General features: G+C 37.3%; 7 protein-coding genes, 1 long non-coding RNA gene, 1 other non-coding gene and 1 pseudogene across 16 annotated transcripts; 6 read left to right on the top strand and 4 right to left on the bottom strand.

Moving 5' to 3' along the window:
• Positions 1-153,623: 153,623 nt before the first annotated feature.
• Positions 153,624-153,730, top strand: LOC133092857 (U6 spliceosomal RNA). Its single transcript, XR_009701208.1, has one exon. It is a non-coding gene; the product is annotated as a U6 spliceosomal RNA (small nuclear RNA).
• Positions 153,731-243,790: 90,060 nt separating this feature from the next.
• Positions 243,791-244,682, top strand: LOC133092272 (deubiquitinase OTUD6B-like; annotated as a pseudogene).
• A 170,897-nt stretch (positions 244,683-415,579) lies between these two features.
• Positions 415,580-417,241, top strand: GK2 (glycerol kinase 2). Its single transcript, XM_061191516.1, has one exon. The coding sequence runs from the start codon at positions 415,580-415,582 to the stop codon at positions 417,239-417,241; it is 1,662 nt and encodes a 553-aa protein (XP_061047499.1).
• Positions 417,242-462,858: 45,617 nt separating this feature from the next.
• LOC133092270 (uncharacterized) lies at positions 462,859-813,746 on the bottom strand. Of its 2 annotated transcripts, XR_009701037.1 has the most exons (6): positions 813,666-813,746; positions 791,576-791,722; positions 789,287-789,358; positions 698,349-698,461; positions 478,352-478,418; positions 462,859-463,195 (listed from the first exon to the last, which is right to left on the bottom strand). It is a non-coding gene; the product is annotated as an uncharacterized LOC133092270 (long non-coding RNA). The 2 variants fall into 2 exon arrangements; XR_009701036.1 differs by lacking the exon at positions 462,859-463,195 and having other exon boundaries at positions 478,302-478,418.
• NAA11 (N-alpha-acetyltransferase 11, NatA catalytic subunit) lies at positions 481,094-481,801 on the top strand. Its single transcript, XM_061191515.1, is given in 1 exon segment — positions 481,094-481,801. A coding segment is annotated over 1 exon segment (693 nt). The 5' UTR covers positions 481,094-481,108.
• Positions 813,747-813,900: 154 nt separating the features above from the next.
• Positions 813,901-842,003, top strand: PAQR3 (progestin and adipoQ receptor family member 3). 4 transcript variants are annotated; one of them, XR_009701121.1, is made up of 8 exons: positions 813,901-814,269; positions 817,514-817,676; positions 822,033-822,188; positions 825,149-825,346; positions 827,789-827,879; positions 831,176-831,324; positions 833,964-834,084; positions 839,878-842,003. XR_009701121.1 is itself a non-coding variant. In XM_061192407.1 (6 exons), the coding sequence occupies exons 1-6, from the start codon at positions 814,085-814,087 to the stop codon at positions 831,316-831,318; spliced, it is 936 nt and encodes a 311-aa protein (XP_061048390.1). In that variant the 5' UTR covers positions 813,901-814,084; the 3' UTR covers positions 831,319-831,492. The 4 variants fall into 4 exon arrangements, 2 of the variants coding, with proteins under 2 accessions (XP_061048390.1, XP_061048391.1); XR_009701122.1 differs by lacking the exon at positions 817,514-817,676 and having other exon boundaries at positions 814,236-814,269; XM_061192407.1 differs by lacking the exons at positions 833,964-834,084; positions 839,878-842,003 and having other exon boundaries at positions 831,176-831,492.
• Positions 839,226-959,568, bottom strand: BMP2K (BMP2 inducible kinase). Of its 3 annotated transcripts, none has more exons than XM_061192404.1 (16): positions 959,253-959,568; positions 904,192-904,310; positions 900,880-900,985; positions 897,412-897,554; positions 894,834-894,955; positions 892,601-892,682; positions 888,808-888,940; positions 879,493-879,596; positions 877,976-878,055; positions 873,745-873,905; positions 866,915-867,096; positions 865,384-865,482; positions 864,431-864,615; positions 862,044-862,201; positions 855,142-855,252; positions 839,226-841,326 (listed from the first exon to the last, which is right to left on the bottom strand). In XM_061192404.1, the coding sequence occupies exons 1-16, from the start codon at positions 959,419-959,421 to the stop codon at positions 839,909-839,911; spliced, it is 3,372 nt and encodes a 1,123-aa protein (XP_061048387.1). In that variant the 5' UTR covers positions 959,422-959,568; the 3' UTR covers positions 839,226-839,908. The 3 variants fall into 3 exon arrangements, with proteins under 3 accessions (XP_061048387.1, XP_061048389.1, XP_061048388.1); XM_061192406.1 differs by lacking the exon at positions 959,253-959,568 and adding an exon at positions 942,043-942,094; XM_061192405.1 differs by lacking the exon at positions 855,142-855,252.
• A 120,651-nt stretch (positions 959,569-1,080,219) lies between these two features.
• Positions 1,080,220-1,085,857, top strand: LOC133091824 (basic proline-rich protein-like; the record flags this gene model as incomplete). Its single annotated transcript, XM_061191025.1, has 2 exons — positions 1,080,220-1,080,414; positions 1,084,208-1,085,857. Coding segments are annotated over exons 1-2 (1,845 nt in total), but the record flags the coding sequence as incomplete, so codon positions are not given.
• A 2,184-nt stretch (positions 1,085,858-1,088,041) lies between these two features.
• On the bottom strand, positions 1,088,042-1,148,666 carry ANXA3 (annexin A3). 2 transcript variants are annotated; one of them, XM_061192403.1, is made up of 13 exons: positions 1,148,545-1,148,666; positions 1,145,241-1,145,293; positions 1,127,490-1,127,577; positions 1,123,241-1,123,335; positions 1,120,188-1,120,301; positions 1,116,618-1,116,708; positions 1,111,738-1,111,817; positions 1,107,402-1,107,458; positions 1,106,956-1,107,049; positions 1,105,542-1,105,637; positions 1,100,751-1,100,809; positions 1,098,179-1,098,301; positions 1,088,042-1,088,261 (listed from the first exon to the last, which is right to left on the bottom strand). In XM_061192403.1, exons 2-13 carry the CDS (start codon positions 1,145,253-1,145,255, stop codon positions 1,088,247-1,088,249), a joined length of 927 nt encoding a protein of 308 aa, XP_061048386.1. In that variant the 5' UTR covers positions 1,145,256-1,145,293; positions 1,148,545-1,148,666; the 3' UTR covers positions 1,088,042-1,088,246. The 2 variants fall into 2 exon arrangements, with proteins under 2 accessions (XP_061048386.1, XP_061048385.1); XM_061192402.1 differs by lacking the exon at positions 1,088,042-1,088,261 and adding an exon at positions 1,093,941-1,094,515 and having other exon boundaries at positions 1,148,545-1,148,664.
• On the bottom strand, positions 1,088,961-1,092,084 carry LOC133092481 (Y-box-binding protein 1-like). The gene is given in 3 exon segments (XM_061191791.1): positions 1,088,961-1,089,997; positions 1,090,000-1,090,183; positions 1,092,040-1,092,084. Coding segments are annotated over 3 exon segments (1,266 nt in total).
• Positions 1,148,667-1,153,433: the final 4,767 nt, after the last annotated feature.

Here is a 1,153,433-nt window from a genome sequence, read left to right as displayed (position 1 = left end):
CTAAGAGTTGTCCCATCCAGTGCTTGAGTGCACTGTATTTTCCTTGGCATCTCCAATACCAAAATGCAATGCGCAGAAAGAAGTGTTTAGAGTCCTCCTGTGGGACTGGTAACAGGTACTCTGCTCCACAGCTATTTTCAACTTTTTTATTGTGGTAGAATACACGTAAGATAAAATTTACCATCTTAAGCATTTTTAAGTGTATTATTCACTGGTGTCAAATACATTCATAATGTTGTGCTACCATCACCACCATCCATCTCCTAAATCACACAATTAAGCATTTTTGGACTTGCTGCAACATTCAAGTGGTTTGACTACTTTTATCATTTTTACAAATTGACTGATGTGCCATTTCCTTCTTTTTCTCTGATTGTAGCATAAGCTTTAAGCTTTCCTCTGCAAGAAGGTATAATTAACACATTTGGGTGTGTGTGTGTGAGCATTCTTTTGAACTGCTTCAACTTGTTCATTCAGGTTCAACATTAAAAGACCTCAAGGCCACAGTTACAGTGAGATTCACATTTTGGAGGCTACATTAGTATAGTAATGCATTTCATGCTGTTGTTCCATAATTTGCCTAATCAAATAAAATGAGATCAAGCATTACATTGGAAAGGTCCAACCTCCCCATTCATACAGTTATATTTAGCTAATTACATAAGAAATTACTTTTTTCCTAAGGTTTTGTTTGCATTTTTTAAGCTAGTTAGAAGTCAGAATTTAATCAGTATATTTTATTCCTCTCCTAAAATCTAGTGAGACGATTTCCCCTACTGAGTAATGCCAAAATAAATGAGAACAAGGTATGAGGCTTAATTAATTAATCTATAGATATTTACTGATTACTGGCTACACACCAGGCACTTTGTTGGCCACTTATTCACAGCAGTGAAAAAGGCAGAGACATGATCTTCACCTTTCATGGAGCTTCTTATCACCAATTTTAATAGTTTTCTATTGCTGCCGTAACAAATTATCATAACTCTCTTGTCTTAAAGCAACACAAATTTATTCTCTTAATGTTTTGGGGAGTCAGATGTCTGACTGCATTCCTTATGGAGGCTAGAGAATCTGTTTCTTTGAGGTTATAGGACTGAGGTGTCTGTTTATTGCTGGCTGTCAGCTGACTGGCATTCCCAGTTACTATGGGCGCCCATCCTTGGCTCATGGCTCCCTTCCTCCATCTTCGAAGCTAGCAATGGCAAGTCAGATTTTTCTCACTTTGCATCTCTTAACCTACCTTTTGCCTTTCTCTTTCACTTTTTTAAAAAAAATTATTTATTTATTTATTTTTGGCTGCGTTGGGTCTTCGTTGCTGTGCACGGGTTTTCTCTAGTTGCGGCGGGCGGGGGGCTACTTCTCGTTTCGGTGCGCGGGCTTCTCATTGCTGTGGCTTCTCTTGCTGCGGAGCATGGGCTCTAGGTGCATGGGCTTCACTAGTTGTGGCACGCGGGATCAGTAGTTGTGGCACAGGGGTTTAGTTGCTCCGCGGCATGTGGGATCTTCCCGGACCAGGGATCGAACCCGTGTCCCCTGCATTGGCAGGCGGATTCTTAACCACTGCACCACCAGAGAAGCCCCTCTCTTCCACTTTTAACGAATGATTAGACTGGGCCACCTAGATAATCCAAAATAATCTCATTTCAAGTGCCTAAACCTTAAATAATATCTGCAAAAAAATTTTTGACAAGTAAGGCACCATATTCACAGGTCCCAGATATCTGTGGGTGAGGAGAGCATTATTCTGCCTCCCTCAGTAATATAGAGAATGAATTTAAGAATTAGGCCTGTGAAAATATCTTCTTGAAATAATTTTATTTCTAGTAACAGTTTAAATTCATATCATATGCTTTGAGAATGGAACTAAATTAAAAATTACACTAATTCTCATAATGCCATTTAAAAATTTCTGTTAGTTTTAATTTCAGATAAATCCAATTTATTGAAACCCATGTGGAAAAATTCTGTTTTTCCTCATCCCAACTGAGATCTCTTTTCTAACAATTTTGAATATTTATTTATTTATTTATTTTGGCTGCGCCGGGTCTTAATTGTGGCACGTGCGACCTTCGTTGCGGCATGTTTAGTTGGGGCATACAGGATCTTTAGTTGCAGCATGCGGACTCTTAGTTATGGCATGCAGGCTTCTTAGTTGTGGCATGCATGTGGGATCTAGTTCACCCACCAAGGATCGAACCTGGGCCCCCTGCATTGGGAGCGTGGAGTCTTACCCACTGAACCACCAGGGAAGTCCCATCTTTTCTAAAAATTTTGAAAAGCTCAACATTCTCAGATTCTTCGTCTATAGGCAACTGGCCACACCTACCATACAAATTCCTAGTTCTAAATTATAGCTTTCAATTTTCGCATTGCAAGTCTAAAGGACACTGCTGGAGGATATTGAGTCAATCACCAATTCGTATCATATATATAAATAAATATATATACACACACACACACACATATATATATATATATATGCACATACCTATGCACAAGTTTCCAGTATCATATATAGCTCTACTGCAATTGAGAATAAATAACTCTTCAAGAAGGCAATTTTGGTATCTGACATAAAATCCTTAACATGAGCACTCTCTAGACTCAAATAGGTTTGCTTTATGTTTCCTAAAAAAAAAAAAAAACAATCAGAGGTATGAACAAATATATAGCCATATGATTGAATACTATAGAACTACCAATAATAATAAAATATTGGAACCTGACTAAATAACAATAATAGGGTATTGGTAAAATAAATTCTGGAACATATGATATATTGAAGAATACTTGATCAAATGGGAAATGTACATGCCAACAAATATATATATATATATATATATATATATATATATATATATATATATATACTTGTTGAAAAACACTAGGTTATAAAATGTAGGTACACTATGATTTTCATCATAAAAACAATTAAAATCACAAAATAGAAATAAATGCAGATAAAAACCAGAAATATAAAATTTAGATATTGAAATAGATGTACACTAAAAGGTTGAATTGAACATGCAAATTCTTGGGCCCCGCTCATGACCTACTGAAACAGAAATAGAAATTCTGAAGGTGAGACTCGTTAATGGGTAACGAGTACAGAGGGAAGAAGAGCAGATAGAGAGGCATGTAAAATGTTAATGAGGTAAAAGAGAGTATGGTCCATTTGGGGGGCAATTATAGAAGTTCAGAGTCGATGAAACCTGAAGTAAGGAAAATGTCATGAGATGAGATTAGAAAGTTAATCAAAGGCCTGAATGTCATGTCTAACCTTTTTTTTTTTTTCTATCTTAAGGTGCTTAGAACATATTTATTATGTAATGGACTGAGGTTGTTTTGCTTTTTATTTGTTTATTTTTAAGCAAAAGAGAGATATAATTAGATATGCATGTTAAAAAGGTTATAAAATGCAAGATGGAGAATGGATTGGAGGGTGAAAAATTTGTAGGGATGCCAGCTGGGAGATGGTTGCCATGATCTTAGCCTGTAATGGCAGTAGACAGAGACAGTAAAATGTACTGGAAAAAATATATTGCAGATTTAGAATCAACAAAATTTGGTGATTGATTACCTGTATGATGTGAAGATAGGGAATCAAGACATCCTATACTCTGACTCTGGCAAAGCTGGCTCACAAGAGACTGGTGATGTCATTCATTAATGTAGGAAGCTTTGACCTGGGCTAAAAGTCATTTCTAAGATAACTCACATTGTTGGCGGAAGACCTCAGTTCTTTGACATAGGAACCTCTTGTTAGAGCTCCTTGAGTTTCTCCATGGCATAGAAGGTTTTATCCACCAGAGAAAGCAATGAGAGAGAGAGAGAGAGAATGCTTTCTATGACCCAGTCTTGGAAGTTGTACACTATTGCTTCCACCATATCGTACTTGTTAGAAGAGAGTCACTAAGTCCAGCTCATGCTCAGTGTGAGGGTATTTGGCTCCACCTTTAGAAGGAAGGATGTCAAAGAATTTGTGGACATATTTTAAAACTACCTACACTACTATAAGGGGAAATATGAGCTTATCTATTATAATAGTTAACTTTGCTCTAAACTAATATAGGGAAACAATGAGCTTAGTTCTGGTCTCACAATTTTACCTTTGTGAAATATATACATGCCAATTTTCAGTAGAGTTTCAGATGTATGGTTTTATATCTGAGGAGAGATATTGGTTGAAGACATGGGAATGGATGAAAATAACTCAAAGAAAGTTTGGAGAGTATAAACAGAAGAGGGCCAAAGACAGAACCTCTTCTAGAGAATCTTTTGTAGGGAATACCTACAGTAGGAAGATACTGATGGAAGCGGAACCCAAAAATGATTCTAAAAACTAGTAGTCAAACTGTGTGAGGAGAATGAAGAAAGAGTGATAGTATTTTGAAAAGGAAGGATTGGCTATGACGCACATCACTTTAGGTTATATGCTACTCTGGGAGACAAAGATTCGGGGAAAGGATGGTGATTTTTAGTTATCTCTTATATTTTATTTATTTTTTCAATAAGATAGAGTTCAAGAAAACATGGCAAAATGTCTATATCTGTTTAATTTGAATGGTAAGCAATGAATGTCTCATATTGTTATACGTACTTTTATATTTGAAACACTTGTATATTTGAAATACTTTTATTAATAAACTTCAAAGGAACTGGTTAACTTTGCCAAATCCTGCAGAAGGTCAAGAAGAGCAAGCACTGAAAAACGCCCATTGGATTTAGTAATAAAGTGGTTAATAGGGTCCTTGATAAAAATAATTTCAGTGAACTAGTGGTGGTAGAAGCCAGATTCCAGTGGGATAAGAAGTTAATAAGAGAGGTTGGCTCAAAAGGTCAGAAATACATCTTTGTAGGATCAAAATGATAGAAGTTATTATACGTTTGTTACTGCTCCCTTTTAAAGCAAGGTAACAAATTTATTTATAGACTAAGGGGAAAAAGCAGAGAGGGAAGACTTGTAACACCAGACCAAAACCCCTACAGAGCAGAACAAGATCTAGAATGCAGACAGGAGCCTTGCCACAAAAGGACGTGGGTCTTTCTCTTTTTTTGTGTGTGGTGGGGAAAAGAAAAGTGAGAGGGTAAAAATAGTGGTTCCTGTCACAGTAGGAAAGTGAGGGAGCCACTGAGACAGAGATAGATGAGAATGGATAGCTTGATGAGACTGATGAAAGTCTGGTAACTGTTTCAGGAATCAGAAACTGACTTGTCACCAAACTGTTCCTAGTGCCTGGGAGTAAGTGCGTGAGTTACGCAGGCTGGTTTCTCAGAAGCAGATGGTGAGATGGAGCTTGGGATGTGAATGTTTATTGAGGATCACTACCTATGAAGGACTGGAAATCATCAAATGATTTTTTGCAGGCCACTGGGTGAATAAGCTGTGGATCATTCATGTAGTTAAAGTAAGTGTGTTGATATAAATCAATTACAAGAATTTAGCATTGAGTGAAAGAAAAAAGCAGCTAAATTTATCTACGATATGATAAAATTTGTCAAAAACAAATTTGTTTTTGTTTAAAAAACAAAACAATAATATATTTTATGTTGTGAATAAATATAGAGAGTAAAAGTATGAGAACATTCCTGGGAATGATACAAATTAACTTGGTTACCTCTGGTAGCTGATGAAATGTGAAGGAATGGGAGGCTCTGTGAGGCAAATAAGTTAAGCCTCGTGCTTGACACATAGTAAACACTATAGGTGCTAGCTAATATAATAATAAAACATGTTAACGTATGTTTATTCTTACTGGTGTACATACAGGCGTCTGTTATATTGCCTCTTTGTTTGTTGCATGTTTGAAAACTGTCATACTAAATGATGAAAAAAACCCAGCACCATCAGTGACCCTTTGCTAATTGTACAAGGCCAATAATACTAATTTCCAACATAACATGTGACTTTAATCTCAACTTTCTGAGGGCCAAACCTCTTTGAATTGGTGAACGAGTGAAAAAGTCAAGTCAGACACACTCTTTGGCTGGACACACACATGCACACGCATATTCACACACACGAGCATCCTCTTGGTGTAACATAAGCACCAATAACCTCACTTAAAGGCTAAGGCCAAGTGCATTTGTCTTTTCTCTTTACCTGATGAATTCTTCAAGGGCAGGACAGTGTCCCTTTATGCTCAGCCAGCCCTCCCTGGCGTACTGTGAGTACTCAATAAATAATAATTAATTCAGTCCCTTAATAAATAAGCATGCATTTACTCAATAAATAATAATTAATGACAGAATGACTGAAAAGAATGGCAAAACTTGAATAAAATGTTATAAATGAATTAAAACTGTTTAAATCTAACCAAATGTAATTTTTGTGGAAGATGTACTTAGAACTTGAGTCCTATGAATTTGATACAGATATTTATGTCTTAGATTTTAGGACACTCGTGTTCTTTTAGTTCATAGTGCCATCAATGTCTCAGCTGTATTCACATCATTTATATAAACCCATATTATGCATGTGTGCATATATATTTGTATATATACATATCCCTACGTATATACACATATATTTATATATTTGTACATGCATAAACACATTTTTTTCCATCTCAGTCTATATACCACTGACCCTTGGCAAATCTGTGAAGCACTGCATTTAATCTTTGTGGGTGTGTATACAGGAATAAGCCGCTCCATCCTGTAACCCTGCTGACCCTGTGGTGGCCTCCTTGTGCCCCAGATCTTCTATGCCCTATGTCCTCAACTATCATAGGTGTTAGCTAATATTATTACTGTCAGATTACTATTTAGTTAATCTCATAAACTAATTTGTCATGAGGCATTAGTAGCTCAATGTATTACTTTCTTTCCTTAATAAGGACTGTTGATACTTTCCTCTGAAAAAGTGATTGCATGAATTCCAGAAATACCTCTGTTGGAATTACAATTAAACAGGGATTCTTTTGATGCTACTCAAATTATGGCATATTTACATACTCTTGCTACTGAGTTCAGATGGCAAGTGAAATATAAATTCACCCTGTCATCTGTTTTCAGACATCTAGCTTTTTCATCGAACAGACAAAACAATTGGCAATATTGATTTTGCATGATTTTACTTTACTTTTAGGTTGTACAGACACAGTCTTATCAAAAGTTAAAACAAATTTCAAGAGACCATTTGGTAAACAGAGCAGCACTTGAAAAATCATGTGATATGTTGTAAATCAAGCTAAGTTGATATCACCACAATCATCTACCAGATTTCCAGTTTGTTTTTCACTTGGATATTTTATCTAAGACTCATTCATTTACTCCTTTCCCCTCAATAACTGCAATTGAAATGAATACTGTTCATCTCATTCAGGATCCACTCTGTGCCTCTTAGAAAAACAAATAAATGTCTGTCCTTTCTGAGTTCATTCCATAAAGTAACTACCAAGAGTGAATACCACATTCGAAGAAACATGTAATTCAGACAAGGCTTTTACTGATGAGAACAATTTTGCTAAAGCCTGAAACCTTTTTTTAAAAGAGGATAAAGTAAGAAATAGATGTAATAAAGGAATGAGTCCTTTAGATGACAATGGGGTGATAATACGAACTTGATGCTGTGCTTATGAGTTATTATGTTATTTTAGTCTAATGGCCCAAAAGGTCCTTTAAAAATCATCTAGGTGAATGGATGTATATCATGCGGAGACAATAGCGTACATGATTGTTTCCATTTGACTTTAAAATAAACTTCAAAGTCAGAGAACTTTCTGTATTATGTTGGGCTGTCAAATTATGTACTTTTGAAAGGCATGGTTTTCATATGCATATTTCATATGCAAAATATCTTCCCAACATGTGCCTATTTTAAAAGAATTCTTTTACTTGAAATGTAGAAACACAAAAATAAATACCTTAATTTAACCAGGGAAATTGGTTGAGTCCTCTAAGGGAGTAACGAGTCAACTCTGCCCCTTTAAAACTCACCTTTGTCTCTAATGCCTGAGCCATCACTGAAGATTAAAGACAGGATTCAAAGAGGGCTATTCTTCATATTTTACCTGCTCATTAAATGCCAAGATAGTTTTTTACTCAATTATACATCTGCCAATGAAAATAGTGAGCAAAGACAACCTCAAGGCCATGTTTTCATTTCGATCATTGTTCCCTAGTGAATTACAAGGTTGCGAGCTCTCCTAAGACAATTTCTATTGATCCAGGCTTCATAAATCTGGTACAGTAGACTGAGCTGCTGAGCTGTATGTTGTGATCATGTCTTTATACCAACAACATTAATCACTTGCTCAAGAGGAAGTAGCAGTTCAAGAGTGTTCTGTCTCATCAGAAAGGACATCTTAACAGAAGCCTTTAATGTTGCCCTTTCTCCCCAGGGGTTTCAGTACTCACTCCTCTCTATAGGTTTCCAAGCTCTAATCTATCTTGTCCTGCTTCTTAGGCAATGTCAAAATGAGCAAAATATTTACAAAGACTTATATACCCATGAGAAAAATATTTATTTTGTAAGCTACAATGTCTAAAGATGGAGATACAATTAAAAGGACACTAGATGCACCTGCCTATGGAAAGATTTAATCCCCCATGTCTACAGTCAGTCAAAGTTGAAAATGCATCTGAGAGAAAATGATTTTTATTTAATTTTCTCCTTCAGGAAATATTAAACTTAACCGGAAACCAGCCAACGCATCTGTCTCTGAAATGTTCCAGGGCAGAGATACAAACAATGGTTCCAATAGATTATGCATCTGGCCACCGACATTTTAAGTGGAGATAAAGAGGGCTGTGACTAATACACAGGAAATTATGTTATTTGACATGATATTATATTAGAGAACAAAAAAACCCCAAAAATTAGGCTAGTATGAATGAGATGAAATAAATGAGATTGTTTTAGGTATCACATACTGTAATCATGCCATTTCTTCCCATTGGTTTAGTGGATAAACAGAAGGAAGCGTCACTATATGTTTTTTACTAAAGAATCACTAAAACTAAATGCATTACATGCCCTTTTACAATCTGATTTTTCATTTGCCCTCTTGTAACTGTTATTAGGTAACTCTTATGGGAGACTGAATTTCTTTTATTTGTAAAGTAATTTATAATCACGTAGTCAATTATTTTAAAAAGTAAGATACATTTTGTTGAGCACTATTCTCCCTGACACTACAGGCTAGTCCACAGAACATTTCTTTCTTTCCTTTACAGTAGTCTCTTAAGAAAGAAAAAAAAAAAAACTTCCATGATGTACAAAGTATGTAGGGGACACTCAGTTTTAATTCTTAAGGCAAATATGATGGCATTTTATTGGGGAGAAACAGAAGAGTTGTCAACATTTTTTTTTCTTACCAGTGTGGAACACGTGTCACACTTTAAGAAAATGTTGCTCCTGTCCTTTGTTCCATCATTTGTGATAATTTTAGAAAACCATTTAAATAAGAGTTTAGTTGTACACAATTTATTAGACTGATTTCTTTCATATTGCTGGCAGTTTTAATTACTGTTGATAATACTGATTTGCCAATTATAAAAAGTCTGGAAATAGGAAGGTCAATTGAATTGACTTTTTAAAAAATATAAAATGGTAATAATTTTCCCCAGCTTTTTGTACAAAAGACTAAAGTTTTAATCTCATTTCTGCCACTAACTGGCAGCTTTTAAAGCCATGGATTCTCTCAGCTTTATCTGTATGATAAAGACCATTTTTAATGCTACAATCTAATATAGAACCAGATTGCTGAAAGATTTGTTCACTGCTTATTAAGTTTTTTTTAAACCATCTGTACCTGGACTGCATTTTGCTTACAATAAAATTAAAATGAGTCTGTAGGTAATAAAGACATTTAGAAGAATGTTGGATAATACAATTCAAAGCACTAAAAACAATACCAGCACTAATATTATTTTGTACAAATACAATGCAATATGATAGTAAAACCATTGTAGCAATAATATTTTCTATGCTGTAAAATAAGTTTACAAACAGTCTAATAACTACCAGGAGATTCTGACCTAAAGAAGAAGGTAGATTGAGATTTATGATGAGATATGAATCCTCCCATTAGTAGAATCCATCAGCTTTGTCAGGTCCTGAGTTTGAACTCTGCTGGAAGGGTGGAGAATCTTCCACTTTGGAGCTTGTTTCTGTTTTTCTGTTGCAGCCTGAAGAATGCTAACTTCCAGGGCACAGGGCAAGCCTCATCTGTTTAGCCTCATTATTAAGGGAAGGGCGTTTCAGCTTTAGTCTCTCTGGGAAGGGTGGGGATGTAAATGGTTTATGCTCTTACTTGTTAATTTTAAGTACATGCAGAAAGCCAGTGGTTGAATACTAGCTTTAAGACCAAAATCAAAATGAGACAAATGAAAATTAACAAGTTCAAGATATCAGACTAAAAGATTTACGGTTTTTCTAGAGAGATGCAGGAAAATAAAGATTAACTGCACAGACCCGGAAAATATTTGAATCAGCACTTTCTTCTTGATAGCCATTTACATTCCTTTTAAAGGCCCTTTTACATCTTCCAGTTTCCCTGACATGTTTCCGCTTCACCTACCACCTCCTGAAATACTCACACTTGCTGTATTTCTCCTGCTAAGAGCTCAATTTATTGAGCCCCAATACTAGCATATTACCTCTATGATATCATTAAATCTATATAATAACCTATGATGTATGTACTATTATTAGTCCTTATTTACAGATGAGAAAACAAAGACACAGAGAAGGTAAGTACCTTGCCCCAAATTACACAGCCTCTAAGACTCAAGATTTTAACTCAGACAACCTGATAGAGATGGGATGTTTAACCATCCAGCTAAGCTATTGTCATCTCCTCCTTGCTCTTTCCTCCCTCTTCCTCAAGTATAACTTCATGCCTTTACATACAATATCTAATTTAATCTTTGCAAATGATTTTGAAAGGTAGGACTTAAAATCTTCACAGGTTAAAAAAACAAAAAAAAACAAACAAAAAAATGAAACATTAAAGTTCAAAAGGTTGATTAACTTGCCCAAGTTTGCAGGGCTAGAAAGTGTTGCTGACACCTGAATTTGAACCCGTATCTATCTACCTCCAGACTTGTGAGTCTTTCTACCTTAGAGACAAAATTTTAACCACAGAATTTCTTCCCAGGCCTATTTGTGTTTAGATAAATTGCTAATCCACAAACTGTGACGATTCAGGCATCTGAGGAAGTTATTTGGGAAGACGGTGTAGGATGAAGGCTCCTTAAGTGACACTTCATAGAGGTCACTTGTTCCCCTTCTTGTAAGGCTGGTGCTGAGCTGCGGTGTGGAGAGTAAGCAATGGAGACTTGTGGGCCACTTCTGTCTTCTCCCACGTGCACTGCCAGGTAGTCAGTGTCTGCTTGGCATACAGGGCTTGCTATCTAAACTTGTCATTTGACATTTGTTTGACTGGCCACTTGATAACATTGCCACTCCATCCGTTTGGAATCTTCTAAATTTGGCTCTTCCTTCCATCTAACCTGGACAGTTCAAACAAGGTGGCTCGTTGTGATCAGACTTCAACAAGTGCTGTAGAGAAGGGATTTTTAACGGATCTTTGGAATCCATTTCCGTATATGATTTACCTAATTAGGTTTTACTTAAGCTAATTTTAAAATAGTTTGCATTCTTTGGGCAAATATATATGAAAGGAACCCAGAAGTGAGTTGGAGGTCAAGAGAGAACCAGGCAGTATGAAGTAATCGAAATAGTATGGCATCCACACAAACTGTATATGTACTTTTCAGAATCTTGAAACCTCGATACTGTTCTAGTCAACTGATATGTTAAATTTCCCTAGGTCTTATTTTCCTTACCTTTAAAGGCAAGACATTGAACCTGTAGAGTATTAAGATCTTTTCCTAAAAAACATTTATCTTCTCTATACTATAATAAGCTGTACCCATGTATTTTTACTTTTTAAAAAATATATAAGTTATCGTTTCATGTATTCATCACTATTTCATGTATTCATCACTATTTCATGTATTCATCTTTTTTTTCGTCTCCCCAAATTTATTGAGAGCCTACTAAGTGCCAGGCACTGTGTTGGCTGGGGTGCAATAAAGATAAATAAGACATAGCCCCTGCCCTCAAAGAGATCTCTGCAAAGAATAGGATAAAACTATACAGACGGCTAATGAAATTCTCACGAGTGACAAACTTGCCAGAGATGACAGATGACAACTGCTTTTCTTTTCATCACAAAAACATACAAAAGGTCCATTTACTTCATAAGCCAGCAGGCACAAGCCATTCTAGCCACAGTCCTACCTTCTGTGCAACTTCCTCAGAACCAGAAATTTTTTCTTTTTTCTTTTTCGCTTTTTTTTGGTACATAAATGAATAATACAAGAGACAACTAATAGCCAGTTTATACTCCCTGCTGTCCTTCCAAAGCTTCATAGCCCAAAATAAAGGTGCTGCGGAGGTGGAGAACCCAATTTCCATTCTAAGTTTCACACAGTGGGTTTCAGTCAATTAAAATTTCTGTTCCTAAGATACAGTTGCTTATGGAGGCAAGCAGCACCCACATTTTTTGGAAACAATGATCTTGGTCTGGAGGAACTATCTTTCCCCAGTACTTGCTGAGACCCCAGTCAAGGGACTCTAGTCAGTTGCTGTGGGGATGTCGTAAAGCCGATTTCATTTCCTTTCCCAGGCGTCAACTTCTTATTACCTGGGGTTTTGACTCCTCTCAGCGACACAATGAACATCTTGGGGGTGGGGGAACAACGTGTTTGTCGTTCTTTTTATCCTCACTAATGCATTGGAACTAGGCCATCTGGCTGCCTTTTGGGCAAATCCATTTTATAACAAGATTTGTGTGTGTGTGTGATTCAGTAATTAAGCCCCTTTGGATAGAGTTCAAGATGGACCTGCCTTATGCTGAATTTTGCTTTATAGCAAACTGTTAGCCACAGGTGCCAGTGATTTATAAATCAGGATGAGAAATCTCTTATAGATTTCAGAAAATTAGTCATCTCTCCAAGTTTCCTTTGACCTTAGGTTCACTCTTCTTCAGAGGTGAGCGAAGTAAGAACATGCTTAGTTACCCCTGGTCTAGCATTGCTAAGATTGTTATCTGCCAACTTTATCCTAAATCTAACCAACTAGGGCTAAAATGTTGAGATTGAGACAGGAGAGTCTTGATGTTGTTACTCATTGCTAATGTATTAACATCATAATAGACTTAACTATTCACTCATTCATTTAAAAAACATTGCTAGACACTAGGCTGAAGATTCAGAAATAACTAGAGAAACTCATGAGTTCAGCTTCATTATAACATGATTCATTAGACACCCAATGGCCCTTGCTTGTCATCGTTACATGGGGGCTTCAAACATCAAAATGTGACATGACATGATATCATCTTTGGAATATTTTCTGAGAATAATTTATTTTGAGCAAATTACCTTGCCATGTCTTAAACTCAAAAAGTGTAAATATTACAAAAATGTGGTTAAAAGTCAAGTGATCAGTCATGGTTTTTTTTTGATATCTTGTGGGGAAAATTTCAACTTCTTGGCTAGTTGTGTTCCCAGTTTCTTTGGCCATGGGTAGTGGAAAGTTATAGTCAGTTTGAGAATTTTCTTCTGGTCACTGATTCATATGAAAATCCCTTTGCAAAACATGATTAATTTGATTGGACTCTACTTCTTTGGTTTTCTTTTTGCTGTCTGCTTTGTACCCACTTTCTGGTTGGTGAGATGAGCCATCTCTCAACAGGTCTGCGTGTTTTCTTAGCTACAATGTGGTTATAATGTCATTCATATCAGCAACACTGAGAGCTTCTTTGACAAGGAAAGCAACCCCTTGTGACAGTTAATTGGGTGAAAATTCACTTTTATATCAAGCTAAATTGTTGGAATCTTTTAAAAAGATAATGAACTTGGAACCTCTTCTCAGGCATAAAAAGAGCTTGCCTTGGGAGAAGTAGGCTATTTGAGTTCTGGCATTTTCCCCGCTTGGACATAGATTTGTTTTCCTTTTTAAGACCCTATGAATGGTTACTGTGGTCTACCTTCCTTGAGTAGAGACAGAATGATCCTGGAAATTCACCAGGTGGTAACAGACTTCAGAAAACAAGGTGACTTTGACCTCCTTGTACTTCTGTGTTGGCCGACATAAACCATACCCTCACGAATGGATAGCTGATGTTTGTAATTAGAGAGGAATGTGCTATATGGCTTATGCGTTGACTCTGCAAGGACTAATAGGGTTACTTAATGAGTTTGGGGTCCTAGACCCATTACTGGAATTACATTTGGGGTCACATTTGGGAAAGGTTTTCATCTTGCTCTCACTGAGGTTCTTAAAAGCTGCTTATACAATTGTAATTCACTTTGAAACTTCCTGAAAACAAACTTCATCGAGAGATTTTTTAAGGCATATTTAGTTCTAGTTGGGTCTCAACTAAAATTATCTAAATTATCTAAGTAGATGCCAAGACACACTGCCATCTAGACATGTTCACAAAAAGGCAAATTACTGCAGGTGCAAAACCCTCTCAAGAGCTCACTGAGTTAGATAAAATTAAACACAGTTCATTGCAATATTGTGAAATGTATTTTTGTCACACTTTCTTGTGAGTACTATGGCATGATCATTTCAAAGAATTATCAAACTGATCTTGTAATCACAGTATTTTTGTGTGGTAGTGGTTTTTGACTTGTGGGTTTTATTCTTCTTGACCACAGTTGAATACTGTGGGGATAATGATAACTGGATGACTATTGGAAGGGATTAAAAAGTATACTGATGAATTTTACAGCTTGTTAGTTGGAAGCCCTCCTTATTAGTGAGGGGATAAACTCCAAAGATTCTCCTGATGAGAGTAAATTCCTACAGACCTGTGCTTCCTCTGGCCAGTGTAAGGCAGCGTTTGAAAACTACAGCACCTAGTGTTAAAGACCTGAGCTTAATTCAGTGACTCTGAGCTGACGAAGCCTCCAGTGAACAGCGGTAGGAGGCACAGTGAATATTTGGAACTGCAAACAGAAAATGTACATCAAGGGGACTGCCTGTGCTGGTCAGATTAGTGACCAAGGCAATGGAGTGTGTCACTGTATAAACAAATTACCTGGTTTTTTTTTTTTTTTAGGAGTCAAACCTGTGATTAAGAACCAGCAGGAGGTGGGTCAAAAAGGATCGTGCTGTGATTTATGTCATAGAGTGTTCTGCCTATGTTTTCCTCTAAGAGTTTATAGTATCTGGCCTTACATTTAGGTCTTTAATCAATTTTTTAAAAAAATAAATTTATTTATTTATTTGTTTATTTTTGGCTGTGTTGGGTCTTCGTTTCTGTGCGAGGGCTTTCTCTAGTTGTGGTGAGCGGGGGCCACTCTTCATCGCGGTGCGCACGCCTTTCACTGTTGTGGCCTCTTTTGTTGCAGGGCACAGGCTCCAGACGCGCAGGCTCAGTAGCTGTGGCTCATGGGCCTAGTTGCTCTGTGGCATGTGGGATCTTCCCAGACCAGGGCTCGAACCCATGTCCCCTGCATTAGCAGGCAGATTCTCAACCACTGTGCCACCAGGGAAGCCCCTTTAATCCATTTTGAGTTTATTTTTGTGTATGGTGTTAGGGAGTGTTCTAATTTCATTCTTTTACATGTAGCTGTCCACTTTTCCCAGCACCACTTATTGAAGAGGCTGTCTTTTCTCCATTGTATATTCCTGCCTCCTTATCAAAAATAAGGTGACCATATGTGCATGGGTTTATCTCTGGGCTTTCTATCCTGCTCCATTGATCTATATTTCTGTTTTTGTGCCAATACCATACTGTCTTGATTACTGTAGCTTTGTAGTATAGTCTGAAGTTTGACACCCCCCCCTTCTAGAGAAATGGAAATAAAAACAAAAATAAACAAATGGGACCTAATGAAACTTAAGAGCTTTGCACAGCAAAGGAAAACATAAATAAGACGAAAAGACAACCCTCAGAATGGGAGAAAATATTTGCAAATGAAGCAACTGACAAAGGATTAACCTCCAAAATTTACAATCAGCTCATGCAGCTCAATATCAAAAAAAACAAACAACCCAATCCAAAAATGGGCAGAAGAACTAAATAGACATTTCTCCAAAGAAGATATACAGATTGCCAACAAACACATGAAAGGATGCTCAACATCACTAATCATTAGAGAAATGCAAATCAAAACTACAATGAGGTATCACCTCACACCGGTCAGAATGGCCATCATCAAAAAATCTACCAACAATAAATGCTGGAGAGGGTGTGGAGTAAAGGGAACCCTCTTGCCCTGTTGGTGGGAAAGTAAATTGATACAGCCAGTATGGAAGTTCCTTAAAAAACTAAAAATAGAACTACCATACGACCAGCAATCCCACTACTGGGCATATACCCTGAGAAAACCATAATTCAAAAAGAGTCACGTACCACAATGTTCATTGCAGCTCTATTTACAATAGCCAGGACATGGAAGCAACCTAAGTGTCCATTGACAGATAAATGGATAAAGAAGATGTGGCACGCATATACAATGGAATATTAGCCATAAAAAGAAGCAAAATTGAGTAATTGGTAGTGAGGTGGATGGACCTAGAGTCTGTCATACAGAGTGAAGTAAGTCAGAAAGAGAAAAACAAATACCGTATGCTAGCACATATATATGGAATCTAAAAAAAAAAAAAAGGTTCTGAAGAAGCTAGGGGCAGGATAGGAATAAAGACGCAGACATAGAGAATGGGCTTGAGGACATGGGGAGGGGGAAGGGTAAGCTGGGACGAAGTGAGAGAGTGGCATGGACATATATACACTACCAAATATAAAACAGATATCTAGTTATCAAATGTTCTATCCAATATTCTATCAAATCTCTTTCTTTGATGTTTGTTCAGACCACTCTTAGTAAGTGACCATTTCATACTTTCCAATTGGGGTGACACAGCTAAATCAGGAAGCTTTTCTTTTTCCCATTTGAATCGTAGATCCCTACTAAATTTCTCTTTTACTGTTTTGCTTTTAAACAAAATTTAATATCGTTTATTTCACAAACAGGCTAAGAAAAAGAGAAATTATTCCTCATTCTTTGGGTGTAAAAGAAGAGTAATAATCTGATACTGAATGTCTTTACAATAGTGTCTAGCTTTAAAGTATTTCAGAAACACAAGTGTTAGAAGAGAGAAACATATGTCTCAGCAAGCAGGTGGCTGTACAAGAAAAGGATCTCTATAATGACTTGTCTGCATTTCTGGAAGCTTGAAATACTGTACAAGCACAGTCTTAATATAACCATAACAGACAGCAGAGTGTGACTTAATGATCAAATAATAAATAGCAAAGAAAAAAATTAATCTACAGGTGTTACATGGTGAAGCATGAAATGGAAACCCTGAACCATGGGGCAGAACTTAGCCAAGTAATTTTAGCACTTCTGCAGGATTTAAAGATCTCTGGATTGAACTAAAATCCTTTCAAGAAAATAAATATTATGTCTTTATAAAAAAATGTTTTATTCATATATACTCTGTCTATTATGGTAGAAATTATTTCTAATTGGCTGATACTCATTCATTCAGTCATTTACTTAACAAACCTTAACTGAGTGCCTATTCTGTGCCAGGCCTCATGTGAGGCACAATAGAGGCAAAGACATCTCACAGTTCATAGTCTAGCAGTAGAGATGAATAGCAACTGTACAATTACATTACAGGATGATGAGTTCTGTGATGGAAGTAAAGGATGCTGTGTAAGGAGGGCCACCTAACCCTGCCTAGAAGACTCTCAGAGGGAGCTGATATTGAGCCAAGTGAGACTAATGTAGAAGAAGAATGGTTAGGAGGGTCCTTCTAGGGAGAGGAAGAAGCAGGTACAAAAGCATGAGAGACTTGGGTCAATTCAGTCATTTGGAGTTGAGTACACTGGTATACAGGGTGCAAGGACTGGGCAGGTAAAAGATAAGTGCCATCGTAGGATTTAGAAAGATCAAACTGGTGGCAGTGTGGCATGTAGGTTAAAGGGATTACAAGTGAAGGTGGAAAGACAAAAGGTTATTATAGCAAACAGAGTGAGAACTAATAAGGTTCTAAACCAAGGTAATGGCAGTTGATATATGCAGATGTCAAGATCTAAGGAATAATTTAAAAAGTAGAATCCCCTGAAAATCATGACAAATTTGATATGAGATAAAGGAATAAAAGAAGGTGTTGGGTCAAAGATGATGTTCAGGTCTCTGATCTGAACCATGGGTATGGGTCTGGCCATTCACCTAGATAGGGTAGTCTGGAAAAAGAAGCTGATATGGTGGGAAACTGATGGGTTCAGTTTGAGTTGGGTTCTGTTTACAGTGTCTTTTTAGGCATCCAAGTGGAAATTCCCATAGGTGGTTGTTTATGAAAGCTTAGAGTTCAGGAGGGAGATCTGGGCTTAAAGATGTATATTGGGAGTTATTGTATAATAAGAATGGTTGATGCCATTATTATGAATATATTATCCAGGGGGATTGGCCAAGGGATAAACCTAGAGAAATACTGATTCTTAAGGAGCAGATAGAGAAAGAGGAGATTATAAAAGAGACTGAAAAGCAATAGCTGGTGAAGTCCAAGTGTAACCATGTGAGAGTTGTCTCCTGGAGTCAAAGGACTTCAAAGAAAAACCCTGGGTTCCAGAAGCAATTACTGCAGCACAATCAAGCGAGTTAGGGTTACAAAGTGGAAAGAGTGATGGTATAAATTATCATTCAATATAGAATAAAATTGAGAATTAAAGGGATTGTGATGGTTGATGATATGTGTCATCTTGACTGGTGCCCAGTGTTTTGGTTAAACATCCTGGATATGTCCATGAGGGTATTTCTAGATGAAATTAGCATTTGACTCAGTAAACTGAGTAAAGGAGATTGCTCTCACCAGTGGGAGTGGACATCATCCAGTCAGCTGAAGGCCTGAATACAACAAAAATGCAGAGGAAGGGAGAATTTGCTCTTTCTCTGCCTGACTACTTGAGCTGCAACGTTGGTTTCTCTTGGTCTCAGACTGGGACTTATACACCATTGGTATTCCTGGGTCTCAGGCCTTCAGACTTGGATTGAAATTTACACTGTCAGTTCTCCTGGTTCTCAGGCCTTTGGACTTGGACTGAAACTACACCACCAGCTTCCCTGGGTTTTCAACTTACACATTTCTTCTCAGCCTCTATAATCATAAGAGCAAAATCCTGATAATAAGTCTCTTTCTATATCTCTATTTATATCATCTATCTCTCTACCTCTCTCTCTCTCTCTCTATCATCTATCTAAATAATCTGTTGGTTCTGTTTCTCTGGGAAAACCTGACTAATACAGAGATTGTTATTAACAATTATGACAGGACAACAAGTGTAAAATAGATGTTTTGCAGGACAACCAGGATGCATGGTCATCCTACATTTGGAAGAATTATTTCAATGATGTGGTAAAAGCGGAGCCTGTGGATGGCGAGAGTTAAGGACTGAGGTGAATGATAAGAATTAAAGTACTTGTGTACAGACTATTTTTTTTTTTTGCAATAGCTTGTATTTAAAAGGGAGAGACTAGATGGGAGTTAGCGGGGGATACAGGGTTAAAGGAGAGTGTTTTGCATGGCAGAGGCTTGAGCAATCTTGTATGCAAGAGAGAAAATGTCAATGGAGAGAGAGAAGTCAGAGGACTTACCAGAAAAGAGAATAAATGACTGAACAACTTCTTTATGGAAGCTGGAGGGGATGGCAGGATTAGCTTCAGAAAAGAGGATAGAATATTTTACCTAGAGAAACAGGAGAAAAAAATAGAGAACAAATGTAGCATATGTGTAGGTGGGTGAGTGTGAAGTTGGACAAGTTTTCACCTGATTGTGTTTTCTCTGTAAAATTGTAGAGGAGGTCTTGTGCTGAGAGTGAAGGATGAAATTATGGGATAGGGAGCTTGTGAAAAGCAGGTAAGCTTGGAATGGTTATTCTGGATAGTGAGAGACAAGCTGATTAGAAACATACTACAGAATTTTCAGGCAATATTAAGGGCCAACTGGACACCATTAACTTACAGTGACACAGATCTACACAGTTTTATGTTTTATTCCCCCATCCCCATCCATTTTAGGTCGTGGGGATTGTGGCCTTGACCAGATTGAGGTTATGGCAGGCAGATGCAGCAGAAGGGAGCAAAGAATCGAGACACAAAGGAGTGACTCAAATGCTGGATTATGGCCCACATGGGAAATGGGGACAGGAGGAGGCTGATAGATGGGCAAGAATGGAACAGTCAATAAATTTCAAGTCTAATTAAGGATTAGAAACGAAGATGTTAATAGGACAAATAAGAAAGCTAGAAAAATAGGAAACTGTGCTTCGAGAGTGGACATAGAACTTTAAGGTTTCAGAGGTGTGTCAGCTCTGCGTGGGGTCTGGTGGTTATGGTGAGTGTCTGCAGCAAAGAGGAGACGCTGTCTGATTGGTGTTTCCACATGGATGTGGGAATCCCTAATTATTATGATAAAATTTAGAGCAAAGAGGAGAACTTTAAACCAAATACAAAATTAGATAACCAAAGTGGACAAAAATATGGAGAAGATGGGAGTGATATAGCCAGACATATTTTTACAAGTGTTTAGAGAAGCAAAGGTTTGATGTCGCCAGGTGGAGTTGAAGCTACAAATGCTGCCTTTCAGCCTAACTCCCAAGAAGGCTCCAAGAGGTATGGTATCATCAGAGTCACAATTTCACAAAGACATTGAAATCAAGGGACCATTCTGTGATGAGGAGAGTGGAAGGGTTGACAAGAGTAAGAGGACTGGTTAAGAGAAAAGAAAAGAAGACCAGCTTGGACATAAGCATATGGAAGAAAAAGCTGTAACTGAGAGGTCTGTCTGCATTTTGGGAGGTGGGCAGAGATGATGAGGAGTTTGTCTAACTTTCTACCATGTTCTCTTCTTCATTCCCGGTGAACTTAATAGCACCTGATATATATGTGCAGAATGTGAGACCTAAGCTCCAAGAAAGCAGGAACTTGTAGTATTCTGTTTGCTGCTGTATCTAAAACACTCCGTAGCACACGGTCAGTGTGCCACAAGTATTTGTGGGAGAAAGGAATAAATGATTCCTGGGAGGTGGACAATATAAAGGAATAGTTAAGACCCTGAGCTCTCAAATCAGAGAGCCCTGAGTTAGGATCCCAGCTGGGCCATCTTGGGTAAGTTGTTTAATTTCTTTAGGTTTCAACTTCCTCATCTATAAATTATAAGTTATCTTAGTAACTATGCTTCAGAGTTTCCAGAAGCACCTGGCACCTAGTTAGCACTCAATAAATGGCAACTATTGCCGCCACTATTGCTTTTAACTGCTTTATTTGGTGGGAAGAAATATAGTATGACAATAGTTTGAAGCTAGAGCTCTGATTAAAAATTAGGTTTCTAAGCAGAAGGTTGGTAAGAAATCCTAGAAGGGGTGTGCCAGGTTCAAGATTAGTTAAACTGTTAGAAAGAGAGAATGCCTTCCTTGTACTTTAATAACCACTACAAAATTTCTACCCAGTTACTCTGAACAAGTGCTTTTGGAGATACCAACCTTCTGGGTAAAACTTGGATCCTCTGGGCAGAATGACAAGGAGGCTTTTTAATTCAGTGAATAGTGCAGGTATTTCTCCTGTTTCAAATCTACACTTACCTTTGAAGGAGGGTGTGACTGTGGTTTCTAGTTAGTCTGTGCCTTTCCTGGATTTTCTTTGATTTTGTAAACCCTTGAGTTCCAGTGACAATCACTGTCTAAAGTATTCACTTTTCCCAGAAATCCTGAGTCATGAATAAGAAATCACACAAAATTATTTTAAGTCATTTAATTCATAGGAATATTATACTGTATCAAATGGGCATGTGGAGAATTTGGCTGTGATCTCTATCAGCAAACCCATTTATCTTACCCAAGTCTGACATTTTATTCTTTTCCTGGGTTTTCCTTGAGATCTTGTATCTTAGTTGCATCTTGGCTTTCTTGACTCTATACTTTGGCTCTAATTCCTTCTCTATCAGCCCTGGAAACATCTTTGATGGGGATAAGTAGCTCCTTCCTTCTCCAAGACTCACTCTAATACCCTTAGAATGCACATGACTCATGGGGAAGCTATGAAAATCACTTCCAACCCTTTTACACTGATTCTGGTGCAGCCTACCTTTTCCTCATGCTGTGATCCTTTTGCTTTCTTGCTTTAAAAATCCACAGACTGCAAAATAGCCCTTACCCATCTAAGCAACTTTCCATGCAAGTCATCAAAATTCACCCTGATTTTCCCAAATAGCGGAGGGAATTTGATTCCTTTCAATGTTGAAACCACTTTGGTGTCACTAGATCTCTCATTTCCCCTCCAATCCATCAGTGAACTTTGGAGCCTTCTCAAGATTTTGATCCAATGCTAAGGATGGAGTCCAACCTTCCTGTGACACTTCCTTGATTTACGGTTGTGGTGTTTTTCAAATAAGGTAAGTATTGGGCATGAATATTTTAAAATGAAACTTGAGATTTTTTTTCCAACAGAGCCAAAGCCATGAATCGCTCATGTCTGCTCTTCTCTCTAGTGTGTGCTGTTGGATACAAAGCCCTCCTAAGAGCCCTGACAGTGCAGGGGTCTTGAAATGATGTGGTGACTCTGTTGCTATGGTGATTCTGTAGCTGGCTAAGTGGTCACTGGTTGGTTTACCCAGCAGGAGTTTTTGCAAAAATAACTTGGATGAGAGTAAAATAAAACACTTATTTTTGTCTCCCCTGGAAGTTGTAGTCAAGATGAATCAATAAATATATTTTCCTTAATTAACCCTGAAGAGAAAATGGGAGAGAAGCACAGAAGGTCTTTGGTAAAAGAAGTTGCTGGAACTCTACTGAAGCAAGTGCTGATATTGTTTTTAAGGTCAAAGACTAGAAGACTGGAGTTTAACTTGACTTGTTTCTCCTGTGATATGTGCTGAGATCAGAGGTTCAGTGAAGTTGAACCCCTTTTATACAGAGATTGAATTATGTGGTCATGAATTTCTGTAGGACTAACTAGCTTTAATCCAATGAGAAATAACTTGATAGAGTAAGCATATGATGCCCAGAACAACCAGAGGACCTGACAATTTTTTCATGCTATGTTGTGGCTCTAAAGACTGCTACAATATTAATCAAAAGGAGACGAACATTTTACTTATTTTCTTTCTGCTGCTCAATTTGTTACTCAGCATCCTGACAGTCGTAAGTGCAAAATAATCTGTGAGGGGATTAGAGTCTAAATCAGGAGTATATAACTGTGTTTGTAACTGCTAAACTTATTTGGAGATAGATGCAATCTAGCCTGAAGGATTCTTTAAAAATGTGTTTTACTGATTAAAAGATAAACTCATACACACACATATAGACACACATATGTTCCTAAATTGATGATTAGATAAGTATTTGTATGTAGTTATTAGGTTGTTGTGTATGAGCAAATAAATGGAGAAATTTACGGCACTGAAGTAGCCTCAATGGAAGCATACTATCTTATGTATATTACCTATTCAAAACTGTCTGATGAATGAAGGAAAAGATGAACGAAAAAACATATTCCTCTTAGGGTATTGGGGCACCGTTTTACCTGAAAACCTCATGTGAATTTGTATTTTACTATGTATTCATATCTGTCTTAGAATTATAAGTATAACATCTCGTAATAACTTTTAAAGAGGAACAAAAATAGTGAAATCTTTGAGTAAGATGGATTTTCCAGAAAGATGTGTTCAGTCTTTATCCTACACTTTTGTGTACCACTGGCACCCTGGAGTGTTGCCCAATTCAATGCTTGTTGCTCTAATTCAATTGTTGTAGAAACACTAGGGTACCTTTTTGAAAATGCCATTGCCTGGGCCTCACTGAAGTCTAGTTAAATCTGAATCTCTGGGAAAGATTTTTCTACTCTCCCCAGATGAATCTAGTGTGTACCCAGGGGTGAGAGCCACCTCTCTACCTAAAGACTTAGCCAGTTTGAGAAACATGATGAGGTTATATTAGACACCATCTACCTGTCTCCAGGTCACACCTCTCTTTGAAATTGTTTCCTTCATCCCTGGAACCTTAGGACAGCCGTAACTACAATGGTGAACTGATTGTAGGGAAGTGGAAACCTGGTCCTCATGGAAACCCAGGCCTTGTGTGTAGCCCCCTTTAGATCCTGACAATCAGTATCCAAGCTACTGATTCAACAGCAAATAAACAGAGCTACTACTTCTTAATACTTGGGTCATTGATTTTTCTTTTTTGAAGTAACTTCCTATATCTTAAGAAAATTTTAATTTGACAAAATCCAAATTGTTGATTCCTGGAAATCTTTAATAATTATAATTTTATCAGTTTTAAAACCCCACAAAACTCTCCTACAATATTTTCACTATTTGCTGAAGGATAACATCCTCCTTGCCTTAATCATGTGCCAGATTACTCGTAAACCTGGACCATATGCCACTGCAATTTGCTGATGGGCCCAAGCTGCTTTGGTAGATAAAAAAATCTAAGGGGATTAGAATGGCTCAATCCTCAGTGAATAGAGCAACGACAGTAGGCCAGCTCCATGCTCTCCTGTCTTTCCTTCTCTGTCCATTACCTATAGTCTCTGCCCTTAGATCATTGGTAACTCAAAACCCAAAGGTCACATCAGTGCCTGCAAAAATGTATTTCACCCTAATAAAGTCTTTCTTTAGACACTTAGACAGAAACCAAGTTTCAGATAAACACAGAGCATGCAAGGGATGGAATAGAGATCGTTATGTGCAAAAGTAGGAAATATTTCCCCAATTTTGGCTTTAGGATGATCCTGGGGGGAAAAACACTCTAAAATTGATGAGGGACATAAATTGCATCTTTCTCCTTTACTTGGCTCCTGTGTTCTGTCTAGCACAGTTAATGATGTTATTCTCTGCCATCAACATTTGAATGACTACAAGTTTTTCTATATGTAATAAAGTGGACCTCTATGACTCTTGACTTGAAATTGGAATCAGGTAGTTGATTAAATTATTAAAATTTAAAATGACCTTTGGGAAAATTTAATTTTCTGAAAGACACTTTCCCACACTCCCATTTTTCCTTTCTATTGCAAGTGAAATTTGCCCCAAATAAGGAGGTCATTGTGATTTATCTCTTGTATTTTGAGATCCGTTTTCTTGATAGCAGCCACTTGTTTCAAACATCTGACATGGTGTCTCTAAAGATAAAGCAATAAAGTATATTGATTTGAAGTATACTAGTTATTCATACAGCTAAGAGTGCTTTATACAAATATAAAACAGTAGGAAAATGCTAGTTATTCAGATTTCTGTGTTACTATTAAATAATGTGCATACTGAACAGTTATGTGTGGATTTTAGAGGGTAGGATACTTAAAGTTTAGAGTTGGAAGCACTGTAGAACTCATCCAAACCAACGCAGGAATGATCTGCATTTTGTTTTACTCAATTCAAGAGTCTTCTCTAAATATCCCTGAAAAATCTTATTTGAACACTCCTAATGATGAAGAATGCAAGAGAATCATTCTTTTTATTGAATTTGAATCTTACACCCTATAGCTATTATTTATAGTTCTGCCTTTGAGAGCTCAGCAGAATGACTTTAATTTTGTTTTTCTCCATGACCACCCTTCAAATACTTGTCTGAGAGACACAACTCTATCCTCAGGAATGTGACAGTCACGATGGCAAACTTTGTAAAAGCATTTGCCTTTCACTAGCAATCCCACTTCCTATATATACAGGGAACGATGTTCCAACAGCATTATCCAATATTACAATCAGCCAATACCGATATATGTGTTCAAAATGAATCACACACATATTGACTGAGTGTCTTTTCTTGGCAGTCAGAAAGGGATCATGCTCTCCTGGGAATCCTCCTTACTTTGTTTTTTTGTGTAACATTAAAGTACAGCTTATTTAGAAGATCATGAATCATACTAAAAAGCAACTCAGATCCCTTTCATATTCCCTGTGGTGGGGAGTTATTTCTTAATCACATGTAAATTAATTAATAAATTAATTCATGAACTTCTTACATTGTCTCTTAATCAAGTTTCTTTTAGTTGACAGTGACACAAACATAACTCCAACTCCCATTAGAAGCAAAGGGATTATTACTAAACATTATTGTTATTATTGCACAAGCAAGATTCAGGTAAAAGATTGCAGGTTTCTAGCAATGCAACCAAGACTTCCTTTCTCTTGATCTCTTGACATCTGGGGGAAAATGCACTGTTTTTCTTTACTCTCACATGACCATCACACTAAAAGCATTTCTGACACCAGATGTGTAGGTTTATTTCCTCAATGATCAATTCTCCAACACCAGCTGGATGTCTTACAATTCAGCTCAGTTCTGACACTACTTACCTGGAATTAGCATCAGATCACACAAGTTAAGGGTTCAGTGCCATAAGACTGTCCCCACTTCAGGTGCCAATCACAAGCCCCAGGTTGTCACCTGTACCCCTAACTAACCAGCTATCAAACAGCCTTTCCACAACCATCTCCTTGGGTTTGGTAATTTGCTACAAAACTCACAGAACTCAAGAAGTCATTTACTTACAGTTACAGGCTTACTATATCATAAAGGATATGATCAAAAGGATAAAGATGAACAGCCAGATGAAGAGATACAGAGGGTAAGAGCCAGAAGGGTCCCAAGCACAGAAACTTCTATCCCCGTGGAGCTGGGATGCACTGCCCTCCTGGAACGTGGATGTGTTCACCAATCATACTTTAGAAAATTCTACAGCGGCTTTATCATGTAGACATGATTAATTATTAACTCATTTTCCAGCCCCCTCCTTCTCTGGAGAATGGGGGGATGGGGCTGAAAGTTCCAAACTTCTAATTATGGCTTGGTCTTTCTGGTGACCATCCTGCATCCAGAAGCCCACCAAGAGTCACCTCATTAAAACAAGAGATGTTCTTATGACTCAGGAAATTACAGGGGTTTTAGGAGTTCTGTGTGAGGAACCAAGGTCAAAGACCATATATTAGCAGGAACAAGAGGCAGAGACCAAAATATGTATCTTCACACAGAGGGAGAGCGTGAAGAGAGCACCTGCCTTCCAAAGTCTCTGGAGAGGATTACAGTGAGCATTTAGATGTGTGTTTAATCAGAAGCCTGCCCCTTGGGCTGCAGCTGTGAAGATAAGCTAATAGACCTCTTTCACAGGAAGACTGGGTGTTTCAGTCAGCTTCTTCGGCATTTGGCTCGGGGGTGTAGCTGTGGTGAGTCCTCACGAGCCATTTAAGAACTGGTTCTCAGTTCACTGTAGCCTTGTGGGTCTTGTGGACACAAGCCCCGTTGACTTTCAAAGCTAGATGTTTTGGGTGTCATCTCTCAGGTGCCCAGTCTTAAAAGTTTAGCTGCCATATTTGAGGTTGAAACCATTCGCTCCTCAGGAGAAGTTCGGGGTTGTAAGTTACCACCTGATTGTGTGGGCTGCTGTGCGGGGGGTGAGGTTTATGACGAGATTGTGTCTCAGCCTCTCCTACCCATTTTGATGTGGGTTTTTTCTTGTTCAGCCAATGTGTGGGAGTTGCTTAGCTAGTTTTGGGGTTTCTCTCATAAGTGGCTGTACAGTTGGTATGTCCATGGAGGAGGTGAGTTCAGGATCCTTATACATTGCCCTCTTGAACCTGATCCTCTCTGGTTGTCATATATCTATGTGCAGGTTGGTCCCTGGATCCCCAGCATGTCCAACTTAGGCTGTAATCCAGTTTGTATGGGCTGGAGGGAATTCAGGTTTCTCACTCTTCCAGATTATCACTTGATCTGTTATGGTCCCATTTTCTCCAGCTATAGCACAGGCTGTAGTATAGAGAGGGAAGCAACGTGTCTAGAGGAGAACTATAGATTCCTTATTGTTTTCCAGTTGTTTTTGTAGGTCTCATTCTGTCCTACTCTAGATAGGTGTTCTCCATGTGACAGGTGACATGTTTACATAGCCTTGAATTCATAACATCACAATTCAGTGGGCCTTATAGGAATGAAAAAGTTCTTGTAAGCCTCTGCATCAAAAATTCTAGGGTTGCTGGGGCTACATATATACACCTGAACTGGTAACCATGACCACTGGATTGACATCATGATTGGTCAGGCCAGAGTCACATGCTGCATTTTATACCCAGGTTCCAGTACCTGTGTTCTTAACTGGTCTCTCCATCTCCTTTCTATATTGATATGGAAGGCAAAGTGGTGTGGTTTAATGTGAACACCATGACCTTAGGACTTGAAATTCCTAGTGATTTTTGGTATTTTGAAAGCTGGAAAAATATTTTTTTAAATTACTATGATTTTACTCTACTGAACTCCATCCATGAAATAGCCTAAAAAAGTGAATACATTTCTGAAAATAGTTTTTTTTTTGTTCTAAGATTAATTATATCATTAAACCCACACAAAAAATCTGTCATGAAGAAAAGATATAAGGTGGATTTCTTTACAGTGATTAGAAAACAAAACAACAGAATTTATAATGAAGGCTCTGAGTTATGAGAAATGTCTTTAAGCTATTAACTTAAAAAGATTTAAAAGTCCCATTTTGTCCAATGAAAGCTTAGCAATACCAAACTGTATAAAGATGTATTTATTTAGTTTTGATAGTTAAATAACCATTAAAAACTCTTAAAATCTTCAAACATCTTAAGCAATTCTTATAAACAGAGTACAAGATGTGGGAAGTGTGAAATCAAAAATGTTTTCACTCATTAGAGATGACCTTATATAGTTTCACCACTTATGAGTTATCAGGACGTCTGTAACTTGTGAAAATGATTTTCCTATCTTATTCCCAAATATTATGTATTTTCTCTTTATTTTTGAAAACATGTATATATGCAAATGCACATATTGAGGGATATATTTTTCACATTTACTTAGTTATACCAAGTTGTCAAAATAGGAGTTAAAAAATCCATTTGTTAAGACATCCTGACAAAGACATAACTAAACATACCACCAAAATTATGTATGGCTTGGCTCCTTCACAGAAAAGGTCACCTTTCCCGAGGCATAACAAACTGGTGGATTGGAAGTTAGAGAAACATCAATAAAGGCAAGTACATTTTTCACATGTGTACTGAAGGTACAGGAAAGTGAGCATAAATTTTAAAAAGTTTTAAAAAGAGAAAAATGGAGAATAGAAGGTCAATGAGCTGGACGAAAGCTTTAAGCAGATAAAGAAATGGAAATCTGTTTCAAATCTGTTTCCACACAATCACTTCAAGAAGAAGAGAGAGGCAGTGCTTTAAACAGACAGATTGGAAAATTCAGGCTGACTTTTGGGTATAATTATGCCAGTTGACATCTGTATTGGGTGCATCACATGCACTGCCTCACACCTTCTTGGGCCACTTTTTACTCCAGCCATTGTTGCAGCAACCAGTGGTGTGCAGCCCTAACAGGACAGGACTTGACCTCAGCTGCACAGCCATATCTGCATCTCCATGGAGTAGGGTGAGGCAGAAATGATGCCCACTGGTGCCACCTGCTATGGGGAAAAGTAGAACACGAGAGCAGAAAAGGGTGTCAGCGTATGGAGCAGGGCGGGTTGCAATTTTTAGTAAGGTGGTCAGTGAAGGCCTCACTGGGAAGGTAATATCGCAACAAAGACCTGAAGGGAGTGAGAGAGTGAGACTCTCTGGGACAAAGGCCCTGTGGACACAGGAAACAGAGTGCAGCAGCTCTGAGACCGCAGCATGGCTGGAAGGTTCACAAGGAACCCAGGAAACAAGTATTCCTGGAACAGAGTGAGCCAGAGGCAGAGAAGCAGGAGCTGAGGGGGGAGGTGATGGTGCCAGGACATCAAGAGCCTCATAGGCCTCTCTAAAGATGACGTCTTGGACTCTGATGGGATGGGAGCTCAAAGGACGGTTTTGAGAGAGGAACCGACATGTCATGACTGGTGTTGAGATTAGACTGGAGAGCATGGGCCAAGTGTGGAAGCAGAGACATCTGTTAGGAAACTATTGCAATCATTTGGTAGAGAGATCATAGCAGCTTTGCAAAAGTTGGGAGCAATAAATGCAGGAAGATGAGGTGAGATTCTGGATTATTTAGAAGGTAGAACTTGTAGAATTTGCTAACAGGAAGATGTGAGACCTGAGGAGAGGAGTGAAAAATAATTTCAAGGTTTTAATTGAGATACAGGAGGAAGAAATTGCTATTAACTGAAACTGGGAAGACTTTGACTTGGTTGTTATGTTTGGGATTAAGTTTTGGATACAATAAGATAGAGATACCAATTAGACATCAGAATGGAAATATAAATTAAGCAGTATGCTGTGTGTATGTGTCTGGAATTCAGAAGAGTGCCTGGGATGAGTTGTAAATTGGGGAGTCATCATCATCTAGATGGTATTTAAAGTCACAAAATTGGATGAATCACTGAGGTAGTGTGTGCAGGGAGAAAAGAGGTATGTGGACTGAGCTGTGGGTCACTTCAATGTGTAGAGGTTGGTGAGCTGAGGAGAAGCCTGCAAAGGACCAGAGAAGGAGTGGACATTGAGGTAGAGGGTAGCAAACAACTTCTAAAAGGAAGACCAGAATGAAGTTATGGCTGAAGGGGACCTGTGAGGGCAAGAGAAGGATTTTTTGGTTAATTTTGGAGAGATAATAGCATGCGTATAAGCTATCGGTAGACAGGGAAAATTGGTGATGCAAAAGAAAAGAAACAATTGTGGAGCTATGGCCTCGAGTAAGCAAGAGGTCATGTGACTTCATATACAAAGGACCTTAAATAGGAACACAGGTTGTACAAAATGACAGGATAACAGGAAGCAAGCTAGGAAGGATATGTGGTCACAGATGCCGAAGGTGGTTAGATGTGGTGATTCAAGCTTTAAAGCTTTTGAGAGTTGTTTTTTCATGGTTGCTATTTCCCTGTTAAACAGGAAGCAAGGTCAACAGCTGAAGTGATGATTGGGAGGAGGTATTGGGTGTATGAGGACAGAGGAGGTTAGAAATGGTCCTCTGGAAGTGTGGGAGAGCTAATGGATTAGGGAAACATACATTGTCGCTGAGCTACATTAGGGACCTGTTTGACAGTGGGGCACATGCATTTAAAGTTGTGTGCTTTTCTCAGCCATGTTCAGCTGAGGGGAGGAGCAGAGCCATCAGAGTCGAATTTAACCAAGATTGGGGTTTTGCCAGTTTAATACGGTAAAATGAGAGCGAGCAGGGAACTGAGCGTGTACACAAGGAAGGAATTTCACAATAGCAATGGTTATATACTGCATCTTCATGTTTTCTTTTTTTTTTTATTGTAGTATAATTGCTTTACAATGGTGTGTTAGTTTCTGCTTTATAACAAAGTGAATCAGTTATACATATACATATGTTCCCATATCTCTTCCCTCTTGCATCTCCCTCCCTCCCACCCTCCCTATCCCACCCCTCTAGGTGGTCACAAAGCACAGAGCTGATCTCCCTGTGCTATGCGGTTGCTTCCCACTAGCTATCTATTTTACGTTTGGTAGTGTATATATGTCCATTTGAGTCAATTCCCTCATCTGACTTTAGCCTTTCTACTAAGAGTGTCACCTCTTATTCATCCAACTTTGGAATCCCAGAATCATTGTTGTGTCTTCTTTCCTCTCACTCTCCAAATACACCCAATCACCAAGCAGCAGCTGTCACATCATTCCCACCCTCACCAGGGTCACTGTCACAGAAGGCAAGTGTAGGAGCTGCCGATGCATGGAACGGAGAGAGCAGGGTGAGGGGGACACAGCAGTCTAGTGTCAGAAGATGAAGGGTCTAGAAATCTGAGTTAAAGGATACTACGCATAATTAAATTCTCCATCCCAGGAGAACCAGGAAGAAGCTGCACGGTCCTTTCTGACCTAACATTAGAAATCTGAATTAAAGAGTAATCTGTTTTTGTAAATGACTTTCATTGGAACGCAGCCACATCCATTTCTTTACATGTTGTCTTGGCTGTTTTGGCACTTCAACAGCAGTGCTGAATAATTGCAGCAGAAACTGCATGGCCTGCAAAGCCTAAAATAGTTACTATCTGGCCCTTTATGAGGAAAAGTTTGCTAACCTCTAATCTAAAACACAAAGCAGTGTCCTAAGTGGAAGCTTTCAAACTGATCAGCCTTGACCTTTGTTGTATACTGACCCTCATAACATGTAATGGAAACCTACAGTATTTATAGAGCAATATCTACCCAAAGATCAAATTCCTCAGTGAGATTAAAGGGCCATCGCTACCCCTCATTTCCTATCTCCAGAGATGTTCCTTAAGACAAGACAACATACACATACTGCACCCAGATTTAAACATTAATTTTGGGATGTTTGCCAGACCAGATGTTTAGAAAAGCTAAATACCATTGATTTATTTCTTACCCTTTACGAGACAACATTAGAGACAATGGACCTTATCAGAACAAATGAGAATAAACAACAGAATGCAGATCAGAGGAGAATTAGGAAGAAATTCTACTGGATTTTATGATGCTATAATTAATTTTGTATGTAGAAAATCGTTAATTATTAGCAAATTGTAACCTGCACCAACCGAGTTTTATCTCATGGCAGCTGTGCAAGGATGGACTTTTCTGTCTCATGACTGTCACTCTTCCTTGTACAGTACTGTGAGCATAATTTCCAGTACCCTGAGAATGCTCTCCTGCAAATGCAGTTAATCACCCATCAAATGCCTTTTGAGCACTTAGTACACAGTAGAGGCTGGGAAAACAGAGATTAATAAGCCCTGATTGCCGCCAACAATATTGCAGTACAGTGGCGATTTGCACCCAGAACTGCAACTATTGTTCTTAAGTTGTTTTGGATCATAGACCCTTATGAGATTGTGATCAAACATGCAAATCCTATTTTTAGGGAAAAAAAATGTGCCGAGGCACATATAAACATAATTTTACATATAATTTCAACAGATGTTTTATTTCCTGAAGGTAATTTATGAAAGTCCATATGGGAGTTTACCCCATTTTTAGAGTCCTTGAGGTATATAGCATGGGCACAACTGAAAAAGTGAGCTGGGCTGTGTGTGTGTGTGTGTGTGTGTGTGTGCATGTGCAAGTGTCTTATTTTCTTCAGGAGATTAAGATGGGAAAATACAATATTTTCTAGGTGGGAGGAATGGTTTATGCAAAAGTAATGAGACATGATACGGCAGGGGAATCCAGAAAGTCGAGGCAGTTTGGTCTGACACATTCCTAGGTTTTGTATATTGTATGGATAGACTTGTCACTTTTCCTGAAGAACTGTATGTCCCTCAGGGGCACACACACTATGAGACATACTGTTTATCACATAACACTTAAGGACACATATTTGTTTGCCTTTGGCTGGTTGTTCATTGCTGATTTTCTCTTTTCTTGATTTTTTTTTTTTTTGCTTTCTTTCTTTTTTTAAAAAAATTAAAGTATCAATTTATGCTACAAAACAAGGATCTTTATACATACTATATCATAGAATTTAATCAAACTTCATAGCAATCTCGCTAGGTAAATTTTATATCACCTATAAGAAAACTGAGATCCAGAGAGGTAACTAATGTGATCAAGCCCACACAGCTAAACATAGCAGAGCTGGTAACAGGACACCCTTTTTTTCTGACCCTAGGTTCTATACTTTTTCCTCTGGGCTTAAGACACTGTTCCAAGTAAATTTTGTATTGTAGGATAACTGATCATTTCTGGCTAATGTAGAATACTCCCTTAGAGTAAGTCAGGTTATTAATTAAAACCATACTTTTTATTTAGTATTTTACATAGCAATTTTGTTTGGGCCAAGAATTTTGGAGGGAATAGGACTTATTTCTAGTTTTCCGTGATCTTTCACTCTTACCTACCCTGACTTTGGTTTTTATTTTGGTAAAGAGGAAGCTGGAGGAAGGCTTATAGCTGGGATTGAACTGAACAAGTAGGACAGACTGGTAAAGGCTTGGAAGGGCTAACACCTGGATTACAAAGCCCTGGGAATTCCTCCAAAACACAAATTCCAAGCAATAGACAAAATGACTCAACATCGTAAAGAGAATTACACGTTAAGAAGTTTCTAAAACATGTTTTTAGCTTTCTTCAGGGGTAGCGAAAATTTATAATGACATAACCACAAAGCAGAGAGGGCAATGATGGCCGATGGACAGGAGAAAGTCTACATATTCATTCACACATAGAGTCCTCTCCCATGTCCAAATGTGGCTTGAATCCTGTTTGCTTTGTTTTTTGACATAATAGATTATTTCTACAAGGCCTTTCCAAAATTTAAACCCAGTTAACAAATGAACTCATTTTGACATTTACATGCCAATTAAAGACTACAGGTTCTGAGGTGATAGAATAAGAAGGAAGTGACAGCACCCAAATCCGTCTTAGCTGTGATAAGATTCAGGGAGACCAGACTTAAGTGTGGTACTCTGACATCATACGAGGGCAGTTATAGGATGTCTAAAATCCAACAGAAAAAGAAAAGTGATTGAAGATGTCAAAGGGAGGAGGCTTCAGTAGATTCATCTGTCTTGCTTCATAACTGTGCTGAGGGCCTGCTCTGAATAGAGTACAAGAAGATCCATCGCTTGGGGAAATAATTTATAATGAGACATTGGATCATAGTCATAAGAAAGGGAAAGAAAATGTCAAAGGCACCTCCCAGTGTTGCATAAGTGACAGGGAAGCAGATCTGGAACAGAAAGTGTTGAGCACTGTTTGTCTGTCCCCACTGGAAGAACAACTTCTAACCCTGTTAACCCAGAGCCAGTCGGGTCACAGCTCTGTTTATGTGAAAGTTTCTGTGACCTTTCTGGCAGCCTTTCCCCTCAGCTGGATCCCAAGCACAGTCCCATTTCACAGCCTTGCAACATCTCCTCGGAACCAGGCCAGGTGGAGAGGGAACAGCTGGGAAGGGATGATTGTAAAAAGCCCTTACGATTCTACAGAGGGTCCAGAAATCCCCTTCACTAAGTGAACTTAAGGAGCCCAAGGAGGGCACTTTCATCAAACACAATGGCAGTGTGAGGAGAGACACAAAATGCAAGTTGATTGGCGTGACCACATTGCAGGGCAAAAGACATTTGTAATGAAGCTAAAAGTTTTATATATGTCTTAGCATTTGGTAATATGACCACAGACATGTTCACTAAAGCCTAGGAACAGATGCTCTTGATTCAACAGTAGGGCATAAAGTCCCACAGCAAATACATAAAGTCCCACTGTATTTTCATAATTTAAATATATAGTTTAAAGACACTTTCAATTGTGCAATGTCACTGCACACATTATGACTCATTTAAAAAAGAATCTCAGTTTCTAAAGTGACTCTTTAGTAGGTTTTCAGTAGATCCATAACATGAACTGAAATTATTTTGAGCATCAGTTGGTATCATTTAATCTTATCTCATTGCTCTAAATTGAAAGCCACTGTTACTCAAGCATATCTTGGAGAGATATGATGCCATTTTCCCCCTCTATTTTGGTTATTTGAATACATTTCATTGCTGTTTCATGATTTACAAGCTGGGCATTACTGTGGAACTTTTAATTCTCTCTGAGCCTGTGTAATTGCAGCTATAAGATGGAGATGCCATCAGAATCTACCTGATACAGTTGTCTGAGAATTAAGTGGGATAATATATGTAGTGCTTAGCAAAATGTTGGGACATAGAAAGTGCTCCGTAAGTGCTGGCAATAATAATCTTTATCATCACCATCATTATTCATCTAAATTCAGGTTAGTCAGAGAACACAGTAATGATAAATTTTACATTTGAAGATAGCTTATAACTTCTGATTATTAACTTAATGCAATTAACAATACCGTCTAATTTGAAAATGTACAAAAATTTCAGCATCCTCCAAATTTGCTTGGTAAGGGAGTCATATATACAGAGGGAGAGGGTTTTTTTTAAATTATTTTAAATTTTTTAAATATCCAAGTTTAATTTTCAGGCATGATAATGTTTCATATTTGGGACCAATCTAAAAATCTCAATGATTAAAATTTGTTGATAATCATATTTGCATTAAACATTTTATCTAATCTTTAAATCTAATATGCCAACATAGAGTCTTTGATGTTTTAAAATTTGTTTATTCAAAGAAAACATGGAAACATTTGTATACCAAAGTGGAATGCTATAAAAAATGTGTCACTCAGAGGAAGTTGGGAACAATGTTTGACCTCAAACCCATCTTGTTTGTTCTATTTTAGGGCAGCAGATTCTCAAGCTTTATTGAGGAATGTTCAGAGATGAGTAGAAAGTGTTTTGAAATCATAAAAAGAAGATGTGCGTCAGTGCTTATCTGCCACAGCAAGGAGACCTCCTTTGTTTAAAGGCCAGCCAAGTATTGTCTTTGGATCTTCATGTACGCATCTCAGTGACATAAATGGGAGTGTCAGGTTGAAATCCTTCCAGACTTGGAGACCTCATATGCTGGATTTTTTAGACCTTGATATGAAAATAATTTCCAGGCTTAGAATCAGATGTAATGAGAATGAAATAGTTTTCTAAAAGCTTCAAATCTAATTTAATCAGGGTAAGTCCTGACATACTTTCATGTTTCAGAAACTTTTCATTCTGGCTTACCATGGCCTTGGCTTCCCTAATAGTAATTTTTCTTAGACATTCTCTGAAGGCAGATTCTAAGACAAAGGTTTCTGTATAGGTAGTTAATTCCTGTATGGATGTAAAACAAGAAGCAAGTGATTACAGAAAGCAAGAAGAAATGGTGGAGGGTTGAACAGGAAGGAGGAAAAGCCAACGCAGGGACTGAGTTGGCCACACTCAGTTCTGTGGTTCCTTCTGAAGAGCCCTCTAGTATGCGTTTCAGAATTGATCAACTGGGTATCAAAAGGAAAATCTATCCTTAGCTTCTGTCCCTCATTTGTCAAGGGAAGCCTCACTGATCCTCCCTTGCAGTTTTGAATGATGCATAAGTATTTAAAGACTTCCCATGCAGGTGCATCAAACCCAAAACCAAACATAAAGCAAAAAACCCAGGCAGGAATTGAGAGATATTAACACAGGCCTGAGTCAAGTGCTGTCAGGTTGCACCTGTGGGAAGCTGGTTGAAGCCTTCAAAGAACTGGTCACCACCGTAGTTCTTGAGTAGGATGTAGAGAGGATTTGAGGTAGAGCCCAAGAGGTATCTGTTACTCTTCATCCCTTCCACCCCTCGGTTTCTTTCATTCCCTTTACAGTGTCCCTTTCAAGGTAGTGGCCAAATTTGCAAGGACTTAAGAAAAGAGGGTTAGTTGAATGAGCTGTAGTCCTCCTCACTGCTGTAACTAGTCCTAAAGCCGTAATCAGTATCTCCTCTCCTCCACGGTCCATTTTGAATTTCCCTTAAATGTGGCAAGACACTCTAGTTGTGTGCCCGGTGGAGTGACCCTAGACCTTTATCCTCAGGGTTCAGAATAAAAACCACATTTTGGAGGTCTACGTGCCATCCTCACAAGATGCCGTATCTGAGCTGGTGCCTTTGCCAGGCAGTCCTATTCTATTCTATCATTAGCTATTCTACTCAGGCAAAGTGCTTCTGAGTGATGAGGTGCGTAATACGTCTAATGCATTCTGTGAATATGTACCCATTCTTATGTCTCTTTTGCTGTAAAACTGGTCTGTAAAGAATTCTTCTTTTCAAGATGAAGCAGACAGAAGAGGGCAAGTATATGATAAATGCACGCGCAGCTTTCTTTGTAATCTAAATAATGATTTTGGGGGGGATGAAACCCACAAGGGTAACAAGATTCCTTTTGCGAATCATTCTGTAAATTCAAACTGCTATGCAAATGTTATGATGGTTAATAGTGATCACAGGATAGGGATTTTTGGTAAGAGAGCCATCCACACTGGTGAGGAGCTATTTTTTTGGTTACAGAAAGAGCTAGGCTGATGCCCCGAAGTATGTGAGCATTGAAAGAGAGACGGAAATCCCTTGATGTTTGCTACCTATTCCTCCCCTTTCTTCTTCCTGTAGAACAGCTACCTTAGCTTCAGGAACCTCAAGTACTCTAGGCAATTTAGAAAAAGAAAATGCAGTTTGAAATTCTGCATTTGCAAAGTCCAAGAATAATTTACAGTCATGGGTTCAAAAATCAAATTTTTATTGCCTTCTCACCAGCTGCAAAGTGTTTTGTACCAGAAAAAATTTGCAATAATGCAGTATGGTACATTTTTCAACTTTGAATAAAGACTGCTTGAACTTAGACAGAGAGCACAAGGCAGAGAGAGAGAGAGAGAGAAAGAGAGAGAGAGAGAGAGAGAGAGAGAGGGCAAAGTGTGTGTACAGGCCTCGGGGCAGGCACCTCACAGCAAGTCTAGGAAGCAAAAGAAGTGGGTCTGTGCTGCCACTGGAGCTCAAACAGTGAGCACTGTAGTTACTCACCAAGAATCCAAAGCACCAACTGGGCTACAAGTGCCATGAAGTAGCTGGAGTAAAGTAACAACTTGTGTTTAAAGACAGTAGCTTCAGGAGGCTGAAAGCAGATGTATTAGCTCGCCCTTTCTGTCCGATCCTCGTGGAGTTTATTGTAAGGGTGTCTTGGATTTTGAGCAGTTCTCCATGGTGAAAAGAGTCTCCCTGGACCCTACAGATGACACTTTCTACCCTCAATTTATTACGGGGTGTGGACACATTCCCCTGGCAGAATGAGATGATGAAATCTGAATGTTTCAATGACATCACTGAAAGTGAAAATGAGGAAAATATGGCATTAGAGCTAGAAGAGAAAACATGCCACCCAGCTCCCAGACCAAAGAGAAGTTTCTTCTGGAGACTCCTCAGAAGACGGGGCTACCTCAGCAGTGGCCCCAGGGAGGAGGAAGGACCGCCCCCAGTGCCGCGCCCACTCTCTACGCAGAACCAGATCTCGACGCCAAGGAGCACGTGCTCAGTGTTTCGTCCTATCTGAGCTGTAATAGGGCACATCTTAAAATGTAAAAAACAAGAACCAATCTGTCAGCGTGAGGCAATGCTGTATGTGATACCATGTCGATAGGCAGGCATTAGGTAAATCCTCTAACAGTCGTGCTGGAGGAGGCTCTGTAGCTATACAAGGAAAACCCAGGTGTCAAGTCTGGTAAAGACTGTACAAGGTGGAAGAGGCCCAAAGTAATGACGTTGGAATCAGATGGTTGGCTAGTCTCCTCAGGGGTGGTTGCTTCCGGTGGAGGGCACTCCGTAGTGGCAGTAGCTAGATCATTCCTGATGAGAGAAAGCTCACGCTAGGTAGTCCGTGTATAGCTTCTGTCCCTAACACGATGGCCACAGCATTCACAACCCCCTGCATCAGCCACACTGGGCTGAGTAAATAAGGTGATTGACACTAATAGGATGGATCATCTTATCCAGTTGGTTGTTGAGTGCATCTTTTGTGGTGAATGCATGTCAGGGGGCATTCATGTGAGACATAAGTATTTGCATACTCTATGGCCACTTCCAGAGTTCCATCTACCTGCTTCTTCTCCAGACTTCCTTGCTTCTGATCATTGATCGTTTTTCCTTCAGGCACAGGCGTCAGTGTGTATTCATAACTCAAATGACTATACCCACCACACATGGTAAACAATAAACTGTACTGCTCACAATTTTGAACACAGAGAATCTCCTTCACCTCAGTCTTTTGAGGACACCTCTGTGGAAGGCTGCAGTGTGGCAGCAGTACATTTCCTGCTAGTCCTGATGTACTACATCTTCCCATCCATGGACCAGACCTGAGTTTTTCCTCCTCTGTCAGTTGATCATAATTGTTTCAGGTTGGGTTTCCCAGGATGCAGACTCTGTTAAAGGCATTTAACATGCAGGGGGTTTATTAGAGTGTGCTCTTGAGAACAGTATCTGTGGAAGGAGAAGGGGTGAGGCACAATTGGGCAGAGAAGGGAGCTGTGATGCAGTATCTCTGGAGTGCCTCCGCCAGCCCTGCAGAGAAGACTGAAGACCAGGAGACTCCTGAGAGCTGTCCTGAGCTGGGACAAGAGAACCAGATATTTATATGCCTCTGCCAGTGGTCACTGAATGTCGGCTGCTGAAGGAGGGGAGTGATCTTAGGAAAGGAAGCTCTATCCAGCTAAGGCAATCCCCAAAAGGGCTGACAGCTGAGAGCTGGACATTACAGTGTGTGGGATAATGAGTCCTTTGTTCCTGAAGGGAGATCTGGGTGGTGAATCTCATCATACACCAGAGCAGTCAACATCTAGAAGGTATGATTTGAGTGAAAGGCATTGGTACAGCAGAGATGGTTTTCAGGGGAGTTCTCTTCATGTAATTTGCTTGTTCTTTCTGAACCTGCTCAAGTCTGAACCCAAATAAAACTTTGTTCCCTTTCATACACAGGATTGTTGCTGTGCCCACTGGACTTTATGGCTTGGCTTATTTTATAATACCCAGCTCACGATGGGCAGCTCTGGCCCCATAGTCATCTGGTATCGCAGGTAAGGCTCCAGATCTGAATACTCATATTTTGAATTTATGGGAGACAAGCAAGCTAGATTACCATCTAGAAATTTATCACATTCATGAAGGAAACATGTAACTCTGCTTTCAATCTCTGTGGTTTATTGATGACTCTAGCGATTCCATGGAGAATTAGGGTGTTAGAACACTAGGGTACAAATCAAAGCTGAAAGTTAACATATGCTGGAACAAAAAAGAACATACATGATATAAGGTAGGAATCCTTACAAGGTATCTTCAGTTTGCTCTTTTGGAAAGCAATATCTGAAAGTCACAGTTGAAGTTTCTTTGTTTACAATGTTTTCTTCTCAGAATGTAGTTTCATAGAACCCTTAGATTACTACAGATCTTAGCATCTTAACATCCAGAGATCTTAACATCTTCTAGTTAGTGCCTTTGTCTATAATTAAATGCCTATGTTTAAAACAGCAATCCTCTGGAAGATATACCAATCTTTTAATAATCTGTTTTAATACTTGATACCTGTAAGTGAATACTCCTAATATCTATATCTGACCAATAGAGGTAGATATTAGGAAAATTTATGTATAAATTACATATAAAGATATATAATAAGTAAAGTATATAAATACATACATATATACCTCCAATATATTATATACTCCTGGTATATAAATAGGAAAACTTGAGAGAAAATTAACCTAAATTTCATGACCTATGCATATCTCAAATCTGCAGGATTATATGGTGATTTTAAGAGCAATTGTTTGTCCCAACCAATATCTGAGTGCAGCCATATCAGAGACCCTTAGGGCGAATGGCCCAGCCAAGCATTCCTCAAATTCAAATCTGTAACATGAGAAGCAAAGTGAAATGTTTGTTTCTATAGTTTTGGGGTTATTTGTTAGACAGCAATAATAACCGATCAGTATGTGCCAAGTACTCTGCTCTGCGCTCAATCAACTCCTTTAAATCTTGACACTAATGCAGAGTAAGTATTATTTCATTTTAGAGATGAGGTGTTGAAAGTGGTCATCGAGAAGACGTGACTGCCGGTTGACCCCCGAGCTGCACCTGGGCAATCAGAGGTTCCCCACCCCCTCCCCTGTCCTCAGAATGTATGTTCTGCCCATCATTCCCACAGTGGGAGCCAATTTCAAGGATGGACCCTTGAGAGAGCAATGTGCTGTTAAGACCATCTGGACAGTATATGTGACTGAACCCTATTAAGACCTCTATATGTTTTTAAGATTCTGGCAGGCGAGTGTGGAAATTTACTCTTCTTGTGGCCGTGCAAGACAAGTCTTCATGTAAGTTCCCTTGCTTCTTAAACTACCACCTACCAATATAGAGTGGTCTGCCTCTTTCTTCAGTCTCTCCTTGCCCTCCATGGATGGGGGCCAGTTTCAAATTTCACCTGGGCAACTCCGGGGGTCACAAACCAAGATGATGAAAGTGAGTTTCAAAGAGGTTAACACTCTCCTAATGGCATGCAGCTAAGAAGAGGCAGAGTTGAAACTCAAACCCAAGCCTTGCTGACTAACTGTAACCTGAAAAATAGGATCTAAAGAATCTTATATTTGTAGAGTAAGGTCCACTCCTTAAGCAGGCAACATATCTGATATTGATTGAATTAGAAGTACCCATATTTAACTAAAATAATTAAAACACTTTCTAGAGTTCAGCATGTGCTTGCTGGAAATGAAAACTTTGGATGAGAGGGCCCTAGTGAAAAACAAATTTAACTATTACCATATGAACACTGTTGCCTGAATAGTGATGATGCCAAATGGCTGAGCAAAAGGTATTGGAAATAATCAGTAACAATTTTTGTAAAGATGTTTTGGCATAAAAATGAAGAGCAATTCTATTTTGAAATACTGAGAAGCATGAGTGAAAATATAATTAGTACCTGTAAAAAGTGAATAATTCCAGCGCTTTCCTTTAAATGACCTTTGATTAAATTCTAGTTCTTCCATATGCCATTACCCACTTAACCTAACATAAAAAAGGAGAAATCAGTTGTTGTGTGTTTTTTTGCCTTTCATCTCCTTTATACATCTACTGTCAAAACAGAAATATCAAACTTAAACTACCGTATCATATGCCAAGACTGATTGAGGGACTATAATTATTCTTGTTCACACACTAAATGTATTTTTTATTTGTTCTGATTATGTATGTGGTTTGTAGTGTATTTATACCAAATAAAAGCTCTTTTCCATTTCTATATTCTACTTCACTTATGTAGTTTTTTACATATTAACTCTGAATACTGGCAAAGAAACTTTTTATCAGTAATTACCCCTTTACCCCTCTGATTGCTCTTATATCTCCTTCCGAGGCTTTTTACATTATCCCTGTATGATATTTAACATTTGGGGAATAGGTTGGATGTTTAGGGTACATTTATTAGGATTTGGTTTGTTTGCTCCATGGTTCTTGAGTATTCATACGTGTAAGAATCATCTGGGGAGTGCATGATTAATACTGTAGATTCCTGGGCCATATGGCCAGAGATTCTGATCTGAAGGCTGCAGGGTGGGGCTTAGAGATTTATATTTGTAAGGAGGATTCTAGGACTTTCTTTTGCAGATGGTCTGAGTATCATATTTGGATAAACGCTGTACTAACTATAATGCCAGTAATTTCAGTAACTGCTATCAGATTGCAGGATGCCATTTACTATAAGTTGCTAAGCGTGTAGACCTCATCCCTATAAAGGTATAAAGTTTCTTAAAAGTAAAAATCTTTAAAAAAAAACCTTTCACACTTTAAAAACATTCCTCAAAACAAATAAATGCTTAAAGTAAAACCAAATATATTTATTATAGCTATTTGAATTATTAATTAAAATACAATTTTAGCAAAATTTACAGTATGCAACAACCTTAGCACAAAATGTATGCTTTATAATACTGATCATAATTATATATTATTATATATTTTATTACATAAAATAGATTATAGATAATATATATTCTATGTCATAATTATCTAGAAAACATAACAGTTATAATTATACATTAATTAAAATAATCATTGTTTAATGATTATTGTTTTATTGTTTAATTCATGACAGTTTGCAAATAATAAAAGGTAGTCAAGGTTTAAGCAGTTACATAGTGCTCGCAAGCTGGTTGCTTATTTATTCACGGGCTTGCTATTATCTTGAAATATCAGAGGTTGCTATAAAACCTATGAATGCTCTTAATGACTTAATTGCTCTTAGACTTGATTTTTTACCTGTATACTCTTGTCTTTCAGATTATTTACCTCCAGTGTTTCTACATAAAATTTCTCCTCATAATCTACAAAATTGTCATATCTATCTTAAAATGATCATCAAGTGAAATTAAAAATGGAAAGGACAAAGCCAGTAAAATTTCCCTCACCGCAATGCATTTTTGTATTAATTCGGCAACAAACCTTTTAAGTAATCTCCATTACCAGATAGTCCCTCAGTACTCAGAATATAAAATAACACAAAGCAACTGCTCACTAAGATGTCTAATATAATAGGTCTCTGTACTTCAAAATCTGTTTTCCTGACGTAATCATTTCTATTCTATATCCCGTCTTTGCTATTAAACTAGTTAGTGTAATATATTAAGAGAAGGAGCTTTGAAGTCTGCATTTGTAAGCACTCGATTCAAATCCTCTCTCATCAATGAATTGTGATGTGGAATAAGAATAATTTCTTTATCTATAAAATAAGGATAATAATATTTAATTCACAGAGGTTTTATTTTCAAAGTATTTCAAAGTTTTCAAAAATAAAATAAGGCAATGTGGAGGGCTCTACCTCCAGTATGACCTGCTTCCCAGCAAAACCAATAAAAAATGTTTTAAAAAACCCCCAGCCATTTAAAGCCTCTGGAAATGGATCTAAGGGCATACAGTAAATGAAAAAGTATTCATTCAAGAAAATCTACTAAAACTTGACAAGAGCAGCAAGAGTCAATGGTATTTGAACCAAGATCCACTCCTTTCTTTTCTCTTGAATCTTAGCGAGATAGAAACTCCACTCCAGACTTATGTAACCAAGAGCGCAAGACTCCCTCTCATTCTAGCTCCAAGTCAGAGGGCTATTTTCCTAGGAGGGGCAGGACAACAGCATTTCCCATGATGCTCCTGGTTGTCTCTTGCTGAACCTAAGTTCTGAGCAAGTGTGACTGACAGGTGGGAGCTCCTTTCTTCTACTCAGCCCCCACTCATGGGACAGAGACTCTACCTCGGGTACAGCACCACTGAGAATACAGAAGCCTGTCCTTTTCCTTGCATGTAAGGTGGAGGTTCCATGCTGAGAGAGGCAAGCTGAGAAAACCTGAGGCTACAGTTTGCACTCAGCACTCAGCTCCAAAGCTGTATGTCTTACCATTGTCCTCACACCTAGCACCAGAACCCTGGCTAATATATTTTGCCTGAAAGGAGAATCAGGCTGTATGTTAGAAAGCTCTGAATCTTTTCCCAAAAGAACTGACTTCATTTGCAACAGAGTGTGGAAAAATTTGAACCTTGGGGAGTTCTCAAAACCAGCAGGGGTTGTGGGAACAAACATTTGATAATAGATTGGTAGACTCATTGGGAATATAGGCAAAAGTGTTGGCTAGCTGTTTGCCAGGGAGAGCCAGGGAAAGAGACAGTTGGGAAGAGCACTCCTTGGGTCAGAGCAAATCTCAAAGACTGATCTTAGGAGCTGTCCCTTCAAAGTAGCCTAAATTTCACTGGATTGGTCTGTTAAACAATTCATGCCCAGGACATTGTTGAAAACAATAAAGCAATTAGTTGGAAATTATTGTAGTTTAACAGGTAGGTGTAGGCAGGGAAAGAGACAGTCAAAGAATGTTCTGCCAGATCATTGTCATCTGAGGGTGATGTGGGTTATCCAAGGCTGTGTGTTTTGATGAACAGCATCAGAGGCTTCATGGAGTTGTGGGTGGCGGTGAGATGGGTGATATACTTCACAAAAATAGTACAGTCAATAACAATAACAAGCCCTGGAGGGGAGGGAACAGTACTAGAATTGCTTCAATGTGTTATCTATAATGTCATTTCCAACAAAAAGATTATGCAAAGCAGCAAGAACATAGGATCCATACACTGGGAGAAAAGCAGACTGTAAGTGACCAGATGTCAGACTTAATAGATAAATACTTCAAAGTAGCATTATAAATATGTTTAAGAAACTAAAAGGAAACTATGATTAAGGACATAGTGAAAGGTATAATGACAATGTTGCAACAAGTGGAGAGTATCAGTAAGGAGCTATAAATGATAAAAGGAACTAAATGGAAATTCTGGAATTGAAAGTTTCAATAACTGAAATGAAAAATCCATTGGAGGGGCTCAACAGTCAACTTGAACAAGCAGAAAAAATAATTAGCAAAATTTAAAATAGATTGCTAGAGATTGTGCAATCTGAAGAGCAGAGAGAAAAAAAGAATGAAGAAAAATAAACAGACACTCAGAAATATGAGACAGTATAAGTACACCAACACACACACAATGTGAATACCAGGAAAGGAGACAGAGATAAGAGCAAAAAATGTGTTTGAAGAAATAATAGTTGAAAACTTGCCAAATGTATTGGAAGACATTACACATCAAGGAAGCTCAACAAACTCACAGGATAAATGCAAAGAGATCCACAAATAGACAAGTCATAATAAAAATGGTGAAAGCCAAAGGCATGGAGAAAATCTTGAAAGCAGGAAGAGGAAAATGCTCATTGCTTATAGGGAATCCCAAGAAAATAAACAGTAAATTCTCATCAGAAATAATGGAGGTCAGACAGCAGTGGGATAACATTTCCAATGTGCTCAAAGTCAAAACTGTCAACCAAGAATCCTACATGCAGCAAAGCTATTGTTCAAAAATGAAAGTAGAAAAAAGACATTAAAAGATAAACCAAAAGTGAAAGAATGTATTATTCCCAGACCCATCTTTGAGAAATACTGCAGGAAGTTTTTCAGGCTAAAAGCAAATGATCTCATTTTTTCAAATCCACACAAGAAAACAAAGAACACTATAAAGGAAATTATGTAATTGTGAAAGAGAAGATAAATGTATATTTCTTATCTTTTCTTCTCTTAACTAATTTAAAAATCAGTTATATAAAACAAAACAATATGTATATAATGGATTGCTGAGCCTATGACTCATAGAAAAGTAATATATTTGCCATTAACAGCATAAAGGAGGTGGGTAGGAACACAGCTTAGCTGGGCTAAGGAAATGAATCCAGATGCTAACTTGAATCCACAGAAACAAATCAATACATCCAGAAATGGTAAATGATGAATATTCTTGGCCTTTCTCATAATCCCTCTTTGCTGAATGTGATACTGACTTTACATCCTCTGTTTCTTACCCTCTCCTGAAATCTCAGGTAGTTCCTGCACTGGTGTGCTTTTGTGATGCAAGAGGGAAAGAAAAGAGAGAAAAGACCAAGAGGCGGGAGCCAAGGATCAACAAGGGGTCCCTCTGCCACATTTCCCAGGGGAGCTGAAGACGGGGAGTTAAGAGAAGTTGTATGTGAGGAAAGAGGACTTAAAGAAGGATAGTTGTGGAATCCCATCAGGATATTCAATCAGTTTGCATAAAAAAAAAGAGAACTTATTTTGAAATTAACTTTTATTTGCTCATCTGCTCTTTTGATAGAAAGCTCTCCAAACTACACTAGGTCTTAGGAAAATAGTACCTACTGCATTCTCTACTAGCTTCTGCTTCAAGTTTTTCATTAGTGATTTTTTTCATCTTATATCCTATCACTTGACTTGAGTGATAGTTTGTATTTTTTACATCAATAATGTTAATTAATAATCAGTTCATTATTTTATAAATAATATTAATTATTAACATTAATTACTAACATTTCCTAGACAGATAAGAGGCAGTTTGGGTAGTATAGTCATTTTCACAATGTTGATTCTTCCAATCCAAGAACATGGTATATCTCTCCATCTGTTTGTATCATCTTTAATTTCTTTTGTCAGTGTCTTATAGTTTTCTGGATACAGGTCTTTTGTCTTCTTAGGTAGGTTTATTCCTAGGTATTTTATTCTTTTTGTTGCAATGGTAAATGGGAGTGTTTCCTTAATTTCTCTTTCAGGTTTTTCGTCATTAGTGTATAGTAATGCAAGAGATTTCTGTGCATTAATTTTGTATCCTGCTACTTTACCAAATTCATTGATTAGCTCTAGTAGTTTTCTGGTAGCATCTTTAGGATTCTCTTTATATAGTATCATGTCATCTACAAACAGTGACAGTTTTACTTCTTTTCCAATTTGGATTCCTTTTTCATCTCTGATTGCTGTGGCTAAAACTTCCAAAACTATGTTGAATAATAGTGGTGAGAGTGCTATACTACCCAAAGCAATCTACAGATTCAATGTAATCCCTATCAAACTACCAATGGCATTTTTCACAGAACTAGAACAAAAAATTTCACAATTTGTATGGAAACACAAAAGACCCCAAATAGCCAAAGCAAACTTCAGAAAGAAAAATGGAGCTGGAGAAATCAGGCTCCCTGACTTCAGACTATCCTACAAAGCTACAATAATCAAGACAGTATGGTACTGGCACAAAAACAGAAATATAGACCAATGGAACAGGATAGAAAGCCCAGAGATAAACCCATGCACATATGGTCACCTTATCTTTGACAAAGGAAGCAAGAATATACAATGGAGAAAAGACAGCCTCTTCAATAAGTGGTGCTGGGAAAACTAGACAGCTACATGTAAAAGAATGAAATTAGAACACTTCCTAATACCATATACAAAAATAAACTCAAAATGGATTAAAGACCTAAATGTAAGTCCAGACACTATAACTCTTAGAGGAAAACATAGTAAGAACACTCTTTGACATAAATCACAGCAAGACCCTTTTTGACCCACCTCCTAGAGAAATGGAAATAAAAACAAAAATAAAGAAATGAGACCTAATGAAACTTAAAACCTTTTGCACAGCAAAGGAAAACATAAACAAGACGAAAAGACAACTCCCAGAATGGGAGAAAATATTTGCAAACGAAGCAAGTGACAAATGATTAATCTCCAAAATATATAAGCAGCTCATGCAGCTCAATATCAAAAAAACAAACAACCCAATCCAAAAATGGGCAGAAGATCTAAATAGACATTTCTCCAAAGCAGACATACAGATTGCCAACAAACACATGAAAGGATGGTCAACATCACTAATCATTAGAGAAATGCAAATCAAAACTACAATGAGGTATCACCTCACACCAGTCAGAATGGCCATCATCAAAAAATCTACCAACAACAAATGCTGGAGACGGTGTGGAGAAAAGGGAACCTTCTTGCACTGTTGGTGGGAATGTAAGTTGATACAGCCACTATGGAGAACAGTATGGAGGTTCATTAAAAAACTAAAAACAGAACTACCATATGACCCAGCAATCCCACTACTGGGCATATACCCTGAGAAAACCATAATTCAAAAAGAGACATGTACCACAATGTTCACTGCAGCACTATTTCCAATAGCCAGGACATGGAAGCAACCTAGGTATCCATCGACAGATGAATGAATAAAGAAGATGTGGCACATATATGCAATGGAATATTTCTCAGCCATAAAAAGAAACGAAATTGAATTATTTGTAATGAGGTGGATGGACCTAGAGTCTGTCATACAGAGTGAAGTAAGTCAGAAAGAGAAAAACAAACACCATATGCTAACACATATGTATGGAATCTAAAAAAAATTGGTTCTTATGAACCTAAGGGCAGGACAGGAATTAAGACACAGAGGTAGAGAATGGACTTGAGGACACAGGGAGGGGGGAAGTGTAAGCTGGGACGAAGTAAGAGAGCAGCATTGACATATATACACTACCCAATGTAAAATAGATAGCTAGTGGGAAGCAGCTGCATGGCACGGGGAGATCAGCTCGGTGTTTTGTGACCACCTAGAGGGGTGGGATAGGGAGGGTGTGAGGGAGACTCAAGAGGGAGGGGATATGGGGATATATGTACACATATAGCTGATTCACTTTGTTATAAAGCAGAAACTAACACACCATTGTAAAGCAATTATACACCAATAAAGATGTTAAAAAAAAAAAAAGACAATGACAAACTTGATTCAGGATTTAAGAAGTCAAAGTTGATAAATTTAACTTGGAGACCAGAATAATAGGATGTCGTTAATAAAGAAAGAGATGTTGGGAAAAGAAGCAAGTTTACAGGGGGAAACAATCAGTTTTGATCACATAATCTTAAAGATGATGTCCATTAGAAAAGTGATGCAGCTAAATCTCCTGATGTGAGAGAATCATTTATAAATAATTAATAAAGAGAATTGCAATGTGGGGATGGTCAGGGTATGTTCATAGAAATTTGGAGTTTTGTAGTATCATGCTTTTAAGGCAATGACAGACAGAGTATAAAATGGGATTGTTCTGATCCAACATGATAATTCATAGACATTTTTAAAATTTTATAGCCACTGAAGTCTGAGAACTGTGTTATATAGCTTAGATTCTCAGAGATTGTTCCTGGAACACAGTAGGTACTCATACTGTCTGATGATTATTAGATTATTAGAATTATGCAGATCTCTGAAGAGGCAAAGATACTTTTCAGGGTCATTTGAAAGCTGATTCTGCTTTCTTCCTCTGGATGGTATGTAGCCTTGCAGATGCTGGATTTGATACAAAAACAAGGAAAAGTCTAATTTATGTCAGCACTCACTTAAGTGGAAATGTATTGATTTTTAGAAAAAACCCTCTATAGCTGCCACTGCTAGCACTCAACCCACGTCTCCTCGGGTCTCTACCATTTCACATACACAAGGCTGCAGTCAGTTTTTTTTTCTAACAGCCAGTACCTGTGTCTCTTGGTAGATGGATGCTCTCAGACCTTCAGATTCCCCTTTCTTACCTGCACAGAGATCTCCACTGCCTGGGCGCTACTCCTCTTGCCTCACCACCATGGGCAATGTGTAAGCAATGTCTGGTCAGAGAGGAACTAATAACTCAGTCCTGTTGCCGTCTGATCTAGGATGATGTTGAGAAATGACCCACACTGTCTCCAGAGCTCCCTTGTGGAATTGAGCCAAAGTCTTTCCTGGGACTTAGCTTGTTATGGTTTCCTTGCGTGGCCTCCTTTCCTTCCTGATTCCTCTTTCCTACTCCTGGAAACAATTTTTCCTGGGAACACTTCCTAATAAAACACTTTACATAAGTCTTCATTTTGGAGTCTAAAACCAACTTAACTGAGGTGTATTAGTTTTCTATTTGCTACTGTAATAAATGACCACAAATTTGGTGGCTTACGATAACACAAATTTATTATCCTATAGTTCTGTAGGTTAGAGGTCCAACAGGAGTTAAAGCCAAGTCACTGTTAAAACTAGTGACTGGACTAAAAACAAAGTGTTGCAGGGCTGCATTCCTTTTTCAGGGTTTAAGGGGGAAATGTGTTTCCTTGCCTTTTCCAGGTTCTGAAGGCCACCTATATTCTTTGGCTGATGACCCGCTCTCTCCATCTTTAAAGCCAGCAAAGGCTAATCGATTTCTTCTCACATCACTCCAACTTCCTCTTCTTCTCCCTCTTCTGCTTTAAAGGACACTTGGGATTATGCTGGGCTCACTTGGATGATCCACAATAATCTCATGTTAACTTCAGCTGATTAGCTAACTTAATTACATTTGTGATCTTAATTCCCATTTTTCCAGGAAACTTAGCACAGTCTCAGGTTCTGGATGTGGGGGGCTTCATTATTCCACCTATAGCAGTTGTTAAACCCCGAGTATAAAAAAGGCTTGTGGTGAGAAAAATCAGACTGTTTTCTCAGATCAGGCATTATTCTACTCTGTTCAAAGGGTTATCAGTTTCTGCCTTTTTTTTGGGAACTGGAGGCCCAGAAAAAGTCACATCAAGATAAATTACATCTGTTTCTAACTTGTTTGGTCCATCTTGCTTCCGTTAATTATTTGTGTCCTTGGCTAATTAAGTTTGGAGTTTAATCTGTGTGTATCTGGGGAGGGTAGGGGAGTCTATTCTTGCTAATCCGCAACTAACACAAAAGACTGTAAGTTCAGCAGTGATGATTGTAATGCAGTATTTTTTTCAGCTTGGACATCAAGAATAAAAAGTGTGAGCAATACTTCTTTGCAAGCAAATTCTCTTTCTATCTCAGTGTTCTAAAAGAGATTGAGTAGCAACTGCTGGAAGATATTGTAATAAGAATTCAAGGTTTGACACTTCAAACTAATATAATATTGTATGTTAATTATAACAATGAAAAAGAATTCAAAGTACGATGGGCGTTACATGAGATTGTGTCTAAGATATCTTCTATCATATGTTTTATTATTGTAATGATAGCAACACAATGAAGTTAATAATGATTTGGGAGCTGTCTTTACATTACAGTATAGCTCAAGTTGCCATCAGCAAAGCAGAAAGGAGACCATATCTGCAGCCAAAATTGCCCACATTCTGACCAATGAAGTAATGGAAAACAAACTGGGAAAGGACAGAATTCTGAATCATGTTACCAAGGAAGCTTTTAGGTTTCCAGGGAAGTTTGGAAAACTCTCCTTGGGATACTCTTTTAAGGGACACCGAGCCATGAATTAGGTGTTCATGTGAAAGAGGACTTTTTGAAGCCAGAAGAAGATAGATGTTTAAATATGCTTATGCTATTTTATTTGAAGCCAAGAAAGGAGACACTAGGATTGTTTGTCATATATTAACTGTTGCTGAGAAACTAAGAAAGGTATTTCCAAAGTAAGATGCCAGCTAACTCTGGAAACCCTTGGGGCTGCTTGCCAAGACTGCAAACCCCATTTGTCACAGAGCCTGTGTAGAACAGAACTCCTTCTAAATTTATCGTTTCCATTTGTTTTTTGTCATAGAATTATAAACAATGTGAGGTTAGACACCTGAAATTGCTATATGTGTTGCTTCTTTTAGCTCTGTCAGAAGCAGCTTTGTTTAATATCAACTGCACTGCCAAAATCTATGAGGACTCAAATCCCACTAGATCCTAAAGTTTCAAAAGAGTTAGGTATGGTTATCTTGTTCCTTTCTGTATGCTCTAAATTGCTCCAATGAATGAATGAAAGAAGAGAATGAATGAATTGTTGACTAAAAATCAATGTAGAGGTGCTTCTTCAATGTTTTGTGAAATGTGATGTTGAGCAGATATGGTAAATAGAACCATATGAAATTGTCTATATGTTATTATTACTGATCTACGCAAGTGGTGATTTCTTATGGCATCTGAGTAGATGACTAGTTAGCAGTTCTTGTCTTTCCTCCTCCCAAAATATCATATTCAGAATAAATCAGTTTATTAGGCCCCTATTAAGGTCCAGATATTCAGATAAATGCTTTTCCATGTTATCTTATTTAACCCTTAAAACAACCCAAGTAGGCAGAATTCTAAAACGGCCTCTGAGATCCCTACCCCGCTGTACATTTTTGTACATTATCCCTGGGACTGTGAATCTTGTAGATTTTACTTACATAATTAGATTATGTTAAGTAGCACCACTGACTTTAAGAAAGAGAGATTATCTGGGTGAGCCAGACCTAATCACATGAACCCCTTAAATAGCATGAGTCTAGAGATCAGACACAGAGGATTTGAAGCAAGCGAGGGATTTGATGTGAGGGAGATTCTTCTGTTGCTGGCTTTGCAGATGAAGGGAACACGTGGCAGGGAATGTGGCAGCTTCTAGGTATTAAGTGTGGTCCTATATCTACAGTAATAGGAAAACAAAAGACTCAGTTCAACAACAGCAAGGACATAAATTCTGCCAACAGCCCATGTGCTTTGAAGAGGAGACTGAACCACAGATGAAAACCCATAGATATAGCTGACACCTGGGTTTTACCGGGTGAGACCCTGAACAGAGAACCCAGTCATGTGTGAGCTATAGAAAGGAAGAGATATTAACTTTATGTTGTGTTTAAGTTCCTATGTTTGTAGTAGGTAACTGGTTACACAGCAGTAGAAAACGAATACAAATCCTTTAAGCCCTTTCATTTCATTTTATAAAAGAGGAATGGAGACCTAGTAGTAATGCCTAAATTTTCTCAGGGACAAACAGAAAATATTTTAACACAAAGATTTTTGACTATGTGGTTAATATTTGTTTTTCTAATGTGCCCTTTGTAAAGAAAAGAGGTTTGGAAGAAGAAGTGAGAAGTAAAGTTCTGTCAAGTCAATGGTAAATCCTCTGTAGATGAGAGGTCACAAAAAAGTCATAGGGGGGCTTCCCTGGTGGTGCAGTGGTTAAGAATCTGCCTGCCAATGCAGGTGACACGGGTTCGAGCCCTGGTCCGGGAAGATCCCACATGCCGCAGAGCAACTAAGCTCGTGCACCACAATTACTGAGCCTGTGCTCTAGAGCCCACGAGCCACAACTACTGAGCCCATGTGCCACAACCTCTGAAGCCCTCACACCTAAAGCCCGTGCTCCTCAACAAGAGAAGCCACCGCAATGAGAAGCACACCCACCGCAGCGAAGAGTAGCCCCTGCTCGCTGCAACTAGAGAAAGCGCTCACGAAGACCCAACGCAGCCAAATAAATAAATAAATAAATAAATAAATAAATTTATTTTAAAAAAAGTCATAGGGAAGGTCCCTTACTTGTGGCTCCACTAGACCTTTTACATTTCTGTGTGTTTTAATCAGGAACACAAAGAGCCTCCGTGAACTCAATTTGAGTATGATCAAAAGTGTTTGGCAAGAAAGAATCACATGGTGTCAGATGAGCTTAAATATCTTTCTAAAGTGAGAGATGAATTTGTGGTTTGTGGCAACTTCCCAGAGTTCATGTGATTTCTCCTTATTTATTTATCTCTTGCTGAGAAAACAGCACACCAAACCCAACATGTGATGAACTATTTTTCTTATAAATCACATCATACTATTTCATCACATGTTGTTGTGTTTCCTGTGGATCTCCAGGACTAAGAAAAGCAGCATATAGCAAGATCGCCAAGAAAACTCCATATCTTATTACATTAAACGTTTTGTGTGTGTGTGTGTGTTTGTGTGTCTGTGTGTGTGTGTGACAGAGAGAGAGAGAGGAAGAGATAGAGGGTGTGGGTGTGTGTGAGTGTGTGATATCATTCTGACATCTAAAACTATGGCATGTGATGGTCATATTTTATATAAATCATGTAACTAAGAAAAATCCTAAGAAGATTATTTTTCAAGTTACTCATAATCCCAATACATAGAAATTTACTGGTTTTAAAAAATTAGCTTTATTCTAGACATAGAATATTTATTTGCAGATAAAAGGATAGATAGAACAAAAATTAACATACTATAATAACATTTTGAAATAAATAAAATAGAATTTTACTTGGAAGAAAAGAAATTAAAGCTATGCTGAACTTTAGATAATTAGCTTCCTTACCCCATGACATGTTAGCTCTAGAAGAGCCCTCTGAAACAGAAGTGGGAAAACTTTTTCTGTAGAGAGCCAGATAGTAAATATTTTAGACTGTGGGCTGCACACGTTCTCTCTCACGTATGCTTGTGTGTGTTTAGGGGAAGGGGCGTGTATTTTACAACACTTTACAAATTTAAAAACCATTCTTAGATCCAGGGCTGAACAAAAACAGGCCATAAGCCAGAACTGGCCCAAGTAAGAATAAAGTATTATGGCAAATATTAAAAGATTAATTTTTAGGCAAATTCTTTTATTAAAGCATAATATACTAAGAAAATACACAAATCATGAGCACATAGCTCAAAACACTTTCATGAGCTGAACCCACTTGAGGAATAAACTGAACTGGAGTAAAGAAAAGGTACATTTTTAGCAGCTCTGAAGCCGCCCTTCTGCCTGTGGCAGCTATGGAGGTGTTGCCCCCATCTATCTTCAAGAAAAGACTTGCTTCAGCTGCCTGGAGTGCAAAGAGTTGACTGCCCTGAGCTGCAGCTTTTTCAGCATCTGTGGCCCCTGAGGCTCAGTTCTTCTGGAGCAACCCCAGCCAATAGCTGAACATAGTGGGGTTATTAGAGCTTGACCATTTCTGGCCAATGTAGAACACCTCTATTTGGCAGTCTTTTTGTGGAGCTTCCCATTGGATTGGTTGAGACTTTCTCAAATCTGCGTTATGCTCTGAGGCTTACCTCAATTCTGTTTTCTCGCACAGGTGTCCGAGCTGCACAGGGTATAGAGACTTTCACTTCTCAACCACGCTTCCACCTACTTATATTTTTCAAGTGTTACCTCTCAGAAACCTATTGCCATCCTAATCCATCTCAGCATCTGCTTCCTGGAGGGCTCAGACTGACACCTGTCCCCTTGCATCCTCTCCTCCATCATATCAAGCTTAACCACTACCCTCACTTCTAACTCCCTAGGTAGTTTCCTGGATTAAACTGAGTATCAATTGAATCATACACTATGTAGTAGTTTGTAACTGGCTTATTTTGTTCAATATTTTGTTTGTGAGATTCATCTTTCTTATTCTTATAGTTGTAGATTGTTCATTTTTTTCTTTAGTTTTTTGTTGTATGAATATACCAATATTTAGTTATCCATCCTATGATAGATGGACATCAGGTTGTTTCAAGTTTGAGGTTATTATATAGAGAGTTGCCGTAAATATTGCTGTTATGTGTCTTTTGGTGAACATTTGATTCATACCTTTTGCTTTGGTTTATACCTAGGGGTGCAATTGCTAGGTCATATGGTATGCATATGCTCACTTTTAGTCAATTTTGTCAAACAAATTGCCAAATTTCTATCATGAATTTACACTCCCATCAGCAATGTATGATAGCTCCAGTTGCGTCATTAAAAAAAAAATTTTTTTTATTTTAGCCATTCTGGTGGGTGTAAAGATATATTATATTATAGTTATAATTTGAGCATTATTGAAAAATGAATGCAGTTTATATGTTTATCGGCCATTTGGATGTTCTCTTTTGTAAAGTGTCTCCAGGCATTTTGCACACTTTTCCTTCCATTGTATTCATTTGTATGCATTTTTCATATTGATTTTTTGATGTTCTAGAGAAGAACAAAGCTGTTCTTTATATATATTCTGGATAGTAATCATTTGTTGAATATATATAGTTCAAATATATTCTACTCTTTTTACTTTTCTAATGGTGTCTTTTCATGAAAAGAAGTTCTTAATTATAATGTAGTCTAATTTATTATTTTTTCTTTATGGTTAATGCTTTTTGTGTTTATTTGCCTACCCTAGGAGATAATGTCATGAAGATATTTTCCAAAGTCATGAAGATATTCTCCTATGATTTCTTCTAAAAAGCTTTATTGTTTTAATGTTTACCTTTTGACTATATTTTTTGTGTATTAAGTGAGGTAGTGGTCATGATTCACTTTTTAATATGAACATTCAATTTCCCCAGCACCATTTATTGAAAAAGCATCTTCTTAGCAATGCATTAAATAGACATCTAGATCATAAAATAAATGATGCTTTCTTTACCCTCAATTTTGTTTTATTGGTCTATTTCTACTTCCTTGCCTTATTACCATATTTTCCTAATTATTACAGATTTGTAATATATCTTGATATCTAACATTGTAACTTCCAGCTTTGTTCTTCTCCAAGAATGCCTTGGCTATTCTTGGGCCTTTACATTTCCATATAAATTTTATCATCAACTTGTCAATTTTCACTCAGTTCTATAAATTAAATCTATAGATCAACTGAATGACAATTGATATTTTTACAATACTGAATCTTCCAAACTGTGAACATGGTATAAACTTGTGTATATTAAATCTTCTTTAATTACTCTTACCATTATTGTGATTTCGTTTTTTGGTGTGGAGGTCTTGTACATATTTTACTATATCTATTTCTAGGTATTTATTAGTTAAAATAATTTTTCTGTAGATTTTTTCAGACTTTCTATATAGCCAATCAAATTGACTCTGAATAATTACAGTTTTATTTCTTCCATTCCAATATTTGTAACTTGTGTTTCTTTTTTTTTTGTCCTTTTTATCAACACTTAGGGCTACCAGTACAATGTCTAGCAGTACTAAAATGATGATAACAGGCATCCATATCTCATTCTCAACCTTAGGAGAAAAACTTTCAGTAATTTATTATTAGGTAGAATATTTGGTAGATTTTTTGTAGATAATCTTTCAAAGATTAAGAGAATTTTTTATTATATAAATGTTGAATTTTGTAAATGCTTTTTTGCACCTATTGAGATTATACCATGAATTTTCTCCTTTTGTTCATTTATTTTCTAATATCAAGCCAAATTTATATTCTGGAGTAAGCTCCTTTTCCTATATTGTTGTATTCAGTTTTCTAATACCTTGTTTAGAATTTCTGCATCTATGATTATAAAAAAGAATGGTCTGTGATTTTTTTCTTTTGGTATCCTTGACAGTTTTTGTATAAAGATGATCTTGGACTCATACATGAGTGTTCCTTTTCTATAATTTCTGAAATAATTTTGGTAAATTATTTTTCTTAAAATTGTGGAAAAATTCACTGGAGAAACCGTCTGGATCTGGTGCTTTCTTTGCGATTTCAATTTCTTTGATAGATTTAGGATCATTAAACATTGGTGTCAGCATAGGTAATTTGTTTTTCTAAGGAATTTATCTTAACTACAGAGTCAAATTTTTTTGGTGTAAAGTTGTTTCATTATAGTTTATCCCTAATTTTTTTTTTATATCTAGAATCTGGCTCTTGTTTATTCTTTCATCACTATTATTGGCAATTTGTGTTCTTTCCCTTTTGGGGGAGGACATCTTTCTAGGAGTTTATCAATTTAATTAATTTTTTCTAAGAACTGACTCACGGCTTTGTTGATATTTCTCTACTGCAGTTATTTTCTCTATTTCATTGATTTCTGCCTTTCTGATTTTATTTTATTTTTCCTTACTTCTGCGTCATTTGGGTTTGATTTGCTACTCTTCTTCTAGCTTCTTAAGGTGAAATAGTAGGTCATTGACTTAGACTTTTCTTCTTTTCTAATATAAGCATTTAGAGTTATAAATTTTCATGACTTTAGCTATTTCCTAGAAATTCTGATATTTTCTAATTCAAATCTTTTCTAATTATCTATTTTCTTATTTCTTTTTTGATGTATGAGTTATTTGGGAGTATGTTGTTTACAGGTATTTGCAGCTTTTCTAGGAATATTAGTTTTAGCCATTTCTGATTTAATTCTGTGGTGTTAAGAAAACTTACTCTGAAATATTTGTTTTCTTAATATTTATTGAGAATTTTTTTCTTGGCCCAGCATATGTTTTATTCTGATGAACATCCTTTGTATACTGGAAAAGACCATATTTGTGCCACTTGTTAGGTTAAATGTTTATTAACATCAAGTAAAGTAAGATGGTTGATAGTATTATTCAGATATTCTCTAACTTGTTTGATTTTTTTGACTACTTGGTCTATCAATTACTGACAGAATGGTATTAGAGCTTCCAGCTATGAAGATGTGTTTTTCTATTTCTTCCTTTAGTTCTATCTGTTTTTCCTCCATGTAGTTTGAAGTTCTGTTATTAGGTGCATGTACATTGTTATTTTTATGTCTTCTCAATGGTTTGTTTCTTCTACCATGACATGTTCCCTTTATCTCTGGTAATACTCTTCAAAATCTATTTTTTTAATGTTAATATAGTCATGACAATAGCATGTGATATAGCATAATTTTCTTGTGCTTATGGTTTTCATGGTATATGTTTTCATATTTATTCCAGTTTCTCTCTTAAAATGAATCATTTATAGAAAGCATATACTAGTTGAATCTTACTTTTTTATAGTCTGACAATCTCTGATTTTTTTTCTTTTTTTATTAAATGAAAGATTCTTTAAATTCTATAGTGCTTTACAAATTTCAAAAAATTTTACACATATGCTTTCTTATAATCTCATAATAACACTTTTCCCCCTACTGCTATATTGTCCCTCCCCCTGACAATCTCTGATTTTAAATGGAATCTTTGATCATTTTATATAGAGTTCAATTATTTCATTTCATTGGATTTATGTCTACCATTTTGCTATATGATTACTCTGAATGTCATTTTATGTGATTTTCTCTATTTTAACTGAAAAGTTTTTAATCACATAGGTTGTAATTTTTTGTTGTTGTTGCTTTCAATGTGGCTTTCTTCTCTAAATGTATCTGTTTTTCTCTTACAATTTGTTTTTTTAAAAGCTTGCTGGTCCAATCTCATCTCTTGATTCTGTGTAATTTCATCTTTGAAAGTTTTGTAGTATTTGTTGGTTTTTGTTCATATACAACGATGTCTATGAAGAACTATTTTTATGATTTTCTTTCCTGTTTCCTTAGGTATTTACTTTTGTGATATGTCTTTCATCTGCATTCACCCAATGTTCCAGTCCTTTATTTATCCCCTTCCCCACCTAAGAGTTTCATGCTGATTTCATTCATTATCACTATTATTATTTTTTATTGAAGTATAGTTGATTTACAATATTACATTAGTTTCAGGTGTACAGTACAGTGATTCAATATTTTTATAGATTATACTCCAGTTAAAGTTATTATAAAATACTGGCTATAGTCCCTGTGCTGTAAAATATATCTTTGTAGCCATTTATTTTATGCATAGTATTTCCCACTTTTTAATCCCCTACCTTTATAGTTTCCTTCCCTCCTTCCTTTTCCCCACTTGTAATCATTAGTTTGTTCTCTATATGTGTGAGTCTGTTTCTGTTTTGTTATATTCATTCGTTTTATTTTTTAGATTGCACATATAAGTAATAATATAGAGTGTTTGTCTTTCTCTGACTTATTTCACTAAGCATAATACCCTCCAGGTCCATCCATGTTGCTGCAAATGGCAAAATTTCATTCTTTTTAATGGCTGAGCAGTATTACATTATATATATATATTGGGTTGGCCAAAAAGTGCCTTCAGTTTTTGAGTAAAAATAAAAGACACATTTTTCATTTTCACCAAGAACTTTATTGAACAACATAGTCACCCTTTTGTTCCACTACCTTCTGCCATTTTTCAGGCAACTTCATAATTCCATCTTCCCAAAATTTTTTATCTTTTTGAGCAAAGAGCTGTTCCAGGTGCCTTTTACAGTCTTCCAGGGAATTGAAATTTTTTCCATGAAAAGAATTTTGTAAAGACCGAAATAAATGGAAATCTGAAGATGTGATGTCTGGTGAATATGGAAGATGAATCAGAACTTTCCAGCCAAGCTCTAACAGTTTTTGCCTGGTCATCAAAGAAACATGCGGTCTTGCATTATCCTGATGGAAGATTATGCGTTTTCTGTCAACTAATTCTGGACGCTTTTTGTCAAGTGCTGCTTTCAGTCAGTCTAATTGGGAGCAGTACTTGTTGGAATTAATCGTTTGGTTTCCCAGAAGTAGCTCATAATAGAGGACTCCCTTCCAATCCCACCATATATACATCACCTTCTTTGGATGAAGACCGGCCTTTGGTGTGGTTGGTGGTGGTTCATTTTGCTTGCCCCATGATCTCTTCCATTCCATGTTATTGTACAGAATCCACTTTTCATCGCCCATCACAACTTTTTTTAAAATGGAACATTATCATTACGTTTAACTAGAGAATCGAATGAGGAAATACGGTCAAGAAGGTTTTTTTCACTTAACTTATGTGGAACCCAAACATCAAAGCGATTAACATAACCAAGCTGGTGCAAATGATTTTCAACACTTGATTTGGATATTTTGAGTATGTCGGCTATCTCCTACATGGTATAATGTTGATTGTTCTCAATTAATGTCTCGATTTGTTCGCTATCAACTTCAACTGGTCTACCTGACCGTGGAGCATCGTCCAGCGAGAAATCTCCAGCATGAAATTTTGCGAATTACTTTTGATGAGTTTGATCAGTCACAGCACCTTCTCCATACACTGTGCAAATCTTTTTTGGTGTTTCAGTTGCATTTTTACCTTTCTTGAAATAATAAAGCATAATATGCTAAAAATGTTGCTTTTTTTCTTCCATCTTCAACATTAAAATGGCTACACAAAAATTCACCAATTTTAATGTCTTTTTTTAAATGCACACTGATATGACAGCTGTCACAATCTAACAAAATTGTTTCGAATGAAGTTAAAGACAACTAAGTGCTGCTAGAGCCATCTTACGGAAAAAACCGAACCTTTTGGCCAACCTAATATATTCACCACGTATTCTTTACCCATTCATCTGTTGGTGGACTCAGGTTGCTTCCATATCTTGGCTGTTGTAAATAATGCTGCTATGAACATCAGGGTGCAGTTATCTTTTTGAATTAGTGTTTTCATTTTCTTCAGGAGTGGAATTGCTGGATCACATAGTAGTTCCAATTTTAGTTTTATGAGGACCCTCCATACTGTTTTCCATAGTGCCTGCACCAATTTACATTCCCACCAATGGTGTACTAGAGTTCCCTTTTCTCCACATTCTTGTCAACGTTTGTTATTTGTAGACTTTTTGATGATAGCCATTCTGACTGGTGTGGGGTGATATCTCACTGTGGATTTGATTTGCATTTCTCTGATGATTAGCAATGATGAGCAACTTTTCTTGTGCCTGTTGGTCATCTGTATGTCTTCTCTGGAAGAATGTCTGTTCAGTCTGCCCATTTTTAAAGTCAGGTTGTTTGTTTTTTTGATATTGAGTTGTATGAGCCATTTATATATTTTGAATATTAACCCCTTATCAGTCGTATCATTTGCAAATATTTTTTCCCCTTCAGTAGGTTGTCTTTTCATTTTGATGATGGTTTCCTTTGCTGTGCAGAATACTCTTTGATATAAATCGTAGCAATATTTTCTTGGATCTATCTCCTAGGCAAAGGAAACATAAGCAAAAACAAACAAATGGGACTTAATTAAACTTAATAGCTTTTGTTATTATTATTTTGAATGAAGCTAATTATCTGTTAAAGAATCATGTGGGGAGAAATGGAGGTAGTGAAATAAGCCAGTCAGCTTCTTCATAGGATTACTGTTGCAAATATACTCAAAGATTTGTCATTTCCTTGCCCCAGGGACAACTATCTTGTTGCTGTTATTGTTGTTGTTATTGTTTAAGAGGCTTATTGAGGAAGCTCTCTGTGTTGCTACCAGACAATCACTTTATACTTTTTCTCCTTGATCCTATTTTACCCTCTAGTGGCTCCCTGGGCTACCATGATGTTCGTACAAATACCTGGTCAACACATTTTCTCCTCTTGCTACACCTCCCTTCACATTCCCTGGTCACACACAACGTCTCTAACAGGGTCTTATCCATTTTCTCATGTGATACACACATGCCCCTAGTTCTTGTCTCTCTCAACAAGAGATATTTGTATAGGTCACTTGAGATAATGCTTCTTAATTTAGGAAAAGTATTTAAAAAATTGGTCAAATGCATCCTTCTTCTGCATTTTGGTCCAGATTCTGAAGGATTTTGCAAGTGTGCTTTGAGTTTCAGATTTTCTGTATTTTAACTATTTATTATTTTTCATGAATTTTAAGAAAAAAAAAGAAATTAAAAAAAAGCTTTATTCTGCTATATTTAACTAAGAGTCCAGCCAGTACTTTTTAAAGTTTTCAGTTTATATTGCACCTTTCAGATAAAAGTAATAAAGGTAAAGTGATGTCAAAGATTTGTGATGCTTCCTTTGAGCATCACAGGTATTTTAGGGTTTCTTGAATCCTGCAGTACAAATTTTACTGCATCTTGAATAAAACCCTCAGCTCAAGTGGTATTTACTAAAGGAGATAGTGTAGTACAGAGGTTAATATCGTTTTGAAGTTACACAGGCCTGGGTTAAAGTGTTAGATCTAACACAGATCTGTTGTACAGGTATGAGAAAATTGCTTAATTTCCCTAACTCCTAATTTCTCTTTCTGTATGTTGGTGATGAAAATACCCACCTCACAGAGATGTGGTAGGAATTAAATGAGGTAACTCAGAAAGAACAATTGCTACATAATTGTTGCTAAATAAACAGTGGAATTATGATTATTATTCTACATAAAAATGTCTGATTGAATCAAATTGTGAAATTGTTATAAAGTTTTATTGCAGAATTCCACCTTTCATAATCCTTGGGTAGAGAGATATATGTAACTCTCCACATACAAGTAAAATCATTTTGCTGGAGAAACAGAAAACTGGTAAACAATGATTCCTATGTCCTAGGACATTCGTATATGAGGGTTGAGCTTACTGGGAGAAAAGTTTTTCTCATGTTAGTGTATGCCAGCTGGTGGTATGTTATCTTTGTCTTGTCTACACCCTGACCTTTCAGGTTTAGAACTTCCAAATGTTTATATAATGAGAACTGCCCTTTTAAAATTGACCCAGTGATTAAAACTGAAAATGAGAGCTGAGACTGTTCTCTAATAAATAGGCTGGATCTGAGCATACATCTGTCCAGCAAAAATCTTCTAAGCAAGCAGGCACACATTTCTTTGCTTGTATCTAAAAAGTGAAGGTGACATTTATACCATTCAATAATTTTTCTTTCCATTTATTCAATGGTGAGATCTAAGTTGGCAAAGGCTACAGTCCCATTTATACTACTCCTAGGCTATCTTTCAAGTATTCAGCTTTTAGATGGATGCATCCAGAGCATTGTTGGCACATACACTTCTTATAAATTTCAACTTATAAGAAAACACTTCTTCAAGAAGAGAACTGTAGTCAAAGCAGAACCCACTCTACTCTCTTGGCAGTTCATCTTGCCAATAGATCTCTCAGTTCCATCAAAGTTTCCCAGATCCTATAACAGGTTTTTTTAATGACTTTCCAATCATACATATAGCTTTCTTCATACCTGAATGGAGACATGTTGCAATTATTCAAAACCATCTTTCTCAGTGACTAACAGGTAAAAAAAATCCCCAAAGCATAATAGAATACCCATAGTAACTTCAGCTTTATACTTTTCAAAGAGCATAAAGATTCATAGGAAAGAGTAAATAACAATACAATATTTTTATTCAAATCTAATTGAAATCAAGTCACAGATGTGAACTGGACACAGGGATTTTAATTTCTTCTCTTTCTTACCTTGCTTTCCTCTACCTAAATTCTAGTTACAGTGGCCTTCTTATTTTTTTGAGCATGCTAAGTTAGATCCTTTTGACTAGTTTTTAGGACCTTTATCACTAGCTGGTTCCTCTCCTTGGAATACTCATTCTCCGTATTTTAATATGACTCTCAACTCAAAAGTTACCCCTTCAAGAGGCCTTTCCTGACCATCACTGTTTAACCCAATGCCCTGTTTTATTTTCTTCAGAGCACTTAACATTATATAAAGTTATTTTACTTGTTTTTTTCCTACAAAAACATTCTTCCTCCACTAGAATGTAAACTACATGACAGCAGGTACTTGTGTTTTTCACTATTTCCCTGTGTGTAGAAAAGGCTTGTAATACAGTAGGTGCTCAATAAGTAGTTATTGAATAGATGAATGAATGAATAATATTTGCCATCCAGATTTCAGCATTCTTCTAAGCTTCACTGAAATTTGATTCCAACACCTTTTGTTTTAAGCTAGGACCTCAAGCTAATCACATTAAGCCATCGTGACCACCCTTATTTCATCTGCTCTCTGCTTTTCAGGGAAATAGAAGGTGGTTTCTTTCATTTCAAAAGCCTGAATCTCCTACTTGTCCTTCCACTAAGTCCTGTATCTGAATTTGAGGGATGCATCTAAATTTTACTCATTTGTTAGGAAAAGACAATTGAAATCACTGGGTCAAATAAATGTGACTCGCTGTTCACTTTCAAGTTGTTCTGTCTCCCTCCTGTGGGAAACAAAATGTTCATGACATCTGAATATCCCTATTTAGAATATTTAATCATTTAAATATTCAAGTAATAATAATAAGTTTTTCTATCATTCAGTAATCTATAACAATCCTGAGAGGATAGGGAAGTCTCATCACTTTGTAAATGTACTTTACTATCGGAGCACGGCACCATTTTGTGTGCTTTAAGAAACACTAATTGATAAAAGTTGAGGCATGTAAGGGATCTCAAAATTATCCAGTCCAACTACTCTTCCAGTTTCTGGATTCTCTGCATAAGATTTCTTCCAAGTGATTGTCTTGTGAGTCTGTGTCTAAACACCTCTCTTAACAGGATTGACTTGAGACAGTAAATCCTATCTTTGGACAATTTTGATGGTTTAAAGAAAATTGTCCCCTTATGCTAAACATTTTTCTGAGGTGTCCTTCAATTGGTTCCATTTATATTCCATGGTACACACTGAACAACTTTATTTCCAGTTATGAAAATAATTTTTCATTTGATATTCCTATTGTGAAATAACAAGGACTTACTCAAATAATATAAAAGTATATAAAATTAAAAGTATATCTTCCTCACTCCATCTCCTAGCCCTAGTCTCCAGAAGTAGCCACTATCAAAATTTTCTTGGGGAGTCTTAGAGAAAATTCTCATCTAAAAACAAATATACCTACTGATACAGATATAAATTATATGTATTTTTAAGTACAGATTGGAATGTAACATACACACTATGCTGTCTTATTTTTTATTGTACAGTGGATTCATATTTCCCTATGAAAATGTACAGACCTACTTCATTCGTTTTATTAGGTACAGAGTATTCCATTGGAAAAATCCTGATTGATATAAGTTTACATGCATTTATGAGACTACGTGCAGGATAAATTTTCCAAAAAGGGTTTGTTAGGTTAATTTTTCTTTTATTTCTGAGCAAGAATTTTGTTATTTTTAAAGATAATTAATTACTACTTTGTTCTAAAGTGACATAACACAATTACTTTTTTTTTCAAGTTTCATAGCAAGTCTTCTCTTTGATAGGAAAAAGCATGAAATAAGTATATTGTGCCTGAGATTCAACCTTCTTTAATTTTTAGAAAAACGAGATGAAATTTTTAACATTGCTTTTGGTTAGTATTTTTAAACCTAACACATATATATATATAATATATATATGTATATATATATATTATATATATATACACATTGGAAATAATAGCATGTTTTTACAGTAAAATTGTGAGAGATTAGTTGTTAAGGAAGTGACTGTTTTCTTTATTGGACTTCAAGGATAAATGTCTAGAAATGTATCCACTTATTCTCCTATAATAAAACCATTTTATTTTGAAATAACTTTAAACTTACAGAAAAGTTGCAAATATATAGAACAGAGAGTTCACACATACCCTTCACTCAGATTCCCATAATGTTTATAATTTTCAAAACCATAGTACAATGGTCAAACCAGGAAATTACCATTAGTATGCTCCTATCAGCTGAACTAAAGATTTATTCTAATTTCAGTTTCCCCCTTATATCCCTTTGCAGTCCCACAATCCAGTTAGGATCTCACATTACATATACTTGCTGTGTCCTTCATCTTCTCCAAGCTGTGACAGTTCCCGAGTCTTTCCATATCTTTTGATACTTGATAATTTTCATACTCATGGTCAGTTATTTTGGAACATCTGATGTTTTCTCATGATTAGAATGAGGTTATGCATTTTGGCAAGAAAACTACAGAAGTGATGTGTCCTTTTCACTGCATTATATCAAGGGGAAAATGATTTTTATATGCATTATAACTAGTAGTGTAAACCTCAATCACAAGGCTAACATGGTGTTTGTTAGGTTTTTCCAGTGTAAATTTACTATTTTCCTTGGGCAATTGATAAATATTTTAGGAGAGTTATTTGAGGCTCTGTAAATATTCTGTTTCTCCTCAAACTTTCTTCCACTTCCTATTTCATCCACTGGTGGATCTTGCTGGCAACCACTGCAACTAGGGTGTTTACCTAATGATAATTCTATATTTCCCTCGGTCTTTCTACATTTATTAATTGGAACTCTTCTGTAAAAAAGAGCTGCTACTTCCTTTATTTATTTACTCAATTACTTATTTATACCCATATAGACTCACGTACATTTATTTTATTCTATAGGTTATAGTTAAATACTATCATTATTTTTTTGCTCATATTGCTCCAAATTTGGCTATTGGAAGTGTAACAAAATACCACAGAGTGGGTGGTGGTACATATCTCACAATTCTGGAGGCTGGAAATCCATCAAATTGTAGGCAGGTTTGATTTCTCCAAGACCTCTCTCCTAGGCTGGCAGATGTTTGTCTTCTCACTATGTGCCTTTTGTCTGTGAGGCACATCCTTTGTGTCTCTCTTTTTATAAGGACACCAGTCCTAGGCCCCCACCCTTATAATCTCACTTAACTTTAATTACCTCCTTAAAGATCCTATCTCCAAATGTAGTCAATTGGGAATTAGAACTTCAAGGTATGAATTCAATACATAATTTATTTACCTTCAAGCGTTTAGCAGTCAAAGCTGGCTGCTGCCCTTTAGCCTCTCCTTCTACTCTGGCAATCTGCTTCTGTTTAGGCTGCCTTGTTTCCTTGATTCCTCATTCTACCTTTTCTCTCCAATTCTCTAGGATGAAAAGGGCTATGATGAAGCTCTCACACTTTTTCACTCTTTGCATTCTTATTGCAAACAGAGTCATTGTTTGAGCACTTCAGGCCTGGTTGATTGATTATAAGGAGACTGCATAATGAAAAGATTGGTAAGTGTTGATGTCCTCTCAGAAACCTTTGTTAGTTTGCTACAAATTCCACTGGATTTGGTAGCTTTCCATCATAGTACATGGCTTCTCTGTGCTTTCCTAGTTTTACTGCAGATGGAGATTTCCCCTCTGTTTTTCATTCTCTTTATTGTTTTTAGTTGGCTTTGAGAAGAGCGGGGTGAAATGCCTTTATTTGGCCATTATCATTAATTACGGATAAACTAAGTTAGTCATTGATATTATTAATATTATGGAAATTCTAAAGAGAGAACTGTGAATATTAGTGGAGATTACATACTGATAAATTTTAAAGCTTTCCTCAAAATATTTGTTTGTGATAAACATAATAATAATTAAAATAAGAGCCACCAACATTTATTGAACTCTTACACTATGCCCAGTATTGTGCTAAGTATTCATAATGAAAATCTAATTAACTCTTATGACCACTCTAAGACAGAGATAATAGTGTTACATTTTACACATGGGAACACTTGTTCAAGGTCACAAGTGTGATAAATATTAGAGCTGGATATCAAATGCTTGTCTATCAAACTAAATAACATATTTTCAACCACGATCTTGTAGAGATTATCTTAAAAGAAACAAAAACAAAGAAATAAATACAAAAGAAACAACAACAAAACACACCTCAATATCTTATAATACCATTTTCTTTACTGAGTATTCTATTTCCAATAACTTCCCTACAATATATGTTAACTCATAAATGTACTCAGAATAAAACAAACACATATATGTCATGGTCACTATTATGTGTAATTTTTCACTTACAAAAGCAACATATTGTCTCTACTCTGAGTAGCCTGTTTGTTTCATAGTTATTTACTTCCTTATACACAAAATCTACACAGGAAATGAACCCTGGCTCTGGTTACTTTGTACTAATATAGCCAACACAGATTGATGCAGTTTTCTCTCTATGCCCAAATATCTACTAACGTGGAGAAAATCTGGATTATCTGGTACTGAATGTGCAAAAATGAGTTTAGCGCTCTGTGCTGGATGATTGATTGCATCCTTGGATCAGCCTATCAAGGTTTAATTGAACTACAAATCCAATGATAATTGGAATAGAACTCTGGTCCAAAACAGGACACCAATAATCTAAGCTTTAGTTAATGAACAGAGGCAAATGGAGATTTCTGCTATATTCATGGCATCTTTTGATTGTATCAGTCATTCAAAAACTATGGAATTGTAATATTTACAACAAAGAGTTATATAACAACAATTATGCAGTAGTCACTTTGTGCTCAGTAAATGAGATTAGAAAAATAAGATATAACAATGGAATATTTAAAAATACCTTCATCTGTGTTTTAGCTTCCTCAAGGCTCTACGTTTCTTCATACAGTATTAATGCAGCACTAGGTGCACAGTAGTTGCTAAATACACGTTTTATTTGTTTGTACGAATGGTTAGTCTTTGGAGGAAATACATGAGTAGATGAGGTATAATAGAATCCATTCATGATAAACGTTTTATCAGTTGATAAAAAGGTTTGCTTACTGAATAAGATGTACATCTAGTTAGTACTGTAGTTGCCACTGTCAGCATTTTCGTCTGATATTTTGAGTGAGCTCATTGGTTTAGAATTACCAAAATTAGTTAAACTGCATGCAAATTCATCTTACATTGTCACTTTGTCAAGGTTTGAGAGCTGTGATGCTTATTTCTGAAATATTTTGGAAAGTGTTATTGCTTAAAAAATTCACATTTACAAATGCTCAAGAAACTGAAGATAAAAGTGATTGAGTAAATCAAAATGACAAAGTTGTAGAGATGGAGAAAAGATTAGAGGTTACGAGGGGTTAGACATGAGTGAGAGGAGGGAGAGGGTGTGACTATAGAGGGTAGCCTGAAGGAGATTGTTGTGGTGATGGAATAGTTCTGTATCATGAACGTGGTGGTAGTTGTAAGAATCTATACACATAATCCACATGCTTTAAATGGCATGTGTAATAAAATGGCACACATACATTGTATCAATATCAATTTTCTAGTCTTGATATTTTTCTATTGTTACATAAGATGTAATCATTGGGAGGAACTGGGTAAATGATACACAGGACCTCTCCACTATTTTCCCTACTTCTTGTGAATCTATAATTATTTCAAAGTAAAAGTATAAAAATGATTGGTCAGCGTTAATCTTGACTTAGTATAATAGTTGTATGTTTTTTTTCCTTATCGCTTACAGGTAAAAGTTTTCTACAATTCTAGTTTGAGTGATGCTATTTACAAGCTGTACATACTTGGACATTTGACAAGCAGTTGCAGGTGGCATATCAACTCATCAGCTGCCTCATGGACTCTTGTTGCTAAGTGATAAATGCATGGCGTTCAATCTGATACTTTTCTTTAGAGGGCAGAATATCTCAAGTGTTTGGGTCCAAACACTGTTGTGACACTTGCTGGTTTCTACCTTTAGTGCAAATATGGTTTTATATATTTCACCAGTATAATAAATGTGAAATACTGGAGTTGTACTGATTTTATAGGTTTCTCTGTGATGTCAAGTATACTTTGAAACAATATATCAATATTCTGTAATTCACTGATTCTTTCCTGTGTTCATATATATATTACACTTACATGAATGGTGTAGATCTTCCTCATAATACATATATAATGCTGCAAGACACATTGCTAGGATCTTAGTATATATGTATAAAAGTGGATGAGAAAGATATTAGAATTCTCTTTCCTTGCCTATCTCTGTCAATGCTAGGAACCCCAAAGGCAAATACACTATCTCATTGTTTCAATTTGCAGTTCCTTAAAAACTAGTGAAACTGAGCAACAATATTTATTTCTATTTGTGTTTCCTAGTTTATGAATTGCCTCTGTGTAGTGATTTGCCTATTTTTTCCTACTTAGATAATATTCTTTTCCCAAGTGATTTAAGGAGCTGCTCTGGCTAATTATATGGAGCTTTTGTTGTATATGTTGAAAATATTCCTCAGTGTATCTTCAATGGGAGGAAGGTAAACATGGGTGTATTCAATAAATTGATGAAAAAAGCAAGCAAACAATCAAGCAAGCAAGCCTGCTGTGGCTGATGCACAGAGAGTGAAAGGAAGCAGGAGTGGAAAACCGTGACAAGTAAAGAAACATGTAGGCTGTGTAAAGGATTTTAGTTTTTATCCTAAAGCAATGAGAAGCCACTGAAATGTTTTAAGTTCGGTGTGGGTAGGATGAAGTATGGAGATGATGGTGGTGTTGTAAATGAGGTTTATTATAAAAATTCTTTAAAAATAGTTGATCTAAAACTCTTAGCAAAGAATGGAACACAGGGGACTTCCCTGGTGGTCCAGTAGTTAAGACACCGTGCTTCCACTGCAGGGGGCACGGGTTCAATCCCTGGTTGGGGAACTAAGATCCCACATGCCACACAGTGTGGCCAAAATTTAGGAAAAATAAAAAAGAATGGAACAAAGTAAATATTTAACGAATATCTGCTGTTCGTTGTTAATATGAATATAATGATTACTATTAACATTTCTGTCAGAAGGAGACTGAAGTCTGGTGAGGCGAAATAATTATTCCAATGACACAGCTGTAAAGAATCACAGATAGATGTTTCCAGGCTAGATCTCATTCTCATTCTGATATCCAGAATGTGAGAATGTCTACAGTGAGAAATTCATGAGCTCACAACCCAAATCTAGCCTGGGGAGTGATCCTGTTACAGACTAAACAGGAGTATTAACAACAAAAATTCAACAATGCATGAGGTCACTCTCACAGGCTTCATACCAAGTGCATGTGATTAATGTATTGGAGGCCAAAAGACTCGGTTACAATAGGGTTTACACAGACTAGGTCTTGGGAAACAGTATTATCCTCATTGTAGAGTGAGTTGGCCAGGATTTACAAGTGCCATTTTTCAAAATTAAATAATCTACAAGCTTCATGTTCACAAACACGCACATACTCTATGGGTCCTCAATAAATGTTAGCTGACTGACTGACAGATAAACACTCCCATAAACAGATAAACATTTCTAAGTGAAGTGTAGCCATATATTTAAAGAGGCAGTATCAGATTTACGTGTATAAACTAGAGATTAAATATATGAGAAACATAGCAAACATGCAATAGTGAGCTGCTTAAATAGCAAATGAAGATAAATTCCAGCAATTATTAAAGTATCCCAAGTGAAAGTTTTATAAAGTAACTCTACTCCACAAAATACATGCTCTTCAAAGATCATAAACAAACCCATTTTTGTAACTTTAAATCTTTACCCCACCTATCAATTAACTTGCAAATAATGGAGACAGTGACCTTGTTAATATGTGTGGTATTTCTTGAGAAGGAGGTATAGCATAAGGAAACAGCAGAGACAAAACTAAAGTCAAGAAGTGGACATTTGATTACACCCTCTCCTCTCAGTTTACAGTATGCTAAAGTCTTATTAAATATCCTTACCTAAATTAATGAGTAGATTCCTAATAATTGAAATGCAACAACACAAACTAACAATCTTGAGTTTAATACTTAACTAGTTTAATGAACTTAGGCCAGATTTAACCTTTCTTAACATTTTTTGCTTTCAATGGGAATAATTTAGTAAACTATTTCTTTAAATGTTTCATTAAATATGTGTAATATCTGGTACAGTGCTGGACATTTATTGAGCATGAAATAAGTCTTCTTTGCTGATATTATTTACTAACTCATAGTGATGACGACAATTTCCCCCGTAACAAAGTTCCATTTAGCTTCAATCTCTCCTGACAATGGGACTGTAGTGAGGAGTTCCGGTTGAGAGAGTTTAGCTCACAGGATGAGAGAGTAGATTAGTCTCTGGAGGACAGGACAAGTCTGGTTAAAAGGTGGGTCCTGCTCTCCAGGTTGGCATAATTGGATGCTTGAAGTGTGTAAGTTACTGTGGCCAGACCCAAAGGAGAAACTGAAGACCACAAGCTCACCTTAAGGGGGAGGATAAAGGAAGTAAAGAACTTTTAAGTGTGAGTTAAGAGGAAATCCAAACCCTGGAACGAAGACATGATCCAGCCTATTGCATTAAAGGGCCAAGAAGAGGGTTTTGTTGCTGTGGTCATTTGTGTGTTTTGTTTTAAGAACTCGGAGACCCCATTCCTTCAAGTTATATTGTGTATTGATTTCAGTCATGCCGAGACTAACTGAACAGTTTTCAACATCACAGTCACTGCTTCATTTTCTACAGAGGTTAGAGATTCTTTGCAAGAAGCAGTGAAAAAATGTAGTGACATATTTTAAAGGTTGATCCAAGTAGTAAAATTTGTGAATACCATATTAATAGGGTATTAATGAACACTATTATTGGGGTAGAAAGTGGCTCATAAATATCTAAAATTATGTTCTTTCTATATCCATTCCTTCACTTCCCTTCTTTTACTAGAAGTGGGGCTAAGAATGAATGGAATGTATAGGCCTGTTGTGCTAAGCATTAAATTTATCTTCTAAAATGACATCAGATGTTTTCTTTGTAGAGTTTTTAATAATCCTGTAAGAAGTTATTTTTAGGCCAAATTTAGCTGAGAAAATTGATGTTAAGAGAACAAAACTAACAAGCCTAATATTAAATAACAAGTAAGAGATGGAATTTGAAACTAAGAATGTTTAAAATTCAGAAAGACGTACCGTGTTTCTGGTTGGAAAGACAATATTACAAGGATGTAAAACAATCCCAATCTATATACACACAATAAAACTGCAATCAGAATTCCAAAGCAGCTCGTTTTAGCTGATCAAAATAATTTCAAGTCTGTTCTCTATGTCTGCGTCTTTATTCCTGCCCTGCCACTAGGTTCATCAGTACCTTTTTTTAGATTCCATATATGTGCGTTAACATATGGTATTTGTTTTTCTCTTTCTGACTTATTTCACTCTGTATGACAAACTCTAGGTCCATTCACCTCATTACAAATAACTCAATTTTTTTCCTTTTTATGGCTGAGTAATATTCCTTTGTATATATGTGCCACATCTTCTTTATCCATTCATTTGTTGATGGACATGTAGGTTGCTTCCATGTCCTGGCTATTGTAAATAGTGCTGCAAAATAAAAACAAAGTGAGAGAGTAGCACTGACATATATACAATACCAAATGTAAAATGGATGGCTAGTGGGAAGCTGCTGCATAGCACAGGGAGATCAGCTCGATGCTTTGTGATGACCTAGAGGGGTGGGATAGGGAGAGTGGGAGGGAGGCTCAAGAGGGAGGGCATATGCGGATATATGTATACATATAGCTGATTTACTTTGCTGTACAGCAGAAACTAAAGCAACATTGTAAAGCAGTTATACTCCAATAAAGATAAAAAAAAGAATGAAATTAAAAACCAGTATTGAAAAATATATATGGAACAATAAGAGTGTAAGAATTGCCAAGAAATTTTGTAAAAGAATATAAGGGAAGAACTTCCCTTATCAGTTAATAAGACATTATAAAGCTACAAACAGAGCAATATGACAGTGGCACAGGAATAAGCGGATAAATGAATGGTTCTGGCCGTAAACTCCTAACTAAAATTACATGAAGAATAAATTTCCTAAGGACTACTTACCTCTACCTATCTCTATCTCTATATCTACTCCTAACCCTAACCCTATCACTACTCCTATTCCTACCCCACTCATATCTCTAGCTTTTTATTCTACCAGGACCAGAACTCTCCCTCTCTCTTCTTACCTATCTATCCATGTCTATCTCCATCTATCTATCTATCTATCCATCTATCTATCTATCTATCTACTTATCTAATATATTTATATCTATGCATAGATATGGAGCAGGGAAGAACCCAAGATAACACAGATGTATTGGAAAAGACTGAGAGGTTTGATTACAGAGAATATTTTCAATGTTTTTAGAGAAAATACATCAGCAGCAGAATCAAAAGGTAAATAATATAATTTACAACGTCTCCAACACATACGATAATGGGATACTCCTAGTACACAAAGAGCTTTTACTAATTAATGAGAAATAAATCAAGCAGCTCCACTGTAAAATGTATAAAGGAAATAAATAGGCACATCAAAATCTATATGGAATGTTATCTCTGCAACAATGTCTCTTATTCATTAAGACACAATTAGAACCTCTGTCAAAAATTAGTCAGAATTCTGCCACCTCTATTCCTCACAATTTTCCTTTAGGTTCTCCTCTTACCCCATGACCAGAGAATTCAGTACTCTATAAAACTGGCTCTTCCCTAAAATTCTTTCTTCTCCAAAATTTCTAGATCTTCCGATTAAAATCCCCAGTTGATTAGAGCTACTAATATCAGCTAGATATTGATTTTTCAAAATACACACTAAGGTAAAAGAAGGCTTATGCCTTGTAAGGGATCTGCATTTGCACAAGTAAAAGACACAACTGTTTGATCCTGTTTTATAGGTTGAGGAGACAGAAGGCTTCTACTGATTGGTTTTACAAGATTCTGGAAAGGGCTACTTTTAATATTAGAATTAAAATTCGGGGATAATTGTCTTCTAAAGAGGTTAATCCTTATCTTCAGAGATATAAATACTCAACATAAAGTACTCAAGCTTATCTTTTAAAAACATGCAGCAATTATCAGAGAAGACCCAAACCCAGAGAGATTTGTGCTATATACATTGGATTGACTATACTGTGGCCCAAAGGAAAAATGCCACAGTAGTGATACTTGATATTGCAATAAAGTCAGAAGAACAGTAAACAATAACTATGCAGTCAGAATAAGAAGTTGGATCACTTACGTACCTGGGTTAAAAGACGGCAAATGCCAGAAATCAATGCGGATAAACGTAGAATATTGAATCTTGAGAAGAAGGAGAGTGAATGTTCAAAAAAGTAAAATAAATAAAACAAAAACAACAAAAACATTGCATCATATTGCCCGAAGAACAGATTTGAGAGTTTTGGAAAAATTCTCCAAAGTGGGCAATACCTTGTATAGCTCTCCAAAGATGAAGGCAAAAAGATGGTGACACAGTTCCCCTTGAAATACAATATAAACCACAGGGAAAAGGGAAGGTTTTCAGATGCTCTCTAATGAAGTAACTAAACCTCTGGAACACATGGCTGTTATTAGCCAGATCTATGGATGGAAAAGCCTGAGTGGTGAACACGCATCATAGACAATCTTAATGGCACCAAAAATTAGAATTTAACTTTCTTCCATATTTTTTGTCAAAATATTTCTATGAATTCCCCATAGGCAGTAAACCATGTATCATTTTAAGAGTTTGAATATGTCAATGACCTTGTTGTTAAAAAGAATAAACATTTTTACATGACACTAACCTTCTAACCCAATCATCCCTCTCAAAATATTGAATTGAAAGATGTACAAATTTTTTCTACTTTAGAAACACATTATTTTGAAAATAATTCCTGTTGATAGATGCTTATTTCTTCTCCCCCTAACTCCTTCTTCTCTCCTCTCCCTCGTTTTATCTTTTCTTCCCAATAGCAGTTGATAGAAATTTGTTTTCTTTTCCCTAATTTTCTACTGCTGCTATCTTTTGCTGTCCTTAGGAAGATCCTAAAAACATATTTACTTTAGTTTTTATTCCCTACTGTATTACATTCTTCGGTATCTTTGCCATAACGGATATGTAATTAACATGATTGGTGATTAGAGAATAAATTTTATAAGATCAATAACCAGTGATAATCTTATAGAAATTATTGCATGCTCACTGTGTGCCAGGCATTAAGGGCTTTATTTTTTATTTTTATCACAGTTTATGAGCTAAATCTTGAAATTACCCTATTTGCAAAGGAGAAAACTGAGGCCCGGAGAGATTAAGATTACAGGGCTAGTCACAGCTAGAGATGCGGTTCGTAAAGGCAGAGATGTCTGAGTCTAGAGTAGTACTTACACCCCACCGTACCACCGCGAGATAAGTCTTGGAAACAAGACTTTTAACTCTTGTGGGGACACCATATTCATTAATAGTTTCAAACAATTCAAGGCATTGAGAAATAACATTCCACTGTGCAGTCCAATGATAAGTGAGGAACTGTGCCAAGTCCTGGGAGAGAGGTTTTCCATCTCTCTGCCTCCTGCTTCTCATTTCCTTATACTTGTTTGTAAGATCAAATGCAAATGGATGAAATATTTAGTGAACAACTTGGCTTTAAAAAGAAGACGTGCAGCCTGCTGGTTTCATAGATTTTCCAGACAATCATTCTTCAGACGTATTTACTTTTTGCTGTTTCAGTGGGTAAAAGGGACCAAATTGAAACTCAGCTCTCATCTTCATCTCCTGGTTGGGACTAAGGTAAATATACCTTCAGGTTTGATTCAGTAGGAAAGGCACATCCAATCTCATTTCAATAAGCATCTGAGCAACTATCAAAGATCCATTACCTTTAGAAGGAGAGGGAAGAAATGAATGTCAGATTATTAAAGGCATGACATCCTAATTAAAAGAGTCTGTGTAGAACGCCAGAGCGGGTATAGACAGAGCCAAAGTGACTGTGAAATCTTGTCTCTGCAGATGTCAATAGCCTAAGAGCAGATCCTTTCATTAGAATCTTCTTTTATTTTGTCTGCGCTCTGGACATGAAGACTCATTGCAGTCACCCTGCCTAGAAGCTGAGTTGCTTAGAACAAAAAGGCCTGTCCTGGAAAAAGAAAATCACGGTCGTAACAGTCCAAGTAGATAAATATGTATATAGACTATCATTTTCTTGCAACAAATGGTAAAAAGATATGCGGGTGACAGTGAGAGAGTCATGTGGAGGGCCTGCTTTATCACCTACCCCTGACTATGTTTCCCAAGAAGTGCTCCTCACCAATCCCAGGCCCTGGGCCATCATTAGTCCTTGCACATGGAAGCAATGAAGGTGTCTCTTCAAGTAAATCATTTGAGGATTTTTATAATCTCAAATAAAATTTTCTAATATTTTTTTCTAAGCTTTCCAGGTTTAAGGTTTTAATCTTTTATTATTTATTGAGCAGCAGTTTCGTAGCGCATGGTGAGAAACCCTGGGTAAATAGTTGAATGCAAAATCTGTGCTGTCCAATGCTCTATTAAAAACTAATGAGTTCTTTCTTTTTCATATTATCACTGTTCTATCCTCTGGTGCTTAAAAATTAATAACATGTGGGTTTATAAACCTTTGGCTGTTGATCAGTAAAATTGCTGATAAATGTATTTTAGAGATTGCACGGGAAAGTCTGCATATAAGTTTTTTCTTCAACCACTGGAAAGATCATAGGCATCTATTCCAACTGAACATATTTTCCAGTATTTTTTTTTATGATATCGGGGTAAAGAAAATTACATATCACATAACAAAATAAAATAAATCTATTTCAAACTGCAATTTTGAAAATTAATCAGAAAAGATGTAAATAAGGCAAATGCTATGGAATAAAGTTAAATATTTCTCACTTTACTACTAATGAGGATCTGATAAAATATTTGCAAATCATTGCAAATGATGTCTTCTTGTTAGAATTAATGAGAATAAAATGAATAAGGAAGAAAGTACACTGTTCTAACTTCTGTTTTGAAAGTCTTATGTCTGTATTTATTTCTGGTATTAAGCAGAATTGATTTGCATCTGCCTTTTAAGTCTTAGAACTTAAAAGGTTCTGGTAGTTAGAAATTTATGAAACCTGAAAGGGCCTGACCCTTATCTAATGAGGAAAAAATAGAAAGCAGGCACACTGAGAATCAGTACAAAATGTGAAGTCGTAATGACTTTGACTATTGAATTATTATTCTTGTATTATCTATACATTTGTAAGTCCAACATATATAGGAATAAGGGCAGGAAGAAAGAAAGAAAGGAAAGAAAAGGATGGAAAAAATGAAGAAGGGAAGAAGGAGGAAGGTGAATGATGAGTGGTGTGTGATGAGAACTGAATCAAATATAAAAGGGCTTTAAGTCCTATGCTGCTTATTTAACACAATTCTAGCTGTATTTTTTCTCAGTTTTATAATGAAATATCACATCTATTCTTTCAAGATAAATATCATTCTTCCTTCTCTTAGACTATGATTTTGAAAAAACTTTAATTTTGGATTATGTATGCCATTTGGACCTTCAATTTATTTGTGGCAGCAAGCGCTCTGATGAATGTACTGTTTGTCCTATAATTGCTGTCTTCCACTGAGCATTTTGTTCCATTATGATCTCCTAGAACATTTTATTCTCAGAAAGATGTGGCACAGACTGATTCTTCATTTTAAGGATACTTCTTTAACTTCTCCAGGTTTTAAACTATTTAAAATTATATTTTGAATAATAAAAAGTGGGGGAAAAAAGAATGATGAGGACTGGGACACATTTAAAAATTCATATTGAATATTTCTTTTTATTTTGGAAATGCAAATATATCATGGAATGTAGCCTAACACCTATAGATAACTCATTCATGACATGCATTATTAATATAAATATGTGGATGGAAACAAATTTTGTTGTAGAAATACAGAGTGATTTTAGCAAACTATGTTCTTTAAACCTTTCCTTATGCAAGCTTTGTCATGCATGCAGTCATGCTGATTTTAAAATAAAGGCTATCAGTGAAAGTATTGCTGGCTTTTTTGATAAGTAAAGAATAACGACTTTATGTGTTTTATGAATGTTACATTGTTTCTTACAAGCCATCTCTGTGATTTTTGAAAATGAGGAATGAGTGATTAGGAGAATGTGCATTTTATTTCACGTATATTAAGTAATTTAATTCTCAGCAACATTGTATCAAGGCCCAAGTGAGACTATCTTGTAAGAATTTACTATAGAAATAAGTATTTTCAATGCATATATACTTGTAAAAAAATGATCTGTGGTGACACACAGCATAGCAGGATGGTTGGAAATAAAGTTAGAGAGGTCAAAAAACATACTCTTCAACAAAATGTGGTTGACGAAAAAAATTATAACAGGCCCAATGATTTATATTTAAGTATAGCTCTGGGCTTGCAGATTGCCAAGTCAAATAAGAGTATATTTCTCACTGTATGACAAAAGAAAACATACCAAATCTTCTGACAAGAAAGAGTATCACTATGCAAACAATGTGGTAAATAATTCTGCAAGGAAGAAGCCAATTCTCAAGGCACAGGTTATAGATGGACTTACACAAGTATTTAGATAGAAATTTCCTAGATGCTTCAGGAGAAGGAGGGAATATTATTGCTTCCCATGACTGTTAATTTTTTACATCCATTTACAAATGTATTATATAACAATGTTCTATACATTGGGATGAGCAGCATCTGCCTCGTTTGTAGTTAGTTCTCTGCCTGAAATGCTCTCCTTTCCCGCTACATTTCAGTAACTTCTCACTCTTTAAGGCTCATCACAAACTTCATCTCTTAAAGGAAGGTTTCTCTAGACATCCTGAAGCTTTCTCATAGCACCCCAGTATGGTACTTTTCATTCTGTATTGTTATAGTTGATTTACTTCTCCTCACTAAACTATAAACTTCCTGAAGGTATGGAATATCTTGGTTAATATTTTATTCCTAGTACTTAACATGGTCTTTGACACCTAGTAGATGTTCAATAAATCTTTGGTGGATGGATGAATGGATGAATGAGTGAATTTAGGGTTGCACTGAGGAGTCTTGTCATCAAGAAAAATCCTTGTCATCAAGGGTTTGGGGCCAGTCAGTTGGGTGGGGAGAAGGAAAAGAGGGAGAAAGACAGCACTATGTATGGAGAGGGGTGGGCTTATCTCAGCTTAGAGCTCAGATTTCACCTACTCTCTTGAGTAGCTTCCCATTCATTAAAAGCCAGCATGGATATTGATTCTTGTGAGTGGAATTAGGTGAGGGATGAGAAAAGGTTTTACTTAATCACAGTTCCAAAGCTCAAGCTGCTGTATACTTGGAGGCTGAAGGAGAGAATCAGAGAAAATCTTGATAAAATTCTATTCTAGAAAATAGAGTTTTCGTGCATTTGTTTTTGTGTCTTTATCATAGTTGCCTTTGAGGAAGGCAATTTATATTTAGCAAGAACTGCTATTAATTAGTATTCATGTGCATGGCCTTTCTTTCTGTTTGTTCTGATGTTCCAAAATTGCAAGGAAAAAGTGCCTGCCATTTCATTATATTAAATCAGATATGTGAACAACAGAATTCTGGCGTCAAGGACTGTATTAGTAAATTGTGCCAATTAGAAACACACAGCAAGTACCATGCACTTTCCTTTTGCATTAGTGGCTTTTAAATCATATAGTGGCACAGTAACAAATACAGCTAGCATGGTATGACTGTCACATTTTCCACACGTTCATTTTTAGCTACTTTGCCTTTTAAAGAAAACATACAGTATGCTGTAGGCCTACACATAAAATGCTTCCCAAAATATGAGATAATTATATGCTTAAGGAGTAATATGCAAACACTCTTCTTCAGATAATTATGAACACTTATTTTTCCACATGGGAAGCTAGCCAAGAAGTAAAGACATACTGCACTTTGGGAAGTCATCCTTTTTTAATACATGAGGCAGTGCCCTATCAAGTACCACAAAAAGAAAGTTAACAAATTTCTGGTAATCAAATGAAAAACCAAAAGTAAAAAAAATTCTAAAATGACAATTAATATCCATCACACAGTGCCCCATTAAAAAACAATGCTATGAAGGGACAAAATCTGTATAAGAATAAATTTTGTCAGTCATAAATAAACATTTGATTTTTTAATAGATTCTGAAGATATATATATCTTCCTCCAAGAATATTCTTTAAAAATTAATAGAAATTGAAACGTAAGTTTGTGTAAGCCATACTTTTGGGTATCTTTTATTTACACTTAAGTAAATCTTGATTAATTATGGTAAAAGATGATAATTATAGCATTGAATGAAGAAGATGGATAATTGAAATATACAAGATGCTAACTTATATTCTTGTCCATTGCTTAAACATTCTAAAATCTAAACTTTTACCAGGTCTCCATTATGATTTTAAACTAATTTGAGGATTAAGAAACTTTCAATTCTATTGCTTTGGAAATTTTATTTATTTAAGGGTAAAATAAACCGATGATTAATTTTAGTTTCTTTTAAGGTGTTTTTGTACATATTATTAAGAATTTATTGTCTCTTGTTTTTAAAATTTGACTAATACTGTAATATTATCTGCTAAAGAAATTTTAAACATTCTTTTATTATTTTAGGTAAAATTTACATAGAGTTAAATTCACAGCCAGGACTTTAATGAGTTTGACAAATTCACACAAATATATAACTCACACCCAATCAAAGAACACTGCTATAACCCAGAAAGTTTCTGCATCCTCCATTGCATCAATCTCTCTCACCCACAAACACTCTTTTGTTTCTATCACTAAGAGTTTAGTACGTTCTTGAACTTCAAATAAACGGAACTACCCAGTATGTGTTTACTTATGCTAGTTTTTTTGAGAGATTTTTGAGATTTATCTCTCTAGTTGCATGTATCAGTAGGTCATTCTTTTTTTATTACTTAATAGTACTACATTGCATTATATGCAGCAATTTATTTATCTTCCTTCCTTCTGGTACACTTTTGGATTGTTTCCAGTTTGGAACAATTATTAATGAAACTGCAATAAAAATACTTTTACAAGTTTTATGTGGACCTATGTTTTGACTTCCTTTAGGTAAATACTAGGAGTTGAAAGGTCAGGTCATATGAAAAGCATATGTTTAAGAAACTGCCAAACAGTTCTCCAAGTTTGGGTCATTTATACACTCACCATCATTATATAAAAGGGATTCATTTGCTCCACACCTTTGTCAATATTTTGTGTTTTCAGTCTTTTCAGAAGTGTGTTGCTTACTTTGCAAATATTGGAGAATTTTCTAGATATCTTCCTGTTACTGACTTCTAGTTTAAATCCATTATGGTCTTAGAACATGTTTTGTGTGAATTGTTTTCTTTTACATATGGTAAAGTTTGTTTAATAGCACAGAGTATTGCCTATCTTGATGAAGACTGAGTTTATGTTCAAACAATATTATACCCCCTCACATGTAGTAAGGACCTTATAACAGTGTATTCCTAATTCCTTCCCCTCATCCTTTGTTGTACTGTGTCATATATTTTAGCTTTTACATGTGCTATGAACAGCACTGTTATCTTTTGCTCCAAACAGTTATCTCTAGAGCAGTAAAAGTTAAGAAAAACATAACTTTAATTTACTTAATTTATTCCTGTTTCAATGCTCTTCATATTTTGTGTAAATCTAAATTTCTTACATTCTTTCTGCCTGAATAACTTTCTTGAGTATTTCTTTTCAATTTATGGCCTGTTGGCAATAAATTCACTAATTTTTAAAAATTCACTAATTTTTTGCTTGTTTGAGAAAATATTTATTTCTCCTTAATTTTTGGATTATATTTTACTGGTATGGAATTCTAAATTGATAGTCTTTCTGTTTCTTCCAGTACTTGAAAGATATCACTCTATTGTATCTTTTCCTGCATGATTTCTGATGAGAAGTCTACTGTAATTCTTATCATTGTTTCTCTGTAGGTAATGTGTCTTCTTTCTCTGCAAGATTTTCTTTTTGTCTTTGGTTTTTAGCAATTTGAATATGATATGTATAGGTGTTCCCTTCCCCCTCCTAAACCAAATGCTTTTCTGAGATTATTAAATCTGTGGTTTAGTGTCTTGTCACTAACTTTGGAACATTCTCAGCCATTATTTTTTCAAGTAATACTTTGACACTGTTTGCTCTCTTCTTCTAGAATTCTAATTATACATGTATGTTAGACTGTTTGATATAGGCCCACAACTCATGGACACTCCCTCTGTTTTCACTTTTTTCTCTTTGTGTTTCAGATTGGGTAATTTTTATTGATTATCTGTGAGTTCACTGATCTTTTCCTTGTTTGCATAAAGTGTAGTGATGAGTCCATTGAAGGCAGTCTTCATCTCTGTTTTTGTTTTATATTTCTAGCATTTCCATTTGATTTTTGTAATTTTTATTTCTCTCATGAAAATATCTATCTGATCTTACATGTGGTATACCTTTTCATTAAGAGCCATTAACATGTTAATTATAGTTATTTTAAATTCTTTGTCTGATATTTCCAACATTAATGTCATATTTGACCCTGGTTCTGATGAAAAAAGTTTTTTCAAACATTTTTCTTTTTTCTTTTTTTTGCATTTTCACATGCTTTGTAATTTTTTGTTAAAAGCTGGACATATTGTATACCACAGTAGATACTGAGATAAATACTCTTTTATACTTAGATATGTGTGTGCCTAGTCTTATGCTAGGCTTTTAGTGTGGAGGATTGTGTTAATATACTCAGGATTTGGGCTGGGTTTGCAGTTTATTGCACAGGCTTCAAATCCCCTAGTTATAGGGTGTGGATGAGTTTTCCAGAACGTTTTTACTCAATACATTCTCCCCAGAGAGATCCCATTGTTAAAATTACCAATGCTTGCTGGCATGGTGATGGAAGGTGGAGGAGGGGGAAATGCTCTCTGCTGCTCTGATTAAGCCTCATTCTTAGGCAGGGTGAACCTGCATCTCAGTGTGGGGTGGCTTTCACAAGTGTTTTTGCCCTTGCTCCAGTTAGAGTACATATAACTTTGCTTAGCACATATTCCTGCCCCTTCCACAGAGGTAGAACTTAACTTTTTCTCTGTTTCTTTTCTCTAGCTTTAATGGGTTTCCAACAGTGCCCTAAGCAAGAGTTTTGTGACTATTCTCCCTGCGGACCATCTCCCTCTACGGGAGGTAGGGGAGATGGGTTTGGGTGGAGTTTTGACAGTGGCTGCAATTCCCCTCCCCTGACAAGTGTCATGAGGTAACTATTCTCAGGAATCTACACAATTTTCTCTGAGCATCTGGTGTGGCTCATGGAGAAAAAATTACGTTAGAGGGCACAGACTCTCCTATAACTGCAGCCACAAATGACTTTATACCTTCCTATCAATAGATATTTGGCCTTCAGTAATTCATTTAAACATATTAACTGACTCTTTTTACAGCCTTATATGGCATCTGGTGGCATTTGACTCAGCTATACAAATGCTTGGCTCCTTTTTATCCATGAAATTTCTGCCCTGAAGTTAAAGTTTTCTGATAGATTCAAGAAAAAGGCATTAATTTGAAGTTTGAGTTTTTTTTTTTTTTTTTTTTTTTGGTAATGGTGAGATCAATATTCTTTACTGCTCTCTATATCTCTGAGATGAAACGAAGTTTATATATGTTTTTAGTATATCTATTTTAATGGGGGTGAAGTGGTATCTCATTGTGTATTTTAGTTGAATTTTTGATGGCTAATGATATTGAGCAGCTTTTTATATATCAGCCATCTGTATATCTGTAGCGTAGTTGAAAGAACTTTATGTGCAAGTTTTTTTACTTGGTTTAAAACTTAATTGGTTAATTGGTTTTTTTGTCTATTATTGATTTATAAGTGCTCATTACATATTTTGGATACAAGCCTTTGTCATATAGATGCATTGCAAATATTTTCTCCCTGGCTATGGCTTGCCTTTTTATTTTTTAATTATTGATGAAGAGAAGATTTTCATTTATATGAAATTCAATTTATCAATTTTTATGGTTCTGGTTTCTTGTGTCCTTTTGAAAAAAATATAGCCTATTCCAATAACAAAAACATTCTCTTATTATTTTCTTGTAGGAGCTTCATGATTTTAGATGTTTAAGTCTATGATCCATTTCAAATTAATTTTTGTGTGTGGTACAATGTAGGAGTGAAGGTTCAATTTTCTTTTTCCCTAAATATTTATGTACTTGTTTCTACAAGCATTGGTTGAAAAGTGTTCCTTTTCTCATTGAATTATGTTGATACCTTTGTTGAGAAACAGTTGGCCACATATATGTGTGCCTATTGCTGTATTCCATATTCTTTCCATTAATATACTTGTCTATCCTTAAGCTGATACCACACAAGTGTGATTACTCTAGCTTGATTGTTCTTCTTTGAGGGTGTACTGAAGTTGGATGGTGTTTTATGTTGTGGGGAGAGGGAACTGGAGTTAGATTCATAAGACTCAGAGTCTTGTGTCTGTTTCAATTTCATTAGCCGTGAAATGAAACCAAGACTTTTAAACCTTCTGAGCTCTTCTACCTTCTCTCCCACCCTCTTTTCTTTATTTACTTTCTTTTTTCCTTTTTATTTTATATACTAAAGTATAATATCTACCTTGCCTACACATCATTTAAAAATGCTTTGAAACAGCATTGCTCCATATAGAGTTATAAAGGATTTTGTATTTGCCTTATGTTAAAGGTCATGTGTACCTCTTTAGAAGCTTCAGATTTTTCATTTCTGATTTTGACTTAAAGACAAGGAGAACCAGGGACACAAAGCCATAGCAGAATGACTGTTGTATTTCAATTAAAATGGGGCCTCTTTTCTTCTCATCACCCAATACTTCTAGCTATAGTCAGGTAAAAACCCAATTAATTATTAATTGATGTGCATTAAAATTCATTAACTCTTCATGTGAGGCCTGGGCTATAATTAACTGTCTTTCTTACCTTTTGTTCTGAAATCTCTAGGTAGAAGATCCCGTCGCTAATAAGAAGGAGGGAAACAGTTTTGCCGCCTGTAGTTAGTCAGAAGCAAGGTCTTCAGAAGGCTGGGTGACTGCGTGCCCAATGTCTGATCATAACCAAGCAGCTTTGTCAAATCCCCCAAAACTATTTTCTTATGACATATTTGAAAAGAAAAAAAGAGTAGTAATAGTTACAATGTTCTGTTCTCATGATATTTACACATTAAATTACACTTTGTGTATGTCTTCAACCTAATAAAAATTTATATTCAAACTTAAGATCCAAAAAAAAATACTCCCTGAATGTGCAGTTTCAAATAGATAGTCTTAAACTTATCAATTTTAAACTAAATGTATTGAAATCACTATATATTTTCTTAAAAGACACCTTACAAATGAGTGATAGACAAAATAAATTACCTCAGACTCAACAGAAGTAAGAATTTTCCTAAATAGCTTGCATTAGCTTCTCAGCATGACATTTGGACAGATTTACAGTCACAGTTATGTTGGAGCTTTGGTATCTGTAATCTACAAAAATAACCAAAAAAAAAAAAAAACCCACTGTTATTCCCTATGATCTCAAGCTCCTTAAAAACTAATTATACACAGACTTTAAGTGAAGATTTTAACCCATTTTACAGTGGATTCCATCCATGTGTATACTCAAAAGAAGGAAAATCATGTGAAATGAGAAAGAAATCTTAAAATTTATAAAATTTAGAGAAAACCATTAAGAATTTTCAGTCCTTCCATTTCTCCACTCTGTAAATTGGACAACTGGGGCCCCATGATTTAAATGACTTTTCCAAAACTATAATTCTGGTAAGTGCCAGAATTGTAGGACAAACCTGTTTTCTACCTGGTTCACAACTAGTTCTCTCCAGGACATAAAAAAATTAACTCTTAATTCATTCCTGAATCTAGAAAACTCTCACTCATTTTTATGTTAATCTGGAGATACTATAGACAGCTCAAGCTCCCAGAAGATAACAACTATGTGTGATGCTCATAGCTGATATTTATTTCAGTGCTATTATGTTCTAGGCTTTGTTCTAAGTATTTACATCTACTAAATAATTTAACCCTTAGATTAGTCCTGTGAGATAGGTCCTATTATTATTATCTCCATTTCACAGATGAAAACACTGGGGCTCACAGAAGCAACCTGCTCAAAAAAAAAAAAAAAGTGAAGGTCTGTGCTAAAAGCCTATGCTCCTAACCTCTGCATATGAACGTTTATATATAATAATGACCTACAGTGGTTAAGTATACATATGAGTCCAATTCCATAATATGAGCATTATGAGAAATTTATCCAAACTTTTAACAATATTTTCAAATAATTACCTATTGAACTACGAATTAGACAATATCCTCTTAGGTCTTGCTGCTTTAGATTCTCACTAGTGCTGAGGTGAGAAATGATTGAAAAACAGGGTTCTATTTCACTACTCGTATATTTAAATATTGAGAAATTATTGAATAAGATGTATTCTGATTCTTCTGGGTCTCTTTGCTGACTCTTCCTCCTCTCAATGTCAATTACCCAGAGCTAGGTCCTGGGTCCCTCTTCTCCTTCCACATTCTCTCACTAGGTGTTTCCATTCAGTCACTGGGCTTTAAATCCACGTATATGCCCATGGCAACTAAATTTCTATCTCTAACCATGACCACTGAGTTCCAAATTTAAATATTTGTTGATGTGCCTTTTGACATCTCCACTTGAATTAATAAATATCTCAGATTTAATATAACCTAAATAGAATCCTGTAATCCCTTCTGTTCTTAAACACAGATCGGAGGACAAAAGCAAAACCAAAACTTATTCTTAGTTCAATATTTTCCATGTCAGTTAATATCACCCTTATCTATCCCTCAAATTAGAAGTCATTCTTAATCTCTGTCCCCTCATCTTCCACATTCAGACCTTTAGCACATGCTCTCAATTATTCTTCCAAACCATACTTCCTATCTATCATCTTTATTTCTTCTTTCTGCTATCATTCTAAGCCAAATCACTTACATCTCTCACCTGGATTACTTGGGAGCCTGATATTTGATGTCCTCGCTTCCACTTTTTCCCCCTTATAATAAATTCTCTATATACCAGCTAGAGGTACATCTTTAAAATGTAAATCTCAGTATGTTGCTCATATCACTTCCCTGCTTAAAGACCTCCAATGGTTATCCATTGCACTTAGAATAAAAACCAGCTCTTCACTATCAGCTCCCATAATCTATAGGATCTCAGTCTCACTTACATGTCTGATTTCATTGTCTGCCACTTCCCTCTCTACTAATTATGTTCCAACCACAAAATTTTGGTTTCAGTTGCTTGAAAAAGCCAAGCATGCTTTACCTTGGTGCTTTGCCCCAAGACTATGTTACTAAAGATTGGGAGTTTAAAAAAAAATAGAGTCACCAAGGTACTCTTGAAAAGGGGGTTCCTTCTCCAGCCTCCAAGTCAAGTAGTTTCAGACACCTCCTCCCACTCAGTGTGGGGTGGGAGGGGATGAAGAACACAGAAGCTGCTGCCTGACTTTCATCTGAAGATGTCTGAAGGCTAATAACCTGATAGTGGAGGAGTAGAGAATATTACAGAAAAAGGAAGTTGGCCTCCCACTGATGGAAGGATAGTGTGAATTTCCCAGCGGGGTTAGTCAGTCCTTGAAGAAGGACAGGATTTGAAATTGAACCCTGTCCGGAGGGGCAAGGTATCCTCAACAGACAGTCTTTTTGGAATGGACTGCTGAAAGCCAGGGGTTGAAAGGCTATCATGAGCATTCAGCTGGAAAGAACATTTCCCATACCAGGAAATCCTTAGTGAAAGGTTAACAGCAACAGTAGTGTTATGGACTGAATTGTGTCCCCCTAAAATTCATCTATTGCAGCTCTAACTCTATCTGGAGGTGAGGCTTTGGTAGATGAGGTAGGTTTAGATGGGGTCCTGAAGGTGGGGCCCTCGTGATGAGATTAGTGTCCTTATAATAGAGACATTATAAGAGAGACACTAGAAAGTGGTCTCTCTCTCTCTCTATCTCTCTGCAATGTGAAGACACAAAAAGAAGGAAGCCACTTACAAGCTAGGAAGTGAGCTCTCACCAGAAACCAACCATGCTGGCACCTTGGTCTTAGAATTCTAGCCTCTGTAAATGGGAAAGAACAAATTTCAGTTCTTTGCCAGCAAACTATGAAATTTTGTTATGGCAGCCAGAGTTAAATGGTTTCCATTTAAAGATAAAAATTTTCTATAAGATAAAGAACCCATTATTTATCATTTGCCAGACTCAAAGAGATAATACCATCCTAAAACTTGAAAGGCAGCTAAGATTTTACTCTTTTCATGTAATCCTACCTCCTTTGCTTGATCTGGCTGAGCTTGAAATGGCACCTAGTGAGTTGGGGAGGAGACGGTACATGGAAGAGGAAGAATCTGACCAAAATCCCCTGCTACTTCCAGGGGATTTTCTGAGTCTGAGTCATGCCTAAACTAGAGGAAAAGAATCTTTAAATTGGATAACAGATTAAAGGTTTTTTGGGTTTTTTTTAATTAAATAACTTCAAGCTTTTCCACACATGAAAAAAGATGAGAAAAATAATAAGATTTGATCCAGAGTCAAGGAAGAACTATTAAACAAAGTCAGCTTAAAGGGATAGTGATAAAGTTGCTTTCTGTTTTTCTCTACAAAATACAGATTATTGAATTAACCAGATACACAATTAAAATAATGCAATACCTACCACAGAAAAGCATGGAAATGCCCTATAGCAATACACAGATTATTGAATTAACCAGATACACAATTAAAATAATGCAATACCTACTACAGAAAAGCATGGAAATGACCTATAGGAATACACAGAAGTGGTGGGAGGGGAGAGCTTGGAACAATTCATGTTGCCTGTTGGGTCAGTAAGATTACAGAAAGAAAAGTGGCTTTGAGCTGGGCCTTTAAAAATGAATAGAACATTCTAAGATATAAAAGGGGGGAGGAAGATAAAGACATCCCAAGAGGGGTAAATAATGTAGCCAAAGGAAGAGAAATTTGAATGTCCCTCAGGACTCGTGGAATGGTGCTTAGTCAAGCAAGCTTAGAGAATAAGGTGTTTGTGGCAGAGAAAGTTGGAACTGATTCTGCCAAGGTAGGCTGGGGCCACCTGTGCCTTGTTAAGTAATCTAAACTTGAACGATAGATGTAATGGAGAGTCACTAAAGATTTTTTAACAGAGAAATGACCTTGAAAATTATGTGCATGTAGTAGTAAAGGAGATTACTAATGGAACACATACAGAGAGATTAAAATGGGAGGACTGAGAATGGAACCTGGGGAAAACTCTCCTGTATAAGTTGAGCAGAGGAAGAGGATCCAGTGAAAAGTCAAGGAAGAGTCATAGAGGGAGAGAAAACCCAGAAATACAGGGTCATAGAAGCCCAATGAGAAGAGTGTGTTTAAGAGGGAAGTGGACAATGTCAAATCCTGCAAAGAGATCACAGGAAAGATGACTGAGAAGAGACCACAGGTTCCAAACTTGTGTTTTAATTTCCATATTTAGGAAATAAAGACCATTTTTCAAGTATGGTGTTGCAAAACAAACAAAATGAAACCACACAAAACTAAACACTAAGTTCTAGGAAATCCAGATTTTTCAAAAGTAACTAATAAAGATTTAAATTATTTTTTGCACCCTTAGAGAATCATAGAGTATGATGAGTATGCCGTGAACCACAAAGTATGCTGTGAAACTCAGAGGTTTTTTTGTTTTGTTTTGTTTACATTGTTTTATGTTTCCTCCAATTTTAAAGAGTCATCCCAAGATTTGGTAACTGAATATATAATAAATGTTTTAAAAGTCGTGCAAAATTGTCGTTTCACCAAAAGTTATATTAAAATAGTAGAAATAAAGTCCTTTCTTTATATGTAAATGTAACTTGGATTTTACAGCCAGGGGGACCTTCGTGTCATTTAGTACATCCTCCCCACCCAGCACCCCCAATTCTGTTTTGCAGATGAGGAAACTGAAGTTCAGAGAGATCAAAGGACTTTCTCAATGTTACTTGGATAGTTATTGGCAGAAATGGGAATAGAAATCAAGTCTCATGATACCTTTTTAAGGGTATTTTTTCACTATATCACACTGGTGCTTCTTAAAAATTAGTGACTGGAAAGTAGAAAATGATCATTAGCAATGGGATAAAGCCCAAGCAGATGCTCTAGTGAGGTAAAGCTTATGTCATGGAGCAGAGACACAATTAACAAATACTGTTGGATTTGCCATGGAGGAAGTGAGTTTTATGACTCATAACAAAACTCCACAAAGAGGATTTTGGCAGTCTCAGGTCAACTTTCAGCAGCCTTTGCTTAAGACTCAGCTTGCTTAATGGGCTGAGCTACCCTAAGTCCTCCTGGGGCTCATTAGATAAATGACTATGGTCTTTAGACCTTGAGATTTGGAGCTGGAGCTGCTTGTGCTGGAAGAGGCAGATTAGCAATGATTGTTAATATTAAAGAGCAATAGATCAGTGGGATTTAAATTAGGGGAAGCAATGCCAGTTCTCTTCTGAGGGCATAGAGACATCATACAAGGAATGGGATGAAAGTATGTTCTCAACTATACCTTAATCACAGAAACTTGAATCAGCAAAGTCATGTATGAGCTATGTCTTCTCATCGTTTTGCCCCTTCATTCTGGGTCGCACCAATAAAAGTATTATTTTCTACCTATGCCAAAAGATAAACGTTGCATTAAAACAAAACATAAAGTAAAAATGGGGGAGTTATTTGTTTCTCTGAGTAGCACATACAATGATGAAACTGCAACAAAATCTAACTCACAAATCTACAGGGCAGGTAAATCCTACATAATTAACTCAGGCAGCCCTTCTAATGGTTGTTACCAATTTAACATCCAAACCACAGTGCCTTAAATTTGTGTCTTTCTTCTCAAGACCTCTAGGGTTTCTGGAAAATTAAATGATAAAATTTTTTTAAATGGGAAAAAAGTCTTCTTTAAAACATGAATACATAAATAAATGAATGCATCTTTCACCAGCCGCATGGTCTCATAGCCTGGTAACTGGTGTCAATAAGATGTTCTAGTCCTGTGAAGGGGGAGAGGAACTTGGGCTTGCTGTCTGTGTGGATGACCTTTCAGAGTTTAACCAGTTGAAAGAAATTTTGCTGAGCTTCCTTCACAGTCAGTGATACCGATGAGATTGGATGTGCTTGACTGCATTCTCTTTTACCCCTGGAAGGGTTTCTCCTCAAAGGGGCTGCATTAGCTTATTTAGAAACATTGCAAAAGTGATGCTAATTCAAGTAAGAGTTAGTTTCTTGCAAAGCCCTCTGGGGAACTTAGATGGTTAGGTTTTCAATTTTAGACTGAAGAAGAGAATTCGTGAAATAAGAAGATGGGGCTGAACCTTGCTAGTCTTATAATAATAAGGACTAAGAAGTGTGCACTAAATCTGCTGACAACTGATGCATTTTAGTTATGAAGATCTCTGAACGAATAACGTACTGTCACAAGTTGGCTGCTTGTATTGAATTCTAACTTCCATTCTGTTGGGGAATTTCCACATTGGACTGGGTTTGATATTTCACTCTGCCAAGAATAATCGCTAAAGAAAGTGGTGCATACAGACCACTGTAATTCATTTAAAAATATTAATCCTACAGTCTCCTTCCACTCAAGATTGTTTTTAAAAACCCTGACAATATTATTTTCTCTTGAGTGATAGATTGATATCAGCAGTCTTGAAGGGGGGAAAAAGCACTATTGGGAGAAGTTTTGAAAATGTAAAGCTCAACAAAATCCTTAAAAACATAAATCTATTGTTATTCTTATTTCACTAATCCTAAATTTTCTAGCATTGCCTGTGATGTCTTCTTCCTTTATTAAGCAGGAGGGAGTATGCCAGTTAGAACAGTAATTAGCAAAGTGATGAAGCCAAAGTTTCTCATAAGTTGCTATCAAAATACACCTATTGAGACTTCCCTGGTGGTGCCGTGGTTAAGAATCCACCTGCCAATTCAGGGGACACGGGTTCGAACCCTGGTCCAGGAAGATCCCACATGCCGTGAAGCAACTAAGCCTTTGCGCCACAACTACTGAGCCTGTGCTCTAGAGCCCGTGTGCTACAACTACTGAAGCCCACCTGCCTAGAGCCCATGCTGCGCAACAAGAGAAGCCACCGCAATGAGAAGCCCACGCACCGCAATGAAGAGTAGCTCCCGCTCGCTGCAACAAGAGAAAGCCCGCGTGCAGCAACGAAGACCCAACGCAGCCAAAAATAAATAAATAGATAAATAAACACACACGCCTATTTTTCTTTGATTGCTTTCCTGCACTCTCCACTGTTTCTGAATCTGGAAGTTTGAGGCCAGCAGAGAGATGAGATGGATTTGGTGGCTGATGTGAAGGCACAGGACAGCAGCGGACACGCGCCTGCTATGGGTGGCCACGCCGAGAGCTCTGGACCAGTTGCTTCTGCTCTATGCTCTGTGGCTGTCCAGTGGGATGACCACACCCTCTATTTCCCAATTACAGCTTGGTTGCTATAAAAATGATGACTAATAATTGATTCATGTTGATTGTTCTTCATTTGTTTTGAGACACATTTTATTAAGTATACTTTCCCAACTTGTAAGTTATATTCTATGAGAGGTAACCCCAGAAAGTCACCCTATTTGGAATGTACCATGGGAAGGAAGGAAAGGGAGGGAGGAAAAGTGGGTAGCACATTCACTCCATGATTCTTTGAGAAATGAAATTGCTACCAACAGGTGTCACTCTGACAAATTCCTAAGCAGATTTTAGAGCTTCGGAGAGATGTTTAAGGGGCCTGCATTAGCCAGCAGCTGTGAAGATCACCAGCGAGACTGAATGATCCTCTGCATAAACTGGGCATAAGCCCAATTAACAGAAAGATGGGAAGTGGGGAAAACAGGCATTTTTATCCATACCTTTATGACTCCTTAGAGATTACTGAGGTACCCTGTGAAGACCGAGAAGGTGTGTAGGGCATATTACTCTAGTCATTACTATCTATAAATGATGAACAGCCCCAAATGACAGTCTCTGTCTAAAGGAAAAAAGACAAATTTAGAAAGTGTATTTTCAGCCCACTGAAGCAATGTCATCACCCAGCATTTAAAAGAGAAACAACCACAAGTAATAAATAGTGATTATTCCAAATATGCAGAATGTAGAGACCACATATTACTGCCTTGAAAGCAGAAAAGTTTTCTTCTTTTCTGAAATCAGTGACCCCCAAACTCTGTCATTAGTAAAAATAATTAAAAGGTGCTCTAAGAGGGAATGGATGGATGATTGCCACTAAGAGGCACATTCTCATTAATTTATTACTGATTTTTAACTTTGCTTCATTAGGACATGTCTGTTGAAGGCCATTTAGGACTCAAGGGATTTGCCTGTACTTCACATTGCCTCCATATTGGTTCCAGGGAAGGAGGATCATTTCAGTTTGTTGTACTCCATGGACCTATATGTACAGGGAGATGGAAGGAAATCTACTGCCTTGTAAATCTTCCAATCAAGGAAGTGGTCAACTTCTTTAGGATGTTCTTGGGACTGACTGAGTGGGCTTTTAGGAGTCAGTTCTGGGAAACAATCATCAGCTAAGCAAATTGTGAAGCAGTTCACATGTTATTTATGCTTCTGCCTCAGTGAGAAGTATGAATAAAATTCAACCCTGTCCCAGATAAATTAGGTAGCTGAAAGCGCACTAGGCTTAAGTTCCCTCAGTATCTTTAGCTCTGTCTGTGTTTCCATCTGTCACATACTTCATGAAGATTGCCTCATGGGAGAGGGGAAGCTCTCCTAGATGTCTGATCTTAAGGCCATGCAGCAGGTGCCATCACACCTGACAGTAGAGGGTTCATCTCAGAAATAATCTCTAGATGAGTTCACAGAGCAGAGATCTTTTTTCTTTTTAAAATACTCTTGGCCAAGTAAATTATTCTTATCATGTCTCTGCCTTAGGGCTAAACATCTACACTATGTCTCTTGGTTTCCCCATGTATGTCTCTTGGTTTCCCCATGTATATCTCTTGTGATGGAGGTGTAAAGACATAAATTGATCTATCCCAGAGTTGGGCTACCACTAAGGAGACTGGAATTAGGCATTTGTTGGCTGTCTATGGCATAATTTGCTAGAGCTTGTCTTTGTCTCCTATAAAATAGCAAATGCCATACCAAATAGCCTTGAACTTTATTTGAAAGGATCAACTATTTAGGAGGCTCTAGAGTGAAATTTTCCCCATCGATATCATTGTTTTCATTTCCGCAAAGCCTAACACAAAACCTGGTATAAAGTAGACCACGAGTAAATGAATAATTGAATAAAGTGTTAGTTCATGTCATGGATGCAGTGGCCTTTCTTATTCTTTTCCACATGGTGTTAGGTAGAGAGAATGTAATCTAAGACCATCTGAAATAAATTCTTGAATAAAAACTGAAAATCATATTTGCTTTAGTCATGTAAATAAAGGAAAGTATTGCTTTGTTTAATTTGGTGGAAGGCTTGGAAATCTGGATTATGTTTTTAGGTATTTTTAAAATGAACTTATTTATGACAAGAGAACATCCAAATTGCCATGGTAAAATAAATGCACAAAATGAACCCATTATCCAATACTCATAGAGCACTGTTTGCCAATGATTAACAAATCCAACTGATATTAAGAACTTAGCCCCCTCTAATGGAGCAGACCACAGGGAAATATCAAAGAAGTGCTAACAGCTGGCTTAATATTCTCAGTCTTTTTTCTTTTACAAGAGAAAACAAATGGGAAAGCACAAAAGTAATTATACAGTAGTCCTCTTTAAGATAAACCATGAAAAGTAAAAGTACCGACTAGACTGAGAGCATTACCATATCCCAGATCATAAATTCTAACATTGGATATCAGGAATATAAAGCGTTATTAGCTTAAGGAATACTAATACATAAAGAATTGATTTTATTCTTTGGTAAATACTTTACTATTAGAAAGACCCAATCACAGATCCTAAGGAGGAGGAGCATTTATCTCATTAAGTCACTGCTACACGCCATCTGTATCCAAGCCAAGCCCCTATGAAGGAGACTTTCGAATAGCAAAAAAGAGCATAGAGAATGCCAAATCTTACCTTGCCCTCGTGGTTTTTTAAAATATCTCAGTTTATTTTGAACCACTATGAAAGTAGTTATTTGAAATGGTAAAAATGAAAGATAAATACAGAGCTAATCCTTTCAAGAAAAAGGCGCTATCCTGTCTTTCGTATTTCCTCTGTCTTTCCTCACTCCCTCCTGAACACACAAATTGGGTCAAAGGTCACTTAGTCAAAGAAGTCTTCCCTGACTCTTAGATACAGAAAGCTCCCCGCTCATATAGAGTACATGTTGGCTAGATCATCATACTCATCATATGCGAGTTTCCAGGGTGCTACGACAACTTTTATCATTGGCAAAGTTCCATTCTTTTTAGTACTCAGTCGAGTGCCTGGCACATGGTAGATATCCAATCCCTATTTGTTAAATGAATGAACAAGTGGATGAATGAAACGCTTAAATGGTAAAGGTTCAACTGTCCCAGCATCACCCTAAACCAAGTAGAGATTTTTAGATAATATTTTATGAGTATTAACTGAAAAGATACATTTAAAAACACTTTTTAATCAGCAAAACTTTATGCTTATTAAGCCTGATATACATAAAGCAGAGGTGGCAGTTAGATCCCTCTATAGCTTCTTGCATTAAGATACTACTTAAATTCCTGAAAGGCCATTTGTGGAAGATAATCTTCCTCTGAGTCATTGTAAGTGCCAGTTCTCAATGACTTCTTGGATCACCTGAAATTTTTATTTGTTTTTCAACATCTTTATTGGAGTATAATTTTCTACAATGGTGCGTTAGCTTCTGCTGTATAACAAAGTGAATCAGCCATATGTATACATATATCCACATATCCTCTCCCTCTTGCGTCTCCCTCCCACCCCGCCCAACCCACCTCTCTAGGTGATCACAAACACCAAGCTGATCTCCCTTTGCTATGCGGCTGCATCCCACCAGCCATCTATTCTACATGTGGTAGTGTATATATGTCCATATCAATCTCTCACCTCCTCCCAGCCCACCCTTCCCACGCCACATCCGCATGTCCACTCTCCACATCTGCGTCTTTATTTCTGTCCTGGCCCTAGGTTCTTCAGAAATTTTTTTTTTTTTTTTTAAAGATTCCATATATATCTGTTAGCATACATTATTTGTTTTTCTCTTTCTGACTTACTTCACTCTGTATGACAGACTCTAGGTCCATCCACCTCACTACAAATAACTCAATTTCATTTCTTTTTATGGCTGAGTAATAGTCCATTGTATATATATGCCACATATTCTTTATCTAGTCATCCGTCGATGGACACTTAGGTTGCTTCCATGTCCTGGCTATTGTAAATAGTGCTGCAATGAACACTGTGGTACATGACCCTTTTTGAATTGTGGTTTTCTCAGGGTATATGCCCAGTAGTGGGATTGCTGGGTCGTATGGTAGTTCTATTTTTAGTTTTATAAGGAACCTCCATACTGTCCTCCATAGTGGCTGTATCAATTTACATTCTCACCAACAGTGCAAGGGGGTTCCCTTTTCTCCACACCCTCTCCAGCATTTATTGTTTGTTGATTTTTTGATGATGGCCATTCTGACCAGCGTGAGATGATACCTCATTGTAGTTTGCATTGTAGATTTGCATTGTAGATTTGCATTTCTCTAATGATTAGTGATTTTTCTTTCTCAAGATTGCTTTGGCTATTCGGGGTCTTTTGTGTTTCCATACAAATTGTGAAATTTTTTGCTCTAGTTCTGTGAAAAAACCATTGGTAATTTGATAGGGATTGCATTGAATCTGTACATTGCTTTGGGGAGTATAGTCATTTTCACAATGTTGATTCTTCCAATCCAAGAACATGGTATAGCTCTCCATCTGTTTGTATCATCTTTAATTTCTTTCATTGGTGTCTTATAGTTTCCTGCATACAGTTCTTTTGTCTACCTAGGTAGGTTTATTCCTAGGTATTTTATTTTTTTTATTGCAATGGTAAATGGGAGTGTTTCCTTAATTTCCCTTTCAGAATTTTCATCATTAGTGTATAGAAATGCCAGAGATCTCTGTGCATGAATTTTGTGTTCTGCTACTTTACCAAATTCATTGATTAGCTCTAGTAGTTTTCTAGTAGCATCTTTAGTATTCTCTATGTATAGTAGCATGCCATCTGCAAACAGTGGCAGTTTTACTTCTTCTTTTCCGATTTGGATTCCTTTCATTTCTTCTTCTTCTCTGATTGCTGTGGCTAAAACTTCCAAAACTATGTTGAATAATAGTGGTGAGAGTGGACAACCTTGTCTTGTTCCTGATCTTAGTGGAAATGGTTTCAGTTTTTCACCATTGAGAATGATGTTGGCTGTGGGTTTGTCATATATGGCCTTTATTATGTTGAGATAGGTTCCCTCTATGCCTACTTTCTGGAGGGTTTTTATCATAAATGGGTGTTGAATTTTGTTGAAAGCTTTTTCTGTATCTATTGAGATGATCATATGGTTTTTATCCTTCAGTTTGTTATCACATTGATTGATTTGCGTATATTGAAGAATCCTTGTATTCCTGGGATAAACCCCACTTGATCATGGTGTATGATTGTTTCCATGTGCTGTTGGATTCTGTTTGCTAGTATTTTGTTGAGGATTTTTGCATCTATGTTCATCAGTGATATTGGCCTGTAGTTTTCTATTTTTGTGACATCTTTGCCTGGTTTTCGTATCATGGTGATACCAAGGCCACAAGGGTGGCCTTGTAGAATGAGTTTGGGAATGTTCTTCCTTCTGCTATATTTTGGAAGAGTTTGAGAAGGATAGATGTTCGCTCTTCTCTAAATGTTTGATAGAATTCGCCTGTGAAGCCATCTGGTCCTGAGCTTTTGTTTGTTGGAAGATTTTTAATCACAGTTTCAATTTCAGTGCTTGTGATTGGTCTGTTAATATTTTCTATTTCTTCCTGGTTCAGTCTCAGAATGTTGTGCTTTTCTAAGAATTTGTCCTTTTCTTCCGGGTTGTTCATTTTATTAGCACATAGTTGCTTGTAGTAATCTCTCATGATCCTTTGTATTTCTGCAGTGTCAGTTGTTACTTCTCCTTTTTCATTTCTAATTCTATTTATTTGTGTCTTCTCCCTTGTTTTCCTGATGAGTCTGGCTAATGGTTTATCAATTTTGTTTATCTTCTAAAAGAAGCAGCTTTTAGTTTTACTGATGTTTGCTATCGTTTCCTTCATTTCTTTTTCATTTATTTGTGATCTAATCTTTATGATTTCTTTCCTTCTGCTAACTTGGGGTTTGTTTTTTTTTTTGGTGCTGCTTTCTCTAATTGCTTTAGGTGTAAGGTTAGGTTGTTTATTTGAGATTTTTCTTGTTTCTTAAGGAAGGATTGTATTGCTATAAACTTCCCACTTAGAACTGCTTTTGCTGCATCCCATAGGTTTTGATCATTGTGTTTTCATTGTCATTTGTTTCTAGGTATTTTTTGATTTCCTCTTTGATTTCTTCAGTAATCTCTTGGTTATTTAGTAGTGTATTGTTTAGCCTCCATGTGTTTGTATTTTTTACAGTTTTTGTCCTGTAATTGATATCTAGTCTCATAGCGTTGTGGTCAGAAAAGATACTTGATATGATTTCAATTTTCTTAAATTTACGAAAGCTTGACTTGTGACCCAAGATATGGTCTATCCTGGAGAATGTTCCATGAGCACTTGAGAAGAAAGTGTATTCTGTTGTTTTTGGATGGAATGTCCTATAAATATCAATTAAGTCCATCTTTTTTAATGTATCATTTAAAGCTTGTGTTTCCTTACTTACTTTCATTTTGGATGATCTGTCCATTGGTGAAAACGGGGTGTTAAAGTCGCCTACTATGATTGTGTTCCTGTCGATTTCCCCTTTTATGGCTGTTAGTATTTGCCTTATGTATTGCGGTGCTCCTATGTTGGGTGCATAAATATTTACAATTGTTATATCTTCTTCTTGCATTGATCCCTTGATCATTATGTAGTGTCCTTCTTTGTCTCTTGTAATAGTCTATGTTTTAAAGTCTATTTTGTCTGATACGAGAATTGCTACTCCAGCATTCTTTTGATTTCCATTTGCATGGAATATCTTTCTCCATCCCCTCACTTTCAGACTGTATGTGTCCCTAGGTCTGAAGTGGGTCTCTTGTAGACAGCATATATACAGGTCTTGTTTTTGTATCCATTCAGCCAGTTTATGTCTTTTGGTGGGAGCATTTAATCCATTTACATTTAAGGTAATTATCGATATGTATGTTCCTATTACCATTTTCTTAATTGTTTTGGGTTTGTTATTGTAGGTCTTTTCCTTCTCTTGTGTATCCTGCCTAGAGAAGTTCCTTTAGCATTTGTTGTAAAGCTGGTTTGGTGGTGCTGAATTCTCTTAGCTTTTGCTTGTCTGTAAAGGTTTTAATTTCTCTGTGAAATCTGAATGCGATCCTTGCTGGGTAGAGTAATCTTGGTTGTAGGTTTTTCCCTTTCATCACTTTAAATATGTCCTGCCACACCCTTCTGGCTTGCAGAGTTTCTGCTGAAAGATCAGCTGTTAACCTTATAGGGATTCCCTTGTATGTTATTTGTTGTTTTTCCCTTGCTGCTTTTAATATTTTTTCTTTGTATTTAATTTTTGATAGTTTGATTAATATGTGTCTTGGTGTGTTTCTCCTTGGATTTATCCTGTATGGGACTCTCTGCACCTCCTGGACTTGATTGACTATTTCCTTTCCCATATTAGGGAAGTTTTCAACTATAATCTCTTCAAATATTTTCTCAGTCCCTTTCTTTTTCTCTTCTTCTGGGACCTCTATAATTCGAATGTTGGTTTTTTTTAATGTTGTCGCAGATGTCTCTGGGACTGTCCTCAATTCTTTTCATTCTTTTTTCTTTATTCTCCTCTGTGGTAGTTATTTCCACTATTTTATCTTCCAGGTCACTTATCCATTCTTCTGCCTCAGTTATTCTGCTATTGATTCCTTCTAGAGAATTTTTAATTTCATTTATTGTGTTGTTCATCATTGTTTGTTTGCTCTTTAGTTCTTCTAGGTTCCTGTTAATCGTTTCTTGTATTTTCTCCATTCTATTTCCAATATTTTGAATCATCTTTACTATCATTACTCTGAATTCTTTTCAGGTGGACTACCTATTTCCTCTTCAGTTGTTTGGTCTGGTGGGTTTTTACCTTGCTCCTTCATCTTCTGTGTATTTCTCTACCTTCTCATTTTGCTTAACTTACTGTGTTTGGGGTCTCCTTTTTGCAGGCTACAGGTTTGTAGTTCCTGTTGTTTTTTGTGCCTGCCCCCAGTGGGTAAGGTTGGTTCAGTGGGTTGTGTAGGCTTCCTGGTGGAGGGGACTGGTGCCTGTGTTCTGGTGGATGAAGCTGGAATTTGTCTTTCTGGTGGGCAGGGCCACATCTGGAGGTGTGTTTTGGGGTGTCTTTGAACTTAGTATGATTTTAGGCAGCTTCTCTGCTAGTGGGTGGGGTTGTGTCCTTGTCTTGCTAGTTGTTTGGCAGGGGGTGTCCAGCACTGGAGCTTGCTGGTTGTTGAGTGTAACTGGGTCTTAGCATTGAGACAGAGATCCCTGGGAGAGCTATCACCATTTGATATTACGTGGGGCCGGGAGGTCTGTGGTGGACCAATGTCCTGAATTCAGCTCTCCCACCTCAGAAGCTCAGGGCTGACACTCAGCCTGAGCACCAAGACCCTGTCAGCCACACGGCTCAGAAGAAAAGGGAGAAAAAAAAGAAAGAAAAACATTAAATTAAATTACATTTAAAAGTTATTAAAATAAAAATAAAAAATTATTAATATAAAAAAATTAAAAAGTATTAAAAAAAAGAGAGCAACCAAACCAATAAACAAATCCACCAATGATAATAAGTGCTAAAACTATACTTTAAAAAAATGGACAGACAGAACCCAAGTATAAATGGTAAAAGCAAACCTATACAGACAAAATGACACAAAAAAGTATACACACACACACTCACAAAAAGAGAAAAAAGAAAAATATATATATATACGTAAAAAAAAGGAAGAGAGCAACTAAATAAATAAACAAATCTATCAATGATAATAAGTATTAATACTAAACTAAGATAAACATAAAACCAGAAACAAATTCGATGCAGAAAGCAAACCCCAAGTCTACAGTTGCTCCCAAAATCCACCGCCTCAATTTTGGGATGATTCGTTATCTATTCAAGTATTCCACAGATGCAGGGCACATCAAGTTGATTGTGGAGATTTAATCTGCTGCTCCTGAGGCTGCTGGGAGAGATTTTCCTTTCTCTTCTTTGTTCACACAGCTCCTGGGGTTCAGCTTTGGGTTTGGACCCGCCTCTGCGTGTAGGTCACCTGAGGGTGTCTGTTCCCGCTCAGACAGGATGGGGTTAAAGCAGCAGCTGATTCAGGGGCTCTGGCTCACTCAGGCCAGGGGGAGGCAGGGGTACGGATGCGGGGTGAGCCTGTGGCAGCAGAGGCCAGCGTGTCATTGCAATAGCCTGAGGCGTGCCATGTGTTCTCCAGGAGAAGTTGTCCCTGGATCATGGGACCCTGGCAGTGGCAGGCTGCAAAGGCTCCCGGGAGGGGAGGTGTGGATAGTGACCTGTGCTTGCACACAGGCTTCTTGGTGGCTGCAGCAGCAGCTTAGCGTTTCATGCCCGTCTCTGGTGTTCACACTGATAGCTGCGGCTCTCGCCTGTCTGTGGAGTTGTTTAGGGGGTGCTCTGAATCCCCTCTCCTCGTGCACCCCAAAACAATGGTCTCTTGACTCTTCGGCAGGTCCAGACTTTTTCTCGGACTCCCTCCAGCTAGCTGTGGTGCACTAGCCCCCTTCAGGCTGTGTTCACGCAGCCAACCCCAGTCCTCTCCCTGGGATCTGACCTCCGAAGCCCGAGCCTCAGCTCTCAGCCCCCGCCCATCCCAGCAGGTGAGCAGACAAGCCTCTGAGGCTGGTGAGTGCTGGTCGGCACCGATCCTCTGTGAGGGAATCTCTCTGCTTTCCCCTCCGCACCCCTGTTGCTGTGTTCTCCTCCGTGGCTCCGAAGCTTCCCCCCTCTGCCACCCGCAGTCTCCAGCAGTGAAGGGGCTTCCTAGTGTTGGAAACTTTTCCTCCTTCACAGCTCCATCCCAGAAGGGCAGGTCCTGTCCCTATTCTTTGGTCTCTTTTTTTTCTTTTATCTTTTGCCCTACCCAGGTACGTGGGGAGTTTCTTGCCTTTTGGGAAGTCTGAGGTCTTCTGCCAGCATTTAGTAGGTGTTTTGTAGGAGATGTTCCACATGTAGATGTATTTTTGATGTATTTGTGGGGAGGAAGGTGATCTCGGCGTCTTACTCCTCCATCATCTTGAAGGTCCTCCCAATCCACCTGGAATTTTAGTTTCAGTTTTAAACCAGAAGAGAATCCAACTAGTTATTATTAATTTAGAACTCATTCCTTAGGCCCTCTTCTTCCAGTTCTTTGAAATAATAAACTTCCTAATCATATCAGACTATCTCCCTGCACACAACAACTTACACTAGGTCTCAGGACCCATGCTGAAATAATCTAACTGTATGTGGAAAGTATTTGAGGATAATTTAGTCCAGCAAATAAAATTTAAGGCAAGAGATTGGTAAAATCCAATTCTGCTAAATGGAGAAGCATTATGATTTATCATCTTATACTTTGTGTAGTAATCAAACTCTTTCAGTTTAAGTATGTCTGAAACAAGTATATAAAAACGAAAATTAATGTTCACACACCTTCATGAATACTAAATGGCTTAGATGGTGAAATAAGACAAGGAAGGAAAGAAAGGTTTAAAATATCATTCACCATTGCTTCTATTTCACTATTTGGTGGAGGAGCAATTCTTGGTGTAGGTTCCAGCTTTTAGTTGTGTTGGCTTTGAAAGATGGTGACAGCACAATGAATTAAGAAGCTGCTGTAAACAACTTGTTTTGAAATGAGCATCCACTCGTATTTAATTGTACATTGTTGAACTTGAAAATGGTTTTGGGGTTTTTTTTGATGGTTATATTTATAATTTTTATATTAACAAAATGTTTTAGAAAGCTATTATGTGGTAATCTTTTACTAATCATCAGATCTGATTACTGTTTTCTTTTTTAAATTATTTTTATTGGAGCATTGTTGCTTTACAATTTTGTGTTAGTTTCTATGGTACAGCAAAATGAATCAGCCATACATATACATATATCCCCTCTTTTTTGGCTTCCCTTCCCATTTAGGTCACCACAGTGCATTAAGTAGAGTTCCCTGTGCTATGACAGTATGTTCTCTTAGTTGTCTATTTTATGCATAGCATCAATAGTGTACATATGTCAATCCCCATCTCCCAATTCCTCCATCTCCCCTTTCCACCTTGGTATCCATACATTTGTTGTCTACGTCTGTGTCTATCTTTCTGCTTTGCAAATAAGATCATCTATACCATTTTTCTAGATTCCACATATATGCGTTAATATATGATATTTGTGTTTTTCTTTTTCTGACTTACTTCACTCTGTATGACACTCTCTAGGTCCATCCACATCTCTACAAATGACCCAATTTCATTCCTGAGTAATATTCCGTTGTATATATGTACCACATCTTCTTTATCCATTCCTCTGTTGATGGACATTTAGGTTGCTTCCATGTCCTGGCTATTGTAAATAGAGCTGCAATGAACATTGTGGTACATGACTCTTTTTGAATTATGGTTTTCTCAGGGTATATGCCCAGTAGTGGGATTGTTGGGTCATATGTTTGTTCCATGTAATATTTGAGACATACTAAAAAGAATTCATTGTTTATTTGAAATTCAAATTTAATTGGGTGTCACCTTTTATCTGGCAACCCTCCAAGGGGACCAAACTTGCAGGTGTAACTTAAGCTGCAGAGCTCCTCTGAGGGACCAGGTGAGGCCAAATCTGTGCCTGAAAATGGACCCTTGCTTGACTTCTTCCTCTCCCTGCCCTGCTTCCCGGATTCTCTGACAGGTTTCTCCCGGTACCACAGTGAGTACCTTGTACACAATTCTTGTCTCGGGGTTTGTTTCTGAATTAGAATGAGGAGTTTACTTTGAGAGAAACTGAGTGTAAAATTGAAAGAGTTTGCAGGGACCATGAGTCAGGAAGGAGCAAAAGGAGGGATGTTTGCCCCAGTTTTACGGATGAGGAAGTTTCTTAACTTGCCGGGCTAATAGAGATAAAAAGTGGCATTGCTGAGGTTCAAACATAGGTCGGTCTAGTGCCTGAGCCTTTGCATATGTTTCCACCTACACTGCCTCCCTAAGGCAGAGGAAGGAGCATGCAAGGGCCTGGCTGAGCACAGGGCCTTGACAATAGACCACTGACTGCCATCCGCACGGTGAACAATATGCTGACGTCAAAGGAAGGAGCCTGGCTTGTATTTTGTGTGGTGCCACAGAGGAACAGAGATCAGAGCAATGGATGGAATGAACTGATTTCAAGGTCTGAGGCCTGAAAGGAACACTTTGGTAAAATTGTTGGAGTCTGGAGGTAGAATGTTTCCATGTGCTTCCTGAGCACTGAAGCCATTGGCAGCATCTCCCTGTGGCACTGGGAGGGCCAGAAGTGGAATGGAAATCAGCTTTCCAAATGCCCTTAATACAACGCACACGGGCTCTCAGAAGACTTTCCAATATGAACCACTTCTGTGCTTATAGGCACATGTTTCTCCCTTTTTCATTATGAAACAAGTTCCAGGTTAAAAATCTGAAAGATTTTGAGGTGAAAACATGAGGACATTATTTTTAAAGTAAAATATAGTTACTTAAGGTGCCTTAGTAATTTATGTAATGCTCTTTGTGATTTCTTTAATATGACCTATTTTTTCTTTTATTCTCATTAACACACATTCCTTAAATATGAAATATTAATGATACTTCATAAATAATAATAGTTATTGTGTTTCAATTGGAGGAGATTAAAAGTTTGGGGAATACGTGGCTGGGGGATGTGGAATACATCTTCTGCATTTGGACAGCTGTGGTTCCAAAATTTGGAGCTAGGAGGCAAGCAAAGGATGTTTTATTGCCAGTATCTAAAACAAATTTTATTGGAAACTTTTATGTTTGTAGCTTTGAGTAGTTTTTACAGTGAAGAGTTCTGAAAACTGCCATAAAAATTTGCCTTGGGGGTTATGATTACATTTGTATATTTCTCAAACTTAGATAAATAAAAAAGACAGTTTTTACTGTGAGAGCTTAAAAGGTTAGAGAGGTATTTGGTCTGTGATGAACCTTTTATAGGTTTGATATTATAGAAATTTATTTTTAAAATATCAATAAAAGTACAACTTTAGAGGCCTTGATAAAGAAATTGCAGGAAACTTGATGTTGAAGTTTCCATTCAAATAGACTCACCAAGATGATTTAATTAACTTATTGTACTATGCAAACTATCTTTAATATTGGCTGATGCTACAATTTTATATGGTTGTGATATGTAATTTATAGTGTTTTTGGTGGCTAGATAGTAACAGGAGGTAGAATTTTTCTTGCTAGAGCTGTTTAAGCATCGGCTGGACAACCACATGGCCTGGAAATTATAGAGAAAATTGACATCTGAGAGGAGATAAGATGAACCCTAAGATCCCTTTCCAAACCAGACGTTTGATTTTTCAGCTGTAAGGAGATAGTTTAAAAATAAGATGTGGAAATGTCCCCCTTTCTTCCTCTTCTTCACACCCGAGGTTTATCTTGAAAAACAGGTTCTACACCAAAAAGATAAGAGGAGGCAGAAGGAAGGAAGGGTGGGAGGGAGGGAAGAAAAAAGGGAGGGGTATTTACAGTATCAATCATGTATCACACATGATCTAAAATAACTATGTAAAGAAGGAAATATATCCTCATTTTCTAAATAAGGTAAATGAGTCAGCATAGAGCTAGAATTCAAACTTGAGTCTCCTTGATACCCAGACCTGTACGTTTCCCCATTATATCAATTTTTAAACTTTACTACTTAGAGTGAAAGTTGAGATGAAAAGTAAGGAAGTGACTGTCAATTTATTATGTATAGTAATTAATATATAATAGAGAACATGGATTTGGGCTTCAAAGGCAATTGTGTGGAAACTTCTGGGTGAGTCACTCAATCAACAGATATCTACTGGGCACCTATTATGCATCAGACACTGTTCTAGGCATGGTAGACTCTGCAGTAAACAAAGTAAACAGAGTTCTTGACCTTAGAAAGCTTACCTTCTAGTGGGGAAGAGGCCAACAAACATAAACATAAGACAATTCCAGGCCTTGACAAATGCTTTGGAAAGAAAAAAACTGAGGAAAAAAAGTAAATTTGGTTTGATTAAGAGTGTAAGGGAGTGAGGATGGCAGGAAAGGTTGAATGTAATTCATTGAGAGCATTGAAAGCCATGGTAAAGATTTGGGGCTTGATCTTGCAGGTAGTGGGGGATCCCATATGATTTTTTTTCTAGAAAACTACATGATTAAATTTGTGTTTTAGACAATTGCCTCTACTGATAGTATACAGACTGGAATGGAAAGGCAAAATACAAAAGGAAAAAGCAGGAAGCTCTTCTGGTAATTCAGGAATGAATGATGAAATTACCAAGGCAATGATGTTAGATTCCTGAGCTATTAATGAAGAATAAGGGCAGGTATTAATGACTGGTATAGAGATGAGGGAGACAATGAGTTGCACAGGCTGAATTTGCTATTCTTGGATAGAAAGATAGCTCTCTTAGTCTTGGAAAGATGAAGGATATAGAAGGAGGCAGAGAGAAAAACAATAAGATGTTTTTCCAGAGATTATAAATTTGGTTCTAGACAGGTTGAATTTAAGGTACTTGTGGCATCATCCAAGTTGATTTTTTTCAGTGGTCATCTGGAAATATAGTGTTCTTTTGAGAGCAGTTGGGTCTGTAGATAAAAATTAGGGAGTTAGCAACTTAGATGTATTAACTGAAGCTATGAGAATGGATTGAAGATGACGTTACAAAATTGAGGGGAAATGGATATTGCGTATACATTAAGAAATGTTTGTGGGGGCTTCCCTGGTGGCGCAGTGGTTGAGAATCTGCCTGCTAATGCAGGGGACACGGGTTCGAGCCCTGGTCTGGGAAGATCCCACATGCCGCGGAGCAGCTAGGCCCGTGAGCCACGACTACTGAGCCTGCGCGTCTGGAGCCTGTGCTCCGCAACAAGAGAGCCCGCGATAGTGAGAGGCCCGCGCACCGCGATGAAGAGTGGCCCCTGCTTGCCGCAACTAGAGAAAGCCCTAGCACAGAAACCAAGACCCAACATAGCAATCAATCAATCAATAAATAAATGTCTTTAAAAAAAAAAAAGAAATGTTTGTGATCATCTTGCTTTTCTTTAGAAACTAATATAGTAAGAACCAAAGCTACTTGAAAAATATGCAACAAAGGAAGTTTCTCTGGAGTGTGCCCTCATCTTTTGCTGCCCTGTTACCAGTTTTCTCATCCTCTCTTTCACTCTCTTACTTACTATTACTGTGCAACTTCTTCATTCAAGATAGTTCTCCCTCTCCTCTTTTCTCTTCAATCTCATTCTCTCCCTCCCCACATGCATACCACTTCTCACTTGGTTCTAATGGCATTTTATAAGATACTCAGCATTTTCATTTCCTTTGTGATAAAAAAAAACTCTTAAAGAAAATTAAAGTTACAGGAAGAAGAATGCTCTTGTATCAACCTTGTACAGATGAATAAGAAGGTTACCATGGTACACTGGAAAGATCAAGAAATATGCTGTCAAAAAACCTGGGTTTCCAGTCCAGCATTTCTACTATGAGCCAGCTCATTTACATTAACCCCTTTGAATTCTGTATTCCTCTTAAGAATACACACTTCACAGGACTGTAGGAAGTATTAGACAAAATGATATATGTAGATGTGTTATATAGAGGGTTATACATATATTAGGTTTTCATCTACAGTCTGGTTTACTCAAGGAATGTTTGTTGAATGAATGATCACCTCTATTAAGGATTCTTGGATCTTCCCTTATAGATCTGTCACTCTCTACAAGATTGTTTCTTTAAGCCTTTATAACTGCCAAGATTTCTGGCCTTAAGTATGTGTTTACTACCCTCCTGTATTTTTGGTTGCATCGGCTTTACCTTAAGTAGCAAAGGTATTAAATTATCATATAAAATGGGTATTATATAATTATTATTAAATTATGCTAGCAATAATATGAAATTTTTCTTTTTGGGTATGCCTTTGCAATAATCTTGATTTCTCTTTTTCTCTAAATCTTTTTCATTCAGTTCTCAACTATACACAAAGAACATAAAAATATTTAAAATACTCTATAAAACTAAACATAAAGGTATAGCAACCAGAGAAGGCTATCATTAATTAAAGTTCTCATTCAGCCATGATTTTTATATTGCCTACTAAATCGTATTTACCTGATAATATTTTTCTTTACTGTAAAATATTCAAAACTGACTTGGAGACTTGTATTAAAAACTTGAGACTTGAAAACCATGATTATTTCTTAGACCTCCTGATGGACGTCTCACTAAAATGATTTGACCTCAGAAGGGCATTGTGCTCCGGTCTGCAGCTTGCTTTCTTTTCTATGAGATACCATGAAGCTCCATTCCATGTTATGCTAATAGATTTGGTTAGATCTAAATCGAGTACAAATAAACTGTAGAGACTAATGGCGAGGAAAACATAAAACTAGGCTATAGGCTTCATGAAAACAAAGGCAATGCCAGATATCTTTAATATATTTCAAGATCCAGCATAGAAATCATTCATAAAAGCTTATGTTGAACTAATAAATGTTGTGTGCAGCAAGTTTTAGATTATGATTTCACAAATATTATTTCACGCAATTTAGAGTTTCTTTCTCGATAATTAGAAAGCATGCACTTGCTGTCCATGAGCTTCTTGCTGTTCTGTCAATATACCCAGCTTGTTCTTATTTTGGGAACTTTGCCTTAAATATTCTTTCTGAATGGAATTCTCTTCCTTCATAGACCTATATATAGTTTGGTCTCTCACTTTGTTCAGGTTTCAAATGTCCTTTAGAGAGTCACTCTTTGACCACATTTAAATAGTCTTTCCCTTCCTTATCCTAATTACCAGTCTCTGTCTCCTTTTTCTAAAAATTTTTATTTATAACATTTATAATTACTGGAAAGTAAACATTTACTTTACACTTTTATATTGTCTGTCTCCCCACAACCCAATAGACTATTAGGTTCACACAGGCAGGGTTCTTGTCTGTGGAGATCACTGCCATATCTCCAAAGCTTAGAAGAATACCTGGCAAGTATTAGGCGCTCAATAAAATTTTGTTGAATTGATAAATGAATTCTTGATATTTACATTTAATTTATCTCCCAGGAATCCTGGAAGACCTTTGAGAGCAGAAATTAAATCCTATATCCTACCGATCCATAGAACATCAAATTCACTGAGTAAATATTTAAATAGACCATTTATTGAGGACTTATTATAAGCCAGGCACTTGCATTTTCCCACTTAGTCCTTGAAGCAACTTTCTGAGGTAATTATTATTATCCCATTTTTATGATAAGGAAACTGACACAGAAAATTAAATAATTGCCTCAGAATCATTCTGTTGTAAGTAGCAATGCTGGCATTCACATCCCATTTAGTTTGACCCGAAGCCCTATGTTATCTATCACTAAGTTGTGTTCCACTTCATATAGAAGCCTTTAGAAGCCTCCTGAATGGAAACACCACATTTGTTTCTATTCTACAATCCCATGGCAAAATTTTCCACAGTCTACTTAAAATTAAATCTTAAATTCAATCTTGAGTTCAACAAGTCAGCCTGATGTCAATGCTCTCAAGACTGGGAACATACCTTCCAGCCCCAAAAACCATGAGACTGCAAAAACAGCTTCCCTGGACCTAAGGGTGCCCAAATTTTCTTCTATTATAATTCTTTCATCCAGAACATTTTACTACTACATTTTAGCACCTGGGTGAATGTTATCTGTCCCATATCCCTCCTTTGGGCATCATATAAGTACAACTTTATTAGAATCTGTGTTGTTACTAATAAACTAGGTATAAAATGATTTGATGGACAGCAGAAGTTGTCAATTCATTACTGACAAAAATAAATACCAAATTTTTCAATACAGAATTGGTCCCCAGGATATGAAATCAAGGAGAGAACTGTCAAAGAAAACTTGTATCAGACAAGTTAAACAGGCAAAGAAGACTTTACTTTTTACTTATATCTTAAGCAATTTAAATAATGTGCAATTCGTTGCATACAATTTCTTGATATTTTCATTATGCATCATACTCCTAAGAGTTTATTTCTCTAATTTATTATATATGCTTAGTTGTTTTGAGTAATTGGGAAAAGGTATAATTCAGTTTTTAATTCTAGTAGTGGCACCTTTTATAACAAATAATAATGTTAAAACATATTTCTTAATCTATCATCCTCGGAAATGAGGTACTATCTAGTGAATACCCACTGTGAAATAGGAATAAATTAACACTCTTACAGACACTTTTATCCCTTCCTTCTTTCTTCTGTTTCTCAAGTTTTGTTAATTTGCTCTGATTTTTTTCCTCCAATCTATTTTAGGAGGCATATTATTATTATTTGTTACATGGACATGAGTGCCTCAATGACAGCCTTAGGTCCGAGAGATTCAATGATTCCTTCCATTCCTTTCATACCATGCCTCATGGTTGGTTAATTTACACCCCCAAGGTAAATTGAGAACATAGTTTATTCTGTGCAACACGTCAGAACTAGGGATTCAACAGTGGTTAGGGCAGCCTCTAAAACTATCCTACTTGACAGTAGCTTCCAGTGTAGCAAACAGAACTTCCAAATGAGGAAAGAAAAATTGCTTCACTTTTCTTATACTTTCATTAAAAAAAATGTTCATTAAAAAAATGTTCATTAAAAACATATATGTTTTTAATATATGTTCATTAAAAAAATTCTTTCATTTCATTCTTTTACTTTTCATTGAGATCTCACTTGATAGTAGGAACCTCTATGGACACTCCTGTCTCATCATTTCATTTGTGTTTCTAGGCATGCATACTTGACATTTTAAATTTCTATTCTGTTTAATTCTCATAGCTTCACAAGCAGCTCTTCAGTTTACCTCTGAGAAAGGAATTTTCCCTGTCTCGTCTGCTTCATTCACTCTCACATATTTGTTTTGAACATTTGGATTTGTGCTTGTTCAATGGTGTGTGAGTTTGAATTGCTGGCGGGGGCGGCGGGGGGGGGGGGGTAGAATAATTGGACAATGCAAAGTACTCAAAGTTTAAAAGCTTAATTATGTTTCAACTGTTCTACCACTTGTCAGAAGCCACTATGTTAAATCTCAGACGGTTATCAGGAAATTCCTGTGTCTTGAAAAGTATCCTGGGAATGAATTTTTTAAAGCACTGTCTTAACTCATTTCCTTACAAATCTCTTTCCATTCACAAATCATTACCACTTCCTTACCAAGTTTCTTGTGAGAAGGGAATCCCTGACAGATTTAAAGAAACACACACACACACACACACACACACACAAACACACACACACACACACACACACACACACACACACAAACAGAGCATCTAAATTGTCAAATGGAAGGAAATTCTAAAAGGTAGGAAACTTTGTTTTAATTCCACATCAGAAGTCCCTTAGCTGTCAGTGGTGGTCTATGAAATTATTTTACTAATTTATCCCTTTGTGAAATAAAGGGAGGAGAAGGAAAGCAGTTGCCCTTAAATCACTGTCTTGAAAACTTAAGAGGGTATCATGGCCTGGGTAAGCCCACTTGCAAAGAGATTTGGAAAGAAGTGCCCCACCTAAGTGGCCTTTCAACAGAATACAGTTTTCTTAAAAAAAAAAATTTTCATAATACAACCTTTTTCATAAAAACTTCATTTTGTATTTCTGAAAGCTTCATAATGTGTATTAGTACATAAAATGTTCTATTATGTCTTGTGAAATATAATAAACATATTTAATTTTATTTACTTATTTATTGATCAGCTTATCTTTTTCCAAATTTAATTCAGTTCATTCCTCCATGAAACATTGAATACAAGTTTGTTGTTGTCCTAGGAAACATAGTTTGGGGAACCTTGCCTTACGGACATGCTTCTCACAAAGCCTATGGCTTTGAGATTTAAGTTAATGATTTACATTAACTTAAGGATGACAGAGACTCATTTCATTTTGCACTTGACTCTTGACCAACTGGAACACGCACGTATACTTACATCTGCATAGAAAGAATGCTGCATTGGAAAATTCTGTCTCTATACTTAGGCCCAATTCTAGAAATAGGATGAATATGTGGCTCTTTGTCCCCAAAATACTAACCTAACTCTTATCACTCCCAAAAGCTAACACTTTCTATATCATTTTAATGCATAAAAATGAAATTGTATTTAAGTTAATATTATTGGATGTATGTTCACTCTGAAGTATTATTAAGAAATTCCTTAAGTCCAAAAGGATTCCTTAAATTCAGAGCTAGAATGGAACACAGAGTTAGTGAGATCATGAGGGAAATGGACAACTTTGTTGGCACTTGAAAAGAAATTTCCTCAACATAGAGGTAGAGAGACTACTACAAAGATAAATTTTCCTGACTTGAAAATTTGGTCTACTACCTACTCTAGCTGTGTTACATAAAGTCACTCCTAAATGCACATTTCTAAGGTGATTTTCCAGAAAGAATGTACCAATTGTTATTCAATGGTATTGTGTGGTAGATGTATCTCATTGTACTCTTGCCAGTATTATTATAATTTTTTTTATCTTTGCCAGTTTTATGTAAAATAATCTCATTATTTCTTTGTTAGAAATTATTTGTGCTTAAATATTTTTAAATTTTCTGTGAACTATATTTCTATCTTCTCATGCAACGTGTATTGGCTATGTAGCGACTAATAATTTAATCTGAATAATTCTGTCCCCTTAATTCACTTTTGTTCTCTCAATTTTCCTGCTTTATGAACACACTCAGTGAGTATGAGGTATAACCAAAACCAATTTGTTGTCTTATCTCAATAACCCTAGAGTGTGATTTGATGATGAAGTCACTCAAAACTGTCATGAGAATACAGTGGAAGATTGTTTGTGCATTCTATTTACCATGATGTTTTTAAGTTGGTTACTTTTGTCAATATTTTTAACTTTAGCCATTCTCTTGGATTTGTAGATTTTAATTTACATTTTCCAGAAGAATAATGATTTTGAGCATCTATTCATGTGCTTATTGGTCTTTCATATATTTTCCTTGTGAAATATCTGAAGTCCTTTGCCCATATTTTACTGTGTTTTTATTCTTATTTTTGAGTTGTAAGAGTCATATATATATAGTCATAGATATAAAATACATTTTTATATGTATTTTGTCAGATATGTTTATTACAAATATTTTCTCCCAAAGTGTGGTTTGCCTCATTATTTTCTTGTTTATGTCTTTTGAAGAGCAAACATTATTAATTTAGATGAAATCAAAAATTTCTAATTTATAAATTTGTTATATTATAAGTACTTTTTGTTTTCTGTCTAAGAAATCTTTACCTACCCTAATGTCACAAAGATTCTCTACTCTGCTTCTTTTAGAATTTTTATGGTTTTAGAGTTCTCATTTAGGACTGTGACTAATTTCAAATTAATTTTTGTGTAGAGTATGAGATAGGGCCAAGGATTATTTTTTGATCTAGTGTCATTTGTTTAAAAAGTTATCCTTTCCATCAAATTATTTTGGCACTTTTGTTTAAAATAAATTGACTGTAATGTGTGGGTCTCTTTCTGGAGTCTCTTTTTTGATCCATTAATCAACTTTACAATTTTTAGTCTATAGCACATTCTCATAATTATAACTTTATAGTATGTCTTAAAATCAAGTGGTATAGGCTCTCCAGTCTTCTTGAAAAATCTTTTGAAAAGTTATTTTAGCTATTCTAGTTTTCTTATTCCACTATTTTTTTAAATTTCAATTTTAGACATTATGTATTGACTACTTAATTCTCAAGAAGAGAGTTTAATTATCCTCCTTTCCCCAATGTAATTTAATCAAAAATTTTGGTTAAGTCAATATTCAATTTATTGTTTAGCTGATATAGATGATTCATATGATGTATAACAATTTACATTCTCCTTCTTGTAAAGAAAAGTTTCTTGCAAAATTTTTGTTTCCCTTTGCCTTGCCTTACATTTCCATTTGTTTAACCTTAGATATAGCTACCTTTAATTCTCCCCTAACTCTATATTAGGAATTCAAATCTCTGCAAAATGTTCAAATATATTATTAGTACTCCATCATCTTCCTGTTCTAGTAATAATATTTTCTCTCTAAACCTGATACAAAGTTCTCATCCCAGAATTTATCTCCATTACTCTGGGAATCCTTTTCATTTATCTCCTGTGTTATATTAGGAATTTCAGTTTCCTGCATCCTATATCTTCTTTTACTTAGTACGGAACACATCCTCCAGTGGCTAAGTAAGAAATGGTGGACAGCAGCTAAATTTTTTGAGGAATTGTGTGTTTGAATAGTCTTTGTTTTTCCCCAACTGACATTGTGAGTGGATGTAAAATTATAGGTTAGAATTCATTTTTTTCCTTAGAATTTTTTTGGTATTACTTCTTTTTTTTTTTTTTTTTTTTTTAGTTTGCTATGTTTCTGCTGAGATGTCTGTTATAGTTTTGAGTCTAGATCCTTTTATGAGTGTGAGTGTATGTTTGGATGCTTTTAAATTCTTTTCATCCTCATTTATCTGAAATTTCATGATAATATACCTTAGTGCTGGTCTATTTTGTTTATTGCACTAGGTACTTTTGGCACTTTCAGTTTAGACACTCATGCTCTTCAGTTTGGGCATATTTTGTGGAATTTAAACTATAATTACCTGGTTTCATTTTCTCTTTTTTTTTCTTTTGGAAAACCTGTTATTCAGGTACTGGATTGCTTGGCCAGGTTTTCAAACTTTTCTCATCTTTACTTTCCTATATTTTATATCTTGGTTCTTTTATTTTAATTTCTGGATGTTTGCTCAGATTTATTTTCATATTCTTTTTTTTCTTGAATTTTTTTATTGTAGTAAAAAACACAACATAAAATTTATCATCTTAACCATTTTTAACCGTATAGTACAGTAGTGTTAGCTATAGACACATTGTTGTGCAACAGATCTCTAGAAGTTATTCATCTTGCAGTACTGACACTTTACATCAATTGAACAACTCAACATCAATTGAGACACTGGGCTATAGGAGTAGGGGGAGTCTCACTTTTCATATGTAGACTTTCACATAACAATGTTTTCATTAAGCCTTTCTACTCTCAGCTTAGCGGGGTGATATTATGGCCAGGGTACTTTTGATTCAGTAGAGAGTAAATTCTGGATATAAGATAAAATGTTTATAATGGATGTAAGAATGGGAATGGGTGATAGTTACTTTGCTGTTGGTGGATGGACAGGGTCTGGGGTCTCCAATAATATTCTTTATTGCCTTGAAATAAAGACTGAGTAAATGCTCACTGGTTGGTTGATCTTGTCTTTCAGCATTAGTGGACTGATTGCTGGCCTGAGGAGCAGACAATTTAGACAAAAGGAGTACAAGTTCAAGAAAGAAAAATATTGATACTGTTGAAAATAAAAGTTATTAAAATTGTTAGATTCCTGAAATTCTAATTGTAACCCATTAGTGATTGTGAATATATGATTTCCTCACAAAGTCTTTTTTTTTGTTTGTTTGTTTCTGGCTGTGTTGAGTCTTTTTGTTGCTGCTTGCAGGCTTTCTCTAGTTGTGGTGAGCAGGGGCTACTCTTCGTTGCAGTGTGTGGGCTTCTCATTGCAGTGACTTCTCTTGTTGCAGAGCACGGGCTCTAGGGTGTGCGGGCTTTGGTAGCCCTGATGCACAGGCTCAGTAGTTGTGGCTTGCAGGCTCTAGAGCGCAGGCTCAGTAGTTGTGGTGCATGGGCTCAGTAGTTGTGGCACATGGGCTCAGTAGTTGCGGCTCACAGGCTCTAGAGCACAGGCTCAGTAGTTGTGGTGCATGGGCTTAGTTGCTCCGTGGCATGTGGGATCTTCCTGGACCAGGGCTTGAACCCGTGTCCCCTGCATTGGCAGGAGGATTCTTAACCACTGCACAACCAGGGAAGTCTCCAAAGTCATTTTTTAAAGAAACAATATAGAATTTATATCTATAATATTTAAAACTCTGCTGACATAAGCAGAAATATTAGAATCTTAAATGGATAATCACTGAAGTGAACCTGCTTAGTTTTTGCATGTAGAATTCTAAATAACTCTGCCAATAAGATCAGAAATTTAAGAAATTCTTTAGGAGAACAATTTCATTTCCCCGAATAGCTCATCATTTTTCTTCTGGTGTTTTTCATATAGGCTATTTAGGTGAATATTAAAAGTGTGAATGGAAATATTTTGTACCCATGATATTACAGATTGGCATCTTCAAAAGACAAGAGATATTGCCAAGTCTATTGCTAGTCAAGTTTTATAATTTACAACCTGTGCAAACTGTGGGCTGAGAACCACAGCAGTTGTGCTGAGCATTTCTGGGAAGTTACCATCATTCCAGGACCAATTATTAAAACCTCTTACACACATTAAAGCTATAAAGATTAAAAATATAGCACATTTGTCATTAAATATGGATGACTTCATGTAATATGCATTATATACAAAAACAATGTCCTGCCACTTGAGCTTTATCACTACCCTACGGAAAATCCACAAAACCAGAGTCCCACATCAAAGCTCATTTTGGCAAAGCCAAGGAACAACTTTGTCATGCAAAATAAACACAGATGTTCCACACTCAGGCAACTGGCTAAGAGGAGATGGTACATAAGGGGATGCATAGCTCTGTAAAAGATAATGCCTTCTTACACACCCTACAGCAATCTTCTGTGGAGGCTGCAAATGCTGTTTTAAAGGACTGATTCTTCCATTTAAAAAAAAAAAAATGTCTTTCCTGACTATAGCTGTGAACACACTGAACTAGTTCTGTCTGCATGCATGCGGAAGTATATGCACACTGTCTGAGGTTGTAGGTTTGGCTGTTTTGGAGCTAAAGGAGAACTAAATTTCACGTGCATCTTAAGCAGTGCCTTTCTGGTCAGTGATTTATTGATTTCTGTCTGTAAGGTATAATATTAATAACCATATTAATTTTAAGAAGGTCTGAGGAAGGAAAAGTTTCTAGCCTCTTCCATTAACTGACAGTTAATGCTGGGTGGTTCCAAATGACCAGACAACTATAATTGACTTCCTTTGTTCCTTTCATTCTCAGCTAATTGCAATAAAATATCTCTGCTAAATAAACATTTCTAGGACTCAAATGTATTTCCCCCAGGAACAAAAATAGAGTTGTAAAAGATGAAGAACGCATGTTTGGGATTCCTGATAGGTGGCATAGAATTGCATTGACATTCAGTTATGGCCTATTTAAAATACCTACTCAAAATAGAGTTTTCCCTCTTTCCCCATATTGTCATGCAATTGAAGAGGAAAGGATAGGGTATGATTGGAAAGAGAAGGAAAAGATTTGGGGTTATTGAGATTTTGGAACTATACAATTTTTGTGAACACCTCAATCTTGAAATAGTTTTAATCTGAAATAGACATAAATCTCATGGAGGAAGGGAGTGTTAGATGGCCAATAAAATCTCCCTCTGTTCTGCCAGCAATGTTGTCTTGGTTATAATGGGAAATCAATCCTACTAGTCATATTCTAGTTAGTAGGAAAATATATAAAAAGCATTTTAGGAAACAAGTAACCTCTTGAGGAGACCAGGAGTCTTGCCCATCATCTTCCACCATCTTATATTTTAAGTATCATGCCTTAGGTGTGACAGGCAGAAAATTTCAGACTGTGTTCCATTTGCCTTTCATGCTGCAAGTATTTCTGTTCTCTTCTGCTCTCCTTATTGCAATGTCCTTTACACTTTTCTAACCATGTACCTTATCAATATTTTGAATACAGATGCCAAATATATATTAATTTATTGTTTAAATGACTTATAAGAATAATATATTATATACATTGTAAAGCATACTCAAAAATAAAAATTAAAAACAGAAGCGGCAAGGATAAAATTTTAAAGGGAATTTTAATTTTATTTCTTATTATTAGTTAAAAAACCCTCTAATATTGTAATTTTATTTTAGATCATAGAACCCAGAACCATGTGATCAATGTGATGATGTTTTACAAATCTAGCTTAACCCTCACAATACAGCAATTTAAGGATCTGGTTCTAAGTGCAGTTTACTTTGATACATGGTTATAATAACTGCCATAGTGAAAAGATACTTTGTGCAAATGTAATGAGCCAAATGGGACATTTTTGGCTGTCATTAATAAATCATGATACTCATTTAAAAAATCCCAATCCCCCAATTAAGAAAAGCCATTTTTCTTAAAATTTGACTCATACATTTCCATCTTCCCTGATGTCAATCAGTTTTCTTTGCAAACTAATAAGTGGTTGTTATACTAATTTTAGCAAATTGCTTCAATCCACTGAAAATTTTATTTTTGAGTATGTAGCATGCACAGATTTGAAAATCTTATATAGATTTATTTATTTGGGGCTAAAAATATTAATTCCCATTAATAATGGGAACATTCCCAAATATCAGTTTTCAAGATGCCCTCTCCATAGCCAAGTTACTTTCTTACTTATTATTAAAATGTTACCTTTACCTTGAAGGAACATATTAATATTTTCCCCCAATTATCTATTTGGTAGCATACTCCTGTCAGCCACTTGTCATAGTAGAAAAGCTCAGTAAATTTGCAACACTTTACTTTTCATTAAGAAAAGAGTAACTCATATTTTAATTCAAACAACTGTTCATACTTTAACCACAATATAATCAGTGAATCTCTGTGAGCTAAAAAGGTTCATGATTTCTCCCTGTTTTATTACAAGATGATATGTGTATTCTATTATATTCTAAATATCTTATCCTTTTACAATAACTATATTATGAAATACTCTAGTGTTTTTCTATTTCTCATTTCAACTTCTTTTCTACAATAGTTTTCTAAAAATGGTATAATGAATAAAATTCATAAACAGTGCTACTGATTAATGTAATCCCAGAATTCCTTTTTAAATTCCATTTGGAGCAACAGCTCAGAGTTTGGACTTCCAAAGTTGGACTTATATCAAATATTGTGATTAGAAATATATTATTTTTATTTAAGAAGTCATTACTGTTAAAATATATCTCCTCTGATATAGCTTTTCTTAAGTGACTCATATAACAATAGTTATCTGTGTATTTCAGTATTGAAGTAGAATCTGGAAAACAGCATAAGCTGAGACAACACGTATGGGCAGATGATTGTTGGAAAAGGTAACCTGAATGAAACTCCCTTTCCCTCTATTTCTGACTTCCAGCTCTTTTGTCTTTGGTCCTGGGACCGACGGACAGCTGGGAATGAGTCCTAAGGCTCTGTTGAGGTCCTGTCAGACAGAATAGAAGAGCTGACAATGAGCTTCCCCCGTCTTTCCTGCTGTGCCCCATCCATGGGTCCCTTCCAGGGGCCTCAGCGGGGGCTGACAGCCTACCAGATCCTACAACACTGGTTCCTGGAGGTAGAGATTTTCTCTGATATTCATGCATTTAGGACACTTCAGAAAATAGAAATAAATCCCATTAATCCAAGAAAAAAAAATAAAGTCAGAGAGAGGAAAAGTCTGAATAATCAGTGACAGGTCCAGTGAAACAGAACAGCGTGGGGACACAGAGAAATACATAATTTTTAAAAATAAAATAAAATAAAAAACAACAATTCAGGAGATTTGAGTGCCCCCCCCCCCACACACACACACACCCCAAATTTCCTGAAGCTTAAAAAAAGTCTTAAACTAAAAATTCAGTAGATAACATGAAGGAGAAAATGGTCACTGTTGATATTTGTATGAATCATGTTGTTATCTACAAAGAAAATATCAACATATTTTAAAAAGTAGAAATTATAGAGGTTACTCTGATAATAAAATTAGAAATTAAAAAATAAAGTGAAAAAAAGTCTTACCTACATAGAAATTAAGAAATATACTTAAAGAGCAAGCAAAAAGAAAATTTAAATCCAGATTAAAGAAAATATTAATATTAGAACATATGGTAATGGAAAAGTTATAGGGATATTTATACCTTTGTTATTAAAAGTGAATGGCCAAAAGAGAAAAAACTGAAGATATTAGAAGACATTAGAAAAAGAACTGTAAAACGCATACCAAGAAACTAGAAAGATGGACTTATTAAAGATAAAAGTTGAAACTTAAATAGAAAATTTAGATTGAAAATCAAGAAATAGAAGGAAAAAATAAATCCAAAACATATTCCTTTGAAAAAGATTATGATAGAATTACCTCAAGGGGAAAAGTGAAAGAAAAACAGAAGGAAAAGCTATGAATTAGAAAAGAGACAAAATTATAGATGTAGAGATAATTTAGAAATTTTTATTTCCTTACAGATTTTGGGGTCAGATTTTATTAGATTATCATAATTTCTGCCACATAACGTGGCTGGGGAAGAGATCACACTAAGAGTAAAAGTTGCCCATACTTGTATTCTGGAATACTTTTCTTATTCTCTTCTAATCCTACTCCAACCAAGCTCTTGCCCCACCGCATCACTGAAAATCCTCTAGTCAACATTACCACACCATTGTGTTGTTAAATCTAATGTTCAGTTTTCAGTCTGCATCTTTTCTGGCCTTTTGGCAAGATTTGACACAGAGAATTACATCTTTCTCCTTGAAACGTTTTCTTCTCATGAGTTCCCAAGACCTCAAACTTTCCCCGCCTTCCTGTTACTTCACTGGTCATTCTTTCTCAGGTTTCTTTAATAAGTTCCTTATGATCTCCCTAAACTTCTTCCTGTTAAAATGTCCCTGATCCACTTGTCTTCACTACTTCATCCAGCCTCATGGCTTTCACTACCACCCAATCTCCCAACCATTATTCACACACACACACACACACACACACACACTCTCGCCCTACTCCATTTGCCGTCTTCCCCATTTCCATCCTTCCAGTTGTTCAGATAAAAACTGTTGGCACTGCCCTCAACTCCTGCCTTTCTCTAGCACCCTTGTCCACTTTGACAGGAAATCTTGTTGTTCTACTTTCAAATTATACCCAGGAACTGCTGGAAGACAGAACAATAGAAGTTACTCAATGTGAACAACAGAAAGAATATAAACTGGAAAAAAATGAACAGAACCTCAGGGCCTTGTGGGACTATAAAAAAGGATCTAACATGCATGTCATCAGAGTCCTGGAAGGAAAGGAAAAAGAGAGCAGGGTGGGAAAAGTATATGAAGAAGTAATGACTGAAGATTTCTCAAATTGCCAAGACATACAAGTCTACAGATTGAAAAGGCTGAGTGAAACTCAGAAACAGGATAAACTCAAAGAAATACACACCTAAACACATCATGATTAAAATTCTGAAATAAAGAGACAGAAAAAATCTTGAAGGCAGTGAGAGAGAAATGTCACCTTACCATTATGGTAAAAAAGATTAGAATTACAGTAGATTTTTTATCTGAAATAAGTAAACATGCAAATACCATATGACACAGCAGTTGTACTCCTGGGCATTTACCTCAGCTAAATGAAGACTTATGTTTACACAAAAACCTGTGCACAAATGTTTGTAGCATCTTTATTTGTAATGGACAAATAGTGGAAATAACTCAGATGTTATTCAATGGGTGAATGGTTAAACAAACTGTGGTGCATCCATGCCCTGGAATACTATTTAGCAATAAAAAGAAATAAATTATTGATACATGCAACAATCTGGATAAATCTCCAGAGAATTGTGCTGAGTAAAAAATGCCAGTACTAAAAGGTTACATACTGTTTGATCCCATTTATATAATATTCTTGAAATGATAAAAGCATAGAGATGGGTAAGAGATTAGTGGTTGCCAGGGATTACAGAGAAAGCAAATTGGGAAGAGGTTGTGGCCATAAAAGGGCAAAATGAGGTATCCTTTTGGCGATAGAAATATTCTGTATCTTAGCGTATCAGTGTCAGTATCCTGGTTATGATATTGTACTATAGTGTTGCAAGATGTTACCATTGGGGAAAACGATTATTTCTTACAGCCTTTAATTATAAAATACAAATTTGGAAAACAAGCAGAGTAAGCAAAAAAACAATACCATGTGTTCTTTCTAAAATGTATGATTTTCTTATAACAGTGCATAGTACGTATAGTCAGCTGGTAACAGAGCAGTCAGAGCTGACCAATATCATAAACCCTTGCTGTGTCCATAATTAGCCATAGTTCATCAATTGTGTATGGTTCAGTACACAAAGTACTATTCCCCCTGATCTTCTAATCAACTGATTTTTCCTCAGAAAGTAGATAATGGTCATTGGAATAAGTATCAGACAGTTTAAATCAGAAATAATTAATTACTCTCAAATCTCTGTGCAAAAGATTCAATGCAAGTAATTTGGAGTCTTCAGGCCTTACTGAGTAGCATTTAATGATCTAGTTCTTTTTAGTTGAGACACAATTCCAAAGTAATTTGTTGTAGGTATGAGAAGCACTGATAAAGAAGGTCTTTCCTACTACAGTTGTGAGTATTCATAACTGGAAATTTTTAAGCCCTCTGAGGATTTGCTCAGAAGCTTTACATTGCAGAGCCAAGTTGTCTGGGAGTGTGTGGCCACTTCCTCCTGTCTTAGCTCTGAGAACTGCTGTGGAGCCGTGTGCCACCATGTGAGCGCCAATGACACTACCGGAAGTTCAACTGCAGTGGGGCTCCTTCTTCTTCCTTTCATTATTATGCAGCAAGCAATAGTACAGGTGCTATCTCTAGCTTCATTCATGTGTGGTCAAGTCTCACAAAGGTCCCTTCTTTATTAAACCACAGGGAGGTAAACGTTTAAACTATAACTAACCGCCTGGAACAATTATTTTTTCTATTAGCCATTTCATGACTGAGTTGGACTAAGCCTGAAACATCTGCACCTTACACTTTGTCCCCAAGTGCACCAGATCGTCAGCACCTTGCTGGGAGGCACTGACTCTTAGCAAATATTGTGTCCTCATCACTTGTCATAGTAACTCCTGAGAGTAAGAGCTGAATAAACACTGCTGGAATGCAAACTTCACTGTTGTCTTATTTTAAGAAACTGCCACAGCCATCCCAACCTTCAGCAACCCTGAAGTCAGCAGCCATCAACATAGAGTCAAGAGCATCCACCAGCAAAGACATTATGACTCACTGAAGGCTCAGAAGATAGTTAGCAGTTTTCAGTGATAAAGTATTTTTATTTAAGGTATGTACATTGCTTTTTTTAGATATAATGCTATTGCACATTTAACAGACTATAGTATAGTGTAAACATGCTACATTTATGTGCACTGGAAAACCAAAAAATCTGTGTGACTTGCTTTATTGCAATATTCATTTTATTGCGGTTATCTGAAACTGAGCCCACACTATCTCTGAGGTTTGCCTGTAATCAATTTAGCAATCTTTTTTATTATGGTTAGTACTTTTTTTTTTTAAAGGTAAAGCTATTTTATTTATTTATTTATTTATTTATTTATTTATGGCTGTGTTGGGTCTTCGTTTCTGTGCGAGGGCTTTCTCTAGGGCTCCAGATGCGCAGGCTCAGCAATTGTGGCTCATGGGCTTAGTCGCTCTGCAGCATGTGGGATCTTCCCAGACCAGGGCTCGAACCCGTGTCCCCTGCATTGGCAGGCAGATTCTCAACCACTGCGCCACTAGGGAAGCCCCGGTTAGTACTTTTTTAATTTAAGAAATTCCTCTCTAATCCAAATATATGCTTCAACATTGTCTTCTAAAGTTTTAAATTTTTACTTTTCACACTTAAGTGTTTAATCTATCTGTAACTAATTATATGTACAGTATGAGGTAGGCATTCAGTTAGATTTTTTTCATATGGTTATTGATTGCTCCAGCACTATTTATTGAATAGTCTCTGCTAGCTATGCTGATCTGCAATGCTTCTTCTAATCCTTATCAATCACAGGTCTATGTCTTTATGGCTTCCTTGCAGGCTTTCCATTTTGTTTTCATTGGTTATTTTGTCTTATTTCCATTGATCAAACTGTCTCAATTTCTAGACCTTTATCTAAATCTTGACATCTTGTAGGGTAATCTCCCACCGTGATTTTCCTTTTCAGGAATATTATGGCTCTTCTTGCCCAGATGTTCCTTTAGCTTGTCAAATTTCATGAAAAACTCTTTGAGAGCTTCACTGTAATTCCATTGAATCTGTACATTAATTTGGGGAAAATTGACATCTTTGTGATCTTGACATGAAATTTGGGGTATCTACTCACTTATTTTTTTTATCTTTTAATGTCATCCAGAAAAGTTTTATAATTTTCTGCATACAGGTCTCATGCATTTTTGTTAGATTTTCCCCCCTAAGCACCTTAAGCATTTTATTCTATTGTAAATGCTTTCTTTCTCTCTACATTTTCTGTTTGTTGCTGGTGTATATGCCAGTCACATTAATAACTCCTCTTATTTCTAAAAATTTGTCTAAAAATTTGCATTTAGATTCTTTGGATTTTTCTATATAACAATATTATCTGAGAATAAAACATAAATGTCTTTCTATCCAATCTTTATATCTTAAATTTATTCTTTGACTTACTGTATTAAATAAAACCTCAAGAGATATTGAATACAACTGGTGACAGTGGTCATTCTTATCATTTCCTTATTCTGAAGGTAGTGTTTCTAATATTTTCTCAATATTGAATAACATTTACTTTAGATTTATATTATATGTATACAATGGAATATAGGGCATAACTTTGGAGATTAAATTGTGGTGATATTATTTATTAACATCAGAAATATAGGGAAATGAGCCAATGTGAGTAGGAGTAGAGGGCAGAAGTTCAACTAGTGAATGGTAACATACAAGTCCAAAATTGAACTCTTCATCTCTACTCAATGTGCAAATATGTTCATCCTTCAAGTTCCTTGTATAACATTCTTTGATTCTTTCAGGAAATCTTAGACACATCTTTCCCTATATGTTCATTAAACTATATACACATCAGCTTTGCAGCATTTATAGCACTGCATCGAAATAGTGTGTTTACATGTTTAGTGGCCAAAATCCTATCTGCTATTCTTTTCCATTTTTTCCAACCCACAACAAATCTCTCAGTTGAAAATTCCTGTCAATTTGCCACTTTATCTATAAAGCACACTTTGAATCCATCTGATTTCATCCTCACCTTTAATTCTTTAGTCTAAGCCACTATTACTGCTCACCTGGGCTGGTATAGCCTCCTGCTGTCCCTGTCCCATTCTTGTTCCACCCCAGTCTGTACTCCATAGTGCTTTACTGATCAATTGAAATTATAAATTAAATCAAAACACTTCTTTGCCAATGGCTTCCCATATGCCAGGAATAAAATTCAGATTTCTTACCTGGGTTTAAAAAGTCCTGTGTTATTTGGCCTCTTTTTACTGCATCCCAGAATCAGTGGCCTTCCTTTAGTTGCTTGAGCAAACCCATCTCAACCCATCACTACCTCAGAGAGACCTTCACTAGTAGAAGAAATAAGACAAATAATATATATACTTGTATATATAAGTAGATAAATAATAACACAAATAAATAATAACCTAGTAGAAGAAATAACACAAAAAATAAATCCCAGGAATAGAGAACAGCTACATAAAAACAATATAAGAAATAACAACAATGTAAGAAAATTCTCCAGAGAATATATAATTAAAGGATAGGCCAAGTAAATCAAGTGCAATGGCAATGGTTATTGAATTTTGACTCAGTAGTTCTGGGGGTTGGTCTGGGTTTTTAAATTTTTAATTAGTTAATTTAAATTTATTTTAATTTTAATATTGGTGATTCTGATGCAGACCATCTATGGACAACACTTTGAGAAATATCACTTTAGGAGTTCAAAGGAGAAAGACCACCTGGAATGAAGGGAGTTAGGAAATGCTTCATGATAGAGAATGGTTATAATCTGGGCTTCATAGGGGTGTTTGATTTGACATGGGGAAGTATGAAGAAGAAGGAATATCATTCAAAATAGAAAGCATAGGAGTAAAGATTTTCATAATATAATGGTTTCTAGATCAATAAGAAAAATTATTGACTATTCAAATAATTTTTTTAATTTAAGTTTTAAGATTTCAGAAATACTCACATATTGTCAATTATCCTCACGCTATGGGGTAAATGTTCATCTGCATTCCAGAATATATTACAGTTACGTTACTAGCAACTATAAGAGAATATCAGCCCAGCACTCTGAATTCATTTCCATCAGGTCAGAGAACAACTAAGGTTTTAAAAATTGTGTTACTTTCTCTGTATTGAGGTCATAAAATTGCCCTGAGTCTCAGCACAGGTGGCCACTCTCTGTGTGAAATGCCCAAGCCTGTAAAACAAGAAGGTATGTCATGGATCTGTGGTGATCGCTGACAAAATGAGTGCCTCCCTCACGGCATCTGCCTGAGAACTGGCATAAGTCAAAGACTTCATATGAGGTAGAAAACACAAAGCAGCCTAATTAACAAAATCCTTTCCCATGGAACTTGCACATTTATTTGGGAGCTGGGGCACCAATAAGTAGAAATGTGTAATCTACTCTCTTTAAAATATGGTTTGAATGACTTGTTTGTTTTCTACAGATTTTATTACCTATTAATAGCTCACTAGTTATTAGTGAGAACTCACTAGAAAGAAGTGAGTTCTTTAACTTACCCAGATGATCATTTTATTTCAGTAGATTTTGTGGCTACTGATATCTTTTCTTACTAATCACAGATGAAGAATTCTATAATTAAATAATTTTATGATTAACTAATACTAAGAGTTCAATCTTTTATTTTTTAGTAAACACTATCTTTGTCATATTTCTGAGATTTTTGGCGATTTCTTTAGGGGTTTTTTGGGGGGGGGAAGAAGGAGTCAACCTGTTCAAATATGACTGCGATGCTGTCTTTATAATATATTACAATCACCATATATGGAAATATACTGATTTCTAACTTAGAAATAGAACAGCAAAAAATAGAATATTTACATTTAAGAATGGATATTTGCATTCATCATTGTTTCTGGTCATAATTTATCTAATGAGTCTAGATACTGACTTCCTCATGGTATATATTCTCTTTCCTTTAAAATATTCCCTGCACAGGTTTATGTAAGTTCTGGGAGGTATTAGCCTCTATACCTCATTTGCATACTAGAAAACAGAAATATAACTGAGTTATTTATTTTGTCCTGGGGAATATGATGAATGGAACAGTTAGGAGCCTCAAGACTGTAACATTAATAGACTATTTCATAAGGACTAAAGATGAGTATATGCTACAGCTACCAGTTACCAATGAAAATGGAAAAGCATTTTTTAAAGAGAGAAATAAATGTAACGGCCTTTGAATGTTGTCACTCGACCTTCCAGAACAGCAGAATCTGGAAGCTAAAGTGTTAACACCTATAAGCTGTTCAACAAGGGAATATATACTGTTAAATATTGGGAGTTATTTAAAATGCCAGTGAGTATAATAGCAGTGCTCTGAAATAACCATTTCATCTGCCTACATTACTCTAAAATTAATGAATAATGATGCGATGCCCTTCACATTCTCTTCCCTTTCCATTCCAAGATATATTGATCAGATGACATTTATTTAAGTTTGGGATAATGTATTAATTTCAAGATAATTATTCAATATACTTATGTCACTGTTGATATGCTTCAATGTCATCCAGCGGCCGGGGGATGAATAAACTGTTATCTGACATTGCTGGACAGGGTGCTGGAAATAAATGCAATTTTTCTCCTTGAGATTCACTGACTTGGGTTTTTATTTGGGGAGGGGCATGGAAAAGGAGAAAGCTGAAGGTGGAGAGAGTATGATGATGTAACCTGCAGGTTAAGAGGATAAGGATATTTTAAAAGATAGTACTTTGGGACAAAATGTTTTTCCATTGTTGCTGGGGTCAGGCTGATCCTCAGCAAAGCTGACAGAGCCCATCCTTAGTGGATGCCACTGCAATATTAACACTCATTTAGAGCAGATGTGGCTAAAAGCATGAAACATTGAACAAACAGCTGCCACAGATCCAGTGCCATTGCATAAGCACTTATGTTCTATTAACGCAGCGGATTGCTGAGGCCAGTAGGGCAGACGTTATTCCCCACAGTTCTTTAGCAGATGGGCCAAAGGATGGCTCCTCGGAGAAGTGCTGCCCTGTTGAAGCAAACCCTCCATCTTATGTAAAGATTCTAATACAAAATCATCTACCCATAAGAAGGATGCATCTAAGGTCAGATTATGCTCTGTCAAGATATTTTGCAGACGTGTACTTCAGTATGGGTTCATTTTATTTTACTGTATTCCATTTTATTCTATTCTATTTTGATTTTGATAGTGTGCCCATGCTACAATGCTATTTCTTTCTGTTTTCTTACCTTGTGATTGTGTGTGTTCATACATGATATGTAAAAGACTGTTTCTGCACATAGAATAAGTCAAGATCTTGCACTTCAAACTTGCATCTCTGCTTACCTGATTCAGTGGGCTCAGGCATGATGCTTCCACATCTACAACTGCCAATTTGAAACCTGTTTGGGCTTCTGAGTTTTTCCTCTGTTCACTGGGACAAATCGAAATTTAGAACTACAAAGCAAAAATATCCAACATTATGGGTCATGACTATAATTTGTTCATAATAAAAATCAAGTCATCTGCTCATCTGCAGTGCAGAAGCTACATGGTAGTATTTGCAAGTTTAAAGAGAAAAAGAGCAGGCAATAATTCTAGCTTGTTCTCTCTCAGGCTGATTTGTACTCTGTTGCCATCCCACTCCCCCATGCATATGAGAGTCGCTTGGGTAATTAACCCTTAACAAGCCAGCATACTGATCTCCAGCAAGTGGGTAATTCCTTCAAGTTGAGTGGAAGCGGAAGAGGTGCTGTATGGGATTATATTTTTAAGGCTTCTCAAAGAACAATGTTTCCTAGCCATAACTGTACTTCAGCATATTATGCTGTCTAAGTTCTCTACTCCAATGTCAGGAGGAAGGAGGAAGAAAGAGAAGGAGTGGGTGAAAGAGAGGGTAAGTGGAGCTGTAACTGGAAAATGACAGAGGAAAGCAACCAGCATTCCATCTATTCATTCTCCTTGGGGTGGGCCACATACCATGTGCCAAGCACTATGGCAAGGATACAGTTAGGGATATATTCATTAGGTCAATGATCGCATGAAGCTTTGATTTCAACACAGAGCAACTGATGAAAAAAACAGTAAGGCAGTAAATTAAACCAGTAAATTAACCAGATCATTTCAGATTTTGATAAGTGCTATAGACAATAAAACAGGAAAGTGTATTAGAGAGTCCCACGCGATAGCACGCTCCTATAGACTGAACGGTCAGGGAAGACTTGTCTGAGGAGGAGCTCTTCAAGTGCTGAGATCTAAAGGGTGAAGATGGGCGGTACAAGAGTTCCAGGTGGTGGCACAGTTAGGGCAAGGGTCCTGTGGCAGAAGCAAGCTTGGTCTGCTGGAGGACTGCAAAGAAGGCATTGTATTTGGCTGTGCTTAAAGCCTCCGCATTATGATGTAAATTCACCCTTTTGAATTATCTCAAGGTGGGAGTTGGGGGAAGAAGGGATACAGAAGGAACTTAGCCCTGTAACTTTGACCCTGTTCAGCTAGTGAGTCCCCTGAGGACCCCTGAACCGTAGTAGTCCACATGGCTCTGGTCTGTAGTCAAGATCACCCTCCAAACCCCCTAGGCTGCTCTCTCAGGGACATGACACCCAGAAGGGAAACAGGCAGGTTAACTGTGACTGTCTCTGTTCAGCCACAATCTGTCCTGACGGCAGTGTCCATATTCTCAAATATGAAGGACAAAGTGGAACTTTATCATGGGTCTAGCGAATGTCAGGAGAGAGCTGAAAAATGCCTTCGAGTTTACCCAGGTGTCTCAGAACTGAATGGAACGAAATGAGCTGAGAATGATACCAGAGAGGAAGTCAGCTCAAAATGTTCTCCTTTTTTTTTTTTTTTTAAACCTAACTTGAAACAAATCCAAAGCCAGGAAGCAGCAGTTCTAAACAAGTTGTGCTAGATGCTGCTTAGAAACAGCCAAGAGACAAGGAGAAGTGTGAAATGACTCTGTCATGTAAAATGTTCACTGTTCTTGTGAGAGAGAAATGACTGAAGCCTACCTTTCTTGCAACTCTGGAATAAAAACAGCAAGCCCCGCGTTAGCAAGTTGACATTGATAACAGCAAAAGAAAGGGGGGATATGTTAGCCTAATAATAAAACCTCACACTGACTTGGAAAAAAGATGAACTGAGGTGTGGCAAGGGAGGGACCCTATACCCAGGTCCAGAAACTTGCATATCAGCACAATATTTTAGAGACAATGTATCTGTAGCCTTTGCTTGAACTTAAAATTGCCACCTGGTATTCTTGGCTTTATTTTCAGGATCATAGGGTCAAAAAGTTCTTGATGAATTAGCACATCCAGTGATTTTCAAGATGTATTTTCCTGAGTCCTAGAGCTTTAGCTAAGGTGTTTATCCCCTGGGGATTGAGGGGGTTAAGAGGGTGAAAAAGAGCTTTCAGCTCCCCACCCCATTTCTAGTTGGTTCCGCTTTTTAAAGAAGCATAAAAAGAAGCATTGGCTTTGTAAAGACAGGAGGTGGAAGGAAGTTGTAACTGAGGCCATATGGTCTCCTTCTTCTTTTGGGTAAGTTTGTTTTCTTGGACCTCCGTGATGGTTCCAAAGCACGGATTGCAATCGAAATGGAATTTGAGTGGACGTAGCAGCATTAATAGGCTTTTTACAAGACTCCTTTCTCTGTTTCTAAAAACTATCACAACCTGTTTTGTTCACCAGTAGTCTAATATAGTTCCTGGCATATGACTGATTCTCAGTGACTGAAGCTCGTTATAGTAATCATCATTATGTTGTGGCAGATGAAACTCTGACTCCTGGTCTAGGGCTCTGTATGATGAGGCCTTTGGTGCCCAATCTTACCCATGCTAAGGCCTAGCCAAGTGTACCCCTTCTCCTCCATGCAGCCTCCTTGTACCATGCCAGGCCTCACGAATCTCTCCTTTCTTGCTAGCCTAACTGCAGGAGGAGTCTAGACACAGTCTCCTTTAAGGCTGGCTGCCAATTCTTTCATTAGTTTTGCTCTGTCAACACATTGTAATGCCCTTAAAAGCACAGAGTTGGTCTTAGTTTTTTTAAATGTATTTCTCGAATATGTAAGTACCAGAACAGTGCTGAACTCATTACAGGCAAGCAATAAATATTTGTTGATTGCTAGGCCTTTCTCATTTCAGAAACATTACAACTTATTGAAACTTCTTCCAACTTGGAAAACATCTCTTATAACATCTGCTTCCTATATTATCTCTGCTCTTGAAGGGATTTAGAACAAATTCTATAATAAACATTTTTCCCTTCTCTAGTACATATATACTCCTATTCTAGATCAAAATGAAAAGAGGTCTGTATTCTACTGTCTTTCAGTCCTGTCATTTGAGTTGAATAGACCATGGACACACATACATTGGCACCACTCAGAGTTTTATACACTCCACCAACTGACATGCTGGCTTGTGTGTGAAAATGCCATTCGGAACTCCTGGATTTCCATTATGACTCTACCTCAAATTTTGCATGACCCTAATTCCAAAACATCGTATCTATATTTTAAGGTTTCTAATTTCTAAAATGGTTGGATAGCATTTCCTCCTCTAATTTTGAGCAGTGTTCTAAGTCTGATTTAGAGGTCATCTGTCAGGTGCATAAAAACCAGAGATCATTGTTATTGTGTCTCCAAGACACTATTCCAAGAAATGTAATTCCCTGTCCTCAAATGCAAGTTAAATGATATAGCATACGCTTTGCTTGGAGCATTGATGACTCTGGTAAAACTGCCACCTGGCTAACAAGCCCAACGAGAAATGTACAGGGGGCTCCGATGTCATTTATAACAATGCCTATACATTGGATAACAAGGGCAGTGTTGGCTCCCACCTCTGTTGGCTGTCTTAACTGCTGGAAAGACTAATCTGCCTTCTGAGCTGCTATTGGCCATTGCCACCTGCTGGCTCTGGCACACCACTCCCCTGGCTCTCCTCCTGGTGCTGTCCTGGCAGCCTCCCGAAACTGCCAAGTTAGAGCCAGAGAGCGCAGGGACGGTTGGAGCTTTCACATTGCTGAGGCTGCATCATGCAAACTGGCTGACAGTGGGGCGTCTTGGTACTCTCCAGGGTCAGTGTATTGACTGCTGTGGTGACCATCTGGCTGGCAGCAGCGGTGATTGGAAACTGCCCCTGAGAACGTCACATATTGGCAAGGAAAGGGTACCGAGGGAGCAAGCCTTCATAAGAGAAAATAAACAATGCTTTATGAGGTAGTTGTGAGCATTCTCTATCCAGCCTGAATTCATTTTAGGCATTCAAAACTTTTCTCAGAGTTGCGTTTAAACATTTAGGTTTTAATCTTGCAACTCTTCATTCCATTGGTTTTACTTTTAAGTTCTTACCTAGAACTGAGATGTTCTCATTTAGTACAGGACGGGTCTAAGTCTGTCTGGGGTCACAATGGTTTCTGGTGGCAGGTCCATAATGAAACTTGTCTAGCACTTTAAACACTGACATAACTTGTTTCTGTATTTAACCATCTGCGTCACAAAAAGGGTTTATATGCATTGTCAATACACTTAACAAATCTCCCTTAATATGAGTGGAGTTATTTATGAGTTGTCCAAACCAGGCTGCAAAAGCCCCAGTTGGAGTCACAGCTGACTCTGCACTGTTAATGCCCAGCACAAACAGACTCATAATAATAAACCTAGCATTCCAGGGAGTGTGAATCCTGCTGTGAGACTGAGGCTTCTGGAGTGTTTTAAAATATAGATTTTGTTTTATACAGATATGGTGAGGCTAACAGCTCAGTAGACAATTGCCATTGAAAAGAGATATGTTGGGGCTTCCCTGGTGGCGCAGTGGTTGAGAATCTGCCTGCCAGTGCAGGGGACATGGGTTCAAGCCCTGGTCTGGGAAGATCCCACATGCCGCGGAGCAACTAGGCCCGTGAGCCACAACTACTGAGCCTGTGCGTCTGGAGCCTGTGCTCCGCAACAAGAGAGGCCGCGATAGGGAAAGGCCCGCGCACCGCGATGAAGAGTGGCCCCCGCTTGCCGCAACTAGAGAAAGCCCTCGCACAGAAACGAAGACCCAACACGCCAAAAATAAATAAATAAATAAATAAAATTAAAAAAAAAAACAACTTTGACTCCTCGAACTATGTATATGCATATCTTTGATGACAATAAAACTTAAAAAAAAAAAAAAAGAGATATGTTGGTATATTCATACACACCAAGAGGAGGAGGCATGCCAGGCCATGGGGGCCACATGGGAAAGCACCAGGGTCGGCCAGGAAGCAGAGGGAGCAGGAGGAAACACGGGCAAACTCCTCGATTGCAGTTTCCACAGGAAGGAACAGGCCAGGCAGGGTGAGTAGGCTTAGGATCGGCAAGTTTGAAGAATTTCAGTAGGTTCTGGGGCAGAGGGGCTGTCCCCGGTCGTGAGGTACCTGGACCAGGGATGATTAGGGCAGAGGCACAGTGGCCTCTTGAGTGTAAGAGCCCAACAGAGGAAGTGGTTGCATTATGGGCTGTGGATAGGTTAGTCTGACATGAAAAACATGCTCCCAAGTAAGTTGTTTGCTATCTCTAGGACTTAGCTAGCCCTGGGCAGGGTAGCAAGGCCCTGGATGTGGAAGCATCAAGAGTACATAATAAAAAGAGATGCCTAACACATGGAGCTAGCCAGCATGCACAATATCATGTTGCAGTGGATTTACTACAGCAGAGATGTAGCTTATTTGCTCTTTATATTGTCTTCACTGAAGAAATCTCAAATCAAATAGTCCTGCAAATTTTCTAACTGCCTGTGGTACAGCAAGGAAGGGTACAGTAACCTGTGACACAATATCGCCAGCCACAATTATTACATGGGTATGTGCAGAGAGGAGGAAAAATGAAGAGAAGGAAAGAAAAGAAACCTCATCAGAAGCATAACTATGTTCAACAGTTCATGGTGGCTGATCCATGTGATACGCCACAAATCTGATGAGGGAAGAGACATATTAGAGAAGCCCCAAATTCTAATTTTGTTTTGTTTTGCTTTATTGTGTGGCAGGGAGCAGGGAGCTTTTATTTTGACATGAGATTATTTGGCTTGTAAGCAATGGTCAGTTGTGACAGCTTTGGAGAGATCATGACCTGGATTGGGACCCTGGCTCTGGCACTTTGGATTTCTGTGATAATTAGGTTGACTTTGTTAGGTTTAAGTTCCTTTATCACTAATATGGAGATAATATATGGAGATAATAATAATAACTTGAGTAAGTGCTCAAAAAAAATGTTAGCTTTAAGTAAGTCAAATCCCATTAGAAAGAGCCAGAATATGATTTGATCAATCTTGTATCCAATATATGATTCTCTCTCTTATTTCAAACCCTTATTAACAAATATAGTATTTTCATTTTCCATTTCCATCCCCTTCATCTTGATGTTACATTTCTAGTTTTTCTACCAAAATTGATTCTGAAGAAAGGGTAATTTGAGCATGTATTAGCATTAAAAAAGAACACAAGAAGACTGAAAAGTACAGACATTCTACAAGGGAAGGTTAACACATCAAGAAATTGCTCTAGTCTCAGTGAAATCTTGTGTTCCGATTTTCCTTTTACTTACGTATAACAGTTGAGAGATATTTATAACCTTTTTCTTTTTTGAAGCTGTGTAGGCTCATAGGAGAGAATTCAAAAAATGTTCTATAGGAGAAAGAAGAAAAAATTTAAATTACCCATAGTATTTCACTCCATTTTCATGTTTTCTCATTGTCTTTTTTCCCTAAATCAGTATTTAAAAATTATAATTGTTGCTCATATTATACATGTAATTCTCATCTTTTTATTTAACATTGTATCATAGCTGTTGCATACTCTATTGTATCATTTGTAGTGTCTAAATAATCTCTTTAATACTTTTCTGGTTATTATAAGAATTATTGAGACAACTGAGAAAATGTGACTATGGAACAAAGATACCAAGCTGATGCCAATGGGCTAGACCATCTCGAGGACACACTTGGGAGGACCAACTTTAAAAAAAAAAGAAAAGAAAACTTTTAAAAAATCAAAGAAATTTATTCAAAAATATGGATTTCTGCTTTTCTTGAAAACCTGTACCTGACAATATTGCATCTGCATTTTCCTGTGCAAGAATCTTTGGAAATAGAGTAAGATCCCCTTTCTACTTGGACTGAGCTTTTCAGTCCGTTCAGCTATACAATCTCCTAAACCCTGTTGCTCTCACTCAATTTAACTACATTTGAGACTAAGAAGATTTAAGGAGGATTCGAGCTAGGTGCATGGTTGAGCTAGATGCCACTAAGGCCACACCAAACCATAAGAATCTAAGGCATTCATTTAGCCATGAGGTCCAGGGACAAGAATGGTGGTAGGAGTGAAACTAGACAACTCACTGGATATGGCATAGATGAAGGAGACTAAAAGATACAACATTTGAGTCTGGTTAAGTGGAAGAGTAAAAGGTTGGTGGGGGAAGATGACAAGTCTGGCTTTTTATCTATGGATTATTTTTTCCCCCAAAATCCTTTTATTTCTGGAGGAATTTAAGAGTATAAATTATTACTATTTATCTGCATTAACTGTGTTGCTTCCTGAGGCAAATATGATTCCTAAGAATGGCCAGCAGCATCTTTGATTTCTCTTTCTGATGTTGAGCTGAGACCAGAGGAAGAACTGAACTATGGTTGACAAAGTCAAGCCATCAGGTCAACCAGGGTAACAGGCCCACTTTATTCTTCCACAATCTGATCACATTTTGGGTGCTGAGCCAAGTCACTCTGTCCAAAGGAGAAAAGACTCAAGACCTCCTCATAGGAGAAATTATTAGACTAATTAGAACATCAGCTTGATGGACATGACGACTGCTTTCAAGAATTTAAGGGTGTATTTGTATGCAAAAAGAATTCATTTCCTATGGGTGACCTTGAAGTATAAAATTAGAAATAATAAGTAAAAATTCTACTTTGGCAGGTTTAAGAATAACTACAATGAAGAACCTTCTAAAAATTAGAGGTTGTCAAAAATAGAAAAGTCTCTCTGGAAAGTAGTGAGTTTCCTTTCACCAGAGACTCTTAAACTGATAGATAACAGTCGCAACTCTGAAACACAACTTGCACTTCTAGTACAGCCAAGAACTTGAGAGTAATCTTCTATCTCCTACTCAGATCTGTACTGGTTGCCAAACTGCAGGGGAGTAAAAGGCTCTGCGTTATCTTGATAGACGAGCTGGAGAATCCCACACAGCTGTGTTGTGGAAATGTTCTCCATTTCCCTCATGATAACATTGAGTCATAAAAGAGAGAAATGAACATTTATTTGCCAACTCCACCTGTCTGTTGGGCCCACCATATCTATATTAGCATCAAGGGAACTTGCCTATAGTGTTGAAATTTTTATCAGTAGGAGAGAAGCAACTGTTCTTTCCCTTAAATTGTGGTTAAAGCCAGTTCCTTTTTTCATCAGAAGCTAAATGATAAAAATTGAGACTTGGATGACTTGTTTGTCGACATTTATCTTTAGTAAAGTGTTTGGAACCAAAAATCTCGAATCTTTTGAACTTCACATTTTTAAAATTTAGAACTAGGGTGAAAATTACTTTTGTTCTGAATCCAGTATGAATAGAAGAAACAGTCTTTTATTTAGAAAAGAGGAAGAAAAAAAGACTATTTCCGTTTTCTAGATAAAAGCAAGATCAAATGGAGGAAGAAAAGGAGGTGAATGAAAATTCAAGAGGAACAATATTTTCTTTAAATCCAAAGTCCTGGGATTTATCCTTTTCTTTTCTTAAATTTCTTGGTAAATTCATTATTTCTGAAATCACTGCAATGACATCTTTTCCATTATCAAAGAGGAGTAATTTTAGAGTTGAGTGGGAAGTGAGTTTTCAATCTATCCAGATTCACTGATGCACTAATTAAGTGGCTCTTTTCTTTTTATTTATATTTGCAATTAGATCATCTGCTTCCTTTACACTTTTATTTTTTATTTATTTTATTTTTTAGTTTTTTTTAACATCTTTATTGGAGTATAACTGCTTTACAATGTTGTGTTAGTTTCTGCTGTATAACAAAGTGAATCAGCTATACATATACATATATCCCCATATCCTCTCCCTCTTGCGTCTCCCTCCCGCCCTCCCTATCCCATCCCTCTAAGTGATCACAAAGCACCGAGCTGATCTCCCCATGTGATGCAGCTGCTTCCTACTAGCTATTTTACATTTGGTAGTGTATATATGTTCCTTTTCACTTTTAGGACCAGATATTTGTTAGGCAGATTCTTTTTAAAAATTGAACCTACTATATACCTTTGACCTACACTTTCATGTTGAAGTGTATGACCTAGTATGACAATGTATGTAGTTCTGTTTTTAAGAATAATGAGAACACCAAACAGAAATAATCAATAACAAAAAACAAGTTCTCTAGACCAGAAGAACAAATCAGACCTGGCATCTGTACCCACTACCTTCACCATTTGATTGATAACTGTGATTTGCTGACTCTCTCAATTAATCCGGTTTCATTACAGTCTGAGAAATATGCCAAGCACTCATTTAGCTTTTATTATCTTTCTAGCTTTGTGCTTGCATGAAATGCCTAAAACTGGCATTTCAGGAAAAGGATAGGTAAATTAACTACAGCCAAAAAAAAAAAAAATCAGTTCCTTCAATGTGACCCTGCAATCAGTATCATATTGCAGTATTACCAAAAACCATATAGAAATGCACATTTATCATTCAGGGTACTGCAAAGCAGCACACAACTTGTTCTAAGTTCTTCCAATGTGCAGTTCCTATGTATATCTGACTTTTATTGTGCTAATAAAATCCCCTTTCTGGTCTCAGGTGAACAGCCATTTTCCAGTCCGTTGTTAACAATCTCCTTCCTCTGCATCTACTTGGTCCTTGATCCACACAGGATATGGTTTTGTAATGACCTTAAACTAAAGGGGCAACATGGAACCTTATGACCCTAGCAGTTTTTGAGTGTTTTAATATGTAAAATTTGAAAACAGCAAAAATGGCAAATTTTGCCCTTTTTTTTCTGGATAGTAAATATTAGAACATATAGACTGTTTCTCACAGCATCTTTAAGACGGGGGACTCCCAAGCTTTGAACTAGCATCTCAGGAAATGCCCAAGCCTTTACAAGTTTAAATAGAACTTTCTAACTCTGGTCACTAAATGCTAGGGGCAATCTTAAGATAGAGGTTAACTCTAGGTGTTAACATCATTCATATTTTCTTTGATAACTTCAGTCAGAAATCCAGCTTTTGCCCTTTCTTTGATTTCTACATTCTGCAGACATCAACAGGATGGTGGTGGATTTGTTTCCAAGAGTAATCCAGATGTATGCCAGAAAATCAACATTTTATATGGTGCCACCTTAGATAATAACATTTTGCATTTGATTTTTATTATAATGCAGATTAAAAAAACACCAGGAAAAGAGAAGATGACCCCTCTTGAATTCTTTTTCCAATCCGGGTATTAGTATTTTTGTTGATATTCTCCTTCAAAAGTTGACACCTAGCAGTAGTTTTTCCAATTACCCTGCTCTTCTGGCCAATGCCCCACTGGGGCTCTTTGCCATTGACCATATGTTAGGATGGAATTTGAAATGGGATCTTTCTCCCTATGATAACAACATCCCATCCTGAAACTTGAATCTGGGCCTTTTTACACTTGGTCCACCTCCAGCCACTTTCAGCATAGCTGCTTCTTTCTTACCTCATCCACTCTTGCTTACATTCTTCCCTGGGTCATTCGTATGCAATCTATTTCCTGAACTACATGGCAAGTTCCTTCAGTGTTAGGGTCCCTTCCAATGCATCTCTGTGGTCTTCCCAGGTCCAAACACAAATCTTTGATGTAATAAAGCATGTACTAACTTTTTGATATGTAAATAAATAGAACTGCAAAATCATCTCTGTCATACTGTTCTTAGGTAAGGCTAATGTAGAATATTAAATTTTGCTTGCTTAACATTTACCTTAATTTTCACATTAAAATTTTATCATTTTCCTAAGATCACAAACTTCTAAGTATGTATTTTCTAAAAGTTCTGAAATTAAAATATTTTTGTGTAGGATTATGTGTAATTTTTTTAAAATTCTTTGAAGGGTAAAATAACTCCACATTAAACTCTACTTTTCCATTGTTTTCTACACATTCTTATTCTTGTAAAAGCCTTTCATAGATAATAGCGTAGGAAGCCTCATGTCTTTCCTTACAGATTAACAGACCCACCGAAGGCAGAATTGTCAGTGAATGATATCTCTATTTGGTGACAACATTAGCCTTTTGTCTCAGTCCAGTTTTCAGATACAATCTCTCCTGCATATGTTTAATAACTTCAGAAACACCACACCTCTAGAATAAAGCATTCATAAGAGAGATTACAAAGAATGAAAAGACAGAGGATGTCCAGGAAAAGAAGAAATGCTTAATGATTTATGTCATATTTCCATTAAAATTATATATTAAGCACCATGCTTACATACAAATTTCACAAGATCCAGATGGTACCATACCTGTAATACTGCTTTGTTGGGAGACTACCTCAGAGCTGGTTCATAATCCCTTTGTTTCTAATACATCACAATGATATATGATGTTTACTCCCAGGGGCCTGAACACTTTTTTTGTGAGCTTGGGCATAAATGACATAATATCCAGATTATGTGCATTTCCTTTTTTAATCCTTGTAGCACTACCTCTTTTTCTATCACTGATCTTATGCTGAGGAAAAAAAAAAAAGGCAAGACTCCAAACCAGTTGTCAGTTGTGTAAAAACAAGTGTGGAAAGAACAGGTATAAAGTCTTATCATAACTTTATGCCTTATAGAATTTTCAGAATGAAAAGATACCTATCTCATTTTTCATTCAGTTATTAAGTTCCAGGCACCACTCTCTGAGTTTAGAAGCTAATAGCTCCTGAAAAAGTGAAAGACTTTGATTAAGCTCTTAGAGAGTCAATCAATGATGAACACAAACAGAAGAAGCTCCTGTTCTCGTGGAGTTTAGAGTCTAGTAATCTTTAGCATGAAAAGATATTCTATGTGCTTACATCCATGCTATATTACACTAGGTCAGGAATTGGCATAACCATGGCCTAAGGGCCAAATCTGGCCGGCCACCTGTTTTTGTAAAATTTTACTGGAACCGAGCCATGCCCATTCATTTACATGTTGTCTGTAGCAGCTTTTGCACTGTAACAGCAGAACTGAGTAGTTGTGATAGAGGCCATATGGCTTGCAGAACCTAAAATATTTACTATCTGGTCCTTTACAGAAAAAACTTGCTGACCCTTGTACTAGGTGACACGGCAACTTATAGACAACAACTTTATCTGTTTAAAGCTGGATTTAACCGCTACACCTTATTGTGTTTTATCAGTGAGGAAACTTTGAGGGCCTCTTTGAGGCCCAAAGAGGTTAAGTATCCCATTAAGTATTTTAATGAAAACCACACAATCACCAAGAGATGGAATTGCTATTAAATGCTGGTCTTCTGACCACGGGTGGCAGTCCAAGGTCTTTGTTTATTCAACAGCACTCCTTGTGCTAAACCTGGTTGTGGGACACAGCAGAGGGGAAGAGGCTATGTCTAGGGAGCCTACACTCCAAAAAATTCCATAGCTCAAAGCACTTCCTAGACTTTAAGACCCCTAGAGCTTCTTTGTCACGTAAAAGAGAGTTGGTAAATTGTTCCCATCTTACAAAGTAGGAAAGAGACTGTCAAGATGAGCCCCTATTTGCTAGAGAAGCTGATAAGAAAACTACTTTTTAATTTCATCCTCCAGGGTTCTGTTTGTGAAACAATAGCACTGGACTCAAAGTGCATTTTTGAAAATTAAGAAAAAACACTTTGCATGCATCACTATCCTCAGCACCTAGCAGCACTTCGTACTCAATAACAAAAATGTTCTACAGGAGGCTGAGAAGAATTTGGCCCTGCAAAAAATACTTTGCTCTAAATTTCTGAGCCTAAAAATATTTCTTCATATTGAATTTGTAAGATTATTGCCTTTGGCTTTCAACTGTTGCTAAAGAAAATGACTAACCAAGTAGAGTTTTTGTAAGCAATCTTGGACCTTGAGAGTCTTTAAAAATACTTTTTTTGACTTCTCAGATCTTAACTCTAGAATTTGAATTCCTTGCATAAAAAAAGAGCTTGAAAAATACTGTTTTAAAATATACTAATTTTAGTCAACAAATCAGTGACATGCCAAGCTATACTGAAGGCTGAGGCAAAAGGAAAAAACAGTAATACTGCTCCTGTCTTTCCTTAACATTTTGATATTTTATTCCTCATGGATTTTTTGCACTAATTGTGACTTTTAAAAATCTGGCATAAGAATATTACTTATGTTGATGACCAGAGGTTTTTGGCAGCCCCTTAAATTTAGCTTCAAAGGCAAATGCCTTACCTCATTCTAGTCCCAACCCTGCACAAACCCAAATATTTTAAAAATGTTTTTCTTTTACTGAAAATATTGTGTAAAATAAAGCTTCAGAGAAAAATTCATTTTGGCATTCTTTTCCTTCATGAGTTCATTCCTAGCTTTACAATAACATACATATTTGTAGAATACTTGCTTTTCATCTGATTGTCCCCTGTGACTGAGGTGTCACAGGAGGAAAGAGTAACCTGTATTTGGGTGATAGTTGCTGGTCAGTGCTTCACAGTGGGTGAAAGAGACCTAGGTAACAGCTTCAAGTTCTGGGGATTTCTTCTTTTTACCCTTTTGTCTCCATTTTTAGATGGATGTAAACTACAATCCTGGTAAGTCAGCATCTCTCCTGACTTTTCCTTCAGTGGTCATCTTAGGGGTTCTATACACAGTATCCAAGAATTCAACTCAGTTCTGACACTATCTACCCAGAGATAGCATCAGATATCCTGATAGCATCAGGTTAAGGGTTCAGTCCTACAAGACTCTCCCCTGCCACCTACATACTTCAGTTTCAAGCCCAGACTGCTGTCTGTGTTTCTGATCAACCAGCTACAGATTGGAGGTTCCAACGACCCCCTCCTTGAACTTCAGATGCCAATCAAAAGTCCAGGTTGATACCTGTACTTCTAACTGACTGGCAGTAAATCGGAGGTTCCCTCGATCCATCCTCCAGTTTGATTAATTTCCTAGAGCAGCTCATAGAACTCAGAGAAACATTTTACTTACTAGATTACCAGTTAATTATAAAAAGATAGAACTCAAGAACAGCCAGATGAAAGACATGCATATGGCAAGGTATGTGGGAAGGGGCAGTGCAGAACTTCTATGCCCTCTAAGGCAAGTCACCTTCTCCAAATCCCCACGTGTTCACCAACTCAGCTCTCTGAACCCAGTCCTTTTGAGTTTTTATGGAGGCTTTATTACATAGGCATTAAATAAATGGTCATTGGCAACTGATTCAACCTCCTGTTCCTCTCCTCTTTCCAGAGGTGTGGGGTGAGACTGAAAGTTTCAACCCTCTAATCACAGGGTAGGTTCGTATGGCAACCAACCCCCATCCCTAGGTGGAGTCTGACGTCGCCTCATTAACATAACAAAAGACATCTTTATTACTCTCAACCCTTAGGAAATTCCAAAGGTTTGGGGAGCTTAGGGTCAGGAACCATGGAAGAAGACCAAATATACATGAGAAATATATATTTGGTCATCTGAATGACCAAATATATATTTCTTACAAATCACAATATCACAAGCTTTTAAAAGAAAAAAAAGCAGTGTATAAAATAAAATATTGTATAGCAGATAAATTATGTAATGAGCACTTGAATCAGAAATGGGTGTATCACTTTCAGAAGGCCTCATTTTTTTTACATCTAAAATAAAATTTTCTTATTTACATACAATATTTTTTGATTTGTAAAAATTCCATTTGACAGAATTTTTCAGGAATATATTACTTGCCCTCTGTATTAGTCTGTGTCTGTTCAGGAAAATATTGATATTTCAAACGGAGAGATACAAGTAACTGGATACAAAAGTGACAGAATGGCTGGAGGACCCAAAGGAAAGAAGTGAAGTAACCCAGATATTAGTACGTATACAAAGCTGCTACCACTCCTAGAATGGAGGAAGGAAAATCACCCAGATCCATGGTCACTGTGTAGCTGAGGTTGCTGTAACTGCTGCCACTGGAACCAGTTGAAGGAAACCAGGAGCTCATATCGCGACTGACATTGCAAGATCCCAAAGCCTGTAGCTATAGCTGCTGTGTTCTAGGAGCATCTGAAGCACCGCCTGTTTCTACCACCTCTACAAAGAAATCTGAACAGAAATGTGGAGTCCATACTCCTGTGGAGGAGCTTGTACCTCCGCTGTTGTTTCCACCACTGCCCAAGGCACAGCCTACAAGAGAAAAGCACAAGAAATATATCTTGTGTCCTTTCAGTTTATATCTTTCCACCACCTCCCGTTGTAGGAATAGGAAGCCAGCTAGCAAGACGGTGGGGGTGGATGGGAAATGTAGTTTCCAGGCTTCTAGTCCCCCATGACACAGAACAGAGCACAGAACACTGGGAATGGATAAAGAAAAAAAAAACAGATAAACGATGTCACAACCCTATATATTGTATAACTGGTAAATATTTTTTTCTTCTTCAAGCACTTCAAAGGTATAAAAGTTAAAATAATAATTATACTTGCAATATTATTTATTTATCACTTACATAATTATTTAATTCTTGTGCTTATTTAATTCCTGTTACCTAAGGGAGATCAGATACCAGTATGTGTTGTCTATCTCAGCCCATTCTCATTCCAGGGGCAGCTACTACAGCTGCAGGCTCTGCTCTGACCACCTGCAATACCGATGCTATCTGGAGTTAGACCACCAATCTGGGGTTTCCAGGGCTACCCTCACTTCTGAACAACTGACTACAAACTTGGGGTTCCTAATACCCCTCAGTTTTAATAACTGTCCAGAACAACTCACAGAACTCAGGAAAGCATTATGAAAACAGTTTTATTAGAGAGAGAGAAAAAAAAAGAAAGATGTAAATCAGAACCAAACAAAAGAAGAGGTGCATAGGGTGAAGTCTGAGAGGGTTCCAGACATGAAGCTTCCAGTGTCATCTCCAAGTGAAGTCAGAATGCATCACTCTCGCAGCACATCAGTGCATAGCAACATGCACAGAATATTGCCAACAAGACAGTTCCTTCCAGCTTTGATGTCCAGAGTTTTACGGGGATTTCATTACGTAAGCATGATTGATTGAATCAGTGGCTACGTGACTGAACTCCAGCCTCTCTTCCCTCCCTGGAAGTCCAGTTGATAGTGCATGGCTCAAAACCCCAACTCTCTAATGACATGGTTGGTATTCTGGTATGGTCAGCTTCATGATCACAAACTATTTAGGGGCCCACCATGAATAGCAAAAATACTCTTATTACTCCAGAAATTCCAGAAATTTATAGGATACCTCTCAGGAACCAGGGAGAAAGGCCAGCCAATTGTTTATTATACAGGACTAGTTTTTTAGCCAATCCTTAACAAAATGGCAGACTCTTAGAATCTTCCTTCATGTCAATAAATGAGATCTGAAGTATTCCTGCAACAGAGCCAAATTGGCCTCCTCTCTCAGGGTTATTAGAAAAAGCCTCTGCACTTCTGTGACTGCTAGTTTCAACATGGACACATTCCATCTGCATCTAGGAACAAAACTGCCTTTAACCCCTATAATTGAACTCTGCTCAAAGCTTCTGTTTGTCTTGCCTTTGCCCATCCAGGTAGATCCCTTGGGCAATGACTGCCGCATGAATTTAGACTGAGTATCTTGATCCCCTTTGAACAATATAATTTTGGACTGTGGTTACTTTCTACTCTCACTGCCAGTTCACCATTTAGGACCCAACAGAATGTATGAAGGTTATGACAGAATAAAGAATTAGATTTCAGACAGAAAGCTTATCATTAATATAAGCTTGCCAGGTGTTTTTGAGAGAAGGAATTAACAGAAATTATTCCCTAATGGTATTGTATTGTAAAGAATCTTTCAAAATAAGTTAAAAAGTAGAGTCAGATCTGATGATTTTCTTTGGCTCTTACTTCATTAATTCCTAAGAAAATTACTAAGCTTTATAAAATGCACAAATGATTGCTTCATTTGTTTTAGAAATCTTTTCAACTTTATGATCTGGCTGATTATAAGATTATTAAACTGGCTTAATATTACCTACTATTGGCATGATATTTTAGAAAATATAATAAGAATGCCGAATGTGGAATTGAAAAATAGGTTATCACTTCCCATCATCTTTGGCAGAATAATGATAACTTGGATTATTTCAGTGCAATTTCAACAGAGGGGCCTATAGTAAATTAAATTATTGATCAAAATTGTTTAGTTCCCTCTAGTAATAACATACATCTATACTTTGCCAAGGCCTTGGGGTAGACAACGTGTATTTCCCTAACCCTCAGCCATGTGACTGGCTTTGGTCAAAAAGATGTGAGCAGATGTGACATAAGCAGAGTAGGGAGATGTGCTTGTGTCTGGCCATGGCTTCTGCAGTTACCATGAGAAGAACTGCCCCTGGATAGCTAAAGCAGTAGCAGTCTGGACCCCAGAATCATCACACATGGAGGAGACCTGAGTCTAACCCACAGCAGCGACTAGAGAGGACTTGGACCCAACCCCCAGCTTGGAGCCAAGACCAGCTGAGCCCAGCTTGGTCAGCCAAGCCCTAGCTGACCTACAAATACACAAAAGAGAATAAAGGATATTTTAAGCCACTGAATTTTGTGGGGTGATTTGCTAAGTGGTATTATTGTGGCAATATTGACTACTGCAGAAATTTGTACCTGGAAGTGGGGTGCTGCCATAACAAATACTTGAAATATGTGACATCCTTTTGGGGATAAAGTGGCAGAGAGCAAAGAAACTTTGACAAGAGTCTGGAAAAATGTTATCTGGTGTCAAAACATTTGGTAAAACTGTCACCTCTGACAACTCCAAAGAAAGAAAAGAGGTATCTATTGAACTGCCAGCATTGGAGAAGATTTCCAGCCTTAAAGTTGAAAATATGCTGATTGTAACCAGATGCATTTGATAAGGTCCTACAATATTGAGATGAGCTCAGAAAAGAACTCACTGGTGAGCAGGAATAAATGATTGTTGTTTTAAGCCACTGGGTTTTGGGGTGCTTTGTTACACAGCATTATTGTGACACTAGTTGACCGATATAGGACCTAAGATTTACATTAGTTTTAATCCAACATCCCTATGGTCTTCTTTCCTTATATAAATTTTGGCTAATCTCTATGCTGGATGTTATGAGGAATACAAAAAAGAATTATTTAGCTTACAGAATTTTTAGTATTCATGGGTAAACTTTATTTTCAGATGAAGTAATTTAAAATATTGTACTTAATCAAAAGATGGTTAATAATTTTTAAATAGCAATGATTTTATAAATACAAATATATATTACATATATATTTTTTAAATAGGCTCAAACATCCTTACTACAAGACATATTTTAAATAATGAAGAGTTGATGAAAACTCTGAATAATTCAGTGATTAAATTATATTATACTTACTAGTTTTGCATTTCTGTAAGAGAATAACAAATATTCTTCTGTTTATTTTAATTTCTGGTGAATGCACCTCTGACCAAATTAAGACATCCTGCAGTTGAACTAAACCAATACGGCCAGAGTGATTAATTTGGTTTAAATCACTACTGGAGTCTTAATTCTAGAAAGAGACCTCAAATTCTAGCACGGTACAAGCCAACAAGGTTGCAGTGCCAGGGTTAATGTTTATGTCTGTGACCTGGCTCAGTATATTATCTCCAAATGAAGACCAACTAAAAGCAGTCCAAACATGAGATGGGCTGCCAGAGTAGATTTCCAGCATTATAGCAACTTGTACATATTTATTCACCTAGGTTGTCTGATTGAGAAAGAGTATCTATATCCATAAAGGGCAAATCCCTGGCATGCAATGATACCAAAAAGTTGTAATATAATGAGAATATGAACATGATTATTATGTGGCCAAGAAGTTCATCATCTGACAGAAACAACAACAAAGTCCACACCTTGTATTTGCTTAGGAAGATGTTGTGCACTATCTCAATCTGTTTTTTACCCTCCCTTCCTCTGGTAGCCCAACCATCCAGAAAGAAAAATAAAAGTGCAACATGGACACGAACCAGAATAGAAAAGAAAAACCCTCACTGTTACAGGAATCCACATAGCAAACTTCAAGTCTCAATTGTGTCAAACATTCCAAGTTTAAATATTTTAAAATATTTGCTCAGTGTATACATTCAAACATATCCCAAAAAATCATCCAGTAAAAATGATTTCTTATCCCTCAGTGAGCTTTCCAGTCTGAGTCATGAACCTCATAAGAGGGACACTTTACCACACGCCATAGATTTCTTTCTTTCTTTCTTTTGTAACTGGGAAAAATTAGTCTGTTTCCATTGCTTAACTTGCAGTTTTATTCCCTACGCCAAACCAGACCTTTGGCTGTCCTTTCCTTAAAAATATAAGCTTTCCTAGTATTAAGGACTTTGAAAATTATTCCACAAAAGAGGTTTATTATTTTTTCTCAGCTTTTGTTTTGTTTGATGAAAAATGAAATATAAAGAAACATACTGTTTTTAAAGCCTCACTTTAATTTGTTGGGTGATGATGGAGCTAAAATATGTGCTGTCAATGTGGAGTATGAAAAGTCAGGAGACATTTCCATATCAAAGAGACTAGATGTTAGTAAGAGTAAACTGAATGGAATCTTGGAGCAAGACTTGACTCTGTAGGATTCTGTTTGTGATTTTTAAAAATCCCTTGTTAATACCTTCCAGATCAATGGAAATATTAAAGCCGAGGTAATTTGCATCCATCAAATGTGATGAGACCCACTGGCATCAGGGCTATGGAATTTTGGGCTTCATTTGCCCTGGGAGTTCAAAGGCTATAGCAATAAGCTATTAGCATATTTCCCACAGACAGGGCAGTGGAAGGACTGACTATTTAACCAGTGCCAAAACATCACATTGCACCTCCTCCACTTGAGAACTGAACCTGTCAGCTCCTAAATTGTGTGCATTTTCAAGCAGTTAGCACAGTTTACTGTCTGAAAACCATCACATCACCCCCATTCTTTTTTTTTATTTTTTACTTTTATTTTTTTAACATCTTTATTGGAGTATAATTGCTTTACAATGGTGTGTTAGTTTCTGCTTTATAACAAAGTGAATCAGTTATACATATACATATGTTCCCATATCTCTTCCCTCTTGCATCTCCCTCCCTCCCACCCTCCCTATCCCACCCCTCTAGGTGGTCACAAAGCACCAAGCTGATCTCCCTGTGCTATGCGGCTGCTTCCCACTAGCTATCGATTTTACATTTGGTAGTGTATATATGTCCATGCCACTCACACCCCCATTCTTAAAGCAAATTGCTTTATCAATGTTAAGTTAAAGGATAATGTTATACTTCCAGCCATATTTGGCAGACAGGAATCATCTGTTCTGTGTATGTTTTATCATTGACCCAAGAGGGAGGAGTGGGGACCACTGCTCACTTTTTTTCAACCATCAAGAGTGGATTTTTTTTTTTTTAAAGTAAATGAATCCAAAAAGCTTGCACTCGATTATTAGGAGAATCTGATGTCATCCCAAGAGAAACTGGTCAGGTTTCTATGGTATTTCACATGTGCAAGACACAGCAGTATTTCCATCAGCTATTGATGCTGCTACTAAAATTAGGACCAGGAACTCCACAGCTTAAGCAACTTAAGCGGGTTTGGAAATAACATTTGTTCATGTTCTCTTTATAACGTAATGGTTTTGGTAAGTATAGTATGTGGAAGGAGCTCACTGTGGGATATGTTTCTACATAGTTAGCCGCAGCCAAGTTCAAGGGGTATGATGCCTGTTTGAGATTTCTCAAATTCCACTTCACTGGGTTGGAATGCCCTGCCCCAGTTTGGCTCAGAGATGATATTTCCTCTGGACTGGAGTTATAAAGAAAGCAATTTAAAATGCATAAACACAGTGCCTGAGCCATGCCATAGATCCACCACCCAGCAGGGCTTTCACGCAAAGCACTGCCTCACTTCCTAACTGCTCAACTGAGGGTCTCATTCCCTTCCCAACTATTAATATTCATGTGAATTTGTACCAAAAGGTTCAGGCAGAATGAAAATCAACATATTGGAACATCACAGAATACCTTGAAATTTCTAAGCCCCAACTTTCCCCGGAATGTGCTTTACGGAATGAAGAATCAGTGATGTTTATTTTACCTTAATTTTTGGTATAGTGAGAAAAAAAAAAAAATAATAGAATTGGGTGTCAGGAAGCCTGAGTTTTAGCCTTGGCTCAGACACCAAATAATTAGATAATTCAACCAATTTTTATATTTATGAACGTTCACTATATGCTTATCACAGTGGTAACTGCCAGAATATAAAGGAAATTCACAGTCTTTGCTCTTACAAAGTCCATAGTCTAGTGGTAGGAACAAAACAGATACTTTGTTTTGGCAAGTAAGAACTTTACCAGTCTACAGATGCTATCAGTAAAGTGGAACGGTTAAGGTGGCTGATTTTTTTTAGCTGTGACTTTATGATTTGGTGTTAAAAATATATCTCACAACTCAAATATTTTCAAAACGTACAAGGTACCAAGCACTGTGCTTTGTACTTTGCATGCATGTTGCCCCTTAATTTCCACAGGAACTCAATGAGTCTAGCTAGCTACTACTGTAGAGATGTTATGGAACTGGCCCAAGGTCACTCAGCTGGTTAGTGGCAGACCCAGAACTGGAACTGTCTCCAAAGGCCATCATGCTCTTACAGCTGATATAAAAACCACCTCAAAATAAGAGGAAACTAAGACTGTCCATCAGGGATGTGATTAAGATGGAATTATAGCCTGCAAGATAAAAAGTCATGACACATTTTCATGGTGGAACGGATGTGCTGAGGGGAAGACTGAGCAGAATCATTTCTAGATCACATCTGTTTAGAGATTAAGTACAGATATGTACTATTATATTTCATAATTTATATTTTTCTTATTAAATAATAATCAAGAGAAGAACGTGAGCTGGAATGTGGTGGTTGGGAATCATAAAACACTGCATACATTTACTGTTGGCTGGCTGAAGTAGAAACCATTTAACGACCCACAGAGGCAGCAGCATGGTGTCCTGGAAAGAGCCTGGCCCTGGGAACCCAGCTCTTGCCAGTGACTCTGCATTGCACCGGGAACTCATTTCCTTTAACTGGGATTCAGTGCTCATATCTGTAAAATGAGGACAATGGATCCGGTTCAGCTTTTAGCTTTTGTGACAGTTTCCGAAGGAATTAAGCTCCATGATATTGATGGTCTGACTTCAGAAGTAGAAAGCCCAATGTCCGCTAAATACATATATTGATTGGCCCTTGGCCTTTGTTTCCTGTTAGAAACACTTTTCCTTTCTCTAACTCTCACCTAAACACACACACACATACATACACCTACCCCTCCTCCTCATCTTCCTCGTCTTCCCCCTCCTCCTCCTTCCTCTTCTTTATCTCCATTCCCGCCCCCCGGCCCCGCCTTTCTCTGTCTCTTTCCTACCTGACTAATCCCTAGTCATTTTTTTCAGGTCTTAACTTGGAAATCACTGTGTTTGGGAAGCTTTCACTGTCTCCCAAAGTCTTGGTTATGTGTCCACTTACCAACATCTATAAAAGTACTATGTACTTCCTCCGTCACTGAGTTTCTGTGAGGGTTAGAGTATGTAAGATGTATAAGTGCTTGGAACCATGCTTGGTACATAAAAGTACTCAACAGCTAACATTGTCATCACCACCGTCATAATGATTATTGAACTTATGACACCCTGTTTTTTATTAGTCTCTTTGATCCTCTGTGTCCTCTACTAAGTGTTAGCTTTGAGAGGGCTGGGACCATAACAGTCTGACTTGTTGCATCAGCAGCAGTTTAGCACTGTGAATGACAAGAGTAGGTAAATGCGTCCTAATTACTTAATGTTAAATTAGACAAAGCAATTTACGTAAGGAGACTTTCATTCATGCAACAAGCAAGTTGAGACTTTGAGCATATTCTCGTGGAATAGACTGAAGCATGTGATTTAAAGTAACATGACGTTATGAGGGCTGTAGTAAAGTTTTGAATTAAGTTTTATGGAGACATAGAAAAAGAAATAATTGACCTCTTCAGGGGAATGATGTATACTAGAGTTGAGCTTTGAAGAATCAGGGTGATTTAACATAGCCCATGTGAGGGCGGGATTATTCCATACAGGAAAAAATGGTATAAATAAAAACATAAGGTGGGAAACTGCATAATGGATTTGTACCACTGACTTCTTAGATCCTTAGGACAGTGCAAGGACAGACATTTAAATGCCGTAAATGTCATGCTGTTATACGGTGATACGAGGCTTTCAAAAAGCTTTTCCTCATCTCTTAGTCATTGCTCAACCCCCTGCAGTCTGTAAGCATTCACCTAAACTATTACATTGGGACATATTTTGACTTTCCCTTTAACATTTCCTCTTCTCCACCCTCTGCCCCCATCCAATCAATGACCAATCCTATTAATTCTACTTCTGGAACACCTCTCAAATTCAGATCATCATCTCCATTCTTTCTGCCACTAACTAAGTTCAGGTCATTGAAACATTGTCTACCTGATCTCCTACTCACAACATACCCTTCACACTGTGGCCAGTTACTTTTGAAACATTGGACATTGATCTGATCCATTAAGCTTCTACTCTAAACTTTAAATTTAATCTGCCAGAACCAGATTTAATCTACTTTTAAAATAACATTTTGTGTGTTCATTTCAAGAGCACATATGCTAAAATTGGAACGATACAGAGAAGATTAGCATGGCCCCTGTGCAAGGATGACGTAAATTTGGGAAACATTAAAAGAATAGTAATAACATTTCATGAGAAGAAAGTATTTTAGCAATGCTCCACATGCTAAAAGAGTCTGCATTTTCCTTAAATACGACTCTAATTATTAGGAGCTTAATCAATGAGGTCATAATCAGTAGCTAAATTATCACAGATCTGGTGAATAAAATCAACCTTCTATGAAAAACATTTTAAAGGTTTACATGAACAATATATAACAAATATCCTCACAGATATAGTTTGCTATTAAGAAGTTCCTAGTCTCCAGGTTATCAACCAATATACCTTTAATCTATTTACACAATCTCTTCATTATTATAGAAAGCTCTTTTCTTAGAGAAGCAACTTGGAAATTCACTTTTTGATAAGATCCAAAATAAATATCAATTATTTTACTAGAGGTTACAAAATCATGCTTTTTAAATTTATCATTCCATTAACATCTTTCAGTGAGAATTCTTCATAAAGAACTTTCCCTCATTAGCCAGGGCTATTTGGTTATCTTCAAATTTAGTTCCTAAAGGAAAAGCAAGATAAATTTTTCTTCTTAGTTTTTTGCTTTTAAATAAAGTGATTAATGAATTGAGTTTTGTTTTGTTGGTTCTCTCTCATGTATTATGAACTTATGGATTTTTATGTAATGTATGTGTTCTAATAAATTGTATTCATTATTCTTTTTGATACTCAAATTTTACTGTCTTTGACTATTCAGATCTTCTTCATTTTAGTGTCTATCTATGGCCTTTTAACATAACTCATATTCTTTGATAGCTTGCATTGTGGCCTCCCCCAAATCTCAGGTTAATCTTATAAAGGCTGCCCTAGACTTAAAAACCGTCATTCTTCAGGTGCCTTTGTGAAAATGTAATAAATACAGACCATAATCCAGTTAATAGATATGCTTATGGCTATTAAGTTATAATTGCTTTTCAGTGGACAAAAGAAGGAAACTAGGAGGTTGGTTTTTTTTCTTTGTCAATTCATACAGATATTTCCAATTTGAATTGAATTACAAGATTTTTTTTAGTTACCTTTGCTTTCATACCTACATATATATTTTTTTTTTCTCTTACTCTAAAAACTTTTTTGTTCCTAACTGCATTAACATAATTGCTTTCTTTTTTTTTTTTTTAGAGTGCATATATTTTATTGTTTTCTCATTGGCTACATTAACATTTCCCATATCATAATTGCTTTCTTAATCCTGATTATCTACAAAACAGAGCCTGAGGCAGATTACTTGTTAAGGCTTCATTGGAAGGTGCAAACCTAGGCAGGTAGAGTGAAGGTAAAAGAGAATTGAGGAAGGGGAAGAAGCTCAGTTATGTAGGAAACATTTCAATCAGGCTTTCAGAAACCACTGTGCCTCAGAACAGCCCTTGCAGTGAAAAAAGTGAGGGGAATTAATTTTCAGGCTCCCTCCTGGATCATTGGTCAAAGTTCGCCCCAAGAGTTGTTAGTGGCCCTACACTTTCATGTGTGTTGCCTGGACCTTTCTAGGAAGTCACTAAGGGCACCAAATCCCACACTCTATTAGGCCATGTATCATCTGAGTGCACAAGAAATGAGAGGAGCTAGAGGGTTTTGGGGTCTTGTCAGGTCAGATCGGGCATTGGAGTTGATGCTCCTTCTATGGCAGACATGGGGAAGGCCACGCCCTCACCCCAGGAGTCCAAGATAGCCAGGCAGCGCTTGGAGATGAGGCAGTGGCAGCAGCAGCGGGGGCTCTCTCTTGAACAAGCAGTCAGGGGCCAAAGTGTCCTCTCTGGTAGAACTCTAAATGTTTTTACATTAAAACTGAATCCAAATCTTTAAGCCAAACTACATAGCTTCAGTAGAAAATGAACGGAAGAAAAATAATCTAGTAATCATCTTATTTTTAAGCATTATCTGCAGAAGTCCACAAATTAGGTCTTATATATAATTTCTTATTTGCATTATTCTCATGCACACACACACACACACACAGATATGACACACATGCTTTAAAATGAATAATATCAATAATATTTCTAACAATTAGATTATTGAATAAAATGTAAGACTTTTTTCTAACTGGCCTGACACCCTTCTCCAGGGAAGACCTGTGAACCTGAGCCAAAGGGCTGGTGTACACTTGTTTACTGTGTAAGCAAGAGTAGAAAAATGTGTGATGTACAGTGGAAACTTGTACAGAATAAATAATAGCTTTGAGAAAAAAAAACAGTATAGAAAAAGTAAAAAAAAAAAAAAAGACTTTTTTGCAGCTCAATTTTTCTTAAGAATATATTCCATACAGTCAAAATACTGAGTATAAAAGGATATACAGTCATAATACTGAGTATAAAAGTCAATTACAATAAGTATTAACTCTGTGTGTTTATGTCACCAACATGATATAGAGCTGGTTTATTCACTTCAGTTCTGTTGAGTTTATTAGAATTAGCTATTTATTTTTTTCACTTTAGGTTAATTTAATTTTTTGAGTATGAAAATAATATATGTTCCCAGGTGAAAATTATGTAAAAATACATACTTAGAGAAGTCTTGTTACATAAGTTAACTGCTCTCTTTATCTTATACCTCTTTCCCATTTTAAGCAACCATTTTTATAACATTGATATGTCCTTCCAAAAATTATTTTGCAACAATACATCTATTTATTTTTCATTACCACATAACACACAGGTAGTTTACTATTAAAAACTATTTTGCATCTTGATTTTTTTTCATTTAATATATCCAGTCATGCCTTATCAGTCTATGCAAAACTTCCTCATTCCTTTTGACACCTGCATAATATTCTCAACTTAATTTTAAAGAAGACTAAATCAGAGGTATTGTAGTTCTAATTTTTCATTCTCAAGTGTCAGCACAATTTTGGGCACCTTGATATGATTCATAGTATAATTAAAGAAATACTATAGACAGGTGGCTAATAAGAATATTTTACTGTAAATTGTATAAATGTTTGCAAACACTTCCTCCTCTTCCCAGGTCATCTTACTAGAACACCTAACAACCTTGTTATGGGCTGAATGTTTGTGTTCCCCCAAAATTCATATATTGAAGTCCTAACCCCCAATGTGATGGTATCAGGAGGTGAAACCATTGGGAGATAATTAGGTTCAGATGAGATCATAAGGGTGGGGTCCTCATGATGGGATTAGTATCATCATAAGAAGAGGAAAAGAAACCAGTGCTCTCTCTCCCAACCATATAAGCAAGAAGGCGGCCATCTACAAGCCAGGTGAGGGATCTCACCCAGAACTGAATCACCTTGATCTTAGACTTCTTAGCTTCCAGAACTGTGAGAAATAAATATCTGTTGTTTAAGCCACCCAGTCTGTGATATTTTGTTATAGCATTTTAAGCTAAGATAAACCTTCAACATTAGTCATTTATGGACGTATTTAAATAAAATAAATAACAAGACCATCTACGGCCTTAGAAATTACGTGTATTTATGTTACATGAGTATCTTTTTTCAGCCAAAGCTCCAACAGCTTTCTTATACCTCTTATACCTCATAACAGATGAGAAGGAGCTATCTTCTTTGGAACCATCCAAGGGCAGGCATGTCAGATTATTGACATCATCTCTGTCCTCAGTGTTTTTGCCATGGGGGTTTTTAGCCTTCCCACAGAGCTGTGACTCTCCTAGACTTCAGCCTTTTCATTCAGTGCAGAATAAAGAAAAAAATTAGGGCATAGGGCATTGACATATTAGACAGTACTAAGTACTATGATTTGCTATTTTTTAACTACGGAAGAAAATGGCTTCTCCATTGTCTCTTAACTCTAGTTCTTTGTCAATGTTATCACATCATTTACTGAACATAAATTTTTAAGCAAAGCTATATGGTTCCATTATAAGCTGAATGAAAGAAGTATTAGTGTTACTCATCTATTTTTTCTCATTGTCAAAATGCTGCCATATTTTGGCATGGAATTGATGAACAAAAGGCTTTAATGATACAAATAATTTGGAGTTGACCTTATTTAACCATTTTTCATATAATTTTACCATTATTCAGACACTAGCCCTATTAACCTAACTTTACTATAGAACATCTCCAAACAATAAATTTGCTAAGATGTTTTCTTAATATCAAAGAGAGTCTATAGTGAGAACTGAAGAGGTAGTGTTTTGAGTGTCTGCTCCTGGTTTTCCATTATCCCGTACATGAGGAAGCAACGATCTAAGCTTCTGCCCTCTCTCCATGTTCCTTTACTAGTTCCTTTCCACAGAAGAGAGAGGGGATCGTATGATTTGTCAGACAATGAGACAATCATTGGGCCACGTTTTCAAATGAGAAGGCTTACTGTGACTTAAAGATAGGATCCTGGCCTTCACACCTGATTTACTACCCTCTGGCCTCCAAACAGGCCAGGTGAACCTCTTTGCTCTCTGTCTGAGATTAGGTCAATATAGCATCTGGTTTGTTAGAGTAGATGGCCAGGTAGCAGTGCCAGGAGAATTATATGGTGGGGTAGAAGACTTACAAAGCAGACATCTTGGACAGGTGTCAAGACCTTAACCTTATATTAATAATGAATCAGTATTTTGTACACCATTTGACATTTGCCTTCTGTCTTTAAAACTCAGCAAAGAGAAGCAGGTATATTTAGGCAGCATATTTGAGTACTAGTACTTGACAATGAAAACTATATAATGCCATTCCTTACCCTTTTTGTGTCCATGGAACATCTTCCTTTACTCCCATCATCACCATAGAACATCCATTAACCTATTTTCAGACTCTACAGATCCACAGACTCAAATCAATGAATAACACAGATTCTGGATCTAGATTGGCTGAGTTCAGAATCCCTGATCTCCACTTACCAAACTGTGTGATCCTGAGCATCAGTTTACCTTTCTGTGCCTTAGTTACCTTGTTGTTCAATGGCAATATTAATAATATAATATGAATAACATAACAATATAATATAAAATACCATATTATTATAATTATATAGCTAAAATTATAATAATCCTAATCCTATGCAGTAAGACTTAAATAATATGAATATATATAAATATTACATACATATATATCTCATACATATTATATATATAAAACAGCACCTGGCTTATAAATTGGAAATTCTGGTTTAATGTTTTCATTATATTGTTTTTATAGTCTTTATAATTTATTCCATGCTAGTTGCAAGAAGACAGGTAGTACTATCTCAAAGATATAACTGAAATATTTTTTAAAAGATATGTATATATGTTAATGTGAATATTTGCTAATAATATAATAACGTAATATAATGTGAGTAAAATCAAACAAAAAATTAAAAATACTTTGTGAATAAAGAGAGACAACTAAATGCAAAATAAAATAGATATTCTTTGATCTGTGATAGTTTAAATGCAGATGTACTTAAAAGTAGGAAGTTAAGCTCTGGAGGCCCTTTGCAAGGCTATAATTCCATAATATAAGAAGAAATGTTCCCAGTTTTGAGATTTAAGCATGCACATTTTCTATTAAGATATACATAGAGAAAGAAAGTTAGGTAAGGTAGACATACATTGTAATTCAGATTTGCCTACTTACAGATGGTAACATTCTGTGCAATAATAATGCTCTCGAAACCATTTGCAAATTTGTCCAGCAACAACTCTGCCTTTAATGATGAAGTTTCCACAGTGGCAGATGGCAGAGTGAGCAGTGAAGGATGCTGCCGACCCACCAGGGTTATGTCTGTCACTAAAGCGATCTGGCTCCAAAAGCCAAAGTCTGTTGAGGTCACACTGGTTATTGCTCCATTGGAATGACTTGATTGATCACATTTGTGGTTATTCTATAAATGATGACCTTTTAGAAGGGATCCTGGCAGTTTCATCCTGCTGTAGGAAAGTGATATAGAGAAACATACAGTGTCTGCAGTCTATCGACATATTAGAGAAACAAAGGAGCAATTTATGAAACAAAAAAAAATACATTCAGTGATGTTGCTGTTCCCTCTTTGTGTCTAAATGGTTAGATAGTCTACAGAAAAAGCACAATACTATTTTTAATATCCATGTCATATTTAGGAAGAGAAAAGTAAAGGGAACAAGACAAGAAAATATATTATTTAATGAATTTTAAAAGCCCAGCAAGGATTATTGTTCTAATGGGAGCATATAAATATTGAGATCCAGTTACTCTCTAAGCACCTAAAATTGGCAGATAGTACAGATAAAAGAAAATAAGTAAACTTCAGTGTCCAGGTGAACCCTTGGAATACTTTGAAGAAAATTATACACTATTCTATGGGAAATTTAACATAATATACCATTTTTAAAGTATATTGTATTGAAATTGCCAAGTTCCATTTATAGTGTGATATTGTGGGATTAATTTATCAATAGTGAGTGAGTATACCTTTCAAAATTGAATTTACTGTCAGATCATGCCTTAGGCACTGGAAGGAACAAAGCACATCCCTCACTCTGTATTTATTGAACAGTAACATACAAAAATTCCACAAAAATATTAATCCTCTCATGTCACTGATGAAAATAAAAAGCATAAAGCTGCTCATTAATATTAATAACAATAATAATCATTTATAATTACTTATTCTATTCAAAAAATTCTAAGTACTTTACATATATTACCTCTCTTCAATTTTTTTTGACAACGATGAGACTTATTTAGAGATTCCATGAGGAGCCAAGTCACTAATGTACTGAACCAGCAAGAGCTGTTTGTTAAATTTTCAGGGAATTTCACAGAACTAGAACAAATAATCCTAAAATTTATATGGAATCACAAAAGACCCAGAATTGCCAAAGCAGTCCTGAGGAAAAAGAACAAAGCTGGAGGCATAACCTACCCAGGCTTCAGACAATACTACAAAGCTACAGTAATCAAAACAGTGTGGTATTGGCAAAAAAACAGACATATGGATCAATGGAACAGAACAGAGAGCCCAGAAATAAGCACACACCTATGGTTAGTTAATCTTTGACAAAGGAGGCAAGAATATAGAATGGAGAAAGGACAGTCTCTTCAGCAAGTGGTGTTGGAAAAGCTGGACAGCTGCAGGTAAATCAGTGAAGTTAGAACACTCCCTCACACCATACACAAAAATAAATTCAAAATGGCTTAAAGAATTAAATATAAGACAGGACACCATAAAACTCCTAGAAGAGAACACAGGCAAAACATTATCTGACATAAATCATAGCAATGTTTTCTTAGGTCAGTCTCCCAAGGCAATAGAAATAAAAGCAAAAACAAACAAATGGGACCTAATCCAACTTAAAAGCTTTTGCACAGCAAAGGAAAGGATAAACAAAACAAAAAGACAAGCTATGGACTGGAAGAAAATATTTGCAAATGATGTGACCAACAAGGGCTTAATTTCCAAAATAGATAAACAGCTCATACAACTCAATTACAAAAAAACAAACAACCCAATCAAAAAACGGGCAGAAGACCTAAACAGATATTTCTTCAAAGAAGACATACAGATGGTCAATAGGCACATGAAAGGATGCTCAACATTGCTAATAATCAGAGAAATGCAAATCAAACCTAGAGTGAGGCATCACCTCACACCAGTCAGAATGGCCATCATTAAAAAGTCCACAAACAGTAAGTGCTGGAGAGGGTGTGGAGAAAAAGGAACCCTCCTACACTGTTCACGTGAATGTAAATTGGTACAGCCACTATGGAAAACAGTATGGAGGTTCCTTAAAACACTTAAAATAGAGTTGCCATATGATCCAGCAATCCCACTCCTGGGCATATATCCAGAGAAAACTCTAATTTGAAAAGGTACATGCACCTCTATGTTCATAGTAGAACTATTTACAGTAGACTGATTTCCATGGATAAATGAATGGATATAGAAAATGTGATATATATATATATATATACACACACACACACACACAATGGAATACTACTCAGCTATAAAAAGGATGAAATAATGCCATTTTCAGCAACATGGATGGACCTAGAGATTATACTAAGTGGAGCAAGTCAGAAAGAGAAATACAATATCATATGATATCACTTATATGTTGAATCTAAAACATGATACAAATGGACTTATTTACAAAACAGAAATAGACTCACAGACCTAGAAAACAAACTTATGGTACCAAGGGTGGGGAGGGATAAATTAGGAGTTTGGGATTAGCAAATACAAATTACTATATATGAAATAGATAAACAACAAGGTTCTACTGCATAGCACAGAGAACAAAGAAATAAAATAAATTTTCAGGGAATTTGCAAGCTACTGTTAAACATGGCCATGGTTAAAAATTAAATTATATAAACTTACAATGACATAAATTATATTAAATACAAAGGTAATAAGGACTCAAAACTCATCCCATTTTAATTATTTTACTACATTTCACTATTATCTCTGTTCTTGTGGTTTTTTACATGCATGCATATGTATGGAATATTTGTGCTACTGTCCATTTTTTCCTAACTCTGTGTTCATTGATGCTATGCTATACAGGTAGCTTGAAGTCAGCCACGGTGGGAATATTCATACCATGGAAATTGGTAAATGCTGTAAATCAGGGCTCTTCCACCCTGAGTCTGTTGTTAAACAATACTAGTCCACTACTATGTGAGACATGTCTTTCTGACTTCAAGGTACATTGTTCAGTAAGCCATGCTATTTTTGAATGGCTTGAAGCATTTTTTATACATATGTTTTAGGTGTATAGCATTACAGTTCAACATATGTGTACACAACTGAGTGATCATCATCACAAGTTTAGTTACCATCCAACACCATACAGTTGACCCCCTTTACCCATCTACCCACCCCCAACACCCTTCCCCTCTGGTAACCACTAATCTGTTCTCTGTATCTATGTTTGTTTTTGTTTTCTTTTGTTTGTTCATTTTTAAAAATAGATTCCACATATGAGTGAAATAATATAGCATTTGTCTTCCTCTGTCTGCTTATTTCACTTAGCATAATGCCCTCAAGATTCATCCATGTTGTTGCAAATGGCATGATTACATTCTTTTTTATGGCTCAGGTATATATATCTCACATCTTTTTTATCCATTTCATCCATCAATGGACACTTAGGTTGTTTCCACATCTTGGCCATTGTAAAAATGCTGCAGTGAACATATTTGTGCATATATCTTTTTGAATTAACATTGTGTTCTTCAGATAAATACCCAGAAGTGAAATAGTTGGATCAGGTGGTAGTTCTATTATTAATTTTTGAGGAATCTCAATCTCTATACTATTTTCCATAGTGGCTGCACCAATTTAGAGTCCCTCTAATGGTGTATGAAGGTTCCTTTTTCTCCATGTCCTTTCCAACATTTGTTATTCCTTGTATTTTGATAATAGCCATTCTAACAGGTGTGAGACAGTATCTCATTGCAGTTTTGATTTGCATTTCTCTGATAATTAGTGATGTTAAACATCTTTTTACGTGTCAGTTGGCCATCTGTATGTCTTCTTTGGAAAAATGTCTATTCAGATCCTCTGCCCATTTTTAAATCGGGTTGCTTGTTTTTTTGTTGTTAAGTCATATGGGTTCTTTGTATATTTAAAATAGCAACCCCTTATTGGATATATAATTTGCAAATGTCTTCTCCCATTTAGTATGGAATTTTTAATTTTGTTGATGGTTTCCTTTGATGTACAGAACTTTTTTGCTTGAAGTTATCCTATTTGTTTATTTTTGCTTCTGTTTCCCTTGCCTTTGGAGTCAGAGCCACAAAAACATTGCTAAGACCCATGTCAATGAGGTTACTGCCTATGTTTTCTCTAGGAATTTTATTGTTTCAGGTCTCACATTCAAGTCTTTAATCCATTTTGAGTTAATGTCTCTGTGTGGTATAAGACAGTGGTCTAGTTTCATTCTTTTTCATGTGGCTGTCCAGTTTTCCCAACACCATTTATTGAAGAGATTATCCTTTCTCCATTGTATGTTTTTTGCTCCTTTGTTGTAGATTAATTGCTACATACGTGTGGGTTTATTTCTGAGCTCTCAATTCTCTTCCATTGATTTATGTGTCTCTTTTGCCAGGACCATACTGTTCTGATTACTATAGTTTTGAAGTATGAAATCAGGGAGCATGATACCTCCAGCTTTCTTTCTCAAGATTGTTTTGGCTATTCACTGTCTTTCATGGTTCCATACAAATTTTAGAATTATTTGTCCTAGTCCTGTACAATACACCATTGGAAATTTGATAGGGATTACATGAATCTATACATTGCTTTGGTAGTACGGACATTTTAATAATGTTAATTGTTCTAATCCATGAGCATGGTACATCTTTCAGTTTTTTGTTTCTTATTCAACTTCTTTCATCAATGTCTTATAGTATTCAGAGTATAGATCTTTTACCTCCTTGGTTAAGTTTATTCCTACATATGTTATTCTTTTTATTGCAATTGTAAGTGGGATTGTTTTCTTAATTTCTTTTCCTAATAGTTATTAGTGTATAGAAACACGACAGATTTCTGTATATTGATTTTGTGTTTTGTGATTTTTACTGAAATCATTTATTAGTTCTAAGTTTTTTGGTGAAGTCTTTATGGTTTTCTCTATATGATATTATGTCATCTGAAAATAGTAACAGCTTTACTTCTTCCTTTCTAATTTGGTTGCTTTTTATTTCTTTTTCTTTCCTAATTGCTGTGGATAGGACTTCCAGCATTATGTTGAATAAAAGTGGGGAGAATAGGCATTCTTGCCTTGTTCTTGATCTTAGAGGAAATGCTTTCAGCTTTTTGTCCTTGAGTATGATGTTAGCTGTGGGTTTGTCATATATGACCTTTATTATGTCGAGGTACCCTCTATGCTCACTTTGTTGAGAGTTTTTATCATAAATGGATGTTGAATTTTGTCAACTGCTTTTTTGCATCTATTGAGATGATCATATTATTTTTAGTCTTCATTTTGTTAATGTGAGGTATTACATTGATCAATTTGCAGATGTGAAGCCATTTTTCCATCCCTGGAATAAAACCCACTTGAATGTGGTGTATGATCCTTTTAGTGTATTGTTGGATTTGGTTTGCTAATATTTTGTTGAAAATTTTTACATCGATGTTCATCAAGGATATTGACCTGTAATTTTCCTTTTCTTTCTTTTTTTTTTTCTTTTTGTGTCTTTCTTTGGTTTTGGTAGTAGCGTAATACTGGCTTTGTAAAATGTGTTTGAAAGGTTTCCCTCCTCTTCACTATCTTGGAAGAGTTTGAGAAGAATAGGTATTAAATCTTTTTTGAATGTTTTGTAAAATTGCCAGAGAGGCAGTCTGGTCCTGGGCTTTTCTTCGTTGGGAACCTTTAGACTACTATTTTAATCTCTTTATTAGTAATCAGTCTATTCAGATTTTCTGTTTCTTCCTGGTTCAGTCTTGGAAACTAGTATGTTTCTAGAAATTTATCCATTTCTTCTAGGTCGTCCAATTTGTTGGCACATAATTGTTTATAATAGCCCATTATGATCCTTTGTATTTCTGTAATATCAGTTGTAATTTCTCCTCTTTCATTTCTGATTTTATTCATTTGAGCCCTCTGTCTTCTTTTCTTGGTTAGTCTACCTAATGTCTTGTTGATTTTGTTTATCTTTTCAAAGAACTAGCTCTTAGTTTCATTGATCTTTTATATATTTTTTAGTCTCTATTTCATTTATTTCTGTTCTGATCTTTATTATTTCCTTCCTTCTAATAATTTGGAGCTTCATTCATTCTTTTTCTAGTTCCTTTAGGTCTAAAGTTAGATTGTTTATTTGGGATTGTTTTCTTGTTTCTTGAGGTAGGCCTGCATTGCTATGAAATTTTCTCTCAGAACTGCTTTTACTGAATCTTATAATTTGGTATGTTGTATTTCTGTTCTCTCATTTGTCTCTAGGTATTTTTAATTTCTTCTTTGATTTCTTCTATGACTCATTGATTATTTAGTAGCATGTTGTTTAATCTTCACATTTTTGTGTTTTTTTTCCCATTTTTTTCTTTTTTGGCAAGGTAGCCCAAGATCACAAAAATGGATCTTGCCAGTGTCTCAATCTCCAGGGAGCATCCCAACTGGCTCCTGACTCTTTGGCAGAAGCTCCAAAATTAGTAAGTGGTCCCCTTCACCTGTGGTCCATGTGCTTTACAATCTGGTGTTTTTGTGTTTGTTTTCAGGTCGAGTTCCCTTGTGAGTGCTTTACAATAAGGTTTTCCATTCCCTGTATTTCTATAGTTTTCTTGGATATATTCCTTGTCGGTTTTCAAAGCCAGGTGTTTTGGGGGTTAATCTCTCCTGTGCAAACTTTAAGGTCTGGAGTGCCTGATGTGAAGTTCAGACCTTCAGTCCTCAGGAAAAATAACCATATCTTTGTGATCCTTCCTGATTGTGTATCACCATGGCTGGGGTTGTGTTTTTTTCCTTGGCATGACTGTATCTCTGCATCTCCTCCCTGTTTTGATGCTGCCCTTTTCCCCTTTGTTGTGGAGACTTCGTTCATCCAGTTTTCAGGTCCCTTTCCAAGGGAATTATTCCATATATAGTTGTAGATTTGTTGCATTCATGGGAGGAGGTGAGTTCAGGATTTTCCTACATGGCCATTTTGAAACCTCGAAGCATGGATTTTTAATATGGTGTCTACTGGCTTTTTGGAAGAGAAGTATGGACTTATGTATAAGCCTTTTCTGGAGAGATAGTCCATAGCTTTTATTAGATCCCCAAAACTTCACAGCCCGAAATAAATTTTAAAAAACTGATAAAAAGCCATTTCTGTAGAAAAAATTCTGTATCTTCTACAAATATTCTTTTCCTCTGAAATAAAAAAAATCAAGTAGCCTGCATTAGACATGATTAAGAATTTTGCCCATACTAATGCCCCTTAGGTACATATTTTAACCTGTAAAAACTTTCTTTACTCTTTCTTTGCTGTTTTCTCTTTAAAAAGTCCCCACATTTAGCAAAAAAGACTCCTATAGCATTAAAAAGAGTAAAATACTTAAGAATAAATTTAACCAAGGAAATGAAAGATCTATACACCAAAAGCTGTAAGATATTGATGAAATAAATTGAGAAGACACAAATAAATGAAAAGATATTCAGTATTCATAAATCAGAAGAATTAACACTATTAAAATGACTGTACTAACCAAAGATAGATTCTACGTAATCCCTATCAAAATTCCAATATTCTTTTACATGGAAATAGAAAAAATAATCATAAATTTACTATGGAATTAAAAGACCCCAAGCAGCCAAAGAAATTTTGAGAAAGAAAAAAGTTGGAGGCATCACACTTCCTGATTTCAAACTATATTACAAAGTTATAGTAATCATAACAGTATGGTATTGGCATAAAAATGAATACATAGAGCAATGAAACAGAATCAAGAGCCCAGGGATAAACTCAAGCATGTAGGGTCAACTAATATGTGAAAAGGGAGCCAAAAATACTTCATGGGGACAGGATAGTCTCTTCAATAAATTGTGCTGAGGAAACTGAATATCCACATGCAAATGAATGAAATGGGACTCCTATCTTACACCACTCACAAAAAAAACCAAAAAACAACAACAACAAAAAAAACCCTCAAATGGATCTAGGACTTAAACATAAGATCTGCAACCATAATACTCGTAGGAGAAAACATAGTGGGAAAACGCCTTAACATTATTCTTGGCAATGATTTTTTTTGTATATGATGCTAAAAGTATAAGCACCATAAGCAAAAATCAACAATTGGGACTATATCAAACTAAAAAACTTTTGCACAGCAAGAAAACCAATCAACAAAATGAAAAGGTAACCTACAGAATGGAAGGAAATATTCACAAATCAGATATCTGACAAGCAATTAATATCCAAAATATATAAGGAACTCACAACTCAATAGTAACAACAACAAAAAACAATCTGATTAAAAAGTGGGCAGGGGACTGGAATAGACATTTTCCCAAAGACTTTCACATGGCCAACAGGTATATGAAAATGTGCTCAGCATCACTAAAAATCAGGGAAATGCAAATCAAAACCACAATGAGATATGACCGCACATCTGTTAGAATGACTATTATCCCAAAGACAAGAAATAACAAATGTTGGTGAGGATGTGGAGAAGAGAGAACTCTGGCACACTGTTGATGGAAATGCAAGTTGGTGTAGCAACTATAGAAAACAGTATATGAAGGTTCCTCAAGAAACTAAAAACAGTATTACCATGTAATTCAGCAACCCTACATCTGGGTATATATCTGAATGAGATAAAATCACTACCTCAGAGAGATATCTGCACTCCCATATTTATTGCTGTATTATTTACAGTAGCCAAGATATGGAAACAACTTAAGTGTTTGTGGATGGGTGAGTGGATAATGAAAATGTGATTATATATATATTTATATATATACACACACACACACAAACACACACATACACACATACAATGAAATATTATTCAGTCACTAAGAAGAAGGAAATCCTGCCATTTGCAACAATATGGATGGACCTTGGGGGCATTATGATACAGGTAATAAGTCAGATAGGGAAAGACAAATACTGCATGATCTCAATTAATATATAGAATCTAAAAACATTAAACCCATAGAAGCAGAAGAATGGTTGCTGTCAGGGGCTGAGGGGTGGGGGAACTGGGGAGATGTTGGTCAAAGGGAACAAACTTTCAGTTATGAGATGAATAAGTTCCAGGGATCTAATGCACAGCATGGCAACTATAGCTAACAATAACACAGTGTATTCTTAAAAGTTGCTATGAGAGAGCTTTAAAGTTGTCACCTTAACAACAGCAACAACAAAATGGTAATCATGTGAAGTAAAGGATATGTTAACTAACCTTACTGTATTATTTCATAATATATACATGTATCAAATCTAAAAAATGATATTTGGCACATATTTATTCTAAAATACCATTTATTTTAACTGAATTTCAAATCTAACTAGGCATTCTGTATTTTATTTTGCAACTCTACTCCTAAAGGTCTTCTTTCCTCATTCTTCCACTTACTTTTTCTTCTCACTAAGAAATCTACTGGATTAATGGACCACAGCTTGGTTTTTATATTAATTATGTGATTAAGAGTTAGTTATATCTGATTTCAATTTCAGTTCTAACCCTTCCAAGTTTTGGCATTGGGAAAATTATTTAACTTTTCCAGGTCTCAGTTTTCATGTCTGTAAAATAGGCTTTCATAGAATTGATTGCTAACAGGTTAAATAAGACAATATATGTAAAATTACATACTATATATAACATATTGCATGTGTAGTGTCTGCCAGTTAGTAAGCCCTCAGTACACAATAGCTCTGGTGATGATAATGTCATCATCATATTTTCACTATCATGGAGCTGTAGCCCTCTGGATTACCACTGAATTCATCTCACTCTCATTTCTTGGCAGACATGCACCCCCTCTCCCACCCCATCTACTTTTTCTGGAGTGAATCATCAAACTAATATAACCAGTCCCATACATCACTATCAGAACCTCAAACCTTCGCCAGATTTTATTTCCTGGTTTTTATGTTGTTTCCCCCCCCTAGCTTTATTGGTATATAATTGACATATAACATTGTGTAATTTTAAGGTATACAACATGATGATTTGATAAACTTATACACTGTGAAATGATTACCACAGAAGGGTTAGTTAACACTCCATCACTTCCCATAATTACCATTTCTTTTTTGTGGTGAGAACATTTAAGATCTACTCTCTTAGCAACTATAAGTATATAATACAGTGTTGTTAACTAGAGTCATCATGCATTGGATCCTCCTGGTTTCTATATTGATGTGGCCTGAACATGCTCATTTATGCTGAGGGATCAGGGCCAACTCAACCATAACTTTGCTAGCACTGGTCAGAGAGCTGGCTAGTGAGGAGGATAATAATGACATTATTGAGTTTGAATTCTGCTAAAAGCTGTATTAAGGCCTTTTGCATATGTTTTTATTTAATCCTCATAATAACTCTATATGTAATACTATTGACATTTTATAGGTAAGGGAACGGAGGCCTTAGAGGTAAAAGAAGCAAAAACGGGAAAAAGTTTTGCATTTGGATATCGTTAGGGACTTCTTCATACTTAGGTAATTACAATAATTTACTTTGGTATAGGTATTCTTGAGGTTTTAATTTTTCTCCAAGGATACACAATCTCATTTATCCTTACAATCCTATAACTTTGAAAAAGTAATTATTATAAAAGTAATTATTGTCTCCATTACATAGGCAATGAAACTGAGACATTGGGAGGTTAAACGTCCTGTCCAGAATTATGCAGTAATTAGAGTAATTAGTGGAACTGAACCCTCTAATTCAATACCCTCAGTTTTTCCTGTTGAACCAGCAAGGGCAAATAGGTTTGGCGCATGTAAAACTGCTGATCAACTGGTATTGGCTACTTGGAGTGCCATGTTATTAAGAATTTTGAGACCATTTTTAGGTTCAACAGCAAAGAATGCCATAATAAATTAGAAATATCTGCCACGAACATGAGTGGTGAGGATAATAATGATGATCTGAAGGGAAGGTATTGAACAGACTAGTAAAGGAAAGTATGTGATTTGCAACATAAATGATAAATTACCAAATTTCAAAGTGGCCAGTCCCATGTAGTTCTAAGGGTTCTTTATTGAAAACCCAAAAGTGATGATGCTGTGTCACTTAATTGCCCATAAGAACAAGGGGATGGAGTAATTCATTCCAAGTCACCACTTGCCTTTCCTCCACTACAATTTCTTTCTCTTACAGAAATAAGACTTTAGTTGATGAGACTGAGTTTAAATGTTCCTTTCACTCATGGCCTATTCTGATAAAATGATGGTTCCATTAGTGGTAATTTTTGTGTATGGACTTACAGAAGAAGCAGGTGCTCATGTACCCCCCTTTCTCAGGTGAGTAACTTTAAACTCATGGAAGGTAGACTGAATTATATGCACACATGTTTTAGTGCTTTTTAGTTAACAATTAATGTTTATATATGTCACTGTCACAAATCCTGGTGGGCTGGGATTTAACTTAATGTGTGAAATGGGGTGAAGTTCCTTCACGACTTTAGTGCTCTTTTTCTTTATCTAGTAATTGAAAAATTGGAATAGATATTTCATTGATTTATTTATCAAAGACCTACCATATCAAAGTACAACAAACCAGCATAGATCGTGAACCTCTGTTTCAACTCTATCATTCTAGGAATCTGTGCCTATATATGGAGATCATTATAGTCAAAAGTATTATTTTGCTCCTAATATTCCTTCAAAGTTTATTCCCTGACAGTCTATCTGATGAGTTTACTTCACACTGTCCTCTGCTTCATAAAGAGTACCATTTTTTGATGGCATCCAGTTTGACTTCTAGGAATAACTAGAATAATAACAAATTTTGTACGATGAATATATTTGTTAAAACCTTTTAAACCTCAGTTCAATGATTCATTCTGATATTTATAGGCACATAAAGAATATATTCACACACACACACACACACACACAGAGCTCCTTGAAGTCAAAGGTTATATTCATAGTTACATATATGACAGAATCTAACAAAACTGTCATATACATACTAAGTAATCGATAAATTTTCTCTGCAATTAAATGAAATGAAATACTTATAGTATACATACATGCAATATATATTGTATACATATATACAATCCTTATATATCTTTGTGCCTTCAAACACTATACTGTCAAAGATACTCATAAAATAGATAGCTTAGCATACTGGTTAAATGGGTGTGATTTATTATTAGAAAGACCTAAACTCAGATCCCTGCTTTGTCATTTTGGACCTGTGTGACCTTGGATAAGTTCTTTGACCTTTACAAATTTCAGTTTTCTCAACTTCAAATGAGGAAAATAATAATACTTACACTGTGCTGTGGTTGTGAGGTTTAAAGGAGATAAATTATATCTTTTACTTAGCAGAGCACTTTGTACAAAATAAGTAACCAGTAAATATTAGCCAATATTATAATTAATAATCAAAGATGTTAATCTTAATATTGGCATTATTATCAAGAGAGAGTGGGTTTTTGAAGGTTCTTCAAATAACTTTCCTTCAAAGGAAAGTAAAAGAAATTAAATATTGATATGTTCAAAGACTGCTTGTGTGTAATTTGCATATCATGCCAAATTTAAAAATATTATCTCATTAAATTCTCACAATCAACTTCTGAGGCAGCTATTATATCTATTTTACAGAAAAATTATGGAATTTCCTTAAAGTCATACAGCTGGCAACTCACAGTTATGCAAACACAAATCTGTACCAAACTATGATACATCCAGCTCTACGCTAAATATATAATCTGATATTTATTATGTGACCAAATAATCTAATATTGCTGATGAGTGTACAATCTGAATTACTTAAAGAGTAGAGGCAATAATCTTAAGTATTTTCCCATGAATTTGTGTGAATGTGAAGCAAAAAGGAGGAAGTAAGGGGAAGCAACCCCAGGAAGATATGCTCTGATTAAACCATCAACAGAATACTAATACAGATTCTTCCAACATTTTAATTATAAACACAGCCCTCTTCCAAACTCTTACAAATTGAAAGTCTTTAGAAACTGCCCAATTCCCTTAAATTGAATAGAGAGGCATCTAACATGTATAAGACAACTCTGAAAATTTCGACAAGCTTCTGTCATGGTTTTTCTTTGTAGCTCTTGTAGGTTTAGGGCCTGTATCTAGAAAGTAAAAATGAGAAAAATATCAAATCTTTTGATTTTTTGATAATGGGGTCCCAATTACCCAAAGATAACAGATGGAGCATTGATAATGGGATTATCATCCCAATCATCCAGGGTCATATGAAGAGTCTTATGGGAATTATGAGGTTACAGTTTAGAAGAACAGATCTTTCTATTCAGCCATACCAAGAGCAGCTCACCTTACAAATAAAACATAAAACCTCAAAGTAAACCACTGGAATTAAAAATTAAAATATTCAAATACATACAACACTTTAAAAATATATCACTGAAAAAATTTTAAGGATACCTCCCTCTGTTGTGAGATTTGTATAGGAGAGTCATAATAGCTTCCAAATATCTGAGGTTGACTTTATTCATTCATTTAACAAACAAACATTTATTGAGCACCAATATATGCCAGGCATAGTTATAGGTGCTGGGTTACACTAATAAACAAAATAGGCGAAGTTCCTGCTCTTGTGGAACTTACATTTCGGTGGGAGAAACAGTAAACAAATAACTCAATAAAGGTGTAACATACAACATGGTACTAAGGGCCAAGATGGAAAATAAAGCTGTATAAAGGGCTAGAGAGTGATTAATTTTGGAATAGGAGTAGTTAATATTTTACAATGTGTGGACAAGAAAGTCCTCTCTGATGAAGAGACATTTGAACATAAACATAAAAGAAGTAAGGGAGGGAACCATACTGAAATCAGGGAGAAGAGCATGGAAAGTGGAGGGGAAAGCAAGTGCAAAGGCCCTGAGATGGCAGTGTGCTTGGTGTGTCCAAACCACAGCAAGAAGACCAAAGTGACTGAAACAAAGTATAAGATGAAGGATTAGAAAGTATGCTTTATTAAGACACCCAGCTTTAAACTATGTAATTATCTATTGGTCTCCTTATGAAATGAAAGAACGAATCCAAAAGGTGAACACATTTCAGGTGATCTTTGCTCCTATGAAGCCTTGCCTCCATCACTGCTGGGTCTGTCATGAGGGAGTCAGAAGTAGTGATGAAAGGCTGGCCAGCCCAAGTCATTATCTGGCACTTAATTGGCAAGCAATTATAGCTGCATTTTAGTTACATGGCTGCAATTTAAATATTTTTACAATTTTAGACAATAATCCTGAATGATTATGCATTTTGTGAACGAGAACTTATGCTTCAATTGTATGTGGCAGAAAAATGATGTCACCGAGAAAAAACGTTTATATTGAGAAGCTTTAAACAGTATACTCAAACTGATCTTTGAGACAGTTCGTAGTCTATTCATAGAGTCTTAGAGATGTACTCCCAATCTCCACTGATTATTTCAGCCAACGGCCAATTCCTCCTATGACTTGTAAAATATTGAGTAAAACATTGCTTCAAATGACCACCCATTACTGCCCTATCTTCTTCCTAATTCACGGGAGAGGTTTTTGTTTTTATAAATGAAGAAGTTCATAAATTACAAACTCACTGATATGATAATATTTCTTTCTTTCATGGTCTCAATTCTTGATAAATCAAGTATCAGAGTCCTTTGAAAAACGTTATGTATTGGACCTTTTCTTTTTTTTAATATATTTATTTATTTATTTTTGGCTGCATTGGGTCTTTGTTGCTGTGCGTGGGCTTTCTCTAGTTGCGGTGAGCAGGGGCAACTCTGTTGTGGTGTGCAGGCTTCTCTTGTTGTGGAGCACGGGCTCTAGGCATGTGGGCTTCGGGAGTTGTGTCACGCAGGCTCAGTAGTTGTGGCTCGCGGGCTCTAGAGCGCAGGCTCGGTAGTTGTGGCGCACAGGCTTAGCTGCTCCACGGCATGTGGGATCTTCCCGGACCAGGGATCGAACCTGTGTCCCCTGCATTGGCAGGCAGATTCTTAACCACTGCACCACCAGGGAAGTCCCGGACCTTTTCTTACTGAGAAAAAAAAAAATGAAGACTCTGGAAAGAATGGAACTTTGCAATATTATTTGTTGAATATCTGACTTTTTAAAGATGGTTTCCTTATTATCAGAATCAATATGCATACATTTTATTAATAAATAAATTGTTTTAATTGCCAAATTAGTACACATTAAAAAAATGTTCACTGTGCTCCAGGAACAGTGAAAAACACTTGACAGTCATGGGGTCAGTTTATCATAATATAAGCGTCTTTTTGACCATGAGGTGACTACTTGTCTGTTCAATTCTGACCACCTGCCTTATGAGAGAATGAAAGGCACCAGCAGAAAACAGATCAGATGGCAGAATTTGGGAAAAAGCCAGTTTGCAGAATGTGAGATTCTACTGAATATATTATCAAAAGGTCCCATATTGAACTTTTCTGAGCACATAGAGGAGATGGCTATGGTAATTAACTGCTGCAGTTTGGTTCAAGTTTAACCTCTGGTCATTATTTCAGTGAGATGGTGTAAACCTCTTTCTTAGTTTAGTGAGAGTTTATTTGAGCTTATTCAGAAATTCCAAAGAAATTCAGACATCAGGAATTCAGAATTTGATTAGGAAGAATTTCCCACAGGTGTTAGGTTAAAATCACAAAGTACTTTAAATCCATGATACAAGTCAACCCCAACCCTACCCTTCAGGTTCCCTCAGTGCCAATTTTTATGTGATCTCATAAAATAAGAACCTTGCTTAAAACCGTATTCTACAGACCCAAATTTTAAGAGCTATAGGGAACTCGACTGAACATAAGAGTTTTTATTAAAAGTTTTTCTTAGATCAACTATTAGATTATTTCTGGAAAAGGTAAAGAACTTAGTTTCCAATTTGTTTAAATGGGGTTGAAGGAAAGGGGAATTTTTTTTTGACATTCATTAGGAATCTAAATGTACCAAGGAGGGCTGTAAAATCATTTTATTGAAGCTCATTTAGATTGGAAGCAGAGGAACATCTGTAACTACTCTGAAGGGGACTCTGGAAGAACTTTTTATGAGTAAACTGGGATTGTTGCTTTTAATTATTTGAGTGTATAGATTATTCAGTAATGTGTGTAAAGAGCTATTTAGCTACCACCTCCAGGCCACGTCACTGAAATACAAGAGGATCTTTTTTCAGTTCACTTTGCTTGTGCTCTGTAATTTAAAATATAATCTTGAACGTAACTGAAGCAAGTCAAAGTGTGATTTGTTTGCAGCAATGACTTACTGTGAAATTCCTTTGTGGATTTACTTTTCTGTGCATCATTTCACAAGACTCAGAAATAGCTAAACTGTTTTGTTTTATATTGGATTCCAAAGGCATAGTATTTTTTTTTCTTAAGAACTACTCATACGTAATTTTTTTTTGGAATTCTGCTGCAGGGGTTTCCATAGTTAAACTTTGGCTTTAATTCTTAAAACATTTAAACTGAAGTCCCATTAGGTATTTTGTTTTTGAAGCAGCCAACATCATATGATTCCAACATTAAAAAATAAAGTGATGTCTTCAGCCCCTAAGCTGTAACACTGAGCAGGGTGAAGGATCACTGCACATTTATTAACACAGCCCTCTATGTTTGCTTACGAAAGGTGGCTAGACCATAACTTACTGTCACATCAGTCCTTATTTGACAGAGAAGACATTTAATGAGTGAAAGGTCATTATATTTTACCCTTTTTCTTAATCAAACATGTAAAGGGAGCATAGATAATGACACCCACAGCATTTTACTGCATTTCAAATGCAGTATGTTTTATTTTATAGGATGCATCTTAATGAGGGAGAATCATTCTAGAATTTCTGCTAAATAGAAAAGTGCCAGGATTTGCAAAAAGGGTTCTTAGGATAAAAGGAGTCTCATTTCAAAATGTAAGAATTTTTTCATAACTTAGATATAAACAATTAACAGGAATTAACCATGTCTCGAGTCACAAGACCACATAAGGCATGGCTAAAATAGCGTTAATAATTTGTGCAAACAAAGCCACTATCTTCGGTTAGATTTTTTTTAACCTACTTAACTTGAGGATAACTTGACTTTCATGGAAATTCACTAAACTATGTCTTTCTGACCATTCTGGCTAGAGCTACAATTAGAGAAGATGAATTTTCAGAAGAACAAGCTTTAAATTGGTCACTCTGGCATGGCAGATTTTATTATGGATGCCTATGTACTCTTCAGAAAGACAGTTCTCGACTCCCTGGGAAGAAAGCATATGACTGAATTTCAGTAGTTCAGTTTTTACATTAAAATATGGCCAGTGAGGGGTTCCAATCTGTCAGGGAAAAGTGGCCATGCGGCCAGAGTTATCATTTTACTTTGGGGGTCTTGTGTTTGCCAAGTGGTCAGCCAGCTGTCCAGGCTTTTAAAATGAGGAAACTGAAAAATCTGAGAGGTAAATTGTACTGAAACATATAATATTTATTAAACCTGAAGGATTTTTAATAAAATTAAAGAGAGAGAATTGCTGTTTTCAAATACGGAATCTTAATAAATATTCTCTTAAATTTTATGTAAACAGTTAGGTAGGAAATCAAATCTCACATAGCTGTGAGCATTGTTTCATGGTACAAAGAACATGGGCATGAAGGCTGATAGGCCTGATTTCAGTTTGCCACTGCTATTCAGTAGTTGTATAAACTTCTCTCTGAGCCTCAGTTCTACTGCCTGTAAAATGGGAAGAAAACAATAATACATAACTCAAAAAAAATTTGTAACCATCTGTAGTAATGGACATTAATTAAATTCATTGTGGCAATCATTTTGCAATATATCAAAATCATTATGTTAAGCACCTAAAACTAATACAATGTTATATGTCAATTATCTCTCAATAAAAAAGACTATGAAAGTAAACAAAAAAATGTACTTTGATAAACACTAATATATTTAAAGCTCTTAGCAGACAGAAGACAATAAATTACAGTAAACTATTTAAATGTACCTTGAAGGAATAGCAGTTAGAGGCTGTGACTTGAAAATAGATTGCTAATTACTTATTAGCATATACCAAAAAGGGTCATAATTTCTGAATATGTGTAAAGTATCAATGCAAAACATTATCAAAAGCCTGTCTTTTCATCTGAGTAAGGAGGTTGGAAGTTAAGCCTTAGGAGTAATGGCTCCAAACCAAAGAGATTTTCTTGCTAATAAGGTTAGATTTGTCTTGCCTACTTTCTTGGGGAAGCCACAGGGAAGGCTGCAGCGCAAAGTGCCAGCCAGTCACGTTTGCATGAGATAAATAATCAGTTGTGAGCTCAGTGTGTGATTCTCGTTAAATTTCAGACATTGGAACAGCTCCCGAAATGCATTGCCACGACCACCGCTACCAATCTCTTTTGCATCTCATTGGCATTTGAGGACGTTAATTGACTCATTATTGCAATTCATATTCAGGAAAGGAAGTTGATTAAGGAAGGCAGATGCAGACTCTCCAGACACATTCATAGCTGCGTTGTTTGTCCCCGCAGTTTACTTGAGTTATTAGAACATTTAGGAAGCTATAGCCAGAGGGACAGGGAACGTGTCCCACTAAGTGTCACCCTTACAGAATAGATTCTTACTAAAAACAATACAATTTTTGAATAACCTTATTCTACCTTCACGTCTAAATAGCAAAGTTATTTTCTTAGCTCTTTTATACTAATTATAGCCACTCCATTTTATTTTAATTGCTCTTCTGGAAAATTGGTTTCTGATCCTTATGTTGTATCAAGAAATATTTTTTAAAAGTTAATAAAAAGTGTCTCTAGACTCTATTGGGTTAAAGAACATTTAAATATTAAATAAAATTAGTAAAACTTTATAAACAGCTGCAATTCTTAATTTTGCAATTCTCAATTTTGATTAAGATGTGATAAACTTATAGATCAAATGTATTTCACTATTCCTTTAAATGGTTGTTTCCTTTTGTTACTTTGCTGATCTTTAAAATATTGGACTAATTTCTATTTTTATGTTTAATATTGCATTCAGATAGTTATATATATAAGCATATATGTCTGTTGGATGAGAGCTTTCTATTTCTATACTTGGAGTCACTCGCATTTTGAACTGAGTCTGAGAAGTATTCTCAATCATTGATTCTCAGTAATTTGGGAAATACTTTCATAAGTAAAATATATAATTCTGAGGTCAGTTTAGCAAAAATCATATAATTCACTTGCTGCTCTTTATATTGAATTTCCTTAATAATAATTAATTTTGAGAAAGTTATTTTTTTCTCTTTACCTTAAATTTGAAAGTATTGTTCGGACCTTACAATGAATAGTTTTATTACCTAAAAGAAACAGAAATTGATCTATAAGAATTTCATCCAAAACAACTAATCTTACAAAAATCTTGTTTGGTATTAAGCATAGTCATCATTGTCATTTAACAATATCTTTCCTTTCCCAACTAGCTATTGCTCAGAGTTAGCTAATTTTATCTTCTTCACTTGGTCTGTATCAATTAGCCTGAAAGCATAAAAACATGTGTACACTTAATACATTTTCTTACACATATATAGATGTACATGAAATAGAGATGAAAGGCAAAATTTAATAGATCTTTATACATTGCCCCAATAGTTTTTCTCCACTAATTTATTTTGACTCCACAGTAAACAAAGCAAGGCTCACTTTCCTCAAATATTATTAATTTTAAGTGTTAGTAACATTGCAAAGTGTTTTTTCTACAAAACTTCAATTCAATAAAAATTTAATGGGTAATTATTATATATGTGTCAGATATTTAGGGGTGGGGCAGTGGTCATAGATTAATAATGCATAATCTCCATTGTCCAAGAGCTTACATTCCAATGAGGGGAGAGGGAAGCACATACAAATTTCCATATAATAATACAAAGCATCATATAGATACTTCAACTGAAGAATAACCAAAGTTAAACGAGAACTCCAAGGAACGAACAATTGACTGATAGTCATTTTTAGAATCTAAAAGGAAGATCAAGGAAAGTTTTGTGTCTGGACCTTAAAGAATATATATGAATTTGATTACAAGGAAAAAGAGAGTCATTCCAGGTGGATGAAATACCTTGAACACAGGCACAGAGACAATGCTCTGGGAAGAATAAGTAGTTCTGAAATGACTGAAGCTTAGGGTAACTGAAAGTGAACCAAGAGATGAGGCTAAAAGGTAGTCAGAAGTCAGACTGGGGAGGGCTTTGAAAGACACATTCAGGAGTCTACACTCTATTTTACAGACGACTTAGAGCTATGAAGTTTCCAGCAGGACATAGAGTGTGGTGACGAGAGGTTACCTGAGCAGATTGTATTTCAGAGAGCTAACCCTGTTACAAGCAGATTTGATACACTGTAGTAGGAAAGGCTTGGAGATGCAATGTTAGGGAAAGTGATTAGAAAGGTATGACCAAAGTCCAAAGTGGCTAATTACCAGCCCCAAAGAAGAAACAGAGGGCATAGAAAGCGGAGCGCATGTGTTTGCGGAATGGAGACACAGAACTCTCTGTGATGGGGAACTAGGTTTAAGTGTGAGTGGAGGATGGCTGGGGAAAAGGGAGAGAAGAACAAAATGATAATAACTGCAAGATTCTTAACTGAATTATTGGCTTTATGATTGATATGAGAGAGGGAAGAGGAGAGAGAGAAGAGAATGTCTAGATGAGGAAATATCCAGCAGGTCATAGTAAATGTGGGTCAGGCCTAGAAATTTAGATTAAGTCTCTCAAATAGTAATGGGAATTGAAGCTTTGGGGGCAGATAAAAGCATCTGTGAAGATGGTCATACCATGAATAGAAGCTGGAAGATGAGACTTTGCAAACGCCTATGGGAATGTAATGGCCTGATGGAAGGAAAGGAGTCAGCAAAGTCTTCTTGCTCTCACAAAACTTTAGTTTATGAAGACCCAGAAAACATGGCAAGCTTAAAGTCCAGGCAGCATGAAAAAAAGAGACTAGACAGACACAATTACAGGCAAGGCAAGGCAAAAAGTCTCATTTTTTATTCAAACATTTGTTCATTTCTGCAACATTTACTGTGCATCTCTATGAACCAGACATTGTTGCTAGGTCTCAAAATATATATGATAACCCTAAAATTCCAGACTGTTCTAAGTAATCTCATGCAATCCTTTACTGATTTTTTCTTTCCTCACATTTCCATATGAAGGATTAATACTTATTAAAGCTTTTCCCTCCTTGTGTAAATATAATTATCATTAAAATATGACTATAATAAAAGTAGTATTTGATAGTCTAATAATACTTTTATAAACTTTTGTTAATCCTCCCAGCAATCTTGTGAGGTTGGCAAGACAAGTATTGTTATTGTATTTTATATGTGAAGAGTGAAATTACCAAACACAGTGTCTTGAATGCAGTACTCAATAAATATTTATTTGAATCAATTCTACAGACAGGTTGTTGCAAAAATCTCCCCAAAGAACCAGGTTATAAATTTATATAACCATCTTATAAAATTTTATATAAGCATCTCCCATCATCCAAAAACAAAAGACTCCTTAAACTTAGAAAGCAAAAATCAGGTGAGATGGTATCTACTTTTTGTCGAACCAAAACATTACATTCTCTCTCTTCTCCTCACCATCACTAAATACCCCCTAACCATACGTGTCTCAACTCCAATTTAGGTATTATGCCCAAATAATGCCCCTTCCAGGTCTCAGAAACCTATCTTTATGAAATAAAAACTATCTTCTATGTTGTTCTCCCATTGCCGTTAGCTTTCATTGTTTCCTGTTCATAGAGAAAATTTATTCACTGGAGGTCTAGAATACTAGTTACTTCCAATAAATGTCACAGTATTCTCTTCCATTAAAAATTTTTTTTTAATCCCACAATGATACTTTCTGAAAGACATTAATTTGCTAAAATTGTCCAAGGGCTTCATATTAAGATAAATACCTGAAGTCAACCCTGTGTTAAAGGGCTCATATTATATTTCCAAAGCAGGTTTAAAAAATAATTACGTCTATGTGATAGCTTCAACCAATTGATAAAGGCTTCCTGAAACACTGGGTTAAGAAGAGTTTAGTGAGAAAAAGTGCCGTGAGTGATTGTCAATGTCTGTCAAAGACACAGGGGAGGAAGGGGTAAAACATGTGTTGAGTATTTCACTGTCTTGTTCTAATGACAACTTGAATCAGACTGCTGGGATCAGATTATGAGATTTCCAGACTGAGTACTGTGATGTTCTGCTCTCTTAAAACAAGGTCAGGCCTAGGGATAAAGTACCCCTTTAAGTGAGGAACGTAACCTTTTGCTAAGACATCTGGCATGTAGTGCTGAAGATGGCAGTTAATGCTTTAATCAAACACAGAAGTAGAAAACTGTTTTAGTCAATTCCTAATTGCATGTTTGCAGATACTTTTAACCTAAGTCTCAGTGTTTTCTGCGCTAACCAGCTGACATTGATTGCAGAGGGAAGTGATGGGAAATTTAATTCAAATGAAAACTAAGCAATTGTTTTGAATTTGTAAAATAAATTCCTCTCTAGGGGGCCTATGGAGCTAATGGGAATGGGTGTTAGACATATAAATCCCCACACACATCAACGTAAACAGAGATAACTAAACAGGACTGGTTATGATAATAGAGAAAACTCTCTAGAGGGCTTCACACAAATGGACACATCCAAATGTTATTTTGTTAGTTAAGTTTTCCTAGCACTGAACATCTCTGAAGCCTGTTTTATCTTAAAATGAATTGCTGTCCCAGACACTCGATCATTCCCTTCAGAGCCAGAGTTGCCTCCAATTTAGTGACTTACTCAAGGTCACTGAACATGAGGGGCAGAGTAGAGGATATTTCAAAGGCTTCTGAGTTCCAGACTGCTGCTTACCCACTGAACCTCACAGCGGAAAATATAGAAAACCTGCAGATCTATTTATCTACATATTTTCTTTGGCTGAAATTGTGCATTTATAAATTGAAACCTGCACTCATGTCATGGTCCCTTCATTTCAAAGCAGTTAGAAAGAATTTAATTCAACCTTGGGCAATTTATGTTTTTAAATTATTCTGGAATTATATAACCTGACACAGAAAGACCTGTAGATTCCACAGTGCAAAATGCAGCAAGAAAATCATTTAAAAGTGAGAACAACAATGAAAGATATCAGGTATTCTAACATGATTTGATGAAAGTGAGTCACTGAGTCATGAAAACTGTCCAGATTGCCCTAATACTATTATTCTATCTAATATTTCAGATTGATTTATTTTCCAGAATACTTGTTTTTACTTCCTGTGTCTCTTGCATCAGAAACAGCATGTCTGCAACCAGTTAACCTGCAACAACCAGAGCCCAATCACGAAAATAGAAGCCACTGTAGATCTCCCAAATGAAGACATTTAATTCAGAGTTACATGGGTTATGGAAGATCTGAAAGTCAAACAGGAGATGGTGAGACAAACCAAAGATCAGCAACAACAGAAAGTACCACCCCTAAAGCTGGAGGAACAAAAGAAAGAGGTGGTGTTTCCAGAACCCAGAAGCCAGGGCCATTCAGCAGGAGCTAGAAGGCTGTGAAGAGTTGCTCACAGAGAGCACTGTCCAGTAGAGGCTGGCAACTGGAGGAGGCCAGCCACATGTGGAAATGCCAAGGGAGACAAGGGCGGGGGATGCTCTGACTTCCCGTTCTCACCCTCCACTCTTCTAGGGGAGATAGGCAAGACCATTTTAGATGGATAGAGTATACAAATACATACAGTAGGATTATACTAAAAGTAGGAAAGAAAGTCTTACAAGGAGCAATCTCCAATTTCCCTTTTACAAAAGGCTTTTTTGTATGTGCCACACTGGTTCTTCTGGAGTAGAAATTATACCTTCTTGGCTTCTATACTGAATTATGTAGTGGTCTTTATAGGCTAGAAGTAAAGCTTCCAGATATGGATTCTTTTTTTACAAAGAAACATAATGAGCAGTCTGTGCTCTTCTTGTTCTGAGTTATGATTGTATATATGAAATTTTACAAGTAAAACAACATCCTAAACTACAATTGTAATCACTACCACTAAAGATTTACCATAAGGTCTCAGAAGGTCAGGTCCAGAAGGGATCTAGGAACTTATGTATTCTAACTTTTTATTTTAGATCAGGGGAAACTGAGATCTCATGAGAATATGACTTGCCTACGACTGGTCATTTCCATCTATCACATTCCCAGTTCCTGGTGTCTGTACTTTCAAAGTACTGGGCTATCTTTTTTTTTTTTTAGATAAATGTATGTATTTTTTTCTTTTTTTAAATTGAAGTATAGTTGATTTAAAATGTGTTAGTTTCAGGTGTACAGCACAGTGCTTCAGTTCAGTATAATATATATATATATTATATTCTTTTTCAAATTCTTTTCCCTTACAGGTTATTACAAAATATTGAGTATAGTTCCCTGTTCTATATAGTAGGTCCTTGTTGGTTATTTTATATAGAGGAGTGTGTATATGTTAATCTTGAACTCCTAATTTATCCCTCCCTCCTTCCCCTTTGGTAAACATGTTTCTTTTCTATGTTTGTGGGTCTATCTCTGTTTTGTAAATAAGTTCATTTGTATCTCTCTTTTTTTAGATTCCACATATAAGTGATATCATATGATATTTGTCTTTCTCTGTCTGGCCTTACTTCACTTAGTATGGTAATCTCTAGGTCCATCCATGTTGCAGCAAATGGCATTATTTCATTCTTTTTTATGGCTGAGTATTATTCCATTGCATATATACCATATCTTCTTTATCCATTCATCTGTCGATGGACATTTAGGTTGCTTCCACATCATACTTAATGGTGAAAAGCTGAAAGCATTTCCTCTAAGATCATGAACATGACAAGGATGCCCAGTCTCACCACTTTTATTCAATGTAGTTGTGGACGTCCTAGCCACAGCAATCAGAGAAGAAAAAGAATAAAAGGAATCCAAATTGGAAAAGAAGTAAAACTGTCACTGTTTGCAGATGACATGATACATCATAGAAAATTCTAAAGACACTACCAGAAAGCTACTAGAGCTCATCAATGAATTTGGTAAAGTTGCAGGATACAAAATTAATGCACAGAAATCTATTGCATTTCTATACATTAACAATGAAAGATCAGAAAGAGAAATTAAGAAAACAATCCCATTTACCATCACAACAAAAAGAATAAAATACCTAGGAATAAACCTACCTAAAGAGGCAAAAGACCTGTACTCGGAAGACACTGATGAAAGCAACTGAAGGTGATACAAACAGATGGAAAGATATACCATGTTCTTGGATTGGAAGAATCAATAATGTTAAAATGACTATAATACCCAAGGCAATCTACAGATTCAATGCAATCCTTATCAAATTACCAATGGAATTTTTCACAGAACTAGAACAAAATATTTTACAATTTGTATGGAAGCACGAAAGACTGTGAATAGCCAAAGCAATCTTGAGAAAGAAAAATGGAGCTGGAAGAATCAGGCTCCCTGACTTCACACTATACTACAAAGCTACAGTAATCAAAAGAGTATGGGCTATCATTTTACCCATCTAATAGGGTGACTTTATAATTTATGAAAATTTTCAATGTTCTATTGAACTTTTTGATTGAAGATAGCATTTGAGCAAGTCAATAAACAATGAGAATAAATATTCATCAGTGCATTATCCATTGTCTGTATGAGCAAATGGTAAAGACTGCCAGCTCTTGAGAATGACTGCTTGATTTCAAACTCTGATTCATGATGCCAAATGTGACCAAAGATGGATAGTTGGCAGCTGCCTAGCTTCTCCAGACCTCATTTTCTTTATTTGTAAAATTAGGACAACCAGAGCACCTACTTCATGGGGTTGTTACAAGAAATGAATGAACAGAAATGCATGGAAGGGACTTAGACTTATCAACTGTGCATAATATGTTCTGTTATTAATGCTAGTTGTTAGTATTGGGTGTTCTGGATTCTGAGTATACTGGACATTTACATCTTCCAAAACAAAACTGGAAAACATTGCCCTAATCCTAAGCAGTTGGAGACACTAAATTTTGCATCTACTAAAACTTATAGCTTACTACAGGACAGAAAGAAATTTATATTTGAGAAATGGTTAAACTGAGTTACAAGACAAGAGTCAGGTGATATAAGAAGATTTGTCCTTTATCAATAAAGAGTTCATAAGAAGTTTAAAATGAGTTGCTAGAAGCACAATCTTAAAGCAGGAATGCACAAAATAGCAAGCAAATAAGTTTTTTAAGGCGTATAGCCAAAAGCCCAAAGCCTATCTAGACCAGAAGCTTGTAAGTCACCCCTTTATGGAAGATTTTGGAGTAATTGAGGTGGTTGGATTTGCTTGGATGGGAAGATTTGGCCCCTTTAGAAGCAGAGATACTGCTGAGATCTATTTTTTTTTCACATTTTATGACAGAGTTTTGCTTGTTATCTTCAGCTTGGCAGAGTGTGGTCACAAAGATGCTTATATCTTCTAGGCTGCCTCTCCCTGAAGGATTCACAAAGAGGGAAACTATTGAAATTGTTTCTCTCAATCTTGAGATTTTTTTTTTTTACATTACTTTTGCTATAGCAAAATGCATTTATTCAAGCACAGTCTCGTCTGCACTCTAGAAAATGTGACACCATTTTGCACTGAATTTTTTAAACGCAAAAAAAAAAAAACCCGAAAAACTGGGCAATTAAAGATATAACTTCTTGTGATTCTGTTCCAATAATCTTGGAGAATTGTTATACTGTAAACCCAGAAAATTAACATTGCCAGATAAACAGTCTGATTATATCTGGCATGATCAAGGTTTTGTGGTGAGAAAATGTAGTTTCCTAAGGCCTCTGACAGAAAGCTACTCTGAGACCTTTTCAAAGGTTTTTCAGAAGTTATTACTAGAGATTAACTATGGCATGAACAAAAAGGAATGAGGTCTTGTTTATAGTTAGCCTGTGGCTCTGAGTTAGCAAGTTCTCTCTTAAATGATCAGTATTTGAGCTCTGGGTGTTAATGAGAGAAGGTTAGCCAGAGGGAATGTGGATGAGGGGAGGAAAAGACTCAATCATTCTCCACGGGGTGGGGGGGGGGAGGGGAAATAAGCATTAACATAAAATCTCAATAACTTTTAGAAGTCAAATTATGTTTTAATCAATGCCTCCAGAATAAGCTGAAGAAGTCCCACTGACGTTCTCAGCTGTAAGAGTAGAAGTCTGGTTTCACATTTGCATGATTTTGAAGGTCAAATGCCTGCTATCCAAGTCTTACTGATCCATATGCACTAGAAATGCCACAATATGCAATCATCATGAAGGCAGATTGTCTCCTGTAAATCTGTCCTTGCTGTAACACATTCAGAATGTACCGTATTGGCTAGATTATAAATCCTTTCAGGAAATTCATGCACATTTGTAGAAGCAGCTTCACGTTGATGGATGATGGCATAGGTGTTCAGAGAACCCTTAAAATAATTTATCGTACGTATAAATCTGGTTTTCCATGTGTCTGGATTTCCTATGATTCCTGTGACCAGGTATACCTGTAACTCAAAATCCTATTCCAGAAATAAGTCAAACCATCTTTGGTCTGCTCCCATGTTTTCTACAGATATAGCACCTGTGGATTTTGTATTATTCTGAATCATAACTTTATCTGCTAAGTAGAAATTCCCTTAAATGGACATTTAAACCTTGAGAATGTATTCATCAAAGGATTCTTCTCTATATTTGTTTATTTCCATTAAATAATCAATGTCGGGTGTCTGGGCAAGATGGCAGAAGAGTAAGACGCGGAGATCACCTTCCTTCCCACAGATACAGTAGAAATACATCTACACGTGGAACTGCTCCTACAGAACACCCACTGAATGCTGGCAGAAGACGTCAGACTTCCCAAAAGGCAAGAAAATCCCCACGTACTTGGGTAGGGCAAAAGAAAAAAGAAATAACAGAGACAAAAGAATAGGGACGGGACCTGCACCAGTGGGAGGGAGCTGTGAAGGAGGAAAGGTTTCCACGCACTAGGAAGCCCCTTCGCGGGAAGAGACTGCGGGCGGCTGAGGGGGGAAGATTCGGAGCCACGGAGGAGAGCGCAGCCACAGGGGTCCGGAGGGCAAAACGGAGAGATTCCCGCACAGAGGATCGGCGCCGAGCAGCACTCACCAGCCCGAGAGGCTTGTCTGCTCACCCGCCGGGGCGGGCGGGGGCTGGGAGCTGAGGCTCGGGCTTCGGTTGGATCCCAGGGAGAGGACTGGGGTTGGCGGCGTGAACACAGCCTGAAGGGGTTAGCGCACCACAGCTAGCCGGGAGGGAGCCCGAGAAAAAGTCTACAGCTGCCGAAGAGGCAAGAGACTTTTTCTTGCCTCTTCGTTTCGCGGCGCGCAAGGAGAGGGGATTCAGAGCGCCGCTTAAACAAACTCCAGAGACGGGTGCGAGCCGCGGCTATCAGCGCGGACCCCAGAGACGGGCATGAGACGCTAAGGCTGCTGCTGCCGCCACCAAAAAGCCTGTGTGCGAGCACAGGTCACTCTCCACACCGCCCCTTCCAGGAGCCTGTGCAGCCCTCCACGGCCAGGCTCCCGTGATCTGGGGACAACTTCCCCGGGAGAGCGCACGGCGCGCCTCAGGCTGCTGCAACATCACGCCGGCTTCTGCCGCCGCAGGCTCGCCCCGCCTCCTCCGTACCGCTCCCTCCCCCCGGCCTGACTGAGCCAGGGCCCCCGAATCAGCTGCGCCTTTAACCCCGTTCTGTCTGGGCGGGGAACAGACGCCCTCAGGCGACCTACATGCAGAGGCGGGTCCAAATCGAAAGCTGAACCCCGGGAGCTGTACGAACAAAGAAGAGAAAGGGAAATCTCTCCCAGCAGCCTCAGAAGCAGCGGATTAAAGCTCCACAAACAACTTGATGTGCCTGCATCTGTTGAATACCTGAATAGACAACGAATCATCCCAAATTTAGGAGGTGGACTTTGGGAGCAGGATATATTAATTTTTCCCCTTTTCCTTTTTTTGTGAGTGTATATGTGTATGCTTCTGGGTGAGATTTTGTCTGTATAGCTTTGTTCTCACCGTTAGTCCTAGGATTAGGTCCGTCCGTTTTTTTTTTTTTTTACTTAAAAAAAATTTTTTTCCCTAATAAATGTTTTCTTAATAATTTTTTCATTATTTTCTATTTTTAACAAATTAAAAAAAAAATTTTAATAAGTTTTTTCATATTTTTTATTTTAAAAAATTAAAATTTTTATTTTCTTAATAAATTTATTCTTAATAATTTTTTTCTTATTTTTTATTATAATAGCTTTATTTTATTTTATTTTATCCTCTTTCTTCCTTTCTTTCTATTTTTTCTCCCTTTTATTCTGAGCCGTGTGGATGAAAGGCTCTTGGTGCTCCAGCCAGGCATCAGGGCTGTGCCTCTGAGGTGGGAGAGCCAACTTCAGGACACTGGTCCACAAGAGACCTCCCAGCTCCACGTAATACCAAACGGTGAAAATCTCTCAGAGATGTCCATCTCAACATCAAGACCCAGCTTCACTCAACGACCAGCAAGCTACAGTGCTGGACACCTTATGCCAAACAACTAGCAAGACAGGAACACAGCCCCATCCATTAACACAGAGGCTGCCTAAAATCATAATAAGGCCACAGACACCCCAAAACACACCACCAGACGTGGACGTGCCCACCAGAAAGACAAGATCCAACCTCATCCACCAGAACACAGGCACTAGTCCCCTCCACCAGGAAGCCTACACAACCCGCTGAACCAACCTTAGCCACTGGGGACAGATACCCAAAACAACAGGAACTACGAACCTGCAGCCTGTGAAAAGGAGACCCCAAACACAGTAAGATAAGCAAAATGAGAAGACAGAAAAACACACAGCAGGTGAAGGAGCAGGGTCAAAACACACCGGACCTAACAAATGAAGAGGAAATAGGCAGTCTACCTGAAAAAGAATTCAGAATAATGATAGTAAAGATGATCCAAAATCTTGGAAATAGAATAGACAAAATGCAAGAAACATTTAACAAGGACGTAGAAGAACTAAAGAGGAACCAAACAACGATGAAAAACACAATAAATGAAATTAAAAATACTCTAGACGGGATCAATAGCAGAATAACTGAGGCAGGAGAACGGATAAGTGACCTGGAAGATAAAATAGTGGAAATAACTACTGCAGACCAGAATAAAGAAAAAAGAACGAAAAGAACTGAGGACAGTCTCAGAGACCTCTGGGACAACATTAAACGCACCAACATTCGAATCATAGGGGTCCCAGAAGAAGAAGAGAAAAAGAAAGGGACTGAGAAAATATTTGAAGAGATTATAGTTGAAAACTTCCCTAATATGGGAAAGGAAATAGTTAATCAAGTCCTGGAATCACAGAGAGTCCCATACAGGATAAATCCAAGGAGAAAAACACCAAGACACATATTAATCAAACTATCAAAAATTAAATATAAAGAAAACATATTAAAAGCAGCAAGGGAAAAACAAGAAATAACACACAAGGGAATCCCCATAAGGTTAACAACTGATCTTTCAGCAGAAACTCTGCAAGCCAGAAGGGAGTGGCAGGATATACTTGAAGTGATGAAGGAGAAAAACCTACAACCAAGGTTACTCTACCCAGCAAGGATCTCATTCAGATTTGATGGAGAAATTAAAACCTTTACACACAAGCAAAAGCTGAGAGAGTTCAGCACCACCAAACCAGCTTTACAACAAATGTTAAAGGAATTTCTCTAGGCAAGAAACACAAGAGAAGGAAAACACCTACAGTAACAAACCCAAAACATTTAAGAAAATGGGAATAGGAAAATACATATCGATAATTACCTTAAATGTAAATGGATTAAATGCTCCCACCAAAAGACACAGACTGGCTGAATGGATACAAAAACAAGACCCATATATATGCTGTCTACAAGAGACCCACTTCAGACCTAGAGACACATACAGACTGAAAGTGAGGGGATGGAAAAAGATATTCCATGCAAATGGAAATCAAAAGAAAGCTGGAGTAGCAATTCTCATATCAGACAAAACAGACTTTAAAATAAAGACTATTACAAGAGACAAAGAAGGACGCTATATAATGATCAAGGGATCGATCCAAGAGGAAGGTATAACAATGGTAAATATTTATGCACCCAACATAGGAGCACCTCAATACATAAGGCAAATACTAACAGCCATAAAAGGGGAAATCGACAGCAACACAATCATAGTAGGGGACTTTAACACCCCACTTTCACCAATGGACAGATCATCCAAAATGAAAATAAATAAGGAAACACAAGCTTTAAATGATACATTAAACAAGATGGACTTAATTGATATTTATAGGACATTCCACCCAAAAACAACAGAATATACATTTTTCTCAAGTGCTCATGGAACATTCTCCAGGATAGATCATATCTTGGGTCACAAATCAAGCCTTGGTAAATTTTAAAAAATTGAAATCGTATCAAGTATCTTTTCCGACCACAACGCTATGAGACTAGATATCAATTACAGGAAAAGATCTGTAAAACATACAAACACATGGAGGCTACACAATACACTACTTAATAACGAAGTGATCACTGAAGAAATCAAAGGGGAAATCAAAAAATACCTAGAAACAAATGACAATGGAGACACGACGACCCAAAACCTATGGGATGCAGCAAAAGCAGTTCTAAGAGGGAAGTTTATAGCAATACAAGCCTACATCAAGAAACAGGAAACATCTCGAATAAACAACCTAACCTTGCACCTAAAGCAATTAGAGAAAGAAGAACAAAAAAACCCCAAAGCTAGCAGAAGGAAAGAAATCATAAAGATCAGATCAGAAATAAATGAAAAAGAAATGAAGGAAACAATAGCAAAAATCAATGAAACTAAAAGCTGGTTCTTTGAGAAGATAAACAAAATTGATAAACCATTAGCCAGACTCATCAAGAGAAAAAGGGAGAAGACTCAAATCAATAGAATTAGAAATGAAAAAGGAGAAGTAACCACTGACACTGCAGAAATACAAACGATCATGAGAGATTACTACAAGCAACTCTATGCCAATAAAATGGACAACCTGGAAGAAATGGACAGATTCTTAGAAATGCACAACCTGCTGAGACTGAACCAGGAAGAAATAGAAAATATGAACAGACCAATCACAAACACTGAAATTGAAACTGTGATTAAAAATCTTCCAACACACAAAAGCCCAGGACCAGATGGCTTCACAGGCGAATTCTATCAAACATTTAGAGAAGAGCTAACACCTATCCTTCTCAAACTCTTCCAAAATATTGCAGAGGGAGGAACACTCCCCAACTCATTCTACGAGGCCACCATCACCCTGATACCAAAACCAGACAAAGATGTCACAAAGAAAGAAAACTACAGGCCAATATCACTGATGAACATAGATGCAAAAATCCTCAACAAAATACTAGCAAACAGAATCCAACAGCACATTAAAAGGATTATACACCATGATCAAGTGGGGTTTATCCCAGGAATGCAAGGATTCTTCAATATACGCAAATCAATCAACGTGATACATCATATTAACAAATTGAAGGAGAAAAACCATATGATCATCTCAATAGATGCAGAGAAAGCTTTTGACAAAATTCAACACCCATTTATGATAAAAGCCCTGCAGAAAGTAGGCATAGAGGGAACCTACCTCAACATAATAAAGGCCATATATGACAAACCCACAGCCAACATTGTCCTCAATGGTGAAAAACTGAAACCATTTCCACTAAGATCAGGAACAAGACAAGGTTGCCCACTCTCACCACTATTATTCAACATAGTTTTGGAAGTGTTAGCCACAGCAATCAGAGACGAAAAAGAAATAAAAGGAATCCAAATCGGAAAAGAAGAAGTAAAGCTGTCACTGTTTGCAGATGACATGATACTATACATAGAGAATCATAAAGGTGCTACCAGGAAACTGCTAGAGCTAATCAATGAATTTGGTAAAGTAGCAGGATACAAAATTAATGCACAGAAATCTCTTGCATTCCTATATACTAATGATGAAAAATCTGAAAGTGAAATTAAGAAAACACTCCCGTTTACCATTGCAACAAAAAGAATAAAATATCTAGGAATAAACCTACCTATGGAGACAAAAGACCTGTATGCAGAAAATTATAGGACACTGATGAAAGAAATTAAAGATGATACAAATAGATGGAGAGATATACCATGTTCTTGGATTGGAAGAATCAACATTGTGAAAATGACTCTGCTACCCAAAGCAATCTACAGATTCAATGCAATCCCTATCAAACTACCACTGGCATTTTTCACAGAACTAGAACAAAAAATTTTACAATTTGTATGGAAACACAAAAGACCCCAAATAGCCAAAGCAATCTTGAGAACGAAAAATGGAGCTGGAGGAATCAGACTCCCTGACTTCAGACTATATTACAAAGCTACAGTAATCACGACAGTTTGGTACTGGCACAAAAACAGAAATATAGATCAATGGAACAGGATAGAAAGCCCAGAGATAAACCCACGCACATATGGTCACCTTATCTTTGATAAAGGAGGCAAGCATATACAGTGGAGAAAAGACAGCCTCTTCAATAAGTGGTGCTGGGAAAATTGGACAGGTACATGTAAAAGTATGAAATTAGAACACTCCCTGACACCATACACAAAAATAAACTCAAAATGGATTAAAGACCTAAGTTTAAGGCCAGACACTATCAAACTCTTAGAGGAAAACATAGGCAGAACACTCTATGACATAAATCACAGCAAGATCCTTTTTGACCCAGCTCCTAGAGATATGGAAATAAAAACACAAATAAACAAATGGGACCTAATGAAACTTAAAAGCTTTTGCACAGCAAAGGAAACCATAAACAAGACAAAAAGACAACCCTCAGAATGGGAGAAAATATTTGCAAATGAAGCAACTGACAAAGGATCAATCTCCAAGATTTACAAGCAGCTCATGCAGCTCAATAACAAAAAAACAAACAACCCAATCCAAAAATGGGCAGAAGACCTAAATAGACATTTCTCGAAAGAAGATATACAGATTGCCAACAGACACATGAAAGAATGCTCAACATCATTAATCATTAGAGAAATGCAAATCAAAACTACAATGAGGTATCATCTCACACCGGTCAGAATGGCCATCATCAAAAAATCTAGAAACAATAAATGCTGGAGAGGATGTGGAGAAAAGGGAACACTCTTGCACTGTTGGTGGGAATGTAAATTGATACAGCCACTATGGAGAACAGTATGGAGGTTCCTTAAAAAACTAAAAATAGAACTACCATACGACCCAGCAATCCCACTACTGGGCATATACCCTGAGAAAACCATAATTCAGAAAGAGTCATGTACCAAAATATTCATTGCAGCTCTGTTTACGATAGCCAGGACATGGAAGCAACCTAGGTGTCCATCATCGGATGAATGGATTAAGAAGATGTGGCACATATATGCAATGGAATATTACTCAGCCATAAAAAGAAATGAAATGGAGGTATTTGTAATGAGGTGGATGGAGTTAGAGTCTGTCATACAGAGTGAAGTAAGTCAGAAAGAGAAAAAGAAATACAGTATGCTAACACATATATATGGAATATAAGGGAAAAAAAAAAAAAGGTCATGAAGAACCTAGTGGCAAGACAGGAATAAAGACAGAGACCTACTAGAGAATGGACTTGAGGATATGGGGAGGGGGAGGGGTGAGATGTGACAGGGTGAGAGAGTGTCATGGACATATATACACTACCAAATGTACAATAGATAGCTAGTGGGAAGCAGCCGCATAGCACAGGGAGATCAGCTCGGTGCTTTGTGACCACCTAGAGGGGTGGGATAGGGAGGGTGGGAGGGAGGGAGATGCAAGAGGGAAGAGATATGGGAACATATGTATATGTGTAACTGATTCACTTTGTTATAAAGCAGAAACTAACACACCATTGTAAAGCAATTATACTTCAATAAAGATGTTTAAGAGTGTGAAAAAAAATGTCTCTGGTATGTCTAAAATATTATTCATTTTATAATTATTTAAATATACACAACATTTTTAGAAACACAACCATTGTATAAAAGAAAGAGAAATGATTTGATGGTGATTCCAAAAGTTTCCACTGTGTTGTGGAAGTTTAATAATTTTTACATACCTATTTTTATGGATCTTCTAGTATGTACTAAATATTATTGAACTCAACAACTTCCACTGTACTCCAAGCAACTTTCTTCACTTTATTTACAGAAAATAAAATATCCCTCCTTCTCTCTTAGAGATCATGTACCCCTACTAGCATTTGTGAAGTAACATTTTCCATACTTGTAAATAGATATATTAGAACCATTCCATGAATACTCAGGAATACTTTCCAAAAAAAAAAAAAAATGGTGAGTTCTAATTTCAATTGCTTGAAAACATTATATATCATCAGAATTAGAAGGGGTTGCTTTTAAATAAATACTCTTATTTACCAAACAGAAACTGAAGTCCAAATTGAAGCAACCAAATACAATCAAATGGTGAGTTTGTGACTGCCTTATAGCTAAGACTAGAACTTGAGTTGGCTCTCAAATTAGTGTGTATGTGTTTTCTACCATATTGCAATGCCTCTCAATCTAAAAAAGTAATATTTTATAACAAAAATCAGATGCATTTTTATATACTAACAATGAACTACCTGAAAAAGAAGTAGATGAAGCAATCCCATTTACAATACATCAAAAGTAACAGAGTACTTAGGAATAAATTTAACCAAGGAAGTGAAAGGTCTATTCACCAAAAACTACAAGACACTGATAAAAGAAACTGAAAAAGACACAAATATATGGGAAAATAGTCCATGTTCACGAATCAGAAGAGTTAATGCTATTAAAATGTTACTACTACCCCAAATCATGTATAGGTTCAATGCAATCCCTAACAAAATTCCAGCGGCATTTTTCACAGATATAGAAAAAACTATCCTAAAATTCATATGGAACCAAGAAAGACCCCAAACAGCCAAAACAATCTTAAAAAACAAAACTGGAGGCATCGCACTTCCTAGCTTCAAACAATATTATGAAACTATAGGAATCAAGACAGTATGGTAATGGCATAAAAACAGACACACAGAGCAATGGAACAGAATTGAGAGCGCAGAAATAAGCCCACACATATACGATCACTAAAATTTGACAAGGAAGCCAAGAATATTCAATGGAAAAAGAGTAGTCTCTTCAATAAATGGTGTTGGGAAAATTGGATATCTACATGCAAAAGAATGAAACTGGTCCCTATCTTATACCACTCACGAAAAATAACTCTAAATGGATTAAAGACTTAAATGTAAGACTTGAAATCATTAAATTTCTAGGAGAAAGCATAGGGGAAAAGCTCCTTAACATTGGTCTTGGCAATAACTTTTTTTAATATGACACCAAAAGTATAAGCAACAAAAGCAAAATTCAACACGTGGGACTACATCAATCTAAAAATCTTCTGAACAGCAAAAGAAACCATCAACAAAATGAAAAGCAACCTACAGAATGGGTGAAATACTTCCAAATCAGATATAGAATAAGGGGTTAATATTCAAAGTATACATGGAACTCATACAAATCAATAGCAAAAGAACAAACAATCTGATTTAAAAATGGGCAGGGGACTTGAATAGACATTTTTCCAAAGATGACATACAAATGGCCAATAGGTATATGAAAAGGTGTTCAACATCACTAATCATCAGGGAATTGCAAATCAAAACCACAATGAGATATCACCTCACACTTGTTAAAATGGCTATTATCCAAAAGACAAGAGACAACATAAGTTCTGGTGAGGATGTGGAGAAAAGGGAACCCTCATGTACTGTTGGTGGGAATGTAAGGCAGTGCAGCTACTATGGAAAATAGTATAAAGGTTCCTCAAGAAATTATAAATAGAACTACCATATGATCCAGCAATGCCACTTCTAGGTCTATAGCTGAAGGAGATGACATCACTATCTCAAAGAGATATCTGCACTCCCATATTCACTGCAGCACTATTCATAATAGCCAAGATATGAAAGAAACCTAAGTATCTGTTAATAGATGAACGGACAAAGAAATTGTGATATATATATACATATGTGTGTTTGTGTGTGTGTGTGTGTATACACACACACACACACACACTTAATATATACAGTGAAATATTATTCAGCCAGGAGAAAGAAGGAAATCCTGCCATTTACAACAAGATGGATGGACCTTGAGGGCATTATACTAAGTAAAGTGAGTCAGACAGAGAAAGATAAATACTGTATGATCTCACTTATATGTGGAATCTAAAAACATTGAACTCTTAGAAACAGAGAGTAGAATGGTGGTTGCCAGGGGCTGAGGGGTGGGAGAAATAGGGAGATGTTGGTCAAAGGGTACAGACTTTCACTTATAAGATGAATAAGTTCTAGGGATCTAATGTACAGCATGCTGACTATTGTTAACAATACTCTACTGTATACTTGAAAGTTGTTATGAGGGTAGAGCTTTAAGGTTCTCACCTTAACGACAACAACAGCAGCAGCAAAATGGCAATTATGTAAGGTGAAGGATGTGTTAACTAACCTTATTGCAGTAAAGCATTTCTAAATATATGTGTATCAAATCATCACATCATACACCCTAAGCTTACACAACGTTATATGTCAGTTATCTCTCAATAAAGCTGGAAAAAGAAAAGAGTTAATGAGAAGCTGAATAGATATTTCACAAGTTGGTTTTTGTTTGTTTGTTTTGTCCAACTGATGTCTTGTTTTGCACTCTAATTGGTTTACTTATGGCACTTCCCAGAAAGTAAGATATCATTCATTCATTTATTCAATCATTCCACAAACATATCCTGAGAACTGGTTGTATAACAGGCATTCTAGTGGGTGATACTTCAGAATTTACAATCTAGTAATATAACCCAGTGTACAGCAACAAAAGAACAGATAAACAAAGGGCTTCCTAATACAATCCTTGCATTTGTTTCTCCAAGTAGCCTTAAAATAAGATGTAAATTCTGGAGCCACACTCCCTGGTCTTGATCTCAGCTGCTTGCTCTTAGGAAAATTACTAAGTCTCTCTGCCTCAGTTTCCTAATATGTAAGATTAAAATACTTTCCTTATAGATTTGTTTGATGATTAATTAACCGGATTAATAAATTGACATAACGTGAAGATCTTAGAATCATGCCTAACGTATAAGACGTGTTCAATAAACATTAGATAGAACTATTATTATTCTTATTATTACTTTTATTACCATCAATAATAAAAATTCTCTCCATAGATAGCCTCCAGGACAACTATGGTCTGAACTCCATTTCATATTCTTTTAATCCTTTCCAATTCCCCTACCTCCCCTTTAATTCCCACAGAGTATCTCAATTTAAGGTTCATTTTAATGGCTATTTCTGCAAAGAGAACATTTAGCAGTTTGGTGATGAAATCAGGGCAGCTTGAGATGTCGCACTCTAACTAGTTACACTGCACAAAGCCTAACAGTTTGCTTTCTGTTTTTAAAGAAGCGTTTCGTTTAGCCATCCTTGTGGCGGCACATGTAATTGAAAAGAGGCATATGGAGACCAGCATGGAAGCCTAACAAACACTTCAGAGTGCCTTAAAAACTATGCTAATCAGTTTGGGAAACCATGTTTTAGTCTCAAAAAAAAAAAAAAAAAACCCTCAAAACTCCTCAAACCTAAGGTGACTTTTAAAGAAATGTGATCATTTCATTGATGTTACCTAACACTAGTTTATTTCCTCTGCCCTGGCAGATATTGGAAATCCAATTAAATCATATAAAAAAGAAGAAACGAGAACACCCGTGACCTGCAGTTTAGTGGAGCAGAAATGAACTCCTGAGGGAGGTAAACCAGGACACGGTCAGAGTGTAGACTGCCTCTGTTGCAGGACAGGGAGAAGCCACACTGGCTCACAACGCTCCTCCCCCTGCAAGAAGGCACTGAGCATTACCTGAAAACAAGAAAGACATCAGATGAACAGACCTTTATAACAGAATGTACATCTGCCAAGACAAAAATACACGACAAGCTTCTGGTGCTGGCATGCTGACAGGATGAGCAAGCTGTCTTAGTAGTGATTTTGCAAATCATTTGAGTTTAAATTCTATATAGGCCGTAGGGGCCCTGGAGCATCACTTTCTATATTTGGCTTCCTCATTTAGCTGTGTTTGGAATAAATAGGCTATGGGTAAAAATCATGCCCTTTAAGAGTTTTGCATACACAGACTAGTTTTGCATATATATTAATAAGTGAACGGAGTGATTGATGTTAGCCTATGCACACGCGCGCGCACACACACATACACAGAAGCTTTCTAAATGTATTTTTAAGTTGTTTTCCTGTGTGACTTTTTCTCTCTCTTTTTTTAAGTTCAGCTCTCTGGCATTTAGTAACCCACAAGCTGCTGTTTCTTTTTCCAAATAAGTTCAGCTTGATGGAGAGGCCAAGAAAAATGAGCCCAACTGATGATTGCAATCTCGAAAGAAAATATGCTTTTTATCAGAGACCACATGTTGCCAATGCCAATTAAAGTAAAACTGGGAGATTTTCTCGGATACCAACCTGGAGAGGAGTAATGGTGAGCCAAGTATAAAGAAAGAAATAAAAGTAAGCTTCAGGTGGAATTGTCAGGATGTCCATTGAGATGAAATGCAAAAATTTAAGGTGGAAAGTGTTACATGCATTGCAGATTTAGCCATTTGTCAACCACCTAGATAAGAAGTACAAAGGCAATGTCATGGACTTTGATTTAAGCTGATCTAGATGAAATCCCGGCTCTGCCACGGACTGCCGGGATCACCTTCACATCTCTGAGCCTTAGTCTCCTCATTTATAAATCAGGAATCACAAAATTCTGTTTGGATTTTTAAAAAGTGATAATGTGGATTAAAGCACCAGTTTCACAATATTTGCTGATAAATGTTGAAAGAGAGAGAAATTAATTTATTCATTTGTAGACAAATGCTTCAATAAGGAGATCGTGTTCCTTTTCTAAAGTGTTATGGGCAACCATTTAGACACATTCATCGTGCAAACATATTAAGTATTATGTGCATTACTTCAGTGCCTTTCAAAGATTGACAAGGAGTATTGTAATGATGTGATTATGGAAAAGTTTTATTTCTGACATCAATTAATGACATACCCTTGAGGTCATATGATCACACTACTAGCTTGGGAGGTGCAAGATGTCAAGGTTAAAAGGTTCACTTTGGGGTTTCTCTGACTTAGCTTCCATCATCCCTAAAGTGTTTATGCCAACTTTAAAAGATTATGGTAAGGGTCAAATGAGAGGAACCATGCAAAATTGCTTATACCCAGAATATAGTAAAGGTGAGCTCCTTTCTCCTTTTCCTTCTGGTGAGTTGAGTACCTTTTATATTCTTAAGAACTAGTAGGAATTTGTTGACTAAATGGGCTGGGTCTGAAAAATAGGTACAAGAGCTGAAATTCTCAGATGTAGATCTTGAAACATTTTTGTGCTTACCAAAATGTTGAACTTGAGAGATTTCTTAGAATTTGGTGAAAATAATTATTTAAAAAGTTATACTATGTAGGATGTAATAATTATGATCTGAGAACCAGGTACTAAATATATACTTTTTCATAATAAACATGTTTTTTTATGTAGAACTACCACTTTTCACTTTTAAACCTTTTCAAAATTTATAATGAATAGAAGACACTTGTAGTGTGCTTTACTTACTCATCATTTATTTGAATACTTAATTCCACTAATCCTAAGATTCTGGAAATTATTTCTTTTTAGAAAGATTCACTGTGCATATTTGTGGGAAAAGACCAACAATCTCTTACTTAAATAAAATGATTTAAGGAAATAGAAACTTCCTTAAATCTCTTACTTAAATAAAATTTATTTATTTTAAAATAAAATAATATAAGGAAAATTATATTATTTAAAGTCAATTAAGGAGTTTGGAGTTTCAAGAAGCAGATAATCAGGTCATAAATGTATATCTTGACAAAGCCTGAGCGAGCGCTAAGGTCAATGAAGAAAATGGGTTTGTATTAATGTGTCATTTCAACTCCTCATATTTGGACTTAATCACAATAATCATGTGCATTTTGTTGACTTTCCTGGGTATTATGCTCTCCCATCTCTGAGAGTGAATATAGAGCTACAAGCTCGAAAAACTAAACATAGTATAGCTGGGCTACAACTTTGTTTGAAAAGAACATCAGTTGAGAAGTTCTTCTGTATTTTCCTATTATATAGATCCTTCACAGTGTTTTATTCCTCTTCCCACATAGCTCTAGTTTTCTGAAATTACATTAAGAGGTTCTCAGGAAAACAATATAAATTTCACTCATACTATTCATCTGAGTTAGTCATGAAAATAAAGTTATTTTATTTCTATAAAAGTGGACTCAAGTTGAGTACACACAAAGACAAGATAATAATACCCACTTTTCAAGCAACCTGGATATTGCCGTTATCAGCTACCAAAGGACTGATCTGAACAGAACGTAATTTGTTTTCACAAGGGGCATATATATGTGGATCTATCAGCCCATTATTGTTTATCTTTACAGTTATCCTGTGTTGGTGGACTTTGCTAAAAATGATGAAAGCACATTGTTAACGTAATTATCTATTATAGAAACATAAAAAGCAATGTAAATATTCAATAAGGTTAAAATAATTATGTAACAGTATATAATATTGTTAATATTCATGTGATTAATTTTTAAAAATTTGACTTATAGGCACTCATTAAAAAAATTCTTGGGTTTCACCTCCTACCAATTAAATCAGGGTTTTCAAGGAAAGAACTAGATAATCTGCATTTTTAATAAATAAATCAAGTAACTTTGGAGAATGTTGTATTAGAATGCAACCTTAATGTGAAAGCAGGACTGTTATTGTTTTGCTTGCTACTATGATGCTCTGTATATCATAGGCATTCAATAAATTTATGCTGAATAAATGAACTTATCATCCTCTATGGAAAAGTATGTTATTTTTAATAATGATTGTAGAAAGTATATAATAACACCAAAAGGTGCTCTTGATATAATATTTAATGAAAATAGAAAATAAAAAATTGCACTCATTCTAAGGCTACAAATATTTAAAAAGACATTTTAAATGAAAAAAAAACACCTTAGGCATCACCAGTATAAGAAAAAAATAATACATAGAATTTCACCAGAATTAAAATTTTTGCTTTGCAAAAGACACTATCAAGGGAATAAAAAGATAGGAGAGAAAATATTTATGAATTTAATATCCAACAAAGAACTTTACCAAGAATATGAAAAGAACTCTCAAAACTCAACTGTAAGAAAACAAACATAATTTTAAAATAGGCAAAAGATTTGAATAGATGTTTGACCAAAGAAGATATCTAGGTGGCAATAAGCATAAGAAAAAAATGTTTAACATCATCAGTCATTAGGAAGTGCAAATTAAAACCAGTGTGAAATTCTACTACACATATGTTAGTATAGCTAAAAAAAAAATTTGACAATACCAAGTGCCGATGAGGATTCAAATTAGAACTCATGCATTTCTAGTGGAGACGCAAAATGTTAAAGTCTCTTTAAAAACAGTTTTGCAGTTTCTTATAAAGTTAAACCTACACCTACCACATTGTTGAACAATTCCACATCTAGAAATGAAAACATATTCACACACAAAATAATCTGTACATTCATGTTTATAGCAAATTTATAATCTCTAAAAACTGGAAACAATGCAAAAGTACTAAAACTGGTGAATGGTAAACTGTGGTATAGCCATGCAATGGAATACTCAGCAATCCAAAAAAAAAAAAAGGATTATTGATCCATGCAACCACATGGATAAATCTCAAATGCATTATGCTAAGTGAAGGAAGCTAGGTACAAATTGCTACAACCTGTATGATTCTACTTATACAACATTCTGGAAAAGGAAAAACTATAGGGACAGAGAATAGATGAGTAATTTCTAGGCATAAGAATGAGGGGAGGAGTTGACTACAAAAGGATAACATAAGGGTACTTTTTTAGGGTAATGGAACTGTTCTGTATCTTGATTGTGGTGATGATTATGTAGCCATATGCATTCATCAAAACTCAGAGCTATACAAAAAAAATAATGAATTTTATCATATATATACTAAAAAAAATAAATTTGAAGAAATGGAAAGAACACCCAAATGAAATATAGTAGTCATTATGATATGGTGGTGAATTTCTTTTTTTCCCCTTCACTTTCCAAATTTTTCTCTGATGTGGTTGAAATAGTTATTTAAATAATAATTAAATTATTTATACATAAAGTAAAAGATTGTGTAATAACACTACGTTTGATTAGCAGAGTCATGTGTCACTTGGTCTTCCTCATAAATTAACATTGCATTTGCTTTTGCAGAATTAAGAGTTACTCATTACTGGTTGCACACCAACTGATTGAAAAAAAGGGTCAACCAATTACATATTTTCTCTATATGACACCCATCTGTTTAATTGCTGTACTTAATAAAAATATAATCTTTCTCTATATGCTCCTTCTTTGACTCAAGCTTTTTGCCTCTTCCTCTTGTTTGCTCCTCTCACATCCACACCCATACATGTACATATATGTACACATTGCCACACACACTGAGACACACTTGTAACACATTGTGAAAAATTCCTGCATATTGTTCAAAATACAGCTTTGAAATTATCTTTCTTGGAATCCCTCTTTGATTCTTCTGCCGAACTTTCCTTCCATGGATTTGCCCCAAAGGCCCCTTCTCTCCCTGCATGGCAGAGTTCACCTTGAACTTACAATATTGAATTAAAATGCTATTTTCAGGTGACTTTACTCACCAACTAGATTATAAGGTTCTTACAGCAGCCTGTCTAATATATTTTTATACCCCCAACAATTAGACAAAAGCCTGGAACATGGTAGCTACTTGAAACATTTGTAACGTCCCAGGCTGAATTGAATAAACCTACTGTTTTGTGTTTATTAGCTAATTATAGTGGTATAACCATATTTTAGTTGTATAGACAATCTTTTTTTAAAGAAAATCTTTTTTTAAAGGAAAAAAATCCCTCATTGCTAGATACTGGGGGTATTGGTATATGTCTTGTTTGAGTTGGACAGATTCTTAGAACCATACACCTTGCTGGGCTCATTCACTGAGTGCCTCTTATGGGCAACATCCTGACAGCTCAGGGAAGGTATGTTGTCATAAACCCTTTAATAATGCTAATAACATGGCTGCTTTCTAAGACCTTGTTAGTTACCTTATTTTACTTTTTTTTTTTTCAGAAAAACTGTTAAGAAACCAAATAAAGCAGGTTTAAAATTCATTCACTTTAAAAAGTTAAATACTACATAGAGTCTCTGTAAGAAACATATGATGTTACTTTCTAAGCAACATAATAATGTTCCGGTCTCCCAAAGAGCACAAGATCATAAACTCATAAAATCAAAATAGATGGAAGAAAGCTACCATCTCACCCCATTATTTTATTTGTAAATTAAATCTTATACACACTTTATCCAGCTATTAAATAGCAGAACCATAATCAACACTTAGAGTCACTGAAACATACAGTACATAGATTAGTAATTCTTTTTAAAAATAGAACAATGAGGAAAAATAAGAATGTATCAGTGCACAATATGAGTTACTTATAAAAACCATATGATCATCTCAATAGACGCAGAAAAAGCTTTTGACAAAATTCAACACCCATTTATGATAAAAACCCTCCAGAAAGTAGGCATAGAGGGAACTTACCTCAACATAATAAAGGCTATATATGACAAACCCACAGACAACATCATCCTCAATGGTGAAAAACTGAAACCATTTCCATTAAGATCAGGAACACAAGGTTGCCCACTCTCACCACTATTATTGAACATAGTATTGGAAGTTTTAGCCACAGCAATCAGAGAAGAAAAAGAAATAAAAGGAATCCAAATCAGAAAAGAAGTAAAGCTGTCATTGTTTGCAGATGACATGATACTATACGCAGAGAATCCTAAAGGCACTACCAGAAAACTACTAGAGCTGATTAATGAATTTGGTAAAGTAGCAGGATACAAAATTAATGCACAGAAATCTCTTGCATTCCTATACACTAATGGTGAAAAATCTGAATGAGAAATTAAGGAAACACTCCCATTTACCATTGCAACAAAAAGAATAAAATACCTAGGAATAAACTTACCTTAGAAGACCAAAGACCTGTATGCAGAAAACTATAAGACACTGATGAAAGAAATTAAAGATGATACCAACAGATGGAGAGATATACCATGTTCTTGGATTGGAAGAATCAGTATTGTGAAAATGACTATACTACCCAAAGCAATCTACAGATTCAATGCAATCCCTATCAAACTACTAATGGCATTTTTCACAGAACTAGAACAAAAAACTTCACAATTTGTATGGAAACACAAAAGACCCCAAATAGCCAAAGCAACCTTGAGAAAGAAAAACAGAGCTGGAGGAATCAGGCTCCCTGACTTCAGTCTATACTACAAAGCTACAGTAATCAAGACAGTATGGTACTGGCACAAAAACATAAATATAGATCAATGGAACAGGATAGAAAGCCCAGAGATAAACCCATGCACATATGGTCACCTGTTTTTGATAAAGGAGGCAAGAATATACAATGGAGAAAAGACAGCCTCTTCAATAAGTGGTGCTGGGAAAACTGGATAGCTACATGTTAGAACACTCCCTAACACCATACACAAAAATAAACTCAAAATGGATTAAAGACCTAAATGTAAGGCCAGAAACTATAAAACTCTTAGAGGAAAACATAGGCAGGACGCTCTATGACATAAATCACAGCAAGATCCTTTTTGACCCACCTCCTAGAGAAATGGAAATAAAAACAAAAATAAACAAATGGGACCTAATGAAACTTGAAAGCTTTTGCACAGCAAAGGAAACCATAAACAAGACCAAAAGACAACCCTCAGAATGGGAGAAAATATTTGCAAATGAAGCAACTGACAAAGGACTAATCTCCAAAATTTACAAGCAGCTCATGCAGCTCAATATCAAAAAAACAAACAACCTAATCCAAAAATGGGCAGAAGACCTAAATAGACATTTCTCAAAAGAAGATATAAAGATTGCCAACAAATACATGAAAGGATGCTCAACATCACTAATCATGAGAGAAATGAAAATCAAAACTACAATTAGGTATCACCTCACAGCCGTCAGAATGGCCATCATCAAAAAATCTACAAACAATAAATGGTGGAGAGGGTGTGGAGAAAAGGGAACCCTCTTGCACTGTTGGTGGGAATGTAATTTGATACAGCCACTATGGAGAACACTATGGGGGTTCCTTAAAAAACTAAAAATAGAACTACCATATGACCCAGCAATCCCACTACTGGGCATATACCCTGAGAAAACCATAATTCAAAAAGAGTCATGTACCACAATGTTCATAGCAGCTCTATTTACAATAGCCAGGACATGGAAACAATCTAAGTGTCCACTGACAGATGAATGGATAAAGAAGATGTGGCACATATATGCAATGGAATATTACTCAGCCATAAAAAGAAACAAAATTGAGTTATTTGTTATGAGGTGGATAGGCCTAGAATCTGTCATACAGAGTGAAGTAAGTCAGAAAGAGAAAAATAAATACTGTATGCTAACACATATACATGGAATCTAAAAAAAAACAAGAAATGGTTATGAACAACCTAGGGGCAGGACAGGAATAAAGACGTAGATGTAGAGAATGGACTTGAGGACAAGGGAAGGGGGAAGGGTAAGCTGGAATGAAGTGAGAGAGTGGCATGGACTTATACATACTGCCAAATGTAGAATAGCTAGCTAGTGGGAAGCAGCCACATAGCACAGGGAGATCAGCTCGGTGCTTTGTGACCACCTAGAGGGGTGGGATAGGGAAGGTGGGAGGGAGATGCAAGAGGGAGGAGATATGGGGATATATGTATATGTATAGCTGATTCACTTTGTTATACAGTAGAAACTAACACACCATTGTAAAGCAATTATACTCCAATAAAGATGTTAAAAAAAATGAGCTACTTGCTTTTTTCTAAAAATAAAGAATAAAATATTAATATGTTTTTGATTTCTAATGCTTGTGTCCAACATGAAGGGCAGAATAACAATGTTTCGCTTCTGGATTTAATTTACTAAAGATATTTTTGAAAGTACTGAAGGTGAGAAGTTTGAAGAAGGCAAATGTGATTCCTAAGATATAAATTCCACAGTGCAACGATTCTTTATCATAGCAACTAGGTCAAGCCTATTCAGAAAGGCAAGGAAAATTCTAATACTTTACAAAAACCTGCCTCACGGTAGACAAAGAGAAGCTCGATTTGCTAGAATTATCGGTGTCTGAAATATCAAAAAGACAAAATCTTTGTATGTACACGGGAAAAAAAATGACCAAGTTCTGTCTTTGAGTCTTGCTCTTCCATGCCACCAGTTGTCAAGAAGGATGACTTACAAGCCTGTTAGCAGTGCATACTTTCAAAGACAGGTGGCTAAGGAACCATAGCATGAACAAGCTCTACTCCCAGCTCATCTTATAGAAACATCCACTCAGTGTGACACTTGCATTTGACCCATAAGCAAAGAGTTTCACCTGATACAGGGTGACCCCATTAAAAATAAATACCTGTCTCTTCCATCCCAAGCTTTCTTGGTTTAGCAACACAGCATCCATTAAAGGTATTACTGGGGGACTCAATCATTTGTCTAAACGGGATAATGAATTGAAAAGTGCTGTGGGCACAGAAGTAGCATCTCCATGGATAACAAGAGACCCATCAGGTTCAGTTCAAAAGAGAAGTGACAAAGCCAGTCCCTATTGACCATGAATTACTTCTAACAAAAATAGCAACCATGCTTCTCAGAAAGACACTGAATCCAGCTGGGTTTTTAACCTCAGCCCCAGTTCATGTCTCCCAAGCCCCACTGCCCTTGGGTCTCATGCCCATCAGAACTTCTGCAGAGATAATGAATGTCCAAGCTTAAGTGTTTCATATCCCTTTGATTAAAAAATCCAAACATGTTTTTCTGTCACTGACTCTATGCAAGAAACACTCCTGTGTTTTCTTTTTTTTTTTTCAGTATAAAAATTAGATTAAACAGCATGCTTTGCAAACAACTGATAGGAATGCTAATTAAAGGACAGACTTCACAGCCACATAAAAAGCAGCTCTGCACAAAAGTCTTCACATTCCATCTGATATCTGGTGTTAGCAACTTGGTCAGACGGAGCTTGTGTGAACTCTGTTCACTAAAGATAGAACACCAGCAAACAGGCTTAGCAAAGAAAGATAAAATCACTAATATAAGCAATGATCTCCTTACATTTCTATTATGATTGGTAATATTTGATTGGTATGGGTGAAAGCTAATGTCTTGATTACACACTCCAGCAAAGAAAGTGTTAGAGAAGCCTGGGTTTGTTCTGAGAAAGGCAAAAATATAATGTTAAACTGTGATCTGACTGCTGAAATGTTAATATACTTTTTATCATTGCTCAGTGGAACAAAAGGCTTAATCAAGAGAATATCTTAATTTTAAAACCACAACACAATGGAAGCATAGATACAGCATAATCCTTACTTAAACTATTTTTTCCTCTAATTTGGGCATCATTTATTCCTTCCCTAAACTGATACTGAGTATACCAAACCCTATGTTTTGGATTAAGGATACAAAAGTGAGTAAATCATGGTCTCTAATCCCAAAACATGACACTCTAGGGAGGATGAATGATGCTTGAACAGATGGTTACAGGGTCAGGTAATAAAGACAACAAGAGTTAAATGCACAGAATATTCTGAATCTCTTCCTTAATCTAAGAAATACGTGTTGGTGTGGCTACAGGGGAGGGAAGGGAACTGACCAGAGAAGAATTCCTGGTAAGGGCAAAGAGGAGGTAAAATATATTTCAGATGGACAGGGCATGAAATTGGGGCAGTGTGTGAGTGCTATAAGTAATTTATCATTCCTTGAATGTACAGAATTAAAAGGGGTTGCAGGAGCTGATGCTGGGTTTATAGGCAGCAGCCAGATGAGGAAGACCCTGGCACACAATGCGAAGAAACACAGACTCTGTTCTTTAGGTCAGGAACTTATCAGAGATTCCAGTGGAGGGCTGGTGTGTGCAGTGAGGAGTAGCCCCAGGTAAGTCTGTCATGCTCTTCGCTTAGGAACCATATATTCATTCCTTCAACATATAACCGTTGAGTGCTCACTTGGTATCAGGCAATGTTCTGGGCACTGGGGATATAACACTGAACAAGATAGTTAAGGTCTTCCTTCTTGTAGAGAGTGATTAATGGCAGACAACTGGAAAATTTTAAGTAAGATTTTAAAACTTTCTGTTATGTGGAGGATGGATTTGGTGGGGTCAAGGTTAGATGCAAGGAAACAAGTTAGGGGGCTCTTGAAGTAATCTGAGAAACTCTAGAGGGAGTCAAAGGATAGATAGTGGTAGTAAGAATAGACAGGGCCTAATTCTGGAAATATTTAGAAAGCACAATCAATAGGACATGATTATTGGAAGTAAGCTGGGGTAGAGTTGGGGGACGTGAGGGAAGGAAAAAGCTAAGAATGAATCCTAAATTTCTAGTTTAGATTATTGGGTAGATAATTCATTAAGAGTAGTCTTCTTTATCCATGACCACTATAAAATGCATGGGAAAATATATATAGCATTACCTGCAGAATTACATGTAGTATCTACATTATATAGAGCAGCGATCCCCAACATTTTTGGCACCAGGGACCGGTTTCGTGGAAGACAATATTTCCACGGAGGGGTGGGGGGTGGCACAGGCAGTAATGCGAGGGATGGAGGGAATGGGATGGTCCAGGCGGTAATGGGAGCGATGGGCAGCGGCAGATTAAGCTTAGCTCACTCGCCCGCCGCTCACCTCCTGCTGTGCAGCCCGGTTCCTAACAAGTCGTGGACCGGTACCGGGGGTTGGGGACCCCTGGTATAGAGGACTGCAATAAGGATGGCATACAGCTGTTGATCCACAGTGTGGCAGGGAAAGATATTTAGTGATATACCAAAAGAATTTCAGAAACAGGACATTTCTCTTTTCTCTCATAAATAAAAATGTATTATCACATTAGCAGAGGGTTTCAACAAAGGATCTCAAAAATTCTGAAATTTTAAACTTACTTTAATCACGACTTCTCTGTTTCTATTGTTGGTCATTGTTCATATTAACACTAGCATGAAATAACTATGGCTCAGGTGAGAAAACAATGTAACTGACACTGTATTTTCCTCTGCCAATAACTCAGGAGGGAAGGAATCCACAAATTAGGTTGCCACATGGTGTCAAAGAATTAATTCCCACTTGATTCTGGGCAGACTTACAAGCTGGGTTCCATCCATAAGACTGATGGGAATTCTGAGGTTTGGTTTGTGTGGTGATATTTTCTATTGCCATCAACAACTGGACATAAGAATACCAATCACTGAAGAACTTGTTGTTTTTGCTGTTGTGTTATCCAGAGACACTTGGGAATTGTCCCACATTTGGAAGTCATTCCTGACCTGCACTGGATAGTTTTGCTATATTTGTCATGTTGATATCTTCTGGCAGGAACACTTAGACATTTATTGTAAGAGCTTTATCAGGGGACAAAAATATTTTGGATATGCCAAATCAAATTATAGTGCACTTAAACAGTCATCATCTGTCTTATATCCATGATTTGCATTCATTATGCAGCATCAATAAGATTTACATTAGGATTAATAGACATCATGGAAAAATTCATATATATTTAAATGTTTCCTGCTGAAACCAGTACTGCTTAAGGAGTCATTATTCGGCATAACTGGATCAATTGCACCCATAGTACGCTCACAAATATTTCTAATACATATTGGCTGGAACTCAAATTACCTTTAGGCAAAATGGTAAAGTAGGACAAAGTTTTTCTTTGGAATCTCCTTGTTTCCAGTTTACTCATTCAATCATTCAAAGTTTATTTATTGAGTACCTATTTCGTACTAGACACAATTCTAAGCAAAAAGTTCTTATCCTCTTGGAGATTACCCTTCTTCTAGTCCTAATTCCCAGCCCTCAATTTGTCCTCTTGCTCTAATCTTCCCAGAAATATAAATTACTGCTATTCTTCTTCCTCATTTCTCCATTGAAATTATCCCATTCATTAGTGATCACCTTTACAGGAGCTTCTGGGGAAAAATACCTTATCTCAAAGATATTACTAAACACTGAGGAATTCAGTCATATGTCTGGCTGATGTGGGAAATATTTGAGGAAAATGGAAATAATTTGGAACTCTCATATGAAACCAGGACACATAAATGCTATAGCTCCTGGAAGACGTGGTGGCAGCATAATGCAGGAGGGGGTGAGTTCTGAAGCCAGACAGACAGAGGTTTAAATCCCAACTGCATTCTTTCCTAAAAGTGTGACTTAACTTGCCTTAAAACCACACTTTCCTAGACCTTACTAGTGAATACTAGTAAAATATTAGAAATAATATATATTCAGTGACAGGCATGAAGTAAATGCTCAAGAAGTTATTTATTTTCTCAAGATTGAAATTGAGGAGTGTATCCACCATCGGTCCTATTTGTTCTGTGACTATATTGTATGTAGATTTGCCTTTGGGCTCATGGCACTATTAAACGCCACTGATTTTTAAGACCTACACAGATTGGGGAGGGTGGGGGGGGAAGAGGAGGGTTTTGTTTTTTTTTTTAATTTTGAAATAATTGCAGTAAAGTTGGATACTCAGTACAAAGAACTTTTCATTTTGCTAAACCATTTAAAAGTAAAGTTGCTGACCAAAAGTGTTATTAGCCATGATTACTTTAACATTTATTTCCCACAAAGACATTTTTTAACATAACCACAACAAGACTATCTAAGTTATTTTATTGAATGTACCTCAATTTTAATTTGTCTGATATTTGGTCATGATTAGAGTCACGTTGTGCATCTTTGGCAAAAATATCAGAGAAGTGAGGCTGTGATCTTATTGTAGCCTATCAAGTCGTGCACAGTTTCAATTTGTCCCATTGCTGAGAATAGTCACTTTGGTCAAGTGATTAATGTTGTATCTGTTAGGTGTCTCCACTGTAAAAATACTCTTCTAGTTAAATTAGTACATATTTTGTGGGGTGGTACTTTGAAATTATACATGTCCCACTTCTGATTAAAATTTTATATATTCATTTATTTATTTTCATATAATATGGACTCATGGATTCCAATTTCATTTGGTGCATTATAATCCATTACCACCATTCTTCATTTTGATATTAAAATTGTCCCAGATTTGGCAAGTGGGAGCTCCTTCAAGTGAGCTTCTGAGTCCTTTTGGCATGTGTCCGTCATTCTTGCAGCACCACAAAATGCCCTAGCCACATCTTTGATTTTCTCTGCCCCCAGCACTGGAAATCAACCATTTCTCCAGGGAACTCTGTTTTCTTTTAGCATAAAATAGTATTGCGAAGCCAGTATCTGGGTGCTAATTGCTATTGGGGTGTCTCTTCTCTCAGACCCTCAGAGTGGACAACAGTAGAGCATATATGTATGTATATCTAGATCTGTATTTATTTCTATATGTATCAAATGACATTGAAAAATGAGATCACACCAATATTTTCAAATCCAATCCAACACCACAGGGAAAGAAAGGGAAAAGAATAGAAAGGAAGGAAAAAGGGAAAGAAGGAACGTAAAAGGAAGGGAAGGGAAAGGAAGGGGGAAAGGAAAGAAAGAGAAAGAGAAGGGAGAAGCAGAATTCTGTGATGTTTAAGATACCACTTAAGAAGAGCTTGAGGAGAAATACAAATTCATATTTAGAATACAATGACAGCAGAAGCTTAATAAAATGCATGTGTGTTTATTTCTTCTTGCACTCTTAACAGTTGGGCTTGCTTACTCCTTTATCTCTGTATCTTCATGAGAACGTGAAGAAGAGCTGAGGCTATTCCAGACCAGCCATCAGTCAACTGACCTCCAAATACGTAAAAGAGTCCAGCCAAAATAAGCAAAGCTGCCTACCCAATCCATAGATAATTGCTAACACATGGGGAACCCAGCCAAGCCTATAAGAACCTCCCAGTTAACCTGTAGTCCTGTGAACAATAATGATTTAGTTATTATTTTAAGCCACTGAGGTTTGGGGACAAGTGTTATATAGCATTATTCTGGCCTGCTGAATTAAACTAGAAGTTATATTATGAAACCAGAAATACTCTTCTCCTATTAATTATACATTTTCTGTAGCATTTAGTATTCTGTAGGCATTGTTTTACTCAAAGATGGATAAATGGACTATGGTGAGGTTTCAGGGTAAGGAAGATGTGTATGAATGAGACCACTGTGATAGGATTTCATCTCTGTCTGATTCACTACATGACCACAGACTATAATCCATAGCCACATAGTGAGCTTTTCAACAGCATGGTGTATTATTTTTCTTTGTATATCTAGCACCTAGGAGAGCTCCTACTAAATTTGCAACATTGTAAGCACTCAGTCAATAAGTGATTGGATAAAAAGACAAGTGAATTCTGGTCAACTATTTTAAAAGATGAGTACAATAAATATTTATTTAATGAGTGAAGGAATGAGGATTCAACTTCACTAAACAGGAAGCTCTTTGTTTAAAACAGTTACTCCCTGTAATAAAATTAAGGAATGGAAAAACAAGCCAAGAGATCCAAGTCCACAAATCAAGAAATACCTAGTAATAAAGGAGAAAGGAGTAATGTTGATGAATGGGAGAGTTTTGTAGTGCAAGCATTACAGCAAAAGAGTTAGGAGGGGAAACGTTTCATTTTGCTGAAAAATCAGCTTCCTCAGAACTTTGCAGTGTATGAGTTACGTGTCACAGAATCCTAAAGAGAGTTAGATGTACAGGCAATATTTTCAAAGTGAGTGCACAAAAAGTATGCCCAGGACTCCTGATTTCCTGTAAATGTGATAACATTGCCTCGGAAGGGGATACATATAGTTCTGTTTCTTGTGATCGCAATAGAAATTAATTTTGTCGTTAGCATCTTTTAAAAATAAATGTAAAAACTTGGCTTTCCTTTACCATGTTCCAATTAAAATCAAGATTTTAATAATTATTCTCAGAAACCAAGTTGATGTTGATACATTACTATGCAGATAGCTCTGTGTTGTAACGATGATGTTTTGTGCTTGGATGATAATAACTGTCAAAATGCAAGGGGTTAGTGAACAGGACCCATGGGGAATGGCAGGATGACACTCTATGCAAGACATTCTGCTAATAGGTCTGAGAGCAATTACTGTATGGTTTATGATCACAACACTTAACCCTCTCACTCTCAGATTGTAGGAAGCTTAGCCAGAAAACTGCCTGAGGAAATATTCTGCTCTCCCGTGTTTTATGATTAAAGTCCATTTAAGGTGCATGTTATGAAGACTGTCATATATGTCTGTGCATTAGAAACATCAACTTGGTCTATAATACGACTGCTGCACAGAAAATGAGCAAACCCAGAGAAGAATTCACCAGTTCCTGAACCAGCCTAGTCTGATTACTTGCATTTTTAACTTTTTCAGTTGATTAGTTACTCTTTTCTTGTTTTCATGCACTACTCCTTCACATCAGCATTAAGGTCTCTTTATTTTGTACTTGAATGTTGTTATGGCATTTTGCTAGCTCCCATTTTCTTTAAAGAAAGTGTAATCATATGAGTCATGGTTACAAAAGGCAAAATAAGCCCTTAGTAATCATCTCATTTACCCATTCGTCAACATTATTTCCAAAACATTCCAAATCTACTACCATCTCTTTTTCTGCCAACCGATAAGGTACCTTGGTTTCTCAATTCTATAATTTTTTCCATACACTAATTCATGTCTGTTACTTACTTATGCCATCATCTGCTACCAAGAAAACAGAGCAAGTTATCTTCAGATTAAACCATAACAAGGAGCGTGGAGGTCATAAACAAATGTGATTATTGAAAGGAAGCTTCATAATTTAGAGATTTGAAGAAAGAGGGTGACAATATGGTATAGGCTAGATGTGACATTTAGTCACTAAGTGATTTGGAGATAGTCTCTGAGCCCATAAAATTCAGATATAATAGGTTTCTAATTCCAAACAGCATGCCTTCCAGTGACTGACAATTTGAATTAAAAATTAACAAAAAATTATCTTCTAATTTAATAATTATGTATAACATAGGAATTTTTATAAATAACCTCCATGAGTTCCTTTTAACAAATATGTATTTGGCATAAATAAGACTTTTTTTCCCTATAATCACATACAATAAATTTAGCTTTCTTTTGTACAATATTTGACTATATCAATTTGCAACACAGATGTACTATTGACAATAATAGCTTTACTTTTTAATATTGACTACATAAAGTTATTTGAGTTGTCTGCTTAGTTCATGATAACCCCAACCAGGGCTTCTAGGTACATTTGTGCATTTGTGCTTGTAAATCTAGGGAGAATTATTAACATTTGTAGTCATTTTATGTATATTTATTGCAGATATACTTTTTATAATAACTTTCCAGCATTTAGCAGTACATCCCCTTTGTGAGGGATGGGCAGATTTTTCTAATTCACCCAAAGGCACTATTTAGGTCAGCAATAAGATGACTTTTTCTTACATTTGCTTTTCAACCCCAAAATCTGAAGTCCCCAGCAGAAGTTCATACTATATGACTTTTCCTCTCTGGCTAGAGATGTCTGGATCAGTGATGGACACCTACCCATGCTGGGCCAATCAGAATTTTCTCCTGGTCTCTTTCTCTGTGAAATTGGAAATGAGGACATGAAAAGTCAAGAGTTACAGCTTTGTGATGAAGTCAAAGTAGCTAATCTTTAGGAAGATAAGAATAATAAAGACAGGAAGAGAAGAGCAGGGACAAAGAGGGGGCATCGTATCTAAGGGATGGTGGGCTTACTTTTCAATGGTTTTCCATCTACTAGTCCCAGTCTCTTCTGGAGTCTGGCTGTCTTTTGTTGCCATGGATTTCAGGAGCTATGCACACATTATTTTAATGAAACTACCTCCCCCTCATTTGAAAAATTAAATTAGATTGAGTAGAGAATAGTAGTCTTGTCAATAGGAAATTATGACATTTTATGATGACTGCTAAGACGATAAAGGATAGGGTGTTAGACTCCAGACTCAAATTTGGGGAATGAGGAAGTTTTTCTGGAGGAAGTACCATTTATGGAGAGACATGAAAGAATGGTAGAGATAACCAGATGAATAACTGAGAAAGGATTCCAGAAAGAGGCAACAGCATCATGAACGCCATAGATGAGAATGAGCGAGGGGAGCTGAGGGGAAGGGAAATGGTTCCAGCTGGTGAAAGATGAGGCTGGACAATTTGTTAACAGTTCCGATTTTAAAAAGACTTCATAAACTGTCATAAAGAGTTTGGACTTGCTCCCAAGAGCAATGGAGAGCACAAGATAAGATTGCTAAGTAGGCAGAGGGCAGGACTTTAAGGATTTGCAGGATTTAGGCCTTGTTGTGTTAATTACTTTAGTTTTATCTGAAGAGCATGTTTAAAACATGGAAGAACAGACTGGCATTTTAGGGAGAAATAGATCAATCTAGTTAGGATAACCACAGAAATGTAGGAAAAAAGTGATGAGGAGAAATAGGAAACCACCCCAGGAGATGATTACATGGTTATGAGAGGTATTCAGTAGGTAGCGGATAAACTGGATTCAGAGGGTTAGTGAGGGGGAAGAATCCTGGAAGACAGCTGGCAGCCTGAGATGGATACTGTATACAGCTGGCAGCCTGAGATGGATACTGTATCAAGCAACACTGGTGTGTGATTTTTTTTTTTTTTTTGAGAAGCATGTTTTCTCCCTTTCCTTCACTAGTATGTTGTGAAAAAGTATAAAAAACAGGGTTGTTGTAAGATAGGTGCTAAGGAGGCCTAAATAAAATACAAAACCCACTGTCTTTGAGAGCACCTAGTTGGTCCAAAGAAAAATATCCAAGGGGTGAGGTGATCTCTGGTTTAATATGGGTAGGTGTTCACATCCAAAACCCTTTTTACCAAAAACATGGCAGTATGAATCCATTTATTTATTAAATATTTATTGAGTGCTTACTATGTGCAAGGCACTATGTTAGGCATTGGTGACATATTGGCAAAGAAGATATACAATGGCCCTACCCTCATGGAGCTTATACTCTACTAGGGGAGACTATCATTAACCAAATAACTTTAAAATTATTTATAATTTTGTGCATATGTAAAAGAATCCTGACTAATCTATGTGTATTTGAGGAAGTAGTATTTGGATGATGTTACAGACTGAATTGTGTCCCCCTAAATTCATGTGTTAAAGTTATAACCTTCAGTGTCACTGTATTTGGAGATAGAATCTTTAAGGAGGTAATTAAGGTAAAATGAGGTCATAAGGCTGGGGCCCTAATCCAAAGGACTGGTGTCCTTATAAGAAGAAAAAGACCAGAAGTACGCCTGCACAGAGGAAAAGCCATGCAGGACACAGTGAGAAGGAGATGTCTGCAAGCCAAGGAGAGAGGTCTCACCAGAAAGCAACCCTTGATCTTCCAGCCTCCACAGCTGTGAGAAAATAAACCCAGTCTGTAGTATTCTGTTATGGTAGCCTGAGCAGTCTAGTATAGACAGTATTCTGAAGGATGAACAAGTGCATTTTTGTCAATCAGGGCAGTGCAGGAGGGAGTGTATCATGCTGAGGGAAAAAAGGCATGTGCCTGAGGTGAGAAACCTCATGGAGGGTTGGAGCAGCTGAGAGAAGATCAGTGTGAAGAGAGAGGGGCAGAGTGGCAGGGGCCAGAATGGGCAGTTTCGCAGGCCTAGTTACATGAATGACTGTTTTTTATCTGAAAAGTACTGGAAGACCACCGAAAGGTCAAATCAAGGGAGTGACATAATTAGATTTGCTATTATAAAATATAATTCTGACTTTGGTCAGGAGAACAGGTTGGAAGGAGGCAGGGGGTGAGTTTGGAGACCTCTGTAGAACCTAGGAGAGATGGTGGTGGTGCAGTGTGGTGGAGAGGAGTGGATGGATTTAAGAGATGTTTAGAAAGGGGCACTGACTTGTTTTGTGATTAGTGGGCTATGGTGAGATAAGTAAATGGGGGTGTCAAAAGTAATTTTCAGGTTTGGGGCTAGGGCATCTTGGAGAATGGTAGTGTGATTTATTTAGATAGGGAACCATGGAGGAAGGATACTCTCTGGGGGGAAAGATCACCTTCTTGTGGCAGGTGGAACTAAGAGTGAGTGAGTCTTGGTATTGTTTCAGGGGCCATTGATCCATGCTTAACCAGAAACTACAGGCTATAGATTCAATGAATAAGACCCAGCTGCTTAGAGGAGGGGCCTGGTGAGAGCTAGGCTGGGCGCAGGCTCCAAATGAGAAAATCCTCAGTGTAGATACTGATCAATATTGAGGGAGTGCACCATAAAAGGGGGAATCGGATGCTCCGGCATCACCCTACTTCTAGACACCAAAGCTCTGGCATGAGATGAACTTCAGCCACACGCACTCAACCTGAGGCGTTCGTATACTCTATGCACTCAGCAGGACTGGCTCAGGATCTCAACCAAGAGAGGGCATGAGTGAGTCCTCTTCCCTGAGCCTGCTCTCTTGTTTCAAAGAGAGTGCAAGTCTCACTCTTCTGTAATTATGGGCCATGAAGTAATACTTAGCAGCCCATGTATTTATTTATGTATGCATGGATCTCTGTTGAACAAATACGTATGCAGTGCATACCATAACTTATTTCTATGTCACAGAATCTGATGAGGTAGGTAATATTATTATAATCATTATACAGGCAAAGAAACTGAGGCACAGAGAAGTCTAGCTAGTAAGTGACAGAGAGCTAGGATTTGTCTTGGAAGGTTGGTCTACCTTCACCATGCCCATTATAATGTATTTAATTTTCTTCCTTTTTAGATATTTAAGCGAAATAGCATTAATAAGCTATGTTTGAAAAACTCAGACGTAAGAAGATCTGCTTCTAGTCCTTGCTGGTTCAAATGAGCTCCCAAAACTGGGCTCCAGGTAGGTTCCATTACAGTCTCCATATTCGCACAAGACCTTATTTGATTAAAAAAAGAAATAAAAGCCATGTGGCCTTTTAGAGGAATTGCAAGAATAATCCATGGTAAGTACAGTCAGTGTCAGTCGGCCCACATTAAAGACTGATGGAATCTACTTAGACAGAGAACACTCACAGCCCTGGTAGCTCCACTGAGGGATCCAGGTTTCCACTCCCCGGTCCCCCACCTTTCTTCATGAGGAGACAGGGGCTTCTTGCAAATCTTCTGCTAGTTGGACAAGGCAGGTTACGGAATAAGGGAGAAAACAACCTTGCAACCTTTGGACCGGCTCTGCAGCTCTGGCATAGCTGCGGTGCGTTTGTGTTTCACAGCAAGGTGTAACTCATGAAGAAACGGTATGTGCTGCAGAAGTCCCACAAATAGGGAAGGAGGGCTGGGCTACAAACCACCCACAAAGCTATTACTCCCAAGGGATGTGAGCGTCTGGGTTGCCATTTATAAAAGTGAGGTTAAAAAAGAAACTTCAAACTTTTTAAAAAAGTAGATAAATTATAATTTGATCAAAAAGAAAAAGAGGAAGATAAAATGGTAAAAATCAAATAAAGGAGAAAATTAAAATAGCTAAAATAAATGCACAACATAGACGACATGAAGGTGGAAAAACTGTGAGACAAAAATCTAAAGTTTAACACAAGTGGTGTGTGATGTATACGAGTGAGGGCAGTTGTAGAGGCCCAGGAGGTATTCTGCACTTTTCCCTCCCTGGCCCATCTACCCTGATCTTACCCCAGCTGGTTCTCTAAGACTTGAGGCACAAGAATCTTGGAGAGATTTCCTCAGTAAAAATCTCAGGTGAAAGTCCTGGAATCTAGCTCCTCTGCCTAATCCAGGTGCCTTCATACACAAACATTAGAAGGAGGTCTAATCAACACACAGAGCTCCTAAAAAGTCCCTGGTATCCAGTAGCACACTGAACATAGAGAAAAAAACACAGAAATACCCACTACCTCCAACCCCATCTGCCTGAACTTGCCTTAATTCTGCTACTGTTGAAGAAGAACAGAAAGTTTCCTTCTCAGTCTTCATTTGGCTTTTCACTAAGAAGGTTTCAGGCCACCTATCCTGTCTAACAGGGATCAAATATAGAAATATTATTGTTGGTATTATTGATAATACCTGCATTTGTCACAAGGTAGTTGATGGCATATATGTATGTGCCCAAGTGTGTGTGTGCACGTGTATGTGTCTGTGTGTTGTATTTTGAACAGACTTTCTCTTTGTTTTGCAATGGTACTGATTTAGGTAACCACTTGGGTAGATTACACTAATGGCCTGGATTCTTCACCCTTCCCTCTATTCAACCCCTTTGCTATGTGTCAGGGTCCAATTCAAATATTAATGTCATCCAGAAACACCCATATCGACACACCTAGAATAATGTAAGACTAAATGTCTGGGCAGCCCATGGCCCAATCAAGTTGACACATAAAATTACCCATCACATCATGTGACTTTGCAGTAATGTCCACAGAAAATTTGATCCATTTCCTCACTGTTTAACTTAGATTTGGCTGTGTGACTTGCTCTTACCTCCAGAGTGCTTGCAGGCTTGTCATGACCTAAAGTTTAAAAAGCTCTTTTGCGTTTCTACCTGTGCTACTGCATCTCTGCCATAACTGTGAGGTAATACGTCTGGGATAACCTGCTAGGCCCATGAGGAAGACGAGAAGCTCATGAAGCAGAGTTGAATTACCCCACCTGGGCCCAGCCTAGATCAGCCAACCCACAGTCTTGTTAACTAAATAAAAACCTATTGTTGCATGACTCTGAGAATGTGTGGGTTTTGTTACACAGTGTTATTGTGTTCATAGTTAAACATTATACCATCCATTTCATTTAGATGGACATTTTTTCCCTGTTCTATATGTTCAGTTGTTGCAAACTTTCTTATAGTATTTGGTCTTTTCATCTGACTTCTGTAGTAATACCCCAAAGTATTATGATAGCATAGATGTTTTACTTAGGTTTAATATCCACCTCACCAAAAGAGTGTAATGTGCACTTTCAGTACTAAAAGTTATACAGAACCAGCAAAGCTACACAGCCCTCTGTAATGTACGATGTAAGGAAGCATATAGTTTAATGCAAAGAACTGAAACTATAACAGACAGATGTGATCCCGTCAGTCGGTCCCCTGCTCAAAACCCTCTGTCTCCGTCAGTTTACAAAATAAAATCCAGAGTTCTTAGTCTGGTAGGTAGGCCCCATGCCATTTGGTCCAAACTCCTCTTAATGCCTTGTGTAACCTGCATGTTGAACATCTGAATTAATGGACGGTCATCATAAAAGTAACTTGCTCTTTGTCTTCCACCATCCCTTTAAAACTGATCAGTGTGAGTATTCCTTCTCCTGCCCCAGGACCTTTTACTTCCTCTTAGATGTATTCTTTCTTTTGCTCTCTTTGAGTTATAATCTGAATTCAGTGACTAAATTTGCCTGTTGTATATACCAATCAAAACTCTAAATTTAATGTAAAGTTAAATTTTGTTCCTTCCTCTAAGCTGTCCTGGGATCAACTACTGCTTGCAGTAGAAAAGGGAGAAGAAATTCTCCTCTTGTGTCATTCACCTCCTCCTTCAATAGTCAACTGCTGTTTCTGACCACTTAAGGCTGAAGCTGGGGTAGGAAAGGCAGGTAAGGGGAAGGAAAGTGCTTACCTGACTAATACTAAGATCAGATGGCCGATCCTGATCAATGTTTAAAGCTGCCTCTTCCTTTGAATGTAAATTTCCCGCTGTAAGCAGGTCCTCTCCTTCAGCTGGTTACCCCAAATTCCGTTCAGCTCCCAGGGCTCTCCCACAGCGTCTCACACTGGAGTCTACTTACTTTGTAAGGCCACCATCTGGGCAGGGTCCCTTTTAAAGTAACAACCTTATCTTAGTTTCCATGTCTGGTCCTTCAAATGGACAAGCATCTGACGCTAGAAGAGGAGGTTACAACCCAGATGTGACTCTCCACTTGGCTGCGTAGACCACTGGGCAGAGTATAGAACGAGGCCACCATATCCTTGACTACAAGGCACACAACTGAAGCCCTCTGAGTGGCCCTATTAAAGTCACCTCACTAAATTTCCTACATTGGGGAGAAAAAGTCCCCCAGTGCAAGTCTCTCCAAAGAAATTCTCCTCTCTAGTCTTCCTATTATCAGTTTTTCAACCCTTTTACAATTTGATGTGTTAAACTCAGGAAAGTCAGATAATTGGTTTGTAGCCAAATCCTTTGAAATTTATCATATGGTCCACCACCTCTATTTTATCTCAATGCCCCAGTCAAAACTTCCAATTTGTCACATGTTTCACTTGTTTCTCATTATTTCCCAGGTGGCCTATTGTGCATTTATATGATTCTTGTGGTTCTCCAAAACTTTAAGCATCTGTGTTCTCTTTTCTTTTTTTCCATATGACCAAATATTTATTTATTTATTTATTTATTTTTAACATCTTTATTGTAGTATAATTGCTTTACAATGTTGTGTGAGTTTCTGCTGTATAGCAAAGTGAATCAGCTATACATATACATATATCCCCACATCCCCTCCCTCTTGCATCTCCCGCCCACCGTCCCAATCCCACCCCTCTAGGTGGACACAAGGCACTGAGCTAATCTCCTGTGCCATGCGGCTGCTTCTCACTAGCTATCTATTTTATATTTGGTAGTGTATATATGTCAATGCTACTCTCTCACTTTGTCCCAGCTTACCCTTCCCCCTCCGTGTATTCTCAAGTCCATTCTCTACCTCTGTGTCTTTACTCCTGTCCTGCCCCGAGGTTCATTAGAACCATTTTTTTTCTTTAGATTCCATATATATTAGTATATGGTATTTGTTTTTCTCTTTCTGACTTACTTCAGTCTGTATAACAGACTCTAGGTCCATCCACCTCACTACAAATAACTCAGTTTCGTTTCTTTTTATGGCCAAGTAATATTCCATTGTATATATGTGCCACTTCTTCTTTATCCATTCATCTGTTGATGGATACTTAGGTTGCTTCCATGTCCTGGCTATTGTAAATAGTGCTGCAATGAACATTGTGGTTCATGTCTCTTTTTGAATTATGGTTTTCTCAGGGTATATGCCCAGTAGTGGGATTGCTGGGTCATATGGTAGTTCTATTTTTAGCTTTCTAAGGACCCTCCATACTGTTCTCCATAGCGGCTGTATCAGTTTACATTCCCACCAACAGTGCAAGAGGGTTCCCTTTTCTCCACACCCTCTCCAGCATTTATTGTTTGTAGAGTTTTTGATGATGGCCATTCTGACTGGTATGAGGTGATACCTCATTGTGGTTTTGATTTGCCTTTCTCTAATGATTAGTGATGTTGACCATCCTTTCATGTGTTTGTTGGCAATCTGTATATCTTCTTTGGAGAAATGTCTATTTAGGTCTTCTGCCTATTTTTGGATTGGGTTGTTTGTTTTTTTGATATTGAGCTGCATGAGCTGCTTGTATATTTTGGAGATTAATCCTTTGTCAGTTGCTTCGTTTGCAAATATTTTCTGCCATTCTGAGGGTTGTCTTTTCGTCTTGTTTATGTTTTCCTTTGCTGTGCAAAAGCTTTTAAGTTTCATTAGGTCCCATTTCTTTATTTTTGTTTTTATTTTCAGTACTCTAGGAGATGGGTCAAAAAGGATTTTGCTGTGATTTTTGTCATAGAGTGTTCTGCCTGTGTTTTCCTCTAAGAGTTTTATAGTGACTGGCCTTACATTTAGGTCTTTAATCCATTTTGAGTTTATTTTTGTGTATGGTGTTAGGAAGTGTTCTAATTTCATTCTTTTACATGTAGCTGTCCAGTTTCACCAGCACCACTTATTGAAGAGGCTGTCTTTTCTCCATTGTGTATTCTTGCCTCCTTTATCAAAAATAAGGTGACCATATGTGCGTGGGTTTATCTCTGGGCTTTCTATCCTGTTCCATTGATCTGTATTTCTGATGAAGCTGGATCTTGCCCTTCTGGTGGGCAGGACTGCGTCCAGTGGTATGTTTAGGGGTGTCTGTGATCTTATTATGATTTTAGGTAGCCTCTCTGCTAATGGGTGGGGTTGTATTCCTGTCTTGCTAGTTGTTTGGCATGGGGCTTCCAGCACTGGGGCTTGCTGGCCGTTGGGTGGAGCTGGGTGTTAGTGTTAAGATGAAGATCTCCGGTAGAGCTCTCGCCGATTGGTATTACATGGGGCTGGGAGGTTTCTGGTGGTCCAACGTCCTGGACTCGAGCCTCCCACCTCGAAGGCTCAGGCCCAACACCTGGCCAGAGCACCAAGACCCTGCCAGCCACACAGCTCAGAAGAAAAGGAAGAGAGAAAAAACACCAAAAAAATCAAATCCAAAACATGAACAGACAGAACCCTAGGACAAATGGTAAAAGCAAACCTATACAGACAAAATCACACAAAGAAGCATGCACATAGACACTCACAAAAAGAGAAGAAGAACAACAAAAAAAAAAGGTAGAGAGCAACCAAACCAATAAGCAAATCCACCAATGATAATAAGCACTAAATACTGTACTAAGCATAAAACCAGAGGCAAATTAGATGCAGAAGGCAAACCCCAAGTCTACAGTTGCTCCCAAAGTCTACCACCTCAATTTTGGGAATATTTGTCGTCTATTCAGGTATTCCAGAGTTGCAGGGTACATCTAGTTGATTGTGGGGATTTAATCTGCTGCTCCTGAGGCTGCTGGGAGAGATTTCCCTTTCTCTTCTTTGTTTGCACAGCTCCTGGGGTTCAGCTTTGGTTTTGGTCCTGCCTCTGCGTGTAGGCCACCCTCAGGAGTCTGTTCTCCACCCAGACAGGATGGGGTTAAAGGAGGGGTTTAAACCAGTGGCTGATAAGGGCTCTCTTGCTCACTCAGGACGGGGGAGGGAGGGGTACGGTAGTCATAATTGGAATGCGGGGTAAGCCTGAGGCAACAGAGGCCAGCATGACGTTGCAACAGCCTGAGGCATGCCGTATGTTCTCCTAGGGAATTTTTCCCCAGATCTCCAGACCCTGGCAGTGGTATGCTGCACAGGCTTCCAGGGGGGTTTGGATAGTGACCTGCACTTGCACACAGGATTCTTGGTGGCAGCTGCAGCAGCCTTAGCGTTTCATGCCTGTCTCTGGGGTCCAAGATGATAGCCGCAGCTCATGCACATCTCTGGAGCTCATTTAGGCAGTGCTCTGCCTTCTGTGGGCACACTGGGAAGGAATCCCCTCTCCTCACACACCCTGAAACAAAGGTCTCTTGCCTTTCCGGAAGGTCCAGAGTTTTCCCCAAACTCCCTCCCGGCTAGCTGTGGTGCACTAGCACCCTTCAGGCTGTGTTCACGCAGCCAACCCCAGTCCTCTCCCTGGGGTCTGACCTCCGAAGCCTGAGCCTCAGCTCCCAGCCCTTACCTGCCCCAGCAGTTGAGCAGACAAGCATCTCAGGCTGGTGAGTGCTGGTCGGCACTGATCTCTGTGTGGGAATCTCTCTGCTTTGCCCTCTGCACTCCTGTTGCTGTGCTCTCCTTGTGGCTCCGAAGCTTCCCCCCTGCCCACTCCGCCTCTCCATCAGTGAAGGGGCTTCCTAGTGTGTGGAAACTTTTCCTCCTTCACAGCACCCTCCCAGAGTTACGGGTCCCGTCCTTATTCTTTTGTCTCTGTATTCTCTTTTTACTTTTGCCCTACCCAGGTAAGTGGGTGTTTTCATGCCTTTTGGGGAATCTGAGGTCTTCTGCCAGTGTTCAGTAGGTGTTCTGTAGGAGTTGTTCCACATGTAGATGTATTTTTGATGTATTTGTGGGGAGGAAGCTGATCTCCATGTCTTACTCCTCTGCCATCTTGAACATCCTCCTGTGTTCTCTTTTGAGAATGCTCTCTTATCCAACCTTTCTGCACAAGTCTAAACTCTAGTCTTCTCTCAAGGATTCACACAATTGTTTCCTCTTTATAAGCCTTCTCTGATCTTCTGGTCAAAATTTTTATTTTCCTCTTTGTTCTCAGGGCATGTTGCAACTTTACTACAGCTCTTATTACAGCATAGCTTGCATTAGAGTTCCCAACTACAGCATTTCATGGATTCTAGGATAAATAGTTTTTCACACTTAACATCTCTGAAATAGGTACATCTTACAGCCAATGCAATGACATCTTATAACTGCTTGACAGTTTTGTTTTTTCACTTGTTTGTGTTACGTAAAATGATAGTATATCTCACAATAACACCTTAGTAGTTTGTGAGCCCCTGGATTTTAGAGACTTCGCCTTATTCCTCTTTCTCATATTCTTCAGCAATGAGTGTAGTGTCTTGCAAAAACTAACTGCTCAAAATTTGGATATTGAACCAAATGTGTGTTCTATATTCTGAGTTCCTATGGTTTTCTACAGTGTCCAAAACATTTCCAATTACAATTTGATTCAAATTAAAAGGGCTTTGATGGGATATTCATTAATTAAAAGATAACATTTATTAGTCTATGTGTTGTGATTGGAGCTTTAGTATCATCAGGAAGAAGTTTAATCCGACTTCATTTTCACTCCATTAAAAACCTTGTAACAATGTTCATAAATTAGATCTCCAGAGTCGTAAAAGTATATGTCATAGCCCCAATCTACACATATTTGACCACACTGGATATTTAACATAGTTTTAGATTTGGGAATATCCACCATTTATACTAATTAACGTTCTTCATGATTTTCATGCAAGCACACAAATGTATAAATTGTATGATTTTGGTCTGTCCTGTTGTCAGTGACACTAATAAACTAGGGACACATTATAGCAATTACAGTTCATTTCTTCACTTAAAATGAACACTTTTTTATTGTTAGCTCATCATTGACTTGCCTTGCTTATGAAGAATTATAATTGAGAATCATAAAGTCAACTAGAAATATTATTTTAGGAAAAAAGGAGACTTAAGGGAACAAAATAAATCCAAATATGTAGTAGTATGGCACAGTTGTGTTGCTTAAATATCCTCCTATGAACAAGATTTAATTACCAAGATTCTCAATTTAGAATCATTCAAGGACACAACATTTGCTAACTTGTAGGTAATTTCATTTGTTTATAGACATGTATGGAGGCCTTAGAGTGAAGAAGGAAAAATAACAATAAATTATTAGTCTGGAGCAAAAAGGCAACCCTACCAAACTGCAAGTGTTCCATTTTCTGGATGCCAGTATGAAAAATTAAAGAGGAAAAAACTTATTTCATAAATATACTGAGTGAAAATCTTTTCATATTACACGTAAATCTATAGCTTTCTATCTGTTTGTTCATTCTTTCCTTAACTTGTTCTTAACATATTTTCTGAGCTTCCCAAGAAACAAAAAGGAATTGTTGGAATTCTAAGAGACTTTGAAGCAGTTCATCAAAGGATTGGGTTTAAAATTTGAAATTTACTGTTTAGAAAATTCCTATTCTCTTATATGAAGTGAGTGTAAGTCCTTAGCCATGCATAATAATAACTACATTTAAAAAATGCACATCTACTACGCAACTATGCACATACACTAGTTAATCATTGTTCATAGTAACCTTGAAAAATAGGTCTCACCATCCTCATTTTATATTAGCAAACAGAAATTCAGAGAGAACTAACACATGGTAAAGCCAAGATTCGAATCTGGGTCTGTCTGCCTCTAAGAGCACATCCTCTCCCTCACTCTATCCCACTACAGATGTGAAATTTTGCTGTAACCCTGCTTGCTCTAGAGTAGAATTATTCTTAAGGTAAGTCTTAAGGTTATTGAAGCATCATGTCTAGATCACATTACCCGTTCCTTGGCATACCAGAATATGCTATAAGTCCAATTTTGGTTTCATATATGAAACAATATTCTAATGATTAGAGCTCTTCAACAATGGGATGAAAATAATTCTCAAGCAGGGGCGGATGACTAGCATTACTGAATGAATGTATTTTGGATGAAAGTCTGGACAACTTAGATTTCTAAGGGCCTTTCCAATTTTGACTATTTATGACAGACTTTATAAGGTAGCTGTGGTGAAGTAAAAAGAGTAAAGTTAGGAATCCCAAGTCATGAAGTCAGTAGTCATGGGTTTGAGTCTTGACTCTTACTATAAGCCTATCTGAAGATTAATTTACTGCTCTAGGCCTCAGTTTATTCAACTAAAAAAGCAAATGTTGACAGAATTACACAATTCACAGTCACTATCAGAATTAATTGAGAAATTAAAAATAAAGATACTTTATAGAGGAGGGCTTCAGATGGAGGAGGAGTAAGACGTGGAGATCACCTTACTCCACACAAATACATTAGAAATACATCTACATGTGGAACAACTCCTACAGAACACCTACTAAACGCTGGCAGAAGACCTCAGACTCTCCAAAAGGCAAGAAACTCCCCACGTACCTGGTTAGGGCAAAAGAAAAAAGAAAAAACAGAGACAAAAGAATAGGGAAAGGACCTGCACCTCTGGGAGGGAGCTGTGAAGGAGGAAAAGTTTCCACACACTAGGAAGGCCCTTCACTGGTGGAGACGGGGGGTGGGCAGGGGGGAAGCTTCGGAGCCACGGAGGAGAGCGCAGCAACAGAGGTGCAGAAGGAAAAGCGGAGAGATTCCGGCACAGGGGATCAGTGCCGACCAGCACTCACCAGCCTGAGAGGCTTGTCTGCTCACCTGCCGGGGCGGGCAGGGGCTGGGAGCTGAGGCTCCGGCTTTGGTCGGATCCCAGGGAGAGAACTGGGGTTGGTTGCGTGAACACAGCCTGAAGGGGGCTAGTGCACCACAGCTAGCTGGGAGGGAGTCCAGGAAAAAGTCTGGAACTGCCTAAGAGGCAAGAGACCATTGTTTTGGGGTGCGCGAGGAGAGGGGATTCAGAGCACTGCCTGCCTAAACGAGCTCCAGAGACGGGCGTGCACCATGGCTATCAGCGCGGACACCAGAGACAGGCATGAAACGCTAACGCTGCTGCTGCAGCCACCAAGAAGCCTGTGTGCAAGCATAGGTCACTATCCACACCTTCCCTCCCGGGGGAGCCTGTGCAGCCCGCCAAGGCCAGGGTCACTTGATCCAGGGACAACTTCCCTGTGAGAACACACGGTGAGCCTCAGGCTGTTGCAACATCATGCCAGCCTCTGCCAGCTCAGACTCGCTGTGCATTATGTACCCTTCCCTCCCCTTGGCCTGAGTGAGCCAGAGCCCCCGAATCAGCTGCTACTTTAACCCTGTCCTGTCTGAGCGAAGAACAGACGCCCTCAGTCGACCTACACACAGAGGCGGGGCCAAATCCAAAGCTGAACTGCAGGAGCTATGTGAACAAAGGAGAGAAAGGGAAATCTCTCCCAGCAGCCTCAGGAGCAGCGGATTAAATCTCTACAATCAACTTGACGTACCCTGCATCTGTGGAGTACCTGAATAGACAACGAATCATCCCAAAATTGAGGCGGTGGACTTTGGGAGCAACTCTAGACTTGGGGTTTGCTTTCTGCATCTAATTTGTTTTTGGTTTTATGTTTATCTTAGTTTAGTATTTAGAGTTTATTATCATTGGTAGATTTGTTTATTGATTTGGCTGCTCTCTTACTTTTTATATATATATATATATTTTCCTTTTTCTCTTTTTGTGAGTGTGTATGTGTATGCTTCTGTGTGTGATTTTGTCTGTATAGCTTTGTTTTTACCATTTGTCCTAGTGTTTTGCCTGTCCGTTTTTTTTTTCTTTTTCTTTTTTCTTCTTAGTATAGTTTTTAGCACTTGTTATCATTGGTGGATTTGTTTATTGGTTTGGTTGCTCTCTTTTTTCTTTCTTTCCCTTTTTATGACTTTTTAATTTTTTAATTTTTAATAATTTTTTTAAATAACTTTATTTTATTTTATTATTTTTTTCTTTCTTTCTTTTTTTTTTTTCCTCCCTTTTCTTCTGAGCCCTGTGGCTGACAAGGTCTTAGTGCTCCGGCCAGGTGTCAGGCCTGTGCCTCTGAGGTGGGAGAGCCGAGTTCAGGATATCGGTCCACCAGAGACGTCCCAGCTCCACGTAATATCAAACGGTGAAAGCTCTCCCAGAGATCTCCATCTCAATGCTAAGACCCAGCTCCACTCAACGGCCAGCAAGCTACAGTGCTGGACACCCTATGCCAAACAACTAGCAAGACAGGAACACAACCCCACCCATTAGCAGCGAGGCTGCCGAAAATCATAATATGGTTACTGACACCACAAAACACACAACCAGATGTGGTCCTTCCTACCAGAAAGACAAGATCCAGCCTCATCCACCAGAATACAAGCACCAGTCCCCTCCACTAGGAAGCCTACACAGCCCACTGAACAAACCTTAGCCACTGGAGGCAGACACCAAAAACAACGGGAACTAAAAGCCTATAAAAAGAAGACCCCAAACATAGTAAGTTAAGAAAAATGAGAAGACAGACAAACACACAGCAGAAAAAGGAGCAAGGTAAAAACCCATCAGACCAAACAAATGAAGAGGAAATAGGCAGTATACCTGAAAAAGAATTCAGAGTAATGATAGTAAACATGATCCAAAATCTTGGAAATAGAATGGAGAAAATACAAGAAACGTTTAACAAGGACCCAGAAGAACTAAAGAGCAAACAACCAATGATGAACAACACAATAAATGAAATTAAAAATTCTCTAGAAGGAATCAATAGCAGAATGACTGAGGCAAAAGAACTGATAAGTGACCTGGAAGATAAAATAGTGGAAATAACTACTGCAAAGCAGAATAAAGAAAAAAGGATGAAAAGAATTGAGGACAGACTCAGAGACGTCTGTGACAACTTTAAACACAGCAACATTCGAATTATAGGGGTCCCAGAGGAAGAAGAGAATAAAAAGGGACTGAGAAAATATTTGAAGAGATTATAGTTGAAAACTTCCCTAATATGGGAAAGGAAATAGTTAATCAAGTCCAGGAAGTGCAGAGAGTCCCATACAGGATAAATCCAAGGAGAAACACACCAAGACACATATTAATGAAACTATCAAAAATTAAACACAAAGAAAAAATTTTAAAAGCAGCAAGGGAAAAGCAACAATTAACATACAAGGGAATCCCCATAAGGTTAACAGCTGATCTTTCAGTAAAAACTCTGCAAGCCAGAAGGCAGTGGCAGGACATATTTAAAGTGATGAAAGGGAAAAATGAACAACCAAGATTACTCTCCCCAGCAAGGATCTCATTCAGATTCGATGGAGAAATTAAAAACTTTACAGACAAGCAAAAGCTAAGAGAATTCAGCACCACCAAACCAGCTTTACAACAAATGCTAAAGGAACTTCTCTAGGCAGGAAACACAAGAGGAGGAAAAGACCTACTATAACAAACCCAAAACAATTAAGAAAATGGTAATAGGAACATACATATCGATAACTACCTTAAATGTAAATGGATTAAATGTTCCAACCAAAAGACAGACTAGTTGAATGGATACAAAACAACACCTGTATATATGCTGTCTATAAGAGACCCACTTCAGACCTAGAGACACATACAGACTGAAAGTGAGGGGATGGAAAATGATATTCCATGCAAATGGAAATCAAAGAAATCTGGAGTAGCAATTTTCATATCAGACAAAATAGACTTTAAAATAAAGACTATTACAAGAGACAAAGAAGGACACTACATAATGATCAAGGGATCAATCCAAGAAGAAGATGTAACAACTGTAAATATTTATGCACCCAACATAGGAGCACCGCAATACATAAGGCAAATACTAATAGCCATAAAAGGGGATATCAACAGTAACACAATCATGGAAGGGGGCTTTAACACCCCACTTTCACCAATGGACAGATCATCCAAAATGAAAATAAATAAGGAAACACAAGCTTTAAATGATACATTAAACAAGATGGACTTAAGTGATATTTATAAGACATTCCATCCAAAAACAACAGAAAACACTTTCTTCTCAAGTGCCCATGGAACATTCTCTGGGATAGATTATATCCTGGGTCACAAATCAAGCCTTGGTAAATTTAAGAAAATTGAAATCATATCAAGTATCTTTTGCAACCACAATGCTATAAGACTAGATATCAATAACAGGAAAAATCTGTAAAAAATACAGACACATGGACGCTAAACAATACACAAGTAAATAACCAAGAGATCACTGAAGAAATCAAAGAGGAAATAAAAAAATACTGAGAGGGCTTCCTTGGTGGCGCAGTAGCTAAGAATCTGCCTGCCAATGCAGGGGACACAGGTTCAAACCTTGGTCCGGGAAGATCCCACATGCTGCGGAGCAACTAAGCCCATGTGCCACAACTACTGAGCCTGCTCTCTAGAGCCCACAAGCCACAACTACTGAGCCTATGTGCCACAACCACTGAAGCCCGTGCACCTAGAGCCTGTGCTCTGCGACAAGAGAAGCCACTGCAATGAGAAGCCCGCTCACTGCAATGAAGAGTAGCCCCCGCTTGCTGCAACTAGAGAAAAGCCCACGCACAGCAACAAAGACCCAATGCAGCCAAAAAAAAAAAAAAAAACCTAGAAACAAATGACAATGAAAACACGACGACCCAACATCTATGGGATGCAGCAAAAGGAGTTCTAAGAGGGAAGTTTACAGCAATACAATCTTACCTTAAGAAACAAGAAACATCTCAAATAAACAACCTAATCTTACACCTAAAGCAATTAGAGAAAGAAGAACAAAAATCCCCAAAGCCAGCAGAAGGAAGAAATCATAAAGATCAGATCAGAAATAAATGAAAAAGAACTGAAGGAAACAAGAGCAAAGAGCAATAAAGCTAAAAGCTGGTTCTTTGAGAAGATAAACAAAATTGATAAACAATTAGCCAGACTCATCAAGAAAAAAAGGGAGAAGACTCAATAGAATTACAAATGAAAAAGGAGAAGTAACAACTGAAACTGCAGAAATACAAAGGATCATGAGAGATTACTACAAGCAACTCTATGCCAATAAAATGGACAACCTGGAAGAAATGGAAAAATTCCTAGAAAAGCAGAACCTTCTGAGACTGAACCAGGAAGAATTAGAAAATATAAACAGACCAATCACAAGCACTGAAATTGAGATTGTGATTAAAAATCTTCCAACAAACAAATGCCCAGGACCAGATGGCTTCACAGGCGAATTGTATCAAACAATAGAGAAGAGCTAACACAGATCCTTCTCAAACTCTTCCAAAATATAGCAGACAAACACAAAATATAGCAGGAACACTCCCAAACTCATTCTACGAGGCCATCATCACCCTGATACCAAAACCAGACAAAGATGTCACAAAGAAAGAAAACTACAGGCCGATAACACTGATGAACATAGATGCAAAAATCCTCAACAAAATACTAGCAAACAGAATCCAACAGCACATTAAAAGGATCATACACCATCATCAAGTGGGGTTTACCCCATGAATGCAAGGATTCTTCAATATACGCAAATCAATCAATGTGATAAACCCTATAAACAAATTGAAGGAGAAAATCCATATGAGCATCTCAATAGATGCAGAAAACGCTTTTGACAAAATTCAACACCCATTTATGATAAAAACCCTCCAGAAAGTAGGCATAGAGGGAACTTACCTCAACATAATAAAAGCCATATTTGACAAACCCACAGCCAACATCATTCTCAATGGTGAAAAACTGAAAGCATTTACACTAAGATCAGGAATAAGACAAGGTTGTCCACTCTCACCACTGTTATTCAACATAGTTTTGGAAGTTTTAGCCACAGCAAGCATAGAATAAAAAGAAATAAAAGGAATCCAAATCGGAAAAAAGAAGTAAAGCTGTCACTGTTTACAGATGACATGATACTATACATAGAGAATCCTAAAGATGCTACCAGAAAACTAGTAGAGCTAATCAATGAATTTGGTAAAGTAGCAGGATACAAAATTAATGCACAGAAATCTCTTGCATTCCTATACACTAATGATGAAAAATCTGAAACAGAAATTAAGGAAACACTCCCATTTACCATTGCAACAAAAAAGAATAAAATATCTAGGAATAAACCTACCTAAGGAGACAAAAGACCTGTATGCATACAACTATAAGACACTGATGAAAGAAATTAAAGGTGATACAAACAGATGGAGAGATATACCATGTTCTTGGATTGGAAGAATCAATATTCTGAAAATGACTATGTTACCCAAAGCAATCTACAGATTCAATGCGATCCATGTCAAACTACCAATGGCATTTTTCACAGAACTAGAACAAAATATTTCACAATTTGTATGGAAAAACAAAAGACCCCGAATAGCAAAAGTAATCTTGAGGGCTTCCTTGGTGGCGCAGTGGTTGAGAATCTGCCTACCAATGCAGGGGACGCGGGTTCGAGCCCTGGTCTGGGAGGATCCCACATGCCGCAGAGCAGCTGGGCCCGTGCACCACAACTGCTGAGCCTGCGCGTCTGGAGCCTGTGCTCCGCAACAAGAGAGGCCGCGATAGTGAGAGGCCCGCACACCGTGATGAAGAGTGGCCCCCGCTTGCCGCAAATGGAGGAAGCCTTTGCACAGAAGCGAAGACCCAACACAGCCATAAATAAATAAATAAATAAATAAATAAATTAAAAAAAAAAAAGTAATCTTGAGAAAGAAAAACGGAGCTGGAGGAATCGGCTCCCCGACTTCAGAGTATACTATGAAGCTACAGTAATCAAGACAGTATGGTACTGTCACAAAAACAGAAATATAGATCAATGGAAGAGGATAGAAAACCCATAGATAACCCATGCACATATGGTCAACTTATCTTTAATAAAGGAAGCAAGAATGTATAATGGAGAAAAGACAGCCTCTTCAATAAGTGGTGCTGGGAAAACTGGACAGCTACATGTAAAAGAATGAAATTAGAACACTCCCTAACACCAAACACAAAAATAAACTCAAAATGGATTAAAGACCTAAATGTAAGGCCAGACACTCTAATACTCTTCAAGGAAAACATAGGCAGAACACTCTATGACATAAATCACAGCAAGGTCCTTTTTGACCCACCTCCTAGAGAAACGAAAATAAAAACAAAAATAAACAAATGGGACCTAATGAAACTTAAAAGCTTTTGCACAGCAAAGGAAAACATAAACAATACGAAAAGACAACCCTCAGAATGGCAGAAAATATTTGCAAATGAAGCAACTGACAAAGGATTAATCTCCAAAATTTACAAGTAGCTCATGCAGCTCAATGTCAAAAATCAAACAACCCAGTCCAAAAATGGGCAGAAGACCTAAATAGACATTTCTCGAAAGAAGATATACACATTGCCAACAAACGCATGAAAGGATGCTCAACATCATTAATCATTAGAGAAACGCAAATCAAAACTACAACGAGGTATCACCTCACACAGGTCAGAATGGCTATCATCAAAAAATCTACAAACAATAAATGCTGGAGAGGGTGTGGAGTAAAGGGAACCCTCTTGCACTGTTGGTGGGAATGTAAATTGATAAAGCCACTATGGAGAACAGTATGGAGGTTCGTTAAAAAACTAAAAATAGAACTACCATATGACCCAGCAATCCCACTACTGGGCATATACCCTGAGAAAACCATAATTCAAAAAGAGTCATGTACCACACTGTTCATTGCAGCTCTATTTACAATAGCCAGGACATGGAAGCAAACTAAGTGTCCATCAACAGATGAATGGATTAAGAAGATGTGGCCCATATATACAATGGAATATTACTCAGCCATAAAAAGAAACGAAATTGAGTTATTTGTAGTGAGGTGGATGGACCTAGAGTCTGTCGTACAGAGTGAAGTAAGTCAGAAAGAGAAAAACAAATACCATATGCTAACACATATGTATGGAATCTAAGAAAAGAAAAATGGTTCTGATGAACCTAGGGGCAGGACAGGAATAAAGACACAGAGGTAGAGAATGGACTTGAGGACACGGGGATAGGGAAGTGTAAGCTGGCACGAAGTGAGAGAGTAGCATTGACATATATACAATACCCAATGTAAAATAGATAGCTAGTGGGAAGCAGCTGCATGGCACGGGGAGATCAGCTTGGTGCTTTGTGACCTCCTAGAGGGGTGGGATAGGGAGGGTGGGAGGGATACACAAGAGGGAAGGGATATGGGGATATATGTATACGTATAGCTGATTCACTTTGTTATACAGCAGAAACTAACACAACATTGTAAAGCAATTATACTCCAATAAAGATGTTTAAAAAAATCCACATAAATTTAAAAAAAAAGATACTTTGTAATCTGTAATATACTGGCCACCATATTATGTGGTATCTTATATGCATAATGGGTATAGATATGCATCCAGAAGTATTCTTTAAACTGACCTTTATTAGGAACTTCATTCATCTTTAAGGGAATTAGTCTGCTTTCATTATACAACACTAAACTTTTCATATTTTCTTCAACTATTTTTTCCTCTTTCACTTACTATTTCAAATAGAAAATCTGTTCTGTGTTTTTTTTTAATAGTGCTGTATTCTCGATTTCTTCAGGAATTCAATATGGATGTCCCCTCCCAGAATAACTCAAACTTCATTTAAGTGTTTGCAGTGTGTTGATTCTTTCAGAAAACTTTCTCTGGGCCTATAGTCCCCTGCTAACCTACAGATATAAGTAAGTAGCTGTTCCCTATGTTATTTTCATTTGTCCTTTCTCTTACACACACTTCCTTTTTAAAATTATTTCTTGCTCAATGTCAAAATACACTTTATTGTAATGGTTAATCCTTATATAAAAGAAAAAGTAACTGTTATGATTGGCCATGCTTTATAACGAATATACTCTACTTTTATTAACAATGATTAAAAAATTTTAAATTCCTAATATTTATTTTCTGCCAAACTTTGTTTTTAGGGCTGTGTAGGGTTGCTTTCTGCATCTTAAGCCCATTTCATTTCTAATAGTATATGGAGGGTTATGGGGGAAAAAAGAGAAAATTCTTGGACTTCATTTCATCCCTGCTTACATATTCACATAACTCTCATAAGCATTTTATAATTTATAAAAATTGCTCTGAAGGTGAGACTCAAATATATGAGAAAGTAAGACGCTGAGGTATTCAAGTCTCTATGGCCCAGGAAAGCACAATCAGTGCAAGCGGGCAGTGCCAGGACTGGTGCAATGGGGTGCAAATCAGGGCCAGGACAGGAAGCCAGGACTTGGAGGGCAAAACATAGCTCGTGAGGTGAAAGAGGGAGAGGGAGTGGCCAGGATCCGATATTCTAAGGTGAAAGAACAGTACACAAAGTCAATGTTCTTTAGGCAACGTAAGATGAAGCGAGAGGGAGTTAGTGAGGAGATGAGGCGTAAAGACTGGGAAGGGACACGTTGAATCAGGACACGTTATCTAGAGTTATAGTGTTCAGTTCTAGCCCTGGTGCTGCTGTTCCACAGCAGCTCACCCTGCTTATGTTCACCTATCCAAGCCTGGCAGCGTCCCCCAAACAACTTCTGCAATAGGATAAAACACACTAGGGGAGCAAAAATTATGCTTAGATGTTTAACCTCGATTCCTCCAAGACACCGTCATATCAGTCTTGCCTTGGTCAAGGGTAGACTGTGTTGCTTCAGGAACAACACTCAATTGTGGCAGGAACAAGTGAATTCATTCCCCTGACCTGAAATAATAGGCCCTGAGACCATGTGTCCAAGTTCTATAAGGGAGCAAAACACCCAACCTTAAATCCCTATTCCTTGAAGCACAAAAATGAAGTTAGCATTTTTCACAGGAAGATAACTGAGTATCCTACAACAAAACTCTAGTCTTTCTCTTTGCAAAAGCAGACTAACAATTTCACATACTTAAAAGAAAACATGAGCATGAGGATTCTGTTTTGGAGTCTCCTAGGACGAGAGCACATACACTTTTCAACCAAATTTATTAACCTCTCTAAGGGAACAACACATACATGTCATCAGCTTGCAACGTAGTGTCGTTAAGCTATTCCACGTTGATTCTTTTTCATTGCTCTTCTGTGTCGTTAGTGGTTTGTGGGTGCATGCTGGAAATGACACAGTGAACAAGCTATCCGAGTCTTAAAAATAAACCCTTTGGCAAGGGTTTGTATCTGCAATTTTGGGTGGAATTTTGGCACATAAAAGATCAGTTCCTTAAATGATTTTGTGTGTGTTTGTATGTATGATGAATTAGTTGTACAGAGTTCTCACGTAAAGAGAGAATGAAAAAGCAAAAGCCATAATCAGATCATTTTTCTATCTCAAAATATGGCATTTTAGGAAAATTCTTTATTCTGCCATAAACTCATAACTAAACATGTTACTATCTTCCTTTCTTTGCATATTTTAATTGTAATTATTTTTTACTTGTTTTCTCTTGTCATTAAAAATATGTACACTTAGAAAGTGGACTTTGCTTTTAAAGATCATCTAAAGACTAAAATTAAATGTACCCCTATATTAAGCAAGCCCCCCTCACATACACTTACATAGATTATAAATCTATTAGTGAGAATTATTATTCAAGTTTAGAGACAGTCTTAAAATGGAATTGGTAACCAATGAAACAAACTCATTTTATCACCATTAAATTTGATACATGTATTATTAATATTATTTGAGGGATAAAAGATTACTTGTCCAAGACTGGTCCCCAGCAGGCTGGTCTTCCACAAGATGAGCTGACCCCCTACAAACCTCCTTGAAAACTTGCCACTGCCCTGTCCTTAAGGCAACAAATCTTGGTCAAGCCAAGATGGGGACCACCACCCTCCTCATCAAAGCAGATTAGGGCGGCTTCCCTGGTGGCGCAGTGGTTGAGAATCTGCCTGCCAATGCAGGGGACACGGGTTCGAGCCCTGGTCTGGGAAGATCCCACATGCCGCGGAGCGACTAGGCCCGTGAGCCACAATTGCTGAGCCTGCGCGTCTGGAGCCTGTGCTCCACAACAGGAGAGGCCGCGATAGTGAGAGGCCTGCGCACCGCGATGAAGAGTGGCCCCCACTTACCGTAACTAGAGAAAGCCCTCGCACAGAAACGAAGACCCAACACAGCCATAAATAAATAAATAAATAAATAAAATTTAAAAAAAAAACAAAAAACAAAAAAAATCCCTTAGCCACTGTGAGAACTTAAAAAAAAAGAACAACAACAACAAAAAAAGCAGATTAGGGGTAGAGCTTCCTCAAACAGAAATGCTGATGTGCAAATCCCGCAGCAATCCTGCCTTGTCACTCAGTTCCACTGGGACCCAGTCCCCTGATCACACCAGAGTTGGGGCCGCTGCTCTCACTCCCCATGGGTGCACTCATTTGCTAGCAAAATAAGGCTGGGGCAAAGGTTCTTCCACACCACACTGCTATCGTATCACAGTCCCTGCTCAGGCCAGGTGATGGATGGATGTTCTGTAATCATGCTGCTTAAGACCCCCCTGTGACCTGAAGGACAGAGTCTTTCTCCCAGGGTTGGAATTCTGGCTTGGCTAGACTTCTGGGTCTGCCCAAGAGCACATGGACAGCCAGAGTCCCACACATCTGCTGCTGTGCCTGTCTCCAAGGTTTTCCTCAGAATGCTGCGCAGGCAGGTCTGGTGTGTGTGTGGTCTACCTATGTGCTCTGTTGGCATGACAGCAACGACAATATAAATAACAGCTACTATATAATAACTATTTACTGTGCTAAAGACTATTAGACTTCGCAACAACCCAAAGCAGTAACAAAATTATCTTTATTTTAGAGGTGGAAATGGAAGACAGATGAGGTTAATTAACTTGCCCTTATCTACTTAGATAATAATTGATGAGGCCAGATTTTAAACTCATATTGGACTTTAAAGCCTTTGCTCTGAGTCTATATAGTATTATTTCAATTATTCAAACTGTTGAAATAGAGAAAACTTAATTACCTTGTTAACTAAGTGCTAAACCATCCTTATATCACTGTTGACAAAACAAAGTTTACTGCAATGGCTGAAACTTTACAGAGTGCTGGTAGAGGTCAAGTGTTCAAACTCGTCTTGAATAGCAAAGAGAGGCAGGTGCCTGCATCTAAAATTTGTGGGCCTGGAGCAAAAGAGCAAATGGAGGATGACATAACCCATGTCTAATATTTAAAGTTTATTCATCAAGCTAATAATTCATCAGTAAAACATGTTCTGTCCTCCTACCTTGATAAGTATACTTTAATAGAAATGAGATCAATATATATGCATGTACATTTTTGATACAGCTATGCTTTTTTATATGACTGAAAATCAACAAAGTAACAAAGATAGCTTGGTTGAATTATTATTGTGCTTGTCTGAATGTTCTCTTTAGGCCTGTTATGCTCAAACAAATAATCAAATTAAGAGATACATAATTCATTAAGTATTATATGTTTTTGATAAAATTTATTTTTGCCATTTCAGGCAAATATATATTTATATTTTATAATCAATATTTTCACATAATTTGGGTTCTATTTACAACAATGACAGATTAGTCACTATTTATCAGGACATTGTAGCTCTTTGATGGATCGTTTTAATTAATTTCCATTCAGAGAATCATCATTTTTCTGAGTCGCACCTGAATTTCTTTATGACATTTAAAAGGCATTCCATATATTTGGAAATTAACCATGAATTTTACAAATCACTTTTAAACTCTGTAACGGGGTCATATATAATAAATTATTATAGAAATTATTGCAATATATTTTAAATGTAGCATATAAATCACTATCACCTATATAGCAATTTTACCTCTTCTTAAAGCAGTAACTAGGTCCATACCGTATTTAAGTTCTGCTTTAAATTTTTTCAGTACTAGGATATTATTTTAAAATTTCAAATGTAGTATCTTGCTATATTTTTTTTTTTCAGATCTCTCTTCAGTCAGGACTATAGTTGATCTATAATGTCTGGAAAACAGTCTCTATAGAAATCAGTTTGGGAATTATTTGTATGTGAATCTTCTTCATAGTCATGCAAATATTTCCATGTCCTTATTTCTTCCCTACATTTTAAAGGAATGTTTCTTTTTTTGCACATTTTATATGCAGTTTCTTACAATTTAGGGTGAAAATTTTTTCTAAATTAAAAAAAATAATCATTTAGAAAGTGAAATATCTGTTTTGGTTTTTCTGTATCCAGTAACTGTGAAGAGAACAAATTCAAAATTATTTTTATTATCCATGAAAGTCCATGATTCACTGTTTGAGAATTTTTTGTTTATTAGCTTAATTCTTCTAGTGCGCCCCGTGTCTTTTCAAAATGGAATCTAACTGCTTTATCAGTTTTGAGTTGACATTTTCTTATACACTGAAGAGTTCTTAAGAAGAAATTCAGCAGGGAGGAAGCCAAGGGAATAAACACCTTGACCTCCCTCTCTTCCTTCTTGCTGATAGCATGCTCTACCTCCCCACTGGTCAAATCCAAGGGAAGCCAGCAAGTTCATGTAGAAGCTGTTGGTTGCAGCCCAGAGCACTGAAATCCCTCTCAAGGATTTGGTTGGCATGTCCATTCCCTAGCTGCTGCAGGTGCTTCTGCTAAAGGCTTACCCCTGCATCCTTCTTAAAAGGATTACCTTTGGGTGATTGAGGTCACCTTATCTGGAGGCTCCTGGGAGTTACAAATCCTCTGTGACTGACTGTGGAGGTGCTACAAAAACCCTGCTCCCCTGCCTCAAGTTGGAAAAGACTGTGTCATAATTTATGCTCCAAAGCTCCCCCTGGGATCCTGGAATTGTACCAAGCTAGATTTCACATGAAACCACATTCTTTTGAGGCTCCTTCTATCTGCCTCCCCTGCTGCTTTCTCCTGAAAGCACTCTCTCGATAGATCACGTGTCCTCAAATCCCCATTTCAGGATCTGCTTCTAGAGAACCTGACATAAGAAAGAATGGGGGCCTATTGAACATAGATAGATCAAGCCCTGGGGCAGAGAGCAGAATGAAGGCGGGTAGAGAGTAGATCTGAAGACTTAGTAATAGGAGTTATCACACACACTGGAATGTTATACAGCTGTGCCCACCCAAAACACACTACCCCAGTCTTCCTTACTAACAGATCCTGACTTTGAGAGTAAAATCTACTCTCCACATCTCTTGAAGCTAGGGATGACTAGGTATCCCAATTCAGGCCAAAGAGATGTAGGCAGAAGTCTCAGGGGAGACCGTCTCTTCCTTCCTAATTAAAAAGACAAAGATACACTAGAAGAAAGACATTTTGCCCTTTTCCCCTTCCCCTTCTTCAAGGCTGAGACATGAAGCCTGGAACTGGAAGCCTGGAAGGGTAATAGCCATCTGGTGACGACGATCTGAAAAGTATGAGGACAAAAGACAATATGTCAAGATAACTCAGTGGAAGGAGATTCTGGGTCCCTGTTGTGCTGGTCTGGACTGCCTACCCCTAGGTTTCTGGTTGTGCAAGAAAAATAAAATCTCTTCTTTTTAAACCACTCTTTGTCAGATTTTCTGTTATTTGTGGCTGAACTCATTCCTGCTACAGCAGTCATTAAAAGGATAAAACAGAGTTATACCAGAGACTCAGAGTTTTGTCTTATCAGAGCAGCACCCATCTATATCATAAGACCTCTCACCACTAAGCATTTAGTCCAGTTTAGAGCACCAAGGGCACTGAAAAATAAAGCCAAGCTCTGGCGGGACATATCTCTGTTTTAACCATGCACAGAGTCGTGATTCTGCAGACTGAGACAAAATATCTGGAGAGCATGGAGGCCACTTGGCATGCAGAACAATTCTAACAGGTGCAGGAAAATTAGCCGAATGGAAAGGGGTTGAAGCTGAAGGCAATTCTCTGTGTCTTTTCCAAAAATGTTTCTGGGAATTACTGACCAGTGTAAATGCTCATGGCTCTGGTTTCAAACCTTGCCCAAGAGGAGAAATAAGTCTTGACAAAACAAAGTATCCAAGTGCCTTTTTGGCAGATATTGTACATATTTTCCAGAAAGGATAGTTTTCTGGGTCAAGTCACATTTATATTATATGGACACAGACATAAGTGCCTTATTTAAATAGCAATGTACAATATGGTAAGTCCTAATACTTCTGACAAGTGTTAAAATTGAGGATCTATTTTTTTTAAAGCCTTGTGAGTAACTTCTTTCTCCTTGTGATATATCCATAATTTCATAGTCAAGTACCAGGAGCAATAGCTCGGCTTGAATTGAATCATCTGGGGATAGGAGAATTATGAGAAGTAACTAACAGTAACCCAAACCAATTTATCACATCCTGTACTAATGTGCAAAACAGACAACTTTCCATAGTTTTCAGGCAGAGACAGTGAAACACTGTTTGGTCCAAAAAAGATGCTGTACAAGATGTTTTTATGAGCCCTGTTAATGCCGGAAGTGGACCATCAGAATACACACTACACACACACACACAGACAGACACACCCACACAAACACACACACACACACCACCCTGGTAATCATCCTTCTGTAATCACTCACTTATTTTATAGTTTGAACCCAGTGTTCCCTCTAGCTTTGAACATGAGTGCCATACTGGAAACCAAACTCAGCCAAGACCTATATGGAAGAGAATCAACCCTAAATGATGTAAGAAACTTTATTCCTGGAGATCATAATTTCTGGGTGTAAAATATTATTCTGAGGAGAAAATTTAAAGTCTATTCTTGCCAATGACAAAAACAATGAGTCTGACTAAATTTGACTGGTGTGTGAATCAAAACACATTTGACTGGTGTGTTTAATAATGACCACATGGAAAAGCAATCTGTGAAGTAACACTCATTTTAGACAGGAAATGGTTGATGTAGTTTTCATACCCTCTAAAACTCTAAAAATTTATATCCAAGGTATAGATATTGTGAATTGCAGAAGAAGATTCATCTTCTAGTCTGGGGTGGCTGGTTACTTCATCTCTCATTCATTCATTCAAAATAGATAATGACATTTACTATGGGACGAACTAAGCATAGGAATTTTAAAGACATAAATGGCAAAATTCCTCAATTTAGCAGCAGAGACAAATCTATAAGGGAATGCTTACAGTTATAAATGCATGCATACAACACACACACACAACAGGGTTGTGATGCTGTATACCCCCAGAGGGAAATGGGGAAAAGGAATGTCAAGAAAAACTTCACAGAAATATTTGGGCAGAATATTAGAGAATCAGTGAGAATTTGTCCACTTAATACTGAAAGTAAGAAGAGAATACCAAATAAAATGCATCATATAGAATATAAAAATGGACACAGGGACAATTGTAAGCCCAAGTCTGTAAAGATAAAATGAGGCTTGACTGTTAAAGCTCTTGTTTGGCACATGAGGATTTGGAGTTTAATGGTCATAGGAGCCCAAGGAAGGATTTTAAGCATGTAACATGAGGAGATATATATTTTATGAACCACATTTAATAAATGTGGTTACACTGGAGGAGAGGGAGAGTAGAAACAGACACAGAGATAGTGTGCTATATAAAAGAAATGGGGAGAGGGTTACCTAGTCGTCATGGAGGCAGTCTTGACGGAGGAGCTTGATGAGGAAGAGCAGCTGGTGAGAAGGCATCGCAAAGAGAAGAAGGAATTGCAAGCCAAAATTCAGGGTATGAAGAATGCTGTCCCCAAGAATGACAAAAAGAGGAGGAGGCAACTTACTGAAGATGTTGCTAAGTTAGAAGCAGAAATGGGACAGAAACATAAAGAGGAGCTGGAGCAATTGAAGCTGACTTCTAAGGAGAGTAAAATAGATTCTGTTGCTGTCAATATTTCAAACTTGGTTCTTGAGAATCAGCCGTTTTGGATATCAAAAGCACAAGAGAGATGGGATAAAAAAGCTGCACTGGAAAAGGAGCGGGAAGAAAGGATAGCTGAAGCTGAAATTGAAAACTTAACTGGAGCTAGACATGTAGAAAGTGAAAAACTTGCTCAAATATTGGCAGCTAGACAGTTGGAAATTAAACTGATTCCATCTGATGGCCACTGTATGTACAGAGCCATTGAAGATCAACTGAAAGAACAGGACTGCAGTCTTGACTGTGGCTGCCTTAAGATGTCAGACTGCTGACTATATGCAAAGCCACGTGGAAGACTTTCTGCCATTTTTAACAAATCCTAATACAGGAGATATGTATACTTCAGAAGAGTTTGGAAAGTACTGTGATGATATCATAAACAACGCTGCATGGGGAGGTCAGCTTGAGCTAAGAGCCCTGTCTCACATTTTATGAACACCAATAGAGATAATACAGGCAGATTCTCCTCCTCTTGTAGTTGGTGAAGAATATTCAAAACACCCATTAATACTTGTTTATATGAGACATGCATATGGCTTAGGAGAACACTAAAATTCTGTTAAACGGTTGGTGAACACAGCTAGTGAAAATTGCAGCTAGTCTATAAAATGTTGCTGTTATGTTTTAGTACAGTGTGCTGATCTGAGTTTTAATACCAAGTGTTGGATTGTTCTAAATGTTTCTGAAAAAAAACCAACTACCTTAAATCAGTTTTATGGCAAAGCTACTAACAGGTTTTTAAAAAATGTGTCAAAGATAAACTTTCACCAATGTCCCCTTAGTGGTGTTTTAAAAACACTTGTAAGTTCCTTGTGGAGAACATCATTTATAGACCAAGATGGTACCCTGTTTGCTGACATTTTTATTAAATATAGGATCCTGAACATTCTGTTCTGTGTTGAAATATTTTTTTCTCCCTATTACTGAAAGCTTTCAGTAACTGTGTCAATGTAATTTTTCTTGAAGAAGTGAAATGACTCAGTCTCTTTGACATTGCAATAATGTGGTGATGGTGATAGCAAATTTAATGAATGCTTATAAATGAACGTGATTGCAGTAACTTTGGTGTTGATGGGATTAATGCTGTGATGCTTTTTATATAACCCCATCAAAGTGCAGCTAAGAAGCTTGCTTTAATAAAGAATTTTAAAATATTTAAAAAAAGAAATGGGGAGAAACTGGACTAAAACAGTGATTCAACTAAGAGGAGAGACAGTACTGGGAGATACTTAGACGTGAAAATGGGTGAAAAAGAAAAGCTGATAATGTTTCTAAGCTTTTTTACTTTGGAGGTTTAGGTGGATGATATGGCATTCAATAATATAGGAAAAATAAAAAAGAACAGATATATGGAAAAAAAGAACAGAATATATGGAAAAGAGTGGAGAGGATAGTTCAATGGCGGTCATATAGGACACACTGGTAGAACATCTGGAAATGTATGGCGGATTTCTGGAAATACAGATACGAATTTCAAAAGAAAGATAGAAAAGGAAAGTCACTGAGAGTAAGAGTAGAATTTAAAGTAAAAAGATTGGATACTATCTCTCATGGAAAGCATTATGGAAAAGAGAAGAGGATTATGGATAGATTCTTAAAAAATATTTCATTTAAGGTCAGACGAGATGAGAGGATGCTAATTTTTTTTAACATCTTTATTGGAGTATAATTGCTTTACAATGGTGTGTCAGTTTCTGCTTTATAACAAAGTGAATCCGTTATACATATACATATGTCCCCATATCTCTTCCCTCTTGCATCTCCCTCCCTCCCACCCTCCCTATCCCACCCCTCTAGGTGGTCACAAAGCACCGAGCTAATCTCCCTGTGCTATGCGGCTGCTTCCCACTAGCTATCTATTTTACATTTGGTAGCGTATATATGTCCATGCCACTCTCTCACTTTGTCCCAGCTTACCCTTCCCCCTCCCCGGAGAGGATGCTAATTTTAATTCCAACCATTACACGCAGCTTGCTCGTGTCTCGTTTTGTGTGCATTTATTATTTGTTTGAATTTTCCACTTTAGATTCAATTCAATTGACCAGTATAACAGGAAAAAAGCCTGAATTTGAATACCATTTTGATAAGTTGTACTAAATATTTTCAGATTAGTCTCAATATGAACATATATTAAAATATTATGAACACTGTTTTGCATTTGCATCAAGAGTTCTAACAATTTTGAAGAAAAGACAGAATCATCTACATAGTAACGTTACGAAAATATCTTCGAAAAACCGCCCCAAGCTATTCCAGAACTACACAGTACTGTGTTAAAAGCAACTCTTCAGGGTGACCAGTACACAAATTCAAGAATGAAAATCTGGCAATCTGCTTAGAAGAATATAAAGCATATGTAAATCTGTCTATGAAAAAATAATACCTCTCTAGGTACACAGGTTTCAAGGAATATTTACCACTGGTTAATAGTCTTTCACATTTTTAATTTTCAGAGAATCTTAAAAGAGATTGGATATTTAGAAACAGCAGCCTTCCTATCTGGAGAATATTGAGAACAACAGCAATAAAATACAATGTCCCATCTGTTAATTGAAAAAGGAAATTTTAACTGAAACGGCTACTTTATATATATGACACCAGTAAGTTTAACTTTAACTAGATTAACCTACTGATCTAGGACAATGTAGCTTTCTCCTTGACAGGTCACAATAGCTAGGTAATATTAACTACAGTTCCAGAGTTATTTTTTTACTCTTATAGTAGTAGACATAGAGAACCTTAATATTAAATGTCTTCCAGCAAGACATTTTCTAAGCCATAGCATTTGACACTGTTTTCCAAGTATTTTTCTGCCCAAGAAAATAATTTATAAATTTTCTTTTTATATACCAGGTTTTATATACCACATTGCCTCATTTGATACTCAAAACAACATATAGCATAGACAAAACTGATACAATTTTTCTTTTTTAGAGATGAGAAAACTGAGACAAAATAATAATAATGATTGTTAGAACTAATAACTTTTCAAAACTCAAGCATGTTGCAAGTGCTGTGCTATGAATATTTCTTTACTAAATTGTCAAATCTTCACAGTCAACTATGAAGTTAATACTAATTTTATTTTCAGTTTCCAGAATAAGAAACTGAGTTTTATATAGAGGTTTGGGAAGCTTCCCAAGGTCACAGAGCTAGTGAGTTTAGAAAGGGGACCCCACTAGATCCATCAGATGCTAAATTCCACATTCTTAACCGTTGTTCTGCTTTCTGGATGTGAAAAGTCTTTGGAGAGTCTTTGTCGAGGAAGAGTAGTTCAGGAAAAGGTAGAGAATCTGGATCATGCAGCAACTGTGAATCATTTCAAGGCATATAGCTACTAAACAGAACTGGGATTGAATCCAGGTTCATGACTTCAAATTGTGGGACCCTGAATTCATATCTTTGCAGAGTACCCTAAACACTGACACAGTTGAGTTATGCAAATGACCGAGTTCACAGTCACTCATTAACTCCTGCAATTAGATAGAAGAGTAATTGCCAACTTTGGATTTTAAACTTTCACACCATTTTATGATTATTTATGCTGACACCTAGAGTAGTCAAATTTATTTAACACTGATGTGGATTCTATATGTAATTTAAGAACAATTGGCAAAATCACACTTGAATACTAAGAAGGATTATGACAATATTGATAATATCTATTGAGTGTTTCCTATATTCCAAGAACTGAGCTATATTATTTATAAACACTATTTAATCATAAACTTCCCTGGGTATTACATTTTAAGTTTATTTTTTATATATTTAAATTTTAAGAGGCATCAGGTTTTCAAGGGAACAAATGTTCAGGAAATGAAATAGGGCTTCGAGTGTCAATAAAATGTCTAAGAGTTTTCCAGAAACAACAGATGGTGTTTTCCAACAGAGTCTAGTGAGACCAAACTGCTGCATGATGAAAATGTATTCTTAACATCCCTAGACTGGGAAGGTGACTAGCGCTGTGACATGCTCAACGGAATGGCTCAGCCCAGGTCTTTCCTGGACAGGATGCATTTTATCCCTGTGCTGGCTGTGCTCTTGAACCAGAACTACATTTTCAGTCCAGTGAACCCATGAGACAGTGTGCTTTCAGGTAAGTCAGCTATAAAGTTTGGGGAGTCTTGCATTTTGAAAAGTATTACAAAACAGTGCCATCATGAAGAACAAAGAGAAAACGTTAGAACACACCTCTATCACAAGACAAAGATACTAGAAAGGTACAGAATAACTGCTTATTTTTATTCAGTAGACAACTGCATATATAAAAGAATCAGTTTGCTTACCTAGTAGTTAAAAATGACGTGGGGTAACAGCTTCGAAATTAAAATAATACTGTTGCTTTGCTGAGTGTACATGAGCATAATAGTCCATGGATTTTTTTCCCAGACAGTTAAATTAACTCATTGGAAATGTAGCATACTGAATGATTCTTCTAAGAAGTAACATGCAATCCTATCTTTTTCAGGCTTGATTAAATCCCCTCTGCCTGTACAAACTTTATATCTGTGCCCAAATATTATGTATCCATTTCTGATCACTGAACAGAACACAGACCCTGCATAACCCATCGCCAGTATTAGGTAACATCAAGGAACAGCAGTTTCCTTCTTGCACAGCTCCAAGGGGTACCATGCACATGCATCTTGTCTGTGGCTGTATTCTAAGGGATACTATATACGTGGGGTATGTGAATGTGTCCACTTCTCAGCAAAGTGTACAACAGGATCTTGCTCTCATCTGGTGATAGGAGAACAGTCTAAAGGAAGCAGGTCTTTGTTGTAAGTGAAACGCAGAGGCACCTGATCGATCGGAACACCTTGCACTGGTTAGCAATCCCAGGGGAGGATCTGACTGCAAGGAGGATAGTGAAGATCATCCCTATGCTGACTACTCGGAATAGAAGTCCATACACTTCTGCCCATTGCACCTTGGTATTGAAATTGCCCAGGAAAACACAACACAATCAAGCACTGGATGGAACAATGCTTTCCTTCAAAGAGGAGAGACAGAACCATACCAGCTCCAATAGTGGCCATCAGCCCCCCATGGCTAGGGGGTCTCTCCCATACTTAACTCCTCTCGTGCCACAGTGGAAGGACCCCATCCCCTCCCCGTGGAGAACAGGTATACTAGTAGGGTTGGTGAGGTGCCATGTTAATGCACACACTTAAGCAGGAAAAAGGAGCATACATTGAGCTTGAACACAGGGAAAGACAGTCCTGTGGTAGGCAATAAATCCAGCACAGACTGTGTGAACTCTTTATCTCTTGGTGAGGAAGTGTTCCAGGCTGTAGGTCCATTTTTACGCGGCCTACTGGGGGCTCAAAAGACTGCATGCACCAGATTGCCTCTCCCAACACAGCTCAACCCCATCCCATCATCACGGCCTCCCTGTCCCAAACAACGTCCTCAGGAGTGAAAAGAAATCAGATGTCCTGAGTGAACTTATCTTACTTTATCCTCACCCCCACTACCTAATATTCTAATCCAGGTACCATGCACTGATGTCTGCTCTCCATCTGGAGACTGAATGATCACTCAGGCTTGCTGTACAGGGGATTCCTCTATGGAGTTGGACACTGGAGCAAAACCTCAAAGCAGAGTCCAGCAGACAAGCTAAACTGAAAGGTAGATTCCAAGGATGGTGCAAATTAAACAAGATTAGGAGCATTTAGATTCAGTCACCATTTGCTCCATCGGCAAGGTGGAGATACACTTAAACTATGAGGACAGGCACAGTAGTCTCTGTTGCTGCAGTCTTGCCAATCCTACTTTTGTGGCCATTTCCCTAGTCAGTACATGGACCAGCCCCTTCACCACACGAGGAAGGGGTGGGGTGCCAGAGGGCTCTGCCAGCGCTTTGCTTAGGAATCACAAGTGACAGAAATAAAAACCAACTGTGAAAGTCTATCTCACTTGTTAGAGTTGATTACTGTGCACTCCTGTAGTCTGAAAGCATTACAAGCTAGATAGCAGGTTTATGAAAATTATTTAGCTGGTTTATGAATCGATTTGACATTTATTTTTACTCAGATGTATGTGGAAAACATGAGGAAAAACAGCAAAAATGATTTTCTGTCTTAAAGAAAATAAAAATCAGGGTCAGAAATGAACAGAATATCTAAACTTGTAGTTTAATACCCGAAAGTAAAGACTGTGATTTTTTTTTTTTTAACCATAGTTATAACGAAGCTATGAAAGTAGCACTAACTGACTTTGGATTCTGTGAGACATTCCAGTGTCTTTCTGATGAAGTCCCCTTCTTCTGCTCAACTTCATTTGAATATGATTTATCATTTGCAAGCAAAAGAATACCAACCAACCACCTGGGACAATGATATTTGCCTTGCAGGTTTCTAATAAGGTTTGGGCTAATTTTTGGCAAGGGACTGGCACAGTTGGGCATTCCATAAATGGTGGCTGTTATTAGATAGGGTACATTGATTATCTTAGATTTACCTGGTTTATCTTTTCCAATTTCATCCTCAAATGAAAGAAAGGCAGAGGTTATCCTTTAATGTTGGAACCACAGAAGGAATGCTGGATCAGTGGGAGAGGCAGGCGGCATTGGCATAGAAGCAAAATCAATGCTAGTGGCCAAAAGATGATGGATATTAAAGCTCCTTCACTCTCATGTCTTAGTTATCTTGCCATGATAACTCCAGATGTAGCTCTTTACCAACACATGGTACCAAGCTGAGAGTTTACTTCTAAGAAAAATACTGATTTCATAAAGGCTCCTTTTTCAATTCATAAAAAAATGAAATTTCAAGCCAACTTCCAAGAAAAATGTTAATTCTTTGTTAAAGGCCAGAGTGCTTAGCAATCTAATAATAAACAATCTAGTAATCAACATTTCGGAGGTAAGGAAGACTATCCCATAATACTGTTAGGCCAGCCATGTTGAAAATAACTGAACAGTATTTCTGATTATATTTCATTTTCTTCCATTGACTTAAATGATTGAAAGATTAAACTGTATTTTGCAAAAACATGAAGTTAAAAATCAGATATGTAAACACAAAAAGAACTATATATTACCCTTGATTATATATAGGTCTTAGTGTATAATTAGGCTGACCAGAGTAATATGATTTAATTATGCATATTAAAATAGAATCCATTTAAATATGCTCATATGAATTAGTTCCTGTTGTCACCTGAAAATTGTCTTCTTTCCTATTTGGGAAAAATGTGTAAAATAAATAATACATCCACCAGGGAAAAATAACGTCTGGTGAACCAAAGTACTGTAATAGACACATGCTTTTGTGATCCCTATCACACATTTTCATTATAGTCATGTAGACATCTGTGGATTAATTGTGTTACAGCAAAAGCACCTTTATATTAAAAGGTTGAAGAGTAGATGTAGGTGTACTTTTTAAATAAATTGAAGACTTTTTACCTTAAGCAGAATTGCATATACTTGCACACACACGATGACTGACATCTACAGTTCCTTAAAAAAAGTCTCCTCTCATGATCTGAAAAAGAAGTAAGCAAAATGTCTGGCTTTTTGGAGGATACACAAGCAATACACTAAAAGCAGCTCTCTACAGTTTATCTTTAATACAGTTTCTAATCAGTAGAGGGCTCCCTCGTCTGTACAAGACCCACTTTACAAATGCAGTCTGTACATGCAGCCAGTCACACGTTGTGCACCCGCACTCACACGTACACACACACTCTCTTACACACACCATCTAGATTAATAAAGCTGTCATTTTTCATTGCTTTCAAATCACCTTTAATATCAGTTGATTTTAAAGCTTAGGGAAATGAACGCATAGGCAGCACCCACTGGCAATATGTTAGAACATTCCCTACCTAAAAATACTGATAGGTGTTTACAAGTTTCCTTCATTTCACTGTGACATTCCTCAGCTCTGATGTGCACTTGGCTGCTTTCCTGAATTCACACATCTCTGTGTTTGCTCATGTGCCTGTGCATTTTGCAGAAGTGTCACTACCCAAGCTTTGCAAACTAACTAACTAAATCGTCTAAGTGATGCTGCTGAGGCTTTGTCTTTATTATGCCCTCCAAAACTTGAGAGTACAAAAAACAAAAAAACAATCCAACTAGTGATGTCTGCTTTTGATAGAAGTCACTGAGCCCAGCTGTATTTTTCTCCCACTGAAAGATGGATGAAGACATCCTAACTGGGTTGACTTTTATTTGGGAGGTTTAATTTTTTTCTCTCCTTGGCCTGTAGGCTAGCTGATTCACTGATCTATAACGAAAATGCCAAAACTATGAAAACCCCACTGGGGCAGAAATTTGTAACAGAAAGGGAATTTCTGGCAGGGCTGGAATAATCTTGGGTTGCATCCCCAGGCCAGTTTTTGTGATACAGTTAAAAGCTGGCTGGGCTGACAATGGACTCAACTGTTTAAACATCTTGCTGATTGTTGTAGTGGCCTAATAGATGCTTAAAAAACATTGGTTTTCATGGACTGCTGATGGAATCCTCTTATATCCAGCTGATCCTAAGTTATGACTCATATATTTTCTCAGCAGCCAGATCCAAGAATTCATTTGGTTGCTCTTAAAAGAGATGGAAGGGATAGAGCCTGTTTTTCCTTCCTTCTTGAAGCACCAGGGCTCTGAAAGCTTTCCTGCTCACTCTTCATTCCCGGTAGAATTGATTGTTTCTCCCTTGTTTGTGCTCCCACCTTTATCTCTGTGATAATTTCACTTGCTTCTTTTGGTGTCATATTTCCACTGGCGTCTCTAGCATGGAATTTAAAATGGGGCCATTTTGATAGTAATATGCTGCCTCATGCCTTCTACTCTAATTACCCTTGCCAAAGTCAAACCCTGGAAATGCCTCATCCCATCACCTGAATATTTCTGGTAATTTCTGAAGATGTCTGTCTCATGTATTCATGAAAGTAGTCAGTCAGCTCTCACATGATAACCAACAGATACTGTCACCCCTTCGGTTCAGGACTAGGAAGCCCTATTGTGCCACAGATCTGAATCTTGTTTGGTAATCCATATAGGCTGCCAGTGAAGCTAATATTTTGATCTCCCTCTCTCCAAATCCTGTATTGCTCTCTCAACTGATTACAAAACTGGACTGGAAGGAAGAAACATGACTAATCATAATTATCTCCCCTCCCCAGCCTCCGTAGCTATGTAATATTACCTTCATCTAGAACCAAAGGTTCAGAGAGGTTAAGTAACATACAAAAATCATCGGTTAGTAAGTGGCAGTCCCAGAATTCAAATCCAGGTCTTCCTAACTCCAAATCCTGTGCTTGTTTCACAGCTCCCGTAACATTAGATAAGACACTTACGCTTGCAAAGCAAGGGTTCATAGCTAGATTAGTATGCCTCTGCTTATAAAACATGAGATAAATATATAATGGCTTTATAGATTGAAATGAGGCCAATCTCAAAACATAACTCTAAACAAAGCCCAAACTCTCTGTGTGGCATTCAAAGTCACTCATTATTTATGACCACTGTCCACCACTGCAGATGCCTGTATTCTGATACATGTTTGTTCACTAAGGCATGCCAAGTCCTTCCTCTGAGTCTTTGCTCATGCTAGCCATCTCACATTCCCTTTATTCTCACTCCTCCTCACCCATCTGATTCTCAGGATCTTGCTCTTAAAGAACTTCTCCATTTACCTTCAGCTTTCTTTGCTTTTCTCGAACAGCTATTGTTATAAAACTCTTATTTTGCATTTGCACATAGTCTCTTATTATTTGGGAATTTTGCAAATGCATATGCCATTTCACATGGCTGGATAGTAATTTCTTGAAATAATAAACTCTCTTCACCATATATGTAGCTATTAAGTGACTTTATTCATATCAGATACAGGTAGCACAATCTCATAACTTACAGATGGTTTTTATTGTATGACAGGTAAATGATCCCTCCTTACCTCATAATTACTCAAGCTCTAGAAATAATGTATCACATCCCTGCCATTTCCTTTTCTAAACCATAAAAAATTAAGGGTGTAGTTTATAAAAATTTGATCTTGGGATGGAAAAGAGGAGCATGAGGAGAAAATGGGTAATATTTAAACTTTTTTAGGCTGTTCTATCTTCAGAGGATGTTTTAATAATAAAATTTCGATCTGTGGTAAGAAGAAGTTCTCTCCTTTTGATCACCAAGGTAGAGAACATTAAGATTGGGTTGTTTTCCACTAACAAAGAATACATACATTTTCACTGATTAGCCAAGGAATATTATCAAACATATATATATCTTTAATCATAGATAAATGTCAGTCCATGAGTATGAAGTCTTTAGTAAAATTACAAATGTCAAAATATCTTGTAGAGTATTATATAATCTGTTATATCAGCAAGAATAGCAGCTAGATTTTAGGCTGTAAATATTTAAATTATCCAAACAACTTAAATAGTTTCCCTTTGTAGTCATTTTAAAAATCTTTCTATAGCTTAGGGAAGCAATATAAATTATACTGAGTGGAAATATCATAGAGAATCATGAGAATTTCTGATTCTAGGAGGGATGGTAAATAATTTCACGTCATGTACCAAATCTGAATGGTTGGCAGTGGCTGTCTAGACTCTAGACAACTTTGTTGAGGAGGATTCTGGGGCTGGGGTCAGGCTCTGTCATGTCATAATTGGTTAGCAATGTCTGCCTTAAGTGCAGAACTGTAAGGGAAAGCACAAGTGCCATATAGTGCTTTCCCTTAGCTAAGAGGACTCCTTTATATTCCCATTGCTGAGATTTCACCATTTTTGGTTCTTCTTTGGGTTCTGAGATGAGCTCAGTCTCATGAATGTTGACTTCCTAATGCCATATGGGAGCATGAAGTAAAGATGTGTGAAAACTTTAGTGTTTTGGGATATGCTCATACTGGGACATAACGGTAGTATATTGTAGGTAGTGTTGTAGAAATAAACCAGATCTCCAAAGCGGTGGAGCAAGGGATGGGGGAGAAGGCATTTTCTGGTTTCCCTATTGTATATACTTCTACCATGGCTGATTTCAAGCTATCAGTGTGAGGCCATTAAACTCAGAGTTGGGAAAGGACATGGATAGTCCAAGCTAGTATAAGGGGGCTACTGCATACCACTGATTGTAGACAGACTTCTAGGGTTGAGGGTGTTGAGTAAATGCTCGGCCATAGAATGAATATAGGCACAAAGATTCAAAGAAAGGCCAGGAGGTCATATGTAGATAAGAAGTCTATACTTGGGAAACAGTATCAGCTATACATCAGAGCCCAGGCCAACATTTTAAAGTTATAACAACATAAGAATCAATTTCAATGCCATCCTTCACAAAAGTACATTTTACCTTATCAATTGACATGATGTTCAAATGTTCCAGGGCCATATTGCTAAAACAGCATATTATATCAGCAAAGTACATAGCCTCTGGAGCCAGACTCTATGGACTTGAATCCTAGCTCTGTCATATATTAACTCTCTAATCTTGAGAAAGTTACTTAACCTCTTTGTGCCTCAGTTTCCTTCTCTGTTAAAATAGGGATATTAATAGTACTTATGCCATGGGGTCATATTAAAGATTAAATGAGTTAGTAACTGTAAAGTACATAGAATAAAATCTGTATCTAGTACATTGAGAATACTGTTTAAGTGTTTGTAAAACAAAGGTACATAAAATGTAGACTTGAAACTTTAATCAAAAATTGTCAATATATAATCATTGTCAGTGTATAATTTGCCTTCGAACCCAGGACAGAACAATAGGGTAGCCATGATAAAAATGCTCATTGGGGTAATTAACTTCACATTTATAAGCATAACATAACTTCATCCACTCTTTCATATCATTCCAATAATCTGGGAAGGTAACTAGGAATAGCAATTTTTAAAAGTTCCATTTTATAGTTATTTAGAACTTTATGGCAAATTAGTAACAAGGCCAAAATTTATTTTTTATTCTTACAAACAAACTCCATTTTAAATTGTGAGTTGGAACTTCTTTTTTATGTCAAATACATTATTGAATTTGATGGTATCAGAAGTTTATGGCTTTTAAATCTAGAACAAATTATGAATTTAATAAAGGATGCTTTTTTCTCCTATTAGAATTTGAAAAATACTCCCATTTTCCAAACATAAACTCATGAAAATAAAAAAATTCTGGCAGAGGTCAAGCTCATTATACCATCCTGGTCCTGTTTACCTCAGCACTAAAAATTTCAACTTCTAAGTCAATGTAAATTCTACATTTAGTCAAGTTTTTAACTAAAACAAGTTAAAATAGAGGAGAGAGAACTTTTCCTCCCAGTTCTATTCAGTAGCATGTTAATCAGATTGCAGTAATAAGTATGAAACAATGCATGCAATTAGCAGTGGTTAATTTGAAACTACTTCATGTCAGTTTCTTTCAGAGCAATAGGTTGGTAGAGTAATTATTTATTACCCTGAGGACATGATCAATGATATCCCTCCATAATAGCGCCTGCAAAAGAGTAGGATTCTCATCTGCATAAAAGGAAGCTATAGAAACTGACATTTTTTTCAGCTAAATAAAAGCAGAAAACTGTTTTTAAGCTATTTCCAACTATTTTATTAATAATGATAGATAAGCAAACCATTTGTTACACTTCAATATTTTTATGGTAACATAAAGCTGAGGGGGAAAAAAAACCCCAGCATTAGTGATTTAAATCCACAAAGCCTATCTTTATTGAGAAAGGGAAAAATGACCCATTTCTAAATGTCATTATAGTCATTAATGGGCATGTGCTAGGCCCTTCCACACACACAATTCACTAGTCCCTTAGCTGGAGCTTGGGGGTGGAATTTACGGGAAGCCCTGAGTGATAACACATGGTCTACACAGCTAAGCCATGGTTGTCCAAAGGCAGGGAAGAGATGCCATGTTAGCCAGGTGGCTGCAATTAGATGGTGCATTTGAATAATTGGGAAGGTTGTATTAGAGGCTACCATCTTGGCTTTCTGAGTTCACTATAAATTGGACAAGAAATCCTTTATGTATTCATATTCAATTAATTTATCTTATTGTATAAAATACCCGTCACTCTGAGAAGGACCAGAAAAAAACTCAACCTTCGGCAGTATGTAGTTAGTCTAGGCAATGGAGGGGCGGGAAATACAGAATGGAGTAGGCTGGAAAGAACACCACCACAAGTTGGACCAAGCAGAATTGGTGAGAATGATGCACAGGCCTGAGATGGAGCCTCCATGCTACAGAATTCCAGGAGGTTCCATTCATTTGGAGAATGGCACTCTTAGGGGTTGGGCAGTTACACATGCGGAATCCAACCTGAGATGACATTTTGGGGGAGAGAAACACTTTATATAAAACAGGTACATACATTTAGCATGACATCTGAGGAAGATACCAATGTCAAAATCCAGTGTAGGAGGACCAAAAAAGAGACATGGACAGGTTTTGGAATTCAGGTGAGGCAAGGGTCTAAAAACGTTATTCAGTTGACCTCAGGAGTTGGCCATTGAGGGGAGACCTCATAGCTTAAATAGGGTCAAAGATAAAACTAAACAAATAAAATTACCAGTTATGCACCTTATATCCAGAAAGTCAGCATAGCATAATGTGTAGAAGAAAGAGTACAACCACTTTTCAAATGTATAAAATGAAAACAATAATTTTTAATAAAATAAAAATATTTAATTTTTAAAAACATTGAAAGTTTTACACAAAATTGTGTAGGCGGTGAACTTCTATGTTATAACTGCCCAGCACCTTTTCCTTTTTTGGGAACAGTTCTTCCTTCTTTTGAGAACTGTTCTTCCTCTCCAGATTTTAACTCTGCTGGATATTGTTATACTCATTTAAGACTCAGGCTACTTAACCATATTTTATCAATCTGAGTGTGGGAGCTTTACCTGCCCTGTTAGGCCAGTTTGAATTCTTTTGTGTAATGTTTTGCATTCAAATAGGGAAAGACAGCAGCATCTGGTGTGTTACCCATGAAATGTGAAACTAAGCGCTGTCAGAGCCATGTTCCCCACCATATGGAGGAAGGTGGTATGCGGTAGAACAAAACAGAACTTGCCCACACAGAGGAGAGTGAGGTCCTAATGGCATTCAGGTCTCTGCCTTTAGTGTCCCTGAGATCAGAACCAGCTGAATCCTTGCCCTTCCTGCAGTATATTTAGTCAACTCTTCATTGTCATTATACACTCCAGTTTTCTTCCAACAAATTCCTTTCTTGCCTTAAGCTAGTTTGAACTAGGTCTCCTACTAAAGCACAATATAATGTACTTGGCTTAGCACCAAACACACACTAGGTTTTCAAAAAAAAAAAAAAAAAAGGGTAAAGAAAAAAGGCAACACATTGAACATAAAATCCTACTGAGCTTATAGTTCTTTACAGATGAGTACTCAATTGCCTTTTAATTGTTTCAGGTTATATTAGTTGTGTCTTACTAAACACTTTTTGACTCTTTGAGGTAAGATAACATATATTGTATATACCAGCATCTCTAACAACATCTATTACAGTTCCAGGTTAAAAATCGTAACCCAAAGAGAATTTACTGGTTAATTAATCAAATAATTTGCTTTTTGATCATTCACCTTCAACTTTCTTAGCACTGTGGGTTACTACTTAGTGCACTAAAAGTAATGACTTCCTAATAGTGTGCCAATGATATGCAAGATTTAAGGTACCTCTGGGGGGCCACTATCACTTTTTCCATTAGATTGGGACAATATTGGTATCATTTCCTGTGTTACTAATTTGGCAAGAATGATTTCACCTCAAGAAGACCTGAAGCATAAAGTGAAATTTAGGCATGTTCTTAGTTTATCCACCAACCAATCAACTTAGTAAAACCCAGAGTAATAGTCAAATCCCAGACATCTAAGCAGAAAAGTCCTGAGAGTCAAGTTGTTGAGTTCTTTTAGATTTCTCGTCTAGTAAATGGTATAAGTACAGTTAGCAGCAATAGCGAAATGTTTCCTATTTGATTTTATTAACTGATTGATATGAATTAATGCATTAGGATATTTGATTGTGTCATAAAATGTGTATATGAGCATCATGATTCAATTTAATGTACCTATTACTGGTTGATGTGCCATTATATTAGGCTAAATTAAAAGAATTTTATGGAAAAAAATTACAATTAAAGACAAAATTGATTGCATTCATAACTTAAAAGAAGATATTCTGTTCCATTAATATTTTGAATAATTGTAATAATATATCAGAAAACAATGTGGGAAACTCAGGAGGTAGACAAAGTAAAGCAAAGATAAATAGATAAAAGAGTCAAAAACAAAGCCCACTTTCTATGTGAAATTCAATATTTTCTCTTTAGTCCAAGCTTTTAAGAACTGAAAGAGCAAGAAAAGTCACAGAGTTAACAGCTTATCTCAGCAAGTAAGTTTTAGGTTACATTGTCATGAAAGAGATTAATTTTCCTTCTTGAATCTTCCAAATTACAAAATAAATTATTTCCAAATATGGCATTTTAATTTTTTAAAATGATGTTTTCAATGTTTTCATAGATAATAAGGTGACAAGACCATGTCAATTCTCATAATGCAAATGTGCTTTCCGAATGATGGTGAACCATTCCAGTTTGGCCAAGACTGAGAGGTTTCTGGGGCATGGGACAGTCCCCCCATGGGATGGTGGACATCTTATACATGCAAATTATTTGGCTTTAGATGTAAACTTAAGTATCCAGAAACTGATTTGGAAAATGTTGTAATTTACTTCTGAAGACTTAAGTATACTTCTCTCTCACTATAAGTAGATGAAAGATGATTATAAGTAGATGAAGTCTGATTCAATAGAGGAATATGGCACTGATACATTAGAGTTTTTCTAATAATTCTTATTTCTCTTACTTCTAAGGGGCAGAGAAGGATTTCTGATCAGAAAACGTTCTACCCTTCTTACTGGAAGTGTGGTCCAAGGGCAAAGAGCATCAGTATCACCTGGGAGCCTGTTAGAAGTTCACAATCCCAAACCTAAACCCAGATCCACTGTGTCAGAATCTGCATTATTAACAAATTCCCAGGTGATTCACACACACACCAGAGCTTGTAAGCACTGCTCTAAACTCTTTTGCAAGGATTTTCTAAATGGACTCCAATTTTTCTCTATTGTCAGCTTTCTTCTGAATCCCTGTCTAGTCCACTACAAAGCTAGTGCAGCCTCATAAGCTCAGTCACAATTAATTTGGGATTTGTAATCCATTGACCTGGGTTGTACTGACAACTCTGCCTTATAACCTTTGTCCAACATTTGAAGAAGAGTTCTCTAAGCAAGAGTACATATTTAACCAATGTAGGAAAACCAACTCTTTAACATGTAACAAATTAATTTTTCATAAAGTAATGGATGCTATCTGTACATTAAAGTAGCCCTGTCTCACAGGACCTCTATTGGGAAACTTTTTGGTTGCAGGCAATGCAAATAAGTGAAAGAAGGAAAGCGGCAGAGGATTAGACAACATTTACACAGCCTTCCCTCAGCCTGATTTTGTTCAGTTTTACTGAATATTTTGGCAAACACTTGTCTAATTAGTTGGCCTCATTTTCCATACTTTCTTTTCATGTTAAACTGCAAAACTGAGTGTAATTCTTAGAACCAGCCGTGCTCTTTTAGATCTCCTTGTTTGCCATTTTATTCTGCTTGGAAACCCTCTCCCCACAACTCTTAACCTCCAAACTGTTGTCTGACTCATGCTCATCCTTCCAATGTCACTTTAAATACTATGCCCCACCCTTTTTAAGTCTTCTTGTCTCAGTCTGTATTGCTTTGCTGTCCATTCTACTAGAATATTCAGAAGGAATCTCCAAGTTGTTATTCGATTGACTGCTGATTGTTCACTTTCATATCTTCAGGGAATTTCACTTTTAATGTCACTTTTATGAGAAGCAGCATATGGCCTACTACATGAGCTTTGGAAGAGGGAAGACATCAAGAAAAGTCAATAAGGGCTAGAGGGCCTAGCCTCTGCAGGAAGTGAGTAGGAAAGGGAAGAACATATTTTGACTCCTCTTCATACCACACTGGCTCTGTTCCTTTGTTTCTGGGTGACAGAACAATTAAAATGGAAACTTTAGCTCCAAAGGATCCAACAGGGATAGGTCACTGCCTATCACTCTGAATATTCAGACACCAGTTCTGCGAGACTCATCTATCCACAGTGTGAAACCAGAATCCAGAGGGCTGAAGTTCTCACACATCTCTAAATGACAATTTGTTTTATACTAAAAGGCTAGTATTAGAGCAGCTATATTAATTATCAAGCATACCAAAGTTTATATATTACTCTGCTTTCATTTTGATTGGCAAAGGGGGTATGTGTGGGGTTCTTTCCGTTTTAGCAACCAGGAAAGACCAAGGTGACTTTGGTGAGGAAGTTGCCTTGTGATACTATCATTATCAGTAATTAGCCACAGTTAGTAATCTTCTATTAATCAAATCCACATCTGGAAAGACTTCCACTAATTCTGTGAGATGAACAGTGAGGTTTGCAAAATTTAAAGCATGAGAGGTAACACTGCATAACTTTGAAAGCCAACACAAAGGAAAGAAGAGAGAAAACCTTATCATTAATGTTTAGATAATCTTATTTAATTAAACCTATTCTCTATTAAATTATATTTAACATTTATATATATGAAAGAGAATGATTACAACTATTCTCTCTGACAAAATTGGAAGCTCCAAAATAAAAATTTTAAGTTATTTTATATCCATTTTCTCTCATATGCTAGTTAACAAGAAACAATCTAGTAAATGCCTACGCATATTGTAAATCAATAGGCAAAGATGAAAATCTCAGTTTCAAGGCCTATGAGTATAATCATTGGCATTTCTAGGAAAGGGAAAAATTTCCAAGCTCTGAAGAAGAATGGAAGTTATATTATTATTACTGACCTAGGAAAGGGGAGATAAAACGTCTTGTAAAGAAGAAGCTGAGTAGCTCCTATTCTCCAGTGCCCCTAGTCAAATATTCTGGGGATATAGGCACCTCTGTAGGGATCCACTATAGGCTAGAAGATATAGAATTCTCCACTGATAATGAGAGAGAAAGGATTAGAACATGACAGCAATCTCTTCAGCTCTAAAGAGACTAAGACTGGCAGAAAAAGAAAAAGATTCCAAGAGGTAGCAGTTCATTAAAAAAAGTCTAGGATTAGAAATATGCACTTTCAAACATAGATCACTTTCATCCCCTGGAATAAATCTAGCCTTTTGACTCATTGGTTTTTTTTGAGGTATAATTGATATTATATTAGTTTCACATGTGCAACATAATGATTCAATATTTGTGTATAGTGCAAAATGATCACCATAAGTCTAGTTAACATCCATCAACATACATAGTTACATAAAAATTTTTTTTCTTGTGATGAGGATTTTTAAGATTTACTTTCTTAGCAACTTTCAAATATGCATGACAGTATTATTAACTGTAGTCATCATGCTGTACATTGCATCCTCTGACATTTTACGACTGGAAGTTTGTACCTTTTGAGAACCTGCACCCATTTCACCAAACCCCAATCCCCCACCTCTGGCAACCACCAAACTGTTCTCTGCATCCAAAGCTTGGTTTGTTGTTGTTTAAGTTCCACATATAATTGAGGTTATATGGCATTTGTCTTTCTCTGTCTGACTTATTTCACTTAGCATAATGTCCTCAAGGTCCATCCATGTCGTCACAAATGGCAGGATTTCATTCCTTTTTATGGCTGAATAGTTTATACACACACACACACACACACACACACACACACACACTCTTCATCTTTATCCATTCATCCACTTGTGGACACTTAGATTATTTCCATATCTTGGTTATTGTAAATAATGACACAATGAACGTGGGGAGGGGGCATATATCTTTTTGAATTAATATTTTCATTTTCTTCAGACAAATATCCAGAGGTGGAATTGCTGGATCATATGGCAGTTCTATTGTTAGCTTTTTGAGTAACCTCCGTACCGTTTTCCATAGTGGCTTCACCAATTTACATTCCCACCAACAGTGTACAAGGGTTCCCTTTTCTCCACTGCCTCACCAACATTTGTTATTTCTTGTCTTTTTGATAATAGCCATTCTAACAGGTGCGAGGTGATATCTCATTGTGGTCTTGATTTGCATTTGCCTGGTGATTAGTGATGTTAAGCATCTCTTCATGTACCTGTTAGCCAACTATGTTTTCTTTGGAAAAATGATGACTCACCTTAATATTAGCCAACCACACTACCCCATGCTTTATTTAATTATACTAGCTCCTGATCCAAATCTCCCCCAAAAAACTACATTTAGACCTAAATTTAGCACAGCACCTACAGTCTATATGCTTCTATTCTAAATATAGTGGAAAGAGCACTACACTTAACTCAGTTGACCCAGATAAAAATCTTAAGGCAAATCATTTTCTAATCAGGGAACTTTGGGCAATTAATTAAACCTCACTAAGTCTTGTTTTTCTCCTCTGGGTCTTCTGCAAAGGTCAAGTCATTTCATGCTTTTTAAGTTTCTCTACAAATGAAAGAATGATGTTCTTATAAAATGAAATAAAGGTCTGAAAATTCTTCCGACAATCCTAGTAATGCATTGCCTATCATTTCATTCCCTTTTCAGTCTATTGCTGTTTTTTTTCCTGTGGGAACACATCTCAGTTATTAAAATTAATGACAACATTGGATTGAATATTTCTATTTTTTCTTCATTAACTAATACTCTTATTAAACTATCCATGGAACTATCCATTCCAAAAGATTATCAATGCTAATGTTATTATTATTATTTTATGATAAATACATCAATGTACTTAAACTATATTCTTTGTTTTACTCAAAAATTCAATAGGGGTTTAAAAATATCAACCTTGGGAATTCCCTGGCCATCCAGTGGTTAGGACTTTGCGCTCTCACTGCTGGGGGCCTGGGTTCAATCCCTGGTCTGGGAACTAAGATCCTGCAAGCTGCGCAGCACGGCCAAAAAAAGAAAAAAAAAGAAAAAAATCAACCTGGTTTCCTAGCCAACTGACATCATTGTAAGTCATTCCATTCCTGGTACTAAAATATGTATACTGGTTTCAAATCATTTAATGTAGTAAATGCACACAGTAAGATGTGTAGTATCTTTCCAGAGCAGCCTTCATTATAAGCCACACTTGGCAATAAAAAAAAAGTACCTCTTCCCATATGCCCATGGTTGACAAACACAGCTCCTGAATGGTCCACTAACTTCAAGCACTTGCTCCCAATCTCACTATCTACAATTTGTGCTTTCATCTCATCCATTTAGCTCAGTAGCCCAGTATTTCTTGGCATCATCTACTTTTCACTTAAATATTCCTTTGCCTCACTCTCATGTCTTGGCATATATACAAGGAACCCTTAACATAACACTACTCCCAAATAGCTCCCATTGTTGCCTCAACTCATTCAACAAATATTTAAGAGCTGAATGCTTTAACGGATAGGGATACAGTAGTGAACAAAGCAACAAAGATCCCTGCCCTTATAGAGGTTACAGTCTCTGGAGGAAGTGGGGAGAGAGACAATAAACAATAACCTAATAAATAAGTAACTATTTAATATGTTGAATGATAAAAGTGATGAAAAAATAAAATAGACTAAGAATTGGGAGTACCAATTTTGATGGTGTTAGGAGGAAACAGAGTGGTCAGGATATGCTTCGTTGAGATGCTGCGGCCTGTGCAAAGCTTTGAAGCAGTGAGAAAGTAGATGTCACAGATATTTGGAGTGAGTGTTTCTCCAGGTAAGTATAATGTTGAGTACAATGAAGGGAGAATGGACAAGGTAATTGGGAGTACACCCAAGGGGACAATTTTAGTGATTTGCCAATAAATATTAACTAGATAAAGAGGGAAGTAAATACATGAGATGAGAAATAATAAAAAGTTGGTAAAACAATTAATTGTAGATCACACTGGGAATGAAAGACTATAGAAGTTGGAATTCTTGAAAATAGAGACTGGAAATACAGGAGTGATCAGAAAGTGACATGCTTAAAACCAAGATAGTAGATGGGTGCATTTCTTGGCACTAATAGGATCTAGGCTATGACCATGAGCAAAAGTCCTAAGGTGAGGGCACGCCAGGCTTGTTCAAGAAAAATCAGAAGCCAAAGGCAACTTAAGAAAGGAAATAAAATCTTTAGGGACAAAGTGTCTAGCACAGTGGCTATCTGGGTTTAGATTTGTAATGAGTAATTTATGGCTTGCTTTTTCTCAGAGTGAGGAACAAGACAAACTGGGTCCTGACTTCTCAAATATTCTCTTCTCTATATCTAAATATTTGCCTATACTATTTTTCTCTAACTATTCCCTTCCTCTACTAACTCTAACTGAAACTTGGCTCTCTCCTGAAGACACACCTTTCATCAGAGCATTCTTTCCCTCACCCTTCATCACCATGGTCATGGAGGTGTGGTATGTGTCCTCCTTGCTCCTAGTGGCTAGTTCCAGACTACCGTCTATTAATAAAGTCTACTTAAAATAAAGTCTAATAAATATTTTAAAAACTCAGGTGTTACATCAAGATTAAAAACATCTTGTCTCTGAAAGATACCATTGAGAGAATGAAAAAACAAGCCACAGAGTGAAAGAATATATACATACTAATAGCCACAATGCACAATATATAAACAAAGCTCTTAAAACTAAATAAGAAAAATAACCCAGTAAAAATAAGCAAACCATCTGAACAGACACATCATAAAAGAAGACATACTAGCATCCCATAAGCACACAAAAAGAAGTTCAACATCAGTAGTCATCAGGAAATAAAAATTTAAACTACAGTGAAATAACACTACACACCTTAGAATGGCTAAAATTTAAAATATTAACTATATTGAGTGTCTGTAAGAATGAGGAGAATTCAAACCTTCATACATTGCTGCTGGGGATGTAAAATAGTACATTGCTTTAGAAACAGTTTAGCAGTTTCTTATAAAGTTAACCATACACGTATATTACCCAGCAATACCATTTCCAGGTATTTACCCAGGAGAAATGAAAACACATGCCTCCACAAAGACTTATAAACTAATGCTCATGACAGCTTTATTCAAAAAAGCCCCCAAATGGAAACAATCCAAACGTTCAATAGATGAGTGGATAAACAAATTGTGGCATATAATATAATAGAACATTACTCAGCAATAAAAAGGCATGAACTAATAATACATGCAACAACATGGATGAATCTCAAAAACATGCTGAGTGCAAGAATCCAAACACAAAAGAGTATATATTGCGTGATTTCATTTATATGAAGCCCTAGAAAAAACAAATCTATTCTATGATGACAGAAAGCAGATCAGTGGTTGCCCATGGCTGGGAGCTGGGCAGATTGCCTGGGCAGGGGAATTGGGGAGTATTTCAGGGCATTGTGTCTTTTTCTTGATTCCCTTCTCTTTATATTTTGTGTATCTACTGTAGGTTTTTGCTTTGTTGTTATCATGAGGCTTACATAAAACATCATATAGATACAACAGTTTATTTTAAGCTGTTAACAATTTAACTTTGATCACATACAAAATTCTACCTTTTTACTTCCCTCCTCCCCAAATTTTATGTTTTTGATGTCACAATTTACCTCTTTTTGTATTGTATATCCATTAACAAATTACAGTTATTCTTAATACTTTGTCTTTAACCTTTATACTAAAGTGATTAACACACCACAATATTACAGTATTAGAGTATTCTGAATTTGATCACATACTTACTTTTACCAGTGTGTTTTATATTTTCATATGTTTTAATGTTACTAATTAGCATCCTTTTATTTCAGCTTGAAGAACTCCTTTCAGCATTTCTTGTAAGGCAGATCCAGTGATGATGAACTCCCTTAGTTTTTGTTTGGAAAAGGTTTTTATCTCTTTCAATTTTGAAAGACAACTTTGCTGGGTAAAGTGTTCTTGGTTGGAAGTTTTTTATCTTTCAGCACTTTGAATATATCATTCCACTCTCTTCTGGCCTGCAAGATTCCTGCTGAGAAATCTGCTCAAAGCCTTATGGGGATTCCCTAATATGCCAGGAATTTTATTTTCTCTGTTGCTTTAATATTTTTCTTTGTCTTTGATTTTAGAGAGTTTTATTATAATGTATCTCGAAGAAGATCACTTTGGGTGAAATTATGGGTGGATCTATGAACTTCATGACCTTGTATATCAAAATGTCTCCCCATATTTGGGAAATTCTCAGCCATTATTTATTTAAATAAGCTTTCTGCCCCTTTCTCCCTCTCTTCTTTTGGGACTCCAATAATATACTGATTATTTCTCTTAATGGTATCTCATAGTTCACTTAGGCTGACTTCACTCTTTTTTCATTCTTTTTTGCTGTTGTTTTCTTCAGACTAGATAATTCCAAATTGCCTGTCTTCAACTTCACAAATTCTTTCTTCTGCTTGATCCAGTCTGTTATTGATGCTCTCTACTGCATTTTTCATTTTATTTATTGTATTCCTCAGCTCTGGAATTTCTGTTTGGTTCTTTTTTATTATTTCTATCTCTCTGTTAAACTTCTCATTTTGTTCACATATTACATTCCTGATTTTGTTGAACTGTCTTTCTGTATTTTAGTGTAGCTCATTGAGCTCTGTAAAACAATTATTTTGAAATCTTTATTGGGAAAATCAAGATGTGTCATGTTTCCTTAACTTTTCATGGTGTCATGTTTCCTTAACTTTTCAAGTTCCTCAAAGCCTTGCATTGCTGTCTTTACATCTGAAGAAGCCATCAACTCCTCCAGTCTTTACTGACTGGCTTTGGGAAAGAAATACCTCCTTTCAGCCTTGTTGAGGATTCTGAGGCTTTCTCAGATCTTTTCTATGGATACACCTGCTCTATACTTCTTGTTCCCTTATGCGGGGGATTTCATAAGACTCTGTGCCTGCAAAGTCGGGCCAAGTGTTGACAGCTTCCCTTTTGCTTTCCCTAGAGTGGTGCTGAACGCTCAGTTTGTGCACTTTCTGCAGAGTCAGGCCAGCTTTCTGTGCATGCTCACCAGCTATCTGCAAAGGCTTGCTCTTGCCACCCTTAGGGACACGCACAGAGAGCAGCCATGAGGTAGGGGAGTATGTGGGTGAAGCACATGAAGCACTGGGGGTGCCTGTGGGACAGTTGAGGGGATCTTCAGGTAAGGCATCCCCTGGCTTGTGGGCAGGCTTCCTGATGGGGGTCTTCGATGGACTTAGTAGTATCCACCTCCCCTTGATATGTTTCACTCAGAGCCCTGGCTGCTGTTCTCCCAGCCACTCACTGCTCCCCAGTCATGCAGCTCACAACTCAATACTCTGGATTGTGTGAGAAAGAAAAGGGCTTCTTTGGCAGAGTCCTGCACCAAGAAACCAGGCATTCTCACTTTTCCCTGTCAGAGAAATCATGGGCCAAGAAGGTCTCTCTTGGCACTAAGCTGTGCCATCTTGGGGAAGGAGTGATGTGAGTAAAGTGACCCTGTTCTTCTTATCTTCTTCAATGCATTCAATCTCAGACTGTTTTTGCTCCAATGGTGTGTTGTAACATCTCCACTGGACTCCTGGACTTCCGCAAAGGCCCTCTCCTATGTGGGTGATAGTCAAACTACATGTTCTTTGTGGGGAAGATGGTAGAAAATGATTTAACCATGTTGATGATGTTGTAACACCATATATTTTCTATATTTTAATTGTGGTGAGGGCTACATGGGTATATAAACCAGTTAAACTCATTAATATATACACTTAAAGTATATACATCTTATTGTATTTAAATTATACCACAACAAATTGATTAGAAAAAGACTCCTCAATGGTTGTATTAATAAGACTGATGCTTTCAAGTGACTAAATGTTTAATCTTAAACTTGAGCCAGAAAGGACTTTATTGGTTCATATGACCAAATATATAAGTCAAAGAGCCAAACTATAAGAAAGGCAGAAGGTAAGCCAACTTCAAATAAAACAAGAACCAGGAATTTAAATGCTGACAAGGCTCTTCATTTCTCCTTTCAGGAGTATCTCTATTTGCTGTCCTGGATTTCCCAAGCTGACATAAACAATACTGCTGACATCTCCTGGACTTAAATTGTTACAGCTTCATGACCAGGAAAAATATCTTTCCTACTCATTCAAATTTGAAAAATCTGGAAAAGGACATTGATTGGCTCAGCTTGGGCCATGTGGCCAGTTCTCGACCAATCACTGTGGCTAAGGATTTAGAATACTATGACTGGCTCAGATTGAGGTGATTCCTTAACCAAATACTCTCATGAGAAAGGCAAAGTTATACAAGGAGAAAAATGGGTATTTTTAGAATGCACATTAAAGTCAGAGGTAGGGGAAAGGAAATGTTTTCAAAGATAAAAATAGCACAAACAAGGTTGCTGAATCATTTAAAACTAAAAATCTACTTCTATTTATTTATCCCAGAGTGAGCATTAAGGAAAAATATTTAAAATTCTCTAAATTAGTGTCCAACTGGGACAACCAATTCATAATGCATTTATTTTCCATCTCTAAACTTCTTATCTACCAAGAATGTGAACATTTTAATTTGCCAAAAGTTGGTCAGGTTTTTCTACACATGTTGCAAAGGAAGAGAACAATTATTCCTATAACTGTATAACTGCTTGGTTCAAATAAAGAGATGAACCAAGTCCCTTCTTACTTGCATATAGTAATATTGCTACACTGCTGGATTCCTTTTCATCAGCTGGGTTACATTCACTGCAGATGATACATCTGACTTTAGAGCAGGTGTTGCAGCAGGCCTGACCCAAAGCATCCTGATGCTTATCATCTGGACAGTTTCCAGCCACAGATTGGACTTTGAGTTTTTGAGGAGATTGTCAGGGAGATTGATAGTGTGAGCCATATTGGAATTACCTATGATAAATGACACAATTTCCTCCACTCTTCTCAAAAGACAAGCTGTGAATCACAAGACTGTTCAGTTAAACTTGATGAGTATCTCCTTCCATGTGGAAGATGCCTAAAAACACATTTGCATCCAGACTGGGGTCAGCTGAACAAATCAGAGCACCTAAGCTTCACTGACTCACTACTGGGGTATGGAAACCAGCTAACTGAGTACAATCCAAGATTTGCAAAACTGAAGGATATTTGTGGTAAAAATTCTTTCTGTGATTTAATTTGGCAACTGTTACCTCTTTCATGCTCATCACTGTCTCAGGTTTTATTAGTTAGGTTAGGCTAGGCTGCAGTAACAAAGTCTGAAATCTCAGTAGTTCAATACAATAAAATTTCAGTGCTTAACTTATTTAACATCCCAGTGATATTGGTGATGTGGGGAGGGGAGGGACAGTGGTAGAATCTGCAAGCAGTCATTCAGACACACAAGATTTTTCTATCTCAGTGGCTCCAAATTTAACAGGTCCCCAGAATCACTGTGGAAGAAGAAAATGATAGATTAAATAGGGGAAATTTTAATGGGACAGACCTAGAAATAATATCTATCAGTTATACCATATTCTTTGTGTAAAATGGTATTATATATACCTAAACTAACTGCGAGGGGGAAGAAAATGTAATTTAGCTGTACGCCAAGAAAAAAAGAAGGAAAAGGAAATGGATATTGGTTATTATTAGCAATCTTTGCCACGGAGGTACTACAGGAATACAAATGAGAAAACAGCAAGCCAATTGAAAATTAAAATCTCCTAGAATGACGTCATTGATTTTTCATCCACAAAGAAGTTTGATGCTTCAATTTGTTTCTTTTTTGCTAGTGGATAAAGTTCCCTTCTAGAATGGGTAAGACTATTTCTCAAACCACAAAGGAAAAATATATTAAAATCTCTAAAATTAAATATTACCAGCTCAACTACCATACAGAACAATTAAGTAATTTGCCACCGTTAAGTATTCTTAAGCTAGAAGGCAAGTAAAATGTAGTTAATAGATTTGTCAAGCAAGAAAGGGTTCATTATAAAATTTTCAGTACATTCGAGAAAAGAAACCAGTAATACCATCCATTAACTATTTTCTGGCCATCTTGGTGGGGTTATAGATAATCCTGTTTTCTCTTAGGTCATTCATGATCAATTGTTTTTCTTAATGAAATTTCACTAGGAAATTGTCCTCTGCCCCCTCAACCATCTGGAATTTAGAAGCATAAGTGATCTTTTTATGGCCAAGTGCAGTGGGAAGCTGGGCAAGCAGCTTACTCCTACTACTACTTCTGGAATGTCAGAGGAGGCATTTATCATGATTGTTGGGGCTTCAGTAGGAAGGGCAGTAATGTTCATGCTGGCCCTGACTTTACCCACCATAGTTTTCCATGACTAAGGATGTGAATTGTTGTACCACATCATCTAACCTTATAGCAATATACTTTTCCTGGCCATATTGATGGGTTTATAGATAATCCTGCTTTCTCTTAGTTCATTCATGATAATTTTTAAGTGAAATTTTACTAGGAAAAAGAAGGAAGAGGGAATAAGAGACATACTAAAGAGAAATAACATTTGAGGGAAAGCAAATATATATATATCTCAATGCTACTGCAGACTTAGATTTGTTATACAAATTCAATCCACAGCTAGAAAAATATAATATAGTATTATGCCATACTTGCTAAGTGCCTGTTTTTCACCAGGCATTATTCTAAATATGTGTCTAATGTATACTTGACACCACTAGGACACAAGGTCTCCTCTGTATTGCAGAAGTGAAGCTGGGAAATTTGTTTCCCAGAATCCTCCTTTTGCAAGATTTCTGGTTCAAGTTTGCAAACAAAAGAAAACTGCAGGCAATTAGGAAGATTAAAGTAAAGAAGTTCTTATTCACCAGAGGCAGTTTCAGCCAAACTTACGGGTCTTCTGGTGAGTCCTTGAAAGTCACCTGCATTGCTGCTGCAGACAGAGAAAACTGATGAAAAATCCTCAAAGAGTCTTAAGAATTGTAGCAATTTCCCTGAGAACTTCCTTCAGAACCACGTGTTTTGATACTTCAGTCTAAGATCCCCAATGATAGCTTCCCTGACCTTAGAGGCAGTTTCCTTGACTTATAATGGGGGCTTGTGGGCCAATAGCCTTGAAAGCTTCTACTTTGATAGTAAAACCTTTATATCTGGGATACGTATGATGGCTTCTGTTTTACTGATCCCATCTGACTGATACAAATAATTAAAACCACCTTGTAAAATAGACATACAAGCACATCACCTTTATTTTTCAGATGAAATAAAAGCTTAAAGGATGTAAATATCCTGTCAAGTGTTGCAAGATCAGAATTCAGACCAAGTATGTTGACTCCAGAGATCATGTTCTTCATTCTAATGCTATACTCTGTCAAGTCAGTACCAACGAGGGACAGAAACCACTTCATAATAGGGCAATAACTCAATAATCTCCAATGTGCATCTTCCTAATCAGGCACTATGCTTCTCCTATTTTTTCTGAAAATAAAGCAAAACAAAACAAAATAAAACAAAAAAACCCTTCCCTTGAGTTTCTCTCCTACAGTATCAATACAAAGAGTTTGAATTAATTTCTTTACCATGTCTACAATCCACCAAATTTATTGGTAACTATTGAACTTTCTAGGTTTATGGACTTGCTCTCTATCACCTTGCACTGTTGGATGCTCAAGGATGGTAGCTTCTGCTCAGCTGGTTGTTACAACTCTGTACACACACACACACACACACACACACACACACACACACGTCATTTTTTTTCAATAATTCTTTATCATAGAAAATTAAAATGTGATTAGCAATTGCACATGATGACATTGCAAAAGAACTGGGAGTATTTTCACCAGTGGAAGAAATGGTTCAAAAGTCAAAAAGAGAAAAAGAAAAAAAATCTTATGATGCAAAGTAATCAGGATAAAAAAAACAGGGTTCTCAGCTTAGAAGAGGTATTAATATTTGGGGAGTCTCTTTAAACTACAGTTTCTTAAGAGAATTCATCTCTAATTTTCTACTTACTTGCAGAATGAAAAATAAAGCATATGTGCAAACCTGAATTGTGTGCAAGAAAACCTGATTCATCACAAGTCTGCGATCATGTATTTGGGTATATAATCTATAATAACACATTTAACTTTGTCTGCTTACTAAATCTCTTAGAAGAAATAAACACATGATTGAAAAACTCTTTTCTCTGAGTCTCATAATTAAAACCAAGTTATAATTTTAAATTCTAAAAAAATTGTACTTTAAATGTTTTGAATAATAGCTTCTAGTATTCTTATGACAAACCCCAATTAAAGACAAGGTAAAATCTTCATTCCAGATGAGATAAAGAGATAATCAGTTATTCCAATTTCTTTCCTTGTGCTTTTCAATATTTTTCCTTGAATTTTCATAGGGGTCTTCATTAATATCCTCATTTAAGAAAAATGAGGACATTGAAACAATACAAATTTACTCAGAATCATCGAGAAATCTAGAATGGAAGCATATCCAGTTTCATTCCTCTTTCCCCACCGATAAAACCACAGGAATTCTGAGCTTACAGGATATAGCCATACACAAGGGTAAAAACTTTGCCATAAACTTAGACAGAAAAATAGAAATATTTACTTATTCACAAGTTTATCTATTGTTCTCTGTATATAATCACGTATTCAATCTTTTCCAGCTCTTTCCAACAATATACTTAAGGTGGCAATTGAGCTAACATCACTCCATTAAAGTCCTGGATGGGCTGATGTTAATGCCATCCCTTGTTCATTAGATCATACCGTTATCACCGTATCCTAAAATTGATTCTGATGGCAAATGTTTTAAGGCATTTGTAATGTGAATGCAAAACTTCAGATGTTAGTGTTTAGTTGTTAAACTTGAAGTGGGGCTCCCACGCCCTCACATACAGGGAGGGTTGCTGCTATTATCACCTTATCCTAAAATTGATTCTGATGGCAAATGTTTTAAGGCATTTGTAATGTGAATGCAAAACTTCAGATGTTAGTGTTTAGTTGTTAAACTTGAAGTGGGGCTCCCACGCCCTCGCATACAGGGAGGGTTGCTGCTATTATCACCTTATCCTAAAATTGATTCTGATGGCAAATGTTTTAAGGCATTTGTAATGTGAATGCAAAACTTCAGATGTTAGTGTTTAGTAGTTAAACTTGAAGTGGGGCTCCCACGCCCTTGCATACAGGGAGGGTTGCTGCTATTATCACCTTATCCTAAAATTGATTCTGATGGCAAATGTTTTAAGGCATTTGTAATGTGAATGCAAAACTTCAGATGTTAGTGTTTAGTTGTTAAACTTGAAGTGGGGCTCCCACGCCCTCGCATACAGGGAGGGTTGTTGCTAGCCCATACTGTGCCTTTGGGAGAATAAGAAGAAGACCTCCTCTCTAGCGGAAGGCAGCCCTGTAGCTGCACGCCTTGGCAGGCAGTCAAAGCCATGGTGAAAGTAAGAAAAATATGTCCCTTGTTCCCAGCAGATGCAGGCCCATATCAAGCACTTGGCTTGGCAAGCAGAGTATGAGCTGTGTTGCAGCTCCCATTCGCTCCCTGCATGGAATACTTGTGCAAGGTGTAAACAGCACAACTATAAGCAGTGGCTTTGAGTAAGCATCCTCTCTTACTACCAAAGTCAGTAACCAGAGTATCCCCCTAAACAGCCCCACATCCCCACTCTAGACACCAGACCTTCTGACTCTGCATCACAAAGCATTCTATGCCTCTTCCTTAAAAGAATAAAATCAGTTGTTAACTTTAACTACTGCCTTGTAAAATATCAATACTTATTCGTAATATTTTCAATTTTAAATTAGCTTATCTTATAAATCAGAGAGCAATTCCACTGCAAATAAATAACTTTTACCCTTACCTGTGCCCTTTGATTCTGATCAGGAATTTATTGATTGATTGATTCAATTAGTTAGCTCATCTCTTGTCATCTCTCTACCTAGTTTCCTTGGATAATTATTCCAGGTATTATCTACTTTCAGTTTACTCTCAAACCCAAACTCTTCCATCCTTGTCACTGTGAGTTGCCTCATATTTTGCTTAAATGAGACAATTGTATAATCATATAAGAATCAATTTTGTTCTCTTTTAATTAAGAATACCTCTACATTAGTGTTTTATGAATTCCTTTTCTTTCTATGTTAAAATTTTTGAAGTTGACATTTGAAGACTGAACCTCAGTGTTTACTCTTTGAACACAATTGTATTTAAGTGCTCATATATGCCAGGTCCTGTGCTATGTGATGGGAAATGTTGGTGAAAGGTTTTGACAGGCTCCTTCAGGAATATACAGTTTGATGGGGAAGTAGACAAGTCCCAGGCAACTAATGATAATATCAGTACAATGCGAAAACTGCTCTGACAGAAGGTATGGGATGTTGTGGAAGGACAAATCATAAGTATCCACACCAGATTTGGTGAATCAGGAGACTCTTTAGAGAAAGTGTTGGGACTTGCCTGGCGGTCCAGTGGTTAGGACTCCACACTCCCAATGCAGGGGATGTGGGTTCCATCCCTGGTTGGGGAACTAAGATCCCGCAGGCCGCACGCACAGCTGAGCAAAAAAAAAAAGCATTATAGGAAAGTGTTGATCTCTGAAGGATGGGGAGGAGTTGGCTAGGCAGAGGGGATGGAGGAAGAAGAGTAGGTTGGAGATTCCTAAGGAAGGGAAAAATATGTATAAAGGCCTGGATAATTGTGATTATCTCTGGATATAATTCTACAACTGAGAGATTCATAGAGCTAAAATGAGTTCAGTATAATTGCAGTATGGAATACCATGGAGGATAGTAAAAGAAGAGAAATCAGAAGTAAACAGGGGTAGATGGCTCAAGGTCTTGCAAGTTATGTTTTTTTACTTTTAGGTTTTTACTTCACAACTTGATTTCAAAATTATAATTTTTCATTGTTCATTTAGCAAATATTTTTCAATCATACTATGTGCAGATTCTACTATGCATTAGACATTTAAGATATCGATACATTTACCATACAGTAGACTTTCAAGATTCATTAGTGAACAACAGAGCAAAAATCCCTGCGTTGGTGGAATGTATATTTAAGAAGAAAGCAGTATGTCTTAGAAATAAGTAAATTATATAGAATGATAGAAGCATGGCAAAAAGAAAAAGTAGAATAGAGGCAGGGGATTGCGAGAGGCTGGGAGCTGCATTTTATACACAGTGGTGTGGGTGGACTTCATTGAGTGTCTCTTCCCTCCCTTTCCGTCCTCCCTAATTTAGTTGAGAGCATCATTGTCCACACTGACAGCCAAATTGAAATGCATAGGCTGGTAAAGCCTTTGAGATCTTTTCCCTCTTTTGTATTCCACTGCCCTAAACCACAGCCTACTTACCTCTCATTCAGATTATTCAACAAACTCCTACAGTTTCTTTTTCTTTATGCTTTCTTGATTATAAATTCTTCTTCACCCTTAATCAGAGTTTTCATTACAAATGACAAATGTAGACTTGCCACTCCTTTGTTCAAAAAACCTCTGCCACTTCTGTATTGTCTTCAGATAAACATCCTGACACTAAGTATGGCATTCAAAGTCCCTCCAGTCTGCCATCTGGCTAGCTGTAGGACCTCATTTTCTAAAATTTTTGTTGTGTAGATTGTGATTTAAGCCCACCAGACTAATAAAGCTCTAAACAAAGCATCGACTTTGTCTTCTTTTGGATCTTGTTCCATAATGTTCGTGATTGATGACTCCATCTTTCTCCTCACCATAGTTTCTGCTGTTAAATTCTCATCTATCTCTAAGGCCAGCTCCAATTCCCCTTCGTTAGGGAAGAGTTTCCTGCTTCCTCCCGGTCATTCCAAGTAAGTGTTCCATTTTATGTTCTCCCATGGGATTTTGTTTAATCCTCTCTTTTGGCATCCAGGTTTTGTATTTTCATTCTGAAAAATTCTGTCTGTAATTATTACAGACAGAAGACATGACAGATATCAGACTGTAAGCATCCTCAGGACAGGAACCGTCCTGTTACTCTTTGCCCCATGCTACCCTGCTTTTTACCTGGCTCAATATTTTCTACTTTGAGTGAAGGCTAAATAAATGTTGGATTTATATTATTTTCTTAAACTCTAGATTAGAAAGGAAGAGTTTTTTTTTTTTGGAGGTCAATGTATTAGCAATCTTATGCATAGAATTAACATGATGGGTAAGAGCATTTTTAACAGGCATCTTTTAATAATTATAAATGCCAGATTTCATCAGAAGCCTAGAGCAAGTATTATCACTGTGAGACAAACTAAATGCTACATGTGTCAATATTTACACAAGCAGATTACAACAGTGTGGTCTCATCAGTTCAGCTATTGTGTCTTGTGAGCTTAACTGAATTTTAAACTCTGTAAGGAACTGCATTTTCCCCTGAAGTTATTAAAAGGTAGATTTCTTTTAATTAAACTCATTTGCATGACTAAATTAGATTTAATTACTCTCATTCAGTTCACTAATACCTTTCTTTGATTGGAGAAGGAGAACTTTTATAATTGATTAAAATAGGATGCTCTGGCCTTCTCTGTTGATCCTGGAGAATAGTTCTCATTTATGCTTTTAAACGACCAGCGGAACAGAGATTTCTTTAATCTAGTTCTACTACAAACACTCTCCTTGAACCTGCGGTGGCCGGGTGGCCACACAATCACACTGCTCCTCAGTTTCTCCATCAAATATGCACTGTAGTACCAAATGCAATGGTATCTGTTTTGGCCTCCAATGCAAAGACAAAAGGTGCTTTTGATGTGAAAGTGCTTGAAACATTTGTATACGTTCTAAACTATGAATATTGTTAAAATTATTAATATCAGAAGTTACAGCTTTTCCTTTAAATTTTGCCTAAAAATGGAATTCCTCATTACCTTTTGGGTAGTAGTCATTGTTTTCATAATCTCAGATTATTGAATGCTATCACATTCATTGATTCACTTATGCCTGCATGCATTCATTAAATGCAAATTTGTTTTCACACAGTATTCCAGACATTGTGATTATCCTTGGATATAATTCAACAAACCCATAAGAAGTCCAATAACTCTAATAAAGCATGTTCCTCCCTCAGGAGTTCAGACATGAGAGAGAGACCAGTAATGTAAAAAAAAATGCATTTCAATAAGCATGGTAATAGAATCACATACAAGGTTCATGGTTGAAAAGGGGAAATTTTCAACTCAGCCTGGAGGTATTTAAAATAGCTCTAGTGAGATAAATTTTAAAAGATGGGAAAGGAAGGTTATTCTAGGACAAAGGAATTCTGTGTTCAAAGATATCAAGCAAAAATAGAATGACACATTTGGAAAACTCTAGCGTGGTTTGGCTTACGTTTTGGATTTGAGTGTGAAGTGAGAGAGAACAAGTTTGGAGAAAAATTCATCCGGTGGATGAGTTGGCTTAAAGCAGATGAGTAAAATAACTATATTTACCATATTTATGTATTAGAAAGATAATGAGGTAGCAATATGGAAAATAGATTAGAGGGAGGTAAGCCCAGTTAGGAGGTTCTTTAGTTTAAAAATAATATATTTCTGGGACTTCCCTGGTGGCACAGTGGTTAAGAATCCACCTGCCAATGCAGGGGACACGGGTTCGATCCCTGGTCCGGGAAGATCTCACATGCCATGGAGCAACTAAGCTCCTGCGCCACAACTACTGAGCCTGCGCTCTAGATCCTGCGAACTACAACTACTGAGCCCATGTGCCACAACTACTGAAGCTCACGCGCTCTAGAGCCCATGCTCCACAACAAGAGAAGCCACGGCAATGAGAAGCCCGCGCACCATAACGAAGAGTAGCCCCTGCTCACCACAACTAGAGAAAGCCCATGCATAGCAATGAAGACCCAAAACAGCCAAGAAAAATAAAATAAAATAAATAAAAATAATATATTTCTGAAATGATGGAATAGCAATATATTTGGAGAAGAAAAAACAAATATAAATATATTTCATGGGTTTTTACAAGATAGAACTGAAAAGCAGAAGTTTAAAATTTTCTATGTTTCTGCTTTGGATGATTTTTTAGGTAGTGGTGGCACTTCTGAAAACAATAAAAGAAACACATTTTGGGGTAGGAGTATAAGGAATCCTGATTTAAGTTTGGGGCATGTGATTTTGAAATACCTATATTCATGAAGACAAATATAATTGTCTGGATCTTAGAATAGTGATACAGAAGCAAGATATAGATTTGGGAGTTCAAATAGAGGTTTTCTGTTTGTTTGTTTGTCTGTTTGCTTTAAATCTGTTCTTTACTTCCTTATGTGAACATATCCCTTTCCTACGTTACTGATTCTGGTTTGACTATCAGTCAAGGGCATTTGCCTCCCCTCTCAGGGTTGAGTGTACGTGACCCAAGCCAAGCCAACCAGAAAACAAAACTAAGTACTGGTAAGGATGCTGGGGAGAGGGAATAGTGTTCTTTTCAGCAGGATCATTAGCTGTAAGAACAAGCAAGTCCAGAGTAATTAAATAGCCAGCTTTGTCCTCATACAGGTAAAGTCTGCAAACAAAGCCAATACAGAGGGAAAAAAAGCTAACAGATTAAGAAGGACAGAGGTCTGCTTATATTTTTGAACCACTGGATCCAGCCAAGCCTTTAGGTAACCTTCCCCTGAATGTTTTAGTCATGTGAGCCAATAAATTTGGAGTTTTATGCCTTATGCTTGTTTATGTTTTATTTCTGTGATTTGTATCCAAAAGAGTCTTAACTAATTCAGGGGTTTTCACCAAGAGAGTCATAATTCACACTGTGGGAATGAGTGCCCTAGCTCAGATCAGAGCACAGCAAGTGAGAAGAGAAAAAGATCAAGGTAGTATAATCAGGAGGAACATGAAAATTAAAAGGTAGATGGAGGGGAAGAATCCCATACAGAAAGCTGGGAAAGATCAATTAAGAGGCCAAGAAGAGAGTAGTATAACAGAAGCTAAGGAAGTAAAGCGAGTGTCAAGAATAACGCAACAGGGAGAGGTAAGGTCACATTAAATAGGACAAGACAGATCAACATGTGTGTAGGATTCAGCAATCTAAGGGTTTTAGAGGACTTCGTCTGAATTGTCTCAGTAGAGTGGTAAGTGCAAGACAGATGGAATAGACATGTGAAAGTGAAGTCAGTGAACTGGATTTATCTTCCAAAAAGATTGTCTGTAAAGGGAAGTGAGAAACTGAACCATCTACATGGGAACAGGGGCTAGAAAGAGGGTTTCTTTTTAAGTCGGGAGAGATGGCACCTCTGCATATGCTAAGAGAAAACACTATTTTCTCCTGTTCCATATTGTTTAAATACGGTACTTTTTTACTGTAGTGGGAGACTTATGGAGGTTGAACACACATAAAATGCCAGGTAGATAAGAACAGTTGACAAATATGAATTAGAGGTGTGTTGGTCTCTTTCATTCACTTATTTAAGTCCTAGAGGTTCCCATATTTTGATACTTCATTTTTCCTTCATGCTAAAAAGTAGAATAGCTTGTTTTTCACCATACATACTAAGCCATGGCAAGGCATACTTGGGATAACATAACACAAGTAGGAGCTAATGGCTGACTCATTCATACATATTTAAAAGGATACAGTTTATTTGAAAAACTGTTTTATTACTGAACAGAACTGTATTTCCAGCAGAAGGTTGTCATGACCCATTTTAAGATATCTGTGTTAGCTTGAGTTAATTTGATTTATTTCAATACTAAGCTCAAAGCTTTGCATTAGTTGGTGACAGTTCTACTGATTAGATGTCATTTTTTTCACCCTTTTATTACAGTGTGCAAGTTACACCTAATGAACCACTTGGACATGTATTTACCTGTCAGTTTCATCTTTTTCTAAAGACAATGACAACAAATATGGAAAAGAAAATTCATAAGGGAAAGCGCAACACTGCTTCTTAAGTATTCAGTTTTTAATAAGTGGCCTATTATTCATTAAAAATAGAAAGAGCCTCAAATCTTGCTTGAAATAACAATGTTCTAAGAGGCTTTTCTGACTCTGACTAGGAAGCACGTGGAGGTGGGCACCTTCCCTTCCATCTGCATTTGGGTATTAGGCTTGGGGGTATACAGTCATAAAAGGGAATGTGTCATGAAAAGAAATGGAAACAAACAAATCACAATACCAAAAGGAAGAAAAAAATCCCTCAAACCACACTTTCACAGTCCTCTATTTATACTAGCACATTCTGGGAAAATCACTCAAAAACCTGTTACTAATCATTTAAACCTTAGGCTGTCGACACTTTTCTGCTTTGCTAGCCAAATAGTCATATGCAGCAGCCAGAGGGTTAAAGAGCCAGATTTCCTGTCCCATGCTGTAGCTTTGTGTGAGCAATATGGAGGACCTCATCATCACCGCAGAGGTTCCTGTTGAACATGAAGGGGTCTATCCAGGCAAAAATATGTGCAGCCTTCTGGGCCAGATTTGCTCCGGAAGGGCTTCTAAAGTTGGCTGTGCAGTGGGCTAGGCTGTCCAGACCTGCTGTTCTACAAAGGCCAAGATTCTCCCTCTGTGTGCCTAGTTCTCCAGCCAGCAGACCATACAAAGCCTGCTTCGCCTGGGTCCAGACACCCTCCAGATCTATGAGAAAGTCTTTGTGTTGTTTTTGGAAATACAATATTCAATCTAATATAAATTAGATTATTTGGATTTGGATAGACCCAAACCGTAAACATTTCAATTTTCGCATAGAAATAAAATAAATGAAACAGAACACAGAATTTGTCCTAAGATTTAGACTGTAGAAGACAACACAATTTTCTATTTCTTGATTTTAAAAAAACTTACAGTCTGTCAACTGCACAACAAATTATGTCTCCAGTGGCCTAGGTGCAGTGTTTTAATTGTATTATTTTAATGGAAGATTTTTGATATGCTGATTGTAAGTGCAGTATTTAATTTCTTTAATAAATATGTTAGGAGGGCTCCATGGCAAGGGAATGAGAAAATAACCCTCCTGAGAGCCCAGTCAACCACCCCTGTTGTACTTTGTGATCTAGAGTGCAGAATTCTTGATTTTTATTGTCTTTACCTCTGTTCATTTGACTCATTGTCATCCATGCTTGATTAACAAAATAAGGACAAAAATACTGAAAGAGGTAATATTTTGTGGACAGTTATTAGTATTTTCACTCCATTAAAAAAATCAAACTTCAAATTCTGTTTGTTGAGAAATCTGCCCACACTATTTCCTTCTATAAAGTTCCCTAGTGAAAGTCCGGATTTTGAAAATCTAGTCTCTGACAGAACAAAAGGCAACAGAAACCTATAAAGACAAGCAAGAGAAAGCTCAAGGTTTGTTTCACACACCACCTATGCCTGAGGATGGTTCTCTTCAATACCCATTGTGATTCAGTCACCGTGACAAGAAATTTGAAAATAAGCTTTGCAGGTAAAAACAAAACCAGTGAAACATTTGATTCATCTTTGCCAGCTGAACATCGTACCTTGTTTGCTCAGAAATCTGACTGAATTAGATCGATATGTGTCACTGAGTCTCTTGCTGTCATACTCAATGCTCAGTCATCTAGTGGAGACAAAGTCTGACCCAGGATTAATATAAACTACTGTGGGTCCTTGGAGTCAGACTCAAAAACTTAGATTCCATCATGCCCTCAATTATCAAATGTGTTTCCTGTGAAGAAAGGAGTACTGTTTAAAATGTTTGATAATCTGACAAGGCCATAAGGCTTAATGGAATTGATGATTACACACAGATGGACGATTAACTCTCGAGGTTTAACGTTGAAAAAAAAAAAAAAGTAACTGTGCTGGATTGCTACTTAATGGAATTACACTGCCCATATGGAAAAGAACTATACCCTAAATATACCCAGAATGATGGAACAGGTGGCAGAATCTGGGCAAGACTGCTTGGAATGCACAAAAGCATTCTGAACTTGTAACTGCCAGAAAAGATTTCTGAAGGAAAAAAAAAAAAGAGGGGAATCTTTGAAACCATGTTAACTTTCCTATATTTTGGAAATATAAATTGCAAAATAATTAGAAAACTGAACCCCAAAGTATAATTATTCCAGTAGCAATGTTTTTTAACATTATCTTTTGGAAACCTGCAAACTATGCTGTTTGTGACTGAGGTAAATGTTGATGTATGGATTATTAATTAGGTCCAACATAAACTCAGTGAGGGCAGAAACCATATCTGCCTTGATAACAGCTATATCCTCCAGAAGATATAATTGGGAGAATGAGATTAAAACTATTAACTAAAGGAAGGATTAAGTGTAATTTCTAGATTTCATATTCTTTAATAATGATTTACGTCCCCAACTTCATGGATAAACAAGAACTGCATATGGGAAAATGATGGCGGGATATGAACACTAGTAAGCATTTACATGTAAATAAGCAAATGATAAGGTAGCATAATTCCAATTAAGAAACAATTGCTGCAAGAAGGTGATTTATTTGTGATTTTTTGCTCCAACTCAGGAGGGGATTTATTTTAAATATTAATAAACTTTCAAATAACAGAAGGCTCTGTCTTCTGGGCATACAGAGTGTGGGGATAGAATGTGGAAGGCCTTCGTAGTGATAAACTTAGTAGGAAATCTGCACTGAGCATTTACTATGTGTCAAGAATGAACTGCTTTATGTACATCAGTTTATTTAATTCTTAATATGACACTTTAAGTTATTTCCCATTTTACAGATGAGGAATCTGACTGAAGGGCATTAGGTAGGCTTCCCAAGGTCACAGAACTAGCAGTTGATAAAGTTGGGACTAAAAAAGAGATTGGTCTTGCCAGAGTTCTTTCACATATAAGCATTTTGGTCAATGCCCATTTACCATGATCTCTCCCTGCTTCTGTGCCTCATTTCTCTAGTTTTGCACATGTCTGAGCATTCTTGGACTCCTCTTTGTACCTGATGCCTTCCATAAGGTTTATGGATCCACACTGTTTACCAGGGTGATATTAGGACCTTTAGAAAAGCATAAGGATGGAAGAGACGAAGAAGGAGAACTACCTAACACAAAATAGTTAAGAAATTAATACTAAATGATAAAATGAGGGTGAAGAAGTTCCTCAGCACTCTGTTTCTCCCCTATGAGCTTCTAATTTTTCTTTTCTTTTTGAAATATTAAATTCTTAAAAAAACTTTTTTTTTTGGTGCCTCTGCTTTGTTGATGTCTTAAGCACATGCTTGTTAGACCCACTGGGAAATTTGGCCAAACTCTATTTTGGGGACTACTGAGCAATTCTGAAAAATTATGAAAGAATCATCTTGATTAAATCAATCATGGCATTTTATTACATCATTTCAATGATTAATACTTTCAGATCTCTGTTATGACTCTACCATAAAAATGGGACACACTTATGCGTCTACACAAAAAATAATTTTGGTACAACTACCTAGACCAATTGGTTACTGGGTATGTAGACAGAGCTGCTTTTGGCTGCTTGTTCTTAAGCTTTCCACACACAAGGTTTTTATACATTTTGATATATGTATATTCAAATAAATTTTTTTACACTTTTTTCTCTACCCAGAGAAAGTTTATCACTGATGAGAGACAAGATAAAACAGTGGAAAAAATTCTAGCCCAGTGAGGCAATCTCCTTTTGGTTTTTAATACTTTATTTTCTGCTAATTAGTTGTAAACCTTGATGTTTTAACTGTTCTGGGTATCAATTTCTCTCTTAAGATATTTATCCTACTTACATCATAGGAATTCTGAAACAAATTAAAAAATGAAATCTGTGAAATTGTTTGAACAAGTAAGCACAGTACATGAGCTGTTGAAGATTGGGGCCTATGTGCTTTCCTTCCCTAGAGAATCCTGTATAACAGAGGTGCTCTATTGACATCTATTAGTGATCAATGAAGAAAATTCTTGCCCAAATAGATTTTAAGATGTTTGAGGGCAGGGGGCATACTTTATAGTGGGGCCTCAAAGAATGCTGACTTTGATAAGAAAGCATTCAAAAAACAATTGAATAGTGTAGAGAATGATGAAATGCAAGTAATTTAGGTAGAAAATATGTATGTAACTTCTCTTCCAGTTGCACTATTAGCATAATAGTCTGTGTTATTATGGAGATATCTTCGTGTAAAATAAAGAGCATTTGTATCAAAGGAATCTAGATTATTCTTTACCTGTATGACTGATCTTTCTCATTCTGTGCCTATATAGAATTCTTAAATTGAGTGAACACCAATTATAGTGTTTTTCAAAAAAATATTATTATAGCTTCTAGTTCTACATCAGGTACTTCTTCCATGCCCTAACAAATAGCCTACTGCTATTACGGTGCAGAATAAGGGAAATATGTTGATGGAGACTAGTGTTGAATCATGTCTTTATCCTTTTGGCAACTGATAGGTGTACTTTTAGTAAGATATCTGGAATCACTCTTTAATATCCTTAAGTTATTTAATATGTAATCAAATTGGACATGCTTTATTAAATATCCTATTAGTTGTTTTTAAATGGCAGTTTTGTTTGATTTATTCATTTTTGATGTAATATTTTTTTGCCTGATAGAGATTCAATCTGGTGATTGCAATGGAATCATTATCAGACATGGCTTTCTTATCGGAGCAGAGGGAAGAGCATTTGTACCTTCCTGTCCAATCAGAACTCAACGTGGCAAATTAGGAATATGTGCTGTGGGGAGATTGGGGGTGGAGAAGAAGGCAAGAGATTGAACATACTGGCTATTAATGCTTTTGAACCAATTCTCATGGTAGTTTACACCATAGCCTTCAAAACCCAATGATGAGATGAATATGGACATGGCATGTCAGATATTTCCTGTGTAGAACAAGACTTTCCTGACAGTAAAATTGCTTCAAATCACATGCCACAAATGCGACTTAGTCTTGATTGCCCTTTCCTCATAAGACAACCATGGTAGACCAAAGCAGGATAGCCATAATTAAGTTAGAAACAGCCAAAATTGTCAGTAACTGTTTTCACCCCACCCTCCATGTAAATGTTGCTTTACACTGGGTAATTTTCTGCTTTCTCCCCTTCCTGGTTCTACTATCCTCCCTACACTCAAAAAACACCACTCCAACCATGCATTATTTACCTCTTCATGCTTTGGTTCTAAATCTCCTAAAAATACATTCTGAAATTGCATGCTTATATCTGCATGTTATGCATACATATATGAAGATTGGGGCCTACATGCTTTCCTTCCCTAGAGAATCCTGTATAACAGAGGTGCTCATTTGACCTAAGTGATCAATGAAGAAAATTCTTGCCCAAATAGATTTTAAGTTGTTTGAGGGCAGGGGGCATACTTTATAGTGGGGCCTCAAAGAATGCTGACTTTGATAAGAAAGCATTCAAAAAACAGTTGAGTAGTGTAGAGAATGATGAAATGTGTGTATATATGTGTATATATACACATATATATATATTTATATAGTCTTACTGGGCACTCACCAGTGTTACACACACACACACGCACAGAGTACAGAAAAAGGAAGGAAGAATATCTCAAATCATGACAGGCAACCTCCCCAAAACAAAACTGTGAATGTCAGGCCCAGGGAACCTAGCAAAACAAAGTGCTCCCAATTTTAGTTTCCTTTGAAGGTCAGCAATCTGTGGCTAAAGACTAACACTCTTCTCTAATCAAAATCTTCAAGACAGTTTTTGTTCGGGTATGCTTAGTCCTTTTTCTGTAGATGATTTTAGAATTATTTTAAGGTCCATAAAAGTCAGAGTCTATGGAACCTCCTGTTTCTGAACCCACAGCAGCAGTTTGAATAATAACTCTTCATCCAATAATCAATACCTATAAAATTCCAACATGGTTTAATTCAAATTCTGGATTTCCCCCTTCATGTGGCTCTAGTGGATCTGGTGTTTCACAAAAATCTGCCTGAGTCATATGTGCAATGCCACTCTTTTAATCTGTGTGATTTGTTCTAAAACTACGGGGGATATGTGGAGTGCATTGATACAGAGAAGCAAGAACTGTGAGTCCTATCACCTCTCTGGGGTCCAGTTGTGGGCATGTTAAAGGTTTTATATATTAAGAATATTCATTATATTTTTACTAATTGACCATCAGAATTTCTTACTGGTCTCATAACTTCTGGGAACAAACTGCATAAAACTCAGCACAAAACTGTGGTACAAATTTTCTTTGTGCTTCTATTGTCACATGTCCTGTTGGTATCCTAAACCCAATATGCTATATAAAAAGTATACTACTATAAGGACGATATTAGGCAAATTGTTATGCCAATATAATGTCACCAGTATGTTGCTATGTACCTGCATTTGAAAATAGAACAGGATGGTCATACCAAGGCCCATGACATGCCCAAGAGCAAGAAGGAAGTAAGGTCTTCTAAATACTAATCCAAGTTTAAATATACTACTTGAGACTTGTTCATTTTAATTTTTAACTAAAAGTTATTCTGGGATTTATTTTGTTATTTTTTTGGCTTCTTTTTCTTAGTTAAATCATTTACTTGGAGATTTTAAAAAATTATTTTCCTTTGCCAGTTATTGATTATTAAATTGTAGTTCTCAGCTTGTGACTGCAATAACAGATGTCTCCTAGTTGGAGTGAGATCACAAGATTCCTTTTGAATGAATGTAAGGAAAATATACCACTATAGCAGAGCAAAAGTTGTGTGTCTGCTAGACAGTTGAAGAAGTCTATTCAGGATACAACCTAAACTAGAGATTGGTCTTGTGTTTCACTTTAAATCGTTGAATGACTGGATTAGAAATCCAGGAAACAGACATGGAGAGTTGATAATTTCATCCATGTGGTTTTCTTTTGAGATTTTAATTCACTCACGTTAGTAAAAAATAAAACGTAAAGCACTTATCTTTAATATCCCTTAAAAATTGTTATTGCACAAGTATTTATTTATTAGGAAAATTGAAACTGTCACCTCAGATGTCATTCATTATTTTTCACATAGCTCACCTTCTGAGGTGAAACGATATTTAGGTCTGTCTAAGATCAATCCTCTTCAATATTTACTTATTTAACTTAATACTTATTGAGCACCTTTTTATGATATAAAATGTATTATAACATAGCATCAGCCTTGTATATTGAGTACGCTATATAGAGAGATACATAATATATAGATAGATAGATAGATTGGGAAATAGATTTATAAAACACAGAAATGAATATATAAAAATAAATATGATAAGGTGATAATACAGTGTAGGTATTAAGATAATAGAGAATTTATTTTAAAATGCTTTTCATTTTAATACATTTATCTTGTTATTTAACAACCATTTATTTGTGAACTTGGCAATAAAGTTGTCATAATTCATAAATATTGTGGAAACTTCAGAATATAAATTATTCCTAGATTCTATTCGGTAGCTGAATGCCAATTAATGTCCTATGTAACAGCTCCATTTTAAGCAAGTCACAAAAGTATCTCCACCAACCAAATCCTAAAGAAGATCCAATCATTCATTTTTTTCATTTTGAACAAACTTGTCCAGTTTTAAGCTTTTCATACTGCATTTTTTTATTCTCCAATTTCAGATAATTTCTATTATCCCTTTCTCCAAACATGGTCCTTTTCTTTCTTTTTCTTTTCTGAAATGGTTATATTTTCTTTTGGACACTCTGAAAGCTAATGCAAGTTCTAGACTGATAAATAAAAAGGCCAAAATTTCCAGATTTCCCCATGGACTTCTCCACTGTTGTCCATATTGTTCTAATATAGTTCTCTAACAAAAAAATAAAAAATAAAAAACAACCAATCCCAGAACATAGTACAAGAAGAGGGAAGAAAGAGGTTGACCCTCTCATACCATTTGTGATAAAATCTCTGTGCAAAACAAAGCTCCCAGAAGTTATTATTTCTAGTCCATCAGAAATCATATTATCTGATACTATCTTGTTTGAAAATTCCCAACTTCTTTGTTACTTAGTGAAGGTCCTACAGCCACTTCACAGTGAACTATATGACAAGCTATTAATAGCTTCATTCTGAACCCACCAAATAATTTCATGTCCTGTCACAATTCCATCAGCTCTGACTCATTAAAAATGCAAATTTGAAACTGTTTGCAAGGAAAATATGTGATCCATTTTTAGTGTGCCAGAGTGTTCAACAAGGTGCTGAAAAACTAGAAATGGAACACTGATTAAAATTTAACATAATATTTTCTTAAGCCAGTACTAGATTCAATACACTGTAAACAAACAAACACACACACACACATACACACACACCCACATGAATAAGAGGAGCCTAACTCTCAAAGATGGAGAAGATTTCAAAATGGTAGCATGGGCTGTGTTTTTAAGACAGATGCATAAATAAAACAGTAAAGTATTTTGGTGAAAGGAGACAGAAGGACTGAGGGGTTAGGAGAGAAATGCAATTAAAGGAAGCTTTAGGACATAGATGACATTTGGGTTTGGTCTTCAGGGGAAGGCAGTGGGTGGAGAATATTTCAGGCAGCAGAAATGAAATAAGCAACAGAAGTAGAAAAGTGCAAATGCCTAACAAATATTTACTGAACAAAATAATCCTAATGACAGTCAAATCTCTTTATTTAAAAAAATTTTTTGGCAATGAGTTGGATTTCCCCACTATAAAGTCTCCTAACCTTTTGTGTGTTGAGTGTATTTTGTCACCTTTTTATAACTGATTTCTGCAGATAAAGTGGATGTTTCCATATCCACCCATCTGCTAATCGGGGATCACTTTGAAACCGAGTATAAGGAAAAAGAAAAATAAAAGAGGCCATGAAGCTGTGTTACATCTTGAAGTGCATTAAAATATAAAAACACAAAATAAGAACGCACTCCAAATGACTCATTTGTTTTTCAGTATTCCACAACTCAGTGACAACAACTGGCACTATAATAATTCCACAGTGTCATCCTGGTGAAACATAGGGTTCCCACAAGAATACATCTCTATCTCCTTCAACATCACCATTAAAATGACTTATTTGTTTCCGATTAATTAGGACCCAGTTTCTTCCTTCTTGGCATTTCATTTTTCCTCCTGTTCAGTCTATCTGGACAGGCTAGATCTGCGTGGGCACGCACCAGTTTGTGAGATTCTGGATCAGAACTCAGTGGCTTTGCAACAGTGATAAACCTAACTTCTGGTAACTGCGAATTTGTGTTCCAAAGTGCCACAAACCACACGGTAAGACGCCACAAAAAGGAACAATAACTAGGTCATGTTTTTGGCAGTCTTCATGAAGCAGTAGTTCCAATGCTGGCTTGCCAGTGATTAAATAGAGCTGAGAAACATTTTTTTTCCTTATCTTCCTTTAGCAGAACAAAAAAGCTCAGATTAACTGATGGAGAGTGAGGAGAGAAAAGGAAAGCTCTTTGGAAAGGAGGAATTGAATTGCCAACTACCTAAAGTCCAATTATTTGTGTCCTGTAAGAACAGAACTCAAATAAGGGTGCGTGCCATGGGTGTAGCTAGAATGGTGTGTGTGTGTGCATGTGTGTGTTGGGGGCAGTGTTTTGTTGGGATGAGGTGGAGGTGAGAGTCTTCTTTCACTTCTCCACAATCCTGCCATTGTGCAATGGCTGACTGTCAACAAAGTCTCCAGAAGGATGCCATTTCCTAGGACTTTTCATTACATAATTGTTAGGTAATTAGTAATACACTGTTATTCTGGAAAAGCAAAACAATATGCTACATTTGGTGGTATAACATTAAACTCCAGGAGAGGCTAAGCCTTTTCTGGGCAGAAATTACTCTCTTGGAGGCATGATCGGAAGTTCAGCTTAGCATACCCCAAGCATAAGTGAAACTGCTGTTCAAATTTGCCCTGTGCAAAGACATACCCAACTTTTTAGTTCTGAATATATTCTTTCCAGTGAGTTCATGATTCCCAACAACTAAACAATGAATATGCAAGAAGGCGAAAGGCTAAGATAAAACTGAAGAACAAACATTTGGGAGAGAGCATTAAGGAAGCTAATTGACGTGCTTTGTAAAATGCCAGAATGATTACCTTTCTAGGTGTTTAGAAAAGAAATTATCTTAAAATATAACACTTCTTTCTCTCCTCATCCTAGTAAATCCAGTCGACAGGATTTAGCACTGGGAGGAAGCCCAGAAGGTTTGAAATTCTGTAAGAAAAAATGTGTATTTTTAGAATTATGGTAACAGCTGCTAAGAAATGTATTTCTATTTTGTAGTAAGTCTAAGCTGCCTAACATAAATGTGTGGTAGAGAAAGATAACATAGATAAGGCAAGTGAAGAGAATTATAGCAAAGTGAACACTATCTTTGGTTGTTGTGGAAAGAAAAATTGAATACTAAAGATGGCATTTTCTCAAAATAAAACTATAAATTGTATATCTATGAGCTAAAATTAGATAGCTAGCCCCCCCCCATCTCTCTCTCTCTCTCTGTCTCTCCCCCTACCATCCTATTTCTTATCTATTTTTAAAATTTTTTCCTAACAGAATCTTAGGGAACATTAACATAATAGTATAGATCTTAGTAAAAATCACCTTCTAAAGTCCCCAAATATGCTACCACCCTGTCAAATATACAATATGCTATCAAATTTTCACATTAAAAATCTCATTTAAGTATCCATTTAAAGGTGTTTAGATAAAGTTCTGACTTAATAAGTGAACCATTTTACAAGTGACTAAATAAGGTAACTATTATTTTCTTATGATGCAATTTTTGTTTCAAGTTTATTATTAAAGAATAGAGTAAAAAACAAGAGGAAACACGTATGCATGTCAATCCTTTCACATATAGGTATAATTCTTTAGATTTTGTTTCACGTGTGATTGGATTTGTTGAAAAATAATAAGATCGCGTACTTGGGAAATGGTTATCTATCATCGAACATAATATTTGTGTTATGTTTCTAAACCCTGGGCTTCTTTTACTCTTAGAATTGGTGGCAGGAGCCACTCCTCCCAACAAAAGCATACAGGCTCTTTTTCTTTGGGGACTTTTTCATTTGATCTTTACTGGGAAACAGCCTGGGGTTGGCATCAAACTGAGATACTGGGCATGTGGTTTGTGACCTAGGGACTGCTATAAAAATTTAATGTGTTATTTCATTAATTATATTAATAACACATTGTCATTATGATTAATAACAATTACTAAATGAACACTTGGAAGGCTCAATGTTTTAGAAAGTTCAAGAAACCTCAAAAATGCTCTTAATAATTATTCAGTGGTTTAGAATAACTCACTTTAGTTAGCCCTAAACTTTGCTTTCCTAGATTTTCTTGGAAATGTTCTGTAGTTTCCTCTGAAGTCTATATACACATATAAAAGTCAGCACACTATATTTCTCTCATTCATATTCCAGAAGATAGAACACATTTCCATCATCAACCACCCCTCCTTCTACTCCCTTCCCAACTTAAATTCAAATGTTTACTTTCACTCTCTTTCTCTCCCACTGTCCATCTGGCTAACTGGCTGGTACTCTTTCTCACTCTTAAATCCCTTCTCTTCATTGTCATGTACCACAGATATTTGGGAAAGCATTCCTCAAAGGATCCACAAAGTTACTTGCAATCTGTTTAAACACACAGCCCACCTCCAGCTCCCAGGATACAACCTATCCCAGATTTTATAACATCATCTTTGGCCCCTACTGGCAACAGGAAAAAAGTAATTTAAAATAGTGTTGTTCATATATGACCATAAAATATGCCCAGGAACCACTCTAAAAAGAAATACTGTGCTCAATCTGGTACCCTGGGAAAAGATGAGTATGGGGAATCTTTTCTGCTCCTTTAGAGCAGGGACCATGTCTTACTTCTCCTTATATCAGCAGCATCTATCACAAGGACTAACACAACAGGAAATGGTCAGGTATCTGTTACACCAAATTTAATTTAATTGTTTCCAATTCAATTCTGAAATATAAATTGAACATTTTATGAGTCTAATTTTCCCAATCAGTACTGTTTTCTGAATTCCAAAACACTTCTTCCCCCAATGAATTACATTCTTCTACAGAAATCACAAAATATAGGATAAGGGATGATAAGCTGATAGGCAACAATAGTCCTTTGGTTAATAATCCAAATAATATCTTTCATATATTGAGTATTTCTATATGGCAGGCACTGTTCTAAGTGTTCTACATATTTACCTAATTTAATTCCTAAAACAAAAGCATAAGGCAAATACTATTATTGTCCATTTTAAAGATGAGTAAATTCAGACATAAAAAGGATAAGAAACTTGCCCAAAATCATGCAGGTAATAAGTGATGGAGTGGCATTTGAATCAATGAAACCGAAATTGAGAGTGAACAGGTTTAAAACTAGTTTCAGGTTTATATGACAAATTTTACTTCCACATTATATAGTAACATGTGTTTATTACCTCAAAAAGGTCACAAAACTTATTTATTTAAACTTTCTTATTATGTACTCTTATGACTGCCATAATATTCACAAGGAAAATATAAGTTAATAACATAGAGATCTCTGAAATACTAAAAATAATAAATGATACATCTGCAGGCACAAAATATCTATTTTCAGAGATACACTTTGTGAATGAGATGGAGAGAAGAGGTAGGAAAAGAATATTCATGAAAAACTTGAAAACTGAAAGGTTGTTTGGGAGATCAGACTTAATTGAAAAGAGCAGATTGAACAAATGGCCACAGTTCTTCCCCTCCTTGAACTGAGTCCCTTACAAAATAACTTTGCCACTCCTTCCATAGAGAGGACTCTATTTCTCCATCCCTTATGTCTGAGCTGTCAGACTTGTAACTTGTAACTGAGCTTGTAACTTGATTTGGCCAATAGAACGTGGAGGAAATTAAGGGCCAGTTCTAAGACTAGGTTTCAAGGGATTTTCCATGATTTCACTCTTGCCCTTCAAGTAACTGCCACATGAGCAAGCCCTGACTAGGCTGCTGAATGTTAAGAGAGCAGCACAGTAGTGTCATTTGCCTCACCCAACAATCAGCCAATTTCCGGAAGTCGATCCACCTACTGACATGTCCTTTTAACATAGATGCATGGGAGATTAACCAGGCCTGGCCCAGATCAACACAACAGCCCGTGTGATGCACAGACTTGTGAATAATAATAAACTGTTATTGTCTTAAGCATCTAAGTTTTGGAGTGGTTTGTTATATAGTAATAGATAACTGATTTAGCACATATTATAATTACTTAGATATTAAGAGCACTGCTTTAATATAAAAGTGTACCTGCTATTTATCTGGACTGACATGACAATCTCACTCTTTTTTAATTGCTAAAACTTTCCTAAAAAACATCAAAATAAAAAGAAAATTTGCTTATATGACAAATTTCATCTTTGCTGTCTATGGCAGTGGCATTGCCCATAATGATTTGTCATGCAATTTTATTTTCAAAGCTCAAAATTAATTACAAACATGAAACAAATCATGGTGTTAAGACATACATTAAATACAAATTAGAATCTCAAAATGGATAATTTACAGCTTGGAAAATTAATTGATTAAACCCAAAGTGCATAAAAATAATTGGAAAAACTGAGGAGTGAACAAACCAATGACAATGTTATCCAACTAAATAAAAAAGAAAATATAATGAGCAAAACCGCATCCAAAAAAATCAGTAGTTATAATTAAACCATAAGACCCTAAGTGGAGATAAGTTGAAATCCCAATTTGGGGAGCATTACTATTATATTACAGGGTTAAGCAGATGACACAAGAAATCAAAACTTGTCTCTTCAGCAAAGTCAAAGTAAAAACCATAATGGTGGCATGAAAATCAGTCATAAGTTTAAGAAATACAAAATATGTAATAGACATTATACCTTAAAGCATTAAAGCAGCACTACATATATATAAGTAATTCAATATGTGCTATATCTGTTATCTATTACTGTCAATTCTATTCCTTTCAATGTTCTTTTAGCCTGGCTTTTGTGAAAGGCTATATCTATAGAATTTGTTCAAGATATTGTCTATGACCCAGAAATAATACGAGAAATAATGCAAATAACAATATAGCATTTTCACACTGAAGAGAATTTTGTCTTAAATCTAATCATTTTTAGTCTCATTTTTTATTGAGTACTTAACATTTTTTTCTCTTTTTATTGGAGTATAGTTGATGTGCAATATTATATAGGATACAGGTGTACAATATAGTGAGTCACAATTTTTAAAGGTTGTACTCCATTTATAGTTATTATAAAATATTGGCTATATTTACACTATTTTAAGGCTAGAGAAGATTTGGAACAAATATTACAAAGAATTTAAACATGGTTGTTACAAAGAGTCACATAAAGAATCCAATACAGATAAAACATTTTAAGCACCATAGTTTGAATAACAAACTATTTTCAATTTTGTCTAAAATCAATATTACAAAATTGAAGTAAGCTAGGTTTTCATCAGTTTGCCAAAGAATTAAATACTTCATTCCATAGTCAGGGTTTGGCAGCTTTTCAGAAGAATTGTGCCAGTAATTCATCCATGAATTTTGGGTTGATCCAAAACAGATCCTAAGACCAGAACTTACATTCAGATAGTTTACTTTGGACTGATCCAGGAAGCAAAACTGAAGGAATAGGGAAAATGAGCAAGGAAGGGTAAAATAAATCCATAAATATATACTAATTAGTTTTTTGTCATTGTTGGCAACCAGGACTCAATCCTGCGGGGACAGTCTTAGGAACATTGTAAAACGTGAAGTCAAAAATTACAAAGAAAGTGGTCAAATTCTATAGAATCCTTAGACTCTCAGTCCCTGTGGAAAAACATGATGACTACAAGTACCATGTCAAATGAAATAAGCAGTTGTAAGACAATAAAAGAAAGGAATTATTGGCTTAGACAGCAGAACTAAGAAAAATGACCTACACATTCTACTAGGCTAAATATTTGTGCATTTATTCATTCACTTTTTAAAAAAAGCAATTTATTTATTTATTTATTTTTAACATCTTTACTGGAATATTATTGCTTTACAATGGTGTGTTAGTTTCTGCTTTATAACAAAGTGAATGAGCTATACATATACATATATCCCATATCTCCTCCCTCTTAGGTCTCCCTCTCACCCTCCATATCCCACCCTTTCTAGGGTGACACAAAGCACCAAGCTGATCTCCATGTGCTATGCGGCTGCTTCCCACTAGCTATCTATTTTACATTTGGTAGTGAATATATGTCCCATTCACTCCCTCACTTCATCCCAGCTTACCTTTCCCCCTCCCCGTGTCCTCAAGTCCATTCTCTATGTCTGCATCTTTTTTCCTGTCCTGCCCCTAGGTTCTTCAGAAGCTTTTTTTTTTTTAATTCCATATATATGTGTTAGCATACAGTATTTGTTTATCCCTTTCTGACTTACTTCACTCTGTATGACAGACTCTAGGTCCATCCACCTCACTACAAATAACGCAATTTTGTTTCTTTTTATGACTGAGTAATATTCCATTGTATATATGTGTCACATCTTCTTTATCTATTCATCTGTTGATGGACACTTAGGTTGATTCCATGTCCTGGTTATTATAATTAGTGCGGCAATGAACATTGTGGTACATGACTCTAGTTTGAATTATGTTTTTTTCAGGGTATATGCCCAGTAGTGGGATTGCTGGGTCATATGGTAGTTCTATTTTTAGGTTTTTAAGGAACCTCCATACTGTTCTCCATACTGGCTGTATCAATTTACATTCCCACCAACAGTGCAAGAGGGTTCCCTTTTCACCACACCCTCTCCATCGTTTATTGTTTGTAGATTTTTTGATGATGGCCATTCTGACCGGTGTGAGGTGATACCTCATTGTAATTTTGATTTGCATTTCTCTAATGATTAGTGATGTTGACCATCCTTTCATGTGTTTGTTGGCAATCTGTATATCTTCTTTGAAGAAATGTCTATTTAGGTCTTCTGCCCATTTTTGGATTGGGTTGTTTGTTTTTTTGATATTGAGCTGCATGAGCTGCTTGTATATTTTGGAGATAAAACCTTTGTCAGTTGCTTCATTTGCAAATCTTTTCTCCCATTCTGAGGGTTGTCTTTTCGTCTTGTTTATGGTTTCCTTTGCTGTGCAAAAGCTTTTAAGTTTCATTAGGTCCCATTTGTTTATTTTTGCTTTTATTTCCGTTTTTCTAGGAGGTGGGTCAAAAAGGGCCTTGCTGTGATTTATGTCATAGAGTGTTCTGCCTGTTTTTTCTCTAAGAGGTTTATAGTGTCTGGCCTTACATTTAGGTCTTTAATCCATTTTGAGTTTATTTTTGTGTATGGTGTTAGGGAGTGTGCTAACAGGTAGCTGTCCAGTTTTCCCAGCACCACTTACTGAAGAGGCTGCCTTTTTTCCATTGTATATTCTTGCCTCTTTTATCAAAGATAAGTTGACCATATGTGCATGGGTTTATCTCTGGGCTTTCTATCCTGTTCCATTGCTCTATATTTCCATTTTTCTGCCAGTACCATACTGTCTTGATTTGTAGCTTTGTAGTATAGTCTGAAATCAGAGAGCCTGATTCCTCCAGCTCCATTTTTCTTTCTCAAGATTGCTTTGGCTATTCAGGGTCTTTTGTGTTTCCATACAAATTGTGAAATTTTTTGTTCTAGTTCTATGAAAACTGCCAGTGGTAGTTTGATAGGGATTGCATTGAATCTGTACATTGCTTTGGGTAGTATAGTCATTTGAACAATGTTGATTCTTCCAATCCAGGAACATGTCTTTCCATCTCTTTTTATCAGCTTTAATTTCTTTCATCAATGTCTTATGTTTTCTGCATACAGGTCTTTTGTCTCCTTAGGTAGGTTTATTTCTAGGTATTTTATTCTTTTTGTTGCAGTGGTAAATGGGAGTGTTTCCTTAATTTCTCTTTCAGATTTTTCATCATTAGTGTATAGGAATGCAAGAGATTTCTGTGCATTAATTTTGTATCCTGCTACTTTACCAAATTCATTGATTAGCTCTAGCAGTTTCCTGGTAGCACCTTTACGATTCTCTATGTATAGTATCATGTCATCTGCACACAGTGACAGTTTTAGTTTTTTCTTTTCTGATTTGGATTCCTTTTATTTCTTTTTCTTCTCTGATTGCTGTGGCCAAAACTTCCAAAACTATATTGAATAATAGTGGTGAGAGTGGGCAACCTTGCCTTGTTCCTGATCTTAGAGGAAATGGTTTCAGTTTTTCACCATTGAAAATGATGTTGGCTGTGGGTTTGTCATATATGGCCTTTATTATGTTAAGGTAGGTTCCCTCTATGCCTATTTTCTGGAGGGTTTTTGTCATAAATGGGTGTTGAATTTTTTCGAAAGTTTTTCTGCACCTATTCAGATGATCATATGGTTTTTCTCCTTCAATTTGTTAATATGGTTTATCACATTGATTGATTTGCATATATTGAAGAATCCATGGATTCCTGGGATAAACACCACTTGATCATGGGGTATGATCCTTTTAATGTGCTGTGGAGATCGTTTAGGTGGTTATCTGAATCCCCTCTCCTTGCACACCCCGAAACAATGGTCTCTTGCCTCTTAGGCAGCTCCAGACTTTTTCCCAGACTCCTTCCCAGCTAGTTGTGGCACACTAGCTAATGGGTGGTGTTGTGTTCCTGGTTTGCTAGTTGTTTGGCATAGGGTGTCCAGCACTGTAGCTTGCTGGTGGTTGAGTGGAGCTGGGTCTTAGCATTGAGATGGAGAACCTGGAAGAGCTTTGGTCATTTGATATTACGTGGAGCCGGGAGGTCTCTGGTGGTCCAGTGTCCTGAACTGGGCTCTCCTACCTCATAGCCTCAGTCCTGACACCTGGCCGGAGCACCCAGACCCTGTCAGCCACATGACGCAGAAGAAAAGGGAGAAAAAAGAGAAGAAAGAAAGAAAAGAAAGAAGGAAAGAAAGAAAGAAAGAAAGAAAGAAAGAAAGGAAAAAAGAAAGAAGGAAGGAAGGAAGGGAAGGAAGGAAGGAAGAAAGAAAGAAAGAATAAAATAACATAAAGTTATTAAAATTAAAAAAATTTTAAATTATTAAAAGTAAATAAAATTAAAAAGTAATTTAAAAAAAACAGAAAGAAAGAAAGAAGAGAGCAACCAAACCAGAAAACAAATCCACCAATCCACAAGGGCTAAAAACTATCCTAAAAAAAAAAAAAAAAAACAACAGACAGACAGAACCCTAGGACAAATGGTAAAAGCAAAGCTACACTGACAAAATCACAAAGAGAAGTATACACATACACACTCGCTAAAAGAGAAAAAGGAGAAAAAAAAAATATATATATATATATATATAAAAAGGAAGAGAGCAACCAAATCAATAAACAAATCTACCAATGATAATAAGCTCTAAATACTAAATTAAGATAAACATAAAACCAGGAACAAATTAGATGCAGAAAGCAAACCCCAAGTCTATAGTTGCTCCCAAAGTCCACTGCCTCAATTTTTTTTTTAACATTTTTATTGGAGTATAATTGCTTTACAATGGTGTGTTAGTTTCTGCTTTATAACAAAGTGAATCAGTTATACATATACATATGTTCCCATATCTGTTCCCTCTTGCGTCTCCCTCCCTCCCACCCTCCCTATCCCACCCCTCTAGGTGGTCACAAAGCACCGAGCTGATCTTCCTGTGCTATGCGACTGCTTCCCACTAGCTATCTATTGTACATTTGGTAGTGTATATATGTCCATATATACACTACCACTCTCTCACTTTGTCCCATCTTACCCTTCCCCCTCCCCGTGTCCTCAAGTCCATTCTCTAGTAGGTCTGCATCTTTATTCCCATCTTGTACTGCCTCAATTTTGGGATTATTCATTGTCTATTCAGGTATTCCACAGATGCAGGGTACATCAAGTTGATTGTGGAAATTTAATCCACTGCTCCAGAGGCTGCTGGGAGAAATTTCCCTTTCTCTTCTTTGTTCACAAAGCTCCTGAGGTTCAGCTTTGGATTTTACCCTGCCTCTGCGTGTAGGTTGCCTGAAGGTGTCTGTTCCCCACCCAGACAGGACAGGGTTAAAGTAGCAGCTGATTAGGGGCCTCTGGCTCACTCAGGCCAGGAGGAATGAGGGGTACGGAATGCGGGGCAAGCCTACGGTGGCAGAGGCCAGCGTGACGTTGCAACAGCCTGAGGCGCACCATGTGTTTCTCCTGGGGAAGTTGTCCCTGGATCGTGGGACCCTGGCAGTGGCGGGCTGCACAGGCTCCCGGGAGGGGAGGTGTGGATAGTGACCTGTGGTTGCACACAGGCTTCGTGGTGGCTGCAGCAGCAGCCTTAGCATTTCATGCCCGTCTCTGTAGTCCACGCTGATAGTCAGGGCTCGCGCCTGTCTCTGGATCTCGTTTAGCTGGTGCTCTGAATCCCCTCTCCTTGCGCACCCCAAAACAATGGTCTCTTGCCTCTTAGGCAGTTCCAGGCTTTCTCCCAGACTCCCTCCCATCTAGCTGTGGCACACTAGCCCCCTTCAGGCTGTGTTCACCCAGCCAACCCCGGTCCTCTCCCTGGGATCCGACCTCCGAAGCCCAAGCCTCAGCTCCCAGCCCCCACCCATCCTGGCGGGTGAGCAGACAAGCCTCTCCGGCTGGTGAGTGCTGGTCGGCACCGATCCTCTATGCGGGAATCTCTCCGCTTTGCCCTCTGCACCCCTGTTGCTGTGCTCTCCTCCGTGGCTCCAAAGCTTCCCTCCCGCCACCCCCCATCTCCACCAGTGAAGGGGGTTCCTACTGTGTGGAAACTTTTCCTCCTTCACAGCTCCCTCCCACTGGTGCAGGTCCCATTCCGATTCTTTTGTCTCTGTTTTTTCTTTTTTCTTTTGCCCTACCCAGGTACGTGGGGAGTTTCTTGCCTTTTGGGAGGTCTGAGGTCTTCTGCCAGCGTTCAGTAGGTGTTCTGTAGGAGTTGTTCTACATGTAGATGTATTTTTGATTTATTTGTGGAGAGGAAGGTGATCTCCACGTCTTACTCCTCCGCCATCTTGAAGGTCCCCAGCTCATTCACTTTTTCACAAACATTTTCCAAGTGCTGATTATGCTAGAGGACATTTATCAAAGTCTTTAGTGGTCAATTTAAACTTATTCTTGCACAGTAGACCTATAAACACTTCTTTTACACTGTATTTAAAACTAATGTGATTTCTGAATTTATTTATGCTATCATTCAGATATTGTTTAGTGAATATCTTTCTGGCAGTGAGTTCTCATTAAAAACTCTGCTACAAAGGAAATTCAGGGAAGAAAGGACAGTCTTTTTGTCAAGTGGTATTGATACAGTTAGACATCCATATGCAAAAGAAAAAAAAACCTTCAAACTGTACCTCATACCACACACACAAATTAACTAAAAACAAATCACGGACTTAAATGTAAATCTGTAAATGATAAAACTTTGAGAAGAAAACTTAAGTGAAAAACCTTTGTGCCTTTGGGGTGAGCAAAGTTTTTTCAATATGATGCAAAAAGAATGATCCATAAAAATTAAATTGATACATTGGGCTTCATCACAATTAACAACTTCTGCTCTTCAGAAGATAACTTTAAGAGAATAAAAAGCAAGCCAGAGAATGAAATATTTGCAAAGCATATATCTGATAAAGGACATGTCCAGAATATATAAAGAACCCTCAAAACTCAACAATAAGAAAACAACCCGATTTAAAACTGGGCAACAGATTTAACAGCCATATTACTAAAGAAAATATTAGAATGTCGAATAAGAACATGAAAAGATGTTCAACACGATTAATCAATAGGAAAATACAAGTTACAACAACACTGAACTACTACCACACACCAATTAAAATGGCTAAAATTTAAAAAACTAATCATACTAAGTCTTGGAGAAGATATGGAGGAATTAGAACTTCCATACACCGCTGATGGGAATGAAAAATGGTAAAAACCACTTTGGAAAACATTTTGTCAGTTTCTTAAAAAGTTAAAAATATAACTACTGTACAATCCAATCATTCCACTTCTATTTTCCCAAGAGAATAGAAAGCACACATCAATAGAAAGAATTGTACATGAATGTTCATAGCAGTTTTATTTTTAAAAGCCCCAAACTGAAAACTACTGAAATATCCATTGACAGATGAATAGATGGACAAACTATAGTATTTCTGTACAATGAAATGCTACTCAATAAAAAGGAATGAGCAATAATACACACAACAAAATGGATAAATATAAAAATAATTCTGTTGACCAAAAGAATCCAGACAAGAAAAGAGTGTCCACTGTATGGTACTGTTTATATAAAACTCTAGAAATGATAAACTAATCTATAGTGATAAAGGTTTCCTCAGTGGCTTCCTGGTGAGAGGGAGTGAAAAGAATGGAAAGAAAGGATTTGAAGGAGACACGAGGAGAAATTTTGAGGGTGATGATATGTTCTTTCTTGATTGTAGTGATTATTTCACAGGTGTAAACATTTGTCAAAACTTTTTAAATTGTACATTTAAAATAGGGGCAATTTATTGCATGTTAGTCATACGTCAATAAAGCTGTTAAAAAAAAAAAACCCAACTCTGTCCTGGTCTAGGTTACATCAAACACATATGAAAATTAGTGACCTTACTAGTCATAAAACTATTGACAAGGCCAAGCTGAGAAAATCTGGTTGTGACTTGAGTCTCTGCAGGGCCGAAAAAAGTATGCCCTGAGAAGGGGATATTGAATGACACAGTTAAAAGAAACCCAAAGATAGAAGATAATAGTGGACTAGAGATGACAGAATAGGTAGGAAGCCCCAAGGAAAAATAATATCTATCAGAAGCACAAAGAGATTGGCTCCTGTCCTGACATTTAAAATTATGCTCTGTGCCCTCTTTGACCGCTGTCTCCTGCCCCACCATTGTTGCTATCGAAATGGTAAATATTGCCATTTCAAGAGAACAGTTGTTTTGGTTTTTTTCCCAATGTACAAAGGAATATAGTGGCAATATGAAAATGCCTAGATTTGCAGAAAATGACTTCTTTGTTTTAGAATTTGAAATGGGATTTGGTGAATAAACTTGTAAATGTTCAGGGAACTTTATCCCTGAGATGATTCTAAACACCACATTTGATAGCTCAGCTGTCAGATTGGGTGCGTCATGTCCTATTTTCCAAAACCAGTAGGGTAAACCTATTTAAATGATTTACTGAAACATTGTGGTCAGTGGTTGCCTCCGGAGAGAGTGTTCATTTAACATAGGGCTGTAAAACTTTAAAACCAATCCATGCTTCTTCCTGACATATAGCTTCAACACCCATTTCTCTTTCAGCTAAAGCTCTTTCTTCAATTTAATCCTCCTTCAGACTCTTTTAAACAGAGTGTTATACCACATTTTGCTGTTAAATCATGAAAAATAATAGAATCTCTACCCTTTTTCAAGAGTCATTGTCAGATTATACCCTCCAATAGGTAATATACCACTTGAGTCAGTAATTTCGACTATTTGTATGCATTTCAGGTTTGCCAATTACCCTTCCAAGCTGTAAATTGCCTATTTTGAGAGGATAATTTGATTTTTAATGTTTGTCTTAACAGCCTGATTTGTTTTGTATTTTGATTTGTTTCACATTTTAGTAATTAATTTTGAGCTGACAATGTCTCTTCTAAAAGGAAGGTGGGGATTGAAAACCTTTTATAGCTACAGCAGTTTCATACTAATGTAAATTTCTGTCTAGTGCCATAGACCTTAAGCAAAAAATGTCAGGCTCCCTCTTCTTTTCTTTGGAAAGGAGTCATCACTTCTTTTCCAGGAGATATGCTAGCTTGAATTTCAAATACACACTGCATAAAACCCAAGTTTAAACACACATGAATAAGCAAAATTGGCCATAAGAAGTATATTCAAAACAGAAGTGATATTTTTCAAATCATCAGTCTAAAAATAAATACCAAAATGTGTCTTGGGGTTATGTAAATGTATTTGGCCTCAGATGTTCTCTGATATTCATTCTCCATCTTTAGCTTACTGGCATAAACTGTATGGAGAAAGCAAATCTCTCATTCTGAGACACATCTTGTAAAACTTCTTAAAATTACTTGGGAAACACAGCACTTCTGACTTAGATCTATGGCCTTTAATGCCCTCAGGGGCATTCTGAGTTATTTCTGTGGGATCCGACAAGTCTTTTCCTTTGACATATTTTTGAGAAAAAGAATATCAATGAAGAAAAATTAAGAAGGGTAAAAGTACAAGAAAGAGAAGGAAATAGTACTTGAGAGGAAAGGGTGAAATAAGGGATACACAGGAATAGAACTGGAAAGAAAACTGAATAGTAAAACTTTCCATTATTTGTAAAACATGTGAGGGAAATCTCCCCAAATTATTTAATAATTCCCTAATGAAACCAAATTACCAAACTTTGAAAAAGTTGGAATTCTGCTCTAATTTTTTGCCAGAGCATAGAAAAGCTTACGTCTTTTAACTGGCAGGCAAAAGAGGATTTGAATTGGCACTTTAAAAAACATTCACTATCAATTTAGTACATAATACATGTGAGAAAAACATGTAGAATTTCGTCCTGTTTACAATACAAAAAATATGCATAAATCACAAAGAGAGAGTGATGTCTGAATGTAATGGGTGTTTCAGAGGCTGAACATTTTTAAAATTTCAAGTATTATTTAGAAGTATTGGACAATGTAGATAGAACAGAAGAGCAATGGTTAATGAACAGTCTAGAACGCAAATGTTCTCTGAGAACTATTTGTTGGATATTTAACACTTTACCTCAATTTACCAATGCAAACATCTCATAGGAAAAGTGCTGTGTTTTAGGAGTGGAGAGTGAACTTGAGATCTGTTGGAAACTAGCTTTTTGTTTTAACTAAACTTTTTATTTTGAAATAATTATAGATTCACATGCAGTTCTAAGAAATAATTTAGAGAAATTGCATTTACCTTTCCCCAGGTTTTCCCAAAGATAATATCTTGAAAAACTACAATATCACAACCAGGATATTGACATTGATTCAGTCAAGATACTACAGAAACTTTCATCACCACAGGATTCCTCATGTTGCCCTTTCATACCCACACTCACTTCTCTGCCACCAGACCCCCTCTTTAATCCCTGGTAACCACTAATCTGTTCTATATTTCTCTAATTTTATCATTTCAACAATATTATATAAATGGTGTCATAAAATAAGTAACATTTTGGAATTGGCTTTCTTTTCACTCATCATAATTCTCTGGAGAGGTGTCAAGGTTGTTGTTGTAATGTCATTGTTGAGTCATATGCCATGTTATGGATGTGCCACAGTTTATTTAACCATTCATCCATTGAAGGGCATCTGGGTTATTTCTGGTTTTACGGTATCATGAATCAAGCTGTTATAAACATCAGTGTACAGATTTTTATCTTAGTTTACATTTCTCTGGAATAAATGCCCAAGAGTATAATTGCCGGGTTTTATGGCAATTGCATGTTTAGTTTTTAAGAAACTTTCAAACTGTTTTCCAGAGTGGCTCTATCATTTTACATTTACACAAGTAAATATGAGTGATCTACTTTGTCCACAACTCTGCCAGCATTTAGTGTTGTCACAATTTTTTATTTTAACCATTCTAATTGGTTTGCAGGGATATCTCCTTGTGGTTTTGATCTGCATTTCCCTAACAGCTAATGAAGTTGAATATATTTTCATGTACTTATTTGTCAATAGTATATCCCCTTCAGGGAAATGACTGTTCATGTCTTTTTCCTGTTTCTATATAAATTACCCATTTTCTGACTTTTGAGTTTTGAGAATTCTTTATATGCTTTAGATGCAACTCCTTTGTGAGATATGTGGCTTTCAAATATTTCTCCTAGTCTGTTGCTTGTATTTTTATCCTCTTAACAGGGTCTTTCACAGAGCAAAAGTTCATAATTTTGAGGAAGTTCAATTTATCATTTTTTCCTTTTAGGAATCATGATTTTGGTGCCAAGTCTAAGAATTTTTTGCCTAGCCCCAGATCTAAAAGATTTTCTCCTGTTTTTCTTTGTTTTTTTTTTTTGTTTTTTTTTGTTTGTTTGTTTTTAAGCTTTACAGTTTTATATTTTACATTTAAATCCATGGTCTATTTTGAGTTAAGTGGCAGTTTAGGTATGAGGTTTAGTTACCAGTAAAGTTTATTTTTTTGTCTAGGGATTTTCAATTGCTGCAGTACTATTTGTTGAGAGTTTATCTTTCTTCCATTGAATTGTGCTATAGAATGAATGTCTGTGTCCCCCCAGAATTCATTTGTTGAGACCTAATCTTGAATGTGATCATATTTGGAGATGGGTCTTTGGGAGGTGATTAGGTCGTGAGTGCAGAACACTCCTGCATGGCATTAATGCTCTTATAAAAAAGGCCCCAAGGAACTACTTTGCCCCTTCTGCCAAGTGAAGACACAGAAGACACCTGTCTATGAACCAAGAAGTTAGTCTCACCAGACACTGAGTCTCCTGGCACCTTGAACTTGAACTTCACAGCCTCCAGAACTGTGAGAAACAAATATTTATTAAGTCATTCAGTCCATGGTATTTTTGATATAGCAGCCCAAATCGATGAAGATGGAAATTGATGGGGTACTGCTGTAACAAATAGCTAAAAATGTGGAAGCAGTTTTGGAAGTGGGTAAAGGCTGGAAGAGTTTGGAGGTGCATACCAGAAAAAGCCTACATTCCTGTGAATGGACCTTTAAAAGCGATTCTGGTGAGACCTCAGAAAGAAAACAGGAGAGTTGTGGAAAGCCTCAGTCTTCTGAGAGAACACCTAAGTAATCATGAGAAGAATATTGGTAGAAATACGAAAGGTAAAGGCCATTCTGATGAGGTCTCAGATGGAAATGAAGAACATATTATTGGAAAATAGAGGAAAGCTGATTCTTTTCATAAAGTGGCAAAGAACTTGACTGAGTTGTGTTCGTGTTTTAGTGTTTTGCAGAAGGTAGAACTTGGGAGCACTGAAATTGGACATTTAGCTAAAGCTATTTCTAAGCAAAGTGTTGAAGGTACAGCTTGGTTCCTCCTGATTCCCTACAGTTAAATGCAAGAGGAGAGAAATGTTTCAAAGATGGAATTGTTAAAAAAAAAGAAAGCAGGCATAAGGATTTGGAAAATTCTCAGCCTATCCATATCTCAAAAAATGAGACCACCAAGGGTATGGCCAAGTAACTGTTTGATAAGATTAGAATGAATCAGCCATCTCAACAGAAGCCAAGAGCTATTCTCCAAAATGATGGAAGAATGATCCTGAGAGTGATTCAGACATAATCAGAGCTGTCACTGTCATCACAGTCCCAGAGTGCAAGGGCCCAGGGGCCAACACATGAGACCTCAGCAGGTGCTGCCTCACATCGTGGGCTCTGCTCCTTCACCCCAGTTCCTCAGTTGCCCAGGTGTGGCTCTAGCAGGCCTCAGTGCAGATGAGGTCATGGTGGCCACTCCTGCGAAGAACACAGACAGCAACCTTTGGCAGCGTCCTCAGGACACTATCTCTACCAGCATATATAGGGCATGGACTTGAGGGGCACGGTTGCCTCCACCTAGGTGGAGGGGTGAGGTCCCATCAAAGAGCCACCACGAGGCTGGGGCACAGGTACAGAGCCACTACGTGGCTATCCTGCCAAGCTATTGGTGTGGCGTTGTCACCCGAGTGGGTCTGGAAGGCAGAGCATCAAGCCAAGGAGGATCATTTTCAAGGATAAGGCTTAATGTTGCTTGCCCTGTTAGATTTTGAATTAATTTAGGACCCGTTACCCATTTCTTCTTTCCTATTTTTTCCTTTCGGGAAATGTCCATCCAGTGCCTGACCTACACCACTGTATTTTGGAAGCACGTAACTTGTTTGGTTTCACAGGTGCACAGCTGGAGAGGAATTTGCCTCAGCATGAACACTTTGAATCTTGCATTCTCTTTACCTTAGATAAAATGAGACAGATGATAATAATAACAATAACCAAAACAATAACTGCTACAAAAACAATGGTTTGCCTGTCTTATAAGCTTTGGTTCTCAATTTCTAGTCAGTGGGCCACTTTTAAGAGCACTCCATAGGTAGTTCTCTTATTTGTTAGATGTTTCTAAAACAGCATCTTGATCCTTAAAAAAAAGTCTCATAAAAGCATTGTCATTAATACATTGTTAATTCATATTCCTGGTTATAACAGTTGGATATCCTGTCTTCAAATAGCTGGATCTCCATTTTTCCTTCCTTGTGCATTCCTACCCTCATTTTCATAAGGTAAACACATTCTTTGTTTCTCAGAATGATCCTTGTGCCTCTTCTCCTTGTAAACAAACAGCTCTTGGAAGATAATTGCTAGGGAGTGAACGTTTGTGCTCCTACTCCCACCAAATTTACATTTTGAAACCTAATCCCCATTGTGATGGTACGTGGAGGTGGGACCTCTGGGAGGTGATTAAGTCATGAGGGTGGAGCCCTCATGAATACGATTAGTGCCCTTATAAAAGCCACTCCAGAGAAATCCCTCCCTGCTTCCTCCGTGTGAGGTTACAGTGTCTAGGAAGCAGGTCTTCACCAGACACTGAATCTGCAAATGTTATGATCTTGGACTTCCCATCCTCCAGAACTGTGAGAAATAAATGTTACTTGTGCATAAGCCACCCAGTCTATGGTATTTTGTTATAGCAGCCCAAATGAACTAAGACAATAATAGACACTGGAGAAATGTTTGTTAAATTGAACTAAATCAGGGTCCACAGTAGTATAAGATGGTATTATGAGTATATCAAAATGACTAAGTTAAACACAAAATACACTACAAAACTTCCCTTATGACTAAATCTATTTTCCTTTTCACTCACCCCTCCTTCTCACAAAAATATTTTGAGAATGAGACAAATCAGAAATCTAAAACAAATTATTTACCTAAAATTTTTTATTTTCCTATCATTATGGAGAAATTAGGCTAAAGCAAATAACTGGCAGCATTTTTTAACTTGCTACCTCTTAAATGCTTTGTTATTTCTGTATGTCTGTATTTAGAAATTTATTAAATTCCTGTATTTTAAGAGAAAAAAGATATGTCATGATTCAACCTAGCAATGTTGTAGAGGTCAAGATGCCCCCAAACTTAACACTCATTGATTATTGTAAGCATGTCAGTGATTGTATCTATATGGTCTTGTGGACTCACAATACTTGGATTCAATAAAATAACATAAGGATTCAGTTTAGGTGTTTGTTTTTAGCCTGTATTTCCTAAGTATGGGAAGAAAAAACTCATCTTTTTTACCTCTGAGTGAATTCATTTTCTTTCTTTCTTTGACATTTTGTTACAAAAAGGGATTTCAACTCAACAGAGGAATATGCTTACCACTGATATTATGCCTAGTTAATCATTTCTCTAGAACAAAATGAACTGTGTATCCAAGTCTCCTCAAACTTTCAAGCATATTTCAATGTGTGTCACTATAAGATGAGAGAGCCTGTCAACACTAACTTCTTCCTCCTAAACAGGAACACTAGGATGCTTGTTTCTGGTTGAAAATTTGGGTTTCTGAGCTGTCTTCCTTCAGCCCCCACCCTCCAACACAGAACATGCCTGACATGAGACCTTTACTCCTGAGTCTCTTCCCACCTCATTCACCTGACAGCCTTCTCCACAACAGACATCTTATCAGACGTGACTGATTGCTGTAATCTGTACTCTGGGCAGCCATTAAGCAAATTACCTGAATCATTGCAAGGATTAGTCTCATTAACACATGATTAGCATCAAATTAAAATAATGAGTGTTTAACTTCTGATGTCTTCCAGTTGTTTGAACAGCTTGATCAGCCACACCAGGCTGGCAGGGAGGTGGAGGTGTCAAAGAGCCACAGACAAAAAGGGAGGCTACACTGTGCAAGACACAGTACAGCTAGCCAGCAGAAGGAAGAAGATCAGACTCAAACTGTTTGGTTGAAAGGTTTCCTCCAAACAGCAAAAATGCTGGGTCCAAAAGAAGGTTTTTTTCCTCTCTTTCTCACTGACACTGCCAGCCATTTATCTGGAGCAAGGCTTTACATACTAATGATGCACTACCTTACCCCTTCCACAACCTGGATATCATTTCTGTAGGGCTTCCCTTTCCCAGAAAGCATGAAATGCAGCTTCTCTTCTTCCTTTCCCAAATTTTATCAGACTTAAAAATAAGACCCCAAAAGTGCTAGAATTACAGTAGACTGAGGATCTGAGCACAGTTCCCACAATTTTTTCCTTGGAAAAAACTAAACAAATATCAGAACAAGAGAAAGCTTGCATCATCTCTGGAAACTATGAAGAGCACCACTCTCATGTAGAGAATTAAAAGAATCTCTGCTAGATCTTATACTCACATGGAAGTTTTGTTGGAAGCCTAGAGAACCAACTCACTATTTTCCTCCCCATAAAAGATCAGCATTTGAGAAAAGCAGTGGACAGGTTATAATGGCCCTTCAACTCCAAGACTAATGGCAAATTATCTGTCAGGTACATAGGGAAGACAACCAGAGAGCCTGCATGGTCATCAGGCTTCCTGCATGAGCAGGTGAATGAAATAAGCAAAGAGCTGCTGTGATAAATTTCTTAACATGAGAAAGACAATATTATGAAAGGCACTGAAGAAATCCAGAATGTCACCCCAAAACATACCTCTTTGACATAAAAATTATTTTAAGTTGAAGGCAATTAAGATATGGCAAATGCAGGAAAAGCTCTCTCTACCCTCCCCTTTTTATTGCCTAAAGACAGGATATAAATTTTCCTTTATTGGGCAGGCCTTGACTGTAAGCACAGAGATGACACCAGAGAAATCTGCGAACAAATCTTACCCCTTTAGTTTCCTCCCATACAGTTACCTTCCCATAACTTGCCACCCTTAGAAGCCTGGAACCACTTTCCTTTGTCCTGTCATTTCTCTACAAATTTATTGTTCTTTGTTGAAGATTCTATATAAGCCAGAATTCTAAGCCACCTCTTTGAGTTACTCATCTCTGTGTACTCTCATGTGTTACATGCATGATACACATTAATAAACTTGTTTTTCTCTTGTTAATTTGTCTTTGTTACATGGACCGTATGATAAGTAGAGGAAAATTTCTTCCTCCCCTACAGAATAATCTATGATCAGGAAAAAGTATGAAAATTACTACTGCTAATGTAAACATCTGCAGTTAGGTATACATTTCTCAGTCATATGGCCCCATAACCCCATGAACCATAAAGAGACAAAAAGCAGAATGAATTCAGATTAGACTTTTTCTTTCCAAAATTAAATGCTAAGAAAATTGCTTACAGAGTTTTTTGAGGGGGAAAGACTGAGATTCAAGGCTCATATGCCCATAAAAGTTGTTTTCAGATATGTTAGAATCACAGGCAATGTCACTCAAAATTCTTTGTGGAAAAAAATTATTTAACTATATACTTAAATCAACTAAGAAATAAATACCAATAAGAAAATAGTCATTATTTAGAATTTAAACATAGTACTATCAAAATAAAATACATAATATTGAACTAATAATTAATAAACTAGACCTGAAATCTGAGATATATAAGCAAAACCATAATGTGAGGGATAAATAGAAACCAGAAAAGCATGCTAAATGTATCATCTGAACTGGAGGGGTGTGAATGATAATAGTTACTGTTTTACTCTTTTCATTGATGATAAGAGAAAAATGGATTCAAGTAAGTTTTAAAACACTTAGAATTTAGGAAACTATGCTTTCTGTGCATGCTTCCCAAATCTCTATAGAAAAAATAAATTTAAATGCAGTATATACAATAGACAACAGGTGGAAAGGAAATAGAAACAAAACAGAAATCTCTGACAAGATAAAAAGTAAAAATAATAACATCATCATAATTAATGTAAAAGGCTTTAGCAGCTCAATTAAAAGTAAAGACACTCAAACTGAAAGTTTTTGGGTTTTTTTAAGTCTTTATTTAACAGAAAAGGACCAAAGGGTAAATGGCACAGAAGTGCTAACTTAAGTTTTTAAATGGCAAAAGTATATCATATAAATATAAAGAAAGCAAGAGTAGCAATAAAATACTTATTATAAAATATAATAAAATTCACGATAAAAATTGGCAGAATGGAAAAAATAAAAGCTGAATAATAAGGTAGCAAAAAGTATAAAGCAAAAAATTATTGTGAATGTTTAGTACAAATTAGATGAGACATGATAAAAGTCTTTAATATTAAAATTTGAGCCAGGTAAATTAAAATAAGCATTAATATGTTCCAAAGGGACATTTATACAAATCACTGCCACAGAGTACAATTTAATTAAATTACAAATTAATTTTTAAATATTTAAATGAAAATACAAAACCATTTCAAGATTTCAAAAAGGCACACTCCTACCTAAAGAACTCTTAGGTAGAAGAGATGTACAATGAAGTTATTAAACACAGTTCAAAAAAAAATGTCTACTCTAATGACATATAGCTAAAGTTATATTCATAGTAAAATTCCTAGTCATAAATGATTATAATATTGTTCAAGAAAGACTAGAAACAAATGGAAAACTCAACATCAAAAACTAGACAAATTATAAGACAGGCCTCAATAATGCGGAAACAAACCTTAACACTCAATAAAGGTGAAATTTAAAAAACCCAATAAAGCTGAAATTAAAAAATTAACAAACATAAAAATAATAGATAAGAAAAAAGAAAAAAGTAGCCTTTATCTATAAACCCAGGAGCTATATCCTTTAAGAGTCAATAAAGCAGACTGACATAAGGTTACAAAAGAGAGAAAGAGAGAAGCAATATAACAATCCACAAAACCTGGAATAATAATTGAAATATAAGTATAAGCATAATAGAGATTTAAAAATTAAAAAGATAACTTTTTATAACACTATGCAAGTAAACATAAATTTCTAGATAAAACAGATTATTTTCTAGGAAAATTATAAAACAAAATTAATTCAGGGGAACAAAAATATGGAAATCAATAGGTAGAGAAAAAAACTGGAAAACTTATTCAAAAATTCACCAAATACTCAAACTTACTAACAATTAAAGAAGGTTAAGTAAAAGCATGTTATATTATTTTCACCCATAAAATGTTACAGTTTTTTTGTTTTTAATTGTTAATGTCCAGTAATTATGAGCAGCAAATACAGAAAGTGATCCCTACCTTCCTGGAGCATGTTACTGATTTAACAGATGATGAAAATAGATAGATGATAAGTAGACAGATAGATAATAGACATATACTTACATACAGGGACATATAGATGTGGAGTATATACAGAAGAATATCATCTCTGACGAATTATCTCAGAAATTCTTTCCCAATAACTTTTGATGTCTCCACATCATAACTCCCACATAGAAGCTGAGGCAGCTACGTCTTCCTTTGAAAGCAAAGACATAGCAGAGAGAAAAAGCTCATTGCTAAACCTTGGCTTTCCGAACATGTTTGTAAGAAACATTAGTCCTGAAAACCAGATTTCCAATAGCAAGCACCTCCTGCACCTAAGGAATCAATGGTTTTTATTTTTAGTTCCTCCAATTCTCATTTAATATTGATAACCAGATCTAGAAGAGCTGAAACCACTAAGGTTTATTTTTTACTTGTTAATCATAACCAAAGAGAAATTGCAGGATGAGTAACATGATTAAGAAAAAAAAATATTTCTGTATTCAGGCAAGGAAATGGATAAGGAAGAGACAAGCCAGAGCACTTAGATGCTAGTATGGGTCCTTCTCCTTGGTATGCTCCTGGGGACAAAAATGTGTGTCTGTGTGTGTGTGTGCACACACATGAAAGCACACATATGTGAATAAAGAAAGACACCCAAATAAATCTGGAAATCTCAGAGCATAAGGGACTTGGGCCCTATCGTCCATCTTGGAGATTAAATGAGAGAGGGCCTTCTGTAGAATAAAAATAGTGCCATGGCTATTTTTACACAAGCTGAAGGCAGTTCCTGACTTTAGGAAACATGAAAGAGATATGAAAAATGTCCTATCCTCTTGAATAGTGGTGCAGAAAGTATTTGAGAATTAACTACCAGTATGTATGTCCTGAGCATGTTGCATCATGGCAGCATGAGTATCACCCAGTGACAGAGGCCATGGGGTGGACAGCCCAGAGCTGGGTTTCAGTGGCATTTCTAACTGATCTCAAAGGATAAGTACAACAATAAAAAGAAGAGTAGTAGTCACATCAGAAGAGGGGCACCATGCAGAGAGAGCCAAGAGCAAATCACACCAGCCATAGATATTCCAAAGCAAAATCCAGCAAGAATCATGGAACAGCACATAAAATGGTCACTTCCCATTTCTCATATCAAATACCATAATGATACATATATAGTTTAGGTGCTCAGACACCTTCTCAGAAATGCAAAAAGAAAGAAAACAACCTATGAACCAAAGGAAAGCTCTGATAAAGAGTTTCAACTTTGAATTAACTGAATTTTCTAGTACTGAGCTTAGTAACTTCCTGAAAGAGACAAAAAAGATAAACTTGAAAGGATTGAATTTTATTTGATTGACTAGATTAATTTTCTGTGAATATTACCCTCACCAGACCATAGCAGAAGTGGGGGCTCATGAGCAAATCAAATTCAGTTACAGAAAAAATAAGAAAATTACATTTCTACACTCCAATGATTATAAATAATATATGTTAAAGATACAGATATTCCCAGAATGCTATTAACTTTCTATTTCAATTGCTGAAATTGACAAGATTCCATGGCACCAGGGAAGAATAATTCCCAGGAATCTGTAAGCTGAAAAGGGATGCTGGAGCCTACACATGCCTGGGGACAGTCAAATTTCAACAAGCCAGAAAAGAAAGACCTTGTTGATCACCACAGGCATTCAGTTGTCATAACAGAAAAGTCATGCCTTATATTACAACCTCTCTACCCCTGTATTATCCTACAGATCACACCAGCCACAGCCCTACCCTAATAAATCTTAAAAATTAGACTCAAAAGTACAAATCTGATCAAAAAGTAAAGAGAAAATTAATCATGTGCCAGAACGAAAAAGCACTAATTAAAGAAATATAGCAAACTACTGAATCAAAAATTCTAACCCTGCAAAGAAACTATAACCAGTAGAAACATCAGTCAATAGAAACAGAACCAGCAATAACAGAGATGATACAATTAGCAATAAGGACTTTAAAGTAGCCATTACAAAGAATTTAAAAGATAATTTTAATGAAGGTACAGATGAGGACTCTCAATATGGAAATAGAAACTTAAAAAATATATACAGAAGTTCCAGAACTGCAAATATTAATATTTGAAATGAAAAAGTCACTGTTTTGTCTTAGCAGCATATTAGACACTGCAGAAAATAAGATCAGTGAACTTGTAGACAGGATATTAGAAATTATTCAAACTCAAGTACAGATAGAAAAAAATCATGAAAAGGATGGGAGCCTACTGACTTTTGGGACAATGAGACAGTTAACATACATATAATTCTATTTCCACGAAAAGATGAGAGAGATTGGGGTATGAAAATTATTTGAGGGAAAAATGTCCATATATTTTCAAGATTTGGTTATTTAAAAAAAAAACACCACATATCCAAGAAGCTCAATGAATTGCAAGTGGGACAGATGCAAAGAAAACCATACCAAGGAATAGCATAATCAAAGTGATAAGCAAGAATAAGAGAAAAATATTAAAAGCAATCAGATAAAATATATTACCACAACAATACAAAAAGCATGTGGAAATAAGTACAGTTAAAATCTATCATTTAAAAAATAAATGTTGGACTTCCAGTTTCCAGTTCCACATGTAAGAAACTTGGAAGTTGCCACTCCATCCTAACAACAAGTAAAAAGCCGAACAGACTGAAAAGTCAACGACTCTTTTTGGATCCATAAGAGAGGTAAGCACACAGTGAAACACTGTCCCCAAGATCGAAGAGACAGGTGAATACAGGGAGTCAAGGCTTACAAGAACAGATATTCACATGTGGAAATTATAAGGGAACCACTGCTACAGCAGGAAAATCTGAACTGTGATTGATGAATTACTGGAGGCTCAGTTTGGACAACTCTGAGAATTAAAAACTCTAGGAGGATCTGGTCATAGGAGGTTTCCCACAATTTTCTGAGTTTTACCTCCAGAAGCTCAATAGGTTCTCCCAGTAAATATTGGGGGAAAAAAATCCCCTGGGGCTTCTGGCAGGAGGGAGGGGAAGAAAAAGCATTTTGAAATACATCAGAACAGTCTGTTCTTCTTAACAAGTCCTGCCCTCAGGAGAAACTAGTTAACCAGCCAGAGCCTAACTTGCTGTGGTATTATCAGAGCACAACTGACCTGGGGAAAAGGAAATACTAGGTAGGAAATACCTAGTGTTCCACATGGGAGAATGAAAATATTCAACTCCAGCCCATGTGAGACATCCTGTCCCACCTAAAGAGGGCAAAAACCTCCTGAAAAACATTGTGAAGTTACCAGTTCAGAAGAGACTCACTAAAGGACTAAGACTTAATCATAGGATTATAGAGTGCTCCCCCACCTCCCATACCCTACCACCACATCACTGTAAGGAGTTTCTTTTACCTGGTACATCACGTCTGACTATCAAGAAAAAAACTATGATTATATATCAGTAAAATAAATGACAGAAATGATACAAGGGATAAAAGAGAAGAATTAGGATTATTTCCTCATGATAAGATACTCATACTACCTATGAAGAGGTTCAATGTTATTTAAAAGTGGACTTGGGGGGCTTCCCTGGTGGCGCAGTGGTTGAGAATCCGCCTGCCAATGCAGGGGACACGGGTTCGAGCCCTGGTCTGGGAAGATCCCACATGCTGCGGAGCGACTGGGCCCGTGAGCCACAATTGCTGAGCCTGCGCGTCTGGAGCCTGTGCTCCGCAACAAGAGAGGCCGCGATAGTGAGAGGCCCGCGCACCACGATGAAGAGTGGCCCCCACTTGCCGCAACTAGAAAAAGCCCTCGCACAGAAACGAAGACCCAACACAAGCCATAAATAAATAAATAAATAAATAAAATTTAAAAAAAAAAGAAAAAAAAAGTGGACTTGGGTTAGTTGTAAATATATATTGCAAACTCTAGGGCAACCACTATCAAAAGTGAGAAAAGAAGTATAATTGATATGCTAAGAAAGGAGAGAAAATGGAATCATATAAAATGCTCAATTAAAACCACAAAAGGCAGAAAAGAATGGAAAACAAAATAGCAACCAAGAACAGGGGCAACAACAACAAAAAATGGTAATAAATATGGTAAACATTAATCCAACTATATCAACAGTCACTTTGAATATCAGTGGTCTAAATGCGCCAATTAAAAGACAGAGATTGTGAGAGTGAATCAAAATACGACCCAACTATATGTTGTCTCTAAGAAACCCACTTTAAACATAAAGACACATATAGATGAAAAGTAAATGGATGGAGAAAAATGTGTCATGATAACACTATTCAAAAGAAAGGAGTAGCTATGCTAATTTCAAACAAAGCTGACTTCAATGCAAGGAAAGTTATTCCTATTTATCTCATACAATTCTGACATTAATTCCAGTGTGTGTTTGTTTCCACATCACCAAGCAATTCTGTGACACCAGCTGGGAGTCCCACAATTCAAATCAATTCTGACACTATCTACCTGGAATAGCATCAGATCCACAGTTTAAGGGTTTAGTCCTACATGACTGCCTCCCACCCTAATTCAGACACCAATCACCAGTCCCGGTTGTCACCTGGGCTTCTGACCAACTGGCTATAGATTGGAGGCTCACATGACCTCCTTGGGTTTGATTAATTTGCTAGAGCAGCTCACAGAACTCAGAGAAACATTTTACTTACTAGATTACCGGTTTATTATGAAAGGACAGAACTCAAAAGCAACAAAGTATATGGGAAGGGGCATGGAGCATCTCTTCTGTCTCTGAGCACACCACTCTCCCATCACCTCCATGTGTTCCCTAGCCTGGATGCTCTCCAAACCCTGTCCTTTGGGGGTTTTATGGAGGCTTCAGTACAGAGACATGATTGATTAAATCACTGGTCATTGGTGACTAACTCAATCTCCAGCCCCTCTTCTCCTCCTGGAGGTCTGGGGGTGGGACTGAAATATCCAACTCTCTAATCACAAGGTTGGTTCCTCTGGTGAACAGCTCCCATCCTTAGGTGACCCATCTTTCCAAAAGTCACCTCATTAACATAACAAAAGACACCTTTATTTCATAACTTAGAAATGATGGAATTCAAAGGGTTTAAGAACTCTTGTGGAAAAAAAAAAAAAAAGAACTCTTGTGCCAGGAACAGTGACAAAAACCAAATATATATTTATTATTATAAATTATAATATCACACATGAAATATCCAGAACAGTCAAATCCATAGAGATAGAGAGTAGACAGGGGTTTCCAGGGACTGGGGTGGGAGGAGAATATGAGGAGTGATTTCTAATGGGCAGAGTTTTGGGGGTGATGAAAATGTTCTAAAATTAGATAGTGGTGATGGTTGCACAAGATTGTGAACATACTAAAAATCACTGAAGTTATGCAAATTTAGAGGTAGACCGTATGTTATGTAAATTATATCTCAAAATTTATATTATAATAAATATAAATAAGTAGAGGTATGCATCATAATCATGGGTTAGATGACTATTTTAAAGATGTCAGTGTTCCCAAATTAACTTATAGATTCAATGAAATCAAAATCCAAGACTTTAGTGAGAATGGATGAGCTAATTCTAAAATTTATAAGAAATTGCAAAGTATCAAGAATAGCCTTGACAATCTTAAGATGAATAAAGTGAATGAGTTACATTACCAGATATCAAGATTTATTAAGAATTCACAGTAAGTAAGACAGTGTGGTATACAGGTATAAACAAACAGATCAATAAAATTGAATAGAAAGTCAAGAAACAGACCTACATATGTTTAGTTACTGGATTTATGGCAAATGTAAAACTGCAGTGCAGTAGGGAAATAATAATGTTTTGTCAATAAATAGGTCAATCAGATATTTATATAAACAAATTTTGACCCTACATTACATCATACATAAAATCTATTCCATATGGACTCTACATCTAACTTTGAAAGTATGACAATTTTAAAATCTATGGAAAAAAAACATAGACTAATTTCTTGATCTTAGGGTATGCAAAGTTTCCCTAAACTGGAAACTAAGCACAAAAGGAAAGAGAAAAATAACATTAATCACAAGTGAAAAAAAGTTTCCATTGGAATGCATTGAAACTAAGAACTTTTGCTCATCAAAAGACAAACGGAACAAAAATACCAGCCACAGAATGAAAGATAGTATTTTTAATAAATCTGACAACAAATATGCATCAGAATGTATAAACATTTCTACAGATCAATGATGCAGGCAACCTAACAGAAAAAAAATAAATGGCAAAGGACTTGAACAGGCACTTTACAAAATAGGACATAAAAATGGCAAATAAACATATGAAAATGTACTTAATTTCATTAGTCATGAGGAAAATGCAAATTAAAACTACCATGAGGAATTTTCACTTCTGGTATGGAAAAATGAGAATCTAATAAACTGATCCTTCTACAAATATTATCAATAAACTTCTGGACAATATAAAAAAGATAAAACACTAATTGAAGGCCATGGAGACTAAACACAAGCAATCAGATTTTAGAAATTATAACTGAGAGTAAGTGTCCAGCATAGAGTCAGTTAAAATTTATTGTAACTTTTCCCTGAGAGAAGCTGAAGTTGAAGTGGGGCATACAGGAAGGCCAAAATGGCCATAAAAAGCCTGTAGTCTTTCTGGCTAGAATCAGGTACCTTCCCGGGCAATCAGAGCCACCGACAGGCGAGAGGGAGCCATGGGGAAGAAAAAAATATCAGAGAAAAAGAACTCCAAGATATGCGTTTAAACTCAGCCCCAGTCTCTGGCTGATCTCTAAACTATGTATGCATAGGGTAAACAAAAAGCAGCTTGCAGCTAAGACCCAAAGAACTGAACTGAGAGCTGAACTGCTGCCCCCACAGTCATCACACTGTACCGTTAATTAATACTAAAACAAAAATGTCAACAGTCTTTAGAGCAATACAACAAAACCCAGAGTCTTCACAGCATAATATTCAAAATGTTCAGGATACAATCCAAAATTACTCAACATAGTATGAGCAGGAAAATATGTCCCAGTCTCAAAGGAAACAACTGTCAATAGACAGAAAGTCTACTGTATAAATGTTGGAATTATCAGACAAAATCTTTGAAGAAACTATATAATTATGCTTAGTGAGGTAGGAGAAAATATCATGAATTAAAACAGAGGAAAACTCAGAAATAGAACATATAATAAAGAACCGAATGAAAATTTCAGATCTGAAAAATATAAAATCTGAAGGATGAAAAATACACCAGATTGGCTTAAGAGTAAATTGGACATGACAGGTGAAAGTAAACTTGAAGCAAAATCAATAGAAATTAGACATTTTTAAATAAGGTAATTTCAAAGATAAAATATACAGTTAAGTGAATCCCAGAAGGAGAGGAGTGGGAAAATGAGCCATAATATTTTTTTGAGGAAATACTAGTAGACTCCCCAAATTTGGTGAAAGATATGAATGAACAGAATCAAGAAGCTCAAAAAATGCCAATCAGAATATAGTGTTAAGAAATTTAGGGCTTCCCTGGTGGCGCAGTGGTTGAGAATCTGCCTGCTAATGCAGGGGACACGGGTTCGAGCCCTGGTCTGGGAAGATCCCACATGCCGCGGAGCAACTAGGCCCGTGAGCCACAGCTACTGAGCCTGCGCGTCTGGAGCCTGTGCTCCACAACAAGAGAGGCCGCGATAGTGAGAGGCCCGCGCACCGCAATGAAGAGTGGCCCCCGCTTGCCGCAATTAGAGGAAGCCCTCGCATAGAAACGAAGACCCAACACAGCCAAAAATAAATAAATAAATAAATAATTAAACAAAAAAAAGACAGACTTAAAAAAAAAAAAAGAAATTTATTCTTAGACGCAAAATAAACCTAATTTGTAAAAACTGAAGAAAGAGAAAATCTGGAAAGTATATAGGGAAAAAAGGATACACTATATGCAAGGGAACAACAATTGAAAAATTGTAGACTTCTCATCATGAAAAATAGAACAACACCTTCAAGTTTTTGATACTAAACAAAACAAAACAAAAATACAATGCCAACCTAGAATTCTATATGCAACAAAATATGAAATAAAGATGTAATGAGCTAAAGCAAAAAAAAAAAAATACTACAATAAATACTAAGGCAAGTTTTCACCATAAGTAAAATGATACCAGACAGAAACTAGACTCCTAAGAATGAATGAAGAGCATCAGAATATATGAATATGGGCATAAAGGATAGTGAGGCATGTGTGGGGTTAAGGGCCAATATAGTTGATATGTTTCTAAATTTTACATAAAGTGGTACAAAATCTAATCTAACATGACTATAAAAACATAGGCATTTATATTGTAATCCCTAAAGCAATCAATAAAAGTATAATGCAAAAAAAATAGCTAAAAAAAACCAAATTTAAATGGAATTCTGAAAAATATTTAAATAACCAAAAGCGAGCAAGAAAGGTTTAAGAAAGGAAAAAAAACAGAAGAGAAAAATAGAAAAATAACAATAATGAAATTATAAACCAAAACTCATATCAATAATTACATTAAGTGTAATGGACTAAATATTTTAGTCAAGAGATGGAGAATGTCAAAATGGATAAAACAGCAAAACCAACCATATGCAATAAAAAGATGACCTTTAAAATTAAGATAAAGATATACTGAGTGCAAATGGATGGGAAAAAAATGCTATGTGGTAAGCACAGGAAGGACGCCCACATTAATATGGTGCAAAATGTCCCAGTTCAGTTTCACCCCACCCAGACCAGCAAAGCTGAGATGTATAGACACAGATAGGAACAAAGAAGAAAAGCTGGAGTTATTAATAGCAGACACAGAGCAGGAGCAATCAAGGTCCACAGAGATCTGCTCTGAAGATAAACTCAGCAGATTTTGCCACTAAAGAAGGAACCAAGGGCCAGCACAGCCACCGTGGACCCCTACATATTTCACCAGCTTTCACCCCGTGGGTATTCATATTAGTGGGCACCTGAGTCTCTCTGTTCCCTCCCCTTCCACTCCTGCCAGAGCGTTGGAATCACACCAGCAGCCACCTCAGGCCTCTGTGGCTGCACGAATGCAGGACACCAACCTAGACAACTCCAGCTGACACTCACTGCTGTGCACAGGCTCCGGGTTAGCCGCTCCAGCTGTGCACCTGCATGCCACCAGTGTGACGCCTGTCATCAGCTCCCCCTGCAGTGCACACTGTCAGGAGATAAGTGAGCCACCACAGGAGAGCACGCTGATAGCCAGAGCCCCTGCAGCTGCCACAGTGAGCCTGTGGTTGACCCTGGCCCTTGATGTCTGCTCTGGCTGCCTAAGTGTGTTTCTGCAACCATCCCTTGCCATTACATAGGCCCACGCAGTGGTCCCCACATCTGAATGTGTGCACACCACCAGCTCTGCCCACCACTGCGGCCTGCCCTTGTCCCTTGCTACTGGAGCCAGAGGCACTGCTGAAGACCCTAACAGCCCTTGCAGTCACTGTGGACCACCTGCAGTTCTCACCAAGGACCTCACAGTTGTCCAGTGGCCTGAGCAGACAAGATATCATGTCCCCTTGGAACCAGTACTGTCACATGTCCCCACATTTGGCAGCCTGCACTGGTAGACACAGGGTTACAGCATGCTCAGCATGCCCCTCATCTGTGGTGAAAGTCTTCCTTTACAGAAGTCAGTCTATAAAGTCTGGAAGAGATAACTGCTTCTTCAAATGTGCAGACACCTACATAAGGCAATAGGGAAAAAAAAGAATCAGGGAAAACATGACTCTATCAAAGGGATAAAGTAAACCTGCTGTCACTGTCCCCAAAGAAATGGAGATCCAGAAATTACAAGACAAAGAATTGAAAATAAGTGTTCTAATGATGCCCAGAGAGCTACAAGAGAACACAGATAAACAATTTAATGTTATCAGGAAAACAATACATTAAAATGAGAAGTTAAACAAAGATATAGAGAACATAGAGAAGAAACAAACAGAAATTTTGGAGCTGAAAAATAAAATGACAGAACTAAAGAATTCAGTAGAGAGATCCAATATCAGCCTTGACCACACAGAAGAAAAGAAATCAGTGCACTAGAAGACAGATCAATACAACTATTCAATCAGAGGAGCAAAAAGAAAAAGGAATGAAAAAAGCCTACAGTGGAATTTTAAGGAAAGAAATCTTGTCACATGCTACAACATGAATGAACCCTGAGGTCATCAAGAGAAATAATGTATGATCATTGGAGTCCCAGAAGAAGAGAAGAGAAGGGTTGGAAAGCTTATTTAAATAATGGCTGAGACCTTCCTGAACCTGGGGAGAGAACTGAACATAAAGTTCATGAAGCTAATACTTACTACTAAATAGTGCACTTAAAAATGATTACGATGGTAGATTTTATGTTACGTGTTTTTTACCACAATAAAAAAAATGCAAAAAACAATCTGTGGTAATTAATCACATGTGTTTGCTTTGGGAATTAGGAATGCTTGTGAGGAGGGCCCCAGGGGTGCTGACATTGTTGTATATCTTCATGGAGGTGTTGGTTACACAAAGAGCACATTAACATTTTCATTTCTTATTTGTGCACTTTTCTGTGTATATTAAAATTCACTAAAATTCAATAGAAAACTAAAAGTCAAAAGTTTGCTTAAAATAAAATATGTAAGAAATGGACTTATTTGAACCAGTGCATCATATTAATAAATTTGCATGTTTTCCATTTTTCCCTCTACAACAAAAGACAACATGAAGCTATACAATTACCCACTGGTTAAAACATCACTGAATAACTCAAGTTTCATTTTTATTTAAACGAATGCCTCATATCCCTCATGCCTAGATCCTTTCTGATTCAGTTTCTCCAGAAAACATACCATCTGTTTCCATAGAGATGGGTGAGGGTTAACTGCCTGACTACTTGGCTGGGGAGAGAAGGAAGGAGTAAGGAGCAAAAACCTAGATTTCTTATTACTTCTTAGATGGACTTTCAAATAGTATCTTTGATTTTATCTCTTTTCTCCACTCTTGCCTCCCCTGGTATCATGTTCTTCCAATATCTGAGGTTATTCTGGCCTAATTCTGGGAAAATTACTTGCATTTTGGCAAGTGCCTCACCGGTGAGGGGCACTGAGGATGGATGCTCCCCAGTTCTGCTCAGTTATCACTCTTCCAATCTGCTTGGGCTACAAATGCCCCTCACTTCTGTATATTGTTTTCCTTGTGGTTTTAGACAAGTTTCAAGAGAAGAGGATATAAAATTACTTTCAAAATGGAGGTTTCCTATTATATCATTTAAAAAATGAATCTCTAAAGCATTGAAACAGAGATTCGGTTTATCAAAACTCAATTTAAAAACAATGTTTTCAGAACATATATGATATCTTTCCTGGATGTGTTCAAGGCAGGCAATGTTTCAGGAATATTTGTGGTTCAGATTTTTAAGAATTTTTTTCCCTTAATACCAACAGGGGGTGGAAATCAAAGTATAGAATTAGATGTCTCCAAAATCATATGATTTGGGGCCCTGTTAGCTGTAAATAAAGGTGACAGCTACACATAGGCTGGTCACTAATTCATAGTTTAAATGGCTTTCTACGATTTAGCCATTATCTGTTATAGATCATAATTTGTTTTGTCTTCATGAGAATCAAAAAAAAGCCTGAGTAAATAATACACAGGTGTTTTATAAAACCTCTTCATCCTAAAACATATTTAAGTTAGCCAAGCAAATTATTCTATATCTCTTGTCCATAAATTGTGTTAAGATAAAGATTCCATTTTGCTTAAAGGAGAAAGCAGTGGGGTCAATATGATGAGGTAAATTGCTTATCATGTTAATTCTTTCTGATTTCTTTCACTTCCCTCTTTCTTTGGGAGCACTGATATCCAGTTGGTCAGATTTTTAAGACTATAAGTTTCTACTAGGCTAACATTCATAGTCATTCTACCTTTTTATTCAAAAGCAAGTCTAATCAGACCATTTGAGATTAACAGAAATTGTGTGAATAATTTGATGATTTGGGTATCCCCTAAAATTGGAAAAATAGCGAAGTTCTCTTTCAAATATGGACAAAGATAGTCATAGGCAAAATGTCTTATGAACAGAATTGTAGTCACGTGGGCACATGTAGGCAAATCATTTAAATCACCATAACAACATACCAGTCACATTAAATAATGACCAGAAACAATCTCCAAATCATAGGTAAAATATTTTTTAAGTAGTAGAGTTTGCTGTTCTATTAAATTTTCATTGGCATGAACATAAAAACATTTTAATGTAAGAACATATAAAAGTAACTGAAAACAAACTAACAAGCAGTGAACACTCTCTCTCCATCTCAAAAAGATACAGTGGTTCGTTGGTCCTTAAACATATTCAAATTCAATGAATATTTATTGAGTTGGTTTTATGTGCCAGGCATTGTGCTAAACACTAGATATCCAAAGATTAGGAACCTAATCTTGATCTAGAGAATCATGTAAACTGTAGGATAAAGTATTAAGCCTTGGGAATGCTTTGCTCAGTCGTGGGGAGCCAGGAAACTTCTTGGATAAAATGATCCAAATCATTCAAACTTCTGAAGGATGAGTGTTAGCCAAATAAAGAAATAATGAAAAGAAATTCAAGAAAAAAGAAATTATGAACAAAACTATAGAAGCATATAGCAATGAGAAGTGTGTGGAACAAGGGTATTTGATAAAATTACCTATTGTATTTTATTTCATTGAACTAGTACTTTTATTTGCTTACTGTGTGCCAGATCCTGTACTAGGCAGTGAGAATCTGACAGTGAATAGGATAAACATCTTCCTACCCTCATGGGGCTTCCTATCTACCTAACTTAGGACAACTTATTTTAAGGAATTTTCGTTTCTTGATTACTTTAACATTCACAAGTCCACTCTTTCAGGTATAAGTTGACATTTGTTTAATAAGTTAACATATTGAGGAGAGGATATAATTATCATCACATAAAATTGGAAATATGATTTAATTAGAGTTGTCACTGCAATTTTTTAAAATTGATCTAATGAAAGGGTTGGCCCTGAGTAGAGAAGAATCAGGAAACTTCGGAAGAATTGTTTTGTTTTCAATGAAATATCACATTTTCTCAGCTCTAACTCCAAAACAAATCAACATAAGGTATTTAGCATTATTTATAATTAATTACTATAAATAACTTTCTATAAGGACTGAAGAAATTCCTATATTGGACAATCTCCTTAATTATGATTGTGTCTTATTACCACATTTAATTCTGTTATAACCAATTTGGCAAAACAATGTGATTATGAATAGTTGGAATCAAATGGTAATTAGAATTGTAGTCACTCCTTTTGAGACAAACAGGAAAATTGACAAGGTTGACAGACATTTTATTAATGCATATTTACAAATCACATATTGATATGCACAAATCAGTACAGAGCTTGTCACTTTACATTTGTGAGTTTTAATTTCAAAATAGTTTCTGTGGAGCAAATGTATATAGCTTTTATTTACAACAACTATACCAAACATCCTTAGGAGTTTTGTTTGACTAAGCCAAATCTGGTCTCTAGAATCAGGTTTAAATGTTATATGGTAGAGATGAGAGAAACGATTGCATGAATTGTAATATGTTTATGTTAATATAGATACCTTAGATAAAAGAAGTATATCAGATTAGAAAGAGATCACTATTAAAAGTTAAACTGATTTCAGATTTAAATTGAGTTAGTAAAAGGGAATGACCATTTTTAAAAGTCACAAAATGTTCTTATAAAAGTAAAAAGTTGCTCCTCATCTCAGCCTAATTAAAAGCAGCATTTATTGAGGCACATAGATGCTTTAAGCCACAAAACAGTAAGCCTCATAACAGAAAAATGTATGAATGTTTAACTATGATGGCATGTACAGCAAATGACTGCAATAAGCAGGGAGAAGTGTTCTGTGTGACGCTGCTGTGATAAATATTCATGGAATGGAAGATACTAAAACCACAGCAGTAAACTCTCTTGTCACCACTTGAGTTTGGATCTGTCTCCATTGTCTAGAAATGTACATGCTGCAAAATTCAGGGAACTGTGTTTAAAAAAGAAATGTGGTTCTGTCATCTGTCCACCCTCTGTCTTCCCCATTACGGCATATATTACCACATCATTTGCTTATCAGTTCTTCTCATCTTCTCTTCATTATCTCTTTTGAATACAAATGTCATATATTATGTGCCTATATTAAATTTCAACCTGAAAAAATTTTCAGTGTTTATCAGACTGCAGGTAAATGAGACTTCTGTGCTTTAAAGAAGGGATGTGATGTCATTACATAAATTGCAATCTGAAGTTACTTATGGACGGCGCTTTTTTTACTATTATTATTGTTCCTGATTTACTGACTCCGTAAAACATACTAACATATTTATCACCCAGAGGAAAGTGCCCTTGCTGATTAGAAAACTGCAGAAACATTGTATAAAAAAATCAATCCCTCAGATAACAGAAAGTACATTTAAAATTTTGTTTTGCTCTCAAGAATTCTGTAAAGAGTTTTGAGAAGAGACTGATATGAGTCAACATAAAACTTGCTCAAAAGGGCTCAAGAACCTTTGGTTAATTGTGATGCCAAAATGTGGTATAACTAGTTAACCATCACTAAGACAGATGAGCAATCTCAAAGATAACCAACATAGATGCATTTCTCTACTGTGCAAGGTCACCTAATGTCCCCTAATATAAGATCAATATCATCCTTATCTATACAGTTGTGAAACAGATGTTCCCTTCACCAAGAATCACTTCCAACTGGGGATTACTAACAGAGGTCGAGAAAAGAAATCTAAAAATCCTGTTAAGAATACACCCATTTTATAGATGGAGAAACTGAGGTTAAACAGAACTATAAAATTTAAGAGGTAAGAGGGAGTGTAGGGATAAGTTAGTGTAAGCTCCTCATTTAACTAAATGAAAATAATATTGACCAGGGAAGTTAAATATTTCATCCAAAGACATGTGTTAACTAAACTGAAATTAATCAGAAGAGGACTAATAAAAGCCTTTGGCAACTTAGTATATTATTAAGTTCCACATAATTATAGGCATACCTTGGAGACATTGTGGATTTGGTTCCAGACCACTGCAATAAAGCAAGTCACAAATTTTTTTTGGTTTCCCAGGGCATATAAAAGTAATGTTTACACCATACTTCAGTCTTCAGTATGCAATAGCATTATGTCTAAGATTATGTCTTAATTTAAAAATACTTTATTGCTAAAAAATGCTAACCATCTTCTGAACCTTTAGTGAGTTAGAGTAGTAATACCAAAGATCATTGATCACAGGTCACCATAATAAATATAATAATAATTAAAAAGTTGAAATATTGTGAGAATTACCAAAAGGCGACACAAAGACGTGAAGTGAGCAAATGCTGTTGGAAAAATGATGCCAAAACACTTGTTCGACACAGGGTTGCCACAAGCCTTGAATTTGTAAAAAACGCAGTATCTGCTAAGCACAATAAAGTGAAGTCCAAAAAGACAAGGTATGCCTGTATCTAGTTTATCCTGAATATTTCGACCTATGTATGAGATCCTTTCCTAGCTTAGGACCATTTTCTTAAATACTAAAAATATGGTTAAATCAACTATTAGGTGGTGAGGTCACAAATCAAACAGGCAAGTTAAGATTTTAATTCCAGAATCAAGGCTCCATCCAGCTCAGTAGGACACATGGATCTACTGAAAACATTTGACACCCTGAACACACCTTCTGTGCTTCATTTCATTTAGTCTAGAATTTTCCTACTTCTGGCTCTGATTAGAGAAAGCATGTAGAGGGGCATCTGGAGAGTTCAATTCAGAAATGAAAAACATAATTCTCATTCTCCACTAACTTTGTTTTTAATGTTAGATCAAATTAAGTTTCAATTGTGAGTACAAGGAGGATTCAGTAAATAACTACACTACAGATTTTTTATTCTTTTTTGACACAAATTTCTCTATTATCATAGAAGAAAACAAGTAATGCCTAATGAAGCATGGTCTTCTCCCTTTGTTTCATATCTCAATTTTATTTGTCAACCTTGCCAAGTTATGGTAATGATTCCAGAAGCTACTTGAAAGGCACCAAATTATTCCACAAAAGAATGGAACCCCTTGTGTGTTTTGCCTTCTTGTTCCTTTCTTCACTAAAAGACAGAGAATTGCTTCATTCAGATTTCCATGCCCTATTTTCTTGGAATTTCCCCTTTCTCCACCACTCACTTCCAACTGTTCCCCAAGTCTTGAGTACATTATAACTTGACCAAAAACTATGTCAGTCTTCAGAGATGTATTTCTATTCACCAGGAAGTAAAGGGTTTTTGTTCTGACCCAAACATTCATTTATGAAAATTTTACTTTAAACATCTCATTGTACAAACACATGTGCTATCTTCATGCCCCACACTTTAAGGTTAGGCCCTGAGAAAAGCAAGAAACTTGCTGAATGGAACCTTACAAAGAGGATTAGAAAAAAAATCTTTAAAAATAATTTTAAGGGGAATAAAGAGAACTAGGAAAGCTCAGTCAGTTTCTGGCATTTGATGTTTTTATATAATTTGTACATGATGGAGCCCAGATGTTAAGTTACAACAGTCTAAGTGCTAAGTGCTAATATCACTTGGGCTGTTCAAATACTCGATTTGCATTTTTAAAAAATCTCTGAAACTAAATCTGGTGCTTATTGGTGATATTATCTAAAATCCATTTCAATAACTTAAACTTATTCCTACCAAACCTGTACAATTCTGTATGTTTTATTAACTAGAATACGAATTCTGATAAAAATAGAGCATGTTTAGTATGGCAATGCTCTTACCAACATTATTTAGAATAGCCAAAAGTTGGATACAACCCAAATGCCCATTGATGGATGAATGGATAAACAAAATGTGGTATACACATACAATGGAAATTATTTTCTTAAAGAAATGAAATTCTGATCCATGCTACAGTATGGATAGACCTTGAAGACATTGTGCCAAGTGAAATAAGCCAGACACCAAAGGACAAATATGGTTTGATTCCACTTATACGAGGTACCTAGAGTGGTCAAACTCATAGAGATTAAAAGTAGAATGGTGGGAGAGGGAGGGGCAAGATGGCGGAAGAGTAAGACGCGGATATCACCTTCCTCCCCACAGATACATGAGAAATACATCTACACGTGGAACTGCTCCTACAGAACACCCACTGAACGCTGGCAGAAGACGTCAGACCTCCCAAAAGGCAAGAAAATCCCCACGTACTTGGGTAGGGCAAAAGAAAAAAGAAATAACAGAGACAAAAGAATAGGGACAGGACCTGCACCAGTGGGAGGGAGCTGTGAAGGAGGAAAGGTTTCCACACACTAGGAAGCCCCTTCGTGGGCAGAGACTGCGGGTAGCAGAGGGGGGAAGCTTCGGAGCCACGGAGGAGAGCGCAGCCACATTGGTGCGGAGGGCAAAGCGGAGAATCCCGCACGGAGGAGCGGTGCTGACCAGCACTCACCAGCCCGAGAGGCTTGTCTGCTCAGCCGCCGGGGCGGGCGGGGCCTGGGAGCTGGGGCTCGGGCTTCGGTGCTAGCCGGGAGGGAGTCCGGGAAAAAGACTGCAGCTGCCAAAGAGGCAAGAGAATTTTTCTTGCCTCTTTGTTTCGCGGCGCGCAAGGAGAGGGGATTCAGAGCGCCGCCTAAACGAGCTCCAGAGACGGGCACGAGCCGCGGCTATCAGCGCGGATCCCACAGCAACAGGGACACAGAGGGAAAAACGGAGAGATTCCCGCACAGAGGCTCGGCGCCGAGCAGCACTCACCAGCCCGAGAGGCTTGTCTGCTCACCCGCCGGGGCGGGCGGGGGCTGGGAGCTGAGGCGCGGGCTTCGGTCGGATCCCAGGGAGAGGACTGGGGTTGGCTGCGTGAACACAGCCTGAAGGGTCTAGCGCACCACAACTAGCCGGGAGGGTGCACGAGAAAAAGTCTGCAGCTGCCGAAGAGGCAGGAGACTTTTTCTTGCCTCTTTGTTTCGCGGCGTGCAAGGAGAGGGGATTCAGAGCGCCACTTAAACGAACTCCAGAGACGGGCGCGAACCGCGGCTATCAGCGCGGACCCCAGAGACGGGCATGAGACGCTAAGGCTGCTGCTGCCGCCACCAAACAGCCTGTGGGCGAGCACAGGTCATTCTCCACACCGCCCCTCCCGGGAGCCTGTGCAGCCCGCCACGGCCAGGCTCCCGTGATCCGGGGACAACTTCCCCGGGAGAGCGCACGGCGCGCCTCAGGCTGCTGCAACGTCACGCCGGCTTCTGCCGCCGCAGGCTCGCCCCGCCTCCTCCATACCGCTCCCTCCCCCCGGCCTGACTGAGCCAGAGCCCCCGAATCAGCTGCTCCTTTAACCCCGTCCTGTCTGGGCGGGGAACAGACGCCCTCAGGGGACCTACATGCAGAGGCGGGTCCAAATCCAAAGCTGAACCCCGGGAGCTGTACGAACAAAGAAGAGAAAGGGAAATCTCTCCCAGCAGCCTCAGAAGCAGCGGATTAAAGCTCCACAAACAACTTGATGTGCCTGCATCTGTTGAATACCTGAATGGACAACGAATCATCCCAAATTTAGGAGATGGACTTTGGGAGCAGGATATATTAACTTTTCCCCTTTTCCTTTTTTTGTGAGTGTAGATGTGTATGCTTCTGGGTGAGATTTTGTCTGTATAGCTTTGCTCTCACCGTTAGTCCTAGGGTTAGGTCCGTCCGTTTGTTTTTTTTTTTTTTTTTTTTTTGGCTTAAAAATTTTTTTTTTCCCTAATAAATGTTTTCTTAATAATTTTTTCCTTATTTTCTATTTTTAAAAAAATTTTTAATAAGTTTTTTCATATTTTTTATTTTAAAAAATTAAAAATTTTTTTTTCTTAATAAATTTTTTCTAAATAATTTTTTGCTTATTTTTAGTATAAAAAATTAATAAATCTATTTTTAAAAATTAAAAAAATTTTTTTCTTAATAAATTTACTCTTAATAATTTTTTTTCTTATTTTTTATTATAATTGCTTTATTTTATTTTATTTTATCCTCTTTTTTTCTTTCTTTCCATTTTTTCTCCCTTTTATTCTGAGCCGTGTGGATGAAAGGCTCTTGGTGCTCCAGCCAGGCATCAGGGCTGTGCCTCTGAGGTGGGAGAGCCAACTTCAGGACACTGGTCCACAAGAGACCTCCCAGCTCCACGTAATACCAAACGGCGAAAATCTCTCACAGATCTCCATCTCAACATCAAGACCCAGCTTCACTCAACGACCAGCAAGCTACAGTGCTGGACACCCTATGCCAAACAACTAGCAAGAGAGGAACACAGCCCCATCCATTAACAGAGAGGCTGCCTAAAATCATAATAAGGCCACAGACACCCCAAAACACACCACCAGACGTGGACGAACCCACCAGAAAGACAACATCCAGCCTCATCCACCAGAACACAGGCACTAGTTCCCTCCACCAGGAAACCTACACAACCCACTGAACCAACCTTAGCCACTGGGGACAGATACCAAAAACAACGGGAACTACGAACCTGCAGCCTGTGAAAAGGAGACCCCAAACACAGTAAGATAAGCAAAATGAGAAGAAAGAAAAACACACAGCAGGTGAAGGAGCAGGGTCAAAACACACCGGACTTAACAAATGAAGAGGAAATAGGTAGTCTACCTGAAAAAGAATTCAGAATAATGATAGTAAGGATGATCCAAAGTCTTGGAAATAGAATAGACAAAATGCAAGAAACATTTAACAAGGACGTAGAAGAACTAAAGAGGAACCAAGAAACGATGACAAGCACAATAAATGAAATTAAAAATACTCTAGATGGGATCAATAGCAGAATAACTGAGGCAGAAGAACGGATAAGTGACCTGGAAGATAAAATGGTGGAAATAACTACTGCAGACCAGAATAAAGAAAAAAGAATGAAAAGAACTCAGGACAGTCTCAGAGACCTCTGGGACAACATTAAACGCACCAACATTCGAATTATAGGGGTCCCAGAAGAAGAAGAGAAAAAGAAAGGGACTGAGAAAATATTGGAAGAGATTATAGTTGAAAACTTCCCTAATATGGGAAAGGAAATAGTTAATCAAGTCCTGGAAGCACAGAGAGTCCCATACAGGATAAATCCAAGGAGAAACACACCAAGACACATATTAATCAAACTATCAAAAATTAAATATAAAGAAAACATATTAAAAGCAGCAAGGGAAAAACAACAGATAACACACAAGGGCATCCCCATAAGGTTAACAGCTGATCTTTCAGCAGAAACGCTGCAAGCCAGAAGGGAGTGGCAGGATATACTTAAAGTGATGAAGGAGAAAAACCTACAACCAAGGTTACTCTACCCAGCAAGGATCTCATTCAGATTTGATGGAGAAATTAAAACCTTTACAGACAAGCAAAAGCTGAGAGAGTTCAGCACCACCAAACCAGCTTTACAACAAATGCTAAAGGAACTTCTCTAGGCAAGAAACACAAGAGAAGGAAAACACCTACAATAACAAACCCAAAACATTTAAGAAAATGGGAATAGGAACATACATATCGATAATTACCTTAAATGTAAATGGATTAAATGCTCCCACCAAAAGACACAGACTGGCTGAATGGATACAAAAACAAGACCCATATATATGCTGTCTACAAGAGACCCACTTCAGACCTAGAGACACATACAGACTGAAAGTGAGGGGATGGAAAAAGATATTCCATGCAAATGGAAATCAAAAGAAAGCTGGAGTAGCAATTCTCATATCAGACAAAATAGACTTTAAAATAAAGACAATTACAAGAGACAAAGACGGACACTATATAATGATCAAGGGATCGATCCAAGAGGAAGGTATAACAATTGTAAATATTTATGCACCCAACATAGGAGCACCTCAATACATAAGGCAAATACTAACAGCCATAAAAGGGGAAATCGACAGGAACACAATCATAGTAGGGGACTTTAACACCCCACTTTCACCAATGGACAGATCATCCAAAATGAAAATAAATAAGGAAACACAAGCTTTAAATGATACATTAAACAAGATGGACTTAATTGATATTTATAGGACATTCCACCCAAAAACAACAGAATACACATTTTTCTCAAGTGCTCATGGAACATTCTCCAGGATAGATCATATCTTGGGTCACAAATCAAGCCTTGGTAAATTTAAAAAAATTGAAATCGTATCAAGTATCTTTTCCGACCGCAACGCTATGAGACTAGATATCAATTACAGGAAAAGATCTGTAAAAAATACAAACACATGGAGGCTACACAATACACTACTTAATAACGAAGTGATCACTGAAGAAATCAAAGGGGAAATCAAAAAATACCTAGAAACAAATGACAATGGAGACACGACGATCCAAAACCTATGGGATGCAGCAAAAGCAGTTCTAAGAGGGAAGTTTATAGCAATACAAGCCTACATCAAGAAACAGGAAACATCTCGAATAAACAACCTAACCTTGCACCTAAAGCAATTAGAGAAAGAAGAACAAAAAAACCCCAAAGCTAGCAGAAGGAAAGAAATCATAAAGATCAGATCAGAAATAAATGAAAAAGAAATGAAGGAAACAATAGCAAAAATCAATGAAACTAAAAGCTGGTTCTTTGAGAAGATAAACAAAATTGATAAACCATTAGCCAGACTCATCAAGAGAAAAAAGGAGAAGACTCAAATTAATAGAATTAGAAATGAAAAAGGAGAAGTAACCACTGACACTGCAGAAATACAAACGATCATAAGAGATTACTACAAGCAACTCTATGCTAATAAAATGGACAACCTGGAAGAAATGGACAGATTCTTAGAAATGCACAACCTGCCGAGACTGAACCAGGAAGAAATAGAAAATATGAACAGACCAATCACAAGCACTGAAATTGAAACTGTGATTAAAAATCTTCCAACACACAAAAGCCCAGGACCAGATGGCTTCACAGGCGAATTCTATCAAACATTTAGAGAAGAGCTAACACCTATCCTTCTCAAACTCTTCCAAAATATTGCAGAGGGAGGAACACTCCCCAACTCATTCTACGAGGCCACCATCACCCTGATACCAAAACCAGGCAAAGATGTCACAAAGAAAGAAAACTACAGGCCAATATCACTAATGAACATAGATGCAAAAATCCTCAACAAAATACTAGCAAACAGAATCCAACAGCACATTAAAAGGATCATACACCATGATCAAGTGGGGTTTATTCCAGGAATGCAAGGATTCTTCAATATACGCAAATCAATCAACGTGATACATCATATTAACAAATTGAAGGAGAAAAACCATATGATCATCTCAATAGATGCAGAGAAAGCTTTTGACAAAATTCAACACCCATTTATGATAAAAGTCCTGCAGAAAGTAGGCATAGAGGGAACTTTCCTCAACATAATAAAGGCCGTATATGACAAACCCACAGCCAACATTGTCCTCAATGGTGAAAAACTGAAACCATTTCCACTAAGATCAGGAACAAGACAAGGTTGCCCACTCTCACCACTATTATTCAACATAGTTTTGGAAGTGTTAGCCACAGCAATCAGAGATGAAAAAGAAATAAAAGGAATCCAAATCGGAAAAGAAGAAGTAAAGCTGTCACTGTTTGCAGATGACATGATACTATACATAGAGAATCCAAAAGATGCTACCAGAAAACTACTAGAGCTAATCAATGAATTTGGTAAAGTAGCAGGATACAAAATTAATGCACAGAAATCTCTTGCATTCCTGTATACTAATGATGAAAAATCTGAAAGTGAAAGTAAGAAAACACTCCCGTTTACCATTGCAACAAAAAGAATAAAATACCTAGGAATAAACCTACCTAAGGAGACAAAAGACCTGTATGCAGAAAATTATAGGACACTGATGAAAGAAATTAAAGATGATACAAATAGATGGAGAGATATACCATGTTCTTGGATTGGAAGAATCAACATTGTGAAAATGACTCTGCTACCCAAAGCAATCTACAGATTCAATGCAATCCCTATCAAACTACCACTGGCATTTTTCACAGAACTAGAACAAAAAATTTCACAATTTGTATGGAAACACAAAAGACCCCGAATAGCCAAAGCAATCTTGAGAACGAAAAATGGAGCTGGAGGAATCAGGCTCCCTGACTTCAGACTATATTACAAAGCTACAGTAATCAAGACAGTTTGGTACTGGCACAAAAACAGAAATATAGATCAATGGAACAGGATAGAAAGCCCAGAGATAAGCCCACGCACATATGGTCACCTTATCTTTGATAAAGGAGGCAAGCATATACAGTGGAGAAAAGACAGCCTCTTCAATAAGTGGTGCTGGGAAAATTGGACAGGTACATGTAAAAGTATGAAATTAGAACACTCCCTAACACCATACACAAAAATAAACTCAAAATGGATTAAAGACCTAAGTGTACGGCCAGACACTATCAAACTCTTAGAGGAAAACATAGGCAGAACACTGTATGACATAAGTCACAGCAAGATCCTTTTTGACCCAGGTCCTAGAGAAATGGAAATAAAAACACAAATAAACAAATGGGACCTAATGAAACTTAAAAGCTTTTGCACAGCAAAGGAAACCATAAACAAGACCAAAAGACAACCCTCAGAATGGGAGAAAATATTTGCAAATGAAGCAACGGACAAAGGATTAATCTCCAAGATTTACAAGCAGCTCATGCAGCTCAATAACAAAAAAACAAAAACCCAATCCAAAAATGGGCAGAAGACCTAAATAGACATTTCTCCAAAGAAGAGATACAGATTGCCAACAGACACATGAAAGAATGCTCAACATCATTAATCATTAGAGAAATGCAAATCAAAACTACAATGAGGTATCATCTCACACCGGTCAGAATAGCCATCATCAAAAAATCTAGAAACAATAAATGCTGGAGAGGGTGTGGAGAAAAGGGAACACTCTTGCACTGTTGGTGGGAATGTAAATTGATACAGCCACTATGGAGAACAGTATGGAGGTTCCTTAAAAAACTAAAAATAGAACTACCATATGACCCAGCAATCCCACTACTGGGCATATACCCTGAGAAAACCATAATTCAGAAAGAGTCATGTACCAAAATATTCATTGCAGCTCTGTTTACAATAGCCAGGACATGGAAGCAACCTAGGTGTCCATCATCGGATGAATGGATAAAGAAGATGTGGCACATATATACAATGGAATATTACTCAGCCATAAAAAGAAATGAAATGGAGGTGTTTGTAATGAGGTGGATGGAGTTAGAGTCTGTCATACAGAGTGAAGTAAGTCAGAAAGAGAAAAACAAATACAGTATGCTAACACATATATATGGAATCTAAGGGGAAAAAAAAAAAAAAGAGGTCATGAAGAACCTAGTGGCAAGATGGGAATAAAGACACAGACCTACTAGAGAATGGACTTGAGGATATGGGGAGGGGGAGGGGTGAGATGTGACAGGGTGAGAAAGTATCATGGACATATATACACTACCAAATGTAAAATAGATAACTAGTGGGAAGCAGCCGCATAGCACAGGGAGATCAGCTCGGTGCTTTGTGACCACCTAGAGGGGTGGGATAGGGAGGGTGGGAGGGAGGGAGATGCAAGAGGGAAGAGATATGGCAACATATGTATATGTGTAACTGATTCACTTTGTTGTAAAGCAGAAGCTAGCACACCATTGTAAAGCAATTATACTTCAATAAAGATGTTTAAAAAAAATAAAAAAAAAATAAAAATAAAAAAAATAAAAAAAGTAGAATGGTGGTTGCCGGGGATAGGGGAGGGAGAAATGAGAAGTTACTGTTTAATGGGGACAGAGTTCCAGTTCAGAAAAATGGAAAAGTTCTAGAAATGGATGTGGTGATGGTTGCACAACAATGCGAATACTTTTAATGCCACTGGACTGGACGCTTAAAAATGGTTAAAATGGTAAATTTTATGTTATGTATATTTTGCCACCATTTTTAAAAGTGTGTTTAATTATTAATAGAGCTTTGTATTTGAAAACTCACTGATTCTAATAATAACAGCTGTAGTTACATGTCACCCTTTAGCAAGGTAGATAGTATAAGTTATCTTATTTTCACAGATGGGGGAAATGAAATGCAGGATAATAAGATCCATAAAACCTCAGAGGCCATTAGAGTCTAGATTAGAACACAGTTCTCTGATCCCTTTTTTCTTCCCAGCATAAGAAATTATGCTCATAACCCAAAATATGACTCATTTTTTGTGAAATTGAAGTTCTTTCTTGACTCTTCCCTCTGGGCTACAACCCTACCTCTAATGACTAATCCCTTATAATTCATGCATTACCTCAAAGGCAGGGCCCATTCCAACTTCTTCCCCATGCTCAGCCCAGTGTCCTGAAAATTCATCCATACCGTCTCCAACACTGGGGTGAACCATGGATCACTCCTGATCTCTCACTCAATCTTGGCCTTACTCTTCAAGCCAAATTGGCCTGGCCTTCTTCTGCCTAGATTAACCTAATAAATTAAACTGGGTTCAGTTATGAATGAATGACATGATAATATAGTGATTCCTTCCAGAAAATGTACTTATTATTTTTCCAGGGTTCTCAATTCTTTGATCTAAAGAGTCAGTTAATTTGGGGATCCCCACATTGAGTCAATCCTTTGTAGGTATAACTTTGTGTGCATAAGCAGCATTTGGCATCACCTTTCAGTTCCACTAAACCTTAGGCTCAAAGTCCAGTTTACACACTGATCTCTTAGTCTTTAATGATCTCTTGTAGTTCATTCAGTATCATTATTGAGGACCCATAAAGATAAAGGGGGGTTCATGCTGGGTAATGTGGAAGCTTCTCTGTCTCCTAGAATCCTACAACTGTAAGAGACAGGACACATGCATTAGAAATGAGAACTATCAGAAGAAGGATGCAGATAGAGTGTTACCAGAAAGAGGAGTATTTTTATATTATAAATCCAGAAAGAATTTATGAAGTAGGTGACTCTCAGATACCCTGTAGTCTCAAAATGATTTTGTGTTTTATATGTACTAAGGTAATTGTCTTAGTCCATTTGGGCTGATATAAAAAAATACCATAAACTGGATTATAAACAACAAATGTTTATTTCTCATAGTTCTGGGGGCTAGGAAGTCCAAGATCAAAGCACCAGTAGATTCAGTGTCTGGTAAGAATTGGTTTCGTGGTTCATAGATGACTATCTGCTCCCTGTGTCCTCACGTGGCAGAAGAGGAAACGGAGCTTTCTGGGGTCTCTTTTATAAGGGCACTAATCCCATTCCTGAGGGCTTCATCCTCATGACCTAATCACCTCCTCAAAGCTCCACCTCCTAATACCAACATATTGAGGATTAGATTTCAACATAACTTTGGGGGGATATAAAACTCAATCTAACAGCAGTACTTTATGTCAAGAATACTTTTGCAAAATGAAATAACTTTTTTTCTTCTTTTTAAATATATTTATTGCTTAAAGATACACAGTTGAGGGCTTCCCTGGTGGCGCAGTGGTTGAGAATCTGCCTGCTAATGCCGGGGACACGGGTTCGAGCCCTGGTCTGGGAAGATCCCACATGCCGCGGAGCAACTGGGCCCGTGAGCCACAACTGCTGAGCCTGCGCATCTGGAGCCTGTGCCCCGCAACGGGAGGGGCTGCGATAGTGAGAGGCCCGCGTACCGCGATGAAGAGTGGCCCCCGCACCACGATGAAGAGTGGCCCCCGCTTGCCGCAACTAGAGAAAGCCCTCGCACGAAACGAAGACCCAACACAGCTAAAAATAAAATAAATAAATAAATAAAGTAGCTATTAATTAAAAAAAAAAAAAGATACACAGTTGATACTTGATATTTAAAATGGCATCTCCCTAATAGTTTATTTTGCATTTCTTTAGTCACAACACGGAGCATCTTTTTATAATTGATAAGCCATTTGTACTTTCTTTTTTGTGAACTATCCAATCAAGTCCTTTTCTAAGTTTTTTTTTTTTAAGAGAAAAGAGAATCTAGAAGCTGCAGGAAAATCTAAAAATCTAATTGACATCTGTTTAGTGACTGTCCCAGCTTGATGATACATATCTAAGAAATAATTCATCTTTAAGAAATTCCAAAAAAAAAAATTTGTAGAATTTTGCATCTACTTATTCATCCATTTGTAGATGAGAATTCTTGGTATGAAGTAGGGCTCTGAGAGGAAGGAATGAGTCTTTGGGGAAGAGGAAGGAAAGGGTAATAGAGAAGGGGATCAGAGAAGTGAAGAAGGAGTGAGGAAAATATGAAGGAGAAGAGAGAGGATGGGATAAAAAAAGAGGAGGATGGGGAGAATGGACAGGTTCATGGAGAAGACAAGGGAAGGAAGAAAAGTATACCTCTGTCTGAACTAATTTCTGCCCCACTAGAGTAGTGATGTTAATAATATATAAAATTATTTTATGTATAGTTTTCCTGAATTTTGCTTTTCAGGCTATACGTAGAAATATCGGGAGTTTTAGTATATACTCAAAACATGTATATCCTTTCTTCTAAGGTTAATATCTACAAGCTTATAGTTTTCTGGGATGTTTAATTGTTATCTCTTTCTTATTTGGCATAGAATCATGAATAAGCAAATACAATATAGATCTCTTAAGGTAAGTCATTTTAATACTCTTCACCAGATTCCTTCTGTGTTCTTGTATTCAAATCCTTATGGATGGGGTTAAAGGACAACTCATATTGCGCTCTGGCCAAGAACAAAGAATGTGCTAAAAAAAAGTCCAGTGCATTATTATCATTAGTGTGAGCATACTTTGAATTAAAGCAGGAATTTAGTCATTTTTATATAACTCACAAAGCTTACTAAGTTTTATAAACTTCTGATAATTTTAATTATTCATCTTTATTTGATGGGGTTTTTTTTTTCTAATTGCTGTATTTAGTGTTTCTCTTTAAGTGCAGTGACAGAAGCAGCAGCAGCATGAGGTCCACACTTTATCCACCTGTGCTTTGCAAAAACCCATGACTATTCCAAGAACAATCCATTTCTGAAAGAACAAGATTAACCGGTTATTAGGCTGTAACTGCAAAAGAGAAGATAATTAGAGTCCTTGAGAAAGAAAAGTTCATAAATTAAGAAGAAAAATTTTAATTGGCAAAAATAAAAGTATTTAAGGGTTTTGAAATAATTCTTTTTAGAGAAAACATCCAAGGAATTAAATTATCAACCTTTACGAAACAGAGGCAAGGAAATGTAACAATTTTTGTGTGTGATAAATAAATGTTGGTAAGATTTATGAAAGTATGAAGCGACTTAGAAGCCTCACTGAAAGAATTGAGAAATCATGATCATATTAAAGATGACAAAGGCAGGTGATCTGTGCAGTAAAGTATTTTATTTTTCAGATATCATTTTAATATTTTGTTAAGTAGAGTATTGTATTGATGAACAAAGACTGTTGGTGGTAAGTTCACACATCAGTGTTTTAGTTGACTGTTCTGCCTTGTTGAAATATAAAGGTTTTTTTGTTTTACCTGGAAATGAAAAGCTAAATGATTTTCCTTGCCTTCTTTTCTAACCAACACCCACTGGCCTACCTCCAGCATTCTGTGTACTATAGAAAGGTCCTATGGCACTGCTCCAGCCTACAAACCTGTCAATATGTGTCAAACACTTATTCCTGCAAATGAGATGATTAAGACGGCATTGCTCTTCGAGCAGATGTTTGTATTTAAGAATATAACAGAACTGTATTATTACAGATTCAGTTGAAAGGGGAAAAGCACAAAAAAGAGAAGTATTTTAAAGGCATTTTATATTTATATATTTATGGCACCTTAATTTCCTTTAACTTTTTAGAAAAGCCTTACGTATATATTATTTAAACCAAGTCTTTCATGACTCATCTCATAAAAATAAATCATCTCCTTAGAAAATAATTCATCTCCTTTTTTCATGAAAAGCTGCTTATTTAAGCTCTATTTTATGACAAAAAATAATTTGAAATGAGCATGGTAGATGTGTCATCTAAAAGGAAACCCATGACTTGATACTGACTTCTGAATTTCAAAGAGATTTAACCCGAACGACTAATTTAGAAGATTAGTATACATTTATCAAAAGATATTGTTTATTAGAATGTTTGTTTGAGAGATCCATTCTTAGTGTGGAAGAGCAAGATAGCAGAGATGAAACTCAAACTCTGTTGTTATGCATTTTGCATCTGTCACTAAGTAGATACGTGGCCCTGTGAAGATCATTTTGCCTTCCAGGGCTTTAGTTACTTCATCTGTAAACTATAGGAATTGAACAAATATTGTTTTCCAAATGAGTTCCATGCAGGGCTCTGTGGATGAATGTTTGATAAAGTAGCCCTCTTTATGATATACAATATATGGTAACATTAATGATTCAGAAAAATCGTTCAGAAAAGAGACATGCAGAATTTTGCTTAACAATAAAATTCTCTTCAAGAAAAGGCTACAAGCATCCTAAAAAATATGTTTTGATAAAAACACGGAGAAAGGTAACTTCCAGTATTTTTTACCTCTAAAATTTATAATTTAGTAGTTACACAACTGAAATATCAAATTCCTGATATGTAAATTCCTGTGTGTAAAGTCCAAATAAGTTATATCAAAATTAACTCTAATTATACATCCCCAGTTTTGATAATTCAAACTTGGAGGTTTTTGACGTAATGCGTTCCTAGAATAGCTCAGTAATGACCTGAGCCAGACATTAACACACATCTACTTAAAATGAGTAATTTTTTTTTTTTTTTTTAATATTTTTAATGAGATTCTTGTCTGCTTACATTCTTTTTATGTCTGTCTGTATGTATGTATGTATGTATGTATGTATGGCTGTGTTGGGTCCTCGTTTCTGTGCGAGGGCTTTCTCTAGTTGTGGCAAGCGGGGGCCACTCTTCATCGCGCTGCGCGGGCCTCTCACTATCGCGGCCTCTCGTTGCGGAGCACAGGCTCCAGACGCGCAGGCTCAGTAATTGTGGCTCACGGGCCGAGTCGCTCCGCGGCACGTGGGATCCTCCCGGACCAGGGCCCGAACCCGCATCCCCTGCATTGGCAGGCAGACTCTCAACCACTGCGCCACCAGGGAAGCCCCAAAATGAGTAATTTTTAAATGATCAAGTGCATTTTATTGTTCTGCTTTTCAAAGCAACAAAATGAAGACATTTTTCATGTAGTCCCAAAGTCAGACATTAAATTTTATATAATAATAATAAAAGAGTTTTTCTTCAAGAAAAACTCACTAGATATTCAAAATCTCAAATCCTTTCTTAAATGCTGATAACTTGCCCTTTGTGATTATGTTGTTGGTACACGAATCAAAATTCTCTGTTAGACATTTATGCTACTGGGTCTTAATTACAGAGCACAAATTCCACTGAGAAGAGATCTCTGGGTGCTAAAAGCTAATCAGATAATCTCAGAAAGTCCCTCTGACTGCCATTTAATGCTTAATCATGCGTTAACCATAAATTAAGCATTCAATCTCTGGCAGCCTTAGAGAAGTTTGGAGGTGCAGGCTTGCTATTTACAATTTTGACCTGCCACCAAGCAGTCCAGCCCACTTACAGAAAATGAAAGCTTAAACGGTTGATACTTAAATGTAGGTTAATGCAAATTTAATTTAGTCTTGCAGATACCTATGGATTGTAAATTTCTCTATATTTTCATTTAGCATGTTTCAATGATCCTAACCTTTTTCCTAATCTATTAAAAATCAAAACTACCCTACTCATGTTCCATTCTTGTTGTGTCCTGGACTAGGCTAGAACATTCAACCACGCTTAAGTGATAATGGGCAAAGGGGTTTCATAATGAGTTGAACTCTTAGTTCACAGGTATCACGGCAGGCTGGTTGGCCCTCTTAGAGCATCACTCAGGAAATATTCAGTTTTCCCCTTACCCTGAGACAGTCTCACATTTAAGGACATTCGGGTAACCTGATTTTTATGATATACCTGCACATTCCAAAAAAATGCCCTTACTTATTGGTGAATGAACTTTATCTCTTGAATTGCAGTTTGTGTGTACTTTTTGCTTTATTAGAGTAACAGTTGATTGAGGTAGCAGAATAAGACAGCTGAAGGATGTCAGGATCTCTAAAATCAACAAAGTTACTTGTTTAGAGACATAAAGCTCAGTTCTTAGGCACTGACTATCACTCCAATCTATCAACATATACCTCCTCCTTCTCATCCTCATACTATTCTCATGATCATCTATCTCATTCCAGTGTTATAATGACATTTATTGTTTAACCACCCCTTTTCTTAACCCTCCCATCTGGGTTTGGAAACTTACTGCTTTCTGCCTGAATTACAGCCACGGGTGCTTCAGTATTCTTCATAAGGCCATGGTCTCCCATCTCTAACTCAACTATTTACAGCATGGCCAAGTTATTCTTTAAACAGTTTTTTCATCACACCATTCTCATAATCAAAAAGATTAAAGGCTTATTGACTATTACACATTACAGACAGCTTATACATAGGAAACATACTCAGATGTAATTAGGTACCACCTTCAGTTATTCCTACCTTCTCCCATCCAGCTCACCTGCTATTCTTTTTTATTATTATTTATTTTGGGGGCTGCTTTGGGTCTTCGTTGCTGCAGGTGGGCTTTCTCTAGTTGTGGCGAGCGGGGGCTACTCTTCATTGCGGTGCACGGGCTTATTGCGGTGGCTTCTCTTGTTGCGGAGCATGGGCTCTAGGTGTGCGGGCTTCAGTAGTTGCAGCACGTGGGCTCAGTAGTTGCAGCATGTGGGCTCAGTAGTTGTGGCTCGCGAGCTTAGTTGCTCCGTGGCATGTGGGATCTTCCCAGACCAGGGATCGAACCCATGTCCCCTGCATTGGTAGGCGGATTCTTAACCACTGCAGCACCAGGGAAGTCCTCAGCTGCTATTCTTAACTGTTACCCTCCTCAACTCTATGCTTGCCTCTGAGCCTTAGACCAAAACAGATTATTTCTCACCTCTCTTCCCACCTCAGCAGGAAACTTGAAGCTACCAGGTGTGAGTTAGGTCAAAGTTCTCCCCTTACAAACTTACCTACATTGACTACAATTATTTTCTTGTTTTCTATCACTGAAGAAAAGATGCTCCTCTACCTGTTTATGGCTAACCCTTCACTTTTTCTGAGCTGTGAGTCATATCCTACACTCTCTCTCAAGTAACGTGCTCTCTCAGTTATCCCCTCCATCTTCTCTTGTTTCTTCTCCTTCTCTTTCTAATGGTTCCTTCTCCTCACCTAATAGACCCATTCAATTATCTTTCATCCTTAGAAAGCCTTTCCTTGTTCCAATCTCCTGACTTTCTCCCTCCTTTCTCAGTCAGGCTTCTTAAGACAGGTGTCTCACAAAACTCCACTTGACATTTGTTTCTCAACCATTGGGATCTGGTTTCTGCCTCTAGTATTCCACTGAAACTCTTCTAAACACTGTCCTGGAAAAGGTCACCAACTGTGGTAAACAGATTTGTAAGATGCCGCACCCCCAGTGATCCCCACCTTCTGGTATTCATGCGCTTGTGTGATCTCCTCCCCCATGGGTGACGTCGTTCTACCCAATAGGTTACTGCAAGGGTAATAGGATGTCACTTCCATAATTAGGATTCAAAAGACTGTGCCTTCTGTCTTGCTAGCAAACTCTCTGTATTGCTTTTTTGGCTTCCATGATTTGATGAAACAAGCAGCAATGCAGCAAGGAACTGAGAGCAGTTTCTGGCTAACAGTCAAAAAAGAAGTGGGGCCCTCATTCCAATAACCCATGAGGAGCTAAATCCTGCCAACAACCATGTGCAATTGGAAGTAAATTCTTCCCCAGTTGAGCTTTCATATGAAGCCCAGTCCTGGCTGACACCTTGACAGCAACTGTGTTAGCCCCTATGAAGAAGATCCAGATAAGCCAAGCTCATATTCCTGAACCACAAGAACTGTGAGAAAATAATTGGGCTATTTTGAGTTGATTTTTCACTGTCATTCTTTATGCTTCTCTTTCTTCATCTCCAAACATCCTGAACTTCCTCCACTAGATTCCCTTCTGTATACACAATAAATTAAGACAACATTTAGTTTAGAGTTTGTCTTCTGCTCTCTTCTCCTCTTCTCTACGTCTTCTCTATTTAGGATCTCAGACTCCTATTATTTGAACGAACATTTTCATTCTGAATACAAAACTCAGGTATCTAATTGCTTACTATACATCTCTGCTTCAAACTCAACATGTGCAAAATGAAATGCATTATCCCCTGACAATTTCTCTTCTTTAAGAACCATAACTGACCAGTCATCAAAGCCTTGACAATTCTGTCTCTTGGATCCAAACTCTGTCCATCATTCTATTGTCTCTGTCCTAGTTATAGCCCACATTACCTCTTGCCTGAATTATTTCAATACCTCCTGACCAAATTCCTACTTCCGTAATTACCCTCCTAATGTCATTCTTCAGGAAAGTGAATTATCCAAAGACAAATCTGATCATGTTACAGCACTGCCTAAAATTCTTCAATGACTCCTAGCACTTATAGGTTTAAAAAAAAAAATAGCCTTCTTAAAAGAAAGACCCTCCTTGTATACTCTCCAGTTTTGTCTCTTCCAATTATCTTCCTCCCTCTACTCCTGCCCCATGCCCTTGACACTATCAAATTATTTATGGTGGCCTGAACACAGTTTGTTATTTCAGGACCAACAGTTCTCTCTGCTGTAAGTTCCATTCTCCCCAAACCCAACTGAAAAGCTCCTTGACTATCCATTTTGCTACCATTTCTATCCAGTTTAGTTAAAGTAAGTAAATATGTGTGGATCAATTTCCTTAGGTCAGGCATGGAATTCTGTCCTGGAGGAATTAATAGTCTAATGGAGTATTGTAAAATCAAAAATTCCGTGGCAGCACCATGAACAGAATTCTGCGAGAAGGGCCATTGGCCCAGATAAAGGATTCAAGGAAGATGTTCTGGAAGTGGTTTGTCAAAAGTAATACATGAATGAGTGAGATGATTTACATACTACAAGAAGTTTAAATCTTTTCTCCCTACATGTCTCTCTCTTCAATCTTCCAAAAATCACTTGAATACTCGTTATATACCACATCCTCCTCCTTTAACACGCTTCCATTGTTGCATTTTGTACTGCCAAGTAGTTACCTTTTGTATGAATTACTATATTCTTTATTTGATGGTGAGTTTTTGAAAATTGGGACTAAATCCGAGTCATCACTCTAGCTCCAGTAACCAGCATGATTTTGATCATTTTATAGACGCTCAATTGTTTCTTCTCTTATTTAAAGTCAGGTTATTGAGGTATAATTTATATATAGTAAAATGAAATTTACATACAGTAAAATGCATGTAAATTAACTGTACAATTCAATGAGTTTAATAGTTGCTTCTTGATTAAATTAATTTTGTAAGCTTTTGTCATCTATGATTTTATAGATAATATTCTATGCAACAAAGAGTAAGTCCAAATCACTCATATAGTTGTTTATACATTGTAGGGGTTCAATACATAGTTTTTAAATAAATAAATAAGCCCACAAAAATGTTTCCATGCTGTCACTTCATTGTTACCAAAAGAAGAGAAATAATAAAACTTCTTTACATCTGAAGTAAAAATTGCAGCATTGTTACAGTATACTGGAAATATCTTAAATACTCAAAAATAGTTTTCCTATGTCCCAGAACATAGATAAATCAAAAATATTTTAAAATTAAAATTAAACTCATTGGCATTTTAATTTTATGTAGTAATTCGTAAGCTGCTTCAGAATCAAAATATTACTTACCTTCTGCTAACCACAATTTTTAAAATTATTCACAAGTAGACAAAAATCACCTGTGCCAAAAATCACCTACAAAAACTTGGGCTGGGTTTTTGCCAATCAGTATGCCAATTAATTACCCCACAAAGACCGGCTGGCCCTGGATCAAGTAAAGCCTCATTGATATGCAAGGCCACTCCTATCAGAGAGAAGACAGGAAATAAAATAAGACACTTAGATCAAAGAAAGCTGGTGGGAAAAAAAAAGCTACTTCTTTAATGTTTCTTAGAATCTTAAAAATGTCTAAAGAGTCTAGTCCCACTTGAATAATCAGAATTGGCACACAGACTCATCTTGCAGATGGATCAGGCAGAGACCGTAGCTGCCACACAGGTGTTTGGTACTGGGTTTGCCCTCAAACAGAAGGTAGTCTTGGGTGATGGTAGTGGAAGGAAAACAATGAACTAGGGGCATAAATCATAATTTTTCAAAGTGATATGTGTGTCAATTTCCCATTCAAGATAAACGAATACCGGGAACTGTTATACTCTGGGGTTGATCACTCTTTGATTTTGCAATTCATTTTTGTTATAATGGAAGTTTTGAGAAAAAATGGTACGGCACTTTGATTTTATGTAGTGTGTTTTTGGGGAAAAAAATCAAAGTGGTTCATTTTGCCTGTTTCTCTTGCTGTATCAAGTTCTCTCATTCTTGGAGAGTGGTATTATTGACTTGCACTGTTCATGTTTATGACCCATTTTTACCAGAGCCTCAACAGCTAAGCATTCCCTTGGTATTTTGTAAAGGCATTTCATTTTAATATAGTCATTGGAAACCAGAAATAATTTAGCAACTCTGGCCTTTAAATCCAAGTTACTCCAGTATAAGAACTAGAAAGGATATTTAAATGGGTACAATTATATAGATAACTATTATATCCTACCCATTATAATTACATAGAAATCAATATAAGGAGGATTTTTTTATGCATGGCATAACTTATTTTTAAGAAACAAGAATATGTAATTTTCTATTATCAGCTACTGATTCTAAAAAAGTAGCTTTTAGGAATGTTATAGACTTCTCCACTAGACTGGAAGCTTCTCAAAAGAAGAGAAATTGTGTCCCCAGTAATTTCACCATGGTTGTCACATAATAGATGCTAAAAAATGTGAAAGAATGAATGCTGCATAAGTGAGTATTAAAACAAAAAGCAGTTTGTGCTTCATTGTACAGGAGAAGGTGAAATTGATAATATGCCGTATGAATCAAAGACAAATTAAACAAAGTCAATATTTTTTCTGAAAATTGTATTTTATCACCTGAAGATGTTCTTTGCTTTATATTTGCATGACTAAATGTCCTATACAGGTGATTTTCTCAAAACACACACACACACACACACACACACACACACACACACACTCTGCCCCCAAATTATATTCAAGTCACCTATCTCTCACAACACAGACACTTGTTTGCAGTTTCAGAAAACATACATTTCTTAGCTTCTACTATTAACATAAAGGTTTCAAAGATTTGGGAGCCAGAGTTCATCAAGGTGCCAGCTCAAATTTCCATAGGTTTCCTTATATCTTTTTCTTCTGCTTGAAGGAAACTTCTCCCAAACATATGACCCAAGAATAGGAATTCCACTCTGAGATGGTGACTGAAGTCTATAACCATTCCACATCTTGCTCTAGGGATAATCTGCCTTTTCACTTTTTATATTAGTTTTTAGAGTACACAAAATTGTGTAGAATACACAAAATATTATATACTCTAAAGGAGGCATGTAGTAAAAACTTAGGTGAGAATTTATGAAAACATATCCATAAAACACAATGATACATGAATTAGTCAGTGTCATATAAAGACAGAATTATCAGGCAATTAGAGAAGGAAGAACACTCAGGATTAATTCTTTCACACAGCTCAGGAGAACAAGAGCCAAAATCAAGCCACCTGTTATTAGGAGTTTGGGATTAACAGATACACATCACAATATATAAAATAGATAAACAACAAAGGCCTATAGCACAGGGAACTATATTCAATATCTTGTAATAACCTATAATGGAAAAGAATCTGAAAAATATATATATGTATGTATAACTGAATCACTTTACTGTACAACTGAAACTAACACAACATTGTAAATCAACTACATGTCAATAAAAAAATAAAATAAAATAATAAGAAAAAAACTAAGTGGGCAACTCAGTCCAAAGACATGCAAGAGTGAGGATGAGAGAAATCAGAAGCTCATAAAGTAAGGCACACACACAACAACCAAAATGCTCTTAATATCGTGTGGCAGAACAAGGAGGGAAATCACAGATTCAAGTAATATCAGAGCAGGGCAAAGCAAGAACCCAGATTAAGGCACTGGTAAGAAAACCAGTGAAAATTCAGTCCAAGCGTCTTTATTTACTTCCGTAAGGAAAGTAGCTAGCTTGAATCACAAATGTAAGTGGAAGACCACAGCTAGCATGAGAATGAGCCAGTGACTATGGAGACAATGTAAAAGAAGCAGGAACTGACAGGCTGGAGCAGAAAACACTAACTCTGTTAACCAGGGAAGAAAAGGTGGCATAGGCTCAGAAAAACACCCTGCCCAAGGTGACACTAGAGCTGAGAGGAAACCTTTCAGCATTCTGTCCAGAGATCACACCATCTTACTTGAATAATCCTTTCCCAATAAAGACTTCTTTTTTTTTTTTTTTTTTATTTTAGGAAAAGTTGAAAGTCAGATTTCAATGAGAATTTCTTCATGAATAAGGACAACTGCCCTCCTTTGTCATAAATAGAAATGTGCATTTAGCTGAAATGGGACTGAGAATTTATTTGATGGCAGTTTTAAGCACTATTTCTTGAAATTGTTACTATCTTCTGATGTAGTCTGAGAAAGATATATTGAAGCTATAAGCTCTGACACTTGGGTGATTAGCAGCCATTACAGGCTGTTTTGGAGCGTTCATAGGGGATCTTATTTCACACAAAACAATCTGCAAACAAAATCACTAATAAGGATGATCTATTATTGAATACCTGACAAAAAATAGCCTCATGCTGACATTTCCATTCAATGATTTATTTTAAAAGTTTCAAGAGCCTTTAAAACCTATTTCTTTTATATTTTAAAACATGAAATACCACTGAAAGAAATAGACTCCATAAAAAAAAATCTGACTTTGAAATTAAATAATTTTATTTGGAATTTCCACTCTGCAGCAAAATAAAGTCGGTAAAATTTAGTAACAAATGAGCAAACCTCACCCCTATGTTTTTCTTGTATAGTCTGACCGTGTAAGCAATAGTGCTATTGAAAATAATATTATTCCAGTCCTGTAAGATAAATGGACTTATTTGTAGTGAGGTGGATGGAACTAGAATCTGTCATACAGAGTGAAGTAAGTCAGAAAGAGAAAAACAAATACCGTATGCTAACACATATATATGGAATCTAAAAAAAAAAAATGGTTCTGAAGAACCTAGGGGCAGGACAGGAATAAAGACGCAGATGTAGAGAATGGATTTAAGGACATGGGGAGGGGGAAGGGTAAGCTGGGACGAGGTAAGAGAGTGGCATGGACATATATACACTACCAAATGTAAAATAGATAGCTAGTGGGAAGCAGCCGCATAGCACCGGCAGATCAGCTCCTTGCTTTGTGACCACCTAAAGGGGTGGGATAGGGATGGTGAAAGGGAGACGCTAGAGGGAGGGGATATGGGGATATATGTATATGTATAGCTGATTCACTTTGTTGTTCAGCAGAAACTAACACACAATTGTAAAGCAATCATACTCCAATAAAGATGTTTTAAAAAATGATAAAAAAAAAAGAAAATAATATTATTCCAGTCCTGTAAGATAAATGGAGGGGATTGGGGTGTGACAATTTTTAAATAATTTAATTTTAAAATATTTTATTTAAAAATAAAAACGAACATATTAATTTTTTTATTTCTAGATTGCACTCTTGGTAACATTAAGGTGCCTCCCAAATGAGGCCATTTCCCCCATCTCTCTCTCATCTTTTCCTTTTTATCTATAAGGGCCATCAAATATCTACATCTATAAAGTATAGATATCTATAAAGTCTGGCAAATATCATCAGCATCCCACCCTCAGGTTTTCTGTCTGAGGGTGCTCTGCTGTCTTTTAAGAAACAATATCTGCATCTGCGATTCTAAATGCTTTTTCCTAGAATGACAGAAAGCCTCAATGCCCATGTGCATAGCAGACTGAAAGTGTCAAGGAATTAACACTCCTACCAGCAACCTTCAACTAAAGACTCTTGGGAGTTGATATGAAACTACCACAGCTCCCTTGTCCATGGGTGGACTAATTTTGAAGCATTGGTTTTATAGTTTTCCAAAGGCTGCCTGTGGGATTAAGCTTCAAATGCTGACTGTGTTAGTTGGCTTAATAATGCTTTTTTTAAAAATTTAATTAATTAATTATTTTTGGCTGTGTTGGGTCTTCGTTTCTGTGCGAGGGCTTTCTCTAGTTGCGGCAAGTGGGGGCCACTCTTCATCGCGGTGCGCGGGCCTCTCACTATCCCTCTTGTTGCGGAGCACAGGCTCCAGACGCGCAGGCTCAGTAGTTGTGGCTCACGGGCCTAGCTGCTCCGCGGCATGTGGGATCTTCCCAGACCAGGGCTCGAACCCGTGTCCCCTGCATTGGCAGGCGGATTCTCCACCGCTGCACCACCAGGGAAGCCCCAATAATGCATCTTTTATTTTATACATTTCCTTCCCTACTGGTGTAACACGTACTTTCTAAATAGGATCTGAGCACTCAGTGCTAGTCTCAGGGTCTGCTTCTGGGAAAATCCAAACTCTAAGGTAATCAGTTTGGGGGACATAGTGATTATAAGGGATATGTGTGTGGGTTACTGCTTTTGCTGACACTGAATGTCTTGTTAAAAAAAAAAAAAAAAGCTATATAAAACAGTTAGCCATCAGTAAGGCACATTGGAAAAGCCTAAGGGCATCTATGGTAGCCCGTCTTTTTCAGGCTGGAGTTGATGGGGATGATACCATGGAACTGGGCTCCCTAATATCTAAACTCTTACTTATCATAACACTAATAAATACACACAGTGCTCAGTGGGCTTCTTTGACTTTTAATGGTAGCATAAATCACACATGGGAAAACTGATCCAATTTATTTACTGGATAACTTGAAAGGCTCCCAGTTTCAAATGGGTCCAGAGAAAGAGAGGGCTTTTTACTTTGTACAAGCTTTATTTCAAGCTTCCCTGTTGTTCAGACCATGTGATCTGGCATATCCAACATACTAGAGGAATCTATGATGACTAGGAAGTAAGCTGAAATCTGGCAAGCCTCAATAGGAAAAGTGCAGCACAGACATAAAGAGTTCTAGAGGAAGGCCATGACTTCTATGGCAGAAAATTCTCCATTTCACAAATAGTTTGCTAATGGCTTGCTAATGAATTTAAATAGAACCTGAGCCCCTGAAAATGGGATACCAAAAACTATGAAAATATAGCTGCCCATCATGACTGGATGTTATCAGATTCACCCAGTCATAGCAGATATTCATTATATAATGGAACTGATACACTCAGTTTTTAATCTAGGCACTTCCAGATAGCATGAGCAATTCATATAATTAGGTGCAATGCAATGCCAATTCTCCTACCTCTATTACTCCAGCACCTCTTCTTCAACTGATATCTTTATTTTCATTAAATGTTTCTGTGATAGAGGAGAGCCTGGTTCATAGTTAGGCAATATACATTTGCACTAGCTGCAAATAAACCACTATTTCATTAAAATCTCACACAGAGGTGGTCCAAAGGCCAAGGTAAAAGGAAATTTTCCCATTCTCCTATTCATCAGAGTTGTGAGCAGTGCATTTAATTGTTCATTTTATATGAAGGGAGAATTGGCTGGAAGTATATTCAGTTATTACTAAAAACCCAACCTTCCATCACAGACCACTACTAAGTCTTACATGGGACCATTCCTTGGGGACACAAGCCAACCACCTGTCAGGTCAATTATATAAGACCTCTTGCACCTAGTAAGGGGTAACAACTTGTCTTCACTGGAGTCAGTAAACTCAGAGATAAGTTTGCCTTTCCTGTCCATAGTGCCTCATCCGTAACTGCCATCTGAAGGCCTATAAAATACCTGATCAATTGACATCATATCTCACACAATAATCCCCTGGACCAAGGGATTAATGGACTAAGGGATAGGAGATCATGGTATCCACTGCCCTAGCATTGTCCATCATCTAGAAGATGCCAGTATGATATGATGCTGAAATAGCCTATTAAAGGCTCAGCTAAGGTACTGGTTCAGGGGCAACACATGGCCAGTTAGGGTGCTGACCTCCAGGATTAGGTTTATGTACTTTTTTACTGACCAATATATACTAAACACTAAAATATATAAGAACCAAGAAATTGAAGTAAGATTGGTCCCATGTCCTTATTACTCCCATTGTCCTACTTGCAGAATTTGTGTTTCTTGCCACCAAAGCTTAGGTACTGTCTGCTTAGAGATTTTGGTTCCTGGGAATATTCCTTCTGCTAGGAGTCACACACAGGAAGGGTTCCACTGAAATGGAAGTTTCAAATTATTTTGGCCATTCTGGGCTCTATTTACTGGTAGCAGACTGGCAGGCAAAGAAAGGAATTATTGTACTGGTGGGGATAATCTTCTCTGGTTATCATAATAACCTAAGTTTGCTGCTACACAATGGAGACAAGGAGGAGTATGGCCTAAACTTAAGTGGTTTTAAAATGTTTTGCTGTTTCATTGCCCAGTGGTTAACAGTAAATGAGTAACTGTAGCAACCAAAGCTAAACCAGGATAGTATAACAAAAAGGTCAGACTTCTGAGAATAAAAATTTGGGTTTACTCCCCCAGACAAGCAACTCTGGCTCACTGAAGTGCTGGCCTGGAGTAAGACAACCTTTGATGGGCACTCTAAGAGGGAGGTAATAATACCAGTTATGTATTCAGGGTCAGAAGCAACAGTGGAAATAACAACTTGGTTTGCTAACTCTTTCTAAATATTTTGAGGAGTCAGGAAATGACTACCTTCTTGAAGGATTGGATTATACTTCAGGAGCTGGACTTGAAAGATTGTACTTCAATGATGGAAAAAGGGAGGTCATCCTGATTCTAGACATGACTCAGATATCATTAGAGGACAAGCAGATCTGAGTGGCTTAGGAAACAGACTGTACCAGACTGAGTCCTTCAACTTAACACTGGCCTTGTGTTCTGGTTAGGGCAATCCTAAGAACAGCTCACGCTATTCCCCCAGTCTTGGAGTGAGATGGTTGGCGCCTCTGACACAATTATAAACTAAGGGACATTCCATGGAGGCTGATCCATGTCTCTTAGCTGGGTTGTAGATACACAGTTGTCTCTTACTCAGAACACAACAATATGCACTTACGTGTGTAAGTGTGTGGATAATGTAAATTTTTGTTTATTTGTTTGATTTTACTCTGGCTTTCAGTTTACAAAAGGCTGAAATCCATTCATCTGTTGTGCACCAGTTCTCAACAAAGAGAGGAGTATCAGAATCATGGGGGACCGTTTCAAGCTATACTTCTCCCATGTACCTCTTGTCTCCTACATCACTCATCTGTTAAAATTCTTGCTATAGCACTTGGTAATTGCAGATTGTGATAATGCAGGCTGAAGTAGCTTCTGTTCAGATATATAAATGAAAATAATTGTGCTAGAGCTTATTTTAAATTTTTCTTCAAAATGTTCTTCAAGGTGGTTTTCATACTGCTTCTATAATAGGCATAGGAACAAAAAAATTAAAGAGTGATAAACAGTGCTGAAAGAGAAGACATAAAGACAGTATGGTCCACATGTTATAAGTCAGAAGTTGGGGTTGCTTTATGGAATTGAAGTTATGACCCCAAAACATAACTCCCAATGGGGACAGGTTCAGGGAGAAATGAGCCAGGAAAGGCACTGCTCTGTCAATTCTGCCTCTTCTGCCCCAGATTCTTATGACTTCTGCTCCACAACTTCCTCCCTGTAATCTTCCTTTCTACAAATGAGGACAGTTTCAGATGCCTCACAAAAAACAGAAAGGTGAGTAGAAGGTTGGGGTTTTCTACTCAGCACCGCCAGCAGTCTGTGCTACTTCTGCGATTTGTAAGCTAGAGTAATAATTACAGCCGTGGCACAACGAGGTCATATAGAGCAGAAACGCAAATGTTTCCAAACTATCAAGTTGTACAAAGGTCCATTAAAGCATTGGCCCTAATTGTAAAGACTTTGCAGTCTAGAGAAAAGAGAATTGTGCCAGATATCATGAATATGTTTGACTCCGAGAAAGCAATTTGATTCTCTAGCTTCGCTTACCTGCTCTGCTAATTCCAGGGTTATAAAGAATATTAAAGGAGATAGTGAAGAGACTCTGAGTAAGATAATAGAAATGTAAAGTTTTATTATCACTATAGATCCATACTTTCTAAAATGAAGAAAGGTCTCAGATACCACTAGATTCTGGGTAATAGGTCTGATTTCCTTATGCATTTATTATTGACCTTTACTTTTATCCCTCCCATCCTTCCTTACTCTCTTCCTTTCTTCTCTCCCTCCTAGTTCTTCCCATTGAATGAAAACAAAAAAAGCGTATTTACCACTGACTTACTAATACCTAATTTATTTCCAATATGTTTTCTCCATTGGTAATATTTATTCTTAAACGGAGAAGGAGAAGGACAGAGACAAAACAAAAGATTCAAAAGCAAACACAGAACAGACCTCATCCCTGTCACTTCCCTTTTGGGAATGCTGGGGAGCAAAAACTATTTCCTTTTCAAGGTCACTCAATGTTTGTTATCATTGGCTTGAAGCATGATAGCCTCCTGCTCCCTGATGCTTTTTTAAGTTTAAATTAGTTTCCAATAAAGATGCTCTTGCACCTTGCAGGAGGAAAGCATTGTTTTTAATACACTGGTAACTAATGCTTCCGGTCCTTGGGGAGTTTCAAAGGACCTCAAAGGCGATAGTTCTCCACCGGGGAGCAAAGAAGACATTACAGCTTGTACTGGAAGATTTAATAGGTGTCATAATTTATCATGTAAACTGAAAAGTGTTTCTTAATTAAGTGCGTACGTTAATGAATTTTTTAATTTGATCCCTGTAAGTACCTTGCTATACTAATTGCAATATTCTACACATTAGTCATCCGCTGTTGCCCTTGGCTATTTTCTACTCTAAGAGGAAGAGAAAGAGAGCTTTTCAGTTAAAGTTCATTTAACTCTTTCCACCCAACAAATTAGATTTAGTCTTACACAGGAGTGACAGCTGTGGTTCAATTTTACTGAGCTTTCAGAGTTCTTGTATGTAGGAACCAGCTTAAATTCTGTTATTTTTCAAATAATAGGAAGCTGGGATAACTGCTCAGTAACTGAGGCCCTGCACTTCCCCAAGGGGGCACTCTCTTTGGTTCTCCCAAGATTGAAGAGGTTTATATGAGCTAAGGTGAAGAGAGGGGTCACATTTTCTTCTGTTTTGCTGTGAGTCCTCTACAGTGTGATTAATGCAGGGCTGGAATTTGTACAATACTTCCCAAACTCAGAAAAATTGAAGGGAAAAATAAAACTTGGGCATATCTATTCAACTGGATATTAATTGATGATGAATGAAGCATTATTTGTAATAATAAGAAAAGTGCTTATGATATAATGTGAAGTCCAAAAGCACAACATAACATTATGGTACAATATTATTACAACTATGAAAAACAAACGAAAAATATTTACAGGGAAAACTATTTGGCAAATAATATGCTCAGTCATTACAGTGATTGTCTTCTGGTCATATGGTTATGGCTAATTAACTTTTCTCTTTTTCTATATTTCTGTACTTTCCAAATGTAACGCTCATGTGTTAACTAATATGGAAAATCCCTTTATTTTCAAAGGACTGGTATAATAGTATTCTGTGAGAGGACTTTAGGCTTCAGACTTTATTTTAGTGAAAAAAACTTTATTTAAATAGATATTATATAGATTTTTAAATTTTTTTATGTTCAAATTTATCCACAGTTGAGTTAACAGAAAACCTCCAGTTACAAGGTGTTATTAAAGAAAGGTTAAAAACAACAAACCTCCAGTACTTGGCATTTCTCTTTAAATTAAACTATTGGATTATTCAGGAGGAAGTAACCATACTGTAAGAAATTTTATTTGGTTTTCTTGAATTTAGAGACACACTTTTCTCTTTTATGTGCTATCTACAGTAGCTGATTTATAATATTGGGCTGCATAAGACTATCAACAAATTAAGAACATGAAGAAAATGTCATTTAATTGACACAGGTATCAGTGTCTTACTTTTTATACATTTATAGTTGACAAAGAACTCTTGTACTCAGGAGACCTCAGCTTGAATCCTAGCTCTTATATGTTTAGTGATGGACTTTTTATAAAAGGCATTTAGGGAATTCCCTGGAGGTCCAGTGGTTAAGACTTCGCCTTCCAATGCAGGGGGTGCAGGTTCAATCCCTGGCTGGAGAGCTAAGATCCCACATGCCTCGCGACCAAAAAACCAAAACATAAAACATAAGCAATATTGTAACAAGTTCAATAAAAATTTTAAAAATGGTCCACATCAAAAAAAAAAAGAATTTAAACTGGAACTCTGCTAATATGTCAAATGAACAAAGCTGCCAAATGAAATGCAGGATGCTGAGTTAAATCTGAATTTCAGATAAATGGCAAATAATTTTTTAATGTACGTATGTTGTATTATTTGCCGAATCTGGCAACCCTAACAAATGAAGGAATTAGAATCAACTAGACAATTTTTGTTTGTTGGTTTAATACCCATGTTCCTAATCCAGAATTTTATTATCCAGGGGTTGGGGCCCAGTTATCTAAAAATAAAAAATCCTTACACCAAGTGATTGCCCATAAGGACTGCAAAATCTAGGATTTGGAAATTACTGTTCTAGAGCAGCACCACTCACACTTTAATGTGTCTAAAAATCAATCACCTTAGGATCTTGTTCCAGTGTAAATTCTCATTTGAGAGGGAGGGTTGGGAATTGAGGTTCTACTTTCTTCCAAGCTCCAGGGTGATGCTGATGCTGCTACTCCTTGGACCAAATTTCAATTAGCAAGAGAGTTTAGATGATTTCTGATGTTTCTGTTAGGTTTCAAATTTGTTGATTCTATGATTCTTTTTTTTACATGTATTACATCATTTTATTAAAATTTCGTTTTCAAAAAAGTGACAAATTTTAATGTAGTGTAATTCTTACTTAGTAGATTGGAACTCAGACAATTCAGTATGGTATCGTAACATCAGATTTGCATTGTTATTCTTGTCTTGACCAGAATGGTCAGTTTGTAACAATATAAGTCCATCAGGAACTTCAGAACTATATATCATTTTCACTTAAGAGAGTTCTTTCTTATCCATTTATTCATTTAATGAGTATTTATTGAAACCCTACTATGTGCCAGCACTGTTGTTCAACAAGGAAAATTCATCAGAGAAGTCTATGAGTTTAAGGTGGGAATTTGTCGATGTTTCTGACCTTGTAATCCCATCACTCTTTCCCATCATCTTGATGGTCATCTTGGTCTCTCCTCAGAGCCTTTGTGTTGGAGCTTCCTTTTCCTCTGGATCTTTTTATGGTTGGCTCCTTCTCATCACTGAAATCTCAGGTTACAATGTCAGCTTTTTAGAGAGGGTTTCTCTGACTTTTTTTTAAAAAGTCAATCCCATACCCCTCACTTTTTTATGATATTACCATGTTTTATGATCTGAAATTCTCCTGTTGCCATGTTTTATGATCTGAAATTCTCCTATTTACTTATTTATGCATGTGTATATTTATGTATCCATGTATGTATGTATGTATTATTTCCTGTACCCCACCCTGCTAGTATGTGACGCTTGTGAATAGCAACTTTGTATGCTTTGTACATGTGATACTCCACAAGTACTTGTGGATTAGATGAGTTCCTTTTCTTTAAACCCCAAATTAACTGAAATTTACATTTATGTAAATAGAAGTAAAACCTTCAATAACAATAAGGCAATTTTTGTGAGAGTTTTGTTTCTTTACTCAAATCCATCTGGAACATCCAATAATAATCTAATTCATTGCCTCACATTGGGAATTTGGATATATATTATTATTAGGGCCATATACAAATAGAATTTATATTACATTGGCCTTCTATATTCCTAATGCCATTCCAATTATTTTCTGATATTTTTCTAAATATTTCTAGAAATCGTGAGGAAATTTCAATGTAAGCCAACACAGACGTAAAATTTTTTTATACCAAAATGACTATAATTAGATGTGGTAGAACAGAGAAATGGAGAGAGAAAGAGCAAGAGAGCAACAGAGAGGGATAAAGATAGCAGTCCAACATCATTGACACTCTCATTTTTAAATGGCAAAAATGAAAAAGTAAAAAAAGCAGTCTCAGTAAGTGCAGTAAAGCGATGCATAGCTTAATTTTCATTTGGGAGTTTGCTCAACAGTTACATATATGTTTTACAGAATGTAAAACGTCACCTTACACTTTCTATGTCCTGCATTTGGACATTAATTAGTATCTCTGGAATTAAGGCTATGGGTTTCATAATTAACTGACTAGACTAGAAGATCCCCTCATTATAATTTAGGTTGTAATATATGGCAGTCAGATTCCTAATTCACTCCCACTGTCACTTAATCAGAATCTCAAATCCTGACCAGCAATCTCCAGAAGCTATTGGCCTAATTATTGACCAGGCCACCAAGACTCACAAGTGAATCAGCCAGCATACTCTGGACAGCTGAAACCTCCATTATCAGTGCCTTCCAACTGTGCTCTGAATACATTATTGATTCTTTTCGCTGGAAGTTCTCCTAACAAGCTTATGTGTGCAATTAAGTGGATTACATGGAACGTGTTAAACAGCCTAAGAACTTCTTAGGCTGGAAAGTCTTTGAGCATCAACACTGATTCACTCACTCAACTCACCCACTCACAGTCAGGACATAGGAAATTAACAGCAACCCATACAACATCCTGTACTTCGTGGGAGAGAAGCACTTCATGTGGGTGGCTATCTCTTGCTTTGAAAATAATTCAAACAGTTTTGCTTATAACCCTCTGTTGTAATAGATAAAAAATAATCTGACACCATTGTCTATTGTACTAGTATATATGAAAAAAGCATGCACCAACTAAATCCTTACTATTTTTGTTTTCATTTTAAAAGTTTATACGGTCCAGGTATTTGATGTTCAGCATGGTGCCTGCTCAAAAACCTTTTTTCTCTTTGCTTTCTAAATATTTTAATAAATACTTTCACCCATTTCTGTAGGTAATCACACAGTATATATCAGTAGACTAATATAATTAGGCAGTATCAACATTAGAATTATGTGAAGAAAGCCTCACTGACACACATATGTAAGTCTTTAACAGGATCCATATAAAGTATAAGATTTTTCAGCATTTTCAGGAACAATAACAATGCCTAGGAAAACAGAACCTTGATGCATACCCTAAGCTGCTGTTGTTATTAAATGTAATTATAAGACAGAAAAGAAGCCACTGAGAATACAATGAAGTAGTTATTAGTGCTATGTTAACGCACTGTTACTCTTTTTATGAGCTTTGCTGAAAGAGTAAGAAGCATAGTAACTGTAGCTGACTTGAAGCTCCTTAGAAAAAAAGAAGTCCTGAGAAAAATCTTGTAACTTCTTTTTAGTTTACTTTTAGTTATAAGTGAAATGGCATGATACGTGATGAAAAACCAAGAAGATATTAGAATGATAAATAATAACAGTGTCAACCATATTACAGTCCAATATCTAAGATCTACTACTTGAGCACTAGTTGCTATTGGAAAACACAGGATTGAGAGACAAACCCGACTATAGTCTTATGATTTAATGTTGTAACTAGGGGGTAGCCCTTTCTCTTACTACCAGACCACATAAAGACTGACTATGCTGTTGGTGACTAATAGCTTCCCTTCCCTGGTTCTCTGAACAATCAAGTATTAAGAGAGTAAAAGAATCAGATTCTTCCCTCACCTATTCAGAAAACTCTTAGTTGGTATTCCTTTAGTTATCTTCAGTACCTGGTGTAAATATGCTCTGTTTAGAAAACCAGGATTAAGGATAAAAATTAATATCAAATAGGCTTTTCTTGATAATCACCTGTGTATAAAAGTCTAATAGCATAACTGGTCTTGGTATCATTTTTTAAAATTAATTCTCAATTTTATTTTATTTTTGGTTTAAAAGAAGATGACTTCCAGAAAGAGAAAGACAAATACCATATATGATATCACTTATATGTGGAATCTAAAATATGACACAAATGAACTTATCTAAAAAAAAAAAAAACAGACTCACAGACATAGAGAACAGGCTTGTGGTTGCCAAGGGTTGCAGGGGAGGGTGGATTGGGAGATTGGTACTAGCAGAAGCAAACTATTATATAGAGAATGGATAAACAGCAGGGCTCTATTGTTCAGCACAGGGAACTATATTCAATATCTTATAATAAACCATAATGGAAAGAATATGAAAAAGAATATATATATATATATATCTCATATATATATAAAACTGAATCACTTTGCTCTACGCCAGAACTAACACAATATTGTAGATCAACTATATTTCATTAAAAAAAATAAAAGAAGATGACTTCTACTTGAAATAAAAAAGAAAAAGTAGGAAGAAGTTTAAGCCTACCTTGCTCCACTACTGGACTGCAATCTTTGTTAGGGCAGGAACTAGGTCTATCTTATTCCCCACTATATCCCTTAAGGGAAGATTTTGATACTAGGTGAGATTTAAGCAAATAATTTTTTGATAGTATCCTATTATATTGATAAAAGTGAAATAAGTCACAGAGATCAGCATTTATAAATCTTTCTTTTATTAGCTATGGTTTTCCATTAAATGAAACTCCTGGGAATATTTTGACACAATAAGCCTAAATTATGTGCACTTTTCTGAAAATATATCCAAGTCAACAAGTCCGTTAAAAGCAGTACTTTTAGGGAAGAGCTCATGATGGTCGAAGAGTAAGACGTGGAGATCACCTTCCTCCCCACAAATACATCAGAAATACATCTACATGTGGAACAACTCCTACAGAACACCTACTGAATGCTGGCAGAAGACCTCAGACCTCCCAAAAGGCAAGAAACTCCCCATGTACCTGGGTAGGGCAAAAGAAAAAGAAAAAACAGACACAAAAGAATAGGGATGGGACCTGCACCAGTGTGAGGGAGCTGTGAAGGAGGAAAGGTTTCCACACACTAGGAAGCCCCTTCACGGGCGGAGACTGCGGGTGGTGGAGGGGGAAGCTTCGGAGCCACGGAGGAGAGCGCAGCCACAGGGGTGCGGATGGCAAAGCGGAGAGATTCCCGCACAGAGGATCGGTGCCGACCAGCACTCACCAGCCCGAGAGGCTTGTCTGCTCACCCGCCAGGGCGGGCGGGGGCTGGGAGCTGAGGCTCGGGCTTCGGTCGGATCGCAGGGAGAGGACTGGGGTTGGCAGCGTGATCACAGCCTGAAGGGGACTAGTGCGCCACAGCTGGCCGGGAGGGAGTCCGGGAAAAACTCCGGACCTGCCGAAGAGGCAAGAGACCATTGTTTTGGGGTGCGCAAGGAGAGGGGATTCAGAGCACCGCCTAAACGAGCTCCAGAGACGGGCGTGAGTCGCGCGGACCCCAGAGACGGGCATGAAACACTAAAGCTGCTGCTGCAACCACCAAGAAGCCTGTGTGCAAGCACAGGTCACTATCCACACCTCCCCTCCCAGGAGCCTGTGCAGCCCGCCACGGCCAGGCTCCCGTGATCCAGGGACAACTTCCCTGGGAGAACGCACGGCGCGCCTCAGGCTGGTGCAATGTCACGCCGGCCTCTGCCGCCGTGCCGCAGGCTCGCCCTGCATCCGTACCCCGCCCTCCCCCCGGCCTGAGTGAGCCAGAGCCCCCGAATCAGCTGTTCCTTTAACCCCTTCCTGTCTGAGCGAAGAACAGACGCCCTCAGGCGACCTACACGCAAAGGTGGGTCCAAATCCAAAGCTGAAGCCCGGGAGCTGTGAGAACAAAGAAGAGAAAGGGAAATCTCTCCCAGCAGCCTCAGGAGCAGCAGATTAAATCTGTACAATCAACTTGATGTACCTGCATCTGTGGAATACATGCATAGACAACGAATCATCCCAAATTGAGGAGGTGCACTTCGGGAGCAACGATATATATATATTTTTCCCTTTCTCTCTTTTTGTGAGTGTGTATGTGTATGCTTCTGTGTGTGATTCTGTCTGTATAGCTTTGCTTTTACCAGTTGTCCTAGGGGTTCTGTCTGTCCATTTTTCTTTTTGTTTGTTTGTTTTTAGCTATAGTTTTTAGCACTTGTTATCACTGGTGGATTTGTTTTTTGGTTTGGTTGTTCTTTCTTTCTTTCTTTTTTATTACTTAAAAAAAAGGTTTTTAATAATTATTTTTTATTTTTTATTTTAAAAACTTTATTTTATTTTACTTTTTTATTTTATCTTCTTCTTTCCTTCTTTCTTTTTTTTCTCCCCTTCATTCTGAGCCGTCTGGATGACAGGCTCTTAGTGCGCCAGCCAGGCATCAGGGCTGTGCCTCTGAGGTGGAAGAGACAAGTTCAGGACACTGGTCCACAAGAGACCTCCCAGCTCCACGTAATATCAAATGGTGAAAATCTCCCAGAGATCTCCATCTCAATGCCAAGACCCAACTCCACTCAATGACAGCAACCTACAGTGCTGGACAACCTATGCCAAACAACTAGCAAGACAGGAACAAAACCTTATCCATTAGCACATAGGATGCCTAAACGCACAATAAGGCCACAGACACCTCAAAACACACCACCAGACGTGGACCTGCCCACCAGAAACACAAGATCCAGCCTCATCCACTAGAACACAGGCACTAGTCCCCTCCACCAGGAAGCCTACAAACCCACTGAACCAACCTTAGCCACTGAGGACAGACACCAAAAACAATGGGAACTACGAACGTGCAGCCTGCAAAAAAGAGACCCCAAACACAGTAAGTTAAGCAAAAGAAGAAGACAGAGAAACACATAGCAGATGAAGGAGCAAGGCAAAAACCCACCAGACCTAACAAATGAAGAGGAAATAGGCAGTCTACCTGAAAAAGAATTCAGAATAATGATAGTAAAGATGATCCAAAATCTTGGAAATAGAATGGAGAAAATACAAGAAATGTTTAACAAGGACCTAGAAGAACTAAAGAGCAAACAAACAATGATGAACAACACGATAAATGAAATTAAAAATTCTCTAGAAGGGATCAATAGCAGAATAACTGAGGCAGAAGAACGGATAAGTGACTTGGAAGACAAAATAGTGGAAATAACTACTCCAGAGCAGAATAAAGAAAAAAGAATGAAAAGAATTGAGGACAGTCTCAGAGACCTCTGGGACAACATTAAACGCACCAACATTCGAATTATAGGGGTCCCAGAAGAAGAAGAGAAAAAGAAAGAGACTGAGAAAATATTTGAAGAGATTATAATTGAAAACTTCCCTAATAAGGGAAAGGAAATAGTTAATCAAGTCCTGGAAGTACAGAGAGTCCCATGCAGGATAAATCCAAGGAGAAACAGGCCAAGACACATATTAATCAAAATATCAAAAATTAAATACAAACAAAAAATATTAAAAGCATCAAGGGAAAAACAACAAATAACACACAAGGGAATCCCCATAAGGTTAATAGCTGATATTTCAGCAGAAAATCTGCAAGCCAGAAGGGAGTGGCAGGACATATTTAAAGTGATGAAGGAGAAAAACCTACAACCAAGATTACTCTACCCAGCAAGGATCTCATTCAGATTTGACAGAGAAATTAAAACCTTAACAGACAAGCAAAAGCTAAGAGAATTCAGCACCACCAAACCAGCTTTACAACAAATGCTAAAGGAACTTCTCTAGGCAGGATACACAAGAGAAGGAAAAGACCTACAATAGCAAACCCAAAACAATTAAGAAAATGGTAATAGAAACATACATATCGATAATTACCTTAAGTGTAAATGGATTAAATGCTCCAACCAAAAGACATAGACTGACTGAATGGATACAAAAACAAGACCTCTATATATATGCTGTCTATAAGAGACCCACCTGAGACCTAGGGACACATACAGACTGAAAGTGAGCGGTTGGAAAAAGATAGGCCATGAAAATGGAAATCAAAAGAAACCTGGAGCAGCAATTCTCATATCAGACAAAATAGACTTTAAAACAAAGACTATTACAAGAGACAAAGAAGGGCACCACATAATGATCAAGGGATCAATCCAAGAAGAAGATATAACAATTGTAAATATTTATGCACCCAACATAGGAGCACCTCAATACATAAGGCAAATACTAACAGCCATAAAAGGGGAAATCGACAGTAACACAACCATAGTAGGGGACTTTAACACCACACTTTCACCAATGGACAGATCACCCAAAATGAAAATAAATAAGGAAACACAAGTTTAAATGATACATAAAATAAGATGGAATTAATTGATATTTATAGGACATTCCATCCAAAAACAACAGAATACACATTCTTCTCAAGTGTTCATGGAACATTCTCCAGGATAGATCATATCTTGGGTCACAAATCAAGCTTGGTAAATTTAAGAAAATTGAAATCGTATCAAGTATCTTTTCCGACCACACGCTATGAGACTAGATATCAATTACAGGAAAAAATCTGTAAAAAATACAAACACGTGGAGGCTAAACAACACACTACTTAATAACCAAGAGATCACTGAAGAAATCAAAGAGGAAATCAAAAAATACCAAGAAACAAATGATAATGAAAACATGACCACCCAAAACCTATTGGATGCAGCAAAAGCAGTTCTAAGAGGGAAGTTTATAGCAATACAATCCTACCTTAAGAAACAAGAAACACTCAAATAAACAACCTAACCTTACACCTAAGGCAATTAGAGAAAGAAGAACAAAAAGACCCCAAAGTTAGCAGAAGGAAAGAAATCATAAATATCAGATCAGAAATAAATGAAAAAGAAATTAAGGAAACAATAGCAAAGATCAATAAAACTAAAAGCTGGTTCTTTGAGAAGATAAACAAAATTGATAAACCATTAGCCAGACTCATCAAGAAAAAAAGGGAGAAGACTCAAATCAATAGAATTAGAAATGAAAAAGGAGAAGTAACAACTGACACTTCAGAAATACAAAGGATCATGAGAGATTACTACAAGCAACTATATGCCAATAAAATGGACAATCTGGATGAAATGGACAAATTCGTAGAAATGCACAACCTTCCGAGACTGAACCAGGAAGAAATAGAAAATACAAACAGACCAATCACAAGCACTAAATTGAAACTGTGATTAAAAATCTTCCAACAAACAAAAGCCCAGGACAAGATAGCTTCACAGGCGAATTCTATCAAACATTTAGAGAAGAGCTAACACCTATCCTTCTCAAACTCTTCTAAAATATTGCAGAGGGAGGAACACTCCCCAACTCATTCTACGAGGCCACCATCACCCTGATACCAAGATCAGACAAAGATGTCACAAAGAAAGAAAACTACAGGCCAATATCACTGATGAACATAGATGCAAAAATCTTCAACAGAATACTAGCAAACAGAATCCAACAGCACATTAAAAGGATCATGCACCATGATCAAGTGGGGTTTATCCCAGGAATGCAAGGATTCTTCAATATACGCAAATCAATCAATGTGATACACCATATTAACAAATTGAAGGAGAAAAACCATATGATCATCTCAATAGATGCAGAGAAAGCTTTCGACAAAATTCAACACCCATTTATGATAAAAACGCTCCAGAAAGTAGGCATAGAGGGAACTTTCCTCAACATAATAAAGGCCATATATGACAAACCCACAGCCAACATCATCCTCAATGGTGAAAACTGAAACCATTTCCACTAAGATCCGGAACAAGACAAGGTTGCCCACTCTCATCACTATTATTCTACATAGTTTTGGAAGTTTGAGCCACAGCAATCAGAGAAGAAAAAGAAATAAAAGGAATCCAAATCAGAAAAGACGAAGTAAAGCTGTCACTGTTTGCAGATGACATGATATTATACATAGAGAATATTAAAGATGCTACCAGAAAACTACTAGAGCAAATCAATTAATTTGGTAAAGTAGCAGAATATAAAATTAATGCTCAGAAATCTCTTGCATTCCTACACACTAATGATGAAAAATTTGAAAGTGAAATTAAGAAAACACTCCCATTTACCACTGCAACAAGAAGAATAAAATATCTAGGAATAAACCTACCTAAGGAGACAAAAGACCTGTATGCAGAAAATTATAAGACACTGATAAAAGAAATTAAACATGATACAAATAGATGGAGAAATATACCATGTTGTTGGATTGGAAGAATCAACATTGTGAAAATGACTATACTACCCAAAGCAATCTACAGATTCAATGCAATCCCTATCAAACAACCACTGGCATTTTTCACAGAACTAGAACAAAAAGTTTCACAATTTGTATGGAAACACAAAAGACCCCGAATAGCCAAAGCAATCTTGAGAAAGAAAAACAGAGCTGGAGGAATCAGACTCCCTGACTTCAGACTATACTACAAAGCTACAGTAATCAAGACAGTATGGTACTGGCAAAAAACAGAAATATACATCAGTGGAACAGGATAGAAAGTCAACAGATAAACCCATGCACATATGGTCACCTTATCTTTGATAAAGGAGGCAAAAATATACAGTGGAGAAAAGACAGCCTCTTCAAGAAGTGGTGCTGGGAAAACTGGACAGCTACATGTAAAAGAATGAAATTAGAACACTCCCTAACACCATACACAAAAATAAACTCAAAATAGATTAAAGACCTAAATGTAAGGCCAGACACTATCAAACTCTTAGAAGAAAACATAGGCAGAACACTCCATGACATAAATCACAGCAAGATCCCTTTTGACCCACCTCCTAGAGAAATGGAAATAAAAACAAAAATAAACAAATGGGACCTAATGAAACGTAAAAGCTTTTGCACAGCAAAGGAAACCATAAACAAGACGAGAAGACAACCCTCTGAATGGGGGGAAATATTTGTAAATGAAGCAACTGACAAAGGATTAATCTCCAAAACTTACAAGCAGCTCATGCAGCTCAATATGAAAAAAACAAACAACCCAATCCAAAAATGGGCAGAAGACCTAAATAGACATTTCTCCAAAGAAGATATACAGATTGCCAACAAACACATGAAAGAATGCTCAACATCATTAATCATTTGAGAAATGCAAATCAAAACTACAATGAGATATCATCTCACACAGCTCAGCATGGCCATCATCAAAAAATCTGCAAACAATAATTGCTGGAGAGGGTGTGGAGAAAAGGGAACCCTCTTGCACTGTTGGTGGGAATGTAAATTGATACAGCCACTATGGAGAACAGTATGGAGGTTCGTTAAAAAACTAAAAATAGAACTACCATATGACCCAGCAATCCCACTACTCGGCATATACCCTGAGAAAACCATAATTCAAAAAGAGACATGTACCACAATGTTTTTTGCAGCACTATTTACAATAGCCAGGACATGGAAACAACCTAAGTGTCCATCGACAGATGAATGGAGAAAGAAGATGTGGCACATATATACAATGGAATATTACTCAGCCATAAAAATAAATGAAATAGAGTTATTTGTAGTGAGGTGGATGGACTTAGAGTCTGTCATACAGAGTGAAGTAAGTCAGAAAGAGAAAAACAAATACCGTATGCTAACATATATATATGGAATCTAAAAAAAAAAAAAAAAAAGGTTCTGATGAACCTAGGAGCAGGACAGGAATAAAGACACAGATGTAGAGAATGGACTTGAGGACACAGGAAGGAGGAAGTGTAAGCTGGGACGAAGTGAGAGAGTGGCATGGACATATATACACTACCAAACGTAAAATAGATAGCTAGTGGGAAGCAGCTGCATAGCACAGGGAGATCAGCTCAGTGCTTTGTGACCACCTAGAGGGGTGGCATAGGGAGGGAGATGCAAGAGGGAAGAGATATGGGGACATATGTATATGTATAACTGATTCACTTTGTTATAAAGCAAAAACGAACACACCATTTTAAAGCAATTATACTCCAATAAAGATGTTTAAAAACAAAAAAAAAGCAGTACTTTTAACTGTAGTTTTAACTTTTAGCAATATTGATATAAAAAGTGAACAAGATATTGGAAATGAAAGCTTATTGTTAGAGCTAAGGTAGCAATGTAGCTACTTCCACTTACCAGCTAAAATGAAAACCAGGGTTTAGTGGCTTTATTGAATCCCGAGTTTGGAAGGAAATGTATTCAGAGAGTCCTTCTCCCTTTGATTCATGTAAGAATCCACCTAAGTCACACCACGGATGTACATCTATTTAAATTCTTCCGAAACATTAGCCAGTATTCCTCAGCACCTGCTGTAGGGTCTTTCAAACTATTTTCATAAACCCACAGAGTTTACAGAGTTTTGTTGTAATGTCCATAGATCTACATTAGATGCAAAAAGTAGGCTTTTCACATGCTTAGTTAACAGTCGCAATAAAAGTAGATAAAAAGTGTATATTCATGTTTCATACAAAATACATCTGGTCACACACTCTGGTGAAAAGTCCAAAATCAACTTTCACTCTTCACTCATTACCTGTGGGACTCAAAGGAAGTCACAACCTCTGGGAATATTATTCTCCTCATCTGCAGAATGGTGATAGTCATATACCCAATTAATGGATCAGTATGAGGATAAAATGAGGTAATATATGAATAGAATTTAGCACACGGCCTGGCATGAGGTCATATCTCAATAATAAATTGGTAATAATTATTTTATTTATAATTTATGATTATCTTATGACTAACTTCTAAAATTTGTATTTGATAGATTTCTCAGAAGTTATTTCTCTGTATATTTCAAGTCAACTTTTATTTGTTCCATATTACATAAGGATTATGAGAATTGAAAAATGAAAACTTTCATGATCTTGAGGCTGTTTTGGAGAAAATAAATTACATTTATGGTTGTTGATACTGTGATATATCAGCACTGATACAAAAAATGGCCTTAATGTTCCCCTTGGCTTGACCAAAGTCCAGACTGGTTTCTTCCTGACTACAGGTCCCTGGCCTCTTTTCTTAGAGCATTTACTTACAACTTGTCATTGTAAATTCTTTTTCTTGGCCTTTGAGGTGCAGATCTTCTCCCAGCCTCTTGCCAGTTTTCCAATCCAAGAATGTCTGTCTCAAGAACTTGTGGCCATCCCTTTGAAATGCAATCATAAAGAAAGATAGGGCTCCTATCTGTCAGTCTCTGGGAGAGCAGGGACGCATAAGCACTAATTAGCAAACATGGATGGCCTAATCACCTTGACCAACCTCCCCCTAATATCCTCCTGGACTTTCCATTAGCTTACCCCATGCTTACAAACATTTCTGCCTTTTGTTTCAAAGGAGTTGAGTTCAATCTCTCTCTCTTTTTGAGATATTTTTTACCCCTATCGCAATTGTCTTCAATAAAGTCTTCCTTGCCTGTTTAACTCCATGAAGTGCGATTTTTCTTTAAAAGTGCCCTGAAGAACATCTTTCAAACAATATTTTGCAGAAGGGTGATAAAATCAGATTTTAAGGCTCTGAGTAAAATTGGTTTGACTTTATTATTGTAAAATATATGTCATAGAATTAGAACAAAATATTTCACCCCTGAAAGATATTTCCATTATATAAAATTAAAAAAATCAGGACAGCACAACCAAAAAATGTAGTTGAGAGCAAGGGGTCCTAAGAAAATTTGGCATTATGGGAATTTATCCCACATTCTTTGCATAAATTTTCACTCAAGAATCTGATTTTCTGCAAAGCTACAACAAAGGATACCTGCTAAACTTCATTCATTTTATTAATAAGGATTTTATTTACCAAAATATTAATATTTACTCTTCAATATAGGTAAATATCCTATCTAAAAATCATTTTCTCTCCTTTACTTCTCATTAACAAAAAAACTCAGTACTTTCATTTTGTGTCTATGCTATTTTGCTTTTGTTTTATCTTCCCTTTAAATTGTAGCACTATAATCAAAATCCTTTAAATATACCAATACCACATGGATAACAGCCACTTCTAGCATTTTACCCCAAATACATTTATTCCCAATTTTCTTAGTGGAGATTATATATAATATCCAAAATTTGTGGTACAATAAAAAAATCCTCATATTTAGTTCTCATATGCAAAACTTCCTGGCCTTCTCTGGGACTTTGAGATGAAATTAACAATTGAGTCATATTTGCTATAGTGTCAACAAAAGTCCAAGTTAGAAATTGCTATCAATAGAAGAATTCCACTACATTCCAAATAGTTGGCAATCATTGTTTTCCCATGTAGAAGTGAACGTTTCCCTTTGCTTACTTATAAATCAAGGATCCAAGTTTATTTTAGACATTAGTGGGTATTCACGGTCCTTCTTCATGCTTCTCAACTTCATTGTTTCAAGTTTTAGCCAGAGGAAGCCCCTACTGCTTTCTTCCACTGTCAAGAATTGCGAGACTGATCAAGTCTCAACTCACCTCTAGCAAACATTTTCAGAATGCATACATTTCCTCTTTCTCCTACATTTTATGAGACTATTAGGGACCAAGGGAGGGTTATCTGTTCTGCTTCCATTAACTTTTGAATCCCCAAAGTTCTCCATCGTGGAGACCTGATAAACTGTACCTATCTCTGATACAGATCCAGTCACATTCCTGCTGTGAAGCCACAAACAAATGGACCTACACCACACACACACACACACACACACACACACACCCCTCAAGCCATCCTTTCTTTCTCTATTGTGAAACTGATCACTGCTCTGTTAATGGAAGAGAAAGAAGAGGGAAGCTATAAACAGACACTAGGAAAGTAACTAGCCAGGTTGGGTGAAGCTATACTTCTTGTTTCTTTGTTTGTTTGTTTTTAATTAAAACAAAGAGACCAAGGTATTAACTATGCAAAGACCAAAGGGATCTAAATATACCCTAAATCTATACATATTTAAGCAGATTTCCTCCTCTCTGACTCCTCAACAACTTATGCCAGTGTCTCCTCCAGCTCATATGAGCGGATTCCCTCCTGGGGCTTCAAAGCACCTGAAGTCTCTGTGTGGTGATTAGTAGACTCCGTGCATTCCCGGCCTGACTCCAGTCACTTTCTCCTTGAAAACTGCTGAACCTTGATGCGGTAGCACAGCACAGAGCAGGCCTTGTCACTGGGGCTTGGTCCTCATTACAGCCCAGAGACTTCAGGAGATTGTTTGTGTGGCAGGAACCTTTTCCTTGCAGGTGGCTAATTAGTGTTTCCCCAGGGCTTCTGCTCTGTGAATACTTAAGGGTAATCATCCCCAGCTAACTGCATGGGGAGTGTATCTAAGCAATTTTACCAAGTCAACTGACAACAGCTTGAAGTAATATTAGCCCTGTTACATTAAGACAAGTGCTCTCCACCCTACGAAGACGGAGACTGGCACCACTCAATAAATCACTGCAGCATCCTTGAAAGCTTAGCATCAGTTCTAAGCCATTAATTTCAGCAAGGTCTTTTGACAGGATATTTTGAGAGCATGAGAGCATGCATTGAAAGCATGCTCTTTCTTGAGCTAAATTATAAAGAGCAAATTCTCCTAGTTACCAATCTGGCAACCCATTTAAGTAGTAGGGTAATCAAGTAAATCTTTTGACATTTTTTCATCAAAGAGTTTTATAACTCCAGATATGGAGAATAATTTTCTTTTAAATAAAAATATAGTATAAATATCTATCTATGTAGCTACTACCTTCATAGAATTATTAAAGTTTCAGAAACTGGTGTCTGAACACTTGGATAAGACTAGATATACACAAAAGTTCCCTCTGTTGGCCAAACACCAGGTAATTTTACTAAAATTGCCACTGGATGACAAAATAAGTTCATCCAGAAAACTGAAAGAGAAATGTAGGAGAATAAACTTATAGAAATTATATTAAGAATGTGGTTAAGAATGAGAGTGGCATTACAAGGGCAATGACCAATCAGAAATTTGCATTTGAGTGGTACATTTTGTTCCACAAACAATGAATGTCTTCTGTCAACAGGTACTCTTATAGGTACTGGGATATAAAACTTTTCAGGTGTTATTGTAGTAGAGATGTCATTCCAGGAGATCCCATAACAAACTTCTTTATAAAGAGCCAGTTTCTCATTTTACAAAACTTTTGAAGAGAGTGACCAGTCTCCATACCATGAAATGGTTGATAATTTTGGTGGAGAATGAGAGGTTTGTAAAGAAATCTGAAAAGAACTAGCATATGATCCAGCAATCTCACTCCTGGGCATATATTCAGAGAAAACCATAATTTGAAAAGATACATGCACCCCAATGTTTGTTGCAACTATTTACAATAGCTGAGACATGGAAGCAACTTAATGTCCATCGATAGAGGAATGGATAAAGAAGATGTGGTATATACCTACAATGGAATATTACTCAGCCATAAAAAAGAATGAAATAATGCCATTTGCAGCAACAGGGATGGACTTAGAGATTATCATACTAAGTGAAATAAGTCACACAGAGAAAGACAAATATCATATGATATCACTCATATGTGGAATCTAATAAAAAATGAAACAAATGAACTTATTTACAAAAAAAAACAGACTCACAGATCTCGAAATCAAACTTACGGTTACCAAAGGGGAAACGTGGGACGTGATTAATTGGGAGACTGGGATTGGCATATGCACACTACTGTGTATAAAATAGATAACTAATAAGGATCTACTGTATAGCACAGGGAACTCTACTCAATATTCTGTAATGACCTGTGTGGGTGGAGAGTCTGGGAGGAATGGATATATATATATATATATCTGATTCACTTTGCTGTATACCTGAAACTAACACATCATTGTAAGTCAACTATTCTCCAATAAAAATTTTTTAACATAAAATAAAATAAATCAGAGAAACAAAATCCAAATCAATCAATCTATCCATTTTAAAAAAGGGTGAGAGATGATACCTTTAGAGATTTAAAAAGCACTAAGTACATATCAAAATAATTTATATATGTTTTCATTTTGGGAAAGGTATGATGGACCTGTAGCTATTTTTTTAAATGATTGAGGATAATCTAATTAATGGAAAAAAGGATTTAAAACACAAAACTTTTCTTTGAAATAATAGGTTCTGAAATTAAACAAAAATGCTATCAGTTTCAAAGTCCAAACAAAAATAACAGATGTTAGCATTCTAAGGAGTCTAAGAGCAGAAGAAACCTTGACTTTAGTCCCATAGTTTATAATACAAATGCAACGAAGCAGGGCTGGAACAAAGGTGAGGTGAGTGATTAGCCAAATCTAAGCAATATATAATAACTTAGGGGTGAAAGGAGTATGACTTTGAAAGCAATGTAGTATGAACACAGTACTGAGATGATTAAGTAGCTTTGATGAACTTAAGATACTCATAAGTAAGATAAAATTAAGTTTATAGGACTGTATTAAGTCATTTTAAAACTAAAATTCTTAGATACATACTTACCCAAAAATCATTTTTCCCAATTAAATGGTGGTTCCAAAATGCATTGTATATAAATTAAATTAGTAGAATAAATTTTAAATATAAGAACAGTCTTGTTAGTCTAATAAAATGGATTTAAAATTACTCTTTAATCTGTTATCTATTTTTCAGAATTTTTCTTTTCAGAAGGAAAAACAGTTTTGAAGTTGTCATTTGTTCGTCCAGATGCCAAGCAAGAAAGTTTTCTTTCAGATTTCCAAGCAAGACACTTTTGAACACAAAGGACAAGCATATTACTTTACTTATATATTTTTTCAAAGATTTCCTATAACACTTTCTTTACTATAAAGAAATTTTAAACTGAGATAAATTAAAATTTGGAAATCAGTACCCACACACCACTTGATTCCCTGGCCATCTGAGTGTTCCAGGAGCTTTCAATACAACTGCTCAACTCTGGGATCTCCTCCATCTCCACCAATAATGCATAATGGGTACAATGTCTTTTAGACAAGTGAAGGCTCCTGCAGTTAATGTTTTTGCTCTACCTACATATTTTGTAAACCTGAGTATTTTTCCAGAAATATTTGACTAGTGACTTATATAACAATGGTGACAGTCAGACTTCTTTCATTACAAATCTTTATCACTACTAAATTCAAAAGATGTAAATGACTAAGTATATATAATTCTCACTCATTTTCCGTCTTAATTTTTGCTTTAATTCCATTAAATTTTCCACTGATTTGGTGGTGTCATTGTAAGCTAAATCCCTCATTTTAGGCAGATGAAGTTATGCAGATATATTTGCTGAAGATGCATCTTATAACTGTATAAGGTGGACTGAGATATGTGATAACAAATCAATAAAACTAAAAAATATCAATTTAATTGACAGTTTTATGTGACAACTATTATTTTATTGCAGGATCAGTTGCTTGTTTCATTACATATTACCAAATAAGCTGAGGACACACTGATCTCATTAAAAACTTATGTCTTAAAAGATTTCCTTCCTTATTATTCCAAATATTTAATTTAGAAATTGAATACTTTTCAGGAATAAACTATGAATTCATAAGTAGAAATATTTATTATCTTTTCTTTTTGCTCTGATTTCCAGACACTCCAGAAATTTGCTTTTAATCACAGATGAAAGACTTGGCTTTTAATAGAAATTGTTGTCTTACAAGAAATAAAGTATTTTCAACTGTGAATTTCACATAAATTTAATTTTTCACTTTATTTTGAGAGAACAGATGATAATTTAGTAGCAGATTTTTGCCCCAAAAGCAATAATTTTAAGTATATTTCACCTCTTTCAAGCTTGTAAAATTTTCCAGGATTTTTATTCCAATTATAAATTCCTTATGCTTTTATTTATTTTTCTCCACAATTAAATTTTTGTCTGAAGCAAGATAATGTCTTATCCTTTAGATGGCCATATGTTTCCATTTTCCTGGGACAGTCCCAGATTATATATATTGTCCAGGCATCCATCTACGTTAGTAGTTTTTCCTGAATTTTATATTTTTAAAAATAAGTATTGTTATCAATAGATGTATAAAATGAAGCAAGATGGCTTATACCTCTACCTAATTCTAGCTCTTGCTATGACAGTTTGTGAGAGGCATGTGCAGCAACATTGTGGTTAAATCTAAAAGGTGATCAACAGTAACTAGAATCTCCAATATTTTCTACATGCAATACAGCAAACAGTTCCCTTTCAAGGACAACACATTGAGCACTCACAGAAAAGGAGTTTAAGTTGAAACTCTAAAAGCCAGGACAGCTAATGCCTTCTGGTCTTGGATGGTAGTGGGGAAAGTATTTGACATGGCTGTACCAGATGTTCACTTAGAGTTCTATCCAGTTGTTCTGTGGCCCACATCACAGCCTGGAAGATGCATGAGTTATTAGGTCAACAGTAGGTGAAGTGAGAGGAAAGGTACGGGTTAGCTGTGCATGCAACTAGCCTGTAACTATAAGGTTTGTAGGAAATAAAGGCTGAGTAAGCCTGTTGTTGAGAGTATAGAGTTGTGCTGTCCAATAGGTATTCATTAAACATGATTAAACTTAAATTAATTAAAATTAAGAATTCAGTTTCTCAACCACACTAGCCCATCCCAAGTGCCACATTTGGCTAGCAATCTACAGTATTGGACAGTGTGGATATGGAACATTTCCATCACTGCCCAAATTTCTATTAAACAACATGGATATAGTGCGTACTCTTTTGCTACAGTAGTTTTATAACTATTATATGTTTAAGTCTACAAATATTTTTATTTTTTTGGTAAGCATTTGTATTTCGTATTAAACTCTTCAGCAGTAATAGACTCAATAAAACCAGAATTCATTGTAATGAAAAATCAAGAACTACATTTCTAAGTAAGGTCGATAAGGAACATGTAATTTTCACAAAAAAATGTTGACGTTTGTCATTCACCTTGGGAGCCATGGCAATATCACTAACCTCTGAAAACCATAAGAAACAAATCTTGGGAAAAGTGTTGTTAGTAGTTATTTTTAAAATAATGTATCTGAAGACTAATATATGTAGCTGCAAAAGTTGCATTTCATGTAACTTTATTCAGCATGATTTTTCATTTAGGTTAAACAGCTGTGTGTCTAAACTAATGTAGTTCATTTTCAATTTTAAGTTTTCTTTTATATGCACTAAAAGTGAAGAGTGGTTGCCATTAATACATTAGTTCCAATTTCAGAAGAACTTCACAAACAGGTAAATAATGCCAGGGCCTGATTAGTCTATTTGATGCATGTATCAGCATTATTTATTTTTACTGCTAAGTAGTGATCTGTATACCACAATTTGTTTATCCATTTGACTACTGATGAACATCTGTGTTGTTTCCCAATTTTGGACTTTATGAATAAGAATATTCTTATCTAAATCTTTTATAGACATATATTTTTATATTTCTTAAATAAGTACCTAAGAGTGGAGTTGTGATGCTATAGGGCAAATGTGTTGTACAATTTGACACTCTCACTGTCAGTGTATGAAAGTCCCGGGCCACCCATATCTGTAACAACATTTATTGGTATTCTAGAGGATGTGAAGTGGTATCTCATTGTGAAGTTGCATTTATTTTATGAATAATGATGTTAAGCACTTTTTCATGCATTTATTGGCTATTTGTATATCTTCTCTGTCAAGTATTTTGCTCTTTTTTAATTGGATTATTTGAATTTTTATTGCTGACTTAGAGAAGTTCTTTATATATTCTGAATATGAGACATTTTATATTCATTTTCTTACTGGTATATTTGAATAAACAGAAAATTTTAATTGTGATAAAGCTCAATTTAACATTTTTTTTCTTTCATGGTTTGTGCTTTTTGTGTCTTCTCCAAGAAATTTTTGCCAATGTTGGGGTTATAAATATATTACATTATGTTTTCTTCTAGAAGCTTTATGATCCTGGATTTTACACTTAACTCTACGATCCATTTCAAATGATTTTTTTGGTGTCTAAGTAGTGACATAGGAGTTTTTCATATAGATGTCTAATTGTTCCAGCAGCATTTGTTAAAAAGATCTTTCTTTCTTGATTGAAATTCCCTTTGCATTTTTTTCAAAATCGATTAATCCTATATATGTGCATCTATTTTGAAACCTTCTATTTTGTTCCATTTACTTATTTATCTGTCTGTATTCCAAAACCACACTGTATTCTTCTAGCTTTATATTAATTCTTGAAATCAGGTGGTGGAAGTCTATAATTTTTAAAACTGGGCATTCTGCATACTTTCCATCTCCATATAAATTTTAGAAATAGCTGTCTATTTCTTCAAAATAATCTACAGGAATCTATATATAAATTTAGGGAAAATAATGATATTGAACCATCTAATCTATGAATAGGATACATCTCTCCATTTATTTGGAAACCAACAGTGGCTGCTGTACAATTTACATTGCTATATATACACTGCCTTCAGCCTTTTCTCTGGGAGATATAAACCCTTGAGGGCAATAACCCATAACTACAGTACAATGAATAGTTCACAGTTAGCATTTAAATAGCACAAACTCCTGGGTTAAACTCCAAACTTTGCCACTGGTTAGCTGTATCTATTTGGGCAAATTACTTAAACATTCTGTGTTCTGGTTTTCATATCTGTAAAATTGGTATAATGAAAGCCTCATAAATGTGTTTTGAGGATTAAATGAGTAATCTACATGAAGCTCTTAGAATACTGTCTGACATAGAACAAGCCCACAGCGAACGATAGCTGTTATTCTTGCTAGTATTTTTATTATAAGACTAATAATTACTAAATAATTAATCCTCTTTTCACTTTATAGGTGTGGCAACATTTTAACCATCCTAGAGATATTTATCTCAGAATCTTAAAAATCGCCAAAAAAGGTATTCCTTAACACTGAAGTGATAACAGCTTTAGAACTGTTTTCATTATGTCTTATTTTCTTAAAAGTGACAAAGTAACTGTTTTCAAAAGCTCTCTCAGTACCTCATATTGAAAAAGATGAAGATTATCATTTAATATCACAACTCACACTTTCCTGCTTTTCAGTCATTGCTAAAATAAAATCCTTCTTTTGATGTATTAAATTCAGTGAATCCAGGCTAGGACCTTGCATCAGATCCAGCTGAATAAGAAATATTTCCTCTTTTAAGCCACATGGCCTCAACGAGGCCCATTCAGCTTGAGATAAAATAACATCTATGCTAATAAAGAGTAATAGATGCAAAAACATTGGGAAGAAATGACGAACATCTGAAAAGTTGCCAAAACCAAAAATCCTGCCTCGAGTAAAGAGAAACCAGTGAATTTGTAAACACAGAAGTTGTCAACATTACTCCATACTGCTTTGTAAATTGTAAAATGCCTGTGAGGAAGTTGAGCCAAAAGCAAGCATTTCGAAGTAACAGTTTACATTGTGTCTCTCCATGCATTGCCTGTATTTACTCTATCATGCAAGTAAGTATCCCAGAAATACCAGTGGGTTAGATTCTCCCAGCTGTACATCTCCCTATGCGAAATAGCTTATATTTTTTTCTTGTCAGGGTACTTCAAGGAGAGCATTATGAAAAATGACCATCCAAGTGAGTTGAATGACAGCACATCTACTAATAGATGCATGATGGAACTGAAGAATTTTCCAAAAGGTTCATCATGTTTTCAGAAAAAAAGGAAGTAAGTTAGAATATTGCTTAAAAAAAAAAAAGAACTCTAAACACTTACTTGTTTTGTAGATGGGTTACAATTCCTTTTATCAGATTTGCTTAATGTAGGCAATTCCACATATGTCTAATGTACATTTCCCTATGGGTTTTAATCTCTTAATGTCTGATCTTTAATGTGCTTAGTGAAAAGAAGACTCACATAGGATGTCTGAAGTCTTAACCTCAGTGCTAGTCTGCACTGAACTTGAACAAGTCACCAGAACTTCTCTGAGCTTCTGTTAATTCATTTTTGCGATAAGAATAATAATGCTTCCCTTAGCATCTTCACAGAGTAATCATGAGTTTTGGCTAAGAAGTGCAAGTATGTGAAAAGTAAGAAATGCAGATGCAGAAAGCATTCCATTCCTTGCACCTGGAAGCATGAGCCACACTTAGACAGTCTAAGTAGCCACTCAATAAATATTTGCCAATAAATAATTTACTACTAAGATTTGAGAAAATATGAAGTGAAATTACTTCTATGTTGTGCTGTTTGATGATATTTTGGAAAAGTCAACGAACCAGGGAAAATTATTTAAATAATGCAGGCTTGAAAGCGAGCTCTCAACCAAAAAAGGAGTCTTCTGTCTTTGGATCAAGTTTTCTTCATAGATTTAATTTGTAATAATTTGACAAGCCAGTTACTTTTTCAATAACTGTAAGATCAATATAACTGAAACTCAGACAACAAGAAATTTGGTCCAATAAAATAAGGCCAGCAATAATCTCTCCCAGTAGATTATAGAATCAGTTAACAAGAGTATCAACAAAGAAGCAAGGCTGGTATCAGTCATACTGGTGTCGAACAGATGAAAATAACAAGAAGGAAGGAGAACTAGGAGGCTAGTTCAGAGACAGAGGGGCAAAAGGCAATTGGTTGAATGCCTTTAGCAAAAATTCTAAAACACAGTAAAAACTAGGTAGAATATTTCCCAAGCAGGGTAGGAAGCTGATGGTGACTTAATTATAGGTTCTCCTAGCTGTGATCACCCAAGCAAACAGCAGCAGTTAACTAAAAATGAAAAGTTGTAACCAGATGTTCTGACCAGGAAATTCAATTCCTGTAAGATCTGGGGACAACATGGGAGCCAAGAATGAAGAAATGAGGGTATGCAGCAAGTAAGCCTCAAAATGAGGCCCAAGACAATAACCCACCCTAGGAAAATGGGAACAAAATTCACTATTGAACTGACTCAAGACTGGCCAATGCATCACTGCCAAGACCACCTTATTATACCCTTTCAATGTAGGGCCTTGAACCGAGGAGAAGCAAGGACCACGGAGGAGAGTTAGTCAGCCCAGGTACTAAGAATAGTAGGCCACAGGACATTACATAGTCTTTTCCAAATGATTTCTAAAAAAGAGAACTTGTACAAAAGCCTGGTTACTATCATGATAGAATGATGAGGCCAGAACAGGAAAATAATCATGAGTTTTCTCTCAAATATAGGAGGAAAAATCAAGAATGAATATCTTCTAATATGTAAATTTAAAAATTACTCATTCTAAAATTCATGCTGAAGAATAAAAACAAATTTACTAGAATCTAGTAATGACATCTATATGTTCAAATACCCCAAAGCATAATTAATCAATAACATGTTAACTGACTACTTATATCACAGAAATGTATTTTGAATTCATTTATCCAGTAAATATTAAGTAAATACCTTTGGAGAGTCATTTTAATTAGATGACTAAGTACACGGGCTCTGGAATGAGATTGCACAGGTTCTAATATAAGCTCCACTTACCAACTATGTGACCTTGAACAAGTTCTATAACCTCTCTGTGTCTCAGTTTCTTCACCTGTAAAATGGGGATAATAATAGTACTTACCTCAAAATTATAACAATATAATAATATATTTTATATTTATATTAATATATGTTGTTATTATACAATATTGTTATTATATGTATAATACATATAAGATACTTAGAATAGTGCCTGGCACATAGTAAGCATTTTATATGTTGATTAGCATTGTTGTTATGTGTCTACCATATACTCAAGAAATATTTATTGAGTCTCCAATAGGCTAGATGTCACAGGCAGGATTCTTAAGGACATATGCTGAGACAGTGTTTGGTGTGTCAGATATTTACTAGGACTCAACACAGTTGGAAAGAAGGAGGAAACAGAAATGGGAAGAAGGAGAAGTTGAACTTCAGTGCAGGTCCAACAAAGCCTTGACCAACGTAACAGGAAGCTCTAAAATGTACACAGCCCATGAAAATTGTTTCACCATGAGCTGAAATGGTCAGACCTTAATGCCTCAACTGTGACCAGTTAACAGATGAGGAAACAAGTCCTTAATTAAAGGGAGATCTTGGTAGTGCATCTCCATGCCCACTACACTATGTCATGAAGAAATCAAAATGGAACATTTGACCTCAAATGGCTCATAGCTAATGGAACACAGAGTATGAAACTTTAATAGAAATATGTATAAAAATACATAATACATATAAGGGCAACCTTCTTAATTTTCTTTGCCTCTGTATAATAAGACATAAAAATTATATCACTTTCATATATACTATTCATAGATACTATACAAAAGAATTCCAAATATTAATCTTTTATCTTTTATCAGATAAAAGATAAATGTTTATTACCCCTCTGATGTAAAAAAAAGTACTATGGGGGGTTATGCAAGATAAAAAGCTGTACATGAAATTGTTCCTTCAGACAGGGAGATGAAGATCTACTAAGAAAAATAAAACATCCAAATATCTGCAATACAAGGTTGATTATAAGTGCCATCTAAATGGTACAATGGCTGATTACTGATTGAGTAGGGTGGTGTTTCCCAAACCAGACTTGCCTGAGCATAAAATTGTCCTGGAGCCTTCTTTAAATTCTTGGGCGCTAACCCAAACCACTGATTGGGAATCACTGAAGGAGAAACAGGAACCTACATTTTAGCCAGCTTCTAGCACCCTAATGATTCTTATGATCAGTCAAGTTTGTGAAACATTGGTGCCATAGAAATATCACATTAAAACATGAAACACCTGGATAGAGTCTTGGTCTATCCCTGGTGACTTGGTGACTTGGGGCATAGGCCAGTCTCTAAGATTATGGGAGCAAAGGCAAAAGAACAAATGGAGGCCTCATACTATATATCTGAATATTTAAAATTGTAAATAAAATTAATGAAATGTTAAATAAAATATGATCTACCCTATTCCACCTTGACAATAAATATTAAAACAACCTAGAAGGTTCAAATTTAGAATTCTCAGATTCCTCAGATTTTCTTCTAAAGCATGGAGGAATGGGGAAAATTGACCTCTGGATCCCAGCCCACAGCCCCTCTGTTTCCATCCCTAGCTCCTGTCCAAAATGTGAAGGCCTTCAGGTCATAGGTGTGGATTCCTGGTCCATGTCCAAGATCAGTTCACCTTCCTTGAAAATAGCTCTGCTTTGGCCACATCTGGCTTAGGGTTGCAAATAACAGCTGTCCTGTCTGCCCTGAGGAGGATACAGCCAGGAAAGAAGACCCAAGCAGGCCTTGAGAATGGGCTCAGGGCTATACAGGTAAAGAATTCAAGAGTCCCTGGAACAGAAAGGCAGGGGGCACAGGCTCCTCTTGGCCTATTAGAGTCCTCACCCTTTGGGAGGAACATAGCCAGATGAAGGCCAGACTGGAGTCTTAGAGTGTAGGGGCCATGGAAGGTGAATCTTTTGCTCACGTCCAAGGAGGTGCTGTTGTGGCCAACAGGACTATCAGTTTGACCTTCAAGTTCTTCACCATAAAGTGGATCTTATAATGCCTCTTCGCAAGATACCTTGTCAGTCTAAAATAGGGTGGTGTTTTTAACAGCACCATCAAAATTTATAGTATTTATAATATTCAAATGTTAGTTACTGCTGTTACAGTCTAGATATAGAAGAAAGAGGAAACATTTCCAGTTAGAGATCAGTAAAGTCCCTCTATAGGAGTTGGCATGTAATTCAGATTTCAAAAAAGGAAAAGATACTGCATCTAAAATGTGAACTGTGCCTGGGATAGTTGGAATTTCAGGACAAAGGAATGGCAGGAACCAAGGCATGGAGATGAGAGATTACTGTGTGTTCTGAAAACAGGGAGTGGTCCAGTTGCCGGGCTTGGAGAATTTTTTTTTTTTAACATCTTTATTGGAGTATAATTGCTTTAAAATGGTGTATTAGTTTCCGCTGTATAACAAAGTGAATCAGCTATACGTATACATATATCACCATACCTCCTCCCTCTTGCGTCTCCCTCCGACCCTCCCTATCCCACCGCTCTTAGGTGGACACAAAGCACCAAGCTGATCTCCCTGTGCTATGTGGCTGCTTCCCACTAGCTATCTATTTTACATTTGGTAGTGCATATATGTCCATGACACTCTCTCATGTTGTCCCAGCTTACCCTTCCCCCTCCCCGTGTCCTCAAGTCCATTCTCTACATCTGCATCTTTATTCCTGTCCTGCCCCTAGGTTCTTCAGAAATATTTTTTTTTTGTTTTTTTAGATTCCATATATATGTGTTAGCATATGTTATTTGTTTTTCTCTTTCTCACGTACTTCACTCTGTATGACCGTCTCTAGGTCCATCCACCTCATTACAAATAACTCAATTTCGTTTCTTTTTATGACTGAGTAATATTCCATTGTATATATGTGCCACATCTTCTTTATCCATTCATCTGTCGATGGACACTTCGGTTGCTTCCATGTCCTGGCTATTGTAAATAGAGCTGCAATGAACATTGTGGTACATGACTCTTTTGGAACTATGGTTTTCTCAGGGTATATGCCCAGTAGTGGGATTCCTGGGTCGTATGGTAGTTCTATTTTTAGATTTTTAAGGAACCTCCATACTGTTCTCCATAGTGGCTGTATCAATTTACATTCCCACCAACAGTGCAAGAGGGTTCCCTTTTCTCCACACCCTCTCCAGCATTTATTTTTTGTAGACTTTTGATGATGGCCATTCTGACTGGTGTGAGGTGATACCTCATTGTAGTTTTGATTTGCATTTCTCTGATGACTAGTGATGTTGAGCATCTTTTCATGTGTTTGTTGGCAATCTGTATATCTTCTTTGGAGAAATGTCTATTTAGGTCTTCTGCCCATTTTTGGATTGGGTCGTTTGTTTTTTTGATATTGAGCTGCATGAGCTGCTTGTATATTTTGGAGATTAATCCTTTGTCAGTTGCTTCGTTTGCAAATATTTTCTCCCATTCTGAGGGTTGTCTTTTCATCTTGTTTACGGTTTCCTTTGCTGTGCAAAAGCTTTTAAGTTTCATTAGGTCCCGTTTCTTTATTTTTGTTTTTATTTCCATTTCTCTGGAAGGTGGGTCAGTGGGGATCTTGCTGTGATTTATGTCATAGAGTGTTCTGCCTATATTTTCTGACAGTTTTATACTATCTGGCCTTACATTTAGGTCTTTAATCCATTTTGAGTTTATTTTTGTGTATGGTGTTAGGGAGTGTACTAACATGTAGCTGTCCAGTTTTACCAGCAACACTAATGAAGAGGCTGTCTTTTCTCCATTGTATATTCTTGCCTCTTTTATCAAAGATAAGTTGACTATATGTGTGTGGGTTTATCTCTGGGTGTTCTATCCTGTTCCATTGATCTATATTTCTGTTTTTGTGCCAGTACCATACTGTCTTGATTACTGTAGCTTTGCAGTATAGTCTGAAGTCCGGGAGCCTCATTCCTCCAGCTCCGATTTTCTTTCTCAAGATGGCTTTGGCTATTCGGGGTCTTTTGTGTTTCCATACAAATTGTTAATTTTTTTGTTCTACTTCTGTGAAAAATGCCATTGGTAGCTTGATAGGGATTGCATTGAATCTGAAGATTGCTTTGGGTAGTATAGTCATTTCAACAATGTTGATTCTTCCAATGCAAGAACATGGTATCTCTCCATCTGTTTGTATCATCTTTAATTTCCTTCATCAGTGTCTTATGTTTTCTGCATACAGGTCTTTTGTCTTCTCAGGTAGATTTATTCCTAGGTATTTTATTCTTTTGTTGCAATGGTAAATGGGAGTGTTTCCTTAATTTCTCTTTCAGATTTTTCATCATTAGTGTATAGGATTGCAAGTGATTTCTGTGCATTAATTTTGTATCCTGCTAGTTTACCAAATTCATTGATTAGCTCTAGTAGTTTTCTGGTAGCATCTTTAGGATTCTCTATGTATAGTATCATGTCATCTGCAAACAGTGACAGCTTTACTTCTTCTTTTATGTTTTGGATTCCTTTTATTTTTTTTTCTTCTCTGATTGCTGTGGCTAAAACTTCCAAAACTATGTTGAATAATGGTGGTGAGAGTGGGCAACCTTGTCTTTTTCCTGATCTTAGTGGAAATGGTTTCAGGTTTTCACCACTGAGAACAATGTTGGCTGTGCGTTTGTCATATGTGGCCTTTATTATGTTGAGGCAGGTTCCCTCTATCCCTACTTTCTGGAAAGTTTTTATCATAAATGGGTGTTAATTTTGTCACAAGCTTTTTCTTTATCTATTGAGATTATCATATGGTTTTTCTGCTTCAATTTGTTAATATGGTGTATCACATTGATTGATTTGCATATATTGAAGAAACCTTGCATTCCTGAGCTACATCCCTCTTGATCATGGTGTATGATCCTTTTAATGTGCTGTTGGATTCTGTTTGCTAGTATTTTGTTTAGGATTTTTGCATTTATGTTGATCAGTGATATTGGCCTGTAGTTTTCTTTTTTTGTGACATCTTTGTCTGGTTTTGGTATCAGGGTGATGATGGTCTCGTAGAATGAGTTTGGGAGTGTTCCTTCCTCTGCAACTTTTTGGAAGAGTTTCAGAAGGATGGGTGTTAGCTCTTCCCTAAATGTTTGATAGAATTCGCCTCTGAAGCTACCTGGTCCTGGGCTTTTGTTTGTTTGAAGATTTTTAATCACAGTCTCAATATCAGTGCTTCTGATTGGTCTGTTTATATTTTCTATTTCTGTTTGGTTCAGTCTTGGAAGGTTGTGCTTTTCTAAGAATTTGTCCATTTCTTCCAGGTTGTCCATTTTATTGGCATATAATTGCTTGTAGTAATCTCTCATGATCCTTTGTATTTCTGAACTGTCAGTTGTTACATCTCCTTTTTCATTTCTAATTCTATTGATTGGAGTTTCTCCCTTTGTTTCTTGATGAGTCTGGCTAATTGTTTATCAATTTTGTTTATCTTCTCAAAGAACCTGCTTTTAGTTTTATTGATCTTTGCTACCGTTTCCTTGATTTCTTTTTCATTTATTTCTGATCTGATCTTTATGATTTCTTTCCTTCTGCTAATTTTGAGGGTTTTTTGTTCTTCTTTCTCTAATTGCTTTAGGTGTAAGATTAGGTTGTTTACCTGAGATGTTTTTGCTTCTTGAGGTAGGATTGTATTGCTATAAACTTCCCTCTTAGAACTGCTTTTGCTGCATCCCATAGGTTTTGGGTGGTCGTGTTTTCATTGTCACTTGTTTCTCGGTATTTTTTTATTTCCTCTTTGATTTCTTCAGTGATCTCTTGGTTATTAAGTAGTGTATTGTTTAGCCTCCATGTGTTTGTATTTTTTACAGATTTTTTTTCTTGTAATTGATATCTAGTCTCATAGCGTTGTCGTCGGAAACGATATTTGATACGATTTCAATTTTCTTAAACTTACCAAGGCTTGATTTGTGACCTGAGATATGATCTATCCTGGAGAATGTTCCATGAGCACTTGAGAACAAAGTGTATTCTGTTGTTTATGGATGGAATGTCCTATAAATATCAGTTAAGTCCATCTTGTTTAATGTATCATTTAAAGCTTGTGTTTCCTTATTTATTTTCATTTTGGATGATCTGTCCATTGGTGAAAGTGGGGTGTTAAAGTCCCCTACTATTATTGTGTTACTGTTGATTTCCCATTTTATGGCTGTTAGCATTTGACTTATGTATTGAGGTGCTCCTATGCTGGGTGCATAAATATTTACAATTGTTATATCTTCTTCTTGGATTGACCCCTTGATCATTATGTAGCGTCCTTCTTCGTCTCTTGTAATAATCTTTATTTTAAAGTCTATTTTGTCTTTGGAAAGCTTTTGTAGTGTGATTACAATGGGAAAGGTGGGCGGGCCTAGATAGGGGTGGGGTGCGAGTGGGAACTGTGTGGAGGGAAGAGTGGCTGATATCAATCTCAGAAATATTACCAAGATACACCCAAATTAGGACAGCCTTTATATTTTCAGTTTCTAATTTTATATGCTCACACACATCAAACATAAAGTTAATTATTTTAAACACCACTGTAAACTTTCTCGACATTTTGCAGAAGAAGGACTTCTCATGACTACTGACAGTGACAAGTTTTTTGTCATATTTTGTTTTCTTTTCATCCTTTTCTTTTCTTGCTTTGTGGCTCTATGTTCAGCTCTGAAGATACTAGATGTGTAAACTTAGGTAATTTATTTCTCAACTCTGAGCCTCAATATCCTTATCCATAAAATGGAGATAATTATACCTACCTTAGATATTTCATGGAGCTGTATTATTATTGCTCTTTTTTAAATTTATTTGGGCACCTTTTCTACTGCCAGTCGTCCTCATTTTTCTCATTCTGTCACTTTCCTACCTCCTTGTGGAAAATGGCATTTATGTTTTTGTTTTCTTATCATTTTTCTCAAATTCTTGGAGAAAAATGTAAAGATGAAGAAATAAATTTTTTTAAAGATTTGTAAATGAATAATGGGCAAGAGGTTGTGGAATAGAAGGAAACTCATGATGGCAAAGAAATTGGCATCAGAGACACAACTGGTCAAACAACAGGTGTGAGGCTGTGCAACACAAGCTGTATTTGCCCTGAAGTTTTAGTAGCAACGTGATCACAGATCATAACTCTTCAATTGAACTGGTATAATGTCAAAATATTTGGGTTAGTGCTCTGACTATCTGGCAAAATATGCCATATGGAATTAATCTCTATCTCACGTGAACTCTTTCAATGCTTAATCTTCACTACTGTTCTGTATTTACCACTTTCTACCTTGTTCTATCTTGTAAATTAGTTAACTCTCTGTTTGTCACATTGCTTCCACTTCACCATCTGCCCTTAAAAGGAAGATTTATCTCTTATTTACCCTTGTACATCCCAGCACTTAGCCCTTTACGTTGTAAGTAACACTTAAATAAAATTAGGTCTTGAATAAACCCTTGCATGATTCTTTCCACAAAAAAAAACAAAACAATTTTTAAGAGATATGAAATGCCAATTCATTTCCAAACACTGTTATATAATTATAATACAACATAAAATGCAATGTCTAAAACAGAAGGAAATATAAAAAAGAGTTGAATCTAGACTGGGGAGACCTACTGGGGGAGAGTGCCTTAGCTGACTCTAACTGATGCAGAAGTACTTGGTTATGTGGAGGAAAGATGGAGGAAGGATGTTATAGAAGACAGCAAGAGCAAAGCCCAGAGAGAAAAAAAGAGCTTGATGATCCTTACTTCTGAACCCTCAGTTTAGTGTTGCAAAAATATAAAATATGATTTTAGAACAGCAGGACATGAGGCTAGAAAGGAAGACAGTTTCCCCAATTCAGAGGATGTTATATGGAATGTGAAAAAGCTTAGAGTTTAACATACACTCACTGAGGAGTCTTTGAGGGGTTTATGTAGGAGGTCAGCATGAGCAGATATACATAGAGACAGAGCTGGCTGTTGTGTGGAATTTGGATTTGACAGAGGCAAAATTGAAGGTAGAGAGGCTTTCAGTTAGAGGCTGTTACTGTGGCATAGTTTGGAGATGATGAAGTTTAAAGAGAAGAGCCATAGTGTAAGTCCTCACACTAGAAAATAGCGTGAGATATTTATGAGTAAAAATTGGCTAGACTTCGAGATTCATTGAATTTGGAGTGTATGGGAAAAAGAAGAGTCAAGAATGACTCAGAGCTCTCTGACTGAGTGATTATAGCCATGACTGTGTCAAAAAATGAAGAAAGAGAATCAGGTTTAGAAAGAACATGAGTCTGTGGATATACTGAAGTTAAAAGTAGATCATACTGATATGAATGTACAAAAGGCAGGCAGTTATATTATGCTTAAACTTGGGAAAGATCTGGGTTGTAGTTTTGTATGCATATGAATATCAATTTGAAACCTTGGGACTGGAGAAAATCACCCAGTAAGTACATGATATGACATGAGCAGTGAGGACAGATAAAACCTCAAGCATGGATAGATGAAGAAACACCCAAGAAAGAGAAAAGAAAAAACAGCTGAGAAATCAGAAAACTGTAATGTGTTGGAAGCCAGGGATAGGAATCTTTCAAAAGGAGTGAGCAGTTAACAAGATTGAATGCTGCAGAGAGATAAAATGATATAAAGACTGGGGAGTATGAGTGGATTTGTGAATTAGGACATCACTGTTGACCTTTTCAAGAGCATTTTCAGAAGATCAGTTAAAGGAGAAAATCCAATTGTAATGCATTAAAGAATAAAATGAAAGGAGAGTAAAATAGTGAGATAATAAGACTACTTGGTGGAGGGGGGGAAGGTTTGAATGAAAAGGTGAGGTTTAAAACAGTAGTAACCAAAGGTGGCACAGGACTGAAGGGACTGCTTTTTTTCTCTTTAGGTTGAGAGATGATTGAATATTTTTAGAGGTTGAAGTGCCGGTGGTAAAAATTTAGTGATACTTTGAAAATACCTAAACTATATTAAACACACTACATGCTAGGCACCACACTAAGTGTTTACATGTAGGATTTTATTTGATGCTTACAAAAATTCTATGAACAATTATTTTTAGAGAGAAGGATGCTAAGGGTAATAAAGATGAAAAGAAACTGCTAATAGTTATGTAATTAGTAAGTACTGAAGGTAGAATCAGAGCCTTGCTGGCCAAATTTAAAAGTTCCTGGCTACTACTCTGTAATGTCTTTAGAAGGGAGACAGAGATTGATGATACGAGTTGGACTGATGGTGAAGGAAAAGGTGGGATGGGCTGAGGTCAAGAGGAGAGATGAAAGAGATACCTGAGATACCTCATTCTCCAGAACGGGAAGGAAAAAAGAAAGGCAGACTTTACAAATATATATGTTTGTAGCTTTCAAGCAGGAAATAAGAAAAGGCACTTTCTTTTTATCCCAATTTTATCACTGAAGTGATAGAACATAGTCCATGGCTTGGAGTAAAGGGGGGAGTGTTGAGTAGAGACTTGAAGATCTGTTAAAGATGCTGAGAATTGACCAAGTTCAAGTATAAGAAAAACTGATGGCCTTAAAAGCGAATATTGAATTGGAACCAAGATGGCGGAGTAGAAGGACGTGCTCTCACTACCTCTTGCGAGAACACCAGAATCACAACTAGCTGCTGGACAATCATTGACAGGAAGACACTGGAACTCACCAAAAAAGATACCCCACATCCAAAGACAAAGGAGGAGCCACAATGAGACGGTAGGAGGGGCACAATCACAGTAAAATCAAATCCCATAACTGCTGGGTGGGTGACTCACAGACTGGAGAACACTTATACCACAGAAGTCCACCCACTGGAGTGAAGGTTCTGAGCCCCACGTCAGGCTTCCCAACCTAGGGGTCCGGCAATGGGAGGAGGAATTCCTAGAGAATCAGACGTTGAAGTCTACTGGGATTAGATTGCAGGACTTTGACAGAACTGGGGGAAACAGAGACTCCACTCTTGGAGGGCACACACAAAGTAGTGTGCACATCAGGACCCAGGGGAAGGAGCAGTGACCCCAGGGGAGACTGAACCAGACCTACCTGTTAGTGCTGGAGGGTCTCCTGCAGAGGCGGGGGCTGGCTGTGGCTCACTGTGGGGACAAGGACACTGGCAGCAGAAGTTCTGGGAAGTACTCCTTGGCGTGAGCCCTCCCAGAGTCCACCATTAGCCCCACCAAAGAGCCCAGGTAGGCTCCAGTGTTGGGTTGCCTCAGGCCAAACAACCAACAGGGAGGGAACCCAGCCCCACCCATCAGCAGTCAAACAGATTAAAGTTTTACTGAGCACCGCCCACCAGAGCAAAAGTCAGCTCTACCCACCACCAGTCCCTCCCATCAGGAAACTTGCATAAGCCTCTTAGATAGCCTCATCCACCAGAGGGCAGACAGCAGAAGCAAGAAGAACTACAATCCTGCAGCTGGTGGAACAGAAACCACATTCACAGAAAGATAGACAAGATGAAGAGGCAGAGGGCTATGTACCAGATGAAGGAACAAGATAAAACCCCAGAAAAACAACTAAATGAACTGCAGATAGGCAACCTTCCAGAAAAAGAATTCAGAATAATGATAGTGAAGATGATCCAGGACCTTGGAAAAAGAATGGAGGCAAAGATCCAGAAGATGCAAGAAATGTTTAACAAAGATCTAGAAGAATTAAAGAACAAACAAACAGAGATGAACAATACAATAACTGAAATAAAAACTACACTAGAAGGAATCAATAGCAGAATAACTGAGGCAGAAGAACGGATAAGTGACCTGGAAGACAGAATGGTGGAATTCACTGCTGTGGAACAGAATAAAGAAAAAAGAATGAAAAGAAATGAAGACAGCCTAAGAGACCTCTGGGACAACATTAAATGCAACAACATTTGCATTATAGGGTTCCCAGAAGGAGAAGAGAGAGAGAAAGGACCCAAGAAAATATTTGAACAGATTATAGTCGAAAACTTCCCTAACATGGGAAAGGAAATAGCCACCCAAGTCCAGGAAGTGCAGAGAGTCCCATACAGTATAAACCCAAGGAGAAACACGCCGAGACACATCGTAATCAAACTGGCAAAAATTAAAGACAAAGAAAAATTATTGAAAGCAGCAAGGGAAAAACGACAAATAACATACAAGGGAACTCCCATAAGGTTAACAGCTGATTTCTCAGCAGAAACCCTACAAGCCAGAAGGGAGTGGCATGATATACTTAAAGTGATGAAAGGGAAGAACCTACAACCAAGATTACTCTACCCAGCAAGGATCCCATTCAGATTCGATGGAGAAATCAAAAGCTTTACAGACAAGCAAAAGCTAAGAGAATTCAGCACCACCAAACTAGCTCTACAACAAATGCTAAAGGAACTTCGCTAAGTGGGAGACACAAGAGAAGAAAAGGACCTACAAAAACAAACCCAAAACAATTAAGAAAATGGTCATAGGAACATACATATCAATAAGTACCTTAAAAGTGAATGGATTAAATGCTCCAACCAAAAGGCACAGGCTTGCTGAATGGATACAAAAACAAGACCCATATATATGCTTTCTACAAGAGACCCACTTCAGACCTAGGGACACATACAGACTGAAAGTGATGGGATGGAAAAAGATATTCCATGCAAATGGAAATCAAAAGAAAGCTGGAGTAGCAACACTCATATCAGATAAAATATACTTTAAGATAAAGACTATTATAAGAAACAAAGAAGGACACTACATAATGATCAAGGGATCAATCCATGAAGAAGATATAACAATTATAAATATATATGCACACAACATAGGAGCACCTCAATACATAAGGCAACTGCTAACAGCTATAAAAGAGGAAATCAACAGTAACACAATAATGGTGGGGGACTTTAACACCTCACTTACACCAATGGACAGATCATCCAAAATGAAAATAAATAAGGGAACAGAAGCTTTAAATGACACAATAGATCAGATAGATTTAATTGATATTTATAGGACATTCCATCCAAAAACAGCAGATTACACTTTCTTCTCAAGCGCGCATGGAACACTCTCCAGGATAGATCACATCTTGGGCCACAAATCAAGCCTCAGTAAATTTAAGAAAACTGAAATCATATCAAGCATCTTTTCTGACCACAACGCTATGAGATTAGAAATCAATTACAGGGAAAAAAACGTAAAGAACACAAGCACATGGAGGCTAAACAATACGTGACTAAACAACCAAGAGATCACTGAAGAAATCAAAGAGGAAATCAAAAAATACCTAGAGACAAATGACAATGAAAACACGATGGTCCAAAACCTATGGGATGCAGCAAAAGCAGTTCTAAGAGGGAAGGTTATAGCTATACAAGCCTACCTCAAAAAACAAGAAAAATCTCAAATAAACAATCTAACCTTACACCTAAAGGAACTAGAGAAAGAAGAACAAACAAAACCCAAAGTTAGCAGAAGGAAAGAAATCATAAAGATCAGAGCAGAAATAAATGAAATAGAAACAAAGAAAACAATAGCAGAGATCAATAAAACTAAAAGCTGGTTCTTTGAGAAGATAAACAAAATTGATAAACCATTAGCCAGACTCATCAAGAAAAAGGGGGAGAGGACTCAAATCAATAAAATTAGAAATGAAAAAAAAGTTACAACAGACACCGCAGAAATACAAAGCATCCTAAGAGACTACTACAAGCAACTCTATGCCAAAAAAATGGACAACCCGGAAGAAATGGACAAATTCTTAGAAAGGTATAACCTTCCAAGACTGAACCAGGAAGAAATAGAAAATATGAAGAGACCAATCATAAATAATGAAATTGAAACTATGATTAAAAATCTTCCAACAAACAAAAGTCCAGGACCAGATGGCTTCACAGGTGAATTCTACCAAACATTTAGAGAAGCGCTAACACCCATCCTTCTTAAACTCTTCCAAAAAATTGCGGAGGAAGGAATACTCCCAAACTCATTCTATGAGGCCACCATCACCCTGATACCAAAACCAGACAAAGATACTACAAAAAAAGAAAATTACAGACCAATATCACTGATGAATATAGATGCAAAAATCCTCAACAAAACACTAGCAAACAGAATACAACAACACATTAAAAGGATCATACACCATGATCAAGAGGGATGTATCTCAGGAATGCAAGGATTCTTCAATATACACAAATCAATCAATGTGATACACCATAGTAACAAATTGAAGAATAAAAACAATATGATCATCTCAATAGATGCAGAGAAAGCTTTTGACAAAATTCAACACCCATTTATGATAAAAACTCTCCAGAAAGTGGGCAAAGAGGGAACCTACCTCAACATAATAAAGGCCATATATGACAAACCTAGAGCAAACATCATTCTCAGGGGTGAAAAACTGAAAGCATTTCCTCTAAGATCAGGAACAAGACAGGGATGTCCACTCTCGCCACTATTATTCAACATAGTTTTGGAAGTCCTAGCCACGGCAATCAGAGAAGAAAAAGAAATAAAAGTAACACAAATTGGAAAGGAAGAAGTAAAACTGTCACTGTTTGCAGATGACATGATACTATGCATAGAGAATCCTAAAGATGCCACCAGAAAACTACTAGAGCTATCAATGAAATTGGTAAAGTAGCAGGATACAAAATTAATGCACAGAACTCTCTTGCATTCCTATACACTAATGATGAAAAATCTGAAAGAGAAATTAAGGAAGTACTTCCATTTATCACTGCAACAAAAAGAATAAAATACCTAGGAATAATCCTACCTAGGGAGACGAAAGACCTGTATGCAGAAAACTATAAGACACTGATGAAAGAAATTAAAGATGATACCAACAGATGGAGAGATATACCATGTTCTTGGATTGGAAGAATCAATATTGTGAAAATGACTATACTACCCAAAGCAATCTACAGATTCAATGCAATCCCTATCAAATTACCAATAACAATTTTTTACAGAACTAGAACAAAAAATCTTAAAATTTGTATGGAGACACAAAAGACCCCGAATAGCCAAAGCAGTCTTGAGGGAAAAAAACAGAGCTGGAGGAATCAGATGCCCTGACTTCAGACTATACTATAAAGCTACAGTAATCAAGACAATATGGTACTGGAACAAAAACAGAAACATAGATCAATGGAACAAGATAGAAAGCCCAACGATACACCCACGCACCTCTGGTCAACTAATCTATGACAAAGGAGGCAAAGATATACAATGGAGAAAAGACAGTCTCTTCAATAAGTGGTGCTGGGAAAATTGGACAGCTACATGTAAAAGAATGAAATTAGAACACTCCCTAACACCATACACAAAAATAAACTCAAAATGGATTAGAGACCTAAATGTAAGACGGGACACTATAAAACTCTTACAGGAAAACATAGGCAGAACACTCTTTGACATAAATCACAGCAAGATCTTTTTTGATCCACCTCCTAGAGTAATGGAAATAAAAACAAAAATAAACAAATGGGACCTAATGAAACTTCAAAGCTTTTGCACAGCAAAGGAAACCATAAACAAGACGAAAAGACAACCCTCAGAATGGGAGAAAATATTTGCAAACAAATCAACGGACAAAGGATTAATCTCCAAAATATATAAACAGCTCATGAAGCTCAATATTAAAAAAACAAACAACCCAATCCAAAAATGTGCAGAAGACCTAAATAGACATTTCTCCAAAGAAGACATACAGATGGCCAAGATGCACATGAAAAGCTGCTCAACATCACTAATTATTCGAGAAATGCAAATCAAAACTACAATGAGGTATCACCTCACACCAGTTAGAATGGGCATCATCAGAAAATCTACAAACAACAAATGCTGGAGAGGGTGTGGAGAAAAGGGAACCCTCTTGCACTGTTGGTGGGAATGTAAATCTATACCGCCACTATGGAGAACAGTATGGAGGTTCCTTAAAAAACTAAAAATAGAATTACCATATGATCCAGCAATCCCACTACTGGGCATATACCCAGACAAAACCATAATTCAAAAAGACACATGCACCCCAATGTTCACTGCAGTACTATTTACAATAGCCAGGTCATGGAAGCAACCTAAATGCCCATCGACAGACAAATGGATAAAGAAGTTGTGGTACATATATACAATGGAATATTACTCAGCCATAAAAGGGAACGAAATTGGGTCATTTGTTGAGACGTGGATGGATCTAGAGACTGTCATACAGAGTGAAGTAAGTCAGAAAGAAGAAAACAAATATCATATATTAATGCATATATGTGAAACCTAGAAAAATGGTACAGATGAACCGGTTTGCAGGGCAGAAATTGAAACACAGCTGTAGAGGACAAACGTATGGACACCAAGAGAGGAAAGCGGCGGGGGGTGGGGTGGTGGTGGGATGAATTGGGCGATTGGGATTGACATGTATACACTGATGTGTATAAAATGGATAACTAATAAGAACCTGCTCTGTAAAAAAGTAAATTAAATTAAAAAATTTTTTTTAAAAGTGAATATTAATCAGCATGGCTGTATGATTTCTACCAGTATGATTTCTCTCTGGGTGTAAAGCAGAGGTGGGCCAACTTTTTCTATGATTAGCCAAATAGTAAATATCAGAGACTGTGTGGTCTGTCTGGTCTGTATTACAACTACTCAACTCTGCTTTTGTAATGTGGAAGCAGCCATAGACAACTTTTAAATTTAAAATCATGGCTGTGCTCCAATAAAGCTTTATCTATGAACACTTATCTAAGAATTCCAGATTCCTTATTCACAGCTCTGCCTATGACTCAGTGGACCTTTCTTACTAATCAGTTATATTCTAAAGGTTTGTCTTGCCATACCCTGTTCATTCACTCCATAAATATTGTGTACCTGTAAATGATGATGATGATGATAATAACAATCGCTGTGGTTTTCCTTTTTCTAACTAGATTCAATGATAGATACACCAGGGCTATTTAACCCCTGTTTCTCTGCTTGACTGGTCTTTCTGAAAACGGTTATATCTCCTCCAACTGTCTTTGCACATACTATCCCTTACTGATACCAGTGCCCACCAAGCGGCCCTCACCATAGTTCTAGCTCCCTCCAGTAAGCCTCCACCTCTGGACTATGGGAGTGCTACCTTTTCAAGCTTCCTCTTCAGCCCTGGGGCTGGTAGCAACTTCCTATTTTTGCTAATCTTTGAATTTTCTCACCATCCCCTGTTAGGTTTTCAGTTCATCCATCACGTCATTAATTATTTATATTAAATTCAACGTGTTTTAAATATATAGTGTGGCTCTGTTTTCTTAACTGAACCCAGACTGACACAGCCAGTGAAAGTATGGTTCAGACGATCAGTCATGAGATTCAGGCTGGATAGGAAAGAGAGAGACATGGAGGGGTCTGTTTGACTTTGAGAACATACAGAAATCACAGAAATTACAATCTGTCAAATAATGGTGCCTTTGGAATAAAGAATAAGTAAGCTGTTGACAATAGAAGGTTTCAGTAAGAAAGTGAGATAGTTGAGGATTTGTTTTAGAATGACGAAATATAATTTAACATGTTTTCTATCAAACTTATTTAAGGAAATTTTAGTCTGAAGTGAGGAAACCAACTCAAGCAGTTAGAGCAAACAGAAATAAAATTGCTTCTTTGCAAAGTCAATTTTAAAGGAACATTAAAATTGTTATTTTCCAGCTTTATCATACTGCCATTTAAAACATATTGAAAAGGAAACTGCTGCTACCTGATCTTACCAGATGTTCTGCAAATATTCAGCATCGCTTGCTATGTATTAAGTCACTATGCAAAAACAGCAGTGGATCTCAAACATATTTCTCTTGCCAATAGTTTTTAACTGAAAACAAATTTTGCCGATCAAGATTACTAAGACTATTTTTAATTACCTTTCTTAAGGTTTAAGAATTTTCCATTTTGTTTTAAAACTCATTATAGTGTATTACTAGATACTGCTAATAAACTCTAAAATCAGAAGTGCAGATCTCCTGATTTTTCTCATTTTTTAATGGAAAAGTCTAATAGCAATTTTGCATTGATTGATACTGTGTTATTGTCACACAGTAACACTAGCTATTTTGTTAAGAGAATTCCATTTCTGAGTTTACTGAAGTGTTTACCAAACTGCATTTTATTTATTTATCTTTACTGTCCTTTCCGCAGTATTAGACAAAGTAGATGACCTGCTTTTCACTGCACTTCCAGAATAGCACGCTCTCATGGTTTTTTCCCTAACTTTCTAAATCTACTTCCTTGTTCCTTCTCTTTTCCCAAATCTATTCCTATTGAAGGTCCCAAGGTTCAGTCTTTGGATCCTTTCTCTCCCCCATCTACATTTATTCTCTGGAAGGTCTCATTTAGCTCCAGGACTTTACCCACTGTCTTTGTACCTCTCACCAGGCCAAAGCACATTTTCATCCCATGCCTCTCTTCTGAACATTGCACTCGTAAACCCAGCTGCCTACTTTCATGTCTAACTATTATCACACCTGAAATGGAATGTTTCTAGAATGGAGCTCCCACAACTGCTTACCTGCTGTCTACCCTCCCTCTCTTGATGATGACAACCCCTTCCTTCCAGTTCCTCAGCCCAAAACCTGAGTCATCCTTGACTCCTCTCTTTTCCTCATATTTCACACCTAATCCATCAACATATCCTACCAGCTCTACCTTCAACATATATCTAAAGGTTGACCACATCCTACCACCTTGACCAAGGTGAGTCCCCAACAGGAACGCAAAGTCCATTCGAAAGTAACTGCAGTCATTTAAGAATGAAAAATATATATATATTACTTATCTATAATGTATGTATATTAGTTTTACAAATGACTATTAAATTTTGACAAAAACACTTATTAAGTTGTCTGTGACAAACTGCTTAATGAATAGAACTGTTAGGTATTTCTTTTGGTCTAGAGACACTGTGGAAAAAAAAATTAGACACTGTGAGCTCCATGAAATAAAAAAGCTTGGGAATGTCTGTTCTAGGCATTTTACCACTGTAGGACCTTTATAGCCTATTCTCTTTGCCTGGAAATCTCCTTTTCCAGATACCGGTATTGCCAACTTTATCACTTCCTTTAAGTCTCTGCTCAAATGTCACCTTTACTGACTCTCACCATCCTATTTAAATGGCAGTCAGCTCCCTACCTCCATCCTGACACTTCCAATTTTACTAACCTCAAACTAATTCTAGTTTTTTCCTCATATTACACATCGCCTTCAGTGAACTTACAATTTACTTTTTATGTTTATTGTTATTCTTGCTAGAATACAAGGGACAAATAGTCTGTTTTGTTTCCTGACATATTTTAAAAGCCTAGAGCATGCCTGGCTCATAGTCAATAAATGTCAGTGGAAGGAAGAGATTTATTTCAAGATCTACAAAAGTGATCATGCAAAAAAGGGGGGAAAATAATAGAAAAGACCTATTAACTTAGAATACACATTCAAAATTTCATGTGCCTTTTGATATTTAGATGGGACAAGAGGGTAATTTCTCTGAATCCCATGTTAAGGATTCTCATCTACATAACCATAACATGAAATATATCTTCCCTCAAAAAGGAATCAAAAAGAAAAAAAATGCTTGTGTTCTATTAGCTTTGTTATCCAGAATGCTAAAGATGATGGAAAAAATGGTAGGAAAGATAATAAGATTAAAAATACTAAGTGGGAATAAAGTCAATATTATAAGAGTTTTCTTAAGTACAATTATTCATTAGATATATTTATTGATCTTTAATAATATGCAAGCTGCAGTATTCAAAAAACTATGCAAACTATAAAGACTCCAGGCCCTGATCTTAAAAACTACATATTGGGTATATAAATAGTTGCTCATATAGATGGGAAAGTTCTCAGTGCCCTGAGACCAATATAGACAGAGTGAATGGGATTAAGAAGAGAAGAAAAGAAGAATTTGCGAAACTTCAAGGAGAATTAAAGCAAGGTTTTACACAATGTTTAGAATTTAGAAATGCACAGATTGTGGGGTGGGAGGGGGAATGGATCTTCCAGGCAAAGAAGGAAAGAAATATTTTTAAAGAAATTACAAGAATAAAATAAAGTAAGTCTTGTTTGGGCACTTGTGGGTAGATTTATATAACAGTCACTAACCATAAATATAAATATGTAAATCTGCCTTCATTAATTTGAAGGACCATTTCGAATCACTGTATAATGTTCTATTTTTTAGCACTTGTGCCAGTCTTTGGCTTGTTTGGCCTCAGATTCACTCCTTGCCTTCCTGTTACTTTGTCTGTAACGCAGGACAGACCCCGGCAGCCTGTAATTGCCAGGCTTCTGTCCAGGGTTGGCTATTAAAGGGCCCTGGCAGAAAAATGGAGAGTAAGAAGAAGGGAGAAAACAGAGTATTCTTCCCTCTCTCTCTGCCTTGAGCATTATTTCTGGCAGCACCTGTGTTTCTTTTGGAGCTTCAGTGTTTCCAGGCCCTGTGTGGTTCCAGCTTCTACCAGGTAATCCCATCCTTGTCTCTGCCAGTACTACTTCTTCCCTTTGTCCCTCTATTCTAGGCTTACAAAAAGTTTCCTGGGACTTCCCTGGCAATCCAGTGGTTAGGACTCCACGCTCCCAGTGCAGGGGGCACAGGTTCAATCCCTGATCAGGAAACTAAGATACGACAGGCTGCACAGTGTGGCCAAAAAAAAAAAAAAAAAAAAAAGGAAAGAGTTACCAACTTTTTTTTCATTTTTGAAAAAATGTATAAATTTATTTTTTTAAAATTTTATCGACATATAGTTGATGTACAATATTATATGATACAGGTGTACAATATAGTCATTCACAACTTTTAAAGGTTATACTCAATTTACAGTTATTATAAAATATTGGCTAATTTCTGTGTTGTACAATAATATCTTTGTAGCTTATTTTATACCTAATACTTTATACCTCAATCTCCTACCCCTATATTGCCCCTCCCCCCTTCCCTCTCCCCATTGGTAACCACCAGTTTGTTTTCTATATCTGTGAGTCTGCTTCATTTTTGTTTTATTCACTAGTTTGCTGTATTTTTTAGATTCCACATATAAGTGATATCATACAGTATTTGTCTTTCTCTGTCTGACTTACTTTACTTAACATAATGCCCTCCAAGTCCATTCATGTTGCTGCAAATGGCAAAATTTCATTCTTTTTTATGGCTGAATAGTATTCCATTGTATATATATACCACATCTTTTTTCATACATTCATCTGTTGATGGACGTTTAATTGTTCCCATATCTCAGCTGCTGTAAATAATGTTGCTATAACGTTGGGATGCATGTATCTTTTTGAATATGTGTTTTCGGTTTTTTTGGATATATACCCAGGAGTGGAACTGCTGGGTCATATGGTAGTTCTATTTTTAGCTTTTTAAGAAATTTCCATACTGTTTCCACAGTGGCTGCACCAATTTACATTCCCACCAGCAGTGTACAAGGGTTCCCATTTTTCCACATCCTTGCCAGTGTTTGTTATTTGTGGTCTTTTTGATGATAGCCATTCTGACAGGTGTGAGGTGATGTCTCATTGTGGTTTTGATTTTCATTTCTCTAATTATCAGCAATATTGAACATCTTTTCATGTGCCTGTTGGCCATCTGCATTTTCTCTTTGGAAAAATGTCTATTCAGTTCTTCTGCCCATTTTTTAATCAGGTTGTTTGTTTTTTTGATGTTGAGTTGTATGAGCTGTTTATACATGTTGAATATTAACCTTTTATTGGTCATATCATTTGTAAATAGTTTCTCCCATTCAGTAGGTTGTCTTTTTGTTTTATGGATGGTTTTGTTTGCTGTGCAAAAGCTTTTAAGTCTAATCAGGTCCCATTTCTTTATTTTTGTTTTATTTCCTTTGTTTTTAGGACATGGATCCAAAAAAATATTGCTACGATTTATGTTAAAGAGTGTTCTGCCAATGTTTTCCTCTAGGAATGTTATGGTATCTGGTCTTACATTTAGGTCTTTAATCCATGTTTAGTTTATTTTTGTATATGGTGTTAGAGAATGTTCTAATTTCATTATTTTAGAGAATAGTTAACACCTATCCTTCTCAAACTATTCAAAAAAATTGCAGAGAGAGGAACACTCCTGAACTCATTCTATGAGGCCAGCATTATCCTGATACCAAAACCAGACAAAGATATCACACACACACACAAAATTACAGGACAATATCACTGATGAACATAGATGTAAAAATCCTCAACAAAATATTAGCAAACCACATCCAACAATACATTAAAAGGACCATACACCATGATCAACTGGAATTTATCCCAGGGATGCAAGGATTTTTCAATATCTGCAAATCAATCAATGTGATACACCACATTAACAAATTGAGAACAAAAACCATACGATCTTTTCAGTACTTGCAGAAAAGGCTTTTGACAAAATTCAATGTCCATTTATGATAAAAACTCTCCAAAAAGTGGGCATAGAGGGAACATACCTCAACATAAAGGCCATATATGACAAACTCACAGCTAACAAAATACTCAGGGACAAAAAGCTGAAAGCATTCCCTCTAGACTAGGAACAAGACAAGGGTGCCCACTCTCGCCACTTTTATTCAACATAGTTTTGGAAGTTCTAGCCACAGCAATCAGAGAAGAAATAAAAGGAATCCAAATTGAAAAGGAAGAAGTAAAACTGTCACTGGTTGCAGATGACATGATACTATATACAGAAAGTCCTAAAGATGTCACCAGAAAGCTACTAGAGCTCATCAGTGAATTCGATAAAGTTGCAGGATACAAAACTAATATGCAGAAATCGGTTGCATTTCTATACACTAACAATGAAATATCTAAAAGAGAAATTAAGGAAACAATCTCATTTACCATTGCACCAAAAAGAAAATACCTAGGAATAAACCTACCTAAGGAGGTAAAAGACCTGTATGTGGAAAACTATAAGGCACTGATGAAAGAAACTGAAGACAACACAAAAAGATGGAAAGATATACCATGTTCTTGGATTGGAAGAAATAATATTGTTAAAATGACCATACTACCCAAGGCAATCTACAGATTCAATGCAATCCCTATCAAAATACCAAGGGCATTTTTCACAGAACTAGAACAAATAATCCTAAAATTTGTATGGAACCACAAAAGACCCCCCAAATGGCCAAAACAATCTTAAGAAAGAAGAACAAAGCTGGAGGCATCACATTCCCTCACTTCAGACTAAGCTACAAAGCTACAGTAATCAAAACAGTATGGTATGGGCCCCAAAACAGACACATAGATCAATGAAACAGAACAGGGAGCCCAGAAATAAACCCACACACCCATGGTCAATTAATATATGACAAAGGAAGCAAGAATATACAAAGGAATTTCCTACTTTTTAATCCTTGAGTTGCCTCACTATCTCGTTTGGATTTGCAACACTTCTATCACCTATGAAATCAATTTCTTGCTTCAAATTCCCTCTGTTGCAAATGACTGAAGTGGTTTTCATTTTCCTGGTTAGACCCTGGCCCTGACTTACTCAGTAATTGTTATTTTAGTATCTGATATGGGTTTGTGTCCCCCCAAATTCATATGTTGAAGTCCTAACCCGCAGTACATCAGAATGTGACTGTATTTGTAGATAGGGCCTTTAAAGATGTAATTAAGGTAAAATGAAGTCATATGGGTGGGTCTTAATCCAATCTGACTGGTGTCCTCAGAAGAGAAGACTAGGACACAGACACACAGAGGGAAGTCCATGTGAAGACAAAGAGGGGAACACAGTCATCTATAAGCCAAGAAGAGAGACCTCAGAGGAAACAACCCTGCAAACACCTTAATCTCAGGCTTATAATTGTGAGAATATAAGTTTCTGCTGTCTAAGCCACCCAGTCTGTGGTACTTTTTTAGAGACAGCCCTAGTGAACTAACATAGTACCTCTTTCTAAGCTTCTAAGTTCTTCATCTCTCTTAGTTTTTGAAGTTCAGTTTGTAAACATAGCTCCCTCGAGGGTCTACCTTTTGCAGAATATTAAGGCAGATTACTTGATGGATTTACTGGTATTTACGTACATTCAAGAATCATGTTCCCTCAGTTAGCCATAAACCCATATGCCATATTTGATTTCTTATCACTTCTATAAGGTAACATATTAATTGTTTGCAGCTTAATTTACATAGTAAGCCTGTGTATCTGTTTATTTCCACTGTAAAGCTATATATTAAGACATGTAAGAGGGTGCTTAATGGCATGTATAACTAGTCTTGAACTAGGATAATTAATTAAGGAATAATAATAATTTTCTCCCAGAGTCCATCATTCTTCCCTTCTGTACATACTCATCATAAACCTTCTATGGGCTTTATAAGCATGGCTCTTGGCTTGTAAAAACTATATGCCAATGGGGATATTAATAATAAGAGTACTGTTCTGAAAACATGTCTAACTTTTCAGTGTTAGCAAAGCATTTCTTCTGTATTCTAATTTAATCAGAATTATTCTGTACATAGTATCTGTTGTATGTGTGGTACTTGGTAAGGCATACTGCATCTGGTCACTGAAAAGCCATGACCTCTCCTTACTTGTAGGCAATCTGCTTATACACACCCAGGAGAGGTGTAGTGGAAAAAGAAAATAATAACAGTGGTTAGCCTTTCATGGTTCTTATTCTGTAGACATACACCCACCTGAAAGAAGAGATTCGGAGTATTTGACTTGGAAGAGGAGACAGCTAAGATAAAAATGGGAAAAACAAATAGCAAGAAAAACAGAAAATCCAGTCACCTCTACCACCCCCAGTTATACTCAGTTTTAATCATTTATTCCCTTTTAACACTTATTACAATTTGCAATTTGTTTACCTTCATTTACTCAGTTTTTGCCTGCTTCACCACTATAACCTCACAAGGACAAGGACCGTGTCTGTCTAGTTCACGATTTTATCCCAAAGGCTATTCTAGCAATTATTTAATAGTTGATACTTGGTAAATATTTCTTGAATTAATGAAGGAAGGAAAAAGGAGAAGCGCAAAAGTATAGACTATTATTCTTATGTGCAAGGCGTTACTAAGACTATAGAATGACTCAAGCAATCTTGTCCCCCTAGGTAGCTTACACCGTAATCAGAGAAAAAGGGTTACCAGATATTAAACAGTAATTAATACTGCTGAATCAAGAGTCACTGCATGCCTCAGAAGTTCAGAGGAAGAAGAGCAAAGGGTACTTATTGATAGATGGAATTACTAAGGATATGTGGTAATAGCCAACAAAAACAGAAAAGAAACAAATACCAGAATGACAAATCCTGCATGATTCCACCAGTATGAGTTATCAAATACAGTCAAACTTATAGAAGCAAAGAACAGAATGGTGGTTGCCAGGGACTGAGGAGAGAGGGAAATGCAGAGTTACTAATCAGCATGTATAAAATTTCAGTTATGCAAAATGAATAAGTTCTAGAGATCTAAGATATAACATTGTGCCTTAAGATAACAATACTGCATTATACACTTAAAAATCTGTTAAGAAGGGAGATCTCATGTTAAGCGTTCTTACCATAATAAAGAGAGGGAGAAAAGAAAAACACAAGAATTCTTCATCAGCATCAACCTCTGAATGTTTCCCACTCCTGCAAAACCATCAGAGTTTTTCTAATATGCTATTTCATGCCGAAGCCTGGCTGTCACAGTGAAAGAGCTATACTTTCAACACTCTCTGTGAAACCAGGGGTCGGCCAGGAAGTCTACCAGGCACTTCAATGATGACCACCTGCAAGACCCTCTAGGATATGACTGAATTCCTGGCCTCCGTGGGTCTATTAGCCCGTCTGATGAAAAGAAGGAATCTCATGGCACCCGGTGCTCTGAAGTGTGTTATTCCTGTCCCCTCAGGCTGACTGGAGTGCCCATCTGCCTTGGTTTTCAACAACTGCAAAGAAGCCCAGCATGCAGGGAATGAAATATCTACTGGGTAAGGGGGACTGTCAATTCTGAAAATGCTTGTCAGTTTGTACGACTGCCTCTAAGGGTCTGAGGTAGTTTTTATGCATTGTGGCAAAATATTCCCAACCTAAGTCTAAACATTTGGCAACTTTCTAGAGAGTATAATTAAGTATCATTCACTCTGATGATTTCCTAGTTTTATCTACCTTTTTAGATGATTACCACAGACATTTTCATTCCTGGTGGCTGCTTTTTACTAGATTTTCAGTTAATAAAACAATAGAGCAATAATTATGTCTCCTACTACTGGGATTATTTATTACTAATAAACATATTTCAGTAAATATGTATTAAAATAATAAATATAAAATGAGTTAAGCACGTATTTTCCATGTGACATATGTGACTCTATTTATATAACAGTTCTGACAATAACTTTGGGGAGAACACAGGTAACTCATTTTATCATTTCAAATCATACTTAATTTGATGGCAAATTCATTTCATTCTAAACATTATAGCAAGGTAACACATGAAGAGATATATAGTTCCTACTTGATATTATAAAACATATTCCTTTGCCAGTTTTCATCTCCATAAAATTAAACCTACATGTTTCCCCCAAGCTGAGTAAAATTTAGTTCAATGATGGATTCCAGTCTACTGAAGAATAGTTTGTCCATGTAAGACTTAAATGCTTTGGTAGATTCAGACTCTTGGATCAGCCCCAGGACCAGCTGAGGATTTATTAAGTACATTGTTCAACTTTTTGATAATATATTTTCAGGCTATTATAAAAATGAATCCAAGAGCCTTGGAAGAGCCATGAACTATTTTGATGTCCATGCTAGGATGTCCCTTAGACATTCTAATTGCTCCAGAAGAACCCTAAAATGGTGTCTAGTTCTATCTGTGCCTCCATAGGAATGATAACCCCTGGAATAGTACCCTAAAGTTCATCAGAGACTTTCAGGATAAATGTAGAATAATGCCAATGCCAAAGACCCATTCTATTTTCCCTGAAACCTGATAAAACCTGACAGTTGGTTTGAGTAACCAACTATCAATCGATAAAATGATACTTATTAAATGTTTTATATGCCTGGCATTATTGGTGACCATGACAAAGAGACAGGGGGCTGCCTTCATGAGGGTTATAGGCCATCAGAGATGGCATACACCAAACAATTAATTCAAGTGCAATGACGGTTAGAAAAAGGGAGGTATAAGGTACAGTGGGATTAAACTAAGGTTAAGGGGTCAGGAAAGGTTTCCATGAAGAAGAAAAATGAGCTGACATTTTGGTAGATGGTATAAGAGAGAAGGAAGGACATCCAGGAAGGTGAACCAGCATATGATCCAAGACCAGTGGAGAAAATTAAGTGGATTCTGCGTCCAGATAATCTAACTGAAATAACAGAAACTGTATCACTTTTAAGAAACGTTTCTAAAGAATAAAAAAGTCTCTATGCATGAGACACAGTGATGACTTGAGTGAGGTGGCAGAGTCTGCACCTAAGTCAGGAATATATGATAACATTTACCCTTAGTGACAGAATGCCACACATGTAACAGAAGAAAAGTCCACCACCACCTTGTTCCCAACAAAACAGATCTCTCTCCAAATGCCATCACAACCTGATGAATGAAAGGTAGCAACCCAAATTCACATATTACCTTCCAGGGTCATTCAGGTTTTATGAGTAAATATGTATGACCAAAAATGACTGCTCATTGCACACCATTTTCCCTCTATTAACTTAAAATAAAAATCAAGTTTCACTGGACAACATTTTCTAAAATCTTTAAATGTTAGAAGGGACAAGTTCCTTTAGAGAGTACCTAAATTTTACCCCTAAGAAAAAAGGGTCTGGGAGATAATTGGACTTGCTAAATATCATAAAGCTAGTTAGTCAGAGCTGGAACTAAAATCCTGATTTTTATTCTAATGTTCTTTACACAATTACATACACATATTCTTGAAGTTATCTATATATTGCCACTTTCTAGCAAATGTGATAATGACTGGATATAGATCAACAACCATAACTGGGGAATAACGGTTGGTCAAGTTATTTATTAGAATTCTATTGTATGACAACTGTAATTTTGTAAATAGTGAGACTGAGATTTTGATATTAATAATACTACTAATGATCTGGATTTGAGTCACAGATTTGTAGTGATAGTGAACAATGACTGCAAGAAACTAGATAGCGCACTGTTACAGCAAAAGGTGTGTAAACATGGCTCTAACAATGACTCAGCAACAATAACGCCAATTTTCCCAAGTTTAGTTTGATCTCCAGCCTCTGTAGCTTCTTTATTTTATTGACATATGTAAACAACACATGCACCAAAAAAAAGTGCAAGAAAACTTTCCCATCCTGATGCTTTAACACTTTTGTTCTCTTGTAAAGTATGTGCAGGCATCACACACAAAATCCACTATGACAGTACACATCAGAACAGTTTACTGACTAAAGGCAGAGTGAGATGCCCATTAGACATTCAAGAAAAGGTCACAGCCTCTGATTCTCCTCTCAGGCAGCACTCTGCCGCCTCTGAGCCTGTCACAGAAGGGTTTGCAAGCTCTGGGTCTTGTGCAAGGGACATCATCAAAACAACCTGTTTATTGCCTACATGTCTTTTTTTCCATCCAGGTAACAGGCTATAGAGGAACATGATAGATAATAAGCGGCAGAATCAAATAAGTTATTCATTCCATCTGCATGAGAGATTCTTTTGCTCACTTAGTCAGCAATAATGAACAATAGCTAGGCTTTAAAATGAAACACTTTCCTCCCCCCAACTCCACCACACACACACACACACACACACACACACACCAAGATGTAATGTCTATTTTTTTCCAAAAAGAAAAAAAAAAAAGATGGGGTGGGCAAGATAGAGCATTTTCACATTCTACAGTTTCAGAGTAAGTATCCAACACGACTTGCCATGATAACTAAATTTATTATTAACTGTGTATTTCATGATGTTAGTGACAATATGTTAATGTGATTTTTCACGTCCTCCTGCAGTGAACAGATGGCTCCTTTTACTTTACTTTCCACATCAAGTGTGATTATTTCTCGGTGCCAAAAGCCACCTGCCGCTCCTCGGTCTCCAGTCTAATTTTTTATGTTGGTAAAACACAGCAGGACTTGTTATCAGTTGGATGGCATCTTAATAAAAGGAGACATGCCAACATATTGACATCATGTTCAAGGGGAAATTTCAGCCCTTCAATCCCTTAACCCTCTTCCTCTACCCCCCTTCAAAAAGTGAGGGAGAAAAAGGAAAAAAATCGATGCAGAGGTCCCACCAGTTTCAAGATGTTTGATTACAATTGTTGGGCCTAGAGCCAGGATGCTGAATAGGCCTCCCTTTGTCCCTAAACCCAAGCACCTCACTCAGGGTTCTGCTCTTTTATTCTGTGTAATGATAATTAGCCATAACATATTCCAAAGTCAAATGTAAGCAGGAATACATTAACATTGAGATCAATGTCAGGGCAATTTTCACGGGGAAAATGATAAAGAACACACACACACACACACACACACACACACAGTCAAAAATTTCAAGATTCAAGCATTCATACAATCACTTTCATAGCTGTGAATATGAAACTCATTGGCCTGTCTGTTATGAGTGCTTACCCAGAATGCCAAGGCCTCCTGATGTGAATGCAGTGACTCCCACAGCCCATGCTTAACAGAGAAAATGTGAGTAATAAACCACGGTGGCTCGCTTTAATTTTTCCCTTCTTTATTAGAACAAAGAGGGATAGTATGTTAGGTGATTTGTGGTCCAAGAAGAGGTCTTCCAGGCAATTGGAGGGCATGGCTCTCAACAGCTGGTCCAGCACATTGGGGAACAGCACGTAGAAAAATGCGTCAGCGTTTTGAAGATTACCAACTGTGATGATGCATTGGTTATGACACAATCTTAAAAAAGTTAAATTTCCTAGCCACAAACTATATAATTGAGTGCCCTTACCATCAGGGTGCACACTCTCAAATTCAAGACAAGGTATGTGCAAATTTGGTGAAATCAAGACTTTCAAAATTGATTCCCACTCATTAGAGACTGAAAAGAGTAGCAGCCTTCCTGAATGCCTCATATTTCTTGTTAAAAGCCAAACAAAGGGTTAAACCTGCAGCTGGCTTTCTAAGATTTACAAGGTTTATAAAAGCAGAAGAAAATTCCTACAATAAAAGTGCAAATACCTTAACAAAAATGATTCACAATTAATGGTTTTCTTGGGATGAACAACTATAAGTAGATTATGCCACCAAAGAATCTCTCAAATTTACATAAACTTGGCATTGACTCTTTTATTCCTTTCAACTATTCCTCCAAACAAACAAAAGAACCTGTATGAAATAGATCTCTATTAACTGTTTTGCAGCTTTTTTTTTTGCATTATATTTTCCCAATATTTTGTTATAAAAATTTGCAAACATAGAAAAATTGAAAGAACCAACACCATTTTATCTACCACACAGATTCTACAATTAATATTTTACTATACTAATTTTACCATATATCTTTTCATTTATCCGTCTTTTTATCTATTCATCAATCTACCTTATTATATTCGATTGTAAAATGAATAACCAATAGCCCATCCAGCAATCAAAATTAAAATTCACTTGACTTTATGATAATTAGTTAAAGTGAGAACCATATATAGTGGTGCTCATTAACTCATTCAATAAATATTTCTTGAGTTTTTGCTTAGGGTCAGGCACTGTTCTAAATGCTGAAGATGCAAGATTGAATAAAACAGCCAAAATACCTGCCCTAATTGAACTTATAATTTAGAGGGCTTGACAGGGGAAAAATAATAATTAAATGAATGGCTCTCTAAAACAAGATGCGCAAAGGAAGATATGCCAATATAGACAAGTAGTTGGGATTGTTCTTAACTTAGATGTTATAATAAGTGCAGGAAGAATGTTTCATGCATCGCTATATTATTGTCTAAAATAGAGCCTATATATAGCAACCTCTCAAAGCATATCTGTCAAATTACTGAATGAACAATTAAATTTTGAACTTTACAGTGTGGACATCATTTAAAAGATTTTATATTAAGAAGTAACTGCACTATAGAAGAGTGACCTTAAAGGTAAATAAGTAATAATAGAAAGTCAATTCATTTAACAACTCTAATTTTAGCAATCTTCTATTAAAAGACTTTTTGAAGAAATATCTGATTTGGGGAACTATTCTGAATAGTATGACTATCGTTAAAGGATTTGCATTTGTATGGAATATGACACAAATGAAATAATTTCCTTGTAAAGTATAATGTCTTCAAAAATAAGGTAGTACCAATGATTATTTCAGAGGTGCTTAAATTAAAATATAGGGAGGCTATTAGAGACTAACAATCAAAAGAGTTAATGTTTTTAATTTCTATAATGTAAAAATAGTAGAGTTAGTTTAAGCTTCTTAGTTTAAACAAACAAACAAAAAAAGCATTGCTAGTCAGTTTTGGTTAAATCCATCAATAGTTTGTAATTACTCTAAGAAAGTTAAATCGATCTGGTCAACTTTCCTTTCTAAACTAAATTGAGACACTTATTATCTGATTATTTAGTGGCTACAACTTACTCACAGTGGAACTAGTATGTAAACGAGTTTATAGACAGAACTGATGACTTTATGTATGTTACTTGTATTAAAAACAAAATGCTTAAAGTATCCCTAGGCTCAAAAACTAATATGATTGGGACATTTGTGTGTATATACTGGGGTGGCAGGGTAGAGGGAAAGTGGAAAACAAACTTTAGGTCAAATCTTTTTATTGAATAATCTGTACACAGAATGTTTACTACTGCCAAATACTTGGGAAGAAAAAAATTTTTTTAATTTTTTTTATCTGTTTAATGAGAATTAAAACATAGTATGGTAAACAGGCATACTGGTAAGTGTTGCCTCTAAATGTTTGCTTAGGAAAGCTCTGGTTGAATTTTAAAACTTAACAAAGATATCAGGAAAATCTGTACCATCTTCTGATGATTTCAGTCCCCTACTATTCAAATTAAATCTGGTTGCTAATTTTGTTTTTCTGACTTCCTTTAAAAAGTTTACTTAAAAGGAAAATATGATCCAGTTAAAATAGGAAAATAACAATATTGTTGATTTTTATGGTATTTTCTATCTTGTTCTGTTGGTTTCACTAAGGATAAATGAGCTGCATCCTTGAGCTAACTTAGAAGTATAGCCTATGGCCTAATGCAGAAAATTGCCATTCACTGATTGGACATTTCATGAATTAAAATTAATGAGTAGATAAATATTTATTCACCAACTTTACAATCAATCTGAAAATTTAAGCTTCTATTCAGTGGACTTTCACTCTTACAATGATGGAGTAACAGAGATTAGATTTATCTTCATTTATCATTTGAAACAATTAAAAAATGGACAAAATATATGAGACATTTCACATAAGTCAAAAATTACATCACAGCAGTTTATAAGATGCTGAATATCAGTCCATGAGGGACAGTGATCTCTAAGAGGCAAGAAACAAGTAGCATGAATACTATGACTTCCCTATCCTATTGCCTTGAGAGAGTATTGAGGCCACAGCACTAGGAAGGGAAACCCAGGTGGAGCCCAGTGGAAACCCCATAGTGAGGAGATAAAGCTGAGCATCCAGAGAGACAAAGGCAGCTAGACCGTGCAGAATATGGTACTGGAAAGAAAAGAGTTGTACAGGAAGAGAACTCTGGAGACTTTCAGAGTATCCCCTTTGAGTATTCAGTTCAGTATTGATCAGTGCATGTGTGTGAGGAAACTACATGAGACTGGGGAGAGATGCATATGAAAAGACTAATGACGACAGTACCCAGTATTTACCCACGACTGGGAACAGGGACTATTTCCACCAGCCATGAAAAGCTCATTTTTCATGGGCCTTGGGTAAAGTACACTGAAGGATCTCATCACAGGTAAAGGGAATAATTAGCCCCACATTAAACACTGTCCTGTTCCACCTAACAAATCTTAAAGGCAAGACCCAAAAGAATCAAATTGTTTCCATGTAACTTAACTGCATCCCAAGACAAAGCTCAAAGTCTTTAGGAACACAAAAATAACCAGCAAACCAACCAGGTAAAGTTTACAATGTTTGGCACCTAATCAAAAATTATCAAGCATGCAAAGAAGCAGAGAAATACAAGCCATAATGAGGAGAAAAATTAATCAGTCAAAATTGAACCAGAACTGACACAGATGCTAGAATTAGCAGAAGATGAAATTAAGTTATTTTAACTGTATCCCATGTGTTCAAAAAGCTAAGTTTATATTTTTAAAAATCCAGTTGAACTTCTAGGGATGAAAACTACAATATGTGAGGTGAAAAATACAATAGATGAATTAATAGATTAAACAATGGAGAAGAAAAGATTAGTAAACTTGAAGACATAGCAATAGAAACTATCTAAAATGAACCACAGAAAGAGAAGATAATTATAATAATGAGTAGAGCAGCAGTGAATGCCAATATATGGAATTGGAGTCCCTAAAGCAGAGAAGAGAGAGAAAATAAAACATATTTATAGAAATAATGGCCCAAAGTTTTCCAAATTTGATGAAATCCATAAACCCACAGACCCAAGTAGCTCAATGAGCCCCAAGCACAGAAAATAAGAAAACTACACCAGGTAATATCATCATAAAACTGACCAAAACCATTGATAAAGAGAAAAAAATCTTAAAGACAGTGAGAGAAAAACAGACATTTAAAAAATAAGTTTGACAGTGAAGTTCACACCTGAAACAACACAAGAGAGAAGACGGCGGAGCAACAGTTTCAAGGCACTGAAATTTAAGGAAAAAAAGGTTAATAAGAATTCTATATCCAGAGAAAATATCTTTAAATAGTAGATGAAATACTTTTCAGATGTTCAAAAGTTGTAAAAATTCATTTCCAACAGACCACACTACAAGAAATATTGGGGGAAATCTTACAGGCAGAAAGAACGCGATAACTGAAATGTGGATCCACACAACACAATGAAGAGCACAAGTAACAGTGATTATGTCGGTAAATATACGATTTTTTTTTTAAGCTTAAATCTCCTTAAAAGATAATTGAGTGGTTGGGGGTGGAGCGCGAGCCAAAAAAGGAGTGGGGTGAAAAGATGCAGCGCCGGTTAGAGGACAAAGCATGCCCCAGCGAGTTCAGGTTCAGCCTAGGCAGTTACTCAGCCTGCGCGTTATGATCCTGACGCTCCTGACGTTCTGCGTACCCCACCCCCACCAACACCTCCATCACCGGGGAAACGGCACCGGAGCAGCTGAGCCCACCTACTGGTTTCATGGCAGCTCCGAAGACGGCCGTTGTGGGGCCGTTGGTGGGGGCAGTGGTCCAGGGTACTGACTCCACTCATTTTATGGTTTTCAATTCAAAAACAGCGGAACTACTTAGTCACCATCACGTGGAATTAACCCAAGAGTTCCCAAAAGAAGGATGGGTAGAACAAGACCCTAAGGAAATTCTTCAGTCAGTTTATGAATGTATAGAGAAAACATGTGAGAAACTTCAAGAACTCAGTATTGATATATCCAACATAAAAGCTATTGGTGTCAGCAATCAGAGGGAAACCACTGTTATCTGGGACAAATTAACTGGAGAGCCGCTCTACAATGCTGTGGTGTGGCTTGATCTAAGAACCCAGTCTACTGTTGAGACTCTTAGCAAAAAAATTCCAGGAAATAATAACTTCGTCAAGTCCAAGACAGGCCTTCCACTTAGCACTTACTTCAGTGCAGTAAAACTTCGTTGGATTCTGGACAATGTGAGAAAAGTTCAAAAGGCTGTTGAAGAAGGTAGAGCTCTTTTTGGTACCATTGATTCATGGCTTATCTGGAGTCTGACAGGAGGAGTTAATGGAGGTATCCATTGTACAGATGTAACAAATGCAAGTAGGACAATGCTCTTCAACATCCATTCTTTACAATGGGATAAAAAGCTGTGTAACTTTTTTGAAATTCCAATGGACATTCTTCCAAAGGTCTGGAGTTCTTCTGAGATCTATGGCCGAATGAAAACTGGGGCCTTGGAAGGTGTGCCAATATCTGGATGTTTGGGGGACCAGTCTGCTGCATTAGTAGGACAAATGTGCTTCCAGGAAGGACAAGCCAAAAACACGTATGGAACAGGCTGTTTCTTACTATGTAATACAGGTCATAAGTGTGTATTTTCTGGACATGGCCTCCTGACCACAGTGGCTTACAAGCTAGGCAAAGACAAGCCAGTATGTTATGCATTGGAAGGTTCTGTTGCTATAGCCGGTGCTGTTATTCGCTGGCTGAGAGACAATCTTGGAATTATAAAGACCTCAGAAGAAAGTGAAAAACTTGCTAAAGAAGTAGGTTCTTCTTATGGCTGCTACTTCATCCCAGCCTTTTCAGGGTTATACGCACCTTATTGGGAGCCCACTGCAAGAGGGATAATCTGCGGTCTCACTCAGTTCACCAATAAAAGTCATATTGCTTTTGCTGCATTAGAAGCTATTTGTTTCCAAACCCGAGAGATTTTGGATGCCATGAACCATGACTGTGGAATTCCACTCACTCATTTGCAGGTGGATGGAGGAATGACCAACAACAAAGTTCTTATGCAACTGCAAGCAGACATTCTGCATATTCCAGTAATAAAAGCCTCCATGCCTGAAACAACTGCCCTGGGAGCTGCCATGGCAGCAGGAGCTGCAGAAGGGGTAGACGTTTGGAGTCTTAAACCCGAGGATTTGTCAATGGTCATGATGGAACGGTTTGAACCACAGATAAAAGCCACAGAAAGTGAAATTCGTTATTCTACATGGAAGAAAGCTGTGATGAAGTCAATGGGTTGGGTTACAACTCAGCCTCCTGAAAGTAGTGAACCTACTACGTTCTCTAGTCTGCCCTTGGGTTTTTTTATAGTGACTAGCATGATAATGTTAATTGGAGCAAGATACATCTCAGGTGTACCATAATAATATCAAACATGGATTCTCAAGATGTGAGCTTTTCACAGAATGAAAAAAATCCAGCAATTCTGTCTCTTAATGTAATGATGCTATAACAGACTGACTTTATTTATAAACCACTTGCTGCATGGCTTATGAGAACCCTACAAGTAGACCTATGGCTAGAAATAAATAAATTACAGCAGAAAACACTGCAGAAACATTTGGTGTGTTTTTTAACATCAGCAGTTTAAGGTCATGCCAACCACTGGGAGTCAACCCCCTCCACTGTCATGAAATCCTGCTCCACTCCCTCTAAAATATAGAATATTCAGATTCTGTCTATGGAATTTTTCATCAAACATTTTCTAACACTTATGGACCAGGATTTGGTTCTCTGTGTTACACGCACTTGATTAAGAGGTGTAACTAACCTGCTAAAACTGAGGGACATCTTATTGTAGTTGTTGTTTTGAATGGATCCCAAAGTCCTCTTTTGCACATATTAGGGAGACCGCAATACCTTCACTGAATGTTTAATGGAAACATAAGTTTTTATAATAGAAATTTAGTATTCTCATAGCTATTTTCCTAGAAGATAGTCATCAAAATTCTTCAGACATTTTACATGTCCTCACTAATTACACTAATTTTCTGTGTAAATCCTATAGGAAGAAGGACATGTTTTCCTTTGTTTTTTCTTTTCATATTTCTATTTTATGTAGTTTACTTGGTATGTGTAACATATATGCTTATATACTTCATATAGAGAGACCATCGATGAAGCTTAGAAGAAGGGTAGTCTTAAGTGGACCAGTACTTACATAAATATTTTAGGGTAAACATTTATATATATATATATATATATAGAGAGAGAGAGAGAGCAATGAGCATGCATACTATTTATCAGGAGAAACTTTTTTTTAAAGAGGTGGTATTTAAAATTTAAATGTTTTATATTGATACAAAACAAAGTGTATTATGATGTTAACTGTATTTTATACCTTACTTTTTAATTTAATTGCCTTAGCTGGGTATATGCTGGAAGAAAAAGGAAAAAAAACTGTGGAATACTACAGTAAGCATTATTTTCAAGCAGAAAAAAAAGAACTGATTGCTCAAATGAAACTAATTATATAGTATGTAGTTTAAGCATATGCAGAAGAAAACAAAAATAGCAAGAAAGTTGGAAGTAGGTAAATGGAAGTGTAATAAATACTGTAAGATCCATATACTATATGGGAAGTGGTATAATATCATTTGAAGTTACACTGTTAATTAAGTACTCTAAATCCTAAAATAACAAAACAAAAAGTTAGAATTAATAAGCAAATTTAGTACATAAGCCAGAACTATAAAAATATTCATTTGATCCAAAACAAGACAGAAAATAGATGAAAAAGGAAAAAAAGAATAGATAAGAAAATAGAAAACAATAGTAGGAAAATACATTTAAACCTAACCATGCCAATAAGCACATTAAATATAAATGGTCTAAATACCTCAATTAAAAAGCAAGATCGTCATATTAGATAAAAAAGAAAGACTCAAATATATACTGCCTCCAAGAAACATATTTCAGAAAAAGAGAAAAAACTAGTCAAAAAAAAAAAGGATTTTAAAAAGATATACCATACTTGGGCTTCCCTGGTGGCGCAGTGGTTGAGAATCTGCCTGCCAATGCAGGGGATACGGGTTCGAGCCCTGGTCTGGGAAGATCCCACATGCCACAGAGCAACTGGGCCCGTGAGCCACAATTACTGAGCCTGCGCGTCTGGAGCCTGTGCTCCGCAACAAGAGAGGCCGCGATAGTGAGAGGCCCGCGCACCGCGATGAAGAGTGGCCCCCACTTGCCGTAACTAGAGAAAGCCCTCACACAGAAACGAAGACCCAACACAGCCATAAATAAATAAATAAATAAATGTTAAAAAAAAAAAAAAAAAGATATACCATACTCATATTAATGGAAAGAAAGCTGAAGTGGCTATATTAATATCAGAAGGTAAATTTCAAAGCAAAGAATATTACCAGTGATGCACAAGGTCATTTTGCAATGATAAAAGGGTCAATTCATTAAAGAGATATAACAATCCTAAACATATATATACTTAATAACAGAGCTTCAAAATACATAAAGCAAAATCTGATAGAACTGAAAGAAGGAGGTAAATCTACAATTATAGTAAGAGATTTCAATATCTCTTCCTCAACACTTGATAGAACAAGTAGACAAATTAATGATATAGATTTGAACAATACTATCAAATAACTTAATTGACATTCATATAACATTCCACCCAACAGTAGGAGAATACATACTCTTTTCAAGTGCATATAAAATATTTACCAGGACAGACCTCATTTAGGCTATCAACCAAGCCTCAATAAATTTAAAAGGATTTCATATAAGGTATGCCATCTGAGTACACTGGAATTATAAATCAATAAAAGGTTTTTGGAAATCTCCAAATATTTGGAAACTAAATTTAAAACTTTTAAATAATCCATGAGTTGAAGAGATAAAGAAGGAAAATAGAAAATATTTGGAACATAATGAAAATGAAAACACAACATATCAAAATTTATGAGATATTACTAAAGCAGCACTTAGAAATTTCTAGGACTAAAGGCCTATGTTAGAAGAGAGACAAGGTTTCAAATCAGTGACCTCAGCTTCAATCTTAAGAAACTGGAAATAGGATAACAAATTAAATGCAAAGTAATAGAAGAAAAGAAAAAATAAAGAGGATTGCAATAATCAATGGTATAGAAAATAGAAAAACAATAGCAAAAATCAATATAACCAAAATTTGTTCTTTTAGAATATCAATAAATTGATAACCTTTAAGCCTAGACTGGACTAATAAAAAAAGATGACAAAAATTATCAACATCAGGAATGAGAGTGATATCACTATAGATTCTAAGAATATTAAAATGATAATACAGGAATATTATGAAAACTTTATCTCAGTAAATTGACAACTCAGGTGAAATGAACAAATTTCTTTGAAAACAAAAGCTACCAAACTCAAGGAAAAAACAGATAACTTGAATAGCCCTATATCTATTAAATAGATTGAATTCCTAGTTTAAAACCTCCTCACAGAGAAAACTCCAAGCCCAAATGGGAGTTATTTCTTCAATGATAAAGAAATAATACCCATTCTACACAAACTCTTCCAGAAAACTGAAAAGGAAGAAACACTTCCAAACTCATTCTATGAGGCCAAGGTTACAGCATTAATCTGATTCCAACACCAGACAAAGGCATTACAAAAAATAAAACAAAACAAAAAAACTGCAAATCAATATCCTTTATAAACACTGATGCAAAAATTCTAAACAAAGTTTTAGCAAAATTAATCTAACAATGCATAAAAAGGATAAGACATCATGACCAACTGGGGGGAAGCTAGGATAATGAATCAGTGTAACCAGAAAACTCAATCAATATACTTCACCATATTAACAACCAAGAAAGAAAAACTGCATGAGATATAACTACACACTGACTAGAGTGCCTAAAATTAAAAAGAAAACCATATCAAGTTTGGTAAAGATGTAGAGGAACTGAATCTCCCATATGATTCTATTGAAAATGTAAAATGATTACAAACATTTTAGAAAACAGTTTAATGGTTTCTCAAAAAACTAAATATACATCTATCACATTATCCTAGATATTTACCCAAGAGAAATGAAAACATATGTCTATACAAAGATTTTTCCATAGCACTTTACTTGTTATAGCCAAAAACTGGACATAACTCAAATGTCCACCAGCAGGTGAATGGATAAACAAACCATGGTATATCCATAAAATGAAAAGCTATCCAGCAACTACTGATACACACTACAACATAGATGAATTTCAAAATAATTAAGCTGAGTGGAATAAGCCAGATAAAAAAGAGTAGTATATATGTAGTGTTTGATTCTATTCATATACAGTTGTAGGAAATGCAAACTATTACATAATGGCAAAAAGCATATCAGTGGCTGCCTGGGAACTGGGGGGTGGGGACAGGCGGGGGGATGGGAATGAGGAGTGGGCAGCAGGGGGTAGGAGGCATGATTACAAAGGGGCACAAAGAAAAACTGGGAGGAATGAATATGCTCATTATATTAATTATGGTGATGTGTCAAGGGTGAATATTTATGTCAAAATTAATCAAACTGAACACTTTAAATATGTGCAGTTTATTATATGTCAATTATACCTCAATAAAACTGTTTTTAAAAAGAGAAAAAGCTTACCTCAAACTCTGAAGGAATATAACCAAAGTTTGCTCAAGTAGGTTAATTCTTTGCTCTTCTCCATTAAGCATACTGATATATCCTCTGCTTCTACAGTTTGCTAGCATGGGGTGTGCCAGTCCCTATCTCTAGAAGGTCTATGAGCTTTATTTGAAGTCATTTGTGTGATTAGGCTGGCAAAATACATGATAATGTCTAGTATCATTGAAAACAAATATTTCCCATTTCATTTATCTGTTCATAATTCTCAGTCTGGGACCCACTGCAACTGGCTTTTTGAAGAGTCACAAACAAAGATGTCATAAGAAAATCAGACTAAAAGTCCTCAAACTCAGTATCTCATTCTTTCTCGCTTCTTCAATATTATACTCCTGTGATTATATCTTTTCCTTTTTACATCTTTGCCTTTATAAGTCTCACTTTCATAATTTAACTTACATTATATTGGTAAATTACAGTCCTTTGCCCCAAGGCTATAAAGGAGCTTCTGTATATTCTATTATTAAATTAGCTGTTAATAATTTCTCTATATTGCCACTAAGCAGAACTACACAGTTAAATTATGACGATGGCCTCTCATCACATGCACGTTATAAAACAGCAGTCATCATTTAATGTCAGGCATACGTGTGAGTGAGAGAGCATGAGCTCAAACACTAACCAGGAGAATGAAAAGCATCTAATTCTGATACTGTTTTCCAAAGATACAGTTTGTGAATTAAAACAAGTCGCGGCTGAGAAGGGTCAGTAAGGAGGAAGAGAGAGAAGAAACAAAGAAGGCCATGAAGGGAAAGGGATGTTAAAGGTATCCAAAGAGAAACAAGCTGTACTATTAAATCTAATTAGAGACACCCTATATGGTATCCATGTAGAAGCAGCTTTAGGAGTGGCAGCCATAGACATCAGACTTAGAGGGATAAGCATCTTCCCCTGCTCACCTGGTAGAGAATCCTAAATTATTATCTGTTTGTGCCTGACTTCTGGTGCTTATATTATTATTTTGATATTCATACTCATAAGCTCACAGGGAAGCTATTGATTCACTCACCAGCAAGCCCTTTTCCCAATACATCAGTATAAACGTTACATTAAACAATCCGCGTTAGGTGGAACATTATAAACCTACTCTATGACTGTTAGATATGGAAAATTTGTTTCCATGCTGTTTTCTTTTTAATCAGAACAAATAAGATCCCCTAGAGTAATCTTCCAGCAAAGTCTAGAGTAAATACAGTACCATCTCAGACAGTCACCTACTTTAGCCTCCCACGGAAATGACAGCGCCATAGTCCATTCTGATTGTTTCAATCAAAACAAAATGAATAAACTTAATATTTAAATATTCCCCCATAGTTTCCATCAACAACCTTTATGGCCAGATTTATTTGAGCGTTGGAGAAATTTCATGTGATCCTTGTCCTCTATGTGTTTAGCATACATTACAGTTCATTATCATATCAGCCCTCAACAAACTGATTTATTTTACAAAAAGAAAAGAAGGTCTTGACCTTTGGTGGGAAAAAAGTAGAGGGTGATAAGACTGTTAATAATCTTATATTCAACTAACTACGAAATTCAGTTCATTGTAAATAATCCACAAATCTTTCTCCTATTCAGTTATTAAAGGATGTTTTTCAAGTGTCATAGGAAATCCAAGCTTGAAAAACATTTGCAAACCCAAAGCAGTGAGGAGACATTATATGTCTATACTAGGAGCTTCAAAAGAGAGCTAGGCAAAAACCAAGATAAAAATGTTCTAATGATTGCAAATGAGGATAACTCTGATCTGTCTAGCTTTTACTCTAAACTGAAGTAGGCAACCTGCTTAACTGCATGTCCCTGTTTCCACCTTTGTATGACTTAGCAAAGTGACCAGAGCAGGGGATGAGTAGACACCTTGCAGCAGGAAGCTTTGATTAGGATCTCTCTCTCTCTCTCTCTCTCTCTCTCTCTCTCATTGTAAGATAAGGTTTGTCTGGCCTGAAGTATATCTTACCGAATAAACTGACCACTTCTTCTCAGCTCTTTTTTAAATAGGCCACAGATATCTACCATTAGCTCAGCGTCACAGTTGAGAACAGTGAGGCAAAGAACAAGAAAATCACCTTCCCAATCTAAAAAGGGTATAGCTTTAGAACTGAGGAGATGATTCATCAGGAGAATATGATTACTTGCCTAGAATTTAGTATTTTCAAAAACAATTTTCTCAATGAAAACTCCAAGACTACTTTCAGGATGTAAGCAGAGCCTGCAGGTGGATGGGGCTTGAGAAAGCTTCTAGCTCAACATCTTTTAATACAAAAGAAGTGAAAAGTTTAAATAACTTACTAGATGTCATTACAAATATGCTGGGAGTAAGATTAAAATCTAAGTTTTTATATTATAATGTTCCTTTAGCTTCACCCAGCTGGTAGGGCTTTTCTTGGGCTTTGTCTACCTCAAACAGCTGTGTTATGACTTTTTACAAGATGAAAGAAAAGGTAATAATAACTTATGAATTTCTTATAAAAGATAGAGTTATGTCTTGCTCAACAAATAATTTGGTGCATACTTACATACTCATATACACATACAATGTTTATGGCCACTTAAGCGAGGCACATTCTGGAAGATTCTGAACTATAATAAAATCATTTTCTATTCTCCAGTGATTTTCTATTCCTGAAAAAAATGTTTACAGACTCTTTGGGGAGCCAGTTCCTTAGTCATTAAACATGCCAGAAAATTGGGAGAGCACTGGTAGAGGTACCATTCCTTTCTAGATACAAAGCTTGCTACTCATCTCCAAAGAACTGATATACTTTCAGACTTACCTAGTTCATCCCTTCATTTCAGGGAGAGATGCAAGTTTCTTCTTCTTCCACCTCCTCTTCCTTCTTCGCCCTCCTCTTTGTCTTTTTCTTTTTCCTGAAACAAATCCATTGAGTCATATCATATGGTATTTACTACTCATATTCACAAACATCAAAAGGACGGCAATCTGTTTAATATCCTGCAGATGAACATGCGCTAAAAATTGGCACTGGCAATCAGGCACACACTGCCCACTGGGCACCAAGCAGCAATGTGCTAAAGATCTGGCCTGTTGTTCCATAGAGAAGAATGACTTTCATTACAATTGTATCAAAAACAAATTATGTACCAAATGTTTGTCTAGATGAGTACTTGGAAGATCATTTATCTTTCATTCATCCCCTCACAGCTTCTACACTTCAGCTCTATTGCTGTCAATGCATTCTTTGCCTGTTTATATGTATGTTCCTCTCCTATTTGTTTCTATAAGTTCACCTTCTCATACAAGCTCCAGTGTATATTATGAGAATCATACAATGCCTACAAATAAAAATAACATTAACAAAAAGGGTATAAATCTTTACAAAACAGTTTCTATAGCATCTCCTCATGTCTCATTTTGTCATGTCATTGGAGAATGGAAACATTTACTTTGCGTTTTCCAGATGTTAGAGACTGCAAAAGAAGATAACCTAAGAGAGATGAAACTTTAAATTTAAAATAGGTCCCTAATGAATTTTAGCTAGAAATTGGGAATCTTATACCTCAGGCCCCTTATGTTAAATATTTAGAAACTGGGGTCCAGAAGTGGTGATGGTCCAAGGTGTTAGGGCTGTTTTGTGCCTGGAAGTGCTGGGATTAGAACCTAGCCGAACTTTCTTCTTCTATACGTATACCAAATTTTCTTCGAAGATTTCAATTTTAAAAATAAAAACTGCTGGTTTTCTCTAAGATCAGATTTAGAAATACTTAGAAATGCAGTGGTAATTGCATAGCATTTTCCTCTCAACATTCAGAACTGTTTTAAGTACCAGGGAACCACTTTAGGGGAACTGACTTTAAAAGTCTCTTCTCTCTGTTTCTTCCCTTTTGTTCACACTCTTTTAGTTCAGGCATCACAATTAATGGTACCAGATATACTACAGTAACCTAACTTTTCCTGTCCCATCTCTCAAATGTAACCTCTACACTTCCACCATGGTTCTCCCTCCCTTCCTGTTCCCTTCCCACCTCTGTCTCTGATTTTACATAATTTATTGTTTCTTTTCCAGCATCCCAGACCTGTTGGAAATCCCCCCACACCAACCCCCAAAGGGAGCCCCCTGGCCCTCTTACCTCTGGGCAGAGCCTTCTAGGTCTCCCAGCTGCAGGAGCTGTTCAGAGGCACAGAGGGGGAAGTGGAGCAGATCTCCAGCTATTCGTTCTCTCAGAGCCCCTCTGATTGTTCTTATGAACATTCTTTGAGCTTCTTCTTCCTCTAGTCGTTGTGTTAATGCAAGTTCCTGTGCCCGATGCACAGTGAGGCCAAACAAACTGAAACGTCGAGTTTGGAGTAGAGAAAGGTTTATTGCAAGGCCATGCAAGGAGACGAGGTGGCTCATACCCTCAAAAGCCCCGAGCTCCCTGAAGGGTTTCAGCAAAGCGCTTTTAAATGCCAGGTTGGGGGCGGGGGCGGGGTGGTCGCAGGGTGTGATCAGCTTGTGCCCAATTCTCTGACTGGCTGATGGTGATGTAGCAGGGTGGTGACACAGGGGTTAACATTATCTGTCCCTTAGGCTCCAGGAGGCTTGGGGCTATGTGCTCCTGGTTGTCAAGCAGTTAACATCTTCCATTTGTTGGAGGGGGGGGCGGTTTACATCTGCAAAACGACTCAGGAAATGTGCATCAAATACTATTAGCTAGGTACTTCAGAGAGGAGCTAAAGCAGAGGATATGGGGGAAGGCCTGTCCTGGGAAGGCCCCATGTGGTCCTGCTTGCTTACAGTTGCTCAACATCAGAGAAGGTTTACCGGCTCTGACCTTTCGATCTTGCTACACAGGTTCTTAATAACGGTGAATCTGGACCGTGGAGGCAACAATTCGAGCCTCCAGGATGCTGGTGTCTTCAAGTTCTGCCGCGACCTTGTTCTCCAGCTCTTCATGCCTGATTTTCTGCTATGCATGCCTTTTCGCATCTCCAAAGATCAGAGTCTATTCGACATGTCAACGCTCTCATTTCAGAGTTGCTCTGGGGTCGGGGAAAGGGGTGGAAGGAGGAGAGTCATCTTCCCGCTGGCTGTGTGACCGACCGGACTCTGGGCCAGTGCCTGAGACGGACTAGGACTCAGAGCCTGCAACTCGGTGCCCTACGGTGGCCAGCAGGGGCCACGTGGCCTCTCTTCGCTACGTCTGTGCTTGGAGGCGCCGCCCTGTGGGCGTGGGATCCACATAGCCACACTTCTCTTGAAGACAGAAATCTGTTCATTTTAGCTTACCGCTTGAAATGTGCTAATTGTAACCATTTCACAGGTAAGCTAAGCAGCCTGGCATTTAACATCCGAATACCTATATTCTGTCTTCCACCTGTTCTTCTAGGTGCACTTCACCTGTGATCTTTTCACTTACCATGTCTCTTCCTGGAAGCTGTCATATTAAAGAGAATCTCTGCACTTTTTCTAGGCAGACAAAATTAGAGATGTAAAATAAGACTTCGTTTATGGTGTTTTCCCTTTCACAGGATGAATATCATTCTTTCATCTTAAAAAGCAGATGTTATCCTCATTATTTAGGGGTGAAAAATGGATTCTTGGTGAGATTTAAAGGTCTGAGAATGATCATTAACCTCTTAGAAATCAGTTATTGCATTATAACTTTTCAAAAATCTTCTAAATAACTAGTTACTTCCATTTTTAATAGTACTCATTCTGTGTATTGCTTTTTATTAATTCATTTAAGTTAACCCTACTGCATTATTCTAAAAATAACTCTACCCCAGTCAAATTTATCAAATTTCCTTATTTTATTTATTTTTTATCTTTTAAAAAAATTTTTATTGGAGGATAGTTGATTTGCAATATTGTGTTAGTTTCAGGTGTACAGCAAAGTGAATCAGTTAAACAATACATATATCCACTCTTTTTTAGATTCTTTTCCCACATAGGTCATTACAGAGTATGGAGTAGAGTTCCCTGTGCTATACAGTAGGTCCTTGTTAGTTATCTATTTTAAATCTAGTAGTGTGTATATGTCAATCCTAATCTCCCAATTTATCCCTCCCTCCCGAATTTCCTTATTTTAAAAAAAAGTCCTTATATCCAGTCCACAATGCCCACCATTTATTACAAAATCAAGATTTCATTATCCTTTGTCTTTTTCTTTCCTGATTAGTTTGATGCTTAGTTTAGTATACAGTAGTTAATTCATATGTGAGTTTTCTAATCCTTAGTTTCTCATTGATCATGAAGAAGTTTATGAATAAAGTGGGATTATCCTCATAGCAATAATCTCTCATAAAAATCAGAATGCCCATCTTAGTTTGGTCATATAACTCAGCTTATCAATGAATCAATCTATAATATTTATTAAGTTCCCCCTCTGCTAGGTACCATGGGAAATATAAAAGTGGAAATTACATGATACCTGCCTTCCAAGACTCTATAATCTAGTAGTGGCAATAATTATATACAGAAATGGCCATGAAGTAAGGCAGTATTTGAAAAGTACTCTTTAGGGAAGGAATGAATGAATGAATGTGCAAATGAATGGATTGCATATGCAGTAGGTGATACGGGAGGGAAAGGACACTCGTATCTGGAATTAGAAGGAAAATATAATGGCAGAACCAGCCTTCTAAGATATGAACCAGACTTCTAAGATGGATAGGATATCAATAGGTAAGGATGGAGAGATGAAAATAAATTTACTTGTGGGAAATAATACGAGCAATAGCATCAGAGACAAGTTCCACAGTTTTTAAGCTTATCAGTTTAAACAGAGGAAGATACTGTCGGAAAGCAGGATAATAAAAGTTGGAGCCAGATTTTGAAGAACCTTGAATATCAAGCTAAGAACATAGGTCTTTTTTTTTTTTTTTTTTTTTCCTGTAGGGACTAGAGCTCCACAAAATGTTTATGTTGAGGTAAGTAACATGATAAAAATCTCATGTCTGTCCCTCCTTGACTGCTAGCTTTCATTATTGAGAGAATGCATGGAGTAGCAGTAGGGCATGGACTACTGGGTTTCGATCTGGGCTCTACCGCTTACTGTGTGACCTTTGCCAAGTTACTTAACCTTTCTGTGCTTCAGTTTCTTCAAGTCTAAAATGAAGATGAAGATGAGGATGGTGATGATGATAATGATAATGATAGTTTTACGGAATAAATGAATTGTTTGAGGAGCAAACGAGTTAATGTATGTAAAGAGCTTAGATCAATTCCTGTAGTGAGTAAGCCCCACGTAAGAGTTTGCTATTAGTACTGTCAGTATAACTATTGCCAAATATGATATAAAGACAGAAGAGTTGGGTGATTCTTTGGTTTCTAGATCTTTAAAATTGAATTTCAAAGCAGTTCCTAAAAAAAGGAAATACTAATCATAGACCCAGTACAGGCTTAATTATGTGTATTATAAGCACAGGCTTAAAAACGAAGGCATTATTTGGCAACCGAGATGTCCTTTGTGTGATTAAGAGGATGTGAAAAGTATAACTAAAGAGTGGAAAGAGAAGTTATGTAATCAAGATTTCTAGACTATGAAAATACATTTTTAAAAAATTCTTACATTAGACTTGGCAGTGATTTCTTGTATATAACACCAAAAGCATAGGCAAAAAAAGAAAAAATAAATTAATTGGGACTTATCAAAATTAAAAACTTCTTTGTATCAAAGGGCACTATCAAGAGAATAAAAAGACAACACATAGAATGAAAGAAAATATTTTCAAATAATATATCTGATAAGGGATTAATATCCAGAATATATAAAGAAATGCTACCATTCAATAAAAACATAAGCAAAAAAAACCCCAACCCATGTAAAAATTGGGCTTAATAGACAATTCTCCAAGGAAGATATACAAATGGTCAATGAGCACATGAAAAGATGCTCAACATGGTTAGTCATCAGGAAAATGAAAATGAAAACCACAAAAAGATACCATTTCACACCCATTAGGATGGCTATTATCAAAAAAAAAAAGTATTGGCAAGGATGTAGAGAAATTGGGACTTTTGTGCACTGCTGGTTGGAAGGTAAAATGGTGCAGACATTAATAAATGGTGGAAGACAGTATGATGGTTCCTCAAAAAATTAAACATAGAATTACCATATGATCCAGCAATGCCACTTCTAGGCATATACCCAAAAGAATTGAAAGCAGAGACTCGAACAGACATGTGTATACCAATGTTCATAGCAGCATATTCACAGCAGCCAAAAAGTGGAAGCAACCCAAATGTACACTGACAGATGAATGGATAAACAAAATGCATTATGTACATATAGTGGAATATCATTCAGCCTTAAAAAGGGATGGAAATTCTGATACACACTGCAGCATAGGTGAACCTTGAAAACATTATGCTAAGTAAAAGAAGTTAGACACAAAAGTAAAAATGTTGTATGGTTCTACTTATATGGGAATAATTTGAGAGTCAAAATTTATAGAGACAGAAAGCAGAAAATAGTGGTTACTAAGGGCAGGGGAAAGGGAGTAATGAAGAGTTTGTGTTTCATGGGTACTGAGTTTCAGTTCAGGATGAAGAAAAAGTTCTGGAGGTGTACAGTAGCGACAGTTGTACACAATGTGAATGTACTTAATGCCACTGAATTGTATACTTAAAAACAGTTAAAATGGAAAATTTAATATTATGTATACTTTACCACAATAAAAAAAATCTTTGCTTTTCTGTGGTTATCAACTGCCCAGAGCTGATTTAAGTAACTTCCAATACCACACCCTGGATCACACTTCTTATGTAACATAAAACTTACAAATGATCGTTATGGTGACAATTTCTAAATAGATTATTTGCCCTTCTCCAAATCCATATATCCCCTCTGGTTATTGCTGTTTTTATTAAAATGTCCTATTCCCAAAATAACAAGATTCAGAGGCATTTTATTTTCAATAGGCAATTGAGAAAAATACTTCCCTAGAAACACGGTAACGTTTGCTGCCATGAAAACTTTTTTTTCCTTGTTTTTAGCATTTATTTGTCCACATTCTCCTAGGTTCGATTTGCCAAACACTTTTTTTAATTGAAGTATAGTTGATTTACAATGCTGTGTTAGTTTCTGGTGTGCAGCAAAGTGATTCAGTTATGTGTGTGTGTGTGTATGAAGACATATGTATAATTTTTTTCAGATTCTTTTCCATTATAGTTTATTACTAGATATTGAATAAAGTTCCCTGTGCTATAGAGCAGGGGTCCCCACCCCCGTCCACCGCCTGTTAGGACCCTGGCCGCACAGCAGGAGGTGAGCGGCGGATGAGAGAGCAGAGTTTCATCTGCCACCCTCCCCATTCCTCGCATTACCGCCTGAACCCATCCTCCCCGCCCCGTCCGTGGAAAAACTGTCTTCCAGGAAACTGGTCCCTGGTGCCAAAAAGGTCGGGGACTGCTGCTATAGAGTAGGATCTTGTTGTTTATCTATTTTATGTATAGTAGTTTGTATCTGCTAATCCCAAACTCCTACCTTATCCCTCCCCACAGGCTTTCCCCTTTGGTAATCATAAGTTTGTTTTCTATATCTGTGAGTCTGTTTATGTTTTATAAATAAGTTCATTTGTATCATTTTTTTTAGCTTCCACATAAATATCATAGGATATTTGTCTTTCTCTGTCTGACTTACTTCACTTAGTATGATAATCTCCTGGTCCACCCATGTTGCTGCAAATGGCAATATTTCATTCCTCTTTACAGCTGAGTAATATTCTATTGTATATACATACACCGCATCTTCTTTATCTATTTATCTGTCAGTGGACACTTAGGTTGCTTCCATGTCTTAGCTATTGTAAATAGTGCTGCTATGAACATTCCCCAATGTTCATGCATCTTTTCCAATTAGAATTTTCTCTGGATATATGCCCAGGAGTGGGATTGCTAGATCATATGGTAACTATAGTTTTCGTTTTTTAAAAACCTCCATACTGTTCTCCATAGTGGCTACAGCTGCCTTGAAAACTTTTGAAACCAGTAAACTGTACACCAAGTAAAATTCTCTCACCACTCCTATGTTGTATAGGCATACGTATTTAGTTGCATTGATATGAAAGTATGGCTGATTATGAACCATCAGAGAACAAAGGAGAACAGCGAAGGGGAGAGATTGAATGATCCATGGTAGGATTCTCATTAGGATGTCCCCAAAGAAATCTTAGGACATAGGGTTCATTGTGCTGGTTCAATTATTCTTGTCTTCTTTTCTAGGAAAACATATCCTAATAATGAAGAACTTGCATTTTATGTACTGAAATATACTCTCTAAAGCTAGTTAGTTTATATGCCTTTAAATGTGGCATATATTATCCATAAAACAATAGTTCAAAATTTCAATATTCTTTGCATAATAAACCTGAATAATATGCATTTTAGTTTCCAGAACCTTTAGGACTCTGAGGAGAGATTTTTTTCACCAGAGAGAATTTAAGTCCTTCTCCCTGACCCTTGTCTCTACCCTTTCTCACAGATCCTGAAAAAATAAGCATGACTCCAAGTGTGGCTCTGAAACCGTCGCTTTGTAAAGATATCCATCTGTTCCTTTCATTGTCTTCCTAGTCATATCTGACTGGGTTTGGGATGTCCAAATCCATTTCTGTTACTGTCAACACTACAGAGCCAAGAACTCTCTGGACAAGTAACTGCATTACAAGCTATTGCCTTATGTGTCCTCAAAAGAATTGCCCTTGTCTGGATCCGGAACCTTTATTACAAGAGAAAATGCAGAATACTGAGCAAGAAAAAAAATGCATTTGATATTAGATCTGCTATCAAAATGGACATTTTTAAAGATGAATACCAGCCAACAGAAAACAAAACATGTCAAATGTCCAACAAACGTGGCATTTTAAACTTGACCTTTCCTAATGTGCTGGTATTTCAGAGGTTATTATTTTTCATGAATGTTCTTAACAGAATATATAAACTATATGAAAAGACACTATTCCTATTTCTTCTCCTCTAGAATGTAATCAAGGGGCCAATTTTTTAAAATACAACAGAAAAATTTGTTGAGTTGGAGGTGTTTTGGTTTGCTTCTTTAAATGAATAAACAGTCACATGAATTTTATTGTTTTTATTCCCAGAGATTTTCTGGTCAATCTTGCATTATAACCTGCTTCTGAGTTGCTACCTCTTAAAGCAGAAATATTATAGAAGTACAGTTTTTGATAAGTACTTCTATTTTCACAAATTGAAAGTTCTACGTTTTCCAACACATTCAAATAACTTCAGGATAGAGAACTTGAGATAGTGCTATGACCTCACTAGATTCATTAATCCAGTTGTCATTTATTGAGTGTCCTGTATATGCCAGGTATGGTGTCCTCTAGGCAGTGGGAATACAAAGATGAATAAGATACTTTACCTTTGAAGAATGTATTGTTGTGTGGCATAAGCAAATAAATATAAAAATGTGATAGCTACTTCCCCTGGGGCTACATCAGACTGGGGGTAAAACCAAAGGTAAGATAATAATAAATGTTATTTCTTGAAGTTATTTCATGAAATGCCATCTCCCCAAGTCCTTAGCCTCTGGTCGGTGCAGGGCTGCTCCAGCCTTCCCGCTGAGGTCACTGCCTTAGATCAAAAACGATGAGGAGTGTTGATTCACGAGACTACCATTTGCTCTGCCCACTGTTCTTTACAAAATCTCACTTGTACCCTTTCCTGTGTAGGTGAGTAGTCGCTGCACCATCTGGGTCTAGAAAAACCACGCAGTTTCTTTTCCTTTCCACATCCAAACACTTAAAAATATCCATGCTAGAGCCCCATCACCAGAAATTCTGATTTAATTCATTGACTTTTTTTTTAATGATGAAAGTGATATTAAACTGCAGTCAGGTTTGAGAACTGTTAGCCTAAGTGACTGCCCACTATAATAAACTCCTTGACTCGACCAACTAAACCAGTATACAAACAACACAGCCTCATGAACCTCAACTCATTGAAAGGACTTCTGGTTCTTGACCTTTCCATCCCTTGCTTCTGGACTCCGAAATTCCTTCTCAACAGGGCAAGAAAGAGACTGAGATGAGACACTTGCCCATCCCTCAAGTCTACTAAAATGGAAGACGTTATCCCATCTCCATCTCTCCACAATTTCCAGTATTTGACAGGAGTACTCCATCCCAAGTAGATGCAAAGGCAATTGCTCAGTTATGTGAGAAAATAAATCCAGGTTTGGCTAAGCCTGAGTTGGAATTCTATCACATGCAAACGAAAAGACTCCTGGCTAATAGATGCTCCTTCCCAGGCTGAATTTTGGGCTACCTCTTTGGAGTTCTCATAAAATGTTGTTGCCTCTAGGAGCAATTAATAAATTATATCTTAATTATGTGTTTGATTGCCTCTTTTGTCTACTAGACTACAAGCTTCTTTAAAGTAGGAGCTATCTCCCTTTTTCCTTTTTGTTCCCTTGTAGTAGAGTTTGGCAGAGAATAGGTGTTCATTTTTTTAAAAATGATGGCTGAGTAAAAGATGAATATTTTCCTCATATTTAAATTTTTTGTATTCTTTCTTCAACAGAGATAATATCCAGAACTCTAAAATGGCTCCTAGAAACTCTTATAATTCAAATTTTAAAAATAATGTTAATATTGCTCAGCATATCAACAATGAATCTGAAATACCACTTAGCTGTCCCACATGTATGCCCTGTACATTCTAGAACTGAAAGCCTGTCAGAAAATTGGCAGTATTTTAAGTCAGATATGAGACACACACACACACAAAAAATCTAAGCCTAGAATCCTGAAGGCACTAACTTTTAACATGTGTAAACATTGCATGTTTTGAAGAATTATACCTATCACTGAATAAGATTTCTGTTAGTCTTTCTCGATTTATAGCTAAAGGATCAATGAAATTACTTAAACTCTGGTCAGCTGTAGAACAGAAGAAAGTTGATTATATGATTTGTTTCATCTGTATTTATTTTTGTCTGAATTCCCTTCATTCAAGACACAGCACATTTCCTTAATGACACACTTTGTGATTACATTAAAGAACTACTGTGTATAAAATATCATATTAGGAAAAGTCAGTATTACCTAATAAAGCTGGAGCTCTTGAACAGTGGAACATTAGCAGGGGTCCTGTCTGCAATTTAAAATCCCAAAGGGTAAATTCTCTCACATTACATAACCTAGAAAAATCTTTGTGCGTCCCACTATGTCATCACTCTCCTGAAACATGACAACCTCTCAGAATGCCAGCTGCAGTCATATATGATATGAACAATACATCTGAATAAATAGAGAAGCTCTGAAGATAACCCAAGGTAGTGCCTCTTTCCTCCAATTGATTAGAAAATTCTAATATAATGATTTTTAGCCAATTTTAAGGTTAACTAGAATTTTTTCTAACTTTTAGCAATTACATCTTAAATTTATCCTGGATTTACACTTTAGACTCCTTTCAAAAAGTTAGATTGAAAACAAATATACCCTCATAGGGACTTAAATCTCAAGTAAAGTAAAATATTCATATACTATCTAGCCAATATTTTTTACCATTGTTTTATTAAAATTGATAGAACAATAAATGATTTTTTTGGTCTTTTTCTATAGTTCTCTTTCCTTTTTTAAAAAAAATAGCCTGGATTATTTTTGTAATAGGGAAAAAATCTAGCAAAAAATGATAGAAGCAATAAAGTACTACAAACTTTGGGTATGGGAGAAAGATTGATGAAAAGATTAGACCCAATCCAATAGCCTTACTCCCTAACATGATCCTTTTGTAATGTTTTCTACCACAGTCGGTGGTGTCACGATGCAGTCTCGGAATCCAGAAATCTTGTTTGACATCTCTCCCTCATCCTACCACAAATCTCATTGCTGTCTAGACCATATCCCTATCTTCACAAAATCTTGCCAATCTTAGATCATAAATATTTCTTAAATCCATCCACATTTTTCCAGCTCTGCTACCAATACCTTACTTCAAACTACCACTGTTTCTCACCAGGTATTTACTTTATTTTTTTAAATTCCCTCCTCGTTTGTTGATCCCCCCCTTTTTTAGATATTTACGATATTAACTTTAATAGCATCCTAACTATGGTCCTCTCATCCTTCCGGTCTTCTCCGCTTTAGAACCAGAGTGATATGCATGTTAAAATTCAAATTTTATCATGTCTCCACTTCTTTTCACTATTCTTAGGATAAATACTAAAACTTTCACCATGACCTTCAAGGCTTAACATGGTCTGGTCCTGCCTCATCTCCCACTTAGAGCCCCTCATTCTCTGTGTTCTAGACACATGATCTTCCTTTAATTTCTTGAACAGGGCATTTGTCTACAGTGTTTAATTGTATGTTTGCACCTATGTCTAGTACAGCATGAGGCACAGAGTAGTAGGCAATAAATATCTTGGTGAATGTGCAGGATGAGTGAATGAATGTGTGAATGAATGAATTATAATGTTGCAGGACACTGTCATACTGGGCAGATATGTAGTACTAGAATTCTTGCTCTGCCATGCAAAATACACACTTTAAGTTGTTTTCTTCATAAATTAGCCACTAGTCAGCACTGCATACTATGGAAAGAACTCAGGTTACAACACAAAGCAATAGTTCTTTGATTTCCATGACAAGCGATATTTATCTGCACTATGATTAGGAATACAAAGGCTGCTTTTTAAATCATATGCATTTATTAAAATATTGTTCATTCATAGGTTTAATCCATAGAAAATATCTTTATATGAAGATGTTAAATAATAAAATTTTTACATCGGAAAGACTCACATTTTGACTGAGAAAGGCACAGATGCAGTTGAGAGTAAAAATAACTTCAATAGCAATTTCTTTGAAAGAATACAATTTTAAAATAAATGTGTAGTTCATGCGGTTTTCTGAATGGGATTGCTGAATTGATTCTGAACTGGGAGTTGTAATTTAACCTGGTAAATCTATCCTATGATCCAGTGAAGAGGAAATTAGAAGATTAATATCTACTATGAACTACACAATGCACTAAGGATTTAACATATGCTATCTCTCTTAATCCTTACCACAGCCTGGAGGGTTACCTGCCATTACCTCCAGTTTACTATTAGAAAATATTAAGGGGCAGATGCATTATTTCTCTGACTCTAAAGGCATCTCTTGATTTCCTGTGGTTAATTGCAGAGCTCCCCTTCTCATTATTTCTCCTTCTCAATAACCATCATAGATCCTTCTTATCTACAGAGATTTCCAAGTTGCTGAACTCTTGTTAAGCCAACAGTCACTCATGTTACTCCAAGTTACTCCTAACTGTACTTATGGAATTGACTTTAGTGTTGTCTTGATGGCTTCATTATCTTCATTTCTACCATTCTTTGAATGAGATGATTCATTGAAGATGAATCATTGGCTTAAAACTCTTTCACTTTCAGAATTAATTGTCATTTATCTGAATAGAAAATGTTGAAATTTGAGGATTCTGGTTTCATCAAAGTTATCTGTTTTAAAATATACCTGTACACATTCAGTGACCTGTCTTTTAATTATATGTTTAATATTACCTCTTTCTAAAGACTGTATGTTAAAGGCTCTCTTCTGGGCTACACACCAAGTTTTCTGTATTTAAACTTGACTTCTCACAATATATTATAAATTCTAAAGGAAATCATTTTAAATCCAAAAGTTTATATAATAACAAATATTTGGACAAAGAGTAAAACATTCTGATGTCTTCTATACAGTGTAGATTATTAGACTCACAGATTTGGGTTTAATGTTATTAAACCAAAGTCAGTCATAGAGAAGATTGGCTGAATTTTTAATTTTCATATGAATAGTGTCTAATTTTAAAGTCAGCCCTGTTTGAATTAGCCAATTAAGATGTAGCCTCCAGTTTTATATTGCCAGTAACTTGCTAAGCATTTCATCACCAGCTGTCTTTCTTTCTGTCTTTTGTGCAAGAAAGAGAAAAAAAATACTTGTTTTTTCATGAAGGTTTTAGTTCAAAAAATAACTTTTATTTTTTTTGTAAAAATGACACGTGTCATCAATGAAAACAAAACAAAACAAAAAAATCTCCCAAATCATCAACTTTTATTGCTCATTAATCCTGCATGGATTAATAGAAAGGTGATAGAACAAATTTTATTTAAACATGAAATCATACTATATCACCATAAAATATTGTCAAATAAACACAAATCTGGATTTGGATAATGAAAAGCTTAATTTAGAAGAAAGACTATTGAAATAGTTTCCAATCTCAGAAATCTTCAAGCATCTCAACAGAAAACAGAAAAAGTATTTCTTTTGTAAGGTAAGGAGAAGTGTTATGAGTTGAATTGTGTCTCCCCAAAAGATATGTGAAATCCTAATCCCCACTACCTCAGAATGTGACCTTATTTGGAAATAGAGTCATTGCACAGAGTTAAGATGAAGTCATACTGGAGGAGGGTGGGACCTTAATCCAGTATGGCTATACGAAGACCGTGTGAAAATAGGAGGGAAGACTGCCATGTGAAGATAGATGCAGATGTTGGAGTGATGTGGCTATAAACCAAGGAATGCCAATGATTAACGGCCACCCCCAGAAGCTAGGAAGAGGCAGGGAAGGATTGCACCCAGAATCTCAGGGGGAACATGGCCTTGCTGACATCTTGAAGACCTTTTGGACTTCCAGCCTCCACAACTGTAAGAGAATAAATTTCTGTTGTTTTAAGTCACCCAGTTTAGGATAATTTGTGATGGCAGGCCTAAGAAATAAATGCAAAGCGTAAGGAAAGATTAGCAGGAACTTTTAAGAGGAAGTTGGGCAAGCAAGAGGAAATGACCAGGTAGTCTGATAGGAAAAGTACCCTGCTGTGGTCAGCCAGTTATTGGAATAAGCTGATAAAGGGAGCTTGTCCTGGTTTTTAGTGTTTGCTCAGGCTTGGAGATGAGCAGAATTGACAGCAAGGAGAGAGGCCTGACTAAAGTTTCACCAAGAAAAAGCAGAGGGTGAAGCCAAATCCAGCCTCTGTACCCCAACATCGAATTAAATCTCTGACACAGAGTTTTGGGTGAAGTATAAAGAATAGCTTTATTGCTTTGCCAGGCGAAGGGGGCCACAGCGGGCCAATGCCCTCAAAATTGTGTGCCCCCAAATTGGAGGGGGGTAGTGAGAAGCTTTATAGTAATGGTTCAAAGAGGGCGTGATCAGCTCCTGGACATTCTTCTGATTGGTTGGTGGTGAGGTAAGTAGGAGTCAGCATCATCAACCTTCAGGTACCAACTGATCCGGGGTCTATGTGTAGCATACCACCGTTAACCATTAATTTCTTCCACCTAGTGAGGGTTTCAGTGTCTGCAGAACAGCTCAAATATATTGTTCTATGTATCCCTTGATGGGGAACCAGGACCTTGCCCCAAGGCTGCACTATTGTTTCTCTTGACTGTTTGTTTCTCCTTTGTCTCGCATCCTCTCCCGTCCCTAATTAACAAACTGCTTGAATCTGCCTGTTGGAACTCAGGGAAGTTCATGGTGGCTGAATGAAGCCTATTTCCTGTAATCAAAGAAATGGGGGACACAGAAAGGCTTTTGTGCACAGGAGCCCCATAGGGCCCTGCTCAGTATCAAGGGTAAGAACTGGGCAATTGTGAGCACTTGGTCAGTATGAAATTCATTTTATTTGAATTGCAATGGAAAAATAATTAAGTGAAACTGTAGAGATTGATGAAATTCAGATACCTCTGTTTTTCAAACTTTTATTTTTTTATTTTGTTTTGTCTGTGTGCGTGTATGTATGTGGTTTATCTTTTTATTTGTAACTGTAGTTTCTACTGGAGTTCGACTAAAAAAACTGAGAAAAAATGTCTTACTGTATAATTTTTAAAAGACTTTTTTTAATGTAAAAAATATACTGGCTTATCAAAGCTGGTATACTTGTAAGGTCTATATATCTGGTCCTTTGAGTAGGTACTTGAATTTGCAATTCCTGGTCTAAGATTGAGGTTGGTTGAGAAAAGAAGGGTGAGTGGTGAATTTGTCACTGCTAGAAGCATGATAGAGTAAGGGGGAAGAAGAAATTAGTGAGGGCCAAGTTGCAATGGATATAAAGTGCTTTTCTGTATGCAACACTGCAAGAACACCGAACAGAAATGTTCCCACTGTATAAGAAAATAATATATTTTGAGAGACAGTGTTGGAGACAACAAGCCCAGTAGAGTGTGTTGTCAACTTCACCCTACTCCGTAATTCCCTCACGGCCGTAGTGCTTTACCATCTACTGTAAGTAACTTGTTCCATTCCTTCAAACTTGACTAAAAATCAGAAAGAAATGTGAAAGAAGAAGGAAAAGGAGGAGTTGGAGAAGGAGAAGAATAAGAAGTAGCAGAAGTGGGGGTCGGACAATAGCATATGCAAAGCAAATGAAGCACTTACATTATATGAGAGAATTAGCATAAAGGGCTTAGAACTATGTCTGCAAATAGCAAACATTCACTGTGTTAGACATCCATCACAAAAGTAATCATCCAAAGAGACACAGAAAATTGACTGACAAATAATTGCCTACACTCTCAAAGAAATTACAGCTATCTCTCAGAGAGAGTGGGGAGAGAGAGAGAAAAAGAGAGAGAGAGAGATTGCTGCTATGCTCTGTTTGTGTCCCCCCAAAATTCAAATGTTGAAATCCCAATGCCCAATGTGATGGTATTAGGAAGCTGGGCCTTTGGTACCTTATATTAGTGCCCTTATAAAAGGGACCCTATAGAATTCTCACTCCTTCCCTTTCTGCCACATGAGGATATAGAAAGAAGTTGGCAGTCTTGCAACCTAGAAGAGGGCCCTCACCTGACCATGCTGGCATCCTGATCTGGGACTTCCAGTTTCCAGAACTGTGAGAAATAAATTTCTCCTGTTTATAAGCTACCCAGTCTGTGGTATTTTTTTTTATAGCAGCCTGAACAGACTAAGATATATATCTTATATATACATACCCACACAGAGAGAGCTGAAAAAGGAAACACAATGATACAAAGGACATTACAAAGCAACAAAAAGATTAAAATTTATGAGGCAGAGCTTAAAATAGAAATGGGAGACAAAAATAAACATGACTAGAGACATGAAACTGTGGGAAACACCAAAAACTAGAATAAATGTGACTAAAAAAGGTACTGACACAAAACATGGGTGGGCTTGAAGAGCTCATTCAAAACAAAATTGAGACAAGAAAGCTCTATCATACATGAACTACATTGGAAGCACCAAAAACTAGAATAAACACTAATAAAATAATGTTGGGGACACAAGTAGGCTTGAAGGGAATAGTCTTGAAGAACTCACTCAAAATAAAATTGGCAAGAATAAGAAAATGAAAATGATTGTAAAGTTGATGATAGAAATAAATATCCATCAATAGGTATCCAACAAATGAATAGTTGGTACCCCAAAAGAAGAGGACAAAAGAAATTAAATAAAAATAAACAAACAAATATATTAATTGTCTTTAAAAAAAAGAATTTAATTTGCTGATAAAACAGCACACGATGCCCTTAGGACAAACTGATATCTAGTGTTGCATACCGAATTGTATTTTGGGGAATTTAGTAACCTAAAAGAATAAAGAAGCAAGAGATCTCAATGAAATAAGGAAGCTACCACAATGCTAAACCACAAACTATTAAGCATACCAACCAAACACTGAGAAAGCTTCAATAAGCAGAGGCAGCGTGCAAAGAAGCGACACAGCGCATTTCTGACCTCAGGCTGGACACAGTTCTTCCCACAATATAAATGTCTCATCCTGAAAGGCATAGCCAATAATCTACCTATCTCTATATCTATCTATCTATCTATCTATCTATCTATCTATCTATCTACCTACCTACCTACCTATCTATCTTTTAAAAAATTCTTCAGTGCTTACTCTTATTGCTATGGTTTACATAGTCACACTCACCTCTTTGGAAAAACATTTTCTTTTTCTTAAGGTAGGGAGGATAAATAATACCAACCATTAATTCTACTTATCCTTGTAAAGTGTGACTAAGTGTTATCTGCTAGCGTAGTAGTGTCAATTTGTAGGTCTCAGAGCTGTTTCTCATATGTCAACACATGGCAGGTAGATCATGAGCTTTCCTGACAAATTACATAGTAACAAATAAACATAACCTTTCCTTTCCACTTTGGATGAAATATTACTAATTCAGGGCAACAACACTGATTTCTAATGTTGATCTGAAAATCTGGACTGCAGTTATATGATTTTGATTAACTTTTAAATGATGTGGCATCTGAATTATTTGTTGACAAATTCAATTTGTTTTATAGATCAAACTTTTCAAAACATAGGACCCATATTCATTACAGCACATCTCATTATAATAAATGAAATTTAGAATCAATATAAGGCAGCTTCAAGATGGCGAAAGAGTAAGACAGGGAGATCACCTTCCTCCCCACAAATACATCAGAAATACATCTACATGTGGAACAACTCCTACAGAACACCTACTGAACGCTGGCAGAAGACCTCAGACCTCCCAAAAGGCAAGAAACTCCCCACGTACCTGGGTAGGGCAAAAGAAAAAAGAAAAACAGACACAAAAGAATAGGGATGGGACCTGCACCAGTGGGAGGGAGCTGTGAAGGAGGAAAGGTTTCCACACACTAGGAAGCCCCTTCACGGGCAGAGGGGGGGGTGGTGGCAAGGGGGAAGCTTTGGAGCCACGGAGGAGAGCGCAGCAACAGGGGTGCAGAGGGCAAAGCGGGGAGATTCCCGCACAGAGGAGCGGTGCCGAGCAGCACTCACCAGCCCAAGAGGCTTGTCTGCTCACCCGCCGGGGCGGGCGGGGGCTGGGAGCTGAGGCTCAGGCTTCGGTCGGATCGCAGGGAGAGGACTGGAGTTGGCGGCGTGAACACAGCCTGAAGGGGGCTAGTGCGCCACAGCTAGCCAGGAGGGAGTCTGGGAAAAAGTCTGGAGCTGCCTAAGAGGAAAGAGACCATTGTTTCGGGGTGCGCGAGGAGAGGGGATTCAGATAACCACCTAAATGATTTCCACAGACGGGCGTGAGCCGCGGCTATCAGCGCGGACACCAGAGACGGGCATGAGATGCTAAGGCTGCTGCTGCCGCCACAAGAAGCCTGTGTGCGAGCACAGGTCACTCTCCACACCTCCCCTCCTGGGAGCGTGTGCAGCCCGCCACTGCCAGGGTCCCGTGATCCAGGGACAATTTCCCCGGGAGAATGCACGGTGCCTCAGGCTGGTGCAATGTCACGATTGCCTCTGCCGCCGCAGGCTCGCCCCGCATCCGTATCCCTCCCTACCCGCCCCCCCACCCCGGCCTGAGTGAGCCAGAGCCCCCTAAGCAGCTGCTCCTTTAACCCCGTCCTGTCTGAGCGAAGAACAGATGCCCTCAGGCGACCTACACGCAGAGGCGGGTCCAAATCCAAAGCTGAACCCCAGGAGCTGTGGGAACAAAGAACAGAAAGGGAACTTTCTCCCAGGAGCCTCAGGAGCAGCGGATTAAATCTCCACAGTCAACTTGATGTACCTGCATCTGTGGAATACCTGAATAGACAACGAATCATCCCAAATTGAGGAGGTGGACTTTGGGAGCAACGATATATATTTTTTTTTCCTTTTTCTCTTTTTGTGAGTGTGTATGTGTATGCTTCTTTGTGTGATTTTGTCTGCATAGCCTTCCTTTTACCGTTTGTCCTAGGGTTCTGTCTGTCTGTTATTATTATTATTATTTTTAGTATAGTTTTTAGCACTTGTTATCACTGGTGGATTTGTTTTTTGGATTGGTTGCTCTCTTTCTTTCTTTCGTTCTTTTTTTAAATTATTTTTAATTTTTAATAATTACTTTTATTTTTTATTTTAATAACTTTATTTTATTTATTTATTTTCTTTCCCTCTTTCTTTTTTTCTCCATTTTCTTCTGAGCCGTGTGGCTGACAGGGTTTGGGTGCTCTGGCCAGGTATCAGGCCTGTGCCTCTGAGGTGGGAGAGCCGAGTTCAAGACATTGGTCCACCAGAGACCTCCCGGCTCCACGTAATATCAAACGGCGAAAGCTCTCCCAGAGATCTCCATCTCAATGCTAAGACCCAGCTTCACTCAATGACTAGCAAGCTACAGTGCTGGACACCCTATGCCAAACAACTAGCAAGACAGGAACACAACCCCACCCATTAGCAGAAAGGCTGCCTAAAATCATAATAAGGTCAGAGACATCCCAAAGCACACCCCCGGATGCAGTCCTGCCCACCAGAAAGACAAGATCCAGCCTCATCCTCCAAAACACAGGCACTAGTCCCCTCCACCAGGAAGCCTACACAACCCACTGAACCAACCTTAGCCACTGGGAGCAGACACCAAAAACAACAAGAACTACGAACCTACAGCCTGTGAAAAGGAGACCCCAAACACAGTGAGTTAAGCAAAATGAGAAAATAGAGAAACACACAGCAGATGAAGGAGCAACATAAAAACCCACCAGACCAAACAAATGAAGAGGAAATAGGAAGTCTACCTGAAAAAGAATTCAAAGTAATAATAGTAAAGATGATCCAAAATCTTGGAAATAGAATGGAGAAAATACAAGAAACGTTTAAAAAGGACCTAGAAGAATTAAAGAGCAAGCAAACAATGATAAACAACACAATAAATGAAATTAAAAATTCTCTAGAAAGAATCAATAGCGGAATAACTGAGGCAGAAGAATGGATAAGTGACCTGGAAGATAAAATAGTGGAAATAACTACCACAGAGTTTAATAAAGGAAAAAGAATGAAAAGAATTGAGGAGAGTCTCAGAGACCTCTGGGACAACATTAAATGCACCAACATTCGAATTATAGGGGTGCCTGGAGAAGAAGAGAAAAAGAAAGGGACTGAGAAAATATTTGAAGAGATTATAGTTGAAAACTTCCCTAACATGGGAAAGGAAATAATCAATCAAGTCCAGGAAGCACAGAGAGTCCCATACAGGATAAATCCAAGGAGAAATACACCAAGACACATATTAATCAAACTATCAAAAATTAAATACAAAGAAAAAATATTAAAAGCACCAAGGGAAAAACAACAAACAACACAAAAGGGAATCTCCATAAGGTTAACAGCTGATCTTTCAGCAGAAACTCTGCAAGGTAGAAGGGAGTGGCAGGACATATTTAAAGTGATGAAAGGGAAAAACCGACAACCAAGATTACTCTACCCAGCAAGGATCTCATTCAGATTCGATGGAGAAATCAAAAGCTTTACAGACAAGCAAAAGCTATGAGAATTCAGCACCACCAAACCAGCTTTACAAAAAATGCTAAAGGAACTTCTCTAGGCAGGAAACACAAGAGAAGGAAAAGACCTACAAAAACAAACCCCCCAAAATTAAGAAAATGGTAATAAGAACATACATATAGATAATTACCTTAAATGTAAATGGATTAAATGCTCCAACCAGAATACATAGACTGGCTGAATGGATACAAAAACAAGACCCATGTATATGCTGTCTACAAGAGACCCACTTCAGACCTAGGGACACATAAACCCTGAAAGTGGGGGGATGGAAAAAGATAGTCCATGCAAATGGAAATCAAAAGAAAGCTGGAGTAGCAATACTCATATCAGAAAAAATAGACTTTAAAACAAAGACTATTACAAGAGACAAAGAAGGACACTACATAATGATCAAGGGGTCAATCCAAGAAGAAGATATAACAATTGTAAATATTTATGCACCCAACATAGGAGCACCTCAATACATAAGGCAAATGCTAACAGCCATAAAAGGGAAAATCGACAGGAACAAAATCATACTAGGGGATATAACACCGAACTTTCACCAATGGACAGATCATCCAAAATGAAAATAAATAAGGAAACACAAGGTTTAAATGATACATTAAACAGGATGGACTTAAGGACATTCCACCCAAAAGCAACAGAATACATTTTCTTCTCAAATGCTCATGGAATATTCTGCAGGATAGTTCATATCTTTGGTCACAAATCAAGCCTTGGTAAATTTAAGAAAATTGAAATAGTATCAAGTATCTTTTCCGACCACAGCGCTATGAGAGTAGGTATCAATTACAGGAAAAAATCTGTAAAAAATACAAACACATGGAGGCTACACAATACACTACTTAATAATGAAAAGCAGAAGCAGAAAAGTTAGCGCCCTGGTGAGTCCTCTATTTATTACTACCTAATATAAGTCAGAATTTGTTACAATTCCAGAAAGCTCTCTGAGAAGTATTTGATTAGGTATCTGAAATAAATTCTTTAAATATCTAATAATTTGGAGAAATCATCTAAACTATATTTCTAGTAGATGACACCCTTTAATAATGGTTGTTTTGTTGCTGGACTTGCTTTAGAAAAAGTGTATTGAACCATTTCACTGTTAAAACCATATGTGCGTATATATTTTGTTCTTACATGAACTCTTTTCCAGGGAAAGCCTGTACCTTGAAGCATTCTGGTGTGTTTCCAAGGCTCTTGTTCTCAGTCAGAAACAAAGGTGAGGTCAGTAAGGGAACCTCAACCCATTCAGTATTGGGGTCTTTGTCAGCTATCACCAATGGCTTTGTTTATGACAAATGAGGAGCCAGGCTTCCAGCTGAATTTCAGTGCAGTTATTTTTGTTTTAATGTATGTGTGAATCAATTAATCCTGTCATAGAAGGGCATCGTAAACTGTGTGCCAGAGTTAATGAGTCAGCCATTATCACATCATTACACCAGCTGGCATAACGTAGCATGTGTTGTTTGTCATAATATACACTGCCATGCTTAACAACCATTAATTGTTTACACGAGCAGTCGTATTTTTCTTCAAAGAACCTTCAGCGTAATATTTTGAAGGCTTTTTAAGTGAATAACTATTACAGGGAAAAGATATTCTCACTAAGAGAGCCCACAATGTGAGAAACTAAAATGAGGGGAAGACATTTGGAAGACAATGAAAGTCTTGAAGACCTTTCAGATAAAATCTCAATGCTGCAGGATCAACTAAATCGTTAAGACTGACTTGCAACGCTGATTCAACTACCACTAGAAACGACTCCCTAAATGAAAGGAAAGATAGGGTCTTAAGAAAAAGTTGGTGAGGTGGAACTCCCTATTAGTATGAATCAATGAGGCTTGTACCCATGATTCAGGTATTACCACCAGGACTTCCTGAGAGAAGATACAATCATGGGTTTATAGTTTTTTATTTATTTTTTTAATCATTATAAAAAGCTTGGCTGTTGTGGTCTTCTTGGCTGGTGAAAGGCAGTATGTGACCATCACAGTTCAAAGTTATAGTTTACCGGCTTTCTGGGGATTCATTTTAGGCGACTTTTGAGTGTTTTCATTGACCATATGGCTTTCTTCATTCAAACATAGATACCACAAATAAAGGTAAAGTTTTCGAAAGAGTCAGAAATTGAAATCACAGTAAACTTTATCTACTTTAACTCAAAACTTATTTTCTCAGTGGAGTTTTGGTTATAGGTTAAAACGTCTGATAGCCAAAGAAATTTAAAAGGAACACAAATTTAATAAAACCATGAGTGAATTCACAAGTAAAAAATTAAACTGAATACAAATAAGGAATTAGACTGAATATAAACAAGGAAACAAAAATCTAATAATGTATAACAAAGCACTTTGCAAAGTGTATACGCTACAAGCTACTACAATTATTGCTATAATTGTATTCAGTTCTTTTTTTTTTTAATTGTTGGTATGTAACAGTAAAATTGACCACAGAGACTTTCTCTCTGTTTGGGAAGAATTACTCCTGTTTTTTTGAGAATTTCACTTTGAGGCACTTAGTTTTAGAAATATACATCCCATAATATATCATATTTTTATTTTTATAAGTGCAAACATACATATATCTTTACATTTTGAAGTGGTTATAAAATAGATAACTAATAAGAACCTGCTGTATAAAAAAATAAAATAAAATTCAAAAACAAATAACATTTTGAAGTGGTAGAGCAAGCTTTTTTGCTATCATCTATAGCTGCTACTGTATTTAATCCTCACCTGCATATATTCTTCAGTGACACCGCAGAAGTACTTAAAATAAACAAAGAAAAGCCAATATACAATCATCTATGATTTATTTGGTTGGAGAAATTTTTGTTTGCTTGTTTTTAAATTTACGTTATTGAAGTATAGTTGATTTACAATGTGTTAATTTCTACTATACAGCAAAGTGATTCAATTATACATATATATACATTATATACACTCTTTTTTTATATTCTTTTCCATTATGGTTTATCACAGGATATTGAATATAGTTCCCTGTACTATACAGTAGGACCTTGTTGTCTATCCATTCTATATATAATAGTTTGCATCTGCTAATCACAAATTCCCAGTCCATCCCTCCCCCACATCTCCTCTCTCTTGACAACCGCAAGTTTGTTCTTTATGTCTGTGAGTCTATTTCTGTTTTGTAGATAAGTTCATTTGTGTCATATTTTAGATTCCACATATAAGTGATATCATATGGTATTTGTCTTCCTCTTTCTGATTTATTTCACTTAGTATGATAATCTCTAGGTCCATCCATGTTGCTGCAAATGGCATTATTTCATTCTTTTTTTATGGCTGAGTAGTATGGTTGGAGAAGTTTTTTCATACTTTAAAGTAAGGAAGACTTACCTATGATGATTATGAAAAATGCAGATTCCCAATGATTCTGATTCAGTTGATATCAATTATATATTAACTGGAACCCAGAATCTATCTTTCAAGAGCTCCCTACATGATTATGATATACTGATAGAGATATGATTTCTAGGGTATAAATAAAGACATAATAATAACAATAAAGTAGAAATGTGGTAGAAATGAAGGATAATAATAATTTTGAACTTAACAAAACTATAGAACTTCAAAACTATTTTACATTGCATTAAAATATCATATTCTGAGATATTAAAAATATTTCAAAACACTATGTTTTTACAATGTTTTAATATTGGAGTTTTGATAAACTAATGTATCAAAAATATAAAAAGTAAAAAGTATGCATAATTCCCTTCTATAATTTGATGATCTGCAGTTAGGTAAAAGTATTTCCATAGAGCCCATTTTCTTTGCAACATCAATACTTTCAGAAGTTGAGGTGGTGAATAACATTCAAAATAAGTCTATGCTCTCCAATTTATTCTCCAAAAACATCCCAGTGATCTAATTACTACTAGAGATCTTCTAGGATCCATAGAACAAAAGGTGATATGCGAACGGAACCAAGTGAAATTGCCAGCAGTCGTCTGGTTTTGACCCACAAAAAATGGTGATTTCATTTAGTTCAACCTAATATCGGTAGTGGAAAATATCTAAACCACATATTGAGTCCTGAACTAGAGTCACTAACACTGGAGGCCACACTGACATTTTAAATAGGATAAGCCATGAAAAAAGGATTGATGAAGGCAAATTAGTCCTTTAGCTGCTCCAGATATGTCTCACACCGTGAGTGAAATAGAAATGGAAATGTGAGCCTTCCTTGGAAATATAACAAAAAAGTTGTAAGACTTGCTTTGGGGTCTTTCCACGTTGTGGTCTTTTGCCTGGAATACCCTTCAGAGTGACTGGCTTCAGGTCTCTTCAAATGTCAGTGCTTCAGAGACTTTTTTACCCATCAGATTTAAAGTAAGTCCTCTCCAGCCCATTCTCTCTCACAGAACCTGTTTCTTTTCCCTCCCACCACACATCACAATTTGTGATTATATATTTGTGTCTTTGCTGATATCACAACAGTCTGTCTTCCATATGCTATTCTGAGTTCGAGGAGGACAAGAGTCATGTCTGTAGGTGCAAGATAAAAATTTGTTACATGAATTATCTAGTTAAATCTACTTCTTTTTCATTAATATACAAGCATCCAAATCCCTGTGGGTTGTTTTTTTTTTTTTTTTTTTCCGTTTAAAGTGTTAGGGATATCCCATGTAACCAAATAAACATAATGGAAAGGTAATCTCATTTTCAAAAGTAACTTCAAATAATTAAATTACATGTAAATAACTAAGAAGGTCAAAAGAGAAATCACTTTGAAAACTGTTAACATCATACACCAAATAGTATTATTCTGGTTGGCAAGATATTTTGTCATATTCTACAAACGAGGTACTTTACCATCAAAATTCAGACCTATATTAATTTTGAGAAGGTTTTTAGAAGCTTAAAAGAAGCTATCATATTTGACCAAGTAGAAAGGAAAACTTATTGGTTGGAACAGAAAAAATTAAAATTTATTGTTTACACAATTATCAATTGGTTAAAGGGTACTGATTGCCTAGCTTACCTCCTATGGGATACTGCTCTTGGCACATCCTATAATACTGCTAAATACACAATGCTGGAGTGCATGCCAGTCATGAGATTGTAGTTCATATAGCTGCCCTCCTAAAGGTTAAACAAATCAGGTATGTTGCACAGATAAAAATAAAAACACATAAAAGAAAGAAAAAAGGAAGAAAAGAAAGGAGACTGGGAGGAAGAAAAGGAGGGAAAAGGGAAGGAAGGCAGGCTCTAGAAATGTATTAGCAGTAAGAAAAATACATTCACAAGTAAATGGTGTCACATATAATTTGCTGAGAATTATTGAACTAAGATTTCAATATTCATTGAATTCAACAAGAAAAAGAATAATGATTTCAGTGCAGTGAATCTGAGGCTTTGTTTTTCTATTTAGGCAGATGGATTTTTTCCAAACTGTTCTAATAACTCTTGCTAACCAATTTTCATCATGGTATATTTCAGTAATCACTGTAGTTCTTCTGACATGTTTCATAATCACTCCTGCAAATGTTTATGAAAATATTTTTATTGGAGTTCTCAGAAAATCATTACCCTTTTAGAAGGAAAATGAAAAGTTGCTCTGAGCTAGATTAATATCAATTACATGGACATGATAATTTTCAAAAATCCCACCTTCAAGGTAATAAAAGTGGTTTATAGAATCCTGACCAATAGTCTTATTGCTTCTTTCTTTATGAAGATCACATTTATTAACATACTCAATTGTATCAGTTGAATAAATAGCTAATTTTGTTAACAGGTTATTCATTTACCCAAATAATAAAGGTATGAAAAAGAACACTAAGAGAAGAACCTTGGAAGCTACAGCACCTGGTAATCATCATCTGTCTGTGGCTACAGGTCACCATAATCAGCACAGGGCTTTTTGCCTCCCCTGTGAACTTTGGGATACTAACACACTGAATTCTAACAGACTCTGATACAATTATTTTCTCAATTTTAAACTATGAATAATTCAGTGCCCAGGAAATAAAGTAACCCCCCACTTTGTGTGTGTGTGTGAAAAGGTGGAAACACTTTATCTCTCATTCCTGATCACAGGTCACAACTTTGCCTGTGATTTCAAATTGTCTCAAAATCGTCATAGAACTCTTTCAACGTCTAATGAATGTAGTGTCTACAACAACGACATTGATGTCATCTCCATCTAAGCGCTCCCTTGCCTCCAGATCTGTGCTCTCTCAGTCCCCCTGCCTGGAGTGCTCAGCTGTATGTAGCCAGGGCTCCTTCCTCATCTTTCAGGTCTCTGCTGAAATATTACCTTCCCACTAAGGTCTTTTCTGACCACAATAATGAAAGTTGCAAACGACCCCTACTCTCCATCTGCATTCCCAAAATTATTTTTCTCCGTGGTGTTTCTTATCATTCAACTCTCTCTCTCTCTTTCTCTCTCTCTCTACTGTGTGTGTGTGTATATATATATATATATATATATATATATAGTGTCTTATCTGTCTCTCCTCCACTGGAATGCAAACTTCATGTAAGCAGGGATTTTTTTTTTCTGGTTGGTTCACTGCTGTTTTCCTAGTGTCTAGCAGATGTACAACTAATATTTATTGAATGTATAAATGAATGTCTGGATGAAAAATGAATGAACACAGCCAGCAAACAAAATTATACCCTTTGATGACAAAATATAAGTGTCTGTGAAAGGTATGTATCACAAGCAAGTTTGTGTTATGTTAGGGGGCAGCAAGCAATAATACAAATGCATTTGGGGAAGACTGGTTAACACAAGTTTTTATAGAAGGAAAAAGTCTGAAAGTTACAGTTGACCACAGGCAAATTTGAATGCAGATAAAAAGCCAGAAAGAAATTTGCATTTGTTATTCATTATTTGGAATTAATCAGACCTGTGTTAGAGACTCTCTTAAGTATGAAAAAGGTCTAGAAACTAAATACCAATAATCTGCTTAATTAGTAAGTGTTATTAAACTTTAGTATTCATGAATCAAAATTAAAGTGTTATTAGAATTTACTGAACGTTTAGTATTCTGCTAAGAAGTCTGGCTGCCACACAGCATTTGGCAATATCACAAAGATCCTACTGTGCATACACATGCAGATAGTTGGAGTTCCCACAGTTTCAGAGAATTCTTTGATTTTGCTTTGAATGAATCATCAGTGTTATTCTTGCTGTTTAGCTATACATGTCTATTACTTTTATCTTCATCATTATCAATTTAGTATCATTTGCACAAATGCTGATACATATGTTTTTTCATAGACAGTCTTTTTGTCCTTTTAGGTTCTTTTTCTGATAATGTTCCATTAAGAGATGTGTTTTATGTATGGACACCAAGGAGGGAAAGTGGCGTTGGACGGGGGAGTGGTGTGATGAATTGGGAGACTGGGATTGACATATATACACTAATACGTATAAAATGGATAACTAATAATAACCTGCTGTATAAAAAAATAAATGAAATAAAATTCAAAAATTCAAAAAAAAAAGAGATGTGTTTTAAAAATATGAACCAGTGTTCATCTAAAAACACCATTAAGAGAATGAAAAGGCCACCCACAGAGAGGGAAAAGATATTAACACATATACCCAAGAAAGGACCCATATCTTCAGAATATATAAAGACTTCCTATAAATAAATAAGAAAAATATTGGCAACCCAGTAGAAAAATAGCCAAAAGACTTGTACAGACACTTCAAAAAAAGGATATCTAAAAGTCCAACAAACATGCGGAGAAGTGTTCAGTTTTATTTGTCATCCAAGAAGTGAACATTAGAACCACAATGTGGTACTACTACACACACACCAGAATGGCTAAAATAAAAAAGGCTTTAATATCAAGTGTTGGCAAGGATGTGGAGCAATCAGAACTCTCATACACTGCTGGTGAGTGTAAATTTGTATAACTTTGGAAAACTGTTTGGCAGTATCCATTAAAGCTGAACATATGCATACCCATGACTTAGCAAGTCCACTCCTTGGCATAAACCCAGTAGAAATAGATTCAATAAAGTCCTAATATCTCAATAACCAGAGCAGATATATACATACCTAACCACCCCACAGTGTGCATGTTCAGTGACACTTCGTGATTATCATCAAATATTTTTTCCCCTCTACTGGAAAGTGGAGTAGGTAGGTCTTTCACTCTGCCTATGTGGTAAAAGAGCTACTTATTGAGGCTACAAATGAAAAGGCTGTGGGTAACTCCAGGGCCCACTTCATGGGTATGCAACCCATACCCTCACATACTCACTTAGAAGGGCCCTGAACTTGATTTAATGCTCTCCTGTCACCATCTTGAATGTCTTCATAATTTTTAAACAAGGGGCTCATATTTTCATTTTGCGCTGGGCCCTGCAAACTATGTGATAGTCCTGGGTAACTCATTTACCTTTTTTAAGTATATGAAGTGGTCGCCATAGTAGAAATTAAGAAGCAAGAAACTTATATTTTAGTAGGAGAGACTTTGTTTAGAAATAATAAAGGCCCAGCAGTTCAGTAAAATAGTGCCTTACATATGGACACTAAAATAGATGCCCCAAAACGAATTGATTTTTTAAAAATGGCAATTTTGAGACAGAAGAGAATAATTATTAGGTAGTTTTTGTGAAAAGATAAGTAATCAAGCCAAACAATATGGCATATGCCTCCTACCTGCACAATTCTAGGATATGTTTCAGTACCTTCCCATTAATTTATCTCAGCACATCAGAAAAACATTTTTACAGAAAATATTCCCTTAGGAATGTTGAAAACATGAGTTAAGAGTGTGAATTAGTTTGAAAGCATGAGATTTGTTCATTCATCCATCCATCCATCCTCTAATCATACATTCATTCTTCCACCCATCTATCCACTCATCCCATTGGCAACAAAAGGAATACAAACATAAATCAGACCTGGATTCCATCTGAAAAGAGATACAGCATATCTGTAAGCAAACATCAGATACGACAGCACATATATTCTAAAAGATATTTATTGTTCAGGAAATTCAGAAGAAAGCAATTACTTCAGGGTGGGGAAAATCAGAACTGTCTTTATAGAAAACATCTCTATATTGGGATTTGAAAGCTAGATAGGATTTGGATGTGCATAGAAGTTTGAAAGATATTTTTCGCTTGTTCTTTCTACAATACCTAACTCAAGTATCAGCTGCTCTAGAAAATTTTTTCGTCACTTTTTTCTACCCATTATAGGTAGACTGAGTCTCACAGTTAACTATTAAATGGGATAATTTTAAGGACAAAAAATAAAGAGCTTGTACCTACACATCAAGAATCCAATAAAATGTAATATGCTTAATAGTAATCCAGTAAAAATAAAAATTCAATAAATGTCAGTTACTTAACTGAGACCTTCCCCCAAGGTCTTCTTTGGCTTTGAAGTATAGCGTAGTGAATTGTTCAGAACACAGACTCTAGAATTTCAGGTCTGCCTGGGTTTGAACTCCAGCTCCAATTCTTACTAGCTATAAAACAGGGGTAAGGTTACTTAACCTCATATTTCTTCACCTATAAAATGGGGATCATAATATACTCTTTCATACAGGGTATTGTGAGGATTATATGAGTTAATACATTCAAATGATATATATAATTTTTATTATTATGCTATTTTTCCAGAAACTGCAGTCAGTATTTTATGCATAGTTTATGCATTGTCTAATTTTAGGGACATTGGTAATGATCCTGGCCTTAAAAATCACCTTTTCTTATTCACTTCTTGTTGCCTTAATATCCACCATCATAGATCCATTTCTTTGCTTTAAATCTTGTATGTCTCTTAAAATTAAATATACAGTTTAAGCTTGAGGGAGGGGATTATGTTTGATTTGTCTTTATGCTTCTCTACCTTCTCCAATTCCTATCATATTTTCCCTACCCTTGCCCCTTATAGACAACCTTAAACAAAATAGCTAGAGTGATCCTATTAAAATGGTGCTTTTTGGCTGCCATTGTGAGTCAAAACATCCCAAAACTTAGTGACTTAAAACAACAATGATTTATTATTTCTCCTGATTCTGTGGGTTGGCTGGGCTGTTCCTCTGATGGTTTCATCTGGGTTACTCCTGCAGCTGCATTCAGCTGGAGACTTCCAGTTGGGCTGGAAGATCCAAGACAGCCTTACTCACAGGTCTGAGGGTTGGTATAGCTGTTGGTTAGGGAACTTCAGTTTTCCACACAGCCTTTCATTCTCCAGTAGTCTGGACTAGCTAGACCACACATGTTGATGAAAGGCGATATAAAATAATGCAGCCATGTTTTTCAATCGATCACAGTCTACCCTCTGATTACAATTATTTCCATTCCTCACACATGCAAAATAATTGCTCACCCCTCTCCTCTAACTCTCATCCTATTACTACAGCATCAGGCTCAAACTCCACTATCCCACAATCTGCACCTGGTCCAGATATAGATATGACCCCTTAGCTGCATTCCTTGTGATCCAGAGATCTGTTTACTAAAAAGACAAGTTATTCAAATTATTAAGACATCTGTTTCTCATACAGTGGTGAGCTAGAGACAGGAGCACTGCATTAGACACTCCTCTTCATTGAGGAGAATAACAGAAATCACACAGCAGTCCTCATGCATAGTAATCCTGAAATATAGCTGAGCACATACCTCTAGTTCCCAATGGGAACTGACAGATCCAAGATGGCCTCTGGGATGCCTTGGCTCTCCCTCATGTGGCTTCTCATCCTCTAAGACTTTAGACTGGCTTCAGTACATGGTGATCTCAAGGTAGCAACCAAAGTGAGCAAAAGTAAAAGCTGCCTCTTGAGATTACCTTTGACAATCAAATAATATAATTTGCCAAATTCTATTGGTCAAGCAAGTCATGTAGCCAGCCCAGCTTCAAGGGTGAAGAAAGAGAGTTGTGTTGATTGTGGGCAATTTTCTCTCAGATCTCAACTCACTCTTCTATACTCCAGTTTGTGGTGATAGAGCTGGGTTACAGCAGATGATGATATTAGATTTGGTCAGTAGGGGAGAGAGGTTCCTAGGGGGAGACTGCAAAGTCAGAGGAAGAAGGAACTTGCTTCTCCCCATTTGGTTAAAAGCACAAGTCCTCCCAATGGCCACAATGGTCTCCTTGCTGTTCTTTGAATATGCTAGTTGTACTCCTGTCTCAGAAACTTTGTTTGCTCTTCCACATGACCAGAAGAGTCTTCCCCCAGATTTCTAGAGAGCTCACTTCCTACCTCCCCACGTCATCGCTCAAATGTCACTTTCTCATCAAGGCATTCCTTGAATACATTATTTAAAACTGAGCGAATCGCAACCAAAATCTGGTACTCCTTATCCTCTTTCTTCTTGCGTTTTTTCTATAGCATTATAATCAATATACTATAGCATTCAATATACTTTACAGTTTATTTATTACTTATCTCCACTTCACCTGACCCTAAAATTTAAGTTCCAAGAGGGCAATATATTTTAACTGTTCTGTTCCGTGTTGTTGTACCCAAAATCTAGAGAAGTGCTTGGCATATAATAGATTCTCAATAAATTCATAAATATGTGTCCATTAGGTTTGCTGAAGTAAGATTACTCTGTAGTATATTAAGTCATAAACATTGGAGCATAAATGAGTTTATAAGATCTTTTTCTTAAGACAAGTCAAAGAAGTGAAATAGAGAAGAAATTAAAATATTAAGAATCTGAAGTGATGGAGGGGAAAAGGCTACATAAGGGAGCCCCAGAAGAGCTTGGGGAAAGGGGTAATAAATACAGAAAAACTGATCAGCTGTGATCTAATTTGCAAAGCTAGGATGGAGGAGATAGGGAAAGCATCTTGGAGTAGAGGAAAGAGCACCAAATTTGGAGTAAACTGTAGACTATCCCAGCTTTTTTTCCCCCAACTTTGCTGCTTACTATAAATATATTTCTGGGGAAATTATTTAACCTCTCTTGCTCTCAGGTTCTACATTTCTGAATTAAGGAAAATCATTTCTTGTTGTTTCCCTCAGAGGGTTGATGTGAAAATCAAATGAGATCATGTATGTACATGTACAAATGTTCAAAATGCAGACTGATGATAATGATGTGACCTCTAATAGATGTGACTAGGAGAGCCAGAAAGGCAGGATATGCCAAAGGAGTCCCTGGCAAGCCCTCTGCCAAGAAGAATTGAGGCATAGCCATCTTCAGCTTCAGGATTACTGGCTCTTCATCTGGAATGCAATTAGAATGACTGGTTTTTAAATCTGTTATATATTTTGTATGTGTGTGCCATGCCCTTCCCATCAAGTTGGAATTCAACTGTAGTCATGTACCCTATTTAATTAATTTTATTTTACTTCACATATTTGGAATTAGGGGCTCAGGAATGTCATATGTAAATGTATGCAAAACAGCATGCAAATTGGTATTGAGAGCCAAAAGCCCAGATTTTTTTTTTAAACAGGAATATATTATTAGGGAAAAAAAAGGTTCTTCTCACAGGCCTACTGTGCTGTAGCTCTTTAAAAGAGTCTTCATTGTTTAATCAGAACTTCTGGCTACAAACGATACCAATACAACCTTATATAATATTTCATGTTGGAGAAGCTCGCAAAAATTAGCAACTTTGGTGTATTTGACCTAGTTCTCCTTATTGAACAAACATATTTCTGTACCTTTAAGAATTTAGCTGGAGAAGTCGGGGATGGATGGTTAGGAAATGGAAATAGGAGGTGAAGTGGCTACTGTCCCTCACACCTGACATGCCATATGTCAAGCCACTACTTCACAAATTTCTGTGAGATGAAATGAGAAAAGCTTTTTGTTTATTTTCCTAATTAAATGAGGTCTAGAGGGAGAGATATCAAATCAGTGGGCTTTTCTGTCCCATTTTAAATAAATGATTTATCTTATAGTTAAACCTAGAGTAATTCTATAAAGGCTCTCAATCTCTGAAAATTGTGAAGAATCTGTAATCCTAACTTGCTTTATACAAGCTAAACTAGTATTTGGAGTATATTGTAATAAATGATCCATTCTCACAAAGCTCAAATTAGTGCCGGCTTTTGGTACAGGACACACAAAAAACTGAATATAATCATAGCCGTAAAAGGAAAGAAATGCCTGAATTCAGAAAAGTCCTTTAAGATGACACATCTTTATTATTATTTTTTGCCATACTAAATCCTTTTGTGTTCTGATTACTAGTAAAAGAGGGTTTGTATATCTACTCTAATGATATACATTAGAGTAGATTTCAATATGCTTTTGAAAATTTGTCAAATTACAAAAAACTGGCTTCACATAGCACTTCATAATTTCCCTCATCAAATCCTAAAGACTATATTAAAACATCTGTTTTTGGAATATCTTGCTGACAGTAGAATGTTATACCCCCAGGGGAGTATCCTAATTTTGCATAAAATTTGCATACTCATAAATAAGTTAACATTGGGGGGACAAGTATATCATCTGCAAACAATGCAAGTATTTTCCATATATCCTTTTTATAACTGGATTAGAGCAGAGAAAGACAGATTTTTTGAAAAATTATTTTTTCTCATTCAATCACATTTTAAATGAGACTATGAATTCTTTATAAAGATTTTTCCCTCCCAATATTCTTTATCCTGCCCTCAGAAATGCAAGGTAGCACAAATTGATTCAATATTCAGAAATGAAATATATTGCAGCTGTGTGCAAATAATATTTAAAGTGTGGCATATATGATAAACTAAAAAATGGAATTTTATAGTTACATATGCATACCCTGGATTATAAGACGTATGAAGACATATGGAGTAAGGTAGATGTCCATCTTTTTCTCTTAATCTGGCACAAAACAACTTTATACTTAATGCAATCTTGGTAATTTACACACCCTAGTCAAGTACCTAGAAGTGCATTATGATTTTTTTATTTAATTAACTGTATGCCTTCAACTCTTTGAGTTTGAAAGGAAACTAACCTTCTCCAAGGTTTATTCTGGTCTCACACTAGCCTGGAGAATAATGGAGCACAATGCAAAAATTACTCCATATAGACAACTGTCAAATCTGTTTGCTACAGAGTCAGCATTATTACATTATTAATGTAGTACATTATTACATTATTACATTATTACAAAAGACTATTACTCTAATATAATGACTAGGAACTAGCTCTCTGATTCCCATTAATGCCCAGTTTCACATACTAGGCCAGTGAGAATACAGTAGGTAAGGTTTTGAACCAGTGAGGTTTCAGGAAAGACAGAAGGTGCCTTCACCCAAATTACCTTATACCAACCACTGGATAGTACACAGAGTTACACAGTTAGAACTGTATCTTTTATTTAAGATTCTAACTGTTGTGCAAATAAAAATATTTGGGGGAGGGGTTAACACATAAAGGTATTATCTGTTATTTATAACTTAATGAATGGGCTCTTAACCTGGGACTCCTGTACCATAGACAAGATTTAGAGAAATAGTAAGCCTTCTTAAACTATATGCAAATTTTTGTTTAAATGCATTTGGGTGAATATTTGGAGGAAAAGGACTCATAGATTTCTGACATATTCTCCAAGGAGTTCACACATGCACACACACACGCACACACAGGAACCAACACTTCAGTGTGAAGTCTTTGAGAACTAGATTGGACAGGGGTCTGGAAAGAAAGACTATAAGGTGCCTGGTAACTAAGCAAGATATCAGGAGTCAAAGTTTCCAGAACTCTGATAGACAAAGAAAGAGGGCACATAAAAAAGATACTGAATCCATAGGACCAACTTAATTGGCTTCAAAATTTTACTCAATCCAGGCAGAGGCAACATGAATTTACTGGGTCAACTTGCATTCCCAAACAATGGTATTTACCAATACTCTTTTTCTATTTCCATTTTTTTAAAATCTTTCTCCAGAATATTGTAAACACCACTTTAGAAGATCTATATTGGCTCAACCAGAACAATGATTCTGCCAATACCAAGAATTGAGTCTTAAAGGACTGAATCCAGGGCAGTATATATTATCTTTATTAATTAGGATATTTTCCATTGCTTATATCAGAAAACTCAACCCCAAAAAGGAATGTTACAGTATTATTTGAATGAAAAGTCCATCAATAGCATCAGACAATAAGCCTTGATCCAGCATGAAAAATTATGTGACCAGAAACCTGTTTCTCTATTTGTCTCCTCTATTCCATCAGGTCTGTTTATGGCTGCTGCAGCAACCAAAACTGTGTCTCCTTGTTCAGCTCCATCAAGATCTGATTCAGAATAACCAGCAAAATACTTGAGATTAATGGATTGGTTAAGTTATGTCCATCTTGGAATCATTGTAGAGAGAAGGGTAAAATATGCTAATTAACTTCACAAAAGGAACTTGGAATGGAATTGATCTGATCCAAGTATGTGGTTGAGAATAGGGGGAGAATGATCTGTCAAAGTTAAGCTTGTGGTATTTTTACCAGAAAAAAAAAAAAAAAAGAGAGAGAGATAGAGAGACAGAAAGAGAGAGAGAGAGAGAAATATACCAGCTATCCAAAACAAAAACAAAAACAAACCAAAAAAATCCCAACAAATTTCTAAGAAAATATCCAAGAAAGAAATGAAAGAACACCTCTTAACCAAAGTGTGTTGATGTTCGTAGTCAGAAAAACATCAGGTTCAAACTGAAGAAACAGGGCATTAACCAGATGATAATGTTAAGATCTAGGAACTGGATGGGAGATGGATGGGAGCAAGTCAGCAGAAGAACAAGCAACTTTCTGGGCAATAGCTATGAACCAAATTAGAACTGTTTTGGTTTATGATCAGAAGGTATTTGCTGTGTGGTGGGTGAAGGCAGGTTAAAGGAACAGAATCAGGAATTCATTGCCTATATCTCTCCACAAGAAACTCCTATTCCCAACATCATCAGGTTTGTACTTCATTTAATCCTTCCTTTATCGACAGTCTGGCATCAGCAGGAGTGAGTAGTGAACTTAGACTCCTCTCCATTCATACTTTCTTGCCTTGTAATTCCTTTATTTCAAGGTCAGTTTCCCCCAATCTCTCCTCATGGAAGAGGTAACTACTTTGGGACAGTGGGGGGTTTTTTCTAGAAGTATCTACCAAGAATTCTGAAGGGTCTGAGATTTTACTGTACTTGCAATCTAACAAGTTAGCCTACTACAGTTTCATGAATGCTAGTAAAAGCGTCCTGGGTCAAAGATGAAGGATTTGTTTATTACTCGCAATAACAGCAGTGGTCATAGAACTATTATTTGTGCTGAGCCCCAGTTCCAACAGGGCCACAGAAAAAGGGCCAGATGATATCTGCATGTGCAGTGGGTTGCATCACAGAGAGGAACTCTGAGCTCAGAAAACCCAAATCTTTTACACGGGACAGTAAGCATGTATGCCCACTGCTCTGGAGGAAAATGTTATCTTATCTTCCGAGGCTATTCACTATGGAAACATTCTTTAAATAATAGTCCAGAACAAAAGCAGCGGGTTCCTCTGACCACAAGAGGTGAAGAAACATGAGAGAACCAAGAAGAATTTTCTCCCAATAATATCCAACTCCATTCTTCTAAGCAGTGAGTGTACCAAAAATTTTTTTCTAAGAGCCACAGACACCATTCAAGTTTCTGAGTGTTTGACAATCAACTTAGAAATAGAAATAAGAATGGAGTGGAAAATAAGACAGGGTAGCTAGAATTATTGGGAAATTTCCTAGATCCTGTTGTTAAAATGCAAATAAATATCTCCAGAGGAATGTCATTATAAGAGCTATTAGCTTATAAACAACTATTATAGATATTAAATAAGTGTTCTGAATTTGTGAAGCATTTTTACAGCTACTGGTTTATTCTACCTATACAGCAACGCTGCACAGCAGGCAAATATGCCATTTAACAGCAGAATAAAACTGAGACACAGAGAGATTAAAGCAACTTGTTCAAATATAACCACAGGAGTTATATTCGAATCATTCAATTAAATAGTAACATCATTAGTATATAGCAATCACATTTGCCCCAGAATTACAAATATTTATATATCATTCAACCCTTAATAGATAAACATAAAACTATAAAAAATAATAGGTAAAACTTGAGTGTGAGATATAATTTTGTGAGGTTTTGGGGGGTTGTATTACAATAGCACTGCTTCAGAGTAGTATAAAATATTCAAGTGATGGACCCTAGAGTTGTTATTCTGGAGTATATTTCCTGTTTGATGAGAATATCCACAATGTTCTTGTTTAAATTCCCCAATAACTTTAGAAAAGATTACTGATATAAGCATTAATTTTCGTAAGGGTGCTTCAAACTCCCCCAATTAGAGACATTTTTTCAGTGAAGTAACATCTACTAATCTGCCAAATTGAAATCACTTTACAAATGAGGAGACTAATTCTGTTTTTATCATTTAACTATAGGATATTAATCATCTGATGAAACAGAAAGATTTAACAAAATGAGCATGTTCAAACCATTTGGCAAATATCTGCTAAAGAGAGCAGATAAGAACTCTTTGGTGGAGGGGGGGAGATGATTTTTTTTAACCTGAAACAAAAGCCAATCACAAAATGTAATAGTGTTGTATTTCTCTTTTATACCTGTAATACAGTAGCAGATCGTCAAAAAGGTTAAAGACAATGTCGGCCATGACTTCTTTCAGCTTTTGAGTGTGGCAACGTGTATTATTTGGCATAATCATGACACAGATCTGCATGTGTATGTCTTCAATAATTCATGTTGCAGCTTGTCTCACTGTGGGGACAGATGTCAGTGAAACCAGTGACAGCCGATCATGCTGATCCCACAGTGACACTGAACCTTGAGTACATGCCCACCAAGTCTGATTGGAGTGAATAAAATATGGGCCAGCAAGTTTGGGTGTAGCTATTCATTTTGTAACTACATGAATGTACATATTTTTATGTATGTATGTATAAAAAAATCTTACTTCCCTATAATTTCCTAAACATTTGGAAATCTTTATAATTTGGACTACTTATATGTGGAAACATTCCTTACATTTGAATGTCGTATATATTAGATCATTTAAAATATACAGAGAAAATGTTACTGACAAAATTAATTATTTATTGTTATGTATAGAAATGTATATCTCTCCTACAGCTGATGTATAGAATTACCAATCTTTTTCTTTTTTTTGGATAAAAAATCCAATCACTTTTATTTTTATTTATTTATTTTAATAAATGTATTTATTTTTGGCTGCTTTGGGTCTTTGCTGTGTGCGGGCTTTCTCTAGTTGCAGCGAGCAGGGGCCACTCCCCATTGAGGTGTGTGGGCCTCTCATTGTAGTGGTTTCTCTTGTTGCGGAACACGGGCTCCAGGCACGCAGGTTTCAGTAGTTGTGACGTGTGGGCTCAGTAGTTGTGGCTCACAGGCTCTAGAACACAGGCTCAGTAGTTGTGGCGCATGGGCTTAGCTGCTCGGTGGCATGTGGGATCTTCCCGGACCAGGGCTCGAACCTGTGTCCCCTGAATTGGCCGGCAGATTCCCAACCACTGCACCACCAGGGAAGTCCCTAGAATTAACCAGTCCTAATTAATCTTTCATTACTAATTCATGTATAGAATAAATTAATGTCACACATCCAGAAGATTAAACAAGCCTGATGTTTTGTTCTCAAAGACTTATCTTTGTTTCTTACAATGATTAGTATTTTCTTTTAACATTTGGCAGTAATCAAACAACTATCCTAGATACTCTAAGTATAAATGTATATCTGTCAGTAAGTATCTATGAACATTAATTAGAATATAAAATATAGAACATTGGTTAGAATATAGAAACAGTCTCCCTGCCCAAAGTTAGTCTAATCCTTATGCCTTAACCCATAACAAGTTTCATAGCAAGGCACTAGAATAAGAGATGTAGCTGGAGCTGTGCAAGTCTATTGTTTTTACTAGTAGCAATAGTAGCTCGACATACTTACCTTCTATTTGTGCATAAAGAAATACAGAGGGAGCAGTTCCAAAGCCTTTTAAAAGTCAAAATATTGTGTCATATTTTTAGATCCCAAGATGAGCTCCATTTATCCATTTCTTGAATAACATTAGGGAAAAATGTCAAGCTCTACTTATAACCTGCAGAATCTTTGATTAACAACTAGAAAATACCATGTGTATGTTTGTATGTGTGGATAAATACGGGTGTGTGTGTATATATATTACATTTTGAAATATTCAACAGAACAAAACATTCATCTTTATGTTTTTTTGAGTAACACAATATGTTCTGCAATTTTTGACTTGCTCTTAGACATATCGCTTAGCTTTTAGAGTCATTATTCTTGGTAATTTTATTGTTTCAGAGAAGTTCCTGGCTTATTCCTAATGACTTCTCTGATCTGTCCTCTCCCCTCTAAGATCAGTACATTTAGGAAAAGGCATTGATTTTTCATTATGCCAGGATTAGACTATTTTCAAGATACACTTGAGTCAGGGAATCTCGTCACTTCTACCGTGCATAGTGTTGCCTAACAGTGGGTACCATTTTTCTTTGGAGGTGCATTTACATAAACATTTCTAATCACAGCTCTGTAAAGAGACACGGTATGATAATTCATGACTTTTAGGTAATATGTCATATGAATCTTAACATATGGCATTACACTCTACAGTGGCAATCTTGGCTTCCAAAGGGACCTGGAAAACATCCAGTGAGATGAGAATAAGCCAAACTTGATAGAAAACCATATCGATGCTAATCCAGGTTTACACCTTTCATTCAGACTCAGAACTCTCCAGCAGATGGTTCAGTGTTGAAGCACTAATGTTAGCAAAATGTCAAAACTATTTTGCTAAACTCCCCAATTGTTCATACAGAGTATTTTTCAAGAGCTGGATATCAAAACAGTATTAATGAATGGTAGCACTAAGGTGTCTGATCTCAAGTCCAGGGTTTTGGTTTCAATTTCCAAAGATAATCTGGCTTTGCTCCCTTGGAATATAGCCAGTCAGCTTTTACAAAGAAAATCAAATTTTAGAAGTTTCTTCCCTGATTCTTTAGCCAACAGTGGCATAATCAAAGAAGACAAAGGAATGCAGACCATTTGGCAGATAGCATTATTAGTGCTGCTATATCAATTTAATCATCCAAACAAATGTCATGAAATAGAGGCTCTGAATCAAAATGTCTTATTCTAGGATTTGTGGACATAGAGAAAAAAAAACAAATGGGCTTCAGAGAGCCCATAAAGCATCTGAATTTAGAGGCGAATATGGATGTGGGTGTTCCTATGCATACTTTTCAGTGTGCACACATATTTACTGAGTATGCAACGTGCATGAATGAATAGGTGTAACACTCATACTAGGATCAGCAACGGCTTCAGTATGTTACAGAAAGTCAGAATTACATTTATAAAACAAGAATAAATATGTCTGCCTCTAGATAAAAGCATATTCAAGCACTAATTGATCACTTAATGCCTATTAGGATATATGCTGTCTTTAATATTTTTTTTTAATATTAAAAAGTATCTTATGAAGTAGGAATTAAGAGCCCTGTTTTGCAGAACTCTAACCACAAATGTCTCAGAGAGAGGTTTATCTGGACCCTCCCAACGGGTAGCCTGGAATTAGCTTTCCTGACTCCAAATTCCACTCCTTTTATTTTACGTCACTTTTACTCCTTTAATAATGGTTTCTACCTTAGTGTAAACAGACTACAATCCCAACAGCAAAAGATAGCGTCTATGATAACACAAGAAGGCAGAAGAATGGATAAAAAAGTTGTGGGGTGTGTGTGTGTGTGTATATATATATATACACACACAATAGAATATTAGCCATAAAAAAGAATGAAATCTTGCAATTTGCAGCAACATGAATGTACCTGGAGGGTATTATGCTTAGTGAACTAAGTTAAGACAGAGAAAGACAAATACTGTATGTTTTCACTTACATGTGGAATCTAAAAAGCAAAACAAATGAACAAACATAACAATACAGAAACTGACTCACAGAGAACATAGTAGTGGTTGCCAGAGGGAAGGGCAGCGGGGGATGGGAGAAATAGGTGAAGGGGGTTAAGAGGCACAAACTACCAGTTAGAAAATAAATAAGTCACAGGGAAGTAATGTACAGCACAGGCAATATAGTCAATAGCATTGTGGTCACTTTGTATGATGCGTAATCTGTAAAAATACTAAATCACTCTTGTACAACTGAAACTAATATAATGTTGTAAGTCAACTCCAATTTAAAAAAAAAAAACATACGAGTAGGAGACCACTTTCAGGTAACATTCCTTCTCTCAGAATTTCTTTATGGAAGTCTAGAGTATATCGCTATTATTATCTTCAAGATGTATTTTCCTTTGCAAACTTCTTGTAGCAGCCACTATAGTATTAAATCAATCGGCATAAATTGATAAGACAGCAATGAGACTTCCCATCACATCTGTTTGAGTCCTGACCATTAGCCCAAGGCAAAGCACGTGGGCACTCCACCTGGGAGCCAGTTCATACCAGGACAGCTATTTTTCATGTTCTTCTGTGAATGTGCTTCTGGTAGTGAGGTCACTGGTAGAAAGATTCGTGTTTAGCCCTTAAGAGGCTAGGCCAGATCAGAACTGAATAATGATCAGTAAAAATTGACCTGAGAGATTTAAGACAGCTGAAAAGATATGCCATGCTCAAATTAGGTCAAGCCATTCAGGACTAACCCTGTAAAGAGAACCTGAATCAGTAGGTGCCACTGGTATGTCATCGCTTATAGGATTGTCAGGTTGGACTAAACAACATTGTTCCAATTATATAACTCTTAAAAAAGTGACTGCTTATAGGTTTTCCTCACTTCCAAACCCTAATTTTGCTCTTCTCACTATGTCTTTTATGATTAACCATGGTTTTATTTTCATTTTTGCTCACTATCAATTTCATTGCTGAAGACTGTCCATATTTCTTTAACGTGGTGACAAGAATTCTTTGCTGAAGCTAAAAAAAAAAAAAAACCCACGAAAAAAACAAACAAGAATGAAACAAGCTAAGAGAATAACACTGTATTCCATTTTTCCATTTAAAATATGTTACAAAACAGCTTTCAGTTTAAAAAATTTTGACAGTGTATATCCAATTTTTCAACTAACAGATGCACATACATAAAATTATATGATTGAAATTCAGTGTCAGGGGCTTTAGTCATTTAGTTTGGGCAAATTCAACGTACTGGTTCATAATATAACTCTTGTAATATCTATTTAATAATGAGAGAGTGGAGTTTCTATGAAATAGTGATATGGAAGTGCATTTAAAAAGTGTATTTATAGTGCATTTAAAAGGGATATTTTTTGTGAATATTTTAAGAAAGAAATTACTATGTTTTATTTTTAAATGAAAAGTGATTTTCATTTTTTTTTTAAGAAATCAATTCATAAGGAGATTGAGTGAGCAATACGTGTCTATTTAATGAAAGAAGAAACCAAGCCATGTCTTTGGACTCCTAGCTCAGAGTTCTCCATGATAACTTGCAAACACCTGCTTATATTAGCTTAGACTTTCTCGCTTGTGTAATGACAATAAAGTGAATGACATCTGTTTTATTCCGTTCAGGCTGCTATAACAGAATAACATAGGATGGGTGGCTCAAACAGCAAACATTTATTTCTCACAGTTCTGCAGGCTGAGAATTCTAAAATCAATGTGCCAGCAGATTCAGTATCTGGTGAGGGTCATCTTTTTGGTTTGCGGAGAGCTGCCTTCTCACTGTGTCCTCACATGGTAGAGAGAGAGACAGAGAGAGAGAGAGAGAGAGAGGTTTCTCTGCTCTCTTCTTATAAGGACACTAATTCCATCATGAGGATTCTACCCTCATTCTCTCATCAAACCTAGTTACTTCCCAAAGGCCTCACCTCCAAATACCATCATACCAGGGGTTAGGGTTTTGTGGGGAGACATTTAGTCCATAGCAGTAAAGTGAATGTCATCTAATATATTGTTCTCCAGATAGTACCAAATCTATGTCTAAAATATTTTCAAGATAGAGGTGGGTTATGATAATTCTAGGACGGAAATGCAATCCTCCTACAGGGAAACATAGGCTATCCATTGTGCTTACAAATTTAATGGGATAATTGAGTGTGCGCCACAGAAGCCAAAGACTTTTATCCTTTAATTGACAGAAATACCATATATATCATTTATATAACAACTAAGATCATCCCAAAAGACAGCAATTTGGGAAATCCAGATTCCTTCAGTATAGTGCAGTAATGAGGCACCCAGAATCAGATGAGCTGGGTCTGAGCTTCATTATCTGAGCTCCAACACTGACTGGGTAACCTTAGGCAAATTACTTGGTCTTTCTCTGTCCAGTTCACCAATCTATAAAACAGAGATAATCACAGGATTTATCTCCAGAGTAAGGATTATATGAGATAACCAAGTAAAGAGCTTAGCAGAGCGACAGTGGTAAGCACTCAATAGATGCTACTATGTATTGCTATTTAGATATGGTGATTCCGTCTAACCCAGGAGGCTCGATTTTTAAAATGTGTCAGGGTTAGCTAAGATTCCAGTGTCTTGAGTGGTAGCAGGCATTGTTATTTTTAAGGATCCGTTGACCTTAGGGAAATGTGTTTTCCTTACAGACCCAATACAACCGCTAACAAATATTACACATGTAATATTTTTAAAGAAAAAAAAGAAAATATATTTTACCTTTAGCTGGACCTTTTGTTCAAGACAAGACTCTATCAGAAACAATAGCTTTTTTATAAGACATTTTATTCTAGGAATGGTGGTTTTGAATATTCAGTAGGGCTCCAGGCTAGTGATTTCGTGGTTAGGTTTCCTGTCTTCCACGAAGCCCTTGACAAAGGTCACAAACAATTTGCTCGTTCCTCTTATTAAAATAAAGATAGAAAGCATTGATGATAACTCTGCCCAGCAGCTAACTTCATCATCTGTAGCGGTTTCAACATATGCTTGTGAGATAATGAAAAATATAGCATTAAACACAGTGGCAGATTGAATCTTGTTTCAGGGTAAATATAGTAAGTCATTTTTTTCCCTTTTCATTTCCTCAGAACCTGTTTAGCATTAGACTGTTAATATCATCCCTGATACATGACAAAACCATTGCATAATATACTGCATTTCAGACCAACCTCCACATAAAAGTGAGCAACGGAAAACTATGAACATTAATCGGGCATTCAAAATAATGAAGTGCCTCATGCCAGCCCTCTTTAAAAGCCTTCCACTCTCATAGTTTTGTAGGAATAAACAGTTTTATAAATCTGACACGCTTTTCTGGTTCCATTTAGTGTTATGAAAATGTCATTTTTCTGAGGTACCGTGAATATTAAAAGTTTTTAAAGATATATTTATAGCCAATAGTAAAAATATTCTATGCAATCTTTATGACATAATCTTTTTTTAAAAGCAAGTTTTGAATCTAAAAAACAAGTTTATCAATATTGGGAAGGAAGGATTATTCACACTTTAATCTTCAAGGACTAGGAAAATACATATAATGATTTTGGGCAGCAAATATTTTGTTATGGTAAATATTTGCCTGGGGGAATTACAGCTATTTGAAGACTATATTTTTTATCCAAAAATAATTAAAAATTACCAATAAAAAAACATGTAACCATTAACTTCAAAGAAAAATCTAATAAATTAACAATGGTTCAATCTGTGCTTGTGTTGAGGAGCATATCTCAGGAAAATTCTTTATACACACAATTCCAAAAAATATCTCATATTAAATTAAAATATGATTTAAGAATGAAAGTATCTACTCATTATATTATGATAAAAACTGAATTAGGAGCTGACATTTTACTGATAATTATCCTTTGGTTGGTGACTCTAGTAAAATCTGAGTTTTTCCTGCTTTTACATCACAGTTTTTATCCCCACTTCATATGCCTTGCTACCAGATGTTGAACATGCTGCCTCTCTTTAGTTGTTTCCATTACATCAGAGGTCAGTCTAAGTTCTTCACTCTGGGTTCTCCCACCTATGCTGTTACCATCATATCCCCCTTTCAAAAGTGACGTTAGGAAAATCATCTTCCCTCTATTGCCTCTGGTTTACAGAAGCAATAAATGGCTCAGCTGCAGCCATTGCTTCAGGATCTAATTAAACAAGGAATTGCAGATGCTGTGGATTTTTTTTTTTTTTTTCCTAATGATACAAGCAACTGCACGGAGCACATATGTTCCTTTTCTGTTCTTTGACAAAGACTACAGAGAACCTGAACTTGCAACAAGCATGGGATGTGGTATGTTCTTAAGTGTTATTCAAGGTCACATGTTTTTAGAAGTAAAAATAGCAACAATTAACCAAGTGACTTTATGTAATGTAGCCTGAGATTTAATGTTCTTTATTATTTAAAGCTTGAAATTTATCATATGGGTATATTTAGCCCCAATCCACTTTGGATTATGCCTATACGGTCTTTCTTCAGAGCATCCTCCACATGTTTATTTCAGACAATTTTACATTTATCTTTTAATTGTATATTTTTAATAAACTGAAGTATATATGTAACATATATTAAAACCTTAAAGAATAATAACAAGCAAACACTTGTGAACCCACTACCCAATCTAACAATGATAACATTAGAAATACCATTGACATCTCTTTTTTTTAAGTATTAATACATTCAATTCAAAATACTGCCCAATTGCCCTTGTAATTTCTTCTTTGACCCATAAGATATTTAGAAATATGCTGTATAGTTCCCAAATATTTGGTTATTTTCCAGTATCTTTTGTTATTTATTTCTGACTTAATTCCATTGTGGTCAGAAATGGAATTGTATAATTTAAATATTCTTAAATGTATTGAGTTGTTTTATGAACCGGAATATGGTTTATTTTGGTAACTGTACCATGTGCACTATAGATTCTGCTATTTGGGAATAAATTGTGCCATAAATTCATTTAGATAGAGTTGGTTGATAGCGCTGTTCATGTGTTCTATATATTTAGTGATTTGCTGTCTATATGTTTTATCAGTTACTAGAGCAAGACAGTGAAATCTTCAGCTATAATTGAGAACTATTTCTGTTCTATCAGTTTTTGCTTCGTGTATTTTGAAGCTCTGTTATTAGTTGCATAAACCTTTGGAATTGTTCTATCCTGTTGTCCTGTTGATGAATTGATCTTTTATCATCATGAAATGACCCTCTTTATCTCTGATAAGTAGTTTTGGTATCTAGTAGGTCATGTTCCCACATATTTTTCTTTTTCTTCAGTGGTATCTTGGTTATTCTGAATCTTTTCATCTTTCATATACATTTAACAATCATCTTGTCGAATTCCTCAAAGTCCCTATTGAGGTTTTGTTAGAATACCCTTGAAATTTTACATCAGTTTGTGAAGACAAGGACAAGGATAAAGGACATCCACCCAAAACATATAGTAAGCATCATATTCAATGGCTAAGCATTAAAAGCTTTACCTCTAAAATCATAAAGAAAAGATAATGCTTATTATTTCTTCTATTCAACATCATATGGAGGACCTACCCAGCTCAATAAGATATGAAAAGGCAATACAAAACAGAAGGATTGAAAAGGGGGAAAAGTTGTCATTATTAGTTAAATGACACATTTGTCCACATAGAAAATTTTTTAAAGCCTACAAATTACTAAAAACAATAAGATAATCTAGTGAGTTCACTGAATATGATTAATACTTAAAAGTTTTTAGCAAGAAAGAATTAGTCAATTTAATTTAAAAATTATAATATGAGTGATCTAGGAATAAGTCTAACAAATGATGGACAAGACTTTAATAAAGAAAATTATAAAAATTAATTGAAATATAAATTCTAATTGTTACTGAACATGCATAGAAGAGAAACTCTCTTAATGGTGGCTGCATAGATTAAAACCATTTTGAAACAATTCAGCCAAACTTAGAAGAGTTAGAAAACATATAAAGAACTTCTACAATTACAAGAAAATAAACAAGAGACATATTCAAGATTATTCATTTACGGAATTGTTTATGTGGTAGGCAGAATTCTAAAATGGCCCCCAAGATTTCCACTCTCTGGTATCCTGTATAATGCCCTCACCTTAAGTGTGAGCAGAACTTGTGAATATGATGAGATATAACCTCCATGATTATGTTACATTATATGACAGAGTGGATTTCACAGAAGTAATTAAGGTCTCTGATTAGTTGACTTTGAGTTATCCAAATGAATGTCACTCTCGGTGGGCCTGACCTAATCAGGGAGCCTTGAAAAGAGGTAGAAAAGATTCAAAACTAAAGATATTACTTTTGCTGGCCTTGAATAAGCAAAATGCCATGTTGTGCAACAGTTCACATGCCAGGGAAAGGTGGGTGGACCCTGAAGCTGAGAAAGGTCTGCAGTTGGCAGACAGCAAGGAATTGGAGACCTCGGTCTAACAACTACAAAGGAGTAAATTCTACCAACAACTGAACTAAACTTGGGAGAGGACAGTGGGCCTCTGAGGCAACTGCAGCCCTGACCAACATCTTTATTTTTGCTTTAAGAGATCCTAAGCAAAGAAAACCAGCTGAGCCAGGCTGCACCGAGACTCCAGACCCACAAAACTATAACAAATTTGTGCTGTTTTAAGTCTTTAAGTTTGTGGTCATTTGTTATGCAGCAGTAGAAAAATAACACAGTTTGTAATAGCAAAAAACCTTGAAATAACCCAAATCTCCATGGGTGGCAAATGAATTAATAAATTAATTCTTTGTAGTCATGCAATGTTACACTAGACTATGGTAAAATTAAATAAAATAGACAAACATGGCAATGTTACACTAGACTATGATAAAATTAAATAAAATATACCAACATGGATGAGTCTCAAAAGCTTGTTGAGCAAAAAAATTGCAAATCACAAGTATACACACTATGACTTTACTTATATAATTATTAAAATAGGAGAAGTCAAATAATAGGTCATTTGAGGACAGATATTGATGAGGAATGGTTAATACTGTACAAGTCAAGGTTGAGATCACCTCTGGGGGAGGAAGATATTTGAGAGGGTTATAAAAGTGGTTTCAAAGGTATTGGCGTTAGCCTATTTCTTAGGTTCAGCGGTGAGTACATGAGTGTTTATTTTACTATCTATCAAACTGCAGATAAGTTCTAAACACCCTTTTATAATGGAAGATGTATTTCACCATTATGAGTACATAATCCTGTAAAAAGGTCCCCAAATTCCAGAAAGTTAATCTCTTGTCTTCCTAGATTAGAAATTGAATAATAAGTTCATCAAGTGGAAAAAAAAATTATGTATGGCTCTCCAACTGCATTTAAATACAGCAACAGCAGTAACAGCCATGGCTGTAGTCATCTCTTCAACCTAATTAGTGATGGCAGTTGAGGCAGATTAGCAAAGTGAGCCAGGAGACTAGTGACCCAGGTGTCGTCTTTCTTCTGTGTTGTGTGCTTTGCATGTTCAATCTGTGCTGCGTTGGGGAAGTGACGCTGAGAGAAAACCCAAGTGCTAATAACAGTGAGAGAGAAAGACACAGAGGCAGAAAATGGAGGGAGAGAAAAATTTTAAATATGCTTCACATTTCTTGAATTAATTAAAAAGTGAATCATAAACCAGTGTTTAACTTACAACTTGACTGTGGATGAATTATTTATCCAGTTGAAACACACAAGCTATGTTCATAACATGGAGCTATTTTGATTAAACATCTTGAATGGTGAACCCTGGAAATTACTGTACTAACGGTCCTGAGAAACTCCATCAAACCTGAACTCATGATGTTTCCGGATGAAATATCGGAAAGTAAGTCAGTTCTCTGTTTTTACACTAGTTTTTCCAAATCTAATTATGCTTCTCCAAAGCTAGTCCTGAATTTGATGACCACAATAGCTAAAGCCAATTATTTGACCTAGAGCTATGACGGGAACTACACTTTGCAGTAAGACTTTGTACAGATGTACCCATGTCTCTTGCACACTCATCACTTATAACAAATTGATGCTAACTCAGGTTTCACAAAGTGTTAATTCTCATAATCAGTTAGAATCACTGTGTATCCCTAAATTATTGGACACTTCTAACACATTCTACTTTGCGAATTAATTGTAACCTAGAGCTACAGAAATGGTTGTAAACAGGGTGGAACTGTTTATATGTTACTGTTGTGGCTTGAGAAAGATAGCAAATTGTTTGCTACAAAGACTTTTCACTAACACTGAGGAAAAGAGAATACACCAGTTTTCCCCTTTTGGTGCAAACATTTTAATAGTTATTGCTGTTAGGTTAGAAGAAATGATTTTCATTTAGTGAATTTCAACTTAATATCACAGTATCATGTCACCACATCATCCCCCTCCTCTTTGATTACCACCAGCCCACTCCAACAACAGCCAAATTCATCTGTGCTAGACTAACAGTCACAGAACTTTAGAACTAGAAAAGATTCAAGATATCATGTGGTTCAACCCAACAAGAAAACTACATTTGGCATGGTTGTTAAATGAAATTTCTTTATGAAAGAAACACTAGAAAAACAAAACTGACTTCTCCCCATAGACAATTACTGAGAAGGTTTATTAGCTCCTTGAGTTTGAGAAAGAAGTCACTCTTTAAGTGGCTGAATTCTGCGTGCGCACACACACACAAAATAATAATTAAATCAGCTACTTTCAAAGTGACAGGACCATGCAGCATGGAGATTATAAAGCAACAGCATTTATAAATGTTGGCAACTAGTTGCACACCAGGAAACCAAAAGCAATTTATGTAGGAATTTGGCATCCTCAGTTCTCTCTAAAATTCCATGACTAATTTCTCAAGTAGCTTTATTTCTCTCACTTAATCACTCTACTTCTTACTTCACAATACGATGAGAGCATTTGGTTGCATCCAATGCTCCAAAGAGATCATGGAATAAAATGTGTCAGTGAGGTTTTTAAAAAGGCTGATTCTGTAACTAACAATGGAACAAATTACAAGACTTAAATGGGAAAATGTGAGATAAATTAGTTTTTCCTCTTGTGTCCTTTCAAAACCTAGAGACTATTGTTCCCTTGCTTTTTTGTCATTCCAGTACTACTTTTCTTAATCTAGTTATTTTGAAACCTATTCATAATGTCTGCCATTCTGCGTCTGCTATATTTCCTTCACCCTGCCCCAAATTTTTGTTCTCATCAAGTATATTTATCAGTCAGCACTTTCAGGTCTTCAAGATAACTTCTTCCATTAAAAAAAATTTATATTTGATAATAATAATAGTCCTTTGCATGAAGCTCTTATATACATTATCCCATTTCATTCTCAAAACAAAGTAGCAGGGTTAATATTTAGATTTCTATCCTCTAGAGGAGAAAAGAAAAATCCCCCAAAAGATAAGTGGTCTGCCCAAGATCACAGCTAAATAAATATTTGAACCAAGAATGGAAGTCAAACTTCTTTGTCAAACTACGCCCAGCATGATTTCTTAAAGAGCTCTTCTCTTCAGATGAATCAGCTAGTCTCTGGTCATCACTCTTTCTCTATTGCCATCTTCACTCCTACTTCTATTTCCATGCAATGATGTTTAGAAGCTTGCATACAAATTGCTTCTGACACAATACTAACTACAAGTGACTTCTGACAATCTCCAAAACCCTTATAGTGCTTGACTTCCTATTGGTACTTAGAAACAACTGGGACACTTACATGGTAATAATATAGAACTGATGGAACAGGTTTCTGGTACCTCTGCCAGCAGGAATTCAATTAATCTAAAGAGGTCTTCCCTTCTCATACCTGAGAACAGTGAATCCATGACTGTCTCTGAATATTTTGTCTTATTATCATTCTAAGTGTCTGCAGTATTTATGTTCTGTATGTCAGACCAAGAAAAATAACATAAAATTTTAATTTACATTAAAAACATAGTCAATTACTATAATTTCTATCAGTCAGGGACCAGCTAGCAAACCCCTCCAGGTAATTCAAATTGAGGAAATTTAATACATGGGTAATGACTGATGGAAGAGCTGAGAAGCCAACAGGGGATGGTGAAGCAACCAAAAGATTAGCAATGGCAAGAAACCACTCCCACTTCTAGGGCTGGAGGGACAAAGGAGAAAGTCTTATTACCAGAGACTAGAAGCCATGATTACTGGGTGGGAAAGCAGAGGCTGTCTAGTGGGGAGCTAAAAGCACAGTGGAAACCAGCCACTGCAGGAAGATGCCACCGAAGGATAAGCTAGTAGGGGAGAAATACCCTGGCTTCTCCCATTCCTCCTCTCTCCCATCTCCCTTCCCCTACCCCCTCTCGGGCCTCCTATGGAGCAAATCTACCTGGAAGCTAGTTGGAAAGTAAGTCTGAGACACATAGTTTATGGGTGAGGAGTCGAAAATGAATATTAGTACAATAGACAATGACCAACTCACTTCCCAGGCATAAAAGAGAAATCTAGAGCTGTAAACTGATTGCTAAATTATGTTCAATTTACTTTTCTTTTATATAATGAAAATGATCTGCACATCTCTGAGTAGCCTAGACATTATAGCACTTGGTACATAATGTAGTTGGTTGGGGAAAATAATGCTAAGTATAGAAAGTGATGCAGCATAAGTACCATCATATTTTCTCATTATACACTTTAGCAACAATAATGGATATCATTACATAAAAATATGTACTATAATCATACAATTTATTTGGACTGCATAAAGGATTTGCTTAGCCTGTCTTAATATATTTATACCTCTAATTACATATCCATTATATAAGCATCCATTCAAGACCTACTATGAGGCATACAATTTACTAGTCCTTAGGGAAAAAAACTATTTTCATAAGACAGGGTCATATCCTCAAGAACCAAAGAAGATAGGAATTAAGAATAAAGTAAATGAAACACATAAAACATAGATATGATTGAGAGGAGCACACAAATAAGAAAGTAATTCATTTTTCCAGGGGTATAGGAGCCAAAAAAGACTACATAAAAAAGAGGATATTTGAACCAAATCTGAAAAGATAAGGAAGAATCAAAGCAAATGCTATGTTTCTCTGAAGCCTTCCCAGGCTCTTCTCCCATACACACAATGATCATTACAAGCATTGCTTACATATCACATTATGGATCAGTTACAATGCTGAATCATCCGCTTACTTCAAGAACATGTTTAAAAAGAATCCCTCACATTTCTATCCACTAGACATTGCAAGAAACCTAGAGGAGATATTCTTAATTTTAAAGATCTTCCAGCATTGCATGCTATGGTGTTACCTTCTTTTTCTGTCATTCCCAATACTGTCCCCTTGCTATCCTGATCCTGCTTGCTATATACTATTGAATATTTTATAGCAGTGGATCTTTGTTCTAATTTGTTTTCTTTTCCAGTACAACTCAAGAGCCATATAGACCTGCAATTCACATTGACCCAAATTCCTTGAGACTATATTGAAAGATTTTCTTTGAACTCCCACATTTGGAAAAGGATTTAGATAACATTTTATATATTGGAAACTCTGCCCTTATCCAAGATGTTGATGACCTTCTGTTAGCCACGCCTTCATTGAAAGATGAGATACCTAAATCTTACGACTTGTGTAGACCATATGTTACAAAGCTTCTAAAAATATATATATGGTGATGCCTGTCTCAGATTCATTACTTGGGACATTACATACCTATACCAATAAAAGTGAGGTCATCTTCTAGGATAAAAACCAGTCTCAGGGTCCCAAGGTCCACTCAAATTTCACAAATGTCCACCCTCTTGAGCTTAGCTAGCTACAACTTACATAGCATATTGGATATGCTTCTAACCCAAAGCTTCTATTGCATCCAATTTAAACGAACATCCCAGAGCCATGACGTTTGTCACAAGAAGCCAAATAGTCTTTTTTTCTTCTTTAAACAAACCTTGTAGAGAACCCTAGCACTAAATCTTCTTGGTAATGATAAGCCTATATATTTTTACCTTGTGAGGAAAAAGAAACTATTCTAGGTGTGAACACAGATTCATGAAAACAGAGAATGGCCCACTCTTTAGTATGAGTCAGTTCTGCCCCAACCTCTCTGACTATAGCTATTCCCCACACAGTCACAGCACTCCTAAAGACACAATCACATTCTAATATTAGCCTAACAAAATGTGCAATTTTATTCTTCTCTGCAAACAGAGAAGGCTGGGCTCATATTAAACCCATTCTGTTTGCTCCCATTTCACTGCGAGGGGAGTTTCATAACTGTCTTACAGCCCCCGTCTACTGTTCAAATCCAGTATTAACTTCAAAAACTTTTCTTTTTCAAAATTACTGACCTCATATTTTATGTAGATTTGCCCTATTAGTGGACAGAAAAAAGGTGGGTTTGGAATATGCAGCAACATGAGAACGTAGAAAATTCTTCTTTGCTGTCTATTCTTGCTTATGGCTGAATTTATAATTTTTGGTCTTATTTATGACTATGGACAATGCAGGAAACAATGAGAGTTCATCACCTCAGTAGGTATAAAAAATGTTTATTTGTTCATTCACTGACGATCTCTTATACATTATCATATAGCTGTCATAAAGTGTTTTGCTCTCTAAAAGACTTAGGCATGGAAATGCTTTGGCTCCCACTACAGCCAAAGTAACTGCCATTTTCTCTTTCTGGGTCCAACTAGTTGCCTCTGAAAACTCTTTCTGTTGTTGCCTTACTCTAAGATTAGTCCTCAGATTCAGGATTAAACAGAATCAAACAAACAAAACTTACTAATAGGGTGACTCTTTTTCCCAAATTTGTACAGGCCCAAGGATCTTCTTCATCTTGCTTTCATGGCCTATGGAATGAAAAAGGTAAATAAAAGTGATGACAACATAAATGACAGATACATAATTGATATGTGAGTTTTGAGTTTTTCTAAGTTCGTCTATTTTGTCACACCTGCCTCATTTGTCAAGCCTACACTTTAGGAAGTCCAGTAAAGATACACTGTTCTATAGAAGACCACAATGAACTCAAATTCTGATAGTCCATGCTTTTTAAAGAAGAACCTATAATAGAAGAACCAAATGACTTTCTCGATTAAGCTTTTAGAGCCATGTCATCTCAAAACATATATCCTTGCCAATGGAGTGACGTTTAACATAAAACAGAAATTTCTGAATGGAAATAATACTGGGAAATAACTTTTTCAATGTATAGAGTCAATCAAAACATCAAGGATATAAAGTCTTATCTTAAATCTTAAAAACTTATTAATGAAAACACAACTAAGTGTTAAATTACAACAAAAAATAGTGGCTTTTCAAGCTATATTACACAAATCACATGGCTGTAGACTACTTCAGCTAGTAAAGGAGTGTGTAACCTTATTGGAAAGAATGCTGCACACATTTTCTACATGAGTTAGAGTATAACCATGACCTAGCTAATGGTACAAGAAAAGAGACTATCTAATCGCAATAGAATTAATTTTGGTGTTTGAGTTTCCAGGTAATGATATGACAGGAAATGGGAAAGGAAGACTGTATAAGATACATAGATAATTCTAAGACTTACAGTCAGGTTACATGCAAGTGGTACTAATAAAATATGACTTCTTTGCACTATTAAAGAAATACCACATACCTTGCTATATCAAGGTGGTATAAAATTTTTACAATGTATATAGAAATGCAATTTAGGATTTATGACAAAGGCAAGAATGCAATACAGTGGAGGAAAGGTGATTTTTTTCAATAAATGGTGCTAGATGGTTAGAATATCCATGGAAGCAAAAACAGCTGAACCTCTACCTCACAACATACACAAAAATAAATACCAACAGATTGCATATGTAAACATAAAATGTAAAACAATAAAGGTTTCCGGAGAAAACATAGAAGAATGTCTCTGTGACCTTGGAGTTAGCAAAGATTTCTTAAACAGGACACAAAAAAGCATTAACCATGAAATGTAAAAAAGTGGACAATTGGACTATGTTAAAATTCCCACTTGGTGCCAGAAATAACCATTAAGAGAATGAAAAATCAACCAGTAAGGGAGGATGCTATTCACTATAAATATATCTGACAGAGGAGTCATATTCAGAATATATATATTTTAAAAACTCTTAAATATCAATGAGAAAAATACACACAACCCAATAGAAAAATGAACAAAAGACTTGAACAACCACTTCATAAAAAAAGAATTTAGAATGGCTAATAAGCATGTAAAAAAGGTGCTCAACTTCATTAGAGACATGCAAAATAAAACCACAATATAATACTACCATTCTCCCCCACCTCCCCACCTTGGCTAAAATGAAAAAGATGAGAAATACCAAATGTTGATGAAAATGTGCAGCAACCATTTTGGAAAATAGCTTGGCAGTATTTACATAAAAGTTGAATATGACGTTATGTTTTGACCCAGTAATTCTAATCCTAGATAAATATGCATGGGTCAACAAAAACATGCTCCAGAACGTTTCGCTACACTGTTCCTACTATTCCTAAATTAAAAATAATACAAATGGCCAACAACAATCGAACAGGTGAATAAGTTGTGATATGTTTAGGCAATGGAATATCAAACAGGAAAGAGTATAAAGAATTCCCAACTACGCACAAGGTAGCTGAAACAAGTATCGAGTGGAAAAAAAAAAAAAAAGACACAAAAACAGTGTATGCATTATGATTCCATGTATATAAAGACTGTTAGAAATCTAGGTCACAGTTACTCTTGGGACATGGGGCAAGGAGGACTGGAAGGGGTCATCAAGGGGGGGCTTCTGGGGTCCTCGCAGTGTTCTAGTTCTTGCTCTAAACTCCGGTTACATGGGTTTATACAGTTCGTGAACATTTATACAGATGTATCCAAATTAAAACGTTACAATTGAAACAAATAAAAGAATAATGACGACAATGGATCAAACATTGTATTAAAACCATTGAGAGGGGCTTCGCTGGTGGCGCAGTGGTTGAGAATCTGCCTGCCAATGCAGGGGACACGGGTTCGAGCCCTGGTCTGGGAAGATCCCACATGCCGCGGAGCAACTAGGCCCGTGAGCCACAACTACTGAGCCTGCGCGTCTGGAGCCTGTGCTCCGCAACAAGAGAGGCCGCGACAGTGAGAGGCCCACGCACCGCGATGAAGAGTGGCCCCCACTTGTTGCAACTAGAGAAAGCCCTGGCACAGAAAAGAAGACCCAACACAGCCATAAATAAATAAATAAATAAATAAAATTAAAAAAAAAAAAAAACCATTGAGAGCATAATGAACTCCACTGCCCCACCCCCTCAGCCATGCGCGCGCACACGCACAATGAAGTGAAAACCTCATTGGCTGGGACTAGACGGACACTTCCGGAAGCCGTATCTTAGCACCGCCCCTTCCGTCTGCTGGTTATCCTGCCTTCCCGCCGTCCGGCCTCGCAGCTTCGGCCCACCTGAACTCAAGCCCCCGAGGCAGTGTCCCTTGTGCTTGGCGGTACCCTCTCTCCCAGTCTCCGCCGTCGGAGCCGGCTCGCTACCCGCCGCCATTATGAACATCCGCAGTGCTCGGCCAGACGACCTGATGAACCTGCAACCTTGCAACCTCCTTTGCCTTCCGGAGAACTACCAGATGAAATACTATTTCTACCATGGCCTTTCCTGGCCCCAGCTCTCTTACATCGCTGAGGATGAAGACGGGAAGATTGTGGGCTACGTCCTGGCCAAAATGGAGGAGGACCCAGATGCTGGCCCCCACGGACATATCACCTCCCTGGCTGTGTAGCGTTCACACCGGTGCCTCGGCCTGGCCCAGAAGCTGATGGACCAGGCCTCCCGGGCCATGATAGAGAACTTTAATGCCAAGTACGTGTCCCTGCATGTCAGGAAGAGTAACCGGGCAGCCTTGCACCTCTATTCTAACGCTCTCAACTTTCAGGTTAGTGAGGTGGAACTCAGATACTATGCAGATGGAGAAGATGCTTGTGCTATGAAGCCGGGTCTGTCGCAGATGGCAGATGAGCTGAGGAGGCAGCTGGAGCTGAAGGAGAAGGGCAGGTATGTTGTGCTGGGCTCCAGGGAGAACCAGGAGGTCCAGGGCAGCACATTTCCTGGTTCCGAAGAGGCCTGTCGAGAGAAGAACCCGGCCACTGATGATAGTGGCAGTGACAGCAAGGAACCCAGCGAGTCCACGGAAAGCCCCCGTGCCCGGGACAGCTCAGAAGACTCAGACTCCACCTCCTAGAGCCTGCTTAAGGTACGTATTCTCTCTTCCCTGACCCAGTCCCTATCTCCCCTAAATTCCTGCACCATACCTGGGTCAGCCCAATCCCATCCCATTCTAGCCCTGATGGGTTTCACTGTGAAAACCACATGTTGACCTTGGGGAGGAGTGTAGAGTGGGTTGGGGGAAACTCATTGCTCACTATTGGAAGTTAATAGGACTCCATGCTGCAAGTAGATTACATTCAGTAAAAGAAACAAGCATTTATCCTGCCTTTTTGGTATGAATTGTATTTCAGGGTATCCACATAGTCAATGAAAGAAATTTCTTCTTTATAGAATGACAGCTAATAAAGACAGAAAGAATGACAGAATTATGAAATTGCCATTTTGCAACTCTTGAAATAATAGATCTAGCCAAGTGTCGTCAATGACTAATAGCATTACGTGAAAGTTGGAGCAGTTTGCAATGATGGATCAGACTGGCAACTCTTGAAGTCACTGGTCAAGTGTAACATCACTATAAAGGAGACAAATATGTGCCTCCAAATGCAATAGGAAGTGCACAGTGACACCTATGAAATATTCTTGCCAAAAGAAAATTTTGTGTGTGTATATAAAATTTATCCTGAATTCAAACAAGGCCCTAGGTCTAACTACCATTTTTATTAAAATAATGATAATAATAATAAGGGACATGTTACGCTACAGTCAGCCATATCCAGCCATATCCTGGTATCTTCAACAAATAAATGTCATTTTTTAAAGAGGGAGGAGGAATTTGTCTATTAAACTTTAGAGATGTGTTGACCAAACACAACCATTGTGGAGACTGTTTGACTTAAACCAAATATAAGATATTTTGAGATGACCAGGCAAAATTTGAACATGGACTGTATATGCTATTAAGGAATTGTTAATAATTTTGTTAAGTGAGCTAAGTGGTATTGTAGTATTATGTTAAAAAAAAAAGTTCTCATCTGTTAGAGATATATATTGAAATAATTAGAGTTGAAAGAATATGAGGCCTAGAATTTACTTTAAAATAATCCAGCAAAAAAAAATACTCCAGCAAAAAAAGGTCGGGGCAGGGGGAATAGAAAAAATAAGAATGGCAACATGTATAATTGTTGAAGTTGGGTAATGGGTACTTGGGGGGTTCATTATGCTATTCTTCACTCTTGAATGTATGAAAATCAACATGAAAAGTCAAAGAACAAAAACAATTATGGTTCTTCCGACTACACCCTAATACTAATACTAAGCAGACACTGAAAAGTAGTTTTTTTTTTTAATTTTTATTTATTTATTTATTTATTTATTTTTGGCCGTGTTGGGTCTTCGTTTCTGTGCGAGGGCTTTCTCCAGTTGCGGCAAGCGGGGGCCACTCTTCGTCGCGGTGCGCGGGCCTCTCACTATCGCGGCCTCTCTTGTTGCGGAGCACAGGCTCCAGACCCGCAGGCTCAGTAGTTGTGGCTCACGGGCCTAGCTGCTCCGCGGCATGTGGGATCTTCCCAGACCAGGACTCGAACCCGTGTCCCCTGCATTGGCAGGCAGATTCTCAACCACTGCGCCACCAGGGAAGCCCGAAAAGTAGTTTTAAAAGACTACTTAATTTCCCTTAGACTCAGTGTAGAAGCTTTAACTTCCAAATCTACTCACCTTACCCTTACATATGAAAAAGGCAGCGACTTTCTCATAACAAAGTCCAGTCATGAGTGACACACACTGCATATAATTAAAATAAATGCTGTTTGATTAATTTACTCATTCATAAAAACGTGAATATGCCTGGCATGAGGCTTGGCGCTTGGTATACACCAGTGATTAGGACAGGCTGATGTTTACATTATACAGCATCTTATCTTCGTGTTTATTGGCTTCTCTTCAGTTGTTACACTCTACCTGAGTAAGATTTTAAGTAAATGAAGATAATTGGAGATTGCTTTAACACTGTATATATATAGTTTTATATATTATATATATAATTTGATGAATTCAAAAGCACTTAATATCTGATACGAGAAACAAAAATAACTGTCACCCTAGTAGGGAAAAAGAAAATAATAAATAATCGTAAGAAAATTATTGTGTGGCAGTTATATTACTGTAATTGAACTTTATTTCTATGAAGGAGTTGTTCCTTGTATTTAGCAAAACTGTCCTTCCATGTTGGTATCCTCTGAGACATCTTCACTGGCTCCATCTAATCTTTGGTCCTCACGAGTCCCTTCTGGGTCCTTTCCAATCAGAGGCCTCTTCAGGTCTCGGGTGCTCTCTGCCATGTTTGGGCCATTTTGGTAGCAAGGGTATTAGTGTGCCTAGGCTAGTTGCCCTAAAAATTAACCTCCAAATCTCAATAACGTAATACAATAGCAGCTAATTTCTCACATCACAGTCCAATATGAGTCAGCAGGGTGGTGGGGATGTGAAGGAGAGAGGAAAAGAAGGGCCCTCCTCCATGAAGTCATTCAGGACCCCATCTGTTCCTTAGCCCTCTTTGGCAATCTGGTGAAGCCTAAGGACTCCTCAGAAAATTGTCTTTCAATGGCATGAAAATCTGTGAGATCACAAAGGAAACCAATTTTATTGAAATACTGTTACCAAATTATTTTATAATAAACTTATGTTATATATGTGCCTTTTTATTAGCATATGTAATAAAAAAATCTAGCAGTGGGTCTAATATTGTTACTTAAAAGCAAATTGAGTGTAAATGGTATTTTGAGATACCTCCAACAGCTGTAATATAATATGAAAATACCTGTGATTTGTATTGGTGATAAAGTCACAAGTATTGCAAATATTACTATTCATTGGGGCCTACATTCATAATTGAAGGAAATGCTAAGTTTCAGTTAGAGGGTAGGGAAAATACAGAATTATTTTTGTTCCAAATCCACGTTCATGGTTCTCCTCAATTTGATTAATGGATCCCAGGTTAAGAACCCCTGATTCAATGCTGTTTTCTAGAATCATATGTCCTCTACTGGTTCATATACATTCAGCTTGCAGATAAGGGAAGAGAATACACATAGAGGTTCACATAAGTTTTGAAAGTCAGTCCTATTTTCCCTACTAACTGCAGGGGAGGCTAGGTAATGTAGTTTAGCTGTATGCCCAGGAGGAAGAGGAAGGAGTTCTGGTAACCACACAGCTTAGTTTCTGCAACAATGGGAACCATCCTAGTGGTGCTCTGGACTATGAGAAATTCTGCTTCCATGTCCAGCTAGGAGGTTGGGATTACTCTGCTGCCCGCCCTCCATAACATGGCACAGGGTACTCTGTGCAGCTGTCTAAGGCTGTCTGCTTAGTCACATGACACATAGGTCTTCTGCTCTTGCACAGACCTCGGCATGGGAAACTGGGATCCTGCCACCTTGCTGCCTTTATACCTCTTGTTAAAGCCTGGAAAAAATGACCCCTCTACTTGGAAATCTCCCAAATTGTCTGAGGCTTCAGTTGCCATCCCTCACCTCCATCCCATTCAACAGGGCACTACTAGGACATACACCTAGCTGCCTGAATGGGAAAAGGCTACTGTGAAGAAAGAAAGAATGGGGGAAAAAAAAAAGGTTAATACTACAAAAGTATTATCTTGCCACAATTGTGGCATTCCTCATGTGGAACTGGAGTTAAAATACCTACAGAAGAAAGTCCTGAAAGAAATAACTTTTCATTTTCCCTTATCTTCTTTTGGGTCTGGGCACCAAAGACAGTTAAAGTTAGAAGATTTAGAAGTGATGGTGAGTAGGGCAGCTGGTGAAGGAAACTGGAGGTCTTCATCTACAAAATGGTAATAAAAATCACTAATAACACTATGAGAACACTATGTCATAGGAACTATTCTAGGTGCTGTGTATGAATTGTCTCACTTAGTCCTCCTAATTTCCCTCTGAAGTAGGTACTATTACTCCATTTTACAGATGAGAACTGCATGTCATTCAGATAGTGAATGGAGAACAGGGGTGCAAACTCAGGTGGTGAGACTCCACCATAGTGAGCATTAAATGGACCGTCCCTGTACATTGCTTAGCACAATACCTCACACACATTTATTCTGTAAATTTTAGCTCTTAATATAATCTGTAGTAATAGTAACTATTTAGGCTCTTTTCTTCTCCACACTAATCAAATGATAGAATGTTGTGTATGAGCAACAGTTTGCAATCTTGGAAGGGAGATGCATCTTAATGATTAAAATAGCTTTCACTGACAAGGTGAATGTCAAAGCATTCAGCTGAATCAATGCTCATCAACAGCAGAGTTTCTAGGGAGCCATAGCAATGAAGACAGCTCAGTTCAAAACATGCTAGTTGAGGCAGCAATGCCATCAAATTGACGCTCCTGACAAGAAATATGTGGGTGATTAATAACAAAAAAGGGAAAAAATGCAAAATCTTAGAATTTTCCATTGAGCTGGCAATATTGAGTTAACCAAGGTTACTTCAGTGACTCTCCTTTTTTGGTTTATTCTTTCTGTCACTAAGCTGTCATCCTAACAAAAAGTTGTTAAATGTTCACATGAGCATTCACTGAAATAGACTGTTCTTAATTTTACCAGACAACTAATTATAGCTGGAATGATATAATGAAATATGGAAGAAAGTTAGGGACTGACAGGTCTGGTAAATTCCTAGTATAACCTTACCCCAGATATGCCAGAAACCATAGATTTCAAATGTAGCTGCACCGTATGAAGATATAGAGGGGAGGGGGTTGGGAAGAGATAAAATATTGTTTTGAAATACTAATCAGATAGTATCATTTGTTGAATTAATTTATAATCTCCAGTAATGTCACTTTTCAATCAGTGTATGATGTACATTTAGGATGACTGAAATACCAACTTTGTCAGAGGTAACTGATAAAAGCAGAGGCTTCTCCTAAATTTTGTACTCTTTCCATGCTAAGGAGCTTTATGGTGGAAGAAGTAAGGAAGAGATGATAATAACCATTCTTCTGTGAATGGCAGTGGTTCAAAGAGCCTTCCTGAAACATTCTGCAATGCTATTTCTTTAGACTGACATCCTCAGAACATCACAGGAATTTTTTTTTAAAGTCAAGTCATAAAAGTCTGTTTTGTTTTCAGAAAGTAATGATAACAACGTTCTCAGGCTGCTGTTGCCTTCCTTTAAGGAATCCTAGTAATATAAAAATTTGTACTTCATAAGCTAATAAATTAAGGACTGTAATATTCATATTTTATCTTAATGTCTTAAACATATCAAGGAATATTTACTGAGAAAACTAAAAGAACTATAGAATGTTTGGTTTTTATATAACTTCTTTTGCAGGCCTCTCTTAACAGTATTTGAAACAAATTGAAAAAGGTGATGATAGACTTTATGGCCTATTCTCCCACATCTTATTACTCTTCCATTACAGCAAATACACTTATTTAAAAAAAACAAGACTTTGTATTATATGCTTCTGACTGTCCTGCAACTTGATTTACTGTTGTTATTCTGAGAACTGACTTCTCTGTAATTAAGATTTTGTACAAAAATGCTTTTTAACTGCTCTGTGCGTAACAGTCAACTTTTATTACTTCTGTGTGCATTTGATAGATGGGTAAAGAATGCATGTTTGCAGTTGTAAGGTTCTGTTGTTGTTTTGTTTTGTTATGTTTGCAGTTGCTCAGCAATGGGAAGCAATACTGCACTAGCTTTTCTTTAATTTATATATTCCATTTACATATCACACAAACCTTTCTTCCTTATTAAGGATAGGGTCCATGTCCCATTTATCTTTGTTTCCTTAACTCCTGGCACATTATTCATTCATGGTAGGTACTCAGTACATACTCATTGAAAGAAGGACCCTCCCAAATTACCAATGCAGAATTTAAAAATGGAAAGGAGAGAAAATGTACATAAGGTACTTCTTCCTATTACCTAATGTAATAAGGACACTTCTAAGTTATGAATAAAGAGACAGTGGGTATTTTGGTTTCATCTCCAGGTCTCACAGAAAGAAAATATGACTTATAGAATTAGACACATTGCGTCTAGCTTATCAAGAGCTAAAAAGGCCTTTCATTTCATTAGAATTGAGATAAATTTCTTTTTGAGTGGAGTAGGATGGGATAGAATTTGAAGATGACAAGCAGAAGTATCATGGCATCTTTAGGTTTAAAATAGGATCTTTGGGGTAGATCTCAGCCTTTCATTGTTCTCCCTCCTCCCCTTTCTCCTGGCAGAAACGGCTTTTAGGTGTTAGAAAAAGTTCATGTGTCCTCATGGCAGGGAGAGGAGAGAGCCCCAGATCCACATGTGGATCTTTGTGTTGTCCACTCAATTCTCACTGGCTTCCATGGAGATATATCTAGTCTAAAGTGGCTATTAATGCCTTGCTGATCTGCTGCCAAAGTCTGTCATTGGTTAAACCAGTATTTTATTCTGTCAGAGCCTGTAGCCCTCCTTTGCTCACTTGCTCTCTTTTCACTTCTCAACAGCATTGCAGGTCTTCATGTCTCGGCCACATCTGCCCTCTGAGCCCTGGCTTAGCCTGTGAGCTCTGCAGCATCTGCTCTGGGGTCATCTCAAGGAGACCCCAATGGCTTCTCACTGTCAACTCTCAACCTTCCACATGCCCTGCTGGGAGTGAAGGATTACGTGGACACAAGAGCCTGCTGCACAAGAGCCAAGGAAGTTTGAGGCCTTCCATCACAGAACCTTCCTTGGCCTACTCACACCATGCTGCCGTTTTATTCTGTTTGTAGTAGTTTGTCTTGCAAGGTTGTCTCTTCCGAGAATGCAGAACAGGAAGCAGGGCAAACTCCTGAAGCTCCTCTGCTTTCAGTTTTTGCCATTATTTATCTGGGTTTTCATTCTTGAGGGGGTAGTCAGGACCATCAAGTCAGACCTCATGCCCCCTTCCTCTTCCTTCTTCATCTTTTCTGGTAGAAGTTTTCTGTTTCCTCTTCCATTCTCTGGGAACCTGTCCTCTGTCGTGTCCTCCTCTTTCTTGAGGAGGTATTCTCATTCTCCTTCCCAGCGGGAGGAAGTGGTGAGTAGGGGCTTCTACTATGCAATCAGAACTTGGAGATTTCAAGAAAAGGACAACCAGTAATTAAATTGGAATATCTAATCTGCTTGTTTGTATCAATTTGTTTTTTTTGTTAGTGACATAACTTGCCATTTATTGAGGACCTATAATGTTCAGGCACAATGCTAGGGCCTTTATTAACAATATATTTAATTCTCTCAGCAACCCTAGGAGGTAGGTATTATTATCCCTGTTTTATAGATGGGGAACCTGAAGCTCAAAGAGGCGAAGTAAATATCTAGGATCTGAACCCAAGTTATTTGAATTCAAAGCCAAAGTTCCTTTCACTTTCCTATTGCTACTTTTTGCATTTTATTTATAAAAGTGTGAAAACCATAGCAAAAAAAAAGGAGAATCTACTGTTTTAAAATGTTAAGTGTTGACTTAATACATGACAACTATATGTCATTTGTAAATATTTAGATAACCCTCTACTATAATCCTATTTACTATTTTCCCCAGTAAAAATAAGTGAAGACAGAGTGTTTTGACCGCTTTTGACAAAGTGCAGTGAAAGTCACCAGATAAATCCAGAGTTATTATTAATGTTTTTATATTCACTGAATGTGAATTACCATAGTATATAACATTTCTTATGTTTAAATTTTTATGAAAACTAGTGTATATGGTTTTAAGTCAAAGCCCTGACATTAACCATCTTATGACAACAGATAAATATGTTCTCTGTAATCATAATCAGCCCTGCTAAGCTCTTCTTACAAATCTTCTCTAAGAATGCACTCTAAGAATGCCTACCTAATAGTAAATGATTGCCTGAGGCCGACATAGAAGTTTTTTTCCTACACAATAAGGATTTGCCATTTCCTATGCCAATACAAACCTCTCATCTATCTTTCCATCTTTCCTTTTTTTCTTTTTAATTTTCTTTCCCAATTCTAAAACTGTTTTATTCCTTCCCCTCAAGCATCTGCTTATCTCTTTATTTTTAAATATAACGGCTTTCTAACATCTGTCTCTAGGGCAGCATAATCTTACTGATGAAATATTCCATGTTTTCCTTGAGCCCTTGTCAACATGTCTTCGTGTGAACAGCTCAGCAGATGGGAGAAACAGAAGGAGTAGCCTCGGCTTACCTGAAGGATTTCTCTCCAGCGCCAGGCACATTACTGTCTCTACTAAACTTGAGGATAGGAACTGGAGTAATTGGAAAATAAGAAATGATAACCTGACTTTTGCAGTGTTATTTACTAAAACTGTTGGCTGCTTTTCTTTGTTACTGTTATATCCTTTTTCCCAGTCTCATACCAGGAGAAGACAGAGTTATAGCAACCGACCTAATTTGGACTGTGCCTACTTAGATAATGGAAGTAAAATAAACAATAATACTAATATTGCTTTGGGCATAAATTAGCATGTTCTCAGTGGTTCCAGGGTGATCACGGTGATTGAGCAGCAGCAACAGCTACTGCAGCACTGACATTGTGGGAGCCTATGATACCGCATTATGTAATAGCATTGTTCTTTTTACATGGGGCAAATTATTATTATTATTTTTTAATGGACTGACCACTGTTTCCTTAAGTACAAACCTAGAGAGGCCAAAGCAGGGCTTTGAAGCAAGGATATAGGATAGTTAATGGTGAATACCATTGGACTAGCTGTAGAAAATGACCCACACCCCCTCCTTTACTTGCTGCTTTAAAGAAACTACCTGGGTGGGCTCAGGTCTGTCAGCAACTTGTTCAGAAATATTAATTATCAGGATGCAAAGTTTTCTTTGGCTAATAGAGAGAAACTTGTGAATGAAGTCTGTGAGTTACCTAGTTAGAATCTGTGTGATTTTTCCCTTTAGAGATAAGAACAAGGGACAAATGAAGTGATTGTCTAAAAATAATGGGGTATGTGGATGTGTGGGAAAAGTGGGGAGTGGTGCTGGAAGTTAGTCCAAAGCTGGGAAAATTTGGAAAGGATAAGGACTCTGAAATAGCTCAAAGGAAGTTTTCTCCGGTTTTCACATGCAGATGAGTCATCTGGGGGACCACGTTAAAATGAAGATTTTGTTTCAGTAGGTCGGGGGTGGGGCCTGAGTGTCTACATTTCTAACTAGTTCCTGGACAACATTGATGTTGCTGGGCTAGGAACCACACTTTGACTAGTAAGGGTCTTAACACTCATCTGCAACCCTGGACCGAGTCGAAAATACCTGTGACTAGCCTTTAGGTCGGTTTGGATTAGAACCTAAATAATTCGGAGTCCCATTCTTAAATACACATACAAATCCTGTTTGTCTTTGGAATTTTGTCGTATAAGGTTGATGGCCTAATAATTTTAATAAAAATTCCAAATATATTTCATCAAAATGTGTAAAACAAAAACACTATATATACAGTATATGAGATACATTGATAATAATTGACATTACATCGTCTATTATTAGAATGCCTTGATATGTTAATATTTCCTCATCTTTGACTTCCAAACAAGTTAACAGTATATGAAATTTTTGAACTATCAATCAATGTGTTGTGTTCGTTGGTCCATAGATTACCCTAGACACTATGAATTTTTCCCATGCTGACATTTGACATAGAAATTGAAAATGATCGCATTTTAAAAATTGGAGTATGAGATCTGTATGTGGATTAAAGTGGTGTGGGAAACAATTTCAAGAGAAAATTTCTATCCAGGGGTAAGAATTTCTAGCCCAGGTTTTCTCAAAGTATAGTTCATGGACCTATTGCATCAAAGTCACCCAGGTGGTATGTTAAAAATATAGTTTCTTTGACTCCAGCTCAGAGATCTGTTTACAAAACAGATCCTCTATTTTTAACAAGCCTCCAGGTGATTGTTTTACATGCTGCCATCTGAAAATCACTGACTAGTAAGGTGTTGAATTCCTCGTGAAGGTAATTTGAAGGGCACTTTTTCCATGGTGATGCTCTCCAGATTTAAATTAATTTGTCCAAAGAAGCAATTTTTTTTGTCATTACTTGCCTGCCCACTTTTTCCCCAGTCCTCCCACATCAATGCCCCACTCCCCATTCCCTAGTTTTATCCTTTTTTTCCTCCAAGTTCTAGTCAAGCGAACAATAGCTACAATTTGGCAGTAGTGGCATATAGCACAAGCTTGAAGAGTGAGAACACTCACAAATCACACTGAAATTTTCTTAATTTGTTTCCAGAACAAAAAGCTCAAAAATTTCAATGTTCAGTTAAGAATCAGACACCAGGCCAGTCTGGAATCACATGCCTTTCTACTCATGTGTCATTAGCTTCTCATATCCCTTCATCATCTGGGTGTTCTGAGTTAGAACTTTTATTAACACTACTCAGCCAAAAAACTGATGAAACAGACCAAGTGACTTATCACAGCCCTTCTTTATACTTTTTCCTAGACATGAATGCTTCTTTGAAATCTTAAAGGACACAGATCATTTCCTTGAGGCACACTTGAAGGGTTATTTAAACAGCTTGTTTCCTTATATGGATATAGGAATTGAATTTTGTGACGTTCTGGGGAAAAAAAAAGTTCATTATAAATCATACATATATTGCTTTCCTAACCAAAATTAAGATAGATTTTGCACTTTTGGAGTAAGGTCATCACCTCAACTACATATTATAAAAGCTTACTTAGAGAATACAGTCCTTAGCAAATTGAGCAATTTTCACAAGAGGTGGTTTAATAGAGTGGGATCACTGACCTGACTCCAAAGGCTTAAATTTTAGTCCCAGTTTGGCTTATTACTACCTGGATATCCCCTGGCATGTCAATTTTCTCATATATAAATTAGGGAAAAATAACTTCCATGCCCTCTGGGTTATTGTGTAATGAGATAGTATAAGAAAAACTGCACTGTAATTTGTAAGAAGACGTGTAAATGTTATTGCTAACGTTTTTACTTTGCTAACATTTTTACTTTCAGAGATTTTTATCCCCAAATTCAAACTGGTGCAAAATAACTAATCATTTTCTTTTTCCTCTCTAGCCATCCAGAAAAAAAATCAGCTTTTCAGCAATGATGAATGTGTGTGTGTGTGTGAATATTTTAAGGGATGACGTATGAAGAAGGGAGTGAATTCCTTTAAATGTAGCAAATCAACTGTCTATATATTCATTTAAAAAGAAAAGAGGCTTAATAAAAGTTTATCTCTTTCTCTCTATGACCTAGGCATTCATATGTAATAAGATTACTCATGTGAATCAAATTGTACTTGTTCTCCCATTTGCATGGTTTTAGGTGAAAGAGATTCACCAAAAAAAAAAAAAAAAAGAAAGTGACCAAAGTTTTCACATACTCAAAAACTTTAGTAAACTATAGTAGTGCATTAGCATCTGGCTTATTTTCCATCACCAGAGCCCTAAGCAGTGTTAAGTCCCACAGTCCCTACTTTTAGTGCTTAAAGGAGGTACATAAGTTAAACTTTGTTAAATAATAGATGTTATAAAGAATTTTGAAAAGTTACGGACTCCCTTATATGAAGAGGCTTCTAGGAAATAAATATTTCTAATTGTTCCTTTGGCATCCAAGACAGTTTTGTGTCTTGGTAAATAAGTGTGCCCTACTTAGTGAGATTCCCAGTGAGTGAGAGATACGCCTTTCTTTAAAAAGTGGCAGAATGATTAGTGCGAAGGAAAGTTGAGAAAGAAGAACCAGCACCACAGAAGGGCTCTAAGGCAGATCAGTCTAGGAAGACGTACATTTGGAAGCTGAAGATACAGATTTTGAGCCCCTTAAAATTTGCCCTTACTGTATATCCCTTATAAAGTACTGAAGTATGAAAAACAAAGATCCATGATATATTTTCTACCACTTCATACATGTTCTTTAATTTTATTCTCTTCCTTATAATTGGGGGAATCAGAGGGGGCAGGGTGGGTAGATTAGTTTATATCCAGTAAGCATCTAAGGCTCAAGTATCACAGCTTTTGTGTGCCTAATTGATTAGCATCTTTGTCTCAACTGTTTCAAGTTAATGGGTGGTAATATTACATAGGGGTTAAGCCCATACATTCTAGGTTATACCTGGAGTCTCTGAAGCACCTGCTTTAGAAATATTTAAATAATTGCATATACCCTGCTTTATAAGGATGACAACCATGTCGAAATCATACATTCATGAAATAACCTGATAGTCATTTGTCAGCTGATGGTAGAAATCCAGAGTCAGAGTTAGAAAATCAGTTTAGGAGTGAAAGTGTCAACTGTTACAAAGTCAAATATTGTTTATGAGATTTGTATTAGGTCCGCTCTTATCCTTGTCCAGAAAAAATATAGATCATTTTTTTGATCACTGATTAGAATTTTATTTGGGCATTGAAAGGAAGTAGTTTCAGAATAATTGGACATCCTGAATAAAAAAAGTAGGCGGTATTTGTACTTTAAAATTATGTATACCAGTACAATTCTAATTGGAAAACATTTTGGTCACTTATGTTAGAAAACAAGTTCCTGTCTTTGATGAGGAAAAAACATTATAGTGGCTTATCATAGAATGTAAAACTTTTAGAATCACTCTGTAATTCATGGCTTATCCCTGAGAATTCAGAGCTTTATAAATTATAAACATTTTCCAGGACAGGGTACACACTGTCTTATGTCAGATGGGGCAAGGCTAAGCCAAGGGCAAAAATGAATTTTCACTTTTTCACCCTGAATTCTTCCATCCCTGATACTCAGTATTCTATTACTCTTTTCTGGCTTAAGTTGTACACCTCTAACCTACACCAGAATTCCTTCAAAATAACCTACACTCAGGTCACTTTTTTAATACCTTTTCCCCTTCTGTTCCCACTTCCCGTAGATAGATGGATGGATAGATAGATAGATAGGTAGATAGATCGATCCTACATCATAGTTGGTAATAAGCATTTTTAAAAATTCACACAAAATTATTCATAACTGGCAGGCTTGCTCCTCTAAAGAATATTTATATTTAACTCAAATGAATCTCTGGTAGGATAAACCTGCTTCATCAATATTCTTATCCTGTCTATTGGAAGATCTAAACTAGGGCTCCATGGGGTGTCCTGCCACCTTGGGCCACAGTTTTCAAAGGAAAGGGTAAATGCATTTCTTATCTATGAGCAAATGAAGGCATAGAGTACTACGAAGCAATGTTTGCTTTTAAGACCTGAAACTTTCTTTTCTTCATCTTTCCTCCAATTCTTTTTTATTCTTTCTCCCACATCTTCAACAATATTAATGTCCCAATTTATACACCTATAAAATAGGAATAATTGTAGGGTTGCTCTAAGGACTATAAAGTTGTTGCAAGGGTTAAGTAAGATAATTCATGTAAGTTATGCACCCATCCAGAAAATAGTAGGTGCACAATAAATATTGGTTCCAGTTACTTCCCTTCTAATCGGTGAGTAAACATTTTAATAAAGCTAATAATTCTAATACAGAACTTTACATTTGAATATCTTTTTATGCAAAAAATTATTTAGTGATCATAAGCTGTTTCTGTCTTCTCAGTGTCTTCTCCATTCTCTTCAGATTTATCTCTGAGTGTGCCCAAGCAATAACAGGTGCTCAAGTAAAAGCACGAATGAATGAAATGAAAGGATTCACAGATGAGGAATAATTGAACCAACGAAGATTATACAGAATCCCACTTTATATCAAATAATGGTAAAACAAGAATCCTTTACAATCAAACAATAAATGTTATTTTGAGAAGAAACACTCCAGTGCAGTTCTGCGCCAATAGTAAAGTACTTCTATTTTCCCTGTTTTCAAATCTAAAAGCCAAATAATATTATCCTAATATTTCCTTGCACAAAAGGTAAAATAAGAAGTACAAATAACTAAGAACACTTAGCAAATCTCTTAATCAAGATGTGTTTCTCCAAATATAATAACAAAAATTCATTTAAAGTAAGAAAGTATGATTTCCAGTGAAAACCAGGACATTGCAAACCCGGTTTTCACTTTAGAAATAAAACTAAAATAATATTTGAAATGTTTTAAGAATACAGTAAAATGTGGTTGTCATAGGTGTTTATGCTTTTTGAAAGGGGAAAAAATGACTACCATTTCATTCTTTGTGCAAACAGTCTGTTTTGTCTATTAAAAAAAAAAATGAGCAATAATCTCCAAGAAATCATCTTGACCAGCATTAATGACTAGTGTGATAGTTAAGAGCCCGAGGCATAGCCAGAGGCCATTAAGGCTCTTGTGGGGGGGGGGGAAGTTGGTGGATTGTGGTTTACCAGTAATTAACCATAGCTATGAATCAAAACTTCCGAAGAGATAAAAGTTAATCTGGATTATTCTATCTGTGTCTCTCTTTTCATGCACCCCTCCCCCACCTTTTTTAGCAAATAGGAAAAGAGGATGCTGCCATCATTTCACAAACCAGGTTGGATTGGCAATAATTCATTTAATGAAACAGGGACACTCAGGGGACCAATTAATGCCTTTTCAAGCTTAGACTAGACAACTATAAGAGCCACTTTAAAAAAAAAAAAAACAAACTCAGTCTAACACATTAGTTGATTGTTGGTGAACTGAAACTCAATCATGAGATCATAAGGATTTTTTGGAGCTTTTTTTTTTTTTCAGTTTTTAATCCTATCTCAGTAAAGGTAAATACATAAGGATTATAAATAAACAAATCTGAAGTAATATAGATTGGGGGAACCTCAAGAGGGTCAGGAGATAATGAAGATTATACCTCAATATTGGGATTATGAATGTTAGTTCTTTATTTCCATAAAAGTGGATAGAGATCTTTCATATCAGGGACAGGGCTTAGCTGTAAGGACAAAGTAATCTTCTGGGAATTATGCATACAGGCTTGACATCATTTTTATTGGATGGCTGATGAACTGGAAAACTCCAGGATAGCCAAGCTTTAATTTGTAATCTTAATTTTCATATAAATTGGTACATTTCAGGGGGAGGGAGCGGGGGGATGTGGGGGACTTTGATGCTTGCTAGCCTTGTGGTAATAAGACAGCGCTGGAGTGCGGGCTGCAGTACTAACTCATCCAGTATCTGAGTCTGTCTTTTCCTCTATCCATCTGTCTTCCATCTTTACATCTATCATTTAAAGAAATTTACAGCCTGCAAATACCAGAGAAGCTAATGTTAGTGCAATCTTCCCTCCACCTTCTCTTGGAATGATCTATAGTAATCTACTTATCACAGACATGCACACTATAATGTACAATAATTTAATCTTCAGCCAGGAAAATGACTGCAGTTGTTTTCCAAGCATGCATTAATAAGGTTTTTTCCTTCTTTTTATCTTTTTTAAAGGCTATAGGGCATGAGAGAACACTGGTTTCCCTTCACAAAACAATTATCTTGATGCTTCCCATATATACTTTCACATCCATAGGATTACACAGGGGCAAAGTTATCAAACTAGAACATAGTAGTGATTTATTTGGTCACACAGAAACTGGGCCCATATATTTCCAGTATGGAATGCATATGCCTTTCACATTGTAAAAGAAGTAAAGTACTATTGAATAGAATATTTTAGAAATATATCAATAAAATAGAATTTTCTCTCTAGACTGTTCTGGTCTTTTACATCATAAGTAAAATTGAATCTTCATGCAAAATTGTTATAATCGGAGACTATTTGAGTTGAATTGACCATAGAAAATAAGAGGGGAAATTATTTGTTCACAAGCACATATATTTTCTCTCCTTTCAAGTAATGTTTCTACAGCTTTTCAATCTAAAAATTGTAACTTGTCGTTTTGTTACTTTGTTATTGTCCTACAGCTACTTTACTTCCTGGACCAAAATTAATATGCCTTAACATTGACCACTTTCTTTCTACATGCCTTGCCTCCTTTTGCAGAAATGCTGCTATACGTCTTGTCTCTGATTAGGCTAGAATGATACAAATCTTAATCAACTAATTAATCCATCCATCTGTCTATCCACTGTGTCAAGCACTGTACAGAGTGATAGATATACTCAGGATATACAGTATTTTAAGGAATTCATGACTTAGTAGGGAGATAGACTTGTAACAAAAACAAACAAGACTTGTAACAAAAACAAACAAACAAACAAACAAAAAAACAGAGAAGGCTTCCAGGAAGAAGTGACACTGGGGCTGAGATTTAAAGATATGAAGAGGTTAGCAAAGCAAAGATAGTGACAGATAAAATGGGATAGTACAACATTTGTAAAGGCAGAGCAAATGAAAGGGACTTTGACACATAATGCAGGAATGGAGTTCACAAGCATTTACAAAAAAGAATGAGTCTAGTGAGGTATAACTTGGTAAATGGTAAGAGCCTCAAAGGAAAAGATACAATCTTCAGTTGAAGGTGTGAATCTCTAATATCGCATCCATTAGCATTTACCTGAACAACTTCAATGACTGGAAATTCATTACAATGAAAGCTGAATTTATTTTCAAAATTCTAATATTTAGGATATTCCTAAATTTTCTAATTTTTTAGAACTAGAAAACATATTACATATACCTATCACCAAAGCTGATATGACTACCACCACTGCCAAGTGCCAAGTGTAGCAAGTTGATCACATTGTATCCCTTCTCTCATGGAGGGTATAGCAATTTGCCTTTATAGAAATATAAGCTTATTCTGGATATGAATTTCTGTTCTAGTCTACAGCACTTCTGCCAATACCATTATTTGCAAACTTAAAGAAAGCCTTATTCATTGCCACATAAAGCTACACAAACAAGGAACCCATTTTACAACAAAGGAAATGTAGCAATGGGCTCATGCCTGTGGAATCACTGGTCTTACGCTATGCCTCATCTTCTAGAAATGGCTGCTATAAAACAACAATAACTGAACTGAAAGCTCAGTGGTATTCAACCTTGAGAATTTGGGAAACTTTCTATATGCCTTAAACCAGGAGTCAGTGTATAGTGTTATGTCTCCAACTGTCAGCATGTACAGGTTTGGGAGCCAGGAGGTGGGGTGGTAGTGAGCCCTCTCATACTGTGCCTAATAACCCACTTAAGCAATTTCTGCTTGTCAACCCTGATGTCTTGGCTCAGTGGGTTTAGTGGTCCTAGTGTTCTAGAGAGGAATATTTATACCAGGTGTATTAAATTGGAACCTGTGACTGTCCCTGGCCATTTTGGGTTCCTCGTGCTTCTAAACCAGCAAACCATTTTGAACAGGATGATTGATGCTACTTTCCAGAAGGAAAATTGGGTTGTTGTCACATACTCAGGCAAAGAAGACTATGTCTAGAACCTAGGAGTTTCACTGAGACACATCTTAATACTCTCTTGCTTAAAAGTACTGTCCCCAAACTGTGGTAACTTAATGACTTAGATCCTATGGGCATAAAGGTTTGGGTCATCTTCAGGTAAAGCACTCAACTAGCTGAGGATCAGCAGAGGGAAAGGGGAGCATAGTGTAAGGGTGTGACTTAGTGTGGCTAAGATACACTGCTCTATACCGTGGAAGGCTGACCCCTATTGATCACCTTAACTGGATTCCTTTGCCCTTTAGTTTCCAGCAGGGATGGGTCAATGCGACCAAGTAGAAAGAGAAAAAGAGAACAGGATATCTACCCCCCAGCTCTTCTTCCCCAGCCACAATTTGGAGGGTTGATTTATTTCCTCTACCTATGGCAACAGCTCTTGTCCAGCAGATACTCTCCCATGAGTGCTTCTTTCTTCATATTCTGGTAGTACCTTCCTCCCCTTGTCCCTTCTGTCCCAGGAATGGTAGTGGCTTCCTGATGTTGCTACATCATCCCTTGTTCATCTCTTTTGTTCTTCTCAGGCTTTTATAATCAGACCCTCATTTAACTCTCTTCAGTCACCCCCTTTTTTTTTAAATTTTAACTTTATTTTGGAGCAGAGTTGATTTACAGTGTTGTGTTAGTTTCAGGTGTACAGCAAAGTGAATCAGTTAAACATACACATATATCCATTCTTTCTCAGATTCTTCTCCCATATAGGTTATTACAGAGTATTGAGTAGAGTTCCCTGTGCTATACAGTAGGTCCTTGTTGATTATCTGTTTTATATATAGTAGTGTGTATACGTTAACCCCAAACTCCTAATTTATCCCTCCCTCCCTTTGGTAACCATAAGTTTGTTTTCAAAGTCTGTGAGTCTGTTTCTGTTTTGTAAATAAGTTCATTTGTATGATTGTTTTAGATTCCACGTGTAAGGGATAGCATATGATATTTGTCTTTCTCTGTCTTCAGTCACCCTTTTGAGTGTGTCATCTGTTCCCTGACACCACCAAAATCAATCCATCTTTATATCTCTACATATCCTTATATTTCTATTACTTTATCAGCTTTAAATAATATTGCTATCCATCTTATGATACAAAGAGATCAGCATATTTATTCCACCTCTTACTGCTTTCCCTCTCATCTCCTCACTTTTGTTGGATATATAATTTCTATATTGTCCAATTTTTAACATTTACATTCTAATCTTTACCATAATTCTCACATTATGATCTTAGTTCCAGGGACAATGGATTCAATTCTCATAATCAGTCCTTTTGCTGTAGTTTCTCCATTCATCAAAGGAAGGCTGAAGTTAAAAAGAACTCGAAAAACTATATTCCTTGAATTCTTATATGTTCAAAATTGTTGCTTCGATGTTGAACTGCAGTTGGTGTAGTTATAAAGATTCTTGAGTCACTCTTTTTTCAAGCCTTAATTGGCATTGATTGTTCCACAGTTTTGAGTATTGATATAGAGAAGTCTGAGGTTATCCTGCATTTTTTTCCCCCTTAAGTCTCTTGATCTTTTTATCTGGATGCAGACTACATGTCAATATATATTGAAACTATGAAACTTTACTAGGATGGATTTTGGTGTTGATCATTCTCTCACTTTTTCTCTTGGATATGGCATATGTATCCCATCTATAGATTCAAGTCTTTTATTTTTGGTAAGTTATCTTGGGTTATATCTTTAAATATGTGTTTGGTTACATTATTTTGGTTCTCTTTGACCATGACACTGATTTGCCTGGCTTCCATATCTATTCTTTTCTCTCTTGCCTTTTTAAACTATATTTATTCTGATCTCATATTACATCTTTTCTAATTCCTACCATTAATTGTGCCTGTGTTTTCAGAAGAACCTATCTTCCTTTGTGCTTCTTCCAATCTGGCTCATTTCTATAGTATTTAATTTTCTTCCTTCTACTTCATTTTTGGGTTTTGCCAGTTTCATCATCTTAGTTAGGATCTTTGCAGAAAACAGACGGCACACTCAAACGGAAGAGAATTAATAAAGGGATTGTATACAAAGGTGAAAGCAGATGTAGGGAACTCACAAGGGTTAGTGCAGTACCCCCTTGGGGGCCACTGTTACTGACTGTAGGTCTGAAGGGGCAAAGGGAGGCAGTGGTAACTAGAATCCAAAGAGAGAGCCATTTAAAAGCCTCTCCTTCCTGAACCTCTGCTTTTCTTGATATTTCCATGGTGGAGAATGGGGCCCCACGACAGGTCCATAACTAGGACCGCAATCTCGTGTGCATTGGCATTTTCTAATGCTGCTTCTGTGGCACACACCCAGCCTGGGCCCCGTGGCCACAGCACTGCTCCACATGAAGTTCAGCTGCCCAGATGGAGATGCAGGGGAGCTGCTGCCTTCCTGGGCAGGGCCCCTGGGAACAGGACACTCAGGGTTAAGGCAGATTGCAGAGGTGATTTGAACTGTGGCCTCCAGCAGCACCTTGAGCTTTCCTTTTGTAAACCAGAAGGAATAAAAAGTAACACCCTTCAATAAAAAAAAAAAAAAAAAGCCTCCCCTTCCTTAGTCAGGGGATGTTGCCAGCCCAGCATGACCCCAGAGGGGGACCCAAGGGAATAACTTGACCTCTTCTCCCCCTCCATTCTTCTGCTAGTACTCTCAGTTGGCCAAGGCCAACTAGAAGCTAGAAAACCTTTAGAATAGTTGAGAGGTCAGCCTCCTGGGGAACAGATGAGGGTGGAGAAGAGTAAGGAGTGTATCTAGAGGGGCAGCTTTCCTGAGCTCGTCTGCTCTACTGTGTCCATTTCTGTTTCAGTTATAATTGTCTCATTAAGGGTTTTTAGTAATTCTTGATGACATATGTGGTTATAATTTTTATCTCCTCCGTGCTATATTTTTCTTGGTGACTGTTCATCATCTGATATTTGCTTTTCCTATTTCTTTACCTCTTTTTTTCCCCCGTAATAGCTTTGTTTAAAGCCTCTGCTTGTTCCTGTTATGATCACTCATCTTTTAAATGAGCAACCTCCCCATCAGCCATCTGAAGAAGGTTTGGGTGGCAGAGTGGATAAGACTGTGTTGCAGGCTCCCAGCAATTCTGCTAATGACAGAATTGCCTGTGCGCCTGAGTGATTTTAGCTATTATATCTTCCCTGCTGACAAACTGCAGCACTGTTAACGATATAAAGTGTCTCTCCTCCTTTTTCCCACAACCAGAGGTTACTTTCTGCAAATATGGATTGTTCAGGTGACTCCTCAGTTGACTCTGACTTCCAAGTATCCAGAGATGTTCCCTATTCCCAATGTTGTAAATAAAATATGTATTATTTTATATTTCACTGTAGCGTACTTTTTTGAGAGATTTGTGTAGAGCTTTTGCTGAGCTCTGTCACTATACAGGTCCTCTCTTTACATATTCATCTGTCCCAGTTGGCCTTTATTGCTCTTGGCAGCTCCTTTTTTTCTTACTTTGCTATGATTGTTTGGAGGTTTCATATATTTCCCAGTCCCATCAGAGGTCAAGTTTGCATTAATTTTTCTCTTCTTTCCTTTTTGGCTTTTGGAGGATTTCTTATAAAAGAATTCATAGACCTTACTCCATCATTTTCAAACCAGAAATCACACGTACCCCTTTGATCTTCCAACAAACACATATGTAAAAACACATGAGGCTCATGTTCTACCATGTAAAAGAAAAAATCCCTAGCCAAAGCTAAAAATGTATCACTCATTAAACATAGAACATTTTCCAAGTGCCGAGTATATCTAAATGACTCTGGTTTAAGATTTCTCCCGTGGTTTAGAGGTGTTTTCATTTTTCAAAGATAAGTCATCTGTTCCTAAGCCTGTTTTTCTTTATTTGTGTTCCAAAATCTTCCTAGATGCACAGTCTCCTGGAATGTCAAAATACTACCTTCAAGGCAGAAAATAGATTCTCCCAGTCATATCTTATCCTCTTATCCTCCAAAGCTCCCAATTTGCCAGTGAAGTAACATAAAAGTTAAAGATAAATTCTGTGACTGTAATCCCAATTGGGAGGCACACTCATCTCTTAAACAGTTCTGTCAACTTGGATTTATCTTCATGGAAGGCATATAAAGCATCGTTTACATAAATAACGTGGAGCTTTGAGTTGGACAAATACCAGGGATGAGTAACTGCCCTGGAGTAGACCTATTAAATCAATCACTGGGGCTCAGACAATCAGAAAAGCATTGACTATAGCCATACAAAACCTGATCACAACATAATCTTCCTCTGCTTCTTGATGAGGTAACAAAATATGCCGTGTTCATTGAACAGCTGCTTTCATAAGGAGAGCAATAATGAAAAAAATCTCCCAGAACCTTTAGTACTTGCACATGGAAACAAGATTTCCAGTGAGAAAATTAAAATGCCAACAAGATTTATACTTACCTATGTAGATGTCCTACGATCGTAGACATGTTCCATTACTTTTAAAGTGCAAGAAGGAGAAACAATGTCATTTTTTAAAGTACTGTTATTGAAATATAAAAGTAATACGCATGGTTCCTATTATGGGCTGAATTATGCAACCCCCCTGGCCCCACGCAATTCATATGTTGAAGTTCTAACCGATAGTACCTCAGGATAAGACTCTATTTAGACATAGGCTCTTTAAAGAGGTAATTAAGTTAAAATGAGGTCATTAAAATTGGCCCTAATCAATATGACTGAGCCCTAATCCTTATGAGAAAATGAGATTAGAACACAGACACATATAGAGAGAAGGCCGCGTGAATATACAGGGAGAAGATGGCTATCTGCAAGCCATGAAGAGAGACCTTAGAAGAAACCAACCCGAAAGACACCTTAATTTCAGACTTCTAGCTCCAGAATTGTGAGAAAATAAATTTCCCTTGTTTAAGCTACCCAGCCAGTGGTACTTTGGTGTGCCAGCCCTAGCAAACACACTTCTCTTTCTCTTTTAAAGGTAAATAAGGAAATGAAGATAGACCCAAAGTTAAGCCATCTCTACCGTGCTCAGACAAAATTCTGACACTTGGTGTAAACATCCAGTTTTTCAGTGGTTACGTATGGAAGTCAATGTTCCCTTAATTGCTTAAACTTCGGCTGTGAATATTCTCCCATCACACTCTCTCTATTAAGAAGAGTGAAATGTCGCATAACTAGTTGGAAAGGGGCTTGCCAGAGCTGTGTACAGAAAGCATGAAACCATATTCTACATAGAAAAATCTGTTACAAATGAGTTAACTGAAGGAGACATTAAGTAGTAACTGCTAATTGATTTCAAAGTGGGTATAAAGAAGAGATATGTGTAAATTACTAGGGAAAAAATAATGGAAACTAGCTTCTCAAGAATTACAGGGTTATGACATTTCAGATTTTTTTAATAGTACCTACAAAATAAGGGAAAAGGCCTAGTTTGAGATCCTCTTACTAAAGATGACATTTTTTTTCTTCTTCAAACATTCTACCCTGCTAAGTGTCCTTATAATGAACAAATAAATAATAATATCACATCTCCTTGCTTCTGCGTTTGTATGAAAAGCTTCCCCATTTCACTGCTTCCTAGCAAATGAGAGCAAGAAGTGAAATAGTCTTTGGGAAGCAGGACATCACTCACACGAAACAAACATGGGCCGGCATCCTACTTAGACGCACATCTTAGGAAGAAGGCCCCGTTCACTTGCTCCGTGCTGGCTTTTCTGGAAGATGTGAACAATCTTTCAAATGACTTGTAAAATTTTAGGCACATCAAACTCTACTGAATCTAGATCTCAGAAAACCCAAAATGAACTAATGACCACGTGACAGTAGCAGTGGTAACGTTTCACTTTGGGAAATATATGGAATATAAACAAAATTTTTAAAAAGCAGTATGATAATAATGGCCTTATTTTCCAAGATTTCTTGGACTAATCTTTAAGATCTATGTCAAATGTTTTATCCAGTTATTAAGCACCATTTCCTTTCATGCATGATGGGGGAGGGGTCTCTCTTTGAAGATAAACTCCACCCATGGTAGTGCTGACGTATCTGGACATGTGTCAGATGTGATCCAGAAAGGACAGGGGTCAGTCCCAGCAGCTTTCTCTACATGAAGAACTAAAGAACAAAGAATTCAGCCCATGAGGAAAGGCTACTGCTGCAATGATAGAGAGATGCCAACCTGGTGACCGTGTCTTAGTGCAGCCTGCTGGGGCCGGGGGCCAGTGCGGGGAGGAAGAAAAGTATGCTCTTTATTCCTAGGCTTCTATTCAACTATGTCTGTTCCTTGCCACAGGAGGCCTGGGCTCTCAACATTACACCTTTTTATTGACAGAGTACTTTTAATTTGCACCCAGGTAGGTATAGTATACTCATTATATTAGGGTGAGGGGCTCAGAAGGGGCTCCTAAATCAGTCTTACAATTTGCCTGAAACCAGCCCTCCTCTGTCACTCTCTAGGCTCGGGTGCTGTGCTGACTCCAAGTCTCTCACAAACATACTTTCCAGGGAAGATAACCATATAAGAACCCCAAACCAGGATATTTTTGAGAATGAAATAGGGCACTAAAAGTAGTTAAAATTATTTAATTTCTTCAAAATATGTATAGTAACTTACAATGTGGTTTTATTATGTTGGCCGTCCAATGAAATATTTCTATTAACAGCTCTTTTCAAAAATAAAATTTGTGCTAAATATATAAAAATAACATATCTGTACATTGAAGCAAAATAAAAATGTCTATATATTATCTGAAAATTCAAAAGTAAATGGGTAATCCCTCTCTTTGCTACAACATGGATGGGCCTTGAAGGTATTATGGTAAGTAAAATAAGTCAGAGAAATACATACAGAAACTGTATGATCTCATTTATATGTGAAATCTAAAAAACTGAATTCATAGAAACAGAGAACAGATTGGTGGTTGCCAGAGGTAGGGATTGGGGGTGGGGGAAATGGAAGAAGGTGGTAAAAAAAAAAAAAGATAATTATTCTTCGTTCATATTCACATTCTTTTTTTTTTTTTAAGAATTCTTTTAAGTAAACTTAGGTATTCAATTAACTTTTTTTTTTTTTTAAAGATTGATTGATTGATTGATTGATTGATTGCTATGTTGGGTCTTCGTTTCTGTGCTAGGGCTTTCTCTAGTTGCAGCAAGCGGGGGCCACTCTTCATTGCGGTGCGCGGGCCTCTCACCATTGTGGCCTCTCTTGTTGCGGAGCACAGGCTCCAGACGCGCAGGCCCAGCAGTTGTGGCTCAAGGGCCTAGCTGCTCCGCGGCATGTGGGATCTTCCCAGACCAGGGCTCAAACCCGTGTCCCCTGCTTTAGCAGGCAGATTCTCAACCACTGCGCCTCCAGGGAAGCCCCATATTCACATTCTTTAGCTAGTTTCTTAGCTGTATCTGGCTCTAACACTGTGTCACTGGCACTTCTCCGAAGAATGTATTTTTTCAATATTGTATTATTTTTAATCTTTTAATAAAATTGCCTGAAAATTACTCTAAAATTGCATTTTATGATTAATAAAATTAAAATTTGTTGACACTCAACTGACTCCTCTGTAGACTATAATATTTTTAGTTGGGAAATACTATCTACAGGTATTGAGGCTCTTTTTTTTTTTTTTTTTTTTTTAGGTATTGAGGGTCTTAATAAGATCAGAGGAAATTCTGCTAAATAGAAGATATCCTCAATTTTAATTGCATTGAAGTATATAAATATCTCAGCCCAAATATTTTAACAATTAAAAGACAAAAGAGACACAAGAACAGGAAAAATAAATGACAGATGAAGAACTCTCACTATGAAAAATATGTCATGATATATATATCTGGAAAAGACAAAAACTCTAATTCGAAAAGACATATGCACCCCAAATGTTCATAGCAGCACTATTTACAATAGCCAAGACATGGAAGCAACCTAAGTGTCCATCAAAAGATGAATGGATAAAGAAGATGTGATACACACACACACACACACACACACACACACACCCCTGAATCACCTTGTTGTATACCTGAAACTAATACAATATTGTAAATCAACTATACTTCAATTTAAAAAAGAAAGAAAGAAAAATATGCCACAAAGCAGAAGAAAATTATGGCCAAATATGTCAACATGAATTTTTAAAAATCAATAAAATGAACATATCTTAAAAACAAAAGCATAATGTAGAGATAAAAGAGCTCAGGGAAGATCTGAAGATTTTCCTCTCAGACTGGCCCATCTAGGTTCATTAGAGACATCCTAATCATTTTGGTCCTTAAAGTGAAAAGGTCTGTGTTATCATACTCATACTCCTAGAAGGCTACTTGGTTTCTATGCAAATCTGCCAACTTACTCCCAGCAAGTTGTAGGCCTATCAAGGAATATGAAAGAGGTATCATTCATTATCCTAATCAAAAGATTATCAATTATATTCTCCCCCAAAACAATAGAGGAAGCATTATTGACTTAATTCTAAAATGTCATCCAAATGGTTTTTCTCAGACCAAAATGTGTCTGCTACAAAAGCCTTCCTGAGTTCACTAGTAGAGACAGAACAGCTAGCTATATTTCAATGGCCATCTTCTCCTTTTCCTCTCCTGTTAAATTAAGTCCTACCTCAACAAGCCCACCACTACTATTATCTTTTGCATCATCACTGATTAATAAAGGTTAAGAAGAAATGATGAGATTTGCATCTGAAAGTAAACTTTGAAAATAGTGACTTTGCACTGTTTTTCCAATGATATATATGTCATGTTTCCAATGATAGTAAAAACTAACCCGTAAATTTAACTCTCTTGTTTCCTTACCAATTAGGGATGATTTTGCATGCTTTTAAAAAATATGTTGGTGTATATGAAAAAAGCTTTGAGAAAACAGGACTGAAAAGAGAAGGATGTGCACAAATAAAAAAGTCAAGATGGCAAACATATTACTTTGGGTATATTTTAAGTAGCTATAACAAAAGGCCCTATATTTCAATGGCTTAAACAAAACAATTTTATTTCTTTCTTAGTTAAAGGTCTGGTGTGCATTTCCAGGCTAGTGGGGAAGTTCCTTCTCTACAGAGCTCGTGACTCTTCCATTTCCTAGAATATTCTTCTCTGCACTGGATAAGGTTGGATCTAGTCCAAATTCTAGCTTGTAAGAAGGGAGAAAGAGAAGACGTGGCAGGCAAGCAATTTCTTCTTTAAATCATGTTACTGGGAAGTTACACATAACACTTATTATGAGATAGTCAATGCCATAGATATGGCATATGAAATATATGGCATATGAAATATGTGTGTATATTTATATACACACATGCAATATAAATAAATATACTAAACATATAATGATATATACATTATATCTATATTTATATAATCTCAGATGATGCAATGACACAACTGAAATGAGACTGTGTTATGGTGTTACAAAGCACTTGAGTGTTTTTATAAAAAATATACTTAAAATTTGTCAGATTAACATTGGTCATCAACTGCTTTTCCTTTCTTTTTTTGGCCTACCACCATTTTGATTGTTTTGTGGATTTTTAGCATTTGCAACCCAAACTGAACAGGAATAAGTCAGTCATATTTCTTTGAATAACTATCTTGTCACATCAGAGTACTAACAGCACTTCCCACAGAAGAGGAAATCAGTACATTTGGGGAGCCTGACAGAAGAGTGGATAGATAGATGGAAAGATATTTCAATATGATCTCAGGAGCCATGCCAGTTCAATTCTACATGGAATTCCTTTTATGTGATATCTTTCCTTATACAGTTACAGGTGAGTTTTAAAATACAGATACTAAATGAAATAGAAGAAAGATACGACATTGAACAACAACAACAAAACTCACTGATAACTTGTTAAGCAAGCTGCTTAGATCTTCTGTGAAAATTTCATCAAGTTATTAAAAGCAGACATCTGCAATATAATTTCAAGACATTCTACTTATATGGTATCAACTTATATTAAAGTGCATATTTCAAAGCAAAACTCCTCTGATGCTCTTGTAGCCCACATACACATTCATACTCTCAACATATTCCATATGTTGGTTTGTAAAATTACATATGTAGTTCTACTAGTACAAGGCCAAATAAACCAACTCAATAGATTGAGAGGAAATTAGTTCAGCTAATCTTTAATTTTTCTCTACTTCTGCTACATATAGAAGCATCTTAGCATCTGCCATTTTCCAAAGAAATTAGAGACTGCTTAAAGTGAGACTGCCTCCCATTACAGACAAATTAATTTTAAGCCTCTTAGAATACAGTAAGTTACGGAATGAAAATTAACTGCTATTGAAAAGGGTATCTTTGTCTTATAAAGTAGAATCAAATTTACATATTCATTGTGGGTTATTATAGAATGGTCCTTAGACGCAACTGCTTTCTGCTTTGTCCCTCAGCTAGCTGGAGCCCTCATGCCTGCTAAGCCCCAGGTTGGAGCTCTTCTGCTTTTCCACTGGTGCCCAGTCTTTATCACCACTCTGTGCAGAAATATTTTTAACTTATTTTACTGTCCTTTTAAAGACCTGGAGCAGAGGATCTAAAAGTGGATTCTAGAATTAAGAAATGAGCCTGAGGTGAAACTGCTTTCTCTGGTTAATCTGCATTACAATTTATTAGAATTCTGGTAGGAATTGACATATTAGTCAATATTAATCAATAAACCAATTTTTATAATGATCAAATGTGTAAGCTGATGCATGTGAAATGAAGGATACAAATATAAGAAGTAGCACCGGGACTTCCCTGGTGGTCCAGCGGTTAAGACTCTGCGCTCCCAATGCAGGCGGCCCAGGTTCGATCCCTGGTCAGGGAACTAGATCCCACATGCTGCACCTAAAGACCTGGCACAGCCAAATAAATAAATAAATATTAAAAAAAAAAAAAGAAAAAAGAAATAGCACCAACCCTGAAGGAATTTATAAATTAACTGAAATAAGAAAGGGAGCAAAATATTTAACAGCAAAATGGGGTATATGGTAAGTAACTAATGACAAGTACAGATAATCAATATTTTAGGAACTCAGACACAGGAAAGATCACTATGCACAGGACTATTCTAGGAAGTCATGGTGGAAATGCAACAGAGCTGAGAAGATTCCATCAAGGCAAAGAGGAAAGTGGAAAGAAATACTTTAAAGTAAAAAAAAAATGTTGGGGGAGAATATTCTGGTCAAATTCTTCAGCCATCTTTCTTAAAACTCATCCACAATCATTATATCAGTTAACATTGATAACTGATTGATAACATTGAGTGCTTATTCTGTGCCAGGCATTTTCAAGGATTATTTCATTGAACTAAAAACACACTTCTGATATGGATGTCAAGATAATTTTACTTTATTGATAAGGATAATGATGCCTATGTCATTTATTGATTCGTTTAAGGTGACAAAGCTAATGAATGGCCTAAACAGGATGCAAGCCATGTCTTCCATGCTTACCCATGTAATATAGTGGCATTCTTCTTGCAATGTTATTGGAATCCACCACCCCTTCCATCTCACTTCTACTTCCAGTGATTACCTTTTAGGCCCTTATCATAACCCACATGAACTATTACAACTTACTTAAAGTGTGGCTTCCCTAATTTTAATCTCTGTCTCTCCATTTTATCCTTCATAATGCCCATCCATGTTCTAATCATTCACTCCCTGTTCAAAACCTTTTAGGGACTCCCATTGTTTTAAACAGACACATACACACACATGCACATGCACACAATTAAAACAACCCTTTAATGTCCTCATATAACTCCAATTTACCTTTCCACACTTTGCCTTCCCTACTGCTAATTCTATTTCATATCAGATTCATTCATGTATTTGCTTGTCTTTCCCACTAGATTTCCAATACTTAAGGACAGAAGCAATGACTTCTCCTCCTCCTTTCTTCTTTAGCTTCTAGTGAAATTCCAAGCATATGGTGGACATTGAACAAATGTTGGTTTATTTGGATTTTGCTGAATCAGCAGGTTGTAAGCGCAGTGAACAGCCTGTGTGACTGGAGCAGGTGGGATGTGAAAGGAACAAGTGACAAAGCGGCAAGGTAGGTAGGCAAAATTGTAGGGGTACCTCGAACATCAGTGTGAGAAGTTTGGACTGTAAGTTGAAGTGCTCTTTGTGCTGAAACATGTTTTGAAGTATACAGCAAGTATAAAATCCAATTTCATAGCACTGCTCCCTCTGTAGCCATTCTCTCTTTCCACACACAATCACAGGCACATGTTTTGCACACCACCTTAGAAAAATCATCTGCCTGCATCTTTCAGGGGAAACAGTTCTTAATGTCATTCCATGTCATGATCACAACTTCCCCAAATAGTTCTATTCTCTCAGTGTCTGGGAGTCCTTGCTCCTCTGGGCATCAATGCCTCATTTAAGAAGGTAGATTGCCATTAGTAGCCTAACTGGACATGTTAAAGCATGACATCTCCATCACCTGAAAGTGCATGGGAAAACCAAGCTGGACCACACCACGGCTTGGCAGTCGTGGCTGGTTCAACAGTGCTGATTCAGACTTATTAGCATCTGTCACTTGCAGTCTCCATTGCTAATAAAATTATACCTGGGATATCACAGAGTCACATCCAGAGGTTAGAGTTACCCTCTCTTGAGGAAGAAGCATGCCCTGGTATCCCCAATCTGAGAGCAGGATCCTTCCCGGCTAATGTCCTGGCTAAGGTCACAATGCTAACATCGACAGAGTTGCTTCCTTTGAAATTCTTTACCCATCAAATGGGAAACAATACTTATCCAAGATATCTGACAGTTTTGGTTTTGTTTTGTTTTTGTTTTTTGGAGGGAGAGAGTGTCAACTGATATAACGGATATCAAAAAAGCTAAAGTATAAACCAAGATTCAACGTAAGGAAGTGAATTTTTATAACCAATCTCTGTGAAAACCATTAGTCAGAGTTTGATTAAAAGTTCAAACCATAGTTACAACATATGTTTATCACCCTTTTCAGTCTTTTTCTGCTGGACAAATCACTGACGGGTCTGTGAAATTTAACCTGATGCCGTTTGGAAACTTCCAAAGTCCTTTATCCTGTTGTTTTAAAACTTTTCATCTTTCAAAAATCTAGTGAAGCAACATTATGTAGAGGACAGGGCTCAGGACTGAGCATAAGCGATTGCAAGGATTAGGTTTTGGCATTCAGGAAGTGTCTTAACTTCTCCATGCCTCAGTTTTCTTATTGATAAAATAAGGCAAGTAATGAAATCATTGCAAGTGTCTCTTCCTGCTATAAAGTTTAATGATCTGCGATAGCAAATTTCTCAAAATAGACCTCAAGAAAGAAAAATGATAAATATTTGGTGGTAGTCTAACAGTTATACCCATGGATTTTCTTGTTTGTTTCATTGTCAGTTCTTGATAAAGATGAGGAAGATATAATTCTTCATCTCAAGAGGTTTATAAGCTAGCAAGAAAGAAGGAAATCTTTTTTAAAAATGAAAAGATAAAAGCATTCAATATAAAGCAGAATGTAGTCAAGTACTATTAGAGATCAAAAGTGGGAAGAAATACAGTCAAGGGAAATCATTGAGTATAACATGTCACTAAAGTGTTAACAAATGATTTGAGGCTTGAAGAATCAATAGCTGTAATCATAGATGGAGAATTAGATGAGGGTGAAAATCTCACAAGAACACAACAGCAAAGGAAAAACATTCAATAGTCAATGGATGGGGATCAATGTGAAACCTCAGGGCATTCTATGACAACATTGAGTAGTACAATTTGGTGTACTGAATGCATGGACAGGGCTGTGGAAGGTAAGAATGAAGGGAGGCTAGGACAAAGAATAGAGAGCCTGGAATGCCAGACGCAAGAGTTCAAAAGTAATGAGGATCCATGGTGATTTCTGAGCAAGGGAATGAAGTGAAAAGTTTGAAACTGTACCTTAAACTGGTATGAATTATAGACTGAATGGGGGAAATTAATGAGGAGCTCTTACCCAGATAAAAAGGGACAAGATGTGGGTTTGGCTGCAGAGATGAGAACTTAGTGAAGTGAAGTGAAATGAAATGAAATGAAATGAAAGGAAGGACATTCTAGAGCTCAAAAGTATTCAGTTTTACACATATTTTGTAAGTGCCTGCTACGTACTGGGCACTGATTACCAAGGTGTGGGCACACAAAGATGAACAATACATGGTCCTCTCTCTAAAGGACCATGTATGAATATAGCTTATTGGTTAAAAGGATGGCCACCAGAAGCTGAAGCCTGGCTTCATACTGAGAAACTGTGTGGCCCTGGGAAAGTTGCTTAATATCCCTGTGCCTTGGTTTCCTTATCTGTAAAATGGGGATAGTTAGCAACATTCCTCAAGGCATTATTGTGACGGTTAAGTGAGTTAATATATGGTACTCAAAACATTGCCGGCCACATAATAAAAATTCAATATAGAGCTATTTCTACTTCCACATAAAATTACAAAAAAGAATTAATTCCAGAATGAGAAATTTTGATTAAGGAAAGAAATCTCAAATAGCAGAAAAGAAAAAGGGGTCTCTTAAAAGTGGCTTTTAATAATCTGTCTAGAAATATTAGCTCAGCTCAAGATTAAGTACAAGCAACTAGAGCTTTCATCTAATGCAATAATTTAAAGACATCCCTCTCCTAGAGGAATAGAACTCTCAGAGCAGAAGAAAAAATTATGTATTTCATATTAAATCAATAACAAGAGTTCAGGGTTGTAATAATCAATCTGTTCTGCATTACTTTATCAATGATGGGGATAGAAAATATTATGAGAAGCATAATACTTTATCCTCGACTATCTAGTTTTTCTTAGTTATCTTTTTTGTTTAAACAAGAAAGATCTTTTACAACTGAAGATTGTATACACTATTTATAGAATATCTAACATTTCAAATATGTTTTTTTCTCTTGCGTCCCCCTCTACACTATCTGACTGGCTTGCCTCTTTCTCAATCCTGAAAATCTTGAATTTACCCAGGGAACCTGGAAAATTGGAGTGACAGATTCCCAGTGTTTAACATTGGGGATATTATGATTTTAGGCAATAAACTAACTCCTGAGAGTTTAAGTGTCCTTCCTTACGTGTCTGAAACTAAACACTGAAATACTGTTGTAAGCATCATTATCAAAGCTGCTTCTTTGTGTTAGCATTTATTTTAGCTTTCATCGTCAAAGATTATCCATTTCAAACTGAACATTCCTTAGTCACCAATCTCTCCTGAAAGTCTGTAATCCTGAAACAAATTTTCTAAGCAGGATGGAGTTAAATAAAATAATTCATTTTCTAGGACTTGGAACATTTGTCCTAATTTCACACCTTATGCTGCAACTCAGTTACTGCTTGAAAGGCAAAGCGTGCAGCCAGAAAGCAAGTTCCAACCTCACCTCTTCTTTCTCATTACACCTCTTGAGCCCTTCAACAGAAGATTCACTGACATGCCTGTATGCTTTACAGTCAAGCACTATTTGGAGGAAGTCAAAATCAAAGACCTGGAGACAGATGCTTGATTTACATTCAAACTCTGTTTCAGACCTTGTCTACTATAGTTTTTATAAGCCCCTTTATTGTTTGAGAAATAATCCTCAAAATAGCTTCAGTGATGGAAAGTAAATTTATTCACACAGCAAATATTTATTAAGTACCTACTATATGCACATCACTGAAATCGGTACAGAATGGGGTAAGGGGATGAGGAGAGAAGAGTGAGGGATGAATTTTACAAAAACAGTCAATAAGAAGCTTTTTCTTTGAGGAGTTCAGAATCTAGCTGAAAACGCAAACAAGAGTACACAAACTGTCCACCCCTAGAAAACTATGAACTGTAATTTTTCACTTCAGCTTCATTTTTATCTTTCAGATACATTGAAATGTTTATATTTAAATTTTAAATCCTCTTCCATTAAGGATAGAGAGTAATGTCTGATTTCTTTATAAGAAGAAGCTGGGTAAAAGCATCTTAGTGATTCGAGTGAAGCTGCCAGACATAAACAAAGGAAAGGGGTCTTTCCTGTAAATATCAGAAATTGCAGAGATGAAATGAAGTTCATTTTTTTAAAAATAAAGAATGGTTACTTGCTGGTTTGCATTTAGACATGTTTGTAAACGTCCCCGTTTTCTACTTGCCAAAATTGAATTTGGGTGTGTACTGTCTCTACCTTTATTTAGCAACGTATATATAAACTTCAAAACTTCCCCAGTCCCAGATGCAGGAAAATCGGGGTTGTTTGGGTATAGTTTTCACAACTAAATTCTTCTTCACCCTATATGTCTGTTCCTCAAGTGTAGGGAGAGATCAAAGGGAAACTACATGGTAATAAGTCCAAAGAGATGGGTCACAGGCTAAAACCTTAGCAACAAGGCACAGGGAGTGTGCTGAAAATCTAGGAATGTAGAACTTATATCTGGAATTTCTACATTAAAGATGGAATTTTGTACAGGAGAGAAAAATGTACCAGTTGCTTACTCAATTTCTCATTTGGTCTTTACCATATTCTCATTAGATTGAGTTTAATTTGTTTTACATAATCTCTGGGTAGGCCAGAAACTAGACATATGACCATGTAAACACAATTAGTATAGTGTGTAAGAGCATGGAATGGAACCAGACTTCCCGGGTTTGGACCACGGTTCTGCCATTTACCAGTCATCTAAGCTTCAACAATTTTCTTCACCTCTCTGCATCTTAGTTTCTTCATCTATATAATGAAAATAATGGTATCAACCTCATAAGGCTGCTGTGAGGATTAACTGAGTTGACGTATGTACAGGATTTAGAGCACTGCCTGTCACATTCTAAGCATCTCTAAGATGTTGCTATTCCTATACTATTATCCCTTAAAATAACATCAGGAACCCCTACTGCATCTTCCTACTTTCCATAACCATTTTTTTTAGAAACAAACAAACAAAAGTCAGTACTTTTTGTTTAAGTTTAAAGTACCAAAGTAACCAATTTTTTATATCCAATTTCTATGACCTAACCAGCTACCAATATTTCTCTTTACCATAGTTCCAATTAGGTCTACTTCAGTAGTCTCAACTTTGCAAGATGTCGAAATTGGGAATACAAAACTCAGTGCTAAGGACACTGTCACTCTTATTTATGTAACAGTTTATATTAAGTATTAATATTTCAAACTCTTTATAAAATTGTGCTTTTTCCCCTTTCTTCCATCAATACAGCCAACATACTTTCTTTTGTCTATTTATACATAAGGGAATCAGTGAATAACTAGAGAAATTTAACACTCTTCCTCTAAAATCTAAACATAAAATCTTTTTAATCAAAACAACAGGTTAATCCTGGCTTTGGAATCAGAGAAATCATATTAAAATGCATACACTATGATTCATTCAAAACCTGAATACAGCAAAATATAATCCTATAAAGCCACAGAGCTTTTAGATCAAGGCAAAAAAGGTAAATCAAACCTGAAAATGAATGGGTTAGCAGAAACAGGAGCATTACTGTAATACAGAGAAGCAGATTTCGTCAAATCTTGCTTTCTAATTCCCATCTGGAAAAGCCTTGCTCTGCAAATGAACAGGTTTGAAGGAATGCCTTTAACATCTGTAAAGTTAAAAAGCATCAAGAATTGGAATGGGCTTAATCCCCCATTCCACAGCAGGTATTTTATATACAATCATAAGAAGTGATGAAAGTCAGACACAGATGCACAAATTGGTAGATTTAATCAGATTGATCCTCTACTCCTTGTTTAGTCTACCCTGTTTTAGCTTCTACTCACTTGGGTTAACTAAAGTTGATGGTCAGATATGTAAGGAATAAATCCAGGTCAAAAATCAGGGTTGAAGTGTCAAATGATAACCTATTTCAACTCCATGAACCGCCAAAGACAAAGTTTTTATTTATAGTTTTGTGTGTATCACTGTGCATAACAGTCTATATTAAATTGAGTCTAGGAAATGGGTCTTGCGTTTGACCCACTGAGATTCTGAAATGACATGAAGAGACTGTGTGTCGAAGAATTGATAGTGATGGAGCAGCCAAAGTCAACAGAGGTAGTAGACGTGAGATTTAGTGGTTTAAAACACTGGCTAATTATGATGCCTGAAATGTTCTTTGGAGCAGCAGACACATTTAGTTGCTCTGAAATCCATTCTGTGTTCACAGCTCCAGCTGTTAAGTGTTCATTTCTTTTCCCACGTGGTTGTATGAAGATAGAGGAAGGAAGATGAAATTTATAATTACATAATCAAATAGCAGTATTGGTGTCACAAGAAATTAGTTTTAAAAATTATGCATATCTATAAACTTATCCCAAGTATTTTGGGGGCTGTTTTTGCTCCAAATTATTTACCATTACTCTGTCCTATTAGGAATCTATAGAAAACCTTGTAAATGTGCTGGAAAATGTCTCATCAGTACCACTAAGCATATTATTATCTACCGCTGGTTTCTTTATATAGTGCAGTATATGCTCTTGCAAAGTAAACCAAAAACTTGGATGATGTTAGAACTAATACTACTTGAAATGGTACTATTTTCTTTTGTTTCTCCATTCATATACTAAAATATTTTTCAAGCTGAGTACTGTGTGTGATGTGTTTCTAATGTCTAACCCACTATATATGCATATTAGTTGTCGATAATATTATTCTTCCATAGTCGTAGAACTATCTTAAAGTTAAGGGCCCCATAATCAAATAAAGATTTATACTCAGAGAAGATAAAAAATACCTTGTTTTGTTTTGTCTCTTATTCACGCAAATAAGATAAAATTTTTCCTTAATCTCCCATCTTCATTAGATCTTGGTTTCAGTATAAAAAAAATCTGCAAACTCCATATGCAGCAACCTCTCTTTCTCTTCTGACCTCAATCCCCACAGTCATAAAACACACGACACTTTAAAACTGAATTATTTCTTACCATATGGGATCTGAGAATAAGATCAAACCCAACCTAGACAAATGCCATGCAGCAAGTCGACAACTGTTCCTGGAGTCCTGGGCAATGCCTGGGAGAGTGCCTGCCAGGGCCTACTGTTTTCAAACGAGTTTCATTTCTCTAACAATTTAAATCTGCCAAGAGAAAACCGAGACAATCAAGCTTCGTGCCAAAAAGCCCCAAGCTTAAGCTAGAGATGTATCCTCTCTTTAGCCTGCTGATGAGAGAGGGAGTAGAGGGAGAGGAAAGGATAAAGATTCATAATGAGTAGGACAGAGGCTCAAGGATGCATTTGGAATGCCACAACAGGACAATTTCTGGCCCTAATTACATTACTTTGTGGAGCTTCATATCTAGAATACAGAATACCTTCGTCCTTTCTCTTTATCAACTCCCGTTACATTTGGGGTTGAATGTTGTCTGGAATATACCTTCTTCTCATCTCCCATCTTAGCCCTGCCAGAACTGTGTCAGCAGAGAGACATTCTATCAGAGAGGCTGCTCCCTGCTGGTCCAATTTCAGAACAATGTCTTGGTGCCAAGGAAAGTTTCCCAAGGAAGACAACATTGCCCTGCTCTCCGTTTTCTGCCTTTTTCCTTCTTTATATTGCCTCAAACTCACCCACAAAAAGGAGGTTAACAAGCAAGTCAAACTGTTGTACGGACTCCAGTTTGTGAGCAGAGGAGAGAAAATGAGAGGGCTACTGGTAGCTACTGGTAGCTTCCTACACTAGAGAGCCATATGCACTGAGAAAGGGTGAGAACCTCCTTTGCCAACCTGGCACCAGCCTTCCTGGCACCTCATGTTTGAGAAATGAGACCCACTGTTTCTTACCACAGGTCCAGGTGGTAAAAATCCATAGTTTATCCAAGCAGGCACCTTCAGTCGTAATACTAAAATGACACTAAACTGAGATAAAATGTAGTTGTTGTAAGTATACAAATAAGCTACAATATGTGCTGTTTTGAGGTACAATATTTTCACAGTCACAAGTTATCTTTCTTGTTTTCTATAGTAGCTGAAATATGATCTTTTGGTTCATACTGTTCTGGATTCAAATGTCGGCTTCCCACCAACCAGCTATGCGACTTTAGACAATTTATTTATAAATTGTCTTGAGTTTTGGCTCCATTATTTTTAAAAGGGACATAAAAAATTTATTTCGCAGGGTAATTGTGAGGATAAAATAAGAGATGATTGATTAAAGCACACAGAATTGTTGCAAAGTTATTACTAATAGATGGTAAGCACTCAGTAAATGATGGCTATTAGTAGTTTTCAATTTGGGATAAAAATATAATATTAAATGATCTTGCTTATTTTGGTCTTAAGGTAATCGCTGAAAATAGTTTGCTTTTGAAATTCTTTCAAGAGATTTTCTCTCAATCATCTTCAATTAATCCTGGAAAATCCATTACTTGCTACATGACATCAGAGTAAAGAAGAGCTTTAAAAATCACAATTGAGAGTGAATTTGAAACAGACGCTGTGTTGGGAGTAAACTGAGATGACCCTTCTGGAGGATAATTTGGTAATACCTGTAAAGCAGTCAGAATTCCATTTCTAGAGATGCGTCCAAAAGGCATGATCAAGATATAGCTCTAATGATGGTCACTGCAATTTTCTAAAAACATTGGAAAGCATCTGTATGCATCTGCAGAAGATTGCTTACATACATTATGCTATATATCCAGTGAAGCATTATGTATCCATTAAAAATTTTGTAGAAAAAATTGAATCATCTAAAGGAATAATCACATAGTAAGTGAAAAGACACACTGGAAAACACTACAGTGTTCCATTAAAAATATATACATTTCCTAGAGAAAAAATATTGAAAGAATACACACCAAAAGATTAACATCTTTATAGCAGCACAAATGGTGTCTTTGGTTTCGCTTTTCTGAGATTTAAATTGTTTTTTGTGGAACATGTATTGGTTAGTAATTTTAAAATAATATAAATGAATTTGCTTGAGTTCTAAATTTTTCTACTACATTGAAAATTTGGAAATGTAAATAATGATGGCCATATACCCAAGCATAAGTCCACACATAATTACCCACACATATTTATTCATATTTTTCCCCAAATGCCAGTATATTGATATACATTATGCTTGCATAAAGAGGCATACTTTCAGTGATAAATGAAAAAGTCCTACTAATTTCTCATAGAAAGATCCTGTGTTTCTTCAAATATTCCTTTAAAACCCAATTTTAAATCCTATTTAAGAAATAGTTTCAGAATATCTTTTCATGCCTCTTCCTTGTAAAGTCTTGAAATGCTGCTGACCTTGCATAATAATTTTTCCCTTACAACATATTAATTATCATTCTGGCACCTCTGGTCTACTCATGAAATCAATGAAGTGTGAAATGCCTCTGTGCAGAGTAATATTTCATATTTGGTACTTTACGTATTAATTAATTTTCTGTTTTTGCTAATCCAGTCAGAAAAAAAAAATAACCTACTTCATTTTATAATGAACCGTCAATGAGAAAAACAGCAAGCAAGTCACATTTGCTGACCTATTGAAAGCTGCTAAACCCTTCTTATTGTCACGGCATCTTCTTATGTAAGCCTGCTGCTTACTAAGCGAAGGTCCTTCTCATAGCAGTGACTGGCTTTTGTGCTGAAAATAACAGATGTGAAGTCTGAGAAACAAGTAATTTAAGTCATACCTCACTGTTTTGAGCCTGAAATCCAAAATAAAATCCAAAATACAAAGTCCAATTCAATGTCAACAAAAGAAGGTACACAGAGTGCTATTCAAAAATTTAATAATTTGCCAAATTATAATCTGCAAAGAGAAAAAATATGGGAAGATGCTAGTGTATTAAAATTCTATTTAGTTGCCATTTCAGCTGCTCAACAGTTAAAATATAAATCAGTTTGACAATCTGAAAGCAGCAGTTTTAATCCTGAATTCTAAGAGCTTGTATGCTCTCTCTCTCTCGCTTTAATGCCAGCCATTCAGCCTGAACAAAAAAATTCAGGTGTGACATTTCTTGATTCAGGAGCTGTGTTAAGCAGTTATAAAGCTGCTGTAATTTACAGCGAAGAATAAAACTAACCTAAGAGACCTCAGCCCTAATTTGCTAAAACTTATTACACCTCATTGGCCACTGAATAGCCAAAAGAAGAAAAAAGAATAAAAAAAACTTATCTGAATAAGAAACTTTACTAGCATTAGCTTAATGAGAAATGATTGGCTTAAAATTGCTCTGGCTACATCAATGGTTCACTTTAACACTATTTATGATGTTATGATTTCCTATTTCCTGAGTTACATAAAAGCCAAAGCAGTTACTGAAACAATACTAATGAGTCGATAGATGTTTTCAGATGTCTGTTTGACTCCTGAGTCTAGTTAAATGTCTCAGTATGACGAATTTAGTTCTCTACTGAATATCCCAGCTGTTGAATGAATTTGCTAAGAAAATACATATGTACAATTATCTTAAGCTATAGAGACTTTGAGACTATAGATATACCAGTTGTGTTGATTTCATTCACCTATTACTTTATAATGCTATGAACATGCTACACAGATGACCAAATGAACAGGCTACCTTAATAACTTGTGAATGACACCCCACAACTCTGCGAAGGAGAATGCACTACCTGGACTTTGCACCATTTTCAATCCATGTTTTCAACGAGAATCTTCTGCTGCACTATGTATTTCCTTTTGCCAGAGTAATTTGGGTAATGCTAAAGACATGGGATAAACTCACAGTCAGAATGTTACTATATAAAAGAAAAGTAGCAAGGGGCTGGTTTACCCTAAATTAGCATTCTTGGTCCAAAATACTGCTAAACATTCTCAAAAATTAATCCATAATGGTATATATGGTGAGGTGACTTATTTCCCCACAATATTCTAAAACTTCCATTGTGTATTAACAGGTATGTAACACATAGGCTTTGTAGTACAAGACAACCATAGACATTGATATTTAGACTAGAAAAGAAACAAAGTTCTACAGAGTGATTTGGGTGAATCACACATTTTTACACCTGTACCAATCAGTTGCAATATCACATGACTTCTGAGATTTTCAGATCTGATAACTTTCCAAAATATGGGTCAGATACTAAAAACCATATCTGTGGCTTAAGAGGAAAGAAACATTCAAAGGTATTAAATACAGACAAAATCTATCCAATACTTCAGAATATCTACAAAAACTTTCCTTAAGAAATAGATAAAATAAACAAAGCAAACCCCCCTTCACCTTATCACCAACCCCAGCCTCATCACTCAAGAGGTTGGTGTGTATTTGCTTTCCATTTTAGGTTGCTTACTCATTTCACAACTGGTATGTTGGTACAGCTAATTCAATTATGAAAAAAAAATCATACATATGTTATATATATAATGTATATATATAATAGGATGATTTTAAATAAGTTTAAAAGCAAATCATTTCTTCCCTTTATTTAGTTTGTAGAGTTAAATTGAGTTGATCTGAGCATTATTAAAGAAAACAAGCAACATATGTTCTGCTTAGAACACAGTATAACTTCAGAATAAAATCAGAGGACTATTGAATAGAAAGAGGCCAAAGGTTAATGTTAGGAAGCAGAAATCACTTCTCATAAATTGTTGGCTTATAAAAATAAAAGGCTAACTGTTTTCTTTTGTCCAAGGTATAATTGTCCATCCCTGCTACTACCCATGGCAGTTACATAATACACTGCCTGGAGGAAAAAATGGAATATTTGAATGCCCAAGGATGCATGCAGTATCATTCTACCAAAGCTTCCAGCGCTGAAGTGTTTGTATTATTAATACCCTCTGAAATTTACTATAGTGACTAATTTGCCATAGCCACTGGACAGAAATCATGTAGCATGATTTACACTACTACAAAATCTTTACTAACTTGGGTGCCATAAATTTGATCATTTAATAATTTAGTGCTAAATCTCTTCTTTTAATGAAAGGAGAGTGATCATGATTATTATTAATGCTATTTTTAGTTAGTTTTAAATTATGCCATTATGATAAAACATTCTACTTAATTTAATATTTCAAATCAAAATTAATTTCCAAAGTCTTTAATTCTAGTCAGTCTGCATAATTACAAGGTATTGTAATACTCTTGCAATTGAATCTCTAAAGTGCATTTAACAATAGAGAATGTTAAGTGGATATCTTATTTAGATATTGCAGCTTAGTGTTGGTCTTGGTTCTTCAGAATTCCAACAGACAGCATTCTAATTAAGAAATTAAAAATCTCTTTTATTCTTGAGAAGAGATAAACAAGGGATAAAGTTCTTTATAACATATTCTGATAAAAACACTGCATCATTTTAAAGTGCTGTGTTATGACAGTTAACATATCACCTCAAATGCTCTCTTGTGCCATATTCTTCCAATTTACAGCATCCGATGAATGGAAAGTGAATTTTGGCATTTTGTGGAGAGTGGTAGTTATTCCACATGTTGACAGGTGTTACTGTAAAAGCAACTTGCAACTTAAGACCACCATCTACTGGCTCTGCCCAATGCTGCAAAAGCTATCAGTGTAATATGCAACTGATTCTAAATGCGCCTGACTGAAAAATCTACACTCTTGCAAAGAATTTATTAAACTGGTCACCTACCTCCTAATCAATACTTTCATATTCAATTTGCACATTCTTAAAGGCATTCACCATTCCTCAAGAAAATCACTAGAATCTGTTGTTATATGTTGTTACCTATGGTGATTAACTGCAGGTATTTTTTCACATAATGAACCTGATGCTCCTACCTGGACTTGATTGATAGACAGGGATATCAAAATTGATGACCTGCCATAGATGAAGACACTCTATGACAGTCAGGATTCTATTTAGAACTAACTAGAAAGATACTTTGTTAACGAGGCCCCTTTATACTAATTCATATTGCGTTTCATTACTTTGGTGGGATACTACTGTCAGGACAGGGACATGAAATTGTAACCTAGGGTTACAACCTTCTCTGGAACCTTTTAAAGTACTCTGATTAGTGATTTCCAGAGCTAGATAAAAGTTGAGTTAAATTTCCCAAGAGCTTCTTCCTTAGCTCTGTTCCCTCTCAACTGAACTCTTCTGATTTTAAGTTTAGGGACAAAGCATTACATTTACAAAAGCTTTGTTTCTTTCAAGTACTATCCCCCCACCTATCCGGGAAAAAGGTCATTCCTTGCTTTCCGAGTCCTTCAAATCACATCATTTATTCATTCAACAAATATTGGTTAAGGGCCCTTGGCTCTGTGGAAGTTAATGGGGATGCACTGGTTCATTATAATTCCAATGAACATAATTGAAGATTAAATATATATATATTTATATGCTCCCTGGTTCCACAAAGAAATAAAATATGCCACTATAACTAATTTTCTAGTCCTGATACTAAAAATACCTTTTTAGATTTTGCAAAATTATGCATCCTCCTCCCCAACTTCCACCATTTGAAAGATATGCATAGCTAGTGAGGCCACTTTTGATCACAGACAGATGAAGTGACTATAAGGCTATTCTAAGCCCTCTGTTCTTCTCCATAGATCCTGTGAAGTTTGCATACACCCATGGTGATTTTCTACATTTTTGTGATTTGTTCCACCATTTTTCCAGTACCCAGATTTGAAATTGTGCCTCAGCTTTCTTGATTAAAATAGAAGCAATGAGACAAATTCCATCTTTCCAATGCTAAAGCTACCAGTTTACCAGAACCTCTGTCATTTCTGCCTTCCTGCCAGTTTCAATGGAAGATAGGCCCCTCCTATCAAAAGTCAGGTCTCCACTGCATCCTTCACACCTCAGCCCTGGGATTTTTGAAAAATTTCCTCCAGCAATTAGAACTCTCTTTACATTGCATTATCAGTTTTCCCATCTCCGTTGGATCATTCTCATTAGCATACAAAGAACCTTTAGTTTTGTGCATTAAAAAAATCTTAACATTCTGCTCTCCACTACCCCATTTACCACCCCCTTCACAGCAAAATTTCTTGAAAAAGTTATCTATAGTCTCTGCCTCTCTTGCATCACCTCCCATTTTTTCCTCATCTTGTTCCAGCAGGCTTTCTGCCGTCATCCACTGAGCTTGCACATTAAGATCACCAATGATTTGCATGTTTTCACATCCAACAGTAATATTTCTGTTCTCATCTTTATAGACCTCTCAGGAGCACCAGACCATTCTGTCCTGGAAAGCCTCTCTGTTTTTGACTCTAAGATACTTCACTCTGCTCATTTTCCCTCTGTCTTTCCTGGCCATTCCTTTGCTGACTCCTTATTCTCAGATAGACCTAAATGTTGGAAAGTCTCAGAATTTGAAGCTGGTTCTTTAGTTATACCCTCTCACCAGGTGATTTCTTTCATCCAGTCCCATGGCTTTAAGTATTATCTATATTTCCAGTGATTCTGAGGTTTATTTCTCTAGCCTTGAACTTTACCTATATCTGACTTTTAGATCTAATTGACCTCTTGATAGTTCCATTTGTATTTCTAACACGCTTCTCATTAACATACCCAAAACAAAACTTCCAAGACCTGCAAAATCTCTCATGTTTTTTATCATGTCAATACATAGAACCATAATCTACATAGTTACTCAAGCAAATATTTAGAAATCCTTTCCTTTCTTCTCCTTCCTACATCTAATCCATCAGCAAGCCTTGTCAATTCTACCTCTAAAATATCTCCTGAATCCATGAACCCCATCTCCATAACTACTATTGTCTTCTAACATATTGCTTGGCTCCTATTCTTGACATAACTACAATTCCTTTTTCACACATTAGCCAGAGTGACTTTCTTTAAAAACAGAATTGCTATCATATAACTGCTCTATTTAAACCTTCCAAATTAAACCCCCTAACCCTGGCATTCGGTGCTCTGTATAAAGCGGGCTCTGTTTACTGCTGTGTCCTCATCTCTTTATACTCTTTACCCACTACTTGCCTTCTTCGGGTTCTTCAAGCACGCCCAGCTCATTCTTTCCTTGGAGTTTTTGTACTTGCTGGTCCCTTTGCTGAGACACTTGCCCTCAGATCTTTAGATGGTTGGTTCCTTCCCTTCATTCAGATATCTGTATATGTGTCAATTCCTCAGAGAGGTCTTTCTGGAGTATTCAGTCTAGATAAACAGAGCCTAATCCTTCTCTATCACTTTACTCTTTTATTTTCATCATAGCATTTATTGCCACCTGATATTGTCTGTTTATTTATTTGCTTATGGTCAGTTCACTCTCAGTAGAGTGTGTACTCCATGAAAACAAAGAACTTGTCTGCCTCGTTCACCACAGCATCCCTAGGAGATAGAACAGTGCATGACATATGGTAGATGCTCAATAAATGTTTGTGGAATTAGTAGATAAATCACTAATTGTTTAATTAACAGCCCTGGATTTTTCCCGAATATCCGTCACATCCAGTGAGGCCAAGTCCTGACAACTCTTAGTCTATGCTATCTATTTATTTACCTATTCTCTTCTTCAGCTGAACCCTCCTCTCCCATCCAGTAGCACCAGGGATTTGGTTTAGGCAGGAAGGCCAGGGATATATCCTATTACCTGGGAAGTCCTGGGTTATCTCCTCTGAGACGTTGCTGGCTAACACCTCGGAAGGTAATATGGTTCTGAGATAAGCAGATATAAAACAGGTTTACAACATATTTTCAGATTAATTAACTCACTTGAGCAGGTGATTTATCCAAAATATTCTCTTAGGCACAGAGAGACTCAGAAGCTCTGGCCGGCACTGGATCCTCAGAGCCAAGATTGGTCATCATAGCAAAGTGATGGCTTGGAGTTGAGACACTGACAGTGCCACCTTCTAATCTACTATATAATTAACTTAGTTATTACGTTTGTTTTTAATTGTCTGTCACTCCCACTAGAATATACACTCCTCAAGATCAGAGGTTTTTACACCTTATTCCCTGATGTGTACCCCAAGTCTCTATAATAGTGTCTGGCACATAGCAGGTGCTCAACACATATTTGTTGAAAGAGTGAAAGGATGAGAAATCCAAAAGAGCATCCTAGGGTTCAGTAGGCTCAGCAACTACAAGGACAGTCTCTATAGCATCAAGTCCATATGGAGTAGGCAACAAAGAGGTGAAGCCAGGAGAGATTTTCTGAGATCTTGGAACTGAGAGGCAAGGACCAGTTTTTAAGGCATCTGGCCTTGTTCATGGGTGGGAAAGGATTAGGGACATTGGGATAATTGGGACAATAGCAATTGTTTTGTGTATACACAAAATAGGGAAGGCATTATTCTCCTTTCTAGATGAGGACATAAATTGGATGAGTCATACACTCTAGGTTACATGGCAAGCAAATTGAAGGGCTAAATCGAGAACCAAAGATTTAGGCAAAATTTAGTCCAGTTCAGATAAACATTGACGAGAGCCAGCTGGACTTATAACTCTGGCTCCATCACTCACTAACTCTGCGACCTAATGCCAGTTACACATTCACTCTAAGCCTCAGTTTCTCAATTGCTAAATGAGAATAATGGTAGTGCATGTCTCCTAGATCTACGAGGAGAATTAAGTAAGAAAATTCATGCAGAGTACTTGGTTCAGTGTCCAGCACATAGTACGTAACCACGTTACTATTATAATCATCATCACTGGTATTTTTTTTATCATCAAACAAATATTTATTGAGAACCTACTATAAAGGATATTAAGGATATAAATATCAATAAGATGCAATTTTCAGCTTTCAAGTAGCTGACAGTCTAGACCTCAAGCAGATACATTAAAAACAATGAGATATGAATGGTAGTGAAAGGACCAAAAAACAACACAGGGAAAACATCACTATTATGCCCTGAGAGGTCCAGAGGCTTCCTAGCAGAGATAACTGGAGAGACATCCATAGGTTTATCTAGGAGTTTTTCAGGCAAAGAAACATGAACAGGGCATTGTCATCAAAGAAAACGGTATGAACAAAGACATATACGCAGAGTGATTATAAGCAGTTTCTGGAACAAATTTAAAAATAGAGAAAGTGAAAGATGGGATTGAAGAAGTAGAAACTGGGTAATTCAGGGCCTCGTATGTGAGGAAACTTGAACCTTCTTTTGGCAATGGGAACTAATAGGATGTGTTTAAGAAATAATACAGTGTGATCAGATGCTCATTGACTAGATCACTGGCAACTGAGTGGAAGATGAATTTGAACAGGAGAAGAATAGGAATAGGGATTTCAATTGGAGGGTTATTACAAGAGTCCAAGTGGGAGACAACAAGGGACAAAAATAAGGCAGTGGAGAGGAGAGATGTCAAAGAAAAAATATGAATCCCTAGAACTGGTTAATTGGATAGAGTTCAGGTTGCAGTTGATAGAAGAGATAGTCATGGGGAGTCCAAGAAATGGAAACAAAAGAAAGGGAAGCTTCTGCTGGCCAAATTCTTTCTAGAGAAGCTTGCAAATAAATCACTCCAGGACACCTGGTGAGACAGAGTTCATTTTCAGCTGTTCTCCCGGTGTTTGTCTCTTTCTTCATGATGGTTGCAGATATGTTTTTGAGAACTTGCCAGTCTCCATTGACTCCTTCTGTCTTTTTTAGTCAAACTTTGCATTTTAAATGCATTCTCCTTACAAGCAAGAACAAGATCAAAAGAGCAAGATTTCTAAGTAGAAGCCAAAAGACTGAAAGTCATTCTTGTTTTAATTAATTACTGTAAAATGGATTAGATGCCCTAACTCTCAGTTCCTGTAGCTGATAAACGGGAATAGTGAAATCCATGCCTTCCCTTCCTGCAAACAATTGAGCAAGACATTGAAGGACTTTTAGCAACAGAAAAAAAAAAAAAAAAAAAGCATTAAAATATTCTAGTCCTTTTTAAAATAGCAAATGTATTGTCAAGGTTATTAAGCATTGGTTTAAGGTCTCCTTCCCCTACATTGTAAGGTTCCTCAACATAATTAACAAGCATTTGTTAGTATCCAACAGAATGTCAGACTTACTGTAAATTTAGCATATTGCTACAACATATCCTTTTAAGTCCTAAATCACCTAGCTCTGAGGATCTTCTCATTTTTCTTGAAACCCTTTCACTTCTCCTTTCAAACATCTCAATTTTATAATCCTTGTCCATAGTAAACTAGAACCCTGACCTATTTTCACAATTCTATATTTTGATTGTACACTTAGATTTCAGGATAATCTGCTATCTTTATGCAAACATCAAATATAAATTCTAAATCAATAGAATGTGCATAAAAATCAATGTAACTTTGCAAGGTCTATGTCCTATTCTTATTTATTTTACTAGTATATATAACAAAAGAGGAGCTGATTATATAGTTGTTAAATGAATGAGTGAAAATATGATCTTACCCTAAGATAAAGTCTCTGTCTGGTAGACTATCATTCCTAAAATGATACTCAACTTGTAGAAAAAATATTGTTTCAATTTTCCCCTTTCTTACGACAGAATTCATTCAAATTCTTCATCTCCTCTCCCTATAAGAAACATTTGTCTTCCTCAGAAATCTCTACCATGAAACTATATACTGTGACAATTTTATTCAGGCACAGAACTTGGTCTCTATCTTTTCCAAATGATGAGGCATAGAGATAATACTATATTTCAACTTGACAATGTGTGTGTACTGTGTAACTTAATGAGCATCAGTAAGGAGAAATCTACAGAAATCTCTGTGAGGAGAGAGTATTAGGATATAATTACTTAACAAATCTAGCAACAAAATTCTTCTAAGTAACTATTATCTGCCCTATAGGTAGCTACTTACACATTCCTATTTCTTTCAAGCCATCAAAAACTAGGACCTGACATAGTATCTAGGACCCATCATAGATCCTAGTTTTCAGTCTTTGGGAAACTAGCACATAGCTCTTTCCCAGAAAGCAAAATAAAAGGGAAATAAACTATGTTAAGTTTCTTTTATGTACTGGGCTGCAGATTAAATACTTTTATGAATATTATATAAAGCTGTGATCACTATAAGAGTAGCCATCTCGAATGTTCCACTCAAGGCTGTGAGCCTAGTGGTGCCAAACACATAGTAGATGTCCAATAACAATCATAGCTACGATGCCTGGGTACTTACTATTCACTGTGCACCGTTCTAAGCGCTTCTCATATACTAATCATTTGACTCTCACAGCCATGCTATAGAGTAGGTATTATATCCATTTTATAGATGAGAAAACTGAGAGTAAGAGAGGTTAAGCAACTTGCCCAGAGTCACATAGGTAGCAGAGCTGGGATGCAAACCCGGCCCCCATGCTTCCTCACTACGTTAGACCTATCAGATGAACAAATCAACGTTGTTTCCTTTAGGAACTGGTGACTGTTTATATTGAGATAGTTCTGAGATGGATGCAAATGTACTTTTCCAAACCTATAGTGCTTGCTTTCTGTTGCACAGAAAAAGCAGTAAGTTTCCCCTCTTGCTTTGTAAATCCCAGGTAAAAGCTCTTTCTCCCACACTTCACCTCTTGTTCTTCACAGCTCAGTACTAATCATCAGCCCATAATGCAGTGCAGAATTGCCAACACCATCCCCATGATGTAGTTATTTCCAATTGGCACTTGGGAGCAGTGAGGATAGGAGGCATTACTCATAGCCAAGAGTACAGATGTTTCTAATTGCTTTCCATTACCAAGAATAACAGCTGTTTACATCTATCAGCAAATAATTCACAAGAGCTCCAGACTATTAAGATAACACACCCCACCTGGTCACCATCACAAGTTGTCAAGGCCAAGATAAAGGCTGCCAGAATCCCCTTCTGCATCTCTGTTCATCAAGTGACAGCATGTGTCACCTTCAGATATCCTTATGCTACCCCACAAGCTCTGGCTTCTTGGTGGCCTGACACATCAAATGGACATATGGATTCTTCATGGCTTTGCAGTAAATGTTTTATGGTTATCTTGCAGCCAAGGGCAGCTGACACCGAGGAGCAAGGGACTTGCAAATAACCTGATGAAAGAATTTTTGCACTCTTTTTCACAGAAGAGGAAGAAGTGTTCTGCTTAGAGGAGTTTCGCAGCTGCAATGTACTTAACTTCCTTTAACGCACCAACACGTTGCATTGGGTGATAGATTATGCAGTTCAGTAGCATCCCAGGGACCTGGCAACATGCTTGGATATAATCCCCCAAATGGACAGACAATGTTAACAGTTCAGTGAACTTTATGACACAGTTTTATCGGGCACAAAAGAATACAAACGTTACAACACATCATAGATATTTGGAGTTAAAAAGACCAATAGTACCTCCTTGCCAATGCAACATTGATCCCTACTGCATGGGTTTTTTTTTTTTTTCCAGCCTAAAGTGACTCGGGCAATTGGTCTCTACTATTTTTTCTTTCCTATGGAGACTACAGCAGGGTCTAATACAACTTTCTATGTTCTAGCTGCCTCTGAATTTATGTCTAAAATTGTCTTCCCACACATTCAAACATAGTTTTATTTAATCCATGGATTTTTTTAACCTACAAAAATAATAGAGTATCATCTATCTAAAACTACATGAGTATCTGCAAAACTATGTAAACTGAAACGTTTCCTTATCGTTGTGGTAGCTTGTCTCCAAAGCTAGCTATCAATTCCTCCCTTCCTTGTACTTGTATGTCATTTCCCCATCAGAAGGTGAAATCTCTGGAGTCCTTTGAAACTGGAGTGGTTTCTGATTTGCTTTGACCAATAGAACATGCCAGAAGTGATACTTTGCCAGTTCTGGGCCTCATTCTTAAGAAGACTGGCAGTTTCTGTTTCCCTCATCTTGAAACCCTTGCTCTGAGGGAAGTACCATGGAAGAATCCTTACTACCCCGAGACTTCCATGCTGTAAGGAAGCCCAAGGTAGCCATGTGGAGGGGTTGCATGGAGAGAAAATGATAACAGCCTCTCCCCAGATGTTCCAGACACCCCAGACCAGGTGCCAAATGTTCATTTGTGTGAACAAATGAACAACCTGGACAGGCCAGGATCCCAGCCATCCCAACCATCTCTAGCTGTTCAAGCCATCCTAGCTGAGTCTCTAAATACCATGGAGTGGAGAAAGACTGTCCCTGAATTACTGACCTACAGAATTGTAAGAATAATAAAATGTTTTTTTTTTTTTTAAATGTTAGGTAGCAGCTGGTAACTGGAAGTGGATCACAGCTCCCACTCCACTTTCCATGAATCTCTGATACTTCTTTAGCATCATTCCACAAGACTGCTGACACAACCCGCAAGAGAAGAACCCCAGTCTGAAATCATAATTCATACCCAATAAACATCACTGTAGTTTCTAATCAAAAGAAACATGAAGAAGAGAAGAAAGGTAAGTGCTCAAAATGCATCTTACTGCTTTTTTCATCTAGTCCATATCTCATTCCATGGTCAGTGAGGGCTTTATTCTACCATTTTGCCTAAAAAATAAGCGGTTATATAGTTTAGGTTTCTGTCACTGCATGGGATATTAATTCAAATCACTGTACCTAGTTTTTTGATCTAAATATATATCCAACAGAATGGATTGAATTAGAATAAAATCATCACTCCTTTCCAGGAAATGTGGTTCTTTTAGTAAAACTCTTACAAATTTTGAAAACTGTACAGATTCTCTTTTGAAAACATCAATTATAAGTCTGTAGTTGCTGCTGGGAAAAGAACTAGTTTTGAAGCCTTAAGTAGTGCTTGTACTACTTACAAAGATGTTGCTTTTACAACACAGACTTATGTATATAGCATATATAATACACATAAGTGTGTATACACACAAATATATATAAATTTTGGGGAGGAATAGTTATAATATACATTAACAAATGCGTGGCATTCTTCCAGTCACTTTACATCTGTTTAATGGTCATGAAAAAAGTACTGCATTAGAACACAGATACTCTGAATTTTCCAGCCTCCCTACCACATCCTCTACCTAATTCTCAGAAGGCTGGCATGACATTTTGAGTTTGCTTTCATTTCTAAAATGTATTATTCTAATATAGTCTTCCTGTATTTTCTTACCTTACTTATTGCTTACACTCTGAGATGCTCAAAGTAAAGATATTCAAGATGTACAATCACTTAAGTTTTCCTTTTAAAACTGCAAAATGGTCCCAATTATTTATATTGCAGTAAAACACAGAGCCTTCACTCACCAACATCCCAATCTTAAGAGTACGATGAAAAATTCTTCTCAAGGATAACCTTGGACAGGGTTGTAAAGCAGAGGAAGGTCAGCATCCTTGACCTTCATCATTCATTTTCTCATAACTTTTCCCTCAACCTCTCATTCACACTAAAGTGATCTGTAAAAGATCTAATGGAATCAGAGTTTTAATTTCTGACATGGACTTTGTAAATGTGCACTTTATAAATGCATGAAATGATACTATAAAAGTTATTGTTTATTCTATTGATACATGAGGACAGCTTTGAGTTTGTATCGCAGATTTTTTTTTAAAAAAAATTATTTTGAAATGCTTTTAGACTCCCTGAAAGTTTCAAAAACAATACAGAGAGTCCTTTGAACCTTTCACTCAGATTCACCAACGCTCCACAGATTCTGAAGTTTCCCTTTTCCATTGTCCATATTAAAACACCATAAGATAAGTACATTCTTAATAAACATGACAAAGTTGCTCTCACATTTGTCTTCAAGGGCTGCAGGAAGACAGCTAATTATTAATTAGATTTCAAGTTGGATGATTCTAATATAGTACTGGTGAACATACTTGTTTCCAGGCTGGCATGATATGGCATGCAAGTTGGCATGCAGTGTTATATGAACATATGGCAGGCAGAAGCTGCTGTTTTCTCCTAGGAAGCAGCAACGGAAACGTCAGCTCCCACAGTATTGAAGACACACACCCCAAAACGCCTCAGTGCTGTTGAGGGCTTAGTGCACATGCCATTTCCCAGTCACCGGGATGGGGACATATACCCTTCACGTGGTGTCATGCCAGCAACCAGAGGTACCGAAAGTCTGTTTCCCCCAGAAGAGAAGGATGCAGAACCAGAAATTCTCCCTGAAGCTGTTGTGTCAGAGTACAGCCCCAGGCTTTCTATTTGTAGTTATGCTATTTCATCATCAAGAAATTTCTACCTGGGAAAACCACAACCTTTCAAATAGTTTAGCCCTTTGCCTCCAAGCAAGGATGTGCTTACAGATAATGGGATCTGTAAGGATCTACCTCTTCATTATACAGTTGAAAAACCAGGAATATTCTATGACTTGTCCAAACATTAAGTATAGATGAACGTTTAAGGCTTTCAGCATTTTTGGAATTCCACTGCTAAAGCGGTTTATCCTTTATTATTAGTCTCTCCCCAAGTATAATGACCTTCACCCTCTGAAAATTCATCCAACTTTTACGTAAATCTCTCCCACTGAAATTCGTTTTCTTCATTCCGTTCTCTGTGGCAAGAAAGAACATTTAGTTGTAATAAACTTGCATTTTTTTGAAGTCTATTATTAGATTTTTCACAGCTTTCCCTTAGCCAAGATACATAAATAGTGTTTCTTCAGGAAGAAGGTTGTGATATAGGTCTATGTTTTGATTATTTATATCTACTCAAAGGATTCCTATTTGCTTAAATATATAAGCTTGCTAATATGTGGCCAAATTATTCCCATTCTAGCAATTCTACCATAAAATTTAACAAAACATGCTTTTTGTCTTTCAATGTGCTTTTTCTTTAAACAGTTTGAAATTCATTTGGTGGAATGTTATTCCAAAAGACTTTACTGGTTTAATAGAATAATTCTTCATTGAAAGACTGCAATCCTAATTACACTCTTAGTAAATATACACTTTCTTTCCTCTTGGTCCCTGCTTTCTGCTCCCAAAGGAAGTGGTGACTCAATAGAGGTAATAGAATGGGAAGGGAGGAATCCTCTGTGGTCTTCCTGCAGCCTGGAAATGAAAACTCCTTGCACTAGTTATTGGAAAAATTCCCCAGGTGCCTTCAACTGAAAGAAGATATTTTTAAAAATTCTCCCTTCTCCACACAAAAGGATTCTTGAGTGTTGGGAGTGTAAAACTGTCCGTTTCTCTGTGAACTCGGCGCACACCCAACTGCAAGACAGCACAGGATCTCAGGTGCCTGATCACTGCCACTGAGCACCTCAGTTTCTTTTGTTTCTCTTCAGGCAATCCTGTGAACATTTGGTTTTTATTGCTGCAGTTGTCATTATTCGATGTTTCCATGTGATCTGGTATTTTTCCAGGGGGCAGAGTCCCCATCAGGACACGTGCCAGGCAGAGCAGAACGCCATTATGTGGAGAACTGTGGCTGCTGAGAGCTGCCTCTATCGCAGGGGATTTCTCTCTGCGAGTGCCGATCGTAATGGACTCCTTCACTAAATGACTTTGGATGAGCAGGGCTGTGGCAGAGCCCCTGCAAGTCCCACACTCTGTTATAAAACTGAATGTCCGTGTAATGGACACTCAGGAGAAGTGGGGATGTGAGGGCAGGTGGGTGGGAGAGAGTCATGTCTAAAAGGCACAGACAACAACACTGGACACAGGGAGCAGAGGAATGTGAGCGTGTGGCCTAGTTTGCCCAACAGGCAAAAGGGCCAAGCGTGGACCCAACTAATTCCAAGGACTAAAGATAATGTTTAAAAGGATTTTGATCATAATAATCATAATTCTAGAGGGGAGAAACAAACAATTAACAAACAAACACAAAATGTTTTAATAGGTAGGTAAAAAGTGCTCTATAAAGAAAAACAAAGCAGGGTTAGGGGATAGAGAATGATGTAGGGGGATTAGTGTTGTTTTGCAAAACCTGGTCAGGAAATGCCCCTTGATAAGTTGAAATGAGCTGAAATCTGATGAGATGAGGGAGGAAGCCCTGCATATAACTGGAAGAAGCATTTCAGGCAGAAGTAACAGTAAATGCAAAGGCCCTGAGGTAGGCGTGAAATGGTTGTCAAGCAGGAAAGGGTTCAGTGTGTGCAGGAACAACAGCAAGACACCCCCTGTGGGTGGAAGGAAATAAGCTAGAGGGAGGGGAATGGGGTGAGTCTTAGTGGGAGCAGGGGGCCAGATCAGGTAGAGCCAGTGGTCCAGCTTAATAATTTGAAGTATTTTTCTGAGTGAAAGGGGTACCAGTGGAGGGTTTTGAGCAGAGGACTGGCTTATCTGACCTAGGTTTTAAAAGAAACCACTCTGTTGTCATGTGGTGAAAAGACTGTAAGGGAGCAAAAAATGGAAGCAAGAATACCAGTTTGGAGGTTATTGATGAAATCCAGAAGCGAAGTGATGGTGTGTTGGACTAGCAGAAGTGGGGGAAAATGGTCAGACTTGAAATATAAATTGAAGGTAAAGCCAACAGGGTTTGCTGATGAACTGGACACAGGGTTTAAGGAAAGGAGAGGAGTAAAGATGACCCCAGAGATTTTTAACTCAAGCAACTGGAAGTATGGGATTACTATTTATTGAGATGTGGAAGGCTGGGAGAGGAAAAGGTTTGGGGGAGAAAAGGAGCCTACTTTAGATATTTTAAGTTTGAAATGTCAATTAGATGTTCAGACAGAAGCTGAATAGGCAACTAGATATATGAATATGCAATTTGGGATTCAGAGAGGCTCTATCAATGGGATCCAGTAATGAGAAAGAAGCTGGGGCGGGGGTCTCATCAGGCTAGAGATGGTCAGCAAAGCCAAGGAGCTGGATGAGATCACCAAGAAAGTGAGTACAGATTAGAAAAAGTTCAAAGACTGAGTCCTGAAGCAACCTCGCATTTAGAGAAAGGTAAGAATGGTCCATCAAAGGAGATTGAAATAAGTGGCCAGTGAGGCAAGAAAAACAAGAAGAATGCTGCTCCGCTAAGCACAGAAAGAATTTCGAGGAGCACGAGGAGTAAATAATGGTGCCAAAAGCTGATGATAGATTAAGAAATACAAGAAACAGGAATGAAACATTGGATGCGGCCATGTGAAGATTACTGGTGAGCTTGACAAAGTCAGGTATTTTGGGGTGGTGTGGATAAGCCTCACTGAAATGGCATAAAGACAATAGGAAGAAAGTACGTGGTAGACGGTGAGAACAGACAAGTCTTTCAGGTAGTTTTGCTGTAAAAGGAGCAGAGAAACAGTGGGAGACGAAGGGGAACGGTAGGTTAAGGGAAGTTTACTTTAACATGGGAGCTGGTACAGCTTATTTGCATAATGATGGAAATGATACAGATTTAAAGATAAATTTTATGTCCTGAGAGGGAGCAATTGCCGGAGAGACATTCTCAAGGGAAACAGGATCAAATGCAGTGTTTCTCAATCTACCTGGTGATGAAAAACCATGTTTTCCCCTCAACCTGTCAAAGTCCAAAGCTTTTATAAAATACAATACAAAAATTATTAGAATCATGAAATAAGAAAACACAGTCACGTTACATACAACACCAATTTTTAAAATTCTGAGATTCAAAAGACATAAAATCAACTCTGTCAAATTGTTACAAAAGTTTCTATACATTTATCCTCTATTTCTGTACTTGTGTCATCACACATGGTTAACAGTTACCAGTCCATAACCAGCAGCAGCCCGTTGTGTGTACTTTAAATAGGGCTGATCTAGTGCACAGGACAACGTGTTGACTTAAATAAGAGAAGGGACAGTACATCCAAAGTGAAACGCTGGCAAGGCAGAGTCTATGGGCTCAGATGAGGTTAGAAGAGTAGACTTCTGGGAGGATGCGGAGGTTTTCTGTTGGTTTCTGGTTCGTCCATGAAGACAGAGAGAGGGTGAATATGGGGTATGGGGTGTTGGAGAATTGAAGAGAGAGAAGATTATAAAGTGCCTAGAAGAATGAGAGTATAACTTGGCTCAGGAAATCTAGTAGGAATCCCAAATAGCATTAAAGACTTACTTGAGATTTTGGGGTCATGAGTTTAAAGTTAGTCCAGTTGATATTGCTGTATATATATATATTTTTTTTTCAGCCACATATGTATGCCCTCTTGGGTGCAGGGGTAGAATAGGAGAATGGTTATATTTAACCATGGTCAGAGAGAGTGACCGAAAGAGAGAAGGCAAGGGAGGAAAAAGTGCTTTTCTGGTAACATCTCTCAGATAAATAAATAAATTCGTTCTCGTACAATCCTGCTGCCTCTACTCTTATAAAAACACTCACTGTTAAGCTTCATATTTTCTGTAATAATCCCCTAAATGATTTTTCTTTGCCACTGTATCCTGCATATTGTAATCACATTAATCTTGTTAAGACTCTACATTCATGATCTCATTCAGTTAGCCCAAGAACTCATGGTGCTTCCTTTTTGCTCTAGATACAAATTCTACCTGCCATTTAAGATCTCCTAGAGATTATACTTTCATCTTCTTGAGCACACATGGGGTCAATTCTTGAAGTCATTGCTCACGGTTAATCTCCCTGTCTCATATATGTACATACACACACATACACATGCACCAACATATGTATAGACCCCAGAGGAATGATTTTCCTGTTCTGCATGTCATCCATATCCTATACTTTCTTCAAGACTGTAGAAATAATTTTTCAATTTAATAAACTTTTATTGAATGGCTACCTGTCACTGCTCTACAAAAAAAGGGATAAAAATATCATGATTTTCCTTGCTCTCTTTTTGATCCAGACAAATTGCTCTTTCCCTTGTCTGAAAGTTTATAGTATTTATAGTTTATAACATGGATATATATATATTGTGACTATACCTTACGCATTCTCTAGCTGTTTTATTTATTTAAATCTTGTCATCCCTGTTACTGTGAAAGTTTCTAAAGGCTAGAGACAGTCTGGTGTTTCTTTTATATCCTTAGCATGGTGCTAGATATAGAATACTCATTTAATAAATACTTGGTAACTTTATAATCTTATTGGAAGCTTGGAATTGCATGTCTTTGAAATAGTGGGGTTCACAGAATGTCTAATAGTTATGCCCTTTAGAACACGTTTACTTTACCAGTTAGAGTGTATTTATTAACAGAAACTCAACTAACAATGACTTAAATACACATAGCTTGTTTTTTATTAAATAAAAGTTCATAATTAATACTTATAATTGGTTCATCTACTCAAGAACACAGACTCCACCATCATTTTGTCCTTGGTTTTCTCACTTCTTGGTAGCAAGCCTCATTTAAAGAAAGGATGCAGAACTGGAGAATATTTGCAAGAGACAGAGACTTCTCCCTATTGTTGAACAGCAGCAAAATGTTTCTCACAAGCTTCTCAAATTCCCCCTACATTTCACTAGCCATTATCCAGTCACATCGCCACCCACAGCTACAAATGAAACTAGAAAAGTGGCTATTTAGATTTCTTCAACCTCCATAGTAAGAGGTAGCACAGGGAATTAAGAATAATTATATTAACCAAATATTTGTTTGTTTATCACATTTGTCTAGCTCATTTCTTCCAAGCAAACTCATTCATTCTTTGTACAGCTCTCCAACTCTAAAACATCACACTATGCTATATTTCATACATGGAACTCCTTTTCTCCTCATGTTTAATAAGTTTATCCTCCCATGATTTTCAGCAGGGGTTCTGGTTCTTCTTCTTATCTGCTAACATAATTGGAAATTGTACTGCTGGTCACTTGATTTTCCAGTTTCAGGCACTCAAATATTATTAGGGTTGCTGAAAGCCTGGACATGAATCCATGACACTGCCATCTGTACCAACTTTCAATTCATATCGTTAGATTCAAAGATTTTGGGTTCATCTCAGATACCCACTTGTCTCTAACTTATTAATAGCTTTTTGCAAATAAAAAGAGAAGGTGGGGTGTCACCTGGAAACACCAGATTATAGATGAATAAGTGGGTATAGTATTTTTAAGCTATAGTATTTTTCAGAGCTATAGTATTTTTCAGAGCTTTTATGTGCTAATATCCCATCAGCTCTCCAAGAGGGGTATATAGCATGCAGTGTTTTTTAATAAGTTTAACATGATTTATTTGTTATTATTAACATTTAGTATGATTTATTTTTTCAGAGAGCATTGTTTAGAACCAATATTTGAAGGAAAAACCTTTCAGGATGCTGCTCTAGATATTTTTATACACTTGGATGCTATTCAAGAGCTAAGGACTCAGGACCTTAAGTGACTTAATATGACATAGAACACAATTATAATGCCTAGGTTCAACCCCTGTCCCCACATTTTCCCCAAAAGCCTATCTTCTTCAAAGTTGAACTTTAAAATCATTATCTATTCCCCAGCTGATCCATACACAAGTTTCTAGTAGAGAATATCAGCATCTTGTGCCCCTATCCTAGTCTATCCCTATCTCTTCTCCTACATCAGTGATACAAATTAATGTGAAAGTCATGACCATCTGAGCTTTTCCATTCCACTGACTCTTACATTCTTTTATGTATATAGTTACTTGGAAAGTATAGGGAATATAGTATAATACAACTTTCTAAAGATATACACTGTTTCCTAATGAAATAGTAGAATCATAGAAGGTGTTTCAGAGGTCATTTGGTCTCACATTCAGCCAAAACAACACCTGAAGCATCCAAGGCAGATGGCTGCCTGGCCCAAGGGTGTCCAGCCAGCTTGAATATAGAAGTCAAAATTTACCAGTGTCATCAACAAAAGGCTGTATTAAAAAAAGAAAGTAATAACTTGGTTATTTATTATGCCTTTGTTAGAGAAATCTTTGTTGGATTTCTTTGTTAGAGAACCTTCAAATGTCTCAGTGCCATTTTAGTTTATCACTTTTAAAAGATACATATTCAAATCAATATAGCCCTAAGGCCAAAGAGGATCCACCATTGGTTTTTATAACAGTACAGAAGTAATATTTAGAAAAGACTTAATAAAAATAATTTAAATGAGTGATTTGCTAGTTTTAAAGGTGCTCTCTAAAACACTGCATCTTTTTTTTTTAATCCCAATACTCCTAGCCAAGTAAAAAAAAAGCATTTTAGAAATGAAAAAACTAAATTTCAGTAAGTATACATAACTTCCCAAAAGTCAAAGAGATTAATAGGTACATCATCAGGATTTCAACTCCAGTTTTCTGGATGGAGTTGAGTTTCTCCTTCCCTCTTGGTAGAGGTTATTTTCAAGCCTTCTATGTTCAAGTGGCTTCTCTTCCTTAGTCTCAATCAATGTTCAGAAGAGATGAAAATCAGCTGGCTATAATCCTGAATATGCTTTCCTAGCCCAGAGGATGAATAGTAGGTGTAGTAGGTGTCTACACAGCCAAAACAGAAACTTTATGTATATTATAATCTAATGTCCAAATTCATCCTACTTTACCCTACAGGGATGGCCTAGTCATGTGTTAATCAAGTGTTCCTAGTTGGAATTTGGATATTCAGGAAGCTGATTTAAAACAGCTTTGTATTCTGGAGAAATGGCAACTATGATGGCAGCATAATTTTTGCATCTTACAAGATCTCCATATAAAAACATGGTAAAACAAAAACCACAGGACAGTTACAACAAAACTAAGCGTCAGGGCTTCCCTGGTGGCGCAGTGGTTGAGAATCTGCCTGCCAATGCAGGGGACACGGGTTTGAGCCCTGGTCTGGGAAGATCCCACATGCCGCAGAGCAACTAAGCCCGTGAGCCACAATTACTGAGCCTGCGCATCTGGAGCCTGTGCTCCGCAACAAGAGAGGCCGCGATAGTGAGAGGCCCGCACACCGCGATGAAGAGTGGCCCCCACTTGCCGCAACTAGAGAAAGCCCTGGCACAGAAATGAAGACCCAACACAGCCATAAATAAATGAATGAATGAATGAATGAATAAATAAATAAATAAATAAATAAATAAATAAAATTAAAAAAAAAACAAACAAAAAAAACCTAAGCATCACATTGTCCCAATTAACCTCAAAATAAAAGTGGATGAGGACAAACCACCAGCAGCACAATATTTGTGTTTTTCTGGAATCTGTGCAGAAGAAAGCAGAAGGAAATAATAGGATGCGTGATAGTCCTCAGATTACGATAACCCCAAAATACCAAACACATATTCACTGGAAAGTAAGATAAGCCACACTGACACAGCATCTAAAACTGTAAATGGATTTGACCAGTCCAATAGAGAGTGAATCTAATGAGCGTGCAGTAAGGTATAAAGAATCTTTTGCACTCTGGGCCCTATGAATTCTGAAAAATGACCCATTAGATCTCCCTTCTGGAAAAGTCCCCATACTGAGAAGAAACTTCTTGGAGTGTAATAAGCTTCATTCAGACAACCAAAATGACTAGAGAAACATCACCACCAAAGACTTGTGATGAGCATTAAATATACAGTTACTGGTAGAACTAAGATTAAATGAGAAGTAAGAGAGAATATATAATGTAATGGTTACATGTTCTGTCAATATAGTAATAGTACAACTATAAAACATGGGGCAAAAATGGGAGAGTATATGGAAAAGAAATTTAACTCAAATAATTACAGTGAGATAAAAGGGATAGTATTGTTTTCTGAGACGGCCATGTACATACTGCTGGAAGAGCAAATGGGTAATTTTTGGATATTCTAGCTCTATCTTCCTCTGAGAACTTGAGAATTAGGATTGGAAACAAGTGTCTCCTCATAAAATTATTCTACCTAATTTGTAAACACAAAATAGAATTAAAACTGTGCTACTAATATGATAGTCAATAGTCATATGTGTCTATAGAGCACATGAAATTTGGCTATTCCAAATTAAGATGTGCTGTAAATGTGAATACACAGCAGATTTCAAAATTTAGTACAAAAAGAGAATGTAAAGTATGTCATTAATAATTTTTATTTTGATTACATATTGAAATAAGTTTATATATTGTTTTAATTAAATATACACATTTATATATACACATATAGTATATTAAATCCATGCTCCAAGAAGAAGACATAGAGTAACTGAATGGATAAAAAAAAAAGATCAATATACATGCTGCCTACAAGAGACCTTCTTCATATCTAGAGACACATACAGACTGAAAGTGAAGGGATGGAAAAAGCTATTCCAAGCAACCAGAAATAAAAAGAAAGCTGGCATAGAAATCCTTATGTCAGACAAAATAGACATTAAAACAAAGACTGTAACAAGAGACAGAGAAGGACATTACATAATGACAAAGGGATCAATTCAAAATAAGATATAACAAGTGTAAGTATATATGCACCCAACATAGAAATACCAAAAACATAAAGAAAATATTGACAAACATAAAGGGAGAAATTGGCAGTAATATAATAATAGTAGGGGACTTTAACACTACACTTATATCAATGGGAAGATCATCCAGACAGAAAATCAGTAAGGAAACACAGGCCTTAAATAACACATTATGCCAGATTAAATTAATAGATACATACAGAACATTCCATCAAAAAATAGCAGAATGCACATTCTTTTCAATTGTAAATGTAAATTTCTCCAGGATAGACCACATGCTAGGCCAGAAAACAAGTCTCAATAAATTTAAGAACATTTAAATCTTATCAAGCATCTTTTCCGACAACAACACTATGAGACTAGAAATCAACTCCAAGGAGAAGACTGCAAAAAATACAAACAGGTGAACACTAAACAATATGCTACTACACAACCAATGGGTCACTGAAAAAATCAAAGAGAAAATTTTAAAAATACCCAGAGACAAAAGAAAATGGAAACAGAATGATCCAAAACCTATGGGATGCAACAAAAGTAGTTCTAAGAGGGAAGTTTATAACAATACAAGCCTACAGAAAGAAACAAGAAAAATCTCAAATCAACAACCTAACCTTACACCATTAGGAACCAGAAAAAGAAGAATAAACAAAACTGAAAGTGAGTAGAATGAAAAAAAAAATATATCAGAGCATAAATAAATAAAACAGAGACTCAAAAAAATAGAAGAGATCAATGAAACTAGAGCTGGTTCTTTGAAAAGATAAACAAAACTGATAAACCCTTAGCCAGACTCAACAAGAAAGAAAACGGGCCCAAATCAATAAAATCAAAATTGAAAGCAGAGAAGTTACAACCAATACCACAGAAATACAAAGGATCGTAAGATTACTATGAACAATTATATGGAAATAAGATGAACAACCTAAAAGAAATAAATTCTTAGAAACATACAATCTCCCAAGACTAAATCAGAAAGAAATAGAAAATGTGAACAGATGAATTGCCAGTAATGAAATTGAATCAGTAATTTAAAAACTCCCAACAGACAAAAGACCAGGACAAGATGGCTTCACGGGTGAATTCTACCAAACATTTAAAGAGGAGTCAACACCTATTCTTCTCAAACTATCCCAAGAAATTGAAGAGGACAGAATGCATTCGAACTCATTCTACAAGGCCATCATCACCCTGATATGAAAACCAGACAAAGATATCACAAAAAAAGAAAATTACAGGCCAATATATAATTGATGAACATAGGTGCAAAAATCCTCAACAAAATATAAATAAACCAAATTCAACAATACATTAAAAGGCTCATACACCATGATCAAATGGGGTTTATGCCAGAGATAAAAGGATTATTCAATATGCTCAAATCAGTCAATGTGCTACACCATATCAAAAAAATTGAAGAATAAAAATCATATGATCATCTCAATAGAAAAAGCTTTTGACAAAATTCAGCATCATTTATGATAAAAACACTCAACAGACCAAGATCATGTGACTTTTCTGTACTGTTAAACTTCTTTGTAATAAAATGAGAGGAGAAGAACATTCAAAAAAGCGAGTAGAGAGGGAACATACCTCAACTTAATAAAGGCCATATATGACAAACCCACAGCCAACACCATGCTCAATGGTGAAAAGCTGAAAGCATTTCTTCTAACATCAGGAACAAGACAAGGATGCCCACTCTCACTATTTTTATTCAACTTAAGTATTGGAAGTCCTAGTCACAGCAATCAGACAAAAAATAAAAAAGAAATAAAAGAAACTCAAATTGGAAAGGAAGAAGTAAAACTGTCACTGTTTGCAGATGACATAATACTATATATAGAAAATCCTAAAGATGCTACCAAAAAACTATTAGATCTAATAAATGAATTCAGTAAAATTGCAGGATACAAAATCAATATGCAAAAATCTAATGCATTTCTGTACACTAACAAGTATCTGTCAGAAAGAGAAATTAAGAAAACAGTTCCATTTATAACTGTATCAAAAGGAATAAAATACACAGGAATAAACCTAACCAAGGAGGTGAAACATTGTACTATAAAACTATAAGACAATGATGAAAGAAAATGAAAACAATACAAAAAAATGGAAAGAAATTTTGTGCTCATGGATTGGAAGAATTAATACTGTTAAAATGACCATACCACCCAAGGCAATGTACAGATTCAGTACAATTCATATCAAAATACCAAAGGCATTTTTCACAGAACTAGAACAAAGAATTCTAAAATTTGTATAGAAACACAAAGGACCCCGAATAGCCATATAATATTGAGAAAGAAGAACAAAACTGGAGGTATCATGCTCCCTAATTTCAAACTATACTACAAAGCTACAGTCATCAAAACAGTATGGTACTGGCACAAAAACAAAAACATAGATCAATGGAACAGAATAGAGAGCCCAGAAACAAAGCCATGCTATATAGTCAATTAATCTCTGACAAAAGAGGCAAGAATATACAATGGGGTAAAGACAGCATCTTCAATAAATGATGTTGGGAAAAACTGGACAGCTACACACAAAAGAATCAAACTGTACTACTTTATCACACTATATACAAAATAAACTGAAAATGTATTAATGACTTAAATGTAAGACCTGAAACCATAAAACTCCTAGAAGAAAACATAGGCAGTGTGCTCTTTTGACATCAGCCTTAGCAATAGTTCTTTTTGGATTTGTCTATTCAGACAAGGGAAGTAAAAGCAAAAATAAACAAACGAAACTACATCAAACTACAAAGCTTTTGCACAGTGAAGGAAACCATCAATAAAATGAAAAGGCAAACTGCTGAATAGGAGAAGCTATTAGCAAATGATATGACTGATAAGGGGTTGATATCCAAAATATACAAAGAACTTATACAACTCAACATCAAAAAAACAAATAACCAGATTAAAAACAGACAGAGGACCTAAATAGACATTTTTTCCAAAGAAGATATATAGATGATAAAAAGGCACATGAAAAGATGCTCAACATCACTAATCATCAGGGAAATGCAAATCAAAATCACAATGAGATATCACCTCACACCTGTCAGAATGTCTATAATCAAAAAGATAACAAATAACAAGTGTTGGCCAGGATGTGGAGAAAAGGGAATCCTGGAGCGCTGTTGGTGGGACTGTAAATTGTTGAAGCTACTATGGAAAATGGTATGGAGTTTCCTCAAAAAATTAAAAATAGAACTACCATATGATTCAGCAATTTCACTTCTGGAATTTACCCAAAGAAAACAAAAACAACAACTCAAAAAGATATATGCATACCAATATCCACTGCAGCATTATTTACAATAGACTAAAAAAGGGAAGTAACCTAAGTGTCCAACAATAGATGAATAGATGAAGAAGATATGGCATATGTACACAATGGAATATTAGCCATTCCCAAAACATGACATCTTGTTATTTGTGACAACATGGATGGATCTAGAGGGTATTATTCTAGGTGAAATAAGTCAGAGAAAGACAAAAACCATATGATCTCACTTATATGTGGAATCTAAAAAACAAAACAAATGAACAAACATAAACCAAACAGAATCAGAGTCATAGATACAGAGAACAAACAGGTGGTTGCCAGAAGGGTCATGGGGTATGTATGCATACATATTCAGCTTTAGTAAATAACTGCCAAATAGCTTTCCAAAATATCTGAAATTTATCCTCCCACCAGCAATGTATGAGGGTTCTAGTCACTCTCTATATCTTTACCTTTTTATTTTAGCCAAAATGATATTGTATTGTGAAGTTAATTTGCATTTCCTGATGGAAATCAATTTGAGCACCTTTTCATATGTTCATTGGCCTGTGGATATCCTCAGTTAGTGAAGTGCTTGTCAAAGTCTTTTCTCATTTTGTAATGGGTTATCTTCCTTTTTTCTATTAATTTTGAAGAGTCTTTTCCTTTGTTGGTTATAGGTTTTGAGATTATTTTATCTCATTCTGTGGCTTACATTTTCATTTCATTTCTTATATTTTGATGAACAGAAGTATGTACTTTAATATAGTCTTTGGTGCATTTTTTAAAAAAGCTTTTCTTAACTCAAGATCTTTATGGCCCTCCATTTATCTGACTTGCCTTTCTCACAAGTCATATGTGATAAAGGATACAGAAGTGATTTCCAAAGAGTTAAGCAGTTATCATTGGTTACTATAATTTACAATGACTATGCTAAATGAACTTCAGAGTCATATAGACCATAGTTAATATCTCACCTCTGCCACTTAGTATCTGAGTGAATTTAAGCAAGTGATTATTTCTCTGGTCCTCAGTTTCCTAATCAATGAAATAATAATAGTATCTAACTGATAGGGTTATTGTAAAGATTAAATTATACAGTACATATAAAGTACTTTACATGGCAGCTGGCTATGGTAAGCTAAAGTTCAGTTATTATTTTCTTATAACAATGGTAGAACTGTAGGTGAACAAGAGAAGATGGAGCCTAAAAGTCTTGATTCCCTGTAATAGTAAATTTCTTTAGGAAGAAAAAAACAATGAATTATTTTGTGTCCAGAATACTTTCATTTTTATTATTGATACTGATCCTTTTTTTCTTTTATATTCTCCATTGTTTTCCACTTGAATTAAAATAAAATTATTGACCAAAACATAAATCTAAAAATTCTGGAAATTTTTATATTTAGATGTTATAAAATAGAGTTTTTATACAAAACAATATTAAATTCAATCCCAACTTGGAAAAACATTACAGTTCAACCTAGCAGACTCTATCTTCTCTATGAAGTTGACTTATTCAAGTTGGTTCTTTTATTTTCTCTGCTGGGTCCCTAGAGCTGTGGTTTTGAAGTAAGACATATGTGGGTTTGATTTCCTGTTCCTCCACTCACACCTTAATTTCCTTATTTTAAAATGGGGTAATAACTCCTATCGCTCAGATTTATCATTTAAGAATTTGAGGTAAGATATATAAAGAAACTAATATGACACCTGACAAGAGTAAGTGTACAATAAGCAGTGACTATTAGTCTTGTGGACCCCAAACCATGAATCTCTCAAATTTCAAAGCAGTTTGAAATGCAGTATTCTATTTATATTTACTCCTGGTCAACAGTAATTTATTCTGAAAAATATTTTACATTAAATAAACTGCCAAACCTTATGATTTGGCAAAACCACATGGTTGAATTTAGAGTTCTGAAGTCAGACTTCTTAGGTTTGAAACTCAGCTCTGCCCTTTATTTGCTGTGTAAACTTCCTTAATTTCTCCATCTCTCAATTTACTCATGTGTAAAATGGTGACAATACCAACTTAAGAAATTAAATGAGTTAGTATTTGTAAAGCAATTAGTACAGTGCCTGTCATAAAATAATCTCTATATAAATGTTTGACTAATATAAGTAGAATATATGTCACTTGGAAATATATTTTATCAACTTGTTCCTTCTAAGAAAAAGGTCAAAGTCTTTTTAATATTCCTCTAAAGTCCCATTATCCTAAAATAGTGTTATGTATCTCACTCATAAATTAAACAAACATTTGTTGAATAGTTAATACATTTCAGGCCCTATGGTATCGCTCAAGGGAGCTAAGACATATAGACAAGTATTTACAAATATGATAATGGTGTACCTTGCTCTTTAGACCTTTTCATTTTAATTTTCACTCTTAGATGGTGCTAAGGATAACTTAGAATGAAAGTTTAACAACTACAAAAGAAAATCAATATATTTTTATTGACACCGAGGATGTAAAAGGAACTGAGGAAATAGTTGAAAGCATCCTTGATAGGTATGAAAATGTTTTGTTCCTCCTTATGGATTATGACAAGCTACAAAGGACCCTTTTGTGATGGACAGAAGATAGATAAACAGAAATACTTCCCTCTTGAAAGATGTCTGTACAATCTAAAACAATTAATCTTGCCAGAGTCAGTCAGCTCCGATGGTGCTGCCGGGCATGGGCCATTTGTCAAAGCCCACCAATCCATCACACAGGACGAGACACACAGTTTGGCAGGTCGGCCACTCCTGCCACATGCCTAGATGCCTGGGAATCTGTGTTAGGCAGAGCAAGCTATGGGAAGTTATTTATGTTTGCCTTAAAAGAGGGAATCTGGAGCTATTCATATTCAATGCTATTGATTCTAATGAAGATGTCAACAGAAAACTATCTCTTCTCCTGATACAAAGCTCATCTATTTTGACAAATAAAAGTCTGACAATGTGTCCTCCTCTCAAACTCAAAAGCCTACCCATGACAGATCATTCTTGTCAGCATATTTTCTAATATCTTTCAGTTTAAAAAAATAAATAAAACACTTATTAGAGTTGACATCTCCTATAACTACCGTCCCTATTTTTTTAAAGTATTTCTTCACTTCCCATTTCTTCTTGAATATTCTCTTGTGAGACTTTCATTCCTCCATTGGAATGACTTACGTTAAGGTCACCAACACCATATTTCTTGCCATGCCCAATAACCAAACTTTAGTTCTCCTTCCTCTCTCTGTCAAACACTTTCACTTCACTTCTAGAAAAGTAACCGGTTTTCCTCTTACTTCACTGTCCATTTCTTCTAAATCTCCTTTGCTGGTTTTTCTTCTTTTTCACTGCTAGACATTGGCGTGCTCTAGAACTCAGTCTACAATCTCTTCTCTGCTCTATACTTACTCCTTGGGTAATCTCATCCTGTCCAATGAAATACTATTAATACACAGCAGATTCTACAACTTGGTATCTCCATCCTGGATGTCTCCCAAACTCCATATTTTTATATTCACTGCCTATTTGATAACTCTGCTTGAATGTCTAAGAGACATCCAAACTAGAACTACTGGTTCTTCCACCAAAACATGATTATCTCTCAGTCTTCCCTAGCTCAGTAAATGTTATGTATCCTGCCACTCATGTCCAAAACCTTGCAGTCACATTGACTCCTCTCTTATCCTCACTACAGTCTCTATAGAGTCAACCAAAAGTCCTGTTGACTTTAACTTCAAAATATATCCCAATCGGACTACTTCTCACCACCTCTACTGTGACTGTCTTCTTCCCAGCTACCATCATCTCTCACTTCGACAACTTCAGGAGCCTCCTAACCGGTCTTCTTGCATTCTCTCTTGCCCTTCTTCAGTACATTCTTCATTCATATGTACCTTTAAAAAGTATATGTCACGTCTTTCCCCTGATAAACATATTTTAATGGTTCCCTATTGCACTCAAATCAGTTCTGAATCCTGCACCACGGGTCTTTGAGGCCTTGTGTGATCTGGCCCCTATGTATTTAATGTCTTCTCTTTCCACTTCTCTCACTCCTTTTCAGCCTCACTGGCCCCCTTTCTGATCCTCAAATGTTTTCCTGCCCTACATTGTTGTATTTGTTGCCTTTTCCTCAGACGCACTTCCCTCACACCTGCAACATGAATTTCTTCTCCTCTCTTTACTTAGTTATCTGATCAAATTTCACTTTTTAGAGAGGCCTTTCTTAATCAATTTCCTTCCTTCCATCATTCCCTATGTCATTATTGTCATTTTTTATGTAGCATTTACCTATAATTTATATCACATTTCTATATTTATCTGTTTATTATCTATCTCCTCAAATGTATGCCCCATGAAGACAAGTATTCAATCTCTTTTGTTCACCTTTATTTCCCTAGTTCTAAAAGAATGGTGCATTTTAGGGGCTCAATGAATAGTATTGAATAAGTGGATATTTAAAATTAAAGCATTGGGATAAACAATCTAGTAAGGTCCCTTCTTATTCTCAGATCCTTTGGTTCCAAGTCATTAAGTGTTGTCTGCTATAAGAACTACTATTGTGCTTCAATTTCCTATGAAGTGGATGTTTGGGAGAATATGGTAAATGAAATAGGAATTGGGGTAGATAAGCTTGTGAGGAAGCCATACCAGAGAAAACTGGAATGAAAAATTGGCGGAGGAGGGGGTGGTGGGGGGAGGTTATGAAATTCCCCAAAATTCAGTGGTGACAAAAAAATCTGGAAAAAAGGTAGATTTCCAAGTGAACAATCAAATGTTTATGATACAGATCTAGTAATGATCTTCCCTGTGTATGTCTTCCTAAGCCAGACAAACCACCACTCTCTCCTGGACCTATTAAGATGATCTATCGAAACACCTATGGATAGCTGCAATAATCAATCCAAATATCCCCAGCCCTAAACTTTTTCACGATCTGTTTTTCACTGCTTTCTAAACCATACTCACCTCTGAACTCCTGGCTTTAGTATCAGGGCCTCAAATTTTACCTCTGCAGCAGCACAGTTGGTGTTTGAACCTTCTCATACCCCTGACTTGGCTGTGACTCCAGATCTCTGGAGCCCATGACCTTCTGTGGGGGTCTTCTTGGCTTACCTCTGCCTCTAGAAACCAAAACTGGGCCCCAGTCACTCAGGCAGCACCAACTGGGCCAGCCCTTATTATCTTGAGAGTAGGTGATTCTGACAAATTAGGGGGAAAAAAACCCCCAAATTTCTAGATCAAAGGAATTTGAATTCTAAGTGAATCTCTGTAATAAATTTATAAGCCAATGATTAGTGGGTTTAGTCACATTCAAGGTCTTTTTGCATTCTTTAGACAAGTATACTAATTTATTAAATGAAAGTTTGCATGGTAAGTGCACAGCTCACTATTCAGCACATGCTGTGATTATTAGTACACTGTTGTAAACTGCCTCAGGAAGAGACATAAGCAAGTTCAATTGATGAACTTATTCACATTTTTCAAAGTATGTTAATTAAGTCGGTTTTAAAGATTTAATTGCTACTTACTTTTCATAAATGGACTGCTCTTTCTTTTTTCCTGAAGATATCACTAAATTTTTTTTTTACATGTCCATTTAGCTTAAATCCTTAATTGTATTATTTATTTATTTATTTATTTATTTATTTTTGGCTGCTTTGGGTCTTCGTTGCTGAGCATGGGTTTTCTCTAGTTGCGACAAGTGGGGGCTACTCTTTGTTGCAGTGCACGGGCTTCTCATTGCGGTGACTTCTCTTGTTGCAGAGCATGGGCTCTAGGCATGTGGGCTTCATTAGTTGTGGCATGCAGCCTCAGTAGTTTTGGCTCACGGGCTCTAGAGCGCAGGCTCAGTAGTTGTGGCGCATGGGCTTAGTTGCTCCGAGGCATGTGGGATCTTCCCAGACCAGGGCTCAAACCCGTGTCCCCTGCATTGGCAGGCAGATTCTTAACCACTGTGCCAACAGGGAAGCCCCTTAATTGTATTTTAAAAGATTCTTTTAAATTCATATTTGAAGTATTTCTATTTAAAAAACTGCTTAAATTATCTTTTTAAAGAGCAAACAATAGAATGTTTAAATGGAAGAGTAAAATTATTAATTAAAATTTTTTGTCTTGGAAACATATCATAGTGATAGGAACATTAACAACTATCACAATTTCAGTGCACCAAATAATATTTTACTAAGAAGCAGATAATGGAGAAATACTAAGTGAAAGAGATAATAGACAAAGTGTTAAATGAAAAGTTGGGCAATATATCTGCCATTCATTCAACAGACATATACTGATGTCTTATGGTTTAGTACTATTGGAAGTAGCCTAATGAAGCAGGACTGGTGGGATTTCAGTGAACTTGCCTCAAAGAGAAGACAATAAGCATACAAGAAATGCCATGCTGAATAAGACAGAAAAGACAGTTGCCCTCATGGAGCTTATAGTTTAGTCGTGAGGGGAAGGGTGGGGAACATGCAATTAAAAAAAAAAAGAACAAGATAGTTTGAAAGATTAAGTTACTTCCCAATTACCCATCTTTCAAACATTATTGATGTAAGTGTGTCTGAAGGGGGAGGGACATGAACCATATATTTTCTGTTTTAGTTTCCCCTGACAATTTTGTCATGATCTTTTAAAGATAATGGTAAAGGGAACACCATCTCCATGATTTCTTCATCTTCTTTGAAGCTTCCTAGGCATGAATAACCATCAAGGCAGCCCTTTTCCAACTAAGACCATGATATGACAGTGGAGGGGTCCTGCAGTCTTCAGAATCTGAGAATATCTTTCATGGTGGGTTGTGCTCCTTTCAATCACTTGTACATCAGAAAGAGGCCTGCATTAATCTCAGACCACTGCCCAGAGATTTCCAACTTGATCAAATTCCATAAAATGACTTGGGTAACCAACCTAAAAAACATTTGACCCCTGAAGTTCATGACTAGAGGAAATCCCATCATTAAGTAGGTCTAGTAAGCAGTAGGATTCCTTAAACTATCCAAAGCCTAATTCTTATCTATAATTAAAATGGCTAAAGGGAATTTTAACCTCCTCTCTTACCTAAAAACCATCTCACAGGTCAGTGGTAACCCATCCTGGTGGCTCCTATAATGTGAATACTTTAACTACCATGTGGTCTATAGTTCTACTGTATCCCTGACATATGGTTCATATTCAAGGGTAAGAATTTAATCCCAAATTGAATAATATGCACTAAGATATCTGGAATAAAATCTCCTAGACATACAAAATTTCTTCCAAATCTTACAGATAGGTAGTGTATCGGTCATGACAGAATGATGAGACACAAAGTAATTTCAACAGGGACAGTTTAATATAAGGATTATAAACATAATTAAGTACAATGGGATAAAAATGCTAGAAAATACTCTGGGGCTGAGGGAGAATACTCAATGTAGGACCAAATTTAGAAGAGGATCCTCTAAATCTGAGTTCAGACCTCATCAGAGAAGGTATTGTTGGAAACCATTGTATCCCAGAGAAGTTCACGGAGTTTTCCCAGGTCAGATGGATCCATGATTGCTAGATAATCAGGAAACACCCCTCTAGGTTTCAAGTGAGCTGAAGTTGGCAGACAAGTAACTGCAGACAGAACTGTCAAGCCAGAAATACCTTCCCGAATACAGGTGGGCTGAGACTGGCAGGCAGGGAACTATGGTTGGAACTAACAAGCAGGAAATGCCACTCCAAGGTGCGGGTGAACCACTGTTGTGAAATATGACTGCTGGAGTGTTTACAAAACTCACTGCACTCTACCCTTGTGAGTGCCTATGTAACTTGCCAAGAAGCCATCCACAAGACTGCCATTGAAGCTCAACGGGAATGAGTACCACTAGATGTCTCCCACATGTGCCACCGGCAGCCAGGCATTACGAGCAAGAAGCATCTGGAGGACGTTAGAACCAGGGAGCGAAGCCCCCTTCTTCCTGCAATGTTCCTCCAGTGCTCTCTACTGACAAATTTTAATATTATATCTGCTGCAAAAGACAAATGCTTATAGGCTCCATCTCCATTTTGCAAAGCAGGCAATGAAGGGCAGATTTGGAGCTGAGAAGCAAAAACTGATCATTGTCACAGACCATCAGACCACCTCTTTGGCTACTCAGTCTCCATATGCACCCTTCTAACACATTTGAACTTCCATACAACAATAATACAACTCTATATTTTCACCTAACAAGATTCAACTATCCTACTTACAAGTGATGAATTTTTACACTTTCTCCAAAACGAGGAGAGGCATACTCCTAACAGTCATTGTATCCATTGCTGGACTTATCAATTATTCCTCAAGTTCTGTCATAATTCCACTAAATATGCTGTTACTTAAAGACTAAATTATAATCTCCACTGACTATTATATAAAATTGAATGGAAAGAAGAGAGAAGGAAATGGTCGGTATATAAAAATATTACAAGCAAAGAAAATATATAAAGATACTGTGGTCCTTGTTTCTGCAACTGGCCATTAGACTATAGCTGATATCGGATGATTTCTTTCACTATCCATTCCATATTTGCATATCTGCCTTGCCCTTAGCCAGAACCTCTGCTCGTTACAGTTCTTTACCTGGTAGAGTAATCCAGACTTCTATTCCCAAAGAGTCTGAGTCCTCAATCATCCTGCTTTTTTGTGGTTGCTGTAGTTTCCCACTGAATTTTACTATTGAACATGAAAGTATTAAGAGACACTCCAGAAATCCACTGAATTTCAAACACTGTCCTCTTTACCCTCATTATGTAGCAGCAACCAAATTTCCCCTTGATACTTGGAATCAATCACCCCAACCAGAAAAGTAACACCCATTTTTCTTTTGACCTATTTTTTTCAGTAGATTAAGAATCCCCAAATAATCAAGTGGCAGTCTCATTTTCCAATTCAGGGGAATCATTATTATACCTCCAAATGGAAGCATTCCCCACCCCTCACCCCTAAACCTCAACCCCTTTGGTGATTAAGATCTACAAAGAAGCATAGCTCAAAGTTTCAGGGACGGGAAGCAAAACTTCTGTGAGTAGGTTATTATGTGTTATTTTGAGAAGAGCACTGCAAATCTATCCCTTGTTTCCCAGACCCATGTATTCTGGCTATAGAAAAGACAGCCTCATATAATGGTCTCTGAATGCATATACTGCATCATGTAAAACAGAACCCCATCCTTTCAGGATATAGTCTCCCAACTCACACCATAACTGACTGGTCTAGTAAGCCATTTCACCTTTCAATTAGGCCAGCCACTTCTGAGTGATGTCAGTTCTGGAAAGGTCAGTTAATTCCATTAGCATGAGCCCATCATTACATTTCTTTTGCTTTCAAATGAGCCCTTGCCCAGACACAATCCTGTATGTAATGCCATGAAGAGGACAAGTCATTATGTTAGTCCAGTGCTGGAAGACACTTTACAGGGAGGAAAGGCAAATCTATATCCAAAATATGTCTATTCCAAGAGACAAATCTCTGCCCCTTCAGGATGGAAGACATCCAATGTAATTAATCTGCCACCAAGGGTATAGCTGGTAACCATGAGAAATGGTACCATATCAAGGGCTCAATGTTGCCCTCTGCTAACAGCAGATTAGGTACTCAACAACTGTATTCATCACGTCAGCCTTGGTAAGGGGACACCATGACGCTGAGCCCATGCATAGCCTCCATCTCTGATATCGTGGCTACTTTGTTCATGGACCCATTAAACAAGCAGTGGAGCAGCTGGGGAAAGAAGCTGACTGACCACTATAGAACATGTCATCTTGTCTACCTGACTATTAAGATGGATGCACTTTGGTGGATATTAACATTGGAAACAAAGATCTTCACAGTTGTGCCCATTCCAAGAAGACCATCAGACTTTCTGGTCACCAATCTTCCTTTCCTATGCCTTCCAAGTCCCTGATCATCTAGTCCAGACATTAACAATATTGGTACTTCTGGCTGTCTCTCACTCAAGACAGAGTAGACAACCAGAATAGGTTCATGAAATGTTAATGATGCGTACAAATTGCATTTCTACAAAGTGAATAACATTCTATACTGAATCCAGCTCTGAGACTCCCTAGATTTATTTTGTACTACCTGACTCCCAGGTCTTGTGTACTTGATCAATGGAATCCTGGCAGCTGCCACTGTCACCTTTAACTTAATGCCACTCTCTCAATCTTCCCCAGAGTGGGGTCTGGACTTAGGCAGACCTCTATGGCCCTTGTCATGGGAGAAAGCACAGCAAGTTTACCTGTTCCTGTCCAACTCAACCAGATCACACTAAGAGATGTGTGGCCTGGATTTCCCCAGCAGATGCCCAAATGGCCAGGTAACACAACCCAGAAGCATAATGACATGTGTCCATGGCATGAATTTTTACCAAGAGAGATACAGGAGCAACTAGGAGCTGACAAATAAACCTATCCCTTTTCTCCTTTTGATCATTATTCTAAGGCACAGGGATTCCAGACATCATCTCAGAAGACAAATCCGCTCATGACTGAACAGCTGGCCATGTTTTTTGTGAATCTGTAGCCAACTAGTTAACAAATGATTTTTATTTGCTTTCCTTCCTCCGGATCTCATTTCCCTTTTTCTTTCACTTTTATTACCTGGGGTTGCACTCCCCAATAGCACATCAGCTTTGTCTCAAGCTCTGCTTTCTAGGTAACCTGGGCTAATACGCATCATAGTACTCTAGGTGATTTTTTAATGGGAAATTGAGATGAGTCTTTTGTAATGTCCTTAATACATCTTCCCCATGTTCTCTGTTTATTATATTACATTTCCATAAATTAGTTTTATTTAATGTATGGCCATCCAAGTTGTGCTTTGAAATCTCATTCCACAATTTATTTCAAGTTTTAAGTAACATTAATTTTTAAATTATAGCATACCTTCCCATCAGAGTTTTAGTGGGCTATAAGAAGAAGAGGAAGGAATTCACAGAAAATCTCAGTTAAATAACATGGATTATCATATTTTTTTTAACTCAGAAAACATTTTAACAGCCAAAATAACAAGGCTTTATGGCATTTAACAAACAACTGCTCTTCACCAGTAATCCCAATGGCTTTATCCACTGGTATTTATTGGATGGCTAAAGACAATACTGAAATTGTGCTTATTTTGGCCAACAAATGGAAAACCCAGACGCCAAGGTGAAAAAGATTTGTTCTTTGGTAGTAGCTACAGCAGCTGTCTACTTGGCATATTCCTTAGAAAGCTTTGAAGTTGCCTAGGATACAGACTTCATAAAGTGGGATCCTGCAGAGCCTTTAAAAAGATGTTTTTTAAGTGCAAACTCCATATAGACATTAAATTGGCAATACAGCTTCTATCTTACGCATATATGATGAATTGATTTGTTGATCTCTGGAAACAGGGAGTATAATACTCCAAATTATGGCACCAAATAAACTGCACATATTTTGTCATGACAAGGAAAATGGGACTACACGTGAAGTTTGGAAGTAAAGATTTGAGGATCATATTCTTGAACCAGCTTTTCTGCAATGCTTAGACCTAAGTTTCTGTTTTCACTGATCTTCAATCATCATATAAAACGGCCCTCAGTAATTGCTAATAGTTTAAAACGCAAATAGAAATCAGAACAATCACAACTACAACATATTATCAAACACTGTCATAATGAAGAAGATTGCCTACTTAAGTAAAAGGTGATAGGTGGCAGTGTTTAAATCATTGGATTCTATATTTAAGATGGGTGAGTTTGTGGTATATAAATTGCATTATACCTCACTAAAACCATTTTTTAGAAGGAAAAAAAAAATCACAGGTTATTGTCAAGAAAAGAGTACCCTCCTCCGAAGGTCTGAAATTCCACAGCTGTTCCCTAACCACTGACAACTGGCTGTCTCTAGAAATCTAACTACACTTGCATATTACCCTGTGGAGGTGCAGGTAGATGTGAGGGCATTCAGCTTACCACTTACCTTACCATCCTTCTCACTTGGCAGTAATCACTAGAACCATCATGCCTTTAACCTCCATTGCCGATCAGATGTCCCTCTGGCATCTGGTAAATTTTAGCTATAAACAAAAGGCACGTTTACATGTGCCTTTTGCTTATAGGTACATGACCCAATTTAGGCAGCCCAAGTCTCACCATTTTAGAACAGTGGAATATGCTAATAGCCATTCCCTTCAGAAAGAATATTGCATGTACCCTAAGAAGAGGGAAATACTGAGGCAGGCAGATTGATGGTATTTTACCCAGAAGAAACAGACCTTTGAAAGTTTGCCAGGCTTTGAGGAAGGGTCAGCCAGAGAGCCGCCAAAGGAGGCAGCCTGCCCATCGTCCTGTCAACAACGCTTAGCACGCTGAGTTGTTTTATCAGACAGATGGCGGACCAGGCACCATTATGACCAATACAGTGTCAACGCTTGTGCAGAAGGGTCCCATGGCTGTGAAGCTCCTCTGCCACCTCAGACATGGTTCTGTTTGTGTGGCCCTTTACAACTTTGCTGCATGGATTCTCTGTTCCCAATGGCAGGAAGGAAACGTTGTAGGGGAACTTCAATATTCAACTTTGAATACTTTCACTCAGGTTTAATGAAAGAATTCTGCCCTATCAAAGGCCTACTGGTAGTATTACTACCAGCAATGATACAATTACAATTTTAGTTAAATCATAAAATGTTCTTCAAATTAAAAGTTTTCAAATATATATTGCCCTTCTGTTTGATGTATCATTTCTTTAAAATTTAAAAATCAGTGTTAAGATGGAATTTAGATTGTCTGAACCTGAGCGGGAAAAAAAATCTATTTTTCCCCATAAAATGCATTTTATAAGTGATTTCGATTGATATTAGAGATCCTTCTAAATTAAGGTGGAGATTCATGATTTTTATCTGAAGCATATTTACATTCATAGATTAGAGTCACCAAAAGAAATACTTTTCAATTTTTATGATACTTAAAACCCCCAAAAATATGTGAAATAGTGGTCAGTGGAATGGAATATGTATATGTGGACTTCTTTTTAAGCTGAGAAACACATAGAGGCTTAGTGAAAAAAGGTTATAATACCTGTAATAATTTTGTCAATACTTTCTCTTTGCATTGGATAGAACAAATATAAACTGTTAACCAAAGAAAGATGCATTCTTATAAGATTTGTATAATTATTATAAGCAGGTTGTAAAATTAATCTATAAAAACTATTTAACAACAATAAATAAACCAAGTACTAGAAGTATCCTCTTTGCATAAATGTTAGTATTTCTGGAAATAGGAAACTTTTAAATAGGAGTGTTATAAAGGGATCAACCTGGAGACTTACTTGAGACAAGCACTTCATAACTTCAGTTCTATTCCTGAATCATGGAACTATGATCTATCTATGTGATCCAATTATCATGCATTTATTTCTTTACAATCAGATAAATCAGGAGTACAGGCATATACCTAAGGTTTTCCAAACAATGTGTGGTGAAATTGTTGGCCTAGAGTTCTGTTTGCCCCAAACTGTAACTCTCCTGTCACCACTCACAACAAAAGGGAACTCTTCACCCTATGTTAGGTTCACATTCAAAAGAGGAAAACATCATTCTTTCTCAACCTAGTATAACCTATTCAAAAGCATTAACAAAATATTGGACAGGTAAATATCTCTTATGCAGAGTCACTAAGGTAGCCATTAGACCAATTCCTTTAGATAATTGGTTTGATATGGGTATTTGCTTACGTAGATTGGATTCAGATTTTTTTTTCATTTTCAAGCTGAAGCTGTTTTCATTCACACTTGGGGTCTTCCATCTGTCGATAAAGCCTGTTAGCTCACCACCTCACTGGCTCTGAGGTGCTAGTTTTCCATCTGGTAAAGCCCTAAAGAGAACCCCAGAGTCAGAGAAGCATGAATCCTGTGGGTGCTCTCAACTCCGGGGCTTATGTCCCCAGAGAGATGGATTCTCTTTGAGAGCCTGTAAATGTTGAGAAGCAATAAAATCCGAATATGTGCGTGGCTTCTCCTATGCCAGAAAAGACACCTAGTGGCAATCCAGGCAAAACACTGAGATAAGCTATTTAAAAAAGTCAGCCCCTCATAACCTCCCACTTTCCTTTTGTTGTTCCTTTCTCTCTTCGTGGCTACATTTCACTATTTACTAATGAACAAGGAAGCATAATGTAGATATTGACATACTGTCTCATAGTGTTATGTGATAAATTAAAAGTAGTTAGGAAACTGGGATAAAAGAAAACTAATGGCTGAAATAAAAAGATGACTGAAGGGTATTTCTCAAAAAGATGTGCCATAAAATCCTATACTTCTACAAAAATTGAGTCATAAACTGAACACTAAGTACCTTAGTAGTTTGTTTAAAGAGAAAAAGTTCATGATTAATGGTATTCATAAGATTTTTTAAAACTATTCAATTGATTTGAAAAAATCAGATTTATTCCTGGCACTGAGATTTGAAAGAATTTTTTCTCATGATTCCTACTAAAAAGACACTGCCTGATATAGAGAATAAATCCTTAATGATATCCATCTAGTAACTGCAACAAGTTTCTTGGGGCTGTTTCTAATAATGACCTTCAGTAAACTAATAGCAAAGCTTTGAGGTATGGTTCAACAAAAGCAAAACAATGTGACCTAAATTCACAGCTTTTTACTGTCTGCATTAACCCAAAAATAAAAGTGTCAGTGAGTTCGAATTTACACTGCCTGGAAAGTGGCTGGACTGTAGTTCTTTTTCTTGGCCAATTAAATGTAGACCCATATGCCTTGATAATTGTCCACCCTGGGAGTGATTAGGGTTGATATCATTTTAGGAAATGGGAAGACTAACAGGATATTGCTTAAATAGAAAGCCACCGAAATTTCTTGGGAATGGGCCATGGGGCAAGGAAATTAACTCTTACAGGACCAAAACTTTTCTAAAATTATTCATAATTCTGGGTCTAATCCAGATAGACGTAGATAGATCTAGCTTATAGATATATTTAAAATCAAAGCCCCAACTTTATATAGCAAAAGATAAACCTGAAATCATGTTATCCTGCGAAGATTTTAAAGAAAGCATCACCTGACACAAACAGCAAACTTAATTTATTGGTTTTACAGTTTTCTCTTTCCTGCCAAAGTTTTCCTGAAACAAACAACTAACTCTTGTTGACACAAAAGGTCTCAGTTCTCATATCTGTTTCTCAGCTCTGCGTTCTTCTGTGCTGGATCTACTCCCAGGTGGACTTCTCCATTCTGGTGACAAGATGCCCACCAGTAACCCCAGGAATATATTCTACCAACTAACTAACCCCAATTAAGAGAGAGTGCATCTCCCTTAATAGTAATAGCAAAAGCCATGGGCCTAATTCTGAATGGTCCAGCTTAAATCAAATGCCCATCATGAGTCTATCACAGTGACCAGATGGATAAAATATACTTATTAGCCAGTTCTGACTCATGTGGCTATACTTGAAATTAAAACTGAGGGAGAAGGTCATCTCATCTGAATGTCATACACCAGGGGTCAGCAAACTAAGGCCCACAAGTCAGCTACCTGCTTTTGTGAGTAAAGTTTTACTGGAATATAGCCATGTCTATTTGCTCATGTATTGTCTATGTCTGCTTTCCTGCTACAATGGTATAATTGAGTAGTTGCAACAGAGAACATATAGCCTGCAAAGCCTAAACTATTTACTATCTGACCCTTTAAGAAAAAGTTTGCTGACCCCTCACATAGACCAAAAATGGGAAGGAGCGGTTCTCACAAGAAAAAAAAGGGATTCCCATTTTTTAAAAAAAATACTGGAGAGACAAAATCAATACTACACCTCCAAGATAAACTGATTGCAAAAGACATTCCCTCATAACTAAATTAATTGAACTGATCACATAGATTTTGGAGGAGGGCATCTTACACAACAGTATCTGATTTTCAAAGATTACCTTCTAAAGTCACCTTAACCAGTGACAGTGCAGCCATTCCATAAATACATGGAAGGAGGCTTAACTTCCTATTTTCAAGGGAGGCTGTAGAAAAACACTTGAATCCAACTCATTAAATGTGGTATTAAAGCACACAAGTTTAAAAAAACAAGGAAAGAAGCTTCTTTGCTGATAATAGCTAAGACCAGGTAACGATGACTTAGACACATGGCAGACACCATTCTAGGTATTTTATATACTCTCATCTCATTTAATCCCCACCATCAACTCTGTGAGGTTAGGTATTATTATCACCATTTTACAAATAAAGCTCAAAGAGGACAAGGAACTTGCCTTGGCCATAAAAGCTACAGTGGCAGAACTAGTTCAGAACCCATGCTCCCTCTCAGTGACACATGTGACACAGTCTTCCTTGTGAGAAACAAAAAGTAATTCATGGTGAGGCTAATGGAGCATGAATCATTCCAGTGTTGGTTATTCTACCGCTCTGCTCAGTTATATCCCCATGGCAGTTGTCAAGCATTCAAGGAATCTTGGGGCTGTCAGATATTACATAAAAGTCTCTCTAACAGATGTTATCCTCAAGAACAAATTCTCATTTCATATGATAGGCCAGAAGGATCTGGGTGTTTATATGAGTCATCTGGCTCATAATTTAGTATTAGTTGTGGATAGAAAACTACACTGAGATACTGGAGAATTAGATTCCTTTCCTCACTTTGCCTGGTACATGCTACAGAAATGTGAAAGCCAACTATTATTTTTGACGTGTGGATGAAACTTTATAAGCTTCTGAAGAATGTTGTAAACATTAACATAGAAAAGAAACCTGTGTACTTATGGAAAACATTCTTCATCACAGCACAATTTTAGAAATAGAAAACAGATCTAAGAAGAGTTGTGAAAAATGGAACGGCTGCTTTGGAGCTAAAAGAAAAATTTCAAATGTATGATCACTATTTTAGTGACTTTTTTAAAAAATATTTTTTATTATGGAAATTTTCAAACATATATAAAAGTAGAGAATTGTGGTTTATACCATGTACCCTGTCCTAGATTAAACAATTATCAATGTATGTCAAATCTTGTTTTATTTATACTCTCAACAATACCCCACCCCAACTGGATTATGTTAAACTTCAGATATCATATCATTTGATCTATAAATTCTTCAAAATCTATCTCTAAAAGTTAACTCTTGAAAATTCCCTGGCGGTCCAGTGTTTAGGACTCAGCACTTTCACTGAGGTGGCCCAGGATCAATCCCTGGTCAGGGAACTAAGATCCTGCAAGCTGTGTGGAGCAGCCAAAAAAAACCAAAACTCTATTTTTTTTTTTTAAAGGAATCACAATAGCATTATCATACTTGAAAAAATTAACAATAAATTCGTAATGTTCCTAAATAGCTATTTATTGTTCAAATGTCCCTGATTGTCATACATATGTATTTCATACACATATACATGTGATTTGTCCTAGAAAATATTCCACATTCAGGATTTTGTGGAATGCATTCCCATGGTGTTATTTAACACTCCTTTTTGCCTTTTATTTCCTGAAAAATGGGTAGTGGATCTAAATGCTTGATCAGGCTTATATTTAATTGGTTTTTGGCAATAATAAATCATAAAAATCATATGTTTTACCTCCCTACTGTATCTCATTAGGAGGCACATTATCTGATTGTCTCTCTTTTCATAATGTTAAAAGATTGATTAATTGGTTTAGATGTTGTCAACATGACTCATCCACTAGAAAGTATGGGATCACGTTTACAGGTGGATACAAACCTCCAAGAAACAAGCTGACAGTTTCAAAAAGGAGTAAAGCATTTTTTGGAAAAGATTGCTTTCCTACTACCAGCTATGCTGGTCTACAGTCTTCCAGCATGGGATTTGGTTGCCAATATTCTGAGATGAAGAGTTAAAAAGCCCGAGGTCCCCTACTGGAAGTAAGTAAGGAGGGCAATTTCTCTGGAATATCCTTTGTAGAATTATGAAGGCAATGAAGTTCAATGCCAGTGTCTTTGCCATTAGCAATTCCCTCTATGTTCCCAATCTTCTCCCCCATTATTTCACCAAAGGGAAATTGCTAATTTTACCTATTTATACGACTAGTACTATGCCAGACCAATAGGCTTGTTTTTCTAGAATGATAATCCATAACCAGTACTTAGTCTCCCTTGTAAAAGTATACAAGGAGCCAGTTATGCTAGTGGCCCTAGCTGCTCTCTAGGTCACTTTGTTGAAAGGTATTTCTGGAACAGTTGATAAGTATAGTCATTATGCTAGGCTCTGACTAAGGCACAATCCTCCTTTCATACAGTGTTTTAGAGAATATACATATTAACTGAGAAATTAAATAAAGAATTAAAATGTGTCAAGTGTTGCTAAGAAAGTAGAGAGTGTTATGATAATACACAATGGGAATCTCTCCTGCAATTCTGGGAGTAAAGGAAGCTTTTTCTGGGAAACACAATTCCTGAAGGAAGAGGAGAACAGTGGAACTGGTACAATTAAATAATTTTTCCAACTCCAATGAGTCTCTAAGTTCTCAAACAATCACTCTATTAAGATCCTTATCTTACATGGCCCTAATATTCAGGTCCAGAAGAAGTTATATTTAACATTGTATAAGAAACCCCCAAAACCTCCTAAGTTTTTTTGCACATAAAATTTATTATAAACAATGCCAATGTCAGGACATCAGTCCCTGTCATAAACTCCAAAATGGCATTCTGGTCTCTCTGATAGCTTCTTCTCAAAAAAGCCAACCTCGTTTTGAACAATCATTTATAAGCAATTAGTATAGTGCTTGTGTACTATAGGCACCATAGGTTAGGAGAAAACCATGCACATGGATTATACTGAAGAATTTTCTATACAATCTTCTGAAAAATATAGACCAGGTACCAGGAAATGTAGGTAGACTCTTGATTTGTTGCACAGCTGGACTTTCAGTTTGACAGAATGATGTAATGGTTAAAAGCAAATAAGAGGACCTGAGTTCAGCTGCTACTTACAAACTCTGGGACCTTAAGGAAGTTACATGATATCTCTATGTCCCACTTCTTGTGACAAGGTATAATAATAAGAGCTTCTCCAAAGGATTGTAGTGAAGCTTAGATGAGATGATGTATCCAAAGTCTTGATATCATGCAGGTACATGGCAAGCAATGTTAAATATTAGCTATTATTATTACTAATAAATGCAGACCAAAAGATCTTTTAAACTGTGAAGGACAGATATAGTGGTGAGTTAAAGCAGAGTTAAGTATTTGGTCTAATATTAAACAGCATTTTTAATAGTTCATTGAATGATTCTAACTCTTGCGTGTGTTTATGATAATGTTGGGCAGGTTACCTAACCTCTTAGAGCCTCATTTCCTCATCTATATAACAGATATACTAGGATCTTCCTTAAAGGATAGATACATCAATCAAATAGTCCAAAAATAGACCCACAAATATTTGCTCAATTGATTTTTTACAAAAGAATAACGGTAATTCAAATGGAGAAAGGAGAGGCTTCTGAATAAATGGTGCTGGAACAACTGAATGTCCATATGCAAAAAACAAAATATCAAACCGTTTCTCACACTATACAAAAAATTAACTCAAAATATTCATAGATCAAACATAAAATTTAAAAGCATGACACTTCTAGAAAAAGACAGGGGAAAGCCATTGTGATCTTGGGTTAAGCAAAGATTTCTTACATACAATACCAAAAGTACAATCCATATAAGAAAATATTGATATATTGGGCTCCATGAAAAATAAAATGTCTACTCTGTTTAAGACACTTTTAAAAAATGAAAATAAAAACCAAAGATTAGGAGAAAATGCTTGCAAATCATATATCTGATGAAAGACATGTATTCAGCCTATATAAAGAAGTCTCAAAACTTAAGAAAATGAACACCCAACATGAAAAATGGCCAAATGATTTAAGATGACAGTTCACCGAAGAAGACATACAAATGGCAACTAAGCACATGAAAAGATGTTCAAAAATCATTAACCATTAGTGAAATGCAAATTGAAACCACAACGAGATACTACTACACACCTACTAGAATGTCTAAAATCAAAAAGCCTGATAATACCAAGTGCTGACAAGAATGTGAAGTAACTAGCAACTCTCATACATGCTGGTGAGAATGCAAGATGGTGCAGCCATTTTGAAAAAGTTCAGTAGTTTCTTATATGGTTAACCAAACATATATTTACCATATAACCCAGTAACCCCACTCCTAGGTGTTTACCCTAGAGAAACAAAAACTTATGTTCTCACAAAAACCTGTACATGAATGTTTATAGGAACTTTATTCATAATTGCCAAAACCTTGATTATAACCCAAATGCCCTCTGATTGGTAAATGGATGAAACAACTATGGTACATCCACGCAATGGAGTAACTACTCAGCAATACAAAGGAATGAACTACTGATACACACAATAACTTGGGCAAGAGAGCTGAGAACACCTTAAGGAATGGTGAGACTACAGGACGGAGAACCTGGGTCCACGAATGATCTCATGAGGCAGAGCTGCTTATTCACCCTGATTACCTGCTCTCCTCAGACTGTTTTGTAGAAAAAAAGAAACTGTTATCTTGTTTGAATCACCCTATTTTTGGTCACTTTATTACAGGTAGTTTATCCCACACATAATAAAAATTTTTTTCGATAGTTAATATTAGGATTTTGCTGAACAAAACCTGAAATATGTGGCATTCATTTAGTGGTCAGGATGTCAATGGCAAAACACACACACAAACACAGACAGATTTTATAGACTTAGAGGTTGGTAACCATTGTTATACCATGGTAAGAAATTTTATAAAATTGTCACATGAACTAACTTGAAAGGATATCACTTCCCCAGAGAACCTATACCATAGGGGCAAGCACATGGAAAGAGCCAGAATGTAAGTATACCTTCTGACTTGACTGCACCTTGATATTTTTAATAAGACTCTATAAGAGAGAGATGGATTGACAATTCACCAGTTGCAGGTAGCTCTTTTAAGGGAGACCACCCTATGCCTGCAGCCTATAATCTATACTAACTAGCAACCATTAACTTGGAGTCTTGTTTAGTTGGAAAAGCCTACTACTACTCACCAAAGAGCAGGCAATAAGACTCCAGACCTCCTTCAGTCTTCTTCCATTAAACCCATTAAGTCCTCTAGACCAGAAAATGGAAGCCAGCCCAGTGGCAGAGAGAAGATGAATTGTATTACCTTCTCTCTCAAGCTTATTATTTCTGAGGATGTCAAGGTAGCTACCCAAAGCCGTGATTTTTACCCACAAAATTGATGAACTCTGTTCATTTCAGGCTCTCTCCACTGTCCCACCCTAGTCCATGTTTCCATCATCGCCTGCCAAGAATACTAAGAGCCTTAAAACTGGATTTCCTGCTCCACACCTGCCACTCAGTGCTTGGCATTACAGCCACAGTGAGATTTTAAATAAAGTAAATTTAATCATGGTACATCTGTCTAAAAGATCAGAGCTCTTCAAGTGTATTAGAAAAAAGACCAAAACCTTAAACAGGGCCTATGAGGCCTTACAAAACGTAACTCCAACCACTACGTCTTCAGAATTATTTTTTTAAAATAAACTTATTTTTAGAAAAATCTTCTATATTTAGAAAAATTTTAAATACAGAGTTCTCATATACTCCTATTATTAATATTAGTATGGTACATTTGTTACAATTGATGAACTAATAATTAATAATAATACATTATTATTAACTAAAGTCCATACTTTCTTCAGATTTCCTTAATTTTTACCTAATGTCCTTTTCTGTTCCAGGATCCCATCCAGGATACTACATTACATTTAGTCATCATGCCTCCATATGCTCTTCTTGGCTGTGGCAGTTTCTCAGACTTACCTTGTTTCTAATGATCTTGACAGTTTTGAGGTGTACTGGTCAGGTATTTTGTAGAATGTCTCTCAATTTGGATTATCTGATTTTTTCTCATGATCAGTCTGGGGTTACGAGTTTTGGAGAGGAAGACCATGAAGGTAAAGTGTCACTGTCATCACATAACATCAAGGGTACATACTAGCAACATGACGTATGGTTGTTGATGTTGACCTTGATCAACTGGTCCCAGCATTATTTTGTTCCATTCTTTATCTCACTCGCGCACTCTCAAAATTCTAGCCACACTGGTCTTCCGTAAGTTATTCAGACTCACCATAGTCCCCTTAAAAATGCCACTCCCTCTGTCTGGAATACTCACTTCTCACTTTCACCTTTCACTTTCACATGATTAGCACCCGCTCATACTTCGGATCTTTGCTCAAGGCACTTTCTCACCAAATACTTCTCAGAGATCCCCAGTCCAAGTCAGGGTTTGGGGGCTTGCTGGTCTTACACTTTTGTAGAATCATGTTCCTTTCCTTTACTGCACTTATTTGCCACTAAGCTAGAAACTCCATGTGAGGAAGGACTGTGTTTTGGCTGGTTGGTTTGTTTATACCCAATTGAGTATCCCGATAATTAATGCAGTGCTTGGCTCAGAGTGGATGCCCAAGAAATAGTTGTTGAATAAAATATTAATGAAACAAGACAACATTTTAAAATATTTGGATTGAAATAATAATAGAAGAAATATTTAATAAGTTTCCAGTCAACATCTATAGCAGGCATTTATGATGTACCACATCATAGATCCTTAGCCCCACTGATTTTAATGTAGTTGTGGTGCAAGTACGATGCATCCTTGCTGTATCTTGAGGAGCCATACCTGGAGGTGATGGAGAGAGCAGTATATAACCCTCGCGCAGAGATTTTCTCTTGAAGTAGATTGAGTTAATGTCTCCCTCACTTTAGTTTCCTGGGTTGACATCACAAACAAACTACTTGCACCCAAATCGTAATCTCAGGTGTCTTTTCAGGGGAACTAAGACAACATCCATGTGTCCAGGTCATCTTAGAAATCAAAACAAAAGGTAATCTGGGAATATCTATTAAAATACTAAACATGTATATCCTTAGACCCAGCATTCCCAAACTTAGGAATCCGTCTTGTGGAAATAAGAGCATGAGGATGTAGGATATATGTAGAAGTTCTTGTAAAATTATTTAAAATCACAAAACCTGGAAACAACCTGTACATACAAAAAGAGAAGAATGTTTGAAAAAAACCTGTATATCCAGAATAATGAATGTCATACAGCTATTTAAAAACGGTAAGTTAGATCTGAACTTATAGACCAAGGAAGATGTTACTATCAAGTGGAAAAAAAAGAAAAAAGAAAAAAAGAAAAGAAATTACCAGGGGATGTGTAAATATGATTCCATTTTCTAGGAAAAAGGTAGGTAAAATACCTACATGTGTGTGTATATGTTTCTATAAGCAGATAAAAATATGGTAGCATAAATAGCAAAGAGTTTATGTCATATATCTCAGAAGGACAAGGTTGCAAAGCGGAGAGAGATTTCCCCCCTTTTTACATCTTTTTTTTTAACTTACACAAGTGATATGTAATATTTGTGTAATAAACGGTTTTTTTAAAGTGGGGACAAAATTAAAGAACAAAGAAAATTCAGAAGCATAAAGGTAGTAATTTACAGAATAAACAAAAATTGCACAAATATGTGATTTCTTAGAGTAGAACTAAAAGGGATTTGGGAGATATTCTACATGTGTTAAACGTGAATCAGGAATAAATATGCTTTCTTCAAAAGTTAGAATAGAAAAATACTAAAAATGAGTAGGTTAGGTACTTACTAAGAGTATATCAATTTAGCTTTTCAAGGGACAAGAAATAGGGAAAAGATTCAAATGACAGTAATATTAGATTTGAAAAATTATACTTATTGGGAAGTAAGAGATCTTCAAACTTGAGAAGAATAATGTCCACGATGAGGCGCAAATGTTCAGGATATTCACCGTATGAATAAAAATAAAGGGATCTGAATGAAGAAACAAACAAATGAACAGAAAAAGAGCTTATGTTGTCTATACTGAAGATTTCTGAGATTGGTAGTGGACTGAGTTTTGTGACCTGTCTTTTGACCAAAGCAACACTAGCACTAGCTGGTCTACAGCAGGGCTGACACAGGCCTCACGTCCCCTGGAGGCACATTCTTTCAGTCTTGCCTCTCATTTCACACCTGTACCAGGTACTGCTTGACTACTGTCCTGTGATTTTTCTAGACTTCCAGATATGGAACCCTGCGCCTCATACATGCATGTGCAACCTCCAAGTGCAGGAGAATTGACACCCCGTGATCAGCTGTTTGCTTATTTTTACAAAAGAAAACACTGTAAGAATAAAACAGAAACTAAAATTGTTATCTGAATGGGGTGGAGTTGGGAGAAATATAGACAGGATAGAAGTGAGAATTCTATGAATACTATTTTATATATAGACTTCTGACCCATGTAAATCTTTTTACACAGTCAAAACATAAATTTGAATAAAAAAGCAATCCCCCAAACTGGAAGCAAATAAATCTTACTGTTCATGTACTCAAATGAATAACCTAATCATGCAGAATATTATTCCAAGCAACTTTTGAGTGTAATACTCTGGCTATACCCACTAAGTGGGATACAGTCTAAAAAGAAAACAGCAACTCATAGAGAAATCTTTAATTTGATTTAGATGCAATATTGGTATCATAATTTAGAAACCATTGTCTGTATATTAAAAACCATTTTATATATATTAAAACCATTTTATGTATATTATACAAAAAGGCAATTAAATATGTTAATGCTATTAGGTAACAATACTTTCAACATAAATATTATATGTATGTATATCATATATATGATAATCTAAAAAGCTAAGACACACTATAATATTAAAATTGAAGAGGAAATATTATTTGGAATTCAACACATGTGTGCACACACACACATGTACACCTCAGCTATTCCACTGAAAAGTCATAGAAGTAATGACATTCCTGTAGCAATGAGCGTAACAGCCCATATCTTGATCTTAGGCTCCTTGGAACAATGGTTGATGTCAGATCTAGGACAAGGAAAGTACAAGGTGAGCCTAAGACTATTTTATTATGCCAGAAAGCAAGGAAATGTTCATAAACTAATGGGACTTCGATTAGATATGGTTTGAAAACAAAACGTTTTTTAAAAAACAAGTTACTTTGAACAATTGGAAAAATTTGAATACAGAATGGATATTATTCATTTGTTAATGATATGCATATTTAGGAGAATACGTTATTTTTCAAAATACAGGATGAAATATTCAGGGATGGAACGTTATAATGCATGTGACATTTTCAAATGATTCAGAAAAATATATAATATATATAATAATGTACAGATAAAACATACATGGCAAAAAATAATATTTACAGTTACTGAAAGTGAATGGTGGTTATATGTGTGATCATTGTACTAATCTTCCAACTTTTCAGTATGTTTGACATTTCCATAGTTAAAAGATGGAAAAAATTATGTCAATGCATATCTTATAGAGCAAAGAAGAGGAAATGGAGCTGACACTCCCCTAAGGTTCATTTAAGTCCTCTGATTCTACAATAAGAGAAAAGGAGATTGGGAGTAGTAGTTATAGAGAATAAAAGAAAAATGGAGGGATTAAAAATCAGCTTCCTATAAGTCAGTATCATAACAGTTTGCTCATTAGATTAGTGTGATTACTTCTTTATTAGGCCTTATTTGAGCTGTCATCTGGTATCAATTAGGTCAGTTAGAGTCTGTCAGGTCTACCAGAGGGAAATGGAGCAAGGTCCATCATGGCGTGAGGATGGCGTAATTAAAGCAATGGAAGTAATGGCTACTCTTCATTTAACCCTCATCCAATCAACCAAGGCCATATTGGCCATCCACTCATGTTGAATGCTAAAGATGTGGAAGGAAGGAAAAGATACTGCCAAAACAGTTTTTAAAATCTCATTTCAACCATAAAATCAAATCAAATCATTAGTGAGGTGATGAGTTACAAATAAAATACACTAAAATATCATTGCAGAGACTTTAAAAGGGGCACAATTCATTTGTAAATCCGTTCCCTAATGATTTAATTCTATACATATGTGTATGTTATACATCATGTGTATGTACGTGTGTGTATGTATATACACATAATTCTCAACCAAGAAAAAGAAAGAAAGAGAATAAGGGGAAATAAAGATGAGCCTGTGAATATTTTAATAGAGTGCAAAAATTTTGCTTAGGTAGTCTAGAATTCTAAAAAAAGCATTTTAAGCACACGAGTTCAATTGAGCATATAGCTCCCCTCAGCCTTGAAGAATCCAAGCAAAATCTTGAGACCAAAATTGTGGCTGTGTTGAAAATCTTTCCAAAAAATTTAAGTCAGGTTTATTTTATTCAATTTCAGCTCAGTTGTAAAGGGAACAGAGGAAGCATGGAAGGCACAAAAATCCAATTTAGTCTAAGCACTAAAATATTAGAAAATAGCAGGAGTGAGTTTTGGATAATTAGTCCAAAAAACTAAACTATGGTGAAATTCCATTTATATACCCTGATAGGTAATGAGGGGTTTGGACCAATAGTTATCATGTATGACATACACGGATTACCAATTTTTAATAAATCTTAGTCTTATTAATACTTAAATTAGACTTATTACTCCAAACTACACAAATCCTCCTTTCATGATTCAGAAAGCTTGAAGGACTTCAGAGTTTTATTGCACATATAGAGATTGAGCTAAATATATAGTTATCATACACGATAGTGTCTAAGTTGTTTTTGCAACACAAAATTTGATGAGAACTTGTCATTTTTTTCTTTCATAAAAATAGGATATAAAAATGGGGAATGTGGAGGTCAGGAGCACATTGTGTTTATTTAGGTTTCATTGGTAGTCTGGATTGTAAATTAATGAGTTTCTATCTGAGTGAAGACACGTGACATTGATCTGTTCTCTGACACTGGTGCTGCCATGTAAGTAACTCTTTGACTTGTCTTGCACAAGTCACTTAATCTTTCTGGGCCTCCGTTTTATCATTTATGAAATGAAGATAGTACATATTACCAAATAATACCTAAATCACTAGTCAGCTTTAAATTTCGTACCTTTTATGACTTAGTTACCTCTCTCTAAAGTCATTCACCCTTAACAGGAAGGAATTAGATAGGCAGGTGCCAAAGAAGGCAAAAGTGGTTATCAGATTCTTATACGCATCCCTTCTTCCCTTCTCCTTCCTTGCTCCTCTTTTTTAAGACTTACACGCCATGGCCTAATTTAACTAATAACATCACCTACAATGTAGGATATTATGGTAATTACACTATCCTATCAAATTTTCTAGATTGTCACAGAATTGCAGGTCATATTTCACATGTTAATTTCCTAAGTTTCTTATTATCAATAGATATCGACCAATGGCATCATTGTACTAATAACACCCTAATTAGTTCTAGCTCAAGTGTAATTATGCTATAATAAAGCTTTCCCTTATCATAATTCATGTGCTTATGGGTTTCCTTTGGCCATCCTAAAGTTCTGATAAAATATTGCTTAAATCTTTGAACCTTAAGAAGCTGTTATTGTTGGACACAAAATAAAAGGGAAGATAAAAGGTTATAAAGCTTAGTTCTAAACCTTGGTTCTTTGTTCATGCAGTACTTTCCCTGTTTACTCTGTCAAATGATAGTAGATGAAAGCCTTAACCCTATGCTTTTGGGAAAAAAATTAGACGATTGTCAATATTAACACCTCAACTCCAATTCTATGGCAAAGGGACCATGCTATTCAATCTCAGGTGCTCTTCCACAGCTTTTCATCCAGAGTTTGATAGGCAATAGCTTTCCACCGCCTTCCAAGTGAGCCCGGGAAAGCCAGTTCACTAGGGCTCCCTGCAGTTCTAACAGAACATGTACAAGTTGATCTGTATCCCAATGTCTGCCATTGGGGCTCTATGAAAATGCAGCCTCACTAATAGAAGCACAATATGCAAGATGCCAGTGCATCTCTGTGATTTACAGTATGTCAATGTGCAAGCCCAATGAAGAGGTTTGTTGTCTACCATAAAACCAGATGGATGTAAGCAGTGATTAGAAGCAATTAACTCTGCTCAGCACTAAATAACTTTCCATCATTAACGTACATTTTTCCACCTCATTAGAGTTATGGAGGGGAGCATGAGGTAAGGAGTACTTGATTTGAATTTCAGATATGCATATGTTTGGAGGAAAAAACCCACAAATTTGCAAAGAAAACAGAATACATGTTAATAAAAGCCTTGTTTTGAAGTCATTTTTGTTCCATCAATACTGGCATGGGCATATACTCAATTTTACCAGCCATCCACCAGGACTTAGGTGAATATGAAATACATGAAGCTAAGGTCTGGTAAGAAACACAGCAGTTACCAAAAAAACAAGTGACAACAGACATAGATTTTTTTTCTCTGTTTTGCGTCCAATATAATAATAGTAGCTTTCAATGATTGGTAATATAACTTAAGAGGATAAATCTAGAAAATACCAAATTGATTATCTAAGATAGAAGAGTTTTCTAATTGATAGCATTAATTAAAAAATAAACTATGCCTCCAAAAAATTCACCAACTTCTTAAAATATTGTAGGAAATTTTCTAGGTTACATGTTTACAATGCAATATTAAATGAATAAAGAAGATACACTATGATCTCAAATATATAAAAAACAAACTCAAGGAAAATATTAGAAATAAATAAACTAAAATAGTATTAATGAATATTCTAGATAATAGGATTCTGGATGAATTTTTTTCCTTTACTATTCCTATTCATATTTTCAACTTTTCTGTATTATACAATTATTTATTCATTTATCTCTTACCTTGCTCCCTAAAAGATTGGACATAGCTTAAATAGAAAAAATAATTGCATTAATAGGTGTCGTATTTTGTGTGTATAAATGACTATAAAGAAGTAGTAAAGCAGAGTGGTTAAGAACATGTGATTCATGTATATTTATTTCCCTTTGATGACTCTGAATGAATAATACTTATTGTTTATCAAAGTTAGTGATATTTTTCTTCTTAAAGTGAATTTTTTGAATGATACCAATAGCTAATGTGTATAGCACTTGTTCTTTAGCAAGTATTGTTGTAACTATTTTATACATATTCACTCATTTAATCCTCGCTCAATAATCCTATGAAGTAAGGGCTGTAATTATAAATAATCCCAACATGGTTAATCTAAAGCTATCAATGATTTGTCAACCAGGTTGCAAAATTCCTGAAAATGTAACAATCAGCTCAAGAAAACCTGTACAAGTCAGTTCCTGCACATTACTGTTTATTAAAGGCCTATCTCCATGTTTTGCAGAGTGGGCACTCCATAAACAGCGGAAACATCAACAGCTCTGTTTCTAAAATGATGTCATCGTGTTGTGGCAGACACCGGTGATTGTCTCCCAATATCCAGCCTCTATATTTTTTTCTCATTTCTTCTTCCTAAAATAACTTGATTGTGCGTGATGTCTGATCCTTCTCCCACCCCAGAGGGGACATCCTGATGTATCAAAGCCAGGGAGAGTTCAGCCTTTGCCTGATGCTGTTATTAGTCAAAAATGGGTATGTGACTTAAGCTGGCCTAAACAGACTAAAGAGACGACTATAACATAACACCATAAAACTCCTAGAAGAGAACATAGGAAAAATATTCTCGGACATAAATCTTAGCAATATTTTCTTAGATCAGTCTTCCAAGGCAAAACGAATAAGCAAAAATAAACAAATGGGACCTAATCAAAGTTAAAAGCTTTTGCACAGCATAGGAAACCGTCAACAAAACAAAAAGTCACCCTACAGAATGGGAGAAAATATTTGCAAACAGTGTGACTGACAAGGGATTAACCTCCAAAATATACAAACAGCTCATACAGCTAACTATAGAAAAAAAAACCCAATCAAAAACTGGGCAGAAGATCTAAATAGACATTTCTCCAAAGAAGATATACAGATGGTCAAAAGGCACATGAAAAGATGCTTAACGTTGCTAATTATTAAAGAAATGAAAATCAAAACTACAATGAGGTATCACCTCACACTGGTCAGAATGCCCATCATCAAAAAGTGTACAAATAATAAATGCTGGAGAGGATATGGAGAAAAGGGAACCCTCCTGCACTGCTGGTGGGAATGTAAATTGGTGCAGCCATTATGGAGAACAGTATGGAGGTTCCTTAAACTAAAAATAGAGCTACCATATAAGCCTACAACCCCACTCCTGGACATATATCAGGAGAAAAGATACGTGCACCCCAATGTTCCTTGCAGCACTATATACAATAGGCAAGACATGGAAGCAACCTAAATGTCCATCGATAGATAAATGGATAAAGATGATGTGGTGTGGTATATATATACAATGGAATATTACTCAGCCATAAAAAAGAATGAAATAATACCATTTGCGGCAACATGGATGGACCTAGAGATTATCATACTAAGTGAAGTAAGTCAGACAGAGAAAGAAAAATATCATATGATATTGCTTGTATGTGGAATCTAAAAAAAAAGTGATACAAATGAACTTATATACAAAACAGAAATAGAATCACAGACATAGAAAACATGGATAAGAAAAATTATGGATATCAAAGGGGAAAGGGGGAGGGATAAATTAGGAGTATGAGATTAACAGATACAAACTACTATACATAAAATAGTTAAGCAACAATGATTTACTGAATAGCACAGGGAACTATATTCAATATCTTATAATAACCTATAATGAAAAATAATCTGAAAAAATGTACATATCTGAATCACTTTGCTGTACACCTGAAACTAACACAATATTGTAAATCAACTATACTTCAATTAAAACAAAAGAATAGATACTCCACACATTGAGAAGCATATTTCTAACACTCCTGTTGCTTGTGAACAGAAAAGCATGTAATGACTTGTCTGATGGCTAAAGCCAAGGCATCTTGAAACCAGGAGTGGAATGATATTTAGGATGAAGCTGAGGCTGAGGGAGGCTGAGAGAAACAAGACAATAGGAGCCCTTGATACCATCTTCGGGTCACTCATCTATACCAAATCTCATGTGAGATTATCAATGCCATCACTATCCAAGCAGGTGGAGCTGGAGTTTTCTTTTAATTGAAGCCAAAAGCATCTAAACTAATACAGACTTAAACTTACCTACATACAATAAACTATATGATGCATCTAGTTCATAAGCTCAAACCAGGCTTACCTATCTGTATATAAAACCTAAAAGCTTTCTACAAATTTTACATTTTCTGGTTTTGGTGTCAATGGGTCTTGTGAGGAGAGTGGTAAAGGAGGTAGAGGTGGAAGAAAAACAGCATTACCTTCCTTGCACTCAGTCAAGGAGAGTCACATAGAGGAGAATGAATGTGAAAATACCTTCAAAGGAGGAAAACAATGCTAAGGGATGGTGGGAAGCTAATGCTCGCATAAGAAATACTGCCTGAGAAAGTGTACAGTTGGAACTGGGTAGAGCTAGTTATTGCAAGCATATCAAAAACAAGTGGGGAAGTGAAGAATAAAAGGAGTTCTATGCACTGACCCTTCCCTAATTTAAAACCAACATAACATAGAAAATAAATAGCTGGATCATGTTTAGAAAGATCAGCAGAAAAATGACCTCCTCTCTCACACTATATCTCAGCATATAAGCTGTACAATATTCAACTATATTAAAAACATAAAAATAAATCAGAGTTTAACTAGGCTTTAATCTTATGAAGTTCTGGTACATAAAATCACGCCATATAAAATCTAAAACAAAAGCTTGCTTTCCTACCATAGTATGCATGTAATGGGATAGTTTATGCTGTTGAAACTTCAAATGTTAATTTTAAGGAAAAGGGCTTTGCAATTATGAATTTACAAATACAGTTGACCCTTGGACAATGCAGGGGTTAGGAGCGCCGACCCTCCAAGGAGTCAAAAATCCGCCTATAACTTTACAGTTGGCCATCCATATTTGTGGTTCCACATTCGCAGATTCAGCGGAGGATCACATAGTCCCACAGTACGCATTTACTGAAAAAAATCCACATATAAGTGGACCCATGCAATTCAAACTCATGTTGTTCAAGGGTCAACTGTAATTTCAAAATGGCAGTCAGACCACACCGTAGTCTCAAATCACTAGATTAGCACTGATCATTGGTATCCTAACGAAAGCTAAATCTGCCATGAATCACATATACTGATCACTTTTGCCATCTATTGATACATTTCTGGCCCATACACACTGCCTGCCAGTGAACATTTTCAGCACAGAGCTGAATGACCAAATGCCAAAGCTCTTACTTCATTAATACTCCTATGTGTCCCACAAATACAGTCATCTCCCTGTGCTTTTGGCAGTTGCCAAAATTAGTTAGCGTGATAACCCCATCCTATACCTCTGTAATTGTGATAATAATTAACCAGTATACTTTTTAAAATACCCTGGAATCTACCTATAAGTAAGTGAATGTCTAGTTTTTGTGTAGAGTACTGTATATGGTGTTATAAAGAATGAAGAAAACAGCATACAATGTAGTCTCTGTCCCAAGAAGTTTATAATTTAATTGTGAAGATAAGATTAAGATTTATGGACAAAATAAAACATTATAAGGCACTATGCAAATCATAATATTCAAGAAAGACAGAAATTCCTTGTCTGCCTAGACTTCAGTCTATAATCAACCTCACCTCTTACAACCCAGGGACCAAGCACAAAAAGCTTTTATCACATTGTACATTTCAAGGACTTTACAAGAGGGGAAGCTTTGAGCCCTCATTGGAGATTATTTCCTATTTTTATAATGTCCTAACAAATTAGACTACATAATTCAAGCAGACAATTGATTTAAGAGTGACAAAATAGACCTTGGGTAAATAATGGCCCAGAGCAAAAAAAGAAAAAGAAACGCTTTAATAACAGGGGAATACTCCTACACATTTCAGTGGCACCTAAGAGCATTATGTTTTACTAATAAAAATTATTGTTCATAATGATGACCCTGAGTCATCAAAAAAGTGTGAAATTAGAGTAATCTGCCTAAGATGGCAAGGAGGCATATAAAATTACCTTTGAAAATGTTTCATTCAAAATAGCTAAGTTGTAGTGTTTATGATCTGCTATCTGGAATTTCTTATGCTCTCACTTTTAAGATAGCAGAGGTTTCGCAGTACATTTTTGTTCTAGAAAATTCCAGGGAGACACCTGGCATTGGCAGTCTTTTTAAGCTTATGAGAACAGCTCTCATGAGTGGGGAAAAAAAAAAAAAGTTGACATTTCTTTTTGGACTATTTTTCAGGATGAAGTGTTTATAAACTCACACCTTTGGTGATGTTTACCAAGTGGTGATAAGAAGATGGTCAATTCTAGACCCATTAAAATGGACTGCATTCTAAGGAATTTTTACCTTGCTTCTTTTTTTCTGCAAAGTGAGCCATTCAGGCATTGCATCTTCTGAAATTTCCTTGCCTCTTTCAGGGAAGCATATTGGGGCAGAGCTTGCCAGCTGTCTGCTCCCTTTGCCTTCTGCTGCCATTATCCTGAGGTACCGCCCCACCTTCTGGCCCTCCAGCTTGTGGCGGGTGGGGAATAGAGAGGAGAACAGAACTCTTGCTGCCTCAGACATGCGTAGCACAGTGAAAAGAGCAGGAGGATATATATCTATCCATATATTTGTCTCTCTATACATAGACATCTATAGACTGATAGTGCGAGTGTGTGCATGTATATGCATGTGAATCCACACGCCCAGTGCCAGAATATCTATATGTATATATACACAGTATATATTCCATATGCTCTTTCTTTCTGCAGCACACATATGCAGCTGGGAATAACTACTGTGAAAAAAAAAATTACATACTTACCAAAGACTAATTTTCAAGCCAAAACAAGAATATATGGAACTTAACTATTATAAATTCTTCTCATCTGCTGCTGCCTTTATTAAAACATGCTTACGCAGTTTAAGAAAGTATCTAGCACTGCATATTGCATGCATATCAAAAGACTTTCTTTTCCTAAATCTCATGTTTTAACTGCTCAGCCAACGTCATTGTGCTGGTTCTGGACTGACAACTAATGTAGTCAAGAGGTTTTAAAAAGCACAATAAACACCTAATGCTTTATATGATGGTTTGTATGATGGAATGAGCAAAAAGCACAGGATAGTGTGAGCAGGGAAACAGATGAGAGGATTCAATAATAGACAACTGTATGTAATGATGACTATGTGCAAGTCACTGGATCGAAGCCCCTGGCACACACTGTGTCATTTAATCCTCAGCATGGCCCTGTGTGCTTGGCACCATTACTCTCACCATTTTACAGATGGAAAGTGGAGCTTAGAGAGATTAAGTAACTGACCTGAGCGGCCAGGATCCCGCCAGCGTATCTGTCTCCAGAGCCTGTTTTCTTTAACTATCACTTCGGGCTGCCTCTTGCCCAGGGTAAATTAAAACATCTCACATATATACAAGCATATGTTATGCATATAGGAATTGAAAAGTTTATGATACTGGTCTGGGTAGTGGAAGTTAGAACCTCCTTTTAGATTCTCTTGTATCATTCCTTTACTGTAGTAACTGATAAAATTCATGACTCACAGTTTGACCAACCAATGTAACCTAAACTGGGTTATTGGGGGTTCAGTAACAATAAGTCTGATATAAAATTTTAACTTAAATAAAAATATAATTCCAAGTATGCAATCTTAAATGAGCATTGAAACAGTAAAATCCCTATTTTTTCCTAATGATATATTAACTTTTACAATAATGGTTTACTGGCTCAGAAAAACAACAATAAGCCGAATTTCTTCCTAGTGCTTGTGTCAGTCTCAGGGGAGTTGGGTTGTGTATTCAGTGGATGTATCCGTGTACAATACACTGAATATGCCTTCAGTGGCCTGAAAATGCAGGTGATTAAGCGTGCATAGGCCAAGTGACAAATGGCAGCTATCCCAACCATTTCTCAATGAAGACTTCTTGTTTAGGAATTTATAAGAGAGCAGTCACTTAGTAAGATCTATCACCTACTTCAAAGGCTTCAAAGATTCATCTCACTAACACACTGAGCTCGGTTCTCCTTGCTGTCTAAATTGCTTCCTGATATTAGTTTAACAGTTTAGGGAGGGATCCTAACTCATTTAAGCTACCTGGTACTGTTAAGACTTGTAAAATATATTTCAGGAAATGGTACCATTTAGGCAACATTTTCAAAAAATTGTTCAGCCTGCAAACTTCTCACCAGCCTGTCTGCCCATTTACAAACTTCGGGAATAAGGCATATAGCTATTTAGTACATTATCCTTGCAATTATACAACGGTACAGTATTATCAGGAAAAATTTATGCAAGCCTGAAAATTATGTTCCAGAAGCAAAGGACAGTTTTGCAGAGGTTATATAGATAATTTGTTAAGGTCACTGACAATTTACTGATCCCTAGATTTGGGGGGTTTGTTATTGCTGTTACATAAAATCCAAATTATTAGTTTTATCTATGATTCCTTAGTTTTTTAAAGCTCACAATCTAGAAGGAATTTCTATAAAGAGGTATAACCCTACATAGCATATATAATATGTGAAATATGTATAACCTTATGCAGATGTGACTATTACTTTAGTTATTATAAAATATTAAGTTGTAAAACTATGGATATTGATTTAGGAACAAAACTGAGTTTAAAAAAAATAGTCTAGAATTACTTCTTGAGCTTAATCTCTTTTTTTATGGAGGCAAGGTGACATCTCATCAAGACCAAGTTTGGTTTTAGAGGCTTTAATTTTACATATGAGCTAAAAACAACAGATGTGAAAATCATGGGTATCTGCTTTAGCCAGAAATGCAGAATAGCTCTACTTTAAGTCATTCATAGAATATTTCCTTCACAGAAAATAGAACTATGAACTCTCAAATAATATTATTTTTAAAACTAACATTTATAATTTACTATGTTCCACCCTAGCAGCTAAGTCCTATGGTAGTTTCTTTTTAAATATTACCACATTTAATTCTTACAACAATCTTATGAGAGAGCTAATACTATTCTATTTTTCAGATGAGGAAACTGAGGCTTAAGAGAGTTTAAATAGCTTTCTGGAAATGGCTCAGCAAGAGGCCAAGCAGGAAGAAAAACCAGGATGTCTGATTCCAAAACTGAAGCTTTTGATCACCTTGATAGTGTCACTCCTGTCCAATTCTTACTGGAAGCCAAGTTTTGCAAAATTTATTTATTCAAGCTTGCTGAAGGACTGGTCATGCAGTTCTTTTATTTCTTTAGATATTCTGATTTCAAACTCAATCAGTATGTTATGCTTAAAAGCCATAATTTTACCTTTGTACAATTACTTGTAAAGGAATTACGCTTCAATGGCTGACATCAACCTACACTGAGGATCCTTATTAGAAGCAGGCATATAAAATTCATTATTGTGTTATAGAGAAGTTGTTGAAAACATCATCTGCCCCACCAAAACAGAATCCTTTTTTGTTTTTTAAATGGAAAGTTATGTTTTTTATTACTTTACAAAACAATATGTCATTGTAGAAAAATTGGAAGATAGTATGAAAAATGAAGAAACCTATTTAAAACCCTCATAAATCCCCACGATTCAGTGGTCTGTGATAACTCTTTGAGTATGACTTTTTTGGCTAATTTTCTATGCTAATATATTAGAAAGCATGTTAGGTATAGTGGTCTACTTGGGCTGCTATAAGAAAATGCCACAGACTGGTGGCTTAAACAACAGAAATTTATTTTCTCACACTTTTTCAGGCTGGAAGTCCCAGATCAAGGTGCTAGCAAGGTTGTTTTCTGGTGAGGCCAATCTTACTGGCTTTCAGACAGCCTCCTTGCTGTGTCCTCACATGGCCTTTTCCTCTGTGTGCACACACTGCAGTGCAGAGGTAGGGGTGTGGATGGGACACATCTCTGGCATCTCTTTCTCTTATTAATATACCACACCCATCCTCTCGGATTAGGGCCTCACACTCATCACTTCATTTAACTTTAATTACCTCCTTAAAGGCCCTATCTTCAAATGTAGTCACATTGGGGATTAGGGCTTTGACTTATAAATTGCACGGGGGCCATACAATTGAATCCATAACATTAGGTATAAAACAATACTTTACATATTGTTTTGCAACCTGATTTTGCTCTAATCAGTATAATGTGAACATCTTAGCATGTCAAGAAATATCTATCTATAGTTTCATTGTTATTCTGATATATGAGATGTCCCATAATCTATTAAAAGAAAACCTTCATTGTTGAGTCTTGAGAATACTTGAATTTTCCTTATTATAAACAATATTGCTGTGAGCTTTTTTGCAGCTACCAAATCTTTGACTACATCTTGGATTTCCTGATGATACATTTCTAGTAGAAGAATTGCTGAGTCAGATGGTAAGTGAACTATTAAAACTTTCTTTATGTATTGCAAAAATGCCTTTCAGAAAAATTATATCAGTTTACATACTAAACAGCAGTGCTTGAGACTGTTGGTTTCCTGAATCCTCACAAAAAAGTATATTATTTTAATTTTTTGCAATTTGATATGTAAAAAAACTGACTTCTGCTTGATGTTTCAATCTGCATTTCTATTATTTCTAATAAGATCGTGGTTTTTAAAATGTTTTTGATCATTTGTATTTCTTCTTTTAAGGATTGCCTGTTTATGTCCCTTACCTCTTTTTCTATTAGAGGGCTCATCTTTTTGTCATTAAAATACATGAGGGCTTCCCTGGTGGCGCAGTGGTTAAGAATCCGCCTGCCAATGCAGGGGACACGGGTTCGAGCCCTGGTCCCGGAAGATCCCACATGCCGCGGAGCAGCTGGGCCCGTGAGCCACAACTACTGAGCCTGCGCGTCTGGAGCCTGTGCTCCGCAACAAGAGAGGCCGCGATAGTGAGAGGCCCGCGCACTGCGATGAAGAGTGGCCCCCACTTGCCACAACTGGAGAAAGCCCTCGCACAGGAACTAAGACCCAACACAGCCATAAATAAATAAATAAATAAAAATTTAAAAAAAAAAATACATGAGAACTATTAACCCTTTTAGTATCACATCTATTTCATTTTCCCAGTTTGTTTGCTTTTTGTTTTATGTGTAGTGTTTTCTGATATTTTAAATATTTCAATCACACTATCAGAAAAAGTTTACTTCTCCAAGATAACAGTGATTTTGTCTTATGGACACTATACATTATGTAATTGATTTTGTTTTTCTTTCCTCTGACTACAAGTAAGGTTAGAAACAAACATATAACCTACCTCTAACAACTATGGAAAATATGAAGTGGGTGCACTTCTATAGGTTAATATAGTCCTTTACTATTTTCTTATATTTATTTCCATTCATCAAAGTTTCCTCAACTGTTTATGATACTTTTATAGTATGTGTGCGGCAAGATGCTTCAAATGACTTCAAAGTTTAGAATACATTCATTTGACTACCTTTAATAATTGAGTCAAATAGTCATCATTTGTTCAAATACAATAAATAAGAGAGTAAATCAACTTTAGTTGTGGATCTTTTTCTTTTCTTTTTTGAGACCTGGATATTTTTCCATGGTTTATAAACTGTTTTGAAGATAATTCTGGAAGCAAAGCCCTAAAATTGTCAATGCTAACATCACTGGAATAGTTAGCAGCTCCCCCCCAAAATTAGCCCCAATAGATACAACTTTTTAAATATTTGTTTAAAATATTATACATCAACAAATAAATTTGTCTTGCAACACATATACGAATGTTTTCAACATACCTACATTCTACATGCATAAAAAGTCCAATGAAGTTGAATAGAGAAATTCTTAGTTGATTTAACTAATAAGAGGCTATATTAAATAGCACACTAGATGACTGTATGGCTCTAAGAAAAACTTAGCCATAGAAACCAGTTTTAGTTTTCAACTGTTTTAAATGCAACACTGCAATGTATATAGATGATGACCAATATATATATAAACTTCTCTAAACCTAAATCTCTTAGAAATATTCCTACATATTAATAAACAAGTCCAGTTGTTTACCAGTTCACATTGTAATTCTGGATGATTTTTGTTTTCTTTACGTTAACCTAATAGCCAATAAAGAGATTTTGTGAAGATGAATTCCATTTTATGTTCACATAAAACCAAAAACCTGAAGTCCAGTTGAGGAAAATATTATAGAACTCAGGGAAGGGCAAATATCTACCAACACATCACAGGATTCACCTGTTTGAAATGTAGTAAGAACAAAGATAGTAGAAAGGGCACAATAGGTTGAAGTTATTACTTTAATAAGCTTGCAATAGTGGACATTAGGAAACATGTCTAAATAACTCAATAACCACTTGAAAGTGGTTTATATAGTCATCATTTATTCTATGTCTATGAAATTGAGCCTAAATTTAGGAGTAATATTTTAGAGAACTGAAAGTCTCAAATGGAATATTTACATGAATTAGCTGAGTAAGGCTGATGAGAAGGATTTTAACTACAAAAGCAAATAAAAGAAAAAAAAAACTAACTAGAATCATCTATAGATTCAACCACATAAAAATTAAAAAGTCCTAAACACTAAAAATGTAAACAACTCCAAAATAACAGGGGGAACTAAAAAAAAAAAATCTTCCACATATATACCAGGTAAAGGATTATTACCTTTAATATAAAAAAGAGCTCTAACAAATAGTGTGAAAACATTAGTATCCTAGTAGAAAAACTGTCAAAAGACAAAATCTGATGATTCATGGGGAAAGTAAAATAAATATGAACAGGCAAACAATGGTAATTAAAGTAATTGTAAACTAAAACAAGATTCCATGTTTTATTTATCAACACTCAATATTGTTGAAAAATAATTGAAATTGGCTATTTCATTTACTGCTGATAAATTTGATGTGATATTTCTATAAAGCAGTTTTATTTCATGTACAAAGAACATTTAAAAGAAGTCCGTGGTCCTTGATATATTAATACCATTCCTAAGAATCTAAGATTTGCCCAAATTGTTCTAGAAAGATATTTTTACAGCATTACTTGTAATGGTTAAAATTTGGGAACAATGTAAATGTCTAATGGGTAAATGAATTAAAGAACAGTGATGCATTATTTTTTAAAACATTTAAAAACCTTATTTTCAAGGAATATCATGAAACAGAAAAAAGCTAAAGAAATCTTTAAAAGAATATGAAATTCTACAAATGGTCTGAGCCAATTTGTAAAACAAAAGTTTCAAATTTAATATAAAATTCTATACACATACATACAAATATACATATATTTATTACATACACTTATTACAGATCTATTTACATGTATTTTTGAATTGGGACTTTGACTTCCTGAAAACCTCAAGGTACAGTGGAAAACAACTTTGTCATGAACTAGAAAGAAAATGAAACCAAGGATTTCACAGTGAGTTGCATGGATAAAAGGTTTATGAAGGATGGAAGACTCTAACTGCAAGAACAGGAGGAATCAATGATAAGAAAACTCAATTTATGGGCAAGCCATTTTTGTAATTGTTTGAGTTGCTCTCAGCCTTAGGGTCTCTAATTATGAGTTCTATGCACTTCCTCACATGAAACATTTGATTTCTCCTATGGCTCTTATATGGAGAAAAACTTCCCTGAATATTCTCCTAATATCTGTTCTCCCAAATAACTCCTGCTTATGCTTCAGGTCTTTAAAATCACTTCCTTCTGAAAGCCAAAAATCTGTCCTGAGCAGGCCAAGTCCCCTGTTTACACAATATCATCACACTTTTGCGCTTTGTTGTTGCCCTTATCACAAACGTAGTTAAACAATTAAGTAGATGATTGGTTGCTTAATGCCTTCTTCCTTCTTCCTCAGAACATAAGTTCTATGAGTGTAGGGACCAGCTCCACCTTGTTCACCACTCTGCCCCCAAGGCCCAGCAAGTAATAGGTAGCATATTACAATGTGCCAGTTACCCTCTAGCATTTTAAGTGTATTAACTCAGTTTATCTTCACAACAATCCTATGAGGGAGATACTAAAATCATCCTCATCTAAAGAGGAGGAAACTGAGGCACAAAGTCCCAAGGTCATACAACTAGTAAAGTGATGGGGCCAGGATTCAAACTCAGGTAGCCTAGCACCCTTAACCATGACCTAAGCCTCCTAGTTCAGGTACCCCATGAATATTTGAATGAATATTTAGAGAAATGAATGAGGGAATATATTAGCAATAAAATGTGTATTTGCTGTGAATTAAGCACCACAGAGACATGTCCTGTAACAGCTGTAGCACATCATTTCATGGTCACCTGACCATAATAGATGCATCGGACTCCAATCCTATAATGGAAATACCGAGAACAAAGCTCCATAGACATCCTCATTAGAAATTCAATTATAATGATTTTTTAGAATATTAGACTATTTGAGGCTTTCAATTTCAATGATAGGAATCTGAAATTAAAAGATTTGGAGTAAAGGCATAAATGGTTTTATGATACATATATGCATCCACTCTAATTATAACAACTGACCCACCAAAAAGCTCTCCTTTTTTTGCATGCTCTTATTTCCTGTTGAAATCAGCTTTGAAAGAGGGTCTGTAATTGCAAACAAGTTGTGCAGAATAAACAAGCCATTATTATAATGAGGATGATTCTTGCTGAGGATTATTTTTAAAAGCCAAATTATAGATCCTAGTCTAAATTGTATCTGTTTTTTGTGTTTTTTTTCTGTCACTTGCTTTCAAATTTGGTTCTTATTTGCATTTTGCCTGGCCCTCTAGTTAGAGCGCAAGTTCACAGAGCCCCTTCTGAAGCTATAATGAGCTTAGGTAATAACCACCACATAATTGTGTTCAACTGCATACAAGTGTTTACTTTTTACTGTTGTGCGTCTGCCTCCGAGATTTTTGAGATGTAATTATGCATTGCAAAATTTGCAAGTTGCCAACCTTGCTTCGACTATTTTTGCTACGTTTCACATTTAAACTGCTTAAGTGTATAAGTAGAGGTATAAAACAGCCAGGTTTTCCAGACTAGAAAATTACTGTTGCTTAAATGGCAGAATTTCTGCTCTGTGGTTTCCTATTTCCATGCTTTGCCTCAGCTACATATCTTTTTAACCATCTGTTTCTTTCTGGCTACTGGTGACAGGGAGGCAAGCAACTGTATCTACATTACTATGTGGTTTGACATCTGGTATCTAAATTCAGCCATGGTACTTATTTGTGAATTGTTTAAATATAAGATCATATTAGTTACACTTGCAGATCCCTCTTCATTAACATCTTCAACCCTGCTTAGGCTAGAATTGCATGCCATTTCCCTCAGAGAAAGAATATGCACGTTCTCCCGCAGGTTGCATAGAATCTGGGTATGTGAATATGAAATTTTTTAAGTAGCAAAAATACATTACATATGAATTAAAATTGTAAATTTCAGATATGTTAGAGGGAAGTTCAACAGACATCACAATGTACATAGGCTTTCAAGTATACCCAAGAGCGCTCTTGAACGAATTTAAAAACTCTGTTGAAATGGTGATTATGACATATACGTATCTTACTGGACAAAATACTGCTGGCCCAGGATCATTTGGAAAATTATGCTGCACTTTCTTCTCTTTTCCTTGTGGCTTAAATTGTGCATTTGGGAAATAACTAACTAGTGTTAGGGTACAGTAGGATACCCCAGAGCTCAGTAGAGACCAAGACATTGAGAAAATAAAACAATGGATTTGGTCTTACTAGCACCACTCACGACACAGTTAACAAATAATAGTCGTGATCTTTTCATAATCTGTTCATTCTTCTTACTAGTTATTGATTTCCATGCTCAATTAAGACCACTTGACGATTCAAGTGAGCCAGGAGCAATTCAGCTGGAAAGAATAATTCTGCATTAAAAATAATCTCAGAAAAAGAAGCATGACTTTGGTAGTGTTCTCTGGGGCATAAGAGGAGAGACAGGAAACTGATCCTCCCCTCCCCTTACCTGTGAAGGAGGCATAGATTCTACCTGGACCATGAGGAGCCTCTTAAAATGAGTCCATTTTCATTTCTTACTTCTCTGCTCTCTTACTCTCTTAAAGAGGTATACCATAATCTTGTGATTATCATTGCAGAAAGCAGACATGACATCCATTTAACAAAGTGCCTGAGAAATATTACTTTGCAGGTCTATGGAAAAATTATTTAAAAACCAAAACCAAAGTAAACCAGCAGCATATATACCAGTTCCTTCAGCTGAAACTCTAAATTACCTTTAAATTTGCTTAAAGGTGTTGTAATTACCCTGCATAATCTCTCCTATCTAATCACCTACACTCTTTATCAGCCTACAGAAATTAAATTCATCTTTTATGACTCAGCTCAAATATCACTTCATCTGTGAAGTCTTCCTTGACTCTCCCATATTAGGTGCTTTGATACAGCTCTTCTTTGTACTCTGAAATACCTGTTTTATACTGCATATTCCTCTATCATAGTCCTTATGAAAGTGTGTTTAGATCATTGGCTCGCAAAACAGTGCCAGCCAACTGCTGCCATAACAAGGCAATATAACAAACCCAACAATAGCAGTGGCATAGAACAATAGCATTTATTTTACTCACAGACCCATGGGTCAGCTGGGTACTCTGTTCCAAGCGTTTCATGTATTGTCCAGGCTAGGTAGCAGAAGATAAGTGGAAGCTCTTCTTAAGGTAATGGAATGACAAAGGCATAAGAGAGCAAGCAGAATTGTGTGAGGCCTCTTAAGCCTTGGCTCAAAACTATCACTTTTTTCCATATATCATTGGCAAAGCAAGTCACGTGGCCAAGTCCCAAGTCAAAAGAGGCATACAATTCACGCATTATGAGGCCATGGTAAGGATGTGGATGCAGGGAGGGAGTGAAAACATTAGGGCCAATAATTCCATCTACCACAGTGCTAGTACGGCAAATGTCACACATTCAATACTGATTTGTTGGATGAATGAATGAATAAACTGAAAATATTCAGAATAAATCCAAAGTTGTCAAAATAAAATATACCTTTAAAATAACTAGAATTACCATATGACACAGCAGTCCCACTACTGGGCATATACCCTGAGAAAACCATAATTCAAAAAGACACATGCACCCCAATGTTCATTGCAGCACTATTTACAATAGCCAGGATAGGGAAGCAACAGAAATGTCCATCAACAGACGAGCGGATAAAAATGATGTGGTATATATACACAATGAAATATTACTCAGCTATTAAAAGGAACGAAATTGGGTCATTTGCAGAGTTGTGGATGGACCTAGAGACCGTCATATAGAGTGAAGTAAGTCAGAAAGAGAAAAACAAATATTGTATAATATTGCTTATATGTGGAATCTAGAAAAATTGTACCGATGAACCTATTTGCAAAGCAGAAATAAAGACACAGACGTAGAGAACAAACATATGGACACCAAGGGGGGAAAGAGGGGGGTGGGATGAATTGGGAGATTGGGACTGACATGTATACACTGCTATGTATGGAATAGATAACTAGTGAGAGCCTACTATATAGCACGGGGAACTCTACTCGATGCTCTGTGGTGACCGGGATGGGAGGGAAATCCAAAAGGGAGGGGATATGTGTGATATGTGTATACATATGGCTGATTCACTTCGCTGTACAGAAGAAACAGCACAACATTGTGAAGCAACTACACCCCAATTAAAAAATAAATAAATAAATAAATAAATAAATATATATATATATATATATATATATATATCTCCTGCTGTTTAAATCCTCCTTACTAAGCTTTGAGTTATCCATTTAACCTTATTTGGACCTAAGTACCTATATTAGTTTCCTATTGAGGCTGTAATAATTGCCACAAATTTAGTGGCTTAACACATAATTATTATCTCACAGTTATCTGAAGATCAGAAGTCTGAAATGGGTCTCACTGGGCTACAATCAAAGTGTTGGAAAGATTATATTCCTTTTGGAGACTCTGGGAGAGAATTCATTTTCTTGCCTTTTCGGCTTCTAAAGGCTGCCCACATTCCTTGGCTCATGGTCCCCTTCCATCTTTAATCAAGTCTTTTTCACATCACATCACTCTGATGCTTTTCTGCCTTCCTCTTCCACTTTTAAAGGACTCTTTTGATTACATTGGCTCAGTCAGAAAATCCAGAATAATCTCCTTATTTTAAATTCAGCTAATTAGCAACCTTAATTCAATCTAAAATCTTCATTTCCCTTTGTCAGATAACCCAACACATTCAAAAGTTCCAAGGAGTAGAATGTGGACATCTTAAGGTAGGGGGAGGGGAGGAGACGAGAACAGCTATTTTATCTACCACATGGCTACAACATATTATAATAGAAAAAGCACAGATCCAGGAAATAGGTTTAGTTTGAGTCCTAGGACTAGCCAGAAATAGTAAATTGGACAAGTCCCTTCAAATTTCAATCATTTCTGGTGAAATGAAAAGTTGTCCTAGCTGATCTCTAAGGCTCCTTCAAACTCAAATTCCCTTGATTCTATGAATATAGTACATCTAATTAAACCTGAGTGTTAGAAGAGATTAAAGCCTAATTCATCATCATAAAAAAATTTTAAAAAAAGAGGTAAAAGCTTAGCAGTGTCATGGGAACACAGAGGAAGGTCATTAATAATTCTCTCTGGGTGGCTATAGGGGGCTTCATGGAGGAGATGAAATCTGAGCTTATATGCCCCTGGGGTGCAAGAACAAAGGCATTCTGGGCATAGAAACCAATGTAGAGGGCACAGGGATTGAAAGGGCATTGGCTATGTAAGATATGGGGCGTGTAGAGAATGGAGAGAAATTCCATGTGGACAGAGCATAAAGGTGCAGGACAAGAGGCTGGAAGTATAGAGTCAGGCCAAATTGTGGTGCCTTCTGTAAGCACAGGAGACACCAGTAACTTCTTTTTTTTTCACTCAGAAAAGGAATGACATAATAGGTTTTGTATGTTTTATAAAGATAATGCAGGAATAATGATTTACTTAAAGATCTAAAAAGCCAAAAAAAAAAAAAGAGAGAAAGAATAAAGCGTTCTTTAATCTAAGCTTACTATTGTTTTTCATGTGTAAAAACATCCATTTGTTTAGAATAAAAACATATTTCAAACTCTATTTAAAAATAGAATTATATAAACTGGGTAAGATTACCCATATAAATAAGGTTTAGAGAATTAAATAAACTTTCAACCCCACTCAAAGTGACCACTGGCTGTATTTACTAACCTCTTATTGACAAATCTTTCTTGAGAGTCTAATCCTATAGGTTCTTGTTTATTTCCTGCTATTTAGTAAGTTAGCAGAGCCCAAAGCTCTGGGATATTTAATTGACAATTTAATTAACATTATCTTATCCTGATCAGAAGCACAGAGATCTTGAATGATCAGAATGTATTATTCCTATTAAATTTCTTACTTTTATCTACCAAAGAAGTGTTCAGGTAAGACAGGAGTCTTTTCTTCCTTGTCTCTGCTTCCTTGTAGTTTTCCAATGTGCCAATCTTTCTCCTACCTCGGGCGGCGGGGGGAGGAGGGTTCACCCTGCTGTTTCTCGTGGTGAGTCTCTCTCACCTGACGTCAGAGTGGAGTCCATGATGGAGTCACTCAGGACACTCTTGAGACAAACCGTCTGGATTCAAACCTGATTCCATCACTTACTTGTGCAATATTAAGTTCCTTAACTACTCTTTGTCTTAGTTTCTCCGTCTGTACAATAGGGATAAAAATAATACACATTACAAAGGGTTGTTATAAGCATCTGGTGAGTTACTATCTGTAAAGTACTTAGAAAACAGGCATCATGTAAGTGTTTATCAAATAGATACTCCAGATCGTCAGGTATGTGAGAAAGACTAACTCCATACTTTCTTAAGCCCCTAGAGTAGATTTTCTGATCCTTGCAGCAGAACATAATCTTAATTGATACATGTGCCACCTAAGGCCTTTCAAAAACTGGCCCTTTACTTGGTTTCTAACCTCATTCCTCATCCCTCTCTCCACTCCCTCTGCCTAAGCTTCCAGAGTCACACCATTAAATCGCGCATTCATCCTTAGAGACCCACTCTGAACCTTCAGTGTCACATCAAGCAGAAAGACTTTCTTAACTCACTCATCACACTATGTTGTAATTATTTCTTTATAGGTATGGTCCTCTTACTAAAGTGCTAATTCCTCCAAGAGAAGAATGGAGTCTTTGGGGCTTATCTCCAATGTCTGGCAGAGAACTGCAGCAGCATGATTAATTTATGGGTAAATGTTGAATGGATGAAGCCATCACTATTCTGATTCTTGCCATCAGGCCATTAAGGTTAAGTTATTAACAGGTTAATCTGTGCTTTTAGAGTAAAAAATGTGAAGAAAGCAGAATGCGGTGAATGTTTTAAACTGCCATACCCCATTTGTTATCTGAAATTTTATTCTTGTATTTGAAAGTCTCTTCAAGTACTGGTTGTTGTGGGGTTTTTTTTTTTAATGATTTAATATGTTAGGCCAAATACAAATAAGACGTTTAATTTAAAATAATTTTGCAAAGTCTCATCTTTGTAATCCAAAAAGAGTAAAAACTTCTTTCCTTGTAAACACATTCAATTTTGTTCTTTAGTTTTGCAATTCAGAGAGGAATAGCTTTCAAGTTTCTTTTATGTTTGAAACTGGGTTTTACCCAAAATTATGAAATACCAATATCAACAGGACAAATGATAATTTATGTTTAAGTATGCTTATTAAGTACTTTGATGTGTTTCATGTATGATAATTTAAGTGTGTCATTTTGCTACCCATGTCAATTACAGCATCTGGCTCACTTGAAACCTTTTATAATTCTCTGCAAGTCTTCCACACTTTACCCAGTTATAGCTACCTCTATTGCTCTCATCTAGACTCCTGTATCACCACCACTCCTCTCTTCAACTCATAAAGTCCTTGCTCCATTGATTATTTCTCCTCTTTTCTGTATTTTCAGACTTACCCTTTCCATTAACTCCTGCCTCTCAACAAATTTTGTCTTAGTTTGGGACCCTTAGAAGCAGACCCTTAGACAAGGAGTCAACTGCAAGTATTTTATTGGGGAGGCAATCCCATGAAACAGAGAGGGGAATGGCAATATGACCCTTTTTATAGTGCAGACGACAATCGGTCTTCCTGCTTCTGGTCTTGGGCCCCTCCCATCCACTGCTCTCACTGCTACCAGAATAATCTTTCTAAAATATTTAATCATCTCCTGCATAATATCCTCCATGCTTCCCATCACCTACCAGGTATAAGTCAAGCTGATCTGAAAGACCCTTCCTAACCTGCCTCTGCCTGTCTTTCCAGGTGTGTGTCCTGCTATTTCCTCATCAAGCTATATGGAAGCTCTCTAATAAGCCATGCATTCTTATACCACCATTTGTTTGTGCTCTTATCTCCTCCCGACCCCTACAAGTAGACTCCATTATATAAATTTCCAAGTTCACGTCACTCTTTTATTTCCCCTACTTCTTCAAACGTCTTCAGGCCAACTTATGACCAGCCCCCACCACACTTTCATGCCTAAACCCAAGCTCATTGTATTGTCATTGTTTATCGCAGGTCTATGTGTTATATATCTCCCAACGTCAATATTGTGAAAGACCACATGAAAACAAACTTTCATTTAACAATTACTGAACTACCACAAGTGCAAAACTACAGGGATGAAGAAGACACAGACCAGTCTCAAAGAGTTTTTATTTTGAAAGGGAAGTATTTAGGGGGCAGAAAAATTTTCCCTTCTTCCCTTTTAGGTTCTTTAGCTGGTCTAAAAATTAATTTAACATAGATTAACAGGAGAAAAACAAATTTCCCACTTACAGAAGCCCCATAAAAATATGATACTTCCCCCAGCAGTCTGGTAATTGAGGTCTATGTACCATCCTACGTTAAGGAGAAGAGGGGAGGGGTCTGGGGCTTCAAATGGGAGGAAGGCAATTGATAGGAAGATGAGAAGGGTAGATGTATGGTAAACAAGTGTTCGCCATGCCATGCAGAGAAGTCTTTCTGATATACAAAAGTTACCTCTGGTAAAAGCTGTCTCTGTTACATGTCCCCTATCTAAATTATTTTAGGCAGTTAAGGGGAGGTAAAAAGCTCTTCCTGAATCTGCTGGGCCTTGATTTTCTTCAGCTTGACATAATCCACATGTGCCAAAGTGACACATTCAGGGGTGACATGTTCTGCTCCCCATCAGTATGAATATAGACAACTTTAAACCCAGGTGTAGAGCTATTCATTTTATAAACGAGATATATAGTTACACAGTTGTAGGAGTTCATAGTAGGGAGAGAGGACTTGTGGCCAGCAGATTTTACTTTCCCAAATTGTACCTCATGTTGGACTTTTCCAATTTTGACTTTCTCTTAAGTAGTCAAAAATCCCCTCTTCAGAAGAAAATATCTTTATTCAGGAAGAACAAATCGAAGGACTTGGTTGTCTTGACTATGATGTTTATGGTTACTTTCTAAGGCTCATTTTATGAATCTAGACTTTTTTTCTGTGTTTATTTCCATCAGTGTGATTTCATCACAAATGAAAATCATTTATACATTCATTCATTCAACATTTCTTGAGAATCTACTATGCAAAATAAAATGTGCCAAGAGACTAATCATAGGAACAATAGTAAGTTATGTTTTCACCACTTTTAGATCTTAAAGGGTAAAAGTTTTCATTATTAATGACTGTATATTTTCAACAGACGTTTGTGCCTTTGTATTGCTATTTTAACACTCTTTTCGCCTCCCCTTAAAGACAATTCATTTTCTTTGTTTTATATGTAGCTTGCTGTTTTAATAACAAGTTTGTAGCATTCAAAATAAGACTGAATACCTAGACTAATTTTAGATGAACAAAAGGGGGGAAGGGAAACAGATCCAAAGAAAGGGGAGAAAATTCATTACAAGTGAAACATAATCCATATTTAACACTGAGTTCTTTTTGGTTAACGCATTTTCTCACAAGTATTTCTCAGTATCAACTACTAGAAGCCAGTTCAATTTGCTAAATGCATGAATGGTCTGCACTTTAAATACTGGAGGTTAGGAAAATAGACACATCTTAAAAATCCTTCCCAATAAACACAAAGAAAAACTGCATGCCATCAATGACACAGCTGGAAATATAGACCTTCTATACTTAATAGAAATTGTTAACGTTTTACACCTCAAGAATAACTATCACGCTCAGCATTTCAACAAGCCACAGTCAGTGAGAAGAAGAACTAAAATGTTACTTTTCTCCAAGCAGCATTTTTGTATTCCTTATTTGTCTTGAATAATACGAAATGCTGCAGTTACCCTGTAATGCCTGTGAACTGAGTCATTAAATAAATGACTGCAGCCCTGGGCAGCAGTGGGCCATGACACTCACAATGCAAATTCAGCTGGATGGATAAGCCTGGCATAGGACACCCTCATTGGGATGTTCATTAGCCTCACTTTACAGCTGTCAGAAATGATATCTGTTATTCAGCCCGACCCAGGCTCTGAGAAAGAATTCTATGGCAATTGATGGTAAAACATGCAAAATGATTTGAGAAAAAGCAAACCTATTTGAAAAGCTAACAAACCAAAAGGTATAAATAAATAAATAAATATCACTACTTCTTAGAGGATTAAAATGTAATAATAAAAATAATAATTACAGATCAGAGCCAGACAAAGGAAACGCATTCAACTTACCTAAAAGAGTTCTGTGACAGTTTATTATACTAGCCCCCAAATCGTACATTTAATTTGTTTCTAAGCCTGAACTGGATCCCCATGAGTTACTCAAGTATATAAATATCCCTCCTCTCATTACGCTCCTCTGGCATTATTTTATGTATTTCAATGCTCAGGGGAAGTTAGGGACCTCTCAGATACTCACAGGTATTCCAGACAATTTAGGGGCTTTGAGGAAAGAGAAGGTACAGCCTTACATAATAGAAGCTGACTTGTCACTGGCACTCAGCAGCCCACCAAGACCTCTCCATCCTTGGAACTCCTATAAAAATTTTATCTGCACTTGACGAAATCTGTCACTTAGTCATCTTATCTTTCTTATCATTTGTATTTCCTCCTCCCCACTAGAATTACAATTTTGGTACAAATGAGAATGTGCCTCTTTATTTCTCTGGTTCAGTGCTTAAAACAGTGTTGTGCACAGATGATTGGTTTTTAATAAGTAGTTGTTCAAAGTATGAAAAACAATGATGATGCCAGATTGGCAATCCTGGTGTCCACAGTTCTTCATCTACAAGGAGGCCATCTTGCCCCCAAAGACTTTATTTACACTGTTAAATGTAAAAGAAGGGTTACCCTGTCATCTGCTGAATTAAATATCAACATTTCTGTTAACAGAAAGAATCTTGCCAACAGCTTAGAACTCCGGAGTCATTCTAAAGTATTTCTGTGCTCAGAAATATTTAGATTCCTATTTGGATTCACCTTCAACACACAATATCACTACCATGCTGGCCAAACTCAACAGGTATATTGATAGTATATTCATAGTCTTTTAAAAGAAATTTCAAGGGGGAGGGGGAGGAAAGAGAGCGTCTTTAAAAATGCGTGGGCTTGTAGCATTTTCAGTTCAATGTTTCCTGAACAGCAAATGACCTGAAATATCTCCACATGGATCATATGAAACCTTTAACAAGACATTTCTCAAGAAAATGGCACCCCAGAAACACATACATGTGTGAGGACACACACACCACTCACACACAAAACACTGTTTTTAATAGCCAAGGGCACTTTGGCACAATGTGGGGCAGTGGTTGTCAACATAAACAGATGGTCAAAGAAGTGGGCAAACACTTCGAGTGAACTAGTTCCATAAATGAAGTTTTTTATTTCATTTTAAATGCCATACTTACTTAACCAGCTTTCAGACAAGATGATACACGTAGCCAGTTGGAAAGAGTTCCCTGCCAGGCTTCTGTGTTTTTATGACAAAATTAAAAGTCCACAGATGGAATAACTCAAAGCTAATTCTTACAGAGTTTGTTTAGTTAGAATGGGGGGAAAAAGAAGAATACCATATTGCTTCAAATGAAAGCCACATCTACAAAATGGGAGATTTTTAATTGGGGAGGAAAGAGTAGAAACATCTTTTTAAAGAAATAGCAAGTCTGTTTTTTAAACGAGTAGAATTATTTATCCATTAAAATAGCAACCACCCCCAAAGAGTTTGAGGATCGTTTAAAAAATTCCTGATTCCAAACCCAATCTCCAAACATGTCAGCATCCTCTCAACCAGTTCTTTGAAAAATATCAGTTTGCCACTTCAGCTGCCTTCTAAATATATATAGTCTTCCCATCATGACTTCACTAGTCATTAAATTTCAAAACCCCAGAGAAACACTCCTGCATGTGAATTATGGGAAGAAAGGTGCTGTCTGAGAGGAAATGTAGAGGAGGCCAGGTGTCTTGGCATTGTGCATTCTGTGAAAGATTTGCAACTTTTTTAGAGTATTTAGCTGGCTCCTTGAATGAGGAAATGAAATAGAACTGATGTTTTGCCAAACATGGTGGCCCACGTACAAAAGCATGAAATGTATACAGTACTGCCCATTGGAGAAAAAAGAAAAGAAAAAGAGAGAACCCAAAATGAAGGAAAAAACTATGACAAATGGAATATGTTCCCCTATCTTCCAATTAAAAAACAAACTTAGGCATGTAAAGTTCAATTACAGTAAGTCCCCTACATACGAACCTTCAAGTTGCGAACTTTCAAAGATGCAAACGTGTGTCTGTATCTCCAATCACATAATATAGTTCACGGGCCTGGCGTACACTGTCACGTGTGTGCATCCTCTACAAGTGGTTGTGCTTTTGTGTACTTTACTGTACGGTACTGTATAGCATACAGTAGTACAGTATCTTTATTTCAAGCCCAGGATGTCTAGAAGCAAGCGTAAAAGAAGCAGTGATGTAGCTGGTACTGCTAAGAAGCTCCAAGTGATAACGATGGAGACGGAAACAAATGTGAAAATAATTGAGAGAGTGGAGTGACAAGAGGAAGAAGAAGTAACTGAAGAACCAAAGAGATTCACAATGCAGGAAATGGCGAGGGGATTTTCTTTATGTGAAGAGGCACTGTTAGTTCTTGAGGCACAGGACCAGAATGTAGACTGGTACATGAAGCCTGCAGCAGCCATTCAGAATGCAATCCAGTGCTACCGTGTCATCTATGACGAGAGAAAAAAGAGCTACTACCCAGACATCACTGGGGCGTTTTCTCAAGAGAGTAGATAGAATTGAATCCAGCAAGAAACCAGAACCTGTGCCATCAACATCAGGTGTGAGTGAAACTGCAGCTTGCCCTCCATCTCCTATTGCTGACGATCCTTCAACTCTACCATCTCCCACCTCCTCTCTCTCCTCCAGTCGGTAACTCTTCTTGCCTGTTCACTTGATGCCAGCCCCTGGATGCCAGCTGTTGTACTTACTATTGTACTTTTCAAGGTACTGTACCGTGAGATTAAAAATGTTTTATTTTTTGTGTTTGTTTTTTATGTATTATTTGTGTGAAAAGTATTATAAACCTATTACAGTACAGTACTATCAATATATAGCCGATTGTGTTAGTTGGGTACCTAGGCTAACTTTGTTGGACGTATGAACAAATTGGACTTACAAATGTGCTCTCAGAACAGAACTTGTTCATATGTAGGGGACTTATTGTACAAAAACTAAACTCTACAAAGAAATTTTACCTACAGTTTTTTCAATGTAATAAATACCTACTCAGAAGTCTCAAAGTAAATTTAAAAAAGACGTAATCAATAAAATAATTGGGTCTACAAAATACAAAAGAAATTGTTTTCATTTTTTGCCAATTAACTGATTTGACTTAATATAATTAACTTGCTAATTTCAGGTAAATCTAAGTGTCTACAATGTATGTGTACAGGAAGTAAACTTACATATCAGCTTCTACTTCTCTTCTAGAAATATATGTAGTTATTTCCACAAAAGATGTTTTTCACTGCCAAAGGTGAGGGGAGAAGAATTCTTAACAAAAAACTATGTACAACATTTGCTAGAAACAGCTGATCTTCTTCCAGAAGACCACTCTGCTCTCCCAGACTCATGGAGCCTAAGCAAGCCAACCAACGCATAAATTAAGACCCTAAAAAAACACAGTGGATCTTTTTTCACTACTTGGCATCCAGCAGTTAAAGCCAGGGGTTCTCAAGTGTTTCATACTCACAGAGATCTAAGTGAACAGAACAGACCGAATCCCTAGTTCTATATTATTCACTGAAGGATTCACCTGTGACTTCAATTTCTTTGAGGAGAAAACTGGCCTTGTTATCTGATATTCCCTGTTTTTCATCTGATGATCTTTTATTTTAGAAATTCTTTTTAAGTGACTTTATTTCCTCTAGGCTACTTCCCATATGAATCCCAGGCAGCATCTTTGTGGCTACTTGTCACAGTTTAAAAACTTCTCTGCCATTAAAAAAGGGCTGTTTCTTCAATATTTACTTACCATTTAAGGAAATCACCACAGGACTACCTGAAAATTAGCATTTCTCTCAATACAATACGGACTTCATCAAAATAAGTTGCAGTATTTCACTTCCTATTTGAAAAGTGTTCTGCAGACATTAGTTTGCCAGGAAAGGCAGACTTTGGATATGTTTTGATTGTTAAAGAAGCATCAAGTCTTTATGTTAAAGAAACATGAGGTCTTTAACTGAAAGAAGGCATCTCTGTTTGACATGGCTTTTAATAGAAATGTAGATGATATAGAGAATGTGAAAGCCAGTATTTTGGACGCTTAGAAGTAAATGTTGTTGTCTAGGTAGAGCAGATTTTAAGCTGTGAATGTCAAAACTTTGTACACCACTGTTTCTACAGAGTCTAGAACAGGGCTTGGCACATAGTAGAAGCTCAATAAATATTTGTTGAATATTGATTAAATAAATGAATCCAAAGGATTTAATAAAAATATTATACTATAAAATCATAGTTTATATTTGGCTCTAAGATGTTTTGGCAGTTAGGTAGATAATAGAGAAATTATTTAGCTTCTGTCTATAGAGTTGCTGTCGGCACCAGTTATTGAAAAGTGCTTTATTATTCTGTCTCAGCATAAATGTATCCATTAGAATGATGCGTGAAGTGCTCATTAGTCAACCTGAATACTAAAAGTGGTGGAGGTTACCTCACTCAAAGCCTGACCTTTCCAAACATTTTGCTTCTTAAAAAAAAAAAAAAAATAGATAACATTTCTTTCCCTAATCTTCCCTCTTTGATCCTCTGGTTAATTGGGGAATAATCTCTCTTTTAACTTTGCCAAATACTGCAGAATATTTTCAGTAAATGTCACCATAAATTGAAAGCAACACTAACATGGTAGATGTGTTTCATTTTCTGATCACGTGTAACAAACTTAGTCTTTGCTCTTGTGCTTCCCTATTAGTATTGATTTTCCAAGTTGATAATGGATGGCAGAAAAAGACTCCTTTAAACATTCTCACCCTTTGGCCTTACCACGAGCTTAACTGTTGCCATGAATGCATGATGGAGATTTTTTTAATACCTTAAAAATAAAAATGTATGCTACTTGTCTGATTGTGTTGTGCCCTCATTATCCTTATATTTAATATTGCAGAAATGATGAATTTAACATGCTGGTGAAGCAAGGGAAAACCAATAGGTCTGTGATTGCTAATCTCCTTTACCCGTAGGACAATTTCTGTCCCAGCAGTTATGACTTTGGATACATCATTTAACTTCTCTGATCCTTGATTTTATCTCTAAAAATGGGATATTACCTAGCTCATGGAATTTCTTTAAGAATTAATTCAGAAAATATATGAAATTACCTCACTGAAGATATGTTTAAGTACTTCCATCCAGAGATTTTGGAGTATGTGGCAAAATGATGAGAGTATCAGTAGATGAGCTTTAACAAAAGAAGTACATTTTAGAAAATGAATCCTATTCTAGGCTCAGATTGAAGTGGCCAAATCACTCACACCAACTTCAACTCCACATTTTATTGTAAAATTAGTATCATCCTAAGTGTTTTAACCTTTTTCCTCTTCAAAAGCAGGCAAAACAAGAGGACACAGAATCAGAAGCAAGTTACATAGCTTCAAATCAGAAGCACAAGGTCAGAGACTAATAAACTACAGGACTGTTAACCAAGAAACTTAACCATAATGTGCCCCTGGAGTAAAATTCCCCCTTAATGGAAACCACCTTATGGTCTTTCAGTCTCCTTCCTGTTCACTGTAGTCAATCATGACCACAGCATGTGTAATTTCTTCCTGGAACTTTCTAACAAGTGAAAGAAAATCACTCAGAAGCGGACTTAACTTTCTACTGCAAGCCTTCAGGCGAGGGCACAGGGTCCACCAGCCGCCGGACCGCGGGGCCGCCCACCCACACAGCCTGCTCAGGGCCCGTGCTCAGACCGCAGGAAAGTCCTGATGTGAGGCATAGTAGGTACCTCCCCGGCCACCTGGTCTTCATTTTTACCTAGGAGAAAACTGAGGACCAGAGAAGCGGGCGCAGGTTGTCAGGGACAGAATCTGGACAAAAGGACACATCCTCCATAGCAAGAAGGAATACCTTCCAGGCAAGCAGCAAAGAATTCTGATTTCATTCACCTGTAATATGGGGTAAAGCAGGTTATATAAACTGTAAATTTCTGAACTCATAATATGTTATACCTTTAGAGAAAACATATGAGGTCCATATCTAACCCTTTATCACATCTTATAATTCTTTTATTAGTATAGCACACCTCACTTTTTTTAAAGGGTCACGTTTATATTTTTATTCTTTTGCCTGAAGCAACAAACTCCATTCTTTCATTTTCAACAAGTTAAAGAACATATACCCACTCAAAATCATTATGAAATACCTCATCATCTTTTATGGGGAAGTAGTATGTTCTTGTTATTGCATTTGCCCTGGGTTTCTGCTTGGTACAAAACGAAACAACAGTTTCCTTCCATTTCCTGGGAAGCATTTTTTAATTATGAAAACCTCAGTATTTTCTCTCATTCTCCTACCTTACCCAGGAGACTCTAAAGGATTTAGACCACTGTGGGGTCATACAGAGAGCAGTAAACAATGGCTTGGTTTTGCTAATATGGTATTTGAAACCATTGTGTATATTTCTGGACTACCTTTGAAGAATAACACCCCTTACTAGAGCTCTACAAAGAATGTAATACAGCTTTAGAAAGAATATATTACTGATTACTGAATGTAGTCAGTAATATGACAAAATGTAAATACACTTCAAGGCAAATATTCTTGGATCACTGCCTTAAAATTACTTTACCAAATTTTATTTTTAACATTCAGAGTTCTGGCATCGAAAAGAGTGGCTGAACAACTTTCCCAATGTCAACCTGGAGAATTTTTCTCTTCTCCTAAGTAATTGTTATAGATGACTGCTATTTCTCTACCAAAAATGACTCTAAGGCAAAAAAACCAAAAAACAACCAAACACCAAGAATATGCAATATTACATGTGAAAAAAAATCAAAATCCTGTACTTTTAAAACCATGAAATAAATATCATGAGTTTTTAAATTTGTTTGAATGATCATATCATACTTATCTCTGTATAAAACCTGTTAGTGGTTTCCACTTGCATTTAGAGTAAAACCCTAATGCCTGCCACAGTCATGATGATCTGAACACTGAAAGCCCAAACTCATTCCGCTCTCTCCCTCTAGCTCTCTATGCTCCAATCTCATCAGCCTTCTTTCAGTTTCAGGAATTCCCCAAGGTCGTTTCTGCTGAGGGCGTTCACACACACTCAGCTTTCTTCCTGGAATGATTTCTTTCATCCTTTGCATGGCAGTCTCCTCAACCTTCACTCTCCAGCATTAACGTCAAATCAGAAAGACCTTTCCTGATCTGCCAATCTAAAGTAAACCCCACAACTACCCTAAAGTTTTTCTCTCTCTCAGCACTTCATTCTTTTGTTTCATAGCACTCATTACAAAGTATACGCAGGTATGTGTTTGTGGGTATTGTTTATTGTGCATCTTCCCCACTGGACTTGAAGTCCCATGAGAGCAGGGACCATGCTTCTGTGTATAAAACAATATGCCCAGTACCTAGCACGATACATAAAGTGCACGGGAAGCACTCCATAAATACTTGTTGGATGAATAGAAGCTCTCCATGACCTATGATTATCCTTCATAATATATTTCTCCAGAATATTTGAGATAGGTCATCATTTGAACTATTCTCTAGGCCTTTTATCAAATTAGTAAAATGAACATTTGAAAATATCCAATAACTAATTTAGTAATACTCATATTCTGTGAAGAAGTTAAATATCCTGAATTTAACATCTGTATCATCATGTTTTCCAAAACCACACAATTGATAAATAGTACTTGCCACTTCCCTAAAACATATATCTGACTCGTATCATCCATTTTGCAAGCGAAAAATGTCTGTGATTCAAAGATATGCCTAACCATTAAATAGGGACAAAACTAAGAATAAAATAAGTTTTAAGTATAGTCAACTTTCTGGGCCGTGACAACTAGCAAAAGGGGTTTAAAATTCACTGGAAACTTTAAATTAGAAATATCTCTAAATATTATTGTTCAAAAGATGTATTAATCCATTTGTCTCTAGTTTTGCTCAATTTTACTCCTCATGTTTAACTCAGATGCTGATAATATCTCCCATCTATAAGGACAATCAGATCAGAGTAGATGAGAAATGTTTCCAAAAGTTATTAATACTCCCCGCATGATATTAACAACTATATCTGTAGTGCTTTTATCTGGTTATTAGCACAGTTATTATGAAACCTGGTCCCAGGTAGAATAAGACAGGGAGTAAACTTTTCTTCTTATCTCATTTGTGGGAACTTATTTTTCCCAGGAAGCTAAACTGCCTATAGAGATTATTTACTTCAAAGGAACAATTACTACCAAGACGATACACCCTAAATCTCAACTTTCTACAGTATAATCTGACCTGTTCTTATTATTACTAAAAAATATTAAAGTATCATGGGATATAAAACAGAAGTAGTCTTGGTACAAACCCACTTTAGAGAAACAATTATGTTAACTTTAAATTTCATACTATTAATATTAACTGTACTCCTCAAATGAGCTCATGACTGTACACTCTCTAAGAACAGTAGAACACTGGGCTTCCATTATCAACTTACATGTGAAAAAACATTTTCTTCCCCCCAAATACACATTCCCTTCTTCAGCTTGATTATTTCTTTTCATGTTTGTGTCATCCTTCTTGGGGTAAAGTAGAAAAGGAAGAGGGTCTCACAGCTCAGTAAAGAAAGAACAAAGGAGGGGCCCAGGAAGTAACAGGTGAGGGATCCTCATCTGGACCCAGTTCCATCACTGGCTCAGATACTCCCAAAGGAAAAATAAAATTCAACTATAATTCAACATTCAAATAAAATGTCATTCACCCTCAAAGCATTATGAGCTGAAGACAAAGTTTATTCCAATTATAGACACTCTATGAAACGACTTGGTGAAAAAATAAAAATTCACACACACACACACACACACACACAGTGTTGATATTTTGTAATTCAAAAAAATTAAAATAAGCTCTATCTTTGCAACAGCCTAATTTCTTAATTGAAGATAGAGATTAAAATTACTATTTGAGTGACTATATAATGGGCCTTACAGATGTCCATTGATACAGGAAGACTCCCCCCAAAGTACAATAGAATACCAGGTACTACAACCTAGGAGAACTCAACAGAGAACTTCCTGACTGTGCAAACTTCCTGATCATACATGTATAGTAACAGTCTATAATCAAAACTAAAATGTAAACTCTTGCCCTTGGTATGTTTATGGGAAATAAAATAATTGTCTTGCTCAGAAACTTTCTGAGCTTTTGTAAACTTCCCAAGTGATATCTTATTGTGAGTGTTGCTTATATAACATTAACATGTGCACTATGATGGTTAATTATATGTGTCAACTTGGCTGTGCCACAGTACCCAGATATTTGGTCAAACATTATTCAGATGTTTCTGTGAAGGTGTTTCTGCATGAGATGAACATTTAAAATGGTGGCTTTTGGGTCAAATAGATTAGTCCCCGTTATTGGAGTGGGCCTCATCCAAGCAGTTGAAGGCTTTAATAGAACAAAGACTGACCTCTCCCTAGAAAGAAGGAATTCTGCCAGCAGAGCTTTTGGACTCAACTCTTCCCTGAGTCTCTAGGCTGCCAGCCTCCCCACTAGATTTGGGACTCACCACAATCACATGTACCAATTCCTTAAAATAAATCTCTTTATAGGCACATATCCTATTGGTTCTGTTTCTTTGGAGAACCGTGAATAATACATACACAAACACAAAAAGCGATCCATTAACATTTATTTTTAGATCTATTTTTATAACTGATGTTTGACATTATCTCCATATTACCATTTAATATCACTTCAGCTTCACACAGACTTGAAGTAAAAATCAGGAGGCTCTGGAGAGCTACATGAGTTTATTTATTTATGAAACCAGTTGGTGGGGACAAGACTTTTCATCTAATTCCTTTTCATTTTATTTGTGGTAAAATCAGTTCACGTGGACCTAATCTACCCAAAAGGCAGATGGCTCCTGCACCTTGTAAGGAAAGACTCCATAAAGGATGGACAAAGCAGCTCTGTAGTGAGAACATTTTCCTTCTAGCTCCTCAATTAAACACAGCAGCAAAAGCAGCTGGAATTAAGGGAAAGGACAACTCTAGCATCCAGTAAGAGCCTTAGATGTAGTTTCTATTGTCAGGCAAAATGTCATTGGCTGAATTCATGTGAACTCACATTACATTCCATATATAAAAAGGAGCGAGAGAAAAATCATAACAGAGGGGAATAACAGTGGAGCTGATTTTTTACAGCAGTTACCTCTGAAAAAGCTGCATGCACAGTCTATTGAACATTGTGGTCAGAACTCCCAGCTTCAAGGTCTCCATGTCACAGATGGTTTATCAGGAGAAAAATGATAATGGCTGAAAACTGCATGGGTTTTTATTGTTAATGGGGGCAAGGAAAGGAACAGACTGATATACCGCAAATAATGAAAATATCATTCTCTTTGTTATACAGCACAAATGAAACAAACTGCTAACTTCAGGTACAACGGTTGTTGAAATAAGAAGTTTTACGATTTTAAGGACAAAGGAAGAAAAAGACCTGCCTCTTATCCCCACAACTCTCTACATCTGTGATTTCTAAGGCTACTTGATTAATGTGTCATTACTAAGGGAAAAGGAAAGAGCATGATAACTTGGGAATTTCTCTTAATGCCTCTTGATGCACACAATCAACCATCTTTGGTTCCTTTTGCTGCCAGTAGAAATGTATCAGTTGAGAACATTACGTAATTTGGCGCCTAAATTATTTGATGCCAAAAGGTATTTACAATGACCATAAGAACAAAATAAGAATGCACATATATTTTTGTTATGGGGTATTCAGGGCTCACCTTTCTTCAAAACTGACCATAGTCAATAATTTTAAAGGCAGAATTTCTGTCCAGAATTAAGCAGCAAACTGTCCCAGCAAACCCTAATGGGCAGTGTGTGACTTCTTAATACCCAGAGGATCATTTGCCAGCAATTATGTGCTTCAACAAGAAATTATTTTTCCCTTTCTTTCAAGAAGAATCTATTCGTCTTAATTTAAAGAAATTGAGTCATTCTATTTGTTTTAATGCTCCTTACATGCTGGGCAGTGGGGGACAGGGAGAGACAATATATGGTTTCTTTTTTACATTATTTGCATTGGGATAAAAGGTTTATTTCAGCTCTTCTGTCTGTTTGAGTTCCTGGATACCTTCTGCTTTTATGGAAATTATCACACACACATTGTTTACGTGGTGACTAACGTGATTTTTCCCTTATTTAGAATCCACAGATGTTTTATACCATTTTTGTTAATGTACATCTTGATTTATGTCATACTTGATGTTTCAAAGCTAAGGAGGCAAGAGCTAAATGAGCTGATACATCAGTTGTGATTCAGTTCATGGTAAATTTTGCCCCTAAAGCAGTCTGGAGTTTTTAAATACAAACATTTACATTCCTTCTTCTGGTCTTTATGTAGCATTGGCTGGTAAATTGTAAGGAAAATGAACCACAGGGACCAACCTTTGTACTCTCTACCTGAGACTTTCAATTGTTCCCAGTGATCCACACACAGGATCCTTACATGGGCCCTCAAAGATGTGAGGACCCAGGGAATGTACAAATAGCATTAGGAAACTGTTTTCCCACCTTTTCTCACGTCACCCTCGTAACAAATACCTTAGCATCAGGAATGTGTTGCATTTAAGGAACATGTAAGCAGATATGAGAAAATTCCCCAGTTCTTCATTTTCTCTGAAAAGATTTCAACTAACTTTTCTTTAAAACCTTATGATTTTATCTCAAAATCATTTTCTACCCAATCTACAGTGTTCATTAGAGATTCCCTCCATTTCTAAAGAATTTGTTATCCACACAAGCTTTTGAGTCCCTGACTAAATGCTAAGAAGGAATCAGAGAGAACAAGAGGTGTGAAGCACAAGCCCCCAGGACTGGCCAGACAGGTCAGGGGATGAGGAGCTTTCCTCCTCCTGAATGTCTCGGGTCTCCTTTACCCTCCTACCTCCTGTAAGTGCTGTGACCCCAGACCACCAGCTCCAGTGTAGCTCTAGGGCACTACTGTCATTTCCAACTTCCTAAACTTCAACAGCTCTTTCTAGCTCCAGGGGAAGCCTAGGCATCAAGGCCTAGCAAAAATCTCACTTGATCATATAAATAACACAGTTCTTATTATTCCAAGTAAACATGAATAAACCTTAGGTAGGTTTATTCCTAGGTATTTCATTCCTTTTGTTGCAATGGTAAATGGGAGTGTTTCCTTAATTTCTCTTTCAGATTTTTCATCATTAGTGTATAGGAATGCAAGAGATTTCTGTGCATTAATTTTGTATCCTGCTACTTTACCAAATTCATTGATTAGCTCTAGTAGTTTTCTGGTAGCATCTTTAGGATTCTCTGCATATAGTATCATGTCATCTGCAAACAGTGACAGCTTTACTTCTTCTTTTCCGATTTGGATTCCTTTTATTTCTTTTTCTTCTCTGATTGCTGTGGCTAAAACTTCCAAAACTATGTTGAATAATAGTGGTGAGAGTGGACAACGTTGTCTTGTTCCTGATCTTAGAGGAAATGGTTTCAGTTCTTCACCATTGAGAACGATGTTGGCTGTGGGTTTGTCATATACGGCCTTTATTATGTTGAGGTAAGTTCCCTCTATGCCTACTTTCTGGAGGGTTTTTATCATAAATGGGTGTTGAATTTTGCCAAAAGCTTTTTCTGCGTCTGTTGAGATGATCATATAGTTTTTCTCCTTCATTTTGTTAATATGGTGTATCACATTGATTGATTTGCGTATATTGAAGAATCCTTGTATTCCTGGGATAAACCCAACTTGACCATGGTGTTTGATCCTTTTAATGTGCTGTTGGATTCTGTTTGCTAGTATTTTGTTGAGGATTTTTGCATCTATGTTCATCCGTGATATTGGCCTGTAGTTTTCTTTCTTGTGACATCTTTGTCTGGTTTTGTTATCAGGGTGTTGGTGGCCTTGTAGAATGAGTTTGGGAGTGTTCCTCCCTCTGCAATATTTTGGAAGAGTTTGAGAAGGATAGGTGTTAGCTCTTCTCTAAATGTTTGATAGAATTCACCTGTGAAGCCATCTGGTCCTGGGCTTTTGTTTGCAGGAAGATTTTTAATCACAGTCTCAATTTCAGTGCTTGTGATTGGTCTGTTTACATTTTGTATTTCTTCCTGGTTCAGTCTCAGAAGGTTGTGCTTTTCTAAGAATTTGTCCATTTCTTCCAGGTTGTCCACTTTATTGGCATATAGTTGCTTGTAGTAATCTCTCATGATCTTTGTATTTCTGCAGTGTCAGTTGTTACTTCCCTCCTGTTTCATAATTACACCAACCAAAAATACAATAATACATTGTTCTGTCTCCTACTGGAGAAAAAAAAGACGCCAACTCTCTTCAAAATCTCCTATTCTTTTCACCCACAAAAGTATATCCACCCGGCTTGCTAAAGTTTCTATATTGGTATACTTCGCACATCTAATGTGAGCTAAGAGAGCAGGAAGTGTGGTCGTGTGGATGAAGAAGAATGGAATGCGAAATCAGGAGACAGCAGTTCTGGTTGAAGTCCTGCCAAACTTGAGTTATTTAAGCTCCTTGTGCCTCAGCTTTCTTAACTGTAAAATAAGGGTTGAACAGGATTGCCCCCAATGTCCCTTCCAAATCTACTAGTACTATAATTACTCTATGACTGCTAGTCTATTTCTCTACGATTATTATCAAACTGCCCAACTCATTCTGATTTATGGTTTTCAGTCTCAGGAAACAAGATGGAATCAGGGTGGGTTTTTTTCTTGGTTTTGTTTGGTGTGGTTTTATATACCTTTAAATATCCTTCCTAAATAATTAATTGAATACTATTTCCAAATAAAAATGTAATGAGTATCAACTAGTAATAAAGTTGATGATTATGTTTGTCAAGGTTCTCAGAAAAAAAGGAACAACATGATGGATAGATGGATGTATGCCCATTCTCTCCCTGCTTCCACATTAAGTTTCTCTGAAACCCTTATTTCTTGCACATAATTCTGTCATGACTTTGGGCACAAAGTCATGGATGGATGATAGATAGGTAGATAGATTATAGGGTCATAGAGACTGAGAAGTCCCACAATCTGCTGTCTGCAAGCTGGAGAATGAGGAAATCCAGTGGTGTAATTCAGAGTCCAAAGGCCCGAGAACCAGGAGCACTGATGTCCGAAAGCAGGAGAAGGTGGACATCCCAGCTCAAGCAAAGAGGGCAAATTAGCCCTTTCTCTGTCTTTTTGTTCTACTCAAGCCCTCAACAGATTAGATCATGCCCATCCACATTGGTGAGGATGATCTTCTTTGTTCAGTCTACCAGTTAAAATGCTAATCTCTTCTGGAAACACCCTCACAGACACATTCCCAAATAATGTTTTGCCAGCTATCTGGACATCCCTTAACCCAGTCAAGTTGACACATAAAACTAACCATCACAATTACTGTGTTTGCATTAGTTCATATGCTTAGATTCATCAATACTTAGAGATTTATTTGGTCTGAACAAGTGACATTAATCAATGTCCTAAGCTTGGCATTTGGGGTAAGGAGCACTCTTCCTAAAAGAGTGAAAAATATTAGACTTTCAACCTCCTCATTTTTAAAAGCTCTTCAAAAGTATACCCCAGAAAGACTTCTATTACCACTTCTTCAGAATACTGAAGATGTTTAATAACTTGGACTGGAACTTTCTAAATCAGTACAGAGCAAACTGTTATGCATGAAGGCCAAATAGGTAGAACTTGGGAATCATGTTTGATTCCTCTTTCTCTCTACCCCACACTCAATCTGTCGGCAAATTCCGATGATTCTATCTTCCACACATAGTCTGACCACATCTCACCACTTCCACAGTTGCCACCATGATTCAAGCCACAGTAATCTCTCCCCTGGATTTTTGCAATACCCTCCTTGCCTTATCTCCAGTCTTATACCCCTAGGGTCTGGTCTCAATACCACAGACAGTTACCCTTTAAAAGTATAAGTCCTATCATGTCACTCCTCTGCCCGTCTAGTTTTTGGCTCACAAAAGTTGCCCTCAGTCTAACAGTTGGCTTACAATGATGCTTCAGGTTTCCAGGTATCAATGTCAACTGAAACTTTGTGAGCAACAGTGCTTAAGATGTCTGGGTACTCCCTCCTCTTTACCCAGTATAGAGCTACTCAAGTAAATTGCCACCCATCTCTTTCGAGACGGACTGTGGGAGTCATTCCCATGCTTCACTCTGGGGATATAGCATCTCCTTCAGTCAATGCATTCTGGGTCTGTCAACAGGCTCAGATCTAGAACTGGGTAAGGGATTGTACATTTTTATTGGGGTAACTGCCCTCAGCCTCTTGGTCATGCATTCCTCATATCTTTTGATTATGTAAATTTTTGTACCCTTGTTATCTGCCCACTTATTCTACCTTTATGGACACAGATAACCTTGTTATCTGCCCACTTATTCTACCTCATATCTTTTGATTATGTAAATTTAGTACCCTTGTTATCTGCCCACTTATTCTACCTTTATGGACACCGTGGTGAATGTGGAGATACCTCTTAGATCCCCTTTAAAGAAGGACTTGTTGTTCCAGCTCCTGAGTTAAGTCAGTGGGCAGACTTCAGGCATCCTTTAACTTTGCCATCCATGGCAGTAATTATGTCCATTCATGTTCTGATGATTATGTGCTACTACCTGGCCTCTGTTGTTCTGGAGTCCTATTATCCCCACTGCTGTCAGTGAGTCCAGTTCACAAGGGCATCTCCTCCTTTCAGCCCTGTGCTACAGAGGGCAGCCACCACTGAACTTCTAAGTGATGCTGCTACCCTTCTCATTAGTATATCATCAGTCTCTCTCATGGGTCACAGTCTTCTGCTGGGTTTCCAGTCTTACATAAGCTATCTACTCTACCATGCGCACACAGCCTTTTTACTGCTGAAAGCTCTCTGCCAATAGCCCTTCTGGGAGAAGCAGTCCTTCAGCCAAAGGAGGATCTGCGTGGTCCATCATAATATCACTTTCAACACTTAAGATTACAATGCTAGTGAATGATAACCTGAGTTTGGAGCCCAGGCAGGCAGTTTGACTCAGAATTCATGTCCCTTACCACTATTTAGGAATATCTGAGAAGTAGCTGCATAGAGACATCTCTAGTCTTTCATCCTGAAGTTAAATAAGGGTCTTTGGGGGAGGCTAGAAGAACCAGGGTCATTCTTCACTAGTGTGTATCAGTGCTTCTAAATCTAGGGTAGGGCAAAGGACATGTGTGGCTGGAAAAAGCTGCCGTGGGTAATTCTAATAACCTTTGTTCCTACCAGAGTTGAGAATCCCTTGTGTAGATGAAGGAGCAGATGTCAAGGGAACATTCTGGAAATAAGCTTTGAGTGTTGTTGATTTCAGTCATGTGTTTAAAGTAGAGCTCATCTGGGGAATTCCCTGTCAGTCCAGTGGTTAGGACTCTGTGCTTGCATTGCAGGTGGCACAGGATCGATCCCTGGTCGGGGAACTAAGATCTCGAAAGCTGCGTGGAACAGCCAAAAAATAAAAGAAACAAAATAAAATAGAGCTCATCTGTGTGGACAACCAGACACTTGGAAAAAAAGCCACAAAATAAGTAGCTCCTCGGCCTCTGTAGGAAAGTGTTTAAAGCATGTAATTAAACTGCCAAATGTATTCTAAGATAAAACTACTTTTTTTCCCTAAAATAGGTTAATATATAGTTTTGCAACACAACAAGCTGTCTTATTAGTTTAAAAAATATATAGTTTCAAGAGTGATTCAAGGAAATTGTTCCAATGTGAGGCAATGGATCTTGTGAGGGAAATTGTATTATTAAGAGATAGCATTTTCTCACTAATTAATTTCATTTCATACTCTATAGAGCAGTCATGAAATCATTAAAAACACTACTCTCCCAATGTTCAAATGATAGAACCATAGATTATGACTCAGAATGAAGGAATTTAAACTCAAGGCAAAACTTCCAAGCTCCTAATTTCATACCTTTTTCTGCCAATTATATTACTTTCTAAATTTGATAGTGTTCACATTCTTCTCAGTGTCCTAAATTTCTGAACCTGATCAACTTTCTACACCCATAAAGAGAAAACAACAGAAATAAATGAGGAAACAAATAATGAATGCATATTTACTAGACATTCTATGTGCTAGTCTCACATAGAATGTCCAAGCAGTAGATCAACCAAATGTTATTTATATACTTTTTGTAATTCATTTTGGCTAATAGCATTTTATAGTAGATTTGACTTTTTAATCATCATTTGCTAAGTATTCCTAAATACACATTCCAGAACCAGGAAAGAGGCAATCTAAGATTAAACATTGATCATGGATAAGGCACAAAGTAATAATCCATGAATGGATAGGAACATTTTCTCTAAAAGAAGATCTACGGAGGGGAGGGGCAAGATGGCGGAAGAGTAAGACGCGGAGATCACCTTCCTCCCCACAGATACATGAGAAATACATCTACACGTGGAACTGCTCCTACAGAACACCCACTGAACGCTGGCAGAAGACGTCAGACCTCCCAAAAGGCAAGAAAATCCCCACGTACTTGGGTAGGGCAAAAGAAAAAAGAAATAACAGAGACAAAAGAATAGGGACGGGACCTGCACCAGTGGGAGGGAGCTGTGAAGGAGGAAAGGTTTCCACACACTAGGAAGCCCCTTCGTGGGCAGAGACTGCGGGTAGCAGAGGGGGGAAGCTTCGGAGCCACGGAGGAGAGCGCAGCCACAGTGGTGCGGAGGGCAAAGCGGAGATTCCCGCACAGAGGAGCGGTGCCGACCAGCACTCACCAGCCCGAGAGGCTTGTCTGCTCAGCCACCGGGGCGGGCGGGGCCTGGGAGCTGGGGCTCGGGCTTCGGTGCTAGCCGGGAGGGAGTCCGGGAAAAAGACTGCAGCTGCCGAAGAGGCAAGAGAATTTTTCTTGCCTCTTTGTTTCGCGGCGCGCAAGGAGAGGGGATTCAGAGCGCCGCCTAAACGAGCTCCAGAGACGGGCGCGAGCCGCGGCTATCAGCGCGGATCCCACAGCAACAGGGACGCAGAGGGAAAAACAGAGAGATTCCCGCACAGAGGCTCGGCGCCGAGCAGCACTCACCAGCCCGAGAGGCTTGTCTGCTCACCCGCCGGGGTGGGCGGGGGCTGGGAGCTGAGGCGCGGGCTTCGGTCGGATCCCAGGGAGAGGACTGGGGTTGGCTGCGTGAACACAGCCTGAAGGGTCTAGCGCACCACAACTAGCCGGGAGGGTGCACGAGAGGAAGTCTGCAGCTGCCGAAGAGGCAGGAGACTTTTTCTTGCCTCTTTGTTTCGCGGCGTGCAAGGAGAGGGGATTCAGAGCGCCACTTAAACGAACTCCAGAGACGGGCACGAGCCGCGGCTATCAGCGCGGACCCCAGAGACGGGCATGAGACGCTAAGGCTGCTGCTGCCGCCACCAAACAGCCTGTGGGCGAGCACAGGTCATTCTCCACACCGCCCCTCCCGGGAGCCTGTGCAGCCCGCCACGGCCAGGCTCCCGTAATCCGGGGACAACTTCCCCGGGAGAGCGCACGGCGCGCCTCAGGCTGCTGCAACGTCACGCCGGCTTCTGCCGCCGCAGGCTCGCCCCGCCTCCTCCGTACCGCTCCCTCCCCCCGGCCTGACTGAGCCAGAGCCCCCGAATCAGCTGCTCCTTTAACCCCGTTCTGTCTGGGCGGGGAACAGACGCCCTCAGGGGACCTACATGCAGAGGCGGGTCCAAATCCAAAGCTGAACCCCGGGAGCTGTACGAACAAAGAAGAGAAAGGGAAATCTCTCCCAGCAGCCTCAGAAGCAGCGGATTAAAGCTCCACAAACAACTTGATGTGCCTGCATCTGTTGAATACCTGAATAGACAACGAATCATCCCAAATTTAGGAGGTGGACTTTGGGAGCAGGATATATTAACTTTTCCCCTTTTCCTTTTTTTTGTGAGTGTAGATGTGTATGCTTCTGGGTGAGATTTTGTCTGTATAGCTTTGCTCTCACCCTTAGTCCTAGGGTTAGGTCCGTCCGTTTTTTTTTTTTTTTTTTTTTTTTTTGGCTTAAAAATTTTTTTTTTCCCTAATAAATGTTTTCTTAATAATTTTTTCCTTATTTTCTATTTTTAAAAAAATTTTTAATAAGTTTTTTCATATTTTTTATTTTAAAAAATTAAAAAATTTTTTTTCTTAATAAATTTTTTCTAAATAATTTTTTTCTTATTTTTAGTATAAAAAATTAATAAATCTATTTTTAAAAATTAAAAAAAAATTTTTTTTCTTAATAAATTTACTCTTAATAATTTTTTTCTTATTTTTTATTATAATTGCTTTATTTTATTTTATTTTATCCTCTTTTTTTCTTTCTTTCCATTTTTTTTCCCTTTTATTCTGAGCCGTGTGGATGAAAGGCTCTTGGTGCTCCAGCCAGGCATCAGGGCTGTGCCTCTGAGGTGGGAGAGCCAACTTCAGGACACTGGTCCACAAGAGACCTCCCAGCTCCACGTAATACCAAACGGCGAAAATCTCTCACAGATCTCCATCTCAACATCAAGACCCAGCTTCACTCAACGACCAGCAAGCTACAGTGCTGGACACCCTATGCCAAACAACTAGCAAGAGAGGAACACAGCCCCATCCATTAACAGAGAGGCTGCCTAAAATCATAATAAGGCCACAGACACCCCAAAACACACCACCAGACGTGGACGAACCCACCAGAAAGACAACATCCAGCCTCATCCACCAGAACACAGGCACTAGTTCCCTCCACCAGGAAACCTACACAACCCACTGAACCAACCTTAGCCACTGGGGACAGATACCAAAAACAACGGGAACTACGAACCTGCAGCCTGTGAAAAGGAGACCCCAAACACAGTAAGATAAGCAAAATGAGAAGACAGAAAAACACACAGCAGATGAAGGAGCAGGGTCAAAATACACCAGACCTAACAAATGAAGAGGAAATAGGTAGTCTACCTGAAAAAGAATTCAGAATAATGATAGTAAGGATGATCCAAAGTCTTGGAAATAGAATAGACAAAATGCAAGAAACATTTAACAAGGACGTAGAAGAACTAAAGAGGAACCAAGAAACGATGACAAGCACAATAAATGAAATTAAAAATACTCTAGATGGGATCAATAGCAGAATAACTGAGGCAGAAGAACGGATAAGTGACCTGGAAGATAAAATGGTGGAAATAACTACTGCAGACCAGAATAAAGAAAAAAGAATGAAAAGAACTGAGGACAGTCTCAGAGACCTCTGGGACAACATTAAACGCACCAACATTCGAATCATAGGGGTCCCAGAAGAAGAAGAGAAAAAGAAAGGGACTGAGAAAATATTTGAAGAGATTATAGTTGAAAACTTCCCTAATATGGGAAAGGAAATAGTTAATCAAGTCCTGGAAGCACAGAGAGTCCCATACAGGATAAATCCAAGGAGAAACACGCCAAGACACATATTAATCAAACTATCAAAAATTAAATATAAAGAAAACATATTAAAAGCAGCAAGGGAAAAACAACAGATAACACACAAGGGCATCCCCATAAGGTTAACAGCTGATCTTTCAGCAGAAACGCTGCAAGCCAGAAGGGAGTGGCAGGATATACTTAAAGTGATGAAGGAGAAAAACCTACAACCAAGATTACTCTACCCAGCAAGGATCTCATTCAGATTTGATGGAGAAATTAAAACCTTTACAGACAAGCAAAAGCTGAGAGAGTTCAGCACCACCAAACCAGCTTTACAACAAATGCTAAAGGAACTTCTCTAGGCAAGAAACACAAGAGAAGGAAAACACCTACAATAACAAACCCAAAACATTTAAGAAAATGGGAATAGGAACATACATATCGATAATTACCTTAAATGTAAATGGATTAAATGCTCCCACCAAAAGACACAGACTGGCTGAATGGATACAAAAACAAGACCCATATATATGCTGTCTACAAGAGACCCACTTCAGACCTAGAGACACATACAGACTGAAAGTGAGGGGATGGAAAAAGATATTCCATGCAAATGGAAATCAAAAGAAAGCTGGAGTAGCAATTCTCATATCAGACAAAATAGACTTTAAAATAAAGACAATTACAAGAGACAAAGACGGACACTATATAATGATCAAGGGATCGATCCAAGAGGAAGGTATAACAATTGTAAATATTTATGCACCCAACATAGGAGCACCTCAATACATAAGGCAAATACTAACAGCCATAAAAGGGGAAATCGACAGTAACACAATCATAGTAGGGGACTTTAACACCCCACTTTCACCAATGGACAGATCATCCAAAATGAAAATAAATAAGGAAACACAAGCTTTAAATGATACATTAAACAAGATGGACTTAATTGATATTTATAGGACATTCCACCCAAAAACAACAGAATACACATTTTTCTCAAGTGCTCATGGAACATTCTCCAGGATAGATCATATCTTGGGTCACAAATCAAGCCTTGGTAAATTTAAAAAAATTGAAATCGTATCAAGTATCTTTTCCGACCACAACGCTATGAGACTAGATATCAATTACAGGAAAAGATCTGTAAAAAATACAAACACATGGAGGCTACACAATACACTACTTAATAACGAAGTGATCACTGAAGAAATCAAAGGGGAAATCAAAAAATACCTAGAAACAAATGACAATGGAGACACGACAATCCAAAACCTATGGGATGCAGCAAAAGCAGTTCTAAGACGGAAGTTTATAGCAATACAAGCCTACATCAAGAAACAGGAAACATCTCGAATAAACAACCTAACCTTGCACCTAAAGCAATTAGAGAAAGAAGAACAAAAAAACCCCAAAGCTAGCAGAAGGAAAGAAATCATAAAGATCAGATCAGAAATAAATGAAAAAGAAATGAAGGAAACAATAGCAAAAATCAATGAAACTAAAAGCTGGTTCTTTGAGAAGATAAACAAAATTGATAAACCATTAGCCAGACTCATCAAGAGAAAAAAGGAGAAGACCCAAATTAATAGAATTAGAAATGAAAAAGGAGAAGTAACCACTGACACTGCAGAAATACAAACGATCATAAGAGATTACTACAAGCAACTCTATGCTAATAAAATGGACAACCTGGAAGAAATGGACAGATTCTTAGAAATGCACAACCTGCCGAGACTGAACCAGGAAGAAATAGAAAATATGAACAGACCAATCACAAGCACTGAAATTGAAACTGTGATTAAAAATCTTCCAACACACAAAAGCCCAGGACCAGATGGCTTCACAGGCGAATTCTATCAAACATTTAGAGAAGAGTTAACACCTATCCTTCTCAAACTCTTCCAAAATATTGCAGAGGGAGGAACACTCCCCAACTCATTCTACGAGGCCACCATCACCCTGATACCAAAACCAGGCAAAGATGTCACAAAGAAAGAAAACTACAGGCCAATATCACTGATGAACATAGATGCAAAAATCCTCAACAAAATACTAGCAAACAGAATCCAACAGCACATTAAAAGGATCATACACCATGATCAAGTGGGGTTTATTCCAGGAATGCAAGGATTCTTCAATATACGCAAATCAATCAACGTGATACATCATATTAACAAATTGAAGGAGAAAAACCATATGATCATCTCAATAGATGCAGAGAAAGCTTTCGACAAAATTCAACACCCATTTATGATAAAAGTCCTGCAGAAAGTAGGCATAGAGGGAACTTTCCTCAACATAATAAAGGCCGTATACGACAAACCCACAGCCAACATTGTCCTCAATGGTGAAAAACTGAAACCATTTCCACTAAGATCAGGAACAAGACAAGGTTGCCCACTCTCACCACTATTATTCAACATAGTTTTGGAAGTGTTAGCCACAGCAATCAGAGACGAAAAAGAAATAAAAGGAATCCAAATCGGAAAAGAAGAAGTAAAGCTGTCACTGTTTGCAGATGACATGATACTATACATAGAGAATCCAAAAGATGCTACCAGAAAACTACTAGAGCTAATCAATGAATTTGGTAAAGTAGCAGGATACAAAATTAATGCACAGAAATCGCTTGCATTCCTGTATACTAATGATGAAAAATCTGAAAGTGAAATTAAGAAAACACTCCCGTTTACCATTGCAACAAAAAGAATAAAATACCTAGGAATAAACCTACCTAAGGAGACAAAAGACCTGTATGCAGAAAATTATAGGACACTGATGAAAGAAATTAAAGATGATACAAATAGATGGAGAGATATACCATGTTCTTGGATTGGAAGAATAAACATTGTGAAAATGACTCTGCTACCCAAAGCAATCTACAGATTCAATGCAATCCCTATCAAACTACCACTGGCATTTTTCACAGAACTAGAACAAAAAATTTCACAATTTGTATGGAAACACAAAAGACCCCGAATAGCCAAAGCAATCTTGAGAACGAAAAATGGAGCTGGAGGAATCAGGCTCCCTGACTTCAGACTATATTACAAAGCTACAGTAATCAAGACAGTTTGGTACTGGCACAAAAACAGAAATATAGATCAATGGAACAGGATAGAAAGCCCAGAGATAAGCCCACGCACATATGGTCACCTTATCTTTGATAAAGGAGGCAAGCATATACAGTGGAGAAAAGACAGCCTCTTCAATAAGTGGTGCTGGGAAAATTGGACAGGTACATGTAAAAGTATGAAATTAGAACACTCCCTAACACCATACACAAAAATAAACTCAAAATGGATTAAAGACCTAAGTGTAAGGCCAGACACTATCAAACTCTTAGAGGAAAACATAGGCAGAACACTGTATGACATAAGTCACAGCAAGATCCTTTTTGACCCAGGTCCTAGAGAAATGGAAATAAAAACACAAATAAACAAATGGGACCTAATGAAACTTAAAAGCTTTTGCACAGCAAAGGAAACCATAAACAAGACCAAAAGACAACCCTCAGAATGGGAGAAAATATTTGCAAATGAAGCAACGGACAAAGGATTAATCTCCAAGATTTACAAGCAGCTCATGCAGCTCAATAACAAAAAAACAAACAACCCAATCCAAAAATGGGCAGAAGACCTAAATAGACATTTCTCCAAAGAAGAGATACAGATTGCCAACAGACACATGAAAGAATGCTCAACATCATTAATCATTAGAGAAATGCAAATCAAAACTACAATGAGGTATCATCTCACACCGGTCAGAATGGCCATCATCAAAAAATCTAGAAACAATAAATGCTGGAGAGGGTGTGGAGAAAAGGGAACACTCTTGCACTGTTGGCGGGAATGTAAATTGATACAGCCACTATGGAGAACAGTATGGAGGTTCCTTAAAAAACTAAAAATAGAACTACCATATGACCCAGCAATCCCACTACTGGGCATATACCCTGAGAAAACCATAATTCAGAAAGAGTCATGTACCAAAATATTCATTGCAGCTCTGTTTACAATAGCCAGGACATGGAAGCAACCTAGGTGTCCATCATCGGATGAATGGATAAAGAAGATGTGGCACATATATACAATGGAATATTACTCAGCCATAAAAAGAAATGAAATGGAGGTGTTTGTAATGAGGTGGATGGAGTTAGAGTCTGTCATACAGAGTGAAGTAAGTCAGAAAGAGAAAAACAAATACAGTATGCTAACACATATATATGGAATCTAAGGGAAAAAAAAAAAAAAAAAAAAAGAGGTCATGAAGAACCTAGTGGCAAGATGGGAATAAAGACACAGACCTACTAGAGAATGGACTTGAGGATATGGGGAGGGGGAGGGGTGAGATGTGACAGGGTGAGAGAGTGTCATGGACATATATACACTACCAAATGTAAAATAGATAACTAGTGGGAAGCAGCCGCATAGCACAGGGAGATCAGCTCGGTGCTTTGTGACCACCTAGAGGGGTGGGATAGGGAGGGTGGGAGGGAGGGAGATGCAAGAGGGAAGAGATATGGCAACATATGTATATGTGTAACTGATTCACTTTGTTGTAAAGCAGAAGCTAGCACACCATTGTAAAGCAATTATACTTCAATAAAGATGTTTAAAAAAAAAAAAAAAAAAAAAAAGATCTACGTTACCTCATCCAATAATGGTGCTATGTTTACATTAAAATAATCCTTGTTTTCATTCCAAATTCATATTAAATGCTTCAGTACCTGTACCTCCCCCTTCATAGATTTTACTATACGATAACTATAAAACTACTGTTTGTCTACTTGCTCACATTTTATCTACAGTCTAGATTCTAGACTGTAAATATCTAGATGTTTAGATATCAAGAATACAGAGACTATTTCCAGTGCCAAGCATTACACTAGTCACATAATAGGAACATAACAGATATTTATAGACTGAATGAACGAATCAACTCTAGAAGAATGTTTCATAGCTTAGGTTTCAGTGAATGCTATACTATTTAAATATTACTTTACAGAACAATCTCAATTAGTCAGTGAAATGTTTTTCTTGTATTTACCCAAAGTTATGGTGGGTTCTTTTTCCTGAATAAGATTACTTGTTTTTAAAAAAATACAGAATTAAAAAAAAAACAAAAAAAACCCTGCTACTAGAAGTCTCATAGATCACAGCTGTAAAATACTGAGAGGGAAGAACAGGAAAAGGAGAGCCTGGTAATTATAAAGCAAAAGTTCTGTGCTTTATTTTCTTGAAAAGACAAATTTCCTCAAGTTTTCCTGATGTTTTTCTGGGCCTTCACATCCAAACTTTCTACCAGTTACAAAAAGACTTCCTTCATACAGTCAGTCCCTGGCACTGGGCCAAAATGCCAAGTCCTGTCGGATCTCAGGGTCTCTGAACACACTAGTCTCTGCCCCAACACTCCTATCCCGGCTCTTCTTCATTCTTCATGTCTCAGCTTAAATGTGTCTCCTTAAAGAGGCCCTTCTTGGATGTTCTCTCTCAGTGGTTCCTCATGGATTTTTCTTTTCATAGCACATAATATTATTTATGATTATAAATTCTCTCATGTGTATTTTTGTTTACTATCTGTTCCTCACCCATATCTGACTGTAACTTCCATGACGACAGGGGCCACATTTGTCTCATTTGTCTGTGGACCCCCAACACCCAGTGCAATACCCAATACACAGTAAACACTCAAAAGCACTTGAATTAAATTAAAAAAAAATGATAGCTATATTTAATATTATTTGTATTATACTTATTTCTGTGATTCTAAGCATTTGTGATTTCAGCTTTTCATATTCTATATTGCCTTCGCTAGATTACACCTTCATATTCATAGAACAATATAAACTAATGACAGTAATAATGATAACATTGTGATACAAAATATCCTGAAAACTTTTTAAGCTGAAAATGAAAACGATGTTTCATGTAGTATTAACATCAGTAAGTGTTAATGTGGTCTAAATTAGAAAAACTGATCATTTATATCTGTACCTCTTTCAGAACAAAGACACTCCATTCTCAATGTTATTCTCAGAAATGGTTTGGTTCCTATTATCTATGGCTATATAACAAACCACCCCAAAACCTAGTAGCTTAAGACAACAACATTTATTTTTCTCACAAATCTACAATCTGAGCAGGGTGAGACCAGGACAGATTGTCTGTGCCCCACTCAGTTTCAGCTGAGTGACTTAAAGGCTGGGTCTAGAATCACCTGAAGACTTGTTCATTCACTTATCTGCCACCTGGGCTGAGAAGACTCCATAGCTTGAGGCTGGAGGAATGGAGCTCCTCAATCATCTCTCTCTAACCCAAGGTAATCTCCTCATGGTCTCTCCAGCATGACATCTTCAGCATAGCTGGTCTTACTTACACTTTGGTTTAGGGATACCAAGGTATGTGTCCTGAGAGAGAGCCATTTGGAAGCAGGACTGGCAACGTATTTTTGAGGCCCAGTACAAATTGAAAAATGCAGGGCCCCTTATTCAAAAACTACTAAAAATTTCAAGACAGGAACAAGAGAGCATTAAACCAAACGTGGGGCTTTTCTGAGTGCAGGGCCCTGTGCAACTGCATAGGTCACATGCCCATGATGCTGGCCGTGATAGAAGCCATATTGTATTTCATTATCCAGCATCCCTCAGCACCACTTCTGTTGCATTCTGTTCACTGAGGCAGTCACAAAGGCCCACCCAAGTTCAAGAGAAAGAGAAATAACTCCACATCTTGTTGGGAGTGACCATGATCTGGAAGAGCATGTAGGGTTGGAAAAGTGGCCATTTCCGAAAATACAGTCCACCACAAGTTTGCTATAAAAGACTGGCTCACCGTTGGAGAATGGAAACGTATCAAACTTGGAAAATTCATAGTGACAACCATAATAGCCACCACATATTTAGGGAACTTCTTCTATGTGGGGTGCTGACTGAGCACTTCAGAGACATCACCTCGTTTAATCCTCCCGACTCCCCACTTAATACGTACAGTGCTATTAGCATCCTTGTTGCAGAGCTGACATCACAGAGAGGTGGAAAGATCATACAGTGAATAAGTAACAGAACAGGGAACTGATCCCAGTCTGATGCCAAGAGAGCTTATCACTCTTCAGTGTTGTTGAAGTTAATTTCCCAAGAGGCAAATCCTGACAGGACTATGCTCTTTTCCTGTTTCCTACCACCAGATGATTCTATAAGGGTTAGCTATAGTGGGCACCTAATAGGTTGTCTTCATAGCTCACAGCTGCCCTATCTCTGGTGACTCTCTGTCACTCCATCCTCATAATGCATGTGTTCATATGACTGATTCCAATGTCCTGGCTATATGGGAAAATAACTGAGGCAGAGTTCCACCCCTAGAAGGGAGGCGGGAAGAAAGAGAGAAAGACAGATAAAGATCAGTTGACTTGGTCTATCTTCAAGGTCTGCACATGAAATATACAAAGCGGGGCACTATGTGCAGCTCTATTTTCCATCGTGTGTTCTGAGGAAAATAGAGTAGATTTATAGAAAAAGAAGTAAGTGAGTAGAGAGCAGCAAGACCTGTGAGAGAGTGATAGTACTAACAATATGCATATCAATTTTCTCAGACTATTCTTGAGGCCCCAAGATCCTGATCTTGAGATAACAACATGTCATTAGGATACACTTTCATGTTTTGCTATTGTTGGCCTAAGCAGTTCTTCATTATTTGATAGCAAAATAACCCTAACACATACAGATAAAACACCAGCTTGCCTCAACTAATAGAGGGCAAATTCTAGAAATAGCCAATGGGCTTACCACATAAAAAGATAAAAAATAAGATTATAGTTTTTCAAGGGCTCTATAAACTATGGAGGCAAATCTAAGTTAGGTTGTTTAGGGAATAAGTAAAAGCTGAAAGATTCTATGTATAACAGTAAGATGAAATAGACACCTCATGACCACTATTAGGGGAAAAAAAGCACATTCAAGCCAATCAATCTAAGCTGTTTTAGTCTACCTTCAGAATTTTAAAGAAAAAGCTTTACCTCTGCAAGAGGGATTTTCCTCCAGTATCTCCAGTTCATTTAGAGGTGAGGTGAGAAAATGAATTATATATAATTTAAATTTCTCCCAGTTTTTGAAAAGAAAAACAATTGGTGAAATCTGCTTCTCTGCCCTCCCCCAGCAGACTCACTTCAATTACTGAGTCATTATCCAATTCTACCTATAATTCACAGTAGCTTTGGCATCACTGGAGAAGCATTCCAGCATGTATCAACAGTGCTTCCTCCAAGTTCTGTGCAAAGGGCGGATAGCAGGAAGAGCTGTACTTCTGTCTGAAGAGCTTCGCTCCCCTTCTCTCATGCTTCTCCACCCACCCAGGGCCTCCATCTTCTTCATTTGGGGAGCAATTTCCCAAGCCTGCAGTTTAGGGTGGAGGGGATGGGAGGAGGGAATTCTGGTGAACAGCTGGGGCCTATCACTTCTCATTGCAGGTCTTGGGGAGATATGGTTGACAGAGTGATGCACAGAGCCTGTCCCAGTTAATGACTTCACCATTCTCCATCATTATCCCCATCATTAGAAAATTAGGAGGACAGAAGGTATTTACTGTAAACCTGCCACCTCCCAAGGAGAGATAAATAGAAACTGATAAATGGGCTCTTCTGGTGCTGTTCGTCTATTAACCTTCTGCTTCCCAGCTCCGGCATATGCATGCCACCCCGCCATTTATATCCAGTAATTGGCATGGCAGCGGGCAATACAATCATACCTTTACTGTGAGCGTTGCCTCTGTGCGGTGGGCCTGCACAAGCACACAATTACATTCATAATGATGCTTTGCTAAACAGTCCAGTTAAAAGATATTAGGCAGTTGTTCCCCAGCCATCACACCAGCATCCCACAGCCATTCGGAGCTTAACTCTTCACTAGCCTGGGCACCGACTGCCTGCCTTGCTGGTCTTTCTGTTCTCGTTGCATGCATGCCAACCTATTCATTAAAGGTATACTCTTTGTTTTTGTTTTGTTTTTGTAAAGCTCCTCTTTCTTAACTCTGTGTTCCTGGGGAGCAAAGGCACAGCCAGCCTGTGAATGGCTTGAAACTGCCTCATCTGGTTGACTGCCTGGCGTGAGGGCAGGATGGTGTTTCATCCATGTTGTGGTCACTGGCGACCACCCGGGGGCGATGCTCCTCATTTGTCACCAGTTGAGAGCCAAGCTGTTTTGCAGTTTTTTCTAAGGAGATTTTGTGTTCTTCAGTGCATTCCTAGGTGATGAGGGGGAGAAAGAACGTATTGAACGTATTGTTCTCTGTATAATAATAGAGCAAAAGGAGCATAATAACCATGGTGTCTGATATTAGGAAGATTCTCAATGTGCATCCACGCAGACTCTCAGGGATCTTGAAGGAGCATGCATCCCAGGAGATCCGGAAAGAGTTGACAGGAAACTGAGGCCCACAGAGAGAGCCACCTCATTCTGTCATCCCTCTGCCCATACTGTGGCTGCGAAATGAACATTTGGTCTCTGCTGCTCTGACCTATTTCTTCCCAAGTTACATTCCAGTGTTTACTCTGAAGACTTTGCAACAGTGACTGCAGCGGGCAGACTGGTTCACAGGATGAAACATGAAAAGCAAAGATGAATAATCTCTCAGAAACACAGGGCAGATTCTATGAAATGAATCAAGCTGGTCCTAAATGTGGCCCTGGGTCGGGGGTGGGGAGATAAAAAGACAGTTGCAAGCAGGGAGGTGAGGTTGGAGAGAGGTAATATCAGCAAAGATAAAAAGCAATAAAAAGACCAATGAGAAGAAAATGACATGACAATCTTATTACTGGTGTTCAGGAACCATAGCCTCTCTGTCAGAAAAATACCAGATCACCCATTTGAGAACTTCATAAAACTAAATGATCAATAGATTATAGCTCTGGCCCTCCTTCCACACAGCATAAAACAAATAATAATATCTCCAATAAATATAACAAATAGGGCAATCTTTCCCATTTCCTGCAGACCCCTGACAGAACATGCTACAGGATCTTTTCATTTCCTCTTCAGGATACTAAGCAGCTTGCCAGACTCCCAGTCAAGCACAGCCTCTCCAGCTGTCTTCCAAGCATCCACCTTTAAATACAGATTCTGGATATAGCTGGGCAGCCTTGCACTCATGGAGGCCTTCATTCCACAGAAATACCCGGGGGCAGAGCCTCTGTCAGTCAGCAGTCTATTAACTAAAACACTCCAGGTGCTGGCACCAGCACACACCTCTAGTATAAGGATAAATAATGTTTCTCATGATGAGCCGGAGACAGATGAAGAGACTGATGTGAATTCTGCCTCTTCTTCAACATTCCTTATTTCTATCCACCTTTACATTTTTACCAAGCCCTCTTACACTATCTTTTATGATTCACAACGAAGTCCAGGGCAGTCATCAAGAGATGATATCGGCATGTAAAGCAATGATGTGAGAACACTTCTTCACAAAAACAAACTCTACATGAAAACAAACTCAAAATGGCTTAAAGATTTAAATAGAAGACATGACACCATAAAACTCCTAGAAGAGAACATAGACAAAACACTCTCTGACATAAATATTTTCTTAGGTCACTCTCCCAAGACAATAGAAATAAAAGCAAAAATAACAAAATGGGATCTAATCAAATTTATAAGCTTTTGCACAGCAAAGGAAAACATCAACAAAACAAAAAGACAACCTATGGACTTGGAGAAAATATCGATATTTGCAAACGATGTGACCAACAAGGACTTAATTTCCAAAATACACAAACAGCTCATACAACTCAATAACAACAACAAAAACAATGCAACCAAAAATGGGCAGAAGACCTAAATACACATTTCTCCAAAGAAGACATACAAATGGCCAATAGGCACATGAAAAGATGATCAACTTCACTAACTATTAGAGAAATGCAAATCAAAACTACAACAAGGTATCACCTCACACCAGTCAGAATGGCCATCATCAAAAAGTCTACAAATAATAAATGCTGGAGAGGTGTGGAGAAAAGGGAACCCTCCTACAATGTTGGTGGGAATGTAAATTGGTGCAGCCACTATGGAAAACAGTATGGAGGTTCCTCAAAAAACCGAAAATAGAGTTGTCATATGATCCAGCAATCCCACTCCTGGGCTCACATCCAGAGAAAATGTTAATTCGAAAATACACTTGTATCCCAATGTTCACAGCAACATTATTTTCAATAGCCAAGACACGGAAGCAACCTAAAGGTCCATCAGCAGATGAATGCATAAAGAAGATGTAGGGTATATGTATATACACACACACACTGGACTACTACTCAGCCATAAAAAAGAATGAAATAATGCCATTTGCAGCAACATGGATGGACCTAGAGATTATCATACAAAGTAAAGTAAATCAGACAAGGACAAACATCATATGATATCACTTACATGTGGAATCTAAAGTATGATACAAATGAACTTATTTATAAAAAAGAAACAGACTCACAGACATAGAAAACAAACTTATGGTTACCAAAGGGGAAGCAGGGGAGGGGTAAATTAGGAGTTTGGGATTAGCAGACACAAACTACTGTATATAAAATAGATGGGCTTCCCTGGTGGCGCAGTGGTTGAGAATCTGCCTGCCAATGCAGGGGACGCGGGTTCGAGCCCTGGTCTGGGAAGATCCCACATGCCGTGGAGCAACTGGGCCCGTGAGCCACAACTACTGAGCCTGCGCGTCTGGAGCCTGTGCTCCGCAACAAGAGAGGCCGCGATAGTGAGAGGCCCGCGCACCGCGATGAAGAATGGCCCCCACTTGCCACAACTGGAGAAAGCCCTCGCACAGAAACGAAGACCCAACACAGCTAAAAATAAATAAATAAATAAATTTATAAAAAAAAAAAAAAAAAAAAAAAAAAAATAGATAAAAAATGAGGTCTTACTATATAGCACAGGGAATTATATTCAATATTCTGTAGTAAACCATAATGAAAGAAATATGAAAAAGAATATATATATACATATATACATTCATATACACATATATATACATATGTGTGTATGTGGGGGTGTGTGTGTGTGTGTAACTGAATCACTTTGCTGTACACTGGAAACTAACACAACATTGTAAATCAACTACACTTCAAAAAAAAAAAAAGAGAGAGATATGATATTAGTATCCCTATTGTACAGCTATAGAAACTAAGACTCAGAAAGGGCAAGTGACTTTCCCAGGTCACGTAGCTAGGACCAGAGTCTTCCTTCCTCTTCAGGGCCACTGTGTTCCCAACTCTAGCAGGTACCATTCACATCGTCTTCTATGTTAACAGCACTCCTGCAGATGGGTGACAAAGCTGCCCTAAAAAAGCAGCATGATATAGTGGAAATAGAAAGGGCTTTGGAATCAAGGACCTGATTTTGCCATTTACTAGCTGCACTACCCCAGATAATTTTTAAATTTCTGTGAATTTTAGTTTCCTCATCTGTGAAATGGAGTGATGATAATAACAATCCCCACAGCATAAATATATTGTATTATATATGACAAATTATGAAAAACACTTCCGGGACTTCCCTGGTGGCACAGTGGATAAGACTCCACGCTCACAATGCAGGGGGCCCAGGCTCGATCCCTGGTCAGGGAACTAGATCCCACATGCATACCACAACTAAGAGTTCACATGCCACAACTAAGGAGCCTGCCTGCCACAACTAAGACCCTGCACAACCAAATAAATAAATAAATAAATATTAAAAAAAAAAAACTAAGTGTTGTCAACTAAGTATTAGAACAAAAAGGAATTGAAAGAAAGAAAGAAGGAAGGAAAGAAAGAAAGAAAGAAAAGGAAGGAAGAAAGAAAGAAAAACACTTCCTAGAGCATTTCATTCTCTGTCTTTCCCCTCCCCTTCTATGATATAAATACTTTACCATGTTGCCTCTTTAGTCTAGGAAAAGTTTAATGTAAATATGTTTTGCAATATTCTAGCTCTTAGGAAATCAGCAAACTATATAATATAATGGTGACTCTCCTTTTAAGTAGAATAAAATTAACCAGAGTGTTTCATTCCCTTGCCATGCCAGATGAACATACACAAAGGTGTTATAGGCTTTGACTAAAGGATTAGTTAAAATCAAGGGATATTTTGCACAGTATAAAATAAAAATACAACATAAGACATTTTACAATTCTTCTGACATCCCAACCACAAGGAATTTCTTTCTGACTTTTCTTCTCTTTAGTACTCGTTTATCACCATGAGAGCTATAGGTTTTCTTTCTCAGGTGTATCCTTGTCATTCATCTCTCTTCTTCCATGTCAAGAGGTTTAGTAATCCCAATTTCCAGCATTGACAGTTGACAATTCTAAGAAATCCAGTTTTTTATTAAGCAGGAAAACCATTTAGTTCTCTGGGATTTATAAAAAAAAAAAAATTAATAAACAGAAACCTCAATTAAGTAGATTTGGGAGACCAGTAGGGGGACCTCTCATGCTCAGTGACGATAGCCCAGCCCTGTAGGAAGAAGAAAGACTCCTTTTCTTTCTTGGCAAGGACTCAGCCAATGAAAAGCCACAGACTCTCAACTTCCTTTTCCTCTCTATAAAAGTGTTCTCCTTCCCTTACTGAGCAGGAACTTGCATGTGGTGCATGCACCAAGGTTGCAGACCCAGACCTGCAAATCTCTGCTGATCCCAAATAATGATTCTTTTTGCTGGGGAAATAACAGTCTATTTGTTTCAGGTCAACAGATTCAACCCTCACCTTTCAGACCATACTCAGGCTCCCTTCATTTGGGATTCTCATTTGGGCAAATTACCACCTTCCCCCATCCACAAGCTTTTGGAAATACAGTTGAACCTTGAACAATGTGGGGGTTAGGAGCACTGACTCTCCATGCAGTTGAAAATCTGTGTGTAACTTATAGTCAACCCTCCATATATGTGGTTCCTCCTTATATGCAGATCTTCCATATCTGTGGTTCCACATCTGCAGATTCAACTAAACAAGGATAATATAGTATTATAGTGTTTACTATTGAAAACAATTTTGTGTATAAGTGTACCTGCCCATTTCAAGCCTGTGTTGTTTAAGGGTCAACTGTACATGGGAGTAATTTCTAGTTGTCAAAATGACAGGAGCCAAGCTCAGCAAGAGAGCAGGATACAAGATCAATATACAAAAATCAATTGTATTTCCACATAGTAGCAATAAACATTCTGGAAATAAAATAAGGAAAACAATTCCATTTATGATAGCATCAAAAAGAGTAAAATACTTAGGAAAAAATTTAGCAAAGGACATGCAAGACATACGTACTAGAAAACTACAAAACACCACTGAAGGAAACTAAAGAAGAACTAAGTAAAAGGGAAGATATTACATGTTCATGAATTGAAAGACAATATTTTTAAGATGAAAATACTCCTCAACATGATATACAGATTCAACACAATCCCTATCAATATTTCAACCTCCTGTTTTGCAGACATGGACATGCTGACCCTAAAATTCACATGGAAATGCAAGGAACCCAGAATAGCCAAAATAACTTTTAAAAAGAATGAATTTGGAGGACTCATACTTCCTGATTTCAAAACTTACTACAAAGCCACGGTAATCAAGACAGTGTGCTACTGACATAAAAATAGTCATATAGATCAGTGGAATAGAATTTAGATCCAGACATAACGCCTTAAATTTAAGGTTAATAGATTTTTAACAAGGGTGTCAGGACCCTTGAATGAGAAAGAATAGTCTTCTCAAAATGACGTTGGGACAACTGGATATCTGTATTAAAAAAATAAAGTTAGATCCCTACCTCACAATATATAAAACAAACAAACAAAACCTCAAATGGATCATAGAACTAAATGTAAGACCTAAAAGTATAAAACTCTTAGAATAAAACATAAGAGTAAATCTTTGTAACCTTGGATTAAACAGTTATCTCTTAGATATGACACCAAACACACAAGCAAAAAAAAAAAAAGAAAATGTAAATCAAACTTCATCAAGATTAAAAACTTTTATACTTCATGAACAATCAAGAAAGTGTCCTTGATAAGTCCCACAGAATGGGAGAAAATATTTGTTGATTATATATCTGATAAATGGGCTTGTAGCCATAATATATAAAGAACTCTTACAGCTCAAAAGTAAAAAATAATAATAACACAATTGAGAGATGGGTAGAAGATCTGAATAGACATTTTTCCAAAGAAGATATACAAACAGCAATAAGCATGTGAAAAGATGTTAAAAATCATTAGTCATTAGGGAAATACAAATCAAATCTATAATTAGATACCACTTCACACCCCCTAAGATGGTTTTAAAAGAAAAAATAGGTAATAACAAGTGTTGGTGAGGATGTGGAGAAATTGGAACCACATACATTGCTAATGGTGTAAAATGGTGCAGCCACCATAGAAAAAGAGTCTGATAGCATCTCATAAAGTTAAATATAGAGTTACCATATAACCCAGTAATTTCGCTCCTAAGTATATACCCTAGAGAAATGAAAACAGGTGTCCCCATAAAAAATTGTACACAGATGTTCATATCAGCAGTATTTCTAATAGCTAAAAAGTAGAAACTACCCAAATATCCATCAACTGACAAATGAACAAACAAAATGTGGTATATCCATACAATGGAATAATATTTGGCAGTCAAAAGGAATGAAGTACTGATACATGTTGCAACATGGATGAACCTTGAAAACATGCTAAGTGAAAGAAGCCAGTCACAAAATGCCACATATTATATGGTTACACTTATATGAAATGTCCAGAAAAAGGCATATCTATAGAGATAGCAGATTAGTGGATTCTAGGGAAGGGAGGGAGAAGAAATGGGGAGTGATGAAAATATTCTGGAAATAGGTAGTGGTGATGGTTGCAAAACTTTGTGAATATACTATCAATAACATCACTGAATTGTACACTTTAAATGGGTGATGTTTATAGTATGTGAATCTCAATAAAGCTGTATTTTTTTAAATAATACAAATCTACTACTGGCAATTTAGGCAGGGATCAAGTATGCTAGACATTCTGAAATATCATGAGAGTCCTGTCCAATAGACTTTTTTTTTAATGAAACACTATTGGCATTTATTTCTGAGTCATTTATTTCAGACCTAAATACTGCTTTTTTTTTTCTTATTATCACAGTTATGAAAAGTCGGTGTTCTATGGTAGAAAAGGTACCAATAAAGAAACCAAAAGATTTGGATACTAGTCTGAGCTTAACTACCAGGCAAGTAATTTCACTTCCCTGGGCCCCTTTCATTATCTAACAGATGAAGGATGTGATGGTTACTGTTATCTGTCAACTTGTCTGGGCCACAGTGACCAGTTATGTGGTCAAACATTATTCTGGATATTTCTGTAAGGGTGTTTTTGGATGAGATTAACATTTAAATCAGTAAACTCTGAGTAAAGCAGATTTCCCTCCATAATATGGGTAGACCTCATCCAACCATTTGAAGGTCTGCATAGAGCAAAACCGTGACCTTCCTCAAACAAGAGGAAATTCTGCCAGCAAATGTCCTTTGGACTTGAACTGCAAGTTCAAGAGCCAGTAACGGTTCTTCCTGGGTCTCTAGCCTGCCAGGCCACTCTGCAGATTTTGGACTTGTCATTCTCCATAATCACATGGGCCAATTCCTTCATATAAATCTCTTTGCACATACATAAACATACATACACACACACAAACACACGCCCTATTTGTTCTGTTTCTCTGGAGAAACCTAATACAAAACAATATGCCTTAAAGATCTAAGGTATCTTCCATCTCCAGCAATATCAGCCTTTGAAACGATATGGGTATTAAAAGCTGCAGGTGTTTCCAGAGCATTTTCAAAGTTCCAACTGACCTTATCAATTCCACTGAGCAAAGATAGTATTTGGTAAGTGCCTAAAGAAATAATACTTACATTGACTCACCTACCTTATAACTGTCTTCTAAAGTTGAGAATGGAATACAATGGTCCCTACAAATCTATGTGATCAGAATATAAAAACATATATTTATATTGCATAAGGATAGCCAGACCTAAAAATATTAGGTGTAGGTGGGGTTTATTTTTATTTTTGGTTTCCCCCGTTTTCAGTATACTTTGTATATTTTAATGACAGAAATGCAGGCACTGAGGCAAGAGAGTGAATGTGACATTTGGAGAAACAGGATCAACCCAGGACACCTGGCACAATAGCATGTATGCAACCATTCACTTTGCCTATGATTAAAACAAGTCTAGGTATCCTTTCTAGATACCCTAGAAACGGAACTCATCAGTCTTCATCTATCATAAACACTAAATTCTCATTTTTAAAATATGGTCAATTCTATGTTATTCTGTGATTGACTATTTAGATGTGTATTATTCAGAGCTTTTCATTTTCTTTTTTTCTGACAACATGAGTTTTTGCCATTTCATAGATCATTTGTACCTCCACTAACTTTTCTACATTCATTATGGTCTCTGGCAAAAGATTTGGTGAAAGAGGCAGTTGATGCAAATGAGATTTTTAGATTCTCTACACTCTCCCTTTCTACCAGGACCATGGATAATCAAGAATTGACTGTGTAAAAAGGAGAGAATGCACTTAGGCATTAGGTAAGGACAGCTTCATGCATAAAAGCGCTAGGAATGCCTTAAAAGGAGTATCAACTAAGGAGGAGCAACTGTGAAATAAGATGACATTTTCTTGTTAATGTTACCTGATGCTGGGCTTCCCTGGTGGTGCAGTGGTTGAGAATCTGCCTGCCAATGCAGGGGGCATGGGTTCGAGCCCTGGTCTGGGAAGATCCCACATGCCGCGGAGCAACTAGGCCTGTGAGCCACAACTACTAAGCCTGCGCGTCTGGAGCTTGTGCTCCGCAACAAGAGAGGCCACGATAGTGAGAGGCCCGCACACCGCGATGAAGAGTGGCCCCCGCTTGCCGCAACTAGAGAAAGCCCTTACACAGAAACGAAGACCCAACACAGCCAAAAGTAATTAAATAAATAAATAAGAAATAAAGGAATTCCTTTAAAAAAAAAAATGTTACCTGATGCTTTCTGAAATGTTTTAAGAGAAATGATCACAAAAAATTTATAGCCATAATTCATCAAACCATTTCACAGTAGGGAAACACACTCACTGAGGTGCTTTGCTTAAAGGACATATGGTGATTTAGTGGAGATGTCAGGAATCATTCCATTCAAAAAGTGTGTAATTAAAGCCTGCTAAATTCCAGATATAGTTCCAGGCAGGCACTGAGGATATGAAGATGGTAAGACACAGCTCCCACTTATATTTTAGTGGTGAGACAAATAAATAAGTATTTGGTTTTTTTTATTACGGATTTTATTTCACTTTTAGTGTTCAAATCATCTCTTTCTTCTTGACTCAGTTTTGGCAGGCTGTATGTTTCTAGAAACTTGTCCATTTCTTCTAGGTTGTCCAATATGTTGGCACATAACTGTTTATAGTATTCTTTTAGGATTTTTTTGTATTTTTGCAGTATTGGATGTGATTTCTCCTCTTTCACATTTTGTTTATTTGGGCCCTCTATCTTTTCTTCTTGGTGAGCTTGGCTAGAGGTTTGTCAATTTTGTTTATCTTTAAAAAAACAGTGCTTGGTTTTATTGACCTTTTCCATTGTTTTTTATCTCTATTTTATTTATTTCCTCTCTGATTTTTATTATTTCCTTCCTTCTGCTGACTTTAGGTTTTGTTTGTTCTTCTTTATGTAATTCTTTTGGTGGTTTAGGTTGTTTGAGATATTTCTTGTTTCTTGAGGAAGGCCTGTATTTCTAAGAACTTCCCTCTTATAACTGCTTTTGCTGCATCCCATAGATTTTGTGAGGTTGAATTTTCGTTGTTGTTTGTCAGGTATTTTCTGATTTCTTCTTTAATTTACTGAGCCACTGGGATTTTTTTTAGTAGCATGTCATTTAGTCTCCATGTGATTTTTTTTTTCCCATTTTTCTTTCCATGTTTGATTTCTAGTTTCTTACTGTTGTGGTCAGAAAAGATGCTTGAAATAATTTCTGTCCTCTTAAATTTGTTGAGGCTTGTTTTGTGTCCTAGTATGTGATCTATCCTAGAGAATGTTCTGTGAGTTCTTGAAAAGAATGTATATTCTGGGTCTTTTGGATGTAGTATCAATTAAGTCCAAATGGTCCATTGTGTCATTTAGGATCTCTGTTGCCTTACTGATTTTCTGTCTGGAAGGTCTGTCAATTGATGTCAGTGGGGTGTTAAAGTCTCCTATTATTATTGTATTGTATTCTCAATTTCTCCCTTTATGTATGTATTTGTTTTATGTATTTAGGTGCTCCTATATTGGGTACATATATCATAACGAGTATAGTATCCTCTTCTTATAGTGATCTCCTTATCATTATATAGTGTCCTTCTTTGTCTTTCTTTATGAACTTTGTTTTAAAGTCTATTTTGTCTGATATGAGTATTGTTACCCTGCTTTCTTGTATTTTCCATTTGCATGAAATATCTTTTTCCATCCCCTCACTTTCAATCTATGTGTGTCTTTCATCCCAAAGTGAGTCTCAGGGAAACGTAATTTTAGGCAGAAATAAGAACATGAACGAAAACATGAAGGATTAGGAGAACTTGATGTTTAGGGACAACTACAAGCAGCTCCATATCCTGGATACTAAAGTGTGAATCATGTACAATCAGACAATGAGAAAGGAAACATTAAGTCAGTCATGGAATTAACTTAATTACCTTTGCTATGAAGCCTGAGCTGGATCTAATAAATGATGAGGAGCCCTTGAAGAATTTTAACTGTGAGTAGTGTGGTTACATTTGTGTTTTAAATATATCATTCCAAATAGATATGGTGAGTGGGTTTGAAAGGTAGGGAAGATGATCTGAACAAGGGAAATCTGTTGAAACTATTAAGAAAGCTAAGATGAGAAGATCTTAGATAAACATAAGAAAGTCAGGTGAGGAGAAAGGGAAAGACTTGAGAAACAGTTACAAGACAAAGTGTCAGGATTGCTGAACACTTGAATATAGTAGGAGAGGCAAAGCAAAGACTATAATTGCTTCTAGGATTCTAGGCAGGAAATAGATCAAGGAAGAAGTGAAGGAGACTTGGTGGGTGATGAGTCCGGTATTGGCATGTTGAAACCATCCAAGGAGAGAGGACAAGCATGCATTTTCCTATTCAAGTGAAATTCAGGTTAAATTAGAGCTGATGATATACATATGTGAATCATCAGCATAGTAGATCAAATTATAAGAGTGAATGAAATACCCAAGGAGACAGCATAAAATGCTTGTTCTCAATGCTAGCTGCATATTAGAAGCAACTGAAAAGGTACTCATGCCCAAGCATACCTCAGACCACTTAAATCAGAATTTATGGAGGTGTAGCTAGAGTCTGGAATTACTGTGTAAGTGAAAAATAAAGGTGGGCCCAAGGCTGCAACCCCATGAGGAAAACCAAAAAGAAATGGTCAGAAGCAAGCACATGAAGAGAACCAGAAAAAAGAAAATCTGTCACTACTCTCTTACTCCCTATTGTATTCACTACAACAGAATGACTATGACATAATCATTGTTTTAAAAATAAATATTGTAAGCATTTTCAGAACTCTAATGAAAAACTGATGAGCTCATAAAAGTGCTAACAAAAGATCAAGATAAAAAAAAAATTAATTACATGGGACTGAGTGAACTGATGAGGATGAGTATAATTTTTGTGACTTTCTGTTTGAATTTAAAAAAAGAAAAAATCCCACAAGGACTCAGAGGCAAAGAATATACAAATCAATTTTCACTGCAAAGTAAAGGAGCTGTTACAGTGGAGGATTACTGGACTGAATGTCAATATTATGACATAGTATGAGTGTGTTTCATGTTTGGTAATTGCAATCATTGTTGCTTTTGTTGTGGTCATCCATGTACAATGCTTGGTGTCAGTCTATTTATCTCTTGTAAAAATAAAATACAGTGTGTGTGTGTGTGTGTGTGTGTGTGTGTGTGAAAAATAAATAAATAAATAAAAATAAATATTGTGATATACTATCATTTCAAAAATCCTTGACCACCATAAGACCATCCTACTTCAAGAGTTCACATTCTATTTCACCAATATAGAATCAATTAACTGGCTATGCCCCATTACAAAAAATGTGTTCCCAAAAGTTTCATTTCCTTTAAAGCATGATGATGCACATATTATTTTAATTGATCAGGTATGTTCAATAATTATAAGAGCTCTGAGATAACTTTGGAACAAACAATATTTTGGAACAAACACTATTCTTCTTGAGGATTTATCTCTTTAGCTATTTTATTTTTCCTGTGTTTTTCTTAAAAGGCTGTTAGTTGAGGGTGGGATAGAACTTGAACACATTACTGATAGAAATTTAAAAGTTAATGTACCTACTTATATTTATATTTATAATATTCAACACCCAAGGTAAATATGGCATGTTTGTTCCCCAAAATTATATTATTGTTTTATTGATAGAGGCAATATAAATACACTCCTTTTTAGATGCAACTGAGAATGTGATTATGACCTCTAACAATGGTAATTTGAATATTAATTCCCATCCATTTCAGCAACTGGCAGTGTCCATCAATTATAGCATTAGCTGCCCAGCAGTTGCAGCGGCAAAAAGCAGAATTAGTGTATAAGCTACTGTCACTCACCTGAAATTTTACAGTTCTAATTAGTGAGCCAGTAAGGCTGCCAACAAATAAATGCCCCATGATTGGCCTGCAAAGACAGCATTTCCCAACCCTTCCCCAGACTCACTCATCCAGCATTGCTATGTCATATCTTCCTAGTTCAAACTTCTGTCTGAAAGAAAACTCTTTATTTTGGCTTTTGGCAACATTCCTTAACAAGAAAGGAGAACATTGGACAGACAGATCCTCTGAGCCCACCTGCAGTCTATGGAAAAGTTGTTCATAATCCTTTTTACTTTTATTTCTATACAACCAGCTTTTGCAAATTCTGATACTGTAGTTATTTTTTTGCTCATTTATTGTACTATAACAATTTTGAGAACTTTATATGTGCCAGACACTTGGCCAGGTATTAGGCATATACAGATGAGTAGTATAAAAAGATTTCTGCTGTAAGATAGCAAGCCACTCCATTCAAAATGGGGAGATAAACAGATTAGCAGGCAATTAATAAATCAAAGAAAACTATCATAGTGATAGATTTTAGGACATGAATTAGAATAGAGTCATGGGATTGAGAGTGAGTGGGAAGCTACTTTGGATTTGGTAGCTAGGAAAGGCCACTCTGATACTATTTGAGATAAATCATGCATGATGGGATGGAATCAACATCCAAAGGCTACAAAGAAGACTATTCTAGTAAGAGGGTACAAAAGCCTAAGGGCAAGAATGAATGAAAAACTTTACATGTTTGAGGAAAAGGAAAAGGCCATTGTGGAACACAATGAGCAAGGGTAAGGCTAGTCCAAGGAGAGGTCACAGACATGGACAAAGGCCAAAGCATGTATGGCTTTGTAAACCACGGTAACGAGTTTGGATTTTATTCAAAGTACAATGAGACAAGATCAGGTGTTCAGGGTGGTATGGCCACAGACTTACTCAGCCATAAAATGGAACGAAATTGGGTCATTTGTAGAGACGTGGATGGACCTAGAGACTGTCATACAGAGTGAAGTAAGTCAGAAAGAGAAAAACAAATATCATATATTAATGCATATATGTGGAATCTGAAAAAACTGGTATAGATGATCTTATTTACAAAGCAGAAATAAGAGACACAGACGTAGAGAACAAACCTATGGATACCAAGGGGGTAAGGGGGAGGTGGGATGAATTGGGAGATTGGGATTGACATATATACACTATCGATACTATGTATAAAATAGATTACTAATGAGAACCTACTGTATAGCACAGGGAACTCTACTCAATGCTCTGTGGTGACCTAAATGGGAAGGAAATCCAAAAAAGAGGGGATATATGTATATGTATTGCTGATTCACTTTGCTGTACAGTAGAAACTAACACAATATTGTAAAGCAGCTATACTCCAATAAAATTTTTTTTTTTTAAAAGTACAATGAGATGTCACTGGAGGGGTTTAAATTGATTTAAGTTTTTAAAAGACTACTTACTCTGGTCCCTGTATAAAGAATGGATTATAATCCCTGAGAAATTCTTACACATTTGCAGCAAGAACATGAACAAGAATGCTCATAGCAAGACTGTTCGGAATAGCAAAAATTGGAAATAGGCCTAATTTTCTTCAGAAGTAGAAAAATAAATCGACTTTGTGACAGTTTTACCATAGACTACTATATACATAGTAATGGAAATGACTGGACTACAGTGAGACATATCAACATGCATGAATCAAAAAATAATTATGAGTGGAAAAGCAAATTAGAGAATATTATATGTAGAATTATTCCATTTATGTAGAATTCAAAAGCATACACAAACTAAACAACTATTTTTAGGATACATATATATATGATGAAAAAATAAAGTCAAGGCAAACTGCAGACACACCCTAAGGTGACCCCTAATGAGTCACAGCATTGTATAATCCTCCCCTGCAGTATGAGTGGAACCTACAAGTACGGGCAAAGGTGATGCGATGTCACTCCTGTAATCACACTACATTATGTAAGACTCCATATTAGCCAACTAAAGTAAGACATTCTCCCACTGGCCCTGAGGTAAGCTGACATGCTGTGGGAAGGCCTATGATAAAGTTTGCATGGTAAGCAACATTCAAGAGCTGAGAGCAACTCCAAGCCAACAGTCAGCAAGGAAACAAGAGCCTCAGTCCTATAACCACAAAAAGATGAATTCTGCCAACAACCTGAGGGAGCTAGAAGGGATATTTCCCCAGGTGAGCCTCTGATGAATGCAGTGCAACTGACACCTTAATTGCAGCCTTGGGAGACTGAGCAGAGGACCCAGCTAAGCCAATGCCTGCACCTCTGGAACACACAAACTGTAAGATAATAAAAGTGTGCTGTTTTAAGCCACAAAGTTTGGTAATTTGTTTTGGAGTAATAGAAATCTAATAAAGAAAGAATAAACCCCAAACTTGGAATAGTGGTTACCTCTGGGGGAGGTGAGATAGGGGATGTAATCAATGAAGGTCACAGTGTGGACCTCAAAGATATTGTTCGTATGCTCTTTCCTCTTTTTATATATGCATACCCCCTGGGCTTTTCAGATAGTCTATTCTTCCTTTCTTAAGTATACAATATGTTTCTAGTCAACTATATTTTAGCCTCAAATTCTATTTTATCAAACTTAAAATTGTTACCCCAGCTTTCCCTTGGTTCATACTGACCTACATATTCTTTCCCATGCTTTTATTTTCAACATTATCTTGACATTGTTTAAAATTGGTACTCTAGTAGAGAATGTCGTTAAATATTTTAAATCAAATCTTAGAGTCTCTACCTTTAATTGGCCAAGTTAACCCATTTGTTTTTATTATAAGTTCTATTATTTTAGAACATAATACTGCTATTATTTAAAAAAATATTTTCCATTTTCTGTATTTTTCTTTGCTTTGCTTTTCTCCATTCTTGCTTTCCATCAGATTGAGTGTTCTTATTCCGTTTATGTCATATTTTCTATATGTGCTCTTATGACGGATGGATTTAACTTAGGACCAATTTAATTTTCTTCCTAATAAAACAAGTGCTACAGCATGCTGGCACATTCATTTGGTCTCCTCCAGCATATTATGTTAATTTTTTCTATAATTTTAGTTCTAAGTTCTAAAATTTCCCCAGAGCTGAGGGAGGAATCCAGCAGCCCATGTTGGTTTGCCATTTTGTTAGGAAAAGAAATTTTTCATTACAATATTTAGACATGTTCCATTTCTTAAGCTATGTGGCAGGTACATGAGTTTTGTTTTATTACTAGCCTTTAGGCTTTATGTGTATGTCGTATATTACTTTGTATGAATCATCTATTTCATTAATTTTTTTAAATAAAAAAGGAGTGCCTGGCTCAGGTAGATATTTAGTGTTAGTAAATTAAGAAGTAGAATATAAAGAACTAAGTGATTATTCTTTTGATCACTGTTTCATAAATGCTCTGGTAACACTAACTACTAAGAAATTATTACAACAGATAAGACGGATCTTGCCCAGCCTTTCCTTTTTACGTAGAACCAGTGAGCTTTCTATCACATCACTCATTCCATGCCACTGTTAGTTAGTTCATAAAAAGTGTATCTGTTTATCCCAAGCATCCTTAGCCACTTCAAGCATGTTGCTTTTAATGAAGCACGTTGCTTTTAATGAAGCACTTGTTACATGCAAATGGTTATTAGTGTGAAGGGTGTAAAAAATAATTTAGCAGAACCCACAATGGGCTTATTTTCTAACAATGGGTGGTAGATATGCTTACAAATAATTAAAATAGAAGATTGGTTGTAATCAATGCAAAAAGAGGGTACAAATAGATGAATAGGGAGTGAGAGGAGAAAGCTTAATAAAGATTTCCAACTGATCCTTTGAGGAAGGGAAGAATTGGGACTTCTTAAATAAATGTGTTCTTCTTTCTCTCTCCTCTGGGCCTTCATAAACACTATTTTAACTGCACATACACTCTTATGCATCCTCTTAGCCTAACTCTCACTCATCCTTAGATTCTCAGCTTTGTTGTCATGTTTTTCAGGGAGACTTCCATCCAGCCCCACACCTTTACTTCCCTGAGCCTGGGTTCAGCACCTTTCCTATGTGTGCACCCCAAAATCTGGTAAGTGAACTCTGTTATAACTTTTATCATAGTCTATTTTATATAAAAATTAACTGTTTATTTACAAAATGGAATGCTTCTGTGTATGCTAAATTGTTAGCTAGAGATTAGCCCATCTATCTGTGTGAATTATTTATACTGGGGGAAAAAGACTTCTGAGAAGAAATTTTTTTTAGCAGGAAGAGGAAAGCAGGAAATGAAGAACAGAATGTGTATCTCTTCTCCAGCCTGTCCCCAGGTACTGGATCTGAAAGAACTTTGTGAGCCTTGGGGCACAGGCAGCTCTTCTTGGGAGTTCAGGTGACAAAGCACAACATACAGGTAGGGCTTAGATCATGTTTTATATTTTGTTGAAGAACAGTGTGTCATACCAGCCTAATGGCAACATGGTGGTAGCTCAAGGATTTTGCAGGGTTGAGAATATGAGAAATTGAACACTGGTCAGGTAGCATTCAGTGACTGCATAGACACCAGGCACCTAACAGTGACCGCATAGGCACCAGACAGAAGTGCCTTTGCAATAACCCAAAGGAGAACACAAAAGGATCCTGTGAGCACATATGAGACACCCTTGGGAATTCTCAGGTAACTCAGGAGGCTTAGAAGGAGAACTGAGGTCTCCAAGTTATGTAGGTTTGAAGCAAAAAGCCTCATGCCAAATTCAGGCATTAAGGCTAATGCAACTTCATTTGCATCTAAGAGATGGTAAGTCTGGAGATTCTTGTAGGAGTCTTTCTATATCCCCTACAATACTGTGATTTCTTGCGAGTAGGTACTGTGCCTTGTTCACTATGGGGTTCCTAGAATTTGGCACAATATCTGACATATACTACATGTTCATTACAAAATTACTCTATTAACTAAATGAATCATGAGTGGTACTAGAACTGAAAAGTGTTTCTTCTAATCATTCTAATTGTTTCTTTTTACCACTGTATTGAACTGATTCCTGATTTCCTTCATAAAAGATTTTTCAAATGAGCCTTTGAAGAAGTGTGGAATTTGTGCTTCTTAAAAGTGTGGAATTTGTGCTTCTTGTGTTCTTCCTTCTCATATTCAGCTTTCATAAATGTTATTTTAGCTGCACATACACTCTCCTGTGTCCTCCTAACCTGGCTAATTCCCACTTATGCTAATGATTCACAGGTATCTATTTGCAAGAATTATTTGTATTGGAGAAAAGACCTGTTTTGTATGGGTGACTCAGTCTCACGTGGGTGAAGTTGCGAGGGGATAAAAGTCAGTGAAACTTTCAAACATTCTTCTCGGTCTGTTTCAAACCACATCCATTAAAATACAGTATTATCTGGTAAGAACAGATAGGTTTTCAAACAAACACAATCAATCTCTAGTGTAATTTGGTCAATTTGAAATTGTGGACGAAGGATTTTCTCTGTAACGTCCCCCAAACAGTACTATTTCAGAATCAGTCCCTGCTCAATTAGTATTACCTCCTTACATTTAGATTACAGGATTACCTAAAAATGCCTCCATATTTCATATGCTGCATTAGATGTTTTCTGAATAACAAGATAAATTCAGAGTGCAATATGGAAGTAAAGGCTGGTGCATGTTTAGCAGCATTTTCACTTAGAAGGCTGAATCTCTGTGTTGTGGTGAGAAATCAAATCTAATGTCAAAACCCCCTTTTAAGAGAACATGATTTTTCATAGTGATGAGAGAGAGTAACCAAACTTATTTTTAAATTAATTGACTGCTCTCCTGTGTCATTAAATACTATGTATAGATGGTGGAATACATGAAGGTTACACTCTTGCCCCAAAGAGGTAAATCAAACAAGTGGAGAGAATTACACAGCTTTCACAAGCTTATATGTCCCTGCTACAGAGTTGCCCATGGAATGTCAGGGCTCCTGGATGGTTTAGATATATGTCTTCCCTAAAGGGTATATTTGAAAATTTATGTAAAAAGCTATATGGCACGAATAACAAGCTAGACTTTTGAACCTCCACTGTCAGAAAGAGCAATACACTGTGAATATAACAACAGATATTTGGCAGTGTAATGGGAAATAAATGCTCCCAAATAAAACTTTTAAAAAAATGTTAAGTATTTTTGACTAAAATGAAATAAAACTTTTTCATTAAAAATTTATATAATAAAACTAAAAATAGATTATGGGAATAATGGGATTCTTGACACTTTCAGCTAGAGTTGGGTATCTGACTGTCTTATAGAAAAGATATCCTTTGTGTCCTATTTGTACCCTCTCCATCCTCTCGCAATCCATGAGACATGCTTTATTTTGGCAGGCTCCCAACCAGAAAGTCAAAATATTAAGAAATCAGTTATAAAGGGAGGTGACTCATCTGAAAATATTTGCATTACACTTCCCACTGAGCAAGAAGCTTAAGGAAGGATTCGAGTAACTTAGAAATAACATTTTTTTGGAGAAAGTCAAATGAGAGTTCAAGTAGAACTCAACTTATCTGTTCAGGCAACTGCTACACAATTTGATTCTTATAGCCTGTTTAAAAAATGTATGTCCATATTTTACTTTTAGCAAGGTATGATGCTTGGGTGAAAGAAACTTGCCATTTCTTTTTGTTTTCCAAATCTATGCTTTCACTCTCTAATGTCTACAGGAATTCTAATCAATCATTCTTTGGGGGTACCTTTCATGTTTCTAGGGTCATAGAGTCATAAAAACTTAGATGTATGACAGGAAAAGTCTCTTGGTCTATAACCAACTTTACTTTTTCTTCATATGGTCTTTCAACGCTTGTTCACACACTGATTTATTCTTCATGGAGGAACTGTTGTTATTACAGAATTATTATGATCTTCTTCTTTGTTTTAACATCTCTGATCATAATTTTAAAAGATAGTAGACTTGTTTTCAGTAATTATGTAATTAGTGCCATTATTGTATTTGCAAATGCTGTTTGATATTTTTTTATTAATGAAGAAGTATGAGGAAGAGGAGAAGAAAAGATGGAGAGGGAGGAACAGAAGGAAGGCAATAAATAAACATGAGTAAACATACCCACTACCTTTTATTTGGTTCAATGTAGGTCTTAAAAACTTTTATAATAGAAACTCTCAAAGAGAGAACACTTAGAGAACATCATTTCTAGGACTAGTACAGCAAGTCAAAGTTCCAGATTAGCTGCTGTGTGAATCTTGAAATAAGAATAAAATGGGTTATAGTGTTAAGAGTTTCTTTTTTTAATACGAGTAAGGAAACATGTAAATAATACCTAAAAATCAAGTCTTTGTATTAAATATAATTTTTAAGTGGGTTGAAAATTATATTAGTCATTATTGGTAGAACACTGGATGCTTTGAAAGTGTTGAAAGTAATTATTATTGACATGTATAGAGAAAATATCCAGTATATAGATTTTATGTGCTTTTAAAAAATAGCTTGATTAACTTGGTAAATTATTTATAAAACTTTACAATGTGAAGAAAGGACTTATGTCATTATTTAAACTCTGTTATAAAATACCTACAAATGCAACACAGGGAGAAATGTTGTCAGTAAAAATTTCCTAATAGTAAAGGATTTTATCATGAATCTTTTTGTAAATTCAAGATGAGTGATGTTGAATTGTATGAATTGCTAATAAATCAGATTTGCTCATTAGATTGAATCCACAAGGTTTCTTTGATATCAACAAGTCATGACTTTCCACTTTTAATAAAATTCAGAGGAAAACAATTAGTTAACTTTTTATCTATTGTATTTCCGTCAGCCTCATGTGCCAATAGCCATACTCACAGTTCTTTTTAGTCTTATTTCTTAAAATTGCTATACTTTTTTGCTTTGCCATATTCTTTCAACTTAATTATTGGTATCTTGAGTCTATCAAGCTTTGGGTGGAAAGCCATACCTCTGAATCATTTTGTCCATTTCTAATGGTTAAAGGGTATCACACCCCCAATTAGAAGTTTACTTTGAGACATCTTAATCTATTCAGAGGTTGTAAGCAATTTAAACAGCCATATACCTTAATTTGATTGTTGTTACTAGGCTGAATTTTAATCATCCCTTGTAACTTAAAATCCTTCTCAGTTTTATGTTTTACAGGTTGGAGTTCATAAATAGTTGCCTCTTCAATTCTATAAGACCTTGAATTCATGTACTCTATTTCCATTCATTTCTACTTTCAAGCTAATTCTTTTCTGTCTTGTCTATTTCATATAATTCCTTATCAAATGCAGCCACCATCAAGGAACACACACTACTAAAGATTTGTTTTTTAAAAAGCTGCCCTAGAGCTACAAGTTCATTAGGTACATTATCTTGGTTTCACATCTTCATAAACAACTTTACCAAATCTTTTGCCACCACATAACACAGACTGCCATGCTTCCAGCATCCAAAAATAGTTTATTCATTGGCTTCCACCAGAAAGCTAAGCCAGTGTTACATATTTCAGATTTATGACGACATCTCCCTTGGGTAACAATTTTTTCATCTGTCAGAAAAGGCTAGAATACACTGCAGTAACAAACAAAAAGCATATGGCTTATCACATAAAAGTCCATTTCATGTTCAGGGAGATTCAGCAATAGCTCTGTTCATCACAGTCTCTCAAGGACCCAAAATAATAGAGATTTAAATTTGACAGACACATTTAAGATTTCTGCCACAGGGGAAAAGTTACATGGCAAACCATGCACAGGTTCTTAAGATTTTCACAAGGAAATGATACCTATCACTAGCCTAGAGCAAGTTACGTGATTATACCTATTATCAAGAGGACAGGTAAATGCTGTCTTACTATGCATGCAGAAAGAAGAGAGCTAGAAATATTTGGTGATCCACAATAATAACTTCCATGGGTATCTGAAAGAGAAGGGCAGCATTAAATAACTGTTTGCTTCTTGTGATTATTACTGTAATTTTGTTAGTGCAATACTTACAAATTATGTAAATATGAAAGAAGTGAAATAATAAAACAATACTGAATTCCTCCAGTATAAGATGTTCGTTATTAACTTGAATTGTCAAATCAAATCACAAGTTCAGAACAATAAACAAAAAACTTAATCACAGGGTTTTTCTTTTTTGAATTATTAATATACCCCCACATCTCTGTCTAAAACATAATGATAGTCAATGATGTGGAAGAATAAAATATATCAAATCATTTACTGAACAAAGATGAGGTGGATTGTTTCTATATAATTCTTTCAAATACTTATTATTTGGAATAACTTCAGATAATATATTATGATTTACACAGCATTCAATCAGTAACTTAATTACAAATATATAAGCATATTCTTTAGTGTTTTCATAAATAATATACTGTACAGGGTAGTAATGGCTTGTATATATCTTTTATCTATTTCTCTGAAGATAATAATTCACAGTCAAAGTAATGTGCAACTAACTAATCTCAAATTTTTGAGGGCTCCTCACTGTGTCATTTTTAATAGATATAGTGGCAATAAATTCTTTACTTATTTGAAATATTGGACTTGAAAACAATGGCATACTATAGCTACATGGAGCAAACAAATACTTAAAATTATTTTTAAAATCTTACATTACCATATCTTATAAGTCTTGCTTGAAAAAATATCTTAAAATTCTAACAAATTAAAATTAAAGAGCAGAACATCTATATCTTAAATTTTAAAAGGTTTTATATAAAAAGAAAAAAATGTTTAAGCAGGGGAAAATTTCAAGCAATAGTAGTTAATTTTCTTCAAAAACAACAAAAATAAAAAATGGATATTATATATTTAGCCAGCTGGTGGGGAAGAAATAAAATATCTATACCTTTTTAAGCAGTCTCCTTAAAAATTTTACCTCAAATGAAGTGATCAGATTTAGGAATCTTAAGTGAATTGGCCTCTCTTCATCTATTGTAATTACAGTAAATTGGAGAAAGATAAAACAAACATAGACTTTTTAGTCAACATTCCCAAGGCCTTGGAGTTAGTTCTCTGGACATGAAAAGTAAAGGCCCTGCCCACAAGAAGTTTATGTCTAGATGAGTAAATGAGACCTGAAAATGCAACCAAGAATAAAAATAAGAATAAGATGCTGCTTAGAAATATATTTGAAATAAAGAATAGAAAAACCAAATATTATAGAATAATTTTTAGAGGAAGACCAAAGATATTAGACTGTATGTACCTGAGAAAATAAAGTGGGGAATTTGGCAATTAATCCGAACTCTAAACTCTGTTCTGAGTAACTAAATTCAAATAAACTTTTACTTCAATTTCTAGTTTTTTACTCTAACTTATTTTTGGAAAGAATTGTAATTCAAAATGTTTTTAATTGCATAAACTTAGCTGATTTACAAATATGAAATTTAAAAAAGACACATGATATTTAAGTAATCACTTTTGAGAAGACTGGATGAATGTGGGATACATTGTATCTCCATTCCAAATTTTATGAAATAACAGGAAAAAAGGATAAATAAAAAATTTCTGGAAAACAAAAAAAGATGCCAAAAGAGAAAGAAATACTGAACATTTTGAAGATAGAAAGAAGATATTCCTGAATTAACAGAGAAATAACAACATAGAACACCACCATTTATGACAATGTTGGAGAGGGTAAATGGTTGTGGAGTGACATTGTCAGGTAAACATGCCACAGATAATATTTATAAGAATTGGATAAAATAAAGAACAATTATTTAAATATGCCATAAAACATTCAAAAGAGCAGTAAGAGAGTTTAGATTTTTTAAAACTGTAATTGAAAGGAAAATGAATTTGACTTTATGACTTTTTGGTCCAAATGTACTAACAACCCCCGCAGTTACAGAAAATGATGTAGAGAAAAACCATAGGCACACAGAGTAAAAGTGCCAGATACTAGAGTTCAGTGCAGGGAAAGCAGCTAGAAATGTAAAGGGGAAATCCTGAGGCTAAGAGAAGCAAGGAAATAGATCAAAATTCAGAGTATAAATTGTCCAAATATCTGGATGACACTATGGTAAAACACAGGAAGAGACCAAAGAAAAATAACCTCTTGAAAGGTAAAACTATACAGAATCTGAGTCTAATGCTTTTCCCAGCAAAGTACATTCCCCAACTATGTATAGTTTGGTCACAGAAAGGTCAAAGTGTCAGAGTACAAAGCCCAAAGATGGCAAAGCATCTGGAATTTAAGGAGGAATCCATAAAATTAGCTAGATGAGTTCATTAGCAGATATTTACATGGCTGAAAAAGAGAATCAGTGAACTTAAAATGGATCAATAAAAATTCTCTAATCCAAAGAACAGAGGAAAAAAGAACAGAACCTCTGAAATAGTCCAACGTGCACATATTTGGAATTCCAGAAAGAAAGAAGAGAGACAAAGAGGCAGAAGAAATTTGAAAGAATATTAACTAGAAATTTACAAATTTGGTAGAAAATACTAATTTACAGATCCAGAAAGGTCAACAAATAACAATCAAGATAAATAAAAAGAAATATATACCTAGACACATCAGAGACAAACCGTTATGAGCAAAAGATAAAGAGACAATCTTGAAAGAAACCAGAGCAAAACATTTCAAGAGGTTTGGAGAAAGTGAGAGTACCACAAAATTTGATGACTGACTTCTCATCAGAAACTATGAAAGTCAGAAGACATTGGGATTGCATGTTCAAAGCACTTAAAGGATAAAAAATTATTTACAGCAAAGCTATACTTCAAAAATGAAAGCAAATTAAGAACATTTTAAGATAAAAATTAGAGAAACTGTCGGGAACAGATATGCAGTATAAGAAATGCTAAAGGGAGTTCTTCAATTTGAAAGTAAATGACAGTAGATGACAACTCAGATCTATAAGAAAGAATGAAAAGCATCAGAAATAGTAAAAGTATGGGTAAATATAAAACTACTTTTTCTTTTCTCTTTAATTTTTTGAAAGCTATATGAGTATATAAGGGAAAAAAATTGCATGTTATTTGTTACTTTATTGGGTAAATAGATATGTTCATGACAATTGTCTTAAGAAGGGGGAGAAAATGGAAATATATACTGTTATAAGGCTCCCATATCTTAAAAGATGTAATTTAAAATTATCTCTAAGTAGACTGAATAGGTATAAACTATATATTTAACCTTTGCAGCAACCACTCAAAAATGCAGAAATATAAATAGAAAGCTAGCAGAGGTATGAAATAGAATTTTAAAATTTATTTGATTAATTTTTAAAAGACATAAAAAATGAAAGAGAAGAAAACTTCAATAAGAAAAATTTCAAATGGATAGTAAAAAGCAGATCTAAATGCAGTCATATCAACAATTACATGAAATGTAAAGGACTTGAATCAATAGGCAGAGACTGCCAAATGGATATAAATGAACTGTCTTCTACATATAAAACCTTAAAAAGAAAACACAAATACTGAAAGTGAAAGCTGTCTGAATGTTTATCTGTAAACAACAAAAACAACAATATTGATATAAGAAATAAACTTGAAGACTAGTGGTATTTTTAGAGATAGAGAGGAATATTTCATCATTATAAAAGTCAACATATCAAGAAGATAAAACAAGGACTTCACTGGCAGTCCAGTGGCTAAGACTCTGTGCTCCCAATGCAGTGGGCCTGGGTTCAATCTCCGCTCAGGGAACTAGACCCCACATGCTGCAACTAAGAGTTCACATGCCGCAACTAAAGATCCTGCACGTCGCAACAAAGATCCCGTGTGCTGCAACTAAGACCCAGCGCAGCCAAAAATAAATAAATAAAATAAATATTAAAAAAAGAAGATAAAACAATTATAAATATACTTGACCCAATTAAAGAGCTTCAAAATATAGGAAGCAAAAACTGGAAAAAAAAAAAAAAAGGAAAAACTACAATCTCAGTTGGGGACTTTAACACACATTTCTCAGCAATTAATAGAACAACCAGCAAAACCATCTATAATAATGTAGATCTGAGCAACACTGTCAATCATCTTAATCTACATGACATTTAAAGAACACTATAATGCCACAACTTCAGATTACATAGCCTTTTCAATGCACATGGAATAGTAACCAAGCTGGATCATATGCTGGGTCATAAAATTAGTCTCAATATAGTTTAAAAGATGGAAATCTTAGACTATTTTCTCTGGCCAAAACTTAAATTAGAAATCAGCAAAAATAAAACATCTAGAAACACCAAAATATTTTCAAGTTAAATATCTTACTTCTAAGTAACCCTCAAATCAAGGAAGAAATCACAAAGGACATTAGAAAATATTTTGAAGTGGATAATATGAATGTGCAACAAATCAATATTTGAGAAATGCAGCTAAAGCAGTGTTCAGAGAGAAATTTATACATAACATGCTTAAGTATTAGAAAAAAGAAAAGGTTTAGATCAAATTTTAGATCAAGGATTCAGCTACTGCACTAAGAAACTAGAAAAAAAGGAAATTTAACCCAATGGGATGAGTTTAGGGAATAATTAAGAGTAGAAGTCAATTAAATATAAAACAGAATTAGAGAAATATCAATGAAGCCAAAAGCTGATCTTTCAAAAGATCAATACAATTGAATAATTCTATCCAGATTTATCAGGAAGAAGAGACAACATTCAAATTACGGATATCAAAAATAAACAATGGGTCATAACTAAATACTTTATCAATATTAAAAGGATGAGGGAACTTTAAGGTCGACTTTATCTTAATAAATTCAACTTAGATAAAATGGACACATAGTTTGAAAGACACTAACTATCGAAGTTCACCCAAGAATATGTAACCTGAAACACCTGGATCTATGAAAATTCTGAATAAGCTTTCCACAATAAAAACAACAGACCCATATACATTTATACCTTCCTGAGTGAATTCTACCTAACACTTAAGGAAAACAATTAAACATACACAAAATTCTTCCAGAAAATAGAAGGAGGGTGGGGGAAGAACATTTCCCACTTCATTTTATGAAGTCAGAATTATCCTGATAACAAAATCAGATAAAGACATTATTTTAAAAAATACAAATATTCTTCATGAAAATAGATGTAAAAATTCTTTTAAAGATTTAGCAAATCAAATCCAGAAATATATGAAATGAATAATATATCATGACTAAGTGAGTTTTATCCCAAGAAGTCAAGGTTGGTTTAGCATTTAAAAATCTATTAACTTAATTCAAGATATTTCCAGGTTTAAAAAGGGATGAATAAAAACCATCTGATAAAAGTGAACACCTATTCATGATTAAAAACTCTCAGCAAACTAGGAAAAGAAGATATAAGGTGCTTCTACAAAAACCTACAGTCAATGTCAAAATTAACTTCTCCAAGAATCAGGAACAAAGCAAAGATGTTTGCTCTCATCCATTCTATTCAACATTGTTTTAGAGATGCTAGCTAGTACAATAAGGAAAGGAAAAGACATAAAAGGCATATGAATTGGAAAAGAAGAAAACAAAATTTGTCCTTGCTCAGACAACCTGATCATCAATGGCGAAAATCTTAAGGAATGTACAAAAAGCTACTTACTAGTGTTAAAATTAAACACAAAATGGAGACCAGACTTGAGAATTCCCTGAGCAGAAAAAAACATTTAAGCCACATAAGCAAAACTAAATCCAGCTTATTACATGAACACAAGTGAAACTTAACTTAGGGTTATTTCTTGTAAATGCCTCTGATAGTCACAAAGAAACTTAAGCCATCTTCTTAAAAATGGTGTGACACAGAGATAGCCTCATCCAACAGAGGGCAGACAAAAGAAGCAAGAAGAACTACAATCCTGCAGCCTGTGGAACAAAAACAACATTCGCATAAAGAGACACAAGATGAAAAGGCAGAGGGCTATATACCAGATGAAGGAATAAGATAAGACCCCAGAAAAACAACTAAATGAAGTGGAGATAGGCAACCTTCCAGAAAAAGAATTCAGAATAATGATAGTGAAGATGACCCAGGACCTCGGAAAAAGAATGGAGGCAAAGATCGAGAAGATGCAAGAAATGTTTAACAAAGACCTAGAAGAATTAAAGAACAAACAAACAGAGATGAACAATACAATAACTGAAATGAAAACTACACTAGAAGGAATCAGTAGCAGAATAACTGAGGCAGAAGAACGGATAAGTGACCTGGAAAACAGAATGGTGGAATTCACTGCTGTGGAACAGAATAAAGAAAAAAGAATGAAAAGAAATGAAGACAGCCTAAGAGACCTCTCGGACAACATTACACGCAACAACATTTGCATTATAGGGGTCCCAGAAGAAGAAGAGAGAGGGAAAGGACCAGAGAAAATATCTGAAGAGATTATAGTTGAAAACTTCCCTAATATGGGAAAGGAAATAGCTACCCAAGTCCAGGAAGCGCAGAGAGTCCCATACAGGAGAAACCCAAGGAGAAACCCACTGAGACACATAGTAATCACATTGGCAAGAATTAAAGACAAAGAAAAATTATTGAAAGCAGCAAGGGAAAAATGACAAATAACATACAAGGGAACTCCCATAAGGCTAACAGCTGATTTCTCAGCAGAAACTCTACAAGCCAGAAGGGAGTAGCAAGATATACTTAAACTGATGAAAGGGAAGAACCTACAATCAAGATTACTCTATCCAGCAAGGATCTCATTCAGATTTGATGGAGAAATCAAAAGCTTTACAGACAAGCAAAAGCTAAGAGAATTCAGCACCACCAAACCAGCTCTACAACAAATGCTAAAGGAACTTCTCTAAGTGGGAAACACAAGAGAAGAAAAGGACCTATAAAAACAGACCCAAAACGATTAAGAAAATGTTCATAGTAACATACATATGGATAATTACCTTAAACGTGAATGGATTAAATGCTCCAACCAAAAGGCACAGGCTTGCTGAATGGATACAAAAACAAGACCCATGTATATGCTGTCTACAAGAGACCCACTTCAGACCTAGGGACACATACAGACTGAAAGTGCGGGGATGGAAAAAGATATTTCATGCAAATGGAAATCAAAAGAAAGCTGCAGTAGCAATACTCATCTCAGATAAAATAGACTTTAAAATAAAGTTACAAGAGACAAGGAAGGATACTACATAATGATCAAGGGATCAATCCAAGAAGAAGAGATAACAATTATAAATATATATGCACCAAACATAGGAGCACTTCAACACATAAGGCAACTGCTAACAGCTATAAACGAGGAAATCAACAGTAACACAATAATAGTGGGGGACTTTAACACCTCACTTACACCAATGGACAGATCATCCAAAATGAAAATAAATAAGGAAACAGAAGCTTTAAATGACACAATAGACCAGATAGATATTGAAATATAATTGATATTTATAGGACATTCCATCCAAAAACAGCAGATTACACTTTCTTCTCAAGTGCACACGGAACATTCTCCAGGATAGATCACATCTTGGGTCACAAATCAAGCCTCAGTAAATTTAAGAAAATTGAAATCATATCAAGCATCTTTTCTGACCACAACGATATGAGATTAGAAATGAATTACCGGGAAAAAAACGTAAAAAACACAAACACATGGAGGCTAAACAATATGTGACTAAATAACCAAGAGATCACTGAAGAAATCAAAGAGGAAATCAAAAAATACCTAGAGACAAATGACAATGAAAACACAATGATCCAAAACCTATGGGATGCAGCAAAAGCAGTTCTAAGAGGGAAGTTTATAGCTATACAAGCCTACCTCAAGAAACAAGAAAAAATCTCAAATAAACAATCTAACCTTACACCTAAAGGAACTAGAGAAAGAAGAACAAAGAAAACCCAAAGTTAGCAGAAGGAAAGAAATCATAAAGATCAGAGCAGAAATAAATGAAATAGAAACAAAGAAAACAATAGCAAAGATCAATAAAACTAAAAGCTGGTTCTTTGAGAAGATAAACAAAATTGATAAACCATTAGCCAGACTCATCAAGAAAAAAAGGGAGAAGATTCAGATCAATAGAATTAGAAATGAAAAAGGAGAAGTAACAACTGACACTTCAGAAATACAAAGGATCATAAGAGATTACTACAAGCAACTATATGCCAATAAAATGGACAATCTGGATGAAATGGACAAATTCTTAGAAATGCACAACCTTCCGAGACTGAACCAGGAAGAAATAGAAAATACAAACAGACCAATCACAAGCACTAAATTGAAACTGTGATTAAAAATCTTCCAACAAACAAAAGCCCAGGACAAGATAGCTTCACAGGCGAATTCTATCAAACATTTAGAGAAGAGCTAACACCTATCCTTCTCAAACTCTTCCAAAATATTGCAGAGGGAGGAACACTCCCAAACTCATTCTATGAGGCCACCATCACCCTGATACCAAGATCAGACAAAGATGTCACAAAGAAAGAAAACTACAGGCCAATATCACTGATGAACATAGATGCAAAAATCCTCAACAAAATACTAGCAAACAGAATCCAACAGCACATTAAAAGGATCATGCACCATGATCAAGTGGGGTTTATCCCAGGAATGCAAGGATTCTTCAATATACGCAAATCAATCAATGTGATACACCATATTAACAAATTGAAGGAGAAAAACCATATGATCATCTCAATAGATGCAGAGAAAGCTTTCGACAAAATTCAACACCCATTTATGATAAAAACTCTCCAGAAAGTGGGCATAGAGGGAACCTACCTCAACATAATAAAGGCCATATATGACAAACCCACAGCAAACATCATTCTCAATGGTGAAAAACTGAAAGCATTTCCTCTAAGATCAGGAACAAGACAAGGATGTCCACTCTCACCACTATTATTCAACATAGCTTTGGAATTCCTAGTCACGGCAATCAGAGAAGAAAAAGAAATAAAAGGAATACAAGTTGGAAAAGAAGAAGTAAAACTGTCACTGTTTGCAGATGACATGATACTATACATAGAGAATCCTAAAGATGCCACCACAAAACTACTAGAGCTAATCAATGAATTTGGTAAAGTTGCAGGATACAAAAATAATGTACAGACATCTCTTGCATTCTTATACACTAATGATGAAAAATCTGAAAGAGAAATTAAGGAAACACTCCCATTTACCATTGTAACAAAAAGAATAAAATACCTAGGAATAAAACTACCTAGGGAGACAAAAGACCTGTATGCAGAAAACTATAAGACACTGATGAAAGAAATTAAAGATGATACCAACAGATGGAGAGATATACCATGTTCTTAGATTGGAAGAATCAATATTGTGAAAATGACTATACTATCCAAAGCAATCTACACATTCAATGCAATCCCTATCAAATTACCAATGGCATTTTTTATGGAACTAGAACAAAAAATCTTAAAATTTGTATGGAGACACAAAAGACCCCGAATAGCCAAAGCAGTCTTGAGGGAAAAAAATGGAGCTGGAGGAATCAGACTCCCTGACTTCAGACTATACTACAAAGCTACAGTAATCAAGACAATATGGTACTGGCACAAAAACAGAAACATAGATCAATGGAACAAGATAGAAAGCCCAGAGATAAACCCACGCACCTATGGTCAACTAATCTATGACAAAGGAGGCAAGGATATACAATGCAGAAAAGACAGTCTCTTCAATAAGTGGTGCTGGGAAAACAGGACAGCTACATGTAAAAGAACGAAATTAGAACACTCCGTAACACCATACAGAAAAATAAACTGAAAATGGATTAGAGACCTAAATGTAAGACCGGACACTATAAAACTCTTAGAGGAAAACAAAGGAAGAATACTCTTTGACATAAATCACAGCAAGATCTTTTTTGATCCACCTCCTAGAGTAATGGAAATAAAAACAGAAATAAACAAATGGGACCCAATGAAACTTCAAAGCTTTTGCACAGCAAAGGAAACCATAAACAAGATGAAAAGACAACCCTGAGAATGGGAGAAAATATTTGCAAATGAATCAACGGACAAAGGATTAATCTCCAAAATATATAAACAGCTCATGCAGCTCAATATTAAAAAAACAAACAACCCAATCCAAAAATGGGCAGAAGACCTAAATAGGCATTCCTCCAAAGAAGACATACAGATGGCCAAGAACCACAAGAAAAGCTGCTCAACATCACTAATTATTAGAGAAATGCAAATCAAAACTACAGTGAGGTATCACCTCACACCAGTTAGAATGGGCATCATCAGAAAATCTACAAACAACAAATGCTGGAGAGGGTGTGGAGAAAAGGGAACCCTCTTGCACTTTTGGTGGGAATGTAAATTGATACAGCCACTATGCAGAACAGTATGGAGATTCCTTAAAAAACTAAAAATAGAACTACCATATGATCCAGCAATCCCACTACTGGGCATATACCCAGAGAAAACCATAATTCAAAAAGACACATGCACCCCAATATTCATTGCAGCACTATTTACAATAGCCAGGTCATGGAAGCAACCTAAATGCCCATTGACAGATGAATGGATTAAGAAGATGTGATACATATATACAGTGGAATATTACTCAGCCATAAAAAGGAACGAAATTGGGTCATTTGTTGAGACGTGTGATGGATCTAGAGACTGTCATACGGAGTGAAGTAAGTCAGAAAGAGAAAAACAAATATCGTATATTAATGCATATATGTGGAACCTAGAAAAATGGTACAGATGAACCGGTTTGCAGGGCAGAAATTGAGACACAGATGTAGAGAACAAACATATGGACACCAAGGGGGGTAAGCCGTGGGGGGGTGGGGGGGGTGGGATGAATTGGGCGATTTGGATTGACATGTATACACTGATGTGTATAAAATTGATGACTAATAAGAACCTGCTGTATAAAAAAATAAATAAAATGAAAAGATTTTTAAAAAAAAGAAAGTAGTTATTTGGCAACTATGAAAAAATAATTGTTTTAGACAAGCATCATCAATAGATGCTAATATTAATGGATGAAAGTTTGGTGAGGAACAGGATACTTACATGGTCTCAAACATCTCTCCACAAATACTCATTAGTTACTTATTTTTTAATATGTACAAAATACTTTTACAAAGGAAAAGCTTGGCAGAAATCACCTTAATCAAGTAATCAAAGTGTGCATCACCAGTAATGGCAAATCTTAGCAGAGTGTACCTCTTGGTATTATAAACTGAAAATAATAGAACAATCATTTCTGTTGTATTCCTGCTTAATATTCATAACCTAAATTTAATCAAGAAGAAATCTCAGACTAACCTAAATGAGGGGCATTCTACAAAGTAACTGGCCCATACTTTTCAAACATGTCAAGGTCATAAAACACAGGAAAAGCCTAAGGAACTGTTCCAGACTGAAGGAGACTTAAGAGATATGAAAACTAACTGCAACACATGATTCTCAACTGGATCCTGAACCTCTAAAGAATATAATTGAAATGAAAGGTGAAATTTGAATGGGGTATGTGGATTAGATGGTGGAATTATAGTAATGCTAATTTCCTGATTTTTGATGGTTATACTGTGTTCATGTGGGGAAATGCCCTTGTTTTTAGGAAATAAACACTGAAATACTGAGGCTATATCTGCAACAATTCCAAATGGTCCAGAAATAAACAATAATAAGGATATATAATAGAGAATGAGGGAAATATGATAAAATGTTAATATTGTGCAAGTTGAGTTCGTTGTGCTTTTCTTGCAACTTTTCTATAAGTTGGAAATAATTTCCAAATAAAACATTTTTTAAAGGACAGAGTATGTACTGAATGCATTGAAAAATATACTGTAAAAGCTTACTAGCCAAATAAATGACAAGACATAGAAAACAGAATAGGGGTCTCATACAAAATTACCATTTTTACCACAATGGTTGTATTCTTCAAGTTTTTGGGAGCACCAGAAATGCATACTCGTGTGAAAAACTAAAGAATACAAATTATTACAAAGTGTAAGGCGAAGAACACTGAGCTAGAAATTAGGAGCCCTGAGGTTTAAATCTCTGACGATCTCCAGCCTAGTGCCTCAGGATAGTTGTTTCCTTTCCTGAGCCTCAAGCTTACTTAGTTATAAAGTGAGTGATTAAACCATAAAGTCCCTTTTATTTCTAAAATTCTATGATTCAGCTTCCTCCAATTAATGGTTTAAATCAAATTACTATGACCTAAATATCAACTAAATATTTGACTAAGCACAAATCAGTGATAAAGTTTGTTGGACTACTATTTTCAGATGATCTTGAATTTATTTGATAATATGGGGGAAAAAATCTAAAAACACTTTCATATGTAAATGTATATATTTGGTTGTTTTAGATTAAAAATTCTTCACCATTTCTTTTTTTTTTTTTTTAAAGAGCTATTCTTTTTTTTTTTTTTAATTAATTTTTTTTTTTTTTTGGTTGTGTTGGGTCTTCGTTTCTGTGCGAGGGCTTTCTCTAGTTGTGGCAAGCAGGGGCCACTCTTCATCACGCTGCGCAGGCCTCTCACTATCGTGGCCTCTCTTTTTGCGGAGCACAGGCTCCAGACGCGCAGGCTCAGTAGTTGTGGCTCACGGGCCTAGTTGCTCCGCGGCATGTGGGATCTTCCCAGACCAGGGCTCGAACCCGTGTCCCCTGCATTAGCAGGCAGATTCTCAACCACTGCACCACCAGGGAAGCCCACCATTTCTTAACATATGATAGAAGAATCATGGCCTGAGTTGAATTCCAATAATTGCCTGAATCAAGTATCTGGAGAAGTGATTATCAAATTGGTCACATTTTCCCTCCTAACCCTTTAGTGCACTTTGTGTTCAATTAGCATAGCCGATCAGGAAATTACACTAAAAAACTCATGGTGTCATCATTCAGATGACTCAGTAAACCTCTCACCCTTGCCAGCCATCTGACATATGCTCATCATTAGTCACAAGGTCAATTGAGTGATCACGTATGGACTTATCATTGCAAATTCATCACCAATAGAAAAATAATTCACAAAGCACATCCAATCCGCAGTGGGCTAGTGACATTATTTTTTTGTATGAACACAGAAGATCAAATTAAGTTTCTGGTGCTTTTACCATATGCTATTAATCTCAAACTCCTCCTCTTTAACTTCATAATCGGCTCAAATTTTAAATCCCTGCCAATACCGTTGTGCCTTTTAGGGATAAACACCTCCTTAGCTTTGTTGCTCTTTTGAGCAGAATTGGGAGGCAAAATATCTAAAGTGCATGTGCTTCTAGTTCTCCCACATTTGTAACCTAGGAGAAGGCACTCACCTTTTCAATCATCCCTGTGTTGTGGTGTCGGCAATGCAATACACAAAGACACTGCTGTGAGATAAATACTTTTGACTGATCATAATAGTAATATGTTCATCACATTTTCACAAGTCCAATAACTTCCATAAAGCTGAATTTTCAAGTAGGATGTTCATGTGTTCAAAAGTATATTTTAAAAGCTTACTAGCCAAAGAAATGAAGAAACAAACATGTGGTTTGACACTCACTCTGAATCTTCAAATAGTGATCTCACTGAAATGCACCCTTTTGAATGTGACTAAATATTGGGAATCAGAAGGCAATGTATTTACATGAAGCAGCTCCATAATACCTTATATAGTATGGTAATGGAAATCCAAAGCAAAACCTTTACATAGAAGGAATGCACCTCTAAAAGAACCCCAGGCTCTGGAAACTTGTGGAGCCCTGAGATGAACAGAGGATGATTTGGTGATTGGTTATATGGGATACAGTTCAAATCATTTGGGTTCTCATTCCCACTCTGTCAGAAGAACGCCAAGAGACAAGCATATACAAAAGGAAAGATCTCATTCTGCTTGAATATTACCTTAACCTACGAGCACCACTGCTCCCTTGGTCAGCTTTTTCAGGGCTTGCTGGCACCTCAGCACTGCTGACCTGGTAGGTCTGATTATGAATGATCAATGTGCCTATTTGCAATAAAACTCTTTGCACAGATCTGGACCCTCAGCCCTTATTCAGTCAAGCGGATAATAACGGCAGTTCAAGGCACTTGCCCATAACGCCAAGCTTCATTAAACAAAGGGAATGTCACCAGAAGTCCCTTTAACTGTCTTTTTGCTGCTAGGTAGGGAAGAATTGGCCATTCTGAGAAAATGGAATTTACAGTGTTAGTAAAATAAAGATTTGTATATCCCTGTGCTCTATTTTGCACATCTTTCTTGAGCTTCTGGTGTTAAAATCCACCTCTTTAGTGGGGAGCAGGGTGAGAAATGTGAACAAAGGATGCTGTGTGCCTGAGGTCAGATTCTGCTTCAGAGGAAATATTTCAATGGAATTTTCTGTGACAGGGAATGGGGTGTTGCCACTCCTCCTCATTCATTACAGATACAACTAGTGTTAGGCTGGTGTCTCAAAGGTTTGGAGGTGGGGGAGCTCCAGAGGAGTGCAGCGTGGACTTGAAAAGAGGGTCCCCTCTGTGGTGCATTGAGGCATGATGAAGTCTGTCCACTTGCTAGTCTCTGGAAGGGTGTGAAGTTTGGATTACTCGTTTTCTCAGGCAAAATATGTTAACAAGTCACTGTTGTTTGGGGAAAGTGTCAGCTATAGAAGTTCTAATAAGAGATGGTCATCTAAGACACAGTCCCCTGTGTATCACCTTCTTACTCATGCTCCTCCCAGGAACTCCCACTCCACTACACACCTTTGGCATCACTCCCACGTCCCCTCAATACATATATTAGTTTCCCTAACTGTTTAGAACACCCATTCACCTTTTTTCATAGTCCTCTCCTTAACGTAAAACCAGGATTTCAGGACATCCTTAATTTTTTTTTTTCTGCTTGAATAACCTGCTATGATTTAAAACTCATAGGGGAATGCAGTTTTGAATGTCAAAATAATCATAGTCAAAGTCTGGGTTCCTTTACAATCAACTAAATGGCTATTTCTGCATAATAACTGGTATTTGCACTTCAACTCTTAGGCAATACCAATTCAAGAAAAATGAGAACAAGGGAACCCTTGTGCACTGTTGGTGGGAATGTAAATTGGTGCAGCCATTACGGAAAAGAGTATGGAGGTTCCTTTAAAAATTGAAAATAGAACTACCAATGATTCAGCAATTCTACTTCTGGATATTTTTCCAAAGAAAATAAAAACATTAACTCGAAAAGTTACATGCACCCTCATGTTCACTGCAGCATTATTTACAATAGCAAGATATGGAAGCAACCTAAGTGTCCATCAATGGATGAATGAATAAAGAAAAGGTAGTATATATATATATAATGGAATATTATTCAGCCATAAAAAATAATGAATGCCATTTACAACAACATGGATGGACCTTGAAGACATTATGCTAAATGAAATAAGTCAGAGAAAGACAAATATTGTACAATCTCACTTATATGTAAAATCTTACACACAAAAAAAAGATACAGAGAACAGAATGCTGGTTGCCAGAGGTGGGGATTAGGGAGTGGGCGAAATGAGTAAAGGTAGCCAAAAGGTATAAACTTCCAATTATAAAATAAATAAGTGATGGGGAGGTAACATACAGCATGGTAACTATAGTTAATAATACCGTATTGCATATTTGAAAGTTGTTAAGAGAGTAGATCTTCGAAGTTCTCAAATTTTTGTTACTATGTATGGTGACAAATGCTAACTAGACTTATTGCGGTGATCATTTTGCAATATACACATATATCGAATCATTATGTTGCATAGCTGAAACTAACATAATGCCAATTACATTTCAATTTAAAAAAAAGAAAAACAATGGACAAATGAGAAATTATTCTGTGCGATGAATAAACACAGTCACAAAACTTAGATAAATTAGGCTCCAAATAAAACACCTTTCCACAGAAAGATTTTTGTCCGCAAGTGTTTGGAAATAGTTTTTCCTGTTTTGACCCATAAAAAGTAGACCTAAGGTCGGAGGTATACATACATGGCCGTGTAGAACCTAATAAGACTAGTTGTTTTGTTCCAACTCACTACTAAATGCTAAGGAAATAGACCATGAAGTTTTCATGCCCATTCAGAAGTTAACTGGTGAGCAAGTTGCACACAGCAGTGGTCTGCAGAGAAGCCCTCTTTGCAAGCAAACAGCTTTCCCTTCTGAATCCCTCTCAAACTTTCAAAACTGTATGAGTCTGTCTGCTCATTCAAAGCCCAACACTTATTTATGCCCCCAAGTCACCTTGCAACAATTTTGTATGGGAAGGGAAATGTGGAAAAGGTCCAAAAAAAAAGTAGAGAAGGAGGTGGTTTGGTAATATCAGTGGTAATGAAATTAAAAGTACAGAGGAATAATATTCCCAAGATACCCTCCTGAAAAAAGATGCCACACAAAGAATAACTGAAGGACCTGAATATGATTGGCTCAAAGGAAAAACTAAGGGAAGACTTTAGAGTTATATTCAAACATTTGAAGTCTATCTGCAGATGGGGCATGGAGATTTGCTCTGTTTATCTGAAGGTCAGAAATGCTCTGTTTATCTGAAGGTCAGAAATGGGATTAATGGGTGAAAGTTGTCAAGTAGGAGATTTTGTTTCAACCTAAAAAAAAGAACTTTTGAATCACTAAAACTACCAAACTATGGCTTGCTCAGGAGGTCACGTACTCCCTATGCCTATTTATGAGAGATGCTTTAGGAGACATTACTGGAATGGGTGAGAGATTATTCTTAGATGATTTTTAAAAATACTTCAAACTTTAAGAATTCTATAACTCAATGATGAGGCAGGAGCTAAGAAAGTTTGTGAAGTAAACCAACAAATAAAAAACACAACTAGCATTATTTACTACCCTAATATCATCTTCAAGGCAGACTTGAGTCCCGTTTGGCATTCTCAGGAGGGCACACATCTCTCTTAACCAGTAAGATGATATGAACCTTAATTGCATGAAAATTAACTAATTTTACTTAAAGAAACTTGAAGAAAAATCAAGAAATGACAGTGTACTATTCTGTAAAGTGATTCCATCTATGGAAACTCCCTGTGGCATTAAGATGTCCAGGTTTAAGTTACACAGTTTCTTGGTGTTAGAATAGTTTGATCACCTCACTTCAGTTTGGATGAGAGAAGCTCACTGTTCTCATTTTAAAGCTCAGGGATAAGATGTTCATAATATATCCTTCTCTTTCCTCCCACACTCTTCCAAGACATGAGAAGCTTCTGCCCAATACCATCTATTCAAACTGAAAGACTAAGTGAGCTATTCAAAGATCCCTCCCAGGCACTTAGAGCTTTGTGCTATTGTCCAGCTGTATAATGCTCTGGTGAAGTCTGTGGTTCAGTCTGTTCTAATACACCTCCCACCAGCTGGAATACATGCCTTTAGCATTACAGTCTCTTTTCCATTATTTTTAATCCAGGCCATTCGGGGTTTGTTCTATTTTGTTTTGGACAGTATTATGTCCTTGGCCTCCAGTATTGGGGTTTTTTTCAGTACATTTCTACTAGAATATAAATGCTTGTAGATGAAATTGCTCCTATATGGTAGGTAGGAACCCTTCATATTTTTGTCTTTTTGTATTTTCCATTGCATTTGGCATAATGCCTTGCACACAATAGATGTTTTTTTTTTCCTGCCCAAGAAAGTGTTGCCTGAAAAAGTAAAACAATGCTGAAATGATGACGTTTATAAAATATCATACACTGAAATAACCTTTTGATACTTTTCATTCATTTCAACAGTAATTGACCAATTTACTATTGACTTCTATTAAGAGATTTGAAGTACCTGATCTTCTACAATATAAAATCAACAACCTTAGTTTTCCAGAGTGAAAGAGGAAGAAAATTGGAGTGAAAAGAGTAAAATCAGTTTTTGAGCAATTTCATGATTTCCCTATATGAACACTATATCACTGAGTCACTAAATATTTTCAACAAAACAAAGACTTAGCAACTAACAAGTCCAACTTCCTGAAGTGAAAGATAGACTATTATACGTTAGGAAAATGATTTGTTTTGTTGTTAAACAAGAGGATCAAACTCTTGGCTAGATTTTTAAAAAGCAAAGGTGAGACGGGGGTTTAGGGGTTGGGGAAGAGGTATAAAAGGGCAAGGCCTTTCTTCTGTTTCTCAGAGAGTCCAGTAAATGTTGACAGTCCCCCTTGGCATAGCCAGAGTTCTGCTGTGGTGGAGTTTGCTTAGTGGGTAAGAGATAATAATGATTTATGGAGGACACTTACTACCAATTCTCTTGTTTCCATCTAGAAGAGGAAACTTTCACTCTATTCCCCAGGGAGCAAGTCATGGAAGAGGTACTCAGGCTCTCCCTCAACTCACTCCTCTCATGGAAGAATGACTGATCTAATTGATAAATTTGGGAGAAGTAATGAAGTCCATTCAGCTCAGCATCCTCTGGGTCCCTCTCTTTCAGATCTTGCTTGACTGCAGGATGCAAGCTTTTGGGCCTCTTCTCCCATGTGATAGTTTAGCAGCTCAAGACCTACCCCAGCAAGGAGGAGCCTATAGTTCTAAGGAGAGAAGAAAGGTTAAAATTGAGTGATATATTAGCAAGACCTCTCTGGCCATAAATCTAAAGTAATATTCACTAATTCAGTTGTTAGAAGTAATAAGGATTTCTATTTGTCTGACTCCCATGTTCTATCTCACAGTTGTTTCAGTATTTGCAAGAAAAAAGATAACAGAAGAGAAAAAGTCTCAATTTTTAAGTTCATGCATTAAAGAACTATATTTATAAGCTATCCTTTGAAATTATAATGATTTTAAAGCCAACATGGAAAATTATTAGATAACTCAGCCTCCAAGTTTTCAATATTAAAATAATCTGTATTCAATTTTTATACTGTTCCTTTTAGTAAAACAGAAAAATTTGAACTGTTATAGCAAAACTTGGTATCCATTTCTTGTGAAGGAAATTTATATTTGCCAGTATATTAATTGTATATATAAACTTACAATTTGGGGCTTTGGACAGTAGAATTATCTTATCAGTTTATTTATGCTAGCCTCATAATGAACACTATTTCTCTTGCTGTGGGTGACATTATTCCCAGATACACCACATCTGAAACATAACCGTATACTTAATCATCATATCAAATAGTATTTTTGGATGGCTTTAAAATATTTTCACTTATATTCTTCTATTCAACCCTTTCAACAGCACCGTAAGTTGAGTAGTGCAAATAGTTTTATCTATATTTTAATGAAAAAATTCACAGAGAGATTATGTGACTTCTTGAAGTTACTCAACCAGTAGTAAAAAAAGCTGATACTAGTACCCAAGTGTCCTGTCTCCTATTCCTACACAATTTTTGTGTATTTATTATATTGTCATTATATTACAAACTTATAAGGGCAGTATTAATTGCAGGTGACTAAAATGGTACGATTTGTTCTTTGTTTGGCTTCTAAGAGCATATTAATTCAATGTAATTAAAAATATTTATTGAGTATCTAGCACATGGTTTAGCAAATAACTCCAACAACAATAATAGTAATGGAAAGCTCTAAATGTGTTAGGATAGGAGAATGAATGGATAGCTGGATGGATGAATTAAAGGATGGATAAATATGCAATTAGCACAAAAATAAAAGAACAAGTTTTAACCCCTAAGGAGGACAGATGTAGTAATACACACATAGTTAGAATTCATGTTGATATGTGCTATAACAAAGACAAGTACATTGTTCTAGGAGAACAGAAGACAGAACAAATCATTGTGCCATGTTTTGAGATTATTCTACAACTGTTGCACCATAGACCCATTGAAATGTTCTTTATGTGGCAAAGAAGAGAATTGGAAGTAATGAAGCATGAAAGGCCCATTGTCAGAATTTTTCAAAGAAAGATACCTTAGAATCCATGAAAATCAACAAAGAATCTAGGAATTTGAAACCCCAAAGAACTTAAATGAAAAGCCCAGCCTTACATGTTTTTATTAAAGCAGTGACATCCAGATGGGATGGAGGGCAGAAGGAAGACACGTAACATCGTGTGCATGTATTTTTAGTGGTAAAAGAAAGCACTGAACCAAGGCATTAACCAGACACATTTCTAACCTTGACATGAGTTGCTAATGAAATGGTCCTTAGGATAAACAGCACAATTGGCCTTATTTTGACCTGAGTCAGCAGGAGCTTTTAGCAGGAGTTCTATCCTGTAAACGTCCTCTGGAACAAGAACAGAACACACTGTTCAAGTTGCTCGAACAGAGCTGGTGGGTCAGTAACTGACACAAGGGAACTTAGGTAGAGGCAGAACAGGGAGAGGATCTCTTTCAGGAGTGCTGAGTGTTTAGGGGATTTAACAGAGTGAAAGGGAACTATTCTGGGAAAAATAATATCTGAATCCAAAATACTTCGGCACTTTAATCGAATATGCTGCTTAAGGAAAAAGCAGTCTGCACCCCAACACCTGCTGGACCTAATGGACTCTGAAATGTTGTTTCAGAATTAATCAAGTCATTTAAAATCATAGCTGCAGTCTCCATTCACTACTCCTGTGCATAAATGTGCTGATCCCGATACTAATCCATGTCGGGTGACTTGAGCAATATATCACCATAATTGCCATTTTAGGGCTGCAAATTGGAGTTAAAATAACCAGATGCAAAAGAGATGGCCACATCATACTCTCAAGATGGATCTTCAAAGTTCAAGGAGAGTTCAAGCATGGAAGAGGCAATAGAAAGGGGTCAAGTGTAAGGGGATTGTTCATGTTCAAGAGGAATTAACTTTACAAATACATTGTTTCTGAGGTGGTAATTGTCCCATCTTACAGTTATTCATACCTCATTTACTCATTGCATTCTTCTCAAGCATTTAATGAAATGAATTTGATTTTGACAAAATATTCCGTTTCAAAATTGCCATTAATTTTCAAGATTTTTTTATTCTCTGCTAAATTATCTGTTTTAAAGGGATAGAGACTAAATTTGGGAAATCTAATATTTCCCTAGCTAATCTTCTCGCAAGAGTCCATGTCAGTTTCAGATATTTCCTTCTTAGCTTAGTCAATTAAATCATTGAACTAAAAAACGTCACCAACATCACAAACATCCCAAACTCAAAAGACCAGGAAAGAGTTCTGTCCCATGCGAGTAAAATGAGGGCAGTTTTCTAGCTTATCTGTCACAGTTTCTCACTTACTCTTTGCTTTGGTTAAATCACCAATTCCCCTGATATCTTTAAAATAAATCAGTGTAAAAAGGAAGCACAATATACTATCTCTATTTCAAACTCCAAACTTGTTAACATAGCACTCAAGGGCCTTCACAATCTGGAGCCAACCTATTTGTTCAACACCTCTTTTTTTCACAAGGCCTTGTACTCCAGCTTCTGCCACAACAAATGGCTCATTGTAATTCAAAGAAGAAGGCTTGTTTAAACCTCCAAGCCTTTTCAAATGTTCTTTTCTCTATATGACTTATTTCTCTTCCCTTTTCCTCTAGGTAGTACACTTATAGTCATTTTTTAATACCCAGCTGAAATGTCACTGTCCTTGGCTGACTAGCCATTCCAATACAGGGCAGTTAGTTTTTTCTTTTTTTTTTTGCTTTCCCATAGTGAAGAATGCAAGCCTCCTCTGCAATCACTTATCACAACATATTATACAAATGTTCTTTGATATTTTCTTTGTGTCTGTCACCTTCAATTACATTATGAGGTAATAGAGTAAATATACTAATTTTCATAACTGTTGGAATAATACCTTAAATGTAGATAAAAGCAATTTGCAAAATTATAAAGCAATATTAAAATTGGAGTTGTTTTGCTATTATTATTTCTCAAAGCGAGCAATATATCACATGTCATAGATATTTCTTTGGGTCTAATCTAGCAACCATCAGAATAGGATGGATAAAATATTTGAAGAAATAATGGTCAAAATTTTTAAAAATTTGATGAAAATTTAAACCTTCCATTCTAAGAGATTCAGTTAAACACAAGGAAAATAAACACAAAAACCATATCAAGGCATACCATAATTAAATTGCTGAAAACTAATATTAAAGAGAAAATTATAAATGCAGCCACTGAAAAAGAACATGTTATGTAAAACAGGGAACAAAGATAAGAATAACTTCAAATGTCAAAAACAATGCAGTCCAAAAGACAATGCAATGACATTTTTAAAGTGCTGAAAGAAAAAACCTGGTAAAACTAGAATTCTATATCTGGGAATAACTTCTTCAAAACAGAGGGTTAAAAAATATGCTACAAGGATATATTGTACAACACAGGGAATATAGCCAATATTTTATAACAGCTATAAATGCAGTATAACCTTTAAAATTATGAATCACTATATTGTACACCTGTAACTTATGTAATATTGTACACCTGTAACTTATGTAATATTGTACATCAACTATACCTCAATAAATAAATAATTAAATAAAGAAATAAATAAAATACAAGGAAAAAAGGAAGGAAAAAGTATATTTTAGGAAAAACTAAACCTCAGAGAAATTTTTGCATCGGACTTCTATTAAAGAAATGTTAAAGTAATTAATTCTTCAGGCTAAAGAAAAATAAAACCACATAGAAATTCAACATACACAAGGAAACCTATGCATGCCAATATGGTAAATATGTGGTAAATCTAGTAAATATTTTAGTCATTTTTAAAGTTTCCTTAAGAAATAAATAAGTATTTTAAAATAATAATAACAGTATTTTGAAGTTTATAACATGGGAAAAAATTATCACAACAATATAACAAAGGATTGGAGGACAGAAATGGAAGTATACAGCTCTAAGATTATTACAGTATGCATTAAATGGCAAAATATTATCTGAATATAAATTATAATAAGGTAAATTATGCATAAACTAAGTGAAATAAAACATACATTGCTAATAATACAAATATATATCTAAGAACAAACACTACAAAATACTCAAACTAATTCAAATGGAGACAGAAAAAGAGAAAAAGTATATATAGGACAAAAGAAAACAAATAGGATAATGGTAAAACTAACCAAAAGAAAACAAATAGGATAATGGTAAAACTAACCTCAACCATGTTAATAATTATGTTATCTATAAACTGTCTGAAATTTCCAGTAAAAAAGCAAAGATTTTCAAACTGAACAAAAAAATCATGACTAAACCATATACTATTTACCAAAAATGAACTTATAATATAAAGACACAGATTAAAAGCAAAAGAATAGAAAAACAAAAAACATACACACACTAATTAAAAGAAAACTGAAGCAGCTATATCAATATCAGGAAAAGTACACTTCAGGAAAAGGATATGACAGAATATAAAATAGATATTTTAAAATGGCAAAAGTGTCAATTAGCCAAGAAGAAAGAGAAATAATAAGTGTGTATACTGTAAATAACAGTGCTTCAAAATATTTAAAGCAAAAGCTGAAAGAACTGAAAAGAAAAAGAGACAAATCCACAATGATAGTTGGAGATTTCAACACTTAAAAATAAACTGATAGAATACATAGACACACAAAAAATGATGGTAGATAAGACTTGAAGAACACAATCAACCAACTTGACATAAGTGACATTATAGAACACTTGTTCCAATGAAGCAAGCCTGAATAAGCTTAAAAGGATTGAAATCATACAGAGTTTGTAATCTGATGATAATGGTATTTTTTATTGAAGTATAGTTGATTTACAAAATTGTGTTAGTTTCAGGTATACAGCAAAGTGATTCAGTTATTTATGTATATACATATTCTTTTTCAGATTATTTTCCCTTATAGGTTATTACAAAATATTGAGTATAGTTCCCTGTGCTATACAGTAGATCCTTGTTGGTTATCTATTTTATATATAGTAGTGTGTATACTTTAATCCCAAACTCCTAATTTATCCCTCCACCCACTTTCCTCTTTGGTAACTAGAAGTCTGTTTTCTATATCTGTGGGTCTATTTCTGTCTTGTATATAAGTTCATTTGTATCATTTTTTAAGATTCCATATATAAGCAATGTCATATGATATTTGTCTTTCTCTGTCTGGTTTACTTCACTTAGCATGATGATTTCCAGGTCCACCCATGTTGCTGCAAATGGCATTATTTCATTCTTTATTATGGCTGAGTAATATTCCATTGTAAATATATACCACATATTCTTTATCCATTCATCTGTCAGTGGACATTTAGGTTGCTTCCATATCTTGGCTATTATAAATAGTGCTGCAATGAACATTGGAGTGCATGTATTTTTTTGTTATTGTTTTCTCCAGATATATGCCTAGGAGTGGGATTGCAGGATCATATGGTAGTTCTAGTTTTAGTTTTTTAAGGAACCTTCATACTATTCTCCACAATGACTGTATCAACTTACATTCCCCACAATGGTGTAGGAGGGTTCCTTTTTCTCCACACCCACTCCAATCTGTATGGAAACACAAAAGACCCTGAATAGCCAAAGCAATCTTGAGAGAGAAAAACGGAGCTGGAGGAATCAGACTCTCTGACTTCAGACTATACTAAAAAGATACAGTCATCAAAACAGTGTGGTACTGGCACAAAAACAGAAATATAGCTCGATGGAACAGGATAGAAAGCCCAGAAATAAACCCACACACCTATGGTCAATTAATCTACAACAAATGAGGAAAGAATATACAATGGAGAAAAGATAGTCTTCTCAATAAGTGGTGCTGGGAAAACTGGACATCTACATGTAAAAGAATGAAATTAGAACATTCTTTAAAACCATACACAAAAATAAACTAAAATGGATTAAAGACCTAAATGTAAGACTGGATACTATAAAGCTCCTAGAGGAAAACATAGGCAGAACACCCTTTGATATAAATTGCAGCAATATCCTTTTGGATCTGTCTCCTGGAGTAATGGAAATAAAAACAAAAATTTAAAAATGGGGCCTCATTAAACTTAAAAGCTTTTGAACAGCAAAGGAAAACATAAACAAAATGAAAAGACAACCTACAGAATGGGAGAAAATATTTGCAAATGATGAGACTGACAAGGGATTAATCTCCAAAATATACAAACAGCTCATACAGCTCAATATAAAAACAAAAAAACAAACAACCCAATCATAATGGTATTAAATTAGAAATCATTAAAAAAGTATCTGGAAATGCCCCAATATTTTGAAATTAAAAAACACTTTTCTGAAAAACCCATGGATCAAATAAGAAAGCAAAAATTAAAAACTATTTGACCTGATAGAAAAAAATATACAATACATCAAAATTTGTGGGATGCAATTAAAGCTGTGCTTAAAGGAAATTTATTGGTTTAATTGCTTATGTTGAAAAAGAAGAGTTTTCAACATAAAATAAATGATCTGAAAGTTCCACCTTAAGAAGCTACAATCAAACAGAATATTAACTATAAAATATTAGAATAAAGAAAATAATATTGATATGTTAAGTCAATTAACATATAAGTGAAAAACAATAGACAAATAATAGAAAACAAAAGCTGGTTCTCTGAAAAAAAAATTGAAAAACCTCTAATTAGACTAATCAAGGAAAAAAGGAGAGAACAAACAAGTAAATTCAGCAATTTATGTGAAAAGAGCAAATTACTTGAAAGACAGAAATTACTAACACTGACACAAACCATCCATCTAGTATGGAAATTAAATTTGGAAATAAAAACTTTCTCACAAAGAAAACTGTAAGCCCAAATAGCTTTACTAGTTGAAATCTAGCAAATAGTTAAGGAAGAAATAATTCTAATGCTACAAAAAATATCTTAGAAAATAAAGAAGGAGGGAACACTTCCAAACTCGTTCTAAATGGTCAGCATTACTTTGATACCAAACCAGACAAAGACATAACAAAAATAGGTCACCAGTAACTCTCATGAACATAGATGCAAAAAAGAATCTTAATATAATATTAACAAATGAAATCCAGCAACATTGAAAAAGTTAATGCATAATAACCAAGTAGGGTTTATCCAAAGAATGTAAAGATGGTTTAACATTTGAAAATCAATTTACTTAACCAAACTAGGGCATTAAGGAGAAAAATGATATCGTCATCTCAATAGATACAGAAAATCAATTTGACAAAAATCTATACCCAATTATGTTAAAAACTATCAACAAACTGGGAATAGAAGAAACTTCTTCAACCTGATAAATAATACATATAAAAAACCTATAAGTAATATCATAGTAGAGAAAGATTGAACACTTTCTCCCTAAAGTGGGAAAGAAGTCATGGATATTCCCTCTCACCTCCTGTTTAATACTTTCCCTACCCTACCAACTGCACTGACATAGGAAAACAAAGTAAAACAACACAAAAAGCATGCAGAGTGGCAAGGAAGAAGTAAAATTGTCTCTACATGTGATTGTGCACATAGACAACCCTACAGAATCTGGAGAAAATTAACAGAACTAATATGTGATTTTAACAGTCACAGTATAGAAGGTCTGTATACAAAAATCACCTGTATATCTAACTCCTTGCAGCAAACAATTGGAAAATATGATTTTAAAAATTCAATTTATAATAGCATTAAAATATGAATTACTTAATGGTAAATTTAACAAAATATATGAACTATCTGTACAGTGACAACAACAGAAACATTGCTAAGAGAAATTAATGAAAATTTAAAGAAAAATTTTAAAGGGGGAAAATATACTATGATCATGGATTACATATTCACTATTTTAAGATGTAAATCATCCCCAAATTGATCTACGCATTTGACAGAATCCCAGACAGAATTCCATCAGGCCTATTTTGTGGAAATTTACATATTTATTCTAAAAATTATAAAAAGACAAAGAATCTAGAACACTCAACACAATTTTGAAAAAGAACAGAGGTGAAAGACATATACTACCTCATTTCAAGATTCACTGTAAAGCTATCAAGAATCAATACAGCAATACTGACATAATGTACAATGGAACAGAATAGTTAGCCTAGAAAAACAGCCACACCTGAATTGATTTTACCAGTGTCTAAGTAATTTTATTGAAAGGGATAGTCCATTCAACAAATATTGCTAGAACAACTTAATATCAAAAGGTGGAAAAGTGAACCACATCTATTATGTGATACAAATTTTAACCTAAGATGTATTTTAAACTTAAACATAAAAGTTAAAGGTATAAAACTTCTAAAAGAAAATATAGGAGAAACTCTTCATGATCTTTATGGCCAGGTTTTCTTAGATAGGACACAAAGTATTATTAAATAAAAACTTGATAAACTGGACTACATCAATATTAAAACTTTTGGCATTAAAAGTTTTCCAAGATATAAAAGAATTTTTAAAACACAACACTAAGAAAATGAATTAACCAATTTTTTTAAATGGGAAAAAAATTGACATGTCATAAAGTAGATATATGAATGGTTAATAAGGACATTAAAAGATGCTCAATAGTACTTATGCTTCTGGTCAAAATGGAGTTTCAGAGAACAAATCTTTCCTCATGCCTGAAAAACTAAAAAACTGGACAGGTAAGTAAAACAATGGTTCTCAAGACACTGGAAATCAAGCAATGAGAGATCAGCTAACCTAACGAGTTTAACCTGATGATGGCCCCAACGTAGGGAGAAAATGTCCAGGCCATGGTACATAGCAGGAGGAATCAGCTGGAATGCAAAAGTCTCCCTGAGTTGAAGAAAAAGTAGTTAAGTCTGTGGAGGTCAATACAGTCAGACTTTGTAGGTCAGAGTATCAAAGAGAAAAGAACTGTGAAGACAGAGTATTCTAGAAATCTGAAGAAGGTCTCCCCTGAATATTCAGAAATTATTAGAAGAAACTACTAAAAACTGGAGAGAAAACACCAAGAAGCATTAGAAAGAACAATCCCTTAGGCACACACAGAGCCAGAATTAATGTTTGTTCAAATCTGACAGAGTGTAAAGCCTCATACTTCATGGTGATTCGGTAGAGTATCCAGAAATGTTTTCCCTCAGTAGTGGGGCAAGTTAGCCACTGACTAAACTGTGTTATGGTCATGTTTGTCAAAGCTTAAGAGCAAGAACTGAAAGAATCAAGCTGTTTTCAAGTACCACAACATAAATGCACAAATATTTGGAAATATTTATAGGATTGCAAAACATCCAGAATTCGACAAGTTAAAATTCACAATGTCTGGCATCAAATTAAAAATTAAAAGTCATGCAAAGAAATGATCATAATGAGAAAACTCAATAAATTGAATCCAAAACAAATATGACACAAATAATAGCATATACAAACATATTAAAATTATTATAACTGTATTCAATATGTTCAAGAAGCTAGAGAAAAAATTGACATGTTAAGTAGAGATATGGAAGATAAATTCTTTAAAAGGACCCAAATTGCATTTCTAGAGGTGAAAACAATGTCTGAAATGAAAATATAATTGGTGGTATTAACAGAGTAGATATTGCCAAAGAAGAGAGTAGTGAGCTTGAAGACATAGCCAAGAAAAGAAAAAGCTATCCAAAAGTACTAGTACTAGAACTAAACATTACTCATACTAAACATGAAGTAAATCGTATCACTTGAAGATAGACTGGGATAAGCTAAAAATATATACTATAAACACCAATGCAACTATGAAAATACACAACAAAGAGTTATAAGTAACAATAAAACAAAAGCAATAAATTTGAATCATTAAATAATCTCTATTAAAGTAAAAGAAAGCAGAGGAGACGGGAAAGGGAAAAAAAATAACGAACAGGGGGGAAAAAAAAGCAAGATAGCAGAATTAACCCTAACCATATCAATGCAAATGACCTAGGACCTAAACATTACAATAGCAAAGATTAGCAAATTAGATAGACAAAGACCCAACTACATACTTCCCACAAGAAATACCTTGTATATATAAAGATACACTAGGTTGAAAGTAAAAGGATGAGAAAAAATATACCAGGATAACACTAATCAAAGGCATGCTGAAGTGGCTCTATTAATATCAAAGTAAATTTCAGAGCAAACAATATCACCAGGGATAAAAAAGGATCATTCTACAATGACAAAGAAGTCTATTCATTCAAAGGACACACCTATCCTAAACATTTATTAACTTAATAACAGAGTTGCAAACACAAAAACTAATAGAACTGCAAGGAAAAATAGGCAATTCTACAATTACAGAAGGAGATTTCAACTCTCCTCTTTCAATAATTGATAGAACAAGTGGACAGAAAATCATTAAGGATATAGAAGATGAACACTATCAACAAAATTGGTGTACTTAGCATTAACAGAGCACTCCACCCAAAAACAGCAGAATATGCATTCTTTTCAAGTGCACATGGATCATTCACAAGTCATATAAGATATACTGTCTAATCACAAACAGATTAAATTAGAAATGTATAAAAGAAAAATATCTGAAAAACAAATAACAAACTTTATGGGTCAAAGAAGAAATCAAAAGAGAAATTAGAAAGTATTTTGAATTGAATGAGAATGAAAAATACAATATCAAAATCTATGGGATGTTTCTAAGGCAGTACTTGGAGGGAAATATATAGCACTAAATGTCTATTAAAATAGAAGGTTTCAAATCAATGACCTCAAGTTCCTCAGTAAAGGAAGAGCAAATTAAAACCAAAGCAATTTAAAATAAATAATAAAAATCAGAGCAGATATCAATTGAAAAGAAAACAGAAAATCAATAGAGGAAATCAGTGCTTTTCAAAGTGCTTCTTTAGGAAGACCGATAAAATTAATAAATTTCTAACAAGACTAATGGGAAACAAAAAAGAGGTACCACAAATTGCTAGTATCAGGAATGATAGAAGCAACTTCACTGCAGATTCTGCACATATTAAAAGGATAATAAGGGAATAGTATAATAACTTTATTCCAGTAGATTTGACATCTTAGATTAAATGGATAAATTCCTTGAAAGGCACAACCTACTAAAGCTCCCTCAAGGAAAAACAGATAATCCCAATATTACAATATCAATTAAGAATGGAATTTTTACTTAAAAACCTTGACACTAAAATATTCCCCATCCAGATGGCTTCACTGAGGAATTTTAACAAATATTTTAAAAGGAAATAATACCAATTCTACATAAACTCTTCCAGAAAACTGAAGAGGAATACATATTCCTAAACATATTGTGTAAGGCCAGCATTTCGTTAATACCAAAACCAAAAAAATGTACTTCAAGAAAAGAATAATATAGACCAATATCCTTCATGAACAAAGACCCAAAAATCCTTAATAAAATTTTAGCAAATAAAATCCAGCAATATATAAATACATCATGAGACACTAGAGTTTATCCTAGTAAAGCAAGTTTGTTTTAAACTTTGAAAATCAATGTAATTCATCATATTAATAGAATAAAACAGAAAAATTATATCATATTTCAATAAATGCAGAAAAACTATTTGACAAGCTCTAACATTTATTCCTGACAAAAACTCTCAGCAAACTAGTGTAAAAGGGAACTACCTCAACCTGACAAAGGGCATCTATGAAAAAGCTGTAGCTAAAACTTTAAATAATGGTGAAAGACTTAATGGTTTCCCTCTAAGATCAAGATCAAGGCAAGAAGTCCACTGTACAGAACTGTACTAGAGGTTCTAGCCAGTGAAATAAGGCAATAAAAATAAATTAAAAGCATAGATTGTAAAGGAAGAAGCACTGTCTTTATTCACAGACAATATGATCAACCATGTAGAAAGTCAATGGAATCTTTAACAATAAAATTAAGTGAGTTTAGTATTAAAGGTTGATGGATACAAGATCGATACACAAAAAACAATTGTATTTATGTCCACTCACAATGATCAAAGGGAAATTAATATAAATACATAATATAATTTACAAAAGCATCAAAAATATAAATACTTAGGGGAAATCTGAAAAAAGATGTATATAACCTGTATACTGAACATAAAATATTTCTGAGAGAAATTAAAGAAGACTTAAATAAGTGGAAAAATTCACTGTATTCATGGATCAAAAGATTCAATATCATTAAGATGTCAATTCTGCCAAAATTTATTTATAACACAATCCCAATCAAAATCCTAGCAAATTGTCTTGTAAAAATTGACCAGCTCATTTCAAATTCATTTAGAAATACAAAAGACCTAAGACAGTCAAAACAACATTGAAAAAGACCAAGTACAAAGGACTAATACTACCTGAAACTTATCATAATGTGATAACAATGAAGAAAGTGATTATAGACAAACAGATAAATGCAAGGGAATACAGAGTCCAGAAATAGACCCACATATATATGGTTCTATAATTTTTGACAAAGACACAGAGGCAATTCAGTGGAAAGGATAATCTTTTCAACAAATGATGCTGAAACAATTTAATATCCATATGCAAAAAAACAAAAGAACATGCATCCAAATTTTGAACCTTGTACAAAAATTAGTTCACAATGGATCATAGATATCAACATAAAACTTAAAACTACAAAACTCCTAGAGGAAAATAAGAGAATATCTTTGTAAGCTTGAGTTATGCAAAGAATTTTTAGCTATGACACTAAAAGCACAATCCATATGAGAAAAATTGATAAATTAGATTTCAAGAAAATTTAAAATTTCTGCTCTGCCTAAGACAGCATTAAGAGAGTGAAAAGACAGACCACAGACAAAGAAAAAATATTTACAAATCATATAATTATACTCGAAATATAAACATAACTCACAACACTCCATACTAAGAAAACAAGCAAGCGATTTTTTTAACGGGCAAAAGATTTGAACAACCAGCTCACCGAAGAGATACAAATTGCAAATAAGTACATGAATAGATGCTCAATATCATTAGCCACCAGGGAAATGCAAAGCAAAACTACCATATGATACCACTCTACATCTATTTGAATACTGAAATTAAAGAGACTAATTTTTCCAAGTCTTGGTGAGGAGGCAAAGCAATTGGAATTTTCATTTACTGTTGATGGGAATGTATAATAGTAACCACTTTGGAAAACTGTATGCAGTTTCTTAAAATGTTAAACATATACATAACTCATGACCTAGCCATTGTGTTCCTATGTATTTACCAAAATTAAAGAATATGTCTATTCAAAGATTTAAATACAAATGTTCATAGCAATTTTATTTGTACAGCTAAAGAGTAGAAATAGTCCATATACCAATCAATATGTGAATGGAGAAATACAATGTGGTATATCCACACAGTGGAATGCTGCTTAGTGTTAAAAAGGGGATAAACTATTATACACACAACAACACTGATGAAAGTTGAAATAATTATGCTAAGTGAAAGAAGATAAACAAGAGTACATAATATATGGTTCTATTTATATAAAATTCTAGAATTTTCAAACTACTTATAATAACAGAAAATAGATGGGGGTTGGGAGGAAAAAGGAGAGGAATTTCAAAGGGGCACAATGAAACTTTTTGGATATGGATATGTACATTATCTTGATTACATGATGGTTTCACAAATGTATACATATGTTAAAACCTACCAAACTGTACCCTTGCAATATGTATAGTTTATTACACCAATTAAGCCTCAGAAAGGTTGGTTTAAAAATATTCAACCTCCTTAATCATCAGAGAAATACACTTTAAAACCAGAATGAGGTATCATTACACACTCACTAGAATGTCTAAATAAGTATAATAGTACCAAGTGTTGGTGATGATATGTAGCCACTAGAACCATCATATATTGCTCTGAGAACCTAAAATGTTACAATCACTTTAGAAACCAGTTTGACAATTTCTTTAAAAAGGTAAACGTACACCTATCATGTGACCTAGGAATTATACTCATATGTGGAAATGAGTGTTTACACAAAGACTTCTCCTCAAATATTCATAGAAACCTTATTTGAAATAGCCTCAAACTACAAACATCCCAAATGCACATCAACATGGGAATGGATGAAGAAATTATGGTATACCATAAAATGTAATACTACTCGGCAATAAAATGGAACTAGATACTTATAGGCACAATAACACGTTAGAATCTCTAAAAAATTATGCCACATGAAGGAAACCAAACCAAAAATAGTACATACTGAATGACACCACTTTATGAAATTCCGGTACAAGCAAAACTAGTTTATAGTGATGTAAAGTAGATCAGCAGTTGCTTGCAGCCAGGGATGTAGGTATCGTCTAAAAGAGGGTAAAAGGGAACTTACTGGTGTGATGGAGCTGTTTGATATCTCAGCCCTGATGTGGTCATGCATATGTTTGTCAAAACCCATCACAATTTAAAAAGGGTGAATTTATTGTATCTAAGTTATGCTCCAATAAAATTGATTTTAAAATAATTTTCACAAATCAACTATTTTCTAGGAAAATATACACTACCACTACTTTTTGGTTAATATCTATTGCAGACGTGACACCAGAATCAGTGAGTCCTTTGTCAGACATGTGTATGGTTGAGTAGCCTGTCTTGACAAAGTATTCATAATCATTCATTGAAAAAACATATTTAAGAAATTAATCCAAATAGATTTTCGAGGCTTTCAGTTTTCACATAAGCACTAAAAAGTCAACCTTGTTCTTGTTGTAACTTGCTTTAGACGCCAAATCTGAACAACACAGAAAACTATAAATAGATGTTATTCCAATGAGAGACTTTTACAGTTAACATCTAATCATTCTTCATCGAAGTACGACTTCATCAAACTACAACTTTACTATTCTTTTCAGTTCCATAACTCCAACAAATGACAGTTTAAGATTGTAGACATAAACAGTTAAAGACCTCTTTCTAGTTCCTTTCTTCTACCATGTATTTGCAAACTTATAATTTCTAAATTCATTCAACTATAAAGATCAAAGAGAGGTGACAGATTGCCATGTCTGATGCTTGCACCCGCTCTGCCTCCTTCTTTGTGGGTTCATGTTTGTGTATGTGTGTGTGTGTGACCAACGGTTCCTGTTTGTCAATAGAGAAACAGTGTTTAGAGGAAAACCTGGTGTGGAGACTGGGTCAGAGGCACAAAATGACATGTTTATGACAAGGCGCAAACTGTTGTTTTACATAACCTGCAAGATTTTGTTTGTCTTTCCAGCCTCAGTGGAGTCTATTCAATATTAAATGCCAAACAAGCCCCCTATGACATTGTGGAAAACTCATCCTATCTCAATAGTGGCAGAATCAGTGGCTCAGAGAAGCCCAAATGGGCCAAGGTAATGAATGACAGCTGCAGCTGCAAAAGAGAAGGAGAAAGACAGAGAGAGGGGAGGCACTTCCTTTCTCTAAGTGCAAAGAGCCAGCAATGGCTCCTAAACACAACCGACCCTTCTGGCAGCGCTTCTGCATATAAGGTGTGCAAAACAGTTGCCTGTAGGCTTATTTTTAAAAAAAATTGAAAGAAAAATTAAGTGAGCCTCTGAAGGGAAGGAAAAAAAAAAAGACATTTAATTAAGTCATAGAGCTAAGGAAATAAGAGGTTTCCAGTTCCACCTCTATTGCTAAATCAAATTTAATGTGAAAACGAGAATTGTCAATTTCAATGTCAAAAGAGTTCCATTCACTACGGGTTTGTTTTTCCCATTTTGAATCTATTATGGATGTTGGGTTTTATGTCTTCTGAAGAAAACTTTAAGTTTAGAGTGAAACTAGCCCTATATATAAACATATGTCAAAATAAGAATATGTAGGAAAATCCCCAAGTGTCTAAGATTTCCTAAACACTGTCATTAATTATAATGTACTGGGCAGCCACCAAACACATAGAACTATTCCAGGAACAATGTAATGAGATTTGACATGTGTCTCGAAACAAAAAACAAGCATAGGATTTAAATATTTCAGGTAAATCTTCTACTTTTTCTTCTCAAATTACCCCAATTATCACATCAACTGTCCACTTATATTTGTGATGACAACTCAAATTGTACAGTTTGAACTAAGGTACCAGGAAATCTCCTTTTGGAATAAAAAAAGAAAAACAAATGAATAAAAATAAAAAACCTCTACCATTAGCTACACCATCACCACCTCCAACAGTTTCGCAAGAAGAACAAAAATACTAATATCAATAAGTAATGGTATTTAAGATCAATGTCTTTCAAAAATTCTAAACATGTTATGGATATCATGACAGAATGGAAGTGGATTGGTTATTACGAATTTCTCTGAAATTCCTAGTTATAATTGAGACCATCTTATTAAAAGGATGTTAACTAATTGCAATATCTTTGTAATATCTTAGAAGAAATTAAAAGTCAACATTATTGATGTAAGTATTCATATCCACGTGCTCCTATTCTTTGCTTTTTGAGACGCGGTGAGTTTAGGTAGAATTTCCCTGAATTTACCAATGCCACTTTCAGGCACATTTGATCTCCTAGAGAGGAATCTATATTATACCTCCATGAGGCATGTCTGTGGGGATGGAAGAGAGGGCAAGAGGGTGACTTGAGATAATCATTGCTAAAATGTTTTATTTGCACATGATAATTTCTCCTTTCATAAATATCAGCAAATATGCTTCTCTCCCCTCTCCCTCTCCCTTTCTCTCAGGATATCAGGCAGATAAGAGTTATCAGTAAAGGTCATCCTCAATTTCTGTACAGAAATGATCTGTCTCTGGTATGTAATAAACATTTATCCATGCCTTTATTAGCTGTATTGAAGCTGACAGTTCTGTTAAACCATTTTCTTTCATTTTGCTAGGTCATGACGGTTAATGCTGCTAAAAAATCTCATCACTGCTTTTGATCACTGTATTGTCTTCCCTGTATTATCGGAATTTTTTGAAGGTAAGCACTGGCTGGAATGATCTATTAAAGTTACAGCCCGTTGAGTCTCTGTTTTTTTTTTTTTTTTCCTCTTTTCATCACAATAAAAAAGCAAAGGAGTGCAAAGAATAAATTTTCCTCAGAAGGTTATATTTAGTTGGTTAGTTGACACATTCAGTCAACTCTCAATTATCCACAGTAAAAGGGAACTAAAGTACCAAATGTAAATGAAAACCACACATAATCCAAAATCTTCATTTTGGCTAAATATTTTACCAGGGTATTCTCAGGATCTAAAAAGACAACTTCACATTTTACTCAAATCCCTTTCTCATCTCCAGGGGTCAGTTCTCAGGAAGTAGCCAGATGAAGCAAAAGCCAAAGCAAGAAGAAAACATCCCCAGACAATTGATGTGTGCAACGGAAAAACATGATGGAGGATGCAGTTTGCATCTGGGCCTTTCCACCTTTCTTTCATCCACGCCACATAAACTCTCCTCTCATTCAAAGAAATGTGTAAGAAATGTTTGCTTTTGAGAAATGAAAAACAACAAAATAGCCATGAAAATATCTGCCTTTGTTAATGGATTAAAGATCTTATAAAACTTGCCAAACAAAGGTTGGTTGTCAATTTCAAGGAAATACAGTTCAGACAGATAAGAAATAAACTTTCTAAAAATGCAAACATGTTTCCTTTCAGTTAAACAAATATTTATTGAGTTCTTATCGCACGCCAGGCACTATGGGAAATTCTGGTAATACAAAAATATGAATGACTCATTTCAGCTCTCATGTAGCTCATAAGGAAGAAGTCACAAAAATAGATGTTTAAAACTGACAGAGTAATATTAAAGCACAGAGAAGAAGCATCTTCCCCAGCTAGGGTGATCATACCGAACCTTGAAGGGCCAGCACAGTTATCCAGGTGAAGAAGCAAGAGTCGGGGGAAGGGCACTTCAGGCAAAGGGAATAGTGTGAGCAAAGGCACAGATGTGTGACACAGTTTTGTGTATTCACAGAACTGCTGGGATCTCCAGGTTGTCAGAGCACAGCAATCATAATCACGGGGGATGAGAAAGGGAAGGAAAAGGCAATTGATGAAACTGGAAACCTGGGAAAGTTCAAATCTCTGGGGGCTGTGTAAGAAACTTAAATTAATAGTCCTTCCAAGATCATTTACATGCAATAAAGTAACAACCAACATGACCCTCAATTCCATTATCTACTTGTTCTTTCTTTTAGTTAGTCAACATTTTTTTAGCATTTATTACATGCCAGGCACTGTTCTAGGTGCCAGTGGTACAGTGGGGAACAGAACCACGTCCTGGACTCAGGGTGTGTTCATTCTGATGGGGAGAGAAAGACACAAAACAACAACAAAAAGAATAAATTATGTCAGGCAGTGGTAACATGTCAAAGGCCATTTATTAGTATTTTTCTTTTGGCTGCACTACATGGCATACGGGATCTTAGTTCCCCGACCACAGATCAAACCCATGCCCCCTGCATTGGAAGCGTGGAGTCTTAACCACTGGATTGCCAGGGAAGTCCCTCAAAGCCTACTTAAACTCTAGTCTCTAAAAATAAAGTAAGGCTGAATAAAGAGGATAGGGATGTGAGGTGAGGGAATGCAGAGCATGGTGACCTGTTTTATATAGAACAGTCAAGGCAAGGACTCCCTGAGATGGTGATATTTGAGCAAAGACCTAAAGGAAATGTATTTGAGGGAATTGCTTTTAAAGCAGAGCTGATCACACAAGGAAAGATCCTGCAAGGAGAGTGCGCTTGGCAAGCTGAAAGGAAAGCAAAGGGGCCAGTCTGGAGAAGAGAAGGTCGGGGAAGAGGGGTGTAATGCAGAGAGGTGCAGATTACTACTGCATGCGGGGCTTTTCAAAGTTTTTGAATCATAATCTTAAATAATACATTTTACATAGTGACAAATATATGTGTTTTAGAGAGAGAGATTGAAATACAGATATTTTTAAAGTTTCAGGAAACAATATTATGTGCACTATACTCTGCTCTTTTCAATTCTACTTCATCTTTTAAGAAATTCTGGTCACAATTAATTTAATTTATCTTTTAACCTATTAACAGGTCACACCCACAGTGGGGAAAACACTGAAGCAGGGTCATGTAGTCTAGTTTAAAAAAAAAAAAAGTGTTCTTTTTAAGGTACCCAACACCTAGCCCAGTGCCAGGCACACAGGCATCCTAATATTGTTTGTTGAATGAATGCATGAATGAATGAATGAATGAATGAAAATAATTAGAACTTATTTACAAGGCTCAAAGTCTGAAGACTTCAAATTAGGCATTTCAATTCCAAAACAAAACTCTAATAACTGCATGATCTTCAGATCATTGCTAGTGGACAGAATGTACCCAGAATTTAACAGAAATCAATGTCAGTCACTTCTAAAAGTGGACAAAGTTTTCTCAAAAAGGTCATTTACTGGAGGTAAGAGGAGAGTCCTTACAATTTACTTTTTCATTTTCTGGAATCCAAATTATTTTTTCTGAATAAAATATAATTAAGATAAAATAAGTTGAGAGCACGTCCCTAATGATATTAATTGTTGTTTTCATGGAAATTGATTTCTTCTTACCCTAACGTGACTTCTAACAGAGGATTACAAAATCTTTAGATACAAGTGTGATAATGTGCCAGAATTTCTGACTAGCACTTTTGATTTTCTTTTAAAGAATTGTATGTGAAGGGAACAACATTCCTCATGAAGTTAGCTGTGTATGTTTTCTTTTTTTTTTAATTGAAATATAGCTGATTTACAATGTTGTGTTAGTTTCAGGTGTACAGCACAGTGATTCAATTGTATATATGTATATGTGTGTGTGTGTGTGTGTGTGTGTTTCTTTTTCAGATTCTTTTCCCTTATAGGTTATTACAAAATATTGAGTATAGTTCCCTGTGCTATACTGTAGGTCCTTGTTGGTTATCTACTTTATATACAGTCGTGTGTATTGTTTTGTAAAAGAACTGGAGTTCAGAAAATCTTATCTTTATTCTGTAGAATAATAATTGCTAAAATTTACACAGTGCCAGGCTCTGTTTTAAGCATTTTGCGTATAAATATTAATTCATTAAATCCTAACAATAGCCCTATGGGAGAAGTACAGTTACTATCCCTAAAACTGGAAACTGAGGCACAGAGAGATAAAACAACTTACCATGTGCCATGCACTGCAACATCCTATTTAATCTACATAACAGTCTTATTTTAAAAATAACGTAACTGAGGCATAGGGAGGTATAAGTTGCTTCTGTCACAACTACTAATTGGTGGAGCTGGGACTGAGTCCAGGGCAATCAGCTTCAGAGTCCACACCCCTGGAGGCCATGTCATTCTGCCTCCTTTAGCTCTAATGTCTGGGCCAAGTCAGCACTGTAAAATACGATGATGCCAAGTGAGACTTTAAGGAAATCGTGAGCTCCTCAGGAGAAACCAGTGGCCCTGCTATATATATTCAGCATCAATCATTAGATGACAATTTTAATATCCTTACCACCAAGGACTTAGCAAATGTAACTTATGGAAATGTTATCTTATACTTTCCCCATCAAATTCTCTACTAGAACTTTTAAATTACCTTGAGACTGAATTAATTCAAGTATTAATGTCTCTCTGCATTTGTGTTTTGTTTTGTTTTGTTTTGTTTTTCCTTCCTTCTTACTTCCCTGAGACCCAAGTTTGGACCACTGTGCCTTTAAAAATTAAAAATGCAAATATTACATGGGATAGTCTATTTGTCTATTTCACATCTCACTTTTAAAATTGATGATTAGATAATTTTGGGTGTTCATAGAGAGAGGCGGCCATCCAGACACATGTATATATCAGCATTTATAGCTCTTATTAAAAAGGAAGAATTTCCCTTAAGCTTTCCTTCAGCTGTTTGCTTGTCCAGCACTTTATACACACACATACACACATACAAGAAAAGAGTAGGGTGTTTCCCTTGATGGTCTGCTCCTTAACCTAAACTACATTCTTTGTCATCATGATAACAATTATATCATTGTTCAGGACACATTTCCTAAAGAGCCTTTGTTCTCCATGGGGACTCAGCATAAATATACCAATGATAATAATTCATGGTCAAATGCTCTGTCACCCCAACTTGGAAATGAAAGTTGGTAATGATAACTCTTTTCACCATTCTGAGTACAAATGGAAACAATAGAAGTGCACAGAATACCACAGTGCCCTCTGACCTTCATGCGTGAGGTCATAGGACTCCAAAACAAGAAATAAGACCCTTGTGGTCATGGGAATCTTAAAGCGACATTTCAAACCACAACCTGGCATTTCTTAATGAGCTCACATTGCTTAAACTCTGCTCCAGGGTATGGTCAAAAGAAAACCATCCCTTTACCAACTGGTAAAGGCTTCAAGTTCCTAAAATAAATTCAGCAACTGAAAAAAAATAAGTAACTGAAATATCCACTTTCCCGAGGTGATGTGGTATTTTAAGCCAGACATTTTTCTGTGAGAGCTTCCCACTGTTTGGATCGTAATGAATAAAAACAAAGGACCAAATGCTTAACAGCTCTACTAATATTTCTTGTTCTTTTCAAAAGTAGGTCTTGGAGACAACCCATGATAATCAAAAACCACATGGTGGTCAGGTTGCCCTAATTTGACACTACACTCTGCTACATCCATAACCTTGGATAAGCCCAATTTCACAGTCTCAATCAGTTTTACAAAGAAGAAAGTGTATTAATCTTTTTCTTTCCTTTTCTCTCTCAGAAATACCCTAGAGCTCACCATAACAACTATCCTCCAAATGTTTGTTATAGTATGATGTTACGGTATAAAAATATAACAAAATCTTTCATGTGATACAGACTAAGACAAATCCTCCTTATAGTATATTCTGTACCATACTATGCCAAGATATAGCTGAGCTCATGAGTCTATTTTCAAATGATAATGTCTTAAAGACCTCAGGAAGGTTATCTCCTGCATTGATAGCAGGAAAAATACAAGAGTAGGAGTTACATGAAAGAATAATCTGTCTCTTCTACTTAGCATCTTTAACATGACAGCTTCACATCCTGATACTGAGCAGAAATTTAGAAAAACAGTTAAATCCACTGAAGAAAAAAAAAAAAGAAAAAGAAAAAAATGTATCCAGCCACAAAGTACAAAACAAACAGAACAGGGCATCAGCATGTGGCAACTCCAATATATCTAGTCTCCATCACTTAGAGGGTATGTCATCCCTAATTTTCAGGAAGAGACAAGGAGTCAATAAGAAGAAAAACTATTGATCTATCAACAAGTTTAATACAATCTTGAAATAAATTCTGTTCAAAACCCAGAAGCCTCCCTCCGTGTAATAGTTAAATTACTGACTCCCATGCAAAACAAAAATCCTGCCCTTAGGCCATTATCAGCATGATCCTTTATTTGAAGTCTTACAGGCTGTTCAAGGGACAACCCTGATGGTTTGGCCAAAGGGAAACAACACATAGAGTAGCTCAATACAGGCCAAGCAAAATGGAGCCTCCCAGTGTGAGAATATTAAATTATTATGGCTGCAACAGGGGGCACAATTGTTAGTGGCCCCCTCCCACTTATGGCCTTGCTCCTCTCTTCCCTGCAGTGAGTGTTCGTTGTCATACCTAATATTCAAATGCTTTGATAATAATACGGTTGTCAAGATAATAGCAGGAAACTTTCAGTAGAAACTCCATTTTCAAAAGCCAGCTGTGTTGTCCCAATGGTTCTTCCTAAGAAGATGCCTTCAAAAAGCAAATTTTTTCCCATTCAAAAATCAGAACAAAGCTCCTATTATATGTAAACACACACACACAGGGTCTAAGGTTAGGAGAACAAATGTACATCAGCAAGTCAGTACTACAAATGATCAAGAGAAAGAATGCTACAGGAGAGAAAGTGCCCAAGAAAACTGGCAGGATAAGAAATAGGGCAGAAGAATAGGATGAAACCTTTCTTAATCTAACATTCTGTTTGGGGCAGGGAGGGTGTTTTGCCCCTATCCAAGAGCTTTAAGTGGATGCACGAAGGAGACAAGATCTTAAATCAGGGAATGCTCGCCCATGTGGGCATTATTGATGGCACCTTGTTAGAAGAAGCAGTTTGGGTTTCTTTATTTCCTTTCATTTGCACAACATTCCAATCAATAGACCCAGTGAGGTGGGGTGTAATGTGGTTTTTTGGAAGAACACTAGTATTGTTCACATGTTCAATATCTGTACTTCTGAAGGTGGATTCAGGAAACCTTGCCCTTTTGTCCCAATAAAATAATGGCTTTCAGGAAATGCTACCCTTTGGCTTTCTTTTCTCAGTCAATGCTATTTGGTCTACAGCCATTTTAAATAAAAAGTTTCAATGGATTGAAAAAAAGCAGCAGCTGGAGACTAAAGCCCTGCAGGTGGCTGCTGATAAATACAGTATTGTAACTTGCTGGCATGAGCCCTCTCAAAGTGTTCTGAATACAGGTCAAAAGGCTTGACAAATTCCGAAGTCAATTTTAAATTATAATCTACATGCAAGTAAATTTTACCCATGCCACCCATAAGGATTTCTTTTTTCTTTCCCTGGTTACATAGGAATAGATAGAATTTCATTCACATTTTACATAGAATTATATCAGTGTATTCATTTGTGTCATGGAAATGCACAGTTATTCCAGGGATTTTCCAGCTTAAAACAATGGTGGCCATTTTTTTAAGGAGGGATAACCTATTATTTTTAACTATATATATATGAGAACATCCTTTAAGTACACTTTTTCTCCTTGGGGCTAGCGGGTTGTTTTAAACCATGGGAAGAAAAGCACTATAGAAAGATAAAGAACTGCTTATTTCCATTGTGACATTATTTGGGACCAGCAGGTACCCTTCCTCGATTCATCTCATTTGGCCACATTTGCTCTACGGCTCTTTGTCCTCTAGCACTTATGTTTCTCATTTTCACAGAATTAATTAGTAATTGCCTGTATATTTCTTCAGAAGTATTGTCTTTTTCATATATTTGCCCTATCTCCATATTTAAGTTTTAGATTTCCCAACAGCAAGGATCAGGTCTTTATCGACTTTTGGCATTTCCCCAAAGCAAGCTTTTCTCTATTCAATGTGAATGTTTAATAAAAATAATCGACAGTTTATAAAGAAGAAATAAGATCTAAGAAGGCTATAGAACAACTTCCTAACGTGGTCATTTTTTTTTTTTTTTTTTGCAGAAATGTAGTCAGAGGAGGAGAGCTATGTTATATAATTTTGAAGTGTTTGGTTTTTAAATGAAGATTATGTTTTCCTTTATAATAAAATCACAATAAAATAAAATAATTTTTAAAGAAAAAAGAAGGAAGATCTGAAGAGGCACACTAGTTCTCACCTTGAGTGATCCAATTCAAATACACTATCACTTTATTAATCAATAGCACAAATGAGGTGCAGAGATGGAGATGAAAAATTTTTATAGACCTTGCTGCAATGTGGGAAATGAGGAGTGTATATCTTCTAATCTGAACCTTGACTTAACCTATGCAACTAGAGAAAAGAAATGGTATTTCCTAAAAGGAAATGGAGTATCATCTCACCATCCTCCATCTACTAATATTAGGATTCATTCATTCAACAGATTTTTTTTGAACATCTACTCTATGCCAGGCATTTTTCTGGGCACTGAAGATACACCAGTGAATAAAATAGGTAAATATCACTATCATCACTGAATTATATTCTAGTTGGGGTAAACAGACACTAAACAAGAAAATCTTGAATAGGTCATGTGGTGATTAAGTACCTTGGGAAAAAAAACAGAGAAGGGAAATTGGGACTCATTGGGTGGTAAGGATGGTTGCAGCTTCACAGACAAGGCAGACATAGAGGGAGATAACATGAGAGAGGCAGGATGGACCAGAACACATAGGGACCAGTGTGCCCTATGTGTTAATAAGCTTGGATTCTTTTTTAAGTAGTAAAAGAACTCACTGGATACCTTTAGGCAGCAAATAACGTGATCTTATTTCCACTTGAGAAAAATCATTCTGCTGCATGAGAGAAGTGGTACAAGAGTAGAGACAGGAAGAGGTCCAGGTCGGAAATAGAAGTTTGAGAAACAACACAGTTAAAATGTATTTATATAAAAAAAGAATGTATATATATGTATAACTGAATCACTTTGCTGTGCAAGAGAAATTCACACAGCATTGTAAATCAACTATACTTCAATAAAAAAAATTTTTTTTAATAAATAAAAATAAAAATGCATTTAAAGTCATGGGACTGCCTGAGACCACCTCAAGAAAAAGACTACATTGAGTAGAAAGGAGGGCTGAGAACAGAACCTGTGAATGTACAAAGGTCTGAAAGAGGAAGCAGTTGGAATTTGTCTGACACCATGGCTCTCAAGCCAATGAACCTAATACCTCACGTAGGAGAAGCCTCCATACCTAGATGCTGCCTATGAAACAAAAGCCCCCTTCTCATCTGTGTGGAGCTGAAGCAAGAATGGCATGGATAATGCTTTTCCAGTGCTAATATTTGCACTGAAGAGACACCATGGACAGGGAATACATTCTTGGGTTTCTTGACCCAAGAGAGTCTGGTGATTCTTAGGTGAAAGGCTAGATCAGATGTTCCGTTTGAAGAAGATGGACTCAAAGGCCTCAGAGAGACAAGTAGGAGTAGGAAGAGAAGGATAATTATGAAGGGAAGAAAAGAGGCAAGAGAGAGGAGAAGGGAAGAACAGAAAAGAAAACCAGCACTAATTTCAGAAAAGAGTATGGCTTAAGGGCAAGGTTATGTCACAGGGTATACAGTAGGTGATTTTTGGTGGTATGTAGATTCTGAAAAATATTTATGTATTATGTATTTTATAGTTATCTTTTGGCAATTAAATTGATTATTTTTGTTTTACACTTCTAGGAGTGAGATAACATTTCCTATTTTTAAAAATGTATTCAAGGAAAAAATAAGAAATCAGTTTAAGGGAAAAAATATACTAAGTTCTTAATCTCCAGAATCCCCAGATCTCTCAACAATACAATGGGATATAACCCGTCTTTCAAGATTGCTATGATAACTAGCAATAAGGGTATATCTAGTACAATGCCTGGCAGGCTCTCAATAATAATTAACAAATATTATTACTATTCATATTTTAAGTACCTAGCATGTGCCAAGTGTAATAAAACTTATTTTATTAATGGAAACATAGAAAAGTAAAAAAATAAAGGCAAAACAAATCTGGAGAAACAATTATATTACAAGATTAGCAGAGAGAAAAGAGTGAGGTGGTCATTAATGATAGTGAATTAAAGCAAAAACTGAAGTTAAAAAATAAGAAGTTGATTAGAAGAAATTAGGGTGGGACTTCCCTGGTGGTTCAGTGGTTAAGAATCCGCCTGCTAATGCAGTGGACACGGGTTCGATCCCTAGTCCAGGAAGATCCCACATGCCACAGAGCAACTAAGCCCATGCACCACAACTACTGAGCCTGCGCTCTGGAGCGGGTGAGCCACAACTACTGAGCCCACGCGTCACAACTTCTGAAGCCTGCACACCCTAGAGCCCGTGGGCCGCAACTACTAAGTCCACGCACTGCAACTACTGAAGCCCGTGTGCCCTAGGGCCTGAGTGCCACAACTACTGAGCCCATGCACCGCAACTACTGAAGCCTGCGCGCTCTAGGGCCCGTGTGCCACAACTACTGAGCCCACGTGCCGCAACTACTGAAGCCCACGTGCCTAGAGCCCATGCTCTGCAACAAGAGAAGCCACCACAATGAGAAGTCCATGCACTGCAACAAAGAGTAGCCCCGCTTGCTGCAACTAGAGAAAGCCCGCGTGCAGCAACAAAGACCCAACGCAGCCAAAAAAATAAATAAAAATTAAAAAAAAAAAAGAAGAAACTAGGGAGATAGGAATAAAACTGGGAGTCAGGCACTGTAGAAAACAAGATGGTGGCATGATTTTGAGATGGAGCTGAAGGACCCAAGGTGAGGCTTGACTCATCAGGTTGCTAAGCAAAGAAGAGAAGCAGAGGGTCTTGACCTGGAGACCATGGTGGGCTCTGGGAGACCCCTGAAACCACTAAAACTGGGTGGTGAAATATTATGTATGCAAGTATAGGAGCAAGCATTTTTCTAAATAGAGGGTCCATGTCTCCCATCAGATTTTCAGAGATTTGTGGCCTCAAATTTTTAAGTATTTCTGACTGAGCTAGATCAATTAGTCAACTGAAAACACCTGGAAGCTGTTTTTCTATACAGGCACTATTCCAAGTTTGCCAAGTATTGGAATGGTGTTGTACTTAGAAAGTCTGGGGAAGAGGGGCCAAGTGTTGAGCTGAACCCATAATGGGCAAGTCCCAGATCCATCACCATTATTTTCCAAAGTGGATTTCTGTTAAGCTATGGCCAGACCTGCTCTAGGCCTGATGGACAGAGAAGCAATCAGTATATGAAAACATGTAGCTATAGCATGGCAAGATTTTCCTTAGATGACAATGACATTGATCCTTGAATAGTGACATTCTAAGCATTAGAGATGGCAGTGAGCATGCCCTTCTGAGATCCTGCCTCCACCAGGTGGCCTTGACCACCAAACTCTTGGATGTACCTCTGAAGGAAATGGGGAGACCAAGGGGAAGTACATTCAGGCACTCATCCACCTAATCTCATTGCTCCCTTTGCACTGCTTCTTTCCTGGTTCAATAATAAACTGAAATTACCAGCAACCTTAAACCAAATCTAAGCCATCTTCACACTAGCCCATCCTTAGGGAACAGAGTCAGCCAGCCCCAAGCAGCTATTTGGAGACTGCACTCGACCTATTTTATCACAACTTAGTACTCTCATAAATATTTCATAAATATCTGTAAATCTAAAAGCAAACTTAGAGTTTAGCACTTCAGCTGAAAAATCAATAGCAGTTATTTCAATAATTGTAGCTCATCCTGAAAAAGATTTTCTTTGTTAATTTCTCTAAACAGAGAAGCAAAAGAAAATGGGTCTCCCAAAAAGAGAGGCCAATTCAAGGGAAAAATGTAAATTCCAGAATATACTTTCAAATATCTGTCTTTCCTAACTATTCCTAAACATTTATAAAATTTCCCCCTACTATATTTTACATGTTTTAAAGGTGAGAAAAAAAAAAAATGATGAAGAATGTGCTTCCCATGGTTGAAAGGATGCCACAATGCAAGTTCTACTAGGAACTCACCAGAAACTCCTCAGTAACAAAGATTTTGGGCACCAAGAGAAATTACAAAATAAAACAATTAAAAATGGATCCACCGAATAAATTAATAGATAAATAAATAATTCAACCAATAATGACTTTAAGTGTTGATTTTTTTCAAGTGGAGGCTCAGCTTCCTTTTCTAGTAAAAAAAAAAAAAAATGCTTTCCTGGCTAAGGTAAACAACAGTAACCAAATACCCCACAAAACCATATTTAATTAAGGTCAGGATGACCAGCTCTTGAAATTCTGGTTTCTTGAAGATGAAGACCCTTCCCTCAAGAACTAAGAGAAAGAGAATCCCAACAGACATTGTTAGCATATTTTTTAAGAACAACTTTAGTTTTGTATAGAAATGTGACTTTCTCATCTTAGAACACACATTTTTCTCTCAATTTGTTCAGTTTACAGCTAAGAACAAAACAGGAGGTCAAGTATAGTAATGGATAAAAAAAGTATAAAGGAATATTTTTCACAGTGACAAATCAAGCAGATATTTAGAGTCACATACATATCAATTCTTCTTAGGGGAATATAAAACAGTGACATTTTCCATTAGCAATTTTTTTTCCACCCAGATGGAGCACTTAGGAACCACTAGTACTTGGTAACCTACAGTGAAATGCACATTGGAGGTGTGTCCTCCGCTGAAAGGAGTCTCCTTTCTTTCTCTGAAGTTACTCTTTCACAGAGCTGAGGGGAGGCTCAGAGAGGTGCAGTGTGGGACAGAGAAAGGGAAAAAACCCTTTCTTCACACTCGTGCTGCTCTGAATGCGGACCATCTGTGCCCCCAGCTGGAGCACCGGCAATGGTCTGGCACTTGAACCACACCATATTTACAGATCTAAACACAAATGGCTACTGCCTGATTGTTTCATGATTCATTAGTCAGACAAGCTCTCCTCTCCCGCCAGCACAGCTGTTACAGAGTAAACCTTTGTCACTTAATAGGCCTGATTATTACTTTCCATCAAAGGTATTGATCTGTGTCACCTCTACTTAAGGGAAAGGGGGAGAAGAAAATGGGGGAATAAAATGTACCAGGAAAACAGGAACATGAAGAAGAAGAAGGAGGGCAAGAGGGGGACATTAGATGGGATGAGTGACACTGGCTTCCTTCCTTGCTCTCTCCTGTGTGACCTGAATATCTGGATCCGTGTCTTTGGCTGCCTGCCGTGACTGACTTGCTCAGAAAGGGGAGCCATACCTCACACAGTGTGCAGCCCTGAGCCCCCACACCACTGCGGTCACAGACCCTGACCACACAGATCACTGTTCAATGATGGGCACACGGTGAACTGAACCGGAAATCTGTATCAATTAATAAACCAAGCCAGTGTGCAGATCAAGTACAGGCTCCAGAGGGAATTTTTATAGCTCCTTTAATTATCTCCTTTTGTTTAACAAATAAAGTGAAGCTATAACCCTAGGCTGTTCCCTGACTGTGAGGCACAGCATCCGCCCAGGTGGAGAGGTGCTCCTGTCTAGCTGCCAGGTAGGCACAGCGGGGCAGAGCACCGGCTGGGGATGCTGAATGCCAGCTTGGCACCCTGGCCAGTGCTCTGCTTCTCTCTCACCTCTTTTTACCACTTTCCTCACTTTTTCCTTTCTTCCAAAAACTCAAAGGAACAAAAAGTGAGAGGATTTCCTAGGAGGGGAAAGACAAAGAAAGGCTATCAGAAATTACACCAACTCAGTAAAAACCAAGGTAAAGATTCCCACCAACATTACCACCGAAGCAAGAATTTTAGAAAAGGAGACCAGAGATCATCTATCTCATCTTCGGATTTGCCTATAAGCAAAGGAAGCCCAGACAGGTTTAGAAGCTTCTTCCTACTACACGGTTTTTTGGGTGGGACAGCTGAGTCTAAAAGAAAAGTCCTCTGCTAACCCATTCAGAGCTCTTTCCATTCCACCAGCCAGCCCTCCAATACCAAAATCTCAAATCAGACAGGGATTGTTTTAACTAATATTTTACCTCCTATAGCCTGATAGAAGATAAGATCATAAAAGAATGAGAGTTTTGATCAGAACTTGTGGAATCACCCTCAATACAGTCACACTTTTGTAAACTACATCCATATCATAGAAGAATAGTATTTTACTTTATATAGTACACATATGTGTATGCAGAGATATCACACACAAGTAACCCAGTGCATGCATCCATGCAAATGGGCCTTGCTCTTACCACCACTTAACAGCTCCAGTCCTATGAGATTCCAGCATAGGCTGGTTGCCTTCCCTTTGTCTCCGTAACACTCACTGTAATTGTTACCCAAATCTAGTATATTAATGAGACCTTTATTACTCCTTTTCCCCATCTCACCCTCCAATTGCAAGCACATGTCATTCCAGTTCACAAAAGGTCAACAGCCTTGCTAAGCCCATACTGTTTGTTTTACAGTGCTCAGCATAGGTGATGGATTGACAAGCCTAGACATTGGGACCCTCCATTGAGTGACCGTCAATCGAAGCAAGAGACAAGGTTCACCCCGCCAATTCAGTCCATTCAGAATTAAAGGGGATGGGCAGAACTTGGTTTGCTTAAGTTCCTTTCTTAAGATACTGCTAATGAGTATAGCACTCAGAAATATCTGAATGGGCTGGGGCCCTAGGGAGCTGAACAAGCCCATTTCATACTTATTTTATTCTCAGTAGGCCCTTGGCCAAGGGTAGGATGCTAATGGCTTGAGATCGCTTCTGACTCAGCCCAGATTTTAATCAGCAAACTGGCAATGAAAGACCCCTTGTCCCATTTCCATGTCTATAGTTCTCCAGGTGGTTTAATTGTTCCACTTGATATCCATGTCCAGGGCCATCTAGTCATCTCCCCTTCCTCATTCCCAGTTACCAAATGGCATTGGGAATTTTACTCTTTGGAGCAGCATGTTAATGAAGCATGCAGTGTATGTTTTGATACTCATAAAAAAGAATTTTAACAGAAATCATAACCTTTATTCTTCTATATAAAACAGAAATCAGATTTGGAAGCAAATGAAATCTTAATGATAGCCAACTTTCAGCTTTTGAGCTTTCCAAACCAGAGTTTCTTTTTGTAAGTTATGTCTATCAGTTGACAGGACCAATATGATTTTACATGGGCACAGTTTGGCAACCAGGAACTCCACATAATTTACTGCACTTGAAATTCATATAAAAAGAAAGCTGTCAGCAAGTAGAAACTGATTAAAATAAAGGGCATTTGTTCTTAACAGGGGAGGAAAATCAGCTTATAGCCATCAAAAAGAAACTGATTGGCAAGAACTCATGTGAAAATGCCAAAGTATTAAAAACACACTTTGTTGTTTTCTCTATTTATATTCCACCTGATAATTTGATTTTGAATCTAAATACGCATTTCCCCCAGCAAATCATCAAAAACGGACCTTACCTAGAAATCTAGGTATGGTGACAAACAGCATTTGAAAGTATCCTCTAACACAAAATCCTGAAATCCTGACAGATGGTTTGTTATGCCTTAACAAATTTTGGTGAGGCAGGAAGAATAGGTATACTACCTCAGTTTTATAGACAAGACACTGATGTGTTGAGAGGTCAAGGATAGAGAAATATCATCAAACAATGTTTATAAAGCTCTTACATGTGGGGCGCCACTGTCTGGAATGCAAAAGAACTACTGGTTATAATGCCAAGAAGACCTATAAGATTGTGCAAAGAAAAATGACCTGAGTTCAAGGTCTTACCAACAGCTTTGTCTCTGGGGAAAGCCTGAGAGAAAATCCACTTTCTGGCATCCAGTGGTGCTCACGTGTTCTGGAGGTAGCCACGCAAAATGAACCCTGAGTCTGAGGACTTTCTATAAAAGTAAAGCAAAACATATATGTGCAGTTAATTAAAACGTGCCTTTAAAAACAGGCATAACACTTGTTCTTATAGAGGTACATTATTTAACTAAATATACATGGAACAGCTGGGACTAAAACCCAAAAAAACACATACAGCAGATTGCAATGAAAACTTACGGTTGTATTTAGTTACGTACATATTTTAATTTGGTGCATGCAACCAAAGCCAACAGTACTCAGGGCTGGATAATTGTTCTTTCTTGCTCCTAAAAATGGCAACACCAAAGTATGTTCTAGGAAATGCCTTTTTCGTTAAATATGTTTTCTTTATTTTTTCTGTATTTTATAGGGTGAATGCTTACAGAAATTTTTAAAAGGCACTGTATTTATATTTCTCATTTCTACGTTTAAAACTCATCATAGTGCATCCTAAAATGTCTCTAGTCAATGTGGTACAAATCTGGATTGTAAAATAATAAATAAATAAATAGATGAGTAATAGCCAACACTTACGACTCACTATGTGACAATCATGCATATACTAACTCATTTAATCATCAGAATACCCTATAAATTAAGTTCTATTATTATCCAGATTTTACAGATGAGTAAACTGAGTCACAGAGAGATTAAATAACCTGCCTTACAACATACAGTTGATAAGCAGCAGAGCTGGAATTCAAAACCAGGCTGTCTGGCTCCCAAGTCCATGCTCTTAAACTAAAATTTACAAATAAAGCTAACTCTACAGAGGCAGGGAGAGAAAGAAGGAAAAAGGAGGGAAGAGGAAGGAAGGAAGGAAAAGAGAGAGAGAGAAGGGAAGGAAGGGCGGAGGGAAGGGAGGGAGAAGAATAGAAATCTTTAAAAAATTGAGTCAAAAGAAAAAGAGAGGGAGGATTAATTTGCCTTTATAGGCAATGGGAAAATTTGAAAAAATTCTCTTGAGGAATTAAAGGAAGTCTTTTTTGACAACTGGAACAGGTTTTTTTGAAAGGAAGGAGAAAGCGGGGATGGGAGTCTGATGCCAACTGAACCCCGCTATGACCTTGGTGGAGGAGAAATGACTGCAGATTCAGTCCTTCTGTGCCAGATCTCAGGGCCTCCCTTCCAGGAATGCATCCATCTGCCCCAGCATCCTGAACATTTCAAACACTGCTCCTCCCCACTTGGACTTAAGAAGATGTCAAGGGATAAGACACCCGGAAACCTAAAATACAGGCGTAGTGATGCATGGTCACTTGGCAACGGTGGGGTGTACTTAGTTTCATGCCAACGAATGGAGCCTGCTTTCTTGCCAGCAGCCCAGACATTAAGCAAACAGACAACACAGCAGAAGCAGGGGCACAGAAGCAGAAGGGATCTGTCCAGCAGGGGAGAAATCTTCCACACATTCACGGAAAAAATGCAGCAGATAAGAAGAATAGATTATCACTGACGGTAGCAGCGGGATGTTTGTGATGAGAGAAAGTACTTGTAACTCAGCAGTAATGTGGACCATATTAAGCGGAAACAGAAATATCATGTAATGATATGTCACTTAATGAATGCTTGGAGGAGTAGCCCACAAAAATAAGCAGAGATGCCAGTCTGTTTTTTGGACTTAGGCAGAGCTAGAAATGAAGGTCATCAGAAACCTTATGCCTGAGAGTTTTGTGGTTTGAAGGAGATGAGGGTTTGTTCTATTTTCTTTTCTTTATTTTTTTTTCTTTGATACATTAGCCCCCTTTGGGTAGCCTCCCGGGGTGTTTAGAGAGTAGAAACAAAGATTTAATAGGCCAGGTGGCCTTATTTGGAACCTTTGCCAGATATCTTAGTGCAGGTATTTGCAAGTAAAGCTTGTCAAATAAATTATGACTCTGAACTTCTAGATAGTGATTTTTTGTGGTAAATGGATCAGAATGTTGAGTATGGTACAAATAATTAGCATAGTTACCATTCAGTGAATGCCTACATGTGCTTTTCGGGCATGGGCTAAGTGCTTTAATCCTCACAACAATCTTGAGGGAAGTGCTGTTGCCCCTATTTTACAGAAAAGAAAACTGAGACTTATAGTGGTTACAGGAGCAAAGCCAGGATTCCACTCCAGGTTTGTGTTTCTCCAAAGTCCTTGCTCGCAAAAGATGTTGCCTTTAGAAATGTCACCAGGAATATTACAGTAACTACACTCCAACCATCAGCACACCCTTGGCTCACTGGCACATATGACTGCTTAAGCCTTCAACCCTTTGAAAAAGCAGGAATATGACGACAATGCAGCAATAGGAGTAGTGCAAAGAGCATTAGACAAAATTTGAAAAGAGTTGGGTTTTGGACTTGACTCTGCTTCTAATTCTCAGTTTCCTTGGGCATGTTCTTAAGCCCTCTGAATCCCTACAAAATAATGGCAAAGAGACCTGCCAGATGATCCAATGAAAATATGAAACAGGAATGCACTTTTTAAACCTCTATATATGCAACACTCAGATTATAACTCAGGTTTACGCAGCCTCAACCGCTGAAATGGAGATCAGTGTTTCCCCTTTATCATTCCTTGTCCTCAAACAGCAGCCACAGATACTAGATGCTGCCGTGAGAAACATTCTCCAAATGCTAGAAATTGTGCAGGATGAGCCTGAGCAAAACGACCATAAATTGGGTGTAAGGCCAGCACCAGGGCAAAGACAGAAAAGGAACTGGTGATTCTTGAAGTGCTCTGTGCCACTAACAAAGGGCAGAAAGGGATGAACATTTCCCTATTTTCTTAATGCGTGTTGTTGAGATTGGCATGTGATGAATGCAGGAAAATCAAATCCTATTGCCTTCTGACTGCATCATTATACAGAATGTGAATACTGCATAAATCTATGAGGTATTCAAAATACGTAGACCTATCAAAATTCTGTTTTTGCCTCTACTTGCAAAATTATTCCATCTTTCTTCCTAGAAAGCCGCAAAGTCAGGACTCTTACTAGAGCTTGTGGCTCCATATCCTTTGAAATTGCATTTAAAAGTAGTTCCAAAATCCTCAGATTTCTACCAATTAGAATTAGAATTTTTATGGATTTAACTTTTTGAATTAGGAACTCTTAAAAATCTGATAAAAGCCATGGATCCTTTCCTTAGATAAAGGGGCGCGCACACACACACACACACACACACAAACACAGGACTGTACGATAAGAAGCCCATCCACGGGCCCCTCAGGGTTTATGGACCCCCAAGGTGACAACTCTCAGAGCTCATACCTTTTTGTGAATGTCAATACACTGAATACACTGCACAGCTATGCTTGGCCAAGGGGTGAAGTAGGGACTGAACTCCAATCCCCACACCACTGACTAAGCCATGTTGTATCTGCCCAGAGTGGGTGCTGTGTTCTAATCTGTGCAAAGATGCCAAATAGTCACAGCACTGTCCTGGGACCAGCTCGCACCAGCTGTCAAGCTGAGCCCTTTGTGTGTGTCTCCTCCCAACTCCATGTTCAGTGACAGTCATGTTGATAGCTTGAAATCAGCTATGATGTGAATATTTACACCAAGGAAACTAGTAAACTCTACAAAGAAAAGCTGTCCCCAACAAGAGAGCCAGTTGTTGAAGATTTACTGGCATATCACTGCATATGGGCTAGCAGAGACCCTGAAAACCTCTGTCCTGTATTACGTAGATTTGAAATGAAAAGCAGAAAACACAATTTAAAACCACATCCCAGTTTCCTTTCAGCCTGTACTAATTGCTTCTAGGACAAGGATATGTGGGGCCTGACTTGTTTTGAGCACAGACTTCACAGCTAACAGTTGCTGAAGAAGGTATTCACAGAGGGCTGCTGGAAAAACCCGTTCCCATTCGATCCCAGGGGGGGTCTAAAGACAGCATCCCAAGCTATAAACCTATGTTTTAAACATCACGGCACTGAGAGCAGTAACTGCCATAGAACCATTAAGAAAACAAAACTAATGATGGTTGCAAAATAAGTCTTAAGATAAGGATTAAAAGTAAGAACTGATGGGGAAAGTAAATCTAAAGTCCCAATCCTCCTTGCAATGCCAAGGAAGAAAATCCTTGGCCATAACAAGCATAAATTGTTGTGGACTGATGTCAGGTTTCTTCTGTAGGCTTTTTGAAGAGCTGCTCTTCGCAACTGAACTCTGTCTTGAGCTGATTCTCTTAGGAAGGAAAAAATAAAAAAATAAAACAGGTCAAACGATTGATTCCAGTTTTGAATTACAGAGGGCTATTGATTTTTCATTAAGGTTCCTGTGCGGCTCTCAAGAGGAGGGAGAAAGAGAGGAAAGTAATTCATTGATCAGAGCGGAGGGCCATGTTCATTTATTGGCTTCCTGCCACGTCCCATTATTCCCGATTCTAAATGTATATTGAAGTCAGTTTATTTTCATCATTGCCTCCTGTCACCAGAAACGTCTCCCAGTAACTATTAGTTTAATCATCCTTCTCTCACAATGGTAATGAGTGATAATATCCAACATGATCCTGAATTCGTGAATGTTATTCATTGGATTACAGCGTTGCTCCCCCCAAGGCTCTAGTGAAGAGTCTGTCAACACTTTAATCGTCTAAAAAAAAACCACATAAATAGTTTGAAGACTTTTTAAAACGTATTTTAATTTTTTTTAAGAAACCTGCAGCATTTTTACCACTGTTATTTAAAAAAAAAAAAAAAAGGAACTTCCCTGCTTTCCTGGAAGATCCATGGTTTTTGATCCAACAATGATGCTAATTTTAGAGAGTGCATGAAATCTACCCAAATCAGGTATCATATATCTACCAAAGCCACCGGAACCCAATCTAGAGAACCATAAAGCACATGCAGAATAAATCAGGCATTCCACTTAGCACCCTCATTTCATTTGCAGAAACAATCTTCAATTTGTCTGTACTGTCTTGTCTCACACTTGAACCTCTGCTTTACATATTAGCAAATTGAGGTTCCAAAAGACTGAACCACTCAGGATCACCCAACAACGTGGCACAGTGGGGAACAGAACCCACATTCCCTGGCTTCCGTATCACTATTTGTTCCACAACAACATGCTGCCATTTTAATAATCTATCCTCTCAATTCATGTGATATTTATAATGCATAAAAATCAGAAGCTGACTTTAATATCAAATCCTAGAAATGCTGTTAATGATATTTTCTTTTTCTCATCTAGAGATAGGACCACATTTCCCATTAAGTGCTATCTCACATCTAGGTAGAGTAATAGTTGCCCACATTATGTGAGTGCCTACTCACCCCCCAAGAGTTCTCAATCTCAATCTCAACCCCTCCAGATCATCTGCCAAGGGACTCATGTACATTAACGTTTCTCAGTGAATTTTCCTAACACCCTGTGAGAGGTGGGAGGAATGTTCCCATTTTATAGATGATCTGGCAAAGGCTACAGCAGAAATAATTTACAGAGCCAGGACTCAGAGTCAGGCCTTATCGTTAACGAGGTCTCTTTCCACTACACCACAGCTCCCTCTGGTGCCAAAATTGACAGTGGGAACTATTATAAACAACTATGGAAAAACTATTTAAAAGTAGTACACCAATAAATCGAGCTGGAAAATATCATAGAAAAAAATCCCATTCAGAGTAGCAAATAAGAATATAAAATGCCTACAAATAACTATGACAAAAAAGTGTGAAACATATGACTAAAAATGATACAACTTTACTGAAAATGTAAAATAAGATCTAACTAAACAAAGAGATACAAAATATTTTAAATGTGTGAGTTCTTTCCAGTGGGATATTTTGGGGAAAAAAGCATGATAAAATTATTCTAAAACTCCTCTGGATGAGCAAACTATACAAACACAAAAGGTTTTTTGAAAAATAAAAACAATGAAAGGGCACTCACTCCATCAAACATCAAAATGTAGTTTAAAACTTATTTAAAACAAATTGAGAACCTGTGCAAAAATCAACAGACAGATCAATGGAACGAATTAATTGGCCATGAAACAGACTATAACATATACAGTGAAGAAAACATTAAATAAGCAGAGGAAAAATTATATATTTGAAAAAATTAAATTTGATACTCATTGTACAAAGTACACCAAAATGTATTTCAGATGAATTACAGAGTTAAATGATTTTTTAAATTCTATAAAACAGGAGGAAGATAGAGGTAAATATTTAACTTATGAAAGTATTTTATCAGTATAAAACCTGCAAAATTATGATGGAAAAATAGATTTTACTATATTAAAATGTAAAATGTCTATTCAAACATCACAAACTAAAAAAATTAGATTCAAGTCACACACACGCAAAAAAAAAAAGTTCTACCTCACTAGTATTCAAAATCACCAATTAAAATAACATCATGATAACATTTTTATCTACTGAATTGACAAAACTTTTATTTATTTATTTTATTTATTTATTTTAACATCTTTATTGGAGTATAATTGCTTTACAATGGTGTGTTAGTTTCTGCTTTATAACAAAGTGTTATCAGCTATACATATACATATATCCCCATATCTCTTCCCTCTTGCGTCTCCCTCCCACCCACCCTCCCTATCCCTCCCCTCTAGGTGGTCACAGAGCACCGAGCTGATCTCCCTATGCTATGCGGCTGCTTCCCACTAGCTATCGGTTTTACATTTGGTAGTGTATATATGTCCATGCCACTCGCTCATTTTGTCACAGCTTACCCCTCCCCCTCCCCATGTCCTCAAGTCCATTCTCTAGTAGGTCTGCGTCTTTATTCCCATTCTGTCCCTAGGTTCTTCATGACCCTTTTTTTTTTTTAGATTCCATATATATGTGCTAGCATACGGTATTTGTTTTTCTCTTTCTGACTTACTTCACTCTATATGACAGACTCTAGGTCCATCCACCTCACTACAAATAACTCATTTTCATTTCTTTTTATGGCTGAGTAATATTCCATTGTATATATGTGCCACATCTTCTTTCTCCATTCATCTATTGATGGACACTTAGGTTGCTTCCATGTCCTGGCTATTGTAAATAGTCCTGCAGTGAACGTTGTGGCACATGACTCTTTTTGAATTATGGTTTTCTTAGGGTATATGCCCAGTAGTGGGATTGCTGAGTTGTATATTAGTTCTATTTTTAGTTTTTTAAGGAACCTCCATACTGTTCTCCATAGTGGCTGTATCAATTTACATTCTCACCAACAGTGCAAGAGGTTTCCCTTTTCTCCATACCCTCTCCAGCATTTATTGTTTATAGATGTTTTGATGATGGCCATTCTGACTGGTGTGAGATGATATCTAATTGTAGTTTTGATTTGTACTTCTCTAATGATTAATGATGTTGAGCATTCTTTCATGTGTTTGTTGGCAATCTGTATATCTTCTTTGGAGAAATGTCTATTTAGGTCTTCTGCCCATTTTTGGATTGGGTTGTTTGTTTTTTTGATATTGGGCTGCATGAGCTGCTTGTAAATTTTGGAGATTAATCCTTTGTCAGTTGCTTCATTTGCAAATATTTACCCCATTCTGAGGGTTGTCTTTTCGTCTTGTTTATGGTTTCCTTTGGTGTGCAAAAGCTTTGACGTTTCATTAGGTCCCATTTGTTTATTTTAGTTTTTATTTCCATTTCTCTAGGAGGTGGGTCAAAAACGATCTTGCTGTGATTTATGTCATAGAGTGTTCTGCCTATGTTTTCCTCTAAGAGTTTGATAGTGTCTGGCCTTACATTTAGGTCCTTAATCCATTTTGAGTTTCTTTTTGTGTATGGTGTTAGGGGGTGTTCTAATTTCATTCTTTTACATGTAGCTGTCCAGTTTTCCCAGCACCACTTATTGAAGAGACTGTCTTTTCTCCATTGTATATTCTTGCCTCCTTTATCAAAGATAAGGTGACCATATGTGTGTGGGTTTATCTCTGGGCTTTCTATCCTGTTCCACTGATCTATATTTCTGTTTTTGTGCCAGTACCATACTGTCTTGATTATTGTAGCTTTGTAGTATAGTCTGAAGTCAGGGAGCCTGATTCCTCCAGCTCTGTTTTTCTATCTCAAGATTGCTTTGGCTATTCGGGGTCTTTTGTGTTTCCATACAAATTGTGAAATTTTTTGTTCTAGTTCTGTGAAAAATTACATTGGTAGTTTGATAGGGATTGCACTGAATCTGTAGATTGCTTTGGGAGGTATAGTCATTTGCACAATGTTGATTCTTCCAATCCAAGAACATGGTATATCTCTCCATCTGCTTGTATCATCTTTAATTTCTTTCATCAGTGTCTTATAGTTTTCTGCATACAAGTCTTTTGTGTCCTTAGGTAGGTTTATTCCTAGGTATTTTATTCTTTTTGTTGCAATGGTAAATGGGAGTGTTTCCTTAATTTCTCTTTCAGATTTTTCATCATTAGTGTATAGGAATGCAAGAGATGTCTGTGCATTAATTTTGCAACCTGTTACTTTACCAAATTCATTGATTAGCTCTAGTAGTTTTCTGGTAGCTTCTCTAGGATTCTCCCTGTATAGTATAATGTCACCTGCAAACAGTGACAGCTTATATTTCAAAGGCTTTCACCATGAAGGATCTCGAGAGTATGAGGAATAGCTTGAAAGAGAGAGAAACTTAGTAAAATTAGTCAGACAGAGAAAAACAAATACCTCTTGTTATCACTTATATGTACAGTCTAAAAAATAAAACAAACTAGTGAGTATAACAACAACAAAAAAAAAACAGGCTCACAGATATAGAGAATAAACTAGTGGTTACCAATCGGGAGATGGAAAAGGGGAGGGGCAAGATATAGATAGAGGACTAAGAGGTACAAACTAATATGTACAAAATAAGTAAGCTACAAGGATATATTGTACTGTACAGGGAATATAGTCAATATTTTGTAGGAACTTTAAATGGAGTATAATCTATAAAAATTTTGAAAAACAAAAAACAAAAATTTTGAATCACTATGCTGTACACCTGAAACTAATATAATATTGTAAATAAACTGTACCTCAGTTTAAAAAAAAGACAATGTAGCAGCTTAGAAAATGCTTTACATTACCAAAAATAGGAAACAAAATTGTGTAAATTACAATTTTAACTACATTAAAGTAGATATGCATAAGAAATATGATAAAGAATTTAAAAGACAGTTGGACTTAATAACTGTATTAGGGGTGTTGGCTTATAATTTTTCTTTTAACATCTTTATTGGAGTATAATGGCTTTAAAATGGTGTGTTAGTTTCTGCTGTATAACAAAGTGAATCAGCTATATGTATACATATATCCTCATATTCCCTCCCTCTTGCGTCTCCTTCCTGCCCTCCCTATACCACCCCTCTAGGTGGTCACAAAGCACCGAGCTGATCTCCCTGTGCTATGCGGCTGCTTCCCACTAGCTATCTGTTTTACATTTGGTAGTGTACATATGTCAGTGCTACTCTCTCACTTCATCCAAGCATACACTTCCCCCTCCCTGTGTCCTCAAGTCCATTCTCTATGTCTGTGTCTTTATTCCTGTCCTGCCCCTAGGTTCTTCAGAACCTTTCTTTTAATTTTAGATTCCATATATATGTGTTAGCATATGGTATTTCCTTTTCTCTTTCTGACTTAACTGTATGACAGACTCTAGGTCCATCTATCTCACTACAAATAACTCAATTTCATTTCCTTTTATGGCTGAGTAATATTCCATTGTATATACGTGCCACATCTTTCTCCATTCATCTGTCGATGGACACTTAGGTTGCTTCCATGTCCTGGCTATTGTAAAGAGAGCTGCAATGAACATTGTGGTACATGACTTTTTTTGAATTATGGTTTCCTCAGGGTATATGCCCAGTAGTGGGATTGCTGGGTCGTATGGTAGTTCTATTTTTAGTTTTTTAAGGAACCTCCATACTGTTCTCCATAGTGGCTGTATCAATTTACATTCCCACCAGCAGGGCAAGAGGGTACCCTTTTCTCCACACCCTCTCCAGCATTTACTGTTTGTACATTTTTTGGTGATGGCCATTCTGACCGGTGTGAGGTGGTATCTCATTGCAGTTTTGATTTGCATTTCTCTGATGACTAGTGATGTTGAGCATCCTTTCATGTGTTTGTTGGCAATCTGTACATCTTCTTTGGAGAAATGTCGATTTAGGTCTTCTGCTCATTTTTGGATTGGTTTGTTTGATTTTTTGATATTGAGCTGCATGAGCTGCTTCTAAATTTTGGAGGTTAATCCTTTGTCAGTTGCTTCATTTGCAAATATTTTCTCCCATTCTGAGGGTAGTCTTTTTGTCTTCTTTATAGTTTCCTTTGCTGTGCAAAAGCTTTTAAGTTTCATTAGGTCCCATTTGTTTATTTTTGTTTTTATTTCCATTTCTCTAGGAGGTGGGTCAAAAAGGATCTTGCTGTGGCTTATGTCATAGAGTGTTCTGCCTATGTTTTCCTCTAAGTGTTTTATAGTCTCTGACTTTACATTTAGGTCTTTAATCTATTTTGAGTTTATTTTTGTGTATGGTGTTAGGGAGTGTTCTAATTTCATTCTTTTACATGTAGCTGTCCAGTTTTCCCAGCACCACTTATTGAAGAGACTGTCTTTTCTCCATTGTATATTCTTGCCTCCTTTATCAAAGATACTTTGACCATATGTGTGTGGTTTATCTCTGGGCTTTCTATCTTGTTCCATTGATCTATATGTCTATTTTTGTGCCATTACCATACTCTGTTGATTACTGTAGCTTTGTAGTATAGTCTGAAGTCCAGGGGCCTGATTCCTCCAGCTCCATTTTTCTTTCTCAAGATTGCTTTGGCTATTGGTGTCTTTTGTGTTTCCATACAAATTGTGAAATTTTTTGTTCTAGTTCTCTGAAAAATGCCATTGGTAATTTGATAGCAATTGCATTAAATCTGTAGACTGCTTTGGGTAGTATGCTCATATTCACAATGTTGATTCTTGCAATCCAAGAATATGGTATATCTCTCCATCTGCTTGTATCATCTTTAATTTCTTTCATCAGTGTCTTATAGTTTTCTGCATACAGGTCTTTTGTCTCCTTAGGTAAGTTTATTCCTAGGTATTTTATTCTTTTTGTTGCAATGGTAATTTGTTCTGTAATTTCTCTTTCAGATATTTCATTGTTAGTGTATAGGAATGCAAAAGATTTCTATGCATTAATTTTGTATATTGCTACTTCACCAAATTCATTGATTAGCTCCAGTAGTTTTCTCAGAGCATCTTTAGGATTCTCTACATATAGTATCATGTCATCTGCAAACAGTGACAGCTTTACTTCTTCTTTTCCTATTTGGATTCCTTTTATTTCTTTTTCGTCTCTGACTGCTGTGGCTAAAACTTCCAAAAGTATGTTGAATAATAGCGGTGAGAATGGGCAACCTTGTCTTGTTCCTGATCTTAGAGGAAATGGTTTCAGTTTTTCACCACTAAGAACGATGGTGGCTGTGGGTTTGTCATATACTGCCTTTACTATGTTGAGGTAGGTTCCCTCTATGCCTACTTTCTGGAGAATTTTTATCATAAATGGGTGTTGAATTTTGTCAAAAGCTTTTTCTGCATCTACTGAGATTATCATATGGTTTTTATCCTTCAGTTTTTTAATGTGGTGTATCACATTGATTAATTTGTGTATATTGAAGAATCCTTGCATTCCTGGGATAAGCCCCACTTGATCATGGTGTATGATCCTTTTAACGTGCTATTGGTTTCTGTTTGCTAGTATTTTGTTTAAGATTTTTGCATCTATGTTCATCAGTGATATTGGCCTGTAGTTTTCTTTTTTTGTGACATCTTTGTCTGGTTTTGGTATCAGGGTGATGGTGGCCTCATAGAATGAGTTTGGGAGTGTTCCTCCCTCTGTTATATTTTGGAAGAGTTTGAGAAGGATAGGTGTTAGTTCTTCTCTAAAAGTTTGATAGAATTCGCCTGTGAAGCCATCTAGGCCTGGGCTTTTGTGTGTTGGAAGATTTTTAATCACAGTTTCAATTTCAGTTCTTGTTATTGGTCTGTTTATATTTTCTGTTTCTTCCTGGTTCAGTCTTGGAAGGTTGTGCTTTTCTAAAACTTTGTGCATTTCTTCCAGGTTTCCATTTTATTGGCATATAGTTGCTTGTAGTAATCTCTTATGATCGTTTGTATTTTTGCAGTGTCAGTTGTTACTTTGCCTTTTTCATTTCTAATTCTGTTGAATTGAGTCTTCTCCCTTTTTTCTTGATGAGTTTGGCTAATGGTTTATCAATTTTGTTTATCTTCTCAAAGAACCAGCTTTTAGTTTTATTGATCTTTGCTATTGTTTCCTTCATTTCTTTTTCATTTATTTCTGATCTGATCTTTATGATTTCTTTCCTTCTGCTAACTTTGGGGTTTTTTTGTTCTTCTTTCTCTAATTGCTTTAGGTGTAAGTTTAGGTTGTTTATTTGAGATGTTTCTTGTTTCCTGAAGTAGGACTGTATTGCTATAACATCCCTCTTAGAACTGCTTTTGCTGCATCCCATAGGTTTTGGGTGCTCATGTTTTCATTGTCATTTTTTTCTAGGTATTTTTTGATTTTCTTTTTGATTTCTTCAGTGATCTCTTGGTTACTAAGTAGTGTATTGTTTAGCCTCCATGTGTTTGTATTTTTTACAGATTTTTTCCTGTAATTGATATCTAGTCTCATAGTTTTGTGCTCAGAAAAGATACTTGATATGATTTCAATTTTCTTAAATTTACCAAGGCTTGATTTGTGACCCAAGATATGATCTATCCTGGAGAATGTTCCATGAGCACTTGAGAAGAAAGTGTATTCTGTTGTTTTTGGATGGAATGTCCTTTAAATATCAATTAAATCCATCTTGTTTAATGTGTCATTTAAAGCTTGTGTTTCCTTATTTATATTCATTTTGGTTGATCTGTCCATTGTTGAAAGTGGGATGTTAAAGTCTCCTACTATTATTGTGTTACTGTCGATTTCCCCTTTTATGGCTGTTAGCATTTGCCTTATGTATTGAGGTGCTCCTATGTTGGGTGCATAAATATTTACAATTGTTATATCTTCTTCTTGGATTGATCCCTTGATCATTATATAGTGTCCTTCTTTGTCTCTTGTAATAGTCTTTTTTCAAAGTCTATTTTGTCTGACATGCGAACTGCTACTCCAGCTTTCTTTTGATTCCATTTGCATGGAATATCTTTTTCTTTCCCCTCACTTTCAGCCTGTATGTGTCCCTAGGTCTGAAGTGGGTCTCTTGTAGACAGCATATACATGGGTCTTGTTTTTGTATCCATTCAGCCAGTCTATGTATTCTGGTTGGAGCATTTAATCCATTTACATTTAAGGTAATTATCTATATGTATGTTCTTATTACCATTTTCTTAATTTTGGGGGGTTTGTTTTTGTAGGTCTTTTCCTTCTCTTGTGTTTCCTGCCTAGAGAAGTTCCTTTAGCATTTGTTGTAAAGCTGGTTTGGTGGTGCTGAATTCTCATAGCTTTTGCTTGTCTGTAAAGCTTTTGATTTCTCCATCGAATCTGAATGAGATCCTTGCTGGGTAGAGTAATCTTGGTTGTCGGTTTTTCCCTTTCATCACTTTAAATATGTCCTGCCACTCCCTTCTACCTTGCAAAGTTTCTGCTGAAAGATCAGCTGTTAACCTTATGGAGATTCCCTTTTGTGTTGTTTGTTGTTTTTCCCTTGGTGCTTTTAATATTTTTTCTTTGTATTTAATTTTTGATAGTTTGATTAATATGTGTCTTGGTGTATTTCTCCTTGGATTTATCCTGTATGGGACTCTCTGTGCTTCCTGGACTTGATTGATTATTTCCTTTCCCATGTTAGGGAAGTTTTCAACTATAATCTCTTCAAATATTTTCTCAGTCCCTTTCTTTTTCTCTTCTTCTCCAGGCACCCCTATAATTCGAATGTTGGTGCATTTAATGTTGTCCCAGAGGTCTCTGAGACTCTCCTCAATTCTTTTCATTCTTTTTCCTTTATTAAACTCTGTGGTAGTTATTTCCACTATTTTATCTTCCAGGTCACTTATCCATTCTTCTTCCTCAGTTATTCTGCTATTGATTCCTTCTAGAGAATTTTTAATGTCATCTATTGTGTTGTTCATCATTGTTTGTTTGCTCTTTAGTTCTTCTAGGTCCTTGTTAAATGTTTCTTGTATTTTCTCCATTCTATTTCTAAGATTCTGGACCATCTTTACTATTATTATTCTGAATTCTTTTTGAGGTAGACCTCCTATTTCCTCTTCATTTGTTTGGTGATGGGTTTTTACCTTACTCCTTCATCTGCTGCATATTTCTCTGTCTTTTCATTTTGTTTAACCTACTGTGTTTGGGGTCTCCTTTTCACAGGCTGCAGGTTCGTCGTTCCCATTGTTTTTGGTGCCTGCCCCTAGTGGATGAGGTTGGTTCAGTGGGTTGTGTAGGCTTCCTGGTGGAGGGGACTAGTGCCTGTGTTCTGGTGGGTGAGGCTGGATCTTGTCTTGCTGGTGGTGGTGGGCAGGGCCATGTCTGGTGGTGTGTTTTGGAGTGTCTGTGAACTTAGTATGATTTTAGGCAGCCTCTCTGCTGATGGGTGGGGTTGTGTTCCTGTCTTGCTATTTGTTTGACATGGGGTGTCCAGCACTGGAGCTTGCTCGCCTTTGCGTGGAGTGGGGTCTTAGTCTTGAGATAGAGATCTCTGGGAGAGCTCTCGCCATTTCATATTACGTGGGTCCAGGAAGTCTTTGGTGGCCCAATGTCGTGAACTCAGCTCTCCCACCTCAGCGGCTCAGGCCTGACACCAGGCACCAAGACCCTGTCAGCCACACAGAAACCACAAGGAAGAATCTGCACCTGCACCATGGATGAAAATTTTCAGAGGGGTGAGAGTTTGAATCTTCTGAGCAGGGACAAAGCAGCAAACATTCCAAGAACTGTTTTTCAAGATGCAGACTGCAGATCACCTACCCAGCAATCACCTGGTTGCATCTTCTTCTTGCTGATCCTCTCTCACTTCCTTGGGGTTTGACATGTGTGTGGCTACAGGAAGGTGTGACATGCTTGTGCTCTTCGGCTTTTCTGGATTCCTCTTGGCAGCCACACTTGGATTCCACAGCTCCAGACTACTGGTTTATTATCAAGGGTACAACCCAGGAACAGTCAGCCAAATGGAAGAGATGCACAGGGCAAGGTGTGTGAAGCTTCCATGCTCTCTCCAGGACACCACCCTCCCACTACCTCCACATAGTCAACCCAGGTCCTCACCCTGTTGGCTTATAATTGATTTCTTCCTCTGTCTTCCATATATTCTGCAATATTTTTATATGTTAAATTTTTGTAATAAATATATTTTTAACAACAGTTAAAAAAGAGAGAAACTTTTTTCATAATCTCCATAAATTATTGACCTAATTTTTTTTAATTAAAGTACAGTTGATTTACAATGTTGTGTTAATTTCTGCTATACAGCAAAGCAATTCAGTTACACATATATACATTCTCCTTTATATTCTTTTCCATTATGGTTTATCACAGGATACTGAATATAGTTCCCTGTGCTATACAGTAAAACCTTGTTGTTTATCCATCCATAAATTGTTTAATTAAGCAAAATAGGTATTTAAATTAATGAGAACTTAAAGTAAGATTTAGCACGGTAATACTCAAATTAGATAATCAATGTGCATGTAATTAAAACTGGTTGTAGAGAGTGTGTGTTTGTGTGCAACATCCATGCTCAAAAATTCCTCCAAATTTCTCTAAACTTTAAATAAATTCCAACTTAACCCACTGCATAAATTGTATACTTACGACTCAGTGATAATATTAATACTCCCTCCCCCAAAACGCTTATTTGTAGCCTGGATAATGGTTTCTTTTTGCACACTATATGATATTTGCTTCCATTAGAGTTAAAAAATATTCCATGAAAAATTAGAACTTAGATATTTCTATAGCATCCCCTTTTTAAAGTTTCTGTTAAGAAAGGAAGAATAATAGCTTGAATCCTGAGGCAACAAAACTTAGTGAAATGAGTTAGAGAATGGAAACCCCACACTTAACATTTCAATCCCCAATCTGTGCTCGTGGCAAGTCGTTTAACTTCTCTGAGTCTCAGTTCCATATCCATAATTTGGAGGGGGAAATAACTTATCAGAACTGCTGTAAGGACTAGAGATATTGTCAAGCATCATCATTAAAGTAATAGTTTACTATTCTATGTATTTTCTGTATATTATCTCATGTAAATGTTAAAACAATCCTATTATTTTCTCCATTTAAAAAGTTAGGAAACTGAGGTACAAAGAGATTAAACAACTTAGCCAAGGTCACATGCCAAGCAGATCTGAGATTGAAACCTGGGCAGTCTGACTCCAGAGGCTCAGTGCTAAATCACTACACCAACCTATTTCAAAAGGGCACCCTATACTGTTAAAAGTAATAATTGTTGCTTTTGTTACGACTTGCATCAACAATGCTGCTTATCAAAGAGGTCCTTATCCGTTCAATTTTCTCACAAGCAATGCTGTTTTATATTTATTTTCAACTCAGACAGAACAAGAATATCATAAATATGTGTGAATTGGTTAAAAATAACTCCTTAAATGGTTAAAAGTCTTACAAATATAAATCCAGAAGTGATTGTACTTTACAGTTCAAGGTAAAAAAGAATGGCTGATGTAAATTGTGCCAGTACACCATCAACATAAACCATCAGGGCAATATATATTACTGAGCAACCTCCACTCTGTACATATATCTTGATACAAGCAGTGCTTTTGACACCAATCATTTCCTGAGATAAAATACAGTTTGTAGGGGAGTAATTTCAACACCACATAAAATGGCACCCTCCCACAAAAGAAACATTCATTTTCATACCAAAAAACATGCTCACAGTGTTCAGTAATATAGTCAGCAAACACAAAATAAATGCAGTTCTGTACTTCCTCCTAAATTGTTATATTTAGTCTCATTTTCCAACCTAAATATTAATTTCTTACCCACAACAGAAAGTGAATATTAAGAATCAGCTGGTTCTCAAAACTTGAGATAACTGTATATTTTCTTTATGCTCTTTTTCTCCTTGAGATTCATTGGAATTTCCTGGCCAAAATAAACCACGACTCTAAACAACAGATATGATGCTGCTTACCGGCAACAAATAAATTATTTCATTATATAGTATCTCTCTCTCTCCTGCTCCCCTAACAAGCCCTAGATGGATAATAGGTACATAATATCTGTTGCCCAATCTAAAAAAGCTTTTCATAATCAGTGCATTTAACACACCCTGTGACTAACATCAAGACTGATGTATTTTCATCTAGTGTAACACCCACCACGTGGCATATTTCATACTTCTAAGAACTTCACAAACCATAAAGGCATACATTATTGCCATCCAAACACCACCAAGAGGAAACATGTAGTTAGGAAATGGTTTTCACAAATAGAAAATGATTTTTGCATATTTTAAAATCTTAATTTAGTTCCATTAAGGTTAAAAAATTCCAAGAGAAATTGGACTTTTAGGCTTTCTCATGTTGCACCCTCTTTCAATTTTCTCTGAAAAAAGGAACAATAATAACTCTAATCCTGAGGCAACAAAATTTAGTGAAATGAATCAGATCATGGGAGCCAATCAGATCGAATTCAATAGTCAATCAAATTTGTCAGTAATTTTTTTAATGTTATTCTATACCACAGGCCGTACTGGCGGAGCTGAGACCAAACTACAAATAACTGTTGGATTTTAGCAGTCTGTTCCTCTGATGTACTTTAAAAATAAAAGTGATGGGTCTATTATTTCCATACCCGTCTCATCCTAAGACATGCGCATAGGTAAAGCCAAATCAGATCAGCTCTGACCACTGATCATATTGCTACGATTTACAGTATCAATCACAACAGTTATGCATTTGACGTCAATGAATATTGAGAAGCATGGGGTCAGCAAGAAGAGACATATTTTTAATATTTATTAAAATTAGAAGTTATTCTCAGCCTTAATCCTTTTAGACCTTGCCTCAAAATAAGAATCCATGTTGATTCACATAGTTTTCCCAGGGGAAAAAAAAAATTACCAACATTAGAACACTATTTCATACTCCACCAAACCAGGAAAGGAAAAGAACAGATTAGAAGAGAAGGGAGTTACAAAACAACTAGAAAGTCTGACTTTATGACTAGTTTATGGTGCATATATAGTTGAAAAAAACTACTAACTTTTTAGAGAGAGGGCTTTGGAGCACACCATTTGCTGTATAACCAAGAATCTGACTGGCTTTTGTCCTTGTTCCTGGGAGGGAGACTCTAAATCCTTGGAATTTCCTGAGAAAAAGGAGTGTCTTTGTTATTTACACACTCTTTGACTCATACTTGAGTTTATGCTAATTAAGTGACTCACGTTAGGATCCTAGGTAGATTGAGGATGAAGGCTGATTATGTTATTAGATGACTGGGGCTCTGATCTGTGATATCTGTCTGACATCCCAGTCTCTAGGGTCTGGAGATTGAGTTCAATTATGTGGACAATCATTCAATCAGCCATGCCTACATAATGAAACCCCAATAAAAACTATCAGCACCAAAGCTTGAGGGACCTTCCTGATTGGTGAATGCATTAGTGTGGGAGGAGTTTCATGCACCCTGATCCCAAGGGAAGAGAGCATGGAAATTCTACATTCGGGACCCTCCCAGAGCCAGCCCTATGTGTCTCTACATTTGGCTGGTCCTGATTTATATCCTTGATAATAAAACTTAATCATTAGTGTAGCTCTTTCCTGAGTTCTGGGAGTTATTCTAGCAAATTATTGAATCTGAGGGAGGGGTTGTGGGAATGCCCTAGATTTGTAGCCAGTTGTTCAGATGTGCAGGTGGCCTGGGGACTCCCAAATTTTCAGCTGGCATCTAAAGGGAGGACAGTCTTACTGGAGACCATGCCCTTAAAACTGTGGTGTCTGATGCTAACTTTGTGTGGTTAGTGTCAGAACTGTACTGCAGTACACCACTGAATGTCCCCAGCAGGTATCTAAATGCTTACAGGTTTTTTGCTTTAAACTGGTTAAGGAAAACCCAAGGACAGTATATCGACTATCAGAGCTGTACAACTGGAGCATGACAGAAGGGAGAATAAAACCCAACTCTCCAAGGCTATTCTTCTACCCATAAAGATAGAATGCCTTGCCACACATCATGGAATCATTCATGTTTCTATCAGCCCAATTTCAATATCCAAAAAATAGATTGGCAATATTCTATCACAACCCTGAAAGACATCAAGTTTGATACTTACCTCTAAAGAAGATTGTAACACTGTACCTAAAGAAATTTGAGAGTAAATAATATAGTTTCCATCTTCACATTTCAGTAAAATATGGATGGGTATGTCTGCTTACTAGATAAAACATATCTATCTTTTCCATTACCTGGAATTCTTTGGACATATCCACTTGACCTCAGATTTGCAGACATTTTCTGCTTCTTGATTTCATTTTCTAACACCAGCAATATAAAACAGCCTGAAACTTAATATTCGTATCACAGATGAATTCTAAATACAAGTTGAATTTATAATCTAGTCCATTAGAGTTTATGTAATGGCTTTGCAAAGAGAGGCATAATACAAACAAGAATATAGGCAAAATGAATTATATCATAATGAAATTTCTTCCATTTTGTTTGGATTTATCTCTTGCAACATTTTTTTCTTTTCTTTTGAAAGGTAAACTATATTAAAAGCTAAGAATGTGGTTTAATCATTCTGGGTGTTACCATGGATCATAATATAAAGCTATCTACTCTATACCAAAATATAGTCAATACTAACCTGTTCCTCCCATTAGAAATTACTCTTTTATTTTTGCCATGTGATTCCTTTATGTAAAAATTTTCTGAATTTTTCATTCTTTGTTATTCATAAAATAATTTCTTTCTAAAAGAAAACCCATGTATAAAGGCTCTTTATCTGGTAAGAGAATAAGAGGATTACAAAAAAATCTCAGAAAAGAACAAAAAAATATTAAATGATTTACTCAAAGTCATGCCACTAGTGAGGCTAGTAAGTGCCAGAATCTGAGATATTTTTTTTTGCAAGATTTGTGGCTATTTCTACTACGTTACTTCTGCTTCCATCATTGGTATTGTAGTCAGTAATTTCAAGGGCTGTTTAGAAGGAAGAAATTACAGAATTCACTCACTTAGATTAAAAGTAAAGTAATGAAATATTGCCTTACTCAACATTTCATTTTGACCATTTTCAAATAAGTATAACTTAATGGTAAGTTATAGACTGTCAAGTCTTTATATGATGTAGAAAAAACGTGGAAAGATACTCACCAAGTTACTGATGATGAAAAGTCATATTGGGGAATGGAAAAGTCATATGGGGGAATGTTTTACTTTGAATATTTTTGTAACATCTGGGTCTTACTTTTGTAATTATGTCAACATTGAAACTCAAACACTAGACTTCTGAAAAACTTTTTGCTCTTTTTAAACTTTTTAAGTTGTTTTCAATAATTTCCAAAACTGAACATAGATGCAAAAATCCTCAACAAAATACTAGCAAACAGAATCCAACAGCACATTAAAAGGATCATACACCATGATCATGTGGGGTTTATCCCAGGAATACAAGAATCCTTCAATATACACAAATCAATCAATGTGATAAACCATATTAACAAAATGAAGGAGAAAAACCATATGATCATCTCAATAGATGCATAAAAGCTTCTGACAAAATTCAACACCCATTTATGATAAAAACTCTCCAGAAAGTAGGCATGCAGGGAACATACCTCAAGATAATAAAGGCCATATATGATAAACACACAGGCAACATCGTTCTCAATGGTGAAAAGCTGAAACCATTTCCTCTAAGATCAGGAACAAAACAAGGTTGCCCAATCTCACCACTATTATTAAACATAGTTTTGGAAGTTGTAGCCACAGCAATCAGAGACGAAAAAGAAATAAAAGGAATCCAAATCCGAAAAGAAGAAGTAAAACTGTCACTGTTTGCAGATGACATGATACTATAGATAGAGAATCCTAAAGATGCTACGAGAAAACTACTAGAGCTAATCAATGAATTTGTTAGAGTAGCAGAATACAAAATTAATACACAGAAATCTCTTGCATTCCTATACACTAACAATGAAAAATCTGAAAGAGAAATTAAGGAAACATTCCTATTTACCATTGCAACAAAAAGAATATAAACCTACCTAAGGAGACAAAAGACCTGTAGGCAGAAAACTATAAGACACTGATGAAAGAAATTAAAGATGATACAAACAGATGGAGAGATATACCATGTTTTTGGATTGGAACAATCAACATTGTGAAAATGACTATACTACCTAAAGGAATCTACAGATTCAATGCAATCCCTATCAAACTACCACTGGCATTTTTCACAGAACTAGAACAAAAAATTTCACAATTTGTATGGAAACACAAAAGACCCCAGTAGCCAAAGCAATCTTGAGAAGGAAAAAGGGAGCTGGAGGAATCAGGCCCCCTGACTTCAGACTATACTACAAAGCTACAATAATCAAGACAGTATGGTACTGGCACAAAAACAGAAATATAGATCAATGGAACAGGATAGAAAGCCTAGAGATAAACCCACACACATATGGTCACCTTATCTTTGATAAAGGAGGCAAGAATATACAATGGAGACAAGACAGCCTCTTCAATAACTGGTGCTGGGAAAACTGGACAGCTACATGTAAAAGAATGAAATTAGAACACTTCCTAACACCGTACACAAAAATAAATTCAAAATGGATTAAAGACCTAAATGTAAGGCCAGACACTATAAAACTCTTAGAGGAAAATATAGGCAGAACACTCTATAACATAAAGCACAGCAAGATCATTTTTGACCCACCTCCTAAAGAAATGGAAATAAAAACAAAAATAAACAAGTGGGACCTAATGAAACTTAAAAGGTTTTGCACAGCAAAAGAAACCATAAAAAAGATGAAAAGACAACCACAGAATGGGAGAAAATATTTGCAAGTGAAGCAACTGACCAAGGATTAATCTCCAAAATATACAAGCAGCTCATGCAGCTCAATATCAAAAAAACAAACAACCCAATCAAAAAATGGGCAGAAGACCTAAATAGACAGTTCTCCAAAGAAGATATACAGATTGCCAACAAACACATGAAAGGTTGCCCAACATCACTAGTCATCAGAGAAATGCAAATCAAAACTACAATGAGGCATCACCTCACACCGGTCAGAATGGCCATCATCAAAAAATCTACAAACAATAAATGCTGGAGAGGGTATGGAGAAAAGGGTACCCTCTTGCACTGCTGGTGGGAATGTAAATTGATACAGTCACTATGCAGAACAGTATGGAGGGTCCTTAAAAACTAAAAATAGAACTACCATATGACCCAGCAATCCCACTACTGGGCATATACCCTGAGGAAACCATAATTCAAAAAGAGTCATGTGCCACAATGTTCACTGTAGCACTATTTACAATAGCCAGGACATGGAAGCAACCTAAGTGTCCATCGACAGATGAATGGATAAAGAAGATGTGGCACATATATACAATGGAATATTACTCAGCCATAAAAAGAAATGAAAATGAGTTATTTGTAGTGAGGTGGATGGACCTAGAGTCTGTCATATAGAGTGAAGTAAGTCAGAAAGAGAAAAACAAATACTGTATGCTAACACATATATATGGAATCTAAAAAAAAAAAAAAATGGTTTTGACAAACCTAGGGGCAGGACAGGAATAAAGACACAGACGTAGAGATTGGACTTGAGGACACAGGGAGGGGGAAGGGTAAGGTGAGACAAAGTAAGAGAGTAGCACTGACCTATATATACTATCAAATGTAAAACAGATAGCTAGTGGGAATCAGCTGCATAGCACAGGGAGATCAGCTCGGTGCTTTGTGACCACCTAGAGGGGTGGGATAGGGAGGGTGGGAGGGAGACGCAAGAGGGAGAGTATATAGGGATATATGTATACATATAGCTGATTCACTTTGTTATACAGCAGAAACTAACACAACACTGTAAAGCAATTTTACTCCAATAAAGATGTTAAAAAAAGAAATTTCCAAAACCAAGTTGACTTACTTTCACACAATGAAAATGAATAATTAACAAAAAATATTCTCCTCTTCAGCCATAGTGTGCTAATTTCTGGGACAATGTTTGTGACTATCAGTCAACAAACATCAAAGTAAACCCAATGGTATTTTTAAAATTTCAGGGATGGGCACCTAAAGGGCCAGGGGCACTGGCATATTCCATTCTGTAACTAAGAAGCACAGAGGACATATCACTTGTCTATAAAATCTCAAGAGGTATAAGTAGGTGACCACTGATTCAGTCCCATACCCTGAAAAACCAGCACTGAATCTCACCAAAGGCAAAAGGAAGAAACTTTTAAATTAAACAAGAGCTAGTAGCACTATAACCTGTATTACTGAGGCTATGTTTAGGCACAACATATGAGAACTCAATCTAAGCACAAAAAACATATCAACTTCCATATAAATCTGTAACAAGATATAAGAGAAGTTAAATACAAAATAAATGATTTCTGAAAGTTTAAAACAGTCTCTGCCATGTCTTACTGAGGATCTCAGAGCTTTTAAAGATAAAAGAAAAAAAAGCCAAAACAGTTAAAATTGTAGTATGTATATATGCAATGCACACATTCAACAAATTAACACATTTTGCAGAAAAGCTTACAGTGTAGACTGGGCTAATCATAAGATAATTACAGGATTTAAAAATACATAGGGCAGGGACTTCCCTGGTGGGGCAATGGTGAAGAATCTGCCTGCCAATGCAGGGGACACGGGTTCAAGCTCTGGTCCGGGAAGATCCCACATGCCGCAGAGCAACTAAGCCCGTGCACCACAACTACTGAAGCCCATGTACCTAGAGCCTGTGCTCCTAAACGAGAGAAGCCACCGCAATGAGAAGCCTGCGCACTGCAACGAAGACCCATTGCAGCCAAAAATAAATGCATTAAATAAATAAATTTTTTTAAAAAATACATAGGGCAGTATAGGTGTTGAGGTGTGGTCATGAGACAAAAGGTCTCATGTTTATGATAAACAGCCTTCAATCCTGTTAACACATCTCTGAGACTGTATACAACTGATCTTGAAAAATCTAAATCAGGGCCCTTCATGCATGTGAGATCTGAGCCCAGAGTGCCGCCACCTCACCCCTGAGACAGAGTTGGCCTACATTTACCTTTTGAAGGTTACAATGGGACTCTACAACAAACTTCATTGGTGTCCTTGACAGACAGAGAATACCACATTAGATTAACCATGGATCAGAAATATTTCAGTATCTACACTCTTAGGTAGACGTTGTTAACATGCTCTTCTAGCAACAAAAATTCTTGGGGAACTCAGTGAAGTGTTACAAATTCTATCTCTATTTCATAAGCCTACTTTCTTTAGTTCTAGAAATGGACTCATTTTAATATTCAAATACTCAGGACAGGCATTCTAATACCATATCTGATACCATGGTATCAGGATCAAATAATTTCAGCCACCACGTACTCTAGCAAGCAAAGATGAAACAGATGCAGTAGATGATTGTCTAGTGTACATGAATGACTGAATATCTGAATAAACAGAAGAAAGAAAGAACAGAAAGAGGTAGACATAGAAACGAAAAGGAAAGAAGGCAGGAAGGAAAGAGAGAGCAAGCAGTGAACAGTGCATTCGGGTGGGACAGGGAGTCAAACTGGATAATTCACACCTGAACCCATCAGTCTTCCGGAGCACAAGGCTTGAAAAACCCGTAGTGGACATGATCAGTGTGATTTGGTAGAAAACGCGATTGATTTAATGTCAGAAGATTTGGCTCTAACTAGCAATGTGACCTAAGATGAGTCACTTAACCTTGGCCTGAGTTTCATTTTTAAAGTAAAGACATTAGATTAGATTATCTTTATATTTCCTTCAAGATCTAATATAGTGTAATTCCATTTCTCTTTTTGCTATGTAGCAATTGTAATCAAATCAACGGATAGAAAAGAACCTCAGCAGATTATCAAATTAATGAGGATAAAATGAAATCCAAGATTTAAAAGCTCCTCAAAAAGTATTACATGTTTTACAAGTGTTAGGTATTATTCTCTCCATTATTAATACAAATATCTGACGTAAAAATTCTAAAATAAAAAAACTTTAAAGTTTCCAAATATCTAAAAGTGAGGCCCTGTATTTCTATGTAAGAAAGTGTCAAATTTGTTATGTTCTTATATTTTATTATATCTTTTTCAAATCTCTACTGAAGATTATTTAGAAGTTACATAATGGAGTAATAAGTCATTTAGGTTTATGTTTACCTTTTCAATTTGATTGGAAGCATCTTCAGAGTAGTAATCATGTCATAAATCTATGTATACATAAAACCAATGTCATATGAGAAAATATGGACAAAAATTCCTTAGAACTGTAAAGAATTACAAAGACTCCATATTCCTGGTAAACTATAAAGGGCTGTATATACTGCATTGTAAACTAAAGAACAGAAAGGGAAGGAATAAGTGCTCAATGAATGTTGGTTAAATTTAAATTATGTGAACCAAAGGATTGGGTTCAAAAAGTTACGCAGAACAAAGGTGTCATACAAATAACAATGAGTCTACTGACAAACCCCTCTCAGGTTTACTGCCAAGAGTTTGTTGGACAAGTTTTGAACCAAAAAACAAAAGGAAGGATTTAACCACACCTCTAGAGTCAGAAGCCAGTAAATTTAACTTGCCAAAGATGTCTGGAGTGGATAATAGTATGGTATCCCTGATCTTAATAAGAAGTGTAAAGAGAACTCAAGAAAAAAATTGTTAATGAAAAATTTTAGAAGTAAGAGAAAAGATACATTGCACAATAGATGGCTAAAAAACAGCCATTCCCTAGTTTATCAACTGCTTCATCCGTGTCTCTGTAAAATGTCTAAAAATAAATCTAGAATACAGTTGATTTATGAGCTCTACATTCTGTAATCTCACATTTTGCCATTATATCAGTATTACAATGATGTAAATCTGAATCATTTGGCTTACCATCAACATAAAATTCAAACAGTAAAAAAACTGCAACAGAACAAAGAGTTTCAAAAAGTAAAATAAAACTTTTTTCCTTACTCACACAAACTCGGGTTCCAATCCACTCTTTGCAACAATCTCTTCTTATACAATTTGGTTAAATTCATATGAGATTTTTTATGTTATCAATCTCCTCCCACAACATTGTAATCACTACAAACTTGAATTCCCTCCTACAATATTCTTGCAAATTCTTCTAAGTTCTTTAATTGACAACAGTCATTGTTTTTTTCTCTCCCTATGACTTTTAAGTCATAGTCTTGCTATTAATGGTCAAATTACAACATCCTCTAAAAAGAAAAGCAAAAGAAAAAAGTAGGTGACTCCAAGATATTACTATAGACTATTCAGCAGTAAAATTCAACACATTGAACACTTCCATCAGTAACTCTAATATTTTACTATTTGCTTTATTGGGCATACTTGGGTGTTCAAAGCAATTTGCTAACAAAATGTCTGTTACAGTTAGACACAGTAAGTTAGCCTGTAATTAGGAGGTAGAGGACCTCACCAGGCTTAATTGGGAATGCCTGCCTTTGATCTATTTCCTAGATGAGAGAAAGCAATCTGCATTAGGGGAGAAGTTCAAAATGTCAACTGGTAGAATGCACAGGATACCTGTGTAATAGCAATCAATTCATCATCAACCCCTTTACTGTGCTGACTTTGTCAACTGTTTGTTCATTAGTTTCTCATGCACAAACACTGCAGACAGATATCAAGTCATAATAAATGCCAGCTATTACAGAATAAAAGGGACAATGTAAATAAGACTTCCAAATCAAAAGAGAAATGTAAAAATATGAAAATTAAAATTTATCTTTTCCTTTCGATAAAGTCCTTTAGATTCTACAACTCCAAAATCTCATTTCAAAAACTTATAACAAAATTGCTCTAGTAATTTATTATTACTAATACTATCCTGCTGATGAATCTTGTATTAATACTGTTAATCTTTATCTTCTTCTTTGTCACCACCACTACCATCATCATCATCGTCATCATCATCTTTACAGGATGCTCCACTGAAAGAAACTCTAAATAAATGGAAATGGTACTTCTAAAACAAATGGATTTAGAGATTATACCCTTTAAAAGTATGATATTTATATACTGGTTTGGGGGACTATTTTTCTTAGAAAAATCACCCCAGTGGATTTAGTATAGGGTTTAACTTGAAAAACTTTTTAAATATAACTTTCTAGGAAACATATTTACTATTAAAACGTACAATACTAAAATTCCCAATTTAGTCCAATTATCTGTAGGCTTACTTAGCTCTGAGCTAGGTCCTGTCCACCACATCATCACCACATCAAAGCAACCCTGTCTACCTGATTAAGGAAAGACAGACAAGCTCTGAAAATTTAATGAGCTCTGTCCTATAAAGTGAGTCTGAAGGACAAAGGGCTGTTGTTATTGAGTGTGTGTGTGTGTGTGTGTGTGTGTGTACTTACAAATGTTGACTGACAAACATCCAGTGCTTATTTTCAAACTTACAAAGGACAGAATTCTCAGGTCACTATGCTAAGAGGGAAGAGAAAAAACATGGAATATTTTACACACAATTTATGCCTAAGCTTCATTTTAACCATGGAATGTGACCTTTATCTCCTATTAATTCCTGCTAACAACCAGCAAAGCCAAATGTTACTCCTTCTTCTGTGGTGACTAATCAGAAACAAAAGTGACACATCCTAAATGCTGGAGCAGGAGTGAAAAGGAGAAGCCCAAGGAGCATGGATAATCCAAAAATCCTAATTAACCAAGTGGTGGCCACATTTTAGTAAGCTCTATGGAACACAGCTCTATTGCATTCTCATCCTTCAATTTTGGGGTTTAGAAACAGGGTGTGCATTTTCTCAAAAAGAAGAAAAATGGAAGTCCCTTGTTATCTAAGACTAAAGGAAAAAGTCTTCACCTCCGCCATGATGGTATTGTTTCATATGGTTTGAAATCACAACAGTCACCATTTGCACCAGCTTCTCTGCCAAACTCTCAAAACACAATACATCCTCCTGCTTTTTCTGCAAAACCAAAACAAAAAACAAAAAACACCTATCTCTCCTTCCAATGATGAGGCCTAATATATGTATTTCCCAATGTCATTCTGACACACATATCCCAGCCATTCTCTGTATTGGTGGCCACATACACCAAGCAACCTAAAACAAATCTGCATCTCTATACACTCAGTTCAACTGAACAAGCATTTCCTAAATGCAGTGGCTAAAAGCAGGGCTTTGGAATCAAAGAGACCTGGGTTCCAAGTGTGACATGGCCTTTTATTACTGTGTGAGCTTAGACAATTCACTTTACTTCTTTGAGCCTCACTTTTCTCATTTCTAGTATGGGAATAATTATCATTGTGAAGATTAGATAGAATAATGTATGTAAAGTGTTTAGCATTTAGCTCCTTGACCTCTAGAACAGAGTAATCCTATTCTCTATAGGAGCCTTTGCACCAGGTTGGTTTGTTGTTGGGTTTTTTAATTTACTGTATATTTATACTTATTATATATGTAAATATACACTAAATTCTACTTTTTCTTCTTTCTTCTTTCACTCATCCACTTTTTTTCTTTTCTTCTCTTCCTTATTTTTTCCACCCACTCTCAAATCTTTCTCTCCCAAGTCAAAGTGGGCAGAGGAATATGGTGACAATGAGGAAGGTTGGTGGAAATGTTCAGAATTTGAAGGAAGAGCCAGTTAATATCCCATTCCTCTTCCCTCCATCCATCACACACATACACACACACACACATGCACACACACACTCATGCACACTCGATACTTGACTTTAATTCATTCAAATTACTCTGACCAGCATAAGACTGTTTTAGCTACAACACTGGCCCATATACCAAAGTGACCAAATCTGAGCCACAAATTTTGCGTGTACACCTGTCAGCAGCCTTAAACCTTTGGCTCTACTACTTTTCACCTTTAGCAACAAAACCTTAAAATAAGAAAACCAAATAAGAAAAATCACTTTTCAGCTAAGGCTGAACCATGAGGCTTAACCATGTTGTGATTATACAAAGTGTTAAAAGCCAAACATAAATATTCAAGAAATTAAATCCCTGGGCCTCTATAGATTTCACTTCAGTGTATACTACATAGAAAGACAGTAAAATTTGACCATAGTTTCTTAGAATGAGAGAGAACAACCAGAGAAAACAGACAACCTGCTAGTCACACAAACAGCAGCATCTGATTCTGAAACAATTTCCACTTGGATATATAAAACATATGAATCTATACACATACATCTTCTAAAATGTTAGAATAAGATAAATATTCTTAGGATAAATATTATTAGTCAGAATTTTCATTATGGAAATAAATATGCTGTCCAATACAAGAAAATAATTTAATTCCTAAAATTAGCATTATTTTTTAAATTTAATTTATTGAACATTTGAATTCTACATTTTAAAAACACCAACTCTAAAAATTATTTTTTTTTTTTTTGCAAAACAATCAAAAGTGTACAATCAGTGTTATCTAATTTGCCTCAAAAGTAAAAACGTAAGTAATCTGATCAATAGAATCTGCTTATACCAAAGATTCTGCAGAGAAAAAATTTTCTTTGATTTCAGATCACTGAAATAGGGAGTATGGGAGTAATTATTTTTTTACCTCTTTGCTTAGCCTGCCAGAAGCATAGCTAGTATTTTAAAATAACCTGACTCAGAAAACTTCATCCACTGTGGTTCCAGAAAGTATTGGCCAATTATTAATTTCTTCTTGATAGACACATACAAAAGTATCTATAATAAAATCCGTAATAAAAGAATTCTTTTATATTCATTTTGCATTTCTGTCCATGAGGGTCTTTTAATGAGGACGATGATAATATTGTACTGTGCGGATAAATTAAAGACTTTAACACTTATGCTGCCCTTCTTATTCCCTTACTTGTTTAGTGATAAAGACTTGGGATCTATGTTCGGCTTTATCTGCGATATTGAGCAAGTCTCTTTAATTCCTCTGCTTCTCTCATCTGTACAATTGATAAAATACCTTCTCTACATATATCACAAAGTTGTGAATCTCACAACTCACTCTGAAAAAAGTCTACCAGCTAAAGGGGCAGAAGAGCTTAAAGAGTCTGACACGTTCAACAAGAATATATCCTGGGGGCATTTACCTGGTAAGAACCAAACATAAAATCATTGTACTTGAATCTCCATAGATCAAGGAGTACATTTTCTTTCCTACAGGAATTACTCAAGAGCTTTAGTTGTACAATGGTAGTACTCCCTTCTTTAATTCACTTCACATGTTGGTAAAAACAGAAGCAACATCAGATTATCTCATAGAAAATATTTGTGTATAGCACGTGCGTCTTTCTTCTTTTTTGAACTTCTTATATATGGATATGTTTTCTTCTTCAATTAAATAATAAACTCCATCTTATATATACCATACGTTTTAGTCCCTCACGCAGATCCTGACATATAAGAAGTGCTCAAAAAATTTTTATTCATCTGTCAAATATTTATTGAGCGCCTATTGCATGGCATTCCCTGAGCTCTGCACAGGAATACAGTGGTCGAAGACAGACAGGCTTTGCTCCTACGGAATTTACAGTCTATAAGGGGAGACTTAAAGCAAATATTTGTTTAACCTTCATCCATCAAATACTCATTGAGCACTGACTGTAGATCAAGAACAAATAAATACCCAAATACCTTTATATTTACAATTGTGTTCATCGTTCTGAATACACAGGTACCATGAGCTCATAGATGAGACGCATTTAGTTATCACAGCAGGTCTTTATGAATTCAATCAAGAAGTATTTATTGAGCTCTTATGAGAGTGAGAGCTTTCACAGAAGTCTGAACTGACCCTATCTCCCACCTGAGAGTTCATCTGCATCGCATGCCTCTGTCCAAGATTCCCCTTTTACTACACATGCACCCATGCTTTACCATCCTCTGGGTCTCCAAGACTGTTGCTGCTATTACCCATTTCTCTGTAATGAAATTGTTTCTAGAACTATAAGAACATAGTTCACATATACAAGTCAGGTAACAAAATCTTGCTTTTAAAAAATGCTATAGAATTTTTGGCTAATTATCAGATGGGCATGACTTAGAAAATAGTTTAGTGGCTGATATATATGCTATTGAAACACCTTCCAAGGTCTGTTATCAAAGCAGGCAGCAAAAGAATAATCTTGTCTCCAGTTTCTAATGTAAGAGACTGCTTGGGAAGCTGATCCACCCAGCTTTCAGGTATATCAGGTTCAATGAGGGAGAGGGTGGACCAAGGGCAGCTCCCTACAGATATAAAGTGTGATTCTAAAGTGAGCTAAACTGTTTCTAATAAGGACCTTCTATTAATAACCCTTCTGGATTTGATGGATCACATCGGAGGGACAAATAAAAAGATGTTCTTGTGAATCAAGGGTGGTAGCTCTTCCTTCCCAAGCATCAAAAAGGAGGGACCTAGTCCTACTTGATCTCCCTCTCCAGCTTATTTACTAGTGTTGGAAAGGAGCCTCCAGGGCCTCCAAAACAATTAAAGCTGAGTCTGCTCTCTCAGGAGGGGAGGTCTGCATGTGAGAGCCGGCAGGCATGGCAAAGCCCTTCCACTAGCCAAGTGCTGGCACAAGGGCAAAGCTGTGACATTACACGCTAGAGGACAAAATCACAAATGCAAAGTGGGGAAAAATTTGAATCCTGTCCTCCTTTTTCTCCCTGGTCTAGCCTCTAGTCACTACTTCGAACACCCTCCAAAAAATTAAACAAGAAAAGGCAAGCAATGAGCTAAACCCACCACCAAGTGTGCACAGGAAGATGGGCCGGAAGGGTAAGTCGTTTCTTTGAGCTCATCTCACATGCAGCCAGCTGAATATAAATTTCCCTCTATCTCATCAAGCTCTCACTGTTTGGCCTCCTCTGACTGATATTGGCTCATCATACTTAATCTAGGGTGAAATTTCCTCGTCTGAGCTAAATTACTCGCAGCCATCAAGGGAAGCGATATTTATTTTTCGTGGGGCTAATGACCTGTCCCCCAGACCCACCCACTGATGGTTATTTACTGGGGCCCAGATGCTTGAGCTCAAAATGAGTGCTAATGTCAGCAGGTGCCATCCCTCATTCAGCTCAGTGATTGAATTGGAGCGATCCCATTGACATTGACTCTGTGACTTTTAAGGCCATTACCCTCAGCCAGAGATGAACCTCTTATCATGGCTATGACAGTGACAGCTGATTAGCGACAAATTACAAGCAGGAAGGTGCAGAGGCTTTAGTGGGCAGGGCAGGACCAATGGTAAGGGTGAGAGGTGTGGGGAGAAAGAGCAGTAGGAAAAGAGAAAGAGATGGAGGGGCGAGAAGAGAGGAAGCAGAGGGAAAACATCATACATTCCTCTTCAGTGTGCTGTTTAATCAGTTCTTAACTACGGCCCCTGAGTATATTTATGTTTTGCATCTATTTGAGTATTATATTTAAGCACACAGAGATTCATACGTATATAAACAGACACTCATGACTCAACACATAAACCTCGAACAGGCAAGAACTCTTACCTAGGGGATTTAGGCTGTAAAAGAGAATATAATATTTAAAAAAAACAATAATCCATAGACTATTCAGGCACAAAGAATCTTTCACTAGGGCTTCCCTGGTGGTGCAGTGGTTGAGAGTCTGCCTGCTAATGCAGGGGACACGGGTTCGAGCCCTGGTCTGGGAAGATCCCACATGCCGCGGAGCGACTAGGCCCGTGAGCCACAATTGCTGAGCCTGCGCGTCTGGAGCCTGTGCTCCAAAACAAGAGAGGCCACGACAGTGAGAGGCCCGCGCACCGCGATGAAGAGTGGCCCCCACTTGCTGCAACTAGAGAAAGCCCTGGCACAGAAAAGAAGACCCAACACAGCCAAAAATAAATTAATTAATTAATTAATTAAAAAAAAAAAAAAGAATCTTTCACTAAACAAAGCAAATAACTATTTTCTCTCTTTTCTTTTTGTGTACTTGAGATTGCACTGACAAAAAAAGTCTTTTGGAATTTGTTTGTTTAACAAATGTTTTTATAGTTTGTAGCCAGATTGTTTTAGTAGAGCCTTATGTGGATTGTTGCTTGAAGAACATGAATGTAAAGTTCTCAATATAATCTTAAACCAAAGCTCATTCTAAAAAGCCATTCAGTTCCTCAGACTGTTCATTTGGTAGACTTTAAATCAAAGCTTTTTTGGATTTTTAACTTAATTATAAGAATTAAAAATTATTTCCTGAACATCCTTTACGTTGAAACAGTTTTTTCTTTGTTTTCTGTTGGGGGGGTGTGGATTGGCTTGGGGTGTTTTGTAGCTATTCTTCCAAACCTCAATATCCAGAAAGGGAAAGTTTGAGAATTCTAGACAACTTGAGATTTTGAAAGTCAAAGCCTGAAGATTCAAAGAACACCAACCGTTGTTTGTCAGTTATACCTCCATTAAAAATAATAATAAAACAACAACAACAACAGAAACACTGACACTGACTGTTGAGGCCTCGACACTTGCTGGTAAGTGGCAGTGTGGACAATGCCTCATGTTCTGGGCTGAGAATGGGGCTCCAACAGCAGCAGTAGTGTTCCTGCAGCCTCCGCAGCCCCGCGCAGTTAACCCACCAGTGAGTGGGGCGGCAATGCCCAGCACCCACCCACTGGTGCAATGCAAGGCTCTACAAACAAAACCAAGGGGAAAACTCTACTGTCCTCCTGCCTCTTGATCTTTCTATTGAATCCCTCCTCTTTCGACCTCCTCCCTTCCACAACTCTTGTCCTCCTTGATTTCACATACACTCTTTTGGAAGTACCTTCCACCTGTCTGGGAACCACTCCCAACATACTTGGTAGCAAACACGATAAAATATATTTTTTGCCAAAACTATAAGAAAATATAACACCTCTTAACAAAATACTGCCTGCCAGGTTGAAGCTGTCTGCAGAAAAGGGAAGAGGGTGTAGGCATGTAGGAGCTGACTCCCACCAGCTGGTGAGTGCTAGTTTTACACATCTCTTCCCAGCTCTGTGGTCAGGGAGGTCAGGCTGGAAGCTTGAAACTGACCAACATAGGAATATTGACAGCACAGAAATCAGCAGTGTTACAAATCAAGACTTGTTTTTTATTTTATTTTTATCTTTTCCCAGAAAGCCAGTTTTTTAACATTTACCAGCACACACCACTGCATGTAACGCTGTCTGTTGTTCAGAAACAACATTTGAATGCTAGGGCAAGACCAGCCTCTGGGATGTCCAAGAGGGTAGGTAGGGAGAAATATGGCCCTGCTGCATGCTTTCCTATCTTCTTGCTGATAAATCTGCATTGCGAGGTTCCATGACAGATGTGCCTGTTTAAGATTGATAGCCAAAGGGCAAGAAACATACTTCCTGTTAAGTGCTCTTATGTCAGCACACATGGTAGAACCAATACATACTTAATAATCATTGTCGGGCTTCCCTGGTGGCGCAGTGGTTGAGAATCTGCCTGCCAATGCAGGGGACATGGGTTCGAACCCTGGTCTGGGAAAATCCCACATGCCGCGGAGCAACTGGGCCCATGAGCCACAACTACTGAGCCTGCGCGTCTGGAGCCTGTGCTCCGCAACAAGAGAGGCCACGATAGTGAGAGGCCCGCACACCGCGATGAAGAGTGGCCCCCACCTGCCGCAACTAGAGAAAGCCCTCGCACAGAAACGAAGACCCAACACAGCCAAAAATAAAATAAATAAATAAACTCCAATATAAAAATAATAATAATAATCATTGTCTTATCATGCTAAAACATAAAGTTTATTCACAGCAGGTTTTAGCTTATCTCATATTTGAAAGGGGCCCTTCTTATTAGAATAGGGATGTTCAAAGTATTCATATGAAAAACAAGACCTTAGTCATCCATAGGCAATAAAGGAAATTGATCGATGTACTGATCTTTTTGAAACTGCATAAAGTAATGAGTTTAGAAATCTTTTGTTCAAAGTAAAGCACAGAAAAGTTTAAAGCTTTATTCAGACAGTGATTATCACTTTTCATTACTGAAGGCACTAAAAATTGTCTTATCCCTCCATACACACTAGCTCTCCATCCTATCCACTCCTGTGGCCTCAGCTGCCAGCTGCATGCTCTGGACTACACAACCCCTTCTCCAGCCAGATCTGCCTTCAGACCCCCACATCCAACTGCTTACTGGACAGGTCCATTTGCTTATCCCACAGGCACCTCACACTCAGCATGGCCCAGGCTAAACTGACAGTCATCAGAGGCCCCTAGCAGCCCGATTCTCCTCCCGTGTTCTCTGTCTCCATCAACGGCCATACCATCCACCCCCGTGTCCAAGCACCACCCTAGAAGTCATCCTTAATGCTTCCTTAGCCCTCACCCTCAACTCCTGCACCAATGAACAACAGAATCCTGCAGATCTTACCTTCTAAATGCTCCTGTAGTCCATCCGCTTCTCTATTCATGCAGCTACAACACCAATTCAAAGCACTGTCACGTCTCACCTTGACTCTTCCACAACCTGCACACTGCTTTTCCCAGTGTCTGAACTTATATCTCTCCACTCTGCTCTCTGAGCAAGCCACAGCAATCTCTGTAAAATAAACTGACCAGATCACTCTCCTGCTCAAAATCCTTCAGTGGCTTCCAGAGCCCTTAACATGAGCTACAAGCCTCTTGCTGCCCTATCCAGCGTCAATTCCTGATATTCCCCATATCACACTCAGTGACTGTGCTAATCTGAACATCCTTGGGTAATTTCAGTGTCCTGTGCTCTCTTGCCCTCGGTTTCTTAAGCATGTTACCTGGAATACTCCTACCCCTCTCCTCAAACTTTGCTGACTCCTACTTATCCTGCAAATCCAAGACTGGACAACACTGCCTACAGACAGGAAGCTTTCCTTGACCTCTCAAGGACAGCTAGTTGGATGTCCCTCCCTCCTTGACGTTCCAGCAGGGCCCTACAATTCCAGCCCTTCCCGCAATGACTGCTAATCTCCCTATTTCCCTCACCAGCATGTAAAGTTTGTTCACTAGTATATCGTGTACTTCCTGAAAGTGCTGTGCACCTAACAAAGGCTCGATAGATATTCACCGATTGCCCAGATGAGCAAAATGGATTACAATTAACAGTGAGTCCTAGTACCTAGAAGATGGTTGTCAAGACTGCATAGTGAGAGGGCTGTGCCTTCAAGACAAAGTGGACCTCAGATCTCAAGAGTCCTTGGGCCTTCCCAGCTCCCCAGACCTTCCCATTCATGTACTCCTGTTGGCTTTGACTTCACATTTTCCGGAGCCTGGTCCTCACATTTACCACGTGAAGCTGGTTTCTCTAGGGGATCGACCAACACAGTGTCTAATCTGCTTATACCCTGAACTGGGTGTTTGGTGTCCTCTACATTCTCCCAGAGCCTGACTCTTAAGCTCAGATATCTCAGCCTCACCTTGACTACTCTTCTGTGTGCACTGACAGCAACTCACGATCATCTGCGGGGCATTTTTCTCCAAAAGGCATCACTTAGCAGTAACGCAAATACTGGAAGGCTATTTCAGAGGAATAATTCTTTTCTGACCACAGGATAACATAGCTGTTTTGAGCATTGAATATATAAGATTTTACTGTCTAAATCCCCTCCTTCAGCCCCTCTGAATCATATTCCTCTTGCAGGAAAAGAGAAAGAGACTAAGTTAACTAAAATTGTATCTGATATTTATAACTAAAGTAATTGGGACCACAAATCCAAGGATATGAGCAAAGTAAAATGCTGCATGGGAAAGCCGAGGTATAAAAAGAGACAAGCAGAGTTCAGAGGATCAGCAAAACAGAATGGGATCAGAGGCATCTATCCAAGTCTGGATATGGAACCAGAGAAAGATAAAAGCCAAAGAAAAAGTGTTAGGGAATCAGGAGGAAGGTGAAGGCAGTTTCAAGGCCATACCCTAGAGTGGCCATTTGTATAAGTCATCAGGGAACAGTGAGGGTGTGAGCTGGTCCAACACAAGGAGACAGATGCAGAGCTCAGGCCTATGAGAAACTGTGTGGCATGAATGACCACTTATAGCAGAGTGACTCCGAGCAAGCTACTCAACCTCTCTAAACCTCAGCTTCCTCACCTGAAAAAAATGGGATTAATCATCATGTGTACTTATTAGATTTATTGTAAAAACTGAGACAACATACGGAAAGTGCTTAGGCCATTACCTGGCACGTATTAAGTGTTTAATGAATAGCAGTGATCATTTTACTATTATTATTATTATTTGGTTTGAAATTAATTCCGAAAGTGGCCCAGATCACACCCATGTATTTTTTCCATGTACCAACAGTATAATTTAAAATTTATCCCAAGAATTCCTAGGCCCATTGACCAACCTTTGGGAGGTCAGTAATTAAATCATCCTGTCCCCCCACTTCTAAGTTTGGAACTAATGGAAAAATAGATGCATAATTCAGATAGATGGAGATCAAAACATCACTCGTATTACTGGTAAAATTGGTCTAGAGAACATGGGTGAGATTTTCAGCCACAAAGCTGGCTGGTACACCCTGAATCAGACTCATACACCTGGGTACAGTCACCTGGACCAGCACAGTGCAGAGCTGTGCTTCCAAGTTCACTGCCAAGCGGGGTGAGCTGCCTGGATTGTACCCTCTGTGCAGGCCTGGGAGGGTCTGGGCCATGCTGTTTGCTTCTCCTCCCAACTCACCTTTCAAGCCCAGCCCTCCTCCTTCTCCAGGGGTAGAGAGGGGCCAGTAGGGATCCACAGATGCTGATCAAGCCCCTCCCTGTAGACACGAGTGGGGGTAAGAATGCCCACCTAGCATGGCCACAGCCACTGTGCCCCCAAAATGCTTGGTTCATATCCTGCTTCAGAATATGTATTTCCCCAGTCAGAAAAACCCATGGAACTATGGTCTTCATTAGCCTAACTTTCCTTTCTTGAAAGAAAGCACTAGTACACAATTTAATTGCATAACTTGTGAGAGATGCTGAAGGACTGCAAATTTTCCACAGTGGTCCTTGCAGCTCCTTGTCCCCTGTAGCCTGTTCTCCCCACCCTCTTGTACTTGGGCTTAGCCCCTAACTGTTCCTCTCCGGCCCTCCTGATAAGATCCACATTGCTCAATAATCATTGCTCATCCACAGAATAAATTCTATCCCCTCTGAGAACTGTCCTTAACCAAGCGTTCCAGAAACTGGCTGAACTTCTGCTAGACCCCTCCTGCTAAAGCCCTATAAAACATTCCACATCTTTCTCCAAGTTAAAACGCCCTGTGAGAGTCTCCTGAAGACTGGCATTCTCAAATAAAGACCCAGGCTAATAGTGCTCTGGTTTATTTTCTTCCACATTGGCATTCTCTATTGAATCATTCTACCAGATACATAGGCTCCAACCGCCCCATGTTCAATATCATTATAATGCATCTTAAATGCAATATATGAATCTATCAAAACTTAGAGAAGTATAAAATTCTAGGTCTGAGAGAAAGGGGCTGTTGGCTTCACAAATAAACCAAGTTACCTTAAGTGGCCCTCATGGTCTGGTGCTGATAACTGCCTATTTAACCGGGGCCTTCTCAGCAAATTCAAACAGTTTTATCTATTAACCTCGATGTGACTTTAAGCTTGACATGGCAAAATTATGTACGTTAGAGGTTTCACACAAGAAAAACTCAAAGATGATGAAGAAAAAAAAAATTGTACTTCACCAGCATAATCAAATCAACATAATCCATTGCCCACAGTATTCATTGCTTCAACAAGACAAAAGATCACTTGCTCACAACCTATTTTGTGCAGGAAAAAATCAATAGTAGAAAATGTCAATAGCGATGCATTTTGTGGTACTTCAGATGGTCATGCAGTGAAACTGTCCCTGAGACTGAGTCCAGACTGCTGAAAGTTAAACCAGTAGTATTATCAGAGAATGAGGAAAGGGAATGAGCCTGTGACCCCATGAGGGGCCCATTCACCAGAGTGTGTTTGTGAGACCAAGTATCCGAACAAGATAATGTTCTCCTCACCATTTTGACTGGTCAATTTGGATGACATATTTTGGGCATCTCTGATGATTCCATGACTGCAACTTGTACACCGTCCACAAATCCCCATCTGCAGCTACAGATGGTCCACAATTTTTTTTCCAGTGTTTATAACAGCTCTTGGAGGTGGGGGTGGGGAGAATGAAGGTTTCGCAGCCAAGCTGCCCTAGTCAGGTGAGTGCTCAGGCCTACTGAACTACAGCGCATCCAAAAAACAAATTTACAGGGCTGTACTTATTCAATGCTGGCAAACCATGTCCCAAGAATTACGCTGAAGATATACACAAATGCTACCTAGCGGGAAGTCATCTTGGTACAGGGCATACCACTGATCTTTAAAAATTGTTGATTGAGGGGATGCTTTCTTTTCAGAATAATTTACACTTCCAGTTATGGCCTGGACACCATAAAGCTATGCCCTCCAATTCAGCAGCCATTAGCCATGTTTGGTTATTTAAAGTAACTAACATTAAATAACACTAACAATTCAGTTCCTCCATCACACTACACACATATAAAGTACTCAATAGACACATGTGGCTCGTGGCTACCATACTGGACTACACAGAAACAGACTCCTTCTATTATCACAGAAATTTCTATCAGATAGCTCTGCATCTGAGCAAAATGGCTTTATCAACAGTGGATACTTTTGCCATAGTTTTTATTGAGTCTTAACACCTCTTAAGTTACCCAATGCTGTTTTTTTCCCCGTCTTTTTTTTTTTTTTCCTGTCCCACAAACATCCTACAAGACATTTTTACAATAGGATCAGTGGCTTCTTTTTGGAAGGCACCAGAAAGACTGTCCTAAAATATCTTGAAAACCTGTGGTGACCCATTGTTTCCAGGCAATTAAATTACTGAATACTAGATTTCAGATTCTTGTTTGCTCTGTGGAATTGAGATGACATGTAGACTTAGAACAATAGTATTGCTCCATTAACCTTCCCTACTTTGCACAGTTCACATTTACAAACAGCTAACTGGGAAGAACTTCCTGTTCTACCTTACTTAATGAACGTCATAGCTAGTAGAATGCTAAGCATTCCCTATTCTAACCCTCACAACACAGGTGTATTGCTTTTATCTTATCCACAACCCAATTTTATTCATGAGATAATTAACATTTAGAGAAATTAGCTTATTATTAAAATAATTCAGCAGAGCCAAGACAGGAACCAGGTCTTTCTGACAACACTCTTTGCCTCTAACTACTATGGAAGACTGTCTCTTGGTGAGTTAAATGCCTTATGAAAGCTCATGGGAGCTTATCCAAACAATGCATCAGTGAGCGCACCTGTATTATGATTCCTGAACTCTTTCCATGGAGTTTATGATGCCAGAAAGAAACATGCTCTAGTAGCTACACCAATCATTGGCTCTCAAACCTGACACTTTTAACTCTACCCAGAATCATGTGTAAGTGAGGAAAACTTCCCATAAATCCAGGGAAATCCTTAACTGTTCACCTGGCACTGCAAATGACAAAATTTACATTCCTAAACATAAAAAAGTTTGGCAAACGATATTTACAGCTTTTATCTTTTGTTGGTGGATGGTTTCCCCTGCTCTCTTCTTTTCAAAAAAGAAATATCATTGATACTGAAAAATTATATGTAATAAAGACTAACATGTTATGCTAAGAGATGACTAAAAGTTTGCCATTTCTCCATCAAAGATTTAATCATGCAGTTTTTCACAAGAAAACTGACTCACATTGTTGGTGTCATTAACAAAATTTCCTTTCTGCCAACTGTTGTACTTCTTGTCTTGTGCCAGTTGGCTGCTCTCTTCCATAGCTGAGGCAGCTGCATTTCAGCAGAGAAAGAGGCACAAAGAGATTAAAAAGCTTACTGGGATTTCTTAAAATGAAAGGAGTTGTGTGCATGTGTGTACACACAGAAAAGGGTGTAAATAAATCTCTTCTTGCAAAGATATAGGAATTATGTCATAAGAGAGAGTATAGACAAGCTAATGGAAACCCTTAAAGAGAAAACCTCAGAACATTGTACCTACTTCTAGTCTTTAGGCTTGTCATCTTCAGGTGAAAATGAAACTTTTATCATTGCTCATGTCATTACCCTACTTCAAATCTGTTTTAAACACTATTACGCATGACAGCCCTGTACGACTGTGAGTCAGTTGAGCACAACACGAAGGGGAACTAGTTACATGTAAGAGATCATATATTTGTGTATTTATTTAAATAATGAAGTAATTTATCCTTTAAAAACTCAGGATATTATTTTTTCAACAAACAATAGTGAAGTTTCTGAGGAAAGGGTGCCTTTTTTTTAATACATTCAAAGATGCTATAAGGTGGTTGTTATTAAATAATTTTACAAAAAGACCTTTTTCTTAAGATAGAAAAATACACTTGTTAACATTGTGACTGAGACTTTTATCCCAAGAAGTTACTTTTAAACTTTTCATTAGAATATAACATATTCAAGGACATGCCTACTTGAGTCAAGTTATAAAACCTGTAAACCATAAAAGTGTTCATTTATTCATTTATTTGTCCATCCAACAGGTATTTGTTAAATATCTGTTATGAGCTTGGCAACATGCTAGGTGCTGGGCATTTAACAATAATTAAAATTCAAGTTGGCCTTAAGTTTATAAATGTAAAGCAATACTAAGAAAAATGCCCAAAAGATTTTTTGTCAAACTAAACATGTTTATACGAAAGTTCATATTTTAAAAATAAGCATGCAAGAATAATTACAAAAATAATAGGAGGAGCTTCAAGATGGCGGAAGAGTAAGACGGGGAGATCACCTTCCTCCCCACAAATACATCAGAAATACATCTACATGTGGAACAACTCCTACAGAACACCCACTGAACGCTGGCAGAAGACCTCAGACCTCCCAAAAGGCAAGAAACTCCCCATGTACCTGGGTAGGGCAAAAGAAAAAAGAAAAACAGAGACAAAAGAATAGGGACGGGACCTGCACCAGTGGGAGGGAGCTGTGAAGGAGGAAAGGTTTCCACACACTAGGAAGCCCCTTCGCGGGCGGAGACGGCGGGTGGCGGAGGGGGGAAGCTTCGGAGCCACGGAGGAGAGCGCAGCCACAGGGGTGCGGAGGGCAAAGCGGAGAGATTCCCGCACAGAGGATCGGTGCCGAGCAGCACTCACCAGCCCGAGAGGCTTGTCTGCTCACCCGCCGGGGCGGGCGGGGGCTGGGAGCTGAGGCTCGGGCTTCGGTTGGATCGCAGGGAGAGTACTGGGGTTGGCGGCGTGAACACAGCCTGAAGGGGCTAGTGCGCCATGGCTAGCCGGGAGGGAGTCCGGGAAAAAGTCTGCAGCTGCCGAAGGGGCAAGAGACTTTTACTTCCCTCTTTGTTTCCTGGGGCGCCAGGAGAGGAAATCAACAGTGCCGCTTAAAGGAGCTCCAGAGACGGGCACGAGCCGCGGCTACCAGCGCAGACACCAGAGACGGCCATGAGATGCTAAGGCTGCTGCTGCAGCCACCAAGAAGCCTGTGTGCAAGCACAGGTCACTCTCCACACCTCCCCTCCCGGGAGCCTGTGCAGCCTGCCACTGCCAGGCTCCCGTGATCCAGGGACAAATTCCCCGGGAGAACGCATGGGGCGCCTCAGGCTGGTGCAATGTCACGCTGGCCTCTGCCGCCGCAGGCTCGCCCCGCCTCCTCCGTACCCCTGCCTCCCCCCGGCCTGAGTGAGCCAGAGCCCCCGAAGCAGCTGCTCTTTTAACCCCGTCCTGTCTGAGTGAAAACAGATGCCCTCAGGCGACCTACAAGCAGAGGCGGGGCCAAATCCAAAGCTGAACCCCAGGAGCCGTGCGAACAAAGAAGAGAAAGGGATATCTCTCCCAGCAGCCTCAGGAACAGTGGATTAGATCTCCACAATCAACTTGATGTACCCTGCATCTGTGGAATACCTGAACAGACAACGAATCATCCCAAATTGGGGAGGTCGACTTTCGGAGCAATGATATATATATATTTTTCCCTTTTTCTCTTTTTGTGAGTGTCTATGTGTATGCTTCTGTGTGTGATTTTGTCTGTATAGCTTTGTTTTTACCATCTGTCCTAGGGTTCTGTCTGTCCGTTTTTTTGTTTGTTTGTTTTGTTTTTTTTAGTATAGCTTTTAGCACTTGTTATCATTCGTGGATTTGGTTTTTGGTTTCGTTGCTCTCTTCTTTCTTTCTTTTTTTTTTAATTACTTAAAAAATTTTTTTAATAATTATTTTTTATTTTAATAACTATTTTATTTTATTTTACTTTATTTTATCTTATTTTATTTTATTTTATCTTCTTCTCTCTTTCTTTTTCTCCCTTTTATTCTGAGCCGTGTGGAGGACAGGCTCTTCGTGCTCCAGCCAGGCATCAGGGCTGTGCCTCTGAGGTGGGACAGCCAAGTTCAGGACATTGGTCCACAAGAGACCTCCCAGCTCCACATAATATCAAAAAGCGAAAATCTCCCAGAGATCTCCATCTCAACGCCAAGACCCAGCTCCACTCAACGACCAGCAAGCTACAGAGCTGGACACCCTATGCCAAACAACTAGCAAGACAGGAACACAACCCCATCCATTAGCAGAGAGGCTGCCTAAAATCATAATAAGGTCACAGAACCCCAAAACACACCACCAGACGTGGACCTGCCCACCAGAAACACAAGATCCAGCCTCATCCACCAGAACACAGGTACCAGTCCCCTCCACCAGGAAGCCTACACAACCCACTGAACCAACCTTAGCCACTGGGGACAGACACCAAAAACAACAGGAACTACGAACCTGCAGCCTGCGAAAAGGAGACCACAAACACAGTAAGTTAAGCAAAATGAGAAGACAGAGAAACACACAGCAGATGAAGGAGCAAGGCAAAAACCCACCAGATCTCACAAATAAAGAGGAAATAGGCAGTCTACCTGAAAAAGAATTCAGAATAATTATAGCAGAGATGATACAAAATCTTGGAAATAGAATGGAGAAAATACAAGAAACGTTTAACAAGGACCTAGAAGAACTATAGAGCAAACAGTGATGAACAACACAATAAATGAAATTTAAAATTCTCTAGAAGGGATCAATAGCAGAATAATTGAGGCAGAAGAACGGATAAGTGACCTAGAAGATTAAAGAGTGAAAATAACTACTGCAGAGCAGAATACAGAAAAAAGAATGAAAAGAATTGAGGACAGTCTCAGAGACCTCTGGGACAACATTAAACACACCAACATTCGAATTATAGGGGTCACACAAGAAGAAGAGAAAAAGAAAGGGACTGAGAAAATATTTGAAGAGATTATAGTAGAAAACGTCCCTAATATGGGAAAGGAAATAGTTAATCAAGTCCAGGAAACACAGAGAGTCCCACACAGGATAAATACAAGGAGAAACACACCAAGACACATATTAATCAAACTATCAAAAATTAAATACAATGAAAAAATATTAAAAGCACCAAGGGAAAAACAACACACAAGGGAATCTCCATAAGGTTAACAGCTGATCTTTCAGCAGAAACTCTGCAAGCCACAAGGGAGTGGCGGGACATATTTAAAGTGATGAAGGAGAAAAACCTACAACAAAGATTACTCTACCCAGCAAGGATCTCATTCAGATTTGACGGAGAAATTAAAACCTTTACAGACAAGCAAAAGCTAGGAGAATTCAGCACCACCAAACCAGCTTTACAACAAATGCTAAAGGAACTTCTCTAGGCAGGAAATAAAAGAGAAGGAAAAGACCTACAATAACAAACCCAAAACAATTAAGAAAATGGTAATAGGAACATACATATCGATAATTACCTTAAATGTAAATGGATTAAATGCTCCAACCAAAAGACATACACTGGCTGAATGGATAAAAAAACAAGACCCGTATATATGCTGTCTACAAGAGACCCACTTCAGACCTAGGGACACATACAGACTGAAAGTGAGGGGGATGGAAAAAGATATTCCATGTAAATGGAAATCAAAAGAAAGCTGGAGTAGCAATTCTCATATCAGACAAAATAGACTTTAAAACAAAGACTATTACAAAAGACAAAGAAGGACACTACATAATGATCAAGGGATCAATCCAAGAACAAGATATAACAATTGTAAATATTTATGCACCCAACATAGGAGCACCTCAATACATAAGGCAAATGCTAACAGCCATAAAAGGGGAAATCGACAGTAACACAATCATAGTAGGGGACTGTAACACCCCACTTTCACCAATGGACAGATCATCCAAAATGAAAATAAATAAGGAAACACAAGCTTTAAATGATACATTAAACAAGATGGACTTAATTGAAAATTATAGGACATTCCATCCAAAAACAACAGAACACACGTTCTTCTCAAGTGCTCATGGAACATTCTCCAGGATAGATCATATCTCAGGTCACAAATCAAGTCTTGGTAAATTTAAGAAAATTGAAATCGTATCAAGTATCTTTTCTGACCACAGCGCTATGAGACTAGATATCAATTACAGGAAAATATCTGTAAAAAATACAAACACATGGAGGCTAAACAATACACTACTTAATAACCAAGAGATCACTGAAGAAATCAAAGAGGAAATCAAAAAATACCTAGAAATAAATGACAATGAAAACACAAGTACCCAAATCCTATGGGATGCAGCAAAAGCAGTTCTAAGAGGGAAGTTTATAGCAATACAATCCTACCTTAAGTAACAAGAAACATCTCAAATAAACAACCTAAGCTTACACCTAAAGCAATTAGAGAAAGAAGAACAAAAAAACCCCCAAGTTAGCAGAAGGAAAGAAATCATAAAGATCAGATCAGAAATAAATGAAAAAGAAATGAAGGAAATGATAGCAAAGATCAATAAAACTAAAAGCTGGTTCTTTGAGAAGATAAACAAAATTGATAAACCATTAGCCAGACTCATCAAGAAAAAAAGTGAGAAGACTCAAATCAATAGAATTAGAAATGAAAAAGGGGAAGTAACAAATGACACTGCAGAAATACAAACGATTATGAGAGATTACTACAAGCAACTATATACCAATAAAATGGAAAACCTGGAAGAAATGGACACATTCTTAGAAACGCACAACCTTCCGAGACTGAACCAGGAAGAAATAGAAAATATGAACAGACCAATCACAAGCACTGAAATTGAAACTGTGATTTAAAATCTTCCAACAAACAAAAGCCCAGGACCAGATGGCTTCACAGGCAAATTCTATCAAACATTTAGAGAAGAGCTAACATCTATCCTTCTCCAACTCTTCCAAAATATGGCAGAGGGAGGAACACTCCCAAAGTCATTCTATGAGGCCACCATCACCCTGATATCAAAACCAGACAAAGGTGTCACAAACAAAGAAAACTACAGGCCAATATCACTGATGAACATAGATGCAAAAATCCTCAACAAAATACTAGCAAACAGAATCCAAGATCATAAAAGGATCATACACCATGATCAAGTGGGATTTATCCCAGGAATGCAAGGATTCTTCAATATACTCAAATCAATCAATGTGATACATCATATTAACAAACTGAAGGAGAAAAACCATATGATCATCTCAATAGATGTAGAGAAAGCTTTTGACAAAATTCAACAGCCATTTATGAAAAAAACCCTCCAGAAAGTAGGCATAGAGGTAACTTTCCTCAACATAATAAAGGCCATATATGACAAACCCACAGCCAACGTAGTCCTCAATGGTGAAAAACTGAAAGTATTTCCTCTAAGATCAGGAACAAGACAAGGTTGCCCACTCTCACCACTATTATTCAACATAGTTTTGGAAGTCCTAGTCACGGCAATCAGAGAAGAAAAAGAAATAAAAGGAATCCAAATCAGAAAAGAAGAAGTAAAGCTGTCACTATTAGCAGATGACATGATACTATGCATAGAGAATCCTAAAGATGCTACCAGAAAACTACTAGAGCTATTCAATGAATTTGGCAAAATAGCAGGATACAAAATTAATGCACAGAAATCTCTTGTATTCCTATACACTAATGATGAAAAATCTGAAAGTGAAATTAAGAAAACATTCCCATTTACCATTGCAACAAAAAGAATAAAATACCTAGGAATAAACCTACCTAAGGAGACAAAAGATCTGTATGCAGAAAATTATAAGACACTGATGAAAGAAATTAAAGATGATACAAATAGATGGAGAGATATACCATGTTCTTGGATTCGAAGAATCAACATTGTGAAAATGACTATACTACCCAAAGCAATCTACAGATTCAATGCAATCCCTATCAAACTACCACTGGCATTTTTCACAGAACTAGAACAAAAAATTACACAGTCTGTATGGAAACACAAAAGACCCCAAATAGCCAAAGCAATCTTGAGAAAGAAAAACGGACCTGGAGGAATCAGTCTCCCTGACTTCAGACTATACTACAAAGCTACCGTAATGAAGACAGTATGGTACTGGCACAAAAACAGAAATATGGATCAATGGAACAGGATAGATAGCCCAGAGATAAACCCACGCACATATGGTCACCTTATCTTTGATAAAGGAGGCAAGTATATACAGTGGAGAAAAGACAGCCTCTTCAATAAGTGCTGCTGGGAAAACTGGACAGCTACATGTAAAAGAATGAACTTAGAACACTCCCTAACACCATACACAAAATTAAACTCAAAATGGATTAAAGACCTAAATGTAAGGCCAGACACTATCAAACTCTTAGAGGAAAACAAAGGCAGAACACTCTATGACATAAATCACAGCAAGATCCTTTTTAACCCACCTCCTAGAGAAATGGAAATAAAAACAAAAATAAACAAATGGGACCTAATGAAACTTAAAGGCTTTTGCACAGCAAAGGAAACCATAAACAAGATGAAAAGACAACCCTCAGAATGGGAGAAAATATTAGCAAATGAAGCAACTGACAAAGGATTAATCTCCAAAATTTACAAGCAACTCATGTAGCTCAATATCAAAAAAACAAACAACCCAATCCAAAATGGGCAGAAGACCTAAATAGACATTTCTCCAAAGAAGATATACAGATTGCTAACAGACACATGAAAGAATGCTCAACATCATTAATCATTAGAGAAATGCACATCAAAACTACAATTAGATATCATCTCACACCGGTCAGAATCGCCATCATCAAAAAATCTACGAACAATAAATGCTGGAGAGGGTGTGGAGAAAAGGGAACCCTCTTGCACTGTTGGTGGGAATGTAAATTGATACAGCCACTATGGAGAACAGTATGGAGGTTCCTTAAAAAACTAAAAATAGAACTACCATACGACCCAGCAATCCCACTATTGGGCATATACCCTGAGAAAACCATAATTCAAAAAGAGTCATGTACCACAATGTTCATCGCAGCTCTATTTACAATAGCCAGGACATGGAAGCAACCTAAGTGTCCATCAACTGATGAATGGATAAAGATGTGGCACATATATACAGTGGAATATTACTCAGCCATAAAAAGAAATGAAATTGAGTTATTTGTAGTGAGGTGGATGGACCTAGAGTGTGTCATACAGAGTGAAGTAAGTCAGAAAGAGAAAAACAAATACTGTATGCTAACACATATATATGGAATCTAAAAAAAAAAAAAAAAAAGGTCATGAAGAACCTAGGGGCAAAACGAGAATAAAGACACAGACCTCCTAGAGAATGGACTTGAGAATACGGGGAGGGGGAAGGGTAAGCTGGGACAAAGTGAGAGAGTGGCATGGACATATATACACTACCAAACGTAAAATAGATAGCTAGTGGGAAGCAGCTGCATAGCACAGGGAGATCAGCTCAGTGCTTTGTGACCACCTAGCGGCATAGGATAGGGAGGGTGGGAGGCAGGGAGACACAGGAGGGAAGAGATATGGGGACATATGTATATGTATAACTGATTCACTTTGTTATAAAGCAGAAACTAACACACCATTGTAAAGCAATTATACTCCAATGAAGATGTTTCAAAAAAAAAAAAGAAGAGAGACCAGGGGAAAAATTCTTTATTTTACCACTGAGATACTGGTATGTGGAAGCTGAAAAGTCAATTCATCTTCTTATCTACCTGAGATGCCTATAATTAATGTTTCTTTGGGTTTACTTTTAAAGGTTAAAATAGAATTCTGTGAAACCGATCACTGCTAAGGAAAAGAGCAGCAGCATTCACAAAGAGAGACTATGTTATAATAAAACTGCATTCCATGTTATCTGGCATGCATCCTAACATCCCCAAACAACAGTGACTGTCAATCAACTCAAAACCTGGTCATTAATATTTTATTTTGTAAAATACTCTGTGTGGAATAAAAGTTATGGCCTCCATCCTCAGGAAGTTTTTATTTTACTAGAGTGTAGAAAACGTCACAATTCAAGGCAATGTATTTTTCTTTTTTCCAAAACATCCAACAAGGAAGACATATTTCTAACAAAAAATTCAAGTGCTGCTAACATAGATTGACATACATGAATGCTCACTATGGGTATTACTGATGACTTTTCTAGAACTTCAATCTGGATATCATGTCCTTGTTGCAATCTTTCAGAGGTTCTGCATTGTTTTCAGGATAAACTTCAAAGGATCATAAAATGACCTTCACTTGAACATTCATTTAATTTTAGCACAATTCTAATTCCAGTGTCCTCTTTTCCTTTATTCGGGATCTGTAGGCATGTTACTCTCCCTTATTGCTCTGTCTCCCATTCCCCACAGTGTTCTTTTACCTTATTGCCTTGCATGTATCTTGCAGAACTCATTTTAATGCCTCCTCCCCCTGCAAAGTGCTAGGACCCTCCCTCAGACCTCCACGAAGGATTGATTTTTCTCTTCCAAAATTCCTCCACTGTGTATCTTATATTGTGCTATTTAGTATTGTAGTAGCTTGTTTGTTGACAATCTTTTCTACTATCTTGTGAATTCCTTGATGACAAGGTTGTATTTTAATCATCATCATATTATTCAATGCCTAGCATGATACTTTGCATATTTGCATGCAACAAATTTGTGCTTACTGATTGAAAACTTGGACAAACTTTATAAATGTTCCAAAAAAATACACTAACAACAAGTAGAATTAAAACATATTGACATGGGTATTATTTATTAGAGATTTGAAAGATAGTGGTTTATCTTATAGGTTATTTGCAGTGTTTTGATTTCTACATATTTGTATCAACGTTCTCATTTAAGATGGATTCCACTGTTATCAAAATAGGAACATTTTTGTTAAAATGTTTGTGTAATTTTAAAATAAATTGATGTAAACACATGGATAAAAATATTTCCCTAACTAGAATAAATATATGTAATGTAAACCTTAAAAAAATAATAATAATAGGAAAAAGAGCTATCTGGGGAGAAGACATAGATATTACACATAGTATAAATAAAACAGAGGACCCTGGTGCATGAATACTTAGACAAGAAAAATAGAATAGAAAGTCCCAGAAACAGACTCAAATATACATGAACATGTTAATATAGGTAATACCTCAAATCATGGACATAGATATAGTTTTTAATAAATTGTTTTGGTTTTATAGAATATCTATTTGGAAAAAGATAAAATAGAATATCTCACATCATATACAAAAGTAAATTGCAATGAATCAGAAATCTAATATAAAAAATGAAACTATACATATACTAGAAGAAAGTAAATGGGAAAAAATCTTTCTAACTATGGCTTAAAATCCAGATTCACTAAAAGAAAATATTGACAAAATTGATTACATATGAGTTTAAAAAAATATCATAAGCAAAATCAAAAAACAAAAATCGGGGGAAAATACTTACAATACATAAAATGGGAAAAAAGCTAATGTCTCTAATAAATAGAGAACTCTTAAAATCAAGGGAAAGAAAGACCCAGAAACCTGATAGAAAAATGGACAAAATATATAGGTAGACAATTGACAAAAAAATTATTAAAAGATGGCTCATAAACATATGGAAATATGTTCAACCTCACTTACATATAAAAAAAGAGAAAAACTACACTGAATATTTTTCACCTGTGAGAAGAGAAAAAATTCAAAAGCTTGACAACATATTCAATTGGTAGGGTATGAGGAAATGGACATTCTAATACATTACTGCTGGGAATGAAGAATGCTGCATTATTGGAAGGGAAGTTTAACAATATCTAAAAAAAACTACTTGTGCATTTAACCTTTAACGTGGCAATCACACTTCCAAAACACATTTATGGGAGCTCCGGAGTCCAATGAGAGGATCCAGCAACCCAGTGTAGCAAAAAGTCTGAGAATAGACACATTGAAGAAGGTAAGAAGAACAGTTTTACTTTACCCACATTACCCCTCCACCAGTACTTAGAGAGACCTCTTCAGCCTGCAGTTTCTCCCACAGGGGACTGTAAGAGCAAAGTGTGCACTTGATTCTCCAAGCCTTGCAGGGCACTACAAAAGAGGCCTACTTCTGGATCACCAACCCAGAACACAAAGATAATCAACACAGATGAATAGTCTGGGGATAGCTAGGAGCAAGGAAAAAGAGCAGGGATTCACAGCAACCAGCCTGTGGCCTTCAGCTGTGGATTGTACTAACGAGCTCACAGTCACCACCAAGGGCCCTGCCCATGAAGTCCATAGGATACCTCACCTGTGAGCCTCCCATAACTAATCCTTGCATGCCCCCAGCACTCCACATGCTCCCCCCTGTAGCCAGCACCCTGTGCTCCTCTGTAAGTGGAGCATGCAAGCCTCTACAGACAGCTCATGGATATCATCATCCAACTTGACTCTTCTGGATTGGGAGAAGGCACACAACCTGATCACTTCAGGGGGCTGCCTTAGGGAAAATAAATGGAATTCTCTCAGCACCCAACTTTGTGGGACTGAGAAAAGGCACACAATCCTAAGATATTCCCCCCAAAAAAGAACAAGAGGAGTGTACTGGGCACATCCATAGAAAAGATCAGAAAGACCTCCAGAATCTCTAGATGGGCTGATTGGTAAAGCTCTTTCTCTAATGAAGCCAGTTAGTAAAGACTGGAGGAGATGACTGCTTTTCCAAATGAGAAGTCAACAATGCAGGGCTTCAAGAAACATGAAATATCAAGGGACTATGATACCACTAAAGGAACAAAATAAAACTCCAGTGACTGACCCCAAAGAAATGCAGATCTATGAACTGCTTGACAAAGAAGTCAAAATAATTGACTTAAAGAAGGTCACAGCTTCAATAGAACACAGATAGACAAGTAAACAAAATCATAAAAACAATACATGAACTAAATGAGAAGTTCAAAAAGATATAGAAACCATAAAAAAGACCCAAACAGAAATTCTGGAGCTAAACAGTACAATGATTGCACTGAAAATTTCAACAGAGAGCTTCAGTGGCAGATTCAGTCAAGCTGAAGAAAGAATCAGTGAACTCACAGACAAATCATTTGAAATTATCTAATCAGAGTAACAAAAAGAAAAAAGAATAAAGAAAGCCTATGGGACTAATGGCACACTATCAACAGAATATATACATTATGGGAGTCTCAGAGGAGCAGAGAAAGAGAAAGAAGTAGAAGGTTTCTTTAAAAAAATAATGACAGTGGGGAGGGGCAAGATGGCGGAAGAGTAAGACGCGGAGATCACCTTCCTCCCCACAGATACATGAGAAATACATCTACACGTGGAACTGCTCCTACAGAACACCCACTGAACGCTGGCAGAAGACGTCAGACCTCCCAAAAGGCAAGAAAATCCCCACGTACTTGGGTAGGGCAAAAGAAAAAAGAAATAACAGAGACAAAAGAATAGGGACGGGACCTGCACCAGTGGGAGGGAGCCGTGAAGGAGGAAAGGTTTCCACACACTAGGAAGCCCCTTCGTGGGCAGAGACTGCGGGTAGCAGAGGGGGGAAGCTTCGGAGCCACGGAGGAGAGCGCAGCCACAGTGGTGCGGAGGGCAAAGCGGAGATTCCCGCACAGAGGAGCGGTGCCGACCAGCACTCACCAGCCCGAGAGGCTTGTCTGCTCAGCCGCCGGGGCGGGCGGGGCCTGTGAGCTGGGGCTCGGGCTTCGGTGCTAGCCGGGAGGGAGTCCGGGAAAAAGACTGCAGCTGCCAAAGAGGCAAGAGAATTTTTCTTGCCTCTTTGTTTTGCGGCGCGCAAGGAGAGGGGATTCAGAGCGCCGCCTGGGCGAGCTCCAGAGACGGGCGCGAGCCGCGGCTATCAGCGCGGATCCCACAGCAACAGGGACGCAGAGGGAAAAACGGAGAGATTCCCGCACAGAGGCTCGGCGCCGAGCAGCACTCACCAGCCCGAGAGGCTTGTCTGCTCACCCGCCGGGGCGGGCGGGGGCTGGGAGCTGAGGCGCGGGCTTCGGTCGGATCCCAGGGAGAGGACAGGGGTTGGCTGCGTGAACACAGCCTGAAGGGTCTAGCGCACCACAACTAGCCGGGAGGGTGCACGAGAAAAAGTCTGCAGCTGCCGAAGAGGCAGGAGACTTTCTCTTGCCTCTTTGTTTCGCGGCGTGCAAGGAGAGGGGATTCAGAGTGCCGCTTAAACGAACTGCAGAGACGGGCGCGAGCCGCGGCTATCAGCACGGACCCCAGAGACGGGCATGAGACGCTAAGGCTGCTGCTGCCGCCACCAAACAGCCTGTGGGCGAGCACAGGTCATTCTCCACACCGCCCCTCCCGGGAGCCTGTGCAGCCCGCCACGGCCAGGCTCCCGTAATCCGGGGACAACTTCCCCGGGAGAGCGCACGGCGCGCCTCAGGCTGCTGCAACGGCACGCCGGCTTCTGCCGCCGCAGGCTCGCCCCGCCTCCTCCGTACCACTCCCTCCCCCCGGCCTGACTGAGCCAGAGCCCCCGAATCAGCTGCTCCTTTAACCCCGTTCTGTCTGGGCGGGGAACAGACGCCCTCAGGGGACCTACATGCAGAGGCGGGTCCAAATCCAAAGCTGAACCCCGGGAGCTGTACGAACAAAGAAGAGAAAGGGAAATCTCTCCCAGCAGCCTCAGAAGCAGCGGATTAAAGCTCCACAAACAACTTGATGTGCCTGCATCTGTTGAATACCTGAATAGACAACGAATCATCCCAAATTTAGGAGATGGACTTTGGGAGCAGGATATATTAACTTTTCCCCTTTTCCTTTTTTTTGTGAGTGTAGATGTGTATGCTTCTGGGTGAGATTTTGTCTGTATAGCTTTGCTCTCACCGTTAGTCCTAGGGTTAGGTCCGTCCGTTTTTTTTTTTTTTTTTTTTTTTGGCTTAAAAAATTTTTTTTTCCCTAATAAATGTTTTCTTAATAATTTTTTCCTTATTTTCTATTTTTAAAAAAATTTTTAATAAGTTTTTTCATATTTTTTATTTTAAAAAATTAAAAAATTTTTTTTCTTAATAAATTTTTTCTAAATAATTTTTTTCTTATTTTTAGTATAAAAAATTAATAAATCTATTTTTAAAAAATTAAAAAAAAATTTTTTTTCTTAATAAATTTACTCTTAATAATTTTTTTTCTTATTTTTTATTATAATTGCTTTATTTTATTTTATTTTATCCTCTTTTTTTCTTTCTTTCCATTTTTTCTCCCTTTTATTCTGAGCCGTGTGGATGAAAGGCTCTTGGTGCTCCAGCCAGGCATCAGGGCTGTGCCTCTGAGGTGGGAGAGCCAACTTCAGGACACTGGTCCACAAGAGACCTCCCAGCTCCACGTAATACCAAACGGCGAAAATCTCTCACAGATCTCCATCTCAACATCAAGACCCAGCTTCACTCAACGACCAGCAAGCTACAGTGCTGGACACCCTATGCCAAACAACTAGCAAGAGAGGAACACAGCCCCATCCATTAACAGAGAGGCTGCCTAAAATCATAATAAGGCCACAGACACCCCAAAACACACCACCAGACGTGGACGAACCCACCAGAAAGACAACATCCAGCCTCATCCACCAGAACACAGGCACTAGTCCCTCCACCAGGAAACCTACACAACCCACTGAACCAACCTTAGCCACTGGGGACAGATACCAAAAACAACGGGAACTACGAACCTGCAGCCTGTGAAAAGGAGACCCCAAACACAGTAAGATAAGCAAAATGAGAAGACAGAAAAACACACAGCAGATGAAGGAGCAGGGTCAAAACACACCAGACCTAACAAATGAAGAGGAAATAGGTAGTCTACCTGAAAAAGAATTCAGAATAATGATAGTAAGGATGATCCAAAGTCTTGGAAATAGAATAGACAAAATGCAAGAAACATTTAACAAGGACGTAGAAGAACTAAAGAGGAACCAAGAAACGATGACAAGCACAATAAATGAAATTAAAAATACTCTAGATGGGATCAATAGCAGAATAACTGAGGCAGAAGAACGGATAAGTGACCTGGAAGATAAAATGGTGGAAATAACTACTGCAGACCAGAATAAAGAAAAAAGAATGAAAAGAACTGAGGACAGTCTCAGAGACCTCTGGGACAACATTAAACGCACCAACATTCGAATTATAGGGGTCCCAGAAGAAGAAGAGAAAAAGAAAGGGACTGAGAAAATATTTGAAGAGATTATAGTTGAAAACTTCCCTAATATGGGAAAGGAAATAGTTAATCAAGTCCTGGAAGCACAGAGAGTCCCATACAGGATAAATCCAAGGAGAAACACACCAAGACACATATTAATCAAACTATCAAAAATTAAATATAAAGAAAACATATTAAAAGCAGCAAGGGAAAAACAACAGATAACACACAAGGGCATCCCCATAAGGTTAACAGCTGATCTTTCAGCAGAAACGCTGCAAGCCAGAAGGGAGTGGCAGGATATACTTAAAGTGATGAAGGAGAAAAACCTACAACCAAGATTACTCTACCCAGCAAGGATCTCATTCAGATTTGATGGAGAAATTAAAACCTTTACAGACAAGCAAAAGCTGAGAGAGTTCAGCACCACCAAACCAGCTTTACAACAAATGCTAAAGGAACTTCTCTAGGCAAGAAACACAAGAGAAGGAAAACACCTACAATAACAAACCCAAAACATTTAAGAAAATGGGAATAGGAACATACATATCGATAATTACCTTAAATGTAAATGGATTAAATGCTCCCACCAAAAGACACAGACTGGCTGAATGGATACAAAAACAAGACCCATATATATGCTGTCTACAAGAGACCCACTTCAGACCTAGAGACACATACAGACTGAAAGTGAGGGGATGGAAAAAGATATTCCATGCAAATGGAAATCAAAAGAAAGCTGGAGTAGCAATTCTCATATCAGACAAAATAGACTTTAAAATAAAGACAATTACAAGAGACAAAGACGGACACTATATAATGATCAAGGGATCGATCCAAGAGGAAGGTATAACAATTGTAAATATTTATGCACCCAACATAGGAGCACCTCAATACATAAGGCAAATACTAACAGCCATAAAAGGGGAAATCGACAGTAACACAATCATAGTAGGGGACTTTAACACCCCACTTTCACCAATGGACAGATCATCCAAAATGAAAATAAATAAGGAAACACAAGCTTTAAATGATACATTAAACAAGATGGACTTAATTGATATTTATAGGACATTCCACCCAAAAACAACAGAATACACATTTTTCTCAAGTGCTCATGGAACATTCTCCAGGATAGATCATATCTTGGGTCACAAATCAAGCCTTGGTAAATTTTAAAAAATTGAAATCGTATCAAGTATCTTTTCCGACCACAACGCTATGAGACTAGATATCAATTACAGGAAAAGATCTGTAAAAAATACAAACACATGGAGGCTACACAATACACTACTTAATAACGAAGTGATCACTGAAGAAATCAAAGGGGAAATCAAAAAATACCTAGAAACAAATGACAATGGAGACACGACGATCCAAAACCTATGGGATGCAGCAAAAGCAGTTCTAAGAGGGAAGTTTATAGCAATACAAGCCTACATCAAGAAACAGGAAACATCTCGAATAAACAACCTAACCTTGCACCTAAAGCAATTAGAGAAAGAAGAACAAAAAAACCCCAAAGCTAGCAGAAGGAAAGAAATCATAAAGATCAGATCAGAAATAAATGAAAAAGAAATGAAGGAAACAATAGCAAAAATCAATGAAACTAAAAGCTGGTTCTTTGAGAAGATAAACAAAATTGATAAACCATTAGCCAGACTCATCAAGAGAAAAAACGAGAAGACTCAAATTAATAGAATTAGAAATGAAAAAGGAGAAGTAACCACTGACACTGCAGAAATACAAACGATCATAAGAGATTACTACAAGCAACTCTATGCTATTAAAATGGACAACCTGGAAGAAATGGACAGATTCTTAGAAATGCACAACCTGCCGAGACTGAACCAGGAAGAAATAGAAAATATGAACAGACCAATCACAAGCACTGAAATTGAAACTGTGATTAAAAATCTTCCAACACACAAAAGCCCAGGACCAGATGGTTTCACAGGCGAATTCTATCAAACATTTAGAGAAGAGCTAACACCTATCCTTCTCAAACTCTTCCAAAATATTGCAGAGGGAGGAACACTCCCCAACTCATTCTACGAGGCCACCATCACCCTGATACCAAAACCAGGCAAAGATGTCACAAAGAAAGAAAACTACAGGCCAATATCACTGATGAACATAGATGCAAAAATCCTCAACAAAATACTAGCAAACAGAATCCAACAGCACATTAAAAGGATCATACACCATGATCAAGTGGGGTTTATTCCAGGAATGCAAGGATTCTTCAATATACGCAAATCAATCAACGTGATACATCATATTAACAAATTGAAGGAGAAAAACCATATGATCATCTCAATAGATGCAGAGAAAGCTTTCGACAAAATTCAACACCCATTTATCATAAAAGTCCTGCAGAAAGTAGGCATAGAGGGAACTTTCCTCAACATAATAAAGGCCGTATATGACAAACCCACAGCCAACATTGTCCTCAATGGTGAAAAACTGAAACCATTTCCACTAAGATCAGGAACAAGACAAGGTTGCCCACTCTCACCACTATTATTCAACATAGTTTTGGAAGTGTTAGCCACAGCAATCAGAGACGAAAAAGAAATAAAAGGAATCCAAATCGGAAAAGAAGAAGTAAAGCTGTCACTGTTTGCAGATGACATGATACTATACATAGAGAATCCAAAAGATGCTACCAGAAAACTACTAGAGCTAATCAATGAATTTGGTAAAGTAGCAGGATACAAAATTAATGCACAGAAATCGCTTGCATTCCTGTATACTAATGATGAAAAATCTGAAAGTGAAATTAAGAAAACACTCCCGTTTACCATTGCAACAAAAAGAATAAAATACCTAGGAATAAACCTACCTAAGGAGACAAAAGACCTGTATGCAGAAAATTATAGGACACTGATGAAAGAAATTAAAGATGATACAAATAGATGGAGAGATATACCATGTTCTTGGATTGGAAGAATAAACATTGTGAAAATGACTCTGCTACCCAAAGCAATCTACAGATTCAATGCAATCCCTATCAAACTACCACTGGCATTTTTCACAGAACTAGAACAAAAAATTTCACAATTTGTATGGAAACACAAAAGACCCCGAATAGCCAAAGCAATCCTGAGAACGAAAAATGGAGCTGGAGGAATCAGGCTCCCTGACTTCAGACTATATTACAAAGCTACAGTCATCAAGACAGTTTGGTACTGGCACAAAAACAGAAATATAGATCAATGGAACAGGATAGAAAGCCCAGAGATAAGCCCACGCACATATGGTCACCTTATCTTTGATAAAGGAGGCAAGCATATACAGTGGAAAAAAGACAGCCTCTTCAATAAGTGGTGCTGGGAAAATTGGACAGGTACATGTAAAAGTATGAAATTAGAACACTCCCTAACACCATACACAAAAATAAACTCAAAATGGATTAAAGACCTAAGTGTAAGGCCAGACACTATCAAACTCTTAGAGGAAAACATAGGCAGAACACTGTATGACATAAGTCACAGCAAGATCCTTTTTGACCCAGGTCCTAGAGAAATGGAAATAAAAACACAAATAAACAAATGGGACCTAATGAAACTTAAAAGCTTTTGCACAGCAAAGGAAACCATAAACAAGACCAAAAGACAACCCTCAGAATGGGAGAAAATATTTGCAAATGAAGCAACGGACAAAGGATTAATCTCCAAGATTTACAAGCAGCTCATGCAGCTCAATAACAAAAAAACAAACAACCCAATCCAAAAATGGGCAGAAGACCTAAATAGACATTTCTCCAAAGAAGAGATACAGATTGCCAACAGACACATGAAAGAATGCTCAACATCATTAATCATTAGAGAAATGCAAATCAAAACTACAATGAGGTATCATCTCACACCGGTCAGAATGGCCATCATCAAAAAATCTAGAAACAATAAATGCTGGAGAGGGTGTGGAGAAAAGGGAACACTCTTGCACTGTTGGTGGGAATGTAAATTGATACAGCCACTATGGAGAACAGTATGGAGGTTCCTTAAAAAACTAAAAATAGAACTACTATACGACCCAGCAATCCCACTACTGGGCATATACCCTGAGAAAACCATAATTCAGAAAGAGTCATGTACCAAAATATTCATTGCAGCTCTGTTTACAATAGCCAGGACATGGAAGCAACCTAGGTGTCCATCATCGGATGAATGGATAAAGAAGATGTGGCACATATATACAATGGAATATTACTCAGCCATAAAAAGAAATGAAATGGAGGTGTTTGTAATGAGGTGGATGGAGTTAGAGTCTGTCATACAGAGTGAAGTAAGTCAGAAAGAGAAAAACAAATACAGTATGCTAACACATATATATGGACTCTAAGGGAAAAAAAAAAAAAAAAAAAAAGGTCATGAAGAACCTAGTGGCAAGATGGGAATAAAGACACAGACCTACTAGAGAATGGACTTGAGGATATGGGGAGGGGGAGGGGTGAGATGTGACAGGGTGAGAGAGTGTCATGGACATATATACACTACCAAATGTAAAATAGATAACTAGTGGGAAGCAGCCGCATAGCACAGGGAGATCAGCTCGGTGCTTTGTGACCACCTAGAGGGGTGGGATAGGGAGGGTGGGAGGGAGGGAGATGCAAGAGGGAAGAGATATGGCAACATATGTATATGTGTAACTGATTCACTTTGTTGTAAAGCAGAAGCTAGCACACCATTGTAAAGCAATTATACTTCAATAAAGATGTTTAAAAAAAAAATAAAAAATAAAAAATAAAAAAAAAATAAAAAAAATAATGACAGAAAACTTCCAAAATCTGGGGAGGAAAATGAACATCCAGATCGGTGATGCCCAAAGAAAACCAAATACATTGAACATAAAGAGGTATTTACTGAGACACATTATAATCAAATTATCAAAAGTCAACAACAAACACAGAATTTTGAAAGCAGAAAAAGCAAAGCGACAATGACACTATCCCCACCACCACCATCTCCACCACTGCCTGCCATAAAACTATCAGCAGATTTCCAGCAGAAATCCTGTTGGCCAGGAGAGAGTCAGACAATATATTCAAAGTGCTGAAAGAAAAGAAAACTGCCAACCAAGAATATTATACCCAGCAAAGCTCTCCTTCAGAAATGAAGGAGAGATCAAGAGTTTCAAAGACAAACAAAAGCTGAGGGAGTTCATCACCACTAGAACTACCTTACAAGAAAGACTAATGGGTGTTCTTCAAGTTGAAACAAAATGATGCTAATTAGCAACATGAAAACATATGAAAGTATAAAACTCACTGGTCAAGGTAAGTACATAGTCAAATTCAGAATACTCTAACACTGTAATGGTGGTGTGTAAATCACTTTTAGCTCCAGTATAAAAATTTAAAAAGTATTTAAAATAACTATAGCTACAATAATTTGTTAATTATTAATAATCTCTTAATAAATTAATTTATATTGTGGGTACACAATATTAAAAGATGTAAATTTTGACACCAATAACATAAATTGTGGGGAGGGGAGAAGTAGAAGAGTAAAGTTTTGTGAACAAAGTTAAGTTGTTATCAGCTTAAAATAGATGTATAACTATATTTTCTGTAAACCTCATGGTAAGCACAAAGAAAAAACCTGTAGTAGATACACAATAGATAAAGAGAAAGACATTAAAGCACACCACTGCAAACAAAAATCATCAAATCACAAAGGAAGATGCCAAGAGAAGAAGACAGGAACAAAGGAACTACAAACAGTCAGAAAACAATTAACAAAATGACAAGAGTATGTCCTTACCTATCAATACTTACTTCAAATGTAAATGTATTAAATTCTCAAACCAAAAAACACAGAATGGCAGCATGGATTAAAAAAAAAAAAGCAAACAAGACCCAAACATATATACCATCTACAAGAACATCACTTTGGCTCTAAGGATACACATAGGCTGAAAATGAAGCGGCAGAAAAAGATATTCCATGCAAATGGTAACCAAAGAGAGCAACAGTGGTCACAAGAGACAAAGAAAGTCATTATATAATGATAAAGGGGTCAATTCAACCAAAATATATAAGAATTATAAACATATATATACCCAACATCAGGGCACCTAAATATATAAAGCAAGTATTAACAGAACTAAAGAAAAATAGACAACAATACAATAATAATGGAGAACTTCAATACCCCACTTTCAACAATGGATAAATAATCCAGACAGAGAATCACTAAGGAAACAGTACACTTAACACTATAGAGCAAAGGTCCTAACAGACATATACAAAACATTCATCCAACAGCAGCCAAATCACGTTTTTCTCAAGCACAAATAGAACATTCTCCAGGATAGATCATATGATTGGCCACAAAACAAGTCTTAACAAATTTAAGAATACTGAAATCATATCAAGTGTCTTTTCTAACCACAACAGTATTAAACTAAAAATCAATAACAGGAGGAGAATTGGAAAATTCACAAATATCAATATATGGAAATTAGATAACATGCTCCTGAGCAATCAATGGGTCAAAGAAGAAAATCAAAAGATAAATAAGAAAAGTATCTTGAAAAAAACAAAATTAGAAACGTAACATACCAAAACTTATAGGATGCAGCAAAAGCACTGTTAAGTAGGAAGTTTATAATGATAAACACCTACATTAAGAAAAAGAAAGATCTCAAATCAACAGCTTAACCTTAAACCTCAAGGAACCAGAAAAAGAAGAACAAATTAAGCCCAAAGTTGGAAGATGGATGGATATAATAAATATTAGAGCAGAAATAAATGAAATAGACACTAGAAAACAATACAAAAGATCAATAAAACTAAGAGTTGGTTTCTTGAAAAGATAAAATTAACAAAGCCTTAGCCAGACTAACAGAAAATAGAGAAGACTCGAATAAAATAGAAATGAAAAAGGAGACGTTACAACTGACACTACAGAAACACAAAGGATATAAGAGACAACTATGAATAAATATATGCAAATAAATTGAATAACCTGGAAGAATTGGAAGAATTTCTAGAAACATACAGCCTACCAAGACTGAATCATGAAGAAACAGAAAATCTGAACAGACCAATAACAAGTAAGGGAACTGAATCAGTAATCAAGAACCTCCCAAAAAAGAAACACCCTGGACCAGATGGATTCACTGGTGAATTCTATCAAAAACTAAAAAAAGAACTAATGCCAATTTTTCTTAAGTTCTTCCAAAAAATTAAGGAGGAGGGAGCACTACAAAACTCATTTTATGAAGCCAGCATTACCCTGGTACCAAAGCCAGTTGAGAACACCACAAGGAAAAAAATTATAGGCCAGTAACTGTAATGAAAACAGATGCAAAAACCCTAAACAAAATACCAGCACACCCTAAAATTCAACAACACCCTAAAAGGAGCATACTCCATGACAAAGTGGAATTTATCCCTGAGATGCATGGATGATTCAACATATGCAAATCAATGAATGTGATACATTACAGTAACAGAATGAAAGATAAAAATTATATAATCATCTCAATAGATACCGAAAAGCATGAATTAAAGACTTAAACATGAAACCTGGAACCATAAAACTCCTAGGAGAAAACATAGGAAAAACCTACTTGACATTGATCTTGGCAATGATTTTGTGGATATAACACCAAAAGCACAGGCAACAAAAACAAAAAGATCACATCAAACTAAAAATCTTTTGCACAGCAAAGGAAACAATCAACAGAATGGGAAAAAAATTTACAAATATCTGATAAGGGGTTAATATTCAAAATATATAAATAGTAAATAAATAACCTGATTAAAAAATGGACAAAGGAACTGAATAGATATTTCTCCAGAGAAGACATACAGATGGCCAACAGGTATATGGAAAGGTACTCAACATCCCTAATCATCAGGGAAACACAAATCAAATCCACAATGAGATGTTACCTCACACCTGTTAGGACGGCTATTATTAAAAAACAAAAGAAAACAAGAGTGGTAAGGATATGGAGAAAAGGGAACCTTGGTAAACTACTGGTGGGAATGTAAATTTGTATAGCCATTTTGGAAAATAGTATGGAAGTTCCTCAAAAAATTAAAAACAGAAATACCATATGAGCCAGTAATCTCATGTCTGGGTATCTAGCAAAGGAAACAAAAACATTAACTCAAAAAGGTATGTTCACCCGCATGTTCACTGCAGCATTATTTATAATAGCTAAGACATAGAAGCAGCCTAAGTGTCCATCGATGGATAAAGAAAATGTGATAGATAGATAGATAGATAGATAGATAGATAGATAAATTATTTAGCCATGAACAAGAAGGAAAAAAGAAGGCAATTTGATTATATACTCAGTCTAAAGACAAAAAGAACTACAAAGAAAATCTGAATTCTATTTAGCAAATTTGCTGTCAGTGATGGTAAACAAGTATCCTAAAACTACTTTGTTTAGCGAGTGTGTAAATAGAGTAAATAAATGTAATTTTTTGGAGCCAATGTTCTCACTGTCAGAGAAAAGAGATACAAATAAGGAATGGGGGAAAGTAATGAATAATCTTGCTGTGTTGGACTGGAATTAGAAGTATCAACATGAGGGAGAGTGAAAGGAAGATCAGAAATCAGAATCAGAAAGAGAGAGAGAAATAGATTTCCTAGCTCATTCTGCACACACATGCACACACACACACACATACACACACACACACACATACACACACACACACACATACAGGAGTCTAAAAAAAATGACATTGCAATAGCCATGAGCATACCAGTTGCTTAGATCTTGGTTTATAAATATCATTCTCTACTAAAAAGAACCAGGGATCCTTGGAATATAACATTCCAAGAATGCCTTTATTGTTCCAAAAAGTAAGGAAGTTCTCAAAAATTACAGAAACATGAAAAAAAAGAACTTAGGAGCCAGCTTAAAGGGGCTCCCATCAACCAAATCTGGGACAATTTGAGCATTAAAGTGAATAGTGATAGCAACTGATTATAACTAATTTAATTTTAAAAATCTGTAAGATCATACTGCTAATTACATAAGATGATAGAAGGGAAATTCTTCTATGCATTAAAGTGTCAATTAATGAGTATAAAAAGACTGATATAGTTATAAAACATTATTTTATGAACATCACAGTAATAACAGATACACATAAGAACCACAAATAGATGCTAAAGCCACTAAGTGAAAGCTTGATGGGGAATAGAATATCTACAACATCTTACATTATCTCCCCACAGATAAACTGTTAACTAAAAAAGGGAAAACCACAACTACACAGTGGAGAAACTAATGAACACCACATTAACCAACCAATCAAATTAATATTGCCAATAATGGAACAAACTAACACTACATGCCCCTAATGTGGCACACTGAGGGACACAACAGCAAATATCATATTTCTGACAAAAATGCATAACTTAGTCATGAGAAAACAATCAGACAAATCTTACTTGAGGAATATCCTTCGAAACAACTGGACTCCCTTGTTTAAAAAAAAAAAGGTCAATGTTGTGATAAAGACTGAATCCTTAACCTATACTAGATTAAATGGAGCTGAAGGGACCTGATATCTGAATGCCATGAAGAGATCCTGAACTAGAACTGGAATTTGAAAAATTAAGGATATTATTTAAACAGCTGGTAAGATGTGTATATGCTAGATAACAGCATTGTTTCAACATTAAATTTACTGAATTTGATCACTGCACTGTGTTTTTGTAAGAGAATTTTCTTATTCCTCAGAAGAACAGGTTGATGTTTTAAGAAATCAAGGGGAATAATGTCTGCAATGTATTTTCAAACTGATCAGCAAAGACAATAAAAACAGTAATAACAATACACACGTGCACTTGTGTGTATGTGTGTATGTGTGTGTGGAGAGAGACAAAGAGAGTAATAAAGCAAAAGGGGCAAAATGGTAACAATTGGTAAAGCTGGGGAAAAGTTATACAGTAGTTTGTTGTATTATACTTTCTTTTTTTCAGCTTTATTGAGGTATAATTGGCAAATAAAACTTGTATATATTTAAGGTACACAATATGATAAGTTGATATGTGTATACACTGCAAAATGATTACCACAATCAAGCTAATTCACACATCCATCACCTCACATAGTTACTTTTTTTTTTTTTTGGTGTGTATAGTTTCAAATTTACTGTAAGTTTGAATTTTTTCAAAACAAGCAACTACTTCCTAAAAGTGGGCATTGTTTTCTGCCCAAAAAGTTCTCAAAAATCATTCTAATGATGGAAAGATGTTACTTTCCATCCATTTGGATTATTATCCAAATAGTCATACATGACCAATTTAATTTTAAAAATCCATAAGATCATACTGCTAATTACATAAGATTAGACAGTCAATAGTCAGGCCTGCCAAGAGAGTTTCCTCTAGTGAAAAAGAAAAAGTGTGGCTTGCGGGGTTGGTGGGGAGGGGGGACGACAGGTAGCAGAGTGCCTCAGATAGAAGAAAAGCTATTATTTGAATAACTTAGCCCTCAGATGATGAGATTCTCCCTTAGGATTTGAGAAGTGAAAAAGAAGAGAAAAATCAAGACACTACATGGCCTCTGTCCTTTTACTTGGTGCATCTGAACTCCCCTTTACACTTAGAAGGACATTCTAAGGAAAACTCAGCCACAGGGACACTGGATAAACTTCCTGTGCCGAAATCCAGCAGGACGATGTCTCATATCACTTAAGATATTGTTGCCTTGAGGGAACACTGACAAATATAAAACTTCTCTGCTCCCTCCAACCTGGCAAACCGCAAGTTTTAGACTGTACCCTTTTTATTTTGGGTGACAAATATGTTGAGTTTTATTACTGCAGTGCATGACTTTTCCACTCTGCCAAGCACATAATATTTTTTTATTTTATATCTAACCAGTTGGCAGTGACTTCTGTTCTCAGCACGGCTGACTAAAATTAAGAGTTCATGCAGAGTGTGTCTCTCCCACCCAGACTAGCTTCTAGCATTCCTGCTGTTACTTGTGAATTCTGATCTATCGAGAAAATTGTCTGGGTCTTTGCTTTCTCCATGTCTAGAGAGTAGAGATATATACATAGTTATAATACATTTGCCAACGGGTCTCTGTTGACAGTGAAAAAGTAGGTTGAAATTTTATGAGGTCTTTATAGGCTGCTTTTGAGATAAAAATATTCTCTTAGTTATTGTGAGAAGTGGAAAGTTTTTTACCTATGTTTGATTTTAAATTTTAAATAAATAACGGTAGAGCCTCTATAAATATTATAAATAATATAGAGCCTCTATATTCTCTATTACACCAAACTGTTGCTATTTCATAGCATAATTTGATGTCAGGAAAGCATCTGACCAAATATCTCCTGATACATTTGTGGCTACAATGGAGATGTACACAGAGAGCTAGTGCAGCTAAGAAGATCATCCACTGGTTGAATAATAGTGACAATGAATGAAGGAATGGTACCTTGAAAGGCAGGTCGACCCTTAGTGATTGGACTAAGCCATGACCCCACCCTGTGGCCCACATTGTAAAACAGTCAGCCTCTGGTACCTCAAATCAGGACACTGATGGTGTATTGATTATGTTGTTCTAATAAGCACATGAAAGTAGGATGATTTTTACCACAGATGAGAAAACCAGAATCCAAAGTGCTCTGTACTGCCTGAAATGATCACTCTCATCTAACAAAATGAAGTTCTATTAGGGTTAAATACAAACTCAATTATCCATCAAACATGCATTTCCCACACACTTTGCACCACGCCCCCTGTGCTCATTTCGAGGGAAATCCTGATCTTCACAGCTGACATTTTCTTCCCAGTGGAAGCACATCCATTCATGTAACATCCTTGGTCTCCCTCTTGCCACTCTCTCTCTTTTGCAGGGAAGTTAAGTTACTTACCAGTCTAATGAGTTTGGAAGAAGAAATTAAACATAAGTGGCTTAGCGCCTTCCTCTCTCCTTCTTCCTGAGAGCAAGATTGGCCCAAGAAAAGCAAACACCCTTGTCTTCATCTCAACACCCTGAGTCCACAGGGGCAGGCATCCATGTGGGAAGGCCCATGGCTGGTTCATGCTGTCTCTGACAGAGTGTGTGGTCTAGTTCTGGGATGCTGTATCAAGAAGTTCATTATTGCTTCATATGTAAGCTATTCCTCCTAGCCAGCTTTTATCAGCAATAAAGCTGATATTGGTACATATATTTCACATTGGATGTTGATAGATAGAAACATAGACACATAGAAACACAGATACATAGGTAAATATTTGTATCATTGTAATATATATATTACATCCATCATGCAATTGGCTCTGAATTGGTCCTCAGGCAGGGCAAGGTGGTATTATTTATTGGACCCCTTCAGACCTCAGTACGAGACTCTGAGATTGCAGCAGGGAGAAGGGAACGCACTGTGTCATGCATGATGACTGTCTCTTTACCAAGGTCTTCTCTGTGGGTGCTTGCAACTCTAATAGTAAGTGCTCCATGCATATTTCTTGCTATAGAAAGTGAAGCTTAGTCATTTAGTCACGTCCCCAAAGCCACCCAGCTAACAAGCGGTGAAGCCAGAATCAACCCCAGGTTGACCCACTGCAGAAACTCTTGTCTCCTCTGCATGAGGCTACCTCATACCTCACAAATATAACCAGTGAAGAGTCCTTGAGGACCTCCAGCTTAGGTGGAAAGGCCAGTCCTGCTCTTGGGTCCCCCAAACACCTCCTGCTTTCTACCACAACCTTGACATTTTAATCTGCCTTCCAAAGGCCTGGCATTTCTGGAATATTCCTTGGAAGCATCTTGACTTCATATTTCTTCATAATCTAAATGTCTACTCCTAGCCTCGTACAAGAGATACGTATTGGAACAATTTTTAAGGTCCTGAAAGAGAAGGCTTGATACTTAAAAGAAAGATTTTGTAAAGCAAAGAATTCTTCAGTGGTTCAAATATTTATCCCTTATGTTTTTGTAAATTTAAATGTTTCAGTGAAGGATTTCTGTTCATTAGAACAGATCAATTTTGTAACTATTTTTATCATAGAGCTATTTTTAACATTGATAAGAAAAACTTAATAGTGTTATACGTCTCTCATCTTTAAAATTAGAAGGTTGGACTTGAACTAGATGTTTTAAAAGGCTGCATCCAGCATGAAAATCCTATTTATTAATTTCTGAACTCTGCAAAGCAGTTTACAGTTGTCGAAACATTTTAGAATGCATTCTCTCATTAAATCCTGACAATAAGCCTGATTAGGCAGAGAGCAGTTATTATCTCCACGTTCCTGATGACAAAACATGCTTCAACCCACTTTGCAATGTGGCTTGGATTGCAGCATAGAGGACCCTGGAGCCCAGGATTTCTAGCTCCTAGCCCCACATCTTTCCACCACATGGAAATGTATGTCTTGAATTCTCGGTCTATACAGAGACATAGTCCTCCTTCAGCAGTCAAGGAGAGGTAGCTTTACCAGTATTTAGTGCTTGCAATCAACTTAGATACTAAGATTAGACAGTCAATAGTCAGGGCTGCCAAGAGAGTTTCCTCTAGTGAAAAAGAAAAAGTGTGGCTTGCGGGGTCGTTGGGTGGGGGGACGACTCCTTAACAGGAGGAAAAGGCTGAAAACAAAAACATGAAGCAGGATGTGGATTGATGCTGAACCTCGTCAGGTCGAGGGCCCAATAATTTGCACCACCTGCCCTGATGCCCTACCCGTACCTTCCTCCTATACAGACACCTGCAGACAGGGTTCCGTGTACATCTTCTCCAAAGTTCAGTCCCAAGCCATTCTGTGCAGAGGGAGGAAGGAGTGAAGAGCCAAAGAAGCCTGGGGGACGCTGGGAGAAAGTAAGAAGCACATGAGAACATCCAGGGCTCTGAGTAAGAAATACAGGGAGTAGCTTGCAAGTCGGTAGAGGTGCAATTAAAGTTTGTTTTCTATCTCTGTCCTTAAAAGCTGCTGAGTAGATACCAGGATGAATGATTGGGGGTTCAAGGCATCTTCCAGGTAAAAGGAAATATTTAAAGAATCTCAGATTGTGATAATGGCATTGGTTCTGCATATGATAGCATTTGCGGGCCTTTTTTCTTAACTAATGCTCTAAGATAAAGTTTATTAGAAAATAAACTTATTGGACCTTCATAATGGTACTGAAACACATAGTAAAAATAAATAAATAAGAAGAGGTCAGGTTAGAGGTATATGGAAAGCAATGCATGTGATCTATACCAAAAAAGCTGTACATTTTTGCAAAGACTTAAATCTAAAATTGGAATGTACATTACCATTTTCCAAATGTTTTCAATTACAGTCCCCCCAGTGATCTTGTGAAATAGCAGGCATTTGAGGAAACTTTTTAATTAAACTACATATACAACCGGAAAAGTACCTGGGTCATTGGGCCATCTTGCTGCCTAAGGAATTTTCCCAAAGTAAACACAACTGTGTAAATTACGCCCAGTGCAAGAAAGAGACCATTGGCAGCATTCCAGAAACCCCACAGCAACTGAAGTCCCTCCCAACACTTCCCCACCAAAGTAACCACTGTTCTGACTCCTCACAGCGCAGCTGTTTTGGCACAGGTTTTCAATTTTCATCTTAAAGTTGAGGAAACTAGGATTTAGAAAGCTGCAATGACCTTTCCACAGTCACACAATTCTTTAGCCAGCCAGATCTGTTCTCCTGATTCCCAGCCTAGTGCTCTGTTTTCTATCCCATAATGCCAGATTTTCCTTCAATTTCCTGAAAAATAGGGATGATTTTTGTACCCTACTTGTTGTTCATGTCCATTTAATACTGGAAGGCAGCTGCTATGCTTAATGTGAATATGGATGTCAAAATATGATTTGTTAGAAGAATATTCCCGGCAGCAAACACTACTCCTGCCTGCTGCCTTTCTACCCTTTGTTATAAATGGACTCATACTAAAAAAATAAAATTTCCTACCAATTTTCAGTCCTAATGTCACATAGCTAAATAATTACATTCATATCATCTTTGGAATGCAAAATGTTGCCAATATATTTTTCTTTTTCAAATCCTGGGGAAATAACTCAAATATTTTCTAGAGGAGAAAAACTTCCAAGCAAGTAGCTACAAGACAAACATAAAAACAGTGTAATCCTGATAACTACCAGATAGTAATAGTTAGTAGTCTCTATAAAGAAATAATTCATTTCTTTTCAAAAGTGAATGCAATTAAAATTTTAACCTCCATTTTTCTCTGATGAGCTGACATTTAAATGAATTGATGTCACTCTCCAATTTTCCTTCAAACATGAGGAAAAAGAATTTGTCATAACAGTGATGACTTTTCAAAGTTATCACCTTACAACTTCCAAATACTATAGATAGAGTATGCTTGGTACAAAAACTACTTTGAAGAACCAAAATATTTTGTTTAATGTAGGGCAATTCTGAAACTAACCTCAGAATTTGGTCAACTGATCAGAATTCATAAGCCATTTATATATATTTTTTTATATAGCAGTGTCTTATTAGTTATCTATTTTATACATATTAGTGTATATATGTCAATCCCAATCTCCCAATTCATCCCACCACCACCACCACCACCACCCCTTCTTTCCCCACTCAGTGTCCATACTTTTGTTCTCTAAAGCCATAGTTTTTTAAAAAGGGAAATGATGGCTGTCCTGCTAACACATTTCACATAACCTCAGATAACGAGCCTACAATAGCTGAAGACTATTAAGATTATGCAGAAAAAAAAAATCTCATCCCTAAAAGAGTGAGTAAGCAAAAGCCTTCACTTTCTTTTTAATGTCAGCATCAGAAACCAACTGGAAAATAGAAAAAGTAAAAACAACTTCTGTGAGGTAACATAGAAACACCATTCTTATTATTGCACTGGATTATTCAAAAATATAATGAAATTCCAGGAAACATCAGATGCTGGAGGTACATGAAGATAATTTTGTTTTTATAACCAATTTCAGGCAGATAAATACTAGAATCCTTTCCAATTTCTCCCCTATGAAACTGAAGTGTCACCAAGATTTACAGCCCCTCAAGTTCCCTTTTCAGAGGAACATTCATTTACATAAACAGATAATCCTAGATAAAAATTTCCATTAGACAAGGGTGAAATGGATCAATTTTCTCTGCCAAGACAAATCTTAAATCTTGAACAGATAGGGTCATTATTACACCAGCCCCATTTCAGAAATAATGTATTTTTAAAAAATCAGCCGATAGCAGCCATTTCCAGCTTTCCAATTATCTTTAAGAAAAGCTTATTCTGTGGACAATAAAGCACATTACTGCACAATATGATACAGTCCATAAAGATCACAATGTTTTATGAAAGGTTAAAGAAAGCTCAGCACATTTAGGGGAATGTCATAACCCACAAAGTCTTTCAAGATTCAGCTGCAGCCGTGGGCATGCTGTTCAAATATTGTGCTAGGCAATGCAGTATTCCTTTTTCAGTATCAAAACTGAAAAAGAAAGCATACGCCAGGATGATTCTACTGTGAAACCTGGGATTCCTACAGATAAGATGAGAGAGGCAATCAAATCACAAGAAATAAGTCTCCTCATTTTTGAAGCAATTGGATTTAGTCATAGGAGAGTTACTTCCTGACAAGAAGGCAACTCTATTTTCTTGGTACCCAGTGCCCACTTTCTTGTTTTTTTTCTTCAAGCAAGTTTCTCATGCTGTTTCATTAATATTAATAAACACTATAGCGATTAAGAAAAAGGTCTCTGATTTTTTTTCCCATTCTTTATAAAATGCCGCAACACTTTTAAATGACTAAGGAGTAAGGGATGTGTGCAGCGATACTCACTGTTATAATTAAGTAAAAGTAGTCAAAAATTCTTGGATGCCTGATCAAAGATGGTTTCGGTATAAGAGTATGGAGATTTGGAGATCAATCCATATTTTCTTCTGTACTAACCAACAAACACGCAAAACAGTTTCACAGGCTAACGCTCCCTTACTAAACTAAGAGAGGAAGAACTCACTCTACAGCTTTCGACAAAATTCAACACCCATTTATGATAAAAACTCTCCAGAAAGTAGGCATAGAGGGAACCTACCTCAACATAATAAAGGCAATATATGACAAACCCACAGCCAACATCATTCTCAATGGTGAAAAACTGAAACCATTTCCTCAAAGATCAGGAACAAGACAAGGTTGCCCACTCTAACCACTGTTATTCAACATAGTTTTGGAAGTTTTAGCCACAGCAATCAGAGAAGAAAAAGAAATAAAAGGAATCCAAATCAGAAAGCAAGAAGTAAAGCTGACACTGTTTGCAGATGACATGATATTATACATAGAGAATCCTAAAGATGCTACCAGAAAACTACTAGAGCTAATCAATGAATTTGGTAAAGTTGCAGGATACAAAATTAATGCACAGAAATCTCTTGCATTCTTATACACTAACAATGAAAAATCTGAAAGAGAAATTAAGGAAATACTCCCATTTACCATTGCAACAAAAAGAATAAATACCTAGGAGTAAACCTACCTAAGGAGACAAAAGATCTGTATGCAGAAAACTATAAGACACTGATGAAAGAAATTAAGATGATACAAACAGATGGAGAGATATACCATGTTCTTGGATTGGAAGAATCAACATTGTGAAAATGACTGTACTACCCAAAGCAATCAACACATTCAATGCAATCCCTATCAAACTACCAATGGCATTTTTCACAGAACTAGAACAAAAAATTTTACAATTTCTATGGAAACACAAAAGACCCCAAATAGCCAAAGCAATCTTGAGAAAGAAAAACGGAGCTGGAGGAATCAGGCTTCCTGACTTCAGACTATACTACAAAGCTACAGTAATCAAGACAATATGGTACAGGCATAAAAACAGAAATATAGATCAGTGGAACAGGATAGAAAGCCCAGAGATAAACCCACACACGTATGGTCACCTTATCTTTGATAAAGGAGGCAAGAATATACAATGGAGAAAAGACAGCCTCTTCAATAAGTGGTGCTTGGAAAACTGGACAGCTACATGTAAAAGAATGAAATTAGAACACTTCCTAACACCATACACAAAAATAAACTCAAAATGGATTCGAGACCTAAATGTAAGACTGGACACTATAAAACTCTTAGAGGAAAACATAGGAAGAACACTCTTTGACATAAATCACAGCAAGATCTTTTTTGATCCTCCTCCTAGAGTAATGGAAATAAAAACAAAAATAAACAAATGGGACCTAATGAAACTTAAAAGCTTTTGCACAGCAAAGGAAACCGTAAACAAGACGAGACGACAACCCTCAGAATGGGAGAAAATATTTGCAAATGAAGCAACTGACAAAGGATTAATCTCCAAAATTTACAAGCAGATCATTCAGCTCAATATCAAAAAAACAAACAACCCAATCCAAAAATGGGTGGAAGACCTAAATAGACATTTCTCCAAAGAAGATATACAGATTGCCAACAGACACATGAAAGATGCTCAACATCACTAGTCATTAGAGAAATGCAAATCAAAACCACAATGAGGTATCACCCCACACCGGTCAGAATGGCCATCATCAAAAATCTACAAACAATAAATGCTCTAGACAGTGTGGAGAAAAGGGAACCCTCTTGCACTGTTGGTGGGAATGTAAACTGATACAGCCACTATGGAGAGCAGTATGGAGGTTCCTTAAAAAACTAAAAATAGAGCTACCATACGACCCAGGAATCCCACTACTGGGCATATACCCTGAGAAAACCATAATTCAAAAAGAGTCATGCACCACAATGTTCATTGCAGCTCTATTTACAATAGCCAGGGCATGGAACCAACCTAAATGTCCATCAACAGATGAATGGATAAAGAAGATGTGGCACATATATACAATGGAATATTACTCAGCCATAAAAAGAAACGAAATTGAGTTATTTGTAGTGAGGTGGATGGACCTAGAGTCTGTCATACAGAGTGAAGTAAGTCAGAAAGAGAAAAACAAATACCATATGCTAACATATATATATGGAATGTAAAAAAAAAAAATGGTTCTGATGAACCTAGGAGCAGGACAGCAATAAACACACAGATGTAGAGAATGGACTTGAGGACACAGGGAGGGGGAAGGGTAAGCTGGGACAAAGTGAGAGAGTAGGAGAGTAGCATTGACATATATACACTACCAAATGTAAAACAGATAGCTAGTGGGAAGCAGCTGCATAGCACAGGGAGATCAGCTTGGTGCTTTGTGACCACCTAGAGGGGTGGGATAGGGAGGTGGGAGGGAAGAGCAAGTGGAGGGGATATGGGGATATATGTACACCTACAGCTGATTCACTTTGTTATACAGCAGAAACTAACACAACATTGTAAAGCAATTATACTCCAATAAAGATGTTAAAAAAAAAAGAACTCAGTCTATGGAGAAAATTGATCACCTATTATAGGCAAGGTTACAAGAGGGAAAGGGCATAAAGGAGACTCAGTCTCAAACCCTCAAGAAATTTATGCATATCATGGGGGGTGGGGGTTGGACCACTTAAAGGAATGTTATATTTAGCTCAAAATTAGAATGTAGAACAAGATGGAAAATGATCCAGTCAGATTCATTTCATTTACAAGGACCCTAAAAACGTGATCCTGCAAACACCCAAAATTATAGTTTAAGGTAAAGAAAAGCTTTGAAGAAGCTTGAGATAGTCACTGATACTTATTCCACCTTATTCAGGAATGGGAAATATAGCAGCATCTTTTAAATAATATGAAAAAGAGAAGAAATTATCATGGGAGGATCCACAGAAGTCTAAGTTATTTTTAAAACTTGGTTGAATAAAATTTAGTTCCTTCACATCAAATACAGTCTTCGACTTTATATAACTGAAACTAGATTAAGTTTAAGAAATAAATTATCCTTGACATCATCATAATCCAAGCAGATACTCATGCTATATTTGAATATTTTATTTAGAGGAAATAGCAGAAGCTGAGCCAAATATGCTCAGTTTATTCTTCTAATAGCATAAATCACTTAGGAGATGTCTTAGTCCATTCAGGCTGCTATAACAAAATACAGACTAGATAGCTTAGAAACAACAGAAATTTATTTCTCACAATTCTGGAGACTGGAAGTCCAAGATCAGGGCACCAGCATGGTCAGGTGAGGTTCTCTTTCAGGTTGCAGACTTCTCGCTATGTCATCATATGGGAAAGGGGCAAGGAAGCTCTCTCAGGTCTCCTTTATAAGAACACTGAAGGCAAAGATGGGAACTGACCACACACCCACGAGCCAATGAAATTAGCAGATATCTTCAGGAAGCCTGAACTCTAAGGGGCAGTGGGATTGGAGGTGGAAGGCAAGCCTACATTGCTCTCAAGGTTGGAGAGGTCCCAGGTGTCACTGTGGGATAAGTTTCCTAAGCTACCTTTTGGTTTGCAAGGGATCTTTACAAGGTAAGTCAATATGGGAAAAATGAATTTGGAACTTGTGATATCACTTTTACAAGCACACTTTTCTGAGTGTAGGTGCACCTTAAATGTCATTTTAACTTTTTATGTGCATGTAAATAGCTATTATTTCAGTTGCTAGAATATCAGTCATAACATCTAATGATGTGGAGATTGTTGCCTTATAAAACTCACAGCTGGGTGGCTACATCAAGGCAAAAGCCTATTTTAAAATCCATTGCTTTAGGAGAAGAATGTTTATTAAAACATTATATCTATTAAAAATATATGATGCATCATTGGTCATTCCCTGTGTTGCAATGCCAACCACAGTTTTTCCAGCAAGGCTTTTTGAGTTGATACCTGGAAACCTGGCAAGGTCTACAGCCTCATAATTTACCACTCCATCAAAAAATAAATAAATCCCAATAACCAGAAAGTAAATCACCAAAGGGGCCTGCATAGCAGCCCATAAACCCATGTTTACACAGGCTCCATGGGGGTAGCCATTGCTGTCGGTCAAATATTTCTAAGCTTGTAGGGAAGTAAATGTTCAAAAAGGAATAAATGTTTGATCTCTGTGTAACAGAAGTTGAATGAATTAATAATAAAGATACACAGGGTGGGGCTGATATTTGTAAAATACAGAAGTGAGATGAGAAAAAAAGGAAAATTAACAACTGAGGTGACAAGGGCTGAATAAACAATTAGAAAGACTGGAAACTTTATGTAATTAAGCTAGACTCTACCTTCAGTAGTTCTCACAATGTTACTTAAGTTATAGAGGAAAATAGATTTTTCATCAACTTAACAGCAACAAACTAAGAATAATTTGTAAAAAATAATTTCCAGAGACTCCTGACTTTCTTAATGTGCCATCAGTCCAACACTGCTGCCTGCTTATGCTTTAAAAAAGTACTTATCTATGGATTTTCTATTACCTAAAATAAATATTTGATGATATATCTGGTCTGGACCCAGTAGGAGTTCCATAAACATATGTCACACTGAATCCAAGTCCTTAAATTGCACTGATTTCCTTTCTGCTCCCCAACTTTGTATAATTATTTTGCTTAATGCTATTTCCTTCAGGGTAGACAAAAAAAAGGCAGAGATGAAAATGTTCAGAGGGTAAATGTGACAAGGCACATGGAAATTTTCTTTTTCAACAAGGTTGAAATTTGAGATTTAAAGGCAGGCTTATCTTTGACTTTCAACTACTTTAATTCTTCTTTTCAACTACTTTTATTCTTCACCTTCATGGGGATGTAGAAGCAATGAAAAGGGTTACTCCTGGAAAGTGGAGCTAAGTAATTAAGCAAGCAACTTTAGCTAAGCCAATGGCATAGAGCCTATAAATCATCTTTCCGGAATCCAGCTGAGTGATCAATTTGGTGCTGATCTCACTCCTCTGCTTTCCCTTTCTCCACACTCACTCACTGGTGTAGGGTAGCTCTGGTACACCACCCAGCTCCTTGCTTCAGGACGCAGGCACCCATTTCCCCTGCTACCTGGATGTGCTGGCTGCTTGTGAGTCACAGCTGAGTCCCTCCTGGGGTACTGCCCTCAGCAGAAGGGAGATGCCTCACCCCAAATCAAGCAAACTCCCCTGGGGCAGCCACATATCCAATGACTACTCAATATGGGGGTACAAAGACCCACTCCCCTCACCTAAACTTAGGACATCTCTGAAGGGCTTTTCAAGCTTCAGAGCTTCCTGTGAGATCAGCTGAGGGCTCTGCTGCAACTGAATCACAGTTCAGTTCTCCTTCTGTCCAACTCTGCTTCCCAAACAAGTGTCCCTAAAAGACTCTTAAAGAAATTTCCTGCACACAAATCTCTGGCTCAGAGCCCTCTCCCCAGAACCTGACCTCCAGATGGGTCCCTCTTAACTTATAGCAAAGCTGCACTGAAACCTAGAGAGGAAAAAACCTCATTGAGAACCACCCAATGTCCATCTATGGCTGCTTTTCTGTTCATGACCCCTCCCTGTTGCTGCACCTGAGAGGCACCCTCTTGCTAACAGCCACCTACCTTTAGCAAGGGAAAGAAATCATATTGAACTTTATAGAAAAGTTAGATTGGGGAAAGGAGATATGGAATAATTCAGCAGAACTGTAAATGTCTCAATATCATCTTATTCAATACTCAGTGGCCTTCCTGGGGCAATCTTGTTCATATTCCTGGAGCAGGAAGAGGAAATAGAGCTGAAATTGAATAGCTTGTGAAGATTCCCAACAGGAAACAGACCCATTCCAACCAATTTCCACCTCAGTAAATTAGTAACTCCCTTGAATGAAGCTTTTTTCTTTAGCCCACCTGGACCCCCCAGTGAATGGAAATTTCAAACCTTTCTTACCTCAAAGTGTTAGAAGGTCCAGGCCACCTCCACTCACCAAGGCTTTTCTCCAACTACCAAGTTGTAGTAGGTAAAATTTTTCTCCCATCCTTAGAATTGTTCATCCAGATTTATTTGGAGGAAGAATAAATGGCTCAAAATGTAGAGTTTTTGTTTTGGTAGTCATGGTATATTAGTTTCCTATTACTGCTTTACCAAATTACAAAATGGTGACTTGAAACAATAGAAACATTATCTTGCCATTCTGTAGTTCAGAAGTCTGAAATTGGTCTTACAGGCTAAAATCAAGGTGTTGGCAGGGCTGTACTCCTTCTGGAGGTTCTAGGAGAGAGTCCATTTCCTTACCTTTCCAGCTTCTAGAAGCTGCCTACATTCCTTGGCTTGTGGACCCACCCTCCATCTTGAAAGGCACCAGCATAGCATCTTCAACCCCCCCATCCCCACTTCATTATATCACTATTTTCTTCCTCTGACCCTCCTGGCTCCCTACGAAGCCCCTTGTGATTACATTAGGGTCAATAGATAATCCAGGATAATCTCCCTATCTCAAAATCTGTAACTTAATCACACACGAAATCCCTCGTCCTGTAAATTGACATATTCACAGGCTCCAGGCATTAGAAAATGGACATCTTGTGGGAGGAAGGGCATTATGTGGCCTACCATACATGGCTATGCATATTTCCAAGGAAATGAAAACGCATGATCTAAATCCTCCAGGAGAACTAGTTTTAAAGTTGAAGTCACAGTCTCACGTCATAAATATTGGTTCAGTCTCTTCTCCCCAGTGCTGCAGCTGTGTAACCAAACATCATTGTGCTAAGAGAAACTCATCCATTCAGCTGCCTGGATTCTGCTGACTCAGCTGGGAGCCTATAAATTTAGTCAAGCTGTTTTTGTGGAAATTTTCCCCAGGTTTACAGGGGGGGAAAGCTAGGATCAAAACCTTCTTTCTGACAGGCAGAAACTGGAACAACTTTGTGACTGGAAGTACACTCAAATATTTTCATGCATAACTCAAGAATCAAAAAAAATGGATTGTAGAATTTGGTAACTTGCTGGACTCCTAGGGGGCCTATTTAATAGAGTCTTTCATTTTACCAGTGGGAAAACTAAGGAGTAGAAAGATTAAGTCAAGCTCACTAGCCTCTGAGTAGCAAACCTGAGACATGGCCTCTGTACCTTGTACTCCACTGCCAGGAGGGGATGAAGGGAGGAAGACAGGAAAAAAAAGGCAGACAGGCCGGAAGGAAGGAAGGAAGGAAGGGAGGGAGGAAGGAAGGAGGGAAGGAAGGGAATTTAAATGATTCGGGCATCTAGCCTGTACCAGACCTTACACAAGACACTTTGCTGCATATTATCTATGCCATCCTTACAAATATCCTGAGTAATAGAGATATTGGCTTCATTTTTTTTTTTTTTTTTTTTTTTTTGCCTGCGTTGGGTCTTCGTTGTTGCCCGCGGGCTTTCTCTAGTTGCGGCAAGCGGGGGCTACTCTTCGTTGTGGTGCGTGGGCTTCTCATTGCGGTGGCTTCTCTTGCTGCGGAGCACGGGCTCTAGGCGCACGGGCTTCAGTAGTTGCAGCACGCGGGCTCAATAGCTGTGGCTTGTGGGCTCTAGAGGGCAGGCTCAGTAGTTGTGGCGCACAGGCTTAGTTGCTCCGCGGCATGTGGGATCTTCCCGGACCAAGGCTTGAACCCGTGTCCCCTGCACTGGCAGGCGGATTCTTAACCACTGCGCCACCAGGGAGTGGCTTCATTTTTTATAGATCAAGAAACCAAGGTTCAAAGAGATCTGATATGTCCACTCAAGTTCAGACACCTAATACAGTCAGCTCTCGATCAATGAGGATAAAGGAGGAGACAAATCAAAGTCATGTATAATCCAAAATCCCGATTAAAACAAAACTCTTCAGAAACTGTTACCAAATAGATTTATATAAACATATTTCCTTGTAATTACATCTAATATTTAGGAACACATTTACCACTCCACAGATGTCCAAAAATGTAAAAATAATTTTAGTGCAACTCGTTAGGAACACCAAACACCACGTGTCACTTAATGAGAAATCACTAAAAGCTTGCTAAAAATCTAATTTCTATTTTCTTCCTAGTTCATCTCTTTTTTCTACATATTAGAACAGAACCAAGTTGAGCAAAGTAGTCTCAGTGCTTCAGTCTTCCTCTTCCTCTTCCTTCCCTTTCTCACATTCCTCTACTCTGTCTTTGTAGTACTTGAATCCACAGCCCTCCAAATTCCTTTTGCCTTTGCTTAAACTATAGCTTCCTCTTTAAGGACCCATAGGCTCAGGGATAGGGCTCAAAACTAACCTGACTGTCTAGCCTGGGGGGGTTTGATGGTTACCAGACAGCTACAAGCAATGAAAGCCTTCAGATATGCACTTTTAAGACATTTTCTATTAGTCAAAAAAAACAAAACAAAACAAAACAGAGAGCACAACCCCAAATAATTGAGAAATGACTGTGACTAAGAAGTTGAGACATAAACTTAGCTTTCCAGGATTCCCAAGCCTTTTCTTCTTGCCATTCACTGCCTAAAAAGCAGGAAGCATAAGAGATACGTGCTCAACAGTTGGCTTAAAGGCATATACAAACCCAGCATCATTTTGCATTATGCTACAAAATAGGACCTGAAAGTTGTACATGAAGTGAATTTGTATTTTAAAAAATCACAAGTCGCCCCTGACTTTGAAGGTATTTACAGAGATGTTTCTACAACAAGCCCTATGAATGAGCTTCTCCCTTGGCCTGGAACGTTCCTCCAGCTTCTCCGCCAGCCACCCCACCCTTCACATATGTACACACACACACACACACACACCTTTCCCTGGCTGCGTCTTTTCACCCCTCCTCATCACTTCATCAGGCAAGGCTTCCGAGACCCTCCAGACTAGGTTCAGTTCCCCCCTCATCCTCTCATTGTCTCTGTAGCTCTTCTCACAGTTGTTAGTTGACTCACCATTTGTTAGTAGATTAGGATAGTGTTTGGGACCAGGTTCTGGAGCCAGTCTTCCTGGGCTCAAATATCAGCTCTGTTGTTTATTAGCTGTGGGATCTTGAGCAAGTTTCTTAACCTTTGGTGCCTCAGTTTTCTCATCTGCAAACTGGAGATCAGAGTACCCACCTCCTAGGATTATTGGGTGGAATACGTGAAATAGTGCATGTAAAGCAATTGGAAAGGTGTCCAGTACATAGTAAGTTCTATTCAAGTGTTTGCTTTTATTATCCATGAGCTATTGATCTCCCTTCAATAGGCTATAAGGTACATGAGGGAGAGAGCTGTTTCCATATTTTTCTCCACCGTACTTCCAGAATCTGTGTTCAGTAAGTCAATTTTGAAGACACAAAGATGTGAAATCCCAGCATTTCCTCTGCCACCATTAAATCTGTCTATCTCATCCATGGACCCAGCCACATTCACTGTTGTCACTACAGCTGGAGCTGTTATCACCACTGCTGCTCCAGCACCTTGACTGATACTTTCAAATATCTTTAGTTCAAATAGTTATGGCATCAGATTCAGAAAAAAAGAGTGGCAGTTCTAAAATATAGTCATTCTAGTAGCAGTGCTGTAACAGATGTTTGTTGATTTTGCTTTCATTTCAAGCATAACAAAAAGCCCTGGCTAAGCTTAGGGATAATAAAGGCAGAAGCTAAAATAGCTGAACTCAGAAACAGAGAGTAGAGTGGTGGTTGCCAGGGAAGTGGGGGGAAATGGGGAGACAATGTTTCAGTTATGCGGGATGAATAAGTTCTGGGATCTAATGTATAGCATGATGACTACAGTTAATAATACTATATTACATACTTAAAATTTGCTTTAAAAAAGTAGATCCTTCACTGTATAGCATAGGGAACTATATTCAATAACTTATTATAACTTAAAATGGAAAATAGCAACATGACTAAGTCACTTTGCTGTATACCTAAAACTAATACAATATTGTCTATCAACCACATTTCAATTAAAAGGAGGCAATGAAAAAAACAAAAAAAAAAATTAGATCTTAAGTGTTTTCACTGCAAAAAAGTAAATATGTGAAGTAATGAATATATTAATTAGCTTGATTGTGGTAATCATTTCACAATGTACACATAAATCAAAATATTATGTTGTATACCTTAAATATATAAATTTTTCATTTGTCAAAAAACTAAGATCTCTAAAAGAAAAGAAAAAACAATGGTAAAAAAAAAGAAGGCAGGAGTTTAAGCTTTGTAAGAAACAAAGACTGTAGAAATCCAACAAGTACAAATTCATAGCGAGTATCTACCAACAAGGTACAGAATAATAAGAACAATAATACCAGAAACAACAATGAAAATACTAAGATGCTTTCCAGGGAGGCACCATAGCAGAGATGTCAGGAGCACAAGATCTAGATCCTGACTATCTGGGGTCCAAGCCCAGCTCTATCACTTACCAGCTGTGAAATGCTGACAAGTTTAACTTTTATGTGTTTCAACTTCCTTATCTGAATAATGAGGACAGAAATAGTACCAGTCTCCCAGTGTTACTATAAGGATTAAACTTTTTGTGAAGAACTTGGAACAGAGAGTGGCACATAGACTATTCAATAAATGTTGGTTATTTTTGTTAAATCAAAGAATGTTAGGACTTTGTTAAATTAACTTTTGTTAAGTGGAACACAGGGTGCCATATGGCAGTCAACAAAAGACCACAATAGAAATTGAAAGAGAGAAGTTGATCACTCACAGGTCCTAGAGGAAGTACACAACATGCCTCAAGGGACCACACCACAAGGTCAAGGCAGGGTGCAGACACAGAGAGAACAACAGGACCTGGGGCACGGGCCCTTATGAGGGTCGTGGGTGGAGTGCTTTGGGGTTCCTGGGCTAAGTCTGGATTGGTCAATTGAAACCAAAAAGAGCTTTGTAGAGCTTTGGTTGGCTCCACAGGGGTCTTACCTAGGGGAGCACAAGTGAAGACCCTGGGAGGCAGGGGAAGCACGATCATAAGGCTGTTGGAGAAGTCACGTCAGGGACTTAATTTGCTTGTGACTCTGCAGGCTGTTGTCCAGGGCATGCCCTTGCATGAGGGGACTAAGTATCAGTTTAAGTCCCCCACAGGTTGCTTGGCCAAACAAAATGGATGCCGAGGCAGCAAAACAATGGAGTAGCTTAGCTAAAGTCCGGACAGAGACTTTTCATGAACATTATTTTAAAGGACCGGTAAAGAGGGTTCTCCATACATATGTTGTGTTCACACCCACACACACACATATCATGATCTTTTTTCCCCCACCTCACATTATCACTACACTTTTAGATAGTAACTACACACTCTTTCAGTTCTTTTCCTGGGGCTCTGGTACAAATCCAAGGGTTTGACATGTTGTTCTGTCCCTCGGACTCTTAACCCTGTTAAGGCAGGCATCTTGTATCAAGCCAGGCATCACTACCATGTTTTCAATGCAGAATATGGACCTGCAGCCTCAGCTTTCCCTCTCAACTGAGGCTTTCCTGTGAGAATAGGAGCTTCCTATTCATATTTTTTAATAACACACAAATACCAATCTTTTAACCATCTTCTAACCCAGTATTTATCAAACTTGAATACCTCTTCAGATCTACAGATTTCTATGGATTCCTGTTTAAGAGCCATATTCCAATCTTTAAACTTGTGAAAAAATACTCAACTAGGTTTAAAAATTAGAGCTAATTAAAATTTATAAAATCAGATCCAATTTTCTCTTTCAAATCTCTTTCATTGGTTCAATAACTATCCATTTAGTGCCTCGTACATACTAGATACTTTGCTAGGCACTGAGGATGCAATGATAATAAAATATAGATCCAGTCTTTGCCCATGTGTAGCTAAAAGTTTACTTCGTGAAGTGGGCAAAGCAGGTCCAGAGAGTAGTTTATCCAAGGCTACACAGACAGTAAAAAGTAGAACTCTGCCTGAAAACCCATTCTTCTGACTTTAATAAGATGCTTGCTTTAAAATAAATTTTTTAATTAATCAAAAAGATCGGAATTCAGAAATCATGGAGATGATTGCTCAAACCTAAGACTAAGGGAAAAGCCAGATAATACACAAAAATCATAGCTTTTTTTAACCTATCAAGAGAACTGAAAACATAAATAAAGCTAAATTAATTAAAATCTACATAGTTATGATCCCATTCTAAGAGAGAAGAGACCAGTGAAGGCTTTCATCGCTGGTGAAGTAGCAGGAGGCAGAATGCATCATAGAGGGGGAAAGGAGAAACTATTTAAAAATTTAAAAAACTATTAAAAATAAAGTCAAAGTTGGTTCTTTGAAGAGATTAATTCAATTGATATATGCTTAGCAAGTCTTATCAAGTGAAAAGAAGAAAACATAAATTATTACTACTAGGAATTAAAGAAGGACTATCAGGACAGATTCTCCAGATTTTAAAAGAATGCTACTGGAATATTATGAAAACACTTATGTCAATAAATGCTATATCTTTGGTGAAATGAACACATTTCTTCAAAACACCACACTTCAAAATTTACACTGGAAAAAACTGAACATCTAAACAGGTCTTTATCTATTAAAGAAATTAAATATGTACTCAAAAAACTGTCCACAAAGAAAACTCTAAGCAAAATTTGCTTGACAGGTGAATTCTACTAAATATTCAAGGAAGAAAAAAATACAAACACACAAACTCAGAAAATAGAGGTAACACTTCCCAACTCATTTTATGAGGCCAGCATAATTCTGGAATGGTTATGAAGAACCTAGGGGCAGGACAAGAATAAAGACACAGACGTAGAAAATGGACTTGAGGACATGGGGAGGGGGAAGGGTAAGCTGGGACGAAGTGAGAGAGTGGCATGGACTTATATATACTACCAAATATAAAATAAATAGCTAGTGGGAAGCAGCTGCATAGCACAGGGAGATCAGCTCAGTGCTTTGTGACCACCTAGAGGGGCGGGATAGGGAGGGTGGGAGCGATTCACAAGAGGGAGGAGATATGGGGATATATGTATATGTATAGCTGATTCACTTTGTTATAAAGCAGAAACTAACACCATTGTAAAGCAATTATACTCCAATAAAGATGTTAAAAAAAAAAAAAAACCTGACAAAGATATTACAGGAAAAGAAAACTGAAGGACTAGATCCTTCATAAACTAAATTTTTTAAAAAACCTGAAACCAGCATTTAAAAAAAAAAAAAACCATGGTCAAGTAGGGTATATCCAAGAAAATCAAGGTTGGTTTTATATTTAAAAAATAAATCAATGTGCATCTCCTTCTGGCCACGATGGAGTAACAAGGACTAGATTTATTCTCCTGCCTGAAACAAACTACAGACAAAATATATGAAACAATGGTTTGAAAGACACTGGACATCAGAGAATAAAGAATAGGGATTCCTAAAGATGGGGGTGGGGGAAACGAGGCAAGCCCTAGGTTTGAACTATGTCTTAAGACTCTGAGAGTCTTCAGAAAGAGAGACTAAGAGACACACTGAGTTAGGAAGATAGTGATGAGGGTCCAACACTCCCAAGGCAGCAAGAGTTTATTGCAGAATACCAGAGAGGAAAGAGCTGCACAGAGAGAAAACCTAAGAGATCTACAATGAGTCCACCTTTGTGTATTTATCAAAGTACTGATCAGCACAGACACATGGGAAAACTACCCAAGTCCAGAGTAAGAATCACCCTGAGGTAAGAGTGCCTGGCACCCAGGCAGGCCTGTAAGTAAAAATGCCTATTCTCACCAGCCAGACTGGAAAACTTCATGGGGCTTTGAGTATACAGAAGGTCTTACTGAAGCAGTGGAAAACAACCCTAGAATGGACACTGTTCAAGCTCACATCTAAAAAATCTTAAAAGCAAGACCCAAAGGATCAAACAGTTTCCAAGTAATTTAATAGCATCCCAGAACAACACTCTGGTATATTTGGAGGAATAAAAATACCCAGGATGCAACAGGATAAAACTCATATGAAATTTAAAATTTCCAGGCATATGAAAAAGTAGGAAAATATATCCCATAATGAGGAAATAGCTAATTGAATCCTAATAAAAAATGACACAGATCATAGAATTAACAGACAAAGACATTACAAGAGTTATTTTAAATGCATTCCATATGTTGAAAAAGTTCAATAGAGACATGGAAAATAGAAAAGAACCAAATCAAACTTTTAGAAATGAAAAATACAATGTGTGGGGTAAAAAATACACTGGATCGGATTAATTGCAGATTAAACATAACAGGGAAAAATAAGATTAGTGAACTTGAAGCTACAGATATTATCCAAAATGGAAACAGAGAGAAAAGAGAATTTTAAAAGATACAAGTAGAGCAATAGAGAGCTGTGGAACACCTTCATGCAGCCCAGTATATGTGAAATTGGGCTTCACAAAGGAGAGGAGAGAGGCATGGGACAAAGAAATAGTTTAAAGAAATTATGGCAAAAATTTTCCAGATTTGATAAAAACTGTAACCTTATATATCCAAGCAGCTCAAGAAACATGAACAAACTCAGGCATAAGAAACATGAAAAACTACACCAAGGCATACCATAATCTCACTGGTCAAAATTGGTTTTATAGAGAAAATATTAAAAAACAAAGAGAGTAAATGCACACACATACAAACACACACACATTACAAAGAGGTACAAAAATAAATGATGGCAGATTTTCTGTGGGAAACAGTGCAAGCAAGAAGACAATGAAGCAACATCTTTAAAGTATGAAAGAAAACTGTCAATCTAAAATTCTGCATCCAGTGAAAATATCTTTCAAAAACAAGAGTGAAATAGACTTTTTCAGACACAGAAAAGCTGAAAGAATTCATCAACAACAAACACACCACAAGAAATGTTAAAGAAAGTCCTTCAGGAAGAAGGAAAATGATACAATATGGAAGTATGGGCCTACATAAGGGAATGATTAGCACAAGAAAGGTAACTACTTGATTGAAGATATTAGATATTTTTCTTATTTAAATCTTCTTGAAAGATAATTGTTAAAAAAAAATAATAGCAATGTAGTGCACAGTTTAGAGCATACATGAAAACAAAATGTATGATAGCAATAGCATAAAGATTGGGGGAAAGAAATAGAAATATACTATTTTCAAGTTCTTATACTATATGTGAAATGGTCTTATACTAAATGTGAAATGTGAAATGGCATTTTTACTTACAGGCCTGCCTGGGTGCCAGGTGCTCTTACCTCAGGATGATTCTTACCCTGGACTTGGGTAGTTTTCCCATGTGTCTTATACTGCATGTGAAATAGCATAAAGGTTGGGGGAAAGAAATAGAAATATACTATTTTCAAGTTCTTATACTATATGTGAAATGGTTCTTATACTATATGTGAAATGGTTGAAGGTAGTCTTTTTTATAAGTTAAAGATGTGTACTCTAAGCCCTAAAGCAAAAGTAAAATAACAAAACAAAGAGTTATAGACTTAAGCCAAAACATAAGGAGATAAAACAGAATTATGAAAAAATGTTCAATTAATTCAAAAGAAGGTAGAAAAAGAGAGAAGAACAAAGAACAGGTGGGACAAATAGAAAACAAATATCAATATGGCTTAAACCTAACCATATCAACAATCTTACTGAAAATAAATGGTCTCAACACTCTAGAGTTTGTCAAACTGAATTTTTTAAAAAAGCAAGTCCAAACTAAAACATCGCCTACAAGAAACATTTGTTAAATATAAAGACTTGAATAAGCTAAAAGTCAAAGAATGTAAAAAGATAAAACTTACTAATAAAAATAAAAGTTGTGTGAATACATTTATATCAGACAAAATAGGATCCAGAGAGAAGAAAATTATCAGAAATAGAGTTATTTTGCAATGATAAGGGGGTCCAATCATCAAAAGGACATAATAATCCTAATGTTTACAGACCTAATAACAGAGGCCAAAGTACATAAAGCAAACTGATAGAACTACAAGGAGAATTAGACAAATACACATTTATAGATAAATACTCCACTCTTAATAATAGAGAGGAAAATTATACAGAAAATCAGGACAAATATAGAGGAAGTTTGATCATGGATGAATTTCAAAATAATTATACTGTTTCAAAGAAGCCAGACCAAAAAAAGAGTACAAACTATATGATTTTGTTAAAGCAGAACTTGGGGGAAATTTAAAGTAATAAATAGCACATAAAACTATCTCTATTCACAGAAAACATGATCATCTGTGTAAAAATTTGATGAAACCTAGAGTAAAAGCTATTAATAAGTGAACTTATCAAAGTTTTAGGATTTAAGATCAACATATAAAAATTGATTCAATTACTGTATACCAGCAACAAGTAACTGGAAATGGAATATTTAAAATGCCACTTATAATAACATCAAAAAATACACAATACTTAGGAATAAATCACACAAAAATATAGAAAACCTGACCACTGAAACCCTCAAAACATTGCTGAACAGAATTAAAGAAAAACAAAATAAATAGAAAGAGATAACATATGCATTAATCAGAAGACTCAATATTGTTAAGATGTTATTTATCCCCAAATTGATCTACAGATTCAAGGTGACTCCAATCAAAATGCCAGCGGGCTTTTTGCAGAAACTGAAAAACTGAAACTCAGAAAACACGTATGCAAATGCAAAGAACCTGAAACAGTCAAAAACAACCCTAGAAAAGACAAACAGAGTTGGAGAGTTAACACCATCTGATTTTAAGACTTCTTATAATCAAAGTAATGAAGAGAATGTGACAATGGTATAAATATATACCAATAGATTAGTGAAGAAACAGACCCATACGTATATGGACAACTGTTTTCCACATTGGTGCCAAGGAAATCCAATGGAGAAAGAATAGTCTGATGCTAGAACTGGGTACCCATAATCAAAAAGTAAACTTCAATCCATACCTTGTACCACATGCAAAAATTAACTAGAAATGGATCATTGACCTAACTGTAAAAACCTAAAATTATAAAATTTCTAGAAGAAAACATGGAAGAATAACTTTTATAACCCTGTGATAGGCAAAGGTTATTTAGATACAACAAAAGCACAGTCTATGAAAGAACAAAATGAAAAATTGGACTTTATCAAAATTTTCTGCTCTTCTAAAGATACTGTTAAGAGAATGAGACAATAAGCCACAGTCTGGGAAAATATATTTCCAAACAATATACATGATTAAAAAATTGGTATCTAGAATACATAAAGATTCTCAAAATTCAGGAAAAAAATTAACTCAATTTTTAAAAGAACTAAAGATTTGAACAGACACTTAAGCAAAAACAATATATATATTAATGCAAATAAGCATATGAAAAGATGATTAACATGGTTAGTAATTAGAGAAATGCAAATTAAAACCACAACGAGATACTCCCATGCACCTATTTGAATGGCTAAAATCAAGATTAAAACACAAATCAATAGAGGTTGGTGATACCAAGTGTTGGTGAAGATATAGAGGAACTGGAACTCTCACACACTGATGGCAGAACTACAAAATAGTACAACAACTTTGAAAAATGGTTATCAGTTTTTTTAAAAAATTACCATGAAATCCAGCCATTTCACTCTTAGGTATTTACCCCAAGGTAAATGGAAAAAAAGTGTCCATTATAAAGATTTGTACACAAATGTTCATGTGAGCTTTATTTTTAATGGCCCAAACTGGGAAAAATCCAAATGTCCATAACAGGTGAATGGATAAACAAATTATGGCATATTTACACAATGGAATACTACTCGGCAACAAAAATGAATAAACTATTGATACATGATACATCATGACTGAATCTCAAAATAATTATGATAAATGACAAAATGAGTATAATCTATACAGTTCTATTTATATAAAATTCTAGAAAGTGCAAACTAAGGTACAGTGACCAAAAGCAAATCAATGATTGCATAGGGATGACGAAGGTATGAAAGGGTTAAAGGAAGGTGCAATGGAAAACCTTTGGGGACAATGTATTTCTATATATTAGCAACAAACAACTGAAAAGTGAAAGAAAGAAAGCAGTATCATATACAATAGCATCACAAAAATACCTAAGAACGTTATTGTAATGCAAGATCTCTTCCCTGAAAACTATAAAACATTTCTGATAAAAATTAAAGATTTGAATAAATGGAAAGAGAAACCACATGCATAAATTTGAATTTTCAATATTGTTTTTATCTATTCTGCCCAAATAGATGTATACATTCAACGCAAACCCTATAAAATCTCAGCAATCTTTTTCAAAGAAATTGACAAATCAATTGTAAAATTCATATGGAAATGCAAATGACCTAGATTATACAACATACTATTTTAAAAGGACAAAGTTGGAGGACTTAACACTAGCTGAAAAAGCTATCAAGACAGTGTGGTATTGGCTTAAAGATAACATGAACAAACAGAATAGAACAGACAGTTCAGAAATACACCCACGGCATATATGGTCAATTGATTATCAACCAAGGTGCCATGTAAATTTATTGGGGAAAGAAAATCTTTTTGCAAATGATCCTGGAATGATTAGATACCCTTATGAAGAAAAAAGGTAAACCTCAACTCCTACCTCACTCCATGAACAAAAATTGATGTGAGATGTAACATAGATCCTCAAACAAATGCTGGAACCATGACGCATCTAGAAGAAAGCATAGGACAATATTTTCATAATCTTAGACTCGGTAAGGATTTCATAGAAAGAACAGATTAAATTGCTAGCCATAAAAAAAGAATGTCTTGTCCTTTTAAAACATGAAATATTATTTTAAAAGTGCCTTTACTACCATCCACAATACTGTCTCCCCACTCCCTTCTTCAATACAATAAGCTCTTTATAATTAATTATTGTTGGTAGTGGCAGCAATACTGTGTTATTGGTGGTGGTTGTAGCACTAGTGGTAGAGAAGAAAGGCGTACTAGTAGAGAACTAGTACAGGAGGAGAGAGAGGAGGAGGAGAAAGAGAACAGGAGGAGGAGAATTTAGCTGTTCCTCTACTAAAGGACAAATATGAATATTTCCAGTTTCTTATTATTGCAAACAGGATACAATAAACAGCCTTGCACACGTTTCCTCGCGCATTTGAGCTAGTATATCTTTACAAAAGTGGAATTTGGTGATCACAAAAATTGCTCTCAAACTGCTTATACCTAATTAAAATCGATGAGTACATAAGGCATTTGGGGAAAAAAAAAAAAGATGTAGCTTCTGTAATACCACTGCAAATTGATTCCCTTCTTAAAGTATAGTAAATGTTTAGTTGTGGTTTTGAAAATGTCCACAGTTTAGTGAGAGACAGACATAGACACAAATAATCACATATGATAGAGAAAGAATTACAGTATAGATATGTAAAGTTACTCAGGAGTAAAAAGTAGGAAACTGTCTAGGAAAGCCAGGGAAGATTCTCTCTCTCTCTCTCTCTCTCTCTCTCTCACACACACACACACACACACACATACACACACACACAAAGGTATTTGAACTGAATTCTAAAGAACAAGTAATCTGAAATACTGAGAAACAGAGAGAGAGGAAAAAAAATTTTGGAAGAGGGAAAGAGCAGAACATATCATGAAAAGGGTGCCTTTAACTGTGTCTTCAGATGCCATCTGGATATAGTTTCCCCAATAACCTCAGGAAAATCACAAATGTTATCAGAGGTAGAAATAGCCTTCAACCAATTTTACATTTTACATATGATGCATCTGAAGCTCTAGTCCAAACTAATTTTCCCAAACTATAAGCTTGTTAGTGAAAACCTCAAGGGGAAGAATTCAGGTCCACTTATTTTTAGTTCACTATTTTTATACTACAATGAGCTGCCTCCATAAAGCAACAAGGAGGGTTTAAAAAAAAAAAAGAGTACTCCTACTGTCATAAATATCCTTTTATTCCAAATTCATCAGGTTCAAATAAATAATACTACTTTCAAAAAACATACAAAGATAATTGTTATGGTCTCTCTCTAGCCCTATAAAATTCTAAAAGATCTTCTGATTTAAAATATGTTTTACTATTAAACATGGCTCTTAGAGTCTAATTTTTTAAAATTGACAATCTATGAATTGCTAGTAGAATGAGTCTATATTTATCAGAATATTATTAATAAGTGGAAGCTTAATAAATTATTTATAAAATCAATAAATTACACATTAAATGTACACTATATGCAATACTGTATTGGGTGCTCTGGAGCACACAGACATTGCAATTTGGCACCCATTACCTACCCTGCAGTTTATTTGTGCTACTTAGTGGTTTAACTCATAAGATATGACATCTGAAATATCTGGGTTTATATGCTGGCTCCACTTCCTTGCTATGAGATTTTGGCCAAATAATCAAACCTTTTTAAGCTTTGATTTCTTCCTCTATAACATGAAGTAATAATATTACCCAGTTTATGAGTTGTAGTGAGTATTAAATGAAATGAATTCAAAGCAGTCATCATATTGCTTGACACACAGTAAGTGGTCATCAATACATATTGGCTGACATCATCATAATCACCATTTTTATCATCTTCTTCTTGACATGATGGTCTAGGTCTATGTGTTAGTTTGGGTCTCTAGAAAACAGAGCCTGGATCAAGATTAAGTGCTGGTGCTTTCTTTGGGATGTGAAAACCAGGGCAATGAAAGTGAGGAACAAAGGGAAATGAGGCAAGAAAGGATGGAAAGCCATGCAAAATGACTTGTTAACATGCTGGCCACAGCTTCATGATGAGTCGTAAAAAGAGGAAATCCTTCAGCAAAAGCATCTGCTTGGCCACACAGGGCTTCTTCAGATGAGCCATGTGGCTGTGTGGTTGGAACTGTCCATGGAAAAGAGGAAGAAGGGGTCAGGGATACTTACTTTCTCCCTCCCATCTTCAGTTTCCCAGTGATCAAAGTTTGTTCCATGGGAATTAGCACACCACACTTCCGGACTGTGTCATCCAGCTCTTTAGGTGGCCACTTAAGATGCCAGATGCCATACCCAGGACTGGGATTCCGTTCAAGTCTAAAGTGATGAGAGGAGTCAGAAACTCTGAGTTGTAGTCAGTAAACCTGACTACACTGCAGCAACCACAGAGAGTAACAGTGGTTTCTATCTGAAATAGTACATAAAATCTCTGTCAGATATGCTCTGGTTCTCACATACAAACAGCCTGAAATTAGAGACCTCTCATAAAAGTGTATTAGTTGGGTTCTGCTATAATAATGCTGCATAAGAAACAACCACCAAATTTCAAGAGTTTAAAACCAACAAAATATTTATTTTTCCCTCACAGGTCTGCAGGCTGGCAGTGGATTGGCTGAGCTCAATTAGGCTCAGCTTGGCCAATGTTCAGGCTGGTTCCTTGCATCTCTGATTCTGGGACCCTGGCAAAAGGAGCTGTGGCTACCTATGGCATGTTCTTCTCATGGCAGATTGTAGGTGCTTAAAAGAGGCAGATGGAAGCTTGCCGTGCCTCTTTAAGCCTTGGCTCAAAGCTGGCACACTATCACTTCTGTGAAAAACAGCAGCAATAACTCACAAAATCAAGCTTATAATCCACATTGTTCTAAAATCCCTAGCAGTGCCACTAATCAAACCAACCCCCATCATTGATATTTTCTATTTCTTCAGGATAATCTATATTTATTAATAGCCAAAGTAGCATGGGTATTTATTTTAACGAATTTTGTTTCCATAATCACATTCTGAATCCTTTGAGGTGTCTCTTCTTCTAAGGCATCTTCTTTGTACTGAAATTTGATTATTGAACACAACTTGGATTTTAGGTCATTAGCAACACCATTTGCCCCTATCAACACGCCCAGAGACAAAGGACACCTAGAGAAATGCAGAACTCCAAGTACTATGCATTCATGAAGTGCAATTCAAAGTCCCTAGGCAAGAGGGTTCTTGATACCAAGAATAGCCTAGCTGTTCCGTAGCCTTCTTCCAAGCGCCATGTGTTTGCTTAGTTAACACACTAAACTTTTTTTTTTTTTTCTTTTTACTATTGCCAGCATTGCAAAGTCAAAATAGCTGTGGAGGAACAAGCTGTTCTGCCTCATGTCTCATCAACATTCCTTGTTCAGTGTATCAAAACACAGAGAGCATAAAGAGCAAATGCAACAACTCCAAAAAGTTCCCTATTGGGGATTTGCTTCTTGTGAAACTATCCACAGCTGCCTACTCAGAACAGCCGAAGAAAGGTGGGTCTCCTTGTCAAACCCAAATGAAGTCACAGCAAGCAAGTATGGATTTAAACTCTCATTTTGTCACTTGAAAAACAAAAATCAATTATGTAGGCCCGCATGAACTAATATCAAGTTAAAGCTTGCAAAAAGTTTTCTTTCCAAAAAACCAATTTAAAATTATCAGCAGAAGTTATACTCCAAGTTCATTAAAAAAAAAAAAGTCATTGAACTAACATTCTAACCCAAATCACCTTACTAACCTAGGAAGGATTTTCATTTCAAACAGCAGCCATATTGCAAGCTATCCTATGCCAAGTACATAAGATGGGTCCATGTAAAGAAAGCTAAGAGGAGAGACTGATAAGATGATCATTGCCACTTTCATTCAGGTCACAGTTCAGCTAATGAACTTTGCCTTTAAGACAGAACAAAATCAATAGGAGAAAGATTAACCTAATTGTCCACATTTGAACATATATAAAATTAAATATTCAATTTATAGTCTTTCTCTTATTCATGATCTTGTAATTCAATTAATATCTATCCCAACAAAATAGTTTCTATTTTCATAGTTAAAACATGAAATTCTCATTTAACATGATGACAGTTCAGAGTTAGAATTAGGATAATATTTGAACTAATACTTAATAATTACTACTATTATAATTTACAGATGAGTCACAATAAAAATAGCCAAAGAGAACATTTGCCACACAGTAGTGATTTTTATAGAATACTGGCAAGAAGTTGTTGCCTTTCCAATAAAAGCCAAGATGATCTAAACCACCAGTCCCCTTTACCTCTGCTTCTACCTTCCTGCAGCATAAAGGGAAGAAATCTCTCCCAGGTGTTCTTTCCAAATGGCTACAGTAGACAATTGTGCATAGACACAGGGGTGATAGCCACATGCCTTATGTTCCAGCCGTGCATTAAGTCCAGAAACAGAGAGAGACAGAAGAGGAATAGTATGGTAGGAAAGACAATATACTAAGTGTACACTTCAGCAACTGCAGATAGAGAAACTGATAATTCTCTGATCGCAGAGGTCATGCCTAAAACAAAACAGGTCAACTCAAAGTAGATTATGAGGATTACTATTTGGTACAGAAGTTACAAGGGAAAATGGTACAGAGCCAGGTGACAAAAAAAGAGATTATGAACAAGACAGACCTAATCTTTTCTATATCCTCTCCTTGCTTTAAAATGTTTCACTTGTATTTTGGTGATGAAATATTGAGTCAACACTAGCACCTCATACTGGATATAACAGCATGCACCTTTTTTGAAATTTGCTGTTTTAGTCTTTATGTAGAGAATTCCTCTACTTATTATGGTAAAAAGCTATGCTGCTATAATTAAAACACCTAACAATATAGTGACTTAAAAAAACCATTTTGTGTCTTACACCAAACAGCTCTGAGGACAGCAATGCAATTTGGTGGGACAGTTCTGCTCCGTTCCATCATTTGAGGTTCCAGGGCATCACTGTCACCTAGATGGTTGAAACTGGATGACCAGGGATTCCAGCTGGAGGAAGATGGAAGGCATGAAGGAGGCACACCCACTGCCTTCAGGACTAGGGTCAGAGTTTAGACACCTCACCTCCCCTCACCTTCTACTGGAGAGAACTTAATCACATCCAAATGCAAAGGAATATGGGAAATGTGGTTTGGTCTTGTTTTTTTAAAGTAACTATATTGGTGGGTCTCTTTATTATAGAAGCTTATCCTTTTACTCTAATTTATGGGCACGTGAAAGAAGAAGAGAATAAATTTTTTTGAACAACTAGCAATCTCCGTATTTCCAAAGAATGCCATGAAAAAAAAGATGATTTTTATTAGTACCTTTAAGAATCTATATATAAAAATTATTTCTGTTCACAATCTGTTCCTAAATCACAGGGAAAAATTCAATGGAAGGAATTTCAGCGATAACCTAGTTTAAACCTCTAACACATGAGAAAACCAAGGCCCAGAGGTGTGAAGTTGCCTGCTTAAACAGCTGATAAGAAAAGCAGGAATGTTTATACATTCTCAGCCCAACATTCTTCACAGCCTGGCGTGAATTAGCTAAAATATGCACTTGCCTAAGTCATCTGAACACCTCCAGTAAATCAGAAAAGGTTGGGCTCCAAAGTAGATTTTTTTTCTCCTCTTAAATTAGGTGGTTTAGCTATCTAGCTAATTCAGAAGTCCCAATAAATGCTATGGTCTATTTTATATTTTAATGTAAATAATTTATTTACATCAAAGAGGAGTTGGGAGGTATTGGGGGCTGTGCATTTAGCAGCATCCTTGGCCTCTACCCACCAGATGCCAGTAGCAACCTTCCCACTCCCCAGCTCTGACAAGCAAAAATGTCTCCAGACATCTCTAAATGACCACTAGGGAGAAAATTACCTCCAGTTGAAAGTCACTAATTTAGGCTGTTAGGGGAAAAAAAAGAATTAAGACATGGACAAAAGATCTCAGAGAAAGCTACATGAATGAGCAAGAATTTGCCACCTCCTTCCCACCACAAGGGGGAAGAAAAATAAAGCGCTAGAAAAATAATCCTCAATAATGAGAACATGCATCAGTAATAAACTCTGAGCCATTCCTTAGGCCAAGTTCTGGAGAGATGGCAACACCACCAAATAGGTTTGTGGAGTTCAAGAACAGAGGGGATTTGCAATGTATTGTCGTAGTTTAAAGTCCTGGGAGATGTTAATATCTCAGAGAAGAAATAGGTGCAGGCCAACTGGGAGACAGCTCAGGGATCAGGGACACCAGTGTGGCTTGGTGATGTCAAGGATCTGATGGTCCCCACTTCAACATCACATCTTGCGGCCACTTAAAGTAACTCCAGAGAAAGAGGAAGGATTCCCCAAATTTAATTAGGTTAATTTTCTGTTACTCCAAATTAAAAAGAGGCTGAATATTAGTTTCCCAGGGCTGCCATAACAAATTACCACAAAGTGAGTAGCTTAAGACAACAGAAATTCATTTTCTCATAGTTCTGGAGGCTAAAAGTCTGAAATTAAGATGTCAGCAGGGCTGAAGTCTCTAGGGAAGAATCTTTCTTTGCCTCTTCCAGCTTCTGATGGTTGCCAGAAATCCTTATCCTTCTTTGACTTGTAGATGCACCTCTCCAATCTCTGACCCCACCTGCACATTTCTCCCTGACTGTGTTCACGTGTTCCACTCTTCTTATTAGGGCCCACCCTGATCCAGCATGACCTCATCTTAAGTTGATTATATCTGCAAAAACCCTATCTTAAAATAACGTCACACCCACAGACTCCCGGTGAACACAAATTTGTTTATTCCTTTTTTTTTTTTGCCGAGCCACGCATGCGGCATTTGGGATCTTAGTTCCCTGACTAGGGATTGAACCCACGCACCCCACAGCAGAAACGTGGACTCTTAACCACTGGACGGCCAGGGAAGTCCCTGAACATGAATTTGGGGAGGGGCACTATTCAGCTTAGTTACGGGTTACAATAGAAGTTAAGCAAGCTTTAGAAAACTAAAATTATATCTTTTGCCTGCCTGAGTTTGTGGCTTACACTTTGTACCAATCACAGACAATAAAGAAAAAAGTGTAACTCTACCAGTAATGGCTAAAAATTGTATGTTCTAGATCTTGAGTAATAAACAATTTCTCTACTATGGTTCTGAGGAAAATTCAGATTCTTCTTCCAGCATAAAAGACAGCTGTATTGTAACACGTGCTAAATCACCCACTATAAAGGAAAATCACTGACACATATAACTGGCTCTTAAAACCTTTTTTGAAAAGTTAACTAACTTGAGTTACAATAAAAAGAAGAGTATATGAACAACTTTCACCTCACTGGCTAGTAGAAACCATTCTGCCTCAATGCGCTTTTCTTCTCTTGTAAAATTGGTCAGGAATATCATGGTACCAGCACTAAGAGAGGGCATTCATGTCTAATAGGTGATTTTGAGCAAGGCAAAAAAAGAAGAGCGAGAGGCAGAAAATGGTCTTATCAACAAAAACTACACACTCATATAATTCATAGCTGGTCTCCAAACTATGCCCCCATTTATAGAAATTCACATTTCCTTCTATTTTGCCCACATTGTTAAAACAACCATGCAAAATTAAGAGAACATCAGCAATGCACCAAGCTGAACTTGATGTGGGAAATTCTGATGGAAAGAGCACAGGGTTTATTATAGTGTCCAACCTGCCTTTTTGTCTATGTATCTATTGGCACAGGGGAAGAGGATCACAAAGAAGATACAGCTGAAGAAGATAACAGCCATTCCCTCACCAACAGGCAGACAGGTGGTGCTGAGCAGAACTGCCTGACCAAGCCACGCTGGATGAGCAGTGCGCTGATGCTGTGCCACCCACCCACCCCCCCCAGCCCTGCCCTGGCCGGCACGTGACTACCACCTCCACAACCAAAGACATGTACGTTTGCATGTACGTGAGCACAAATTATACAGAGAAGACATGTTTCATACACAGTTTTCAAGTTCCTACTATGTACTAGGTCCTGTTTTACGTAGTTGTAAAAGGGAATATCAAGAATGGCAGTAACGTAGGAAAGAATCAGCCACAGGAGAGGTGACATGAAGACTGAGTCAGAGGCACTGTTGCTTGGCAATGACCCTCAGTCCCCTCACTGTTACCTTAAACAGTTGGGGGTGAGAAGACTAATGTTAGGGGGGGTCAACATTTCAGTTGAATATGAGCCACACAAACCTTTTTCAGGACTTTTCTTTTCCCCCTGCTTCTTCATCCCTGATCATGTCATTGTATTGCTCTAACCACATGACCTTTTTACCAAAGGGAGAAGAAATATAAAGAAATCTAAACATAGACGTTTGTGGAGATCATGTCATTTGCTAAACCCTAGATAGGATTCTGATAATATTTAAGACAAATGAATCCTGGGGAGCAGTTACATAAAATTTCTCAATCATATTCACCATTTATTTTGTGGTAATCCATCAATCTGGTGGACTGTGGGAAAATGTGGCAAGCTGAATCAGTTTTTAATTCATCCAAACATAGCATCGAGATCAATTATCAGAGTCTAGTTGTTTGATCACCCAGATGTGTCCTTAGTACCTTAAGTATTTACTAAATGGTAACTTAAGATAACTTCCTGCTCAAGAGGAGAAACACAGTCACATGATTTATTAATTTATCCATCTATCCAGCAAGCCAGCCAGCCAGCCAACAATACTTATTAATCCCCTATTATAGGCCAGACATGGTACTAAGCAATTAGGGATATCAAGAAGAAAAGAAATGATCCAAGTCCACAAGAAATTCATAATACTGTACAGTGGTCTCAAATATTTTTTATTGTACACCACCATCAGGAAAAAAAATTTGAGCACATACACCCAATACCAAAAATGTGTATTTCTTTATATGTTAAGCAAGTAATACTGTACTAATAAAGTGTATGTATATATAATATATACTACTACTACTATATTCATAAAGTGTATATATGTAGATAGAGAAATTATATCAGAAGAAATACATACTAAAATTGAAGTTAGGGCTTCCCCGGTGGAGCAGTGGTTGAGAATCTGCCTGCCAATGCAGGGGACACGGGTTCGAGCCCTGGTCTGGGAAGATCCCACGTGCCTCGGAGCAACTAGGCCCGTGAGTCACAACTACTGAGCCTGCGCGTCTGGAGCCTGTGCTCCACAACAAGAGAGGCCGCGATAGTGAGAGGCCTGCGCACCGCGATGAAGAGTGGCCGCCACTTGCCGCAACTAGAGAAAGCCCTCGCACAGAAACGAAGACCCAACAGAGCCATAAATAAAAATAAATAAATAATTAATTTTTTTTTTTAATTGAAGTTAAAAAAAAAAATTAAAAAAAAATTAAAAAATAAAAAAAAAATTGAAGTTAAAAGGAATGAAATGAGAAATAAATAGGTCTAAACAGAGTAAGAGAAAGAGTTCAAAGGAAAAAACCAGACCCTTAAATCAGTAACATCAGGGACAGTATTGAAGAAGACAGGTCACTGCACTTTTGCAAAGGTAGTTCTAATGTGAGCTCTTCTAGGCACAGCAGTGGCCTCAATGTGGCTCCATTACGTTAGTCCCATCCACTGCTCACACCAGACTGCCCTATTCCATCACTATGACTGCAGCATACAAGACTCCCAGGTGTGACAGAGCAGTGTCAGCTAGTGCTACATAAATGATTAGGATACAAATTTGGGGACAGAGAAAAATAGTTTTGCTTTGGAAAATCCAAAACCACCTTAGTTTTAATTTTGTGTGGAAATTTAAGAGAGACTTCAGGATACTCACTGAAGCTTAAGAAGAAAAAAAAAATTACCAGAAGTTCTTTTTTACAGTGATTAATAACTTAACAAAAAATGAAAAGCCAAATTCTGCCACATTATGGGCAACCATCCTTATATCACTAAAAAGAATGATCTTATCATTGACAGATGCTAAGACTCAGTGGTTTGAATCACACCATGTGTTACAAATTAAAAGGGCTAAAATCACAATAACACTAATCTGGAAAAGAACAGGAGAAAAACAATTGTTAGGAGCTGCAGGACCAACATTTAAAAGTAACCACATAATATGTTTCTATTTCTATTAAAAAGATATAAGTTTATATATATGAAAAAGTATAAGAATATATACTGAGCTGTTAACATTACTTATATATGGAAGGGAGTTGGGAAAATGGAAACTTTTACTTTCTTAAACATCCATGTCTCTAAGACTGAATTCTATAAGGATAATTTACTATTCTTATAATCTGGAAAAATAGGTAGTTATTTTTAACAAACAAAAAAACCTACTGAAAGAAATCACATTACAGTGTAATAAAAAACATTGTGAACTAAAAATCTGTAGACTTGGGTTCAAAAGATCAACGCTGCCACTCACCAGCCATGAAATACATGATCACTAATATTTTTGCTGGTGCTGGTAGTGGATGCTGTTAGAGCAAGAAAATTCAACCAACTGACTCCAAAGGACCCTTAAGTTTGCCTAAGTCACCTCTTCTATAATTCTGCCTCTGTCATATATATTGTATTCCAGCACTGCCCCCTACCTTCTATATGCTGCATTACAACGGGCTCAAAAAGGGGTTTATTTCCCACCTGTGATGGAGAAATGCACATACTAAAACTATCATATAATGGACTTTAATCTTTACAAGGCCCCCTAGATTCTTCCCCTAGACTACAGTTAGACGATGGACAAGCAAAACTGCTTGGTGGAAGATGACATGTATGTATTGAATGGTCGTCTCTGGAAAATGAGGACTACCTGTATACAACCCTCACTGGGAGGCTCCCCAGCCAGTGACCCAGGAAAGAACCCCATCTCTCTGTTCTGCTGAATGGCTCCTCCAGACCTGAGCAACCCTGGGTTTTAGTCTTGCATCCATCTCTATCCAGTGCAGCACCCAGGACAAGTTCTTTAACTCTCTGTCTGGGAGAACATTCCAGGTGCATATGTAAAAGTTAGGCTATCTTTTCTTGCTGTACTACATGAGTTCACGGAGAGTGATTTCTTGGTAGCTTCTTGAATTTTATTTCAGCAAACATTTAGCAAGTGCTAGTATGTGCTAGATACTATGTCAAGAGCTGGATATGAGGGAGATATGGCCCCCCCTTAGTGTTCCATATAATAGTATCTCAAATTGGTACATGGAAACAGAAGTGAGAGATATACATTTTCATGCAAGGTTCATTTCTTCATGTTAAAGATGAAGAAGCCCTGGGCCTTATCCTCAAGGAACTTACTTATTAATATTTGGTTTACACTGATTTACAGAAATAGAAGTGGGAGGTAGGATTTTTGAAAATCCTTTCGTGAGTCAGCACACAGTAAGCATTTACTATGTCCTAGTCACTAGGCTCGATGCCAGGGATACAAAAAAGGTGAAAACTACTTCCAAGAAGCTTATAGGAAACAAATTAGAGAGTGAGGCAGTGAGTGCCCTGCTCTGTGACTGATCAACCACCTCTTCCTGGAGGACTTGAGGAGTTTGTCCCTGAGGAAGGACTCAGAATCAGATCTTATGAGATCATTTCTTGCTAGGTAAAGAACAGAAGAGAAGGGAGGTGGCCAGGAATACCACCCGACAGATGAGGGGAGAAAAGGAGAAAGGTAAGCAGGGGGTCCTGACTATGCCAGGCTTAATCCAGAATAAATATGCTGGAATTTAGGGTCCCCTGACATTATCAGTGGGGACTTCATTAAAATGCACTGAACTCTGGGAGATTCTCAGATCATCTTTAGTGAATAAAGGCTCTGGGCATAAACTTCCACTGAGAATAAGGAATGGGGATGAGCCCTGAAGATACCCCATGTGAACAGGGATAGCAGCTGGCAGCTAGGACCAAATCAGACTTGCAATCTGTGCTCAGGGAACTCATGGCTCCTGGGAGCACTGCTTTTCAGCACTTCTCAAACTTCAGTGAGGGAAAGAATCAATGCTGTTTCTTGTAAGTCCTCCAGAGAATCTGGTTCTGTGGTTCTGAAGACAGGTAGGTCTAAGATTTTGCCTTTTTTTCCCTTAACAAACACCCCCTCGATTGAGATGCAGGTGATCAACAGACCGCACTCTAAGAAGTACTGCCTTCAAGCTGGACCCAGGGGTCTGATGGAAGAGATAAAAATTCCACAGCTCTGAGATGCGAAACCCTAAATGTTTCAAGAGTATACCAGAAAATCAGATGCTGTCACTGTGTATGACATACTGACTCACCAGAGCCACATACAGAGCTACAGGGGTGAAAATATTTTGTGCATTTGCCCAGAAGCATCAAGAAAGTGATGCAAGCCTCGAAGAGTGTTTTTGCAAAAACCATGGGATAACAATTTAAAATTTGCTATTTCTGGGCATATTGCTAATTCTGCTTTACTCTTCCATCGTGTCCTGGCATGTTCCTGTAGGGCTGTACTCTCAGCCCCAGCTATGGCCACACTCCTGAAGGACAAGCTGAGGCCCAGGTGGAGGGAAGTGAGGCTGATGAACTCTGCCTCTGCCAGGAACCAGTCAGAGCTGACCAGTCATTTCCCCAAGCTCAGTCACACTAACCCCTCTGAGAAAAGGGAAAAGAAGTCAGAAATGAGGTAGACAGGGCAGTTCAAAACGAGGCATAAGTGGAGGCCAGAAGCTTTTCATCCATCTTCTGAGCTTGCCTTTCAAAAACGAGTCTTGTTTCAGTTTTCCTGAAGAAAATATAGGACAAGTTATCTTCTTTTAGGCTAAAGATAAGGTAAAACTGCAAAGCCATTCAGAAAGTATGTGAACTTAATCACCAAGGTTTCTATTTTTTAAAAAGTTTTTTGAATTTAACTTTCTAACGGTCAGGCTGATACTTAGGAAGTTCATTTCAGATATAGGTAATAAATCAATCTTTTTGTTTAACCTTAGTGTTACCAACTTTAAAAATCACTGGTTTCTCAGCCCTATTTCGGTGTAAGGCTGAAGTCAAGGACTCAATGGGTAACATTCTGCAGGGAAAGACTGACACCTGCAGGACAACTGTGTCACTACATGGTAAAATCCACAGGAATTCTCAAAAATCAAACAATTCGGCAATGCACACTGGGTTACAAACTCAGCATATTGCCTGGCATACAACAGCCTCTCAACAAATGATGACTGTTGCTTACTTGATGGTGAATGGTGGCTGTACATGCTTTTGCAATGCATTTCTTGAAATTTAAAAAAAAAGCCCAAGGATGAAGAGGGTCAGAGGCTATTCAAATTATTCAGATCATTCTTCTGTTTTGCATAGAAACCCTTCCCGACAGATAAGAGTCTGTCTTGTTTTTAAAGACCTTACAGAAAGAAATTCTACAGCCTCCCCCACACATTGTGGCTCTACAGCCTTCAGCAAGGCCAGGCTTAGGCAAACTTCGTTAGGTATATAAATTTAATTTAAGGAGCTCTGTCTCTCCTTTCAGAATAGACACCACCTCCCAATTTAGACCATCTGTTCAATAAACATTTTTGTTCAGGTACTATGTTCCAGGCACTGTGTTATTTAACCTGTGAACAATGGTGTACAATGGCGAACTAGACAAGTTTCCTGTTCTTGAAAAGTTTCCAGTCTGCTGATCCTGCAAGACTCCAGGGTGCTCCTGCTTCCTTTTCTCTGCCCCCCACCTCGTTTTCAGCTCATTTATTCTTCCTTATAAACACCTGATGCCAGGAACTTCCCATAATCTTCCACACTCCCAACAAAACAGAACTGCCTGTGCTTCATTTTCGCAGGGCTCCAGTCTAGGTAGCAACTTAGCTGATCTGGTAAACTATTCCATGCCAAGGGCTAATGGATCATATCACCAAGGTAATTTGAACACATTTTAATGGGGTCTTCCTGAAGAAGACCAATCAAAATCATTCAGACCTTTGTGTTGGACTGATGGAGATGATATTCAGAGTTAGGCATGGCCTTGTGGTGCAGCCCTACCTTGCCCATGTGGTACCTAGCCTCCAGAGAACACAGCCAAACCTTGATTTTTTGGCTTAACGCCACTGTTTAAACCTATTTTCTTATTAGCCTCAATAGAGTTGAAACATATACCCAATCACTTTTTATTGTAGAGTAGCTCCTTTATATTCCTGGTAAATGTCTCTTTTCATTCTTCTTTCTGACATACGGAGACTCCCCATAGTAATCCAAAAATAACATTGAAAAATGCAAAATTAGATCAACTTGCATTTTTCATCAATTACACTTAACTTCCTAAATTTTGCAGAGCAAGTAGTCAGGTGGAAAGGCTACCACTTCTCAAATTTATAAATTCAAATCAGATACAAGATGATTAGTAAGCTACTATTCCTGCTTGTTGTAAATGGTGATCTCTCTAAGTAGTTCTTGATCTGTGCTCTTGGCCATTCTCTAAGTGGGTGTTTGTTTAAAATTCCAGGCTCTGTCAGTGGTGATCTTGTTTCTGATAGCATTTAATTACTAAAAATAAAAATATTTTAGTCCACATTAAGTAACACAATTCCTTCACTTTGTTGAACTGAACTAGTGTATATTAGTAATGAATGTATATTCATTACCAAGAAAAAAGAAGTCAAGAAATATAAGGTTCGTGTCCCAAGATGTTAACTTTTTCAATGGGGCATAAATTGTTTTTCTTTATATTAATATCTATCTCTAATCTTAAGAAGGCTCAGTGGAAGATTATAACAACTACCCTTGAATATTTCCTTGGATCTGATTGGGTTTTTTTAAACTTATTCTTTTAAATCTCCTGGACAACAAGACAAAGTATATAAATAAGCCTTAGAAATTTATTACTCAGGAAATTAAAAATGCCATAGAAGAGTTTGGGATTAGCAGATGCAAAGTATTATACATAGAATGGATAAACAACAAGGTCCTACTGTATAGCACAGGGAACTATATTCAATATCCTGTGATAAACCATAATGGGAAAGAATATGAAAAAGAGTGTGTGTGTGTATATACACATACTGAATCACTTTGCTATACAGAAGAAATTAACATAACATTGTAAAGCAACTATACTTCAATAAAATACATTTTTTTAAAAAGATAAATCCAAATTTAAAATTTATAAAAATGCCATAGGAGAAAGGAACTGAACATTATTGATGCCTTTCGTACACTTTGTACATGTTATTTCATCTGTTTCTCTTGAGAGCTCTGTCATGTCATGTCATGTAGGTTGTTTAGAAGGATCCTCACCTAACAGATGAGAAAATAAAAGCCAGGAGAGATTCTGTAACTTGCCAGTAAGCGATATTTTTCAGATTCAGCCTCGTGTCCATCTGGGTCTAGAGCACATGCTCCTTCCATGATACCTGAAGAACCTTATTCTAAGTGCTGGGTATGAATTTCAAATAAAAAGATAGACTTGGTATGAAGTGAGAATGCTATCAAGGTTGTAGCACCTTTATGGTGTCCAGTGGAACACTATAAAAATAGAAAAAAATTTTGAAGGGATTTGTGTTTACATGTTTAATGTACGTCAGTGATTAACAAACTATGTTTATCATTTATGGAGGCTTTTAAATGTAATTTTCAAAGTGCAGCCATTTAGAGATTAAACATTATAGTGCAGTATCTGCACATCATTTGTGAGAAATCTAACTCACTATTGCTATAAACAGTTTAGGATAAAAACCCTGACTCCTACAGTAATGAAGAAGCTTATCACATTTAAGCTTTATTGATTTCTGCTCTGCAGTATGTTTCAATGTATTTAGAATATCATTCTTGTGGCTAATATGATTGACTATGCAATTAGTAGAAACAGATTTATTTGATCCTAATATTCACTCTAAAGATTTTGAACAATACTATATCCTCATTCCTTTATTCATTAAAAATTTATTGTAAAACAGTTTGGTGTTCCATATAAAACTAAGCATGCAATTGCCATACGACCATGACTGAACAATTGCATTTGGGGGCATTTATCCCCAATAAATGAAAAATTATGTTTACATAAAAATCTGTACACTATTGTTCATTACAGCTATATTTGTAATAGCCCCAAACTGGAAATAACCCAGATGTCCTTCAACAGGTGGTTGGTTAAACAAATGGTGGTACATCCATACTATGGAGTACTATTCAGCCCTAAAAAGGAACAAATTATTGATACATGAAACAACCTGAATGAACTGCCAGGGAATTATCCTGAGTGGAAAAAGCCAACTCCAAAAGGTTACATACTGTATGATTCCATTTACGTAATATTCTTAAAATGACACAATTATAGAAATGGAGAACAGATCAGTGGTTGTCAGCGGTTAAGGAGGGGGTGAGAGTAAGAGTGAAGTAGGTGTGACTATAAAAGACAACAGGAGAGATCCTTGTGGTGATGAAAACATTCTGTACCTGGACCGTGTCCGTGTCAATATCATGGCTGTGATACTGTACTATAGTGTTACCACTGGGGGAAACTGGGTGAGGGTACAACTCTATTATTTCTTACAATTACATGTGAGTCTATAATGACTTCCCCCCAAAAAAGTTAATTTAAAAAAAAAAAGATATTGGGACTTCCCTGGAGGTGCAGTGGTTAAAACTCCACGCTCCCAGGGCTTCCCTGGTGGCGCAGTGGTTGAGAGTCTGCCTGCCAATGCAGGGGACACGGGTTCGAGCCCTGGTCTGGGAAGATCCCACATGCCGCGGAGCAACTAGGCCCGTGAGCCACAACTACTGAGCCTGCGCGTCTGGAGCCTGTGCTCCGCAACAAGAGAGGCTGCGATAGTGAGAGGCCCGCGCACCGCGATGAAGAGTGGCCCCCGCTTGCCACAACTAGAGAAAGCCCTCACACAGAAACGAAGACCCAACACAGCCATAAATAAATAAATAAATAAGTAAATAAATTTTTTTTAAAATTCCCCATTAATGGATATTTGCATAGCGCTAACTTAAAAAAAAAAAAAAAAAAGACTCCACGCTCCCAACGCAGCGGGCAAAGGTTTGATCCCTGGTTGGGGAACTAAGATCCTGCATGCTGCACTGCATGGTCAAAAAGAAGATATTGACCACGTAACACCTAAGGCACTGCAACTGCAAACACAATAAAGATTCCTCAAAGGACACTAAATACCTACAAGAAAGAAGGTAATTCCACTGTAGTGTGGTAAATTCAATTCCACAGTTTGCATATACACCAAGGGGACACAGAGGAAAAGCACTGAACCTATATCTGGAATAAGGGTATATGAAAAGTTTCCCAGAAAAGGTAATGCTGCAGCAGAGACTTGAAAAATTAATAGGAGTTATTTTGGCAAAGAAAGGGGGAAAATTGGTGAAGGGCATTCCAGGCAAGGGAGCAGCATGTGCAAAGGCAAGGAGATTGGAAATAATGTGGTGCCTTCAGGAAGCTATGAGTAGTTCGGTATGTCATGTGTCTGGTGGGTAAGGCTGCTGGGAGAGACAAGGCTCATCTCAATCCTAAGTCAGGGTCTAGGTCTTGAGGTATATTATTTTAAAGGGCTTGAAGTATATACTGTAGGGTATAGCTAGAGATTATAGGTTTGTCTGTCTCTCCATCTGTTTATAGCAATAAATGAGATTTAGGTTTTAAAGGGCATGGAGGTGGAGACTGAATTGTGAGTTGAAGGTGGGGACCAGAGGTAGCTAGTGACATATTATAGCAGTGACAACAGGAATGAAGAAGAGGGATACATCTGAGAGACATAACAGAGACAGAATCCAACAGTATATGGTGACTATTTGAACGTGAGAGAGGAAGACAAGGGAAGAATCTAGGGCATAACCGCAAACGAGTAGGACTAGAATGATTCTCCCCAGCCCAGAGCAGACATCCCTAATTAATAATTACAGGGACTTCCCTGGCGGTCCAGTGGTTGGGACTTCTCCTTCCAGTGCAGGGGTTGTGGGTTCGATCCCTGGCCAGGGAGCTAAGATCCCACATGCCTTGCAGCCAAGAAACCAAAACATAAAGCAGAAGCAACATTGTAACAAATTCAATAAAGACTTTAAAAATGGTCCGCATCAAAAAAATCTTTAAAAAGAAATTATACTCTTTACAACTCAAATCAGCTCTCCCAGGAGCCTCTGCTTATCCATCAGGGTTAGCAAACGAGTTGAATTTATTTTCCACCTCTTACCTTAGACGACTCCTGAATTTCTAGATGGATGGTGGTGTTATCCATAAAAATGGGTGAAACAAGAATTGAAGAGAGAAAGTTTGAACTTGCTTCAATATGTTCCTGAGTTTGAAGGTCATGAGAGACATCAAAGTGGAAATACGTAATAAGAAACTGGATATTTAGGTGTATAGCTCAGGATGGAAATTTGGGAACTAGGAGCATATATGTGGAAATTAAACCAGAGGAATCGAGACAGTTACAGTCTAATTACAGTACATAAAGGGACAAGAAAAAAAGATCAAGCATAGAACCCTTAAGAACATGGATATTTATGTGATAGGCAAAAGAAGAAGTGATCACAAAAGAGACTAAGGTAGTATGTTAAGAAAAATAAGAAAATCAGGAGAATATGGTTACTGAAACTCAGGAAGGAAAGAAAGGGAAAGTGGTCAGCAATTAAGTGCTGCAGATAAATCAGTAAAATAAGGACTAAAAAAACTTATTAACAGAGACCCAGGGAAGATGGTGATGGTGGTGGCATCACAGATTTTGGACCCAACCCAATCCAGGCTGATCTCATCTTGAAATCTTAATTGCATCTGCAAAGACCATTTTTCCAAATAAGGTCATATTCACAGGTCCCAGGAGGACATATCTTTTGGGGGGGAGGAAGAGGGGCACCATTCAACCCACTACAGTGTGAGGAACATGCAAAATGCATTCACCCCAGGCCAACAATCCCAAAAGTCTCAACCCATTAGAGCATTAACTCTAAAATCTTATCTAAATATCATCAGCTCAAGAGTCTCAAATCTTATCTAAATCATCTAAATCTGGTATGGGTGAGACTCTGGGTATGATCCATCCTGTGACAAAATTCCTCTCTATCTGTAGAGTCTGTGAAACTAGAAAAAATGCTATCTGCTTCCCAAATACAAGGGTGGGACAGGCACAGGATAGACATTCCCATTGCAAAAGAGGAATAAAGGGGTCACCATTCCCAACTAAGCTCCAAATCCAGCAGGACAAATTCTTTTAGGTTTCAAGGCCTGAAAATAATCCTCTGTGGCCTGATGCTCTGTCCTTTTGGCCTATGACGGGACCCTGCCAGTCTCTGTGTCACGGGGGCTCTGCCCTTGAAGACATTCTTCCTTTTTCTTGAAGGGTAACACATGTTTGCAAACAAGTAACTCTATCAGCCAGCTTCCTGCCTGTAGAATCTCAGAAGTCCACAAGCCTTCCTTCATTCTGTCCTCTCTCTGTCCCCTTCAGTCCAAACTGTGTTTCTGCTAATACAACTTTCTCAAAAACTGTGTGTGCCTCCTCTGTATGACATGGAGGTCTACTCCATTAGACAGAAGGGTCCCCACAGATCTTTCCTGGATAGCCCCATACGATTCCTGGCTTCTGCTGAATGGTTGAGTAAATCCATAAGTTACAAGACAATCTCTTAAGCAAAAGGTTGCCCAGCCACATCCTTGGTCCTCTCTCCAGAGCATGCTTTTCCAACAATGAATTTCCTAATTTTAGCATTCTTTGTGATCTAGACAGTTTGAGAATCTCCCAAATCATCAAATGCTTGTTTCTTTTTGCTTAACAGTTCCTTCCTCCCATTTATCTCTTTCCTTCATGTTTCACTATAAGCAGCAAGGAGAAACCAGGCTGATTTTTTAACACTTTCCTTGGAAATCTCCTCAGCTAAATATCCAAGTTCATCACTTTTAAGTTCTGCTTTCACCCAACAATAGAACTCAATTCAGCCAAGTTTTCTGCCACTTTATAGCAAGGATTTCCTTTCCTTCATTTTCTAATGCTATGTTCATTTCCTCCTGAGACCTCCCCAGAAGAACCTTTTAACATTCATATTTCTACCAATATTTTGTTCATGACAATACATGTATGCTCTAAGATGATAGAAGCTTTCTCTACTGCACTCTTCACTTCCTTCTGAGATCTCATCAGCATTTCCTTTAACATCCCTGTTTTTACCAACCACCCACCACTTCAAGGAAATCTAGGCTTTCTCTATCACACACCTCAAAATTCTTCCAACTTCTATAAACTACCCAATTCCAAAGCCACTTCCACATTTTTAGCTTTTGTTACAGCAACACCCCTCTTTCCAACACCAAAATCTGTATTAGTTGCTTAGGGCTGTCACAAACTTGGTGGCTTAAAACAACAGAAATTTATTCTCTCAGAGTTCTGAGGTCAGAAGTCCTAAGTCTGTAGGGTAGGCCACCCTCATGCTAACGGCTTTGGGAGGGAACCCTTCCTTGCCTCTTCCAGCATATGGTGGTGCCATGGGCCATGGGTTCTGTGGCTTGTGGTGGTATAACTCCAATCTCTGCTTCTGTCTTCACATGGCCTTCTTCTGTGCTTGTGTCTCAAATCTTCCTCTCCTTTCTCTTACAATGACACCAGTCATCAGATTTAGGGGCCACCCTAAATCCAGGATGATCTGGAGATATTAAACTTAATTATATATGCAAAGATCCTATCCAAATAAAAGTCACATCCAAGGTGTCAACTGAAAAAGAAAGCACAGCACGAGAGCTGTGAGTTTCAGTTTTATCTGGGAACTTACTGAGGACTTCAGCCAGGGAGACAGCCAAAGGGAAAGTAAAAGCAGACAGGGGAATGTTGGAGATACATCTGAGAGAAAGGTAATTGACAGAGCAAGATCCATGAAGAGACTAAAGGGAACATGATCCAGAAAATAGGTAGCAGATTGACCTGAAGTAGCGGGTTCAAAGGGGTCATTTCTACTGAGACAAAGGAAAGGAAACAAAGGATGGGCTTTAATTTGGGGTGAGCTTAGAGGGGGAGGGTTAGCAGCAGAAAGTTGAGGAAGTTCCCACTCTCTGACCTCTCGTTTCTGTGTGAAAGAGGAAGGGGTTGATCTGCTAATGTTAAGTGGTGGGTGGGGAGTAGAAGGTGTCCAGCAAATGTTAAAATATCCAAAGTGGAGTTGAAAGTGCCACAGAAACTGTAAACTGAATTTGCAGAGATACCAATCCACGCCATTTTTGTCATCTTCTTCAGCGACTTGGGTATGGAATTAAAGAAGATATAGTTAAGTTGATGAACTGTTTGTGGTTCATTGTTTCTTCAGATCAGCCTAATTTGACAGGAGGGTTGAAATCATTGGCAAGGTTGTGGTGATGGGGAAGGAAGGAAAAGAAGGTACTGATAAAATACGGCCAAGGGAGGAGATAACTCCAAGGCTTAAGAGACTGAGTGAACAGGGAATCAGGGTTAAAAACAGATTCAGGAGGAAAGATAATGAATTCATTTTCATTATTTCAGGCTTCCATGTCCAGTTCTGTATGTGAATCCAGATGCACAGAGAGGAGATCTGGCCTGAAACTACAGATTTGTGAGACATCAGCTTAAAGATAGTAACTGAAGCCACAGAAATATATAGAGTAAAAATAGAATACATTTTTTAAAAAACTGAAGAAAGAATCCTAAAACACACCTTGGTTTAATACTCAGGTAGAGAAATAGCAATTATCAAAGGTCTCTGGAATGGACAGGCTGAAAGGTAAGGAAAAAATCCAGGTGTGAGTTGTCTCAAAAGTCTAGAAAAGAGAGTTTCATGGTGGGGGAGGGGAGGGGAGGCAGTCAAAATGTCAATTTGCTGTGCAGATTTGTAAAGATGACTATCTAAAAGATGTCTTATTCATCTCTGTTTTCTGGGACAAATGTGTGGCACACAATTGGAATTCAATAAATGTAAACTTCCATGGTGCGTCCATTCCAATACCTGCAAGTCTCGCTCCAATATCATATTATAGCTATTAAAAAATGTAAAAAGAATAAACAAGAAGGAAGGAGGGAAGGGAAAAGTATCTCAGATGCTCCATGAAGCCCAGATGCTCCATGAAGCCCCCATGTCTCTCCATCCCAGATCACTGAAAGCCATCCTATAAAACAATGCACAATCTGAGTTTCCCCAAACCTCAAATCCCTGTAGGACACAGACTGATCACAGCAACAGTAAAAATTTGAAGTTTCCTAGCTCTTGGGCCCACGTGAAGATGTAGGACTCCCAACTCCTCGAGAATTTCCTACCCCCTACCACAAGTGTATTAAAGCCAAGATGTGTCTCACCACAGGTGCTTATGATGAGATGCTGCCATTTTCTCAGCAACTCTTACTGGGCAGTTCAGTTCAGTTCCCCATCCTGTCACTTCAAGCGCACTGAGATTTCTGCTAGATGCAGCTGTTGATCCCCCACCAGGATGGGGAGGCCCTGGCATTCCTTTACCAGGCATGCTACTGAAGTCTTCTGGCAAGCACCATGACTAAACAGCCAGAGCCCTCAAAGTGCAAAATCCCATAGCTATCTGTGGGGAACTGTGTCCTCTCCCGTTTGCGTTATCACTGTTAGAGATGCCCCAAAGCAATGTCGCTCCTGCTTCCATTGCCTTACAGACCTGAGTGGAAGAGGAAATAGAGCTCTTTCCATTTTTTTCCCTCATAGACCTCTTTTTCTCTCTAGATTCAGACATGGATTGTTGCTATATCTATGTTTTCATATCTGTCCATTCATTTCATAAGTGCGGGTGGGAGTTAAGTACTTAGTGTTAAAGACTGCTTACTTTAAAAATGAAACCACATGAATGAATTAGAGAGAACTGACATGGGTTATAAATGATTGAAGTCAGTCCAGAAGTCATTTTGCAACAGGTTTCACGACAATAAAAGCAGCTGCCATTCCTAATTCTTCACTCTAGTGTCCCACCATTATCATAATGCAGCCGCCATTCTCAGGTCTCTGTCTCTGATGACCTCTGGGCATCTTTCTACTTCTGTTTCAAATACCAGGTTACAAGCTCTCTTCCCGCATCTCCAGGCCAAATTCCCAAGAAAGAAACTGATCGAAGAAAGCTAATTACCGTTGCTCTTGCATGGACATCTGCGTTAGGACATCTCATGGGCCACTGATCCAACTCTGGGTCAGCGGTGGCCACAAGGTAATCTCCTGTGGCACCAGCGTGAATACACGCTGAAGGAACTTCCCAGAAGACTTCTATGAGCAGGCATTCTCAGCCATGATCTTCCTCCACTAGGAAATGAGAATTCCTATACACAGTAACCTTAAGCAGAGCTAATGTACTGAACACACAGTAAGCTTTTAAATATTAGTTTTAGCTTCATGACTTAAAAAAAAGTCTCAGTGTTTCCTTTTACATGACATTTAAGTCCGTTTAGAATTTATCTAAATTTGTCTAGTTTTATCTATTAATATATCTTCCCTTGAACTCTAATAATAGATAACATTTTGGGGGGCTAACAATATGCCCGGCAGTTTTCTCAGAGTGTTACATTGATTCACTGATTTAATCCTTACAACACAAAGTACTGTTATTATCCCTATTTTACTAGTAAGAAAACTGAGACACAAAGAGGTTAAATACTTGCTAGCTAGTAAATGGTTGAATTCAAACCCAGGTAGCAAGGCTTCAAAGCCCAGAAGTTAATCAGTAAACCATACCGCCTCTCACACAGCAACTAATATTACTAACACAATAACAAAACATAAAAAACAGGCATCATGAATGATTCTCATCATGCATGTAGCCAAACAATGAGCTAAAGATTCTACATATATGGATGCAAAACTGATGTTTTGCCCTGTTGCCATTATGAATAAGCATTGGCATCATAATTCGTAGCCGGAGACAAAGCTATAACATTTGCCCCCCAAATTTTGATATATTTCATCTTTATCATTCAGTTCAGTAGATTTTCTCATTTCCATTGTGATTTCTTCATCAACCCATTAAATACTTAGAAGGGTTTTGTTTCAATTCCAATCATTTGGGGCTTTTCGGTTTTCTTGTTCATTCCTAGCTTGTCTATTGTGGTCAGGGAAAATACTCTGAATGCTTTTGGTGCTTTAAATGTGCTGGGGCTTTCTTTATGACTCAGCGTATGCTCGGTTTTGGTAGAGTTCCATGTACATCAGTTTTCCTCTATTTCCAACCACTTGCAAGGACTGACCCTAGCCCAGAAAACCTCCAAGGTGCCCTCTGACCCCAAGTGTGTGAGATTCCACGATAAAAAGTAACCGGTGAAGAGTTAGCTCTAGTTCCTATTTTTCTTCCAGTTACTCTTTTCCCCTTGATTTTCAAAATGCAACACATATTGCTTCTAATTAAAAACAGAATAAGAAAAAAACCCACTTGAATTCGCTGTACAGTACCGCGCTCTCCTCACGGAAGAGCAGAGGCCGGCCGCCGCCCGCACGCGCTCGAGCTGCCCGGGAGCCCCGGGCGAATCCCGCAGGTCCTTGCTTACAGGCGCGCCCGCGCGGACCGCGGCCCCGCCCCCTCCCCAGCCGCGTCGGCCCCAGCCAGGGCCGAGGGGCGGGGCTCGCCGCGGCGTGCTGACGTCAGAGAGGGCTGCGACGCCGCCGGGTCCGCCGGGGTGCTGACGGCGGTGGCCTCCCTGTGAGCGGAGCCCGGCCTGGGCAGCGGCAGGGCCGTAGGACCTCGCGCAACGTCCGGGCTCCGGGGCGGGGGCTGTGGGGGCGAAGCCCCCTCCCCGGGGAGGCGGGGCCTGGGCGAGCTCCCCGCTTGGGGAGCGGCGGTGGCTGGGAAGGATGCATCAGAAGCTGCTGAAGAGCGCACATTATATCGAGCTGGGCAGCTACCAGTACTGGCCCGTCCTGGTGCCCCGCGGCATCCGCCTCTACACCTACGAGCAGATTCCCGTGTCCCTCAAGGACAACCCGTACATCACCGACGGCTACCGGGCCTACCTGCCCTCCAGGCTGTGTATCAAAAGGTACAGTCTGGCCGCCTCCACTGGGTGCGCCTGGGGGGCGCGCCGGCGGCCCCTCCTCCTCACCTACAGCCTTTTTGTCTGGTCCGCCTGCTGCTTTCCCCGCTTTTCTCCGTGCCCATCATTTCCTAGCTGCCCCAACCTTTTCATCCCTTTCTGCCACCTCTCCTTTCTCGTCTTTCCTTCTTCCGCCGCCGGGCTACTTGATCCATGGACTAATGATAGTAACAATGATCATAATCACAAACTCCTGTGGGGCTTTGCTCTTTACAAAGGAATTTTACATCCTTTATTCCATTTGGTGCTTATTGGGATACATGTTGGAATCGACCCCACTGACAATGACTGAGCCATACTTGCCCCTGTGTATACCTAAGCTTTGTTTATTTTTAAGGCAGCTCTATGGAAATTCAGATGTTTGGGGCCAGATAAATGCCGGTATAATAGGAAACAAGTTCACAATGCCATACATTTAGAAATCCTGGTTTATTCATTCAGCAGATAATATGGAACCCCTGCTAGGTACCAGGCACCCTACCAGGTCCTGCAAAGAACAGCAGGTATGGCCCTTGTTCTCATGAAAATACTGAGGTCTAGCCTGGGTGACACACATTAAAGAGCTAATTATACTATTACATAATAACCATTGTGAAAAAACGCTGTGTGGGAAAAGCACTATAGCAAAGAGAGCCTATAACAGGCACTGGCCTCCACTAGAGCACCATAGAAGTGTCTTTAAAAAAGGAATATCTTCATCATTTAAACTCTTAAAATTGAGTCCCTTGAAAGCCTGGGTTTAAAAAAACAAAACTGAAAAATTAGTGTTCTAGTTCTTAGACTAGCTTTCTGTTAAAACTCCCTATGTGTACTTAATTACAGGACCCCACTTTAAGAGAATTAAGGTACCCATGTTGGTTAGCTTCAGGTCACTGTAGTGACAAACCCCACTGCTGGAATGTGAGCCATTGAATTGTTCAAGCAGCAACCACATGTTTGATTCTTGATCTTGTTTTTGTCATGGTCTTACCCCAGTTCCTGTGCCCTGCCTGCCTTTAAAGTGCTTCTCTGACTCAGGGTCACAAGGTGACATCACTGTCCGTCCCTACTTGGCTTCAATGCATGGCCCACAGTACTTCACAATTTGAATCCTGAGTGCCATTTTCCTCCCCATTGACTCCTTTGCATAAGTTATTACACAAGAAATCAGAGCTGGGCCCTGCTGTGGATGTAGAGTTCCACAAGGATAGAGCAGGTAGTCAGTTGCCTTAAATAGTTTTATACCCACCTCTGCATTCTACTATTAGGGTCCAAATTTCATGGATTAAGGAGTGAAATATAGTGCTTTAGATCTTGGGCTGTTGAGTAAAAAAGACTTGGATGTGCAGATCTGCCACTTAACAGCTGTGGGACCTTGAACAAAAGTTAACCTCTCCCAGCCTTATTTTCCCCATTTGTAAAAATGAGGGTAATTACAGTATATGCCTCAGAAAGTAGTAAGGACGAAATGGGATTGTGTATGTAAAATGCTATACAGAGCCTGGTACATAATAAGCACTCAATAAACGGTGACTTGTTATCACCATGGTCATTGAATTTGAAGCCAAATAGATGATGATGATGAAGTTGATTGTTGATTTTGAAGCAGAACAGAGTATAGGTCTAACTTCTCATAGAATAAGAGTAGATCCCCTATGGGGGATATTCTGCTAAGTGCTCTTCCCACCAGCTTGGTCTTTTCCAGGTTCAGCTTTTGCCCTTTGTCTAGAGGGACGAGGACACATTTTGGATATAAGGAGAGGTTTTGTACATCACAACTGTTCTGCCAATACTCTGTTAGTTGGAAGGAACATGCCAAGATGATGCCTCTCTGCTCAGTTAATCAGGTTATACTGGGTTTCACCAAATGAAAAGTTCTGAGGCAACAGGCAGAATGTGGTATTGGCTGTCGAACAGTCCTGGGGTTAGATGTGTCTCCTCACATTCCGGCATCTCTTCCCCCACTCCCCAGTATAAGTAGTTTTTATACTTGATGCTTATACAGGATAAAGCCTGAAATCCATGATACAAGATCCACTTTATCCTTGGTGATCGTCTGATTGTGTGAGACCCAGCTATGTTTATGACATGGGAAAATGTGAACCATGGTGACTGCTGCAAATTCAGTATTAGAGTTATACGTTAGTGCTTACCAGTAAGGATTCTGAATTAGTGAAGGTCAAAGACTTTAGTTTAAACAAAAGATTAGATTTTGCAAGAGAATTTTAACCTGTAGTCATGACATCACCTTTTGATAATCTGATGAGTCTTATCCACAGCTGGAGAAACATTTCACAAAATTAAGGAAGGAGCTGGAAGGGACTTGCAGCAGCATCTAATCCAGCTCCCTTGTTTTAGAGATGGAGAAATTGAAGCCAGAGAGGTGAAGTGACTTGCTTATGATCCCAGAGCTAATTTGTTGCCCAGGGTGGGAGTGAAGGGACACTGAGCCTCCTGACTCCTGGTTGGCGGGGAACGCTCTGCACCGGCCTGCACTGCCAAGACTGCTTAAACTCAAACCAGTTACGGCGTATTGAAAGAGGGCAATTAGTACTGATAGTAAAAGTAACCTCCTGTCCTTCCAAAAAAAGAATAAACTCGTGCCACCTGGAAACTAGTTTGGTTTCAAAACAACCACAGCAAAGTTGTTGCAGCATGCATGTCTTAAAGGACATTTCCAGTGGATCCATTTGCATTTATCCTGCTTCTCTCAAGTCCATTTAACTTTGCACTTGCATGTAATGAGTACTAAAAAGGTATTTTAAGTTCGTGCCTAACCTTATACTTAGCGGGTTTTCAGATACCTATTACTGAGTGTCAGAGTATGGTAGCTAGCACCCAGTTTTAATCTGCACATTCATTTCTGTAGACATTTAGCATCTAATCTGAGCAAGACACTGTGCTTGGAACAGTAGTGTCATAAAGATGAATCATGCCAGCCGTCAGGGAGTTGATAAGCTGGAGGATGAGATGGAATTTATACATAGATAACTCTAATTGAGGAAGGAAATGGTAAATATAATAGAGGTGAGCAAGAAAAAACTGTAAGATCCCAGGACTGATGGAGATAGTATATCAAATTTAGAAAGGTAAAGATGGGGTTAAGGGCTTAAAGTAGCAAGTATTAGATAATCCCCAAAATTGTCCATAACCTTTTAAATGCTGACAGCGAACAGATATGAATCTGAGCTGCACGTTTGGTTTTTTCCAGTTTGTTTATTTTATCTAATGAGACGGTAAACATCTGGAGTCATTTGCTGGGTTTCTTTCTCTTCTTCACGCTGGGAATATATGACATGACATCTGTGTTACCTTCAGCAAGTGCATCCAGAGAAGACTTTGTAATTTGTTCTATTTGCCTTTTCTGCTTCCAGGTAAGTCATTTCACAAACACTATTATTGGTAAAGAGAACTTTAGTCAGACAAGCTTGGGCAGGTGACCTTACTTCACACCCACAACTTGCTTTAAAGAGCCCCCAAATAGCATATAGGTTAGCTTATTCAGTTTCATAATATAAGCATCCAAAGTATGTTTTTATGAGAGTGTATTTGGATGTTATTAGAGTATATTTGAAATCCAGTAAGTTTTAAAAATTGAGAAAATTTCTTTCTTTTCTCTTCCTTTTTTTAGACATCTCTGCTTTAAGATTAACGCAAAGATAGGAATCTCTGTACTGTATTTGCCGACTAAAGTAGAACTCTGTTGTCTGCTTAAAACTTGTTTGGGAAGATTTCTCATCTTTTATATGTCTATGACTTTTGTATTTGTTGTTTCCATACTATCTTAATTTTAATGTCTTGTTTTGTTGGTATTAATCTTTTCTCTCACTTTAATGTTAATTTCCTTTGGACCTTTTACACGTGCCTGATTTCAGATACTTTCAGTTTCTTCTTCTCTGTAGCCTCTTGTATGTGTTCCTCAGCACTTTAATTTTTCTTCCGGGATCTGTAACAAAGTGCCTTGAAAAGTTATGTTTAATAATTTTTCAAACAGGTAATTCTGAAAAAGAAAACTAATGTGGAACAAAATCCAGTTGATATTTTTTAAATTTAAAAAATTGCAGAGAGTACAAAAAATCATAAAAATGAAAAGAAGAAGCTATCATGCCTCTCCCTCCAAACGTAGGCCAACACTCCCTGCAGTTAACCTGCTGCTACTCTGAGAGGGGAATCGATAAGTAAACTGCACAGGTGTTGCTTTCATTGTGTAATAGTCAGTTTCAGGCCTTCATCATTTGACTCAAAACTTTGGACTTAAATGATCAAGAAACACACTGGGAACATCTCCCTCCCCCTTTTCTTCTAATTCTAGCTCCTAGAACCATATTTTAAATTTCTTTGAGGGAAAGAATACTCTGTATTTTTGTGTTCTTATTAGAAAATTATTTTTTCTTTAAGTGTTTTTTAAAGTATACTCTTTCTCAGGTTTAATTTTTGTCCTGATCGGAGCCTAAACATCTCTTTAAAATCTATCCCAATTTTTAAAATGGAAATGAATCAATTTCTCCATACTTAATTTTTAGATGTATCTTATAGACTAAGATGTGCTGAATATAAGAAAAATTGGTTTATACTCTACTGTTATACAGATATTATCTCCTTTGAGGATCCCACATGTTTTCCTCTACCCCAGGCCTGCCCTTTATCCACCCAGCCACAGCTGATGTTATTTCAGGGAACACACATTCATTTTCATAGTGGTTTAAGAAAGCAGTGCATTGCAAAACTGAGAAGACGAAATAATTAAAACAACTGCCAGTGAAGAAGCACCCAAAGTGTTTAGAGTGACTTCCTCAGGATTGTTCAGCAGGACAGTTGAACCCTCTTCTCCTAACTGCTAGTGCAATGATCTTTCTGTTACACACAGTACAGCTTCTAAAGACAAATAAGCACATCTTCCCTACTTACAAATACCATTTTTATTATTTTTACTTTTATGAAATTATATTTATAACTTGTTCACCCAATTTCCCCAAATTCTTAGAGTCAGCAGGCAGCATGGTAAACCATAAATATATGTATTAATATTGATTTACATTTAATTTTTTAAAGGTATAACATTTTTACTCTTTTCACTTCTACCCTTTTTACGTGCTCAGTGCTTTCCTACCAACCAGATTGATAGAGTACATTCTGAATAGTAGAACGTAATTTTAGGGGCTTTGAAGTCTTTCTATCTTAGAGAAGAATAGAATCTGAGAACACCTTTCCCTAGATTCAGTTCATTAACATTCAGTTCAAGAAATATCTTTTTAATACCTCTTATCTATATCCAGGCGCTAAGCTAGGCATTGGGAATACAGTGCCGAAAAAAACCAGCCTGTCGTAAAGATCAGGTCACCCAGATAGGTGAGCAGAAGGGAGAGTGAGGCAGGGCACTGAAGCAGAAAAAAGAGTGCCTAAAGGCCCAGAAGCAAGAGACAGCTTAGCACTTTCTGGACCTGTAGGTGCTGGTGTTTGTGGTTAAACCCTAGGAAAATGGAGAAAGGTGAGTCTGGAGAGATAGGCAGGAGGCAGATCCTGAGGTATTTGGGTATCATGGCAAGGAGCTTAGACGTAGGATGTCATGCTTAACTGCCTGTCCACCTGGATGGAGTGAGATACTCCACAGGAGGAAACTTTCCAGAAAACGGAGACATACTCAATGTCAGATAATTTTTCAGTCAGTTTTTTAAGCAACTCTAACAACACGTCCCTTTTAAAACAGAACATACTAAGTCTAGGTTAACTTTTCTAAAACTCAGATGTTCTCTATGAATACCATATATTTTATTTTCCTCTTGATACTGTAGTTTTTCTCTTTCCACGTTTATTTTCCTTTTCACAATGAAATTAGCTTTATTGTTGTTATTATTACTATAACATATACTCATGTAGAAATTCAAGCAAACACAAAAGTATTTGGAAGAAAAGTCATTTGAAATTCCACTTCCACATTTGACATTTGGGTTCAGATTCCTCCAGACGTTTGTGTATCACAGCTGCCTCACACCTGCCTGCCTACCTTTCCTATCTACCGCCTTCTGAGCTGTGGTCATCTCTGCGCTTGCTGTTTTGTGTCACTCGGCATTGTGACAATGAGATCTTTCCCTGTCAGTGAGAATATACACCTTCATGTTCTCTGAATTTACTGTGTTTTGTCTCAAGGATAATCAGAGAAAACAAATAACCAAGCTTCTTAGAGTTAACGTTTAATTGGGTCAATAAACTCTGACTTGTAGTAGCCAAAGCCACAGACTGTTAAGGATTTTAGATAGTGGATGAAGACATGAGATTGTGGCTAGGAACCTTGTTTTGAATATTGATATTGAGGCTATGGGGACTTAGGTTTGTTTAATGGCCAGACTACAGAATAGCTAGATGACCATTTATCTGGCCCATTTTCCCTACCCCCACCGTCCCTGGCTTAGTGTAGGCTCTAGTCATTGCTTCCTAGGGCTATGCCTGTAACCTCTCATCTCAGCCTTTCTGTAAGGGTGCACTTAAAATATTCAGAAGTATCACACAGAGCCCATAACACTGAAGTTAAAACTCCTTGATATACAGGATCTGTCATAATCATATCATGAAGAAGGCCACATAGCATTCCTTAATGATGCTGTGTTTCTCAATATGCTGCTTTTCCTATGGGCCCTCCAATAAACCTGTGCACACCTTTATTTATGTCCTTGATGAATGCCAGGTCAACTTAAGGTGCAGCTCAGGTGGCAACCCTTCTATGAAATATGTAGCTCTTTTCCGCCCGCCAGTCCCACCCCCAAGTACACACATGCACCCACAGACCTGGTACTCTCCCTCCTCTATTTTCTAACTGTGCTCTGCACCGACTTTTCCTATAGGACTTCCTACATCACCATTTGTTCACTTGTTTCAGAAAAATCTCTTTGAGAGTAGAGGTTTCATCTTTGTATCCCCACTGTATGACACGCAGTAGGTATTTAATGACTAGAGGGAGTTCAGCTGTAGAAACCTTATCAATCTTCAGAGCAACTGATAGAATTACATTAGCTTTGCTCTCAATTTGATAACGTATAAAGTCAGCATAAGTCATAATTATTTTTCCTTGAACGCAGCAAAGCTATGTTTAACTTAAAAGTAAACTCTATACAATGAAGTCTCATACAGACATAAAAGGTCTTAAATTAAGTGAAAAAAACAAATAGCAGAACAGACTGTATGATTCTGTTTGATTAAGAAGTATATATGGTGTTCTTGTGTGTGTGGACTTCTATATCATAGGTGTTTGATATGTTCATTGAAAATATCTGGAAGGACACAAAAAAAGATGTTATCAGTGGTTCCCACTGGAGAATAGATTGACTGGGAGGGGTTTATTTTTTTTTACATCATACAATTCCATATTCTTTGATTTATTTTTCTTTAAGGACATATATTCTGTAGTAAGTAGTTTTTAAAAGGAAACATCCATAGATCAAAATAAGCCTCAGTAGATTTCCTTCTACTACACTGTTCATTAAATTTTTTATGTTATAAAATAGTTATCATTATAGATTTTTTTCTTTATGATTGTTGTCCCCATTTTACCCATGAGGAACTGAGGCTTAAGGAAATGACATATAGTCAGGCACAAAGCTAGGGTCCATGTCCAGGTCTGTTTGGCTGAAAAGCCTGGACTTGACCTGACCACTTCCATGAACATCATGCATGAGTTGCTTTTGTTTTCTTGTTTGTTTGTTTCACTTTGCTAAGACTTGTTTTATTTTCCATAGGTCTGTATGCTTTGCTCTGTGGGCTATCATCTTTTTTCCTGCCATCGATCAGAAAAAACCTGTCGAAGATGGATGGCATTAGATTATGCAGGAATTTCTATTGGAATACTGGGCTGCTATGTCTCCGGCGTATTTTATGCATTTTATTGTAATAATGTAAGTAACTTAAAACATTTTACATTCTACCTTTCTTATATAGGTCTTGGGTGTTCTTGCCATGGTTCCCTTGAACTTCTGAATAAGCACATAATTAACTAACTTATAGAAGAATCGAAAGTCTGGTGGAGGCATAAACTCCTTTTTCAAAAGGGCCCTGTGATCTCTAACATCTATTATCAGTTCCTATTCCTTTCACTAACTTGGAAAGGAATGGAAAATAATATATATATATGTTGTTATTTTCTGAAACTTAACATAAACATTAAATTAATGTTTCCCCACTAAACCCATACAGCTACATGGTTCCTCAGATGTACATTATGTATCTTTTATTTTTGTGTTTATAGAGTTGAAGGTAAAGTTAGCACTTGTTAAAATTATGAAGCTAGCTGCTGCTTTCCATTTTCCCTTCTTATCCTTTACTCCTCTCTCAGTGAGAAAAAAACAAAAGGTATATCTGCGAGTGTGTTGACCCATATTCTTATGTAAGAAATATGTTTTCCTTTCCTTAGTCTTATGTTTGGAGGCAGGCCTAGAGACAGACCAGATGGGTGGTGAGTGTCTTTAACAAACATGTGTCTATTGTGAGTTCTAGATCAACTCTTCTTTCTGACCCTAAAGTTACAAAAGTCAGTTTTTGCCTTGTGCGAAGCAGCATTTGAAACACTGTGATCAAATTATACAGCAACTGATCTAAATATGTTGGCCAACCAAACTACCCCCTCTCCTCATGTCTCAGCCAAGAAGGCAAACTGAATCTTCCTGAGGGCTCAGTACATCTCAAGGCCTCCCATTCAGAAAGTCCCCATCGACCCTACTCTCTTTTCCTCCTCTCCTACCATACTTTTTTTTTTGTTTTCCGTTTATCCTTTTAGTTCCTTCCCTTTCAGAGCCAAGACTGAGCCGCTCTCCCAGGGGCAGTGTGCCTTCTAGTCACAGGACTAGAGCCTGTCGTGCCCGAGCCCTCCCTGTGGAGCAGGTGGTCCAAGCCGTATCCCCAGCCTTCACTTTCTAGGAGGATTGGCTGCAGTGCAGGGGTCCTCTGACTGTTGGGAATTCTTAAGTAGGACCTTTGTTGCTACACAATAATAGAAAACTGTCAACACTGCTGTAGTGTAAAACTAGCAAAGCGAAAAATCATAGTTTGGTTTGAATGTAAGAACATTATTAATTGTAGCCATTTATACGTGAGCCATTTGCTTTTTAGGCCTGATTACGTTGGAACATAAGCATAAAATTAAATGTACATGCCATTTACCTTGTAAATTGATTTGGGTTTAGTAGTAAACTATTCACATCTACTCGCCTTTCACAACTTATTCATTTTGCATGAAACTGTATCTTTAAAAAAAAAGGCTTGTGAGTACAGTCATGTAATATTAGAATTGTTTCGCTTATTATGTATTTCTCTGAAACCTGTTTTTTGTTTACCTCTTCCCAAATATATCTGATCATCAAAGAGACTAGCGGGACACATTTTGTAAATCTCTTTTCAGAAAAACTAGAAGTCCAAGGTAGATTAAAGAGAAAAAAAAGGACTGTTAGAGCTAATACAGTCCATGATCATTTAAAGGAAAAGTTTTCTTCCCTCCAGTATCTTATCATTTCCAAATATTCAGTTGCTATAGTGGCTCTTTACCTTTTAAGGAACACAGGCTGCTTTGAGAATGAGATTGAAAACTATGGACCCTCCATCCCGGATAATGTCCGTTTGGGCACAAACTGACCAGTCATTTTGACGTGTGAATTTCAAGAAGTGTAATGGTCCCAGAGAAGTCCTTGGAGCCCAGGTTAAGAACTCTGTCCTAGGTGATGCTAACTTTTGAGCTTCAAGACCAGCTTTTCAGCTGCTCATTTAGATATCTAAATATTCTATAAGTCCTTCAAACTTGATATATTTTTAAATGAACATTCTTTCATGCTTCCCCATTTTCTCCCCCCAACACACACACACACACACACACACACACACACTCTGGATCATCTTTGCTCATTTGCTCATTAGTACAAGCCATTTGCATGGCCTTTCATACTAGAAACAGTTGAGCAATCCTCTACTGCCCTCTCACACATCCAGTCAACCATTAAGACTTTAGTTTATTTCAAAGATGTCTCCTGAATCTGGTGCTAACATCTACCTTGATCAACAAAAGTCCATGCTCCTATTTTCTCCTTGAATCAACTATTCTATAATAATATCTGCTAGCTGGCTTTCTGTCATCTCTCTCTATTTTTCACTGATGTTGGAGTTATTCTAATCAGTCAGTTGGAAAAACAACCACGTCATCTCCTTCTTCAAGGACTCTGCTCTTCCCTCAGTGCCAGCGTGGTAAAGTACAAATACTTAGCCCGACAGTACATCTGCCTTTCAGCCTCCCTTTGTAAAGCTTCCTTGCTCTGTGTGCTGTTCCTTCTCCTTGAGAGCGCCCTCTTCTCATGAAAATCTTGTATATTCCTCAAGGCCCAGCTGAGATGTCATTTCCTCTGTGAAGCATTTTTTAGCTAATCCAGGTATCAATTGCTCCCTCTTCTGTAGTTCTACAACATTCTCTTCACAACTCAGTTACAGTACTTATCATTAGATTATAATCATTTGCTTATATGTCTGCCCCTCTCGTAGCCTATGAGCTCACCCACTGAGAGAGCCCCTGTCATAGTCGTCTTTGTTTCCACAGGACTTAAATCGCCCCGGCATATAATAGGTACTCAGGAGATGCTTTTGTGTGAATAAATGTGTTCTTTACCAGCTCACTTTGGGGTCTGGTTTATCATCCTAAGAAACCTAGCAGTCGTATGCAACGTGCGTTGTTTTAAGGAAGGGAGGCAATCATGTTTGGAAATGAAAATACCAAATAAATAGAGTTTGGAATGTGTAATGTAGAAGCCAAAACTGAAAATTACTCTTTTCCTTCCCGTATTGTTAATAACAATTAAAATGTGATTTCCTTTCCTCCTAGTACTGGCGGCAGGTGTACTTGATCACAGTGCTTGCTATGATCCTGGCGGTGTTCTTTGCTCAGATCCATCCCAATTACCTCACACAGCAGTGGCAGAGGCTCCGTTCTATCATCTTTTGTTCTGTTTCGGGATATGGAGTGATCCCTACTCTTCACTGGGTTTGGCTCAATGGAGGACTCGGTGCTCCTATTGTACAGGTAGGTTGAGTGTGGCCAGTATTTTTCCCTTTTTTTTTTTTTTTTTTTTGTCCTTTCAATTTTATTCCTTTCAGTAATGTAATCAGGCCAAGAAGGTGGATCTTTGTCATTTGAGGGCATATTTCTAATTGCATAATGACACAATAATTTTTCACATCTATGTAAATAAATAAACATACCTTGTAGTGATAGAAGTCTAACTATTTTCTTCTGAGATGTATTTCTATGAGATGACACATTCTTAATTCTCTTTCTGTTACCCATAGGTTGTAAATACCCAAGTCCTTACTGTAGAGGAGGACTCCCAAGTTTCCAGCTTTGTCATCTGAGGCAGGGATAATGCCAGTAGGAGCAGTTGATTTGTTTGTTTGTTTGTGGAGGAAAAGGAGTTGGGAAGGATTTCTTCTTGGACCTGAGTTTGAGGTACCCATGGGATGTAAAGGTGGAGATAGGGTCTGGATTTAGCTTGGAGTTCGAGACTAGTGATGGAGATTTGACAGTCATTACTGTCTTGGTAGCTAGAGCCGTGGGAGCATATTCCACCCAGCAAGGAAAATATATTGAAAAATAAAAGACAGTTAGTTATTATGGGGGAACAGTTGGAGTACATTAGGAAGAACCTCAGTGAGAATTCCTCAGCGTGCTTGAGAAGGGAATTAGAAGTAAGACTTAAGTTCTTAGAGATTTATATAAAAATGCCTTAAGTGTGTGCTAGAGAGTAAACTTGAGAATTTTTAACATAACTAATTATGCCAAGAAATCTAGAAGAAATCGCATACACTTGTTGCAATGGGACCTTTGGAATATAGGGATTTAAATGCAGGTTTTATTCAAAGGAATTATATTTTTTTAGAAGGGGGGACTAAAAGTAGGCTTACATACTGTTGGCAGCAGCATGGTGGAAAGCATCTGCATATAAAACTAAAACTAAAAAGAAAGGAAGTCTGGGGCTTCCCTGGTGGCGCAGTGGTTAAGAATCTGCCTGCCAATGCAGGGGACACGGGTTCGAGCCCTGGTCTGGGAAGATCCCACATGCCGCGGAGCGACTAGGCCCGTGAGCCACATTTGCTGAGCCTGCGCGTCTGGAGCCTGTGCTCCGCAACGAGAGAGGCCGCGATAGTGAGAGGCCCGCGCACCGCGATGAAGAGTGGCCCCCACTTGCCGCAACTGGAGAAAGCCCTCACACAGAAGTGAAGACCCAACACAGCCATAAATAAATAAATAAAATAAATAAAATTTAAAAAAAAAAAAGAAAGGAAGTCTGTGGTGTAGTGAATTGAGTCATATGATCTGGCTGTTTTGCCAACTTGAGGATGACGTGATGCTTTCTTTATAAGATGAGGAAATTGGGAGAAAGGTGAGATAGTAGTGAGGAATAACTTCAGTGATCCTGATATCTGTGAAAACATTGTTTTTCTGACCGTTTCGATGCCCAGAAAATAGAATGGGAAAGCGCCACTCTAGATTTAATCCTAACCAGAAATGAATAACTAATTACTGACATAGAAGTGAGTGAAATTTTGGGATGAGGGAAACACATCCTTTTATGCCTATCGTGACAAAGAAAGAGAACCAGACCCATTAAGCCAGTAGATTTTGAAGAAATTCAGAAAAGGAAAAAAAAAAAAAAAAAAAAGGAACCATCTTGTGTTCAGCAAAAAAAGATGGAAAGAGAGGCACATAACCAAAGATGAAAAGTTCCAAAGAGCTAATCCTGGGAGGCAGGGTGAAGCTGTGTTCTAGAATGTTTGCAAAATCTGAGGTTGATCAGTCTGAGGATATAAGATTTAGGGGAGGGGACCCATGATGATTCTCAAATATCTGTTAGAGGGAAGAGAAATAATTTCTCTTTATTTCTTAAATGGCTTCTTGGTAAATTAGGTTTATAACCAGAATTAGGAACAGCATGTATAAATTAGAGCTGGCTGATTTTCTTAGAGCAAGGAAAAGCTTTCCAAGAGAGCTGTGAGATGGACTGCTTTGTAGAGTAGTATTCAAGAGAGCCATTTATCTGGGATGGTGGAACAGATTTCATTGTTGGGCCAAGCCTCTTGGCTCTTTTCCAGCCACAAATCCCTGTTTAGTCTCTCCTTATTCAGCTGGCATCTCCATTCCCATACGTATTCCACCCAGGCACCTATGTTGTAGATGGAGTTGGACGCCCTTAGGACCTAAACTATGTTGAAGCTTTAGCTGCCCTGGTGCCCTGACCTTTAGGGTTGTCTCTGTGTTCCACTCCTCTGAACTGCTTCCTGAAGTATTGAGAGCAAGCTTTCTCTCATTGGAGACTGTCTGCAAAAGCAATTCAGATTTAACACACTTAAATCCCACTTATGAATTCTACTCCTGTGTGTTGTCTAATTCTATGAATTAGATTTATAAGAAATTGAGAATTCAATCACAGTGGGCAAGATCTGTGAAAGAATATGTTTTGCTTTTCAGGACTTTGCACCTCGTGTAATTGTGATGTATGTGATTGCTCTTCTTGCTTTCCTATTCTACATTTCCAAAGTTCCAGAAAGGTATTTTCCAGGTACGTATCACTTGTATAATGGTTTTCTAACTTTATTCTAAATATATAGTGGAGGTATATGTTTCAGAGCATCAAAACTTAGAATTTTTTTCCAATATTATTGATTATAGAATGGCTCTTCTCTTCTCAAATGTTATCTAAAACTTGAACTTTCTAATGGCTTTCACAAACTTTGTCTTTCACTGTCACAATATGAGTTGAGTCCAGTAGATAGGGTCACCACCATTTCACAGTTATGAACTCCCAGCCACTGCTTTTTTGTGGAGCACTAGTTAGCAATTACCATTTACTTCTTTGTATACCAGCTTATGCTTAAAAATTAATTTATCAATATATGTGCGAGATCCATAAAACAAACAAGAGGCAAAGGAAAATAACAGGATAATGAAAAGAAGGCAGGTTTAGGATTACTTAATGTATCTATCGTAAGTTTCTATAAAAGAAAGCCCATCAGTCTGGCTTTCAGCTTCCTGGCACCCAGTGGTAAGAGGAAATCTAAGTTAAGGGTCTTCATGTCCCCAAGATACACACAATCCAGGAACTTAAGAGAAAGACAGATTTCCCTGCTTCTTCAGTCCAGAGGAAAACATCTTCTGATAGAAAATAACTAAGAGGACACTGGGTAGAGTGAATAATGCTCTCCAAAACATGTATTTGCTTGTTTAGGAGCTTCAGCTCTGGAGTCAGCCTGCTTGTGTTCAAATCCCCCGTCAGCCACTTTCTAGCTGCATGAGCTAAATAAGTCACATAAGCTTTCTCAGCCCAGTTTTCTCTTCTGAAACATGAAGATAATACATTTCTCTCTTGGGGTCATTGTGCGGATTAGATGAGAAAGTGCACATGAAACATTTAGCACAGTTCCTCACGAGTAGTGAGCACTCAGTAAATCTTAGCAATTGTTATTATGATGCCCCTCAACCCCAGTTTCATAAATGAAATATGTGGCTTAGGAAGGGACAGAATGATGCAAGTCCAGGTGACCTTTGGCTCAAGTCAAGAATAACAGACATAAGGCAGTGGTCTTTCGATTTGGGGGCTAGAAGTAGGGGAGCAGTTTAAATTCAAATTGCAAATCGTCTTCCCTTCTTCCTGGGTTAAGAACCTCTTCCACAGTGAATCAAAGATAGGATGTGCCACTCGTCACGTGTGTTGGGGAAGAAGAAAGGATGAGAAACCCCGAAGTATAGAATGAATAGACTGCAGAACCTCAGGCATTCCTCTCTGCACTTGACTTTTCTCCACTGAGTTTTAAATAAGGACGGACTACAAAGAAGAACCTGAATATAAACATTAGGATTTGGGAACATAACTAGGACATGTCCCTGAATTGAAGACCACCCATCTGCCAGGCAGGGTCAGAATTCTCCTCAGAAAACAGTTTCGGTAAAATACATTTTTGTATCACTTTATTAATAATTATTTTATTATTAATTTCTTCTTCATCATAGATGTAGAAAATTAACCAGTGAAAGGTGTCTGCACTCTGTGATTATGGCCATAGTGTTTTTAGGCCTTAAAATATTCAGATCAAAAGTTCCTACTTGGGGACTTCCCTGGTGGCACGATGGTTGAGAATCCACCTGCCAATGCAGGGGACACGGGTTCGAGCCCTGGTCCAGGAAGATCCCACATGCCGCGGAGCAACTAAGCCCGTGCGCCACAACTACAGCTACTGAAGCCCGTGCGCCTAGAGCCTGTGCTCTGCAACAAGAGAAGCCATTGCAATGAGAAGCCAGCGCACCACAGCGAAGAGTAGCCCCCGCTCGCCGCAACTGGAGAAAGCCCGCGTGCAGCAACGAAGACCCAATGCAGCCAAAAATAAATAAATAAATTTATAAAAAATTTTTTTTAAAAGTTCCCAGTTGTCTAATATAAGGCACCTATAAAAGGTCAAACGTTATGTAACTTAACCTTTCTCAAGATGAGCTTGACATAAAACATGCCCCATGTAGCTGAATGTGTGCAAATACAAGTACATTTGAGCAGGGATACAGAGATCATAAAAAATGAAACACTCCTTGTCTGGCCAGTCCTCATGTATTACCTGGCTCTAAAGAGAAACATGTTGTAGTGGTGGTGAGATGGTGGGTGAATACTGTGAAATCAAAAAATTTAAACCTAAGAACTTACTTTCAGCTCAGGTTAATTTTTTTTTTAGTATATAAACATCACAGTGGTATTTGATGGGTTCAGGGATCCCCAAGATGTCCATGGACAGAATTCAGTGAACCTGTGATACTTGTATTACAAACTGATCAGTTTTCTTTATAATCCTCAGTGTTTTATGCTTTTAGAAATGAGTCTGTAAGCTTCACTAGGCTGTCAAAGTGTTCCATGGCACCAAAAAGAGGCTAAGAACCTCCACAGAAAAGATCCTGTTGACTTACACTTTAAAATCTACTTACTATACTGATTATTCTTGGTAAGAGAAGATAGAGAAGGTTAGAGAATATTTATAGCATTGGCCGAAAAGTTCGTTCGAGTTTTCCCATAAAATATTACGAAAAACCCGAACGAACCTTTTGGCCAACCCAGTACATTACGTGACCATAGAAGCACCATGAGTAAGAAAAAATTATTTACATTTAAATGTCTATAGCTCTGTATTTTGTTATTTATTTTGTTGTTTTCCAGGATACTTCCCACATGTTAGTTATTTAATCTCCTTGGAATTTAAACTTGTTTAACCACAAAGAGAAATGAAGTAATTTTCCTAAGTTGTATATGAACTAATCAGCCTTAGTTAATTAACTCATTACTAATTACATTTTGCAGATTGTTCCATTCGTCTGATAGCACAAGATTCAGGTCTGAGCTTTCTCCTTACACACCTGCTTAAAATAAAAAGTGCTTCAAGTAGACTTATACCCAAACACAACCGTGTATCTGCTTCATACCTAATAAACTCCATGATTTATAGCACTAATTTCCTTTGCTTCTCTCATGTAATGTCTTTTCTTCACCAGGTATATAAGTTGAGACATGGGAGACAAAAGGTCAAATTCCTGAAATTAACCACGTCTTAATTTTGAAAAGACATTTGGAATAGTATTTCTAAAATTCACCAGTAACTTAATGAATTTAAAACCTTACAGTCAGACTCAAATATAAATTAACATTTTTTTAGAAAACATTTCAGTCTGAATTAATCTCCAGTCGGTCTCCAGGTGCTCTGAGACTGCCAAAATCTTTTTGCTGCTCAGTCATATTTCCAGGGCCAGAGATGGAAATATATTTTTATTTTAATATCAAAATAATTACAGTCAATATTCTTTTCTCTCTACCTTCCCTTCCAGGACAACTAAACTACCTCGGATCAAGCCACCAAATATGGCATGTCCTTGCAGTAGTGATGTTATATTGGTGGCATCAGTCAACAGTGTATGTCATGCAGTACAGACATAGCAAGCCTTGTCCTGACTATGTTTCACATTTGTGAATTCAGGTATGGCCACCTGGTGTATTCAGTTATTAAGCAATATATAACAGGGAGTTGTATACCCCACTATTTCTAAGATTCCCATTAGTTTTTCCTTTTCCCTCTGGTTTGATATATCATGAGTAATACTTTATAAAAATGGAAAAATATACTTGGGGATCTGTAACTGTTTTATGGGCCCTTAAGACTACTAATTTGCTGCTTGTACAGAAAGTGAAAATTAGTTGGCATTCATAACAAACATCTGAATGACAATGAATGTGAAGCCAGTGTAGAAATAGTACTTTTACTGAACACCAGCTTAACTTCCTTAGGAAGGGCTCACCTCCATTATAAAATGGAGTCCTCTTGTGTGATTCCTTTAATAGGTGATACTTAGAGTAGATGATCAAGTTTAAGTGCCTAATCAAGGCAAGGGTTGCGATAAGCCTGTGTTTAACACAAGCTGATCGTGATTTTGAGTAATCACTAGCCTGTCAATGGATGGTTTGTGAGAAACCGGCACTTAAGATATTATTTCCTTCAGCTGTAGGTTCTCTCCTCCCTAGGAACATTGGATTTTTTAGTTTGCTAGAACAAAAACTTTAAACCCCTTCTCCTTTAAGTTGAGAGAGGCGTTGAGAAAGGGAAAAGAACTTGCATTGTCATTTCCCATCAGATAAAAGTCATGTTAAGAACCGATTACATGACCAGGCAACAAATTCTGTGGTTTAATAACCAAGTTATTAGCCATTTAAGCTTTTCAATTTCAAATATTATTTAATTCCATATAATAATTGAGCTCTTGCCAGTAGACGGTAGATTTGGGGTTCCAAAATTCCTATAACAGAAGACTTTTCACTTCTCTTGAGTTTGCAGTCTTAAATTTCCTGGTGATGGGGGTTCCCAGGTACATGGGTGCTACTTTCAAGGGCATAGAATCCAGATGGCCCAGTTCTTGACCCTGAAATGAACCTTAAGCCTTAGAACAAAGTCATGGAGATGCCCCAGTTGATGACATGATTATTCACCTGTGCTCTGGTCTTTCTCTGTTTATGCATGTGTTAGTATTGCACTGATAACTCACAGTATTGATATACACTATCTAATATTTGGGCCTGAAACTGCATTGTATATACTTAAAAAATAGATCTCGCTGCCCCATCATACAACATAGCACTCTTGTTCTCTGGTCTTTTCATATGCATAAGTTAAATCCCATAAAGCAGTCATTCATAAAAACATGTTTATTGGAATATAAAATATTACCCAAGTTTCTTAATGGGTTGACATGAACTGCTTTAAATACTGGTGTATCTTCAGAACACTGGAATTTCTAAGTATCAGGAGGTGTTGATTGATGGTGAAGCTTATTCCCAAAATGTCATTTATACATCTGATATTTGGAATGTTACTTTAATGTGCCTCAGTTTATGCATCTGTAAAATTTTGTATTTCTTTTCAGTGTAGTGTTTTTGGAATATGAATTCCCCATGCTAGTATCTCAGCAAGGAGAATTCTCCCCCAGTAGGCTGAGGGCACACCACATTATACCCATTATTATGATGGAACGCCACTTTGAAAATGGCCATTTTACCTCATAGGGCCAGAAATTTGATTCATATGCTAAGTGAAAGAAGATTTTGGTGAAATGATAATAGGATATATTTTCCCTAAAGCATCCCTTATTGGCTTACATGGTATTCTTGCTTTTAAACAGATATTTTGTCATTTTGGTCAAACAGAATATACTGTGTAGTTATAATTAATATAAAAATGAAGGAGAAGTCCAGTTATTTTAGGTCTGGCGCCATTTTTTTATTATAAAATCTTCTCAAAATAAAAACATATTGAACTTTAAATTTCATTTTCTTTTAATTTTTAGAAATAGTCTTGTTTTTTGTTATAGTGTATGAATTATTTAATACTTGCCATCTGAATTAATCGATAAAAAGACCATACTTTAAGACTGTTCTTGAATTTGAAAAGCATACAGGTCTGACTGTAAAGGAGAACTAAATTATACCATGTGAACATTTCATCTTTTTTATGAAAATATTAAATATTTTAAGAAAGTTCTTTTTATCTTTAATGTACTTATTATAAAGTAGGGAATGAATGAATGAATGTGGATTGCTGTCAACTATAAACACTTCTGTATATCAGCATTTACTGACCACCTACTGTGTGCACATCACTACTGGCAAAATTTTTAAGACATTGTTAACATTAAAGAATATTTAAAATTGCCTATGAATCTGAGCCTTGTAATAATGTATATTTATTTTTGTTTTGTAGATTTATTAAAATAAGATTAAAAGAACACTATTCAGCTACAGTACTCAAAAAGACTGGTTTTAATTTTACCAGTGTGTAAACTATAAAAGCTCTTTACCTACAGATTTACATTTTAAAATTATTCATGGCTGTTTTAAATTGTCTACAGTGATTTGTAAGGTTGTAGTTAATTCATTTAAGAGAATTATCTTTCTATATAAAACCATTTTCAAATAGCAAGATAGTGCCTGTCTTTCTTGTTACACTGAGTGCGGTTCATGAGCTGCATGGCAAAATATGTATTATGTAAATAAACTGGGTTTGCTAAATATGTTAAGTGCTGCTTGTCATTCTTTATAATACATAACAGCTTCACAATCATATTTTAGAATCAGGAATGAAGCTTCAGGGAATGTGTGTCACATCTTAATGGCATCCCGCCTGGACAGAGTAACCGATTTGAAGATTGTGATTGACTGGCATAAAGCTGTACGACTCTCCATTTGGCAGGTACCTACCTAGAGATATCCTTTGCCCTGCATTAAATATCAAGGGGCAAAGCCTGCATTTCTGGATTCCTGCTGAGCTGAGTAGGTCTGTATTCACTTGTAATCATCATTCCGGGTAATTTTACCCCTGCCGAAGTGTGTGCAGTGAAGAATCAGCTCAGCTATTAGGGGAGGGGCAGAAGTGTCTTTTACATGCATTTTCACAATAACTGTGTTTACACTGAAAAGAGCTACGGATGCTATTGGGTACTAACATCCCCTGAAATTCTGTACCATACTTCCTGAGTAGGATAGCGGGAGAATGATCCAAAACTGAAACTACCTTTGAGAAAACATTTTCAGAAAGGAGAGGTAGCAACAGTGGGGGGGTCTCTTATGAACAGTGAAACTTCCATCCTTAGAGGACAGGAATGATAGCCACCAAGGTGTAGTCATGCTCTACAAACCCGGGATCAAAAACACTGCAGAACACACGTGTAAATTCAGTACTGCCAACAATCTAAAGCAAAAGTGAACTATCTATCTTTTTAAATGTGCAACAAATAAAACTTCAAAAGCTCATGCTTTCAACAGGAGAATCTTAACTACATCTTACATATGATGCTGGAGCTGGACTTCCTTAAAAAGGGGTGAGCTTACTCAAAATAAACAGCTCTAACTGCAGCATATATTCTTCTCGAAAGAAGTTAACTATAACTGAATTTGAACAGTGGCACATCCCACACTGTTCTTTTTAGATAACCTTTATCATCGGATATTTTGCTCCTTTGTACCATTTATTAAAAAGAAACAAAGCCTTTCTTTTTCCACATAACTTTAGGTAAATGTTACTATTTCCGAAAAAAAAAAGTTCATTTCTAACAAACAAATAAGTTGAATCTTTCCACAAGCCACCAATCTAAAACTCCAGTTTGTGGAATAATACATAAGAAGAAAGATAATATTGCGATCTTGACACCAAACTTAGTCCATCAATCCAATAAACAGGTTTCTCTTTAACATGCCAAAGCCTCTTTTCTGACGTAATCAAGGACTACAGTATTTTATTTAAAACTAAATATTTTTTAAGTTAAAATGTCACCAGTTTTTAAAGAGTTTAAAAAATAAGTTATATGTAATGCAAAAACTATGCCAAACATTCAAAGTTACTTCAAAGTCTCATGTTTTTGCCATACCTTCATCATTGTAAGTATCAGTAATTGTAATCCCTGAACAAAAGTTGTGTTATTGTTTTTGTAGTATAAATGCTAGGTCAAAATGTGTTTTCTTACTTAAATCCAAAACTGTGAGCTCCTTAGAAGAGAGATCTAATCTTATTCATTTTTCTATTCCATTAGCTGGTGCATAATAGGTGCTTAATGTCTGTGGTGTAAATGAAAGAACTGACTAGAAGTTTGCATCCAAAACTTTTAATAAGATGACAAATGATGAAAAACTCTGAAGTCACTGATTATAAAGAATATGCAATCCATTTGGGATTTATTGCATTTAAAGAAAGCGGATTATTAAAACAGTAGGTATGATAAATACAGTAAGAAAATAACTTTAAATTTCAAACAAAACAAAGTGAATGAGGGACAGGATTCAGTCAATAAGAATAAGCAATGTAAAGGCAATATAGTACTAAAATCAGTTAGTGCTTAATTAGACATAGGAAGAAAAAAAAAAGCAACTGATTCTGTCTCATAACAACAGTTTTCCAGCTGTATGTGAGGACTGAAGTTAACTTTAGAAAGTATGTTTTCAACAATTAGAAATATAATAAAGATGTAAATCAGGTTTATTAAAAGTTAAAGAAGTTATTTGCTTAGTGGTACATAAAAGGCTTCAGAAAATTCAAGTTTAACAAAAAATGGAAGTGTAATCAAAGAAAGTGCACTTAAAGCTGTTTGCCAGCAATTAAAAAGTAGCTTACTATTACTATTCTGCTTACTATTAGATGACTTTTCAATCACAAAAAGAGCGTAGGAATAAAAACAATTCTCTTTCAAAAGTAGTACAATTTTTAAATAAAAAATAACCCCAAATGATGGCCATTTGCATTTTCATCTGTCTACCTTATTCTTTTAGTGGCTTTTATAAACCCTCACCAGGAGTGAATGTTCCTTTAGTAATGCTTGTGGTTGCAATTCCATTTAAAATTTAAAAATTCACATTAACTCCACAGTAGAGAGGTGTAACATGTACATGCATGTGTGCGTCTATATATTTACCCTAATATATAAACACCACTGTGTATAAAAGTTTCCAAATAAACTATCAATCGTTATTCTCACAGTAGATCTGTCAGCTCAACATTGGACCTAAAATGATGCATAATTTTGCTAAAAAAAAAAAAAAAAAAAAAAAGAAGAAAATGTTTACTGCACATTCTATATATATATTAAAACAAATGTACCCAAACTCCTCAGAACTAGTTATACTAATACACTGTACCTTCTAGCAATGCTGATATGAAGTACCACAACCTAAAATAAACCAAGCAGAGAGGCTGAATAGTAGGAAAACTACTCTGCCTGATGAACACCAGAGTAGAGGAGGGGGCTCCACCTTAGTATTTCCCACCAGCAAGATGAGGACAGCAGTCTATCAATCACTGTCACACAATAAACAGGGTAGGATCAAAAGCTGCTTCTATCTATCTACAATTCCAGATAATGTCATAACTGTGCCCACGTACACACACACACACACACACACACACACAGGGATGGGGCGCGTCAGTGGAAGAATCACACTCTTTCCCGATGGATACTTTTGAATAAACATTCTAGTCAGTTAAATTTTCATCCAGCCTACAACCTCTCCTCCTCTGCCTAATATCTATAACCAAGCAACTTTTGTGTCTTAGCAGATACATTCCTCAGTGCCATAAAAACTGATCTTTTTAACACTAACATTTTGCTGAAGTGATAATATTAAAATAAGCAAATGGTCCACTTTTTAAAAGATGATTCAAAAGCAATAAGCATTATTAAAGCTGTTAGGACAGAAATAACTTTGGCCTCAGACTTTTGCTAGCTTCATAATATTTTACTTCCCTTAGTGATGTTCAAGTATTACAGGTTTAGAGTTATGACTACTTTACATGCTAAAGAAGCACAGAGGACAACTGATTAATACAAACATGATTTCTTTTCAACTTTCCTTCCTTAAGCAAGAATTGGACCATCCCATAATAGAGCCAAACTTTTACTGAGTGCTGTGTACCAAGTATGTGTTAAGCTCTTTCACACGTCTTGTGAGCTTTATTCTCATAATTCTCGTAAGGGAATTACCTGGGCATCAGCTGTGTGGAGTGACTTACTTATATCCTAACAGTAGTGGGAAAACATGATGGGAAATGGAAAGCAACCCTAATCCTGTACTCCTTGGGAAAATGCCTCTACTTCAACACAAAGGAATCTCCCCATTTCTATCCCATTGGGTCCCCTATTAAGTCCTAAATGTCTCTTCTGAGCTGTAATCTCAAGAGAAAAGTCACTGGGCTATGATATAATAAACATAAGAAGGTAAATATTTTAAACAGTGTCCAAGTGTTTCCTTAGAATTTATCCAGCATTATAAGCCAAAGTGTCTATCAGTATCTAAATCATTTAAAATTATTCAGTGTATTGAAAAACAACTGTAAGCAAGGCCTTGGTATCAGACAGACTCTAGGTATTTCATGTTTACATCCCAAGGAAACCATACTAGTTCATCCCTACCGCTTCTAAATTAAGAAACTCATGAGGTCTAGCAGAGACCAAGGCTAAGGACTAAAATAGTCAAAGAAGCATATTGTGTATACATCAACCAACAGATTTCATTAAAAAACAGATTCTGTTTGATACAAACCTACTGTAGTTCATGAATTTACTATGTGTAATCATCAACTCTTCACTTTTAAAAGAAAGTATCACTTGAATCTACTTTGTAAAGTTTTAAAGCACATCTACTTGAGCATTTGCATTAGCAGTATTAATCAACCTGAGAATCAGAAAAAAAAAAAAAAAAGGTGCAAACATAATATTTGCCTTTGGCACAAGGACAAGTAACTGGTGCACTTGGGCTCTAAAAGTACAGCTTTTAAGCAGTAATGAATGTCATGCTTGGTCTGCCTCTGCTTCACTCTGATTCACATACTGCTTCCCCCTTTGTCCACAAAAGTTGTATCTGATTTAAAACAGCAAAAAGAGAGAAGCAATAAAAAATAGATGGTTTAGTTACGTATACTTTGCTTCTTTCCAGGTTTAGAACTGTGAAAACAGGCAAATAGCTCAACCCAACTGGGGCACTATAATTAAGAGACTCTAGTATGATTACTCATAAAATACATTTTAATTGGGCTCAAAGAGAGTTAATTTAAAATAGAGCAATCGAGGAGAGTGCCAGTTGAAAAGAGTTTTCACCCTTTTTTTGTAAATAGCTTTAATGGTTCTAGAAACCTCTAAATGTTAATTTGATAGGGAAGGACAGTGCATTATAACTTAAAATAGTTGGAGACACAGGAAGCACAGATACTCTATTCACATTAATTCATAGACGTGATTTCTATCTTATTAAACAACTTCTATAAAACCTCAAGTTTCTAATTAGGATTTGTGATGTTAAAAAAAAAAGGCAATTTGGTAGCTGGGTTCTTTTCACTAAAGACACAATCAGCTAACTAGCAGAGTGGAGATGCTAGCCCCTGGTCACCTGACACCTCACAGCCACTCTCAGATCTCCTGTTACTAGTGCAGAGGTATTTGCGGCAGGATGCGCGAGTCCTGCCGGTAAGGCTTTGTGGGTTTCGCTGTTCTGTGCACTTTATTAAAACTACTCCACCCTCCAGACCTAACTCAGAAATTGCTGCTCACGACTTGGGGAATAGTTGGCGAAGGTGGTAATTTAATAAAGCACATTATTAAATGCAACATGATTTTACATTGTAAACGTCTCAAACACTCAGGGTTTTAGCTACATATTGTTCCCTAAAATAAAATCTCTATATGACCCTTGTCCTCACTCCCAGTTTTTCCAATAATCTGCTTTACTAGGGACATGATAAGTTTTGAGCAAGAAGCCATTCAAAACCAGAACATCAAGTGTTCCTGAAGTAGAGTGTTTTTTTTCTTTGTATCATCATTTTTTTTCCTCTACATTTTTCCACCTGTCAGATATCTCTCTTTAGTTTTTGTTCAAGGTGTCTACATAGATATTCCATATTAATGGCACTTGTTTTTTTAAATGAAACAGTTTTAGGCACAACAGTCAGTGACCTCTGGCTCCGCCTTGTAGAGAACGGTGTAAGGACTAAAATCTCTGCACTCTCCAGATAATAACTTTCTCATTCTTTATGAGAAGTGGATTTTTTTTTTCCCCCAATGTGGAAATTAGAAGAGACCTTAAAAAAAAATCCACGAATGCAACTTGTGTATGTACAAACCACCTTAGTTTCAAATGCTGGATTCTGGAACGAGCCTCGGATACGCACACAGAAGTGGCATTCTGTTACAAACATAAAGCCGCAGCGTCCCAGTCCCTTCTCAGGGACCACACGACTGCAAAGGGCCCACACGCGTCCCCTGGGTTTCTGTGCCTTCACGTCTGCAGCTGAAACCCCAGGTTAGAGCTTGCCATTTCGCTCCCTTTGCTCCTGCGTGCAAGAGACGTGGAGTTGCTACCCTGTGCAGATACTTCCTTTTTCTATTTGGTTTATTTAAAAATCACCTATGCTGATTGACCTGTAAGAATGAATGATATAAAGAGCTATACAAATAAATTTTCTTTCAAATTCATAAAACTATTCATACTTTTTTCTTTGAAACAGGAGTTAATAAGAAGAGTCCGTCAGAAGTTATCTACTGTTTAGAAGGAAACGGAGCAGCACCGAATGGGTCCAGTTCGACTGGCTGGGCCTGTTGGGACTGATGTGAGGTGACGCTTTGCACCACGAGTTCTGTAAAGGGCACGGCACCAAAATCATCCATTTTCAACGCATCTGCCCCGGGGAACGACCCGTGGAGTGAATTCGGCCTGGGCCGCCCGGGCAGGACGGGGTTGTGGTCGGCACGGATGTCGCTCAGGCCCTGATGCGGGGGGTGCCACGGCAGGTCCGGAGGGTGGAACGGCTTGGCCCCAAAGGGGTCCAACAGACCCTCATCGGCTTGCAGGACATGCCCTCTGTCCTTCCCGTCGGTCAGGGCAACGCTGATGTTCTCCTTGGAGTCCGAGATGGTCAGAAATTCATTGCTGCTCTGGGAGTCCCGGCGGCCCACCCTCTTGTGCCTGCGGGCCCTCTCTGGGGTGCGGTAGGCGGGCTTGGCCGGCTTTTTGGCGCCGGTGGGCGTGCCGTGGTGCCGCTTCCCGTTACTCTTGGCCGCCTCCTGCTTCGTGCGCCTCTGGCGGGAGGACAGTTTCTGCAAGCTGCGCTGCTTGACTTTTTGCTGCTGACTGCCGGTTATCTCCTCAAAGGGCACCAGCCCAAAAAGGTCCTCGTTGCTGTCGCTTTTACTTGCTGATGCGGGCAAGGGCTGGAACGGAGTGGAGCCAAATATATCCACACTCTGCGGACAAGCGGGGAGAGCGGGCGCGTCGGGCACGGGCACCTTCTTGCTGAAGGGCGCCTTTGTGAAGACATCGAACTCCTCCGGCTCCAGCCCCGCGGCGGGAAGCCGGCTCTGGGGACAGGGGTCCTGCTCCGGCTCCCCTTGGCGGGGCTGTTGAGCACGCGCAGCAAAGAAGGGGACAGCGCCGAAGACATCGAACTCCGGTCTGGGAGTCCCCGCTCCGACGTCCGAGGGTAACTGCGTGGGCGTGAGCAGTGCTGCACTAGGGTCCTGGATCGCTGCACTGCCAGCTGGGTCTCTGTAGACCGGGCTTGCGCTGCTGTACTTGGCTTTGGCCTGCTCGTAATCCGAATCGGAGCTGTGTTTCTCTTCTTCTTCCTCATCTTCAGAATCCATAAGCAGAGGCCTGTGACCCAGGTTTTCCGGTTCCGTGTCGTCATCGTTAAAATCTCCCTGTTCTCCCTGAAGAACTTCTTCATCCTCTTGCTCTTCCTCTTCGCTGCTCTTAGGAGAAGGGGGGTCCGACTCAAAATCACTCTCGGATTCATCGTTCCCCTTCTGCACTGGACCGGGTACCGATGGATTCTCTGAGGGTTTCTTTCCAGTCCGGTGGTCTTTAGATACTGGGCTTGCTTTTGTATTCTTGATAGGGTTTGCAGTGCTCTTTTCTTGATTCATGGATGAATGTTCAACTTTCTTTTCAGGAGAACCTGCAGATTCAAAGAAAAATTATTATATCATTCCAATGCATCTCAAAAACCATTTGCAGTAAACATTATGTACTAACACAAAGCGTTACAGATCACTCACGGCAGTTCCCTTAGAGGAAGATGTAAGGGCAGTTCTTTATCATTAGGCTTGGGGGATGCACCTGGCCTCACAGTCGATGGTTAGGTCGTTCAGTGCAGGCAGACTTACTTGTCTCTCTACCCTACACACCACCTCCTCACCATAGGTGCTCGCTGACAGCTAAGTCTCACTTACAGTACCCAGAACAGGACTGTGAATACAGTCCACAAGCACATGCTCTTCTTCCACCTTCAACCTAAGACTATCCAGACAGTTGCCCCGCTCAGAGCCCACGTTTACCCAAGAGCCTTCTGCTTATATTTCAACTCTGTTACAAAGTTTTCCCACAGAGATCAGCAAGCGTGAATAGCTTATCTGCTTAGTTATGTTTCGCTGTGTAATTTTTAAATTGGTATTCTGGTGTTTTTTTGTAAACAAGTATCTTATGAGTTGGGTTAACATATGAGCGCATCCCCACAGCCTGATCAGAACTAAGGACCAGCTACTGAACTGAGACGGTACCAAGGATATCTGCCTTCCCTAGATGCCACATCTTCCTTAAACTGTCATACCTATACTACTGGACATTACATTAAAAGCATGCTACTTTAATAAAAATCTTAACTATCAGTATGTTCACTGTATGATAGGTAATAAAATTGCATCAAATACAGTGCTCTACAATTTCACTGTATGATATATAGTAAAGATAAATAGTATGTTAGTTTACATGAAAATATACAGCCCTCCCAATACACTGGTGTACTGAATGGATTTTCCAGAGGTAGGAAACGATTTGAATTGATCCAACCACATATCCATTTATCCCTTCCCCTCTAAGATCAGATATTTTCAAAACAATTAGCTAGGGTTGAAAGTATAGTCTTTAGTCATGGAAACTAATTATACCTTACGATGGAAGGACCATTTCTTTCTCGTTATTAACACAGTGGTCTCCATGGCATAGGACACCTCTGAGTTATTTCCTTCTCTTTGAAAGTCAGCACTGTTGTCTTCCCACCTCTCTGACTATTCCCTCTTGGTCATATTTGTAGAGACTTCTCTTTCACTAACATCTCCTTAACATGTATGCTCCCCAGAGTTCTATCCTTGGCTGTCTTTCTCCCTCTGCATGTCCTGCCCTGGGTCCTAACTACTTGTATGTTAATCAGCATTTACACAGTAATGAATGGATCTCTGATTCTTACCATGAATACTCATCTATCCTATTCATCTAATACTTACCATAAATATGTATCTCCTACCATTACTTCAAACTCAGTAATTTCAAAAGAGATCATCTTTCCTCTTAAAATGTGTCCTCACCAGTTCCCTCTAAATTAGTGAACACTTCCATCTACCTACCAAGTTCTGCAAACTACCAGAAATCTGCAAATCATATTCCCTCTTCCCACCAAATAGTGTTTTTAAAATCTCTGGAATCAGGTCCCTCCTCTCCCTCTGCCAGCTGTCTATCCCATCCCCTCCTTATCTTCATCCAGCAACTCCTTAGCCTCTAAACTTGCCTGTCTGCCTCCAGGCCCATATCCCTCAAACTGCTCCTCTACACTGTCACCAGAATAACCCTCCTGAAACGCTAATCACGTGGCTACTGCTGAAAACCCTTCAGCGTCTCTCTGAGGAAAAGGGGATCCACCACTGAGCCCTCAGGTGTAGAACATTTAGAATTCAACAGAGGAACCTGCAGAGCAAACAGGGAAGTGCCGGAGAGGAGGACCAAACGCAGGTGAGTGTAACGTTGCCGAAGCCAAGAGAGCAGAGTGTTTGCGGGGGAGGGAGTAGACAGCTGCGCAGGGTGACGCAAAGAAGCCCAGTGAACTGAGGACAGAAACGCCACTGGCTCCGGTCAGCCCATGCAGGTTGTTGACAACCGTGAAGTGGGGAGTGGGGAGGAAATCTAGTGGGGCTGAGGAGTGGGGGGGGAGAGAAGATGTGGAGATTTCTATCAGTTATACTTAAATACAAATATAATCTTCATCCATTATTCATCTGCCAGTTCCCTGAAACCAGCCAAGAGTTATATGCTGTATCTTTACATATTCATAATAAGCTTATCTTCAATCCTAACAGATTAAAATCAAATCAAATGCAGATTTTCATTTGACTTCTCCATACAGCATACTTCTGATATTAAAAACAAAGATTACTTTTAGATTAGCCAGAGCATTTATTTTCATGAATTTTTATCCAAAAGCAAAAAATGCGATGGCAAAGACTTGCAATCACCCCTGACTTTAGGACAGTCCCTCTAAGATACACGTTAACTTAGTACCTCCTCAGGCTACTTACCCACCCACAGAGAGCCACACGGGCACCCCTCCTGCCTGCTCATGGACACCTCCAGGAACATTCCAGTATGTTTCCTAAAGTGTCTTCTGCAGAACGCTATTCCCGTAACAAGAACCAAACAGTTCTGTGGTCTCAGGCAAATGAGTTTATGAAATGCTGCACTCTACAGTGTACCCCTCTCACCACCACCACTCACCTGGAAAATGCTTATCGTACTAAAGGTGCTGACACATCGTACACAGAAGAATCTGACTGAATGAAGCCTAGGGTTTCCCAAATTTGCTTCACTACAAACACTTTTATTTGTTACATGTAACACCTATTAACCTTTATAAACAATTCTGCAAAAAGTACTTAGGGAAAATGCCGCTCTACAATTTCCCTGGAAAATGTTCCATTTCTAGGGCACAGAGTTCTGTTCCTAGAAATCTTCTGGAACATTTAACATAGGACAAGAGTCCTTCAACTGACCTTCTCTTGGTATTCTTATATTAATCTTTGTCTTCTAAATTAACTGTTTCCTTTACCCAAATGGTCAACATTGCTTTCCAAAACACATTTGTCACTTTCTACTCCCTACTCTGTCTGCCTTTTGTCAGCTTCTCAAAGTTGTATTAATACAGATACGTATTTCTTTGTTGTAAAGTGCTATACAGATCTGCTTTTTAAATTGTCAGTGTGGATATAAATTTGTAGGGTTTCACTTACCATTTTTAACGCATCTTTTACAGGTATCAACATAGTCCACTTAGTAATTCTGATAGAAACATAATAAAACATTGTATGTATAGCATTCAACTATTTACCTCTAGGTTATTTTACGTCTAGGTTGTTTCTAGCTTTTCAGCATTTTAAACAGAACCATGATCATGCACTTTTTCTTTGAGAGGGGAAAGAAAACCCCTTTTTAAATCATAATTTACCAATTTACTGTTATTCCTTCCTTATGCAAAATCAATACAGAGCTGATAAAGTTAACCCAGTAACAATCTCTATTAAGACCACAGCTAAACCCTCTCTCTACTCTGTTCCCTCATACATGAGGGAATATATATTATTATACTACGAGAGAATAATATGATAATAACAGGTTCTACTTTGTAGGACTGTTGTAAAGAAAGGACTTAAAATAGTGCCTGACTCAAAAGCACTTGGTAAAGTTAACTGTCATCATCTCCAGAGCAAGGCCAAACTCAATTATCTCATACATCATACTCCAACTTCCTACCTACTTTCTGGACCCAGTGGTTGAAGATGAGAGGGAAGAATAGGGAGGGGGCAGAGAGGAGGGTGCAATTCTATGGCTAATTCAAGAGTGGCTCAGGTCTACTTTAGAACTCGCCCAAAATAAGCAGGCAAACAAATGTATATTTACACACCACAAGGGTGCATTTTGGATCCTGGAAACTATATCTCTGATTTTTAAATAGCTACAGTTGAGAGCACAATATTAGAAATTGAAAGGATCACTTTCAAAAAGAACATGAAAAGACACACGCAATGATCTATCTCATCTTTAGGGTTTCAGATTACATCCCTGAAAAGTACGGGCAACTGGGGAAATTTCTGGTTGGTGTATACAGACTGGTTTTATTTCTTTTATTGTCACCCCTTCATAAAACTAAAACAAGCAATCAAAAATATTTATCCAAATTCCTTTTTTCTCCCATATTCACATAACCTACCCACCCTGACCCTGCTTAAACGTTTCCCTATTTCTCCATCCTTCCACTCCTTCATAAACTAACATAGAGTCAAGAGCAGCAATGGGCCTCTCTGCCAGCATACTAAGAGCAGCTCAAATATTAAGCACCATGAAGCACAATTTTAAGTACAAGTGGTTATCTCTCTGTAGCACCTCCTGCTGGGGAAAAGTTAAGCTCCAAAGCTGCAAGTTACAACCATAGTTTCGCTTTCTGTGACAACAGCCATCCACTTAATTTTCCTCTCTTCACTGTGAAGCTATAAAAAACTGAGAAAGAAATGGAAATTAAAGGGGGGGAGGGATAAATGGGAGATTGGGATCAACATATAACATACTACTATATATAAAATAGATAACTAATAAGGACCTACTGTATAGCACAGGGAACTCTACTCGATACTCTATAATGACCTATATGGGAAAAGAATCTAATAAAGAGTGGATATATGTATATGTATAGCTGATTCATTTTGCTGTACAGCAGAAACTAACACAACATTGTAAATCAACTATACTCCAATAAAAATTTTTAAAAATTACTTCAATATATTCTAAGACTTTTAGTTCTGTTCCAAAGGCACAAAAGACTGTCAAAATAAGTATTACAAGTTAGAAAGTTGGTCACCAACTGTACAATGTACAGTGCTTTAAAATGTGACTTCATAGCTGAGTGCCATCAACTTTTAAAACCTATTTCTTTGCCTAAACGTATTTCCGTCTTTAAAAAAAATTCAGATATTCCTACTGTTTGCTCTTGGTGCTAGACTGCTTCTTCCAAGCCGTTAGAGCAAATATTACACATTTGATTTACCATGAAATTTAAATCAGGATTATTTCACTGCTTAAGTTAATTTCCCAAAAGTATAGCCTAAATATGTTGCCTTATAATTCAAAATATCCCAAATCCTAATAATCCCTATATTTACTGAGATTTGTATTATTAACATAAAAATGGCTGGTTTTCAGGTAGGTAGAAGGGGAGCTGTAATATTTACAATAAGCGCCAGGAACATGTATTTAAAGCATAAACAAATGTCTAGAATGTGCCCAGCATCATACCTCAGTTGCATTTTTCTCCATTAAATGATATTGGTAAAACCCTGTAAAATTTCATATATTGACCAATCTTTATTTTTGGCTCTAAGTAGGGCATTCTTCTTTCCTTAAACTAAATACAGTGGAATGATATTTTGATGGCTTCTAGTCAGGATATTTTTATTTCTGTTTTGTGCCTTGGAACTAACTACAAACTGTAAAAATTTCAGCTTTTTGAGTAATCCTCATCTTTTGAGGTTGGGTTTGATTGCAGGAAATAGCCAAAATCTAATCAGAGCCAAATCCTGAGAATAAGGTGAGTGACTAAGATAGACAGTGCAGATTTGGGTAAACTATTAAGAACAGCAATGATGTTATGAAGTCTTAAATTCTCGTGTGGCATACAAATTCATCTCTCGAGAACTAGTACTTATTTACACACATAAATTCTGCTTATTCTCACTGCTTTATGGCTTAATATATACCTCTTATATAGAATTTCAAGATAGTAGTTCAAAGCTAACAAAGTAGTGCTTCAATTATTCAGTACCATCCATAAAATAACAAGCATTTACTAAATAAGTGAAATACCAAATTAACCATTTGGTAACTGTCTATATCAAAATATACAGTGTACTTCCCTTACTTCATCAAAGTGTCCTTTGATGACCTGTGTTCTCATTTGGAGTCAGGTATTACTTAGTGTCTCGGTTTCCTCAGCTGTAAAGTAGGGACACAGCAATAATATCTGCCTCAGAGAAATGTAGCGGGGATTAAAGAGAGAATTCAGGTAAAGTGCTTATAACAGTGCTGGCACGTTGTAGGTACTCAGTCAAGGGCTATATTATTGCTATTGCCAATGTATTATACCATCATTTCATGGTTATTTGTGGAGTACCTACTATACATTTCTAATGGTACTGAGAAATGAATCAGAGAAGATAGTAACTAATATTGTCCTGAGTGCAAATGCAGTGCCAAGGGGTTTTCATACATTATCTCTTAACTCCCCACCATTTAGGCTCCCACACAACATTAGGGTGAAATCGCCCTGTAAGGTTTGCTACGATCTTTCCCCTTCAATCTTATTAACCACATCTTCAAAAATGTTCCCCTTGCTTTCCATGGCAGAGCACTATCATGACTTCCTACCACTTCAAAATATGCAGTGTTACCAACCAATGCTCATCCCCTGGCTTTCTGGTTTCTCTTCTCATTTCTTTCTTTCAGTGACCTTAATCCTGTTTCATAGTTTCAACTATATCTTGAAAGCAAAAAACAAGAAGAGATTTTTAAAGACCTAGTCCAATCTCTTTACATACATAAATAATTTGAAACTAGGGAAAAGCTGAAACTAGGGAATGACTTGTCCAAGTTTAAGGCCATAGTGACTTCTCTGCTGATGACACTAGTTTTAAAACTCTCATCTGTAAATTCTACAATTCTACAATTCTCTTAATTCTACAATTAAAACTCTCATCTGTAAATTCTACAATTAAACTACCAGTAGAATATCATCACCAGCAAACATTCAGTATAGCTTAGCACCAACCCCCTACAAAATACAACCACAGACTTGTCTTGTGTTCCTTTTGTATCCTGCCTGAAAATTTACAAAAGCTATGCCTGAAAATTTAAAAAAACTAAAACAAAAAAACAAAAAACTAATAGAATGAGCACAGTATTGTTTCTATTTCAGTAAACAGTGTTTTGTTGAACGGTACGATAAACACTTTAACCCTGTAGGGTTAAGTTCTGGAAATACTATAAGGCTTTATCAACAAATGAAAGCATATACAACTTTACAAAATCCACAGAAGATAAACATCCAAAAAAGCCTCAGTTTCCTCATCTGTAAAATAAGGACAATAATGGAACTTACCTGATAGAGCTGAACATTAATAAAATTCATCTTATCTAGTGAAAGCTCATTAACTATTAGGGTGTGTGAGAGAGAGAAAGTTTATATTAGATTACCAAAGTATACTTTGATAATGAATTCATTCATCAAGGTACTGTACGGAGTATACAAAGATACGACAATTCCTGACTTCAAGAAACTTATCATTCACTTTAACAGTTGTGAAACCCATGTACTAATCCTGATTCTAGTGATCTGGAAAATGACTGACAAAGGTATAAACAATTGGGAGGTTCTGAAGAACAAGCTTATCTAACCAAATGAATTTAAGAACATGAATCCACCAAATGAAGAACATAAGAACATGAATTCATCTATTCCAAGCTCAAGTTTTCATAAAAAGATATTTCTAGATGTTAAAAGTTCAAAGACATCATAGTCTTATGCAGTCCAAAAGATGACTCCAAACTCAAAAGCTAAAATTTATCATCAATTTTCACAGACTTTCATATACTTATTATTAGTATTCTTTTAAACAAATACTTTGTGAAAAGAATGAGATCTTGGGTAATGCCACACTATTTTAAATAAATACTGCAAATGTATTCTTAAACCACATAAACGAACCTTTATAAACTATATCAAAAAATACAAAATACTTAGAATACGTCCAAAACAGTGTGGGGAGAGGGGCATATTTGCATCATACTATTCATATTACCATTCTTCTAATCAGGTTTCCATCTTTTAGAGGACAGTTCTTTTAGTTATAAAACAGGTGGTACATTTTTAATCACATAAGAAGCTTCCAGTTTCAAGAAAATTTTGTTTTGATGTTCTTTTCCTTGCTATCGGATTATAGAGGATGAATGGCTTGAAACTGCTATTGTAATTACATGCCTTCTGTTGTCTCATCATTTGGGGTATAAGGGAGGGGCTGTAAGACTTTAAAGCTCACTTTGAATTGGAAGCATACTGCTTGCCATCATTTCTCAGCAATTTACCATGCCAGACCCAAGGATTACCGGATTAGAAGGTTTTATCAAAATCTGTATGATTTCTCTCAAGACAGGCCAAGCGACAAGGCAATATTTGCCACTCTGATTAAAAATGCCATAAAACTGACATTTCTATCACGTCACTCATGTTATTGTAGGTTTTCATTTAAAACAAGTCCCTTGATACTTGAGGAATCAAGGTGACGGAGTTGGACATGGAGCTCACGTCGTCCCACAAATACATCAAAAACACATCTACAAGTGGAACGATTCACACAAAACATCCACTGAACACTGGTAAAACAAGTCATTTAACACTTCCGTTTTGCTACTGTTTGTAGAACAGAGTTTAGCATCAGACAGAGCTGGATTCCTGCTTATAAACTATCTTACCTTAAGCAAGTCACTGATCCTGCTCTGAGCCTGTTTCCACTCTATGTGTACAGTAGGATTCAATAAATGGTAACCATTATTACTGACATTCTGGAAGAGGAAAATTCTTGATCTTCAAGAATTACTAGAATCTAAAGTTATAAACAGTACACTCATCATGGCTTATAAAATGACCCAGCAATTGGACTGACAATCTGTAGTAATTTATGTTCCAACAAGTATTCGTTATATATGATGTGACCTTCCCAACCCTAAATTCAATTTAACTTCCTGTTAGATAATGAGACCCATGAGGTAGGTCTGGGGTTGGGGAGAGTAAAGGTAGTTCACCAAACCTAATTAAAGATGAAATGCAATACAAGAAATCTAAAACTTCAGTGACGAAATTCTTCAAATACTATGTTTCAGAATTTGAGAGTGTTTATTAAAATTAGGTTGTCCATGCTGTAATTCAACTAACTGCAGCACGATGCCTCGGGGAGAAGGAAGGCTGGGTGCATTTCAGGACTGGGAACGAACACCATGCTTTTAACAGGATGTCTGTGTGTACACTGTACTGAATACTGGTAGTTAATGCTTTAATAAAAATAGAAATGGCACTGTTAAAACAGTTCTTGGTGGGGAACAGCTTCATAGACAGGTTCTACACTTTATTAAAAGATGTAATTCAGTAGTTAGCTTATTATTACGGGAACTCTGTACTACTACAAGCTAGATGGCAGCTTCAAAACTTACTTAACACTAAGATTTTGGAATTTAGTAGTAAGTAGTAAAAATACTATTTAATAACACTACCTACAAGAGCCACAACAGCGACCAACACTGAGGATGTCCGCGTGTTGTATAACATGCTCTCATTTAATCCTTTCAACAATCTCATCAACTAGCTAATATTATCCCCAATTTAAGATACAGAAACCCTCTAAGAAATTAAGCAACAGCCGGTATCACATGGTTAATCTGGGACAGAACTAAGATGCATACCCAGGGCTTTTTAATTCTAAAGTCAATGTTCTTTATGACACACCACACTACTAATATCAGCTTAGTAACCTGACATACAAGGTATATATAATTCCATTATAATTAAGATATCAGCTTATGGAATAAGATATTCCCTTTCTATACAGCACCAAACAGATTCTTGATATAATTATTTGATTTCTGCATAAAAGAATAATTACAAAATTTAACCTTGCCCATAAAGAAATGTTTAAAGCTAAGAAGAAGGAAAGCTAGATTTGATTCATTTGAAGACATGGTCTACCAAAATGTTACCTTCAGCTAAGCTTCTTAAGAAGTCCAAAAGTGATCATCATAAGCCGAGGCAACAAACAGGCATCCATATAGACAAACTAAGGCTGCTGACTGTGCCAGATCTGCAGTACGTGCAGCTAACAAGGAGAAGAAACAGGTATTTTCGCCTCTAAAGAGCAGAGGCTGTGGGACCTAGGGTTAGGGGCATAGAGTGCAGCCATTCCTCTAGTTAAAGCCCCCTATCCCTTTTTTTGAAGCTAGAATACAATGAAGCAGTACCTTGAAAATTCACAAGGAAAAATTATGTCCAACAAAGAATTATTTACCCAGCCAAATTATCAGTCAAGTGTCAGGTTAGGAAAAAAAGGCAACAAAGTTGAAAAGTTTTCCTCCCATGCATATATATTTTCTCAAGAAATTTCTAGAGGAGTTGCTCTACTAACCAAGAAAGAGGAAGAGAGGAGATCCAAGAATTCCCAGGAAGATCGACGGGCAAAAGAAAATACTAGGATGATAAGTGTGTGGCAGGCACAGGAAGCAACCAACTCAGGCTGCGGAGCTCGGCGAGAGACGTAATCAAGTAAAAATGAAAATGACAGCCACCTTAAGTTGCGAGGAAATTTACATTTCCAAATGGAGATGAATCAATGACAGGGTACAGAAAAAACCAGGGAACAAAACATAGTCATTTTTATAAACATCATTATAATTAACTCCAGGAAAAATAAAACCTTATAGAAGGAAATGTAATAATGCTATACTGGACCTCAGTGACAAATACTTACATATGCATAAAATGTACACATTGAACAACATGGACAACCAACAATTGTGTCAAAACTGTACTGGAAATTAGCGAAAGGACAGGTGCATGTGATTGGGACTGGGTGCTAACAGTGTAATTAACCTAAATCATCATTTTCCAAAATACGAAGTCTATACACATCATCTAAAATTGAAAAAAAAGTAAGAAATAGAAGAATAAGCATGACATATTACAATGCCAGAAGTGAAAAATTATCTCCAGGGAGTCTGAACAGGGAAAGGGTATAGGGAGGCAGCAAGCAGAGAAGTGACTTTTTTTCATTATAAACCTTGTTAAATCCAACTTTTTAAAGTAGATACACATATTATTTTAACTTAAAAATTTAGCTTAAAAATAATTTTATAAAATTATGATCAACTGAAGAAAAGCAAAGTAAAAACTAATTCATTATAATTTCAAAGTTAAGATTAAAAGTTTTAACAGAAATTTTTCTTTCAAAATAAAAAGAACACAATTCCTAATAAAACCAGTGTAAGGAACACTAGATTCAAGACAGTGTGTCTCCTTAAATGCACTTTGCCACTAGAATTCTTATAGCATTCTGCCTCATGATTGAATTCATTTTATTCTCAACTAGCATTCTCTATATGGTTTACCTAAAATTAAATTATGTTCAGAACTGTCAACTCTCAGATTCAAGTAAGATGGCTTATCACATATACATATCACCCTGTATTACACACACACACACACACACACACACACACACACACACTTAGAAGTAGTTTCTTGCCTTTCTTCTGTCCTAGTCCTATAAATCTCCAGATGCTCACAATGCCACGTGGAATATATTTTCAATGGGTAGAATTCCTTTTTCTTTTTCCAATTTCTTCATAAAGCTTATGAGGAAGTTTTTTGCTTCAGAGATTCAATTATTTTACTCTTAGAGGAAAATGAATGCCTTCAAATACTTTATTGTTACCTAAAAATTATTTATAACAAAGTATTTCTAATCTTGATGATGAATAGGTCAGTGGCAGTAAGTTATTTTCAGATTTTTAAATTTTGATTATGTATTTTGAATCTGATAAAAATAAATTAACAAAGCTAATATAGCAAAGTGATTGCCTTTTCTTCTCTCTGGAGGCACATTTCTCTTATGACCATTCCCTCCTTTATTCTAGTCTATGTACTCAATTTTTCATAACCAAACTATTCCAATGTTCTTATTAACACTGAATCTAAAAATATTTTTTGGAGCAGTAGCATTTATATCAAAGGGCATTTTTTATGGTCATTGTCCTAACACCAAGGAGTATGAATTTTTAGGAATAGTCATAATTTTTTCATACAGCCAATGAATATTAATAGGTACTTACTGGGCTGGCTACTGGGAAGGATTCAAAGACAGAAAATTCATGTTTTCAACCCTCAGCAAGCTTAAAATCTAATAGAGAAGTTAAATACCCAAAGGAAAAAGAAAAACAAAACAGCAACAGCAGCAATCAAGCTCAAATCTGTGAGCATTATTTCTAACTACAGAAATCCTAGGCCAACCCCAAAATAAGGGTGCCCAAGGAAAAGGCAAATCACTGAGGCTTACTCTAGTTCCTGATTCTACTATTCATTTCCCCAGGGTTCTTTCAGAAGCTATTAAAGAACAGACAAGAAGTTGCATAGATATGTACAAACCTGAAGGGGATTATGTAACTCCTTCTAGAGTATGAAAAAGAGCTAGTACTGAAACCGCTTTCTGCCACAAACAGATCACTATCTGAAGTCACTGAGTACCATGTTCTTGAGAATTTATAAAGACCATTTGCGCTATTATTAAAAAAAACCCCAAAAAACAGTAAGTTTTTGACCTAGGGTATTGGGGGTGTGAGGGAGTGCATCTATACATATTAAGTAAACTGACACAGTAAATTTGTCTTCCCCAGTTAATGATTTCATATCATTCATGAAAAAGATAATCTGAAGGAACCTAACAGAAAATGACAAAAATATGGATTGTTTTCAATAAACGGCAAAGAGTAAAAATATGGAACATCAAAGTATACAGAAACACTCTTAGTTACTGTACTGTTCTGGATAACCAAATCTGAATGTTGAAAGGCTATAACATTGCTTCAGTGTATTATCAGAAATCCTGAACACCTATTTCTTATTTTGGCTTTACATTCACAATGCTTTTCTTTTGTTATTGTTCTCTCTTGTATGAAGTTTTTTTAAATGGTAGTGATGATGTCACATATTTTACTTGCCTGAGTGAGAAATAAACGAAACAGAACCAAAGAACATAGCTGACAGTTACCTTGAATATATTAAACAAAACCTTTACCTTCTAGTAAAGCATAATTTATTGCAATGCATTTCCCTTTTCTAAGATTAAACTCAATTTTCCCACTCTAACTATACAAACACAAAAATCCATTTATGCCAGAGTGGGATCCTATTCCATCCTAGTTATCTTCGACAGCATTAACTAGGTAATTACTTTGAAAATATTATCACAAATATTCTTAAATGGTGAATAATTAAATTCTGGATTGAAATCAAAGCAAGAAGAAGAAAATAGGTAATATGTCACAAGTTGTAACAAAGTCACTAATACTTTGTAAACACAGCTACACGAGAGCATGTATTAACTAGGAAAACAGGATTTTTAAGCAAAAGCTAAGTATAAAAATGTCTGTAGGACTTCCCTGGTGGCGCAGTGGTTGGGAGTCTGCCTGCCAATGCAGGGGACACGGGTTCGAGCCCTGGTCCAGGAGGATCCCACATGCCGCGGAGCAACTAGGCCCGTGCGCCACAACTGCTCAGCCTGTGCTCTGGAGCCTGCGAGCCACAGCTGCAGAGCCCACGTGCTGCAGCTACTGAGGCCCGGGTTCCTGGGGCCCGTGCTCCCCAACAAGAGAGGCCAGTGCAGTGAGAGGCCCGCGCACCACGACGGAGGGTGGCCCCTGCTCGCCGCAGCTGGGGAAAGCCCGCGCACAGCAACGAAGACGCAACACAGCCAATAAATAAATAAATATAAATAGATAAATAAATAAATTTAAAAAAAAAAAGAATGTCTGTAAATGTATTTTAAGTATATAAAAGTGAGAGATATTTTCATGCATGAAATTTTTCGATACTATCCAATAGTCGAGGTAGAAAGAACCAGTTACGGTTCTACTATGCAAATCAGCATTTTTCTGTGTTTGCAAAAGGCACACATTGAATAACCCAATGGAAAGAACATTAGGAAAACTAGGATGGCTAAAGGTTAAAATAATTTTCTGTTCTATCTGCTGTAACTAAAACCTGATTCCTACTTTGGCTTTATAATAAGGGTTTTTGCCCTTGTTACTGTCATTGTTCTTGTGTGTATTTTTTATTGATAGTGATGATGTTACTTATGTAACTTGCCTGAGTGAGAAATGAAAGGAACAGAACCAAAAGGATCTTCTGGAGGATGGTTCTGTGGAGCAGAAAGTGGCTCTACGTTCTTATCTGAGGATGCTCTCTCCTCGAGCCTGTCTGCAAAAATAAGATGAAACAAAACAGAAAATAAAATAAAAACAAAACGATCTTTAAATTTAAAAGTGGCATACAGTATAAATAGAAGCGAAAATTAAACAAAGCCTTCTTGAAACATATGAGATTCAGAGTTCATCTGTTTAAGTATCAGTGGGTAGTCCTGAGTTTAATACATACTTGTTGCTACAAAGGCAAGTTTAACAATGTAATCACAGTGCTAGATTTCACTAAATACAATTAACCTAATAAATAACTTAATTTGGTTTATTTAAATACCAGTTGTCTTTACTTGTAACATATTGGATCTGAAGTTAAACCCAGATTATTAAACAGAGGCATATTTGGCAAACTTTCTCTGAAAGCACACATGGAAAAAATATTGCAAATGGTCATTCATTCATAAAATAGGTAAATCCTATTTCTCAATAGCAATAAAAAGTAATTCACTATATGTTACTTCATTTTATGTTATTGTTCATTTCTCATATTACTCGGTTAAACCATTCTCATACATACAAATGCAAAGATATGGATATTTCTCTACTAAATTAAAAGCCTTAACAACAGAATTCATTTTTTCATTCAACAAATAGTTGAGCATCTAGTATGTGCCAGGCACTGTTCTAGACAATGGGCATGCAATAGCAAACAAAAAGAGGACTCCTGCCCTCATGGAGTTTATATGCTGGCATGGAAAAACGACTGACAAGCAACAAGCATGAGAAAGAGAGACTGTTAAAGCTAGAGAGAAAAATGTAGAGCAGGGTAAAAGGAATTAAGGGAGCAGACACAGGTTGCAGTAATAAACAGAGTGAAACAGAGTGATTCTAACAGGTACCAGGTGAGAAAAGACTCCAAGGAGGCAGGAGTAGATACCTGGGGAAGAACACACCAGGCAGAGGAAGTGCTAGAGCAAAGGCTCAAAGGTGGGAGCAGGTCTGGTATGTCTGAAGAAGATTTAATGTGTCCTAATTCCCTAGTAGTGATTATTTTTCCCTGCTCTTAAACTCTGCACATCGCAGGCACTTTATCAGTTGAGAACTTCTGGATTTTTATAAAATGCCTCTCTATCCTCTGATTCTTGGTAATCAAACATATGCTATTAGGGACCCATTTTGCCCTTACAGATATTTTAAACATTCCCAGGACTATACTTTTCATGTTTAAGGAATTCTATGGGTAAACTATGCTGGTTTCATTTGAGTTCTAAGGGATGGCAGGATGGGGAGGGAGAATCCAAATAGAATTAGAATTCTTTAAAAATGACTCGTTAACTGCAGAGTGAAACAAAAAAAGCCCCAAGTTAAAGCAGCAATCTCCTAGGACAGTGCTTCTCAAATTTAATGTGCATTCTAATCACCTGGGAGTTGTTAAAATGCAGATTCTGACTGGATGGTTCTGGAATGGATCCTGAAATTCTGCAGTTCAACAGGCTTCCAGAGGACATGACACTGCTGGTCCAGGGAGCACAAGCTTGAGAAGGCAAGGCCCTAGAGTCTACAATATCCTGAAAATACTCAATTATTGCTATGGACAACTGATTCTTTAAACACCTTTATGATACATTTATGAGCTTTTATGGCTAAAACTAACTCTGCAATATCCACATGAAATTTTAGGTTGTTTAAATTTTTACTTAAAATTTTGTTGAAGCACTAATTAATATTTTAAGGCAACACATCTGACAACTGATTTACGCACAAATAAAATTTCCAAAACTTAAGAGGTTATTTTCAAATCCAATACAGAAATGGATAACAATGAAAATTTATTTTAGATGTTCTTTTTCAAGGTATTCACTGTATACTTAATTCAGGAAATCAGTAACAAATGCTGATTGTACTATGAAAAAAAGCTTTTTCATATTTTGTTGTCCAACACTTACTATAAAGAAGTGACTTTCATAGCAACTTTCTGAAAAAATAAGGTTGGAGAACACCTTATATAACCAAGGGTGTCTTTAATTTATTGTGGTGGGAAGCCACAATCAAACTTGAAGGAGAGGCCTAAGATTCACTGAATCACAGAGGATACCTGTGGGTTACCAATTTTATCAGGCCCTGATAAAATTATACTTACATATATATATTTGTATATAAGTATATAGTTTATAGGTACTTAGGTCAAAATCAGGACCAGATTTCCTTCCTAAACCATCTGCATCATAATTGCCAGGACTCCTGTGTAAAATGTATTTATACTCCTGTATAAAACCTGGGTCCTATCACAGACCTAATATAATACACATGAATCAGATTATCTGAATAGAAGCTTGGGAATCTACATATTAACATATTCTCCAGGTTTATAAACCACTACTGTTCCAATGGTTCCCAGCATATAAAAATGCAAAGTTACCACTAAAGTTCTTTGAATCCTCATGCAGTGATGTATTATCTCCATCTATCTATGGTAAATTCATGGTAAATGTATAAACAGCACCATGTAGTTATGACAAGAGCACAAATACTATCATGTAGGGGTAAACAAATATTTTTTATACATGGGGTCCCCATAAGTTAAAATATGAATATACTGTTCCATACAAAGTTCATTTATCCAATTATTTCAAAACAGGAAGCAGAATAAACTCACTATAAAATGAATCATGTTCTCATTGTTCCAAAAAACACAGCATCAATTTTTCCATGGAAGATTTTTAAAAAACCATTTAGATTTCTAAAGTTCACATGATAATCTGGGTCCCAGGGCACAAAATAAAAAATAAACATACATATTAATTTTTTTAATTATCAATTACCTATAAATAAAAACTAACAAAATGGTATGTAGAGTTTCAAATACATAGTCACCCCTAAAATGTATTTAAGCTCCATTTTCAAAGAACTGGTTTTCTTTTCATTAGAGCAAAACTTGAGCTTGATTTGTCCAATATAAGAAACTTACCTTTCTGCCTTCCCAAAAGAATTGTGTGCTGAATAAAGACAGTATCTTTTCAAGAATTTTAATGGATACAAATGGCAAAAATACAAGATTTTAAAATCCTAAAATCAAACTGTATTTCATACTATCATCAGAAAATTAATATACTCTAAAAAGTTAATTCAGCAGCTTATATGGATAATGGCTTGAATAGCCAAAAGGTTAAAGAATAAGGTTTAAAAGTATAGTCTTCATCTGATACTTTCGACACTGTTCTAATGTACCTGAAAAGTTCTGTTATTCTGCCCTAAAGGAACAGTGATAGGTCTGAATCAGCTTAAAATGGTGAGAGTTAATGTTTTACAACAAACTAACTATATATACAGATGTTTATATCTATTTCATACTGTGGCTTCAGGAAAAAAAAACCCAACACATTCAGTAGAATATGCAAAGCAGCCACAGTCTTTAGTTTCTTCTACTCTTCCTTTTAGTTATTTTGATGCAATTCTAAACAGAAATAAACAATAAATCCACTATCAACAAGAAAACAATATTCCATCAAGTATTACTTTTAATTAATATGTAGAGCTACACAACTATTCAAACAAATGCAACTTAAAAATTTTCCCAAAGCAAACACCTGTATTCTAATTAGTGTTTAATGTATTAAATATTATGACAATTAGATTTCTAAAGTTTACATACTAATTTGGATGCTTTGATACAAAAGACCATGAAAAATACAAGCTTAAACTGTAAAAATTATTGAGACTAGCTTTATTAATAATGCTTAATTTCGATTTAATGTTTTAGTCTTAAATAGGAACAGGTAAAAAATTCCAAACCATAAATATTGTTACACTGAAAGCAAAAGCAAGAAGAATTTGATTTATATTTTATATGTTAAATCCTTTTGCCAGCTGGATTCAACTGTTCTCTTAAAGATCACTAAAAAACAGGTTTTTTATCACCAATTACTAGTATCTTGGAATTTTAGTATTTCAAAATATAATTTTTAAATTACCTTCTGGAAAATACACACAAGTAAAATATTTCCTAGACAGCATATCTTTTTGCTTTTTTTTAAAAAAAATAAATAACCACATACCATTTAAAAAATAAAACCTCAAATGGCAATGTTTTATTCTGAACAATCATTACATGGGCAATGCCTATACTTTTAAGGACCATACATAAAAGTATTCAGTTTCTCATTGGAAAGCTTTCATAAGCCAAATATAAAAAATCTTAGAAAGGACTTTGAAAAATTGTTGATAAATATCTGTACTGAGAAAAAAGATAAATATGATATTCCAAACACATTGATAATTTATTCATTTTGGAAAAAGTTGATAGCGACAGAGGAACCAACCAGTAATGACCAACAATCAATTTTCATTACACTGTTAGTCTACTGAAACTCTTAAGGTTCTAGAAGAGGTCTTTTGCCCATCGGTGTAATTTAAACCCTTATCAAGTAGATCAAATATTAGATACCTTATTGGTTGTGAGTGAAACGGGTGCTAAAGATGACTCAATATTACAATAAAGTCAAATCTGGGAGGAAATCTTTCTAAACTATATTCTATACTTTATTGATTTCTTTATAAACTTTATAAAAGACATTTCACCTTTTTTGAACCCCATTGCTATGACTATCAATTATTAAGGGAAAACCAGACATTTTTCCATCTCTTTCCATGCTGTCATACATCACTTCTGCTGTTGATTTGTTTGCCCACAAAGCCCCTTCTATTTGGTTTTTTTAATTGCCAGCTGAGAAACCTGACAATTTAGATGTAATTTTTAAATGCTGGTTATAGAGCAATAACCTCAGGAGTCAGAGCCCAAAGACTTATACAGAAGGTGAGAAAAGCAGAGGTGACACTGATGGAGTGCCCAGACACTTAAAAGACATTATTTAATCTTCTTGACAAGCCTATGAAGTAAGCATCATTATACCCAGTCTATAAATGAGTAAGTGAAACAGCAGTTAAGTGACTTTACAGAGTTAAACCTAGTTAAATGGCTTGGCCAGGTATCAGAATTCACGTTTTCTGGTGCTATGTGCCAATTTAAGTACACTGTCCTTGTGACAGTGATTTCAATAGCTCGGGGACCATCTAGGCAGTTTCCCAAATGGCTGAGTTGCTCCAAGTCTGACCTTCAGATAAAGTTCCTCCTGCACTGTCATTTGGAATTTAATAACTTTCCATATCTAATGCTGCAATGAAGTCGGAGCTCTCTTTGGCATACACATGTGTATACAAACACATACACAAATTACACAAGTAATCAGACCTTAAAGTTTGAAAGCAAATAGCTGGTTAAGAGTTTTACATGCTAAATCCAATTTTTATGAAGTTAGGTATACATGAATATTTGTATGCCACTCCTGCCTATGCAAAGTAACTAACACTTGGGTGTCACTACAAATTCTAGGGAGCTTAGAATAACATTTTTATAAGGCACAAAAAAAAATGTGAATACTTTACCCATTCCATACATTGATTTATTTTTTAAAAACAGTGGGGAGGGGAGTGTTCACCCAAAGAGTAGAAAAAACTGATCTAGCAAACCTTAGTTACTATCCTGGTCACAGTACAGTAAAATGAATATTTTAATTTTCCCTTTTGCTTTAAAAATAATTCTGTAAATTACAATGATTGGTTACCCCCTGTATCCCCCTACCATCTCCCTAAAGGAAAGAGGTATTTTACTTCCTTTTTTAAAAACCTTGCTTTTGGGGCCACTCAACATAAATTGTAGGAAAAATGCCAAACAAAAATGTTGTAGTTTAAAACAAATTTTTTTAATAAAAAAATGTAAGATTGGTTTTACCAAAGTCAACAAACCTTTATTAAAGGCTCAGAACTCATTTTTATATCTGCATTTAATCAATTTAATTTTTCATAATCATATAACCAATATGTAAAATACCAATTTAAACTCCAAACAACTATTCTTACATGAATTCAGGGCATTTATAAACTTTATATAAAATATATACCAATTTGGAACAAAGTACTTCATCTAATAAATGTTCTCATAAGGCCAGTTACCTAAAATAAAATAGAAACTAGGAACTATAACTAGGGACCATCAAGACCCTCTTTTCACATGCAAAATGGGGAAACACACTGGGCACACACGTGCACACACACACCCACAAGACTCAGAAATCTGACAATTATCTACAGACTCCAGGAGTGAGCTTTTTGCTACTGTTTTGCAACCTCCCCAAAATACTCCATACATACCTTTTCCAAAAAATAACTTCTAAAATATGTATAGCGAGACTTGACATATATATTAGGTAGTTAAAGAAAAGGCGATGACTGCAAGTAAAAACATTGAGATATCTGATTTAAAATGGAAAAGAATTTATTTCACTTTTGCCATACCAGGACAACAAGGCAGCCCGTTTATGTCACCACTCATTAAAAGGACATTACAAAACATTAACATAATGTAGTAGCCCATGTTTTCTTTCAGGCACTTTCAAAGGGCATCTCAGACCCACAATATCTTCTACTGAGTGTGCAAGAAAACAGAGCTGCAAAATGATTAGTAAGACAAGATACTAATCTCTCCCTTTTTATTTGAACATTAATTTTCCATTTTTTTGGAGATTTCTGAATTAACATTCAAAGATATGCAGTATTTAAGTGCTGGGAATCAGCATATCAGCAATCTTGGGTTTAATAGCTACTGTCAAGCAATTGATTTCTAAAGCACACAATATAGTTTGATAGTATACGTAAACGAAGATGGCCTGAATTTTGCCCTCAAATGCGCAAAAAGAATTTTCTCTTTACCATCCCAAAACAGTCTTTGGCCTTGCTGAATAATTATAGAGCTGTTATTTTACTGTGAAGCAAAATAAGCCTTCAAGTGTCCCTTACTTGATCTTAGAAGGTCAAATTCTCTGTCCAACAGTTCCTCTTCTGTTAACTTGGAGAAATTATCCTCTCCAAAAGGATTCCACCCTGACATATCAGGTGGGTTACTGATGTTCTTCTGATTTGTAATATTTGCAACTGCCTCTTTATCAGCAACTGACCTAGAGTAAAAATTAAGAGAGGAAAAAAATACATTATAATTGAAAATTTTAAAGTTTCCTAGTTCATACTTTATAAATACTTGGAAAAGCAGATCATTTTATTATGATGGAGATGGCAGTAAGGGCATGGATTGGAAGGGAGACCACATGGGATTTGAATCACCTCCATAAAGGTCACTAGCTGTGTACCCTTGGGCAAGTTCCTTAACTTCTCTAGGTCTCAACTTCCTTATCTGTGAAACAAGAGTAGCAGTATCTACCTCATAGGGTTACTGAGAAGATTAAATGATTTAATACATGTAAAGCAGAGAGAACATAAATAAATAAATAAGCACTCATTAAATATTAACTATTATTTATCATAGTGAATAAACCTTAAAGTGAAAATCAGTTGCCATATCAAACAGTATCACTCTAAAATCACTATTGAATAAGGTGATTTTATGTCCTGGTTATGCTGAGAGACACCACAATAATTTTCCTTTTGACAAAGACATTCTCTACATAGCTACCAACAAAAGGTGGGCTGCTAGAATTGCTTTAGGAATTGCCTAAAACTAGAGGAGGGTTATTTTCTATATAATAAATTATTCATGGTATTTAAAATATCTATAGTCTGGAGCCTAGGACTACTGGTTCTATGAAAGTTATCCAATAGGCCTCTTGGCTTTTAATAGAAGATGAGAGTTTAAAGCCTTCTTAACCTAAGAATACCTGGGTACCTCTCCCTTAACCCAGCCTGGAAATACAGCATAGGCACGAGGCAGTATAACAAAGTTGTCAAGTTCATTTAATAATTCAGATCCAGATCTTCTAACACTGGTAATGGAGGGAGAATCTCTATGTGCTTCTAAAGAAGTATCTCAATTTTGCAAGCCTTGACTCATCCCCTTAAATTCACCTTCCCCTTGGGAGCTCACTTCTATTGCCACCACACAGATCTTGAAAGGGAAGAAAGGGCAAAAGTTGCCCATTTAATCCCCTAGCCCAAGCCCCTTCAGTATAGTTGAGCCAAGAATGGAATGTTTAAACACTTACTGAAAGCTAGAATTGGCCAACTAGTAGATAGTCTTTCTAGTAAATGTAACTTAGGTATCTTAATAATAAATGTAATTCAGTTTAGAACTCACTCTAGGAATGCACCAACTGCCAAAGTCTAAGCCTGCCTCCGTATGAAGGAATCCCATCTCTAATTCCAAAACTACCTTTAAGGACTTTCGGAGTTCTAGAAACACAGATAAGAGAGGTTAAAACTCAAAGAGAAATGGGCGGTCCCCTCCTGCCTGTCAATGATCCTTTTACAACTTTAGGATTCCCTATCTGAATCATCTTCCTCCTGTTCCTGGAATGAATTTATGGATTCTTCTTCGTAGACTGTAACTCAATGGGGGGTGTCACCTTAACCTACACTTCAAACACATGTTAAAATATGTCTGCAAGTTCTTTGACACTCCTCCCTTCAAAGGGTGGAACCGAATTCCCCTGCCCTTGAATGTGGGCTAGATCTAGTGACTCAATTCTAACAAATGAAATATGGTGGAAGTGCCAACGTGTGACTTCTGAGACTAGATCATAAAAGGCATCAAAGGTTCCTCCTTGCCCTCTCTTTTGGACCACATGTTCTTGAAGAAACCAGAATAAACAATTCCTTGTTCAAAACAGTCTTTGATTTTGCCAAAGAGAATACTCAAGCAGCCTTTTGGAGACATCCATGTGACAAAAAACTGAGGCCTCCTGCCCAAAGCCATGTGAGTGACCTTATAAACAGATCCACCAGTACCAGGCAAGCCTTCAGTGGACTGCAGCCCCAGCCAACATCTTAACTGTAACCTCATGAGAGACCCTTCCCTGGTCATAACCATACAGGTAAGCTACTCCTAAATTCCTGATCCAAAGAAAGTGTGTGAGATAATAAATGTTTATCATCGTTTTAAACTACTAAGTTTGTCAGACAAAGAATGTCTTAACATATAAGCTAATAATTTTCTTAGCCTTAAATGCTGCTGGATGTTGCTAAGCCTTATTTGCAAATAGCAGTTAGCAGAATTAACTGATGGAAATGGAAAGAAGGGTGGAGATGCAAAGGGGTCAGGAGAGAGGACTAGTAAGAGAAAAAAGGGAACTCTAAGATGGGCTCTAAATTAATTCAGGAGCCACTTAGTGACTCCACTCCATGATAACACCCACTCCCACAATAATTTCCTTTGTATTCAATGGAAAAATACTTGCCTATTGGCACTATAAGAGGAGTCCATTATGGTTCCAACCTGAGCTGGAAGTGATGAAGTGTAGGACACTAAGGCCGGTGAGAACTCTTGAGGGGAAGTGAGATATTCTGGTGATGCCTGTTGTTGAGACTGCTGATGTTGAGCTAGCATTTGCTGCTGCAAGAAAGCCTGCTGATACTGCTGCATCTGAAACAAAAAATGCCGTTATACAAAACAATGCTCAAGGTCACTAAAGCACTGTCAGCATTGCACCTATTTACTACGCTCCTTCCTTTTCACACTGGCAACAAAATCAGAAACCTGAAAAACAATTTTTGTCTGAAGGAGTGGCTCACTACTAGAAAACTACAAGATGAAATAAATCTATTTAAGAAGTTGTTTAACTGGACTTACTGTGGTGATCATTTTGTAATATATACAAATATCGAATTATTACGTTATCTCAGGTAGATAGTTTCAGGTAAAAGAATATAATCTTATGTCAATTATATCTCAATTAAAAAAAAAAAGGAACTGGAAAGTTAGGGTCACCCGGCAGGATTCAAAAATTCTCCTTTAAATAGTTTAAGAAAAAATGATATGGTAGTTTAAAGTCACTTGGTATAGCGGTTGCTGCAAAAACAGGTCAAACTATTCTCTGAAGCAAATGCAACTTTCCTTTGGGTTTCTTTTCTTTTCTTCAACAGACATTTGCCAAATGAGAGAGACATATGACAAGAGATCCTGGGTAACCAATCATCTCCTTATACTATCAGATAAGATGTGCCAGATCCACGTTCAGCCCAATGTAAAGCTGCTTGAGAATACATAACTGGTTTTGATAAAATACATGTTAATAAACTAACTTGAGTTGATTCTGAATTATTAAATTCTGAATAATACTATTCGTACTGTGAATTCCAACACTGGAATGTATACTCAGAGAGATATCTCTAGAAATTACATAACGCTTACCATTGTAGGATACTGTGATGCGGAAGGTTGCGGCTGATATACTGAATGCATTAAAAACTGTTGTTGAAGTATCTGCTGCTGTTGCACTGCATGTTGATACTACAATTGGAAAAACAAACTCATCAGTATTACTCATACCTTTTTTGTGCGAGAGACTTTTTTTTTTTTAGATATTGATCTTACCATAACAATGACTTGGGTACTCAATAGTCCAAACACTAATGTAAGACACCTATAGTCAGTAAGTGACTATAACTTAAATCAGCTTATTGGAATTGGTTTCAAAATTATTTATGAAACATAATAGATTCAACTAAAACCATCTCCAGCACAGTTTAAGGATGTCTGGAAGAAACCTAAACCGAAACACATTTACCAGCTGATGAAGACCCCTGAAGTGACTTGTGTCCAGGAAGCATTACAGTAAATTCCCATGCTCCTCTGTCTCCCCTTCAATGATATCTTCTGGCCATCCAATGGCACCCCTATTTAACTATCCTCCACTCTGGGTCTATCAGTCAAGACCAGAGGACGGGGTATACCCATAAGAAGTAGCATGCATATAATTGGCTCAAAAATAGTTCAGGAAATGATGGAAGGACAATGATGACAGTCATTAAATTTAAAATAGTTTAGTGAAACTACAGATGTGCAGGTTCTGATGAGGCAAAGGACAGACTAGAACTTAAGGTCATCTTTTTCTATGTCCCTTCCAACTCTAAATGCCAACCCTACACACATACACATACACACACACACACACATACACACACACACACCCCCAACACAGGCAAAAAAAGAATAAGAACAAAAACCCAAGACAATATTACTTCTGAAAGTCTAATATCACCTTTCCAACAATAACATTATTAGTCTATATATATGAACTCAAAATGTAACCTGAAAAAGATAATATTCATCATAAATTGCAGTACTTATTTGCAATGCCAAATGACTGGGTGAACATCCTTTGCTTCATAAAGCCACGATACAACCTATTACAACAGGAGTACTCTTGAGTATCTCACAGAATGCAAATAAAATATATATTCTTTTTTTTTAATTTTTTATTTATTTATTTTTATTTTTGGCTGCGTTGGGTCTTCACCGCTGTGCGCGGGCTTTCTCTAGCTGCATCGAGCGGGGGCTACTCTTCGTTGTGGTGCTCAGGCTTCTCATTGCGGTGGCTTCTCTTGTTGCGGAGCACGGGCTCTAGGCATGCAGGCTTCAGCAGTTGTGGTATGTGGGCTCAGTAGTTGTGGCGCACGGGCTTAGTTGCTCCCTGGCATGTGGGATCTTCCCGGACCAGGACTCAAACCCGTGTCCCCTGCATTGGCAGGCTGACTTTTAACCACTGCACCACTACAGAAGTCCAAACTACATATTCTTTTAATAATCAGGAAACTGAGCAAAATGTTTACTTCAATCTACAGTTCAAAGTACCCATGATACAAAAGGGAATTCACTGCCATTCAAGAGCGGCATGAATTCCACAACAGCACTTCTGTATCTCAAGTAACGCAAGAATCACCTGCTGCATATAAGCATCCTGAAGTAGCTGCTGCTGCTGAGGATGACGATGCTGCAGATGAAGCTGCTGCAATCTCCAGTCTCCCTGCTGTAGCTGCTGAAGTACTCGATGCTGCTGTGGAGGCTGCTGAGTGGGCCCCTGACCCAGTAAAATCTCAGGGCCATTTCCAGGTCTCAGCGCTCCTAAAAGAGGTTTCCAAAAACTTATATTAACATACTCATGACTTCAATAAAATGGCTGCATTTCAAAACACGCATTCCAATAATCATTAACCAAGGCATTCATATCCTTATCTTATAGAAACTTCCATATGCGTAGAGTCTAAAGGGATTATTTACTATAATAAAAGTACCCATGAAAGTTAATTTTGTCAGTTACAACTCGTGAACAAGTCAACATCCTAGAAACACTTAATCTGTCACGCTTCATCTCTCCATGAACACACCAACCATGACAATTTGAAATGTTCCACATTTCTCAACTGTATCATGCACCATCATGAGTCTGCATCTTTGCTGACATGATTCTGTCTAGAATGCCACTTTCCACCCACTGCAACTCTTCTTACCTTTAAAGTTTATCTCAAATCTCTCTTCCTTCTTCCTTCCTTTAGTGCTTCCACTCAGTTTATAACATTTCTTTTTGCCTTGCACATATTAATTGTTTACATGGTTATTTCCTAACGGAAGGATGGGGTGAAGACTTATTTATTATTTCTTTTAGTGCCCCAAAGAACTTTTTACATAACAGATGTTCAATAAATGCTGCTGTAGTGAATCTACTAACACTGTCTCCTAAATGGGCATTTTTTAATAAGCTTTATAAATTTTACCATAGGAAAATCCTATGAATAAACTTTTGAAATAACCAAAAAAGGATGAGACAGACAACTTCAAAAAGAGGAAATGCAATATACTATAATTTCTATATTCTCTTCCAACAAGTTACCATAAATTCAAATATGACTCTTTAACCCTAAAGGGAGAAAAGGAGGGAGAGTGCAAGAAGAGAGAGAGAAGGATTCTTTTTCATCAATGTTAATGTCTTCAAACCTCCACAGGCCTAAAGAATATACAATGGAGAAAAGACAGCTGCTTCAATAAGTGGTGCTGGGAAAACTGGACAGCTACATGTGAAAGAATGAAATTAGAACCCTCCCTAACACCAAACACAAAAATAAACTCAAAATGGATTAAAGATCTAAATGGGGCTTCCCTGGTGGCGCAGTGGTTGAGAATCTGCCTGCCAATGCAGGGGACATGGGTTCGAGCCCTGGTCTGGGAAGATCCCACATGCCGCGGAGCAACTGGGCCCGTGCGCCACAACTACTGAGCCTGCGCGTCTGGAGCCTGTGCTCCGCAACAAGAGAGGCCGCGATAGTGAGAGGCCCGCGCACCGCGATGAAGAGTGGCCCCCGCTTGCCGCAACTAGAGAAAGCCCTCACACAGAAACGAAGACCCCACACAGCCAAAAATAAATAAATAAATTAAAAAAAAAAAAAAAAAGATCTAAATGTAAGGCCAGACACCATCAAACTCTTAGAGGAAAACATAGGCAGAACACTCTATGACATAAATCACTGCAAGATCCTTTTTGACCCACCTTCTAGAGAAATGGAAATAAAAACAAAAATAAACAAATGGGACCTAATGAAACTTAAAAGCTTTTGCACAGCAAAGGAAACCATAAACAAGAAGAAAACACAACCCTCAGAATGGGAGAAAATATTTGCAAATGAAGCAACTGACAAAGGATTAATTTCCAAAATTTACAAGCAGATCATGCAGCTCAGTATCAAAAAAACAAACAACCCAACCCAAAAACGGGCAGAAGACCTAAACAGACATTTCTCCAAAGATGTACAGATTGCCAACAAACACATGAAAGAATGCTCAACATCATTAATCATTAGAGAAATGCAAATCAAAACTACAATGCGATATCATCTCACACGGGTCAAAATGGCTATCATCATAGCACAGGGAGATCAGCTCGGTGGTTTGTGACCACCTAGAGGGGTGGGATAAGGAGGGTGGGAGGGAGGGAGACGCAAGAGGGAAGAGATATGGGAACATATGTGTATGTATAACTGATTTACTTTGTTATAAAGCAGAAACTAACACACCACTGTAAAGCAATTATACTCCAATAAAGATGTTTAAAAAAAAAAATCTACAAACAGTAAATGCTGGAGAGGGTGTGGAGAAAAGGAAACCCTCATACACTGCTGGTGGGAATGTAAATTGATAGAGCCACTATGGAGAACAGTATGGAGGAGTTCCTTAAAAATCTAAAAACAGAACTACCATACGACCCAGCAATCCCACTACTGGGCATATACCCTGAGAAAACTATAATTCAAAAAGAGTCATGTACCACAATGTTCATTGCAGCTCTATTTACAATAGCCAGGATATGGAAGCAACCTAAGTGTCCATCGACAGATGAATGGATAAAGAAGATGTGGCACATATATACAATGGACTATTACTCAGCCATAAAAAGAAACGAAATTGAGTTATTTGTAGTGAGGTGGATGGACCTAGAGTCTGTCATACAGAGTGAAGTAAGTCAGAAAGAGAAAAACAAATACCGTATGCTAACACGTATATATGGAATCTAAAAAAAAAAAAAAAAAATGGTCATGAAGAACCTAGGGGCAAGATGGGAATAAAGACACAGACCTACTAGAGAATGGACTTGAGGACACGGGGAGGGGGAAGGGTAAGCTGGGACAAAGTGAGAGAGTGGTAGTGTATATATGGACATATATACACTACCAAATGTGAAATAGAGAGCTAGTGGGAAGCAGCCGCATAGCACAGGGAGATCAGCTCGGTGGTTTGTGACCACCTAGAAGGGTGGAATAGGGAGGGTGGGAGGGAGGGAGACGCAAGAGGGAGGAGATATGGGGATATATGTATATGTATAACTGATTCACTTTGTTATAAAGCAGAAACTAACACACCATTGTAAAGCAATTATACTCCAATAAAAATGTTTAAAAAAAAAAAAAAAAACTCCACAAGCCTTAAATTCAACACCTCTACAAAAATCGTTTTATAACTATTTCTAATTCTTCCAATTACAAAAAAATGGCATGTTCATCTTAATTATTCTTGAAAATGTTTATAAAAATACAGGAAGAAAATTAAAACCATAATTCCGCCACACAGACATAACCATGATTAGCCTTTTAAGTGTATTTATTTCCAGTTGGAAGAGTATTAAAAAGTTGAGCTCCTCAGCTATACATTCATCTTTTAAGGCCCTGATGTCTAACTGGAGAACACTTTCAGCTGCAGGTGAAGCCCAAGCACAAGCCAATGAGCATCATGCAATAACTCATGGAACTCCCCTCTCACCTCACAAACTGTGACTTCTCTTTAGTGTTCTCAAGCTGAATAGAGCTCCTTGGTTCTCAAGCCAAGCCCACAGAGCACCGGAGAGCTCCCAAAAACCATCACTACAATCCTACATGAAAACCACGCTTTCGAGTACATCATTAAATCCTCATACTATTATTCCCCATTTTGCAAATGGTGAAATGAAGACTCACAGAAGTTCAGTAAATTCATGAGTTAAAGACAAATGATACACTGGAAGAAAATATTTACAATATATTTGGCAAAGAATATTCAGAATACATAAAGATAAAATTCTTCAGAGCAATAAAAAGTAAATAAAAGACAAACAATCTCATGGAAAATTGCAAAAGACAATTCACAGAAGAAAACAAATGGTCAGTAAACATGAAACAGTACCGCTAATCAGGAATATTAAAATAAAATCAAAAATGTTTCACCTGTCAATAGGGAAACATTTTTAAAAAACCAATACTATTGGGCTTCCCTGGTGGCGCAGTGTTTGAGAATCTGCCTGCCAATGCAGGGCACACGGGTTCGAGCCCTGGTCTCGGAAGATCCCACATGCCGCGGAGCAACTGGGCCCGTGAGCCCACAATTGCTGAGCCTGCGCGTCTGGAGCCTGCGCTCCGCAACAAGAGAGGCCGTGATAGTGAGAGGCCCGCGCACCGCGATGAAGAGTGGCCCCCCTTGCCGCAACTAGAGAAAGCCCTCGCACAGAAACGAAGACCCAACACAGCAATCAATCAATCAATCAATCAATCATCAATAAATAAATAAATAAATAAATAAAATTTAAAAAAAAAAACCAATACTATCAAGTGTTGGCAAGGACAGGGATGAAAGGACACTCACACCTTGTTGGTGCTGTAGCGTAAATTTCTGAAGTCTTCTTTGGATGGTAATTTGGCATGGCAGTATCTGAATAATTGTAAATGAGTATACTTTAATAGCTTCCTAAGAAGAATGCTGACATGGAAATCAAGTGTCCATTATAAAGATGTTTACCACAACACTATTTATAATAGCAAATATTGGAAATAACCAAAAAGGTTTTATAAACTATGGTACATTCATATGATGGAATATCACATACCTATTAAAAACTACATGGTAGATCTATATGCACTGCAAAGCTCTCCAAAGTATATTAAGTTTAAAAAAAAATCAAGTTGTAGAGAACTATGTATAGTATGAATCCATTTATGTTTAACCCAACGTGAATTATTTATATCTGTGTATATGCATGCAAGAACATAGAAAAGGACTAGGAGGATGTATACCAAACTGCTGCTAGTTTACTCTGGAAAGAAAAAGAATGGGGACTTCTACATTGTTCTGAATGCTATTGTATTGTATGAATATATTTTTAAAATTTATTCATGTGTTATTTTTTTTAACATCTTTATTGGAGTATAATTGCTTTACAATGGTATGTTAGTTTCTGCTTTATAACAAAGTGAATCAGCTATACATATACTTATATCCCCATATCTCCTCCCTCTTGTGTCTCCCTCCCTCCCACTCTCCGTATCCCACCCCTCTAGGTGGTCACAAAGCACCGAGCTGATCTCCCTGTGCTATGTGGCTGCTTCCCACTGGCTATCTATTTCACGTTTGGTAGTGTATATATGTCCTTGCCACTCTCTTTGTCCCAGCTTACCCTTCCCCCTCCCCGTGTCCTCAAGTCCATTCTGTAGTAGGTCTGCGTCTTTATTCCCGTCTTGCCCCTAGGTTCTTCATGACCTTTTTTTTTTTTTTTAGATTCCATACTTTTTATATAAGATTTAGTGAGAAAAGCACTGTTAAGAGATGTACATATGGGGGGAAAAATAGTATTTTTTTTCAACTTAAGCTAGAAGTATGTAAGAAAGAGAAATGGTGCCCCTGACATGGGGGGTAGGCCTGACACACTTAGGTCTAGGTGTTCTCATGATAAACATAAACAATTTTACAGAACACTGGCATCAGACAAAGCCATCCTATGACCATGATGGACCAGGACAAGACTACTCCATTATCACGTCTCAACACTGACAAAATCAGGAACACTGTCCAAACCAGAAAAATGACCAAACCTCTCTCAATCCTGGCCATTATGACTAAATGCTGCTTCATTTTCAAATGAAGCTTTTGCTTCCCTCCTTCTAGATGATGATAATGATATTATAGCCCCACCTCCCCAAAATTACCTAAAACAAGCCCAAATCCCTTAATACGTCTTTTCAGACACCTTCTTACTGAGATACTCCCACAGATTTCCAGGGTACCTGAGTAATAAACCAAATTTATTCAAATATAAGTGTGTTCCTAGTGGTCTTTGGCTGAAGGGCCAAAATATGTGATAGGGAAGACTAATAGCGGGACTTCCCTGGCGGTCCAGTGGTTAAGACTCCGCACTTCCACTGCAGGGGGCACAGGTTCAATCCCTGGTCAGGGAACTAAGATCCCTCGTGCCGCATGTCACGGCCAAAAAAAAGAAAAGAAGAATAAAATTAAATAAATAAATAAATACAGCTTTATTTTAAAAAAAGAAAAAAAAAAGAATAACATCTCCAACCCAAAAGGTAGAAAAAGGAAAACTAACACTGAATGCTTACTATGAAACAGAATTTTCCTAGATACCATACACCTTGTTATTTACTCTTTATAATAGACAGAATGGTTGTTTTCCCATTTTACAGAAGAGAACAGTGAGGCTAAGAAATGGTAAAATGGGAATTGGACATAAAAGACTTCAAATTCCCCTTTTGTTCCCTTTTCCCTTTCCCTATTCCTCCATCAGGTAGGCCTGATCACCACAGGCATATGTTACATCAGATAACATAAATGTCTTCCCTGAGCATATACTTTACCTAATAGTAGTAACAGTAGTTAACAGTGAACATTTCTTAAGGACATATTATGTGGCAGGCATTATAGTACACAGTCATTTAATCTTCACAACAGTCCCATAAGATAGGTACTAGTATTTTCATAACACATATTACTAAAAAATAGGAGAAACAGGACTCAAATCCAGGTTCTTAAGACTCAACATGTAGGCTTTTAACAATTAGAGTATCCTAATTTAAAACATACTAGTTGAAAACACTTTAACATTAAAGCTTTGTAAGGCTAGAGTTTCAAATTCCTCCTTTCCAATACAATATAGAATTTTCTATACTCTTGAACTTTAGTATCAACCTCGAACCCTAACTAGTTGATGACTCTAGAGATAAGCAGATTGTGAGCTTTTCATACCATACTTTTATACTGCCAGTACCTTACCTTTGCTGACAACATTAGGAAAACAATTAGGTGGGTTTACTAGACATTAGTAGCTTTATGTTTCTTAAAGCACTATGTGACATATCTGCTTCACAATAGTAAGTCTGGCAATAATTTACATTTCTAGGAAACCAAGCCATAAAAGGTTTATGTAAATTAACTAAAAAGGGGACGAGGTTGGCAGAGCTGTATCACCTTTTGGTCTGTGGTTACTGAATTCACCAGGAACTGGGACTTTAACAGGTATTGCTGAACTTTGAATGGTCAGCACACTAGGAGTGGCAGTAGTAGAATTCGCCTTTGGTCTCTGTCTTGGTGCAATTGAGGTTTCTGTTGGTCCAATGGTATCTGTTATTCTACAACAGAAGAACACATATCATTCCAAATACTGGGATCACTTCTAACCTACTAGTTGTTCTATAAAGGATCTATATCAACAGATGCATATTTATTATTATTGATAATCATGTTAGTCCTCTTGGCTTCTTCCTAAGTCTCATTTTCAAGTACTAAATGTTTAATGAAGACAAGAAAGTAAATAAAATAAATCTAACCAATTTCCTCAAGCCAGATTGCTGCCACTTATAGTCTGCCACCGGAGCTGGCAGAAAAAGAGTATAGAATTGCTCTTAAGGAGATAAAATAAAGGAAGCAAACAGAAGTCTTCCCAATAAGGTTTTGGACAGAACTGAGAGCCAACTCTCTAAACCAGTCAGAGAAATAAAAATAAGGAACAACAAACAACAGTCTCCTTTAGCTTGGACTCCTGGCCTAAAAAAAAAAAAAAAAAAAAAAGAATAGGCCCTAAGGCATGTAAAACAAAAGAAGCCAAAACTTTTAACTGGTGGAGCTATCAGCTCACATTCAGCGTCTTGAATCTTTAACTTTGCTTTACTTAAAACACTGAATGGAAATTATATAAAAGTTTTCCCACTAGGACTTAGTTTAGGGCACAAATGTGAGTGGTCAAGTGGAAAGCAGTTTTGAAAGCAAGAGGCACTAAATATAATTCAAGGAGACACAGACATTTGCTTTTCTCTTTCAAAAATGGCCAGGAAAAATCTTTTAACTTACATATTTATCAACTCTGCTTTCTATAAATTCAGAACAAAAACTCAAATATTTTTTAACAGGGTCTATGTTCACTTTTCAAAAGGATTGCAATCAAATCTCTTTATCAAGTTCCCTTAGCACATTTTCAAAATGATCTGACGCTTAGAAGTTTTGCATACATATGATTTACCAAGTATACATCTGCGGCATTTAGAGAAAGTCCTGTCTATCGTAACTGCACAGAACTCTACAGTTCTTTCCTCTATCTGGAGATACCACAAGAGGGAGCCCTCTCAACAACTATCTTTCTCAGAAAGAAAGGATGTGAAATTGAATCAAAAGATTTTGGAAAATCATAGAAATGCATTGTATGTGTGCTGTTTTCTAAAAATAACATTTATGTTTTAGACGGGATGGGGATGGTACAAGTCATATGAAAATAGAACTAAAAGGTTATAAAAAGATCATGTATACATGTAACCAATTATATCTCATTTAATCTAATTATTTATTGAGTTCAAATTATGGATATGGCACTAAAACCAATGCTGTACTCCCTAAACTCAAGTAATTTGGGGGAAATATTGTATACAATCTTTCTATTTGTCTACCCATTCTTCATTAAGTGGGTAGTATATAGGCCAGACCTCACCCTGCCTTGTTCCTGTTCTAAATAGCTCCGTAAAGGATTCACAACACACATGAGCAGGGCAAACCTCTAAAAAGCATATTAAAAGTTCTGCAGACTTTGTTTAGTCTAGTGTTTCCTAACTTATTTCACTAATGTACCAATATCTATTATACAATTACTGATATCCAGCTAATAGGGCTCAGTACCCTGTCTTCAAAGAATTTACAGTCTACCTAGAAAGATATGGCACATGTTCATGAAAATATAATAAAATATAAGACAGAAAAAGTAACCAGTGCTAAGCTAGTACTGTCAAGAGTTTCATGGAGGAGTAATTTTACCTTTAACCTAACTTGGCTAGAGAAGGCTCAGGTGAGAACTGGAGGTTAAACATAAATATGATTTCATCAGACAGTAAAAGAAAGTAAGCAGTCTATGAAGAAATGGGAGGAGAATGCCTGGACAGATTTGGCAAAGTGAAAATACAAACTTAACTAAAATGAAAGAACGAGTAATTACTGATATCAACACTGCTACGCAGCTTCCTTTGCACTATTGTAGCAGACACAGAGCTGGTTTTTTGCTTCCTTTCTTTTCTTTTCTGCTGACTAGCCTGAACAATCTTCCTAAAATACAAACACTCTCTTCTCTTAAAATCCTTCAGTGTTTCCTTCTGCCAGGACAGTGATTCTCAACCCTTCCATCATTAAGATATAAATCACATAAGTTTCACATGTGTAACAGTCCCAAGAGCAGATGCAAATTTTGGGGAGATGGATGGGGGCTTTTAAGAAGTGAAACAAATAGTGCCACAGATTGAAGGCAGGGCAGGCAGATAATATTCATAAAAGCTTTAAAATATGTTAATAATGATACTGGCTATTTAAAGATTCCCCCTCCTCCCCTCTCTGGAAATATGCCTTTTACATGGAAAAAAACAAAAGATTTACAACTTTTTAACATTTAGAATTTTTCAACTTCTTTATTGATACTATCAATAAAAAGTAAACTTATATTATTGACCAATAAGCACCAATGGACCCTATATTTTTAATATACATAATGTATAGATTTAACATACTATGAATAGCACTGTGAATTTTAGTTAACTATTTCATTAACTATTTCATTTCCTTATAATTGTATAGCTGTAACTTGCGTCACGGTGAAAAGATATTCAAAGCATTACTGTTCAGTTGACTCATGCTTTTTAAAAAATTTGTATCTACTTTCTTAAAGATTTAATCATTAACAAAATAATTATTTTAAAATACAAGTAACAATAAAATTCAACTGACAAGTCCTACAATAATTCATAATGACCACTCAACTATAACAGCAGTTGCTAACTACAGCTATGTCATGGGTAAGACAGTCAGTCATGCTGGATTCCTGCAAGTTAGATATCACATTACTCCTTCGTCTCTTACTCAAAAGAGTATTTTAAATTTAAGTGAATGAAGATAATGTTTTTAGAGTGATGCCATATTTTTTTTAAAAAACTAAGTCATTCTCAAGTGATATTTCAATAATTTACAAATAACAGATTATTTATAACACACCAGATAACCAAGTTCCAAATAGTAGAACTGACTGCAAAGTTGAAAATTCACCGGCCTAAAGGCCAAAATCCAAATTTCTCAGCATGACATATAAACAAAGTTGCTCATGACTGATATTTACCTACCCCTCCTCAGCTTCATTTCCCACCACTCCTGTATATGTGCCCTTATTATGCCCCAGCCTTGTAGTTTCACAAAGGCTGTCCTCACCGGCAATGTTTGCCTGCTATTGTTTCACTGCCCATCATTCCAAGTGACTAGACTATTCATCCTTCAAGAAAGAGCCCAGCAACTCCCACCGGATTCTTCCTGTGCTCCTGTCTTCTTTCCCGTCCTCCACCCTCAGAGCTGCCTGATACCTATCAAGGTGTGACTGTTCACCCGTCTATCTTCATTTGGATCAGAACTCCTTGGAAATAAACACTGCTGCTTTTTCTTTGTGGACTCAGTATCTGTATCTTGCATGTAACAAGTGCATGACAAATATTTTTTATGTATTTTATGTCAAATAAAATACTTTGCATAAGTAAAATATAATACAAAAAACTGTGACCAAGAAATCTCCCCAAATGTAATATTATGCCTGCCTGATAATCTAAAATACAGTCCTGCTTATTAACTTTTAAACTCAAAAAAAAAAAAGCATGAGAAAAAAAAAAATCAGTCATTAATTCAATCATTAGTCAGATTTAGGTCTTAACCTATGTAATTCGTATCAAACATTAATGTAGTAAAGAACTATAAAAATTATTTAAAACATTATATTTCTTTATCAGTCTTAAAAGTATTACCATTATAACCACTCATTATAAATTATACATAGCTATTTTTTCTTTCAGTAAATTTAAAAAAAGTCATACTAGCTATTAAGTAAAACATAAAATCTCCTAAATTAGTTGCCATGTGATGAAATGACAACTCCCCCCTGTAAAAGGACCCAGTGTAACATCACCAGTTACACAATCACTTCGTGATTGCTGAGAGGGAACAGTTCAAGCGCAACTGCTGTCAAACCCTGTTATATCATATAAAAAAGCTTAATCTGTACTTGCAATAAGGAAAAAGATATTTTTTGTGGGTGAAGATGATATTTAATGAATGACACTTGCTAGGATTAAAAACAAGAACTGTCCTCTTTTTTTTTAAATGCCTTTTCGAATTTCAGCATAGTTTTGCCTACCTGGCTTTTATTTGGCTTTTCCTAGAAGCTGCTTCACTAGCAGTCATCGGTTCAGGAAGAGCTGAAGGAATAGGAGAATTCTTGGAAGAAAAAATAAAACTTTTCATTTTAGTTTTCATTTCAATTGCAGAAAGCTTTACTTAAACACTACAGATACATTCTTAAATTTTAAAAGTATTGTCTGTGAGACAATCTCTTCACCTCAGATATCTATAAATTGTTCACATATATTTCCAAGTATCAGTGCATGTTATACAAATGTCACTTTCATATTTGTGTTCCACAGAAACCCTTGGAAAATAAACAGAACAACATCATTATATCCACTTTACAAATGGGTAAATCTTGGGTATAAAGGATTATACTACACTTGTAAATCAATGACTATTTCATACTCTTTGGAAGAAGAAGCAAAACACCAAGCACATGAATACAGTGTTGTTTTACATACTGCAGGTAATTTTCATGACACTGCTTGTCAAGTCTAGAAAACAAGAGCAGAGGCTTCACTCATTTGTTTATCCTCTATAATGTTTGGCTTATAGTGAGTACTCAATAAATGTTTGCTGAGTGAAAAGCTAAAAATCCAGGCAAATGTCAAATAAAGCTACTTTCATTACTAGAATGTTAGTAATGACTTTCAGCTTCAACCGAGAATATATTATATTGACATAGTAAGAACTTCAAGAAACAAAAAGGAAAAGGTACCAAATTCCTTCTTTTTTCTCAGTGGGGTGGATTAAGTTATACACAAAGGAAACCTGTAAGAACAAGTCAGCCCAGAATGATCTTCACAATGCTGAAAACAGCTTAAAAATCACTGATGATTCTAGACTTTTATTAAAATTAGCAGACTCGCCATATACTGTTAATCTGATGTAGTTAAGTACAGTATGCAGACACCAGATACAATTCAAAGCCTTTGCATGGTAATAGCTATTACCAACTCAGCTTCCCTGCCCTAGACACTGGGTTTACATTTATTATTTCTAATCCTCATAATTACTATCCCTGTTCTACAGAAAAAGTAACAAACTATTAAGTAACTCCCCAAAATATACAAAATCAGTCACTGATAAAGACAGAACTGAACCCAGTTCTCTGCATTTACAATGCCGCCGATGCTCTTTATGCCAACGGTAACCAAACTTTAGAGTGCTCAGTGTCTCAGTAATTTTTCATGACACCCCGGCCCCAACCTGCTCCCCAAAAATCTAACAGTCCTGTTTCTTCAACAGTTAGGCCCAAACAACTTAATAATAGTAGTTTGTGCAGTATCAGACAGAGGTCACTGCGTTTCCCTCAAATACGCAAAATATCCTGCAGTGCCCTCAAGTCCACTGTAGCTCCCCAGAGCACCACAGTACACAGTTTGGCAACTGCAGCTTTGTGTCAAAAATACTAATCACAAACATACTATGAGACCACTTGTCTTGAAACAAGTAACTCCGAAAGTATATATATCCGCACAGATAAAATGGATTTTAAATTCATATCCTACTTGCAAAACTACTTACATTGATGTTGGAGACTGGACAATCCTTTTTGGCAAATTTAAATGCAAAATATGACACTTGAAATATATCAGGTCTACATTCTGGATCCGGTTCAAGCATGAACCCTGCAAAAAAAGATCAAAATGTTAAGATGTTTCATTGAACACGGAAGCAATTAGGGGTACATTAAAAGGATAAAATAAATATATATATACATATATTATATATATATTTCCATTCTAAGAGCAGTGATGATTCCAGCAAACTTTGTTAACGTATATAGAAAACATTAGAATTGCTATTTTTTACATTATCCCAAACTAAAGACAAATCAGTCCTAGAACAGTTCTGTACTGAAAGTATGAACGACAAATATGAATATTTTTCTAGGACCCTAACGCAAAAGAAAAAGTGAGTTTAGTAAACACTGGGGAATTATCCAAAAAAGTTCCAGGGCTGTAGTAGGGGTCCTTATTTTCACAATTATCTAAAATACCTCTACTAATTTTTAAGTGCTCCTAAATCATTAAGAGAAGACTAAATTGTATGCATTATAATCTGTTTAACAAAGTAGTACAGGGTTGGCACTATAATTTTCCTAAAACATGCTTTTTTCCCATGCTGATGATAGCAATATTCATCATAGTTCTGTATTTCAACATGCTATCCACATCATGTTCAGAAGTATAAGCATAATTTTATGGTTCTATTATGAACAGATTTCACACCAACCTTACAGCATTGCTTGAAAGGCCTGACCTTTTTTCTAACCAAAATGACCACTACCACTTGCCAATCTCTTGGAACTACTTGTTAATTTACAATTTCACAAGAAGGCTGACATTTATACTCAATTATATATCTAAAAAATCCATATTTTGTTAAAGTATTCTTCATATTCTAACGCTGCTTCATTGATTAAGTTCTTATCTTACTCAAATCATTTTTGAACCTATTTGCAATGTAAAATTTACAGCATTAATTAGATAATATTCTAAAATTTACTAACAAAATTATGTACAGAGATATCAAGGTATATAAACAGATAAATTAAAATTATAAATCAAAATGAATTAAATCTACCTTTCAAACTTAAGTAATATTTGAACAAACAATGTGTAATACATCTCCAACAGCATGATAAATTTATTTGCTAAAAACATGGTTGTTTGGCAAGTGACACTAAGCACAAACAAAAATTTATTTGGGAGATTCTGAACTCAGTTTTATTATATTCTGCATATCACTTGATTTTATATACTTAAAGAGGCTAACAGATATCACTTATAAAATTGGTATTTTACTATTGTATCACCATTGTTAGAAATTAACTCAGAACATTTAATTCTAATATTTATTAATGTATATTCAACTTCATTCAAATCCAGAAAAGATCTGAAAAATCTACAAGGTTTATTTCATCCTCCAAAGTTATATTTTATCTTGATACCAACAGATACTACATGTTTTAAAAGTAACAACAGTACATGATATGGGGATAAATTTAAACAGACTTTTACCAATGTGGGTAGAACTGATAACATCTTATAAGCAAACAAAAGGACCTCTAACTCCCCTGGCTCATGTTTCCATGTGGGAATACATCTTCTGGAGGCACTTTAGTTTGTCGAACTGTACTGACACCATTTATGTGACATAAAATCAGCCTAAAAGGTCATGACTAGCATTTATTTTAGCAAAGTAGAATAGAAAATATTAGAGTGCATTACTGTAAGTATAAGCAATGTTTCAAGGAACTTGTTTTATGTGTATGTATATATAAAATGTATTTTTTACCATGGATCACTGTCAAGCAGTTTGAAAACCACTGTGCTAGTGACCTCTCTCTGTTAGTATAACACATTCCTCTCCAAGGGAAAGACAGTGATTTGTCTAATTTAGACTAGAAAAAAAGAAATAAGCACCCACACGTGTCCATCTCTGCTGCTCCTTCTTTCAACAGTTTATTCTCAGGACATGTATGTTCTCTACAGAACCAGGTTTTGCAAGTGGCCTACTTCTGTGGAGGAAGTCCATGGTTTTCCAACATTGTCTATGACTCTGTGAGAGTATATTTGGGGGTTGTGTATGCATTAATAGGCCCATTTGGCTTCGGAGTCCATTCTGCAATCTGCTTTGTCATTTTATCTAATGAGATCCTGTGCCCCATCTCTAATTTGGTTCTAAATTCAAAGTATGAAGAGGCTGAAACCCACAGTAGAACATGGTTACATTTTTATCTCTGAATATTTTTATATTGAAGCTTATCAGCCATTTAAAAAGAAAAAGAAAAAATCTCAATAAGGCATTGTTAAAGCACTTAATAATGTAATTTTCCAAACTCTCCAAAAGAATGGATTGCAAAATGTACTCCTAGATTACTGAATGATGTAATCTGGAGTGTAGAGGTATCAGTCCTAATCCAGCTATACTCTGGAGCATATCTACCAAAAAATGACAATTTCAATTTTTAAGTAGTTGATCCAAAGCCATTTTCTCTCACAATAATTAAACCTCAAGTCTAGTGTTTCATTAACTCCTACTTCATGACAATAAAACCGTATCATCTATAGAAATATGCTCCTGAGGAGAAGGGGTGGATTAAGGAATACATGTGTCTAATTCATCCAAAAGTGAATCAAGTACTTAAGTTTTTAAAAAAAGACAGAGAAGCTAGAATACACCCTTGTTTACCCAACTTAATATGATCATGTGAGTCAGCACAAGACCATTCCCATTAAGCTTGATTCTACTGTAAATATAAAATCGACTTTTAAAAAGTAAGCCATATAGAAATGGAAGGGTACTTCTCTGCTCCTCTTACTTGTGTGACTCCTCCTATTGACACAAATACCACTAATTTAACCTAAGAACGCAAAACAGTCTCAGCACTGAAGGTAGCATATGACTAAACCACCACAGTATTTCCAACTGATGTTATCAGACTACCTGATAAAAACCACTTGCCAGGGCTTCCCTGGTGGCGCAGTGGTTAAGAATCCACCCGCCAATGCAGGGAACACAGGTTCAATCCCTGGTCCGGGAAGATCCCACATGCCGCAGAGCAACTAAGCCCGTGCGCCACAACTACTGAGCCTGCGCTCTAGAGCCCGCGAGCCACAACTACTGAAGCCCACATGCCTAGAGCCCGTGCTCCGCAACAAGAGAAGCCACTGCAGTGAGAAGCCTGTGCTTCTCAAACTCAACGAGAGAGTAGCCCCCGCTCACCACAACTAGAGAAAGCCCGCGCGCACCAACAAAGACCCAACGCAGCCAAAAATAAATAAATAATATAAATAAATTTTTTAAAAAAAAACCCACTTGCCCAAGGCAGCTGAATTAATTATGCTTATTCTAATTTTGCAAAGGAAAGTACACCATCCCTGCGTATTCCAGCAAAAAGAGCAGCTAAAGGAGCAGCGGCTGCTGCAGCATAGCAGTGGCCAAGTTAACCTACGGTTACATCGAGGACGCACACCGAAAATTCAATGAAGTAGTTTCCATTCAAGTTACATAAAATGAGGGATCCATACCGGGTCCTAAGTAAAAGTTAAACCAGCATCTCTAATCTAACAGCTCAACAAATTTAATAGGAAAATACTTTGGACAGAGGTCTCAAAAGAATGTTCCTGCTTAAAATTTGTTAACATTGTTTCCTTCCACAAAGACACTTTTTCTCTCCCACAGACTTCCAGTTATTACACTCATTGTAATTTACCTGAAAAGAGAAATACCCACTCTAATTTTGCAATCATAAATACTTCAAGAATTAACTTGTTATTTTTGTCTGTTGACCTATGGAAAGTATTATAGAAACTTACATATTAGGCAAAGATGTTCTACAGACCTTATTCTATGGACTGTTGAAATGAAACCAAATTTAACAGCTAATAATAAATGTGTTCAACCATAATGTAAAGACTAAACGGCACTATAAATATGCCAGGATAGTATATTTGGGATAGCCCTGGTAGCTGTTCCTAGAAGTTATTGATCACAGCCCTCTCTTTACATCTCCCCAAATGGTAACCCAGAGCCAATGACTGAAAACCTTCAAGGAAACCCTATCTTAATCTCTGATTTCTTTTCAAAGGTACATTAAAATATCTGAGATTTTCTTCAACAAAAAAATATATAGGAAGACAGTGGGTGAAGAGCATAAATGAAGAAAGATTGGCCATGAGTTGATAATCACTGAAGCTGGGTAGCAGGTACATGATAAACCACTGCACTGTTCTGCCTATGTTTGTATGTATTTTTTAACATCCATAATAAATTTTAAGTGTTATCTAAATAAGCAAGTTCCTGGTTTCCCACAGAAAACAGGTATTAAAATAAATTTATTTATTATCAAAACAACAAGAAATAACAAGTGTTGGTAGAATGTGGAAAAAAGGGAACCCTTGTGCAATGCTGGTGGGAATGTAAATTGGTACAGCTACTGTGGTAAACAGTACAGAGGTCTTTCAAAAAGTTGAAACTAGAATACCATATAATCCATCAATTCTCCTTCTGAGTATGTATCTGCAGGAAACAAAAATACGAACTCAAAAAGATATCTGCTCCCCTGTGTTCACTGCAGCATTATTTACAAAAGCCAAGATATGGAAGCAACCTAAGTATCCATCAATGGATGAATGGATAAAGAAAATGAGAGGCATACACACACACACACACACACACACACACACCCCATGGAATATTACTCAGTCATTAAAAAAAAAGAAGGAAATCTTGCCATCTGCAACAACATGAATGAATGTGAGGGCACTATGCTAAGTGAAACTGGTCAGACAGACAACAAATACCATATGATCTCACTTAAAAAAACAAAAAACAAAAAAGACAGATACAGAGAACAGACTGGTTCATTATATATTATATATCACTATTTCACTGCACAAAGTTAAGAGGTAAGAAAATTAATCTTAGTAGTTACATTTAACAGTATATTCTGGAATATATGATAAATTATGGTAAACCTTTGATACCCAACTTTAACCTGAAAAACCAAGTTTGGCTTCAAAGCATCCAAAGAAATCTCTGCAGGGGAAGTACATCCTACTTAGTATCTGACAGCAGATGCCCTGATCCCCACCCAGAAAATCAAAAATTAGGTTAGCTCAGGAAGAATTATAATGACATCAGTAGTAGTGGTAGTGGGAGCTATAGTAGTTAATAATGATAGTAGCATTAAAGGCCATCTCTTTCTGAGTACTCACACATACTAAGAAGCACTTCTCATAATTCATTTAATTTTCACAATAACCTTAAGAGGTAGGTAATTTAATATGCTCATTTTAGAAATCAAACTGAAATAAATGGAGTTGCCCCGTATTCTGTACCAAATAAGTGACAGAGCAGATGCAAGCCTAGGCCATTTGGCTCCGAAGGCCAAATTGCTCTTAATCTCCACATGTACTTCCTTAACCACCATAACAGAAGCTAAAAGAAAGGTGAAGCAACCAGCCTCTGTTCACTCTTCAAAACTATTCAGTAATCCCGTTAGTTATGCTTCTCATTCTCCTCTAGATATTCTCTAAGTTCTTTTCAACTCTTAGATCCAAAAATGGAAAGTGCTTCTCTCCTCATTGCCCCCCCCAATCCATCTCCATTACTTGTCTATTGGAAAAGTTAACAGACGCTAAGAAGAAAAATGCTAAATAATTGCTACTTTTAAGAAGTAAAGTCTGCAGAAAGTTAATAAACTGAGCTTTGTGGACAGTAGTTAATATAATTAACAATTATTATCATTAATTTATTAAATATTATTATATAAATAATAACTACCCTTGACCAAACTGGTGATAATCAAAAGTATATTCAAATACTTATATAACCACAAACCATACAGTTTTAACAAAGATTAAGCATGGCTATTTCATTTTCAAAAATCTTGAATCATATAAAATAGATGTAAACAGCATTGGTAAATCTATTCATACTAAGAAGATATATTTTTTTAAATGCTTTATCTTGTAAATAAATGTGGGACAACTACATTGTATGAATAGACGGTTGGCAATAAAAAGCTTCCCTTTCAAAAACTATGAGCACAGCTAGGTAGTTTCTGGTTTCTGAAGGTAGAATTTACTTGAAAGCAATGTAAATCACCAATTAGTTTATTATAAAAGCAGACAGAGAAACCTAAATAGGATGGTGAGAAACAGGCAAGGTCACATGTGAAAAATGTAAAAAATAAAATTGCAAAGAATCTAAATGTTTTCTAAAGACCACTGCACTATAGATAAGTATGTTCGGGTTTTAAAAAATCTCTACTTTGTTATTAAGCTTTTACTACTCAAGACAATATTTAAAAAGTAAAGTCCACAAAAGCCCTTTGACAGGAGATAAAATACCAACGTTTACTTGAGTGTTTTTATTTTATTCAACCTTGTTTTTTTATTTCTGCCTAGCTCTGAGAAATCAGTTCAAAGAAATTAATACATGGTCGAATTTATACTAACATTGATAAAACCTAAGATCTGTACATTTGTTGAAAAATAAAGCAAGCATATGATGCCCAGTAAAGCATCAATGAACTAGAGTCCAATTAGATCCTAAAATTATCTGCAGTGTTTAGCTTTTCTACCTTCCTACTATACACAAACACATATACCCAAACACATACATAGAGAAGGAAAACAAACAAACCTAACACAAAAAAATAAGATCTCAAATGGAAAGAAGCCTCACATGTGAAACAGAATCCCATCCCATCCCTACAGGCTGTAGGAGCTGTAGCTGGTATGTGATTTATCAGTCTACTCAAATGAGAGCCTAATCCTAAATTGCAGAGTTAGTGTACTGGAGCCTGTGTCTGAAGTTTAAGCAGGACTTATAAACCTGAGATATAAACTGGCTGTGGCAAGAGGGAAGATTGGAAATGACTGGATCTCTTAGAATCTACACTGTGTTCCATTCTGAATCAAATGTTGAAAATCTCTCATTTATAGCTGGCAAATAAACCAGAAATTTCTTGTTGTAACTATCAAAAAACAAAAAAAAAATAAGATCTCATCACTATAAGCAAATTAAATCATGAATCAGGGTATATACTGTCCAGTCTCTCATACAGTTTTGTCCAATGAGGATACTGAGTTGCTAAGACACTTCAAGATCCTCAATAAAATCCTCAGCCCAGTTGTGATTAAAGCATTATACTTAACAACAAAACAGTGCCACAGATACAATGATTTACAACAAGGGCTTCAATAAAAGGTTAAACTTCAATTAGCCAGAATACTCAACAGCCAAAGTAAATTCCTCAATCTATTTTTTGAGCATTCCAATTAATGAGTTTTTTCCATGCTTTTGATGCCCTAATTTTTGGACAATGAAGGAAGAAAGCAACTGGATAAGACAGAGCAGCTTATGGGTATGAAGTTTATTCAAATATACTCTAAAGTATGTTTGCTCTCCAAAATAAATTCACATTCTGCAAAATGGCAGGCTAAAAATAACAGGGCTAATGAGGAAAAGAGAGCTGGGACAAACCACTGAAAAAAAAACTATACAGTTCTGTCACCAGAACACTGACAACAACATTAATTGGTATCTGGGAAGGTAACTTGGGCTGACCAGGCAGGTAGCTTAATTTGGCTGAAAGCTGCCACGAGGACATAAAAACACGTCAAAATAAGACTAGGAGGTTCTCAACCAGTAAGATAAAAGTGCAGTTCCGAGCCAGCGCGGGTGCTAGTCACGAGGCCATCCGTTGGTAGAGAGTCACACAAAAGCTGAGAGGTAGACCTCTCTGGGAAGAAAACCTCAGGTACAAGCATTCATATTAATGTTCTCCAGTTAGAGTGGAAAGTCTACAAGCTGGCAGTGCAGCAGCCAAGCTCAAGGCTACTTCCTTCCCCTACAAGTTATAACACCAGCTCCCCCACCCCTGCCCTGCCTCCCCTCGCCTAGGAAAAGCATTCCACGTGAAGCAATGTAATTTTTGTGTTCAACTGACATAATTCTCTAATTTCCAACATGTATGAGCAAATCCACATTAAAGAAACAAAAAGATCATGCTTTAAATACGTTTGCAAAGTAAAGCTAGATATCCTTTTAGGCTCCATTTTCTTTTGATTATTTTTCTTCTGGAGTGTTTGCCCTTTTCTTTTTGCGTTACATGAGTTAGCCAATTGTCAAATGTGTAACATAAATTACAAAAGTTAGCCAATTGTCAAGTGTGTAATAAATTTTTTTTTCCAGTTTATCATTTGACTTTATGCTTGGGTTCATGGTTTGGGGGAACTTTTAATGGTTTAAATTTATATGTCAATGGATTCATCTTTTCTATGTCCTGAGATTAAAAGCCTAGTTTACACATTACCTATTCCAGTGTTATAAATAAATTCAGACCTATTTTCTTCAAGTACATTTATGTTTTATTTTTTACCTTTAAGTCTTTGATTTATCTGAAATTTTAGCATAATGTTTCAAGTAGAGATCCAGTCTGATTTTTCATCCACAAGTGGATAATAAAGTTTTGTATTTTCATCTGTTTTTCCCCACTGAGTTGAACTGCTATCTTTATTATACAAAACCTCAAATATATTTACATTGACCCTCTTTTCTACTGCACTGATCTCAGTGGCTGGAGGCTATGACAGAGGATGTTTAAAATGGTAAAAAACAGAGTAGAAATGCTAGAAACACTTTAACTGAAAGAGTGCAGAGCAGTGCTGTTTAAATACTGCAACTTCCTAACATATTTAATATCTGATGATCCTCCCCCTCCCTCAAATCATCTTTTTCAGAAATTGTACCATGTGCATATATAAAATATTAAATTACAGTACCTGTCAAAAAGGAAGAAAAAATTCTTAAAAGAGGCTGTAATGAAAACTGAGGTATTCTTTTGGAATCAAAGGCCCACAGGATTACTCCTTCTGACATACACTTAGGTTGCTTTCTAATTTTATAATCAATAAGGAATATTAAAAAGAGTGGCCAAATAAACTACTATCTAAGATTGGCAATACTGTGATCTAAAGAAGCAACAGATCTGGATATTTGGATTTCAAAAGTTCAAAGACTGAATAATTAAATGTTACGCTGTAAGTTTTTCCAGAAATTCCAGTTTCCTTAATTACATAATCTCTATGTTCTATAAAACCTTATCTAGAGCTTAAAAATACCCATGTACTAATCATTAATTAATCTGCGTTCATTCCTATAGAAGTCTTATAAACATCTTTTTAAATGTATTTCTTGACTATAGTTTCATAAAATTATAATACATGAAATTAAAAGACTGGGTTTAGGTAAAGGAATGGAAACAGCAGGCCCTAAGTACTGTATCTTATAATTTTTTTAATAAATTTTCCAAGTACTTACTTATTAAACAATGTATGTTATGGGAGTAACGGGAATTGTCTGGGATGGTGAAGCTGCCATCACAGATAGCAACCTGACTCTCACCAAAAGGAAGAGTGAAGAAACAAAGTTTATACAGCAAACATCCCAGGGCCTGTAAAACAAAGCATGAATATCATCAGAGCTCAAGTATCAACTTAACCACAAGACAAAAAAAAGTAGCCACAAACCAAAAACTAAATATGTTACTAAAAAAAATAAAAGCCTAATGTTTCTATACTGGATCAATCTTTTCACAAATTACAACTTAAACAAATTAATGCACTTAATTTTTAAAAAGGCATTTAACTGTATCATCACCATATTTTTCTATCACATCTGTGGCTAGCTGGCTGAATTAATGTTATCATGGAACTCTAGATCATGAATGATATAACTAAAATTAGAAGTGGCTGGTTCCCTTCAGGAGAAAAATTACACCTTTGTTTCTTTCACAAGGAAAATATATATTTAGTACATAACTAGCATATAACAACCAACGATGTAAGCACAAGGCTCCTCCGAGCAGAATCTTTTAAAAATTCACTATAATATCTGTTTTAAAATCCTGGGATTCCAAGTACGAGTTAACCAGAACAGTTAAACTTAGCAGACAACCATCAATACTGATTATTCCCTGATTTTCACTGATTTCATGAGCACGTCATTATTTCAGAATATATTATTCACTGAGCACATAATATAAAAATTAGTTCTCTACTTCTATATATAATCCTACAATTTTAGTTCTACATTACACTAGTCATATTTGTACCTGGGTAATCTATATAAAATTCAAAAAGGAAAGGCTCTGTCTGCTTCACTTGCATGGATTCATAGACATCATAGCACCAATAAATCTACTTGCTGACAATGAAGACAAAACACCCTAAAACACAAACTGCATCTGGAAAAGTAGCACAGGAAATTTTTAGCTAAACTGCCAACAGCTCAAACCTGAGACACAGTAATAAAATGTGATTTTCTGCTCAAGAAATCATTATGCTGTCACAGGAAGTGTCACCTATAAGCCTTATGAGTGTAAGGGGTGATTCTAATTCTAAATTGATTATACAAAATTATCCAGTAGTAACTATACAATTACATTAGCAATAACTGAAATTTGGCCTATCTAAAAATTAGCAAATCAGCTTTCCTTTGTTGGATTTTCTCCACACAGCAACTTAGCAAACCCAATTAACAAATACACTAGTTTTATAACTACTATGAAGATCACAATATACAGAAATACCTTTCTGAGTTCAACAATATTAACTTACAACACATTATTTTCAATACTATAACAGTCTTCCAATGAAAAAAGTTTGAAGACTCTAGAAATTTAAATATATTAGTTCAAAAACATTACTAGATTATTTACCATATGACTAACAAAACTATTAAGATTCTGAATAGAAATAACCAGTTCAATGTGGCTTTAAAAAAATTTACAATGCTTTTTTCTATAAGGAAGATATTTTCAGCTTTTATGCAGCAAATTGAGCATAAGCCTTCCTTAAAAGGACTAAAAAATATATTATTAATGATGTAATATCTGCATTAAATTACACCTTTCTTCTGCCCAAATGATAGTTAGGCAAACTGCGTTTTAGCCAGTTTTATCTTGTCAATCAAACCTTTAGTAACGTGTCTTTTGTTGCGGGAGTTCCCAGATAACAATTTTAGATAGCAATGCCAGTGTACTTAAAAAACATACATCTAAAATACTCTTGCTTTACAGAGTGTGAGCACAGTGAGGTGTCCTAATTTTTTTTCACACCAAAGGCATTTCCCTCTTTATCCATTTGATACAATGAGAACTGTTGAAGAAACAGGAGGGAACGAATGACCTTATTTTGAAGGCTGAGTATCACCGTCTTTAATTTTCCTCATTAAAAGGTAACATGAAGCATCTCTCACTGAATTTCCTACTGGTCAATAAAATCAGCATCCTAGTTCTCAGGATAAAAATAACCTACAATGAAAACTTCAAAACAAAAATTTTTTTCCCAAAATATATATGCTAAATGAATACTTTAACCTCAATATCATAACCCTCTGAATCAGCAGTATTTTTTTTCTGGATATTCTTGAATTCACACCTAAAATGTTGTAGCATTTCATCTGAGCTAAGACAAGCATTAAAATGGCATCATGGAAATTAAAACTCTGTCAAGCATATAAACACAGATTCTGTTTTCTGATTATTTTTCTGGCTTCTTTTTTATCTTTGAGTATCTATTTGTCATCCCACAGCTATACCAAGTTATCCATTATAGAAATACTGTCCCATATACTAATCTGTAAATGGTATAAATTTTAAACTTATCACTGACAATTTAGTATGCTGCCTGGCATGCATTCGAAGCCTGGTGAAAAATGAAAACAACAAAAAAAGATTCCCTCCTTTTTGTTAAGATATTGGGTAGCAATCGCGTTCTTAGAGACTTTGTTTTTTTTTAAATCAACCCTTGATGATTTCAAAACAGCAGTCAAGCTATAATGTCTGTTGTTTCCTCTGCTGTTGAAATACGCTTTTAGGTAATGTGGATTTCAACATCAGTCACAAAATTAGGCCAGAAAAGACTTCCACAATCACCTCCTCTAATTAATACCTTCGCTTTATAAATTAAGATCCAACTGAATTTGCTTTCTACATTATACTGCAAGCCATTTACTATAAACCATTTAATGAGTCAAATGTCAATGCTGAGAAGAGCGAATGGAATTTGAGTCACACAAGCTGGTGATCTGTAAGCAGTATCAAATTACCTAAATCAAACTTATTCACGGTTTGATTAAATTATGTATACGGTCAAAAATTCAACTACCACAAGATTTAAAAACCACTGGTGAAAAAGTGTATATTACATAGACAGAGGAAAACCAATCATAGATACTCTTTTTTTTTTATTATCTTGCAAGAATACTTGGTATCCCAACCCCTATAACAGAAGGCCAGGAGAGGGGCACCAAGAAGATACTCATTTGGGTTCACACGTTACACTCGACTACTTTCTACACATTATGTTTTAAAACAAAATAAATGACTTTTCTTGGAAATTCTAGAACTACTTCCAAAGGAGTATTTTTCCTCCATCCCTAACATAGCCACTAGTGGTAGATATGGCTAAATACCTGTTAAACTTAAATGAATTCACATCTAAATTAGAGTTTCCTGCTAGTTTATTAAATATAGCCCAAACATATTTTACTTCTGAAATAAGTTCTAAAGAAGTGTGGGCACTCTAACGTAAAGTTCAACTCTATAGAAACATGATATATCTCAATAATTCAATCCACATATAGATGCTAAATGATAAAGAACCTCAATATATACAGGTTAGTCAACGGTATGTTTATAATTTTTAAAAAGTTTTACTCATGTTAGTTTCCACTAAAAAGATCCTAAAATACTCCAGAAAATTATAAACAATATTACGTAAGAATTATGTCCAGCTTTTCCATACTGCGATCAACCAAAATTGCACTCAAATCAAAAAAAAATGTTAACAATCATATATAATTTAAATTCTAAAAAATACTGTGGTAAAAAGTTACATTATATGGAAATCCTTTTTTTGCCTTTTTATACCTAAGCTTTCCATCTCAGGATCAAGAAGATAATATGTGCTAATATTTTTCTTCTGAAGAAGAAGCTTTACTGTCCACCACTCTCTGCTACTTATTAGGAAATACCTTGCGGAGGACAGGGGGAAAATAATCAGATCTTGTTAATTTGGTTAGTGAAAATGTCAGCCTTTCTTGGCCTTACCCAGATATCAGCCTTGGTGGTGATAGGTTTCCCTCCATAAAGGTTGATCATTTCAGGGGCTCTGTATGACAGAGTTGTATACCTGGCAGTAAATAAGTAAAATGGAGTGGAGATATAAAAAAAAAGACAGATACTACATTGTTTCTACATAAAATACTATGAAAAACTTTTAGGTTCGATAACATTATAAAGAAATAATACTATTTTAAAAGCTCATTAAAAGTCCATCATGGATTAAACAATACAAAGCATCTATACACATTTTTATTCAACAAGTGCAATTGCATCTATAATGATAAAAACAATTTTTAATAGAAAAATTTTAAATAAAGGTGACGTATGGGAAACGTAGTTTTCCTTGAATTTCTTCTATGAAATAATACAATTTGACTATGAAAATATCCTTATCAAAATATTTTAGTCTATTAATTTAAAAGTAAAGCTTCCACCCTCTCAAAAAATTAATTTCTATGTTTATTAAGCAGCTTGTTTTTATGGACTCTAACATAATTCCTTGCACACAGTAGTAAATCTCCTTTAGGTTTGTTTTTATAATTGTTGCTTTAAAAGTAATCTCGTTGCCATAATTAACTATTATTAATTACACTAATTAAGTACAATTCTAAAACTGACTGTCAGCATAAGCAATTTGGAATTAAAAGATACTGTGAATAAATATTTACCAGTATAAAAACTCCAAATCCATTATGAACAGAATAAAGTAGTGCTCAATGAACAGAATAAAGTGGTGCAGAAATTATTAGAATATCAAAGGAATTCCTATATTATAGCATAATTTAAGATTCATTTTCAGTGTTTATATGTTTCATTTTACAGAGTATCTTAAAGCTCAATATTCTACCATCTTACTTTTTCCAAATTACCCTGACTGGGTGATACATTCTGATGATACTACTACAGAGGAGTGATCTAAGAAACCAGAATATAAACTACATGAGGACGGGACTTTATTTTTTTTGTTCACTGCTATACTGTAGCACCATCAACAGTGTCCACTACATTGTAGGCCCTAAATAATTACCTGTTAACTGAATAAATGGTTAGATCATTAACTCCTCAACTGAGCCACAAAGCACAAGAACCCATGAGCTTATTACATTCATCACTAGTGTACAATTCTGCTGAACCTTAACTATACTTCAGATCTTAACAGCAAGAAATGAAACTTCCAGCAAGTCAAAGATGCTTGAGCAGAATTCTGCAGCTGTCACTATACATCACAACCCAATCTTTTAAAATTATATGTATATACAAATATCCACAAGAAGCTAATTCAATAATTCATTGTTCTGTTTCTTGAGGACATTTATATATTTACTAAGGAGTTTGTTTTTATGGAATCTAACATAATCATCATAGGCTGTTTCCTGAGTAGAAAATATGTAAGTCTAGAAAACCATAGTTTTATACAAATGGTCCAGAGTAAGATCAGCTCTACCTGAGCTATCTCAAAATATATGTTGCAGTTCAAACGAAAGCTCCTAGGCAGCCTTAAACAATTGAGAATTTGTCAGGAAGTGAAGAAAAGCAACTTAGAAAAGGCAGCTACTTAGAAATTTCTATTCTGACAGATCTTTCTGCATTCTGTTATCATTTTATTAAGATAACCTAAGATTTACAAGCAGTACTATTTTCTAAAACTAGAAAACAGAAAAGTCAGGGAAAGGTCCTTATAATAGTACTCTAGCAACCATGGAAAGTACAAGATTAAGAAAGTGTAAGGCAGATACGAGTTACATTTCTACCAGAAAGTTTTCCAATACAATATTATAAAGTAACAAGTTTTCCACATAGTTTTCAATGCATTAATAGATCAATCTTCTTAATATTAAATATGAAGTAAAAGTTTAATGTTTTCAAATAATTTAATTTTTTCCTAAGAAGCACAAATCCTCAGTATCGATAAAAACAGATGTTTAACTGAATTCAGCAATAACTTCAAACTTCCTTTAATGCTTCCACTAATTACTATAGCTTATTTAACAAATTTCTTGATAAATTTGTTTACAATGCAGATGAAAATTTTGTTTCCATTGTAAAATGTATTTCCTATTGAACTAGATGAGACATAAACTAATCAATGTCTATGGCACAGAAATATCTTAAAGAAAGCTATTAATGGAATACCTAAAATTTATATTAGCAGAGCTGGTCACAGACTCAAGTTAACTAAAATTCCCATGAGACAAAGCACAATAAAGATAACACTTACTTTTTAATTTCTTCTTCTACTATATTAACTCCATCTTTCTGAGGATTAAGAAATTTATTTGTGGCACTGCCGAAGTCACAAAGTACATAGTTTCCACCATCATTCAACAAAATATTTTCCACCTTCAGAAAAGAAAAGCAATTATTAGTAGTATTTTCAAGGTGAAAATTATCTTTTTATAACAATGTTTTTACACAATAAACACTGATATGTATATATAGAGAGAGACAGAGAGAGATAGGTAGAGACAGAGAGAGAGAGAGAGAGAGAGAGGACACCTCAAATTGTGAGAAAGGACAAATGATTCAGAACAAAAATATACTTTACTTTATCTACTGCTTCTCTCACTAAGAACAGAGAAGTGCTTCTCCCATCCCAGGATGATTTTTGCAAGAGCCAAGGAACCCTAAGTCCTCTCAAAAACTGCTTCTATGGAAGAGAAGAACTAGTAGCAGTCAGAGTCTATACTACACCTCCATTTTTCTCCTTTTCTGACACTTAGCTTACCTACAGAAAGGTAACAAAAACCATTACAATTCTACCTCTGATTGACTCCTAATTCCATTTTTATCTAAAATACTACACTGAAGAACACAGATTTGACTTTATGCCTTAACTTAGAGATCAGAGTTGTAGTAACTTAAATAAAAATTATGTGCACAGTTTCTAAAACAGGAGAATGTGGGTTCACAGCCCAGCTCTGCTACTTATTAGTATATGTACCCTTGGACAACTTGCTTAACCACTCTTGTGCTTTAGTCTCCTTATCTATGAAATGGGGAAAATAATAATATCTATTACATGGGATTGCTGTAAAAACTGAAAGAATTAAAACATGTAAAGGGCTTAGAACAGTGACTGAAATAAGGTAAACACGCAATAAATGATACTATTATTAATATTTTTACACAATATTTTTTATTTTTATGATACAGTTTTAAATGAGTAATTCAATTTCTCTCAACTCTACCAAAATACTCACATTACAGTTTCTTTACAATTTTTCTTCTATATTTCATTTTACTCTTTTAAAAATATTCAATATTTGTACAAAATAAAGATTTATACAAGAAATCAACTTAAAAAAAAAGAAACTTACTTAAAACAAACACAGGATTGCATAAATTTACACATGTAAAAAGAACTAAGTATATGAAATATGGTCTATATAAAATTATGCAGTTCAATGTCTTTTTTGTTTTAAAATCAAGAAGACTCAGCTGAAAACATCAACTTTACATTTAAAAAGTTAATGAGCTATAACAGTGCAAAAAAATCAGACCGAATTATTGGGGAAAATGTAAAAGTTGCATATTCAAGAGAACTGAAATGAACTATACTGGTTATCGAAATTAAGGGACAGAGGTCTGCAGTCAAGTATTTCAATCTTGCCTTGACTTGTATCCTTTCAGTACAGGTTTCCCTAGATGATGCTTTCATGGTTAACAACCTATATTCTAAGTGACATCTTCTATTCTCTTGTATCTTAAGAGAATTTTATTATCACTTTTCATAAATTTTGTATAATAAGTCAGAATTAGGATTCATTCATTCATTAAATATTTATTTAGACCCTGCTATGTGCCAGGCACTGTTCTAAATGCTTGGATACATCAGTACACAAGAGAAAAATCCCTGCCCACAGGAAGCTTACAGTGTAGTGGGAGAGGACAGAAAATAACCAACAGACATAATACATAAGCAAATTTTATAGTATCTGAGAAAGTGACAAGTGATAATAAAAGGTAGAACAAGTAGAGTATGGAAAGGTTAGGTTGTAATTATAAATAAGGTGGTATAAGGACAGGACTCACTGAGAAAGTGAATCTGAGCAGATTTGAAGTGGGGGAAAGATTAGCCATGGGATATCTGGGCATAAAGCATTTCAGGAAGAGGAATTTTTGTAATCTTAGTGTTTGTAGGTATCAAAGAGGACACCTATGCTTCTAAACAATATGTGTAATGATAGCTCAAGCAATATGATACCAGGAATGTCCAATCCCCTTTGGGCACTTTTTCCAATTTAACAAGTGGGTACCATATACAAGAGGTCAGATTCCACGAAAATGTAAGACAAAGTGACCTTAGAGTGACAATCATCACCAAATTATAGTAAATTATCTAAAACTACAGTAAATTATAAATAAATGAGTAAAGAGACCCATTTACGGTCACCTCCAATATCTCTGGAAAACACCCTGATGCTTAAAATGAATTATAAGAAATAGGAGGAGTGCTGAACTGGGAAGAATAGTGTGGAGGGATATCCAACCTGTGTCAGTGATGTTCATATTTTTGTTCATATGAAACCTTTTAAAGAAGCCTGCTCTGTAAAACAGAAGCAAAGTAGGGAGCACAAAGTCCACCTCTACAGCCGTGCTAGCAACCCTCAGGGTCATGAAAAGCACAATTTCAATTCTATAGTCAGTCTTTATATGGCCTCAGGAAATGTAGCTGGGGACAGAGAGACCAATCTCAGTGCTAGTAATAAAAACTGGTTTATATGAAGACAGTCCAAGAACATTTTTAACTCCAAAGTTTAAAAGGCATTAATCCATAAGTAGACTAAAGTTCATACCTTCAGATCCCGGTGAATTATTGGAGTCTTACACTGATGCAACCTTGCAACAGCTTCACAGGTATCACAGAATATCTGTAACACTTCTGGTTCTGTAAAACCTGTCTGCAGCTTCTTATTCATCTGATTCACTACCTGCCCAGCTAACCAAAAAAGTAATTTTGAGAAGACATATTTTTAATAAATGAAGACTACCACAAACAAAGAGATTAAGAAATGTCTATGGTCTCAGGAAATGGGGAATTGGCTTTTTTTATAATTTTCATGTAAGGATGCTTATTATACCATATTGTGTTGATTCAATGACATACATTTTTTTTCATATTTTACATCTCTGAAATGAGAACATCTTAAAATAAGTGACGTTCTGCTAAAGCTATTGGCCATATTTTAACATCTCCAAATTCAGAGTGTACCTTGTAATTGATGGCATCACAGATTTAAAGAAACGGTTATTCAACACTGTGCTAGTTTTAGGGGTAAACAGTGGTGAACAAAGATAAAGTCTCTATTATCATGGAATTTATAGTCTAAAGGCAGAGATAAACACTAAACAATCACACAAGTATTTATCATAATTACGTACAATAAGGATAAAATGAGAAAAACCCAAATTTAAATTAGTGAAGGAGGATGGGGAGAAGAGAATGCCAGAGAAGGCCTAAGGAAGTGATTATTTATGTTGAGACTGAAGGTTAATCAGGAATTAACCTGGCAGAGATCTGGGAGAACACACTAGTGATAGCAAGTGACATATACAAAGGCCTCTAGTTTGGGAAAGAGCTTAATGATTTTGAATAACTTAAAGAGAACCACTGTGGGTATGGTCTAGAAAGCAGAGAAGAGAGTAAAGTCAGATGATACTGACAAGACAAACAAATCAAGATTTTATCTTGATCTCAAGATTTTATCTTGAGATTTTTATCTTGAGAACCAAGGAAACTTCCTGATCTGACCTTTTAAAAGATCTCCTTGATTGAGGGATGGAGGAATCACAAGAGTGGAAAAAGAGAGATGGGTTAAGGGGCTAATGCTCTAAACCAGGTTAAGAGATAGTGGGCAGAGTAACTTACTAAAATCAAATAGCCACAACAATGAGCCCCGAGAGAATTATTAAATATTACAATGTATTATAATAATTGATAATCTAATAATGACAATTCTTAATTACTAAGAGAAAGTTCACTATCATGATATTTTAAGAATGCAAGTAAATACATGATTCATTCACAGCATTCTAACAGAAATCAAGTTTGGAAATTTGAAAAGGCAAGCTTATATTAACTTGAAACTTTCCTGTAACAAGTGTGAATAAATGAATGTCTGCTACTGTGTAATCTGTAAGAAGGTGCATATACACTTGTTCCTTCTATTATTACTGCCTAAACAGCATACTCATATATTTTCTGAAATAGGTGTTTTTTCTTAGAACTTTAAAGCAGGGGGAAAAAAACATTTATTTTACCTATCAATCCTCAACTTTCAGAAAACTCAGGTCCATTTGGTTGTAATTTGTTCAAAGTGTCTCATATAAGATTGAGGCACCTGACTAGGCAGCAATTTCCTCCATCCTCTTGTTTGTCAGACCCCCTGACTCATTTTATCCAAAAATTAAACGGTAAGAAAAGTGTTTTATCGGTGTTCATTCACATTCTTGAAATATCTTTTCACAGCTAAAGAAATCATAACCTTGAACTCATTCTATCTTTTCCACACTTTCAATGTTGTAATGAGTAGAATAAATGTTAAACAAAAGTCAATCTTCTTTCTTCCCTTCAGAGCTCTTTGGGCTAGAAGGCTTGAATCACAAAATCCAGTCCCCAAAAAAAGCTAAAAAGCTCTATTTGATCTGCATTTCAAATGTAGAAACAAACAAAATTTCATTATTCAAAATCAAAGTCTTCTGAAAATTAAAGTAAAATTATTCTAATGAAAAATTTAAAAATCAGATTCAGAAAGCAAACAATGTATACTGAAGGTCTTTTAAAATAAGGTGCGTGTAACTCCCAAATATTTACATATTTTTCAAACAGTTATCATCTCCTAAACAAGAACTCTGTCCAATTTCATCATTAAAATTTAAAAAGTCAACATTTTTCTAGCCTCAACAATCTTCATCTCTCTGAGATTACACTTATTACCACTTAATTTAAAATGCTGTACCATCCCATTTAAATTTTGATATGACTTTTTTTAACAAGATACTTAATGTTATCTGCAGTAGACTGCACCACTGGCTCCCAAATACTCACTTGCCTAAAAACTGAAGCTCATGTAGCTCCCCTTTTAAAATGCCTTCTGGATGACAATTAAACTCACCCAGGATTATAATTATGCTCAATTCAATTATTTTTAAAAAGTTACAAGTAGCCAAGGGCTATTAGTCAACTCTCATCCAGCTAAGAATTGGCACCTTAAATGCTAGAATTCAGGAAAGTAGGGTAAAGAAAATCAGTATCGTCTCCTTAAAGAGATCACAATGCTTTACAGTAGAGAAGACGAGATATAAATAAGGAAAAACAATCAAGAAAATATCTAATTTTTTACGTTATATATGGAAATAAGTTACAAACATATCACAATAGATATTATAATATTGATTCATTTCATTTTCCTCTGTCCTTCCCCCTTCTTACAAGACTGGAGTAAATGAGACCACATTTTTCTCCATTATCATCACCAACCTCCTTCTCCTCCAACCTTCAGGAAGTGACAAAGGTTCCTGGTACCATAATTAACAATCGTAACTGTCTTAAGAGAATTTATATATAAACCAGAGCTCCCTAGAATCCAAACTGTCAGATACAGTCTGATGGGGGAGGGGGAAAAGCAAGTTTGCAGGAAATGGATTAATTGCCCCCATTACACCCATTAAAGTAAAAAAAAAAAATTTCAGGGACTTTAAAAATTATTATTATAATTCTTAAGGCATACTATACAAGTAAATATTTCTTTGAAAACACCACATTATATCCAAATAAAATGTGGTTTTCTATCTTCTGATGTTTTCAAAAGACCACATAATATAAGTTTATAAAAATTATAGATCAAAATGCATCCTTGAAATTTATTACATCTAATACGTTCAAAGATAATATGGTAGCGTGCTGGAAAAAAATCTTGCAACACTAATATGGACACAGTATGCTCTTCTTGGTTGGATTATAGAAGAAATGTATAGGGAACAGGAAAGGTGACTGTTCTTTATGTTTTAGATTTTCTGTTTAAAACCCAACAGCATTTTTCTAATTGTCCATTAAAATATGCTCATATCATCACTGCATCAACTATGAGTAGGTTTTAAATACTTTTTAACAGCACTCCTTATTTAGACAAATAATTAAAGCTGAGATTGCAATGAATGCCCAGAATTAGATGACAGCTGCCCTGGGAGAAATCAAGATACCTACTAACCCATTTTTATGGGCAAATTTTTTTAGCATAAAACAACTGCAGAAAAATACTTACCTCGACAATATTCCATTAAGATAAGCACTTCCCATACATTATCACTAATTGAATTAACAGTACAGTCCAAATAACCCACGATATTTTTGTGACCAGACAGCTCTTTCTGTAAAAAATAAACAAAATTTTAAAAACTGGCAAACATATATTTTAAAGGTCTATCATTAACAATGATTTCAAGTCTAAATTGATATATTTAAAGAATTTCAAAAAGTAAGATTTAGGTATAAGTATGGAATCTGACACATTTCAAAAAGGTTTCTACAGTTTCAATGGAAAGTTTATTTATATGTGACTGTCATTTCCTAACAAGCAAATAGTTAATGAATACTTATTTTAAATTCATTGGGGAAGAAAGAGATGGTTCATTCAAAAGTAACAGTTTCCAGGGCTTCCTGGGTGGCACAGTTGTTAAGAATCTGCCTGCCAATGCAGGGGACACGGGTTTGAGCCCTGGTCCAAGAAGATCCCACACGCCGCAGAGCAACTAAGCCCGTGCACCACAACTACTGAGCCTGATCTCTAGAGCCCGTGAGCCACAACTACTGAGCCCAAGTGCCATAACTACTGAAGCCCATGTGCCTAGAGCCCGTGCTCCGCAACAATAGAAGCAGCTGCAATGAGAAGCCTGCGCACTGCAACGAAGAGTAGCCCCTGCTCTCCGCAACTAGAGAAGAGCCCGCACACAGTAACAAAGACCCAACTCAGCCAAAAATAAATAAATTAAAAAAAAAAGAGTAACAGTTTCCAAAAGTGAGTGTACAAGATAGTCCTTTGGGACTCAAGAATAAAATATCAGAACTTTTACTTATTTTTATCTTAAAAAGATAAAGAAATTAAGCTCTAACATTTATGAACTAACAATTACACTCTCGTTTGTTTGTTCTGTCTGCAACATATTGCAATTTATGTCCACCTAGTCAAGTGAATTTATGAATGTATGTACTTTTAACTAAATAACCTAAAAAAATAAACAAATAGCTAAAAAGGATTTTTGTAAAGAAACCATAAAGATAACACTAATATTACAAGTACAAGAAAATAAGAAGAACATGGCAAATCTGACACTTTTGCTCCTAGTACAAGACAATCATCAACATTTATAAGGTTAAAAATTATAATGATCTAAATAAGGTCTGTCTGTAAATTAAAAACTCTTATCAAGAATACCGTTTAAAATAATTTACATCCACTATCATTAAAATAAACCTAGTTTTAAGTGTGTAATATAATTTGAGATATTAGCTAACGGCAGCTGAACATGTGAATAATTCATAAATAAACATAAATAGTGAAGGATTAGTCATCAAAAAACAGTTGGAAGACAACTGCTCACCTCCCCAAAATATCTTATTTAAAAGCATAGGACCTGAGTTTTGCTGAGGTTGATGATGACTATATTTTATATATCTCAAAATTATACAAACTCTATTGAAAGGAAGAATTACAGTACAATACCATATCTGGGCTCAAGTTAGAAAACTTAGTCTAAGATTCCCTATTATCTCGGAGTAAATCTTTTCACCCTTTTGACTAATAGCCTTACCTGAAAAAAAGCAAGTCTCAAAGCCTAATCAACTCTAGTCTAGCTAAGGGATAGGGACAATAAAGGCAGAATTCTGATAAGTCATACTGTACAAATGTGCCTATCTTCAAACAAAAAGGATCAAAATATGTGTGTTGATAAAGATGTTGATACAAAACAAGAAAATCTCCCTCTTAGCAGTTGGGGAGGCTTGACAGTAACAAGTGTTTACAAGGAAGTGGAAAAACTAGAACCCTCCTAACACTGCTGGTGTGAACAGAAAATGGTTCAACTGCTGTGGAATTAATGGTTCCTTAAAAAGTTAAATGTGGAATTACCATATGACCCAGCAATTCTACTCTTAGATACATACCCAAAAGAACTGAAAATAAACAATACATATGTACACATATTCATAGCAACACTACTCACAATAGCCAAAAGGTAGAAATAGCCCAAATGTCTATCCATGTTTTTTTTAAAAAGTCCATCAATAGATGAACACATAAACAAATTTTGATACATATATAGTATATGTAATAGACTATTATTCATTCATAAAAAGGAATGAAGTGCTGATAAGTGCTACAATGTGGATGAACCTTAAAAATATGGTAAGTGAAAGAAGCCAGACACAAAAGGTCATATACTGCTTGATTCCATGTATATGAAATATCCAGAATAGTTAAATCCATCGAAACATAACATAGACGGGTGGTTGCCAGGGCCTGGAACAAGAGTGGAATGGGGAGCAACTGCTTCATGGGCAGGGGTTTCCTTTTGGAGTGATGAAAAGGTTTTAAAACAAGGTAGAGGCAGTCTGTGCACAATACTGTGAATGTACTAAAAACCACTGAATTGTTCATTTTAAAATGTGAATTATAAAATGTGTAGTATGTGAATTTCACCTCAATAAAACAAAAATGTTAAATATATATATTAGCACTTGATAAACAGTGGGTGAGGAGGAGGAAGAGGAAGATAATAAAAGAAAAGAGGAAGAGAGGAGGAGGAGGAGAAAGAGGGGAGAACAAGCATAAGAAACCATCCAGAGCACCGACAATAAGCAACTCTAGAAAAAAAGGAAAGTTTTATTCTGTAATTTTCTCGAAATGTTTAATCTAGTTAACTGAGTAACTGAAATTTTCTTTAATGGCGTGTTAAAATATTTTTCACTTTTCCTAATATTAAAGAAGAATTTTTTCCTTGCTGAAGCATACCTTACCAATACTACAGAGTTCACACACACACACACAAAATCAACTTTACAGCATGATTTTAAAAATGAAAAGCAAAACTAACTGTTGTCTGTGAATACTAACACATATAGTGAATGTATTAAATACCCAAGGGAATGGTAAGCACCAAATTCAGGATAGGGGTTTCCTTTTGGATGAGGATAACAGTATAAGGATAACGTTAGAGATGAATACACAGAAAGCTTCAACTGTATCTGTAAGCCTTTAATTCTTAAGTTGGGTAGGGGGTAAACTGGTGTTCACTAATTTTCTAAATTCTTCTCTTCTCAAAATAGTCCATAATTTAAATTTATTTTAAAAAGGAAAAAAGAAAGCAGAGAAGCTTGCCTGTTGAACTACAATAGGGAAGGGAGGAAAGGTAGGAGTTCTTTGTATTTAGCCCTAAGTATGGCTATAAAGAGTACACTTCAAAGGTTATCTAGATGTGCCCAAGCCAATAAGCAGCTTGCCTAAAGGCTGGTTAATGTTATGTGAAAAACTGAAAGAAAATACACCAAATTTTTCAAATGGAATTACTCTTTCACTTACCATAATTGTAATTTCCCTTTTACAAATGTTGAGGTCTGTCGCGTTATTGACATACATTCGCTTCAATGCATAGCGGAGTCCACCATGAGTCCGCACCAGGAAAACTGTGGAGAATCCACCTAGAAAAACAAGAATCGATTAAATAAGAAGAGTTTGAAGCTCCTGCCAAAATCATGTAACGGCACTGAGGAGCTTAATCTCACAGGGAAATTGATTGTACACAAGACAAAAATAAGAACAGTAAACAACTAACACATTGTACTAAATTAACAGCCAAAACATTGGCTTCCTATGCCAATCATGAAGTAGCACATACAGGGTAACATGCTTCTCAAGTTAAAATATACAAATATCATTTGAGTGGGAATACTTCTTATATAGGATGTGGAAAATGTTACAACTTAATTCTATCACTATAGTTTGGCAAATACTAGTGATTGCCTACCCATCAGCCTCTCTGTCTCAGTGATGACAAAACACTGATGTGATTTAATATGAGACATCAACAGGATCAGATGGGTGAGTCCCTTTTAAAGTTCCAGGGGTTGAACACTGTTCTAAGGCAATAATGGGAATCTCGTTTCCTCTTGTCAGCAACTGATTTAGGATTGAATATGTAACCAATTTTGGCTATATGGGACATAAGAGAAAGTATGCTGAGGGTTGCAGGAAAGATTTTCCAACCAGAAAAAACAAAACAAAACAAAACAAAAAAAGGATTTCTATGACGAGGCTCTGCTCTTCCTTCCAGCTTTTGGATTTTGTTGTGTAAGAATATAATCTTTAGACCTATGGCAACCATATGTGGTCATGATGGAAAAAAGAATCAGAGAGAAAATGACCCAGAACACTGAATTACTTCAGCTACTGAATTACACAAGCCTTCCAGACCTCTCATGTAAGATTATAAATGTCCTCATTATTTATGCCACAGTCTGTTAACTGTACCCAAGAAAGCATCATATCTGAAACACACAGCCAGGTATTCTAAAACAATTACTTCTGTCACATATAAACAAAGATTTCCACCTTAAGTTTTTAAAACTCATTTTGGCAAAGGATATTTTGTAGCTTAATTATAATTTTAAAACAAAAAAAAATTACCAATAGCCTCATTCACCAGAGGGAAGACAGCAGAAGCAAGAAACACAGAAGCAAGAAGAACTACAGAAGCAAGAAGACAGCAGAAACAAGAAGAACTAGAATCCTGCAGCCTGTGGAACAAAAACCACCATCACAAAGAGACAGACAATATGAAAAGGCAGAGGGCTATGTACCAGATAAAGGAACAAGATAAAACCCCAGAAAAACAACTAAATGAAGTGGAGATAGGCAACCTTCCAGAAAAAGAATTCAGAATAATGATAGTGAAGATGATCCAGGACCTCAGAAAAAGAATGGAGGCAAAGGTCGAAAAGATGCAAGAAATGTTTCACAAAGATCTAGAAGAATTAAAGAACAAACAAACAGAGATGAACAATACAATAATTGAAATGAAAAATACACTAGAAGGAATCAATAGCAGAATAACTGAGGCAGTAGAACGGATAAGTGACCTGGAAGACAGAATGTGGAATTCACTGCTGTGGAACAGAATAAAGAAAAAAGAATGAAAAGAAATGAAGACAGCCTAAAAGACCTCTGGAACAACATTAAATGCAACAACATTCGCATTACAGGGGCCCCAAAAGGAGAAGAGAGAGAGAAAGGACCTGAGAAAATATCTGAAGAGATTATAGTTGAAAACTTCCCTAACATGGGAAAGCAAATAGCTACCCAAGTCCAGGAAGCACAGAGAGTCCAATACAGGATAAACCCAAGGAGAAACAAACTGAGACACACAGTAAACAAATTGGCAAAAATTAAAAACAAAGAAAAATTATTGAAAGCAGCAAGGGAAAAACGAAAAATAACATACAAGGGAACTCCCATAAGGTTAACAGCTGATTTCTCCGCAGAAACTCTACAAGCCAGAAGGGAGTGGCATGATATACTTAAAGTGATGAAAGGGAAGAACCTACAACCAAGATTACTCTACCCAGCAAGGATCTCATTCAGATTCGATGGAGAAATCAAAAGCTTCACAAACAAGCAAAAACTAAGAGAATTCAGCACCACCAAATGAGCTCTACAACAAATGCAAAAGGAACTTCTCTAAGTGGGAAACACAAGAGAAGAAAAGGACCTACAAAAACAAACCCAAAACAATTAAGAAAACGGTAATAAGAACATACATATCGATAATTACCTTAAACGTGAATGGATTAAATGCTCCAACCAAAAGGCACAGGCTTGCTGAATGGATACAAAAACAAGACCCATATATATGCTGTCTACAAGAGACCCACTTCAGACCTAGGGACACATACAGACTGAAAGTGAGGGGATGGAAAAAGATATTCCATGCAAATGGAAATCAAAAGAAAGCTGGAGTAGCAATTCTCATATCAGACAAAATAGACTTTAAAATAAAGACTATTATAAGAAATAAAGAAGGACACCACATAATGATCAACAGATCAATCCAAGAAGATATAACAATTGTAAATATTTATGCACCCAACATAGGAGCACCTCAATACACAAGGCAACTGCTAACAGCTATAAAAGAGGAAATCGACAGTAACACAATAATAGTGGGGGCCTTTCACACCTCACTTACACCAATGGACAGATCATCCAAAATGAAAATAAATAAGGAAACACAAACTTTAAATGACCCAATAGACCAGATAGATTTAATTGATATTTATAGGACATTCCATCCAAAAATAGCAGATTACACTTTCTTCTCAAGTGCGCACGGAACATTTTCCAGGATAGATCACGTCTTGGGTCACAAATCAAGCCTCAGAAAATTTAAGAAAATTTAAATCATATCAAGCATCTTTCCTGACCACAACGCTATGAGATTAGAAATCAATTACAGGGAAAAGAACGTAAAAAACACAAACACATGGAGGCTAAACAATATGTTACTAAATAACCAAGAGATCACTGAAGAAATCAAAGAGGAAACCAAAAAATACTTAGAGACAAATGACAATGAAAACACGATGATCCAAAACCTATGGGATGCAGCAAAAGCAGATCTAAGAGGGAAGTTTATAGCTATACAAGCTTATCTCAAGAAACAAGAAAAAATTCAAATAAACAATCTAACCTTACACCTAAAGGAATTAGAGAAAGAAGAACAAACAAAACACAAAGTTAGCAGAAGGGAAGAAATCATAAAGATCAGAGCAGAAATAAATGAAATAGAAACAAAGAAAATAACAGCAAAGATCAATAAAACTAAAAGCTGGTTCTTTGAGAAGATAAACAAAATTGATAAACCATTAGCCAGACTCATCAAGAAAAAGAGGGAGAGGACTCAAATCAATAAAATTAGAAATGAAAACGGAGAAGTTACAACAGACACCGCAGAAATACAAAGCACCCTAAGAGACTACAACAAGCTACTCTATGCCAATAAAATGGACAACCTGGAAGAAACGGACAAATTCTTAGAAAGGTATAACCTTCCAAGACTGAACCAGGAAGAAATAGAAAATATAAACAGACCAATCACAAGTAATGAAATTGAAACTCTGATTAAAAATCTTCCAACAAACAAAAGCCCAGGACTAGATGGCTTCACAGGTGAATTCTATCAAACCAGAGAAGAGCTAACACCCATCCTTCTCAAACTCTTCCAAAAAATGGCAGAGGAAGGAACACTCCCAAACTCATTCTATGAGGCCACCATCACCCTGATATCAAAACCAGGCAAAATTACTACAAAAAAAGAAAATTACAGACCAATATCACTGATGAATATAGATGCAAAAATCCTCAACAAAATATTAGCAAACAGAATCCAACAACACATTTAAAGGATCATACACCATGATCTAGTGGGATTTATCCCAGGGATGACAAGGATTTTTCAATATAAGCAAATCAATCAATGTGATACACCATATTAACAAATTGAAGAATAAAAACCATATGATCATCTCAATAGATGCAGAAAAAGCTTTGACAAATTCAACACCCATTTATGATAAAAACTCTCCAGAAAGTGGGCATAGAGGGAACCTACCTCAACATAATAAAGGCCATATACGACAAACCCACAGCAAACATCATTCTCAATGGTGAAAAACTGAAAGCATTTCCTCTAAGATCAGGAACAAGACAAGGATGTCCACTCTCACCACTATTATTCAACATAGTTTTGAAGTCCTAGCCATGGCAATCAGAGAAGAAAAAGAAATAAAAAGAATACAAATTGGAAAAGAAAAAGTAAAACTGTCACTGTTTGCAGATGACATGATACTATACATAGAGGATCCTAAAGATGCCACCAGAAAACTACTAAAGCTAATCAGTGAATTTGGTAAGTTTGCAGGATACAAAATTAATGCACAGAAATCTCTTGCATTCCTATACACTAATGATGAAAAATCTGAAAGAGAAATTAAGGAAATACTCCCATTTACCACTGCAACAAAAAGAATAAAATACCTAGGAATAAACCTACCTAGGGAGACAAAAGACCTGTATGCAGAAAACTATAAGACACTGATGAAAGAAATTAAAGATGATACCAACAGAGAGATATACCATGTTCTTGGATTGGAAGAATCAATATTGTGAAAATGACTCTACTACCCAAAGCAATCTACAAATTCAATGCAATCCTTATCAAATTACCAATGGCATTTTTTACAGAACTAGAACAAAAAAATCTTAAAATTTGTATGGAGACACAAAAGACCCCAAATAGCCAAAGCAGTCTTGAGGGAAAACAACGGAGCTGGAGGAATCAGACTCCCTGACTTCAGACTATACTACAAAGCTACAGTAATCAAGACAATATGGTACTGGCACAAAAACAGAAGTACAGATCAATGGAACAAGATAGAAAGCCCAGAGATAAACCCACGCACCTATGGTCAACTAATCTATGACAAAGGAGGCAAGGATATACAATGGAGAAAAGACAGCCTCTTCAATAAGTGGTGCTGGGAAAACTGGACAGCTACATGTAAAAGAATGAAATTAGAACACTCCCTAACACCATACACAAAAATAAACTCAAAATGGAGTAAAGACCTAAGTGTAAGACCAGACACTATAAAACTCTTAGAGGAAAACATAGGAAGAACACTCTTTGACATAAATCACAGCAAGATCTTTTTTGATCCACCTCCTAGAGTAATGGAAGTAAAAACAAAAATAAACAAATGGGACCTAGTGAAACTTAAAAGCTTTTGCACAGCAAAGGAAACCATAAACAAGACAAAAAGACAACCCTCAGAATGGGAGAAAATATTTGCAAACGAATCAAAGGACAAAGGATTAATCTCCAAAATATATAAACAGCTCATGCAGCTCAATATTATAAAAACAAATAACCCAATCCAAAAATGGGCAGAAGACCTAAATAGCCATTTCTCCAAAGAAGACATACAGATGGCCAAGAAGCACATGAAAAGCTGCTCAACATCATTAATTGTAAGAGAAATGCAAATCAAAACTACAATGAGGTATCACCTCACACCAGTTAGAATGGGCATCATCAGAAAATCTACAAACAACAAATTGCTGGAGAGGGTGTGGAGAAAAGGGAACCCTCTTGCACTGTTGGTGGGAATGTAAATTGATACAGCCACTATGGAGAACAGTATGGAGGTTCCTTAAAAAACTAAAAATAGAACTACCATATGACCCAGCAATCCCACTACTGGGCATAAACCCTGAGAAAACTATAATTCAAAAAGACACATGCACCCCAATATTCACTGCAGCACTATTTACCATGGCCAGGTCATGGAAGCAACCTAAATGCCCATCGACAGAAGAATGGATAAATAAGATGTGGTACACATATACAATGGAATATTACTCAGCCATAAAAAGGAACGAAACTGGGTCATTTGTAGAGACGTGGATGGATCTAGAGACTGTCATACGGAGTGAAGTAAGTCAGAAAAAGAAAAACAAATATCGTATATTAACACATATATGTGGAACCTAGAAAAATGGTACAGATGAACCAGTTTGCAGGGCAGAAATTGAGACACAGATGTAGAGAACAAACGTATGGACACCAAGGGGGGGAAGCGGCAGGGGTGGCGGTGGTGGTGTGATGAATTGGGAGATTGGGATTGACTTGTATACACTGATCTGTATAAAATGGATGACTAATAAAAACCTGCTGCATAAAAAATAAATAAAATTCAAAAATTCCAAAAAAGAAAACCCTAAAGACTCCACACACACGCGCGCACCCACACACACATACACACACACAAAACTGTTAGAAGTAATAAATTCAGTGAAGTTTCAAGATCAAATTTTTTTAAAAATGTCACTTTTATCAATTTGTTAGTCCTTCTAACACAGCAAACTCAGCAATGATAAGGCACTAGCACTCCAGTTCAGTGCAAAATGCTCAAAGGAAAAGTAAACTATTGGGGATAAACAACAGGGGAAAAGAGCTCCTACGATGACAGTCCAGAATCAGTACAGATTCATTCCGGAGTCTCCATATCCTCTAACTGCACGTATAAGAAACTGTACAACTCCCACCTTATAGATTTGGATTTCCATGTATATAATGTAGGGGAAATCAAATCAAACACCTCACAAGGCAGTTACCAGGAGAGAAAAAGATGATGTTTGGGAAAGGTACTTTAAGTAAAAGCTCTAACAATTCAGGGCATTTCTTTAAAAGATGCTCATTTAACATTAATTTCATATGCAAACATTAACAAGTTAGTAGCATTAATAAAGTGCTACTTAAGCTGCTCAAATTTTGATTAAAAAATTAAAGACAATGCTAAAACTTAAAATATATCTAGATACAGAAGTAGTATGGGTACAGGTCAAGATAAATCATTTATATAGCATTTGTTTTGAGATATTTTAGAGATTCCCCTAGAGCAATGATTCCCAAGCATAACTATGCATCAGAATTGCCTGGTGAGCTGGTGTGTGTGTGTTTATCTTGAATAGTTTCCAGGTTCTGACAAGTCTGAATCAGAAGGTCTCAAGTCAGGCCAAATACATACATTTTGCTAAACCACCCCTTACTCATTATTCTACTTTTGTATATGTTCTTATGAATATATAATAATATAAACTGATTATTAACTGGGGCGGCAGTGGGAGTCCCCCAGATGGTTCTGATGCACAACCTAGTTAAGTACACACTGAACCACAGTAAAAAAATTCCTGAAGGAACCATGGATTCTATACATCAGCAGTCCCCAACCTTTTTGGCACCAAGGACTGGTTTCGTGGAAGACAACCTTTCCATGGACTGCGGGGGCGGGGGAGGATGGTTCAGGCGGTAATGTGAGCGATGTGGAGAGATGGGAAGCTTCATTCCCTCACCCGCCGCTCACCTCCTGCTGTGCAGCCCAGTTCCTAACAGGCCTCGGACTGGTAGCAGTCTGCAGCCCAGGCACTGGGGACCCCTGCTTTATACCCATTCTCAACCATACATATAACAAAGTAAATTTATCCCTATGAATTAGGAAAATTAGGGGGGAAATGTTAACTAAGTTTTGTTCATAAAACCCCTGTTCCTAAAAATTAAAGTTTGATAATTTCATCAATCCTATATCAGACATAGATCTGGCAAAACGTTAAGTTTTCTACATAGAGAGATGATGTGTTCATCAACTATGATTTACACCTAAACATGGTAAACACTGTACTGGTCTTCAGCAGTGCCTGCTCTGAGAATGAAATGGAATAATTTGTTTATATTTCTCCAAATACTATATTTTGCAAAATTTTCTGATTAAGTATTAGTTAGCTAATATTATTTCTGTTTGAAGAATGCATTTAGTGGGAGGTAACTAGTTGAGACATTATAGTAATCCAAGAGAGGACCATTATCTGCTTGCCACCAATCCATATCCACCAAATTCTCCAACACAGAAGGCTTTCAGGACCAACCCAGTTCATGCTCCTCACTCCCTCAGGCACCTCTATATCGAGTTTTGACTATATTATCACATACTTCAATTTTTAACTCATTTTATACATAAGTCAAAAGAATTTATGGCAGTAACCACAAATTCCACTTATTATATATTTCTATGTCCAATTCAACATATTGTTCAATTCAAGCCCAGTTCCAGGCACGGTTGCTAAATTAATGTTAAATTTATACTTCCAAATATTGGATTACAAGAATACTACAAAACATTCCAAATGTTCTCAAAATCCCATGAAAATAAAAGAATTAATGACAGATATTGGTCTTTGTTATGTTAAAGAGGTGATTACTGGTGATGTCACTAGGTAGCTTCAGGTTGGAGGCTGGTCCCAGAAAAACCAACTACTGTGTATGATTAGAGGGTTGAAACTTTTCAGACTTTTTCCTATCCCACCTCCCAATCTCTGAGGAGAAAAAAGTGGTTAGAGATTGAGTTCAATCACATGACCAATGATTTAATCAACCATACCTATGTTAAGCTACTTCAATAAAAACTACAAGTAACAAGGTACAGAGAGCTTCATGGTTGGTGAACATACTAACATACTGGGAGAGTGGTGCATCCTGAGTCCATGGGAACAAAAGCTCCTGTACTAGAGACACTTCTAGACCTCATCCTATGTACCTGTTCATCTGGGTTTTTCATTTGTATCCTTTATAATAAAATAGTAGTCATAACTATAGCACTTCCCTAAGTTCTGTGAGTAGTTCTACCAAATTATCAAACCTGAAGAGGGTGTCATGGAAACACCCAAATTTGCGATCAACCCAGTCCATCAGAAGTGCTGGTGGTTCCCTGTCATCTGAAATGGGGGCAATCTTGTAGGACTGGGCCCACTTGTGGGGTCTGCACCTACTCTGAGTACTGTCAGAATTGAACTGAACTGATAGACATCCAGTTGTTGTCAAAGAATTGTTGTTGGAATGCAACCACTTATCTAGTAGTTGTACTTAAGGATGTATTTTATCTTCTACTTAGGAAGATGAGAAGTATTTCATCAAACAACAATTAAGAAACATTTAATGTAACCATAATTCAAAATGGATTTGTAGTGATCCAAAAGGTCACTACAAATTGGGTCCTTAATAAATATTTGTTCATACAATTAGGCTTCCTAATTGTATGCACAGCACCTCTTTAAAATTCTCACAGCTTTCTATTCCATACCATACAGCATATTTGATCCTGTTTATCAATCTGTCTCTTCCACTAGTTGTTAAGCAACTTGATGAGGGTCTCACACAATAGTAAGTGAAAAATAAATAATCAATGTGTTTAGAACATAACTGTTAAGTCACTTTTGAATTAACCAAACTGCTCTGAGAAAAGAAAAAAAAAAAGGTATTTTTTTTAACAAGGTTTGCCTTGTTAAACCTAACATACACTAATTTCTTTGACATAACCTGACTACAAGCAAAAAAGTTTCCCAATCACTGTAAGAAATCAATTTCATCAGACATAATTTGCATTCTGAATGTCCCTCAGTTCCTAATCAGTATTTTCTTTCCAAAGAACTGAAAAGCCAACTTGGAAAAAGTTACATAAAATTCGATACCATTAAATGTTTCCTGTAACTGAGGTTCTCAATCCGTTTTCTTGCCCAACATGAAGGACTCTACTCACTCCCCAAAATGATAGAGACTGTCAGTGGAACTGGGAGAAAAGTCTCAAAGTTGAGAAATATGACATTAAGAAACCGATTCAGCAAGGATCATCACTGTATGACAAAATCCTAGATGAAAGGTTTATGAGAAATAGGATAGTCACATGGTGTCAAAGTATCAAAAGGAAAAACATTCCTTTTCATGGGAGAAATTTGGGGGTCACTAATTTGGCACTAATATTGACATTATATGCTTCCTGATGTGATGGAATATGAAGTAACTAAACAGCATCACCTGTGAAGTACCTTTGTTAAAAACTTTTAACCTAATAAAACTTATGGCTTAAATTGCAGTTTACAGAAAACAGGGGCTAGGAGAATATGGAAAATGATAACACAAAGAAACAGACAAAGTCTGAGAGATTAACTCTGGCTAGCTTTCTTGTACAGTGTTCCATATGTGGAGTACAAAAATGAGGGGAGCAGGGCTACATTACAATCAAATGTAATACATAATCCTTGATTAATTACTAGTTTTGAAAGAAACTGTAAAACATGATTTTTGTTGATAAACTATTTGAAAGTAAGTGGTCCCTTTGGGACAATGACAAGTCTTGGCACATCCACAACTACTGAGAGGTATTAAAAATGTAATAGGCTGCTTGGGCAAGCACAGATGTTTAAGAGACAACCAAAAGCTGAGGCAGGGCTGAATGACAAGATTCATCTCTTACACGGGGTCACTCCTTCAAAACTGTGAGAGGTGGTTGTTTCATCTACTGTATGGAAACCAACACAGAGAGTCAAGCAAAATGAAGAAACAGAGGAATATGTTTCAAATGAAAGAACAAGATAAAAACCTCAGAAAAAAAAATAAAAATCCCTAATGAATGAGACATAAGTAATTTACCTAATAAAGAGTAATGATCATAAAGATGCTCACCAAATTGAGAATAGATGAACAGTGAGAACTTCAACAAAGAGATAAAAAATATAAAAAAAATAACAACTAGAAGTCACAGAGCTGAAGAATAAATAACTGAACTAAAAAATACACTAGAGGGGTTCAAGAGCAGACTGGATGAAGTAGAAGAATCAGTCAACTCAAAGACAAGGCAATGGAACTCAACCAATCAGAGCAGCAGAAAGAAAAAAGAATGAAAATGAGTGGAGATAGCTTAAGGGGCTTATGGGACAACATCAAATGGACTAACATTCACAATATAAGGGTCCCAGAAGGAGGAGAGAGAGAGAAAGAAGCAGAAATCTTATTTAAAGAAATAATGGCTGAAAGTTTCCTTAACCTGAGGAAGGAAAGAGACATCCAGTTCCAGCAAGCACAGAGTTCCAAATAAGAGGAACCCAAAGAGACCCACATCAAGACACATTATAATTAAAATGTCAAAAGATAAAGACAAGGAAACAACATTAAAAGCATCAAGAGAAAAACAACTTGTTACATACAAGGGAACCCCCATAAGCCTATAAGCAGATTTTTCAGGAGAAACTTTGCAGGCCAGAGGGAGTGGCATGATATATTCAAAGTGTTTAAAGAAAAAAACTTCTAACCAAGACTACTCTACCTGGAAAAGTTATCACTCAGAAGTGAAGGAGAGATAAAGAGTTTTCCAGACAAGCAAAAGCTAAAGGTGTTTATTACAACTAAACAGGTCTTACAAGAAATTTGTTAAAGGGACTTCTTTAAACTGAAAAGAAAGGGTACTAATAGTAACAAGAACACATATGAATGAACAAATCTCACTGGAAAGATAAATACAAAGTAAAGGTAGGGGATTAATCATTTATAAAATAGTATGAAGGTTCAAAGACAAAAGTAGTAAAAATAACTGTGATTACAATAATTAGTTAAGAGATACACAAGATAAAAAGAGGTAAATTGTGATATCAATAATATAAAGTGTAGACGGGAGGGAGTAATAATGTTGAGCTTTACAATGGGATCAAACTTAAGTAGTTTTCAACTTAAAATAGACTACTATAGATACAAGTTGTTATATGTAAGACTCACGGTAACCACAAAGCAAAAACCTATATAGCCATACCTCAGAGATATTGTAGGTTCAGTTCCAGACCACTGCAATAAAGCATATTGCAATAAAACTAGTCACACAAATTTTTTGGCTTCCCATTATATAAAAAGTTATGTTTACACTAAACTGTAGTCTATTAATGGTGCAATAGCATTATGTCTTAAAAAATGTGCATACCTTTATTAAAAAATACTTTATTGCAAAAATACGCTAACTATCATCTGAACCTTCAGAGAGTCTTCATAATAACAGCAAAGATCACTGATCACAAATCACCAAGAAAAATATAATAATGATGAAAAAGTTTAAAATACTGCAAGAATTACCAAGATGTGACACAGAGACACAAAGTGAGCAAATGCTGTTGGAAAAATGGTGTTGATAGACTTGCTCAATGCAGAGTTGCCACAAACCTTTCATTTGTAAAAAATGCAGTATCTGTGAAGTGCAATAAAGGGAAGTGCAATAAAACAAAGCACAATAAAACAAGGTACACCTGTAGTAAATACACAAAAGATAAAGAGAAATATAAGCATACCATTAAAGAAAACCATCAAACCACAAAAGAAGAAAGCCAGAGAAGAACATAGGAAAGAAAAGAACAAAACCATGCAGAAAAAAATCAGTAAAATGGCAATAAGCACATATCTAACTGTAATTACTTTAAATACAAATGGATTAAATTCTCCAATCAAAAAACACAGAGTGGCTGAATAAATTTTTTGAAAGACTAATCTATACGCTGTCTACAAAAGACTCACTTTAGATGTAAGGACACCCAGACTGAAAGTGAAGGGATTAAAAAAATATTCCATGTAAATGGAAACCAAAAGAAAGCTGGAGTAGCTATACTTATATTAGACAAAACAGACTTTAAAACAAAGACTGTAAAAAGAGACAAAGAAGGGTGATATATGATAAAGAGATCAATCCAACAAGAAGATATAACATTTATGCACCCAACATAGGAGCACCTAAATATATAAAGCAAATATTAACAGACCTAAAAGGAGAAATAGACGGTAATACAATAATAGTACGGGACTCTTATACCCTACTTACATTAATGGATAGATGCCCAGACAGAAAATCAATAAGAAAACATCAGCTTTAAATAACACATAGACCAGATAGACTTAACAGGTATATACAGAACTTTTCATCCAAAAGCAACAGAATACACATTCTTCTCAAGTGCATGTGAAACATTTTCCGAGACAGATCATATGCTAGGCCACAAAACAAGTCTAAAAAAATTTAAGACTGGAATCACAGGAAGCATCTTTGCCAACCACAATAGTATGAAACTAGAAATTAATTACACAAAGGAAATTGAAAAATTCACAAATAATGTGGAGATTAAAGAACACGCTACTGAGCAACCAATGGCTTAAAGAGAAATCAACAGAGAAATTAAAACCTTGAGACAAATGAAAATGAAATGTAACATACCGAAATATATGGGATGCAGCAAGAACATTTCTAAGAGGAAAGTTCATAGTGATAAATGCCTGCCTCAGGAAACAGGAAAAGTCTCAAATAAACAACATAACTTTACACCTCAAGGAACTAGAAAAAGAACAAACAAAGCCCAAAGTTAGTAGAAGGAAGGAAATAACAAAGATTAGAGAAGAAATAAATGAAATAGAGACTAAAAAGACACTAGAAAAGATCAATGAAACTAAGAGCTGGTTCTTTGAAAAGGTAAATAAAATTGGCAAACCTTTAGATAGACTCACCAAGAAAAAAAAGAGGACTCAAATAAATAAAATCAGAAACGAAAAAGAAGATCTTACAACTGATACCACAGAAACACAAAGGATCATAAGAGATTACTAACAAATTGAACAACCTAGGAGAAATAAATTCCTAGAAATACAGATCCTACTAAGACTGAATCATGACGAAATAGACAATCAACTATGCTCTAATATAAAATAATTTTTTTTAAAAATAGCATCTAAATAGCCAAAAATAAATAAATAAATAAAAAGAAAAAAAATAAATAGACAATCTGAACAGACTGATTACTACTAATAAGGAGACTGAATCAGTAATCAAAAACCTCCCCACAAACAAAAGTCCAAGACCAGATGGCTTCACTGGTGAATTCTACCAAACATTCGAAGAAAAGTTAATAGAAATCCTTCTCAAACTCTTCAAAAAACACAGGAGGTAATTCTTCCAAACTCATTTTACAAGGCCAGCATTACCCTGATACAAAAACCAGACAAGGGTATCACAAGAAAATTACAGGCCAATATCCCTGATGAACATAGATGCAAAATACTCAACCAACAAAACACTAGCAAACTGAATTCAACAATACATTAAAAGGATTATACACCATGATCAAGTGGGATTTACTCCAGGGATGTAAGGATGGTTCAACATCCACAACAGTCGATGTGATATACCATTAACAACATGAAGGATAAAAATCATATGATCGGGCTTCCCTGGTGGCGCAGTGGTTGAGAATCTGCCTGCCAATGCAGGGGACACGAGTTCGAGCCCTGGTCTGGGAGGATCCCACATGCCGCGGAGCAACTGGGCCCGTGAGCCACAACTACTGAGCCTGCGCGTCTGGAGCTTGTGCTCAGCAACAAGAGGCCACGACACTGAGAGGCCCGTGCACCGCGATGAAGAGTGGCCCCCGCTCACCACAACAAGAGAAAGCCCTCTCACAGAAACGAAGACCCTACACAGCCAGAAATAAATAAATAAATAAATATTTTTTTTAAAAAATCATATGATCATTTCAGTAGATAAAGAAAAACAGCTGACAAACTTTAACATCCATTTATAGTAAAAAACTCTCAACAAAGCAGATAGAGGCAACGTACCTCAACCTAATAAAGGCCATATATGACATATAAGCCCACAGCTAACACTGCACTCAAAAATGAAAAGCTGAAAGCTCTTCCATGAAGACCAGGAATAAGACAAGGATACCCACTCTCACCGCACTTATTCAGCAAAATATTGGGTTGGCCAAAAACTTTGTTCACGTCTTTTCATAACATCTTATGGAAGTCCTAGACAGAGCAATTAGGCAAGAAAAAATAAATAATAGGCATCCAAATTGGAAAGGAAGAAGTAAAACTGTCACTATTCACAGATGATATATATATAGAAAACCCTAAAGACTCCATTCAAAAACTGTTAGAATAAATGAATTCAGTAAAGTTGCAGGATACAAAATCAATACACAAAAATATGCTGCATTTCTATACACTAAAAATGAATGAATTAATTAATTAAGAGAAATTAAGGAAACAATCCCATTTACAAAAAGAATAAAATACCTAGGAATAAATTTAGCCAAGAAGGTGAAGGACCCAAATATTGAAAACTACAAGACATTAATGAAAGTAATTGAAGAAGACACAAATTGCTGAAAAGGTAATCCATGCTCATGGACTGGAAAAATTAATATAGTTTAAATGTCCATACTACCCAAAGCAATCTACAGATTCAATGCAATCTCTATCAATTCCAATGGCATTTTTCACAAAAATAGAACCAAAAATTCCAAAATTTGTATGGAACCCTAAAAGACCCCACATAGCCAAAGCAATCTTGAGAAAGAAGAACAATAATGCTGTAAGCATCACACTCCCTGATTTCAAACTATATTACAAAGCTATGGTAACTAAAACAGTATGGTACTGGCATAAAAAGACAAATGGAGCAATGGAATAGAATAGAGAGCCCAGATTAATTAAATAAGCCCAGATATGTATCATCAATTAATTTATGACAAAGGAAACAAGAATATACAATGGGGAAAAGACAGTCTCTTCAACAAATGGTGTTGGGAAAATTGAACAGTCACATGTAAAAGAATGAAACTGGACCACTATCTTACACCATACACAAAAATTAACTCAAACTGGGTTAAAGACTTGAATGTAAGACCTGAAACCATAAAATTCCTAGAAGAAAACATAGGCAGTAAGCTCCTTGACATAGGTCTTGACAATGATTTTTTGAACCTGACACCAAAAGCAAAAACAACAAAAGCAAAACTAAACAAGTGGGACTACGTCAAACTAAAAAGTTCTCACAGAAAAGGAAACTAACAACGAAATGAAAAGGCAACCTACTGAACAGGAGAAAATATTTGCAAATCATATATCTGATAAGAAGCTAATGTCTAAAATAGAGAACTCATACAATTCAATAGTTTTTTTAAAAAATCTGATATTAAAATGGGCAGAAGATCTGAATAGACATTTTTCTAATGAAGACACAAATATGGCCAACAGGTGCATGTAAAGATGCTCCACATCATTAATTTTAAGGGAAGTGAAAATCAAAACCACAATGAGATATCAGCTCACACTTGTTAGAACATCTATTATCAAAAAGACTAAAAATAGCAAATGTTGGAGAGGATGTAGATAAAAGGGAACCTTTGTGCACTGTTGGTGTGAATTAAAATTGGGGGCAGCCACTATGGAAAACAGTATGGAGGTTCCTCAAAAAATTAAAAATAGAACTACCATTTGATCCAGCAATTCCACTTCTGGGTATTTATTGGCAGAAAGTAAAAACAGTAATTTGAAAAGATATATGCACCCCCATGTTCATTGTAGCATTATTTACAATAGCCAAGATATAGAAACAACCTAAGTGGCCACTGATGGATGAAAAGATTTTAAAACTGTGCCATACACACACACATACACACACACACACACACGAATATTATTCAGCCATAAAAAAAGAAGGAAATCTTGCCATTTGCAACAACATGGATGGACCTCTAGGGCATTATGCTAAGTGAAGTAAGTCAGACAGAGAAAGACAAATACCATATGATTTCTCTTATGTGTAGAATCTTAAAGTATTTTTTAAATAAATATAAAAAAAACTAAGCTCATATGCAGAATAGATTGGTGGTTGCCAGAAGTGAAGGGTTGGGGGATTGAAAGAAATGGGTGAACTGCTTTTGTTCTTTTCTTTTTTTTTTTTTTTTAGTTTAAATAAATTGAAACTTTTTTAATGAGGGGGGTAGGGTTATTCTAGATTTTAAGTGACATTACAATCAAATTCAGTACATAATTCTTAATTAAATTCTAGTTTTGAAAAAACCATAAAACATGTTTTTGTTGGTGGTGAATTATTTGAAAGTAAGTTGTAGATTCATGTCATTTTACTCATTAGTATTCATGAGTATTTAAACACATACACATTCTTAAAATGCATACATTATCCTATATAACTACAGTACCTCTGTCCCACCTAAGAAAATGAACAATAATTCTTCTAATGCACAGTCCTGACTCAAAATTATCCATGTGTTTTTTTTAAGTGTATAAAGAAAAAAGTGGTAAAACATTATTAGTAGTTGAATCTAGATGATGAACATATGGTTATTCACTGTACTACTCCTTCAAATTTTCTGTATATTTTGAAATTTTTCATAATAAAGTTGTAAGAAAAAGAACAAAAAACCTAGGATGTTTTTCCCCAGATAACTCTTCTCTCCCTTGCCATTCAACAACCCCACCAGCACCACAGAGAATTATTATTTTACAAGAACAACAATGTTGCTGATTATCCAGACTCACAACTTCCCCAAAGGCAACATAAGTCTCTTACCACAGAAAATGTTTATGGTATCTTAGATACCTTATGCTCCAATATCCCGACACACACAAGCACTTCATGTTTATGAAAGACTGGGCTTTAGTAGTGTTTACTTCTATCAAGTTTATTTCCCTAGGGAATGGAAGGAAATGAGAGGAATGGATAAAATTACACATGGTCTTTCTGTATTGTGTATATCATCAGACATCATGCTAGTCAACAAGACAGAAGAAATACTAAGCTGTTCAGCAACTTCTGGTTCCAACCATTGCCAACGAAAGCAATGTCACTTGAAACTATCTTCAAGTTAAGTGGAACAGACACTTATTTGGCTGTGGGATTTGAGCCAATGACCACTGGCCTGTGATACATCAGAGTTTCGTTACTCTAGGTTAAGGCAATGACTCCAGAAGTTTCTTTTTTAAAAGTGAAAACATCCCTAAAAAGAATTACTAACTTAAATTCGTGCCAAAGTTATTGTATCTGTTTGTTCTATCTACTACAAGGCAATGAAAGAATAAATCAGTTACATTTGATCGGGTGGAGAACAAAAGGAGAGGGAGTTGAAAAGTGAAAAGGCAAGAGCACAACATTCATACAACCCTGACAATATATAAAGCATTGCTAAGCACATTACCTTATTTAGTTCTCATAACATTATGAGGCAATTTAACTGTTATTCCCATTCTACAGATGAGGAATAAACTAAACACTGAGAAAGAAGGTAAGCAGCTAGTCCAATTACACAACACTGATAAGATGAAGCCAGAGGGGTTTTTTTTTCTCATACATCTCACATTCTACTGATTTTTATATCCACACCTGTCTTTGTTATGCCAGAAGAAAAGTCTACGTAGGATCTGGGAATAACATTAAAATTTAGAAGGAACAAAAAATTGGGATAATCAAGACGAAACAATGCCCCCCCCAACTCCCCAGAGTTTTCTTCTTGATAGAACCTTACTTTATAAGCAGTATTCCTTATACAGAAGAGGCTCGTAGGTCAAAACCATGTTTGATTTGGACTGCACAGTGCCTCAGAAGATCGGTATATTTCAGATGACAATCTAGATTTTTCAGTTTCTCTTGAAAAACTTGGAAATAAGGAAAGAGAGGGTCCTCATTCCTATGTGACATCAATCAGGTGGAGCTGTCCGCTGCCATCCCCTTTACACTGGGCATGTGCTCTGCAGTTCATCACAGCTCCCTCTATTCTTGAAGTTTCAGTGATCCACTGGCCCACTTTACTCTTTTACGTTATCTGCCTGGCCTGTGTAGGCATCTGAGTTTGCAACCCGACAACAGGAACTTCTAAAAATTTATCCACCACAGTATTTGTACCTATTATACTTATTCAACGCCTCTCCCTTCAACTGGGTTGTAAGCTCTGTAAGGACAGAGACTATGTAACACCTCACTTATCCCAGTATCATCAATGCCTACCACCTTGCCTGGCACTCAAATATTTATTGAGTGAATGACTTAACATTAATAAACTGGTTCTGCTGGTAGTACTTTAATTCACAAACTACAATTACTACTTTGATCTTCCGTGAATAAAATGCAATTAACCTCTGATTCACCATTTTCCCTTGGTGCTGACTATATTTTTTCCCCCATGTTTTTTTAACATCTTTATTGGAGTATAATTGCTTTACAATGTTGTGTTAGTTTCTGCGGTATAACAAAGTGAATCAGCTATATGTATAAATATATCCCCATATCCCCTCCCTGACTATACTTTTCACACACAATACAAAATCGGAAAACAGAATTTCACTTCTTTACCACGTAAATCATTCATTCATTCATTCAACAACATATATTAACTGTTCACAAGGTGCCAAGCACTGTTCTAGGTGCTAGAAACAAAACTAACTATATGGAATTCAGAGAAACCCTTGCCCTTTGTGAGCTTACATCCTAGAGAGACTGAAACAAGATATACAAGTAAAATATGCACTATATAGAAGATAATGATATATTCTGAAGAGAAAAAAATTAAAGTGGGGATGGATCGTAGACTGGAAAATTGTGTTGGGTGTAGGGATGAGGTTGAAATGCTTAATCTGGATGCTAGATGCCTAGGGAAGGCCTGAGGTGACTCTGAGTAAAGATGGAAAGTGAGGGAATGAGGGCAAGTGCATTCCAGGTAGATAAAAGAGGGTGTGCAAAGGCCCTAAGGCAGGAGCCTGCTGATATGTCTGAAGAACAGCAAAGGGACCAGAAAGCCTCGAGCAGAATGAGCAAAGGAGAGTATAATAGAAAAAGAGGGCAAATGGTGAAAAGGGAGCCAGATCAGGCAGGCTCTTACATATGGATAAGGGTAAAGACTTTGCCTTTTGCTCTAAGTAAAACGGAAAGCCAATGGATGGTTCTGAGCAGGAGTGACATAACTGGATTCATATTTTAATATGACCACTCTGTCTACTGTGCGGGGAACAGAGTGAAGGCAGGCAACATTAGAGGTAGGGAAGTCAGTTAGTAGGCTACTGCAATAATTCTGTTGAAAGATGACAGTGGTTTTGACCAGGGCAGTAGGAATAGTGAGAAATGAAAACATTCTAGATATATTTTTTAGAGAGAGCTGACAGGATTTCTTGACAACACTGGATGTGAGAAAAATGCGAGCTAAAAATGACTTCAAGGGTTTTGGTCTGAGACACTGGAAAGATGAGGTCACCATTAACTGAGATGGAGAAGACTGTGCTGGAAAACAATTTAACATGGGTCTCTCGCATTTCTGCCCATCTTGCAAGCAGGGCACTGACTGCCTTTGTTGTGGACTATCTTTTCAGGACTGTCTGCATAGTGAACAGCCTTAGAAGACAGAGCCAGTGTATCCCTCAAGAGCAAAGGGAAGGTTCGCTTACTGCCCAGCATAATAAAGATAACATCTGCCCCCATCTCCCCTGGAGCAAACTTAATGCCCATTATAAAAGACTGTGGTTCCGTAAACTCAGGGTTCCTCTCCTGTAATACAGTACAATCCACTACATGTACAGGCATCACATGGCCCTTTCATGTTGCCCTTTGGGAACTGAGACTCTGGGAAGTGGAGCAAACACACTGATACTCTGGCTATAGCTATTACTGTAATAAAATCCTTTGTCTCATGTTTTCTGCCACCATCTATGAAACTATGGCAGGCTAACTCCTCAGCTTAACAAGTAGGGTAAATCTCAAAATCTTAACAGTTCTTGACAGACAACAGGGAGGGTTTGGAACAGAATATCAAGTGCACAGTTTGGGACATGTTGAGTTAGAGATGCCTGTTGGACATTCAATTGGAGATGTGGAAATGGCAATTAGATTTCCAAGTATAAAGTCCAGAAAAGTGATCAAAGTGAAAGAGATATATTTAAGAGCTATGCTTATTTATACCTGAATTCTTAATACATCTATCATTAGTTATAGCCATGAGGAGGATAGTTGTGTTCCTGAATCCTAAAAAAAATTTCCCAGAAAAAAGAATGATTATTTAAAAGTAAAACCTCATTATACTTGTCATCAAGGATGTTCTAAAATCAATAATTTTTATATGCTCTTGGTGGATGTGGAAATTAGTAAAATATTTCCACCATAACCATACTTTAAGATTATATATCATATATGAAGAGCCTTAAAAATATCCATACTCTTCTTCTCATGATTTTATTTTACAGAATTTTACCATAAAGAAATTATTAGTGAAGATACAGAAACCTATATTTCCAGCAACATGCAAATAATTATGTAAATATGTCACATAGGATGGCATTTTGTGCAAGCATTAAAAATGCTTAAAAAAACGCTAATATAATTTTAAACATATAATAGACTACAGTGGGCCCTCCGTATCCACGGCTTCCACATTGCAGATTCAACCAACCACGGATTGAAAGCATTTCCCCCCTTCCAAAAAAAATTCCAGAAAGTTCCAAAAGGCAAAACTTGAATTTGCCACATGCTGGCAACTATTTACATAGCATTTACATTGTACTTACAACTATTCACATAGCATTCACATTGTATTAGATATTATAAGTAATCTAGAGATGACTTAAAGTATACAAGATGTACGTAGGTTATATGCAAATGTTACCTCATTTTATATAAGGGACTTGAGCATCCTCAGATTTTGGTGTCTCCAAGAGGTCCTGGAAACAATCCCCTGTGGATACCAAAGGACGACTGTATATACAGAGCAATCTCAGTTGACTTCAGGTACAGCTTCATTCAGGACACAGAGTCTCTTGTCTTTCAACTAATACAATTCCTTTTTCAGTACACTAAGCTGAGATGTATTCAACTGCAAACTTTTGTTTGCAGTTAAGAGAGTCCAAGACGGGCATCGCATATATTAGCAGCTGGATCAAGCCTTAGAGGCTAGCCCTCATTTGTATGATTACTTCTATAGGAATACAAATATCATGTATTTCTCATTAACTGAGAACCATATAAAATGTTTCCAAGGTAGAAGCTTACAAACAAAAATCAATAATTCAGAATTATGATACTCCTATGTTTTGGGTATTAGGTAACAATAAGATAAAGTGGGCTAATATAGGTAGTTACCTATAATACTTAAAATGTCACTTTAGGATCCAGCTTATGCAAAAGAAATTATATATTTGCATGTATAGACATTATATGCCCAGAGACTCAAAATATAAATATTGTCACCAAAGTTACTGACATTAATTTTCCACATCATTGCTAAAATTTAACACAGTTCTCTAACACTTCTGTTTGAAACAGACTTCAGAGACGGTCATAAATTCTTTTCGATAACTACAATGTGGGAAATTTCCCACTTCTTGAGACTGACAGAATTTCAAAAGCATTACAAGTTGTCCCTAACCAAGTCAACTAAATTGAGATAAAGGTTTTGATGGGTTTCAACGTTTTGGGGGAAAAAAAACAGTATGTGGAAGCCAGTACATGAAAGGTCAATAAATTAACCTGTGTAATTATAAAATGGTCCTAAAATTTCTTAAATGACTTCCAAAACATGTTATAAGAAAATTCCTTTATCAACGGAAAATATTAAGCTTCTTGATAGAGATTACTTGGCAAAAACACTCATTTATTTGTAATTTTTTTCAAAAAGATCAAACTACTTATATATATATACCAATTTTTTAAACTATTTTTATAAAGTTCAGAAAGAAAAAAGTTCCTACTGTGTTTAAAATTAACTAGCTTTATACCTGTCATCTCCTGATCTTATTTCACATGTATATATGAAATTCTAATAAAATAGATTTGTTTTCACCTGCAAATATCTAACAATACATAACCACAGCTTTATAATTCTATATAATATTAATAATTAAGTGCATAATGATTATGTACTACATGATTAGCAGAAAGTGGGTTTTAGAAACATACTTAGTCAAGTATTTACTATTTTACTCTTTCTAGGCCTGTCTCATTTGTAAAATTATGTTGACAGTTATAGATAATCTCCAGGGATTCTTCAACTCTCAGGAACTAGAGATTAAAAGCAGTCTCAAATATCCCACAATCTTATAGGAAATATGGATAAACAAAGTATCATAACAAGTGGAATAAAAGAGCTATATTCAAAGCATATGGAAACAAAAAAAGTTGTAGTATATGGAGAAAAATCAGAAAGGTTGTCACTAAAGAAGTAATATATGAGCTGAATGTTGAAGATGTATAGTAGTTCCCAAACAGGTAAAGTAAAGCCTGGGGGAAAAAACAAGTGTAAAAGTATCAGAGGTGGGACACTTCCAAAATAGAAAATTAAGGACCTTCAAAAATCTGTTCCTCCATAAAAGCAATAAGAACACTGGCAAAAATTGTCAAAACCTCTATTTTCACAACTCTGGAAATTACACAAAGACTTGCAATAATTCAAGAAAAATGACAATCTCAGTAAAAACAGTGAGCTTTGTGACATCTTAACTTGTCCTATTATCATTCTCTCCCAGCTCCACAGTAGTCTTGAAAAGATAAAGCTCACAACCACAGTAACTGCAGCTCTGCAGACAATGGAAGAAATAAAACAGGTTTAGACTTACCAAAAAGCCCAAGACTCATCACTATTAGACCTGTCAGGTAGCTCCCTGGAAAAGCTCCATTCTCAGGGTTTGTCTTTATTTAACTCGACTCATAACTCACACTGCAAAAAGCTCTATCACTCAAGTGGTTGGTGAACACAATCAGCAACAATTCTATAACACTGCAGCTGTCTTAGGCAGTGACACAAGGTGGGGATAACAAGAAGTTCACCAAAATAATTTACATAGAAAAATAAGAAACAAGATATCTATAGGGGGCTTTGAAAAGCTATGACACAGTCCTGGGAACTGAGAAGGCCACACACACATACAGAGTAAAATGGCATGCCCAGGGCAGAACTGAGAAGGCCCTAGCCTCTCATCTCTGGCTGACATTGAGGTTCTGCAAAAGAAGGAAAGGCAGGATAAGCACAGTTGTAAACTGCATCAGAGAACTGAATTCCTGTCAACACACACATAAAGCCCCTTGGCAAAAGCTGGAAGACTTACTGATGCCAGGTGTTTAACAAAATATGTCTTATCACTAGCTGACGACTAACCTAACTGAGCAGAGACTTCAAGGGCATTAAAAAAAAAAAAAGAAAAAATTCAGACTTTACAGAATCACTCCAGCAAAGTCACTAAACAAAAAACAACAACAATAAATCCTGGGGAGTGGAGGAATCTGGTTTCCAGAATTGCCATATTATGTTATTTAAAATGCCCAGTTTTCAACAAAAATCTATCAGCCATGAAAAGAAATAGAAAATTATGGTCCATATAGAAGGGGAAAAAAAGCAGTCAAGAGAAACCACCTCTGAGGAAATCCAGATGTTGGACATACTAGACAAATACTTTAAGCCAGCTATTACAAATACATTGAAAGGACTAATGAAAACCATGTCTAGAGAACTAAAGAAATGTACAAAAATCATGTCTCCAAGTAGAGGCTATCAATAAAGAGTCAGAAATTACTTAAAAAAAAAAAAAAAAAAACTTTAGATTCAAAGACACGAACAGGCTGAAAGTGAAAGAATGGTAACATATATGCCATACAAATGTTTGTAACCAAACAACAAGCCAGAATAGTTATACTAACACCAGGTAAATTAGGCTTTAAAACAAAAATAGTTATCAGACACAAGGAAGGGCATTTTATAACAAGAAAAGGGTCAATTTATCAGAAAAATACAATAATTATAAACATACGTATACTTTAAAACAAAACCCCAAAACACATGAAGCAAAAACTGACAGAAATGAAGAAAGAAATAGATGTTTAAACAATAGTAGTTGGAGAATTAAAACTCCCACGTTCAATAATGGATAGAATAAGTAGGCAGAAGGTCAACAAGAAAATAAGACTTGAACACTATTCACCAACTGGACCTAGAAGACATTTATGGATCCACACTCCCCTCAGCAATAGTAGAAAGCACATTTACCAAGTACATATGGAACATTCTACAGAATAGAAAATATGTTAGAGCATTAAAAAAAAAAAAATTTTTAAAGATTAAAATCATACAAAGTATGTTCTTCAACCACAATGGAATAAAACTGGAAATCAAATACAAAAATAAATTTGAGAAATTTCACTTATAAATAACCAATGGACCAAAGAAGGAATCACAAGGGAAATGAGAAAATACTTCAAAATGAATGAAAATGAAAAAAAAACAGCATACCAAAACCTAGGAAATGCAGTTAAAGTAATTCTTGGAGGAGAACTTATAGCTGTAAACAACTGCATCGAAAAAGGATGAGAGATCTCAAATCAATAACCTAACTCCCCAGGTTAAAATCTAGAAAAGGTGGACATGTTATACTCAAGGCAGAAAGAAGGAAATAATAAAAATTAGAGTAAAAATAAATTAACTAGAGAATAGAAAAACTAATAGAGGAAATCAACAAAACCAAATTTTTTTCATGTGTTTGTTGAATGAACAAGAATGAAGAAAAAGAAAGAAAAACGGAGATGGAGAAATCAGGTTCCCTGACTTCAAACTATACTACAAAGCTACAGTAATCAAGACAGTATGGTACTGGCACAAAAACAGAAATATAGATCAATGGAACAGGATAGAAAGCCCAGAGCTAAACCCATGCACCTATGATCACATAATCTATGACAAAGTAGGCAAGAATATACAATGGAGAAAAGACAGTCTCTTCGATAAGTGGTGCTGGGAAAACTGGACAGCTACATGTAAAAGAATGAAATTAGAACACTCCCTAACACCATACACAAAAATAAACTCAAAATGGATTAAAGACCTAAATGTAAGGCCAGAGAAAACTCTTAGAGGAAAACATAGGCAGAACACTCTTTGACGTAAATCGCAGCAATATCTTTTTTGACTCACCTCCTGAAGTAATGAAAATAAAAACAAAAATAAACAAATGGGATCTAATTAAACTTAAAAGCTTTTGCACAGCAAAGGAAACCATAAACAAGACAAAAAGACAACTCTCAGAATGGGAGAAAATATTTGCAAACGAAGCAACTGACAAGGGATTAATCTCCAAATTAAACAGCTCATGCAGCTCAATATCAAAAAAACAAACAACCCAATCCAAAAATGGGCAAAAGAGCTATACAGACATTTTTGCAAAGATGCTCAACATCACTAATTATTAGAGAAAAGGAAATCGAAACTGCAATGAGGTATCACCTCACACCGGTCAGAACGGCCATCATCAAAAAAATCTACAAACAATAAATGCTGGAGAGGGTGTGGAGAAAAAGGAACCCTCTTGCACTGTTGGTGGGAATGTAAACTGATACAGCCACTATGGAGAACAGTATGGAGGTTCCTTAAAAAACTAAAAATAGAATACCTTATGACCCAGCAATCCCACTACTGGACACATAAAACCAGGGAAAACCATAATTCAAAAAGAGACATGCACCCCAATGTTCACTGCAACACTATTTACAATAGCCAGACATGGAAGCAACCTAAATGTCCATCAACAGAAGAATGGATAAAGAAAATGTGGTACATATATACAATGGAATATTACTCAGCCATAAAATGGAATGAAATCGTGTCATTTGCAGAGATGTGGATGGACCTAGAGACTGTTATACAGAGTGAAGTAAGTCAGAAAGAGAAAAACAAATATCGTATATCGCTTATATGTGGAATCTAGAAAAATGGTACAGATGAACATATTTGCAAAGCAGAAATAGAGACACAGATGTATGGCTATGGGGGCAGGGGGGGGCGAGGATGAGTTGGGACATTGGAATTGACATATATACGCTACTATGTATAAAATAGATAACTATGAGAACCTACTGTATAGCACAGGGAACTCTACTCAATGCTCTATGGTGACCTAAATGGGAAAGAAATCCAAAAAAGAGGGGATATATGTATACATATAGCTGATTCACTTTGCTGTACAGCAGAAATTAACACATTGTAAGGCTACCATACTCCAATAAAAAATAATAAAAACAAACAAAAAAGAATAAAGAAGAGATACTACTATCAACATCACATAAATAAAAAGAATTATAAGGGAAACAATTTTATGTCAACAAATTACATAACCTAGATGAAATCAATACATTTCTATAAAGATACAAATTACCAAACTGACTCAAGAAGAAATAGAAGATTTAAATAAACCTGTAGCAAATAAAGATATTGCATTAGTAATCAAAACACGTCCAACCAAAAAAAGCCCAAGACCAAATGACTTCACTAGTGAATTGTATCAAATGTTTAAAGATGAATTAACACCAATCCTTCACAAACTCTTCTAAAAAGCAAGAGGAGGAAACACTTTTTAATGCATTCTATTAAACCAATCACATTGCGAGAAATTACAGGCCAATGTCCCTATACTACAAACGTGAAAATTCTCAACAAAATAATAGCAAACCAAATCCAGAAACATATTTTAAAAAAAGAGTATACATTGTGACCAAGTGGGATTTACCCCAGGAGTGCACAAGGTTGGTTTAACATATATAAAAATCAATCACATAATAAAACATATTAATAGAATAAAAAAGCACATGATCATCTCAATAAAAACAGAAAAACGTTTGAAAAAGTCCACCACTTTCATGATAACAGTGCTCAACAAACCAGGAATAGAAGGGAACTTTCTCAGTGTGATAAAGGGCATCTACCAAAACATCATACTCAATGGTGAAAGACTGAAAACTTTCCCCATGCAATCAGCAACAAGACAAGAATCTCTGCTCTTTCCACTTCTATTCAGTACTGTGCAGGAGAGTCTACCCAGGGTAATTTAGGTAAGAAAAATAAATAAAAGAACATTCAAATTGAAAAGAAGTAAAAATATGTATTTGTAAATGACAATCTTGTACATAGAAAAGCCTGAAAAATCCACACAAAAAGGAGCTAATAAACAAGTTCAGCAGGTTACACAATACAAGATCATTATTGCAAAATCAATTGTATTTCTATACACCAGCAATGAACAATCTGAGAAAGAAATTAAGAAAACAATTCTATTGATAAGAGCATCAATAATCTTAAAAAAACAGTCATAAATTTAACAAAAGAGATGAACGACTTGTATACTGAAAACTCCAAAACATCACTGAAAGAAATTAAAGATCTAAATAAGTATAAAAGCATCCCTCATTCATGGATTGGAAGAATGAACTGTTAAGACAGTAATATTCCCCAAGTACTCCCCAAATCCCCACTTTAAAAAAATAAATAAACTCCCAATATCTCTATCAAATCCTTTTTTCTCTTTCTTTTTTTTTTTTTTTTTGCAGAACTAGACAAGCTGATCCTAAAATTTATATAGAATTTATATAGAAACTCAAGGGACTCAAAATAGCAAAACAATCTTGAAAAGAAAAAAGTTGGAGGACTCACACTTTCCAATTTCAAACTACCTACAAAGCTAGAGCAATCAATATAAGGACAGACATATAGCTCAATGGAACAGAATTGAGAGTCCAAAATAAGCCCATACATTTATGGTCAATTGATATCCAACAAGAATGACAACACAATGAGAAAAGAAGTCTTTTCAACAAATGGTGCTAGGACAACTGGATATTCACATGTAAATGAATTAAGTCGGATGGACCTCTACCTCACACCATATACAAAAGTTAACTCAAAATGGATGAAAGACCTAAACATAGAGCTAAAATTATATAACTCAGAAGAAAATGTAGGTGTAAATCATCATGACCTTTCATTAGGCAATGGTTTTTTTAACACATGACACCAAAAGTATAATCAACCAAAGAAAAAAAAATTGGAATTTACCAAAATTTTAAACTTTTGTGCTTCAAAGAACGCTATTAAGAGAGTAAAAAGACAAAGACAGCTGCACTGTTAATAAAATATTCAATTTGAAACCCTAAAAAAAGTGAAAAGATAATCCAAAGAACAGGAGAAGATATTTAGAAATCCTTTATCTGATAAAAATCTAGTATCCAGAATCTATGAAGAACTCTTACCACTGAACAAGAAAAGACTAAGAATCCAATTTTTTAAAGAGCAAAAGATTTTAATAGAAATTTCTCCAAAGAATATATATAAATGACCAATAAACACATGAAAAGATGCCCAGCATCATTAATCATTAGGGAAATGCAAATCAAAACCATAATGAGATACCTCTTCACACCCACTAGGATGGCTATAATCAAAAAGACAGACAATGTATTGGTGAGGATGTAGAGAAACTGGAAACCCTCATAAATTTCAAGAGAATATAAAATGGTACAGCCACTGTGGAAAACTTTGGCAGTCCCTCAAGAAGTTAAACATGGAGTTACCATATGACCCAGTAACTCTATTCCTGAAAATATACCCAGAAGAACATTCACAAAAAACTTGTACACAAATGTTCATAACAGCATTATTTATGATAGCCAAAAAGTGGAAACAACCCATACGTCCATCAACTGATGGACAAATAAAATGTAGTATTACCCAAATAATGTAATATGACTCAATCATAAAAATGAATGACATAGGATACATGCTAAAACATAGATGAAATTTGAAAATATACTAAGTGAAAGAAGTCAGACAAAAAGGCCACATATTATTCCATTTACATGAAATGCCCAGAATAGGCAAATCCATAAAGAAAGGAAACAGACTGCTGACTGCAAGGGTTTGGGGCAAGGATGGAAAAATGTGAAGGGATTGCTAATGAGTACAGGGCTTCTTCTGGATTGATGAAAACGGTCTATAGAATTAGATAGTGGTGGTAGTTCAAATACGCTAAATACAGACGGTCCCCGACTTACTATGGTTCAACTTATGACTTTATGATGCTGCAAAAGCAACAGGAATTCAGGAAAAACCATACTTCAGATTTTGAACTTTGATCTTTTCCCGAGCTAGGGTTATACAATAGGACATTCTTTTGTGATGCTGGGCAACAGCAGCGAGTCACAGCTCCCAGTCAGCCCAATGATCACGAGAGCGAACAACTGAAACACTTCCAACCATTCTGTTTCTCATTTTCTGTACAGTATTCAATAAATTACATGAGACATTCAACACTTTATTATAAAATAGGTTTTGTGTTAGATGTTTCTGCCCAACTGTAAGTGGGCAGATGTAATATAAATGTTCTGAGCATGTTTAAGGTTAAGGTAGGCTAAGCTATGATGTTTGGTAGGTTAGGTGTATTAAATGTGCTTTCAACTTATGATATTTTCAACTTACAATGGATTTACTGGGACACAGCCTCGTTGTAAGTCGAGGAAGATCTGTATACTAAAATATACTAAAAATCATTAAATTCTACACTTTAAATTGAATTCTATGATATGTAAATTATATCTCAATAAAGCTTTTATTTTAAAAATCAGAGTATGTCCAAGGAATTACAATTAGCTCCTTATAGCTGAAGCACAGGTCCCAAACTATGAAGTTATGGGAGATGAGGCATGGTAAAGAGTCTGAAATAATTCTAACCATGGAAGATCACTGCTAAGATCATTGTGCTAAGATGCCTGAACTCTGTCCTGCATAAGATAAAGAAACCACAGAAGAATTTTAAGCAAAGGTTTATATTCATCAGATTTGCATTAGAAAGTAATTCTCTAGTAATTGTATTCCTATACAGGAGCAACCAAGAGAAAATAGAAAAAATATAAATATATCATTTATGATAGCAACAATATCACCAACAAAAACACCAAGGAATAAATCAAACAGAAGATGTATGAGAGATGTACGAGGTAAATTATAAAACGTTAATAAAAGACAAAGAAAACTTAAATAAGTGGAGTTTTCTATATCTATATGTTTATCAAAAAGAAGGCTCCATGTTACAAAGTTTTCAATTTCTCATAGATTATTTGATAAATTCAATGTCATTTAAATAAAAATCTTAATAGTTTTTCATGGAATTGCGTATGCTGATTCTAAGGCTCACATGGAAGTGCAAAGAATTAATAAGAATAGCTAACAATTTTTTAAAGAAATAAGATAAAGGAATGGGGTTAGTCACGTTACCAATTATCAAGATTATAAACTCTGATAAGATAATATAATGGCATAAGAACCACAGAATAAGAGAAAACTCAGAAACAAATCGACTTATATATGAAAGTTATTTTTAAAATTGATAAATGACATCAGAAACATTGCATCTATATCATTGGGAAAAGGATAGTCAATTAGATCTTTACCCCATAACACATCAAACATAAATTTGATGACAAAGATATAAATATTAAAAAATTAAACACTAAAAGTTTTAAAAGGAAAAGGTATGTATGACTTTGAGGTAGGGAAGAATTTCTTACATTAGATATTTTAAAAACTCAAAAAGATGAAAACTAATAAATTTGACCATATTAAAATTTAAATCACAATTTTTGTTTCTAGCAACATGGGAGGGAGACTAGAGATTCATGATTCATGTACTACCTTCCTAGTACAGTAGTCCTTAAAATGCTGGATATAATAATCATAGAGGCAGATCAAGAGAATTCCTTGAAATAAAAGGAAACAAGAAGAAAGCATGAATCCATAAGCTGCATTGGAGCCAAAGGCCAACACTGAGAAAGGCAGAAGGCCACAATGGGACCACCACATAAAGCCTAGATCCACAAAGCACTTCACCCTCAATGTAAAATAGAAACCAATCCACCCTGCTAATGATGCTAAAGAGATATATGCCTCGACCTTAGCCTCAGCTCTGAATGAAGTGGGAGAGTCTCCTGAGACTTTCCAAGCAAAAGAAATTCTAAGCCAACAATTTAAAGTAGCTCAGGTGGGTATACCCAGAAGTCTAGTAGAAATAAACTCACATTTTCTCTAGAGGAAGGCACTCAGACCTCAAAAAACTCCAACCGCTGAGATTCTATGGAATATGAGCACACAACAAATATTTTCTAAAAGAAGGAAGGAAATCACTGAGCACTCAAGAAACCAGCCACCATGAACAAAAGTCAGAAGGAACAATCAAACTACACAATGAGACTTGAAAAGACTAAAAAATACTGGAATTACCAAACACAGAATATAAAATAACTATGTTCCACATATTTAAAGAAACAAAATAGGAAACTGGAAGTATAAAAAGGGATTAAGAGGTTATCAAAATTGACAGGGACAAAAAAATTGTCCAGACAATTTTATAACACCATACAAATTGAATTTCTAATATGAAAATTACAATAACTGAAAATGGTAAACAGTAGATGAAGCACACCTGAAGGAGGAAAACTGGAAGATATATCCAAATGCAACAGAGTGCTGATATATACTAAAATGTAGCACAAAGGGTCAAAGAGAGGTTATGGGAAAGAGAGATTATGAGACTCGGAGGATATGGTGAAAAGATTCAATATACGTCTGTCACCTAAGAGGCATTATTAGAAAGGATATGGTTGAGAATTCTCCGGAAGTGATGAAAGACACCAATCAGCAGATTCAGAAAACCCAAAAATACTAAAATAAAATAACAGAAAACCATACCTATACCATCACAGCAAAAGAATACAGCACCAAAGAGAAAACATCAAAGCCACCAGTGAGAAAATGCAGATTACCCACAAAGGCAATTAGAGTGACTACCAACCTCTCAATGATAAAAGCAAGGCAATGAAATGATATCTCCAAAATGCTGAAAGAAAATAACTATCTGCCTAGAATTCTGTATCAAGCAAAAGTCTTTTTAGAATGAAGATGAAGTAAAAACTTTTCAGGCTAACAAAATGACCTTTATTAAAGGAACTTTAAAGGAAGAATGTTTCAGAGTAAAGGCAGCTGAGCCTAGATGGAAAGCCTGACATACAAGAAAGAATGATAAACAAAGAGGATAACTATTAAACACTGACTAATAAAACAATAAGTGTAATGTCTAATTTGTAGATTAAAGAAAAGTGAAGATAGATGCAAAATCCTGGACAATAATATCACAAATCAGGAGGAGAGAATGGTGATGTTATATAGGAGTTAGAGTATTCTATGGTTCTCATAATATTTGTGCAGTAAATAGATACTAACTTTAGTCTTGTGTTAAACAACCGCTAAAAAATAGGGGGAATATATATATATATAAAAGTTCCAATTAATAGAGGGGAAAAAATGAAATAAAGGAAAGAGAACCTAATCAGTCAAAAAAAAAAAAGCAAAAATATAATTTTTTAAAAAGATAATAATTAGCAAGCACTGTTTGAAGAAACTGAAGAGGAGTCAAGGGCAGAAGCAGGAGACAAATTAGAAAGGTATTTCAGTATGAAGAAGAAGGTCTCAAAAGGATACAGGGAGACCATTAATAAGAGGTTAGTGAGACATTAATACACACACCCACACAGCTACTTTAAGAGTCTGGGCAAAAGATAATAAAGGTACTGACTGTATCCCTAGAAAGGAGATGACAGACTCATCTCTAGTTCCTCGCTTGGGTGACTGAGTGGCCTTCCCTTCCAATGAAGACAGAGAAGTTGTTGATTTGGTGAGAAGTTCAGGTATTTTATATTTTAATAGTTTGATATCATGTCTACAACAGAGGCAAGGAGGTGTGTACTACAGAGATAGAGATTTGGGGAATTTATGTTTGTGAATACGTTCATCACATAGAGAGACTGTGGGGGAATAAAGGACAGGTAAAACATCAACACCAGGCAAAGGAAAACGAGCTCACTGAGCACTATGGAATGTTCTAACTCCATCTTAAAATATTTTGGACAACTGCTACTACAAAAAAAAATACTAAAAGAAAATTCTTTTTTTAAAACTTCTGAAATACAATGAAAGGTTTACAAAGTTTTTAAAATATATTCATCCTCCAAAATCTTGTTTATAGTTTTAGTATGTATTAGATATTTCTTATATATAAGCAAGGCAATTCAATCTAAAGTCCATTAGCAAATGAGTTGTTTCCATTTTTTATTTTAGATATTTACTTTATAATACAAATTATATTTTTATTAAATAAAAATAGCTCTATATCAAAGTTCTGAAGACAGCTGTAATTCAAGCCTTTCCAATTTAAAACATTAACATGCAATGATCAGAGGAGTAGGAAAACCCATTTTTTTCGACACCTAGAAATTAAATTAAGCTAACTTGACACTAAACAACTTGCACCCATAACTACATTCCATAATTTGGTTCATTAAAGTAGAATTAAAATCATACATTACAGCCTATGGTTAGCAAACAAAAACCACAAAAAACTGTGTTGCTGAATGTGCATGAGGAAGTTAGGAGGCATGGTAATTCCACCTCATTCAATACAAGTAAGATAAACATTTGTTTTTAAGTCACAGAAGATATAGAGTGTACTGAACAGGATATGTTAACTCCTCCTGGCATATCCTTTATCACTACACTAGCCCTAACATGTTGATGCTTATGCAAGCACTTTGTCTAACAATCTCAAGTGTGCCAAGTAAACACAGTGCCTTCTGTAATTACTTCAGAAAGGGAGGAGGGGACTACTGAGAAAAATCGCCACACAGAGCCAAAGTATCAGCAGAGAGCCAGTATCTATTACTTCAAGGCCTGATAGCAAAACCTTGGCACAGAAAACAGATACATATTTAAACATTCTGTGTAAGCCCACTCTACAAGTTTCAAATTGGTTTATCTTGATGTTACTAAACACAAGACTCAAACTGAAAGAATAGCTTGTTTAATTCCTCCTTTTTAAAGACAGCTTGAATCTATTTCCTGATTAATTAGGCCTGTCAGGCAGAGTAGAGCATATTTTTTCTCACCAGCCTCTACCATCCCCTGGGCTTAATATTCCATTGTCTAAATCTGCATTTATCCTACTAATAGAAAACCATCCAGTATTATTACCCAACTAAGTGCTGTCCAACCACTTGGCCAGTCCCCTGGGTAAATGATGTAAATGACAGTCTGCTTTTGGCCTGAGTTGACCAGCAGGGACCTCCAACCACAACAGGGCCACTTTGAGGGCTGAGGGGGAACCATCTCGGCACACCTACAACCCATCCATGCATACTGGTATGACCGCAGCACATCAGTAAGGAAGAATTTGGTCAAACTCTCTGAGAGTCAGAAATAAGACTGGACACAGGGACTTCACTTCCCTGGTGGCGCAGTGGTTAAGAATCCTCCTGCCAACGCAGGGGACACAGGTTCGAGCCCTGGTTCGGGAGGATCCCGCATGCTGCGGAGCAACTAAGCCTGTGCGCCACAACTACTGAGCCTGCGTGCCACAACTACTGAAGCCCGCGCACCTACAGCCCGTGCTCCGCAACAAGAGAAGCCACCACAATAAGAAGCCCACGCACCACAACGAAGAGTAGCCCCCGCTCGCGGCAACTAGAGAAAGCCTGTGTGCAGCAACCAAGACCCAACGCAGCCAAAAATAAATAAATTTTTTAAAAAAAAGACTAGACACAGCCTTACAAACATTTTATGTACTTTTAATAGAAAAGTCAATCATACTGAGAGAAAAATTGTACATAAAACTCTTTAAATACACACACACACACACACACACACACACACACACACAAAATATCTGAATCAGCAGCAGAATTTCCTCCCCAAAATCAAGTATCTGTGTATAGGTTAGAAACATAAATTCTCTATATGCTTTTACTTCCCATTATTTTCATGTATATTATAAGTACCCATAGCCACTATTATCTAAGCTACTAAAACACAAAAGCTTGAATATCATTTTTAAATTGTAAAAATCACAGAAAATCAAGAAATATATTACATAGTAATTTGCCTATCTATACACTCTCTGAAATCTTGTGCAGGATTTGTATGTATGTAAATTTTCCTGAGGAAAGGATCTATATAACTTTCATTAGATTCTCAAAGAAATATGCAATCCAAAAAAAGTTATTTTTTACTACTTCTACTGGCATATGCAGCAAGCATAACTTTTTCCAAATTCTGGCCCTATATATATCCCCTATGAACTGGCTTCTAAGGGTACCTGACCTTTGTTGGCCTCACATTCCTTCTCTGTAAAAATGGAAATGGTGCTGTTGTCCTGTCCACTTAAGAACTGGTGAACACATTAAATTTGGCAATGCAGAAGAAAGTTCTCTGGACAATTAGAAGTCTCTATCAAAATATGTCAATATGTAGTAATTTGATAATGTTTATCATTGATATTTTCATCTGTTAGAATGGTCTATAAAGATATTTAAAATTTCAGACAGAACAAGTACCATTAAAAAATCAAAACAAGTTTTGTCTTAAAAGCACTGATACCCAGACTTTAGTTCTCTCATTTAGCTTGCGGATCTTTAAGACATGCAGGTTTATATTAGAATATACTTTATTTGACAGAGCATAATAGTAATTATGTGTACATTTGGTTAACAATGACTAAAGTGAAACTCTTGAGTAAAGGATTCCAGATAACCACTGCAACTTCCCTAAAAATATTGCCTACCTGAAGTAATCTGTTCAGAGACAACTGTTAGAAAGTCACACCTTTGAAAGTACACGATCACAGCTTTTCTAAGAACAAATTCTTTTCAGAGTGAAATAATTTATAGAAATGGTATAGAAAGAAAGCTAAGGAAAGAAATAAAACCAGTTATTTCCAGAAATAAAACCAGTTATTTCCTCCCCTAGTGAGTATATATATATATATATATATAAACAATATTTCTAAAAATTTTTCCCATAAACTGTAAATTACTTAATGCACTGTCCCCTTTGACCTTAAAGGACCTTCATAATAAAGATGAGAGAGACTTTGAAACAGTTTAGGCAAGTTTCTCACATGCACCCAACAGGTACTATGTCCCGTTTTTCTTTGTTTTTCAACCAAGATCTTACAAGATTTCTAGTAATTCTCACATATATGACTTCAATAAAATGGAGAGACATGCTATGTTCCTGGAAAGGAATACTCAATACTGTCAATATGCTCAATCCTAAGTTAATATGCAGTTTTTGTGTAATGCCAATCAAAATGCCAACACTGCTGAATTATACAGAGTGCTTATGAAACCTGAAGTTTTCTGGACAGTTCTCTAAACCTAGGATTAAATCTCTGGGATTTAAGTCCAGGAATCTGTTCAATAAGCACCCCAAGTAAAGTTTAAGAACTCTTACATTAGTCCTGCTATCTACTAATGATCAATCTGAAGCCCATTAACAAAGCAGACGTTCATCATGAACTGCTTTGAACACTGTGGAGGGTATTTTTTCTCTCCCTCCTAGGAGACTGGCTAAAGGAGAATGTGACCTGTGTAAATAACAGCACTGGCATCACCTAAAAGCTTGCTGGTAATGCAGAACCTCAGGCCCCACCCCAGATGTGCTGAGTCAGTAGCTGTATTTTAATAAATCCCCAAGTGATTCACATACTTATTAGAGTTTGAGAAGCAGTATATTAGAGAATGACTCCCCAAAACTACTTCTAAAAAATTAATACATTTAAAACGAACCAGCTATTCTAGTAAAGAGGAATATTCCTCTCGAACGTCCCTGCTCTAGGGAGGTCCCTAGGACACCTCATCACAACTCCCATGCGTAAGACTGTAATGAAGTCACTATCTTTGACTTCCCTTTCTGTTATTTCTAATCACATCTTTTCCCCTCCCTTATCCTTATTTTCTCTCCTACAGCAGAAAAGTCATATTTTAGAATTAATGTTTTTTTGTTTTGTTTTGTAGAACTGAAAAAGACTACATATAAACTTAGTTTTCTACTACTCTTACTGTTTTCTCCCTTTCTTACATCTCAAAACTCCTCCATTCACAAATCCGAAGCCTGGGTATTAAGTCTCAATCCTCTCTCACTGATTTCACAACTTCCTGCTCACCAGAATATCAGGCTTCAGAAGCATCAAATTTTAGCCAATTCTTATATATTGTGGTTAAATGTGTCTTTTCTTCCCAAATTCAGCATTATGCTAACCCCTCCTTGGGACTCCTTGGCCTTACAACTCTTAAGTACAAAAAACCTACACCTTCAGCTTTTCCCAGTTTCCCTCAACAACATCTTAAGACATCTTAATACTACAATTAAGTATTTAATTGTAGTTAAATTCTACAATTCTACAACCATCATCTGCTTTCTTAGCCTACCTTCAATTCTCTCTTCACCCAATCACCATATTCATGCATCTCACCCAAATTGCAATCAACTAACCATGAGACGGGGGTTCTTCCTATGTTCTTTTTTTCAACAAATTTTAGTATGTGGCTGGGCTAGCCTCTGGAAAACATGATTTTACAAGTCTACAGAGAGAGAAAGACAAAAATAAGTTATTATGTGATATTGTCATGAATGCTACGGGAAATATAACTAACATACAAAGAGTTGTAATGAAATAATTATGTTTAGAATACCCTCAATCCAGCATTCTCTTTTCACTGAAGCAGGCCCTGAAATTTCACTGTTTCAGGAAGACTTTCTTGATGAGAACAACATAAGCCAAGAATCTATTACATAACAGCGTCATGGACCTAACTCAAACTAAACATGCAACCACTTAATTCACATATCCTCCAATTCAGCGGCTTGTTTATATAATCCCGCTATGATTAGGGATTAATGGTTTGCAAGCATCCCATAACTTCATCTTTGGAATGTACTGTCACTTTAACACATGCTTAATATCTTATTTTCAACCTCTATGAATGATCAAGTTAAGAAATTCACTCATTTGATCAGATTCCAAGCATCAAATGTATGAAATCCCTGACTTAGCAGTGGACTGTGTTCTGACAGCTCCTAAGACTACTCTTTGGGTTTCAGAATATTTTTCCCACAGCAACAATCCTACATGTGATAATTAAGTTCTCAGGTCAACCTGCAGTCTAGTACTAATAGTACTATATAATACCTAGTGTCTCGCTAAAAAAAAAAGACATTTCTGTGGGACGGTTCATTCAAGGTTCCAACTTGAGCAGCCAAGACTACATCTCACCAAAACCCAAGCACCACAGGTTTCACCCAGCCATTCAAAGTGTGAGAAAGGGATTCCCCCAGATCCAAGCCACGAGCAGTGCCCAAGTAACTACAAGCAGTAACTCAGGCAAGTTGTCTACACATTCTACAACACATTCCTAACTTTTCTTTGGTCACATGTCCATTTGAGAATATGATGAGAGTCATAAGCCCTCGCCTAAGAAAAATGCACATGGATGTCTGTGAACCCCAGATGAAGAAACCCAACTGCAAAGTGTAGGGTCCACACGTTGAACTGTACATCATTACAGACCAGTACTGTCCAACGTATGTCCAATATAGTGAGAGCCACATATGTAATTTTAAATTTTCTAGTAGCTACATTCATTAAAAAGGTAAAAACCAGTGAATTTTAGTAATACATTTTATTTAACCAAAAATACCCAAAATACGATTATTTCAACATGCAATCAACATAAAATTAGTGAGATCTTTTATGTTCTTTTTTTTTTTTTTTTTTTCACATTCAGGCTCTGAAATCCCATGTGTATTTTACATTTATGGTACATTTTAATTCAGACTAGCCATATTTCAAGTAGCAGTCACATGTGGCTCGTGGCTACTGTATTACACAGTTTTGCTAGACCATACAATGTATACCCAACAATTCTCAAGCCCTTTGGGCTCAGGATCCCTTTGCAGTCTTAAAAATTATGGAAGACCCCAGAGAGCTTTTGTTTATGTGGGTTATACCAATCTGCATTTACCAGATTAGAAATTAAAACAGAATTTTTTAATGTTTATTAATTCATTGAAAATAATAATAAAAATATTACCCATCAATATAGATGACATTTTGTTAAAAATAGCCGTATTTTTCGAAACAAAAATTTAGAAAGGAGAATGGCAATGCTTTACATTTTGGCAAAGCTCTTTAATATTTGCCTTGATAGAAGACTGCTGGATTCTCATACCTGCTTCTGCGGTAGATCTTCTGTGATGTGGTTTTGGCTGAATGAAGCATATGAAGAAAATCTAGCCTCACACATACATGAAGAGGGAAAGATAAAAGGCTACCTTAATAGTCTTTTCCAATAACTATGGATATTCTTCTCTGCTACTGTAGCAAAACATAACAGTTAGTGGTTTCTTAAAGGTCACTGCAACATGGTATCTAAAACCACATCACTGAATTTTTTGCACTGTTACATTAGAAGCCAATGGTTGATCTTGTATTTGTAACGTCATGTATTTGGAAAATACCAGTTCACCAAATTTCCCATTACCCTTTTTTAAAAATCATATTTGTTAATATTATCACCTATCTCCTCAGAAAAGCCTTTAAGTGATGGGAAGCTGTCAAGTTCACAATGGCAGATATAAGTTTTCCAAAATTCTAATTTTCTTTTGAAAGCTCAAACCCTATCATTAAAAACAGTTGTTTTCCGTGCAGTGACAGGCTCACTTAATTGAGAAAATGTCTGCCAAATACACAAATCTAAATAAATAACCATAGTTTGTCAGTCATTCTTGCAAATAAACAGTCTTCCATGAAAAAAGCAGCAGGTTCAGGACACAACTCAAACAATCACCTAAGTGCTTTTCCTCAATTACACCACTATACTTCATTATACAGCAAGTGCTTTATGTATACTTCCCATTTCTTCACATATGAAAAAGATGCGTACTTACAAATGACCAGTAATAACCACATGAAAAGATGTTCAACATCACTTATCTTTAGGAAAATGCAAATCAAAACTGCAATGATACACCACTTCACATCCACTTGGATGGCCATTATAAAATTTAAAAAAGAAAATAGCAAGTGTTGGTGAGGATGAGGAGAAATCAGAACCCTTGTACACTGCTAGTGGGAATTTAAAATGGTGTAGCCACAATGAAAACAGTATGGCAGTTCCTCAAAGAATTAAACATAGAATTTTTCACATACTAATCCAGCAATTCTGCTTCTGGGTATATACCAAAAAGAAATGAAAGCAAGGACTTGAGCAGATATTTGTACACTTATATTCATAGCAGCATTATTCACAATAGCCAAAAACAACCGAAATGTGTCCACCGATGGATGACTAAACAAAATGCGATATATACATACAATGGAATATTACTCGGATTTAAAAAAGAAATTCTGATACATGCTACAATATGGATGAATCTTGAAGACATTATGCTAAATGAAATAAGCCAATCACAAATGGACAAATACTGTAAGATTCCAATTATATGAGGTACTTAGAATAGTCAAATTCAGAAGGACAGAAAGTAGAATAGTGCTTACCAGGGGCTGGTGAAAAGGAGGAATGAGGAGTTAGTGATTAATGGATACACAGTTTCAATTTGGGAAAATGAAGAAGTTCTGGAGATGGATAGTGGTGATGGTGGCATAACAATGTGAATATACTTAATGCCATTGAACTGTAAACTTAAAAATGGTTAAAATGGTAAATTTTGTTATGTGTATTTTACCACAAGCAGGGAAAAAAAAAAAAGACATGGACTCAAGAGCCAAGATTGAGAAAAGACTTTTTACTGCTTCATAAGGACGTTCTTAAGAAAAACTGGCTTTAAAACAACAACAACAACAAATGAGTGCATGTGACAGTGAAGAATACAATGACTACTAATACATTTTGGTGCCAACTGTGTAGATTTGTCTTAAAGCAGCTTTAACCACCACCACTGCTTTTGAACCATCAGTGCAAATGCCAGTACAGTGTGAAAGGCAATTACGTCTTAGAAGTATCATGAAAATAATTTGGACCTGATAGACCCCCTCAAAGGGTCTTGGGGATCCCTCCCCCTGGGGCCCACAAACCACACTTTGAGAACCATTACTGAAGCCTATTTTTTCAGAAAAGTCAATGACAGAAAGAAAGAGACATGAAAAGACCACAAAAAAAGCTTTATTTTCATTTTTGTTTGTCTTTTAAGATGAGAAAAACAAACAGGTTGATATGCTGAATAGATATAGTAAGTAATTAATAGTAATTAGTATAGTAAGTAATATATAGTAAGTAATCAGATAACTAATGGAGAAAAAAAGAGGAGGGAAAAGATAATCAGGGGGTGTAGTCTCTAAAGTTTGAAGTAAAGGAGAGACAGATATTAGAGGTAGATGGGTGATGGGAGGGGTTATACTTTGGCTTATAAAAAAGCTCTAAGTCCTGGGGATATAATGTGACTACAGTTAATAATACTATATGTATATTTGAAAGTTGCCAAGAGAGTAGATCTTGAAAGGTCTCATCAGAAGAAAAAACTTCTGTAACTATGTGTAGTGATGTTAACTAGACTTATTGTGGTGGTCATTTCACAGTATATACAAATATGGACTTATTATGTTGTATATCTGAAACTAATATAATCTTATATGTCAATTATATCTCAATTTTTTAAAAAAACTCTCTACTTAGAAAAATACAGACATTAAATAAATGCTTCTTGATAATGATGGTGATAGTCCCATAGTTTAATAAAAAATATTAAGAAATTTTCTTTTGATATTTTTAAATCATAGATCAAGGACCATTCCACTCTAACTTTTCACTTGCATGTGTATAAAAATATGCCACATATATCACAGAAGTAATGTCGTGTCATTTTTAAGAAAATTTTTATGGTGTCACATGAATTTATTTCCTGCAAAAACTCAGAAGTGTAGTACTCCAGGCTTAAGTCAGATGCATATGTGCTATGATCTAAAACAAAACTTGAAACAACCTGTGTTTTTTTATTTTGAATAAATGTAGCATAAACTGGTTAAATGAAATACAAAAGGGGATTTGATATTACAGCACATCATACGCTAAGCTTTAAAGTTCCCATAACCTTGAACTAGGAACAGAAGGAAGTAGGGGATAAGAAGTCAGCTATTTCTCTTCTTTTCACTTTCCTCCCTACCAGGAGTTCCCAGATACTGCTACGCTAGATTCAAATGAAGAAGCTAAAGTAATGTGATTTTATGTTACTTACTTCACAGTTCTCAAACACATTATTTCACTTAGGACTGAATCTTTCTAGACTGAGACAACAAACTAATTTGGGGGAAGTTACAATTTTAAACCTGTTCATATTAATCCTGACATCTTAAACAACTGCAACACATAGTTTGATGGCCTCAGCAAGGAGCACAGTGGGAAAACTTTAACTCAAAAATGTTTGGGAATACCTCCTTCCACCTCAGACTCCTCAGGTACCCATTAATACTCCAGCTGCTTCCAGAATATTAAAAGTCCCCTGGTCCCTTAAGTCTGCTTGAAGTCTCACTCCAATCAAAGGCCAATGCTTGAATGTGCGCAAGAGCCAATTAAGGAGGGCACATGGTAGAAAAAGTGCTAAATTAAAGTCCTGAGACCTAAATTCTGCCCTCCACAACCAGCACTAACAGTGTAACTTTGGTTCATCCCTTACTCTATTTTTTCATAGTTAAATAAGGGCACTGAAATTGGATAATTGCTACAATTACGGGAGATTTAATGGCGCAGCAGCATTTTAAAAGAAAGACTGTTAGTCCAGCAACACCAACTCCAGTTAATAGACTACTGGGGATCCTCTCTGAAGGAAGGTGAGAAGGTCTGTGCCTTAACTCAGATTCTTGTACACCACCCACCATGCCTATCCCTTTATTTAGTCCTCCAAAAAGCAACACTCAATAGAATTGACCTCAGAATACACATAATGGCCCACCATAACCTTTTAAAATACACGTAGCCTTTATTAAGAAAGACAGCCACTATTCTAAAGTGAGAACAAATTTGAACCGTAACTCTGTAAATAGGAGTTTCTCATGCTAGAAATTTATAGGACAACAAAATGGTTACATCCAACTTTGAACATGATGGATTCATATAGCACCTTGCAAACTCACTTCTAACATTCCTTACAGACAGGATACTATGGGCAAAATGCCATACACAAACACATGTTTGTTCAATCCATGTATCTGCAACATTTCTTAAATTCCCACTTCAGTGAGCTGAAAAACATAAACCTGTAACAGCTAGTTCACTGGGTTTTAAAAATATATAACTATCAATTTGCATCGAGATCCTTAGAATTGTAAAAATAATATTTTGCTAAAAGACGAAAAATTAACAAAGATTTAACAATCTGGTTAACTCTTCACTAGGATTTGAACTAGGCTAGTTGGTAAACAAACAAACAAAAACCTCTTTAGGTCTATATTACTGCAGTACAACACTAGCTAGCTATCTTACAAACTTCTGTCATTGATCACAAAAGAGACTACTAAAAGCCTAAGCACAGGGACTTCCCTGGTGGCACAGTGGTTAAGGATCCACCTGCCAATGCAGGGGACACGGGATCGAGCCCTGGTCCGGGAAGATCCCACATGCCATGGAGCAACTAAGCCCATGCGTCACAACTACTGGGCCTGTGCTCTAGAGCCTGCGAGCCACAACTACGGAGCCTGCAGGCCACAACTACTGAAGCCTGCATGCCTAGAGCTCACACTCCGCAACAAGAGAGGCCACCCAATGAGAAGCCCGTGCACCACAATGGAGAGTAGCCCATGCTCGCTGCAACCAAAGCCCGCGCACAGAAATGAAGACCCAACGCAGCCATAAATTAAATAATTAATTAATTTTTTTTAAAAAAAGCCTAAGCACAGCTAAGCACATACTCATCCTACTTCTGGAAAAATAACTCAAAACACACATCCTACTGATCATGACTCAGTGGCATCATTTTTTTTGTACACAAAGAATAGATAGGCCATTAACATTCAGTAGGAGAGACTCTGTTATGCAGGCCAGAGAATGAAGTGGATCATGACCAGTGATGCATAAGCCCACTCCCTAGAAAAATAGTCCTGACAACGTTCATTAAGTAAAATATTTTACTATATTATGTGTAAGTCATTTTAGTACTAATATCTTAATGATTCCAGAATGAATATTAAAATTTAGACTAACCACTGACCATCTCATTCAAAAGACAATACTTAAGTATGTAAAAAGCTCCAGCCAGCCTGAACAATGGCCCAGCCACAAAAAAATTAAGGAAAATAAGTAAATACAGCAATTAGGCAAGCGAAGGAGCGTGCTGGAAACCTCTCTTCCAGGAAACCAAAGAAGAAATAGAAGAATGTTGAGGGTGATAATGATTAGTTACTAAGAAAACTGCATAAAGACTTGGTTTGCTACCCTCTGATCTGTTACACTAAAGGCTTACAAATTTCCTAATCTAAAAAAAAAATTAAAAAAAATTCAATGTTTCTCTACCTAGAAAATGATCACCTCTGATATCACAGACTAGTCAGAGGGGTTTCCCAAAGTAATGATCATATGTTCCTTCACACAGAGCATTAAGGAGATGAGACCCCCTTCTTGCTAATCTCTCATTCTCTTAGATTCTGGCTGTCACATTAAACCTTGGTACTTATCAGCCACTCAAGAGAAAGCCATAGCCACTTGATCATTTCCAACATTATTACTTTCTTAAGATCAGCTACTCAGAGCACATGCTTTAGGTCTCTTCAGCTTGCTCTCTCTGTCCCACAGTAGTGGCTTTCTTAAAGATGCCATGGGTCAAGGGAACTCAGCCTGGAATATTTCTGAGAGTCATACCTAATAAAGAGAGCAATGTAGTACGCACAAAACAAAGATGTACTGTTCCTGTAATCGTAACAAAAATAAAACAGGCTAGAAATCCAAAAATAAATCTGGTTGTATTTTTTTCATCCATCTAGATAATACTGTACCTACATTATCATCAAATATATCTACTTATTTTAATTTCTATAAAGGGACACAACTTGATAAACAGGGCCAATCTGCTCCTAAATATCAACTGAACAGCAGGATATGTCAAATCTGGTTGCTATCCAATTGTTTTACAGTAAATTTTTACTGGCCTTCTGACTGCTGTTCAGTTCAAAAACTCAATCTCTTACAAATGTACTGAATATCTATCAAGAGTACAGCACTGCAAGAGATATAAGATGAACATAAGCCAAACCTTAAAGGAGCTTTTAATCTTGCAGCAGAGGAAACTTTTTATTAGACATTTTCTTGGAATAGAACAAAGCTGTGTAAAATAAGTGCAATATGAGCAAGAGTTGCTACACAGGGCATCAAAGGAAGGCATAATTACACTCATTTGGTTGCAAACAGGGTTTCATGGAAAAATAAAGATTGCAAATAACTAACTGTATTTTAAATGTATTCTGCAAGATCCAATTTCAACAGAATTGGGGAGGCAGGTGTCTGCATTCTAAGCAAATGTAACAACATAAGCTGAAAAACAGGAATGAGAAAGCATCAGAGAAGTGCAGAGGATATCAAGTACATATGCAATAGTGATATACACCTAGGGTTGGAGTGAGAGATTAAGGCTGGAGAGGGGCTTGGAGCCACATTACAGAGGACCTTGAATCCCAGAGTAATGAGTCTGCACTTCACTTGGTTAGGCAAATAAGAGGGTGACCTAATCAGAAGTCCACTTCAGAGAGAATAAATTTGAAGGAATACAAGTGTTGATTTGGTGAGTAAAGAGCATAAAATGGCAGGGATAGTCCACATAAGAACATACTTCTTTAAGAAGTATTAGGGACCCAAACTAGAGCTGACAGCACTGGAAACAAAAAGTAACGCTCCTCACACATATCATGGTTAAATTTTCTATCCGTAAACTCACTCAGGTAAAGTATAACCATACCCTCCTCATATATTCTTTACAAATAAAAACTTGAAAAACAAGAAAGTTTCTTTACTTCCAGATACCCTCTAAAATACATATATTATAAATGAATCACTTGGAGAACACAAATTACTAAAATGACAAAAGCAGCAACTAAGGTCGTACATCGTTTGAAATTAAATAGTACTCTGAAATGCCATACAATTTTATTTGAGCACCCATCCCCTACCTTAAGGCTACCACATAAGACAACTTCTTAGAAAAGACTTTTTTCCAATGATTAAGAAATAATTTTATACCATGGAATAAAAAATAAATTGCTACCCTATACTGAAGTTTGCCAAAAAACTCAAATGCACGGGCTTCCCTGGTGGCGCAGTGGTTGAGAATCTGCCTGCCAATGCAGGGGACACGGGTTCGAGCCCTGGTCTGGGAAGATCCCACATGCCGCGGAGCAACTGGGCCCGTGAGCCACAACTACTGAGCCCACGCACCCTCAACTACTGAAGCCCGCACACCTAGAGCTCGGCAACAAGAGAAGCCAGAAGCCACCACAATGAGAAGCCTGTGCACCACAACGAAGAGTAGCCCCCGCTCGCCGCAACTAGAGAAAGCCCACGCACAGCAACGAAGACCCAATGCAGCCAAAAAACATTAAAAAATAATTTAAAAAAATTTTTTAATTAAAAAATAAAGTAAATGCAAAAAAGTTAAAAAAAAAAGTCACAATGTGAGTTAGTGGCATTAACTGGGATTAGCAGCTGGCCCGACTCCAAGTTTTGCCTTTTTTTTTTTCTAATAGTTGCCTCCAAGAAGGCATCATTTCAAATTTTAATATAATGTTAAAATAGGAAAACTAGTAGCGACAACTGTTTCACATTTTAAAATAATATCCATTGCAAAGTGCCTCTCCAAAGGTTACGTCCCAAACTATGCCCTTAATGTTACTGGAATTCTAAGACAAACCCAAAATTCCAAAAACAAAGTCCCTCTGTGGAAAGGCCCGACAACCACTTTCCTACAGAGAGTTTTGAAACTTAGCAGAAATGTGCTGACTGATCTCATTTGTAAAGATGATACACACAGACAGAGAATCTCCAAATTAACTAAGTGCCCAACTATTTAAAACGGCTCAGTCATTAACCACTCAATGTCCCAACTGAGTCCCCTAAAAATAGTGGCTTGTGGGTACATAAATGGTTCACCAGATGGATGCAGGATAAAAAATCAGGGAATGAGCAGTCTCAAGCCTTTGCTGATGAAACCTTATGCAGCACTGAAATTGCCATTCAGACTCTTAATGTCAGAATTCCAGATCAAGGTTTTAATCATTTTGATAGCTACCAAACGTGTTCTAATAAATGTGTATGTTCTACTTTAAGCTTTGACCAAAAAAAAAAAAAAAAAACGGAGAGAAGGGGTGAAAGAGAACCCCAGATAATACACAAGATTAGTAAAGAACACTAGAGAAGATCAGGAATCAATGTAAGCACAGACATCAATTCTACCTTCTAGTATGTTCCTTAGTACTAACAACATCAATTTTCTATTTATCCCTCCTGCAGACTCCATAATGGAAAGATACTAACAAGTATTAATTTATTTCCATTATTTTTAAAATAACCAAAGACAACCTTTCCAATTTGCTCAGCCCTAAGCACACAAAGTTGACTACAGCTAAAAGCAAAGAAATTTGACATACCAGTGCAATTTAGCCCCTTTATTGGAGATAAATGTATAGTTTCCACTACATACTTTTGAAGTGTTGAAAATTGGGAATTGTTTTAGTGTCAGTATCTTGTCCTTGAATAAAACTGCCACCTCTAGAGAAAACATATCAGCAGACAATCAAATTTACATCTTAGCCGCTATCCCTACAATGATAACATAAACAACCCAAAAGAGAAGCATCTGTTAATAAGATTCTATGTAATATCCTTTGCTGCGAATTACTTAAATACTATTGTGAAAGCATATGCTGCTATCAAGGTTAAAATTCTATACAGCTGATTGTAACATAAAAATTATATGTGACTAAATGCCATATAATAATTATCTAATTAAAATGATTCAGATTTTTTACAAACATAAACGTGAAACTTAATTCAGGATAAATGTAATACCTAATCTAAAAGCAAGTTACTACAATGCCAGAATCAGATTTCACTGAAAGCTTGTAACTAAATCTGAACCTAAAACTAAGCCATATTGATTGAGAGATTGGGCATGCACTGTTAGGTACTGTTACAAATTATCTTGTCAATATCACACATTACCTATTGATCTTCATAATAGGTATTAACTACAGGTTACAGAAGAGGAAACAATGTTTCCTGATAGTTTAATTCAACAACAACAAAAAATTCCTGGACAGGAAGTAAGGATACAGAGATAAATAAATAAGACCCTGTCCTCAAAAAGCTCCCCATCCAAAAAAGGCTGTCAAAATCAACTGTAGAATATAAAACAATTTCACAATTGCATGTAAAAATACTTTCCTTCTTTTAACTCAGCCACCTTTGCTAAATAAAGAAAAATATAATGTCAATAGAGAAAGATGACTTAAGGGGGCATCCACATTATTCTTTCTTTGCTGTTTCAAGAAAGCTAATTTAAACAACACTTTGCCTTAAACAAACTTTGTCTTGAAACTTTGTCTTCACCAAAGTAGAAAATTCAGGGTCCCCAGACGTAAGTGGAAGACCTTTGAGGGGACAAGAACTAAAGAGCCCTCCACTGGTACTTCTTAATGTGCAAATTAGGTCTTAAATTCTATTAAAGAATTCTGGTTTAAAAAAAAAAAAGTCAAAAATCATTTCCTTTGAAAAGTATTTGAATGTCCATGATACAGTGAGGCAATTTTTATGACACAAAAAGCAATTAATACAGAGTCCTTTCAGCCTCAAGAATTTTACTATCTGCTAGGGGCCTTGAGACAGGAACAATAATTAACCTCCCTAGTGTTTCCAAGTGCTTACATAATTGTATCTCAAGACAAAAGATTAAATGTGATAAGGGGAAAAAAATCAAACAGCTACAAATGTCCACAGGAAGAAGGGAGTGATCATAGCCAGCAGTTAGGAAGCTAGGATTAGACAGCCACAAGCAGAGTGAAAGGCAAACAGAAGATTCAATCACAGAGCAAGGAGAGGCGCACACTGTGGCTGGAGCAAAAAGCATTACTAGGAAATAACCACAGCTAAGATTCAGAAGGTAGGTGAATGACTGAGCATGGACAATCATGAATGCCTGGCCAAAAAAATGTGACCAAGTAAGATGACTTCTCAGCAACACAACTGTTCCCTCCCTCCCCTTCACTCCTGAGTTTCAAGGCATCGGATTCTCCTGGTATTCCTTTGCCTCTCTGGCAGCTCCTTTTTAGTCTTTTCAGTCTTTGCCTACTCTAAATCACCGGTTCTCAAGGCACTGTTCCTGGAGCAGCAGTATCTGCATTGATGAGCAAGTTGATAGAAATGCAAATTAAGGGCTCCGCCCAGACATACAAAATCAAACTTTGGAGGTCAGGCTCTGCAATCTGTGTTTTGCCAAGCCCTCCAAATAAATGATTCTGGTAAACTCTAATGTCTGAGACCAATGTTCCACAGGTGTCCTTCATGAGAGCCTTCCCCTTCTCATTCTACACCCTCTGCCTACACCAATCCTCTCCCGGGCTTAAAATAACAGCCAAATGCTCACCAATCAGAAGTACGTGTCTCTAAGTCCAAACACCTTTGCTGAGTACTGGACAATATATTCAACTTCTCACTTGACATGTATTTCCCCTCTCAGATATCTCAACTAAACATGTCTGGAATTACTGGATATCCTCCCAAACCCCCCCACCCCCAAACCTGTTCCTTCTCTACTCTTCGCCATCTCGATAAATAGCACCTCCTTCATCCAAGAAGTACATAAACAAGTCATTCTTCACACTTCCTACAACACCCACCTCCATCCAATCCACAACCAGGTCTTCCCATTCAAGCATTAGTAACATTAGGCTCCACCCCCACTGCCATCATCTTAACTAATCATCTAATTTGTATACCTCTTAAACAGTCTCTATAGAGCAAACACCATGATCTTACGAAAATACAAATCAGAGCGTGTCACAGCCCTAATTTAAATCCTTCAGTAGCTTCCCATTGCATTTTCAGACAAAATCTAAAATCCCCAACATGGCATACAAAGACCTGGATCCTGGTCCTCTCCAAAACCACCTTGGGTCCTTCTTCCATGTGATTCATTCATGATAGTCCATAGCTCTGGACATATTTCAGTTCCTGAAACTCTTCCCCACATAGGAGTTTCTCTCTTCATGACATACTCCATACCACGCCACCTTCATACCTCTGCCTTTACTTAACTCTCCTCATACTTCAGATTTCTGCTAAAATGTCAAAAAAAAAAAAAGCCTTCCTTCATCCTCCAATACAAATAGAATCAGTTATTCTCTCATAAAACCCTATGCTTTCTTCTCACGACAATTATCAAAATTGTTAACTACATTAACCTGATTAATTCTGTTTAACATTTACCTTCTCCACTAGACTGTAAGTTCCATAATGCCAGAGAAATACCTGTTTTGTTCTCTGCTGTATAAATAGCACCTAGTACAGAGCCTGGCATTTAAAAAAAGGCATTTAATAAATAGTCAGGGAATAATAACAGTTGTTGATATCTTTACTAAATCCTCCCCTCTGCTTTGTTATCTCTCAAGAACTTTTACTTACATGTTACTGGGTAGCCACAGATAATTCCTGCAAATGAGATACCATGCTTAAAGATTCTTATTGATTTATCTATCCTGCAAGATCAGATGTACCTTACTACCTTCCTGTAAAATTAACAATAAGAATTGACACCTAGCCTAAATTCACCCTACTCTAAGCAGTTAACTCTGAGAGCTACTGAGCTACTTTTACAGAACTCTGTAGTAAATTCCTCGCCTCCAATTACTGACAGTGCCAACAACCCCCATGCCCATGTCAGAAAGTCCTATGCATCCAATCATATTCAAAATACCACTCCTATCCAGTCCCATAACCTCATGATTAGACTACGTCAACAAATTTTGGATGGTGTCCTGCTCTCCACGCTCCCCATAAGTCTACTTTTTACCAAAGACACTTAGGGGAAAAAGTCTCCTACTTGACAACCCACTCTTCCCATTATCAATCAATATTAAATTCTTCTGACTAGCACTGAAGGTCTACAGAGGCATATGATCCAAAAGCAGTCCTACGTTTTAGTAAAAACTTGGACGGTTACATTGAATTATATGTGCTTGACAATTTGACACTGTTTCAAGCTAAAATTCTTATATATAGCTCTACCTCATTTCTACAGCCCGAAGTTGAAATTCCACTCCTGAAACTAAATTGTTTTCGAGGAAAACCATAAAAATGGCCCACTGTGATATTAGTCCTCTCAACTTTGAGCAAGAACTAAAAAGGTGCAAGTTCTTAACTAGAAAGAGATTATGATACAAAGTGTATAATATTTCAGAAAGGAAACTACACCAATAGTTTAGTTATAACATACAACATAAGTATACCCCTGAGAATGTGGGGTTTTTAAATATATATAATATATAAAACATGTATGTGCATGTAAATATATACATACATACACATACCTATACATACATACATATAGTTGATCCCCATTATTTGGAGAGTTCATATTTGTAAACTTGCTTACTTGCTAAAATTTATTTGTATCCCCGAAATCAATAAAATATCCCAAAATCAATACAATGGCACTTTCATAGGTATTTGCAGACATGAGCATAGTGGTGAAAATTTTGAGTAAGCCAGCTGGAATCAACGAGGTATTGCTCTGCCTTGTTTCAGCTCTCACTGCTATAACCAAGGGCCCTTTTCAAGGTCTATGTAGTGTCATGTTTTTCTCATTTTTGTGTTTTTTATTGGTGAGTTTGTTGTTTAAAAGAGCCCCCAAGCGTAGTGCCAAAGTGTTGTCCATCTAGCGTTTCTTAGTGCAAGAAGGCTATGATGTCCCTTACAGAGAAAAATCTGTGTATTCACTAAGCTTCATATAGGCATGAGTTACAGTACTGTTGACCATTAGTTCAATGTTAACGAGTCAACAATATATATTAAACAAGGTGTCTTTAAACAGAAACACACATAAAACAAGGTTATATAGTGACTGGTTGACAAAAATGCTGTAAACACAGGCTTGCGGTTCCCTGACACTATTTCCCCTAGGAACAATGATTCAGTATTTGCTAAATCACTGGTCACAGCGACTTTATAGAACGTGACTACTGTGAATAATGAGAATCAAGTATGTATTTGAAGAGGGGGGCGGCAGCACTCACACCAGGTTTAGTGAAGACTCAAAGACACCGCAGAGGTCATTCTGAGCAAGCTGCCTATATTTGCAGTAGCATGGCAAAAACACCTCAGGACACAGCATCTACAGGGTCTTGCCTCTATTTAAACAACACTGACACAAAGCAAAAATGTAAAATCTACTAAGTTTGTTTTTTGATCTGTCTTTGCTTCTACCCTTTTCCCACTCAATGGTACACCTCTCCCCAATTCAGGTACTCTAAACTCTACAGTCACGCCTTTTCACAAGCACTTGCCCTAATCTTACAATTGGGCAAATGTATCTGTAAATTATTGAATGATCATTCTTGAATGTAAACCACGTTTGTGCTTAAACATCTTATCTAAATTGTAACATTACTTATTTGGAAAGGAGAGATGATATTAAGCATATGAAATAACAACATGTTGTCAGGATCAAAAAGTAAACCGAATATAGATAATTTCCGTGGTGCACGTGCTGAAAATAGAAGAAATACACAAGGAACAAAGCCTAGGCCTCAGCCTTCCCTCTGGGGAAGGCCAAAAGCCTAGTTCCAGGAGCTGGGGTGTTGGGTTGGGGAAGTGCCATCTTCCAAAAGAGTTTGTTCAACGCTTGCTTCCTCCTAGCACTTGATTACGGATTTTTCCAAGAGAAATGACAAATTCATGGCAAAAGTAAGTGGAACACTCTAACAGTGACATTAGTGACTGAAACATTTTTTTAAATTTTGTGTGTGTGTCTGCTTGACACAATCAAAAGCCCCAATCCTGCTCGGTCTGACCCTCTAATGAGTCACTGGTCCCCTTTTGAAATTCATTTGTATTTGCCTTTTCCAAAATTACTTCTTTTTTATTGAAAATGGTTTGCTCAGGGTAATGACAGGACATGCGTGGAGCAGCGGTAGAAGCTACCAAAGTCTAACTTGATGAAATGTCAATGATTTCTTATTAAGTAAAAGACCCATCTGGGATTTAGTGAAATGAAGTGAGTAATATTATTCAAGCCACCCTTTAGGTACTACAACAATTCAAAAACAGAAGTACAGCATGTGAGTTAACAGCCATGTCTTCTTAAAACCTATAGCTTAATCTACAACTCAAACACTTGAAGTTAACGTATAATAAAGAACCAGGAACTTTTACAGCATGGTAAATCTGTCTATCAACACCAATTACCATACATTCATTATTTGACAAGCTAAAGATCCTCCTCCCACCTAAGGTTCAGCTACACTCATTATTAGGGGCAATGGCTTGCAAAACAATGACATCCATCCTGAATAATTCAAGATCTCTTTCTCTTTAGAATATTTTATAGACAAAAATCTTCAGGTTTTTCTTTTGTACTAATTTGCTATTGTTTATGGCATTTCAAAAAACACAAGTGGAATCTCAGTCTACTTGTCTCCAAACCACATCAACAACTGACCCTCAGAGAACTAAAACTACTGTCTTTGGTTTCTTCTCTCTTAATCTTGAAACTTAAAAGGGCAAATTATCCACAAATAATTTCTTGAGAAATTTTAAAGTATTTTTGTAATATTCTGCAGTTAAAAACTCAAGTCAGTGAAGCATGCAATAAAACAAGAGTATTTCTTACAAGCCAATTATACAAGAAATACAAAACTAAAAGTATAGGATCTTTTTTTTTTTTAATGGAGCAAACTTTTTTGTAAGCAGACTCTCAACTGTTAACATAGTCTGATAAAGATAATGAAGAATCGAACACAAAACTGCTCAAGTGAAAGTTAACCTGCTTTCATCTCGTCTTTTAAAGTCTTATCAAAGAAGACATACCGAAAGGGTATGACTAGCACCCTGCCTGATGGAGAAGATTCTAAAAAACAAAGATAAGTGGACTTCAAGTTTACCTGCTCCCCCAAAGCAACCTACTAACTGAATTTGGGGCAAAGTATCACCTCCATCACGCGCACGCACAGAAATAAATTGTTTTTCAATGATGACTGAGCAGGAGCAAACCCAGGCTGAACACCCGGGGCTGCAGAGTCCTGTGCCCTGCGTCGCGAGTGGTGAGGCCAACGCTTGACACCCCCCTGAGCCACAGCGGGGACAGAAAAGCCCCATTCCTGCTCGGTCTGACCCTCTAATGAGTCACTGTCCAATCATGACACCGCAGCACTCGCTAAGACGTTTCCTATTTATTTCTTTGCGTCAAGAAGGACTGAAAATGACAAACTCGTACTGAAATAACTGTGCACGGGTCAGAGCTGCCGGCGGCGAGAAAAGCCGACTTAAGAGCGAGAGCCCGAGCTACTCTAAGAGCCCCCGCTGGCCCGGCAGAGGAGGCAGAAGGGGTTAGAGTGAGCCGGGAGCGCGAAGAGACAAGCGGGCGAGGACCTGGAGAAGCTACCGCCACACCCCAGCCCTCCCTCACCTGCCGGCCCAAGCCTCCCCAGGCGCCCGTACCTTCGGCCAGTGACTCCTCCAGGGTGACCTGGTAGCGGCCAACCGCGAACACCCGGACCCCCACGGACGAGCTACCAGAGCCGGCCCCGGCCCCGCCGGCCCCGCCACCCGCCGCTCCACCGCCGCCGCCGCCGCCCTCCGACTTGGGCATTCGAGAGAACTTCTTCATGGTCCCGCCGGCGCGCTGGAGGGCGCGGGGCGCGCGCAAGGGGGAGCGAGAGGGTGAGTGCCCGGTCCGGCACGCGGCCGGGCGTCCGCGAGGGGTCGCCGCCCCTCGCTCGTCCGAGCGTCCGAGCGCGCTACGGCCCGCCGAGCCTCACATTCCGCGCGCGCCGAGCGCACTGCCCCGACCCCGCCGCCCGCTCCGCGGCTCCGCTGCAGCTGCCGGGCTCCCGCAGAGGGCGGCGAGGAGGGCGGGGACAGGGCGGGGCGCGAGGGGGCGGGCCCGAGTGCGAGGGCGACGCGGCCGCCTTCGCCAGTGCCCCGGGAGCCCTCGCCGCCGCACCAGGCGCCCGGACCGCGAGTCCCGGAGGAGGGCGCAATGGAGGGAGATGGCGAAGGGGGCGGGGCGGCCGGCCCCTCCGCGGAGTGGGCTGGTCCGCTCAGGCCGCACACCCTCTGGACAGCATCCCGAGGCACCGCTGCCGCCCCAGCCGAACCCGCGCCGCCCGCCACTCGAGGCCGTTGGCGGCGCGGCGCCCCTGCCGACCGCTCACTGAGGCCAGGCGCCCCGCGCAGGCGCGTGGCCTGCGCCGCCGGAAGTGACGGTTCCGGCTCTTGTCACGTGGAGGGGGAATGGGGGAGGCGATGGGGGGGGTTGGGGACGAGAGCGAGGTCCGAAATCCCGGGTCTGGGGTCCTGGCCGGGAGGGTTCAGGCCTGGCTCCTGGGGTCCTGGCTTCGAGCAGGGAGGTGGCCCGGGGACCGGTTTTCGCGCTGGCTGTGCGCGGTGTCTGTCATCTCGGCCAGGAGTTGGTATGTCACTCTGGGGGCTTAAAAATGCCAACAACTTTACGCCCGCTAACGGACTTCTCGCAGCATTTCTAAGCTGGTTTTCCAGAGCTTCTCCCCTGAGAATCTTCTTCCGCCCGCCCACCCCCGAGCGTGGGAGGTGGGAGCAGCGCGGAACTGGAGCGGATTCCAGGAACCCAACTTCTAAAGCCGTGGTGTTGCACTCTAACAGACGCTTGTGCTAGGGAGCGTTTTGCGGTTTATAAATGATTTAGGAGTGCTTTCAGAATCTCGTGTGTGCTGTGCAATAGCCCTGTGAAGTATTCAGAGCAGGTATTAAGTCCGTTTAGAGACTTTTCATCACCTTTGGCCAAGAGAGCTTAACGGACTCGCCCAAGGTCACATGGCTGGCTTGTGATAGAACTGTGACTACAAGGGCCATCCTTTGATACTTAGTTTCATACTTTGGGCCATCCGGAAAAAGTAGGTTAGGGTCAGATGGTTGAAAAACGGCAGATTTAGGACTGTTTGGAAGCACAACCAGCCATCGGTTCCCCCTTCCTCCTTTAACAAAGAGATTTGCCCATTTTAAAAAAAAAAGAGCCGTTTGCATCCATTTCATAAACTGCAGGAATCTCAACGCCTGCGGGGTGAGGCAGACAAAGTGAACGTGGTGTTAAGACGTTCGGGGTGGTAGGGAATGGGAAATCATTGAGAGTGTGTAAAGAAAGTAGCCGATTCTCAAATCCAGCCTGCTTCCCCCCCCCCCCCCGTATGAATACAGGCCCACTGTGGCCAAAGGTTCCATTTCTTAAGAGAAGCCAAAAATCTGGATTTTTTTCTAATATGGCACTTTCCAAATTTTCTAAATGTAGGCCAAATAAATTGTGCCTGCGGGACTCCAGTCTGAACCTTCTATGAAAGTAGATGATGTGGTTCTATCCCCACCCCTGTTTCTTTAGCCAGCTTTTTAATGAGATACGGGCAGAAACGTTAGAAGATGTGCTTAGGCAAAAGACTTTGGGCTTAAAATCTTCCATTTTTTTCTTCCCCTCTGCTATTTCAAGAGAAGCTATTTCTGACAACATTAAAACAGTGCTCTGGATTTGGGCATCTTTGCTGCATAACCCGCTAAGCTAAAATTCTTCGTCCAGAGACCTGACCTTTAAAAGTCCAGCTCAATGGAAGTCAGATATGTCAGATCATTGATGTGGTGTGACAATTGGGGATTTCCATTCAGAAATAAGCGGACCATTCTCCTTACTGTGGGGATTCACTGTGGAGTCTCATTCCTACAATATTTGAATTATATTTTTTCAAGCCAAATAACTGAGAAATTTAGTCATTTCATACAATCTAAACTGCAATCAGCCTAATATACAAAGTTGAAGCCTAATACATATTCATCTGATGACAACACAAGAGTAAATGAAGTCTCCTGTGATCAGTTTGGGAGCCAATTTACCACAATTGCTGTGGTTTAAAAAAAAACAAAAAAAAAAAAACTTTTGTGTACCCAAATAACCTGACTTCTGATATGGAAGTTGATAATTAATTTAAAGCATAGATCCTCTCTCAAAAATTAGGGGTAACACTAAGCAATGTGTTCTTTAATTTTTCATCAAGCACATAATAAAAATTTGAATATTGTTTGATCTTCTCAGAATGTTAACTCCACAATATTCTATGACAAACATGTTACTAATAAGAATGCAAAAACATTGTATTACTAATAAGAAGAATGCCAAACATTTACAAACACTATCAAAAGATGTTGATATTAACTGTCAGATTGTATCCTCCTAGCAACTTTGTGAGTCAAAATTAAGTGTCCATAAACCGATTTGTAGGCAGAAAATGAGATACTAATCAGTGGAAAAACTATATTGAGAATTCTAGTCTTTTAGTTTTGCATTCATTTCACTTTGGTTTCCTGTTGGAAAATAAAATAGAAGAAAAAGTATGGATAATGTACATTCTGATCATCTTAAACACTGTCATTGAGGTGACTTACAGTAAGAACACAGATATAGAATAATAGATATAAAAAGTTAAAATTACATTTCAGGGTTTTTTTTCAATATAAACGTCAATCTTTCTAATGTTTACAGCTGTACTGTGATTAAAATAGTTGGAAACTAGCCACATAATAAAGACTTTTATTTAAAGCAGATTGTTTCAGTTTACAAGGTTTCATGTTACAATATACTGATAAAGTCAGCAGATCATTGTAGCCAACTAAATGATTCAGAGATCCTCAAACAGGAAGGAATTTGACAATGGTGAGGAGGAGGGAGGATTATTGTTATATTTTTGTCTTCTACTGCAAAGCTATAAACCTTCTTGTTACTTTGACCCTCATCTATTTTGCACTAAGGTGGCTCTCAAAGACATATGTGAAGTAAGAATGACTGACATGGATCAAAGTATGCTTATCCCAAAAGGCTTATTCCAGTGCCATAATTACCTTTATAAATCATCTCTTCCAATGCCTGATTGATCACTTTTCCTCAGGAGTCAATGTTTTCCTTTGATGATGTGTCTTCAATCATTATTAGCCTCATTATGTTTTACTAGGAGGAAAAATTATCCTCCCTGCCTAACAGAATTACATTATACCTAGTTAAATGCCCATATCTTTGCTTTCCAAAAAAGTAAAAGTCCTGAAGTCCATTAAAAGAATATATATATATATCCATTTAAAAAGTGTTTTTTTAAAATATCACTGATATTTAAATCCTCTGTTAAAACTACTCAACATCATTACTATGCCTGTAAAAAATGTATATACATCAAAGAAAAATCAATCTGATAGTATAGTTTAAAATACCAAGATGCTCAAAAATACTCTTAATAAGAGAAATGACTCATTTGACATAAAATACTTTTCTGTGATGATAGAATTTTTCCTGTAACTTGACCATGCTTTTAAAAAAGACTGCAAGAATGGCCATCATTAAAAAATCTACAAACAATAAATGCTGGAGAGGGTGTGGAGAAAAGGGAACCCTCTTGCACTGTTGGTGGGAATGTAAATTAATACAATCACTATGGAGAACAGTATGGAGGTTCCTTAAAAATCTAAAGATAGAACTACCATATGACCCAGCAATCCCACTACTGGGCATATACCCTGAGAAAACCATAATTCAAAATAGTCATGTACCACAATGTTCATTGCAGCACATTTACAATAGCCAGGACATCGAAGCAACCTAAGTGTCCATCAACAGATGAATGGCGAAAGAAGACGTGGCCCATATATACAATGGAATATTACTCAGCCATAAAAAGAAACAAAATTGAGTTATTTGTAGTGAGGTGGATGGACCTAGAGACTGTCATACAGAGTGAAGTAAGTCAGAAAGAGTAAAACAAATACCGTATGCTAACACATATATATGGAATCTTAAAAAAAAAAAAAAATGTTCTGATGAACCTAGGGGCAGGGCAGGAATAAAGACGCAGACGTAGAAAATGGACTTGAGGACACAGGGAGGGGTAAGGGTAAGCTGGGACAAAGTGAGAGGGTAGCACTGACACACATACACTACCAAATGTAGAATAGATAGCTAGTGGGAAGCAGCTGCATCGCACAGGGAGATCAGCTCGGTGCTTTGTGACCACCTAGAGGGGTGGGATAGGGAGGGTGGGAGGGAGATGCAAGAGGGAAGGGATATGGGGATATATGTATATGTAGAGCTGATTCACTTTGTTATGCAACAGAAACTAACACAACAGTGTAAAGCAATTACACTCCAATAAAGATGTTAGAAAGAAAAAAAAAAGAGAAGCATAGAGAAATAAAGGATCCTGCCCAAGATCAATCAGATAATAAAGATCAAAACCATGATTAGATCTTTTTTTGCCTCCACATTCTTAACCCATGCTCTATATTGCTATGTTATAATAAACAATGTTTAACTAGTAAACTACTTTTGATATAAAAAAAAATTTAAAAGACTGCAAGAGGTAGGCAACTTCACCACCAAGAGAGGTACTTTGATCCCTGACCCTGCTGAATTGGTGGCGGGGGGAGAGTCCACCAGGTATACAGCACCTTAGCCTCACACCTCATGACAGGAATATCTTCCTGCCTCAAGAAGCATTTGTCCTAGAAGGGGATTACAGTCACATCCCTGGATATGTTCCTGCCCTCCCTCTTCTTGTTAGCCTTTGCATCTCCCTGCTATGGCCGAGCTACTCCCTGCTCCCAGTTACATTCATATAAAACTTAGCAGAGCGTAAAATAAGAACTAATTCTTATTGAGCACTTGCAATGTACCAGCGCTCTTCAAAAATAGCAATGTACCAGTGCTATTAACTCAGTAAATCTTCGTGACCACACTATGAAATAACATTTTAGACCATTACTGTCACTTTGCAGATGAGAATACTGATTCACAGAGAGATAGGTTACATACCCAAGGTCTGTCTTGAGATTTGTAGCAGGTTTCAAAACCAGGTAGTATGACTTCATAGCTCATGCTGTTAACCCACTACACCATGGAGACTTTCCTTGAAAACACACAATAAACAATATGATTGCTACAGTTTAAGGTGATAAGGTACCTTCCTATGCTCTCTGGTCACATCACTCACCAAATGTGAGTGTGCTGCTAGGGTTCAGGGAACCCTACTGTGATAAGTGAGATTAATTTCTGATTAACCAGGTATATTTAAAATTTAACAAATAGTTGCTGAATATCTGCAATGGGTAAAGCACTGTGGATTGCGGCGGGGGGAGGGAGCGGATAACTAGGAGATGCAAAGTTGAATAAGACAAGATTTCAGAGTTTGTACTCTTGCAGGGTGGGGGAGACATGTACACAACCATATAATAGAAGCAGGGAAGAAAGATTGAAAGTGGAGATAGAGTTGACTGTAAGCTCTGGACAGAAATGATGAGCTCTAACGTTATGCAATGATGGTACGTTGCCTTCAAATCTCCTCCTGACAGTGTGGTTGATGTTATGATCTTCAAAACTTCTGGGGGGCTTCCCTGGTGGCGCAGCGGTTAAGAATTCGCCTGCCAATGCAGGGGACACGGCTTCAAGCCCTGGTCCGGGAAGATCCCACATGCCGTGGAGCAACTAAGCCCATGCGCCACAGCTACTGAGCCTGCTCTCTAGAGCCCGCGAGCCACAACTACTGAGCCCGCGTGCCACAACTACTAAAGCCCGCGTACCTAGAGCCCGTGCTCCGCAACAAGAGAAGCCACCGCAATGAGAAGCCCAAGCACCACAACGAAGAGTAGAGCCTGCTCGCCGCAACTAGAGAAAGCCCGTGCACATCAACAAAGACCCAGCACAGCTAAAAATAAATTAAATAAATAAATTAAATTAAAAAAAAAAAAAAAACTTCTGGGAACAGAAAAGCAGCTCTTCTGGGTTTGGAAGAGGGTGAGCAGTTCCCATGGAAAGATATTGAATCCTGTCCCCATGTGTTGAACTGATGCTGAATCTCTCTACTTACACAATATTCACACATACTCAAGCAAAACTCTATTCAAGTTACTGTAGAGGGACAGAGAGAAAGAAAAGTGTTGAAGCTAAAGTCAGCTTTTGCTTCAATCCCTTATCAAAATTCACATCTTGTTTTATCCAGACTTCTGCCAACTGTGGTAGAGACTATTTATTGAACCTGTACGATGTGCTAAATAGTGTATAAACCAATATACAATAAGAACCCATACAGTGTAATAAAGTCATAGAATTTCAAGCTGGAAGGCAATATAATTACTGGAGAAACTGAAGGAGGAACAGGAACATTGTTTGAGCACCTAGTATGTCTCAGGCATTGTGCTTAACACTGTATATATTTAATCCTCTAACAAGGGAAGTAGGTATTACTACATCTGACTTACAGCTCTCTCACTCCAGCCACCCTGAACCATTTTCATTCCTTACCAAGCTGTTTCAGGCCCCACTGCTCACGCAAGGTAGAATGTCTTGTTCTTTCCCACAGTCATCTGAATCAGTGGGTGACTGTGTGGGACTCCAGGGCCACGTCCGCTAGGAAACCTTTCCTGTCCTCTGCCATCTGCCAATCCCAGGTAGAGTGGACTCATTTGCCCCCCACGCCACTCTGTACAACTTCCAGAACTACACCTATCACTTAATTACAAGGGCTTCATTCCATGCCTGTCTCCCTCTACTGCAGTTTAAGAGGTTTAAGGAAAGGGACTGTGTCACATCGTTTTCTTAAAACCCAGTGCCAAGCAACATGCTTGACATATAGTGAATATTGAATAAATAAGTGAATAACTTTGCCAAAACTCTAGTAAGTGGTAGAGTTGGGGGTTGAGACCAGGCTCAAATCTCAGGTGTGTCTGAAATCCCAAGCTTCTTAGCTTTTCTACACCGGAGTTTCATTTGTCTTTAAAATAGGAAGAATATGGGGGTTTTGGCGGGGGGGAAGGGCTTTGGCCATGCTGTGCAGCTTGGGGGAATCTTGGTTCCCAGATCAGGGATTGAACCCAGGCCACAGCAGTGAAAGCGCTGAATCCTAACCACTAGACCGCCGGGGAACTCCCAAGAATATGTTTTTTAAATTTTGTTTTTCTGTGGTGGTGGTGAATTTTTTCGCTGTTGTTTTTTGAAGTGGGAGCTGGAAGGTGATGAGATCTATGAGTATTAAATAATGCACAACCAATACCAATCACACTGCCAGCACATAGTAGGCAATGAAGAAATATCCCCTTTCCTTTCTCTATATCATCTTGTTCAAAGTTGTACTAAATGTGACAGAGCTAGGACCCAAACTACTCTACTGTGCTACCCTTTCATCACAGGTGCTTCACAGGTATAACCTATTGATTCTTCTTTGGAGTGAGTTTTAGGCTTCTTAGCATTTATCATTTATTTTATGTTTTTCTATTTTGGCAGACTTTAAACTGCAAACTGTAGTATAGGACAATATAGGCAGACTTGGGGCAAGAAACAGCCTTTACCTGTCTGAAAGTTTCAGGAGGGTAGGAACCATGGCTTCTTCATCTCCATATATGCCTGGTCCCTAATAATTGCTTAATAAACATTTGTGGAACTCAGGTACATTGACCAACTTAAACTTAGGTGGCTTGCTGGATCTTTGCAGACAGTCTTAAGAGAAGAAATGCCGGTAGTTGAAAACAAAACAAAAACAAGAAATGGGAAACTGCTCAGTTTATGGAACTATAAGAAAGGAAATTCTGCTTCTGGAATGGAAAACTTAAAAGGGTAAAATCAGGATAGCTTAAGCAAGAGAGTGCCATAAGTAATATCATCAGTAAGACAAAGGTAGGTGAGAGGTAAAAACTCTGAAACCTTAAGTAAATCTGAAAGCAAAGCCTGAGGTTATAATGAAAGCCTGGTCCCTACCACTCGAAACAAACAAATCTGCCCTAAGAGGCTGATTTCTTTTCCACTGGCTAAAATCTCACCCTTGTCCTTCTGCACTTGCTATTTCCCTGACTCTGAGCACTGTCTTTCCCTCCTAGTCATCCATTTTAGACATATACAGCTTTCCCAACTTACCTCCTCCAGAAAGTTTTTTCCCAAGTTCCCCACTTCATAGTAATCCATCATTTCTCTGAACCACTGTAGCACTTTTGTCTGCGTGCAAAGCCTAGCATACTGTGTCCTTTAATTGCTGAGTGTATATAAGTCTTAACTGTGAAACAAAATACACAATGTATAGTTATCATTTTAAAGTAATTCCATTGCATACATAGCCCAATATTGGGCACATTATAGGTGTTAAATACTTATGGAATTAAACAAAGTACCTGGAAAATAAATGCTACTTTGAACTGATATTTTGAAATGTGCTTTTTAATGGCATTTTGGATTCACAGAAAGGAATAAAAGACAGATGCTATGAGGGGAGAGTTACAATTGATCAGAGTCTAGGTAAACAAAGATAAATTTGAATGTACTTTTGTTTAAAAGTAAAAGAGAGCTTCCTATTATAGATCTTTCCTCAGAAAAATCTTAATGAAGTGTGACCAGATATTATATAAAAGCGATTTTTATCATTTATTTTCGTCATGGTGACGATCAAACAGCACCTTCGTGCATATTTCAAGCTAACATGAAAATTATATTTATGTATCCACTTCTTAAATTATAATATTTGTAAGTTGCTGTTTGTTGACCTTATTTAATTACATAATTTACATGTTGCTCTAAATATAATATTCAAGGAAATCATTCTTAAACATAAGTATGCTTTTTTTAAACTTTTAATTTTTCATACTTCAACAGATACCTTGTTTCTGTTCTCTTATCTGCTGACAGCACTGCACCTACTTATAGGGACAGATTAAAAACATTTTTCCCATTTACCATGACAACACCCAGCTAATGCTTACTGATAAACTAGTAGCAAGTCAGAACATACACAAGACACAAGAGGAATTAGCACTCCTGAGTAAGAACTTTAATTCAGGAGTGAAAAGAAAAAGGAAAGCGAAAAGCAATTTATACATTGTTAACATTTTATTAAAATTCTTGCCATTTTTATCCAAATGAAATACTGTTTGTTGAGTCCTCATGTTATATCCTTTTTATAAACAAGCACATTTTTATAAACTCTAAACTTATAAATTTGATGTGTGTGTGTGTGTTTAGGCAGCTTTGCACTAAAATGTTCATTCAGTATTGACAGATACCAAATTCAAATTTTGCACACATACATAAGTACACTTGGTCTTTGAAAATGTGTCTAACAATACATTTTAAGCAAAATAGTTTTTATAAGAGATAATAATGCTCATATTTTGTACCAAAGAGGATTAACCAACTATAGATTTGGCCAACTTAAACTTTGAGCTTTTTAGTATTGATATGACAACAAATAGATGATCAAAACCATAAAAAATTAAACAATTAAAATTGTCTGAAATAATTTTACGTAACAATTTTTATTTTTGTTGAATTTATCACTTGTTTTGATAGCATTTACACACAGCCTCAAAGACAAAGTGTTACTTTAGCAAATTGGCTGTCCCTGTGTAAATAAGTTAATTAAATAGGCACTTATTGCAGGCCTATATATACACACACATGCACACAGCCTTTTACTACTCACATGGGAAAATAGAAATAAGACTTAAGATCCAAACTTTAAGCCAAACAAACATTGAGTTTAGTGGGTATAGACATGGTTTCTTGTGTTCATACTCATCCTGTACGTTTTTTACATTTCTTCTGCTTCTGACCTGCACATTTTCTCGTCCACCCACCATTGTTACCTTTCTCACTTATGACCCATCAACTTTCCTATAATAATCATAATGCATAATCAATCCCTGTTTCTCTAATAATGAGAACTCTAATGATTATCCTTTATAGTAAATGCCCTGCACAACAGGGATAAAATTTAATTGAAATGTGTACTGTACATGCATCTTGGATAAAAACAAGTACCTTTAAGAGAAACATCAATGTTTCAGTTTAATAAAAATATCAAAAATACAAACACATTCCCTTATTTAAAAGAGATTTAAGTTCTTCTTCATAAGAAGAATCCATCATTAGCAATTGCAGTAGAACCTTCATTAATATTTCATGTCGTCACATCTCTATTCAAAAAAGCAACACTAATCACTAATTCAACCAATTCAATATATCTGAATTACTAAGAATTTATAAATACTTTATAATTATGCACTAACTAAATCTTTAAATTCTAAAACTGATTTTTTAAAAGAATTAAGATGCAAAAACTTTGTGTACTTTTAGTTACATGATTGCTTAGGGGAAGTCTTTTATTCATACCTACCAATTAGAATACCTACAGAATGTGTAATCAAAATCAGTTTCATAGCTATGCTTTATTCAGTACTCGTGAATGTAGTAAATATTGTTTATAACAGCACTTTCAAGATAATATGCTACTATGCTGTAAGAAATACATTTCTTAACCAACAAGTCCTACTGGTTCTTGGGCATGTAAAGCAGTACATTTCGTGAAAGAAATACAGAAGAATATAGCTTGATGATTTCTGTGTTTTTTATTCACTGGCAAAAGAAAAATAAAGATTGACAATTTCACATAAATCTTATTTTCTCAGGTAAAAGTGTGATATTATATAAGGGCCATAGTGTTGGTTAAGTTGCCTAAATTCTGGTGTATAACAGTTAATTTAATAGGCTGCGTGGATAATGCATGACAGCTCTGAAGACAAATTTAAGTTCCTCATGATGCCACTATTTTGCTTGATTTGTTAAGTGAATCAAATGGTATTTGTGAATATGCGGTATTTTTTACTAGAAATCCAGCAAGAGCAGAAAATAAAGACTCTCTCCAACAAAACTAAATACTATCTCTCTAGCTACATAGGTGTGGGCAGAACAGAACAAGATTAGCATGGATAGAGAACTGGCACCTAAAATCTGCATGCTGAATTTATATTTCTGAATTCTAATATCAGGATTACCTTTTATAAACATTCCAGGTCTTTGTCAGTTCATTCAATTTAGACTTCATTATTCAACAAATGCTTATTAAGGCAACCATCATGTGTGACTCTTTAAGGGATAATATGATTAATAAGGCACATTCTCTTTATTCAGGAATCACAGTCTAATGAAAAGACAGATACATTCCTATCTTACACAAGGCAGAATGCTAAGTGCTGGAATAGAGATAGGAAGTGCTAAAGGAGCAGAGCGGAAAGATAAATTTTAACTAAGGTATTAAGGAGGGCTTCATAGAGGAGGTGGCATTTGAGATGAATATTGGAGAAGAGCTGAGATCCATCAGATGGTTATAATAGATCCTGCAAGAGTGACTTAATCTGCCTCATACCTCCCATCTCACCCCCCCTTTAACCTGTACTACTTTTTCTTTTTTTCATAGTATTCATCTTCTAATTTATTATTTATTTACCACCACTAGAATGTAAGTGTTCAAACACAGATCTTTGTTTGGTTCACTGATGAACTTTGGTGCCTAGAATTTCCTGGCTCATTGTAGGCACTTGGTAAATATATGTGGAATGAATTAATGAGGGAAAATTATAAGTTAATCATGGAGGCAGAAAGTGCAAGGTATTTTTTTCAAAACTCTCCAGTGTGGCTGGTATGACTATGAAAGACATTTGATGGCCATATGATATAAATAGGAAAGAAACTAGATGTAGTATGAAATGACCTAGGTTTCTTTTCCTTACTTTCCCATTAAGTAATGAAGCCAACTTATCTGTAGCTCAATTTCTCATCTGAGAAATTGATGATTGAACTGTAAAAACATACATTTTATAAATAGTTGTTGAATAAATTAAATAACAAGAAGCTCTAGTTCTGAAATCTTTATGATTTTTAGCCATTTTACATTTATTTGTATATATTTTATCTTTATTTGGGCTTTGCTGCCCTGAAATTGTACTCTCTTGCCAAAGTCGTCTCTATATCATTTCATTTATTGTTTAAAAAAACTGAATTCTATAACGTAGATGTATCTCCTCTATCAAATAAAATGATGTTGAATGAATATGTCCAACATTTGCTAAAGTCAGATATATCTCAATGTAACATAACATGCAATGTCAGGGTAAATACACACTAATCTCAGCTGTAACATCAATTAGCTTTTACTGTTCCAAATTACATCAACTCGTAGAAAAAGGGAATTCCTTTTTTTTTTTTTTTTTTTTTAGGAACAGACCCATGCAGCTAGAATCATTAAAAATTCAGTCCATGGTATGGTAGTAGGTTGGTGTCCATTTTGCAGATTTGCCTTGTGAATAAATCCACATCTTTTCTATCCCTGTAATTCATGCAGTCATTTATTCACCCATCTTCCTCATATTTTTCTTCCTTCCCCTGTATTTTACATAGACATTTAGTAGTATCATGAGCCATTTTGTTCAGTGTCTAGTTCACCCTTGTCCAGTAGACCTTCTGAGATGTTCAAGATGTTCTGTATACAATATAATAGCCACTATGACACATGTGGCTATTATTGAGCACAGAAAATTTAAATAAGCTCCAGAATACAAAAATATTCAGGTTTCATTTTAAAAAATTATTTGTCACACCAAGAAGTGGGAAGAACTGAAACTGATATTGTTCTTTCAGAGGTTCCATAATGAATGAACCTCAGTTGAATAAGTGCATCTCAAACTCATATGAAAAAAAAAGACAAAAGATGCCAACACTAAGATGACACAGATGTTAAAATTATCTGTCAGAGATTTTAAAGCAGCCATGATAAAAAGCAATCAATGAGCAATTTAAAAAAACAGACTTGAAACAAACAAAAAAATGTAGAAAGCCTCAGAAATTAAATAGAAGATATAAAGAAGAACCAATTGGTAATTTTAGAAAATTGTGGGAAAATACAATAACCAAAATAAAAAACTCAGTAGGTGGGCTCAACAGGAGAATGTAAGGTACAGAGGAGAGAATTAGTGATCTGGAAGATAGAACAGTGAAATTACTAATCTGAACAGCATAGGAAAATTAAATTAAAAAAAAAAAAGATCAGAGTCTCAGAGACTGGTGGGACCAAAACAAAAGATAACATTTGTGTCGTTAGGAGAGGAGAAAGTGAGACTGAAAAAGGACTTGAAGAAATAATTACTGAAAACTTCCCAAATTTGGAAACCTATAGATTCAGGAAGCTTGGCAAACCCCAAACTAAATAAACCCAAAGAAACCCACACCACAGCACAGTAAAATTAAACTTCTAATAACAAAAAAGTTTTGAAGGCAGCCAGAGAAAATGACATTTTACCTACAGGGAAAAATAATTCAAATGACAGCAAATTTCTCATCAGAAACAATAAGAGGCCAGAAGAAAGTAGCGTAAGACCTCTCAAGTGCTGAAAGAAAAGAACTGTCAATCCAGAATCCTATACCCAGCAAAAAATACCCTTCAGGAGTTAAGGAGAAATCAAGAAATTCTCAGATGAAGGAAAACTAAGAGAATTTGTCATCAACAAATGAACTCTATCAGAATGGCTAAAGGAAGTTCTCTAAACAAAAAGGGAATGATAAAAAAGAAAACTTAGAACATCAGAAGAACATGATAAACAAAAATATAAGTAAATACAATAGGCTTTTTTTCTCCTCTTGGTTCTAAATTAAGATTGATGGTGGAAGCCAAAAGTTATAACACTGTCTGTTGTGGTTTTACATAGGAAATATTGAAGACATTTACATTGTAAACAAGGGATAGTAAAGGAACATACAGGGAGGTAAGTCTCACATAATATACAACAATTAACTCAAAATGGTGTTGTAGTCAAATGTAAAACTTAAAACTATAAAACTTTTAGAAAAAAAGTAGGAGAAAATATTTGGGATGTAGGGCTACACAAAGAGTTCTTAGATTTGACACCAAAAGCGTGATCAATCAAAGAAAAATTGATGAGTCAGGTTTTGTCAAAATTAAAAACTTTTGCTTTTGGAAAGCCCTGTTAAGAGTATGAAAAGATAAGCTCCAGACTGGAAGAAAATATTTGTAAACCACATATGTGATGAAGAACTAGTATCTAGAATACATAAAGAACTTTCCAAATTCAATAGTGAAAAACAAAACAGTCTGATTGGAAAATGGGCAAAAGATAGAAACAGACGTTTCATGGTAAAAATGCATACACATGAAAAGATATACAATTTTATGAGCCATCAGGGAAGTGCACATTTTAAACCACAATGAGATATCAATACATACCTATCAGAATGACTACAATTAAAGAATAGTGACAACACCAAATGCTGGCAAGAATGCAGGGAAAGTAAATTACTCATACATTGCTGGTGGGAATGTAAAATGGTACAGCCAGTCTGAAAAACAGTGTGGCAATTTCTTTAAAAACTAAACATGCAACTACTATACAACCCAGCATTTGCACTCCTGAGCAATTATCCCAGAGAACTGAAGACTTAAGTTCATATGAAAACCTGTACATGAATATGTGTAGCAGCTTTATTCATAATATCCAAAACTGGAAACAACTAGATGTTAAAGATGTCCTTTAACATGTGAAAGGTTAAACAAATTATGGTACATCCATAGCATGGAATATTATTTAATAAAAAGGAAGACCATTGTGAAGCAATTATACCCCAATAAAGATGTTAAGAAAAATAAGTAAAAAGGAAGGTACTACTGATACATTCAACAACCTATATGAACCTTCAGAGAATTATGCTGAGTGAAAATAAAAGCCGATACCCAAAATTACATACTGTGAACTTAGAACAAATTATTCCATTTATGTAACATTATTGGGGGTTCCTTGGTAGCCTAGTGGTTAGGATTCTGGGCTTTCACTGCGGTGGTCTGGGTTCAAGCCCTGGTTGGGGAACTGAGATCCCACAAGCCGCATGGCATGGCTGGAAAAAAAAAATGTGTGTGTGTGTGTGTAACAGTATTGAAATGACAAAATTATGGAAATGTAGAATGTACTAGTGATTCCCAGGAGTTGGGGAGGGTTGGTGGCAGAATGGAAGTAGATATGGCTACTGAGGATTCCTTGTGGTGATGATAATGTTTTATGTATTGACTGTATCAATGTCAGTAAGTGATATTGTACTATAGTTTTGTAAGATGTTACCATATGGGATCTCTCAGTATTATTTCTTACCATTGCATGTGAATTCACACTTACACAAAATAAAAAGTTTAATTAAAAACAAACAAATATATCATATGAGCCAATTCATGTTTAGCATTAGAATTATTCAAGTTTAGGATTTTTTTTAGTGAAATAAAATGAGACTTTATAATCTTTTACCTTCTAGCTGATAAATAAAAATGAATTCATCTTAGTGTCATCCTTCTTAACACTATAGTTCAGATGAATGTTTTATTACTTTCATTTAGTAGAATTATTATTCTATTGTTTACTAATATTACTGTCTAACCTGACAATTAATGTTAGTTTTCCTTTAAAAGATGTTGATTTGAGAAGTGCTCCTTTCTTCACAAGCTCTTGGAATTTATATATTATTCCAGCCTTCGAAAAATGTATCTTTCTCTAATTTGTCAGGCAGAGAAAAGAACCGCTATATTTGATGGTTTCTCTTCCATCATTGCTCTACTTTTACTTTTGGACTGACTATTGTGTTTTAGACTGTTAGGGCTGTTTTTACTTATTCATCATCCAAATTTTCTTTTTTGTTTCTTTTTAAAAAAATTTAAATTTATTTATTTATTTTTGGCTGTGTTGGGTCTTCGTTGCGGTGCACGGGCTTCTCATTGTGGTGGCTTCTCTTGTTGCGGAGCACAGGCTCTAGGTGCGTGGGCTTCAGTAGTTGTGGCTCAGGGGCTTAGTTGCTCTGTGGCATGTGGGATCTTCCAGGACCAGGGATTGAACCTGTGTCCCCTGCTTTGGCAGGCGGATTCTTAACCACTGGGCCACCAGGGAAACTCCCAAATTTTCTTTTAATGAAAGCAACAAATATTTACTGAGTGTCAATTATATGTCATGCACTATTCTAGAGGTGGGAGAAGCAGTAGAAAACAAGACAAAAATCCCTGTCCTCATGGAGTGTTTATATTCTAGAAGGAAGGTAGAAACAGATAATTGAAATATACAGTATGTCAGATGGAGATAAATCCTATGGAGGAAAATAAAGGCAGAAAAGGGGACTAAGGAATGTAGGTAGTTAGGTGCATTATTAAATAGTTTCATCAGGGAAGCTCTTGTCTTATTTATACTGGTGAACAATCACACTGTAACATGTAAATTTTCATTTTCATTTTCATTTATAACATGTAAATGTAAATTTTCCAAAGGTAATTTTAATTCTCAGTAAAAGACTATGGCTATAGAACAAGAATTTGCAAACTTTTTCTCCACTGTGATGCATGTGACTGATGGCATTCACGTGTGTCACACACTCCCATAAGTGAACCAGTGACCAGTGAGACCTTGTGTGCTATGTGTAATTCCTGGTACCTGGCTATAATTCCACCTTGTTCTCTCTCACTCAGGAAAAGCAACTCAAATGTCAGTGAGAATGAGTGAGAATATATGTTATTGGGATAGTCTTAGATTTGAATATGTTTAAAATACATCATTTTTAAAAGTTAGTCATTTATTGCTTGCAATATGCAACTTATTTCAACACATTTGCATGTTGAATCGTTGCCATTGACAGTAATAGTAATTGCATGTGTATAGTAATATCTAATTGGTAGCTCACAAACCTTCTACCTATTTCTAGGGAATAGGCATTGATAACATTGATAACAGGGAAGTTGAGTCAAAGGGCAAAAGTTATAGGATCGATAGTTTCAGAATACTTTCAGATGATCACTCTTGATGAATACTTCAAGAGAAGCTGAAATTTGACATTAAAGTAAGCAAATCCTCAGTAGATTGTATGACTGAATATTGCTCCCTGAGTGGGCAAATTTTCCTGGCTTAAAAGTTAAATAAAATCAGTTGTTACTCTGTTGCTACTCAGTATTACTACTCACTGGTTCAAAACATTTCAAATAACAAAATACCAAGAAATAATTACGTCCAGCCAAACAAAGACCAAGGTAAAAATTCCTCACCATAGGAATTCTTTTCAAGGCAGTAAACGTTTATGAAATGTCCACTATGGAATAAGCATGTACTGTGCACTGGAGGCCGAAGAGAGAATTAAGACAAGGTCTTTATTTTTTTATTTATTTAAAATAGATCTAGTTTTTATTGATTAGCATACAGTCCAACAGTGTTAGCCTTGATATCCCTATATGATAGACATATCATGAGATTATGTAATTAGATCTTGGCTTAGAAGTTTTCAGGAGGAAAAAATATCCAATAAAAATGAATACGATGCCAAATGCCTCATCCATTTGAGGGCATGAGTGAAATGTGGGACAGGGGTTTAAGTGAGGAATCCCTTGGCCCCATACTCAGAGGAGCCTGTGAACTATGCTGGTCATCACCCGCAATTCCAAGCCCTAGTTTCATCCCTAGTGAAGAGGCATCTTGAAAATTACCTGTCTCTATACATTTTCAGGAATCAAATTCCATTTGATCATGTTTCTCATACAAACCCAAGCCATCGTGGGAAGTGCCTCAATGTGGTACCTGAGTTCCCACTGTAATAGGTTGTATCTTGGTCTACAGGGTAGATGAGGGGTCCCCACCTCAATGCCTGCCTTTCAAAAGCATTACATGGACTTCTTTAGCAATTTGGCTTAGAGATATGAGTTATAATGGGATTCCTGAAGCTTAGGGCTGAGTCCACCGAACACTATTCTGTTTCTGTTCCCCTCACCCTCCAAAAAAGTAATTTAAATGACTTCTCACTCATTTTTCCTATAGTCAACAGGAGATGCCAATTAGGGGTACATAAGTACTTGGAAATGCTGAGCATATCCTTTAGTCTTTATTCTAATTCTTGGAAGTGTGTTCCAGAGCATGCATAAGAGAGCTGCCTGCCAAGGTTATTGTGGTTGTTAAGAATTCCACCTCCCTCCCTGAAGTTAGCATAATTCTGGACTTAGCTGGGCTCCCTGGTGGCAAAGAGGCACAGTAATGTAAAATGTTTTCAAATGTTGAGAGTTTGGAAAAATGCCAAATGAATGATACTCATTCTTAAGAGTTAATCACTGCATGTATTATGTCTATACTAACATATTTGCACATTTTCATTTCATATCTAGTCAGTGGCAGGACTTAGTTGATCAAAACGTAGCCTTGTAAGAGTTATTTCATGGTTAAGCATCTTCACAGGTCTTCAATGTTCATTTCTAGAACAAGAAAAGATGCATGTTGCCCATGTTATGAAGAGTAATATAAAATCAGGGATTCATTCAGTCTTTTTAGTACTTGACTGCTTGCTGAGTGCTTACTATGTACAAAGCACTGAGTTGAAATTAGCTGTATTTTGGAGTCTTTTTTCCTATTTACTGCTCTTCATTTGGGATGGATGATTGAGTTGGCTGAGCTAGAGTTTATCACATGCAGATACTTTGCTGGTTTGATCAGGCTGCATTTTCTTTTGTCTATTTTCTTTTTCTACATGTAGCAATAACAGCTATGTTACATCTTTTGCTTTAAGTAAACACTTTTGAGTGCTAGTGCAATGCAAGTATTTAGAATTTTAAGTCAGACACTACCTCTAAGTTCCTCATTTATTAAAAATAAGAAGATAAACCTTAAGACTCTTTTTGCTTAGCCTTCTAGGATTTTATGATGTTAGTTTATAAATGCTGGGAAATATTTTTGGAGGCAAAGTTCTAGGGAGCCTATGGTAAAATTAAGTAGGTGAAATTTATCTTCTGTACTTCAGCTCCTCTGACATTTCTCTCTCTGTTTTTAGCACCCATACCTCCCACAAAGGCCTCAATATCCCTACGCTAAATTGGAAGAGTAAGGAGGACAAATCACAGTTCTGCCACTCAGCAGCTATATAACCTTGGTTAAGTTATTTATCTTCCAGGCCTGAGATTCCTCATCCATAAAATAAGGATTATCACAGTATATTCTTCATATAGTCATTGTGAAGATAAATAAAATATCGAATGTGAAGTACTTAGCCCATGTGCATGTACACATTAAAGATGAACAAAAAGTTGCTAGCTTTTTATTTTGCTAAGTAAAGACATTAAGGAAAAAAACACGACCTTCATCAGTAGATGAAGAGATATTCCACTATATCACTATTTTATAAAGTGATATCAGTATCACTTTATAAAAGAAACGACATAGTACCATCCAAAAAGAACATGATCTCAAAATTTACAATTTTAATTTTAAAAGTTACTACATTGTTCTTGTTGCTCATGTTTCACCATAAATTAATGAAAATCTCACCGTGGACCAACTTCTCTCTGCAGACCTGTGTTTGGAAACCACTGTGGTGACTTTCTAATTGTCTTATTCATCAAAATTTACCTACCGTGGTCTCATTCCCTTGAAGCCCAGTTCTCTTTTCTAACACTACAGCTCACTGGTTGGGCTATAGTGAATGCTGATGGATAAATGCATTCACCTTTTCAAGAACATATTTATGTTCTAAGACAGGGGGCTTTATCCAAATTAGTGATAGTAGTGGTGAGAATTTCAGACCAGTTGGCAATTCTGGAGGAAAACAATGTAGGTGCAGGTGCCCTTTTCACCATCCTGAAAGTCCACCTGCTTTATACATGTATATGGCTGGTCCTGTGCCCAACCTTCTTTACATTGAGGAAAGTTAGAGCTGCCACAGATAGGCTGGGCCTTTGAGTGGTTTCCTCAGCAGCACCCGTGGGCCACTCTTTAACTATCAATGTAAGTGAAATAATGGTCAGAAAGTTTTCCTGATTATATTTCAATTTTTGCCACTTCTCCTGATCAAGTTTATCATCCTTAGTAGATCTTTGATCTATCATGACCTTGATGGGAAAAGAACTTATTTGGGGTAGGTTTTTTCCAAGGATTGACATGAATGAGGCACATCATTCCCCAAAGGCTGGCCACTCGAGGTGGTAAATGATGGGCTTCTTCAGGAACAAAAGCAGCAGCTCTAATGCAACAAAACTGGATTTCATTTCAGATGTCACAAGGGTAAATGACACTATAGCCTACAGCGCACTATAGTACAATAGTGAAGAGTATGGGTCTGGGGTCAGAAAACATTGATTCAAACCTGAGGTTAGACACTTATCAGCTGTGGAAAGTAGTTAATCTCTCTAAATTTCAGTTTCCTGAGAATGGGTTAAGAATAGTACTGACATCACAAGCCTGTTAGGAGGACTGAACAAGTTAACTCATGTGAAACGTTTTAGCACAGTGCCTGCCCATGGTAAGCGCTTGGCTAATGTTAGCTTTGTATTATTATGTGCACTGTAACAGGATGTGCCCACTTTACTGCAGGCCTCATTAACCACTCATACTAAGTATATTTGCTGTTTTGTTCAGAACATACTCTGAAATCACAAAATATGCAAACTCAGGTCCAGATCTGAGCATATGCAAGGCATATCTTGGAGTTCCCCTTTTAATAGGTTCCACCGAAATATCCCAGCCTTTACTGAACTTTATCTTACTTCCTCAAATCACCTCTCACTTCTCTTTTGTTGCTATTGTCAGTCCTGTTGCACTCAGATTGTTTCTAAGAGAGGACTTTCTTTGTTGTTGTTTTTGGTTTGGGGTATTGTGATTGACAGCACATTCTTTCATCATGAGCAAACATTACTTGGGTTGTCTAGTGGGTGGAATATCTCAATCCACATTATTTCTCAAGAGTGATGCCCAACGAGTTTGTCTTGAGTGGTCAGATTTCATAATTGCAGCCAATTTTCAATTATCCACATAAAAAGGTTGTTGGTACAGATAACAGAAAATTACAGATTCTAAAATTGCGGTTAATCATCCAGCAGAGTCGAGCCAGACTTTTATATATACCCAGTGGCAATGCCAACTGGGTTAAAGGAATTTAGTCTCCCTCTAATCTCCTTGAAACCCTACTCTTTGATATGGATACTTGGTATAGTCTCAATCTTATGTAAAGTGCTGAGAAATTACAGCTTTGAGTCCTTTCTTCCAATGAGATTGTGGCTCCTATATTCTTGTAAAATAGAAGTTCCAGAGCTGGCTCTGTCATAGGTCTGGGCCCATCTTAGGTAATGTGTTAACCACGTGCCAAGTCACGATTGTGGCCAAGCCACAATGCATATGATTAATCTTCAATGCATACACCCCAGGGAGTGATCACTGTACATCTGGCCTGATTCATCTTCCTAGAGCTAGCTTCAGTACATAAATAGGCGGAAAGTGCAGCCCGAGGCAACCCATTTCAACAGGGGAACACTGAGATTTTTAGACATGTCTTCTTCACGTTGCTCTGGCTTTCACACCGATTTTATCCCCTGGGGTCATACAGGACAAATCTATTCTCCTTCTTTGAATATTTGGAGAAAGCTATTACTTCCTGCCTGGCATTGCCATTAAGAACAGTACGACCTTGGCCAAATTCCTTCATCCCTCTGAGATTTTTTTTTTAATTCTAGAAAGGAAGGAATTGGATTAGGTGGTCTTTAAGAGATCCTTTAATTTCAATATTATATAATTCTATGAAAAATCTTTTTGATGCCAGTTTATTAACTGTGTATTATATCCTATACCACACAATGTACTTACCATACATAATATCAAATTTCTCAAAATAATCCTATGGGGCAATTATTGTTTTTATTTATAAGTGAGGAAACAAAGGGTCGAAGAGATGAACCATGTTCTGAATTTCTGATACTAGCCCTCTGCTCTAAGATAGGTTTCATCTCCATCTTATATTTTCTTGAGAAATTAACTTTAAAATCTCTGAGCTTAGTTGTCTATCTGTCAGATGGGTTTGACAACAAAACCAAGTTGACCTTCAGCTCAGCAGACAATATATCATGTCCTGTGGTCGTTGCCATGAGATGTTGTGAGGTTGCAGGGGTTCATTTTTGGAGAACTGGATCTAGGCTCATCCAAGTAGGGTAAATGTTTAGAACTTGATAAGAAATCAGCACCAGAATTCTCACCAGAACCTTAAAAAATCTAAAGATGTTGTCATACAAAGACAATCTTCCTCCAGCATTTGATCACTAAGGCCTGCTGTATGACAGGCATTGAATTAGTAACTTTTACTTAAAATTTCTCATTTATTTCCCATAAGAACTCTGTGGAGTACCAGTAAGTGCATGCATAATCATCCTTTTACATAAGATGAGATTGACACTAATAGTGGGTAAATGACTTGCTCAGCCAGTAAATAGAAGATCAAGATTATAACCAAGGCCTTTGGGCTCCAAGTTCCAGATCTTTCCACTCTGCCAGTATTTCCCAAAGTGTGTTTCAGTCCACACTCATTCCCCAAAATGCTTTTCCAAAAAAGGATGCCACAGTCATCTATGTTTGATTCAGCACACCATGGGATCCCTTAGAGGTTCATAGAGCTTAGTACATTAAAGTTTCCCAGAAAATTCTGGAAAGGAAACGTGTTTAACAATTTCCTTCCTAAATTTTCCTGAACTTATTTGCAAAGGCACCTTTTAATTCAATTAACATATGTTAATATCATGAGGTGTTCAACTCCTGTATACCTCTTTGAGAAATACTGTACCACATCAGCCTATGTTAGAAAGTAATTTCTATAGAAAAGAATTGTCATTCATAAACTATCCTTTCTCTTCATGTTAAAAAAAAATTTTTTTTTCCCATGAGTTAACCGGTAGATCTTGTGAGACCATAAGCCAGGTGGTTACAGAGATTCAACAAACTTCCTGGCCCTTTACCTAAGAGAATAGAATGTTGCTGTAGAATTATATAGATGGCAATACCAAATGGGAATACAAAAAAAGTATATAAACAAGTATTTACATATTCTTATGGCACATATTCTACATTCTGAAGTTTATTTATTTATTTTTTTTAAATTTTTTTTTAAATTTTTTTTTTTTTTTTTTTTGGCTGTGTTGGGTCTTCATTTCTGTGCGAGGGCTTTCTCTACTTGTGGCAAGTGGGGGCCACTCTTCATCGCGGTGCGCTGGCCTCTCACTATTGTGGCTTCTCCCGTTGCGGAGCACAGGCTCCAGACGCACACGCTCAGTAGTTGTGGCTCACGGGCCTAGTTGCTCCGCGGCATGTGGGATCTTCCCAGACCAGGGCTCGAACCCGTGTCCCCTGCATTGGCAGGCAGATTCTCAACCACTGCGCCACCAGGGAAGCCCCCTGAAGTTTATTTATGCATGAATCATACCATTTACCCCTTTCCCAGATTCCTGCTGTTTGACATGCTTTGTATTTTTATTCTAAAGGGAATGAAAGAAAATGATTTTTTTTTTGAGATATTACAGAGAATTTTGTGATTGTTTGAATCTATTAATGATGTCTGGCATGTTTTAAAACTAGGATTGGAAATCATTGGCTATGGTAATTAAGTTGGGTTTGGCTATAAAATTAATTACTAAATTCAACTCTTTGGTCCATTGCTTAGTTTTAAGATCTGTCTGCCAATTCACACTGGTTCTGTGGCAGATTCAAAAAATTTTTTTTAATTTAATTTAATTTATTTTTTTATACAGCAGGTTCTTATTAGTCATCCATTTTATACACATCAGTGTATACATGTCAATCCTAATCGCCCAATTCATCACACCACCACCACCACCACCCCACCGCTTTCCCCCCTTAGTGTCCATACGTTTGTTCTATACATCTGTGTCTCAATTTCTGTCCTGCAAACCAGTTCATCTGTACCATTTTTCTAGGTTCCACATATATGCGTTAATATACAATATTTGTTTTTCTCTTTCTGACTTCACTCTGTATGACAGTCTCTAGATCCATCCACGTCTCTACAAATGACCCAATTTCGTTCCTTTTTATGGCTGAGTAATATTCCATTGTATATATGTACCACATCTTCTTTATCCATTCGTCAGTTGATGGGCATTTAGGTTGCTTCCATGACCTGGCTATTGTAAATAGTGCTGCAATGAACATTGAGGTGCATGTGTCTTTTTTTTTTTTTTTTATACTGCAGGTTCTTATTAGTTATCAATTTTATACACATCAGTGTATACATGTCAATCCCAATCGCCCAATTCAGCACACCACCATCCCCACCCCACCGCAGTTTTCCCCCCTTAGTGTCCATATGTCTGTTCTCTACATCTGTGTCTCAACTTCTGCCCTGCAAACCGGCTCATCTGTAACATTTTTCTAGGTTCCACATACATGCATTAATATACGATATTTGTTTTTCTCTTTCTGACTTACTTCACTCTGTATGACAGTCTCTAGATCCATCCACGTCTCAACAAATGACTCAATTTCGTTCCTTTTTATGGCTGAGTAATATTCCATTGTATATATGTACCACACCTTCTTTATCCATTCGTCTGTCAATGGGCATTTAGGTAGCTTCCATGACCTGGCTATTGTAAATAGTGCTGCAATGAACATTGGGGTGCATGTGTCTTTTTGAATTATCGTTTTCTCTGGGTATACGCCCAGTAGTGGGATTGCTGGATCATATGGTAAATCTATTTTTAGTTTTTTAAGGAACCTCCATACTGTTCTCCATAGTGGCTCTATCAATTTACATTCCCACCACCAGTGCAAGAGGGTTCCCTTTTCTCCACACCCTCTCCAGCATTTATTGTTTGTAGAATTTTTGATGATGGCCATTCTGACTGGTGTGAGGTGATACCTCATTGTAGTTTTGGTTTGCATTTCTCTAATGATTAGTCATGTTGAGCATCCTTTCATGTGTTTGTTGGCAATCCGTACATCTTCTTTGGAGAAATGTCTATTTAGGTCTTCTGCCCATTTTTGGATTGGGTTGTTTGTTTTTTTGATATTGAGCTACATGAGCTGCTTGCATATTTTGGAGATTAATCCTTTGTCAGTTGCTTCGCTTGCAAATATTTTCTCCCATTCTGAGGGTTGTCTTTTCGTCTTGTTTATGGTTTCCTTTGCTGTGCAAAAGCTTTTAAGTTTCATTAGGTCCCATTTGTTTATTTTTGTTTTTATTTCCATTTCTCTAGGAGGTGGGTCAAAAAGGAGCTTGCTGCGCTTTATGTCATAGAGTGTTCTGCCTATGTTTTCCTATAAGAGTTTGATAGTGTCTGGCCTTACATTTAGGTCTTCAATCCATTTTGAGTTTATTTTTGTATATGGTGTTAGGGAGTGTTCTAATTTCATTCTTTTACATGTAGCTGTCCAATTTTCCCAGCACCACTTATCGAAGAGACTGTCTTTTCTCCATTGTATATCCTTGCCTCCTTTGTCATAGATTAGTTGACCATAGGTGCGTGGGTTTATCTCTGGGCTTTCTGTCTTGTTCCATTGATCTATATTTCTGTTTTTGTGCCAGTAGCTTTGTAGTATAGTCTGAAGTCAGGGAGTCTGATTCCTCCAGCTCCATTTTTTTCCCTCAAGACTGCTTTGGCTATTCCGGGTCTTTTGTGTCTTCATACAAATTTTAAGATTTTTTGCTCTAGTTCTGTAAAAAATGCCATTGGTAATTTGATAGGGATTGCATTTAATTTGTAGATTGCTTTGGGTAGTAGAGTCATTTTCACAATATTGATTCGTCCAATCCAAGAACATGGTATATCTCTCTATCTGTTGGTATCATCTTTAATTTCTTTCATCAGTGTCTTATAGTTTTCTGCATACAGGTCTTTTGTCTCCCTTGGTAAGTTTATTCCTAAGTATTTTATTCTTTTTGTTGCAATGGTAAATGGGAGAGTTTCCTTAATTCCTCTTTCAGATTTTTCATCATTAGTGTATAGGAATGCAAGAGATTTCTGTGCATTAATTTTGTATCCTGCAACCTTACCAAATTCATTGATTAACTCTAGTAGTTTTCTGGTGGCATCTTTAGGACCCTCTATGTATAGTATCATGTCATCTGCAAACAGTGACAGTTTTACTTCTTCTTTTCCAATTTGTATTCCTTTTATTTCTTTTTCTTCTCTGATTGCCATGGCTAGGACTTCCAAAACTATGTTGAATAATAGTGGTGAGAGTGGATATCCGTGTCTTGGTCCTGATCTTAGAGGAAATGCTTTCAGTTTTTCACCATTGAGAATGATGTTTGCTGTGGGTTTGTCGTATATGGCCTTTATTATATTATTTGTCAAAAGCTTTTTCTGCATCTATTGAGATGATCATATGGTTTTTATTCTTCAATTTGTTAATATGGTGTATCACATTGATTGATTTGTTTATATTGAAGAATCCTTGCATTCCTGGGATAAATCACACTTGATCATGGTGTATGATCCTTTTAATGTGTTGTTGGATTCTGTTTGCTAGTATTTTGTTGAGGATTTTTGCATCTATATTCATCAGTGATATTGGTCTGTAATTTTCTTTTTTTTGTAGTATCTTTGTCTGGTTTTGGTATCAGGGAGATGGTGGCCTCATAGAATGAGTTTGGGAGTGTTTCTTCCTCTGCCATTTTTTGGAAGAGTTTGAGAAGGATGGGTGTTAGCTCTTCTCTAAATGCTTGATAGAATTCACCTATGAAGCCATCTGGTCCTGGACTTTTGTTTGTTGGAAGATTTTTAATCAGAGTTTCAATTTCATTACTTGTGATTGGTCTGTTCATATTTTCTATTTCTTCCTGGATCAGTCTTGGGAGGTTATACCTTTCTAAGAATTTGTCCATTTCTTCCAAGTTGTCCATTTTATTGGCATAGAGTTGCTTTTCGTAGTCTCTTAGGATGCTTTGTATTTCTGTGGTGTCTGTTGTAACTTCTCCTTTTTCATTTCTAATTTTATTGATTTGAGTCCTCTCCCTCTTTTTCTTGATGAGTCTGGCTAATGGTTTATCAATTTTGTTTATCTTCTCAAAGAACCAGCTTTTAGTTTTATTGATCTTTGCTATTGTTTTCTTTGTTTCTATTTCATTTATTTCTGCTCTGATCTTTATGATTTCTTTCCTTCTGCTAACTTTGGGTTTTGTTTGTGCTTCTTTCTCTAGTTCCTTTAGGTGTAAGGTTAGATTGTTTATTTGAGATTTTTCTTTTTTCTTGAGGTAGGCTTGTGTAACTATAAACTTCCCTCTTAGAACTGCTTTTGCTGCATCCCATAGGTTTTGGATCATCGTGTTTTCATTGTCATTTGTCTCTAGGTATTTTTTGATTTCCTCTTTGATTTCTTCAGTGATCTCTTGGTTATTTAGTAATGTATTGTTTAGCCTCCATGTGTTTGGTTTTTTTACGTTTTATTCCCTGTAATTGATTTCTAATCTCATAACATTGTGGTCAGAAAAGATGCTTGATATGATTTCAATTTTCTTAAATTTACTGAGGCTTGTTTTGTGACCCAAGATGTGATCTCTCCTGGAGAATGTTCCATGTGCACTTGAGAAGAAAGTGTAATCTGCTGTTTTTGGATGGAATGTCCTATAAATATCAATTATATTTCAATATCTATCTGGTCTATTGTGTCATTAAAGCTTCTGTTTCCTTATTAATTTTCATTGTGGATGATCTGTCCATTGGTGTAAATGAGGTGTTAAAGGCCCCCACTATTATTGTGTTACTGTCGATTTCCTCTTTTATGGCTGTTAGCAGCTGCCTTATGTACTGAGGTACTCCTATGTTGGGTGCATATATATTTATAATTGTTATATCTTCTTCTTGGATTGATCCCTTGATCATTATGTAGTGTCCTTCCTTGTCTCTTGTAACATTCTTTATTTTAAAGTCTATTTTATCTGATATGAGTATTGCTAATACAGCTTTCTTTTGATTTCCATTTGCATGGAATATCTTTTTCCATCCCTTCACTTTCAGTCTGTATGTGTCCCTAGGTCTGAAGTGGGTCTCTTGTAGACAGCATATATATGGGTCTTGTTTTTGTATCCATTCAGCAAGCCTGTGTCTTTTGGTTGGAGCATTTAATCCATTCACGTTTAAGGTAATTATCGAGATGTACGTTCCTATTACCATTTTCTTAATCGTTTGGGGTTTGTTTTTGTAGGTCCTTTTCTTCTCTTGTGTTTCCCACTTAGAGAAGTTCCTTTAGCATTTGTTGTAGAGCTGGTTTGGTCGTGCTGAATTCTCTTAGCTTTTGCTTGTCTGTAAAGCTTTTGATTTCTCCATCGAATCTGAATGAGATCCTTGCTGGGTAGAGTAATCTTGGTTGTAGGTTCTTCCCTTTCATCACTTTAAGTATATCATGCCACTCCCTTCTGGCTTGTAGAGTTTCTGCTGAGAAATCAGCTGTTAACCTTATGAGAGTTCCCTTGTATGTTATTTGTCGTTTTTCCCTTGCTGTTTCAATAATTCTCTTCGTCTTTAATTTTTACCAATTTGATTACAATGTGTCTAGGCATGTTTCTCCTTGGGTTTATCCTGTATGGGACTCTCTGTGCTTCCTGGACTTGGGTGGCTATTTCCTTTCCCATGTTAGGGAAGTTTTTGACTATAAGCTCTTCAAATATTTTCTCTGGTCCTTTCTTTCTCTCTTCTCCTTCTGGGACCCCTATAATGCAAATGTTGTTGTGTTTAATGTTGTCCCAGAGGTCTCTTAGGCTGTCTTCATTTCTTTTCATTCTTTTGTCTTTATTCTGTTCCACAGCAGTGAATTCCACCATTCTGTCTTCCAGGTCACTTATCCGTTCTACTGCCTCAGTTATCCTGCTATTGATTCCTTCTAGTGTATTTTTCATTTCAATTATTGTATTGTTCATCTGTGTTCATTTGTTCTTTAATTCTTCTAGATCTTTGTTAAACATTTCTTGCATCTTCTCGACCTTTGCCTCCATTCTTTTTCTGAGGTCCTGGATCATCTTCACTATCATTATTCTGAATTCTTTTTCTGGAAGGTTGCCTATCTCCACTTCATTTAGTTGTTTTTCTGGGGTTTTATCTTGTTCCTTCATCTGGTACATAGCCCTCTGCTTCTTCATCTTGTCTATCTTTCCATGAATGTGGTTTTTGTTCCACAGGCTGCAGGATTGTAGTTCTTCTTGCTTCTGCTGTCTGCCCTCTGGTGGATGAGACTATCTAAGAGGCTTGTGCAAGTTTCCTGATGGGAGGGACTGGTGGTGGGTAGAGCTGGCCGTTGCTCTGGTGGACAGAGCTCAGTAAAACTTTAATCCGCTTGCTTGCTGATGGGTGGGGCTGGGTCCCCTCCCTGTTGGTTGTTTGTCCTGAGGCGACCCAACACTGGAGCCTACCTGCGCTCTTTGGTGGGGCTAATGGCAGACTCTGGGAGGGCTCACGCCAAGGAGTACTTCCCAGAACTTCTGCTGCCAGTGTCCTTGTCCTCACGGTGAGACAGAGCCACCCCCCGCCTCTGCAGGAGACCCCCCAACACTAGCAGCTAGGTCTGGTTCAGTGTCTATGGGGTCACTGCTCCTTCCCCTGGGTCCCGATGCGGACACTGCTTTGTGTGTGCCCTCCAAGAGTGGAGTCTCTGTTTCCCCTTGTCCTTTCGAAGTCCTGCAATCAAATCCCGCTAGGCTTCAAAGTCTGATTCTCTAGGAATTCCTCCTCCCATTGCCAGACCCCCAGGTTGGGAAGCCTGACGTGGGGCTCAGAACCTTCACTCTAGTGGGTGGACTTCTGTGGTATAAGTGTTCTCCAGTTTGTGGGTCTCCCACCCAACAGTTATGGGATTTGATTTTATTTTCATTGTGCCCCTCCTACCGTCTCATTGTGGCTTCTCCTTTGTCTTTGGATGTGGGGTATCTTTTTTGGTGAGTTCCAGTGACTTCCTGTCGATGATTATTCAGCAGTTTGTTGTGATTCCAGTGTTCTTGCAAGAGGGAGTGAGAGCACGTCCTTCTACTCCGCCATCTTGAACCAATCTTCCCAGATTTTAAATTTTTAAAAAGTAATTTTTTATTGGTAATTACGTGTCAACACTGATCTTAGATATTTCTTGGTGAAGGTCATTGTTTAGGAAGTGAAACAGAACTTTCAGATGATGACACCCAGAGAGGCAAAACTGGGGATGTGTATTTTATTGAAAGTAACCAGAAAATTAAAGAGAGAAACGCAAAGTAATTAATTGCTAGGATGCATATAAGTATCTCTTGCTGTTTGTCATTAGTGTATGCTACTCAAGTTACCTATTGCTGCATTACAAAGTACACCAAAACTTAGTGGATTAAAACAACAAAATGTTTATTATACCTCACAATTTTGTGAGTCAGGAATTTGGAAAGTGTTTAGCTGGGTGATTCTTCTGCTAACATTCTGGCAACTGAATTGGTCCTGAGGGTCCAAGATGGCTTTGCCTACATGGCTGATGCCTACATGGCTGATGCCTTGATGGGATGGCTGCAGGGCTGGGCTCAGCTGGGCCCCTATTCCTCTTCATGTGGTCTTGGAGCCTCCCTGTGTCCCAAGGTAGTTGGATTTCCTACTCTCCAGCAGGGTAGTCGGACTTCTTACTCAGCCATTCACGGCTCCAAGTGTAAGTGTTACAAGAGACAGAAGGTGAAAATGGTAGGCTCCTAAGACCTGGGTCTGAAAACTGAGAAAGGGGGCTTTCATTGTATTCTTTTAGTCAGAGAATCTGAGAGAGTATAGAGCCCACCTCTCAGTAAAAGTGTCAAAGGATTTGTGGCCATCATTAATCTGCCACAGAAGCCAAAACTCTTTGGCAGAAAGGTTTGTGTCATGAAGGAAAAGAATACAAACTCTCTTCTGAACTTTTGAGCAGGTTAGCTCTTTGATACATAAGTCCTTTTATTCATAGAGCCAAAGTGACACTATAAAAATGTGTGCAATCTGACAGCTGTATTAAGTTGTTTTATAAAAGAACTGTGTATTCATTCTGACTTTACATTTGAACATTTCTTTTGTCATCTTAGGCCTCTCGCAAGCACTTTCAAGCCGTTCCGTCACTCCTTTTCTATTTGCTCTTACTAGCCATGATAGCTAATGTTTGAAAATTATCTCCAAATAAGCACCAAAATAATCAATAAGGTGCAACAAACCTGCCAATACTAATACTCAGTGATCAAGATGATAATGGCCACTCTTCACTGGTGATGGTAGAGCTGTCCCTTTTCACCGAGCAGAGCTCTGTTTTTGCTTTGGGGTCTATCATTGTTCCTATCTATGAAGATTTATAAGCTCTAAAGTACTTTAGAAGAGTTTCAGTATTAAGTTTTATTTGGGTGAGGCAAAGGGCACCCTGTGGAGACCCTTTCACCTTCAGCCCTTTTCTTTGACTTGTCCCTTCTATGACCCTTTCTTAGAACGTCACGGGCTCATGTGATCCCACACACTTAAAGGATGTTTAATAAAAATTATATCTTAATGCAAAGAATGATTTCACTTCATATAAACAATGATTTCATTTCAGGGAGATAATTATACAAACATTCCTTGGTGTATTTTTTCTTTACAATCAAATAGTAAGATGGAGCAGGGGTTGGCAGGCTGAGGGTCTGCCTGAGGGTACAGCCTGAGGGTCCAATCCAGCCAGCTGCCTATTTTTGTAAATAAAGTTTTATTGGAACACAGCCACGCTCATCTGCTTACATATTGTCTATTACTGTTTTCATACTACAAGGGCAGAGTTGAATAATTGTGCCAGAGACCATATGGCTGGCAAGGCCTAAAATATTTACTATCTGGTCCTTTATAGAAAACACTGTTGATGGCTGTGATAGTGTAATTCCTTTGGAATTTTCTTTGGAAACTAATTTGGTTTTGTTTGTTTTCAATATACTGATTTTGTTGTGGGTAACAAAAGATGGAACAAATCACAGCTTTTTAGTCTCATGGATAAATAGACAAATATACTTTAATAAAATATTGAACTTGCAGGGATAAAAGCGCCCACCACTGTACTGTGTTCCAACTCACTTCTTTTGTTGCTGATTTGACTTTTGTAATTTACTGAGTAACTTGAAACAAAGGCAGCCTCAGAGCTAAGGCACATGAGTGTGCAGGAACAAATGAGTCAACAGGAAAGTTATGGACATGGTGGCCCAAATTCTTGTCAATTTAGTCCCTCTGTCCTGCTTTTGAAGACTTGGTTCTGACTCATATTATAATTGAGCATAAAGGAAACTCAGGGGAAATCTCTGGACCATTTAGAAGGAAATATATGTACTTGTCCATCTCCTGCACTTGTTAGATTATGCTCTGTCTACATATGAAGACAGGTGGTTGATAACACCCAGTGTTAGCTAGGGCATCGGCAAACTAGCCTTATTATCACTATTTGTAAGAGTATAATTTATTTCAATGTTTCTAAAAGGCTAAGTGTTTATCTTAGAATTCCAGTGCTAATATTTCCCTAATGAGATAATGGAAAGTAGATATACAAATTTATTTGCAAAGACATTTATTGCAGCTGTATTTTTTTTAAAATTTTTATTTATTTATGTATTTTTTGGCTGTGTTGGGTCTTCGTTTCTGTGCGAGGGTTTCCTCTAGTTGCGGCGAGCGGGGACCACTCTTCATCGCGGTGCGTGGGCCTCTCACTATCGCGGCCTCTCTTGTTGCGGAGCACAGGCTCCAGACGCGCAGGCTCAGTAGTTGTGGCTCACGGGCCCAGTTGCTCTGCGGCATGTGGGATCTTCCCAGACCAGGACTCGAACCCGTGTCCCCTGCATTGGCAGGCAGATTCTCAACCACTGCACCACCAGGGAAGCCCCCTGCAGCTATATTTATAATAACAAAACACTGACAACAATTTATATATCAGTCGTAAGAGATTAAATGTAGTAGAATAAAGGAAGACTGTGTATAATATTGAGGGGGAAAACAAGTCACAAAATGATGCATACAATTTTAACCCAATTTTTTGTAAACATACATATAATTTATGCATAGAAAAATCCAAAAGACATACAATAAAAACATAATGATGATTATACTTGAACAATAGCTTTATGGATAATTTTATTTTGTACTTTGGATCTTTTCATATTTTATAAAATTTCCATAATAAGCATGTATTACTTTTGTGATTAAATAAAAGAACAACAGATATTTATTTAAAAGACCATTTAAAAATATCTTCAACTAGTCAACTGTTTATCTCATCTGTGACTGAAAAGAAAACTAAAGAGAATTTCATTGATTTTTATGGAATTTACTTTGTTGGCTGAATTCATGTAATTAAATGGGCATTTGTAATTATGTAGGCTTAGCCATGGGTTTTAATTTCTCTGTGTCTCCTAAAAATTGGTATGAATTTTGAGATGGGGTCTATTCTATACCTCTTTCCTAAATGCACACATTTTTTTTTTCAGTTAAAATAGAAAATATTTCTCCAAAACTAAAAATTTAGCCACATCATTTCATTTCCTAATAAGAATTTATAATTCAATATTTATATTATTTAACTTCTCATGATGCTCCATTATATTCATGGAAAGCATGATTTTCAAAGAAAAGTATGGAGATTAAAGACCCAAGAACAGCCTTTCGAAATTTAATATGTATTTTCTCTTGAGTGTTATGCTTATAAAAGATGGTGCCACAGCAATTGTTTGCTGAAATCCAAGAAAGGGCTGGCTTCCCTCACCAGATGAATCAAGTCAGTTACGGCAAAAAGTTTAGTCCTACAGGCTCTTCTGCTACCTGGACTTACAGATGACGCTGCCAGAACAGAAGAGGCCAAGAAATGCAACTGTTTGGGGTCAAAAGCACCTGCCTGCCCTCTATGACTACAACCAAGATCAATTTGTGTCTTGCTGGTCACTGAGCAGCCCTGGAATATATTTGGCTTTCGGCCAGTGGCAGCTTGGAAACTTCATATTCTATTTCCCTCTTTTGAGTCACTTAGCTCTCCCTTCAACCACTCCTGATCAGATTGTTTAGAATATAAACAAACATTTTCTATTAATCTAGCTACAGAATTGATTTCTTTCTAATGAAAGGCTCACAGAAGCTGTGTGAAACCAAAATGTAAGCAAAGGAATCTTCTAGCAACTGTGAAAGAAAATGGAATATTTTCAACAACAGGTGGTAAAGCAGATTGCTTTACAGGAAGTATTAATACTCATTACAAAAGCGATAATCTTAGCTTTGGGCAAAAAGGTAACTAGGAATATTGTGCATAAATGCAAAGTTATCTATACTCCCAGTCCAGCTGGAAGTCCAAACAAAACTTTTAGACTTTCTAGTAGAACTTGACAAAAATTATGAGAATCTCAAATTTGGGTCTATGTGGCTTGTTTTAACTGAAGCTCTTTTTTTTTTTTTTCGTTTGCATTGAGAAAAACAATGCTGTAGTTATATCAGGTATTGATCTGTGCTGGAATAAATTTGAAATAAATGTTGATAGGTGACATTTTTTAAAACTTGCATTTTTTTAAAGACCGCATTTCAAAGCTTTTCACAAATGTTACAAATTACCTTATCATTTCTAATTAGTCATACAAGATTCTCATGTATTTCAAGACATTTTAATTTTTGTTTATATTACATGCAGTAAGACTCTCACAGAGGAAACAAAATATTACTGTAAATATTCAAGGTGAAAGAGCAAGTATTTGTCATTTAATGTCAATATATACAGTTACTAGTTCAGCATTTTTGCCACTTTATACACTTTGAACAAATCCGTACTAATCATGCATTTGGCTTCCAATGCATGGAAGTGAGGAGAAGGAAATTTCCTTGACAAAGATCCATATCTTAATTGTTTCACACTAACATACTGTCAACACATTTGAGCTTTCCAGTTAATTGTGGTTAACTCAAGAAATAAGATCTTTGGAGTATCAAATTTACTGTTTCAAATCCTTGGGTTAATTCCTTAGTATAACACCTGCTTTGTCATCCAGTAGGTTCTTCAATAATTGTTTGAAGATGATGATGATGGAAATGGTCTTCCCTGTATGGAATGTCATACATGCTGTTTGTATGTATTACCTGATACTGACTTTTGTCTGACCGCATCTAGTACCTTATTAATGTGGCCTTCACTTTTTGATTAACCACAAAAATTTTAAGATCGTGAAAAGCAGGTATTTTGTAAATGCCAGCTTTCTTTTTTCCAAACGATTCTAAACTGTTCCTTCTCTCTATCTCATTTTCATGTCTGACATGTCATCAAACTCTGATCTACTGGAAAGTATTATATATTGAAAAAAGCACAGGCTTTGAAGTTAGACACCTGAAATTTCAACTCTTGGCTCTGCCATTTTTGTCTGTCTGTGCTATGGTCCGAATGTTTGTGTCTCCCCAAAATGCATATGTTGAAATCCTCGCCACCAAGGTGAAGGTATTAGGAGATGGGGGTCTTTGGGAGGTGCTTATGTCATGAGATCGGAGCCCTCATAAATGGGTTCGGTACCTTTATCCCATCTGGGAGGCCACAGAGAGATCTCTCGCCCCTTCCACGCTGTGAGTTTACAGCAGAAAGGCAGCCATGTAGGAAGTGGGCTCTCACCAATCCTCCCAGAATCGTGAAAAATAAATGTTTGTTGTTTATAAGCTAGTCAGTTTATGGTGCTGTGTTATAGCAATCTGAACAAATGAATATAGTCTGTGTTTGGCAAGTTTTCACCATCTTCGGAGATTTTGGCTACATGTGAAAGAGTAGTTAGGTAGTTAGGGCAATTAGAAGAATTACTTTTGGTGATTGCTGCCCCGGGTCTCAGGCTGGGTCAGAAATCTCTTATCATAAATATTCTCGAGATGGCATTTGTCCTTTTTAGTAAAACACCTTTCAACTTGGGAAGATTTAAATTTAAGTTTAGAAACGTTTAAAATAATCCAAATCATGCCGTAAATATTTTTTGTATTAAAAAGGATCTGTACATATTTAGCATTCTTTTTTTATAACTAGCTTCTAAATGCCCATGCCTATCTGTTAACAATGTCACATTATTAATACTTCTCGGGGAAAATTTTCCTAATTAATTGAATTAGTTAGAATATACTGTACAGAGTCTTTTCTTTTCCTCTGTAAATTAAAACATATTTTCACCAAGATTTATTTATCCATCATTTATGTATGCAACAGATATTTACCAAGCCCCTAAAAGGCATTAGATGTTCTAAGTGCCTTGCTGAGAACACAGGAGCAATACACTCGGTGAGGTTTCTGCTTTTGTGGAGTTTACATTCTAGTGGAATGAGACAACAAATAGAGAAGAACACTTCGGAGAGTGATAAGCGCTCTAAAGAAAATAAAACGTTAATTGGATAGAGAGTGATTAGGGGAAGTTTAATTTACACAGGGAGATGGGGACAGCCTAATCTTATTGTAGAGTCTTCTTGCTATGAAGAGGGAGAAGTAATGATTCCACAAGCCATAGTTTCTGAATGTATTTTCATCATTTTCACTTAAGATATTTTAAACTTTTAAGATATTTTAAATTTTTAATGCAGACATGCAAATAATTCAAAGTATATGTTTCCTTGATTGTTTGTATACTAAATTTGACTGTGAAATACTCTACTTTTGGTCTATATTCCCTAATTAGAAGGATCGCTTGAACTTTCTCTTTCCTAAGTTTTAATTCATCTGATTTATTTGTAATTTTTACAGTTGTTCTTTAAGTGTTTTTGGAAACCACCTTAACAGTGACTTGTGTTGCTAATAGTGACAGGAAAGACAAAAAATCATCAGCAAAGTGTCAATTTGTCTCTTCTGTATTATCGTTTTTAAAAAAGCCTTCTAATTTCAATATCTGAAAGACCGCCTTCTTGAAGAGAAATGAAATTACAACTTTCTGTCAATTGTGAGATCATTTGGAAATAATTCTTTCCTGCTGCTGTTCTACAAAACTTTCAGGAACTGAGAGATGTGCCTCTTGTAGCTACAAAAACTATTCTGTTTTCCTCTGAAGAACAAGAAAAGGATATAGAGTAGCAAACCAGGTGTGATGAATGGACTTATAACTTTTTTTCAATGACAATAAAATATTCACACACCAGATGACATTAACTTTTTCTTCCTCTTTCAAATCATACAGTCCTATCATTTGGGAATTCCATTCTAGAGCTATCTCAGATGCATATGTTATTTTATAATAATAATTTTAAAAAGCTTTAACAACTTGCTTCCTGTACTGGATAAGTTAAAATCAATCTGACTCCTTTCCAAGCCTTGGGAAGGGGAAGGAGCTCTCATATCAGTCCTCCCTCGCTTTCCTGGAAGGTCTATGAGCGGAGTTGTAGCACCAGTATGTGCATCTCAGTGATATTTGAATGCAGAGTTCTAGAACAAATATTGGAAAGAGAGAACTAAGGCCAAGATTCAAGAAGGTTGAAGAAATTTTGAGGAGGTAATCATTTAATTTATGTGAGTTTAAGGCATTTAATCTTTTAAAATTATATCCAGATGAAGGTTAAGATGCTTTTGGCTACAATAACAGAAATCATCACCAGAAATGGCTTAACTGATAACATTTATTTTCTCACATAACAAAGAGTCCAGAGGTAGGGCAGGATCCAAGTTTGGCTGATTCAGTGGCTCAGTGATATCATCAGAGGTTTAGATTCTTTGCATCCCTCTGCTTTGCTGTCTTCAGGAGCGGGTTTATCCGTTTGTTTTTCTCTTTGTTGGAAGATGGCTGTCAGTGGTCACTGGGCTACAAAAGTTCTTCTATGTGTCCAGAAGAAGAGAAATCCTATCCCCTAACCAATTAGATTTGGGGTTAGGTACACCCCCCAAACCAATTACAGTTGCCTGGGAAACGCCATGCACAGATTGCTCTAAACTTTAGACTAATCATGATAAGGAGGTGGGAATGGAATCATGTTTCTTTAAAGCACATAGCGGTATGGGAAAGAAGTTAATTAAAGAGTAAATGGGAAATGGTGTTGGGTAGGCAATCAATATTATTCTCTATTTCAAGATACTAAGATAGTTTAAGAGGGAAATCACAGGACAGCAACTTTTGAAACAATCAGAAGAACAAGAAGTATTCAAAACTAGAAAGAAGTTTGACCACAAACAACGGACCAATGACCTTTACATCAATCCTAGTTCAGAATCAAAAACTGGTTCTGAGAAGCTGCAGACAGCTGCCCACAGCTGCTGACCACACACCTCTCACCCCACCAGCTATGTAAATCCCACAAGCTCCCCCATGTCTGCCCCAAACTTCTGATTCCAGTCACCCGAGGGCCTTTGCCAAAAAACAATCGCTTCTCTCTCACTATTATCCCCAGCCGACTACATCCTACTTTCTTTTGATCCTTTAATTATAAAACAATCCTCCTACATCCTTTATCTCTTCCCCAAATGCTTTCTTTTCACTTCTTTGCAATCTAAGGTCTTTGAAGAGGACCCCACTTTCATTCACTGTGTGTGTGTATGTCTGTGTGTCTGTGTGTCTGTGTGTCTATGTACATGCGTGTGAAGGTTTTGAAAGGGATATGAGTACCACCCCTTCTGCATACTCTACCTTCTACCCCTCCCTACTCTTGGCTCCTTGATTTGGGCATACCTACAGCTTTACCAACTTGACTCAACCTAAACCCTGTCTCACTATCAAGTCAAAGGAATTAAATAGTAAGGAAAAAATAGGGTGTAGTTGGAGATGTAGACCTAGGGAAGGCTTCACAGAGGAGGTGACACTTAAACTGACAGTGTACAACCTAGAAAGAGAAAACAGCCTGTATTGAAGAAACCTATTTAATATGGTTAGATCATTAGGTAAGGGATGAGAGGTGATGCTGGACAAAAAAGTAGGGGCTAATTCTGGTGGTTTTTAAATCCAGGAGTCTCTATATTAATTCTGATTCAATTTGTCTGGGATGGGGCCTGGACTTAGCTATGTTTAAAAGCTCCCCAGATGGTTCCAATATATAAATGGCTTGTGAACCACTGCTATAAGGAGGCATTGATGTGTTTTAAGTGGGATAATAACAGAGATATGGGTGGGACAGCCTGAAGAGAAACTGTTTGAAATGGGAAGGGAACCTTGAAAGTGCTATGGGAGTTGGAAGGCAGTAGTGTCTAGAGCCCAAGAACGAGGGAATGGCCATCAATGTCAACATTCTAGAGGGCAGGACTGGGACTGAAAAGAGACTATTGGATTTTTCTTATTAGCATTATTTATAAGAGTAACTTCAAAGTACTCAGATCAGAATCATCTGGATTGAGCAGTGATAGACAGTAAAGGAGGAAGGATATTTTGTTGTGAAGAGATGATCACTGTAGGAAACATGGGGGCATTTATAATTTAGTGTGGAAGTGACGTGAGATGTTTGTATGTTGAGAGGAATGAATCTATTTTACCAACAGCATGGCTGAACGTGATTTATGTGTTTCATATTACAGTAAGCCCAATATGAGTGGATCCTATGACATGATCACCAATATCGCACATACAATAAGTACACCACCAGTCTTCCCACTGTGCTAAGAGTGTACCATCCTTGTAACAAGTTGGTTGTGACCCTCTTCTGTTCAGCACTGCTCAGATCACACCCAGAGAACTATATTCCTCTGTAGGTGTCATTCTTTAACACCTTTTAGGAGGCTTATCAACAAACTGGGGGCCATTTAGGGGAGAGTGGCCAATACATTAGAGGGAATCAAAACCATATCATGTGATGCATAGCTGAAAAAAGTGGAAATATTTTGCCTGGAAAAATAAAGATTTGAGAGGCCATAGTATTTTATATACTTGAAGTCCTTGATATGGAAAATGAAGGAGACATTCCATAAATACTTGGGAGACCATTCTTAGTCTGTCACCAGAGCAAAATTATTCTGGGGGTCTAGAAAAATAGGAAAAGCTTTTTCCCTAGTTTGAATAGGAATGACTTAATGGAATAGAGAGGCAATGATCTTCTTGAGAGAAGCCAAATTAGATGGTTTCTATCATAGGGGAAGGTATGTATGGAACAAGAGAATTAGTGTCCAGTGACCAAGGGAGTAGAGAGTAGATCAAGGAAAAGCACCCCTCCTAAGCTTGAGGGCTTCCAATGAATGATACTTATTACTCATCCAAGTTCAGAACCAATGAGAAATAAGGAATCAGGCAGATAGCAAAACATCAGCTTTGCTACTGCTAGATCTACTGTATAATCTACAGTCTAGATAGGAGGCAGCAGTGGGCTTGCTAATACCAAACCCCAGGATAGCACTTATCTGCCCCCGTCAGTGAATTATTGGGAACCCGTTACAATCATGGCCTCCTCACCTAAGGGCGTCCATCCCCATAACTTACAGCATGGAATGAAAGAGCCGAAGGGTGGTTTCTGCTAGAGTCGGACTCCAGAGGGAAAGAGACAACGCTCTTCTTCAAACCTGCCAATCTACTCCTTCACCCAGAGTGCTATTTCTCTAATGCCTACTCCTTACCTGGAAATAAGAGTCAGAGAGAATAAGCATACCCCACCCTATTTCCCACACCCCCCCAAGGAGTGGAATAGGAATAAGGGTCAAGAGGTCAGAAGTGTAAGGGAAACTCTCACCACAATGAAACACAAGAAGTAGGAGTAAGTTGTTTCCACCATCCTCCCTACAGGAAACCATTGTAAATGGTTTGGAATTGTTTGGAATTTATTTTTCCAGACTGTTTTTTGGGGCAGATGGAGATAAAGTTTATAGCTTTTTGTAAAAAAATCAGAATGATGTTATGTAAACTATTTTACAATCTCTTTTTTTTTTTTTTTTTGCTTAGTGATATATTGTAAACTTTTTTCTTCCAAATAAGTATCTTTAAATCCAACTGATCCTTTTAATAATACTCAGAATTTCAATGAATTATGAGTTTTTCTACTGACTGACATTAAGGTCTTCCTAATTTGTTAATTACTATTAAAAATAATGCCATGAACATCATTGTTTATACAAGGAGGCAGAATAATAGTGCTGTTTCAGGCATAATGGACATATTTAGGCATAGACTGGATGATGACCTGACAGGTACCATTAGAGACTGCGGAAAACTGCAGATGAGCAGTTAGAACAGATGACAGTTGTGAGCTCCGCCAAATAGTAAACTCTGGCAAGTGAAGGAATTCTGTACTATCAGTTGTAAAAGTTCTTCAGCCTTGACATGTTAAGAGCTGCCTCACAGGCATTTGTTCAAGTTGCTGGCCAGTGTACTGTTGGTTCATTAACAGCCCTTCTCCCCATTATATCTGTATTGTCTTTACTTACTAACTCAGCAAGAGATTTCCTTAGCAAAGTTTCCAAGAAATCCAGGGAAGAAATTACATCAGCACATGACCTTTGAATCCAACATCTCAGCTGTTTTACCATTTTTTAATGAATTTTCTCAGTGCCTCTGCAAACCAGGTCATCACAGTAAGGAAAGAGCCAGCCAAGTTTTTAAAGGCAATAGCCAACGTTACCTTTTGTTTTCAAGTGGGGGAAAGTGTGACTGTTTATAATCATTTCCGACTGAATGTTTCCTTGTTTTTCTTAGTGAACCCAAATGTGGAGCCTTTCACAATATTAGCTTGTCAGCATTTCAGGAAATTTTTTTATAGGTAGCTGGTAAAAAGATAAAAGGCTGCTGACCCTGAAGCTATATGACTGAAGTTTGCTGTTTTTGAAAAGAAACTCTATAGTAGTTTTTTATTGAACTTTTTATTTGGAAATAATTTTATTACAGAAAAGCTCCATGAATAGTACAAGGAACACACACATATACTCTTTACCCAGATTCTCTCTCTTTCCCTCTCTCTTTCTCTCTTTTCATATACGTATACATATATGTATAAAAGGAGTTACGTATATATTCATATACAAATTTTTCTGAACTTTTAAGAATAAGTTGTATATGCCTAAAGATAAGAATATTCTCTTACATAGCCACAGTACAGACTACAATCTTTTTTTGTTTTTGTTTTTTAATTTTATTTATTTATTTTTGGCTGCGTTGGGTCTTTGTTGCTGTGCGCGGGCTTTCTCTAGTTGCAGCGAGCAGGGGCTACTCTTCGTTGTGGTGCGCAGGCTTCTCGTTGCAGTGGCTTCTCTTGTTGTGGAGCACGGGCTCTAGGCACGCGGGCTTCAGTAGTTGTGGCTCGCGGGCTCTAGAGCACAGGCTCAGTAGTTGTGGCATACGGACGGCTTAGTTGCTCCACAGCATGTGGGATCTTCCCGGATCAGGGCTCGAACCCACGTGCCCTGCATTGGCAGGCGGATTCTAAACCACTGCGCCACCAGGGAAGCCCCAGACTACAGTTTTTAACATTACCTTTCTCCTTACTTAATTTAATAACGAATACATTTAAATCTATATTTCTAGGTCTCACTTTTCAATCAAAATCCAGATTAATATTTTAAGGACTTACCAGATATTTCTAATTTGTTTTTCTACAAGCATTCCACCATTTACACATGCTCATGCTCCAAACTTGGTAGATCTCCGTCTTTTCTTGAATTTCCTTTGAAAAAAAGAGCCTGAGATAAGGACTTAGATACAGGCTGTTTTTGGAGGAGCTATTCCCAGGGAGCCAGAGTGAAGCACAGGAGGGGATGAGCTGGAGAAGGAGGGAAAGCTGACGGAAGGGTGCATTATCAAGGTCACCCCTGAGGATAGGGCCACGTAATCTCCTGCAAAGCCTACAGAATGGCTCTCAGAATTGCCCCCCTGAACAACGGTGTGCTGGAGTATTTATCCAGATTCTTATCCCCATTTGCTGAGAGTTACCCCTGGGAGGTTTTAATTCCTCACTTCAAGGCTGAATTTCAATTTATGAAATACCTTTTAAAATTTGATGTTAGTAATACAGAATTGACACAAGAATTAGTGAATTTATTTAACAGATAGATGCTTTTGCTACAAAGTCATGTCAATTTTTCTAAAGAAGAAGAACAAGTTTTGTCAATGTGGACACAAATTTTAAAAGAAAATGATCTTCTTGGTACTTGCTTCAGTCACAAGAAAACTTTTAAGTATGTTTGGAATAATTTGGATATGTGAATATACTCTTCCAACTGTAAAATTTATGAAATCTAAATTCACAAAATATTTCTGATAAAAGTTTAAGCTCTAGGTCGAAATATTCTGTAAATAAATAAAATACACACTGGATTTTGAAGACCCTATATAAAAATTTTAAAAATATTTTATTTTTACTCTTGATTACATGTTGAAAATTTTTGATATCTTGAGTTAAATGCAATATATTGTTAACATTTATTTCACCTGTTTCCTTTAACAATTTTTACTTTAGCTACTAGAAAATTTTAAATTATATGTATGACTGTATTATATTTCAATTGGACAGTGTTGCCCTAGATAATTAACTGTAAAACTTAGATAACAATAAAGTAATTCAGTAAGGTAACTGGATATAAAATTAACATGTTACATTTAAATCTCCTAACCCTCAAATTTCTTAATGCCTATTTACAGAGGCACCCAAAAAAGATAAAATATTTAGAATAGACTTTACAAAAAATGTTGAATACCCATACAAAGAAAGCCGTAAAACACTCCTGAAAGACATAAAAGAAGATTGAAATGAATGGAAAAATTCCCTTATTCTAGTTTCAAAATATCAGTTTTGTACCTAATCCGGAATTTTAATGTTATCCCAACAAAAACACCAACACTTTTTTTCTGGAGCTAGACAAGTTGATTTGAAATAAAGTTCATATGGAAAAATAAACATTCTGGAATATTTAGGAAAACATGGCAAAGTAAAGAGCTACAAGGAGGGACTCGCATGCCTGCTATTGAATTACACTGCAAGGCCTCTGTAATTAAAACCATGTGATACCGGCACATGCATAATCAAACAGACCCATGAAATAGAATGAAAAGTCCAGAAATAGACCCAACTACATGTGGAAATCTCATACATGATAACTATGGGATCTCAAATCCCTGGGGCAAAGATGGACTTCTAATAAGTGCTGTTGAAACAACTGGGCAGCCATTTGGAAAAAGATGAGATTAGATTCATTCCTCACACTTCACCTGGAAACAAACTCCAAATGAATCAGAGATCAAAATGTAAAAAATGAAATCATACAGGTACTGGAAGAAAACATAGGTGAATTCCACCTTTAACTCCAGTGTAGGAAAAAGCTTCTAACTATGACTCAAAAGCCAGATGCAAAAAGATGTTTCACTACATTTAAAAAAAAGAAACACTTTTGCATGGTTGCACGGGCAGAAATATACCATAAGCAGAGTCAAAAATCAAATGGCAAATTATAAGAAAATTTTTGCAGTGGATATCAGAAATGAAGGGCTAATATCTCTACTAAAGAATTTTTGAATTTTGAAAATAATTTATGCCTATTGAAAATGGGGGAAAGACATGAAAAACAACTCACCAAAAAGATTTAGAACTGCAGTATGTGATTCTGAACCAGATCCTGCAGTGGAAGGGGGGGAAAATGCTGTAAAGCAGAGGTCCCCAACCTTTTTTGGCACCAGGGACCGGTTTCGTGGAATACAATTTTTCCACGGACAGGGTTGTTGATGCGAGCGATGGGAAGCGATGGGAAGCGATGGGAAGCGATGGGAAGCGATGGGAAACGATGGAAAGCGATGGGAAGCTTCGCTCCCTCGCCCGCAGCTCACCTCCTGCTGTGCGGTCCGGTTCCTAGCAAGCGGTGGTCCGCGGCCAGGGGGTTGGGGACCCTTGCTGTAAAGGACACTATGGGGACAATTGACAAAATCAGAATGTAGACTGTTGGTTGGAAAAAGTATTGTATTTATTTTAAATTTCCTGCATTTGATTACTGTACTGTGATTATGCAAGAAATGTTGTTGGGAAATACACTCAAATATTAAGGGGTAAATGAGTATGATATAAATGGCTCAGAAAAGATACCTGTGTATATGTATATGCATGTGTGTGTTTCTAATCCTCATTAAAGTGTGAGGCCAACTGGTTTAGAGCAAGAGTCAGCAAACTGTTTCTGTAAAGGGCCCGACAGCAAATATTTTCTGCCTTGTGGACCAGATACTTAACTGTCATTGTAGCACAAAAGCAGCCATAAAAATGTATATATAAACAAGTGGCTGTACTCCAATAAACTTCATTTAAAAAACAGGTGGCAGGATTTGCCCATACCCCAATCCTCCCCGCACCCCCACACACACCCCCGTCCAGATCAGGGTTATATTACTTTCTGAAGAAAAGAAGAATAGATTGGAAAAACTGCAGTTTTGGCAACAAGTACTTAGCATAGGACCTGGAATTTAAGTTCTGACTAAGTAGTAGATATTGCCTTTTTTCCCTGTCATAAATAGACTTTTTAAAAACTTTAAAACTGAACTTTTCAGTTCAGTTTTAAAAAAGAAAAATTGCAAGAATAGTATAGATAACACCCATCTACCCTTTATCCAGATTCTCTAAGTTTTAAACATTTTGCTTCATTTACTTCCTCTCTTTGTCTCCCACCTTCCCTCTCCCTCTCTGTCTCAGAATAAAGGCTATGTTTGTAGGCTCTTTTGCAGTTGGATGTGTCTGGATGACCATATACTAGGCAACAGGAAGTTTGCTAAGGTGATATGTGCAACTTCAGAGGGATGCTGTTACAGGGAAGACGCATACCTGCCTGTCCCCTTCAGCCCTCTGACTGAGTGGAATGTGTGTATAATGATGAGTCATCCGGGACCAGATGGATGAAGGCAATTCCGTCGAGGCAGAAGAACACAAATATAGAAGGAGCCTGGGTCCTTGGCTTGAATGCTTGAATACACAGACTGTTGGTTGAGAAAGAAAAGAAATTCTCTCTTATATAATCCACTATTACTTTAGTCTGTCAGCACATCACAGAAGCACTATCAGTATTCTGTGGTGGTTAAGAGCATACATTCTGGATCTAGACTGCCTTGGTATAAATCCTGGCTCAGCCACTTGCCAGGTGTGTGACTTTGGAGAATTATTCAATGTCCCTCAGGTCTCTGAAGTTTGACATGAGTACATAGCTCCTAAAGTCATTTTGATGATTAAATGACCTGTTATACTTAAAGTGCTCAGAGCAGGGCTTGGTGTACAGCAAGCATAGGTGTTAACTATTCTTACTTCTCACAGATGCCTGAGAGGTGGGTATTATTTTGAACGTTTCAAAAGATGAGGAACTTGAGATTCAAAAAAGCCAACTGACTTGCCCAAGGTTGTGTAATTAGTAAATAGTGGAGCTAAGATTCAAATTTATCTGCTTTTAACATCTATAAAACACTGTTTTGACTGTAACGATGTAGAGCAAATCTATTGTTGGATTACCCAGCAGGCAAACGAAGCCCATGCTGAAGGCATTCACAAAACAGGGCACACCCCCCTCAAAATACAGAAAAGAAAAAGTTTTGAGGCATTTTATATTTTTAACATGCATTAGAGTGGTCATTTTGGGAAAAATAAAACATTTGCCAGCCTTTCTGATATTTATTTTCTATTTGCGTTGCTTTTATTTGGATTAATGTGGGAGAGGGACCCTAGAGTAAGTAGAAGCTCCATGCTTAGGGCCTTTCCTTTATGGGTGCTAACCAGCCGTGTGTGAAGCAAAGATTTCAGTAATATTACAAAGTGGGAGGTATCCTTTTTTGTAAGACTTTATGTATCTCCGTTTAAATAATTTGACCCATGCACTTCCAATACAGACCAAAGACTTGATAAGCTCCCAAACATCTTAAAACATAGTTTAATTGGAGCTCCAATTGTAACTAAAATGCTTGAGGACCCTGGAAACTGAGGTCTTTCTTTTGGAGATTTAGAACGGGGGAGCAGGGAAGAAGAATGTCAGGTGTTAGTCTTATGTTTGCAATTTTTCTTTTTTTTTTTCCTCTCTAACACAAATTCCCTCATTCTTTTTTTTTTTAATTTTTAAAAAACTTTTATTGAAGTAGAGTTGATTTACAATGTTGTGTTAGTTTCTGCTGTACAGCAAAGTGAATCAGTTGTACATACATATATATTTGCTCTTTCTTAGATTCTTTTCCCATATAGGCCATTATAGAGCATTGAGTAGAGTTCCCTGTGCTATACAGTAGGTCCTTATTAGTTATCTATTTTATATATAGTAGTGTGTATATGTCAGATCTCTCGTTCTTTAAACCTGTTTTGCTTGCAAATTAAAGGCTATGCATAATATCGCTATTGCGCAGTAGTGACTGTGTTCTCAGTGTGCCAGGGGTCATCTGTTTGGAGCACACAGCCTGTTCTGAGGGATCATTCTGGCACATAGAGCACAGGCAAATACATACACACTCATAATCTTACAGTTCACATTTTATTTCACTATTTATTTTATTTTTTAACATGTTGCTGAAACTGGAACTTAAGAAAAGCCTAATGAGCTACATTATACTTAAAATTTTCTTTCAGTTTTTTGAAAAATGGTTAATTTTTAAAAAATAAATAATACACTCACAAGGTTCAAAAAGCAGAAAGCATAAACCGGTATATAGTCTAAAAATCTCCCTTCTATCTTTGCCTCCAAAATACCCAATTTTGTTCCCATCTTTTCTATACAAGCAAATTCTAATATAGATTCTGATCTTTCTCCCTTTTTTACACACAAGGTAGCATATTGTATACCTGGTTCTGCACTTCGCTTTTTTTCATTTAATATATCATATGTCACTCCATATTAGTATGTGAAGGTGCAGTACAGAAGAGTAGTGAAGCACATACATGTTAGAACTGCTATATATACTTCGAAAATGAAATAGGGTTGGTTGTTACATCATTCTCAAAATCCTCTGGAGATTGAACTGGTTATAACTTTCATTATTTTGGCTAAAGCAACAGTTCCAATCCAATCTAGATTCTCTTTCGTGGATCCCTAATGGCAAGAAGTGTTGGGAACTAGATGTGATGAGAAAATAAAGTAAAGCAGATCAGCCATGCAGAAATGTAGACCTGGCTCTGAAAGCTTTAAAGGGGATCTTCAGTGATTATATCAGGAGAAATAATGTACATATTGTAGCAACATCAGGGAGCAGGCATAAATAAGGCAATTAAATTTGTGTCAATGAAGGGGGATCAGAATATGCCACGCCAAAATATGCCACTTTAGCATAAGGATAATTTTGAGCTGATGACAATTAAGAAATAGACACAGCAGTAACTCTCCGCCCTCCCCCTTTGTGACTTAAAGCAAGGCATTAAATTCCCTTTGTGAAGGTGGGCCCTCTCCCCTCTCCAGCACCAGGAGGAGGAAAACAACCCTTATCACAGGAGATAAAAAGTCTGAACTGAGATGAGTCTGCATAAACAAAGTTTACTAAAATAACCCTTAACTTCCTTTCGTTTTTTTCCCCCGTATATTTACCTTCCCATAATTTACCACGCCTAGAACCCCAAACCCCTTTACTTTGTGTTGACAGGTCCTCCACCTTTGTTAAAATGGTATATAACTTTCCAGGCCTAACCATTTCTTCTTTTTCTTTTTTTTTTAATTTTTATTTTATATTGGCGTATAATTGATTTACAGTGTTGTGTTAGTTTCAGGTGCACAGCAAAGTGATTCAGTTATACATATACATATGTCTATTTTTTTTCAGATTCTTTTCTCTTATAGGTTATTACAGAATATTGAGTAGAGTTCCCTGTGATATACAGTAGGTCCTTGTTGATTATCTATTTTATATATAGTAGTGTGTACATGTTAATCTCAAACTCCTAATTTATCCCTCCCCCCCACCTTTCCTCTTTGGTAACCGTAAGTTTGTTTTCTTAGTCTGCGAGTCTGTTTCTGCTCACCTAACCATTTCTTTTGGTTTTCACTTTTTCATTCTGTGAAACCCATGTGTACATGCAGAATAAACCTTTTCTCCTGTTAATCTAGCTTTTGTCAATTTAATTTGCAGGCCACAGGCACTTACAATAAGAAGGTAGAGGAAAGGTTTTTCCTCCCCTACACCAATGATACTGCAAAGAGTTCCCATTGATAATCACTGAGAAAAACAAGATGTAAAGGTGTCAAATTGTTCTCTTAGAACTACCACGCTTGAACATGCTGTATTTAAAGTTATCAGCTCCAGTGGATAAAGTTTTAATACTCATTTTGTATACAAAATACTATCTTTCATAATTACAAACTTGCATTTGATTTATTTTCTCCATTGCCATTAAGGTATGAATATCTGATGCCTTGTTATCTTGTTTTTCCTATGGTAAAGGACAATTTTTTAAAAGAAATAATATCATGACTTTCATACAAATATAAAATGGATATGTGTCAAATATTTTACTTAACTCAATTAATGAGGAAACCAGTAAGATGTAAAAACCAGTTCAAAGGAGACTTCAGAGAACAGATACATATATAGGCAAATAGGAGCACTGAAATAAATTTGCCAATAGAGGCAAAACTGGCCTCTTCCATATGGTGGAACTAACGGCACATTCACCTTGATAAAGTTGCATTTCTATGAACAGGAATTATTGGCATTGCTGTCAGTTGTCTACAACTTACAGAGTTGTAAAATAGCTCAAAGACAATGAAAGGCATAGACCCTATAGAATGAGATAAACCCTGAAAGGTGGACTTACAACACCTAGTATTGCATTAAAAGGACACCTGGAAATCTAAATCATTTTTTAAAATTTGCCCATTTCAAAGTCTTCTGCAAATTTTCATCAAAGACGGTTATTAATCACACATAGTGTCACAATAAAACACAATCAACAGGGCACCTTCCCACTTGAACAGGGCACAGGCCTTTGGCCTCATTCAGCCCCACATGGCTCTGAGGCATGACTGGCCACCTGCAGGTTGCTGGGTAACTGTCCTTCCAGAAAAGCTCAGTCCTTTACTGTCAGTGCACCTTCCCCACGCTGTCTCCTGTTTCTTCCTCCTTGTCCTGTTTTCTTCAATGAGAAAATTGGCAACAGTTGTTTCCAGGGTTATAGGACTGCTCTCAGGATATCTGCTAATAGCCGGGGGAAACGACTGACAGATATAGCTACCAATATACAAGGAGCACCCCACCCCCAAAGCCCATTAAAGGCAGAGTGAGGGGTGATTTGTACTCTAAGGCTAACTGCTGTCAGGGGAGAGGATGGAACGCAGTGTGAGGGCTGCGTGCCATGTGAGGCTAGCAGATGATAGTTCAGAAAAAGAAAAAAAACAGGAAAAAACCAGTTTAGTTTTCTAAGAGATTAAGGTCTTGTTCTGCATTCACTTATTCACACTCATCCGTTCATTTATACTGAATATTTGTGCATTTACATAACAAGCCCTGTGGCACTCACTGGGCAAAAACAGACTATACTTTACTGGACTCCATCATTCCCATCTCTGATTAGCTGTACCTTCTTACTCGTTTCACTGTTACAGCATTTATTCATGTCTTGTGGCTTTTAAAATGTGTTTGTCTATCTCCTTTAATAATATGGAAACTCCTTAAGACAGTGGAGTGTCTCATTAAACTTGATTTTCCACAATCCTTAACCTAATTCTTAGCTTTTAATGGACTCTCCATAAGTGTTTGTTGCTTTGGTTGATTTTCTTTTAAAACCTCAAAACTCTTTCTGTGATTGTAGATGAGAAATTTAGCCAACTCTTTCCCGTTAACAACTCACTGGCATTAAACATATGCTAAGTCAAGCTGTTTAAAAATCTCTGGGCCCTTCGAGCCACCAGGACTCACCAAGGGAGGCCTTGAATGGGCCAGAACCTGCTGGGCAAGTCCTGGGCTCCCAGTCGCTCCCACAGGAGGGAGGGCTATGCGTGCACTGACTTGTAGGCTGGAGAGGGAAGTGAAGAAAGAAGCCTAAAAGCACAGGTTCAGGGGTTCGCCTCTCTAAAGCTTTGCTTTCCCCTTTTTTTCACTTTCACAGTTGCAAGAGACTGTAGGTCTCCTGCCCACCCTTGGGGCCCCGGGGGTCAAGGTTACACACTGAGCAGTTGTTTGCCAAGCTTGCTTTCTCATTCCCAACTTTCCACAGCAAAACTCATTCCTTCATGCTTGTGGAGACGCTCATGGTTTATTTAATTCTTTAGCGAGGCTTCAACTGGCAGCTCACACTCTTGTTTTAGTTATTTTGGAAAAGGAGTTTTACTTCGTTAAAACATGGTGGAAGGAACATCGCATTTAATAGAAAGAAAACTAAAAAAATGGGCGTTTAAATGAGTTGCTGCCCCAGAATGAAAATGAGAATGAAGATGGATTAAAGGAGGCTAAGAAGTCCTAGGAGTCCTCAGTCTGGGAGATCTCCGATTCAGTACAGACCCTGGGGTCTTCTCATCATCGTGTGGTTTGGGGAGGGACAGCAGCAGCATTCCTGGGAGCTTGATAAAAGTTCAGAACTCAGGCCCCACTCCAGATTTTGGAATAAAAATCTGCATTTTAACCTGAGCCCCAGGTGATTGTGTTCACATTAAAGGTTTGAGAAACACTGATAATATCTGGATGCATTTGCATTGTAAAGACTTCAAAGAAGGGCTTTCCACTTTGCCCTGGGGGCGGGTAACCAACTGCCCCCTTTCTCCCAGGTTGGCTGTGTACTCAATCATCCTTGTGGAATATAAAGGATCACTTTAGGCGGAACCAGCAGTTATACTAGATCAATGTTCAGATATCTAGAAGCTTCTTAGCCAAGAAGAAAGACTATATTGCAACATTTTATCCTAATAAGAAGTAGGTGTTACTTGTTCCATTTTAGAGATAAGGAAATTGGGGTTCAGAGAAGTTAAGTAATTTGTCCAAGATCATCCTGCCAGTCAGTGGCATTGCAGAGATTCAGGTCCAGGTCCACCTAACGGCAAATCTCATGCTTTTTCACATGTACGATGCTTTTGTGGTTGTTATTGTTAGCTCTGCTCTTTTTAAACAGCACTCTTACTTGTCTTTCCTTTCATATTATACATATATTTTTTTTTTCAGGATAAATTTATACTGCAGCCTAAATCAGAGCTATGTTTGGTACGATTTAAATTTAGTTATTTGCAACTGCCAACCACCGCGTCCCCCTTCCAGCAATTTTCAAACACAAGGATCTGTAACTGCCGAGGGGAAGGGAAAGGAAACAGAAACAAAAAGGCGCAGTGACAGAGCAAGGGTTCCACTCCGGAAATGACCCCCAGAGGAGTCGGGGCTGTGCCAGAAAGAAGAGGGCGATAAAAGAGCCGAGGACTCAAAACCGGAGACAGAAGAGAACTGTGTAAACAGATGATTCTGTCCCCTTGGCAGCTGTGCCTCTGTCACCTCCTTCTGATCGACTTCCCACACTCCACACAGAAGGGACTCAACATGTCAACAGCGACAATGTCGGGGCCGCAATATGGGACACCCTCGCCAGAAAGGATGTGGGGCAGAGCTCTGAGCATGGCCACAGTCCACAGTTTTATGACATGTCATATACTTGTGGAATGTGGATTTTTTTTCACATCCCTCCTTCAGGCAACTTGGGAGAAGAAAAAGAGAACACAAAGGCGGGTGGGGTTGCGGTGGGACTGCGGCGAGGCAGAGCCAAAAGTTCTCAATGACACCTCCAGGCCTGAAAATGAGCGTGTCTACAGGACTTCCATTACTTTATGATAGAATTCTAATACGGAATTAACTGTTTTTGAAGTGGCCCAGTCCTCTTTCGCATTTCCAAAGGAGAAACTAGCGTACTGTATATTGAACTCTGCAATATTTATTTCCCTCAATTTTATTTTTGGAAAAAGCCAAAGCCACAGAAAAGTTGAAATAATAATACAGTGAAATTTATACACCCTTTACCTAGCTTTAACAATTGTTAAGATTTTGCCATATTCTCTCTCTGTTTTTGTTGAACCATTTTCACAACACGCTAACCCCTAAATATAAGCATGGATCTCTACGAACAAAGACATTCTCTACAAATCTGCAATATCATTATCTGATCTAAGAAATGTAACATTGATTTAATATCATCTAATACGTAGATCGTATTCAAACTTCCCCAGGTGTCCCATATATATATATATATTCTTTTTTTCTTTTTTTTTAAAGGGTATATCCTTGGTTTTTAAAAAACTTTGGGTTTATTTATTTATTTATTTATTTATTTATTTATTTATTTATTTATGGCTATGTTGGGTCTTCGTTTCTGTGCGAGGGCTTTCTCTAGTTGCGGCAAGTGGGGGCCACTCTTCATCGTGGTGCGGGGGCCACTCTTCATCGCGGTGCACGGGCCTCTCATTATCGTGGCCTCTCTTGTTGCGGAGCACAGGCTCCAGACGCGCAGGCTCAGTAGTTGTGGCTCACGGGCCTAGTTGCTCCGCGGCATGTGGGATCTTCCCAGACCAGGGCTCGAACCCGTGTCTCCTGCATTGGCAGGCAGATTCTCAATCACTGCGCCACCAGGGAAGCCCTATATATATATTCTTTATAGATTTTTTTTTTTCCTTTTTTGATCCAGAATCCTATCAAGCCTCAAGCATTATATTCGGTTGTAAAGTCTCAATGTTTTTTTTAATCTAGACTAAAACAGTCTCCCCGCTTCTCCCCCTTATTTCTCATTACATTTTCAGCATTTAGGGCACTTTCTTGTAAAATATATGACAATCTAGCTTTTCCTAATTTTTTTCATCATGATTTGTTTCAGATTTATATTTATTTAAAACGGCAGATATTGCACATGATTTTGAGGGAGAAGACAGCCACAAGTCAAACTTCTTGATGTTAAGCCTTTAACTAGATTGAGTGAAGTTATTTAGAACTAAAGAAGGCAAACTACTAATTCCCATGGACCAAATCTTGCTTGCCTGATTTTGTAAATAATGTTTTGTGGGGACTCAAGTCATGCCCATTCATGTATATATTTTCTATGGCTGCTTGGCTGCTTTCCTGCTAAGAGCAGAGTTGAGTAGGTATAACAGAGAATGTGTGGCCTGCAAAGCATAAAATGTTTACTCTCTGGCCTTTTATAGACTAAATTTGCTGATCCCTGATCTAGAACAAGAAATACAAATGTTCCTTTCTCCTTTGACTTTTAGTCAAGGCATGGTTCAAATACTATCAGATAGGTCACACAGATTTCCTTGATGATGATTTTCTACGTCTCCTTGGAGTAGAAAGAACTCAATTTATCAACATCATTCATCTTGATTTTTAAAATTTCTTCTCTTTAAAGACTCCTTTAATGTCCTTATATTGTCCACTTGGATTTAATCCAAACTCTTCAGCATGAACTTCAAGGAAAGGCTCTTCATAACTTGGTTCTAGGCACCATGTCTTGTGTCATATTGGTTCCCCTACATTCTAGTTCAGTGGTTCTCAAACATAAGGGCGTAAAAAAGACCACAACCACTCAAGGGGTGCGTTTAAAATGCAGATTATCAAGTCCTACATCCAAAGATTTGAATTAAGAAGTTCTAGGGTAAAAGGCAGTAAGTAATCTGCAATTTTCACAAGTACTCCAGGTCAATCTGGTTCAGGTGGTCTGAAAACCACATATTAGAAATCAGTGCTTTAGCGAGAGCAGAGCATTTGCATTTGACCCCTCCTCCATGCCTTCCATACCCCTTCCAGAAAGTTTTTCTCCTTCCTCTTCATTAAAGGGTCTGGGCAAATGTCCCTTGGTGAAACTGATTTAATATTCTTCCCACTGGGCTCCCTCATAGTACATTCATTCACTCTAGCCTGATCTCATGGAAATGTACACATATCTATTATCATTTCTCTCATTCCACTATTGCAGTTTATCATCTGCCAACCTCCTGGAGTTCCTTGAGGGCAAGAAGAGTCTCAGGCATGTGTGTTCCCAAGACACAGTGTCTTGCACATAATTAACTTGGGATGAATATTGTAGTGTATGTTTGAATGAATAAAATGGTCATTTAAAATAGATTTTATTTGATGTTATTGACATAAATTTTATTACCCTGTACATGTTGATAACCTAATAAGATAAACTCTCTCCTTTATATGTGTCATATAAAATATATTTATTACCTAATTCCTGAAAAGGACTTGGTGTTAAAAGACACTATTAACAGCATGAAAAGAGAAGCCAGGCTGTGAGAATTTATTCCCAATTACATGTATGTGACAAAGGATTCCTAACAAGAATGTGTTAAAAGCTCCTAAAATTCAATGAGAAAAAGACAAACCACCTAATTAAAAAACATAAGCAAAGATTTTAAAAGGCACTTTACATATGAGGATATCCAAATGGCTAACAAGGATATTAAAAGCCACTTGACATTCTTAGTTAACAGGGAAATGCAAATTAAAACCACAATGAGATACCGCTATACACCTACTATCCATAGAATGACAAAGAGTTGGCAAGGATGTGGAGCAACTGGAACTCTCATGCATTGCTAGTGGGAGTGTAAACTGGCATAACCATTTTAGAAAACTGGCAGTATCTATGAACTCTAAATATACATCTGTTCTATAAACCAGCAATCGCACTCTTAAGTATACACCCAAGAGGAATAAGGGCATTTGTTTTTTAAAAGACACAAAAAAGAATATTCGTAGCAGTTTTATTCATAATAACTAAAAACTGGAAACAACCCAGAAGTCCATCAACAGGAGAACAGATAGATAATTGTAGAATATTCATATAATAGAATACCATACAGCAATAAAAAAGAATGAATTACTAATACACACAACAACATGAATGACTTTCTCAGACATAATGTGGAGTGCAAGAAGCCCAAAATAAGTATATACTGTATGATTCCATTTATGTGAAGTTCAAGAACAGGTAAAACTGATCTATGATGATAAGAGAGTAATGGTTACCTTTTGGGGAGCTATTGACTGGGAAGGGGCCGAAAGGAATCCATTCTTGAGGATATATTCTTTTTCAAATTCTTTTCCATTATAGGTTATTACAAGATACTGAATACAGTTCCCTGTGCTATACAATTAAATATTCTAGGGTAGGTATAGTAGGAGGAAGAGAAGTGTGATTGAAAATGGGGGATAAAGGAGAAAAACATTAAAATTTTTTTCATTAGAGAGGAGCCTAGCAAGAACTTGTGGAAATAGTGTGCAATGGAAAAAAAAGAGTAAAATCAACTAAACTCTGTGTTCCTGAGGTCCTTAAATTAGAAAGGGACTAGGAGGCATGACATCAGCTTTGCTTTCTGAAACAAATACCTTCAATGTTCTTGGTATTTTTAAAAAATTTTTATTGAAATATAGTTGATTTACAATGTTGTGTTAGTTTCAGGTATACAGCAAAGTGATTCAATTTTATATATATATATATATATATATATATATATATATATATATATATATATTCTTTTTTTACATTCTCTTCCATTATAGGTTATTTCAAGATATTGCATATAGTTCCCTGTGCTATACAGTAGGCCCTTGGTATTATCTATTTTATATAGAGTAGTGTGTATATGTTCATCTCAAACTTCTAGTTTGTCCCTCCCCCTTCCCCTTTGGTAACCATAAGTTTGTTTTCTATGTCTGTGAGTCTATTTGTGTTTTGTAAATAAGTTCATTTGTATCATTTTTTTTAGATTCCACATAGAAGTGTTATCATGATATTTGTCTTTGTCTGTCTGACTTACTTCACTTAGTGTGATAATCTCTAGGTCCATCCATGTAGCTGCAAATGACATTATTACATTCTTTGTTTACTGCTGAGTAGTATTCCACTGTATACATTATATATACTACATCTTTATCCATTCATCTGTCCATGGACTCTTAGGATGCTTGCATGTCTTGGCTACTGTGAATAGTGCTGCCAAGAACATTGGGGTGCATATATCTTTTCAAATTAGAGTTTTCTCTGGATATATGTCCAGGAGTGGGATTGCAAGATCATATGGTAGCTCTATTTCTAGTTTTTTAGGGAACCTCCATACTGTCCCCCATAGTGGCTGCACCAATTTACATTCCCACCAACAGTGTAGGAGGGTTCCCTTTTCTCCACACCCTCTTCAGCATTTATTATTATTGACTTTTTTTTTTTTTTTTTGGCTGTGCCTGGGCCCCAGCAGTGAAAGTGCTGAGTCCTAACCATGGGACCATCAGGGAATTCCCTATTTGTAGACTTTTTGATGATGGCCTTTCTGACTGGTATGAGGTGGTAGTAGTTATATTTTCAGACCATTTAAAATTTAATGGCCATCAACTTTTCTTAACACAATCTTCTCCTACAACCTAATTTGCTTAAAAATATATGTATATTAGAAATGTCAAATGGAAAAAAAGAAAGTAAAATAAGTACTCATAGTGTATCCCTTTTTTATTTAATAAAATTACAGTTTCAAAAATATCAAGTGGAACAAATAAAGCAAGGAAACAAGCAACAAATGTCACCGCTTTTTTAGACTTTATAAAATAATAAAGTGTCCCTCACTTTTCCCCTTCACACTTCAGAGGTAAACCCCACTATCAGATCAACCTGTGTTTGAATTTTGTTTTCACGGAATAAATATTCTGTTGTTGGTCTGAGGATGATTAAGAGCTGGGAATCAGTACACACAAGGCAAGGACAAATTAATGCAAGGCTCTGATGGAGAAGGTGCATTGGAATGCATTCTCTTCTTGGTGGAGTTACAAGATGCTCCTTTGTCCTTTGCCTAAACCAGCCCCTTCAGCATCACTCCTGCCAGGCACAAAGACATTTGGTAAAATAAGTACTAGGCGTGCACAACCACAAACTCACAGCTGAGGCTTTGTGTTTTCTCAAGTAAACATAATCGCAACAATGAGACACTGTCTGCGGGGAGCAGGGGGTGGGAGGAGGGATGGTTAGTCGAGTTCTCTTTTCTGACTAGTTACTAGATTTTTCACGTTTCTCCCCCTGCTTTCCTCTTTTCTTGAATGGTGCCCAAGTGACATCTGATGCTCCTTCTAGTGTGACTTTCCAGGAGGGTTTGTTGAACCCCTGGAGCAAGTCAAGTTGCTGGGATGGGGGCAGCTGGAGGGTCTTTGCTGTCTATGAGCCATTTTACCCGGAATCAAGGGCTCAGTTTTTCTCCTTGAGAATTATTTGATGCTTCTATTCTAAAGCTCACAACTATTTTACAATGCTTCTAGACTGCTTAGACTGGATTTTGGGTGAGTTTAGGACTTCCTATATCTTTTTATCTTAAAATTTTCAATAAACTGTTCTACTTTTATTTTCTCTCCCCCTGCCATCCTTATTCACTGCATCTCTAGTCTAAAACTTGTACTAGCATTCTGCCTTTTCCCCTCCTCAAATCCCTTTATTGGTTTCATTCATTTAGTTCATTTAACACATATTTTGTTGAGTACTTGCCATTGCCAGGCACTGCTCTAGGTTTAGGGATATAGCAGTGAAAAAGACCAGGTTCCTGGCATCATGGGGCTTACATTGTAACTGAAAACAGAAGACAAACAAATATATATTGATAGCACATAAAATAATGTTATGTAGTAGTAAGTATCATGGAAAAAAGATACAGCAGTGTGAATGGTTGGAAAATGATGCATAAGGATGAGAGTATTTATTTTAGGCACATTGGTCAGGGAAGGCCTCTCCAGTAAGGTGACATTCCTTGTGATGCCTTTACTTTCTTCTCCAGTCTTTAAGGTGCTGGTGATCCATTTCTGTACCTCTCATTCTACATCACACTTTTTTTTTTTTTAATTTTATTTATTTATTTATTTATTTATTTATGGCTGTGTTGGGTCTTCGTTTCTGTGCGAGGGCTTTCTCTAGTTGCGGCAAGTGGGGGCCACTCTTCATCGCGATGCGCAGGCCTCTCACTATCGCAGCCTCTCCCGTTGGGGAGCACAGGCTCCAGATGCGCAGGCTCAGTAATTGTGGCTCACGGGCCCAGTTGCTCCGCGGCATGTGGGATCCTCCCAGACCAGGGCTCGAACCCGTGTCCCCTGCATTGGCAGGCAGATTCTCAACCACTGCGCCACCAGGGAAGCCCTACATCACACTTCTTACCTAGAGCTTGTGTCAACACATCCTTCCCTGCAGCCCTTTCCATGATGGTCCTGCTTTCTCTGCTTGCCCTCACTCTGGACTTCTTCCTATGGTCTCACATTCTCTCCCTAATCGTTTCCAGGAGTTTCCTTCAACAGCATAGCCCTGTCACAAAGAATTTGCATGTGGGTGCTTAATACCTACTTTTAAATGATTTTACTATTATTCCTCTGTCTTGAAATTGCTATTTGAGAAATAATTCTAGTATAAACCAGAGGTTTTCAAACTTTTGATTTGATGACCTTCTGTCCGTAGGGGATAAAAGACTTTAAGAGAAGCACCTTTCTCAGCTCCTCTGATCAGCCCTGCAAATGCTGCTCACGCTTAAAAAAATATCAGTTCAATAGAGCTTTGCCTTAATAGACAGCTGCTCTGGTGGCTATTAAATACCCATGTTGTGGAGCACCATACATTGAAATCTGGAGTGGAAATGACTCTTTAAAAAAAAAACCCCGCACTCATTTTTAGTGTGACTCACATTTTGAACAAAGCCCAGACCACCTGTTGTTTATTCCCTACCATTCGGAACTCTACCTTCATTTCTGGGTTTCCTCCAGCACACATGGAACAAGGATTTGCACATAGTCTTCCATTTAATAAATAAATCCAACAATGGAGTGGATCCTGTGAGTTTCATCAAACAAGATACAGAGGCTGAATTTCTGAGTTTTTTGGCCAGGCCTTTGGGACCACATAATCCTTATAACAAATGTCAGTGCTCAGCATAATACCTGGGCCATGATTACTATTGAGTGTATCAATGAACACAAAGGGAAGGGCCATGTCTAGTAATTAAATATTCACAAGCTCTTCAGAATAATTTGATTGTCTCATCCATCATTTGGAAACTGTCTATGCCAGCTTTGTAGGCACTTTTATTATCATAATGAGAAGTAGTTTTTATTAGAACAGTAAACATGAAACGATTATTTACACAGATGCAATGGTCTGCAAAAGGAGTACTTTGCACTCTAATTAAGAACAAAGCACCCAATTACATCAGATTGAACTTTGGAATCACATCTTTGTTTTTGTTTCATCTTGTAATGCTGAACAAGGAATCAGAGAGAAAGAGTCAGGCCAAGTAGCTGTTTTAGGATTGACTTAACGGATTGAGTCTCCTAGCTGCTTTAGGGGCTGCTCAGGTTAAGCCAGATTGGCAGCACCGCGGGGGTTAAGAACCTAGTTGTCGGTTTTGCAGGCTCTGTGATTCCCTTATGTCAGTTTGCTAAGGAATAAGCTGTCAGGCTGTCTACTTCTCAGCTTCTTTCCTGAGTCTGTGCCTTCTGCCTCCCAGCTTCAGGCTTTGCCCCTCCTAGACTATGACCCATCTGAGCAGCAAGGGCATCATCTGCCCACCTGTTAGAAATGCAGCATCTCAGGCTCCACCCCAAACCTCCTGAATCAGAATCTGCATTTTAGCAAGACCACATGTCTGCATGTTAAAGTTTGACTAAGCACTAATCTAAGGGGCTCTAGCTCAGCACAGAACAACGTGGTTATCAAATCTTAGCGAGCCTCAGAATCGTTGACAGAATCATTTATACAAAAATGACAATTCCTAGTGTCCACGCCAGAGATTTGATTTAGGGAGTCTGGGATAAGGGCTTGGAATCTCCTTTTTCTTGGGCATGTGCTGCTGGTCTGGTTCTGAGCTCAGGCTTAATCCTGCCAGTTGTACTTATAAATAGTCTTGTGTCTTTATTACAGTCCTATTAACCAGTATCCTGTGTCTCAATCTTTGCTTTAAAAACTATCTCCAATGGTGTTTTCAGAATTTCTATGCAGAAAGGTCTTAGTACAGCAATCTGATTTGAAGAAGGAGGCTTGAAACTGGTTTTGCTTAACACTTTACATAAAATTGAGGAAGCCTCAGTTGCCCATATCTAGAAACCAGAGATGAAATTAATGGAGATTATTGGGGAACATCATTACTATTTATTCCTACCAGTCTCCCCGCTGGGCCCAAAGACCTTCTCTTGGACTCCAGGCTTGTAATTAGAGTCCTTTAACCACAAGCATCAGGACCAGCCTCCGCCTAACTCAACATAGGAATTTATTAGGAAGTTATCAGATGGCTCACAGAACAGCAAGATGTTTATAGAACAAGGCTCATAAATGGGTAGGACGCAGGGCAGATTTGGAGGTCTAGGAGCAAGAGCTTCTCAATAGTTCTGTCTCAGAGCCACGCCTGGAACGAATGAGTTCCAACTAGTTTCAATCGTTTTGCTACTTTTCTGAAGATTCAAATCCCAGGACAGGAACATTTAGCCTGGCTTGGTGAGGGAAGGGCTGGCCACCTTGAGTAACAGTCCTAACAGACTGTATCCAGAAAGAAGGGTAGTCCTCCAGTGGAAATGGGGGTGCTAGAATAGATACCTGACAGCCGAGAAAGAAATCAGTGTCTTACTACCTGAAAGCATACTTCTATGGCGCCTCAGACTTCACTAGAAGTAAGTTCCGTGAGACCAGAATTTTTCTCTTTTGGTCTCTGTTGTATTTTATGTGCATAGAGTAGTGCCTGGCACAGGGTAGGTTCTTTATAAGTATTTGTTGAATAAGTGAATGAATGACTGACCAGACCCGCTGTATGACATGACAGTTAAGATATAGCCTCTGGAGTCAGGCTGCCTGGGTTCAAAGCCCAACTCTTTTTTTTTTTTTTTTTAAATACTTGTGAGGTGCTGCATTTTAATTTATTTATTATTTATTTATTTATGGCTGTGTTGGGTCTTCATTTCTGTGCGAGGGCTTTCTCTAGTTGTGGCAAGCGGGGGCCACTCTTCATCGCGGTGCGGGGGCCTCTCGCTATCGCGGCCTCTCTTGTTGCGGGGCACAGGCTCCAGACGCGCAGGCTCAGTAGTTGTGGCTCACGGGCCTAGTTGCTCCGTGGCATGTGGGATCTTCCCAGACCAGGGCTCGAACCCGTGTCCCCTGCATTGGCAGGCAGACTCTCAACCACTGCGCCACCAGGGAAGCCCAAAGCCCAACTCTTTTACCTCCTAGTTGTGTTAACCTTGGATGGGTACTTAACTTATATATGCCTGTGTGCTTAGATGTCTTCCTAGTTAAAGTGGTATTGACAATAACAAGTCTCATTTCATAGGGTTGCAGTCAGAATGTGCTTAGAACAGTACCTATTATGTTGGCTGTTTCATCTGTCTATTGCTGTGTAACAAACTCTCCCCAAACCTAGTGACTTAAATCGACATTTTATTTATTTGCTCATGATTCTGTAGTTTGGGCAGGGCTTGGAGGGGACAACTCATCTCTGTTCCCTGTGATGTCTGTTGGTGCTGGAACATCCACGGTAGCATCTTGGCTCCCATGTCTGGCATCTCAGCAAACATTCCTCAAACAGTTGGAGGCTGGCTGGAAGAGCTTGCCTGGGGTCATATATCTGGGACCTTGGTTCTTGCTGTCAGTTCTCCATTCAGCCTTAGGACTGCTCCCTCTCCATGTGGCCTCTCATGGTCTCTCCATGGAGTTTCTGAGCTGCCCATGTAAGAAGGCTGGCTACCCTGCTTCCAAGGGTGCAAAAGTGGAAGTCTTTAGGTCCTTAAGGCATAAACTCTTAAGACTTAGCTTGCATTCTATTGGTTTTTCAACCTTGGCACCATTGACATTTGGGGCCAGAGAATTCTTTGTCGTGGGGACTGTACTGTGCATTGTTGGATGTTTAACACTTCCCTGGCCTCTACCCACTAGATGCTAGTAGCACCTCCAATTCCCCTAACTGGTGACAAACAAAATTGTCTCCAAACATTGCTAGACGTCTCAAGGGGAACAAAATCTCCCCTGGTTGAGACCTGTTGAGACTTTAACAGTGAGTCACAGGTCAAGTCCAGATTCAAGGGGAGAGGCTGAGGAGGGCATGAATACCAGGAGACTGGTTCATTGAGAGCCATCAGCTTAAAGGACTCTCACCACTATTACTATCTCGGACCGTTGCTTGCCGCAGGCATCCCTATTCTTTGATTCTGCCCATATGCTGGGCCATCCCTCCCTCTCTCTGCTCATTCTAACTGCTCGTCTGAACGTCCCCTCTTGTCATTGACAGTCCTCTGCAGTCCCCGTGTCTGGTTGTTGCTCTTGACCACCCTAGTAGCTGGTCGTATTGGTCTTCTTCTCTCTTTCCCATCCTCTGCAGTTAACTGAGCTATCTCTAATGCTCACATAATAGCACATGACCAGGCTCTGGGACAGGTAAGGCTGATCCTGTAGCCTCTGAATATGGCATATGTCAAACCCACACACGCTAACAATTGCTACACTCTCTCCCTGAAAGGCACTTACTTGCCTGATCACCTTTTCCTCCACCAACTCCTATTTTTCCTGCAAGATTCATCTTAGGGGCCACCTCCTCTAGGAAACCTTCCTGGAAAGCCCAGTCTCTAGTCTGATTTAGCAGTTTCTTAAGGGCAGAGGTCATGTCATGTTCAACTTCACGTTCCCAGCACAGTGTCTATCGCACGGAAAATATTTCTTAAATCGGTAAATGAATGATTTAAAAGACAAAGGAAAGAGTTTAAAATTTGAGGAGAGGGACTTCTTCAGCAGTCCAGTGGTTAAGACTCTGTGCTTCCGAGGCAGGGGGCCCGGGTTCAATCCCTGGTCGGGGAATTAAGATCTCATATGCGCACGTTACGGCCTAAAAAATAAAAATTATGAAAAAAGAAAATAAAATTTGAGGAGAGACTGAGAAAGTGTGGGAGTGAATCATGTCATTATTTGGGGGAATAGCCTTCTGGGCAGGAGAAGCAGCAAGTTCACGGCCGGCCGAGAGGCTGGAATGGCTGTGGCGTTTGCAAAAAGCAAGGCGACCAGTGAGTGGGCCAGAGGAATGGAGGAACACAGCGGTGGGAGATGAGGTCAGACAGGGAACAGAACAAGATCGTTTGGCTTTGCAGGTCCAGCTGAGGATCCTGGATTTTATTCTGAATGAGATGAGAAGTCTCTTGGGGAAGCTTTGAGCAGAAGAGTGACTAACGCTGACCCTATATTTTTAGAGGATTATTCTGCTTCCTGTGTTGAGAGGGGTCAGGACCAGGGAGGAAGCAGTGAGACAGGTTAGGAAGCTGTTGCAGTCATCTGGCAAGAGATGGTGATGGCCTTCCCTGGTGGACTGGATGTGGAATAGGAGAGAAGAAGAGGTGTCAGGGATGACTTCATGGTTTGGAGCCTGAGCAAGAAGAATGGAGGGTTATTTTCTAAGAGGGGAGAGTGCTTAGGGATGGAAAATTAAAAGTCTAGTTTTGACTCATGAAGTATGAGATGCTTACTATGCATTCAGTTGGTTGCAGAGTAGACAGCTGGATATACAAGTGTGAAGGGCAGAGGAGATATATAAAACCAAAGATATACATGTGGAAGTTCTAAGCTCTATTATTACTTAAGTTAGGATAAACTTCTCTGTTTAAAAAAATGACACTATCAACTGTACTTCAATTTAAAAAAAAAGTAAAATAAAAAAAAATGACAAAATTCAATGAAACCTGATTGAAGGGGTTCAGCAAAGAATGGGGAAAGGAGGAACTGGAATTGGTGACTGTGTATAAACAATTCATTCAAGGAGTTTTGTTATAAAGGGGAGCCAAGAAATGGGCAGCAGCTTGATGGAGATGTAGTTTTGAGGTTTTTGTTGTTGTTGGTACTGTTTTAAAATTTTTTAACACTTTTTTTAATAGGAAAAATTACAGCATGTTGGTATGCTGATGGGAATGGCTCTGTAGAGGGGAAAAGATCGCTGATGCAGGAAGGCGAGAGGAGAATTTCAAGAGCCCAGTCCTTGAGTAGGCAGAGGAAATGCCGACCAGAACGAGGGCTTGGCTTTAGATAGGATCATGATATTGTTCATCCATAAAAACAACTGCCAGCCCGAATGTATGGGCACAAATGCAGGTAGGGGAATCTACCTTCCTGGTTTGTCTGGGATTGAGGGGTTTCCTCAATTATGAGCCTTTCAGGGCCCAAACTGGCAAAGCCAAGGGCAAATGGGAATGAGTTGGTCGCCCTAGAGGCAGGAAGCTTTGTGGTATGAGTTTATGGAAATTCTCTTTTGATTTCTTTGAGTATTGCCACATGAGAAAGGGCATGGTGATTCAACCCATTACTAAGTATCTATAAAGCCTAAATTCCAGAGTTATACAATGCGAAGGATATTACCATTAATAAGTTCCTGTTCTTATGGAGCTTATGCTAGTGGGAAACATAGAAAAGAATATGACTGCATGTAAGGCAAGCCCACATGGGCTGTGTGTGTTACTGAACCAAGGTTGTGTCTGCTCACTCAATACTCAGTAATGCCAATCTACTGACACCGGTTGTGGTGAAGGGAAGTATAGCATTTATTGCAAGGCGCCCAACGTGGGGCTAAGCAGGGAGAACAGGCAGCTCATGCTCAAAATGTTCTAACTCCCTGATGGCTTTCAGGGAAGGGTTCTTTAAGGCAAGGTGAGGGAGAGGGTCATAGGGTGCATATCAGCTCATGCACATCCTTCTGATTGGCTGGTGGTGAGGTAACAGGATGATGTTTCAGGAATCTCAGTCATCAACCTTCTGGTTCCAACCAGTCTGGGGTCAGCATGCAGTTAACTTTGTCTTCCTGGTGAGGGTTTTAATATCTGCAAAACAGCTCAAGGGTATGTCTCAGGATATTATCTATCACACTTAAGGAGGAACTAAAGGTCCTTGAGCTTGTTTTATGGCTAAACTATTATTATTTCATCTTGCTTGGCTCTTTTCCTTTGTTTCTGAATTTTCCCACTTCTCTGACTCAATTTGCTCTTTGGAACTTGAGGAAGGACTAGGAGGCTAAAGCTACAAACAAGAGGCAGGCAGGGGACATGTGGAGGTCTGTCCACAGGAAGATCCCACAGGGTCCTGCTTGGTTTCATGTGTAATAAGTTTATTCTTTGTAAAGTCATATTCCATATTCCATATTCTAAGTCATATTCCATATTCTTCAGGAAGCTATTATCTGCTAGATTAGATAATACTCAATAATAATAATAAGCATTTTCTGAGATCTTACTGATTTTCAGCAGCTATACATCCATTATCTCATTTCATCTTCACAACAACCTATTGGGGAGGTTCTAGTTTTATCATCTTCATTTTACAACTGAGGAAACAAATGCATGATGATTGGGCAGTTTGCTCTAGCTCACACAGCGAGTGGTAGAGGCAGATCTTGAAGCCTAGTTGACTTCCCCCCCACGAGCTTATAAGCACTACACTGCATTGCCTTCTAGAAATTGCTATGATGCATGGTAATATATGATGAATAGTACTGACAAGTGCCCTACAAATTTAGAAGAAAGAGAGATCATTTTGTTTATGGTAATCAAGGATGCCTTCATGGAGGAAGTGTCACAAATGGAATTTGAAAGAGGTTAGGTTTTCATTAAGCAGAAGTGAGGGAAGGACATACCAGGCAGAGGAACCTCAACAAGGACTAAGTTTCTCTTTTTTTTGTTACCTTCTATCCTCCTGTACTCCCCTGGCCCTATGATCAGCTTGGTTTTCCTTTACCTCCAAGAAAGATATTTGTGATTTTAAGAAGGTAGAACACAGAGTGGAATGATAACTTTGACTTTCTTACACATGCCCAACTTGTCTCTAGAGCTCCAGAAGGGACAATGAAACTCTGTTGGTCTTCAATAATTTATTTATTGTTTATATATATATTTAAATTATAACATACATATACACAGAAGAGTGTACCAACCATGTCTTTTCATTAAACAAACATACCTGCATAACCAGCTTACAATTAAGAAACAGAACTTTGCCAGTATCCCAGTAGCCCCCTTCATGCCACTTTTTAATCAGAACCTCCCTCCTCCCCACTCCAGCAAATTTAATAATTATCCTGACTTCTAAAATCATAGATTACTTTTGCCTAATTTTAAACTTGGTATAAATGGAATCCTACATTTTGTTCTTTTTTTCTATCTGGCTCAAACAAACTCAGTATGTTTGTAAGATTCATCAGTGTTACTGGATATAACTGTAGGTTTTTCATTCTCATTGCTATGTGGTATCTCACTGCATGAATACTCCAGAAAATTCTACTATCTATTAAATCATTCTACTGTTGTGCGTTTGAATAATTTCCAGTTTTTGGAGATTAAGAATAGTGCTACCATGAACATTTTTGCACATGCCTTTTGGAAATTTCCTTTGAGCATAAATCTTCACATATATTTAAAGATTTGAGTCTTTCTAGTGCTTTCATGTGTTTGCACCTGGCTGTGCTTCCAGCACCATCTGGCATGTACAGGTGAGGTTATGGGGTCAAAATGTCCACCTGTCAGGGCTCTTGGGTTTGTTGCAGAGCTTCTCACCAGATTACAAAATGCACTGAAACTGGGTAATCCGGTCTCTGGAGATGAAAATAAAGTGTTGCATGTAGGTGGTTTAGCAAAGATCACCATCTTCTTCCTGAGTTGCTCTGATGCCACACTATTAACAGGGCTAATTCTCACTCCTTTTGAGCAACTCCAATTGCAAAGTCCTTGTAGTTCACTGTTCCTGGACATGGGGGTTTTGTTTACCACTGTATCTACTATGTGCAGCACGACAGACACAATATTTGTTTCCGTTCCTGATGGTGTACAGACTCATGACCTTGTACCTTCTCATAGGACAAATTTTCCATCCTGTTCAATATGGTAACCACTAGCCACATGAAACTACTAGCCTTTGAAGTGTGGCTAGTGTGATTGAGGAACTGGATATTTTTAGCATTGAATTTTAATTGATTTCAATTCAAAAGTGATACTCAATTCTGTTGTGGAAAACGTTTAAATACTTTAAACTTGGCTACGAGAATCTACTTTTTTCAACAGTAAATTTTATAAAATCTAAATTCACATCAAGTATTTCTGAATGACATTTCACAACTGAACTGAGATGAGCTTAGTGTAAAATATACAAAAAGAATTTGTATGAAAAAAGAATGTAAAATATCTATTTTTTATATTGATTACATATTAAAATAATGATATTTTTAATATACTGGGCTAAGTAAAGTATACTGTTAATGTCATTTCACTTGTTTCTTTCTTATTGTGGACACTAGCAAATCTTAAACTGTATATGTGGCTTGCATTCTATTTCTGTTGGACGGTGCTTTTCTAGAGATTCCTAAATATAACGTTTCATGGTAATTTCTGATAAACTTCTGCCTCAGGAAGCTGGGTAAGGATATCTGTTTACATAAATACAGAATATGTTTCTGTATATATGGCTGATGGATGGTCAGAAGGGGAAGCACATTTGGTAGTGGAGAATGAGCATGAATCGTGGGGTCAGGTCTGTCTGAATTTGCATCCAAGCTCTGCCATTTAATCAGTAGGTGACCTTGAGCAAATTATTTACCTCTCTGAGTACATAAACGTCCAAATTTCCTCTTAGGTAAATTAGGAATATGAATACCTTAGAGGACACTGTCAAAGCTCCACCCAGATTCCCTGGGTCTTACTTTTTGTTTCTGAGCATGTACACACCCACTCCCTAACTCCAGTGGGCACATATTTCATACCCCTGAATTCCCCTGGGACCTCCAGCCCAAGTAGACTTTAGCTAGAAATCACACCCTGACTCCCCCAGCCCCTTCCACTTCCCATATCTAAGGGTCAGCTTCTGAGAACCAGCCTAAGATAGCTACTAACTTCCTATGTTTTGGAGGGATTAAATGAGCAGCGCCTGACACAGAGGAGGCTCTCAACGCCACCCCATGATACACACCAGCCAGTACTCTCCAGTGATTTTACTACCACCTCAGGAAGATGTGAATGGTCAGTGATTTTTTTTAGAGTTTGGAGTGGGGTTGTATTGACACATGCATAGTCTCTCTCTCTCAGACCTTTACCTGTAACCATTTTTTTTCATCACCTCAGATGTAACAAACATCTGTAAAAAAGAAAACCTCATAGATTCATGGCACCTTAGAGAACATTGAATCCATTTATGAAAACAAATGTTACTTGTGTTTCTGGGATTTCTCCCTGAGTACCTTGTTAGTCAGGTGCTATGAGTAATTAAATCACTCCCAGGGTATAAACTGTACTGCTCTAGGGGTTGGGAGAAGCATTAACTATTCAGAACCAAAGAAGGAGATTCTTTCAGTCATAAAAGAGCTTGCTGACACACACACACACACCCTATATAAATACATATAAATCCACATATAAATGTTGTGATTATAGTATTTTATATGCTAAAGACAATCTGTTTATATTTTCACATATTTTCAGTTCATTCTTTGACAAGTTGTTAATAATACTAAGAGTTATCATTTATTGAAGTTTATTATATGCCAGACATTATTTTAAGATCTTGACAGACACTATCTCATTTAATCTGCTCGAAAACTCAGTTCCAACATTACCTGCTCAGAGAGACCTTCCCTGGCTGCTCTGAAGTAGCCACCCTCAGCTGCTCTATGGTAGCCTTTATCACTACTTGGAATTTGGCTTTATTTGCTTTATGGGTTTTTTGTGCCTCTCTCCACACTCTCCTTGCCTATCCTAGTTAGAATGTGTGTTGCAGACAGCCAGCACTTTTCTGTGTTGCATACCATTGTATCACAGTTACTAGAACTGTGCCTGGCACATGGTTGATAATCAGTAAATATTATTGAAAGACAGAATGAATGAAAAACTTGATATAGGTGAGAACTCTGAAGCCCAGAGAGGCTAAAAGGTTAAGATCCCAGAGTTAGTGAATAGCAGTGCTCTTATTTGAACCCCCATCTCTTATCCACTATACCCTGCTGTTCTTTATACTATGTGGGCTTTAGAAGGATGACATGTCTTACCCATAAGGAAATCACTCTCTGGTAAGGGAGGAATAACATTTACTTCCAATCAACAAGTATTTGCTAACCCTTGCTAGGGACTGTATTAAGCACTAGGGACACAGAAGCAAACAACACAATACAGCCCAGTCCTGCATGGAGCTTTTGGTCTAGACTCGGGTAGGGAGGACCGATAGGACAAGTAGTAACAAGTGAGACAGGTACTTTGAGAAGGAATGCACAGCGATAGAAAAGAATAACAAGGGAACCTGACCAAGTCAAGGGGATTAAAAGAGGCTTCTCTGTGGGAGGGAGCATAGCCTGTTCAAGAAACCGAGAAAAGTACAACGTGAAGGTCATGTAGAGGTGAGGGCAAGCATGGCAGGAGGTAAGTAGAGAATAGCCTTGAAAATGACATCTATAAATGATAATCACACATGGTGGAGAGTGATCTGTCCTAACAGTGCCATGGGAGTTGAGAGAATGGCAAGATTCCCACTATAGGGGAAGCTTCATGAAATCATTATAATGATACTTATACTTGGAGGGCTAAAAGAATATAGGTACACTGAGACAGGAGCAGAGCATCCAAATACTTTCTTGTTCTTTTCTTGATTTTACTTTTTGAGTAAATAATACATTCCTATGGTATTATATATAGAATACATAAAACTGTAAAATATCTCACTTCTCCTCTTATTTCTCACCTATCCAATTCCCAAACCTCACACTACCATAGGTAATCTCTTTTTTTAATATGTTTTTTTAAACATATAAAATTCAAGAATTACTTTATGCAGATACAAGCAATTGTAAATATAAATTCTTATTCCGCCCCCCCCCACTCTTTTACTGCACTATATAGCATACTATGTACAGGCATACTTCATTTTATTTCACTTTGCTTTATTACACTTTTCAGATACTGTGTATTTTAAAAATTGAAGGTTTGTAGCGACCCTGAAGCAAGCAAGTCTATCGGTGCCATTTTTCCAAGAGCATTTGCTCACTTTGTGTCTCTGTGTTACATTTTGGTTATTCTCACAATACTTCAAACTTTTCTATTATTATTATATTTGTTATGGTGATCTGTGCTCAGTGATCTTTGATGTTACTATTGTAATTGCTTTAGCTTGATTTTAGCAATAAAGTATTTTTTAATTAAAGTATGTACATTGTATTTTTAGATATAATGCTATTGCACACTTAATAGATGACAGTATAGTATAAAAATAACTTTTATATGCACTGGGGAACCAAAAAATTCATGTGACTCACTTTATTGCAATATTCGCTTTATTGTGGTGGTCTGGAACTGAACCAGCAATATATATATATATATATTTCTACACTTCATTTTACAATATATTTTGGAACTCTTTCCATATCTGCACATAGAGAACTTCCTCATTTTTTTTTACAGCTGCACAGGGTTCAGATGGATGTACCATAATTTATTTAACTAGTCTTTTTTATTGATAACTTTTGGGGTGTTTTCAATCTTTGGCTATTGGATAGTTTTGTAGATTTGGCAACTTATAACTGTGCAAATACATTTATAATTTTTAAAGCTATTGCTGAATTGCCCTCAATAGGGGTTATTTTAAAATGCCTCCAAATCGTTAGATTTAACTGCAAAACTAACCGTAAGCCAGAGAAGCAAATAAAATGATTTATTTTAAATGATGCCACTAATATACTTGTTCATGTTCAACAAAATACTGGATATAACTAAAAATTTTAAATGGAAAGTTGTGTCTTATGGGAGAAACCACATTCAAAATGTTGACCACTGTCCTTAGCTACACGTCAGTGAGAATAAGTCCACAGGCTTTCAATGATGTATGTAACATTCCTCGAACTCACATTCTATCTCCCCCGATGGATTCATTCTATTTATGTGACAACTTTCATCTTAGAAACTCCAAGCCCATTATAAGTACTGCTTGTTAAGATTAACAATATGATCGTGACATGGAGAAAACCATCGCATTACAGAGACAATTCCTTGGGAAGAGTTCAAAGGTCCCCATCAATTTCATCTAGCCTGATCATATGCGTGAAAGTTCCAGCTGGCAAGTGGTTACCATTGGGAAATGACTTTCTTATACTAAGATTGCAGGAGATAAGCTGAAGAATTGCATTTAGTGATCTGAAGTTAATGATCTATCTCTGTAACAAGCAGCAGCTTGTTTGCCTGGTCCCCGTGCCATTATGCTATCCTTAGTCAGTGCCATTATGCTATCTCTGGGGAGAGAAGACAGCCGATGAGGAGACAAATATTCCTTGGAATAGCACTAGAAGAGAAAACATAAACAGTGCAGAAGGGAAAGAAGAGAGGGATCCAGAACCGGGGTTAAGAGACAACAGAATTCACTAGCCTAATGTCAGTTAAAAACAAAGTGAAAATCAAGTCCAAAAGGACACAGAGCAAGAACAGAACAGAAATTTAGAAATATGGGGCACCTGCCAAAAAAGATTAAGGTTTTAGTGAAATTGACTACATTTAATAAAGAAAGACTCATATCTGACATTTAAAATATAGGCCTTATCCAATTAAGAGATTTGGTAAGAATCCATATCCAGCCACCTGCACCCCAAAGGTTAGAGGCTCTACGACTAAGTTTAAGTAATGTTGACCTTTAGTCAAATGTGCCTCATAAACAAGGTTTATATTCATTGCCAGTGTTCAAATGTACATGGCTGAGTTTGCAGGTCCATGGTGAATAGGTTTGGCGACTGCTTGCTAGGAAGCATCTATGACTACTGGTTGTTTTTTGTTTTTGTTTTTGTTTTTACTTTGTTTAAGGATGACATCAAAAGAGAAGATCACTGGTGCCTACATAAAACGTAATAAATTTACAACTACAAACTCTGATGTGTAAAAAATATCACCTTTTACCTCTTATTGTTATTGTTTTAAAAATGTGTTTATTTTTTCTTAATTGGTCTCTTTAAAATTTATCCTAATTCGCTGGGTGGTGGAAAATTGAATCTCTGTCATTATTGGGGTTTCATCTCCCGCTGATGACACAGGATTCAAGGATGCTTACGTAGTGCTCAGAAATTTGGGTGTGGTTTTGGCTAACCCAACAGATGTTTCCAAACTCCTTCTGCTTGGGCCACCTTCCTTGATGCTAGGGGTGGACAAATGGTCAAGTGATAGCACTGACCAATGTGAGGTAAGGGGACTTCTGCTGGGGGCATAGGATATATTTGTCTTTCCTGATAAAATGGATGCAACATCCTAGGGCTCCCTCTTCCTCTCTTTCTCCTGAGTTAATATGGATGTGATATCTGGAATCGTAGCAGCCATCTTGTAACCATGAAGAATAGGCCAGGAGAATTGCAGATTTGGTGGTCCCAACATCATTGAACCACTGAACCAATTCCAGGATCCACTTTCTTCCAGAACTTCTTGTTGTGAGAGAAAAAAGAAACACCCACCTTGTTTAAGCCACTGTATTGTGAGTTTTTCATTATTTGCAGCTTAAAGTATTGCTAAATGATTCAAACAGGAAACATCTCTATTGTCCAGTCCATCATGGGTTGCTGCTGATATATTTATTGTCCAATGGTTCCTTGAAATTCAGTGACAAACTGCTCCTGGGCCCCTGAACATAGGAAATGACCCGGGCTGGGACCCTGGTGCCTGGGGCTCCAAAGCCATGAAGCCCTCCTTCCTGAGGCCCTGACTGGGACCCTGGAGCAGGTAGTACTTTACAAACTTGTAGACTGCTATCCCTGCCCTGGATGGACAAGTTAACCCTCTTCTCCTCTTGCCACTGTCAAAGGCACTTCTCTTCCTCTTTCCTCAATTCAGGACATCTATTATACTCTCTTCTGTGAGTTGATGTGTTTACAAATAAAGGAGCTGCCTTTTCTCATGAAGCTCCTGCTTTCCATTCAGCTACAAACCACTTCTGAGACAAGGGAGCAAAAACTGAGCTACCTGCTTCAAATGCAGGACGGAAAACTAAAGAGAGAACCAACACAAGTTAATATTGTAATAAATCACCTTGCCACACCTACCAGTCTAGTAAGGTAGCCACCATGGCAAGAGACACGGTGAGAATAATGACAGCTGATGAACTAGAAAAACTTTTGAGCCCTGTGCCGACTTGCATGGATGAAATCACTTGCCTTGTTTCTCATGGGCACAGCAGGTTTTCCAATGCCCAGATGACACAGGGACGCTGCTTCATCACAAGCAAGAGAGCTGCTGTGGTTTGGGTGTGTGGTCTGTGGTGGGACGGGAAGAAGGAAAGGAGAGTGAGGACGCCTGGCTATTCATCCTGGACTTGGCCACTTCTAAGACCTGCCATTTTGACCTTCCCTGTTTATATTTAAGTCAGAGCTTTCATTGGAAGGGGTCTGCTTTTTCTTTCTGGATATTTTTAGCTGAAAGTTTTGTTTATGGTTTTAAATTTGATTTTTTTGAAAAAGTAATCATTTACATGATTAATTGCAGAATTGATTGTAATAGCAAATGACTGGAAACAACTTAAATATCAACAGAAGTCTGTAAAACAAATTATAGTACAAACATAGAATGGAATGCTGTATAGCTGTAAAATTGAATGAGCAAATGCTCTGTAATGGATATAAAAAATCCCCTCTTCCACTCTTGTCTCTTATCCACTAATTTTCCATATCCTCCATAGGTACATTTTTATGACTCTTTTCAGAGTTGCTTTATATACAAGTAAATTAAAATGTAGGTTCTTATTTTTCCTTTTTTATATGAAAAGGAAGATTCTTGACCTACTGTTCTGCTTCTTGTTTATTTTACTTAATAATGTATCTTGGATCTCTTTCTAAATAGAAGTCTTTCATTTGTCCAAAGTCTTCTCTGACATCATGCAGTAGTGTTTTGTTTTAATTTTTATTTTATATTGGAGGATAGTTGATTAACCATGCTGTAGTGTTTTAAAGTTTTCTTCATATAGGTCTTGCACATTTCTTGTTAGGTTTATTCCTAGATATCATGTCTTTTGGGGATTGGTTTTGCATTCTCTTCCATTTTTCAACCGGTTTTTGTTTGTTTACATATATTAATTTTCCTTCATTAACTCTTTACTCTTCTACTTTGATTTTTAAACATTTTCACAATTCTGATTAAGCTAAATAAACTTTCCTTTTACAATGCAAAGCTCTATGTTCTGAGGTTTTTGGTGCCATGATTTCTATAAGTCACAGCGTGCTCAAGGCTCCTTACAACAAGATAATCCTCTAATATTCAGAGAGTAATTATAATTCAGAGGCTTAGTATAAGGGTACTGCCAGACTGCAGCTCAATCAAAATCACAAATAATTTTACAAAACCTGTGTCACCCACATAGCACAACACAGCTAGTGAATATCTTCACAGATGTTTGATTTGTTAGTTGAACTACAATCTGTGTTTCTTTGGTGCTTGTAATCCACTTTACCTTACAGTTTGGGGAACACAAAGGGAAAGCTTTTCATGTATTTAGTTTGGGTGCCAGCTCAGCACCTATGAGCCCATCTATCAGTAAGTTCTTTCTACCCGGTCACCTGAACTGCCTGCCATCATACGAACATACAATTTCAATGCAGTATAATTACAATAAATGTTTTCTATTCCTATATTTCGTGTAGGCAGTCATAATTGGCCAGAAGGGACAAATATTGTCAGAACTATTACACAATCTTTAATGCAATGAAACTATAAGTAGATGGCTTTTAAATGGGACAATCTTATACAGTTATTTTCCGAAAAACTTGGACTCAAGAAGTCATTCAATCAAAACCCAAATATTTATGACCAAATATCATTCCCTTTCAATAAATAGCCCTACATTTTCATAATAGTCTACAATAACTGCCCCCAAATTACAGCAAAAATATTTTTTCAAAGTTAGCTTTTCATTACTCAGGGGAAAATTATAAAGTCTGTGGCTCTTCCTAGGCCACATTTCACCCTCAATGTCTATTATTTAGTTATTTCAGGTTTCACTGGCAGCTTCATCAGAGCCCACCAAGGCAAATCACAAGATTTGGAGGGCTGGTTAAAGAATTACAAAGTGTTAGAGCTCATGGAATCCAGCCTCCTCATCTCACAGATAAAGAAACCAAGGAAAGAAATGGTTAAGTGACTTGCCCAACATCATGCAATGGCTTTCTGAGGGAGCCAGGACTGGGAGCCAAGTTTCCTGCTAACCAGTACTGCACTTTTTCTACCACATCATGGTGCACATTCCTAGGCATGAATGAAAAAACACACTCCAACAGTTGTTATTGACAAAGATGTGGCAACCATTAATGACACTTCAGGCATACACATAATATTTTTTTAGAACATCTTTTTCCTATTGGGCAATCTCATTCCCATAGTTGTCATTACTACCTGTGTGATCAATGACTTAAATTAGTAACACCAGCCCTGACCTCCTCCTTGTATACCATTGCCTGTCCTGTAGGGCTACCTGTGTAATTCACAGACAACTTGAACACATTCTTGCCAAAACTGAGCTTATTTTTTATATCCACCAAATCTGTTATTTCTCTATTTCCTATTTTGTTTTTTGGCTTGATAATAACTCAGGTGTCTAAGTCCTCACCACTCTTTTCCCTTCACATCCAATTTATTATCAATCTCTGTTGATGTTATATAGAAATCTGTCACATATTTTCTCATTTCTTCATCTCTATTTGCACAGGTCTTTATAACTTTTCACCTGGACTCTCTGCCTTTGTCTCTTTCCTCTCCAAGCTCTTCTTCACAGTGCCTCCAAAGTCATTTTTCCAAAGGGTAAATACTCTCTTGCTCTGCTCTTACCTGAAACTCTGACTGTCTGCCTCATGTCCGTTAAATAAAGCCCATAGAGCATGATTATTTAAGGTACTTCATATGAGCTGTCCCCTGTTTGCCTAACTTCTATTCCACCATTGCTTTTCAATGTTAGGTTCCATAAACAGCAAAATACTTGCAATTCTTTGAACTCATTAAACTATTTTATATCTCCACGCCCCTGCACATGCACCTCCCTCTGTCTGAAATCCTATCGTCTGCTCACCTTTCCCACCTCTGAGCATGCTGCCCACTGCTGTTCTCATATGCTTCCTTTAGGACCCAATCCTGAGGGTGAGAGTCAACCCTTCAGTGAAGCCAATAGGCAGTTTATTCTTTGATGGTTACGCTGTGCCTTGTAATGTACTTCTATTACTGTATATCACATCATATTATAATTCCTTATTTATGTGGGATTTATCTTGCCTTAAGACATAGCAGTGCCTGAATGAATAGTAGAATGGGTAAATGGGCACAGGTAACAGTAATCTAGAGAAACATTTTGTGGTCAGCTGTAACCTATATATATATATTAGAACTTCTGAAAATTTGGTCACTGCTGCTCGAACTAGACTCGTTGCCTGAGTCATAGAATTGAAATGTTTTGAATTTATAGAATTTTAATAACTATAATTTAGAATGATTATGATTCATATCTGCCTTGCCCTTTCATTGAAACATGAATTTGTTTCCTCACTATGAAATCATCGCGCATAATTATCTCCAGATGACAAACACTCATTTCAGTATAACATGCAGATATGGAAAAGACATTTTCTCTCTTTTTCAGTAGGGTATTTACCAGAGTGTTTCACGTAGCTTTAGCAGCATTCGTTAGCATTTGCATCTCTACCAATCTTTAGTCAAATAAATTTTATCACACACTTATTAAGATGCTCTGGACTTCTGGGCTTTAAGAACATGTATGAATGAGGATATTATACATGTACACATAGATCAGATATGCGGGGTGAAATATGGTGGTTACCAAGTTAAATGGGGACATTTAGCTAATTGCAACACTAGCCTAAGAATTGGCTGATGTTTCATTTCAGAAGTTCTCATACATTCCTACCAAAGTATACACTACAGAGATGAATGCTTTCGTACTTCTGGGGAATCTAGATGCTCACTTCCTACAAAGGTAAAATTTATTTGAATTTGCTAAATGTACCTATATTTTGCATTTTACTCCATTATAGATTATCTTAAATAACTTAACTTTTAATAAGACCTCTGCATAACTCTAGAAAGCTGTGCAATGAGTAAGCTATAGTTTTTAGCACTTCCCTTTTCTTTGCCACCTATGCCATGGATTATGAGCTGCCAAGTTTGATAAGCAAGAAGGTAGTGGAGAGAGTACTGAGCCCCGTCATAAAGACTTGGATCCAAGCCTCGGTATGCCACTTACTAGCTTTTGCTCTTAAACAAATCACCTATCTTTTCAGAGTCTCAGTTTCCTCACCTTAATGAGAATCATAACATCTGCCTTACCTCCTCAGAGGATTATTTTTAAAATAGAATGAAAATTGCTCAGAGATCTCAGGCTTGGAAAAGGGACAGAAATGTAGGGAGTTCAGGCAGCCAGAACCACAGCCAAACATCATTATACTGAACCCCTGTAGCTAAGACGCTGCTGCCACCACCAGCAGCCTCTGGATGCCTTAACTTTGGCCATTATCACTGCTGCCCTGATCACTGTTGCCACCTCTTCAGCCAGCACTACCAGGATGAATTATTGTCTAAGTCCTACCTCCAGCTTCTAGGAAGGCTAGAAATGCATGCCTCCGGCTTTTCTTGTCTTTTATGGTGGGAGACTGGCCTATGATCCAAATCGTAGGCCAATAGAATGGAAACTCCCTCAGGTACATGAGGAGATTAAGATGCTGGTTCCACAACATCTTTTTCTTGACTATTCTCATGGTCGCTAACTGGTATCACTGCCTCCAGCCTTGTTCCCCTCCAACCCACTGTTCCTGCTGGCACCAGAGCTGTTTTTTCAAAGGGGAATCTGATTTCTGTCACTGCTCTGTTTAAAGCCTTCGATCATCCCCTCCCCACAATGCCTATATAAATACAAATTAGAATACCATACAGACACTTCTTTTTTTTAAATGGATGAAGAAATTTTATTTCATTTTTAAATTTATTTTGTGTTTTTTAAAATATTTATTTTATTTATTTATTTACTTGGGCTGCGCTGGGTCTTCGTTGCAGCACGCGGGGTCTTTTAGTTGTGCCATGAGGGCTCATAGTTGCAGCATGCCAACTCTTAGTTGCAGCATGTGGGATCTAGTTCCCTGACCAGAGATCGAACCCCAGGCCCCTGCATTGGGAGCGTGGATTCTTACCCACCGGACCACCAGGGAAGTCCCCCATACAGACACTTCTAATCAGGTCCCCACCTGCCCCCATAACCATACTCTTCTGGGCTTCCCATCCTTCACTGGGCCCTCTGCCTGCTGTAATACTAGTTTTCTCAGTGGGTGATGTCGTTTAATGCCTCTTTGCCTTCCCTTTCATAAAAAGGGGAACTATGAAGGAACTTAAAAAACAAAAGACTAGCACACCAACATCTTTCCTCAAAAAAGGCCAGCATTGTGGGATCTTCCAGACAGGGAGGGGATGAAGGCAAGGCCCTTCCTAGGTTCAGGCTGAAGCTTGCAAATGGTAGGAAGAGAACCCTGCTGGGACAATGCTATAGATGGAGGCACGGCCAGCCTGTGGTCAGTGGAGATCACCACTGAGCCTGCCCAGAGCATAGCACACAGGGCAGGGACCAATGTTGAAGAGCAGTAAGTAGCCAAGACACAAATTCACACCTCAACCCCATTTTTTTCTGGATAACATACTCCTGGGATGCTTGTTTTGACCCATGGATTTCTTTCTTTTTCTTTTTTAATTTTATTGGAGTATAGTTGCTTTACAATGTTGTGTTAGTTTCTGCTGTATAGCAAAGTGAGACCCATGGATTTCTGAAAGTCACTTAAATGAGTACGATGGAATATTTTGCCTGATTACCAAGGTGATCTCAGGCCAAATTATACTTAATTAATTTTTTAATTGAAGTATACAATGTTGTGTTAGTTTCAGGTGTACAGCAAAGTGATTCAGCTGCATATACATATATATATATATATATACACACTTTTTCAGATTCTTTTCCATTATAGGTCATTACAAAATATTTAATATAGTTCCCTGTGCTATAGAGTAGGTCCTTGTTGTTTATCTATTTTACATATTGTAGTGTGTAAATGTTAACCCCAGCCTCCTAATTTATCCCTCCCCCTCCCTTTCCCCTTTGATAACGATAAGTTTGTTTTCTAACTCTGTGCGTCTATTTCTATTTTGTAAATAAGTTCATTTGTGCCATATTTTAGATTCCAAATATAAGTGATATCATATGGTATTTATTTGTCTTTGTCTGACTGACTTCACTTAGTATGATAATCCCTAGGTCCGTTCATGTTGCTGCAAATAGCATTATTTCATTCTTTTTTATGGCTGAGTAATATTCTATTGTATATGTGTACCACGTTTTCTTTGTCCATTCATCTGTGAATGGACATTTAGGTTGTTTCCATGTCTTGGCTATTGTGAATAGTGCTGCTATGAAAATTGGGGTGCATGTATCTTTTCAAAGTAAAGTTTTCTCCAGATATACGCCCAGGAGTGGGATTGCTGGATCATATGATAATTCTATTTTTAGTTTTTTAAGGAACTACTTAATTTAGAAGAGTAGTGGACTGGGAGTCAATCATACCCATGACAATGCATGCTCATGTTGTTCCTCCACTTGTAGAAAAAAACCTCCCTTTTGTTGTCTACCAAGAGACTGCTATTCAGCTTTCAGGAGCCAGCTGACTATACAGATAAAGAAAGTTGTGAAAGGATTCAGAGTAAACTGTTAAGATTAGTTTCCTCTGGGCAAGGAGAATAGGGTGGGTGGGAAGGGGAATTTCACTTTATGTTCTTCTGTACTACTTGAATTTTTCAAAACACTAGTGTATTATTTTAATAATTAGATTTTTAAAAGTCAACTCAAAAGTTAGTGAGATAGTGGTGACTCCTTCTTTGCTGTTTTGTTTTTGGTATTTCTTTAAAAAATGGCCTAAAGCGTCTTGTAAGGAGAGCACAAAAGCCACCTGGGAAATGCCTTAAGTGGTTTCAAAAAACTGTTATTATGTTAAACATTATTCAGAGCTGTTCCCTCAGAATATTGCTCAACAATGAATGTTGGACATTATTAACTAAAACATATGCATCAACACATCAAAGGCTAGAATAAATAAGTAAATAAAGATTGTGTTGCATATCCTTTGTGTATGCAAACAGTGCTGCTACTGACCATTTTTGGGCCACTAACCTTCACATATTTTTCCAGCTGTGGCCCCTTCAATGCCTCCCCAATGACAGGACAACATCCAGGCTTCCTAACAGGTGCCCCAGGTTGTCCTGTTATTCTTCTATCCTGCACACTCTGGATTTATACCACACTCTTCCTTTCAAATGTGCATCAGCTGTGTTTTCTCATTCAATTTTCATTACAACCCTTGAGAAATAAAGACAGTTATTGCCTCTTTGCTGATGAGGAAAGCTCTTGCAGGTTTTTTTTTTTTTTTTAATTTTTATTGGAATATAGTTGATTTACAATGTTGTGTTAGTTTCAGGTGTATAGCAAAGTGAATCAGTTATACATATACATATATTCACTCTTTTTTTTAGATTCTTTTCCCATACAGGCCATTACAGAGTATTGAGTAGAATTCCCTGTGCTATACAGTAGGTCCTTATTAGTTATCTATTTTATATATAGTAGTGTGTATATGCCAATCCCAATCTCCCAATTTACCCTTCCCCTGCTTTATCCCCTGGTAACCATAAGTTTGTTTTCTACATCTGTGACTCTACTTCTGTTTTGTAAATAAGTTCATTTGTACCCTTTTTTAGATTCCACATATAAGCGATATATGATATTTGTCTTTCTATGTCTGACTGACTTCACTCAGTATGACAATCTTTAGGTCTCTTGCATTGCTATACACTAACAACAAAAGATTAGAAAGAGAAATTAAGGAAACAATCCCACTGACCATCACGACAAAAAGAATAAAATACCTAGGAATAAAGCTACCTAAGGAGGCAAAATACCTGTACTCAGAAAACTATAAAATACTGATGAAAGAAATAAAAAATGGCAGATTTTGATGGAGCTAGGATGAGGCTCCTCGGCTCCAGACTATGAATGAAGTTTTCTCTATTTCCACCAAGCTGCCTCATCTGCACTGCCAAATCGCAATCCATGCATGCCATTTTAAGTATTATTCTAACAACACTGTAGACTTTCAACTCATTCTCCTCTAGTACTATTTCTCAGTACCCTATTCTTTTCTTCCATAAAATGAAAAATTGAATACAGATATTCAAATGGAATGTGTGTGTAATGTTTATTTCCCCAGCCAGGGTATAAGCTCTGTGAGGGCAAGGGGGCAAGGACCGTGTGTCCCCCTCATACCCATTTAGCACCTGGCATATAGGAGGCACACAATAGACATTTGTTGAATGAATGAATGACGGAACATCAGCTACTGTCTTAGGTGGGACTCTCTCAGTTGTAGATCCCTCATTTAAACTGGCTTGAACAGAGAAGGAATTTGTTGAGTATCTAGGAAATTCAGGAATCAGCTGGCTTCAATCATAGCTCCATTGAGGTTAGATTAAATTTCTTCTCTTCTTTCTTTCTTCTTCTCTTCCTCCCCTCCCCCATCTTGCTGTTCTCCTCTCCTTCCCCTCCTCTTCTGGCTCCTCTGTCTCTGTCATCCTCTCCCTCTGCAGCTGGGCCTCCTCCACCTCCTCTGTGCGTGGTGAAGTTGGCAGCTGGTAGCTCTGGGACCTCTGGCCTAGTTTGACATCCCAGGAGAAAGAAAGCATATCAACCTCAGCATCATATCTAAATTTCAGGAAAAGAAAATTTTAAGACTGGCCAGATCTGTGTTCTGTGTGGGAGTTGGGTACAGTCACTACTGGCAGCCCCTCTAAAATCACGTGGAAGGGGGAGTGGTGTTTTCCCAGAGCAAGGGATGCTGGGCAGATGGAAACATATGTCCTTCATACACTTTCACAAGAATTTATCAAGAAGTAAAGGAGAGGCTGCTTTTACTATCAAGAGACTTTCTGCGTCTCAAATCTAAACTCTGTGCATGGAGCTAAATTATGACCTTTTGAACTATTTGACTCAGATCATAATTTTTTAAAAGATGGATTAAACTTTATGCTTTGAGTCCCAAGGTGTTAATAAGTCAAGGAGAATAATAAAGACAAGCCCACCTACAACCTTCATATCTATCTGTTCAGCAAAACAGAGGACTGTAAAACAATTTTTTTTGGTTGTTTTTTATTTTGGCTTCCAGCCAAATAAGAACTCTAGAAATTTGTTTGTAGATAAATTGTGTTTCAGTGTCTGAGAGGAAATGTGCTGCTTGGTAACGACCACAGGATGCGGATCCTCATTTCATAAAGAAAAATCTGCAGGCAACATGCTCATTTTTCTCTACATATAGAAAAACACAGAACGCTCATCTGGCACATGACCGCTCAAGCACTGAGAGTACTGATATTTCTGTAGTCTTGATTCTTACAGGGAGAAGGGGGTTTTAGCTTTGAGCATTTGTTGCTTTGCCCAGGGCCCTGTGTTCAAAAGTTGTCTTCTGGGAAAGAAGTAATGATCAGAATTTAAGAAAAACAAACAAACAAACCTTTCCTTATCAGTTTCTACCATTTAGTACTTTGCTTTTGTGCCCTTTCCATGTTGGCATGGAGCGCCTGAGTGTGGAACGGTTTTATAAATGAATGAGAATGAGTGTGACAAGTCCCTATTCAGATGTCCAATAATGTAGGATCAGAGACTTAAAAGCTGTTTATAATACAGGAAGTATTAAACTAGTTCTTTTCGTATCACAGCTTTTTAATTTTATAAACTGGGTCTTAAGGAGTGAAGTCTTCAGCTTTTTAAAGTTATAAATATATATGATTAATAAGAAAAACACTGAAGGAAATGAAAACAACCTCACATCCTGTACTTCCTGACATCCTCTTTTTGATTTTGTGAAGTTTCCTGTCATTACTTTTCAGCATATTTATTTTCAAGGAAGTTCCTTTAGCAAGAAGATTGAGACCAGCACCCTGTCCCTCCTGACACACACACACACACACACACACACACACACACACACACATGCACCTCGGAGAGTTAGAAATGTGTATCGCAGTATTCTTCCACAATTCAAGCATAAAGGCCATGACATACATCCTTAGTTATACACATGGGTGATTGGGGAGCAGTGGAGAGAACCCCCAACACTAAAGAGAAAGCAAGAAGTATCATATTCTAGATTTCTGCACTTCTTATAGTAAAGGAACTATGAGATAAAAGTTTCACGATTATCATTAGTTATTATTGTTAATAATGTCATTTCTTGAGCTACCATTTACTGAGCTTTTGCTAGGTATCATTACTGTGCTAAGTGCTTCACACACACACACACACACACACACACACACACACACCCCTGCATACTACAAATTTACCATGTGCCCGTGATTCTAAATATCAGAGTTTATGCTGTGGATTAAAGCTGTGTTTTTGGTGGTCATGATCCACTAGAGAATCATGAAATTAATTTAATGGGTAGAGATAAGAACAATCATAACATCCTTGTGAAGGGATTTATATTATCCCCAATTTACAGATGAGAAATTCCAGACCTTAGGAGGTTAAGTAACTCGCCCAAGTTCACAGAGTTAGTAAGAAATAAATATGCATTTGGAGCCTTTCAGTCTCCAAAACCTTGTCTTAACTATTAAGGCTACATTACATCGTTTAACAATTCTGGATGTATCACATTATAAATATAACTATATATGGAAGAAAACCTATTTCCTAATATATTCTATAAGAGAGAGCTTAAGGCTTGTGGATAATTACCCAGCATGCATTGTTTTGAACATAGGCTTAAAAATCAAATGTGCGTGTGTGTGTATTAATTAGAGTTGTGGGAAAAAATTCATAGGACTCAGTACCATTAATAGAAATATCAAAATTCATGAGTGATTTGTTAAGCAAAGAGAGTTTTTTACTTTTAAAAATTCATAATCACATTTTATGTTTACATAGCACTTTATAAACAGGGCTTTCCTGGATATCATGAGATCCTCAAGCATTCTATGGACTCTATATGTGCGGCCTTTGTATGTACAGGCTGTAAGAGTGGTTACAGCTGATAACGACTAGTTATCAACAGGAAAGCCAACATATTTTGGACACAATCCAACAGTATAAAAATGGTGCTTACAGATAATCTGCCATTATCAAATTCCCAGCTCTTAAAGAAGTAGCAATGCCAACAAATTAATGAACAAACAGATGTATTTAATAGGCCCTAAGAAGTTACACATAAAAATGCAATCAGTAAGTTGACTCTGGAACACCAACAGCTTTTGAAGAAAACATCTCTACCTTTTGGAAATAGCTATGATGGTATTTGTTAAATACATTTGTCATTTCAGAAAGAGCTCCCCAAATTACTAGGATCACATCAGTTGTCAGCATTTGTACACTGTCTTACTCACTCTTTGCTTTTTTAGGAAAAAAAATATTACGGAAGCTCACATAAACAGAATCCCTTCCAATTTGTGTTGGCTGCCATTTTGTTCAAGTTTGAGTAAGACCTTAACTACCCTCAAAGACTTCCTTGCGAGATTGTCATATTGCCCATCAATTTCTGCTGTGGGTTAAGGCAGTGTTTTTGGTGGTTACAACCCACCCATGAAATCAATTTACTGAGTAGAGACAAGCAACTTTTTAAAATGAAACAACAGAATAGAAAATGCCAGAATGCATCACAGGTAGTTATGGTAAGTAAGGAGCAGTGGAGGAAATTACTGGAAGGTGAGGGGTGTTGATAGCCAAAGTACGAGGAGAAAAAGGAGCAAAACTCCACCTGCTCCAGAGTTATACCTAGTGGTAGTTCTACTCTTTGATCCTGGCTGTGGACTAACGAGATTAATACATACCTATGGGTACCACTAGTGGGAAGAAGGGCAAAAGGGAGAAAAACAGAGAGAAGAGGTATGGAGGGCACGGAGGGGAGTGTCAGAGTGGGATAATGTGAGTCAAAACAAAAGTTGGGGTTCATATGTGAAAAAGAGAGAGGGAAAGAAGAAGAGAGAGCAAAAAACTAAGAGATGCATAGGATGAAGCTTGGCAGATAGATCACTCTGTGTTAAAAGGATGCCTTCAGCTGCAGTAACATAAGCTTGACTTGAATGGCTTAAACAACAAAGAAGTATGTTGATTGATCTACTGGCTCAGTGATGTCATAAGGACCATCCACAGCTTTGACCTCAATTTTGTTCCTCTTGTGGATTTAGGATGACTATACTACTGGGCCTATGTGCTTTCTTATTTCCATCCAAGGAGGAAAAGGATGGATTCCTATGGTTCTCTGAATAGCAAGGGATAACTTCCCAGAATCCTCCAGCACCTATAGGTGTAAACTTCTGCTTACACCTTATTGGCCAGAATTGAATTACATGTCCATTCCTGATTGGTTGACTGACAGAGGGTTGGCATTACTCAGACCAATCAGACTTCTCTCTGGAGCTGGGATCAATCTCTTCCAGACACATGGCTAGATGAGAGGAAAGCAAAATTGAGGTTCTTTTGGGAAGAAGGGAAAGACATTTTGCTGAGTAGGCAATCAACAAAGTTCACTACATACGAGAACTTTTTAAAAACTTTGGTAACATATCCTAATAGTTCTAGTAGATTTAATATTGAACATTTCTATCATTAAACCAGTATCATCTTTAGAGACCGATTATGTCATTTTCCTTCACATAGAAGAATGCCGTTAAGAGGCATTTAAATAAAAGGAAAGAAATCAAGTACAGAGTGCTTCTATTTTCCATATATTTGACCACAAAAAGAAATCTCAAATTTTACTCAAAAATAATATGCTGTATTCACTTCCAAAAAGACAATGCACAATGATTGACTTCTCTTGGAACAAACATCAGGAGAGAGAACCACTAGCCATTGTGCAGAGCTTACTTCTCTCTCCGATTCCCTCCCCCACTCAGAAGTTAGACTTCAGCATTATCCTCGTGTGCACTTGCCAACTTTCTGCATCATGACACAAAGACATTGCTGGTTAGGATCATTCTAGCCTAAAGAAAGGCAAGCACAAAGCTAGCCAGGCTTAGATGAAATGCACACTGTTTGCTGAATGGCTGTGGTGTTTTGAGGGCTCCCTTCATGAAAGACTAGCATAAAGTCAACAGCCCACAGTTGCTCAAATCTGGGCTTTGGTTTCATTGCCACCACCCGCCACTTCCCCACCCAGGAGAATTACAGCTAAGTGATGTTTTAACTACGTCCCCAGGGGAGTGTTGAGTAAGAAGTAATGCATGCTGGGTTACCAATAAATCATTTCTGGAAAAAAGGACATTTCAGGAAAATTAAACAAAGTGTAGAAAAGCCTTAGCTTGCAATCTGTTGTTGCAGAGTTTGAACGATGACTTTCCTCCCTGCTTAGACAAACACCAAGCAGGAAGCGAAGCGCTGAACAGGAAAAAAAAGTTCTGTCCAGAGCCATAGAAGAGAATGGCTAATGATGACTGTCATTGTGATTTCATTGCCCATTTAAACAAAACGAAGGCAGCTAGTTCTTTAACTCTTTCCAATTGAACTTCTGATTATTTTCAGAAGTTCCACAGTGGAGACCTGACAACTCAAGAAATCCAACCAGCCTGGAACATGGGTTTTCAAAGCTACTTCAAAGCTCAGCTAAATACCAAAATAGTTTAACCAGCTTCCCCTTGTGCCCTGGCTACAATGTGCAGGTAAATTGCTCTCCCTGGGATATCTACTTGTGGTAGGGTTCATGGGCACTCAATGTGCATATCTCATTCACCAGGATTTGTAAATACCTTGTGACGTTTGAAAACCAGACCATTCTTCTGTGCACTTTGTGACTTTCTATTAAGCGAACTTTGCTAGTATCCTCCTGCCTTACATTTCCTCTGCTGCACAACTCCAATGCTTAGTTGTCTATTAAATGCCACTGTAGCACCATCCCACGTCAGTCCAAATTTATTAGCTGAGCTGGCTGTTGGCTGGCTCCATAGCAACCGGCTGAAAATATTATAGGACTTTCCCCATGAGCCCATACTAAACAAAAGCACATGATCTCTTCTTTCTATTTTAACATTTGTCTACCTCAAGAGGAGCTGGGCAGAATGTAGAAAATATTTTTCAGCTGGGAACAGAAATAATCAACCAGGTCAAATGCTAGCCCTTATTTCTCTAGATGCCCTACTGATTGTCATCTCACTCTAATGAATGATTCATGCCATTCACCTTGAATCCATCATTTATATTATCTGAATTTCTATTCTGTGCTTCCTAAAATTGACATTGCTAGGATGAATAAATTCTTATTATAGGTGGGTATTCAGTGAGCCAGTTAATATATTTGACTAAATAATGTCTTTTATAAGATGGTTTCAAAATAATAATTTAAAATTTCAAAAGCTCCTTCGGAGATATGGGAACATATGTATGTGTGTAACTGATTCACTTTGTTGTGGAGCAGAGGCTAGCACACCATTGTAGAGCAATTATACTTCAGTAAAGATGTTTAAAAAAAAATAAAAAAAATAAAAAAAAAAAAAGCTCCTTCGGACATTAACTAGCATTTTGAAGAAAGCCTATGGCACTGATTTTCGTTCTCTTCCGAGAGTCCTTCCAGCTCTAAAATGCTATGAATTTATGAATATATGCTACTGTATTCTCAGCAGGAGATTCTGGATTACTATTTTTCATGAAGGTTGAAGAAATTAGTTAGAAATTGACTAGGCAATGCAAATCAATGCATAAAGCAACAGAACAGCATGATTCTATCATTATGTAATAATGCACAAAATAGGTACTCCACAACTATTTCTTGAGTCTTGTCAACTTTACATTTTTCAATTACCAGTTTAGTAATTTTACAAACTATATGTAGTGGTATTTTCAAATTGATGGCTCATTTTATGGAAATATATTTTATGGCTTATATAACTGTAACATTTTTAGAAGGGTATTTATTTCCTTCGTGCTTTGGTCAGATGAGATCTGTCGTTCTTATCCTACACAGGGTCTCCTTATTTAATTATGTGTGTGTATGGCTTTAGAGAGGATTACTAGAGTGCTATTTTTCCTTCTGTTATACAGAATTCTGATCTTAGAAGAGTGAAAACCATAAAATTCCTCTTCAGGAGTATTCGAAACCAGACAAACAAACAGAAAAGAAAAATAGCTTTGCCTCATTTGACCTTAACTATGATAGTTGGGTTCAATGTCTTCTCTGCTGAGGTCCAGGCCCTTGAATAGTTGGACCTAGGCCAGGTGATGCACTTTGTTCCACAGGAGACAAAAGGGGACCCTTACCCCTCTTGACTTTACAGGCATTGCCTCATATCCTTCTTAACAACCTTGCCAACTTACCCCCTCAATTCTCTAACCATCTTCTAAAGCTTGTCACCTGGTTCACATTTCAGACTCCTGGCTTCCAGTAACCTTCTGAGTCATTCCAGGTGCATTCAGCCTGGTGTCTCCCTGGACACCCATCATCATCATCGTCATCATCATCACGATAATATCTCACACTGATGACCATGTGCCAGCTAAGCCATATGCTTTATGTGGATTATCTCATTTAAATCTTAAAACAACCCTATGAGACAAGTACTGTTATTCTGTGCTCAGGTTATTAAGAAAGCACATAGCAAATAAGTAGTAAAGGCAGGACTTGAATCCAGGCAGTGTCTTAACTGCTCTTCTCCACCTCCTCCCAACTCTTGCCCAAATGGGGAATTGAATACGAGCCACTTGGGTAAGAGCCAGACTTCCTAAGCATATGACGAGGTTGCCAATCTGCGGGAGGATATAGGTCCAGCTGCACAGAATGATTCTGCCTTCCAACGGTCTTCTCTTAATTCTTAGTAGCAAGAGGCTTTATTCATTTCTTTTGTGTTCAAAATTAGCCTTTTAATTTTTATCCACACAATATGCCACAGATAGCCCAGATTGCATTCATTATGAGCTGTCGTGTCCCTTGTCACTTGTTTACAAGGGCTTTGGCTTGGCCTTAGCTTTTAGGTGAAGTCATCTTAGAAAAACTCAAGAGCCACAGAACTAGGGTTTTAAAAAATGACAAACATTGCAAGCATTCATTTTATACTCCCACAATCTTTATTTTCCAATTTTTGTTAGTTGAAAACAAGAACCGTAAGACTTCTTATAAAATAGCAGATCTTTAGAAATACTCACAACTACCTATAAACACAGGCCAAATATACTCACTCCTACATCCTTACTCTACACAAACCAGATAATAGTAAAAAGACTTGGAAAGTGCTTTTTATCTGTAGTTACACTATAAAAACATAATTATAGAAATGAAAGAAAGATGTGAATGGCAAATACTTGCTTACTTTTTTTTTAGCATATAAATCAAAAACATAACAAGACTAAAGTAGGGATTCACTTAAGAACTTCATGGTGACTTTTAACGGGTGGCATTTTTCAGTAAACATCTAAGTCAGTCTGAACAGTGATATTACAGAGCAAGAGAAGGTCCCTCTGAGGAACTATCTTGCCCCCTGGAGAAAATCAAGGCAAGAGAAGACTTCTACTCTGGATTGTCAGGGTGCAGGGCAAAAATATTGTTCGGTAAGAGAATGGCCCTCTCATTTGATGAGAATAATAAGAAACACAACACAAGTCTTAGGTTGGTAGGAAATGAACTATCTAGCTCCTGAAATGTCGCTGTGAGTTCTGAGTGACAGAAACAGGAAGCTTCCTGTGAGCAATACCTCAGCCTGTGTTGCATTTGGCCTGTTAGGAAACCACACGACGGGGCACGTGATAAACTCCGTCTCTGTTCTCACCTCAACCTTCTCCTCTTGGAATCTGAAACAACATTGGATTTTGATCAAATGAGCAGGGTGGCTGATCTTGAAAGATGATTACCCACCCTAACACAAGGTTCTGGATGGCGGGGGTCTGGTCTGTTTTGTAAGTAGCTGTGCTGTGATCACCTGGGACATAGCTGGTGCTCAGTGAACATTTGTTGAATGAATGAATGTACATCTCAGACCTCAATCATTTGACAGCAGCCTGAGAAATATTTTGGGCTTTTTTACTCTTCATCTAAATAGTGATGACCAAAAATAAAATTAAAAAAAAAAAAGAAAAAGAAAAGAAGCAGAAGAAGTCATGGGTCATCTGCCAATGGCAGCTGAGTTATTTTGTCATATTCAGTTTGAATTTGCGTCTTCCTTGCAGAAAAGATGCCAGAATATTACAAAGGAGTAATTGTGTGCTTTTGTGTAAGTGCGTGCACTCGTGTATGTGTATGTGATCATTCATATTGATGAAGGTATATCAAATCATAGAAATATAACCATATCTATCTACGGTTGAGTTTAATTAACTTTTCATCAACCCTCCTGAAATGAAAGCCTTTCCTAATTCTCCTGATTTAGCAGTAATTACTTATATAAGAAGCAAAGTTGAGTCATGAACAAAACAGCCCGTCCCTACTAATAATGCAACTGAGTGATAATAAGAGGAAGGTTATCTGGGAAGGTCACTCCTCCACTCCAGAGGTCTCATGACATCTAAATTGGCAGTTGGCGGCCATATAAACAAATTCAAATTACCTTCCAGCAAAAACCTCAAACTACTTGTTTGAGATGGTTTCGGCTAGAAGACATGAATCCAGATCAAAATCTAAAGCCCCAGAAGTACTGAAATAGCTGAAACAGAGATGTAGTCATTACAGGAAGCTTAGGAAGGTTCAAAGGAGGTTAAAAAAAGAAAAAGAAAGAAGAGGAAAAGCTACAGCAAGAGAAGCTGGTGGCATTGCCCATCCCTAGTGGAAATGCTGCTGATGTCCTCTGAAGAGGAAGGGGAAGGAGTTAGAGGTGCAAAACAGCCTAGACGGGGACAAAACAGGAAACAGGAGTGCTGATGAAAATGAACTGTGAATCGGGAAGGGAGCAAAGCCTCAAAGCCACAGGGCTGTTAAAGACACCGGAAGAGGACAAAAGAAAAGTAGTTAGGGACTATGAGTGAACTATGGGTTAAATAGCACATTGACAAACAGATAATGAAGTCTCAAGTTTCCTACTGAAACAACCCGGAAACAGATTTAATCCTGTTATAGTCATTCCAGGGGTGTCCCATTGTGCTAGATTTGCATGGGATCAGATATTGCTCGAACTAAATGGACCTTCAAATTAGGGGAATTCTTTTGCTGTTGATACATAAAGATATCTCATAATAGTATCACTTAATAGTAATAGGTAACATTTAGTACATTGCCCACACTGACCTAAATAAAGAGGTAAACTGAGGCAAGCTAAAAAAAAAAGAGTTTATTCAGGAATAGTCAGAGGAATTGCAATTCAAGACAAGCAAACTGTAGCAAGCTATAGGAGAGTCTGTTGAGGGTCTGGTGTAGGTTGTATTTATGGGCAGGGGATGTAAAGAGGGGAGAGTTCAGTTAGAGTCAGTCAGAATCAAAAACAAACAGAAACCAGACTTGAAAACTTCTCGAGCAGACACAATCAGTCCAGTCATACAAACAAAGCTCAGTTCAGCCCAGTTTGTTAGATCAACCTGACCTGGGTCATCTTCTGTTCATACCTGTAGCAAAATTTCCTAAGATTGATAACTGACAACCTCTGATCAACCACACACCCACCCCACCCCCAACATCTGAGAAAATTCTGACACTATCAGTTTTCTCTAAGTCAGGCATTTGTGGGAAATCGGTCTCTTAGTCCCTAAATTTTGTCTTCCTGAGGGCATATGTGTGAGATTCTTCACTTTATATCCTTCCGTTCTATTTTAGATTGAAATTCTTTCACACCCACTATATGGGTAATATCATTTACTTCTCGCAAATCTTAGACAGTATGTACTATTACCACCCAAAGTTTTTAGACGAAGTCTCTGAGGTTGCATGATTTGTTAAGGGTCAAGTGGCCAGTACAGAATAATTTTCAAGGCATGAATTTCCCACTCTGGACTCCAGAGCCTATGTTCTAGCTACCATTCCATTTTGCCTCCCAAGTTATAGTGCCATTTGATCAATATATGATTTTCTACTGAATATAACAGAGCTGCCTTTGGTTCATTTCCATTTATATTTGCTCTGTTTATCAGAATTGCTGTTATTTTCCTTTGCCAACCTTTAGAGGGAGAGACAATGAGCAGTAAAATGCCCAGAATTAAGGAGCAACCCAAGGAAGAAAAAAAGGAGTCTAGAGACAGTAAGATCTAGAGCGGTAGAACACTGTAGCCAGCTAGGATATTACAGACTATAGAGTTCTGTTCCCTCATTAGTGTGAGTAACTTTCTGACCCCTCAATTAAAAGTCTTGCTAAAACCATCTTAGTAAGTGACAAAAATTCTTTGACCAAATAGGGGATGATAAGTAGTTATTTTTCTTACATGTATTTAATAGTATTGCAATACTTTGGTGGGGGGATTACTATGTTAATAATCTAATGTAACTATTATTGTTATGCATAAAATAACAACAGTTTGGTGTGGTTAAGTGATTTGTCCAAGGCCACATAACGTATTAGATTTTTCAAATTTCTCCAAACCTTATTTCATCCAGGAATTATACTATTGCCAGCAAGGCCCAAATGGCATTGAAATTAAGCTTATGTCATATAGTGATAGTTGTTTTGAAAGAAATAAAAACTTTGCTTCGAAATTCAGAGCTTATGTTTCTCATTTGGCTGCCATCCCAGGACTGTGGGCCACAGAGGGCACTTCCCCAAACAACAGGGACAGTCCGGGATGCTCCACTGCTCTTTCATAACCCGGTTGGTTTGCCATGCTCCTTGGGTTAGGAAATGAGCTCCTCAGGCACTGTTACTCAGAGTTCTTTAAGGTCTTAAGGCAAATTTTAAATAAACAGAAAGTCCCACAGATACACATATGGTATAAGCTCAACACAACACACTAAGGGGATTTTACTCAGAGCACAATCATGTTGCCAGGAATTTGAGGACAGATGTAGAAAGATGCATATGCTGTGGCCACGGTGGAAAGACACTCCTGTGGGTTGAAAAACATTCAGAGATGCCTTGTTTTATGCTGGTGTTCATGTCAATATCCTTTTTAGTACAGTTGGCCCTCCGTATTCATGGTTCTGTATCTGCAGATTCAACTATCAAGTGGTAGAAACTATTTGGAAAAAAAAAAATTCCAGAAAGTAAAATTCCAAAAAGCAAAAGTTGAATTTGCTGCATGCTGGCAACCATTTACTTAGCGTTTACATTGTATTAGGTATTATAAGTAATCTAAAGATGATTTAACGTATATGGCAGGACGTACATAGGTTCTATGCAGCCATGCCATTTTATATGAGGGGCTTGAGCATCCAAGAATTTTGGTATCTGCAGGGGTCCTGAAACCCATCCCCCATGAATACTGCAAATGCTTCTGGGCTAAGGCTGTTGACAGAATGGGAGCTGGCAGCTTAGTTCCATGCAGGATGTGTTTCTAAACTAGACATCTAAGATTTTCTTTGACTTGGATTAATGGGGCTCAAATATAATCATGTGATGAAACACCTAAAAATCATGTTGCTTTTTTAAGAATAAAATGAAATACAGATAATTAAGTTAAAAAAATGCATATTATTTTTTTATCAAATCAGTTCTATTGTGTACTATTATAAAGAAATGGTAATATTATTAAAACCAAAGGAATATGGAACATTTATGGAGGAAAATGTTAAATTGAGGAAATTCTACCCATTGACTTATTTTTTTTATTAATATTTTGTGTGGAAGAGACTGCTAGTTGCCTACCCTCACATCCAATTTCCCCTTCCTCTTTAACAGAACCCCAATTTTTAGCTGGGCACAGGGTGTCTTTGTGGAAAACTACATTTCCCAGCATCTCTTGTGGCTAAGTGTCGCCACGTGACTATTTTCTGTCAAAGAGAGGAAAGCATCATTACTAGCTGGGAAGTCCAGAAAGGCTGCTCAGCTGGGAGGGGTCCTTTCTGCTTTTCCTTCTTCTTTTGGCCTGCAATGCAGATGTGAAAACTGGAACTTTAACAGCCCTGAGATGGCCTTAATAATAAAAGTCATGTTAGGATAATGGAGAAAAAAGATATAACATTCTGCAATGGCCAGAGTTGGATTGTCTTCCTCCAGACTTCTTATATCCGAGAAAAAAATCCTCCCAAATTCTGGCTTGCTTTAGGCGCTGGCAGTGTGCTTTATTTTATTTTATTTTAACGTGAAGCAAAACTTAATCCTCACCTATATATTAGCAATAAAAAATCCCTACCCGCAGGTCTAATATTGAATTGTAGAGGTTGAACACCTAAAACTACTGGTAGTCAGTATAACACAAGAGTATAGTTTGAACCACAGGTTTGGTTATTATTGTGTGTTTTCTTAGCAAAACTATAAAGATAATTATTTAAGCTAACTTCTATTTTTAGTTTTGGAAGTCTTGCTTTTGCAAAAAAAAAAATAAGAAAAGAAAAATGGCACTAGATTTTATTAGTTTCTAGAGTCATTCTCTCTTTCTCTCTCTCTCTTGCTCTCTCTTACTAATATCCAACAATGGTATAAGTTTCACCTTCCTCAAGGTACCTATCTTCCTACACATTCATATAATGCTTTCAGTTCATAGAGTATACCCACATAATTATCTCACATGATTCTCATAGTAAATCCATGCAGTAAGCAAGACAAACATAATTATTTCCATTTTTACCAATGGAGCAACTGGATTTTCCTCTTCATTACATCATTTTGAGGTAGATGAGACTATTATTATTATCCCTAATACACATAAAGCAGAATCATGAAATGCTCACATCATCTGACCCAATCCTTTGAAAACAAGTTGGCATCTAATAAATACCTGTTGGATGTCTGGATGGGTGACTGGATGAGTGAGGGAATAAGGAAAATGAGGCCAAGGTCAGTTAAAGGAGGGATCTGTCACAACACTGGAATTAAAATTAGGATTTCCTCACCTCTATTCTAATTTTTTTCCCATTATACTGTGTTGCCTCTCCCTAGAAATTCATCTTCCAGTTTGCTGAGTTGCTCCTTTGGGTGGACTGCCAGTGAAAGGCAGTGTGCAGGTGGTCATCAATGGTGAACTTCAGCTGATGCCCCAAAACAACATAGCCCATACCACAAAACAGTTTGCTTTCACAGGCAGCTCTCCCAAGCTTCACATTTTAATGCTGGGCCAACAGCTATTGTCCTTGACAAGTGACAGTGCTGGCAACATAGGATTCCCTTAAACAAAGTCCATCACATGGATAGCCAGCATGGAGTTCCATCTCTAGCTTTGCTTGACACCCTTACACAGCTAGACTCTTTGTTTCACTTGGGAAAATGTTCCAGGAGGCTTTGTGTTGTAGTGGTGGCTGTGGTTTAACTTGAAGCTTTAAAGGTTTGAACAAGAAACACAAGAGCCACAAGGACTTGATCTTTGAGAACATTTGTTTTCTTCTGAAAGAGGTGAGAAATGAATAAGAGCCAGAAAGACCTGAGATCATCACTCTGATTCACTCCAAGGTATGTGTCTAAAGTGAATGTACATTGTTTTGCAAATAACCAAGATAGAAATATTAAATGATTTCTCCTAAGTCATCTAATTAGTCAAAATATGAGCAATAGATTCTAAGTCCTATACTGGGGAGCTAGTTCGAAGAAATTCTAAGCTTTCCACTTACTACCTGTGTGGCTTTGAAGAAATTATTCTCTCTGAACCTCAATTTTAATATAGTTATAATTGGAATGCTGTTCCTTGACTCTCAGTTGTTGAAGGTTTGAATGAGATATTATAAGGTGCATAGCAATTTAGAAGCCACTCAGTTCCATGTTATCGTCAGTCCTTCCCCTTTGATACTGGTTCTATTTTCAGAAACCGTTGCCACATTCTGTGACCAAACAGAAATGCTGAAAACCCCCAAATAATCTCTTTTCAAAACATGCTGATTTGCTTTAGTGTATAGAAGTTTTAAAAATTCCATAATGTGTAAAATTTACAAAAATATCTAAGAATAACTAGAAGACACTAGGCCTGGTTCACTTGACCTGTAATAATGTGTGTTCTTTTGTGTACTTTTGGCCCTGATTCTGTAACAGGAATCAGAATATTGGGTGGAGACTTTTTTTTTTTTTTTTTAATATTTATTTATTTATTTATATTTTTGGCTGTGTTGGGTCTTCGTTTCTGTGCGACGGCTTTCTCTAGTTGCTGCAAGCGGGGGCCACTCTTCATCGCGGTGCGCGGGCCTCTCACTGTCGCGGCCTCTCTTGTTGCGGAGCACAGGCTCCAGACGCGCAGGCTCAGTAGCTGTGGCTCACGGGCCTAGTTGCTCCGCGGCATGTGGGATCTTCCCAGACCAGGGCTCGAACCCGTGTCCCCTGCATTGGCAGGCAGATTCTCAACCACTGCGCCACCAGGGAAGCCGGGTGGAGACATTTTGGTGCCTATCACTTTCTCATGATCGAGACCCAGAAGTCCTTACTTATACTTTTTCATAGTTTGCCTTTACTTTATTCAGCAAGTATTTTTAAAGCTCCAACTATGTGCCAGGCACTAAAACTGAGGTGCTAAGGATATAGTGGTGAACAAAACAGATGTTAGTGAGGGGAGACAGACAATAAACCAAATAAGTATGGTCTTTTGGTGAGTGATAAGCATGATGGAGAGAAATAAGGTAGGAAAGGAGATATGGAGCATTGGAACAGGAGTTTTGTAATTAAAATTTAATGACTAGGAAATGTCGCATAAGAAGATAGACCAGTAAAGACTTGAAGGAGGTAAGGAGTAAGGCATGCAGAAATCTGGGAGGAGTATAAAAGGCATGGGAAGTATTTAGACCCTGAAGAAGGAAAGTGCCTGCCTCGTTCCTAGAACAGCAAAAAGGCCAGTGTGGCTACAGCAGAGATAACAAAGAGAAAAGAGTAAAACATACAGTGAAATGGGTACAGAGGCAGGGAGGGGGGAAGATTTTGTCTGGCCATTAAAAGGACTTTGTCTTTTACTCTAAGTGAAATGGAAGCCTTTGGTGGATTTGAGCACAGAGGTCACATGATCTGATTTATGTTTTAATAGGACCATTCTGACTGTTGTATTGAGAAATAGGCTGAAAAGCAGTGAGACCAGTGAGGAGATTATTGCAATAATTCAGTGAGAAATGATGCAAATATTTGCTGATGGATTGGATGTGGGATGTGAGAGAGAGGCGTGAAAAAGAACTCCAAGGTTTTGGGCATGAGAAAGAAAAAGGTGGTGTTGCCACTAACATATGTGCAGAAGACTACAGGAAGAACAGGTTTGGGAAAGATCAATAGTTTGGTATGAGACAGAGTATTAAGTTTCAGATGATTATTAGACATCCGAATAGAGATGCCAGGTAGGCAGTTGGATTGGGGAGAAATTTGGGCTGGAGAGATAAGTTTGGGTGTTGACAACCTATACATGATATTTACAGAAGAGAATACATATATATTGGGTTGGCTAAAAAGTTCGTTCGGTTTTAAATAAAAATAAAAGACACATTTTTCATTTTCACAAAGAACTTTACTGAACAACATGTTCACTAACTGAACAAAGTTTCTGGTCAACCCAATATGTGTGGGTAGATGCAGGCAGGTGGGTAAAATAGGGAGATAGAGCATTTAGTCTCATGGCCCAGAGAACCTGCTCCTTCAGATTATTTGGATGTAGGATGCCTGGGAAGAAGAGGGAACCATTGAGTTCAACAGTTTTCAAATCCTTCAAGTGAAAAAAGATGATCAGCTATGGGAAAGCACTGGCTAGATTGGGGTCTGGGGCAGGGCGTGAGGAAACTCAAGGGACTATAGGTGAAATGTACAAAATAAGGCTACTGAGTGTGGCCGTGGACTCGCTGACTCACCCACGGTGATTCAAAGAGATTTGTTTCATGTTCAGACTTTGTAATACACTATATTGCTCATACAACATGGTTTATCTGTTTATAACTTTAGAAAAATTTGAGAGTACTCTTTGATTCAATAATTCTACTTCTTGACACGGATCCTTAGGAAATAAATTTAATTGTAGTAAAATATTTATATGTACAGATATTCATCACAGTATTACTTCAAAAAAACAAAAACAAAACGCCCCACAAAAAATAAACAGAAAAACAACTGGAAACAGTCTAAGTGCCCCAATAAGGGGACTGTTTAAATAAATTGTCATTTACTTGTAGGATGAAATATTATACAGCCATTAAAATCAATGTTTACAATGCTTCATAACAGGGGAAATGACTAGAGTATAATGTTAGATAAAAATTAACATAAAACCATGTATATATAATATGATCTCAATTTTATACATTCATGTGGGCAGAGAACCCTGAATGAAAATAAATATACCCAACATATGTCAGTGGTGGACTTGTGTTTTTTCCTGTGTATTAGATTTCTGTTTTTCCAAATTTTCCATCAGGAGTAGCTATTATTTTATAATCATATTTTAAATTTTTGATTGAGAATTCTAAGCGAAGGTTAAATTAAGAAATTCCTGAGTTGCCCCCGGTTTTCCTTGGGTTGCTCTGACTGCTGATTCCTCTGTTCATTTCAGTTATAGACAGTGTGAGGTCACCCCAACATTTGTTCCTAGAACAAGTGGTCAAACGTGAGTGATTGGACAAAAGGCCCCAGAGTGTTGAATAAGAGCTGAGCTGGTGGAAGACTTGTGACACGGGTGTGACGGATCCAGGAGTGCTCTCCTTGGAGCTCTGGAGTGTTTCATCAGCCTGGGATTCCACCCATCTGAGCTGGCAATGGGCCCTGTTGTTTCTAGGACACCTAGAATTCATCATTTGTGCCTGGCCCGTTTTATTCACTTATACTTTTGAATTCTTTGTAGTCGAGTCATTTCCTGTTTAAATCTCTTCAACTTTTCCTCTTTGACCCAGAACTGACTGCACAATATCTCTGTTCTGCAGTGCATGAAAGATTCTTCACAAAAGTAAGTCATTTGTGGGATGTTAGTCTGTCATGGGAAAAAAGGCAAAGTAATGGAGAGCTTCAGTTAGCCCATCGGATTTGGGAGTGACCAGTAGTAATCACAGGTGGTGTACCTACCCAAATTGGATTAGTGCATAGCGTTTTCTGTGTTGGTAAATCCATCCAGGTTTTTCCCCCCCGGGAGGCTGGCTTTAATATCCTTCTGCCTCTTTAAGTTTGGGAAACCACCCAGGCCTCCCAGCTCTTGGCAAGCGACAGATTGACTTCATGTTGTTGTTACTCAGCATTTTGCTTCGTATTGAAATGCCAGGCTCTGCACGACCGGTTTGTGAAGTCTGAAGATCCTCTGGGCGTGCCCAGAAACATAGCAGCCCAGGAAGAGAAAACTGAAAAGGACAGAGTGAAAACAGGAGAGAGGTTCTACAGCTGGGAGCAGCTTGAATCAAGCCCACGTCCTCTCTCTTCTCTTGCAATCCTACCGACTCTTATAGGAGCAAATCCAATGCTACCTTCCCAGCCTAATTTAATCTGTTCCTTTGTGTTTCTTAGAACACTTTTGTTTATTTTGTCTTACTTACAAGTCTTCTTTGCATCATACTTATTTAAGTATGTCTTATGTATGTATATTTCCCTATTAGATTGTTAGTGTCCTGGACAATTACAGTGACTCAGTAGAGTGTGCATCTCTCTTCCTTAGCACACTGCCTTGCACTTTACCAAATTAAAAAAATGCTTGAATTGAATGGAATGAAATCCCCACCTAAGAAATGATTTGATTTAAAACAGATCTGAGAATGCTGACATATATCCTGCTTTTGTTGGGTGGATCTGAAATCTTGGGTGAACCTCAATTACTCCTGGGTTTGTTATAGCTTCAGCAAAGGCAATAGCCGGGGTTGCTATGGCCTATAGAAATCTCAGCCTTCATTGACCTTTGTGTCTGTCTTTAAATGATAATGGAATCACATTCATTTTAATAGTTTATATACTAACATTGTAAAGATACTGCAAAGACGAGCATGGCCGTATTTAATGAAGAAAAGCAAATTCTCGAAGTGTTCATTTTTTTAAAAGAAAATACATACCCAAGGCATAGGGGATTAATTAAACTTGTATTGTAGGTAGAAAAAGTGGAATGTGATGAATTAAAATGATAAGGGAGATCTATGTTTCTTAGCATGAAAGAGTTCAGAATGTACTGCGCAGTTAAAAAAAAAGTCTAAAGTAGTACGTTTATTATGATCTCATTTTTTTGGTAAAAACAAAACAAAAGATAACTTTTATGTAAGATATGTGTACACATACTTGGAAAAAAGTTTGAAAAAATAATTTGGAAAATGAGTTCTATAGTTAAAGTGTTCATAACAAGAATTGGGTATAGCACAATTAGCTAATTATGAAACATAATTTATATGAGCAACTCTTAATGATAACTAGAACTGATCGGGAATTAGCATCATCGGAATAGAAGTAAATAAAAAGAAAAAAAGCTGCTGCTTAACCTGGCTGTTATAGACTGGGCTGCGAGCAGAACTGCACAGCAGCAGTGATAGGAAATCAGAGGGTACTGAATATGGGGAGTAAAGGGCAAGGAAGGAAGAGTCTGTGTTTGCTTTTGTACTTTTTGATTCACCTTTTTTTTTTTTTTAAGCTGACAATAACTAGATACACTCATGGTTATGAAAACACATTTATTATTGAAATGACTGTGGAAAAAACCTCTGTTCTACTGTGAGTCTGAAACTTCTCTGTTCCTATTAAAATATTTTTTAAATCTTGGTTTTAAATTTAAATTTGATTTATTTTTGATAGGAGATACATTAAAACAGGACAAACTCTAAAAACTACATAATAGTATTTATACAATGAAAAATTTCTCTCCCATTTCTACTCCCCAGCCATCCCTCCCAGGTCCCTTATTACCTCTTTCTTTATATTTTTTGATAATCTGAGATGTCTTAGGACTGCCCCTATTTTGCCAAATTTGAATAATTATGTGCTAAAACATTAACTGTAGTTATTTTCAAGTGATAGGATTACAAGAAATACTCATTTCTTTATAGCTTTCTGTATAAATTTTTTTCGCATTTAGTAAAAGAATTAATGATAATTTCCAAAACCCATTTTATTGGACTCCGTGACAGCATGCCTAAATTTGCACTGTCATCATTTTTTCATTACTCCATTTCTCTGCTTCAGGTCTTTAGTCGTAACAATACAGCTAATGCAAAGAAATTTCCTCTTAAGATACTTTTTCTTCCTTACTCTTCATCAGTCAATACCTTGTGGAAAAAAATACACATCTAAGTCACAATCTGAAAAAAAAAAAATTTCTTACTGGAATTTTTGCTGTGGTGTCTGAGTATTAATTGATCCATACTAATTAAATAAAAATAAATATTAATGAATATGCTTGCTTCCCTTAAGAAACTTAAAGTAACAGCAACCAAAACAATAACAATTCTTAGGGGACACTTACTTTGCTGGGATGATTAGGAAAATATCATATTTATCTTTTAAATGAGATTTAAAAAAAACTTGATAATTGGAGATACGGTAGTGGTAAACGGCCACATTTCAATCTTATAAATATGCATTCTGAGCTACTTTCACTATGCCTGGAGTCAAGTGCTTTTCCAGGCCTGTTCCAGATGTGAGAATTTGGGCTACAGTACCATTTATCCATAAATACAGTGTATCTGCCTTGGAGCAGACCACCTCTGACCCAGGAAAATGTCAGCTCTAGTCTGGCTATTTTGCCACTTATAAATTCAACCCCAGATTTTATTTATTGTGTTTTTTCTTCTATATTCTCTCCTCCTTCCCTTGCTCTTATTCATCTTATTTTTCTTTTTTTGTAGGAAGTGAATGTAAACCTAGCTTGATAGAGATGAATGAGCATGATATTGCACCTAGGGAGCCAGGATTCTTGTCTAGTTCTCTCCTAAACTAGGTATCTTAGGCAAGTCACTTCAGTATGCTGCTCCTTCATTCCTTCATTCAGCAAATATTTTCTGAGCTCCTACCATGCAGTATTCTAGGTGCTAGGATGCAGAGATGGATAAGGTGCACTTTTGGACCATGCACCTGGCCCCTCTGTCTGTACGTCAGGAGGCTGGGTCTTCGGACAGCAGCTGAAGCGGTGAGTGGGCACAAGTCTGTGGCCCTCCCCACACAAGGCAGCGTGCTAAGTGTGGGCACCGTGACAACAGAGGAGCCCAGGAGCAGGAGGCATGGAGTGTGGAAGCAAAATAACGCTCTGTCGGATGGTGTCAGGGAGCCAAAGGTGGCAGCCGTGACTTGGCTCTGTGCCCTTGGACAGTGCAGGCTGCTGCCAGGGCTACCGTGGTTGGGAGGCAAAGCCAGTGTGTGAATCTGGGGTGGAGTATCAGGTGGAGCCAGCTCACCGATGTAGCACGATGTTTTACTACAAACAACCAACTGTCTAAGAATCGCAAGTATTCGGGCTCACCTTAAGCCTTGCGTTGGAGAGACGGTAAGTTTGGAAGCCAAGGAGAGTCCAGTGAATTTGAAGCAAATCATTTCATAAAATCAAACCCCTAGTTCTGTGGAGTAAAGGAGGGGCTCTTCTTTCTCTCCCCAGGACCTAGCATTCTTTATGCCCTGACACTGAACGAATATATGAATGAAAAAGCTTTATGGAACCTAGAAGTATATCCTAGGGAGCATCTCCTAGGTGGAAAATTGGGAGAGACCGGTGAGCAAGAGCTGAACATTTTATCTCATAAAATAATAATGACACACAGAATGTTGCAATGGAGTGAGGAGCCTTAGCAACACTTTTACTCACCGAGGGGACTGAGAGCCTGGATGGAGTCCAGCTTTGGAGGGGAGGAGGGGAGCTCTGTCCCAGCCCCCTCTCCAGGGCACGCTGAGGAAGTGAGTCTCCTACAAGCATGAAAACAGAGGAAGGAGAGCTTTACACAGCGTGGTGGCTGATGAAGGTGGGCACCAGGTGGGGGGCAGAAAGAGGGCAAGGTTTAAAGTCAGCGATTAGAAGGTAGAGCTTCATTTTCACATTGTTGCGACTGATTCTCAGCCAAGCCAAAGATTTTCTGAGACTCAGCTTCCTTCTTTGTAAATCAAGGATTTACTGCTGCCACCCCCCCTGTTCTGAACTTCTTCCTGTTAGAGAATGTATCAATACTTGCATTAGAGATTTACTTGGATATATACATTCTTCTTTTAAAACACAAATACATCCTGGTAGGACCAAGTGTTTCAATCAAGAGATACACAAAGTATCTTCTCACTCAAACTTGAAGGGGACAGGATGCTGCGTGCCCCTGGAGACGGGGAAGAGTGGTCTCTTAATTGGGCTGCACTGGATTGACAGGTGTTGAGAGTAACGATTCAGGAATAGACTGGTGGGCAGGTCTGATCGTGTAAGTCTCTGGTGCAGATAGTGACATGAGGAAACTGGTAAGGGCTTGCTCGAGCGCTATCAGGAGAGAAAGCAGGTCACCCGCGGTGGTAGCAGTCCAGCCCTCAGCAGAGAACAGTCGGGGCTCCTCTTAGCAAAAGCAAAGCTGAGGGGAGAAAGACCCCAGGTCGGAAGAAAGACAGATGCACCTTTGGATCCTGGCTGTGCTCTGCTTGGTGACCCTTGTTTGTTTCAGCTGCAAAATAGTGATTGTATTTAACTATATGTATTGTTGGGAGGATTAAAATAGAGGATATATGTCAGTTCCTGGCAAGAAGTAAACACTCAGTAAATTATAGACAGTATTATTTATGATGAAGACTATCATAGGAAGGATAGGTAAATTCATGGCTGCAAGTGAAGTCAGGAGAGGACTCAAAGGGGAGTGGGCTGGGGTCTGAGTCAACAGATGAAATTTCTGACCAGAAAATGTGTTGCATCAACAAGTAACATGGCTTTTTAATAGATCATCTTAGAGGCTGGGGCATCTGACTGGCCCAAAAGGAGTCCAGCCTGGCTGGGCTGTGGGTAGGAAAGATAATACTGCAGGTACGCCAAGCAGTCTGATTTGTAGGGCTCCACTGTACCCTCGGGACAAAAGGGGGGGAAGGGGAAGCCAGGTTTGCCAGGTCCTGATGACAGAGTCCGGACATGACTAACTGATACCAGAAACACAGTGTCAGAAAATTGATGCCCTACAAAATCAGACAGGAGATCTGAAAAATTCAAAATCATGGTGATGGAAATAAAAGGATGACCAACAATATAAAGATCAAAATATAACTGCCAGATGAGTGGAACAGACAATAGACGCTGTGGAGTTTGGCCAAATTGACCAAAGTCCTAAGAGCACGTGCTCTGGGGTTGGAGTTCTTGAGTGTGCATCCTTCAGTTACTAATGATTTGAGCTGGAGAAATTTGCACTCGGCTTCCTCACCTGTAAAGTGTAGGATTTTTGTGCAGGGTGTAGGAGTATTGCGAAGTCTCTGGCACACTGTAAACTCTCAATAAATGTTAACTACAGTCATCCTGCTGTACGTATGGGGGATTGGTTCCAGGACCCATGTGGATTACCAAAATCTGTGGATGCTCAAGTCCTAAATTCTTGGTAGCTGCGAGTTTTTAGGGCCTGGCCTGGTGAAAAAGTGCGAGTAGAACTAGTCCTAGGATGAGTGTGAATGAGACTAGAGAGGGGAGACAGTTTGAACCTAGGGACCCTGAGACTCCACGCGGCTGAGAGTTCTGATGGACGTGGCAGGAGTCTCTGGAGGACTTGCTCTGAGGAGTGGCAGTGAAGTATGTGTAAGAGTGATGGAAAGCAATGATCAAGGAAAGAAAACAACAGATGAGCCGAAGAGACAAGAAAGAACTCACCAGAATTTCCTATAGGATGAGTGATTGGAAGGAAAACAAAGAAACTGGAACAAAAGTATCTCAGCCATTGTGTGAAAGGAAACAAAGTAATTCAAACCACAGTCAAAAAAAAAAAAAAGTGCCAACAAGTGGTACTGAAATCAAAACAAAGACAAAATGTGCCCCAGCTCCACCAGAATGGCTAAGATGAAAGAGACTGGTAGTAACAAGTACTGGAACACAAGGAATTGCTGCTGGTAGGTGTGCAAATCGGTACAAATCCTTTGGAAAACTGATGGTACACACTCAAGCTGAACATACACATGACGTAGGACTCAGCAGCTCTACCCCTAGGTGTCTACCTAACAGAAATGCACATCATTTGGTCACCAAAAGATATTCTTGCTAATAGCAGCACTAATCATAAAAGCTCCCAACTGGGAACGACCCAACTGCCCATCCACTGAGAATCCACTCACAGTGGAAGACTGTACAGCAACGAGATGAGAGACTTACCACAACATGGATAAATATCGCAAAACTGAGCTAAAACAATGGACACAAAGGAGTGCCTAGTGTGTGATTCCACAGGATTCCATTTGTATACAGTTCAGAAACAGGCAACACTAATTTTGATGCTAGAAGTGTCTTGGTCCGTTCCAGCAGCTATAACACAATACCATAGACTGGCTGGCTTATATGCAGCAAACATTTATTTCTCACAGCTCTGGAGGCTGGGAAGTCCAAGATCAAGGCACCAGCAGATTCAGTGTCTGGTGAGAGCCCCCTTCCTGGTTCACAGATGGCTGTCTTCTTGCTGTGTCCTCACATGGCAGAAGGGGCAAGGGAGCTCTCTGGGGTCTGCTTTATGAGGGCATTAGTCCCAATCACCTCCAAAGGCCCCGCTTCCAAAGACCATCACATTGGGGACTGGATTTCAACCTATGAATTTGGAGGGGGACACAAACATTCAGTCAGTAGCAGAAGTTAAGCTATGGTTATTCCTGAGGGTGGGCTATTGATCTGAGAGGGGCACAGGCTGGGGAGAGGGACTGGCCTTTGGAGGAGCTGAGGGTACTCAATTTCTAATTTGGGTCATGACTCCATGAGTATGTTCAATTTGTAAACATTTAACAAGGTATATACTTATGACATATATACAAAATATATACTTATGCACTTAATTTGTCAATAAAAATTTAAAATATTTGCCCAAATTAGACATTAATAAAAAAATCTTGAACACTCTTTGTCTACTTGCAGGTGTAGCTGCTTATTGTCAGCTTTATGTTGGTACAGACCATGATTTTGAACCTCATTTTCCATATTGATAAAGAGTGGATAATACTACCTGCTTCACAGTAGGTAATACTGGCGAAAGAGCTTTGAAAATGGTGAAATCTCATACAAATTGCTAGGGGGAGAATGCTTTGTCCCCACTCCCTATGTTTCCTTTCTATTAGCACAACAGCCCTGGTCTGCCTTGCCCACCGCTTACTCCACCCAGGAGGGTGAAACTGATTGGTAAGTTTGGCAAGTATGATACATCCCTCTTCAGTCTTTCCCTCTTGGAAAACCCCCTGTCTAGTGCAAATGGTTATTGAAGTTTAGGGAGTTTGAGTGCATTCTCCAAATTTAGGCAGATAATAAGTGACAGGGATAGAATTTGAATTCAGGTCTCCGATTACAAAGACCATGCTTTTAAACATTCTACTGTATTGCCTGCCTAATAAGTAATGTATTAAGTATAAAATAGATGCTGAGTTGTATGGTACAGCTGAGAATACAACAGGAATTCAGGGAAGGGAGTGTTCTCTATTGGGATCGGTTAAGGATGGCTACACAGAAGACTATAGGGTCAACTCCTGCTAAATTCTCTCTGTGTAACCTCAGGAGCCAGTGCAGCTGGAATTAGCACTAACCTCCTTCCAGGGCATACTAGAAGAGGGGGTCTGTTGTTGGCAAAAACAGCCAGGAGTTTTTAACCACAGTGCCACTCGGCTGCGCCCCGGCACTTACCCAGTTTCTGCCTTGGTTTAGCTACAGTTTGTCATTTACCTCTGTTGGTGTTTGCCTTCGAATTCTTCTGAGACTTACCTCATAAGCCATTCTAAGGTATGAAATGGGACAGGAAGCTTATTTTCAAGCACCTGAAGTCTGAGAATATGCAGAGGGTATGTTAACAGCATTTTATAAAGGAAGTTTATTTCTTTTTATGAGGCACAATTTATATTCAATAAGCAGCATTGATCTTGGATATTTAGTTAGATGGGTTTTGACAACTTTATACCCATGGAATCACTACTCAAAATGAGATATAAAACATTTTTATCACCCCAGAATCATATAGTATGCTAGTGTGTGTGTGTGTCTAGCTTTTTCAATCAACAGTATTTTTGAGATTCATCCATGTCATTGCATTCATCAATAATCTATTTCTTTTCCTTGCCAAGTAGTATTCCATTGTATAGATACACCACAATTGTTTATCCATTCTCCTGTTGGTAGACATTTAGGGTTCCTCTAGCTTTTGGCTATTATGAGGAAGGCTGCTATGAACATTTTTATGAAAGTCTTTGTGTGAACGTATGTTTTCATTGCCCTATGGTAAATACCTAGGAATGGACTTGTTGGGTCACGGAATAGATGTGCGTTTATCATTATCAGAAACTGCCAAACAATTCTCCAGAGGGTTGAACCATTTTATATTCATACCATCAGTGTTGCTCTGCACCCTGAAAGAAAATTTTTTATGAAACCATGATGACATTTTAGTAAAACATATTTATCACAGTGCCTAGGCTGGGAAAGATTTCTGTGGGAACCATTTGGAGGGAGGAAAAAACAGCAAACAGAAGGGAGTGGATTGGCACTCTCCAAATAGCATTCACCAGGAAGCCAGCCCAAGGGGACCACGTGGGCAGCAGGCGCCATAGCTACCAATCAAGGCTGTGTTCTCAGCTGATGACATTCGCTCCACATGCCAGGCCCTCTGTCCACGATCCAAGTAATCTGGGTAGCTTATTGTTTTTGCTCAAGTTGTGCTTCATTGAAATTCTTTTTGGAGTGTCCCTTTTGGTCACAAGTTCTCTTTCTTGTCTGGGAGCCAAGATGTGAAGCTTATTTAGTAGAGCAAGGCTTTTTGAATTTGTGCTGCTGGCTTCACCTCCAGTTGTGGTATCAAAACTGACTAGCCTGCCCCGGCTCCTGATCAGCTTTCCCTTGGCTTCTACAAGATGGAGAGCAAGTTATTGCCCCTCTTTTGGCCTTCTCCCCTTAGGTTACTTTTAACAAGGTTTCAATTTGTATTTTTAGGCTATTCAATGCAGGGCAAAGCCTTTGGCTCTGCTTTAAGATGATTTCATTTTGAGACAAAACTCACTCTCTATGAGTTTTTCTTTCAGGTTACCCTAACAGAGGAAAGAAATAGTATGGAGTAGCCCCCTAAGGAATTAATCTTAACTTTCTGAAGGCATGACTGATCCTGGCTGTGTTTATTCTATTGATTCTATCCTATTGATTCTGTCCTGTTTGTAAAAACTCTTGCTAAAGTAGGTGACCAGCCATTACTGATTCCTTAGCCAGATTCTGGATGAGAGGTGGGGCTCCAAATTTGGGCACAGCCAGGTTTCATCTCCTATTACCTTATTCTCTTCCTCTAATTGGTACTCACTGTAAGTGCTTGGTAATAAAAACACAAGCTCCCATTTTCTTTTCCTCCTTCCTTACAATGGAGGATTTGTGCCTCTGCTTATCAAAATCAAATTCTTCCACATGTATTCTGGATCCCATTCTCAAAGAATGTGTTCAACTGGTTATTATCTGTAGCAGAAATAATTCTCCTCCTAAATTCGGGCTTCTGTCTTCTGATATATACAGTTGTTGCTAGAAGGTGGCTGGCCAGCTGGAGACTATGTTCCTCAACCTCTGTTGCCTTCAGGTGAGGCAACAGAGGTGACTAGTTCTTGTCAATAAATGTGATGATGAGTGACATGGGTCACTTCTTGACCAAGTAGCTTAAAAAGCAGGACTGCTTCTTCTCCCTTTTGCTCACTTGATGCAGAGGGGCGCAGCAAAGTTGAAACTCATATACTAAACATAAGTGATCCACAAGATGGATGGAGCCTGGGTCTCTGACTCATCGGTTGGAGAGACCCACCTGCCACTAAGAAATTCTCTGTTAAGAACTTTATGTGAGTGAGAAAAAAATTTCTATTGTGTTTGACCTACTATATATTGCTGAGTTCTTCTGTTATAGCAGGTATCATTACCCTAATTAGCACATTATTTTTCTTTCCTCTGCATCTTTCACATTTCTCTCTATTAGAATCTATCTGCATTCAACATGACCAAGCATCTTCCATCTTAAAACAAAACCAAATCAAAAAATACCCTTCCTCTGATTCCACATTCCTGCCCAGTTTTCTCTTGACTTCCTTTCTTAGACAATCTTATTAGGAAAGTTCTCTGTGCAGTCTTAACTGCCTGCTTCCCATTCACTTTTAGCCCAATTCATATGGCTTCTCTGCCACCACTCCAGTAAAACTGCTCTTGCTGAAACCCTCAATAAATGCCATATTTCCAGATCCAGCAGACACCCTTTGGTCCTCACTGTAACTCCCAGGGTTTAACACAGTCAGCCACTCTCTCCTTCATGACATATTTTCTTCTCTCGGTTCCTTGAAATAATCTCTTATGTGAATGACAAACAGGCATTTTGAACTTATCACATCCAAAACTCATCTCCAACTCATCTCAATAAATGGTACTTCCATTCACCTAGTGGCTCATGCCAGAAATCTGAGAGTCATTTGGGACACATTCTTCTTTCTCACCATTCATAGCCAATCAATCACCAGGTCCTGCCAATTTTATCTCCTAATTTTTCTCAAATTTAGATACTCTTCTTCATCTCCATTTTCCTCCACGACCCCTTCCTTTCTCCACATTTAAGATTAAAAATGTAAATCAGATAATGTCACTTCCCTCTTAAAATCCTTTAGAAGATTTCCACTGTCTTAGGATAAATTCCCTAATCCTAATACGGCATATAAACTCTTATATCGTCTTGCCTTGCCTATGTCTTTAGTGTTATCTAGCACTCACTCCTCTTTGCTCATTATATTCCAGCTTTTCTTTTAAATTTTTGAAATCAACAAGTTATTTCCCACCTCAGAACCTCTCTAATTGTAAGGACAAAAACCAACTCAAACAAACTTAAGCAAAAAAGGGAATATAGTAGCTCATGTAAACAAGGAGCCTAATATGTGGCTGACTTCAGACATGGCTAATTCCAGAAACTCAAATTATGATCTTATTGCTCTGTTGCTACATCTTTTAGCTCTGCTTATCTTTGATTTGATTCTTTTGATTTGACATGAACTGTATTAACGGAAGCAAGATATCCACTGTCAAAGATGCCGGTGTACGTAATGAAGAATTAATCTTACCCAAAGAGAGGTCTGGCCTTTGGCTTCTGGGAAATAATCTTTAGGCCCTTGGAATGTCATGCTTGATAAGAGTGTCTCTATTTGCCTGGGGGCCATAGGCCAGCCAGATAGTAGCAATATGTGTTAAGGCGAGGGCTTTGATCCATATCAACAATGTGTGTTAATGTGACTTGGAGTCATGTGGTATCAGTTGATCTCTGGAGAAACTGGAAACTGAGACCACCCACCTGGGCAATCAATCATGCTTAGGTGATGAAGCCCCCATGAAAATTCTGGACACTGATGGTCAAATGAATTTCCTGATTGGCAACACTCTGTGCATATTGTCACACATAGATGTCAAGAGAGTAATGCTATCCTGACTCCACAGGGAGAGGACAACTCAGAGCTCCAGGTCTGATACCCTCCTGGCCTATGAGTCTTTGCCTTTGGCTGATTTTAATCTGCATCCTTTTCCTGTAATAAACTGTAACCATGAGTACCGCAGCTTTCAGTGAGCTCTGTGAGTCTTTCTAGTTAAATCTCAAAACTGAAGGTAGTTGTGGGAACTACCAAATGTGCATTTGGTGTCAGAAGTGAGGATGGTCTTGTGTGAACTATGCCCCCTCTAACCATACAGTTGGCTAACTATTACACAGTTATTCATTCTTAGCTTAATAACTACAGCAAAATGATTCTGTTTATCCTGATATTCTAAAAGAAAAGATCCAGGGGACACCTTGGCTGGCTAGCTTGACATAAGTGCCCATTAGTGGGGGAAAGAGTGCTGTGGTTAGTCTCAGTCAGGTATCTGCCTAAAAACTATGGCAGAAATGGGTTCCTCACAGGAGAGAAGGTTTAGGTTACCAAAAGAAAAAAAAAAAAAAAAAAGAAGGGGGATAGGGATGCTGAGTGGACAAAAATAGCAGACACTCAATATGGTTCATTTGCACCAGACTTTCCCTCTGCCGGGAACACTCCTGATTCTTACTCACCACCTCCACCATCACCACAATTTTCTAACGACTAAGTATATTGTCATTTGGGTTTCAGTTTAAATGTCACTTCACTAGAGAGGCTTCCTTCAATCAAAATACAAGTTCCCATTAGAGAGTCTTATAGCTCTTGTCAGTTTGTGATTATATATTCCCTGGCATAATTATTAGTTTAGTATCTTAATGTCCTCTTGACTCTAAGTGTGTCTATACTATTTATCATATAATAGGTACTCAAAAATGTCTGTGGAAGGAGTGAATGAATAAGAATGAAAGAAAATGTGTCAGTGGATTGCCTTCATCTCAGATCTTATGCTAACTCTTCAAAGGTTCTTAGTAAGAGGTCAGTAAATGAATATCTAGTTAAACTTTGGACTCAGTTGTTGGAACCAACAAAAGGAACTTGCCCCAATTTTTCAGTCAGGAATTCAAGAACTGCATAACACTTAGAAGTAAAAATCACTGGGTGGGTTAGCCTCATCATCCTTTACTGAAACAAAATATGTAATATTTATTTGTATGGACATATCCCTCATGACAAACTAATAAAACTATGTGCCTCACCTTGCGTAGTGATTTTATCTGATTTCAGCCACACAGTAACCCAGTGAGCTAAGTAATGCAGGCAGATGTTTCTTTCATCTGTTTAACAGATGAAAAAAAAAAAAAAAAGCTGGGGAATCAGAAAGGTAAGATGAATTAGGATCACATGGAAAAGTCTGTGGTCAAAACAAGATTCAAGATTATTTATCAGCCATCTTGAAGCCTAGTTCTATACTCTTTCTATCAACCCCATGTTGCTCACTCTATCAATCTTCCAGCCAATACACACTGCTGTCTCCTTCAGCTGTGGGATGTGTCAAAAGTCACACAGTATTAACGTAGTAAATTTGAATATGAATAAACTTTAGATTTTCCATATCTTGTGGACATTTCAGATTATTTGAGGTTATAGCATTTTTTTTTTTTTTTGAGGTTATAGCATTTTTTATAACACTCCCTGATTTTCAGTCAGGGACTTACTCCTTCCCCCCGCCATTCTCAGTTCCCGTGGTTCTGGTGAGTTTTCCATCCCCAACCCAGAGGTACTCTGGCCAATGAGAGCTTAGCCTTCTCTAGGCTGTAGATTTAATTAAGTGGTGACACATGGCCCATAACAGCCATTAAAATTCAAGAGAGGCTTTGGAAGAGGGGCCGACATTCTCTCTCAATGGGCGTGAACCTGAGACAATATGAAGCTGGAACTCCTGCAGTCATTTGCTCCCATGTGGAAACTGAGGCTGAAATCAATCAGTTGAAGTGAAGAAAAACCATATTCTTATGATACATTTTGAACCCTGAATCCAGCTGTGCCTGAAGTCCACAATACCTCTGGATTTTTAGTTACACAATTCAATAAATTCCTTCTCTTGGGTAAATCAGTTTGAGGAGGATTTTCTGTCTTTATCATCCAGAGAGATCCTAACTAAAATATCCTATAATAATGTACTTTCACTCAATTGCATTCCATACCTTTTCTTGAAAGAAAAAGAGTGGAGTTAGGGTTATTTTCTGGAGAATTGCACTGCAGACAGCAAGGGACTGGCTTCAAAAAACAACACAAAACTGAGAAGTCATTTTACTAGGATTTGGTTGCATACTCCTTGGGTCTGAAAAAAACTTTATGTGGTGCCATTCTCCTTCAGGTTAGTGATTAGAGGCCACCTCCTCTCACCTCTAGGACCAACTTAATCCCTATTGCTGGACTCTAACCTCGCCAGCTGGCAGGCCTTCCAGAATTTTCCCCAGTGAAGTTTGATGCTTTAGACGGCCTTAGCACAGCTGAAATTCCCTCTAGCTATCTAGACCCACACCCTTCTTTTTTCTATCAAATGTCATTGCAAATCTGTCCCAGGAAAAATTTGCTACAAGTCTTTCTAATCTTAGAATAGAATTTCTGGGTACCATCCATTTGCAAATAAGATGTCTGTCCAAAAGTTAAGCCTAACCAATGACTCACTTTTCTGATTGCCAGCCTCACAGGAACAAGAACAGGGGGGAATGCTATAGGAATTATTTTAAGGTCAGATGAATCTAGTACATAGAACCATTTAGTTGGCAATAATGGTTTCAGCACAAGATGCTTTTAGACATTCTCCTAAAAATTCAGTGTTTGATAACTCCCAGGACAAGATGAATTTAGTCTGTACCCTGGTTAGTGAATTTAGCAATTACTTTTCATTTGCCAAAATGATGAACTTTTCAACCTTCTAGAAACCTAACATTACCTAATTGGATGTCATATTTTCAACAGATGATAGGAACATAGTGAATGATAATGGTTGGGTAAAACTTTTCTGTAACCAGTATTTATAAGAATTTACATAATAAGTTGTGAGGTGTGCTGGTTCTTCTCAACAGATTGTACCTTCTAAACGGGGGAAAGTTCTAAAGAACAGGCATAAATGAATCCTTCTCACATGTGAATTGCATAACTCATGATACTACTACTTAAACCACGCATGGCCAAGGACATAGAGCCATGTCATTTCCTAGGCTCAACAAAAATAAAAGGGAGGATTGCCCTTGTTAGTCATTTTTTCCCGCAAATATTCCTAGGATACACATGAAAATAATACTAAAAACATACAAGTCACAATGGTTTAGAGCAGAAAATACTCTGAGCTCAGAATTAGGGGACCTAAACTCTGTTCCTATGCAACCCTCAGCAGGTTACTTTTCTTTGGGTCTCTCATCACATATAAAATGAGGTATTGAGTAACTACCAAGGAAGCATTGAGCTATAAATTTGGATTACTGAAGCAGAGGACTTGCTGGTGTAATTCTTCTCGGCTTCTTGGTTTCAGTTCTGTGCATGGATCTAAACACTAGGTAGATGATAGATAGATATCTATGATATCTATGATGATAGATATGATAGATAGATAGATAGATAGATAGATAGATGATAGGTAGATAGATAGATAGATGATAGATATCTCAAAGAACTTCAAAGATGATCAGGTAAGCAAAAATAAATTAGCTGGGAGAAAAGAAGAACCTGAGTGTGAACACTTTTCATTCATTCATGAGTTCATTCATTCATTCATGAATTCATTCATTCACTCCTTCACAAATTCTTTTGAGCACTTAATTAACCAGGCACTACTACTAGCACTTAGCCAGGTGCTAAGGATACAGCACTGAACAAAGTCCCTGTTTTCATAGAACTTATTTTCTAGAGGTGAAAATACATCCTAATCAAATATGTAAAATGGAGTGTGTCAGTTTGTTTTCTATGTCTGTGAGTCTGTTTCTGTTTTGTAAATAAGTCCATTTGTATCATATTTTAGATTTCACATATAAGTGATATCTTATGGTATTTGTCTTTGCCTTACTTACTTCACTTAGTATAAATCTCAGTCCATCCAGGTTGCTGCAAGTGGCATTATTTAATTCTTTTTTATGGCTGAGTAGTATTCCATTGTGTATATATACCACATCTTCTTTATCCATTCCTCTGTCAATGGATATTTAGGTTGCTTCCATGTCTTGGCTATTGTAACTGGTGCCACTATGAACATTGGGGTGCATGTATCTTTTGAATTAGAGTTTTCTCTGGATATATGCTCAGAAGTGGGATTGCTGGATCATATGGCAACTTTATTTTTAGTGTTTTAAGGAGCCTCCATACTGTTTTTCGTTGTGGCTGCACCAGGTTACCAAAGGGGAAAGAGGGGAGGGGAGGGATAAATTAGAAGTTTGGGATTAGCAGATACACACTACTATATACAAAATGGATAAACAATAAGGTCCTACTGTCTAGCACAGGGAACTACATTCAATATTTTGTAATAAAGCATAATGGAAAAGAATATGAAAAAGAATATATATGTATGTGTGTATATATATATGTGTGTGTATATATATATATATATATATACACACACATATATATATCTGAATCACTGTGCTATACACCTGAAACTAGCACATTGTGAATTAACTATACTTCAAAAAAAAAAAAAAAAGGCGTGTCAGAAGGTAATAAGTGCTAAGTAGGAAACTAGAGCAGAGAGGGAGACAGGGAGTGCTTGAGGTTGCCCTTTTACATAAAGTGTCACAGAGAAGATGGCATTTGAAGAGAGACCTAAAGGAGGTGAGAGAGTAAGTCAGGCTGTTTCCTACTTAGGAATAGCAAGGGCAAAGGCCCTGAGGTGAGCGTGTTTGACGTGTTTTAGGAGCATATGTTGCTGGAGCACAGTGAGCAAAGGGAAGAGTGGTAAAGATGAGATCAGAGGGGAGGAAAAATACCAAGAGAAGCTGGAAGCTGCTGTTTACTTGAAGATGAATTGCCCCATCCTCTCATTTGTGGATCCTTTGCTAGTAAAATTGCATAGGGGGTACAGTCTAATTGTAACGTCTGTTTGGATTAGGGTGGGGTCAGAACCTGAGACTCACTGTCACTACTGGGCAGAAACATATGCTGTGCCTTGGCGAGTAAAGCAGCATTTCTTTCATTTTCAGCAAAGTTTAACTTATTTTACATTAGGGCCTTCTGTCCTCCCTTTCCTCTAGCGCGAGGCCCTGCCGTACTCCTGGTACTCCTGTAGCTAACGCAAGTGTGGTGGATGTGGTGAGACAGGTTCTAGCATCCATTCCAACCTCCTTCGTGTGTGTCTTCTGGTACTGTGGAGACTGGAAATCTAAAAACTATATGTTCCAGACTCCTCTGGAGCTAGAAATTCAGATACAAATCATTTCTACTGATTAGATGCATTTGCATCAGTTAAGAAGGTGGAAGCGAGAGTTTCTTCTTTTTTCACTCTCTCTTTTGTCCAACATGTTTTTTCTGCAGCACATTACAGGGTCTGGTCACTAGTTTCACAGGTGTCACAAGGCAATTAAAAGGTGGCAGCAGCAATGGCTTTTGGGGCCCCATTAGGTCTTTCATTGGCCCTAGTAGGTACTCTTGCCTTCATGGGCCCCTTCCTCCATTAAAAAAAATTATATTCTACAACTGCATTGGGATAAAGATTAATATATTATTATTATATATTTAAACATTTAATTCAACCTAAAATTTCTTTTTTTTCTTCTAATTTTAAAAGAAATTTAAATAGTTTTATGGGTTCCTAAATGTATTGCTGCCACTAGGCATTATGACTACTAGTAGTACCCAGCAGAAGAGTTGGCCCCCATTGTGTTGGGTTCCCTGGAATAAGCTAAAGTCGGGTGTTCTTGAAGTTAATTCTTCCAATGGCGAGTTCCGAGTGCCCGTCTTCCCGATTGTGGCCGGGAAGCAGCTCCCTGGAAGGCCCATTGGCTGTGTTGTTCTAGGATTCATTTCCAGAAACCCAGCTTTTCCTAAGGTTTTGTAAGCACCCAATTCCCTGTGTTAAATCCAAACTCCATTAAAATAACCAGAATGGTCTGTTTTCTGCAATTAAACCTAATTGATGGGGGTTTATGCCTTTATTCTCATGAGTCTTTCAAATCTGTTCCTTACCCTCAAATTCCCCATTCGGTCAGTCTCGCCCCTGTCACCTCATCTCTGTTCTCCCTCACTCCATTACCATTTTGCCTTTCACTGGAAACTTTGGAATCCCCACTCCATTGTGGGGAAAGTCCCGGGGTCCCTGTATTAGTCAGGTTTCTCCAGAGAAACAGAACCAATAGGGTGTGTGTGTGTGTATCTAGGTGTAGACATGTAGATATAGTATGTATATATTTATATCTACATCTCTACATCGACATCCCTATCATCTATCTATCTATCTACTGAGAGGTACAGAGAGAGAGAGAGAGAAAGAGACAGAGACAGAGAGACTAATTTAAGGAATTGACTCATGCCATCGTGGTGGTAGGCAAGTCCAAAATCTGCAGGGTTGGGTCAGCAAGCTGGAGACTCAGGGGAGAGTTGAAGTTGCAGTTCAAGTCCAAAGGCAGCCAGCTGGCAGAATTTCCCCTTCTTCAGGGGAGGAAAGTGTTTTTCCATGAAGGCCTTCAGCTGATTGGATGAGGCCCACCCACATTATGGAGGGTGATCTGCTTTACTCACAGTCTGCTGATTTAAATGCTGATCACATCTAAAAAATACTTTCACAGAAACATAGAATAATGTTTGATCAAATAACCACGTGCTGTGGCCTAGCCAAGTTGACACATGAAATTAACTGTTACATTTCTATTAACATAAACCCATTTTTAAAACCTCTTTCTTTCTTCTTCTTGCCTGAAACATGTTCTTCTACGAAATCGCCATTCTCCCAATAGTTCTTAGCGTGAAGGCTTCAAGTCACACCCTAGACTTGACATTCAAAGACCCCATGGAAATAAATGGAAAGAACTAGTAGGTAGTAGTAGTAACTTGGTAGATAATAATTAGATGGGAGCTCTTCCTCCTCTTTGTTTTGCTCCTATCCCTCGCACTCTTCTCATTCATCTTCTCCTCTTGTGTTTCCAAGCTACTTTGTGTTTTTGGAGGAAAATTCAGAACTCTAAAGATATGCTCACTTCCTACCCAGTGCTACCTAACTTTAGCTGCACCCTGACCCCACCTCTCCATTTCTCTTTAAGTCTCTTGGTAACTCCCTGGCACGCTGACCCAGAGAAGTTACCATTCTAGATTCTTTCTAACCCAAAGCCTCCGTTTTCTTCCCTTAACTCCTCTGTAACCCTATAACCTCACAAAGTTACACGCACAGTTATGCCTCATACTTAACATAATCTGACTATTTTAGGATAATTTCCCCCAGAAAGAGACCCCGACACAAGGATCCAGGGATCCCAGGATGCACTGGAAGGTGAGAGCAGATGTGACATAAAAACGAGAAAGGGGCCAATACAGGTGTATTATGAGCAGGTTAATACTGTGTGCAACTGGGGTTCGTGCCCCCTCGGGGGTGGAGGTATCTCTGGAAGGCAGTGTAGACCATACCTCAGAGCTGTCCCAGCTCAGAGGGGAGAGCATTCAGTATTTATCCACTGCCTGCCATCTGTCATCAGTTGAGGGCTGTCGCAGGGGTGCTATCCCCCCTGGTGCTGCCGTTCTGCCCTAGATGTGGGTCAAGGCAAGCTCCTGGAGAGAGATAAAGGCTGAAGGCACTTGCAGTGAAAGCAGTCAACATGTACGGAATGCTGAGAGTCAAGGGGATTTAGCGGGGGCACCAATGACATTCTACACTTCCTCTCCCCCTGGCTTTACTGTAACATGGACTTATACCTGTGTCTACTTTCCCATCCTTTCCTTCATTTTGCCAGCTACTCTCAGATACAGTATTTTATTTCATCTTCTTGACCAGAGAATTTGGCCTTGCCCTAGTTTTCCATAAGAAGAAACTAAGAGGTTAAGAATAAGTAACTTCACAAAAATTACCCAGCTTGTAAGTTCTGGGACTTTGATTTAGAGACTCTAAAATCCATACATTTTCTAGTACAGCAGAAATCTAGGGGCAGAATCTTGGGGAACACTCATCATTATGAGAAATATCTTGGAGCAAGAAAAGATGGGTTCAGCGTAGCAATAGAAGGGTTATTTTGGAGTCATGGGGGACTCTCTTCATTTAAGACTGGTCTCCACCACTCTTCCCTACCTTCATTTCTATTGACATAGCTTTCTAAAGCTTACTGGGCCAGAATTTTATCTTTTTATCCACAGGCCCTAACACAATTTCTAAGAACAAAGATCAGATACAACACAATTTTCAGAATTAATGCCTGGTAATAATGTAATGTAATGTAATAAGTGCTCAATTTTATTCAACAATTATGTATCAATCACCTAATATGTACCAAGTACTGGGTTAGATGCTAAGAATACAATGATGGACCACAAATATTCAGTGACAGAAGGCATGAATCAATGAAAGACATGGTCTATTTTTGAATATCAAATATACCACATTCTCAAACTGACTTTATATGGAACCATCAACTACTGATGGCTATTTAACTTTTGCAATTAAGATGAATCTAGTACTCAGTATTTTTTTTTTCTCAGTCTGGATCTGCCTAGGTTTAGTTTCAAAATTTAACAATAGCAGATAATATTGATGTGAAAAGAGTACACTCTTCATAGGATGGCTGTGAAGATTAAATGAAATAATAACTGCCAAATCCCAAGCATTTTATGTAATTTACCATGCTTGCTTGTATACATAGATTGCAAGTTCCACAAAAATAGTCACTGATTTATTTTATTTTATTAAAATTTTTTTCCAGCTTTATTGAGACAGATTGAGATTTTGAGATAATTGACATATAACGTGATATACAAGTTTAAGGTATACAATATAATGATTTGATGTATTGCAAAACGATTCCTACAATAAGTTTAATAATGTCCATCACACATAGTTACAATATTTTCTTGTGATGAGAACTTTTAAGATCTACTCTCTAAGCAACTTTCAAATAAGCAGTACAGTATTTTCAACTATAATCATGCTGTACATTACATTCCTAGAACTTACTTATAAGATACTGGTTTATTTTAATTTACCTACATGTATATCCAGCTTTTATAATGCTTAGCACACAGTAGGTCTTCAATTAATATTGATGGGCTCAGAGATAAATATAGATATTATTAGTTCAATTTTAAAGATGACATAAACACTCAGAGAGATTGAATGATTTTCCCAATTTCTCCAAGCTAGTTGGTAGCAGAGTTAGGACAAATGAGGTCTTTCTAACATTATCATGCCTAAGGGCCTCTATAAAGCATGCAGCATAGTGCTGAGTACACAGTAGGCCATCAGTATGCGCTATTCCTTCACCACTGCCTTGTTAAAGATGACACGGGGACAAAGGGCGACTCTGCTGCTTCTCTTCCAGAGCTCCGCACGATCTTCCTGTTCTTCAATCCTGTCTTGACTCGTATTTCCCTTCCACTCCAGAAAATGCGGATACCCCCATGGCTCAGGCCCTGGCCCTGCTGACCCTCTGGATGTTGGCCTGCACATCTGCGATCACTTCTACTCAAACTGCACCCGCCAGCGACGTGACCTTTAGATGCTGCCCAGTCCGCGTGGCTGAGTGGTTCCATACTGCTGCTCTGCGAGGCATGGGGAAAAGAAGACTAAAAAGGAGCCTACTTCCCCCTCAGAAAGTATGGGAAACTCAGAACTAGGGAAGTTCTGTAAGTCATGGGGAAACGTTTGTTCAGGGTTCCAACTCTGCCCTTTCACCTGTGCCCTGCCTTGACCATTCTGGAGTTCTCCAGTCTTGATAGCACAGTTCTCAGAGAGCAGAAGACATGCAGTCAACCGATCACTTCGGGTCTGAGAGCCTCCTGACCAATCACCCCAGATTTAAAGATACAGTCACTGCTTTCTTTATCATGGTGGCTTTTGTCCTGTACTAGATGACTTTAGGTTATTGATCTGTAAACTTCCGAGGGACTAATTTTGGCTTCATTACTTATGAATGTTAGATGCCGGTGATGTATTGTGAAATTGCTTGGGGGCGAGAAGCCAGGGGGTTCATGAGAGCTCCAAGTTTCCAGACCCTTCGCCCCTTGGAAAAAGGCCTCTCAAGTAAAGAGCTTTGCAACTGCTGCTACTGTTGCCTCAAGGCACCTTGGTGAGAGTGCCAGGAGCATGGATTCTGGAGCCATAGATATCTTGGTTTGTCTTGTGGCTTCAGAATGATCTAGTTATGTGATGTAGGGGGGCACTTACCCTTTCTGAGTCTCAGTTTCCTAACTATAAATGGGGATGATGTCACCTGCCTCATGGAGTTAAGGTTAAAGGAGATAACATCTACAAATTGCTCATATTCAGTGTTAAGAAACTGGTGTTTATTATTATTATTGAAACGAAGACACCTGAAAGGATCAGAGCACAGTTAACACCTACCGGGTCTTCAGGTCTGTTTTCTGAGAAAAGAACGTGAGGTCTTAAAGCCAAAGTCCAAGGGCAGCTGAATTCTCTCTGCAAGGGAGTCAAGGATGTTCTGTTAAGCTGCCAAACTTCCCCACGGTTGTTAAACAGAATATGCAGTCCTGTGTCAGTTGCCCTATAATTGTTAATAGGAAAGCACTTGAAACAAAAAGGATCATATGCATGTACTAGGTATAGCAAAGGAGAATGGGAAACTGGGGAATGGTGTAAATAATGTCCAATTATTACTGTATTTCCAATGTTGTGTTAGGTGCTTTTTGTTAGGGAACTTTTGTTACCTCATTTAACTCTTCATATCTTCCATTATTCCCTCCTTGGGCCTCTTGGCACTATGAGTTACATAAATTATTCCCATCTTTTTTTCAAATTGAGATATAATTGCCATTAATGTTGTATTAGTTTTAGGTGTACAACATAATGGTTTGGTATATACGTGTATATATGGTGAAATGATCACCAGAGTAAGGCTAGTTGACATCCATCACCATACATAGTTAGATTTTTATTTTTTCTTGTGATGAGAAGTTCAAGGTTCACCCTCTTGGCAACTTTCAAATATATAGTACAGTGTTATAAACTGCAGCCACCATGTTCTACATTACCTCCCCATGAGTTATTTATCTTATAACTGCAAGTTTGTACCTTTTGACCACTTTTACCCATTTCACCCACCTCCCAAACCCCACCTCTGACAACCACCAATCTGTTCTCTGTATCTGAGTTCCATTTTGTTTTTTTTTGATTCCACGTATAAGTGAGATCATACAGTATTTGTCTTCCTCTGTCTGACTTATTTCACTACTCCCATTTTATAAACAAAAGGAAATGGTGGGTCAGCCTCACGAAGTAATTTGCCCAAAGTTACACAGCAAGTAGGTGGCAATTGAACTCAGAGTGTGGCTCCAAAGCCTAGAGTCTTTCCTTTATACCTAGGAAGGGGGAGGTCAGGGAAACTTTCTCCTGAAGAAAGAAGACAGAACATCACACTGAGGAAGCCAAGAGCAGCCCAGGAGAAGTAGGACAACCGCAGTGTCCCCAGAGGTGTAGCCAGAGAAAGATCTGTGGAGTTTCCCCACAGGGGCTTTCTCTGGGTAGATTATAAATTCTGGGAAACCCTGGACCTCCCAAGAAGTTTCTGGCTGCACCTGGTCCAACCAAACTATCCCCAGCACCCAGAAGTAAGAACGAGGAGAAAATCAAGAATGGACAGTTGTTGCCTGGTGGCCAGGGAAGGTCTCCATATTGAAATAATTAAAAGTAGACTAAACAGTGGAAAGACTTCTCTTTGTCTTGTCAACATTGCTCAAGTCAGCCAGAAATTAAAGCAGAGGGCTTAAGAAGAGACAGGAGGTAGAGAGAAGAAGGAAGCTGCTTTTTCCCTGTCACCAGGTCTTCTCTCCAGAAACATATAGGAATAAACTGAAGACATTCTCCAGTCATTGCTGTCGCACTTAGCCTTCCAGTGACAGAAGGCTAAGGTGCAGGCTGGTACCCAGAAGAACTGAAATCACTGCCAGGTGCCCTGAGCTGGTGGGCCCTGCCTGTGGCACAGGCTGGTACCGCTTTAGAGTCCAGAGGTCCGTGGTGAGGCACAGGAAGCGCTAGAAAAGTAGGACCATTCCCAGCTGAATGTCGCACTGTGTCACCCACTTCCTGGAAAAGACTCAGCTTTGAGTGGACATCCACAAGATGGATCTTACACTGGTTCTCAGCCATGATAGGGAGCTCTACACGTCTCTCAGATTACCTGTCAGTATCTGGAAAGTAAGTAATATAATTAACATCTATTCTGTGGGTTCCATCACAAAGACTTAAACTGGTCTCTAGCTATCTTCAACAGACAGGATTCCACAATAAGATTTCTGAAATTGGAGAGAGAAAGAGAGTGAGAGTGAGAGAGAGAGGAGCCAAACTTTCCACCAGATACCACAGAAAACAGGACAACAAGTGAACACGAAGGACGGGCTCCTGATGTTCAGGCCCAGAGAAGGCTCTTCACTGAGGGTTGATGGTCCACTTATCCCATGCACTATTTGTTGCATGACTTTCCCATGTAATCAAATAATACATAATCGGGCAGTTCTTGGGAGCTTGTCCTCATCTCTGTACTAGTCTATATGTCTTCAAAGCCCCTACTAGTTAATTTCTTTAATACCTGGCTCAGAGTTTCCATTCCCGGTGACTCCTTCCCTGACCGATCTTATCAATCCTTCATTGGAGCTCTACGCACCTTTTAATCACCAAACTTCCTTCCTTCCTTCCTTAAACATTTTAAAATTAGTAAACTAATAACTGTTAAAATTTTATAAAACACAAAACTTAGGGAAAAAAAATGAGTTACCTGTAATCAGACCACCCAGAGATGAACAGTTACCACTGTCATGTGTGTTCTTCCAGTCTCTCTGGTTTTCTGTTTCCCTCTGTGTTGTTAACATGTTCTCTTTTTTTTTCCTATGTAGCAAAATATTAAGTATCTCTTTTATATGTGTGTCTGTCTATCTGCCTATCTATATCTATATCTATTGGGTAGGCCAAAAAGTTCATTTGGGTTTTTCCATAAGATGTTATGATGCATAGTAGTTCACAGCGTTTTTAATAGCATTGTTACAGAGCATATCACATTTTACTATAGTTCATGATAAATAGTTAGCACTCACATAGCGCATACTATTCATTGGGTTGTTCTAAGTGCTTACATGCATTGATCTATTTAATCTGTTTAACCCGAGGTGGTTGGTTTAATTATTACTATCAAATTTCACAGATAAGGAAACAGAGGCACCAAGAGTTTAAATAATTTGTCCATGACTAGTACGTTTAGAGCTAGAATTTGAACCTGAACTAGACTGGCTTCAGACTCTTAATCACTGCCGTATAGGACTTTAACTGTTTTTAATTGAGCATCTAATAATCAGCAGTTTCTTTAAATATTTTATTTGTCAACTCTGGAAGTCAGGAGCAACAGTGTGAGACTCTTATCTGAGGTCAAACATCTTCAAGGTGGGGCAGCCAGGTCTGCCTGTGCCCCAAACCTATCAACCCCCAACACTACCACCAACACCAGCACCACTATCACTACTACCACCACGATCACTATCATCACCACCACCATCACCCCCACTACTACCACTATCACCACTACCATCACCATCCCTCCCAACACTACCACTATCACTAGTGCCACCACCACCATCACCATCACCACCATCACTACCACCACCATCACCATCACCACCATCACCACCACCACCACCACTATCACCACTGCCACCACCACCACCGCCACCATTACCACCACCACCACCACCACCACCATCACCACCACCACCACCACCGCCACCACCGCCATCACCGCCGCCACCACCATCGCCACCACCATCACCACTATCACCACCAACACCACCACCATTATCACCACCACCACTATCACCATCACCACCACCACTATCACCACTGCTACCACCACCACCATCACCACTGCCACCACCACCACTATCACCACTGCCACCACCACCATCACCACCACTATCACCACTGCCACCACCACCACCATCACCACTGCCACCACCACCACCGCCACCACCGCCACCACCACTATCACCACCACCACCACCATCACCACCACCACCACCACCACCACCACCATTACCACCACCACCACCACCACCACCACTGCCACCACCACCATCACCGCCGCCACCACCATCACCAATATCACCACCAACACCACCACCATTATCACCACCACCACTATCACCATCACCACCACCACTATCACCACTGCTACCACCACCACCATCACCACTGCCACCACCACCACTATCACCACTGCCACCACCACTATCACCACTGCCACCACCACCATCACCACCACTATCACCACTGCCACCACCACCACCATCACCATCACCACCACCATCACCACTGCCACCACCATCACCATCACCACTGCCACCACCACTATCACCACTGCCACCACCACCATCACCATCACCACCATCACTACCACCACCATCACCATCACCACTATCACCACCACCACCACCACCACCACCACCATTACCACCACCACCACCACCATCACCACCATCACTACCACCACCATCACCATCACCACTATCACCACCACCACCACCACCACCACCACCATTACCACCACCACCACCACCACCATCACCACCACCACCACCATCGCCACCACTATCACCACTGCCACCACCACCACCATCACCACTGCCACCACCACCACCGCCACCATCGCCACCACCACCACCGCCACCACCACTATCACCACCACCAACACCATCACCACCAACACCATCATCACCACCACCACCACCACCACCACTGCCACCACCACCATCACCGCCGCCACCACCATCGCCACCACCATCACCACTATCACCACCAACACCACCACCATTATCACCACCACCACTATCACCATCACCACCACCACTATCACCACTGCTACCACCACCACCATCACCACTGCCACCACCACCACTATCACCACTGCCACCACCACTATCACCACTGCCACCACCACCATCACCACCACTATCACCACTGCCACCACCACCACCATCACCATCACCACCACCACCACCACCACCATCACCACCATCACCACCATCACCACCATCACCACCACCTCTACCACCATCACCACTATCACCACTGTCACCATCATCACCACCACCACCACACTGTATTTACTAATTAGCTGGGTATCTGTCTTTACTTTCTCTTTCTCATTCCCCAGAATATCAAGTCTTTGAAGTCAAAAAATGAGTAGCTTTATTCATCCTGTAACCCCAGCACCTAGCACAGTTCCTAGGCCATGGTTACCATGCAATAAATACTTGAAGGAATAAAGGACTCACAGACTTGGTTTGACTGACAGCAACCAAAGAAGATATTTTGCATGAAGAGATCAGTCAACACCTGTTTAAACAGAATGTGCAATACATGATGTGAATTCGTCTCTGTAGACTTGACTCTCTAACACAAAGCAAAACGAAAAGTTTAAATTTTCCGCTTTGAAAACCTCTAAACTTCGCGTGACAGATGTGGCCAGGAGCACTGGTATAGGCTAGTTATGCTCTGGCTGCAGTTCTCTAAGGGGAGGTGTGACTTTGGCTCCTTCTCCCTCACTTCCCACCCGGATCTTTGTTCTCCCCACCTTCTACCCCACTGTGGCATGCTCGTGTATGTGGGAGCTGATTTCATCTCAGTATCCTTTGTCAAAGTTCTCTTTTGTCTGGTGGTTGATACTGTATCAGTTACTTCAGGGCAAGCCCAGAGCTCTGCAAGTCACCCTGGCCATTATTTATTGCCACATCCAGTTCCACAAAGCTTGTGCCAGAAGAGGACTCCAGTAGGTTTTGATGGCCCGTTCTCCCTCATGCATGATTGTGTTTTAAAACTCATGCAGTTGAAAGGGCTGTTTTGGCGTCCTGGGTTTGAGGATTGGGGATTTCTTTTTACTGTTTACTGCTGCAGCCATTCAGTGCCACTCCTCCTCTGTAAGTCTCCTCACTTGAAATTTGCCTCTCTCCCACTTTTGACTTTGCAAAATCCACAGAAACAGGCAAACTCTGGTCTCGGAGCAGGGCTGACCCTTTGGTAGATAAAACTGGCAGAAAGCTTGAGTTTGTCGAAACTAGAAGAAATATACCAGTAGGAAAACAGCTTATGTACAAAGCAAGGAATACTTCCTTTATTTTCATAGTCCCACGGGAGATGTACAGAGAGTGGGTGGGAAATATCCGAATTTGTCAATTTGCTGGGGTGGGTTAAGAAGAAATTTGGGGTACTTTCCATGGTTTGTAAAACACAAGGTTTCATAGGCAGGAAGTTGCCAAGAGGTCTGCTTTATCTTCTTTCCTAATTACAAACTAGAAGCGTTGACTTTCCAACATCCAAAAATCCCCCAAGTGAATCAAGTAGAAGCAATGGTAGGCCTTCCAAACCGAGCCAGAGGATACTAGCTAACATTTATTGAGCACTTAAGGTATGGCAAGCTCTGTGCTATGTGCTTTACCTACACTGACTTGCTGAAGCCTCACACCTATCTGAATCTGAAGTATTAAATGTTATTGCCATCCTGGCTTTACAGATAAGGAAATCAAGGCACAGAAAGGTTAGGTAACTTGAATGCTCACATGTCACACAATTATGAGTGGTGGGCAGGAAACAAGCCTGGGGAGCTTTATATATCACTGGACTCCCATAATCAGAGAACACATTTGACAAGATCACTGATTTCAGTGAGCGTTTTCCTTGAAGATATCCAAGGCCAGTCTTAGAGTTACTATCACTGTGAAGTACTAAAATAAGTATCATTTATTTACTCTACAAATGCTCACTGAACACCTTCTATCTGCCACTTGCCGGGCAAGGCTATGCCAGTGTAATTACTAGTAACTATTTCTGATTGAATTAAATCCTTCATGTGCTTTATTTCATTTAATCCTCACAACTCTTTCAGGTAGGTTTTGTTATCAGGTAAAGAATTGATGTTGTAGGGTATACAGAAGTAGAAATACAACACTGTACGCATGAAACTTATATAAGTCAATGTTACCTCAATTAAAAAATTAATTAAAAAAAGAATGGCGGTGTAAAGAAGTATTTGTCAAATATGTGCTGCTATAAACACTGCCATCATGGGTAGTGGAGTCAGGATTTGGACCCAGTTTGATCTGACCCCAAAACCAATGCGTTAAAGACAAAGTAAAATTGTAGAAATTGGAGGTTAGCAATATGACGTGAAATTAGGGAAATGGAAAAAGAAGAGGATACATAGAAGAAAAGTCTGAATTATACTGTTTAAACATTTCCCTCAATATGCCCTGTTATAGCTACTCATGAACAGACCAAACACCCTGTCACTCTAAGATGAGGTGTACAGATCTCCTGCCTTCTGCAGTTCACCAGTCACAGAGACCAGGACTCCTTCCAGCTTGCTCGTTGTCTCCCCTTCACAGTCTTCCAGGGACTAAACTTAGTGCGTAACGAGATGACTTGAATGTACTCAGCCGGGTGATCCCTGGAAGAGTTAATACACATTTCATGTAAATGCAGATGGTGCTGGGAATCGTGAGAAACAGAGGATTAAATTAAATGATCCATATGTTCCATTAAGAAGGGAACCATTTCAGCAACAGTAAGATGCCTGGACCATGACAAACATTCTATAGACAATGAAGATGTTCCTGAACAATTCATAATTGTCCCAGTTATTCTGAAACAATTAAAATAGGTTTTGCCTTATGGGACACAGAGCCATGGGGTCCACTTTGAACTCGACCTGCCACCTTGTGGAAATTGGAGGCAATAAAAAACATGGCCCCTGAATAATACACTGTAATAATAATATGATCTGGGCTAACATTTTTTGAGGGCTTACCATACGCTAGGCACTATGCTAACCATCTTTTTATTTTTTTTTTAATTGAAAACCTTTATTAACAGGTGCTTGCAGTTTGTTGACTTTTTTGAAGAAATCAAGCTGTAAACTTTTATTACAAATTAAAAATGAGGTTCTTAACAAATCTCAACTTGACCAGATATGAAACAATTTAAAAACCTTTAAAGGTGTATTGAGAAAAACCAGGCTTTTTTTAAAAAAAAAAAACACGTTTGTCATTACTAAAAAGAGACGTCTTTAGGTAAAAATAATAAAAACCCCATGCTGCATAGATAACGCAGATAGTTCTAGTTGGTCAACAGGCAAAAAGCAAGCACTTTAGTCTTTAGCTCCAATCTTTTGTTCATTTCTTATTGCTGGAATTTCATATTCATTTCTTCTTGTTGGATGACTAAACCGGATGATGGTAGAGATGGTAAGCCAGCATTTACTCAGCCTCGCCCTCCTCAGCCTCGGGAGAGGACGAATTCTCAGCTGGTAGATCTGCTGCTTTTGTCTCTTTGCCATCTTATGGTTTAGGGTTTTCCAGGCGTCTGCGCCTGTAATTGAAGTTGCGGCGGTCCGACGTTGAGGTGGCTGCCGACCTTGGGTCTCATCTCCTCGATTTTCCTTATCTTCTTCACTGCCGTCCTCTCTGCGCTGTCTTTGGCGAGGAGGGCCCCTGCGGAACGGTGGTCTATAACCCCGATACATATTCTGTGTCACTGGTCTACCTTGTTCTCCTGCGCCCTGGTTGTCAGCACCCTCCATCACTTCTCTCTGCACGGGAGGGTTGGAACGCTGTGCTCGACGTCCATAGGGTCTCTGCATGCAGTAAGGCGGGCGCCTTCGCCTGCGGTAGGGCCGGCGCTGTCGGGCCCGGCCTTCGGGGGCACTCTCAGATCCCTCCGTCTTTTCCCCACTCTCACTCTTCCGGTAATTCTGCTGGTAGTTGCGGGGAGGACCCCTGCGACGTGGAGAGCGTCTATAATGGTTATGCTCTGCGGCACGTTTACCGCCTTGCGCTGGAACCGCCCCCGGGCCTGCATCGTTTGCTGCCTCCGCACCCTTTTCTCCTTCAACGACATCAAACTCCACAGTCTCTCCATCTCCTACACCGCGAAGGTACCTCCTGGGGTTCTTCTTTACGGCAGTCCGGTGAACAAATGCATCTTCCTCGGTGTCATTCCTGTTGATGAAACCACACCTGTTTCTCACACTGAACCATTTTGCTCTTCCCCAAACCTTCCATGCGATGGCATTTTCGTCCCCGCCGGCAGGCGCCGCCGGTGTGAGGCCGCCCGGGCCGCCGCGCCCTGCGCCGCCGCTGCCCGTCGTGCGGGGCTTGGGGATGGCAGCGCGGAGGGCGGAGGGCGGGGGGCGGCGGGCGGCTGCCGGGTCTCGGCCTCGCTGCTCGTGGCTGCGGCGACGGTGACTGGGGCCCCCTGCGGCAGCTGCGGCTCCTCCCGGGCTGTGACGGTAACTAGGCCGGCGGCCGCGGTGACGCTGCTCGGGGCTCTCTGGGGTCCGCTCTCCGCTCCCGCTCCCGATCGAACTCTGTGCTAACCACCTTTTAAATGTTTTCTTGTTTAATGATCAAAATAACTTTATGAGGTAGGAACTACCACTGTCCCCATTTTTAGGGTGAGGAATAGGTGACTTAGCAAGGTCAAGTAATTTGCCTACAGTCACAGATCTGGTCAGCATGACCCCAGGGCCCGTGCACTAAACCACGCACTGTCCTGTGCCCTATTCAGCCCCTCTCATTCTCATGTAGTATTTAAACATTTAAATAAATATTGCAGTTCTTTGGAAGGGTCAGTAACAACCTTCCATCTTGAGATAAACATGTTCCATCAGAATCATCAGAAACATACTTTTAGCAGATACCAGCTGGCCCAATGCATACGAGGCAAGAAGGATGAGAGTAGAGGGGTAGGAGAAGAGCTTTCCTTGGAGTCTTTCATTATCTCAAAGTTCCTTTCTCTTTGCAGGGTTCTGTCCAGTGATCACCACTCCCTTCATGTTATCTTTCTTCATACTCACTCATGCACAAATACCGTCTGAACTAGATCCTACACCTTGGTTTTCCCGCTGTGTAACCTTGGGCTAGTATCCTAACCTTTCTGAGCCTCATTTTCCTCATCTGTAAATGGCGATAACACTGACACATATAACCATGCTCTGAGAATAAATGAGATCTAAAATATCTAGCATAGTACTCAGCACATAGTAAGTCCTTGATTCATATATACAACAAAAAATGATAATTTTACTATCAATTCTACAATTCTACATCACGTTTGAATAGCATTCAATACTTTTCACAGTAGCTCCAATCATTATTTCCTGTGCTCCTTACATCAACCTGGTGCAAATGGCAGGAAAGATCTACGACCCCACTTTACAAATAATTGTCGTTAAGATTTGTCATGAACCTACTCTGACTAGGGAACTGGGCTAGGAATTTAGAGATGTATAACATTTACATTGACTTTCACAATGGTTTAGTAGCTATCCTTTTTTATGACAAAGTACACAGTGAATCCCTGGTGAGATAATAGAAAACATATATATTGGTCTCTGCCCCTCATTCATGGCACAGAGCTCTTAAAACCCTTGTAATTTCCTAAGTGGTAAGAACACTAGGAGTATCTTTTGTCCTAATATTTGGTCTTTGCTAATGAGGCGACTCTGGGTGGGCTCCTGGATGAGGGCTGGTCATTGGAAAGACAAAGCCATGATTAGAAGCTTGGAATTTTCAGCCCTGCCCCTCATTTTCTTGAGAAGGGAAAAGGGCTGAAAATGGAGTTAATGATCGCTCAAGCCTATGTGATGAAGCTTCTATGAAACTCCAATACTCTGGGGTTCGGAGAGCTTCCGGGTTGGTGAACACATGGAGGTGCTGGGCAGGGGGATGGGGGGTGGGCCTGGATGGGGCATGGAAGCTCCACGCCCTACACATCCCTTCCATCTAGACGTTAATCTGTATCCTTTACCATATTCTTTTATTATAAACTTCTAAACATAAGTAAATGTTTCCCTGAGTTCTGTGAACCACTCTAACAAATTGGTCACACCCAAGGTGGAGGTTGATGGAAACTCCAATCTTTAGCCAGTCGGTCAGAAGCACAGGTGACAACCTTGACTGGCACCTGAAGAGGGGGGTAGTCTTATAGGACTGAGCCCTTAACCTATGGGGTTTGGTATCACCAGGTAGACAGTGTCAGAATTGAGTTGAATTGTAGGACATCCAGCTGGTATCAGAGCATTGCTTGTTGGTGTGGGATCCACTCCCCATCCTCATCTCCACCCCAACCGCTGCCCAACATGGGAAATTGGTGATCAGAACCCGTTAAAGAGAAAAACCCAAGGCCTTCCTAGTTTTGTGTTTTTCCTGTTACACTCTGCCCCTTACTGACTGGAGATGAAGGCTACTTCTATAGCCATAGTGGGGCACCATCACTTCAAGAAGCACAAAGGGAAGGGATCCAGATAAAATGATGCTTCCCCTACTTCCCCCAGGGCAATTTTGTGGCCTCCTAGAAATTATACTTATGAATATATGACTAACACAATGGAGTGATATGTAGCAGTCAAAATAAATAAAATACATGACATGCAACGCTATAGGTAAGTGCCTTTTACGTGCCAAGCATGTTCTAAACACTACGGATATAGCAGTGAATGCAACAGACAAAAATCCCTGCATTCCAATAACTAAGTTCTCAGGTTGAAAAGAACAGTGGCCTTGGAGTGGGATAAATTCTAAGGCAAAATAGTGGTTAATAGCCTGGACACTGTGAGTTGGGCTGCTTGGGTTTAAATCTTGGCTCTTCCAATGGGCAAATTACTTAATTTCTCTAAGCTTCCATTCCTGTATCTGTGAGTTAATGCCTACATTGGAAAGTTCCTTGAGGGAACTTGATTGATTTATCATATACTACACTGTTTAACATAGTGCCTGATATACAGTAAGCACTCAATGAGTATTAGCAATGATTTATTGCTTGGTGAGACACTTACTTACCAAATCACTTAAGCCAAAATCGTGAGGGCAGACTTGACACCTGACCCTTTTGATTATTGCATTGTCAATTTTACCTCCTAAATACTTCTAGAGTGTGTGTATTTCCCCCCACCCTTTTTCTCCCTTGCCATTATCTTAGCTCAGACTGACGCTTCTAGTATTGATTAGAGAATTAATTTGCCAAGTGGGCTCCCTGCCTTTAGCTTTCTTCTCCCACACATTCCTCTTCCTTGATCAAAAATTTGACCACATCATTTCCCTGACTGAAATCCTCCTTGAATGCTCCTTCCATGACTCTCCCTTGCTTGTAAACTCTTTAGCATGGTCTGTGAGACCTTCATAATCTAGCCCCTGCCTATCACCGGTCACCTCCCCTTGTACTCTAAGCCTCCACCACATTGGTCTCTCTCCCTAAACAGATTTTAAGCTCTTTGGGCAAAGGAAACGAGTTAGTTCCTCTGGTGTACCCAACACTTACTTAGCACAGGGTGTGTCACATGGTAGGTGAACTGAAGTCTATTGAAGAATGGTTGCAATGCTGTCATGCTCATTTTGATGTTGCTTGGTAATAATAAATGATAACATGGTCATTGAACATTTGCCATATCCAGGCACAGGGCTAAGTGCTTCATAGGCATCGTTTTACTTAACCTTTTTTTAAAAAAAACAAACCTATGAGAGAGGTAAGTGCTGTTAAGATGAGAAAACTTTGGTTTAGCAGGGTTTCGTAGTTCCCAGCATCACAGAGTGGTAAATGGTAGGGCAGGATGTCAAAACCTGGTATGCGGATTCTAAATCCCTGTGCTTTGTTCCCATATGCATTTTGGAAATCTCAGAATGAGAAATAACTTCTCCATCTTTCTGAAAGGTCTCAGAAATGCTGACCAGTGGAATCCATTGATTAAAAGTTCTGGACATCACTATTTCTGTTTCTCATACAACTATCATTTCTATTTTAGTTCAGACTAATAACTCCAACTAGAATTTTTTACCTTATATATTTCCTTTTAGTCTAGGTATTTCATCCTAGGTCCCTTTCAAAGGTGACATGAAAGATTTGTTGAAATGTGTAGTTTTGCCAACTTATTTTAGAGGAAAAGGATATCTTAGAAACTTGATTCTAAACACCCCTTCTGGGAAAGTAGTATTTAACATGAAACAACCACAATTCATGCTTGCCATTCAGATGGGTAGTGGTTAGATCAGTAGTTCAGCAGATGTTTTCTGAAATAAATTATTATGCATTGCCACTGCTCTAGCTTGATCAGACGAGAAAGGGGAAGCCAGGATTACATACATCTTCGTTTTTATTCCTTTCTTAAGGATGAATGTGATTAATGAGATGATAGACAAATGGAAGCAGCAACAGCTTTATAACAAAAACATGTTTTAAAATATCATTAGTTGTCGGTGCCAGGTACCAAACAATGCTGGTTGATGATAACAACAAACAGATTACCTTTTAGAGAGGCAAGAACTTGTATTACACTGTTTTGCATTTAATGTTTTAGAACTGTACAAAGAGTCTCACTTCCAAAGCATAAATATAATTTGGATAGTATTAGCTGATCCTTAATATCATTTAAAAATTTCATTTATAAACGGCTACATTATGATGAGATGCTCTACGATAATAATCACTTTTTTTGTTGTTATTATTATGGAACAATGAAAATTTCTGTTAGGAAAACAGGTTGCTCTTGACACTTGCTTGTGCTTGTAAATACTGCGAGAAAGAAGTAATTAGAGCTGTGGGAAAAGTCCGTCATGGGAGCAGGCAGCCTTTGGAAATGACATTCTTGACTCAGTCATCTCCTCCACAGATCTTTACGAGTGTGATTGCATAGTCTCCAGAAGTATCCGACTGCAAGGAACAGGACCGATGGATAGAAGGACAGACATGGCGTAAATAATGAGGGGACCATGAATGAATCAAATTGCACAGCACTAGGGGATTCACTGGCGTGTAAGGCTCATGACCTGTACCATTTAGTGAAATGCACCTGTAATTCCATCATCCATTCACACCTGAGTGTAATCCTGTTCCAGCCTAGCATCTTCTTTATAATATATGATGGATGATATATTATATATATCATATGATATATATATCATATATTAATATATGATGGATATATATATATATAATATATTATTATATATTCTTCCTGATATACTGCAATTAAATTTCAATTTGGGTTTAAAAAAATGAGTGCATCAATTACCTAATATTACATAATCTTATTTTTCTCACAAAACTTTAGAAAATTATAGTTTTAATAATATTTATATTAGTATTTATCAAACACTTGCTCTTCTAAGGGTTAACTACTTTAACCCTTATAATAACTCTGTACAGTAGATACCATAGTAGCTCCACCTAACAGATAAGTAAAATGAGAAAAACAGAGGTTGGGAAATTTGCCCCAAACTATACAGAGAATAAATGCAGAGGGAGGATTTGAGCCCAGTTAACCTGGCCCCTTAACACCAAACTATACTTCCTGACTTAAGAAAGTGAAATGAACTACATCCCCACAGAGTATGTTTCCCAGTTCCTCTCCCCTAGGCTAGCCAAAAAAGATCTTGGTTCAGGAAAGATACCAGGTGACATTGAGGCTTACAGTAAAAGATGCCATGTTTGTTGTGAGTCTGGCAGTTAGAAACCTGGGAGTCATCCTCGACTCCTTCCCTTCCTTTCTCCTCACACCAAGATGTCATACCAAGTCCCGTAAGTTTTAACTCCTAAATATCTTTTGAGTCTTTGCTCTTTCCTCCCTTTGTATTACCAGTAGCTTTGCATCACTATTTTGTGTTACAGTCAGAGCTACTCTAATATGACTAATATAGTAACTCATCACCCCACATCCCTTCTATCTTATGTCCAATTCATTGTCCACGGTCACAGGGATCTTTTCTAAATGGACTTCTGGTCATGACACTATGTGATTAAAATTTAAACACTTCAGTGGCCTCCCATCGCTCTTAAGCAAGACAAAATCCTTAGACATTGTCAGAAAAAGTCCTGTATGATCTGGTCCCGCCAGCCTCAGTTTTCATTAATGTTTCCTCCACCACGAGGTCTTTCCACTTGCAACTCCTTTTGTTAGAAGGCTCTGCTGACCTCTGACCCCCACAGCCTTCGCCCTGTTATGTCTAGTCATTTTTAGATCTGAATCATAACCTTCCTATAGGTCAAATCCTCCTGTTACGTGATCTTATAGCACAATCTCCTTTACATTGAACATGGTTGTAATTTTACATTTATTTCTAATTCCATAAGGACAGAAAACTTTTTTCTTTACTTATAATTGTAATCCTGAACGTGGCACATAATATACATTTAGTAAATATTTTAAATGGAATGAATGGAATACGAATTCTGTGATCTCGAGTCTCCCTTTCAACTGAATGCATACTGCCACTCAGATTTTATTTTTCCATATTCCCAAGGTAGACTCCTAATCAATCAAGTGCCTCATTAATTCTTACCCTCCTACTTCTCATCATATATATGTTTCTAGAGCATTCCCCTTTGAGACCCTATTGCCCAGCATAGCACCTGGCTCATACGAGGCACTTAACACATGCTTATTCACCTGAAAGGCAAGCTCAAGACCCATTTCCCAAGAAATATTCCCTATCTAATCCCAAACGTCTTTTACTCTCAATTCCTATACTACTGTCCTCTGTACCCCATAATCTAGTATTTAACTGCGTGTTGTTTCATATTATTTCTTTATGTCAGCCACTTTATTCTCTTTTTTAAAAAAAATTTCTTTGCATTTATAATCTCACATTTTAGTATGTACTATCAATATGAAATAGTATTATGCAGAATACTGTGGTAACTCATATTATTATCTTGTAATTGTTTTATTTATGCCCACCTCAGTCTCCACATAGATTATGAATTAATTGAGGGTAGCTATTATATTTTCCTTTAAAGACCCTGGAATTATGCTATTTATTAAATAGGTACTCAACTTGTTGATAAAGGAAATCTACCAAAAACTGTAATTTCATCCAATTTTTAAATTAAGATCCTATTATTAAGTAATAAGAGATACAGATTTGTTCTCACCTACTCTCTTCCTCTTCTCGTCCCCTCCAGTCATCATTTGAGAAAAGTGTTAATGAGCAGAGAAATGTCTAAATTAAAGGCGGAAGGAAGAGGAACCCAAGGCTGGGATGATATACAAAATGGAACTCTAGCTCCTGAATTACAGAATTTTAACCATCGAAAACATCCTATTCATCAGTCTTGAAAACGTAATGAGATTACTTGATAATGTATGTTAGGTGACAGAAGTGAAGAAACCTTAGATAATTTTAAATTACACACTGAACTCTGCAGCAATGGATTTTTCTTTTCTGTCAAGATACACGTTGCTTAAATGTTTCCTAATACAATCAGCCGCAATTACCCAGACCATGGAGCGGGGCAGGGAGAGCTACCAGTTAACTGAATTTCCTAGTTTGCCAAGGGTGAACTGAAGGCTTTCTTCGTGTTTCAACCTTGTTACTGGCAATCTTTATAAAACCTATGCCTCTCCTTTTCTGCCTTGGTAAAAACAATTTGGTTAATGTTATTGTATCTTTCCCTGTTGATTGAAACTATTGTAATGTGTCAGATTGATTCAAATTTCCTTGAGTATGAGCAGTTGATGAAATCTGTGCTAAGCCCCAGGCACAGCCTGACAGCTGCCTTTTTGAATACGTTTTCTGTTTCAACTTAGGCATGCATCTTTTCCTGCAAAGGTTTAGTGCAAAAACAACAGCTCTCATTAAAAAAAAACCAAAAACCAAAAAACAGAAACGATTTTGGTGAATGAATCTAGTTGACTAACTGAGGTGCAGTGGAAGTCAATTGATAATATTTACCAAAATTATGGATGTATTTACATCTGTCTCAGCAATCCTACCAACTCATGAGAACTTATCCCTCAGATACACTTGTACCTTATGAAATTGTATATGCGTATTGCAGCGTTGTTTATAATAGCAAGAAACTTGAAACATCTGTTGATGTGGTAGGTACAAATATACAAATAATGGAATGATATGCAGCTGTTAAAAAGAATGAGAAAGCTTCCTATATCCTGAAATAAAAAAAACTCCAAGGTACAGAACGATGTTATCTTTTGAGTCAAACAAAGAAGAAATTTAAAATACGTACTTTTCTTCTATTGTCAGAAAGAAAAACTGAAATAAATTAAAATACTGCAATATAAAAAATAGGTAAGCAACTTGCACATGCAATTCATAAAAGAAGAAAAATTAGTGGCCACTAAACCTGAAAAAAATGTTGAGTGTCTTTTATGTGCCTGGGATTTTAGAGCTGAAAAATAATCACTGTCTTTAAGGGATATTTTGTTATTACTCTTTTAAACTCAGGAAACACATTTACACACTGACAAGAGAGAGAAACCTAAGTCACATATCTCCATGTTTTGAGAATTATAAGGGAAAAAGGATGGGTAGAGAGAGGCATGATACGTTTTGCTCTTTTTAAGACGAGACTTACTTCAATTGCTGAATGTAGGGAATAGCCATACTGCTTCTTAAACTCTGCTCGAATGTCCAAAAGGTCAATTTCTGATCTGGAAACCATTATTCGGTTCAGAGTAAACTCATCAGTCCCAGCACCCTGTTGAGAAATGCAAGTGTCCACAATACCAGTCTCATTGCTCACAAAACAACATATAGAACTATATTTACAGGACATAGATAATGGTAAAATATTATCTGATATTGATATATATCAATTGATATATATCAATTGATATATTGATATATATCAATATATTGATACGGCAAAATATTCAATCACAGTGACTCTCCTTCACTCATTTTTCATCAAACATCATCATTCATTTATTCAAGAAATATTTATTGAGCACTTTCTCTGTGCCATTGCATTGTCAAATGCTGAAAACAGAGATGAGATGCCCCAGTTAAACTTTCAATTTTGTAAAGGATACAGGTGAGAAAATGGGCCATTACAATAAAACGTGACATATGGGAACTACTGGGTACTATGGGAGCATATGCTCGGGAGGCCAAAGATAGATCAAAGATTAGGAAAGGTCTGTTTGAGAAAGTGGTATGTAAGCTGGGGTCTAAATAATCAGCCAGGGGAAGAAGGAATGGAGTTCTTACAGAGAAGAAAAAAAGTGTTCCTATACAGGAAACAGCATGTGTGATGGTTTAGGGCAAGAACATAAATAATAAGAAGGAACAGCAAGAAATGTGTCTAGAAAGGCCAGACGTTGTAAACCATGAAATGAAATTCGACTTTATCCCAAGTGTGAAGAACTACTGCAATCTGTTAAAACATGAGAGTGTTGAGATCAGATCAGATTTGTGGTTTCAGAAAATTCCTTTGACAGCAACAGTATGAAGAATGGACTGCAGGGCAAGAGTGGGATGAAGATAACAGAATAAGACTAGAAGCTTTGGGACCCATCCAGAGATGATTACATAATGAGAGAGAGAAGGCGAGAGACAGAGACAGAGACAGAGACAGAGAGAGAGAGATGATGATGATGATGGCCTGACCTAGAATAACGGCAGTAGGGATGGAGAAAATGGATAGATGTAAGAGATGCTCATAAAGGTTGATTGACAAAACTTAATGATATATCATTTGAGGAGAATGAAGGAGAGGGAAGTGTAACATTTCTCGCTGAACAGCTAGGTGAATATTGACACTATTCATTTATTCATTCATTCAACAAATGCTTATTGAGCACCTCCTACGTGCCAGACATTGTACCCTGTGCTGTGCGTATGGTAGTGAACAACACAGGTGATATCTCTGTTCTCATGCAGTTTACGTTCTAGTAGATGGAGATGGACGGTAAAGACAATGAACAAGTTGCTCAAGTGCATGGTAATAAGAATGATGGGGGCTTCCCTGGTGGCGCAGTGGTTGAGAATCTGCCTGCCAATGCAGGGGACACGGGTTCGAGCCCTGGCCTGGGAGGATCCCACATGCCGTGGAGCAACTGGGCCCGTGAGCCACAACTACTGAGCCTGCGTGTCTGGAGCCTGTGCTCCGCAACAGGAGAGGCTGCGATAGTGAGAGGCCCGCGCACCGCGATGAAGAGTGGCCCCCGCTCGCCGCAACTAGAGAAAGCCCTCGCACAGAAACGAAGACCCAACACAGCCAAAAATAAATAAATAAATAAAATAAATTAAAAAAAAAAAATGATGGCATGGAGTGTGAGTGAAAGGAAGCCAGCTGACCAGTATAGTGAGGGAAGACCTCTCCCAGGAGGTGACATGTGAGCTGAGACCTCAGAGATGAGAAGGAGACAGCCATAGGCAGACCTGGAGGAGAGAGGACGACACATGCAAAGACCCTGACATGGGAAGAGGCTCAGCATAGTCAAGAAACAGAAAGAAGGCTGATGCGGCTGAGGCGTAGGGAACAAGGCTGGGGAGGGAAAGTACAATAACTTCAGCGAGCTGGGCAAGGCTAGTTCCCGTTGGGGTTATCCACTGAGATGACTGAATGCAGCATGGGGAGCAAGACTGGGGTGGGAGGTGAGGTGGGGAAAATGATGTGTTTACTTTGGACACAGCTTTGTAGGAGCACGTGGACGTCCACAGGAAATGTCCAGGAAGAAACTGAAGTAAGCATCTTCTATGTGCCAGGCTCAGTATGAGGGTCCAAGGACATAAAAGAGCAAGAAGACCTCCTGAACAGATTTCTGGAGCTCCCCATCTAGCAGTGGCAGCCGATGAGAAAACACAGGGTTTCTGTATCGTGAAAGGCTGCTGACTCAGTTTGGTTTAAGTGAGGCAGCTTGAGAGGCTACTGGCTCACGCTGGAGGTCTGTCATCCTAAAACAAGTTGACTGCCCACATTACTGTGAAGTGGGGGAAATGATTTACTCAACACTTCAGTGTATCTACGTCTATAATGATTAGGATACTCATTATCAACCAATGAGCCAAATTAGTAGACACATTAGCTACAAAAGAGAACTCATCAAGGTGTAAAAGAAATACGAAATTCCATCAACATTAAGCAATATTTTTACATTCTCCTTGAGGGTAGTTAAGAATATATATGAAATTTCCAGACCAACCTTCAAAGCTTGGTGCAGTCTTTTAGCTAAAAAGGCAGGCGTGTTCCTTGCACAACAGACTGTTATAAAAAAAGCAAAGTAATGTTCAGTTTCATTTAATAGAAATTGAGTTAATCTACAGTAATACGTTTAAAAAAATTTTTTTTGAGTAAACATACCACTTTCCTCCTCCCCACTCCTGGCTTTTCTTTAGAATGAAAGAGTGAATGAATGCTTAACCTGAATTTCAAAGCCTTATAATGTCATATTTGCATGGAACTTTAGCACAGTAATTATCCTTAGCCACAGGGAAAATAAAATTACCTGCCAAAGAAACTCTCACAGCCGCTGACTCATTTCCAGATCCCAGACACACCAACACCTACGCTTACATTGATAACTCCCTAGGGTGTACCGTTGCTCCGTTTCTAGCATCTTTGACTACTGATGAATAGCTTGGGTCTGAAGACTGCAGAGGTGTTGCTCCAAATAACTCATTAGGTAAGCAGGGGCACTGCAGCTCAGTTTAAAACCAGTTTTTCCAATGGAAAGATTTTCTCTTAAATGACTGGATTAGAATTTATAGGTTGATTAATTACATTAGAACCAGCACCTATAATCTAAATTCAGTCATCAAAAAAATACTACAATCTTTCAATTCTTTATTTTGAAATAACAAGTAAAGCAGAATAAGAAAAAGATAATAGGCAAAAACATAAGCAAATTAATTATCCTTTAAGTAAAGTGAAAATAGCCAGGACTAGAAAAGTCTGTAGGGAATAAATCTATTTATCGCAACACAATTATTTTTATCATCTTAAATCTGATCTCTAGGTAGGAATCTGACCAAAAGTGAATGAATTTTATAATGAATTTTGGAGAACAGAACAAGAATAGTGACTTTCTCATGATGCCTTTCAGACTGTCTTAAGGAAAGCTAAAAGCCCTTTTGTGTAAGTGATTTAAGGGAAACAGAAAGAGAAATATATTAGAAACATGGAATCTGGGACAAACATGAAAACAGTTATAAATCTGAAGCTGTCTGAGAAGAAATCAAGGATGCAAATTGATATTACCTATTTTTTTCTCAAACTTATATTCAGCAAGCCTTAATCATTTGATTGAAAGTTTTATGCCCACTTTTAACCTATTAAGCTTTTCAATCATCTCCCTCACCCCAGACTAAATGCAGAGAATCCTTTCTTTTCATAACCCTTTACCTTGTTCTCCGCTTTATGTTCTTAGATGCACGATTTGTTCCTCATGAATATTTGGGGAGATGGTGGCATATGCAGTATAAGGAAGCTTGCTTTAAGACCCAACCCCAGCAGGGAAACTCAGGGAAATTCCTAAAAATCAGGGAGTCCACTGAAGTTCATTATGATGACCCAGGGTTCACAGTTGCCCGCTTCTTACCCTCTGTGTTCTCTTGACCAAAATTTACTCAGGCCTCTCCCCTCCCCCGCACAGGCCCCTGAACCCTAGCTTGGCCCCCAGCCTGAGCAGGTGCTGAAATGCAGAACGTGTCCCCTTTTCAGCTGGTTCTCAGGACCAGCTGACACAGCGAGACACATTTCCTGTCAACCCCCAACGATTATGCCCCCTTGCTTGTCCAACTTCCCTTTGAAAGTTTCTGCTAAGGTCTGTTTATCTCCTCCCCATAAAAGAAAAGCTTTTTCTGTTTGATTTTCAGACTCTTGTACGTTTCTGAGACTCAACTATTCTCCCTATTGAAATCGTCTCTTTGAATAAAGCCTCTCCTTATCTAAGTCCAGATGTGACAGCTAGCAATCTTCCTACCATGCATTTCTAAGATGTTAGAACTCAGATGGTTTTTCACGTCAAAAGCTATGCGTTGACATGCTGTATTAGATTCCTTGTATATGAAATAGCCAGGACAGGCAGATCTATCAACACAGAAAGTCAACTGGTAGTTGCCAGGGGCTGGGGGGTGGGGAGGAGTGGGGAGTGACTGTCAAAGGGCACAGGGTTTCTTTTGGGGCTGATGGAAATATCCTAAACTTAGATAGTGGTGACAGTTGCACAACTCTGTTAAGACACTAAAAAGCACTGAATTACACACTTTGGGTGAATTTTATGGTACTTAAGTTATATCTCAATAAAGATTTAAAAAAAAACCTGTTGTATTCCAATGGTAAGACTGAAATAGAAAATGAAAGTGTGACATATCTTGAACTTTAAATTAAATTATAAGGTCTTTCTTTTACTTGATAAAATCATGTATATTATAGCCCAAATTTAGTGTAAAATTCAATGTCTATTTCCAAAAATGCTTCTTAGCTCAATGAAGTGAGAATTTGTACATCTCAACAAAGTTTTTCAAATATTACAGCAGGCAAGGTAAAAAGCAGCAAAATTGGTGTAAAGATTAAAATATGAAATGGAGGGACTTCCCTGGTGGTCCAGTGGTAAAGAATCCGCCTTCCAATGCATGGGACATGGGTTCAATCCCTGGTCAGGGAACTAAGATCCCACATGCCATGGGGCAACTAAGCCCGCGTGCCACAACTACTGAGCCCATGCACTCTGGAGCCCGTGTGCCACAACTAGACACAGAAAACCCGCGCACCACAACTAGAGAGAAGCCCCTGCGCTGCAGTGAAGAACCTGAGCACCACATCGAAAGATCCCACATGCCGCAACTAAGACCCGATGCAGCCAAAAAAATTAAAAAATAAAAAACAAATAAAATAAATATTAAAAAAAAGAAATGGAAAAAAAATAACTGGCTATATCATTGCCACTGGAATATTCTCAGAGCTAATTATGGAGGCTGATCTCTAATTCCTTTTTTTTGTCTTGGCCATGCCACGCTGTACGCCTGTGGGATCTTAGTTCCCCGAACAGGGATTGAACCTGTTCCCCCTGCAATGGAAGTGCAGAGTCTTAACCACTAGACTACCAGGCAAGTCCCTGATTCATATTTTTTAATTGAAGAAGAAGCTTTTTTTCCTTCTTGGCCTATCTTTTAGCAAATCAATCAGAGTCATATATTTTAAGCGGCATTTGGATCAACAGTCCTATTCTTGGCACTGAAGAGAGGCTCAGAAGTTAAATGAAATAACATATGTGGAGGAAACGCTGAGAATGGGGCCCAGGGCCCAGACTTTAGTGAGTGCTTGCTCCCTGGGATATTTTCTGCAATTTAAAATATCAATAGTTGAGCATGGACTGTGTGATATATGCAGGTTTCAGTCTCTGTTTACGGTGCAGCACATTGGAGGGGTTGGTTGACATCATAGACTGTGGAGCCCAAGTGCCTACGTTAGAATTCCAGCTCTACCACACTTTCCCTGGGTAACTTGGGGAAGGAACTTAACCTTCTGGTGCCTCAGATTTGCCATGGAGGTAATAAGAGTCCCTAATCATGGGATTGTTATGAGGCTTAAACGGGTTGGTATTTGTACAGAGGTTAGCACAATGCTGAGTGTATAGTAAGTGCCTGATGAGTGTTTATTTAAGAATACAATTTGAGGGCTTCCCTGGTGGTGCAGTGGTTGATAATCTGCCTGCCAATGCAGGGGACACGGGTTCGAGCCCTGGTCTGGGAGGATCCCACATGCCGCAGAGCAACTAAGCCCGTGAGCCACAACAACTGAGCCTGCGCGTCTGGAGCCTGTGCTCCGCAACAAGACAGGCCACGATAGTGAGAGGCCCGCGCACCGCGATGTCTTAAGAGTGGCCCCCGCTCGCCGCCAACTAGAGGAAGCCCTCGCACAGAAAGGAAGACCCAACACAGCCATAAATAAATAAATAATTAATTTTTTAAAAAAAAATACAATTTGAGGCACCCTAATGGGGAGTTCACCCTCCAGAGGTGGTAATTAACATTTGAAAGATGAATCAGAGGCTCACTCCGGAGGAGGTTACCCCTAGACATCAGCTATCTTTAACTCACCGTAGAAGCTATTAATGATCATGATGGATGTTAGATATGATTTTTCCTTGGCGAAATGACAAGCTGTGTGGAGTACAGGTACTCCTACCCTGGCGTTAATGGAGAAGCAGCCTGGAGCAAGCCCAATAGCCACCCAAAATTGGATATTTAGGATTCTGAACAATTTAGGATTGTTCGTAACAATTTAGGATTGCTATTTAGGATTCTGAACAATCTTTTGTGTGTACGAGCATTTAGATTTAATTGCCTGACTCTGACTAGAATGGTCACTGAATCCTGTCTTCCAAGAGCGTCTCATTTCTCTGAATGCAAGCTTTCTTGCAAGGTGTTCTTTGGGTTCCTAAAAGCACAGACTGCAGAGACCTGATTGAGAAGACAGATCAGCTTATATAACCGTGTTTTTGTCTGCTTGTTAATCCATGTGTCTCTCCAGGAACGGATTCAGTCTGTGACTTATTTTCTTTTTGATATTCCCTGTTCGCATCACCAAGAGGCAGGAGACCTGTAGTTCTGACCTGAGTTTAACTTTGGGAGGCCACTGCCAAAAATAACCAAATATGATGAATTACCAAATGGGCTTAGGTCTGTGTTTTCAACAGGCTCCATAAAAATGCCAGTAAGAATGTAATATTTTTATCTCTCAAGGAGTTTACGATCCAAACGTGGTAACAAGACAAATACAGAGTTAAAAGGCAAAGGAAGACCTAAAAAGATAACTTCTTCCGGCATCCATTTAACAATATTTGTTGAGCATATTGTGTGTACCGTGGACTGAGGGCTATGAGGGGCATAAAGATGAAATCAGTCAGGATTCTGAGATGAAAAGAGCTAATCTTGGGATGTATTTAAAACAAGTGCAAAGTAACTCAGTTTATAAGCACTCAAGGGCTTACCTATGGCTAGCAGTAAGTCTTCAAAATGCCCAGACAATTCTCCTTTTATGCTGTCCTCAATGTCCTTCTGGCTGATATTTCTGTATACATCAAAGGCTAAAAAAAAACCAGCACCACAAAAATATTTAAAGTGTCCCAGTTGACCACACTTGAATATATTTTGGTTTTTGATTTGATATGCAGCAAATCAAGTTATTAAGTGGCAAGCTCAAAAACTCCTTTAAACCATCAAAAACTCAGCACAGAAGTTTTTGGTTTTTTATTACTTTTAAAAAATGTCATCTACAATAAAACCTGAACTTCATAGGCCATTTTCTTCAATGATCAATCTCTCTCTCTCTCTCCTCTCTTCCCTCCCCATTCCCAGGCTGTAAGCATTTAAAATAGCCAGAACGGTTAAAAGATAAATAATTTATCTAGTAAGGTGGGCTACTTTTAAATTAGAGCAGCACCTGGGAAACAGTAATGTGGCCATGAGTCAAATATGTTTTAAATCTGCTAAAGAAATCTTAATTATGAAGATTTCTTTGTGCTGAGTAAATCATTCCCTAAGGCAGCATAGCCTAATTCATACTTACTAGAAGGCATTCAAAGTACTTGATCAACATTTGCCCAAAAGCAAAACCTGTACATACGTCACCGAGCATGTAGGCATACTTTGTAAGCCAAGTATATTTTTTCCAAGTGAATTTCAAAAAAAGAAAATTTGGAGAGAGATCTAGGATTGTTTGGTTTTTATTTTTCAAATAAAGACATCAATAAAGTAACTATAATATACTATTGCCATTATTTTATAAAAAGGATGAAATTTTAATGCCCAGGTTTCCTCATTCTCCCGTGAACTCGGCATAAGCCTAGTCATCACTGTGGTTGTTCTCTAGACCAGCACTGGGAAGCCACAGTCAGATGTCCCTAGTAAGTGGAGATCTGGGCTTCTGGGTGCCCTTGCTTCCAGAATGACTCAGACAGATGCATGAGTGAAGGGGTGGGTGCTTAGCTGTTCCATGTAACAGTTGGTCTGATAAAAAGAGTTCCCCCCCACCCATTTACCTTCATATCAGAAAAAGCTGACTGTTAATCTGCATTAATGCATTAACAAAGACTCACCCGCAATGCCTGGTTTTCCTGGAAAGTGGCTAACTAGGCAAGAGATAGGCTGGAAGCAGTGCAGTCAGGTTCCTCCATCCCACAGGAACTCTCCTCTCTGCTCTCACCCCAGAGAGCTGCTCCTCTCTTCTCCCTGCCATCTGTCCCCACCCCCCGGCCCCCCAGGTTGTTTCCTGAAATGTTTGTACATAAAAATGGGACAGCCTTCACGATTTTTAACTTCATTTTCCAGAACTATGTATGTTAAACCTTGAAATATTTGCAAAAACAATACAATGCAAAAAAGGATTATAATGCGAGTCCATACTCAGTTTCAGTTGAGGAAAGCTCCTTAAACACAGGATCTCAGTGAATGTATCTTCATCCGTGCCCCATTTGTTCTCACCAGCATTATAGAGAATCTATTGGACAAGGGAGAAGACTTAAGTGTTATTACAGACCCAATTCTGTCTCTTTCTGAGGAGGCAGAATGAGAAGAGGGGCAAGTTTATTTTACAGGTCGTTGAGATCATCGATAATCCGTGTCTCTCACTTTTAGTGGATTGGAAATCTGACAGTTGTGTGGCAGGAGCCAGGGGAATAATAACCACCAGTGGGGAAGGCAGAAAGGTGGGGTCCGGGGATCCCCAGGTGTCAGGCTTCTCCTTCAGACAGGACAGGAGAGAGCATGACCCCGGCTGGTGCCATAGACGTGAGAACGCAGTCAGGAGGGAGAATCGTTAAAGGAGATGTTTTCTTTGCTCTGTTACCGACCTGGGCATCCTCTTTGGCCAGCTGCTCATCCACTTTCAGACCCTCATCTCTTCTGCCCTAGACAGGGGAGATAAAAGTGAGGGCAATCCTTTTAAAGATAAAAATTCCGGGCTTCCCTGGTGGCGCAGTGGTTGAGAATCTGCCTGCCAATGCAGGGGACACGGGTTCGAGCCCTGGTCTGGGAGGATCCCACATGCCGCGGAGCGACTAGGCCCGTGAGCCACAATTGCTGAGCCTGCGCATCTGGAGCCTGTGCTCCGCAACGAGAGAGGCCGCGATAGTGAGAGGCCCGCGCACCGCGATGAAGAGTGGCCCCCACTTGCCGCAACTAGAGAAAGCCCTCGCACAGAAACGAAGACCCAACACAGCCATAAATAAAATAAATAAATAAAAAGAATAAAAAAAAAAAAAAAATTCCATCACTCGGCATTCCAACCAGCAGGGCATCTTAGAGCTGCTTCTTCAGTGGCAACCACGCAGCACAGAAGAATCAGGCGCTTGGGGCTCTCATTCTGGCACTGACTGGCCATGAAATCTGTAGCACATCACACAGTTTTCTGAGCCGCAGTTTCCTCCCCTGAAAACTCAAATGTCTTAATGGAATCAAAAGACAAGCCACACACTGGGAGAAAAATATATGAAAACACATATCTGAAAACACATATCTGATACAGGACTTGTATCTAAAACACATAAAGAACTCTTAAACCCCAACAATAAGATAACGAACAACCCAATTAAAAATGGGCAAAATATCTGAATAGACATCAGATACACAGATGGCAAGAAAGCACATGAAAAGAGGCTCAATGTCATATGCCATGAGAGAACTGAAAATTAAAACAATACACTCACACACCAATTAGAATGGATAAAATTCTAAACAGTGACAACACCAAATGCTGGCAGGGATGTGGAGCAACAGGAAATCTCATTCCTTGCTGTTGGAAATGCAAAATGGGACAGCCTCTTTGGAAGACAGTTCGGCAGTTTCTTACAAAACTAAACATACTTTTACCATACGACCCAGCAACTGTGCTCCTTGATACTTACCCAAATAAGGTGAAATCTAATGTCCACACAAAAACTTTGACATGAATGTTTACAGAAGATTTTGTTCATAATTGCCAAAACTTGGAAGCAACCAAGCTGCCCTTCAACAGGTGAATAAACTGTGGCATATCCATACAATGCAATAGTACTCAGTGAAAAAAGGAAATGAGTTATCAAGCCATGAAGAGAGGCAGTCTGAAAAGCCTGCATACTGTATGATTCCAACTATAGGACAGTCTGGAAAAGGCAAAACTATAGAGATAAAGAGATCACTGGTTACCAGGCATTCAGAGGGACAAAGAGAGGGATGAATAGCTGGAGCACAGATGATTTTTAGGGCAGTAAAACCATTCTGTATGATACTGTAATGGTGGACACAAGACATTACACATTTGTCAAAACCCATAGAATGTATAACACGAAGAGTGAATCCTAATGTAAACTATGGACTTTAGTTAATAATAATGTGTCAGTTCATTCATTCATCATCTAATTCATCATCTAATTCTTTTATCATTCATTCATCATCTAATTCATTCATCAACTATAACCAATGTACCACACTAGTGCAGATGTTAACAACAGGGGTCACTGTGAGGGGGGAGGAGGGGCATATGGGAGCTCTCTGTAGTTTCTGCTGCATTTTTCTGCAAATCTAAAACTGCTCTAAATAATAAAGTCTATTAAAATAAACCAAAACCTCAAAGATTCCCCACTAACTCTACTGTTGAAGGCTCTGTGGCTAAGTGCGTGTGCTTGTACACAAATAATTCAGCACATTATAGCAAGATGGGAGACGGAGAAGGAAAAGAAGATTGCCTGAATTATTTTGCAAATTATAGGTGAATGAAACATTTGGCTATAATACTTTAAAAATGCATTTGTTCCAAACTAGTGGTTACCAGCAGGGAGAGGGAAGGGGGGAGGGGCATTATAGGAGTAGGGGAGTCAGAGGTACAAACTATCAGGTATAAAACATGCTCTAGGGCTTCCCTGGTGGCGCAGTGGTTGAGAGTCTGCCTGCCGATGCAGGGGACACGGGTTCGAGCCCTGGTCTGGGAAGATCCCACATGCCGCGGAGCAACTAGGCCCGTGCGCCACAACTACTGAGCCTGTGCGTCTGGAGCCTGTGCTCCACAACAAGAGAGGCCGCGACAGTGAGAGGCCCGTGCACCGCGATGAAGAGTGGCCCCCGCTTGCCACAACTAGAGAAAGCCCTCGCACAGCAACGAAGACCCAACACAGCCAAAAATAAATTAAAAAAAAAAAAAAAAAAGAGTCATAGATTAAAAACAAAAACAAAAACAAAAACCCACGCTGTACGGATATATTGTACAACACAGGGAATATAGCCAATATTTTATAACTATAAACGGAGTATAACCTTTAAATTGTGTGAATCACTATACTGTACACCTGTAACATATAATATTGTAGAGCAACTATACTTCAATATAAATAAATAAATAATAAATAAAAATTTTAAAAATGCATTTGTTCCTATTTGCAAACATTAGGTCTTTGTATGCCTGCCTGGTTTTTATTTTAAACTACTCTTTTTTTTTTCTTTTTAAATTTATTTACTTATTTTATTTATTTTTGGCTGCGTTGGGTGTTCATTGCTGCGCGCGGGCTTTCTCTAGTTGCGGCGAGCAGGGGCTACTCTTCCTTGCGGTGCGCAGGCTTCTTATTGTGGTGGCTTCTCTTGTTGTGGAGCACGGGCTCTAGACACGCAGGCTTCAGTAGCTGTGGCACATGGGCTTCAGTAGTTGTAGCTCATGGGCTCTAGAGCGTAGGCTCAGTAGTTGTGGCGCAAGGGCTTAGTTTCTCCGCGGCATGCGGGATCCTCCCGAACCAGGGTTCGAACCCATGTCCCCTGCATTAGCAGGCAGATTCTTAACCCCTGTGCCACCAGGGAAGCCCTGGCCTGCCTGATTTTTGCATGATTTCTTTTCTCGGTTTCTTTCAGTGCTGCTGCTACTCTGCTCTAACTAGTCATCCCTAGTTTGCCGCCTTCTTGTTTTCCTTTCATCATTCACTCTGCTCCAATAATAAAAACGCTGATGATCACTGGTATTAATTACAATAAGCCAGCACCACCACGTATTGACGTATTGATAACTTTCTCTGTGCTAAGTATTTCACACTCTTTCTCTCTTAATCTTCACAACACGCTCTGAGGCTGGTACTGTTATTATTTTAATTGTACAGATGTGAAATGAAGGCTTTGAGGCTTGACTTAAAGTAACTCGTCTCAGCATATAAAGCTAGCAGGCAGCAGAGAAGCACAAGACTCCAGGTCTTATTCTGAAACCCTGCCCAGGAGCCTTGCTCTCCACTGCCTTCTGTGGGCATGTGTGCTCACGTGTACACAAGCAGGTCTGCACTTATGAGTACAGACCTGTGGGATCGTATGTTTGCAGCGATACCTCATCAGTTTTAGTTTGTAGGTTCAAACGTCATAAGGTTGTCACCATTGGAAACAACTGAAACCATAATTAGGATAAACTGTTCCTTAGTGGCATAATGCCTCACTTTGCCAAGTGCTGCTTCAACCCTCAGGCTGGGATGGTTGTTGGGATTTTCTCACACATTAAGGGCTGCGTAAATCAGCTGAAAGAGGCTGTTGAGATAGGGCTTAAATCATTTCCTCTCTTACACACACCTATGACTCTATCTCATCCTTGACCTCACCACCTTTTTTATAAAACCAAGAGCCTCCTAAAAAGAGATGGCAAGGTGTGGTCTCATTTGGTCACATGGTGATGAATGGCTTAGCAGCTCTTCCAAAGGGGGCAAGGATGCAGTTCCAGCAAGCCACATTTTTTTAATCCTGAGACTGATATACCCATCTCTGAAGATAATTCAACTGTATCATGCTTCCTACTTAATTTAAGTGCTACCCAAAGAAATATATATTCTTTAGAGTCCAGAAGAAAATCAACATGTTCTTAAAAATGGAGACATAATGGAAATGAACAATTATTTTTCTTCCAGATGAACGTGCAGAACATTTTCTAATGTATTATGAAACCTGATCAAAATACATTTAATCCATATACTGACAAAACAAGATTTTTTGGTTACATCACTATGTTATACCTTTATGAGGGTGGTTAAATATTATACTGTGTGGTGGCAATGCACATGTAAGATGAACAAATCATTTCATATGGAAAACTGCAATCTCATCGTCTCACTTTGGTTATTTTCAAACACCCTAAAAACTATTATTGACCATGCAGCTTATTGGGGAGTTAAAAAGTAAAAAATAAAACCTTACATCTGCCAAAGTCAACAGAGCTTTCCGGAAGTCACCAGATGTTTCAGAACTAATTTCATCTCCAAGACTCTTCTTATACACTGAAACCAGATAAAAATGAAATTAAGCCTTGATAAACTAAAAAATATTATTATAAAACACAGAAAAGCTTAAAATGTCAACATTGGCAAGGAATGAGTACCTGATAATATAAATCTTGTTTCTTCTTTTTTTAAAAAATCTTTTAGTGCTCTTCTGATATGGATATATTCTTCTTGTAACTATTACTGTAGTGTGTGGTGTGATAGATGCACAAGAACAGAAACAACTGCCATTCTGGATCAAATCATGGTTCATTTTATCTGACAAAGGCACTAAGGAACGTATGGTGAGAAAGCTAGGATGGGCAAGCTGTTAGTTTGCCTTCCAATTTCTATTATGTCCGTCTTCCATAGGAATAGAACCCTGGCCTTAAGCAAGATATAATGTACACAGCTTAAAGACCACATTCTCAGCTCTCCTCTTGGCAATGAAACGTAGGCAGACCTACGTGACATTGCTGGGAAATCTCCTTAATGAAGGCTCATGCCAATCTTAGTCCCTTACTCCATCCTACTGCCTGGTGTGTAGATTGATCCCTGGAGCTTGGGCAGCCATCTTGGTCTATGCAGGACTATATCTGAGCGATGGCATAAAAATAAGCAGGAAGGGGCCTGGGTTCCTGAAGGTTTTGAGGCGCTATCATGCCAGTCCTAGAATTGCCTATCTCCAGACTGCTTCTACATGTGAGATAAATAAATGTTTATCTTATTTAAACCACTGTTATTTTTCTGTTTTATTGACTCTAACCCTAATCTTAACGCATACAGTTAGAATGTATTATCTGATAGCTCTCAAAAGTAAGAAAGCTTCCCGAAAACATACTGTTTCCCCATAACAAATGCCAACTGTGTGTTCGCATATTTTAGTACGAATAGTTGTAGCTCCTTTTGCATAGCCTGTGATGTGCAGTGTCCACTGAATTTTACATCTCTGTTCTGCTCCACCCATGGAGCAGTGATTCTCTTCGAGCCACTGTATACCTGGATGCAGCTGACACCAGGTGGCTCTTTGAACTCCACCTGCATCACCCTCAAGACCTCTATAAAATTAGTCATATGAATGCTTGTCCTTTTAAATCAGTAAAAGACAACTATAGAAAGTGATGTGAGATTATCTAATAGCAAGAACTGTGTTGAGAGAGAAATTCTTCCAGTGTGATTTTAATAAGTCTCTTTTTATGAAATCTATAATTTTCCAGAGCAATTCAAGTAAACAAAATCCGCTATAAATACAGATTATTTATCTAAGTAATAATAACATTTAGTAGGCATCACTTTCCCTAATAGTCACGTTATTGTTACATCTCTCCTTCCTTCACGCTATGAAAAAATTTTTTTAATTTAAAAATATCAAGCCAAAAAAATGAAGCTCTCAATTGTTAGAATTTGGGGAAGTATTTTATAATTTTAGAATTATTGACATGAGTTTCACACAGCCTCCCACGCCTCTCCTCTACCCCAGATATTTTGCAGGAAACTAGACTAAAAATATGAAAATTACTTCGATGCAAGTTGAAAACTACCTTATGCATTTTGAGACACAATAGGGTATAGAAAAACAGATACAATGTTTTAATAGTGCAGAAGCTGAACTTAGAGTTCCTGATCCTGATTCAATGTTCTCTCATGCACCATTAACTTTAGAATACTGGAAAGAGTTCAGAATTTAGCTCTCTATTCATTTAGGTGCTATTGCATCATTGTAGTGTGTGAGCCACTCAATATGCCTGGTCCTTTAATGAGGGCCAAGTTGATAGGTCCTCTGATGGATTTCTAATGCATGGGTCACCATTGCACATTACATGATGCCATCGCTCTTGCTACAGTTGACTGCATCAGGGTTGGCATCTGACTATAAGTGGCCAGCTGTCTACAAGGTGACCTGGTGGGAGAACTTTGCCCAAAAGAAGGCTCTCTACTAGATAGTGCCTTTCTGAGCCCATTGAATCTTCTCTTAGGGAGTGAGATGTACAGAATTTTTTAAAAAGAGTAACGAAGAAGTGGAAAGACCCCCAGAAATAAGGCACAAAACACAAGTCAGGAATAACAGCCAGAAACCATGGGCAAATAGAAACCTTGAGTAGACAAACGTCCTGTGGTAAGGGAAGAGAAGTTTCTTGGTGGCGTCAAGAACAGTAGAGGCAGAGAGGGAGGGGAAAGAGTTACTAGGATGAAGATGTGCACAGTGAGCAATGGATGTCTGATGCTGAGGGAGTGACTAGACAGCTGAGTCCCTAGCTGTGTCCTGAATCTCTGTACAGCTCGGCTATACCTGATTGAGACTATTTCCTTCTTTTACTTCTTGTGTATCATGAATCCCTACTTACCAAGGGAACCTAGATACAGTTCAATTCCTTGTAGCTTTAGAGGACTTAACTCACACAGATACCAGAGCATCTGGTAACTTTGAACAATGACCACTTGTCACATTTGCAAAACAACAGTCCTAAATGCTAAGACATTCACTTGGCTCTTAAGATCCCAGATCTCCATCTTAAGGATATTCATTCAATGAATATTTGAATTTATCCCCCACTGTTCTGGGCACTGGAGATATAGCAGTGAGCAAAACAGACAAAAATCACCCCCTTCATAGAGCTTACATCCTAGGGTTGTTTGTACATAAATGCTGAACTCCAGGGAGAATCTTGGGGCCAGTCAACTCATGGAGCGGTAACTCTTCTAAGAAACCCAAGGAAGTAACACAGCATCTGGGGATAGAGCCCCTGGATCTGATGATTTTTTTACATGTACATCTTGTTGAACTGAGGGAACCAAATATGTTAAACACCTACAATGTACCCATTTGTGCCCATTATTAAGCAATTATCTCATCTACCCCAGATTTGCCCTTCTATACCTTGCTTTGTGGAGCTGGGGTTGGGACTCTGCAAATAACATTTCTCTTTTATCCCCCACCCTCCACCTCCCTGTCAGTTTCCACCAATGGGGGGAGTAGAGGGAGATGAGATGGAAAGAAGGACATGCTATTATTGGCTTGTGATTCACATCAGTGTCAACCCAGTGTCAGGCTTTCACCCTGACAGCAGCAGTTGGCTCCAGGCTCCTAGAACAAGTCACCTGTTTACATGCCCATGGAGGTACTAGCTCCAGCTAGATGGAGGCCCTTCCCCTGCACAGAGATCTGAACTCCAGTTCCTAGGGCCTCTCCTCTGAGCCCCTGAAGTACCAACACCAGAAAGTGGTGCCCTCCTCTGAGCTTCTAGTTTCTGAAAATCCCAATCTCTTCCTTTGTTGTCCCAGCCTTGAGGATTATACCTCTGAGCTGTGTTTCCGTTTTGCCTTTTCAGTCCTCCAAAAAGGTACTTAAGCAATTCTCTACATTAAATTCGCTCTGTTAAAATACCTAGTGCATTTCTGTTTTTCTGACTAGACCTCATTAGCATACCAACAATAAAACAGTCACTCACCTATCATTGAGGTTATTTACCTTCTAATGGAAATTTCTCAAAGTAACCTCTTTAACACCCATCTGGGGGCCGGTATATCCCTTTTTTGGACCTTTCCTACCGCAGAAGTTTCCTAATACACAGCTGGCCACCCTGATACAAAAACATAGACACCATGGCTCCCTTAAGGTACTTGGAGGTGGTGACAGGGAGCGGTTATTTAATAAGAATTGGTCTGGTCTTTGTCCCTGGCTCCTGGGAGGTAACCTCTAAATACTTACAATTTCCCCAATAATAAGAATTTCACTGTTATTCATGGAGGGTCCCCTGAACCACACCTGAGTTTATGCTAACAAGATGACTCCGGATGGGGCTTGGTCACACCAGAAAGACCAACCAATATGACTAAAGGGTTAAGGCTTTGAGCCACATGATATCAGCCTGACATCTAGCGGGAGGAGGGGACTAAAGATGGAGTTCAGTCACATGGCCAGTGATGGAGTCAATCATGCCTGTGTAATAAAACCCTGGACACCACAGATCAAGTGAGCTTCCCTGGTTGGCAGTTATACATGGCTGGGCTGGGAGGGGGATGCACCCTGAAGACATGGAAGCTCTGCGTTCAGGACCCTCCCAGACTTTTCCCTATGCATCTCTTCACTCCACCAGTCTTGATTTACATTCTTTATAGAAAACCATAATTGTAAGTATAGAGCTTTCTTGAGTTCTGTGAGCCATTCTAGTGAGTTATTGAACCTGAGGGGGTAGTAAGAATCTGTTGCCATTTGGTCAGAAGCGCATGTGGCCTGGGAACACCTGAGCTTGTGGCTGGTGTTTGAAGTCAGAGTAGTTTTGTGGGGACTGTGCCCTTAACCTGTGAAGTCACCCTAACCGTGGGTTGTTAGTGTCAGAATTGCATTGCAGGGGCTTTCTACTTTTTACACAGCTAACAGACTCTTAGGGCTTTAGCTTATTATACTGAAGCCACATGCTCAACACATCCTCTAAATGGTTCATCTCATTTCCCACCCCAAAAATCATGAGTGGTTTTTAACACATAATATGAATATACAATGATTTGAGTGTCTTACATTGATGAAAATGGTTGATTCAATTAAGCAGTGATTGCTGAGAGTGAAATCCACGATAGCTGTAATGTTATAAATGCAAAGCATTAATGCCATTGTTATGTAGCAGTTCCTAGCTCAGATCATATTAAAATTTTCTTCAAAAATCCACAGTCCTTAGCCCATTTTAGAATGTGTCTTCCTTTTTACGGTCTTGCCTCCTCAGAACCACTTGTGAAGAAAGATTGGTGGGTTTCTGGGAAAAGCAGCATTGGCTCCTATAGGTGTGAACAGGGGTAAAGGTAAGCAGAAAATAAGATCACCTGTATAGTAGGCTTGGCCAATCTCCTTCATCTGCCTGCTTGTCCTGGTGGTTAAGATTTCAATCAGTGCATCTTCATTTGTTCCCGTGCCCTAAGAAGAAAAAGGAAATCTATTTTTAGAACACTTTAAAAAACACCTAGTTTCATGCATTGCGGTCTTAACATCTTGTTTTCTACAAGTGAAAAGAACAGTTTTTAGTCAATCAACATAAGGTCCTCTATTGCTCTAAAGTGGTTTTCTAATTTTCCATATATTTTAGTATTAAAATAACATGAATCATCTGAAGTTAACCGATATTAAGCTTCTAAAGAAAATGTCCTACTCTAGTGTAAAACTCCTTTGAATAATTCCAGGAAGAAATAGTATAAAGGGAAAGCCTATGTCATTCAGTACCAAAAGTGAGCATTCAAATATGTCACTGTATTTAGAAAGGGCTCTGCAATTCTTTTGAATGAGTCCATACTTGTACCAATGCACCTGGTTGGTCAGTATGGATCCTCCTCTTCATTCAGGGAGATTTTTAAAGCCTCAGTAATGTATGTCATAAGCCTAGTTGGTTTGGGGACTAGTGTTTCCTGAGTCTTGGTTTATATTGAGGTCACTGAATCACACTGAGACTTCAACAGAAGCCATTTACATTAGGACTTGACCAAATAAGGCCAATGTAGCATAAGAAAAGAGGTTGAATTCTGTCCCTCTGTGACAGATTCCTAGTTCCCTCCAATAGCTCTCCTTTTCAAATTACTTATTTATTTCGTTACTTATTTTTAAATAAACTTTTTTTGGGTTTTTTGGTTGTTCTTCTTTTTTAAAATTTTATTGGAGTATAGCTGATTTACAATGTTGTGTTAGTTTCAGGTGTACAGCAAAGTGATTCAGTTATACATAAACATATATTCATTCTTTATCAGATTCTTTTCTCATATAGGTTATCACAGATTATTGAGTACAGTTCCCTGTGCTATACAGCAGGTCCTTGCTGGTTATCTATCTTATATATTGTAATGTGTGTATGTTAATCCTAAGCTCCTGATTTATTTTAGAGCAGTTTTAGGTTTAGGGCAAAACTGAGAAGATCCAGTATCTCTTTTATCTTCCTTGATTAGTCATAGAACCCCCATTTTTTAACTTAGCACAAAGCTAACCAAATAAAGACCATATTTCTCAGCTTCCCTTAGAGCTAGGTTTATCCATACAACTAAATTCTGATCGATGGAATATATGTGAAGCATCACGTACAATTTCAGAGAGTCCTTAAAGAGAAAGGATGAACACGTCTTTGTCTCTTACTCTTTTCAGCTGACTGCAATAAAGATATAATGGCTGGATGTTGAGCTGCCATCTAGCCAAGAAGCGGAATCTACAGGCTGAAGATGGCAGAACCTCAAGACTGAAGGTCTGATAATGATGGTGCCATGATACCCAGCTCTGGGTTGCTTCCTTTGGAATTCTTTAACATAAGAGGGAAACATTTCTAATCCTTGCTGGTGAATCTAATTCTTACCATTTCACCTGCTAAACTGTCCCCCATGTGGCAGCCATAGTAATGCACTGCTGAGATTTCATGTCAAGAGAATATACTGCCAAGAATGTAGTTAGTTGGTAGCCTCCAACTGCCACACCTTTGGATCTGTCACACAGTTCACATAAAGTCATGCTCTCTCCAGGCTGCTCTCAGCCATGACTGCGCATGGAAGGGGAACTGGAGCTGGGCCATTCCTGCCCCATGTAGGACCCTCCAAAGGGCACACTTTGCTCAGGGGCTCCCCATCAGCTTGCCGTGGCTTTCTTACAGCAGCACTACAGACTGAGGCTCTTCCTATCTGAGCCTCCCTCTCTCCTTTCACAGGTGTCAGACCTGTATTGCAGTCAGAAGTTTCACCCCACCTACACTGCTCTGTCTCTGCTTTATCCTTCACAAGGATTTCCCCCAATAAATCTCTTGTACATTTAATTCCATCCTGCCATCTGCTTCTTGGGTGCCCACACCTCTTCCACAGAAAAGAAAATAACTCCTGTCTCTGATGGGAAAGCAGAGCCTTGCTTTAGACCTGGACTCCTTCCTTTCCCTCCTTCCGGTCAACAAATATGTTCAGCACCTATCTCATTGCAGGCTTTCCTCTAGGAACAGAGGTTCCTCGAGTGGTGAGGTTCCCTGATATGATGGAGGTTTGCCTTTTAATTGGATGGAAAAAAAATAACACGTAAATCAACAAAACACCAAATACGTAAAATACCAATATGTAAAATACCAAAAATTTAACAAGATAATTTTAGATAGTAATAGATAGCAATTTAAAAAATTAAACTGAGTGAATGAATAGAAAATATCTGGAAGAAAATCATTCCTGAGGGAAAGAACGTCACATATAAAGACCTCAAGATAGGAATAAGCTGAGAATGTCCAAGGAGCAGTGAGAAGGCCAGTACAGCTACAGCACTGAATTGGGGTGGCCGGCAGCGGAGGAGAGGGTGTGATGATCAGTTTTATGTGTCAATCTGGCCAGGCCACAGTCCTCAGTTATTCAATCAAACAGTAATCCAGTGTTGCTCTGAAGGTATTTTGTAGCTAAAGTCCATTATCAATTGACTTTAAGTAAGGGTGAGTACCTTAGATATTCTACGTGAGCCTAATTCAGTCAAGAAGCCTTAATTAAGAGCAGAGCTGAGGCTTCTCTGAAAAAGCAGAGATTCTACCTGTAGGCAGGAGTTCCAGCCTGCCCTTCCTAACAGCCTGCCCTACAGATTTCAGATTTGCCTAGCAAGCTGGATAGTCGTGTAACCAATTCCTTGCAATCAGTCTCTTACTCTATACCTCCTGCCTACTGGTTCGGCTTCTCTGGGGAATCCTGACTGATACAGATAGAATTTTAAAAAGCCATAGAGATGGACAGGAGCCAGACTCTGTTGGGCGATGAAGGTCATGATAAGGAGTTTGGATGTTCAGTAGTCAAAACCATTGGAGATTTATGCAGGTGAATAGTATAATCTGATTCTAAAAGTAACTTTATACAAATAATTTTGGCTATTCTGTGGTGAATGGATTTGAGGTGGGCAAAAATAGAGGCAAAGGGACCAGTTCCGGGGATATTGATATGGTCCAGTCAAGAGATGATAGTGGTTGAACGAGAATGAAAGCAATGGATTTGGAGGGAGGGACATGCACACATTTTTGATGGATTCTGGAGTGGAGCTAATGGGCTTGTTGATAGATTTGGGAGCTTTGAAGCGTGAGAGAAGGCAAGGGATCAAGGATAGTTCTAGGTTTTTGACCTAAACAATGGGGTTAATGATGGTGCCGCTGACTCAATAACAACAAAATAAAGAATTTGACACCTCAGGTCAAAAAAACAAACAAAATTAGGCTCTGACCATATCCTTTCAGGCCAGGAACATGTGGGCTTAAGGTTCCACAACTGCTTCCCATTTCAGGGTTGTTCTACTAATTGGAGAGCACAGAATCTCCAAATCCATCACATTTACACCCATATCTCAAGTGTGCACCAGAAGAAAGTCACTCTTTCTGATAATCAAGTGTTGGGCAGAAACAGCTTGTGTAGGTCTCATACCTTCATGGATTTCTTCAGCTGTTTCGCATCAAACACTGCCGGTGGGGTCACGAGGGCCACCATGAGACACTTGAAGTGGCCAGAGAGATCACCCTTCAAGTCATCTTTCAGTTCCTAAAATTAAAAAAAAAACCCAAAGAAAAAAGTATGAAATACTTCTCCTTTCTCTTCCTCCAAAGTCACCTAGTGAAAGACGAACACGAATGTATGAATTCAGACAAAAACATGCCCATCCACAGGAGATAAAGAGAAATGGTGAAAATATTTCTATGGATATTAGTCTGCATTTTATGTTCACTTCCAAAATGTTCTGTTTTATATTCAGTTTTCTGAAGGGAAGCCAGTGGAGAAGGTTCTCTGAGGGCCACAGATAGGAACTCTGTATTAAAATGCATTTCCCAGGCCCTTGATGCTCTCAATGCTTGGGTTGGGGTGAGGGAAGAGGAAGGGGAGGAGGAGCCCCATAATTCACACCCAGCTTCACTGGGAGGTGCTCTAATCCTGCCTTGCTTCTCGGTAACTGCCAAAGAGTTTTGAAGGGAAAAGGGGAGGGAAGACAGTGCTTGGTCATTTGCCTCTGGTAAGAGCGTGGAACTAGGAGGCATCAAAAGCAGTTTTCTGGCAACAACAACAGGGGAAATCCGAAATGTGGTAATAGGGGGACCTTACTTATTGATGCTCTCCTTCAGCAGTCCTTTCATACATTACATAAGTACGGTCCATCTCCCCTGCTTGAAGGCAAGTAACATGGTTTCCATTTTTAATACCCAAAGGAGTGTTATTGAATAATTATTTTTCCTGCTCTTGATTATTTTCAGCCCTGAAACAGAGGCTGGAAGCCTCCCAGACTGCTATGACAATGTGGGTACAGACCAACATCTTCCATGACACTTGGGGGCCCAGCTGGGGCATGCTCCTGCCGAAACAAATGGGATGGAGCCACTGTAGTCATCATGGGGTGCTTCCTCTCCAAATGCTAAATTCCACCCCCATCTGTCCTCAACCCAAGCCTTTCCAACTGAATCTTACTTCACATGCTCTCATTCTGTCCCACTGTGAGACATGGTTGTCACCCTTCAGCTCCATCCTTCCTCCATATTTTGGAAATCCTGAAAGGTCAATGGATCACTCACAATCCCTGTACACGAGTATGCTGCCTTGCCCAGAAGCTTGGCAATTCAGTTAAGTTGACAAAAGTTTATGGGGCGCCTGCTCTGTGTTAGGCACTTAATTGGTGAGTTAGACACAATCCTTACCCCTAGGACGTTACTCCCTAATGAGAAAAATAGAAATAGTCAAAGTTAAATTTCAACATAATATGTTAAGTATCTAATAAAGGGAACACAGAGAAGGGTGTCTTAGTGGAGCCCAGGGGCTCGGAGAACACTGTCAGGTGATGCCTCAGCTGCCTTGGATGGTCACTACACACTCTCAATTCTGGACCCAATAGCCTGATTGGTTTGTGTTTCCACCCTTTCCCCTACACAGTTCATTAGCCACAGAAGCTAAAATAATCTTCAAAAAATATAGATTAGGTTATAGTATTTCCTTTCTTATAAACCTCCAATTGTTCCCTATTGTTCTTAGAATAAAATCTAAACTCTGCACCAAGACCCCAAGGTCCAGCATGTCCTAAGCCTCTCTTTTTTTTTTTTTTAAAATTTTATTTATTTATTTATTTATTTTTGGCTGTGTTGGGTCCTCGTTTCTGTGCGAGGGCTTTCTCTAGTTGCGGCGAGCGGGGGCCACTCTTCATCGCGGTGCGCGGGCCTCTCACTATCGTGGCCTCTCTTGTTGCGGAGCACAGGCTCCAGACGTGTAGGCTCAGTAGTTGTGGCGCACGGGCCTAATTGCTCCGTGGCATGTGGGATCTTCCCAGACCAGGGCTCGAACCCGTGTCCCCTGCATTGGCAGGCAGATTCTCAACCACTGCGCCACCAGGGAAGCCCCCTAAGCCTCTCTTCAACCTCACCTCTTCCCTCTGTCACCCTTTACTGTCTACGCTCCTACCATATTAGGACTCTTCCTGTTTCTTAAGTACTCCCAGCTTGTTTCTGCCTCAGGGCTTTTGCATTTGCTGGACGTTCTGTCTGAAATGCTCTTCCCCAGATCAAGCAGAGCAGAAGCCTGAGTATTGTTCAGTCTTCATTGAGAGTAAGGTAACAACCTGTCACTGACGTTTCTTCACCACATGATCTAAAGGAGCCATTCACCAGTCATTGTCTAGCATATCATCCATTTTAATTCTTTCATAGCACCTACCAATATCTGAATTTGTTTTATTTATATATTTATTAGTTTTTCTAATAGAATGTTAGGTCCATTAAAGAGAGGAGGCTCTGCTTTTTATTCCAGTGAATCTCCAATGTCTAGAATATCTCCTGACCTAGAGTAGTACCCCACTCCTGACACACAGTAGTTTATGATTGAACAAATAAACTGCTTGGAAAAGACACACAAAATGTTCTTGAATAGTTCTTGTATAGTTCTGGTACTGAAGAAATATTCATCTGCCGAACAAATTAAAAGAAAATCAGTCTATAATTACGTAAACATATTAAAGTTGGAAGAGAAATTAAAGATCATCTAAGACAGGATTTATCAGATAATTGATCAGATAATTCTTTATTGTGGGGGACTGTCTTGTGCACTGCAGGATGTTTAGCAGCATCCCTGACCTCTACCCACGAGACACCAGAAACATCCCCCCCCCCTCCCACCAGTTGTGATAATCAGAATGTCTGGAGACATTGCCAACTATCCCCTGGGGAGCAAAGTCATTCCCGGTTTATAGCCACTGATCCAAGGCAACTCTCCTTATTCAACAGGTGAAGATAACTGAGGCCCAGAAAGATCAAGTAACATGTCCAAGGCCATTCAGACAGTTAAGGGAAAAGACCAGGACTCCTATTCCAGGCTGTTGACTGGATACACAGGGTACTTCCCGTTACACTTGGCCTGAAACAAAAGATCCGTGGGCATAATCATATGGGAGCAGCCTTGATCCGTTAGTGATTAGCCCTCTACTGCCTGTTATGTTAATGAAATCTTACCTTTCCATATGCTGCTTGATATTCCTTAGCAATCAGCTGCCGCTGTGCATTCGACCTCTCAGTCAGAATGCTAATGAGAGTTTTCTCATCGGTTCCTAAATGAAACGAAAATAATTGTATTCACCATCAACTCAAATATGCTTAATATCTGTTGTGAACAAAAGAAAAATGATTAATGGTCTGAAACAAATGCAGAGAGGAAGGCATTTTAATTTTTAATTTCCAGGTCTTACCAGGTTGGCATCTTTATTTCTTTGATCGCCTGGCTTTTGGAAAAGAAAATTAACTTTATTTGGATAGTTTAGGGGGAAGAAAACCATTATTGCCCAAATATTCCTATCCGTATATCAGACAGAGGAAGTAGCACAAAGAACATACTGCTTTTTTTTTTTTTTTAATTAATTAATTAATTAATTTTATTTTTGGCTGTGTTGGGTCTTCGTTTCTGTGCGAGGGCTTTCTCTAGTTGCGGTGAGCGGGGGCCACTCTTCATCGCGGTGCGCGGGCCTCTCACTGTCGCGGCCTCTCTTGTTGCGGAGCACAGGCTCCAGACGCGCAAGCTCAGTAGTTGCGGCTCATGGGCCCAGTTGCTCCGTCTGGATCTTCCCAGACCAGGGCTCAAACCCGTGTCCCCTGCATTGGCAGGCAGATTCTCAACCACTGCGCCACCAGGGAAGCCCCATACTGCTTTTGAAGTAGGGTTTTTCATCCTTCTGAGGTTCAGTTACTGTCTTATCACCTTTTATCTTTCTATCTCCATATTTGATATAAAAAGTCATTTTTTTTTTCTCTAGAAAAAAAGGAACTGACATTTATCAAGAACCTACCACATACTAGGCACCTTTTATTCACTGTCATAGTTAATATTCACAGGGCCCTGGGCAGTAGGTATGATTAAGCTGTTCTAAAGATAAAGACACTAACATTTAGAAAACTTACCTCACTTGCCAAAGTCAGGCAGCTTTTAAGTGGCGCAGCAAGAATCTGAACCCAAATCTCTTAATCCAAAACATTTATTTTTATCAGTGGTCCATACCTCTTTCAGGCATTTCAGACCCACATACTTAAGCACCTGTTCTAAGTACAAGTAAAGGGCTGATGCTGGCCTGCCTGAAAACAACCTCCAGGTCACTATTTTTTTCGTGATTATAGTATTAAGATAATGTGAGAAGTTGTGTCTGCTCCTTTGTGGAAGAGGACTGCCCCTGGGTTGGGGGCTGTGAGTTGGCTTCTGTCTTGGGCCTGCATGACTAGAAAGGTATAAAAGATCCATTGGAATTCAAGGCTCAACTTCCCTGTGTTGAGGTGACCCACACACACCTTGGCTCCACACACCCATGGCAGTGGTACACACTCTACATGAATGATGGTTGCAAAAGAAACGGTGTACTTGATTAGCTGCTGGGACTCCTAGTGACAGATGTTGCCCCACTGGGTCTTTGGTCTTGTATTCTTCTGCATAGTTAAGTAAACAGAGTTAGATTAACCCTCATTGTGCCCTGTGAGTCCGATTATCAACTTGGACCTACAAAGGTATCTGAGTTGGTGCACGACTAGACACCTCCAACTACAAGTATCTCAAACTCAGCTGCTCCAGGTTGGATTCATTCTATTTCTTCTCTAACTTGTCTTTCATCCTATTTCATCATTATTCCCTCACCAATGACACCACTATAGATGCAGTCATCCAACCAAAGATCCTGGGAGTCATCCTATACTCCTTTCTTTTCCTTACTTTCTACATTGTAACAATCACCTGCATCTCTTGGATTTGTCCTCTTCTCTGCCACTGTGCACTCATCATATTTTACCTAGAAACTTCAATAGCCTCCTAACTTGACCCCCTTATAATTTATACTGTATATTACTGCCTAAGTAAATTTTTTTTCTAAGTAAATTTTTTTAATGCATCAGATCACGTCAGTCCCTTGGCTGAAATCCTAATGATTCTCTGTAACCTTCAGGATGAAGTTTAAGCCCCTAGCTTGTGCACCAGTTAATTAGGACCTAGCTCCCACCTCATATTCTAATTTCCTACCCCCTTCTCTGTATCTCTATACCCTTTGCCACTAGACTCCAGACATAACTAACTACCCACGGTTACATGTAGGTTGTACGCCAGGCAATTTCTCCTCTCTTATTTCTGCACATGCTCAAGACCAGAAATTAAACCAAGATGTCTCATGGTTCAGAGGCTGGATCTGACACGTCCCTAAGGCAAATGCCACCATGACGCCTGGTTTTGGTGTTGGGAGTAGTGCTTACAAACCAAAACCTCCTTCTCAAAGTGGGCCTGCAAACCAAAATGTGTAAATTCGTGAAGAAACATAATGTTAAGGAAGAAAGACAAGCGATAGAATTTAAACACCATTAATTCATTCAAATTGACATTAACTTCATGGAAAAGTCTATTCAACCCTGTGTTTAAATAGGCAATCAAAGAGATAGATAAAGAAATAACTTTCATTTAAAAACAGCAATGAAAAAAAAACCTAAACAGGCAGAAATACAATAATATTATACTGATAGTAATAGTATAATTACTATTATGAACCTTAATAGTATAATTCATGGAACTTTACAAACTGACCCTCAAATTCATAGGACAGGGCAAAGAGCCAAGAAAATCTCTTGCCTTACTAGACACTAAGTGTCATTATAAAATAATAATAGTAATTATGACAATGTTATATTGAGACAGTGAGAGGCAAACAGACCAATGGAACGTAACAGAGAGCAGAAAAATAGCAAAACTTATAGGACAGCAGTGGCATTACAAATCAGTGTGGAAAGGATGAGCTCTTCAATTGATTGCACTGGGACAATTACATAGCCACTTGGGATAAAATAAAATTAGCTTTAAATGCCATTCACAAACACTAATTCCAGGCAGAGTAAAGATCTCAGTGTGAAAAATAAGACTGTAAAATTTGGGGGAGAAAATACAGGAGGATATCTTTATGAGCTCATCATAGAAAAGTACACACAATAAGTACAAATCATTACAAAAAATATTGGTAAACCTAATTTCACTAAAATTTAAAACTTCTATGCGATAGAAGTTACTGTAGCCAATATTAAAAGAAAATTACATTCTTGGAGAAGGTATTTTCATAGCTTGTAATTTTTTTAAAAAGTTTTTTATCCAGAATTTATTTTAAGAAATAAATTTTAAATTTTAAATTAAAAATTAAAAATTTTTTCTTGCCAAGCACAAAGAAGACAACCCAACTGAAAAATGGATAAAAGATATGGAGGTGTAATTCATGGAAAAAGAAGAAAATAAACAAGAAAGGATGCTTAACTGCATCAATAATGGGGGATGGGGAGGAGGAAGGAAACAGATACAGAATAAGGTACAATTTTAGACCCACTCAATTGGAAAAACTGAATAAGATGACCACAGCAAGTACTGATGAGAATACGGAGAAAGAGGAAGTCTCATATATTGCTGGCAGGAATACTAATTTGTATATTTATTTGAGAGAGCAGTGTGGCAAAATTTCTAGTTAATCTGGGGATGAACATTACCTTCAACCCAGACATTTCAACCGTTATATTCTAGAGAGGTGCTAGCAAATGTGCACAACAAGACATAAGCATGACTATTCAATGCAATATTTTTATGTTGTAATAGAAAAGAATTGTAGGCAATTTAAATGTTCCCTCACTATTTCCATCTTACGATGTGATAATTCAAAAAACTATTCTGCAGTTAAAAATGAATGAACTAGAGCTAAACATATCAACACAGATAAATCTCAAAAACATAATGTTAAGGGACAAAAAAACAAGTTGCAGAAGAAAACATACAGTAGGATTTCAATTTATACTGTTTGAGCCCATGCACAACAATATGTACATACATATGGAGTACAGAATTAGAAGTTTCATGGGAATAAATTCTAATTTAGAATGCTGTTTATCTCTAGGGAATGAGGTGGGAATGAGATCCAGGCAGAATCGGCAGGGACTGTATCTATAATGATTTATGGTGATGATGATGATGATGATTGTTGGTAGCAGTGATGATCATGGTAGTGTTTAATAGTAAGTAAACATGGCAAATATTAAGATATAATAAAACTGGGTTCCCTATACTTTTCCACATTATTTCACAATTTTTTAAAGTACCTTATAATTTCTGTAATTGAGTAAGGCAACTTGGGCAACCTGAACCCATGCATTTTTAGCTTTAACTTCCTGATGTGCTTCAACATTAAAAAAGGAATTGTAAAGCATCACTCACCAATTCCTCTGATTGCCTTATGAATCGCTTCAGCATCCACTGATGCGCTAAAGCCGGGATAATCTCTCATTGTCCCTCGGTGTCCAACCTAGAAGAAAATATCTGACAGTCTCACTAATCCAAAGTGACATCTTTATTTATGTTACATACGCATATTCCCATATGCCTATTGGAAACACACAACAAACCCATGATTTGCACACCTTCTTATCACTTCAGGAGTGGTTCAAGAGAGTCTCCCCACCCCAGATATGCAGGCAATATGACAGCTACCACATTTATAATAAGGCCTCTCTTTTTCTTCTCTTGTGTAACAAATTGAAAATATAAAACATTCATTCTCTAGAGCAACGAATTGTGTTAATCATGGTGATTCTGAAGAACACTTGCTTTAAAGTGGTATCTGCATGAAAGCAGTGAGAAAGTGGAAATTTCCTACATCCTCTTTTTTCAAGTGATACTTCAAAGCTCTTCACTGTATCTCACCTAGAAGTAACTGCGGTTTATAGACTTCAAGATGTTTTAATTAATGTTGACCATTGTCCTTGGGAAAACCTACACCAAAGGATCCATAAATGAAAACCCCATTAGGACTGTCTGTTCTTAAGCTTTGTTTAATGGATGTACAATTGTGGCAGATAAATTCCCTTCTGAAAGCTCCACTGACATAGGTCTTCAGGAATAGCATGGAAGTAAAAAATGCCATGATACTAATTTTAAGCACATAAACTAGAAACTTGTCAGTAAGCTGAGAAAGACCATCCTACAGAAGGAATAAAATATCTTAAAACTGCTTAAGAGAAATTGAGAAAAATCCAAGTAAACATGTACTTATATGGTACTTCCTAACTCTGAATAAAAGTCTGTCTCTACAGTAACAATGTTTTCTTTCTAAACTGATGTTCCTATCCTATTACTGAGTAATATTGGCTCTGTTGTCTTGTGTTAATATGGCTTCATTTAGGCTCTCCTGAAGTGTTTAATATTTTCATGAAAGGACATTATCTTGTCACATTAAAGTGAATGGAAAATTAATGTTCTGGCACAGTAAAAAATGATAGTCTGTTGATTCAATAGATTGGATTGAAGAATTTATTTCAATACAATCCAACATTGTTTCATCTTAAAGTACCTAAAATAAAGTTTTGATTCTAAAAAAGTAATTATAACAAGTTAGAAACTAATTGTGAATGTGCCTGATCTAAACCACCTGTAAGAAATCAGTCACTTCAACATAGTCTTTGGAGAATTCTCTTTCTTCAAGGCTTAATAAATATTTTATGGATTCACACAGCCAACTGGCTTCATTTCAGTTCTATTCATTTATGAACTTTCATGTTTACCTTATCTGTCCACCTTCCCTGTCTGGCATTTTAGAAGAACCATCACAATATTGGAGCATTTGAGTGCTTCGTGCCCAGCACTGTGGCACCTTTTATACATTAACTATAACCTGCACAACAGCACCGATGAATGAGTAAGAATGACCCATGTCACGTATAAGACACCAAGATTTAAGGAGATTGGAGAATTTGCTCAAGTCCACATAGCTAGTTAAGCAGCAGAATTTAAAAGCAGTTCTGAACATTGCAGCCCATTCCTAGTCTGTCTTAAAACGTAGTCTTGGTACCACCTGGGCTGATTCTTTTGTGAAATAAAATTCATATTTTATGGCAAGACAAGAAAAATTTAAACATTTTTTTCCGCCCTTTGGCCTCCTCTCTCCCTTCTACTGTGCACTGTGTATCTGCATTATGCATCAACCAAACCTCCCCCGTTGGCAGGAATACCTGCTCAGCCATAAAGACAACATTCTCCCAGCACCAACAAGACAACTCCTTAAAAGATAACATTCCTTCTTGATCATGACCCACCACTTTGTACTTGCAGATCTGGATTGTGTGAACTGTCAATAATACATCATTTAATGGACAGCCCTCTGTCTCAAAAAACTTATACAACTGTGCTTTGACTTCTAGAGGGTGGAACAGTTCTCAGAGCTTTCTGAGAGGCTGTTCCTGGGTCATAATCCTCAATTGGGTTCGAATAAAATTTTCCATTTCTTTCTTAGATCGGTTGATTGATTTTTCGTTGATTAAAATGCATGTGACCAGGCCCTGCCCTAGACATATGGAATCATGGTCTTTAGAAATGAGGTGTTAGACTGCACATGTTTTAGAAGCTCCCCTGGTGCTTCTGTGCCGTGCAGATAGTCACGTCTGCTTTTGAATACAAAAGACAAAACTGTAGTCAGACTCTAATCATCCATGAATTATGAAAACTCAGGGTTTCCATTCTAGCTGTGACCTTTTCACTGCCCTCTGCTACCTATACATCAAAATATGCTGAAATTCCAATGCACAAAACTAGAGAAGGATGAAATTCCCAATCCATTATGCAACTTGCTACCCAGTAAGAATTTAATGGGGAGGAACTACTTGTTTGATTAAAAGGAAAAACCTACACACATACACACACACACATATACACACACACCTGTGTGAAAAATGGCACGGGACTTCTGAAATGGAATCTTAGTGAAATCTTTCAAAGTGCTTCGGTCATTTAAATGAGCAGTATATTCATTTGATAGACTTCATTGCCCAAAACATTCAGAAATAAATATATGACTTATGAAAAAAAATCTTACAGTGAAAGAAATTAATGGAATCTTTTAAAGTAATACATGTCAAGCAGTGAACAAGGTGCTTCACAGACATCTTATTCAACTCTTACTATGACCTTAAAGAGGGGGATTTTATTATTTCCATTTAAAAATGGAATAAATTGCATCTCAGAGAGATTATTTGCTTGACATAACTCTGCTACTAAGTACAGCCCCAGAATTTGAACCCACTGCCTTGTAACTAAAATGCCTTGAGGTCTCCACCACATCATAAGGCCTCAGGAAATTCCATATGAGTGGTTCTCAAAGTGTGGTTCCCGAATCAGCAGCACCAGCATTGCCGGGGAACTTACTAGAAAGCAGATTCTCAGGCCCCACCACAGTCTTACTGAATCAACAACTCTGGGGCTAAGATTCAGGATCCGGGTTTTCACAAGCCCTCCAGAGGATTCTAATGCGCTAATGTGTTTGAGAATCACTGCCCTATTTCGTTCTTAGCTGCCCAGAAAACCAAAACAAAATCGAGCAAACGAGCCATAGATTCTTTTGTGGGCGTGGAATAAGAATTTGATAATGAGCTCATTGTTGCAGGAATGTTGGCATTTTTACAGCCAAACCAAACTGCTTGCATCGCCTGCTCCACTGCAGGCTTAATTCTTTGACATTTAAATGACTAATCAATACTTAGTTTATTTCTGTGAACCCTACTACCCTAACAAAGTGTCAGCGCTAGTGCAGGACATCACATGAGTACTTGGCAAAGTCTTTTTATTTTTAATCATGTCTGATCAGATTTCCATCCACATCCCTTAAACACATTTAGTTGCTTTTCTTTTCTCAAACTTGACCTTCAGATGCCCCCAAAGGGAACATGATCCTGAAACCAGTTGGAAAATAAATTTACCACAAGGAATGTCCAAATAAAGGGGGGAAACAACAGGAGCTCTTTATATTAATAACAATTGCTGCTACTCACTATTTGCTAAGCACATTTCCTGTATTAGCTCATTCAGTCCTCACAGTAAACTGACAAAGCAGATATAATAAATCCTATTTGCAGATGACGACTAAGCTGTCGCCCAAGTTCTCACAGGCGGCAATTTTTCTGTCTTTGCTCCTAATGACTAGGCTAGGATGCATCTTTCTTCTTCGTGCCTATTTAATTTTCCCTGACCCTCTAAAACTATCCTTCAGATGTCAGTCATAGCCCATGACACCTTGAAGCCACTGGTGTGGCCAAGCCAGGCCTGGGGAGCTGTCTGCCACTACCTGTGAGAGACGCCAGTCTGTCCTTGACTCGGGAAAGTCAGTCATATCTATTCCTTCATGAAAGGACACTGCGTTTGCAAGAAGTCAAACATTTATATTCAGAAGAATGGAGGAAAGAGAAAAACACAGGGTGCCAATCCTGCTGACAAGGAACATATTTAAAGCCAAACACTCCAGAGCAAGAATAGCAGCTGCTGCAGGTACGTTTTGAAGGTGAGGCAAAGCCAAATCCCGCATCACTTCCTAAAGCCCTGGAAAGGCCATGTCCCAAAATTAAGCTTTCAAATCAGAGCCTCATATAAACCTTCAGGACTCAGGAACTCTTGAAGAGCCAGGGAGAAATGATCACTCTCTGCTCAGTGTCAAAACAGTCTGCTGGGTCATGAGGATTTAGGATAAAAGGAAAACTGGAGTAGACTAAAATAAATAAATAAATAAAAGGATCAAAACTTGGAAAATATAAAACTTCTCATTCAATTTTCCAGGAAAAAGTGGTTTTCAAAACCAAAGAAAGTCTACTATAAAAGGCCCTGAAATGAAATACGGTCAAGTGAGGCAGGTGGCATGGGTTGAATTATGCCCACCCCTCCCCCTCAAGAAATGTTGAAGTCCTAACCCATAGTACTTCAGAATATGACCTATTTGGATATAAGGTTTTGGCAAATGTAATTAGTTAAGATGAGGTCTTAACTAAGGATGGGTCCCTAATCCAATATGATTGGTGTCCTTAGAAGACCGCCATGTGAAGACAGCGACGTACACGGAAATTGTGAAGGGAAGGTGAAAGCAAAGATTGGAGTTGTGCAGCCCCAAGCAAAGAAGCACCAAAGACTGCCAGAGAATCAGAAGCTGGAAGGGGTGAGCAAGGATCCCCTACAGGTTTCAGAGGGAACATGGCCTGCCAACACCTTGATTTCAGGTTTCTAGCATCCAGAACAGTGAGACAATAAATTTCTCTTGTTTTAAACCACCCAGTTTGTGGTACTTTGTTACAGCAGCCCCAGGAAACCATACAGCAGGGAAGAAGCCAGAGAAAAGGTTTGGTAACCACTCAGGTCCTGCAGGGCAAAGAGTAGCGTCGTTTTCTTTTCCCTCAGGCTGGCAGTGATCACTGCAGACAGAAGGCTCCCATCACCACTGCAGGCTCGCTCTTCACTGCAGACAGAAGGCTCCCATCACCACTGCAGGCTCGCTCTCCACCTGGGGCCAGTAAAGAGAAGCAGGGCGTGGGGAAAGCAGGGATTGGCAGCCTCAGGGATGCCTGACAGGAGCAAGAATGCCATTATGGCTTTGTCTGCATGCATCCAAGAGGTTCAAGGGAGATGTCTGCATTTCTTCCTGTGCTCACTCAAAGGAGAAAATACCCATACTTGCCAACTCTTCTTGCTCTGATTTCATCAGGGGACTCCCAGAGCCAGAGCACTGGAATGTGATAACAGAGGAGGGTGTTGAGCTGGAGTAGAAAGATGAACGTGATTCAGAAATTAGGGAAGATGGGGACAAACAAGCCATTTATGTTGTGTGTCCATAAAACACAGATTATAATAAAGAGAAACCCAGATTCCTTAGAAGCATGTGTCGCTCAGGGTTAACCCAGCCAGACCCCTGCCTTCTTTTGCCTCCTGGGCCTCTCCTTTGTTGGCTCCTCCCCTTTGGCTGACATCTACAAAGTAGGTTCTAAAATGGAAAGTCTCTTTCTCTTTTCTTTCCCTCTACTCATGCTGTGGGTTATTTCTGCCACTTCCCCTTCTATATGCAGACAACTCCCACAGCTGTATTCCCAGCCCAGACTTCTATTTTGAACACTGGTTATATCTCATGTATCAACTCATTATTTCCTTTCAAAATGATTTCTTCTACCATGTATCAGTTACATGGTACTTACTTGTGCTTTATACATATTTGCTCATTTAACCCTCAGAACCCATCCTATTATGATCCCATCTTACAGGGGAGGAGACTGAGGCACTGAGAGTTAAAAGACTTGCTGATAGTCACATAACTTACCTGTGGCACAGCCAGGATTTGAACCCAGGCAATCTGGCTCCAGTCTCTGTGCTCGTGCCCAGTTTGCTCTTCTTCTTCAATCCCTTTAAATGGCACCACCAACCACCAGAAACCTGGGGGTCTCCTTCAATTCCTTCTCTTTCCATCCAAATGCAATCATCTGCAAGACCTGATGAGACTATCTCAAAAAAGAGAATCTCCTGTGCACTTCTCCCCACCTTCTTTGGCACTCCTGTCATCCAAGTCACCATCATTGCTCCCCTGGACATGGACATCTGCCCTAGTCTCCCTTCCTGCTTCCTTCTATGCCTACCTCTAGCCATTTCCCACATTTTCTAGCAGCCCAGGGACCTGTGAAAGATTTAAGTCAGGTCACGGCATTCTCCTACTGGACACCCTTCTCTGACCTCCCACTGGATATTCAATAAAGTCCAAACTCCTTGCCCTGTCCACGCAGCCCTGCAACATCTGGCCCAACCTTCCTTGTCACTCTCACCTGGAGCCAGCTCTCCCCTTTGCCCACCCCACTTCAGCTCTCCAAAACTCCAGCTGATCTACTGTGATCTCTTTCTCATCTTCATGCCTTTGTTCGTGCTGTTCCCTCTATATGGAATGTTTTCCTACCTTCAGTCTTCTGATTAAGGGCCATCTTCTCTGACAGGTCTGCCCGGGGCCACTTGATCCTGATTTAACAGGGTCCTCTCCTGTTATTCTGTCTCAGCACCCTTTCCCCCTTAGGGCACTCAGCATTCCTCAATATCTCTGTTTATATCTGTGTCTCCTCCTCCTCTAAATTAAAGTTCCAGAGGGCAGAGACCTTTTGTTTTACTCACAGCATACCCAGCTCCTAGCCCAGTGCTCCTCCAGCTAGGGGCTTAATAAACAACCGTGAGTGAGTCTGCTGGAAGTAGATGGAAGCAAGACAACGATATCCCAAGGTGTGGGCTTTCTCGGAGGTCTACACTACACAATTGGCTGTCTGATGAGGTTGCTTCCTTCAAATATTGATAGTCTAGAAATCAAAGTGATCATTGTATCTTGCGAGATTTGGAAGATGTCCGGACTACATAAATGACCTCTTTCGGCACCACAAGCTATGCTAAGTCTTTCAATCTGGTTCCACAAGCCCAGATGGATGCCTGGTGCACCTGGGATGTTTCCAGTGATTCTATTGTATCTTCCTTCCTGTCTCTCCAAGCACTCAGCATTTCTCTGTCAAAGGCAGCAAAGCCAACTATCTGGATTGAGCTTGAAACATTGGGCCCCTGGAAAGACTTCATCAACACAAACTTCTTTCTCAGAATCATTTTCATTATTTGTTTCCGGCAGATTATAAATAAGCTGTATTCATCTTCTTTTGAGTCATATAGCACCAGTGTCTGAGAATTATTTTTTTGTACCACAATCAAACTTAGGAGCTTAACTTAGCTAAGACTTCATGACCAAATTCTCCTCTCGGCCAAGGGCCACAGAGAGTTGAAGACTATTCTGGCCACATCCTCAGCTCTGTGCATATCTAACTTCATCTTACGGGGGAGACACCTGCATTTAAGGGACCTTCACTCTAACTGTGGAAGATACAGGGAACTTGGCTCACTGAAGTGAGAAATCTGGCTTCATCACATCTTCTTGGCTGGAGAATGGTGGCTGGCTTGGCAGGATTTGGGGAGTACAGTGGTGACACTCACTCTCCTCCCACTTCACTTCTATGGGAAGAGGGATCCACCTGAGAGGGACTTAAGATCAGGAACATTTACTGTTTGTAACATCCTGGGAAGAAGATTTCTTGCATCGATGACCAAAGTCATTAATGCTCACGTGATATGATGTTAAAATGCACTGTTTCATGGATTTCGTATGTTTGTTGTTAATCCTAACAACAAGTTGCTACAGATTTAGAAATATTTCCTCATGCAAAGTAAACCTAGACAGTGGGAACTCCTTCTGCAGTTCATGCAAAGGCTGTCAGGACTATAGGGATTCTTTGTGGCCCTTGGAGGACCCTGAAGTAACAAAAGAAGAGAACTGTAATGCTCCCCCAAATCTCCTTGTCCCCCTCCTATCACTTCACTGGGGTTTTCTTATTGCTCTTCTGCCTCAGAGCTTTATACCTGCTGTTCCCTCTGCCTGGATGGTCTTCCCCCAAACATCCTCCCAGCTCACTCCCTCACTCCATGTTGACTTCTGCTCACATATCTGAGCAGAAAATAATGCACCCTATCACTCTCATTCTCCACCTCTGCTCTTCTCCAGAGTACTTAAAACTGACTTAATATACTATACATTTATTGCTTTGTTTATTAGCTCTCTTCCCTAATAAACTCAGAGGCATGTAAGCGCCACGCTTTTTTATTTCTCTTTCCCTGCTGTGTCCTCTGAGCCTAAAAGAGTATCTGGTACATAGTAGGTGCTTAGTAAATATTTGTTGCATGAATAAATGAGTACAAAATGCTTTCTTGTTCTGGGTCTTGTTTTCTTTGATAATTCTCAAACGCCATTACCAGACTTTTCAGAGCTCCATGCCATATCTCAAAAATCTGACAAACGCACTCTTCACCTTTTGTAAATCCTGTTCACATGAGGCTGTCACTACTCTTATTTAAACATGCCTCCAGAACCTAGGCGAGGTATTTAATCAAACACAAATAGTTGAAGAAGAAAGGAGCAAAGATCTGAGAATGGAGGAAGGGGCAGACTTGAGAATTTTCTACCCTTTTGACTTACTCTCTTAATTCATGTGAGACCTCTGTATTAATCTTATTACTCAGTACTCTAAAATACTTATGTTTTCTAACTGCTTTGCATCCACCAAAAAAAAAAAAAATAGACTTTCAAGAGAGTCAAACGATACCTTCTCCCCTTCACATTCCTTGCTCTCAATCTATAACGTTTTCAACAGCAACAAGTTAGATTGTCAAATTACACTTTTTATTACAATTAAATATAAAAGAGGGACCCTCCCTCCTTGGTGGTTAAGCTTGAGTCAGGGAGTGGCAAAGAGCAGCCCTTTAATGTTCATTCCGTTCATTCCCAGGAAGCCTCTCTCTTTTCACTCAGATTGTATTCACTCAGATTGTAACCCTGGTATTTCTTTCCAGGGTTTGTCCTAAAACAAAGCTCTAAATGTTTTGATTTGAAATCCAGGTCTAGCCTGTTTTTCATTAACTTCCTGCAGAGGACCATTTGTGAAACTCTCTGAGTGCCAGTATTTACCTAAAGAAGCTTCAGGAACCGTGGTTTGAAACACACACCAAATAGGAAATTACAATCATGTCGAAAGTACCTAATCAGGCATGATGCCTATACTGCTTGGGATGTGAAAAGTCCATTTCCATGAAAATAGTTATAAGCCAGATCATCCAGCCCTGAGATGCAGTAGGCAGGAGGGAGACCACAGAAGAAATTCAGCACATCCACATGCATGTAACACAGGTGTCTTCTCCATACGTGGTTTAAATTTGCATGGTCGGGAAGAGCAAACAAACCAGGAAAGAAAGGTCTAGTTGGATGTCCCACCAAAGCAAGAAATATGAAAGTGGATGGGGCTCTTATGAATACTTTGCACCCAGTACCAAAAACATCCAAATGCACGGGGCTGATGTCATCCATGGGGCAGAATTTGAAAGGCACTGCCTTCCCAAAATTCCCTCCACATTAGCACACCGCACCTTTCCTGGGAGCCCTACCACTGGTGTCCTTCCTCTGGGTTACACTGCAGAAATGGGAACATTGTATCTTCATGTGTCAAACTACACCAATCTTGTTCCCAGGAAAGAGAGGAAGGATGGGGTGGGGAAGGGAAGCTGTGCTCTCTAATTCTCACCAAGGACGTATTATGATGGGGTAGCTTCTCCTATTAGCAAGTTTCCACCTTAGATAAACGTTCCCCAACCTTTCCACTATCAAGCATCCCTTTTTGTATTTCTTCATGGACCCCATGTTTTGAGTGACCCTGCCTGCCAATCTGTATCTATTACAAAACATTAACTCATTTCCCCCAGTCTTACTTGTGATTAAAGATGTAACTTCCAATCAGAGCTTCCGATCAGCCTAAGATAACCAGTACCTTAGTGTTGATAGCCTTTTAGTAAAAAATACAGGAATATGACGTTTTTAAAACTCTATGCCGCCTTGATGTGAGTTATATATGTACGGTATAATAAAGATATATCTGATCTTTGTCCTGGGTTCCAGCCACAGAGCTTCAAAAACCACTGGAATTTACTGAGAGATAGGAGTGTCTTTACTGTGCTAATAAGGTGAGTCATGGTGGGCCATGAGATAGCTGTAGCATCAGGCTGGTTACTAAAAAGACCCAGCCATGTGATTAGAGGGTTGGCACTTTGGGAACAAAAGGGGACTGGAGACCGAGTTCAATCGTGGCCAGTGACTTAATCAGTCACGGCTACGCAATGAAACTGCAGTAAAAGCTCTGGATGCCGAGGCTCAGAGAAGCTCCCTGGCCGGTGAGCACACTGATATGCAGGAAAGGTGAGGTGCCCTGACCCCACGGGGAGAGGGCTTGGAAGCTCTGCATCCAGGGCCTTTCCAGAGTTTGCTCTATGTGTAGGTTTTATAATAAAACTGTAATTGTAAGTATAGCACTTTCAGTGAATTCTATGAAGTGTTCTAGAGACTTACTGATCAGGGTCATGGAAACCTCCTAATTTATAGCCCCTGGGTCAGAACAGCAGGTGGCTCTGAGGCTTGCCGCTGGTGTCTGAAGTGAGGCTTGAGCCCTTAAACCTGTGAAGTCTGATGCTAGTCCTAGGGAGTGTCAGAATTGTACTGCGGTCCACCCACTGGGAGTGAGAACAGAGCGTTATCCTTAAATATATATAAGCATCCAAACCCATAGAATGCCTTTAAATATACATAAGCATCCAAACCCATAGAATGTACAACACCAAGAGTGAACTGTAACGTAAACTACAGACTTTGGGTGATAAAGATGTGCCAATGTAGGTTCATCAATTGCAACAAATGAACCCCTCTGGTGGGGGATGTTGACAATGGGGGAGGCCATGCACGTGTGGGAGACAGAGGGCACACGGGGAACCTCTGCACCCTCCTCTTAATTTTGCTGTGAACCTAAAACTCCTCTAAAAAACAGTCATATTATATATATATTTTTTATATTATATGTATATATATAAATGCAAGAAAATACTAAAAACAGGCGTGGTCAGAAAATATCTATTTGGGGAAAATCCATTGGTTTCAGATGCTCTGAGAGAATCATTCCAAAGGGAGAGGATGCTGTTGATTTGTACTAAAACCAGGCCCAGGAAACAGGCAGAAGCTTCTTCACTAAAACAGTTGCAGGGATATTAATTATCAAGGAATATGTTTTTAGAAAAAAGCCAATATACCAAAATGATAATGATTACAACATCTACTGAGTGCTCACTACATGCCAGGTACTGTTCATGCATTTCCCATGAACTGATTTAACGCTTTCAAAGCCTAGATGATGTAGGTACTGTTATTACACTTATTTTACAGATGAGGAAACAGACAGAGCAAGAGACTAAGTAATTTGCTCAAGGTCATATTCAAGAGTTTGCCTTTTAATCAATTAGAGAGTCATGAAAAGTAGAACTGGGGTTGTGGCTGGATGGTCTTCTTTCTGCCCCGGTAGAGCCCATTGCACTAGGTACACACTGCTTTCATTGTTTAGCTACCCTTTGGATGAACTCCTTCATATTTACAGGAAGTTATATTTTCATAAAGTTTCTTTTATCCCTTGGTTCCAGAGTCTTTCTATGTTCCCCTTCCTCATTTTGCAAATTAGCATTTGGAATGGGGAAGGGAGAGTGTATAGTTAGTTCGGATGTTACAACAGTTCATGATGATGATAGTGATTATGAGCTAATGTTGAAAAATTTTAGTAGCATAATAAAAATATTAATTTGAGGGTTCAAATAGTTATTGCATTCATTATTATTCTGTAAAAGTAAGTTAGGAATTGACCAAGGAGCAAAGAGCTCAGAGTATTCCTATGAGAAAGCCAGCCTTGTAGAAGGCACACATAGGAAAAATACTGCTATAGTATCTTAATAAAAATGTTCCAAGACATTCTCATTTGTGTGTTGCCTGAGTGCTTGCTATAGATGTAAAGGCAACATTTGACAAAGACCTTGAGTTCAAAGAGTACAAACTGATAAGATACCAGGCCCTCTCATCAGGGGTGAAGTAGTAGAAGCCAAGCCTGAACAGAGATACACAGGTTTCCCCCGTTATCTTAATGCAGAGCATCTCTATGAAACCTTCCATAAGCTGAAATGGTGTAAAGCCAAGGGTATCCCCAGATTTTCAAAAGTTCATTTTATGCCACTTCAGTTTTAAGAAAGACCTACATTAATACATTGATGGCATAAAAGCAAAAATCCTCTTTGGATTTCTTTCAGTTACCAAAAACAGGTACAGGCATATCATGTCTTTATTGCACTTCATTTTGCTTTGCAGATATTGTGTTTTTACAAACTGAAGGTTTGTGACAACCCCACATCAAGCAAGTATATCAGCGCCATTCTTCCAACAGCATTTGCTCATTTCGTGTCTCTGTGTCGTATTTTGGTAATTCCAGCAATATTTCAAACTTTTTCATTATTATTATATTTGTTATGGTGATCTGTGTGCAGTGATCTTTGATGTTACTACTGCAAAAAAGATTATGACTCCCTGAAGGCTCAGATAATGGTTAGCATTTTTTATCAATAAAGCATTTTTAAATTAAAGTATGTACATTGTTTCTTTAGACAATGCTATTCTACACAACAGACTACAGTATAGTATTAACATAACTTTTTTATCAGCTATATTCCCCATGTTGTACAATATATCCTTGTAGTTTATTTTATACTTAACAGTTTGTACCTCTTTACTGCCCTACCCTTATATTGTACCCCCCCACTGGTAACCACTAGTTTGCTCTCTATACTTATGACTCTCCTTCTCTTTTGTTATATTTACTAGTTTGTTGAATTTTTTGGATTCCACATATGTGATATCATACATTATTTGTCTCTGTCTGACATTTCACACAGTATAATGCCCTCCAAGTCCATCCATGTTGCTACAAATAGCACAATTTCATTCTTTTTATGGCTGAGTAGTATTCCATTGTATGTATGTGTGTGTGCGGTATATATATTTATATATATACCGCACACACACACACACACATATAACCCACATCTTTATCCATTCATCTGTTCTGTTGATGGCTTAGGTTGTTTCCATATCTTGGCAATTGTAAATAATGCTTCTATGAACATTGGGCTGCATGTATCTTTTCAAATTAGTGTTTTTGGGTTTTTTTGGATATATATCCAGGAGTGGAATTGCTGGGTCATATGGTCAAAACTAAACTACTTTTAGTTTTTTGAGAAACCTCCATACTGTTCTCCATAGTGACTGCACCAATTTACATTCCCACGAACAGTGTAGGAGGGTTCCCTTTTCTCCACATCCTCACTGACATTTGTTATGAGTGTTCTTTTTGATAACAGCCGTTCTGACAGGTGTGAGGATATCTCATTGTGGTTTTAATTTGCATTTCACTGATGACTAACGATGTTGAGCATCTTTTCATGTGTCCGGTGGCTATCTGCCTGTCTTCTTTGGGAAAATGTCTATTCAGATCTTCTGCCCACATTTTAATTGGGTTGTTTGCTTTTTTGATGCTGAGTTGTATGAGTTGTTGATATATTTTGGATATTAACTCCTTATCGGTCATATCATTAGCAAATATTTCCTCGCATTCAGTAGGTCGCCTTTTCATTTTGTCAATGGTTTCCTTTGCTATGCAAAAACTTTAAGTCTAATTAGGTCCCATTTATTTATTTTTGTTTTTACTTCCTTTGCTTTAGGAGACAGATCCAAGAAATACTGCTATAATTCATGTCAAAGAGTGTTCTGCCAATGTTTTCTTCTAGGAGTTTCATGGTTTCCAAAACATAACTTTTATATGCACTGGGAAACCAAAAAATTCATGCGACTTTATTGCGATACTCATTTTATTGCAGCGGTCTGGAACCAGACTGCAATGTCTCCAATGTGTGCCTGTACTAACACAGATCTTTCATAAAAGCAAAGTTATGTAATGCAAACTTTCGAAAAGTGTGGCTACCATATTCAAAAATTTTAACAAAGGAAATAGTAATGCAACATCTGAAACAATGGGAGGGTTTCAACACTCCTAGATAGAATATACAGACTTAGGAAACCAGCTAATCTTTCATCTCCAACAGTAATGTACTGAAATTGCAACCGAAATCTTCCCTCTTGATCATATCACTCTAATAAATTCACCATACACTGGTAAACACAAACGATCAACCGTGTTGTAGAAAAGCATGGACTGATTGCTCATTTGTGTTTGGGTGTGTATGTGCTTTTGTGTTAAGAGGGAAAAAGAGAACAGATAAAACAGTGATAAGAGTATTTACAGAAATCTGAGAGTTTTTTAAATTGTGGTTTAAAAAAAGTGTAACATAAAATTTACCACTTTAAACATTTTTAAGTGTACAGTTCAGTAGTGGTGAGAATATTCACATTGTTGTAAAACAGATCTCCAGAACTTGACTTTTTCATTGTATGGAACTAGAACTCTATATCCATTAAGCAACAAATCCCCCTTTCCCCCTCCCCCCAGACCCTGGCAACTACAATTCTGTTTTCTGCTTCTATGAATTTGACTACTTCAGATACCTCATATAAATGGAATCATACAGTATTTTGTTTTCTTATTACTGGCTTATTTCTCTTAGCATAATGCCCTCAGGGTTCATCTATGTTGCAACATATGTCAGAATTTCCTTCCTTTTAAAGGCTAAATATTCCACAATATGCATACCCCACATTTTGTTTATCTATTCATCCATCAACGGACACTTGGGTTGCTTCCAGCTTTTAGCTATTGTGAATAATGCTGCTATGAACACAAGTGTACAAATATCTCTTCAAGATCCTGCTTTCAATTCTTAGGATATTTATCCAGAAATGGGATTGCTGGATCATATGGTAATTCTATTTTTAATTTGTTGAGGAAGCACCATACTGTTTTCCATAGTAGCTCTGAGTTGTTTTTAATATTTGCTCTCAGATATCTCACTCATAAATGTTAGTTCTTTAATTTGAGACAGGAGGAAAATAGGAAAGAAAAAGCGAGGCAATAGGAGCCCCTCTCTGGCTAGGGCCTCTTTCTTCACTCGAGCCCCCCCAATCTCCCCTCCTGCCCACAGCACAGCTTCCCTTTTCTCGTCTATTCCCGTCCCTTCTTTCCTGCTGCCCGATGCCCAATGCTACCATCCCCTTGTGGTGGGCAGAATAATGGCTCCCAAATAAAATGTCCACACGGTAATCCTTGGACCCTGTGAATGTGTTATGTTACATGACTAAAGGGACTTTGAGGATGCAATGAAGGTTCCAAGCCTTAAAATAGGGAAATTATCCTGGATTACCCGGGTGGGCCCAATCTAATAATGTGAGCACTTAACAGCAGAGAACTGTCTCCAGCTGGAGGAAGTAGAGGACGGCAGAAGAGAGATGTCCCAGAAGGGCAAGCTAGAGAGACTGCAAGCGTGAGAAGGATTCCATGCACCGCTGCTGTTCTGAGATGTAGGGGGCCACACACAAGGACTGGCAATGGCCTCCAGGAGATAAGGATAGCCCCCACTGACAGCCAGCAAGGCACTCATTCTCACAACTGCAAGGAACTAAATTTTGCCGACAACCTAAACAAGCTCAGAGGTGGATTCTTCCCAAAGTCTCAGAATGGAATGTAGCCCTGCCAACTCCTTGATCTTAGCGCTATGAGACCCATTTTGGGCTCTAACATATAGAACTTGTGGAGATAATAAAGGGGTATTGTTTTAAGTTGCTAAATGTGCGGTGATTGCTTATGGAAGCAGTAGGAAACAAATACACCCTCTCTCACACTCACCTGGGTCTCTCCCAGCCCTTCAGAAATGTGCCATAACTTTGAAGGTGTCAGCTGGAGAGCCTGAACAACTAATTCCATGTCGATTCACTAATGGACAAGGGTTAGAGCGAGACTAATTTTTTGGAGAGATGAAATTTTTTTTCATCTGACTCTACTAGATATCCATAATAGCAGCAGGAATTTCAGACCTGGAAAGGGGGAGATCAGCCTACTGGCCAGTGACACAAAATAATCTGGGACCAAGAAAAGCCTCACAATAGCACATCTACCGACACCGTGCATAACAAGGCCTGCTCATGTCTCCATACGGGTTATTCTTGAAGCCTCTCTGCCCCTCGCTTATAAAATATAATGTATTTTCATCATTAAAAAAAATCAGAGGGACTTCCCTGGTGGTCCAGTGGTTAAGAATCTGTGCTTCCAATGCAGGGGGTACGGGTTCAATCCCTGGTTGGGGAACTAAGATCCCACATGCTGCATGAACGGCCCAAAAAAAAAAAGAAAAAAAATTTAAAAAAAAGAATCAGAGCACAGAAGGTGATGCATTGAAAATGAAAGCACCCCTGCTCAAAGTTCCACCTTTCCAGAAAGTTTTCATGTAATACAGTCCTTATGTGTCTATTTTTTTCTTTTCTTTTTTCTTTCTCTAAAACAGAATCACTCTGTATGTACTATTCTGTAACTGGATTTTTTTTTTTTATTGATTAATGTATCTCTGGACATTTTCTTTTGTCAATACATAGACAGTGGACTCACTTTTTCTCATTTTTTAAAATGATTACATAAAAATGGCTATAAGTTACAATTGAGAAATATCATAACCCATGGATGGCCATTTATTCTGTGTATTTTCATTAGTACAAATGAATGCCCATCAGCCTTTATTTCTTCAACCTTATGCAAGTGTATCTATATGATAAATACCCAGAAGTGGAACTACTGGGTTACACAGGGTGAGCATTTAAACACTGATAGATATGGCCAAAACACCATCCCCAAAGAGTGCCAACTTTACTCTCCTATGAACAGAGTATGAGAGTGCCCGTCTTGCCCACATCCTCTGCAACACTGGTCTTCTTACATTTTTTTTCACCTTTACCAATACTTAGATAGAAATGATTTCTCATTGTGTTATTTACATTTCTTTATTTCTCAGTAAGGTATAGCACCTTTTCATATGTTTGTTGGACATTTATAATTCTTTTCGTATCCTATTCATGTCCCTCACAAATTTTTCCATCGAGTTCATTTTTCTTATTGATGTAGTCAAGTTATTTTTGTTAATGAAATGAGTCTCTTGTCAAATGTGCTGCAAATACTTTTTCCTGTGGGTTGTCTTCTAACTCCACTAATATATTGTTTGCCATCATAAATTATAACTTTGTATTTAGTTCAATAGATCAATATTTTTCTTTTAGGCTTTCGGTTTGTATCGTAGTTGTAACTGCTTTCCCCACTCCAAGACTATTTTTTAAATTCACCCATATTTTGCCTTTTTCATTATGGTATTTTATCCATCTGAAATTTAGTTTCATGTAAGAAGGGAGAAGGGATACAGATTTACTTTTTCCCTCAAACAGCGAGAAGTTTTTCTAACATCATTTATTGAATAAGCCATCTTCTCCTCTCTGATATGAAATGTCTTTTTCTTATAATAAATTCCCAAATCACATAATTTATTCTCTATTATTGACCTCCCTGCTTTGGTGTCAGTACAAATTATTTTAACTATGTACCTTTACAATACATTTTAATATTTTCTTATTTTTAGACATCCTCTAGCTTTTGGGGCATGTTAATTTTTTCACATAAACCTTTTATCAACTTATAAAATTTTTTCTTAATATTTTGATTTGACTCAGATAAGTTACTGTGTTATGAAGGCTTGATTTTTACTTACCCAGATAGATGCCATGATATCGCACCTTTCTCTTGAGTTGAGATCACACTAACCTATTAAAAGGAAAAAAAAAGTACGAACAGTATAAATCTGGGATTCAGAACACAATAGTCTCAGTCTAACCCTTAATCTCTAATCCAGAAAACAGAAGTCAACATTCAAAGAGAAACCACCTCAGGAAGAGGATGTTTCTCTAACATCAAGTACTGCATTTGCTAAACAAACATCACCGAACACCAACTATCTACAAGGGACTGTGCTAGACTTGTGAAGGGCTCAAAACAAGAGAGAAAAAAAATCTCTGTACGTAAGAGGTTTGCAAATATGTTTCCTGGAAGCCAATTTTTGACTCATTTAACATCCAGAACTACAATGATTGTTGACTTCTTTTAACTACCATCATAGGGAACAACAAAAACTTGTCCCCCTCCCCCAGTTTTCAGCTGGCTTCAGTTTGATCCCTTGTGTTTGTGAATCTCCATTTACATTTTACAAGGCTTCAAGTCTACAGCCTGTTATAAACAGACATGCCTGCTCTTTGAGGAAGGTCCAGTCCTTGGTAGGGCCCATAGGTGAAAAAGGGCAATTCTTTGATGCATGCCTGGTTGGGAACCCAGACACGCTTTCATATGTAGACATTATTCAAACATGCTGGCAAATCTCCAGGATTGGCTTAGAAATAAAGTTGCTCCCATCCATACTGGGAACAAAATATTCTAAAAATTCAGTGATAGCCCCAGAGCAACGTTCAACAGGAAATGACACTATTAGTCTCTGGAATTTAAATATTTCTAGGGACTTGATTTTCTCAGGCTTTCTGTAGGGGAGGGCAGTCAGCTTTCTAGTTACAAGGGCTAAGGGCTACATCCTTCTAAATATACAGCAGATACAAAGTATCATTAGTTCTGGTTTTGCCTCTTAAAGCTAGACACAATTTCATTGAGCCTCAGTTTCCTCATCTGTAAAAAGGGGAGAGGACGGCTGTTGCTGGCACTAAATGAAATAATATGTGTAATCACATCAGCTAATGTTTTGAGTTCTTACTATGTTGCAGGTCATATAAAAAAAACACAATAGGGAATTCCCTGTCGGTCCAGTGGTTAGGACTCCGCACTTTCACTGACTGGCGGGTTCAATCCCTGGCTGGGGAACTAAGATCCCACAAGCTGCGCGGCTTGGCCAATAAATAAATAAAAATTTTAAAAAATTAAGAAGCATTATAAGGTCAATTCCAAAAGGCTGGAGATTTTTGTCAAGTTTGTTCACTGAGGCACAGAAAGTACTAAAAAAAAATGCTTATTGAATGAATGAATGATATCAGCCTCACAATAATCCAGGGGAGCTGGGTATCATTAAGAACATCTCCACTTTGCAAATGAAGAAGTTGGGGCGCAGAGAGGTACAGTCGATCTCTCAGCATCCACGGTTCCAGGCCCCCTCCCCCATCTTGCCCCGCGTTTACCCAAATCCTCAGATGCTCAAGGTCCCTATATACAAAGGCACAGTACAGTCGGCTCTCCTTACCCGCGGGTTCTGCATCCGCTGATTCCACCAACTGCGGCTCGACTTTGAAACCCGCGGCTACGGAGGGCCGACTGTACTGTAACGTTCCAGTCGCACAGCGAGTAAGTGTCCCTCTACGGAACCTAGGCAGTCACAGTCCAAGGGGATACATTTAACCCCCAAGCCTCTGCCTTACCCAAGTGCCCCGCCCATACACTGTCAAAGCTAATGCGCAATATGTTGATTCAGTATAATTTGTAAATTACAAACATTTACTACTGATTTCAGTGTTTTTTTAAAAAATTTATTTATTTATTATTTTTTTGGCTGTGTGTTGGGTCTTCGTTTCTGTGCGAGGGCTTTCTCCAGTTGCGGCAAGCGGGGGCCACTCTTCATCGCGGTGCGCGGGCTTCTCACTATCGCGGCCTCTCTTGTTGCGGAGCACAGGCTCCAGACGCGCAGGCTCAGTAGTTGTGGCTCACGGGCCTAGTTGCTCCGTGGCATGTGGGATCTTCCCAGACCAGGGCTCGAACCCGTGTCCCCTGCATTGGCAGGCAGATTCTCAACCACTGCGCCACCAGGGAAGCCCCTGATTTCAGTTTTAAGAAGTGAAAAATTACTCCACAGTGGAGGCTAAATGACCTAACAACAGAACCTTAAACATCCTTTTCTGAAAGAGATTACAGCGTTTACATCATTTCCTTTACTTCCTCCTCGGTCCCTATATTTCAACCGATGTCTCTACAGAACCACGTGGCTCTGGGAACAAGCTTCTGGTTTTCTTTACATCTTTGAATTCCCTTTCTCGTCAGTTTGAAGTTTTCTGCCTTCATGAAAGCCAATGGCGGTATCTTTACAGAATAATGTTTTTATGAGTTACAATTTTCACAGAAAGTTGTAAATGTAGCTCTGGCGGAGGACAGAGTCTGACTGACTATGTAGAACACAAATCCTTGGAAATAATTTAGCCGGGCCGTGTTACAACCTTCTTATCAGCAGCCCGAGGGGCCTCCAGCGACCCAAAACCTCCTTGACCCAGAAGCTCCTTGACCCGGCAGAAACCACAATTTCCTATATATGGTCACTTGCAAACAAGTACTCAGATCCCCTACCTGCTGACTCAAATGCCAGGGGAATGATTCATATCCAGTGAATCAGACTCTTGCAATCAAAGAAAAAGGTGAGTCTTTTCATGGAAAAGCAAACTTCTCGGACTCCCAACGCCCAATATGTAAATACACTTTTCTTTTACCTCCTAAAAAAATTAAGTGAAATAAAGTAAATTGCCTAAGTGAAGAGGAGGGACGTGCTCACAAGGACGGGTGGGCTTCAAGTCCTCAGAACAGAGCGTGGAGCCAGCCCTCTTACGACGCCAGGGACCGGGAGAACCGTTCCGACTCCCCGCTTTTTTTCTGTTCCCAAGACCCGAGGGTCGGGGGAGCCAAGAAGGCCAACTGTATCCTTGCGCGGCTAGCTGTGACGAAAAGCCAAGGGTCGAGGGCGCCGGGACAGCTTGCGCCCCGCCCCGATCAGAACTGGGTGACCCTCCCAGGGCAGGCAGTTTTGCTGCCCGGGGCCTCAGCTTCCTCGATTCTGAAACGGGGGCGGTGGACTCCACGCCCGTCGAGGCCCTGCACCCCGCAGCCGGGTCGGTACGCGGCGTGGGTGCCAGCCCAGCGCTGACCCGGGGCCGCGCTGCGCTCGCGGGGGAACCGGCCGAGGCGCGACCCTGGCTCCGAGCCGCGAGGCAGCCGGGGTGGCGGGCGAGGCTCCCGGCGACGCGCGGGGAGGCTGAACTTACCTGGAGCGCGGCCCCGGGAACGGGCGTGCGGAAGAGCGAACAGCGAGGGAGTGCGCTCCGGACGCCGCTGCTCCGCGCTCGCTCCCGCCCGTGACCGGGACCGCGCCCCTTCCTCCTGCCCCTCCACCGCCTCCCGAGTCCACCTGATCGCCAAGGGAAGCCGCGCCCCGCGGCCGTCCGGGCGCCAGTTCCGCGCAGGCGCGCCTTCGGCCCTTCGCCCTCGGCCTCTCGGCGTCTCTAAAACTCTGCCGCCCTCGTCTCGCATCATCCTCACAGTGAAACCCATGTCCTCGATTTTCACTTCTCCTTCACTTACATTAAGCTTTTCTTCAGATTTAGTGCAAGCTTGTTTTGTTCTAGGTGTTGTGGATTCAGAGATCAGACAGTCCCCACTGCCAAGAAGCTCAGGGCCTGGTACGGGATGGCGAACATCTAAACACTTAATAACAGTCCGTAACACTTATCTAGTATTTCCTTTGTGCCGGGCACTGTTCTGAATTCTTCACAGATATGCACTAATTTAAATCTTACCATAAACCTATAAGGTAGATACTATTAGCCCCATTTTATACATGAGAAAACTGAGACACAGAGATTAGGTAAAGTGAGCAAAGTCACAGAGGGAGTAAATGGCAGGTTTTTTATCCTGCCAGGCAGGGAGAAATTTTCCTCTACCCATCTAGGTTCTCCTGGCTGCTCTAAGAATTAAAATGACATAAGACAGATTAACGGAGAAAAATACACAGAAGTATCACTGTATCCTCACACCGTGGAAGGGACAAGAGAGCTCTCTGGAGACTCTTTTACAAGGGCACTAATCCCATTAATGAAGGCTCCACACTCAGGACCTAACAACCTCCCAAAGACCCCACCTCCAAGGACCATTGCTCTGGGGATTAGGATATCAACATATTAATTTTGGGGGGACACAAACATTCAGATCATAGCAAGCAGTTTATAGTAACTCCCACAGTCTCTCCTTAAAAACACTGCTATTAAAAATGTTAATTGTAAATATTTGAAAGATACCAAGAATAAATGATAATATTATAATAATGATACCTGTGTACTCACCACCCAGCTTTATCAAATCTTAAACATTATGCTGTATTTTTTTAGAATGTTTTCAAGACATTTTAAAAGGTATGTTGATACAATTGATGTTCCTTTTGTGCTTTTTCTGACCCATTTCCCTCACTCTTTCTCCAAAGATAACCCAACAGTATACACAGTGTTATTATTCTCATGCATGTTGTTATACTTGTTTCAAAAGATTGATATAGCCATAAACATATGATACTCTTTAGCAGATTTTTAAACTTTAAATATATGGTATCATGATGTATATTCTGCCACTGGCTCTTTCTGTTCAATGCTAGCTACTCTAGTAGCAATTGTTCATCATTCATTTTAAGTGCTATATAGTATTCCATTTTATGGCTATATCATGGTTTGTTCCTCATTCTCCTGATCATGGGTATTACATCGTTTCAATATTTTGCTACTTTGAATAATGCTGCAATGAACATTATTTTATACAGCTTCTTGTTCACAGGTGTGTGAATTGATGACATTACCATTTGAAAATAAAATGATAGAAAGGGAGAAATTTTTGACTGTATGGCATAGGGAGTCATTGGTTACTAGGAGAAGATGTGAACAGGCATACAGATTAGTTTAGTTCAGTGATTAGTTTTTTGTTTTTTAATTAATTTATTTATTTTTGGATCTGTTGGGTCTTCGTTGCTGCACGGGCTTTCTCTAGTTGCGGCAAGTGGGAGCTACTCTTTGTTGCGGTGCGCGGGCTTCTCATAGCGGTGGCTTCTCTTTTGCCAAGCACGGGCTCTAGGCGCGTGGGCTTCAGTAGTTGCAGCACGCAGGCTCAGTAGTTGTGGCTCATGGGCTCTAGAGCGCAGGCTCAGTAGTGTGGCACATGGGCTTAGTTGCTCCGCGGCATGTGGGATCTTCCCGGACCAGGGATCGAACCCATGTCCCCTGCACTGGCAGGCAGATTCTTAACCACTGCACCACCAGGGAAGCCCCAATGATTAGTTTTTAATCAGGGCTGTATTGTGAAAACTTTTAAGAGGATGAACAAATGTATCAGTTAGCTGCCGCCACCATAATACTATATAACAAACTACCCTCAAACACAGGGGCTTAAAACAAATCATTTATGTATTCTCTCAGCTCTGCAGGATGGCTGAGGTGGCTCTGCTTCATAGGTCCATTCTGGGTCCAGGCTGAAGGGGCAACAGCTACTTGGAGGAAGTTCTTCTCCTGGTGACGTCAGAGTACAAGAGGGCGCACCCAACTATGCAAGCACGTCTCAAGCCCTTGCTTGCGTCACTGCTGCTAACATCCTATTGGCCAAAGCAAGTAACATGACTGAGCCCAACGGCGAAGGAGGGGGAAGTATACTTTGCCCATTGGGGGTAGGACAGTGAGGGGATAGTTCTGAACAGTAAGCTAACCCATCTTAGCAGCATACAGAGAGGCATTGGGGAGGAGTTGGGAGCTAGCGACATGGCCAAGCTTTGTCAAATGGAACAAGGACAACTACATCCAATATTCAGGTCTGGGGACAGGTAGAAATACTGAGAGTCTCTAGACCCCAGGAGAGTGTTAGGCATGGAAATCAGAGTTTCCTTGGGGAAAGAACTCAACCACTAAACCAAATATTATTTTGGTGTTTGGGACTACAAAATAATCAACAATTTAGCTAACATTTTTTTTCAGTACCCATTACACTGTTCTAAATACTTTGCACACATCATCTTATTTAGTTTTCACCCCAACCAGATGCGGTAGGTCCTATTCTGTATCATTTTTAAGAGTTGCATAAACTGTACGGCCTGAATAAGACCTTGGCCCAAGGTTACATAGCCAGCAAATCATGTAGCTGAGATTCAAACCCAAGCAACTTGGCTCCAAAGCACTCAGCTACAGTGTACTGCTTATAAATCTACATATAATGCCAAGAGGTTGACCCCAAGGGCCCCTAAGGAATGAGGGGAGGAGAAAGGACTAGGCAGCAATCTAGGTGAAGCCATTCTTCTTTTAAGTTCAAAAGCTCTATAGTTATGTACACATTCTCTGCCAACTGAAACTGGCATTACTCATGACCCCTGTCAGCTCAGCAGACAGGGAACACATACAGACTAAATGGGTGCATGCGCTGAGTGGGCCCCTTCCATTTCTGAAAGTAAATTTTTGAGCAAAAGAGACAATCTGCTGGTTTACAGCAGCAGCAGGAGGGGGCTAGTGGTTTGGGTATTCTGGCTTCTGTGGTTCAAAACTCTGCACCATATTATGATAGGCATATGTTGTAGGCAGAGTAATGGTCCCCAAAGATGTCCAACAACCCCTGGAATCTGTGAATATGTTACATTACACGGCAAGGGGGAATTGTTGTTGCAGATGGAATTAAGTTTGCTAATCAGCTGAACTTTTTTTTTTCATATTCTTTTCCATATGGTTTATTAAAGGATATTGAATATAGTTCCCTGTGCTGTACAATAGGACCTTGTTGTTTATCCATTCTATATATAATAGTTAGCATCTGCTAATCCCAAACTCCCAATCCATCCCTTCCCCAGTCCCTCTCCCCCTTGGCAACCACAAGTCTATTCTGTGTGTCTGTGAATCTGTTTCTGTTTCATAGATAAGTTCATTTGTGTCATATTTTAGATTCCACATATAAGTCTAATCAGTTGACTTTAACATAAAGAAATTATCCTGGATGATGTGGACCAAATGTAATCACAAGGGTCTTTGAATGGGGAAGAGGCAAGCAGAATCTGAACTAGAGAGATGGTACAATGAGAAAGCTCAACTGGTCATTGCTGGCTTTGAAGATGGGAGCGGGTAATGATCTAAGGAACATAGGTGGTCTCTAGAAACTGGAAAAGGGAAGGAAATGGTTTCTCCCCGGGAGCCTTGAGATGGAATGCAGCCTGTCAACACCTTGAATTTAGCCTAGTAAGACCCATTTTGAACTTCTGACCTGTAGAACTGTAAGATAACATGTTCGTGTTGTTTTAAGCCACTAAATTTGTGGCAATCTGTTGCAGCAGCAAGAGAAAACGAATAGGAACATCTCTGGGCATGACCTACACTGGGTGTTGTTTGCTGCTGCCTTCCAAGCAGTGCAGTTAGATCATCCTATCAGAGCCAAATTTTAATTGAATAATTAAATGGTCTTATTTCAAGTCTACAGACCAGCTTAAATTAGGTGTGATTACCTCTATTTTGCAAATACAGAGAGAGGCTCAGAGGGATTCAGTAACTTCTACAAGTTTTGTCCCACACAACCAGGAAGTAATAAAGCTGGATTTATATCCAGAAGGAAATGAGTAACAGGTGGTGTTTACATGTAGGATTTATTTTAATTATTCCAGGTTCAGCGTTTAACGTCTTTGGTTTCAGGATGGCAACTTTAAAATAGAATGCACTGTGTTTATTTGAGGTTTTCTAGTTGTAACAACTGCCCAGTTACCACCATTTAGACTAGAATCATGCTATAGTGTATTTATAAAATTAATACTTTTCCCTCAACAGATGAATTTTCTCAGAAGTAAATGTTAGGTGATAAAATGATAATAATGATAAATGTTAGGATCCCAGAAGCCAGGTTTATAGTCCTCCAGAAAAAAAAACAAACCCAGAAAAAATTGTTTGATGAAACTTTCACCACTCTGAATACATTGAACCACTTTGTAGTTTTATAAGAAGCTAATTTTCCTATATTACCTTTTCTTTCTGCTAAAAAGAACAATTTGAGAGTCAAATATAAGATTTTAGAGCAAAGTTATTGAGGTATATTTTAAATGTATGGTAAAATGTGAGGGAAAAACTAACAAAAGCGGGTTAAATTGACCAAGCAGTTG

The sequence above is a fragment of the Eubalaena glacialis genome, chromosome 5 (assembly GCF_028564815.1).
Source record: "Eubalaena glacialis isolate mEubGla1 chromosome 5, mEubGla1.1.hap2.+ XY, whole genome shotgun sequence".
NCBI classification, from domain to species: Eukaryota; Metazoa; Chordata; class Mammalia; order Artiodactyla; family Balaenidae; genus Eubalaena; species Eubalaena glacialis.
Note: the sequence above shows the minus strand (reverse complement) of the source record. Positions and strands in the feature narration are given on the sequence as shown.

What these genes read in the sequence shown, in the direction of transcription:
- BMP2K (XM_061192404.1), bottom strand. Translation starts at nt 959,421, where the DNA reads ATGAAGAAGTTCTCTCGAATGCCCAAGTCGGAGGGCGGCGGCGGCGGC. An exon ending in CCACCAAGGCTGATATCTGG is followed by an intron (nt 888,941 to 892,600) that starts GTAAGGCCAAGA and finishes TTTGTTTTACAG; the next exon opens with GCCCTGGGATGTTTGCTGTA. An exon ending in CAGTAACCACAGACCAAAAG is followed by an intron (nt 867,097 to 873,744) that starts GTGATACAGCTC and finishes AACCTCTTTTAG; the next exon opens with GAGCGCTGAGACCTGGAAAT.
- ANXA3 (XM_061192402.1), bottom strand. An exon ending in ATCAAGCAGCATATGGAAAG is followed by an intron (nt 1,120,302 to 1,123,240) that starts GTAAGATTTCAT and finishes TTTTAATTTTAG; the next exon opens with GAACTGAAAGATGACTTGAA. An exon ending in CCCTACATTCAGCAATTGAA is followed by an intron (nt 1,094,516 to 1,098,178) that starts GTAAGTCTCGTC and finishes TGTTCCTTGCAG; the next exon opens with TCGGATACTTCTGGAGACTA.
- PAQR3 (XM_061192407.1), top strand. Translation starts at nt 814,085, where the DNA reads ATGCATCAGAAGCTGCTGAAGAGCGCACATTATATCGAGCTGGGCAGC. An exon ending in TCCAGGCTGTGTATCAAAAG is followed by an intron (nt 814,270 to 817,513) that starts GTACAGTCTGGC and finishes GGTTTTTTCCAG; the next exon opens with TTTGTTTATTTTATCTAATG. An exon ending in TTTGCCTTTTCTGCTTCCAG is followed by an intron (nt 817,677 to 822,032) that starts GTAAGTCATTTC and finishes TATTTTCCATAG; the next exon opens with GTCTGTATGCTTTGCTCTGT.
- GK2 (XM_061191516.1), top strand. Translation starts at nt 415,580, where the DNA reads ATGGCAGCTCCGAAGACGGCCGTTGTGGGGCCGTTGGTGGGGGCAGTG.